Source organism: Bombyx mandarina, chromosome 18 (genome assembly GCF_030267445.1).
Source record: "Bombyx mandarina strain Sakado chromosome 18, ASM3026744v2".
Taxonomy (NCBI): Eukaryota; Metazoa; Arthropoda; class Insecta; order Lepidoptera; family Bombycidae; genus Bombyx; species Bombyx mandarina.
The window spans coordinates 8,884,351-10,000,000 of record NC_143224.1 but is presented as its reverse complement, the minus strand read 5'-3'; the positions used below and the strand labels follow the sequence as shown (position 1 = coordinate 10,000,000).

The window sequence follows — 1,115,650 nt, the reverse complement described above, 5'->3', positions numbered from 1 at the left end:
CTGGACTGATTAGGTGAAAGTGTGTAGTATATGTTTATTTTATGTTTATGTAGCCGTTCAAATGGTGTGAGCGAGTATTGTTTAATAAACAAGCGATAGTGTTCTGTGGACACGTCCTTTATTTACAATGATACAGACAATACTGACGTGCTGTAGGCACAGTACATCCCCCTTAATAAGTATACTCGTACAATATTATTCTAAACAGAGAAAAAAATGATTAAGTATTTTATTGTTATAACTAATAGTTTCCTTTAACACTAAACAGAATAATATATTGCTACACGCACTTTTTCACTAAGTTCTTGTCCTTATTACATAACACTATATGATAACTCGCGGCATTGGTGGCGGTCCGCTGTCGGAGCTCGGATCACCTCCTCTTGTCCCCACCATCGGAAACTCTTGCAACTCGCGCCTCATGTAGCGCCCGTAGTTCATCTTGCAGCGCTTCCACAGCAAATATAGTATTGCGGCTAAGATGCAGGTGATAATGAACAGCAGATAAGATTCATATCTGCGGTATGTCGTCTCCTTTTCATCGTCAAACGTTGCGGCATTATTGCCGGCACCATTCTGTGCGATTATAATTCGTTCATCCTGAGTCTTGCTTTGCTGCTTGCCCATCTCAATCGTTAAAGCTTTACGGATAACGTTGATAAAATAACAATTATAATGTGCTCACGGTGTGAAACGAACAACGGGTTTGATAGTTCGTCCGTATCGAGACACTTTTGGTTGATTGTTTACAGTTGCCGTATTTGGTGCGGTCGCCGTCGGAAATTCTATACTGTTGTTAAGTGCAAATGCTGGCTTCAATCGATCTATACTAATGATTTTCTCCGTATCTTGCTGCATTATTTTATAATATTTTTCTGTTTTGCTAATCACCTTAAACGGACCTGTTAAACGGACGGAAAGGCTTTTTTTTTTTTTTTTCGGGTAGAGGGCCGAGCCTCCTACGAGGTCCCCGCGCAAAAGGGGCGCGCGGGGTATGTGAGACTCAACGATCTGCATGGTGTTGTGAGCAGACCGCGGGCCCAAGGATTTTAGGACCCACCCACTAAACGACTCCCCTGCACTCTTACACCCGACGTCCGATCTCCGTCCGGGGTCAGAACCCGTTCAGAGTAGGGGGGTTCCCGCGGTCAACACTACAACCAGACACGCGGCGCCACCCCGAGGACGCCCGACCGACGGGTCGTCGAGGCGATAGTCGACGACCAACGACGTCGGTCTCCGCGGTACGGCGGCCCTACCAGGTCGCCCGGGCGGTGCCGCTGGTGTTCCGGGATACCCCGCTGGGCCAGAACCAGCCTGCCGGGTCGGAACGCGATACACCGCCGACCGGGTTGCTCTTCAACAGTATGTTCGGCGACGACAGCGACGACGAAAATGCGGACCGCATCGCAGTCCGCAGCCGCCGACGCACCGTCCCGTCCTCCTGGTGCCAGCGCGCTAGAGTGACGGTAGCGTGCGGCGCAGCCTCAACCCCCTTAGGTCGCCCCGTGACCATCACCGGGAGGAGACTGCCTCCTCATAGGGGCTGGAGCTGGACAAACGCCCTCCTCCGAACCCCGGCTCGACGGCGGCGGCACGGCGCCGAGAGGGAAGAAGAGCTCTCCCTCTCCCGTTCCGCCGCCTCCTTCTGCGAGATGGTGGACTCGCAGAAGTCGAGCATCGCCTGCCAGGACTCGTCGCTGCCGAGCATCGTAGCCACGACGGTCGGAAGCGACAAGTCCGGTCCTATTTTTGCAACGAGGACGCGGCGCTGCTCCGCGAAAGCGGTGCAGTACGCGAGCGTGTGCTCCGCCGTGTCCTCGTTGCAGCCACTGCAGTGGTGGCACTTCGGCGTCGGCTCCCTCCGGGCGACGAGGTGCAGGTAGCGACCGAAACAGCCGTGTCCCGTGAGCACCTGCGTCGCTCGGAAGGTGAAACGTCCTCGGTCGCGATTCACCCAGTCCGAGAGGACCGGGCGGATCGCCTCGACAGTCCGTCGCCCGTAGGCGGGGTCCGCCAGGCGGCGAGACCACGCCTCGAGCACGGCACGCCGAGATTGAAGTTTCCGCGCTCGAACTTCCGCCGCGCCGGGACGCGGCTCCCCCCTGGAGCGGAGATCGCATCGCCACGCGTAATCCGCAGCGAGCGCCTCCGCTTCTAGGTCCCAGGGAGGCGTCCCAGCTAGCACGCACGCCGCCTCAAACGAGACGGTGCGGTATCCACGAACCGCCCTGACCGCAATCGCGCGCTGCGGACGTCGCAACGCCGCAACGTTGTCACGGGTCAGGGCGTGGCACCACACGGGAGCCCCGTACAGTGCCATCGACCGCACCACCCCCGTGTAGAGGCGGCGCACTACCACGTCAGGCCCCCCGACGTTCGGCAACAGCCGACTCAGCGAGCCGGCAGCCGCCATCAGTCGGGGACCTAATCTTTCAAAGTGAGCGCGGAAGCTCCAATGACCGTCCAGTACGAGACCGAGGTACCGCAACCCGGTTGCCTCGATCTCGACGCGAACGCCTCCGATCACGAGGTGGGCCCCCTGAGGCGGCGCTCTCCGGGCCCCGTGAAACAACAGGGCCTGGGATTTATCAAGCGCCACCTCCAGACCCAACCGTCGGATCCTGCCGATGACGAAGGCCACCCCCGCGCAGGAAAGACGAGCAGACTCGCGCAAATCCTTCCCCCGGGCCACGACCAAAGTGTCGTCCGCGTAGCAAACTATGCTTAGACCCGGGAGAGGAGCGCTAAGGGCGCTCCGCAGGACCCAATCGTAGCCGATGTTCCACAAGAGAGGGCCAAGGACCGACCCCTGTGGAACACCGCTCTCAACGGGGAAGCGGAGCACCGTCCCACCGTGCCCGGTGCACACGACCGACCTATCCTCGAGGTAGGACCCGATCAGCCGACGGAGATACGCAGGGACGCCATGATACTGCAGCGCCCCCGCGATTACCGACCAGGGCAGGGTGTTCAACGCATTGGCGATGTCCAGGGACACCGCCAGTGCAACCCCACCCCGGCCGACAGCCTCATCAGAGAGGGCGCGCACGCGCATCACCGCGTCGATGGTCGAGCGGCCCTCCCTGAATCCGAACTGCTCCGCTGACAGATCAGGACCCACTCCCGTCAGGTGCTGGACGATGCGGGCGGCCACCACCCGCTCGAGCAGTTTTCCCGCTTCGTCCAGCAACACGATGGGACGATACCCCGCAGGTGAGTCCGCAGGGCGTCCCTCCTTCCTTAGCAGAACAAGTCTGCCCGTCTTCCACTGCTTTGGAAACCACCCCGACTCGAGGCAGGCTTCAAAGAGCCGCACGAGCCGGTCCCCAAGGGCACCGAAGGCCAGATCCCAAACCCGACCGTGAACACCGTCAGGGCCGGGGGCCGCGTCTTTCCTCCGCATCCTCGACACGGCCGCACGAATCTCCTGCTCCGATATGCTCGGAGGAACCACCTCAGCAGGGGCATCACCGCTCACGTCAAGGCGTGGCGGCACGCCCATGAAGGGGGGCTCAAAGTCCCTCTCCATCCGCGGGAATAGCCCGGAGACAATATCCCGCAGCTGCTGAGGCTGGAGACGCTCCGTCACCGGGAGCGCCCACGGTCGCAATTTCTTGCGTACCGTCTGGTACGGGCGCCCCCAGGGATCCTGATCGAGCGTCTCCGACCTGTATAAGGCTGCGTTAAGGGCTTTGTAACCCTGTCGACACGCACAAATACATGGGTACAGTTTTTAAGATCGGGGTGAACAAATATCTTTCCTTGGTGTGTCTCTTTTTTCGTTATTGCAGCTAAGTTTGCAATCTTCCTGCGCAATTCTTGTAAAAATGCGATGTTTTCAGAGGATACTTGCTGCATAGGCTCGAAGAAATCCCGTCGGGGTCACCACTGTGTAGTATATGTTTATTTTATGTTTATGTAGCCGTTCAAATGGTGTGAGCGAGTATTGTTTAATAAACAAGCGATAGTGTTCTGTGGACACGTCCTTTATTTACAATGATACAGACAATACTGACGTGCTGTAGGCACAAAAGACCCTACTGAAACCCCACTTAACGAGTGTATGCGCCAGGCCTCGGCTTGCAAGCTATGGAAAACATCTGTCAAGGCTTTAATAAGCAAGAATTCCACATGACCACGACTGCTCTACCAAGAGCAACCGATTATGATGATGGGACTATAGGTGCCAGTTAACACCAGATGGGCCTTGAGCTCGTTCATACATTTAAAACGTAGGAATTTCATCGTTATACATTCATTTACCTTAAAATTGCGATTGTCTAACTTTGAATCTTCTTTCTAATCAAGCGAATGAAGTTTTTTATCGAATTGAGAAGTTTGCTTTAATTTCTTGTAAGGGTAGGGGATTGGGTGACGTCATACTTTAATGTCCACACATAAACGCCCCTACAGTTTAAGTACGCTCTACTTATTTTTATTATGAAACCTTTTCTATTTATGCTACTGATGTTAAAGTTAGGATGAAAAATTCGAATAGCAAATTATTTTTTGTAGATTTGTTTTGAGCCTAGTAGGTATTATAAATTTAAAATGAAACAAAAATATTCCGATTCCATCAAACGCTTTAAAAATGTTTAAAAAAATTAAATTGCGTTCGAATTTTAAACAATGTAATTACTGGCTTTGGCTTCTTTTTTCTTTTGGCCTCTTTGTTCATAAAGAGGTACTTTCGAGAACTTCTTAGTGCATTTTCCATTGTGCTTCCAGGCGGCATGTCTGTAGACAATAGGTGAGTGAAGACTTGCGGTGGAAGCTGTCATGAATTGTTTCTCTAGAACTCACACCGGCGTTAATCGAGATACCGATTGTATTGTCACTTCGAGTACTACGACTAGAAATGGGCTCGAGTCATTAATTAAATAATATTAATGAAATTAAAAAACATATTTGGAAAAAATATTTCGGAATCAGGTGTCGTGCTATTTGTACGATGAGACCATCGAAATATATTATTACTAGTTTTTGCCCGAGACTTCGTCCGCGTGAAATAGTTCACAAATAATGCTTTATTTTAGAACAAATTTGGTTAGCATAAAAACGTTATAGTGAGCCAACCTTAACATATAAACATATGCTGTCGCTTTTTTACTGCTGACTTTTTTTTAGATCTTTTAAAGGGGAACAATTCTGTTATACATTATTTTAGCGAAACTTTAACCGTTTTTGCAGCGCACGCAGCGGAAGCTTTCAAAAGGGAAAAATACCCCGATTTTGAAACATTCTTTATTAGTGCTCCGCTTGTATTGGTCTTAGCGTGATGTTATATGGCCTATATTATATAGCAAATTCAAATTCAAATTCAATTCAAATTCAAAATCATTTATTTCAACTTAGATGTCAGTATGACACACTTGTTGAATGTCAAAATACAAGTAACAATGTTAACTCTACCGCCTTCCTGAGATTAGCGCGTTCAAACAAAGAAACTCTTCAGCTTTATAATATTAGTGTAGATTAAAAAAATTCGTAATTTAATTTTTCATACGCATTTTCTTATACTAGTATAAAATCTAGAATAATTTTCCTCTGTAAATACTTTCACTGTAACTTTTTCACGGATGTTCCATTGTACTTACCGCATCTGCAGACAACGCTTAATGGAGGGTGAGCGGTGACGGCTGCCGTGAACTGTTTCAGTTCATCCCTGTGGGGATGAAAATCTTGTGGTGGCTATAATGGTATAATAAGTCTTTTTTTAATAATTTTAACAAGAGCTTTTCAGTTTAATACTCTGGACTATCACAAGCTTTGAAAACGTGTCCCACATTAGGGATTTATAAAATTGCTATTTATATAGTACTGTCTTCGGTTTTTGCATGTCGTAAACATAGTTGGACTACTGTCCGCGATTATAAAATCAGGTGTATTTAAAAATAAAATGATGACAATAACAAATGCTAGATTAAACCGTGAAAGTGGTTTTAAGTATGTTATCATTTACATTTTAATTTAAAAAATCCAACTAACTGTAATAACATTAAGTTATTTAAATTGAGCAGTTACAAATAATAGCATATCTATGATATTTATGTCAACATTCAATGTCAATATTTTTTTTTTTTTTTATTGCCCTTGTAGGCAGACGAGCATACGGCCCACCTGATGGTGAGTGGTTACCGTCGCCCATGGACTTCAGCAATGCCAGGGGCAGAGCCAAGCCGCTGCCTACCGCTTAATACTCTCCACAAGCCTCGTTTGATATTCAACGCAAACGTAAATAATTTGATTACACTCATGAAAATGATTGTTCTTTATACAGCATATCGTTCACTGCGTTAATCTATATATTAATACGTGAAGCAAAAACTTTGTATCGCTTTTTACGAAAATTGCGCAGACGGAGGAGTATGAAATTTTCCACACTTATTGAGAATATAGAGAAGAAGTGCACAATGCTAATATTTTTTTAAAAGGATGCATGAAAGATACATTAAATCAATAAAGAAATCATTACACACACTACATACCATGTTTTGACGCACACACGCATGCATACTATTTATTGTCAAACTTTTGTTCTTGACGTCTGTTGTCCAATTCAGATTAAATATTGTTTGTCTTTGTTAATATTTTTATTATTTTTTATTTATTTATTTTTATTTATTTTTATATATTTATTTATATACTGTAGTCTTGGCGAAATTTGTGATTATAGAAGTATAAAATACAATCATAATAGTGTACAAACTTACAATTCCAATTAATTATAGTCGAATTTCGACTACTGCGGGACCTCTAGTTAGAATAATACTGTCAATGTATGTCTCATTTGAGTTTTGGACTAAGCCCACTGATTTAGGTAAAGCTATATAGGCTTCGCAAAAATACTATACATGATTATATAAATGGTAGACGTGTTGGTATTTAATAAACAGTAGACGTGGTATTTATAAACGCTAAAAGTTTAGAACACATAGAATCTTGAAATAAGATACAATTGAATTGAAAGCGAGGAAGATTCCGTGAAAGCATCGAAGAAAATACATTTGTTTACAGTGAATAATGATTTCTCGAGGGCAGGGAATCGAACAGAACACTATTTTAACTCAATGTTTATTTGTATTCTCTTGAATAATGTATATTTGATTTAAAGTGCTTTTCGGTGTGAGATGTAACACTTTTGATTGATTTAGATAATTTGCAAACGATTTTTGGAAATAACGATATTGTGTCCTTATTAAAGTTTGATTTCGCTTCAGGACTTTTCGTGTATAATTTTATGGTTATTGTGTATTAAACTGGTAAAAAGACCAATAAACAGGTTGTCGGCCAGTTCCATAGTGGAAATAGCTCTTATAGGCACCAAGAACCTGGTGTTGTGTAGTGGTTGGTACCTTGAGAGGTTTGGTTACAGTCTAGAGGTAGCATTGTGAGTCTGATAGGTTATTATGCTCTTGTTGGTTTCGTAGTACTTATTTGTTTGAAAGTACTTAATTATTTGTAGTATATAGTATTTGTATTTGTAGAACTTATTTATTTGTTTGTACTTGTTTGTTTGCATTGTAGGGTAGCTTATAAACTTCGGTGCGTACAATCTAAGCATTTAAATATCGTGTATTTTCGAATCTCACATCTTAGGGTTCATTTGTTAAGTGTTAGATTAAGACCACCGTAAATAAAAAAAGTTTATGACCTTTCTCATGGACATCATAGGCACTAACTACATAGTCGATGCCTATAGATGAGTACTCTCCGTGAGCCTCGCTTATGGGCGGATATGTCATAGCGTCCGGTTTTGGTCATAAAATGTATTGTAGAGCATTTTGTTGCTTCTGATAAAGCAGTCGCATTCCGATCTGAAGAGCTGGACAGCCGACCATTGAAATATTGACTTCATGTTTCAAGATGGGTCATTTACATTGTGATCTGTTTAAAAATTTAAATTAAATAGCTCATATCAGGGGGGCCGAGAGCTTTGCTCATCAACAGAAAAACTATTGAAATTGGAGCTAAATTAAACAGAGCAATTTCATTGTTTCAATTTGTTATAATTTTTTTCCCCTACCTAATAGCTAGTAGCCTAAGAAGCTATTTCAGTTACGCTTGAACCGGTAGATGGGCTCACGGGCTAAACCTGAGATAGTTGCAAATAATAGCCCAACCAAGAGCAGGGCTTCGCTGAATCTACCACGGGATCGGAATTGCGACCCACCAAGAAAATCTTATTAATCTAGAAATTTAATGGGTTGTGTCTATTATATGTATTAAGGCACTTTTATATTAAGGCAGGTTGTGATTTAGTTCCTCTCCCGGGTCTGAGTATAGTTTGCTACGCGGACGACTTTAGTCGTGGCCCGGGGGAAGGATTTGCGCGAGTCTGCTCGTCTTTCTTGCGCGGGGGTGGCCTTCGTCATTGGCAGGATCCGAAGGCTGGGTCTGGAGGTGGCGCTCGATAAATCCCAGGCCCTGTTGTTTCACGGGGCCCGGAGAGCGCCGCCTCAGGGGGCCCACCTTGTGATCGGAGGCGTTCGCGTCGAGATCGAGGCGACCGGGTTACGGTACCTCGGTCTCGTACTGGACGGTCGTTGGAGCTTCCGCACTCACTTTGAGAGAGTCCCCGATTGATGGCGGCCGCCGGCTCGCTGAGTCGGCTGTTGCCGAACGTCGGGGGGCCTGACGTGGTGGTGCGCCGCCTCTACACGGGGGTGGTGCGATCGATGGCACTGTACGGGGCTCCCGTGTGGTGCCACGCCCTGACCCGCGACAACGTTGCGGCGTTGCGACGTCCGCAGCGCGCGATTGCGGTCAGGGCGGTTCGTGGATACCGCACCGTCTCGTTCGAGGCGGCGTGCGTGCTAGCTGGGACGCCTCCCTGGGACCTGGAAGCGGACGCGCTCGCTGCGGATTACGCGTGGCGATATGATCTCCGCTCCAGGGGGGAGCCGCGTCCTGGCGCGGCGGAAGTTCGAGCGCGAGCTCGGCGTGCCGTGCTCGAGGCGTGGTCTCGCCGCCTGGCGGACCCCGCCTACGGGCGACGGACCGTCGAGGCGATCCGCCCGGTCCTCTCGGACTGGGTGAATCGCGACCGAGGACGTCTCATCTTCCGGGCGACGCAGGTGCTCACGGGACACGGCTGTTTCGGTCGCTACCTGCACCTCGTCGCCCGGAGGGAGCCGACGCCGAAGTGCCACCACTGCAGTGACTGCAACGAGGACACGGCGGAGCACACGCTCGCGTACTGCCCCGCTTTCGCGGAGCAGCGCCGCGTCCTCGTTGCAAAAATAGGACCGGACTTGTCGCTTCCGACCGTCGTGGCTACGATGCTCGGCAGCGACGAGTCCTGGTAGGCGATGCTCGACTTCTGCGAGTCCACCATCTCGCAGAAGGAGGTGGAGGAACGGGAGAGGGAGAGCTCTTCTTCCCTCTCGGCGCCGTGCCGCCGCCGTCGGGCCCGGGGGTCGGAGGAGGGCGTTTGTCCAGCTCCAGCCCCTATGAGGAGGCAGTCTCCTCCCGGTGATGGTCACGGGGCGACCTAAGGGGGTTGAGGCTGCGCCGCACGCTACCGTCACTCTAGCGCACCAGGAGGACGGGACGGCGCGTCGGCGGCTGCGGACTGCGATGTAGTCCGAATTTTCGTCGTCGCTATCGTCGCTGAACATATTGTTGAAGAGCAACCCGGTCGGCGGTGTATCGCGTTCCGACCCGGCAGGCTGGTTCTGGCCCAGCGGGGTATCCCGGAACACCAGCGGCACCGCCCGGGCGGCCTGGTAGGGCCGCCGTACTGCGGAGACTGACGTCGTTGGTCGTCGACTATCGCCTCGACGACCCGTCGGTCGGGCGTCCTCGGGGTGGCGCCGCGTGTCTGGTTGTAGTGTTGACCGCGGGAACCCCTCTACTCTGAACGGGTTCTGACCCCGGACGGAGATCGGACGTCGGGTGTAAGAGTGCAGGGGAGTCGTTTAGTGGGTGGGCCCTAAAATTCTTGTCTCACATACCCCGCGCGCCCCCTAGGCGCGGGGACCTCGTAGGAGGTTCGGCCCCCGGCCCGAGAAAAAAAAAAAAGGTTGTGATTTAGTTGACGGATAACTTTTATCCGATGATCGGAAAATGAATGTCTGATCTATACTAATATATAAATCTACAGTGGTTTTTACGGATGTTCCGTTATAACTACTGAACCATGCATCCGATTGACTTAAAACTTGGTATCCATGTAGGAAATACATGTACTTAATGAATAGGCTAATATTTATATGAGTGTTGAACTCCCTAGACCAGTTGCGGGGGCGTTAATGATGAGAATCTTTGTGGGGGTGAGAAATAATAATGTTCATTTTAAATACCCAGCAAAGCGGACGGTTACAGCTAGTCTAATTTATAATATTTTTACGTTTTTCAGTCAATCTTCGGGTCAAAGTGTCGGTACAAAGCGTAATCAATTTCATTAAAGTTTGTAGTCTTAAACAGTTTATTGACCTTACTTGCTAATGGTTCGAAATACTTAATTAAGACGAGTTTCGTGAACAATAATATTGAAATGTTTATTACCTGAACATAGGATAGCGAATAAAACTAGGTATATAGCCTAAATTTTACTGGCTTTAACTTAAGTGGTGTTCTAATGTTTAAGCGCTAATCATCACATAAAGCAAATTGGATATTACGTTAGACGAGACAGCTTAGTGAGCCATGCAACGTTAAAACTACGTCGTTAAATCTGCGTGTTACGTACAATGTACTGATTTAGGAATTTAGAGTAAGTACTGATTTGGTTAGTCATTAGTGTATATTATACAAGATTAGATCTCTTCGTGTGTGTAGCGTCAAATCATTTATAGTAATGCTTCTTTTGATATTTTTTATTTTATATACATAGACAATTTTAGAAAAAAAAAGTATAACCATCAAATATACTACAATCAACTGATTCAATCAAGCTATTTTACTGAACTGTGTGTATCGGAAATACACAGACCAAATAATAATGATTACATTTTGAATCCATTAATATATCCTTAACAAGGACATTGACTTGGACTGGGACTCGAAGGCAGTAGGATTCGATTCAACTCCATTCGATCACCAGGACAGGCAGTTGGAATTAGGGACCACTACGATCCATAACTTTAATTGTTAGCCAGAAAAGTTGCGTTCAATTATAAACATTGCCAAATTGACGGATCTTTCCTCAATCGATGGACACTTTACGATCGCAATCGTCTGTAATAAGAAATACACAGGTGAGAGAGAAACTAATAACTGCGAGAAGAATTGGGACTCATTTAGTTAACTACGCAATTCATTGTTGCAGTATGATGTGGCAGAGATATTCCCGAAATTACCGCCTTAAAACACATTCAAATATCCATAAAATTTAGCTCCATGAAGCAACATACAATGTGGTCTAGGCTATATTGTTTATTGTAACATTTCATAGTTAGTTAAAATAGTTGCGGCACCGTACTATGCATAAAGCGCGCAGAATTTCAGAGCTACTTGCTCAATACAATAGACGGATAATAAAGACTAGGACGTAAAGATAAGACTTTGCATTTTCGGTGTTGTGCTATCGTTTCAGACGGCAAATTAACAAATGCATATTGGTTATCTTCCCACGTTACGGCGTCCAGTACGAGGTCTCCACTCCACTATTTTTAGTCCAGTTAGTTTTAAAATAACATTCGTAAATTCGTAAAATAAAATATAAGAGAAATTGAATTTAAAAAGGAACTCAACTAAATTATCACAGCTATATTTTTAAAACAAGACAATTAACACGTAGCCTCGTAGCCACGTAGCCTCGTAGCCGCACTGTAGAGCTATATTTTTGTTTCATTTCTACAAGATAAAATTAAAACTTTTATAGCTTTCGCCGCTGACAATTTTATCGAATTAAAATGTATTTTTGAACATTTCGTAACCAAGGACAATAATTTTATAAAGTAAATGTTCGTCTTGTGTTTCACAATCAGTTATTAATTTAATAGTTAAAATTTTTGCAGATTTGTTTTTTACTATACGATTTTCTTGCTTCATCGCAAAATTTATTCGTGAACCTGACTTAGTGTTATTTTCTTAGAAACATTTTTCTCTGGTTACGAGGTTTGATGGCTGGCATAGTTGCGCCACTCGATACGAGTAAGCGCCTTATCCTTGGGCTACGACGACAAAGTCTTGAGAATTTTAATTTGTTATCAACCTTATAAACGAAGTCATTAAATTTATAAACTCTAAAATAGTAGATCATTTTCAACAACTACTTAGAACAAGCGCTGATTCATTTTGCTGAGGCAAAAATGACGACGGACGTTTGTTGTATCCATGCTAACGAAAAAGTCCACTGAAATTCATCGATTCATCATCATTCGATTCATTTGGCTGAGACAAAAATGACGACGGTCGTTTGTCGTGTCCATGCGAATGAAAAAGTCCACTGAGATTCATAGATTCATCATCATTCGATTCATTTGGCTTAGACAAAAATGACGACGGTCGTTTGTCGTGTCCATGCGAATGAAAAAGTCCACTGAAATTCATCGATTCATCATCATTCGATTCATTTGGCTGAGACAAAAATGACGACGGTCGTTTGTCGTGTCCATGCGAATGAAAAAGTCCACTGAAATTCATCGATTCATCATCATTCGATTCATTTGGCTTAGACAAAAATGACGACGGTCGTTTGTCGTGTCCATGCTAATGAAAAAGTACACTGAAATTCATCGCCGTTGTTCGTAATAAACGTTATAATTGAGCCGAAATTCAGTGCGCCGTGAGCAAACGACGTTGATCACGATTATTAAGCGGGGAGTGATACAGCAGCGGCCATTATTACAGGACCGCCGTCACACCGTTTATTTAATAACAATAAAATATATTTATACACAATCTCTGTTAATAAAAATGTATATCTGTTTATTTATTTATCGTGTATGCGTTTTTAAAGCATTGATTAGATTGTCATGAAACTCGGTACTTTTGTTGTTTGTGGTCCGGCGAAATTTTCTGTCTTAATATTAGCGACGTAAGAAAGATGACGAGGATTAGTTTCGAGAAATCCACGGTTTTTATAGTATCAGCGATAATAACAGCGAAGCGTGACCTGGATTCACCCGCCTTCCATATTCAATCGCCTTCTAATATGATTTTTTGTTTAGTACAAAAAACACGATATATTAATACGAACAATTACTTACTGGTGGTAGGACCTCATGTGAGTAGCACGGGTAGGTACCGCCACCTCGCCTATTTCTGAGGCAGTAATGCGTTTCCGCTTGAAGTGTGGGGCAGCCGTTGTAACTTTACTGAGACCTTAGAATTTATATCTCAAGGTGGGTGGTGTATTTACGTTGTAAATGTCTATGGGCTCCAGTAACCACTTAACACCAGGTGGGCTGTGAGCTCGTCCATCAATCTAAGCAATAAAAAAAATATGCGAATCGGTATTATCAAAAATCCTTAACAAATATATTGACGTGAATTCAGATCCTGTAGTGCACTGGCTAAATCCACTAAGCAACAAGGCTAGTGAATATACCGCTGCAACCCCAATATAAAATGAGCTTTGAACTAAAACGTTAGAAGCAACCGATAGTGCAAAATGTATTCCCAGTGTGTGCGGTATCGGGCGCTCGCGATAACTTACCGCAGATGTAATAATATACAATATAGGTTCTTATATTCATTTAATGATTTTTCACACTACAAAAAGTATAAGATGCTCTCAGTTTTTTTTACGTACAAAAGACGAATGTAGACTATAATCAAGCTCTATCTACATAAAACATAGAAAAGAAGCAATTAATATTAAATAAACAAATAATTTATTTGTTAAATTGAAAATGAATTACTTTTGCAGTCTCTATTTTATCGACCATGAAAAATCTAAAGCACTCCTAACGTAATATTGAAAAATTAGTAAATAAACACGAGAGGAAACCGCCAACCGGCTTTTCAGTCACGTTTTTAAATTTTGCAAAATCTAAGCTAACTGAACTTAAAAAGGGTTCACTTAATCTGAAAGTACCCTTTTCAAGATTACATGTAAAAGACGGTGTAAGATACAGTTTCGGGGGTAAACAAGTTATTAAATAGGACACCACGGGGCGTTGCGCCTCTCGACATTACGAGACGGCGACGCCGCGCCGCCGCGACGCCTGTTACCGAGTGCACATCGACGAGACATAGGTTCATTACGCCCTGATACTCTAATGTTTTGAAATATAAAAATATCCCTTTGTTGCACACACACACACATACATACACTACAGTTTACAGTTACAGTACAGTAAAATAAAAACGCTGTACAAAAACACAGACAAAAAAGTAAAATACCTAGTACAGGCTTGCATGCTTAAAAAAGGAGACTCCAATCATTGTATTATTTTAACTCGCTTTTGAAAATAAACTATTTTGTAAACGCAGTAGTTTTATGGCGTTACTAATGAGCGAGGTGTAATGTCTTATCTCACGATCGTGTGTGAATATTTGTTAAGAAGAAAAAAATAGCAAGGATAAGGTAAACAGCCATGTTAAATAACATAACTGAATTGATGTGTAAGAAATGGTATCGTTTATCAATCGACTTTGACGAGGAGGTTCTCAATTTCATAACCAAATGTTTTGTATTTTTGTGTGATAGTAATGTGTTCCCTCATTACGCTCATTTTAAGATTAAATATCAAACCAGCATGTGGGATACTTTTGCGGCAAGAATGAGCCAGATGTTGGTATAGAAACAAATTCAACTCATGTATGTTTTTGGGACTAGTAATTACGCATTGCCGTGTTTAAGTTACTTTCAAAAGTTGGCTTTGATCAATCGTAGTACAGACGAAACAGTGCTGAATTAAATGCCATTTGGGTAAATAAAGGCAGTTTTACTATAATCTATATATTAATACGTGAAGCAAAAACTTTGTATCCCTTTTTACGAAAATTGCGCGGACGGAGGAGTATGAAAATTTCCACACTTATAGAGAATATGGAGAAGAAGTGCACAATGCTAATTTTTTTTTTAAATAATGCTTAAAATATACATTAAATCAATAAAGAAAACATTACACACATTACATACCATGTATTTGACGCACTCACGCATGCATACTCTTTATTGTTAAACTTCACTGAAGAAGTATTTCGTTCTTGACGTCTGTTGTCAAATTAAGAATAGATTAAATATTGTTTGTCTTTGTTAATATTTTTTATAGTGCAGTCTTGGCAAAATTTGTGATTATAGAAGTACAAAATACAATCATAATAGTGTACAAACTTACAATTCCAATTAATTATAGTCGAATTTCGACTACTGCGGGACCTCTACTACTAGTAATTACGTATTGCCGTGTTTAAGTTACTTTCAAAAGTTTGGCTCTGATCAATCGTGGTACAGACGAGATAGTCCTGAATTAAATGCCGTTGGAGTAAATACCGGCATTTTATTTTACTATACGGTGTTATAATATTGATCGTTTTATTTATACGTTAGGTTCATTCAAAGTGTGGATTATTTTTAATATTGCTTTGGGGCAAAAGGCACGTTTTGTCAATAAAGGAATTTCCCGTCACGATTACTTTCTTCCCGTCAATATATTATGTAAACAGAGGGGAAAGAAGAAGAACATACTATGAATTTTGTGTAAAATTTCCACGTGCCACGCGTGTTTGTTTGTTAAATATTTGAGTTCTGGGATTGTGTGAGTTTTCCGGGTGATGAGAGTAACAGAAATATGTTTGCGACAAATATTATTGATAAGCGCAACTTAACCGGACCTTGATTGAAATACGTACGATTGATACGACATTTCTCTAAATACATGTTAAATACATAATACAATTCTTAAATTGTATTTTTTTCTTCAGTTCATTAGTTGTCAAATATATTTATGTTGTTTCTAAACTTTTATGCGTTAATCATGATGACTTCGAGCATTCGAAATATAATTTGAACGATTTAATAGTTTATATAACTTATTTGCGTTACTAAGCGGCAATGCTGACTAATGCGCTGGCATTGCTTACGTCCATGAGCGACGGTAACCACTCATCATCAGTTGAGCCGTATGCTCGTCTGTCTACACAGGATATAAAAAAAAGGTGTGTGGTGTCGTGGGACACCGGATAGGAACGAAGTTCCTTATTATAAAAATATTAATTTTAAGTTCTATTCGAGGTATAAATAAAATAAAACTGGAGGTTTCGCAACAAGCCACGGCCATTCGGTAACGTGCGAACTTATTGTGGTACACTTCATTCACGGTTATTTGCATAAGAGTTAGTGTATTGCGCAAACGAACGCTCTGAGATCGTGGTCAATGAATGATAAAATAATATGTTATTTTTTGTACGTTATTACAAAGTTACGTCGTACACTGTGTGCATTACTATTAAAATCTTACGTTACGGACGTCTCATAAGGAACTTCTTTCCAAAAACATAAATTTAAATTATTTTGGTATCTGGATAAATATTATTTTCGAACGAGGTAATATCAGTTCAAATATCTCGTGGTTCGAACTGAGATGGGGTTTAATTTTAATAGCTCTAACATCGCGGTATTACCTGACGCGGTCGGCACCTGCTTCCGGGTCTCGGCTTAGCCCGGCCACGTGATGTATGGCACCATTTATTATAATTTGAGGAGAACTTTATTACAAAAATATAACCAGTAAGTTGACTTGTGATGAGGAATTGTTGTGAATGAACTAAGGTTTAATTTCGTACATACAGTTTTTTTTTATTATTTCTTAGATAGGTGGACGAGCTCACAGCCCACCTGGTGTTAAGTAGTTACTCGAGCCCATAGAGATCTACAATGTAAATGCGCCACTCAGCTTGAGATATAAGTTCTAAGATCTCACTATAGTTACAACGGCTGCCCTATACCCTTCAAACCGAAACGGATTACTGCTTCACGGCAGAAATAAGCTGGGCGGTGGTACCTACCCGTGCCGACTCACAAAAGGTCCTACCACCAGTATGATACGATAAATGTCAATATCAAGGCTTTAAATTTATGGTGAATAATTTTCTGAAAGCAATACTATAGAATACTACTATAATATAAGTACTATAGAAACTAATAAAAAGACGAAATAACTATTCTTTTGAATATTGTTTTGTTATTTGGTAAATATTTGCATTGAAAATTAGTTACTTTTCCAATTATATCAAAATAGAAATTAACAATATCGAATAATAGTGTACCTACTGTTTCATTGTCAACTGTGTGATGATTTTAAGCTATCACCTCGAGCTGTACCCTGTCGGGAGCGAATTTATAACGTTTTTTTCTTTTCTTGGAAAAACTGTGTACATTTTCCCGTAGGTATTAGGTATTTTATTGTTCAGTCTCTGCTTTTTGTTAATATTTGATTGTCAAGACAAGATAAATACAGCTCACGAATAAATAAAATTGTCCCTTCTTCTTCGTGGTCACAATGGGAAATTAGTAAAGCAACTCATCCATGTCAATAAAGATGGCAATAAATTGTCAACATACTCGCAATTAGCGTGTGCTAAGTACAATAGTTGCTAATGGTTAGGCGTATTCTGAATTTTAACGGTACGTAGCGGTTAGGCTCTGCCCCTGGCATTGCCGACGTCCATGGGCGACGGTAACCATTCACTATCAGGTGGGCCGTATGCTCGTCTGTCTACAAAGGCAAAAAAAAAAAACGCACAGCATGCTCTGTCTGTTTTTTACTTGAAGGACACAACGGTGCTTTATTACATTAGAATTAACGTTTTAACCTCGAATCTTAATGTGACTAGCATTAGACATTTGCGTTACGATGTCTTTGAGTTTCGGTAAACATGTAAAACCAGATGAGCCCATAGCAAATTGAACAACGACAAACACGAAGTAATTCAAAATGGATGTACTTTTAAAACTGCCAGTCAGAGGTGACTCAGAATGTAACTCTGAGCTTGCATTCAAAAATTAAATTTCGCGAGAACTTTTCGTTTCAACTCAGGAAACATCAGAGTGAATGCACACACAAGTTTAATTTTAAAGTTTTGACAGTTTTAGCGTTCTCTAAAAGCGGTTTGTGTTGTACCTATAACGTATCATATAATATAATACATATATTAACCACGGTAAAATTATGGGATATATTTAAAGGCTGTCCCCTATTTTTGTTCGTGTACTATATTAATATGACGTGAACGTTATATTAAATTTAGAAGGTTCTAACTCAATATTAGTGCATATATTTATATACTATTATTATAATACAAAACGCGCAATCGATTCAGACTTCCAAATAAACAGCCTGCAAGCAGACAGCATTGAATGTTTTACAGTATAAATACACATTTAATCAGCCAGCCACATCACTCGCATCGTACAGATTAATCTATATAAAAAATGAATTGCTGTTCGTTAGTCTCGCTAAAACTCGAGAACGGCGGACCGATTTGGCTAATTTTGATCTTGAATTATTTGTGGAAGTCCAGAGAAGGTTTAAAAGTTAGAAAAATAACAATTTTGTTTTTCCTTTGATGTGTCCCCCGTCGATCTTTTATTTATCGATTGAGGCACTACGAAGTCTGCCGGGTCAGCTAGTACGAAATAAACTTTGAAACAAAAAATCTAAAACTTTTGCGTAATTTAAAAAGAAACCAAATTTATAAAAAATACCTTAAAACGTATAGAACGCAAGTAAACAAAGACACAAACAAAAACAATTAATTTTGAAATCCTAAAGTAACACGAAAACTACATTAATCTGTTTGTTCCTGAAAGCGTTGCTTATCTTGATCGGGAAACGATGTTTCAAACAGAACGTGAATCGCTGCGAAACCCAATAAAACTAAACGGGGAAGCATGGCTGAATGTTAAAGCGAAAAGTTTTGGATTCGCGTTAATTTTAGCGTAACGTAAACGCGTTCAGTGTATAACATTGTAGCAATTATGTATTATAGAAACTATTTTTCTTGGGCAGTTTGATGAATTAGTTCCTGAGTGTTAAATTTAAAGATTTAATTACAATATTATAAATACTGCCGGTTAATGTGATCATAGTATAATATTATACTGAACTACATTGAAGTATCAAAATATCACGTTGGTTTATGTTTTTTTTTCCCGTTGGATCATCAAATGAGCTTATGGTATCAATATCATTACGGAAACCCGTACGCATGACTGTGTGCTAATGACAGTTTTTTTTCAAACTCAAACGCTGCTTACTAAGCAAGGAGATTGCATACCTACAGAGTAGTAGAATGATGTACTTCTATTCGGATTTCCATATCCTACTTTTGATTCTAAAACTACTCTACCTAATAAAATACATTTGTTAGGATAGGCTAATAACATATTTTAAGCGTAGCGTAGATTTAGTAGTAGCTAATGGCCCACCTGATATAAAGCGCTCCGCAGAGCCTATAGACATCAGAAAGTAAACGTCTCAAGGTGTTTTCCTTGGGACATGAAATCGAAGTTTTAGTTGTGTGTACTGAGTGTGTCACCCTTAAAATCAGAACGCATGTTTGCTTTGTGGCAGGAAGGAGAGATAGTGATACTAATCCGTGTGGGCACGCGATACACCCTGTTACCAATATATGATATAAACTACCATTTGCCACATTGCGTTTTACGCAAAAATTCCCTAACAACGACTTAAAAAGTTTCAAAGATAAACAACATGTAAGCTGACTGATGATACAAAAAAACTAAAAACTGTTATAATGAATAAAAACATTTAGTTATAATAAAAAAAATACAAACAATGAATAGCTATTCTATTTACCAGATAATAGATATTCAATGTTCAACACAAATGAAGATAATACAAAATGAATCCTTCGAAAGAACTTCCAAATGTCACTGTTCAAATAATGTTCTCAAGAAGATATTTTATTTCAAACCGGACTCCTCCGGTGAAGTTAGAAGCAATATACGGTAACCGAAATTGGCCTTTTCTGTTACTAACGTTTTTGTTGGGGAGGAAAGTCTGAAATGTGATTTCCGGAACATTAGGCCAGAACTTGTCCCGGTATTGAGAGCCAACAAAAAGTCTACACAGATTTTCACTCAGCTACCGAAACTAAGATGATGAAATATTTTAGTGGACGATAAAGGGTGGTTTACGAAAGAAATTCACGAATTTCTTTTTCTACATCCTACATAATATTCTTTGCTTGAATTAGCCGAACCGAATTATATTAGTACCTATTGCCTCGCGAGACTCTTTTAGTAAATTCGAATTATACAATAAGATAATTCATATGTCTTAATTTATTATGTATTTAGTAAATTGGTAATGAAGACTAGGCATGTATGTATACACAACATTTCATGCGTATGCCATATGGGAGTTCCCTAGTCAGGTTCCAAGCATGTCATGGCAACACTTAAAACCGGCTATCATAACAGATTCGTACTTAAAATTTCGTGGTGTCCTGTTTACTATTAAAAAGTTACTCTGTCTGGAGCTAATGTCGATTGAGACTATGTAAATTATAAAAATGTATTGTAACTTAACCAACACATACAACTTCAATTGCGTAGGAAAAGAGGAAGTGGTTGTTGTAGCTTGCAAGACTTGACATAAAGAAATGTAAGAGTTGCCAGTTAAATAAAAGCTTATAAATATATGTGATTTAAAAATTACAAAAATACATGCTTATTATATAGCAAACTTAACGAACAACTAATCTTTTTTTATCCTATTGACACTGGTCAGGATATTAGAGCGATGTTATAAAATTATTGGTTTGTTATCATACATATAAAAAAAATTGTTACATACTAACAAAAATACATACAAACAAATGAAAATGTGTGTTAAAAATGCTTAACTTTAGCCACGAGATACGCACAATATATTGTCTTCGAAAGTGGTTATTGTTCGTAACTTTAGCAACATCAAACACATACGCAAACTTCATAAGCGACGGCTTATTCAAAGAAAAGAAATTTTGTTTCATCCCGAACAAGAAATAACGAGAATGCGCAAATATCAAACGTACATAAGGGCCCCCGGCGTCACACCGCGGCATCGCATTTTCCAACTCATAAAACTAAGTGGATTTGGCGACGTTTCAATAACTTTAGTAGAAATCTCGGTGTTGCGGGGTAGGTGTTATATACAACTGATACTTTCATATTCGTTCACCAGGAAAGGTACCCCACGCTCCATATTTTTCCGGGAAACGAAGTTCATTTACCTCAATTTTAGGAATCAACTTCTGCTAGTTATGTTGTCACCAGTTATTCTATCCGGAGTTTCTTTGGGCACATAATGCGATCCCCATTGCACAGCCTGGAGATACTCATCATTCTCGGGCAAATGGAGGGGAAGCGCGCTAGAGGAAGAGCGCCAGCTAGATAGGTGGACCAACTCAAGAGGGTGACTGGAGGCCAGATACAGAGAGCGGTACATATGGCGCTGAACCGGACCGAGTGGAGAAGATTGACATACAGTCACGATCCTCAGCATTAAGGGAATAACCAGAAAGAAGTTATTCTACACTAAATATAATTTGCCAATTACATTTTCCATTAGAAATATTTTCGATAATATGTTTGTGTCTGAATAATTTAGAACCCGAATCTACATGAGCCTTGATAATAACAATGAGATATCTCACGTCAAAAGAATTAATAAGGGCGCACGATGTCACTCCCAAGTTTATGATATTACTGACAATACCCGCCATGTGTATTTGCATTTTTATTAAAAACGTGACGTTCTTTTTACGATTGGTCTTTCCGTATAATTTCTGTACTAAGATTGTATTCGTCTAAAAGCGCAAATGAAATGTAATCTAATAAGTAAGGCGTTGAGTGCATAGATAATACACATAAATTAAACATAGATAAGTAACTCATGCACTTCGGAAAAATGTTTATGGGCGTCGACCACTAGATGGCTTCGCTTCGATTAGTTTCTCATTGCTACTATAGATGGCAGTAACATATTACCTATCCTATATTTAATTTTTAATGAAGGATTTTGTAAATTTTCAGAAACTACAAATTGATCTGAAAGTTTAATCAATTTGTCTATAACAAATAAAGACTTGTATGATTTATTAAATTTTTATTTTCTGTGTTTAGTTATACAATAATTAAATGCCTTAACATTAACAGCATATAAGTTTAGGGCATCCGCTACAAGATGTCGCTAGTTTCCTTATAAAAGAAATATTTGTCTTAAAGTATTGCAGTTTCTGGGCCCAGGTTGAGTGTACTCGAATTGAATGATGCAACTATTTCTGGGGTTAATAAATAATACTGTGAAAGAAAAATGAAACTTACTTATTTTAAATTTTTTTATTTTCCCTTCCTATTCGCTGGTGGTCTAGGGGGCTATTCCAGATACAAAAGCAAAAGCAGTGCTTCGTAGAATCTACTACCGGATCGTTAAGCCTGCAAGCGATAATGAAGTCCACCTTCATCCTGCCAATTCTTACCATAAAGTAGTCGTACATTTCGCTTTCAAGGAAAGAAAAGCTATTATTATATAATATAATTTAGATTTTGACGACGGTTATTAACAAACTCTACTAGGTGGTGTGCATATTGTCATGTCATTGAGCTCCAGTATCATGTGCGTTGCGAGTTAGTGTGTGCCTATAGTGAAATTTAATGAAACAAATATTTAATGAAATTTAATAAATGAAAAAATGTACAAATGATATTTTTTATTTTATGTTTAGATGAAGCTAAATCACAGTCGATTACGTAGCCGCTGGGCACCGATTATTCACAAGCTTTTTTGTACTTAAACTGTCGGTTCGTTCATCGTCTATTTAGTTTCTTAAAGAAGGGTATTGAAAAATTATCAGGTTGCACATCACGACAGTACTTAAGCTGTGTTCCACTCCACATAAAAAAGTTGTGAAAACGATGTAAACCCATTTTGATGTTAAAAAAGCGTAATGCTAATTGAAAGCGTAAAGTGCTTATGGAATATTTAACGTAATCTCCTACAAACGGGAATCGTGGTTGCGAATTGTAATAAGGATAAGGATTAACTGAAGAACATTTTGAGTTTGTATTTTTATATATTATGTACCTTAAACAGAGTTACGAGAAAATCTTCGAATGAACACTAACCTTTACAAAGAAAAAATCATTACATTTAAAAAATATTAAATTTATCATAGAAGAATTTTACTAGCGGTAGGACGTATTGTGAGTTTGCACGCGTAGGTACTACCACCCTGCCTATTTCTGCCGTGAAGCAGTAATTTGTTTCGGTTTTTAAGGATCAGGGCAGCCGTTGTACTGTAAAAACCGAGATCTTAGAACTCGTGTTTCGAGGCGGGTGGCGGCATTTACATTGTAGATGTCTAAGGGCTCCAGTAACCATTTAACACCAGGTGGGCCCTGAATTTCCACTCATTTAACCCAAAGAAATAAACAGTTACGGTATTCTGGATAGATGATTTTATTTGAATACATTTGAATTGTTTAGGTAGGTAAATGTTCACAAAGATACGAATCATTTGGAGTTAAGACTCCACTTTGAAACTTTAGGTATAATCTTGATGGCAATAACACGATAGTTTTCTCACAATGTAATCCGGAACGCATAGTTAATAATAGGAAACAACTTTAAGGGTTTCATTATAATGGGTTCGTGATGTATATTATTTTTACTGTGCAAATTGTTCAAAAACACATAATCAGTGTCCACTATTCTGAGTTGTATGTTTTTTTAAACCTCTAAAACCTATTTCACACATACTCGAAAAAAGTATGATTCCGTAGAATCCATCACCATTAAGCACTGTTACGTCTATTGGCAGCATCAATTTAAGTTAGTGCAATCCATTAGCGGGGAGTGGGGTCGAGGGCAGTCAGCATGCAGATTTAATTTGACGACAATAATGGATACAAATGTCTGCACTTCCCCTTTTCTGCAATTGCACATCGTCGGGGCGGTACTTAAGGAACTCGAAAATGATTTCCGTGTGCTTGAAAATGTTTTGTAGTCAAATGTATATACTCTATCCTTTTTGTGGGTTGATGGCTAGTTTCAGACCTTGAGGTCAGAGCAACCCGGCTGGCGGTACATCTTGTTCTAGCTTGGGAGGCTGGTGCGAATCCAGCTGGGTATCCTGGAACACCAGCGGCATCGCCCGAGAGGCCTGACGGGTTTCCGTACCGCAGATACTGGCGTCGTGGGTGGTGGATAATTGCCTTAATGGTCCGTCGGTCAGGCATCCTCGGTGCCGCGAGTCTGGTTGTATTGTTCACCGCCGGAGCCCCCCTACTCTGTCCGGGTTTCAATCTCGGGCGGAGTTCAGTACTTCGGGTGACATAGTGCAAGGGGAGTCGTTTGGTGGGTATGGCCTTAAAAACATCCTTGGGCCCGCGGTCTACTCTCAACATCTGTAGATCGTCAAGACCTATACACTCCACGCGTCCCCTAGACGTGGAAATCACGTATGAAGTTGGGTGATGTGTCAAGCTTAATTTTTTTATAAAATATAGCTATAGATCAGACCATACAAGTTTGTAAAACAAAAAATTTAATAAAACCAAAATCGAGAGATATTCAAAAACATTTTTAGGTGTGGACTATAAATCTCACAATTGATGGTAGGAAAACCCTTTTTTGCGGACATAGAGTTCTAAATTCGAATCACTATTTTCGAATATTTTTCATTGAAATTTATTGGGATATTTTAGGAAGGTTTTAAAGTTGTAAAATTTTGTCTCATGCTCGTTGTGTTTGAATTTGATATCTGCTATTTAGGGGGAAGGTACAAAAAACTATCTAAATTACTGTGAAGAAATTTTATGTATTAATAACCTAGGAATGTTTTCCACGGAATTTAATTACTTTTTTGCCAATTTCACAAGAAAAATCTTTGATCTTTCTCAAATAAATTAAACTAATTTATTTACTTAAATTAGTTGTTTACGAACTTCATCTCGCTTTTTTTTTCGAACACTTTACCGGTATACCCGAACCTGCCTATTTCAGCCACGAAGCACTAATGTGTTCCAGTTTGAAGGGTGGGGCAGCCGTTTTACTTATAGCTCTAGAGACTCAGAAGACATGTCACAATGTAGGTGGCGGCATTTTCTTTTTTGATGTCTATGGGCTCCAGTAGCCTCTTAGCACCAGGTTTTTTACTGGTGGTAGGACCTCTTGTGAGTCCACACGGGTAGGTACCACCACCCTGCCTATTTCTGCCGTGAAGCAGTAATGCGTTTCGGTTTGAAGGATGGGGCAGCCGTTGTAACTATACTGGGACCTTAGAACTTATATCTCAAGGCGGGTGGCGGCATTTACATTGTGTCTATGGGCTCCAGTAACCACTTAACACCAGATAAAAAAAAAGATCGGCCACTCCACTCATCTAAGCCAAAAAAACAAAATTTATAATGTATTAACGAATACATTATAGATTTTGTTGATATGACGAAACGTCGTCAGAAATAATATGACATTGAAGAAAACGCTGGATTCAGTCATGAAGGTTGTTTAATTTAGGTGTAGGTAATTGTATAAAGAGTGAGATTCTTAAATGTTTATGGATTCATGTAGGAGTAAGTACACGTAAATTGGGATACCGTTGCGTCGGAATCGTCCCGGATCCGGAATAGAAAGCGTAAATCTACCGTGACCGGGATAGTCCTCATGAAATATTCAACGTACAAACAGATGTCGGACTGACATAGACACGTGGTCCAATCTCTGGCGGCGATTAACCACGATCTAAGGTAGATTAGCTTTACTCTAGTTGGGTGGAAGACGCCGAGATTGCGCATGGGAGCGCACAAAGGCGGATACAATGTTGTTTATGCAAATTACGTGTTTTGCGTACATCTTCAATGGAGCCTCGTAATATTTGTTTCTTAACAAATCATTTAGAGTCACGATCTTCAATAATGAGGGAACAATTGGGAAAAGAGGAAAACATAATTAATTAAATATAATTTATTTATTGCGTAATGAGCTCACGGCATACCCATTGAGACCGTTTTTAATACGCTTTTATTAGCTTCAGACGTATGTATGTGAGTATGTAACGGAATCTTTGAACATGATTTTGACCCCCTTCAAAACGTCGGATTAACTCGAAATTTGGCAGACTTATTAAGGACCGATGACAATTCAATATTTAAAAAAAGTTATTTTAAAAATTGAAATCCAACTAAATCAAAGAAAATAAATTTTAATAAATTTGAATTGAAAATAGTGTTAGAAAAAATGATTTTATTGTAAAAAAAGCGTTGGGTGCTTTTCATGGTATTATCAAAATAACCTTTCTACTCATATCTGTTCATAAAACATTTATAACTACTGATACCATGCACCACACGCTTTTTTTACAATAAAATATTTTTTACTTACGCTATTTTTAATTCAAATTTATTAAAATTTATCTTCTATTTTTTGATTGGATTTTCTATAAAAGCGTATTGTTTTAGTTTTTTTAAACTATTATTTATTTAAATTGCTTACTAGAGCCCATAGCATCATCATAACGCCACAAAATACGGTATAGCGGCACCTACGTTTGCGAGATTACTAGCCATAGCACCAGTAAAACTTATGTAATGTATGTAATTCATTTATTACGTTAATTAAACTTAACATTAATTAGTATGCTTCGTTGATGTTCTCTCCAGCAATAGTTGTCAGGAAGAGGTCGTTGTTGGACATAACACATCCTCTAGTACCTTTTAACTGCCATCGATACCAAAGAATCATTCATGCTGCCTACTAGGTGGTTAATGATTACCATTGTACACTGGTGGTAGGACCTCTTGTTTCACTGGTGGTAGGACCTCTTGTGAGCCCGCGCGGGTAGATACCCACCACCCTGCCTATTTCTGCCGTGTAGCAGTAATGCGTTTCGGTTTGAAGGGTGGGGCAGCCGTTGAGACCTTAGAACTTATATCTCAAGGTGGGTGGCGCATTTGCGTCTTAGATGTCTATGGGCTCCAGTAACAACTTAACACCAGTTGAGCTGTGAACTCGTTCATCCATCTAAGCATTAAAAAAAAAACTACTCTGCAAAAATACTAACGTAAATATCGCAGAGCCTTAAACTTAATTAACGAGTATATTTGAATCTAATCGCACGCGATTCCCGAGATTAGTACGGTCATGTAAAGTGATTAGTCAGTCGGCAAGTTTGAGATCTTGATCGTGGTAACTTCTGGCCTCATGAATATGTAGTAGACAAGGTACTCTGGACTCGGTGCTAACTTATATTGGATGCGTCGGGAGAGATACGTTCATCGGTTCTATGATAATTGATGCTTCGACCGAAATACAGATTTGCTCATCTGCGGAATGTATTTCAACGAAGACGAAACTTATACAATGAAAAAAATCAAAAAAAAGATGTGTGGTGTCGTGGGACACCGTATAGGAACGAAGTTCCTTATTATAAAAATATTAATTTTAAGTCCTATTCGAAGTATAAAGAAAATAATTATTCGGGTATACATTTTTTATTATGATTTTTTTATTGATAAAAATGTAAAAAAAACTACTTTACAAAGTTATCAATTTAATTTGTTTTGTGCATCAATAAAAAGAAAAAAAAAAAAAAAAACTTTATTTTATTCACAATTCTTTATAAAAATATATGTTATATTTTGTACGTTATTACAAAGTTAAGTTGTACACTGTGTGCATTACTAATAAAAATCTTACGTTACGGACGTTTTTTCTTGAATAGGGTACCCCTCCGCATCGTCCCATAAGGAACTTCGTTCCAAAAATTAACAGCTGTTCAGAATCCGTTAGTTCGCTTGTTCTGTTTTAGAGACTTTTCAATTAATTGATATTATGAGTAGTCAGTAAACTTTTTTTCAGTTTATGATAAAAGTGTTTATTTAAAACTAAATGGAACCTAGTTAAAATGGAACGTTAAAGTGAATTAAAGCTTGTTGATTCTTTAGATTGTTTAATTGAGACATTTCATGTAAATCGTTGACAAGGCGGTGTGAAATATATGAATGTGTACGAGGGAACTTGAAAAAGGTGTGATTATTGAACTTTTCCTTTAAAATTTGTAATAAAGGAACGGTGATGCGGCTTTATGTTATTTTCATTGACTATCTGATGCAAATGTAATCGAAAGAGACAAAAGACGGTGCACAATGGTATGCGTACATCACGTTTATTAAAAACTTATGACTTAAACTATGTATGAAAAACATGAATTTATTTTAACCAGTCGCGCGTTTCTATCTTGCGTATGATATCTATGATGCGTACTATAAGCTTTTCTAGTTTTTCTCGGGCAGGGGGCCGAACCTTCTACGGGGTTTCCGCGTCTAGGGTGCACGCGGGGCTTATCGAACTTGACGGTCTGCAGATATTGGGAGCAGACCGCGGGCCCTAAGATATAGTTCCCTATCTTCCCTGGAGCGTCAACGGCCACGGGTACCGAGTTCCATCACAATCCATTTCAAAAAACAATTGTTATGAATTAATTTCTTTGACAAACATTAAAAATGACTTTTAAATCACACCCTAAAACAAAAAATTTAAATGGGATCACCCTATTTAATACTGAAATTTGACGAAAACCCGCATTCAACTAACGTTATTTGCTTTGAACGCAATGTAACTCAATTAAGCTGAGACCGATATACAGGATTGATGGTCTCCAGGGGTCACGAGGAGCGTCGGCAAGGTTCATTACCATTCGACAAATCAAAAACGAAAGATATATAAGCTTGGCTTAGTAAAAAGAGAGCTGTCAATTCCCGGGTCTACCTCGGAAACGATCACTATTCATCATTTACAATCGATTTCACGATATTCGTGTTTTCCACGGTGCGATTATCACAAATTGATGTAATTCTTCTACTTTACGTGTCGGAGACGTGGGTGTAGCAATATTCAAGGGTGTCAGTTTTGTTTTATTCGGTTTATTACAAACTATATTGCTAACTAGTCTAAAGTGCCATTAGCGACCGTTCAAATTTTCAATTCAACTAAATGGTCATTTAGCGTAGGTGAACCTTGGAAATGGTGACAGAAGAACCTTACATAGTCCGTGGACATGAAGATTGTGAAGAATTCTAAACGTCCGTAAATAAATGGAGCGTGTAATCGAGTCGTAAAAGTTTTTTTACCTATATCGACTCGCGAATAAAAGATAAGATTTGGACAGCAATCTGTTTTTGGAACGAAATATAAAAGTTTAGTAACTAACACACAAAAATACTCAGTATATTTTATGCAATGGCTAAGACCAACTAGCCTTAGGACCGTCTCTTTAAATAGTGTCGTTCAGTATTAAAAATAATAATTGAACAATTAATTGGTAGCCCTATCAGGGTGAACTTATTCTGTACGAACGTAGGGCGTGGTAGTCAACCCTATTGTGATTTCATTTCAGATTGTTATTATGGTTCTCGTCTAAATGTTAAAAGCGATGTCATGACGTTTGACAGCTCTTTAGTATTCGATTTAACTGCTTTTGTGTTCGTTCGAGTCGTCCTTTTTGTATTTAGATGTCAAGTTTAGTTGATTTGATGATACCTAAAACATTGTTAGCTCACTGACTCTTGTGAGTCTTATTTTCATGTACATTAGTTGGAATAAAACGTTAAATTCATTGTTTTCTCTAGAACTCTAAAATTTTGGTCAGCAGGAGTTATTTCATAAAGGTTTAAAGGTATTCAACATACTGCAGTTTTGAGTTTCGGTATGAAAGTTGAAAGATAGCTATTATAGTATCGGCCGTAAGCCGGTTGGACTTATATCTGATGTTCACGGTACGTGTTGACACTCTCTTATTGAGATGTCTAGAAGTTTCCCCGGTAACTACCTAGAATCAGGTAGCTGTGGATTTTGTCATCAGTCTATGTAATAAAAAAACCAAAACTTATACATTTCACTTACACATGTCCAGGATGGAACATTAGCAATTAAAGTATTAAGAAAAATGATTAAAAAAAGGGTACTGCAAATCCGCACCATGCAATATAACATGAAGTTCTATTTTCAGAGTTAAAATTTCGGCAGTAGTTAAAATTTTGTCTCCGCAATCGTTAGACACCAATTTGAACTTCACTCCGAAACGATAAAGTTGGATGGCTGGAGCAAACGAGGTCCGCGCGTGATAAAAAAAGAACAGATTAAAAGCTTTGAAAGGCCCGCAGGCGTTACAGAGATAAAGTATGTATAACAGTGTGCTTTTTTATTAAAAATAAAGTCGATGTGACAACACCACGTGCTCCGTGTCGACGGCTGTCAAACGTTTGACATGCGAATGACAAGGGGAGCCGACATGACGTAAGCGCTGAAACGTCATTGCCTTATCGGATTTGTATGCATGAGAAAGAACGGCGCAGCGGTGTCCGTTTGAAATAAAGGGACGCTCTGTAGATGAGTGACAATGTTTTGATATGTGATCGTCATTGATTCCGAAATCAATTGCTATGTTGCCGTTTTTATATTGACTAGTGGTCCCTTTGTAGTCGAAATTCGACTATAATTAATTGAAATTTTAAGTTTGGACATTATTATGGTTCTATTATCATAGACTATTATACTTCTATAAATTAATCACAGATTTCGCCCAGGCTACACTGTAGACAAATAATATTAAAGACAAACAATATTAATCTATTCTCAATTTGACCACAGATTTTCAACAATAACAAAAGCTTGACAATAAACAAAGAGTATATGTGTATGTGTTGTGTCAAAGACATGGTAGTGTGTGTAATATTTTCTTTATCTCTATATATAAAAATGAATTGCTGTTCGTTAGTCTCGCTAAAACTCGAGAACGGCTGGACCGATTTGGCTAATTTTGGTCTCGAATGATTTGTGGAAGTCCAGAGAAGGTTTAAAAGGTATAACAATTTTAGTTTCCCTTTGATATGTCCCCCGTCGGACGGATTCCTTTTGTTTGTTTTAAGTTTATTCTATACAAAAGTTTAGGTATTTTATTTATCGATTGAGGCACTACGAAGTCTGCCGGGTCAGCTAGTTGATTTAATAAATTTTTATGCACAATTTAAAAAATATTAGTATTCTGCTCTCCTTCTCTATATTCTCTATAAGTGTGAGAAATTTTATACTCCTCCGTCCGCGCAATTTTCGTAAAAACGGGTACAAAGTTTCTGCTTCACGTATTAATATATAGATATAAAGATGGAGTCCATAGACATCTACAATGTAAATGCCCCACCCACCTTGAGATATAAGTCCTAAGATCTCAAGTATAGTTACAACGGCTGCCCTATCCTTCAAGCCGAAACGCATTACTGCTTCATGGCAGAAATAGGCAGGGTGGTGGTACCTACCCGTGCGGACTCACAAGAGGTCCTACCACCAGTAATCACGCAAATTATAATTTTGTAGGTTTGATTTTTATTATACGATGTTATTCCTTCACCGTGGAAGTCAATCGTGAATCGTTGTTAAGTACGTATTTCATTAGAAAAATTGGTACACCCGCCTGCGGGATTCGAACACAGGTGCATCGCTTCAACACGAATGCACCGGACGTCTTATTTTTTAAGTCACGGCGACTTTATATTACTGTTATCATTGTCACGTTTGTTAAAATCAGTTCTGATTTATACATCTTTTTTTTTTTTTTGTCAGGAGGAAATCGCCGGACTTCCGCCCTTCACTGGGGATGGAGGCCGGGGCATGTCGGAGTCGAACCGACTAAAACCTCCTGTCTCTCAACAACCCACGTCCAAACCTCGCATGAGACAAAACTCATGAAAAGGCAAAGGGGGGAAAGTGAAGCGTTTAGTGCGGAGCACATCTCTCCCATCACCCTCCCCCTCGGGACGCCGGACTGGCGGTCGTCGGCGCCACGAACACCAGCCCTCTCGGTGATTTATACATCTACATTATAAATGTAAATCACAATGAATACCTACACATTAAAAAACAATTAAACGGACAGCGCACGATGGTTAGTAGCTTTTTGGCAAAATACCAATAGTTTTTTTTTCCTGTGTGTCGGTGTTGTCTAGACCAACCTATTAAACAGTCGAAAAGGTTCTAACGTGACTTTCATAGGCGGGTTGAAAATTTATCTTAGAACAATTATGAATACCATTTTCACTTAGTTTTTCCGATTTCAAATTGGGAAAACGTGATTTATGAATTTACTGACTCAATATCTTGTTCATTTGCCTGTATAGCATAAATGCACATTGTGAGCTACTAAATAAAATATACAAACAAATAATCTATACCTGTGTTGGGCTCACACGACTCCGTACAACCACTGCTCTAAATAGGGAAGACCAGTGCGAGTTTGAGAAGACTGGAATATCATTACATTCGTATATTTTGGTTAAAGGCTGGATAGACTATTATCATATTATATCCTCTCGCCTATTCATAGATAATCCTTCCCATAATGATGTGAAGAATAGATGCACTGTTTAAATGGAGGGTCATAGAATATAATACACGGCTAGACGTGTGCATCAGTGCGTTCATGTGTGTTTGACTCCGCTCCATTTCTCTATACTGTACGATCGCCTATGTTAGACATTGCTCCTCGTTCCCATTGAACGACAGTGGTTCTCAACATTCACGACTTTTGAAACATCTCGATGTTAGGTAATTTATTTGAAAAGCTTTAACCTTGAGAGATATTTTGAGATGAAGCTCCGGAATTGTCACCAAAATGAACTTATCTCATCTCAGTGTTAGTTGATTTGGAGTATGGCAGGGTTATACTAGCAAAAAATTGCTGTTTAGTTTATTTTACTTTTTTATTTTTTATTTATTGCCTTTGCAGGCAGACGAGGATACGGCCCACCTGATGGTGAGTGGTTACCGTCACCCATGGACTTCAGAAATGCCAAACGTAATCGTAAATATGCGGAACAGAAAAAGTTTGGAAGCCTCTGGATTGTGCCGTTGACACAAACATAATGAAGTTAAATGCTAACAGTGATGAACGGAATGATTCGGTCTATTTGAACAAATCGTTCCATTGGTACCTACTCATACAAACGATAACAGTTAACCAATTATCGAATCAACTTGTCGTATCGTGAAACTCTTAGTCAGATTGTTTTGAATATTTCCACGACCTATTTCAATAGCAGGAAGAAAAAAATATTACGCAAGTTTAATATTGCCTACTATATTTCCAAACATAAAGTTATGATATTTTGTTATCTCATTGACTTATTCAAACGTTTTTGTGTTTTCTGATTTTTTTATTTTTATGTATCAAGGCAAGTGTATCTGAGAGCAGTGTAAGATGACGTAGGTGTTCTATTTTTCTACGGGAACTTCTCTACTATGACCGGGTTCTGACGGAGATTGAACGTCGGGTGAGAGGGTCGGGGAGTCGTTTGGTGCGGTAGGGCCCTAAAAATATCCTTGAGCCCGCGGTCTGCTCCCAAAATCTACAGACCTTCAAGTCCCCCAAATCTCGCGTGCCCCCTAGATGCGGACACCTTGTATGAGGTTCGGAACCTCCCTGAAAAAAAGAAATATATTCTATTTTTAAATCGGCCATAACCTGGTTACTTAACAGCCTTCTCGACAAGTCTCGCTGTCAAACCTTGTGTGACTTTTTACTTCGCATTACAAGACTCCATTGAAAATGCTTTTCACATTATTGAAACGTATCAAAAGTCAATCGAGGATTAATGGAATTGGTGGTTGATTGCTTTTTGTACTGTATAGTATCTGTGTTTATCATTATAGTGATGAATGTAATGCCCAGGGAGAACATTGTGAAGTCACACTGTAACAATGACATGTGTTTGTGATTTTTCAAGGTTATCAATACATACATTCTTAACACATAATTTCATCATTCAGATCTTCTGAGTAGCTAATCATAACGCGAATCTGTTTTTTTTTTTTCACGAAGCATTACAATTTTGGTTTGAAGGGTGGGGCAGCTGTTGTACCATAAAACTGAGACTTAGGACTCATGTCTCAAGATAGGTGGAGACATTCACGTTGTCAACAACGTAAGTGTCGAAGCCCATGGACATCAATGTCTATGGGCTCTGGTAATCATTTAATATCAGGTGGATCATGAACTCGTCCACCATCTAAGCAATGAAATAAATAAAAAACTCATTGACACGACATTAATTCTATAATGTAAGCTAATTCACATAAATTGATACATTTCAATAATCCTGCATTCAAATGATCCTCAATGCAAACTACACAAATATTCATTTTAGCTTCAGTCGGTCCATATGGATAGCAAATAATTGATTCGGGGAAATAATATTATACCTATTGAGGCTCTGTTTGAATTTGCAATAGCTTCTAGTGTTTTCGCCAAAATGTTTGCTATGTAGCTAATGCGGTATAGTGCTTTGAACTGTAAAATTTCTAAGTGTAAATATTTGTCTATTTTAAGATTTCAGGTAGATTATTTTGGTAGATTAGGTTCATTCTGGTGCTAGGTACCGGATACTATTAACATCACAAAATGTATGCCGCTACTCACCCTGAGACATGGGTCACAGTTTCAGTTGTATTATATAACCGTTTTCCCATTCTTCAGACCGGAAAACAACTTTGTAGCTGAAACCGTGGTGAATACTCATGCCAGTTAACAAAACGATCTCCCACTTGTAAATACCAATTAGCGGTCTCTGTAAACTTTAATACTAAAACTCAGAGAACACTGCGGCTCTTAGTTTTTGCTCTTTTTGCTCATAGCTTTTGCTAGTTTTTGCTTTTAGTTTTCGGAATTCACGAGATGAAACGGGATGGTGTTATTCCAGGCAGAGACCAAACAGCCAAAATACACAGGCGATACACAGGTAGTATTTTATTTGCTAACTAAAGTCAGATAAATAAATAACCGGTTACAAATCATCTGACCGTAAACTGGGATTCCCTGAATTACGGGAAATGGAGATTTATATAGTAGACGCAATAGAGGCGATTCTGCCGATTACTAAACTGTTACACTTGTAATTGTTTCCTAATATAATAGTGCGAAATCAAAACTTTGAGAATTCGTTTACAAATGGTCATGTGTATTAGAAATATAGTTATTTTCAGAACAACTGAAGATCACCTGAAGTTAGTGAGGCCTATAGGTATCGCAAAGTGAATATAATAATAATGTCTCAAATGATAATACGGCTCCCTAACCCTAAATTAGAAGCGATGGTTTGTTCGCGGTACAACAGGTAGCTGGTAGTCCAAAGTTGAAATCGATACATGATTTACTACCAATACAAATGTACTAGTGTTATCATAGTAGGGTAATATTTGTGGTATAATGAGTGGAGTGCTCATAGCTTTTCGCCTCTGTGGGCTTTGCTTTTGTCTCCTTAAATTATTCTTTTTTTATATTATCCGGTCTAATTTCTGTGTAAAATAAATAAACAACATTCAGTTCACGCTTTTCATTATATTATACTAGTGGTCCCGCAGTAGTCGAAATTCGACTATATTTAATTGAAATTGTAAGCTTGTACACTATTATGATTCTATTTTCAAATACTATTTCTTAAATCACAAATTTCGTCAAGACTACACTATAGAAAAATATTAATAAAGACAAACAATATTTAATCTACTCTCAACTTGACCACAGACGTCAAGAACAAAAGTTTGACAATAAATAAATAGTATGCTAGCGTGTGTGCGTCAAATACATGGTAGTGTGTGTAATGTTTTCTTTTTTTATTTAATGTATCTTTAATGCATTATTTTAAAAAAATATTAGCATTATGCACTTCTTCTCTATATTCTCTATAAGTGTGGAAAATTTCATACCCCTCCGTCCGCGCAATTTTCGTAAAAAGGGGTACAAAGTTTTTGCTTCGCGCATTAATATATAGATTAGGATCCAGTATAGTAATGCCAAAGACCTTCGTTTTCGAAAACATTTCCACAACTTACGCAGTTTGTCGGGACAACTACGTCTTTATTTTCGTCTAGACTTCATAATATATAACTATTTATTTGTGATGCGTCACCATGGTAGTCATTTGAATAATTTACGCAATGTGGGTTCGTTCCGCGCGGCGGTCGCATTTCAGCGTTGTCACGAACAAATGAAATGTGAATAATGGAGTGCGAAACGCACTAGGAATTGAAAATCGGTGCACGGCAACGACAGGGCCGACGAAATGACTAGGCTTTCAATCTATATATTAATACGTGAAGCAAAAAATTTGTATCCCTTTTTACGAAAATTGCGCGGACGGAGGAGTATGAAATTTTCCACACTTATAGAGAATATAGAGAAGAAGTGCACAATGCTAATATTTTTTTTAAATAATGCATAAAAGATACATTAAATCAATAAAGAAAACATTACACACACTACATACCATGTATTTGACGCACACACGCATGTATACTATTAAAATTTATTGTCAAACTTTTGTTCTTGACGTCTGTTGTCAAATTGAGAATAGATTAAATATTGTTTGTCTTTGTTAATATTTTTTATAGTGTAGTCTTGGCGAAATTTGTGATTATAGAAGTATAAAATATAATCATAATAGTGTACAAACTTACAATTCCAATTAATTATAGTCGAATTTCGACTACTAGGGGCGGGACCTCTAGTATTATTGAAAACAAAAATCGTTCTATAGCCCTATGTATTAAAAATGTCCGATACACACATACGAAAAGCACACCCAGATGCCAAATAGTTTGTAACAATGATCTCGCTTGAGATGAGAAAATGATGATGAGATGATGATGATGAGAAAATGTTAACTATGTAATGTGGAAGGATATAGAGGAAGGGGTAGACCTAAGAAGAAATTGATGGATTGCGTGAAAGACGATATGGGTAAGAGGGGAGTGAGCGAAGAAATTGTATATGATAGAAGAGTATGAAAGCAGAAATCATGTTGCGCCGACCCCAGGTAACTGGGAGAAGGCCAGGATAATGATGATGATGATGATCTCGCTTGAGTATTTAATAGGGTCAGCAGGACACAGAAGTCAGGGTCACTATCTAATAAGAGAACGAACCGATTCCCTACTTTCCTAATATAGATGACTTAATAGTTAAGTGATATTAAGCAATGTTTATATTAATGTAGTAAATTAAGATGATATTACTACACGGATCTAATAAGCATGTAATATAAGCAAATAAAATGTAACTCTACTAAGTCCTTAGAACTTAGATCTCAAGGTGGGCGGCGGCATTTACGTTGTAGATGTTTATGGGCCCCAGTAACCACTTGGCACCAGGTGGGCTGTGAGATCGATTTCAGTTATTGCAATCGGTATTTGTGAGCCACACAGAAAAATTAAACGTTTATTAATTAGAACGTAAATTAACATTTCGCGGTTGCCAAGTAAAATATATTTTTTCTATTTATTTTTGTATAAGATGGCTTAAATGGAGATTCATCGCAATTTGTGATATACCGTTTTCTGTGACGAAAGTTGAGTCTTTTGTTTCAATAGATTGTCATTTGTCTTTTTATTTATTTTAAATCAACTTAGTAATTGGACTCACAAATTCAAGTAATATCGATCGATCAATAAACTAGTCAAATAATTGCGCCGTGGGTTGATATTGTAATAGGTATCAATTATTTGAAAGTCATGTTTTCATTAATATGTTTTTACTGTAGACTGGTGAGCGGTCCGAATAGAGGCTCCCACAGATCGTAGATATCACGACAAAAATGAAATAAATAAATTTACTGATCGATACTACCACTAATGCCATAACGGCTTTCCCATTCATTATTTATTTACTTCTTTATTACAATTAATTTATTTCGATACACTGGCGATACGCAAGCAACGCAGAGAAAAAATGGTAAATGCATTGATATAAAAAAAATTATGTCGTTTTTTAGCCAAGTTTTTCGAAAAATAATCGTAATTTCCCGGGGCTAGTAAAGTCAGAAGGTATAAATAAATCCTGCAAGGTTTGTCAATTAGAATTCATTGCATATTATTCTTTAAAGGGCATCTTGTGATCCCAAACCTATCTTAGCTCCCACTTCCCGTTTTTGTCGATTTATGATAGTAAAAACTTATCGCGTGTGTTTATTTTATTTTATGAAAGAAATCCTTTACATTGAAATGCTTGTAGCTGTACTACTTTATTGTATGGTAAATTTAGATCCAATTCACAAGTCGTGTCATGGCGTCAATAGCACAATATCTGGCTATAAAATGTGCACGTTCTTTAGTGTAAACAAAATCACTGCTGGCTTGTCGTGTCCCCGACTCTATCTGACTACTTTACAACTTGAATTCACCCTCTACTTGATCCAGGTTGTTTGCAACATTGTACTCTGTCGCATTTTCCGCATTGTATCGCACAATCCGATTCGTCTGATACACGTACCGAGCTAGCACACAGAGCTGTGAATAAAATCAAGACGAATCAACTCGCAGTATCGCTGGGAAGAATTTAAACAAAGCTCAGTTCAAACAGCAATGTTTTGGAGATACTTTCGAGTACTTATGTATGTATGTTATTCTGAGATGATTGATGTGACTTTTTCTGAATATGAATGGTCTGTAATTTATTTCATAGTATTTGATTTTAGCAACTATTCAATAATTATGAAATTAGCATTTTATGCCCAATTAGTATGTTATACAATAAGAACTTACCTAAAATTTAACCAACAAAAAGAACTTACCCATAAAATATTTAGTGTTATCTAAAGTTCTGTAATGTTATTAATTGAAGATTGTAGCTGCGATGAAATTGATGTCGCCTTGTCTCCTTATGGCTTAGTGATTCTGATTTGATAATCCAAAAGGTCCGGGTCCTATTCTAGACAGAAGTAATTTATCTGTTAAAGACATTAAGGATCTGGATGTATCTCTTCCAACTTTTTATGAGAGAAAATCTCAGTTTGTGGAAAAACTTTTTTCGTTTGCGTGAATAAAAAGATGTATTGACACACACTGACTATTATTCGATTAAATCGAAAGGTCGAATCCGGAATGCCATCGTTTATTATGAAACTTGAGGTGGAAAACTTATTTGTATTGAAATAGCTGTTGTTCTAGAACAGTGATTCTCAACCACTGTGCCGCGGCACTTTTGTGTGCCGCCAAAGTGTGCTGCCAAATTTTTCAAATATATAATAATGTTAATATTATTAAATTATATCATTTAAAAAGAAAAATCTTTTTAACATGAATATAAATTTAAATCCACAAAAAAATTAATTATTTTATTATTTGCTTTGCAACGCGGTTTTTCTTAGTGCCAAACTATGATGAAGCGGCGTGCATAGCAATAGGAATATGTCTCAAGTCGGCGCACACTTGCCTCTTCTGCGTACAAAACGTGTTGTTTTAGTGATAGTTGGGATTTACAAGATGTTGCATAGTAGTTACTGCACCTTTTCTTTCGTTAAAATTGGCAAATGTATGTGATTCGGTAGTAAGTAAATAATTTTTATATTTTTCTTTGTGTGCCGCCAAATTTTGAAATCGTTAAATATGAGCCGCAACAAAAAAAAGGTTGAGAATCACTGTTCTAGACACTAGAAGTCAAAGTTCGATAGCAGAAACCGGCGAAACGCTAATAATAATGTCGCGTCACGTCCGTACTCAACAACGGAATTAGGTAAAGATGTCTAGGCCTGATTAATAGTCAGTAAAACTAGTATTTTAATTTAAGATCCTCTACTGTTTGATGTTTCATTAAATTTTTTTATAAAAAGTTAATTCATTTCGTTCATCTGCAGATTAAATACGCAACAAGATAATTGGGACTATTAAGAGAAGATTTGCTCAATTAAGCTAGGAAACGAGACGCAGACGAGACCTGATAATTGTAGGCTATGTAAAGCGCAGCTCTGGTGAGTCGGCGAAGTCGATGCCCTCGAGACAAAGAATAACAAACTGTGCGCGGGGGAAGCAGGCAATAAATCAAGAGAACGTCATAAATACCGACTCCCTTCAGAGGGTAGAAGTGTCGCATTTTCCAATTCATAACGTAGGCTTCTAATGTAGTCTTGTGAATGCGGTGTACGTTGTAGTCGATGTTAAAATTTGTCGACTAGTGTCGGACGATTTTAATCGATTTTTTTTTGTTAAATCAAGAATAGTTTTCTAATCATGCAAATTTATTTATTTCTTCATAAATGGATTGCCCACGGAGCTTACAAGAATTAGAACTATGTATGTAAATAGGTTACGAATGAATAGAAGGGAATTTCGTCCTTATTAAATCAGAGATACGTATTAGAACTCTGTGCGATCCGGAGAATGACTGGCGCACGACGCTGTATCGCATTTGTCAAGTAACATCTATTTAATTAAATTGTCCCATCAGCTCTTTTGTGGCGCGTACTATTTGTTTTTGAAATGAGCTATATTTTTTATTTATTACTTAGATAGGTGGACGAGCTCACGACCCACCTGGTTAAGGTGTTAAGGCACCTGGTGTTAAGTGGTTACCGTAGTCCATAGACATCTACAACGTAAATGCCGCCACCCACTTTGAGATATGTATTCTAAGGTCTCAGTTTTTATAGTACAATGGCTGCCCCACCCTTCAAACCAAAACGCATTGGTCCTTCACGGCAGAAATAGGCAGGGTGGTGGTACGTACCCATGCGAATTCACAAGACGTCCTACCACCAGGAATTGCGCAAATTACAATTTTCTGGGTATGATTTTTATTACACGATGTTATTCCTTCGCCGTGAAAGTCAATCGTGAAGATTATCTTTTTCAAATGTGGTTCAAGGTTTTTTTATTGCCAAAATCAGCTCACGGCCAAAATGCTGTTAAGTGGTTTGGTTGTCCCTACATTACTGGTGTCTATGGGCGATGATAGCCACTAGCCATCAGGTTGAACTTATACTTGTTTATCATTGATGGTATAAAAAACGTAAACTAATTTCAGAGAGTTTGAATACTTTTAAAGCTCATCATGTGTTTTTAAATGCCGGAACAGATTACTTACCATAAGATCGCCTAGATTGAGAGTTAATGTAATGAAGTCACTTATTGTTTGTTGTTTATTTTAGTTCAGGTAGCTCAAAATTCTTATTAAAATTATTTCATGTAAACAATATCGTGTCGCTAGATTATTTAGCGTTTTCTTGATTAAACTGGCTGTTTCAAAAGAACAATGCGTTACGAAACTTATTAAAGGTATAAATGAAAATTCATTCTGTCTCTCACAATTGAATCCAATATCGACATAGAGCCATCCCTAGGGGGACGCGCGTATACGTTTGCAGAATACCATGGATTCTCGATTTTGCTCAATTAAGTTTAGAAGTCGTATATTCTAATAACTTATATTTAGCTTGATGGGATTTCTCTTTTTGGTCGGATTGTTTGGGGGCTGCCTATCTGTTTAAGAGCTGTTGTTTTACATGGTTTTTCTATTTAATTTACAATGTTACGTTCGTATTATCTTAAAATAAGATGAATATAATTTTCGTCGTCTAAATATTGATTTATTTAGTTTTGCAATTATCACCAATATCAAATTTTCTAATGAAAGACGTACTTAACTCACGATCACGAACGACTTCCACGATGAGGGAATAATATCGTGTGATAAAAATGCAACCCGAAAAAAAAATTGTAGATAAAGTGTCCAATTAGAAATTTAATTATTTCTATAAGTCAAAGGAATATCTTCGTTCTAATAAATTTGTGAAACTCGAACACGCTCTGTTTTAGCTATCTCAAAATGGATATGGATGGATGGAATTTTTTTAAATGCGCACGTCTTTTGTGTATAGATATATTGTGTAGAGGTATATAGTCATTTTTAAATATTTATATATATTGTAGGCAGACCAGCATAGGGCTCACGTAATGGTGAGTGAATATTGTTGCTCATGGACGTCAGCAATGCCAGAAGCTGAGCCAAGCTGCAGCCTCCGTTCAAGTAAATACTCTCCGCAGGAAATACTGATGTTTGGTTTATCCCGAAACAGTTTGAAACTTTTAAGAATCCATGCGTATACATCATACGAATAGTTTATCAACTTTCTTTTATTTTGTGACCTTGAAGAATTTAAATGATTTGAATGAAAATTAACGATGACTCCGCATTTCCGTATGGTTTTGTTTACAGTAATAATTACACTTCATAGAATGATCGTCAGATTGTTTTCCTCGGGTTAGTGTCCAAAAAATGTTGTAAATAAGTTATTATGTTCTTATAATGTAAATCACTATATGCCTTCGTAGGGTGCTGGAATTCTTCGGGCATATTGCTCGTAAAGAGGGTCACAATCTAGAACAGCCGATGGTGACAGGAAAGGTAGATGGCAAACGTCTCAGAGGACGCAATCCCACGAGAAGGTCGGACCAAATACGATCTTCTTTAAACATCAACTTCCACAATGCCCTTCATGAAGCTAAGGATCGCAGCAGATGGAGGGAAATCGTACGGGAGAAACTGATGCAGCGCGGGAGTCACGACCCTCATGAATGAGAAAATGACGCGAGGAGGAATCAGGTTATTTACACTACTAATTCTGGTTGCATTCGTAATATGGTACAGAAACAGTAATAAAGATATGGCGGAATCGATGTCAGATAAAATTCCGTGCTTTGATTTTCGATGTTTTTCCATCGTTATCCCTCCTAGTTATCCGTAATTCACGCTTTACACCGTCCCATCGTACCTTTAATTTCATGGGTGATCGGCGTATCGTGTTGCTATATTTAGAACTTCGCTACATTCGCGTCTCACCTTAACGATATAGGTTCACGGAGTCACTGGGCCGATACTAATCTGCGAGGACGCGAGGGGCCAACCCTTGCTGTCGGCGAATATGTTTTGATTGCTCTAAATAATATGAGAATAGGAGATTAATATATGCATACATGTATTACGTCCAAGTCGGGAAATTAACCGACTTCAATGAAAGGAGGGAGTTTTACGTTCGAGACTGTGTGGATTTTTTTTGTTTGTTTACCGATTTTCCGGTTTTTTTTCCTACTTAGTCGTTCGTAGCTTAAGGCGCTATTCCAACTTCGCGCGGATCGGTATGTGAGCTCACGGGCTCAACTTGAGAGCATTGCTAACATTGCTTTCGGTACAACAACAAAGCGGTTTCGGTAGGCAGCGGCTTGGCTCTGTCCCTGGCATTGCTGAAGTCCATAGGCGACGGTAACCACTTATCATCAGTTGGGCCGTATACTCGTCTACCTACACGGGCAATAAAAATCAAAAAAAACTACCCCTGGCAAGAGCAGTGCTTCGCTGAATCTACTACTGGATCAGAATCGCGACTCACTGAGAAGATCCGGCAAGAAACTCAGTGGGTTATATCGATGGGTTAATTCGCACGTCGAACTCTTCGTCGTAGTCCGATTTTCCGATTTACAGTTTACATCAATTACTCATATTATATCGTACTACTTTGCTTATTCCCTTAGTATAAGTTATTATTGTTCCTGCATAAAATTGCTAATGGAGAAAACGATGTCCTTGATCTCTTATATCTCCTGAACTTTAATGTGCCGCTGACGTTGACAAGAGCTTCGAAGTTGATGGTGTTCAGGATTCCTAGATACTACACCAACCTCGGTAAGAACGCGCCTTTCAGCAGACTAGTTGGGGAATTAAACAATTTTCATAGCAAGTATTCTCTGGACCTTTTTGATGGCACTGTTGATAGTTTTAGATGAGAAGTCTACAACCTTGCTCAATGAGCTTTTTCAATTAAGTAATAGCGTATTTGGTTTTTTTTATTTATTTAATTTCTTTTTATTGCTTAGATGAGTGGACGAGCTCACAGGCCACCTGGTGTTAAGTGGTTATTGGAGCCCATAGACATCTACAACGTAAATGCGCCACCCATCTTGAGATATAAGTTCTATGTTCCCAGTATAGTTACAACGGCTGCCCCACTCTTCAAACCGAAACGCATTGCTGCTTCACGGCAGAAATAGGCAGGATGGTGGTACCTACCCGTGCGTACTAACAAATGGTCCTACCACAAGTAAATGTGTAAATGTGTAAATATTGTAAGGTTTTCATGTAATGTTATAGTATATGGTTTTTTTATGCAACGAATATCTTTTTTTATCAATGCATGCAGTCGGTACCTGTAATTGGGTTAGCATTCAGTGTGAAATTAATGTATATGTTACCTGTAATGTTCTGTGCTGATGTATAACATGTTGGTACCCAATAAATAAAATATAAAATAAAATATGTTTGTGGTAAAAGGACTCTATTTTTGTAGTCACATAATGTAGTCCAAAAATTTTTTACTGATGTGAATAATCAACTTTCACTATCCCGACACTGGATAAGCTAATGAAATTCGATCAATTCAATTATCTATGGTCTGGTACACTCCACCAAAGGCCCCACAATCAATATTAATGATACAACATAGAATTTTATTTGTTTTGTTAAAGAGACCGCTTAATAACTCAATATGGGGAGTATTTTAATTCTATTTGCTCAGTCAAAACAAGGGCTAGTGCACTTTCCCCTTTCAATTATTTTTCGAAACAGATATGGAGTGCGGAGCCGTACCTGTGGGATTTTAAACGATTTCAGATTTGAGTGTTCATCAACTAAAAATTATTATTAGTGTTTTACCAAGGACGCCACTTGGTATGGCCAGGTATGGCCACTTGGTACGTAGGTGGTACCTACAAATTATTCATCTTATTTAAAAAAAAAGAAGTCAAATCGTAATAATATCTATATATTAATACGTGAAGCAAAAACTTTGTATCCCTTTTTACGAAAATTGCGCGGACGGAGGAGTATGAAATTTTCCACGCTTATAGAGAATATATAGAAGAAGTGCACAATGCTAATATTTTTTTTAAAAGAATGCATAACAGATGCAATCAAAAACAGATTAAATCAATAAAGAAAACATTACACACACTACCATGTATTTGACACACACACATATACTGTTTTTTTATTGTCAAACTTTTGTTATTGCTTAAAGTCTGTAGTCAAATTGAGAATAGGTTAGTATTGTTTATCTTTAATATTACGAGTATTTGTCAATAGAGTAGTCTTGGTGAAATCTGTAACAATAGGACCATAATAATGTTGAAACTTATAATTTCAATTAATTATAGTTGAATTTCGCCTTCTGCGGGATCACTAGTTTGTACAAATAAGCTAAGTAATTTTGTAGCCATACAATACTTGTATCGGATAATCGAAAATTGGTACAAAAATATTAAAAAATCTGTTTGATTACAAACATGCAAATGTAGACTTCAATAAAAAAAAATCGATTTTTTTTCTTGTTTATTTCATTTTCATTGTATAAATGTTCTTGCGTGTAAAAACTCGCGTAGTGAAGAACTACAGAAAAAAGCAACAACATATTTTGCTAGGTAACATTTTTTTTCTATCAAATTATTCTCAACTAGCGACCCGCCCTCGCTTCGCTTCGGAAACATGAAAACAAACATGAAACCAAAAAAAAAAAAAAAAAAAGTAGCCTATGTTCATCAGGGACAATGTCGGCTTCTAATGGAAAAATAATTTTTCAAATCGGTCCAGTAGTTTCGGAGCGTATTCGAAACAAACAAACAAACAAATCTTTCCTCTTTATAATATTAGTATAGATTATTAGTATAGTATTAGTATATTAGTATTAGTATAGATATAGATATAGATTTTATTTCAGTCTACCTATAGTGCGTTCCGATTCCAAAAATGAAACAAGATGACGTTTTTCTCTATTTCGATTATGGCGAAATGGAAAACCCGTCGAACGCAACAAGGTAATATGACAAAGTAAATTTTCGATATTCCCTCTCGTTTCCCGGCGCGACGTAGGCAACTCAATAAGTTTCAATCGAAATGAAAATTGTTTCAGTCCACTTCGGATTGGCCCGTGGTCCTTCGTTATCGGAATTCGGGTACGTGTAAAGTTGTTCTAATACGGTACAAATTTTGCATTGTTGCGTTCAAATTGACTTTGTTCGAATGTTTTAAATTGCTCTCCGAAACAAACTAAAAACTGAACTATATGTAAATTGAATGGTTATATCAAAGTTTGATGATAATATTGAAACTAATGGTGAAAGGTATTGACTGTTTTACTGTTAGCAGTGTAGCCCGCACGATTAAGTACAATTACCTTGCCTATTTTTTTTTTTTTGTTTCCTACCTAAGCTGAGAGCCTTGAGAGGCTATATCAGCGTAACCCTAACTTTAGTAGGTGAGCTCACGGGGCTCAAACCTGACGATGTTGCTAACACGAACCCTAGCAAGAGTCGTGCTTCGCAGAATCTACCACCGGATCGGAAACGCGACCCACTGAGAAGATCCGGCGAGAAACTCAGTGGGCTGTGTCTGAGAGTTAATTTACTCGTCGAGCCCTTCGTCGCAAGCGACGGGTTCGACGAGAACGGTGACCGGTGCTTGAATTACCTAAAAGCACCGTTAGTGGATCGGGTGGATCCGAGATGACGTGTTTTGGGCGACGTCGACTGCTTTCCATTCTGTCCGCAGGATCGGGAATGTAGTTACCGGCGGCCACGATGAGAGGGTTCTCGTGTCGTGCCGCTTTATCGAAGTGGCGCATGGACGCCGACTGCAGATACTTACTGATGGACTCTAAGTCCAGGTCGTCATGGAGGTCGACATTCCTGACGAACCACGGGGCTCCGACGGCTATCCTGCAAAAACGGGATTGAATGATTTGAAAGGATTTTAAGTGTATGCGGGCCGCGTGAGCGAACACTACACTTGCATAGGTCATGACGGGGCGTATGCAAGTTTTGTAGAGTGTCACCTTATTTCTAAGGGACATTTTACTTCGCCTACATATCATCGGGTAGAGACGTCCTAGAATGAAGGCGGCACGATCGCGTACCGTCTTGATGTGGGGGCGGAATGTCATCCTACTGTCGAGGGTGACGCCTAAATATTTGACCTTCGGGGCCCACGGTATGGGCTGGTCGAACATCGTGATCGGGCGAACGGCGGGGGCGGGGGTATTGACGCGCCTAGTCGGGAGGGGGATGCTCAGCGTGGTGTTCGGAGGGCGACCCCTTTTGAAGAGCACCGCTGTGCTTTTCGTGGGGTTAATGTCGATGCGCCACTTCCGGAACCACTGTCCCATGGAGGTAGCTGCGGTCTGAAGTCGTCGATGAAGCAACGCCTTCTTCCTACACGAGTAGTAGATGGCGGTGTCATCGGCGAAGAGCGCCAGATGGGTCTCCGGAGACCGGGGTATATCGTTGATATACAAACTGAATAGTAACGGGGAGAGGGCGGAGCCTTGCGGGACTCCGGCTGTGACGTGACGGGGCCGGGAACGCGTTCCCTCGACTCGATATCGGAACGAACGGTTCGACAAGTAGTCTCGTATGATGAGCACGAGTCTGTCTGGCACTCCCATGTTATACAGTTTGAATATCAAACCGTTGTGCCAGACTTTGTCGAACGCCTTCGCTATATCGAAGAAGAGGGCTCCTGTCGGAATGGTTGCCTATTTCTGCCGTGAAGAACTATTTATTGAGTTTTGAGTTTAAGGGGTGGGGCAATAATTGAGGCCTGTTTACGCCATCTATTGGTCAACTGGAACAGACTGCTTAATTCCATCATTTTAAATTTATCGAATGCGCCATCTACCGACGTAACTTTTTTTGTTTGATTCATTCCGATTCCATTTTAAGTATGTTCAATTCAAGAAAACTTTTCAACGACACAATACGATTAATTTATAAAATTACATGTAATGTATCAAAGGAAGATTAAAGGTGGATTACTATTATAAAAACGGCCTATTTTCATTTTAAAATCGCTAATACGACGAGGAACGAACCTGCTCCTGCACATTTTGGACCTTCGATCACGGATTACCTAGCTGACGAAATCGGAAAGCAACCAGGACCAGCTAAGACGAAGATATTTCTACAATAAACGAAGAAGACGAAAAGAAAAAGCAACGGTCAGGTCTTTGTTCCCGGCTACTCCGTTCCTAAAACGATTTGTGCTAAAACCGTGTGTTTTTTTTAGTTACAGTGCTACACTACCTACATATCATTTTGTTTGTTTCGCGCTGCGCCGTGGATGCTTTCACGTAAGTACCTACCGCTCATCACACGTAGACCATCAAAATGCCTGGCGATAAGGTTAGCAAATTGGAGGATCTTAAACGGCAAAGGGGAAACTTTAAAGGTCGACTAACTCAATTTAAAAAAAAAATTTATTGATACGTTTACTGGTGCAGTTTTAACACAAATACAAGTGGCTGAAATACAATTAAGAATACAGGCAGCTTGCGATATTTATAAAAGATATAATGATGTGGAGATGGATATAGAATTGCTATTAACCGAGGCCGATATGTCTTCTAACGCGGATTATGTCGAATCATTTGAAACATTGTATTTCACCACAATGGCTGTCGCCAACTGTTTGGTGAACAGTGCAGACAATTTTAACAGTTCTATAATGCTTAATCAGGAAAATTCATGTTCACAAAAACCGGTTAGTGTTAAATTACCTTACATAAAACTACCTTCCTTTGATGGATCATACGACCACTGGCTTGAATTCAAAAATTCGTATATTACTATGATTCATAAACGTACAGACTTAGACGAAATACAAAAGTTTCATTATTTACGGTCTGCGCTCGACGGAACTGCCCTGCAAGTGATCAGTGCCTTAGAGTTTACTCCTTCCAACTATCTTCACGCATGGGAGCTTCTAGAAAATCGTTTCCATAACACTAGGCTCTTAGTTAATAATCATGTAAGGTCGCTATTTAATATCCCTTGTTTAAAACAGGAATCATCTTCGTTAATTCGTAAGTTAATGGATACAGTGTTACGTAATTTACGCGCTCTTAACACTTTGGAGGAACCCACCGACGCTTGGGATACTTTAATTATCTATCTAATGGTATCGAAGCTTGACTCATCAACAGAACGCGAATGGGAGAACCATAAGGGTACGATATCGTTGAATAATTCTAATCAAAAATATACCTTAGACGACTTGCTATCGTTTCTTAGAAACCGAGCCGACATGTTGGATATGATTAGTGCCAACCATAGTAGACCTAAAGATAAGCCGTTAATTTATGGTAGTAAAGTTAATAGTGAAATTAGTAAGCGTTCTTCTAGTTCAAATAATTTTCATAGTTACGTTACATCAAAAAACGAGAAATCCTTTTCAAACAATAAATTATATACGTCAAAGGGGGCTTCTTATAAAAAATGTGTATTGTGTGAGCAAAACCATGCACTTTATACTTGTATCGCCTTTCTTAACATGTCCGTTAAGGATAGGTTGAAATATGTTGATGATAAAAAACTGTGTCGTAATTGCTTAAGAGCAGGTCATATGATAAGTGAATGCGTGTTTGGTCCGTGCAAACAGTGTCAGCGGAAACACAATAGTTTACTGCATATAGGTTCGAGTAGCTCTCAAAACGAATTAAATGTGTGTGTGCGCGAAGACTCGGGTTCAGTGCCGAACCGGGTACATGCGTCTACGTCTAATGCGTTGCATTGTCTGCCCGATAATACGAGTGGCAGTTACGAGTGCAATAATAATAGCGAATTTAAGGTATTACAGACGGTCTTACTCTCTACAGCGTTGGTGGAGGTAGCCGATAATAATAACGTTTTTCATACAGCTCGTGCGCTTCTGGATAGTGGGAGTCAGAACTGTTTTATTACGGAAAGAATGTCAAATCGATTAAACGTGTCAAACATACAGTCCACGGTTCGAATAACGGGTGTAGGACAAACAATCACACAGTCTAGTCACTCGTGCGATATTAATATACGATCAAAACTAAACGATTATCATGCTAAGATTCGATGTATTGTCTTGCCGAGCATAACATCCAGTTTGCCCACGATAAACATAGATTCTAGCCTTATACGAATACCTAAAAACATAAAACTAGCAGACCCTAACTTTGACGTCCCCGCAGATATTGATTTACTGATAGGTGCCGATAAGTTTTGGGATCTTTTAGATGCGGATAAAATACGTCTTCCGAGTGGACCATACTTACAGAATTCGAAGTTAGGATGGTTAATAACCGGCCCTGTCTTTAATAATACGTACTCGCATACTACTAATAATGTTCAGTGTAATTTTACACAGGACATTGGTAGGCAGCTAAGGTTATTTTGGGAGCTCGAGGAGGTAGCCCTATCGCCTCGTGCAATGCTTTCGGAAGATGAACAAAAATGCGAAAAGTTATTTATCAACACGAATAAACGTGATCGAGAAGGTAGATTTTCGGTACGGATACCGCTAAGGGAATCAGCTGATGTGTTAGGTGATTCATATACGTTAGCGAAAAAACGATTTTTATCACTAGAACGTAAACTTGAACGTTTACCGGAATTTAAACGTATGTACACAAATTTTATGCGAGAGTACCATGACTTAGGTCACATGTCTAAGGTAACTACGTGTAGTCAACCTAATTATTATTTGCCACATCACGGTGTTATTAAAGAAAGTAGTTCAACTACTAAGCTGCGTGTTGTATTCGACGCTAGTGCGGTAACTAGTTCGAATAAGTCCTTAAATGATATACAATTTCCGGGACCTGCGTTACAAAACGATATTTTCTCTATATTGTTGCGGTTTCGACAATATAAATTCGTAGCTTGTGCTGATGTAGAAAAGATGTTCAGACAAGTTCTCATTCAATCTGACCAACGGTCACTTCAACTAATATTATGGCGCGAAAATCCTACGGATCCATTAGAGACGTATCAGCTCAATACGGTGACGTACGGAACCGCTTCAGCGCCGTACTTGAGTATGAGATGCATCAGACAACTTGCGCTTGAGTGTGATGATGACGTCATCGCGCGCGTCATCACGCAGGACATTTTTGTCGACGATCTTATAAGCGGCGACGACGATTATCATAATTTGTTACGTATTTGTGAGAAAACTTCTCAAATATTACATTCCGGGTGTTTTCCTTTACGAAAATGGAAATTTAATTTAGACATTTCGCAGAATAAATCAGCAGAGCATTTTATAGGCGAACATGCACAAACTAAAACACTAGGGTTAGGCTGGCATAACACTAGTGATGAATTATATTTTGTAACGAATATTAATAGCGATCATTGCGAATTAAATTTAACTAAGCGTATAATGCTATCTATCATATCTCAAATATATGATCCCTTAGGACTTTTGTCACCAGCAGTCATAATATCAAAAATATTTTTACAAAATTTGTGGCTAAGCAGAATTGATTGGGATACTCCTGTTTCTGCAGACATAACTAAAGCTTGGAAACAATTTATTTATTCATTAAAATTTTTAAAGGAAATACGTATCCCTCGTCACGTAAGGAGTGAACATACTCAGTATACGGAACTTCATATATTTACCGACGCATCCCAGAGCGCGTACGGTGCTTGCGCCTATATTCGCACATACAGTGATGATTCGGAAATAACAGTTCGTTTGTTATGTGCCAAAAGTAAGGTGGCTCCCTTAAAATCGATTAGTATTCCTCGTTTGGAACTTTGTGGTGCGTTGGTAGGAGCCAAGTTATATAAAAAAGTTAGTGAGTCGCTTAGATTAAAATATAACAAAGTTTACTTCTGGACAGACTCGACGATAGTCATGGGTTGGATTAAGACATCACCACATTTGCTTAAAACATTTATACAGAACCGAGTAACCGAAATAAATGAACTCACAGGCGAGTTGGTGTGGTCACACGTAAATGGCAAGGATAATCCCGCAGACTTGTTATCGAGAGGTTGTAGTTTAGATTTATTAAGAGATAGTGATTTATGGTGGTATGGCCCGTCGTTTTTACGCGAGTCATATTCAATAAACATAAAAAATTCCGATATACCGAATTGTCAAACTTTACCAGAACTAAAATCTAAGCAAGTGAGTTTAATTTCTACAGAATACGATGATTTAATTGACTTTAAGCGATTCGAATCATTTACGAAATTAAAAAGAATAGGTGCTTATGTACTTCGATTCATAAATAATACACGCGCGAAGGATAGCCGTCAAACCGGTTCCTTAACTCTTAGTGAATTGAACGCGTCACAGCGAATGCTCATTAGATTAGTGCAAATAAGGTCGTTTCCGGACATTTATAATAATTTAATCAACAAGATTCCAATTCGAACAAATTGTAAACAATACAACCGTATTTCTAGTTTGAATGTTTTTTTGGACGATTATGAAATAATACGAGTCGGTGGTAGACTGAGTAACGCGTCGTGTTTCAAGTTTGATAAAAAACATCCTGTTTTATTATGTAGTAGACATCCTTTCACGGTTAGCTTATTTAGATACGAGCATAAGCGATTGTTACATGGCGGTCCGCAGCTAATGTTGGCTACTATGCGTGAATATTGGTGGCCGCTAAATGCTAAAAATTTAGCAAAGAGGATAATACGAGAATGTGTGATGTGTACACGTATTAAGGGTAAAACACTGACACCTATCATGGGTAACTTACCTTCTGAGCGCCTGGAACCTAGTTTTCCATTCATGAAATCAGGTGTAGACTACGCGGGGCCAGTATTCGTATTGAACCGTAAAGGGAGAGGAGCTCGTCTTTTTAAGGCTTATATTTGCTTGTTTATTTGTTTTACGACACGAGCTATACATTTGGAACTCGTTACAAGTCTTTCCACTAATGATTATATTTTGGCTTTAAAACGGTTTATTAGTAGGCGAGGTAAACCCAATATCATATTTTCAGATAATGGGAAAAATTTTATTGGTGCCGAAAAGGAATTCCCTTTGTTTTTAGAAAACCATTCCAAAGTAATTACTGATTATGCAGCCGATAACGGCATTGCATTTAGATTTATTCCGCCGTATTCCCCACATTTTGGTGGTCTATGGGAGAGTGGGGTGCGATCGTGTAAGTATCACCTAAGACGCATAGTAGGTAATGCGAGATTAACTTATGAGGAGTTCACCACGGTTTTGACGCAAATCGAAGCCGTATTAAATTCTCGCCCTTTGTCACCGCTATCCACAGATCCTAGTGACTTTACTCCACTTACTCCTGCCCACTTCCTACTAGGCCGACCGTTGACAGCGCCTGCATCTGAGGATCTGACAGATAAGCCAACATTTCGGCTAGCGCGCTATGATCGCATCGAACAATTACGTCAACATTTCTGGCGACGCTGGTCTACGGAATACATCTCGGAGCTACAGTTACGAACCAAGTGGAAGATCAGGAAGGATGACATCGCCTTGGATAGCCTAGTTCTCATAAAGGACGACAATTTACCACCCTTGAATTGGAGGCTGGGTCGCATAGTACGTTTGTATCCTGGAAGTGACGGTGTGTCTCGAGTCGCCGATATTCGTACTGGTACAGGGACCATTCGACGTTCATTTTCCAAGATATGCCCTCTGCCACTCCAATCGGCGGAAGAAAATGAAGATGAAGCGTAATTTTATTTAGAAACCAGAGATTTCAAGGCCCGGGGGATGTTTACGCCATCTATTGGTCAACTGGAACAGACTGCTTAATTCCATCATTTTAAATTTATCGAATGCGCCATCTACCGACGTAACTTTTTTTGTTTGATTCATTCCGATTCCATTTTAAGTATGTTCAATTCAAGAAAACTTTTCAACGACACAATACGATTAATTTATAAAATTACATGTAATGTATCAAAGGAAGATTAAAGGTGGATTACTATTATAAAAACGGCCTATTTTCATTTTAAAATCGCTAATACGACGAGGAACGAACCTGCTCCTGCACAAGGCCTATAAAATCAAAGGCAGCTAAATCCAAGTCTGTTTTTTTTTTTTTTTTTTTTTCCTACCTAAGCTGAGAGCCTTGAGAGGCTATATCAGCGTAACCCTAACTTTTGTAGGTGAGCTCACGGGGCTCAAACCTGATGACGTTGCTAACACGAACCCTAGCAAGAGTCGTGCTTCGCAGAATCTACCACCGGATCGGAAACGCGACCCACTGAGAAGATCCGGCGAGAAACTCAGTGGGCTGTGTCTGAGAGTTAATTTACTCGTCGAGCCCTTCGTCGCAAGCGACGGGTTCGACGAGAACGGTGACCGGTGCTTGAAGTACCTAGAAGCACCGTTAGTGGATCGGGAGGATCCGAGATGACGTGTTTTGGGCGACGTCGACTGCTTTCCATTCTGTCCGCAGGATCGGGAATGTAGTTACCGGCGGCCACGATGAGAGGGTTCTCGTGTCGTGCCGCTTTATCGAAGTGGCGCATCGACGCCGACTGCATATACTTACTGGTGGACTCTAAGTCCAGGTCGTCATGGAGGTCGACGTTCCTGACGAACCACAGGGCTCCGACGGCTATCCTGCAAAAACGGGATTGAATAATTTGGAATGACTTTAAGTGAGTGCGGGCCGCGTGAGCGAACACTACACTTGCATAGGTCATGACGGGGCGTATGCAAGTTTTGTAGAGTGTCACCTTTTTTCTAAGGGACATTTTACTTCGCCTACATATCATCGGGTAGAGACGTCCTAGAATGAAGGCGGCACGATCGCGTACCGTCTTGATGTGGGGGCGGAATGTCATCCTACTGTCGAGGGTGACGCCTAAGTATTTGACCTTCGGGGCCCACGGTATGGGCTGGTCGAACATCGTGATCGGGCGAACGGCGGGGGCGGGGGTATTGACGCGCCTAGTCGGGAGGGGGATGCTCAGCGTGGTGTTCGGAGGGCGACCCCTTTTGAAGAGCACCGCTGTTCTTTTCGTGGGGTTGATGTCGATGCGCCACTTCCGGAACCACTGTCCCATGGTGGTAGCTGCGGTCTGAAGTCGTCGATGAAGCAACGCCTTCTTCCTACACGAGTAGTAGATGGCGGTGTCATCGGCGAAGAGCGCCAGATGGGTCTCCGGAGACCGGGGTATATCATTGATATACAAACTAAATAGTAACGGGGAGAGGGCGGAGCCTTGCGGGACTCCGGCTGTGACGTGACGGGGCCGGGAACGCGTTCCCTCGACTCGATATCGGAACGAACGGTTCGACAAGTAGTCTCGTATGATGAGCACGAGTCTGTCTGGCACTCCCATGTTATACAGTTTGTATATCAAACCGTTGTGCCAGACTTTGTCGAACGCCTTCGCTATATCGAAGAAGAGGGCTCCTGTCGGAATGGGTTTCCGCCTGTTCAGCCCTAGTAATATGTGCTCCGTGAGGCGGTGCACTTGATGGACGCACGAGTGTCTGGCGCGGAATCCAAACTGCTCGTCTATAAGAATTTTATTCGCGTATACGAAGTCCCAGAGGCGTTTACGAAGGAGCCGTTCGTATAGTTTGCCTATCGCCGGGAGGAGACTGATGGGGCGGTAACTCGCGGTTTCGTTCTTCGGTTTGCCCGGCTTGTGTATGCCGATAACGTCCGCTTCTTTCCACGCCGCGGGAAAGATGCAGTTCGTCATAGCAGCATTTAATATGGTGGCCAACATCGTTATCAGTTGGGCTGGTAACAATTTAAGCGCGCGGTTGCGGATGCCGTCGGAGCCGGGAGCCAAGTCTGTCAAATATTTAAGTAAACTACAAAAATCGGCCCCAAACACATCATTACGGATCCTCCCGATCCATCTAAGTACTGCTATTGCTAGGGCCAGTGTTAGCAACACTCCCGGTTTGAGAAGCTGAAATAACTTTGTTCGGATAACTACGATATTCTTTATTTTAAAGCAGATTTATAAAGAATGAGAATATTCGTTTATTAGTACTCAGTACAGAGTAAACATAAATTTTTTTAACTGAATTTGTTAGAGATTTTGCTACATTTCTTATAACATGAAAACACTAAAGCGTGTCCAACTAACTAAACAAGATAGTGCCATTGTTAATCCACTTTACGACATTAAGGCGTTTAGCTGCCTTTGATTTTATAGGCCTCAATTGTACTGTATAACTAAGATTTAGAACTCATGTCTCAAGATGCCGATCCATCAACGAAATTATAATTATGTTTGTACACATAATATTTTAATAATTTCACACGCACACGATAACTCTCATTCATTAAGAAATTTCGTAACGAACCGCAATTAAGTGTGTAAGAATACTTCACACTGAGTTCGTGAGTTTCACGATTTCGTCTCAAAGTCAATGTCGCCACCTAACTCGACACGTTGGTAATGAAGTTTCAATTCTTTATTTAATTAAAGCAAAATATGTACCACCCACTCATCATGAGATCATTTAAATTCAATAAATTGTAAATTTTAGCATAGACTTAATCCTTTTGGGATGCTGGCACTTATCAAGAACGGATTTTAAGTAGATCTTATCCAAAATAGATTTTTCGTCTTCGTTGCATACACTATAACTATAGTAACACATACGCATTGCAATGGTTGCCATGGTAACAGTTTATGAGCCTTGATCCTGGGAACAATTTAAAAATAATTAATTAATCAACTAACATTAAATAATAATCTTTCTGAATAACAAATTTAATATAGGAGAAACTACGAGGACGTCTTGTATTATGTAACAGCTGTACTAATATCCTTTAAGCTGGAAATCATGACTTCTTAGATACATAAATGGGTACCACAATCGTTCCTACCCGCGCGAGCTTACAGTTTGCCCTATTACCAGTAAACACTTATCGAATTGACGATCGCACCGTGCTAGTATCTTAAAATACCTAGAGAACGTTGCTACACATTATACTTCCTATGTATCTCCCATCATCCTATGTTACACTTCCTATGCATTACTTACCTACTTGCCTTTTACAACATCCACGGGAAGAGATAGGGTGGTCTAGGCTGAAACTGACCAATCTCTTTTTATTTTACCATCGAACGTAGCAGAAGTAAGCCTGCATGATCTTACGGATCACTGTCACTTATAGATATGGAATGCCGTGGGGTTCCAACTGATTTCCAATAAATACATTGGTGGGTCTGAATTCAGCTTAATTTTTTTTAATTCAGTCTTAGACATATTGAATGTATCAGCCTTTTTTTTTTATTGCCTTTGTAGGCAGACGAGCATACGGCCCACCTGATGGTAAGTGGTCACCGTCGCTCATGGACGTCAGCAATGCCAGGGGCAGAGCCAAGCCGCTGCCTACCGTTAAGTACTCGCAAGCCTCGTTTGAAGAAGGACATGTCATAGCGCTCGGAAAACACCGTGGAGGGGAGTTCATTCCAAGGCCGGATGGTACGTGGCAGAAAAGATCTTTGTAAACGCACTGTCGATGGACGTAGTGGTTCCAGATAATATGGATGAACTCTGCTCCGATGGCAGGAGGTGCGATGATAAAAAAGAGGACGACTCAAATGAAGACCATACATTTGTAAAATTATCTCAAATTGTCAATGCCTTAATCATTGAAAATGACGTCTAAACTTTATCAACTAGCATGGAAATTAGTTGGCATCATATATAAAAATACAGACAGTCCAGTTGTTTTTCGATGTTAATAAAATGCTTTCACAAGATTCATTGTTCAGCAAAACATTTAAAATATAACAAAGAGGACTCTACGCTTGATAGTTCAAATTAAATCCTTACAAATTTTCATTTTACCTTTGTTTTTTTGTTTGTTTTTTTATTGCTTACCTGTGTGGACGAGCTCACAGCCCACCTGATGTTAAGTGGTTACTGGAGCCCATAGTCATCTACAACGTAAATGCGCCACACACCTTGAGATATAGTTCTAAGGTCTCAGTATAGTCACAACGGCTGCCCCACCCTTCAAACCGAAACGCATTACTGCTTCACGGCAGAAATAGGCGGGGCGGTGGTACCTACCCGTGCGGACTCACAAGAGGTCCTACCACCAGTAATTACGCAAATTATAATTTTGCGGGTTTCATTTTTATTACACGATGTTATTCCTTCACCGTGGAAGTCAATCGTGAACATTTGTTGAGTACGTATTTCATTAGAAAAATTGGTACCCACCTGCGGGATTCGAACACCGGTGCATCGCTTCAACACGAATGCACCGGACATCTTATCCGTTAGGCCATGACGACCACAAAACATATTTACCCTTAAAAATGCCCAAGAATTACAACGCTCAACATAATATTTATAACAATTGTTTTAATTACAGTTATTATTGCACGGTTACAGTACACATTAACTTTCACCACTTTCTTTTCGTCATAAAACGCTGTTTAAAACGAATTAAATTAAACCAACACACATCGTAACAAAAAGTTAATTTATAGAGCCATAAATAATATTTACGCAACCGATTTTAGTTAAAAGTTTCAACTTAATGCCTTTTGTTGTACCCATTCAAACCTTAATTTATGGTGCGTATCATACTTTTTCATAATATATTCGTTTTTCGATTGTATTAAATGAGTATTCCGTAGTATTGTAATCAATAAATAAACCTACCTCATTGTTCATATAATTTTAAATACCACTTTTAGTACACGCTTTAGTATTATATCGAAATAATTTTTATTATATATACTTAAGTTTTACGTTAACAAAGTCTATTAACCGATTTCCACAACCCTTAGACAGTCACAATAATGGAAAAAATAAACATTGACTTTTACACGTCGTAATCCTAATTTTTTTTGAGCGCCCTTAATCTGTTTGTGTGCCGTGTCGTGTTGTGTTAACAAAGATTACATATTTTTCGCATTACAATATTGACACGATTTGAATGATCACTGATAAAGCTTTAAAAATAATGTATAGTAGACACCCTGTTTATATAAGCAGAGTATTTAAAACCACTGTATCGTCAAGGTATTGTTCCGTGTTCTCTTAAACAGGATGTTAAGGTTCCGTGTTCTCTTATACAGGATGTTAAGTAAGTGAACTGAAGCCGAAAATGAAACCATATAAGCATTATAATACGAAAAGAAAATACATTCGTTAAGCCCAGCGCTATGTGCTCAACATATAATATACACAGTTTCAGCAGGCTTGTATTTTACTTAATGGATAATCTTTGCCTAACCTAAATCAAAAGTGGCGATTTCCCACCCCAGTGAAGTCGTCGTGGCCTAACGGATAAGACGTCCGGTGCATTCGTGTTGAGCGATGCACCGGCGTTCGAATCCCGCAGGCGGGTACCAATTGTTCTAATGAAATACGTACTCAACAAATGTTCACGATTGACTTCCACGGTGAAGGAATAACATCGTGTAATAAAGATGAAACCCGCAAAATTATAATTTGCGTAATTACTGGTGGTAGGACCTCTTGTGAGTCCGCGCGGGTGGGTACCACCACCCTGCCTATTTCTGCCGTGAAGCAGTAATGCGTTTCGGTTTGAAGGGTGGGGCAGCCGTTGTAACTATATGGGAAACTTTAGAACTTGTATCTCAAGGTGGGTGGCGCATTTACGTTGTGGATGTCTATGGGCTCCAGTAACCACTTAACACCAGGTGGGCTGTGAGCTCGTCCACCCATCTAAGCAATAAAAAAAAAAAAAAAAAAAAAAAAAAAAAAAAAAAAAAAAAAAAAAAAAAAAAAAAAAAAAAAAAAAAAAAAAAAAAAAAAAAAAAAAAGTATCCATTGTCGGGAATCTGTATTAGAATTAACTCTATTGTGTGCATTGTTATAACTTTAATAGAACTAAAATATTCCCGTCCAGGTTTTAATGTTATCATATTACCAGCACTATCATCAACGTCACTTGTCGGTAATGGTTCGTTTACAGAATTGTTATGTCTGTGTATTTTGTATTGTTATTTAAATATACAATAGAATGAAAATAATAATGATTCGTAACGTAAATGTACTAATCGAAAGTTAAAGAAACAAATGTAAACTTCAAAATTTAAGGGACTTCAAATTTAATTAAAAACCTGTCTGTTTATTTACCTCGAAGAACAATTTACAAAGTAATATCAACGTAATTTTAGAAATGTTTCTCAGGATAAATAAAGGAATACTTCCTCAGAATTGATTCACTGGTTTAGAACACGCGTGGCTTATCAGACGTGTCTCGGTAATGTTATATTTACTCGTATGTATAGATTTGTTTCCAACTGTGGCGGAACAATATTGCACTAACAACGATTGCCGTGATTAACGAAATCTGTTGCATAGTTCGTAGAATAACTTGAAAAAGAGTTTTGTGTCTGTGTGTTTCTTTTCCTTAGTCTCCGGCGACCGATAAAATTTTACTGACACCTTCGGCTCTAACGCTAGGAGCAGGCTTAGGACCCCGGCAACCGTATTCGTCGATTTCGGTAAAGAGTTCGACGTTGCAACCTAACCCATGCATCAGCCCGATGAGTTACTCGCCGGATTTTCTCAGCGGTTGCGATTGCGATCCGGTAGTAGATTTAGTCTGTTGAGTTGATAGGTCTCCTTCGGAAGCGCTGGGCCAGTTGCTAGCTAATCCCAGCCCTCCTGGCTGAACCTTTACTCGCCCACCTGTCCTGGTGAAACAGGAAAGATTTTCGGGCCAGCAGTAATCCTTCAATCATGAAAAAAATTTATTGTGATTTTGATGTATCTTTATCTTTTAGGAATGACTTAGTTACAACTTTCTAAATTACTCCTTTCAGTATGAGAGCCGAGTTCACGGTCATTCTGGTGTTAAGCGGCTTGGGGACACATAAATTCAAATACTACATTGGTTTAGAACAAAAAATAATAATTTAAATCTAAATATATGATTGAAATATGGCACAAATACGCGGGCTAGTAGTGGTACTAAGGTTATTAGGACTGATTTATGGTGTAACAAATATTACGATCAGTAAAGGTAAAAGTTTTAGAAGCGCTTAAAGTCGTTGTGGCATAAAGAGTAAAACGCCTGATGTACTCATATCAAGCAATGCAGCTATTTCGGTGTTGAAAATGTTGAAATCCCATCGACAGGTACCGATTTTTTTAAATGAAATAAATAATTCGCTCATGTTCACGAATGGCTTCCACTATAAAGGAATAAAATAGCAAAAATTGTAGATGGATCATAAGCTCGTTCAATAAAAAAAGAATTTCACAATGAAAGTAAGAAAATACTGCTTCGAGATCTAAGTAGAACTTTTTAACAGTCAGGACAAACAAACGATTCAGACTTGTTCTATTTCTAGAACTTTTATGTAAGACTTTTATAATAAAAATCGAATATTTTGAAATGTAAATGTAATTTTATTATTCTTTATACTAAATAAACAAAGACAAATTTATCCAAAATAAAGGAAATCGTGTGTAAGTCTATAATTAAAGTCTCAGTATGGTAAGTAAGTTAAGGTGATAAGCCGTATTTTTTGACGGAAGTTTATTTGAAAAACCATCTGGAACTGTAAGGCTGGGTCAGTTATTATATTTCTTTATTGCGTGAGCCATATAAAATTGATGACATGGGATTGATCAACCTTGTTCTAGATCTAGACTGACGACGAGTGAATAGCTGAAAGACAGCTGGGTCGCGTGTGATAATCTAAGTAGTTCGACTTAATATGGTGAACTGTTGAATTTTTAATTAACCTTCGCCTGTGAGTAGTAGAAAGTAGTGGTAGTATATAATATATATTTCTACTGAACAAAATATCTGTTAAAACAAATTTGGGTGAATTATTGGTAAGACGTTGACAGAAATTATCGGTCATTGGCAGCACTATCCTATTCCTATATTATGTTCTTCAAATGATACCAATCTATTCAAACGATTAACATATTTGAACTACTTAGTTGGGTTTTCATACTTTATTTTGCTTTAATTCTTTATCCAAATAAACACGTGGCTCTTTTATAGAAAACATTTCAGTAGTACAAAATTAAAATTTTTGGTAATTTATATTGCATTATACAAAATTAAAATTTAAGGTTAATGACCTAATAAAGAACTACGCTCGCCCAATCTAGATCCTTGCCCAAAATGTGCCAGAGCTGACAGAATCGCGCTCGTCGACGCCACTTGAATGCCGTCCGTGACCATCGGTAGTTCCGCGTTCTGTCGCCGCAGTGGCGCGTCGCTCTCGTCGCGACAGTATCGCTCACAGTTCGTAGAGAGTGGACGTATGTCGGTCGGGTATCGGGCTTCTATTCTCACACGAAACAAGTTTGTGATAGTATTCTCGCGGGATTACGTCCTGGACCTTCTATCATTTTAGAATCTTAACAATGGCTTTAACTATTAATCTTAAAAGTACTTTTTAAGAAAGTATCGTATTATTTCTGACTGTATTTGTGCAATTTATAGTTTCATTTTATCTTGATCGAACGATATTTTATGTTATCGAAAATACGTGAAAAATAATTGTTTTTGCTAGTGGACGCTAACGTTTAAGTTTGAAATTTCGGTTGTTTTGTTTTATTCGAGAACGAACAAAACGTTGAAAAGAGACAAGATGAGGCTCAAGCGGGTGGGTGCGACAGGTGTGACGGCTTTGGTGGTTCTGTTGGCAACAATAACAGGTAACTTTTTCCAAACATAAAACTTATTTATTTCAAGTTTACTCTATAAACTCGATGTATAGAACGTAATCTATTTAGGAATGCTATATTTATTGACTGCTTATTGGATTATAAATCTTGTTAAATTATGAGAGAATAAAACTATAACCTCTAAGTTGACAATTATTTTTTATATGTTGGTAACACATTAGCACTAAGTTGTCAAGGACTGAGGACTCGTCACACTAGGTATTTGGATTGACAATCATTGATGCATAATATTCAACAACAACGAAAATTGCACAAATAAAGAAACCCAAAAAAGTATTGCCTGTTTTTCTTCAAATTCACTGCTCACCTACGCTAGATTAAATATTGGAGTTCACTGTGCAAATATAGTCACTCACCTTGAGACTTACTCAAAGGTTTTGGGGTTAGGACACAGGATAGCTTTGTAGTAAAATTAAGCAGAATCTCAGTAATATAACCGCTATAATTTTAATTTATAAAAAATATTCTTATATCATCTTATTTCACCATCGTTTAATGAACAATATCTTGGGTCATTATTGTAAAAGTTGTTTGTTAAAATATTACTTAGGTTTGTACGTAATCACATAGATATTTTTTTATCATAGACAATTCAACGAAAAAGGCACAGACCATATATCACTAGAAATGCTTAGTGTTTGTAATATAAACCTAATTGGTGCCAACTGACCGCGTCTCGAAGGCCCAGATGTGCAAAAGCCGTTGATGTCCGTTACACCAAAACAGGTGGGATAGCACGGAAACTCGCTTTTCTGAAACAATCGATTACAATCGCTTCGGTGCATCCGAGCGTTAATTTTCACAAAGCTTTCGTTGCAAAACGGCCGGCCAATCCCATATGAGGCCGTCAGCGCAAAAGTGGCATAAGCTTACCATAGTAAGTATGGAGGCAATTAGGTTTGAATTTTCATGAATTTGAATTTGAGTAGGCAAAAAAACAATACGCGCAAAAACAATGCTTACAAAGCTATCTGTTATGTATGGGTGAAACTATGGATAGGCCGGATTTGCATCAAAATTTATTATATTTTAAATAAATTCCAATATACGTCATATAAGCTTGAATTTAAAAAAATGTGGGTTAGGCCACTTTTGCGCTGATGGCCTCATATATGAGCAGTTCTTACTAAGATAAAATATTTAATAGTATTTGCTAAATCTGCTCTGTGATTAGATTAGTTATCATTTATAATCCATCGAAAAAACGAATACCAAGTTTTTTAATACATTCTAGGACGTGTGATCGGAATCCTTGGTACAAATATGATCATCAAAGGCGAAACTTCGAATTTCTCGACTTTAGAGAGAGAGAGAGAGAGTATTCTTTATTGTACACCAAAAAAACAAATAATACAAGTGCGATACATTAAAAACAAAAAGTACAATTGGCGGTCTTATCGCTAAAAGCGATCTCTTCCAGACAACCATCAGGTGGACAAGAATCATTTGGAAACGAACTACGCGCGGTGTACCATTCCAGTGAAATACATATACATATATGTACACATACATATACACATACATATCTCTGCAAATAAACATAAAATTAATACAAAGTATTATAATATAATAATAATTATTAGAAATAAAAAATAAGTAAATTAAGTTTAAATTTTGCTTCTTTACACATAAATAAGAATAAGCAATTTACATATAAAAGATACTTAAAATACCTTTGAAACATATACAATTTAAGTAGATACCAATTTCAGAAATCTACCTTATCACATATTAAATCGGTTGACTAGTATTTAAAAAATGTTCCTTAATGAGGCGTTTGAACGAATTTAATGTTTCAGCATGTCGTATACGTACCGGGAGAGCTTTCCACAAACGAATAGCTTGAACAGTAAAGGAATGATCGTAGAACCTTGTCGAATGCACTGGCATCATTAATTGCATGTTGTCCGTTGATCTCAGGGATATGGTATGTGTATCACGGATAAATTCAAAGCGTCTTTTGAGATAAGAAGGAGAAGAAGGATTAAAAAGAACAGTATAGAGCAAAGAAAGAATATGAGCATTCCGACGAAGGCGAATTGGCAGCCACTTGAGCTTAGCGCGAAATTCTGAGACGTGATCATATTTTCGTAAGCCAAATATAAATCTTAAACAGAAATTTTGAAGACGCTCTAGTTTATTTAATTGTGCTTCAGTGAGATCGAGATAGCTAACATCAGCATAATCAAGGATGGGGAGAAGAAGAGATTGTGCAAGCGCAGTCTTGGTGGCAGTAGGGAGAAAATTTCGCAGACGTCTTAAGGATCCTGCAGCCGCATAAATCTTTCGACAAGTTTCTTTAATTTGTGCATCCCATGACATATGCCTATCTACAAAGATACCCAAGTTTCTCACCTTATCACTAACTGGTATTTGAACTCCATCAATTGAAATTGGGGGAATTCGCGTCCAATCAACTGTCGCAAGCCTTCTAGGTGCACCGACAATAATGACCTGAGTTTTTGTCGGATTTATTTGCAGCCCATAAGATTTACTCCAATTTGTTATACTAAGTAAGTCATTATTTACTTTGGTGCAAGCAAGAGGCAATTCTTCCACCGGGGCTTGCGTATAAAGCTGGAGATCGTCTGCATACAAGTGGTAGGAGGAAATGAGATGGTTGGAGACAGAATTAATATATATCGCGAAGAGCAATGGAGATAAAACGCCACCCTGCGGAACACCCACGCATGTGTCACACCACGAAGAAAAATTATCTTCGATGCGAACACGCTGCCGGCGACCAGACAGGTAACTACGAAACCAATCAACTACGGATGGAGATGTGTTAAGAGAGCCAAGTGTAGCAAGGAGAATGTCAATATCAACGGTGTTGAAAGCATTACTAAAGTCAAGCAATGCAAGCACCGTCAACATTCCCCTCTCCATGCCGAGCCTAATATCATCCGTGATATTTACCAATGCAGTCGTAGTACTGTGACCAGGACGGAAACCAGATTGGAAGGGATTTAAGAGATTATTTTCATAAAGGAATTCACTCAGCTGTGCATGAATAAGCCGTTCTAAAACCTTGGATAGGAAAGATAAGATGGATATAGGACGATACTCGGAAAATGATTTGGGATTAGGCTTTTTAGGCAGAGGTGTAATTTGCGCGTCCTTCCAGGCAAAGGGAAAGGTACCATTACTCAAAGAGTAATTCATGATATGCGTAATTACAGGAAGGATTTCATCAAGGATTGGTAGGATCATATTTCGGCTCAAATTGTCAGCACCGACTGCATTAGAAGTAATAGATAAGATGCTCTTCTTAACACCACAAGCCGTTAAGTGATTGAAAATAAACGGTGAAAAATCCGGGGTCGGGAGATTTGAAAGAGAGTTCATTGTATTCGATTTAACTGTCACATCAAAATTGGACGAAGTTGAAAAATGTAAATTTAATGCATTTAAATTCACGTCAGAAGGGGGTATCACATGACGTGTCTTTCCAATCCCCAAAGTTCTAAGAAATTTCCAGACCTTCACCGGATCTCCATTTTCTACAGAAGTATGAATATGTTGGCGTTGAGCATCCCTACACATCCTGTTGCAGCGATTTCGAATCCGCATGTAATTATTACGATTCTCAACTGTAGGTATTCTCTTGAACCTTGCCTTGGATGCTGCTTTTTTAGATAATAATATTTTGAGTTCCTCCGTAAGCCAAGGCGAGGGTAAATGCTTAAGCCTTACCGGACGGATCGGTGCATGTTTATCGTATAGTTCTGTTAAAAGTGTTGTAAGGAGCTTAACCTTTTCGTCACAGTCGTCACATGCAAATAAGGGGTCCCAGTCAATACCACTAGCATCTTCACGAAGGTTATCCAGGTCTATACCACCAAAATTGCGTTGCAAGAGGATTCTAGATTTGGCCTTGGGGGGCGAATCTTATAAGAAAGGAAAAGTAAATCGTGGTAAGAAAACGCATCGGCTGAGCACTGTCCGTGTTTAGCGACGTGATCCCGAGAGCTAATCAAAATTAGGTCAAGAAGTGACGGGGTACAGTTGGGGAAAGTGTGTGTAGCATTTAAGGGGAGAATAGATAAATTACAAGATTCGGTAACAGATAGAAAAGAAGAAGAACGACTATTACTTTTAAGAAGACATGTGTTAAAATCACCCATTATTATGCAATGGTTGTAAGAAGGAACTAAAGTTTCGAGGATGCCTTCAAAGGATGAGAAAAAATCTAAATGTGACGAGGGTGAGTAGTAGACACCCAAGAGAACTTTACGGTGGTTTAGCTCCACTTCCAGAAAAAGATGCTCACCGGCATTAGGTGGAGGAGGCTGTGCAGACAGACTAATTATTGTATACTCAATGTGTGTGCGGAGATATATGGCTACACCACCGCCACCACCACTTATGCGATCGTTGCGAATAAGACGGAAGCCAGGTAAAGCATACGAACATGAAGGGAGACAAGGCTTAAGCCATGATTCGGAAATAAGAATGGCGTGGATGTTCTCACAGCTAAAACTTGCCAGCATATCAGGAAAATGTGCTGGTACGCTCTGGGCATTAATGTGAACAACATTAAAGTTCCGGGAACCATCAGAAAACTGCGACATTAGTGTCTCAGCCAAAGAAGGAACACTGGTAAAACTTGCATCATTACTACTTGCTGAGAAAAATATTTCAGCTCTATCGCTTTCCGTGTCTGACATCAAAAATTAAATTATAATAAATATAAAATGTGATCAGGTAATATTCTAAACAAAATTATTAATATGCGTCGTTGCGTAAAGAAGCAAAACAATAAATATTAATAAACCAATGTACTTACAGGTTATGTAGTTACAATTCAACTACAAACATTCAGTCCACCCGCTGGTTGAGTGTTACAACAATAAATAAAAATAAAACTGAAAATAAAAATATTTACATTATTCGTGAAGTTAAAGAAAAGAAAAGAAAAACAATAATTCAAATAAAAACAAAACAAAACTACTAAAGACAAATTATACATAGTTCAGGCCGTAATAAAAAAAAAAAAAAAAAAATGGGAAAAAGATTAAGAAGAAAGATTTCGTCAACACAAGATTATTGTTGGAGTCAACATTATACGTAAAAAAAAAAAAAATTATATATCGAAATACTTACTCTATGACACAACACGCGAAGTTATCTATATTAGAATATAATCTGTGCTTGTCAAAGTATTATCCGTGGTAAAAGTGTTTGTTGTTGTGATGTCATTGAGCGTTAAATTTATTACATTTACATAAACAAGTAATATGTTAAATTATGCAGAGTACAAAAAAAATGTATGAACAGAGTATGAACACAACAACTAAGCAGATTGGAACTATTCGCTTAATCCGCCTTTAGAACAATTTTCTAATCTTTGGTAACTTTTCTGAACCTTTCCTGCTCGCCCACCTTTCCTGATGAAATTGAAAGGGCTCCGCCACAGCAGTAATCCTTCATTCCTAACAAAGAAAACTTTTTGGAAAAATTGGAAAACATTTTTAAAATTACCTAGGGCTTATGCTTATTTAAGCTCGAAGATTTAATAACAGGTCAACAAATTAAAATGGAGGAGGATTTATTTTATAGCTTAATCTAGGACATTCAGAATTGCACTTCATCTTAATTTAGAAGTTGACTCAGTAAAAAATTATGAAATAATAAATAAGGTACATGTAAAACAATAAATAGTTCAAAGGTATGAATGAATCTATGTACGGCGCATGTCAAATTGTTTCTGGGAGAAACCTATCACCACAGCGCTAAATCAAAACGAAGTCACGGTACATTCAAACAGCAAATAAATTCTCCATTCGCGCTTGAGTTATAAGTAATTCTGGAACCTACACCGCTGCAAATTGCCTGCCAAGCAGACGTAGTTAGAAATCCAACAGAGAATCTCTTAATTGAAATTGAATTATTTTCCATCAGATCCGAGATTGCAACACGTTTGCAATTTGCGTGGCATAGAGTAGGATATTAAACCTCGCTTCATCGATATATTAACGGGCTCTTGATTCCCAATTAAATAAATCCGACGCAGCCGACGTGAACGTTTGTTTGTTCTGATACTGTTACTGTTAGTTTTAATCGCACGCTTAACGGCCTGACTATTTAAACTATAACGTCTTTATCAGAGCTTAGTACGATACAATTTACACATTTCGAAGCATCTGCCGTGTCATTACCCCCAGTCATTTGTGCCTGTTAACGCAGCGAGACCATTGTAATAGCACGCTGACGCCACTTTCCATGTTTCAAGACCATTCTGATTACGGCTGCCAAAGAGAAATAGCGATATTATACGATATCTTTGATAGTTATGTATAGGTACTGTTTGCCAAGTACATGTTGCAGGGATGAAATTGGATATTCAATCTTTTAATTAGATCCCTGAAAATTGTGTTGGGCACGGTTTGAACTATTATATTTGTTTGAAGATAGAACTGTATATGATGAAGTATTTGCTTTAAAGATTGCTTCCTTGTATAATTCGAGATAAAGTGTGGTTTAAAGCATAACGCAAGATCCTTATAGGCTCAGCTCGCCTTAGAACTACTTAAGTGCTTTTAGATATTTCCCGGATGAAAATAGAGAGTCCAGATTTAATGCATTATTATTATGCATCAGTGAAAGCAAATATTTGGAATGAAAATAATTTGGCTGCAATATTGATATAAGACTGTTAGAAAACGATAGATCTTGGTTTTAGAACAACAACAGATGATTTATGTTATTTTATGAGCATGTTATACTGCCTTCCTTTGAAACATTTATTGCCTACTTAATGTACCGAAATTAACATGAAACGTCCAAATGGCCAAACAAAACAATTTAAAAGTAATATCATATTAGTTCGATCTCTAAAGACTAGAAAGAAAAGTAAAACACGTAAATGTCTAAAAGAACCTATAAATTGTGCCGATAAGCTACAATAAACAACTACACATACAACTACAACTACACACTAAGCATTGTTAGAGCTGGCTTAAGTACGTGAAGAAAGTTACTTATTTTAACTACAACTGTACAATAAGGCTTGATGTGGGTCAGGATGATGAATCACATGTGAACTCTTTTGAAGTAACACGTAAAACGGCCTTTATGCTACGTGACATCTTAACGCTTGGTACTAAACTAGATTGTAAACAAGATTTCTCGGTAATACAACCTACGTTAGTACCTGTTATGTGTGGGTATCTAACCCTTATTAGTTGGGAATATTTCAAAGAAGGTTCTTTGTGGGCTTTGACAAAGGTTTCGTTTTTCATGTAAATTTAAGAAGCAAAAGTACAATGGGAATTCCGAATTTTTTATACACATCCAAGGGAGTGAATTGAAAATGAGTACATCACTAACTGGTAGTATTGGTGATTGTTAGCACGATATTGTCAAAGGATTCACGAATCATTTGTTTTTTTCTTTATAATTCTCGTGGTTTATGAAATTTGGGATTTCCTTTTTGAAGTTCATCGTAAGACGCAATATTATAATTTATGATTAGTGAAAAATTCAACGACATTATCTATGATTTTTAATACGATGAGCCTTGAGTTTCTGACCGATTCTTCTCAGTGGTGAAACTGCATTCGAATCGGAAGTAAAATCTGGTGGTAGGACCTCTTGTGAGTCCGCACGGGTAGGTACCATCACCCTGCCTATTTCTATCATGAAGCAGTAATGCGTTTCGGTTTGAAGGGTGGGGCAGCCGTTGTAACTATACTTGAGACCTTAGAACTTATATCTCAAGGTGGTTGGCGCATTTACGTTGTAGATGTCGATGGGCTCCAGTAACCACTTAAAATCAGGTGGGCTGTGAGCTCGTCCACTCATATCTAAGCAATAAAAAAAAAACGTGAAGACTTGAAAGCGCCTGTAAGGGCCTACTTGAATAAAAATTCTTTGATTTTGATACTAGATGTATATTTCTTTGAACCAACTTCTTTTCGTAAGACAGTGAAAGGTCGAACCCGTTAGAAACATTAACAGCAGTTAATGACACATCGTAATGTCCATGACCCGTGGTTAAACGATTGTTAGAACGTGTTTACGTTGAACAAGAACATTCTGATTCCCACAACCACGCAATAACCGTCAGCCAACTTAATTTACTTGTACATAAAATAGATCAGCGACAGATACATCTGAAATATTTTTGTTTACTCGCTGACAATGAAAGGGATATATATTTTCTGATAAAGCAAACAATGGAGTTAACCTCGCGTATTGAATCGGTGTTCACGGCGCGTAACTGGGCTATGTCATCAACAGATAAACCGCTTATCTTATCTTAGAATTGTAAAAGCGGTTGGGTATTAAATACGTAATTAGACGTAGCATACGAGGTAGTGACATAGGCAGCGTGCTCTGTATTTGCGATTCATTATCAGAAAAAGTAACGCACAACCACAACAAGATTTTTATTAGGCAGATGAGCTCACGCCTTAGGATGTCGAGTTAGAATTATGAAAGTAAATGCCGCCTTGATATTTAATATTGAAGTCTTGGAAGCTAGACAGGAAAATAGAGCATGCCAATCCAGTAGTACAAAGTCAATGAAATAAAACACATCTTTGATATGATTTTCATTTAGAGGTACATAACATAATCAATTTAAACATCAGTTACATGCTAACTACTAGCTAAAATAACACATATGATTCAGTTAATTAATCTATTAATAGATGGTATTGTAATTAAGTCATCAAAGTATACCCTCTATACCAAGATAATCTAATCTCAATTTTTTTAACTGAAATTAAGTCCACCACTAGATTGCTGCTTAGAAGTTCTCTAGTAAGAGAACTTACTCTCTCTTCCATAGCATTCCTAAGGTAACATTCACTAAAATTCTATTATTTAGAATAGGTACGTTTATAGATTGAACTTTTTTCACAAAAATGACCATACCGTGTGTGTTCTGAGCTCATGATGTTAAATTACCGATTTCTACTTTTGGAATTTTGTTTGTCGCACATTATAGAAAAGAAACAATACTTATCAATAGATTTCGATTGAGTAGTTTCTTTAGAAAATTAGCATCCATTTACGCATATGAAATTTGCCTTTTGCAAATTTATATTAATAGTGCGACAGTAAAATAATTTCGAGGATAAAATTAAATATCGTTGAGCAATGTTAAAGTATTTTTTAATCAATACAGAATGTTTGAATTGTCGTTAATTGTTATAGAATACAAGTTTCCGTTTTCAAAGTCGAGGTAAATTCACTTTCGAGTCGCAAGCAACTGAATGCTGAACAAACCGGTAGGACTGCAGAGACTGGTCTCAAAGGGAAGTTTTAATCAACCTGCCTTGTCTCTATCGTGATCTTGAAAAATTGACTGCGTAAGAGCAGGACCGAAGTAAGACGTAATGGGTGTCGGTTTTCTTGTTTATATTGGAAAGTAACGACTATTATGGGTATGTTTTAGTAATCATGAGCGCTTTTCTATCAGTTTTCCGAGCGAAAGCATAATTAGATTCGTAAAAAGCTGCAGACCGAAATCTTGACTGTAAAGGGCTTTACTAAGGTATGGCTTACTAAGATTTTTACTAAGATACAATGTGGAAAGTTAAGAAACTGAAATTAACGGCTAGTCAATAACAATGGAGTTATTGGATGGATAAGTTCATTCATATAATATTAAGATATAACCTATAATCTAGAATCCACGACATTTTCAGCTTGAATGTTAATGATATTTTTATGTAATTTAAAATTCCCGTAGTGGTTGTTGTTAGTAGCTGTAACGAAGGAATTTATTGTTTCATTTTTAAATTAATTTTCTGAATCTTACTGATATTTCATGAAATTTTTGTATATGTGTTTTCATTTACAAAAAAAAAAACAAGCTTGACATAGTAGAAACGTTTTTGATACACAATGGGATAAGGCAGAAAAGTACAAGCAGTCAATAAGAAAGTGTTGTATAATCTGTATGAAAATTGTAGATCACTATCCCTAAGATGAAGGACAGTTCTTGTTAAATTTGAGAACACTAAGAACATTGACCATGTGTGACATTGACCATCTTTTGGCTGACGATAATATAACATATCTATAAATACAAAGTCAAAGACAATGTAATTCAGTACCACTTTCTCCTAAATATATCGACATTTTAAAAATAGCTATTGAAACAAAAACATTTGGAAATTCTAATTTCGTTCAAAAGTCAATACTAAAAACAATAGAATATAAGAGAAAACGTATTGTACAACAGAAATTTTAATTTAGTGTCACTGATTACCTATGGTCAAATTTCGATCATATTGGGCTGCCACTGGTACATATGTACATGCATAAATCATTTTATTGAAAGTGTTTTGACAATTGAAACTTCAGCATTGTGAGACCACAGTTTAATTTCTAAACTCAGTTGCTAACACAGAAAGATCTCAATCACGACTGTCAAAGTAAAAGAAAACCTCAAACTATTTGTTATGCCTTTTTGTAAACATAGCTAATTCGCTTCGGTTATGTAATGCGAACGAAATAAGTTTGCTCCATATAACTTAAGTTTAACAGCGTAAGTAACGCTTTCTAAATTATCCGTGTAATAAAAATTGATGGTTTTCTGTTATTTCCATGGTGAATTAAATTTCATCAAAGCCATCGTTCGACTATGACGGAATTTGCTAGTCCGGATGTCATAATGTTTTAAATCGTGTTTTTTTCTGGACCAAGCAAATTTTCTTATATAAGAACCTTATGAATATTTCATTGTATGTTACGTTAAATAAAGGAATGCCTGTTTTAAGAATAAATGTGATTGAAATTAATTTCTATTATCGGAATGTCTGTTTAGTGTTAAAAGATTCGAAGTGATGGTCAAGAAATCTGACACTAATCTTTTCGAAACATAATCGCTAGATTGGAAACATTCGATTCCTATTGGCGTTCGTTAAGCTTTTTGGTTTTATGTCTAACTAGAGGTCCCGCAGTAGTCGAAATTCGACTATAACTAGTCAGGTCATAAGTATTGTCACACAGTAAAAACTTTTCTTTTAGAATGCTGGCCACAAATAGTTTATTGATTTCGAATTTCGAATTGTTCATGAAAATAAAAATGTATACTTTTAGAATTTTACTCATTTTTAAATATGGAGTGGACGCTTAAAGAAGACCGTGTTGCAGTTATTGCGTTGCATCGTTGCGGTTACGCGCTATTTCAAATTTTTAACATACTGAAAAATTTGAATATAACCAAAATATTCGTTTATCGTACCATCAAACGATACAATGAAGACTCTAGTGTAGATGACAGGTCAAGAAGTGGTCGCCCTCGGTCTGTTAAGACTCCAGCAGTGATAAAAGCTGTGAAGGCGCGAATTCAAAGAAATCCCAAACGTAAGCAGAAACTGTTGGCCCTTCAGATGGGGTTAAGTAGAACCACGGTGAAAAGGGTGTTAAATGAAGACTTAGGGCTTCGGGCATATCGAAGAAAAACAGGACATCGTTTGAATGCTCATCTAATGGACCTGAGACTGAAGAGATGCCGCGCTTTGTTGAAGCGGTACGCGGGAAAAAAATATCGGGAAATTCTTTTTTCGGATGAAAAAATTTTTACCGTAGAAGAGAGCTACAACAAACAAAATGATAAGGTGTACGCACACAGTAGTGAAGAAGCGAGCAACCGTATTCCGCGTGTCCAACGAGGTCATTTTCCATCCTCGCTCATGGTATGGTTGGGAGTTTCTTATTGGGGCTTAACAGAGGTACATTTTTGTGAGAAAGGTGTAAAAACGAATGCAGTTGTGTATCAAAATATAGTCCTGACGAACCTTGTGGAACCTGTTTCTCATACCATGTTCAATAACAGGCACTGGGTATTCCAACAAGATTCGGCGCCAGCTCATAGAGCGAAGAGCACACAAGACTGGCTGGCGGCGCGTGAAATCGACTTCATCCGGCACGAAGACTGGCCCTCCTCCAGTCCAGATTTGAATCCGTTAGATTACAAGATATGGCAACACTTGGAGGAAAAGACGTGCTCAAAGCCTCATCCCAATTTGGAGTCACTCAAGACATCCTTGATTAAGGCAGCCGCCGATATTGACATGGACCTCGTTCGTGCTGCGATAGACGACTGGCCGCGCAGATTGAAGGCCTGTATTCAAAATCACGGAGGTCATTTTGAACAAACTTTATTGTCATAAGAATCTATGTTTTGTTAAGTTCATTTTGGTATATGAATGGTTACATAATGAATAAACTTGCATCAATTATTTTACATTAAACATGTGGCAGAATTTATGACATGACTAGGTAATTAATTGGAATTGTAAGTTTGTACACTATGATGATTGTATTTTATACTTCTATAATCACAAATTTCGCCAAGGGTACACTATAAAATTTTTTAATAAAGACAAAAAATATTTAATGTATTCTCAATTTGACCACAGACGTCAAGAACAAAAGTTTGACAATAAATAGTATGCATGCGTGTGTGTGTCAAATACATGGTATGTAGTGTGTGTAATGTTTTCTTTATTGATTTATTGTATTTTTATGCATTATTAAAAAAAAATTAGCTTTGTTCACTTCATCTCTATATTCTCTATAAGTGTAGAAAATTTCATACTCCTCCGTTCGCGCGATTTTCGTAAAAAGGGATACAAAGTTTTTGCTTCACGTATTAATATATAGATGATAAGAAGATGTATTGCTTTAGAATAAAGCGAACTTTACACAACCTTAACGGCTTAATTTAACAAGGTCTCCTCGTCTTATGTTTGAAATTTCGGAAAGAGTTATTGAAATTTTTTAAATGATTGAGAAGCTGAACCGACACCCTTCTCAACTTGGATCGTAAATATGTCAAACGTATTTTGTGTTATGACTCTGTGAATTGACTAAAACGAGCAGCACGGGGCTTCGAAAACAACGGAACTCTGTATCATAATAATTTAACTGTTGAAAAATGTTATTATAGTTGGGATCTTGCGCTAACTAAGGTGGCATATTTTATAAGACTATTACTACGATTGAAATCATGTAGGTAATAGATAGTATTTTATTCGACGAGATGAAATCAGGTAATACTTAGGTAGGTATTTTATTGGTCAGAATACCTCTTTTCGGTTTTACCTTTGGAGTCATCTAAAATGTAATTTCTTGGTTTATAGATATTTTATTACTGTATAAGTGCTATGATTGTTATTAATTTACTACTGAATGATTTTCGTAATTTGTTCACTGTCTTGGATGACCGAAACCAGGGCCCACGTGGTCTTAAGTAGGTACATGGATCCAAAGAAATCACAACCGTGAATGTCACTACCCACCTTGAGACAAAAGTTCACCATGTAATGGCTGTCCCACCCTTTCAACGCTTGGAACGCTTGACTACTTCGCGGCAGTCATAGGCAGAATGGGGTAACTACCCGCACGGGCTTACGAAAAATTTTATATATTGTCTTGTTGGTATTAATTTTACTCGTGGGATCGTGAAAGCTATAAAATGTCACCGGTATAATGTAATGGGTCAGAAATGTTTGCTTGTTTGAGAAGTTTGCTTAATATATTATTGTTAGAAGTTCAAAATTATTAAGGTAAAATAACTAAAGAAAGCGGCGGTCAACACCTAATACTTTCAACATAATTATAAAGGATTCTAAGGTGTTTCTTCAATCAAAATAGCCTTTGAATTACCAATTTATTCCATTGCTATGCAATCAACAAACCTATAGTATGAAATCACCTATAAAAACTACCTAGTAATATTTTAGGTACCATGAACTAATGCTTTATGTGGCGTACAAATCGTTAATTTGGTAAAACAACCACATCGAATAGTTGAACTGGTCACAAAAACAAAGTTATGATCTCGACTTCGCATTAAGACCCTTTCTTTTACCCTTAACATGAACTTTCTCACATAATGTGATGTATTTTCACACAAGATTGAAAGCATAGAAAACTGTGAATTGAAAGCGCACTTCTTAAATGTTAATTGTATAGCTTGGTTGCTAACTTACCTGACTGTTCATTAACAACGATGAGCCTTCATACCATGTGACAACCGATTTACTCAATCTTTTTGCTACAATTTTTACTTTAATGAAAGAAAATGGCTTCCACTGCTCTCTTTTACATAAAACCCGTTTGAAAGTCACAAATCGTCTAATTATTGACAGTGTTATTAGAAAAGGCTAATAATTGTAGACACCGCATAGTTTTGCTTGAGAATTGTGAAACATGTTCTTAACAAAAGTACCATCGTTTCCCACAGAATGCAACTACATGGTGTAAAACGCTTGGAATTCTTACCCGTGACTAAAAAGCGGTCCGCACACATAATGGCAGCAACCTCGTCAAGGCCCGCGGTCCGATGTTCGACACAGTCTGTTTGGCGTGATGACCAAGCCGCAGCCCGTTGTCTTTCGTTTCAAAACTACGTCAAATACGCCAAGTGGCTATGATGGAGTTTGAAGTAAACGAGAATTGATAGAGGTATTTTTGCGCAAGCAGGTGTTGACAAGTGAAATTTCGGCTCTTTTTGCAATTATTTAATTTTAATTCCATGATTCCTTGTTTGTTCAAAGCTAACAATGAATCTTAATATACAATAAAAGGGTGGATATAAGGCTCATTTTAACATTTTTAGCTTATGAATGAAGAAAGAAGAAAACAACAGAGCAAGACGTGTTAAAACTAAACCCCCAAATTTTTTTTTGCATGATCTATTTATATATCCGAGCCTGCAAATTTTGCTATCGCCGATCTACTTATTTGTGATTTTTATCGTTCTGGTATTTAAATTTGCATATCTGTCATTGCAGTGGTATTTCGAATTCGACTTCATGCCTATCAAAATGACGTTCTGTAGGCTCTGGCAAGTAATTAACATGTTGGCTCATTAATTCGTCTGACTTTCTTTACCGATACAAAAAACGTGAATACACTTGCTGAATAAACAAAGTTAACCATCGTTTTATATCACCTGAAATAAGCTCGTTCCAAATTGCCATTCCAATCAAGGTGCATCGACTTACGAAATCGAGTTTCCATCTCATACCCTCCTTAATGGATTAATCCTATGCTCGCAATATCGACAGTTAATCATTGGATCAAATTTCACACTACCAGTGTTTATATAGTTGATACCATAGATGACTATGTATTAACCCTAACATAGTGTATAGATAGCGTTTGAGGAATATTTTAGCTATGTGGCATTCTATGACTGGCAGTAAATTAGTTTGATTAAAGATGATACTTAAATTTTTACTGTGGATGTTTAATTTTATGTTATAATGGCAATTAAGATTATAAAAGAACACTTTTTTTATTGCTCTGATGCGTGTACGAGAACACGGACCGCCAGGTCTTAAGTTATTACCGGAGCTCATAGTATACATCAACAACCAATGAATGAATGAAATGAATGCCATCGGCTACATTGAGTCTTAAGTTATTAGTCTTTTACAGTACAACGGCTACCTCACCTTGCAAACTAAACGTATCATTGGTGATGGGAAGTACCTGTGCAGGTTCACAAGACGTCCTACCACCAAATACACCAATCACTAACACCTGGCTCTTTGTTACTCAACCTTCAAAGTTTGACAGCCAAATTAAAATAGAGAATCACAATACTTTAGCATAATATGAATCAAGTTATCGTTTCAATGCTTTAAAATATTAACTTTAAATAAATGTACAAAGCGAAACCAGTTATTAAGTGAAAAGCAATAAATCGCATTGTTTTTTCCTGTGTTGAGTACGAACTTCATTCTTGTGGCAAACTCCCACTATTGTTTGTTTCCATATAATTGTACTTGGTTAATGATCCCGTGCGATCTCTGTTTGCACCAGCGTCGCTGTTTTTATGTATGCTGCCCGTTACTCAGCTACGACTTTATGCGCCTTGCACCTACTTTAATTTATGCACTATCGTTTGATTAGTTATTTTTGTGCAATTTAGGTGCCTAACCTTTCTAGTTGTCAAAGAATAGATAAATGTCGAAGTTGAATTGTTTTATACGTTTTTCGATATAAGTATCGTTTTCCGTATTTTAATTTTAATAATATTCTAGTTAAAAGTCTGTTCATCATCACGGCATTATCAAGGAAATTTGTATTTGTCCTTCTGTCGCACAAATCCAATGATTATTGTGGAGCACGCTTTAAATTAACTAAAGTGCTTACTTACTTAAAGCATCTTAAGGCCCTTGTTTATCTGAAGCCATAACATTGTAATAATTCATTGATGTTCCTGGATTGGATTCGTTGGCTATTCCTGATCATAAGTGGACTGATAAGCCGAGCTGCTGCAATTGAAGTATCAATTGACTAAGAACATTAACTGGAGTAGGAAGTGAGTGCGTTCGGTTTGATGGTATTTAAGTCGATATCGACATATATTCAACATGACATGTGTTAGTCGAGTCAATACTCGTAATTGGGTCAGTTCTTTTTTATATTTAAGAATCTAGAATTTTAATCGTAGAAATTTATTATTTTAAAACCCATAGGAAAGCTATTTCACTAATACCAAACTGGTCATACATAATCTTAATAACACCAAGACTTAAATGTCGGGCAGGCTTCTCGTCCCATTCGAATAATTTTAATTTCCACCAACGACGCTTACAGTGTATTCGTTATACACAAAATGTCTTTACTCGACAAAAAAAAAGCTTCTAAAAGGATCGAATCTGATATTAACCACGCTACATAAGGCCCTAAAGGTTTTCTAGGCGACTGCTCAACGAAAAAAAAAAGGTTTAACGGATGTACGAAGCAGGATTATACGTTGTTTGCAATACTTAAAATACTTTCATGTTCGGTATTTACACATGCCACGGCTGCGTAAATTGAAACTTTGGGTTATTGAAATATGGCTGAAACTCTTTTGGACCAGAAAAATGTGAAATCAACTTTTGTTTGAGTGTTTCGCGAATTTGGCATTTTCTTTTCGATTGTCTAAGACACAAAATTTCATAAGTTAAAATCCCTGCCCCACGTTGCCGTAAGCTTACTCGATTTTTAGAGCAAGGATTCTCAGGTTAATCTCGACATTGGTATCACGTTGGTCTGGGACTAACGACTAAGACGTTATTTGGTTCAAGATACTTTGGCAAGGAGCCAACTGATAAGCACGGGTTGCCCCATGCTTAATGCGCGGTTAATGACCCGTGCAGTTTAACATTATGTTCCAGTCTTGCTGACTGGTCAAGTTTGGCACTTGACTTGGCGAACTGCACAAGTTGCATAGTTAAACTTTGTGGCTAATGGAAGTAAAGAGCAGGGACTTATTATCCTGTTTCATGTAGTCTGCAAATTGCTTCTTGATAAACTGACGACTGCAACAGCGCAGAAATATCGAAAATTCGTTAAGTATAAAAATCTTGGTAAGACCATGTAGATTAGTGTAGATACACGCGAAAGTTGAAGATAAATTGCTTCTTAATTTGATTTAAAATGTTTAATATTGTTCTGTTGTGTGAGTGAGTAGTTTGGTTATCCAGATTCTGGCCTTGAAGTGAAATACATGATTTTTTTATTGCTTAGATGGGTGGACGAGCTCACAGCCCACCTGGTGTCAAGTGGTTACTGGAGCCCATAGACATCTACAACGTAAATGCGCCATCCACCTTGAGATATAAGTTCGAAGATCTCTGTATAGTTACAACGGCTGCCCAACCCTTCAAACCGAAACGCATTACTGCTTCACGGCAGAAATAGGCAGAGTGGTGGTACCTACCCGTGCGGACTCACAAGAGGTCCTACCACCAGTAAGTACGCAAATTATAATTTGGCGGGTTTTGATTTTTATTACACGATGTTATTCCTTCACCGTGGAAGTCTATCGTGAACATATGTTAAGTACGTATTTCATTAGAAAAATTGGTACCCGCCTGCGGGATTCGAACACCGGTGCATCGCTAGATACGAATTCACCGGACGTCTTATCCTTTGGGCCACGACGACTTCATGTATACATACATACATGTATACATATCGCGTTGCTGCGATTCGAGATCTTGTAGCCACAACGTTGGAGTTCCATAAATATTAATGAAACCTCACTTGTCTTTGTGTTTTATTAAAATTAATGTGTTCAATTGCTTGGAAAATAAATCGTCCGAGACGCCCTTTAGAATTAAATTAGAAGTCGACGTATGACAAAAAATAATAGTGATTCAGCTTTTCTTGTTAATTTCTAATGTCACTTATCTTGGAATAACATGAATAAATTGATGAGTGTAAAATTAGTTTCTTTAAATTTGGGTTCTCTTCTGAGAAACCTATTTTTATCATGAGATGTCCTAATCTCAAAAATACTTATGGATTAAACTAAAGTTCAAGACATAATAAGGCACAGCAAAATATTTTACATATTACTAGCTTGTAGATTCCGTATAATAGTCATCATTACATTTTATTACGTTTCATTACTAAATACTGCTTTTCCCCATCGCATAGTGAAATAACGCGCCTGTTTATTTGTTTTTGTGATGGTGATTGGTCAGCATCGTTCATGGTTATTGCATATTAATAATGCAAGGGGTATAATGAACTCACTGCCTACAGTTGAGGACTCTTTTTTTTTTTTTTTTTTTTTTTTTTTCCTACCTATGCTGATAGCCTTGAGAGGCTATTTCAGCTTCACCCTAACGTGTGTAGGTGAGCTCACGGGGCTCAAACCGGAGAGTTGCTAACACTGACCCTAGCAAGAGCAGTGCTTCGCAGAATCTACCACCGGATCGGAAACGCGACCCACTGAGAAGATCCGGCGAGAAACTCAGTGGGCTGTGTCTAGGGGTTCATTCGCTCGTCGAGCCCTTCGTCGCAAGCGACGGGTTCGACGAGGACGGTGACCGGTGCTTGTGGTGCCTAAAAGCACCGTTAATGGATCGGGAGGATCCGTAATGAATGGACTCTTTTCAAATCGTGTCTAATATACCATCGAGGAAAGTTAATTCGCGAGACGGATGGTACATGAAAAAAAAAAATTTCTGTAAGTGCATTGTAGATGAACATGACAATTTCAAGAATAAACTTCTCCGGTGTTTGGTGCGATGACAGAAATTAATTACGCCGTGACGATGAGAAATATCATCTCAAACATTTTTAAATATAAGGAAAAAAATAAGGGAACGTGCGTTAAGACTACGATGTTGAAATTTACAAAAAAATACATTATTTTAAAAACATTATCTTGTCTGATACAAAAATAGTTTAAACTGTTTTAGATTTAAAGAAAAGCTAATTATAATAGTTTCTTTATCTAATTTATATGAAAAAATACTTTAAAATATTGATCAACGAAAATCTTCATCTAAAAGATTCAGAGAATATGCAATGAGACTTCCGAAATTAGACAGAGTCCTAAATAAATATTTTTGCTCAAGAATATTCGCCGCTTCTAATGAAAAGAAGAAAAAAGACGAAAACGGGCTTTTGTAATATAAAGCCGTAGCATCTGAATTAAGTCAGGCTATCCGTGTTTTAATAATACTTTTATTATTTACAAAAGAAATCAGGACATGAATAAATCGCACATTCTGATTCTATACTCATTGAATGTTTTTAAAGAAGTCTATTCAACGGAGACAAATGAGCAAGTTAGCATTTCAATGAAACGGAGAAACTGAATTATCGCCAAATTATTCTTGCAGACTTGACATTTAAATTAATATAAATCTCTTTAGGTACGGTTAGAATTCTGCATTAGCAAAATGAAAATTAAGAAACAGTTTGAAATTAGCAAACAATTATTACAAAACGAAACTTTTTGTAGCCACTAATTAGCAAAATGATGCAGCTAGGACTCCATAAAGTTATGGTAAATCCAAAATGGCTCCGTCATTGTGGAAACCCCGTCTATTTCTGCCGTGAAGCAGTAATGCGTTTCGGTTTGAAGGGTGGGGCAGCCGTTGTAACTATACTTGAGACATTAGAACTTAGATCTCAACAGGGTGGCGCATTTACGTTGTAGATGTCTATGGGCTCCAGTAACCACTTAACATCAGGTGGGCCCTGAGCTCGTTCACCCATCTAGGTAAGAAGCGAAAAAAACCTTAACGTTTTGTTAATTTCTAGTCAAAGAAAATTGATTTTTCAAAAAAAAAGCTGAAACCTAAAAACTTTAAAGTACCCACATCACTCCGTAATTCAACTCCTTTTGTTGCTAATTAAGTTACACTCACACTGGTGCTATAAAGCCGCGTTTCCCCATTAGTACTAATAAAACTTTATATGTTTTTAAGTAAAACAGAAATGTGTTTAATGTGTCATCAAGCGTCGTTGTTTACGATGTGTTTCAACGGGCCCCCGTAATTAGTCGCATCCTTGAGTACGTCGTGGGGAAGAAAGTTTAATGGTGAGAAGTTTTGATCTACAATATTAAATGAATGTGGCAATGGAACGATATGAAAAAAAAAATGGATGGCGTACTTTGATGTATTTCACTAGAAGGGCTGTGACGTATAAATGAACCGCTTCCCCTAAAATTAAATTCAAAAGCGCATATCTTTTCGCATCGTGACTATTTCTACTGTGAAACATTTATGCCTGTTTGGTTTTAACAGGGCCGCCACACAGCTGGTTATATTATAAGCACTAGAATAAAACCATTAAGACCTCTAGCTCATTTTACAAAAAGCATTCGCGTTGAAGTGTCGCTTATTACCGGGTGGGTAATGATCTCGTATGTACACTTAAAATACATCTTTTGGCTTGTTTTCAAATGGTATAGGATCCTTAATTTCGATGCGGTTAAAACGGTGATAAGGTGAATTGTGAAGGAGATGAGCAGTTTATCTCAGATCGGATAACTGTCAGAACACCTTCGTGCGTGGTCACATCGTATTTCGATTCATTTAACTATAACAATATTATTTATGTCACAAAAAAGTCTCAAGTAGCTTATGTAACAAAAAGTCTCAAGTAGCTAACAAAAAAGTCCGTAACGTTGTGACGAGGCAAATTCGAGTCAAACTATTTTGTATTAACAATCAGTTCGGGGTCTACCGCAACCCGTAATGTGTTCTTTGGTTAGTTAAATTGAGTTCTGAAACGGAACTAATCACTGTTTGATAGAAGCGATAAAACAAGTAGGCGTTTTTAAATGAAAAAAGTATATTAGCTGAACAGGATTTCGGAAGGTCATTGAATAAACACAGACTCAATTAACGAAGGGTTGCCTTTTATGAAAGGCACGAAGCCTAGTTCTGATTATTCAATTAATCAGCTTACTTTTTTAATACATAATTCTTGTTTATAAAACTATTTTCATTACGGTTATGAAATGTTTGAGTCACTATAACATAATCTTTCACACATTAGTTCTCTGTGTGATTCATCACTTAATAAGTCGTCGGGTTTGGGCAACCTATATTGACACAAATGAGTAACACATCCGGCCGGGAAACACTACCGCGGATGACATATCACATTACTTTCGAATAAACAAAGGGGACAAACAATTAGGGTTTCAAAATTCGTCCAGAGGAAGTAAAATGTTCATTAAACGTCCTCATCTGTTAAGGGGTATACAGCTGCGCTGACCGCTTTATGATTGCGGTTAGATCTATTTAAATTAAGAACGTAATGCATAACCGCAGGCGCCTGACGCCTAACAGTTGTTTCGCTAAAGCGTCCGAAGTGAATTCTATGAACATTCTAGAACAATTAGATTGCAGACAACGTACCAGTCTCAAGTGCATGAGAGAATTTTAGATGTAAGATGTCCCAAAACGCTGCATGTATTCCCGTCCCAAGTTAATATTGTATTAGAACATCAGCAGATTACAAAATCAGTTATTAGAGAAGTGAACGAATTTCGTGCTGGCGTGACGAAATCTTACAAAGTTTTCACTCAGCCGCAATCGTTATAAAATTTCCAAAGGAATTTCGTCATTAATTATTAAACTCAGCGTTGGATCTATTCATTTCAGTCTAGCGTGGTTTTAAAAATTAACGGAGACGTTTCGTTAATTGTCACAATTAGATATGCGGCACGACCGCATTCCTCGACCTAGCATTGTCATCTAAACTGAGTCGTGTCATTGTTCTAAACTGCAGCGGATTGTCACTTGTTATCCAGAGCATAAATTATTTTGTTGCTCGTCTTTTGTTTCCCGTTGAAATTGGGTCCGTCGCTAATCCGGCGCTCTGTCATGAATTTTTTTAATGACGCTCCTATTATTCACTTTCACGCCGCTTATCGAGTTGACGTGAAACATGATAACTTCATTATTATTTTTGTCAGACCACGTCTTTAAATCAGAGTTTGTTTTTAGTGGAACGATTTAGTGCTTTATATGGTTAATAATTAGATGTAATGTTAAATGTGATCAGCGCCTAAAAAAAAAAGGTTTTTAGGGACAGCACAGCCCAGACTGTAATTTTGGAATAAAAAATGGTATGATTTTATAAATAACGTAACAGTACATTCTATTAATACTACAATGTCCAATTGCTATGCCTCTTTAGAATTTTTATTAAAAGTATTATTCAATACGCAACTGGCTAATAAGATGTAAACTGCAAAACTTCATTAATCCACTGCTTTTGTGAAATATTAATGATTTTTAAATTCTTACATTATTACCCGTATAAACTAATAGACCGACAGACAAAACTAAATAGTGCCAATAATTATTATGAATTTTAAAAGTCGTTATTATGAAATCCGATACGCACTATATTTGTATCCTATATATTTCCAATTATATTTTGCTTTCGCGGCACAATATATTGTTTCGTAGGTATTCCCTTACCTGCTTCAAGTTGCCGGCACAAAATCGAATTTTATTTAGCACATTCTTAAGATTACGAAACAGAAAACTGCAACTTATGAATAAATAAAATATAAATGACGACGAACTAGCTTACAATAATTTTGTTGGATTTTTTATTTTGCACAAGACAATACTCATGTGTCGAATCTTTATTCAATGTTTCCCCAATAGTAGAAATTTTGTTGTTCAGCTAAATTCATATCCAGGTTTCGCTATTAGATAAACTAGTGGTCCCCAAGTAGTCGAAATTCGACTATAATTAATTGAAATTAAAAGTTTGAACATTATTATGGTTCTATTGGCATGGACTATTTATTATACTTCCATAATCACAGATTTCACCAAGACTACACTAAAATAACATTAAAGATAAACAATATTAATCTATTCTCAATTTGACCACAGACTTTAACCAATAATAAAAGTTTTACAGTAAACAAAGAATATAATATATACGTGTGTGTGTGTCAAATACATGGTAGTGTGTGTAATGTTTTTTTTATTGATTGAATGTATTATTAATGCATAATTTAAATAAATATTAGTATTTTGCTCTCTTTCTCTATATTCTCTATAAGGGTGGGAAATTTCATACTCTTCCGTCCGCGCAATTTTCGTAAAAAGGGGTACAGAGTTTTTGTTTCACGTATTAATATATAGATGTAGATTATATGGCACACCACCTAATATTTTTATGGATAGACGAACACACGGCCCCTCATGTCATAAAGAGTGTTAGCCGTTACTGTGTTATCTACCTTTAATCAGTTCTACGTCTATCAAACCACATGACACTGTCAACTGCAGCTGAAGTCTCAGTTTGAATAAATTAGGGCAATGGAAATTAGGAACGCATACATTTTTTATATCAGCCATGGGCTGGAGGAACAACTATATATAGGTATATAACCACAATAGGTACAAAGTAGTAGGTTACAAAAACAAGGTAAGTAACCATAGCGAGTAATAGCAATAGTTCAAGAAGTGGTAGATTCCACCTTACAAGTACCTAATCATCATCGAAATGAATTACAATAGGAATCGGTTCAAAAACAAACAAACCACTGACAAAAAACAGAAGCTCATTTAAAAACCAAGTCTCCGACAATGGACCAGTTTTACGCCTAATCTCGCTCACAGCTTCCCGATGCCAAATTATACCACAAAGAAAAAAAAAAACAAAAGAGCCCATAAACAATGGAGCGCGTGACGTACAGGCCGTCTCGGGACCACGGCCTTTGTTATTTCCCCATAACACTTACCGATGCCAACGCCCTTCGAACACTATGCTTTTATTTTCGAAGGAATGAATTATGTGCATCAAATTTTGACTATAAGTCTTTGTTTTCGAGAGAGCGCTGATTGAATTTTTCTGAAATACTTGTAGGTAATTTTCTTCTATGGACAGATGTAAATCTCAAATAAAATTTAAAATACGTTCATCGTTTTCTAATAAATAGTATTTAGGATTTCAACATAGGTACACACGAGACAATGAAGAAGAAAAAAACTAACACATAATATTTTCTATGAAGATATTGTCTCGGCCCAGGAATCGAACCCGGATTCCGTCAAATCCCATGGTACAGTAGTGAGGGTTACTAACTGACCAACGAGGTGATCAGTATAATATTGTAATGCAACAAGCCGTTAATGATATTCGATTCTCAAAAGAACTCGGCCTTTTAAGCTTCGTTGAAAAGATTATAATATCCCGCTTCGAAAGTATTAATAAATCATTCACTGCATCGTGTGCGTCAAGATTAACGTTTGAACGATCAAATTTCAAGAGGATCTTGAGTGTAAACGTAATCGGAGCCCAAGCAATGCGTGGTTTCAAAACGCGAATCTCATTAAAGAATGGCTTGATTGTGTCTCTTCTTGCGTGTAATTTTTGATACGGTTAATTAAATTTACCACGGCTAAATCGCTTAAATTCGATGCTACGTTGTGTGAAATAAAAATAATGTATGTAGATCCAACATTCATCGTGGACTATGAAACGTAGAACATTTAACCCTCGGCTGTTCTATTTTAAGCGCAGGTATCTTGCAGGACCAGACAATCTCGACCACCTCGCTGAGCATAATAAAATTAAAACCGCTATGAAATTCCTTGTGTAAATCTTGCTACAACGTTGAAATAATTTCGGCTCTGCTTAAGCCAACGAAATGAACGTAAAATTATGAAATTTTCAACGAGAGCTGATGTGATTCAGAATGTACGCAATGTCGATAAACAAGAACTCATCGGGCCCCGGAGAGAAATGTCACTTGACGTGAACGCTGAAAGAAATGTTTGCACAAAAAATCGAATCGTTTTCGAATAAAGGAATGTCGCGAAGGATTCGTCGAACGCAAAGGAATTTAGTTCGGGAGGGTCGATCGGAGATTGTCAACCGATGCGATAGTTTGGTCGCAATGCGGAACGGCACCAACGTATGGGCTGTCTATTGTTCACTCCCATTATGGTAATTTTGGTACGAATTTTTCAATTTACAGACTCCCCTGACTGTCAGTATAATGACGTCACGATTACATAAGGGCTACATTTAATAATTTGAATAAAAATTCAAACATGAACCCTACGCGCGATAACTATAAACATTATCGATGTAAGGTATTATGTACGGTTGAACACATGTCTATTTCTGCCGCGAAGCTTGACTAGTGGAACAGCCTCTATGTAATACAATTGAGACTTCGACCTCATGCCTCAAGGTGGCTGGTAGCGTTCACTTTTTGTCAACGCGCTTATACACCCATGTAGCACAATAAAAATAATTTAAACTAATATTAAATACACATTTAACAGCAAAAGTTCATCGTACTTTCATTGTATTATGAATACGAGTGTATTAATGATTTAAATGCTTTTTGAATGGGGTTCCTAGAGCGCATGGTCTGGCTGTGGTCCAAAGTGGTACGTTTTTTATTGCCCCGGGTCGCCCGGACGTCCCTGCTTTGCAGCCAACCCGGTCAAGTGCTTCCGATCATTTTTTGTGCGTCTGCACTTCAAAATTGAGCTTTGAAATGGAGATCGTGTATACAGTACTAGGGTTGTCCAAGTTAGAGATATTTATAGGCTAAAACAATTACGACACGCAATGGTGGGTCATATCGAACTGTAAATAGCTGATGTGCATTATAAATGCTATTAGTTTTTAATGAAAAAATGAACGCATTTTGAAATTTAATGAAAACTGAACTTGGTAACAAGTATATTTCATGAATTTAATTTTCATGTGTGACACGACTTAAAAATATTTTCTGCAAGTCACCGAAATAGGTGTGGGCCATGATTTCGACAGGTTTTGAATCATCAGAAACTTCGAAAAACCGATCGACCAAATGGCTGTGAAACAAAAGAAGAAGTTGTTGGTTTTGTAAAAACGGGTTCGGGTAAGCACTCATGCGGTTGAAGAGTATGTTCGTCATATTTTAATACTATTGTGACTTCGATTTTTAGCCTCAATTTGGGCGGTTAGTATTCTGGTGTTTATTTGTTCCGGTAACCGCCTAACAACGCGTGCTGGTTGGCAGTGAACGTTCAATATACACATAGAATTTCCTGAACAAATCCTGTAAAACGAACACGTTTGTTTCAACTTTATCTTTAACGATGTTATAAAGTTTTCTCGAAGTGAAAACACGGGGCCGTTGAGCATAAATAAATTTATTGCCTTTTGGGTATAGTAGCCAGAATATTACGATTATGAAGTTGCGATCATAAATAATGGTGAGGCACTTAAGTATATGGTATTTGGTATTATACAACAGGCAAATGACACACGGTCTTCTGATGGTTAGTGGTTATGCTCATAGACTTCATGTTAGGGGCACGTTAGAGCTGTTGCCTATAGCTTAAGACTTGAAGAAAAAAATGTGAGCCGTCACGGGACGCCTGGCAGATGTGAAATATCGACATTATTTTGTAAAATCAAACAATCTGTTCTTTTCTGCATATTACATGCAGAAAATAACAGATTGTGATAGGAACTAAATATGTCATAATGATAAAATAAAATATGTATTACGAAAAAATAATTTGTTTTCAAGTAAAACACAGGTTATGTGTACTGTAGTAAACAACACTGTATACACTATAGGTATCCGAGCTCAGTGTAGCGAGAGAGATGGCTTAACGCCGGATCGAGTGGGAGAGAATCGCACAGTCGATTGCGCATGGCGCCGCGTCGCCACGGCATGCGTCGCCACGCAAGAAATCGGTTTTACGTGCGGCTATAGATGTTTCACATCAAAACTTGATAGCTCTGTACTGCTGACAAGTAAGTAGCGCTCTGTAAATAACGTGGACTAGAGTTTATTCCAGATGGGACGTGTTAAAAAAAACTAGAAAAGTACTGAAAATAAAAGAGTTTTAGGTAGTATGGATAAACTTTGTTTCAGTGGCGTACGATGGTAAAGTGGAGATGATGGGATTATCTCAAATCATTCCTCGAAGAGCACTCCTCATGGAACATATTGTCTGTCCGAGATGACTGACCCAAAACGTCATTAAATTAAGTTATTATGGAATCGTTAAGAAACGAGTTGTCGCTGAGACAATTGTTGTAAATTGAAATCATAGTTATATAATATAACGTAAATGAAGTCTCATTATAATATGTTGTGATTGAAATCGAAACATATCTGTTCTTGATTAAAAACTTTTTTGTCAATCCACGCGAGTCTACGACTCTTTGAACTGTGATTATTACTAAATAGTAAAGTATAACTTGTTACAGTAATAAAGTTTGTTTTTTCGCGCCCGTTAGAACAGAGATTTACAACTATGTACAAAGCAATAGCGTTCGAGATTACTGACAACTTTCACAACAATAAGTAGTGATGAAACTAAAGAATTCTCCTTAAAGCGAATCCATTCGTTTTGGTAGCGTTAACGAGACCGAGTTATTAAACTGTATCAGGGTTTTAGTTTATGACGCCCATTTATTTCAATGAATTTAGGACGGAGCTCACGAAACTCTGGTAATACCTACAAATTTATGTTAGTTTTATTAAACGCGAGAGCTCGGCAATATTTCATGAGAGTTTTAGGATATAGATAATTTTGAGACCGTTTTTATTACGTAATTTTAATGAATGTTTTTTTTTATTACGTTGTGCTGAGCGATCGAAGACCGTAAGATAAGAGGCAGTTACAATTTTTCGCAAAAAAGGGCCTAGTGAAATCTGATCACGATATCTGGATAGGTTTCGAGGCGTGTTGCGTTCCGATGTGAGCTCCGGTGATCACTTAATTCTACGTGTGCTCATCGGTCTAATACAGAAATACTTATCTGAACTAATAATCTATACTAATATATAAATCTACAGTGGTTTTTACGGATGTTCCGTTATAACTACTGACCCATGCATCTGATTGACTTGAAACTTGGTATCCGTGTAGAAAATACATGTACTTAATGGATAGGATATAATATTTATATGAGTGTTGGACTCTCTACATCAGTTGCGGGGGCGTTAATGATGAGAATCATTGTGGGGGTGAGAAATAATAATGTTAATTTTAAATGCCTAGCGAAGCGGACGGGTACAGCTAGTAACTATATATAGCTAATATAAGTTTCAATATGTTAAGTTGAATCACTTGATTTCAAGTGCAAGAATGTTCGAATCCGGTTTTTTTAAATACCAATACCAATACCAATATAAATACCAATTTATTACCATATAGCTTAAAGTGAGCAGTCATAATCACCACCCACCCTAATTTGAGTTTGAAATTAGAATTACAGCTACAATCTATTTTATAATTTATTTGAATTTAAAGACCAAAAAGTAATCGTTCAAAGCTAAAATTTAGGCTTTCGTTTAAGCCTTTACTGCCAACGAAATAGGCAACTTTATTGGACTTCAGTCCCTCTCTCCCTACAAAACCAACAAAATTCGTTCGTTCAATCAATTTAAAACAGAGTAATATTAATTAGAAGATTAACTACATTATGATTTATGGGGGCGACGCGTATTTAAATTGTCTATTTAGAGATGTGCTTAACAATCAATTGTCCAAACCTCCCACTGCGGTTATAAATTAGTGCAATTAACCGAGCACTGTGAGCAATGCAAGTTCCGTTTGGGTTTCTTTTTATTCGATATGTTGGCAAGCGAACAATTTTATAATGTCAATCGTTAACATTCTAGAACACATTTGACGTTATTTATGATTATATTCCGAATAACATACAATGTGAACATGCCTGGTAGTATATCAAAGAACTCTTTTTTATGGCTTAGATGGGTGGACGAGCTCACAGCCCACCTGGTGTTAATTAGTTACTGGAGCTCATAGACATCTACGACGTAAATGCACCACCCTCCTTAGGATATAAGTTCTAAGGTCTCAAGTATAATTACAACGGCTGCCTCACCCTTCAAATTGAAACGCATTACTGCTTCACGGTAGAAACAGGCAGGGTGGTGGTACCTACCCGCGCGAACTCACAAGAGGTCCTACCGCCAGTAAATACGCAAAAAAAAAAAATTGGCGGGATTGATTTTTATTCCACGATGCTATTCCTTCACCGTGGAAGTCAATCTGTTTGTCAATAAGCCATTCTGTTTATTAAAACTATGAATTTTTCATGCTTTTTGGTTTGGGTGCGCCACAGTCACCTTAGTTCAAATTTCGAGATTAACGTTGTTACATAAATGAGCTCCGGCAACTATAGATATAAAATCATATGGACAGCGAAAATATCCAAGCATCTGAGGCAAAAAACGGATTTAAAGTACCAGGCAATTGGATTAGTATCTAATTTATATCTGATCACGATGCCAAAGGTTTCTTAAATTGGCGTAAGCGTTTTAGTTGAACTAATGATATGTATTTCCTTTCAGGTACGTTCCGATAACGACTTCATTGAGAAGCATAAAGCATTCACCACAATCATTTGAAGTACCACCACGGTTTGTTTGTCAAATATTATCGTTGATTCCAAACATCTGGTTACCAAATTGCGTAATAACTACAACATCACTAAAAGTCACTGCAGATACCATTTTTAATGATCAAACTAATGAGTTTAATTTATCAGTGTCTGTAATGTATTATATGTGTGTAGTATTATATGAATTATATATTTTTTTGAGGACTAAATGTATTTACATGTTTCGAAACTCTTTCAAAGATTTATAATTCAAAACATAATTTTAGAACAGCAAGCAACTTGTTCACACAAAAACTTGGAACTTCAAAAACATCATCTTACTTTTATATCAGTTTTTTTAATTAAAAGTTTAAATGCGATAGGCCTGCAAGATGTCTTGTTTAGAAGAAAAAATAAATGAGCCGAGCGGTTTTTAAGTGTGCCTTTTGTTCTATGAGGAAATTACCTTTCTTCACGATTTTATTCTAACCAAAAATAGATGGAAGGTGAAATTGGTTTACTATGTGTTGGCTATTGAACAGTCCTTTGCGTATTTGCTTAGGTGGCCAGACAAGTTCAACTGATTACGAAGTGACAACCAGAGTTCATACACATTACTATAACGTCACTCATAGTGATAAATGTTTCGAATTGCATTGTATAGTATTTGTCTCGCCATACAATCTACAAAGCGCTCAACTGCTTTGCGGCAGAAATAGGCCGAGTGCGAAAACTTATCTGTGTGTCCTCGATGCTGAGCATCACGCCCGTAAGTCATAGACAGTCGTTGTACAGTAATTACGAGTATTTCTTCGACTGTGAACACCCGGAAGTCTGATGGAGAGATATTCCGATGTGGGTGGCGGGTCTCCTTTGATCAAAACCCAAGGATGTTTTGTTATACATCGTCTTTGTTTGACCATTAAGAAATTTTAAATAACCGTATCCGTGATGAATTGTTCAGTTCCTGCTTTAAAGGAATTTGATTAAAAGGGAAACGTTGATGACTCACTACATCGCGAGAGTAATATGGGTATCCGATAATATAAAATATTGAAAAGCAAACGAAATTGCTAACAGTGGGGAATGTTTAAATTCATAAGAGGATTATGGAAGATGGCTTAGAACAAATTTCAGTTTGAAGTTGGATCTGTTTTAACAAGGCCAAATCAACGTTAGAATCGGCTTTTGGCAATACATATCTATTGGAAATAAGATATGAGATAAGTGACATAGTCATTGAAAATAAAAATTCTACCCTGTGGCCTAAGGGGCTATTCCAGCTACGCGTGGATGGGTAGGTGAGCCACGTCTGAACCTGAGAGAATTTACCAACACTAGCTCTAGTAAGAGCAGTGCTTCGCAGATTCTACCACCGGAACGAGACCGAAAACAACTGAGAAGATCCGGCAAGACACTCAGTGGGCTGTGTCTTTGGGTTACTTTGCTCGTCGATTACGACGAAGAGAGTTCGACGAGGTCGGTGACCGGTGCTTCACGAGCCTAAAAACACTGAGAATGAATCCGGGGGATCCGACAAGACATGTTTCGGGTGATGACGGTTTTCTGTTGTCCGGTCGCCTGGGTCGGATATGTTGACATTTAATAAATACCAACCGCTTGAATTACCCGTATCTCTAATTCTCGGTATAACAACTTTAATTGTTACTGGGAACATTTTTAATACAGTTCCTCAGTTTTAATTACACGATGAGACAATATAGACTAAATTGCTGTGCATAAAGAAAATAAACGCACGTAATGGAAAACAGTTGTTCGTATCGAAACATCGAAAGGTTCTCACGACTGTTTTGGCGAATTAGGGCGTGTACGGCCATTGCGTTTATCCTTGTAAAACAAGACACCGGAAATCCTGTAGGGCTTCTTCGGTGTGTTTTTGTAACACATTTTATGTGAATACATGACACTTAGTGTAGATCTGCGTTTCGATGAAAATGAACTATTCCATTGTTTATTCTAAAAATACACTTAACTTATTTTTTTTCTATTGCCGTATAGACATACGAGCATACAGACCACCTGATCGTGAATGGTTACCGTCACTCGTGGACATCAGCAATGCCAGGGGCAGAGCCAAGCCACTGCCTACCGTTTAATACTCTCCACAAGCCTCGTTTGAATAAGGACATGCCATAGCGCGCGGCAAACACCGTGGGGGGAGCTTATTCCAAAGCCGGATTGTGCGTAGCAATAAAGACAACATTCGATTATTGATTTTCAGTTGCTTATTTTTTTATTCAGCTTAGACAAAAAAGATGGATACTTCAATAATTCGAGTGATTTTTGCATACGAGTTCCGACGCGGAACCAATGTTGCAGAAACAGCTCGCAATATCAATGTTGCGTTTGGAGAGGCGACTGCTAATGAACGCACTGGGCGATATTGGTTTAAACGCTGTCATGATGGAAATTTTGATTTGAAGAACGAACCACATGAAAGACCGCCCACACATGTCAATAACAATGAATTGAAAGAGAAGGTGGAAGCCTATCCGAGTTAAACAGCCTAAAAATTCGCGGCATGGTTTAACGTTACCTTGCCAACAATATTGACTCGTTTGCGTCAAATCAATAAAATAAAAAATAAGGAAAACAGGTGCTTCATGATTTAACTGATCTGCAGAAAGAAACGCGTGTTGAAACTTGTGTTGCCTTGTTGAATCGATACAGAAATGAAGGAATATTGGATCGAATTGTGACATGTGATGAAAAGTGGATACGATAACCGTAATCGGAAAATACAATGGCCGACCCCAGGGCAAACACCGTAACAGTGTCCTAAAACAAAGCTTATCAATAAAAAGGTTATGGTAACTGTTTGGTGGTCTTAGCATGGTGCTATTCACAATAGCTTTCTCCGATCTGGTCAAGCAACAACAGCAGATGTCTCCGAACAATGATAGCAAAACTTGCAGTGAAACAGCCCCGACTCATGAATCGATCGTCACTATTATTGCTCCATGATAACGCGAGACCTCATACAGAACGACAAACCGTTTTAACTCTTTAGGAACTGCAATTAGAAACCATTTGTCACCCTCCGTATTCGCCAGACCTTGCTCCAACGGACTACCATTTTTTTCGTGATTTGGACTATTTTCTACATGATAAAAAGTTTTCTTCCCAGGAGGCAGTACAAAATGCTTTCACACAGTTTGTAGAATCTAGATCACCAGAGTTCTATCGCATAGGTATAAATGACCTTTCTCCTATTAGATGGCAGCAATGTATAGATAATAATGGTAGATATTTTGATTAAATAAAAATGTTGTATAAAAAAAAAAAAAATCAATTTTTCAGTCCAAATTGACAATTTCATACTTTATCCCCTAATATTAAAACATTTCTTTTTTATTTTAGTTCATATTATAATTTAGATCGGAAATATGTATTCGTTACCACGGAAAACACCGTGAATTTCGCAATAAAGCATATCCAATCGGTGCTCCGCCTTATTTATTAGAAAAATATCTTCGTACAACAATGAGACAATACTTATTCTGACCTCAGTATCGATACCTAATGTGTAACGGGGGTTATTCTAACAATAGAAGTCATCAGGCGTTTGAGAACAAAGCCACCCTGATATCGAGATAATAGAAATCTTTGTTGAAGTTATACATAATGTGCCGAATTTATCTTACGTATTTATTAATATATTACAGGTAGCATATTACAGTTTATTATGTGTTACATTTAGTATTTTTAATATTTTGTAGAAGTAGCTCAATAATACTCTTTTTGGGGGGTTTGATCATTGTAAAATGATTTATAAGCTTTTAAACCTCAGCATTCCATTATTAATGGTCTAAAATTCACACTATTGCTAATATTTATACCTATATCTATATCTATAGTTATAACTCAAAAGATTGGTTCCCCAGCACTTAGGTCCTTACCCTGCATCAAACATTCTCTGTTGTCGTTCATTATTAATTAAAATTAATGAAACACATCCTTGTGATATGCGTTTCATAAGACATCATTGTCGCTGCATGCAATTAGCTTTATAGTATGTTAGTACGTTTCATGTCTAATAATGGAAATGATTAAAGATCGAATGATATGCAAAATGTTCGTTCGTAGTCTATCTTCGTATATCGTTGAGAATATCAAGTAGCGTTAAGTGTTTTAAGGTGTGCACACAAATGCTTGTTGTGCCTAAAGCCTTGTTCGGACTAGGCGAGTATTTTAGTCGAGTACCGAGTAATTTAGTGGCTAAACTACTCTCTACAGCACAAAAATCGTTCGCATTACGATCCAGTAGAGTACACAAGTGAATAGTGTTTTGTAAGATGAACAGGCTGCAACGCAATAGAGTGAATAAACTGATTAAGCTAATCGTAATGGCTATTTTAGAAGAGGTGGAGGCTAAACTTTCCTTTATGGTCCGTCGATTTGTAAGTTCACAGTTTTTTTTTGTAGATAGTACTCATAAATAAAAAGACAAAATAAAATCATAATTAAGACTAAGTTGGGTTGTACTTCCAATAACGTAAACTAAAAAATGCACATCACCGTATTCAAACGGAAATGAAATTTAAAAATTGGATATCAACATGGAAAAGTATGAATAAAATATCCAGGTCGGTTTCATTTCCATGCCAATGGAACGTCATATATTTTAGAGTTTCCTTTGAAACAGTGCGCGCTCCATTGCGGACAATTGCCGAGTAGAAATTCATGAGACGTGGACAACGGTTATTGTCACCCGCACCTCTGATATAAGACGATCATAACTTGCAGTGGGTTGGTTATTACGTACTCCCGTTGAGCCCATGAAATTTATTTTGAGGTTGATATTTCTCCGCCGTTAAATGAATGCTCCATTTACATTCAGCATAACCATATGAAACATGATTAATCAACGTAAAAAAAAACAATTGACAAACAAGAAATTGACATAATAATATAGTTTCGGGCATCCGATTTCCTGTTGAGGTTTTTTTTAATTACTAATTTGGGTGAACGAATTTACGGCCTATCTGGTGTTAAATTGTCATCAGAGTCCGTTGACGTCAATACACGCAAATGGCACCACTCACTGTAAGACATAAGTTCCAATTCTCAATTTTCAATTTTTACATAGCACATGAAAGATATTTACCATCATACTTTAAGTTAATGTTTAGTTTATTCATTTTATAATTTTCAACTCCTAACATATACACATGTATGTATATGTAGGTATATAATGATATGGAATATTCTAAAAGTGGTTAAGCAATAATAAACCGTGACCTGGCCCCCTAAGCCGTGACCTGGCCCCCTAAGAGCTAGGGGTCCCACCCGTTTTGTGCGGGGAGAGACCCAGACGTGGGGTGGCGTGCTTTGCACGCTCACCCGCAGTAGGAAGCCGGGTGATGGTAGACCGCGTTCCCCCGACCGCTCTGGGGGAAGGTGTAAAGCGGATAGTGGAGCAATATATGAATAGCACAGCTTGGCCATGAGTATCAATTAGTTGAATCAAAGTTACGTGGTATAGAACTGAACTGTTCCGACTTTAATACAATAATTATCGGAAGGCGAAGGTCGTCTATTTCAACAAAGAGAACAGGTTACGTGCACACACTGACTATGTCATCGAATGTCAAGGCGAACTATTCGAGATTTTATCTACCGGTTCGTGAATAAGCTCTACTATAATTCTCTGGCTCGGCGCTCGCTGGTCGAAATGCAAGGAATTTTTATCTGAAGCGCCACCCGCCATGAATTATGTACGTGATGATACATAGCACGATATTGCAGCCTTATTGCCGGAGGGTCAATGACTTGCTTCAATGAGATGACAGGACGTGATCTATAAAGTTTGTGTTATGAAGGTCGTTAGTTATTGGCAAGCTATTCACCGTCGTTTAAATTGTTTTGTGTTATATGGATTTCGAAATTGTAAAGGTATTTCTTTATTTCAAAATTTCAATCGTGTCTTGATCGGATTTCTTTTAGTACTTTACTATGACCATCCCGCTTATTTCTGTAGCAGAGCAGCTGAGGTCTAACTCATATCTCAAGACGAATGGCGGCACTAACGTTGCTAAGTCAATTGAGCTCAAAAAAAAAAGTTCGCTGTCAAAACAACATGCGATGTGTAAACGTTTATTTTCATTACCTTTTGAAGCCACTATAGGAATGTTTTCTTAATGAGAGCATAGCTAGACAGTTAGATAACATATGCCTAATGAACAACCGTTGTTATAAAAACTATACATAAAAAATATTCCAAAGAGGTCTTAAGCCGATTTCAAATGTTCTTGTTTACGATACTAAATTCGATTCGGTTTTATCGATTTCACAAAATTTTTACACTTCATCGCTTTGCTGGGGTTCGAGAGTTTCTGTTATTCTAGTCCATGACTCATCGAGTGGCAGGTTAATAAAAACCGCGTAAATCTTTACTTCTAAAATGTGTTTACCGTTAGGTACGTTTTCTGTTAGATGTAATTATAATTTGAAATGAGTTATTTGAGAAATGTTTTTACAGAAGTAACAATTTTATGAACTTTTTGATCTTGAAAGGTAATTTCGTTGTTCTTAAAATTTATATTCACTGTAAACATGTTGAATATTATTGATCTACTGAATTTCAAATAGGACAACACAGTAAATTCAGCTATTAGTGTAAATATGGTGTATTTTATTTGTTTGTGTGATTTCGAATTTACGTATCAAGGAAATTCGTGTCGACGAATTTCATAATTGCTGAACACTAGACGTGTTCACAGAAATGATCAAATACATGTAAAGCAGAAATAAATATCATTATATATTATTATAATCATCCATAAGGTGGACAGACTTGATTAAGTCATCCACGAATTGTTCTCTTACTGAATGTACACGTACCGCCACAAATAGAGAGAGATGGAGAAGTCTCTTAAAAGCAGCAACCAAGCATTAAGACACACACAACCACGACCACTCCGCCTAGAGTGTACGACTGAGAAGAAGAAGAATATAATAATATGTCTTGGCGATGTGGTCGGGTCGAAAATAATCAACTTATTGTGCGGTCTTTGATAAGCTTACAGATCTAGTTAACCGATTTAGATCTAAATTCGCGAAAATTACGCTGAAAGATTACATTACATAAATAGATATCAAGGCGCGTTAAAAAGTCAGCATACGTAACCTAAATCGTTCGTGAAAACATTGTTTGTATACCGAGAAGGCACAAAACGTACTAGGATCGGGTTAACGTACCCCTTATCACAGCCAGCAGTCTGCATTCTGGTCGGTCTCGCGAAACTAACGCCCGAAAGTGACAAATTGCTTTCGCATCGGCTTTCCTCGGCCACGTTTTTGTTCGATGAGAATTTTTCTGCTGAAATTCCAGCCGAGTGATAAATGTTAGGTGTCTCCGATATGTTTTGAACAATTCGATGAAGGGGCCTCTTTCTATTGATTTCGTATTTTTATTGTGTGCCTGCTGATCTCATTTCGGTTTTTGGAAATTAATTTAATAATAATTTAAGCAATAACCGTACTTTTTCAAATTTTATATATTTTTATTTCAAGTCAATTTAATTTATTGATCATTTACTTCACTTTTCACGAAGTTAAATGTAAAAATATATATTTATTATATACACTTAGAGCAGAACGTAAGCAAACATTCCGTGGTACCGTATTTGGGTAATATTTATGAGTTCGTAGAAACATTTAGTATACAAACGATCGCTGTAGTAAAAGTTTTATTGCTTTGCATTAGAATAGGTTCGTTTTACGATTTGATGCAGATTGCTTTGCCAGAGGTCACGTATGATATAATGTTATCGATATTTTTTGAGGCAATATTATTTTGTAAAGTAAATATTAGCGGTGTAGTCTTGAGAACATCGATTGTGACGCATTGATTGCCAATTTTCAAATTACTATATTTTGTTGTTTGTTTGAAACCAAATAAAGTTATTTTATGTATTATGTGAATATAAAGTACTAAATCCAGATTACATTATATTTGCAAAATATAAAAAAAAGAAAAATAGCAAATAGAGAAATGTATGCAGAGTAAAATCAACCCTACATTAGAATTCAATTAGGACGTGAACATCGCCTTTAGCAACATCCACCCTTTTTTTTGCGTTCCCTTGATCATCCGATTCACTTTACCGCTTCATGTTTTGCAAATCCACGTAAGCAATTTAACCTTTCAACGCATCTCACCGATCCATTATATCTTGCGTCCCTCCCCAATACAAGTGCTGACCACATCATTAATTTCCTACAGTATCGTGCCCTCAAAAAGCTTCGACTACAATAATTCAACGCGTACTATTTATATTTCTCGGACTAACAAAGCCGGGGGCCATAAATAAAGAACCCCCCCACCCCTGGGAATGCCTTGGTGCCTTTGAAACGTTCCCTTTCTTATTTTGATGCGGTTTAATGTTTCTGGCTCTTCGGTGTATCAGTCGCGAAAGGTACTCCATAAATCATTACCTGTTCGCTGGAAGCGATCGCGTCATAGGCTGCGAATATTGCAAAGGGTGTTCTATTTGTAGCTTGTAGTATGTTATTATAAACACTATTCGGCTGTGAATATTTATAATAATATGTGCGCATTTATTATTAAATATGTTCAGTTAAAAACTTATTATTAACCTTTGTTGATTCTAATTAGTGTTTAAAAATTAGTTAAAATAAAATATTGCTCTTATGCAAAGTATACCATTCGAGAATATCAATTTAGACACGATAAATAACTATTTAATGTTTCCGACGAGGCTAATTGTAAGTCATTAACAGTAAAAGCGAGTGAGAAACATGATTAAATTAATAACAAAGTTTGTAGCAGACGTGTGTGATAAATTATCTACCTTGTGCTTTATAACAGTATAGACTTTAGAGGATTGTCTATAAATTGTTCCATATTAAAATATTGCAAATAAATTTTATATTTATGTATTTGAATGTCGATGTGCGTATGTTTGTTACCTATAGACTCCGAAAAGCTCTTGCCATTTCGATGATATTTTTAGGGAATCATCAGATTGGTCTAAATCATGATCCTGTCAAGTTTGGCAACGTTCGAAGCAAAGCGATGTCAAAGATTGGCCAGCAAAGCAGGACCAATTTGACTTGCTCAAATAGTCTGTCTGTGTTTTATTGTTAGGCGTTCTAAGCTATCTGCGTAAGTTTCGGCAAACCAAATTAAAATGATCATCAAATTTTATTATGAAAAGCGAAAGCTTTTAAATGGGTCTATTGGGGTATAGTTAAATCCAACCTTATAAAGAATTTTGTTGGTTCGTGTATCGTGTGCGGCATATTAAATAATTCTGAAGAATAAGACGTTGTCTATGACGTATGATCCCGGTATTTTTAGTTACATTTAGTGTATTAATAATTAATTGCCTTTTTTTTTTTTTTTTTTTTTTTATTGCGTAGATGGGTGGACGAGCTCACAGCCCACCTGATGTTAAGTGGTTACTGGAGCCCATAGACATCTACAACGTAGACGCGCCACCCACCTTGAGATACAAGTTCTAAAATCTCAGTATAGTTACAACGGCTACCCCACCCTTCAAACCGAAACGCATTACTGCTTCACGGCAGAAATAAGCAGGGCGGTGGTACCTATCCGCGCGGACTCACAAGAGGTCCTACCACCAGTAATTACGCAAATTATAATTTTGCGGGTTTGATTTTTATTACACGATGTTATTCCTTCACCGTGGAAGTCAATCGTGAACATTTGTTGAGTACATATTTCATTAGAAAAATTGGTACCCGCCTGCGGGATTCGAACACCGGTGCATCGCTTCAACACGAATGCACCGGACGTCTTATCCTTTAGGCCACGACGACGACAATAGTTCGACGCCTTCGTTAATAGTTCACGCGGTGGTTGAGATTAGATAAAGTTGCTTTTAAGGGAAATGAAAATAATGATTTCCGACAATATTAAAAACAATTCGCGAGCTTTCGCTTATACTAAATACGAACCGTATAAATTTAACTTTGTTTCATTCTCGAGCTTAATGAGTGCTTTGGAGTTTCGCTTAAAGTTCGCAAGCGAGATAATACATTACGTCGGGTTGTCCGCGTGAATAGGCGGACCATTTAGTTTATGTGCAACAGAGTTGAACTGCGTCTCACGCTTATTACTGGAGTTACGCGTTTTGTATTCTCAAGCAAGTCTCCTCTTTTGAAATATGTAGGTGCTGGATATGTTGTTATAATGAGGACTATTGGAAAAGTGGTCTATTAGATAAGGTTCCCGATCTCATCTTTCTGGTTATTTCTATCGCGAAGCGCTTGTCCCGATTTTTAGAGGGGGACAGCCACTGCAAGTGCAATTGAGATTTTGAATTCAGGCCTCAAGGCGGGTGGCGGGATTTATATTGTATTTTCTGTCAGCTTTGGTAACGAGTTTTTTTTTTTTTTTTTTTATTGTTTAGATGTGTGGACGAGCTCGCAGCCCACCTGATGTTAAGTGGTTACCGAAACCCATAGACATCTACAACGTAAATGGCAGAAATAGGCGGGGTGGTGGTACCTGCCCGCGCGGACTCACAAGAGGTCCTACCACCATTCAAAACGTCACCAGTTAACACGTGGGCTTTATCCACATATCTATAATTTAATGACAAATGTATTGAAAGAAAATGAATGGATAACGCAACGATACAATTAATTCTTAAGTTTCAATATCATATTTTAAAATTTAAACCAAAATAAATCTGCGTAACCACTAACTTTGCGGTCTTCCACTTCGGAGCCATGAATCATTACGCCGTACAAAATTAACTCGTAATTAGTCAAGTGAAACAAAGGTTAATTGAGAAACGGGAGCTAAACTTTCTTCATTATTTATATTTGTAGGTGCCTTCTTAAGTTTTTCTTTGGTTCGTATCGATTTACGTATGAAATAGCGTGTATATTATTTATTTGAAAGTATGCGAAAAGTTTTATTTTTAAACTATATGATCCGGCAGACTTCGTAGTGCCTCAATCGATAAATAAAAGACCTAAACTTTTGTATAAAATAAACTTAAAACAAACAAAAGGAATCCGAAATTTCATATTGATTTACCTTTTAAACCTTCTCTGGACTTCCACAAATAATTCAAGACCAAAATTAGCCAAATCGGTCCAGCCGTTCTCGAGTTTTAGCGAGACTAACGAACAGCAATTCATTTTTATATATAATGATAAGTTTCAAGCCAAACAGACTCAAATTTACTGGTGGTCTTGTAGTCCGCACGGGTAGGTACCACCACCCCGCCTATTTCTGCCGTGAAGCAGTAATGAGTTTCGGTTTGAAGGGTGGGTCAGCCGTTGTATTGAACTGAGACCTTAGAACTCATGTCTCAAGGTGGGTGGCGGCATTTACGTTATAGATATGTATGGGCTCCGGTAACTATTTAACACAAGGTGGGCGGTGAACTTGTCCACCTATCTAAGCAAAAAAAAAATAGATAAAAAATGTAAGCAAGCACGAATTTTTTTGATGGAGGTTGGGTTTTGAGATGCTCTTTCGTTAAAATATGCAGGTCGATTCTGAGTATAAATGAATCAAAACTGGATATATAGCGATGAACACGTCATTGCAACGGTTAAATGTGTTTGGGAATGACAGCTGTAAATTGGTTCTGCGGCGAGTTATTCGGACTGTTTCATTCTGTTCACATAATGCTGTATTATGTTAATTGGGTATGCAGCCCCGTTATGTCTCTGACGTTGTTGATGTATATGAGCATCGGTGAAAACTCACCATCAAGTGAGTGCATAAGTTTAAATTATTGATACTTTTATTAGGGGTTTTTAAGAAATTTAAAAATTTTATAGTATTTCTGATATTTAAGCGTGGTGGTTGTATGTATGTAGGTCCTCTGCACACATCTAAACCGAAGACTGCTAGCTAGAATGTTAAAAGCAGACAATAGAGCCAAAATTTTTAAGAAGTTCGTTTTTACTGTCAAAATTATTTTTACAGCACAGAAAAACACTTTAAATTCACATTTAAAAAAAATAATAATATTATATTCCACTTACTTGACCACTTAAATTCTTGCTATTTATTAGTTAAATTTTTGTTCGACATATAATGGTTTTCAATTGGTTAATTATAGTGTTTATGAAACTAATTCAAGAGTTAGGTTCGGATTCAAATATACTTATATGTTCTCAGATTTCCTGTCTCGAATATCTCAAAAACAGTTTGTATTTCGTCATTTTTAATAGCCGCGATCTGTTCGTTAATCAGAGTTGAAACGATACGTTTAGTTTGGCTAATGCACAAGTGGCCACAGCTGCAGTTAATTTTGTATCATATACGATTTCATTTTATTGGTTATCTATTGATAACGCGTCAACCAAAAAGATACTTGTAAGGTACTTTAAAAAATTTGCCTCTAACAGAAAAAATTTATTAAAAAACTACTTAAAGCTTGTGGGAAATTGTATCTGTTATTCTGTTTTTGTTTCAGAAACAAAATCTTTTTTAATTAGTAAAACTGAAGCTTGTCAAATGCTAAAAAAAGAAAAAAAAAACAGATCACAAATAGAGGAGAAAATTGAACTTATCTGTTTGACCTTATTATTGCATAGATGGTATAAGATTGTGCTTTCGCTCATTGTAGGTAATCAATTTATAATTGTAGATGGCCGTAAATGGTCACGGTCCACCAGTGTGGTAGCAAAATTCAGCTTTGGCATGAGGTCATGGTTCTATCTATACTGGTAATATCTATACTGGTAATAACTGTCTACAGTGGTTAGCTGTTTCAATCACATAATGATAAAATTCGATTGAGTTTGAATTTACTACATGATATGGTTCGGTTATCCGAAAAAGAAGTTTATCATAAATACCTGGTAGAGCGAATCTATACAAAAAACGGCACCTACGCAAGAAGCGTCATACCATACGCGTCATATCTTGATACGGCATATCATATCATACGTCATATCTTATTTATCAGGCCAAAGATTCGCCTATAGGACCTTAGTTAGAACGAAACTGGTGGAATATTCGAAGGTAGTTGTTTGCGCTATTGATAGTTCGCTGGCCTATTGCGCTATTAATTTTTTCTGTTACATTGAGTGCAAGTGTGCAATGCCAAAAATAAACAAAGCATACCTACCTGGTGGAACACGAAATAAACTACTAAATGTTTGCTTTTGGGACAGTTTCACTCAAAATATGTAATATGCTTAATTTTTGGCAAGTTCAGGAAATACTGATATTACAAAACTAGTAACAGAAAGGCTCGAATTTATTGCAGCATACTCGAATAAACCAAACGTTGCCTGCAAAACTTAAGTGATTTCATACAAGTACTGAATTTAGTAGCGAAATTACCGCCAAGTTGGGACGCCGGTTCGTAAGCTGGAGCCGCCGATAGCGGTTACCTGACTACGATTTATTGGCAAGCCCCGACTTCTCATTCAAACTTAGAATATATTATTAGATTTGTATTTGCTTAGCAGTATTGTCAATTTTCCAACGTCCTATTTAATAGAATATTCCTCAGTATTTTCTTCGGTTTTCGCGGGTCGTAAAATACAACAAACTACTCTTACGGTTTCATCCTTCTTGTATTATTTCTGATGTCGGCCGTCTGGTGTAGTGTAGTGACATGGTCACTACACAAAGAGGTCGCGGGTTCGAATCCCGCCAAGGGAAGATATGATACATATAAAATGTCTTTTCCAGGGTTTTGGATGTATATTACATATATGTATGTGTATAATAAAAATCTTACATTTATTTCCGTTATCTTCCGGTACCTGTAACACAAGTTCTTTACGAACTTATCACGGGACCAGTTAACGTGGCGTGATTGTTAGTAAATATTTATTTATTATCATGATGTTTCGAATACTTGAGTCGTCTATTATCAAAGGTGGCAATCTGTGCATTTGGACAAAAAAATGTTATTGATATGTCAAGACAGATTGATTTGAATATAATCGTCTCCTTCAAAGAATAAGGTTCAAAACCTGCATTAAATAAAGGTTAATACTTAACCTGTTATTTATCTAAGATGTCGTTCAGAAGAGTTTTATGACTGCCAATGGAATACAAAGTCAATAATTCGTTTTTCTGATTTACCAATAATTGTCCAAAAGTCACATTGCCGGCTTTGATAATAGTCGACTCACTTTACAGTTTTCGTGGTCGCCAAACGTTTGAATCGGTGTCATTCGTAAAAGTACTTTTAATTATAACGCTCAATAAATACCAACGTCGTAAGGTGAATACTTGAACAGATACTAGTGTAATAGGCGGACATAAAATAAGAGTCAATCATCGTATTTCCGAAGCGGTTGTTACATTTGTGAATATTTTAATGGCACAGGCAGTTCGAAATGACACTTGTCCTGTTTTAAATATCATACGTTTCCAATTATTGGCCGGGAACTTGGACACCCTGCGTCGATCCTCTGTCATTAGCAACGTTTATGCCGCTTTCGAATTACCGTGTTAAGGAAAATGCCTCATTTTCAATACATGTTTTATTTTCGTCGTCTATGTTGTATTCTATACCTCATACAGTTCAAATTTTATGAGTTCTGTCTTTTTTTGGTGTTGGTTTTTGTCCTCTAACTCCAAAAGAACTGAAAAAATCTTCTAAGATAACTTTTGGGGTTGTTTAAACGAAAATTCTACGATAACGTCAGCTACATATTGTTTAAGATTTCGATACTAAAATATGTTCGAGTTCAAATAATGGTCTCGAGTGTTCAAGTGGGACACTCAAGAATCCGGTAACGGTTTTGTTGCAAGTTTCAAAAAGTCATGCGACATGTGGTCGTAATTTTGTGGGCGATTTGTCTTGTGAATTTCAAGTATGCGAGATAAGTGGCCAGACTTTCGAGCGTTCCAATAACACGTTTTATAAACAAAAATAATTTCTTTCAAATTATTTTATTAGGTCAATCAGCTTAACAGCGTCTGATCTATACTAATATTATAAAGAGGAAAGATTTGTTTGTTTGTTTGTTTCGAATAGGCTCCGAAACTACAGGACCGATTTGAAAAATTCTTTTTCGATTAGATGCCGACATTGTCCCTGATGAACATAGGCTACTTTTTTAAATTTTTTTTTTTTGGTTTCATGTGTGTTTTAATGTTTCCGAAGTGAAGCGAGGGCGGGTCGCTAGTTGTAAGATATCTTGCTTGAACATAAACAATATGTACCTTTACATTTGAATATCTTCGCACATATATTCGTGAACATATCTTATAATATCTCGTTTAAATGCTGTTATATAATATTTCCATTTCTCTATATGGGAGCACAACGTACTGTTTTCGTTAAATACATACATGTCCAGTGAATACCGAGTCGTATTTCCGCTTACGAGATTCAAGCTATTCGTAAATAAATAACTGGCGTATTCGACCTGTGTTTGCGCAATTAGCGCTCTCCTGCAGATACAGTCTCTCGGTATCACTATTTGCTACACAGGGACATGCCAAATCAACTTCCATGAAAATATAGTTCATTTTTAAATCAAACAAAATTCACTGTTGAATTTTGAGAACGACTGAATTTTGTGGATGTTTGATGATTAGTATAAAACTAACAACAACACTTGGAACATTTTATTTCTGTTTAAAAAAATATGTTACTATTGCAATATTATAAACAATAATCAATTTATACTGACTGCTAATGGCTATACTTGGAACGCAAAAAATGTACCCATTGTTCACTATTTCAACAGTGAATTCCTTCGAATTCGACGAATTTAAACACGCACAGAGCCTTAAATCATTAAGTGAAGTAATGAATAATGAAATATATGGTGGCACACCGCTAAACTCACACAGCAAAGTTTATGGTAAATCATTCACGCACTTAGTTGTTGAAACAGGTACGTCCACCGAAGTCCGGTAACAATAAGCTCTTAATCCTCGTCCGAGAGAACCTAACACGTCAGAATAGAATCACAAAGGTTTTATTTGAAATTCGCTTCGATTAGGCACGTTTTTGCCTGTTCCCCGTATCCCTTGTTGCCCAATGTTTATTATTGTAACAAATGCCCAAACAAAACGTTTGTTTTGGCTGTTGAGAACAAAGACCTTCGAGCTTTTTTCTCGACGTGTGGAACTTTAGTTTCGCTTGAAGTTTTTATGGCTTAGCACTTGCCAGTTCATCGTTTATTACGCAACGCTTTGCATTTATGCGCCCTTTTACGACTTTTATTTCCTAATACATTTTATATATTATTATCCTTTTTCTCTTAACAGTCAAACGGTATATTTGCATGTAAATATTCAGTTTTACGATTTTGGTGGGCTTTTTATTAGATAATATTTTGAACTGTATATTTCTTTCTCTTAATTGTTTCTTTTACCACTCCAAATTCAACAATCAATATGCTATCAAGAAACATAAATATAAATAACATAAAAACTCTTTCTTTCTGACAAAAACAAACACGTTCAAAGCACTGAATGACAAAACCAAACGTTGAGAACAGTTTGATAATTATAATTGTATTAGTTACCGCCCACGTCCATTAGATCATGAAACACGTCAACCGCAGACTGTTTTCGGTATGTACGAGTACATGGCCTGAAATGAACAAGAAGTGAAATTAGCATAACATTATTTAGTTAACTATTGTCTTAATTTGGTGCGTGCAATGATACAGAAGGAACTAAGATGAATATAGAAGTAACGACGACGCCAGCTAGCATATTTGAACGCAACTCATAAAATAAACAGTTGAGTTTATACGAACGTTGCGGTTCTATGCTGATTAGCATAATTGTTTGTTGAGCACCATCATGCTATAGTAAACTTTGAGAGCGAGAAACTAATTTCTGTGTTGAAATACTTGAACAGTTTTTCTTTTTATTTATTTTTTTATAATTTAAACCGTTGGACAATGTTGACAAAACAGAAAGTGCGTTGTCTGGATTTTCTTAGGTCCGGATTTTGGTAGATAGGGAATTTGTCCGCACATCTCAACTTGGGTGGGTTTCGGCTCTCATGTTGGGCTCCAATGACCACCTAACTTGAGGCGAGCTCGTTAACTGTTCAAACCATTAAAAAAAGATCTCATTACAAAGTCTTCCAAAAAATCACATTTCGACGACAAATGCGAAATGCATTCAGCTCATACCTTCGGTGGCGATAAAATAAAAGAACTTAACTTATTTACTTTAAAAGTACATTACTTTTCTGCTTCATCAATAACCCAAACAAAAACAAGATGAACAACTGTAGGGAAGGTTTCGGTGATTGAATGCGTCATTCCTTCAGGGTCCCTTGTGTTGCCTAAAGTTTTGATTTATGCGCATTTTGATCAAACCAAACCGGTACACGGTTTTGGTGAATCTTATCGTTTCTTTATATTACTCTTCAATTCATTTACGCACTTTGTAAAAGTTCATAAATATGCCATATGGCATTGTTTTACGTTGCCTATGCAACATTAGTTTCTTTTTGTGACTTACTAAAAAGGCGCCCTTAAAAATATTAACAAAATTGAAATGTTAAATTTAATGTTCTATATCAATATATGTACTTATCAGACAATCGTCAATTGAAAAAAAGTATCTTCTTTTTAAGATAAAAGAATGCCAAGTATTTAATTTATTAGTCTTCATTCAGAATGAACAAAGTTAAATTAACCTCAATTTTCGGTGGAAAATTGTGAACTAAAAATTAGTTCCAACTGATGCAAATTACGGAGAAACGTTATTTGAGGTGAGTACATAATATTTTTGTGGGTTCATTTTATCACGCTACAAATTGTTTAGTTGCTGGGAAAGAAAACCTATGTTTCGCGACTTTTTTCCACATAACACAACTCTCTAACTTCATTGAATAATTGTAATGGAAATTTAAGCGGAAACAATGTTTGAATGTGCATAATTTCGAGTCTACTAGAAGCAAACATTGTTTTTTCAATTTTAATTAATATCTATTGATGTTTAAACAAAGTAAAGGTCATTTACGTATACAGGTAAATGTTTTTTTTAAAGCAGAAAGTAATCTATTCAAAGGGAGCTATCACAGCATCAGTGAAGGTGTTTGAATATTACAAATACCTATGGACCGTGTAACCGACTGATGAATATAAAGGTAGATTAGCCTCTCACTAAATTAAAACACACTTTCTCCTTAAAAATCAATTTGCGCCGATCAGCGGGGCTTTCTGAGACAATGAAAATAGAACTTGGCTACGCGAACGTTCGAAAGCTTTCCTTCGTCTTCCATCTAGATAAGTGAATTTATTGAACTTAGAAAGTTAAGTCTTTTGTTTTGGTAAAGATTGATAAAATGGTTTAAAGAGCGCTTTGTTTTGTTCACGATGAAGGAAATGTAATTAACAAGCCCATTGTAGACAGGTTAATGAAGTTTGCCGGAACAGTAATAAGATATTTAATTTTATAGTTTTATTTCCATTTTCTTGATAATCAGAGTAATAATGTGAAATTTACCGTAATAAATGTAAGTTAATCGTATTCATTTAATTTCCATTAAAACACAAGTTTATATTCATAATTAAAATGCGGCTTTGCAATCACTCTGTCTTTACTAACAGAATAAGCAATGGCAAATGTAGGTATGTTGTCTAAGATTTTTATAATTAATTTAATTTTTTTTATTTAATTGTTTTGTGTTATTAATTGAAAGAAGGGTTTATATGGAGCTAATTGACAACGTTGATACCGTGACTAGACATTTCGGGGACCCTCTTGGCTGTGCCCGTGCTCACCCATCGGTCGGTCCTAGTTAAATTGGAAAGGCCTTTGGGCCACTAGTAATCCTTCAATCCTAAAAAAAACATTTCGGAGTTCATTTTTAGTTTTTGTAGCGGTAGTTGTGAGTCTGCATAGTATATGATCATGCTGTCAGCTTATGCCGCCAAAAACGAATGCATCCGATTTGAAGCAGCCGTTATTTCAGTGCAAATGCTATTTCTGTCTTTTATGTCAAGCTGGTTGGTAAAATATTAATGTGTTTTTATAAAATTTTATTTGTACATGATAATGTCTACTCCGATCCTAAATATGCATGCGTGTGTGCGTCAAATACATGGCAGTGTGTGTAATGTTTTTTTTATTGATTCAATGTATTTCTTAGGCATAATTTTAAAAAACATTAACATTCTGCACTCCTTTTCTATATTCTCTATAAGTGTGAGAAATTTCATAGTCCTCCGTCCGCGCAATTTTCGTAAAAAGGGATACAAAGTTTTTCCTTCTCGTATTAATATATAGATAAATTGTTTTAGGCTTCAAGATTAGAATTAAAAAAAAATTGGGTCGTCGTATTGTATAGCCTGAATTGATATTAACCGTAAGCGGCAACAGAATAAAAGAATGCAATGTAATTTCAATGTTGATAAAAAGTCTCACTGCTGAATTTTGCAATGAAATCTAAATTTTCTCATTCCTGTGAAGGTAAACCAGTTTAGTTCGGTGTACGTTTGTGAATGGAATACGTGAATCGTGTTACAATAGCGCTTGACAAAGGCCAGCTCAATAGAGATTGCGAGAGAGAGAGGCGAATTGCATCCTCGAAATTCGGATGCAGTCATGTTTCCGCGCGATCGCCTTACGACCGTTCATTTGACAGTACACTGTGCTATTCAATTGGGCACGGACTTGGTATTGCTTTACTTTCTTAAAGATTATTTGTAAAGACAAACCTACATTAAAATTACTACATTAAAAAATTCGTTAGTCTCGCTAAAACTCGAGAACGGCTGGACCGATTTGTCTAATTTTAGTTTTGAATTATTTATGGAAGTTCATAGAAGGTTTAAAAGGTAGATAAATATGAAAATGCTCGGAATTAAATAAAAATAACAATTTTGTTTTTCCTTTGACGTGTCCCCCGTCGGACGAATTCCTTTTGTTTGTTTTAAGTTTATTTTATAATATACAAAAGTTTAGGTCTTTTATTTATCGATTGAGGCACTACGAAGTCTGCCGGGTCAGCTAGTATGCAATAAAAAGCGGTAACGGTAGGCAGCGGCTTGGCTCTGCCCCTGGCATTGCTTAAGTCCATGGGCGACGGTAACCGCTCACCACCAGTTGGGCCGTATGCTCGTCTACCTACAATGGCAATAAAAAAAAGACAAAAAAAAACTTGAGGTCGTAAACACAACTCTATAGTGAAGCGGCCATCGATCGTAGATCTACAATCGATGGAAGCGGCTGTCAAATCTTTAAATCCGGAATGCATGATTGCTTCGTGGCAGAAATTGGCTGGATGATGGTATACATCCGTGCTAGCTTAAAATACGGGAGTATATTAGACAGTTACGCAAATTCATAAAATTATCGAGTTAAGTTTATTTATAATTCTGTTATTATGTAACTAAAATTTAAAAAAAGCAATGAGACGTTAATATCATACATAGCCTTTTGAGTAGATTGGTTGGTGTAATCCAACCATTTGTCGACAATTCAATGTTTAAATCAATATTATAATATTGTTATACAAAACGCCAACGATTAAAAATTTGCTAACCCTCAATAAATAATAAGTACAACGTGCCAGTTAACATTACTAAGAAAAATTATCGTTACAGTTTGCAAATTAATATCTTATTCATTTAATTCCGCTTACTTTATTTAATCTTATAATTAATTTGTGATTTTGCAGTTCTGCGTTTATGATTCTGTGTAATGGTATGAAAGTCAAAGTCAACATAAGCTATAGTATAAGTACCTAATATTACAAGATGCACTTTATTCTAATGTATTAAAAGATCAGATAATTTTTAAAAAAGTAAATTTAATAGATAGAGAATGCACACGAAAAAATATCGTGACGTCGTTGTAATCTGTCAGTGGTTCTAAAACTAATTTTTTTAACGTGTTTTTGACGTGACAACGTCTTATAATTCGACGGAGCCGGCTGCACGCACGAAAAAACATGACACATGCGGCGTTACCTCGCTCTGAGGCGTTCCATTTAAGGCTTGAAGTGCAAGCGAGAGCGGGCAACGACCGACAAAGAGGCACAATCGGCCTCCGCGTTCGGCAGCGTTCCTGCGTTCGACATCTATCTCTCTCCTACTTGAGTGAGCGATGCATCCGCGTGGACAGTTGCTATACAATAATACATTTACAAGTTTTCGTCAAGTATGAAGTTCAGTGAAAAGTGAATGTGGTGTCAATTGTTCACACAAAATATCTATCAAACAAATAAAATTAAAATTTTCTTTTGAAAAATGAAACCGTTCCGTCAGTATTTTCTTATGACGTTGTCACGTTCAACTATCGTCAGTAAACCGACTTTACAAACAACTGATTTTTAATTTGAAAATGAAGTCATTGAAATCTTAGCTAACACCAGCAGTATCAATGTATGAGCAACATTATTATTCCAACAAATATTTCTGAGATCAAATTTTAACGTCTTAATTGTTGTGTGGCGTGTAGACTGTGGGTGGTCGCCGCCTCAGTCCTGCTATTAAGATAATTTGGACTTTTTTGTCATTATTTGTCGTTCGAAGGCGGCCTTTCAGAATGACTAAAAAACTCTTTACTGTATTATTAAAAAGTGTCCAGTTCTCTCGTAAAATAACTCAATTTAATGGTCGATGTTGGAATTGTAGAAGAGGGCTTTTTTATTTTAGACTAATAATTTTATATAAATATATTTTATTACCCTTGTAGGTAGAAGAGCATACAGCCCACCTGATGGTGAGTGGTTACCGTCGCCTATGGACTTCAGCAATGCCAGGAGCAGAGCCAAGCCGCTGCCTAATATAGAAGTATTGTTTCAATTAAACAACATTAAGTGGTATTAAGCCAAAATTCATTTTTTTCATTCTACAGTTGTTTCAGTACATCAATATATTTCAGTCGTTGATGTGATGGATTTTCTCAGACATAAAATCAACAATTTTCAAAGAACAAGAATGACTTAAAAAATATTTTTGGTACCTTAGTTAGATTAGATATGCACAAGCTCTCGGCCCAACAGGTGCTTAACGATAGCGGACGGTAACAGGGCACATAGAACGCATCAAACTGAATTCATTATGTCGAAGTCTTAGTTGCATTAAATAAAAGTCCATACTGCCTTTTATATTGGAGCCTATTTTACTTAGCAGCATAAATAGGCGGCGTTCTAAATTCTACGAGCTCACTCACAACAAAAACTCTTTGTTCGGTACCTAAGTGAACAAATATTTTACATATTTTTTGTTAAATTGGTCATCCATTAATTTGGGTTCTTTTCATTTAAATCAGTGGCAACATTGAATTTTGAGAATCAACTGGTCCTTAATTTCACGGCTATACAAAAAATTACAAAATACATACTTTGTTAAACCGACATGTTTTATTAGATAAACCCTTACTATCAGTATTAGTAGGTCTGTGATTAATAATCTTTCTCAATATACGGTCTAGTAACCTTCAAATTTTGGACAGCAAAAGGCTTGCCTCAACCGTGGCAGGGTCAAAGCGATCTAAATGCAAATGTTATAACTCGTTCCTTATATTCTTCTTTACTGGAAAACATTATTCACGAATGCCGAGAACACCGAAGATAATGTATCAAAATTTATTGTAGCACCCATTGTACTTGCAGCTTAATAATACAATATACATATATTATGCTGGGGCGGAGACTTTATGAAAAACATGTTTTCGAGGGTTAAACCAATTTCCGTTAAATTGATTGATATTGGCGGAACACATTATTTCAGCTCGGTTGTTTGAATAAATTACAATTCACCTGAAACTCAGACGTTGGTAATGATATTGTTTATATTATTTCTTTCGTGGTTTTGTGTGGCATGTTTGCTGTTTAATGCATTAAACATTTGTTAAAAATGAACATTTCCACCACATATTTCTTTTGGTTGGCTAGTAATATGAAACCATTATACCTTAAAGTCTCCCCTGTGTCAAATCGACATTGAGGAGACCTGAAACACTACTAAACTTCTAGAAGAGCATTTGCGACACTACGTTCTACTGCGAAGAAGATATGTGTTCTCGTTTGAAAGAAATTTACTCACGTTGAGTAACTCTGGGACCCAAATAAGACCTGTGACAGTGACTTGTGAGTTGTTTTTTTCTGTTTCAGCATAATAAAAACTACCAGAAGGTGCTATATCAAATGACGGATCTGTTTATAATTATCATTTTCCTCTTTCTCAGCCTTTAACTTCATCAAATGTTAGTCTTATATAGGGTTTTTCTTCAATTCCACTCCATTCTAGTGTTGCTAATAAATCATTAAACTTTTCTGACAAAGGATTCTGACTTAAGCTTTGGAATACGTATAAATATGTAATAAAAAAATATATTAGCGCATTAAAGCATCTATGGTCTAATTCGATGATGAATATTCGTTCCAATAAAATAATAATAAAACATCAAATTGCGGACATTGCAGTTATTAATATGGCACAAGAGCAACTCGCTTGTCAAATTACAAAATGAACGTGACATAATTATAAAAAATTAAGCATTACATTAACATTTTCACGGTACGTTTATCTCGAATGTGCTTGTTGCATGAATCGATATTGTATTTTATTCGTAGTATATTTTCAATGGAGCGTATTATTGGTTGTTATGAAACATGACCTTACGATGTTACTACACGCGTACAATAGGAAACCATTTTAAATTTATAAATGAATCAACAAAAAAAAAAACATAAAATAAAAAGACGCTATGGTCAGTTGGTTGACGCAGTTTGGTAAACAATAGATCAGACTAGTTTCCTTTTTGGGTGAGCCAAATGCCTTCGATATTAAAGTATTTAAGCTTAAATTAAATACCTTAAAACTATACTGAATCCTAAATTAACGTGACGTCATAGTACTTGTTGGGTAACATTTTCAATTTGATCATTCAATGTCGATTTGGTTTTGTCAATTGTCGTGCTGTACTTTCCCGTGCAAGTAATTTTCAAATGCAAGTTGTATTGTCAGATCAAAATAATAATCAACGATTTACTAACGAAATAATACTTGTCATATTTTTAAAATTAACCAAACAAATTTAAAATCTCTCCTTTTTGCGTCTTTTCTTGCAATGACAGCCGATCCTGAGCCGAGTTGAATGCTGCAAAGATCCTCAGGAAGATAAATTAAAATAAATTTCATAAATCAAACGAAATAACTAAAGTAATGAAGAATAAAAATTGTTTTTGTTCTACAACTTACGTAGTAAGATAATGCTATACTATGCAGATATTGAAAGTCATAAAACTGAAATTTGATAATTTAGAAAGTTAACCCACAGAAAAACTTTCTCGGAAATTAGGAAAAAAATAATATTATCATCGATCCGACGTACATAGTAATTACAGCAGTCATTGTTCAATTGCTAAACATTAAAAAGCGAACCGCAAAATTTTGAATGGGCATCGACAAGCAATCAAAAGCGGTGAAAGCAAATTACTATGAATAGGACAAAAGCTATTACCTGCCGTCTATTTTTATTTTGTCGCGTGAAAGCGGGTCGCTTTAACGAATTTATTCGTCCTGCCCTTATGTGGGCATGGGTTTGCTCCCTTAATTTAGGCAAAATTCATTGAATGGAAGTCTGCATCCATTGGTTTCGTCACTACGTTTTTATTATCTTGAATATCCATCTAACGGAGTCTTTCAGCTTAATTTTCAACATCCTCAAGTGCGAGTAATACAAAATTTGCACACGTTTCAGGGTTCGATGGTGTATTAACAATTTTATTAAAGCTTATTTTAATATTCTCTCGTGGTGATTTTTTAGTTCGGCTTCCTGTAAAAACGCATTGATGTAGTTTTTAAACTAAATTATATCTTTATATAAAACTTTATTTTGCTAGTTATAAAATTACGATACTCATGTTTTCATTTGAAATCATATTCGATTTTGTAGTATCAGTTATATCAGAAATTCAAAATAACTTGATACGAAAAGCAATTCTCGATTAAGTCGATACCTAATAATCCGTAATAATAAAATTGTCGGAACATTCAAGGGACTTTGTAATAAACGTATCCGAAATTATTCGAATGGAAAATTGAATTCTGGTACCTGTCCTGTTATTTGTTCCGAATACGGAGGCTCACTTGATTAATCTGACTTCTTTTGATTAAATATTCGAAATATCGGAACACCCTATTTCGATTCTTAAGGGGATCGAGTCTCAGATAATTATGCAATACAATTCGGAATGTATCGAATTTCTTCCCCAGCCTATTTTCCGTATTTCGTTATGTTTCATTAGAGCGAGCTTTAAGCGCCCGCCTCTCATATAAGGAGGCTTTTAAATATGCCCGTAAGTATAAATATGCATAGACATGAGAAAACAGAAGAAAAAAAATCTATTACTAACTAGCTGACCCGGTAGACTTCGTAGTGCCTCAATCGATAAATAAAAGACCTATTTGTATAAAAGAAACTTAAAACAAACAAAAGGAATCCATCCGAAGGAAAAACAAAATTGTCATTTTTATTTAATTTCGAGCATTTTCATATTTATCTAACTTTTGAACCTTCTCTGGACTTCCACAATTCCTTAATTCAAGACCAAAATCAGCCAAATCGATCGCTTTAGCGAGTTCTCGAGTTTTAGCGAGACTAACGAACAGCAATTCATTTTTATATATATAGATGAAGAAGACTCTTCATTAGTAATAGATTTTTTTCTTCTTAAATGAGGGTAAACTTGAAAATACACAAGCACCAACGAAAATGCGACGGTGAAACTTAAAAAATGAATTAAAAAATGTTTCTTTTCGTGATTCTCATCATATTAGTACAAAGTTTTTCGACATTTGACCTCTAAATTTCAGAAATAGACAAACATTTAGTCACGCCCCACACAACTATAGGGCGCCGTATACGTCTCTCGGTCTCGCCCGAAGCTTATCTAACTCATCCTCAAATAAATCAGCCGGAAAATTGAAATCCACGATAGTACTGGAGCTCGGTGCTATGACGTTTACAAGATGTCGGTACTTTAAACTTTTGAAGGGTACTTTTGAACATTTTTAAGATAATATTTTATAACAGATATCTTCTAAGAAGATTGAAGAAATATTTGTAGTGTTGTGACTTCATAGTAGGATATGCCGGCTTTGTATCGTTTATAAATGTTGGAGCTAGAAGACAACGGACGGTGACCAAAGAAAAACAAACTATCAAATTGTTTTTAAAGTTTCTTTCACTGAACTATTATATAAAACCGACCAAGTACATGAGTGAAAGATTCTGTATTCAAAATGAAATTTTTAAATATAAATGTACAATATAACTTTAAATATTTTTTGTCTTTTACCTCTAAGCTGCGTCTAACACTGACTAAATCACATATCTAAATAAAAGGTTTCATAATGGCTTACTTTCAATTCTGACCTCATGGTCCAACTGATCGTAAGTGGCAAACATTGCTAATGCATCGCATCGTCTAAGCCTGGAGTATAATTAAAGCCTCAAACGCTGTTATACTACATATATCTTTTTTTACTTTTATCATACACTGTACTATATTATATTATATACTTTACCTATATAGTAACTATACTATATTATAGTTTAAAATATTTAAAAGCAAGCTCTAGTTAAAAGCTTCAACGGTGAGAATTTTTCAGGTCGATAAAGTATATAACTATTTAACGTCAACCTGTAGATTGTATGTGCCTAATTTGTAACATTAAAATACTATTTATCCTAGTAACCTAGGAGTCCAAAATAATAAAATTAGTGTAATGTTTAATAATTAATTAGTATTAGTTATATTACTGGATATTATCAAATTAATCAGACGTTTTGAAATTTATGAATACAATGATGAAACATTCCATTAAATTCATAAATAGATAAAAATAATACCGTATTTAGCGGTAAACTTATTCACATTTAAAATCTTATTTAAACTATTAGTAAACGGGTTTTTACCAAAATTTTTAAGTTAACGAGTCCTCAATACTTTCAGTACATTTATCGGTTGTAGCTAGTGCTGAAATATTGGAAATTCATGAAAACAAAATACCACGCTAAAACCCGGTAAATAATATATTGTGCGTTTCAAATTGATCATTAAAAGTTATTAAGAGGAAGACTTGACTTACTTTAAAGTAATAACAACTTTCAATTAACATATAGTTAATTAATTTATCTAAGACTTATTTTTAATGTCTGTACATGGTAAAGCGTATCTAGCTCTTAAATGTAAGAATGTAACTAGAATCTGTAAACATCGACAAACCTAATTTGAGTTTCCTGATTAAAAACTCGATGGGCTACCGGATTTGTAGTCGAGATCCTCTTTGTCACTTGTTTTTTTTTGGGTGAAGAAGACTAATTTAAATAATAATTACAAAAGTAATTTGCCTCATGTGTTAAAGCGCTTAGAATGTAGTTCTAATTCAGTTTAGGGATAAGGTGGGTTAAGGTGGTGAGTTCGATTATTCACATACAAATGCAATTAAAGAAATTGAATATTCCTAAAATAGTAACGGATTTAGAGGTGACCTTACTTGAAATTTTACTTTCAAATATTGTGTTTCAAACTAGATCATTACTCTAGAGCTGATTACTTACATTTATCTCTTATGCTAATCTCCAAATTTTGTTTGCTCATATTTTAGAAGGTAAGCGTCAAAGGGCTTCTACCGAGCGGGTGAAATTACTCAATAGACCGACGGTCCTAATGTTCTCATTCAGCACTTGTATAAATGATAGCTTATCTTGAAAATGTCGCTAGCGAGATTCAGTCATTTGTCAAATATGTTTTGTTTTGTGATCTATATCGTCACAACATATTAGAAGAAAAATAAACTCAGTTCAAGGGATCGAGAAGTGAAGGCTTTGGTATTAGATAGAGGGAGATAGATACAAAAATATGATGCGGAATATTGATACGAAAAAATATGGAGAAAAAACACCAAAAGATCGTATAGCCGATAAAATAAGAGTTATCCCGAGCATGCATGCATTTATCAAAGGAAACTTACAGATTGAAAGGGAAAGGGAATGATAAATCATTTTTATCAAGTCAACATAACAATACATCTTTCTATTTAAGTACACTTGGAATTTTGTTTGTCGAATTGATACGATAATCTTTCTATTTTTATAAAAGTGCTAAAGCATGAGGCATTTTGCACTTTTGTTCCACAATTGGTGGTGGGCATAGTACTTAGTGTTTTCCATTTTTTTATTTATAAAAGTGCTTTTTCAGTTTGTTTTCACCTTAGGAGACACCATATATGTTTCTTGCTTACTCATCAAGTACGTGTCCCATATTTTAAGCCCTTTATTACTGTATAAGCACTGTGTTGGTCATGCAGTAATAAATTAGTCGATGGTAAATTGAATGGTAACGGATATCCAACTATTTCCAGATGATCAATTTCTAAATGCTAGACGCTTTCTCAAGGCCAGACTTTTTATCAGATAATCGATTTTTCTTTATCGAATAGATAAATCGTGAATATCAATACACGACACAACAACATGCATCGCAAAAATAATGTAACTCGATAGAAAAGCATTGGATAGTGCTGTTCTTTAGATCGAATTAAGATAAGTTTCCGTCCTCACGCGGGGTAAGTAATTGGACAGCCGTACGTGGGGTCGGCTTATCGACGCACATCAATCGCAATAAAACTCTGCAAATCGTCGTTCGGATGCCGGCAAGTTCAGAAATTCGATCTCTATCAGTCTTCTATTGCTGAGCATGGAGTTTCTTGATTTTTTATATCTTAGCACGCACGTGAATGTAATAGATAAATTATGTTATATAAATCAAACCTTGCGATTCGGTTAATTTCGGTAAAATTTGACAACGAGTATCACTTTTACAATTTTGAATGGTCAAATTAAATTAAAGCTAAACAAGTAATAAAATGATATTACACTAGTTTGGATAACAATCTGTCAGTTTTATTAATGTTAGGTACTATTGTAATGAAAGCGTAAAGATTAGTTTTTGTAAATAATCGTATGCTGCAAATTTATATCGATGTGGTCTGTCTTATTATTTTGTGTACACATGCATTGTATGCTCATAAATTTATTTTTGGTTTCAGGTACATACAACAATATGAAGACATATTCAACTGGAAATCGGTAATATATAACAATTCTATTAATATCAAAAGCCGATACTTACAATTCACAATGTTCTTAATTTGAAAAGAATTAAGAGTATTATGAATTGCTTGTTTTTTTCTTTTTTTTGTCTATCTATTGCTAGTAACTTCGAGTTCTATGCTAGCTTCATCGAAAGTGTAGGCGAGCTCACAGGCTCAGCCTGGGAGACAATTTTTTTTTCTTTCCTACCTATGCTAATAGCCTTGAGAGGCTAGGCTATCTTAGCTTCGCCCTGAAGTGTAGGTGAGCTCACGGGGCTCAAACCGGAGTGTTGCTAACACTGGCAAGAGCAGTGCTTCGCAGAATCTACCACCGGATCGGAAACGCGACCCACTGAGAAGATCCGGCGAGAAACGCAGTGGGCTGTGTCTGTGGGCTAATTCGCTCGTCGAGCCCTTCGTCGCAAACAACGGGTTCGACGAGGGCGGTGACCGGTGCTTGTGTTACCTAAAAGCACTATTAATGGATCGGGAGGATCCGTAATGACGTGTTTTGGGCGAGGTCGACTGTTTACGATTCGGTCTACAGGATCGGGTATGTCTGGGAGACTATGATAACATCTGCATGAACTGGATGCATTCTAATAAATTAAATACTTTTTCTATGACACTACAACATTGACTCTTTTCAAATGTTAAAAATTATTTAAGCAACTACAATTTGAACTCAGACTCGCGTTTAAAGTCGTTAGAAAAAGGTTAATACAATAATAAACGGTTCGCTAATATTTGATTTTTGTAACAAGATATTTGATACTTAAAATTGGATGCTAAATACTAGGCGTTAAATGAAGAAATAAATAATTGCAGATTTTTGGAATAATTGGACTCGCTAATGTATTTTTGGCTTATCTCATAGAAGGTATAGCTTAGCTTTGTGTTTTAACTGAAACTTATTTAGAACTAGGTATACAAAATTATGTGTGAGTGGATGGTACAAAAGAAAACCAAAAAACGAGCATGCTATCTCACATTTACACTTCACCGCAGACAGGATATTACTGATCTGTTTTACGACTACATCCTCATTTCCTAACGAAATTTAGACTTTAAATGATTTAATTGTAATTTGTTAATGAAAGTAATTTCAAGTTAACAACTCCGGATATATTTTTTGGAATGATTAATTAGTGTTCAATTTCATAGATTGTTTGTAATAATTTACAGAGCAGTTGATTGATTTGCCGTTAACCCATTTTCCTAGTATGAATCTTTTTAAAAAGCAGTTTTGAGAGTGATTTAATTCATATATTTTATCGCTTTTGTAATTAGTAAGTTCCTTGGATTGAAAGGCAATATGTCTAAATAAGATTAATTTAGCAGAGTCAGTATCTTATACTATAACATATTATATAAAATAGATTTTGCAAAGAACTGAATTTTTGGCACATTCGTTCTTGCTGTTCTTTTTTCATTTGAAGATTTTGAAGTTGATTTAAATAAAAAGATTTTATAAAAATCATCAAACATAGGCTTATTGTAAGTATTTTTAATTCACTTGAAGCTACTTCAATATAAGAAGTTATTTATGCAACATTCCTTGTCAAGGTCCGCAGTCAGCACAGAGAATACGTGATAAACATTATTTATAACAATTACAAAACGTATGAATCATTCATAAGTATTATTTAAATAAACTTATTGTAATCGATTCGATTGCTTAATACTCAAATACCATCTATATAACTGTGTGAATAATGTCGTATTTTATTAAATAAACTAGTTGATCCGGCAGACTTCGTAGGGCTTCAGTCGATAAATAAAAGACCTAAACTTTTGTATAAAATAAATATTAAAATTTTTTTTTTATATAATTCCGAGCATTTTCTTATTTTTTAAACCGTCTCTGGTCTTCCACGAATAATTCAAGACCAAAATTAGCCAAATCGGTCCAGCCGTTCTCGAGTTTTAGCGAGACTAACGAACAGCAATTCATTTTTATATATATAGAAGAAGATATCGAAGAAAATATGAATATGTTTCTAAAAAAGACAACATTATGTCATTGTATTGTAATGTATTCGTAACATTAGTATTATTTTGTGTGCCCGTTAAATATCTTAAGTTCAAAATGTGAACCGATGGCGTTGTATAGTAATTTGTTCAATGCCAAACTTCCAACGGTCTATTTTTGAACAAAGAACGTTCTATTTTAAATTTTCTTTCAATTACGAAATCTTAATACAAAGGGTTTGTTGATGGGAAGTCGTAAACATATTTGTGTCATGAATGAAAGAAGCAAACGTTTGTTATAATATGTGGTGATATACGACCTTTTTGAATTTTGTTGTTAATTTTTTTATTCGTTAAAAGTAATTCGATTTTCGAAGAAAATAAAAAGATAGAAGATTATTATAAGAAGATTATTATAAAGAATAGTTGAAGACATGAATGGACGAAGAGGTTAAGTACAATTTTTAAGAAGTTTGAGTTTTTATATTGAATGAAGGTGCTATGTGCCTATAAACCATATCAGACCTTAAAACTGCAGGAATAAAGGCTATTTTTAGAAATTGCATGTGTTGAATGAAACTGCCATGGACACTTAACGTATTCTTTAATTTTAAATGATTTCAAACAATAATACTCTGGAGTGGATGAAGGAGATATGTATGGGCATAAGTACGTTTAAAATATAAGTAACAACAAAAGTTTGTTGCCTGTTTTCTCAAAATTAACAAATTGTATCATATCCCCTTCATCCACTCATGTCTTCAGTTGTAAAGAGTGTACTAGTACAGTTTACTTTGTAGGGTAATTTGAAATAATTTTTGCGATTACATAAAAATGTCTATTACATAATTATGCACGTGAAGCACATTGACTTACAAATTTCTTAATTGTTTACTTTTATTGACAGCTTATGCACGAAAATACTTCGATGCTATAAAAACAGAAAAATAAGTTTCCTATCAAATTCCCAATAATAAACAAAAATCGTAATCTTCACGAAGAACATGTCCTATTCCGTAAATTCCCGACATGCGACATTATGATCAAATGTTTAATTATATTTTATTGTTTTTCATTAACTGACTTAACACATATGTGAGAGCGACCATTGTAATTTTATAAGTCGGTTGCGTAATAACCAAAGCACATGTAAGATTTCATAACAGTGTGTATCTGTTCGCGAGTGTAGGGTTGAAATAATTTTTATAACAACGCGATTCTAAAAACTTAATTTTATTTTATTATTTGAATACACTTATGTCCAAAATTAGACAAAGGAGTTTAAGGCAATGCAGTGAGATCTAACAGTGAATATTTATTTACTCTCTGTTCAAACATGTATCCTATTCCAATTGAAACCAGATATGTATACAATATGTATGTATCGCGTTTTACTGGTGTGGTAGATACAGTTCTACCGCGAAGCTGTGATGCACTCCGATTTGACAGGTCTCATTCGGTATTCGCCCCATGATGTCCACGGGCTGCAGTACCTTTTTAACATCAGGTAGGCGGTGAGACAATTTTTCCATCGCTCCAAAAAAACAAATCTATTTAAAAGGTTATCATATACAGCACAACCCTGTTTAAGGATTTGTAACGGACTAAGGAACACGTGTAAAAATTTGCTTTAAACTGTGAAATAACAAAATAAGATTATGCACGCGCTTCTTTATCATAGGTATTCAGGTTTTGGTTTTGTTTGTCTAAATGGGCCGAAGAGTTTCTATATGTGGTCGAAAATTCTCATACACTTCAAGCCAGAGCCCATAGAGTCATCGCGCTACAGAAATACTCAGTTGTCATTGCCTTCATTACAAGTTCACCCATCTCCGGTATATACGCAAATAAATGAATTCGATTCACGGCTTCGATTTTATTACGCAATAACACCTTTTCATCGTAGAAGTATCTCGTCAACACGCAGAACAAAGAAAAATACATCAGATTTTGAATTCATACGATCTCATCACTACGATTTGCACCACTTGCACATGCACTTACACTTGCACTACTTGAACAGTAAACAATAGGACGTCTTACTTTATTAGTCTTTTTAGAAATACTTACTACTACTCTTACTAATACTACTACTCGTACTTGCTTATTTATTTAAAATGTCACTTTGTAAAGGTGCATGTTTCACAGCAAGCAATTCATCAGTTGTAGTTTTAGAGCCAGTATAAATTTTATTCCAAATAAACGAATCTCGCGATGTGCAATATCATCTACATTATCGTATCTATGGACTCTTAGAACTTAAGATCATCTGCAGCACAAAATCTGTCTAGAAATGGCTAATCGAGGTTCTGTTATTTTTAAATTTTATATTAAAAAAAATACACCAAAAAGTATCTATAAATCTATCTAAGAAGTTAAAATTTACGTCGCTCCATGCAACGCTAAAAGACCTTCGAAAAGTTCATAGCGTCGACCCGAAATAAATAAAACTTTGAAAGGCTTCTTCCAACGAATACTCCCTTTTCCTGTACACACTCGTGACAAATAGTTGCTGACGTAATAAGCCGTACTTTCACATTGTACGCAAGAAATATTGCTTTTACGAACGAATGCTTACCAGATGATTACGGAGCTGTCGTCGCGTTAAGAGCACTTTTGCTGACGATTATTGGACTATGAGATGTACATGTTTTAGGTATAAATGAAATATTTTGTTGAGAGAAATACCAAAAAATCGTGTGGGTTATTAGGAACATGGAACTGTATCAATTACAAAAAAATCCGTGAAAATAGCGACATCGCAATATGGCGACATAGATAAACGACTCGTGGGTAGTTTTAATAAGTATTACGGTAAATATATGAACAGAAAATGTAATTTTTACACGCCCTATATTAGCTACACTTGTATGTATGTTTGTAACTGACTACTTTAGACGCGATTTTGACCCACTTTAAACGGCCTGATTTCAAACTTTGTAGATTTATCGAGGACCGATGACATATCAATATTGAAAAATAAAATTAAAAAAATTTGAATTCAACTAAAAAATGAAAAATAAATAATAGTTAAAAAAAACTAAAAAACATGCTTTATATAAAATTCACCTAAAAAAAGAAAATAAATTTTAATAAATTTAAATAAATAAAAGCGTGGGGTGCATGCTGTTATTACTTCTAAATATTTTTCTGACAGATATGACTAGATTAATTATTATTTCAATAATATCTTAAAAAGCACCCCACGCTTTTTTTACAATTAAATTATTTTTTGCACTATTTTCAATTTAAATTTATTAAAAATTATTTTCTATTTTTTAGTTGAATCTTATATAAAGCGTGTTTTTTAGTTTTTTTAAACTATTATTTATAATGAGTAAACCTTTTTGGGATTACGAATCTAATAATGCTTAGAGTATCTAAAGATGAGTCAGGGCTTACTAAATTCCTGTGACTGCGGCACAATTAGCGTCAGCGCATAAACAAGTTAATAAAACAAACTCATAAGTTTTATGAAGGAACTCGACTGAATAACTGAGCATGACTGTATGCAGTGGAATGTGGAATTAAGCGGCAGGGGGCGAGTCTACTCCACGGGGATTCTCACTCGTTCGGGGTTATAGAACTTTCTGCTCTGAACTAATGCACTCAACGATCGTATATTTCCTTTTACAACCTAACGTGCGTAACGCACACAACATGTTATTCTGTTAATTCATTTCATGTGTCATAAATTTAATGAATTACTCATTTAAGATCGGACCTAAATACACTTTTGATGGTGCGTTATTTATTTAAACTTTTCAATGAACAATGAGAGTGAAGAAAGTCCGTATTAAACCAAAACCCAAAAGATTCGAACTGAAGACGAGAGTCTAAGTACTACAGATTTAAATTATGATTTGTGAATGAAGTTTTTTTTCATGATAATAGAAAGGTGCTCGGAGTTTATTAAAGGAAAGGCTTTACATCGTAAAAAAAAAACTTGTGCCTTAAATGGTGTCAATAGCAAAATTTTATGCAAAGACCGTTACGTCATGAAACCGAAAGTGGTTGATCTAGCCAATACGAAGCCAATGTATACAATTGTGCGGTGATATGTCTCGGGGTAGCCAAACAAACCAACCCCGATAGAAAACAAATTGACATTTCAATAGGACCCGCCCGGAGACCTATTTGCAATTCTAAGGAGTACTCCTCAATAACATACCACCGTATGGAAATACGCATTGAAAAGGATCTGATTTCTTGTATAGATTTTGAGGATTCAGTGTTTGGTCCACGAATACGTTCCACTTGAGAAGCAGATATCCGTCACATTTCATTTCTACACTTCTTTCATATTTAATGTGTTATTATAAATGCTTTAATAATTTGTAAGCGAACGCAAAAGTACCATCGTAAATAATAAAAATAAGAACCAACATTTTAAGCGGTACCAAGAAAAAGGCAATCATGAAATGCTAATTTTGTCACGTTGATTCATATCTGTAAAGGCGACAAGCAAAAACAAAATATGGCGCACACAATGATACTTAAAAAAAAGAAACATAAGAAAAAAATCGAAGAGAAACCGTAATCGATAAACTGCGGTTTTGACGGAGTGTGCCTCGAAAATTCAGGGGAGTTCTTTTTTATTATCGAACAAAAAGTATTGTGAACATGAGTGGATCTGCGGTGATCGCATCCGGGTGTATCCTGCCGTATCCGGTTTTTATTAGAACGGATATCGAGTGGCTTCCCAAGGCTTTTGTATTGAAACGGAATATCGTACGGGCCTACCATTGTGCGAACGATGTCGCCTACTATTATTAAAATGCCTTTTTCGAACGTGACTAAGCTAGGGATTCGCGATTTCGGTTTTTTTTGCATACAATTTCTATAGTTGAAGCAAAATCCTTAACTCGTCTTCATTTTGTTTTGTGGTTTGTAAATTGTGTGCAGTTTTAATTCCAAGCACATTTAGTGTTGGATTAATTACTTAGACAATTACCCCTAAATAGTTTAATAGCTAAAACAAGTTGTATCTTAGTTCTTTTAATTTCTTCGAACGATCTCATGGGCCATCTGGTGTTAAGTGGCTATCGGAGTCCATAGACATCATAACGGAATGGCGCTACTCACATTGAGACATGAGGCCGAAGTCTCAATTCACGCCATTCTCACACCATTATTTTGTACGGCAGAAACAGATAGCACAATACAGCCTACCACTAGTTAAAATATTTTGAGAATTTAAATCTACAGTTACTGTTTTCCGTTCGTTTTCTGAATGATCCATAAGTATATCTACTAGATTCACTGATCAAACAATTAAGAATTCTAACTATGTAATCATGAATCGTTTATCGGAGACACGATTACTCCCGCCATTGAAATTCAGATTAACGCATTAAGATTCAACGTCCACCGGAGGGAGCTAAAATGTTTTTGTTGTTCATTCCTTAACATGAATTAATGATTCATTTCTTTGTTGCTTCATTAATCGATAGAAAAAAAGCTTTGTTGTTGTCTTTCATTGTAACGAACAACACGGGGGACAAAGGTAGTCAAAGGGAATTGCGAGTCTACGCTAATTTTATTTACGATTGTACGGTTAATTGTATGAATAATGTTGGAGTACTGGTTACAGTACAATATGATGGTCAATAATAAATTAAAATATTATTTATACACGAATTTGTATAATAATAAAGGCTTGAAGTTTAAAATTAAAATTGAATCAAAATCGAATCCATTACGTACATAGATTGTTAGAGATAGTCTTGAAACTGTTTTTTTTTGGAACACTGAACGTTTTTAAATTTTTTCTATAACGAAATTGACTCTCGAAATTTTTAATTTAATCTCTATTGCTAGAAAATCTGTTCTGATTCGAATCGACATTCTGAAGTCAATGAACTCAAATCTCAATAAATAGTATTTAGATTGAAAACAGTAATATTTTACGCACGTTCTTGTTTTAGTTTTTATAGCAGCCATTCTGCACATTTCGTTCTTAAAATGTAAAATAGAAACCAAAATAGAATTCGGTGGATTGAGTTTTACGAATAATGCAATATTATGTTTTTTTTTATATCAAGATATACAATATAGTCAAATTTAGCATAGTTTAAATAAATTACTTGATACGAATACCCGAACTGGACGTTGGATCTTGTAGCGAGAATATTTTAAGAACACTGATTCTTCTGCAGGCAATAAATAAAACATATTACGCTAAACGTGTGAACTACTGTCAAAATACTTGTGGAAAAATAAACAAAACTTCACATCTGTTCAACAAGTAGACAATAAAAAAAGGGTTTATTCGTGAAGTAGGCTATAAAATCCATTTTACTCACAACGCATTTGGCCTGAATTCAGGCAGTAATACCCTCAGAATTGAGTCTCTAGTGAATTTCCAAATAAAGCTGACTTACAGACATCCGGCTAGCCTGTTGCGAATACACGCATTCTGTTTAGAGAAACTGTTATTGTTTACGTTCGCATGCTTTTGTCTATTTTTATTGTTTTCTTTGTGATTGTAGATTTTTGTTACATTACTTACACTTCTACATTGTTACTTTTTTACATTACTTTTTGATTTGTGCACATACTATGGATGTTTCAGATATTAAGTTTGATGCCATTAACGGTTCTAAACTTTTTGAATGCTATCGACGGCAGATTAATTTGTTCATTGTCGTCAGCTGTTTGGTCATTAGCAGAGCCAAGAGTGAAAGTAAGCTACTGGATGAATTGAATATGGGCATGTCATACTACTACGGAAACATCAAGGAGAGCACTTAATTTAAGAGTCTGTTACATTGTAACAGTTATATCTGGTGGTGTAGTAAATTCTGTAATGGAGGATTCAACAGTATGTTACTTATTCGAAAATTACGAAACAGATTCTTATACATACATACGTTTCCCGTGCATCAAAAATAAACACAGAAAATATTCACAAAATGATTTATAAATTATTGTATTTCAATTATACACAAAAAGTTTTATTTATTTATTGAGTATTGATAAAAATATAATTTTTGGGCTGGCGTTTAAGGACCGGCTTAGTAATTCTCTTTATTGGATGCATAAAATAAGGTTCTTTCTAAAATTAAGAAATCGTCTCTCATAATATCCTATCAAAGTAAATATTCTAGTATATAACAAGTTGAACAGTTCGCGATTAAGTCTCACGATCAATCACTAAGATAACAAAGACACTTTTTTATTTCCTATCTCCTAATCTGCCTTCACAAGTGTACTTTTACATTACTAGTGAAACGCGTTAAAAATACTCAGACTTGGCAGTGACCGGCGTTGCTGATGTCCATGAGCGACAATAATTACTTACCATCAGGTGGGCCATTATGTCAACCAAAAACACAATAAGAAATTTCAAAGCTGATTTCTGCCCGGTTTGGATAAAGTAACAACATAATCACATAAATTCTTAAATCCAATGAGCTTTTTTTGTTCTAAGCCATACATTATATAGTAGATTATATAGTGCTCGTACTATTTATAATAATAATTATCAAAAAAAAAATATCTTTTCAAAATTAGGTAAGTATTAGCCAAATATCCTAACAAATAGGTACACTATATTCGATATTCTTTCTTTTAAAATAGCTTTAATAATCAAAGGAAACAGCTCTACGCGTGTATATTAGGCAATCCGAAATCGCGTGCAATAAAATAATAAATGCGTTATAACGTTTATATAATTTAATTATTCTCACGATATCTTAACACTATTTTTACTTTCACGACGTAATTCAAACTGCGGAGCCTTACGAGAACTTTAATTCTTTAGAGCACTCTGAATCACGCTCGATCTAATAGTACCCAATAGCGTTATAAGTTTAAAAACTACTGACGTTTTCCACTATTATAGAATTATAGATTGAATTATCTTGATTAATGGAGTGTTCGATTTTGTTTTATATCATTTTTCAATTGAAATAAAATATTTTTAATGTTATGTGCTTCGTTTGTGAAACTCGAAGGTAAACAATGGAAGGTTCTTTGTAACTTCTGGCGTTGTTAAACATCTTATAGACACAACCCAGTGAGTATCTTTTCAGTGGGTCGCGATTCTGATCCGTTGGTAGATACTGCGAGATATTGCTCTTGCTAGGGACAGTGTTACAAATCTCACTGGTTGATAGGCCCATCCACCGGTTGTAATAATTATCGTTGGGACATTTTATCCAGCACTTGAAGAATAAAATAGAATAGAAAACAGAATAGAATGTGGGCCATGAGTTCGTTGACCCTCATGCGCGAAAAAAACAATAGTTACACCTCTTTATTGAATATCAAATCAAACTATTCCGTTTTTGTAGGGATTATCAAAAATACCTTAGTATTACGAATCATAAATTTCGACGGTAAAACTTATTGTTGCACGTTTGCGTGGTTTCGCGATTCTCACGATATCTTTACACGATCTTCACTTTCACATATTAAATCAATCAAAATCATCACTTTCCCATGCATGTCAATCACTGAACAATCATTACAGACTCGTCAACTTATACTCAGGTTAGTTATAATGGATTTACGATAATAAAAAAGAGATTTAAATCATCGTGATGATTAATTTGGCTTTGATGAATACTGTATAATGTATATACTTAAGCTTTGTACTTTGGCATGACTATTATTTATCATTTTTTTTTATTAATGCATGAAATACTCTTTTATTACTCTATCTTACGTCTTATTTATGTCTGTGCGTTTATACAATAAATAGAATAGGATAAATATTAAAATACAAAAAAATATGTGTAGGGAAATGTATAAATACATTGTTTATCGGATAAAAGACTGCACATATCAATATATTGTAGGCTATAGGATTTTAATTTGATATCGTCGTGGCCCTTACTTCTGTTGTATACAGACTAGCCGGTTGTATATGACCCCAGAAGGATCGTGAGTTACGCTTATAAAATGCAAGTGTTAAAGTCAATGAACTCAACGTACGTGTAACACGCACATCGATTAAGAGATATACTGTATATTCGAACACTATTTACGTTGCTGACAATGATACGAATGTAGTTATCGAAAAAGGAACCAACCCGATCTGCTTTAGTTACAAATGTTACCTAGAATAAACATGACAAAAAATCTTTGAAATTAACACAGTATTCTTCTTCTTCTTTTTTTTTCCTACCTAAGCTGATAGCCTTGAGAGGCTATTTCAGCGTAACCTTAACTAGTAGGTGAGCTCAAGGGGCTCAAACCGGAGTGATGCTAACACTGGCCCTAGCAAGAGCAGTGCTTCGCAGAATCTACCACCGGATCGGAAACGCGACCCACTGAGAAGATCCGGCGAGAAACTCAGTGGGCTGTGTTTATGGGTTAATTCGCACGTCGAGCCCTTCGTCGCAAGCGACGGGTTCGACGAGGACGGTGACCGGTGCTTGTGGTACCTAAAATCACCGTTAATGGATCGGGAGGATCCGTAATGACGTGTTTTGGGCGACGTCGACTGTTTACCATTCTGTCTACAGAATCGGGTATGAATTCTACTAATAATGGATATAAAGTATAAAAAGAGAAAATAAATATAATTGTTTTCATACAGTTTTAAATCACAATTTGTGTGGCTGGATCTGTCTCGCTTAACTTCATCCGGGTGAAATTAATGTGACAGCTCATTATAAATACAGCAAGGTAATCCGAAATATTGGGATGCTTATTGTTTTTGCGAACTATTTTTTTATATTTTTTTTCCATTTTGAGCCCTTTTCTAATGAAGTTAAGTCATACTTCTTATCTCGATTTTTTTACATACATATTGTGTCAGTCGTTAGGATATTTTTTAATCATAGTACTTCGTCACTGCTATTATTTATTGATTTATTTATTTACTACAAGGAGAACCAACAGCCAATTAACAGAGTATAATAATATAACAAATAATAGAAACAAAAAGCCAACTAAAGGTCCTCACCAATATAAACAAATTAAAACACTAGAGAAACAAAAACATGGAAACAAAGAAATTAAAAATAATCAGCAAGCAAGAAATAACATAAGAAAAGGAGGAATACACTAAACTATTTTAAATGTACGCTTATATATAAATGTCACAAAAATAAAAATCAGTTGTGCTAAACATCACTGGAACATGGCCAATTATCCTGCGGTTTTCTTCTTAATTGCTCCCAGTTTTTAAGTCATGGTTGAATGTTAGGTGGTAGGGCGTTCATACAAGGATGGCAATCCTAAATATTTCTGCGGCAAAGCAGTTCTGTATTTCCATCTGAAAGCTGTGACAGTTGCATATATGACTTTTACTCATTCACTCATCCAATGATATAGAAAAAATAAACAAAAAAACAAAATGTGAAAATATAATTTTAGTGGGATAAATAATTTCGAACAAAACAGGTACTTTTTAAGAAAAACTAAAAATAGTTGCACCGCGTTTCTGTCTTTGCGTGTTATTAAATTCGCTACGGGAATATTTTTATAGAGAATATGTCACACTCGATGCGAGTGGCGATGGCGTATCGTTAACATTCCGTAATGGAAGGAAGTTTCAATTACTTTAAAACCACTTTGCATTATATGAATCATGCTGTTCATTGCCTTTGTGTATGGTGACCTTATTCTTTTTTTGTCTCATCAATCAAAATTAGTTAAATTAGTACCTCGTTGCTCGTTGATTCTTTAAGTATAATAAAGATACAAGGTGGTTATATGTGGCATAACGTCATTACTATTAACTATTATCGTGGAAACAATAGCATCGAAAACCTCTTTATTATTAAACGTATCTGAAATATTTTGGTTCTGCCTCTTTCTGAATAGTACCTTCTTTTTGTTCACCAAATTATGTGAGTTTACAATAGTAAAATTTTGCAACTACTTTTACTGCTAACTAAACTGTTAAGTAGACATCATATGTTATGTCTCATGAGATGTTTATAGGTACTAGAGGGCCAGCAGTAGTCGAAATTCGACTAAAATTAATTGGAATTGTAAGTTTATACACTATTATGATTGTATTTTATACTTCTATAATCACAAATTTCGCCAAAACTACACTAAAAATATTAACAAAAACAAACGATGTTTAATCTATTCCCAATTGACAACAGACAAGTCAAGAACAAAAGCTTGACAGTAAATAGTATGCATGCGTGTGTGCGTCAAATACATGGTATGTAGTGTGTGTAATGTTTTCTTTATTGATTTAATGTATCTTTTATGCATTATTTAAAAAAAATATTAGCACTGTGCACTTCTTCTCTATATTCTCTATAAGTGTGGAAAATTTCATACTCCTACGTCCGCGCAATTTTCGTAAAAAGGGATACAAAGTTTTTTCTTCACGTATTAATATATAGATTTATAAAATTAGAAACAGTTAATCAGGGAAAGACCTATAAAAAAAACTTCTAAATATATTCTTTCGAAACCACAGACAAAAACACATTTTTTTTAATTTTCTTAATGTCGGGTACATTACTATAATAAATAATTTTAAATGTCGAAACCCAATGCAATTTTATGATTCGAATACTCTTTATTTTAGATCCATTGTTTCTTTTTCTATGCAATTACTTTTTATTTTATTGATGTAATAACTATTCACATTTATTTAGGGGGAGTTTTGTTGTATAATTTCGCAGAAAGCCTATTGGGCAACCGTTACGCTATTACTCTGAATGAGTCATCGTTAACAACAAATAGATTTTTCAGAAGGCTCAAAAATAAACCCGTAAAAATTTGTGTTTTTGAGTGTATTAATTATTAGCTTATAGAATGATATCCATGACGTTTATTATTATAATGACTTACTTAATGATTGTAAAAATGATTGCTCAGCGGTTCCAGGTTGTGTTACTAAGCAACTTGTCGCATGTTTCGTACTTACCAAACAAAATTTCATAATACATATTAAAAATATTTTAATTTTAAAATATTTTATGGAACATAAATATACATTTCAACTTAGTTATTTCGACTTTAGGTAATAAAATAAAATATTATTTTCCTCGAATATCTTTTCAGCTATAGCAAAAAAAATATAAATATAAATATAATATAAATAAAATATTTATGTTCAAAGATACATTTCCAAGTAATGTCGAGAATAAAATAGAATTAAGGTGGAATTTACGATTACGTAGTAATAGTTTTAGAATTGTTTTGTAGAATTATGGACGCGCGAGTACGTCGCGTGGTTTATGAATAAACTGGCCAGAGTTTGCGTTAAGATTGTCGTAAAGTATTGGGAATTAAACGGAATACTAAATGTTTTTTTTTTAGAGCTAACTTGTTAATACAATTGTATTATCATTTTGCAGTAATCTGTCATTAAAAGCGTTATTAAATGTGTGATAGACAAAGTGAACCTTCTGTTCCGAATCGTTGTTGCCTTTCTTGAGGGGACGGAACGCTAAAACGCATTCAATTTATTGTTACTCTTACCATAAACTCTATTAATATTTATACACGAATTCGCTTCGTTCATTTAGAATGATATTTATTATTTTCGGACTTCACACTTAATTTGTACGACTCTACCAATAAAATGAATAAAAATGAAAGGCTACAAGCAAATGCGCTAATAAGTGCGGTTATATTTGAAATTTCAAAAATGAATAGTGTCTACTTTTGTTTTTGAAGTCGTCGTGCCTTGAATGATCCTGCGGGTAGGTATAACTTTTTTAGAACATATGTATTAAACACGTTTTCACGAATGACGTCGATGAAATAATAACATCGTGTAATGAAAGTCTAACCTGTAATATAATACATATATTTGCCTAATTATTGGCGGGTAGTATCAATAATGAATATTTTATGCAGCAAAGCAGTGATGCGTTTCAGTTTGTAGATTTGGGACAGCCATTATACGTCATTGAGATTTCGATCTCATGTCTCGAGGTGTGGTCCAGGGTATGGAGGGTAGAGGTAAGGAGCACCATCTTGTATAGGGACAAGTAGAAAACAATGTCCATTTGTAAACAGCAAATTATAGTTCGAAAACTCACCGAATTAGCGCTAGTGTAGCAAGGGGAAATAGTATGTATAGTATACTAATTTGACGTCACACCTTACAGTGCTAGCAGTGCAAATCGGAATATACCAGAAGTGTAATAGCTTATAGCGCTGTTTTTAAAATCTTTCCACTTGCTACCATGGCGCCATCTTATTTTGCTGCCCTTCAGTGGACACTTTTTAATATACTGAGATGGTTCTCCTTACCTATACCCTCCACAGTCCAGGGTATTGACGTTGTTATATCTACTACTTAATACTAAGTAGATCTCGGCTTCGTCTACTCTTAACAAAAAGCATATTATCGTTAAAAATGTCCATAACGGAACATAAATATACATTTCAACTTAGTTATTTCGACTTTAGGTAATAAAATAAAATATTATTTTCCTGGATCATCTTTTCAGCTATAGCAAAAAATTAAATTTCCATATCATCTCTTCGTCTTATTAAGAGTACGGAATGGATTACGATTTTCATCGTTTCCATTCCATTGCTTGTATATTTTGTTTGGGGGGGTAAAGAAGTGACTGATGGCACGCATCGAGCATCATTTCAGAGACTAATTTCGTACTTTGTATAAGCTTCTAATGTATTAGAGGTATTAAGTTTTTTGTTAAACGTATTGATGTATTTACTTTAGGTATTTTTGGAACGAAGTTCCTTATGGGACGATGCGGAGGGGTACCCTAACCGGAAAAAAACGTCCGTAACGTAAGATTTTTATTATTTATGTATAGTCTTAGTATCATGGCTATACAGTGTTTAATGTATAGTCTACGTGATGACGGTTATTATTTATTAGAGAATAAAGATAGGATACCTTAGATAGCGCAATGTATGCTCGCATAGGTGAGAAAGTGCAACCGTTCTCCTTAACTCACGTTTATTACTAATTGTAAAACAAAAACCCATCAGTTTCTGTCAAAGAATAATTAAACTAGTATTATATCAGAACAATCCATTCCAACGTCATATTAAATTTGATTCGTCACTTATCCAGATACAAAAATTATATAATTAAGCCACGAAACGAAATGACATTTCGTAATCCCGGAGACCCCAGAATCCGACGCCGATCTTGACGGAGTTCATCTCTCACGTCATTAAAAGATTGAGAGATTACTTGTTCAATTTCTCGAGGGTAAAAATCGCCGCAACGGAATTTATCTCATTAGTTAAATGGTGCGTTGAGTTTACCAAGATGTCGAGAAAATTATATGTTTCTTCCATCCTTTCGGAGTGCTTTTCATGATGAAAATAATAATGTTTAAACAAATCAACTTATAATGTTTAATTAAAATAAATCCTATAGAATAGACGAGAATTAAAGCTTTCAGCCTAAATAACTAAAACTCTTACCGTTTATTACACCATCGGTAATTACGCGGTAATTATAACAATTACGGCTTCAATTTTAAACATGAATTATCAAGGTTTTTAAAAAGTATATTTAAAAAGCAATAGCATAAAAATATGGTTAATAACACTTATGTAAAGTCCGCCTGTGAGTATTAATTACGCTAAATATTATGTACACGTATTCCATTTTTAACCTACAAGTTTAATGTTTTTCGTCGGACATTTTACGAGATATCTGTACGGAGGAATGCATCACTAGGGGGCGGCTTATTGGAAAAGTTTTAACTGGATTACGTTTGATTACGTGAACGAATCTCCGGATCTGTCGACGCGGTTTATCGCCTACGACCAACTTGTTACGTACTAATTTAAGAGTTTTCATACTTTTTTAATTGTATTTTTCGCTTCGTTGCTTTCATCGAATGTTAGGAATATTCAGGGAATTTTTGTCAATACTCTTTTAAAATGGATTCTGAAAGCTTATTGACTTCACAGATTGCATCTAGTAAATGTCAATAAAATAATATCACGATTTGTGATTGCGGTTAAGTGAATTTTCATTTAAAATATATTTAAATACGTTTTTTTCATTATTAAAAAGTTTTAATGTTAATGTTTATCAGATATATCATAAAGAAGAATACAAAAATAGCGTAAACTGTTTATACAACGATTTCGAAGTCAAAAATACGAACGAAGCCAAATTATGCAAAATATATAAAGAAGCAAACTTCAAAGGAATGTCACATGAAAATACGTTTTCAAACTTTGAGAATTGAATTGAAAAATATCTTTAAAATCCCTCGTAAATAACGAATAGAACAGAATGCATTTGAAATCCATATTCTCCATCTTGCAGTAGTCTAGAACTGGCAAACACCGCTACTTCAAATAACAATAAATGTAAAAGTCTCTAAGTTCCCCGTTCGTTCCTACGATTTCTTGAAAGGAACAAATCAAAGGAAAAAGCGATTTGTGGTATATATAATTTATTGTATCGAATGTACATAAATGATTACTTACCAATGGCTTAAATTGATGCCCCGTTTTTCTTTGGGGGATATTAATCCAAATATGTTGAACTTTTTAAAGTTTATGTGCATAAATTTACAAAATATAGCGAGGAACTCATCTATCATCCAATAAAATGAAAACAAATTCAAATAGATCTAATAACAAATTAATAATTTATCGCAGCTACTGAAGTATTGTTTAGGTATTTAGATTTTATTTTGTCAGTGATCATACAACTCTCGTCACGGTAAAATTAGTATTCGTGAAAGCGATCAATTAGCGATTTAAGGCAACTGTTAAAATAACATGAAGGAATGACTAATTGCTCAATATATAGCTCGATGTACAGTATATTCTCAGGCTTTCTTTTATTGATTTATTTAAGTATTTTAAAGTATAATCTAAGTTTTTAAAAAAATAGATTTGATGTTGAAGATTCGAATTTTTTTTTTATTGCTTAATGGCCCTCGAGGTTAGGCATATATAAATAAATATTTAGTATCTCACGTCAAAAAATCGCTATTATCTTATGACTTACGCCAATACTAAGAGCAGCTCTACAAAAGGAAAGCAAACATTTTGTACGTGTTCACACCGCATTACTGCAGTCCCACGGTTTTGGCTCGGTTTGTTCGCGGTTCAACGTGTACCTGCGACTTTGAGGCTGTCCATAAAAGTTTACATAAAAGGAAAGTTTATAAGCCGATAAGATTCTGTTCATTGTTCGTAAATGAAAATAATACGAAACATTTTCCGGAAGTGAAATTCGTTAAAAGGTTTTTGTGTTTTCATATTAAAATATTTTATTAATGTGTGACTGTAAAATGAATTTACTTTTGTATTTGAAGGATTATGTTCTTTGCTACTCTATTCGCTATTTATATGATTAGCTTACTAGTTGGTAGGCAGCGGCTTGGCTCTGCCCCTGGCATTGCTGAAGTCCATGAGCGACGGTAACCACTCACCATCAGGTGGGCCGTATGCTCGCCTGCCTGCTAAGTCCATTGATATTTAAAATTGGCATTTATTTAAAGAAAATGTTGAAAAGCTTAATTAATACTGGTTTTAATTATTTATTTAATAAATTGAAATTTAAAGCAGATGCAGTACTTCTGTGAGGCGTGCAGAGGAATTTTCATGTATGGGTTACAAAGCTAACATTCGCTTTCCTATGAAAGCCTATTCGTAATTTATAGTATAGACTACAAACCTCGAATATGATTTAATTGAAGTTGGACTTAAAACGTTTGTTATAAGCAGTATTACTTAGAAAATCGAATGTTCATAGTTTCAATGAGATCGTGAAACAGATGAAATCCAATACAAATAATTTTATATTATGACACAATCTAAAGGTCGCTGGTGTTTAATATCTGTGCTAACGTAAGGCGATACAAATCTATGTGGTTTGTACATTCAATATTCATCCTCAGGTATATTCTAGATACGTGAATAATTCTTAATTGTTCTTGTTATTTTAATAAATACCTTTGTTATATGTATGCTACTGATATATAGTAATGATACATTTGATAACTTATACCATTTTACACAATATCAAGGGAGTATTTACTAAGCTGAACAGGCAAAATTAAGAATCGGAAACATTTATCTGGTCTCAAATGAGATAGTATAATTAGGATCGTACCTCTGAGTGATTTAAGTCTCGTTAGTTTAAGGACAACTAAATAACGATATTCTAATTAACCAAAATATGTCGTGTGTTCACTCACTTCACTTTTAATGTATAATAATTGTAACTAGTGATCCCTCGAACTCGATAGTCGAAATTCGATTATAATTAATTGAAATTATAAGTTTGTACACTATATCATTCTATTATCAAAGACATACTTCTGTAATCACAGATTTCGCCAAGACTACACTTTTGACAAATATTAATAAAGACAAACAATATCTAATCTATTCTCAATTTGACCACAGATTAAAAGCAATAAGAAAAGTTTGACATAAACAAATAAATAGTATGTATGTGTGTGTGTGTCAAATACATGATAGTGTGTGTAATGGTTTTTTTATTGATTTAATGTGTTTTAATGCATAATTTAAAAAACTATTAGCTTTCTGCACTCCTTCTCTATATTCTCTATAAGTGTGGGAAATTTAATACTCCTCCGTCCGCGCAATTTTCGTAAAAAAGGGTACAATGTTTTTGCTTCACGTATTAATTTTTAGATAATAATTGGGAACAGCTCACATACTGTTAGCCAGACTGTCACATACTGCCAAACTTGTATACGTTTAAATATATACATATATGTATAGATAAAAAGCACCCAGACATAGATCAAACATGCCTGTTCATCACACAAAGCTAGCCCGATGTGGGAATTGAACCCACGACCCTCGGCACAACAGTCAGAGGCGCTAACTATTGCACCACCGAGTCGAGTCACAAACCAGTATGATAAAATATCCTTTCGGAATAACCAAGAAAACACTATAAATGGATTAACTAAATAGCAAAAGAAGTATGTATTATGCTGTAAAATATAATAGGGGTAACATCTTGTGCTATCTCAAGGGACCATAATTTTTCCACAGAACATAACACAGGTGCACAAGATAGCCGTTAATGGTGTATTTTGTTACCTTCTTTCGTCTCTTTTACTCATCAGATATTTTTCTTCTATCCCTTTCCGTTTGTCGGGCCCTTACAAATTAAACCATTTTTTGTTTGTTTTTTTTTTTCTTCTTTTTAGTTGAAGACTTATAAGTGCCTGATTGGATTGAGGATCCTTGAATCGCGGTCGACAAGTATACTTGAATTACATGAGGTAGACCAGGAGTTCCGAGTTGCAGAGACGATAAATATATTCTGTATATTTTTAACCAATTAACAATTTAAGCTAATCTTCATAATATACAACCAATGTTTGTTTTTTCGGTCCTCTTTTAATGAAATTGAACAGTAACAAAAATATTTTACTTCATCTTCAACGTGGTGTATCTTGTATTTGTTATGCCTAATGTAAATCCAGATAACGAGGGCCCTTAAACAAAGACAGTCCGGGAACCGAATATGGATAGTAATCTTGAGATCAAGTGACAATTAATAAGTATAGTTGTACAATGGAATGTCAAGTCGGGAAATGTTCGATGCTGTCTCCAACCCCATCAGGGTTATTATACATGCTCCGGCCACATCATATTATATATAATAAGATCACCTATCTGAATTAAAAAAAACACATTATTTACTGTCTACAATAGTCTACATGGATAAGCGAGTTCACGGCCCACCCGATGCTAAGTGGTTAGAGCCGATATACAGGGGCAGTCGTACTATAAAACTGAGATTTAGAACTTATGTCTCAAGTTGCGTGGCGGCATTCACGTTGTTGATATATACTCGTATATTGTCTCCGGTAACCACTTAAAACTAGGTGGGTCATGAGCTCATCCTCTCTTTTATGCAATAAATAATAATATTAAAAATTCCAATATTATTTTATCTTCAGTATTCTATCTTATGATGAACAACAGAACGGATTATCATCAAACTGTATCTCTATGAAATAACGTCCTGTTTTTATTAGGCGTCAGTAACATCTCGATGCGATATGAAATTTACATTACTTTGATATAACAATGTTCGGCCACGCAGAGCTGCGTTATCTCGTTAGGCGTAATCGTCGAGAGAGCCGCCAATTTTTTTTTTATATATTTTAATTCCGGGACTGTTGAAATTATACTGAGATAATACCCCGGGAAGGCTTAATTAACTTTATTAGAATTTATTTGACGGGACGTGCCCACTCTCGGTTGCACCGTTTGTTATTTTTGCAGTTATAGCATGGAGGCTGCGAATGTGTTTAGTAATGAAATTTGAACGTTTTCAATGGACTTTTATTATTATTTTAATGCATAAGTAGGTGGACGAGCTCACTGCCCGTCTGGTAACAAGTGATTACCGGAACCCGAAAGGCATCCATAACGTAAATACCGCCACTCATCCTGAGACATTATACTCTATTCCAATTACGAAGTTCCATTTGACAGATGTTATTATTATGTTATTGGGTGTGTGTGAATTAATTGTATAATTGTATAATTGTTAGCTGTGATTACCTATAATTATAAAATAATAAATAAAATAAAAAGCCTTTTATTTCTTGCATTTTAAAAAAAAGTGACATTACGAAAATTATATAAATTGTTGATAATACATTAATAATAATAGATACTAATTATGATAGAATTCTTAATAAATTGTGTATAATATTAGTCGGATCAACATAAAAAATATAAAAAGGTTATATGAATTTAGCATGCAGGCATGCAAGAACCCCTCTTATGTGAGGGTGAAGGCCTCCTCCAGACTTTTCCATTTGTCTTTATTTTTGGCAATTGTCTTCCAGTCTTTACCAGCGATTTTTATTATATCGTTGTCCCAACGCGTTACCGGTCTTCCTTTCCTTCTAATACCTGCAGGCCCCCGCCATAGCGTGAGTCTACAGGTCCAGCGGTCATCGCTCATCCTGACTACATGGCCTGCCCAGCGCCACTTTAACTTTTGTGAGAAATCTAGTGCATCTATAACTTTAGTCTTTTCCCGTATGACATTATGTGGGATTTTTTGTATTTTTCTCACATTCGTAATGCTTCTCTCCATACTTCGTTGACAAGACCTGATTTTGTTCTTTACGCGTAGCGTGTATTTCCACGTTTGGCAGCCGTAGGTAATAGAGGGGAGCAGGCATGTGTCCATTAGTTTCTTTTTTAAGTTAATAGGCATCGTTCCCTTTAGTATGTCTTTTAGACTCCAGAATTTTTTCCATGCGCCTGAAATCCTTCGTTCAACTTCTAATTCATTGTTTTGTTTTCCAAAGGAAATTTGTTTGCCTAAGTATATGTAGCTATCTACGTATTCTAATGGTTTTTCGTCGAGATATATGGGATGTTTTATACTGTTCGACATAATTTTTGTTTTTTCTAAATTCATTTCCAAACCCACTTCACAGCTCATAGTTTTTAGCGAGTGTATCATTGATTCCATCTCTTTAGCACTTTCAGATAATAGAATAATATCGTCCGCAAATCTTAGATGGTTGATGAAATTGCCGTTAATATTCAGCCCTTTTCTTTCCCAATTTAGTTTGCTGAAGACCATCTCCAGTACCGCTATGAAAATTTTCGGAGATAGTGGGTCGCCTTGCCTCACACCTCGCCTTATGGGTATCGGTGGTCCTGTCGTCTCAAGTTTGACTCTACTTGTGCAGTTGTTATACAAATACTTTATTATTTCTATATATTTGTGTTCAACGCGTTGTGAGATTAGGGCGGTCCATATAGAAGAGTGTCGGATTGTGTCGAAGGCTTTCCGATAATCGATACCTATAATTAAGTGAGCACATGTCATGTTTTGATATTTTTGTACCCTATGTTTAAGCCAGTGTTTCATTTGTTGGTGATTCATTAAATAAAAATAAATAAAAATAAAAATAATATAATGATTTAGATTGATTGTGTATTTTTAAATGATGATTTACGACCATGAACAAAAAATGGTTCTTATTTTAAACTATGCGAAACATGAAGAGTTACGTTCTAAGAAGTGTCTAAAACGACTTCGTAATTGGAATAGACTATAGTTCTATGTTTCAGTTTAATAGTACAACGACTGCCTTACCCTTCAAAACGAAATGCTACTGCTTTAAGGCAGGAATAGGCAGGGCTGTGATATCTACCCGTGCTGATTCACAAGACGCCCTACCACCAGTAATTTTGATGTATTTACTGGAAGGTTAGAATGTATTTATTTTTTCATGCCACTCCTACATGGACAAAGCGGCGCGACACGATAACCCTCTTATCGTGGCCACCACTAATTACACATCCGACCCAGGAGAGGGCGACTTTGCACAGCCCCATCGCCCGGGCTTGCCTGGGCTAGGCTCTTCAAGCTAGGGCTAGTGTTATCAAATTCTTTCAGGTTGAGCCCGTGAGCTCACCTCCTGGGTACAGGTATGGGAAAAAAATGCCACCGTCTCTCTCTGTCGGCTTCTTCTCATTTACAGTATCATAAAAAATCTCTCTAAACACTCTCAAAAAAAAAAACTCATGAATAAAAGATATAATTAAACAGTGACCGAGATTCGATGCACGTTTTCATTAACCAGACCGTGAAGTTACCACCCTGGAATATGAAGTTCAATTATTCTACTATTGACTACTCGATTAAATTTGAGTAACACTCACTAACGTCGCTTATGCATGGTACGCATTATACATATTATTATGTACCTATTATGTGATACGGTATGTACCTAATTATTCAGCAAAGCTAATTGATAGATCGAGAGCACATAGATATTTTACTAAAATATTCATCCATTTAAACAAGAATGAATTAAACAAGAAAATGTCGATCCGGATTATTAATATCCCGAGGGAATTCTTATAATTCTATTCAATTCGAAACGTTATTGACTTTCATCTGATAATAAGCCGTTCTAGATTTTTAATACGTTTCGTCTTCAATTGAAACACTTTCGTTTAAAATGATTTTTAAATTAATTTTATAAAATTGAATAGATTTATTTCTTAATACTACTGCTTAGTACTAAACGTTTTTTAGAGCTCGGAGAAATGTATAAAAAAGTCTTAACTCTTAATTTTGACGTGACAACGTCTTATAATTTGATGGAGCTGGCTGCACGCACGAAAAAATATGACTCATGTGGCGTTACCTCGCTCGGAGGCGTTCAATTTAAGGCTTGAAGTACAAGTGAGAGCGCGCAACGAGCGACAAAGAGGCACAATCGGCCTCCGGGTTCGGCAGCGTTCGACATCTGTCTCTCTCTTACTTGAGTGAGCGATGCATCCGCGTGGACAGCTGCTATACAATAATACATTTACATGTTTTCGTCAAGTATGAAGTTCAGTGAAAAGTTGAAAAATGAAACCATTCCATCAGTATTTTCATATGACGTTGTCACGTTCAACTATCGTCAATAAACCGACTTTACAGACAACCGTTTTTTTTTCTTTCAAAAGATCAATGAGAAATGCTGTCAAGAAACAAAATTAACAGGAATGTTTTGATTCAAATTTAAGTAAATTTATTAAGTAACTATACTAAAAAACATTAGGTATACACGTACTTCCAAAACATTATTATTAATTACATTGCACGTAGTCAGAGAAATAGTAACGGGAATAGGCAGTTTATTTTGTTTTTAGATCAACCGTACGTATTTATCTGAACAATTCTAAAAAAGACCAATTTCGAGTGTACACACATGCTCCGTGATTTAATATAAGGATGTAAGGGCTGACCAATGTTTGCATTAGATCCGCCAAACGTCTGACATTACTCAGTGCTCTGACCGTAGCGGAACGCGTTTGTAACCCTCGGGAACCCTATTTGTGGCCGTCATTTCGCATTCTAGTCGAGTTTTAGGCAGTCATTGGTTTATAAATGTCCACGGAATTACCTTGAGTTTCAACTCACAACGACTGAGTGAAATTAATGCATGGACGCGCTCATCTTTCGCTGTTTCTCTTTTTAAACACAGCTTATATTTAGGATATGTACTCTTGTGACAAATTCATTAAAACATCCACGAAGGCATAGAACTTAATGGATTTTTCATCAACCATTGCCCACGTAATAGCAACGCACATGCTTGACAAAAACCATTGCTTATAGTTTAGAGAGAGACACAAGCAACTATTAATCCCCGAAAATTGTAGCATGTTAAATTATTTCTGAATGACAAATTTAACGCAAGTGAACATGTAGCCTCGCAGTAAATATATTCGTATTTATATTTTAAATAAATACCTTTTATTTTTCTAGATGTGTAGAACGAGGCCCGCCTGGTCTTTAATGATAACTAATTGAAGCTCATAGACATCACAACCTGTAACCCGCCGCCCAACAGGGACGAGATTGATGTCACAGTTGTAATGTTCTGTCGACCCTTCGAACCGGAATACATGGCTGCTTCGCGACATAATTGGACATAACGTGGATGCCCACATATGCTTAAAATAAATCCTACTATCTCTAATTATGTAAATATATCAAATATACGAGATAATTTTTTATTACGCAATTACGCACTAGCTGACCCGGCAGCCTTCGTAGTGCCTCAATCGATAAATAAAAGAACTAAACTTTGGTATAACATAAACTTAAAACAAACAAAAGGAATCCGTCCGACGGGGACACATCAAAAGAAAAACAAAATTGTTATTTTTATTTAATTCCGAGCAGTTTCATATTTATCTACCTTTTAAACCTTCTCTGGACTTCCACTAATAATTCAAGACCAAAATTAGCCAAATCGGTCCAGCCGTTCTCGAGTTTTAGTGACTAACGAACAACAACTCATTTTTATATATAGAGATTACTTAATATACTATACCGATCTACTAGTCAACACGAGTTGTCCATTTTCAAATATTTCTATTTCGCAATTCCTTAACTCATTTCAACGGTTAGATTTTCGCATCATGAAGAATTCGAATGTTCTCGAAGCGGACGTATTTAGAACGTTGAGAAAGTTATTTAGTGGAAACTTGATTAATTAAATAACCTTAAGCTAAAGCTAAAGTTTTAACTTCCGATAATTTACTAACGTGAAGTAAGTTATGAGAAACATCTCGAGCGATTTAATATGATTCACAAATTGTGTCATTAAAAAGTAATATAAACGGCGGTTTAATTATAATATCGTGAGCTTAGAGGAAGCCCGTGTTCAGCAATGGATTTAAACTGATCATACATAATACAAAAATATGTAAAAATAATAACTTAGTTTATTTATACGTAATAATTGAAATGAAAACATATGAAAAATGTGCGCGATTTTAAACTTTAAACTGTCTTTAATCTTGATAATATTTTTGTTTCAGGTACACACTTTTCTACAAAAAAAATATTTAAAAGTACACGCAGGAAAATGGTATGCTCTCCAACATAATTGAATAGTTACAACAATATTCACATGAATACTACCCACCTTTGAGTTTTGGTTATATTCTCTGAATAGTTTCTTTTATTAATGTATTCCTTATTGTGAAAATAAATAAAAAAAACGGAGAAACTTTGACTTCTTGTTTGTTTATTTCGATGTCCACGTAAACACAAGATAGACCGTGAGCACGTCTAACTACCTACACCAATAGGAATAGAACGGAAAGTTTTTCAACGAATACTGTAGTGAAACTTCGAGGATATTTTGTCCTATCTGGCACAGATGTCTGTTTTCATCCATGTTGAAATAAAGAGATTACAATACTTTGCTACTTCTATAAGTTGGGAGCTATCGATTTAGCCATTGGTGAGTCAATAAATCTGGTGGTAAGAAAAAGAATGATAATGCCGAGATATTAAAAAAGGAGTTTGAAAATGTGATAAAAATCACTCCTGGAAATTTACTGTACCTTTAGCAATAGATCCCAGGATGGACGGGGATGAACTCTATAACATTGTTGCGTTGCGTTGCGACACTATAAAGTTTTGGACTATCTATTTCCCTAACACTCACTATGGAAAACAGTAGAGTAGGTTCAATATGCTCTATAAGACACTCGGTGCATTTGTATGGAGTGACGTGCCTGTACCAATGTTCTATCCCGCAGGCTTTTACCAATTAATCTAATGAAATTTGTACTTAACATAAGTTCGCGAATGATTTCCACGATGAAGGAATAAGATTGTGGAATAAAAATCAAAACCTCAAAAATTATAATTTACGTAGCAGAAATGCGTACCGAATTAAATCGTGGGTCAGACGTTGTACTATAGAACTCATGTCTCAAGGTAGGAGTTGGATTTATGTTGTGGACGTCTATAATCACTTAACTTAATTACTGGTGGTAGGACCTCTTGCGAGTCCGCACGTGTAGGTACCACCGCCCCGCCTATTTCTGCCGTGAAGCAGTAATGCGTTTCGGTTTTAAGGGTGGGGCAGCCGTTGTATCTATACTGAGACCTTAGAACTTATATCTCAAGGTGGGTGGCGCATTTACGTTGTGGATGTCTATGGGTTCCAGTAACCACTTAACACCAGGTGGGCTGTGAGCTCGTCCACACATCTAGGCAATAAAAATAAATAAATAAGAACGCCGAGTAGACCGTTAACTTGTCTGAGCAATAAAAAAAGTAGTGCTTGATTATTTAAAAACAGATTATTTAAATTTATTTATTTAAAAAAATCATTGTATTTTAATTTACTTAAAAATATATTTGTTTTCATTAAAGCAATTCGCGTTCATGTAGTTAAAACCCTAGGCGTTAATAAATTCGTAGTGTTATTCGGGCAGGTTAACGCAGCCGCTTTCCGAATGACGGTCCCGGTTGGCAGCAATTAATCTGGATTAGTGGTGCGCTACGTTAACTCTTTCAATGCGTCGCAATACCATTGTTCCGGGATTAATGGTTTATTTTAAATTTGCATCGCCTTTAAAGGCTTTCCCGATGCTGCGGGCGCTTTGGAAACTTCGTATCACATCGTTGGGATCATCAGGAATTTTAGGCGAAACGCAATTTTTTGTCGATCCATAATCTAGCGTGATGTCATACCTTAACAATAGGTCTTTGTAGATTTGGGACTGTATTACCATGACGCTAATTAAGCGTGAACACTTCGCGGAAGATTAGCAGTAGTTGTTAATCATTGATGACAAATTGGTATGATGGGTGAGACAATACAACTCAGAAATTTGATGTCATACCTAACTTTGGTGGTCGGTAATATTATCGTCATATATCTATATAGGCTCCCGTGATCACTAAAGACCTGAATTTAGCATTGCGCGGCCAGAGAGCCATAAATAAGTCCTCAGTTACATCTGAAGAGTTTTTCTGTAACACATTGGACCTTTTGAATTGAAGTAAGTGGCTTAATCCAAAATTCTTGTCTAATCAAAAACTTTGTCCTTTATTAACTAAAATTTAAATTTAATTTTAAATTTAATTTTAAATTTAATTTTAAATATCAATTAAATTTTAAATTTAATTTTAAATTTAATTTTAAATTTTAATTTAATTTTAAATTTTAAGAACTTAATTTTATAAGCTGATAGAATCTATATATTAATACGTGAAGCAAAAACTTTGTATCCCTTTTTACGAAAATTGCGCGGACGGAGGAGTATGAAATTTTCCACACTTATAGAGAATATACAGAAGAAGTGCACAATGCTAATATTTTTTTAAAATAATGCATAAAAGATACATTAAATCAATAAAGAAAACATTACACACACTACATACCATGTATTTGACGCACACACGCATGCATACTATTTATTGTCAATCTTTTGTTCTTGGCGTCTGTTGTCAAATTGAGAATAGATTAAATATTGTTTGCCTTTGTTAATATTTTTTATAGTGTAGTCTTGGCGAAATTTGTGATTATAGAAGTATAAAATACAATCATAATAGTGTACAAACTTACAATTCCAATTAATTATAGTCGAATTTCGACTACTGCGGGACCTCTAGTACATGTTTATAAGCCGATCAAAATACAAAACTTAATTTTGTGAAATTTTTTAGGTAATTCACATCAATTCTAAAGGTTACGATATACTAGTTTTTTATGACTTTCATTACAACCATAAATCTAATTGCGATGAAATTTTGTGTGTTTTTTATTACGTAGCTAAGAAAAGATTTCATGCGTGGTGGCGTACAAACCGTTTTCACTAATGAGCGTATTACGTATGCAGTTAGATATTTGGCGATGCTCACAGTGGAGCGTAACCGGATTTCACTAGAAGTTTAATTACGAATAGTTCTTCATACTTATTTTTATGTTGCTCCAACAAATCTCTCAGCAAAACAATTAAAATAAACAAACAGTACTCACATCTGTCGTCAGTAATAATTCATATGAAAACAAAACGGTTTCTAGGGAGAACGGAAGTGCTTGACGTACAAAAAACTCCTCAGATTACAGATGTACATCGCTCTAAATACGTCAGGATGTAATGAACACCTGTTTTCTGTACAATGTTAAGGGTGCGCTAAAATTACAATACGCTTATGATATTTGAATGTGAGCTACAACTCGTACCACTAAGATTTTTATTGCTCAGATGGATGCACGAGCTCACGGCCCGCCTGGTGTTTGGTGGTCACCAGAGCTAGACATCAAGCGCGTTAATACCGCCGTCCATCTTGAGACGTGATTAGAAGTCACGTGATTAGAACTCTAATTTTTTACAATACAACGGTTACTCCACCCTTCAAACCGAAACGCATTACTGCTTTACGGCAGAAATAGGCAGGTACCTATCTGTGCGGACTCACAACACGTCCTACCACCAGTAATTACGTAAATTATAATTTTTGCGGGTTTAATTTTTATTACACGTTGCTATTCCTTCACCATGAAAATTAGTCGTGAACATTTGTTAAATAGGTACGCATTTATTTCATTACAAAAAAAGTACTTGCTTGTGGGATTCAAACACCGGCACTTGTCCTTTAGGCCATGAAGACTTCAACTTTTAGCAGTTAGGTGCACTAATTACAAAAGCGAGCCTCGTTTTTGCAGCGTGTCCTACATATATTGTCCCGTTTTAAATGCTTGATCATGTATTTTCTTTAAAAAAAAAACGAATGTTAAATAAAACATACAAAAGACGAGTACAAAGCCTTTGGATGAGGACTTCGTACCCAAGCAAATATATGTATCTAACAGAAAACATTGATTGTCAATACGGCAAGTCTTTATCGACATTTCCATAATTTTGGATAGCGGAGTAATAAGTAAATAACGTTCGATTTTAACAAATGATTTGCAATTCCCTCGGCAGTCAACAAAACGGAATGAGTTTTAGGTTCGGTTAATTGCACGCGAATTTGATTAATTAACAACAGTTTAAGCTAACTAAGCGTTAAATAAACGTTTCGAATAACTGATTAATCGAAAATTCATGCTGAAACCACAGCTGGTAAGTATCTGTAATGTAACTGTAGATATATAAAATAGACTGTGTTTCAAATTACGAGTAATGTATTGCTAATTTCATTGATAAAATAAATACTTTATTGTTTAGTCTACCTCTTCTTCTTTTTCCCCGCCTCATCCCACCAGGTGGGGTTTTTCTCTTCCGTTCTCTTCTATCAGCCGTCGTCTCAATACTCACTTCTCTCTCTCTCTCTCATATCGTCATTCACACACTCCATCCATGTCTTCTTTGGTCGACCTCTTCCCTCCTCTACGCATCACATGTCCATACCACGCTAACCGTCTGCTCTTTAATTTGTTGATTACCGGGGCTACCAATAATGCTATCGATTTTCCCATAGCATTCCTAGTTGCGCAGTGATCAATATTGATCGTGACAACCTACAGGAATATCATTCAGATTTTTTTGTTAAGAAATTACTTATAAAAAGACCTTTATAATATCTGTAAGGCGTTTTTTTTTTTTTATTGCTCTGATGAATGGACGGTCTCACAGTCCACCTGGTGTTAAGTGGTTACTGGAGCCTATAGTTATCTACAACGTAAATACCGCCACCCACCTTGAGACCTTGAGATATGAGTTCTAAGGTCTCAGTATAGTTACAACGGCTGCCTCACCCTTCAAACCAAAGCACATCACTGCTTCACGGCAGAAATAGGCGGGGTGGTGGTATCTACCCGTGCGGACCATAAGAGGTCCTACTACCAGTATATAAGAAAAAATAATAACCGACTTATTTTGGATGAAGATTTAAATTTTTCTATCAATCACATAGTGTTAACGTCTTATAGCAAAAACGAACTTTTACTCTGTAATAAGAACTCTAACCCTAAACTGCACTAAAAAGGACTGTACAATAAAGTAAACCACGAGCTAGTCGCGGACCGCTGCGTCTCTGATCTGTAGGTAATTCATTAATTAAAGCATAATTCTCAGAGTTTACATACCTAATTTATACTAGCTATTAATTATCAAAAGAAATTTGTAGATTTAAAAATTGACTTTTAAGCTGTTAGGTAATGGTACATACTTAAATTATAAACTAAACGATTTTAATTTGTCATAAAAACGTAGGATAGGTGCTGATTTCTTTTGTTTAATCAACATTATTTCCTTTTTTTCTTTCTGTATCCGTAGAAAGTATTTTTTCGACTATTAGCTAAACCAGACTATCTGACCGCTTTAATCTATGCCAGTGAATCACAGTAGTCGCACCCTATACGTCACATCGGATCTCAGGTGCTCACACGCCTCGTCTAATCCATCTTGTCAGATCACAAGACCACCCTAACGGATCATGTTTAAAACCATCGTTCGGTCGGTGGCAAAATGGATTACGAGGGAGACAGAACTACCATAATGACATTTTCGCTCTTTAGTTTTGTGTTGGCAATTACGTGCCTATAGTGTTATAGTCTAAAAGTGACATTGCATATTATTTTTTCATTAATTTTAAAGCATTGTAAGTAAATTAAATATTTATTTGGACGCTCGTACTGTGTTGGCACGTGATTTATCGAGTAGAAACTTTGTACATTTACTATTGGCTCTCAAGAGAAGTTTTTTACTTGAAATAAAGTACGCGAGTCGATCCCATTTGGCATTGATCATGGCGCAGCACTGTAGGCATTCACTACTTATAAATAATGTAACTATTATACATTGTAATTAGCGTTACCTGATTTAAGATATGAAATCAAAGTTTCAATAGAATTGTACACGGGATAGATACTCCATAACTATAATGATTCACTAAGAAAATACCAACATCTATAGATTGCATTTTAATTCGGTTTCCTGATGGAAGGTTGTAATCTCAGATCTAAGACAATAGCAATGTCAAAGGCACGCTCACTGCCTTCCACTTATAACATCTAAACATTCACACCATCATTTAGGTACAGTTTAGATAGTGTCCAGAAAGAAATATCACTGCGGTTGATAGTATCGATTTGTTGTCGCAGTTTAAGTCAAAAATAGAAACCCACCTTTATATCAGATTCAAATACCAAAGTGACAGTTTAATTTGTTAAGTTGTTTAATTAAGTTTAATTTGTTCTTCCCACATGTCCTAGTCCGCTTTCAATACTATGATATGAAAGCAATATCCTGAGAATTTTCCGAGAATATTGAAAAATTTCATCGCAATTTCAGTGTGACACTATTTCCAGTGCTGCAGTAACAGGCGTTCAAAATTCAATTCGTATTTATAGCGTTTTATAAGTTAAATTACCTATCGTTATGAGAAGCGATAATTCAGCTGCAAATATACATAGTTTAAAATTGGAAGGATGTTCTAGAAAAAACCATACCGGGGCTAGTTAAGTTCTTATCGAGTCTAATAATCTGTAAGACGAGGAATTGGTTATTACTGCCATGAAATATATTAAGCACTAGAGGACCCGGCAGACATTGTCCTGTCTTCAATCCGAAAAATTCAAACAAAAAAAAAGTATATATATAAAAAAACCAACTGACCCAGCAGACTTCGTAGTGCCTTAATCGATAAATAAAAGACCTAAACTTTTGTATAAAATAAACTTAAAACAAACAAAAGAAATCCGTCCGACGGGGGACACATCAAAGGGAAAACAAAATTGTTATTTTTATTTAATTCCGAGCATTTTCATATTTATCTACCTTTTAAACCTTCTTTGAACTTCCACAATAATTCCAGACCAAAATTAGCCAAAGCGGTCCAGCCGTTCTCGAGTTTTAGCGAGACTAACGAACATCAATTCATTTTTATATATATAGATTTCAATTTATTTTAAGTTGCCTTTTAATTTTATACACTTGTATACTATAATCCCACATCCGTTCGCTCATCGAAATCGAATAAAAAAGTCCTTCTTATCAATGCATCAGACAGAATGATTTGCACATGTCTGGGAACGTGCGGAACAATGAGTTCCTTGGCTCCAAGTTCTATGTTAAACTTTCGAGTTTCGACCGCATGGGGGCGCCAGTCGCGGCGCCTCATTGCGCTCCGTCTGAGGATACGTGATAGGACTTCACTAACATCGTTTTAGAACGTTACTACGAGTATGTGCAATTTGGATTGCACGAAGTGTGTGTTTTTGTCGTGATCTCTCTCGTCATGTCGAGAAATAATTAGTTCAATTGTGTACATTCGAAATTTATTTCATATTAGCTGACCCGGCAGGTTTCGTAGTGCCTCAATCGATAAATAAAAGACCTAAACTTTTGTTTAAAATAAACTTAAAACAAACAAAGGAATCCGTTCGACGGGGGGACACATCAAAGGAAAAACATAATTGTTATTTTTATTTAATTTTATATTTAAAATTTATAATTATTTTAAACCTTCTCTGGACTTCCACAAATAATTCAAGATCAAAATTAGCCAAATTGGCCCAGCCGTTCTCGATTTTTAGCGAGACTAACGAACAGCAATTCATTTTTATATATACAAATAGATTTTTTTACATTGAAATATAATTAAACACAGGATTCACTTTGTTAGGAAACTAACAACGAATATAATATTTATGAGAACTAATTTCCACTTTTCACACACACGTACTGCATCTTCATTTAATTAGTCTTGCCATAAATACTGTTACAAGGATAATATCGTTATTTTTTTATAACAAGAAACATTTATTGATTCGGAGTGTGTTAGTTTACATATTAATATTAAAAATATGAAGATTATTCCATAACGTTTTCCTTTACTTTATGATTTAAACGTTATAGCCAGCTATGGATTAAAAAGGCACCTTTTTCATAGGAAAAATCGTCACCGCCAATCTTATGGTATCGGTCAGCAACTGCAAACCATCAAGTGGTTTATGGTCTGCCAAACCTTTGTTATCTTTTTAACAAAAATATGGTCCAGTGCCTTGTATTGGGTTTTTGATATCAGAGAGTGCTCTCATATCAAAAACCTAATACAGGGAGACCTGAAGGCGGATAATGTTCACGTACCAACTCAACCTACCTAATACCTACTAACTCTATAATAAAAAAGCTTCTGTAAGGCTTTGAGCAGAAACTTGCTCATTCTGCTAATTACAATATTGCTCAATAATAAAAAACCCCTCCCAAAGTTTTAGTTTTCGATTAAACAATGAATTCTCTATGTATAAGCTAAAGTAATCTTTAAAATGTGCGTCATACTGCCTGTAATTCTAGCGAATGTCGCCTGTAATTCTTAAGCAGTTCTATGGACATTTTATTATCTGAAGTCGTACATCGAAGTCGACATCTGAAGTCGTTTTGGCCTAAAGGATAAGACGTCCGGTGCATTAGTGTTGAGCGATGCATCGGTGTTCGAATCTCAGGCGGGTACCAACTTTTCTAATGAAATACATACTTAACAAATGTTCACGATTGACTTCCACGGTGAAGGAATAATATTGTGTAATAAAAATCAAACCCGTAAAAATTATCATTTGCGTAATTACTGGTGGTAGGACCTCTTGTGAGTCCGCACGGGTAGGTACCACCATTCTGCCTATTTCAGGCGTGAAACAGTAATGCATTTCGGTTTAAAGGGTGGGGCAACCTTTGTAACTATACTGAGACCTTAGAACTCATATCTCAACGTGGGTGGCGCATTTTACGTTGTAGATGTTTATGGACTCCAGTAACTATTTAACACAACGTGGGCTGTGAGCTCGTCCACCAATCTAAGCAACAAAAAAAAAAAAAAAAACTTCTAACCATTTACATTTATAGAAATTGAAGTGCGAATTTAAAAATGGGCGAACCAATTTTAAAAGGCAATAAAGTAAGCCCTCGAAGGTTCCGATTCACGTTTTCACAAATTAAAATAAAGGGGGTTCGCATCTCAGATTAACCTTATTAGAATTCATTCGACGCTACGCCGAGAGCCTTCGAACTAAAGCTTTCGTATTATTTTTGATCCGATTCGATATTTTCAAAGTGCCACTCTTCTATTTACGGAAAACATAATAAGAGTTAGATGTAAATCAATTTTGCACAATAGAAAAACCTTTTTATCTCTAGATCACCAAATCAAATTACAGAAAAACAGCAAAATTAAGTTGGAAATTTTATTGGAGGATAAATAGGGATTATGTTATATCTACTACATCCTTAATCACTATATACATAATATATTACAAAAAAGGCATTGTTATATGTTACTATACAAATAAATTGATTGGTCGTCTCGCTAGGAGACAAATATCAAAGAACAATAGGGTAAATTGTAACACATTTTATGAAGTCAGTGAATATCATACCAGAACAGTTACGCTAGTGTTAAGTGGTTATCGGAGAACATAAATATAAACAACGGATATGCCGCCACTCACCTTGAGACATAAGTACTAAGTCTCAGTTTTACAGTACAATGACTGTCCCAAATGCTTTCCTGTGTCGCATCAGAAACAAGCGGGGTGATGGTACCTACCCGTGAGAGCTTACAAGACGTCCTACCCATTACCAGCATACCTCGCATTTACCACCAGTAATTACGCAAAATGAATATTTTCGAGTTTGGTGGCAGATTGATGGCTTATGGGCTATGGTAACCTCTGACCACCAGGTGGACCGTAAACTCATTCACCAATATAAACAATAAAAAAATGGAAATGAAATAAACGGCAAAAAGAAAACCTACCACTTCACCGATTAAACCAAATCCTCATGTAACACGAACCTATTGTTTTATTGAAGCTTCAAATCTCTGTTGGTCCAATTAATTTTGATGACTATCCAATCGGCGGATGATGGTAATTCGCAGGCGTAAAGTTTAAATTATTATTTTTATGAACTATCATCGGGTTCACTTCCTGCATTCACGTGTGGGAAATAGCGTACGTTGATCTTCACATAAAACCTGCAAACGAAAATACTACCGCACCTTTCTACGTGAGATATACGTAAGTCTGTTTTGTTTCATTCTGTCTGATTATTGAGTGTGAGTGTTACGTTGAATATTTAAAGACACACTGGATAGATTTCAACTATTATTCAACCTTGGTAATATTTAATTGATGCTCAGTTGATGATCAGTTAGTAATAGTATTATATTTAAAATAGATAAATGACAAAAGCTAAAAATAATAAATTTACAAAATATAATAGATAGATTGAAACGAAAGTATCGAACTAAATGAAAAAACCTTTTCAAAAATACATAATTTTCCAATTACGAAGAATATCGGCTTAGCATTTTTAATCCTACGCCGTAGGGCCCAAAGTTATTAAGTTTTCGGCTTAGGAAAACGAGTGTAGAATTAGAGAAACGAGGCGAGAGAGAGAATAATTTACGGTGAATAGTGGGCTTTATCTCTAGTAAAGTCTGTCGTTGAATATTTATTTAGCTATTAGATATATAATTTCGAATGTGATTGACGGGTGATTATATGTAAAGTCCTTGCAACGGGCGCCCGTGACTTGATGGGTGACATCAGCAGCGTGCTGTGCCAGTTTTTATCTTTAATCCGATAAATACTAATAAATTTATTACTAAACTAGCGGCCCGCTCCGACTTCGCTCGGGTCTTTGAAAAAAAATTCAAAATAAAAAATTATAATACACACACATTAACCCTTATATTTGCGTCAGGTTTCTAAAAATAGGAAATTATAAAGATAGTTTGAACAGTTATTATAATTTTAATGAACCATGATTTTCATTTAAATAATATTTGTTTTTCTCTATTATTTTTTATTGTTATTTTTATATTATTATTTTTCTAATTTTCGTGAAATTATTGGAGTTTTAGTAAGGATCCCTAATTTAAAAAAAAAAAAGTATTATAGCCTATGTCACTCGGGGATAGTGTAGATTCCAAACATTGAATGAATTTTTCAAATCGGTTCAGTAGTTTCGGAGCCTATTCAATACAATCAAACAAATCTTTCCTCTTTATAATATTATATAGTATAGATAGTATAGATAAAATACATATATCCACGGGTCTCGGTACCAGTACCCCTAATTCTGATACGTAGCAGTCAGGCGTATTAGGGAGTGCTGGGTCATTGCTATTTAAAGAGAGAGAGAGATATTTTAAAAATAATTAATGTGAACTCATCGTAGTCTGAAGAATAAGATGCGTGTACTCATGCCAAGCGAACCGACGGATCTCATTTCTTCTAAGCCAAGATGTACCTACTTAAAACTTTTCCACGATGAAGGAATAACATCGTGTTAAAAAAATCGCGTAAATAGGGCCTTGATAAATTGGCACGGATAGTTACAAGCCTGTCTAATTCTAACACGAAGCAGTCAAACTAGATTTGAATGGTAGAGCAGCTTTTGTATAACGAAACTGTTGCAATGTGTTCTTTCTCTTTCTTAAAAAATTCAGAATTTGCTATCGAAGAATCTCTAATTTAGTTTCAAGAACACTTACGTCTTAAGGTGGGTGGCGGCGTGTGGTGCCACGCCCTGACCCGCGACAACGTTGCGGCGTTGCGACGTCCGCAGCGTGCGATTGCGGTCAGGGCGGTTCGTGGATACCGCACCGTCTCGTTCGAGGCGGCGTGCGTGCTAGCTGGGACGCGTCCCTGGGACCTGAAAGCGGAGGCGCTCGCTGCGGATTACGCGTGGCGATGCGATCTCCGCTCCAGGGGGGAGCCGCGTCCCGACGCGGCGGAAGTTCGAGCCGGAAGCTTCAATCTCGGCGTGCCGTGCTCGAGGCGTGGTCTCGCCGCCTGGCGGACCCCGCCTACAGGCGACGGACCGTCGAGGCGATCCGCCCGGTCCTCTCGGACTGGGTGAATCGCGACCGAGGACGTCTCACCTTCCGAGCGACGCAGGTGCTCACGGGACACGGCTGTTTCGGTCGCTACCTACACCTCGTCGCCCGGAGGGAGCCGACGCCGAAGTGCCACCACTGCAGTGGCTGCAACGAGGACACGGCGGAGCACACGCTCGCGTACTGCACCGCTTTCGCGGAGCAGCGCCGCGTCCTCGTTGCAAAAATAGGACCGGACTTGTCGCTTCCGATCGTCGTGGCTACGATGCTCGGCAGCGACGAGTCCTGGCAGGCGATGCTCGACTTCTGCGAGTCCACCATCTCGCAGAAGGAGGCGGCGGAACGGGAGAGGGAGAGCTCTTCTTCCCTGTCGGCGCCGTGCCGCCGCCGTCGAGCCAGGGGTCGGAGGAGGGCGTTTGTCCAGCTCCAGCCCCTATGAGGAGGCAGTCTCCTCCCGGTGATGGTCACGGGGCGACCTAAGGGGGTTGAGGCTGCGCCGCACGCTACTGTCACTCTAGCGCGCTGGCACCAGGAGGACGGCACGGCGCGTCGGCGGCTGCGGACTGCGTAAATACATATCCTATTAAAATCAAAGGCAATCTGACAACATTTTTTTCTCAGTGTATTTTTATTTTGACAAAGCATTATTACAAGTAAAACAATGTTTAAGTACGCAAGTAATATTTCAAATAACGAAAATATTACCGAAGACGTGAAAAGACAACCAGACGTGAGCTGTCAGCGAAACGTAAACAAAATAAATACGAATGAGCTTAATCTTTCACGCAATTTACAGTATCCGGTTTGGGAGGTAACAAATTTCGCTTAAAAACGCCCATAAACGTTATTCGAATTAGATGTATTTTAATACTTTACACGAAAATATTCTTTCGTATACCAACTATGGAGTCGAACTGTTATTCACCCCATTCAATGGTGTAAATAAATTGGTAAAATAACTTAAAAACAATGGCGAAAGGAAAAAAAAGGATGATATAAAAATAATTGATATAGTCAAACTTAAAAAAAGTTGTAGGAAAAATTGCTTTATTCACAGTCATCTTTTTTTAATTTTATTGCTTAGATGAGTGGACGAGCTCACAGTTCACCTGGTGTTAAGTGTTTACTGAAGCCCATAGACACCTATGACGCAAATGCGCCACCCACCTTGAGATATAAGTTCTAAGGTCCCAAGTATAGTTACAACGGCTACCCCACCGTTCAAACCGAAACGCATTACTGCTTCATGGCAGAAATAGGTAGGGTGGTGGTACCTACCCGCGCGGATTTACAAGAGGTCCTACCACCAGTAAAAATCTCAATGTAGTAATTTCAATGTGGTAGTGATATAAAAGTCGATTATTAAGGTAAGATTATTCACTGAACTGGTGTCAGTGGTCGGAAGACTGACGCCATTCTTATTTGAAACATTTCAGTTGGCATAATTGTTTTTCAAAAATATCATCGCTTTCAGTTTTTTTCCGAATATCTAAATTATACTGCAAAATTGAACCATCAAAATTGAAAACGTATAGAATGATTACTTTAAAAAAAGTTGACCATATATTTTAGGAAATAACATCGTATAAATAATATAATTTTTCCTTTTCTCGTCCCTATGTACCTGCCACAACTTGCACTTTTGTAACATATTGATCTGTCATAACAACGCTTCCCTATACATCGTAGCTTCAATATAACTATCAATAGTTGAGCCGTTCTGACTTGACAATCTTAAAGTGCTGCAGGTCTTTTATGTTTGGACGGTCCATGGCTGCATTTGACGAGAGCCGCAAGCGACACCTTGGAAAATTGGACTAGAAATATAATTGGGAAATTATAAGGGTGCCTTTTAATACCCTCGAGTCGGATGCCCCCAGGAAATTGTATTTTGCTACGCACTGCACCGCAATGGGGTAGGCAGGTCTAGTGAATATCAACCGGTCGGGTTTATTTTAATATTCATTGAGTTTTTACGTACTTTATAATGGAAACAACCATTTTAAAAATAAGAAGGCTTACAGTGATGACCACATACTTGCAGTGAAAGCTGAGTTTATCTTACCTTCGGATGTAGTATAGCCCATAATCGTGAATGACCACGGCCAAGAATTCACTCAGAAAATCGATCAAATAAACTTTGAACTCTAAACTAAACTACAGTAAATTGTACTGATCCATTCATCGATAGGTTTACATATTTGCACAAAACGAATGATCCCGCAGTATAGCCATGTTGAGTGTAAAAAATAGTGCCATTATTTTTTTATTTAATATTTTATACCAAAATAGATAATATCATTCTCAATTTTTCCTAACTTCTTTCTTGCATATTTTTCGTTCATTATCATAGATTCCGAACTATGTTTAAAATTTCTTATAACAGGAAGCCAGTTTAAATGAATTATAAATTCATAAATTAAAAAAAAAACCTGGTCAAAATTATGATATAATATGAACAACGAATTCATTAATTTGTCTCACCAATGCGTAAACTATAAACAACTACAATTAACCTCAATATTAAAGGGCTTAACGCTTCTAAAGGTCACGAAACAATTCACAACTTAAGCAAACTCTCTCTCTTGACAGATTTTATTTAATCGGGGGTGTTTACTTTCTTGATTTTAGTGGCCTGTAGATAGCTATTTATTTAGCAAACAAACTTTCTTCTATTTCTGTAGTAAAACTAATCAGACTCCCAGTTTAACAAACGGCCGTCTGGTGTAGTGGTAAGTGACATGGTCACTACACAAGGGGGTCGCGGGTTCGAATCCCGCCAAGGGAAGATATTTGTATGATAAATATAAATGTCTTTTCCAGGGTTATGGATGTATATTAAATATATGTATGTGTATAATAAAAATCTTACATTTATTTCCGTTATCTGGTACCTGTAACACAAATTCTTTACGAACTTATCACGGGACCAGTTAACGTGGTGTGATTGTTAGTAAATATTTATTTATTATTTATTATAAAAAAAAAAGATTTTATAGTTATCTTTAATTTAGCAAGAAAGTATTGAAAGCGATTTGATTTTCATCTTTTATCGGTGCGTGGGATTGTGTCGATAATAATTATCGAGCAATGGAGCTCTATCTGTATATTTCATTGAAAATGTGCGTACGAGTACGAGCTACGGCTTAATTTATGAATATATAACATATTACCTACACACACAAGTTAGAATTCAGTGAGCGGAATTAAATCGCCATATAATACATATAATTAAAATGTATTTATTTTATTGATTTCGTATCAACGCATAGATGTAAAAAGGCACAATTAGCGATCGTTATATTTCCACATGAGTTGATTTACAATTTCCCGTTTCTTTGAATTGCCATCATCGCACATGTTACGGTGAGTTCCCGCTAATTATCGAATTGAATATAAACTGTTTCGTATATAAAAGCAGTGTAGTGAGCATTTAGTTAACAGTTTTTTCGTCTATTGGTTATCTTATTTTTACAATTTTTTACATGTATAATGTTACAACCGCGTCTAGTTACAGCGTGAGCCATCTCTTGGCAAATAGCAGCATTAACAAATAATGCAGAAGAATAGTAAAAGTAAGGCCGTCCAGTAAAGAGCAGGTTGGGGATATAGAACGATCGAGACCTTACTAGATCGTGACTTAATCCTGTCAGATAGTTCAGAATGATCAGGATGGTTCGAATACATTTTATAGCATTAAAAAGGCGGAATAGATTATCGCGAAGTTAAACGAGCAGTACGATATGAAAAGAACAATGAGACAAAGATTAGCCCACTGAGTTTCTCGCTGGATCTTCACAGTGGGTCGCGATTCTGATTTCGTGGCAGGTTCTACGAAGTACTGCTCTTGCTAGGGCTAATGATAGCAGATTCTCGCAGCTTGAGCTCGTGAATTCACCTACACTTTCGGACGTAGTTGAAATAGTCCCTTAGGCTATCGGCGAATAATAGGTAGGGAACAGAAACAAAGATTAAGAGTGAGACGTAGTGTAGTACATACGAGTATGTAGTATGACTGACTATTTGTGCTTAATAGAAATTCCACGTTCTATTAAAAAAATACTATATTTTGGTAGCTTTTAAGAATATGATAGGTAAATATATAAAGAAGTTGCTGTGTCCGTACGTAAACTTTTCACGACCAAACTAAACTTGATGAAAATCAAACGTTTTGGTGAAGGTAGATATAGACACATTTTTCTCTTGAAAAAAAAAAGTACTGGATTTATAAATTTGAATTCAGAAATTTCATAACGCTTGCGTGTTGTACGTTCTCTTCGTAGTCGACCGCTGAATTAGAGGGGAGGTGGCGCGGTGCGTGGGCGGTGGTAGCAACCACGGGCGTACGCGAGACGAGAGAGTGCCTATATAATACTTTTTTTAATATGTAGATTTTATTTACGTTCGTCGGTAATATGTACATATTGATTTAGATGTGGGAGTTAAATATGGTTTACCTTGACATATATTTTCTCGTTTTGTTGAATACCGAAGTTTCATTTAAGACAGGGTTATAGTAACTCTAAGCAATAATTACGCTGAGATTTTTAAAGAATTAATTTAGATAAATAATCTTAAGTATTTAGACTTTATTCAATTAGTGCAAAATCCTCTGTAGTTCCACAGATCTACAGACATTTCTTTAGCTTCAACTAATGCTACGACATGGACATGCTCCAAAAATATATCGTGTTTTTTTTTTATATTGTCCAATATCATTAAGTGTGTGTAATCAGTGTTTTTCGTAATGAAAATACACCCTGTATATTTAGAACGAAGCATATTTACAACGAATCATAACCACACTTCAATGGTTTATCAAAATTTAATTGACGCGAATTCCAACAAATTGTTGTTCCTTTTAAAATTTAAGAATGTAACGTTTCCACGAATATGCAAAGCCTCCCTTCGACTACTAACAAAATATCCCTAAAACACACCGAAGTGCGATAACGTCAAGCGGGAACTGTTAATTAAATTTTGTTTACGCGACAAATCCTCAACGCTCCGTTGAGGCGGATTCGAGATATAATTAGTCGAGATGCTTTGTAAGAACATTATGTCTCACGAGGCTTAAAATCACTCGCGTGTCAACGGCAGAATAATAAATTTATGGTTTGCCACAATTCACGGTCCTGAACACATCACCAACGAAGTAAATACCGGCGTAACGTACCTAGAGACGGAATTTGTCGATATTTCATTTTGTGTTTCAAATTCAAAAAATACTTCGTCACAAGCTTAAAGACAAATTTATTTTTTGTTAAAAATAACGTCTATATTTTTGTCAATTGGAAAAAAATTATTATCAACGTGCACGATTAGCCTAATATTTTCTGAGACTTAAACCGTAAGACTTTTTTCAAATATCTATTAAAACTTATTGTATTATATGTAATTTCATATTTAGGGTTGGTTTTGATTATTATTATTAATTACTAGCCGTACTCACCTGCTTCGCTGGTCAATTAAAATTAACATTATTATTTATTATCATTTATTTATATTTATTTAAAATCTTATTAATTACATATAATTTTTTAAAAAATATATTAAAAATACAATTTTTAAAAAACACTATATAAAAATAGATTGCCGCTGATGGCGGTGTCTACGACACAAGCCACCAGTGGTTAGGACTCCAGAGTGAGAAACCTCCTCACAATGCGTGCAGTATCGAGGATAACTGCTTTCTGTATTAGGCCCTTAACCCAGCTGGATAACGAAAGTTTCTTAAGATGTTGATCGAAACTTTTCGCTATCAAGCCGTGTACCGATACAACTATTGGAACAATGATGGTTGAATCAATTATTATTATTATCATTATTATTAGGGAGTCCAACACTCATATAAATATTAGCCTATCCATTAAGTACATGTATTTTCTACATGGATACCAAGTTTCAAGTCAATCAGATGCATGGTTCAGTAGTTATAATGGAACATCCGTAAAAACCACTGTAGATGTATAGATTACATATGTATCAATGGATTTTTGTCATATTTCAATACAAGATATAGCCAATCGTTTGTTGCTTTATATCTGTAGTTTACTGTCGTTATTTATTGAACCGTCTGTGTGTATGGCGCTACAACTAAATCGCACGTACTCATACGAAGACACGTAACATTTGTCAGTGCGTATACATTGTCTAAGTCTTTGAAACGTTGAGCAAACAATGCGTGAGCGACGACGCTGCTGTCAGCTTAAAAACCACCGGCTTTGGAGCACACATGCTTTGAGATTAGGAACGAAATATTTGGAGAGTCAATTGCTCCATAGTGTCATAAGATAGGTAGCAAATATACAATTGGATACGTTTTTACGGAGACTCATTAAATTAGGGATATAAAGTAATGTAAGAGGTAAAATTCCAAAACATATTAGTTCTTTTAATAAACGATAAGGATAACTTATTTTTGGGGACGTTAACGTGAAGTTTTCCAACAATTTAGTTCATGAAAATGTTTCCGCTTAACAGATTAAGTTTCCATTACGAACTTAGCATAGTATTAACGATATTCGACGTTTTATTCAGTATGAAAATCAGACGTTCCTCAATGGATGTAGTTACCGTGAAAATTATGATTTTCGGGAAAATCTCAAGAACTTTATCCAAAATTTGATTGGTGTCGGTGAAGTTCGGAAACGTACTGTTATGAGCCACAGGATATTTAGCTTTTTAAAAAAAATACTTTATATGATTTTGGACGACCGTCTTGGATGAGGAGATGAAGGAGACTGACTCACTGACGTGAGCCCGATATAGGTGTATCATGAAGAGTGTTGAGGTAGCGGGACAGAGTGCATAGTTAGCAAGAAGGAGTGCAACGGGAAGGATATAACACCTCCCGGGGGTAGACTAAACATCGGGGTTACTTCCGCGATGTTTGGGAAAGAAAGTTATACATTTGTTCTGATAGTGGGAGCCGGAGTGTTTTCCGGTTGAGGGTTGTGCGTCCGGATTTTCAGTGGAGTAACGGGTTCAGTGGTTTCAGTTTGGTTCGTGGTAGGAGGGTTTGAGGTTGGACGGTGGAATGTGGGAAAACGATGGATAAGACGGTTGTGCGATTTAATTATAGAAACACACTTAATAATACAGAATAGAAAAACAATAATAGAAATTAAACTAATTACGATAGAGTAAGGAGTCTCGTATTTTATGATAGGATGGTCTGCCAGGATTTCGTCAGCTTTGACTGACATTGAATTTAATTTGGACCGAGTTTCAGCGGTAAAGAAGTCTAAATCAACGTTTTGCAGTTTTAACGGAGGCTCGTTACTCATTACATTTGTAAACTTATCTAAATTACAGCAAGAGTCATTAATTATATTAAAATCTGAGTGGCTTACAGAAACATTTATCTTTACTGGGGTAGACTTAGGTATTAGTTTTGTGCCTTTACAGAAGGCTATACAATTTTCTGGGATTCTCAGGATACCCGTACCAATTATGTTCAGGTCTATTATTTTCTGATCACGACACTCGACGTAGAGTTTATTGGTTTTGGATTGTACAAAAATCCAAGCGTTATTTTTAAGTGATTTCCATAGGTCTAATTGTCCATGGATAAAGTCTGTTTTACACTGCACTGGTAAAGTGTTTACTATATTTGACAATAGTTCACTTTCGCAACTTGGGTTTGCACTAGTCGGGAACACTGTTGTAATATCACAAATGTATTCATGCGAGTTGATTACGATGCATTCCTTCGGTGAGTCTAAATTACAGTATTCTGTTTTGTCCATGGTCATTGCTATATATTTGTTTGAAGGTATAATATAACTGAACGAGTTAGGTTTAATACTGTTGTGTGGAGTAGGTAGTGCTATAACGTGATACAAATTGTATTCCGTAGGGGATACGAGGGGTAATCTTAATATAAAATTAACTTTATTACTAGAACTATAACATATTAAACTAGATGAATTCATTAAACTATACATATTGCTTAAAGTTAAATGTGTAGGTAGCCTAAGGTTGGCAGGTATATGTCTAAAGTTATTGACGTGTATACGTATTTCGGCCAATTGTTTTGGTTTTCGTTCACGTAAGATTTTAGATACTCTTTGAGAGTGGAGTGTGACCTTTCTAAGGCACCTTGGGTCTGCGGATGGTATGGCGATGACCATAACTGCTTGATTTTTAAAAATTCACATGTCTTTTTAAAGAGCTCGGCTGTGAAGTTCGTCCCTTGATCGGTCAGGATATGTTTAGGGATGCCGAACAACGAGATGAAGTGTAGGAGACATTCACTCGTTTCTTCGGCAGTGTTACTGCGAAGAGGATATGCTAGAGAGAATTTAGTAAGGTCGTCCTGCATGGTTAGTATGTATTTAAGTTTAGCAGTGCCGGATTCGGGTAAGGGACCTACTATATCGAGAGCTAGTCGCTCGAACGGAGATGTGGATGTGGAAGTTATTACCATGGGAGCTCGATTTATTTGTCGTAGTGCTTTGTTGGTTTGACAAGATGGGCATTGCTTAATATAGTTCTCAATGTCACTACGCATGTTTTTCCAGGAGAATCTTTCTTTGATGCGGCTAAACATTCTTGCGGATCCTAAATGTCCAGCAATAGGGATATCATGGTTTTCTTTGAGTATTTTGGGTATTTCGCTAAGAGATGGGTATATTATGTTATTGTGGTATATGTGTATTTTGATATTAGTACCATCGAAGAGATAAGCTAGCATATTATAAATTTTGATAAAGGAATGTCTATCGAATGGATTCCTAAAGTCGGATATGCTAATTTCGTAGATTGTAGAATAGGACATCATTATTTCGTCGCGGGCATACTTTAGACTTTTGAATATGTCAGGATAAGAATTATCATCGAAGTGATGTACTTTAGTGAACAGGAAGAGGTAGGTTTTATTTTCAATAGTAAGAGGGGAAACAGTATGTAGGGATCTTTCTTTCTTTAGGAATTCGTCGCGTTGTGGGTTAGGACAGTTGTTAATGATGTCTTGGATATAGGGTAAGGATTCGTCCATATCTATAGACGTAGGTATTATTATTAATTTTTGAGAACATTTTAGTAAGTCTTCGTTGTGTTCTAGGATAATTGTATCATGCGTCTTAGTAGGGGATTTTAGGAATTTATTGTAATTGTCGTCGGGTAATGGTGATGTATCGGGGACGACAGGACAATTAGCATTGTCGGAAATGGGAGACAACGGAGTTTTAGGATTTGGTTTTGATACGAGTGGGACAAGATCGACGCGATCGGGTGACTTTTCAGGAATCGGAGGTGCTGGATTTATGGGTGCTGGAGTGGATTCTTGTATAGGATCTTGATGATTTGGAGATTCTGGGAAGGTTAGAGGTTCTGATTCATTCATGGGATCTAGGAAACTAAAGTCGAAGTCTACATCATTCAATGGGCTAAAGTCAGTTCTAATAAGTTCGTCAAGTGTTGCTTGAGGAATTTCGAGCGGTGATGAGTTAGGTGAGGATATAGTAGTAGGGTTTTGATTGGATTCGGCGTTATGACTTTGATTACTTTCAGCAATGGGATCTTCGTTAGATTCTACAATAGGATTTGGATTTAGATCATCTTTATTCGTAGGATATACGGGATTTACAGGATACCTTGAGAGTGCATCTGCTGCGGAGTTTAATTTGCCTTTACGATATACGATTTCGTATTCGTACTCTTCTAATTTTAGCCTCCAGCGTTGGAGTTTACTGCCGGGGTCTTTGTGGTTAAACAGCCATTTTAATGGTCTGTGATCGGTTACGATTTGGAATTTATTTCCGTAGAGATAAGGACGGAAGGTTTTACATCCATAGAGTATGGCTAATAATTCTTTCTCTGTTGTACTATAGTTGCATTCGCTTTTGTTTAAGGTGCGAGACGCAAAAGCTACTGGTCGGTCTTTGCCGATTTGTCCCTGAGAGAGGACAGCACCCACAGCATAATTCGAAGCATCACAAGTGAGGATGAACGGTTTTGTGAAGTCAGGGTAGATTAGTAGTGGAGCGGATGTTAATTTTCTTTTTAAGATTTCGAAGGCAAGCTGATGTTGGTTTTCCCAAATGAACGCAGTGTCTTTCTTCAAGAGGTTAGTAAGAGGTTTAGCAGTTTGGGAAAATTCTGGGATAAATCGTCTGTAGTACGAAACTAGACCGAGAAAGGATTTTATGTCTTTTGGTGATTTAGGAACTGGATATTCTGTAACGGCTTTTATTTTGTCTGGGTTCGGCTTTACTCCTTGTTCGGTTATAACATGGCCTAGGTAACACACTTCACGTCTAAGGAATTCGCACTTATCTGGCTGCAACTTTAGGTTGAATTGACGGATTCTTTGGAAAATAGAAGTTAGATTGAGGATATGGGATTTGATGTCATAGGAATAGCAGACAATGTCATCTAAGTATACAAAGCATCTTGTACCTTGGAGTCCCGATAAGGCGGAGTTCATGAGCCTCTGGAATGTGCTCGGCGCGTTCTTTAATCCAAATGGCATTCTTAAGAATTGGAAATGTCCTTCGGGCACATTGAAGGCTGTTTTGACTTTGTCGGCTTCGTTTAACTTGATTTGATGAAATCCTGAGGCTAAGTCCAAAGTGGAAAAGTATTTACTATTTCCAAGTTGATCGAGAATTTCTGTTATTTGTGGAATAGGATATGTGTCGCCTATGGTTACGTCATTGAGCCTGCGATAGTCGATAACCACTCGCCATTTTTGGGTGTTGGATGCATCAAGTTTCTTTGGGACGACCCAAATAGGCGATGACCAGGGGGAATCGGAAGGCTCTATTATGTTTTGTTCCAGCATTTTATCGATTTGATTTTTGACTTCTGCTTTATGCACTTCTGGAAATCTATAAGTTTTGGTGTGTATTGGTATGTCGGATGTTGTTTTGATTTCATGTTTAAGGGCATTAGTGCAGGAAAGATGTTCACCAGGAAGATGGAAAATGTCGGAGAAATCAGAACATAATTGTAAAAGAGATTGAGCTTCTTCAGCATTAAGATGAGAGATACGTAATTGTTTAAATACTTCCTCAGTACGTTTAAGGCTGTTGGTTGAGATGTTCGTATGAATTACAGGATGATTTTGGAATTCTAAAGGATCTATAGGTTGTAATTTTAAACTTAGATTCGAGTTCACGACAATAGGTTCTTCGGAAGTGTTTACGACGGATAAATTGACTCTGTTATTTTGTTTAACTCGTACTATACAATTTGCAATTATCAAGCTGTCTGAGAGTTTTTGGTCTAGAATCATTCCTTCTTTTAAATTAGGATTGGTAATGGAGCATTCAATTACAGTTTCGGTTCTTGCTGGAATTATATACGCTGGATCATTAAAATGTAATTTGAGAGATAGCTTCCCAATATGGAGTAAGTCGTTGGTATAATTTATATTACAGCTATACGCATTAAGTAAATCGGACCCTATAATGCCGTCGTAAGGTAGATGTATTTTATCGACGACGTGGAACTTATGTGTTATTTTTTTTTGCTTATCGACGTATATTTTTAATTGGAAGTGACCCTTTGTGTTAATGGGTTCATCTTCAGAATCTATTCCTTTTAATTTAATCATTTCTGATTCTAATTTAGGATGCTTTTCGATGCACGAGTATTTAATTAGGCTGACAGACGATCCTGAGTCGACTAATAAAGAAAGTGGAATGTTCGATACAGAGGATTCGACTAGGACATGAGGTAGAAGGGTTTTGGCTGGGTTACTCGTTATTTCAAATACATTGGGCTTAGGAGGGTTAGGATTAGTATTCTTAGATAAATTGGATTTTGTATTTGTGTTTTTGTTAGTGCTTAAGGATTCAGTGGATTTAGGCGACTTCGTTTCTCTGAATGGTCGCTCGGATACAGTGGATACAGTATTTTTTGGCAATCCTACTTCTTTGAGTGGTTGCATGGATACAGTGGATTTGGATGGACAATCATGTAGCGATGTCCTTTCGATGTTTAGATTCTTTTTTAAAATTGAGGCGTAACTTCCATGTAGCGGTGTTGCCTTGGATATAGGATTAGATCTGATGCCGGTTTTTATTCTACTTTGTCCCGTACGACATCGGGGCGAGACGATTACTCGTTTTTTGGATGATCGTTGTCGACCGTATCATAGCCTTCAGCTTGATCGGCTTGTTCTACGTAATTTACCCTTTGGGCGACACCGGTTTGGTTTTGGTTAAATTTGAACTTGTTGTTGTTGAACTCGCGTTTGCGGCATTGTTCCAAGGTGTGCCCTGGTGTTTTGCAATATCTACAAAATATGGTATTAGAATCATAGCTATTCGCGGGTCTAGTTGGATAATTGTTTGGTCTAGGATAATAGTTGTTAGTAGGGAATTGGCGGTTCACATCTCTACGAAAGGGTTGGGCAAAAGCTGGTCTTGCGATGTTTGGTCTGGAAGTTGGCCGACTCTCTTGACGATTACCGGAGGGGTTTTGTTTAAATAGGAATTGTTGGATTTTTTCCTCCGATATAGCTATGTTCACCGCTTCATTCAGGGTTTTAGGAGATTTACAACGAATGATGTTAGAGATGCGAGGAATAAGTCCCATTTGGAACTGATGGAGGGCTAATTCTTCCATGGCGGCTGTCCGCCCTACCATTTCCTTACTTTTGTGACCATGAGAGATAGATATCTCGGTTAATAGCTGGGACAAACACGTCTCTATCCTAAGAGCATATTGGCTAACGTTTTCGTTTGTTTGTTGTTTACATTCTTGTAGATCTGTCAATAGGTGAGCATAATGCTTCCTCTCGCTGAACTGGACCTTAAGAAAGTCTTTGAGTTGATGCCAATTAGCGAACTCTTTAATGGAACAAGCGGTTTCCGCTTTGTCCTGTAATTGGCAAAGTATGTACTTAAACAGTATATCTTTTTGTACGTCAGACGCTAGCTCGTAAGCGTTGTTACAGTTCACAAGAAATGAGTTTAGCGTTTCTCTACAGCCATTGTATGGTTTTATAAATTTCAGCAAAGTTGAGAGATCGATTTCGGGCTTTTGAATCATCACAGCTCTCTTTTTCGCGACAGACCGCGTTTGTGGGGGAAGAAGATGGCCTTGGCCCTCCTCCTCGGTGTCTGTTACCGCGAAATCGGTTTTTTCGTATTTTGGACTCTGAGACCTTTCCGCCATTTTCTTATGCGATACAATTACAAGTTCTTATAAAATTAACTGGTGAACACGGTTATTAAACGAAAATAGAATACAAAAGTTTGAACTGGTGTCTAATATAGCAATGACCAAAACAATTTAATAAATTGATAAAGAGCTCACAGGAATGCAGACAGCACGATAAGGGCGTTCATTCTCGGAACTCGGCGATGAGGCGATCCGTGAGTTGCGTTTCTGTGTTTCGTCGGATACCGGTCGCGGCACGCAGGAGCAGTTATCCGTGACAGTGGGTATGATACTGTGATGCCGGCTACAGCATTCAAGTAGAATGCGCAGCAGTGGGCTTTCAGCGGTCGACGAGCACAACACGAATGCACAAATTATTAGTAAAACGGTGGAATTCACGATCACAAGTATTAATTCTATGATTCACTGAATTTTAGAGTTCACTGGATATTGAGACGTACCAGGGACTTTTCAAAATCCCTTTACGCTGCCACCAAAATGTTATGAGCCACAGGATATTTAGCTTTTTAAAAAAAATACTTTATATGATTTTGGACGACCGTCTTGGATGAGGAGATGAAGGAGACTGACTCACTGACGTGAGCCCGATATAGGTGTATCATGAAGAGTGTTGAGGTAGCGGGACAGAGTGCATAGTTAGCAAGAAGGAGTGCAACGGGAAGGATATAACAGTACGTACCTATCACGGTATTTTGGATTACTGTGGGAAGTTTAACTCGGCAGTTAAGCGACCAGGGTTACATTTATATATAGAGATTTTCGCTCGGAAGTTACGGTGGATGCCTTATTGGCAAACATGGAGGGTGTCTCGTGATAATTAATCTGGCCAGACGAATGGTGGGGTGTGAGCTGTGGAATACAAATCGTGTTGAAGCGCGTTCCTCTTTCACAGCTATTCCAAAATTAACGTTACATTGGAAACCAGTGGATACAGCCAAAAGCAAATTAGTTAAATCTTTAAAAATGTTTTGGAGTCTTCTTTGATGTAGGATTTAGGTTCACTTAAAAATAATGTAAAAACGCATGGAGCGTGTTATTAGAATCGTGTATGGATTGTACTTATGTAGTATACTGCTGTAAGAAAATAAAGTTAGTCTTCTGATCTTAACATGTGCACTGCAAATTGAATTAACTTGTATTCCGAATGCTTTCACAAACAAAACTGGCATGTCTCAAAGGCCTGGAATTCCAGTTTGCAAAGTTTTATAAAAAGGTTGGCGACTGCCTTCTCAGAGCGACGTTCTTTGTACGGAAAGAGATGGTCTAATTACGTAGTTCCAGTTCTACTAATGCTTTAGTGGCCTTGCTCAAGTACCTATGCCAACTTCAGTCAGACCGCTTACAGATTACCGATCGAATAAGAATTCATTTTCTTAAAAAAAAAACAAAGTTCCTTTTATTTTAAGATTTATCGGTATATAGTTTGCCGAAATTATGAATTACTCAACAATTTTTTTTATTGCTTAGCTGAGTGGACGAGATCACGCCATCCTGGTGTTATGTGGTTATTGGAATCAGTAGACATCAAAAACGTAAATGCCATCACCCACTTTGATACCTGAGTTCTAAATCTCGGTTTTTACAGTACAGCGGCTGCTATACCATTCAAATTAAAATGCTTCACGACAAAAACCTACCCGAGCGGCCTTACAAGAAGCCTTTCTACTAATGATTGCATATTATATACAAAACGCTACCTAAGTAAACGAAAATCTGCTTTCATAACGATTGGGGTAAGATGAAATTTTCAAGCAATTTCGTGTCGACAGCTTGTAGCAAGAATGTTTGAACCGCCGCGACTAAGATACGAAGTTTGAATAAAAGAGCTCATCTTCCGTAATCTTGGTCGTGGCCGCTTTCGTAGAACATTTTGTTCGTTATTATGAAACTATTCCTCAAATACACCGATATTTTCAACAGCCACGAAAATATAAAATATTTTTCGGTTAAAGTAAAAAATAAACATTAACCACTGAGGTCTTTGTTTCTGTAGTAAACACGAGGTTAGTAATCCGGAATAATCATAACAGGTTACAATAAAATTAAACAGTGAATTGATATCTGAATGAGAAACGGCTTATAGTAAAATCAAAATACGAGGCTACAAATCAAACGATAAACGACATTGAATAGATACTAAACCGGCTGATCCAGTCTCTAAAGGCAGCAATTTTATGCCATGTTAAACATCTTCAATTGAGCGTAAACTGTGCGTAGGTGACGAATACTTGGCCGCCGTTATTTGGTATTGCATCATTTGATAAACGAATTGGATAATCCTTCTTTGTGATGACGATCTAAATCCGTTAATTAATTGAAAAAAAAAAACTAGCTACGTTTTGTTTTGGAGATGGCTTATATGGCTTAGTTGACTATATAGTATATCGTTATAGTGGTGTAAAATTAATATATAACTGATTGGAGTAGTGTGATATCGCAACCTATTAGGTAAGGAATCCAAAACTCTTCAAGTCAATTAAAGGCGAGATTAAAGTTCGGAAGCAAAAAGCCATAAACAAACGCAGGGTGAAATGACGGTTTGTTTGCGGGCTATAAAACGAAGAGTAAGCTTAGAGGGAGCTATCACAGTAGGCACCAGGCAGTAATTAATGGCTGGCGAAGTCGACAGGGGAAAATTGGATCAATTTGCGAGCCATTCTTGGATTTAAATAGAGAATTGATTAACATTGATTGGAAAATAGTAGTTGGTGGAACTGTTTTAGCTTCATTTCTAAACTGACTGCAAAAAAGGAGGAGGACAACCACAATATAACAGTAGTACTTGCTTTCAAGTTAAATCGAAATGGCCCAAGGGACGCCGTAAATAACTAACGCAATAAAAGACTCGAAAATGTTCCCCATAAAAATTCCTCGAGTTCAGCACATATTGAGTGGTCTCAAAGTTTTAAGTATGGAAAGCGAGGCAGAGGCGGTAACATCCGACCCTCGTATTTAGCTATTGTTTTAAGTGGGCTACACTTCGTTACACCCCTGCATTTATCTGAAAATTTGAGATCGTTTTTTTTTTTGTAAAAACTCCCTCACGCTAAGCTGATAATGATGGCGATCGCTCGGGGAGAATTCCAATGTACTGTAGAGTTTAGTAAGGTTTTAACGATGAAAATTTATTACAAAGTCTCTAACGCTGTTTCTTTTCCTGTGATAGGGATCTTTAATAGGTATCTCGACAGCTTTAGCACCTGGGTCAGCAGCTCTTTAAGGGCTGTCCAAATTTTATGCTACTATTATTGATGTAAAGGTTTATTGACAAATTTTTGAAGTTAACTGTTTTTCTTTACATTGAATATACCCGCAGGGTTGCTCTGTGGTAGACGTTTCCCCTTTCACAACCCAAACAATCCGCAAGAGTAATTTATCTCATTTCCTCCAATTATGGCCTTTTCAGTGAACTTGGAGTCACATGTCAAATGGGGTGAACATGGTTGTCGGATTGAGTGTACATATTTTATGTAGCTGCGGCGGGCGGTGAATAATCTAGTTGTAGGTTCATTTCCAGCCACAATTAGTTCTAATGTGTTTGTCATGTTATTGAACATATATGTAATACTGAAAAAATGTGCATAGAATAATATTGATAGCTTTAATCAGTTCAGACTTAGCAGATCGGTGACAACAACTTGCCTGATCCTCTGGTTTTGCTGTTTATATGCGACGCTCACCATTGAGTCGGATGTTCGTCTGGCTCGTGGAAGGCAATGTAAAAATGATTCTACGAGTATATGCCTAATATTATTGACATAAATTAAAACGCAAAAAAAAAAACCATGTAATATTTGGAAGCTCAAATTGTATCGTTTGAACTTGGTAATAAAACATATTTAAGTGGCCGCGTCCTTTCATCTGCATTCCTATAATTTGTGTTTAACGTTAATTCGAAGAATTTGAAGATCTTATACTTTGCTGCCAGTCAGTCCATTTGTATTTGTTTCAAGTTTGCAGACATTCCCTCGGGCCTTGTATCCCCACAGAGGGGAAGGTGGGCTTAATTAGGAAATAATGTATAAGCGATTAATCACAATACCCCTACGAGCAGTTGGATATACATACAGAAAGGCTTTTGTTTCGAATCGTATCTCTAATTTGGGTTCGAACCTGATTTCCAATGGGACGTAAGCAAGGGACGTCTCCACTAGACCTGAAACTGTTCCAGTTCGTTTCACAACAACGTTTCACAGTTTGTCTGTTTTAAAAGTCAAAAGTGAGCAGGATTTAGGAATGAATCGCGTCGCGTGTAAAATTTAAGTGCCGTCTTCGGAATTGCGGTTACAGAGTAAAAAATAATACTATAGCTAATTTTTTTTCCTACCTAGCCTAAGCCTTCCTAAGCCTCGAGAGGCTATTTCAGCTTCACCCTAACGTGTGGAGGTGAGCTCACGGGGCTCAAACCGGAGTGTTGCTAACACTGACCCTAGCAAGAGCAGTGCTTCGCAGAATCTACCACCGGATCTGAAACGCGACCCACTGAGAAGAACTGGCGATAAACTCAGTATAACTATAAAGTAGGTTTGGTGTATTTAGAAACGAAATATTATATCCAGTTTATTCATGAACAAATTTTAATTAAGATTCAACGAATTAAGCTGACTGACAAGGGATTCGATGGCAATTGTTTATAACAGGCTCGCCGTGAGATCCATCAATACTGCCTGTTAAGTATTAAACGAACATAATTGGTAATACAAAACCGGGCGGGGAACGAGATTCGTTATGAAGCGCCCAAATTTTCGACAAACCCTTTAATCCACCGCCGGTTATTTCACTTGTCCCCTCGTTGGCGTATTCCACGCCTTTTCCCCTGTAGTTGATGAAAATTCGAGGATGCCTCCAAGGTACCGACTGTTTGTTAAATTCATGGTAAGCTTTTGATGCGGTGCGTACTAGATAATACTTTGCAGGTGTAGGCTCGTGAGAAATGGCACTCAAGGGAGTGAGGGGGTATAATGTTTCTATGCTAATTTCAATATCCACGTAACGTTGTTATAAGCAGCAAAATATTCATATGTGCGTATAAGTTGAAGGGTGATTGTGACGATGAAATATTTATTATGTTACTGTTTTTAATGGCTATTATTCATGATTATTTATGAGAAAAGTAACGGATCCCAACAACTCTTTTCCTAGCTAATCTAAGTCACGGTTGATTAAAAGATAAAGTACCGGTGTAAAAGTTCCGATTTTTTTTCTAATGAACGAATAACAGTGTGTAATAATTTCCGTACGTAAAAAATACTGTATAATTGAAAGACAGACCTCAAGTCTCAGGATGGGTGGCGGAAATTACATACATATATTGAGATGTCTATGGGCTTCAGTAACAGCTTAACACCAGCTAGGCCGTGAGCTTGTTCACCCGTCCTAAGCAATAAAAAAAGATTTCTTTTTAAGCTTTTGATGGGTGCTTGATAGAGTTCAGAGCCCATCTGGCATTAAATAGTTATCGAAGTCCATAAATATCACAGTAAAAATATCAGCATCCACATAGATACATCGTTCTTTTTATAAATGGCACACAACAATGATACATTCATGAATTGAATACATGGTCACGTAAAAAGTCGCCTTTCTCTTTATTTACGGCCAATTAATTTAAGTGTTTGATAGAAATTATAATTATAAAATAAAACAATAATCACGATAAGTCGGACAAGTGCTTTTCAAAGAGCACAATAAAGTACTTTATGTTTAAATAATTAGCGAATAAACCTCACCGATCAACGACAGCTAAACCTCTATATAATCGACGATTCCAGACTTCGTTACATAATTAATAACATGCACACGTTTTATCGTGATCATGATACTGATTTTAAATACGAAACGCGTTTGAAATATTAAGCTGCAGTAGACGTGAAAGTTGAATATAACATCCTAATAACACCTTTTATAGTACCTAGATATATATGTACATAATTATGAATGCTATTGATAAAACATATACCTTTCATACCATCATATACCTTTAAACGAGCAACTCTTGTATATTAATATATATGTATATAATCTGAATCTCGGAAACGGCTCCAACGATTTTCATAAAATTTAGTATACAGGGGATTTCGGGGGCGATAAATCGATCTAGCTACGATTTATTTTCAGAAAATGTTGTTTTATTCGTGTTTTCAATAATCAACTCTTCCCGAAATCTATTGGAAAATAATAATACTATTTTTTCTTAATTGAGGGCAACTAACCGCTTTAAAGACACAACAAGATGGCGTTATCAAAAGAAAAAAACCGAGGAAAGCTCGGTCATCATCTCGTATTGTTTTATTGAAGAAATCGAACATGTTTTTTTTCCCTTGGTGGCAACGGGGCCTTAAGTACTTAAAATAAATGCCTATCAGTGCCAATTGACATTGTAACTTACCTCCTGTCTGAACTGCACTCAACTTGTGACGCTTAAATTTTTTCGATTATGTTGTAATAACGTCTGGCGTATCCCTTAAACTGGAATTATAATTGTTTGGCGACCGAAATAGGCTGCGTAGTACTCGTATGGGCTCAAAATATGTTTTTTATCCCCAGTAGTTACACACATTCTTTGTACTTCTCTATTTTAGTATCCGGTAGTAGATTCATTCGTGAAGCAATTGCTCTTGAGTTGTTAGGTCTCCTTCGGAGGCGCTCGGAGAGTTGTTAGCAAATCCCACCCCTCCTGGCTGAGATTTTGCTCGCCCACATGTCCTGGTGAAACTGGAAAGGCCTCCGGGCCAACACTAATCAATCAATCATAAAAAAAAAAAACTTCTCTATTTATATGTATCATCAGATTCGGCTTACTGATGCTTAGTAATTATGATTTAATATATGCTATTTTTAAATACAGTTACCGTAAACCAGAAACGTCATAGTCAGAGTTGAAATACTCTTAACCATTTTTTCTGGGTTTTTATTTACCTATTTACCTGTTAAAGGTAAACCTATTTATTTTTTATTTACCTATTAAAGTTAAACCTATTTATTTTTTATTTTTCTATTTACTATTATATTTATTTACCTATTTACATGTTAAAGGAAAAGAAGTAAATAAAATGTAGAATTTTGGTGTTTGTTTGGTTTGATTTTTGGTTATTTACAAACTTAACAAATAAAAGCACCATAAAATAGAAAGTTGTTAATTTTGAGATGATAAGATTTCAAACAACAAGAAAGTTATATTTTTTTAAATCTAATAAAAATTCTGAATGTCTGTATCACAAAACGTAACTTGCAAAATAAACAGACAATATATCTTTTGCGTGTGAGAACGAAACCTGAACTCCCTCGGCCAATTTACAAGAAGGTCCCGAAAGTTGTATTTTAAATAAAAATGTATACCAGCACGCTAATCTAAAGGGAATATCCTCGTTGTTAACACGATGTGGAGAATGTCTGTTGCCTTTGTTAGAAACAAGTTACTAAAAGGAATTTCTAAGGAGGTCTACAGTCCTTTTTTTTGTCAAGGACGCTTTTGAAGTTAATTTAATATACATGATCCGTTGTTTTCGACCCAACAAATTTGGTAAAGTAACGTTTAAGTTAATTAGAAAATCAGTTTCACAAAAATGGTTAACTTAAGTTTAACTTAATTTTTACTGGTGGTGGGACCTCTTATGAGTCCGCACGGGTAGGTACCACCGCCCGGCCTATTTCTGCCGTGAAGCAGTAATGCGTTTTGGTTTGAAGGGTGAGGCAGTCGTTGTAACTATACAGATACTTTAGAACTAATAATCTCAATATGGGCGGCGGCATTTGCGTTGTAGATGTCTATGGGCTCCAGTAACCATTTAACACCAGGTGGGCTGTGAGTTCGTCCACCCACCTAAGCAATAAAAAAAAGTATTTCCTCGTTGAAGCATTGCTTAAACTAGTTATCTATCTAATATTTTCTTCAACGCCATTGTTACGTATAAAATGCACGAAGCGCATTTTGTAAAGAAAAACTCGAGGATAAGCGAAGGGTGGGTGTGACGTGGGTTGAATAACTAAAAACTTGTAAAAAATTCTATACGCCTGCTGCCTGCAAATCATATCTTATGGAGAATCTTAGTATACTTGATACAACAGTATTAAACCGATAGTATATCAGTATTATATCACGGCATGATGCAGAAACATTATTTCCGGTTTTCAAACTAGTTTTTTCAAGAGAAAAGAAAAAGTACACAAGAATCCGTAGTAAGGCAGTTTTTTTTGCTAAAGTATATTCGACCTTGGCTTTGCCTTTAATATGATATACGCGTGAAGCAATAAAAACGTAGAAATAGTTATTATTTATTCAGTTTTATTGTTGCACTAGCGGCCCGCTCCGGCTCCGCTCGGGTTTTTAACAAAATTTTCAAAAGAACACTTATTGCGGCATAACTATAATGGTTAGAAATTTGCTGTCACGACACTTTTTGTAGATAATAATGAGTTCTACAAAGTCGTAGTACATTATTTTATTCTATCATCAATAGTTTTCGCAGAGCACCCCATGTAAACAATATTTTAGGTAATTTTTTTACACCTTGGGTTACATTATAGGAGTTTTAATTTATTAATTTAACCCTAATTTTTTTCAAAAAATATTATAGCCTATGTCACTCGGGAATAGTGTAGCTTCCAAACAGTGAAATAATTTTTCAAATCGGTTCAGTAGTTTCGGAGCCTATTCAATACAAACAAACAAACAAATCTTTCCTCTTTATAATATTATATAGTATAGATTTGAACTAACTAGCATTTGAGCAAAATGAAGCTTATGTATGACTTCAAGCAAAATAGAAACTAAATTAACAGTAAATAATCTCTTTTACTTCAAAAACATTATTAGTTTTTAAAAAATCTTCACGATTCTTGGTCCCGTAAATCACATAATATTATTGATCGAAGGGTACAGCATATAAAGTTAATAACCCGAAACAAAATATTAAGAACATTAATTAAAACATTCTACGTGGAAGCTTAAAGCTGAATTTGAAACATAAAGTTTTAATTAATTTGAATTTTACTGAAGCGTTCAAGAGCTGAAGTTTTGCTTGCCTATCTGTGTTTAATATAGGAAGTTCGAGACCATTGTTCAAAAATTACATGCGAGCTTACTAACACTCGGGTATTTGATACATAAACTCAGGCCCATTATATCATTAAGATTTTTTTTTTTTATTGCCTAGATGGGTGGTCGAGCTCACAGGCCTGGTGTTAAATGGTTACTGGAGCCCATAGACATCTACAACGCAAATGCCGCCGCCCATATTGAGATATAAGTTCTAAAGTCTCTGTATAGTTACAACGACTGCCCCACCCTTCAAACCAAAACGCATTTCTGCTTCACGGCAGAAATAGGCCGGGCGGTGGTACCTACCCGCGCGGACTCACAAGAGGTCTTACCACCAGTAAAAAGTCTCAAATTTTTATTATCATTCATTCAGATATACTCGAGATCAGAGAATTTACGTCATAAAAGTTTGTATGTCTATTAATTAGAAAATGGATTCCCCAGCGATAAAAAAAGGTCTATTAATTAGTAAAGACAACTACGCGTACCAATTACCCACTAATATTTATCCTGAATCATGTATCACATGTCCCGATCCGGATTTTGAGTAAGCAACTAGGGCTGCTTCCATATAATATTTGATTGTGGGATTGACATGGATAGTGCCTATGGCGAAAACGTGATACCACTCCACATCTGCACCGTATTTCTCGGTAAATTTAGATTTTGACACAGCTGGCCTTTTTGGGTTCTATGTGATATGTGAAATACACGAGAAAGGGCCAGATCGTGTTGCCAACTGTAACTTTCTGTGGTGTAAGCAACGAAAACGTGATCATTAGACGTAACTGCTCTACCTTGTTTGTATTTAGATAAATAGAAGATTTATTCGAGTGATTATTTGTTTATTGAAGTTTTAAACACCCTTTAAACGCATGGAGCGATAGTCTAGTGATTTATACCAGACCTAGAAAATTGTGAATTAATCTGGAGAGACGGACTGGACCTCTTACTGGTGTTAGGACCTCTTGTGAGTCCGCACGGGTAGGTACCACCACCCTGCCTATTTCTGCCGTGAAGCAGAAATGCATTTCGGTTTGAAGCGTGAGGTAGCCGTGGTAACTATACTGAGACTTTAGAACTTATCTCAAGGTAGGTGGCGCATTTACGTTGTAGATCTATGGGGTCCAGTAACCATTTAACATCAGATGGGCTGTGAGCTCGTCCACCCATCTAAGCAATAAAAAAAAACCAGGCTAAGGCTGTAACTGTAAGGCTTAAGACGATGATAATGATAGAAAAAGGTGTACCTGTTTTAGGAACGGTTGACGTAAGAAATACAAGCGGTCGAGCCGTAAAACTGCCTAATGAAACCATAACATGCGTACTTGTTATGCATGTTGGCCGCTGCCTGTGGAATAAAAGAAGGTTTATGATTATAGCATATGCGGCTTTGTGGTACCATCCTCGATCTTTGAACTTTTTGAATCAGAGTTTATACCATCTGTATAATTTTTCAGAAAGAGATCATTAGCGTAGCGTGAAAGTTCACGAGTTCTTATTTTATTAGCAGTCTGATTACAATGTAGTGTGTACCTACATTGTTAATAAAACAAGATACAATTGCGTTTTGAACTGACGATACCTAATAATACAATTTATAACCTATATAACAATTTCATACTAAACGGAAAATGCATATTATTGAATAGTGATGTAAATTTTATGCGAGTCATACAAATTAGGAGCTGACAATCGCATTGAGAAACATTTATTTTAAATCCCGAAATTATTTTTTTTCATATTTTCTAATACGACAAAAACTTATGGCTACTCTTAATGCGAATTAGATACCCCAAAAAATAAACAAAAATAAGTTTTCCATCTAATAACTTCAACACAATTTTAATATATTATTATATATGTACGTGATATTAAGTTGTTAAATAACAGGCTTCTTGTTAGTTCTTGACAGTGAATTATTCATGACGCTCGGAACTTTCTCGAAAATTTCATGTTACAAACGAAGAACGGAAAGGCGTTTTTTAATATGAAAAAAACTTGGACGACATTAGAATCTGTTTAGATGAAGGCGAAATCTGAAAGCTATGAAATTTATTTAGTTATCTTATGAATCTGGATGCGATGAAGCAAGAAAAGATTAGTGCCTTATAGAGATAAGCCTTAGTTAAAATAAATTCCGATATATTGAAATGCATTATTATTATTATTATTATTCAAATTATTATTATTATTATTATTTGCTTAGATGGGTGGACGAGCTCACAGCCCACCTGGTGCTAAGTGGTTACTGTAGCCCATAGACATCCACAACGTATTTGCGCCACCCACCCTGAGACACAAGTTCCAAGGTCTGAAGTAAAGTTACAACGGCTGCCCCACCCTTCAAACCGAAACGCATTACTGCTTCACAGAAGAAATAGGCAAGGTGTTGGTACACACCCGCACGGACTCACAAGAGGTCCTACCACCAGTTCATCCAACAAACAAAATTGAAGCAGACGAGTATCACTAAAAAGTGCAACTGATATTTCGGACTATCGTAATTGATACGATCGGTAATGGCTTTACGTTTTCTTTATTCGTTGAATGATGAACTTATCTGACGTATTACGCACATCTCTTATTGTTGACCCTTCGTTAACTTTTCGTTGATGTCATTTGATCAACTAATCAACACCTAGCTACAGATTGCTGTGATTTTGCTAAACAATATATAGCTATTACTTTAAACCTGATTGTCAACCACCCATATTACGGTGATGGCACTCTGACCGAAATCTTCGTTTGAACGGCAAACAAAACCTAATTCATTTCAGATATGTAATATAAAGTTATTATAGTACATTTGACTTTGTTTTGTGCTTCGAATAATAAAAACAATCAAACTTTTTAAATAGTTTTGTTTGAAATATGAAAAATACTCGTTCAAATAATTCGATACTCTAGACAGTAAGCTTGTTATTCTAGAATAGAACCTAAATACACAGGATTTATATTATTATTTACATTACATGTTCGATCTACACTGGCGTTTACTTTAAAAATATATTATTTAAGCATACCGAGCACAAAAGGCTGAAGAAGTGAAGAATATTTTTTTAATTCGGTAGATTTTGTTAGCGAATGGTTACTCTCGATCTACGTCAGAACTATGACAGGCTATCGCGGGCTATATATCGGTATATTAATACGTGAAGCTCTAAAAATTTGTACCCCTTATTACGAAAAATGCGTGGACGAAGAAGTTTGAAATTTCCCATACTTATAAAGTAAGAGTGCAGAATTTGTGCATAAAAATACATTAAATCAATAAAAATAAACATTACGCACACTACCATGTATTTGACACAAACAACACACTCATATAATTTTAGTTTATTGTTAGTCTCTGGTCAAATTGAGAACAGATTAATATTGTTGGTCTTGAATATTATTCTTCTGTATAATAGTGTATTCTTGGCGAAATGTGTGATTATAGATTATTGTCTTTGACAATAGAACCAAAATAATGTTCAAAATTAAATTTTAATTAATTATAGTCGAATTTCAACTACTAGGTGACCACTAGTAGTTGAAAGTACTTAACTCTTCGAGTGCAATGTATCTCACCAGTGCCCTACGCGGCGCACTGAAATGATTATGTCAATTTCTGTTACTAAGCACCTGGATTGCCTAATTTCGCCTCCCTTTGTTGAAGTGAAACTTCTTTAGAATCGTTGTGATTTCAATGATGATCTCGATGAAACGAAAAAATAAGTCCATAGAGACACAAACACATAAATGTATAGGATTCAGCCGGCGAGAGAATGAGATAGAACACATTAGACGTTCTCGGTCTCCTCTTTGTATGCTCCTGTGCAGTGGGATAGTCAGTATATCTATATCTTATTTATAAGTTTCGTTTCTACCGTGTGTGACTTACACACACCCACTTTTTTTGGATCTTTTTAGTCATTTAGGTTTCTGAGACTTAGATCCACTCTCAGTATCTTCGGATTCGTCTTTCTCCGAGTCTACTAGATATTCCGGCGCATTAATAACAGAAGTCGACATAAAAACTTCAGTGCGCCACGTAGGGCACCGGTGACCTACATGACAGTCAAAGGGTTGAAAACTATATTCGAATACATGTATGTGGTCAATGTGCCGCTCTACGCGTACAAATGCAAAGGAAGACAAACAAAAACTGTTTACAATGTACAGATTAAGTACATAGTTGAAGGCGTGTGATGTCTTCCTAATGAAGTACGTCACGTGCCGATGAATAAATTGCGACCGACTTAATGAAAGACTTGCGCAGGGGCTGCCTTTGCAATTTCGGCTGTCTTCATTTTAGGGTGAAACCTTTATCCAAAGGCCAAATTATCAATTAGTTACTCAATTTCTTTTTACTATTCAATGTTAAGCAATCCATTACGAAGATTTAACACTAAGACCCGTATTACGTAAATAATTTAATGCCAATTAGTATAATAATCGTCTTTATACCTAGGCGATATGTTAATATTTAAAATAATGCACTGTTTAAATGTACTTTCTTTGTATTGACAGGTTGTCTAGCCCAAAACCTGAGGATACTTCCGATATCGAAACAGCAGACTGTGGCAGTTGGGAAGTCTGTTGTACTTACCTGTCAAGCTGATGCACCTGATCCGGCACTGGTCACACAGCCACAGTGGAGGGACCCGAAAGGACAGATCATCATGGAAGCTGCGTGAGTATCTAAAACCTGATTGAACTGAACATGTCGCTGTTCACAAATAAGGGGAGCATCTTAATTTTGAAAGTGCTTTGCTATTTAATCACGCTCGGGTGGATGTCATAACATCTGACTTACTTGTCTTCACTGCTTAGAGATCTATCAAACGAGCAAGCAGAGATCGTAGACTGAAAACATTATGTAATTTTCACAACGGAAGATTGCATTTATATACATATACATTAGCAGCCCGTCAATAAGCTACCGAAATTTGTTGATAGCATAAGCAATAGTTTGATCGTAACCACAAGTCGTCTGTCAGCGTGGACAAACAATAAACAAATACGCGCTTTTCAAAATTACATTATGAAAGTTCATTTCATCATATCTGTACTATAATAATAATAATAATATTATAAAGAGGAAAGATTTGATTGTTTGTTTGTATTGAATTGGCTCAGAAACTACCGAACCGATTTAAAAAATTCTTTCACTGTTGCCAAGCTACACTATCCCCGGGTGACATAGGCTATATTTATTTTATATTAAAAAATAAATTAGAGATCCTTCCTAAAACTCCAATAAAGTAACTCAAAAAAATTACTTAAAATTCTTTACATAGCGTGCGCTACAGTTACTACCCAAGCAAAGCCGGGGCGGGCCGCTAGTTGTCAATAAGAATTTACAAATATACGCTAAAGATACTACAGACAGACCAAAACCGCCTTTTGAATATAATCAAAAACATTTTTAAATTTACAGTGCTGGAACTCGTCCGGAAATATACACAGAAGCAATGCCTGCCAAACAGCTTCAATTGTTGTATATATCCTCGATAACGCCTGCAATGGCTGGAAACTATTCCTGTGAGGCTACTTACACGAATATCCCTCTTAGCGCCAGCGTTATTTTGGATACATTTGGTAAGGAGAACTTACAGTGATAGCAATTGAAATAAAAGAAACCCTTCATCTCTATTCACAAAAAAACTTTAAAATTTAGAATGATATAATAAAAATTACAGTTATAAAAATAAAATTACTGATATCTTTTGTTATTTGTTTTTACTTGAAAACAGTTTGTGTAGTCAATTTCAAAATATTTGAAACGTTAAAAAATTTCAAATAAACACCAAATGAACATAAATAGACACTAGATTAATCGAGAAAAATGTTTCTAAAATAATACATAGTATATATTCTAATTTCGTTCATTTTTAGTTGCTATCACTTGGACAAACGCTAATGAGAACCAGTATGCAACCAAAGGCAAAGATTTTAAAGTCATGTGCGAGGTTACAGCTGAGCCTGCACCATCAGTAGATTGGTTTAAAGAAGAAAATCCCGTAAGTAGCTCAAACAATATTCAAATATCTCTAGTACTTAAATAAATCAAGAACTGATTTTATTAATAATAAATTTCAACTCAACAGATCGTAACTGGTGACAGATACGTAATCCACGCTAATGGTTTAATGATTAAAAACGTTCAAGAAAGTGATGATGGTACATATACTTGTCGAGCTGTCGTCATGCAAACTGGTGAACTTGCCGAAAGGAACATTAAACTTGAGGTATGTGATGAACAAAAGTTCAGAGTAAATGATTCGTAGAACATCAAGAAAATCCATCTAATATTTGATTGTGTAAAATTAATTAATTTATAGGTTTACACCGCACCAGAAATGGAAGAACGAGAGACGACAGTTAGAATCAAAGAGGGAGAATCAGCTGCAATCACTTGCAAAGCGAGAGGAAAGCCGCCGCCAACTTATACTTGGATTAAAGCTTCGACACGCGAGGTAAGATTACAATAATTTACCATTACTTTTTTCTTAGCGAATATCACTATTTTAAATATAATGGCTTCACTAATCGCTTAACTCTAATTGGGCAGAGGACTAACATCGGCTAATAACGCTAAAGAAACCCTATTTTCTGATTTATTTTAGAACCTGGCTACTACATCACGATTCAACGTTAACGAAAACACTGGACTCTTAACTTTTGATAGAGTCGAAGCTGCTGATTACGGAAAGTATATTTGCAGTGCGGTTAATAAGGCTGGTCAAAACGAAACCGAAATAGAAGTCGAAGTACTTGTGAAGCCAAGGATTTTCGAACTCTACAATACAACTGCTCCCGAAAAACAGGAAGGCAGGCTGGAGTGTAAAGCTACTGGTCGTCCAGCACCTCGCATTAGTTTCCGTAAGCGGAGCAATAGTGAGCGTTTTGTTAATGGACCAAATGATGGTGGAAGGTGAGCACAACAACAAGTTTTTTAAATAAATAAACATGTTGGTAAATGATATACTTTTGACATTCTTTAATATCATTAAACGTAATATTTTTGTTTAGGATTACTATTGAGACCAGCAGTCATCAATCAGGAGATCAAATTGAATCTAGCGCAGTAATCATGATTTCGAATTTGAATAGAACTGATGATGGTTTATACGAGTGCATTGCTGAGAATGATGGTGAGCTGTTTTCTAGATTTAATTTAAATGGTCATAGTTTTGGTTTGCACGAACAATAAATCATTGTTTTATCCAGCTGGTGAAGCTTGGCGAAACGGCCATTTGGCTGTGCAGTTCCGGCCAACCTTTGAAAGGATGCCTACAGTACCGATATGGAGTTGGAATGGGCAAACTGTAAATTTGACGTGCGTCGCTGAGAGTATTCCCAATGCTACGATCAAGTGGAGGTAAACAGCGATGTTGTATTAAGATTTATTTTATTTATTTATTACACTTCATGTAAAATTTACATCGGCGGACTTAATGCCTATGGTATTCTCTACCAGTCAACCAAAGGTAGTGCAGAGTAAATAGTGGTAGGTGCAATGAAATTTATATTAAATAAATTACAAATACTTACACAAAAGATATATACACATACATAGATTTAACTACAATGCAAAATCTCCGACAATAGAATTTGTAAGTAATGACTTAAATTTTTACTGATTAGGTTCCGTGACGCTGATCTGGTAGAAACGCCCCATATCAAAATCTTTGGGTCTGGCCCAATAAGCTATGTCACAATCACGCCACTGGATCGTGGACTGTATGGAATATACAAGTGTGTTGCTACCAATACTCTAGGAGAAGCAGAGCATGTCATTCAGTTCAGAGAAGCTTTTCCTCCCGGACCTGTAGTACAGGTAACTTCATCACTTCAACTTACATGAACAAATGCGATGACTCAAAATATAAGCTTCTTTTATTGAGCATATTAAAAAAAACTTTTTCAGGCAAGACAAGAAACTATCACAGCAACCTCAGTTACTTTCAATATTGTTGGACCTGCTGAAGACATGGGTCCGCCGATCTTGGCGTATGTGGCCCAATTCAAAGAAAATGCAAACTTCGACTGGAACTTAGCACAGAACCGCACGTGGTCGGTTAATTCCCCATACACTGTGGAAAACTTGAGACCAATGTTTACCTACGACTTTAGATTCGCTGCTGTTAATCAAGTTGGCATTGGTAGTTGGGGATCTCCTATTACGGTTATCATGCCAAGAAGGTAAAAACAATACACAAACTTTTTTATTTTTGTTCTGTAAAGCGTAGAATTTTTGATCTTTTTGACTTTTGCATTCATTGCGTTTTTTTTCTATAACCTATACTTTGATTCAGGTCACCACCAGAACAGCCGAAATGGAGAGAGAACCTTAGCTCAGAATCGCTTATTCACGGAAAATACGCAGACAGATATGAACTGAAGTGGAAAATACCCGCTCATAATGGGGAGCCTATTGACATGTACGAAATCCGCTATTGTCCGGTAAGTGAATCTTCCAATTAATTGGAGTACGTAAATGATTTGATAGATCTTTAATAAGCTAACCCTTTCGACGCAGGTTTTGAAGATAAGCGGCGAATGGCGTGTGTCGTCGGAAAACGAGTGCGTTACCCAAGAACTTAAGTCATTCGAAGCCATTACATACGAAGTCAGAGGGTTACATCCGGACACTCGTTACCGCATTCATCTGCGGGCTCATAACCAGCTCGGTTTCTCACTGCCCGCCCAACTGTACGTCCAAACTGCTCTTGGTGAGTACAATAAAGAGAGTAATGAAGTGCCGTTACGGGCGGGATTCTACGATGTCTACACTGCGTCTGAACCTTTAAAGCCCTCCTCAGCTACGACCGCTAACTATTATGTTCGTTCCCTCGTCGCATCCTTTGTATTGTGTTTGTTTTTGTGAACTGCTACTGATTCCGAATTGTGTTAGTGCTTCGGTGCGCTTCCTGACAGTTGGTTTTCGATCATGTAATTACAATAACTGTGTGAACAACTATTATCGCATTCTAAACTTTTATTAGTTTTAAAATTGGTTATGCTGCTTCGATAAGTACAATTCTATGAGACGCGAGCTGTTAACCAGTTTGATCATTAACCATTGTTTATTTTTTCGATTATTTTGATTTGTTTAATTAAATTAAGTTTCGTTTTATTTATTTTTTCGATTTATTTAAGAATGAGATCTTGCCAATTAACTACATCAAAAAAAACAGGTTAAGGTACAAATAAACGATAACAAAATATTTTACTTTCGTTTTTGATTCATAGTTAAGTTGTAAGATCTTTGTTTTAGTTTTTAAGTTCATTGCTAATTTACTAAATTTAGTTTATTTAAATTTTCATCATGATTGCCTTGTTATGTTAGTGTTAAATTATTGTATATGGTAAGTTATGATTATTATTATTCATAACATCATTTTTTAATTTTTAATTTTTTTTTGTAAATTTCATTTCATTTTTATTTAATTTCAATAAAAATGCTTATTTAACAATAATAGTAAATATTTTCTAGGTAACCCAAATGGATGTCCCAGCTATTTGAGATGGGCAAACACTAAACTGGACATTATAGCTACAGTTCTTGTATTATTCTTAGTTTGAATAAATAAAAAAACACTAAATTATATCTAACAAAGTCCAAAGTTGACTTATTGTTGTTTAGGAAATAATTATTGTGATAATATAATTTGTTTGTCTGTAAATACGTAACGGTGTTGATTCAATGATTAAAAATATAATAATTTATAATAGATCTTTGAAATTTTAAATTTGTTGTGCCAATTTTTTTTCATTGAAAGTTCATAGAATGAAAAACGCAAGTAGTTTTAATATTTAATATGGCTATAAAAATTATCACTGCCATTTAATTCAAAATATTTTCCTTGCAATAATAAATAATGTAATGCCAAAAATTAAAAAGGCTTACACAATATAGGCATAGATTAAGATTTAAGAGTAAACTTTTGTGTACGAATTTTTTGATGAGTATTTTGTCCTTTTGGTATAATATAAGTATTTTAAAAATAATGTAAGACGTTCCAGTGGTGATATCATCTGAGAGACTAGTAAACATTGAGATGTTGAGTGGTTAAATGAAAAAACAAAAGCGGTTAGATATTATACAATAACTACTACTAGGAGTGTGAGTGATTGTGATGTTTGAGTAAAAAGACCAATGTGAAACATAATAAATGTTTGAAAAACAACATCCTTAATTTATTCTGTCGCTAAAATAAATGTGTTAGTTTGTTTTATTGATTCAAAGTGATACAATTTGCAGCAATTCCTCGGTACCGTCTTGAAATACATGAAAATTTAAAAAATAAATTAATCCGATTAAAATATTTCTAAAATCTGAAGAAAAGAAAAACTATTGAGTGTAACAAAAATTATTATGTAACTAGTCACACTTCGTTCTTAGTGTCGCTAATTGTATGAATAGTATCAGTGGTTTGAAATTACTCGCGTGCCGCTTATTTAAAATAGGACATGTGTACCATATACAACAGTACACCCAAGTTTTTATGATCCGATTAATTATATAAAACGCATAAAGGAAAAATTTATACACAGATTTATACACAGACCTTTATTTAGTAGATATATAATTATAATTAATAGACTAATAAATAAATTAATATATTAACCAAAAGAAAGCTGTCAAGATGCTTGTCAAGGAACCAATCCATTAGCCAATCCCTAACTGTTGACTGTTTGTCGAGTGTGTGTTGTGTCGCCCTCATGAGAATTGGGTAAATATTATCTTTTACATTAAATATGAAACCCTTAATTTAGTTCATAGTGATGCTGCATAGTTTTCTTTGGAATGTACTAATTAACTATTTGTGCATGACCTATTTAATACACCCTTCGATGAGTTTGTTTCACATTCTTCCACTAGCTTGTTCCATGCATCGGTGATTAACAAAATGTGATATCGGCGGTCAGTTTCCTGAGGCATCTTTATTTTACCATTCAAATTCATTTTTATATTAAACAACTTATAAGGATATTTCGGATGAAAATTATCAGTATTTTATTTTCTGATGCATGAAATAGTAAAGATATTAGATTTTTTTATTTGAATTTTAATTACAGGGTGTTTTTCTTGTGAATTTAGTGAAAATATACCGATTATTTTTATATTTTCGCTTACAACGTTTTAAACAAAGTTTAGGTGATGGCTGTCATGACCCCGAGCAATAGTTACCTTAGATAATGTTTACGTTAATTTATTCCCAAGTTAAATAGATCTTGCTAATGCTTTAGAAAAAAAGATCTATTGTCATGGGGTTTGAACATTTATTTCGCAAAAATTAAATATTATGGAATGTTTGCATCTTGACAACTTTACTTTTCTTATTATTATTTTTCATAATTAGTATTTAGGTTAAAAAATTTATGCGTCATTTGTTTAACATCATTCATCATCATTATTTTTCATTCAAACCCCATTTCATGATAGCGAAGTGCTTACTGTTTGTGAATTCACATTTCGATACTCGTTCTGGAAATCACTTTCGGTAGCTATTGGTGATTGGGTGCACGTAATTCATTCATTTGGAAGCACTCCCCATTTTTCACACTGATCGTAATGAATGTAAAAAGGCTTGCTGTATAGTTATATATTTAAATAAAATACTATGCATAGCGTTACGTTTATTACAACTCCATACTCATTAATCTAACATCCTCAGCTTCTACATGATGCATAAAACTAACGATACAAAGAGCAGTCGATGTTTGCCCGATGTTTATAAAAAATTTATAAGTCTTAATGAAAAATATTTGGTGCGTAATTCTACTGCTCTTGAATTTGGATTGTAGTCACTTTTCTAATATTGGCAATTTCTACAGGTGTTGAACGCTCTGGTTTTGCTCACACGCAACTTCTATCGAGCGGGGCAATTATAGGGCTGTCTTTGGCTGGCGTCATCATTTGCCTTCTCATCGTGGATCTCTTGCTGCTGTGCTTCAGAAAACAGGGCGTGATTGCTACCCTGTGCGGCAAACGCGCGAAGAAACACAACGACGAAGAAGCAAAATTGGGAAGGTAATTAGTTTTATCTTTGAACTACAAATTTTCGTGACTAAGATCTATTTAACTAATTTACGTTAACTGGTTTTTTTTTTATTATTATAATATGAACCGTAAATATCATTTAATTGCACATCATCGACATCATAACTGTCTCCTGTCGTTCCCGACTACAATTTCATCAGACTTTCTTGTTTACCTTGTTTTATGTTACCTTATACCTCAGTGTTCCTTGTTCCATTTTCCCACCTACAAGTGTTAGGCCTCATTCGCACGGGATTTTTTTTTTAGCGCGCGTTAAAAAACCGTTCAAATAGAACAGATGCATTTCCTAGTATATATTCATACGGCAGCGCTTTTAAAACGCGACGTTTTTTTATTGCGCAGTGTTGCATTTTGAGCACAAACTGTTGGGCGTTACAGATTACGTCACGTGGCGCTAACGCAGTTTTAACGCAACCAGCCCACTAAGTTTCTCGCCGGATCTACTCGGTGGGTCGCGTTTCCGATCCGGTGGTAGATTCTGCGAAGCACGGCTCTTGCTAGGGTTCGTGTTAGCAACGTTGAACCCAGTGAGCTCACCTACTAGTTAAGGTTACACTGAAATAGCCTCTCAAGGCTCTCTCTCAGCTTAGGTAGGGAAAAATAACGCAGCGTTTTTAAAACGCCCGTGCGAATGAGGGCTTAGTGTCGATGAGAGATGTTTCTGCCCGTTAGTCTGTACGGTTGGCGCTTCCCGCTCCCTTATTGCAGCATGAAGCCGCGCGCGCCGCCATCCCCCGCGCCTCTCCCGCCACCAGTCAAGCTCGTGTCAACTCCGACGTAAGGCATCATACACTGCCGTAACAAACTTTGAGATTGCCTGCATGCTTTGTTTGTGCGGACGCTGTGGTTCGGCCCTTGTGAGGAGACGTAAACGTATAAATTCTGTTTCGACACGGTGTAACAACGGTGTATGTATGAAAAAAACTTTTCGCTGGGGCTGAGCGGAATGTAAATACAAATTAAGCTTGGCAGTTAGCGTTTCTCTTAATAGCGATGTTTAAAAGAGATCCATGCTTTGAGTGGTGTGGTCAATGTAGTTCGAGAAAATTATCTAGCGCATCATTTTGTATTAAACTTTAACGTAGGAATATTTTGTATTAAAAACGTATATTCGATAAGCGGATGTCTCGTTATCAGCGATTAAATACATCATTTATTTTCAGATAAGAAAAGTTCTCTTCCGGAACATCTTTTACGGCAACTTTTCGTTTCTATTCTGTGTTTTTTCGATTCATATTTTACAGTGATCACAAAACATTACCATCCCCATTACGCAACGGTTTTATAAATCATTTTTAACATAAGCAATTCTTAATGTTTATTTTGTCACAATCCACTAATTTGAATATATGTTTTCTTCCCCCACGCTGCCCTTTGCGACCACATGTTTAGCTATATACCAACCACGCCAGTGTAAGATTCATTCACATTTTACTAAAATTGTCTATAATCAAAACTATTTTTACGGTTTAATCTCGCGTTTCTTATTTTCACTGAATCATTTCGAATACTTTTCAGTTTTCGTGGTCACAGACGATTCGTAAAAGTAGTTTTAAATTGTATATTTATTTGAATGTCGTTTTTTTAAGCAGAATTAAAATGCTTATTTAATAAATAAAATGCTTGTTGTCCCTATATTCATTCGCTCATCACTTCAAGTCAAAATAATTAACCTCATCAAATAATGTTTCAGTTAAAGTGACATAAACCTTCATTTTACATTGATATCAACATAAATTGACACAAAAATAGTAAAATTTCGAATAAAATCTGTCACTTTGACTGAAATAATTTTCATTTTAGCGTTACCATAGTTTATACACTTAATATTTAAGAAGCATTACTGTAAATAGAGATTGTAGATATCTAAAAAGTTATCTGTTTATTTTTCTTTGTAGAGGAGAATCTAATATAAAAATTTATATTGACAGGGATGAGAAGGAACCGTTGAAAGACACAGATGATGCAATGAAGCGAAACTCCTCAGTAGAATTCGATGGACATCGGGTCTACGCGACAAGCGGGGGCCCCATCATTGGCAAGAACTCTGCCGTTTAATATTAAAAAAAAAATACACGATATGAGTAATCTCACTTTTTTACTATCGATACTTAATTAATTATAGGAATTTTATATTTCACTTGCCGAGTTAAAGCTTGTGTATTTGTGATGTGCGCGATCAGTATTCGCAATTGCCAAATTTGAAAATTTGTGAAATCAGCTTTAGGGTAACACAAACTACATTCAAAATGATATTTCGTTTTTTTTATTATTCATATAAAAAATACATATATTATATAGACAATTAATAAATGAATTATAAATATAATACGTATTGGGTAAAGTTTTACACAACACAACATATCCGTCTTTTTGTACATTTAAGAATACGTATGGACACAATTCACATTGACTGTGTAGCTAACACTTTTTATTCTTGTTCCCATTACACCATTTCTATTACAATGAACGTCACAAAGTTATAAAGTAATATTTTAGGATTAAAATCAATTTTACGCTGCGAAAATCTTACGACTTTTTCTCTGCTTCAAAGGTACGATATGTGCCTTCTATTTACGTTTAGATTAAATGTTTGAGACACTTATTTTTAAATTCGGTAATCTATTATCTTTTGGGAACCATTGGCAACTAAAATTGTTACGTTTTGACAATTATCACGGAACCCTAAATGTCAATCAAATAAGTTATGTTGCGATTCACATTGAAACCTTTCAATAGGAGTTGATTTTATTAAGCAAAGAATACAGATTACCGTTTTTAAAACTAAGTCAGTTCAGCTATATATTTACAAGGGTATTATAGGATTATTGTAAATAGCTTTAGAATATAATCACCTTAAGTAACATATATCGATAGATTCATATATTCAAGATGGCTGGTATGTGCAGCATGATTGGCAGCCTGCTAGTAATGTTCTGACATAATTTTTAACATCGCCTCACCCGATGGCGCATTGATTAGCGCCCTGATTACTAAACCGAGGACCGCGGGTTTTATTCCTATTTCAGGCAAAGATTCGTGTCAGAAACATGTTTGTGTTAGCTCAGTGTGGTCACTGTACAAGTTTTTATGTATTTGAACAAGAAAAACCCTATTTTGGCATCAGGTATGTGGTCTGTTCCTGATTTTTTTTTTAAACTTGAGTACCATAAGAAGCCACTTCTGATGTTACTTTATAATCCAAGTGAATTTATTTAAGTTTTATTGTCTCTCTCTCTTAAATTTTAAATGTTTTAATATTTTATTGCTAAACTATAAAATCAAATTCGTTAATAGCATATTAGGTAACTTAAGTGATTATTGTAAATATTTAAGAATGTAAATATAGAGTAATACTTGTTTTCTTAGCCCCGCCAATGAATTAATTCCCAAAATATCTTTCAATATTTTTGCAAAACATTCTTGTTAACTAACTTAACACGTTAACTTGTTAACTTGGCGTTTCGAACAACAAATATCTGTTATATTCTAGAGATAAATAACAGGTATATAAATAACAGGTACACCAATATCTGTAACATATTTAAGGTTATATAATCCAGGTAAGCGTTTTTATTTAAACATATTGTGATTTAAGAAAATTTAGTTTTAAAATATTCCTCAACATTACTTGTTAAGTATTGCTTAATTAGGATACACCCAAGCTTTTAGGTTACTTTAAATATTTTTGAGAAATGTTAGTCATTGTAATGAATACTTAAATATAGCTACTAAATAAGAAATGAGGGACGTGAGATTGTCAATCTCAATTGACTAATTAAATATTATGTCTATAAAAAAGTACTTACAAGATATATCTGTAACACACATCACACAACAATACGATTAGGACTGTTATTCTTAAGGTTGATGCTAAAGTCATCATCGTTATTTTTTTTTCTTTTGACTTAAGAGATGTAAAATACTTCAGAATAAGTTTTTCACTGGCGAAAAATTCATAGAGAATTTATATCAACAAACACAAAAAAAATACAAATGAATTTGTTGATTTAAAATTATTATTAAAACCTAAATATTGTATTCTTCATATTTGTCCCAGATAGGCAGAGTCCAAATAAAGGTGCCCTTGCTTGGCACCTTTGAGACATTTGTTCAAGGTCAATTCCATAGTCAAATGGCTCCTATCCTTCAAACAGAATGGGTTATTAGTAGCAGAGTTACATTGGAGAATATATCTGCTTATTTCATAGATTCACAATACAATCTATCGTCAATAATTTCATTTATTAAATACATCACATGACTTTATCACGTAGTTAATAATGATTTTTACTCAACAAGACTACCGTTACTGTATTGTAATAAAGCTTATTTAGAATAAATTAAAACAAAATATATTTATAAATCGAGAAATATAATAAAATCGATTTCGAATTTAATCGCTAGTTTGAAAATGCTATTTTGTACTTGAATGAAGGTAGTTCACTATTACTTAAGCAAAGCCAAGCAAAGCCAACTGGTATTTATTTAGAACTGTTCAAAAGCATATAAATTCAAAAGTATATAAAATTTATTAATGATGAAATAGGAATGCTCAGAATTCTCTATTTGAATAAGGAAATATATAAATTGTTGTTTTAAATGTCAATATATGGAGTTATGAAGTAACATTTCTACGACACAAGTAAAAAATGATTGATTAAGGCTATTGTTTATTTCATAACCCAACGTTCCGAATGCCGTTTTCGTGCTGACGGCAAACTACAAATACTGTACTCCGTAGGTCTGCCTTTTAATTATATTTACGAACTTTTGAATATTGGAAATACATTATGTTAAATAAGTATGTTTTAATATAATTCAGGAACGTATTAGTATCCAAATGCATAAAACGCTTTTGTTGTAATGCTTGAATCGACGTCTGTAAGCTTAATACGATGTTGAATGTTTAATATAACCAGTGATCTTGATGCATTTTTATAAAAATAAATGTATGAAAATAATGGCTTTTTTTTTTTTTTCATTTCTCAAAATTAAAGAATCACATGGAAAAATTCCCGGTCTCACGGATCGTTTGGAACCTCTGGGTCTGCGGAGGGACTTCGGTTCTCTCTGTATTTTATACCGTATGTTCCATGGGGAGTGCTCTGAGGAATTGTTCGAGATGATACCGGCATCTCGTTTTTACCATCGCACCGCCCGCCATCGGAGTAGAGTTCATCCGTACTACCTGGAACCACTGCGGTCATCCACAGTGCGTTTCCAGAGATCTTTTTTGCCACGTACCATCCGGCTATGGAATGAGCTCCCCTCCACGGTGCTTCCCGAGCGCTATGACATGTCCTTCTTCAAACGAGGCTTGTGGAGAGTATTAAGCGGTAGGCAGCGGCTTGGCTCTGCCCCTGGCATTGCTGAAGTCCATGGGCAACGGTAACCACTCACCATCAGGTGGGCCGTATGCTCGTCTGCCTACAAGGGCAATAAAAAAAAAAATCAACACACTTTTATTATCATTTATTCAATCCATTATGTTTCTGTTTACTTTTACGTTTTAAAATCTCGCGTTATTTAGTGTCATTACAATGACGTTATATCCCACGTTTCGGAAGGTTCACAGTTTTCGTGGTCACGAAGGACTAAGATGTTGTTCGTCCGATATAATAATGCGGTAACTACCGTTACATATCTATAAAAAATAATTTCTAGACTTTTTTTAGGTTTCACATCACATATTTTACAACGAACTAAGAGTATATTGATGTCTGGCGATCATCTTCACGATAAGAGGAACGAAGGTGATACACAATGTACTGTTTTAAGTTGTGTTAGATTAAGTTTATTGAGACAAAATTAAAAACCATAGTGTATTAATCAGCTACTGAGACCCGTAGACACCAGAATAGTATGCCATCATCCACTTTGAGACATCAGGGTCTAAGTCCTCCTATCCTTCAAACGGAAACGCTTTACAGCTTCGCAGTAGATATTGGTGTAGGGCGGTGGTACAGTGCGTTTCCAGAGATCTTTTTTGCCACGTACCATCCGGCTATGGAATGAGCTCCCTTCCACGGTGTTTCCCGAGCGCTATGATATGTCCTTCTTCAAACGAGGCTTGTGGAGAGTATTAAGCGGTAGGCAGCGGCTTGGCTCTGCCCCTGGCATTGCTGAAGTCCATGGGCGACGGTAACCACTCACCATCAGGTGGGCCGTATGCTCGTCTGCATACAAGGGCAATAAAAAAAAAAAAACATGCCACCGTTAATTAAGAAAATTGTAATTTTAAGGCGTTGCTTTTTATTACATAATATTACTCCTTGATAATGGTAGTGATATGTAAGAATAGGTTAAGTACGTATCTCATTATAGTGATTGATAGATTGATAGATAGATTGACCAGACTGTGGGATATAATTATCACTAATATCGGTTCGATCGATATTAGTACACCGGACATGTTATTCTTTGAGCTCCATCGACTTCAAAGTATATAGATTAGGCGCTTCTTGAAAACATGTTAATTTTAAATTATGGTCGAAATATTATCCTAATCACTGACACTTTAAGATTTGATTTATTTTATGCATCATCTTCTCACTTTAATTATTAACATTTTTATTGATAACATTATGCTTGTAGCTACTAAAGAGAAAAAGAAAATAGCTTAAAAGAGAGGAGGAAAACTTGTCTGGTTTTTTTTTTCTATTTATATATAGATAATTGTGACGAATATTTCAATACAATAAGCATATTAATCTAACTACTTTAGCAATAAAAATGAGATAATTTACTACGTGTGATTATATATAGTGATCCTAAAAATTGTGATGGAAAAATGGAACGATATTTCCAAACAATATATGGAACAAATTGGAACAGCTACAAAAAACCCAGATTAATCCTTGTTAGAGATATTGTACAAAATGATACGCTTTTTAATAGCACTCTTATTACAATGTAATCTTTTACGAGGGGATGTGCCAAACAGACGCGGTCGTAGTCGTTAACAATAGCGCCAATGTTGGCCGACAACACTTACAGACTTATTAGGTATCTATAGTGTTGTACTTACTTTAAAGTTATAATATTTTCATAAACGTTAAAATATGAGCTTAATTTATCAGCTGCACGAAGAATAAATACTGATTAGGTTTACGTGAAACTTATCCTGCGACTTGCTTGTTCAGTTTCGATGATATATTTTTTTGGTAAATACCTATGATCAGAATCGACATCCAATATTGACTTATATGCATTGGTATTAATTTATTAAACATTTATTTATATATTATAGTTTTGTTCTCTTATTTGACATAGTATTATATTATAGTTTTGTTTTCTTACTTGATTGACACTGTGCTTGTCAATGGCAATGGTTTGGGTGAAAATGCATTTTAGTCGTAATATTGATACGACTGCGTGGGCAAAACAAAAAAGCAGATACATTTGTACAATAGGCGGTCTTATCGCTAAAAGCGATCTCTTCCAGACAGTTTAATTTACAGACATTCTGGAAAATATAAAAATATAGCAGGTAAAAAAAAATAGACAATTTTTATAGATATGTAACGATAGTTACCGCATTATTATATCGGACGAACAACATCTTAGTCCTTCGTGACCACAACTGTAAACCTTCCGAAACGTGGTATATAACGTCATTGTAATGACAATAAATAACGCGAGATTTTATGTATCACCACCCCGCCTATTTCTGCCGTGAAGCAGTAACGCGTTTCGGTTTGAAGGGTGGGGTAGTATTTGTACTGTAAAAAGTGAGATCTTAGAATTCATTACTCAAGATAGGTGGCGGCATTTACATTGTGGATGTCAATAGGCTTCGGTGACCACTTAACACCAAGTGGGCTGTCAACACGCCTACCCACCTAAGCAATAATAAAAATTATAATATTAACACAGCAATTTTTTCATTATGTCACTATTAATTTCATCGATAATATTTGGCTTCACTATTAACTAACGCGTCACGCTTCATCTGTATAGGGCAGTCAATCTCTGTGGTTTAATACATTTCGAGGTTCGGACGCAACATTGACACACCCCGGTTTATTATAATTTATGTTTTCATGCTTTTAACATGAGGTTACCAAACGTTCCTAATCTTGAAGGATATTTATTGAAAGAAAGGAGGCAATACAATACTGATGAATGCAGTGAGTATCCCGATCCATGAACGGTGTTTTTAGGTACCACAAGCACCGGTCACCGTCCTCGTCGAACCCGTCGCTTGCGACAAAGGGCTCGACGAGCGAATTAACCCACAGACACAGTCCACTGAGTTTCTCACTGGATCTTCTCAGTGGGTCGTGTTTCCGATCCGGTGGTAGATTCTGTGAAGCACTGCTCTTGCTAGGCGCAGTGTTAGCATCACTCCGGTTTGAGCCCCGTGAGCTCACCTACACGTCAGGGCGAAACTGAAATAGCCTCTCAAGGCTACCAGCATCGGTAGGAGAAAAAAAGAAAAAAAAAAGTGAGTAATCGCGTAGTACTTGTTGTACCGTGCGCGAATGATGAAATAACTATTTCTATGTCTGTATTCACTAACAACCTCTTTGTAAGCTTTAGAATTGTATACATTTTTAAAAGCTTTTAGTTTGGTTGTTTTGATCACTTAATAATTTCGGATATTAGAAATACTCAATAATTTTTGTTAAATAATAACTAAACTATAATAAACGCTTAAAAGTAAATAAAGGTTCATAAGATTAAAAATTAATTTCATGGTCACCCGAAGGAGGTCTTATTGGTTATCGAACGTAACAATTAGGGTTGGACACGCGTGCTGGCTTACGTGCGGTTCATAGAGCAAGTTCCCTTTTAAATAATTACCACGGTAGCAGATGATACGGATTAGTCTTTGCACGCCTGCGGGCCTGCACCCGCCCTTAAATGAAAATGTAGTTCAATCCATTTGCGACAATAGTATCTGAGTCATGACTGTCCGATCCGAATGATTTGTTGTAAATGATACAGTTTTTTAACGAGAACCGTTTTTGTGGATCCATTCAGATTAATGGGTTCGTAAGGAATGACAGCAAAACAAAAATATGATTATATGTATTATAATGAATTTTTAATTTAACAGAAAATTTAAATGAAAATAATTAAGAAAGAAAACGTAAAATTCATTTAAGTATGTCTATAACGCGCGTGATTTAACGCATATACTAAAATCATTTTATAATATAAAATAATTATTTTCTACTGACATTTTTAGATTGGCAATGAACAATCAATTCCATCTACCTTTCTTTTCGGAATGGAAATAAAACTAGACAAATAAATGTGTGTGTTATTCCAAATAAAACGCATTTTAAAATTTTACAATATTCAGATAGACTCTTAAGGTAGTTGGAGGATACGAAAATCGGGTGAAAGCTCTGTCATACCTTGTTGAGAACAAAACATAACAAGAATTCTTTTCCCAATTTTAAAATATACTAATTACAAATAATTAATGCAGACTATTGTAATATTCGACCCTTAGGGTCATAAATAGTCTCATTACGAAATAAAAAACTAGATAATTAAGTTATGTTTACTTGTAACTTATAAGTTAAAGTAACGCATCTATTAATTTGAATAACTACACGAGAAAAAAGTCGAATATAACATATGATCATAAAGATAATACTAGATTTCCCAAAAATTCCTTCAAACTACATAGTTTAAGATACAAAGCTAGTAACTAGACGAAATACTGAATGAAATTACTAGAAATAACAAGTTTAATCTCAGCTACACACACTCAAAGGCTTGTTATGACGACATCTAATGTGATTATAGCCAAAACTGGCAACAGGAAGCTATACATAATCACTTCAGTGCTGCGCATACGTGCTCTATCAATTTACAACGTTTATTGACATCTGATGCGGTGTGTTATTCATCAAACTGTCAAACTATTCCAAGGGTGAGAGAGCAAAACACATACGGGACTTATTGGTACCGTAAGCGAAAACAAAGATACTTGTGTGCTGGTAGATTCCGATAAGATAATCCCAAAATAATGGCAGTTTATATATTATTATGTAATTTACTAACAATTTTTCAGTACATTTAATTGAGCATTTGATCTCACTTCTCATTTCTAAAAAAGATGTGTGGTGTCGTGGGACACCGAATGGGAACGAAGTTCCTATAAAAATATTAATTTTAAGTTCTATTTGAGATATAAAGAAAATAATTATTAGGGTATACATACAAAAAAAAACTACTTTACAAAGCTATCAACTTTATTTTATTCATAATGATTTATAAAAAATATATAATAATAATATACAACGAAACAGCTATTTATATGAATAATAATAATAACCGTCATCACATAAACTATACATTAGACACTGTATAGCCATCATACTAAGACTATATTATTATATAAATAATAAAAATCTTACGTTACGGACGTTTTTTCCCGGTTAGGGTACCCCTCCGCATCGATCCATAAGGAACGTCGTTCCAAAAAAAATCACAAGTTAAACTGTAAAAGCAGTTTTTATTATCTCCGATAAACACCTAAAAAAAGGAGACTTTTCTAAGACTGGCAATTCAAATCGTAGTTCCAATACAATAAAGTTCATATTGTTTAAATTGAAATGACAAATACTTTTGCAGAGAATTTATCTGCTTTTTGCAGAGAAGAAAGGCGGTATCAACTCGGTCACAACAATTCAAAAATCTACATCGGATTTTTTTTGAAATAGAAAACTTTACGTAAACCATTTTAGCTCGTACGTTTCGCATTACCGAAATTCCCGGGTAACGGGCAGTTTGCCCGCGACCACGAACATTGTAAATCATTCGAAAACTTGGATATTGTTGAAAAGATAACAGACTAAAATGAACTTATTTTTGTAATAAAATTACAGTTCTTATATTTTACATACAAGCATACGTACCTGGTGGTGAGTGGTTACGGAGGCCCATGGACTTCAGCGATGCCAAGGGCGGAGCCAAGCCGCTGCCTACCGCTTAATACTCTCCTCAAGCCTCGTTTGAAGAAGGATATGTCATAGCGCTCGGGAATCACCGTGGAGGGGAGCTCATTCCATAGCCGGATGGTACGTGGCAAAAAATACCTCTGGAAACGCACTGTCGATGACCGCAGTGGCTCCAGGTAGTATGGATGAACTCTACTCCGGTGGCGGGCGGTGCGATGGTAAAAACGAGATGCCGGTATCATATCGAACAATTCCTCAGAGCTCAGAGCAGAACTTATATGGCGAGACCATCACCAACATCGGGTACCTATACTGTTGACCCTTTAAATTTTTACATTTGCTTTTTCTATTACTTTTTTCAAATTCAAAGGAAGACAAGAAGAAAGTCCGCCATTTATCTTAGAATCACAGCTAATCCTCTGCCTATCACTGAAACTTATCTTCAAATGTATGAACGTATCGTATGTACCGTGATACATCGTAGTGCTCAAGAATTAGAACATAATGTTCATTTAGGACTAAAAGTAGAAAGTGTTCATTTCGAATTAAGCGGACCAAAAATGTTTTTTTAAAACTATGCCGCGCCAGTTGCGTAATTTTATAGTGACAAGAAGCTTCGGAATCTATTTAATACTTGACCATAAATTGATCTTCTTCGTCTTCGTCTTCTTCACTACATAGTATAAACAAAGTCGTTTTCTCTGTCCCTATATCTGTCTGTCCCTATGCATGCTTAAATCTTTAAAACTACGCAACGGATTTTACGCGGTTTTTTTAAAAGATAGAGTGATTAAAGAGGAAGGCTTATATGTATAATAACATCCATTAAATAGAGAAGAAATTAATAATAAATTACAGTTTCCGAAGCGAAGCGAGGGCGGGTCGCTAGTTTTTAGTAATAAAAGAATTCTTTAGGTTTTTTTAAAGAGCAATTCACTTTCCTACGAGTGCAATGCTGTTTATGACGTCATTTCAATGTGCTGCACTCATCACTCACAATTGATTAAACTTTTTCCGAGCTGTTGAGTTACTCCCGATAATTGGGCATGGGGTCCAGACCCCGTCTGGTCCATTGTCTAGACGGGAACTAATAAAACTTCGACAACAAAACATAATTCAAATTCAGACCGTAAACTGTCGGCCATTTTAAGTTCGCAAGTCCCGGAGAGTTAAGTTTTTGTTGTGTCAGTATAAGCGAATACGTGCGCACTTTTGTTTTTATTTAGCTTAAGCGATTTTTAAAGTAAAATAAAATTGTGAATGTGGACATTGTATTGTAGAATAAAATTTACTTTAGTTTTTCTAAGCATGCTTTGTATAAGAGCCTATTCAAAATTTTTACTTTAAAATTAAAACTTTCGTTATTGATAAATTGCATTAACTTGAAAAAAACAATTTTTATCTTAGATAATATTTCTCACGTATATTACACGTCATATGACTGTTATTGTGTTTCCTTGCTAAGTTTACTTATTAATTGAGTTTTAAAAACCTAGAAACTTCTCAAAGCGTATGTGTTTTTGTTAAATATAAAGCGGAGCGAAAAAAACTCAACACAAACGGGCATTTTGAAACGCCGTGTACACACACACCGCATATTATTTTATTAGTGTAATCGTGTTCAGTGTTTGCACAGTCCAACCCAGCCGTGTTCCGCAAACAGAGGGCGGAGGATTATGACATTATTCTAATTGACACTGTTTCGGGCAAAACCTAAATGACTGTCCCCTTGTTCCGTGATGGTGCATTCTGATTAGAAATTCTCAGCTTAGCTGGCGCTGATCAATTTGGATAACGGATCTACAGCGAAACAAATAACAACTAGTAATCTGAAAAATATACAGTCATTTTGCAATGGTGGTAGGACCTCTTGTGATTCCGCACGGGTAGGTACCACCGCCCTGCCTATTTCTGCCATGAAGCTGTAATGCGTTTCGGTTTGAAGGGCGGGGCAGCCGTTGTAACTATACTTGAGACCTTAGAACTTATATCTCAAGTTGAAAGGCGAATTTACGTTGTAGATGTCTACGGGCTTCAGTTACCACTTAACACCAGGTGGGCCGTGAGCTCGTCCACCCATGTAAGCAATAAAAATAATAATTTAAAATTGACCCAATATTGCAATCTAAAAGTTCCAAGTCGAACTATTTACGCAATCAATGACTGATAAAGTGCACGCAGTAAGGCATATTGTACAGGTATCACCATAGTGCCTGTTTCTATTGCAAAGCAGTTAAGCTCAAGTTTGAAGCGTGAGGCAGCCGTCTTAATATTCCTTCCTTAATCTTGTGATATGAACTTATTATGGAAAAAACGAATTTGTTATGAGATTTACCACTGCACATCTATATATTAATACGTGAAGCAAAAACTTTGTATCCCTTTTTACGAAAATTGCGCGGACGGAGGAGTATGAAATTTTCCACACTTATAGAGAATATAGTGCACAATGCTAATATTTTTTGAAAAGAATGCTTAAAAGATACTTTAAATCAATAAAGAAAACATTACACACACTACATACCATGTATTTGACGCACACACGCATGCATACTATTTATTTATTGTCAAGCTTTTGTTCTTGACGTCGGTTGTCAAATTGAGAATAGATTAAATATTGTTTGTCTTTGTTAATATGGCGAAATTTGTGATTATAGAAGTATATAATACAATCATAATAGTGTACAAACTTACAATACCAATTAATTATAGTCGAATTTCGACTACTGTTGGACCTCTAGTAACAATAAAACTTTGATATTGTTTCTACACCAGCTAAGCTATGCTTAGTGAAAATGGACATAAAACTAACAGCCAGCAATGAAGCAGACTATTACACTACTAACGCCATAATAAACGTACTGAAATCACTACGCCAAAGAAAATAGCCGTATACGGTTTGTCTGTAAACTCAACATACACATGACACTGAGCAGTAATGAAAAGGAAAATCACCGTGACGGTACATTTATCAGAATCGTGACCTATCGGAGCAGATGGTCAAGCAATAGACCAAACTACGGAACACCGGGTAATACCCAACTATTGGCCGCTAACAGATGTTGTTTGAAGTGGTTCGATAAATTGGCGCTAAACTTTGTTTGGCGTTAGTGTGGAGTTCGTTGCCATGAACATTTGTGTCATAAAAGGTTACGGTTCTTGTTCGTTCATAATAGCATTATTGATATGCTGCTTATAACATTGAATTTATTTATATGAAGTGCTTAATACGAGAAAATCCTTACCACATTTCTGATACACTTATGTGGTCAGAGATAAATAATTGAAATAAAACAAGAGCGAATGTAAAACCAAATTCAGTATAGTACCATATTAATACGGTGTTTTGTGCCTTCTTCTAAGAACATTAAATCAATATCAGGCAATTAATATGCGTTGATTTAAGTGTGTAGTTCTAAAGAAAACAAGGAAGAAGGAAATCAAGAAACAGAACAAGTTTCAAAGTCATTTAGTTACGACAAAACTAGGGCATCGATTAACATTATTTTTTATGGAAACATGTATCGCCTGAACTCTGTAAATAAATGAATATGATCATCTACACATTTTATTTGTTTCTATACGTTCTATTATAATACTTATTACGTTTATAATTGTTATCTGAATCTGTTTCGATTTAAATTAACGACAAAATTTTAATACAAAAGGCTTGAACGTAAAATTATGTGTCAGATTTTAAACAAACGAATGAATGATGGCTACAAACGTGACAATTGGACCAGTACATTTTGTATCATGCCAAAACCGTATCTAGTGTTTGGTACGCTTGGCAACCGTGAATGCTCTTTGACGCGGTAATTCTCAAACAATGCCATTTGATATCCTTTTATCATCGCACCTCCATGGTTCACGTCAATGTACAATTTTACAGACATTTCACGAACAGGATTATGGCGGGCCATTAAACGAATATTATTCACGAATTGTGTTTATCAATTTTATGTTACGTACAAAATTTACATTCTAGTTCAGGAGCCATCAAGTGTTTCTCGTTTTTCCTAAAAACAAATATAGGAGAAATGTGTTTTGATTTTTGTCATTTACTTATGTGATTTTATAGCTTTTACTTTTTCGCTTAATCTTAGTAAAGTTAGTTTCAATTAGTTCAGTAAACGACACGTGCAAACCGAAGAAAATAGAATATATAATTACTGATATAGACACTGAACTACTAACTAAACTAAACACTAAATACTAGCTGTGGGTAGTCTTAAAACAGAAGTAGAATTTTCAGAAATCTGATGTTTTAGCTTTCAGAAACAAACGTACGTACATTTAATTACTGATTCATTAGGGGCACTTCTGAGAGTATAAAATACGGTTAACATCTGAAGAATATCAAAGAAGGTCTGCAATGATTTTCTACGAAGAGCCTTCTCTTTACCAAAACAACTCGTAAAAACGAGCCCATGTTTTGGGATAGAAATGAAAATAAAAAGGAAACGTACGCGGAAGTCCCTTGAGACGTAGTTAGAGTAGGGGTCACGTAGAAAAAAACTTTTCGGTATTTAAAGGTAGCTTTTGTCAGAATTCCACTCAAACGTAATCAATAAATAGCAGGTGTAAGGTTGGTGCTGTTGAAGAAATTATAATCATTGATTATAGATTATAGACATTGATTACAATACTTTTATTCAATATCGTATAGACTAGACCGGCTTACCTAGCCAAGACATCGAATAACTGGCACAGCATACTGAACTGCGTTTAGACATTGATATTTATTAGCCCAAAGTTTCTGGTCGGATCTTCTCAGCGGGTCGCGTTTCCGATCCGGTGGTAGATTCTGCGAAACACGACTCTTGCTAGGGTTCGTGTTACAACAACGTCAGGTTTGAGCTCCGTGAGCTCACCTACTCGCCCGGTTACGTTGACAGCCTCTGAAGGCTATCTCTTAGGTAGGAAAAAAAGAAGACATTTATTATGGTACAGGTTACTCTGCAATACAGAGTAGCATCATAGTTGATAGCTGTTATCATTGCTACGTACTACTAAAACCACAGTGGAGATATGTAACAGATGTAATGTTCATCGAACTTTATTCATAAGAAAATCAATCGTCAATCAGAAACAAAGAGATCCCGGGACAAATAAAATGAAGTTTATTACAAATGATTAATTGCTATTTAAGTTCTAAACGATAAGACGGGCGGTGTATTTTTAATAGCGACGCGACTATGTCGATGTTCAAACCACGCAAGTGGATATATCAATTTTCAGGAACAACTTCCACGATGAAGAAATAACATTATGTTACAAATTTTTAAATTTTGCGTTAGTAATTTGGCGGCAAGGTATTATGAGCACGATAGGGTAGCTACCGGGTTATATAAGCAATCAAAACTTTGACCACATGTCTAAAATTATCTAGCATTTACGTCCTGGGGCTTCTATGAGCACGAGTAAATTTTAGTACCAGGCTGACTATTAGTCCGTCTACCAAGAATTGGTAAGTAGGTATTATATAATAGTTCATAGATATCACAACATTCTTAATTTGATCTTTTTGTAAAATTTGAAGTTTATACGACACAAGTACACCAAACAATACATGTTTTTTTTATTAATAGTGTTGACGCCAATAAGATTACTATATATTTTTAATGTTACAAATACCACATTTCAAATTATATCCAAATCAAATTATGAGAGTAGGTATACTTGAATCATTTTAATTAGAATTGACCTGGTTTAGCTTATAGCAAAGGCTCAAAACGTCACAATTAAATCGATAGTTCATTAGCTAGTCCGATTAAGTATGGGACTAGTTAACGGTTTTAACATGTACTGTGTTTTGTGTTAACTTATCATGCTCGTGTTATAGGATAACTTTAAATGCACACACCCCTTTATCTAGCACATAATAAAGTTTTATGATACAGCATTCAGCTAACGTGCGAGTTGACCCTAACGCCCACTAGGGGATAAGAAAGTTTATAATTTAATTATAACGCCCTTAGGTATTGTATTCTTAGTGTGCGGCTGAATAAATTACAGTTTTGATGTATCTGAGATCTTCTGATAAAAAAAATATATTTTTTAAAAACAAACATATTTTATGAAGGTTAAATTAATTTAGGAATTAATCAAATTTGTATTTAGTATAGTATGTATTGTTTTATTAATATGGTTTTACAATTATAATATAGTTTTAGACTAATATAAATCAAACGTTGCTCGTTGTTACTTGTATTGTTTGAGCACGACCGGACCGTTTGTTTTTTTTTATATTTATAATAGTCCAACCTAAGAAAGAAAAAAACTTCACAAATCACAAAACGATCACAACTATTTAAATTTATTTAAATTTGGAGAGTGGAACGAGTGTAGGGGCATATAGTTTTTGTTGATAGCGAGGGGTGGTGAGATTAAGAAACCCACACCGCAGAGCTAAGTGGATATATTGTGACAGCTCCAAAGTTTTAAATATATTTGGCCAGACTCGAATCCAGTTTTTTTTATTGTTTAGGTTGGTGGACGAGCTCACGACCCACGTGATTTTAAGCGGTTACTGGAGCCCATAGACATCAACAACGTAAATGCCGCCACCTAGCTTGAGATATAAGTTCTAAGGTCTCAGTATAGTTACACTTACAACGGCTGCCCCACCCTTCAAACCGAAACGCATTACTGCTTCACGGCAGAAATAGGCAGGGCCAATATGGGCCGGATTGTTTTCCTCGGACTTATAACGAGCTCTGCAAAAGTAAATCTATTTTTATAGTCACTATAGTCACGTAGAATGTGCAGAGGGGTTTCTTCCTGCTTATATGGGTTTACAACTGACAGTAGAAGTTAGAATAATTATATAGGTTCTAATCTATTGGGACTTAAGCTCATTGCAAGTCTTTGGATGTTCCGATGATCGAATGTCCTTTTTAGGGCTTCTGCAAGTAATAGTGGCTGTGTACTATTAGAGAAATGCTCAACGTTAACGTCAGATAACAGTAAATAAAAAATAAAAAAATTGATCAAATAATCAGTGATGTTAGTGATCATTTATATACGTAACTAGCTGACCCGGCAGACTTCTTAGTGCCTCAATCGATAAACAAACGACTTAAACTTTTGTATAAAATAAACTTAAAACAAACAAATGGAATCCGTCCGATGGGGGACACATCAAAGTAAAAACGAAATTGTTATTTTTATTTAATTCCTTTGGAATTTTAATATTTATCTACCTTTTAAACCTTCTCTGGACTTCCACAAATAATTCAAGACCAAAATTAGCCAAATCGGTCCAGCCGTTCTCGAGTTTTAGCGAGACTAACGAACAGCAACTCATTTTTATTTATGTATTTATAGATAGATAGATATATATTTAAGGTAATGATTTATAAACAACATTATTTTATTATGAACTAGACCGAATACTAATGACAGTGATTTATTCTTGTTTAATTAATGTTTAATTTTTGACGCGCTTATTTTAATCTGTTTAAGATACATTTTAATACCAGATTGTTTTGTTTATTGCTCATTTTTGCAGTTAGAATTCAAATAACGAAACCTCAGATTCATTATATAACCGATCCCGTATTCTGAGGGTCCTTGAAACGTCATGAAGTTGACAGAGCTCTTAAAGTATGTTGACGTTTATTAGGCAAGTGCTTTGTGAGCGTACGAATGGAGGTATGCACTTTCAACGCGGTCGCACAGCTGGGCCATGACGGAGTGGCTAAACAATCATTAAGTATACGTATTTTATTTAAGTACTAGGTATTATTGACTTCTTATAAGTGGGATTTTATTCCCTAAATCTGCTACTTCTGACGCTTTTTAGCACGAAGTTCCTTATGGGACGATGCGGAGGGGTACCCTAACCGGGAAAAAACGTCCGTAACGTAAGATTTTTATTAGTAATGCACACAGTGTACGACTTAACTTTGTAATAACGTACAAAAAATAACATATTTTTTTATTATTCATTGACTACGATCTCAGAGCGCTCGTTTGCGAAATATAATGCAAATAATCATGACTGATCTGTACCACAATAAGTTCGCACGTTCCCGAATGACCGTGGGTAGTTGCGAAACCTCTAGTTTTATTTTCTTTATACCTCGAATAGAACTTAAAATTAATATTTTTATAGTAAGGAACTTCGTTCCTATCCGGTGTCCCACGACATCAAATCAAATCAAAAAAGTTTTATTCAACATAAATGAAAGTACATACTTGTTGAACGTCAAAAGAACTACCGCCAATTCACAAGAATTAGCCTCCGTCCTGAGAAGAATTGGCAAGAAACACAGCGGGCATGTCTTTTTTTTTTTTTTAATATTAGATTATTTTTTTAATATATTTTTTTTAAATATTCATTTTTACAATAAGTACATATATATAACATAACAATTTTACAATATTGAAATGCCCGGAGCGAGCAACTCATTCCCACTTTGTGCAATCTTCTAGATAATCATTGACTTTATAGTAAGCTTTATTGCACAGATGTTCTTTAATAGTTTTCTTAAACCTATGTATATGTAGGTTCTGAACATCTTGTGAGATTTTGTTGTACAGGCGCACATATATCTTTTTTTTAAATATGTATTTGAATTCGTGAATGATGTAATTTCATGCAATTGAATGCAAAGAGATATAATTGCTATTACGATTAAACATTAAACGGTTTCAAGCCAGGTTTCTCTATGGTGTTTCGAAAAAATAAGACTTCACCTAAGAATCGCCTTTCAGAGTGTTCAAAGTCCCGCATAGTAAGATACAATAAAATTGCTCTCTTAATTAATGTGAATTCTAATTCAAGTGTGCTTTTTTTAGTCCAAATTAAACACCAAAAAACTTATTTAAAATGGCTAAAAGGCGTCTCAGGATTATTTTTTATTAATATTAATAATATAATTATCAAAAAGATGTTAAATAAGTTTACATTTCAATTATCATATGACAAATAATCCAGATGGTTTTGTTGGTTGATTTTTTAGCAAAACTGAAGTATAACCCTGTGCATTTTATTGATGTACATAATTTTTTTGAATAGGAGGTATATAAATACATCGCCTAAATCCTCCTAGGTGCATCAACTTGCAGCAGCCAGCGAGACAATGTTATTATTGTATATTGTGTACTTTGGTTGAGTGCGCGCCTAATGGAAATCGTATGTTATAGAAGTATAAGCGCAGTTGCCGTTACAAATTATTCAGGAGCTCGCACAAGCCTGTTGGGTGTTCAAATTTAACCTGAGGCTGAGAACTGGTAAAGACGGTTTTGAATAAAATAAATAAATTGTTATGAAGGGAAACGATTTTATGTTAATTATTTCAGAGAAGATTATATAAGTGACGGTTACAGAAAAAAAACCATTTAACACGCAACAACTAGTCACCTTCTGAAATAATGTTAGTAATTATAGTGACTTTTCTGTTTGCCAAACGACGCATCACAAATTTTTATTTAATAAACTCAAGAATTCTTGAAACATCGCAATGTATATAGTGTATATACATCTATTGCTATAAGCTGTATATATCTATTTATATGATTGTTACATGACTTATGGTAAGAAATATTTAATTTTATGGTCTGGAAAAAACGGGTCGGTAGTCAGGATTCCGTAAGGGACAGAATGTTATAATTTTTTATGTCCGATGTTATTTTATCTTAGCATAAAATTATATACATACATACATACCACTAAGTACATGCGGAGTTCCGAAAAAAGTTGATATTGATTTAGGATTTACCTCATAGAAAAAAAAAATTGAATTAATATCATAAGTTGTAAGTAGGTATATTATAGTTGGGGTGTGTTGAATCTTATTATTCAATGTTAGAAATGATTGACCTGCTTGTCGTCATAATAAAAACTAATTTTACGGCTTAATCTGTTATCTAACACTGAGAATGCTCTTGTCATGAATTACTGTGACGAGGCTTAGGGAGACCTATGTCCAGCAGTGGACGTCTGTGGGCCGACAAGAAGAAGAAGAAGAAGAATTCAAATACCAGTCTTGAAGACACTGCTGCATTTTAGGATATAATAAATTACGTAAAATAAAATAAAATCGTAATTCAAATTATCAATTAAAATTAAAATAACAAAATATGTCTCTTTATTTTTGTTTGACAACACAAAATTACATAGAAATAGAAATAATTACAAAATATACACTACTCACTTGTGTATACATACGACTGTCGCGCCTGCGCACGTCTCATTTAACGGTTTTATTCCACGGACTTTTTCTTACGGTTTTAACTATCACATTTTTTTCAGTTTGGTCGCGCTGCAAAATCCCTATCTCCTCCAAGCCTGCCGTAAGGAACTTCGTTCCAAAAACCTATAATTTGATAATATCATTGTTTTTAAGGTATGTTGAAAATAATTACACAAATAAATTTTCGAAGCCACATTGTATTTTCCCCTAAATAGGGCTGTTCAAGAAAAAAATAATCTCGCTCCGTCTGTTCCGCTTTTGTGCATTGAAGAGCTTTTATTAACATTATTTATAGCGGTTTTTCTATGCAAAGATTATCTTAAACGTTCTTTTCTACTTTGTAATGTTTACTGAATTAACGTTGAACTTTATGCCCCGTGAAAAGATGTAGTGACACGTATTTTTATTCATTCTTTTTTTTTCAGAGCAGAAAAAACATTTCTTTGTTAAAGATCATAATTTTTTATATCTAATTTCCTTATTATGTTCACTTTTGTTAATTAGTTTGAAGCAAACAAATAAAAAAGACTATTATCATTAAAAACTTCTGGGTAGAACCTACTACTGCTCTCACAAAACTATGATCAAAGTTTCATTAGCCACAATTATAATCGTCTTAGTTTTCGAGTTGTAACCGACTCTGTTAGCCATCCCGAGCACAATAACCGTTCAATTAGACAGTCCAAACAGTCCGAAATTTTGTAATAATACTAATGAGGGGACCGTCACGCGTTCACAAAGCAAACTTCGGTTCGGCCATGTTAATACGGAAATCGCCCATCGGCCTTTCGACCCTTGCATCGACCCGCTACCCAAAATTCACCCTGTATTCTACTGTCAATTAATTTATTACCTACACGCCAACGATTTCAGATATGTTCGAATTAAATGAATTAACTGAACTGATAATCAGTTCGGTAATAATTGGCGTTAGAACGCATATGTTTCATGTTTGTACCAAGCAGAGATTAATGCAGGTGTTTCCAGATTAAAAGCGTCTTTCGTCGATTAAAAGAGTATTTTCCGTTTCATCTAGTTTTCTAATTACAACGGTCATTCAAAACCACTACATAGCTTAAATTTAAGCGGTATTTTGTCTTTTATCTTGTACTCATACTTTTTTGTTAAGGTGAAAATTTGCTATCTGATGTTGCTTCACAAGTTTATAGTAATTGGAACATGCAGTATATTGTCACAACTAACCTGAAAGTTCGGGGTTAGAAACTTTAGACGTGAGTTCGACGTTAATGGTTTCTGTTTTGGGTGAAAGAATAAAGTTTTATTTGATGTTTATTACGGTTAATGCTTAGGTTGAGAGATTTGGAGTTTATATAAATTATAGTTTTTTTTTTGGATGTAACGATAAACGGAAGATTTTTCACCGACCGGGTGAAGTTGCTCGGTAGCCTGTCGGTCCGGATCTTGCTGTCCGGAACTTGTGTATAATATTTAAGCTTAATTTGAAAATGTCGCTAGCGAGATTCAGACAAATATCTGGAGTTCTATGATGGCTACTGCCCCAGCTTTATAATTAAAAGCTATATTTGAGCTTTCAAAATAATCAGTTAAGTAGTTAGTTGTAGTATGACACAGTATGTGGTTCAATGTAGGAGTTGTCCATAATTATATGTATCTGATAATGATTAGTAAATAAACACGATTGCTAAGGTGTCATATACAGAGGACTGAAAGCCCGTCTACCGGGTAGATATCTGCAACTCCGTTACAAGGAGCCGCCTTAGCGTGACTAAATATTTATTATATAATTTTTACGTTACATTTCAGCATTGTTTGACTAACGGTAAAATTTTAAATAATTACAAAAAAGCAATCCTACTAGTTTATATGATATATAAGTATATTTAAGTAAATGCTAGTTTGAGCAAATTAAGAATTTATGGAAGACAATCCCTGGTCAGTTTCCGTAGCGCGTTTAAATCCCATGGGACTCCGGATTTTATGTCCCGTTTTTATGTCACAAACAGATACTATTGTACTTTGTTATAAATAAGAGGATTTGAAGTTCTTTGATAGAATGGTTTTAATAAATATAAATGTCCTTATTGACGATTGTAGGTAGACCATTGAGATATCATGAGTAAGATGTAAGAAATCATAACTTTGATAGTAACTCCTGTTTGGACTATAATTTAATTTTAAATTGAAAAAACAGATGAATATGAAAATTAATACCTAATGTGAACAAGACTTGTAATTGCTATAATGATGATCGTGATAACGAATATTTTTTTATTTTTTTTATTGTAGGTATTTTTTATTGCTTAGATGGTTGGACGAGCTCACAGCCCACCTGATGTTAAATGGTTACCGGAGCCCATAGACATCTGAACGTAAATGTCGCCACCCACCTTGAGATATGAGTTCTAAGGTCTCAGTGTAGTTACAACAGGTGCCCCCGTCCCTCAAAACGAAACGCATTACTGCTTCACGGCAGAAATAGGCAAGGTGGTGGTACCTACCCGTGCAGACTCACGAGATGTCCTACCACCAGTAATCAATATGTGGTATCGCTTTATAACAATGACTGTTTGGTATTAGGAAATATTAAAATAATAACACGCACTGAATATGCGAAATTGAACTTCGAAGAAGCGACTTCGAGTATTATTTCACAATAAATAGGTAATCACGTAACATTTGGACTTCGCAATAAAACAACAACACTGAGATACGATCCCATAAGTTTTACTTCAAGTCCATGTAATAAAGGCGTAAGTAGAGGTACAGGGGTTAACGACCCCGCCCCAATGGGACACCTGCTGATGTTATTGACAGCGTTGCTTTTATTTTCCGCTAGCTGAGGGTCGGTCAAATTATTTTCTGTCTTATTTGTGGGTTTCGTTACTTTTGTTTGCAAGAGGGGTTAAGATTAGACTTAAAGGGATATGTGACTGAGTTAATTGGTACAAGAAGAAATGCTTTCGTGGACGCTTAGATTTGTTTGGCTGGATTAAACCACTTATACGACTCAATCCAGAGTTTTGACTAACACTATAGTTGTCCTTCACGGAAATCATCTGGCGAAAGCTATACACAAATAATAGTGACATTTAATAGTAGCAGGATATATGCATGATGGATTGAAATTTAAAAAAATGATGAAAATGTATGTAGCTTGGTAGTTAGAAAAAAAAAATTCTACGAGGCAAGTAATTAAGGCTCTACTCACAATTACATTTCAAAAAGTTATGAATTTCTGTAGCAGTATTGTAATTATACCAGTAAGGGAAGCAAGTGCATTATAATAGCTTAAATTGATTTTATGCAATATTTTTAAATGTTTTATTGCTTAGATACCCATCTAGGACGAACTCGCAGCCCACCCGGTGCTAAGTGGTTACTGGAACCCATAGACGTAATGCGCCACCCACCTTGAGATATAAGTTATAAGTTCTCAAGTATACTTACAACGGCTGCCCCACCCTTCAAACCGAAACTCATTACTGCTTCACGACAGAAATAGGCAGGGTGGTGGTACCTACCGGCGCAGACTCACAAGAGATCCTACTAGCAGTAGCTGATGTTTTATCAGAAAACTCATGGTTAATTTTTAAATATTTTATTAAATGCGTGCTATTCACCAATCGTACGAGTCACTTCCAACACGCTTTTAAAGTACTTTAATGTATACTAGATTTTTTCCCGAGGTCATGTGTAAATAAAATTAAAACAATGTGTTCTTATTGGACATTCGCGGCAGTGCACTCTCTTGTTTTGATATTATACTTCAATTTTATTTTATGTTGATCCTTGAATCCCAAAAATAGTCGTTGCGGGAATAGTAAAAGCCAAAGCTTACAATGGCGGTACTATTTGTTTGCGGAACTAGAGACAGTTCCTTTATTTTTGTCGATCGCAATCAGAAGCTAAAAGCATCATGGTTTTTTTCGTAAGCGAAGGCTATGAAACCATACGGTTCGAAGGTAGTCTAATCTAATCATTAACAATGTAAATATGTTGACAGACTGTACGTATTTTTTGGCATCGGTTGAGTGGACAAACCAATATGTTTTTTTTTATTATCTTTGTAGGCAGACGAGCATACGGCTCACCTGATGGTGAGTGGTTATCGTCACCCATGGACTTCAGCAATGCCAGGGGAAGAGCCAAGCCGCTGTTTACCGCTTAATACTATCCACAAGCCTCGTTTGAAGAAGGACATGTCATTGTCATTGACATATGTCAAATGTGTAATCATTGAATGATTACGGTAACCCGCAGAAAACACATCGCGAATTCCGCTATTTGTCTTCAAATATGAGGTCGAAATCTCAGATCTATTTACAGTACCCGGCGATAAATATTGCACATCGACCGTGGGAAAGAGACGGCTAATTTTTGCTTCGTAGAGCGTTATATCTGTCGCACATTACCTAATTGACATTTAGTCTCCATAGATACCGAATTGTTAGTGTTTCGTCGCACACAGGTAACGCTCTACAACAAAAACAAAATTAGACGACTGTCTCTTTCTAAATACCGATGCGCAATATTTATTGCCTGGTACTGTACAACGGCTATCGTAGCATTATAGTCGGAATGTATGTACATATGTCTGCTTGACTACAAAAATAAGCAGGTGGGCAGTATCCGTGTGGGCTCTGAATTTATGTTTTGCTAAGAATCAGTGTTTGTACTATAACAGCTAAGCCGTGAAGACGCTAACGATCGATTCTCAAGTAGAAATAGGCTCGACAAAGTGAATACCGTTGTCGTACCGTAAGGATAGCAGTCTCATTGGTTACAAAACCAATACAACAATGTAACGGCTGTTTAATCTGTTATTAGGATTGAGCAGAAATTGAGATGAATGGACATCACTTAATACTTCATGCTTAAGAAAGAAATCATGAAGTTATGTACCAAGGAGTTAGGTAGAGGAATTTTCACTGGTGGTATGACCTCTTGTGAGTCCGCACGGGTAGGTACCACCACCCCGCCTATTTCTGCCGTGAAGCAGTAATGCGTTTCGGTTTGAAGGGTGGGGTTGCCGTTGGAGCTATACTGAGACCTTAGAACTTATATCTCAAGGTGGGTGGCGCATTTACATTGTAGATGTCTATGGGCTCCAGTAACCACTTAACACCAGGTGGGCTGTGAGCTCGTCCACTACTACTGCGTAAATATGACAATAGTGGTAGTAGTTCTACGTAGACCAATAAGGTTAAATGATGACTGATCACACAAAATGCACTTGTTCTACTCAGAAATGTATTGTAGGGATTTAAATGAAAAAAAAAATGTCTTCGCAAAATCACGTTTTAAAGTTTAAACTTCATCATTAGTAACTTCTTCCACATATACGTGAAGTAATTTACATTGAGTTCCTTCCCTTTCACATTACATTTGTTTGTTTAATTAATTAACCATAGATAGCTTCCAGGTCTAGCTAGTAAAGAAGGCATATTGGATGGCTAAATCACGTCCAAATCGAATTCGTCCTTTCATATTTTTGGAACGAAGTTCCTTACGGCAGGCTTGGAGGGGATAGGGATTTTGCTGCGCGACCGAACTGAAAAAAATGTGATAGTAAAACCGTAAGAAAAAATCCGTGGAAAAAAGTGCGTGGAATAAAACCGTTAAATGAGGCGCGACAGTCGTATACACAAGCGAGTAGTGTATAATACCTTTCTCTTTCTCCCTCTTTCTTTTCGTTCTCTCATCCCTTCTCTCTCTATTTTGTAATTATTTCTATTTCTATGTAATTTTATGTTGTCAAACAAAAATAAAGAGACATATTTTGTTATTTTAATTGATAATTTGAATTACGATTTTATTTTTATTTTACGTAATTTATTATTTCCTAAAATACTGAATTTCCTAAATACTTTCCTGTACTTAAATAAAAACTAATCAGCAAAATTTAAGAGAAAAATCAAGAAAACCAACATAAAATTGAGCACGATTTTTTTTTTGCAAATTGTGTCGATTCTACATTAGCCGAAGGAACTTCGTTCCTACCTGGTGTCCCACGACACCACATTTCCTTTTTTATTTAATTTTTTAAACACGTAGCTGCCTGCCTAGAAGACAGGCGTTGTCGGAAAACAACTGGAACTTTGATGTCATCATTAGGTAGATCACAATATTTATTCTTTAGTGTCTACCATTTAGCACCAGGTGGGCTTGTCCTTGTCGTCCCATCTACGGCACTATAAAAATACTTTGTATGTTTTATTTACAGATGGTAGGGGTCCGAAACCGCATCGTGTTTTACTAACCTGGCTTTAGAGTATAAAGAATTCATGGCAAAGGGAATTCTTGAGGTGAGACACTTGTATGCTGTGTGCGTTTGTCTTTACAAGAGGATGACATTGTCGTTTTATTTTGCTTTATATAGAATGTAAATATAACGTAATCTACACCGCGTTTGCTGGTTAAGAAATAAGATACTTATTTCCTTTAGTGATTATATTATTTAGTACTTATTTATTTCTTTTTTGTTTTACATTTCGAGTAAAAGGCCAATTTCGAAAATCACAAGCTCTTTAAAAAACTTCCAAGATCGTACATACTATGTGTGTACTCGCATATACTTTCTTTTAGCTTAAGAACTTAATGTGATTCGGTTTAAAATTGGTACATTTCAATGACTAGACAAGCGGCAGAATGACAGCGACAGTTTCAGCTATCACAAAGCTGAGCCGCGGCCTTTTTATCTCCACTGTCAGTATAATTAATATATTATATTAATGTTTAGAATTAGAAATTTATGTCATATTAATTGAAAAGTTATTTGTATTGTGGAGTAAATAAATGTAATTATTATTATTATTATTTATTTATATTTATTTAAAATCTTATTAATTACATAATATTTTTTAAAAAATATATTAAAAATACAATTTTTAAAAAACACTATATAAAAATAGATTGCCGCTGATGGCGGTGTCTACGACACAAGCCACCAGTGGTTAGGACTCCAGAGTGAGAAACCTCCTCACAATGCGTGCAGTATCGAGGATAACTGCTTTCTGTATTAGGCCCTTAACCCAGCTGGATAACGAAAGTATCTTAAGATGTTGATCGAAACTTTTCGCTATCAAGCCGTGTACCGACACAACTATTGGAACAATGATGGTTGAATAAACATGCCACATGGCGGTAGTCTCGTGGGCCAGGTCTAAATATTTTATTAATTTGTCCTTTTCTGCCTTCACGAGGTTCTCGTCATGGGGAATGGTGACATCAACCAACACTGCTCGACGCGCAGATCGATCTATTATCACAATATCAGGTTTATTGGCAACAATATACCTATCCGTGATAATAGATCGGTCCCAGTAGAGCGTAACATGACCATTATCAAGAACTGGTTGAGGTTGGTATTGGTAATAAGGTACAGCAGAATCAAGAAAACCATATTTCAGAGCAAGTTGTTGATGGATAATCCTAGCCACTTGGTTATGTCTATGCAAGTACTCGCCGTTAGCAAACCGAGAACAGCCAGAAACAATATGTCTAATAGACTCTCCCGGACGGTGGCATGCCCGACAAATGTCGACCGTCCCATCCTTTAGTATATATTTCCGGTAGTTGTCCGTCATGATAACTTCGTCCATAATTGCAAAGATAAAACCTTCAGTTTCCCCAAAGAGGTTACTGAATCGTAACCAGGCCACGGAAGCTAATTGGTCTACATCAGGCCCTGTGAGAGCCCGGTAGAACCTACCGTGTAACTCCTTGCTCCTCGATACGGTTATGCGATCTGAAATAATCTCTACCTTCAGCCTCTTCCAATTCCCGTTAGCTAAGGATAGCGGAGTTAGCCCCTTATCGACTGCAACGACATCCCGATACATATTCACGTTCATCATAAGGAAATATTCCCTAAGGTTGTATATCTCTCGGTTATGTAGATCCTTGGCATTCAAAATACCACGACCCCCACATTTCCGAGGAATATACAACCTCATTACAGACGAACGTGGATGATGCATTCTGTATGCCGTTAACAATCGCCTGACTTTTCTGTCCAGTACGTCCAGCTCTGATTGCGTCCACCTTAGTATGCCAAAGGAATATGTTAACATAGGCATGACCCAACCATTAAACGCTCGGATTTTGTTTACGCCTGATAAATGGCTTTTTAAGACCTTTATAAGACGACCAAAAAAATTATTATTATTATTATTATTATTTTGTAATTTACGAAATGTGAATCTCTTTATCCATGATAATGGAAAGTGTTCCCAAATATTCATCTGAATATTTACCCAAAAAGTCTTGTCAGTGAAAAAGGAAACATCATTGTTAATCATAGTGATTTTAAAACTACGGAATGTTGAAGAAATCGTACAAGGGATTTTCAAAAATAAATAACATAGGAAATCGCGTGAAACGAAGCATAAAATCGGAAATGGCGTACTTCCCCTCTCGCCCCATCTTCGCTTGCTCCTAAATCATATTCACTGTAAAACTTACGATGAAGCTCTAAAAGATTCAATAATGTGCTATTATGATATTTTATTAATGCACAGAAAACATATATCGTATCTCGCTTTTGCAATTTTGACAAGAATAATTAAGATTTGGACAAACTTTGACATGAACCAGTGCTATTTCGGATATTAAATATAACAAAAAAAATCTTTATTTCATTAACAGTTTTAAAGTAATAATAATCACAATACAACGAATAAAATGTGGGAATAATCATTCAAGTCAAGATGTTTTGAAATGAATCGGGAAAGATATTTAATCTCCGTCTTAACAAACTCCTCCAACCGCGTTATTAAACTTCTACCCGTCCAACTCATCGTGATGTTGGCATCTATTTTCAATGCCGCTATGGCGAACTGTATCTTTCCCGCGGTGTGGAAAGAAGCGGACGTTATCGGCATACATAAACCCGGTAAACCAAAAAATCATCCGACGAGCTACCGCCCGATTAGCCTCCTCATGTCTCTAGGCAAACTGTATGAGCGTCTGCTCTACAAACGCCTCAGAGACTTCGTCTCATCCAAGGGCATTCTCATCGATGAACAATTCGGATTCCGTACAAATCACTCATGCGTTCAACAGGTGCACCGCCTCATGGAGCACATTCTTGTGGGGCTTAATCGACCAAAACCGTTATACACGGGAACTCTCTTCTTCGACGTCGCAAAAGCGTTCGACAAAGTCTGGCACAACGGTTTGATTTTCAAACTATTCAACATGGGTGTGCCGGATAGTCTCGTGCTCATCATACGGGACTTCTTGTCGAACCGCTCTTTTCGATATCGAGTCGAGGGAACCCGCTCCTCCCCACGACCTCTCACAGCTAGAGTCCCGCAAGGCTCTGTCCTCTCACCCCTCCTATTTAGCTTATTCGTTAACGATATTCCCCGGTCGCCGCCGACCCATTTAGCTTTATTCGCCGACGACACGACTGTTTACTATTCCAGTAGAAACAAGTCCCTAATCGCGAAGAAGCTTCAGAGCGCAGCCCTAGCCCTAGGACAGTGGTTCCGAAAATGGCGCATAGACATCAACCCAGCGAAAAGTACTGCGGTGCTATTTCAGAGTGGAAGCTCCACACGGATTTCCTCCCGTGTTAGGAGGAGGAATCTCACACCCCCGATTACTCTCTTTAGTCAATCCATACCCTGGGCCAGGAAGGTCAAGTACCTGGGCGTTACCCTGGATGCATCGATGACATTCCGCCCGCATATAAAATCAGTCCGTGACCGTGCCGCGTTTATTCTCGGTAGACTCTACCCCATGATCTGTAAGCGGAGTAAAATGTCCCTTCGGAACAAGGTGACACTTTACAAAACTTGCATAAGGCCCGTCATGACTTACGCGAGTGTGGTGTTCGCTCACGCGGCCCGCACACACATAGACACCCTTCAATCTTTACAATCCCGCTTTTGCAGGTTAGCCGTCGGAGCTCCGTGGTTCGTGAGGAACGTTGACCTACACGACGACCTGGGCCTCGAATCAATTCGGAAATACATGAAGTCAGCGTCGGAACGATACTTCGATAAGGATATGCGTTATGATAATCGCCTTATCGTTGCCGCCGCTGACTACTCCCCGAATCCTGATCATGCAGGAGCCAGTCACCGTCGACGCCCTAGACACGTTCTTACGGATCCATCAGATCCAATAACCGTTGCATTAGATGCCTTCAGCTCTAATACTAGGGGCAGGCTTAGGGACCCCGGTAACCGTACTCGTCGAACTCGACAAAGAGGTCGACGTGCAACCTAACCCATGTATGGGGAGCTCTGTCATTCTGGCGGGCGACCTAAATTGTAAACACATCAGGTGGAACTCACACACCACAACCCCGAATGGCAGGCGGCTTGACGCGTTAGTCGATGATCTCGCCTTCGATATCGTCGCTCCGTTAACCCCGACTCACTACCCGCTAAATATCGCGCATCGCCCGGATATACTCGACATAGCGTTATTAAAAAACGTAACTCTGCGCTTACACTCGATCGAAGTAGTTTCAGAGTTAGATTCAGACCACCGTCCCGTCGTCATGAAGCTCGGTCGCGCTCCCGATTCCGTTCCCGTCACGAGGACTGTGGTGGATTGGCACACGCTGGGCATCAGCCTGGCTGAATCTGATCCACCATCGCTCCCGTTTAACCCGGACTCTACCCCGTCTCCTCAGGATACCGCTGAAGCCATAGACATCTTAACATCACACATCACCTCGACATTAGATAGGTCATCGAAACAAGTTGTAGCGGAGGACTTCCTTCACCGCTTCAAATTGTCCGACGATATTAGGGAACTCCTTAGAGCTAAGAACGCCTCGATACGCGCCTACGACAGGTATCCTACCGCGGAAAATCGTATTCGAATGCGTGCCCTACAACGCGACGTAAAGTCTCGCATCGCCGAAGTCCGAGATGCCAGATGGTCTGATTTCTTAGAAGGACTCGCGCCCTCCCAAAGGTCTTACTACCGCTTAGCTCGTACCCTCAAATCGGATACGGTAGTAACTATGCCCCCCCTTGTAGGCCCCTCAGGCCGACTCGCGGCCTTTGATGATGACGAAAAAGCAGAGCTGCTGGCCGATACATTGCAAACCCAGTGCACGCCCAGCACTCAATCCGTGGACCCTGTTCATGTAGAATTTGTAGACAGTGAGGTAGAACGCAGAGCCTCCTTGCCACCCTCGGATGCGTTACCACCCGTCACCCCGATGGAAGTTAAAGACTTGATCAAAGACCTACGTCCTCGCAAGGCTCCCGGTTCCGACGGTATATCTAACCGCGTTATTAAACTTCTACCCGTCCAACTCATCGTGATGTTGGCATCTATTTTCAATGCCGCTATGGCGAACTGTATCTTTCCCGCGGTGTGGAAAGAAGCGGACGTTATCGGCATACATAAACCCGGTAAACCAAAAAATCATCCGACGAGCTACCGCCCGATTAGCCTCCTCATGTCTCTAGGCAAACTGTATGAGCGTCTGCTCTACAAGCGCCTCAGAGATTTCGTCTCATCCAAGGGCATTCTCATCGATGAACAATTCGGATTCCGTACAAATCACTCATGCGTTCAACAGGTGCACCGCCTCACGGAGCACATTCTTGTGGGGCTTAATCGACCAAAACCGTTATACACGGGAGCTCTCTTCTTCGACGTCGCAAAAGCGTTCGACAAAGTCTGGCACAATGGTTTGATTTTCAAACTATTCAACATGGGCGTGCCGGATAGTCTCGTGCTCATCATACGGGACTTCTTGTCGAACCGCTCTTTTCGATATCGAGTCGAGGGAACCCGCTCCTCCCCACGACCTCTCACAGCTGGAGTCCCGCAAGGCTCTGTCCTCTCACCCCTCCTATTTAGCTTATTCGTCAACGATATTCCCCGGTCGCCGCCGACCCATTTAGCTTTATTCGCCGACGACACGACTGTTTACTATTCTAGTAGAAATAAGTCCCTAATCGCGAAGAAGCTTCAGAGCGCAGCCCTAGCCCTAGGACAGTGGTTCCGAAAATGGCGCATAGACATCAACCCAGCGAAAAGTACTGCGGTGCTATTTCAGAGGGGAAGCTCCACACGGATTTCCTCCCGGATTAGGAGGAGGAATCTCACACCCCCGATTACTCTCTTTAGACAACCCATACCCTGGGCCAGGAAGGTCAAGTACCTGGGCGTTACCCTGGATGCATCGATGACATTCCGCCCGCATATAAAATCAGTCCGTGACCGTGCCGCGTTTATTCTCGGTAGACTCTACCCCATGATCTGTAAGCGGAGTAAAATGTCCCTTCGGAACAAGGTGACACTTTACAAAACTTGCATAAGGCCCGTCATGACTTACGCGAGTGTGGTGTTCGCTCACGCGGCCCGCACACACATAGACACCCTCCAATCCCTACAATCCCGCTTTTGCAGGTTAGCTGTCGGCGCTCCGTGGTTCGTGAGGAACGTTGACCTACACGACGACCTGGGCCTCGAATCAATTCGGAAATACATGAAGTCAGCGTCGGAACGATACTTCGATAAGGCTATGCGTCATGATAATCGCCTTATCGTTGCCGCCGCTGACTACTCTCCGAATCCTGATCATGCAGGAGCCAGTCACCGTCGACGCCCTAGACACGTCCTTACGGATCCATCAGATCCAATAACCTTTGCATTAGATGCCTTCAGCTCTAATACTAGGGGCAGGCTTAGGGACCCCGGTAACCGTACTCGTCGAACTCGACAAAGAGGTCGACGTGCAACCTAACCCATGCATCAGCCCGCTGAGTTTCTCGCCGGATCTTCTCAGCGGGTCGCGATTCCGATCCGGTAGTAGATTCATTCGCGAAACAATTGCTCTTGAGTTGTTAGGTCTCCTTCGGAGGCGCTCGGGCAGTTGTTAGCAAATCCCGCCCCTCTTGGCTGAGCCTTTGCTCGCCCACCTGTCCTGGTGAAACTGGAAAGGCCTTCGGGCCACCAGTAAACTTTCAATCATATAAAAAAAAAAAAAAACTCCTATTTTAACTGTTAATCATTTATTCTAGACAGTGTGTACCACGGAATAGATAAAGTGTGTACATATGAGCGTAAACGCCACTATTGGCAATAATTAAGATGATATATAGTTCAGTTTATTTTATGTTATTTTATTTATTTATTATTATCAAGATGAAACTGTTATTTTACCATATTGAATATTAAATAGACTCTGTCTTAATGTGCATATTTTCAGAATATGTTTAGTATTTATTATTGTTTAAAAATACAAATTACTGTCAAAATAATCAAATATTAATAAAGCATAAATATTAATAATAAATTATGTTATAATGAACATTATGTAATAATTTGATTAAATATTGAAATTTTTACGCAAATCATGCTATTTATATTTTATTTATATGCATATTTTATATATCTAAGCTAATCATTTTCAAATCAAATCTATTTAACAGCTGATCAAATAATGTTTGTAATACTCTAAATTAAATTGTGATAGTTTTTCCTATCGTATTAAATGATGTTTCAAATACTTTCTTTATTGTATATTCTTCACTTCCAGATAAATATAAATAATTTGGATGACGGCAACAAGATGTGTCATACATAATTTACTGTAAATAATTTCAGCTTACGAAGCCTTCATTCCTAGACTCACTGTTTCCTGGAAAAGTTTTTCTCGAGCCCTTGCACAAGTATTTCCGTGAACAATCTCAATTTATCTCAGTTTCCCCATTCCCATTGTCGCAGCATGACTCATCTCTCTACAGTGCAATGACTCATAGACGTTTACAAGGAGCTATCTGACGGAGTAATGAGAAAATTGCTTGTTATTGCAAAAATTTGTAGGTTTCGTGTTACTCTGAATTACTTCATTGTCATAAAGTCTGTCGTAACAGCAGTGTCTCTGAGAATGAAAAAAAAATATTGAGAGCTTAGTGCTTTTGATAAATAAGAGACATAACTGATATTGGTGGACTCTTATGAGTCCGCACGGGTAGGTACCACCAACCTGCGTATTTCTGTCGTGAAGCAGTAATGCGTTTCGGTTTGAAGGTTGGGGCAACCGTTGTAACAATACTTGAGACCTTAGAACTTATATCTCAAGGTGGGTGGCACATTTACGTTGTAAATGTCTATGGGCTCCAGTAACCACTTAACACCAGGTGGGCTGTGAGCTCGTCCACCCATCTAATCAATAAAACCTATATCATAAATACTTTACATTCAATAATATAATTTAATAAAAAAAAGGTGGTGCTGCGTAATAATAAACGTTTTACGACTGATGCTACCTACAATAAATGCATTTTACAATTCGTTAAAATTTTGTAAGGTCACATAGAATCAATTAAGACGGAAAGGTTATGAGTGATCTAGGTAGTTTATTACTAAATACTATTTATTGTATATAGTACAGTAATAAATGCGTTCCGTCAAAAACTATTTACAAAATGAAACATAGAAAACCATCCATATAACAAAATAATTTAACAAAACAAAAGACGGAACAATTCCATCATGTTCAAGAATGGGTGGCATTATGGAAAGTCACGAAAGTAATAAACGATTGTAAATTTAATTACAAAATTAGAGAATCCAGCGAGAAAATACTTCAAGTCGAGTGGATTTTAGCATCCGCTTTTTCCTTTAATTTATGACCGATCCGTTTGTGCTAATTAATTTCGTCTCTTATCTAATACGCTTAATTGGAGTTAAGGAGTTTGTTCGGTAATTCATCTTAAATTATTACAGTTTTCAGTTTCTTGTTTATTTATACAACACATTTCCTAACGTAAGCAGTCATCATTTGTCTTTGGACTCAATATGAAACACTCTCTAATTCAAATTCAAAATCATTTATTTCAACTTAGGTGTCAGTATAACACACTTGTTGAATGTCTAAATATAAATAACAATGTTAACTCTACCACCGGTTCCAAAAAAAGCCACAGTCCTGAGAAGAACCGGCGAAACAAACTCAGCGTTTGTTCTCTGTTTCAACTACCCATTTAGTGGATAAACACAAAGCTTCACAGTGTTTACTGCAACGTTTTTTATTGTTTTTGACGTGACAACGTCTAATAATTCGATAAAGCCGGCTGCACGCACGAAAAAACCTGACTTATGCGGCGTCACCTCGCTCTGAGGCGTTCCATTTAAGGCTTCAAGTGCAAGCGAGAGCGCGCAACGAGCGACAAAGAGGCACAATTGGCCTCCGCGTTCAGCAGCGTTCGACGTCTGTCTCTCTCCTACTTAAGTGTGCGATGCATCCGCGTGCACAGCTGCTATACAATAATACATTTACATGTTTTCGTCAAGTATGAAGTTCAGTGAAAAGTGAATGTGGTGTCAATTGTTTATAGCAACGATAATTGCGATAATTGAAAAATGAATCCATTCCATCAGTATTTTCTATGACGTTGTCACGTTCAACTATCGTCAGTAAACCGACTTTACAGACAACCGATTTTTTATTTATTAGATTTTGGCAGTATGGACTTTATGGCAGATTATTTTTGGCAGATATTTTTTTACAGAAGAGATATCCACACTATATTGCTATCTATGATAGCAGACCTCTTCGAAATTCGCTGAGATTATCATCCCCGTAATGCTCTTGAAGTCTATAGGCTACGTGTCAGAGATTTTATCTCTTGATGTAGACCCGCTCATTAAGATTTTTTGTTTGCTTCTGATATTTTTATATGTGTTATATTCACTATTTTTTATGTATGTTATACAAAATTATTTCACATTTTTAAATCTATGTATTTAATGATTTGTAATTTACCTTGCTTATTGCATATTTGATTTTTATAACTATTAAGGTAGTATGTGCTTATAGTAGTTTATTGGAAGCCTCCCTTTGTTGCGTGGAAGAAAGTAGTATGAATTAAAAAAAAAACTGATTAAAAAAAAACTCCAAATACATTTGGGGTCCCACAACACCACATTGAATAAGTCAGTATGAATAAGGAAGCGAAGTGGATAACGAAGTCTTGTCTAAGATGTTACTTTATCATCAATAAGTATGTAATTTTGTAGTCGATGTATATGTTCAAGTTTAATAGAATGAACCATTTAACAATATAAGCTTTCTGATGGTATAATCACGATTATAGATAAAAATACACATATTTATTCACACAATACATAAATAGATTGTAGTCGATCTAGACTATTCCCAAGACGTGCCGGTGTGATTACTACGTCGACCCATATCAAATGGTAAAAGTGGGGATATTTTATAGTGACAGCCAGTATCCTTTTCTTTGAAAAAGATGAATTCGTGAAAGAACACAGCTGGTAAAAATATGAGTTCCGAATTAGGAATTCGTGACTTGTTTAACTTTATTTTGTTATTAGTTTATTTTGAGTTTTTAGATTATAATAACGCTATTTTATTTTTGATATTTTTTGGTGGTGGTTCTAAATCGATGAAGGAGTTTAAAGACTTCAAATCGGAAGATCATGGTTGCGCTCATAGGAAAGTGGATTATAATTTTCTTTACCAGTAAAATTTGAGATAGAAAATTATTATTTTGGTATTGTATTCTATCGTCGTATTTTGCATTTTATCTCAACATCATCACGTAAGGTAAAACTGGATTCACATAATCATTTAGTTGCATCTTATTTTTGAGCACTGACTTCATAAACGGCTCATAGTGAAGTCATCGTAATTACGATTATGCACTCTGATGTCTTTATTCTGTTGCATTAATAGCTTCCTTCTTATGTTTACTTTATTACAATGATTTGTTCAATGAACATCATCATCCGGCTTAGACAATAAGGATTACCTCTCTAAAATATTTTTATTTTTAAGCGTGATTTATTCCCTACCTGTAGTCTTGAAGGGTTATTCTGGTTTCACTCCGGTCATCGTTCTCGTCGAACCCGTCGTTCCTGACGAATGGCTCGACGATTAAATTAACCCACAGACACAGCCCACTGAGATTCTCGCTGGATCTTCTCGGTGGGTCGCGTTTCCGATCCGGTGGTAGATTCTGCGAAGCGCTGCTCTTGCTAGGGTTAGTGGAAGCAACGTCGTCAGGTTTGAGCCCCGTGAGCTCAACTGCTAGTTAAGGTTATGCTGAAATGGTCTCTCAATACCATCAGCTTAGGTAGGAAAAATCTAGTTTCACCACGATTGGCGGATGAGCTCAAAGGGCTCAGCCTGTAGGAATTTGTTAATATCATCACTAACAAAGAGTTCTTTACTGAATCGAGCACTGGATCCAAACGGCCTACTAAGAATTTTTTTTTTTAAAAAACAAAGATAACTTTGCTATTATCAATTATCATAATGAGTGATAGTAAAACCTGTGCGATAGAGCCTGCATACTTTACTAACGCAAATTAATCAACAAAACACTACACAGAACAAGTTAACGGTGGAACTAGCACAGCTAATACTACTATTAGCTCACTTTTCAAGCCACTTTAATGTTAACAATGCTCTGAACGTTGAGTTAAACCGCAGTTCCCTAGCGGTCGATCCTTGTGTAGCCTCAAAGAAAACCCGCTATTAAGACTGTTATACACAGATTAAAAAAAGATTTTTTCGTCTACATTTGAAGTAAGCACTTATGACATTTTAAATATGATTTTGTTTTGATTGCGATTCACAAATCCTCCTTAAATACAAAAAGCCTAATATTACTTGCCAAGAAATTTAAAAAGGAGACTTTTATACCTTTAAAATATTTTATGCAAACTAAGAGCTGTCTGCTGGATTGCTGGCCGTAGTAAAATAAATTGTATTTGTTTGTTGCATTCTCAAATACTCGCGAGAGCGTGGCTTTAGTCAAAAGCCACACGGCACTTGTAAACAGTAGTTTCCAGTTCAAACTAGCAGCGGTTTCAGCATATTTAAAGAACTGAGTTCTCTGTAATTCAGCCTGCATTTAAATCAATAGTGTACAGTGTAGGTGGGTGTTAAAAAAATCTCGGATATTTTGTGTTGATTTTCGTGTGCATTTCTTGTTTTTTGTTTGTATTTGAGTTTTAATTCGTACTCTATTTCCAAGTTTGTAATATTAGTGATTTCAGTCTTGAATGGTTATAAAAAAGTAATATTTATGTCGTTGCCAGTCACGGAATCTGATTTGAAAACTTAATTAAGCAATTATCTTAAAAACACCATTTTCATTTCAAATATTCATTTAAAAACTTAATAAAATACTTAAACTTAAATTTCCAAAGTCTATGCTCTATGCTCTAACTCTAAGCTCTTAGTATAAATGTCCATCCATATCGGATGGTAAACGCTCACCATTGAAGAATCAACCAATCAAGGATTGAACCTTAAATATTTTATATAACATGTACCTAGGCGGCACTGAAATTTTCGGGAATTAACGAAGTGACACAACATTACTATTTAAAAATGTATTTATTGCTTTTCGAAGTATTCTCCGCGAAATTTGACACATTTTTCCATACGATGGAACCAATCATTGAAGCAACCATTCCATTCGGAAGTTGGGGTCTCCAAAATGGCCGTTTTGTAGGCGTCCACAGCTTCTTCAGGTGATGAAAATTTCTGTCCACGCAATTTATTCTTTATTTTAGGGAAAGTATAGAAATCATTAGGGCTTAGGTCGGGGCTGTACGGCGGATGGTCTTATAATTCTATGTTTTCTTGCTCTAAAAACTCTTTTGTTCTGTGCGCGGTGTGAGAACTCGCATTGTCGTGATGGAGGATGATGCGGCGGTTGCAGTTCTCTTTACGGAGTTCAGAAACGACCTGTGGCAAACAAATGCTAGCATACCATTCTGCATTAACCGTTCTTTGTCCCTCAAGAGGAATAGTCGTAACATGGCCGGTTTTGGAGACAAACGTGGCCACCATTTTTTTTGCAACACTCCGTGAACGAACAATTTTTGTTGGCTTTAACTCATTTTCGAACACCCAAACTCGTGACTGGTTTTTTGTTTCGGGTTCGTACGCATATATTTAGGATTCGTCACCTGATACAATGTTGTATACAGCATTTGAGGATCCTGCGTGGAATCTTTCGAGAGTTCTGACGCACCAAGTAACGCGAGCCGCTTTTTGCTCTTCACAGAGCGAATGCGGTATCCATCGGGAAAACAACTTTTTTACACCTAATTGTTCATGCAAGATTATTTGTATTTGACTCATGCCAATGTCTAAAGTTGCCTGAATTTCGCGGTATGTCACATGTCAATCTTCCTCAATCAGCTTACGCACAGCATCAACGTTTTCTTGGGTAACTGCAGTTTTTGGACGACCTTGACGGGTATCATCACTGAGCTTGACACGTCCACGTTGAAACTCAGCAGACCAGCGATAAATTGTGGTTTTGGATGGGGCTTCATCACCAAATGCAGAAATCATCCGGTCAACACACTGTTTTTGTGTTAAACCACTTCGAAAGTCATAATAAATCATCGCTCTTGAATTTTCTCGAGTCAATTCCATTTTCTCAACGACTAAACAAGTTTGACAAAACCTCGTGACAAGACCGAGAATCTTTTTTTAAATAAATAAATGGTATTCGATTTTTAAAACCAAGGAGTTTCCAATTAAAAAGATTTTAATATGACAGGAACAGTGGAAAGATTCCATTCCCGATATTTATGTCGGAAAAAAATCATCTTTTCTGTGGTTAAAGATACATTAATTGTAATAATACGTTGTACTACTTATCACAGAGCACATTGCGTGCTAAAACCATACGCCTATTTAAGAGTTTGTTAGTTAACAAATTAAAGATTAAAATTGGTCAATTCCATCGAGGTCTTTCTAACTTTTCTCACAAGTCAAACAAGGCTAATCTATTTCCTTTAATTTAAACGGATTACGGGCCTTCAATTAGCAACTTGAATAATCGGATATCTTACTCTTCTAATTGATTTTGCCAATGAGTTCCTTGGAACCTGCAAAAAAATGTCTCAATCTTATTGTTACTTCTTCTTCTTCAATCTTATTGTAAGGCCATTTATCGCCAAATAGTCGAACGGATATCGAAGAATCTAGTAGCATCTAGAACGCTCGAGAAGTACAACGCCATCTATTATCAGATAGCGGAAACACACAATACTCGACTTTGGTGAAATATTCTCGACGATTCTAGGGATTTCGTCTCGAATATAAAAGCGTTGCAGAGATGGCACGCAGTCAGTCAGTAATCGGAACTATTCGAAGCGAAACTGCGAATGGATCACCTGAAGCGAAGCGGAAGAAGAGAATTGAGAATTTCAAAGTGTTTCTGAAGTGTTCTAAGTGCTAATACAGTTTTTAAGTTGTACTTTGGTGGAACACTTATTTATCCCGAACCCCAGCGCGTTACAATATTAATATCAAACAGATCACTCAGTTTACACACCATAAAAACTGCATTTGTCAAAATTGCGCCTTGCCTTGTGATGCCTTCATGGGCTTTGATAACAAATTCAAGGTTTCATCTACGACTTAAAAACGCTAAAATTAAGATATTTTTCCCAAATAATGCATTTATCTATAGCTATAGCTCTTGAGAAGCTAAATGCGTTACAGGCTCAGAGTATCAGTATTCAGCGCATGTAGAAAAGGGGACAGGCAGCATGAGCGTTTCATTACTGCTTCCCTAAAAACAGGGACGTGGCTCATTCTAAAAATGTATATAAATTGTTAAAAAGTGTGCACAGAATTATCTATTTGTCACTTCAAATATTTGAGGCTGTTTTCCCAAACAAAATATATTTTGACATTTTTTTTATGTACCACCGAATTGCTGATCTGTTTGTAGAATTTAAGATTTTCAATTCAGTTCGGTCGGTATCGGTAAGTTTTATTTAGGTAACCGAAAAAATCTGGATTTGTTATTTGTATTAATTTGTTTATTTGATTTTTGCGTTTTACCTTTCACCGAATTCATTTGGTATTTACGAGCGACGCACCAAGATTACAATTAAGAGTTCTCTGAGAGAGAAAAGTACAAAGTGTATATTTTATACGGTAACAAATAATAACATGTACTATTCTGAATACGGTCCTGGCTGTCAGTCTTGAATTAAGGTCTATCAGTGCACTCGTGCTCACTCCCTAAAAAGTTTTGCTTTTTTTGCTTTTTCTATATGTATTGCTGAATCAGTGTCGATCACAAAAATAGTTTTGCTACGACGGTTATTGTGATAGTGGACGTGATATTGTTACAAAATTCCCTGAAGTTTAATAAACACTTGCTAACATATGAATCTTGAAGTTGGGTTAACTATTATTCCAATTCAATTAATCTAAGTCCATGAAAACTTCGGTGTCATGTTTCAAGGTCCAACGGTGGCATTATCTTTATCGCTAGTCCCTAGCCTCCAGCGGCCAGTTACCAGTAGCTCTGTTGTGGTTTCTCGATTTACGTCAATAAAACAATTGTTGACGGCTTAAGGAGTTTATTTGTGCAATTTAAACCGTTACTGAAATTACAATACATTATCGAGAAATGAAAACCAATTTAATAATATGGTTAAACTTTTAGTGGCGATTGAGAGGATATTCTTTGTTTCTTTTACGCATAAACTGGGTATACATTTTTAATGACGAATTTGAAGAATGACGTCACTGAATTTTGTAAGTTTTCTGTCTGGCATTTTTTTTATTGCTCTTGTAGGCAGACGAGCATACGGCCCACATGATGGTGAGTGGTTACCGTCGCCCATGGACTTCAGCAATGCCAGGGGCAGAGCCAAGCCGCTGCCTACCAAATGCCTGCCTGCCTGGCATGAAATTAAAACGCTATTAATATTTAACTTCAGTTTTTCTGAACAGATATTTAAATTTATTTCGTCGACAGTCAAAACACGGATCATAACATAAATGTTAAATTCAAAATCAAATTAGCTTAGGTTTAAGCCTTGATGGTAAAAACAAGCGCTTTGTGTTTATTCCTCCTCAACCGTTTTTGTCGAGATCCTTCGAGCTTAACTCGTTATGCGTCACACGTTTCCAGTTTTATTGGAATTAAGTGCAGAACCCATTACTTTTACTAATGCTTTGTCGATTTACAGAGGATTAGGCGCGATTTTGGGAAATAAATTTCATCTCCACCCACCTTTTATGTTCGAAACTTTTCATCAAAATTAGTATGGAAACGTCTTGAATTTGCGTAAACAATTGGTCTTAAAAGTTATATCTTGTTCTCGATTTTTCTGGAAGGATTCTTAGTAGCAAATCTAATTTTACGATAACCGGCTGTAAGTTTGCTCTATCGAAGACGTATGTACTTTATCTTGTACATGCAATAGCAAATGATTCCCTGACATGATAAATAATGCGAACATCTTCTTTATTTAAGGTACATTTTGCATTGTATGGAATTCATAATCAATAATAGGAAATCAAACAACGGATTAACAATCGTTAATTAATTAACATGTCAATAATGACTTGGGGCGTAAACCGGATTTACCTCTTTTATTACTACATATTATTCGTCGGTTAACGAAATGTTGACTAACACGATAGCTTTATTTGATGGGAATCATTCGTGAACGGTTGGTACATTAGAGAACAAATTGGTAATAGCTGACGGAATTTTAACACTAACATGGTTTCATGGCTCGATACTAGTACATACACCTTTTTATTATTTAAGACACAACGACTTCAGACCTTTTTTTACCAACCTAAGCTGATAGATAGCCTTGAGAGGCTATGTCAGCGTAACCTAACAAAACCTCAGACTACTTACGTGACCAAAGATAACTAATTTAATTTTGGAAATCTATAGATTCGAATGGTAAATAAATTTGATTTGAAAATGATCTTGTTCCATATCCAAAATCATATGTTGTCGATGAAATACTGCACGATATTGTATGTAGGTGAAAGCAACAAAAACAAGTACGTAGGGTGGTTACGATGTGTCATAAAATTGTACTCGTAAACTATTGTGCGTTTTTATGATTCATCTCGAATGTTTGACGGAACCCTCGTACGCGTGTCGTGGTACACTCGCGTGCGAAAATGTGTGTCGTAAATTTATATTGTTTTCGAATTACTCCCGTCACGGCACGTTCGGTTTTACGGAAATTGTTTTGTAACTGCGTTTTTAGTAGTTCACCAATTTTGTTTAACGTTTTATCGTCATTAATTATTTTTAATTAAATAACCAAACACCTATAACAAGCAATATTAATTGATGGCGTTTGTGTTCAAATATAATCGGTTCCTGACATTGTTTTGTTTACGATCAAAAAATTTTACGTGAAGGTTTGTGGAACAGTAAAATAAGTACTTGAACAATCGAAACACAAATATTTATTTCTTGTTAAAATAGGTGACGAAGATTGCTTGAGTGCTACCTACCGTATATAGATGATACATGATTGAGCGATCCCTGGAGTGCCAACAAGAACTACATACCAAGTTTAATTACTGTTCGATTAATGTTCCAGGAACTCATAGATTACAAATATACAAACGTTTGTCTTTATTAACAAATAGATAATATTTGAAACAGCGTCATTTACATGATGTGCTATCGATTTTTAATATGGAATAAAAAGTTCGAATGAATAAAACTCGTATTTGCGTAACTGGTTTATTAAAAGGGTGTTTCTATTTATAAGTCATCCTCGATACATGCTTAAGGAAAAATAAGAAAGGTATATTGAAATTAGTTTTCATGTTTATTAACTTTAATTAATACTTGTGTACAATTAACCTCAGGTTAATTTTAACGAAGTTTTCCATAATTTTCCTGGTTACGGGCGACTAAGAACTATATTCTACCCACTACATTAACTACATTCTAGTAGTGACTACATTCACCCCAAAGTAAACATTAAATATTATTACTAGACACTTTTCTTCACGACTGTACAGTAGTGCGAAATTTGTACAGGATTTCTAAGTAAATTTGGCTATCACACCCAATCTATGTTTACGAGGGATTCGAGGGCGGGATCATCCCTAACGTGAGCTATCGAAATCTCAACGCACTGTCCGTGAATCATTGCTGTAGACAGATCGTATTTAATTTGGTCTTTGTTTCATTATCGGCCAACGACAAGTATAGGTTATTTATTTTACTTGACACAAAAATAAATTTTCGATTACTTTGTTATTACACTTTAGTTTAGACTGTTACGGAGACTACTTTTGGCTGTGTCGTGTCCTAGAACAGTGGCCTAGAATAGCCTCAATCCATATCTCCGTGTGGGCGTCGTAAAAGGCGACGAAAGGTTTCACCAGTGAATAAGCAACGGCTTTCTCTGATTATAATCACAGTTTTATAATCCATACAGTTAGTAAATCAACGTAGAATTGCGTAGAATAACGCGGCTCTCCATCGCTCTTAGTTTACGCACTCAAACGCTGGGGGCGGACGCGACCGTCATCGGACCGACCGAGAATCATTATTTACTTCCATTATAATGGTCCACACTTCTTTTTTTTCGGATATGCTTCGAAACCAGTTGAAGGCTTGGCTTTATCCGTATGATATAAGCTAATGCAGTATTGCCCCATAAAAGCGATCTGGACATATCGAATCCAACTTTGGTCGACAGCCAGCTAATCCAAGATTATGTGGCTCCAGAGATCTCAAAAGATTATCCTGGAGTATGTTCATGGGCGCTTTGGTATTCTCGCAATTCAATATCCACGAGTACGTGGAAATTCCAATTATATTGCACGAAGTTAAACAATATTCAACTAGCTAAATCGTTTGACAGTTCACCCAAACCAGTCCAGTGTGCTCTTCCAGTCAAATCGGATTAGGCGACTTATGAGAGAGCATGTTGTGCTGTCCTACTATGGGGAACAGTGGCGTTACTTCGCCAATCCAAGCCTCTGGCAACTTACCTGAATATAGTCTAATAATTGTCTTGACGATTGATCGAAGGGCAACACGTACAAAAAGTTGTTGGAAACAATATTTTAAAGAAATTATTTAACTAATTAAGTAAAAGTTTAAATCATGACCATGTTCATGTTTCTTTCAAAATGTTATGATATGGTTGCTCATCGGAATTCGAATGATGACATGATGAAATGATTACATGATTAAATTTAATAATAAAAATCTGAAAATATTAAAAAATGGAGTGTCACTTAGGTATATGATTGCATAGCACATATTTTTATTTCAGCCCACGCACGTCCACTGCTGGATATAGGTCTCCTCCAGGGTTCGCCACATCAACCAGCCCTGCGCAGCCTACATCCAGCGGAGTCCCGCGACTTTTAGCAGGTCGCCTGTCCATTTCGTCGGAGGGATACCCATGCTGCGCTTTCCGGTACGCGATCGCCATTCAAGAAATTTTCGGCAATAATTATGTACTTATATTTTCTTTTTCTTTATTGACAATCCTTGCACATTTGCGTATGTACCTACACGGGCAGTCCGATATCAGAGGCATACCAGCGTACTACGATCCCCATCATTGGTAGGGCAAATTTCATATTTATATTGAAACTATAACACTATTGTCATATAAATGTGCTTGTAAAACATGTAGAACATAAAATTCTGACACATCACATCCTATAGCCATCTTTATAAAACCACTCTACAATAATTTGAGAAGGGTAAGGCACAAATAACACACGTTTAGCTTATTGAACATATTTCACGCATAAAACACAAAGGTCAAATCATGACAGACACGTGCGTTTGTAAGGGGCATGTTGAGTCTGTTACAGTAAGCTATTTGAAGGCAGTGAAATTATTGTTATGCCGGTAAGAGCAACGCCATCTATCGCCAAATAGTCGAACGAATATCAAAGGATCGATAACGCTTGAGAAGTACAACGCCATCTATTGACATATAGCGGATACTACTACTATAAAAGCGTTGTAGGGATGGCACGCAGTCAATATCAATGATATACCCCGGTCTCCGGAGACCCATCTGGCGCTCTTCGCCGATGACACCGCCATCTACTACTCGTGTAGGAAGAAGGCGTTGCTTCATCGACGACTTCAGACCGCAGCTACCACCATGGGACAGTGGTTCCGGAAGTGGCGCATCGACATCAACCCCACGAAAAGCACAGCGGTGCTCTTCAAAAGGGGTCGCCCTCCGAACACCACGCTGAGCATCCCCCTCCCGACTAGGCGCGTCAACACCTCCGCCCCCGCCATTCGCCCAATCACGATGTTCGACCAGCCCATACCGTGGGCCCCGAAGGTGAAATATTTAGGCGTCACCCTCGACAGTAGGATGATATTCCGCCCCCACATCAAGACGGTACGCGACCGTGCCGCCTTCATTCTAGGACGTCTCTACCCGATAATATGTAGGCGAAGTAAAATGTCCCTTAGAAATAAGGTGACACTCTACAAAACTTGCATACGCCCCGTCATGACATATGCAAGTGTAGTGTTCGCTCACGCGGTTCGCACTCACTTAAAATCATTCCAAATTATTCAATCCCGTTTTTGCAGGATAGCCGTCGGAGCCCCGTGGTTCGTCAGGAACGTCGACCTCCATGACGACCTGGACTTAGAGTCCATCAGTAAGTATCTACAGTCGGCGTCGATGCGCCACTTTGATAAAGCGGCACGACACGAGAACCCTCTCATCGTGGCCGCCGGTAACTACATTCCCGATCCTGCGGACCGAATGGAAAGCAGTCGACGTCGCCCAAAACACGTCATGTCGGATCCTCCCGATCCACTAACGGTGCTTTTAGGTACTTCAAGCACCGGTCACCGTTCTCGTCGAACCCGTCGCTTGCGACGAAGGGCTCGACGAGTAAATTAACTCTCAGACACAGCCCACTGAGTTTCTCGCCGGATCTTCTCAGTGGGTCGCGTTTCCGATCCGGTGGTAGATTCTGCGAAGCACGACTCTTGCTAGGGTTCGTGTTAGCAACGTCATCAGGTTTGAGCCCCGTGAGCTCACCTACTAAAGTTAGGGTTACGCTGAAATAGCCACTAGGGCTATCAGCTTAGGTAGGAAAAAAAAAAAAACACGCAGTCAGTCAATAATCGGAACTGCTCGAAGCGAAACAGCGAACGGATCACCTGAAGCGAAGCGGAACAAGCGAATTGAGTGTTTTAAAGTGTTTGTTGAGTGTTTTGAAGTGTTTGTGAAGTGTTTTAAGTTGTTGTGTACTTTGATGAAATTTTATTTATCCCGAACCCTCAGCGCGTAACAAACACTATAAAAGGCAAATTGACTGATTTCTTTTGCTGGTTATAAAAATAGCTTTAAAAGTTTTAAGTTTATGCTGACGGCTAACGTCAGAATTTTGTAGTTATCCGACCAATTGGTCCCAAACATAATAACAAAATTTTTGGTTATAAAGTCTTCGTAAAGTTTCAAATTAGGTTTTAATGTAAAATAATGGAAAAAGACCTTTTTGTTTGTTCAGATCTGTTAAGTAAGTATTTCGGAAAATAAATTTCCAAAATCAATATTATTAAACTTGTTCTTTCAAATTAATTGAACAATGTCTGTAAGAAATATTTTCAGTTCTTTCAGAATTGTTTCCAATATATCATATTTAATATTAATATTAAGGTGTTAAAGTTAATTATATCAAACTACAAAAATGGCACTTTATACCGTTCGTTCAATACTGTTGTACTGTACAATTATTACTGTATTTAATTGAGGTTTAACTTTTTTTCCAAGTTTTATATCTATTTTATTACTTGTTGTCACGTGAAATGCGCATGCGAATGCGATACAAGTATATTCTGTGATAAAAATAGTTATTAAACAAATTCATACTGTGCGAGAAACTTTTTTTTTTTTTCCAAATAGTAATTCGCTTATAGTGGAACTTACACATAACCTTTCTTTTCTCGGTCCTCAATATTCATTCACTTCAGCCGAAGTGTGTCGAACATGTGCCAATTGTACGTAATTTGACGTTTACGATAGTTATTATTGCGAATGGAAGGGACTGAAGAATCTGTACTGTTTTTATTATCTGTTGTTAATACTAGGATAAGATGAAATTAAATAGAAAATAAGTTTTAATATACAACAAATGCGACCTGTACGTGTTATGGTTTTTAGAAAAAATACTGTATACGTGCTGAAGCGAGAAAATGTAATAATATAACTATAGAATAGGATAGAAGGCCAATAAATAATTTACTGTGGAATTTGAATCGGATGGTTCATATTTAAAACTTTGCAGTTTATAATATTCTCAACTGAAATATTATATAGTTCTACTTAATATTCACAATTATTCCTCAGAAAAAAAAAGAAAAAAAAATGAGTACATTGACCGCTTTTATCAAACATTACAACAACATCTTGCACAGGTAATTATGTAAATTAAACATTCAAAACACAATGCAAACACCTCACAAAATGTTGGCGAAATTAATGAAAAAACCGGTATGAATGCAAACTTAAAAAGCAAACTAACTGTCGAGTTATTTGCATTTATGTAAATTTTACAAAATTTCGCAATGGCAGCTCATATAACGGAAATCCTTAGGGGGGTCTCGTTGCAAAAGTTTTCTGCGTTGCAGTCGTTGTGAAATCAGAAGTGTTTTTATTGCCTATTGCAGAAGCGGCTCACTATTTACGAAAATTTATTGTGGTAAATTTAACAAAAAAAAACACGTGTGGCACTCGGGGACTGCCACAGTTTTTTTTTTATGATTGAGAGATTACTGGTGTCCCGAAGGCCTTTCCAGTTTCACCAGGACAGGTGGGCGAGCAAAGGCTCAGCCAGGAGGGGTAGGATTTGCTAACAGCTGCCCGAGCGCCTCCGAAGGAGACCTAACAACTCAAGAGCAATTGCTTCGCGAATGGCCATACTGCCGCGGTAAAGCTATTGCATAACATTTTCTATCAACTTATGCATTTATAATTAGACAATAATAATTTAATAGTAAAACAATTATAAAATAAGACCACGCTATATTTATAAACATTAACAAAAGCAAAAAAATAACTGTCCCCTTCACACTTATAAGCTAGACCGCGCGCGAGACAGATGGGCAGACTTTTCATGATGCGCATGCAGTGCGACGCCGCGCGCTTATTCACAAACACTACACAAGCGCAACGCGTGAATGTGTTGAACGCGAGCTACATTGCAAGCGGAGTGGGGGGTGCTAAGTTTTATTTTCGTTACGGAATTTCTTGATTCGGTCGCCGCGCTCAGAGCCCGCGATAAAAGCTATGCAATAGCTTAAAAATTTAATTTGTAGTGAATATTAAAAATCGTTATCTATTGGCACAGCGACAAAAGTTTTATCGATGTTCGCTTAGAACTGGTTGTTACTCAAAATCAGAGTTACTAAATCAACTATTGTTTTCAAATTCATACAGCTTTAATGTATTTCTTTAAAATATTTATGACTAGCGACCCGCCCTCGCTTCGCTTCGGAAACATTAAAACACACATGAAACCAAAAAAATAAAATAATTTTTTTTTTTAAAAAAGTAGCCTATGTTCATTAGGGACAATGTCGGCTTCTAATGGAAAAATAATTTTTCAAATCGGTCCAGTAGTTTCGGAGCCTATTCGAAACAAACAAACAAACAAACAAATCTTACCTCTTTATAATATTAGTATAGATTCATGAAATTCAATCTAAACATTATTGTTAGGAACGCATCTGTCGTCACAGGGGTGTACCGTGCTGTCAAAGCCCCACGACCGGCGGCTGAATTGACCACGATCCTTATTTGGAAAGCCGTCCGTTGTTATAAACGGGAAATACGCTTCACATGACAACGAAATGAAACTTCTCTCTCCGTTATTTCATTGGTTACTATTCATTTTCGGTGATTTTTCATTGTTAAATGAAAAATATATTCAGTTGTGATTTACAAGATAAATTGAAAAAAAAAGAAAAATTGAATTGAACTTTTCGAAAATTAAATCATTGTTTATTGCGAAGATTTTTTTAAATTTAAACATGGTAAATTTACATAAATAAAGAGCCAAAACAAATTTTATCGATTGAAGAAATGTACATAAGAAACAATGGTCGCGAGTTTCGAATTCGGCAGAAAATTAATATTTTACTGCTTTGTACTCAAAGAAATAAAATCACAACTTCGAAAAGAAATGAACCGTAAATCGAAAGGGTTACCGCGAACGAGACTCGAATAGATAATGTCCATTCTCTATGTTGATTTGTTAAATCGTTACTCGCATACCAATGGCTGTTGTGGGGTTAAAATTAAATTGTTCTCTAAAATGACATTGAATTTACGAGTATTTTCATTAGATCCCCTTTTCTCTTTATAAAATGAGTTAGGTAAATTTGCGAATTTTTTTTTCTATTCATTTAACTTTGGATGTAAAAGGAAAAGTTTTTTATTTTATTTACGTAAGCCAAATTTAATAGAATGGAACCAAACTATGGTCGACTGGAAGAGAATGCCCATAGCATTAAGTCCGCCTGTGTACAAGTTTTGTTTTGTGCATAAAGTATAAATAAATAAATAAATAAATATTTACGGTGCCTCATGCCTCAAGGTAAATATCAGCTTTCAAGTAGCAATGTGTATGGGCTCCAATAATGAGACTCCGATGGACTATCAGCTCATACGCCCAACAACAACTAAAACAAAATCCTACTATACATGATTATTTCTGATATGGTATAGAAGTGTATTTGCAATTACTTGAATGGGGTCCTGTTAGGGCTGTCCCTGGCCCCCCGACTCCCGGGTGGTACAATCACGAAATGCTTTTATTTTTTCACTCGTATGCCACGTTTATTACCTCATCAGGACGTTTGTAGACAGGGAACTGCAGTGTACCTCGCACGCTAACGAAAATATCGCACATTTTGGGCAAACGAAATGGCCGAATTGAATTGATTTACGTTTGACGAGGAAGGTTGCTAACTTTTTATTTATTACAATATTTGTACTTAAATTTCAATACCGTAATATTTCTTTTACTATACAATTATTTTTGTCACTTACAATATTATGTGAATGAAAGAAGCAAAAGGTTTCAATTATTTTTGCCCAATTTATTTATCTACATGATTGCCGAGGGAGGCTGTACAAGTAACTATTTAATTCATCCAGGAAGCAGTCATGCGTTCTAATTTGAAGTATGGGACGATTTTTATATACATAGAGTTAAAATTCTAACGTCTTAACACAAGTTATTACATCTATGGGCTTAAGGATAATTCAATTTAAATTCATTGGCAGACCAAGGTACCTACTATAGTAATATTTATGAGTTTTTAAATTGATTTGTCTAAAAAAAATTGTATTATTTGTACCTTTTTTGGTTTATTATTCGACTTTCGATTCAGACACTGAATTGGAAAAGATAATTGGTAATATCTATATTACTTAGTTATGTTCCGATAGTGAGCTACCTACGATTAACTCAGTTCGGATATTTAAAATGCTAAAACATAGAAAATAGATATCTTGTCTTTTATCTTGTCTTATACTTTATAACTGTATCACAATAATATGAAAAATGTCCACGTTATCCAATATGCTGAATATTATTTAGGAAACAAAATATTAGTGTAGAATAAAATAGAAATATTACTCAAAAGCATCATAAATAAATTATGCCTATGTGGAATACGTTGGGCGTTATAAAAGAATAAATTGATTGAAGACTTTTAAGTGAAGCACGGATAATTAATCAGAGAAGCCGTACCGAGAACAACAACTGAGTGGCAAGAAATCCGTTAGGTTTTTCTAGTATAACGTTCAATGAAAATTAATTGTATTTGTTAAGTACTTGATTCATTGCTTATATTAAATGTCTGAATCTAACACTGAATGATTTTGAATTTGCATTCGACTAATTATTGATGTTGAATAATCAATATAGTTGATAATTGTGGATTTTCCTGTGTGATTTTGTGGGGTTTGCTGTCTACAATACTATGTAGGATAGATAGTTTAATCTTCAGATTTTCAATAGTTTTAATTTCTAAGAGATTTTGTCGTGATGATCTTGTTTATAATTAAGGCTTTCTGACATGATTTCTTTTTTTATTGCCCTTGTAGGCAGACTAGCATACGACCCACCTGATGGTGAGTGGTTACCGTCCCCCATAGACTTCAGCAATGCCAGAGCCAAGCTGCTGCCTACCGCTTATAAGTCCATGAACATCGGCGGCACGTACAAAAAAGTGTCACGTTCTGCCTGAGTCTGAATCGTGCAAGCGAGAGCCCGGAACAAGCGACAGTGAGGCACGATCGGCCCAAGCCTTAATTTAACGAAAAATTTGTAATTTCCAATTAACTCCTTCTATGTATTATATAAAATAATGATAATTCAGAGATAATAATTCAATTCAATTCATAAAAGTATGCAAATTTTCACCACCACCACACCAAAATAAAGATGTTTTATGAATGAATTTCCTAATAAAAAAAAGTGTGTGTGTCCACTCCGACGCACGACTGGAGTTTACTGGATATAAAAAATTAAACGAAACAATACGAGAAATAGTTATATACTACGACAACACGATACACTACAGATTATTAACAAATTAACGAGACACAAAACAAACGACTAACAAATATATGAAAATACAATAATGAGAGAAACGCGCGATCAGTACGAGGCTTTGTGGCGGACTGCCGGCGCAGCAGCCCGGCGTCACCTGCGATAACGCGGCCGCGCGTTGGCTCCTGATTGGCGCGCGCACGCATCACGCAATCAGGAGCCAATCAGGCGCATAACGCATTTCGTGTGACATGCTAGTACGATTTTGATTGGCGCGCGCACGCATCACGCAATCAGGAGCCAATCAGGCGCATAACGCATTTCGTGTGACATGCTAGTACGATTTTGATTGGCGCGCGCACGCATCACGCAATCAGGAGCCAATCAGGCGCATAACGCATTTCGTGTGACATGCTAGTACGATTTTGGTCCCCATAATTTTCATACCCCGGGCCTATATATGTAAATCGATTCTAAAGGAGTAAACTCCAAAAATGGCAATATATGATGCATATTGCTAAAATGTCTCCAAGAATTTCGTCTATGGTCTTACAATAAGTTACTTTTTAGCCGCCCAATATTCAATGATGACAAGGAAACTTTACGATAACGCTCGACTCAACTCTAGAGCGTCAAAAGGTGTTGGATGCGTCAGATGACGCGACGCATTGGCGCGACGTCTCGTCGCCAGGGTCGTCGCGTAGCAACCTCCCAATCTTTCTCCCTGAGTTTACTGACCTCTTGTTACAAGTTAAGCGACGCATGGAGTATTTACAAAGTTTAATTAGATATTATTTGTTTTCATAATTTTCAATTAAACAGTGTCAACCCTGCAAGCGCTTTTATCAATTTCTGTCTTCGTCTTCGAATATTGATTAGCATTATTAAACAGCAAACAACATTTAAAATAATATTCGTTTAAATTCAAATCATTAAGCACAAAACGGGCGAATAATTTTAAACTATCTCGTTATCCAAATCTTAATTTGAATTAAACTAAAATTACGACAATTCAAAAGCATTTCGCAGATCTAATTAAAAACAAAACGTTTGTTCCCAAAACTCGTTCAAACTCGAACTTTACTTCGGTTTTATTGAATGTCCGATTTTGTAACTTGTTAATCGTAACGACTATTACAATTTGCGAAGCGCTAACCCTTCTAATACCTGGCCACGTGTCGTAACCCTAATAGACAACAAAGAGATTAATGACCCGGGATTATAAGGGGCGGCCTGTAGAAGTTTCGGGCACACGTGACATGTGTTTAATAAGATGTATTATATCGGTCAGTGCAGAAACAGCTTAAAATTAAATGTTAATTGGTAACCTAGATTCGGTGCAATTAATATTTTCTTCAGTTTTCGGGTGGCGCTGATTACAAATAAAAATTATTTTTACGGTTTAATCTCGCAGTTTTTATTTTTATATTATTTCCGATGTTTTGGATAGTTTACAGTTTTCGTGGTCACCATACTTACCTTCAGGCATGAGCTCTCAGGTGGGTCATGGTATTGAGTCTCAATTTTGTAGTATGACGACTGGGCTTTCGGACAATGGAGCTCAATCTGAAATGTAATGATTTTTTATATATAATTTAATCGTCATAGTAATATAGTCAAAAACCAGAGCTTTTCGCCACTATAAATTGCTTAAAATTCACTATATTTGAATAGGATAATAATACTGTTAATATTACTTTTTTAAAATACCCAATAAATTTTAAAGCAAATAATGTAAACGTATTGAATCATCACTTATCGACGGATGCAAACAGAAAGCTCATTAAAACAGACACTAAACAAATATACGTATAATCGATTTTAATTAATGTTGAATCGGTTCATAGTCGTTTTCGTTTATACGAAATGTCAATAATCGATGTAGATCACTCGATTACGATGACGCTATACTCAATTAGGGATCGTCAATCACGGCTTTTGTAAATAGTGTATGAACAAAACCTTTTTATTTGTGCTAACTGAATTTGAATCGCTTTTAATTATTATTATGATAATATAAGGAATATAAATTCAAGATGTAAATGATTGGTGGTAGGGAAAATTTGGTGGAAAATTCTTAGAAAATTCTTGATAGGGAATAAGGATTTTATAATAGACCCACAAGCTAATGTTTGAGGAGTCAGACACGAACTCAGAAAGTGTAGAATAATTTTGTATAGGAGGAGTAGTCTACTAGAAAATAATCTTCTTGTAGAGAGAACCAAGAGATAGAATAAAATTAAAAATGATATGTGAGGAGACCAAAAGCCACAAATGGATTTTATAATCTATTTTTTTTTAATAACCTACCCATACCGCGACGCAGTCAGCCGTTTCAGTTAGAAGGGTGGGAATATCGTTGTACATTCAATCAAAAAAGTAGCGGGAATGGATGATTTGTTTATGAATTATTTTCCAAACAATTTTTTTTTTGTTCTTAGATTGGCACAACTGATTTCCATTTTGGTTTGTTGGCTATTTTTAGTTACGTCATATCTAGTTTGTATTGCGAACTTCAATGGGCATTAAGAGAACAAAGAGTCTTAAATTCGATTTGATTTGGAATTTCGTGTCTCGCCGTGAGTAGACTTTATCAAAAATAAGTAATTATGAGTGGTACAAAACATTCAAAGGCGGTCGAGATGTGATGGAAGCTTTCCCTTGCTAGCTGTAGGCCATCAACAAATGCAACTGAAATTAGCATTGTAGAAGTGAAAGAAATACATACATACATTTCATTACTGGTGGTAGGACCTCTTGTGAGTCCGCGTGGGTGGGTACCACCACCCTGCCTATTTCTGCCGTGAAGCAGTAATGCGTTTCAGTTTGAAGGGTGGGGCAGCCGTTGTAACTATACTTGAGACCTTAGAACTTGTATCTCAAGGTGGGTGGCGCATTTACGTTGTGGATGTCTATGGGCTCCAGTAACCACTTAACACCAGGTGGGCTGTGAGCTCGTCCACCCATCTAAGTAATAAAAATAAAAAAAAAGTTGCTGAAAATGTTCACACAGGTATATACTGGTCGTACAAGATATTAGCCGAGGTTGCTCTGCCGCTCTGCCTTACGAGTCCATTTTAAATAATAACTTGGGTATGAATGAAACATGTTGACGCTCGGCTAATCCCAAAAGACCTGATTTGTTTTACAAAAACTCAATCGCATAAGAGCTGTTAAGGATATATATACTATATCGAGTCAACTCCGACCCAAAATTCATGAAATTTATTTTCATTGGTTATGAGATACTTAATTTTAAAATAATCCTCAAATCCATTATCCTATTGTTAAACACGTATCGCACAACTAATCAAATAAGATTAATGTAAGAAATAAAAATATATGTAAACACGAGCCCACTGGATGCCTTTGATCTCTCAGCACTCAAAGGATACATAATCTACTTACCACGATTGAGTGGACCCTACGTCGTCAATATAGAAAACTTGTGTAAAGAAATATCAAGACATTCTTCATTGAAGTGTGTTGGGATAGAGAGTATTCATGTCATAAGCTTCTATTACTAGTTAGTATGTACAGTAATAATAAAAATAAAAAAAACAAAAATAAAAAAATATAGACGGCCAACTACTTAATAACAGAACAGAGGTCATTAAGACGTGGCCAGGACACTTCCAAAAGCTACTAAACAAACCTCCATCAGTTGCTACTCATACCGAGAAAGCTGAAGCTCCACTTAATCATCAGTGGCAGGAAGTGGTCCGACCGTCTCTGAAAAACACCAGGGCTGCCAACCAAAAACTCAAAAACAATAAAGGTCCAGGGAAAGACAACATCCCAGTCCCAGTTTGAAGAGGAATTCCATAAACTAGTACCTACTGCATTTTGTTAGTAAATTTTTTACATTTTAATTTTTTTGTTAGGTTATGGAAATTCAATAATTTTGAAAACTGACTTACGATTTACGACTTGATTTAGTCGTCTGTTTCCATGAAATAGTAAATGTATTCAATCTGTCAACTCTTGTAAAATTTAAAAATAAACGCGATACTCAACTGTTGTAAACGTGTTTTCAGTCATGTGAAAACCCTTGAGATATACGCAACTTTATTATTTACTAGTGAAACTAGGTCACTCTTTGCTTTGAATATTGGGTAATATTAAGATTTTCAGCCGTTCGAAATACACCCATATTTTCACACTTTGTCGTGCATTGATGGCATTATGACAAAACCTTTAAGAGTGCTAACAAAAAGTGTAAAAGGTTTAAATTCAATCGGATAAAATATGCGTGAGCACATAGTTCACGAACAGTCAAATTAAACTATAAGTTTTATGTAATATTTTAGATTTCTTGGCACGTCTTAGTATAATATTTTTGGTCAAGATTATAATCATATAAGATTAAAGAAATAGTAAAAGATATCTAACATATGATGATTTAGAATAATGTGAATACTGTTTTAAATTGTTTTCCTTTAAAATGTTACAAAATGAAATCCAGTCTAAGCGAATCGTTAAATTACCAGATTTCACTGAAAAACGTATACCAAAGCTTAAATTAACCCAAACAGAGTCGGAACAGACACAGAATGCCAATCGCAAAGACTAATTACACCCGTTATCATGTCGTATCATCTGTTTAGACAACAATAAATCTTGTCCAGCAGAAACTATTTATCTTCAAAGCGAACATTAACTGGGATTTGTGCTATATTGATTACCGGTTCTCATGCTCCAAGATCGGATACAGCGATAAGATTACCCAGAACAAAAGGTTTACATAATGTCTCGTGTTGCAATAACAGAGATCTGGATATGATTTTTGGATATGATTTGAGATTGAGAGCTCTGGATATGATTTGGATATGATTTTTGAAATTAAATATATGAATAAATGGTATTTTAAATTAAAAGTGCACTTATTCTAAAAATACTAGAAACTCAAGAAACTGAAACATCATAAAATACTAAAACGAAAATTACAAAAATACGTATGCATCCTAAATGAAGACAGTATAAATCGTATCATAGTATCTTTTTTAACAATAAAGTTAATCAAATTATGTTTTACATTCGAGGTTCATAAGCTTTTTATCATATTCATTCGCTTGATCATAATGAGCTAGCTATACTCAATTGTTTTTTCTAAATGTGATCCATTCTTGTAGATCCAGTTACAATGTGTAACTATGATAAGATCCATTTACTTTAATTTGAGGTATTGAAGACATATAAACGACTACACTTTGGAAATGAATCATTTCTATTTTTCTAGTTTTGAAGTTATGATAGTGGCGGATTGATACTCTTTAACTTTCAAATCTCAGTGCTATCATTGTAATTTGTCACTAGTTACTGCACACGCTTCCTGGTGGTAGGACCTCTTGTGAGTCCGCGCGGGTAGATACCACCACTCCGCCTATTTCTGCCGTGAAGCAGTAACGCGTTTCGATTTGAAGGGTGGGGCAGCCGATGTAACTATACTGAGACCTTAGAACTTATATCTCAAGGTCGGTGACGCATTTACGTCGTAGATGTCTATGGGCTCCAGTAACCACTTAACACCAGGTGGCCTGTGAGCTCGTCCATCCATCTAAGCAATAAAAAAAAAGTTAACAATACAACGTCCATCGCTTGGCTAATTTTTTATAGCTATCTATTGGCAAACGCGCTCATAGTCTAACGGAAATTAATTGTAGTCTATAGACATCATAAGATGAATATTGCCCCCCCCCTCCCCACTGAAATTAAAGTTCGAAGTTTCGATTGTAGAATATAACACCATTAAAACTAAAATAAGCTCTTTGAACTGAGTCTTAGCTTGAGACTTAGTAACAATTATTCAAGCCCTGTGCTGTGGTTTAAGATATTAATAACAAATGCTTGCAATGCATGAGTAATTAAATTAACAATCGTTTGGTCTAATTTTTTAGCGCAATCGTCAGAGTTAATTGAAGAATAATAATGATATCACTGTAATAAAAACGTTCCAACTTCAGACGTCCAAGATTCATTGCAAACGAAGCTAGTTCCAAATAAAATAAACAAAAAATGTTTTAAATATAAACGAGCTTCCATTAAGACACTCGACTCCAGAGTAAGGTAATTAATTAGTTTAACTTTAAGCAAAGAAAACTTCTGTTTATCAGTGTCCCCAGCAGTTTCCAATTGATTAAGAAAGCGTAAAGTAAAGATAACTTTAGTTAGCTTAGTGAGATCAATTTTCGGTTTAAATTTACGAGATTTTGAATTAAGGTTTTATTAAGGTTTTTTTTATTTTTTTATTGCTTAGTTGGATGGACGAGCTGACAGCTCACCTGGTGTTAAGTGGTTACTGGGGCCCATAGACATCTACAACGAAAATGCGCCATCCACCTCGAGATATAAGTTCTAAGATCTCAGTATAGTTACAACGACTACCCCACCCTTCGAACCGAAACGCATTACTGCTTCACGGCAGAAATAGGCAGGGTGGTGGTACCTACCGGCGCGGACTCACAAGAGGTCCTATCGCCAGTGAAAAGGTTTTCTCCTGTCATCTTAATATTGCTTAAAAGTTAATGTTGCCATTTTCTTTACATTCAGTATTGAAGTACTCAAAAGGAAAAATATATTTCCCAAATATTTACATATGTTATAGTCTTAGTACAGTGAATCTGTCAAAGTAATAAAGTTTTTAATGGATGGACGAAAAAAAAATGTACCTAAACACCCTTCTAGGAATTTAATGGATAATAATATTCTTATAGTAAGGAAAGTTACTAGCACACAATAGTACGTACCATGATTATGCCTATTGCTACCAGGAAGCAATTATCGTCTCGAGTTGAAGGACACGAGAGCCTGTATACGAATGATATTTGTGATAGTTTCGAGAACCAATAAAGTATATTACAGTTAGAGTATAATATACTTCATTAATTACTCGAAAGTAATAAATTACGAACGTAATACTACAAAACTACGATAGGAAAGTTAAGGTCAATAAAAGTTCGAAATAAAAAATCTTCATCTTCGTACAAACAACAGATTAGTGACTTTTGAAGCCAGTTAAGAAGATTAAGTTACAAGTCTTATATTATTATATCGACAGTACACCTGATTTATATTAGTATATCATATCAAATTTATTATGTCACGGAATTCATAAAATATAAACACAATGTAACATTAAATTGAATGTATGGAAAGAAAGGAAGGAAGCCATTTTTGAATAATATACTGATCGAGTCCCACGCAGGAATTTTAAAGGTAATAATGATCTTTAATTTAATTTTTTGGTGTTTGATAATTCCAGCTCATTGTTGCGATCGGAGCTACTGTATAATCATCTAGGTTCTACACATGTGTTTCTATTCAAAAGAACGGTGCATAATTAATTAGGTAAAGTTCAATTTCCTAGCAATTTTATTATTCAATACAGAACACTATGAATCTTCGGAAGAAATGTTGGATCTAATAATTTTCGAGAGTAAGAATCTGTACAGCTAATATTTTAAATTGTGAAATTTAAAAAGCGACGACACCACCTTGATAATGTGTGAGGTCATTTAAGATTAATGCATTTATATATTTATATAGACATTTTAAAAATACATTAAGCCTCTTATACCAGATAACCATATTATTATGTGAGTGACATCATACGATGTAGTTTGGATTTAAAATAATTTGAAGTACTATGTTGAAAAATGTTTGAAGTCTTATGTTAAATTTTATTACCATGTAAGGTTTGATAGATGTATTCGATTGTCATTACAAGACATCGCTTGGGAAGGTACTTTAACTACTTTTTAAATTAGAAAATCGTTTTACATTTAAAAATGCAAACGTAGTCTCTTCAAATGCAACAATGTACAAACATCTTCTTTTAGTAAAGTAACATTCACCGAAACACAGATGGCAATAGCATTCTAATAGCAACATAATTGAAATACAGTTTGAGAATTTCAAGAGCAAACAAAAGCAATGATACTATTGGAGAGAAGATAGAATGGTGATTGAGTGAATACTAAAAATCGATTTACCAGTATTTTATTACTAATACTAAAAAACTAAAAAGTAAAATGTATAATATTTGTTGATAAATTAAAAAATGGATGGCCTTTTAACTGAGACGGCCAATGGTCGCCCCTCCAGGATCTCGTGGTCTGACATGTCGAAATTTGCATAAGCCACCATTACACTTAGCGCGTCTCTAACGAATAAGACGCTCGATTTATTCGAATCGAGAGATTTAGCTGTATCAAGACTTAAATCTGAGAATCGGCACAATTATTTAAATTAAATATCATACATATAATTAAGAAGTGCTCACGAATGATTTTTCACGATGAAGAAATAGCGTCGTATTAGAAAATCAAACCGGAATGTTTTTTAAGTTTACGTTATGATTGATGGTAGGCTGTAATTTGAGGCCATTGAATTGCATATTTCTTCCACGAAGCAGTCATGCGTTCTATGTGTGGGATACGCATGGTAATACAATTGAAAGTTCGAACCCGCGTATCAAGGTGGGTGGCAACGTTTACGTTGTGATGCCTATGGACTCCGGTAAGCACTCAACATCAGATGAACCGTGAGCCCGTAAAGAAACACCGCTATTGATTACCGATTTACTTGAAACTTCCCCTGTTATAAATGCGGCAATAACTGTGAACCATCTGTGTTTTTCCCCTCATCGGGGTCTAAAGCAGACATCTTATCGGCATACGTTTTACTTGTTGGCGTAACGACTACATGCGATTTAAGGAAACAGCATAATCAATCTTCTCTTTCCAGTTTCAGGACGAACAATACCTAATGCAGTTTTGATTAGTAATATTGAATCACTTTGAATTATTATAGAAATTTTCTTCTTCTTCTCAATCGTGTCACTCTTGACAGAGTGGTCGTTATCGTCATGTGGTGTTACAGGGGGCAGACTTGACGTGTCTCACGGTGTTCCGCTATCCTTCCCTGTTCGAAACCATCCTACTGCACTCATTTAGGGTACCTCCCACTATATGGAAACACTAATAGTATAAATACATTAAAGATTTGATATTTAAAAAAAAGAAGCTAATTTACACAGATATATAAACAGTTAAAGGTGGAAACAGGTCTACTAACAGAAAAAAAAACAATTTAATTATGTATGTTAATCAAATGCTGCATTCTCGTAACCGATGAATACAAAGATTGATTGAAACATTTTAAAAGGCAAAATGTTATTTCCCTATCAAGGGAAAAGGGGCTTGTGACACCAAATAGCTTTTAGATTAAAAGCCGCCGGTCACGACTGACGAGTGTCCCCGGGGCATCGACGCTGATGCCTTGTACCGATGCATCATCTAAAAATAATTTTTCAATATCCTAGCCAAAAGGACACATATATGGAAAAAATTCTATTACTAGTTTTTTATTTTATCTGGGTGGCAAATTTGAAACCAGACAAAAAACTTTACAATGCTCGCAACTCTGGACTTTGCGCTCTGAATTCAACGTGAAATGTAATGAAAGGGGAAATATCTGAAATTCGACCTTTGGTATGGAAACTTATATATCATTCTCTATTCTATATTGTATCTAATATATTACATTCGGTTTCAACACCGGCGTATATAATATAACTATGTACTGTACGTAATACGCGAAGAAAATACTTTGTTCTTTTTTAACGCATACAGAGGATTATGATATAACCATCGATCGATGGATATAACGGTCAAAGTTACATGTGTACAAGGAGGATATTGATAAATTAATGTAAATGTTATTGTTTGGTCAACAACAAATAAATCTGGTCGTATATATAATTAATTAACAAAGAAGCGTTTCTACTTCGTCATCGTCAAATTAATGACACAGTTCTTTTTTTGACTGATCCATGCGGTGACATATGGAAGTTTCAATGTTCCATCCCCCTACTTGATATAGTGGCAAAAGTTTTTCAAGTGGGGTAAAATAGTTTGCTTTTTCTTTCGTGTGGCTTAATCTTTCGTCTAAAATACCACTTAGTTGAAACTTTTCAAACATTTCGCAAAGCTAAAATAGTGTAAAATTATTGAAACTTTATTGGTAAATATATTATCTCATAAGATATTTTGATATGTGTAGCAATTCCCTATATTAAAAGGCAGCGGTCTCCGCCAAACATCATCGTACAGATCACAAGGCTAGTAGTCTCACTCATGCTTGTCCGCAGTTGGCGTTTATGGACCTCATTTTGCAGAGATTTTGGTTTTAATTTTGGCCAGTCGTCTTTAAAGTCTTTCTTTAACGGTCAAAAATAAAAACCACAAAAAATACATTTCAGGACTTATTAAAAAAATATCAAAATAAAGTTATTAAATTCTCCGTGTTGAAATGGTTGGATATAATGACATGAATTAATAATTTTTTTTTTTTTTAAGTGTCATTGACCTAACTTATAGCCCAGTAGCGATGTTCGTAAGCATAGCGATCGGAAAATATGTAAATAAACGAGATCGTTCCTAAGGATATACAAATATTACCAGTAATGTTAAATCCTCTTATATACAATGTCAGGGCGTCCTCGCCTAAAGGTAAAATACGTAAATCGGATTTCAGTGGGATATCGAAAATATTCTGCGAGTTACACCAGGCTACCCACAGCCCGCGGGACCTACATTATACCGAATAAATATTGCATAGCTTTAGAATAAGTATTTGGCTTTGAAGCTTAGCAATTTGCCTAATGCTAGAAGAGATAAATATCCATGACTAATGATTGGTGAAGGAGCTATTTTATATAGAAAAATTACATAATTGTAATACAAGATTTTAACAAAAAGAAAACCTACTTCAGTAAAATAAAATGAGAGCATCATTCAAGACCACATGAGACACACTAGCTTTCAAATAAAAAAAGAAGCCGTTTAATAATTTGTTATGTTAATATTAGTTGGGACGAATGTAACTTGAAAATTTCTCCAAACTTTTAAATTATTATTAGACATGGCCGAGCGAATATATAAGAAGTTGTTTATTAAATACTAAATGAAAATAAGCGGCTTATCAAATATTTCTTGTGATTATCCTACAATATAAAGTTATTTAAATATCAATATGCTACAAATAATTCTTAATTTAAATAATTTATGTCGAATTTAAATGATAAAGGGATATGTAACTACGATATTTTATTAAGTTGAGGACCATTTAAGTTTGAAGGCCACGGGGAGGTCGGCGATTAGATTTAATTTGAAAGCCAGTTACGGTTGTCAAATGTTTGTACAATGGTCACTTCAGAACCGGCTTCGAGAATTGAAAATTAGATTATTTAAGGTGCCAGTTTTGTTTTTTTATTTTATACGGTTTATATAGACGTGACAATGTTTTAGTTGATTTGGATGTATTGTAAATAAATAAAAATAATAACTTCTTTCGATTCTTAATTTTTGTAATTTTAATATAAGTATTGATATTTGTGAGGTCATGAGATTTGACTGCATTTTTCTACTAACTGTACAACAATTAATATATTTTTGTTTCTAGGGTTCATTAGCCTAAAATTTTTGAACTATTTTTTTCGATAATTATAAAGAAAAAACAACTACACATTTCATAGTTGGTTTGTTAAAGCTACTTTCATTTTGTAAATTGATATTGAATCACAATAATGATTTTGATTATTATACGTCAACAAATACTGCTCCCATTCTTGGTAATACAAATCGGTTTTCCTCCCCACAATTCTTTGCAACTTTACACGTGTTGGCGACAACAGAAAAACACAGATGTAACAAAACGGTATATGAATGTTTGTCGGCGCTCCGAGCTGTTTGCCCACAATTACGTAGGTGGCCGAGAGCCCTCATCCACGGGAAAATTGTTTTCCTCTCGAAAAGGTTCGCGCAATAAGGGCCGAAGTTATAGGCTTTTACCTTTCACTCGGAAACGTAACAGGATTGCTTTAGTTTTAATAGGATTATCCTGGAGCGAAGGCTTAAAGAATAATCTCGTGCTACGGTTTTACAATTTAATTTCGTGACACTTTTCTTATTAAGATCAATAATATAATAAAACTAGCTGTACCCGTCCGCTTCGCTGGGCATTTAAAATGAACATTATTATTTCTCACCCCCACAAAGATTCTCATCATTGACGCCCCTGCCACTGGAGTAGGAGGTTCAACATTCATATAAATATAATCCTATCCATTAAGTACATGTATTTTCTACATGGATACCAAGTTTCAGATCAATCGGATGCATGGTTCAGTAGTTATAACGGAACATCCGTAAAAATTATAAGTACTAATATTAGTATAGATTTATCACATTGGTAGTAGCGCACCTTGTGAGCCCGCGCGGAAAAGTACCATCACCTTGCCTTTTTCTGCCGTGAAGCAGTAAAGCGCTTCGGTTTGAAGGCTGGGGTAGCCGTTCTATTGTAAAAACTGAACTTAGAACGCATTCCTCAAGGCGGGTGGCGGCATTTACGTCGTTGATGACAATGGGTTCCGGTGACAACTTAACAACAGGTGAGCTGTGAGCCATTCCACACATTCAAGCAATATAGAAAAATTTAAATATTTTCATCTAAAACATTTATTGATTGTAAGTTGATTTCATACTAGTCAGTGCCGCTGATTTTATAACAAAAATTAATTTCTGGAAATTACCAGAGTGGTACTTGTCGCACGTCGATCGTTCTATAGTTATATTATAGCACATGTGCTATTTTGATCTATAAGGTTTTAAATTGTGTAGTTTTAGCAAAACTCGTCTCCTAGTTAAGTTTTTGCGCGAAATATTGACAAACATCGTACTTCACAAACTTTCGTATTCAAAATATGAACGGGACTTTAAGCCTTAGACTTGGAACTTAAAATACTTAGACTTAGACATAACATTCTTCTGTTAGATATAACAGTATAAGAAACGATCAGGTTTTTATATGGTAGCTTAGTAGTTGATTATGTATTTCACTAGACTCTGATCAGATACGTTTATAAGTATACACACATGCTTAAACAAATCCACATGCCAGAGTGACCGGCAATATAATCACGTTCGTTGCCACTAATTGTGGGCTAAATTCAATAATTCGGTCGAGAAAGTAGTGTTCTTGATATTTAGGATTTTACTAATGATCATGACACACTACACCGTTTCTAGATTAACTACGATCAATTCAATAATAGCACAGAACAGTCTATGGTCGAGTTGATAGGGTTACCATCTTTTTATGATTTTGCAAAAGATTATCGACCAATAAATCATAATTTTTTGAGACCGCTGCATATATGATTTTTATTAATTTATATTAGATGTCATTCTAATAAAATTGCTGCCAAAACATGAAGAAGAGAAAATATTGTAGTTGCATGAATTAAAATAATTAATTCGCAAAAATAATGGCCGCGTGGGTTTGAAAGCGAGTTGCATAATCGCCCTCCGCACAGTTCGCGATCACTTCCATCGCTCTAAGCTGTGGAGTGTAAGAGTGGTAAGAGTGAATGAGAAACTGAGGCCCTGAAACTGAAGCCTACTGATGGTAGGACATCTTGTGAGTCCGCACGGGTAAGTACCACACTGCCTATTACTGCCGTGAAGCAGTAATGCGTTTCGGTTTGATGGGTATGGCAGCCGTTTTACTTTGAAAACTGAGACCTTAGAACTCATGTCTCAAGGTGTGTGGCGCATTTACGTTGTAGATTTCTATGGGTTCCAGTAACCACTTAATACCAGGTGGGCTGTGAGCTCGTCCACACAAATAGGCAATAAAAAAAAGAAAAAAAAGATCATGTGCTGTCTAACAACAAAAATTTTCGACTATATTTTAAAATATTAGAAAATAGCCACTTGATACAGTATAGGTTTACCTTTTCTATTTCATATCAAGTTTCTCGTTAATTAATAATATTTTGTTAATAAATCATATTCAAACAAGACTGACATTAGAATAGAAGTATTGTTTACTTTGTAATGTGTAATTCAGCCGTTAAGATTTCCTTTAAAACTTGATAGCTACTAATCCATCAAACAAGGCGTTTTGAAACAGATGATTAAGCAACGTAGCTACTTTTGTTCAACCCTTTGTGTTATCCGAAAACGTTATCCCCTTGTTAATGTTGCTCTCGCAGTGTTGAGGTGCGATTTGTTTAAGTGCAGAGCACAGAGGAGGATTTGGAGCTTCCAATTTATTATTTACTCGAGTGTGAACTCTATTAAAATTGTTCACATTCTAATACTCTGTTTATTTCAAATAGTTATTTGATTAATTTAAATTTATGGTCTCATAATGTGAAGCGAATCAAAATTAAGAACACCTTCGTTGTTCTGTTTTTGTGTTTGTGGAAGATATGAATGATGTTTGGTTAATTCTTAAGTTTAAGATTTAAGAATAACAACAGCTTTCGCCTTTTGTTGTTATGCCGTCAAGCAGAACAAAAGATATGCGGAGAAATTGAAAATTACTAAGACTATGCCTTCGATTTCTTTATTGAAGACTATAATTCACTGCGCAATTCTAGTTTTATTTGTGAATGACTTAATATAATTTATTTACGTATATTCTTCTAATAAAATGCTGAATTTTTGAAAAGCTTTGCCATAATTTGTTTTGATAATTAAAATTAAGCCAAAATTGAAAATCAAATTTGTCTCTGTTTATTTTCGCTTTTCTTAGTTAAGAGTAACGGTCCCTTAGGAGCTTTTGAAAAGGGTGGCCGTAATACAAAATAAAGAAAAGAATATTATTATCCTATTTTGTAAAATTGCTACGAAATTGATAACCAGGGGAGATGATGGTGGAATTTTTGGTCCCTAAGAGTGACTAATAAAAAATGAGTAAACAACCAGATATCAAAAACGGAAATGTTGTATTCTTATTTTCATTATCCATCCTTTCAATATTAGAGGTCTAAACTGTTCAATCAATCAACATGAAAATTTGCGTAAAATTGTCAAGAGTTCAAGATAGAACATAAAGGATTGGCATTTAAAAAAAAATAGTAATCTCGAAAGACATTAACACGAGTATAGCCAGAGGTAAAAGCTAGTATAACAATAAAAATAAATCTTCACGACTTGTTGATTTACGTTAGGTAAAAAAAAATCACTTGAAGTTGATTTTTTTATTCTTAAAAAATACTTCTCTAAAACATCAGTCTTCAGTAGAAATATAAAGATATTATAAGAAATAAAAATGTTATACGTCAATTTATTTAAAAAGACTTAAGCTTAATATTATGTCTACGCTGTAGTAAATACATTATTTGAAATTCATACTTGAGTTTATACGAGTATAATACATATAATATTTGATATTTTATATAAACCTATATATACCCCTTATATAAACCTATTTTGGCTCACGCACGAGTTGTAGCTGCCTGGTCATTAATATATCAAACGGAGTAACACTATAATATGACATTCCGTACCTACTAAAAGTACCAAATAACTCTAAAAATAAGCGTGATGTTTATACTCCGTTTATACTTCAATATTACGTCCCATTTTCAGAGCTCAGTGTCAGCAAAGAGGCAAGTTTACATTGGACGTGTAAGATCGCGCACGCATTGCTCGCGACAACGAAAAAAAAAATTGTTTCGATTGTCGAACGTATTTGAATTAAAGGCGGGAACTAGAATGTGTTCTTGATTTTTTTTATCTGTTGTTTATTTCTGTTACCTATATTAAAATATTGTGTTTTGGTTTATTTACAATGTCTGGTACGGTGTCGAGTATTATTATATCAGTGATCATTGCCGTGTTTATCGGGTCGAAAGGTAAGGTCATCTTTATTTGTGTCAATCAAATAACTACCTTAATGCTAACTACTATTAAATTAAAAATTTTAGTAATGTAATACTACATGTTTTTTTATTATTTATTAGGTATTTAATATTTCCAAAATATGGGATTTGAAACAAAAAAATATTCACACGCTTGTATTTAAATATATTAGACATTTCTTTCCGAGTACTAATATACTCGTAAATAGGTAGAATAAAAGCTTGATCACAGTTAAATTAAATACAAATACATTAAATAAAATAATTTTCTCGTTCAAACAAAATTATAATTGTGACATAATAAGCCGATCAATTACAATATAACCTTCAAATTGTCTTGTTTGTATGAGTGTGGTTTGGTTAGTTAACCACACGGATACTATCGATGCGAAAATAGCTTTGCTCTTAATTATATCATTATTCATCAACGCTTTGTAAAAAAAAACAATAAAAAAACAAAATCCTTGACTTGTGGTGTTATAAACGAGTGAAACAAATTGCACGACTATTATTTTGTTTTTATTTCATTAATTACCCTTGAACTAACCTATACTTGGTCAACCTTTTTGAATTGAACTCCGTCCGGAATGTTTATAGCTCCACTTGTTTTTACCAGTGCGCGTTTCTATTCTAATATTATAAAGCTGAAGAGTTTGCTTGTTTGTTTGTTTGAATGCGCTAATCTCAGGAACTATTGCTACGACTTGAAATTTTTTTTCAGTGTCGGATAGCTCATTTATTCAGGAAAGCTGTAGGCTATATAACATCACACTAAGACTAACAAAAGCGGAGCACCAATAAATAATGATTCAAAATCGGAGTTTTTTCCCTTTTGAGAGCTTCCGCTTTGGGCGCTGCGGATACGGTTAAAGTTTCCCTAAAAAAATGTATATCAAAGTTGTTCCCCTTGAATAGTTTAAAAAAAAAGTCACGACAGCATATGTCTATATTTAAAGGTTGGCTCACTAAAACGTTTTTTATGCTAACCAAATTTGTTCTAAAATAAAACATTATTTGTGAAGGGGTTTTTATAATGATTATATTAATTCCTATCCAAACAAATACCTTATTCATTACAACATTGAAACATTCACATCATTTGAAGATAGGCTTTGACAATTATAGATTTTACTGGAGTTCTCCAGAATCCCATCATCAGATCTTGATGATTACAGGACCATTCGGAAAGTCTACCCTTTCCAACAAAAAAGAAAAAAAGAATAAAGAATTATCAGAATCGGTTAAAGCATTCTCGAGAAATCGGTGAACATACATAGATTGTCATAGATAAAAAAATTATGGTCGAATTCATAACTTCCTCTTTTGAAGTCGGTTAAAAAACGTGATTTTGGTACCTTAAATAGCTTCTTAATATTCTATTATTGAAAAATATTTTCACTTTTTACGTAAATGAAGAGGGAAATTTAGCGTTATGCCTAAGTAACTATTTCACGCGGACGAAGTCGCGGGCAAAAGCAAGTTATGAGTAAGAAAAGGGACTGTCATCTTGCCGAGTTCTGCCATGAAGCAGTTATATGTTGAGCTTAAAGGTGGGAAAGCTGTGATACTATACAGTTTTGAAGTCGTCATGGCCTAAATGGTCATGGTCGCTTCGTACATTTGCATCGAGAGATACGATTGAGCCAATGCTAAAATCCTACAAGCGGGTACCATTTTTTATATAAAATACGTGCTTAATAAATGTTCCCAAATCTACGGTGAAGGAATAACATCGTTTAATAAAAATCAAATCAGCAAAATTATAATTTGCTTCGTTACTGGTCTACCACCACTATTTCTGCTGTGAAGCAGTAATGCGTTTCGGTTTGAAGGGTGGCGCAGTCGTTGTACCGTAAAATCTGAGACTTAGACTCATGTCTCAAGGTGAGTGACGACATTTATGTGGTTAATGTCCAGGGAATTTAGTGGTCACATAACACGAGGAGAGCTGTGAGCTCGTTCACCGATTCTAAGCTATGCAAATAATATGAGCCTTTATTACTTAATACTAGAGGTGTCTTCACCATGTGTATAGTGCATTAAAAATATCCATGTATCCGTGTATTTATTTATTTATTTTATACTTTATGCACAAAACAAAAGTTGTACACAGGCGGACTTAATGCCATGGGCATTCACTTCCAGTCGGCCATAGGGTGGTGCAGAGATAATGCATGGTAGGTGGATTAACAAAAGAATAACAAACAACAACAAAAAACAAAAAAAGAACAAAATGTATATGTGCCTCTATCTTTATCTCTAAATCTGAGGTAACTAGTGATATACCGACCAAATATATCACCAAAAAAAAAATGAACAAGTTTGTTGAGTCCAAATTATATTTGCGGTTGTCGAACTTATCTACTGGTTTAATCAAGGTCATTATTGTTACAAAGGCTGAAACATTTTTTGTGTTAACTGTCCAATTGCAACCCAATTGAGTCTTATTTATATTAATTTAATGTTGATGATGATAGACGCGCTTGTAGGCGTAAGCTTTGATGGCTAATACTTTAACAAAAATGTCTTGTAACCTTAAAGTATTTTACACTGACAGAAAAAATCAGCGTTCAAGGTAACTTAATTAATGGACACTATGCTTATTACGAAAAAACATTAACAGCTCCATTGATGAGATGTACAATTATTAAGCGAGTCAAAGCTGTTACACGCATTCAAAATGTTTTCAACCCAACTTTTTTAGTATTTATGCCCACTATTGCCCACTGAATTTCTCGCCGGATCTTCTCAGTGGATCGCGTTTCCGATCCGGTGGTAGATTCTGCGAAGCACTGCTCTTGCTAGGGCCAGTGTTAGCAACACTCCCGATTTGAGCTCTGAGAGCTCACCTACACGTCAATACGAAGCTGAAATAGCCTCTCAAGGCTATCAGCAAGGGTAGGACAAAAAACACTTAACCTATACATCGGCCCGCTGAGTTTCTCGCCAAATTTTCTCAGGGGGTTACGATGCTCAATAACAATCCTCAAAAAAAAAAAACCAAGAACGCGTCCTTTTAACATGCCCAGTGGTGCTATTTTAAGAATGTAGTTGATATTTAAACATTAAACTTGGTTGTACTCAATTTTCAATATGTCGAATAAACTGAGAACCGGTCGGTTTCTACCTTTGTGTGAAATACCAAAGATTTTAACGTTTCGTATGTTTGAACGGCTATTTGCAGTTCGTATTAATTTTAAAAGTGTTTGCATAGTATATAAATTTTAATATTAGATAAAACGATAGTGTGGTTCTCTGTTATACGTAATATCGTAGTAATGTAGATAAATCGCTATTTATTTTTGAGGTCAGATTGAGTTAATTTCATCAGCAATTACATATATCTACGAATCTAATATGTGGCTCTGTTGAGCAACTTCCACGATGAAGGGAACCCAGACCATTATATTTTAAAAGATTTATATGTACTGTTCTTAACAATGATAATATATCATATGTATATTAAGAATAAAACACTTTAAATTATTATATTATATTTAACAAAATTATATATTTGTATAATAATAATATTCAAGTAAATAATAAAAGGCCGTTAAAGCTATAAGAACAATAACTACTTGTTATATTATTTCGAAGAAATTACGGTTTGGGGTATTTAAGACAGCCGTTATAATGTACAATCGAGACTAAAGATTTTATGCCTCAAGTTGTATGATGACATTTACGCTTTGATGTCCATGGGCTCCGGTACGTACGTGAGTCGTCGTCGGCTCGTTCCAATATCTAGGCAATACTAAAAAAAGTATATTTGAAACTCAATTTCAATACTATCGGATTTTGCCCTACGAGAATCGACAGATACAATCAACGTTTTCCATTTCGAGAACCGTTTTTTGAATGGGCAACGTTTGAGAACTATTCTGATAGCCTTAAATGCCGTTGTGGAATAAAGAGATATATATGTCGGCGCGCGCTTGGGATGGCTAAGCGGTAGTTTCCGTCATCACTCGTATTTGGTTGAACTCAGTTTATAAAAAGTCAATAAAACCTTTTGGATAATAATTATTGAAACTCAACACACACAACTTTCACAGTGACAGGGTAAACCGACAGTTTCGTTCCACATACCGACAGACCGACTGACTGACTGACTGCCAGAGACTCACTGAGTGAGACGGACGGACCGTCCGATACGGACTAAATGACTGTCTGACACGGAATGCCACGACTCTTTTTTTTTTTTTATCCTACCTAAGCTGAGAGCCTTGAGAGGCTATGTCAGCGTAACCCTAACTTTTGTAGGTGAGCTCACGGGGCTCAAACCTGATGACGTTGCTAACACGAACCCTAGCAAGAGTCGTGCTTCGCAGAATCTACCACCGGATCGGAAACGCGACCCACTGAGAAGATCCGGCGAGAAACTCAGTGGGCTGTGTCTGAGAGTTAATTTACTCGTCGAGCCCTTCGTCGCAAGCGACGGGTTCGACGAGAACGGTGACCGGTGCTTGAATTACCTAAAAGCACCGTTAGTGGATCGGGCGGATCCGAGATGACGTGTTTTGGGCGACGTCGACTGCTTTCCATTCTGTCCGCAGGATCGGGAATGTAGTTACCGGCGGCCACGATGAGAGGGTTCTCGTGTCGTGCCGCTTTATCGAAGTGGCGCATGGACGCCGACTGCAGATACTTACTGATGGACTCTAAGTCCAGGTCGTCATGGAGGTCGACGTTCCTGACGAACCACGGGGCTCCGACGGCTATCCTGCAAAAACGGGATTGAATAATTTGGAATGATTTCAAGTGTATGCGGGCCGCGTGAGCGAACACTACACTTGCATAGGTCATGACGGGGCGTATGCAAGTTTTGTAGAGTGTCACCTTATTTCTAAGGGACATTTTACTTCGCCTACATATCATCGGGTAGAGACGTCCTAGAATGAAGGCGGCACGATCGCGTACCGTCTTGATGTGGGGGCGGAATGTCATCCTACTGTCGAGGGTGACGCCTAAATATTTGACCTTCGGGGCCCACGGTATGGGCTGGTCGAACATCGTGATCGGGCGAACGGCGGGGGCGGGGGTATTGACGCGCCTAGTCGGGAGGGGGATGCTCAGCGTGGTGTTCGGAGGGCGACCCCTTTTGAAGAGCACCGCTGTGCTTTTCGTGGGGTTAATGTCGATGCGCCACTTCCGGAACCACTGTCCCATGGTGGTAGCTGCGGTCTGAAGTCGTCGATGGAGCAACGCCTTCTTCCTACACGAGTAGTAGATGGCGGTGTCATCGGCGAAGAGCGCCAGATGGGTCTCCGGAGACCGGGGTATATCGTTGATATACAAACTGAATAGTAACGGGGAGAGGGCGGAGCCTTGCGGGACTCCGGCTGTGACGTGACGGGGCCGGGAACGCGTTCCCTCGACTCGATATCGGAACGAACGGTTCGACAAGTAGTCTCGTATGATGAGCACGAGTCTGTCTGGCACTCCCATGTTATACAGTTTGAATATCAAACCGTTGTGCCAGACTTTGTCGAACGCCTTCGCTATATCGAAGAAGAGGGCTCCTGTCGGAATGGGTTTCCGCCTGTTCAGCCCTAGTAAGATGTGCTCCGTGAGGCGGTGCACTTGATGGACGCACGAGTGTCTGGCGCGGAATCCAAACTGCTCGTCTATAAGAATTTTATTCGCGGATACGAAATCCCAGAGGCGTTTACGAAGGAGCCGTTCGTATAATTTGCCTATCGCCGGGAGGAGACTGATGGGGCGGTAACTCGCGGTTTCGTTATTCGGTTTGCCCGGCTTGTGTATGCCGATAACGTCCGCTTCTTTCCACGCCGCGGGAAAGATGCAGTTCGTCATAGCAGCATTTAATATCGTGGCCAACATCGTTATCAGTTGGGCTGGTAACAGTTTTAGCGCGCGGTTGCGGATGCCGTCGGAGCCGGGAGCTTTCCGTGGTTGTAGGCTATCGATCGCCTCCTTAACCTCGGAAGTGGTAATGGGGGGTAACGCGTCCGAGGGCGGCAGGGAAGCTCTGCGCTCGACCTCCCTGTCGACGAACTCGGTGTGTTCGGGGTCCGCGTGTTGAGTGCTGGTGGTGCACTGTTCTTGCAGTGCATCGGCCAGCAACTCTGCCTTGTCATCGTCATCGTAAGCCGGTGGTTGGCCTGAGGGGCGTACGAGAGGCGGCATAGTGACGATAGTTTCGGACTTGAGGGTCCTAGCTAGTCGCCAGTATGCTTGGTGAGTGGGCGCGAGTTCTTTTAAATAACTATCCCAGTTTTCGTTTCGGGCGTCGCTCAAGCGGGATTTGACCTCCCGCTGTAAGCGACGTGCCACGACTCTGTCCACGTACCGCCATTTTATACTGTGGCGTTACGGAGTCTACCCTACATTTTGTGATATTTATCAAAACAACATTTCATCATTTAAAATAATAGTCAAAACAACGTCTTAATATTACATACTAAAAGTCGTTAACCACGACATATATATTTTTTACAGAACAAATAAAACTTTTCGTAGCAAAGGACGCCATTTCACCACAACCAACGCCAATCTAACGAATTTCAGGGCAATTACCGCCAAAATATTAATTGAAGTGTACGCTGAATGTCCTATTTGTGACCACCATGACACGAATGATGTGCGCACATAATTTTAGGAATTGGTAGCGTCACGTCTGTTAACGAGCTCAACTAGATGTTGACCGAACGCATCAAATTGTCGTTTGATGCATGCTGGTAATCTATTCTGTAACGCGCTATTCAATACGCGCATTAGTATCGCTTATTTTTAATGTCGACTTGTTTTGATGTAGTCGTGGCCCAAAGGATAAGACGTCCGGTGCATTCGTATCGTGAAGGAATAACATCGTGTAATAAAAATCAAACCCGCAAAATTATAATTTGCGTAATCACTGGCGGTAGGACCTCTTGTGAGTCCGCACGGGTAGGTACCACCGTTCTGCCTATTTCTGCCATGAAGCAGTAATGCGTTTCGGTTTGAAGGGTGGGGCAGCCGTTGTAACTATACTGAGAACTTAGAACTTATATCTCAAGGTGGGTGGCGCATTAACGTTGTAGATGTCTATGGGCTCCAGTAACCATTTAGTATCAGGTGGGCTGTAAACTCATCCACCCATCTAAGCAATAAAAAAAATGAAAGTTTTACTGAATAGGGTTTTAAGAATTACTATATCTATGCGAGGTAGCAAAATCAAGACCAATCATACTTTTACTTAAGTATGCTTTCTATGATCCCTAACCCACAAGCAGACTAGACCGCGGTGGCATTTCCATTCAACTACGCCTGCCAACGGCAAGCGATACCACAAATTTGAATATATATAAACTTAATTTCTAGGATAACGTGACTATCATCACCTACAAGTATTCATTCCATATTGTACAAGCCAAAGGTCGCTTGCCATCTGCCGTGCGATCTGCGGCCTAGATAGATGTGGAGACAGATGTGGAGTTTACTGTTATTTGGCTAATTCGCAGTTTTTTTTTCAATTGCTATTCTAAGCAGACTAGCATACGGTACATCTGAAGGTCCCTTTCATCCATGAACATAAGCAAAGCCAGAAACACAGATAGGCCGGTATCTAATAATGAGGACTCTTCTCAAACCTCGTTAGAAGAAAAGGCTTGTCATAGCGCTTGGGAAACATTATGGAACAATTCATTCCAAAGCCGGATTGTATGAGATAATATGGATGAACTCTGCTCCTACAGCGAGCAGTAAGTACGATGAAGAGATTATCTCGAAAAAAAACCTCAGAACACTCTCTATGAAATATGTTGTACAAAATAAACAGATCCAAATTTAGTAGCTGTAATTTGGATCCACAGCACAGATATGGGAGCAGAACTCCACGCGAGGCCAAGCTTGTACTTTATGTGTAAATCACATGTTTTTGTCCTTGCATGAAGTATTACTTCTTTCTATTGAGGACTCCCATCATTTTAAAAACCAACATGGTTTTACCTTCCAAATTATTTCGACACTGAACACCGCTCGAAATATCAACCCCCAATAATCCCAATATGCTCAGAAGATCAGGGTCCTTATAAAAGCGGCGCCATAATAAAAGATCCTTGATCGCAGTGAACCCACCAACATATTGTGTCTTTAAAGAGTTGAATTGAACTAAATTCAATTCAGACCATTCGGAAAGCTACTGGGAGAGTTCTTCAATTCAGGCACAAACTTTGATCGTCTGTGATAAACCATATTTCCCAAACCCTCTGACGGTGCTATCGTCCTCACAGCAACGCATGTTATCGATAAATAGCATGTCATTGAAATACAGAATAAGAAAATGTAGGGAGAATTTTGTGGAAAGCCAGAATTAATCAGTGTAGTAAATATTAATGATAAATTTGATGCTCGGTTCATATAAAACAATTTGTACAGTTAATGGAGTATTTATTTACTCAATGCTGACAGTTACGTTTAAATTACACGCTCGTTGCAAGTATACTTTACTAAAAATTAGTACTAGTTCATGAGTAATGATATCAAATACTTTTTTGTTGTACCAATCATATAGGTACAGTTAAGAATAGATCAAACTAGTCTTGTTGTACAAAAATAAATCCGTATTCTAAAATGATCCGTATTCATAGATAAGAGTTACTGCTAACAATCTATAATATATCCATAACATTTATGTAGATATTCTATTATCATTCTAATTGTTGTATAAATATCGTGAAATAAGCAGCTCGCGTTTCTTATTCAGTAAAAGAATAGTAAACAGAGCCATATTCTATGTTTACGAGCAAACACGGTATTAAAATTATAATATGTAGTTGTACTTTGAGTATTAAGCGGTAGGCAGTGGCTTGGCTCTGCCCCTGGCATTGTTGAAGTCCATGGGCGACGGTAACCACTCACCATCAGGTGGGCCGTATGCTTGTCTGCCTACAAAGGCAATAAAAATAAAAAAAATATTTTTCTCTGAGCGTCAAATATTGATCATGCAAGTCATTTTCCATAACATACTTAAACCGCTTTTAAAAAACGTTACTAAGTTAAGTCCTTGTGGGCAGTACTAGCTGTAAAAAAATTATGATTAATACAAACTTATTCTTATAGTTTATGTGGCATTTTTGACGCTATTGTGATTTTGGTTCTTTAACAACTTGTGTCACAAATATAACGAGATAATTACAGATAATCAGAATTGTTACCCATACGTCACGTAACAATTGATACTTGTATGTACGTCATGGTTTCTAATTGGATAGCGGAATTCATGTTGTGATACCGATTGAGTCCCACTGAGCACCTATTGCCATAAGACCGTGAACTCGCTCAACTAAGTAAGCAATAAAAAAAACCGACATCTTGATCTCAGAAAACATCAATGTGTTTCTTGAAACAAAAAGTCCAAAACTCAAACGCTGATTTGCCCTTATTAAAAATGAGTCGCCGTTTCCTGAATTCGTTCAATTGAATAATAAGCCAGAAACAATGTTTCTCACTGACATTATACTAAAAAGATCTAATCTATTCGTCGTTGCGACTAGCGTTGAACAAAGTTTAGCGTTTTTACTTACAGATTGGTTCCCAAAAATATTTAAACACAAAGTAGAGTTGTAATCCCTTAAAACTTCACAAAACGGTAAATCCTAATACAGTAAACACGTGGTTTGTTTGTCAACTGGTCTATAATGTACCAGATCTGAATTGGGTTTTCCTTTCGAAGTGGATTTTGGGATTAGGATGAAGTGTAAATAAAATGGATGGAATAATCGATAATATAAATGAAATTGTCAATCTAATTGCATTGGCTAGTAAAAATAAGTCTTTCTTGTACTATTATTTACTTCACTACACTTTAAAGTTAATTAAAAAGTACGTCATTCACAATACTCGCCATAGAACAATCAAGTGGGATGTCTGCCTCCGTACGATAATTAAAACTCAAACATTATTCTTCTAAATTAGCTATAAAACCTAAAATGTATGAGGTCATCGCTGTTGCGGATAAGCACTTAAAACATAATACGCTTAATGACAACCAGAGTACAACACTACCACGCCCTAATTAGCAAACGGGATGGCGAAGAAAAGTATTTATAGGCGTCTTAGTACGGTAGTCTAATAACCACAAGTAAACTTAGCTTTATAATCATATAAGCTTAATAATTAGAATTTACAAGATTATTAACTCACATTGTTGTTATATATATTTGTATAAAGCTACGTAATTTTTTCCAAAGTATAAGTGCTGATGCTACTTTCGTTTTAATAATATAATATTTAGCAAAATTCAAATATTGGCCATCCGTGCTTTATGCGTCTCATTTATGACAACCACGTGCCACCAGCGCGGATATTAAATTTGATTTCAGTTTAAAATATGATTTATGAATTTATATCATAAATTTAATTAAATTCAATTTATAAAAAAACTTAGCAAAACCAGGATAAAATTAAATGATGTTTCGTCATTATTTAAAACAAGTAACAATTTAAGTGCTGTGAATTGGAATTGTTCAAGAATAAAATTTTTCTAATGAAATACGTACTCAAAAAATGTTCACGATTGACTTCCACGGTGAAGGAATAACATCGTGTAATAAAAACCAAACCCGCAAAATTATAATTTGCGTAATCACTGGTGGTAGCACCTCTTGTGAGTCCGCACGGGTAGGTACCACCACCCCGCCTATTTCCGCCGTGAAGCAGTAATGCGTGTCGGTTCGAAGGGTGGGGTAGCCGTTGTAACTATACTGAGATCTTAGAACTTATATGCGGGTATTATAGGTGGGTGGCGCATTTACGTTGGAGATGTCTATGGGCTCCAGTAACCACTTAACACCAGGTGGGCTGTGAGCTCGTCCATCCATCTAAGCAATAAAAAATAAAAAATAAATCGTGAAGCACTTCCAATCGAGTACAAGGCTAAACTGCAACTAATTAAGAACAAAACTATAGGCACCGTTTCTATGTCTATATTGTACCTAGATTGCTTACTGAATTTAACGATGAGCTTAAAGAAAACTACACACACTAGAGGCAAAATCTTTAACTTGGTTGATCATTTGTTATGATATGGATCCAGTTTAAAACGCCATGAAATCACAAGCTTTGATAGTTTTTGTCATACAATTCTTTTTATGCCATTTTTATACATTGTTTTGATTGCGAAAAAATAAGATAACAAAAAAAAAAAAACAGTATTATAAATATCGAAGACGCGGAAGCATTACACTATTAGCCAACACCCTAATACTTCTCAGTAAAACTGTCCGCACTTTTTATTTAAAAAAAAACTTAAAATTCGGTTCGAAATTGAGATCGTTGCTATTACTATATTGCCATTACATTGTAATTTAGATTTTCCTGATCAGATAGGCAATATTTGCTTTGTGGTGTTCATTGCTGAAGCCGCAGTTTTTGTAACAGATGGACTGTGATGCATTAGTATGATATAATCTCTGACTGTTTAACAAAGAGCTATAATATCGTAATAACACAACTAAGGTTTACTTATCCAGTGTTAAGTGGTGGTGTTTTGGATATTACAAAGTAAATACCGTCATGCTCCTCTAGACATGAAGTCGAAACCTGTAGAATATTGCATAGATGTCCCTCTCTTCAAACTGAAAGGCAAAATCGTTTTGTGGCAGAAATGAAAGCTTGGTATCTACCAGTGCGGTCATAACAAGTATTACGTAAACTTTTTTTTCGGGTTAGTCACAATGCTATTGCTACATTCGGAAAGTTAAACATGACATTTGTTGATTGTGTACTTATAGACAAATTAGTACTTGTCATCGGGATTCAAAAACTGCTATATTCGCACCAGTTCATTTGCATTACACACATAAGCCCCAAGGAATAATAGACCTATCATTAGACCTAATTATTAACGTATTTATGCAAATAATGAAATAATCCAGAATCATATAATTTTCCCGATGGACGAAGGTTAATGGCAATCTAAACAAAACTCAAATAACAAACACGTCATACTGTTTTATGATGCAACGTTAACGGTATTTGGGTTTCTTTATTTTTGACTATTGCTATTAGGTTGGTTGTCTAGAACACTCCTTTGATGGAAACGATTTTTAACTAATCCTGCCATTATGTCAATGATAAACCGTATAAGCCAGCAAAAAAATTCGTCCAAGAAGTGGCAAGATTTGAAATAAATAACTTGGATTATTTATCTGTTCGAAAAAGTTGGTGTAATGCTACAAATTGTATGTAAACTGTTTATTATTTATTTATTTGCAAATAATATATAAACACTGGATTGTAAATGTAAATGAAATGGAAAACACCTTGTAATTGTAGAAACAGAAACCGAAGCTTCAATAATTGTTAATTCTACTACAAATACTCTGTGAATAAAATAAAAAAATAAAGTCATTTAAAAAGCAATGTGCATTACCAGTCTCGTAGAGAATTTCTCTTATTGTATCTGCACGTGGCCTGAAGCTGACAGCTAAGTATTTTCATTTTTAGTTTTGTTCTAACGGTAAAATACTTTGCCTCACAAGTCCTTCTTGGCAGTCTCGTGTGTAATGACCCGACTACAGTAATACGATGTTCGGGTTCGGTTGCCGATCGAGTTCAATGTAATTATTATAGATATCTCTTATGTGGAGACCGGCTGTTGCCAATAACTATTAAATAATTATTCTCAATTTTATACAGTAGTCTAGTTGACATCGACGCTTGAAAGGCAAACGTGACTAAGCGACAATGCGTGAACTTTACAGTAGACTAATTTAAAGTTGAAATACCTGAAAAAAATTCTATTTTAACGAATCTAGTTGTAGAATTGAAATGATTTTAATAGACTTAAAAATAAATTTTTTTTGCGCATCGAATATGGTTATTGCCTATCATTTATGTACAAAGCAGTTCTTGTCGCTTAGTCACGTTCGCCTTTCAAGCGTCGACATGTTTCCAGTTTTAATGCGTGGTTATTACAATTCAAAATATAGTGATTTAGTGGCACGACATATTTATGGCGATCAGGAAGATTTCTGTTACTGTCCTGTTTCTCTTTTATGGTACACATTCTCTAGGTGAAAAAATGTAGTGTTGATGGATTAGAGGGAGTGCTATGTTACTTACGAAGATATCGAAGATAGGGCGAAATGGAGCAGGAAAATATGGAAAGCCATATACTACCATATAGGATCTTATCCGACCGCGACGGGGCAACGCAAAGCCGCTGTCCCCCGAAACATGTCTTGCTGGATCCCCTAGATTCACTCTCGGTGCTTTTAGGTTTCTCAAGCACCGGTCACCGTCCTCGTCGAACTCGTTAACTACGACGAAGAATTCGACGAACGAACTAACTCATAGACACAGCCCAGTTTGTTTCTCGCCGGATCTTCTCAGTGGGTCGCGATTCCGATCCGGTGATAAACTCTGCGAATCACTTCTCTTGCTAGGGCTAGTATTGCCAATTCTCTCTGGTTGAGCTCGTGAGCTCCCCTACCCGTACGGGCGTACCTGAAATATAACCCCTTAGGCTACCAGCGAATAAATAGGGCAAAAAAGATATAGGATGAATGGCTAGGAAGAAAGGGATGATCTGAAATCTTGGAATATTGGATGTTTGTTAATTACGCTAAAATAGGTAATCAAATTGGGGTGAAACTTAATAAAAAAAATACTTTTGTTAAAGTAGGTAACTTAATTGACTACAGAATTTTCAAAAACAATAATTTTTTCAACGACAGTTTAAAAGTTTATCTAAGCTACCTATTTATCCCCAACATTTTTTCAAACAGATTACATAACATTTTATGAGCCAAGACCGTCCGAGAGTAATAGACTGTAATTGAACAAGTGTTGTTATTAATATTAAGACGGGAGCAATAAATATTAAGAGTTCCATCAATTTAGCGATTATAGTTTCATTTATAAACCAAAAAAAGGCAAGACTGAAAAATAGGCAATAAAAAAAATTCTAAATAGCTAAATAAATATACAAAATCATTATCTACTATTTTATAGCGTTATTGTATAATAAACGAATAGGAAAGGGCACTTGAATGTTTTCAACGTTTTCAAAGTGCTAATTCTTCCACTTGGGAGAAATAACATTAAATCTCGAGGGTCTGCCAGCTCCCATGCTTTCTTTCTTAACGAACCTCGGGGCTTAGGGGAGAAATACGTTTTTGTGGGTGCACTTTAACATGTACGGTATAAATGTTTTTAATAGAAAGCTGTTATCTATAAAATATAAAAATGAATTGCTGTTCGTTAGTCTCGCTAAAACTCGAGAACGGCTGGACCGAATTGGCTAATTTTGGTCTTGAATTATTTGTCGAAGTCCAGGGAAGGTTTAAACGTAGATAAGTATGAATATGTTCGGAATGAAATAAAAATAACAATTTTGTTTTTCCTTTGATGTATCCCCCGTCGGTCTTTTATTTATCGATTGAGGCACTACGAAGTCTGCCGGGTCAGCAAGTTGAAAATATAGAAGTATTTGACTGTTAAATCGATACTAACAGAAACAATACAGAAGTTCCTAATTTTTTATGAGTAATCATAGAACGGTGATCTGGTTATTAATTTAGCTAAGTTTGAACTTAGTAGTAGTAGTAAAAAAAACATGTAAATAAGTTCTATTGAGCAATGAACGTGTTTTTATTGAGTGGCTTATAAGGTATTCTTAGTGACCGTTTTGTTAATGTTTTTACTGGTGGTAGGACCTCTTGTGAGTCCGCGCGGGTGGGTACCGCCCTGCCTATTTCTGCCGTGAAGCAGTAATGCGTTTCGGTTTGAAGGATGGGGCAGCCGTTGTAACTATACTTGAGACCTTAGAACTTATATCTCAGGGTGGGTGGCGCATTTACGTTGTGGATGTATATGGGCTCCAGTAACCACTTAACACCACGTGGGCTGCGAGCTCGTCCATCTATCTATCAATGCAATAAAAAAAAAATAATAATAATATAAGTACATATTTATGAAGTTTCTCTTGATTTATCATGATCAAAAAGCTGTATGTAGATCATTCGTAAATAACTTACTCAAGAATAAACTATTACAACTAAAAGTTTAACCAAATAAATACATATAAAGATGACACAACATATGGAACTCTGTAACAATCCCCTAAGTGTCCCTAATTAGTATGGCCTCGAATTCCACTCTACAACACAGCAATGCCATGTCGGCTAGTTCCTCTATATTAATTTACTGAAAGATTCTGTGAGAACAGGCTAACTGTCGCAATTTTTGAGTGTCACCATAAATCACTGTGTTACAAATTGTCTGAAACATGAATGGCAATTTATTTTTAGTGTGCCGAAATATTACATATATTACGGTATTTTTTTCAAAAATATATATAATGGGTAACTAACTGATGAAAGGCCTTAATTACTGTGTGTTTTTTTTATTTATTGCTTAATTGCTTGGACGAGCTCACAGCCCACCTGGTGTTAAGTGGTTACTAAAGCCCATAGACATCTACAACGTAAATGCGCCACTCACCTTGAGATATAAGTTCTAAGGTCTCAGTATAGTTACAACGGCTACCCCGCCCTTCATACCGAAACGCATGACTGCTTCATGGCAGAAAATAGGCAGGGCGGTGGTACCTACCCGTGCGGACTCACAAGAGGTCCTACCACCAGTTAATGTGTGAGTGTGTATAATTACTTAATTTTATTTTATTTCTGTCGGGAAAGCTTTAATTTTTAAGCAAGATATTTTTATAATCTGCCCAAAATCATACCGCTGCAAACGCAAGGCATTATTTCTCAATTTATATATTTCTCAATTTATTAATCGTTTTAAAATATTTAATTAATATTTGACTATTATTATATTCTCTAAGTATGTACATAATAAATAATTAAAAGTAGTCGTCGATAATTAAAAGTATGTTGTACGTATTTTGAGGCTCATAATATACAAATTTCAATATGTACACTCAATAACAAGATTGCGTGGTAAAAACAATCTTTGAAGCTGACTGCTTTCAAACGATGTTTATAAAACTCATAATATTATTATTTCCGCTCACTCAATAGATTCTAAGATATAAACAACAAAAACAGCATTGTTTGTTTGTCTACGAATTCTTACCTTGGAAATGTCGTTAATTTAGAATTGTTCGTGTTCAATATTTAGATTCCGGGGGATTATTACTTTTGTAATTTTTTTTCATCATTTCATCCTATCTTACGTATTATTTTGTAAGAATTTATAAAATTCCTGTTTTGTTTTATTCTATACTTTGGCCCGTTGTCTATATAAGGTGAAGTCATCGTGGCCTAAAGGACCAATTTAGGTACCAATTTTTCATGAAATACGTACATACTTAACAAATGTTCTCGATTAATTTCCACGGTGAAGGGATAAATAGCATCGTGTAATAAAAATCAAGCGAAGATATCTAGAGTAGTCCATCAACACACGATAGGTAAAGGTGTCACTAGTTTTTAGTGATACTGGTAAATCGTGAAGTATTGTCACTAGTTTTCAATATAGATAAATATTAAAATTAAGGTTGAGCACTTTTAAACTTTCCAACAATTCAAATGCCCTTCAGAACCGTAGTGAACGAATTCGGAATGAGATCTCTTTTAAAATTATTTTTAAACAATCTTCAACAAGGCTATTACATTGAGGCGTATGGTTTCTTTTTTTCTCATAAACAAATTAATTACTGTAGGAACATCACATGTTTTTGTTTCTTTCCGCTAGAGCATTCATGATTTTTATTTTAGCCTTTATACAACTTATTTCTGAGCTCCGGACAACACAGACATAAAACAAAAATGAAGAGCACAATATTTTTATGATTAACTCATCCATATGTTCCAAATGTTTTAAACGTGCTTTGACTGGCAAAATTTTCCACCAAGGCTACAATTGAATAAATGAGAAACAATTTTCAACCACTCGAAACAATTTCGTCTTGTTTCGATTACATTAGATACCAGCGTCAATATTTATCACGAGCGACAATCTTTCTAGACTCTAGACAAAGTCGCTTAAAGCGGAATAAATAATACTTGAAAAAAAAAACGTCTGAAGAGACTGGACTTTTGTACTGGTGGTAGGACCTCTTGTGAGTCCGCGCGGGTAGGTACCACCACCCTGCCTATTCCTGCCGTGAAGCAACAATGCGTTTCGGTTTGAAGAGTGGGGTAGCCGTTGTATCTATACTGAGACCTTAGAACTTATATCTCAAGGTGGGTGGCGCATTTACGTTGTCTATGGGCTCCAGTAACCACTTAACACCAGGTGGGCTGTGAGCTCGCCCACTCATCTAAACAATAAAAAAAGAATATTGTAAAGGTTAATAGAAATTAATAAATTGTAAATACTGTCTTGGAATCGAGCAAATAGGCGAATGCTGATTTCAAAATATCCTAATTTGATGTCGAAAACCGCTTTCTTTACCAGTTTACTAACCACTTATCGTTAAACGAGTACCATCATTCTGCTTCTCTCTGCAAAGAAGTTTTGTGTTTTTGTTTAATTTGACTGCCGCCAAACAATACAATTGCAATTGTGACCTCTTGTCTTAAGATGGATGAACTTAGTCACATTGTGTTTGTTGCATATTACGCATAGATGTATTATGTACGAGTATGTGCTCTGATTGACATTCATTTATCCAAATTAATCCTTCTAGTGAACTTAACTTCTTATACGATGTGCGACTGAACGTTATTGCAAATCAAACTCATAAAATAGATTCTTTGTAGATTAATGGGATCCAAATAATGGTTCATTCATAATTTAATTTTAGGTACCCGTATTTAATTATTCCGCATCACAAAAATTTTATTATGTTGTTTGTGTGCACACATTAATTTCCCATTTGAAAATAGAACGACCGTCACTTTCAGTACATTTCAAAGGATTTTTTTATCATCTTGAATAAAGTATGCCAAAGTTAAAAATAGCATGTATATTTAAATTAATAGCTGTACTAGAATGAATTAACCTTGTAATTTTTATAGACTGTATCGCGTGCTTCCGGAACGATGAGCACAAAACCAACATTATTCCGACGGGGAGTTCATTTTACCAAGAGTGTCATTGTTCTGAACCCGGATATAATATGCAATACCTAAAATGGACAGACATAAACAATGAAATCATCACTGCAGGGTATGTCATGAAATATTTTTGTTTTTATTTCTTATTACAATCAAATGATTTTTTTTAGTGCTTAGATGTTTGTTCGAGCTCACAGCCCACCTGGTGTTGTGTGGTTACTGAAGCCAATAGACATGTACAACGTAAATGCGCCACCCACCTTGAGATATAAGTTCTAAGGTCTCAGTATAGCTACAACGGCTACCACACCCTTCAAACCGAAACGCATTTCTGCTTCACGGCAGAAATAGGCATGATGGTGGTAGGTACCTACCCGTGCGGACTCACAAAAGGTCCTACTACCAGTAATTACGCAAATTATAATTTTGCGGGTTTGATTTTTATTACACGATGTTATTCCTTCACCGTGGAACTCAATCGTGAACAGTGGTTGTGCACGTATTTCATTAGAAAAATTGGTACCTGCCTGAGATTCGATCACCGGTGCATCGCTCAATACGGATTCACCGAACGTCTTATCCTCTTAAAAAATGACCACGAAAATAAGCGCAACTAATATAGTAAGAAACTGTAATGACATAATGTTATGAGTCTTCATTCACTCTGAGGTTTAGTAGAAGAATGTGGGTAAGACTTGGAGCAAATTCCATTCTTGTATTAAATGATGGAAATAGAATAGAATTAGAACTCCGTGATAGCTAGTAAATTACGACATAACTACTAAATTCATTTGTTTTAACAAGACCAGGTACAGATTCGTTGATTTACGTCGAAAAACAAAGCGACGGTCTAAATATTCACATTCCAAAGGTCAGCAAATCAATGTCTGGAGCTTACAAGTGCATAACAAATTTCGAAGGGCAACAATATGTTCAAACTCATACAATAGAAGCATATGGTACGTATGAAAACAATAAAATCATGACCTAATTGTTGTAAACCGGAGATTAACACGTGCTGTAAATCATCTTTATGTTACAGATCCATTGTACTTTATTAATGCTGCAGAAGTTCAGCATATTATGGAATCGCAAGATTCACGAATCAATTGTGAAGCACGCGGTGAATACCCTCCATTAATTACATGGCACAAAGGAGAAGAGAACGCATTAGTTGAAGTAAATATTCAACTTATAAAATCGATTGAATTCGTGACAACATTTTAATGTAATCGATTATTTTAATGTAAATGTATTTCAGATTCAAAATAGTGAAAAATATTCAATCACAAAGGAAGGGTTGATAGTAAGGAACGTAACTACTGAAGATGGTGGAACATATAAATGTACAGCAATGGTTATGGTCACAGGGGAAGAAGTTGATAGATTTATAAAAGTTGAGGTATATACTCGTATTAAGATTGTTTGAAATTAATGATTTATAATAATAATAATAATAATAATTTAATTATTTTTACACTTTTGACCAATCGTCTCTCTATTATCAATGTACTATTATTATATTTTGATGCAGTTCGACCTATGTTATATAAGAGACTAAAATTGTGTTAATATTAATCACAGGTTATGACCGTACCAATAATCCAGGACATTATTAGTATCCCTAATACAATAGTCATGTTAGGTTCAAAGCTTTCAGTTGAATGTATAGCGGAGGCTAAACCACAACCTGAATATATTTGGAATAAAGTGTACACGGTAAGTTAAATATTTTACAGTTACATTAAATTATATTTTACAGAAATCTACGAAGACCAGACTAATCTGCTTTAAGTTGTTGGAAGTACATTTCTTTAAAAGCAAATTCAAAGCAATTCTAAATTAAAAATAGTCTAAACTATTTTTATTTGCTTATTACTAAATTAAATGTTGGAAATATTTAGGTTTTCTTTTATTCAGTACTAGGCTCAATAAATAAAAAATATACCAATGAATGACCTCAAAACTTCACGTCTCAAAGTAATCACCTTTGTATTCTCTATGAACTCAAATAACGACAGATGAGCTGTAAGATAGTTTGCTGGACAAGTACCCACAAAAATAAACTTTTTTGATAATTTTAAAGGATGTTTTATAGTAAAATCCTGGAATTCATCTATCACCAAAACTTTTTAGGGTCCGAACAATGAAGGGAATCAGACATGGAAGCAAGTAGCTAATACATTAATATTTGATGATATAAAGGGCTATGATGCTGGTTATTACGAATGCACTGCATACAACATGGCCGGTAATTCTACTAGTGGTGCACTAATCGAGGTAAAAACATGTCGATTCCTTACTCGACTAGAATATAATTTAAATTATGATAACAAGTACTGATTAATCTGCTTTGTTAGGTACTAGTTCCACCAGAAATATTTGGTTTTGATAACATGACCGCCGAGGAAGGGACCAATATCAAAATCGCCTGTGAAGCTCTGGGAATTCCGAAACCCAACATCACAGTTACAACGAGTATATTTGATTCCGACGAAAATGGGTTTGTACATAGTTTGTATAATGCAGCTTTTTTTATTGCTTAGATGGGTGGACGAGCTCACAGCCCACCTGGTGTTAAGTGGTTACTGGAGCCGATAGACATCTACAACGAAAATGCGCCACCCACATTGAGATATATGTTCTAAGGTCTCAAGTATAGTTAAAACGGCTGCCCCACCCTTCAAACCGAAATGCATTACTGCTTCACGGCAGAAATGGGCACAAATGGTGGTACCTACCCGTGCGGACTCACAAGAGATCCTACCACCAGTAAAGCTGCCACCACCAGCAGATTTTTGAACGGCAACATTTTTGGTACATGTGTTTTACAAATTTTATTTTCCAGAGAAAAACATACTGAACTACCGTTAGATTGGTCATTTGTTGTTGAGCGATTTCATAAAGGAGTTTACTATTGTAATGCGATCAATGAAGGTAAGCATCAACTTTCAAAGACAATAATTACGAGTGTCTATAATGTTTCCAATATATTATCATCGACTTTCTAGATAACGGATCCTCACCAGGTTCTATTGATTGCTTATGTTTTATATTAATTTCCAACTTTAATTTTCTCTCATGGTACACAATTTGGCACACATGGCTTACAATTTGTGACACCATCTCATAGAGTTTTGAGGGATATACGATTTAGTCTAGCACATCCAATAGAAACAACGCGAGTATTATTTTTCGTGTAAAATCACGTTTTTTTTTTTGCAGACAACAGTTACATTGTTAGTAAACTTGAAAAACCTAACAGTTTCTTAGACGTATCGAAATAAAAATCTATACATACAATAATTTTTTTTGCTTTTTGTTAGATCTATTACAATTAACTTGAACAGATTTCTGGGCCTCCGAGAATCCGTCTATTTTCTAATTTGCCTAGTAGGAGCTAGTCTTGTTGGACATGTTTAGCCACTACCTACTTTATGAGATACGAGCTCGAAGTTTTAATGAAATTTCTTAACGGCTGTCCCACCCTTCAAATTGGAACATATTTCGCTCTAGAAATAAGCAGGATGGTTGAACATACTAATGGTACTGTTTAACTCAACGTCACTAATCAAAATTTCAGTTGGTAATGCATCGAAGACAATGTACTTGACAGTGTTACATAAACCATACTTTGAGTATCCTACCGAAGATCTCTGGGGTTGGAACGCTAAAGTTTTCAATTTAAGTTGCTCCCACGAAAGCGAACCTCCTTCTGTTATATCTTGGAGGTATGCTTAAAACAGTTTTTATGTATTTCATTTTATCATAGATTAAGAATCATGCGGTATCATATATTATGTGCTTTTCAGTCTACAAGTCATAGGCCTAAAATAAGAGACAGTGTGTAAAATCTAGTTCTAGTTAGGACTAGTTTTGACCTCACAAGATTTCTAAACATGTATCTTGACCCTTTAGCGAGTTAGGTTTAGGTTTTTTATTTATCAATACATGGTATTTAAAATAATGACGTATTAATTTGAACAGTTTATTTTATACTCGTATTCATCATATAATTTTGTTCAGTGTTTTTGACCAACTTATATTACAAATACTTTAAAAAATGTTGTTTAAAAATCTCGCTATTAAAAATGCGCAATACCTTGCATAATGTGATACGAAAAATAGTAAAATAAAAATTATATATCAAATACAACTTTATTATTATTCACTTGCAAATTATTTACAGAAATCAGCATTTAACGTCACTGTAGGCGCATCGCACAAATATTTGTCATTAATTTTTTTATAAATATCAAGTATAATAGCGTACCTAATACAATATGTGAAAGCCTACAGAATATTCTAGAAAACATGGAAATCTTCAAACAAGATTTCGAATTATAATAGCTAAAGTTTTTTTTTTAAATCCTAGATCATGACATTAGGTAGGTGGCAGAATAAAAGTAAAATTAAATATGTAGCACATATTGTATTACAAATAGTAATAATTATTAAGATATTTTTTTATTGTATTTTAGATTTCAAGGTAACGAGATACCGACAGCAGAACAAGTCGAGTTAAACAAACAGCTAATAGAGAAACTAAACAATGCTCAGGAACAATACCTTCCTGTAAATATTGACGAAAACTTTTTATACGGAGTTTACGAATGTGTTGCTAAAAACGCTTACGGTGAAGCAACGAAGACGATCACTTTGAAGAAAGGCTTTGTACCTTCCGTCGTAAACAACGTGAGGAACTTGTTTTTGAACTTTTATTTCCTATTGATAATTCTAACGACTTTAACGCAATTGATGCTCGTGACAATAAAAATATTACACACAGACAGCCATCTGTAGGCATTCTTGAAAATGAGATGCAAAATATTAAGATTATTTAAAAGACTTTTGGACTTTTCGTAATACCTTTCTCTTTTCAATAACAAATTGATACATTAGTTTCTTATCCGACCGCGACGGCGCAACGCAAAGCCGCCGTCATCCGAAACATGTATTGTCAGATCCGCCATAATCCACTCTAGGTTCTTTTAGGCTCTTCAAGCATTGGTTACCTTTCTCGTCGATCTCATCGATCACGATGAAGAGTTCAACGAGCGAACTAACCCAAGGACCCAGTCCATTGAGTTTCTCACCGGATCTTCTCAATGGGTCGCGTTTCTTATCCGGTAGTATATTCTGAGTAGCACTGCTCTTGCTAGGGCTAGTGTTAGCAAATTCTCTCAGACTGATCCCGTGAGATCACCTGCTCCTCCGCGAGAAGCTCTAATAGCTGGAATAGCCTCTTAGGCTAGCAGCAAAGAGGTAGAGGAAAAAAAGAAATACAATAGCTATCGCGAAATTCAAATGAAACAAGTCCTTGAAAATATTCATGCATGCATTCTGAAATTTTATGAGTATGCTATGCTATTTTTATTCTAGAAACATGTAGATTAGTCCTGTGGCATCATGCGTGTTTCTGGACTGGAAAGTCTCAGTCCAGAAAACTGAACACGATTAAGTCGTTCTAAGTCTTTATGTTAATGTCGTGTAACGGGTGTTCACTTCTTGCAGCCTGTTACGAATATTTTAAAATTACGAATGTCGATTCCCATATGGATTGATATTTTATCTGAAATAAATTAATTTAATAATAGCTCGTTCCGTATTCTTCTTCTTTTGTGAGCTTTAGCGCCATTCAAACGTGAATTCAGTATGAAATGTAAAAAAAAACACGTCTAATTTTAGGTTACAATCGAACAACAAGCGGCAACATCAGTAACCTTTTCCATACAAGAGCCAAGTGAATTCGAAGGTCCCGATGTAATCGGGTACACTGCGGAATACGACCAGGCGGCCAACTATGAAATAACTCATATACATCTAAACAGAACTTGGGCTATAAATAGACCGTTCAAATTAGAAAAACTGAAGCCTAATACAACGCATCACGTGAAATTCGCTGCTATAAATGAAGTGGGCACCGGACCTTGGAGCGAGACACTCGTTTTTGAAACCCTTGAAAGGTAAAGATATATTGAGAATAAATTATTTTTTTATTGCTTAGATGGGTGAACGAGCTCATGAGCCCATAGACATCTACAACGTAAATGCGCCACCCACCTTGAGATATAAGTTCTAAGGTCTCAAGTATAGTTACAACCGCTACCCCACGTTTTAAGCCGAAACGCATTTCTGCTTCACGGCAGAAATAGGCAGGGTGGTGGTACCTACCCGCGAGGACTCACAAGAGGTCCTACTACCAGTAAATGAATAAGATCTCTTCACATTTATCAACATACTTTCGAATACATTTATGTTTTTGTTCAAAAATATATCATAAATTTTGTTTTTAAGGCCAAATCTCAAGGAATTAATGATTATCTCTAAATTATTAGGTAAAGCAGAAATTTTGTATTCCTTTTTACGAAAATTGAGCGGATGGATGAGTATAAAATTTCTCACACTTATGGAGAATATAGAGAAAAAGTGCAGAATGCTAATATTTTTTTTAATTATGCATAAATAAATCATTAAATCAATAGAGAAAACATTACACATACTACCATGTATTTGACACACACACGCATACCTACATATTTATTGATAAAGCCTGTGCTGAAATTGAGAATAGATTAATATGATTAAAACTTGAAGTATTATAGCCTTTGACAATAGAACCATAATAATGTCTAAGCTTATAATTTCAATCAATTATAGTCGAATTTCGACTACAGAAGGACCACTAGTTAAAAGAAATACTTCGATGATTCAAGCATTTGTTTTGTTTAGAATCAATCGTTAATAAGAGTGGAACGGAACTATGTTATCTCATATCTTGTGTGACTCCTGTCCTGTCAGATTAATTGTGCGCAGTACTAAAATCTAATATTCTTTTGATATGATTAAACTCTAATTATCTTATTTATAATCAGCCATCGGAATTTTATAGCCTCGTTATAAGAACGCCGTAAAAAGTGTTTTCTACACATATAATAAAATTGGAGTGTCTGTTTGTAATATTGAAATAACCGCTTTTTACTACATGCATATGAATATATTATTCATATATATACATGCAGTAAATACACCAAAATAACATTTTTTACAATTACAAATTTTTGTATGTCTGTCTGTCTGCCTGCCTGTTTGTTCCGACTTATCTCTGGAATGGCTAGACCGATTTTGACGGGACTTTAATTGATAGGTAGCTGATGATACAAGGAGTAACTTATGCTACTTTTTTAGAGTAGCTTTGTCCTGCGGCGTCAGATCGCGTCACGTCATGCGTAGAATCGCGGGACTCAGCTATTCATAATAAAAATGAATAACACTTCTTAACATGTTTCTCATAACGGACTTATGAAGCTCCGATAACTCATTTTGAATAGGACTATAAAAATATATTAAGCCTTTGCTGAAAAAATGGGACTAGCTTTGCCCTACGTTTTCGTTTTTAGTAAATAAATATTATTTAGGCCAGTGGTTTTTTCGTTTTTTGGCTTCTAGGCCATTTTCTTTACTCCCTGTAACTAATAAATAGATAAAAATGAAATAGATCAGTACCAGAGCCTCCGGTCCTAGACTCGGATTACGTGCAAATTGAGAGCCCGGACAACGTACTGAAATGGAAAGCGCCCGCAGACAATGGAGATTCAATCGACTATTACGCCGTACGATATTGTCCAGTAAGTAACGCGCTTTTTTATTTCCTAAATTACTGGACGAACTCACGGCCCAACTGGCGTTAAGTGGTTACCGGCGCCCATGGACAACAATTACGTAAAGGCCACCACTCGTAATCAGACATGAGTTCAGAGTTTCAGGTTTACAGGACAGTGATTGCCTTCGAACAGAAACGCATTACTGTTACGTGGTAGAAATAGGCAAACTGACGGTACCGACTCGTGCGAACCCATAAGACGCTCTACTACTAGTAATTACGTTTTTTTTTATTGCTTAGATGGGTAGACAAGCTCACAGCCCACCTGGTGTTAAGTAGTTACTGGAGCCCATAGACATCTACAACTTAAATGCTGCCACCCACCTTGAGATAGAGTTCTAAGGCCTCAGTATAGTTACAACGGTAAAACCGAAACGCATTACTGCTTCACGGCAGAAATAGGCAAGGTTGTGGTACCTACCCGTGCGGACTCACAAGAGGTCCTACCACCAGTAAAGTGGATAATAATTTTAAATTGAGAGCGAGAGATTTTAGAGTCACCATTTGTTAAGTACGTATTTCATTAGATATATTCTGACGACCTTGTTTTCGTAACTATATGAACGGCTAAGCCATTTTGCTTACATATTTCTGGTGTGAAGTATTCTCACATTCAGCTTTGTATGGCTTCAGCTTTCATGTACATATACAACAGCCGTAATCTAACTGGCGTATGTATTTAAGTCAAAAAATATGTGTACAATTCACATGTCGTAGGCGTGTAACCTTCAGACTTATTTAATTATATTCTCTTCCAAGCTAACTCTTTTGGAGGTGTATTACGTAGATCTCTTTTGTCGCTTTATTATTTCATCGACTTTCAAATTAAAAATACGATAAAGAAGTATTCACTACAGAAAAATCAATTTAAATAAAATTCCACAATAATGTCGACAAAAGTTGATAACAAAACACAGTAGTGTAAAAATTCTTCTCTATTCATGTTTTTTTTTTCCTAACAAAAGTACCGGTGGAACTTTGTAAGAAAGTACATTAATATTTCATCATTTGTGCAATGAACGAGTTCTGTTGTTCGTTGAATTCCAATTTTGCTTTACAGAAACAATTTGCATTTTATTACGAGTTCCATCTGTTTCTTTTATCTCTGCTGCACTTTTGTTCCGTGATTTCACCATAACAAAACTGTATTTTTAGCATACGTAATTCATAGACAATTTTGTGTCATCAATTGGATCGGATTTTTAAAATTTCAATGTTGTATTATCGTTATATATAAATTATATAGATGACAGTGAAAATGCATGAGCTTTTCTTTCTCAAGTTAGTGTATCGGTGATGTGTTCTTTTTCGTTTTAAATGAGATAAATGTGCAGGTGAAAATGGGACACACATGTTGCTAAGCAGTTATTGTAATTTAAGCTAATAGACAATAGACAGTGAATATAGTGGTGGGCTTTTAAAGCTTCAAATCGAAACGCATTACTGTTTCGCGGCCGAAATAGATAGGGAGGTGGTACCGCTTGATTATATATTTTTTTATATTGTCTCATTAATTCATCGTGGAAGTGGTAATTCGTAAACATGCGTTAACTACATATTTCATTACAAAAATACGTACCTATCTGCCTGCAAGATTACAACACTAGTACAGTTACATCGCTCGCTACGAATGCACCAGACGTCTTCTCCTTTAGACCACTACTACTTCGAAGCGATACAATTCTCTAGTATCGAGCCATGTCATTATAATCGATCCTGAAGCTACACATGTTACTGTTATCATGAATCACTTCCATAAGAAACGAATACTAGTACGAATTAATATGTAATATAAGATATGTACTACACATATCGAAATTCATTATTATCGTCAAAAAAATGTGTACTATTGGACATAGGTATCCTCCAAAGTTCGATTGACTGATGCTGTGGTCCGTCAAGGAGATTCTCGCCACTGTATGTCAGTAGAGCATCGGTTCATCTCACGAAGGGCTTACCTACGCTGTATTGTATATTTAAATGTATAGAATAAGATAAAATCTGACGAAAATATTGACGACTCTTGACTAATTAAGACAAAAAAATTATTAAAATTACTGTTTTAAAGTTGGTTACAATTGAATTTTAGGTGGACGATGATTCAGACGGGGAACTGTGCGGAGAAGAACGTATTGGAGAAAACACTGAATTCAATTTGAGAAGTTTGGAACACAACACGACTTACTTCGTTGAGATAATAGCGCATAATGCACAAGGAAACTCCACGCCCTCAAATATCACACTAATAACTGCAGGTATTTTTTGCAATTTCATTAGTATTATTACAAATGTTTGGTCAATTTTTTGCTATTACGTATTAATAAAAAAAAAATTTGGTTAAAATATTGTGTGTTATCTAAAATCTCTAACAAATTCAGTTCAAAAATTGTATTTTTACTCTGTACTAACTACTAATAAACGAAGTTTTATCATTCAGATTATTAGTAATATTCTCATTCTTTATAAATCTGCTTTAAAATAAAGAATATCGTAGCTACCCGAACAAAGTTATTTCAGCTTCTCAAACCGGGAGTGTTGCTAACACTGGCCCTAGCAAGAGCAGTACTTCGATGGATCGAGAGGATCCGTAATAACGTGTTTAGGGCCGATTTTTGTAGTTTACCTGAATATTTGACAGATTGGATTTAGCTGCCTTTGATTTTATAGGCCTCGATTAGTAACGGCAATTTAGAAATAGCTCACAAGTAATTTAAAACCCAAATATTTGTTACAGCGCTATCGACACACAGTACTTTGGGCTTATTGTCGGCCGGGGCTATAATAGGCATAGCTGTAGTTGTAGTTGTCATATGTTTAGTTTTACTAGACTTAGTGCTTTGTGCTTGGAGGAAGCAGGGTATCATTGCGACATGTTGCTCGAAGAAAACCAAAGACGACGAGTTGAAGTCACGGTAAGATCAGTTTTCTAAAGATATTTTAGTTTATTGTGTACATAATTAAAGTATTGATATTCTAAAATAGTATTTTCATAGAACAATCACTTGTTAATTTACTTTGTTGAGAAACAAAGAGTATTCGTAGGATATTTTACACACAATACCACACACACAAGCTATGACACTAATTGCTCATTTAGTTTCCACTTAAAGTTGTAGGTCGAAACATAATGAAAACGATATTATAAAGTTGAAGTTAGTAAATAAGACATAATCTCAGGATGCAGTTAAATGGTGTTCATATTTATTATCAGAGTATCTCCAATCAAAATACAATTTACAAATTTCAGAAGCACACTAAAGAACACGAAACCGTAAGGCAACACCGATTTTCACCATATAAAGAATTAATGAAACAAATCCAAAACGATCAAATAACAATTATTTTATTTATTTATTTTATTATTTTATAATAATTATATTTAGTTATTTATATATAATTGTTAATAATATTAATAATATTAATAATTATATTTCTCACTACACAAGGGGTCGCGGGTTCGAATCCCGCCGAGGGATGATGTTTGTTTAATAAATATTTAAAAAAAATGTCTTTTCCAGGGTTATGGATGTATATTAAATATATGTATGTGTATAATAAAAAAATCTTACATTTATTTCCGTTATCTGGTAACTGTAACACAAGTTCTTTACGAGCTTAACACGGGACCAGGTAACGTGGCGTGATTGCTTAAATTGTCATAAATTGTCATTGTCATAATTTGCTTACTTTTCATTTTACACAAACAATGTAGTGTTGTATGTAATATTTTATAATTTAAACCATCTATTAATTTACATAAATCCATTCTCAGTCTAGTGGACCGTGGATATCCGACCTTATGCCTCTAACTTTGAGATATTATTATCCGCAAGTTAACGACTTCACAATAAACAAAACATAGCTTCCAGCACACTTTAACAACCGATACTCTGAACTCATCAACAATGAAGCACAATGACACAAACTTTTTCAAAGTCACTTGACATGTGTCACGATGACAAGTGTCATATTATGAAGTAGACATTGATTTACAGCGATGAAAAAGGTCTTTTGAGAGACAACGGTGATTTAGAGGACTGTCACAAGAGGCCAGACAAAGGTCACAAGGAATACGAGTACAATAAGACCACGGGGATTATCACCGGGAAGCATTCCGCTGTTTAATTTATTCCATATATTATAATATACAGTTGGAGTTAATTAATGTAATGTCCGAATTCATCGAGTAAAATTCCATAGTCATTTAAATATTTCTGTGTTCAATAAGAAATAAATAACATGCCAAAAAAAATGAATATTACTTTCAAATTACGATGATGAACGCATGCTCGAATTCATTCGTACATATCAAAGGGAATCGAATTCGTTTTCAATTTACGGGCATTTTTGCATGAGAAAATTTTTACATAATAATTAACAATCGTATTACATAATTTCCCAGTATTGACTCTCATGTACGCTACAAATATTTTAAAAATATTTTCACGAGCTCTTAGCGTTAATTAAAAAGCCATTAAAGGTATAATAATGATCGATGCGTGGGCAGAAACACGGCTACCGAATGCATGTATTCTAACGTGTACGCATGTATACTAACTCGAAATAGTGTTCATAATTGCATCATTAAATATTAAACAATGTATGTATTGTGACAATCCTTAAGAAATGAATACAAATTATATTTTAAGTTGAATGTACAAGGAAAGACCAAATGAAATAGTAATCTTCGGTTATTCCAAATATGAGTTAAGTTAATTTAATGTACATATTTTTTTTATTAAAGATGATATACTATTTAATTCGTCATTAAGAAATATCACACAAATATGAAATAATTTAAAGTAATGCTGTAAATCTAATATAACTATTTTTAAGAAATTCAACTAATTTAGTACATACTTTACATAATTTTGAAGTGAAATTTCTTTGAGCGCGTTGAAAGTAAAATTTAACTCGCGACAGATTCGTTACGGCTAGAGAGAAAAGATACAGCTTAGAAAGAACGAGAGTGAGAAAATAGACAGAGCGTCTCGCGAACCACTCCACCGTGGAAAGATCGAAAGGACAAAGCGAACTATATAGGTCGTTTCTCTTATACACGGCGTTCTCTATTACAAGGGAAATTTGATTTAAGAATAAAAGATGAAGAAAACCACAATAATACACAAAAGAAATTTCACTTCTTTCACGTGCACTAAGTTGCGCGCGCATCATTTTCTTTTTTCGATTTTAGTTGAATTTTTTTGTACCGGCTTATAAATTAACAATATCTGCTTTTAAAAAATAAAACTTCAATTAAAGCATAAACTAATTCATTTTGATTGAAACTCTGGTCTGGGAAATGAACTGAGATACAGCATTGTTTTTTTTTCTAAATTAAAGATGTCTGGTTAGACAGTAATCATGTTTTTTTGGTAAAATTTCGGTGATTTTTTTAATGAACCTATATCATGACAATTTGCAATTAGTGCAATTATTTTGCTAGTGAGGAATGTTTTAGAATGTTATATCATTAATAGAATATATTAAAATGTTTTCAATTGTCAACCAAATGTTTTAAACATTAAAATAGTGTTACGCTTTCTACCAAAGATGCCTTCTTAGTCTATTTATGTTGTAATAAAATTTCTATGAAAAATGTGTTTTAATTCTCGTCCTGAATTAATAAAATGAAATACTTGTCTGAGCCTTAAGCAAATAAATAAATATTAAGCTACGCTACATTTTGCTATTAATATGAATATCGATTAAATACATGAAATACATCCCTTTGTTAAAAAGTATCGATTTGTTGATACGATTTTCTATCAAATAAATCTTTCACAACGTCAACACACAACAACCTTGTAGGTACCGTAAGTATTTACGAAGTGATTGGACACACAAGCAATACACAAGCGTACTACACAGTTGAGTAAATGATACACCTGCAAATTATCATACCATACTGTAAACCGTCTAATGAATATTTTAAGTTGTTGAACTATTGGATTATATTTTGAGTGGCATAGAAGTGGTGGATATTGAACAAATGTAGGTTTTTTAACACGTGTGCCAAAAAATAATCGCAATTTTCACAGCGAAGTGATGTTTAGGTTTTAATAGGATCGTAATACATAAATTACATACAAAACTGATATACTACTAAATATGATAACATAAATTGAATGAAAATAAAATAAAGTTTTTCTTAAATTTTCATGAATATCGCATGAGAAATTACAATTCGCTATAGAATTCCTGAATGCAAAAAGCTCACTGCTCTTCCTGAATAATTTACGAACTGTGATGAATTCGATTCGAAAATCTAAAGCGCATCTGTCATTGAAAATTAATACTTTGGACCAAGCGAATCTATTATGTAGCGATCCCAAGTTAAAGAAGACCGAGCGAGCTTAAATAATTATTGAGCTTAATTGAGTTTTCTATTAATACTATTGAAACTCTTTTGAACGACATCAGCAAAATATTCATATTGTTCGCTTTCGCTTATGATTCTTCAAATGAGTCTTAAATGGTAACCAACCGCTTAGCTATACTCTGACATTAATGTTGAGCTCCAGCAAATATGATCACGTGTTATCTACGGGCTGTATGCTCTTCTTCCTTCTAATTTAAAGAACCAACCGATTATTAGTATTTTATAAGCATTTCATTTAATAAAAATACTTACATATTAATGAGAAATACGTATTTTTTACCCAACAATTACATTACATGAAAAAGGAAAAACAGGTAAATAAAGAGAAAAAATAATTAGAAATAAAGGACGTAACTTTTGTCGCCCTAGGATATTTGGATCTTTCTAATCTCTATGCGCAAATTTGATCTAAAAATGCATAAGATAGATATTGGCATAAAGTAATCTTTAATTAAATACCGGTGGTAGGACCTCTTGTGAGTCCGCGCGGGTAGATAGTACCACCCTGCCTATTTTTGTCGTGAAGCAGTAATACGTTTCGGTTTGAAAGGTGGGGCAGCCGCTGTAACTAACTATACTTGAGTTGAGACCTTAGAACTTATATCTCAAGGTGGGTGGCGCAATAACGTTGTAGATGTCTATGGGCTTCAGTAACCACTTAACACCAGGTGAGCTGTGAGCTTGTCCACCCATCCAAGCAATAAATAAATAAAAATTAGCATAATACTATATTAGCAGTTTCATTAAAATTTCTCAATTAATTATCTCACGTGTTATTTGGACCAAACCCCAAACCTCTGCACAATTTATATTAAGCAGTTGCAGTGCAGAGCAGAAGCGCAAGGTATTTATAATATTATAATTTATGATATTTATGATACCTTTTAAGTTACATTCGACTAAGTTACAAAACTGGAGTGAAATTTTTCATGACACGTTATAGAATACATTTTGATCGAATCCGTATATTAGAAAATTTATATTGGTTTATCAAGCTCCTGTTGTTGGTGAGAAAAGTATCTATATATCTAATACCTCGGATCATGGTATAAAAGAAGACGGCTTATAACATCTCGAATCTTATTCTTCAAACCCTATTCTATTTCTAGTCAAAGTAATTGTCCGATCTTAAGATACTTTTAGTTCATTACGTGTGCAACAAACTTTTTAGATAATCTGTACAACAGCATCGTTTAGCACAATTATTAAAATTTGGCGAATATCATCGTGTCCTTGAAAGCCCTTCGTGGCTCTTTGTACCCTCAGCTTCCATTTGCTTCGGTTTTCGGCTTCTCTCAGGGCGTTCGTAACAGAGTCCAGTGAACGCAGTTATCTGATCCGACCAACGGTTTGGTGACCGGCCGGCGGGTCTTTTCCCTTTTACGTTGCCCACCACAATCAATCTTTCAGGGTTGTCTGGTGGACGCCGAGCAATATGACCAAAGTAACCAAGAACCTTCTGGTAGCAAATCGTCGACAGGCTCGTTTCTATACGAAGTTGCTCGAGGACAGATTTGTTTGTTCTCTTGGCGGGCCACGGTATGCGGAGCATTCTTCGCCAACACCACATCTCGAACGCTTCTATTTTTTTCCGCTCTGTTGTTTTTTTCATTTTCAGCTACATTGTGGTAAAGTACTTTATAGAAAATGGTTTAACCTGGCATGAACGTAGTTCATAAATGATAATCTCATCTGCTTAAGACAACATTAAGAATGTTTAGTATTAATACATTCCAAATCACCTTTTATTTCGGAATAAAAATATTCCCGTTCAAAGTACCTACCTACAAAAGAGATTGATCAAATTAAACTACAACATTGGTAATCGTTAAACTCATTTATTTATATGTATTTATTTACAAATTGTAATAAGTATTCATCGGCTGAATTTAATAAGCAAAATTCGTTATTGCATTAAAAAAGCTAACTAAACAAAATATACTACCTTCATTTGTTTGAATACTATTTTCGGAGCGGGAAAATCTAAGGTTTCCCTCTAATCGGGCAACTGCCATTTCCCACACATAACAGGGCTATTCTGGTCGAATTTATGGGCTTTCTAACGAAATGGTGGCCACCAGGTGTCAATAATAGCTTTACAGGTGGTAATAAAACACGCTCAAAAATTAAAATGTTTGCTGCAGGTTGTTGTAATCTGTTGCTGTAATTCTATTTTCGGTGAATTGGATATATATTGGGGAACTTCATTTAAAATCTAGGTTCAAAATTCTAGTTTAGTATCTGAAAATGATGTTACTTTTTGACGTGACAACGTCTTATAATTCCATGGAGCCGGCTGCACGCACGAAAAAACATGACTCGTGCGGCGTTACCTCGCTCTGAGGCGTTCCATTTAAGGCTTGAAGTGCAAGCGAGAGCGCTCAACGAGCGACAAAGAGGCACATTCGGCCTCCGCGTTCGGCAGCGTTCGACATCTGTTTCTCGCCTACTTGAGTGAGCGATGCATCCGCGTGGACAGCTGCTATACAATAATACATTTTGTTGCAAATGATGTGACAATAAAAACCAGCAGCGTAACGACAAGTTCTTTTATTTGTGCAAGAATGCAGAAAAGTAGTTAGAAATGGCTGGCATGGCTTGTTTTATTAACACTATCCCCCCTTCGTTGGCTTTGGCTGGCGGCGGTGGCGGTGGCTATGGCGGAAGGGGGCGTGTTAATATGGCTTGGCGGCTTGGCTGGCGGCAGGGCATGACAGCTGACGTCACGTCCGTTACATTCGGCCATCCTGCAACAATTGCTCCCGCAATGGGGAACACACAAAAACATTTAGTTCTCAAATAAATCAATAAGGTCTTCAGTTTCGAGCTGCTCATCGGAACTACTAGCGCTATCGGACACATGGGCTATACTTTTATAGGGCTTTAATGAATCTGTTGATACCAGGCCAGTGAAGTTTTTATAACTTCGTAAACCTTTTAGATATACTTCTAATTCGATAACAATTGTTACCTACTACTTTAGTTACTACATACGGACCTGAGTACAAATCGTCTAATTTGGTATTAATCCTAGCGGCGCTACTAACCAGTTGGCGCCTGTCTCTATGATACAAAATGCCTTTTCTTATAAACATGAGCTTTTTTTTTATATTAATGTTGTGTGTACTCGCTTGTTTTATCCTAGCTGCAGCTATCTTACGCCGTGCGTCAACAGTTTCTGGTTCGAGACCAGGAATCGAAACATCACATATTGACCTACCAGAGCGCGCAAAGATTAAATCACAAGGCTTGTAGCCGCTGTTACTTTTAATTGTGTTGTTTGTGCCTCAATTAATGGAGTTCACTAAATTATTTGAAGCTTCACTAGGATCAGTTGCCCGCAACACAAAATTGTATGTTTAGTTTGTTCAACCTGGCCAATTAGCGCGCGGACAAGCAATACCGTTTAACGTATGCCTAAACTGTTTATCTTCTGATATATTTTTTTTAAAGTACCTACTCGTAAAAGCTTTCCCGTAGTCTGTCACCACGTGATTCGGGTATCTGGACAAACCCTATTAATATATTTTTCAATGCACGAATGGTCCCGATTAAATTTACAGTACGCGTTAGTTCAGCTATCACAAATTTAGACAACGCATCTTTCATTACGATCATGTACTGGTTGGTGCCCTTTAGATGTCCTACAGAAGGGCATCATGTTATATATTTGTACCATGCGCATAGTATCAGATGGTTTAGAGATCGGATATAGACAGTCTTCTTTTTTTTAACATAGTTATCCTTCTCATGTGTACAATAAAGACATGCTGCCACGTATTTCCTAATAAAGCGTGTCATTTTAAGAAACCAATATTGGCTTTTAATCAGAGCTAAACGATGATTTAGATCCACGTGACAAATGTCGTCATAGTGCATTTGTACAATTTTCCATTTAGCCGAAGGGACTGCGAGTCTATTTCCCTTAAAAAAAAATCGAACTAGTTCATAATTATCTTTAACATCAGCGCGACTTCGTCCGCGTGGAATATAGTTCACAAATAATGCTTTATTTTAGAACATATTTGGTTAGCATAAAAAAAAACGTTATAGTGAGCCAACCTTAACATATAGATATATGCTATCGCGGTCATTTTTTTTAAAGGGGAACAATTCTGTCACATTATTTTAGCGAAACTTTAACCGCTTCTGCAGCGCAGGCACCGGAAGCTCTTAAAAGGGAAAATAACCCCATTTTGAAACATTATTTACTGGTACTTCGCTTGTATTGGCCTTAGCGTGACACAATGATGGTCTTAGCGGTCTTAGAGTTATATAGCCTATAACCTTTTATATAGCCTATAACCTTTCTCAATAAATGGGTTATTTAACACTGAAAGAATTTTTCAAATCGGACCAGCAGTTCTTGAGATTAGCGCGTAGATTGCTTTATAATCGAACTAAGCTTTTCGTCCTGACATTGCACAGTACAGAATCAATTAGTAACTTTAAGATAATTTACGTTCATCATGTCAACAGGATGCCTATTAAGCGCGTCTACAAATGTTCCATACGTTCACCAGGTCTATACTCAACACTAATGTCATAATCTTCTTTCAAAACTCACCATCGCGCCATGCGTGGTATAATGCCCCATTTGGTAAACGTAGCACAAACCACAGTACAATCAGTTTCTACTATATCATGCTTACCTACTTCATAAACACGGAACCTACGTAGCGATTGTACTACCGCCAGGTTAGGAGCTCTTAACTATGATACACACTCTTCCTTCCTAGTAACCCGGCTAAAATACATAACAGGCCGCAGTGAGTTGTCAGTTTGTTTTTGTAATAGTATACCAGAAATTCCTAAGTTACACGCATCGGTTTATATTTCTGTAAGAAGCATAGGATTATACAGAGCTAGCATAGGTTTGGAACATAAACTGTTTTTCAGTTGTTCGAAATTCGCGTTATGTTCACGGCCCCACACCCATGATTTTTCTTTTTCTTAACTCAGTTAATGGACGCGCAATCACGGCAAAACTGGGAATAAACTTTCTAAAGTAACATAACCAATAAACTGTCGCACACTATGAGCATTATTTGGTACAGGAAACTGCGAAACGGCTTGCATCCGGCTGTATACCGTCTGAAGATATTTCATGACCTAAATAAGTGCCTTTTTTCTCCAAGAATGAGCATTTACTCATTTAATTTTAAGTCTCCATCATAAAATTTCCCAAGTACTTTCTCAATAATTATTGAACCTGATTTTATACCAACTGAGGGTAGAGGTAAATCGTTTCAAATTGCTAGTATCTCTATTTGACCTACATTTATTTTTACCCATTTCTTTTCTACCCACAGACTCAATTATTTTATTTATTAAACGCATTTAACTACCCCACCTAGTGGAATAAGGTGGAGAAAAAGAAGAAACGCATGAATACAGATGGCGCATTTGCTAAACCAAAAGGAATTCTAGTGTACTCGAAATAATGACCTTGCGGTGTAATGAAAGCAGTTGTGTGTCTGGCACAATGGTTAATTGATGGTAGCCCTGGTCTAAATCTAAACTCGTGAAGTACTTTTCGGTGGATACTTTTATATTTTACCATAGCGTTTAACGCACGATAATCAACGCATAGCCTATTGTCGCCGTTCTTTTTCTTAATAAGACCACTGGTGAAGCATGACTAGATTCAGATTATTTTATAATGCCGATGTCTAAAAGTGGCGATACACGGGCTGATCACTAGTAAGCTTAATTTGCATTTGAACTAAATTGGCAATACCTAAATCATGTGTATTCGTAGCAAAGCAATGCTTATACTGTATTTTTTTTAATCTGAATGACTCCTAATATTTAATGGCTCCTTTTAATTTTTTTTTATTTCTACCCACAAATCTCGAAATATTTGTAATGGCATGGCTATGGCAAGTAGAAATGCAACACACCTGGCTGTTTGGCTGTGGCTCCTCGCAGCTGTTGGCCCTCAGCAGGACCTCGCCCGGCGGCCACAGGATGGTCTCCGAGCCCATGTTGATGTCTTTGATGTAGCTGTCTTCGCCGTTCAGCAGCGTCGCAGGCAGGGAGAAGGAAGCTCGTAGCCGTGAATCTCGTGAAGCGCCGTGAAGCTCGTAGTGCCGCAGTGGAGTAACCACGTTGCTGCTCTTTTAGTTTCCCTCTACGTGAACCAGAATGATGGAAGGACAGGGCGGCAGGCGCTTTTGGTCCGACGACGTCGAAGTCCCTTTGATTTGATTGTTCCAGGTTCTTCATCCTGTAGCTCAAGTATCGCCTTGTGGACCTCTTTCTGAAGCAATTTTTCAACACTTTCCTCGCCAGTGAAATAGGAGCTTCATCTTCTTCAAACTTGTCAGAAGACCGAGACATCTGAGCGTGTATATGACGTTGTTTCATTTCTTTATGCCACTTCTGATTGTTGCAAATGATGTGACAATAAAAACCAGCAGCGTAACGACAAGTTCTTTTATTTGTGCAAGAATGCAGAAAAGTAGTTAGAAATGGCTGGCATGGCTTGTTTTATTAACACTATCCCCCCTTCGTTGGCTTTGGCTGGCGGCGGTGGCGGTGGCTATGGCGGAAGGGGGCGTGTTAATATGGCTTGGCGGCTTGGCTGGCGGCAGGGCATGACAGCTGACGTCACGTCCGTTACAATTTACATGTTTTCGTCAAGTATGAAGTTCAGTGAAAAGTGAATGCGGTGTCAATTATCCATACAAAATATTTATCAAACAAACAAAATTAAAAATTTCTTTTGAAAAATGAAACCATTCCATCAGTATTTTCTTATGACGTTGTCACGTTCAACTATCGTCAGTAAACCGACTTTACAGACAACCGATTTTTTTACTTATTCCTGTTTGTCGTATCTTTGTGATAGTTTCTGAACAGAAGGTGCTACACTGACATGATAGTATAGTTTTGATTTTTATTACACGATGCTATCCTTCCTTCACTATGAAAGTCATTTGTGAGCATTTGTTAAGGACGTAATTCGTTAGAGAAATTCTGCTTTCGGGCTTCAAGCATCGCTCGATAGGAATGCACTGAATATCCTATCTTTCAAGTCACGACTTCGAAGTTATTCGTGAACACAGATTACCATTTATTTATTTTGTACTACATTTATTTTTATTTTTGCCACGTACCATCCGGCTTTGGAGTGATCTCTCTTTCACGGTCTTTTCCGAGCGCTATGACATGTCCTTCTTCAACTGAGCCTTGTGGAAAGTATTAACGGGAGGCAGCGGCTTGGCTCTGCTCCTGGCATTGTTGACGTCCATGAGCGATGGTAACCACTCACCATCAGGTGAGCCGTATGCTCGTCTTCTTAAAGGGCAATAAAAAATAATACTACAGGCTATAATAATACTTCACTATTTCTCTTTTCTCCTCAATGGTTCTCTGAAATTATTTAACCCGTAAGATTTCATGAAAGTCGCAATATTAGACGTTTTTGAAAACGTTAGAATATGCTATCATCAGATAATACTCGACAGCCGCAAGCATGAAGATATTGGATAATACAATTGAATATGCAATTTCGAAAAGGGCACATCTCTGAAAATGGAACATTTTCAGGAAATGAAAAAAACTGATTATTTTCTAAAGTAGTGTAAAATTTAAAGTATTTACTTTTGAGATATATTTTAGTGTTAATTAGCAATTGAAAATTACTGGAATTATTATAAAATGGGTGTAGGTAAGCCTCAAAACTACATATAGGTAATATGAAAAAGTGTATTTGATAAAATATGCGACATGTGCCCTTTTCGAAATTGCATAATACAATCAAAATACGAAATGCATTCGGCATTGAAAAGGCACATTAATTAACAGACAACACGAGTATTCGCATTGTTGGAATTCAACAAATCATGGAATAGCCGTTGTTTCATTATCGCACAAATAGCGTTACAATGAATAAATACAATGTGTCGGGGAAAATCTCATCTTCATTCTGAAAATTTCATTATGTTTTATGGAATTTATTATTCACGAGATGCGTTTGACATTTTACTTTGTTTCAATTTTAGACCATATAAATATGTTAAGTTTAAACCCTTTTTAGTTAAAATGCTTATTGTCTGATTTGATGAATCAAATGAGATTTTGTTCTAACTGTAACTGGACAAATAAAGGTAAAGTCATTTTAATTCATGACTATCAAAAAAGATACATTATTAAATATACTTCTTACTTACTTCTTACTGGTGGCAGGACCTATATGAATCCGTACGGGTAGGTACCACCACCTGCCTATTTCTGCCGTGAAGCAGCAATGCGTTTCGGCTTGAAGGGTGGGGCAGCCGTTGTAACTATACTGAGATCTTAGAACTTATATCTCAAGGTAGGTGGCGCATTTACGTTGTAGATGTCTATGGGCTCCAGTAACCATAAGTATTAAGATACCGTCCACACAGACACAGCCCACCTGGTGTTAAGACACCAGGTGGGCTGTGAGCGCGTCCACCCATCTAAATAGCATAATAAGCAATAAAAAAAAGATAGACGATGTATTATTTTATACGATACTAGCTATTCACGATCTAGACATAAAATACAGCCATTCATTTCAATCATATCTAATTCACTAAGCAATGTTTAGACGAATTTAACGAAGTCGAGTAAAATATTCTAATCACTATTAATTTCACAGCCTTTCTGAGTTTCAATTGAGGAATTTAATCAAATGTACTGTTCAATATATTCAGACATGGCAAATGTCTCATTGTTAAACTAATTGCGGCTGTGTCGAAAAAGTACAACTTTGAGTTATTTATAGTACTTTTGATTTATTTATTTTTTAATGCGTAGATGGGTTACCGAGCTCACAGCCCACCTGGTGTTAAGTGGTTACCGGAGCTCATAGACATCTACAACGTAAATGCGCCACCCACCCTGAGATATGAGTTCTCCTTAGAACTGTGAGGAAGGGGGCAGCCGTTGTAACTATACTGAGACCTTTTTCAGTATAGTTACAACGGCTGCCCCATCCTTCGAATCGAAACCCATTACTGCTTCACGGCAGAAATAGGCAGGGTGGTGATACCTACCCGTGCGAACTCACAAGAGGTCCTACCACCTATATACAAAAATTCCTTCAAAACAATCACTATGTAGAGGATTTTTGCTTGCTTCAAAAATCTCCAGAAAATACACAAGCAGATATTTTAGTACGACAACAATATATGAAATGAAAACATTTTTAGTTTTTTTGTTGCGCAAAATTCAGGAATGAAAATGAAATTAAATTCACTTACCGTCTTTGGTATTTGTATAACGTTTCCTTTTGAAAATTTCCTGAGGTTAGAAATACCTATATACCCTATGTTGTTTTTATAGATCGCAGGGTATAGAAGTACCTAATTCTTTATAATTATTGCTATAATTTTTGCTGTCTTATTCTTTGGCTTTTCTTGTTGCTGCCATTATGCTCGGAGAAAATATGGGAGTATTAAGTAGACTGTATTCTCTCTTTAACAGTGTCACGCAAATTAAAACGTCAAAACTACAACAGACACCACATATGGAGACTATAATAAAAAAGGCTGAAATTCTAAATTGCCCAGCGGCCAATTTGAACCAGAGCATCGTGGCAGCTGTAAGAATTTTTCGTGCATTCAGATGATTTTGCTCTAATTATTATTACCACCATAAACAACATAGCAGCTCGTAATATAGCTCCTATTCTACATTCACAAATGGTCTATGGTGTATGATAGTTCAGCTTTTCTCGACAGCTGCCCTTCTGTTTCTGGCTAAGCGCCAATTCAGGCCTTATTGACACCATCTTTGCGACGGTGGAAAGTCGGATTTTATATTCCTACGCCTCTATCTCTATCCTCCTACAGTCTTCTAATTTTTTTTTTGTTGCTTAGACGCGTGGACGAGCTCACAGCCCACCTGGTGTTAAGTGGTTACTGAAGCCCATAGACATCTACAACGTAAATGAGCCACACACCTTGAGATATAAGTTCTAAGGTCTCAGTATAGTCACAACGGCTGCCCCACCCATCAAACCGAAACGCATTACTGCTTCACGGCAGAAATAAGCGGGGTGGTGGTACCTACCCGTGCGGAATCACAAGAGGTCCTACCACCAGTAAATTAAAATGTGGAACGCTTCACGATTTTGCGTGTCATCCTTGCGCAGGGGCCATGCTAATCTTCTCTGTATCGTTCCAATTTTAGTATATGTACTGCCGAAGCAAGTACAAGTGAGTTTTTTACGGCATTTAAGACCAAATTAGCAAATATATTATTGAGATTCAATATTTTAGCGGAGGATTACAAAGCCTTAACGTTATTTGCATCTATGTCAATGACAGCATCAATAAACTTCTCACTAACCGAAAGCACCAGTACGTTTGTTTTGGTGCTATGGCTTTATTTGGATCGGAAATACGGATTGTCGTTAAATTGGATCTTTACAAAACCAAATTAAAGTTAAAGCTTAACTTTTTCAATCACGTTGAATCTTTGATTTCATTTATCAAAATTCATCAATATACGCATTGTATGAAACTTATTTCATTAGAAGACATTGTGAAACAAAAGTTGTTAGTATAAATTATAAGTGGGACCTGGGTTTTCGTAAAGTGTGGTGCCGCTTCTAACTAGTACTAAGGATGAACCAATTCACTAACTTTATACGCTATTGGCAAGCACAATTTCCAACTCAACTGGAGTTTGCTTAAAATGCGATTTACGTTTTACTCTATGCTTTCCATTTGGATTTCTCGTTTTTACTACGGAACTGGTAATTCTGTTAATTAACATATTTCAGCTCGTAAATAGTACCTACTAATAATATAATATATAATATAATAATACAAAATGCTTATAACAGTGCTTAAATTATTTATTTTTCATATGGATGGTAAATATAAATTGTTAACTGTGAATTTATGTAAAAATAGTGGAATTTTTCAACTGTTGAAATACGCATTCGGTTATATGTTTATTGTTATTTGATTTTTCGGTTAACTTGCCTTTTAAATGTTTTGTTATTATGTGAAAAAACTAGGTGATTTTCTACAATCTCTATATTTACAAATGAACTGCTGTTCGTGAGTCTTGCTAAAACTCGAAAACGGCTCAACCGATTTGGCTAATTTTGGTCTTGAATTATTTGTGGAAGTCCAGAGAAGGTTTAAAGGGTAGATAAATATGAAAATGCTCGAAATTAAATAAAAATAACAATTCTGTTTTTCCTTTGATGTGTCCCCCATCGGACAGATTCTTTTTGTTTGTTTTAAGTTTATTTTATACAAAAGTTTAGGTCTTTTACTTATCGATTGAGGCACTACGAAGTCTGCCGGGTCAGCTAGTTTGAAATAAAAAAAATGTATTCCATTTTAAAACCATAAATGCTCGTCTTCTTTACAGTTAATTTTGTAGTTAATAATCATGATTGTAAATTACAATATTGTAATCCAATCAACATAGATTTTATCGAGAGTAAATACTAAAACTTCATACTATATTTAACTATCTTATACACTTCTTAGTATTTATTGATGATTTTATCGTTACGAACGTACACATCGCTTGATTTTTTTCTACATTTTTAGCGTATCTGATCAACTATTCTACATTACCGTTTACAGATAAGAAAGTTAATTGAAATATAATGTTTTTTTATCAGACGATAAATCCATGAACAAAATATGCAACCGGAAATTTCAACACTATTCAGATTGATTACATCGAGTAGATAGGAATACCTCATCTAGTAAAATGTTTAAGATTATAATAATGTTCATTATAAACTACTTACTTCACTAACCGTGTTTTGGTTATCATACTTTCATTACTTTAAAATTTAACCAACAAGTTATATCTGTTCACGACTTAACCTAACCTAATCTATCTTAAGATGGAGGGAGCCTGGAGATCAGTAATACGTGTCTTTAAGCCTAGTACAAACTTCAGCTCTTTCAAAGGCTTACAAAATAAATTATAAGGTTAATTTCCATTTGTATTTGTATTTTAAGAGAGAAATAAATAAAAAATATTATTATTATTAAATAATAAAGTTCCGATCCATCCGTTATCTTTGCTTAAAGTAGTAGTGTAGGCCAATGTCACCGATGACTGAACATTTCATCCATATACGGCAACACATTTTTTTTTTTTTGTTATTATCGAAAATTTTATTATAATTTGCGTAATTACTGGTGGTACGGCATCTTATCGGCAATTATGAGCCCGCATAGGTAATCTGCTTGTTTCTGCCGCGGAACAGTAATATGTTCCAGGTTTAATGGTGGGGCAGCCTTTGTGTTATAGAACTGAGACTTGAACTCATGTCTTAAAGTTAGTGGCACCATTTACGTTGTTGATGTCTATGGGCTCCCCGTAACCAATGAACACCAGGTGGGCCGTGAGCTCGTTCACTTGTTTAAGCATAAAAAAGAAAAAAATCTAAGTTAGCCTAATATTCTATTCAACAATCCATTGACAAATAATAATATAGATTCACTTTTTATTTATTTTTATTGCTTAGATGGTTGGATGAGCTCATAGCGTCACCCACCTTGAGATATAAGTTCTAAGGTCTCAAATATTGTTACAACGGCTGCCCCATCCTTCAAATCAAAACGCATTACTGCTTCACGGTAGAAATACGTGGGGTGGTGGTACCTACCTGTGTGGACTCACAAGAGATCCTACCACCAGTAATAGTAGTTTATTTAGTCTTAGATTTCACTGAGGAAACAAAAACCTTATTACTGGAAACTTGTATGTGAAAATGTAATTTGTAATAGAATGCATTACGTCAGACTGCAGGATGCGGCCAAATCACGTATTGAACATTAGTCGAGACTCGCGCCAGCTCACTAATGGCCTGGAAGCGTACGTGCTCGATCATATATCCTCAACAACTTATTAATTCCTCCGATGTTGGCAGTTTATTCGATTTGAATTGAAATTCCCGGGATCGGATTAAAAATAAAGGATTTTTCACTTATGCACCGTGTAAAATATAGCACATAATTTGATGTTAGATTCGTCTAGAAAAACAACTAAGTCTTAGAATTAATAACGAATTTTTATTACAAATATATCAGTGCTGGTGGTGGAACAAGTTTCGTACCTTTCTTTGCGCTGTTCCAGTGGTCATCATATTTTTCTCGTTTTCCTGATCACTATCATTAATTGGTGGTGGTGGTGTTCATTGATTGTCTGAGCCCATAGTGAATGCCTCATAGTCTCTTTGTACTTATAATACCTACTGCTGTATTATCATTCAAATAGGATTAATGAAAAGTGGGGCCACGAAACTATAGTTAAATTATTTTACATAACGAGAATGTGACGTAAACAGGTGCCATAGGTACCTATCTTTATATATGTGTGTATGTATATGTATATGTGTTCAATAGCCGAATAAATTATTATCAGTGTAGAACACTCTAACCATAAGCTTGCAATACTTCGATTGTCGGACTGACGTGACAACTCTTCTTAGTGGTGGACCCTAGGTCAACAAAAAATACAGATATTGGTGAGGTTAAAAAAAAAATTAGGGGAGGTTTCATTAAACTTTTATGATTTATCACGTATTTTACGCACTACTAGTACACTACTACAGATGAATTACAAAAACATTAGAAATGAGAAATAATAGAAATCTACAAAATAAAATCGACACGTGCAAACGTCATGTAATAATTACTAAAGGAATTCCTAGACATGTGTAATTTAATACTGCAGTTACGAGGCTCGACACATGTGAAGATATATTTTATACAAATTATGTGGATTTGAGAAATGTTAGAATCCTGTAGCCGTGCGTTGAAAAGAAATCTGAAAACGAAAAACCAAAATTAATTTGAAACACTCTATTTGGTGTAAACCACAAAGTAAATACGAGATAGCACATCTCTTACTAATACCAAACACACACGTTCATGAAGCGACCCGGAGTCTCGTAGTCCTCTTATAAAGTGTGTGACGAAATAATATTTATTTAAATTACGACGCCTCGGAGTCCCAACCCTTATCTTGACTGAATATTTCATAGACTTACGTACACGGAGTTGTAAAGCGCGTTTTATTTCGATCACATCCGAGTTCGGAGACTCGTAAAGTTCATGGTATGTTTTGAATTATAAAAGGCTTTTGTTGCTGTTCTACGTTAAAGAGTCAAAGGTGTTTTTCGTTGTCAAAGTTAGACTCAGGAGTGACGTCACGCTATTATTATTACGCTTTCACACACAACGCATTTCGCGTGCTTTCTAGAATGTTCTTATGTACGATGGATATACGTTACGTATAAATAGGTTGTTATTTATTAATCTAACTACATTTTTTTATAGCTTTTTTGGTTGGACGAGCTCACGGCCCACCTGATGTTAAATAGTTATCGGAGCCCATAGACATCTACAACGTAAATGCCGCACCCACTTCTAGACATGAGTTCTAAGGTCTCAGTTTTTACAGAACAAAAATTGTTAAATATAAAAAACAAAACAAAAACAAGCTGTTTTCTTCAAGTATGATAGGTATGAGATTACGTGAGATGCAAAAAACTAAACAAAGTGCCAAATAAAACGAACAAAGAGAATGATTGCACACAGAATTCCAACCTATACCTCGGAGTACGGTAATCATGGATCACTAACTACTAGTCCCACTAGGACCAAAATTAATAAAACAGAAGTACCTAACATTTTTTTTAAGAATCTGTTTCGAATTTTTGTTGTTTTTTTAATTGTTCTAACCTGCCTTAAACCTGCTTTTAAAATTAGTGCGATTACTCTATTAAATAAATTTTCATACTCTCCAGATCTTGTTTTACTAATACCATCGACATCAATCATCAAATATTTAGCCCATTCAAGCTAAAATATCAGGATTTCCCTGGGGCAAAACAAATTTTCAACAGCTTAAGCTGTGGTGCCAAACTATCCACTTGTAGTTCATTGATTGATTGCAACCACATGTATCATGACAGGCCCTCGCTATGTCGACTTGAGATTGGATTAAGCTTACAAAATCGATCAACCAAGTTGGCTTCTTGTGATGAAAACTAGGGTGCGAAAAAAATACGCTCCTATCTTAAGACACCTATAGTATAGTTTAACAAAATTGAATAGTCAATTGAAACAAATTAACTTCGTTTGAAAATCAGTGTTTTATTTATGTTATTTATTAATAATAATAAATATGTTGAATCTGTTAACGTATATAGATTAATTGTTTATTTCTTTTGACAAAAAAAAAAAATGGGTAAAAAAATAATGCGATTCTGTCTTAAATGTGTGTTCCTGGAATTTATTTATTCAGATTGATTACGCTATCGAAAAGCCCACATAATTACGTTTGAATAGCTAGACTGAAATGTAAAAGAGACACGTCAATTACAACCGTAATTACGTCTCCAAATCGCAACTAACGAATGAATTGTGTTATTTGCGGGACAAGAGATATGATTAGGGAGCCGCATCCTGGGTCCCTTCGTGTGCCTTGCATACGAAATGCATTGAACCGCATCATCGAATATCAATATTGAGCGGGCTCAGGAATATCACTGGGGCAAGTGGTGTCAGATTTATACGGATTCACGATTCGACGCAGAGGGGTATTACGATTTGTTTTATGTAAATTGCTTTTGTACAGTTGTGATATATCTACATGACAATAAATATAAAAAACGAGTAACAACACAGAATGGACAAATTGATAGACACTAGGTAACTGATGAGTGAAATCTATAACTCAAAACATAACATTTTATACCCGCGTGAAATCGTTAATGGACGGGCACTCCATATGCTAATTTCAGATACCCACCTGAATCGATACCCAAATTATTAGCTTAATCTCTAAGGGGGTAGTTCGTGCATAGAATGCAATCAGCTCATTCACGTGAGGCAATAACGTTATTAGCTAAATAATAAATCGAATAGACGACATCTAAAAAAATCCTACCATGATGTTAAAGACGACCACTTGTATCCATGTTTTTAGAAACAACCTTGAATCTCAGTGTATTTTTTGGTAAACTAAATATTAATGAACAACAACAACATACTTAGTTATGTCATTATTGGACATTTATTTATGTATCTAATATATAAAATTCTCGTGTCACAGTTTTCGTTGCCATACTCCTCCGAAACGGCTCGACCGATTTTCGTGAATCTTAGCGTGCATATCGGTCAGGGTTGAGAATCGAACAACATCTATTTTTCATCCCCCTAAATGTTAAGGGTGGTCCACCCCTAAATTTTATTTGTTATTTTTTAGACGAAAATTTTTGTTTTTATTTTTTTATGATACAGCATACAAAAATACATACAACCCTAAATTTTCACCCTTCTACGATTAACCCTTATTTTTTATTTGCTAATTAAAAACTTTAAATTTTTTTGCGAGAATTTTGTTTTCATTTTGTCATGACGTAGAATAAAAAAATTCATATTACTCTGAAATGTTCACCCCTCTACGATCAACCCCTATTTTTATTTGTTAATTATAAACTTTAATTTTTTTGGAAAGATTTTCATTTTTATTTTTATTTTGTCATGAATTAAAACAAAAAAACCTGATGTTACTCTCAATTTTTCATCCCTCTATGATCAACCCCTATTTTTTATTTGTTAATTATAAACTTTAATTTTTTTGGCAAGTTTTTTATTTTGTTTTGTCATGACTTAAAATAAAAAAAATCATATTACTCTCAATTTTCACTCTTATACGATCAACCCCTATTTTTCCATCCCGATTAATATTTTTTTTATTCTATTCACAGATCCGCAATAAGGTTGCAAGATGGCAATCAAATATTATAATTGTAGTACGATAAATTCTTATTCAGAGTTTATAATTTCAAGTTCCTTTAATTATGATTTTTTTTAAATTGAATTTGGTCTCCCGCCCTCGCCGGTCGACTACTGATCAACTATCAATCATCAGTTATCCCCGCCAGGTGTCACCACTGATCCAGCAAACATCACGTAGTAGGGATGAGAACGAAGCCGGTCTCCTGTCTTACTTACTCACTATACATCATAGATTATACACTTAATATATTTGAGAGCTATACAATACTATATGTAAGCTTGAGGGTAGATATTATCTTGTTGAACACCAAGTAAAACGATGTCACTTCTGATTCCTGATTTAATCAACAATATGTTATCTTAACAATTCACTTTAACACTTGTCCAACTTTAACCAGTACGTACAACAATCACTGAATCACACAACGTAACAAGGATATAGTAAGTGCACCAGGCAAGCGCAGTCCAACGAATGTTTTTCGCAAGGCACGCACCGCCTTTTTATACTAGCCGGCGCAGCTGGCTTATGAGTCACTTCTGTTGCACGAGTGGAACGACACGGCCGGCGCACCCGGCTTGTGTGAGTCACGCCTGTTGCACGTGATGTTTATTAGAAATATTGTTAACGCCGTCACGGCCATACTGACATGCGCTCGTCCTCGTGCGCCTTTTTATGGTTGTTCTGTAGACAATAAGCGTATTCGTTCATCCTGACATTAACGGATGCAACTTAAAACGTGGTCTATGATATTAACAATCTAATACGGTTCGGTTCGCATAATTCTTCAGAAAATCCTATACTGGCTATAAATACTGACTGCTTACATACCTGGGCCAGTTCATTTAAATCTCTTCAGGTATGTAAGTATGTCCCTTTTAACTTAAATCGGAATTGTTATCCCTTCAGTTTTTCGAACTGGACCGGATAATGCTAGACCGGATCGCAATCCCTGTAGCTAATTGTTGTGGCTAGTCCGGATGAAAATCCCTATAGCCAAGCCATTGGACCGGACAGACCCTTCAATGACTTCACACTTTTTTTTTTTTTTTTTTTTTTTTCTCTTTTTTTTTTTTTTTATTCTTTGCTAGTTCGGATCAACATCCCTTTAGCCAAGTCGTTGGACCGGATACACCCTTCAACGACCTACATTTTTTTTTTCTCTTTTTTTTTTTTTTTTTGCTAGTCCGGATTAACATCCCTTTAGCCAAGTCATTGGACCGGATACACCCTTCAATGACTTACAATTTCTTTTTTTTTTTTTCTCTTTTTTTTTTTTTGCTAGTCCGGATTAACATCTCTCTAGCCACATACAATTCTTTTTTTTTTTTTTTTAATCTGCGTGTACGGTAGCGTTTGTTAAAACATCTCTTAAACCAGAACATTTATACGGAATTTCTTCAGAAATAGTGCGAGCCCGACCATCGTTTTCTACATTTCCAACACCTGCACCTGAGGTGCCTGAGCTTACAGACATTGTATCACTACCCGCAGACTATGTTTGCTGTATCGCTATTTGCGGACAAAAATGTCGCTTCTATTGTCAGTGATAGAGTCGTCATCATTAAGATCAGTTTCATGAACAAGATTACTTAACCCATCTGTGTACGCCGTCACGTCATCGTCACTATAATTTTCAGAAATTTCTAGTAGGCCTGACGGGCCTCGAGGTACTTCGCGTAAGTTTTCATGGGAAACTTTGTACACTAGAACCATTTACATGTCTCAACTTATACCTATCGTTTTCCAAAACTGCAGATGATTGAAAGATTACTGGTGGTCCGGAGGCCTTTCCCGCTTCACCGGGACGGGTGGGCGAGCAAAGGCTCAGCCAAGAGGGGTGGGATTTGCTAACAACTGCCCGAGTGCCTCCAAAGGAGACCTAACAACTCAAGAGCAATTGCTTCGCGAATGAATCTACTACCGGATCGGAATCGTGACCCACTGAGAAGATCCGGCGAGAAACTCAGTGGGCTGATGCATGGGTTAGGTTGCACGTCGACCTCTTTGTAGAGTTCGATGAGTACGGTTACCGGGGTTCCTCAGCCTGCTCCTAGTGTTAGAGCTGAAGGTATCTAATGCAAGAGTTATTGGATCTGGTGGATCCGTAAGGACGTGTCTAGGGCGACGACGGTGACTTGCTCCTGCGTGATCAGGATTCGGGGTGCAGTAATGTTGAAGGGACCTTTATATTTTCGGTCTAATTTACGAAAACAAAACCCCCAGCGGAAAAGAGTTTGACTTTAGTTTTGCCTCGACTAAACCAAGCTTCTGTTTGTGCCCATTTTTTTTTTTTTTTTTTGTTTTCGCAGGCCTTCGACCGTGCTAAATCAAGATCTAATCTAGAGGGATTATCACTCTGTTGAAACTTAGATATTTCAAGTGAACTACCCTGAACGGTAAACATCTATTCTATTGGAGTAAACCCTGTTACTCGACAACGTGTACTATTAAGGGCGAGTTGAATATCCCCTAACTGCTCTTGCCATGATTGGTCCGAGTTACTTTCAGATCAAAGAGTGACTTGTTCATGAAACCGCTTACCATTGAATAAATTACTATGTTTTTTTTTTTTTTTTTTGAGACTACATTCTGACCTTGAATGGAACATAAAGGGGAAGCCAAAACCACTTATCTGTAACACACTGAAGCTCTGGAACACACGTTGACGTCTCTGGTTGGACCTGCCACAGCACAGTCTCCTACGAGGCGGCGCACCCTAGCGCAAGTGCAGCCGGAGCGCGGGGGCTCCAATATCGGCAGTCCGTGCTGGAGGCGTGATCTCGTCGTTTGGCGGACCCGTCGGCCGGCCTCCGTACCGTCGAGGCGATCTGCCCGGTTCTCGCGGACTGGGTGGGCCGCGACCGCGGAAGTCTCACCTCCGGCTACCTGTGCAGACTCACAAGACATTTTACCACCATGCAAACTTCTTACCGCAACAAATCTTACCAGCCACCACGCAAACTACAATTTTACGGGTTCCACCTCTCTTACACGATGTTACTCCCACACTGAGGAAGCCAACCGCGAACACTTGTCAAGCACGCACAAGCACGCACTTCACCGGAAAAACCTGCATCCGCCAGCGGAACCCGAACACCGCCGCATCGCCAGACACGAACGCACCGGACGTCTTATCTTACAGGTCACGACGACTTCAGATGTGTCAATTTTTCTTCCCCACGGAAACTTGCTTGCTTTCTTGTTTGCTTGCTTGCTTGCTGGAGCCCGAAGTCATCGAACGTGTAGTGTTATTGGTATTGAATCGAGTAGATTCTAAAATTTCAGCGACAATTCACAGTCTCATGTCCTGGTTTACTGTACTAGTGCCATATAACTCTAGCAGTAGTCATTGGCTTAAAAACGATTCGTGTCGGAACTACCCACTCGTCATGACAGATCCATTATTGCGATCGAAGTTTCACTTGAGATTTGCACTTGCCTTAATTTCTTGCAATAGCTTGTTACGTGTTGTATTTCCGTTAGTAAACGCCATGTGATGACGTCGACAGTCAAACTGGGCAACATGAGCCAGAACGTAAGATGTGACGATTTCTTCGTGGCTCAGATCTTCCATCGAGGTAACAGAGACGTTATTACACGACTTACGTATGCTGCATTCACGTTCTTGTGGCGTACCACTACGAGTATTCTGATCTGCATAATGTTTTTTTTTTTGCTGTACTTCGAACATGTTCATACACGTCACGCCAGTGAGAGTAGAGTCCTGATCTCACTTCTGATGTAAGCTTGAGGGTAGATATTATCTTGTTGAACACCAAGTAAAACGATGTCACTTCTGATTCCTGATTTAATCAACAATATGTTATCTTAACAATTCACTTTAACACTTGTCCAACTTTAACCAGTACGTACAACAATCACTGAATCACACAACGTAACAAGGATATAGTAAGTGCACCAGGCAAGCGCAGTCCAACGAATGTTTTTCGCATTTTTTTTTTTTTTTTTTTTTTTTCCTACCTAGCTGAGAGCCTTGAGAGGCTATGTCAGCGTAACCCTAACTTTTGTAGGTGAGCTCACGGGGCTCAAACCTGATGACGTTGCTAACACGAACCCTAGCAAGAGTCGTGCTTCGCAGAATCTACCACCGGATCGGAAACGCGACCCACTGAGAAGATCCGGCGAGAAACTCAGTGGGCTGTGTCTGAGAGTTAATTTACTCGTCGAGCCCTTCGTCGCAAGCGACGGGTTCGACGAGAACGGTGACCGGTGCTTGAATTACCTAAAAGCACCGTTAGTGGATCGGGCGGATCCGAGATGACGTGTTTTGGGCGACGTCGACTGCTTTCCATTCTGTCCGCAGGATCGGGAATGTAGTTACCGGCGGCCACGATGAGAGGGTTCTCGTGTCGTGCCGCTTTATCGAAGTGGGTTTTTCGCAAGGCACGCACCGCCTTTTTATACTAGCCGGCGCAGCTGGCTTATGAGTCACTTCTGTTGCACGAGTGGAACGACACGGCCGGCGCACCCGGCTTGTGTGAGTCACGCCTGTTGCACGTGATGTTTATTAGAAATATTGTTAACGCCGTCATATACATTTTTCAGCCATGTTTTGTTGGTTTTATTTGTGTATCAATAGTATGTTCAGTAGGTCTGAGAATCGGCTACTATCTATTTTTCATACCCCTAAGTGAAAAGGGTGGTCTACCCCAAATTTTATTTTTTATTTTAATTTTTTTGATATTTTTTTTGTTTATGAGGTATTATGTGGTTAAGTGAGGTTTTTTTTTCTCAGTAGAATTTCCCTAGAAATCTTATTTAAGGCAACACAACGTTTGCCGGGTCAGCTAGTATCTATATATTAATACGTGAAGCAAAAACTTTGTATCCCTTTTTACGAAATTTGCGCTGACGGAGGAGTATGAAATTTTCCACACTTATAGAGAATATAGAGAAGAAGTGCACAATGCTAATATTTTTTTTAAATATTGCATAAAAGATACATTAAATCAATGAAGAAAACATTACACACACTACATACCATGTATTTGACGCACACACGCATGCATACTATTTATTGTCAAACTTTTGTTCTTGACGTCTGTTGTCAAATTGAGATTAAATATTGTTTGTGTTTGTTAATATTTTATATAGTGTAGTCTTGGCGAAATTTGTGATAATAGAAGTATAAAATACAATCTTAATAGTGTACAAACTTACAATTTCAATTAATTATAGTCGAATTTCGACTACTGCAGGGCCTCTAGTTCTAATAGTTCTGGAATGTTCTCGCTTCTCGATCGAAAGTTCGTCACATTAATTTTGAATCAATCAACATGCGACGTCTTTAAATGAAACGTCAATCATTCAAATGAATTCTACCATGATGTTAAAGCAAAAACATTATTTATACATATTTCTTTTATTGCTTAGATGGATGGATGAGCTCACAACCCACCTGGTGTTAAGTGGTTACTGGAGCCCATAGACATCTACAACGTAAATGCGCCACCCACATTGAGATAAGTTCTAAGGTCTTAGTATAGTTACAACGGCTGCCCCACCCTTCAAACCGAAACGCATTACTACTTCACGGCAGAAATAGGCAAGGTAGTGGTACCTACCCGTGCGATCTCCTATCAATTTAAACGTCCATCATTTGTCATTCAAGTCAAGTGAATTTCGTGTGTGAATTTAAATTTCAAAGGATGGTGACGGCATTTATGTTGATATTCTATGGGTTCAGGTTACCATTTAACACCGGATTGGCCATAAGCTCGATCATTCATAGAAACAAAAAATAAAACCCTATTAAAGACCAAAAAAGATGAAAAACTCGTGGATTACGTGGTATGAAAAATTACCCACACGCGCCCTCGTGACAGGGAAATTATAGGATCCAAACCAAAAAACTTTATCAATTATGAATTGAATTTGTCATGTTAATGTAAGTATCCTTAATCAAATAGCCCGCGAATTGTCTAAAACCAAGCGTACAAAATTCTCGGTTATTATTCTGTTAATTAAATTGTACCGTTATAATTAGCTTTTGTGGGAACTTTAAAAACTGCCTCGGGCTAAAACAGGTTCTCGGGATTCTACCATCATTAATTTTATCAAAGTCATAAAGTCTGTGTCATGATATTTCATAAAATACGACAGCAACCTAACTGAAGTTGATATTTACAAGTAGCATTTTCTACAATCTGTAATTAAAGTTAGAACCACAGACATTAATAGCATAGAATATTAACACTCACGCCTTGTTTTACTTAAATTTCTCAACGTTTGTGCTGTTAGAACTTAGTTAGGGGTAATTTCGCAATTTAGCGAATTTCTGCATTTATCTTGGCATTTCAAAAAAAATTCGGTATTTATTTTATTTGAATTTGAAATGAATTGCAGTTACAAGGTAAAGTATTATAGATGTAGTGAGAAATTATTTTCATTCGGGAAAACTCGGATCTTTAGCGGAATACGATGACACCCGAACTGTCAATGAATGATCGTATTAAATGAGTGATATTTTCATATCCATGAAGTCGTCGTGGCCTAACGGATAAGACGTCCGTTGCATTCGTGTTGAGCGCGATGCACCGGTGTTCGAATCTAAGGCGGGTATCAATTTTTCTAATGAAATACGTACTAAACAAATGTTCACGATTGACTTCCACGGTGAAGGAATAACATCGTGTAATAAAAATGAAACCCGCAAAATTATAATTTGCGTAATTACTGGTGGTAGGACCTCTTGTGAGTCTGCGCGGGTGGGTACCACCACTCTGCCTATTTCGGCCGTGAAGCAGTAATGCGTTTCGATTTGAAGGGTGGGGCAGCCGTTGTAACTAAAAATTTGAGACCTTAGAACTTATATCTCAAGGTGGGTGGCGCATTTACGTTGTAGATGTCTATGGGCTCCAGTAACCACATAACATCAAGTGGGCAGTGCGCTCGTCCACCCATCTAAGCAATAAAAAAAATCCATACTATGTTAGTATGTATCAGCTGGTATTAGCTATATACTACAATTATGCCGTTTTACACACGCGCTTTTCGCTAATGGGACATTGCTCACAACCGAAATGCAAAGAGCTTCGCTTAGCAATATCTCGGACATTTATAACACGTCATTTCACATCCTTTCGATCCATATTCGGTGCTTTTAGTCATTCCAAGCTCTGGTCAGTATTCTAGTCGAAGGCGATGAAAGGTTTGACGTGCAACTTAACTCAGAGACAACCAACCTAGTGAGATTCTCGTCAAATCTTCTCAGTATATTGCGATTTCGATCCGATTATAGGTTCAGCGAAGCACTGCTCTTGTTGGTGATGGTGTTAGGAGTCTTTGAGGCTGAGCCCCGTGCTGTCACCTACACATTCGTTGAAGCCAGATCAGCCCCATGAGGCTACTAGCAGTAAAATTTTCTACAAATATTTTTAGCGCTCAAGAAATACTTACTATAAATGAATTACGTGATAAATCTTAGAGATCCTACAAACTACATACATACCTACTTAGTAAATATGATTTTATTTAAAACAAATTGTAAGTATATTTTAAGCGATTTCGTGGAATCGACTTTGCTCTTGGTTTTACAGACTGTATTTTTTCCCTGTGAATTCAAGGTTTAGATAAAATATACCACAAATCTGTCTTGAACTCTGCACACATTCACAGATCATCGGCATTTTAGTACACGTACACTTCCACCGTAGGTATTGCGAAAGTTTCAGGAGCACATTCATATTTTCTTGGAAATTTTTTGCCAAGTCTCGTAACTTTCGTGATTTTATATAACATCCTTCAGGAGTCAGGCGCGAAGCATAAATTACTTAAACTTTCCGAGGCAAGCATATTTATGCACAAAGTTGATAAAAATGTATACCTGTTTAATCATTTAGCCGGTTTATTATCTAATTTAAAGAAAAATAGGATAAGTTTCTTAATTTGAGTATTTGGCGTTGTACCATAAAACTAAGAAAGGTGGAAAGGTGGTGCAGGAGTGCTTTCAACAGATGGTTTTGTCGCATAATATACCTATGTCGGAATGACCGACAAATTTAACACACTCGGCGCCATTCACTGTTGACTCAATGCAAAAATTCATGAAAGTAATGTTCTTGTTATTGAGTGTATTACAAACGATCACAGCACATGACAGGGCTCCTTTTTTTTTTTCTTTTTTTTCAGACTTGGGACCGAACCTCCTACGGGGTATCAGCACCTTTTTTTTCGGAACCCGTTCTAGTAACCTCGGGGTTTATTCTAGATTCACCAAACTAGAAGGTGAGCTCACGGGGCTTAAGCCGGGAGTTTTTCTAAGACTAGCCCTAGCATGGGCAGTGCTTCGCAGAATCTACCACCGGATCGAAAACGCGACCCACTGAGAAGATCCGGCGAGAAACTCAGTGGGCTTATTGGTTATGGTATGGTATGTATATGGGTTAATTTACTCGTCGAGCCCTTCGTCGCAAGCGACGGGTTCGGCGTGGACGGTGACCGAGCAGCGCCTAAGGGGCACGCGGGGTATGTGGAACCTAACGGTACATTCAACTCAATCACAATAAGACAGAACAGTCTGCTTACCACGTTTTTTTTATTCTACCAGACCTAAATTCTGTATACGTTTACAATGTTAGACTCGCCTAAGAATTTTATTCTTGACCCGGATTCGACAAATATATAGTGATAATCACGGAGAAACATGGCCTGAATTCATAACTTATGAACGTAATAACTAAAATATCACAAACAAAACAGTTCAAAGTAAGTAGAGTAAATGTTCTCGAATTCCACAAAGGAACAACGTCGCGTTATAGAAAAAACAAACTCAGAAAAATTTTAATTCGCGTACTTTCCAGGCAGCAGCTTAGCTCTGCGCCTGGTATTGCTGAAGTCCATGGGGGACGGTGACTACTCACCATCAGGTGGGCCGTATGCTACACGGGCAATAAAAAAAGATAAAAAAAGTTACTACCGGCAGTCCGACGGCAGGGGTAAGTGATCATGATCATAAAAAATTTGACTCTTACTACAGTTAGACCCATGCCATTAATATTTAAGATTATTATACCCTTTTGATTCTTGCTCTAAAAATCGCTATTACGTATGCATACCACGCTTCTGGTGTCAAACGAACCAAATACGAAATTCCATTGGTGTTCGACAATACTTACCTACTAAAATTAAGTTTGGCTAAAATATTCACCCCTCATACCCACGTGAATTACGAATAACTTTACAAACAAAACATTGCGAGTAAAATTTTGACGTGATCATATCTGAGAATGAAACTCTCCGGTCATCGTTCTCGTCGAACCCATCGCTTGCGATGAAGGGCTCGGCGAGTAAATTAACCCACAGACACAGCCCACTGAGTTTCTCGCCGGATCTTCTCAGTGGGTCGCGTTTCCGATACAGTGGTAGATTCTGCGAAGCACTGCTCTTGCTAGGGTTAGTATTAGAAACGCCGTCAGGTTTGAGCCCTGTGAGCTCACCTACTTGTCAAGGTTACGCTAAAATGGTCTCTCAACTCCATCAGCTTAGGTAGGGAAAAAAACCTGAAACCCCCGTGTGCAACAACTTAACAATTTCACTGACTACCATAACAATTTTTGTGTATTCTTTTTTTTATTGCTTGGATGGGTGGACGAGCTTACAGCCCACCTGGTGTTAAGTGGTTACTGGAGCCCATAGAAATTTACAACGTAAATGCGCCACCCAGCTTGAGACATAAGTTCTAAGAACCCAGTATAGTTACAACGGCTGCCCTATATCCTTCAAGCCGAAACGCATTACTGCTTCACGGCAGAAGGCGGGGTGGTACCTTTTTTTTTTTTTTTTAACACTGGGGAATCCATTTACGGATACCCGGTCGAGGGGGGTAACAGACCGGGTTATGTCGGACTCCGGCGCCTCCTGAGAGGAAGAAGGGGAGAAGAGAAGGACCAAGGTCCTTCACCTCCCCCAATTTCTCACAGGAGACTACGCCTTGAAAAAGGCGCGCGAAGCACTTGCCCCGCAGAACGACTACCGACTAAACCCCATCGAGCTCCACCACACCGACTACACGAAACTTACGGTACCGCGATGCGCGCCGAAAGTCTCGCCTTAGGCGGTACCCGTACTGATGTCAAGACGGGATTTCATCCCCGGGAAAATCCCGTAGAACCTCGTCTCGGGAGACACACCGTGAGCGGCGCACAGGAGCCACCTTGCACCGCTTCAGGCGGGGTGGTACCTACCCGCGCGGACTCATAATAGGTCCTACCACCAGTGTCTATTCGATCCACTACATTTTTATTTTTAATCATACAACATAGTTAGTCCTGGTCAAGTTACATTGTGACTCGAAAGCATTTGAAATACAAGCAATAACGAGATTCGCGCGCCGCCTGCCGTATGTTGCATGTACATTTATAAAAGCCTTTTCTGTGATATAGCACTTAGCATATCTACCTAAGAGCAATTTCCAGTGCATTCCATAGGCTATTAATATCAGATTATTTATGTAAGTATCTTATATCTTATACCTTTAAACGAGAAATTCTTGTATATTAATATATATGTATATAATCTGAATCTTGGAAACGGCTCCAACGATTTTCATAAAATTTAGTATACAGGGGATTTCGGGGGCGATAAATCGATCTAGCTACGATTTATTTTCAGAAAATGTTGTTTTATTCGTGTTTTCAATAATCAACTCTTCCCGACATCTATTGGCGAATAATAAAACTATTTTTCTTAACTAAGGGCAACTAACCGCTTTAGAGACACAACAAGATGGCGTTATCAAAATAAAAAACGGAGCAAAGCTCGATCATCGTCTGGTGTATGTTTATGTAAGCATTTACAGGGTATATATTAAAAAAACTATTCAGCTTGGAAGATTTTAATTTTAATTTTTCCAAAATTACAAAGTTTTTATTTCGTCATCTAAATTTACTTTTATTGTTACTGCGGCTTTCGCTACCTACCAGCCTATACAATTTGTTGCATTGAAAGATTTAGTATTTTATAATTTAATTATTCGAAAAATAATAAAACTATGTATGTATATTTTTACATACATTTTATACCGTATCAAATAATAAAAAAGAAATCTGACTTTTCGATTAAAATAAATTAATTTATTAATTATCTACTGAAAATAAAAACGAGAAAATTAAGATTACTGAACTTTATACTTGCCATTTATTATTTTGTTATGTGTACATTACTTGTTTTAGTACTGTAATAAAAATACTAAATTAGTAATTAGTAACTACCTATTTTACTTACAAATTTCATTACGAAGTTGATAGGCTTTTTTTATTTTGAGTTATTATTCCATTTAAAACAGAAAGCCGAGCTACTTATTAGTAAACTGAAAATGTATTTATAATAATAACATTCGTCCTTAGACGCAAGAACTATAAGACATTCAAAATATCGGATATAATAAATTGCAAGTATTGAACGCAAGCTTAAATCGTAAACATAGTTTTATTAAATGTATATTTCATTTCGGAATGAAAATTTTGAAGTATGAACGAATACGAAAGACGAAATCTCAACAAAATTATTATCATCTGTACCATAATATTTTTTTAAATATATTAAAAATAGTATCGTGCAGCGCACTTTACTTGTTTCTCTGTTTAACCTTAATCTAAATCAGATAGTTCACTATTCCTCTAAGACTAAAACACACACACACACACGCATACAAAAACTTCCAACGGGTTCTAGGACCCAATAATGTGCTAAGATTCCCCATCAGAGAAAATAAGCAAAAAATATTGATAGGCTCTTTTTTGTAATCATTTTTTGTAATAACGCCCGAACACAATTTCTAAAAATTTTTAAAGCAAAAATGTATTTTAAGCCATAAAGACCGCGTGCAATGGTATTATTTGTAATGAGTTATCGAAGATTTCCTTATAAGCACGACATTAATAAATTATCAAAAACTGTTTTCATTTTAAGTGAAAATGATTTTTTTTTATTGCTTAAATAGGTGAACGAGCTCACAGCCCACCTGGTGTTAAGTGGTTACTGGAGCCCATAGACATCCACAACATAAATGCGCCACCCACCTTGAATATGTTGGTCCTTCCAACTCGCATTCCTAAGCAATTCATTCGATCGCGGTGAAGCACAGTACAGTTGTTGGTAGACCCCCGAAGGCTCACCTACACGTTAAGGTTACGCTGACATAGCCTCTCAAGGCTATCAGCTTAGGTAGGATAAAAAAGTAAACTTGGAAAACCAAGAAAGTTTTGTCACAGTACCATCAACTTGCGATAGATGGCGCACGTATAGCTTCTTAGCTTCCATCGGTGCTTTTACACAATCATAGTGACAGCGGGGCGTGATATAATAATGACTAATGATCGTACTAATAATAATATTCCTAGACAGTCTTCCCGGCTTCCCGGCAGACAGGCTTGTAAAGCATCGATAACCCAATTACAAATAAAAGTCAGTTACTAAATTCAGTTAAACTATAAACAAGACAGTGGAATAAATATTTTAAAGGAAACAAAATGATCCGAATCTTCTAGAATTAATGTGTTACATAAACTACATACATTACATTTAATACGCATTGATACAATATATTTTTTCTATACATTCTATGTACATTTTATAAGTACAATTCACTTAGACTAAAAGGAATACAATTTGTTAGACCGAATCGGTTTATTTGAGCATTCAAAATATGAACTAGATTATTATGCAAAGTATTGACTAACTAAAAGTTATCAAGTTAAGAAGGAATATTAATTATAATAAATTTGATCGACAAGTACCAAAGATATTACATATTTTTTTAGGTTTTTTATTTCTCATAACAGAGATTGACATGTCTAAAATTATGCTGAATACATTGTTCTATTTACGTTAAGGATAAAAATATGTTAAGTCATTGGACAAAATAAAATGTTTCTGATATTCTATCGGATCTTGATCAATTTCGGTAATCGAATACATTAGAACCATAAGGTCTGGTCTTATTGTTAATACTGCTTTAAGGCGAATTCGTATTCAGCCTTTTTGGTGATCGTCTTGGAGTCTAAAAGCCAAAGATACGATTTCTAGATCGATTTATTTATGGAATAAAAATAAACTGTGAGAAAGTATTAGGAGTAAAATTTTAAAACCGAAATGTTGAAATGATAACACGAGCCTCTCTAATATCTAGAAATACAATGTCTTATTCGACACTTAAAATGTAGTATTTTTATGTGACTAATTAAAATAAATGTATAATCTCGTATTTATTCTTCAACTCGCTTAATTGTCCATTTTAAATATACGATAATCAAAATAAACAAGTAAGTCAAGATTCACTTAAAGATAAAAAAAAACTTAAAGATAAAGATCAAAATTGAAATCAAGAAAATTCCGAAAAATCTTATCGAATTCGAATGATTTTATGGCGATTTAAATTTTGACGTTAAAGTATTGAAGTATTATTCTACACAAACTAAACGCAACTATATCTAGATATACAAATACATTTAGGCGAGCGAATAATCTCATTAATAATCTCAGAGCGATTAAAACAATCACGCTATCTCCGTTCTGCAATCTATTTAACAATAATGATAACTATTATTATTATTACACTTTTTATAATTTAATATTGAACTCATTGAAACACAATTAATGAGTAGATTAACGATTTCACTGCAATATCATTACGTTCGAACTTACACGTTTTTTTTTTCAATAAATTTACACAATATATAATAATTTATTCGAGTATTTTGATATCTTATTTATCGATTACTCTCAATCAAAATTTCATATATTTTAGTCGGAGTTCGATGCTAATTTCGAAAAAAAAAAAAAAAAAAAACCTAATTTTTCTACTATCGTAAATGGGTAATGAAGAAGCCATTTTGAAAAGTAGGCGGTAATAAAGAAAATGTCTTTAGTAAAAATATGACTTAGCTTTCCACTGGGGAGTCTAGTAGATTACAAACGGTTCTCTCACACCCTGTATAAACCGATGACATTTGATATTTTGAATTGTAACTCTAATTGCCGTTCCGTGTTACCCAACAGATACAAAGATAATCTATTTATCGGCGTTATAAATCTATTGAGTTATTATATATAAAGAAAAAAAATATGTTTTTTTGTTCTATGTGTAAATTGACTTTACTTCTTTACTTTTTTCTCAGGTGCTGATGGACACATTAAAAAAAATGGTTAACAAAAATACAGCGAAAGAGACAATGTAAATTTTCGTCCACTGGGCGAGCACTAGTGGTTATAATTTTTAAATAGTGTTTAATATTGTTGTAAATCGTTTGAAACTTATTTAAAATAACATCTGTTATGTAGGACGACAATTCTTAAAACATAATAATAACAAAATGGTTTATATTTAATAATTAATACAACGCAATCTAGTATATAATCAATATACAAAAATATTTATAAATAATGCAATGAGTCATCGTACAATGCACGCATTGGACATTCAAATAGTTAAAATAAAATGTTCTTAAAAGTTGTATGATACATATAAAACTACATATAAAAATTTTAAAAAGATTGTTCTAAGAAAATTATTATAATTTAAAGCAAATTTATAAAAAAAATATATTATTTACATTCTGGACAAAATGATTTTTTTTTTTTTTAAATTAGCAGGTCATCAATTCAATATATTGATAGTTTCATATAATAATATTTTTCGTATATCCAATTACTGAGAATATAAATTGAATTTATTCAAATGTGGTAGAGACGTTAGCTTAAAATGGCTTTGTAAAAAATATTAGAAACGTTACTATATGTATAAGAAACGTTCGCAGTTTCATCTTTTCTCGAATTTTATTTACACAAATACATTTCTTAGGCGATGATGTTACCTTACAAAACCTACTAAAACCATTTATTTATTTCTTTGAATTCATTCATTTATCATTATTAAGTGTCTTATAACTTTTTGTTTTTGAAACTCAAAAAGATGACCCTATTTTTTTTCAAACAAGTGTAGGAAACATTCCTTTATTAAAATTCAATGTATTGCCTCTACTTAAGATTCAATGCGATAACCAATTTTTGGTTGTAAATTACGTACGGATATTAAGCTTTATATTTGCTATTCCAATTACCATCTCTATAAATCTATGGCTCTACGCCTTATACAGAGTGATGTTCTGGTAACTATTACAGATATTTTTTTGGCAAACTTCAGATTTTCTCAACAGGATATTATTTTCGTCTATATAGCAACTTTTAATTAGAGGGACGACAGTTTACGAAATATTTCCAAATTTTAGATGAGTTATATATTTTTTTTAGTAATAAACGAAGTCTTTAGAAATGTGGCTAGTACCTTGAGAACTTTCATCAGACTCTTAAAATAGCAGCAAAATAGTATAAGTATATTGGCAACACCAGAAATTCTAAGAACATTGTTGTTGGCCTAAAGGTCTAGATACCAGGCCATAAACTCCAAAAAAAAAAGAACATTGTTGTAAAAGTTTTCAAACCTAAAAATTAATACTACATACAAATCAAACTTCAATATGATCGTCTGGTACCGGTGGATGTTTTAATTTCTTAACGTTGAGTATTGATGGGTGCTGCGTTCTCGTGTGCCAAACGTAAACTTTAGTACAGAACTCGGCTAGCGGCTCCATTGCTTCTTTCGTCGTAAAATACTTTAATATCTCGCTTTCCTGTAATAAACAATCGTCGAATTAAAATTTTAACACTGAGAATTTTAACAGCACTCACAACCTTGTGGTGTTAAAATTTTTGATACCCAGACTTATCGTAATGACGCGTTGGCTGGATTCAAGGTCAACCCGGCGTTACGTACTCCTCCTCCAGTAATTAGCTCACCGCATAGGTTTTGATAACCACAATATCGCCTATTACAATTTCCGGTTTGATTGCAAAATTCCACGAATTAATGATTCGCAACGTACCTACTGTACATGCGTCTATTGTGATGAAGATTTAAAGATTTCAGACTCGCCTTTAGTCACGCTATTAATATTGCGATGCCAACGACTACTACTATGTCTAAATGTGTAAATTAATTTTTAACTAAAGTTGGCTTTTTAATACGCTTTTATTAGATTCAGACGTATGTGTGTTAGTATGTAACGAAATCTTTGAACATGATTTTGATCCCCTTCAAAGCGTCGGATTAACTCGAAATTTGGTATACTTATTAAGGACCGATTATTTAAACAAAAATTGAAAAAAAAAAAATTGAAATTGAACTAAAAAATGAAAAATAAACGTTTTTTTCTATCGTTCAATATCTCTCCCATCCCGTTCCCAAGGAATTTTTGAAATTTATTAATCAGATACAACCGATAAGGTTGGTTTTTTTTAAATACTATGGACGAATAGACGGTTTTATGGTCGGACTTGTGGTCATTGGTTACTGGAATACATTCATAGATGTAGTGAGAAATTAATTTTCCTTCGGGAAAACATGGATCTTTATCGGAATACGATGGCACCCGAACTGTCAATGAATGATCGTATTAAATGAGTAACATTTTCATATCCATTATTAAGGAACTTTATTGTTTAGTGTCAAATGTCAAAATGGATAATATCATTGTACTGAAATTATTCGAGAGAGCACGATAAATACGAACTTTTTCGAGAAAATACGAGGGAAAATCCTTTCTCACTATATCTATACAACGTGAATGCGACCATCAAATTTAAATGGCCGAAGTCTCTGCGTGTACATCACGAAAGGGCACGCGTTTTGCACAATTCTTATAATTATTTTATTTGTGTACGTACAAAGTTGACATATACTTTTAGTATCGCTATAGAGCTGCAGCTACTGTTCTACTTAAAACTGTTCTAGCAGTACTCGGTTTTGGTAATTAAAAAATTAATCACGCCTACAACTTAAGAGACTTAATTAGAAATTCGAACGTATAATTTCTATAGTTCAATTCACGGATACTTTTATGTCGAGAGTTTGTTCAACAACAACTTATACTGGTGGTAGGACCTCTTGTGAGTCCGCGCGGGTGGGTACCACCACCATGCCTATTTCTGCTGTGAAGCAGTAAAGCGTTTCGGTTTGAAGGGTGGGGCAGCCGTTGTAACTATACTTCAGACCTCAGAACTTATATCTCAAGGTGGGTGGCGCATTTACGTCGTAAATGTCTATGGGCTCCAGTAACCACTTAACACCAGTTGGGCTGTGAGCTCGTCCACCCATCTAGCAATAAAAAAATAAAAAAAAATCATTCCCTGAACATTTGCTCACAATTTATATGCGTTTCTCTAATAACCATAAACGAACGAACACGTCAGTTCGTAATTGCGGTCAATTCGTTTCATGTGTGACCAAATGTTATCAATTGAAATTATCTTTATGTTAGATATGACTTTCACATTTTTTTTTATATTTAAATTATTCAAGTTATAGCATTGCTGTATTGTTTGATAATAACAATTTGTTTTTTTTTGAAGCTTTCAAGCCTATTTTAAAAATAAATAAAGCTATACATACCTGAAATCCAGACTGAACCTTCCTCGAGAACTTAGCTTCTGGATAATCCAGGAACAGAGTTGAGTTGATGGCGAATCCTGCCATATCGATAGGGAAAGGTCTGAACGGTTTCCAGACCGCGTTGAAGCCGCTTATCTTTCCATCTGTGACTAGGGGCATCTCCACTCTCATCCCACCCACGATGCCGACCGGCCATACGCCAACTCTTTTTATCTTTCGCATCTGTTTTACGAAAATAAGCAAGAAATTTAACAATCAGACAAACGTTATTTTTTTAATACACTTTTATTAGCTTCAGACGTATGTATGTTTGTAACGGAATCTTTGAACATGATTTTGACGCCCTTCAAAACGTCGGATTAACTCGAAATTTGTTATACTGATTAAGGACTGATGACAATTCAATATTTAAAAAAGTTTGAAAAAAAAAGTTGAAAAAATTTAAATTCAACTGAAAAATGAAAAATAAATTATAGTTTAAAAAAACTAACAAAATACGCTTTTATAGAAAATCCAAATAAAAAATAGAAAATAAATTTTAATAAATTTGAATTAAAAGTAGTGTAAGAAAAAATGATTTTATTGCAAAAAAAGCGTGGGGTCCATGGTATCAGTAGTTATAAATATTTTATGAACAGATATGAGTAGAAGGGTTATATTGATAATATCTTAATAATATATTAATATAATATATGTATTTTTAGCGGTGAAGCTAAACAGTGGTTTGTGCTAATAGCGTTGTAGACTTTCTCACTTTCCAGGTGTTTGTCTCTATTTTGTCTTTAGATATAAAAAGGCTTATAATGGAGATTATTATATATATTAGATAATTACAAGAATTGAATATCTCTATTATCATAATATCTACTATGACACTTTTTTAGCGCTGGGGAGACCATTTACGGATACCCGGTCGAAGGAGATAACGGACCGGGTTACGTCGGATTCCGGCGCCTCCAGAGAGGAAGAGGGAGAGAGGGAGACGAGGAGAGCCACGGTCCTCCACTTCCCCTAACTTCTCGCAGGAGACTACGCCTTGAAAAAGACGCGCGAGATCTATCTACTATGATCCTAATCGTATCTTTCATCTCTACTACAATCACAATTCCCATTTTTCAAATCGAGACTACGCGAAAAGACGCGCGAGATCTATCTACTATTATCCTAATAGTATCTCTCATCTCTACTACAATCACAATGCCCACTTTTCAAATCGTAACACTTGACTGCTTATAGCAGAGATAGACTGTATATTGGCACATTCCCGTGTGTGCTCATAATTTGGCTTTCCTCCAGTAAAATGTCGTAATGAAGTAAATTATTGGGTATACAAAAGAAATTAAAACGATAAATACAACAAACTACTTATGTATGTATATATATATTTATAATCAAGTCTTATTTATGTAAACAATTGGATTAGTGTACGAATAAAATTATTTACGATAAGATGTCGATGACCCTGTGGCGTTTAAGAACGCACATTTTTATGATGCGTAAGCCGGAACGCACGAGAGGTCGAAAAATAATATAGTCTGTGACACGGGACCTTTTTACCGCCGAAAATTTAAAAACGCTGGGGAATCCATTGACGGATACCCGGTCGAGAGGGGTAATAGACCGGGTTATGTCGGACTCCGGCGCCTCCAGAGAAGAAGAGGGAGAAGAGGAAGACCAAAGTCCTCCTCTTCTTCCAATTCCTACCGGGAGACTACGCCTTGAGAAAGGCGCGCGAGGCGCTGCGCGGCGTATACCACGCAGGACCCGCCCCGCAAAACCGACTACCGACTAAACCCCATCGAGCTCCACCACTCCGACTCCACGAAACCTACGGTACCGCACAATGCGCGCCGCAGGCTCGCCGTCGCCGATACCCGTCCTGACAATAGGACGGGATCCAATCCCCGGGAAGATCCCGCAGGACGTCGTCTCGGGAGACACCGTGAGTGGCGCATAGGAGCCACCTTGCGCCGCCTCACCACGAAACCGACAGCAGAGCACCGGGCGCCCCCGCACCCAGTACCCAACAGTCACAAGAGGTCCTACTACCAGTAATTACGCAAATTATAATTTTGCGGGTATAAATTATAATTTATCTTCCATGCTCCAAATATGTGCTTATAAAACATTGAAAAAAGTTAAAGTTGATTATTTTATCACACGAAACAGGATTACATAACCGCAAACACAATACAGTTTAAAAATAATAATTAATAGCTTAAAGAACGATGATAATTTTAGAGGCATGGACTTGGTGTCTGACATGTTTGCAATAATAGCAATACAAAATGTGAAAGCGGTGTTTTTTGTACAATGAAAATTTTCAGTTTTTTTTTCTACCTAAGTTGATGGTCTTGAAAGACCATATCAGCGTCACCGGGCTAGTAGTAGGTGAGCTCACGGGGCTCAAACCTGACGTTGTTGCTGACACGAACCCTAGCAAGAGCCATGCTTCGCAGAATCTACCACCGGATCGGAAACGCGACCCACTGAGAAGATCCGGCGAGAAACTCAATGGGCTGTGTCTGAGGGTTAATTTACTCGCCGAGCTCTTCGTCGCAAGCGACGGGTTCGACGAGAACGATGACCGGGAATTTTTTCAGTAAGACTATAGCAATGCACATACGAGCGACGGCTTATTTTAATGTTTTTAAACACTTCATTTGTTCAACGTGATGTCATAATGGAAGTATATATCATATTTTTATAACTGCATCTTCAAGCCAAACATAAATGCGTCAGAACAATAACAGGAAGTTTGTATTATCGTTGTTTACTTATACGCGGCTCGGATGTTTTAAACAAATTTCAAGTCTGTATTCACTTCGAGTGTATAGACATTTTCTTTTAATGATTCTTTCAATGATATTGTTATATATCATTTCGATTCGTAATGTATATAAAACACTAGCGGTCCGCTCCGGCTTCGCTCGGGTCTTAACAAATATTTCAAAATAAAAAATTATAATTTGCACACCCTTCACCCTTTATAACCATTCTATTTTTCGTCAGGTTACTAAAAAAAAAGAAAATTATAAAGATAGTTTGAATATTATTATTTGAATTTGAATGATATAAATTCTGTATCTATTTTATTATTATTTTTCTAATTTTTGTAAAAAGGACATACATACAAAACAAAAGCCATTGAATTTATTGAGTCCGAGCTTCCCTGTTACCGATCTTTGACGTTGTTTCATTTTTTAAAATATAAATAACACTTATTGTGGCATAACTATAATAGTTAGACATATGCTGTCGCAACACTTTTCGTAAGTAATAATGTGTTCTACAAGGTTCTAGTACGTTATTTTATTCTATCATCAATAGTTTCCAATCAAAGAACATTTTAGGTAATTTTTTTACACCTTGGGTTACACTATTGGATTTTTAGTAAGGATCCTTAATAAAAAAAAAAGAATATAGCCTATGTCACTCGGGGATAGTGTAGCTTCCAAACAGTGAAAGAATTTTTAAAATCGGTTCAGTAGTTTCGGAGCCTATTCAATACAAACAAACAAACAACTCTTTCCTCTTTTAATATTAGTATAGATTTACAAATTAATTAATAATAATTAATCATTGGACGATGTGGTTTATTTACGATTGTAATACGTTTAATAAGGAATAATATTAACCGGGAACAAATTACGCACGGTCATCCGGCCTCAAATTCTATTCAGCCGACATTCCCTATGTTATAGGTAAAATAGTTCGTCTAGTGTGAAATTTTCTCTGTGAGATTTTTTCTAACTTCATTATTTCTGTATACCTATATAAAATATTAAGATGTTCTAGTTCATTAGTTTTCAAATAACAATGGGTCGTGGCAAATCCGTGTGTGAAGAGCTTCGAAAGCGAATAGTTTGTTGGGTCGACGCTGGCAAATCAATTTACCAAATATCTAAAGACTTGATACTTCCCAGATCTACAGTCCAATCTATCATTCAGCACTATAAAAATAATAAAACGACTTCTTGTTCGAAGAAAACTGGTCGACCACGCATCACGAGTACAGCAGAAACAGAATCCTGAAGAAAATTATCAAACATAATTGTCGTGCTCGAGCTGGAGAGCTCACGGTGCAATGGAAGGACATGATTCACAAAGACGTCTCAGTTGATACTGCCAAAGAGTTCTAAAAAGAATGGGTTACGGATTTTACACCGCTAAGGAGAAACCACTGCTGTACAAAAGAAAAAGAGGTTGAAGTTTGCTCGTGACCATTTAAATTGGACTTCCGATCAGTAGCATAGTATCATTTGGAGTGACGAGTCCAAATTTGAAGTGACAGTCGGCGATGAAAGGGAAAAAGGGATTCGGAACAAAAATGAGGCATTTCATACTGGTTGTCTCAAAGGCAAAGTGAATTTTCCGGCGTCTCTTATGACATGAGGCAACATGTCTGCACAAGCTGTTGGTGGTATGCAGTTTGTAAATGGTTCTAGCAATGCTGCTAGGTATCAAAACCTTTTGGAAGCCAATTTGCTACCCTCTATTCCGTCACTCAAGCATCAAGATTCCTTCATTTTTCAACAGGATGCTTCCTGCCATACTGCAAGTACAACAAAGACGTGGCTACTGGCGAAAAGCATACAATAGAATGGTCATCTAACAGCCCGGACTTCTCGCCGATCGAAACCCTATGGCGGAAAATGATAAAAATTATCCGTAAAAATCTATCAAGATCCAAGAGCGAATTAAAGCTAATCTCTTGGCTGTCTGGGAGTCAATTACGCCTGAGGAGTATACAGCATTGGTTGCAACCATGCCTCTTCGCATTCAAGCTGTCATTGAGAGCAAAAGCGACACAACCTAGTGCTAGACGAACTATTTTGCGTGAGTGACGAGAGAGAGTACACGAATACCTTTGCGTTATATTTTTTAACTTTTTATTTTTTATTTTTTACGTTATGTAAAGTCATGAAAGAATTTCAGTTATGTTAAAATAAACTTGAAAATGTTCCTCAAATTGTGGTTTACTTTTTATTAAAAGCTCGTAATTATTTTACCAATATTTACTTTATATATTTTATGCTTTGCACTACTTTCCATACTAGACGAACTATTTTGCATCTGGGCTCGTATAAATATATACATGTATAGATAATAAACACCCAAAAAAAGAGCATACAAACCTGTTCATCACACGCATGGTCATCCGATGTGGGAATCGAACCCACGACCCTTGGAGCAACAGTCGGGGGCGTTAAACACTGCACCACCGAATCAGTCGAAACACTGAAACGTATGAACTATGACAAACAAACTTACCTCATCAAAAACTTTCAATGAATATGTATTGTCGTCATCCATGAAGTAAACTACGCCTTTTTTGTCTTCAATTTGATTTAAATGCCCCTTCAACCAGTCCAACGCAGCGTTTCTCTGTTCAACGCCGCTCGCCTGCAAATTAAAGTTGACAAAACATCATGAGCTTTATTGCTTTCGATCAAAAACATAATTTCAAGCACAATGCAAATTAAAACAAAAACTTAAAAACATCCCATAATTGTTATTCCGGTACTTAAATTTGCAAAATGATCCACTCGTTTTTCTTCTTCTTTTTCTTCTAATTAATAATCCATTATTGGAAACATTATAATTACGATCATTAATTTGGGTAGAACTATAAAGGGTGTTTATTTTAGTCAAGGAATTTTATATTAAATTATCAATTAAGTTGGAAATTCAAAAGTAGATTATATATTTTAAATAGAAGCTTCTGTTATCACGTAACCTACTCCGCTAGTCTACGGTGACGGTGGTCGATGGTGAAGAATAATTTATGTCCAATATGAAGGTACTTTTGGAATACAGCTTACGATAAACACAAACTTTTAAACAACACGAACAATTTTAAGTTCCAAGGCGAATAATTTTTGCAGAGATACCAGAATAAACCTACCTATCGTCGATTCCCAGAAGATAAATCAAACGAGAGGCCAATTGACAGGTAACCTAAAAAGAGGTATTCTATGGCCAAAATCAGTTGGACTATTTCTTATGTATTATACTGAAATGATAATAAAAATCTCAGTACAGTTTAACGTATTGGCTAGTCTAATGAACGTAAGTATGTATGTAAATTTGGATAATTTTTTAGGGTTCTTTAAAACTATTATGCATAACTATATTCATGATGGTTGGCCATGATAATAATCGCCAAACACTTTACACCTTTAGTACTTTATTTTTTGTTATTATAGGCAAATGTTTATTTGTCTTTATTTCCTTGTGAGTCGGCACAGGTAGATGTCACCATCTTACATATTTATAACGCGAAGCATTAACGCTTACCTGTTTGAAGGGTGGAACTGTGGTTACGCTATACAACTGAGATTCATGTCTTGAGGTGAGTCGCGGCATTCACCTAGTGATATCTATACACTTTAGTTACTACATAAAATTAGATGAGCCGTGAATCGGGCTATTGACCCGTCTATGCAAAAAAGGCCCTACTCGTGGTAACAGTCATAGTTGCTCACGGAAATCCACAGCCACACTACTGTTTGTTGTGAATATTGTTTTTGCCTGCTTATTCTTGTAGCCTCGGACGGTTATACTAGGAACTTTAACGTGTAGGTGAAGTCACAGGACTCAACCTGATGAATTTGCCAACACTAAGACCTAGCAAAGTCAGTGCTTCGTTGAATCTACCGCTGGATTGGAACCGTGACCCACTGAGAAGATCCGACGAGAAACTCAGTGGGCTGTGTCTGTGAGTTAATTTTCACGACGAACTCTTCGTCGCATTCGACGGATTCGACGAGAATGGTGAGCGGTGCTTGGAATGTCTAAAAGCTAATGGATTGGGTGGATTCGAAGTGACGCCGATGACAGAGCTTCTGATATTAAACCTTTTTTTTTTAAAACAAAAAACAAACACCCTTTATTACAAATAGATAGAAAAGTAAAGATAGTAAAAAAAAGATTATAAAAAAATATATTATTGTACACAAAAACGCAAGGATTAGGTAAAACAATATTTGAATGAACTCAAAATTGAAATAAGTACTTTACTAATTAGCAACAATAAAGTTCTGTAAATACATTAATTCTCTTTGGGTTATGGATTTTGAATTTCACTGAAGTATGTTATTTTGATTAGTTTGAAATTCCAAAAGGTTATTTAGTTACCCCTGTTACAAATACTAATTCATCGTTACTTAAAAAAAACCCAAATTAAAACGATTCCATCAAGTGCAGTGAAGTAGTACACAAATTATATAGTGTTAATTTTTTTACATCCATAATCAAAGTCTTAATTATGGCAAAAGTATATTTACTACATACACAATACCAAGTTGTGTTGTATCTGTCCGTTTTAAATATGCAAATATTTATATCCATAACCTGCAAAATATTATTGTTTTTTAGTTTTACAACTTTTTTTGTGTATTCACTTATTTTTAATGGTCATTACGGTTGTCCAAAACAGCACACTTGCCATATTTTGAAATCGAGACATAATCAGTAGTGTATTATGGATAGTTTTCACTTTTTTATCTTTCAAATTAGAAAGTGTACCTAGATCCCGTTATCAGGGAACTTAAGTAACTGTAAAATAAGTAAAGATGAAACAATGTGGACATTATTCTCAGGATCTAACTATTTCCTAATACATCACACTGATTCTCAAACCTAGCAAATAATATGGTAAGCATAGTTAGAATATAAATTAATAATTTTCTTTGATTATTCAAGATGTGCCCTATTTGCAGGTATTGAATATTACTGTGAGGTATGGTAATATTTTTTTTTTTATTGCCCTTGTAGGCAGACGACATACGGCCCACCTGATGGTGAGTGGTTGCCGTCGCCCATGGACTTCAGCAATGCCAGGGGCAGAGCCAAGCCGCTGCCTACCACTTAATACTCGTAATTGTGGTAAAATACTTAAAACTAGAACTTGTTTGATTAATAAATTGTACTTACTGTTGAATGTTTTGCCTTATGGGTTTTCACATTTAAATGAGTGTATTTCAGACCTGATTCTTTCAATAAATTCTCAACCAATTTAGTTTTTGTTTCTGAATCCTCTATGATGATCCAATGGAAATTCTTTACGAGCATCAATGTTTGTGACAGCCTGGATAAAAAATTTGAAACAATTATTGAATGGGCTTTTATGATAATTTAGTGATTAGTTAATCAAGTAATTGAGAACTTAATATTTTCAGGATAGAAAGCTACGAGTTTGTATTTTTTTTGAAAATTGCTGCACGCTGCATCTAGTCATGGCCAACAGCAATACAACTTGTCGAAAAACCAGGTAAGAGTTACAGGATCACAGCTCTTTCCATTCCAAACTTCAAAACATGATATGCATTATCACCACTAAAAGTGCAATTTTAGAACTTATTTCACTTTCAATAATATTAACACATTCCTTTACTGTGAAATTAATCTGTGACAAATTAGGTGAATTTTTACTTATCATAATTGGTTTTCATATTGGTTTGGACAAAAAGAACAAAGACATTGTTGTATCATTTGATAAAAATATACACCAAATGTCCAATTTAATGACAATTTGACTAAAACCATTTTTCATGAGGAAAAAACCACTTTATTGCTACCATACTTTTTGATAAGGGAATCAAATCATAAGTTTTAGTTTTGCTGAAAGCTCATACTTATGGAAGAGTAACGAAATTAATACTTTTTAATATAATATTACTAAAATTAAACTTTGCTAATTAATGTTTTTAATTAAATGTACTTTTGTCTCAAAATAACTACTTAAATGCAAATGTTTTATTAGCACGCTTATAGTCTACTAATTGATGTTCATTGCCAAACGTATTAGTTTATAGATATAGTAAATTACATTGAAGGGCGAAAAGATCACGTTCGAGAGTTTTATTTACCTTGTGAGATCAGCTTTTTGGGCTAATCTTGAGTATGTCGGTGTGATCCCATAAATCGTGGGCAAGTACGCAGGGGGTTCTTGGCTAAACTGACACTGAAACGCCGGCTTGCTATTAAATAAGAATAATAAAACAAAAAGTAACATCCCGAATGCTATATAATGCTTCTTAATGTTTACAAAAGGCATTTTATTGTCAAATTACGAAATGTAAACGTAATTTTATCTGTTAAAGATATAATTTAGCTCTTAAATGCAATGTAGTAAATGCAGATCCATCATGAATAAAACACCATCACTTTAATTTAAAATTTTAAAATTTGAACTAAAATTAAGTCAATATCGCGTAAACCACAACGTCAGCCAACGTAACTAACTATAGTCGGATTTTTTATTAGACGAAGTAAACTGACGTTTACTGTGTTGTCAGTTTTTGATGAAATAAAAATAGTGTTGTGACAAAGTGAACGATTGAAAAAACTCCTGAATTAATGAAATTGCCTCGATTGTCTAGTGAATAGTTAGTGTGCCGAACTGCCGATATCGGGCACGGGGTTCGAATTTTAGCCGTGCTTTGTACATACCAACGAGTTTTCGACGAAACATTATGTTCCTATGGTATCTACCTGTACTGAATACCGAGTGTTTTAAACATTAAGAAAAACATTGCGAGGAAGCTTGTAAGACTGTCCTATTTCCAATGCATCATATAGTTGAAACTATAGATGTATAAAATATAACAATTATAGGTACATAGGTAATGAAAATAAAAAAACTGATTGTAGTTACATACTACTAGTAACATATTATTATATTGGATCACTTTAATACAATTTTATTGTAAAATATAAATAATATTCTTTTATAGTTTGAAATTAATGATTAACTCTTCACACTCATTGTTCATTTATGTGATTGAACGAGAACTGAACGCATCACTATTACTTTAAATATAGCAACATTATTTTACAAAGTGACATTAGCTACTGTCAGCTGGCTTCGTCTAATTAAAAATCCGACTATAGTGCCAACTGCCAAACACAGACTACATAAAGATCCCTTACCCACATAAATCTATGCGATGAAACCCCTGACAACTTTGACAGATTTTTGGCGGGAGCGCGAGGAGTGAAGTTTGTGATTTGTTTTATTTTGTCTATTTAATGTTTCTTCAGGTTTAAATGTGTAATAACGGTGGTTAATTAACTGTTTAATATCTGTGAAAGTGCAAAAATGTGGGAAAATGAGACAAAGCCGCTGAACGTAACTTAGTAAATGGCCACCATTTTAATGAGATTATATTTCATTTCATCTCATTTCATTTAATTTCATCCCAGTTGATTAATGTCTCAAATTAACAATCTTCATTTCATTTCACTCCATATTATCATTTTTCATAAAAATAAGAATATAAATTAAAATAGGACATGACTTAAAGGTCTTAGTTACCAGGTCATAGAATCCTTTAAAAAAAAACAACTTTGACAACTGACAGCTTTGAAAGAACAATGAATCACAGACTAAATAAAGATTAATGCGTTACTTAGTGCGTACCGTACGGTACTATACTCACTGAAGTAAAGGTCTATGACTTTACTTGATTGTTGCAACATGAAGGGGGGTAAGGAGAGCTGTCTTAAATGGGGACAACCTAAAAAATCTATCCAGCTGTAAACAGCAAATCAGAACTAAAATATAATGCCCAAAAATAACGCTAGTGAAGTAGTGGTATGACATGAGTGAAGTGTGCTGTGTTGAAATTTGTAATACAAAACATTTTGCGCTACCTTTGAAGTTACATGACTTATTACGACGGCGCCATCTTCCGTAGTAACAATTTTATTAATCTGTGGCGCCATCATAGATGGTTTCTTTTCTGCCATACTTCAGTGTTTTCTGCGGACACATTTCATGAACAGAGAGTGGGCTCTTAACCTCTACCCTCTAATAAGCATTGTTATTTGATACATAATTTTTACAATCTGTGTTGAGAATGTTTTTCGAATTCTTTTTATGTATGTGGACTGTGAATGAAAATTTTATGACAATAATGTAATTTAACGCCATCTATCTATCTATCTGTAAAAGATGATTATTCCCATAAACAATTCACGTAACTGCTTAATTCATTTTAGGATAGATGGCAATATGATTCTGATTAAAATTAATTAATAAACATCGTTTACCTACCTCACAAATTTACAAATTATCTAGAAATAAATTAAAACAAATCATGCTTATAAAGCATAAACTTTTCAATGGGCTTTTCACCTCAGTCCTATTTAAATTGTATAAGACTAAGCAAATTTAAAGCACAGTGGTTGTGTGTTTGGAAGCTTTGGAATCAACTCTAAATCCAGTGATGGGTGATACCTATTATATATATGTAAGTGTTATATATATATAAGTGAGACTCTTCAAGACCTCGGCGTGTTTTTTAGCAACATAATAAAATCGCAAACAGAATTACCGTGACAGAAAATATACTGAAAATATGTGTATTAATAAACAATTATTGTGTATCTCATGATATTCCAAAATAGTCCGTTTTTAGTTCAAGTTTTCGAGATATAATTTGAAAAAGGCAAGAAAGAATTAGAGCCATTTTACCCTAATTTCGCCAACTCAATCCATGAGACGGCTGACAGGCAGGCGGTCGTCGCTGTGACAGACGGTCCTTTTGGTTAGTGGCCTCCAAAAATCGCGCCTAGACGATCTTACACAATTCCTAGAATACTTTCAAAGGTTCACCGAAATCGATAAAGAACGTCATCATTTATTTATCAGCTATAGTGCTCTGTTTTTTTTTTTATTGCAGACGAGCATACCTTCCTTCCGGCCCACCTTCGTTCATGGACGTCAGCAATGCCAGGGGCAGAGCCAAGCTGCTGCCTACCGTAAAATTTCGCTCATTAGATTTCGCTCATTGTTCATTATAGTATAATTCTTACACAAGAGCGCCACTGTCATAATGGATACTGAGCAACGCTATTAGGTACGTGAATATTGTTCTATAAACAAAATATGAATCACAGATTTTTAAATGCTCTGACCTAAAAAAAGATTTACTATAAAATTAATTATAGATTAATTTGATACACTGCATTAACCAAATTGTTAATAACCAAAGTCTCGCCGGAACTATCATCCGCACCATCTGGATGGCTGGCGTTCCACTACAATGCGTTTTAAAAACAGTTTTCTGCCACGCACAGTAAATCTCTGGAATTCGTTGCCATCAGCGGTCTTCCCCAACAACTGCGACATTGGGTCATTCAAGAAAAGAGCATATTCTTACCTGAAGGGTAGGCAACGCACTGGCGTAAACGCTGGTGACCGTGGGCGGCGGTGAATCACTTACCATCAGGTGACCCGTCTTGCTCGTTTGCCTCGTAGATGTTATAAAAAAAAAAAAAAAAGTAAATACTTCCAATGATCACAACGAGTTTCGGAAGAACATTTCAGACTGTTAAGGTAAGCATAGGTGTGTAACTGTAAATAATCCCATTCAATCTAAAGCGATTGCACACTACTTTTAATCAAAATACAAATTAAAAGTAAACAGCGTCCATGAACAAAAAAAAAGTTCTAGTAAGTTTTAGACACTGAAGTATGAAACCTAGTTTTAGATGTTTCGACTTGACATAATAACAAAAAGTGAAAGTTAAATGACACCTACTTTTTTTCTTAAATGGTTTAAGTATGAAACACAATAATATAAGCACCGTGACAAATGGTGTCAAAGATTGGATGAGTGCGATAGAGAAATTTTGTATAATAGGTATTTAAATTGAAGGATGACGGTAGCTATGTTATTGTAAAATTGAGACTACACGCGGTGAGGTGGAGGGCGATGCCCTAGCCGAGGTGGTCTCTCCGAGCGTCTTGGACGAGGAGCATCGTGCGGTCATGTCGAGGATGCGGAGAAAGGACACGGCACTGATGGTGATCGTGGCCTGGGATTTGGCCTTCGATGTCCTCGGGGACCGACTCGTGCAGCTCTTCGAACCCTGCTTCGTGTCGGGATGGTCTACAGCAGGGAAGACGGATTCGTGCTGTTGCAGAAGGAGGGGTGGTACCGAACAGTGTTGCTGCTGGACTAGGCGAGAAAACTGCTCTAGCTGGATGGTAGCCACCTGCATCATCCTGGACTTAACGTTTTTTTTTTATTGCTTAGATGGGTCAACGAGCTCACAGCCCACCTGGTGTTAAGTGGTTACTGGAGCCTATGGACATCTACAACGTAAATGCGCCACCCACCTTGAGATATAAGTTCTAAGATCTCAGTATAGTTACAACGGCTGCCCCACCCTTCAAACTGAAACGCATTACTGCTTCACGGCAGAAAATAGGCAGGGTGGTGGTACCCACCCACGCAGACTCACAAGAGGTCCTACCACTAGTAAAAAATTCAAGTGACAGTCGGCGATGAAAGGAAAAAAGTGATTCGGAACAAAAATGAGGCATTTCATACTGATTGTCTCAAATGCAAAGTGAAGCTTCCGGCGTCTCTTTATAACGTGTCTGTGTCTAAGGGTGTCCCTGGTATGCCGATGTTACATGAGGCCCAGTCGCGTCACTCCCCAAAAGGTGGTCTATGGGTCGAGAGACACGGGGCCGAGTCGCACCACTTCTAGACACGTCACCACCGGTAGACAACCGGTGAACAGGAGACTCTGTGAGGAGGATCTCAGGGCGCCACCACTTACCGCTCTGGGAGACTCACGCCAATAAATGAAACAATTACAATATATATTACACTTGAGTTTATTAACTACAGATTTAATGATTATAATTGTTTACACAGAATAAATTAGTGGTACGGTATCTTTGTCAAATATGTGTCGGTAGGTATACCGAACACAGGAGAAAGAATTTAATGAAAGTGAGATTAAATAACAATATTATAAACTAAGACGGTATCACCAGTGGTTCACAAAATGACGATGAACGATCACTGGATTGCTTCCCCGCAACTGGGGTTGCTGGATCCGAGCCAGGTTGTGTATGCAGGTGTGTTTCTTTGTTCTAGGGTAGTCAAGTACTTTCTGGATCGCCAAGCCAGAGCACCTCGCTTCCGGCAGCGTCCACTCAGAAAAGTACTGCGGGATCTTGAAGGTGATAGTAAGGTCACGCTCCGCACCCTAACATGTACATGTAATGTACCAGTTATTAGGACCTACACGACAAGACAAAGTGGTGTTAACTTCGATTTAGATAAAGGTTGTGGACACAGTGTGGAGAATAAATTATGAAACACTTACCCTGGTTGAATAAAAGTACACCAAGGAACTGATAAATTGACTTTGGTAAGTACGTGATAAAACTTGCACTGCAGCTCGAGATATGTTGATTGAAAAAGGCTTCGGACAAAGTGACTTGTCCTTTTATAGTAATAGTCTTACGGTTCTCGAAAGTTCCGCCTATAGTGCTGTGACAATCTCACCCTCGAACCACAGACAAGATAGTACAGTCACGCCATGCAGTGTCGGATAAGTGCACTAAGCAGCGTTTCATAATTATATATTTCCCCACACTGAGCCACATATACGCTAGAGGGCGTTAATTTAAAAACAAAAAAATAATTTTAATTTTTCTAGGTTTACATCTTATGATACGGGGTTGTATGTCGGTACCTATCCGCGCGGACTCACAAGAGGTCCTACCACCAGTAATTACGCAAATTATAATTTTGCGGGTTTCACTTTTATTACATGATGTCATTCCTTCACCGTGGAAGTCAATCGTGAACATTTGTTGAGTACGTAACTCATTAGAAAAATTGGTACCCGCTTGGGATTCGAACACAGGTGCATCGTTCAACACGAATACACCGGACGTCTTATCTCTTAGATCAGGACGACTTCAAAAAGTATTGGTATCGGTATTGGTCCCGATCTGTCAGTAGAGCAGTTTGGATTTAGTTCGCTTGACCATTGACGCGGTGATGCATGCGAGCGAGACATCCTTGTGGTGCCACCGTGAGTCTGGATATAGTGATGACCGCGAAACCCCCCTAATCTGTCTGGGTTTAGTCCCCGGGCAGAGATGGGACGTCGCATGAGAGAGTGCAAAGAGAGTCGTTTGTACTCGTCGAGAGTAGGTGAGGCCTAAAAACATCATTTGGCCCGCGGTCCGCTTCCTACATCTACTTACCGTTAAAATCTACAAATCCCCTACCTCACGTATGAGGTTCGGACCCCTCCGAAAAAAAAGGTACGTATTTCATCACTGTTCATATTCTCAAGGCAATTGTAATCTGCTTTTAGAATATGAATCGTGGTAAACTTCCAACATTTGCTATAAATACTGGGTATTCATATTGGTAAGATCACGACCATTACAGCAACTACTTATCAACGATCGAACGAGTCGTAGGACAGACTAACTTCAGCGGACGAAAAAAAAAAAATTATTTGTAATTGAAAAACAAATTATCGCAATAAGCCATGTAGGCACTACAAGTTAAAAGTCAATTTTATTATTATATACTGTGCTGAAACTAGAGCGTAGCAAAAATGAGGCTACGCCGCTACGAATTATCGTAGAGTACGCTCTACCACTTGACAATCTGTAGACATTTCTGTACGTACTGCTTAATACTTATTTAATACTATTCAATTGAGTTTTTTATACACTTACTACAATTTAATAAAATAGAAAATGATAATCCTGAACTAAACCACTGTTAAATTAATTAAATTTTCAATATTCGTGTAACAAAAGCCTCATATCCACCGACAGACTCTTAACAACGTAATTAACCCGGCACTTGTTTAATTAAACAAGCTAAATTAATATAAAATTATTTGCTACACCGCAAAACGGGAACTATGCGTGAAATTCGAGCAGGGGAACCAAATAAATAAGGCACACAATCTCATCTAAAAGTCCTTGTTGGGACGTTCGTCGGGTGCTAGCGGCGGCCTCTTATGTGTAACAGCTTACAGCAAGCGCGCACAACAATGCGATGCATTCAACAAAAGAGTATGAATAAGCCCGGCCGCAATCCCTATGCGTCTACTGAAGTAGCACGCAGGTAGCTTGTGTCCACCGAGCCGATTGTAAAAGCGATATAGATAGGACAGGGACAAGCTGGCTGGGGCCGTCCCGGGCTCACCTGTGCGCCAGACCCGTAGGCGCGTCATGGACGCACACATTGTTACCCTCGCACACTACACAATAGAAACACTGACGCACACTAACAAGGTCTACCATGAAGGCTACAGCGCGAGGCCTCGGAGCACACAGGCGCAGTTGGGGATAGAGACGTGAGCTCGGGACACAGGCGGGCGAACTTTCCCGCCGAGAGGACCTCTCAGCCTGGTCCGCATCGCCCGCCATCGCAAACCACTTGTTGAATCATACACTTTCCCAAACCGTTCAGTTCGTTCAAGTTCCCTCGCGCGCAATCTAAAACCACCCTAAGTTCTTATTTTTAATATGTTCGAATTCTTCTCGACCTGTGGTGCCTATACTTCGCTTCCACTTTGCCTTGTTATCCTTTAATTATTCTATACACATGATTTAGTCTTCCCCTCGGTGTTGTTACTAAGGTTGTCTTTACGCGCATTAACGTGAAATCATAACGGTTATCTTGTTGTAAATTTTTAATGTTTAGAATCGTTGTTGAATACTCATAGCTGTGTTAACTGTTAAATATTAAATGTAAAAGCAATCCCCAATTATAATCAATTTTACGTCGCGGTAACACTGTGGTGTCCTGAAAAGCTCCCGAAAAGGTAAGTTTACTTGATTTTTCTTAATGTTAATTTCATTTATTTGGTATTTAACTTATAATCACAATATTTACGCAACGTGTATGGAAATTTAACGTTTGTCATTGTGAATTCCTTTTAGTTAAAGCGTTTTATCACTTTCATTCAAAATTACCTAAAAAACGTAAAGTCGCATTTACAACTTGCGACACGTTAATTTGTTACGAAATCATCAATCATAATATCAACTTGCATGATTTCTAGCATTGAAATTAATACTAGAACGGAAAATATATCATTATTCATAAATAAAAACCGAATTGAAATTTCAAAATTGTCCCTTTCTTTCAGGTAAGATACGAATTTCCATTAGCCGTTGTAGAAGTATGTATATTTGTTGGGTAATGCCGCGATTTATGAGGATGTATTCCCTTACTTCTCAGGTTAGATCAATACCAATGTATTTTCACTAGACTGAGTAGCCAATGTCGCATCGACGGGTGATTCGGTTAATTGTTATGTTCCACAATAATAAAGCCACGGTCTTCTGTAGAACACGACTTTTCCATTGGTTTTACGACACACAATCACTGAAGCACTTTAGTGTGACGAAGCCGAGACTAATAGAAATAATTTCCTTTATGTGTTACTTATTGGGCATTTGCTTTTATAATTGTACTAGCTGACCCGACAGACTTTGTAGTGCCTCAATCGATAAATAAAAGACCTAAACTTTTGTATAAAATAAACTTAAAACAAACAAAAGAAATCCGTCCGACGGGAGAAACATCAAAGGAAAAACAAAACTTTTGTTTTTATTTAATTCCGAGCATTTTCATATTTATCTAACCTTTTAAACCTTCACTCGACTTGCACAAATAATCCAAGACCAAAATTAGCCAAATCGGTCCAGCCGTTCTCGTGTTTTAGCGAGACTAAGGAACAGCAACTCATTTTTATATCATTTTAATGATAGTATAATTCACTTTTTTTTAGGTTAAGGTATAAAACGAAAGTTATTCGTCGTTTAGCCACTTCTGATATTTTTATTGATTGTATCAAATAGACACGTTGACTATCTATTCGGTGTTAAGGAGAAAGACCCTGAAGACATCATTCATTGAGTACCGACGGCCATCTTGATTCAATATGGTATATACAAGCAAATTTACGGTCGATAATACGGTGACACTAACTTTCAGCCCCGTTTGAATAAATACCACATGAAAATAATAGGTGCTAGCAGTAGTTGCCGCTTTATAATACAGGAAATACTGTATCACCAATTTAATTTTTATTTTTATTTTTTTATTGCTTAGATGTGTGGACGAGCTCACAGCCCACCCAAATTCAAATAAAATTACCAGGGGCGCGAAGTATATAAGAATTTCGAAAGAGGTCCCTGCTGCTAAGATAAGTTAAGATAATTACAGTGGCCGAGCCTGATTACCCGAAAACCCTACTACATTTTCAGCCAAACCTATTAGTACAAGATTCTGTCAACTCTCTTTCCTGAAATTTGAGCTACAGAAGCTTAAAACCAAAATTGCTCTAGTAAAATTAAAGTAGCATCACATAATTTTCAGGTCAACAACTACATCATACTTAAAATCACTTAAAATAATAACGTAGCCCTCTCGCGTCGCACGCACGCGTAGATTGTTTAACTGCTATGAAAATTAATTTTAAAAAGGTTCCAGTATTGCGTAAACATTGTTCATGCATAAATTAAGGGCCTTAATTCAGCGCTGTCTTATCGGTTATTACGTGATGAATGTGCGGACCAGACAAACGTTTAGAATGTACATATTTTTATTAAAATTGAATTTTATTCACACTCGAAAAATTTAGGCTTGGGACAGTCGTTTTTCTGTATTGTTACAATAGGTATCTTACATTTAAAATCGGAACTCATAACTGCATATTGTAAAAAATCTTTTTTTTATTGTTTATTGGTGGATAAGTTCACGGCTTACCTGATTTCCTGGTTACCGAATCCCATAGACATCAACAAGGTAAATGTCACACCTCCTTGCACTCTCTCACCTGACGTCCGATCTCCGGCTGGATCAGAGCCCGGTCTAAGTAAGGGGGTTCTCGCGGTCAACACTACATCCAGACTCGCGGCGCCGCCCCAGGACACCCGACGTCGCACGACAACTCCATATCGGCGGTCTCTGTACAGCAGCCCATCTAGCCATACCAGGCGGTGCCGCTGGTATCCCGAAATACCCCGCTGAACTAAAACCAGCCTGCCAGGCCCGAACTCGATATACCGCCGATACATCTAGATACCATAGAGCTGCCCCCATGCAGTACGCTGACCGCAAGGAGTAAGCCGCATGGCCTCGCCCCCTTGGGCGTCCCGTAACCTTCATCGTGACGGTCGCTCGAACGAGGGCTCAGGGTCGGTACCGGGCGAAAAGCCTTTCGCAGCCCCGGCTTGGCGGCGACGGATCAGTGTGAAGAGGGAAGAGCTCTCCTTCTCTCGTTCTGCAGCTTTCTTCTCCGAATGGTGGACTCGTAGAAGTTGAACATAGCCTTCCAGGATACATCGCTGCCGAGCACTGTAACCACGACGGTCGGCGACAAGTCTGATGCTATTTGCGAGACAAGGACGCGGCGCTGCTCCGCGAATGCAGGGCAGTACGGGAGCGTGCGCTCTGCCATGTTCTCGTCATAGCAACTCCAGTGGTGGTACTCCGGCGTCGGATACCTCCGGGCGACGATGTGCAGGTAGCGGCTAAAGCAGCCCTGTCCCGTAAGCATCTACGTTGAGTTGAATTTTCTTGCTTTCTGAATGATTTGACGCACCATGAACATTTATTCCCAAGTACCCTTTTCTCTCAAAAAATCAGCCTGTTCCGGAGCAATCTATTTGGACAGATAGGTCTGCAATTGCTCATTTCAAATATGTATTATAACATAATTTTGCTAGAGTGATATAAGAGCAATTAGGAGATAATTGTAATACATGTTTCTTCGTAGAGCCTTTTTTATGCCAGTTCCGACGGCCAGACTCTTGTCTGCCATACCCTGTTGCATAAGTTAATAAATATGTGATCACCGCGTTCTCCTAAGGCTTTTACTGTTTTAATAGAAATTAAATTTCTACCAGTGGCTTTCTGTTTTTGAGGTATTTTATAGCAGCTCTAACCTCAGACAGGAGAATGCTCGGCTCCAAATCCTCATTGTTTGGATCTGTACTTGTGAATTGCCGAGACCGTGGATCTTGAAATAACGATTGTAGTACTACTAGTAGTATATAGTTGTAGTAGGAGAAGTAGCTCTTCCATGTTTCAGAGATTTATTCCAACTCTGTTATCACTTAGTTTTTGGCACTTTCAATAACCTAGGTTTTATATGACAATAATTTGGAACCGTATTTTGTGGTAAAGATCTCTAGATCCATGCTTCAATGAATGTTTTATGATCTCTTCACAAATGTTACGAAGGTGAGAGTTATGATCTCGTCTGCGGCTGGCCTGTATATTGGCAAACAATTTATTCAGTTCGTTCGTGTTTATGCCTTCAGCTTTCTTTCGATGCCTCTCTTCAATTAAGGCGAGAGTACCATCGGTCATTCCGTGTTGACGTGACTAATAATATGACTGATTAATTTAAAAATCCTAAACAGGCAAAGAGCGTCAAGAATGACAAAGGTTAATAATGCTCGGAATTTCGTGATAAAACAAAAGCTTTGAACACGATTCCACCTGACTTTTTGTGCTGGATTTCAATCGAAATAATGTATTTTGAATGTCGTGTTTTTTTTTTTTAATTGAACGCTATAAATAGAAACCTACATAGCATTAGTTTGTAAGGCTATCAATTAGAAAATGCTGATAAATATCTTTTTAATGGTTGCCGTAGCATCTGTCCGTTGTACCTACTAATATCTACATTTTGTTTTCTAACTTATGTACACTTATTCTTATCTTAGAAGCGTTGACGTTAGGCAGAGTACCATTTCTAAAACTGACCAAAACATTAACGTGAAGACATTTTGGTTGAATGTTTCAATATGCTAACATTTTTAAGGGTCACGTAGAGGTTTGCAGGATTGTCTTAAAACATACTGTTAGTCAAAATCTAAGCTTAATAAATGAAAGGTTTTACAAGGCTGATTAAATGTTTGGTATTTTTTTCTTTCTTTGACGTATCACTCTTGTCAGAGCGGTTGTGGCCGTCATTCAGTATCATTGCTGTGAGCAGATGCTATGCACTTCACGAGTAATCGCCACTTCTCAAGGTTTGTCGTGAGCACGGTACACTCATGTAAACAACCGCCAACTGCCCACTTAACTTGATCGGTTCATCGCATGGGCAATCTTCCACGGTAGGCAGCGGCTTGGCCCTACCCCTGGCATTGCTGAAGTCCATGAGCGACGATAACCACTCACCATCAGATGGGCCATATGCTCGTCTGCCTACAAGGGCAATAAAAAAAAGGGAAATCGAAAAGTATTGAGTCAGATATCTTATGTCACTTAAACCACTTCGGTTGTATTGACACCAAGTGTCAGCCTGATCGGTCCTGATTGATTGCTTAACTTACACACTTAGATTTTTGTGCAATACGAGAAAACTTGTGTACTTTAGTAAAATTTTCATTAAGCTGCTACGGCACATTATGGTATCTAGATCAGAAATTTCACAATTAACAATAACTATACGTATCAATTGTATCGAATGCAAGATGCACGAACACAATACAATAGCTTTAGTATCTATTTTATAATAGCTCAACTCCAACATTGTCTACAATAATGTTCTCAATTATGTAAAACGCCAGACTCTGAAAGCTAGTTAAACTTTAATCTCAGCTGAAGAGTTGAAACGTTCGTAGCCTGGAACTCGTGGAACTTGGAATATGTGGACTCTAAATTAGTATGTTCAAAAAAGATTCAAACGAATGCTGTGTCCGTGTGTGTAGTAAATAATAGTTTAAAAAAACTAACAAAATACGCTTTTCTAGAAAATTCAAGTAAAAAATAGAAAATAAATTTGAATTAAAAATAGTGTAAGAAAAAAAAAAAATTGCAAAAAGCGTGGGGTGTTTTTCAGGATATTATCAGAATAACCCTTCTACTCATATCTCTTCATAAAATCTTTATAACTACTGATATCATGCACCCCACGCATTTTTTGCAATAAAAAAAAAAATTATTACACTATTTTTAATTCAAATTTGTTTTCTATTTTTTTATTGAATTTGCTATAAAAGCGTATTTTGTTAGTTTTTTTAAACAATTATTTATTTTTCATTTTTTAGTATAATTTCAATTTTTTTAATATTTTTTTAATATTGAATCGTCATCAGATCTTAATAAGTATATCAAATTTCGAGTTAATCCGACGTTTTGGAGGGTGTCAAAATCATGTTCAAAGATTCCGTTACATATTAACATACATACGTCTGAAGCTAATAAAAGCGTATCAAAAATGAAATACGTCATCAATCTAGATTTGTATGTTGCCGGTAATAGTAGCGAATCTAAATTGGTTCTTTAAGCGTGATTGTTTCTTGTTCGAAGCAGTTTTCTAATGAAATTGTCGAAGTAAACTTTGACGTTAGATTTCATGGCAAATAAACGGGCTTCGGTAATTACTCAACAATTTAGGAATTAAAAAGTAAAGACCTTTGAAGAAGTCCACCAAACGTAGGAAATTTTGTCATTTTAATTAAACAAGAATACGTAAATTAATTAAGTTACGGTCTGTATTTTCCTTAAATTTTCTGATTCGTACGCCGAAGCAGTATTTTCTATTGTTTTATTATATTATTACGTCTAAAGGAAAAGGAAGCCTTCAAAATCGTTTCTCGGATAAAAAAATCTGTTCCTAAAACCAATGAGTAATTAACTGGTTCATTTTTCGGCTTCATTTTCAAAGACCCTTTTCTTAAGATGATTTTTTTTCAATTATAGATTGACATCGGAAGTAATTTTCGGAAATCTTTGAAGAAAAGCGATTACAAGTTTGAATGCGAGAAAATTTATACTTGCTGTCCTTCGTTTAATTTCATTATAAGTAGTTCTATTCCAAATAGCCAAATCAGAAAATTATGGGATACACTCAAATCCACAATTATTATAGTTTTTAATCGAACTCAAGGGATCAGATGGTAAAAGTTATGCTTTTCAAAACATCTCAATATTATATTCTGAGCATTACGTACTTAACAGTTAACAATTGTCAGAGCCCTTTAGAGATTTGAAGTCCCTTGCCCTTACAAAGGATAAATAGAGGTCCCTAAAGGAGTGGTGATATATGCTTCATTAGTGTTTTGACATCCAAAGATTTGTGTGTATGAGATGTTGAGACGAGAATAGATCAACCATTATCATTATTTGATAAAATTTTGGAGACAGATGAGTATAATAATCAAATAAGCATATGAGGAGCATACGGCGTGTATAGCTTCGCCGTGACTGCTGACGAGCTCACCAGGGCATCAGTATTTTTTTTATTGCATAGATTGGTGGACGAACTCACAGCCCACCTCTTGTTAAGTGGTTACCGGAGCCCACAGACATCAACAACGCAAATGCCGCCACCAACCTTAAGATATGAGTTCTAAGGTCAAAGTATAGTTACAACGGCTGCCCCACCTTTCCAATCGAAACGCATTACTGCTTCACGGCAGAAATAAGCGGGGTGGTGGTATTTACCCGTGCGGACTCACAAGACGTCCTACTACCAGTATGCACCAATAACATGACAGGGTTTGCCAACATCTGTCCTACCGAGAGCACAGTGCTTCGCCGAATCTACCACCAAATTAGAATCGAAATCCACTAAGCGGATCCGACGAGAAACTAAGTGGGTTTTGTCTGTGGTTGAAGTTGCACGTTAAGCTTTTCGCCATTAACGAGTTCGAAGACGCGAACGGTGACCGGTGCTTGGAAGCCTTAAAAGCACCGACAGTGGTTTGGGAGTATCATTCGAAGTCCACGGACATTTCACAAATATTAAGTATTCAATAAGCACAGTACTTGTAAATTATGAATTGAAAAACAAAATGGCTTTGTGGCCAGTATGGAATGTTGCCACTGGTCAGTGTTTGCCCAAAAACAAACGGAAACTTTAATAATAATTCAATACACTACTAAAAAACTTACTACTTAATAAATAAATTTAGTGTTATTATTTTAATATAGGATGTCGTTACCTAATGATCATACAACTTGCAAATCCACATTGAAATTCCATTGAATCTGAAATTATTTTTGTATTTAAAGTATCACATAACTCAGCAAATACGTTACGAAACTAAGCGCAAAATTAAATGAAACCCAAACTTGCAATCTACGGTAGCCTGAAAGGACCGCAAAAAATAACAACCCTTAAAGTATTCCATTAAACATTTGCTTCAACTTTAATACGCAGCCCTTTTACTTAAGCACCAAAGTTATAAGCTCCGATATTCGAGGTTTTTAGGATTCAGTTGTATAACCACAAATAATGGAACGCTTATATTTTTTTAGTGAGACTTACAAGTCATGGCTCAATGTGGGTGGCGGCATTTACATTGTTATTGTATGTGCTCTGGCGGCTACCGGAGTGTGGATGTTAAGTGGTTACTTAACATCAGGTCGGCCGTGAGCCATCGCCCATCCATCTAAACAATAAAAAACAAAAATTATCTCAAATTTTAGAAATTTTATTTAGATTTAGGTTACTTTAAGCTATTTACCCGTTCGTTTCACTAGTATCTTATATTCTCCACTTAAAGACGGTATTAAAAATTGAAAGGGCATTCAGTTTGAAGGTCCCTTGATGTAAACCTCGTTGTCTTAGCTCTTAAAAAAACAGTATTTTTACTATGAATTAGAATTAAATAGCATAGACAATAAATTAAGAAGGTCAACTCTAAAATCACTGCTATAATCAATTTCAATTTGGAAAAATGCTTTCCTCGTCCATAAAAGTCCGTGCCATTCTGTAATCGTGTATAGGACAGGATCATTAATACTTATTAGATATTCAGTGATGCGTTCAGGTTATGTACGAAATGAGAGGACCGTGTGCTTTCTCACGATTCGAATTCAAATTTCACGATTGTATACCGGTCAGGTATAAAGGTTTTTATTTTAAATTGCGTTGATAAACGTCGCGCATAGAACGGCCCCAATTTATGCATCTACGAGATGAGTATTGACCACGTTGCATAGACAGGTGTTAGACCTTTAAAATGAATTTTACCGATTTTTCTTATTTAGTCCAATTACGAATCCTCAAGTTCTTCGGGCACATCACTCGTAATGAGGATTCCATTGAGCGGTTGGTGGTGCAAGGGAAAGTCGAGGGCAAAAGATCTCGCGGACGATCTCCAACACGATGGACCGACCTCATAAAATCTGTTACTCACTCCAACATAAATGTTTGCTCTCACTCTGCGAAACATCGTGCCACATGGCGTCGCATCGCGAGAGCATCGGTATCGTAGGATCCGACTGATGCATGACCACGACCACTCTGTCAAGAGTGTACGAATAGGAAAAAGAAGAATGATGGAGAGTATTAAACGGTAGGCAACGGCTTGGCTTTGTCCCTGGCATTGCTGACGTATGCTCATTTGCTACGCGGGCAGAAAAAAAGGTAAAAAAAAACAAACAAGTTACTACCATTATCATGAGTTAAAACTGAACAAAGAAATTCGACAAAATTAACTAATAAATACATAATTTTCTAGAGACGTATTTGGAAAAAATAATTTTACAGGAAAGTAACAAAACATAACAATATTACCTATATATTACTTAAGACTACGCGTCAAACTTAGCTCACCTTACAAAATTGCATTTATATGCTTCAAGTGATAAATAAAAGAGGTTAGCATAGGAGGATTTAATATCATGTACCCTACACGATCCACGGCCAAATGTATTGGAAGCATAATTCGTTCGAGTCCTCAATAACTGGAGGGTCTTTTTAGAATGTGCGCAAAAAACCACATTGAAATAAAACTATCGTATCGGACTGTCGGCTTTTATAGAAATAGATGAATATGAAAATAAATACTTTATGCTTTAAATATGTCCCGCGTCAAGGTTGATATGTATGTATAATACATACGTCCCATAAACATTGAGTTTTAATTTTGCTAATGAAACTCGGAACTACACCCAGTAATTTACCACGTCCAACTATTTCTACACTAGCAGTCAAATATGATCTTAAATGATTACTTAACGTGTCGTATCAAAGGAATAAACGATTCAAGGAATCTAATTGCGGTGAGAAATTAACTTCACATCTAGTTCGCTTATAAGACGATTTTCTAACCGGATAGCTCTGAGTAAATCCCTTGAAATTACAGTTAAATGTCTTGCCAAGTTAATCTGATCGGAGCAGGTACGTTTCACTTGACTGTTTCTATATTGAGTTGAACGTTTTAACGAATCGAAATGATGACTGAAAAAGATCGTTGAACGATTATCACTGCATAGTATAAAGCAAAGTCGCTTTCTCTGTCCCTATATCTGTCCGTCCCTATGTATGCTTGAATCTTTAAAACTACGCAACGGATTTTGATGCGGTTTTTTTTAATAGATAGAGTGATTGAAGAGTAAGGTTTATATATATATATATTTTATTGCTTAGATGGGTGGACGAGCTCACAGCCCACCTGGTGTTAAGTGGTTACTGGAGCCCATAGACATCTACAACGTAAATGCGCCACCCACCTTGAGATATAAGTTCTAAGGTCTCAGCATAGTTACAACGGCTACCCCACCCCTCAAACCGAAACGCATTACTGCTTCACGGCAGAAATAGGCAGGGCGGTGGTACCTACCCGTGCGGACTCACAATAGGTCCTACCACCAGTGATTACGCAAATTATAATTTTGCGGGTTTGATTTTTATTACACGATGTTATTCCTTCACCGTGGAAGTCAATCGTGAACATTTGTTAAGTACGTATTTCATTCGAAAAATTGGTACCCGCCTGCGGGATTCGAACACCGGTGCATCGCAACAACGAATGCACCGGACGTCTTATCCTTTAGTCCACGACGACTTCAAAATATGTATAATAACATCCATTAAATAGTGAAGAAATCAATAATAAATTACAGTTTCCGAAGCGAAGCGAGGGCGTGTCGCTAGTTCGAGAATAAATTATGACGATGTTAAAAAAATGACATGTTTGATAAAAAATAAATTCTTATCAGAAATTTAAAATCTTTATCGAAAAGATAGAATAGAAATAATCTATACTAATATATTATTATAAATCTATAGTGGTATTTACGGAAGTTCCGTTAAAACTACTGAACCATGCATCCGATTGACTTGAAACTTGGTACCCGTGTAGAAAATACATGTAGTTAATGGATAGGCTAATATTTGTGTGAGTGTTGGACTCCCTAATAATAATAATAATAAATAATAATGTTAATTTTAAATGCCCAGCGAAGCGAGCGAGTACGGCTAGTGATAGATAAATGTATAATCATATTTATGAAATAGTTTGCCAATTATCAATAAATTTAACTTAATAAAACATCAAATAGTCTATTAAGAATAGATTAAATTAAAATTACCAGGTAATCAGCTTATTTTTCTCAAAGCGAAGGCTAGTTTTTATATAAAAGTTCGTAATAATATAGCAATAGCCGATGAACTTAGAATTAATATCTAAATGCTATAAATCTAATAGAATTTTTAAAGGAATTCATAATAAATTTAGGGTAAGTAACGATAAACACATGATTTTCATGAAGTTTAAAGTTACTTGTTTCCTTAATTTCTTAAATAAAATATTATTTTCATGAAACGAAAAAGTCTTCAACAAGTTAATTATTGGAACGAATTATCATAACTGAATTATCACCGAGTTTGTCAAAAATAATTAATTCAAATTCCATCAATTACGTTAAAGTGGATAAAAGGAAATTCAAGGTTAATTTTATCTTGGAATCATTTTACCGAGAGTAAAAGAAAGAAGCTGTAATTAATCGGGGCTTTGTTTGTAGAACGATATAATAAAAACTTAATTTGTTTTCGATTTTAAAAATATTTCGATTGAAAAAAAACATTTAATTACATTAGGGAATATGTATTAAGTAAGATCGAACCTAATATAGTAATTAAATGTTAGAAGGTAAAGTTTGTATTGATTTATTTAATGGAATACTGCATATAATAATCAAAACTTGGGTTTGCCTTAAAATTACATTTTATTACAGACTAATAAAACAGTCTGGTCGTAAGCATAGCTACACACACACTATTTAAAATATTAATAGAACTATTTTAGTTTGATACTAACTTTGAACAAATTTTGTAGATTACGTACAAATGACATTCAGAGAAATCCATCAATGGATTCTGTCTCTCCTAGTTTTCTGTGTTATGACTGAGTACATATTCCAATTAACTAAGTAATAAGTATTTGTAGCAAATAAAGTTCAAATATCTTAACATCTTAAGTAGAATAATTTGGATGCAACAAGAATAATTTAATAGTTTGTTCATACTTTATACCCCTGATACCTCTGCAGACTAAATTGCTAATTCCAGTGCAACGAACCTTCTGTGAGACTCAGTCGTGTTATGATAGTGAATTATTTAAAACTAAAACATATTCTGTATAACTTTGTATCAAAGAGACGAGACATTTACTCGAACAGACCTTTGAAAGAGAATACAAACCTTAATACAGTATCAAACAATGTCTCCGAAAACTTTTAATAGCATTCATTTTGTTCGAACAGAGCCAAGAGTTGCATTCGAGTGACTTGCATCCGTATTACGCAAGTTTGGAAAATCCAATGCCTTTGTGATATTCGAATATGGAAATCCTTGACGTCTGTGACATCTAGTGAGGCTTGAGAATGTTAGGAAAGACGATATTCGACACACGTTACGGGGTAAATAGTAGTACCTACTCCAGAATACAGTTCATAAGCGGAGTACTGTTGCTACGTATGTACATGTTAGTGACAAGTTTCGTGTTACGTTTTAAGTGACAAGTACATTTTTGTATGTTGCTTTTGTAATCTATGATCACTGTGTTCGCGACTATTCGATATTGGGAGCCTATATCTAAGTCCAGAAAGTCTGGTATTTCGAATTTCATAAGGTGCACTGAGAAATGGTTAGAGTTGTACTCAAATTGCACCGTTTAGAAACCTTATAAATTTATGTTCTAAACATTAAAACCTTTAAAAAAAATGTGAGCCGTCACGGGACACCTGGCAGATGTGAAACATCGACAATATTTTGTAAAAGTAATATGCACAAAAGAACAGATTGTGATAGGAACTAAATATGTCGTCATAATGATAAAATAAAATGTTACGAAAAAATATTTTGTTTTTAAGTAAAACACAGGTTATGTGTACTGTAGTAAACAACACTGTATACACTATAGGTATCCGAGCTCAGTGTAGCAAGAGAGATGGCGTAACGCCGGATCGAGTGGGAGAGAATCGCACAGTCGATTGCGCATGGCGACGCGTCGCCACGGCATGCGTCGCCACGGCATGCGTCGCCACGGCATGCGTCGCCACGCCCGAAATCGGTTTTACGAGCGGCTATAGATGTTTCACATCAAAAATGTGCTTCATAAAACTACTCTAAACGACGCTTAAATTTCTGCGAGATAATTCCAATGCCTCCTGTTAGCTCATGCAGAGTCCCTTCCGTTATTATCGATAACATGGTACAATAGAGAAAAAGTTAAAAGTGCCAAGTTGTTTAATTACAGACTCGGTGTATAAAGCTGTTTTTTTAGATGCGGCTTAGCTCTGGCATTGCTTTCGGCTATGAGCAACGGTAACCACTCACAATCAGGTGGGCCGTATGCTCGTCTGCCTACACGGGCAATAAAAAAGACATTCCGGACGGTTCTAGTAAAAATGAACTTGTAAGCGACCGCCGGTCATATTAATTAATTTTAGATTTTTTATATTTTATAATTTTAATAACTTTCAATCTCGCACAATTAAGTTTCCACAATACCTCACGTTTATCTATATATTAATACGTGAAGCAAAAACTTTGTATCCCTTTTTACGAAAATTGCGCGGACGGAGGAGTATGAAATTTTCCACACTTATAGAGAATATAGAAAAGAAGTGCACAATGCTAATATTTTTTTAAAATAATTCATAAAATATACATTAAATCAATAAAGAAAACATTACACACACTACATATCATGTATTTGACGCACACACGCATGGATACTATTTATTGTCAAACTTTTGTTCTTGACTTGTCTATTGTCAAATTGAGAATAGATTAAATATAGTTTGTTTTTGTTAATATTTTTATAGTGTATTCTTGGCGAAATTTGTGATTATAGAAGTATAAAATACAATCATAGTATTGTACAAACTTACAATTCCAATTAATTATAGTCGAATATCGACTACTGCGGGACCTCTAATTTTTATAATTTGAAGCAGTTGATCCGAAACGTAATCGCTTAGAGCGAACTTCTTGTACACAATCTTTCGTGTGGTTTCATTCAAAGCGTTTTCTAACAAGAAAGTATTTTCAAAAAAAGCCAGACTAATAAACACGAATAAAGCTATTTAGTATTCTACTGCATGGATAAAGGAAAAAATCGTAAGAGTTTTTTTCATAACCTTCGACATCCCTTGAAGGGTATTATTATCTATTCTGTGTGCGGCCCAAAAGCATTTTATTTTTCTTTGTGTCAAGTAAACCTTGAACGGAATTATTTAGTGCGACTTGTATGCTTGTATCAGTGGAAATAATTCATAAAAAAAGTTGTTTTTGTTCTAATTGAAATCGGGTACAAAACTGTTATTTCAAATTTAAGAAATGTAGTCCTTTTGTTCTACGATCGAAATCCAGTCTAATTCAGGTACAAAAAACACTCCAATCGTATAATTAAAATTGCTCGAGATATATTATTATAGCGAATCTACAAATATTTCAACTACTTTCAACTGGAAATTGTAAGAGAAAATATTGAAAAAATCTGTGGAGGGGAAAGCAAGTGGTGATTTTCGTGCTATCATAAAATTCATGTTCATATTCTTGTTTCTGTAAGGGATACTCAATCGTAACAAGGAGACAGACGGTTGCAAGTTATACCTACAAAATATCTATTGGATTCTAAGAAAGTTCATCGAAATAATTTATTTTTAGTAATTTTAGTAGTACTCTTTTTAACGTATTTAAATTACAAGTCAAAATTATCGAAATCAAAATGTTCTTCATTCTGTAAAATACTTATAATGTATGTACAACATGTACGCGAGGGAATGTACGAGTATGAAGGAAATCGATGTTCGAACTTTAGAGACAATACAGTTGAGCAACTTACATTATGTGCGTCATGATGTAGGAAGATACATCGGAATCTGTTTATTTTGAATTTAGAAAATTTAGAATTAACAGAGATTTGTGTAACTGGCAGCTCGAATTCAGAACAAAATATTAATGTATTGATGACAAAATTGCACCGTTGTTGGCGGAATACACTTTTAAACCGGTCATCGTTCTTGTCGAACCCGTCGCTTGCAACGAAGGACTAACCCACAGACACAGACCACTGAGTTTCTCGTAGGAACTTCTCAGTGGGTCGCGTTTCCGATCCAGTGGTAGATTCTGCGAAGCACTGTTCTTGCTAGGGTCAGTGTTAGCAACTTCGCCTGGTTTGAGCCCCGTGAGCTCACCGACTCGTTTGGTAACCCTGATATAGCCTCTCAAGGCTATCAGCTTATGTAGGAAAAATTAATTTTTTATCAATGAAAGTAATCAAGGAATCATATTTTATAAATAACAACGCTAACAACACAAAAAAGATAATCTGATAAAAAAAAAAGTTTAATGAAAGCAGATTCGTTGAAATTTCAAAACATCGAAACAATTAAGAGCATTTGAAACACATGCGCCGAATGAATCCAGTCAGAATTTAATTATCTTCGGAGTCTCGTGTGTGCGAGTGGTATTCGTTATGGAATTTTATTAGCTTCGTACTAGCAATTCGGGCCATGGGAAAAATGAATAATATTATCCGCTACATAATGGTATTCATGGAAGTTAAGTTGTAGAGGAAGATCATCATCGTTCCCTGTCATGATATTTACTCTGCAAATTATGGAGGAATGTTAATTTTAATTTTGGACAATGATAATTTTAATTTTGAAGGAGATGTATGGAAATGGTAGTGCAAGGTAGAGGGGGAAGAGGTCGACCATAGAAGACATGGATGGAGTGTGTGAATGACGATATGAGAGAGAGAGAGAGGAGTGACTGTTGAGATGACGGCTGATAGAAGAGAATGAAAGAGAAAAATTTGCTGTGCTGTCCCCACCTAGTGGGATAAGGTGGAGAAAAAGAAAAAAAGAAGAAGACAGTTTTGAAGTCGTCGTGCCCAAAATGATAAGGCGCCCGGCACATTCGTATCGAGCAATGTAACTGTGTCGGTGTTCGAATCCCGAAGGCAGGTACCAATTTTTGTAATAAATTTTTCTAATTCTAATTAATTCTTTGATAAAAAAACAACCACATTTTATTTAATCATAAATGAGAAACAATCCGGCAACTCAACACTGCATTAAAATAATATTAATCGAGTATACATACATATGTCTCAAAGAGATTATAAGCAAAGCTCCATTTCAAAGACAAATTTAACAGTTGTAGAAAATTAAAATAACAACCAAATTATATAGACATTAGAACTTTGCTAAATTATGATTAAAGCTCTCATTCAGATAAAAATGCCCTAGAGCAATATTAGTAAAGCTCAAGCAGGGATGACAAGATCCTCGCGCCGAGGAGATATGCGTTATGTATGGGAGTGCTGTAGCCATCCACTAATGCTTTTTTTTTATTATTTTTGTATTGAGGGATTACTGGGGACCCGGAGGCATTTCCAGTTTCACCAAGACAGGTGGGCGAGGAAACGCTCAGCCAGGAAGGGTAGGATTTGCTAACAGCTGCCCGAGCGCTTCCGAAGGAGGCCTAACAACTCAAGAGCAGCTGCTTCGCGATTAAATCTACTACCGGATCGGAATCGCGACCCGCTGAGAAGATCCGGGGAGAAACTCAGCGAGCTGATTCATGGGTTAGATTGCACGTCCGACTCTTTGTCGAGTTCGACGAGTACGGTTACCGGGGTCCCCAAGCCTGCTCCTAGTGTTAGAGTTGAAGGCGTCGAATGCAAAAGTTATTGGATCTGATGGATCCGAAGGACGTGTCTAGGACGTCGACGGTGAGCGGCTCTTGTGTGATCAAGATTCGGGGAATAACGTTATTATAGCCTTATCGAAGTACCATTCCGACGCGACTTCATGTATCTCCGGATTGAACTGAAATTGATTGAAGGGAAATTTTACTCCGCTTACAGACCATGGAGTAGAGTCTATGCGGGCGGAATATCATGGATGCATCCAGGGTGACTTCCAGGTACCTAACCGTTCTGGCTCAGGGCATGGGTTGGGTAAAGAGGGTAATCAGATTCCTTCTCCTAATCTGGGAGGAAATCTGTGTGGAGTTTCCCCTTTAAAATAGCACTGCTGTGGTTTTCGCTGGGTTGATGTCTATGCGCCATTTTCAGAACCACTGTCCTAATAAGGTTACGGCTGCGCTCTGGAGTATCCTCGCGATTAGAAACTTGTTTGTACTCGAGTATTAAGCAGTCGTATCGTCGGCAAATAAGGATAACTGGATCGGCGGCGACCGGAAAATGTTGTTAATAAATAAACTAAAAAGGAGGAGCGGAGAGAAGATAGAGCCTTGCGGGACCCCATCCTTGACCAGTCGCGGGGAGGAGCGGGTTCCTTCTACTCGATATCGAAAAGAGCGGTTCGATAAGAAGTCATGTATGATGAGCACGAGACTGTTCGGTACGCCCATGCTGAAAAGTTTAAAAATCAAACCGTTGTGCTAGACTTTATCGAACGCTTTTGCGACGTCGAAGAAGAGGACTCCCGTTTATAACGATTTTGGTCGATTAAGCTCTACGAAAATGTGCTCCGTGAGGTGGTGCACCTGTTGTACGCATGAATGATTTGCGCGGAATCCGAATTGTTCATCGATGAGAATACCCCTGGATGAGACGAAGTCTTTAAGGCGTTTGTATAGCAGACGCTCGTACAGTTTGCCTAGAGACATGAGGAGGCTAATCGGGCGGTAATTCATCGGATGGTTTTTGGGCTTCCCGGGCTTATGTATGCCGATAGCGTCTGCTTCTTTTCACACCGCGGGAAAGATACAGTTCGCTATAGCGGCATTGAAAATAGATGCCAACATCACGATGAGTTGAACGGGTAGAAGTTTAATAACGCAATTAGATATGCCGTCTGAACACGGAGCCTTGCGAGGACGTAGGTCTTTGATTATTTCTTTAACTTCCATCGGGGATACGGGTGGTAAGGCGTCCGAGGATGGCAAGAAGGTTCTACGTTCGACCTCACTGTCTACTATTTCTATATGAAAATGGTCCGCGGATTGAGTGCTGGGCGTGCATTGGTTTTGCAATATATTGGCCCGGGGGGCCCTAGGTAGGTTGGAGGGTGACGAGAACTATGTTATATGGCTCCTTTCCGCGGCCTGTGTGCATGCGGTGCACGGAGTTGACCGGTAGGTCTTGTTCTAGAAGATCAGCCTAGACAAGCTCGGCGTCCAACTCCTTCGGGATGCCACGTATGACGGCACGGAGTTAGCGCTCCTCCTGGAGCGTATACGTATGGAAACTTAAAATTAATTTTTTTAGCCTTAAAGGCCAAAGGGAAACTCGGTCCCAAGCTGCCTTCTCTTGAAGAATTATCGAGGAAGGGGTTGAGTTTTATCCATTAATCCATCCAAATAGTGACGTTGGAGTTTTTTTTTTTTTTTTTTATTGCCCTCGTTGTAGGCAGACGAACATACGGCCCACCTGATGGTGAGTGGTTACCGTCGCCCATGGACTTCAGCAATGCCAGGGGCAGAGCCAAGCCGCTGCCTACAAAATCCCCACTGGACTAGCAGGATGCCGTATCGGAACGCGACATACCACCATCGGGTTACTTTAGTACGAACTGGGAAGCACGCTGGAGTGCTGCTAAAGCGCGCCCTCGACTCTGTGGTGTTCCTTAAGAGTCACTAGAATAGGCTGTCTCCTACAGGGGCCAGAGTTGGGCAAAAATTACCAGTCGAACTGCGTAGGAACGGCGTCGCTGCCGAGCATCGTAGGCACGACCGTCGACAGCGACAAGTCGGGTCCGAATTGCGTGACGAGATCACGACACTGTCCTTCCTAGGCGAGGTGGGCTGCAGCATGCTCGGCTCCCTCACTGTGGTGTAGTGCAGCTAACGACCCAAGCATCCGCGACCTGTGAGCTCTTGTGTCAGCAGAAAGGTCGGATGCCTTAAGTACAAGTATGTTGTTTGTGAATTACGGCCACTATTTTTTAAAGCGGTTTTACTTTTTCTTATCTCCTCGACAAACACTAAATTTCCAATATGCCTACTGATATTTATATACGTGCGTTCACGATTACCGAACCAATAAATTTTATTTTCTGTGAAGGCTACAATTTAATGTTCCCTAGAGAGTAACAGAAAAACCATGTCAAAGTTTTCGTTTGCTTGAACGTTGGTCAGTACTTATAAAATATGTATATTTTTAAAACATATACATATGTACATAATAAGTCAAAATATTTTAGTTGCTTACTTACTAGCAGCTATACGTTTAAGTTTTTTGTTTCTCCAAAATTTTTTTTGTTAATATAAAAAAACTATGCAAATTTTATCTTGCAAAAAATTATTCGGATCCATCATGTATTGTACTTTGTGTTTGAAGCGTAAGTATAAACCTTAAAAATTGAAATACAAATATAACAATTAAAAACGTAAATCATCATAAAAAGCTAATGTAGCTTTTACCAAGGTGTATTTAAGCGATTTCCACAATTTTCACAGCAATAATTAAATACATTAATCCCCAAGAGCCCTTTGTGCTCCTATTTCTATATACGCAAGAAGTATTGCGGTGAGCCTTTATTCTGTTAATTAATCTGGGAATGTACTAACGAAATTTGATGTTAAAGGTCAAACAATTTTTGATGTTGCGTCTATTAAATTACCATTCACAGATACCTACTTAATTGGGTATAGGTATAGTGTATAAAAGATTTCTGTGTTAATCGATGATCTTGTTATCCAGGCTTGTTGGTTTTTATTTTTTGTTTACCTATCTGCCAGTAGCCTTGAGGGGCTATTCTAGCTTTGCCGTGACTTGTGACGAACTCACGAGGCTCAGCATGAGAGTTTCAGCAGCATCTGCCCTAATAAGAGCAGTGCTTGGCTAAGTCTACCACATGACCGGTGTTTGGAATATCGAGAGTGTATCGGGAGGATCCGAAATAATATGTCTAGGGCGATGACGGCTGAATGTTGCCACTCCATCTGTGTCGAGAACGTAAATTACGATGGCTACGATAAGAGGGTTATCGTGATGCGCCGCTTTCTCACAAAAACGTCCTGAGGCTGTTTTTAAATACCATGCTGTTTCCTCAAATTCCATGGAAAAGCTTGTTCACTTTACTAAAAACTGTCAGCATCAAATGTGACTATAGTTTATGAAAGGTAATCTTAAAAAGCAGGATCTTTTGCCGAGCAGGTGATTTTTCTTCGTAGACCAACAGTCCAAATTTTATTGTTTGAAACTTGTATGATATGATGGTAAGACATCTTGTGGGTCCGCAGAGATAGGTACCACCAGCTGCTTATTTCTACCGTAAAGCAGTAATACGTTTCAATTTAAAGGGTGGGGCAGCCGTTGTACTACAAAAACGGTGACCTCAGAACTCATGTTTTATCATTTTTTAAGGTGAGAGACGATATTTACGTTATAAATGTCTTTAGCACCAAGTGGGCCATGGGATCGTACACCCAGATAACCAATTTAAAAACAAAACAAAAGTGTGGCCCTCGGGAACTGCCGCAGTAAAGCTATTGCATAGCATTTTTTATCAACTTATGCAGCTATAGTTAGACAATGATAATTTAATATTAAAACAATAATAAAACAAGACCACGCTATATTAAACATTAAGAAAAGCAAAACACTAACTGTTCCCTTCACATTCATAAGCTTGACCGCGCGAGAGAGAGATGGGCAGACTTTTCATGATGCGCATGCAGTGTGACGTCACACCACGCGCTTATTCACAAACACTACACAAGCGCAACGTGTGAATGTGTTGAACGCGAGCTACATAGTAGGCGTAGTGGGGGTGTCAGGTTATTTTCGTTACGGAATTTCTTGATTTAGTCACCGCGCTCAAAGCCCGCGATAAAATCTATGCAATAGCTTAAAAACTAACCTTATCTTGTAAATGTCGTTAACGAGATTCAGGCATCGGTTAAAAGTCTTGTGTTCTATGATGGCTACTCGATACATCACACCCCTCCGAGACCAGAGGTCGTGTCATTAAGTTAGCGTTGTCTGTGCTGAGATTAACTTGTTGATGCGGTTAGCGTTGATGACGGCTTGTTAATACAAAAACATGTTAGTAATAAATGGGAATTTATTTTTATTGGTATTTATACCTCAGTGATATTCCTCAGAGTGAAACACTGACGTATTCTCGCATTATCACGCCAACAAGTCTAAAGTTTTTAATGCCAAGGTTATTTTTAAACGTCGAAATGGGCTTTCACGTGTCAAGCCCGAAGGCATTCTATCAATATTTTCTCAACGGATTATATGAGAACCCTTCTTTTGTATCATATATAAGCTGTGCATGTAAAAAAGGTCATTCTAATGTCCCACATTTGGAAGGCACGCCCTGCTGGACACATTACGCATATTATGTGTGACGGAAGGCTGAATAAGAATATGAATTATGAAAACCACTACAGAATACAACGGAATTTAATGGTAAAAAGAAACGCGGATGTCTTTTGTTGAAAATTTGCATGTTTCTCATCGGGATCGAGGTCCGTGTGCGATTTAATTGTTTTTATTACAATAAAATAACGATTTTATACAAATACTATGAATTCTAATACTATACTACAATATATACTCTACTATAATTCAAATACTATTGCTTCTTTATATTTTTCAGTACCCATTAAATTAATACTTTCGTTCTAGTAATGATTCTTGTTTGCTTTTTTAGTTGTCCTGATGTTGTTATCTTATCCCAACTAAGATAATGTTTTATATTTACTAATACGTATTAATCCGTCTGTTTAATAATGAGATAATACGAGGGGAAGTTATCTTTTTGGTAAACGTAGGTTCTCTTTGCCAAATTTCCCCAAAAACTGTTAATGTAGTGAGAAGTTGTATTGTTCTGTGCTTAATGCGAGTTTTTTTAAGTTCTCCTTACGTTATCAAGAATGTAAATGTTACGGATGCATTAAATACACTGATCAAAAAATCATCGTGTTCCATGATTATTTTTTTAAACAGTGATATGAATCCATTTAATAATATATATGTAGTATTTATGATGCTGTTAACCACAAAAGCTTACAAACTATCTATATACTAATATATAAATCTACAGTGGTTTTTACGGATGTTCCGTTATAACTACTGAACCATGCATCCGATTGACTTGAAACTTAGTATCTATGTAGAAAATACATGTACTTAATGGATAGGCTAATATTTATATGAGTGTTGGACTCCCTACACCAGTTGCGGGGGCGTTAATGATGAGAATCTTTGTGGGGGTGAGAAATAATAATGATAATTTTAAATGTCCAGCGAAGCGGACGGGTACGGCTAGTTTTTATACAAAAGCTAACAACAAAAAATACAATAACACTCATACAAAGTATCGAAGAGTACCTTCTAAAAATCTTTTATACCATTTCATATTTTTTTAGAAGAAACCCCCATCACAGGAAAATCTTCAGCCTCTTTTTAAAACTCTCATTGGAAACGTAAAATTCGTAACGCACATAATTGTAACCGCAAAAGGTAAATAATTATCGTCCCTCGGATCTCAAAATGTTTCTTTCATACGAGTTTGGCAATCAGAGTCGCTCCCACGCCAGGATGCCAAATCTTTTCCGAGCTAATTTTCCCCTCGTAAGAAATCCGAGTATTTCGGCCTATTTATGTAACCATGGAATAAATTCAGACTGGATTTGCCTCGAGTTTGTATCATTAATAAAACTTATGCTGGATTTGAAAAGGGTAGTCAGCTGTCGGCGTTTCATTATTTAACTTAAAGTCCGATTAAATCTGGAATAGTTTAAGTAACATACAGTCATGTTTATATAAGTCACTTGATTGCTTATGAACATCAACTATGTTAGAAATGACGGTAAAGTTGATGTTTATAGGAAAAATAAAAAATAAAACAAATTAATATAAATCTTGCTCCTAACATACTAATTAACAGCATTTTTATTATGATCTATTATAATCATTTGTAACAAAATTTTACTTTGCGATGGTAAAAATGAGGTGATATTGAGATGATCCCCTCAATAAATTCTTCAAAGCACTTTAGAGCAGCATTAACTATTTATTGTTTATACATTAACAAAATTATCGGTGCAACTGAGATCATAAAGTAATAAGTAGAAAATCGTAACCTCCGGTATAACAGCTTTCGGTCACCTTAGAATTTTTTATCACAATTTTTTTTTATTGCTTAGATGGGTGGACGAGCTCACAGCCCACCTGGTGTTCACTGGTTACCGGAGCCCATAGACATCCACAACGTAAATGCGCCACCCACCTTGAGATATAAGTTCTAAGGTCTCAAGTATAGTTACAACGGCTGCCCCACCCTTCAAACCGAAACGCATTACTGCTTCACAGCAGAAATAGGCAGGGTGGTGGTACCTACCCGTGCGGACTCACATGAGGTCCTTCCACCAGGCTCTGGAATATATTCCTTGTACTTTCCCAAGCGACTCGTTATTTTTCATATAACATTTGTAAAACGTCATTAACTGGAGATAAACGCTTGGCGACGCTCCTTGCTTTGTCGATGTCCATAAACGTAGTCATTTGCTGTCACGTAAACCGTTAACTATCATTTATATGTCTGAGAAACGAACCGTACATACGTTCAACAAAAACCAAACAAGTTTCCTCTATTAAACATAAAACGAGCAGAAAGTGAACATTAATAAAAATTAGAGGTCCCGCAGTAGTCGAAATTCGACTATAATTAATTGGAATTGTAAGTTTGTACACTATTATGACTGTATTTTATACTTCTATAATCACAAATTTCGCCAAGACCACTCTATAAAAAATATTAACAAAGACAAACAATAATTAATGTATTCTCAATTTGACAACAGACGTCAAGAACAAAAGTTTGACAATAAATAGTAAGCATGCGTGTGTGCGTCATATACATGGTATGTAGTGTGTGTAATATTTTCTTTATTGATTTAATGTATCTTTTATGCATTATTTTAAAAAAAAAAGAGCATTGTGCACTTCTTCTCTATATTCTCTATAAGTGTGGAAAATTTCACACTCCTCCGTTCGCGCAATTTTCGTAAAAAGGGATACAAAGTTTTTGCTTCACGTATTAATATATAGATTACTAGTATCTACCTACGAAGGCAGTCAAAAAGTCAGATCCTCGTGTCGAATCGTTTGAATCAACTTCCATGTTCACGTACTACTTTCGCTTCACGAATTTAATAAGCCGTATACAGTTCAGGTAGATATTACCGTTTACCTGTTGTAAATAAACACATTTTTACCGGAAGATTGCCTGAAGTCAAAAGGTTTCTGCAATATAGAAAAATATTAATTGATGGCTACTTTTAAAACATGGCATTTTAAATTTATTTAGTGCTTAATTTGAACTTCTTTTACGGTTTATACAGTTTATTTAACGATAAGTTACAGTTACTTTACGTAAAATATTTTGATCAAGTGTTTAGTTAGACTAAAACTTGTAACTCTTATTTTGTGTCAAATAATTCTTGCCTTTGACGATGCCTGAACTATTTGGCTTTTAGCTCCATTATGTACTAAAACATAGAAGCACGAAAATCGTATAGTATCCGAAAATTCACGACTCGCCAAATCCGAAAAAAACACATAAGGCGACTTTTCTATTTTATTTTGTTGTATCTTAATTTTGAACACATTAAGGACACATTATTCCTTTATCGATACGAGGTACTTATGTGCCTAATAGAATTAATAGTTCTTATTTTACTTTTCTGTCTCTACACTTCTGTCAGAGTAGCCATGGCTGTCATGTGTTTGTGACGAGTTCTTCTTTGGGACTTAAAAATATTCAAATATCAAAGCTTAGTATTTAGTGACTACAAAGCCTGTAAAGTTCGAAGCGTCGGAGAAAATGTAAATAATAAACGTTTTTTTTTTTCCTACCTAAGCTGATGGTCTAGAGCACTGATTCTCAACCTTTTTTTTTTGTTGCGGCACATATTTAACGATTTCAAAATTTGGCGGCACACTAAAAAAAAAAAGAAAAATTATTTACTTTTACTACAACACACTGCATAAATAGTTTATCAAAAAATTTTAATATACGAAATAAACTAAAATATACCATAATATTTTTTTTTGTGGATTTAAATACATATTCATGTTTAAAATATTTTTCTTTTCAAATGATATAATTTAATAATATTAACATTATTATATATTTGCAAAATGTGGCGGCACACTTTTGAAATTTGGCGGCACACAAAAGTGCCGCGGAACAGTGGCTGAGAATCACTGGTCTAGAGAGATCATATCAGCGTAACCTTAGCTAGTAGGTGAGCTCACGGGGCTCAAACCTGACGACGTTGCTAACACGAACCCCTAGCAAGAGCCGTGATTCGCAGAATCTACCGCCGGATCGGAAACGCGACCCACTGAGAAGATCCGGCGAGAAACTTAGTGGACTTAATAAACGTGAAATTATACCTTAACAATAATTTTAATTGTCTACGATAATACGCAATATGAACAATAACACTGGCTTGCCGATTATACCGGTTAGCAATAAGTCTCAAATCCTATTACGACGCATGTCAATATTTTAGAATGGGTTGTCTCTAGTAGAAATATAGGTAAATGTAGGCGATATTGTTGATATTTCGGCGTACTTTTGTCTGACTCTTTATCCGGAAAAGTTAATGGCGGTGAAGTGTGTGGTACTACGCATAAAAGCATTTTAAATCCTTGAGATCATATTTTGAAGCAATAAACAAACAATAAGTCGAGGATTCTCTTCTGTAAGCTGAACTAAGAAGATCCATACATCTATAATACAAGAATTGATAACGAATACATTTAGATGAAGAATAAAGACAATAAAAAAACTGTCTAACTTTCCATTGCCGTCTTTGAAATCAACTGACATCATTTTACCACATCAAAGAATGAAGCCCGAAGATAATGGAGTTTTGATATACATATATCTCTGAACTTTTTTTTTTTTTATTGCTTGGATGTGTGGACGAGCTCACAGCCCACCTGGTGTTAAGTGGTTACTGGAGCCCATAGACATCTAGAACGTAAATGCGCCACCCACCTTGAGATATAAGTTCTAAGGTCTCAAGTATAGTTACAACGGCTGCCCCACCATTCAAACCGAAACGCAGTACTGCTTCACGGCAGAAATAGGCAGGGTGGTGGTACCCATCCGCGCGGACTCACAAGAGGTCCTACCACCAGTAAAAAAACTAATAACTAATAACAACCAGTAAACTACACATATTTCAGAAAATAACGAATACGTTTCATATAATAATCCAATAATGTATGTTACAAGACTCACCTACTTTCATATTTCCCCACAATATAGCATGTACGTATTGCTTACGAGCACAGTCTATGAAAATATCAGAGTCGAAGATGTAGTTTTCTTTATCTCGGATAAAATCTGGCTTTTCGGCGATATTATTTCGGTTCCCGTTGTTTTCGTTAGCTAAAACGTTCACGAAATTCCAAAACAAATTGTTTTTTCACTTTACAATACGATTATTTGGCAGTTTAAATTAGCACTAGACGATGTCCGAGCTTTGCTCGGTTTTTTTTTTAATAACGCCATCTTGTTGTGTTTTTAAAGCGGTTAGTTGCCCTCAATTAAGAAAAATAGTATTATTATTCGCCAATAGATGTCGGGGAGAGTTGATTATTGAAAAAACGAATAAAACAAAATTTTCTGAAAATAAATCGTAGCTAGATCGATTTATCGCCCCCGAAATCCCCTGTATACTAAAATTTATGAAAATCGTTGAAGCCGTTTCCGAGATTCAGATTATAAATGTATTAATATACAAGAATTGCTCGTTTCAAGGTATAAGATATAGCCGAATGATATTTTTAATGTTTGAAATTTATAAAGTGCCAACAGGCTGCCAATCCTGGGCGACCGTGAACATACTTCAAGTTCTATATTTTATTGCATTTATAGGCAAACGCAGTGTGGGACGGCCATCTACTAGATGGACCGACGACCTAGTAAAAAGCGCTGGGTCTCGTTGGATGCAGGTGGCAATGGACCGGTCGCACTGGAAATCTATTGGAGAGGCCTATGTTCAGCAGTGGACGGCGATAGGCTGAAATGATGATAGGCAGAAGTTACTTGAAAATCCTTACGTCACGTAAAGTAACAATTATAGTAACTTTAATTTTTATATTTTCATTTTTAGCGTATCAACCCACTTGCTGTTAAGTAGTCACGGGGGCCTATAGACATCACCGAGAAGAATGCTGTTATCCATCCTGAGACATAGGGCGAGGTTACAACTGCATTATATTTCGACTTTGTCCAGCCTTTAAGCCTTACAAAAACTTAGAAAAGGCAGTATGCCTATTTTAAACCTACATTGATTGGTACCGTACTAATCAATGTAGGTTTAAAATCGGCGATAATAATGAAAAAAACGCGAAATAAAATGTTTGAGTTTCGAATGACATGAACAACCACATTTTATGACTTGTAATCATACAATTGTAATGAAACAATTTCGGAGCACGGCAAACAATAGAAAACAATTGGTAGGCACACTACCTCGATTTTGTTTGATGTATTGATTACTGTTTGCCAACTTTCTGAAATTTTCCAGGGAAAATGAAAAGGTACTTCGACCATTCGCTCAATCAGTAAACTACCAAAACACGCTGATTAATTTATAGCAGTCGAGTTTTGTAAATACGAAATAGATGACATAAAAATATTGTTAAATTGTTCTAAACAAAACAAGCTATATTATGAGAGATATTTATTATAAGATAATCGAAGCGAACTGAATTAATTTTTCTTTTCTTTCAAGTTGCTACGATTTTTTCAATGCGTTCAAACTTCTGTCAATAATTCCTACTCGTCCTATTCGTATTTTTAGTTCAGGCATGCTATTTATAGCCTGCCTAGTTCCTAAAGTCACACAACTGGGAAATAACAACACTGCTGCGTTTTTCTGTTGCCAAATAATCATACATTTCTGCTTAAAAGGTAACAAAAGACTCTCTTAGTAGAGAGTTAAAAAGTCATCGTGGCCTAAAATATAGGTCTAATTAAAAATACCATTACTATCAAGCATTGTGAGTGTGCCGGTGTTAAAATCCCGCAGGCGAGTACCAATTTTTTTAATGAAATCTGTACTTAACACGTTTTATTGTTCCACATTCACAATGAACGAATAAAATCACGGAACACCCGTAAAATGTATTTAATTATCAAAACTGGTGGCAGGGCGTATTGTAATCTGGCTTTATACTTAGTCTGGTCATAAATACTGTTACAATTAAAAATAAACAAAATATTACATTTGAATTTGGAATCTGTCATTTTTATATGATTGCTCATTGAGTTTTTTCATTTTGGCGCCAATACATTGTACAATATTTTGCGGTATTAAAATGGAGTGGGGTGATAAAGAGAACTGAATCGCTGTGATTGCATTACACAAAGTAGGTATAGAGACAAATGCAATTTTTAAAACTCTCCATACGCTTGGTATTAAAAAAATGTTTGTGTACCGGGCTATTAATAGGTGCGATCTCCTCTGTTTGTGACAGAAAAAGATCTGGCCGTCCACGTAGTGTTCGTACGATAAAGGTGGTCAAAGCAGTAAGGGAAAGAATTCGAAGAAATCCTGTCCGAAAGCAAAAGATTTTATCTCGGGAGATGAAGATAGCCTAGAACCATGTCGCGTATTTTAAAAGATGACTTAGGACTTGCAGCCTATAAGAGACGTACTGGTAACGAACGTTTCGGACTTCATCAGAGCTGAAGACTGGCCGTCATCTGGTCCCGATCTTAATCCGCTAGATTATGATTTATGGTCAGTTTTAGAGAGTACGGCTTGCTCTAAACGCCATGATAATTTGGAGTCCCTAAAACAATCCGTACGATTGGCAGTGAAAAATTTTCCCTTGGAAAGAGTGCGTGCTTCTATTGATAACTGGCCTCAACGTTTAAAGGACTGTATTGCAGCCAATGTAGACTACTTCGAATAAGCTTTTTATACTTTAATTTGTTTTATATTTATATATTAAACTAACACACTGTAAAAGAAATAAATGTTATTTGCCATAGGTTTTTTTTTGTTTTCTTTGTAACAGTATTTATGGCCAGACTAAGTATATACATCCATACCACCAGGCCTTCGGGCCATCAGTAATCTCTCAATTATAAAAAAAAAATCTTTTCTGTCAGTCTTCGTTTAAAAAATCCATTCCACAGAAAATAATGATACTAATATTTAATTCAGGCAGTAAACATTATTAAATACATAACTATAGATTACAATAAAGCCAGGTTCTGAGCTATCGAGATTAGTTTAATAATACCAACAAAATGAATCCATTACACATCAAAGAAGAAAGGCATCCGCTTATTAAATGACAATCTCAAAATCAGGAGTCAACTAACGCTAAAGTAAAGGAGTGTATTTTCGTTCAATTTAATTTATCCCATCTTCGTACCTATCAAATTTTAATTTAAATTTTCTATTGGCCGGCTCTACCTGTCAAACTGGAATTTGGTACGTTATCTATATATTAATACGTGAAGCAAAAACTTTGTATCCCTTTTTACAAAAATTTCGCGGACGGAGGAGTATGAAATTTTCCACACATAAAGAATATAGAGACAAAGTGCACAATGCTAATATTTTTTAAAAGAATGCATAAAAAATACATTAAATTAATAAATAAAACATTACACACTCTACATACCATGTATTTGACGCACACACGCATGCATAATGTTTATTGTCAAACTTTTGTTCTTGACGTCTGTTGTCAAATTGAGAATAGATTAAACATCGTTTGTCTTTGTTAATATTTTTCAAAGGGTAGTCTTGGCGAAATTTGTGATTATAGAAGTATAAAATACAATCATAATAGTGTACAAACTTACAATTCCAATTAATTATAGTCGAATTTCGACTACTGCGGGCCCTCTAGTAATCATAATACGACAATGGTTTTGAACAACGTGAATGATAATACTCGCAGTATTACCGACAAAATATGTACTATTACTGTTACTGATATGACTAAGTTCACAAGGATCAATATCTTCTTATTTATCTCCGGCCACATAGTAGTCATACTATTTTTTTGTGCCTTAGATGGGTGGAAGAATTCACGGCCCACCTGGTGTTAAATGGTTACCGGAGCTCATAGCTCCATAGCATAGATTAGAACACCGGCACAGTTGCATCGTTTGATACAAATGCACCGAAGGTCTTATTCTTTAGGCCCCGACGACTTCAAAAGATTTTTCGCATTAACCTTAAGTTGAAGTGGATAATAGAATCCACGCTCCTATACAAGTTATTTTCCAAGGGATACAAGTAATTATTCATTGTTGCGAGGGCAGTGACCTGTGTATAATTGTTTTAACTGTGTCGGCAAGCTCTTGGCGTACGTGATATTATAATATCGACTGATCTAATTCTCAAATCAGAACGCAGAGGGGGTCTCAAGGTAGGATTTGGAAGATTCTCACAACACGGCACGTAACATCCGATTTCGACCACGTTCCAAATAATTCTTGTCGCATCGTAGCACCAACTCAGTAGGTACAATTATAACTTCTTCCACGTAACTTTGTTTATACGTAATCTGATTTGTAAATTTTCAAGTTACTACTTACCTAATGGGTAACGCTTTCGTGAAGTTTGTTTTGGCTATGATAAGATCAACTCACGAATTCTAATTTCGTTTTAAGCAGAATTAAAAAATGATAGAAAGTCCAGGAATATCGTATATTATCTATTGTTACAGTTTCAGATTTAATGTGTAATTACGATATAGTAAAACTATATTGAAAGAACATGATGCTCGCTTTAGTGATAGGTAACGATAATCTATATCTATACTAATATTATAAAGAGGAAAGATTTGTTTGTTTGTTTCGAATAGGCTCCGAAAGTACGGGACCGATTTGAAAAATTCTTTTTCCATTAGAAGCCGACATTGCCCCTGATGAACATAGGCTACTTTTTTTTTTGTTTTGTTTCATGTGTGTTTTAATGTTTCCGAAGCGAAACGAGGGCGGGTCGCTAGTTACTAATATTGTTGCAAAGGCTTAGAACTCATGTGGGTGGAGTCATGAATGAATGTTGATATCTATGGACTCCGGTAACCATTTAACTCAAGGTGTTCCGTGATATCCTCGTTCATACAATTAAACAAAAAAATATATATAATTGTGTAATAGTAGTTGTGTACTAAATTTATGATCATCATTTCATACTAAGCTTATAATAATAATCCATTTCACGATACCAAAAACTGGATGATATTACGAAAAAGTCTTCTCTAATTTCCTTTAAAATATTAATAAGAACAGTTGCGACCCATGAGATACAAAATTTAAAACAAATGCAAAATATACGAAAAGTAAAGTGAGATGTCTTGTTTTTCCTCTCCCTGACGGGGTCGAAAATGAAGAAAAACATCAATTTTCCGAGGGCTTCCCGAGATTCTATCGTATACTGACATTAATCAAATCTGGCTTTTGGATTACGATCGAATGCGACTTGTGTAGCCTTACCTCGCTTAAAGTACGAGACAGGATTTGAAATATTCCAGTTAAACTCATATTTTACAGAATAATAGAAACAAAGTTAATTTTAAAGTTGTATAGGATACCTCTTATTTGTGAAAAATACCAAACTTTGAACCTGTAAACGGTATATTTCAATAAAAACATTTCTATATTATATCATTTGGAAATTTATTACTTCTATTTTTAAGTTTGAGAAAAAAAAACAGTAATTTATTATGTACGATATTTTGGCGATGTCCGCTGTCTCGAAGATTTCAGAACTAAAATTTCCACGACGGTCTGTTAATAACCAAGTAACATAAGTTATCATTACGCAGAGCTCAGGGACTAACAAATTTTACTTTGCCCCAGTAATTTGTCTATCTCACTGGGTTTGTTCTGCGGCGTTCTGATTAAATACCGCTATCTGTCATTATGAACATTTAATTCCGCTAATGTTGATGAAACGAACTAGCATACTTGTTATTGTTATTAATACATTTGTTTATATTGGATAGTTTAAAAAAATGGAAATATCTTGTGAAGGATCTTGCTTGAGCCTACACTCACCCACCATCCTGGCTATTTCTACAACAAAATAATGCCTTCTAGTTTTTCTTAAGCGGTGAGTGGTGACAATTATAACTTTGACCGTAAATTTTAGATAGGCGCAATATCCATAATGTTTTCTATGGGCTCCAGTAATCACTCACCAATAGGCAGGCCTATATTGCTTGTCTATTTATAGGTACGTATGTGAATAAATAACTGTAGTTTTAGGCCTATTGCTTGGAAGATCACCCATATCTCACTCACAGCACGGTATTATACCATTTAATGCTTGAAAACAATTTTTATCTGGATGTTAGAAATTTTTCTTACTAAGTTTAATGATTTTTATAATATTGCGACCTCTCATTGTGTTTTTGTTTGGTCCACCCACAGTGCTTTGTTATATTGTAGTCTTCATTTTAAAACTATTTCAACTTCTACAGCCGTAAGATCAACGATATGAACGTATTAAATTGTATTACTTATTGTTATTGTAGTAAATAAGTTGAATTGACTTTATGATAATCAAGCACAAGAAATAATGTTAACAAAAATAACGAATCTGGGGCGCCAATAGTAACGTCTTGAATAAAAGAACGCCCCACGCAGTTAAAACATAAGTGAAAGCGCAAATCGTGGTGTGGCTAGATTCAATCATATATTTTGGGCCATTAACGAAATAGCAGCGCCGAACACACGACGGCTCCGTGACCGAAATAGCAATTGTAACTAGCAACCCTAAGCGGCCAATTTACAACATAGATTATATTTTAAGAGAAAGGCACCAATGTTACCTAAGTTTTTACGTTAGATATAAAATAATAGATTGGTTAAGATAAGGATTTGGGAATCTTTAGGAAGGAAATATTTTGTTACAAAAATGTCTTCAAATTTAAAATCCAAGAGCAATAATTACTAAATGAAATCGCATTATTTCAGGGTACTGTGTTTCGACTCCCACACGAAGTATAATCTGACTAAGCTATTTGGTATCATTAAAACTAATTTACGATTTTTTCTCGCCTCTTTAAATATATAATATTATTTCCTCACGGTGTTAGTGGTTACTCACCGCAAGGTTTTTTTTTATTTTTTTATTGCCTTTGTAGGCAAACGAGCATACGGCCCACCTGATGGTGAGTGGTTACCGTCGCCCATGGACTTCAGCAATGCCAAGGGCAGAGCCAAGCCGCTGCCTACAGCGTGGGGTGTAGGTGTACAGTTTACGACGCAATTATGTCTACGATCTATAATAACACGGAAAAATCTTTGCACGTGCCATTGAAAAGCTTAAGCTGTAACAAAAATTTCAATAATTAATATTTACACATTTTGAAGACTGTGCGAAAGTAAATATCATAAGTATAATACAGTTTTTGAACGTCGTCTTTCTGACGGTAATCTGTAGCTGTAAACAGAAACTCGAGCTCGCTTTTCTAAATTACCGTGTTATAATAAATGTAGTTTTACGCCCTCGATGCTTAAGCGAGATCATTATACACGTGTAAGGATAGAGCCTCGCTAAGGTGAGTGCTTGTAATTTCGCTAAATTTTGACGCATATCACGTAACACGAGAGATGATTTTACGTGTAAAGTTTTAGGTACCCGGATAGAAGGCATTATAGTAATTGCTATTTATTGATTTTTTTCTTTTATTGCTTAGATGGGTGGACGATCTCACAGCCCACTTGGTGTTAAGTGGTTACTGGAACCCATAGACATCTACAACGTAAATGCGCCACCCACCTTGAGAAAAAAGTTCCTAAGGTCTCAAGTATAGTTACAACGGCTGCCCCACTCTTCAAACCGAGACGCAGTACTGCTTTACGGCAGAAATAGGCAGGGTGGTGGTACCTAACCGCGCGGACTCACACGAGGTCCTACTTAGTAAAAAACGTCCTTACAGATCAATCCGATCAACTAATTCTATTATTAGACGCCTGCAGCTCTAGCTGAGGAACAGGCTTAAGCACCCTACCAGCCGGTCTCATTGAATCCGCCGAAGAGTTCGACGTGCAACCTAACTCTTACATCAGCCCAGTGAGTTTCTCGCTGGATCTTATCAGAGGGCCGCGATTTCATACCAGTAGTAGATGCAATAGCAAGCAGCTGTCCTGGAGTTGAATGGTCTCCTTCGGAGGCGCTCGGGCGGCTGTTAGCAAATCCTACCCCACCCGATGAAACCGAAAAGGCCTCAGAGCTACAGGTAATCCTTCATTCCTAAAAAAAAAGAGCTTTAGCTAGATTATCTCACTCTGTGGCGGGTAGCCATCATACAACGCAAGATATTTGACAGATGCCAGAATCTCGCTTACGAAATTTTCAAGATAAGCTTGCATATAATATACAACTTCTGAACAACAACATTTGGACCGTCGGTCTACCAAGCAAATATCACCCGCTCGGTGGAAGATCTTCCCTATGTCGTTTAAGCATCCCCAAAACTCGATTCCATGGTTTTTATCCATTTTGCTGTATGTTTTTTTTCATAACACAAAATGTTTCCTTGTCTACGGTTAGTCTACATCCATTAGTCGAATTTTATATTGACGTTGAAACAGCGCAACATCGTAATTGAAACCAGATCCGCTGTTCCCATTATTCGGAATTTCTGATCGCAAAAAAAACTGTCACGGCTCATCGTTCAATGGAAATTAATGAACAAATATTTGTTACTGTATTTATGCTCCGGAAGATACAGTCGTTGCAAATTCAAATACATTAAGTTTCCATTAAATGTATCTTAACTTAATTTCGTAACTCTTATAGCAATTTTATATTACTTCATCTAGTCGTATGACTCTTGTTATAGTCTTTTTTGCTCCCTTTTTTAATTATTTTATTGCTTAGGTGGATGGATGAGCTCACGGCCTACCTAGTGTTAAAAGTTTACCGGAGCTCATAGACATCTACAACGCAAATGCCGCCACCTACCTTGAGATATAAGTTTTAAGCTCTCAGTTTTTACAGTACAACCACTATTCTTACCCTTCAAAGGGAAACACATTACTGCTTCACGGCAGATATAGGCAGGGTGGTAGTACCTACCCGTGCGAACTCACAAGACGCCCTACTACCACTAATTACAACTTTTACAAATTATAACTTTGCGTAATTAGTATTGCGACTCACAGGCTGTCCAACATTGCATTTAAATAATGGCTATTTTTTATTTGGAACATATTGCGATTTGTAACATTGCCTACAAAGTGCAAAAGGATCATGAATGAACATTTTCAAACTCGAAGTCAAGCTTCAAGTGGATTTATTATGATATTAGTACGTACAAAGCGAGCACGTAATGTCACGAAAATTGTCTTACTGTACGTGACTACGATACACCAATTTGATCCAGAGATGATCTGATTTAGTCGGAGTTTATTGTTTATTTTATTACGTTTCATTTAGTTCAGTTGTTTCATTTTTCTATTAATTGAATCTTCTGAGTCAGTAGACTTTCTTTTTTACTGTCCTTGATAGATCGACGATCCATCACGTCACTCGTTCATAATCTATCTTAGATTATGAACGAGTGAGATCATCCGTGTCATTTAGTCAAGAAGTCGCAGGATCGGAACTTGGCAAGTACCTCCTACTTTGAATCCATTGTTAAAACTTTACATAATATGATATATTACTGGTATGCTACAGTCGATTAGGAATGTTTTAACAAGCTTAACAAAAACACTTAACCCCAAAAAAACGGAAAAATATCGTTACCAAAATTAGCGTTGAATGATAAAGGTGGCTTGTACTGACACGGCCATGTGTCGCTCTGTGAGAATAGACAGATGGGGCGAGCTCTGATATAAAGATCCAAAAAGGGTGTGTTGGTAGATTATCTATCAGACGCAAGATTAAAATGCTCGGTAGTGTATCTTTATATACAACATCAGCAGTTAGGTACAGTTAATAGAGCTAGAAGATCTGATTATTCAACTTTAAAATATTTAAAATATTTTACTGTAATAAAATTCTAACAGTATTCGTGGTGATGGTAGGACCTCATGTGAGACCGCACGTGCAGGTACCACCATCCCGCCTATTTCTGCCGTGAAGCAGTAATGCGTTTCGGCTTGAAGGGTGGGGCAGCCGTTGTAACTATACTGATATCTCAAGGTAGGTGGCGCTTTTGCATTGTAAATGTCTATGGGCTCCAGTAACCACATAACACCAGGTGGGCTGTAAGTTCCTCCACCAACGTAACAGTTACATGTTATTTTCACAATATTGCTTTTACTTTAAATATTTACACACAAAGAAACTTGTATAGTTTGTTTCTTTTTGAATATCACCCAAATGACTACACGACTTGTAAGCTTCCTTCAAAATCCGAATAAAGGTCAGTGCTATCTAAAGATTTGCCGAAATAAAATAAATGCGTTTTCAAACGTTTCTTTTATAGAGACAGAGTTTAAGCATTACAAAAGATTACGAGTCCACAATAAACTTAGCCTACTTAGCTTAGTTTGTTATGAAAAACTTGAATAGCACCACGTCTCCTGAAATTTCCACGGAGTGCTTTCCTTTGTAATCCGGATCTTGAATTCGAAAAGAGGCAACATACGTGAAACACATAACTTACGTACACTAATGGATCCATAATTTTATACATTACTAGAGGTCCCGCAGTAGTCGAAATTCGACTATAATTAATTGGAATTGTAAGTTTGTATACTATTATGATTGTATTTTATACTTCTATAATCACAAATTTCACCAAGACTACACTATAAAAAATATTAACAAAGACAAACAATATTTAATATATTCTCAATCTGACAACAGACGTCAAGAACAAAAGTTTGACAATAAATAGTATGCATGCGTGTGTGCGTCAAATACACGGTGTGTAGTGTGTGTAATGTTTTCTTTATTGATTTAATATATCTTTTATGCATTATTTAAAAAAAAATATTAGCATTGTGCACTTCTTCTCTATATTGTCTATAAGTGTGGAAAATTTCATACTCCTCCGTCCGCGCAATTTTCGTAAAAAGGGATACAAAATTTTTGCTTCACGTATTAATATATAGATGTTCTTGATAAAACAAAAAATTATTTAACGAATAAGATAAACGGTAGAAAGTTAAATCTCATGCCTTTTGTTTAAACAAAGTGCCTTAAATTTGTTTAAAAGGGTACGATTTTATCGACTTTCGATTATCTTGTTGGCAAGTTAAAGCCAACTAAGCCCATTCAGTGCGTTTCCCCGGGGCGTATACTTGACGAAGTGAACAAATCATTATGAAACTCCAGTTGGACATCGCGCAATGTATTATTTGTTCAGTCCAGTAATGAATCGAGTTGTGAACTAATATAAAATTTTAGTACATTGTCGGTCACAGTGGCCTGAGAGAATACATGGTACAGTTTGTTGACTATATCAAGACAATAAGTTTTAGAAGTCCCTTTTCAATATTTGACTGAACCACTGCCTCATATGATCTGACGGTCATACGCTCCTTTCATATTTAATGTTTAAAGTGCTTTTCCGTGTACATGCTTACAAGGTTGTTCAGAGTTTTGGAAGGTCTAATTTAGTTGATAGTTGATTTTGTAGAGATATTACTATGCGTCAATCAGTTTGATCGTAGCAACTCCCCGATTGACATGGGATATTATGATTGAGAAAGGTACATAAACTTTGTTGAAAGAGCACTTGCAAGATTGGTTTGTTGATATGTGGCTTTGAGTACTTCATAATGTAATCTATCTGTGAGCGGGCATGATAAATAAATAGTTATTTGTGAAACTACAAGTTCCTTTTAGCAAAAATACTGTTAGTAATAATCGTGTGAACATTAATATATTTTACTCCGGAATAATACCTAATAGTAATAATATTCTTATTTTATATCCTATTATCATCTCGGTCACATAACTAGGCCGAAAGTCTTATAGTACGAGCCTAAGCCAAGTGATCATCGGTGGCGAGTTAATATCTATTGAGTGTTGGTTTCCGTTATTTGTGGCTCTCCTATTGTGTGACGGTAAATTGTGGATACGTATTTATTTGTTGTTCATTTTGACGAATGTTCTAGACAAATCTGTAAGTGTTCAGGGTAGCTGCCGTTTGTAATAGGCGTGCGATGGTAGATTCAACGTATATGATAATTTTACAAACGTTATGTATGTTTTGAATTTAGATAATAATATTTTATGTTTGGGACTGAGAAAAGGATAAGTTTTAGGACTCACTCTGTATTTCGTTGATGCACTATTCAATTTTCTCACTGGCGAGAGTTATATGTGCTGATTGATCAAAAAATCACAATTTTATCGTTTTTGCACCGGCACCTTGTTTTTGTTTTTTTTTTACACTCTTCGCGCCATTTTCATACGCGCGTAGTTTTTCTTGTAGTGTCAACAGATGGCGTGGATAGGGGATTGAGGAAGGAATAAGGAAAAGGAAGTCCCAACAAAGTATACCGTACCATCCAATAGTTATTTGGATGAGATCGGTTTTACTGATACGACCAAGCGTTGTACTTTTATGCTGAATGGTTTGATTTTTTTGCAATTTTTTGTGATTTTGAGCAAACAAATTATCATCTATACTTAATATTATAAAGCTGAAGAGTTTGTTTGTTTGTTTGAACGAGCTAATCTCAGGAACTACTGGTCAGATTTGAAAAAATCTTTCAGTATCAGATAGCTCATTTATTGAGGAAGGCTATAGGCTATATAACATCACGCTAAGACCAACACAATCGGAGCTTTTCCCTTCTGAGAGCTTCCGCTGCGTGCGCTGCGGAAATGGTCAAAGTTTCGCTAAAGTAATGTATCACAAAATTGTTTCAATTTAAAATTCCTAGAAAAAAGTCCGCGACAGCATATGACTGTATTTTAAGGTTGACTCACTATAACGTTTTTTATGCTAACCAAGTTTGTTCTAAAATAAAGCATTATTTATGAAGGTGTTTTTATAAAGATGATATTAATAATCCCCATCCAAATAAATACGTTATTCATTAGAACATTGAAACACCCAAATCACTTCAAAATTGGTTTCAAAAATTATAGATTTTACTGGATTTCTCCAGGATCCCATCATCACATCTTGATGATTACAGAACCATTCGGGAAGTATACCCTTTCGAACAAAAAAAAAGAAGAAAAAAAGAAGGATCGCTTCAAGCGTTCTCGAGAAGGAAGAAAATCGGTGACGATACATAGATTAAAAAATTATGGTCGAATTGATAACCTCCTCTTTTGAAGTCGGTTAAAAAGCTTGATTTTGGTACCGTAAATAGCTCTTTGACATTCTATTATTCAAAAATATTTTCACTTTCTACATAAATGAAGAGGCGGGTAAAATTTTGTGTTATGTCAAAGTACCTATTCCACGCGGACGAAGTCGCGAGCAAAAGCTAGTTGATAAATATTTCATTCGGTATGTACATACCTTGCTTTAATTTTTTTAGATAAGTTTCGATAAGAGGATTATATTTTTTTATATATATTCTAAAGTGCTGTGACTATTTCACCTGCTAATATAGTCCCCGGCACGTAACTTGGCAAGAGTCGTAAGATGCGCAGAAGTCGTTTTTTAGGTCTCTTTGGTTGTCAAGCGGGACGCGGGGAAAGACGTAGCACCGTTCTGAGCGCACGATTGGTGAGTCAGTCGACCCTCCCCTCCCGCACCGCGTCCTCGTTCCGTTCGCTTCTGATTACACATGCGCCTACTAAATTGTAGGAGCCCTTTGTTTATATTGAGTTTTTGTTACGAGTTGTTATTATTGTTTTAAATTTAGTTTTTGTTACGAGTATTATTTTTTTAAATTTGTTTGCAATGCCAGGACCACATACCAATGACCATATAGTCGATTCAGTCACTGCGCGTTTTATTATTTACGCCAGTGACGACAGCGACTCTTCGTTATGTCAACGATGAGGAGCCAATTTCTTTCACCAGCTCAGGTGCTACCATAAATTTAATCGAAAGGGTAGCATTATTAGAAAATGATAGTGACGACGGCGACACATAATTTTAAATATTAAGTATATTTTTTTAAATAAACTTCTTAACTTTTAATTGTATTTTATTTATAACACCTAATACACTTCACGAATTGCTCTCTTTTCTTTAACTTTCTTCTAAACACAAAGGCTTAAAAACAAACTACGGCAAATAAAAAAATAAACAAAATAAAATTAAATTATATGCGGGCAATAAAAGTGACCATTTTTTGTTGCAATGTGCACCATGCGCGACATTACCCTATACCAAAACCTTGCCAACTTACGTGCCGCTTACTATAGCAATTTTAAGTCGAAAACTAATTCATTTAGGATCTTTTAGTAGCCGATATTAATTATAACAAACCTACCGACAAGACGATACCGAAAATGTCCTGTGAATCTTAATTTATCTAATTTATAAGAGGTATTCTTTACCGCGGTGGGAGACTAACCTTTGTCTCATCAGGTAGGAAGGAATTTCACTGCATACTCTACTGCCTAATTATCTGCCTATCTACATAATAAGCGATGCTTGGAATGCTTTCAAAATAGACGCATTCGCTTCCAAATAATATAATAGTATCTATTCACGGAATAAGCGAACTCCATAAAATTTGCAACAGTATTTAATTCCCCCTTTCCATTAAGCTTTCAGAACGTTACGAAAACGTTATTTTCGAGAAAAGTAAAATACAGCGGGTACCATCAAGTATCGGAATAACAGAACAGTAATTATGTACAGCGAAAACAATAAAACAATCAATTAGTGAAGATAAACTTTTACTCATTAGGAATAGAATACCGTAGGGAATTCTCAGAGGACCAGGCAAGGGCTTTATTACTGCGCCAGAGCTCGAAGCTTTCAGTTGATTTGTAAATGTTTTGAAAACATAACATTTTGTTTTTTATCTCTATCTTGTTTAGAATGTACTGTTGTCAACAAATATAATTAGGAAACAAGTGCTTACGAATGACTTCTTGATCAAATTATATCCCCGGATCATAATAAAAATAGTTAAATTTACAAATTTGTGTTGTTAGTTTTTTTTTATCCTACCTAAGCTGATAGCCTTAATAAGCTATTTCAGCGTAGCCTTAGCCAGTAAGTGAGCTCACGGGGCTCAAACCGGAGTGATGCACTGACCCTAGCAACAGCAGTGCTTCGCAGAATCTACCACCGGATCGGAAACGCGACCCACTGAGATGATCCGGCGAGAAATTCAGTGGGCTGTGATTATGAGTTAATTCGCTCGTTGACCCTTCGTCGCAAGCGACGGGTTCGACGAGGACGGTGACCGGTGCTTGTGGTACTTAAAACCAGCGTTAATGGATCGGGAGGATCCGTAATGACGTGTCTTGGACGATGTCGATCGAATGGTATTGCAAACTTACTATGAGCTTGCATAGATAAGTACCATAACCTAACCTGCCTTTATTCTTGTTTAATAATGTAGTTTAGTCTTTAAATTCATATTTCAGGGTGGGTGACGGCATATTCATGATCGGTTCACGAGAACGACTTGCTTCATCATATCATTATTATTGCAATCTCCACGAACATCAGTTTTCGAGTAACATAGAGTTTTTAGTCTCATTCACTTTCTACATAACCCATCGCCTGTTGTATCTAGGGCGGTCATCTAGCAATTATAGATTGACTAAAAATGATTAGTACGTGACTGTGACAATTTCTTTGGCATTGTTTGCCGATAAGCTAAACCTTGGCTGCCCTTCTGCAATTATAGACGACCAAGTAAGTTTTTATTGCCCTAGAAAACCACAATTGAGCGGTTTATATTTTTGGAATCTTGAAAATTGTTATCGATTTTTTTTTTATTGCTTAGATGGGTGGACGAGCTCACAGCCCACCTGGTGTTAAGTGGTTACTGGAGCCCATAGACATCTACAACGTAAATGCGCCACCCACCTTGAGATATAAGTTCTATCTCAAGTACAGTTACAAGGTCTCAGTATAGTTACAACGGCTGCCCCACCCTTCAAACCGAAACACATTACTGCTTCACGGCAGAAATAGGCTGGGTGGTGGTACCTACCCGTGCGGGCTCACAAGAGGTCCTAACTATAATAAATACTCATAATTTAAAAAAATGCATTTTCTCTTTAATTTTAAATACGAGCTACGAAGTTACAGACAATGTTAGATACGATTCCAATAGAAAACAGGTACATATATTTTAACCCTATCAAGGATCGTAACATGTCCTCCGGGAAAACTTAAGTAGATCGCTACTCGTTTTCTTCTAACTTGTAACGAAGGGGAGAAAGAACGAAACTATATTATTTGCAAATGACAAAATTTGTCTACGTTGGCTTAAAAGACGACACTTTTAAGACGTTCAAATGTATTTTAGTAAATGTATTTTTACTGGTAGGACTTCTACTGAATCCGCGCGGGTAGGTACCACCGCCCTGCCCATTTCTGTCGTGAAGCAGTAATGCGTTTCGGTCTGAAGGATAGGGCAGCCGTTGTAACTATACTGAGATCTTAGAACTTATATCTCAAGGTGGGTGGCGCATTTAAGCTGTAGATGTCTATGGGCTCCAGTAACCACTTAACACCAGGTGGGCTGTGAGCTCGTCCACCTATCTAACCAATAAAAAAAAAGAATACATGATTTTGTTTATTGCGACCAATTCATTTTGATATTTAAAAATAGCACTTGTAAGTCGAGCTCTGGACTCAGTAAGTAACGTTCTCGTAAAAGTAATAAAAAATAACACCACGAAAATACTGAAACCCATCCGAAGAGTGATACTAAGTGAACAAGTAATCAAAAAGGTCACAAAGGTGAAGCCGGCACATCATTACATTACGCCACGGGCGAGTTCATCCAAAGATATTACAATAAAAATTCTTTCCGACCTTGCATTCAACAGAAAAACGACAGTCTCGTCACAACTCAGGGTCTCATTTAGTTGATGTATATTGATCCCAGATGGGCCTTTTGTATTCAAAAGGACGGTGGCTTCAACGGAATGAATTGAAGATATACATATAACTTATACTAAGTTGTTTTTTTTTAAATTAAGGTAAGTAAAATATTAGGTATTTTTTTTCATCAAATGCCTTATCTGGAACACGGTTTCTAATTTCACATAGTTATCCAGTTTCTTTGAACATGATAACTGATAATTTTTTTCCTACCTAAGCTGATAGCCTTGAGAGGCTATATCAGCGTAACCATAACTAGTAGGTGAGCTCACGGGGCTCAAACCTGACGACGTTGCTAACACGAACCCTAGTAAGAGCCGTGCTTCGCAGACGGGTTCGACGAGAACGATGACCGGTGTTAACTGTGAAGAAATGCTGCTTTTTTAAGCAATGCTCCCTACTCATGTTATGATAGGTACTACAAAATTTCTCGGATAGTATCTTAATATTGTTTTTTTTTTGTGTACTACAAAATAATATTTCAAAACAATATTTTGCATCTACTAATTTTCGTCTAAAAACTAAATAGATTACAATCCTAAAATAATATATAGCCCTGAAACTCACGAATAGCCCTTGCTAGAAGTGGAAAAGGTCTTGTTGTAGTATCTTTATGCTCCAATAGCCGCTATATATTAGCTGAGCCCTTAAATCATCTGCCCATCTAGGCGTTAAAAAAATCAAATAAACGAAATGCTCTTAAAGTAAATTTGCATTTGGTTTTAATTTTTCATAACCTTCGACAATTAATAGTGTAGCTAATATATCTTGGGTTATTTAGGTAAACTTTACGATTAAGCAAAGCTGTTAAGTGGTTACCGAAGCCAATATACATCTACAACGTAAATGCCGCCACTCACCTCGAGACATGAGTTTAGTGCTTTACGGCAGAAATAGGCAGAGTGGTGGTACGTACTGGTTCGGAGTCATAAGACGTCTTACAACCTAGTATGTGATTAACTAGTAGGTTATCAGTTTTTCAAGCAATATCCTTATTCTTAGTTCGGTTCATCATGACTGAAGATCGTGATCGGTGGTTATTGTTCTGTCTCGAACACAGAACACATTCTTGCCATCAGTCCTGGTTTACGTTCCTCACAAGAATACCCATACTAGGTATATTTATTTGCTTGTATTTTAGAACAGGGAATGCGTGGAAAAAACCTTCTTTTCTGCTTCTACGAATAAGGCATTTTTTTAGGCAGCGGCTTGGCTCTGCCCCTGGCATTGCTGAAGTCTATGGGCAACGGTAACCATTCACCATCAGGTGGGCCGTATGCTCGTCTGCCTACAAGGGCAATAAAAATAAATAAATAAAAAGTGGAAATTGATTAACATCACAAGAATTCGGTCAGCGAATCAATGAGAATCTGATGGATATAAAATATTAAATGACATAGCAACAATATTATAATTCAATTATGATAACAAATCCTATAGAGTAAGTAAGTTTCGATTGCCTTCTTTATCAGTTCCATTTTTTATAAAAACAAAAAATAAGAATAAAATAAACATGTATAACGCTCGAAGCGAAATTATCATTTACTGAGAAACTACGCTTCATAAAATGTTACGTTGGCGTTTTGTCGTAAAATCACGTGGAATCGACATGCCGTGTCAATTTATTTTACAGCTCGGCGTTGGCGATTTTTATATTTACTGGTAAATAAATTTTGATAGGTTTTCACGTTTTTTTTTTTTTGCTCAAAGATAGCTGGGATTAAAATAAAGCTCTGCAGGTTTTTACTGGTTCATAGACGGGTAAACAAAAAAATAATTAATTTTGAAGTTATACTTCTTTAGGCGCGTTATGAAGAATTGATGAGAGTGAAATTTTACGATGCGCGCGCACCGTGACACAAAATTAACAGAATGAAGTTGCCCACTAAATCGCTCATTACAATACGACCGACGTAACTTGGCGAGTCTGAATATAGCCGCAGGTGAACTTTCCGAACCGTACCGAGAATTACCGAATTTATACGATGTCAAGAAAAGGGATGTCCAATATGCGTGTTTGAGGATGTTGTTTAATCGATTTTTTTTCAAACTGATTAAAATAAAAAAAAGAAATAAATTTAATAAAAATAAAGTATTACTTCTTACCCGCGTACATAAGTACACGCACCCTTTTTCAATCTCGATTCGTCGCGGACTGATCGATCAAATCCCGCAGTCAGGTACTGTTTTTATTTAAAGTAATATATACATATATAAATACATATACATAATATGTATATTTAATATGTGTTAACGAGTAACTTCCACGGCCATAAAATCGCATCGTGTAATAAAAATTAAGCCCACAAATTTTCTAAAGTATAATTAGTAATGGTGGATACTACAAGTAGAATAGTCCCGCACGGATAGGTACCGTCCTAGCTCCTACCACTATATCTGCCGCGACGTAGTATCTGTGGGTTAGTCTACTCGCCGTGCCCTTCGTCTCAAGCGACGGGTTCGACGAGAACGATGACTGGTGCTTGAGGTACCGGTAAAAGCACCGTTAGTCTATCGGGAAGATCCGTAATGACGTTAGACGGTGTTTACGCTGTAATATCTATGAACTCCGATAATTACGAGAAGTTAGATCTTTTTTTTTTATTGCTTAGATGGGTGAACGAGACGTAAATGCGCCACCCATCTTGAAGTATAAATTCTAAGATCTCAGTATAGTTACAACGGCTACCCCACCCTTCAAACCGAAAAGCATTACAGCTTCACGACAGAAATAGGTGGAGTGGTGGTACCTACCTGTGCGGACTCACAAGAGGTCCTACCACCAGCAACTTATAATTTTTTTTGCATAATGATAACATAAGCATATTTCGTTTATTTAAAATAAAATAAAAAACAGCTTGATAGCAAAAATATGCATCAAAAAAACAATATAACTCGCAGCGCACATACCCGAACAAAACCTTAAAACTGAAATATTAATTACATTCGCTCAGGAACACACGGACCTTTGTACTCGGAATCCACATTAACTACATGATATGTTTCATTCCTTTGTAAACGCACGTAAACATTTTGCCGCTTTTGTACGTCAAAATAGTTACAGTGGAAAAACTCGTAGGCTTCACAATCTTGTTACCCTTAGTGAATAAAATGGAATATTTACTATAAACTAAGGCGTTAAACTATTGTTTGACGTTACTAGCTGATCTTCTTTTAGATTTTTATCAGAGTGACTAATGCATTCGATTTTCTTTCCTTGTACACTCCAATGAAATATTATGTTAAGATTACACAGATTAACGGTGTCTTTAATTTTGGCGTAACATGGACCTTTTTGGGTAAGAAAGAAATCACTAAAATGAAACGGATTTCATATTCTGAAAAGTTTTATATTGTACAAGTCTGTAAATCGACTATATTTTTATTACAATACATCAAAACATATTTTGTTAATTCTAAAATAGTAATTTATAAATTTTGTGGTCCATATGTTTTGTGTAATGGCAACGTTGTTCAAAACTTGTTTTTTTTTTTAAATTGCAACGCTTGCTGTGACAGCACCTCACATCAAACCTACATTTTAGCCTTTTTTGGCGGGAACGCGAGGAGTAAAGTTGTGTGATTTGTTTTATTTTGTCTAATTAGTGATTCTTCAGGTTTAAATGTGAAATAACGGTGGTTTATTAACTTTTTAGCATCTGTGAAAGTGCACAAATGTGGCAAAATTAAACAAAGCCGCTGAACGTAACTTCTCGGGATCCTCCAAAAAGTCCACTGAAAAAGTCTCAGTAAATGACCACCATTTTACTGAGATTATAGTTCATCCCATATCATCTCATTTCATTTCATAATATCATTTTTCATACAAAAAAGTTATCATTAAAATTAGACTTGACCTAAAGTTACCAGGTCATAAAATCCCTTAAAAAAACCTACATTTTAAGCTTCAACCGCTCCTTACTTTACCTACCTGCCACTCTACCTTAGTTTTATAAAATACTAGTGACCCGCCCTCGCTTCGCTTCGGAAACATTAAAACACATATGAAACCAAAAAAAATAAATAAATAAAAAATTAAAAAAAGTAGCCTATGTTCATCAGGGACAATGTCGGCTTCTAATGGAAAAAGAATTTTTCAAATCGGTCCAGTAGTTTCGGAGCCTATTCGAAACAAACAAACAAACAAATATTTCCTCTTTATAATATTAGTATAGATATAGATATAAAAAAACGCATTTTATTAAATGTAAATATTTAATATGCTATGTTATATTAAAGCAGTTAGTTCTTACTATCTTCAAGCGGAATACAAAATGTGTTTGTTAAGGTACGAGCCACGATTTGCAGCATCAACCGGAAACGTAAGAGGATTTATTCGGTAAATTAAATTGTAATACCTTGCTACAGTCAGCGAACACGAAATTTTCGGAGAGGTTCTTTTTTCTTTACTGCGGTCGACGAAAATACGATAAAAGAAGTTATGAACGCATTACAAAGAAAATTTAACCCAACTTAAGCATTGCAATTTTAATTGTATTTTTTACATCGAAAATGGGCCAGGCAATCAATTAAAATGAACAAACACAACGTAAAATAAATCTTAGAAACGAAATGACAATTGATTCTATTTAATTATCATTATTATTATTATTATATTCTAGTACAAGAAAATTACATAACAACAGTTTAAACATAATATAATTTCGAAGAACGGTGTGCTCTCAAACATTCAGACTTGAAATTTATCGCTGAAGTACACTTTCTAACGAAAAGACTACTCGTAATATTCGTGAAGAATTATTGAAAATTACAACTGAAGTATTACTGGAGTATAATTTCCGCTACCGATCTTACCAAGTACTCGCGCTGTTCGTTTCCCCACAGTTTACTTTGAGATTAATTTTTGAGTACCAACCTTCTCGTTACACCTGTGATAACAACCTTATGACGTCATTCGCGCGGTTCCCACACACATTCGTAAAATAAAACCGCATACGGACTCGTGTAGGTAAAAGTGGAGATCTAAAGTTGGGATTACAGTGTTTTTTTTGGTTGACGCGTCCACCGGACTGCATTACAAAATAAAATTACCTTCCCTATACCTTCATGACGATCTAGGTCTCGAACCAATCTGGAGGCATGTAAGCTACGCTAATTGCACTGTTCACCCATCCTATTGCCGTCGACGCCTTAGAGACGTCCACCCGATCCATTCTCAGTGATGTTATACATTACAGGTACTCCCACATAGCCCATAGCATCGTCTTGCTAAGTTTCGCATTAGGTATTCTCAGCGAGGCGTAATCCAATCCAGTAGTATTGTTCGGTGATATATTACCGAACACCTTTGTCAGCATTTCACTTTTTAACTTTATTTCCAAAAATCGTTAGTGCACGATCAACAGCCGCGTCACCCGGGTGCATTCAAAACTTTAACATTTCATTGATTCACTTAATATTTTAACAATTAACATTTTTAAGCAACATAATCTTTGAATAACAAACTCACACTGCGCCCTACAAGTATTATAGATGCACTCATAAAGCGGCTGCCCCTGATCTCTTAGCTCGTTATCAGATGCGCACCGACAGCTGTCAGCAAAATCCAGTCATAAGACAAACGGGCGAACAGAAATGGCTCCCGTAAAAAAAATAGGTGATATTTTCCGCCTGTTACCATTTGGCACGAAATTGGTCCTGAAATCGTCTACCGAACGAGAGCATAAATAAAACTACGTGTACCTTATAAGTAATGCCACCGAATGTCATCTAATCGAAGGTCAGAGAGACTTTATACCTAAATAACATCATTGAAATCAGTGATTTTTTTTTCTACCTAAGCTGATAGCCTTGAGAGTCTATATCAGCGTCGCCTTAACTAGTAGGTGAGCTCACGAGGCTCAAACCTGATGACGTTGCTAGCACGAACCCTAGCAAGAGTCGTGCTTCGCAGAATCTACCATCGGATTGGAAACGCAACCCACAGAAGATCCGGCGAGAAACTCAGTGGGCTGGGTCTGAGAGTGAATCAGTGAAAAAGCGGTTCATTGTATTGGGAACATAAGAGAGGGGAGTGGAAGATTTATTTTCTGTATTTCCTAATACAATTTTAAATAACAATTCATGCTGAGCTTTGATTTTGTGTATTGCACGGATAATGAAGATGACATCAACACGCTTTTTTTATTGCGTTAATACTTGAAGTTCACGATTCATACTAAGTAGTCACTTAAAGAGTCTATATACCTCACGTCGAGTATGTCACCATCCACTTCAGGGTTTCAAGACAAGAGGCCGAAGTCTCAATTGTGCAGTTTAACGTTTGCGAGTATTTACACAATATCTTGCTGCTAATATAAAGCTTCCAAACAATCCGAAGAACCGAAATCGTCGAAGATTGGAACGATCCGTAGTGAAATCGGAAGTTTTCTAATAAAAGTCCATAACAGTTCGAACTAAGAACAAAAGATAGACCGAGATAAATAATGTATTGAGAAATCAAAGTAATATTAAGTCATTGTTTACTTATACACAACCATATATTTCCAATTTCCTTAATAGCAATAGTGTAAAATCAATACTCACCAGGTCATTAGATTAAGCTGCGCAATTATCGGTCTCTATTCAATTAGTAAAAGCAATATCAAGCTAATTGCATTTGATTCAGGTAAATTGTATCAAGGTATGCTTTAGGCAAATTAATTGTTAGTTTTATGGTCAGTTGACGATTGCCTTTAGATATGAGGTCGATTTCTCAATGTATTGAGACATTATATATATTAGGTATATACGTATCGGATATCGTGGACGAATACTCGTGGTAGAAATACGCCGAGCGCTGGGACCGTTTTGTGTATTGAACGTGTCCACTAAACCAATGGTCATCCGCAAATGGCAATCCCCGGCTCTTTTACTCCTCAATTACGACTCTTCCGCGAAATGTTTAGTTCAGGTATGGAATATCTTATTTTCCCTATAAGTGAGCAATTCTTGTATACTTATACATATAATCTGAATCTCGAAAACGGGTCCAACGATTTTCATAAAATCTAGTATACAGGGGATTTCGGGGGCGATAGATCGATCTAGCTACGATTTATTTTCAGAAAATGTTATTTTGTTCGTTTTTTCAATAATCAACTTCATCGATAATGAACTTTATGACCCTTCCCGACATCTATTGGCGAATAATAATACTATTTTTCTTAATTGAGAGCAACTAACTGCTTTAAAGACAAAACAAGATGGCGTTATCAAAAAAAAACCGAGCAAAGCTCAGTCATCGTCTAGTTACTTATTATCTTACCTTGTAAGAGACGAGTAAACATTTTGACGAGTAAACAAGGCCATAAAAATACACGCTAAAAGCTCTTTAAATAAATTTCAATTGTGTGCTATCTATATCTGGCATTTTTGGTTGACAAGGTTGCCGACCAATCAATCCTTCGTCTCTGTTAGATCGTTTGCTCCCGATAATAGCGGCACCGCTCCATATGTCTTCGGATGCCTTCTCGGATGGCAGGACGAACTGACTTCTAACTTCTTTTACTGGTGGTAGGACCTCTTGTGAGTCCGCGCGGGTGGACACCACCACCCTGCCTATTTCTGCCGTGAAGCAATAATGCGTTTCGATTTTGAAGGGTGGGGCAGCAACTATACTTGAGACCTTAGAACTAATATCTCAAGGCGGGTGGCGCATTTACGTTGTGGATGTCTATGGGCTCCAGTAACCACTTAACACCAGGTGGGCTGTGAGCTCCCATCTAAGCAATAAAAAAAAGGTTCTAAATACAAAGCCGCTTCAACGCCAGTTTAGATCGAGAAGCGCTGTCTACCCTCACGACCTATGTTACTTTAATATCATGACAGCACACAGAATGAAAACACATTGTTGACACTATTCGGAAGTTCCCAAACATATCTTTAAGGGGAACCAAAATACGGGAAACCGTGCATCGTTGAGAGTAAGAAGAGCTCTTTATCACGCTTATTGAGCATGGCTTCGTCAAATTATGGGCGGTAATATATCGTCAATGCTTTTTTGATATGATGCAGGTAATTAGCGTAGCCGAAAGATGAGACATCCTCGATCATGATTTACTTAGTCCACGAGATTCATTTAGTGGTGGTAGGACCTCTTGTGAGTCCGCATGGGTAGGTACTACTAACGCGCCTAATTCTGCTGTGAAGCAGTAATGCGTTTCGGTTTGAAGGGCAGGGCAGCCGTTGTAACTATACTGAGACCTTAGAACTTATATCTCAAGCTGGGTGGCACATTTACGTAGTAGATGTCTATGGGCTCCAGTAACCACTTAGCACCAGGTGGGCTGTGAGCTCGTCCACCCATCTAAGCAATAAAAAAAAAAAACGAGAGTCCTATCCTCTGGCCTGTTTGCTGACGGTAGGAGGAATTGACCTGTCGTATGGACTACGAAAGTGGTACCCGCGGAAGCGAAAATAAGTTCCATACAATAAATATAAAATAATGTTTCGAATTTGACGACTATGCTAAAATTCTGAGAGCGATACACGTGGTGTAATACTATTCAATTTTCTTAAATCATTTATGAGAAGCATGTGTATGTAGCCTTAGGGCCCCGACGTGTGCTTTCATGCTTGGTTTGCTAATATTATTTAGCTCATACAAAGAGGCTCGGATACCAGGTAATGTTTTTGTTTCTTTTGATGTAAACTCTGAGTACAAATGTGACAAACAAATATATTAATATTAAGTATGAGGTAAATCTTATTTACAGTGCGAAGTTTAACATTTATCCTGGTTTTTCATAAAGTCGTTGTGTACAGAGAGAGATTCAACTATGTTAATAAATTTAATTTATTTAAAGTGTCCTATTGATAATATCAAATATAAATTATATGTGGATAAAATAATACAAATTTCAAAATTATGTTCGAATATAAATTTGGCTTGATTAATCGCTTTGATTTCATACATACCTAATTTAGCTATATATTCATATCGCTCATGTACTTAATTATTTCAGTTAACTGCTTTTCGTTGTACATATCAATAATTTAGCTTATTCGTCAACGATATTCCCTGGTCGCCGCCGACCCATTTAGCTTTATTCGCCGACGACACGACTGTTTACTATTCTAGTAGAAATAAGTCCCTAATCGCGAAGAAGCTTCAGAGCGCAGCCCTAGCCCTAGGACAGTGGTTCCGAAAATGGCGCATAGACATCAACCCAGCGAAAAGTACTGCGGTGCTATTTCAGAGGGGAAGCTCTACACGGATTTCCTCCCGGATTAGGAGGAGGAATCTCACACCCCCGATTACTCTCTTTAGACAACCCATACCCTGGGCCAGGAAGGTCAAGTACCTGGGCGTTACCCTGGATGCATCGATGACATTCCGCCCGCATATAAAATCAGTCCGTGACCGTGCCGCGTTTATTCTCGGTAGACTCTACCCCATGATCTGTAAGCGGAGTAAAATGTCCCTTCGGAACAAGGTGACACTTTACAAAACTTGCATAAGGCCCGTCATGACTTACGCGAGTGTGGTGTTCGCTCACGCAGCCCGCACACACATAGACACCCTCCAATCCCTACAATCCCGCTTTTGCAGGTTAGCTGTCGGGGCTCCGTGGTTCGTGAGGAACGTTGACCTACACGACGACCTGGGCCTCGAATCAATTCGGAAATACATGAAGTCAGCGTCGGAACGATACTTCGATAAGGCTATGCGTCATGATAATCGCCTTATCGTTGCCGCCGCTGACTACTCCCCGAATCCTGATCATGCAGGAGCCAGTCACCGTCGACGCCCTAGACACGTCCTTACGGATCCATCAGATCCAATAACCTTTGCATTAGATGCCTTCAGCTCTAATACTAGGGGCAGTCTTAGGGACCCCGGTAACCGTACTCGTCGAACTCGACAAAGAGGTCGACGTGCAACCTAACCCATGCATCAGCCCGCTGAGTTTCTCGCCGGATCTTCTCAGCGGGTCGCGATTCCGATCCGGTAGTAGATTCATTCGCGAAACAATTGCTCTTGAGTTGTTAGGTCTCCTTCGGAGGCGCTCGGGCAGTTGTTAGCAAATCCCACCCCTCTTGGCTGAGCCTTTGCTCGCCCACCTGTCCTGGTGAAACTGGAAAGGCCTTCGGGCCACCAGTAAAGTTTCAAACATAAAAAAAAAAAAAAAAAAAACATATCAATACAGAATACTGAAATTCACCAAGTGGGTCGTGAACTCTTTGTCCCACATCTTACTTCTCTTACATCTCTTACTGGTGGTAGGACCTCTTGTGAGTCCGCACGGGTAAGTACCACCACCCCGATTATTTCTGCCGTGAAGCAGCAATGCGTTTCGGTTTGAAGGGTGGGGCAGCCATTGTAACTATACTGAAACCTTAGAACTTATATCTCAAGATGGGTGGTGCATTTACGTTGTAGATGTCTATGGGCTCCAGTAACGACATAACACAAAGTGGGCTGTGAGCTCATCCTTCTAAGCAATAAAAAAAGCAATTAAAAAAAATCCACTCATCATCAACAAATCTTCAGAATTAGATTTATCTCTACTTCATAGACTATACCGATTGACATCGATTCAAGTTGTCACATGTCATTGTAAGACTTTTAATAAAAAAAGTTAAATCGATTTTTTTCTAAATTTAAATGTATAACTAAAAACTAACTAGCTTCCAAGTCTACATGAAATAAAGTTTAAAATTCAAATCAAAATTTAATAGCATTTCAAATATAATAATATATTTTGATGGTGGTAGAGTTAACATTTTCTTTTACATTTTGACATTCAACAAGTGTGTTTTTGATGACATCCAAGTTGAAATAAATGATTTTGAATTTGAATTTGAATTGAATTTGATAATGTATTTCCGAAAGTACCGGCGCATTCATTTCATTAGTGGTTTCACTGCACTAGCGTACAGTATTTGAATCGTTTCTAATAATAGAAATACCGACAGGAATACCGTCATTAATTGTACGTTCTACGTTTTAATTAACTAGTCAACCCATAAGAAATGTTATTATACATAAAAACTTTTTAATTATTTTGATATTGGAACACGTATATTATTTTAAAAACTTCTTTCTATTTTGCGCCATTTCACGTATTTTATCATGTTCATAATCAATTACAATATGGGACGGGGTGTTAAAGAAAATAAGATTGCAGTCATCGCCTTGCACAAAGTGGGTATGGAGCCGTCGGTCATATTCAAGACATTCCAAGCTTGGTATCAGCCATATGTTCTTATATCGTACTGTCAACAGATACAACAACCCTTCATCTGTCGAAAACCAAAAAGATCGGGGCAGCCGCGTGCTGTTAGAACTACAAAGGCTGTTATTGCCTTTAAAGCCAGAACTCGTCGAAACCTCATTATGAAGTAAAAAATCTTATCGCGAGAAATGAAGATTCCTGCTAGGACTGTCGCAGTAATGTATTGAACAAGTCGGAAATTTTAATATTAAAATAAATATACGCAAGATAAGCCGCCAAAATGGATCGAGTACAAGTTTTCAATTTTGTGTAATTTTTATTTCGTCCAAATTTTGACAGCTGTTATCTATGATTATTTAGATTAAAAAAATGGAGCATTATACAAACCAACAACGCTATCATTATGAAAACACATTACGAAAATGGGGAAAGTTACGTTGAAACTTGTCGTAAACTTCGCGGAATTTTCGGTCGAGAAATGCACCTAATGTGTCAACAGTTCGAAGAGTGATGATTATTATTAAAGAAACTGGTACCATTATAGACCTTAACTAAACTTTGCCTCCACTTACCGGTCTGTTTCATGAAATCTTTACAGGAGTAAGCAAGAGTTTTGCCGAAACCCGAAAACATCAACTCGGCATCGTTCGCACCTAGTTCATATTTTACAAAGCACTATGAAGCAAACTTTGAGAAAGACCTTCAATTGCACCCGTAAAAGATTCAGCGCACCCAAAAGCTCAAACCAGCAGATCACGCAAAGCACCAGAAAATCGTTCAATAGATAATGGATAAAGTAATTTCAATGTCGATTTTTTCGAAGAAAAAAACCGTTTTCTCCATTGATGATTTGAAATAGTTCAAGTTAGTTTTGTGAAAACAAAATTGTTGCATTTGGGCTTAGAAATTATTATTTTTGGCGCCCTTATAGGCAGACAAATATAAGACTAGCCTGATGGTGAGTACCGTCGTTCATGGACATCTGCAATGCCCGGGGGAAAAGCCAAGCAGCTGTCTACCGCTGAAAGCTCAAAAACCTAGTTTGAAGAAAAAGATGCCATAGCGCTCAGAAAACACCGAGGAAGAAAGTTATTTCCAAAGCTGGACAAGTACATAGCAGAAAGATCTCTGGAAACGTATTGGAGATTCTTACGAGAAAATGCATCCACGAGAAACTGTCTGGTGAACATTTAGCTCGGGTAGCATGATTGATCCTTACTTTTTGAATGCGCATAAATTGCAGTAAAAGAAACGGCGTACGTTACAACCAATGTAACAACGACTCCTAGAACTCTCGTCTTACGGAATCTGGTTTCAACTGCAAGCAAGACCATGCGATTTAACGCCCATCATTTTTTTCTTTTGAGGGTTTGCTGAAATCTTTTGCTTAGGCGAGTAAGTGCGAAAAATTTTTTATTCAACACTTCCAATCGGAGCTGGGATGGCTGTTTGCTGGATACTGTTACAGTATTCCATACGGATCGGTACTTATCCACTTTACAACGCAATAAAATATCGCAACTCACACAAAAAATACGTGTTTTAATTTTTAAATGTATCTAATCTATACTAATCTATATCTATATCTATACTAATATTATAAAGAGGAAGATTTGTTTGTTTGTTTGTTTCGAATAGGCTCCGAAACTACTGGACCGATTTGAAAATTCTTTTTCCATTAGAAGCCGACATTGTCGCTGATGAACATAGGCTACTTTTTTTTATTTTTTTTATTTCATTTTTTTGGTTTCATGTGTGTTTTAATGTTTCCGAAGCGAAGCGAGGGCGGGTCGCTAGTTATTTCATAATGTCATAAAAATATTACGTATCATGAATAAAATTATAAAACTTTCATTAAAACGATAACAGAACATTCTACGCATTTGTTTATCGTTTTTATTTGATACTCACTTCAATACGTCAAGCTATCCCGCAGCCCGGAGGTATTATTACATTTTTCTTCGACCAGCAATTAAAAAGTAGTAAAAGGTTTTATTATCGATCTACCGCAAAATTGTAATTTGCGTAATTACTGGTGGTAGGACCTCTTGTGAGTCCGCGCGGGTAGGTACCACCACCCTGCCTATTTCTGCCGCGAAGCAGTAATGTGTTTCGGTTTGAAGGGTTGGGCAGCCGTTGTAACTATATTGAGACCTTAGAACTTATATTCGAGCACCGCAGCCTCCGTCGTGCCTGCCGTTCCCGCGTCGCCTATACTGGCGAGTAAAACTGCTGCGTCGTCCGCCGTGGTCACCGTTCCAGCAGCGCGATCATCCGCGGCCTCCGTCGCACCCTCCAAAACACCTACTCGTAGGTCACCTGCGCCCGCCTCCTCGTCCTCCGACTCTGACTCGGAGATGGAGGTCGACCTCGCCCCCGCCTCATCGACGGATGGATTCACCCTGGTGCAAAAGGGTAAGAAGCGTGCCGCGGAGTCTCGAGCTCCCGCGGCCGCTAAAATTAGCAAAGCCGCGAACGCGTCGCGCCCCCGCCCTCAGACTCCCGTTGCGCCTCCAGCCCGTGCCACTCCGTCGCCGCGTCCGGTGGCACAAAATAAACCCAGACCCCTCCCCCGGTAATCCTTCAGAGAAGGCAGCTTGGGAACGAGTTTCCCTGGCCCTTAAGGCCAAAATATCAATTTCACGAATGCCCGTAACCTCGCGAACGGCATTCAAATTAAGGTTCGAACACCCGACGACCATAGGGCCCTCTCTTCTTACCTCCGTAAGGAGCGTATAAGTTTCCACACGTATACGCTCCAGGAGGAGCGCGAACTCCGTGCCGTTATACGTGGCATCCCTAAAGAGTTGGATGCCGAGCTCGTTAAGGCCGACCTTCTCGAACAAGGCCTACCGGTTAACTCCGTAAACCGCATGCATACAGGCCGCGGAAGGGAGCCATATAATATGGTTCTCGTCGCCCTCCAGCCTACCCCCGAGGGTAAGCAAATATTCAACATCCGAACGGTCTGTAGCCTTTCCGGAATCGCAGTCGAAACCCCACACAAGAAAGGCACACCTAGCCAGTGCCATAACTGCCAATTATACGGGCATTCTTCCCGTAACTGTCACGCGCGCCCCCGATGCGTCAAGTGCTTAGGCGATCACGCCACGGCCCTATGCACTCGCGATCAAAAAACCGCGACGGAACCGCCTAGCTGCGTCCTGTGTCGAACACAGGGTCACCCCGCAAATTACCGCGGATGCCCCCGAGCTCCTAAAATAAATAGACGCGTCGCCCGCCAAAACCGCCTCCGAGCTTCCGGCCCAGACATCAAAGCCTCGGCACCCTCTGTGTCGCAGGCTAAGCCAGCGTTCGTTCCGGCGCCGGTGCCCAGTGTCTCGGCCTGGGCGAAACCGCTGCCGTACACGAACACGGCTACAACTCCCTCCTCCGCAATTCGTCCCGCCCCCGCGACTCGTCCCTCTCCCGCGACTTGCCCTCCGACCGCGTCCGACAATCTCGCTTTAGCGATCGACTTCTTTCAGTCGATCAACTTTGAGCGCGTTAACGCTTTGGGCGACGCCATTCGCGCTGCCTCCACTGCACAACACTTTATCGCCGTTGTGCAAGAATACGCCGACGTATACGCGTCATTAAATACGTACGTCCTCCCCTCACTCCGCCGGTAATCAATGGCGTATACAAGTAGAATAAAGCCCCTATCCGTAACGATAGGATTTTTTAAAGCTTACGGTCTCGCAAATCAACGTGATCAGGTTTCTGACTTTTTGCGTGACCATCAAATTGATATCTTTTTAGTGCAGGAGACCCTACTTAAGCCCGCGCGCCGTGACCCTAAAATCGCGAACTATAACATGGTCAGGAACGACAGGCTCTCTGCTCGTGGTGGTGGTACCGTCATTTACTATAGAAGAGCCCTGCATTGCGTTCCGCTCGATCCTCCCGCGCTCGGTAATATCGAAGCATCAGTGTGCCGAATCTCACTGACGGGACACGCGCCGATCGTTATCGCGTCCGTTTATCTTCCACCGGATAAGATCGTTCTAAGCAGTGATATCGAGGCGCTGCTTGGCATGGGGAGCTCTGTCATTCTGGCGGGCGACCTAAATTGTAAACACATCAGGTGGAACTCACACACCACAACCCCGAATGGCAGGCGGCTTGACGCGTTAGTCGATGATCTCGCCTTCGATATCGTCGCTCCGCTAACCCCGACTCACTACCCGCTAAATATCGCGCATCGCCCGGATATACTCGACATAGCGTTATTAAAAAACGTAACTCTGCGCTTACACTCGATCGAAGTAGTTTCAGAGTTAGATTCAGACCACCGTCCCGTCGTTATGAAGCTCGGTCGCGCTCCCGATTCCGTTCCCGTCGCGAGGACTGTGGTGGATTGGCACACGCTGGGCATCAGCCTGGCTGAATCTGATCCACCATCGCTCCCGTTTAGCCCGGACTCTACCCCGTCTCCTCAGGATACCGCTGAAGCCATAGACATCTTAACGTCACACATCACCTCGACATTAGATAGGTCATCGAAACAAGTTGTAGCGGAGGACTTCCTTCACCGCTTCAAATTGTCCGACGATATTAGGGAACTCCTTAGAGCTAAGAACGCCTCGATACGCGCCTACGACAGGTATCCTACCGCGGAAAATCGAATTCGAATGCGTGCCTACAACGCGACGTAAAGTCTCGCATCGCCGAAGTCCGAGATGCCAGATGGTCTGATTTCTTAGAAAGATTCGCGCCCTCTCAAAGGTCTTACTACCGCTTAGCTCGTACTCTCAAATCGGATACGGTAGTAACTATGCCCCCCCTCGTAGGCCCCTCAGGCCGACTCGCGGCGTTCGATGATGATGAAAAAGCAGAGCTGCTGGCCGATACATTGCAAACCCAGTGCACGCCCAGCACTCAATCCGTGGACCCTGTTCATGTAGAATTAGTAGACAGTGAGGTAGAACGCAGAGCCTCCTTGCCACCATCGGATGCGTTACCACCCGTCACCCCGATGGAAGTTAAAGACTTGATCAAAGACCTACGTCCTCGCAAGGCTCCCGGTTCCGACGGTATATCTAACCGCGTTATTAAACTTCTACCCGTCCAACTCATCGTGATGTTGGCATCTATTTTCAATGCCGCTATGGCGAACTGTATCTTTCCCGCGGTGTGGAAAGAAGCGGACGTTATCGGCATACATAAACCCGGTAAACCAAAAAATCATCCGACGAGCTACCGCCCGATTAGCCTCCTCATGTCTCTAGGCAAACTGTATGAGCGTCTGCTCTACAAACGCCTCAGAGACTTCGTCTCATCCAAGGGCATTCTCATCGATGAACAATTCGGATTCCGTACAAATCACTCATGCGTTCAACAGGTGCACCGCCTCACGGAGCACATTCTTGTGGGGCTTAATCGACCAAAACCGTTATACACGGGAGCTCTCTTCTTCGACGTCGCAAAAGCGTTCGACAAAGTCTGGCACAACGGTTTGATTTTCAAACTATTCAACATGGGTGTGCCGGATAGTCTCGTGCTCATCATACGGGACTTCTTGTCGAACCGCTCTTTTCGATATCGAGTCGAGGGAACCCGCTCCTCCCCACGACCTCTCACAGCTGGAGTCCCGCAAGGCTCTATTCTTTCACCCCTCCTATTTAGCTTATTCGTTAACGATATTCCCCGGTCGCCGCCGACCCATTTAGCTTTATTCGCCGACGACACGACTGTTTACTATTCCAGTAGAAACAAGTCCCTAATCGCGAAGAAGCTTCAGAGCGCAGCCCTAGCCCTAGGACAGTGGTTCCGAAAATGGCGCATAGACATCAACCCAGCGAAAAGTACTGCGGTGCTATTTCAGAGGGGAAGCTCCACACGGATTTCCTCCCGTATTAGGAGGAGGAATCTCACACCCCCGATTACTCTCTTTAGTCAATCCATACCCTGGGCCAGGAAGGTCAAGTACCTGGGCGTTACCCTGGATGCATCAATGACATTCCGCCCGCATATAAAATCAGTCCGTGACCGTGCCGCGTTTATTCTCGGTAGACTCTACCCCATGATCTGTAAGCGGAGTAAAATGTCCCTTCGGAACAAGGTGACACTTTACAAAACTTGCATAAGGCCCGTCATGACTTACGCGAGTGTGGTGTTCGCTCACGCGGCCCGCACACACATAGACACCCTTCAATCTCTACAATCCCGCTTTTGCAGATTAGCCGTCGGAGCTCCGTGGTTCGTGAGGAACGTTGACCTACACGACGACCTGGGCCTCGAATCTATACAGAAATACATGAAATCAGCGTCGGAACGGTACTTCGATAAGGCTATGCGTCATGATAATCGCCTTATCGTAGCCGCCGCTGACTACTCCCCGAATCCTGATCATGCAGGAGCCAGTCACCGTCGACGCCCTAGACACGTCCTTACGGATCCATCAGATCCAATAACCTTTACACTAGACGCCTTCAGCTCTAGGAGCAGGCTTAGGGACCTCGGTAACCGTACTCGTCGAACTCGACAAAGAGTTCGCCGTGCAACCTAACCCATGAATCAGCTCGCTGAGTTTCTCGCCGGATCTTTTCAGCGGGTCGCGATTCCGATCCGGTAGTAGATTCATTCGCGAAGCAGCTACTCTTGAGTTGTTAGGTCTCCTTCGGAGGCGCTCGGGCAGCTGTTAGCAAATCCCACCCCTCCTGGCTGAGCCTTTGCTCGCCCACCTGTCCTGGTGAAACTGGAAAGGCCTCCGGGCCACCAGTAATCCTTCAATCATAAAAAAAAAAAAAAAAAAAAAAGAACTTATATCTCAACGTGGGTGGCGCATTTACTTTGTACATGTCTATGGGCTCCAGTAACCACTTAACACCAGGTGGGCTGTGAGCTTGTCCACCCATCTAAGAAAAAGAAAAAAAGTGAAGTGATGAGCTCACTGATCATCTAACCTTATGTAGGTACTAAAGACAATGTACATCACAATGTTAACGCGCAACCTACTTCGAGATATGAGATCGAGATATCAAGTTAATTGTTTAACAGCCGAGCAAGATGATGGTAGATACAACTATATGATAATGATAATAATGATTACGCAATCATTTCTAGTAATCATCCGTTACATGTATGGTCCAGTTATGCTATTATCATTCACGTAACCATAATCGAACGTAGTGGAACTATTCTTCAAGTAAAAAAACGGGATATGAAGATCCGGTCATTCAACATAGGTACTGTCAGTGTCACAAAAGCAGGCTTACAACTCGCTATATACCGAAGTATCTACATTCGTTGTCAAAGTTCATTTAAAAAGGCACATATTTTCGGATACTTTACAAAACTGTCATAAGAAACTTCAGTTATAATTTGCAAAGTTCATTTTATAAATCATGTATGACAGTTCGTTTTGAATTACAGACTGAAACTTTCATTGTCAATACTTAAAAGAAAGCGTTCAATATGTAATCTAGTTATTATTTATTGGATTAACAAAGATAACATTTTTTACTGGTGGTAGGACTTCTTGTGAGTCCTCACGGGTAGGTAATACCACCCTGCCTATTTCTGCCGTGAAGCAGTAATTAGTTTCGGTTTGAAAGGAAGGGCAGCCGTTCTAACTATACTGAGACCTTAGAACTTATAACTCAAGGTGGGTGACGCATTTACGTTGTAGATGTCTATGGGCTCCAGTAACCCATTAACACCAGGTGGGCTGTGAGCTCGTTCCCTCATTTAAGCAAAAAAAAATATATACAAAATAACATTTTTTTTTAATTCCTAACAGCTTGCGTAGTAGTCAAAATGTGTCACTCATAATCGTTCGATAAAACTAAAAGCCCAGAACGCTTCTTCACGATCATTTTGTGAAGGGCTCATAAAGTTCCACTAATACGTTATGAATAAAACCATAAGTCGACAACACAGAATTTTAAGTATAGTAATGCTAGACAAAATTATAGGCAATCAAGTAAATCCATTTTACGCCGGATCACACCGGATTTCCCACTAAAGTAAACACGCCGCCTGATTCAGCAAAATGCTACGAAGGAGAAAATATGGAGCTAAATAAAAATATTTTATCATGAAAATAAGCAAACAGGATGCGAAATAATGCTTTATTAGAGCTACTGGATAAGGAATCCTTCAGTAAGCTTATTCTTTTAAAAACAATTATTCAGGCCATTAGTAATCGCAGGATTATCGTTGGAATAATCGAGAATTTTACATGGGATAGCTCGAATTCGAACTCTATCCGAAAATTTCCAAACGCGCCTCTGTCCTATACTATGTATAAAAAAATGTACATTCCAAATAAATCTGTGAATTTCATTTTTCTTTTTTTTTATTGCTTAGATGGGTGGACGAGCTCACAGCCCGCCTGGTGTAAAGTGGTTACTGGAGCCCATGGACATCTACAAAGTAATACGCCACCCACCTTGAGATATAAGTATTTATATTTTAAATTCTGAAACATTTTTGTCTATGTCTATGAACTTACTACGTAAGCATTGATTTCACTATAAGCCCTCGTACAAAAAGTTTACAGACACATACTTACAAGTAAAGCTTTATATAAGACTACACCAGTCAGTCCATACAAAGAGATGTTTGTGAATAATGCTACCTTAGTATCAAAACAGATTATGCGAATGTACGTGCTTCGTCATACAATTGTATCTTACATTAATTTATAACAAAGTAGGGTCTACTATCTCGAAATATAATCTATATATATAAAATGAATTGCTGTTCGTTAGTCTCGCTAAAACTTGAGAATGGCTGGACCGATTTAGCTAATTTTGGTCTTGAATGATTTGTGGAAGTCCAAAGAAGGTTTAAAAGGTAAATAAATATGAAAATGCTCGGAATTAAATAAAATAACAATTTTGTTTTTCCTATGATGTGTCTCCCGTCGGACGGATTCCTTTTGTTTGTTTTAAGTTTATTTTATACAAAAGTTTAGGTCTTTTATTTATCGATGGAGGCACTACGAAGACTGCCGGGTCAGCTAGTTTTAAATAATTAAACTGTTAACCAAATATTTTATGGATAAACATTAGCCCGTACAATGTCGTACGTTAAACACAGGCATTGGACTATGCGTGGGCTTAAAACCGCATGTATGTTAATATACTCCGTCAACATAGGCGCTTCGTTTACAGGATTAGTTTATCGGAAAAATACAGAAAACACACGCTCCTGGATACAAAACGCTGACTCATTGTTTATCGGACCGACCCTTTAAGGGTATAATACATTAATAATCGCCTATTTGCTTTACTTCGATCAAGTGGGACTATTGTTTAAACTTGAAATTCAAGACGGTAGTTAGCTCATCAAAAGTTTTCGAGAATCAAAGTAACATAAAAAAATTACGTAGTATAAACCGTACTAGAGGTGCCGCGGTAGTCGAAATTCGACTATAATAATTAATTGGAATTGTAAGTTTGTATACTACTATGATTGTATTTTATACTTCACAAATTTTGCCAAGGCCACACTATATAAAAATATTAATAAAGAACCAATGTTTAATCTATTCTCAATTTGACCACAGATGTCAAGAACAAAAGTTTGACAATAAATAGTATGCATGCGTGTGTGCGTCAAATACATGGTAAGTAGTGTGTGTAATGTTTTCTTTACGAGTATTGATTTAATGTATCTTTTATGCATTATTTAAAAAAAATATTAGCGTTGTGCATTTCTTCTCTATATCATGTATAAGTGTAGAAAATTTCATACTCCTCCGTCCACGCAATTTTCGTAAAAAGGGATACAAAGTTTTTGCTTCACGTATTAATATATAGATTACGAATTTAATAATTTGTATTTTAATTAAGTAGTATGTACAAATTTTGCATTTAAATTTCGGATTAATAAACTGGCATAATTTGGAACGAAATATCGGAAATACGAAATAATAATACGAAATACGAAATGTAATACGGAATAATAATGTATAAAAGCTTTTGAAATGATGCTCACAAAACACTGAAAAAATATTTTCAACATCGGAAATCATTAAAAATACGGCATGAATAACATTCATGTAAAAAACTGTAAGCCAATACAGGATACACCGACCAGTGGATCTTACATGATAACTCATCAGAACATGCTATTATTCGACCTTTTCAGGCTTTTCGAGCTTATTCTGTATTTAGCCAAACAAGTTCCAACTCAGACAATACAAAGCTAATGACGTTTCCTTAAGACACGAGATAAAAAACTCACTTATGCTTCATAACACGTGTCCCGCCTTCTAAGCGAAGACAACATAACGATGTTTCGTGACAGAAAGGAGCTGTATGGTGGTACACCACATTTTTACACATTTTTACTGGTGGTAGAACCTCTTGTGAGTTCGTACGAGTAGGTACCACCACCCCGCCCATTTCTGCCGTGAAGCAGCAAAGCGTTTCGGTTTGAAGGGTGGGGCAGCCGTTGTAACTATACTGAGACCTTAGAACTTATATTATCTCAAGATGGGTGGCGCATTTACGATATAGATATCTATGGGCTCCAGTAACCACTTAACACCAGGTGTTCTGTGAGCTCCTCCACCCATCTAAGCAATAAAAAATTAAAAAAACTTACCACAAGTTAACCTACTATTGAACGTAATATATTATTTTATCAGTAGCATTGATGTTATCAAGAAGTGGATGAGGAGAGCCGCAGACCGGGCTCAGTGGTGTGGATTGGGAGAGGCCTATGTCCAGCAGTAGACGACTGTGGGCTGTTGATGATGATGATGATGATGATGATTGATGTTATCCGGTGATCTGATTTGAAAAGGTGGAATGCTCGCTATGCTAATACAGTTCAAATTTCTACCTCATGTCTCAAGGTGAGCGATGACAGTTTATTTTTATCGCTTTGATGGGTGGACGAGATCACGGCCCACCTGGTGTTAAATGGCTACCTCATAAACATCTGCAACGTAAATGCCACCACCCACTTTAAGACAAGAGTTCTACGGTCTCAGTTTGAACAGTACAACGGCTGCCCCAACCTTCAAACTGAAACCCATTACGGCTTCATGGCAGAAACAGGCAGGGTGGTGGTACCTGCCCGTGTGGACTCACAGAACGTCCTACCATCAATAAAAAATACAAATACGCTAGGGCCCGTAAACCAGTAACATCACCCGGATCGTAAGTTCTATTGCTAATAAAACTAATTAATGCCGTAAATTTTTTATCCAATTAGTCGCTAAAACATTATTCATAAATTGGTAAAAATTGGTCTCCTTTAAGTATTGAAGGAGAGACACCATGATCGAGAGCCGCCTTGTTACTTAGATGGTTACCCACCACGTAATGTGATTTATTTTCGCCTTGTTTCACCCATAACTCAAGAGACGGCAGGAAAAGGAAAATGACTTTATGCCATAATCGTAAATATTTACGGTCCCTAATAGTGTGACGACGGCTTAGAATGGCATACGTGGTTTGCACTCTTAAGGTTGTATCGATTTTTTCATACACATTTTAAGAATTGACGTGAAAAATGAGATGAAATTTAAAGAAAAACCAACAGCAGAATATTAATTTAGCTTTAGAATTAATGAAAACCCATCCTCAATAAATATTCTCATAGACTCCTACGCCTTTTTTTTTATTGCTTAGATGGTTGAACGAGCTCACAGCCCTGGTGTTAAGTGGTTACTGGAGCCCATAGACATCCACAACGTAAATGCGCCACCCACCTTGAGATATAAGTTCTAAAGTCTCACGTATAGTTACAACGGCTGCCCCACCCTTCATATCGAAACGAATTACTGCTTCACGGCAGAAATAGGCGGGGTGGTGGTACCCACCCGCGCGGACTCACAAGAATTCCTACCACCAGTTATTACGCAAATTATAATTTTGCGGGTTTCATTTTTATTACACGATGTTATTCCTTCACCGTGGAAATCAACCGTGAACATTTGTTGAGTACGCATTTCATTAGAAAAATTGGTACCCGCCTGAGATTCGAACACCGGTGCATCGCTCAACACGAATGCACCGGACGTCTTATCCGTTAGGCCACGACGACTTCAAACTGATACAGTGATAACTTTAAATTTTCTTTTGAATTACGAGTATATTCTAGTTTTGACACTTCATCACGTTCCAAATAAATAGAGCCTTTAATAAATGAAGCAATGATCTAAATTACTCTTTAAATGAGCTGTTGCAATTAAAGGGTCAGTCGGGGAGAATCAGTCGGAATTCACGTGGGACGTTGGTTTCAAAACATTGTGGACTTTCACAATTACACAATGTTTGGAAGTGAGAACTACAAAGTAAATTAACGTTACATTTGTTGAGACTTTATAGGGTGGGTGTTCGATCGATTTGTTCTCAAACAAACTTCTTCTGGAATATAGATTTTTTTCACTCAGATCCTTAAATGATGGTAATACATAATATACAGTTTGTTATTTGAAAAGTATATTAAGTATATATAACTATATATGTTGGAGTATTTCCACTTTCGGGTAGCGAAATGGTAAGCGGGCGTTCTTCGTAAGTCAATAAAACCAGAAATAAACTCAGAGCGTATATTACGCAGGAGCGCTTCGTCCGACACGGCGACTCGTTCGCTTCTGAGATCGAGAGTTTTTTTTTTTTTTTTTTTTCCCTACCTATGCTGATAGCCTTGAGAGGCTATTTCAGCTTCGCCCTAACGTTTGTAGGTGAGCTCGCGGGGCTCAACCGGAGAGTTGCTAACACTGACCCTAGCAAGAGCAGTGCTTCGCAGAATCTACCACCGGATCGGAAACGCGACCCACTGAGAAGATCCGGCGAGAAACTCAGTGGGCTGTGTCTATGGGTTAGTTCGCTCGTCGAGCCCTTCGTCGCAAGCGACGGGTTCGACAAGGACGGTGACCGGTGCTTGTGGTGCCTAAAAGCACCGTTAATGGATCAGGAGGATCCGTAATGACGTGCTTTGGGCGACGTCGACGGTTTACCATTCGGTCTACTGGGTCGGGTATGTAATTTCCAGCGGCTACGATGAGAGGGTTCTCATGTCGTGCCGCCTTCTCAAAATGGCGCAGCGATGCCGACTGTAGATATTTACTAAATGAGTCGAGCTCCAGGTCATCGTGGAGATCCACATTCCTAAGGAACCAAGGCGCTCCGACGGCTATCCTGCAGAATCGTGATTGAATGACCTGAAGGGATTTCAAGTGGGTGCGGGCTGCGTGAGCGAACACTACGCTTGCATACGTCATGACGGGGCGTATACAAGTTTTGTAGAGAGTTACCTTATTACGGAGGGACAGTTTGCTTCGACTACAAAGCATTGGATAGAGTCGTCCTAGTATAAACGCGGCGCGGTCGCGTACCGTTTTTATATGGGGACGGAATGTCATCCCTCTGTCGAGGGTGACGCCTAGATATTTGACCTTCGAGACCCACGGTATGGGCTGGCCAAGGAGAGTGATGGGACTAACGGCGGAGGTGTTTGCGCGCCTACTACGGAGTGGGATGCTCGAAGTGATGTTCGGAGGGCGACCCCTTTTGAAGAGCACCGCTGCGCTTTTCGTGGGGTTGATGTCTATTCGCCACTTCCGGAACCACTGTCCCATGGTGGCTACTGCGATCTGGAGTCGCCGATGAAGCAGCGACATCTTCCTACACGAGTAGTAGATAGCCGTGTCATCGGCGAAGAGCGCTAGATGGGTCTCCGGAGACCGGGGTATATCATTGATATACAAACTAAATAATAACGGGGAGAGCGCGGAGCCTTGCGGGACTCCGGCGGTCAGTTGACGGGGACGAGAACGAGTTCCCTCTACTCGATATCGAAACGAACGGTTCGACAAGAAGTCTCGTATGATGAGCACGAGTCTGTCTGGCACTCCCATGTTGTACAGTTTATAAATTAAACCGTTGTGCCAGACTTTGTCGAACGCCTTCGCGATGTCGAAGAAGAGGGCGCCGGTCGGGATTTGTTTACGCCTATTTAGTCCTATCAGAATGTGCTCCGTGAGGCGGTGCACTTGTTGTACGCACGAGTGTTTAGAGCGGAATCCGAACTGTTCGTCTATGAGAATTTTGTTCGCGGTAACAAAATCCCAGAGGCGTTTCCTAAGGAGCCGTTCGTAAATTTTTCCTATCGTCGAGAGGAGACTAATCGGACGGTAACTAGAAGTTTCGTTTGTCGGTTTGCCCGGCTTATGTATACCGATAACGTCCGCTTCTTTCCACACCGCGGGAAAGATGCAGTGCGTCATAGCGGCATTTAAAATTGTAGCCAACATTGCTATCAGTTGGACTGGCAAGAGTTTTAGCGCGCGGTTGTGGATGCCGTCGGAGCCGGGTGCCTTCCTAGGTTGGAGGTTGTGGATCGCGTCTCTAACTTCGTCAGTGGTAATGGGGGGTAACGCGTCCGAGGGCGGCAGGGAAGCTCTGCGCTCGACCTCCCTGTCGACTAACTCGGTGTGTTCGGGGTCCGCGTGTTGAGTGCTGGTGGTGCACTGCTCTTGCAGTGCATCGGCCAGCAGCTCAGCCTTGTCATCGTCATCGAATGCCGGTGGTTGGCCTGAAGGGCGTATGAGGGGAGGCATAGTAGCGGTAGTTTCGGATTTGAGAGTCCTAGCTAGTCGCCAGTATGCTTGGTGGGAGGGCGCGAGTTGTTCTAGATAACTATGCCAATTATCGTTACGCGCGTCGCTTAAGCGGGAGTGGACTTCGCGTTGTAGACGACGCATCTGAATCCGGTTTGAATGCGTGGGGAGACGATCGTAGGCCCGGATTGCCGCGTTCCTAACTCTTAAGAGATTCCTAAGATCGGGGGACAGTCTGATGCGGTGGAAGCTGTCCTCCACATCGACTTCTTTTGAAGATCTAATGATCGCGGAAGAGATGTGATCGGTAATGATGTTTATGGATTCGACGGTGTCCTCGGGGGATGGATTCGAATCCGGGCCGCAAGGGAGGATTGGCGGAGTGGCGTCGGCTAGGCACGTGCCCAGCTTATTCCAATCCACCATGGTCCTCGTAACAGTGACTGGGTTGTGAGGGCGACCGAGCTGCATAACGACAGGTCGGTGGTCTGAGTCGAGCTCTGACATTGCTTCGATGGAACGCAAGCGCAGAGTTACGTTCCTAAGCAATGCCAGGTCTATAGTGCTCGGACGGAGCGCGATGTTATACGGATAACATGTTGGAGTTGGGGGACCGACTATTTCAAAGGTGAGGTCGTCTATAAACGCGTCGAGACGCCTACCGTTAACGTTTGTACGATGGCAGTTCCACCTAGTGTGGTGGCAATTTAAATCGCCTGCCAGGATGACGGAGTCTCCCATGCCGAACAGTGACTCGATGTCACTGCTCAGGAGGGGCTTGTCCGGGGGGAGATAAACGGATGCGATGACGATCGGCTGGTGTCCCGTCAGCGAGATACGGCACACTGACGCCTCGATATGTAAGAGCGAGGGAGTATCGAGAGGGACAACGTGCAGGGCCCGTCTATAGTAAATGGCAGTCCCGCCTTTGGAGGCGGTGAGTCTGTCATTCCTAACCATGACGTAGTTCGCGACTTTCGGGTCGCGACGCGAGGGCTTCAGACAGGTCTCCTGCACTAACAAGATATCTATAAGATTGTCGCGGAGGAATTCGAAAATTTGATCGCGTTGCCACGCGAGTCCGTTAGCATTGTAGAATGCTAACGTAAGGGAATACGGTTTTTCTCTACCTTTTTGCGCCATTGATTACCGGTAAAGATTTTATAACGTACGCGACACGGACTCGTAAACGTCCATGTGATCGAACGCGGCCGCGAGCCGCTGTTCGGGGGCTACCGACCTACGGATAGCGTCAGCGAACGATCGCAGACGGTCGAAGTTCACCGCGGTGACGAAGTCGCGCACGAGCGCGAAGTCGTTGACGGCAGAGGGTTGCGGTGGACGGAACGCGGGCGCGGGGCGAGGTGCGAGCTGGGGCAGGGGCGCGGGGTGTGTCACGAGCGGGGGCGGGGGTGCGGTTTCCGTTCCCGCCTTCGTATACGGCAGCGGTTTTTTCCACGCCGAGACCGTGGGAACTGCAGCCGGCAAGAAGGCGGGTTTCGGCACTGAAGGTGCCGAAGTCTTTGGGCCGACGGTTCGTGGAGCCGGGTGGGTTGGACGTTTTCGCGGAGCTCTAGGACATCCACGGTAGTTCGCGGGGTGCCCTTGCTTAAGGCATAGGACACAGCTTGGAGGTTCGGTCGCGGTTTCCCTATCTCTAACGCAATCTAACGTAGCGTGATCGCCGAGGCATTTCACGCAGCGGGGGTGCGCGTGGCAATTACGCGCCGAGTGGCCATAGAGTTGGCACCTGTAGCACTGCCCGGGAGTGCCACGCTTATGGGGGGCTTCGATAGAGATCCCGGATAGGCCGCAAATTGTCGTGAGACATGCGATCTTCTTTTTGGCCTCCGGGGTGGGTTCTAACGCCACGAGTATCATATTATAGGGCTGTTTGCCCCGCCCGCTGTGCATCCGGTGCACACTAACTATCGGGAGGGCCTGAGCGGTCAGATCCTCCTTTATGTAGTCGATGTCGAGTTCTTTAGGGACTCCGCGTACTACTACGCGGAGCTCGCGGTCCTCCTGAAGAGCATAGGTGTGGAAACCTATGTTCTCCTTTCGAAGGTATGCTGAGAGGGCCCTATGGTCGCCCGGCGTTGCGACCTTTATCTGAATCCCATGCGCGACGTTACGCGCATGGGTATAATTAATTTTATTTGCCTGAAGGGCCTGGGAAACGCGGTTCCACGCAGTTTTTTCCTGGAGAATCAGCCGGGGCGGGGCAGCTACTTTAGGAGCGGGCGCGGGTTTGGGACGCGGCGGTGGGGTTACGCGGCGAGCGGAGTCCGACTCCGGTGTCACGACTACCTGCGGGCGGGAGGCGGTCGCGAATTTGGTCTGCTTCGTCGTGGAGCTCCGAGACTCCACGGCGCGAGTACGCTTTTTACCGCGCGTTACGGTTTGGAACCCATCCGAAGTTCCAGGCTGAGGGCTTGACGCGGATTCGAAATCCATCTCCGATTCGGTATCGGAGCCTGAACTTGAAACGATCGAGGTCGCGGCGGACGTAGCGCGTGATGACGTAACCGACGCGGGCGCGGGGGTGGGGGTAGCGCTAGGCGCTTCGTGAGTCGAATCGTGGGAACGTGCGCTCAAACTTGACGCGGCGGCGGGGGGTGCGCGGCGTGCCTCCGAGGCACGGTTGAAATACGCGGTGACGGACGCGGGGGGGGAGGGATTGCCACGGGAGGCCCTATAAGCTAGGTACTCGGCCCTAATTGACGGGTACCTATCCCGGAGGAACCCGACAATATCCCTAGCATCTTCTTGCTCCATTCTTCGTTCGGTCTTCTTGCCCGGAGGGGGCGGCCCCGGGACTTTTGTTGAACTCGCCGAAAGGCGAGGCCCCGGATAGGATTTGTAACCCCCCTGTGCTGCAGGACAGCAAGGAGCAGGGGGGGGGAATGCCTATGCCGTGAAAACGGCAATCGGCGGGGAAAAGGAAAGGAACCCGCTCGGGCTGTATAGTGCTACAGCAGGCAGAATCGCGAGCGGGGGTCTAGTCTTGAAAAAGACTGTTGTTTTGGGAAGGGTTAGGAAATCGCTAGCCTGTGAGTGCCACAGGAAGCCTGATCGTAGCGATTGGTTTTGCCTTGAAAAAGGCAGTTGGTAAAGGGTGGGTTCGCGGTTACAACACTTTAGCGCACAAAAATGGACTCCGATACGTAGATCGCAAGCAACCAACGGATCGGAACGTCCGCACTACCGAATTGTAAGCACGATGTATTCACGGTCACTACACTGTCGAGCACAGCTGTGAGTTCAGAGACGCAGCTCGCAAGCGGGCCACGGATCGGAAAGCACGTCCGCGCACGACCGAGTCGTGAGCGAGAATGGAGCTCGAGAGTTTTTTTTTTTTTTTTTTTTTTTTTTTTTTCCTACCTAAGCTGAGAGCCTTGAGAGGCTATATCAGCGTAACCCTAACTTTAGTAGGTGAGCTCACGGGGCTCAAACCTGACGATGTTGCTAACACGAACCCTAGCAAGAGTCGTGCTTCGCAGAATCTACCACCGGATCGGAAACGCGACCCACTGAGAAGATCCGGCGAGAAACTCAGTGGGCTGTGTCTGAGAGTTAATTTACTCGTCGAGCCCTTCGTCGCAAGCGACGGGTTCGACGAGAACGGTGACCGGTGCTTGAAGTACCTAAAAGCACCGTTAGTGGATCGGGAGGATCCGAGATGACGTGTTTTGGGCGACGTCGACTGCTTTCCATTCTGTCCGCAGGATCGGGAATGTAGTTACCGGCGGCCACGATGAGAGGGTTCTCGTGTCGTGCCGCTTTATCGAAGTGGCGCATGGACGCCGACTGAAGATACTTACTGATGGACTCTAAGTCCAGGTCGTCATGGAGGTCGACGTTCCTGACGAACCACGGGGCTCCGACGGCTATCCTGCAAAAACGGGATTGAATAATTTGGAATGTTTTTAGGTGTATGCGGGCCGCGTGAGCGAACACTACACTTGCATAGGTCATGACGGGGCGTATGCAAGTTTTGTAGAGTGTCACCTTATTTCTAAGGGACATTTTACTTCGCCTACATATCATCGGGTAGAGACGTCCTAGAATGAAGGCGGCACGGTCGCGTACCGTCTTAATGTGGGGGCGGAATGTCATCCTACTGTCGAGGGTGACGCCTAAATATTTGACCTTCGGGGCCCACGGTATGGGCTGGTCGAACATCATGATTGGGCGAACGGCGGGGGCGGGGGTGTTGACGCGCCTAGTCGGGAGAGGGATGCTCAGCGTGGTGTTCGGAGGGCGACCCCTTTTGAAGAGCACCGCTGTGCTTTTCGTGGGGTTGATGTCGATGCGCCACTTCCGGAACCACTGTCCCATGGTGGTAGCTGCGGTCTGAAGTCGTCGATGAAGCAACGCCTTCTTCCTACACGAGTAGTAGATGGCGGTGTCATCGGCGAAGAGCGCCAGATGGGTCTCCGGAGACCGGGGTATATCGTTGATATACAAACTGAATAGTAACGGGGAGAGGGCGGAGCCTTGCGGGACTCCGGCTGTGACGTGACGGGGCCGGGAACGCGTTCCCTCGACTCGATATCGGAACGAACGGTTCGACAAGTAGTCTCGTATGATGAGCACGAGTCTGTCTGGCACTCCCATGTTATACAGTTTGTATATCAAACCGTTGTGCCAGACTTTGTCGAACGCCTTCGCTATATCGAAGAAGAGGGCTCCTGTCGGAATGGGTTTCCGCCTGTTCAGCCCTAGTAAGATGTGCTCCGTGAGGCGGTGCACTTGATGGACGCACGAGTGTCTGGCGCGGAATCCAAACTGCTCGTCTATCAGAATTTTGTTCGCGGATACAAAGTCCCAGAGGCGTTTACGAAGGAGCCGTTCGTATAATTTGCCTATCGCCGGGAGGAGACTGATGGGGCGGTAACTCGCGGTTTCATTCTTCGGTTTGCCCGGCTTGTGTATGCCGATAACGTCCGCTTCTTTCCACGCCGCGGGAAAGATGCAGTTCGTCATAGCAGCATTTAATATCGTGGCCAACATCGTTATTAGTTGGGCTGGTAACAGTTTTAGCGCGCGGTTGCGGATGCCGTCGGAGCCGGGAGCTTTCCGTGGTTGTAGGCTATCGATCGCCTCCTTAACCTCGGAAGTGGTAATGGGGGGTAACGCGTCCGAGGGCGGCAGGGAAGCTCTGCGCTCGACCTCCCTGTCGACGAACTCGGTGTGTTCGGGGTCCGCGTGTTGAGTGCTGGTGGTGCACTGTTCTTGCAGTGCATCGGCCAGCAACTCTGCCTTGTCATCGTCATCGTAAGCCGGTGGTTGGCCTGAGGGGCGTACGAGAGGCGGCATAGTGACGATAGTTTCGGACTTGAGGGTCCTAGCTAGTCGCCAGTATGCTTGGTGAGTGGGCGCGAGTTCTTCTAAATAACTATCCCAGTTTTCGTTTCGGGCGTCGCTTAAGCGGGATTTGACCTCCCGCTGTAAGCGACGCATCCGAGTCCGGTTTGAATCCGTGGGATATCGATCGTAGGCCCGGATTGCCGCGTTTCTGATTCTAACGAGGTCCCTAAGATCGGGGGAAAGTCTGATGCGGTGGAAGCAGTCCTCCACATCGACTTGTTTCGAGGATCTTATGATCGCCGTCGAGACGTGATCAGTGAAGATGTTTATGGATTCGACGGTATCCTCGGGGGATGGAGTTGAATCCGGGCCGCAAGGGAGGATTGGTGGAGCGGTGTCAGCTAAGCACGTGCCCAGCTTCTTCCAATCCACCATGGTCCTCGTATCTGGTTCGCGGTTGAGTGGGCGACCGAGCTGCATGACGACAGGTCGGTGGTCTGAGTCGAGTTCTGACATTGCCTCGATGGAGCGTAAGCGCAGAGTTACGTTCCTCAGCAGTGCCAGATCTATTGTGCTCGGACGACGCGCGGCGTTGTACGGATAGCACGTGGGGGTCGGGGGGTTGAATATTTCGAATGTGAGGTCGTCTATGAACGCGTCGAGACGCCTACCGTTCACATTCGTGCGATGGCAGTTCCACCTAGTGTGGTGGCAATTTAAATCGCCTGCCAGGATGACCGCGTCCCCCATACCGAGCAGTGTCTCGAGGTCACTGCTCAGGAGGGGTTTGTCAGGGGGGAGATAGACGGATGCGATGACGATCGGCTGGTGTCCCGTCAGCGCGATGCGGCACACTGACGCCTCGATATGTAAGAGCGAGGGAGTATCGAGAGGGACGCAGTGCAGGGCCCTCCTATAGTAAATGACAGTCCCGCCCTTGCGGGTGGAGAGTCTGTCATTCCTAACCATGACGTAATTCGCGACTTTGGGGTCGCGACGCGAGGGCTTTAGGAAGGTCTCCTGCACCAGAAGGATGTCGATGAGATTGTCACGGAGAAACTCATATACTTGGTCGCGCTGACGCGCGAGTCCGTTAGCATTATAAAATGCTAACTTTAAGGAACGCGGTTTTACCCTACCGTTGTTGGCCATTGATTACCGGTAATCAAGCCAGCGTACGCTGGACGGACTCGATGACGTCCATATGGTCGAACGTCGCGTATAGGCGGTCATCGGCCGTGACCGCCCTGCGCATGGCGTCGGCGAACGAGCGCATGCGATCTATATTTATCGCGGCGATATAATCCCGCACGATTGAAAAATCGTTCACGGCAGGCCGCGCGGGGCCGGGGCGAGGCGCGGGACCGGGCGCGAGGGTGGGGCGCGGCGCGAGCAGGGGCTGGGGTGCCGGTGGTTTCCCTGCCAACGTGAGCGGCAGCGGTTTTGCCCACGCGGAGACGGTGGGCACCGGTGCCGGCACGAAGGCAGGTTTCGGCGCGCGGGGCGCCGAAGTCTTTGGGCCGACGGTTTTCAGTGGCGCGTTGGCCAGACGCTTCCGCGGGGCCTTGGGGCATCCGCGGTAGTTGGCCGTGTGACCCTGCTTTTGGCAGAGCACACAGCTCGGCGGTTCGGTCGCGGTCTCCTTGACCCGCGAGCAGTCGGCTGTCGCGTGGTCACCGAGGCACTTTACGCACCGCGGACGCGCGTGGCAATTGCGCGCGGAGTGGCCATAAAGTTGGCACCTATGGCACTGCCCGGGAGTGCCTTTTTTGTGTGGGGCCTCGACGGTGACCCCTGATAAACCGCAAACGGTGCGGAGACTTGAGGCGATCCGTTTGCCTTCCGGAGTAGGTTCTAGCGCGACGAGAACCATGTTATACGGGAACTTGTCCCGACCGCTGTGCATACGGTGCACACTTACTATCGGGTACGCCTGCTCGATTAGGTTTTCCTTAATTAGCTCGACGTCGAGCTCCTTTGGTACTCCGCGTATTACTACGCGGAGCTCGCGGTCCTCCTGGAGTGCATAGGTGTGGTAACCTATGCTCTCTTTTCGGAGGTAAGATGTGAGGGCCCTATGGTCGCCCGGCGTTGCGACCTTAATTTGAATCCCGTGCGCGAGATTACGCGCTTGGGAGTAATTTATTTTATTGGCCGTAAGGGCCTGGGATACCCGGTTCCACGCTGATTTTTCCCGTAGGATTACGGGCGGGGGCGCGGTAATTTTATTGACGGGCGCGGGTTTCGGCGACGGGGTTGCGCGGCGAGGGGAGTCGGGTGAGACCACGACTTTAGGTCGCGACGCGTTCGCGGCCTTGGGCTGTTTTGGCGCTGTGGACGGTTCTACGGCACGGGCGCGTTTTTTGCCGCGCGTGACGGTTTTGAACCCATCGGAGGTTCCGGGCTGCGGGCTCGTCGCGGACTCGAAGTCCATCTCCGATCCGGTATCGGAGTCTGAACCGGAGTTGGCGATTGACGACGCGACGGACGAGATCGGTGTAAACGTCGCGGGTGCGTTAGGCGCCTCGCTGGCGCTAGGCGCTTCATGAGTCGCTATGTGAATACGTGCGCTCGAAATGGATTTGGGGGCGGGGCATGTTTGTGCGGCTCTGAACGACGCGGCGAGGGACGCGGGCGGGGGGGAACTTGCGCGGGCGGCCCTGTAGGCCGCGAATTCGGCCGTGAGGTTAGATAGGACCGGGTACTTCTCGGCAAGTAACCCGAGAAACCCTAATAATTCTTCTTCCATGGTTTCTTTTGCCCGGGGGGGGCGTCCCCGGGACTTAAGGCACACTCGCCGAAAGGCGAGTCCCCTGAGTAGGAGTTCACCCCCTGAGCTTTACCAGCTCCAAGGGGGGGGAGTGCCTTTGCCGTGAAAACGGCAGTCGGCTGGGAATTGGGGTGGAAAGTTGGGAAGGTAGGGCTCCACTGGGTTGTGAGAATGCCACAACAAGCGGTGATCTCAGTGGAGTTTTAGTCTCGAAAGAGACTGTTTTTCACGCCGAATAAATAATTAAATTTAATAAATGAGATGAGTGAAATGATAGTGTGAAGTTGTCGTTGCGAGTGCACAATCAACAAGCTCGAATCGCTTTTACGACACAAGGTCGCGACGCCAGCGATAGTGCGTCAAGAATTCGCAACAATGCCGCGATCGGTGCGACAACGACAATGCAACGAAACTCGAGACACAAGATCGCGACGGCAGCGACAATTTTTCGCAAAAACGCGTCCGGACTGTACGGCGATGCAATCGGAACTGCTGAGCTCGAGAGACAACAACGGAGCATTTTTATAGCAAGGTATCCTGGTGGGACGATGTTGACCTGTTGTTTGTCGTCCCATCTTTATTAGTCATGAACTAATAGTTTATAAAAACACGCGCCGACATAAAATATATAGGTAATTTTACATAAATTTTCTTTTTTTTTTTTTCGAGCGGTCACTAATTCATGGAAGATATTGTAGACATGTTGGTGAGAACTTTTTTTTGCCATATTTTTCTTTTGATATATTTCCTCCATCTATTTCACTGATATTATTGTTTATTTGCTTCTTTAAACCGCTTTAAGCAGAGGGATCTACAGGTACTACTTGTTAGAGAGACTTTAAAATATAACAATCGGAATTAATCTGACCATAAACAATTATTTGAATAATCTTTCACAGCTTAGGAGTCCCCAGCAATGTGGGTGCTAAAATGAGTTTCCTGATCTTGAAACTGTTTACAGTTCCCGTCTTACACAAAAACGTTTATTCGCAATGTAAACAGACAAAATTCTCCAAGGAAGACCTCGTTCTACAGAATTAAACCGGAAAATCAATAGGACACCGCTCGAACTGACTCAGCAAGTTTGTTCCCGTAAATACGATGTTAACTTAATTTTTAATGACCGGTCTGAGACCGGATGCTGATAAGTATTGAATTATTGTCGTGTTATTCAAGCCCATAATTAAATTTGGATTTAATACGGTGCGAAACGACATGCGTGCAAACCTATTTTTGTAATAAGAGCAATGGAATCCGTTAATGTCTTGAAATATACGAATCATCATTCTCCTGCCCTTCTCCCAGTCACCTGGGGTCGGCGCAACATGTTTTCTCCTTCCATACTCCTCTATCATATACCATTTCTTCGCTCACTCCCCTCTTACACATATTGTCATTCACGCAATCCATTAATTTCTCCTTAGTCTACCTCTTCCTCTATATCCTTCCACGTTCATAATCAACTCTAGTTAACTATGAGTAGTTAACTCTTTCCAACCTCATTTTCATTTTGTCTCATCACAATATGTCCATACCATCCAATTATGACAATTATGACAAAATTAGTATACTTGTTTGAAAATAGGTTTTAAGGGTGATATTAAAACGCGCGAATGTCGCATGTGTTGTTTAACAAATTTTTACAAGAAAATTTACTGAGTTGGCAGTTAATTACTTATACTTCTTGGCGCATATGACAAGACAATACTCGAATCTTTAATAAAAGTTAATTAACAAATAAAAGTAGTTCACCAGACAAAAAACATATTGCTTAAGAGATACGATTCTGGCTAAAAATACATTTAGGAAGTATCCATTAGCTCGCGCAATGAACCACTCACCTTCAGTAAATCCGTGTGCTTGGGCAAATAAAAAAACTCTCTCAATCTCTGTCTCAATAATATCTCAATAACATAATTTTAAGCAGTTCAAAGCCTTTTTATGTTATTTTTTGCTCTTAAAAATAGTTTCTTAAGGGTTTTTTGTTGTAATTTAAAATGTATCAGTACTATTGGTGTTACTGATGTTCGAGACATTTGTAAGCATTTAACGGCTGGTACCATCAAGCATATTTTTGTCACGGAACAGTCATACTGTCCAAATAGGGCTCCGGTCACCACGTAACTAAGCCGCATGCTACCTATGTGTGCTATGTACCAAGTACTGTAGCTAAAAATGAAATGTAAATCAAGTCGATGTTAAGTTTGACATTTAAAATGTTTTTTTTTTTTTTTGTTAACGTTACGGGTAATCGAAATACGGTTAAGCACCGTGCCTTCGATAACGCAATCACCGACATTCATTTACATGCAAATTTCCAGCCGGCTGCCCCCAATACTTCGCCCTTTAAAATCTAATACCACGGCTTTTCTGCATTGAAATTAGATCGCATCGTTTCGTCGTGGTTTTTTAAATAACAACTGACGAGAGCAAACAAGAGTATAAATTTGACGCCAATAACAACGAACTACTTAAAATAAAAGAAAACTAAATTAATAATTAGTAAATGATTTTGAGTTATCTATAAATTAATACGTGAAGCAAAAACTTTGTACCCCTTTTTACGAAAATTGCGCGGACGGAGGAATATGAAATTCCTCACACTTATAGAGAATATAGAGAAGGAGTGCAGAATGTTAATTTTTTTTTAATTATGCATAATATATTCATTAAATCAATAAAAAAACATTACACACACAACCATGCATTTTGACACACACGGCATGTATACTAGTGAGTGTAATAAGCCGACATCATAAACGCTACTGATATTATTAATACACATGTGAATTCTTAAATGGTAGCCCGTTAACCAGTAAATTGTATGGTGTTATAGCAGCTTTGTTTTTATAAACTCCCTACAGCCAGAATCCTAACAATTATTCAGGGAATTTCACACGTATATTGCTACGAAAAATCGCTATTGGGGAAGGGTTTATTTTCATGGAAATTTTCATTCAGTTATTACACGCGTTCGTGAAATCATTTAAGCTTTTATTTGCTCGGATTAAATTTTTACGGCTACACAATATTGTTTTTAACTGGCATTTTAATTAATATCTGAATAAATAGCTAAGCGGTAAATTAAATTATGCTTACGATGGAAATGATGTACTGTACAATCTTGCATGTTCATTACAATTTATATTAATTCTATTTGTCTAATTAAATCAAAACTTTTAATTCAAATACTTGACTTTTGTAAAGCCTTTATTTACTACAAAGTGGAAAACATATCTTATTAGGTTTTCCGATTCGATCTTGATCGAAAATGGGATTCGTGATACAAGTTGTTAAGTTAAAAAGTCATTGTCGTGGATGGCAGTCAAATAACCCACCTAGTACTGAATGACTATTGGACGATACCAATGCCAGGAATACAACTACAATTATAGAAAGGTAAAGGCAAAATTTACCGTTTTTTATTTATTTAGTAGCTACTGAAAAGCTTTGGCGCGACCAAAAAATTTGAATTAGCTTTTTTCAAAAAGTCAATGAGAAAATTATAGTACATGATACATAGTACATGTGATCTTCGTGGCCTAAGAGATAAGACGTCCGGTGCATTCGTATCTAGCGATGCAACGACGTTCGAATCCCGCAAGCGGGTACCAATTTTTCTAATAAAATACGTACTTAACTAATGTTCACAATTGACTTTCACGGTGAAGGAATAGCATCGTGTAATAAAAATCAAACCCGCAAAATTATAATTAGCGTAATTACTTGTGGTAGGACCTCTTATGAGTCCGTACGAGTAAGTACCACCACCCTGCCTATTTCTGCCGTGAAGCAGTAATGCGTTTCAGTTTGAAGGGTGGGGCAGCCGTTGTAACTATACTGAGACCTTAGAACTTATATCTCAAGGTGGGTGGCGCAATTACGTTGTAGATGTCTATGGACTTCGGTAACAACTTAACACCAGGTGGACTGTGAGCTCATCTACATATCTAAGCAATAAAAAAAGAAGAAGTAATACATAATCTAAAATTATTAACATGTGTATTGGCGTATACAATGCGAACACTATTGGAATTTCATTAATTCAAATAATTGATCTAAAAATAAAAAAAAATCTACAGGACTGTGAGTCTCCATCCAGAATCCATTAAAAGCAACAGTTTGTATTTTAAAATGAACAGCATACGTTAAGCCGCTTAAGTGAAGGTGTGGTGAGAGTTAATACGGATTATCAACATCGTACTTCCACCACAAAACAATCACGCGCTCTGGTTTGAAGATAAATAATAAACCTTATTCCGATTACTTTAGAATTGTAATTATACATGGTCTACGGAGACTATGCCCGAAGGGAAAATAGCAAGAAGCTATTAAATTAACAAGAATGGAAAACTCATTTACTAACCTAAGCGTACTTATCATTACTAGAGGTCCCGCAGTAGTCGAAATTCGACTATAATTAATTGGAATTGTAAGTTTTTACACTATTATGATTGTATTTTATACTTCTATAATCACAAATTTCGCCAAGACTACACTATAAAAAATATTGACAAAGACAAACAATATTTAATCTATTCTCAATTTGACAACAGACGTCAAGAACAAAAGTTTGACAATAAATAGTATGCATGCGTGTGTGCGTCGAATACACGGTATGTAGTGTGTGTAATGTTTTCTTTATTGATTTAATGTATCTTTTATGCATTATTTTATAAAAATATTAGCATTGTGAACATCTTCTCTATATTCTCTGTAAGTGTGGAAAATTTCATACTCCTCCGTCCGCGCAATTTTCGTAAAAAGGGATACAAAGTTTTTGCTTCACGTATTAATATATAGATGGTTTGAATTTCGTGAACGCGTATTGTAATGACAAAATAATATTTTTTAAATCAATCTCTGATGCGCTTACTTTCGGGATACTAGATTACACGTGTCAATTAATGTTTGCCTATGCTACTCAGTTCTTTCTTGGATATTCAGAACTGATAGCTTTTTTATCCTTTAATTTTTACAAACTTAGCTTCAAACATGTATAAAAAATTTGCCCCCCGGAGTTACTACTGAATATTAAATTTCTTGGAATTTTGTTTCAGTTGTATTTCGTTCTTAAATTATTATAATCTTAGAAACGGTCGTTGTGCATTATAAACACTAAACTTCTTCTAAAAACTTAACATTTTTTAATTATATTAAAACGTTGAATCAGTTAGCACTTAGGGTGAGCAATGAGTTCTGTGTACCGTTTAAAGAAAAAAACAAAGCCTAATATAGCACATTACAATTATTCTAAATTATTATGAACCCTACAAAACCAGATTTGATTAAAATGATAAATCAAAAGTATCTCCTCAATATCATAAAAGCAAATAATAAATCAAATCTACCTAAGAAAATTTTCACCGTATCGTGTCAGAATTTTTCCTGTTACACAGTATATTGCTCGGTCATGATTGTCGCCCCTCATCTTGTAAAGATAAACGAGGACCATAAAACTAGGTTGGAAGGATGGCAGGGTGGGCTGATCTAAGTTTTATGGCCGCGATTATCGTGCGGTTCTATCGATTCCATCTTTTATAGACAGTCAGCTAAGGTTGAAAATCGCAATTAGATGTTCCCTCGTGAATTATTGTTGAGCCGTTATAAATTACTACGATATTTAGTACTACGTCGTTTAGTTCAATGAACTTGAGTTTATTATTTGGAGATGTGCTTAACACAGAGTTTATCGTATAATAGACGTGTGCCACGATTTCAGCTGCGTTAAATTTTGTATTCATTAAATTTTAGATATATAAGCAATTCAAAGCCAGAGCGTCTTTTGTAAAATGCTTCAGCTACTACATAAACTATCAAACGGCCAAAGTCCTAAAATAACAACACACCATTTCTTCTCGTGGATTTCGGAAAAAGTGGCCATACACCGGAAATAAGGCTCCAGCGCTCTCTGACCAATGTACTACAGTCCAACTGCCATTTACTAATGGTAAGGTAAAGGGTAAGCCCACATGAAGAAGTATCACCAGTCTGTAAGGCAGTGCTGTAAGTCAATATAGTTAGGTAGGAATTTTTGATGCGAATCTTTGAAATACCGTTTCAAGGGTAGGGTAACTATTATTTTAATGTTATTGGGATTACGACCTAATCTTTCACAATGAAAAGCGGTATTCACTTTGTGGTTCTCAGTGAATACGCGTTTACCCTAATGAAAAAGGTTTTACAACAGTCTATATACATATATCAAAGCCGTAAATACACCTTAACTTAAACATCGTCATAATCCTTTGAGGTTTATTTTGATTAATTTAAAAACTACGTAAAATTTGATAAAACGCCTGAGGTATTATAGATCATAAGCTATGGCTTAGGTTGTGGATAGGATACAATCCAATAAGCGAACTCTGCTATCTTTCTTTGTGACTTTACTGGATTATAATTTTTTTATTTTTGGATAGATGAGTGACGAACGCTCGATTGATCTGGTGTCAAGTGGTCACTAGAGTCGTCAGTTTGTTAGTCCGCAGGTCAACATATCCCCGAAAACTTACAAAACATCCTACCATTAGTAAATTTACTAATCATACGTAATATTGTTAAATATTATCAATAAATTTAAGGAAGGCTTGCACTGTGTTAATTTAGCGACGTATTCTTAAAAGAACTTCAAAGAACAAAATTGTCCTATTATTAAAAAAAAGCGAAGCAATTAAATTACACCGCGTTAGTCCTTTTATTTAAGTTGATCAATTGAAATTGTAACAATAAAAGACAATAATTTTTATTATTAAATCCGGCCTGTTTTTCTAGCCGATGTTTAATTTGGTCTCATCGCTACCAAAAAGAATCTCGCGTTGGGCCAATCTGAAGATTTTCGGACAACTTCATCGTAGTGCGGCAGCCGTTTCCGGGTCTGAAGCAAAAAAAGATACAATACATTCACACATCGACTTATTTATATGATGATATAGATGGGATTTAAGTTATAGAGAGAGAGAGATATTAAGATAGAGGTAGGACCTCTTGTGAGTCCGCGCGGGTAGGTGCCACCACCCTGCCTATTTCTGCCGTGAAGCAGGAATGCGTTTCGGTTTGAAGGGCAGGGCAGCCGTTGTAAATGTACTGAGACCTTTGGCTTGTCAGAGTCGAACTGACTAAAACCTCCTGTCGCTCAACAACCAACGTCCAAACCTCGCATGAGACAGAACTCATGAAGAGGCAGAGGGGGGAAAGTGAAGCGTTTAGTACGGAGCACATCTCTCCCATCACCCTCGACGCCGGTCCGGCGGTCGTCGGCGCCACGACCACCAGCCCTCTCGGTCGGCAGGCTATCCTACGGAATACCCCGCTGGACCAGAACCAGCGTGGGTCGAGGATAGCCGGCCTTCCATCACCCGGATGCTCTTGCGTAAAACGCGTGCAGAGCAGCTTGCACGTCGTGTTCTTAGGCCCCCCTCGCCGGTCCCCAGACCGACATGTGAGGCGGACCCGAAACACTTAGAGGGCCAGGGCTTGGGCGAGATCCACCTCCCTGGCCCCCGCTCGACGGCGGCGGAATTGTGCGTATGTACTGAGACCTTAGAACTTATGTCTCAAGGTGGGTGGCGCATTTACGTTGTAGATGTCTATGGGCTTCAGTAACCACTTAACACCAGGTGGGCTGTGAGTTCGTCCACCCACCTATGCAATAAAAATATAATAAAATAAAAGATTTTATAAGTAAATTTATTTTTTCTGTCCTTTTGCAGATTTTTCTAATCAACTTCAGCATTAATCAATATTGTACTGTGTCATCATGAGCTATCTACAAGGCCACTAAAGCTACTGCAGACAATATTGTTCGCCTTGCGATCGCCTCGGATATCCCGGAACATTTATAGTCCTAAGCTCCTATTGTTTGAGAGAAGCAATCTGTTGCTTCCCCCTGTGTCTGCGTTATTAGGATTGTTATTTCACATTTTATTTGCTGCCGAGACGTTGCGGATTCCGCCCTATACCCGATGTTATTTCATTGGAACGTTTATTAAATTGTTATCTGTACGATCTAATAAATATAACGTTGTTTTAAGATCAAATTAAAATCTTGATTCATTTTTACTTGTGGTAGGACTTTTTGTGAGTCCGCGCGTGGGTGCCACCACCTTGCCTATTTCTGCCGTGAAGCAGTAATGCGTTTCGGTTTGAAGGGTGGGGCAGCCGTTGTAACTATACTTAAGACCTTAGAACTTATATCTCGTTTTGGATCTCATTTATGTTGTGGATGTCTATGGGCTCCAGTAACCACTTAACACCAGGTGGGCTGTGAGCTCGTCCACCCATTTAAGCAAAAAATAATAATAATAATTTATATTTACATTTGATTATATAAAATTTATTACATTAAATTTCATTAAAGAAATCGCCACCTAATTTTAATCTAATAAACATGAATCACGCTAATCGATTTTTCAGGTGATTTGTCATTACAAATTACACAAAAACTGAAATAATTTTATCGCATTATACACACACAAAGCGAAATAATTGAGACTCATTATAATATATATACTTCACTTACGTATGTACATTCGGCACGAAACACGATCGAAAGAGAAAAAATACAATACAAGCACAGATTTACACCACATTTACCAAATGGCTATAAATGCGTAGGTAGACTTACTTCGAATGCAGTACTGAAAACCACTGCCAAATTAATTCAGCGGTAGTGGAGTTCGGCGTGTTCAGACGCATAGACAAAAGTCCGTTAGCAAATTTATTATTTGCACAGTGTGATGGATATTGAAAACGTTATGAGAAATTCATTGGGAGTTTTTTCAGGTAAAATGGATTCGTTCTTGTCTAAACATTTGTTTTGCGGTGCGTTCGTTTGCATTGGCTGTGTTACAAACATTTTCGGTATAAATTTACAAAATATTTTTCGATAACTATTATTTTTTAATCATACGTTTGATGGATACGTATCCAAAAACTATTATAGTTGACGGAGTAGGGACGTCCGTAATGTTTGTAAAAAGTGTGACGTCAGCCTTGCGACGTCACGGTCATTAATTTGTTGACGAATGACTCATGTTTGGGTTTCCGAAACAAAACTTCACGAGAACTTCACGAGAACTTCGTATATTGCACGAGAAGCATAACAACGTTACAGAGATATCCGTACAGTACAACGGCTCGGACACGAATCCATCAGTGCTAGACAGCACGGCCGTATTTATGGGGCTTCGTACCCGTGAGCGTGTTGACACGTTTTAAACACGTGAGCGTGTTTACACGTTTTTCAAACACGTGAGCGGGTTTACACGTTTTTCAAACACGTTTTAAAGTATTGAAATTACAATAAAAGGAACTGTTTAACATCAATTTCTTATCACAGAGTAATTAGTTGATGATCAGTAGGTAAATAGTCATATTTGCGCCGACACGGCCATACTGACAGGCGGTGCGCGCTCTGCACCAGCCACCCATGTATGGTGTATCACCAGAGAGTTCTTGGAGTCCATCTGAAACAATGGAATGTCTGTTTCTGAGATTGGTATCTGTGTACCTTTTTATGTTACTTTGAAAGTAACTTATTTTGTGTAGTTTTATATTGTGACGTACACTGTGGTACTTATGTAGTGAACGTACACTGTGGTACTTATGTAGTGGACGTACACCGTGGTACTTATGTAGTGGGCGTACACCGTGGTACTTATGTAGTGGGCGTACACCGTGGTACTTATGTAGTGGGCGTACACCGTGGTACTTATGTAGTGGGCGTACACTGTGGTACTTATGTAGTGGGCGTACACTGTGGTACTTATGTAGTGGGCGTACACTGTGGTACTTATGTAGTGGGCGTACACTGTGGTACTCATGTGGTGGCGTACACTGTGGTACTCATGTGGTGGCGTACACCGTGGTACTCATGTGGTGGCGTACACTGTGGTACTCATGTGGTGGCGTACACTGTGGTACTCATGTGGTGGCGTACACTGTGATACTCATGTGGTGGCGTAATTTTATTAATCAAAAATAAAAACTTATCCTTTTGCCGATTGTTGATTTTGTTGTTCGACCATCCTGGTTTGTGAAGTAGATGGTAGAGGTTCATCGGCTGATGCTGGTGGGTAGTCTTCTTCCGCCGATACGGTTATCTGGTCTCCAGGTTGTTGCTCAGCGGAGGCGGCATGTGATCCCACTTGGGCGGTGCGCGCTCTGCACCAGCCTCGTTGATTCTCGTAGGTTTTCTTTGATTCCCATTGATCTGCAGGAATAAAAAGTTTCTCTGAGTAGCGCATCTGTTATACTTGCGTTACTTGTGACTATGTAAGTTTGAGACTATTAATGCGATTTTATTGTAGGGTTCTCGAAGGTTTTCGTAGATTTCTCGGAGGTTTTCGTAGATTTCTCGGAGGTTCTCGTAGATTTCTCGGAGGTTCTCGTAGATTTATTGAAGGTGGGATAAGAATGTGTAAGGTGTTGTTCGTTGTGTAAGGATATCATGGTCTTCAGATGAATTTTGTGGTGAAATTTTAGTAATCAAAAATAAAAACTTATCTTTTGTATTCATTGATCAGTTGATTGTTGATTCCGTCGCTCGACCATGCTGGTTTGTGAAGCAGACTGTACAGGCTTATCGGCTGATGCTGGAGGGTAGTCATTATCCGCCGATACGGTTATCTGGTCACCAGGTTGTTGCTGAGCGGAGGCCGCGTGTGATCCCGCTTCTGATGACGGATTAGGGACCGCCGTGATGTTTGTAAAAAGTGTGACGTCAGCCTTGCGACGTCACGGTCATTAATTTGTTGACGAATGACTCATGTTTGGGTTTCCGAAACAAAATTTCACGAGAACTTCACGAGAACTTCGTATATTGCACGAGAAGCATAACAACGTTACAGAGATATCCGTACAGTACAACGGCTCGGACACGAATCCATCAGTGCTTTTTTTTTTTTTTTTTTTCCTACCTAAGCTGAGAGCCTTGAGAGGCTATGTCAGCGTAACCCTAACTTTTGTAGGTGAGCTCACGGGGCTCAAACCTGATGACGTTGCTAACACGAACCCTAGCAAGAGCCGTGCTTCGCAGAATCTACCACCGGATCGGAAACGCGACCCACTGAGAAGATCCGGCGAGAAACTCAGTGGGCTGTGTCTGGGAGTTAATTTACTCGTCGAGCCCTTCGTCGCAAGCGACGGGTTCGACGAGAACGGTGACCGGTGCTTGAAGTACCTAGAAGCACCGTTAGTGGATCGGGAGGACCATCAGTGCCAGACAGCACGGCCGTATTTATGGGGCTTCGTACCCGTGAGCGTGTTGACACGTTTTAAACACGTGAGCGTGTTTACACGTTTTTCAAACACGTGAGCGGGTTTACACGTTTTTCAAACACGTTTTAAAGTATTGAAATTACAATAAAAGGAACTGTTTAACATCAATTTCTTATCACAGAGTAATTAGTTGATGATCAGTAGGTAAATAGTCATATTTGCGCCGACATAGTTATTAACACTATATTTACCAATAAATTATTATATGTATTTATACCGACACCAGTCGTTTTGACTGGAATTGAAAAATAAGTGTTTTGAATGTGTAACTTTTTTATCTGCTATAGTGTTTTATACAATTAGTAAATAGTATTGATAAAATATGTAGAAAATCAACAAAAACTCAGGACCTGTATTTTAGTTTTTATTCAAAATAGTTAAGGGTTGTCACATTTTTTAATTCTTCGCAATTGATTGTAGTTACGTTGATAAAACCCTATTTGGCACCACTTACTTATTGAACAGGGTATTTTTGGAAGATCGATTGTTGGACGGTCATCTTCACCTACTATCTGTTGCCTTGATGACTGACAGTCAAAAGTAAGTTCTTCTGCCAAACGAAAGAAAATTCCTTTCTTGAAATATTCTTCTTTCCCGTTTGATTTTTTGTACAAAATCCAGGAATTTACTCCGGCAAAATCTAAAATATTTTAAGTAACCATCTTCTAGATCCACACTATATTTTCGTGCCATTTGTCTGTGACTTCGACGCCAAATTTGGTTTTATTATAAAAAAGCCACAGGTTCTAGTTGTCTGTATGAATTTTGACGCCTTTGTGCTTGTGTGTAAAACAACTTTTTTCTTGTTGAAAAATGATCCTTAACATACCTATATTTACGTAGGGTTTTTAGCTAATAATTTAGAAGCTAAAGAAAAACAAGTTGTCGGTTGTTAGTCCTATCTTTCATGGTATAAGGCTGTAGTTGTATGATTACTTCAAATTCACATAGAGGTGCTGCTAAATCTCGTGTCTCATATTGAAAATTCTGTGTTTTCTATGATTTAATGATTATGAATTTAATGATTATGAATAAACTACGGTATTTCAAGCAACATAACGTGTCACATGTATAGTGTCCACTTAAAAGAAATGAAAAACTGAATACTGACCCTCGTTGCGAATACAATCAACGGATTTGTAAAAATACAAGATACAAAATAATCGTTTCATTTATTTATACAAATTTTGAATCAAACTTAAAATTTCTTACTCTTTCGCAAAATAAAGTTTAAAATTTCAGAATATGTAACTTGGTATTAAAATTTACACGAGTCATTTAGCACATATGTACAAATGTACATAATTTAATGGAATCATTAAATGTCCGAGCTATATTTATTGAGGACTGTTCTGGTCATAAACCTGCCTCTTTATGAGTACTGTATAAGTTTAATATACCCCGTAACGATGTTATCTTGAATCCTACACACGAGTGCGTTGTTAGGGACAATGTATTGTCTTTCTGAGTTAACAATATCAGATAATCGATCTATTGTGTCAAACTCTCAATCTTAAGTGCTTAAAATAAACTTTTACCACTAAATAGTCGTCGTGGCCTAAAAGATAAAACGTCCGGTGCATTCGTATCTAGCAAGGCAACGGTTTTCGAATCCCGTAGGTGGGTACAAATTTTTCTAATGAAATACATACTTAACAAATGTTCACGTATGACTTCCACGCTGAAGAAATAGCATCGTGTAACAAAAAGTAAGGCCGCAAATTGTAATTTGCGTAATTACTGGTGGTAGAACGTTTTGTGAAGCAGTAATGTGTTTCGCTTTGAAGGGTAGGGCAGGCGTTGTACTGTAAAAACTGAGACCTTAGAACTCATATCTTAAGTTAGATAGGGGTATTTACGTTATATATGTCTATGGGCTTCGGTAACCACTTAATACCAGGTGGGCCGTGAGCATGTCCACCCAACTAAGTAAAAAAAATCTTTTAGAAAGATTTTATCTACAATTTTCATTATTTTGAAGCGCGATTCTAAGGCCTAACAAACTTACGACATCTATATCTGTTCGGCTGTTCATCAGAAGCTATGAAAATACGACAACAGCTACTTCTGGAGCTCATTTACTATTTATAATTTCATATAATATTTTATTTTATTTTATTTTATTTTACTAATATTATAAAGAGGAAAGATTTGTTTGTTTGTTTGTTTCCAATAGGCTCTGAAACTACTGGACCGATTTGAAAAATTCTTTTTCCATTAGAAGCCGACATTGTCCCTGATGAACATAGGCTACTTTTTTTTATTATTTTTTTATTTTATTTTTTTATGTTTCATGTGTGTTTTAATGTTTCCGAAGCGAAGCGAGGGCGGGTCGCTAGTATTTTATAAACATACTCTCATACAGCAACAAGTTTGCTGATATTTAGTTCAGGAGCTAAAATTTATCGCGTTTCGTCACTTCGTACTATAAATATAGGTAGTTGGACAGAATTAATTAAAAACATTGTAGTTGACGTACCCGAAATAATAACATTTCGACCTGTCCATAGCAGCTCTGTGTTCAATTATCTCCAACACAACCGTGAAAGATTACAGCGCGATGCTAGTAATTGCTGTTCTATTGTGTTCGCTATGTGAATTGAACGTTGTTTATATTTTCTGTGTGATTTTCGCGAGGTATTCATAATTCTGATTAACAGAAGCCTCCAAATTATGTGTACTTAATAATAGAAATCTTTTGCTTTCGGACAGGATTTCTTCGAATTCTTTCCCTTACTGCTTTGACCACCTTTTTTGTACGAACACTACGTGGATGGCTAGATCTTTTTCTGTCACAAGCAGAGGAGGTCTCATTGCACCTGTTAATAGCCCGGTACACAAACATTTTACTAATGTCAAGCGTATGGAGAGTTTAAAAAATTGCATTTGGCTCTATACCTACTTTGTGTAATGCAATCACAGCGATTCGGTTCTCTTTATCACCCCACTCCATTTTAATATCGCAAAATATTGTACAATGTATTGGCGCCAAAATGAGAAAACTCAATGAGCAATCATATAAAAATGACAGATTCCAAATGTAATATTTTGTTTATTTTTAATTGTAACAGTATTTATGGCCAGACTAAGTATACTTCTATATAGAGTTATTACTTGAGATATGACCTTAGAACTCAAATCTCAAGGTGGGTGGCGGTATTATAGTATATGTATTTATTTAATTATGGGCTCCGGTAATCACTTAACACAAAGTGGGCCGTAAATTCGTCCATCCATCTAAGCAATAAAAAAAAAGAAACAAATTTCATTTTTTAAACGGATGTATAAATAATACGCCTAAGATATTGTTATATATGTTGTTACATATAATTTTACATATAGTGTTAAGCTTAAAATCCTTAGCACTGTACGTCGTGATTTACTGATAAACTGGTCATATTCGAGGTCAGTATCAGCAAAAACAGTCGCTTTGTGAACTGATTTAAATAACTCAATTATTATCCCAGATTCCATTATGGAAAAACTGATCAAAATTATTTGTATTTAGATAATTTTTTTCTCTAAATACCGGTTATTTTTTTATACTGTGACATTGGCAAAATAAATTGCCTAAGGCGTTGAAGCCATATATAAAAAAAAAGATGTACGCCAAGATATGCGTTATTTAACATAACCCATTAAAATTAAATTATTAAGTTTAATTTTCATATAACATTTTTTTATTGCTTATATGGGTGAAAGAGCTCACAGCCCACCTGGTGTTAAGTGGTTACTGGAGCCCATAGACATCTACAACGTAAATGCGCCACCCACCTTGAGATAAGTTCTAAAGTCTCAAGTATAGTTACAACGGCTGCCCCACCCTTCAAACCGAAACGCATTACTGCTTCACGGCAGAAATAGGCAGGGCGGCGGTACCACCCGCGCGGACTCACAAGAGGTCCTGCCACCAGTAATACCCAATATATTTAATCATATGATATAAAACGTTAAGATGTACGCTTCAGAAGTTATCGCATTAATTAAGCTGGAGAAACGTTACAAGATAAATAAAAAACAATTGTAAATCTTTATTGTATGAGGTACATAACAATTATTACTAAATCGAAGGTCAATGCAAATTCTTTATGAAAAATATTGCATGACTAAGTTATCAAGAGAAGTGTCTCGGTTGTTTTATTTAAATGTAGTTAGTAGAGTTTCTCTTCAACTTCTGAGTGACTGAAGAAGTTAAACAATTACGAATGCTATTCAAGACTTTAAACGAAAAATGATCTTAGCAATTTATCGTGGATAATAAATTCATACATTTTCAAATGCATTGAACAATTTACGAATGTCTTCTGTTCTTCTGAAAATTTAATGTTGATATATTTTTTGTACACTTTCATTTACACGATTACAAATGCATCAGAAAGTACCTTTGTAGATTTGTATCAAATAAAAATAAAGACTACTATTTAAAAAAATATATAATATTTAGGCTAGTGGCTACTAAAGTTTGTAGGGATATTTCATACTGGTATATACGGCCTCCCAAAACTGTTTGTCTCATCTTACTTTTTCCTATCTATTGCCGAAAATCCCAATCTTTCTAGAGCGTTAACAATAAAAATTCTTATTAAAAAATAATACGATTAATTAAGAAACTTTGGGTTTCATTAAAATACAATCTTAATTTACGAAAAAGAACTAAAGCCCAAAGGTAAACTCGCAAAGCAAACAAATCGAAACAGATAACTCTGGATATAAATTTTATTTATTCCGTTGGCCTGAAAAAGCATCGATCTCAGATTGTACGGGTCTTGCATAAATCACCTCCACCATTTTTTCACGTCACAATCCCGTTTTTATTCTCAACGCTGCGCAGTCAGTTTGGACTCTGGTGCACAAAAACAAAGTTAGCCTCTGCTTTGTATTTTTATCCTAAGCAAAATTGCGAGAGCAGTTCAGAGATATTCTGCTCACTCACGAAATATTTTCAAAGAAAAACCACTGCATTTGTTTCATTCAACTACTGCATCTAAATAGCTTTTAAGGACTTTTAAGTCGTGACCTAGATCGTTTGCATGCATACAAAGTACTTCATCGACTGACATACTGTTTAGTTAAAACAGATAATAAAATGTCAAATTTAAATATGAGAATCTTTCTAATGTGTATTTTCGTATTTAAATAAAAGATTATTTATATACTTATACAGGACATTTTTATATACCACTGCCTGTTTCTATTGGCATTCATGGATAGATGAGCTCACATCTCCAGGTATCTAGGGATCATCGGAGCCCATAGACATCAGAATATTAACTGGGCTGCTGCATTTATGAAACATTTCCACTTATCATTCAAATATCAATTAGATTTTTTAGAAAAAGATTCAATTAAAAAAATGCTTCTCACATTTTTGGGCAGTGGCTTATAATCCGTTAGAGCTTTGAGGTATGTTTACACGCTACTATTTAGATTACTGAGGTTTGTCCCATTTCCTGAGAGAGAGAGAGAGAGAGTACAGAAGTACAGGGAACACAGGTAGTGTTTGTTTTAGTATTCGTAACAGCAAATATCAATAAAACTACAAACTCAATTAGAGCTACGTGGCGTAGCATACGATGCTACAACTGTCCGAGTTAGAAAGAAAGACATTGTATTTACAAAGACATTATGTACTCTTACCTAAAGTCACACGTCATTTCGGATCCTCCCGATCCACTAACGGTGCTTTTAGATACACCAAGCTCCGGTCATCGTTCTCGTCGAATCCGGCGCTTGCGACAAAGGGCTCGGCGAGTAAATTAACCCACAGACACAGCGCACTGAGTTTCTCGACGGATCTTCTCAGTGGGTCGCGTTTTCGATCCGGTGGTAGATTCTGCGAAGCATGGCTCTTGCTAGAGTTCGTGTTAGCAACACCTCCAGTTTGAGCCCCGCGAACTCACCTACTAGTTACGGTTTCTTGATATGGTCTCTCTAGACCATTTATTTGGTAGGAAAAAAAACCTGAAGTCAATATAATCTAATAAATTTAAAACTATTAACTCTAGTATACTCGAATAATAAATAAATTAATAATAAATTAATTAACTTCAGTATAAATTGACAGTAAAAGTGAATTGACGCCATAATAAATTAAGGTTCAATTGATATTAGAGAGATACTCATACAAATTGATTCCAATATTGAGCAAAAATCGCTCCGAAATTAGATTCTATTTCCAACTGACGTTAATATCTTTCGTAATAGGTAACACAATTCCATATTGCTGCTGATTTAAATAACTATCATACTTTATTCTAATATCTATATATCGACTGACAGTAATTGAAATTATCTACCTACAATACGGATTTGAATTACTATATGTTATTCTTAGATCAATCCCGCAAATGTCGTGTCGTAGAATTACTCTGTACAGTTTGGTATCACCAACTTGCCTATTTAAGAAGATTTTGAGCTTTGACCGTCTATGTACATACTCGTTGCCTGTTTTTTTACTAAGTCTTTGGTCATTAAAAGACAGACAGACTCGAATATATAAACTCAGAGGTTTCAAAATTCAATTTCAATATCAGAAATTTTCGGTCCCACTTGTTGCGATATCCACGAATGTTCTTTTATTTTGTAATAGGCTATGCTGCGAAAATGTCTCTTGAATTTGGTGGAATTCAATGTTATGTGAGATCATATTAAAACACCGCCTAAAAACCACCTAAAATACTTTTTTCATTTATGAACTCGATGCAATGTCAACCCGATCGAATCAATAAATTTATTGAATAGCTCACTAATAAAACATGTTAGTTTTCAGGATTTGAATACTGTATCTAAGTGTGGCAACCTTCAGGCATCAACTTTTCTCGCAATAATTGAACTACAAAAATGATGATAACGAAACTGTAAAACTAATTTAAAAGCAACAGAAATTAGGTTTTCTAATTGCATATATGAATTGAAAAGCATCAGCCTACTTCAGGGTGAGTAGCCACCATTGCTCACGGGCCTCGGAAATACTAGAGTTTTAGCCCAGCTATTGCCTACCGCTGAAGATTTTTCAAACATTGCTTCGAAAAAACACATCGCGTTAGGAAACATCGTAGATAGAAGTTAATTCCAAAAACAGTTAGTGCGTGCCAAAAAAGTCTCTAGAAACGCATTGTGGATCAACGCAGAAGTTTTAGGTAATATAAACTTATTTTTATTTTTGAAAATATACCTGGCCTGGAAACTGGAAAGGCCTGGAGGCCTTTCCAGTTTCACCAGGAGAAGTGGGCGAGCAAACGCTCAGCCAGGAGGGGTGGGATTAGCTAATAGCTGCCCGAGCGCCTCCGAAGGAGACTTAACAACTCAAGAGCAGCTGCTTCGCGAATGAATCTACTACCGTATCGGAATCGCCGAAGATCCGACGAGAAGCTCAGCGGGCTGATTGAGCGGTTAGGTTGCACGTCGAACTCTTTGCCGAGTTCGACGAGTACGGTTATCGGGGTCCCTAAGCCTGCTCCTAGAGTTAGAGCTGAAGATGAATAAACTCTGCTTCCGTGGCAAGCGGTGCCAGTGTAAAAAGGATATGATGGGGTCAGGTTAATAAATTCTCAGAGCATTATCCATCGATTACACGGTACAAAACCCAGAAACAGCCAAAGTTTCTTCATAGGACAATAGGTTCCAAATAATCGATGAGAACGGGATTATCGAAAATCATGTGCATGGAATCAATATGTACTATGCTTTATTCATATGCGTAGTTATACAGAAAGTGTGCGTGAATATCTACTTCAAAGCAAAATCCATCAGGTAGGTAGGTACTGAAATAAGACTGAATAGAACCAGGGCCCGCTCTATTCATAGACGGTGCCCACAATTTTCGAATGTACATACATACATTACTCCCCTAGCTCGTGAATAGATGTATTTACTGGATGGAATTCATCAATGGCTTCCTAACTTCGAACTAAACTTCACTAATACAATATTGCTTAGGTTATTCCAGATAGAAGTCCAGAACTATATAAGTAAGCGACTACAACAATTTAGAGTAAATTTTTTGTCCCCACAAAATACTCAGTAGTTTAGTACTCAGTAGTTTAGTTTAGTATTTAGTATCTAGCTCTCCCTCAAATTCTTGTCTTCAGTGTCGAGAAGAAAAATGAATAAGACAAATTATTTAGTTAACAAATCACCTATGATATATGAAGACAAAGGCAAAGGTGTAAGAAATGCGACTAGGGAAAAGGGTAGTAAACTTTGAGCAAAATAATTTTAATAAAAGCATACGGTACGGTAAGAGGCGTAATGTCTCGGAATCAAAAGTTACGAAAAATGACTAAAGTTGACATCTCTTTACGATCTGCCTCCCGGTAACACTGCAAGTTAAAGTTTAGATCATAAAGCGTTTACATTTGCATTTTTCTCGTTTTATTAAATTCCGCTGCAGGTCACTTAGCCGGTGTATTTATATGAACTTAAATCAGTCACACACAGCTTTTATTAAGATTCTTAAGTCATGAGTTTTGGGTATTATCGTTTTCTTCTTCTTCTTCTTCTTCCAGTGCCTCTTCAATCCTGAAGGTTGGCCGTTAGCTTTCTGTATTCCTTTCTGTCAGCAGCCAGCCGGAACAGCTGTTCGACGGAGGCAATACCGGTCTACTCCCGTTATCGTTACATACTACCCATTATCGTTTTAGGCAGTACAATTGGAATAAGGAATGGAGGTGGTTGTCAGCCTTTGCAAACATAAATACAACCTTTTTTTTTTGTTAGGTGGATCGACTAACTAGTGGTTACTGGAGCCCATAGACATCTACAACGTAAATACCACCTTAAGACAAGAGTTCTACGATCTCAATTTTAACAGTTAAGGGCTATCCCACCCTTCGAACCGAAACTCATTACTGCTTCATGGTAGAATTAGGCAGGGCGGTGGTAGGTATCCGTGCGGACTGATAACTAGTAATAATACTTTTATAATATTGTTAGCTATTTTTCATGACCGTAATTGATTCATATAGTAATGTTTCATTTCATATTTTCAGGTCTCATTCAATGTAACGGAGCTTTCCATGTTTCTATTGATTGCGGACTGATAATGCGATTTCATATTTACCGACTTTTTTCTAGCCTCTTGTTAGCAATCAGTAAACGAAAAAGAGATTACGAAGCCCTTTGAACGCTCGACGTTTGATGACGTTTGCGAGAGAGCGCCCTATGAATTAAATGTAAGACGCGGTACTGGTGATGAGACAAAAAGACATTTATTGCAAGATCGAAGCGCTTTATAACCGAAAGAAGAAAAAAATGTTTTTTTTTAATAATTCCTACCTACTCGCTGGTAGCCTAAGAGGCTATTCCAGCTACGCCCGGGCGGGTAGGTGAGCTCACGGGCTCAACCTGAGAGAATTGGTAACACCCTAGCAAGAGCATTGCTTCGCAGAATCTATCACCGGATCGGAAGAGCGCCCCACTGAGAAGAACCGGCGAGAAACTTAGTGGGCTGTATCTATGGGTTAGAGAGAAAAAAAGGACGTACCCAAATTGATTTTTATCTCCCTTATTCGGTTAATTGTTCTTTTATAATTTACACATAATATTTACATACAGTCGTGTTTAAGCTAGCAACATAACAGAGTTAACCCAAAAGTTACATTTGCTCATCTACATCTGTAGGTAACACTAATGCGACTACTTAGCTATTTCTTACCGCAAACCGCACGAATTACTATTGAATAGTAGGCAAAGACAATTTGTACTAGACTGGATAGACGAATTTTTATTTTCACATATAATATATTCATATTTTGTAATAAATTTGAATACGTAATTATTGTCTAAGTAAATCCTATGGAGTAATTAAATAATAACTATTCTATTAGATCGCTACTTAGTAATTCGGCTGCTTATAGTGCTTTAGAACGCATTATATTACATATAACATACACACAACATATAATTTGTAAGTACATACATACAACATATATACAAGTATATATAGTTACATATATACAACATATAATTTGTAAGTAAATTTATATCTTTACTAGCTGACCCGGCAGACTTCGTAGTGCCTCAAACGATAAATAAAAGACCTAAACTTTGTATAAAATAAACTTGAAACAAACAAAAGGAATCCGTCCGACGGGGGAAACATCAAAGGAAAAACAAAATTGTTATTTTTATTTAATTCCGTGCATTTTCATATTTATCTCCCTTTAAACCTTCTCTGGACCTCCACAAATAATTCAAGACCAAAATTAGCCAAATCGGTTCAGGCGTTCTCGAGTTTTAGCGAGACTAACGAACAACAATTCATTTTTATATATAGAGATAATAAAGGTCTGGGTATGAAGACAGTTGAACAGCATAGAAATAGAAGGAATTTATTAGCGACAACATCCTCAAAGGCTAATGAAACCCTTTAAATTTTAATAACAACTAGTATTTGCGAAACTATACCTTAAATCTCTTTGCTACTTAATCTAGGAAAATCAAAACATCAGTAATAATTAGTTTTAACTGTTTAAGGAGAAGTTTTAATGGCAAATCTCAAAGCTTTGAAATACATACAGCGAAAACTGCTAATGTGTTTCGGAAATAAATTTATAAGTTGTGCAATAATAACAATAAACCTTGCCTGTTCTACTAGTCATTAATTGCTTTTTAATTTAGGCTGTTCTGTTTAACATTTACCAGTAATTTTTCCCTACCCAATCTTTTGTAGCTAATGAGGCTATATCAACTACACACAGACGGGTAGGTAGGACACTGGTCCTAGCAAGAGTGCTTCACTGAACCTACCACCGGATCGTAAATGCATTAACCAGTAAAAAGGTGAAATAAAATTTATTTACCTTATTATTGAAGTGAAACTTCTAATGTGACTTCCAACAAGGTTACGTTAAACGTTTAGCGCTACCATGGAATAGCTAGAAGGAGCTAGAGTGAATGCGTGGCACTCGAACGCATGCGCATAGTATACTTGTTACAGGCCAGCGCGAGCGTTAGCAACGAGTAGCTTCCAATATTTAAATTACGTTTTTTTTTCTTCTTTTATCTGTAATTTAAAATATATATAATATGTATAAATGTTGAAGATGTCGCATCTCTTATACACAGCATTCCCTATTACAAGGGCAACCTGATTTAAGGTTGAAAAATGAAAAAAACCACAATACTACACGTCGAAAAAGAAGTTTCACTTAATTCACGCGCACCATTTTTATTTTTATTTTCTCAATCGTAATAATCTGTTTCTTATATAATACTTAAAGAAGTATTGATCTTTGTCTCATTAAAATCATGAAACAAAAACCTAAAACCAACATCGGAGGCCAACAGATGGTAATCCCCCTATACAGCCTCAGTCAATATTCTCAAACAATAGCCGAGGGCTTCGTTCAAGCCGGTCACTGTTTCAAACTAATCAGCTTTCTGTTTATGAGATAATTAATGTTTTTTTTTTGTCATTGATACTTTGTTTTATTTTTTATTGCCCTTGTAGGCAGACGAGCATACGGCCCACCACAGTGAGTGATTACCGTCGCCCATGGACTTCAGTAATACCAGGGGCAGAACGGAGCCGCTGCCTACCACCTAGCCTTTTTATTGCTTAGATGTATGAACGAGCTCACGGGCCACCTGATGTTAAGTTGCTACCGGGGCCCATAGATGACATAGACGTCTACAACATAAATGCCGCCACCCACCATGAGATATAAGTTCTAAGGTCTCAGTACACGGTACAGTACAACGGCTGTTCCTTCCTTCGGCCTTCAAACCAAAAGGCATTACTGCTTCACGGCAAAAATAGCCAGTGTGGTGGTACCCGTACGGACTCACACGACAACCTACCACCAGTATTTTTGTTGTATTTAATTGCAATACTAGCAAGGATTTATCTTCGCTCTTTGAAATAGAAAAACCAGTTCATAGAGAGAAAAAAGCACTCTAAGGTTTTGCCATAAGGTTTCTTTTAACGCAACTAAGGTTCAGAATTTGACATTTGAATTAACAATCAAACAGACGTTGATTTGTAATCATATGAAAATGATTTTATTTCTACATAAAAATCCTCAATATATAGTGAGTAAAAACTTTGTAATCGCTGATATAGATAAATACCAGACAACAAAACAAAAATCAAAAGAAAACATATTTCTGAAACTAATTATAAGTGAGCTTTGCTTAAAATGACAATTAAAATGTTAATTATACTTGTAATCACATTCTGAAAAAGAAAATCAGAAATTATCTATATAAATAAAAATGAATTACTGTTAATTTTTTTTATTGCTTAGATGGGTGGACGAGCTCACAGCTCACCTGGTATTAAGTGGTTACTAGAGCCCATAGACATCTACAACGTAGACGCCACCCACCCTGAGATACAAGTTCTAAAGTCTCAGTATAGTTACAACGGCTGCCCCACCCTTCAAACCGAAACGCATTACTGCTTCACGGCAGAAATAGGCAGGGCGGTGGTACCTATCCGCGCGGACTCACAAGTGGTCCTACCACAAGTAATTACGCAAATTATAATTTTGCGGGTTTCATTTTTATTACACGATGTTGTTCCTTCACCGTGGGAGTCAATCGTGAACAATTGTTGAATACGTATTTCATTAGAAAAATTGGTACCCGCTTGTGATTCGAACATCGGTGCATCGCCTCAACCCGTATGCACCAGACGTCTTATCCCACTTTAGGCCACGACGACTTCAAAACTGTTCGTTAGTCTCGCTAAAATTCGAGAACGGCTGGACCGATTTTGCTAATTTTGGTCATGAATTATTTGTGGAAGTCTAGAGAAGATTCAAAAGGTAGATAAATATGAAAATGCTCGAAATTAAATAAAAATAACATTTTTTTCGGAAGGAATCCCCCGTCGGACGGATTTCTTTTGTTTGTTTTAAGTTTATTTTATACAAAAGCTTAGGTCTTTTATTTATCAATTGAGGCACTACGAAGTCTGCCGGGTCAGCTAGTTATTAATAAAGTTTATGTGCGTTCGAGTTGTGGACAATTCAACAATTCATCCAATAATGGTAAATCTTGGTACAAGTGTCCTTGACATATCACGGCAGATTTCTCACATAGTTTCAGTTAATTACCGATAAGTAGAGCGCATACCAACAAATAGGTGTGGTATGTACGTTCATTAACTTAGTGACAATTGTTACGGACTTTTTGGTGTTAACCCGAGGAGTGAAGATGTGTGATTTGTTTTATTTTGTCTATTTAGTGTTTCTTCAGGTTTAAATGTGTAATAATGGTAGTTTATTAACTGTTTAATATCTGTGAAAGTGCACAAATGTGGGAGAATGAAACAAAGCCGCTGGACGTAACTTCTCGGGATCCTCCAAAAAGTCCACTAAAAGATCTCAGTAAATGACCACCATTTTACTAAGATTATATTATTTCATCCCACATCATTTCATCTCATCTCATTTCATTTGATCCCAGTTGATTAATGTCTCAAATTAATAATTTTCATTTTATTTCACTCCATATTATCATTTTTCATAAATATAAGAATATAAATAAAAATAAGACATGACTTAAAGGTCTTCGTTACCAGGTCATAAAATACCTTAAAAAAAAAACAATTATTACGACCGGGTTTCATTAATAGAGCAAATCAAAATTGGGCGCCTACGTATTGCAAATACCTTGACTTTGCTTTGAAAAACGGTGACAATTTTTTTTGTTTTATTCAAAGATTACTTGAGATGTTTGTGCTGCGAAGTTATGTTGTACATCATGTTTATGAAAGTGGAATCTCAACTTTTTCGTTTTATGAATGCGTACTTTAGAAAGTTTTCAAATCATCTCAAGATATATTTTTGGTGTCAAATTCTAATCTCTCTTTTTAGTGTTTTTGTTAAATTGCGCTTTTTCGGACTAGTTGTTTTTGTTGTCATTTTGTTGTCATTCAGAATTGTGACTCTAGAGCATTGCGGTTGCTCATGAATGATAATATCCACTTTTCACGAGTCGAAAATTCTTTTGCTTACTGAGGTATTAAAAAAAACAAGTATGCTGAATAGCATTTTAAAATACATTCATAATTTCCATTTTAAACTCGATAATTTGATATCTGATAATAATGGTAGCGCAAGGTAGAAGGGGAAGAGGTTGACCGAAGAAGACATGGATGGAGTGTGTCAATGACGATATTATGAGAGAGAGAGGAGTGAGTGTTGAGATGACGGCTGATAGAAGAGAATGGAAGAGAAAAATTAGCTGTGCCGACCCCACCTAGTGGGATAAGGTGGAGAAAAAGAAGAAAGAATTTGATCTGCCTAACAAGGTCAAAACATTTTAATATTAAGAAAAAAATAGCGAATTAGGAATGATAAAACACAATTAGATACCTACGCCGAATAAAAACATATTTTAGTTTAACATTGTAAATGTGTCAACTTCTGTCGTGTGTTAATGGGCACAAATGCGTGAACTTTGATATTTATTACATATCTTCGCAAAGTTACTGAACCGTATGTAAAGCTCACAAGCTTCGGTTAAAAGTCGTTAAACGATAATCGGAAACTTTTGCACACAATCAAACAGCCCGATATTTAGTGAAGTTTATCAAAATAAAATTTATCTTTTCTCTTAAGAGCGCTCGGAAATCACATTGAAATGGTAAACTTCTGTAGATGTTTCGCCTCCATTCACTGTTAATTAAAACAGCATCTCGTTGACGCTTGTACTATTGTGTATCTCGGTACCAAAAGCTTTTATTTGAGTTTCACGGACGCGGACGAAAACGGATCTTCAAAACGTTTTGTTTGATGTTTGTTTTGGTTTACGATTTAGTCAAATGAATATTTTAAAAATATTAACGAAATAAATTTGCATAATTTCATGATTTTCACTTAATGTTTTTTATTATTATTTTCATTCTCAGTTCAAAATCGGACTAGTCGAGGGACGCTTTTCTATGAAAACTATTTGATTTTTTATAATTTAACCCAAAAACTTAAGGTAACGTAACAACAACGTAAGATAACAACAAGAATACGTGAACACTTATAAATTAGTGAAAATTAAATGATATTTTTTTATAGCTTCCAGTATTAATTTTAAAATTAATTCGATATAAAATCGTGACGACAAAAACATCCTAACAAAAATGTGAGTAAGGACCTTAATTCTTCAGAGTCAAACCTAAATTTTTATGACATTCTAAGAAGCAAAAATGCCCCCTAAATGTCCTTTATTGCTAAGTTTAATATTATTTGTAGGACGTTTGAACATAAATAACAATAAAGTCATGTTAGCGACACAGTGGAATCCTAGTGGGACCTCCATATCCTTGCGAATGTTGACCGCGACGTGCCAATCCTGATTACGCAAATCCATTCAATTCAATTGAATTAAAATGTTTACTACGCAATTACGTTTAAATGTTTCAATAATTTTTACTATGGGACGTAGATTTTATGTGGTTGAGTTAATTTACTTTTTCTATTGAATTAGCGTTTTAACTATATAGCCTTATTTTCAATATTTATTGGCTTTGGCAAATTTATTTTGATCTGTGTTATAATTGAAATGTTATTCAAATTAACTTTTAATAACGAGATTCTATGCAACTGTAGAAATATCTCATTTAACGAAAAGTCCATCTGAATTACTCATTGAACGAAGAAGGAATATGCGATTACATACTATTTAAGGGAGCTACCAGCCTCCGCAGCATTCACTCAGAAGCAACAGTTCCTGCATATCATATACATTTACATATACATTTAGTACATATACCTGTACCTCCTATTTTTCTATTGTTATCTTGAATTAATATACTTCACTTATGAATTTATCTTTTATTATATTTTTTAATATCAAAGATGATTTAAGCATAGTATATTTATTGTACACCAAAAATAGCATATTAGAAATACAATTATAGCTCAAGAATATAAGTTGTAGGTCTGCTAAAAAAAACTATCTCTTAAACGAAGAAGCCACCAGTTGCTCCACGTTTTTGTAATAGAGGTCGGGACGTGTCGAGGTTCATCCCTGAGTGCAAATACGACGGAAAGAGCATAGAGTGAGGGCGTGTCTTACAAAAATATTCGTCAATCGGAATTCACTTAAAGCGATGATAAAATAAACTCTAGCTGGGCGCTCATCTGTATTTACATTGTGAGAAGAAGTTTAACAGAATCTATATATTAATACATTAATACGTGAAACAAAAACCCCTTTTTATGAAAATTGCGCGGACGGAGGAGAATTAAATTTCCCACACTTATACAGAATATAGAGAAGGAGTGCAGAATGCTATATATATATATATATATATATATATATTTTTTTTTTTTTTTTTTTTTTTTTTTTTTTTTTTTTTTTTTTTTTTTTTTTTTTTTTTTTTTTTTTTTTTTTAAATTATGCTTTATACGTTACATTAAATCAATAATAAAAAATATTACATACTCTACCATGTATTGGACACACACACTCATATTATTATATACTCTTTTGTTTATCGCTAAAGTCTGTGGTCATTTGAGGAATAGATTATTATTGTTTGTCTTTAATCTTGTTGATCTTATAGTGTAGCCTTGGCAAAATCTGTGATTAAAGAAGTATAATCTTTGTTAATAGGACCATAATAATTGTCAAACTAATAATTTCAATTAATTATAGTCGAATTTCGACTACGGGGGGACCACTAGTTAGTATAAATGTTCCTCTGTATTTAAGACCTAATTTAACGTGTATTGTTTATTTTCTAATTCAAAATCAGTATACTGAATGTAAAAGAGGTAGTTTCGAAACAGTCCTATGGCTAACATATGTTTGGATCCATGTCCATTAGCCTTCATGGATGAAGGATAACTTAAGTAAACACACGTCCTTCGTCCATATCCGTAATTGCTTTCAGACAGGTTAATGTCCCGTGAACATGTTACTGCTACTGTATAAACCAAAAATAGAATACATTGTTTCATTTTCAGTATTAAATCAATCTACTATAGTACATGTCCGTTTATGTTAACTGCTAAATCTGAATCTTCCCTTCTTTTGTTATAAGGAAACAAGATTTCGTTACACCGATATTGTGTATGTGCCAAATCTCAGTCTATGAACAAAATTAATACCGTCAGCAAAATGTATATTTTTAAAATAGTTGATTTAGATAGAGTTTAAGATAATTGTATCACAAAAAAAATTATGAACAACATTTCGTTGATCAATGTTTTGAAAACCGGCATTTTAATTTTGTTTTGTGTACCATTTGTCGTGAGATTTCATGAGAGAATGATGACACCAATAAAATGATACGAGGTGAATTTTGTTCATTAGTTAATGTTTAATCCACACCGGGATTGAAAGCGAGATGGAAATCAGTTTTTTTTAATCCAGACTTGTCTAAAGCATGCTAAAAACAACAGTACTCTAATAAGGTACGTGCTCTCGGTCTATCAATTGTTTTGTTAGTAAACAAAATATAATATAGGGAAGAAAAATTGTATCTAAAGAAATACATATTAAGTTCACCATATAAAAATATTCCTGTCATTTTGCAATGCGAAGTGTGTTCACGAACCAGAATTATTGTATTATCCCATCTCTAAAAGCGCGAGAAATTGACTTAAATAAAACAAAAAACTCGTATTTTCTCAAAACACTCTATTCACTCTTTGTGACAAAATGAAACAAAGAATTTTATCATAACTTATAATATAACTTTCACAAACGACAAGACCGTAATACAGTTTTTCATGACATTGATGTAAATCAGTTTTTTCCTCCTCATACACTATATAGATGGTAATCAGTTTTTTTATATTGTTTTTCTTTTATTGATGAGATTGATGGACAGCCCATCTCGTATTAAGTGGTCACTGGAGCCCATAGACACCATCCGCGTTGATGCCGCCACCCACCTTGAGACATGAGTTCTACATCTCAGCTTTACAGTACAACGACTTCATGTCACTTCATGACAGAAGTAGGAAGGGCTTACTACCCATCCGCACTCACAAGATGCCGTAGCAGCAGTATTTCATGAAAAGTATTTTAACTACCGAGTACAAGATAATGTTTAAGAAAGATTTCAGAGAACGAAATTGTATTCAAAGTAATAACATTTCAATAATTAACTTTGCATATTGACACATTTCTTCAACTTAGCGTAAACGATTGATACGATAAATTCATTGGTTCAGAAAATTAACACTTAAGTCAAAGAAGGCGCTTACTATCTCAAAATTTGCAAATTAAAACATTGCCTTTGAATAGATTCTATTTAATTTCATTTTTCTTCTTCTGATTATTTTCGGAGATTAATCAAAAATTTGAAGATATTTTTTTAAAATGTCTTCCGTTTTCTCACAAACATAATAAACCTTCGCATAAAAGTGATCTCTTTTATCCAGGAAACGCTTACAATAAAGCGCCATCCAAATAGAACTTCTCAGAATGGAACTTTCTAGAAAATTTTCAAGTAATTCTTCAGTATTAAGTTACCACTAATGAGTAATACTAAAAAGTAAATTTAACTTTAATAAACACTAAAAAGAATCCCAGTTGGTTTCCTGTGATGTCAAACAAATAAGGTATATTTTATTATATCATATCATATTATTTTCAGTTCTGCTTCTTTATGTATATGTATATAATTTTTTATTTTAAATACTGAATATGCAAAAACTTCCCGATGAGAAAAAACACACAAAACGTGCGTATTATATTATAGAATTATTTCTAATTCGTATTCTTATTATTACATACCAAATATCAAACTGGCTTACGTATATCTTCTAACTCTCTTTTTCCGAATAAATAACAACATGTTTTGACTTGAGTTGCCATCAACCAGTTACATGTTTGTTACATCACATATTTCAAATTTTTTAGCTGACATATTTACATATAGTTAGATTATAAAATTGTTATCTAATGGCTGATTATACTGATTATATAATGTAATATTTCGTATCATTTATTCAGTCTGTAAGAACGTGTAATATATTTAAACCAAATTGAGTCGCACACGCCAGTTCATTGCTCCCGCGGCGGCAGTAGGCCAAGGCATTAAAGTACCTAGCCCGTATCATCGAGAAAACAATTCTTTGTAATGTGTGTATTATTATTATTTATCTACCTTACTTCAATTCAATATAGCACAACGTATATCTTCGTCTCTTGTGCGTGACAATCAGCATTATTAAAGGCTAATTGACAACTATACTATACTAGCTAACCCGGCAGACTTCGTAGTGCCTCAATCGATAAATAAAAGACGGACGGGGGACACATCAAAGGAAAAACAAAAATAAATTATTTTTGTTTAATTCCAAGCATTTTCATATTTATTTACCTTTTAAACCTTCTCTGGACTTCCACAAATAATTCAAGACCAAAATTAGCCAAATCGGTCCAGCCGTTCTCGAGTTTTAACGAGACTAACGAACAGCAATTAATTTTTATAGATATAGATAAAAAATGATCGCCAATATTGCCAGCTTATTTAAAAGTCACAGCACTTTTTGTTCAGAAAACATTGAAGGATGGCGTCGCCGGGTATTCCTCGCATGATCGCAAAAAAAACATTCGACCAAAGGAAATAACCAAGGATTTTTACACTTAAAGCAACGAACCACAACTGAAAAACTGTTGATTGACTTATGACTTAAATGGCGCAGATATTGTCATCTGTCTTGTTTGAAACTACGTTTTTTGGGCATGGACCAAAATCCCATCGAAATCCCGACGCAGTGAGGGCACGCACTGATATAATCTTTATGGACTCCAGTAACCACTTAATAGTAAGTGAGAAAGGATCTCATTCACAAATGTACTGTAATAAATAATGTAAACATACAATCATAAACCACATACATAATTGTTCGTAGACACTAAATTGTAGTCGTGTAACGCCCACTGGTGTTTCTACACCAGTATTTATCTTAGGCGTTTCGTCGGAAGTTCAAATTGTTTGTGAAACGAAGACTGGGTACTTGGAAATTAGTGGCAGCACAAATATTATCTGTGGACCCTGTTTGAGGTGTGTACGTGATCCACTCGCGAGAAACCGCCACGGGAAAACACTATAGCGGAGTATCACCCTAATTTACAACATAATGTTTGTATGTAGCTTACAAAATGTACGTAGTATTAATTCTGAGACCAAAGAAAATCTGTTTTCACTGTCTTCTGTTATCTAGTTTTGTACGACAAATTTTATTTCGTATTTTTTTTTGTTTTATAAATACTCTCTTATTACGCATTCGAATGTCTTCTATATATACGTTCATTTTGGTTTCCTGTTAAAATTCACGGAAAAGCCTCTGCTTTGATAATAGGTTGAAGAAATATCTTGATTCTTGGATTCAAACGATTTGACCGCATATCTTTTGATATTTGTGATGTCTTTAGAATTCATCAAAAGAAATACAATCTTGATAAAGCATTCTTTAGACTCGCGAATCTCAATCCACGCTCCAAGTGTTTCGGTTCTTCATAAATCGTAAGTTATCAGGTTATAAATAAACCCATGAAAGTGAATTAGAATAATATTTACGCAATATTCATTTTATAACGCAATTTGGATTTTAATGAACTAATTCGGTGACGATTCGGTTTGAAAGACTCTTATATAAATTTGAATAAAATGTCCTTCATTCGTTTTAACTTTTATTGTCGACGTATGTCAAAAATAAGCAATTCGAAATATAATGCAATTTCATTAAAGGTCAATTTTATATTATAAAAAAACAGCTTACTTATAAAAACAATCATAGTACATATTTACAAATGTACATGTCAGCAAATAGCTCCTTAAAATGCTTTCTTTATGTTGAAATCGTTAAATTAGCCACCGGTAAAAGTTTTCGGGCAGTAATTGATTAAATTTTTGTGGTAATGGTTAATAAAAATAGGCAGTTCGGGAATTTGCCACTCTCTAGTATTAACCGTAAATCAAACCCGATATTGACCAATATCGAAAAAACCCCGCATTTTCTTTCCATTTCCTATGAACAGTCATATCAAGTCTTAAGTGAGTTAAATCTAAGGCTCTTCTTTTGCTGGCCGGTTCTCCCTGCAGCTCTGCGAAATTCTTTTAGGATTAGCTCTTAATTATTTTCTTTTGTAATTTTTCGAAAGTTTCTTAATCAATGTTTTAATTCATTTTTATTAATATTTCTTGGCGTATTATTATAATTTTGTTTTTGCTTTTTTTCGTTTTTATTTCTTTTTTTTATTAAGTACTTATGTAATTTAATTCTTTTTTTTTCAAGTTTTTTCCGTGGTTCGACAAAGTAAAATTCCCAGCATCTTAGCTTCATGAACACGTGCTACATGTAATTTTAGCTAATCAAATTTATGTTGATAATTTGCACTTGTATTAACAACGGTAGATGATATTTCTTTTGGTTGGCCTAGCACGTCTCCGAATCTTGATCATATTAAAAGAAAGCAATTAAAAAACGACCATCATACATATATCATAGCATTATGCTTTTCAAAAACCAAAACATAGAAGTTTTACGTTTCTCAAAACCACATTTTTTGTTTCACTTTGATAAGTAGACGAGCTCTTTCCAAGGGGCGTTAAGTGGTGGTAAGTCCACAAACGTCAAAAGATGAATGCGGTCTCCCCCTTATAAATATGGAATGTTATTATTATGTATAACGACAAGCACAAGAAATAGGCAGGATGGTAGTCCATACCTATGCTGTCTGATAATACGCACGAAAATTGTAAAAAAATTGCACAATTGCGGTATTTCCCACAAAATGATTGCCTACGAATTTCAAAGCCAAAATCAATCCATTGTTCTCTTTGTCCATTTTAAATATACCTTTGAATTCACACAATATCAGTATTTACTAATTGACAGGTATTATGTTTCAATTAATTAATAACTTTAAGATTTTATACATTTCAATCCTAAGCATCAATAGTTGTTCAAACTTCAAAATTTAATTCTCTCTTAAGTCAAAACAAACTAACTGCTTCTCTAGAATAGCCAATAAGCTGTAGTTAAAGCTTCACGAACAGAAAACTTATTAGTAAAATATTTATACTGAAATTCTTTAATAAAATTATTTAATATCTCGGTTATTTAGATAATGAAAGCCCTAAAACTGACACAACATATTTTAATCCAAGCTTTGATAACACCTAGTGTCATCAGAGTCGGAATGCTAATGAAGCTAAACGAATAAGCTAAATAAAGAAAAACCACCTCATGGCCACTGCTGATTTCTCTTCGAAGTTGGCTCATGCAAGAGCCAGTCTCCGTTGACACGGCCTTACGGATCCAACCGATCCACTGAAACTTATTTTTATTTTTATTGCATAGATACATAAACGAGCTCACAGCGCACCTTTTTTTTTATTGCTTAGATGCATGGACGAGCTCACAGCCCTCATAGTGTTAAGTGGTTACCGGAGCCCATAGACATCTACAACGTACATGCCGACACCCACCTTGAGATATGAGTTCTAAGGTATCAGTATAGTTACAACGGCTGCCCCACCCTTCAAACCGAAACGCACTACTGCTTCACGGCAGAAATAGGCAGGGTGGTGGTGCCCTACCCGTGCGGACTCACAAGAGGTCCTACCACCAGTGATTACGCAAATTATAATTTATTGCTATATATCTTACAATACAACGATTTAGAACAGAGTATTAGGGATTTTCGTCGACCCGATACAAACTCGAATACACAGTTTCGAGTATCCGACAATTATTGGAGCATGTGTGGTATATTGGCACAGTATGAGAATAGTTCAGAGAATTAAGTCCATGTTTGTGGTTTCCACGGCTCCGTGCTCTGGGATTCCCGTATGCCTGATCAATATTATAGAATAATCTTCAGGAATTTCGCCTTGGGAATTCTAAGCTGGCGATTTGATCGTCTTAGAATATCGTTGAAAGGGCTTAAGTTAAACTGATTCTGCGAACAGTGAAATAATATTTTGCTCAATTAAAATGTACATAATTGAAACATTTTGAATCAGCTGTATTTTGTTCTATATTAAATAAGCAAATAAATAGTTACTAGTGTTCGCGCAATCTTTGAAATTCGATCACAATCACTGAAGACTTATGATTTATGATAATTACACCCATCATAGGGCGTTGCATTACCTGATTTGTATCTTTTTTTTGCCTACCTGCGCTGATAGCTGAGGCTATATCAGCGTTACCCAAGCGTGTAGGTAAGCTCTCGAGGCTCAAATTGGAGGTGTTGCTAACACTGGCCCTAGCAAGAGCAGTGCTTCGCAGAATCTACCACCGGATCGGAAACGCGATGTTGTATCCTGCTTGTACTTTAAAGAAAGAACACTGAAAAATTCTACTTTCTTTTTTAATTGCCTGCACTAAAATTTGTCAATTGCCCTTAAACAAAAACAAAAAAGGAAATCGGTCGACAAACGGAGCAGAGAATATTAGTTAGCTGTTTTCTGTTAATCTAGTTGTGTTTTTATATTAATTATTTTAACTTTTAAGAACTGGTAATTTGCAGCATTACTAAGCGACTCCGTACAACCAGACACTATGCCGGTAGCCTTAAAAAGATTATCCGTTCCTCACAGTCTCTGCTGACATATCTAGTGTTGGGCGATTGAAAAAAAAACCCAAGAGTTGTAGTGTCATAACTCTTCTCATTGTCCAATATATGTCACTAAACATTATTTTTAGCTCCCAATTCGAGTCTACATTATATTGACTATCATCATCTCAGCCTGTCTACTGTCCACTGTTGGACATAGGCCTCTCCAACTGATGTCCATGTATTGACTATCGTTGTAGATTCTCGTCTTCAAAAACTGGGTACAGAGGATAATAAAACAGCATGTTCAATAAGTACTTGTTGAAGTAACAATAAAATCTGTTTAAAATTAAGATTGTATATTCTATTATCACAAACGTTGTTTCTTAGGCACAAACATAAACCTTGTTATAAACAACAAAGCATTCGTAGCTAGCCCCTTATTTCTGTTAAGCTCCGGGATCAATCCTATCTAACGGTAAGATTCGACCAAATGAATCTTGTGTTTACGCTTTGAAGTCCTCCCTGGGATACAAATCTGTTTGAGATACGATATTCGGATCTTAAGGAGAGCTTGATTACACAAACATATTATATAAGATAAATGAAATATTTAAATAAACTTTACTGAGACACGGTTTAAAAATCCTCAGTGTCATGCCTCATTTTGAAATGTAATATAGATTTTATTACATAACAACATGAGACAAGATACAGGAATAAGCTAGGCATTGTGAAAATAAAACGATACCAGAAAAATATTAGCAACGTTAGAAGTTGATAATAAAATTGCTTTTACAATATGATAGTCTACAAAACCTGCAGAATAAAACCACAAGAAGCCTATAACGAACTCCTATTGTGCTGTTTTAGGAACAAACAGGGTTCGGCCATAAATGTATTTCGCAACAAAAAGAAATGGCCGCTGAAAGATCAATGGAAGTTTGTCAAACGATATTGAATTTTCTCCTAAAAGGCTACTAACAATGGTTTTGATGTGGGTCTGAATGGACATTCGGCTGAAGTGCTCTTGAACCACCAATAAATCCAGAGGTTGATTGAATTTTTCATAAAATCGTGATATAACCTACCCACGAGATAAATAATTAGGGCTCATGTATACTAAATTTATCCGAATGTGGATTGCGTTCAAATGAATCTGTTTAACTCAAGTTTAATACGTGCAGTACCTATATTATTACATAACGGACACTTAATGTTAAATTTAAATTAAATTGATCTACTTATTCAACATGCTGTCTTCAGCTCGACAAATAAGGATAAATTGAGCACGTTTTAATTTGATTTGATCTCTCAGGAGAGATGAACTCTTCCTAGAAATATGCTTGGCCCGATCTTAGCGAACCAGGATAGATGTTTTTATTTATTTGGGCAGTACCTAAGCTCAAAAACAAATTAAAGAAACTTACAACTCCGGATGAACGGTGCGTAGCTGATCGAGTAGGCTAAGAAAATTATTGATAATGCTATTTTTATACATTGTCGCACAGTGTCGTTTGTTTAAAATATTCTATATACCTATATAAAAATGAATTGCTGTTCGTTAGTCTCGCTAAAACTCGAGAACGGCTGGACCGATTTGTCTAATTTTGGTCTTGAATTATTTGTGGTAGGCCAAAGGTTTAAAAGTTAAAAAATATGAAAATGCTCCGAATTGAATAAAAATAACAATTTTGTTTTTTTATTTTTTATTTTTCGTCTTTTATTTATCGATTGAGGCACTACGGGCCAGCTAGTCTTATCATAAAAATAGTCAACCACTTTTCGTTATTTAACAGTAAATGAAATAAAATTAGTGTTGTTTGAGTAAAAATTGCATAGTTTAACTAATTTAAGCTTTGTTTACGATTCATCTTATGATAAGTAATTAGTGTCGCTCGTGAATATTATCAGAGGCAAATCTCATATAGAGTCACTCATATACTCTCACGCTCATATAGAGTTGCGTGGATTTGCTTGAAGACTTCTCAAATATTATTTAAAAAAGATATGTCATAAGGTACTGAGACGAGGTTTTCACAGTGCCAGATGCACGAGGTAAAATCGATACCTTGTAATGCACCGTGGATATATTCCAAGACTTTCCATAATAGCTATAAACTATGCTTCGGTACCCCGTGGTTTGATGAGATGTCTTTTTTTTTTATTGCTTAGATGAGTGGACGAGCTCATAGCCCACCTGGTGTTAAGTGGTTACTGGAGCCCATAGACATCTACAACGTAAATGCGCCACCCACCTTGAGATATAAGTTCTAAGGTCTCAATTATAGTTAAATGTCTTTCAAGATATATTTTTTTCTTTTGCACAATTTTAATACGTAGCGACTATTTCATTCTAAGACGAATAAGCATATATTAAGATGCTGAAAGATAATTTTCTTAACCTGCAAAATGAACACAAGTTTTTGAATACAGAATTTAAATGTATCGAGTACTTTATCCGTAAAAAGCAATAAATGACAATGTAAAAAGTTATCTCTCCCTTGAAAACTTGAAAAAATATGTCACCGTATGAGTTTTCCTTATACCTACGTAAATCACGACTTTTAGCTGTCTATTCAGAAAATATTTTTCTTTTGAAAGATTCTTTGAAGATTTGCCTGAACGTGAGACCTGGAGCAGCTGTTTGAGCAGCGCTCTTGAAGTTTCTATTTTCGCATTATTATATAGTAGAAAACCACTGCTGGATGGACCTTTATTCTATTAGTGTTTTGAGCTAACAAATATAATGCATTTAGGCTAGGCTACTGTCCCATTCCTCGATTTGAAGGGAGAAGCATTTTCTATGTGTCTTTGTGTTAATGCCAAACGATCTAATGCTTGTTCCAAAAACTCTGTTAAATAAAATTTATGAAATATATGAACTGCAATGGTGGTAGGACCTCTTGTGAGTCCGCGCGGGTAGGTACCACCACCCTGCCTATTTCTGCCGTGAAGCAGTAATGTGTTTCGGTTTTAAGGGTGGGACAGCCGTTGTAACTATACTTAAGACCTTACAACTTATGTCTCAAGGTGGGTGGCGCATTTACGTTGTGGATGTCTATGGGTTCCAGTAACTACTTAACCAGGTGGGCTGTGAGCTCATCCACCCACCTAAGCAATAAAAAATAATAATAATTAGAGTATGAAAATATTCATAACAGCCAATTTTAAGGCAAAAATTATTGAAGGTGAGGAGCGGAATGCACAAACAAACTTGACACAGCCAACAAAACTCGTAGCCTCTAGGACGTAGCAAGATAACGCGTAGCGATTGTAGCATTTGTCTACGATTTTTTTAAATTTTAAATAAGCTTTTATTTTAAAATCACATATCTTTCAATCGATTTGAAGCATCCCTAGTTCGAAGAAGCAAGATACTCGCTGTATTCATATTGCATTATCGACCATGCCAACGTCACTCAGGTACCAACTATTCTAAGTATGTATTCACGTATTCACGAACAGCTGCGACGCGATTCAGTTCATATTATAAAAATTCAATACAAACAATTTATAAATGTACGTAACTAATTAGTGGCACTACATAGTTACTGAGGTATCATCGCAAGCAATAACATGTTTAAAACGCAATTAACAAAATAATTCATTTTAATTAAAGCTTTCTTCGACCTCAGATAAAATTTTCAATTTTCAAATAGACACCTGTATATATTTATATACATATATGTACATTCTCAATATGTTCCTAAATAGATAGACAAGGACGAGCTCACTGCCTATCTGACGGTAGATGGTTGCCTTAGTTCATTCAAGTGAATGCCGCCATTGACCTTTAAAAATGGGATCTGGTATGTCTAAAAAAATAATAATTAAATAGCTACAACGACGCCCCACCCTGCAAGCCGAAGCGTATTACTGCTTCGAGGTAGAAATAGACATGCTGTCACCTACACGTTCGATCGCAAAAGAGGGCCTACCTGAAGCAAAAGTATTAAAAGATTTATTTATTACTAGCGACCCGCCCTCGCTTCGCTTCGGAAAAATTAAATTTTATTATTGATAGGTGAGTGGCGCCGCCGGGAGGCGAAGCTAGTCTAAAAAAGCCTAAGTTACTCCTTATATCATCAGCTACCTATCAGTGAAAGTCTCGTCAAAATTGGTCCAGACGTTCCAGAGATTAGCCGGAACAAACACACAGACAGACTAACAGACAAAAAAAAAAAGAATTGGTATTTTTACTGTGGTATTAATACTTACGCATTTAATAAAAAGTGGTTATTTTATTATTACAAACAGGCACTTTATTTTTATTTATTTGTATAGATTTTGCGGCACCTACATACACTACCGAAGCACCACGAAAGGTTTCTCAATTGCCCATCGAAAAATTGAAAGTTAACGTCGGTGAATATTTTATTCATGCCTCGAAACGGCTGCAAATGGGCGCCCTGCCTTAAAATTGATGTTCGCGATCGAGTGAAAATTATTTATTTAGGGTTTAATAGATTTTTTCTGAGAAGAAAACTTTTGATAAAATTCTAATTTCGTGTTTACTTATTCACTTTTAACTTTTGATGGAGTATTTTTTTATCGCAGTTATGAATTTTGTTTTTCTCTAATTCGACAATGTGACGTGACAGAAAATTTTAATATTAGTTATATAATTTTACACGAAAATTTAATTAGGAATTTAAGGAGAAGCATCCTTTTTAATCAGCCTAATATGTGCTTAATATTCATGCGCATTACCTTTGATTTCATGTTCTATTCCCAATCAAATTACATGTATATTCTAAAAAATGTAAAACTGGGAAAGTGTGTATCAATAGTATTATAATTTAGTTTTAAAATATTAATTATACAAAAAGGGTACAATCGAAATAGTATATACAAAACCAAGCTGAAATAGCACGAGTTTTCTTAAACAAATCAAACAAAAATTACACAAATATTATATATAGATTGTTAAAAAAATTCTAATCTAAAAAATGATTTTTCACCCTGTTCTTTAAACCCGCTTAAGAGTAGAAAAAATAAATTATAATTATACTTCTGTTTTACTATTTTCTTACTAATACTAAATACTATTGTTTTCTTTTTGAAATGTAATATCAAATTTTCATAATATGGACTTTTTCAGAAATAACATAATGTAATAATATCTAATGTTTATTTCTTTGCCTTGTCACAGAGGCAAACATGAGACCAATTATTATTACGGCTCTTGGGTAAAGATGATCCCGTGCTTACGTAAAACAAAACAATAAACTTCATGAGTAGCATGTTTTGTTTTATCCTACGTTAAACCACTATTTCTGTTTATCATACATTTATTACATAACGAGTAGTTTCTTTGTTATATGAGTTTGTTCTCATATATTTATGTGTAAGTAGATATTTCAGATGTCATTACTGAAGCTAATTGAGGTATCTTCAACAACACTGTCCTTTTGTAGTTTAAAAAAACATACAGTAAAGCATTTTGAAAGTCGTCGTGGCCTAAACGATAAGACGTCCGGTGCATTCGTGTTGAGCGATGCACCGGTGTTCGAATCCCAGGCGGGTACCGATTTTTTTAATGAAATACGTACTCCACAAATGTTCACGATTGACTTCCACGGTGAAGGATCGTATAGTAAAAATTAAACCCGAAAAAATATAATTTGCTTAATTGGTGATAGGATATCTTGTGAGTCCGCACGGGTAGGTACCACCACTCTGCCTATTTCGGACGTTTTTTCCCGGTTAGGGTACGTGATGGTAGGGGGCCATCGTCGCATAAGGAACTTCGTTCCAAAACATGGTTCTGTGTAGGTGGGTATAAACAATCTCACTTGTAGGCCAGCACGAAAAATTAACGTTGTTTTATTCAGAATGAACGTTAAGTCGCAGCCGGCTTTAGAGAGAAATTATTTACATTTTTAAAGAGACGTCTTTCAGAATCAAGGCCTCTCTTAAAATGTCATGGCTCTGCAATTTGTCGTTAAATGTTTTATAGCTACTTCACAGGCTCGTATTTACATTATCCTTTTTAGCAAGGGAATTTTTCGCATTGGACTTCATAAAATGCCCGCTTTTAATACAGTACGTTTCGAGGGGAGTGCTTTTCGTAGTGAATTAGTCAATGATGAATGAAGTCAATTCATCATGAAGTGTTATTTTTGACAAATGACGAAACAATGGAATCGACAGTGTAAAATATTTTTCAATTTTTGTAATTTTTGTGTCTGCGGTATGGCAATTTCCAATGTTTAAATAAACTCGTAACTGCGACAATTTACTACTATCCCAAAAAAAAGCTGTACAATGAAAAAAAAATACTTATACTATTATATTTTTAAGCTATTGCATAGCTTCTATCGCGGGCCTTGAGCGCGGCGACTGAATCAAGAAATTCCGTAACGAAAATAACCTGACACCCCACTACGCCTACTATGTAGCTCGCGTTCAATACATTCACACGTTGCGCTGGTGTAGTGTTTGTGAATAAGCGCGCGGCGTGACGTCGCACTGAAATGTCTGCCCATCTCTCTCTCACGCGGTCTAGCTTATGAGTGTGAAGGGGACAGTTAATGTTTTGCTTTTGTTAATGTTTATAAATATAGCGTGGTCTTATTTTTATTATTGTTTTAATATTAAATTATTATTGTCTAATTGTAATTGCATAAGTTGATAAAAAATGCTTTGCAATAGCTTTACCGCGGCAGTCCGCGAGTGCCACACATCTTTTTTTTTAATTTCAACGTAAAGAGCATTATCAATATATTTTCAAACTAAAAAGTCGATACAAAGGGCTTTCGACCACAGAATCGGGTCGGAGTCTTTACATCACAGACGTAGAAACTTCATAACCATCCATCCTAAACTGAACCTAAACAAATAATATACCCACCTGATACATTTAATGTTTTTGTTTTCCACAATAAATAAACTGTTATTATAATTTTAAAGGTACCGTTATTTCGAACAACACTCGTGTACACGCTGATTATAATAATAATTATTAGTTTATCCCCTAAACCCGCATCCGAATAGTGAAGAGATGCAACAAAATTATGCTAATACAGCTAACTATTAACTATTAGCATGGTATTAAATATCAGAAATAATCATACTATTACCCAAAATGTAGGTAGGTAATTGGGTTAACGGCCTACTCGAGAGTAAGCGGCTACGAAGCCACCAATGAGATTAAAGTCTCATTGAATTGCTCAGAAATAATCGTGTTTACCACTAGCTTAGCAAATACGTAAAAATATTGAGATTACTAGTTACTGGTAAACAAAAATGAAGTTATTACCACAAGATAATCATCTATCGTTATTACCAAAAGATAATCATCATAACAGAGAGAACATCGGGTTTCTTCTTTTAGGCCACGATGACTTCTGTGAATTTTTTTGTTTTGTAGTATTTTAGTTTTAAAGGCTTTATGTATTTATACGATGAGCAACATTAATATTTTGTAATTTTCGTTCATGTAGCTATCTTGATACGGATATACCGTATCAAAATGTTAGTTCAAACCAAATATTCGGTAAATATATTGAAGGTGAATCGCTCAAATAATTGACCCTCCGGTCGGATCGCAAATAATGTTATCCCGTAATAACTTTCGGGATGCCAGACAAAGTTACCGTGAAGGCAAAGCGAGCAGGACTTTGTTTTGATCATATTTTTTAAGTGGAATACCCTGTTCTTATTTTGTGATCATGATCATGATCGTGTTTCAACTATCTAGTATTAGATATTAACAATATATCATTTAAACGTCAACTGGTATTAAAATTATAAATTGAATTCAAGTAGTCGTAGTTTAAAGGATAACACGTCCGATGCATTCGTATCTAGCGATGCAACGATGTTCGAATCCCGCAGGCGGGTTCCAATTTTTCTAATGAATTACGTACTTAACAAATGTTCACGATTGACTTCCACGGTGAAGGAATAACATCGTGTAATATAAGTCAAACTCGAAAAATTATAATTTGCGTAATTACTGGTGGTAGGACCTCTTGTAAGTCTGCACGGGTAGGTACCACCGCCCCGCCTATTTCTGCCGTAAAGCAGTAATGCGTTTCGGCTTGAAGGGTGAGGCAGCCGTTGTAACTATACTTGAGACCTTAGAACTTATATCTCAAGGTGAGTGGCGCATTTACGTTGTAGATGTCTATGTGCTCCAGTAACCACTTAACATCAGGTGGCCTGTGAACTAGTCCACCCATCTAAGCAATAAAAAAAATTGAGTTACGTTTGTCATGGCGAATGAACCTCAAGTCATACTATTCTTTTGTTGACAGCGGTCGCACATTGTGGTCATTCGATCCAAATAAATAATTCAAATTGTAATCCTAGTATTTTAAGAAGCTTAGCCGTCTGTATTATGTTTGTCTGTATGTTTAGCCGCCCTTCATGCGGCCAATGATCGGAGGCGCTGGCGGGATATCACAAGGAGTAAAATCATGTCGAATTATAATGGTCACGACCTTCAGCAGTGAGGAAACGACGCGAGGAGGAGGAGGAGCCGTCTGTATAACTAAGATAACTAAGTAATTACTGGTGGTAGGACCTCTTGTGAGTCCGCACGGGTAGGTACCACCGCCCCGCCTATTTCTGCCGTGAAGCAGTAATGCGTTTCGGTTTGAAGGGTGGGGCAGCCGTTGTGACTATACTGAGACCTTTGAACTATATCTCAAGGTGTGTGGCGCATTACGATGTAGATGTCTATGGGCTCCAGTAATAACTTAACACCAGGTGGGCTGTGAGCTCGTCCACACATCTGAGCAAAAAAAAGTCACTACAGTATCTATATATTGCAACACCTTCGAAGGATTTTTGTGCTGACGTGTTCACAAAGTAACAATTGTGGTAGCCCGCACTTCCGACGTCCCGATATAGTAATCTTTTTCGGCTATTTATTAGGGAATTCGGGAATACAACCCCTACCATCTCCAATAGCTGCCACTACATTCCTTTAAGTTATCTGTAGCCACAATAACCTCAATTATCCGATCTAAGCCTTAGATATATAATAATATTGAAATTTTGGACTCCTGCCTTAAAATGGGGAGTGATATTCATTTTGTGATCTATGAGTTCCGCTTATGCCTACCAAATATCAGAAAGACACTGAGCTTATGTATCTCCGAATAAATAGAAATACACGCATTAATTCAGTTCCAGAATAGGTACTTAAAAAATATAAGTTTTTTTTTTTCCTACATATGCTGATAGCCTTTAGAGGCTATTTCAGCTTCGCTCTACCGTGTCAAACCGGAGTGTTGCTAAGACTGACCCTAGCAAGAGCAGTGCTTCGCAGAATCTACCACCGGATCGGAAACGCGACTTACTGAGAAGATCCGGCGAGAAACTCAGCGGGCTGTGTCTATGAGTTAATTCGCTCGTCGAGCCCTTCGTCACAAGCGTCGAGTTCGACGAGGACGGTGACTGGAAATATTTGGAAATATACAGACACTATATGAATGCGGGGACTAATAAGTGAGGTACCCTCGTTGTTATGCTGTTATTGAAATTTAGGGTTCTAATTAAGAACCCTGCATGTTTAAATGAAATGTTTTCACGATGAAACAGCATCGTATAATAAAATCAATCAAATATACTATACACAATGGATGGTAAAAAGTTGAGAATAGATATGATATTTATTTCTATCAATATTTAATACGTCTTGTAATCCCTTATTCTCGGCCGTTTGAGAAAAGGTATGTCAAGAAAACACATTTTCGAAATACACATTCGAGAAAAAGAGTATTTTATTATAACTATTTACCTTCAGTGAGGGATTTTTGAATTCGGAACGTAAAACTATTTTTTTAAATCATGATCATGAATTTATTCCCATTGAACTTTTTTGACTTAAAGGTTTTTTTTATTGCCTAGTTGTGTGGACTAGCTCACAGCCAACCTGGTGTTAAGTGGTTACTGGAACCCATAGACATCTACAACGTAAATGCGTCACACACTTTGAGATATAAGTTCTAAGGTCTCAGTATAGTTAGAAAGGCTGCCCCACCCTTCAAACCGAAACGCATTACTGCTTCACGGCAGAAACAGGCGGGGCGGTGGTACCTACCCGTGCGGACTCACAAGAGGTCCTACCACCAGTAATTATGCAAATTATAAGTTTGCGGGTATGATTTTTATTATACGACGTTATTCCTTCACCGTGGAAGTTTCGTTAGCTGGCTATAAAATCTTCAAAAGAAACAAATAAACTTTCTGACGTTCCATTCCAAAAACTTGTTGAACTCAAAAATATAGCTTTTGACTCAACGCGCTTTCGCAGCTTGCCACAACCCGCTCCCAATCTAAATTTAAATAAAAAATAGTATTTGTAAAATCAAAATTACAAACCAGACAAAGTTGTGATTGCAAACATTCCAATATAACTTAGTTATCTGCCAACTCAATTTCCATGCAATGCTCTTACAGTGTATAAACTAGAACAAGAGGACTAGGTCAAGGTATGGAGACCTAAATTAATTATTGGAAACTAATGCACTTCCTTCCTAATGTCATTGTGGAAACGTCAGCCCTTTTAACTAGATAGAGTATATCAGTCTTTAGAATCTTTATATCATAGATGAATGAATGAGCTTAATTGATGCTGATTGGTTACTAGTGCCCATAGACATCACTACAAGAATACCGCTACCTACCTTGAGACCTGAGGTCTAAGCCTCGTTTTTCAATTATGGCTATCTCACTCTTCAAGCCGGAATACATTGCTACTTTATATCAGACATGTGGTATACTAGAAAGTGTGGGTAGACGAAAATAGCAGTCCATCGGATGTTGAGTGGCTACTGAGACAATCTTTATATAACTAGTCAGGTCATAAGTATTGTCACACAGTAAAAACTTTTCTTTTAGAATGCTGGCCACAAAAAAGTTTATTGAATTCGAATTTCGAATTGTTTATGAAAATAAAAATGTATATTTTTACAATTTTACTCATTTTTAAATATGGAGTGGACGCTTAAAGAAGACCGTGTTGCAGTTATTGTGTTGCATCGTTGCGGTTACGCGCCAATTCAAATTTTTAACATACTGAGAAATTTGCATATAGCCAAAAGATTCGTTTATCGTACCATCAAACGATACAATGAAGACTCTAGTGTAGATGACAGGTCAAGAAGTGGTCGCCCTCGGTCTGTTAGGACTCCAGCAGTGATAAAAGCTGTGAAGGCGCGAATTCAAAGAAATCCCAAACGTAAGCAGAAACTGTTGGCCCTTCAGATGGGGTTAAGCAGAACCACGGTGAAAAGGGTGTTAAATGAAGACTTAGGGCTTCGGGCATATCGAAGAAAAACAGGACATCGTTTGAATGCTCGTCTAATGGACCTGAGACTGAAGAGATGCCGCGCTTTGTTGAAGCGGTACGCGGGAAAAAAATATCGGGAAATTCTTTTTTCGGATGACAAAATTTTTACCGTAGAAGAGAGCTACAACAAACAAAATGATAAGGTGTACGCACACAGTAGTGAAGAAGCGAGCAACCGTATTCCGCGTGTCCAACGAGGTCATTTTCCATCCTCGCTCATGGTATGGTTGGGAGTTTCTTATTGGGGCTTAACAGAGGTACATTTTTGTGAGAAAGGTGTAAAAACGAATGCAGTTGTGTATCAAAATACAGTCCTGACGAACCTTGTGGAACCTGTTTCTCATACCATGTTCAATAACAGGCACTGGGTATTCCAACAAGATTCGGCGCCAGCTCATAGAGCGAAGAGCACACAAGACTGGCTGGCGGCGCGTGAAATCGACTTCATCCGGCACGAAGACTGGCCCTCCTCCAGTCTAGATTTGAATCCGTTAGATTACAAGATATGGCAACACTTGGAGGGAAAGGCGTGCTCAAAGCCTCGTCCCAATTTGGAGTCACTCAAGACATCCTTGATTAAGGCAGCCGCCGATATTGACATGGACCTCGTTCGTGCTGCGATAGACAACTGGCCGCGCAGATTGAAGACCTGTATTCAAAATCACGGAGATCATTTTGTATAAACTTTAGTGTCATAAGAATCTATGTTTTGTTAAGTTAATTCTGGTATATGAATGGTTACATAATGAATAAACTTGTTTCAATTATTTTACATTAAACATGTGACAGAATTTATGACCTGACTAGGTATATAAAAATGCATTGGTGTTCCTTAGTCTCGCTAAAACTCGAAAACGGCTGGACCGATTTGGCTAATTTTGGTCTTGAATTACCCGTGGAAGGCCAGAGAGGCTTAAAAGGTAGATAAATATATAAATTCTCGGAATTAAATAAAAATAACAATTTTGGTTTTTCTTTGATGTATCCCCCGTCGGACGTATTCCTTTTGTTTGTTTTAAGTTTATTTTATACAAAAGCTTAGTTCTTTTATTTATCGACTAAGGCACTACGAAGTCTGCCGGGTCAGCTAGTATTATCATAAAAATTATCTGGCTCAATTCTGTATGAGGATAATTTAGTTTGTAACTCTTCATAAATATAACGGTTACTTAAATATTCAGGATCGTACAACATATTTGCATGTTGATTATGTTATCGAGAGTTCAGTTTAAGGCTAATTTACATTGAAGCATGCCTGCAAAGAAAAACTTACCAGCCTCAGAATATATTGGCCAATTCTTGGACCCTGATATACATGTTACTTCGATCAAATTATATTCATAATAATAATCTGTCAATAATCATCGTTGAGATAAGTATAGCCACCTTCGCCTTCTTTCGTGACAGTAGGCAGTGGCTTGGTTCGCCCCTGGCATTACTGACATCCTTGAGCGACAGTTACCACTCATTATCGGGTAAAATGTAGACATATAATGACAATAAAAACCTCTTCTTCTTCTTCTTCTTAGCCTTATCACACTACGCGGAGTCGGCGCAACATGTTCTCTTACCCAAACCTAATTTAACATTCTCTTATCTCTAATTCCCATCTTAATTATTATTGTGGCTGATTGTAAACCTTAGTTTGTTACCATTGTCCTACTGATTTCTCTCGTGACACAATTATGCGTTCCGGTCTGAGAACGGGACAGTCACATTGCACTCAGCTATGACCTGGCGTATCCATTTAAGTAACGACATTAACTTTGGGGTATTTAATAAGATCATCCGAGACTCAAAAATACTTAGGTACATAGGTTTAAATATATACTTAAAATATAGACCCAGACAAAAAATAAACAAACATGTTCATCACACTGTGTATGCCCGATGTGGGAATCGAACCCACGACCCTCGTCGCACCATTCAGGGGCGTCAACCGAGTCAGTCATAATTATTAAAACCAGATGATGACCGAGCTTTGTTCGGTTTTTTTTTTATAACGCCATCTTGTTGTGTCTTTAAAGCGGTTAGTTGCCCTCAATTAAGAAAAAATAGTATTATTATTTGCCAATAGATGTCGGGAAGAGTTGATTATTGAAAACACGAATAAAACAACATTTTCTGAAAATAAATCGTAGCTAGATCGATTTATCGCCCCCGAAATCCCCTGTATACTAAATTTTATGAAAATTGTTGGAGCCGTTTCCGAGATTCAGATTATATATATATATATATTTATACAAGAATTGCTCGTTTAAAGGTATAGAAAAGATAATTAGGTACATTCTTTGTTCTGCGTACAATCTGTAGCTGATTCTATTCGTCACCTAAACGGTTAATACCTATCACACAGTCGTATGGATGTATTTGATCACAAACCTTAACATATTTATTTGAAGCTGTTGTTGAAATCGTGCATTTATCCTTTCTTCGCGTGTCGAGAAATATTCTTGAGAAACGTAATTTTGATAATATTTGAAAGAAGTATTTCGTTTCAAATCCCTCCTTAAAAGATTTACGAGGTATTTCCAACGAATTGGAAACCGTTTCCAGAAAGGGAGGGAGATCATTTTTCAATAATCTTCGGATTTCTTTCGATTCAGGTGTTCGGGGCTGTGTCAATGTACTTTGCATTCGATAGCGAAATTCAAGTATACGAATTATTGTCACTCAGTTTTTAGTTTCAAAATAAAACAGCAAACCGTTTTCGGAGTCGTCGTGGCCTAAAGGATAAGACGCCCGGTGTATTCGTATGTAGCGATGCACCGGTGTTCGAATCCCGCAGGCAGGTACCAATTTTTCTAATGAAATACGTACTCAACAAATGTTCACGATTGACTTCCACGGTGAAGGAATAACATCGTGTAATAAAAACCAAACCCGCAAAATTATAATTTGCGTAAATACTGGTGGTAGGACCTCTTGTGAGTCCGCACGGATAGGTACCACCACCCCGCCTATTTCCGCCGTGAAGCAGTAATGCGTTTCGGTTCGAAGGGTGGGGTTGCCGTTGTAACTATACTGAGACCTTAGAACTTATATCTCGAGGTGGGTGGCGCATTTACGTTGTAAATGTCTATGGGCTCCAGTGGGTGATGGGAGAGATGTGCTGCGCACTAAACGCTTCACTTTCCCCCCTTTGCCTTTTCATGGGTTCTGTCTCATGCGAGGTTCGGACGCGGGTTGTTGAGCGACAGGAGGTTTTAGTCAGTTCGACTCCGACATGCCCCGCCTTCCATCCCCAGGGGAGGGCGCAAGTCCGGCGATTTCCTCAGGACCAAAAAAAAAAAAAAAGAAATTGGCTCCAGTAACCACTTAACACCAGGTGGGCTGTGAGCTCGTCCATCCATCTAAGCAAAAAAAAAAAAAAAAACAACAAGACGTTTACATTAATTAAGAATTATTTACAAATGATCAAGGCTCAAATATTTTTAATTAAGCCATCCCGTGCTGTGAAACAAACTCGTTAAACTGCTGCTTTGAGTTTTCATAGCGAAATTCTTTCAAACATTTTATTATTTCTCTATTTATTATTTATTATTTCTCTCATTATTGCACTTTATCTGAGTCGTTCCGGAAGCTGTAAAACAGTTTTATTACGAAGCTGTGCTATTCCCACTGCTGAGTTCATCTGACTGATTGGTCTAAGGCGACCGAGGCTTTGACGACCGACAACATCGTCATAAACTTTGGATTTCGCAAATTAAATTCTCAACCGTACTAACTATACCGCTGCAGTAATACGCATAATACAAAATACTAATAAATAATACAGCGGTTGCTTTCAATCATAAAATAATCAGATGTCCGGTGCATTCTTACGCGTTACGAGTACTCTAGTGCGCCGCCGAGGAGATATGCAAGAGCAACCGGTTGGCGGTGCATCACGTCCCACCCGGCAGGCTGGTTCTGGTCCAGCAGGGTCTGAGCGGCCTGACTGGCTGCCGTACCGAGACGGCTAACGTTTCAGAGCCTTCGATTCGCTTCGAAGGCCCCGTCGGCCGTGCGTCCTTGGGGTGACTTGCGCAGTCTGGTTGTAGTGTTGACCGCGCTAACACCCTTACCTCATCCGGGTTCTGGTCTCGGAGGGGTTCGGACGCTGGACGCTTGGGCGAAGAGTGCAGGGGAGTCGTTTAGTGGGTAGGACTCTGAAAACATCCTTGGGCCACGGTCTCGCAGCCGCGGATCAGGTCCACATACCCCGCGCGCCCCCTAAGCGCGGGGACCTCGTAGGAGGTTCGGAAAGGCCCGAAAAAAAAAGATTTTCTTTGTATTTTACTGAAAAATATTATCTAATCTGAAAAATACTGAATATTATAATTTTTAATGGACACCTCCTGAAACACCACTCAGGTATAACAACAAATAGAGTAGCTGGAAACTACAAAGTTTCATCGTCATATATTTACAGTAAATTACAATGAAATTAATTGCAGAAACTCATTGACATTCATAAATGTAGTAGTCGATATGTAGACATTGAAGTGGATTATCTAATTTCCTAAAAGACTACAAATCTGTGTCTTAATCGAAATAACGATTTAAAGAATGATCATAGAGAACATAATTTTAAAACTATTTCCGGATTTTCATATCTTAGTTCTTTTCATTTAAAGAAAACGTGTTGACGTAACGAAACCCCAACATACTTGGCTTAAACGAATACTAAATCGATTGAGCTACAAAATCGATAATTCGCCCGAACACCGGACCGACGGTCGTCGGCGAAACGCCCAACGGCCTTCTTCTTTTTTGATCAACGGCCTTTGGATCCCAAGACGGTACTATACATCATCATTATCATTCTTTCTTATTACCCTCTACTGGGGTGTAGGGCTCGAAACAAATTATTCCATTACATCGGTCTTGGGCAGTCTGTTCTAGCTCCTCCCACGGCATGCCTAAGACATCTAACTCTTGCTCCACCGAGCGACGCCAAGTTGTTCTGGGGCGACCTCTCTTCCTTTTGCCAGACACTTTCCAGGTCAGTGCTCCCTTTGATAGGTGGGTATCGGGCTTTCTCAATATGTAACCAATCCAATGCCACTTCAAGACTGTACATACCATTAATACTCGCTGATTTCTGGAGGACCCGAAGCACTCGTGGGTATAGGAACCGAAGTAGGAAAACTACTCCTGCCGCTGACCTTGTAGCAGAGCAACGCTGTTTAACTATATACCCAACCTACTCAAATTTTATTTCCTGTTTTTCTGATGATTTGGTCATTGGAACATCACGCTAAACCAACTAAACCATGCCATACTTTTTTATTGCTTAGATGGGTGGACGCACTCACAGCCCACCTAGTGTTAAGTGGTTACTAGAGCCCATAGATATTTACAATGTAACTGCGCGACCCACCTTGAGATATACGTTCTAAAATCTCAGTATACCTATAGTTACAACGGCTACCCTACCCTTCAGACCGAAACGCATTACTGCTTCACGTTATATATTTAATAGCGTATGTGTATTATGTTTTATGGATAGTGTACTTAATGTCTCTTTGATTGTTTGTTACAGTTTATAAATTACGTGGAACTACTTTTTATGCTTCTAAAATTAACTGTCTATGATGTGCAACTGATGGTGTAATTTCATGGTTCGTGAAGATCAGCAATGCCTGGATCTCTGCCAAGCGGCCGCGTAGTCCATTTTGACCTTTTTTAGAAGAGTATGGCACAGCGCTCATACAGGCAAAAACAAAATTAAGTTTTTTTATATTTAACTAGGTCGTTGAAATTATCCACTAAACGCAATTGAGTCTTTAATCTAAGTGGATAGTTGTCATTATTTGTTTGTGTTTATGGCCTTCGTTAAATCTTTTCTTTATATTATCAGACCATCGAAACTAATAAAAAAATTATAACAATTATGTTATTATGTTTGTAGTAGAACAGTGGTCAAATTTTTTTTTATTGCTTAGATTAGTGGACGAGCTCACAGCCCACCTGGTGTTAAGTGGTTACTGGAGCCCATAGACATCTACAACGTAAATGCGCCACCCCCCTTGAGATATAAGTTCTAAGGTCTCAATTATAGTTACAACGGCTGCCCCACCCTTCAAACCGAAACGCATTACTGCTTCACGGCGGAAATAGGCGGGGTGGTGGTACCTATCCGTGCGGACTCACAAGAGGACTCACAAGAAGACTCACAAGATATAAGCTCTAAGGTCTCAGTATACGATATCACGATGTATAGAACAATTATTTTAAATGAGAATAATTCTTCGTAATACTTAAGTGAAAAATAATGTTCAAGTAAAAAATTATGTTCAAAAAAACTTTTTTAAAAGAGCGCCGCGACCTGGTCGACGTAAAAGAAAATGACAAGTACTTCCGACCTGCTATCGAGCGAACCTAAGCGCACTCTTAGATGAGTAAGGCTCTAACTTTTTACTGTTTTTGATTCGAAACGAATTTGATTCGAAATTCAAAGGTATGTAAGAATGTTTCCTTTCGCTTCCATATTGACTCACAGACTTCCAGTCTTACTCGGTGATATAGCAGCTAGTACTTATCACCGTTGTGCCGAGGATCGATTCCCATATCAGGCAGCAAGCATTCGTATGATAAACAGGTTTGTTTGCTGTTTGTCTGGCTATTTATTATCTATATATGTTCATATTTGAAGGTATACACATAGTATAGGAAATCCTAAATTGAAACCAGACGCCGTGTGATTTGCTCCCGGTTATTATTTAAATAATCTAAATCTTGATTGAACTATAATATATTGAATATCTATACTTCTATACTAATATTATAAAGAGGAAAGATTTGTTTGTTTGTTTGTATTGAATAGGCTCCGAAACTACTGAACCGATTTGAAAAATTCTTTCACTGTTTGGAAGCTGCCAATCCTGCTGCTGCTATTCCCGAGTGACATAGGCTTTTTTGAAAAAAAATTGGGATCTTGTTTAAAACTCAGAAACTTTCATAAATCTATATATTTAAATATAAATTTATTGCTGTTCATTTGTCTCGCTAAAACTCGAGAATGACTGAATCAATTTGTCTAATATTGATAACATTCACATTTTATTGTAAGATGGCTTATATAAAAAAACCTGTCAAAGTAATAAAGGATGAGTGCGAACTTTCAATATTTTTAAAATTATATATATATAAAATATACATAATATATAAACTTGTATATCATACATTGAATTGTCAATGCACAAAACTAAAAATGATCGTTAATGACCTCAAAACAAGTTAGAAAATACGTCGTGCGTACACATTTAAATGAAAATTCGTAACTGAATTTACATATTGATAGCTTAGTAGCGAGGGTCAACAGGAATGTCGTCCATTTATTAGATAGGACGGTCAGTCCTTTAATTTGCTTAGATTGTAATGCCTTAAGAGATTATAGTTAAATGCATAGACTACACATATGATATAGGTGACGCGTATTCACACCAAATATTAGAATTAATACTATGCCATCATTAAGGGACGCTAGAGTCATGGTCCAGACGGCTGGCCGATCCTTCGGCTGGTCGTAGGACCGTCGAGGCAATTCGCCCGGTCCTTGTGGATTGGGTGAATCGTGACAGAGGACGCCTCAATTTCCGGCTCACGCAGGTGCTCACTGGGCATGGTTCTGCACCGGATCACAGCCGAGCCGACGGCAGAGTGCCACCATTGTGGTTGCGACTTGGACACGGCAGAGCATACGCTCGTCGCCTGCCCCGCATAGGAGGGGTGGCGCCGTGTCCTCGTCGCAAAAATAGGAAACTACTTGTCGTTGCCGAGTGTTGTGGCATCGATGCTCAGCGACAACGAGTCGTGGAAAGCGATGCTCGACTTCTGCTTCTCGCAGAAGTAGGCGGCGGGGCGCGTGGGAGACGCACAATCCCGCCGCCATCGAGCGGGGGCCAGGGAGGCGGATCTCGCCCAAGCCTCTAAGTGTTTCGGGTCCCCCTCACATGTCGGTCTGGGGACCGGCGAGGGGGCCTAAGAAGACGACGTGCAAGATACTCTGCACGCGTTTTACGCAAGAGCATCCGGGTGATGGAAGTCCGGATATCCTCGACCTACGCTTCGGCTTCGGCGGGCTTCGGATAGCCTGCCAACCTAGAGGGCTGGTGGTCGTGGCGCCGACGACCGCCGGTCCGGCATCCCGAGGGGGAGGGTGATGGGAGAGATGTGCTCCGCACTAAACGCTTCACTTTCTCCCCTTTGCCTTTTCATGAGCCTCATGCGAGGTTTGGACGTTGGTTGTTGAGGGACAGGAGGCTTTAGTTAGTTCGACTCTGACATGGCCCGCTCTCCATCCCCAGTGGAGGGCGGGAGTAAGGTGATTTCCTCATGACCAAAAAAAAAAAAAAAGCTTCTGAATAACTAAAAAAAAACAAAAATATAGTGTATACTATATTTTTGTTTTTTAATTAAAAGTAAAAATAAATGTATATTTTTTTTTACTTTTAATTAAAAAACTATTTTTCGATTCTATTCCCTGTCACTTTCCGAGATTTCGGCCCGAAATTAAACCTTACTTCAAAGTGTAATTTGTTTTAATTAGTGTTGGCTCACTCGTCGAATTACGAACACAATCATTGATTTATTATAGATAAATTTTATTTATTTTACAATTATTTTTTAATTGCCGTTTAAAATAAAAGATAATAAACTCGTAATAATAATCTCGATTACCAAATAAACAAATACCTTCAGACCAGCTGAAGAAAAAATGGTTTTTAAAGAATTTGAATAATTTTTGATAGAAAAAAATTATCCAGAAGAATAATATTTTTTTAATATTCGTAAATAGCTCTAGCTAGCTATCAAAAAAAGAAACAAAACATTTTCTGATAAACAAAAAAGAAAATTGTACTTAATTGCTTTATCTTTTCTATCTTTGTCTACCTATATTATCCATTTACATAGAAAACGAAACAAATTTAAAAGTTTTCTTGACTTCGTGCGTAAAATAAGAAGTAAGTTGAATATAATATAGATGAACTTTCTTCGAAAATTCTCAACGCATTTCCATATTAAGGGTTAGCCGCAAGGGTCCGTTGAAATTTCAGAATATAATTTAGAACGGTCAGCGCCTTCAATAGTTTGCTGTGGTCCTATTAAGATAATAATTCATTGCCTGAAACCACATCTATTGTTCGACCGTGGTTTGTTTTCGAGAAGTTTCCCTAAGAGGACAGGTTGTTCAGTTATAAGTTTATAAGTACCTCTTAGATAAATACGAAGGCTTTTATGGCACTACTATTATGAGACCTTAGTTTATAATCAAAGTTTTGAACTAGATTAATAATAAACAATGCTATGAACGTGTATTAATATTCATTTTGCGTTCATTATCATTAATCAACTTCAAATGAAGCTACAAATATATACTTTATGGGTGAAAAATGTCACGAGCCAACTAGTATTAATAAGGTATCGGAACCCGTGGACATTACAACACGAATGCCGCAATCAAACTTGAGATATGAGATTGAAGTGTCATATTAAAACAACTGATTCGTCTTTCAAAGTGTTATTAATAAAAAAATAGATACGATCTCTATCCCTGCGTGTTCACAATTCGCCACTTGTAATTATACCACTATATCGTCATGTCTATTATCCGTACACAGTTTCAGATCTTATTTCTTTTTTTAACAACACTATTCCATTTCTTCTTGTTTTAAATTAATATCAAACGAATTAGATCCAATTTATTGTTGGATCGTAATTATGTTTAATAATTTTGTGGGTACACATGATGAATTCACAATTACTAACCCCTAACATAGTTTTTGTACGGACACAATTGCACAGCACAATTCGGAATGTAAATTAATAAAAATACTATTATATTAAGATGCTTTAAGTTTTTATTTACGGAACAATAAGAATAGGATATGTTAATGAAATCGTTACTTCACCGCCTAGTCGTTATCGTGTAGTATACGTCGGATTAACTGTTATTTGAAGGGCTGTAACACCCTCGTTTGCGAGTTGGAACAGTGATTTTTACGGCCGAGAAGGTCGCGCCGTGGCTGCTTCGACTGAACAACCTTAATTTTTTATCGTTTAAAGCCTCTTTTGAAACTAGTTTAAAGGCGCGCGATATTATTGCATATTGAAGATATCACTAGTAAATGGTTTCGTTTCCATCATTCTTCCGTAGTATACGTTTTCAGTTTCAGAGTGAATAAAAACAAACGTGTGGCACTCGGGAACTGCCGCGGTAAAGCTATTGCATAGCATTTTTTATCAACTTATGCGATTATAATTATACAATCATAATTTAATATTAAAACATTAATAAAACAAGACCACGCTATATTAAACATTAATAAAAGCAAAACATTAACTGTCCCCTTCACACTCATAAGCTAGACCGCGCGAGAGAGAGATGGGCAGACTTTTCATGATGCGCATGCAGTGTGACGTCACGCCATGCGCTTATTCACCAACACTACAAAAGCGCAACGTGTGAATGTGTTGAACGCGAGCTACATAGTAGGCGTAGTGGGGGTGTCAGGTTATTTTCGTCATGGAATTTCTTGATTCAGTCGCCGCGCTCAAAGCCCGCGATAAAATCTATGCAATAGCTTAAAAATACACGTTGGTAAAGCGAAAATATTGCATAAATAAATATTGTTTTTCGATGAAAATCTATTTGTATTGTATTTTTTATGCTCTAAACGGACAAGGGCGATAGGGTTCTACCTGAGCAGATGATTCTACAACGTCAATGACCACTCAACACTCAACTACAGGGGGTCGTATTCTTGCTTCTCAAAAGTAATACAACGCGAATGTAACAAGTGATGTTGAGATATGACATCAATATCTCACTTGTAATTATGTAAGAGTACTATTATTTATACCTTGAAGCGTGACGACTGTGTCGCAGATTTACTTATATAAAAGATGGTATTACCTGTGCTACTACTAACCTACTACTACTGGTAATTATAAAATAAATAATAGTTTAATAAAAAACGGTTTTATACAAAATCCAACTAAAAAATAGAATATAAATTTTAATAAATTTGAATTAAAAATATGTAGTGTAAGAAAAAATGATTTTATTGTAAAAAAGCGTGGGGTTCTTTTCAGGATATTATAAGAAAATAGCTTTTCTACTCATATCTGTTCATAAAATATTTATAACTCTATAAAAGTGTATTTTTTTAGTTTTTTTTTAAACTATTATTTATTTTTCATTTTTTAATCGAATTTCAATTTTTTCAATTATTATTTTTTAAATATTAAATTGACATCGGCCCTTAATAATGCCGAATTTCGAGTTAATCCGACGTTTTGAAGGGGTCAAAATCATATTCAAAGATTCCGTTACATACTAACATACATACGTCTGAAACTAATAAAATCGTTTTAATAGCCTACGTTTTACATTTCAAGATAAGTAAACACAGCTGAGACAGTAAATACAGACTATTTATTTTTCATTGCCGAACGATACCCGGTATGTCTCCTGAGATTTTCGTAAAAAAACTGTGATTCGTTCTCAATCAACCTAAGCGAATAAATAATGTTAAAGCTTATTACTTGTAATGGAGTCAACATAATTTTCTCCTTAAAACGCACACCGCCGTACAACTTCAAAGAGAACGAACAGAATTACATTCTGTTATTTGCTTACGTCCATATTTTGTGTTTAATGTAATTTATTTTAATTTAATAAAGTCAATGTTCCTTTTTATAAATAATAAAAAAAAACTGTTTACTGATATTCTCATAAACAAAAAAACAAGTACAATATGTTTCCATTATAGTGATCACATTATTTTGATATCTTTGATCTTTACTCTGTGATCTTTACACAACTTGTCTTAAATACAACTTCAATACACGTGACGTCATCTGGGATCAAAATGAGCGAAAATCTGATTACGACTGAGCCTTTGAGTCTGTCTATGTTGTCTGTGGTGTAATAATTCAATTGATTCTCATCATGATAAAATTGGAAAATTCTACTAATCTCTACAATCTAAATTCTACAATATTCGAAAAAATACTTTTTTTTGCATTGGATAGGTAGATGAGATCCAAGACGTAAAACGTAATGCAGCCAGTATGAACTAGGCCGTGCAGAGTCCTTTTACGTTGGGCGTTCCCACAGTTGGCTCACGAGGAACCAGGCTGCGTCGAGGCCTTAATCACGTCTTTACAGCTGCAACCGATCCACTCATACATACATTAGCAGTTCTAAAACTAGAAACAAGCATAGGGAGGGACTCTGGTCGAATTCGTTGGAGAGTTCGACGCGAAACCTAATCCGTAACATAAGCCCAGTTTCTCGCGGAATGTTATGAGCGGATCCGCGATTCCAGTCCGGTAGTAGATACATCTGCAAAGCAGCTGCTCTTTAGCTATTAAGTCTCTTTCGGAGGCACTCGGACAGCTATTAGTAAATCTCACCCCTCCTGTCTGAGCCGATGCTCGCTTACCGATCTTAGTGAAACTGAAAAAGTGAATAGTAATCCATCCGCTAAGTGGTCCTCACCACTGAGGACTCTCTTCAAACAAACTTTGAAGACGAAAACTTTATAAACTCTTTTAATGATTACGACCAAATTAATACGACTATTGAAACGTTAAGAAATTTAATGTCCCTAATTAAAGTTGTCTACGAAGTCTTTCGTTTTCGGGATGCCGTGAATAAGAGATGGTGATAACATTTTTTTTTTTATGATTGAAGGATTACTGGTGGCCCGGAGGCCTGGTGATAACATTTTGCTCTCTGTGAAAAATACTGTAAATCTATCTAGAAAAATGCATATTTAGACTTTACTTATTAGAAAAAAAAGAAACAGTAGATTAAAGGCTGAATAATCTCGATCAAATGCAAATACATAGCTTGCGTGACCTTAAAATAAAAATTCATGTTTATTTATGAGTAATCTAAATGTAAACCTACAACTTTACTTAAACGAACGAAGAAAAATAAGGATTTTAAAGATACAGTGAATAATCTCTCATTACAAATACGAAGAAAATGAAAACCTGCTTAAGTTTCTCCCCTCGACCAATTTAAAAATGAATCTGGGTAAGCTGATGAATTGCTAAGCAGCTATGTTAATTTGATTGTGATTTAGAAACATTTTACAGTGTATCTTAATGAATATCACCGAAAATAAACATTCGGAAATCGATAATAAAAGTACGTCACCAACTGTAAGGGATCTTAATTACATTTGAACTATTATTTAAAACTGTTTTCCTATTAAATTAAGCGGCTGGCAGTGGCTAAGCTATATCAGTCGTATGCTCATCTAGTTAAAAAATGTATGTTTAGCGCGTCACCACAAATCGGGTTTTTCTGGAAGCAATAATTGATGTTAGCCAAAACGGGACTAAGACGGGTGGGTGGGCATCCAAAGAAGACCTAATGGCTTCAGATAGACGTTGTTACTATCTGATTGTCGATGTAAAATAAACTAGTTCTTTAAGTAAAGAAAAATGAAATATTTTATAAAGAAAATGGAATATTTCTTTAAGATCGTTACTAAGTCTTGTAATATCAGCGCAACAAGTTCCACAGCCGATCTATTTTCAAGGTTGCATGAACAATATAAAGTAGGTCAGCTTGCGGCCAAGCCGAGGCTTTGCTCGGTAATTTCTGAATCACACGCCGGAGGGGACAGAAGCTTATAATTCTAAAATTAAAAATACGTGTCTTTCTATTATTTTATTCTTTTTTATTATAATAGGTACAAATTATATTATAATAGGTTTCGGAAAAAGTATTTTCGCATTATAGTATGTATGAACTTGTAATAAAATCTCTTTGGCTATACTATTTGTATCTGGCTGAGTTTGGTATAATTAAAAGTTTAAATTTTAAAGAAGATAATTCCAAATTCAAATTTGGAAAATGTGTGATTTTTATTTATTTTTCGTACTGTCAAGATGAGTGAATAGATTGGATATATTTATATTACTGTGATATTTTCGAATGAAAAATTTCGTCTAGTATGAACAAATTCAGATGTACTTAAATCTGATGAATTCTTGCAAATTGCACGAACCGTACCGAAAAACGATTAAATTTCCCAAATGCTACAACGTATGCTAGAAATGATATTTTTAATTAAATTATATTAGTTTCTTCATCGGTTTTCGCGGGTTGTAAGAATAATTAAAACTGTTTTTACGGTTTAATCTCACTATAACGAATGGTGTTTCGATAAATAAACAAAAAGCTTTCGGAAGTCAATTTGGATTGAAAAGTAAGCCTAGGAAAAAATATTTTTTCAGTAAATGCTCGGATTTGATTTAATTTAATACACACCGCCCTTCGTTTAATGAATGTACTTAATGTAATCAATGTTATTATGTGCATGCAATGCAATGTGTAATTTACATTGTTTAAAAATCGCACCTCAACACACCATTGTAAATTTCAGCCAAATTGAATTATGTAAATATTTAAAGGATTTTGTCGTGACAACGTCTTATAATTCGTTGGAGCCGGCGCACAGTGGGTCGATACTGTGATTTTAGTGACTTAGGGACCAACTTTGTTTTTTTATAATTTTTTTTATGTAGATAGATAAAGCTCGTTAATCTCAATAATAATTGTTTTGGGCAAAAATTACAAAAACTTTATAGTTGGGTCAGAAAAATGTGTTTTGTGATTTTTTTGTATGGAGCGGGTCACATTAAATTAAATTCCTGCTAAGTACCGCGAGGTCCCGCTTTGAAACTTTATTTTCCTTATACCTTGTCTAGTCTACTATCATTTGATGCTATGAACATGTGCATAAAGTTGCAACTCTGCCAAATAAATGGATCGAAAAAAATAAATAAATACATAGAATAAAAACCTTTATATTTTTTTTCGTAAGTGCTTTTAAGTTAAATTTGATATGGATTAGTATGTAAAAGCACGTAATGATACCCATAATTACATAATACCTAACAACAATACATTTAGTAGGTCTCTAATTAAGCAATCTCTCTAATTATTAGGATAGTTAACATTATTTAATGAGGATAATTAGTTAAGCAGCCATTACTGGGTAGTAGAAAATATAGTAAACATTTGTTTGTCTCTGGAAGTATAAAGTGACTATGTTTATTATATACTAACTAGTGTTCGTTTATTCGTACTACTACTAACATCTCGTGATTGTCGTTGTGATCTTGCTGTTTCCGTTATAATTGATAATTTTGTTAACAATTTAGAATTATTTATGATTTTAAGAGAGCAACTACAGTCGCTGTCTGATAATAAAAAACTCTTTCAATTCCTACAAAATCAAATAAACGTGACCGAAGAGAAAAATGTTGAGCTCCAAAAATTCTGTACGCAATTTTGTTCAAATGTAAGTACAATATGGAAACGAAGTAGTCGCATGTTAGCACAGTTTATAAGAAAAAAATGTGATTGGTTAGAAGGTGCAATAAACTGGCCCGAAGGAATGATACCTGAAGCTGATCAACACTGCACATGAAAGGCTCGAGATTTCTAATACTGAAAATGTTGAAAATGTACCACCCTCAAATGTACTACAGAAGCCTCGACATCTATTTTTGCACCTCGAAAACCTTTTGAAGAATTGGGATCCAGGCAAAAACGAAGACGCATTGAACAAATTTACCAATCGCTTTCGTTATCCCCGGGTGAAATGAAAGCTACTACAATTGCTAGTTTGAGAAACACTAGAAATGAAGATGTAGGAGAAATAATGAACCACTTGTGAAATCACCCCGAAGATCTAGAAAAAGTTAAGGAGTATTTAATTACAAGTAAAGTAAAAAGTAGTACATATTCTCCCTATAAGGCAATATTAGTTTCACTTAAATTAAGTGGCAGTATATAAACCTAAGAGAAGCAGCAAGTGAAAATGGGTCTGATTTATACCCTTCTTAATATAAAATTAAGCAAGAAAAGACCAAATGTTATCCAGGGAAAGACGAGATAATTATTACTGAAGAAGGAGCTGCTATTAAAATGCAAGCATTACTAAACCTGGCGCTATATAGGCTTTTAGATGTGATTACTTCGGATTTGGACTCTACAAGAGAGCTACTGCTTATAAGCAAATAGGCTTTGATAGAGCCCCAGGTCAAAGTAATTATAAACAAAAAACTGAAACAGAGTTTGATGATTCATCTATTTTCATGGTTAGTCTAGTTCCTATAAGGCTTCAGAAATTTGATGGAACAATTGTTTAGGATAACGACCTACCCTCATCAACTTTTTATTGCCGTCCAATAATGTTTAAATTTACAAAAGAAACGCAGTCAGCAGTGACAATTATAAAAGCTAGCTTAACAGAAGAAATAGAAAGACTTCAGCCATCAAAAATCAAACAAGTTGAAGTTAAGCATCAATTGCACATGATGATGATAGACGGCAAAATAGCCTCATATTTGTCAGAAATATTTTCTGCTGTCTGTGATATTTGCAAAGCAAAACCGTCAGAGTTTGTTGGAGTGACTTGCTTATCAAAGAGAAAATAATGAAGAAATATTCCAGTATGGAATGCCATCTTTACATGCCTGGATAAGATGCATGGACTGCTTACTTCATATCGGTAAATATAATTTTATTACTTCACAATTTTTTCATCGTATGTAGTTTCCTGTGAGATAATTTTTTAAATGACACTTTTTTTGTTTACGTCTTATCGTTTGGACGTCAAGAAATGGAGTTGCAAGGGGCGATGACAAAGAAAAAATAACAACCAGAAAAAGTGCTATACAGCAAGCGCTTAAAAAGGAATGCGGTTTACTTATAGATGTTGTCAAGCAAGGAGTAGGAACAACCAATGATGGCAATACTGCCAGAAGATTTTTCAGGGATGCAGAAGAAACAGCCCGCATAACAGGAATACGTAAAGATTTAATAGAGAGGTTTCATGTGATTCTTCACTCTGTTGCATCTGGAGAGCGCGTTTCCAATTTTTCCGAATTTTTTAGATATACTGCAGAATTGTATGTTAATTTATATCCCTGGTATTATATATGCCTTCCAGTATCCATAAATTGTTGGCACATGGCAGTGATAGACAATAATGAAGAACTTTGGTGCCATTCGTATAGGTAAACTCTCGGAAGAGGCAGCGGAAGCTCGCAATAAAGATTTTCGGAAATATACAGAGAGTTGTTATTCAAGAATGAGAAGTAGAACGTCGACTAATGAGATATTTTACACAATCTTCTTTCGTCTTCTGACCCAAAGATCGAAAGGTGAAACAAAATATATAATATTTAGAGGGATTGCATAATTAGAGACCTACTAAATGTATTGTTGTTAGGTATTATGTAATTATGGGTATTATTACGTGCTTTTACTTACTAATCCATATCAAATTTAACTTAAAAGCACTTACGAAAAAAAACATAAAGGTTTTTATTCTATGTATTTATTAATTTTTTTCGATCCATTTATTTGGCAGAGTTGCAACTTTATGCACATGTTCATAGCATCAAATGATAGTAGACTAGACAAGGTATAAGGAAAATAAAGTTTCAAAGCGGGACCTCGCGGTACTTAGCAGGAATTTAATTTAATGTAACCTCTCCATACAAAAAAAACATAAAACACATTTTTCTGACCAAACTATAAAGTTTTTGTAATTTTTGCCCAAAACAATTATTATTGAGATTAACGAGCTCTATCTATCTACATAAATTTTTTTATAAAAAAACAAAGTTAGTCCCTAAGTCACTAAAATCATAGAATCGACCCACTGTGCGGCGGCACCCACGAAAAAACATGACTCATGCGGCGTTACCTCGCTCTGAGGCGCGTTCAATTTAAGGCTTGAAGTGCAAGCGAGAGCGCGCAACGAGCGACAAAGAGGCACAATCGGCCTCCGCGTTCGGCAGCGTTCGACATCTGTCTCTCTGTTGCCCGAATGAGCTATGCATCCGCGTGGACAGCTGCTATACAATAATATAATTCAAAGCACATTTATATTTGTAAAAAAACTAGGTACATTGTAAAAAAAATTTGATATAATTGTATTTATGCGTACAAATAAATGTAACTTGATCAATTCAATAGTGATTTCCATTTACCTCCTTCTCTATATCCATACAAATATATCTATCAAACTAATAAAATTAAAATTTTCTTTTGAAAAATGAAACCATTCCATCAGTATTTTCTTATGGCGTTGTCACGTTCAGCTATCGTCAGTAAACCGACTTTACAGACAACCGATTTTTTCAATACGTTAGTTCCAACAGTAAGCTGTAGGGTGCATATGATAATTTCGCCATTATTGAATTGAAAACACTAGCTATCGTTCAACCTTTTTTTGTCTATCGACTGTCTGTGGCCTCAAGGGGCTATTCTGGCTTCTCCGGGTGACTAGGCGAGCTCACGCGACTCGAACTGAGAGACTTTGTTAACTTCTGCCTTAGCAAGACCACCGCTTCACTGAATATACCACCGGATCGGAATCGCGATCCATCTAAGAAGATCCGGCGAGAAACACAGTGTAAGATATCGTCTCAAATATCTATTTTAATCCACTTTTCTATTTTAATCCACGCTTCAGACGTATGTATGTTTGTAACGGAATCTTTGAATATGATTTTGACCCCCTTCAAAACGTCGGATTAACTCGAAATTTGTTATACTTATTAAGGACCGATGACAAAACAACATTTAAAAAAAATTTAAATGATTGAAATTCAACTAAAAAATGAAAAATAAATAATAGTTTAAAAAACTAACAAAATACGCTTTTATAGAGAATCCAACTAAAAAATCGAAAATAAATTTTAATAATTTTGAATTAAAAATAGTGTAAGAAAAAATGATTTTATTGTAAAGAAGCGTGGGGTGCTTTTCAGGATTTTATCAAAATAGCCCTTCTACTCATATCTGTTCATAAAATATTTATAACTACTGATACCATGCAGCCCACGCTTTTTTCTTCTTCTTTTTAATTAAAATTTGTTAAAATTTATTTGCATTTACAGTATCGTCGTGATTTTTTTTTTATTGCTTAGATGGGTGGACGAGCTCACAGCCCACCTGGTGTTAAGTGGTTACTGGAGCCCATGGACATCCACAACGTAAATGCGCCACCCACCTTGAGATACAAGTTCTAAGGTCTCAAGTATAGTTACAATTATTACAAGATTCAAAACGCTATCTTCTAAACTTCGTGATAATGTCATAAATTTACATTTCCGACTTGAGTAGAATTCAACAGTGAGTAGCGCTAGACGAAGTTTTATAGTTCTTCAAAAACATAAATAGCTAAACCATTAAAAGAGTTTTGATGTTTAGTGTTCTTTAGCGTACACGAGTTACATCAAGGTCTACACGTTTCAATCCGAAACGAGCTAAAACTTGAAGCATCGTAGATAGATACGCGACGCCGAAATAAATTTACAAGTAAAAAAAGATGTGTGGTGTCGTGGGACACCGGATAGGAACGAAGTTCCTTATTATAAAAATATTAATTTTAAGTTCTATTCGAGGTATAGAGAAAATAAAACTGGAGGTTTCACAACAACCCAACGGTCATTCGGGAACGTGCGAACTTATTGTCGTACACTTCATTAACGGTTGTTTGCATAAGAGTTAGTGTATTGCGCAAACGAACGCTCTGAGATCATAGTCAATGAATGATAAAAAAATGTTGTTTTTTGTACGTTATTACAAAGTTAAGTCGTACACTGTGTGCATTACTAATAAAAATCTTACGTTACGGACGTTTTTTTCCGGTTAGGGTACCCCTCCGCATCGTCCCATAAGGAACTTCGTTCCAAAAACCTGAACAAAAGTCATAGTCTACTCTACTCTACACACACAATGGAAACGAACACGACGCATGAGCAAACGCGACATTATTTAATAGTAAATTTAAACACAATTAACAACAGTAACAATTTCATCTCCAATTTAGTAATCACCGAGAAAAAATTAAATGCTTTTGTGAAAAAATATGTAAATCTAGCATTTAAAAAAGTTAACGGGCCCGTAGATATCACAGCGTGAATACAGTCATGAGACATGTCACATTTGTTTTATAGAACGACTGTCTCACGCTCTGTGTGCTTAGTGCGAGTTTTTGACGTGACAACGTCTTATAATTCGATGGCGCCGGCTGCACGCACGAAAAAACATGACTCTTTGAGGCGTTCCATTTAAGGCTTGAAGTGCAAGCGAGAGCGCTCAACGAGCGACAAAGAGGCACAATCAGCCTCTGCGTTCGGCAGCGTTCGACATCTGTCTCTCTCCTACTTGAGAGTGCGATGCATCCGCGTGGAGACCTGCTATACAATAATACTTTTACATGTTTTCGTCAAGTATGAAGTTCAGTGAAAAGTGAATGTGGTGTCAATTGTCCATACATATCTATCAAACAAATAAAATTAAAAATTTCTTTTGAAAAATGAAACCATTCCATCAGTATTTTTTTTATGACGTTGTCACGTTCAACTATCATCAGTAAACCGACTTTACAAACAATCAATTTTTTTTAACGTTCTCGATAGCGTAAAAGTTAACTTAAATTTATATGTATTTAGAACAGCGCCCCTAGCGGCAAACGTAGGCAAACGTTCCAACTCCATAGAAATTTGAGTTAACTTTTACGCTATCGAGAACGTTAAAAACTCGCGCTAAGCACATTGTTATCTTAAGGTCTAAAGCGTCTGTGTTTTACGGTAGTGCATAACAACGGACTCACTGTCCCAGATGTATCGTATATTACAGCAAAATCTACCAAAGTATTTTAAATTAGCGGCCCGCTCCGGCTCCGCTCGGGTCTTTAACAAAAATTTCAACGATATTTGACGTTGTTTTATTTTTTAAAATAAAAGAACACTTATTGCGGCATTACTATGATATTTAGACATATGCTGTCGTGACACTTTTTGTAAATAATAATGTGTTCTACAAAGTCGTAGTACATTATTTTATTTTATCGTCAATAGTTTTCGCAGGGCACGCGATGTAAAGACTATTTTAGATATATTTTTTACACCTTGGGTTACATTATTGGAGTTTTAGTAAGGGTCCCTAATTTTTTCAAAAAAGATTATAGCCTATATCACTCGGGAATAGGGTAGCTTCCAAACAGTGAAAGCATTTTTCAAATCGGTTCAGTAGTTTCGGAGCCTATTAATACAAACAAACAAACAAATCTTTCCTCTTTATAATATTAGTATAGATTATTTTCGTGTTACAAAGAAAATCCGAGTGTGTCCGAGATCGCTTGTTTCCTTTGATGTGTAGCGTTTTGAGTGTGCGTTGTGAGCGATACCGTGCGTACCGCTCGGATCCGATAGGGATCGTTGTTTTAGACTTGGAGCGCCGTGAAATTGCGAGCGACAGGTCACTGCACGCTTTGCACACATTATTCTGCACACAACCCTAGCTAGCGTCGATGTAACCTAGATTATAACATTTATTTTTCACTTAATATAACAAATAGGAACTTTTCGTTTCAGTGCGATTATGGCTTTCTCTTCGCGCATGAATCAATGACAAAAACGTGAAAACAAATTAATGAGATGGCATAGCATGATCTATTCGCGTATATCGCTCCCACATTGTCAACATAAGCTTAAGAAACAAAATACTGCAAGAACTACAGTCACAAATGAATCTTCTTTCACTGCATTTCTTACTCTAACATCTTAAGTATAAGTTGGTTTCTTTTTTTAGTAATAAATGAGATTGCTCACTTACCATATTTTAAAATTGGGATTATTTTTGTTGTTTTGTTCTAACTCCAAATTTCCTTGGGATTTGAATAAATTTTGGTAAAAAGAACCCTTAAAATAATTCATGAATTGAAATATGTCGTTTGCGCAGTTTTCCTTCAGATAATCCTGTAATTCTATTCGAGTTGTAATACGTGAAGTTTACCCCGAACTAAAGCAAGTTTTAATGGTGTATGACGGCCCAGAATTTTAAGTTGGGTAAGCGGCTTGAGTGTAAGTGACTTGAATAACAATACGGCACACAGTATTTGGTGTTTTGTATTTACTAGACAAGTTTTTTGGCTTTCAGTTTTCGAGGTATATCCGATGTTAGGTTTTTTTTTGCTTTTAATGATACATCGAAAGGTTAACAGTTATTGATTGCCAAATGCCTTTTTTTCCGTGATAGGCACTATCGTCATAGCTGTAACTTTCGAAGTTCGAATACAAAAACATCATACAGATATTTCAATTATCATTGAACAATACAACACAATTAGAACGCTATCAATTTTGACTGTTATTGAGCTGGATCCTAGAAAAACAATGCTAAACGTTATCACTCCGGGCATTTTATTTTTAATAAGATCTTTTGTTCTTTTTAATGATGTTTCAACTTCGGTTTCATTGAAAAGATGGTTCAGTCTTTTGGTATAATCAATTCTTCGTACCGAGCTTCAGCGTTTATTATAATTTTCACCTTACTCTATGACTGTGGCAATTAGTTTAGGTATATTATTTAATTACGAGACCGATTCAAACTATCAGAATGAAGTTTTATTTGTTTAGTTTCAACGAATACATCAATATTGGCAAGATACATAGACTACTTTTATTTTTGAAAAAATAAAATATATATACATGATATCAAAAGCAAAAAGAGCTTTTAATATTAAAATCAAAGTAAAGCACATCTGAGCTTAGTTAGTCTGTCATAAAATCAACATGCTTATTAAATTTTCGTGTAGTATTTAGGTATCAATTTCGTAACACAAACATAAAACACTTAGAAATTAAAACGGTACTATCGCAAGAGAAAACATACTTAATAAACCTATTTTCTTTTCACTACTTCAAACAGGCTCTGTTTATTTCTGGCTCGCTATCTTCAAAGAGGGGCTCAGATAAAATACTTTTTTGTGTTTTCGCTCTTGTGTGACACGGGGCTCGTTCAAACAGTTTTGTACGTTTTGCATCACCCGCCCGTATTTTCTCGTCTGACATAAAAGAATTATAAGACATTCATACTTCCTTTTGAGAGCACCAGGTAGGTATAATGTTTACCCAAAATGAATGTTTTCATTATGGAAAATTGAGTTAACAATTTGATCTGTTTTTGTTTTATATCGAAATTTAACAGGTTTTCTGCCATTTTCATAATTAAATAACTACTTAACAAACAAAATTGACTAAATCTATTCGGCATCGGATTGAAATTTTTGTATTTTTTTTTAAATCTCTACCATGATTAACTTTACTATAGCTTGGATGACATGTCTAGTGACGATTGTCGGCATCACTATGAACTGTAAAATGAATTCACTAGCACTAGAATTCACTTAATTATTTATTGAAATTTCAGTTACATTTTCCATTATTATAATCTTGTTTGTTGTGCCAAAATTACTTACGGTAGAATAGTGGAATTTTATGAATTCTCCGTCTCCATAGCGGCTCAACAATTTTGCTACGGTCACCAAGATTATAAGAAATATAAAATGAAGATACCTAAATAATAAATAAATAAAAACTCTCATTTGCCCAAACATTATTTAATAAGTAGGACGTATTATACTCATGTATTTTATTATGTATTCATTATTAAGATTCTATTTACTTTAATTATTATACGTCTATACTAATCTATATTCGAATTATAAGAAATTCACCCGAAAATGAGAACGAATATAAATTTTCATTAATTAATATTAAATCGAACATTTTCAAGTGTTCCGTTCGACTGAAAATACCACAAACACCAATTTCCGATGATTTTAATTGGGGGTTTCGCCGATCAATTCAGTTTTGGAGGCAGTCCCTATAATGAACGTAGTACTGTAATGTAATCCGCAATTCCACAGTAAGAGCATTCAGTCGCACTGGCCACTAATTAGTTGGGACGAAACAGCATAGAAGCGGTATTAAGCCACATCACAAAGGTAATGGTCATCTATTTGATGAGCATATTCAATGTACTAAATACCGAGAATCATGAGATCGGATATATCGATGCCTCATTAAATGAGAAGTGATATGTGTAGAGCTGGACGCACGTTATTGTGATTATTGGCTAATACGAGCATTCTGATTTAATGAAATCATTTGTAAATCAAAATACTAACTTTGCTCGTTTGCAATCTTTACATCATTAAGGGACAGATATCGAAATTTAAGTTTGTTGGAAATAAAATGTTTTTATTTTTTAAGTCACTGAAAATCGATTTTTGGTACTATCAAAATCATGAATAATTACTTTTATACCAAAAATTGGTTATATTTTCAAATAAAAATTTGAAAGGCAATTACAAATAGTACGTAGCGACTACGTTTATTATGTAATGCACACCGACATATTTAGTTGAAAATGACACAAATAATCTTAATAGTATTGCCGACGACTATGGGCGGCGTTGACAAAAAACAAAAACCTTAGTCACTTACTAAGTAATAAAAATATTCTTAAGGTTTTTAGTAAGTTTCCTAGAAAGCGTCGGTACTTTGCTTGCAGATGAACTATAAATATTTTTTTATGTACTATTATTACCTGAATTAACAATTGTAAACACAATCAATTTTAAAGTTACAAGAAAGGGTTACGTTCCTACTGAAACTTAAAGCGCAAATAGTCACTGCACCACACGTCATCTATATATTAATACGTGAAGCAAAAACTCATATCCCTTTTTACGAAAATTGTGCGGACGGAGGAGTATGAAATTTTCTACACTTATAGAGAATATAGAGAAGAAGTGCACAATGCTAATATTTTTTAAAAATAATGCATAAAAGATACATTAAATCAATATAGAAAACATTACACGTAGTGTAGTGTACATACCCTGTATTTGACGCACACACGTATGCATAATATTTATTGTCAAACTTTTGTTCTTGACGTCTGTTGTCAAATTGAGAATAGATTAAATATTGTTTGTCTTTGTTAATATTTTTTATAGTGTAGTCTTGGCGAAATTTGTGATTATAAAGTATAAAATACAATCATAATAGTGTACAAACTTACAATTCTAATTAATTATAGTCGAATTTCGACTACTCTAGTAGTACTCTAATAGACCTCTAGTAATATATTCACAGATATACAAAAAGAATAACTTTAATAGACCAATTTTTTCATTCACACTTATTTAATCGAAACGTTCTCTCCTCTTTCTTGTAATCGAAAGTTTACAATATCAATTACTATATTCATTACTCACACATAAAGAGCGAAATTTTTGATGACTTTCAATATTTCTGGTGGTAGGACCTTTTGAGAGTCCGCGCGGGTATGTACCACCACGCTGCTTATTTCTGCCGTGAAGCAGTAATGCGTTTCGGTTTGAAGGGTGGGGCAGCCGTTGTAACTATACCTGAGACCTTAGAACTTATGTCTCAAGGTGGGTGGCGCATTTAGGTTGTAGATGTCTATGGGCTCCAGTAACCACTTAACACCAGGTGGGCTGTGAGCTCGTCCACCCATCTAAGCAATAAAAAATATATATATATGTCAGAGGAAGCAATGAGTCGAGTTGATTCTTGTTTACATGCTTAATGTTTATTATTATTAGTTTTACGTTGTAATTACTTTTATAATTCCTACTTTATTTTATCTTGTTTGTTACGTTTTTCTATAACTTTAAAACCTTTCATAAAAATAAACTGTAATAAAAGGTCCCATAACTGTAAATCACGTAGGCAGCGACCAATCAGAGCAGAGCGTCTTGTCTCGAGCGTGGTCGAGGCGCCATCTTCACTTTGGAAAAAGCTTGTATTGTGGTGTGACGCATTTTGTGAGCATAAAAACGTATCGAGTTGGATCGTTGGATAATTTGGATATAGTTAAAGTGAGATTGGTGCACCGAACTCGCTGCTCGGTCTAAACTGTTGTATTCTTACAATATTACCGTGGTCTAACTAAATATTGTATAAACTGAATTAAACTACTGATAAAACGGCATCCATTGTGTTTTGTGCTCGCACTTTAACCCCATGACGCCCACTAAGCCCGCAGCCACTAATGGCGATATCGACGAGGAGAGCCTTTCCCCGACATATATATATATATAACAAAAAAGTTATGCTTATATTTTGTATCTGTAAAGTTTCAATTCATTAAGTTTTTTATTGTAATGAGTTGAAACTTTGTATAGCGATACAAAAACGATAAAGGACGCGCGATTTGTAATAAATTAACATATTTGTAATTTTACAAGTGTCACTATGGAGCAGTGTTAGTTCTGAACATTAGGATATTAAATTTCAAACAAGTAATGTTTCCGATAAAAATTAAATACAGCTGCAACAGACTGGCACTGCATCACAAGAGTTCCATTTGTGCGTCTTGAGATGGCTCGAGACGTTCTGTGGGAGGATGCACTCTGACTGCCCATTCAGAGTGCGTCCTAAAAGCCGGTTTTCTGTAAAACATTCGTAATTTTTTACTTTAACTCACACAGTTTCTGAAAAGAAAAATAATAAGGTCACATTTAAACATAGTTTTACATTTCGTCTTTTTCATTTTCATGGACTTTATCGATTACGTCTACAACTAATTTGAATGAATTTTCATGCGATATAGCTGGTCTATAGTGGCCATAGAGGATTGCTTCAAATGTCAGGTAGCAATGTTAAGCGTATTATCAATAGTTGTTTTACTCTTTAAGTCGTGATGCAAGATTACTTAATTCATAAAATTATTAGCCAAATAACTGGTGGACGCTCCTGAACCATGTGCTAATTTTTAAAACGTACTTATTCTATCAAAACATAAATACATACGTATTTAGGTATATAACTTAGCTAAAGGCAAGGTCGACTTTAAGGGTCAGTTTTCATCGTATGTGTTAATTTGCAAATTTAGGTATTAAACTTTGGTTATCTCTTTGTAAACTATTTTAAATGTACTGTATTTTAAATGTATGTATTTTAAATGTACTGAATATTATCATTATATGAATAAAAAGGAATATTAGAAGCTTCTATATATTCTTAGTGGTATGCTATTGGCCTATATTTTAGTCATAGTATAACACTATTCCTTCTAGTAGGCCTGTCGTAATAGCCGATCCGTTTTCTCTGACAATTAAACTAGCATACCTCTATCGTCAACAAAAATTTACTGCTGGCAGGGCGTGTTGTAAGCGGGCTTGGGTAATTACCACAACCCTGACTTTCCCTAGCTAATCACCGAAAACTAGCCTTGAGAGCCTATTCTAAGTATCATGGATTTGGTAAAAGAGCTGACGGGACCGTCAGCTCTCACGTCAGCAGACTCACGTCAGTCCCGTCAGGCAACGTCACCTGACGGGACTGACGTGAGTCTGCTCATCGTAATCGCGACCCACTGAAAAGAAAATCAGAGGGATCTGTCTATGGGTTATGTTGCACGACAATCAGTTCTACGAGAAAGTTGACCGGTGGTGGAATACCTAAAAAAATCGAGGGTGGATCAGGAATACCCTATATGACATGTCGACGGTGCCTATGCGTTACCCCATCCACGATAAGAAGGTTATCTTGCCTCGCCGCTTTTTTGGAAAAACATTCTGATGCTGTTTTCAAATACTTACTAATCGTTCTAATTTTATGTTGTCGTGAAGATCTAGACTGCTCAAGTACCACGGCAATCCTCAAATAAGAGGATCGAATAACATGGAAGGTATTTGTGACGATTGCGGGTCGCCTGAACGAATTCTGCACTTGCATAAGTCATGATCATACGTATGCAAGTTTTGTAGATTGTCACCTTATTACGAAGAGAAAATTTACTTGATAAATTTTCGCTTGGAGATCATGTTGTAGAGGCGACCGAGCAAAAACGTGGCTTGATCACAGACTAGCTTTATGTTGGGACAGAATGTCATCACACTGCGGCCTCAAATCTCCAGGTTAGGGGCGCCATTCACCTCGTGATGTGAGCTGGTTAACCTAGCTAGATAAATAAAAATAAATACGCTGGTGGTAGGATTTCTTATGAGTCCACACGGGTAGGTACCACCACCCTGCCTATTTCTGCCGTGGAGCAGTAATGCGTTTCGGTTTGAAGGACGGGGTAGCCGTTCTAACTATACTGAGATCTTAGAACTTATATCTCAAGGTGGGTGGCGCATTTACGTTGTAAATGTCTATGGGCTCCAGTAACCACTTAAAACCAAGTGGGCTGTGAGCTCGTCCACACATCTAAGCAATAAAAAGAAAAAGTTCGTCAAGCTTACTGATTCGACAAACTAATTTCAAATACAAACAAATAGGTACCACAGAAGCGTGGAATGGCTTCACGACTATTGTATTTTCTAACCATTTTCGTATCATTTTTCAAACGAAACATTAATCAAAGTTAGTGTAATAATTTATAAAATCCTTGCTTTGTTTCAGAAATAAGCACCATCAGAATATTATTGGTAAGCGTTTAGTTATAAATCATTTTGAACATTTATCTTCGACAATAGTCAAGAAATATTACACTCTTATTGAGCCTTCGAGGACGATGTTCAGGTTCATTTTTACTTATTTGATGTTCCGACCCTTCACTTTGTATTTTGAAGATAACGAAAATTAAATACCATTCGTCCCTTTGTGTACTTTCTATATTGGATGGAAAAAACTAGAAATAATATCAGTTTCTGAATTTAGAATCTCGTTCCAATTGTTTTCATTTTATTAGAGCTATACCTATTCAACATTTTCTAGTATATCTAAAAAGTGTCGTTAAATAAGCAGCGATTACAAAAATAAACTTTTAGTGTTTCTATACGAAAAATAATGAACACAAAAATAATATGTTCTATTAAACCGTCTGCGATACATATTTAAAGCAACATAGAAATCTAACTTACATTGATGTTAGGTTATGTTATTGATGTATACATGTGTGATGTGTTTTAAAAAAATGCTACAGGAACCGACAATGTTATGTGAGTTTTATTCAACTTATTGTTAAAAATGAAGAGTGTAAAGATAGTAAGCAAGGTGATGAAACTACCATTATGGAAGGCACATGATGATGTTGAGTGGTAGCACGAGCTATCTGAGGTTGAGTCTCAATAGAATCATCATTAGCAAGTGATGTAGTAGACCTCTTACACATTACACATAATAAATTTTAGACCGTTTGTCTAGAGACGTTTGTCTCCAACATAACGAATTTAAATGTATCATAAAAATGTAGCGTAAAACATGTTGAGAGATTAAACAAATAATAGCTTTGATAGCGTTGACCCATTGACCTTAAATAAATGCATCTAATTTTTAACTATCTTCAGATGAGGTAGAAGTCCTATCACATTTTTACTTCGACGAGTGAAATATGCAGGCTGAAAGTGACGTCACCGAATCGACAATAGATCCACTCATAGATTTGTATGTTATTTAAACGATACCCATTAAAATAATGTACAGAGTCGTAGACACAAGCTTTTTGTTTCTCTGGATGTGCCGATTAATTGATGAGCCCTAGTATAAGGCAACAGGACAACTGAGTGACAGAGCAAAAATCTCAATACGTAAATATAACGTAATAGTTTTTTTCCTTTATTGATGCACAAAACAAATTACAAGTATTGCTGTCTCACTCTTGAAACATGACCGCTTTGCGTAAGATTGTTTTCAAGATTGTGACACACCCAATTACGGGCTCACAGTATATCTTTCCACCAGTAAAACTGACTCCCAACAAATGTACATTTATACTTACGTGAGGCTCAGGTGGCTAAAACAAATTGGCTTCCAAATGAAAGTCATGCAACTCGACATTTGAATTATTAGGTGTGTTGATTTACAATGTCACTTGTTGCTCGCGCACTTTCGTAATTATTAAACACATATGGTAATGTACATTTTTATTGGCATTGGGCATATCATAAACAAAAATACTAAGACGACAAAACAAGTCCACAGCCCGTCTCATGTTGAGTGATTGTGTCGTTGAAAACCGCTGTCATTTTTTCGCCATTAATATTGTGACTAGCTGTACATGCCTTTAAGAATCATTTAAATATTTTATTATCATGCTTTTCGCTTCTTAGTAGCTCTTACTTCATTCAATATTTCATGTAATAAAGAAAGTGAAATTTTTGGGAGACAATCCGCTTTTGATTCTTCTCGAACTTGCAATAGTTTATGCTATTATGATTGTTTAATCAAGAAATCTAGTTCCCATTTAGTATAATCTTCGATAAGCATTCGACTAAAAGCCAACATATTAAAGATTCTCTATGCAGAGGAAGCTCGGTAAATTACTTTGAATGAGGTCTAAGTGCCTCAATACGTTGTGTGTTTGAAACCCATTAGATGTCCAATTGAAAGTAAACAAGGATTAGCAAAGGGTGTTTTTGTTAACTTAGGACAAACTTACGTCACTGTATTTGTATTATTCTTATAGTCTTGTTGGAATCGAAATTAATATTACGATCAAATCTTGAATTAATAATTGTTTTTTTAAACTTCCGGCTTTTCAAATCTTAATATTTAGTAGTTTTCAACGAAACTCTATAAAAAACTACGATATTATTCTTATTACTATCAATAGAAATCTAAATTTAACTTTTTTAACCTTATTATGAAAATTTACCTGCTCAATAGCTGATTCTTTCGTTTGTTTCAAATACTATGCCATTTACATTTTATCTTCATAACGATCTGCGACTGAAAACCATCGAAAAACGTCTTAAGTGAGCATTGGAACGCTACTTTGATAAGACAATGCGACACAATAACCTTCTTATAGTGACCACAGGAAATTACAGCCCCGATCTGGATCACGAAAGAGCCAGTCACCGTTGACGCCCTAGACACGGTCCTTACGGACCTATCCGACCGACTAAGTTTTTGTTAGACGCTTGTAGCTCTAAAAAAGCATAGGGACTCTGATAACTGTACTCATACTCTTCGAAGAGTTCAAAAGGCCGTTGAAGTTTCTCGCTGAATCTGCTCAATTCCGATCCGGTAGTAAATGCATATGCAAATCAGTTGTCCTTCGGCTGTGAGATCTCCTTCGAATATCGGCGCTTGGAGATAACAGTTAGCAAATCCCACTTCTCCTAACTGTGCTCTCCCACCTGTTCTACTGAAGCCTGAAAAGGCTCAGGAGTACTTACCATCTTAAAAAAAAACAACTTATGTTGCCTGCTTTAATTCACAATACTTATTTATTTTTAATCAAAGTTTATTTCATAAAACCTAGGAAATAAATTGGACCATATGTGTACATTACGCAAACACAATGAATACAGAATGATGCAAGTCACTGGTATAGTAATAAAATATCCCGGTTCGTTCCCGTAAATATTTGTACAAAATGCTCGTAAAATTAATGTCAAAACGTTTCCCTCCGAGAGTGCTTTAAATTTATGCCGAATAATTATTGCTGTTCTTTATTCGGTACTCCGAAAACCACAGCGGATATTGTCCTTACGACAGAGTCTTTTAAATTTAATGGAAGCTTTATTTTTTCATTTACTCCGTCATTCCATTTCTCATATGAAACTTTACAAATAGTTCATTGCTAGATTCAAAAAATAAGTTAAAATTACTAAGATTATTTTCACTTTCGTTTTATTAATATCAATTCAATGAAATTCACATTCCAAAATTCTATGGATACATACAATCAAGCGAAATTAATAAAAAATAGGTTAACTGACAAGTAAATAAGACAAAAGAATCACGAAGGACTCTCTAAATTAATGTGCCACGCCGGTAGATTTAAAAAAAAAAAATATTAATAATTTGGCGCAGTCCCTGTTTAACGCTAACGTAAAAAAATAAATTTAATTCTCAAAAAAAAAAAACATTACGTCGCTTTTGTTGCGTTTTTCATTTTAAAGTTGCCAAGTTCATAAGATTAATCACTTAATAATGACGCAAATTTAGCTCCTTTCGTGTTGGAGACGATTGAAACTTAAGCGAACGGAATTGTTGTGGCATGACCTATTTTCTAACGATTTCTAAGGATTTATTATAAGACATGTAAGAGGATGAAAATAGTAATGATGACTCTCAAATATGAGGATACGACTTGAGCTGAAATATCAATTTGGCACTTCGTCGGTCTCATGACCCTAATTACAATACCAATCTGTATTCAATTCGAAGTCGCACTATCGTTGCCTGTTTTAATAATGTAGGTTAGATTAATATCGAAGTAATTACAAAGTTTATGTAACTTTATCGTCGTATATTTTTTATGTAAGAAAAATTATTTCAAAAAGTCTTGTTTATCTTTAGGTATTGGTTTAGGTTGGCGCCCTGGATGGTTTAGATTCACTAATCAGCCCAGCAGATGGCGCAGTAGGCGGTATCTAGGCTATTTATCTATACCGCAACTAAACGGCTGGATCGACTTGAATAAATCTTTGTGTACGTATTCACAGAACAACATATGTCGGGTCCGCTAGTATACATATAATTTATAAGTTTTAAAACGACTACACTTTATCTCTGCGATTACACTCGCCTGTTAGCGTTTTTTTTACAATATTAACGTATTACAATATAATATAATTACGTAATATAAGTACGTCATTACGTATAACGTTTACAATATTTAAAATATTTAACGTCCGTCTGGTTTAGAGGTAAGTGACATGGTCACTACACTAGGGGGTCGCGGGTTCGAATCCCGCCAAGGGAAGATATTTGTATGATAAATATAAATGTATTTTCCAGGGATATGGATGTATATTAAATATATGTATGTGTATAATAAAAATCTTACATTTATTTCCGTTATCTGGTACCTGTAACACAAGTTCTTTACGAACTTATCACGGGACCAGTTAACATGGCGTGATTGTTTAAATAAAAAAAAAACAAAAAAATATATATATATATATTAATGACATACGCGACAGATGCTTATAAATCGCTTTGTCGTCTAGCAACGATATAGATTTACAACAATAAAAAACAAACGTGTGGCACTCGGGAACTGCCGCGGTAAAGCTATTGCATAGCATTTTTTATCAACTTATGCAATTATAATTAAACAATGATAATTTAATATTAGAACAATAATAAAACAAGACCACGCTATAGTAAACATTAATAAAAGCAAAACATTAACTGTCCCCTTCACACTCATAAGCTAGACCGCGCGAGAAAGAGATGGGCAGACTTTTCATGATGCGCATGCAGTGTGACGTCACGCCACGCGCTTATTCACAAACACTACACAAGTGCAACGTGTGAATGTGTTGAACGCGAGTTACATAGTAGGCGTAGTGGGGGTGTCAGGTTATTTTCGTTACGGAATTTCTTGATTCAGTCGCCGCGCTCAAAGCCCGCGATAAAATCTATGCAATAGCTTAAAACAGAATAAATACATACTTTTGATGCGTCACGTTATACTACCATTGTTATTACATAAGAACTACATACGTATACAAAGGTCGTTATTAGGATTCAAAAGCCTGTACAATCGCGTTATTGTTTTTAGAAATTTTCCTTGTACATCGAGTCGTCGAAAGAAGTAAATAATAATGTTGTGATTATTTAGCAGTTCACGAGGAATGATTGTAGTTACGTGAACATCGATCAAGTTGTCATCCACAGGACTCTTTTAGACGTACTTAGGATTACGTTATTAGAATTATATGGATCCGCGCACTCCCATTTCAATCATGGGGCCTTTTCGTAACTTATCCGATCTAAAATTAAAATGTATAGAAAAATATGTATTAGCTTCCAAATCTATTAAGTATTAGATACTTATCAAGCAATCAAAATGACCCTTTACGTAATAAGAATCTTGTTTCTCTGTAGCATCACTACAATAATAATTTTGTCAGTAGCAACTTGGTTCGCCAACAGCCATTGTACATTTTGCCTTCGATTTTTTTTTTTTTTTATTTTTTTTTTTATTACTTATATGTGTGGACGAGCTCACAGCCCACCTGATGTTAAGTGGTTACTGGAGCCCATGGACATCTATAACGTAAATGCGCCACCCACCTTGAGATATAAGTTCTAAGATCTCAGTATAGTTACAACGGCTGCCCCACCCTTCAAACCGAAACGCATTACTGCTTCACGGCAGAAATAGGCAGGGCGGTGGTACCTACCCGCGCGGACTCACAAGAGGTCCTACCACCACTAATTACGCAAATTATAATTTTGCGAGTGGGTCGCGTTTCCGATCCGGTGGTAGATTTTGCGAAACACGGCTCTTGCTAGGGTTCGTGTTAGCAACGTCGTCAGGTTTGAGCCCCGTGAGCTCACCTACTAGTTAAGGTTCCGCTGTAATAGCCTCTCAAGGCTATCAGCTTAGGTAAAGCTCTAAATATTGAATGCAGAATAAAGCGATTTTTGTATCTACCAGTGAATTTTGTTTTAGTAAATAAAATAAAAAGTGTTAATTAAATTAATTCATAAATTACATGTTATCATTGAACTGAGTTATTGCCTCGTGACGAATAGCTCTGCAGTCATCAACTTTTTTAAAACAACACTGCCTCCGGCTTCATTATACTTTTTTAATTAAAATAAACGGTGCCGACGAGTAGGCGAAAAATCTTGTCAGTCATAGTCATAGTTATCACAATATTTTCACTTCTGAAGGTATAACAAACAGTTCTTTTTACATTAGACATAATTTTAACACAGAAATAAACACAGAAACAAACAAAAGAAGCATAGGGCTCGAATTCAGATCCTTCGCTTCGAAGTCGCTAAAAACAACGAACAATAAAAACAAAACAATAAATTACTTAAATCTATTTATTTAAGAATAGTTCTTTTTTGCGTTGGTTTCCGTATTGTACTGTGCCTGTCGTCCATAAGATGTGCTAAATACATCCGAAAAGGTTGTACTTGCTGTGTTTGTTATATTAAACGTATTTGTACATAGAATGAAGAGCTAAGTACATTAATTTTAATAATAATTAGGTTAGGGATGATAGGTTGTAAGCGAGAATGGAATCGAACCGTTATCGGCTTTGAAAAATGAGGTTAAAGTCTCAACTTTTTTTATGGCAGCTGTAACTTTAAACCGAAAGGCAGAAATCGTATTACCTATTGTTGTTTACTTTTAAAAATTGTTACCAGCTCAACAGGCCCTTTTAACCACAAGAACCTTAAAGTTTGAACGTTAATGTGCGTAAAAGACTAACTATTAATTGTAAAATTCTATGTCTCAGTTCTATTGTATCTCTCAATTAAGCCCTATAATATGAAGGTGTTGTACTAAAACAGTTTTGAGTTCAGTTAAGTTTTTATAAGCTTTTCATCGCTTTTTTTGGAACGTAGGCCGAAACCCTTACGAGGTTCCCACGCCTGGGAGGCGCGCGAGGTATGTGGGACTGGACGGTGTACAGATGCTGTGAGCGGACCGCGAGCCCAAGGGATGGAGCGTGCCAGAACTCGTCGCTCCCGAGCATCGTAGCCACGACCGTCAGCAGCGACAGGTTAAGAAGTCCTATCTTCGTGACGAGAACATGGCACTGCTCTGCGAAAGCGGTGCAGTATAAGTGCGTGTGCTACTCCGTGTCCTCGTCACAACCACTGCATAGGTGGCACTTCTGCGTCAGCTCCCTCCGGGCGAAGAGGTGCAGGTAGCGGTCGAAACCTGCACATCTCCGCCCTGTGTGAGCACCTGCGTTGCCCGGAAGGTGACAAATTCTTGGTCGTAATTGAACCAGTCCCAGAGGACCGGGCGGATCGCCACGATGGTCCGTCACCCGCAGGCGGGGTCTGCGTCCACCAGGCGACGAGACCACACCTTGAGCACGGCCCGCCGAGATTGGAGCCCCCGCGCTCAAACTTTAGCCGTGACCGGAAGCAGCTCCCTCCTGAAGCGGAGATCGCATCATCACGCGTAATCCACTCAGATCTCAGGGAGGCGTCTCGACGAGCACACACGGAGCCTCGAACGAGACGGTGCGGTACCCGCGAACCGCCCTGACCGCAATCGCTTGCTGCGACGTCGCAACGCCAAGCATATCACTCCTACCGTCAATTAAATTTTAATCCCTTGATGTCCAGAGTCCACACGTATTGGAAATATATTTTAGTCTTACATTAGTCTTAGGAATGCAAACGAATAATTTTTAAACTTTTTCTAAAACTGAATATAAATGATTATCAAAGATAAAGAAACTTCAATATACCATGAGGCTTCTTCGTCTTGCCTCTGTGCTTAATTGGGGTCAGCGCAACATGTCCTCTTATCAAGCTGTATAGGGATTTGGCATGAGTTTTACGACCGGCGGCATACCTGACGTCAGCCACCCTTGAGTTATAGCAATGTACTTTAGGGACGAAATATTTCTGTTTCTAAATTTTTGGTGTCTCTTTTACATCATCCGGCTTTGGTTCTATGAGTTACATGGTAATATAAATAATATATAGTATGTATTCACACTGAATATTTGGTTTTTCAAATACCAAAACGACTAAATATAACATTTTATTTTATTTAGTTTTCTTTATTTTCATAATACTCTCAAAACTAACAAAACTAACAGGCCATTCCTGAAACCTCACCTTACCACGACTTTTTTTACCGTTGTTACTTTAATAACGACAGTACCACATATGTTTTCCTGAAGCAAAATACACATTCATAAGAAATCTTGAAAACAAATAAGATTATTTATGTATCCTTAACATAAATTTACTTTAAACATCTCTTGGCACTCACAGGCTATTATTTTGATAAACAGCCCGACCGTAAATATGTATATAAGTTATCGATTCTCCCGTTACACATTAGCTAGCTGGGTGAGTTTCGCTCGAGGCATTCACGGCCTACTCAACTTTACACGAACACACAAATATCCATCTAATATGAGAGAGAATATTCCCGTCATATTATAACATTGGCGTGAGACAGGTTTTTTTATTTATTGCTTATCTGGTTGGACGAGCTCACAGCCCACCTGGTGTTAAGTGGTTACTGGAGCCCACAGACATCTACTACGTAAATGCGCCACCCACCTTGAGATATAAGTTCTAAGGTCTCATCATAGTTACAACGACTGCCCCACCCTTCAAACCGAAACGCATTACTGCTTCACGGTAGAAATAGGTAGGGTGGTGGTACCTACCCGTGCGGACTCACAAGAGGTCCTACCACCAGTTCGAAATGTGTAAATGAACATTATCGACAAATAATTAAGGTTCATGCTGCAGCTATATCTCTTTTAATTCAAATTAAATGCTATTTATGTAATATTTTTAATGAATTACCATTTTAATTGCGTCAAAGCAGCGAAAAAAAAAACCTGTCGCTAATGCTAAATTTAGTTTAAAATTTTTAACGGTAATACATAAATACAAAGCTGACGTCAAAATCTAACACATTACGTAAACCATTAATGTCATACGTAATCTTAGTAGATGACGTCATCATTTCAAAAAACAACGTGATTTTTAGAAGATCTCGAATACAAGATTCAAGCTCATACAAAGATATTTTATCAAAGTACTTGTACAAGCAAATTTAATATAGTCGGATAGGCACTAAATTGAATTTTGTCTCGTTTATAATGGAATTCATTTGATGTTGGGATAATTGCCAACATGTCAACAAAGTCGTCTCAAAGTGTCACATAGTTGATCCCAGACGCTAATTAAATTAGGTGTCGTGAACTGTACCATCAGAATTAGAGAGAGAGAGAGAATACACTTTATTGCACACCAACACAATTTACATTCAAAAACAAAAACAGTCAAAAAGCACATATGTACAATAGGCAGTCTTATCGGTAAAAGCGATCTCTTCCAGACAACCGTTTAATTTACAGAAATTCTATAAAATATAAAAAATATAGCAGGTATGTTACGGTGTACCATATACAATACATTATTATAGAAAATATATACATATAATAAACAGAATTATCATGATTATTTAAAAATACTTGTTCACTGTTACAAGTAACTTCAAGATATTTTTTTCACTAAAATCTAGATAAATAAGTGTCTATATATAAGCATTTTAGATTGTATATATATAATCTTCTTTCAGACCTTCTCTGAGTGATTTTGGACCTGTCACACTGAGAATCGTCACCCATCTTCACTCGACTCCCACATAAAAAGCATAAAAAACAAGAATACATTAATCCAATAATATATGACAAAAACTTTGTTATTTACACGATACGTTATGCCTGGAAACTTTCTACATTATATTATTTTCCTTTGAATTTGTTTCGTCCAAAAAATGTCTCCGGATGACACATCGTTGTGTCAGCTTTTTTCTATATTCATGCCGAGGGCTTCACCTTCAAAACTTAACGCGACCTCGTTCCTAACAAGACGAAGTTCGGTTGAGAGCCGCTGGAATGTTGTGCGATAATTGTGCAAAGGTTCAAGTTTCTCTTGAGTGGAGCCCTAATTAGCATTGACGTGCTTAATTTAACGAGTTTTATTTGCGTAAATTAAGCTTGATGCGTTACTTTTTTATCAGCAAATTTTAGGTTTTGCGTTGTTAAAAAGTCTTGTTATATATACATTGCTGACATGAACAATTTCTATATTATTTTTTTATTGCTTTGATGTGTGGGCGAGCTCACAGCCCACCTGGCGTTAAGTGGTTACTGGAGCCCTTAGACATTTACAACGTAAATGCGCCACCCACCTTGAGATATAAGTTCTAAGGTCTCAGTATAGTTACAACAGCTGCCCCACCCTTCAAGCCGAAACGCATTACTGCTTCACGGCAGAAATAGGCGGGGTGGTGGTACCTATCCGTGCGGACTCATAAGAGGTCCTACCACCAATGAGTTTTTATTATAATAAAAGTCGGTAGTGTATTGTGAGCCCGCACGGGTACTGCTACCTATTACTGATGAAAGTAGTCATATGTTTGAGTTTGAAGGGTAAGACTAATACAATCAAACTAAGAGCGATTTGATCCATAGGCGGGTGTCTATATACATATTGTACTTAAGGTAAACTGTTAGATCATCTGCCCACCTCAAATATTCATTCACCTCTTCCCCGATTCCAAATTTAACTACGATTTCTTAAAACTTACTTATATAAGTGGCTAATCTAATACAAGGAAAGTGCTAGTAACGATAGGTACTTTAAAGTTAGCATAGAAACGGACAGAAAAAAAAAACATTAGAAACCTTTTAACCGCAATAAAAGACATTTCGTGTTTCAATTTGTATAACAATCACCGGCTTGTACCCTTTAAAAGGATTCAATTAGTACAATCAGTAAAATACGATTCTATTAAAAAGAAACTTGAATAATATGAATGCTCACTTAAATGAAAGTCGTAATTTATGAGTGCCTCGAAAGGTTTGTATAAAACAAAATTGAAAATTGTCCTACAAAAATGCCATTTAATTAGTTTTACTAAAATATAAATGTCTTATAATGTCGTATCAAAACAAAAATAACTTGAAATATGGGAATATAATATGGAGCTTTGTGATTTATGATTTTAAAATAATTGATATTAACTAGGCTTAAGATATTACACATTGAAATTTTTGTTTTAGTTTATTATTTAAGAACATTCAGACTTTTGAGGAGATTAAAGCTTTTGAGACTATTAAATTGTTTTATAGTTTTTGATGAGATACAAATGAGATTTCATAATAAATGTTTTTAATATTCAAATTCAAAATTGAACATAAAGTTGGTTTTATAACATAACTTAATGTAGTTTAAAAACAGCCTGGAGTCATGGTCCAGACAGCTGGCTGATCCTTCGGCTGGTCGTAGGACCGTCGAGGCGATTCGCCCGGTCCTTGTGGATTGGGTGAATCGTGACAGAGGACGCCTCACTTTCCGGCTCACGCAGGTGCTCACTGGGCATGGTTGTTTCGGTGAGTTCCTGCACCGGATCACAGCCGAGCCGATGGCAGAGTGCCACCAACTTGCAGAAGGAGACGGCGGGGCGCGTGAGAGACGCACAATCCCGTCGTCGTCGAGCGGGGGCCAGGGAGGTGGATGTCGCCCAAGCCCTGGCGTTAGTCTAAGCGTTTTGGGTCCCCCTCACATGTCGGTTTGGGGACCGGCGAGGGGGGCCTAAAAAGACGACGTGCAAGCTGCTCTGCACGCGTTTTACGCAAGAGCATCCCGGTGATGAAAGGCCGGCTATCCTCTACCCACGCTGGTTCTGGTCCAGCGGGATTTTCCATAGGATAGCTCACTCTAACTGGCGCCATCTAGGCGAGCTTCGGATAGCCTGCCGACCGAGAGGGCTGGTGGTCGTGGCGCCGACGACCGCCGGTCCGGTGTCCCGAGGGGGAGGGTGATGGGAGAGATGTGCTCCGCACTAAACGCTTCACTTTCCCCCCTTTGCCTTTTCATGAGTTCTGTCTCATGCGAGGTTTGGTTGTTGGTTGTTGAGCGACAGGAGGTTTTAGTCAGTTCGACTCTGGCATGCCCCGCTCTCCATCTCCAGTGGGGGGCGGAAGTCCGGCGATTTCCTCCTGACCAAAAAAAAAAACAGTTTAAAAGCAGAAACACAGTAAATGTATTTATTAATTCTTCAGCTTTTTCCTTTTCAAGGAAAGCTGGATGACTGTTTAAAACGACATCATTTTAAAATGATAATGCTTACACAACGTTACTGCGTAAAAAAACAAACAAAGCCTCAATTTTTTAACGTAGACTTTCTAATAGTAAGATAAAATAAAGTAAAGCATAAATTTATATATAATTTTTCTCTTAACTGGAACATCGTCACCTTGACACCGTTTCTTAGTTGTAGTAATTATAAGTAGACCAGAGCTTTTCAAGCTATAAGCGGCATTGTATATATATTTTTTTCTATTGAATAATCCACCAGTATTCATTTTTGAATTCATAAACTATGCGGATAAAACATAATCTAAATTGAAAAACTATAAAAAATCTATATTGATATTGAAATATACGATATTTTCATGAATTGAATTTTATACATTACTAGCTGACTTCGTAGTGCCTCAATCAATAAATAAAAGACCTAAACTTTTGCATAAAATAAACTTAAAACAAACAAAAGGAAGCCGTCCAACGGGGGATACATCAAAGGAAAAACAAAATTAATATTTTTATTTAATTCCGAGCATTTTCATATTTAATCTACCTTTTAAACCTTCTCAGGACTTCCACAAATAATTCAATACCAAAATTAGCCAAATCGGTCCAGCCGTTCTCAAGTTTTAGCGAGATTAACGAACAGCAATTCATTTTTATATATATAGAAGATAGAAGATAGGTTATTTCACTATAACAGACCCTATTAGAAAATTTTAAAATTTATAGTACAGTTTGGATGATAGGTATGTAATTTTATCGTCAGACATTAATTTCGAAACCAATTAATTATACGAAAAAATTCACAAATCTTCGGACCACTTGAGCGTTCGAACCCGATTAAAATTCAAATAATTAAGGTCAAGCTCATGAGTTATCGAGACGTACACGGTGCGGGAGCTCTAAAAATAAATGTTAAAAGCTTTTATTTCCGGCGACTGAATTTGCAGGAAATTGGAAAGCCTATTTCAATTGTTCAGACGACGAAGCGAGGTGTCACAGAACGCCGGATGAGACTTACTCCACCACACTGTTCTAATTTTGTTACAGAATGAATCGTGGCACTATTTGACCAGCTCTCTGCACACACGATTACATTTCTGCGAAATTTAAAAACTCCATTAGACAAAATAAAGTGATTTTGTATTCTTTTTTTTTTATTGCTTAGATGGGTGGTGTGAAGTGGTTACTGGAGCCCATTGACAACTAAGATGTAAATGCGCCACCCACCTTGAGATACAAGTTCTAAGGTCTCAAGTATAGTTACAACGGCTGCCCCACCCTTGACACGTTGACACGGCCTTACGGATCCAACCGATCCACTGAAACTTTTTTAATTTTTTTTATTGCATAGATAGGTAGACGATCTCACAGCCCACCTGGTGTTCAGTGGTTACCGGAGCCCATAGACATCTACAACGTAAATGCCACCACCTACCTTGAGATATGAGTTCTAAGGTCTCAGTAAAGTTACAAGGGCTGCCCCACCCTTCAAACCGAAACGCATTACTGCTTCACGGCAGAAATAGGCAGGGTGGTGGTACCTACCTGCGCGGACTCACAAGAGGTCCTACCACCAGTAATTACGCAAATTATAATTTTGCGGGTTTGATTTTTATTACACGGTATTATTCTTATCCTTTAAGCCACGACGACTTCATTGGATTTATTATAGGAATAAATCTCGTGTCATAAATCTAGCTGGTTTGTTTATGTATAAATAAAAAGAGCACACAGTTTTCATTGATTTTGGATTCCTAAATACATTAGAATCGTACATACATTAACAACACTTTACATTACATACATTATCTAAATACATTACAAATCTATTCGATACGCCCTACAACTAGTCATAAATAACAATTTATCAGCTCACAAATAAATACCTAATATAATTTCTAAGTAACAAAATAGGTACATTGAAACACCGACATTAACATCTCGTTACTTCTGTCAACTGTACCGTGATAATAGATCGTTATTCGGTGAATAAAGTATGTTTTATATGTAGCTAATAACAATTTAGAATATCTTTATAATCTTTTGTCTTGTTTCTTCTGAAGAAAATTGTTGATCACCGATAGAATCATCCGTAGTTTTAAGGAGACTCAAGTATCGCTCGTATGGAGAATAGAACTGGGCCAGTTTGGCTCTGTCTCTGGCATTGCTGAAGTTCATTTGCGACGGTAACCACTCACCATCAGGTGGGCTTCGTCCTGGTATTCTCGTCTGCCTACAACGGCAATAAAAAATAAATAAATAAAATAGTATAATGAAAATAAAAAATCTTTTAAATTTTCATAAGCACTATTAATTGGTATGGCAAACGATAAAGTCGCCAGTATAGATATCACTGCTCCGCGTATTTTTTGCGACTAAGCAGTAATTCGTTCGGGTTTGAACGGTGGGTCAACCGTTACTGAGACTTCAACCTCATATCCATGCATTCCGGTAACGTGTCAGCTCAAATAGCCATCAATTCGATTATAAATTAAACAAAAAATAAACACAGAGACCGAATTCGACCAGGTTTTAATAAAGCTTCAGAACCAGAACGATCCTTGAAATTGAAATGAAAACAATATTGAATTATGTTAACTGACTTGACCGATCTCATTTTCATTCGTTCTCGAAACGGTAAAGTGGAAACGAAACAAGGTCGACACTTAACTCAACTGACTTTAATAAATTTCACAATTCGTAATCACGATCGAATATATATATTTTTTTATTGGTTAGATAGGTGGACGAGATCACAGCCCACCTGGTGTTAAGTGGTTACATCCACAACGTAAATGCGCCACCCACTTTGAGATATAAGTTCTAAGGTCTCAATTATACGGCCGTCTGGTGTAGTGGTAAGTGACATGGTCACTGCATAAGGGGGTCGCGGGTTCAAATCCCGCCAAGGGAAGATATTTGTATGATAAATATAAATGTCTTTTCCAGGGTTATGGATGTATATTAAATATATGTATGTGTATAATAAAAATCTTACATTTATTTCCGTTATTTGGTACCTGTAACACAAGTTCTTTACGAACTTATCACGGGACCAGTTAACGTGGCGTGATCGTTAATATTTATTTATTTATTTATTTAATTATAGTTACAACGGCTGCCCCAACCTTCAAACAAGAAGCGGCTCCGTGAAACCAGACATGTGAAACAAAGCAGAAATCATCTGGCGCGAAAAATCTTACGGAGTCGAGGGGGGGGGAGGGGTACAAATAAATCTTTGCGTTTCAATTAGATTTCACTTCAACTCTTACTAAAAGACTTACTCTTAGCTGGAACACTGAATTTCTTTTCCGTTATATTATTACATGTGTACCTACAATATGAAAACATTTACATAACAGAGATATGAATAATTAAGCCAAGACGAGCTGGTATTACCTTTCTGCCTGTTGAAGGGGTTTGGAAAATCGGGTGCCCTTTATAAAATACCATTCAGACTTCGAATTTCTGTCTCAAAACTCATTCATTATCTATACATAGTTATGTATATATTTAAACGTATATAATGTCGGTAGTACCCATAACACAGTGAATGCTAATATGGTTCGAATGATCGTGCATGATTTGTTCCCAGGTATTGTTGTTATTAGTTATTATTTACAATCTGATGTCTTTAGACTCCTACCCGCGCAGGCTAACACGACGCCCTACCAGGAGGTAGGTACCACGTTTGCTCATTTGCAGTGGCAGCTTGCGATAGAAAACTTGCTGGCATTATGCCCAATCATCAGTAAAATTTTTGGTATGGTCTCAATCACCTTTTAGTATTTTTCTATGGTCAATTCCAAGATGAATTGTCATTCTTTCCGAAATACACTCCAGAACGAACAAGCCATACTGTGAAAATGGCTTCTTATTTAAATATACATCGCAACGTACATTTTTAAAACCAGACAAACGAAATTTAACGATCTTCTAGTAAAATGGATTTTCGTAACGTTATCATGACCTCAATCTTCATTACAATTTCTTCATAGAAAAGTTTCATCTTCTAAATCCTTGTTGTTGTTGTTGTTGTTCATTTGTCGTGTCTTCCATTTAACGCTTGCTTGATTGCTTTCTTAGAAAAGAAACTCATGAAATTTAATTATTATTTTTTCCTGAAAGAAGTGAGAATAACTTGAAAAACTTTATTTGAATTTGGCCCTCGCTTATGAACTCGCCGAGAATTTCTGACAAACCAATTAAAACGAAAATTGACTTTCCGTCATATAGATTTTTTGAAATATTTCCGAAAGAACGAACGACAAAGGACGAACGTGTAATCTTGAAGAGGTCTTATAATTTCGCCTTCGGGCGGCTACAATTAGCACAGGGCTACCAGTCTACTTTGTTAGTCAACACCGTCTTGAGCAGCGCCGGGACAATTCCCTTGAACAAGGCAACCCGAGCACCTGACCGAGTCTCGCAACTCCAAATCAGTTTTCAAAGCAAACTTGTGTTTTCTTTGAAAAAGTAATTACGCTCCTGAGGTATTTGTGCGTACTCTCGAAATGAACTTTGCCGGGAAATTATGAAGACGAACGTTGTATCTGCGATGTTTGCATCGAAGGTCTCCGCGCTAAATTCGAGATCTTTCGATTTCTATCACGTGATCTCATGGAGCGCGAAATTTCATTTTCAAATCGTAGTAGGATTTGAATTTCGATATCGATTTGGCGCTAAGCTGACCTGTAAATATATGCGAGGTGACATAGTTAGAGCAAGCATCAATTTTATTTAAAGTGGTCTGCTATTATTGGAGGCTGCCGTTACATGGTATTGATTGTGGGTCGGCCACTGTGGCCTATTTCGCGTAGGTCAAGCAATTGAACATTGTGTGTACAAGTAAGAAAGAATTACTAAACTGCGCTCTGAGTACCATGACTAATATTTTATTAATATTTGAACGACGTTCGATTACTTTTTTCGTCAAATTAAAATCAATCGATATCGCTCACTTATCCATTCTAGTAAAATTTTAGAGTTTAGTGATTAGTTCTTTATATAGGCTAACGAGGCTAAATCCTATTGATATTAAGTGGTTTCATAGACATCACAATGTGATTTTTTTTTATTGCTTAGATAGGTGGGCGAGCTTACAACACACCTAGTTTTAAATGGTTACTGAAGCCCATAGACATCTACAACGTAAATGCGCCAGCCACTTTGAGATATAAGTTCTAAGGTCTCAATATAGTTAGAAGTTAGAATGATGCTAATTATTTTAGTAGACAAGTTAAATTCTCAATCTCTATTGATAGCAAACGTTGAAGTGAAAGGTGTTAAAGGGTGAACTTACTTATGGTATTGGAGTTTTATTGCTACCCCCAAAAGTTTTATGGATCACCAACGAAAGGTGGTGGTTTTCGCCTTTCGGTCTCCTGAGAAGTAAACCCATAAGTCGTCGATTCTCATTTTGATTTCTCATCCCGGTGATCTGTACACATTATAAAGTATATCTGACATGGATTCAGATGAGAAAGATGATACTATTGAAACCGGAAAAATGAAGCGTTCCAATTTCAAGTAATAGGGTTAGCTTAATATTCCTAATTCTAAATACTGGTGGTAGGACCTCTTGTGAGTCCGCGCAGGTAGGTACCACCACCCTGCCTATTTCTGCCGTTAAGCAGTAATGCGTTTTGGTTCGAAGGGTGGGGCAGTTTTGTACAGTAGTAAAAGTAATTACTCAAGGTGGGTAGCGGCATTCACGTTGTAGATCTCTATGGGTGCCGGTAACCACTTAACACCATGGGGGCCGTTAGCTAGTTCACCCATTTAAACAAATAAAAAAAATGCACAATTCTAAATTCGACCATAATGACTGACACCTCAAGATTTAGATTACAATTATCAAACAGAGGCGAAAATTGTCTACAAAGAAATAGATACTATATTTCTTGGTATTTTCAAAAATTTTATTGTCATATAGTTGAAGTTATAAATCGCATTCCTACTACTTTTCAACCTACTTCAAAAAAAGAGGAAGCTCTCAATTCAACTGGGTTTTTTTTATGTATAAGAAATAAGGTTTTTCTAGGTGAATTGATGACGATGATAGTTCTTGATATAATTCTTCCTTATTTGAAAGCTGGTGCTTTGGTATCATTTAAATTTTATCAAATTCAAACCACTAATTTTTATCATAAGCTTAATAATTCAAATTCAATTCACCTCGGCTAGTTTGATGATATTTTTATTTTATTTTGTTGAAATCTCTTTTGTGTGTTAAAATTTTGTATTGTGTACTTGTACGTCATTGAACCATATTATGTTTTAATCAATCTAAACGTTAATGAGCGTAATATTACACTGGAACATCGACTCTAACTTTTCAACTTAAGAAAATTAACTTAAGTTTCCTGAAGAATTCGTTGTTGAATTTCTGAAAATAGAAGCTCGGAAGAAATTGTTTCTAGAATTTTTAACCCGTCGCCTTTCCTTTGAGTTGCGTAAATAAATACTTTGTTTCTTTGTTACAGATACCGCTGTAGACAATACGCTTATAAAGAAATACGGTGATATTTTTTGAACAAAATGTAAGTATACATTTCCATTATATTTTTATTTTTCATATTTAAACTTATTTTTTTGAAAAACTTTTTTTTTCCAATTTTAACTAACGATACATACGATAACTATAGTAGCTTGAATTTCCAACGCCTTTGTTTCCACATTATATTTAAACATAGTAAACTGATGATACTTAATATTTCAAATTAGCTTTTAAAACACATCTTCGCTAAAATGATGTTTTGTTGTCTAAATAGTAATCTGCCTGAAGAATAGGCCAAAAACAGGCCAAGAATAGGCCTAATTTCGACAATTACGTAAATTGAGTTCATGCTTGGTACATTATTGGGTTTTTCAAGTACATATGTATATATTATAAATACATATTATATTGATTAACATAAAATTAATTCATACGGAACCATGAATATGATGTAAAAAATGGGTATGCGTATATTAGTAGAGCAATACGATTTTTACAAATATAACAAAAATAAAAAAACAGATTACAAAACTAGTTCATATAAAATTCAGAATATATACAGATATACATATATACTGGTACAATAATATGTACATATTTATTGGTATATTAACTCACTTCTTAATGCAATACACGTACAAGCTCGAAAACACCAAATAAGAGTACACTTTCACTTCACAAACAAAGGATATTCATAATTAATTACTTGTATACAATTTCACTAGTTGATCAACTTCAATATTACGGTGTTTAGTGCAAAACCGTTGTAAAAGCCATACTTGATGAGATTTGAACCAAACAATAACTACAGCACAACTATTAAGGTTATTTGATCGTGCAATTAAATGGTCTAACTAAGGGCTCGAGTACAAGATAATTTTGCAGAAATTGTTTCGAAACACTCCAGCTAAATATAATATTGTTGCTATGGATGGTCTGTTTAGTTGGACACTTAAGCAATACGAGACGATAAATGTATTGACGACAAACATAAACAAATTAATTCGATAGATTTACATAGATAAATGTTTCGCACCATCGCCTTCTCCTTCCTTGTTAAGACGGAACGAATTTTTCACTGCTACACATGAGCTGACAAGCATGTGGGATTAAGTGACTGCTCATAAAAAATACGAATGCAAAGAAACTAGGTCTCATCACTATTCTGTATGTAAGTACTGCGAGAAAGAAAAACTTTTCTTCTACAGATGTAACTTAAGATACGATTTATGTAGGAAAAATAGGGACTAATCCGCGAATACATTCACTACACCAAGAAGGTAGAGAGTATATTATCAATATGTTGAAAGAAAGTAATACAGTTCATGGTTGATTTGTAAAGATAATTTACAAAGATATTGAGCACCTTAAGATCACCCCTATTGGTCGAATCGGCTAATATAGTCCCATGCTCCCCGAATTCAATAATACTAATTACTCATAGAGCCTCTGGAATAAAAAGAAATGTAATAAACTTCAACAGCGGTGATACAGTATACCATATAACATATCTGACGTCACATGAAGAATAAAAAAAAATGGTTACCTCGTCAGATTTTTGCGAACAGTAATAACACGTTCCACATCAAAGTACTTTGGAAGAACTAAAATTAATGACAGTACTACTCTTGTGTGTACTAAAAATAAGACGTGTCTCAAAGCATTATTGTGTTTTCTCGGACTCTCCTCTTACAAATTTCCAAGGAGACAAAGTGAGAACGGCTACTTCGTTTGATAGAATTTATCGGTTCGAGAGGCCGCTTTGTTTTTAAAAGACTAATTGTATAGGGAATTCTAATTTGGGGCCAAATGATCATAATTATGTAACATGTTCCCGATGATTATTTTAATGTCTGCAACACCTCAGGAATTTAAATTCTTTTTATTCAAGTTTTGTAGGTATATGCTTTTATTTGCATTAACCAAGTTTTGTAACCGTGACAATCTATTATTATTTAAATGTAAATAAACTGTATTGGGCTGTGCATGACACACATATTATGCAGGAGGTTGCATATTACGTGCCCGACCATCAGTGACCGGAGCCCCTAACGTTTTTCAAATTACTTTGTCCGTTTAATTAGTTTGTTACACGCCTTTTTTATTTTCATTCAGATTAGATAATTATGTTAATCCGAGTCTTTGGTTCTACCCTTCGTTAGAACAAAAGGCTATTAAAAGTCTCGTTTAAAAGTCTTTTTTTTTCTTTAACGACGGTAGATTACGTGATACGTTTTTTTTTATTCCTGAAAATTTTATAAATTAAATACCATGAGTAATTGCATAAACAGCCTCATTACCTATAGAATGCAGTTTAATTTATAATGTGATAATACACGAAATGTAATTTAAGTATATTTCCTTGTGTGTTTGAAAAGTTCTTTAAAAGGGTATTTCCACACTTTCCGAGAGGTGCTACTAAGCTACACTTGTCATATGAGCTCACAGCTTTATGTGATATTTAGTAATGTTACTGCTGATGGAGGCGTCTTGTCAGCCTCCACTTGAACCATTCAACTCTTTCATTCCTCTATCCTTAAATACATCATGAATAAAACACTTACACCATAGGTACTTTATAAAATAACTAGCGACCCGCCCTCGCTTCGCTTCGGAAACGTTAAAACACACATGAAACAAAAAAAAAAAAAAAAAATTAAAAAAAAGTAGCCTATGTTCATCAGGGACAATGTCGGCTTCTAATGGAAAAAGAATTTTTCAAATCGGTCCAGTAGTTTCGGAGCCTATTCGAAACAAACAAACAAACAAATCTTTCCTCTTTATAATATTAGTATAGATTATTTATTATAGTAATGTTTATTAATGTATAAATAAGTAACCATTCTCAAAGCGAGGGCAGTCGCCGTGCTCATCACTTGACAATTCTTTGCGACGGGGGTGATTACGAACCACAACGCAGCAGGCGATTATGTAGCCTGCTTTTAGACATGCGATACAACTTATTTGCGGATAAATTTCATATTTATGCAATAATTAATTCGGTTACACTTTTTTAAATTCTTGATCTTTTGGCGGTGCTTTTAATAATGTCACAGATTAAATACATTCTCTAACGCATCGGTCTCAAATAAGGATTTATAGGTTGGTAACCTTCTTCAATATCGAAACAAAATGGCGTTACCAGTAATGTTATTTGGAAAAACTTTTGTGCAATAATCTTTTTAATTATAACATAAACTTTATTTCATAAAATCTAGTAGGTACCACGTAATAAATTTCCTAAATAAAATTGAAATCTAATAAGGCAATGTATCGTGTATATCATATAAAATGATATTAAAGTATATCATTCAGAAACATTAAGCAAATCTCAACCATTTGTTTATGGCTATTTGTTTCACAGAGCAGACGGAAAAACAATTAGCGTTTCCAAATAATGAAATACCCAATGAAACCGCAAAATTTGCTCTCCCAAATTGTTAATGTTTTCCATTATGCTCATTGTTCAATCCAATATATTACTTTGCAATATTTTAATTGATCAAATTTAGAGATTTTGTATTTTAACTGCTCTGACAAAAAATATTACACTGTCAATTACATCGTCACGGGCGTAATTGGATAGCCCCTTAGGTTACCAGCGAATAGGTAGGGAAAAAATTAATAATAATATTATAATAAAGCATACTCTCTCTCTCTCTCTCTCTCTCTCTCTCTCTAATAATATACCTTCCAGAATTCAGATTTCAAAATCTTAACAACAATGCTCGTCGTCTTCAGCCGATATCTCGGTTTACCGCTCTGAATATTTAGTTGAAGCTAAAACTAGAACCGAAATGGGAAACCTGAAACTCCAGTACAGCTAACAAGCAAGTTTTAACAAGGTATATCGACTGACGACACCGAACCGATCCCTAACGTTAATAACTATTGAACAAATATTAAAATGTTAAGGTAATATCTCCCGGCCGATGTACGGGTGGGAAAGTTAAATTAACTTTACCAATTTCGGTGGTACAAATTATGATTTTCTCAACTTGTTTGTGTTCATTGAAACACGTTGAACGCTTTCAAAACATTACGGTCATTAGTATTTGCCTAATGAATTTTCGATAAAAGTTTATTACAAAATTCTATGGTTAAACTAAATTATAATCTATACTTATTTTTTTTATTTATCTATACTAATCTATACTATAATATTATAAAGAGGAAAGATTTGTTTGTTTGTTTCGAATAGGCTCCGAAACTACTGGACCGATTTGAAAAAATATTTTTCCATTAGAAGCCGACATTGTCCCTGATGAACATAGGCTACTTTTTTTTTTTTTTTTTGGGTCATGTGTGTTTTAATGTTTCCGAAGCGAAGCGAGGGCGGGTCGCTAGTAATAATATAAAGCTGAAGAGTTTGTTTGTTTGAACGCGGCAATCTCAGGAACAGCAGGTCCGATTTGAAAAATTCTTTCAGTGTTAGATAGCTCACTTATTGAGGAAGGCTCTAAGCTAAGCGCTAAGACTAATACAAACGGAGCACCAATAAAGAATGTTTCAAAATCGGATTTTTTTTTCTTTCTACGCAAATGAAGTCGCAGGTAAAAATTAGCGTTATGCTCAAGTGACTATTCCACGCGGACGAAATCGCGAGCAAAAGTTAGTAGGTAATATGAAGAAAAAAAAAACTGAACGAGACAAAAGTAAAATTTATTTTATCTCTCCATTTACCACTACGATATATCGGCTCATACGAGTATATATATGTATGTATATACAAATATACGTATGAAAATATCCATATTGTTCATCGACTCCGATTACAATGTTTAATATCAGGCAATTTTATCTATTCTTTTAATGCTTAGATGAGTTGTCGAGCTTACGGCCTACCTGGTCTTAAATACTTACCTGAGCCCATAGTTATCTACAACGTAATTGCCGCAACCTACCTTGAGATGTGAGTTCTAAGATCGCAGTAAAGTATAAATAATAATAATAAAATAGCTTTATTTGATTCCTCAAAAAATTTAGATAGAGCTTAATTAATTTAGTATTTAATAATTATGTTACTAAGTAACCATAATAAATCTACTACTCGTGCAATTTGATCTCCTTCTAATGTTGACCCCCTCAGGGTAAAAGTCTCCTCCAAAGAATCCCGAAATCCAAAGCATAAATAATATATAATAACATAAAAGTAAAAAAGTACCTCCTTGTTACGATAGATTATTGAGGGTAACATAATAAAGTCTTCTACTATGGACATGGGTTTCTATTCGATCTGGTGCTCTTGCAATAGTCAACTATGGTGATCGGTTGCATGGAGCGTATGCTAACGGCTTGGCTTCGCCCCTGGCATTGCTGACGTCCATGACATAACAGTAATCACTTATCAACGGACACTACAAGGACAATAAAACAAAAAGGCACAGCAATTTTAAAAATCTCTCGAATCTCTCTTTATTCGTTATTGGAATCTAATTATCCAATTTTGAGCTTCTCAGTATCTAATCGATAAAATTCCAACGTTAAGACTGTTCAATAATTATACTAGCTTTCCTGTGTTGAATTAATGATTTAATCGTAACATTCTTTTTTTTATTGCTTAGATGTGTGAATGAGCTAACAACCCACCTGGTGTTAAGTGGTTACTGGAGCCCATAGACATCTACAACGTAAATGCGCCACCCACCTCGAGATATAAGTTCTAAGGTCTCAGTATAGTTACAACGGCTACCTCACCCTTCGAATCGAAACGCATTACTGCTTCACGGCGGAAATAGGTGGGGTGGTGGTACCTACCCGTGCGGACTCACAAGATGTCCTACCACCAGTGATTACGCAAATTATAATTTTGCGGGTTTGGTTTTTATTACACGATGTTATTCCTTCACCGTGGAAGTCAATCGTGAACATTTGTTGAGTACGTAGTTCATTAGAAAAATTGGTACCCGCCTGCGGGATTCGAACACCGGTGCATCGCTACATACGAATGCACCGGACATCTTATCCTTTAGGCCACGACGACTTCAGTAACTTCATATAAGTTCTAAGATTCCTTCAGTTTTTCTACATACCGTCTAATGATTACAATATCACGAATCTTCTACAAATAAAGCGTTTTTGCTATTCAAATGTCGAATGAAAGTGAGCTTCTGTTTTAACATAGTGTAAGTGAACAAACTTTAGTATACTTCACGTAGCTACTTAATTTTAAAAGTTAACATCACCATTGTACTTTGGGCTGGCGTCAAACGTTTAAATATTGGAGTCAAGTTTAAATGAAGTTTCCTTTTATCTAAAGTACGGAGATGGTAATTTTTTTACACACACCGACGCGAGAACATTATATAAAATATGATAATAATATATTACTATACAGATCACCGATATCGGTAACCTAAAATGCATCGAGCATTTTGATAAAATAGAGAGAGAGAGAGAGAGAGAGTATTCTTTATTGTACACCAAAAAACAAATAAACAGTGCGATACATTAAACACAAAAAAGTACAATTGGCGGTCTTATCGCTAAGAGCGATCTCTTCCAGACAACCATCAGGTAAAATAATGCACGATACAGGAAGACCGGTGCTATCATCTTGATTTTCAAATAAAATTAATTAGATATTGTTAATAATAACATTAAATTTACCGCACTTCATTCACAATTTGATGTGAAACCGTAATTCTCTAGAGCAAACAATGCACGAAACAATGATTACAATGTAAAGGCCTAAAAACAGTAAATTTTCAATCATAAAAAAAAAAAAAAAAAAAAAAAAAAAAAACAAAAGCTATGTTCATTCGAGAGGATTCCGTTTTGAAACAAATGAATCTTCAACATTGAAATATCCTTTGTAATTAATATGGTAACATTTCTGATATGCTTAAGTAGACGATTGCTACTTTTGTCATATGTGATTGAAAACTAATATAATCTAGTAATACAATAAATTAAAATGCGTGAGAATCTTATACATACCTTTAAACGAGCAATTCTTGTATAATAATATATATAAGTATATAATCTGAATCGGCTCCAACGATTTTCATAAAATTTAGTATACAGGGGATTTCGGGGGCGATAAATCGATCTAGCTACGATTTATTTTCAGAAAATGTTGTTTTATTCGTGTTTTCAATAATCAACTCTTCCCGACATCTATTGGCGAATAATAATACTAGTTTTGTTAATTGAGGGCAACTAACCAAGATGTCGTTATCAAAAAAAAAACCCTCATCATCTAGTAATTATTTATAGCAAAAATTCCTTCCTTTATAGAAATGGGAAATTGGGATTACTAATACAAAAAACTCGGAAGATACTCGTCGTATTAGTCTTCTCTGTTAATAAAAAAAACCCTGATCTGCGACCCTAGTCTACTATCGGACCGTAAACTGTTTCTACTAGATTATAGACCCTTGTAGATCCTCGCAATTTACTTACTCTTATTGTTAGCCCGCACGAGTAGCTACCGCCCACCAGCTTATTTCTGCCACAAAACATTCATGCGTTAACGATATAAATACCAAGTGAGCCGTGAACTTATTCACTCGACTAGAGTAATAAACAAACAACAAAAATATTCTGAATTACATTGTATAGGAACTTTTTTTTTATTGCTTTTTATGGGTGGGCGAGCTCACAGCCCTCCTGGTGTTAAGTGGTTACTGGATTCCATGGACATCTACGACGTAAATGCGCCACCCACCTTGAGATATCAGTTCTAAGGTCTCAAGTACTATAGTTACAACGGCTGTCCCGCCCTTCAAATCAAAACGCATTACTGCTACATGGCAGAAATATATATAAATATAACAAATTATAATTTTGTGGGTTTTATTTTTATTACACGATGTCATTCCTTCACCGTGGAAGTCTATCGTGCACATTTGTCGAGTACGTATTTCATTAGAAAAAAATAGTACTCGCCTGGGATTCGAACACCGGTGCATCGCTCAATACGAATGCACCGGACGTCTTTATCCTTTAAGCCACGACGACTTTAGGCGATGTCGAGAATTGAAGAAGAAGCCATCCGGCTTTGGAATGAACGCCCCTCCACGGTGTTTTCCGAGCGCTATGACATGTCCTTCTTCAAACGAGGCTTGCGGAGAGTATTTTATGGTAGGCAGCGGCTTGAATCTGCCCCTGGCATTGCTGACGTCCATGAGCGACGGTGACCACTTACCGTCAGGTGGGCCGTATGCTCGTCTGCCTACAAAGGCAATAAAAATAAATAAAAAAACAAATAAATTATTTTCTCGATCAATCTACAAGTTAGATTACAAACTACAATGTCAACGCTAACATTGTTAAGTGATATTGAACATGGACAAACGATAGCAAACACACACGGCAGGTGCTGCCGTAAGATCCTTTTATCTGAAAAAAACCAGTCTATATAGAAAAAGGGGGTATCAAAATAAATGCAGCTAGACACTTGTGTATTTACATCAACTAAAATATGCTGAATACAAATAATACAGACTTTATACAAATATGCTAAAATATGCTTAATACAAATGATACAAACTTAATACAAATATGCTAAAATATCCTTAATACAAAACTCTCAATCTCATTTTGAAAACTACTTTAACGGCTTAATGTCTCTTTTATTATTGTCATAACGTTTTTTTCGGTGATGTATACGCGAAGATGAAAACCCAAGCGAAATTTTTCTGCGTAAAATGAAACGTAAACGCCAAGAAACAGTTTTATAGAAAAACAGATGGTAGTTAATACTCAATTACTGTCGATGAATAATCCCATAATAATAAACCTTTAAACCAGGTTTGGGCAAATGGCGGCCCGGTAGAATTTTGTCTGGCCCGTGAAGCATGGTATATATTATTATTAAAAACACAAATATTAGTTTTTGTCTAACATACATTGGTGCATAAAATTATATATATATATAGTAAATATAAATATAGTATATTAAGCAATACTGATACATATTATCAGGGCCGGTCGGAGCCAAAATTTTCTCCCGGACAACTGCTCTTTTCAGCGCCTCCTATTCGAAATATAATTGTGTTAATTGAACAATTACAGTATGTATAATAGTCGCACAATATAAAATTAGAAAAAAAAACTGTTTGACTCGAGGTCTGTGGCCCGACTATCAAAATATTTGCCAACCCTTGCTCTAAGCTCTTTGAAGCGTCGGCAATAATATATTAATAATTATAAAAAACAAACCCGATTTTAAACGGTATAAAATTATTTTTGAAAATATGTCTACGGATCCCGAAAACCTAAGAGCGTATACGAGTATTACCTATGTCAATCTCACATTTGTGAGACCCGTTTGAACTACTAAGAGTTTTGAAAGCTGTCAACGGAAACAAAAAGACGATTTCGAAGTGTAATTGAATGTTTCTATCGAGAGAGCAGGCCCGCGGGACAACGAATGTACGCACGGAATTCATTTCAAACTTTACCTACCCCCATCAATCAAAACCGAATCTAAATTGGACAACATTCTCGTTTGTTCATGGGATATTCTGTGAAAAAAAAATTAGGATTTATCTTCGCTCTTTAACAAAATCGATCTTTAACAAAACGTACAAAACCCAAAATTGGTGACGTCATTCAAACCTCTGTGGGTTCCGGTAACTACTTACTTTACTGCTAGGACCTGTTGTGAGTCCGCACGGGTAGGTACCACAACCATGCCTATTTCTGCCGTGAAGCAGTAATGCGTTTCGGTTTGAAGGGTGGTGCAGCCGTTGTAACTATACTTGAAACATTGGAACTTATATCTTAAGGGGGTGGCGCATTTACGTTGTAGATGTCAATGGGCTCCAGTAATCACTTAACACCAGGTGGGCTGTGAGCTCTTCCACCCATCTAAACCATAAAAAAATCTTTTTTTTTATATAATTTTTATTATATTCTAAATTTAAATTTAAAAACATGTACAAAGTAAATGCATAAATTTAATTTCGAAATACACAATTGTTTTCATTTCATTTGCAAAATTGTTCTGAATTCTCCCAAAGGATTCCCGGAAACTGACTATGTACACGAACAAATACCTGAACAAAGCAACTTGAAGTAGAGATACCTAATTGGTTGCGTTGGATAGAGTTTCGCTGAATACCCACATTTCATGTGAAGTTGAGTGAATAAGTTGCATTTTGCAAGTTAAAGGGCTTAATTCTATTGTACAATAGAAGACCATCATAATTTCACTCTACAAGAATACTGTTATACGCAAACAGAAGGGTGCCTTTATATGTATTTAGTGTAGAGAGTACAACCAGGCTCTGATCACCAAATATCTGGAAATTAAGCCGCGATTCCATGGTACTTTGGTATCTCTGGGCTCCTTTTATGGTATCCCTAGGTATGGTATCCCGTAAATTTTACGATAATTGTTAGAATTTACATCGAACAGGCTCTACGGTTTTGCACTAAATATCTAAAGCAGTCAAAACACACAAACACATACAGACACAAGATTTTTTTAAATTTCCAATATCGAATTCTATTTAAAACGTTCTCGAAATGTTCGGAAAGACAAAAGTAAATAGCGCAAAAAATATCAAAACCAAACCGACTTCATAGGAGGCTTGCATGAAATGATTCAATTCGCTTTAGGCAGAAACGGACGGTTTTAAATCGCGGTCTAGCGAATAGCAACAAAAAATAAAAAAAAGAGATCAGTCAAGATTTTGTGTAGTTGGAAATCTCTTTTTTTTTAGTTATAGGTACTCATTATTAGTCAATCCTCCATTTGTAGTTTGTACGTATGATATGTATTCTAATTTTGGTTTGTCAACTAAATACTAGTTTTTTTTTATTAATTGTTACAAATGAACTGTTTTCATACACTACTTACAGAATGAAATGGAAATTGTAGGTTTTAAGTTTTCACACTCCCTAATCAGTTTTTTTTTTTCTTTTTCTTTTTTTATTGCCCTTTTAAGCGAACGAGCATACGGCTTTCCCGATGGTGAATGGTTACCGTCGCCCATAGCTTTAGCAATGCCAGGGGCAGAGCCAAGTCGTTGCCTAATGCTTTTGCATTGAAATACCTACTCCAAATCCTTTTCATTTCCTATCCATTTGTATGCAAAAATTCACAAAATTTCACATTTCAAAAATTAAAGCGTAAAAAACAAACAAACCTACTTTTGCATTTATTAATAAACAATCAAACATTATTTATTTAATAGGTTGTTCAATATCGTTAATGCTCTGGAGTTGTTATTAGCGCCATCTAGTACAAATTATAGAAAACTTGTAAACACTTTGAAAACACTGAACTGTGCTTTAATACCGCCATCTATAAAAATTACTGTGAACTAAATGAAAACCTCGAAATATCCCTTAAAAGTTTTTCTATAAAAAAATCGCAGCACAACCGCGACTTTTACCTTTTCGTCTTCTAATAAAAATGTTATATAGAAAAAATACACTACATACAGAATTACATTGTTTTAATAATATTATTTCGTTAATACCTTAGAAGTTGCTTATCCCCGATGAATTATTTTCTAATACGTTCCAGTTGATGTTGTTATGTGTGATGCATGCATTAGTTTAATTTAATTATAATGTGTAACGAGTCTGAGCTTTTCATTATATTAATTGCTATGTTATCCGACAAGGCTGTGGTTAACGACTGAGTAGCATAAATATTTGTTTAATAAAACTGGCAGTAGTTTAAATAAACTAGTTACTGATTGAGTAAAGTCGATTCGTGAAAATTAAAAACCGTAATTACCGGTGAGGGACTGCCGATATTCAAACTGTCGAGATGACAGAAGACTTCACGCCCCTTTAACGACTAACTTAGCGCATAGACATCTCCATCCAACTTCAGATACGAGATAAAGTGACCTTCAAACCGAAATTCATGACCGCTTCGTGCTTGATGTCCTGAATTTTATTTTATTGCTTAGTTGTGTGGACGAGCTCACGGCCCACCTGATATTAAGTGGTTACCGGAGCCTATAGACATCTACAACGTAAATGCCGCCACCTACCTTGAGATATGAGTTCTAAGGTCTCAGTATAGTTACAACGGCTGCCCCACCCTTCAAACCGAAACGCATTACTGCTTCACGGCAGAAATAAGCTGGATGGTAGTACCTACCCGTGCGGACACACCAGAGGTCCTATCACCAGTAATTACGCAAATTATAATTTTGCGGGTTTGATTTTTATTACACGATGTTATTCCTTCACCGTGGAAGTCAATCGTGAACATTTGTTAAGTGCGTATTTCATTAGCAAAATTGATACCTGCCTGCGGGATTCGAACTCAGTTGCCTCGCAAGATATGCACCGAACGCTTTAGGCCACGGCGACTTCATAACCGATTAATCCTGTATTAACCGATTTGTTTCAGATGTACAAAGTGTTTGATGTGATATTGTGTATGGAACGTAGCCTCAGTTAGCGTCCCGACCCCAATGAACCGGCTTTCGACATGCCTCAGTCCCCTTCACCTCGTCTGCGTCATTACAGGTCCCCTCAACAATCCAAGCATGAAAATAGTACCTTGTATTATAATTCAATGCACGAACACCTAATATGCATGACGCTTGCGTTATATTTATCATTTGATTATGTCACATTTTCCTATAACGAAATATAGGAGCCATTCTCTTAATCAAATCACCCACAATACATTAACAACGGAATTCACTTAGTGTAGTACATTATCCAGCTTAATATAACACAAACAGGGCTAGTACAAAACTAGTTTATTGAGAATCATTGACGGCATATCACACGGCGAATAAATACGAGTAAATCATCTAAATCGCTTATAGGGTTTATTAGGTACTTGTAGTAAAATCGATCACTCAGTAGTTTTGAAAACCAGACTGAAATTGGTACTTATTAAAGTGGCACATTCAAATTAAAATCTCACGCGAACGTTAGCGCTTAATTATAACAGTTTGAATCATATCACACATATTGTTTCGCAAATACGCACTTTGCCATAAAATAGCAATTTCATTACAATCTAGTTTTAGATGTATTGTTTTAAAATTAAATTAATGTTATCGAGTCGGAAGAGTTGAAACAAGCTGATACAATGGCTTATCACGGTTTCCACATTGTTCGCTCAAAACAATGCGTAAGTAGATAGGAAGTTTACGACTAAATAGGTTCGCGTTTAAAGGATTTCAATCTGAATAATCACGCAATTTCCACTCCGGCAAACATAATAGAGGCCGCTGAACAGTACGTCTTCAGAGTCACAGAGGGTAGTCGCTCATCTGTATACCGAGGAGATACGGCTTATCACGACTGACACAATAACACCGCGAAGTAATCAAACGTGCCTTTATCTATCATCGTTATAAGCACGAAACTACATAACAAAACCTATAAACTACATACATTTTATCTAATATCAACAATTCATTCAATCGTCTATCTCTAAAACTACGCCGATTCTGGAAATTGAATGATTGAAAATACTTATTTATGTATCGCGTATTATGGTGCCAAAAATACATTGTCAATTACAGACAGAGGCGGCGTAGGTCTCCCATAGGAATGGTGCACTTATCGCCAATTGTTTGTTGATAATACGTGTCGACAGGCATAGGAGTGGTTATTACTTAATATCGGTAGTTCAGTTTTATCAGGCCGTTGATGCGAACACAAGGGCGCGATATGAGACTTCACGCTTGTTCGCTCCGTGTCCCTAGTAAACCACGTATCACTGTCTACATGTGTAGAGACACTAATTTTCATAAAAACAAATCGTAAGTAATTGTCCTTCGCTCGTTCTCTCACTCACCACATTATTATTTTTCACATTTATAACGTTGTAATCTTAACACTGTCCCATCTTTTGACAGGACAATGACCGCAATATGTTTCGTTTGCAACCTCCCGATACTGTCCCACCAAGTGGGGCTTGTGTGGGCCGGCGGCAACGGCTGGGACGAGCTGACCCGTTCCACACTAGAAGAGTCCACACTGAGGCAAAGACTCGGCAGCCGAAGAGATTCTGCGGCGCAAGTATCCTGTCTATCGCCGCCAGAGCCCGACGTCTCAGATCAACCCAGAGGTAAGGCTAATTTTTTAAGATAATTCTAAATTTGATGAATTTTACTAGTGGTCCCGCAGAAGTCGAAATTCGACTATAATTAATTGAAATTATAAGTTTCAACATTATTATGGTCCTATTGTTACAGATTTCGCCAAGACTACACTATAGACAAATACTCGTAATATTAAAGATAAACAATACTAACCTATTCTCAATTTGACTACAGACTTTAAGCAATAACAAAAGTTTGACAATAAGCAAAGAGTATATGTGTGTGTGTGTGTCAAATGCATGGTAGTGTGTGTAATGTTTTCTTTATTGATTTAATGTATCTTTTTTGTATTATTTTAAAAATATATTAGCATTGTGCACTTCCCTATATTCTCTATAAGTGTGAAAAATTTCATACTCCTCCGTCCGCGCAATTTTCGTAAAAAGGGATACAAAGTTTTTGCTTCACGTATTAATATATAGATTAAATAATAACAAATAATAGTTGTGAATATTTTCCGTTTAACATTAAGATCAGATTATATTAGTAACGATTTGCTTATGGCAGGTGGACCTCGTCGTCGTCGTTCATCCCTGGCCCAGCTGACTGACATTCTCCGTGAATGGGGAGGGGGTGGTGCTCCAAGAAGACAGAGAGCTCCACTCTCTAGAAGAGAAACACTTGCCGACCTAGCTCGATCACTGCCGTGGACACGTTCCGAACCTCCACCGCGTCGACGGCGTGATTCCTCAGCTGATTCTGGAATTAAGTCCATGGCTTCCAAGCGTCGTGATTCGAAATCGGCTCAGCCAGATTTCCGAGCGGAATTTTCGAATTATTTTGAACGAAGGGATTCAACTATTATTATACCAACAAAAGATAAACGTATGAAACGTCGTAGTTCTGAAGAAAAGGAACGTAGAGATTCAGTCGATGGTACTAGACATAGACGTGACTCCATAATTGCTCAGCCACCACGCATTGTAGCAACACACAGGAAGCGACGCAGCTCTCCACCTCCACCTGCTGCACCATCTTTCGTAGAAGTATCTTCCGATCCGGGTCCTTCGACTCAACCACCATCGGTAACCGTAGTCACTGTCCACGAACCAAGCCGATCTGACGGAGAATGCCACCCTATGACTATGCCTACGATTATAACGTCGGCTGTGACACCATCACCGACCTCACCAACAGTACCGACGACCAGCACATCGCAGTCAGTTCAAACAAGCCAAGGCACTCAAGCTGCACAGACTAATCAAGCGACCACTCCCGTTGGAAAAGCTCCGTTAAATTTAGGAGGTCGCCGAGACTCGACTACACAGTGTGGTCGGGCGAGACGAGATTCTCGTGCAGCTGCAAGCCCGGAACGCCGACTGGGTAGACTACAAAGACAAGCTACAGCATTCGATGATCCGACTGGTCCTCCTGGAGCCAGGCGAAGGGATTCTGGCCCATCCTTAGGTCCCGATGATGAAGGAAGAGTTAGAAGAGATTCTCTTAGTCCTGATTCTGCTGCTCGTCCAAGACGTGACCGTTCACAATTAAGTCCCGACCGAGCAGGTGGTGGGGAATTGAGTCCTTCAGCAGCCCGTCGCCGAAGCAGATTACGGCGTCAAGCTTCTTGTGCAAGAATGGGTAGGGCTAGAAGCCCAGAATCCAGTTCATGCTCCAGCCGGGATCCAAGCCCGTGTGCACGTCCTCCGGAGCGCACTATGATCCGGAGGCAATCGACTACAGAAGAAATATTAATTGCTCGCGGTTTTCGACGACAATCTACAACCGAAGAGATGATAAGGTGCCGAAACTTTAGACGACAAAGCTCACAAAGCGATGACGCTTGCATGCGAGCACGCGGTCGACGCGATTCATCAACACAAATATTGGACGGAACGATAGGAACTATGACTGTTGAGACAACAAGCACATTCTTCGATTCCAGCACGCAAACAGGTAAGCTAATTTTATACTCTCTTCTAAGCCAGACGTGATTATGACAGTCTGAAAGACATGTTTCTGTCACTCACAGGCATCGACAATGCCAAGAGCATAACCAAATCGCTAACTTACTTTAGTTGGTCTACATAAACATGTTGCTCATACACAACACCATATCTATATGAATCAAATAACTCTACACGTCGCTTCTCTGTTCAATATACAATATTTATATTCTGATTTAACTAAGTCAATATTTTATTTAGGTTTTCACTTTCATTGGTAAGCACGAATGTGTTCGAACAGATAAAGCACATGTTACAATCGCATGACTGAAGTAGACGGCGAAGCGAATCTGGGGCAAGGTTTTTTGTGGTACAAGGTAGCTTGTGAACAAATTTATTACTAACACACATGAATTCATAGTGATTCTACGATAAAAGAATTCTGCCGTACCCTATTTAATGAGCATTTATTATGCATTGAAATTTTCAATGTCACAGCGTCCCAAGCACAAGAGGGTCAACACAACTACGTTGTCTCACACAACATCGATCTGTCTATCGGTTACAATGTGAAGAATTCTTTGATACTATCTTCAGAGTGTGCGTGTCTCAAAACGATCTTTAGGTAAAGGTATTAGGCAAGGGGCCATTTAAAAAACAAAAATCGTTCCTAGACTCATTGAGTATCTTTCATACAAACATAATTCTAGCCTTTAAAAATCTAGCAATTAAGTTAGTCGATATGTCGACACGATTGAATTTATTTCTTAGAAACAAAACAAAATAACACATTGAAATTTAATTTAAAATAGCCACACGGATAAATATTGCAATCCTAATACACTAAATCTTAACTTAAGTTGCACAAGTTGCATACAAATTTAAAACGTGTTCAAAGATAAACGAGTGGCGCGAACTTTCATTCCAACACGAGCTGAACAGCTTTCGCGGTACGTGAAGCAAATTACAACAGTAAACTCACTTGCGATACGAGCACTACTCACTAACCACGGCCTAGCCACGTGCTCGACCCCCGCCCATTTTCGTCAGCCAATCGATTCGTCGGCAGCTCTCGTCTCTCTGTCTACGAGCTGTTTTGTCGACAAGGAGGCAAAAGTGAGAGGGACTCTCTTTTGTGAGAGAGAGATATGCTCAGTAGCGCCACAGTGGAGTCCTGATGTAGCTAGCTGTCATTTCGGAATGGCACAAGTAACAGCGCGATCGCGCGGATCATATCGAGATGAGATGAACGTGAACTCGTGGCGCAGGCCCGCTCGCCCGCGCCTTCTCATCTGTTGCGATCACTGCCATGTTTACTAGAACGAAAGTGACGTACCGTAGACAACGGATAACCTCAACAACAATATATCTGATAGCTTAAAAGCGTGATAAAAAAAAAAATACTAAAAATCAACCGTTCAACGTAGAAGCTACAACGAATCTATTGTTTTTTTTGTAAAGCGAATTTATTCTTGATAAAATTGCGGTTATTCGGTTTTGCTTATTCGATAATTCCGATCTGAAAGTATATAAATTTAATAAACTATTATGAAGGTGTTGTGCTGATATTGTTTATTTTTATCGTAAATTAACTCGCGTATCGAAAGTACTGTTATACTAGTGATGTTTAAATAACTTTATGAACTTTTGAACTGATTGCCTCCAAGTGTATTAAACAAAACACCAATTATATATAAGTTGATACAATTTATTGGATTTTTGCAAAAAATATGACTATTTTATAGTTTTAAGAGCGAATTTAGATTAGTAACATTTAAAATAAGGAAAAAAACGTCGTTAGGTGTGACCCGCATTGTATGCCATAGCAATGGTGAGTGAAACTTGACATTTTACATTAACGTCATTTTAAAATCTAATAACATTGTAAATTCATTTTTATTCTTTTTACATAAATAAACATTCCATGAAAACTTCATGCAAATTATTTTATAATCGTAATCTTACCAAAACAGACAAGCAGTCCACCTGATGGTAAGCGATCACTCGCCTCTGCACTTTCCAACACCGCATGCGATACGAACCGTGAGTTTACCTTCAACTAATCTTAATATTCGCTTTTTCATTGAACTTTTCGTTACATCGATTCCGTAGCTTCGTAGCTCCTTCGTAGAGGTCTACAGATCACATGTTTGATTGTTTGACTACGAGTGGCGCAAGAGCTATATATAGTAAAACAATTTTTATTATTATCATATTATACGTTTATTATTATTAGTTAATGAATGAAATTATATGTATTAAACTCTTAATATAACTCAAAAGGTAAATGGTTACAGATTTACACAATATACAGGATGTGAGCAGACCTTTTCCGAACTCTTAACTAAAATATACCACCACCTTAATGCGAATGAAATAGAATAATCATTTGTCGAGTTGACTTTGGGCAGTTTTATGACACTGAACATATTTAGCTCGCCACCCATCCGCTGCTACTGAGACAGCTTGAAAACTCATTTTGAGACATGAGGTCCGAAGGAAGTTTCGTTTTGTAAAAAATAGTCTCATGAAACTGGACTGCGAGACTGTTTTGGGTCAGACAGAGCATTGGTTACTTATACATCAAACCAGACACTCAAAATTCATAAAATTCCAGTATTCCATTTATTTTAGGAAGTCAATCTTTTATTGTCACATGGTGTGCAAAAAGTATTAGGGGTTAAAGTATGATCCTCCTCCTTGCGTCGATAATCCTCAATTCTGAGGGTCGTGGCCTCATGAGGTTTTCTTGGAAAAATACACATGGTGGGTCCCCGCGTCCTTCCACGGCAGTAGAAGAGTTGAAAGAGATTTAGCTCTTCAAGGCCGCTGAAGCCTTATTTGGGTCCGGCTAATTAACCGCCCCCAGACATTCAGCGTTGACTGTTTTACGGTGGAAAAGTCAAACTTCAACTCAACCCTCCTCTTTTCTCATCCGGGCTTGGCAGACGGCATTGGCAGAGTTGATAAAGTATGATAAATAAAGTAATTGCAGATTTGTATTGAAAAATTGAGATTCTTTTTTATTTAACATATTTATTTAATCAAAATATTTACCATTATTATCTATACATTGCTGCCATCTAATAGGAAGGTCATTTATGCCTTTGCGATAGAACTTTGGTGATACTAACTACCGTCTAATTATAAAAAAAATGTCATTGAAGTTTTTGGTCGTGTCTTGTGGTGAAATTGTAGAATCTAGTATTTGTTTGACTGGGTGTTTTACCAGAGTGCATACGAGCTATTTGATAATAAACTCAAGACAATAAAAGCGAGATTCACATATTGCATTACTTTTTATTATATCTACGAGTCTCGAAAACCACATTTTTTTGTAATATAAAATTATTTAAGCCACAATAATTCGTCCATTCAGTGCATTCTTCTTCACAAAACAAATAGGGACGCTGAATAAATCTTGGTACTCCTGACTCATCAAATTCCCAACAGTACGAGTACATTTCGAAGTAGAGCAATCAAAATTTATCAACCTGCCGTGTCATTTTCTCTTCGCTTAATTTAATTAATGTTTGATTTATAACGAGCTCGGATACTTTGTTCTGAAGTATCATAACATAATTTTTAAAGGGATATTAGAGGGTTTCCGCTCGAAAAGTAAAAAAAATTATTAAGTATTATATTGCTGTTACTTATTGTGTTTACAATTAAAGTGAATGAAGCATATAAGGAAACAAATAAAAGAAATGAAAAAGTAAAACAGTTTAATATTTAGAAAAAAAATTGAGGGAATAATAATTTTAATTTTAACGAACCAACAATTTTAACAAATCATATAGAGAGAAAAAGTTAAGATCCTTCCAAGAAACTAAAGATTTCATTTTAAAATGTTGCTTGCTTATGAAGGGTGTTGCTAACAGACGTGCTTTTTTTATAAGTCCGTTCGTTGAAACTATAATAGAAACCCTCCTTAAACCACCAACAACAACTGTACAGAGGCTTAACTTAATGAGTCTCGAACAAATAAATAAATACAGCATCATATTTTACATGTTAAATGACTATAGACGATCAAACAAGTAATATTAGAAAGTATCGATTTGATACATGATAATGTAAGATATTACGAGGAAGACAAATGAACCCATAAAATTTCGGCTTCTCCCAGAAATTTCTCGCGGAAAATTTCATATCATTCATTACCTACTCATTTTTATTAACAATAACTTGCATATACAAGAACGATAAACCAACTGAATATTGAAACAATATAACTCCCACGGCCCGTAACAATATCATCTTTGATTATACCTTCGCTATAAAAAGCAAATGCTTTATTTACGATCCATTTTACCGCTCTAGCGTGATATTAATTATGCCCTGTTTTCAATCAAATTCGTTCGTATTTCAATATCTGTTCCAATTATTTAGTTTCATTTACGGCTTCAGAATACCTCGTCTGTATCAAAATAATTTAAACGACTGTGATATTAAAATTTTAGTAAATGTTAGTAGTTGTTTCAGGAGTATCCAATCAAATATGGACTAAAATACAAATACTAATGAAATTGAAATAATAATGTGTTTCACGAAAGTTTACGTTTTACATCACTGCTTAACAAGAAGTGGTGTTAAAATGGGCATATTTAAACACTGAGGGAGACAGCAGTATTTAAAAAAAAGTGTCTATAATCTTAGTTCATAACGTGCTGTAGATTGACTGTCGATAAAAAAACAGAACATAGATATAGATTCACACGTTCAGTAGTGATACCAATACCCTGCTGTCAACGAATAGGATATCATAATAGCAAAAAATATGCCTACCATACTGGTCACTGTTCTCGTCCAACGAGCAAATTAACCCACAGACATATCCAACAGAGGCTCTCGCGGGATCTTCTTAGTGGATCGCTTTTCCGATCCGGTGGTAGATTCTATGAAACACTGCTCTTGCTAGGGCTAGTATTAGCAACGTTCCCAGGTTAGAGCTCCGTGAACTAACCTACTCATCAGGTTACCCTGGTATAGTCCTCGAAAGTTATCAGCTTAGGTAGGGGGAAAAAACCTACCATACTACCAAATTCTTTTATCTCTTCGTGCTAAAAGCCGAAGCTAATAATACTCTGCAACTTTTTTTTTCTGTAACTATTATACTTTCAACGAACGCTATCACATTTTCCAATGAGGTTCTCAATGTTTATCTGCCATTTTACACTGGTAATACAAATCTAATTCTGAAAAATATACATAGGTAGAAGTGGCGCGACGTTGTTCGTAACCTTACTTAGCGACAATGACCAGTTTTTGTCTGGTCTGCATGCTCGTCTGCTTACCAAAGCAATAATAAAATCCTCTCAAACCTTAAAATCCACATCACTTTTCAACACAAAGCCCAAAACAGATCCAATATTGCTTTTTAAATGAAACTCTAACTAATATGAAACTCTAACTCAATCGTAATAAATTTACATATAATTTACAATGTGAATCTCGATTCTAATTGACTTTAAGTGCGAGGTTAAAATCTATACAAGTTGTATTATCTTGGCCTGAGGCAATTTATTAAAATTTTGAACGAAGATATAATAATACACAGCGCACAAAGCGCAATTTTGAATTTCGACAATAATACTTCAAAGATGTATGTACACTGACAGATTAACCTTAGGTAGTATCGTGAAAAAAAAAGTTGTTAGAACCTGTGCTAATTACAAATTAAACGTCATAAGTGGTTGGAGGCTGGATCAGAGAAGTTATTTATTAAAGAAAAATCAAATCAACTAAGAAAATACTCTGTAAATTCTTCATAGTAATATTACTTAGATTCTAATAATGATTTAACAAGTTTTTAGTACCTGGCTAACTTCTATGTTGTTCCGGTATAATTGTGAAACTGTCTTTCAAGTCTCTTCTTGAATCCTGATGAGATAAAGAATTTATATTTTAAATAGAGATTAATAGACCTCAGAACCATCAGGCAATGCGACTAAATGTGGTGATAGAAGTTCAAGTTTCAAAGTTTTTTTGAAATTTGATTCCTTTTGCTTGCTTGCTTTTTTTAAATTGCTTTTTGTGAACTTGCTTTTTTTGAAGTTTGCTTTCCTGAATTTGCAAATTCGGTTCGAGTGAAGATTCTGTAATTAAATCAAAACCACCTTCTGTGCCTAAAATGAGGCAGAGAGAACGAACAGACGATCCTTTTTATTTTTTATATTTTTTATTGCCTAGATGTGTGGACGAATTCACAGCCCACCTGGTGTTAAGTGGTTACTGGAACCCATAGACATATACAGTGTAAATACGCCACACACCTTGAGATATAAGTTCTAAGGTCCCAGTATAGTTACAACGGCTGCCCCACCCTTCAAATCGAAACGCATTACTGCTTCACAGCAGAAATAGGCGGGGCGGTGGTACCTACCCGTGCGGACTCACAAGAGGTCCTACCACCAGTAAAAATCCTTGGAATAGTTTGTATCATTCCCATGTTCTATACTCCTCAACTTCAAAACGTTCGCTTAAATCGTGCAATAGCATTTGGACATAAGAACCTATGGAAATCTTAGTTCGGGAAAACATTGTATAATGTGTGCATTCTTTTACTTGCTAGGTCATCCCACTCAAAATAAAATTCCAGCCCCTAAATACAAACTCGACAGATGACTGGAGTAATTTTTTCAGTACATTCCCTGAGATATGGAATTGGCTTCAATGCTATTTCTGATAGCTGTTTCTGTTCGAACTAGTTCATAAAATTTTGAAAGACTGCGAAAAGGACAGAAAATAGATGAAGTTTCAAACTTTTCAGTTCTTTCGGCTTGATTTATTTTCACTGCTTACTTTTTTGAACAAGTATTTCCTGCAGAATGTATTTCTGAACTATATTAGATCGAAAGTTATGACTTGCTACGACACCAGCCATTTGTAACGGAGACTTAAAATTTTAAGCCTCCACTTTTGGCAACTTTCCGAGCTACACTACTTTACCCTTTGGCACAATGCCAGAGGTGAAATTCGCTTTCGCTTTTTACCAACCACATACAAATTCTGGTTCAGTGTACTTATTCACATGTAAACGGTGTTTAATAAACAAGATTATACTTTTCTAACTGGTTTTAGTAGGTACGTAAAATCTGCGTAAAATCTTCTCATCACAAATATTACAGTGTCTCAAGACGAAAGTCTGTGGCCAGTGGGTGTTGTCAGTGATGATTTATGGCACTGAGACGTGGTCGCTCACAATGGGCCTTATGAGAAGGCTCAAGGTCACCAAAAAAGTGGGCTTTACTCGGAGTTTCCCTAGGAGATCAAATCTGAAATGAGGAGATTCGCAGGAAAACCATACCGTAAACCAAAGGATTGCGATGTTGAAGTGGCTGTGGGCGGGGCACATTGCTCTTAAAACGGATGGCCAGAAAGGTCTTAAGTGGCAACTGTGTCTTCCGGAGACGTAGCGTAGGTAGGCCTCACACAAGATGGACCAACGTCCTATTGAGGATTGAGAGGATCCGCTGCATGTAGGCAGCGTAGGATCGGTCTTTGTAGCGAGGCTTGGGGGAGGTCGATCTCCAACAGTGGACGTCTGTGGGCTGATAAAATATAAATTAGTAGGTAGGTAGGTAGGTACCACTATTACGCCTGTTTCTGCTGCGAAGCCATATTCTAGTTTGAAAAGTAAGACAACTATTCTAGTACACAATTCAGACTTAGTCTTCATGTCTCAAAGTGGCTTGCGTCATACACGCTGTGATGTCCACGAGCTCCAGTAACCACTTAACACTACGTGGACCGTGAAGTCGTTCTCACGTCTTTGGGTTAAAAAATCAATACATTACTAAAAACCTTTGTGGTCAAACTAGCGAACTTAACCTAGTAGGAATACACAATAATATCTTTTTACTCGATAGTCCGCTTCGAAAGAGATTAAAAACGTATTTCTTAATAAGTAACTTATCATACAATAACATATTAAGCAATGCAAACTTTTTTTATATAAAGATATATTACTCATAGTATATCCACGCTGTGATTACCGTCATTAGAAAATAATACTAAGTCAACGCACTGTTTAACTACGAACCCTTATTACATCCGAGGTAAATTTAAGTACCTACATTGTTACATAGATATAGAAAACTTTTAAGTACTTCCCCCGTTTGTACGTAAGAACTTCGGTTAATAGACGCCGTTAAATGTTTATTGAGAGTAATAAAGAACCTCTTACAGCCTCGTAATAAAAGTAGTTGTAAATCAATTGAATATTGATTCGATCTGGATGTAATTTGGCAAACATATTATTATCCATACACTAAAATCACTTGGGTATCTGAATCTCCCTTGATAGAATGTTAGCATTGTTATACACTATGTTTGAATCCCGACACTGCTCCAGAAATGTTCACTGTACACTGAGAGCAGTTGTGTTTTTGACCAACTGATGTAACAAGGCACGCATACAACACGAACAAAGGCACAAATAAATCTCTACAGGATCTTAATTCTATATATATCAGGAATATCTTAAAAACCAATGTAATAGTTTATATAAATTGAGAATTACACTACCTAATCTGAGACAATTTTCAGAACCGTCTCCGCTGTATGACAACAACCACTATCATGAGGAATGTCTCCGTTGCAACTCCTGCGGACTAAATCTTACTGGACCCAATCAGGTTAGTAGTAAAATATTTTCTGCACACATTTTTAATAGTAAGTAAATAAATTTACTCATATATGAAACTTCGAATCTCGTCTATGAACGACAAAGTGACTTAAAAATTAATAATGCGCATAATATTTTTCGATGTGGCTCATTGTCTCATGGCTACAAACCCTGAAATCCTACTCTAGTTTCTTCTTCTTCGTCGCTGCCTCATTACTGAGGGTCATGACCACCTTGGTCTAGTTTCTGCACCAGCTTCCTCCAACGCTACCTGCACTCGGCCTGCTTAATGGCACCCGGGACGCTGGTATTTGTGGCCTCCTTTACAATGTCCGTCCACCTGGTTGGCGATCTTCCTCGACTTCTCTTTCCTTCCACGTAACTATTAGTTTTTCCAAGCTGTCAGAATTTCGTCAGGCCACATGTCCGAAGTACTACTAAGATTACAATCTGTATGCCGCGTCTCCTCAAGTACTTCGGATTCTAGTTTGTACAACTTTCAAAATACCGTAATTATATTCGTAATGCAATTTCCAATTCGGTATTATATTCCGTAATAGTGCTGCACCATCTTTTTACTTATTGGAGCTTTGAACTAGTCACTCATTCAATTCGAATTTACTAGTGGTGCCGCGGTAGTCGAAATTCAACTATAATATTTCTATAATCACAGATTTCGCCAAGACTACACTTTAGGCAATCTATATCTACACTAATATATAAATCTACAGTGGTTTTTACGGATGTTCCGTTATAACTACTGAACCATGCATCCGATTGACTTCAAACATGGTATCCGTGGTATATGAGTGTTGGACTCCCTACACCAGTTGCGGGGGCGTTAATGATGAGAATCTTTGTGAGGGTGAGAAATAATAATGTTAATTTTAAATGCCCAACGAAGCGGACGGGTACAGCTAGTTATTAATAAAGACAAACAATATTTAATCTATTCTCAATTTGACCACAGACTATAAGCAATAAGAAAAGTTTGATGCGTAATGTTTTTTTAATGGTCTAATGTATTTTTATGCATAAATGCAGAAAAAAAATTAACATTCTGCACTCCTTCTCTATATTCTCTATAAGGGTGGGAAATTTCATACTCCTCCGTCCGCGCAATTTTCGTAAAAAGGGGTACAAAGTTTTTGCTTCACGTACTAATATATAGATAATTGTTTTACTAATGCAACCGTAACCTCGATCGCACGGCACTGTTATATATCAGGGCTTCAGCATATTTTATTCAACAGGCGGCGTGTTCATTGAATACGAATCGAAATGTTAGAGAAATTTACCAATGGCAACAATGTAGTAATGTGCACATTGTTAAAAGTAGATAAAGTTTTGCCTACATGCACTAATAAAACGCAGATATTGTTGAAATAGCAACTATAAGAACTACTCTTTATTAAATGTGGTGGTATTATAATCGATATATATTAATACGTGAAGCAAAAACTTTGTATCCCTTTTTACGAAAATTGCGCGGACGGTGGAATATGAAATTTTTCACACTTATAGAGAAGTGCACAATGCTAATATTTTTTTTAAATAATGCATAAAAGATACATTAAATCAATAAAGAAAACATTACACACAATACATACCATGTATTTGACGCACACACGCATGCATACTATTTATTGTCAATCTTTTATTCTTGACGTCTGTTGTCAAATTGAGAATAGACTAAATATTGTTTGTCTTTGTTAATATTTTTTATAGTGTAGTCTTGGCGAAATTTGTGATTATAGAAGTATAAAATACAATCTTAATAGTGTACAAACTTACAATTCCAATTAATTATAGTCGAATTTCGACTACTGCGGGACCTCTAGTAGTGATCGATAAATATATAAGTCGTTTTGATAATTAAGACTAGTTTTCAAAGAAGCCTTTGTTTTCTTGTTTGTTCCATGACGCCGCGTAGATAAGCGCCATGCATGATTGAACAACATTTAGGTATCTTTGAGGTCCCATACCATCTCAACATTAGGAAATTGTCTGCCTGTCTCGTTGCTCCTGATATTATTGTAATAATAAAGCCAATAAGGATTTGTGATACATATATCTATAATGTAATACCGATGAAAAATTAAACTTAATACAAAATTATTTTAACAAAGTAAAAATAACCTTCATGGATATCATCGATAAGTTTCGCTTTGAAGCCACATTAAAAGGACAAGGCGCGCAAAAGAAGCCTTTTTCAATTTGAAACCAAAATACACCGACGTACGTCCTTTGAAAAATATAATCTTGTACTTTTTCTTCCGCGTCGAAAGCGGCTTAAGCAAGAAAAAAAATCAAACCAGATCAGACGAGCGGCTTAATCTTTTGCGATCAATTTTATCTATTTTAGATCAAAATAAAGTGGCTTCCTCTAACTTTAGTCCTATCAAAGGAATATATTTTGTATTATAATACTCAGTTAAAGGCGTCTGCTAAGTAATCCGCTTACCAGTAAAAGTACTCTTGAAGTATCGTATGACGTTTGTGTTTCTTATCAACCAACTGGATTCGATAGTTTTGTTAGTTGCCAAAAATATATGATATTTTACATGGGCTGTGATCGGAGTTCCAACACATGGGTTAATGCGGATCTATCTTTGGGATCCATCGATTCAATTAACCGGCGGCGGGTTACCTATTCTTGCCTCAAAGCGATTGTGTGTTAAATTTTGAAGGGTAGACTATCCGAAACTATCCGTGCCTTCAATTAAGATTTTAACTTAATTTGCAGCGGTATTTATGTAAATAAATAAATAAATAAATAATAAATATTTATTAACAATCACGCCACGTTAACTGGTCCCGTGCTAAGTTCGTAAAGAACTTGTGTTACGGGTACCAGATAACGGAAATAAATGTAATATTTTTATTATACACATACATATATTTAATATACATCCATAACCCTGGAAAAAACATTTTTTATTTATCATACAAATATCTTCCCTTGGCGGGATTCGAACCCGCGACCCCCATGTGTAGTGACTATGTCACTTACCACTACACCAGACGGCCGTTAATTATGTGTTCATCCATTGTTTCTAAATACACTCTAGTTACCACTTATGTATATCAGGTGGGTACGACACCATTAGTCAAATATCAATTTTCAGTCTAAGTTCTTATAAAAATTAAGGAAGCCTTGGAATCATACCGAGAAGTCTATTGGAAGATAAAGCCATGGCTTCTTTTTACAAATTTTATGTTGAATTACCACAGCAGAGCAGAGTAGTATTTTATTTATTTAATATATTTTGTACACACAGCTGTTAGAAGAAACACGACAATAAGGATACAGAGTACAAGGGCACTACTTATTTCATGTTGAAATCTCTTCCAGTAGGCCCGCAAAAGGAAAGAAGAATTAGGAACACAAACTTAGTGCAAACATACATATATATATATATATACATACATACATTACACAAAGACGTAGACATTACCATAGGTTTACGACCTCGCGTAGTACTGCTTTCTTCTATGAACCAGGCTTCCAATTGCCTACTATTTCCTTGTACTTATCGTGGTTTTTAATGCTGACTCGTGGTTTAAGAGTAGCAATGTATAGTTAAAAACTGTCCTTATTTCTAGTATCGTACAGTCCACCGTGAGAGCAAAGTTCCTCTCTGCCATTCCTAGAGATGTTTATTCATATGCCTGATGAGTTACTTTGATTTTTAATCAAATGTATGATATTTCCTAATTGAATTTTTAAATATGTACACATTATTACGTTTTTATTTTATTTTATTGGGTTTAAATTCGTCTTTCGTCTTAAGGAAAGACTTAGAAAAAGATAAATAGACGAAGGAACTGATAGTTTTATTCAATAAAAGTAAGTTAAATCTTCTTGTGGAAAACCAAACAAACTATTGTAAGATGAACTGCCTCCCTTTCTCCTTTTAGTAAAAATATTGAAATACCTCGAGAATTAACATAAATACGATAAATTATCGTTTGTCAATTTCACGCAAGATCGAACTTGATCATTTCAAAATTTCGCTTGATAATTTTTTTACATTTTTCGACAAAAACCTTTCGTTTATTTCACAAACACGTTAACCTGAATTTTAACGTGTGATATGAAATGTTCAGGAAATGCTTCCCTTTATTTATCGTGCTGAGTGCGTTTTCTAATTCATTAATGGATGAAATTTTATTGTGCTCTATTTGTGACGTGCCAATAAAAGTTGCCCCGGGCCAAAAAATGGTTTCTGTTCCTGAACTTCGCTTTGTCTGCTATTGAAAATGTACCTGGAAAATATTTGAATTTATTTTTAAATCTACTTTTTTTTTCAAAACCATCCCAAACTTTTTTTTGTTTATTTAAAGCATTCGGAATTACGGCGGTTTTGTAGTAACAAAATTAAAACTCATTTCAACAATTTCAACTCTTTTTTTTTTCGCTCCAACTATAATAATATCGAGAAATGAAATTATTTGTTATTGAATTTTTATTGTTTGTTTCCGTGATCGCTGTGGCTTATTAACGAATAATTAAAAAAAGATTTCAACTTCTTAAATAAACTCTTTAAACTTCGTATTCTGGATAAAAACATACTGTGGTTGCTCTTAAATATGACTCTGGAATAAATACGGATCCATATTCATTCAATGTTCGGCATCGGCCGGAAATTAAATATTTCATTCAATGTCAACGTTTCTTTCCGGAAAAATTACAGACCAAATATGAAAGAGGGGTGTATTCGGGTAATCATCACGTTGCTTGGTATATTAACTGCACGTACTTATGCCACAGTATAATGTAAGTAACAGTTCAAAAAGAAGTAAAAGTGTTTTCTTTGCCAACCAAGGTAGAATTTAAAGCAAATTGGTAGCAACGGTAAGCTCACAAACAAAGTACTTATGACTTTTTGATAGGTCTCACAGCCTTTAAATTATTATAGAAAGACATCTGATAGTGTTTATTTATTTATTTAATAAAATTAAAAAAAAAATTGAAACAAGTTTATTGGTTATGTAACCATTCATATACCAAAATGAACTTAACAAAACATAGATTCTTATGACACTAAAGTTTATTCAAAATGACCTCCGTGATTTTGAATACAGGCCTTCAATCTGCGCGGCCAGTCGTCTATCGCAGCACGATCGAGGTCCATGTCAATATCGGCGGCTGCCTTAATCAAGGATGTATTGAATGACTCCAAATTGGGATGAGGCTTTGAGCACGCCTTTTCCTCCAAGTGTTGCCATATCTTGTAATCCAACGGATTCAAATCTGGACTGGAGGAGGGCCAGTCTTCGTGCCGGATGAAGTCGATTTCACGCGCCGCCAGCCAGTCTTGTGTGCTCTTCGCTCTATGAGCTGGCGCCGAATCTTGTTGGAATACCCAGTGCCTGTTTTTGAACATGGTATGAGAAACAGGTTCCACAAGGTTCGTCAGGACTGTATTTTGATACACAACTGCATTCGTTTTTACACCTTTCTCACAAAAATGTACCTCTGTTAAGCCCCAATAAGAAACTCCCAACCATACCATGAGCGAGGATGGAAAATGACCTCGTTGGACACGCGGAATACGGTTGCTCGCTTCTTCACTACTGTGTGCGTACACCTTATCATTTTGTTTGTTGTAGCTCTCTTCTACGGTAAAAATTTTTTCATCCGAAAAAAGAATTTCCCGATATTTTTTTCCCGCGTACCGCTTCAACAAAGCGCGGCATCTCTTCAGTCTCAGGTCCATTAGACGAGCATTCAAACGATGTCCTGTTTTTCTTCGATATGCCCGAAGCCCTAAGTCTTCATTTAACACCCTTTTCACCGTGGTTCTGCTTAACCCCATCTGAACGGCCAACAGTTTCTGCTTACGTTTGGGATTTCTTTGAATTCGCGCCTTCACAGCTTTTATCACTGCTGGAGTCCTAACAGACCAAGGGCGACCACTTCTTGACCTGTCATCTACACTAGAGTCTTCATTGTATCGTTTGATGGTACGATAAACGAATCTTTTGGTTATATTCAAATTTTTCAGTATGTTAAAAATTTTAATTGGCGCGTAACCGCAACGATGCAACGCAATAACTGCAACACGGTCTTCTTTAAGCGTCCACTCCATATTTAAAAATGAGTAAAATTCTAAAAGTATACATTTTTATTTTCATGAACAATTCAAAATTCGAATTCAATAAACTTTTTTGTGGCCAGCATTCTAAAAGAAAAGTTTTTACTGTGTGACAATACTTATGACCTGACTAGGTATATGCTGTATAAACATTGTACTAGTTATACTGATAAACATTTTCAACATTTTTGGTATAAAATTCATAAAAATAAAGGCAAAAACCTAATTTAGCGCGAAATTGGGGGAAATTTAGCGTAAAGTTTTATTTAGCAATGTTGACTACCAATGGACGTAATTTTATACATTTTAACATTCGAAGCTTTGATTCTGTGAGGATTGCTGAATTGCCTGATTTCTTTGTTTTTGTTAATACTTTTTAAAAATGTCTCACAGTCTGTTTCTGACCTGAAGCTCAAAGACTGTCAATACAGGTGATGTTTTGTGAAGCCAAACTATCCCTGGAAAGGGTACGCCCTGCATACACATACACGAATAAAACAAAGTCCGACACAGAACAATACCGGCGGGCATTGATTGAAATTAATCAAATCGCAGAGGAAGCCCGTCGCGAACTGATTACCCAACTGAAAGCAAATCAATCAACCAACAATATTACTTATACAATTAGGTACTACACACACTTCTAAAACTCTTTATTTATACTAAACAAATCGTTTATATAGTTGGTTGGGCGGAGATTAGATAATATTATTATGCAGAATTAGATGTATTTCTGCAAAAATATTATAAAACTTTTTGAAAAATCGAAAAATCAATTCTGGTTTCTAATAATAATTACCTACTTACATTGGCATGATTACTGTGTTGCATTAAGGTAATGAGCGGATTTCCCCTTAAAATTAACACAACATAAGCAAAACGAAACAGTGCTATCACTCGTTTACCGTGATTGAAATAACGGGGCGCACCCAGTACTTACTATTCATCGTCCAAACCACTCTAGACAATTCGACTGAATCAAATATCGATTACAATAATATTATTATCATAAAACGCTTGTATTTTGATTTGCCGCCATTTTTCATGCTGGGTGGATTGCTTTGGATGGTGGTGAACATCGGATGGTTTTGGTATGACCATCCAAACTAACCAGTCTTATAATTTTATAATTATTTCATCACGTCGTGCCGCGACTCAGTCCGCGCTCACCCTACTCAATGTTGCTACAAAGAGTAGCAGTTTATTTGATTGACAGCTCGATAATATACAGTCGACGTGATACAACCTACGTTTCCGGCCGTCGAGCCCTACCATAGAATGATGACGTTAATTAAAAAAAAAATGGTTTTTGTATTTTTAAATAACGCATTTTTATTTTGAAGTGCACAAGACTACCACTATTCTATCTCTGCAATTGATACTGTTTTTTTTATTGTTTAGGTGGGTGGACGAGCTCACAGCCCACCTGGTGTTAAGTGGTTACTGTAGTCCATAGACATTTACAACACAAATGCGCCACCCACCTTGAGACATAAGTTCTAAGGTCTCAGTATAGTTACGACGGCTGCCCCACGCATTAGCGTTTCGGCTTGAAAGGTGAAGGTTTGAACGTGAAGCAGTAATCTGCTTCACGGCAGAAATAGGCGGGGTGGTGGTACCTAGCTGTGCGGACTCACATGAGGTCCCACCACCAGTAACACTTTGTGGTTTTAAATGTAGATTAACTGTTCCGACAATACAATTTAAACTTCGACTTAATGTTTCAAGGTGGGTTGGCAGCATCCACACTCTTATTTCTTTTAACACTTATGAGAGTTAAATATCGTGGGCTTCGTCTGCCTATAGGCTGTAACAAAAAATCGGAAATTTTTATTTGTTTCTAACAATTTATCATGGGACATTTTTTATAAACTAACAAACTTGTAATTGCTAACTGATTAAAAAAATATTAAAATTAGACCAATAGGAAAAGATATTATCATTTAAACTTCATCAAAACATGAACATGAACAGTTTTGTTACCTCTGTGACGCCATATGGGGTAAAGTAATCGACAAACTGACCATAGATCATACACTAATAAACAGTACCTACTTTTGATATTTGAATTCAATATAATAATATGAATAATAGTCTCCGTAAGCACACGCAACCGACTCTAGGGTGTTTGTTCAACCACTCAAAAAGAAAAACACGATTGTTTAGTGACAATAATAGGTCCAAGGCTAGAGAACCTAGCTACTTATGACATCACCCTCACAAGTTTTAAGTAGCGCATAGCCGGCTGATTTCATTAATTATGTTGTCTATGTTTTTTTTTTCAATACATAAACAGGAAAATCGGTTAACAACCAGTGGAGAAAAGCCTCTTAATTATTTTTTCTTTGCCTTTTTATATGCATACAGTTTAAGTCTTACTATTGATGTCCGGTTGAATTTTTTTGTTATTGTTTCGATGGGTAGATGCGTTCACGGCCCAACTAATGTTAAGTGGTTACCGGAGCCCATAGACATCTACATCGTAAATGCCGACACCTACCTTGAGACATGAGTTCTAAGTCTCAGTTTTTACAGTACAACGGCAGCCCCACCCTTCAAACCGAAACGCATAACTGCTTCACGGCAGAAATAGGCAGGGTGTTGGTACCTACCCGTGCGGACTCACAAGACGTCCTACCTTCATATTATATCATAATAATCGTCTCGTAAGTTCAGTGGTTTATATGTCTCTTATCCTAATTCCAGCGTGATGTCCGATCGATTCTCTGTCGGCGTATCACAGAAAAATGTCATATCTAAGAGAGAGAGAGAGAGAGACAGAGATAGTATTCTTTATTGTGCACTAAAAAATAAATAAACAATATAATACATTAAATACAAAAAGTACAATTAGCGGTCTTATCGCTAAGAGCGATTTCTTCCAGACAACGAATTACACGCGGTGTAACAATCCAGTGATATATATATATATATATATATATATATATGGGTAAGGCCGCCAAAAAGTAACCATTTTGATGGATGACTCCGCGTCCGGCATCTTTTTTAGAATAAATACAATAATACTATCATGTTTTATTGTTTTCCTGGCAAAAGGCATCCTTTCTACAACTGTTACAAATACGCAAACGTCTCCAAGACTACTTCTTTGTATTTAATTATGTAGTTTTTACTACGATAATACGAATTGCTAGAACAATTTCAAGTGTCCCAAATGATCCCCCATCATAGTTGGAATGAATTATATAAGTTTATTCCACCGGCAATAAAAAATTTTTTTTTAAAGAATCAATTATGTTAGGCAATATTTAATTCCTTCACAAAAATCTAGCTATTGAAATATCAATTATTTTCGAATTTTAACATCACGTCGTAGTATTTTAAGCTTTTATGTTACTGATTTTAAGTTACCAAAATTTTTACAATAATTTAAGAATTGAGCAGTAAGAATATGTTTTATAATTGGCCACGCCAATATCTAACTTACTTAAGGTATGTCACGTACTTATCGGCCATTAGTGAGATGATACGTGAGTTAGTTTGGTCCGCATCGTGTTTTTGTTAAACAGAAAAAAAGTTTTTACTGATTTTAAGGTAAGTTTGTATCGTTTTGCTTAAATCGAAGGATAATTTAGTAAGTTTAATGTTTAAATAAGAGCTCTAAGCTATAAACGTTGTTAATTATTCATCATAGTGCCCTAGATTCGAGCATCTTTTGAAAAGAGGGTAGGTTTAAGTTACTTTTATGTTACTATTGTTGTTAATTTTTTAGTTACGTAGCATAAAAGTGATGTAAAGCTTAGAACACATTTGAAATTGTAGAACAAAGCTTTAATAAAATGATAAAATTATAAATTGTAAATTCAAACACATCAACAACTTTTAAGTTATCCGGTAACTTAAGCTTTTATGTTACATGAGTCCAATTTAACGGCCTTACCCATATACCTACATACATACGCATATTCATTAATATACATACAAATACACCATGTAATATAATAATAATTATTAAAAAATTTGCTTCTTTACACATAAATAAGAATGAGCAATTTACATATAAAACATACTTTTAAAATAAACAATAGTAGGAGACATGGAACCGCACGATGCGGCCAACCAACTATTAAAGCTCGAAGCGTGATTTTGTGAATGATGACTTTATTCTCGTCGTTTCATAATTATTTTGATAAAAATCACCTTCGTTAATAAATATATTTTTCATTCTGGTATATCAATAATATGAAATGGGAATCCTTAAAAAAAGTAACCAGCAGATGACTTTCTCGAGTTTTTCGATGTAATCTCGCGTTTATTATATTATTTTGAAGTCGTCGTGGCCTAAAGGATAAGACGTCCGGTGCATTCGTGTTGAGCGATGCAGCGGTGTTCGAATCCCAGGCGGGTACCAATTTTTCTAATGAAATACGTACCTACTCAACAAAATGTTCACGATTGACTTCCATGGTGAAGGGATACATCGTGTAATAAAAATGAAACCCGCAAATTTATAATTTGCGTAATTACTGGTGGTAGGACCTCTTGTGAATCCGCGCGGTTAGGTACCACCACCGTGCCTCTTTCTACCGTGAAGCAGTAATGCGTTTCGGTTTGAAGGGTGGGGCAGCCGTTGTAACTATACTCGAAACCTTAGAACTTATAACTCAAGGTGGGTGGCGCACTTACATCGTAGATGTCTATGGGCTTCAGTAACCACTCCACACCAGGTGGGCTGTGAGCTCGTCCATCCATCTAAGAAATAAAAAAAAATAAAAAAACTGACAATCCCAATTGCTTTACGATTTTCGTTGACACAGTCGACTAAGGCATGAGAAATTATATATGGCGATTGTCTAACATTTAGAAATCTATTATCTCGAAGATCAAACCCTAAAATTATAATATGTATAATGGTTTAAAAGAGTTAGCTTAAATTTAAAAGCAGAACAATTTTATTATTCCGATAAAAATATTAAAATTAAATTAATTTGTATTAAACCTAATCCGTGACTTCTTTCAGCTTCTTTCTGTATTCCTCGTAGTTTGAAATTCGAAAAAATCACCTTCTTGTGTAAACGTGACGTAGAAAAACTAAAAAAATGTTATAGAATGTCTAATAGTCGCACTGACTTGATTTTATTTAGTTACGCATTTTTTCACGCGTTTCAAAACGTCAAAAGTAAGAAAAAAGAGCTATGGTTCGATATTTGAATTCATCGATGCGGCAACCTAAAGTGAAACACGTTATTTTGCCATTGAAATGAAAAAACCGAGAATGACATGTTTGTGGCAACATTACCCAATATCAATATTTATTCGGTTGCTGGCGAGTTTTATTGGAAAATTTATTCGGAATCAATGATCATGGCTACACACGTACCTGAGTAAACAGACGCTTTTCAATAACTGCTCATATTTATGTAAACGTAGTCAATTTACGAGGCAATCGCGACTCAATTACTAAATTATTTATTCCTAATTTTATAATACAATTAATGTAGGTTAAGTATATTTAGGAAGTACTTGTGTACGTCGTTTTGCGTTTGCGTAAAAGTTAATGTATTGCGCAAACGAACGCTCCAAGATCGTGGTCAATTAATGATAAAAAAATATGTTATTTTTTTACGTTGTTACAAAGTTAAGTCGTACACTGTGTGCATTACTAATAAGAATCTTACGTTACGGACGTTTTTTCCCGGTTAGGGTACCCCTCCGCATCGTCCCATAAGGAACTTCGTTCCAAAATATCATGATCATTTTATGAGTTACTCGAGACAATAATCAAGTCGTCGCGGCTTCATATGTTCAATGTAATCGTATGAGGCGATGCCAATCGATACAGCCTTTCTGACGAAAATACCTACTTAACATTTGTTCACCAACGATTTCCACGAAGAAAGAAGAATGGAGTGTAATATCCATTTAACACCAGGTGGGCGGTGGATAGATGGTCGATCCATTGACCGCAATAATAATGCTATCATCAAAAATAGTACCTTTTATGGAAATGAACAAAAAACGGGTAGTTTGTAATGAACGACAATTTGCTGTACGTAATTTCACATGTGAAAACGTTTAGGAGCATACGATATATCGAATCGAACAATGTAAAGGGCTGCCATTTTTTAATAGCTGGACATAAAAAATATTTGATGGCTGATTTGTCGATGAAATTTATTGTATTTTAACCCCATAAAGTCTCCGACATCGAAGTCCGGACACATTGTATAATGTTGGATGTAATAAATTTACATTTAGATTTTCTCTTACATCAATAATTTCACGCGTTTCGCGCAGTTCAATTACTCGTCTCATTTTAAAAACACATTATCCAATCTCTCATAGGAAACGCATGTGTAATATCGCTAGACTGTGTGCACTATCTATATTCTATACTAATATTATAAAGAGGAAAGATTTGTTTGTTTGTTTGTTTCGAATAGGCTCCGAAACTACTGGACCGATTTGAAAAATTCTTTTTCCATTAGAAGCCGACATTGTCCCTGATGAACATAGGCTACTTTTTTTTTTTTATTATTTGTTTCATGTGTGTTTTAATGTTTCCGAAGCGAAGCGAGGGCGGGTCGCTATAATGGATATAAGGTAACCATTTTGGAACTTAATTTAATGAGTTTTTGATCTCATATTCCTTCATATCCCCTTTACTTTGTACATAATTGACTACCGTGAATGTAGCTTTAAAACAATTTTCAATTTGTTTCGAGTTTCAATGATAATGCAGTTTGATCATAATTTTATATAGAACTTTGGTTTTGAAATGTATTCAAGTGAATTCAAGGGGATCTTTTTTTTTTTTTTTTTTTTTTTTTTTTATTGCTTAGATGAGTGGACGAGCTCACAGCCCACCTGGTGTTAAGTGGTTACTGGAGCCCATAGACATCTACAACGTAAATGCGCCACCCACCTTGAGATATAAGTTCTAAGGTCTCAATTATAGTTACAACGGCTGCCCCACCCTTCAAACCGAAACGCATTACTGCTTCACGGCAGAAATAGGCAGGGTGGTGGTACCTACCCGTGCGGACTCACAAGAGGTCCTACCACCAGTAATTACGCAAATTATAATTTTGCGGGTTTCATTTCTATTACACGATGTTATTCCTTCACCGTGGAAATCAATCGTGAACATTTGTTGAGTACGTATTTCATTACAAAAATCGATATAAACAGTCTATTTCCAAAACGCAGTAGCAATTCATGGAACAGCTGAAGCACGACTGGTTACTGTATACACAATATATGTATAAACTTAAATGAAGTTTTTGTTTTATTTACAATGCAAATCAATACAGAATTGATAAAATTATTATATTTTTTTTAAATATTTAATTTTTTTATTTTAACATAATTAATTTTTTTATTTAAAAAAAAAAAACACAATATTCCTAATCTAAAAGTACATGTTATTATCCGCAACATGCTTCGTCAGATTACAGTGTGTATTATAATAGATATTAGATATAATAGATAGATTATAACAGATATAATAGATATTAGTACAATAAAGTATCTTCGTGAGTATAAATCGTTAAGCACTTGTTGTATTTATTATTTATAGTATTTAGTGTGAGTCAAGTTTGTCACACTTCTTTAACTCCTCCATAAGCCAATTAGTAAAACATTACGATTCAACCTACCTACGTACCTACGTATGGTAGACAGCAAAGTCTGAATTTCAGCGAAATAGTACAAATATAGCTCTACTCTATTCCATGGATAATGCAATGATAACTTCAATGTAAAAAAAAATGAAAATAAAAAGTTCAGATTCATCATAACACTTAATTATGTGAGAGAAATAACCACAGTTTTATGAGAAAAATTCAAAAGTAAATAATACTTAATATTAGTTTATTACTTAACAATACACTGGTTAAACTACCACGAGTCACTTCGTAAATGTGCCATAAGGTAATATTGTTTAATTGATACTCCTTCGAACTGAGGTATTGAATTGTCTAATAAAAAGTAATAACTGAATTAAGAACAACACATTAACTAAAATCCAAAATATCTCACAATGCTGAACAGTAAATATAATCTTCGATCTTAATTAAATTCGTCTCTCAAAATTAGCTTCTTTCGTATTTTGTGAAACGTAACAGAAATTTATCAGTAGCTTTGGCGGAAAATCTGTTTATAAAGCCCTCAATTCAACGTAGATTTAATCTATCAAAATGAAGTGGAGCTTAAAGCGTTACTCGAGGCGATGAACGGAGTACCCTTAACTCCTCAGCTCAATTGCAACGGTGAGCTGAATACAATTATTATGAGGTGGTGACTAAAACTAAGTTTAAGTTGGTTTAAACTTACTGAGATGATATTCTACCAAAGGAATTAAGTTGGAGATTGTTTTCTTCATTTTTAGTTATTTTAGTTATCACTAGATGATGACTGAGCTTTGCTCTTTTTTTTTTTTTGATAACTCCATCTTATTGTGTCTTTAAAGCAGTTAGTTGCTCTCGATTAAGAAAAATAGTATTAATATACGCCAATAGATGTCGGGAAGAGTCATAAAGTTGATTAACGATAAAGTTTATTATTGAAAACACGAATAAAACAACATTTTCTGAAAATAAATCGTAACTAGATCGATTTATCGCCCCCGAAATCCCGTGTATACTACTAAATTTTATGAAAATCGTTGGAGCCGTTTCCGAGATTCAGATTATATATATACAAAAATTGCTCGTTTAAAGGTATAAGATATTCAAGAACGAAATGCGTCTCAACTGCGACTATGTTTTAACTACGTCGCGAATATTCCGAGAACGATACCTTTTGAATTTTCTTTTCGAACTCAAACGAAACATTGCTCATTGATTTATTCAGGTCTTAGCCTAACCAAAGTTTTTTAATCACTGTTATCAATTCTTTCGGAGCCAATTCCCGGGGGAGCTCTCTCGGCAATGCCTTGTTACTATCGGAGCATCTCGGACGCGAATAAATCAAGATTTGTCGACCGTTACGAAACTAATCAACGGCCCGCTATCAAATTCAGAGTCTTCAAAAATAAATATACTAGTTACAAAAAAATACGCTACCGTACCGTTGGACGTAAGATTAAATTAAATACTTAAGGCTTTGTTTTTTCTATTCTCCGAACGCACAGACATCCCAAAAATCAAAAACTTAATGCCGCTACCATTGATATTTAAACTAGACGTATCAATAAGCAAAAAAAAGGCACACCGAGAGGACAGACATTAAAATTTTGTAGTAGAAGTGTGGATTTTACTCTTATATCTTGTTTTCATTTAATCTGTTGTTTTTTATTTTATATTTTAGTCTACCTGAAATTGTTAGTTTAAAATGTAAAATGTTCGGAAAATTAAGGCACTATTACTATCATTATTATAGTCGGTCTTAAAATGATCCACATTTGTAAATACACATTAAAGTAGTAATAATAAGAATTTATTGCTTTAAATTGGCGCACCAGATGCCGTTGTACATAGAGGTTAACAGAGCTTACATATGGGTGTGCATCAAAACAAGAATGTCGCCGTTCATATTGAGACGTGGCGGCCGAAAAGAACGCTTTGGTACAGAAATAGACAAAATGGCGGTGCCTATCCGTGCGGGATCGGCCTACCATCCGTAAAAAAGAACAATATAACAATAACACAATGCATTGCAAGAGTTTCAACTACTGAAAATTTACAATTAACTAAACAAAATATTATCAAATACGTCACCCAAACGTGAGCTATTTGAGAGATTTTATGTATCGATTTTCGCAATGGAGTAACATTCAAAACTCGTTAGAACAACATTCAAGTGAATTTTTCTATGTGATATTCTTTATAACAGAAATTAAAAAGTTTTTAGTAATTTTTACGCTCTATATCTTCTATATATTAATACGTGAAGCAAAAACTTTGTATCCCTTTTTACGAAAATTGCGCGGACGGAGGAATATGAAATTTTCCACACTTATAGAAAATATAGAGAAGAAGTGCACAATGCTAATATTTTTTTTAAATAATGCATAAAAGATACATTAAATCAATAAAGAAAACATTACACACACTACATACCATGTATTTGACGCACACGCGCATGCATACTATTTATTGTCAAACTTTTGTTCTTGACGTCTGTTGTCAAATTGAGATTAAATATTGTTTGTCTTTTTTAAAAAAAAATTATAGTGTAGTTTTGGCGAAATTTGTGATTATATAAGTATAAATTAAAATCATAATAGTGTACAAACTTACAATTCCAATTAATTATAGTCGAATTTCGACTACTGCGGGACCTCTAGTAATAGTAATTTTCTAATTAAAATTAATACATACATGTAAAAATAGTTAATAAATTTACTATCATAATTTTCTTATCCACCGATTTGGAATGCAGTTTCATCATTGCAAAAAGCTAGTATGAAATAAACGACAAAGAAAGGGTAAATCTAAAACTCATTATTATTTAAAAAAAAAAACTCGACGAATACAATTATATAAAGCCACATACGAACCAAAATACATTAGAACGCGTTTTACAAAAAGTACATTTACCGCAAACCTCCGCCCGGCGAAAAACACGAATGCTCGACAAAGCTTATTTTAGGGGTTCCCTAACCACTAAAAGTACCTATACTGAATAGGCCCACATTACGCACGTTGATTTACCCGTTCCTATTATACCTTTAGGAAATTGTTTTTTCGAACACAATCGGCCCGGCCTCGATAACAGAAATATTCACCGAAGACAGATGAAAATATATTTTATTTACGTTTATGACGTGATAATAAGATTACGGGATGTTAATTCGTCACTTTCATTGTGGTATTTGTTTGAATCATCGAGCCGTACATCTAGATTTCTAGACTAAACTTCATGACTAAAAAAAAAACATATTATGTATATTATTATGTTCTCGGAAGTCGACCGCTTTGAACGCCATTTTCATAACACAATTTTTTTTTTATTGCTTAGATATGTACACGAGCTCACAGCCCACCTGGTGTTAAGTGGTTACTGGAGCCCATAGACATCTACAACGTAAAGGCGCCACCCACCTTGAGATATAAGTTCTAAGGTCTCAGTATAGTTACAACGGCTGCCCTGCCCTTCAAACCAAAACGCATTACTGCTTCACGGCAGAAATAGGCAGGGTGGTGGTACCTACCGGCGCAGAGTCACAAGAGGTCCTACCAGCAGTAATAAAAATACACAATTTAAAATTACTTTAAATATACAATTTCCTAAAGCATTCCTAACTATCGTAAATTCGATCTATAGTCTAATAATATAAGATCGAATATGCTAAATTATATAATATTTCATTTTGATCAGCGAATATTTTTTTTCTAAAAACTTCAGAGACAAACTTTTCATTTGTGAATCGCTACTGTACAAAGTTAATGAAAAAAGTTTTGATAAACGTAAAAGTAATAATCATGGTAAGATTGAGACCGATCTCCAAAACTCAATTAAAGATAATAAACAACTTATTATACACTTCAATTATTTGTAGATGAGACCGATAAAATGAGAATTGCTAAGACAGTAATTCTTTTGATATTTGAAAAAGAAATTGTTATGTTCTTCGTGGTAATGTGTGCTGAGCGTCATTAATTAAAATTGCAAAGAAATTTTTTACTTTGATTGAAGGCGTCAATATCGTTTTTTATTTAATCAATCCTAGAGATCGGTAGTCACATAGTTCAGTCTTGTGTGGTTTTCGAGTGGACATAAGAGTGTGCTAATCTGTAAATAAATATTTAAAAAAATAGTGTTTTCTAAGCAACTCTTAACTAACTTCTTACGTTTGCTGGAGAAAAAATACCAACTTATGCTCACATATTTATAATTCTAGTAGCTCTTAGAGGTCAAGGACCCGCTTGACAATTTGGTTAACCAAAGAAATAACCCAAAAACATTTTTAGGAAGTAAGAACGTGGATTGATTTATAAACCACTAGCTGTACCCGTCCGCTTCGCTGGACATTTAAAATTAACATTATTATTTCTCACCCCCACAAAGATTCTCATCATTAACGCCCCTGCAACTGGTGTAGGGAGTCCAACACTCATATAAATATTAGCCTATCCATTAAGTACATATATTTTTACATGGATACCAAGTTTCACGGCAATCGGATGCATGGTTCAGTAGTTATAACGGAACATCCGTAAAAACCACTGTACGTTTATATATTAGTATAGATTATAAATATTATAATTCTAAAATGGTTCGATATAATATTTTAATAAACTTCATCACAAAATGATCGAATATCAGAAAGCGGTTCAATCGCTAGTAACATATAGGAAGCGTAGACTTATGTTACGAACAGGTTACTACTATTCGACAAATATCTTTCTGAGTGTACGAAATTAGAATTTCATAAAATATAATTAATCAATTAATAACTTCTTCTATATCGTTCCCTCACTACTGAGGATCGCGACCACGCGCGACGTACTTCCAATGTGCTCGATCATGGCTGGCATGGACTGCATGATACAGAATACCACCAAGTGCTTCTCTTGCTAGATCTGACCATCTGGCTGGTGTTCTGCCCACGGCGCGCTTGCCCTCTATGCGACCTGCAATTATGAGCTTCTCTAATTCATGTCTGGGAGACCGCGTGATGTGTCCGAAGAAGCCCATAACACGTTCCCGGCAGATGGAAGAGAGCCTTTTTCGGATGTGTAGCTGCTTTAGAATGGACTCCTTTGTTCTCATGGCAATTAATAACTAAATTCCATTTACTATGTTTTTTTATTGCTTAGATGGGTGGACGAGCTCACAGCCCACCTGATATTAAGTGGTTACTGGAGCCAATAGACATCTGCAACGTAAATGCGCCAACCACCTTGAGATATAAGTTCTAAGATCTCAGAATAGTTACAACGGCTGCCCCGCCCATCAAACCGAAACGCATTGCTGCTTCACGGCAGAAATAGGCGGGGTTTTGGTACCTACCTGTGCGGACTCACAAGAGGTCCTACCACCAGTATACAATTATAACAATTAATTAATTTGTAATTCGTAATGAGGACTCCATTGAGCGGTTGGTGGTGCGAGGGAAAGTCGAGGGCAAAAGATCTCGCGGACGATCTCCAACACGATGGCCCGACCTCATAAAATCGGTGACTCACTTCAACATAAATGATTGCTCTCACTCTGCGAAACATAGTGCCACATGGCGTCGCATCCCGAGAGCATCGGTATCGCAGGATCCAACTGTGCATGACCACGACCACTCTGTCAAGAGTGTACGAATAGGAAGAGAATTAATTTGAATCTTTTTGCGTATACAGAAGCGCGCACGCCGTTTCAAAAACCATATTCTGTGCGACCTGCACTTCGCGGACGTAGCGCTGATGGAGTGCAGCGATTTCATGCAGCAACTACGCAGCTTCAAACCACAATCGCTGGGCTGCGCCGTCGCTAGGCGCAAGTCTTCAACTACCCTCATATTCCCGTTGCCACCTCAGGCTTGTTCAGGTACGTAGCTTTCTATAACTGTATTTTGTACTAGCGACCCGGCCCGCTCGGGTCTTTAACAAAAATTTCCAAATAAAAAATGATAATACACACACATTAACCCTTATATTTGTATCAGGTTTCTAAAAATAGAAAATTATGAAGGTAGTTTGAATAATTATCATTATTTTAATGAACTTTTTTTTTTCATTTAAATAATATTTGTTTTTATCATTTTTTTTTGTATTTTTATATTATTATTAGTCTAATTTTCCTAACATTATTATTATCAACAGAGCAAAGCGGTACTTCACGCCTGGACAAAGAGTTTTGCTTTATAAAGCACAAGTCCGGCCTCGCGTGGAGTACTGCTCCCATCTCTGGGCCGGGGCTCCCAAATACCAGCTTCTTCCATTTGACTCCATACAGAAGAGGGCCGTTCGGATTGTCGATAATCCCATTCTCACGGATCGTTTGGAGCCTCTGGGTCTGCGGAGGGACTTCGGTTCCCTCTGTATTCTGTACCGTATGTTCCATGGGGAGTGCTCTGAGAAACTGTTCGAGATGATACCGGCATCTCGTTTTTACCATCGCACCGCCCGCCACCGGAGTAGAGTTCATCCATACTACCTGAAGCCACTGCGGTCATCCACAGTGCGTTTCCAGAGATCTTTTTTGCCACGTACCATCCGGCTATGGAATGAGCTCCCCTCCACGGTGTTTCCCGAGCGCTATGACATGTCCATCTTCAAACGAGGCTTGTGGAGAGTATTAAGCGGTAGGCAGCGGCTTGGCTCTGCCCCTGGCATTGCTGAAGTCCATGGGCGACGGTAACCACTCACCATCAGGTGGGCCGTATGCTCGTCTGCCTACAAGGGCAATAAAAAAATAAAAAAAAAGTTTTAGTAAGGATCCCTAATTAAAAAAAAAAAAGAATATGGCCTATGTCACTCGGGGATAGTGTAGCTTCCAAACAGTGAAATAATTTTTCAAATCGGTTCAATAGTTTCGAAGCCTATTCAATACAGACAAACAAATCTTTCCTCTTTATAATATTAGTATGGATATAGATGTGACTGTAATTTCAGGATCACTGTGGCTCATGGACATCAGCATTGCTAGACATACAGGCCAGACACCTACTACAGTAGACCATTTCAAACCTCCTTCAGAACTTATCATAGTGCTCTAGAAGCATAATAAAGGAAAGTACTGTCCAAAAGCAAATGCTTATGTGATTTGGCTTATTAAGCTCTGCAGTGGAGGCGTGTGTTGTGAAACCACAATGACTAGTACCACAGTTTTTCTTCTAGGAAGTGATTATACATTACAGGTCGGAATCTAATACATTAACTTTTTAAATCAGGACTTCGAATCCGTGTCTCGATTCTGTCATAGTTTATGTTTCTAAGTATGGTCTCGGTGAATACTTCAACTCAACTAGGCGTTTATTGGAATTGGGAATTGTAAATTATAATAATATATAGACGAGTTAAACGTAGAAAATTTCAAACAGAAACTTCTGAAATCAACAGCTTTATTCCCGCAAAATTAACTGTTAGTCCTAACTCAACTAAATTAGAAGTTAAGAAATGAAAATAATAATATCTTTGAATAGCAATTAAAATTGGAATATCGAATATCGACGAAATATATCTTCTAGTGAATCTACTCTTCGGCTAATAAATAATTATTAGGAGTACAAATAAGTTTCCGCCGTTTTTTGTCGAAAAAATAATATTTATTATGAAAGAACGGTAATTTAAATTTAACCGAAGTATTGTACATCACTAGCAGCTACTTTTTCCCATCTCTCAGGCAGAGTTCGGATTCCACGTCTGAAGAACTCCTCGTCTTTTGACGCTATCCACGAATCAACCCAATTTTTGGTATCTTCATATGATTTAAGCCGCTGCTCCGACAGAGCATGTGCCATTGACCGGAACAGATGATAGTCAGACGGGGCAATGTCTGGTGAATACGGCGGGTGAGGTAGTACTTCCCAATTAAGTGTTTTTAAATAATTTGTACCGGTACCGCTACATGCGGACGAGCATTATCATGGAGCAGAATAATTTTGTCATGTCTGGAGTAGTATTGAGGACGTTTTTCCTTCAGAGCTCGACTCAATCTCATCAATTGCGTTCGGTAGAGAGCTCCAGTGTTTGTTTCGCCTGGATTAAGCAACTCGTAATACATCACACCCAGCTGATCCCACCAAATAGACAGCATGAGTTTTTTCCATGAATATTCGGTTTTGCTGTGGATGTTGACGCGTGGCCAGGTAGTCCCCATAATTTTCTTCTTTTTGGATAATCATAATGTATCCACTTTTCATCACCAGTGACGATTCGATGTAAAAAACTTTTTTTTTGGTGCCTAGCTAGCAGCATTTCACTCATACATAAGCTGCGTTCAATATCTCTCGGCTTTAATTCGTATGGAATCCAATTACCTTGTTTATGAATAATTCCTAACGATTTTAAACGATGTGAGACTGCTTGCTGAGTGACTTCTAAAGTAAGTGCAAGTTCTTTTTGTGTTTGAGACGAATATTCCTCCAATAGTTCCGTCAATTCTGCATCCTCATAAATGTTTGGCCTTCCACTGCGATCTTTGTCTTCTACGTCAAAATCACCGTTTTTAAACTTTTTAAACCACTCACGACATGTTCTCTCACTCAAGGCAGCCTCATTATATGCTTTTACGAGCAATCGATGCGCCTCGGCTGCAGATTTTTTAAATTAAAAAAGTAAATTAAATTTCCCGCAAATGACGCTAATTTGGTTCAAATTTTAACATTTTTGGATAAAAAAAATATGACGCTAATACGGAGTTAATAATATGATAGGGCCAAGTTGTTCTTAAATGATCAACTTAATTTTCAAGCCGATTATCATCTGTGAATTCGAACGTAAGTCTCGTGCCACACCATCTTTCTCAAAACGGCGGAAACTTATTTGTACACCTTTATATATTTTTTAAATACTTCAATGCTATTTCTGTGACCCAATTTAAAATTGAGTACGACTGATTACCAAAACCTGTACATACTCATTAAGAGACGTCAACTTTCGTTTAAGACAGCTATTGCTATAAGAATTGTAACAAGCCTTTGATTTAATTCGTAATAATTTTTCATTTATATGCAGGCCTCGAATCTATTATGGGTCAAGACGCATACCTCCGGAATATATTACCTCCTTAATCTCTGACTCAGCGGTGCAGTAGTTAGCGGTCCTGACTGATGGTCGCTGAAGGTCGTGGGTTCGATTCCCGCATCGGGCAAACATTGTGCGAAGAACAGTTTTATTTGCTATTTGTCTGGGTGCTTATTATCTATTTATGTAGATATTTAATCATATAGGTATCAGTCTCTGGTACCCATAATACAGGGAATCCTAAATTGGGGCCGGATAACCGTGCGTCATTTGTTCCTAGTTATCTATTATTATTATTATTCTGGACACATCAACATCGATCTCTCTATAATTCGTATCACCTAAGCCCCTACATCGATGCAAAGCCTCAAACTACCTGATATAAGTCCAAAGACGAGGACTCATGAAGCCAATAAATCTTTGGCAACACTTTGTATTAACAGGTCCCCTTTTCAATTTTCTGAATAATTAACAAAATTAAACGCAGCAACCATTGGCTACTCCTTTCAACTGTTCCTAAACTCACGGAGCAAAGCAATTACGTTCAGTTTTACTTTAATTTTTACTTTAGTTTTACTTTACCAAATTTGCTCCGTCACATCGCCACTTAAATTTAAAATATTTGATTACACGGTAAAGAAGATGTTAATGTTAATTTCCTTCATTTAAAGTATTTTGATTTTAATGCTATTTTTATTGACGTCCTAATTCTACATGATGGTCATTGTCCGTGCCTTGCAAAATAATTTTACTGCGTGTATAATCCGTGTAAACTATTAAAAGCTCCGATTTCCCTTATTCAGTGCAGAGAGGGTTGTGGGCAGCCCTCGTCAGTGCGACAGGACGGGTCGGGTGACCGCCGCCTAGTCAATAACTGTCGGCATGAAATGGAGAATGCATGTTACCTGACTACGCTTTTACAGGAAAGCCCCCTGTTATGTTCCATCATAATATTATACAAACTGTTACTTAGTCGTGATAAGCGTGAACCGATTCCACAAGTTTATTGTGATGAGATTACATGACTATAGTTTCCCGACTGCCTTCGTATCTTATCATACCCAGTTCAATAATAATGACACTTTTCGAAATTTCAAATGTTTTTCGTTCGGTGTGGTATTTTTTAGGCACGAATTCATACATTTTGTTTGATTATGTGATAATAAATCTCGGACTAAATCATTTAAATCATTTAAGTTCAAGAGCCAACGAAAAGTAGAGTTTTATGCAAATGAGTACATTTTCAAAGGCTTTCTCAATGGAACGCTTTTTCTCAAGTCACTGCCGCCGCGAAAATGCCATTTCCTTTGTAATATGAACAGGGCAATGGAAATATCTGGTGGAAGTATTAAACATTTTCTCGGTATATTTTAAGAGTGTGTTTTTAGTGTATGATGAGAACGTACGTGATTCTAATAACGTACAAAAAATAACATATTTTTTTATCATTCATTGACCACGATCTCAGAACGTTTGTTTGCGCAATACACTAACTCTTATGCAAACAACCGTGAATGAAGTGTATCACAATAAGTTCGCACGTTACCGAATGACCGTGGGTTGTTGCGAAACATCCAGTTTTATTTTCTTTATACTTCGAATAGAACTTAAAATTAATATTTTTATAACAAGGAACTTCGTTCCTATCCGGTGTTCCACGACACCATCCATCCTTTTTTTTATTGCTGTAGATGTTAAGACGAGCTCACCTGGTATGATATGGTTACCGGAGCTCATCTAGATGAACAAGAAAGTGAATGCCGCCATCAACCCGCACGCATGGGATCGAGGTCTCGTTAATATCGCATGGCTGCTGTCCAGCACCTCAAACTGAAACGCATTAATATTTCTTGGCAGCTGTAGGCAGGATGGTAGTACTTGCCCGTGTAGACAAACACCTGTAAATACTGATTTATGATGGAAGTTTAACACTGGTATAGCATTCAGAGAATGCTACAGATCGTTCTCTGGTAAATTCCTTAGTTGCATACTCCGACAGACACAGAAAGAGATATGAGATTATTTTTTGTCCTACCTATGCTGATAGCCTTGAGAGGCTATATCAGCTTTGCCCTTACATGTAGGTGAGTTCACGGGCTCAAACCGATGTGGTGCTAACACTGGCCCTAGCAAGAGCAATGCTTCGCAGAATTTACCACCGGATCGGAAACGCGACCCACTGAGAAGATCCGGTGAGAAACTCAGTGGGCTGTGTCTGTGGGTTAAAGACGGGATGATGATATAATAGAAGACCGTAAATTGACACTGTACAGATGGAAACTATGGAATTTATATTATGAGTATATTCAACCAGATTTTCAGCCCAGCTATGCCAGTGTGAAGTATGCTTTATATCGCGTGTGCCGCGCACAGCAAGGGAATGAAACATAGCTCTTTCCCAGGGCATTTCGTCAAAATCGGTTCTGAGGCTTGAACATGAAAATATAGTTACTTTCGTATTTATATATTAATTAGGTTGCTGACTGATGTCATTTTTATAAAAACAAATCTTGATGAAGTATATGATTTAAAATAATACTTAACATATATTGATAGAATAGTAGTAGACTAGTAAACTTTGGAAGATAAAATCGTTCAAAGATTTGACGATCGAGAAGAAAAGCTTAATATAAAATTTGTACATGAACAATGACGAAATTATTCATTACGTTACTGAATATTGAATTAGAACGTTTTATTCCTGAAGATGTCGAATGTTTTAATATTAATAATTTCGGTTTACAATAATACAACCCAAGTTTTCATAGGTCGAGTACTCTGCAAGAAAAAATAGGCGAACACTTGATTTACTTATATACTTGTTTTTTTTTTTTATTGCTTAGATGGTTGGACGAGCTCACAGCCCACCTGGTGTTAAGTGGTTACTGGAGCCCATAGACATCCACAACGTAAATGCGCCACCCACCTTGAGATATAAGTTCTAAGGTCTCACGTATAGTTATAACGGCTGCCCCACCCTTCAAACCGAAACGCATTACTGCTTCACGGTAGAAATAGGCAGGGTGGTGGTACCCACCCGCGCGGACTCACAAGAGGTCCTACCACCAGTAAAAACATTTCATTAAACACATTTCATTTTCATTAAACATATTATTTTAATCCCAGGCATGCTTGGGTTTTATTAATAATTGATATATTTTAGAAGCGCTTATTGACCACCCATAACTATGAGCTATAAATATCGAAAGGGCCTATTTCAAACATTACAATTTCACAGCTGTCTATTCACCTATGTTTTTCGGAATATACGATTTAGATAAATCGTTATAAAGAAGGGGTATTCCTTCAGAATATCATTAGAATACATAAAAAATACATATTTATTGTGTATCGTGAGCGTCCATCACTAGAGAGGGTTTGTCTGAACGATTTGACAATGGCGGATCCCTTTTCCACGGACCATGAAATGAAATGCAAAGAAACTCAATTTCCTCGACGCCGCGGCCTGTTCAGATCAAAATTTCCGAGACCACAGGAAGGTAAAACTTTCTTAATAATATACTATGTTCCCGGGAGGAAGGGTCCGCGTAAACAAAAGCCTCTAAAATATTTAAACCTCATTATTTCGGCAGTCTCTTTTCATCAAAGGTACAAAATGTATGACAACATTTGCCCTTTCGCATAGATTCGCTAGTTTAATTAAGTTTTTTTTTTGTTTTTGTTTTTGACACGCTTTTATTAGCTTCATATTTGTTTTTGTTTGTTTGTTCGTAAGGCTATCTTTGAAAGTCATTTTCACGGACTTCAAGATGTCCGATTAACTTAAAAAATTCAACACGCATCTAAAACACTCTGATAATACAAAAAATGTATAACTTCGTTCTAATATCCTGATCAGTATCAATAGGCTTAAAAAGATGAAGCTAATTGTTAGTTCGGTTTAATATTTAAGGGTGTTTTTTAGCTTTTCAACTACATATACATATTTATATATCATTAGCATACAGTATTATCTATGAGCAAAGGTGATGCTAAAAACATCTCAATATCGGTGCATCGTTGTTAAATGAAATAATCTATTCACCATTATATTCAATAATGTGGCTCAGTTTGAAGGGTGGGACATTGTGGTAGATACCAAGGACAACTTAACACCAAATGAGCCATAAGCACGATCATCTATCACAAAAACAGGATAATTTTTAGGCATATTAAATACATAAAAAAATAATGGATCACTTTAAGAAAACTACTATTATGAACTTATTAACTTTAGCTTTATCGATAATGTCTATTTTTTGTTTGTTTTTTTCTCGCTGCCTAATCGCTAGGAGCCTTAAAGGACTATTCCAGCTGCGCACGTCAGCTAACGGGGCTCAAGCTGGAAGAATTTGCTGATACTAGCACTAGCAAGAGCAGTGTTTCTCTGAATGTACCACCGTATCAAAATCGCAAACGGTGCCTATGAACATTGATGATTTTTTTAATAGCCGTAACATTAACACTTCATTCTACGTTTTAGTCTCATCCCGCTCTTCAGAATACAATGGTTTGCGATAAAAACAGGTAGGATGGAGTTTTGAAAAGCTGACTCAACATAAAACACGTGTGCGTAACGAGGCGCAGTCAAGATTGTTATCATAGAAATCAAGGGGCGGTCGCCCTTTGAACTTTTCACTGCGACCTACATGAACATATTTTAACTACCCACCATCTTGAATACCTTTCTTCAAGCCAAAACCGACCTTGTCCTGTGATTTCGTTGGATATTTTTGAATTCAGTATCTTTTGTGGACTGCAGCAACCGCACATAATTTGTGACAGCAATATTTCAGAGCTTAGCATGTACCTACATGTGTAATTGCTTTTTTTTCTCTACCTCTGCTGATAGCCTTGAGAGGCTATATCATCGTTACCCTAGCATGTAGGTGAGGTCTCGGGGCTCAAACCGGAGGTGTTGCTAACACTGGCTTTAGCTAGAGCAGTGCTTCGCAGAATATACTATCGGATCGGAAACGCGACCCACAGAAGATTCAGCGAGAAACTCAGTGAGCCGTGTCTATGGGTTAGTTTACTTGCCAAGCCCTTCGTTGTAAGCGACGGATTCGATGTCAACGGTGACCGGTGCTTGAGGTAACTAAAAGCACCGTTAATGGCTCGGGAGGTCATAGTTTATTTACCGACACGTAGAGGACTTTAATAAAATGAAGCGTTAGAAGATTTTGAGAGGAGCCAATTTAGTTACTACATTTTACTACTGCTAGGACGACCCGCGTTAAACTTAAGTAGCCGTGACAAATGATCAAGAATTTTTCACGTTACGTAAACCTAACTTTTTAGGATCATTTTTATGGATGCACGAAAACCTCGCTCGTAAATATTCGATAGGTTACGTCTAGAGATACGATGGACAAGGGTCTTAAATAAAACGTAGATACCAAAAACAGTAGATACTTACAATATTGATTTGACAGCTTATGAAGTATTTTTTTTTTATTACTTAGATGAGTGGACGAGCTCTTGTTTTTTTTGCCTATGCTAATAGCCTTGAGAGGCTATTTCAGCTTCGCCCTAACGTGTAGGTGAGCTCACGAGGCTCAAACCGGAGTGCTGCTAACACTGGCCCTATCAAGAGCAGTGCTTCGCAGAGTCTACCACCGGATCGGTAACGCGACCCACTGAGAAGAACCGGCGGGAAACTCAGGGGGATGTGTCGAGCGACGAGTTCGACGACGACGGTGACCGGTGCTTGGGTACCTAAAAGCACCGTTAATAGATCGGGAGGATCCGTAATGACGTGTTTTGGGCGAAAAGAGCCCACCTGGTTTTAAGTAGTTACCGGAACCCATAGACATCTACAACCTGGTGGTAGGACCTCTTGTGAGTCCGCACGGGTAGGTACCACCACCCCACCTATTTCTGTCGTGAATTAGTAATGCGTTTCGGTTTCAAGGGTGGGGCAGCCGTCGTAACTTTACTGAGACCTTAGAACTTATATCTATTAAACCGATTGTAATTTGAGTTTGTTAAATTTTATTTTAATGTTAGTTATTAAATTTTAATTTTGTAAGGTGTGTGGCGCATTTACGTTGTAGATGTCTATGGGTTCCAGTAACCGCTTAACACCAGGTGGGCTGTGAGCTCGTCTACAAACCTAGGCAATAAAAAATAAAAAATAAACGTATATGCCGCCACCCACCCTGAGACCTGAGTTCTAAGGTCTCAGTTTTTACGGTACAATAACTTCACAGCAGAAATAGGCTATGTAAAAATAACATGTGCTTATCCATTCGAATGACTTGTAACTTTATACATTTGTTGTCGGACTTAAAGCTTGCGTGTTGCCAATATTTTCGGTGGTAGGGAGCTTGTGACATTAGTTGGGTTGTTGTTACCGTAACAAAAGAACGTAGTCGCCGGTAGCGAACAGTTGCAACAAACGAATGTCATTAAATATGATAATTAATTTAGAAAATCATTTATTTGAATTTTCCAGAAAAACACAGTTATTGAAAATAGTCGAAATAATTACCAATACTGATTCTTATGAAAGCGACATTTCCGAAAAAATCTCGCGAAGCAAAATCTACAGTATTTTTTTGGGTTTTTTATGAATAATCCATTATTTTAAATCAAGATTTTTATTATTATTATTTTTTTCGATAAAGCTGCACGACACGAGAACCCTCTCATCGTGGCCGCCGGTAACTACATTCCCGATCCTGCGGACAGAATGGAAAGCAGTCGACGTCGCCCAAAACACGTCAACTCGGATCCTCCCGATCCACTAACGGTGCTTTTAGGTACTTCAAACACCGGTCACCGTTCTCGTCGAACCCGTCGCTTGCGACGAAGGGCTCGACGAGTAAGTTAACTCCCAGACACAGCCCACTGAGTTTCTCGCCGGATCTTCTCAGTGGGTCGCGTTTCCGATCCGATGGTAGATTCTGCGAAGCACGGCTCTTGCTAGGGTTCGTGTTAGCAACGTCATCAGGTTTGAGCCCCGTGAGCTCACCTACAAACGTTAGGGTTACGCTGATTAAGTCAAGACGAAGGGTGCCGGGGTTTCATTGGTTTCCTCAATAAAATTAAAATATCAAAACAGTCAATTGAAGTAATGAAAATTCGTTAGTATAAATAACAGACTATTCGTCAAAATACGCATTCAACACGAATAATATGGTAAACAGAAGGCGTTTTATTGACACGTGCGACCTGCATATAAGGATAAGGCAACCGAATACCCATTAAAGGTATATCGGTCACGCAACGTAACTGCCAATGAACACATAGGAAAGTTCCGACTTGACAGCGCCAAATTGTGTTTGTGCCGACCGATTCTAATATATTTGCAAACTTCAGACCCACGACTTGCGTCGGCTAGCTTACAACGGAATCCGACACGGAAGGTTTTTGCTTCATCGAAAACCTTTATATAGCGAAAGCTAGATTATATATTGAGTGAGTTTTTCACTGTTTAAGAAACATTCTTTCGTTAACATAATAAATAAACATTAACTTTATCCTAAGTAAATAATTATTAGTACATATGTATTTTAACATAATTCTTTAGTGTAGCTAATTTGTAAAATAGGTTAGATAAGAAAGGTTTTAATTTAAAAAAATACTAAATAGCTTGACAAGTTAATTAATAAGCTACTGTGTAAAAATGATAAGTATTTTTTTTTTTTTTAAATTACAATCGGTTTAATAGACCTATTTCCAGTGCGAAGTTACGAGACCTTTTCCATTTTGTAAACTAGGATAAATACAAAAAGAATGCAATAAAATTGAGGTGAGTGGAAGTCAAGATGTATTTAATCCTCATTAAATACTTAACATCACCTGAATTACCGAGTCGTCTGCAGATCTACATAAGTCTGAAGGGAGGGACGGTCGCATTTGAATACTACTGATACTTCCACGTCAAATCTCAAGTTAAACAGTGGCATTATCTTTGTGATGGTTATGGGCTTTAGTTAGCTCGTCTCAAGAGCAATGTATAATTTAATAACTATAAAAACACGCTTGAAGTGTTAGCTCTAAGCAATTTTATACCTTAGTCAAAATAACGAGACAAAATAATGAATTTGTTGTAGTATGATCAATCCTTGATTAGTGTGCAAATTTCAAAACTAATCAGGCGTCAAATTCCATCACAAATTTAGATAGGTAAATAATTAAATAGACAGGAAAATCTTTAATAATAAAAGCGTTTTTTTTTTTTTTTTTTTATTGCTTAGCTGTGTGGACGAGCTCACAGCCCACCTGATGTTAAGTGGTTACTGGAGCCCATAGACATCTACAACGTAAATGCGCCACACACCTTGAGATATAGTTCTAAGGTCTCAGTATAGTCACAACGGCTGCCCCACCCTTCAAACCGAAACGCATTACTGCTTCACGGCAGAAATAGGCGGGGCGGTGGTACCTACCCGTGCGGACTCACAAGAGGTCCTACCACCAGTAATTACGCAAATTATAATTTTGCGGGTTTCATTTTTATTACACGATGTTATTCCTTCACCGTGGAAGTCAATCGTGAACATTTGCTGAGTACGTATTTCATTAGAAAAATTGGTACCCGCCTGCGGGATTCGAACACCGGTGCATCGCTTCAACACGAATGCACCGGACGTCTTATCCGTTAGGCCACGACGACCACTAAAAAAAAGTCAATAGAGTAAAAATCAAAATTGTGCCGGGATCCTTTAATCATACAATAATATTTAAATCTATATGTGATGTATGTGCTACAAAATTGTTACAAAGACGCACATTTTTTTTCGGGTGCGATTTTTAATAAATATTATCGTGTCGGCAATCAGTACCGACGGTGGATGTTTGCGAGAGTGTATCCCTTACCCTCGGTGTACCGAAACAAACATTGAGGTATTAATTAAACCTTCACGCGGTGATACAGCACGATGTTTGTAAAAACCTACCTGCGCGGACTGACAGATTAGTAAACGCCCCGTCTCTAAACATTGGTATTCATATAGCGCATGGAATCGACCTTATAAAAAATTAATTAAGCTAAGCCTGAAATTTAAAAATTGCATGAATGTACCAAATATTTTTAGCGGTAGGCAGTGGCTTCGCTCTGCCCCTGGCATTGCCGAAGTCCATGGGTGACGGTAACCACTCACCATCAGGTGGGCCGTATGCTCGTCTGCCAACAAGGGCAATAAAAAAAATCAAAAATAAATTATTGGTAAGCCCATACGGACATGTACCACTATTCTACCTTTTATGGCTGAAAGGCAGAAATCCGACTTGTAGGCTGGGACAGCCGTTATGCAGCACAATTGAGAAATCGACCTCATGTCTCAAGGTGTGTGGCAGCATTCCCGTTACGATATACCTAGTCAGGTCATAAGTATTGTCACACAGTAAAAACTTTTCTTTTAGAATGCTGGCCACAAAAAAGTTTATTGAATTCGAATTTCGAATTGTATCATGAAAATAAAAATGTATACTTTTAGAATTTTACTCATTTTTAAATATAGAGTGGACGCTTAAAGAAGACCGTGTTGCAGTTATTGCGTTGCATCGTTGCGGTTACGCGCCAATTCAAATTTTTAACATACTGAAAAATATGAATATAACCAAAAGATTCGTTTATCGTACCATCAAACAATACAATGAAGACTCTAGTGTACATGACAGGTCAAGAAGTGGTCGCCCTCGGTCTGTTAGGACTCCAGCAGTGATAAAAGCTGTGAAGGCGCGAATTCAAAGAAATCCCAAACGTAAGCAGAAACTGTTGGCCCTTCAGATGGGGTTAAGCAGAACCACTGTGAAAAGGGTGTTAAATGAAGACTTAGGGCTTCGGGCATATCGAAGAAAAACAGGACATCGTTTGAATGCTCGTCTAATGGACCTGAGACTGAAGAGATGCCGCGCTTTGTTGAAGCGATACGCGGGAAAAAAATATCGGGAAATTCTTTTTTCGGATGAAAAAATTTTTACCGTAGAAGAGAGCTACAACAAACAAAATGATAAGGTGTACGCACACAGTAGTGAAGAAGCGAGCAACCGTATTCCGCGTGTCCAACGAGGTCATTTTCCATCCTCGCTCATAATATGGTTGGGAGTTTCTTATTGGGGCTTAACAGAGGTACATTTTTGTGAGAAAGGTGTAAAAACGAATGCAGTTGTATATCAAAATACAGTCCTGACGAACCTTGTGGAACCTGTTTCTCATACCATGTTCAATAACAGGCACTGGGTATTCCAACAAGATTCGGCGCCAGCTCATAGAGCGAAGAGCACACAAGACTGGCTGGCGGCGCGTGAAATCGACTTCATCCGGCACGAAAACTGGCTCTCCTCCAGTCCAGATTTGAATCCGTTAGATTACAAGATATGGCAACACTTGGAGGAAAAGGCGTGCTCAAAGCCTCATCCCAATTTGGAGTCACTCAAGACATCCTTGATTAAGGCAGCCGCCGATATTGACATGGACCTCGTTCGTGCTGCGATAGACGACTGGCCGCGCAGATTGAAGGCCTGTATTCAAAATCACGGAGGTCATTTTGAATAAACTTTAGTGTCATAAGAATCTATGTTTTGTTAAGTTCATTTTGGTATATGAATGGTTACATAATGAATAAACTTGTTTCAATTATTTTACATTAAACATGTGACAGAATTTATGACCTGACTAGGTATGTATGAACTTAAATGGACTCCGGTAAACACTTTACACCAGGTGCGTCGTGCCCTCGCTTCACTCATGTATAATAAAATAAGAAAAAAGTAAATTCGCTCTTGTTCGTCATAATTATGTTAATTCGGTGTCGACGTTGGTTGTATGACTTTTGTCGGATCTTTACCACGAATTAACCGTAGTTTTTAATTTATATACATATAAACTTTTTAATTGCAAATTGTGAAAATTTAGGATAATTTTTTTTATTGCTTAGGTGGGTCGACAAGCTCACAGCCCACCTGCTGTTAAGTGGTTACTGGAGCCCATAGACATCTACAACGTAAATGCGCCACCCACCTTGAGATATGTGTTCTAAGTTTTCAAGTATAGTTAGTTACAATGGCTGCCCTTCAAACCGAAACGCATTACTGCTTCACGACAGAAACCGGCAGGGTGGTGGTTACCCGTGCGGACTCACAAGAGGTCCTACCACCAGTAATTACGCAAATTATAATTTAAATGTTTAAATGTAACTACGTTTATTTATATTTTAAAGAAATTTAGTTAAAAAAATCTTCGAACTATTTTAATTAGCATTCCAAACATACGGATGTAGAATTGGTCTCGTAAATTAAACATAAGTTAAGCTTAATATGCAAACGATATAAGTTAGGGTTTTAAATAAACCTTGGGTTTAAAGTCCAAACCAATATCACGCAGACTTTTTTAAATGAAAAACTGTTGATATATCTAACCCACGAGTTCTTATTCGCATTACGGAACAACAAGATAATAGTTAAATCTAAATATTTGTGTTAAAACTTTTCGGTAATTTTCCAATCGACATAACAGTAACAATACATCGCACAGAGAATAGATATGATTAAAATAACTTTACGGTTTTAAAGAAACAATATAAAACTTTAAAGTTATCTTAATTTTATGTAGGCTCTTGAATATCAACTATGTTATTATCAACGCTATGACATCTGTAAGCTACGTCTACGAAGTATCAAGACCGAAGATTTAAAGAAGATTGTTTCCTAATGAGATGCGTTTCACTCTAAGTATGAACACCAAGCGTATTTTCATAGAGTTTGGTGTTCTACCTTACAGTGAAATGAACTCATTCTCTCACAGCTTGGGATCCGACAGGACTACAAAATTGAAGATTTAGTTAAAGTTTACTATTAAATAATAACCTAGACTTTATTTATTTTCTAAGAATCAATCATCTAAAATTTTCTTTCCGTTACAATATGATTTTTTTGTTTTAAAAAGAAATACAGCGAATCAAAAAGTGTACATAATAATATGTACGTATATGTTGTATCTTTAATACAATTCTTAAATTTGTCAAACAAAACCATTGGATCCACAAGATGTTTTCTATGCGCTCACTCTAACCAGCGTCATCTAGGCGGGCTTCGGATAGCCTGCCGACCGAGAGGGCTGGTGGTCGTGGCGCTGACAACCGCCGGTCCGGCGTCCCGAGGGGGAGGGTGATGGGAGAGATGTGCTCCGCACTAAGCGCTTCACTTTCCCCCCTTTGCCTTTTCATAAGTACTGTCTCATGCGAGGTTTGGACGTTGGTTGTTGAGCGACAGGAGGTTTTAGTCGGTTCGACTCCGACATGCCCCGCCCTCCATCCCCAGTGGAGGGCGGAAATCCGGCGATTTACTCCGGACCAAAAAAAAATATGCTAAGTTCTCTTCAACACGATATTTAATGTAAGCTTCGCCCGATGATTGAAATTCAACCCTAATCGCTGACACTTCAAGATGTAAATTCATTTGATATTTTAGCAGTTAGCTGCGTTTTGTAATTAAAAAGAAAACTGACTATTTGCAAAAAAAAATGGTGGTAAAATTAAACTGTTAATAATAATCAATCCCTCCTAAACAAAACAAAATTAAGCCTACTTTTGTCTACTTAAATATAGCGTAGTACAATTGTAGAAAGCTCAGTAGCAGTAATCACAAGGAAGGAGAAAGTGCATTTTTAGCTAAAATTTAACCTTTAATAGATACTCTATGCGCACAAATATTAACATGAATTTATTTAGATAAAAACATTTAATAGAATTTTCTATCATTCCCCAAAGAACTTTGGGTATCCGCATAAAATATTCAATAAAGATCCTCACTGATGGCAGAATATTTAGTTGTTGGGATAAAGATGTGACACTGCGGAGACCGTTTGGTACGATTTAAGACCATCTACGTTGAAAAGTATCAAACTTATTTGCAAAAGTCAACTCTTTTGAGTTTTTCCGTTATCAGCATATCAACAAAGAGTACAGAGATTTATTAATAAATAAAAATAAAAACCTTTTATTTCAAGAAATCAGTCTCATATTGTGTTAGTGACCTTACTGAATAAAGGTACCTTTTGAATAAAGGTAACCTGACCTTAATGAATATGAATAATTTTGTAAATTCATTTAAAAACTAAGTACCTAAATAATTATAAAGGTATCCTAATTACAAACAGGAATATAATTACGAACTATTATCTGCATTATCGCATTCTTGCATGTCACGACGCTCTCTAAAAACTTCTTTTATTTCTATTTCAATAATCAAATGATTTAAATAATTTATTTACCATAGGTCCGGTAACGGTATTACTAGGAACAGATTTCCACACAGGGGTAAGTGGGAAAATATTAATAAAAACGAAAGGCCCTCGTTTTGTTTATTCAAAATTCATGACACATGAATTCCTGAGGCCGCGCTTTCTGCATGAAAAGTTTATTGAAAGTCGCCTACCTGGGTTTATTTTCGGCGTTTTTGATTAAAAGAATATGTGGTGCTTTGTTCTCAGATTAATTGTTTACCTTTGAGCGAATATGAATTTATATTGAAACTCAGGAATTTCTGACTCTCTTACGAAAGAATTTCATTCATATACTATTCGTGTAATTAAATTATGAACTGTTTTGGAACGAAGTTCCTTATGGGACGATGCGAAGGGGTACCCTAACCGGGAAAAAACGTCCGTAACGTAAGATTTTTATTATCACACGACTTAACTTTGTAATAACGTACCAAAAATAACATATTTTTTTATCATTCATTGATCACGATCTCAGAGCGTTCGTTTGCGCAATACACTAACTCTTATGCAAACAACCATGAATGAAGTGTACCACAATAAGTTCGCACGTTACCGAATGACCGTGGGTTGTTGCGAAACCTCCAGTTGTATCTTCTATATACTTCGAATAGAACTTAAAATTAATATTTTTATAATATGGAACTTCGTTCCTATCCGGTTTCCCACGACACCACACATCTTTTTTTTTTATTACACAGAAGTGTGCTCACTATACACATGCTACACGATGCAAAGATACCGCAAAGCAATTGCTGTATCCTTGCCTTGAGACAGAAAGTGCAAGTCATATTCTACCTTATGGCTATCTTACCGTTCATACCGCAAAACATAAATGCTTGTCTACGGATGATGGTAACTATTCTATGCTAGTTGACAAAAACATCGTATCACCAGTCATAGTTGAACTTTTCTCAATATGTTTATCTTCGCAAGCAAAATTGAATTAATTCTCATTAATCGCGATTAGCTTGATAATGGTGAGAAACTCATTTGATAATGATGAGAAACTCACCAAAACCCACTGACGCCATAAAACGAATTCTGACACTCACCTTGAAACATAAGTTCGAGTGTCAATTGTGTTTGAACAGCACGTATTCAAGATAGGAATGAGGGGGAGGAATAATGAAGCTACTATTACCGAGAGATTAAGGGGACGTTGTACTTACTCATAGTTATAACCTCGACTTATATCAGTCTGATGTTGATTATCCGTCTCTATACTGAACTAACTTTGTTAAGTAACTTTTTTTTTTTTATTGCTTATATGTGTGGACGAGCTCACAGCCCACCTGGTGTTGAGTGGTTACTGGAGCCCATAGACATCTACAACGTAAATGCGCCACACACCTTGAGATATAGTTCTAAGGTCTCAGTATAGTCACTCAACTTACGGTTTTATAGAAATATCTGTTAATTCTTTACAAATATGGAATACTGGTTGCAAATTCTGCGAAGCGCTGCTCTTGCTAGGGTCAGTGTTAGCAACACTCCGGCTTGAGCCCCGTGAGCTCACCTACACACTTTAGGGTGAAGCTGAAATAGCTTCTCAAGGCTGTCAGCATAGGTAGGAAAAAAAAGTGTTACAAATATGAAATATGGAATATGGAACACTTTCTCGTCTAAATTGAATAAAAGTAGGACAATGTCGGATACTGTAACCACCAAACAAATTAGATCCTGAATTCATGAAAAAACCTTTTGTATTTTTGTATGAGTTAACATTTTCAATTAGAGCTTACTAAAAATCCGGACAAACTCTGGTCGGATTATTTGTCTGGAACCCGTTCGATCCGCCCTAATCCTGCTTGGTAATGTCCACAAAAAGGTTTCGAAAAAGCTCCCTTAGGCTATTTTGTTAGCTTAGATTTTCCTGTGGCAACTCATATAATTACCTCGGCCGCTGTTCACGGATCTTATCTGATCATATGAAAATCACGTATACCTGAGACTTCACACCTAGTTAATATCAGTATTTATGTTGTTAATTTTACCGTCTAATAGAGCCAAAACGCTAACAGTTTCTGACCATCCTTCAAAATATGGAGTTTCTAATCATTTGTGACTTAAAAAAATATCGATTTCGATCGAAAACAGACTTCGAAAGTTTAAAAATGTAAAAAAAAAAATACATTTAACACTAAAGACAAGAGAATATGAAGATAGAAATTCTCTTAGTAGTGAAATAAAGATGAGAATTACAATCGACAAGTTTAACCTAAGTCCAAGCAAAATGTGAAATCAATATAGACCTAAAATGTATGATTAATTACAGATGAATTTTGCGAGGAGTACCCTCACAATCTGATACCGACGCCCGGCTACTGGATCGAGTGCTCGCGTCAGAAGATAGCGAGCGACACTATTTGGGACGAGTCTGAATCCGAACATGACAGTGGACCCGATCGTGAAAATGCAGAAGGTAAGTTGATAACGTTATGTAAAACCTAAATTAATAAGAAATCTGCTGATTTCCGTGACAATTAAAAGTAGAAGGCGCGCAATTTTTTGTTTATAAATCGACAAATTCATTTTGCAATTTTTATGGCAATAGGTACATATTAAATTAATTATATTAGTAGACAGACTCACGAATCCCTCTAATGTTAAATGGCTGGTGAACCACGTAGACATCCCAACGTGAATACTACTCTCCGCTTTTAGAGATGAGATAGAATTCTCGTTTTTTTTTTCAAAAACGCACTTTTTCAAACAAACCACATTACTATTTTACATCAGAAATATCCTCGATAATAGAATCTCCACATGTAGGCTAGATAAGGACTTATTGTAATAATTGGCATTGAGCCTCGCTTCGTAAGAGTCGGAACGTATAAGGTCAATATTACAGTCATGTCGCTATCAAATACTCATTATGGCAATACAACCAATATCACTACCTCGTGTGTCAAACTCAAGAGAGCGGCTCCTTTCATATCACAATCAAGAATGAATCTTTTTGTTTACAATTTAATAAAGTCTACGTAAAAACTCATTTTTAACGTGCATCCAAAGCGTACACAACGTACATCAACGAATAAAAAAATAACAAAGACGTCTTTGACAACGTACGCCAAATGTGACTTCGCTTTAAGTGACAGAGAGTTTTTAGAGTTATGTTTTTCATTTGTCTTTATACGAACATACGATCGATGAAGTTTTATTCTGTTGTGTTTTTTAATACGCTTTTCAGACGTATGTTAGTATGTAACGGAATCTTTGAACATGATTTTGATGACCCCCTTCAAAACGTCGGATTAACTCGAAATTTGGTATACTTATTAAGGGCCGACGACAATTCAATATTTAAAAAAAATTGAAAAAAGAATTGAAAAAATTTAAATTCAACTAAACAATGAGAAAACGTGGGGTGCTAGGTATCAGTAGTTATAAATATTTTATGAACAGATATGAGTAGAAGGGTTATTTTGATAATATCTTGAAAAGCACCCCACGCTTTTTTTACAAGAACATAATTTTTTCTTACACTATTTTTAATTCAAATTTATTAAAAAAAAAATTCTATTTTTTAGTTGGATTTTCTATAAAAGCGTATTTTGTTAGTTTTGTTAAACTATTATTTATTAAATATTTAATTTTATTCACTCCTAAATCAGGAGTTGTGCATACTACTTTTATTAACTTCATATTCTATGATCTCGGTCGGATCTTGGTCGTCGTGGCCTAACGGATAAGACGTCCGGTGCATTCGTGTTGAAGCGATGCACCGGTGTTCGAATCCCGCAGGTGGGTACCAATTTTTCTAATGAAATACGTACTCAACAAATGTTCACGATTGACTTCCACGGTGAAGGAATAACATCGTGTAATAAAAATGAAACCCGCAAAATTTTAATTTGCGTAATTACTGGTGGTAGGACCTCTTGTGAGTCTGTACGGGTAGGTACCACCGCCCTGCCTATTTCTGCCGTGAAGCAGTAATGCGTTTCGGTTTGAAGGGTGGGGCAGCCGTTGTAACTATACTTGAGACCTTAGAACTTGTATCTCAAGGTGGGTGGCGCATTTACGTTGTGGATGTCTATGGGCTCCAGTAACCACTTAACACCAGGTGGGCTGTGAGCTCGTCCACCCATCTAAGCAATAATTTTTTTTTTAAAAAATCTGTCTTTTATGTTACAGTTTTTATTAGTAACTACACGTTTCAGTTTTTGCGAGCTTACGGCCCAACTAACAATCAGTTGTTCACGTTGCTTCTGCTTTCAGCAATGCCAGGAATACAGCTGGTGTTTAATAACACCTTAATAATAGTCGATTGTAGACAAAGTCATGTAAACTAGAGGATAGCAGTAAATTACTTACGTAGCTAATATAGGCACATGTTATGTACGATCCAATTATAGTCACATAACAGTAATATTGTTACGCGCTGGGGTTCGGGATAAATAAAATTCTACCGAATTACAAGTTAACACTGTATTCAACACTTAAAACACTTCACAAACACTTCAAAATTCTGAATTCGCTTCTTCCGCTTCGCTTTAGGTGATCCGTTCGCTATTTCGCTTCGAGTAGTTCCGATTATTAACTGACTGCGTGCCATCTTTGCAACGCTGTTAATAGCCGATACCACATCACTAGAATTATCGAGAATATTCCACATAAGTCGAGTATTGTGTTTCCGCTATCTAACAATAGATGGCGTTGTACTTCTCGAGCATTCTAGATGCTACTGGATCCTTCTATATTCGTTCGACTATTCGGCGATAGATGGCGTTACTCTTACCGGCGTAATTATTATTATTTTTTTACTAAATAAGTGGACAATCCACTGTCCATCTAAAAATAAGCAGATACCGAAGTTCTTAGACTTAAACATATTATCTCAAGGTAGTTAGCGATATTTACTTTGTGATATTCATAAAATCCAATAGCCCCTAAATATCAGGAGAGCCTTGTAAACTCGTTATATGGTTTCGTAAAATCATTTAATATTAGAAAGATTCCATTTAACAAAATGAAAAGAAAGTCGCGCTTACTACAGTAGCAATGATCTTGAACACTAACCGATGAAACACCGGTAGGTTCTAGAATCGTGCTGGTTGGGCTAAGAACTGCTTTATATATCAAATATTTTACAAATACAAAATTTGGACACGTAATACGCATAAGTTGTTATTTGTAACGGAGCCATAAAAGGATTCGTACCTAGACAGTGTGAATACGTGTCCTGTTTGCTAGCATTGCTAAAAATGAGATTTTCAATACAAATAACTTCTACTTTATTCAGCACATTTTACGCTTGCATACAAACTTACCTTTCAAACATAATTTTTTTAGATAAGAACGAGAATAACACGATTCACCATTTAATAATGTTTTGCTAAAAAAATTCGAAGCTACCAAATCATGCAGTTTTTTTATCAGTTCACTCTAGAAAATATTTTTTTCATAAAACAGAAAATAGATATTCACTTAATCCATTTACATAATTTAGACAGACTGTCATAATAAAAATGGACGTAAATTTATCGAAGACGATACGAATGCGAATTGAATAATGGAACAGAAAAAACACAATACCAAAAAAAAAAAAAAAACATTCGGAAATCTATCAAAAGTTTTGTATACAACAAGCACACGGCCCTAAAGTTAGCGTCTCAGATAACGCGAATGAGAATTGAAGGGGGATTATTCTCCCCCTGTCACATTAACCGCGAGTCGAGATGAAAATTAAATTTTCCCCTCCCTTTTTCGTACTCCGGAACACCTTATACAATATGTAAGGTCCTTTACTGGCCCGACGTGAGCACTTAGATTTAATTCCGTTGAAAAGTCTTTAATTAATTGAAACGAGGATTATATTTCGACGACTCTGGCTATTGCGTCAGTGTTTTTGAAACCAGAAGACTGAATCCGTATTAATTCTTTTTATCGGATGGGTGGACGAGCCAACTTCCATGTATTTATTCAAAATTTTACGATTTTTCGATTTTTCGGAAGTAATAGGTAGGATAACAGTAAAAAACGCGATATCAAACCGTAATAGTAGCTTCAATTAAGCAGATTATATTGAATTGACTATCAATTATTTTTTCCTAAGATGCGAGGACGAGCTCACGGCTCACCCGGTGTTAAGTGGTCACCGGTACCCGTAGACGTCAACAACGTAACTGCCGCTACTCACCTCGAGCCATAAGTTTTAAGTCTTAAGTTTTTGCAGTACCTGGCTGGCATACATTCAAACCGAAAAGCATAATTGTTTCACGGCAGAAATAGAACGATGATGCCTTACCATCAGTGAATAACCATTATTAAATCTAATTTTTTTACGTTACACGAATCAATAATATTCGACTTTATTTGAATTTTGTCTAACACCAATAAGAAGCAGATCTTATGCACAAATAGGACCTATTGAGTTATGAAAAATTCGATTCCAAAATTCTTCTTGTCATCTATTTTATTCGTACGTAAAATGATAACGCTACAGACTGTAAAAGCTCTGTCGAGTACAAAGGTTTACGAAATAGGGAACAAAAGCCTGTGACACAATATACTCGCATGCCTTTTACATTTTATTCTCCGTTTTTTGTTTCCTCTATATTTTCTTTTCAATATTATCTGCGCTGGTAATCACGCGCGTTTTCTGATTTTTTTTTTAAGCTTCGTTTCCATTGCTAGTTGTTACTATACATCATTGTATTATAGTTTAATTTTATTTATCATTTATCTCCTAATTCTAAATGAAAAAACTACTTCATTCTACATAGCCACTGCTGAACAGTTCTTTGTTAAAGGTCTAGCAATGACAACATGTTTTCTTCTACGTAATCACGTACATTTTTTTATATTTTATACGTACATTTATACGTTTTATTTATTTATTTTTTATAGCTTAGATGGGTGGACGAGCTCACAGCCCACCTGGTGTTAAGTGGTTACCCAGAACCCATAGATATCTACAACATAAATGCGCCACCCACCTTGAGATATAAGTTCTAAGGTCTCAGTATAGTTACAACGGCTGCCTCACCCTTCAAACCGAAACGCATTACTGCTTCACGGCAGAAATAGGCAGGGCGGTGGTACCTACCCGTGCGGACTCATAAGTGGTCCTACCACCAGTATTATATAATATACATACAATTATTTTGTCAGAACCAAGTGTTCAGTTTCTTACTTATTTATTTATTTATCGTATGGCATTCGTTTACACTGCGTGGTTATAATTTAAATTTACTACTCAGTAGAGACGCGAATCCCATGCAGTGGTAGATTCAGCGTAGCACTACTCTTGCTAAATGCCAAATTGCTCAGGCTGAGCCCAGTGAGTACGTCTACATACCCGGTCAAGCTAAAACAGCCCCTCGACGCTATAAGTAGCAGACAGAAAAAAATAGACCGCACTAAGAATCGGTTTGTAAAGTCCTAAAAATGCATCAATCATAAAAAACTGTACTTTATTTTATTTTCCTACGATTAAGACTTTATAGCGTGTACCTTATTTAATTTTGCAAACACTAAAAATATACCATTAGTTCGTTAATATTCAGATAGGTACCTACTATGTATTTCTGTCACAGTGTAATCCTGCTTTCCGATTTGAAGGCTATCGCAGAAGCTATTTTGAATCAAAAATAAAATAATCAATATACTTTTACGCTACAAAATAATCGTTAAAAACAGAATTCCTGTTGGAGTGCATTTTATTCAGTGAACTTTGAATTTAATTAAAAGGTAACTGAAAAAGTTGAATGGTATTTCAAATTCATGAAACAATTGGAATTTTAGTCATGAACGCTTTTGTTTGTCATCTGTGTAATTTTAAAAGGTTACATGATATACTTTAAATGATATACTGTGATTCAATATTTATTTCGTTTTTTTTTTAATAACTGGAGGATGTATTGTTCGTCGAGCATATTGGACATATCACGGTAAATCGCGGATGCAGCAATGAAACAATGCTTGTATTCTGAGAATGCATTAATTCCTAAGAGAAATCGGCGGTTCTTGAGAAAGAGAATCTTAACCCGCAAATCTGTCGCTTCGGAGTACAAAACTGTTTTTTAGAATGGCGGGTATGCTTGTAGTCCCAAGACACTTACAACAAGTGTGAACAAGCTCAAGAAGTCAAGTTTTCAAAGTAAGCCTGCTTTTTCAAGGGCAGCTACTTCGCAAATACTTCTACTAACAGCTTGAAATTGCTATCTGCGGAGAAGAACGCTCTCAATGGAACTTAATGATACGACAGGCTAAGTGTCGCGTCGAGCTCTTCAATAAGTTCAACAAGTAGACATTGCTTTGCTACGGTTGTTGTCGGCCTTCGAACTAGTATAATCCAATAAAAACTGAGAATGGATCGGGTGTATCCATCCATCACTTCTCGTTTAGGACGTTGACGCTTCTTGCGTGATGCGGGTCTTTTTTTTGTCATGAGGAAATCGCCGGACTGCCGCCCTCCACTGGGGATGGAGGACGGGGCATGTCGGAGTCGAACCGACTAAAACCTCCTGTCAAAGACAGAACCCATGAAAAGGCAAAGGGGGGAAAGTGAAGCGTTTAGTGCGGAGCACATCTCTCCCATCACCCGTGATGCGGGTCTGGGCTGTAGTTAGCGGCGGCTACGATTAGAGACTTAGCATACCACATTCTTGACGCTGTCTTCATGTACCTACGGAACGACATCCCTTCTTCTTCACCAGTCGCCGGCACTATTCAGTAGAAGGACAGCAGTATTATATTTGCTATTTAGTCTCACCTGATTACTCTTAGATAATAATATGAATATCGAAAAGTATTACGTAAAATAAATATGTCGGAGACCACAATTATTAACACCATCGTCAGACATCGTAGGGGCGAATATGTTGATCGATCTAAGAGAAATATTGAATACATCAATCCAGTTTGTTGTCTTAGAACAATTTAGAAATCTTCTCTTGACGTTAGCAAACGTAAACGAATGACAGTTGTTAGGACGGAGGCACCGCTCTTCAAGAAGGCTGGTTGTTCAGAGTGTAATGACGTCTACGCGCCTCCGCCGGCTAGGCTCTGTCGTAGCACGAAGTTAGCCGAGTTCCGACGATACCGCAATCGTGCTGCCATCTCTCGGGAATCGTGCTGCGTTTCGTTTAGCTACCAAACTAATGACCGTTACCGACAAATATATTTCTAATAGCAACCGCACAACCTGGAATACGTTATTGTTACAGTGCTGTGTAAGAGTGTAAGGGCATCGAAATCTAACTGAGAGCAATCGAGTCCCGCCCAAGGCTTGGATAAAAGAGATGGGATAGTGCTAATCTGTGTCACACATAATATCATAATAAATCATTAATTATGATTAATACTACTGTATTAGGTGATCCGAGAAAAAATAGTTGTAAAGTTATAAATAAATGAATAAGTGTAATCAGCCAAAATAACTGTTCGAAGAAAAAAGCTTCTGGTAGTCTAATAAGGAACGATTCGCAATACACGAAAGCTTTTTAATTGGCATAAACGTAAGTGTTTTTGCCAGAAGTTTAAGCAGTACTCATTTTATCGAAAAGAAATCTTAAAAACTTTAGTCATTACTTGATTTCTTAACAAATATTTAATTGGGTACTTATTTTCATTCCACTTCTTTGCAACTCTCTTCAGTTACTTAGTTAACTAAAAATGCGAGATGATATTTAGATACTTGTTCGTCCACAATAATTTTGTTCTTTTATTTTTGATATTTAAGAGAGAGAGAGGGAGAGAGAGAGAGAGAGAGATAAAGAGAGAGAAAGAGAGAGATACTTAATTACACAACGAAACCAATTAACATTCAAAAACCAGTCAACATGCAGATATAATTGTACAACAAGCGGTCTTGTCGCAAAAAGAAGTGTCTTCCAAAAACCGTTTATATAAAAAAAAAATTAGCATGTTGAGATTTACTATTATTTATCAATAATTAAAGTGGTCTATCAATATAAATCAAACCTTTACGTACATTACTGAACAATGAATTTAAGTAATGTGCAAAATAAAAAGATACCTTTTGGAAATAAATTCATTATAAAATAAAACGACCGTATAATTTTTTTTATTGCCCTTGTAGGCGGACGACCATACGGCCCACCTGATGGTGAGTGGTTACCGTCGCCCATGGACTTCAGCAATGCCAGGGGCAGAGCCAAGCCGCTGCCTACCGTTCAATAAATATAAGGTCGCTTGATTTTATAATGAATGTTCAAGTGCAACGTTTAGTCAGTACTTTTACATGTACAGATTTAATAGCAAAGTGACGGCCCTAATGATATTCTGAAAGTATCTCGATTCAAAACTTAATATAAAATACAAAGAAACTGTGAAAGCCTACTTTATTCAGCTAGTTTATTGTCATGTTAGTCTATTCACATAAGGTAGACATCAGCTTGGCTGTGTCTCTAACATTGCTAATGACCAACTGTGATTACTTATTATCACTCGGACCAAGTGCTCGTCATGGAGTTCTTAGCAAATCAATTTCTACTGCGTATTTGGGCTTAGAGCTATTATAATTTGCTGCGATAGATCTGAGATTTGAGGTTAGGCACGTACATCCAAAAAAATTCCTTATTTGGAACGAAGTTCCTTATGGGACGATGCGGAGGGGTACCCTAACAGGGAAAAAACGTCCGTAACGTAAGATCTTTATTAGTAATGCACACAGTGTACGACTTAACTATGTAATAACGTGCAAAAAATAACATATTTTTTTATCATTCATTGACCACGATCTCAGAGCGTTCGTTTACGCAATACACTAACTAACTCTTATGCAAACAACCGTGAATGAAGTGTACCACAATAAGTTCGCACGTTACCGAATGACCGTGGGTTGTTGCGAAACCTCCAGTTCTTATTTTCTTTATACCTCGAACAGAACTTTAAATTAATATTTTTATAATAAGGAACTTCGTTCCTATCCGGTGTCCCACGACACCACACTTTTTTTTTTTAAGTTTTACATTGCTTCATCTGAACACATAAAAAAAAAATTTAGTGGCTTTGATTACTTTGCCCCAGGGCACATTTCGATTTCCGATCGGAATCAGCCTCTTTGTTAAACTAATTGTGCATTCAAATTCGGCTGTCATTATTCCTGTCTCGTGACACAGACATAATATACACATGAGACAAACGAAAACCTGCATAATTTATTTGGTTCGATTGTAATTACACGATTCATTTGAGATCGACTTATTTGAAATTGCAATTACGAAGTTAATTGCGGTATTTGACTCGAAACACAAAGAAATGAATGTAAATATGAATAAAGAAATTAATTCCTTTTTCGAATACTATTTTGGTAATTAAATCGAAACAGCAAAAACCGTTTCACGTTCCTCACTCCGATGAAGCGTTGTAATAATTGCGGGTGAATAAACAACAATTTGTGGTTTAATATGAACACAATTTATCGTTTTATGATTGAAATCATAACATCACAACACACACTTAAAATTTAGCAAAAAAATCCGAAAATCTCGAATCCGACGTTCTAATAATATTGTTTACTAGCTGACCCGGCAAACTTCGTAGTGCCTCAGTGAATTCAAGACCAAAATTAGCCAAATCGGTCCAGCCGTTCTCGAGTTTTAGCGAGACTAACGAACAGTAATTCATTTTTATATAACTAGTCAGGTCATAAGTATTGTCACACAGTAAAAACTTTTCTTTTAGAATGCTGGCCACAAAAAAGTTTATTGAATTCGAATTTCGAATTGTTCATGAAAATAAAAATGTATACTTTTAGAATTTTACTCATTTTTAAATATGGAGTGGACGCTTAAAGAAGACCGTGTTGCAGTTATTGCGTTGCATCGTTGCGGTTACGCGCCAATTCAAATTTTTAACATACTGAAAAATTTGAATATAACCAAAAGATTCGTTTATCGTACCATCAAACGATACAATGAAGACTCTAGTGTAGATGACAGGGCAAGAAGTGGTCGCCCTCGGTCTATTAGGACTCCAGCAGTGATAAAAGCTGTGAAGGCGCGAATTCAAAGAAATCCCAAACGTAAGCAGAAACTGTTGGCCCTTCAGATGGGGTTACGCAGAACCACGGTGAAGAGGGTGTTAAATGAAGACTTAGGGCTTCGGGCATATCGAAGAAAAACAGGACATTGTTTGAATGCTCGTCTAATGGACCTGAGACTGAAGAGATGCCGCGCTTTGTTGAAGCGGTACGCGGGAAAAAAATATCGGGAAATTCTTTTTCGGATGAAAAAATTTTTATCGTAGAAGAGAGCTACAACAAACAAAATGATAAGGTGTACGCACACAGTAGTGAAGAAGCGAGCAACCGTATTCCGCGTGTCCAACGAGGTCATTTTCCATCCTCGCTCATGGTATGGTTGGGAGTTTCTTATTGGGGCTTAACAGAGGTACATTTTTGTGAGAAAGGTGTAAAAACGAATGCAGTTGTGTATCAAAATACAGTCCTGACGAACCTTGTGGAACCTGTTTCTCATACCATGTTCAAAAACAGGCACTGGGTATTCCAACAAGATTCGGCGCCAGCTCATAGAGCGAAGAGCACACAAGACTGGCTGGCGGCGCGTGAAATCGACTTCATCCGGCACGAAGACTGGCCCTCCTCCAGTCCAGATTTGAATCCGTTAGATTACAAGATATGGCACCACTTGGAGGAAAAGGCGTGCTCAAAGCCTCATCCCAATTTGGAGTCACTCAAGACATCCTTGATTAAGGCAGCCGCCGATATTGACATGGACCTCGTTCGTGCTGCGATAGACGACTGGCCGCGCAGATTGAAGGCCTGTATTCAAAATCACGGAGGTCATTTTGAATAAACTTTAGTGTCATAAGGATCTATGTTTTGTTAAGTTCATTTTGGTATATGAATGGTTACATAATGAATAAACTTGTTTCAATTATTTTACTTTAAACATATGACAGAATTTATGACCTGACTAGGTATATAGATTACTAACTTAAAAGCAAAACTAAAACCGGTCCTAACGTAAGCTCAATAAACGTCGTTCAATATCATGTTTTAAAAATTCAAAACTGCTCCAAGTAAGCTGGTGCACACGAGCTCCAATATAAATAAAGCATAATGAGTTTTAGCACGGAGAAGCAGAACTTAAACTGAGACTCGACGAAGACGACGAACTTCGTAGCACATTGGTTATGCAAAGCGGATTATTTAGAGTACACGGCAACCAGCGAGACATCGTCTCATTGGTTGACTTGCTCCTTCAACGGGTTTTTCAAGTGAAACCTCAAACGGAACTAAACTTTGCAAGCGATTGGTGTGAGCAAACTCAAAATGGCCTTGATGACTTACGAACTTGCAGCTTATTTACTACACTCGTAATTCAGTTGCGAATATAATTAGTCGACGCTTCTTTCAGAAAGTACGTAGGCAATAATTAAAAAATTATGTGTGGTATCGTGGGACACCGGCTAGGAACGAACTTCCTTATTATAAAAACATTAATTTTAAGTTCTATTCGAGGTATAAAAGCAAATAAAAGTGGAGGTTTCGCAACAACCCACGGTCATTCGGTAACGTGCGAACTTATTGTGTGCATAAGACTTAGTGTATTGCGCAAGCGAACGCTCTGAGATCGTTGTCGATGAATGATAAAAAAAGATGTTATTTTTTGTACGTTATTACAAAGTTAAGTCGTACACTGTGTGCATTACTAATAAAAATCTTACGTTACGGACGTTTTTTCTCGGTTAGGGTACCCCTCCGCATCGTCCCATAAAGAACTTCATTTAAACGTAAAAATTAAAGAACACTATCCTAATTCACTCTTCAAAAAGAAATCCGCTGGAAGCTTTACTTTTCCGTCTCTTTACACGATTGATTTAACCCACTTCTGCACTTCAGAATCCAGCCATCTCGAGGCAATAACGACTGTTTGTCCATTATTCCAGTTAAAAAGTTTGCTCGGACGGGTCGGCCTGAGCAAACGGGGGCCGAGTCCATCGGCTATATCTCATTCAACACACGTTTTCAATTTATCGGCTCGCCTCATATTGTCTATAACAGGCGCCCGCCGTCTCGCCTCCTCCGACGGCCCTATTCAAAAGTCATCTCATATGATAATGTAGCATTTGCTTCATCATACGGTGACCTGGCTACTTCTATTATCATACAACTAAAATCAACCTAGTATCTTTGTACCACGGAACGTAGAATTGATTGTATCTGTATCAGCTACCATACCGTCAAATAATGAAATGGATAACATTGACACAAAACATATGTTTTCAACGTAGCATTTTTTTTTATTGCTTACATGGGTGGACGAGCTCACAGCCCACCTGGTGTTAAATAGTTACTGGAGCCCATAGACATCTACAATGTAAATGCGCCACCTACCTTGAGATATAAGTTCTAAGGTCTCAGGTATAGTTACAACGGCTGCCCCACCCTTCAAACCGAAACGCATTACTGCTTCACGGCAGAAATTGCCAGGGTGGTGGTACCTACCTGTGCGGACTCACAAGACCAGTAAAATGTTATACCAGCATATATTTTCAACGTAATTCTTCATTTAAATCTTAATTTTAGAATTACATTCATCAATGCTTATATTGTACGAAAATAAGTATTTGAATGACCGAATACTCAAACCGTACATTTTATAGCCGTATAACGTAGACGAGTTTGAGGAGGTTATCGTGGTGAACAGTCACCATCGCTTATAGCTAAAAGGAATACCAGGGACCACAGCCAAACCGCTGTTGACCTCATATTATTTCTTGCTTACAGTAAAACCAACCAACATAACAAAAAATATAACAAAAAAAAAGACGTGTGGCACTCGGAGACTGCCGCGGTAAAGCTATTGCATAGCATTTTTTATCAACTTATGGAATTATAAATCGACAATAATAATTTAATATTAAAACAACAATAAAATAAGATCCGGCGAGAAACTCAGTGGGCTCAGCCTTTGGATGCTAGTTCTAACTCTCATTCGCCCAGACTCAACGGCTTAGCTAGTTTATTTTCAATGCCACTCCAATCACTGAATCAGTAGTACGAGTACTAATAAAATTCTTCGACTAAGCGATAGAAAATGGCACGCCTAACGCATTGTAATGTGATATAATTTTCTATTTTACAAATTTGTTTGTCGCCGATAGATGGCGATTGACGCAAAAGCTGAATCGCGCTATCGTTGTGTTACCCACGAAATTATATCACATATTTTGATAGTACATAAATCGGTGTATAGACTTCTTACCTTAAACGCTACACAAGCGCAACGTGTGAATGTGTTGAACGCGAGCTACATAGTAGTCGTAGTGAGGGGTGGAAGGTTTTTTTCGTTACGAAATTTCACGATTCCGTTCTCAAGGCCCGCAATAAAATCTATGCAATAACTGAAAATTAGTTTAGTAACTTTTATTACTTTTAAACACACGAGAACTTGGAATGAAACAGCTCTTCAAATTGTTTACATTCTGAATGCCGCCATAATTTATTTGCGTAATTACTGGAAGGGCGTATTTTGAGCCCACACGCGTAGGTACAACCTTACTTTCTATTTTAGCCGCCAGACATTCGTTTCGATTTGTAGGGCGTAACAGCCAATGCACAATACAGTAAAGACTTCGTTATCATGTATCAATCAATATCATATTCCCGGTATGACGTCTGTAGGTTTCGCTAAACAAACAAAACGTAGACCATGAGTTCGCTCAACGATCAAAGCAACACCAAAAAAGTAATTAAAGTAGCCCAAGTGTGTGTGTATGTGTACACTAAAATCTAATAACATATTAATAACACGGAGTATCACGAGCACGTATTAAAAGTTTCAGAGCAATTTACCGCTTTTGTTTCTCTCCCGAGTAAATAATATTTAATTACACGCTTCTCTCCGGTTATTTAAGTTGTTCAATACGTAGTATCGGTTTCCTAGTTGGTATTTTTTAATTTTCATTGTTCTTCCCAGAAGCAATCGTTTCAGATAATTTACAATTATTAGTGTTCGTTCAGTAGTCGAAATTCGATCACCGACAAATCAAGATTTAGATTAAGTTTACTGGTGGTAGGACCTCTTGAGAGTCCGCGCGGGTGGGTACCGCCGCCCTGCCTAGTTCTGCCGTGAAGCAGTAATGCGTTTCGGTTTGAAGGTTGGGGCAGCCGTTGTAACCATACTGAGACCTTAGAACTTATATCTCAAGGTGTGTGGCGCATTTACGTTCTAGATATCTGTGGGCTCCAGTAACCACTTAACAACAGGTGGGCTGTGAGCTCGTCCGCCCATCTAAGCAATAATTTTTTTTTAAAAAAAGTTGTAGACGCGAGATAATCAAACTATGAAAATATTTAAAATTTGGTCGTTGCAAATGAAGGACACAGACTGCGGGAAGAAACGATAAGAAGCGGCAGTTCTGCGTTAAAGGAAGGATGCACAATACCTTTATGTAGTCCTTACTGCAGACTCGTACCACTTCGCGATGAGAAACACCAACGATTTCACTTATTTACGTATTTAACATAACAAAGACACGAAGCGCGCGCGCGGTTGTTCAGCCATATTTTTTCGTCTTGATGTCACCACACGATCTCGCTCGCACGCGTCCGTAGGTAAAAGTGCCGGAGAGGGATGGGACAGGATTTGCAAAACCAAATTAAAATGTTGCTATTTTCCGAAACCTAAAACTAACTAAGTTTTAAACCAGCGCAACCATTCCCCCGGGCTTGAAGGGACGCCTTCAAAGTATTATCTAACTAAAACGTGTATTATCTAACTAAAAAACTAAAAAGTGTATTATCTAACAAACGAATAACAATAAATTCAAATAAGTACGCTACGTTGGTCTACTACTACGCTATGTTCCTACAAGAATTAAGAATCTATACTATATCTATATACAACTAACCTAAATAATATGAAAAATCTAAATGAGCTACTGGTTGGGTAGTGGGCAGAGTCGCACCACGGGACGCAAATACGATCCGATCGCTGTCTTAACCCGTGCAATGCGTGTAACTCCCGTAGAGTCCGGAAACACTTCTTCCACGACACCCAAAGGCCAGTGTAGAGGAGGCGAATTATCGTTAATCAGAATCACCACCGAGCCGACGACGACTGGATCGACCGGCGTGTTCCATTTGCGGCGTGATTGCAACGTATGAAGGTATTCCCGTCTCCAGCGCTTCCAAAACGATTGAACTAACTTGTCTAGCAAATCGTGTCTAGCAAGAGTAGTTAAATTTTCATCGATTTCTTCCGCAGGCAAGCATTTCAAAGGCGTGAGATTCAAAAAATGCGCAGGAGTTAAGGCAAGCGGTTCTGAAGGATCACTAGAGAGTGTTCTACATAAAGGTCGTGTATTCATTACCGATTCGATCTGAGTGAGAACAGTACATAGCTCTTCAAATGAAAGAATTGTATCACCTATAACGCGATATAGATGAGACTTTAAGCTTTTGATATTAGCCTCCCAATTTCCGCCAAAATGGCTAGCTGTCGGTAGGGGAAGGCCGGGCAAAGTGGATACCTTAAGGTATGTAAGGTTATAGCAGAAAAGGTATACAATACAAAAACAAAATAATTATCACAAACCAGTCTTTATTTATTGCTCTTACATATACGAACATCAGTTACCATTAATATTTAAACAATAATCAACTACAATTAAAATTTTAAAAAGTACGAAAGTGTTCGCTTTGCCCGGTACCCCGGGTAAAGCGGACACAGTACTTGGGCAAAGTGAATACCCATATTCAATCTCTGAAAACAGAAATATCTTTAATAAACTTAAAAAAATAACTTTACTTGCCCGTAAAATTAGAAAATTAAGATTGGCAATTGTCACAGGTATACCCTAGAGCGCCATCAAAAGCAGAACAATCTTCGTGACACCATTGTTGACAAATGTCACATTGAATCCAATTTTCAATTGGTTTACCGTCTTCTTCTATATATATTTCACCGCAAAAAAAGCATAAAATATCCTTAAATTCTTTTATTTTCTTTGGCTGTTTAACCTTTTTAGCAGTTTTTTTGTCTTTGTCAGTCTTTGTATTAATCTTCTTAGGAACATTTTTTGACTTATCATTCAGTCTTTTATTAATATTCTTAACTTTATTTTTCTCATATTTATGCTTTTGATCTTCTTTGATCGGGGTACTGGTTAATATTTCCGATTTTTGTAATTTCCGTTTTCGCGTGGTCATTGGTTTGGCAGGATTTGGAATAGGTCTTAACACCAAGGGACTGCAATGGGAGGCTGAGCATTCCGGTTTAGGATCAGATGTGTTGTCACGGCTAGTATTTTGCCGAGTATTTACTTCAATATCTGGCACCACTGTGTCACCTCTCTGAGCAGCTATATCTGGCTCTAAAGCGGAGACAATTCGGGAACATCCAGGTTCTGGTTCAGGTGTACACCCGTCGCTACGAATCTTTTCAGGCGTGTTAACAATGGGCGCAACAAAGTCTTGAAACTCACAAGAGGGAGTTCTGTTTCGAGATGGAAATATTTCTGATAGAGGATCTACTGAACTTGATGGAATCTGTTCTTGAAGAAGCGAAGGCGAAGGAGTGGAAGAAGTGTCTACAGAAGGTCTGGGAATATCTATCGTTTCTAGTGAGTTTGTACTTTTTGTGCCAATATTCATATTAGACGTGCCTGCAAAAACAGCGGCTGGCTCATAATCTTCGTCACCAAAAGCATATTTGTTCACTGGCCAAATACCAGGTCTTTCAAATCCATGAACTGCATTTTGAGCTACTGCACTTTTCAGAAAAGCTGGTGATAGCAGTCTGGCTACATCGTATTGATTTATTATGCGTCCTGGGTGCGATTTTTGGAAGAAATTTACCTCCCTTTCAAAGTAAGTTTTCAGTGGGCCGTATACCGCTACATCCATGGGCTGCATTTTATGAGTTGTGTGTGGGGCCAAGGATAAAATTACGACATTGTTCTTGCTGGCGTAATCTAAAGCTGGGTAATACTTATGGCTCTCGTGGTTATCCAATAATAGAAGTATTTTTTTCTCAAGGGTAGGTCGAACATGTTCCACAAAAAAATGCATCCAATCAAGAAATACCTCACCTGAAGTCCAACCATTTGGAGTACAGGTTCCTTGAGTGCCGGGAGGCGCACCATCAAGTAGTCTGGGTTGCATCTTTTTTCTGGCGAAAATTAAGAATGGTGGGAGAAATGAACCAGCGGCATTACAACAACCTATGACAGTAGTTAATTGACCACGTTCTGCACTGGCGATGATGCCCACTTGTTTCTTTCCTTTCGTTGATAGCACTTTAGGCGGCTTATTTGTGGTTGTAGATATACCAGTTTCATCCATGTTGTATAATCTAGATGCATCAATATCATATTTTACTGTTAAAGCTTCAAGGTTTTCATAAAAACGGCCAACTTCATGTCTATTAAATCCTTTTGCCCTTGCAACCGATGTTGCCTCTGGAGTCCTGAGGGATATTTGATTGTGACGAGACAAAAATGACGATAGCCAATCATCTCCAGCTTTTTCGTACTTGTCCCAGTTATTCGGGTAGTTCAAATTATTTTTCTTGGCGTAGATGAACGCTAAATTTTTGAATTCATCTCGAGTCAAGCCAAAAAATACAGAATCCATATCTTTGAGATATGTCACCAACTCTATTTCCTGATCTTCAGTGAAAACCGGACGGAATCGACCAAGTTTTGAAGCAACGGTGCCGGTTTTTACATGCCTATACAAGGTTGCATAAGCCAAACCATACTTTTTAGCTGTGCTTTTTATTGATTCTCCAGCTTTGCACAAATTAATAGCCGTTTGCATAGCATTTTCATCCCACGTCCCTTGCTTAGTTTTTTTTTTATATTTATTCACCATCTGAAACAAATAAAAGACATTTTTAGATAATAAGTCACCAATGAGACATAGCGGGCAAAGTGGATACCATATCCACTTTGCCCTATTCACTTTGCCCGACTAGGTAAGTTTGGAGGTTAACACATTTCATACAAAAACTAATAATTCTGAGTTTCTGTTTAATATACCATAAAAACCTACTTTGATATGCTACCGAATTAAGACATTCCTAAAAATCAAAAACTAATAATACAAGAGAATTGATCAATGTACTTACCGCATAAAATCAATCTTTTATTTACGAAAACACAAATCTCCACTCGGCGGACGGGACGCGACGCGGCCCCTCACTTCGATGTTTGCCGCGTACTAAACAAAGATGGCCGAACGTAACAGTGGTGGCGTGTTGAATGAAAAACTAATAATTTAGAAGTAGTGGGGAGTATTCGCTTTGCCCGGGGTATTCACTTTGCCCGGCCTTCCCCTACATTTAGGGACCAATCAATGCGATTTTCAGCTAAGACGTGACCAAACTCTGTATTATGATACTTTGAACAAAGAAATTCATGAAGTTCTGAAAGCTTGCGTTTAGCACCTATATAATTTGTTCCATTGTCCGAATAAATTCTACCCACCGGGCCTCGTCTAGATAGGAACCGCTTGAAGGCTCCCATGAAACTAGCTGTGCTTAAATCACCAGCCAGTTCTATATGTACTGCGCGCGTAGTCATGCAAACAAATAAACAGACGTAAGCTTTGGTAGAACGAATACCTCGCCCACGTGTTATGGTAACCTTGAAAGGGCCAGCATAATCTGTACCCGTGTGAATGAAGGGTTTAGCGGATTGAACGACACGACAAGAACGATGATCCGCCATTTCAGGGAATGTTGGCTTAGGACGAAGTCGAAAGCAAGGCATGCATTTGTGTATCCTATTCCTAATTAAATTACGAGCAGAAAGTATCCAATACTTCTGACGTAAGAGCGCCATCAGCAGGTCAGGACCGGCGTGACAATTTAATTTATGATGATATTCGACAAGTAAATTCAAGATCGGATCTTTGCTCGGAAGCAAAATGGGATATTTCTCGTCGTAGCTCAAGTCAGAGTTTCTTAAACGTCCCCCTACTCTAATTAGTCCATCTTTAAGAAATGGTTTTAAGTGTCGAAATGCAGGGCTACAAACTTGACCTTCCTCGAGCTTCGTGATCTCAGCGCGAAAATAAAACCGTTGAAGTTCACGAAGAATTAATAACTCAGCGAACTCATAATCCGATGCTGACATGCGATATCTGTGAGGTAACAATTTTACAAATCGACAAACGAAAACTACACTGCGCAATAGTTTAGACCAAGATGAGATACGATCTCCTAGTGATAATATAGGAGATTTTTCATTTAAAGTAGCGGCGAGAAAAGTCTGTTTCTTTTCTTCCGGCGCCTCAGGCTCTACGGAAGGATTAAAAGGAACAGCAGGCCACTGCGCGACATCCAAATGTGCCCAAGGGGGGCCACTAAACCAAAGCGGGTGATTAATTATTTGGGAAGGAGTGAGGCCACGCGACAAACAATCAGCGGGATTGTCTTTACCAGACACGTGATATAGATTTTGTGGAGATAAATAGCTTTGTATCTTCGTCACTCTGTTAGCCACAAAGGTGCTCCATCGATGAGGCGATGAATGTGTCCAACAAAGTGCGACTGTTGAGTCTGAAAACGCGAATATATTGCGAAAAACAATGCGATTTTGACAAGCGACTACTACATTTTTTATGAGCTGAGCGAGTATGAGAATCGCGCAAAGCTCAAGTCTGGCGAGCGACACAACCTTTTTAGGAGAAACCTTTGATTTTGCTGTTATCAAACGTATTGTATTATCATTGTTATTTTGAACGTGAAAATATATCACCCCTCCATATGCTTTCTCACTGGCGTCCGCGAAACCTAAGATAGTCGCGATGCTGTCGACGTTCATACCTACGTGACGTGGGATCTTTATATGAGAAAGCAAAGGAAGTTCTTCTTTGAATCGGCTCCACATTTTTACTATATCTTCGGATGGAGTGTCATCCCAGTCACAATTGCTCAGCCACAACTGCTTAATAATAAGTTTAACGAACAGGACGACCGGTGCGACAAATCCCATGACGTCCCATATTTTAGCAACACATGACAGTATTGTACGTTTAGTACAAATTTCAATCGGAGTGTAAACTTTTATACAAAAACTGTCCGACGTAGGAGACCAACACAAGCCGAGTACTTTATGCTGGTTCGACTCATCGAACTCCTTGACACCTGGCAGGCGATGCGACGGCGGGATCGAATCTAACACTACTTGTGAGTTACTCGTCCACTTCACCAGCTCGAACTGACCGGCCTTCATGAGACCTATCATATCAGAAGCGGTCGATATGCCGATGTCTTCAGTTGGAATTGAATAAACAAAATCGTCCATATACAGGCTAGTATCAATAATTTCTCTGGCCCGCGGGTAAGCGACACCTTCATCAGCTGCCAGCTGTTTAATAGTACGCAACGCATGAAAAGGACTAGACTTAAGCCCGAAAACTACACGATTAAATTCGTAAACTTGTAATGGTTGTTGAGGAGAAAAACGATATAGAATGCGTTGAAAACGCCTGTCAGATTCTCTGACTCCAATACTCAGAAACATCTGACGAATGTCAGCGGAAAGGGCAACCGGAAACAAACGAAAATTAATAATAATATTAAATAAATTTCCTTGGAAATTTTGTCCACGATATAACAGATCATTGAGCGAAACATTAGTAGTAGTCTTACAACTACCATCGAGTACGACTCTTAATTTGGTTGTGACCTTATCTTGTCTGATTACACCATGATGCGGAATAAAATAAGAAATATCTGAACTGTCACAATCTACAGCTGAGAGATAGTTCTTCTCTAAATATTCGAGAATGATGTTGTCGTACGCTAATTTTAGTTGCGGAGAAGCTTGCATCTTTCTCTCTAAGCAGTAAAATCGATTTTCACTCGCTTGACGCGAATTACCGAGAGTGTTAACATCACCTTTAAAGGGCAAAGCCACCACGTATCGTCCGTCACTATCTCGTGTGGTAGTACTGGTATAAAACTCCTCAGACATTTTGTCCTCGGGGCTGAGTACAGACGGCACGTCTACCTCCTCTAATTCCCAAAACTTCCGAATTGTGGAGTCTAACGGGTCTCGGGTACAGCAATATGAAACGCTCTCGTTGCTAGCTACACGAACGGGAGCGTCACCAACAATAACATAACCGAGGATAGTCTCTAACGCGATCGGCGAGGCATGCGAAGGCCGTCCTTGAACCTTGTTCGATAAGAGCAGATGCGGGAAAATCGAAGCTCCAATCAACAGTTGGATCGGGCCTGGGTTAAAGTAAGTATCGTCTGCCAATGCTATGTCTTCGAAATTCGATAAAAGAGAGGCATCAACTGTGGTAGTTGGTAAACGTTCAGTAATTTTATCTACTACTAACGACTCCATAGTATAATTTACGTTACGATCGAAACGAGAATAAAATTTTATTTCTACAGAACCTTCAATTGTTTTGCTAGAACCTCCTATTCCCTTTACTACGGAACAAGCAGGTCTATTATTTATGTTCAAACCCAATCGTCGACAACAATCACGAGTGACAAAATTGCTTTGAGACGCGCCATCCAACAACGCGCGTACACAATGCTCCCTACCACGTGAATCAATAATAACTACACGTGCGGTCGCAATTAGTACCGTAGTAGGACTGCGTAAGATGCGGTTATAACCTTTCGATAAAGTGCACAGCGTTACGTCATCCGTGCTGACGCGAGCTGGAGCAATGCCCATATCATTTAAGCCTACCGAATAAGGCATGGAGGGCCGTGCGACAGCCGATGCTCGTGTACCTGGTGACTGCGTGCGTCTAGCATTCGAATGCGCTTTACTCGCGACGGGTTCAATTCCGAAACATAATAAAGTGTGATGCTTAGAATTACATTTTTTACATAAAGAGGACGACCTACACGCGGAAACACGATGACCGCTACTTAAACAATTTATACATAAATTGTTCGATTTGACGAATTGAAACCGCTCATTCGGTTTGTAACTATTAAAAACCCTACATTTATAAATTTGATCATGTTTGTCACGACACAGACTACATACCGTTGACTCAGAACTAGATGTATAAGCCTGTGTAGATGATAACTTAGAGTCAAACTGCCCTTTGTTGGCAGCCTTGGGAACTGATGACGTGCGCTCTAATACTTTTATGTGATCACGAACAAAAGACACTAGATCTACAAACAATGGTATTTCGCATCCCTTATTATTTAAGCGCTGATAGGATTCAAACGCACGGGCAGTGTCTGTGTCTAATTTTTTAAGCGCAACATGCAAAAATGTAAAATCCGATAGGACGATGCGAACTTGTCCAAAAACAATTCTAAATTACTAGGCTTCGCAGAAGAGATAGGTTTGAATTCAAATAATTGATCTAAATACGCAGTAGCAGATAGACGTTTATCTTCGTATTTGCTATTTAATAAATCAAAAATTAACGAATAGTTTTCGGCGCTTGGAGTAATTCCCGCGCATATGGAACGAGCCCTGCCGGTTAATTTGCCTATCAAATAATAAAGTTTCTCAGAGTCCGTTAACGATGTATTATTATGTACGACATTCCGAAAGCTAGAGATAAACAAAGGCCAGTTTTTTATATCTCCATTGAATTCGGGAATTTCTATTGGGGGTAGTTTTGGAATCCTATGTTGACCAGCCAGCGTAACGTGATCCCCCGTTTGCGATTGCGATTGTAACCTTTTGGCAGCTCGTTTCACGCAGCCTAAGAGATCCTCAAACGCCGTAAGAGGTTGATAATTAACTAAATAATCGGGATTAGCCTTTAACTCCAACATGATTATTTTATCGAGCACACCCTCAAAATCCTCACGCAATGAATCTACTGTTTCAAAGTCGCACAAAAAAGCGTCAGCGTTGAATGACTTTGAATCCATATCTCTAACTTGGCTAGAAATGCTTTGCATGCGGGAGAATATCCTATCTCTTTTGGCATATAACATCTTTAAATTAGTATCTGAAGGTGCCATTTTAAGATAAACGTAAAATAAATATTTCAAATTAACAAACTAACGATATTCGAAGCGGCGGGAAAGGTAAACACCTACCTACGAGTACAAATTTATGCGAATAGTACAAATGTTAATAAATATTTTAGAGTAAAAAACTAAAGATAATATTCGAAGCGGCGGGTGTTTATTAGCACACAGGAATACGCTACTACCCGTCGCCTGGCGTTTCCTATCTATCGCCTTTTACGATATCCCAGGAAGAGGCGGGAGTGGTGCTATTCTACGTAAGGTACCCGACACCACACGGGGAACCTACACTGAATACCTAAAACTAATGTATGCGGCCGGCTCGAGGCGTACGCTCGACCGGTGATCTAAACAAAGAAACTACTGTTTGCAATAACCGATATAATTATGAAACCAGAACGCGGGTTTTCTATCTAGGTACCTAATTTGATATTGTAAATAAGTGAATTTTAAGAAATAATGTGAACGAAAACGATATTAAAGACGAAATCAGGAAAAGCGATATTTTTTCGAAGTACCTACTTGGTACGCGGTTCTAATTATATTAGGTAAATTAGGTAAACCTAGGCAATGGTTGGCGCTGTTTTAACACGAATCCGGCTCGTTTGGACCAAAAAATGTAGACGCGAGATAATCAAACTATGAAAATATTTAAAATTTGGTCGTTGCAAATGAAGGACACAGACTGCGGGAAGAAACGATAAGAAGCGGCAGTTCTGCGTTAAAGGAAGGATGCACAATACCTTTATGTAGTCCTTACTGCAGACTCGTACCACTTCGCGATGAGAAACACCAACGATTTCACTTATTTACGTATTTAACATAACAAAGACACGAAGCGCGCGCGCGGTTGTTCAGCCATATTTTTTCGTCTTGATGTCACCACACGATCTCGCTCGCACGCGTCCGTAGGTAAAAGTGCCGGAGAGGGATGGGACAGGATTTGCAAAACCAAATTAAAATGTTGCTATTTTCCGAAACCTAAAACTAACTAAGTTTTAAACCAGCGCAACCAAAAGTTATGTAATGAATTTCCTCCTTTGTTTTGTTCTTGCCTATTTTACTTTTTAAAACCGTTTCCATAATTAAACTACTTCAACGTTCTCGTTTTTTTTTTTTTTTTTTTTTTTACTGACATTATATTTTTTCCGCCATTTTATTACTCGTTTATGACTGAAACTGTATTCAAACTGTCAGAAATATTATAGTGACAATAAAAAGTGCTATATCAAATCGTAAATGCTGTTTTAATTATGTTTATGACTCGTGAAAACCAAAGAAAACGCTGTTTCCAATTTCTTATTGACTATACAAAAGCTCATCATTAGCTACTAAGCAAAACTGTACATATACGACAAAGGGAAGATCTTCCACCGAGCGGGTGATATTGCTCGGTAGTCCGACGGTCCGAATTTTTATGTTCGGAACTTGTATATATGCAAGCTAATCTTGAAAATGGCGTAAGCGAGATTCAGGCATCTGTCAAATATCTTGTGTTCTACGATGGCTACCGCCACAAAACCAATTGGTTGACGAATAGATAAAAAATAGTTAATTCAAGACTTCATCAAAATCTTAACAGATATTTATCACTTTAAGATTATTGATCAGAATATAGAGTTACACAGTTGGAAGCTCCGGATATTTCTACTACTTTACCAAGAATTATTCATAGCAGTTTCATCCTCACGACATGTTCTTGTCTTTTGTCTTCCTCTACCCGCCCCTCTAATATCAATCTTGTGCGCTAGTGATTAGATTGATATCACTATGCTACTTATTTAATTCAAAGCAATCACGAGGGTCGTTCTGAACAGCTGCAACTTTAACTTCGACAGCTGATAGGACGTATTGTGAACCCGCTAGGTACTACTGTCCTAGCAATTTCAGTTGCGAAGCCTTTATGCGTTCCCTTAATGGAGGTTGAAGTGGCAGTTGTACTTTACAATTCAGACTTTCAACCCTGTGCCACAACACATTAAATTTTTGAACTCAAAAGATACATTAAGGTGATAATAATCACAAAACACGATGTCACGACGTCACTCTTCACGCGAACTCGCTCTTACTGGCGGTTGGACGTATTGTGAGCCCACATGGTCAGGTTCAAACATCCTGACAAATTTTAGTCACGAAGCCTTGATGCGTTCCGGTTTAAAGGATGGAACAATAGAATTTGGACTTCGCTCTTACTTTTTAAAGTGGGAGGTGACATATAAATTGTGATATTCACAGGTACATTTAGCTATACTTATCAAAAATTAAACTTAAAAATTATAATTTATACAATCGAGTGTAATTAAACTTACGTTAATAGTATTTAAAGGAGTTCCGATTGCATCGCCTTACAGTCCGGACGTGTTTTTACGAGAAACTGTCGCTGCCGTCGCGATCTTGTGTCTTGAGTTTCGCTGCATTGTCGTTGTCGCATCGATCGCGGCATTGTTGCGAATTCTTGACGCACTATCGCTGGCGTCGCGACCTTGGGTCGTAAAAGCAACTCGAACTTGTCGATTGTGCATTCGTAACGACTTCACATTATCACCCACTCATATCATTTATTAAATTTATTTATTTATTCGGCGAGCAAAACAGTCTCTTTCGAGACTAACCCCCCGCTGAGATCACCGCTTGTTGTGGCATTCTCACAACCCAGTGGGGCCCCACCTTCCCAAACTCCACCCCAATCCTAGCCGACTGCCGTTTTCACGGCAAAGGCACTCCCCCCCCTTGGAGCTGGTAAAGCTCAGGGGGTGAACTCCTACTCAGGGGACTCGCCTTTCGGCGAGTGTGCCTTAAGTCCCGGGGACGCCCCCCCCGGGCAAAAACGTAAGATGGAAGAAGAACTTTTAGGGTTTCTCGGGTTACTTGCCGAAAAGTACCCGGTGTTATCCAACCTCACGGCCGAATTCGCGGCCTACAGGGCCGCCCGCGCGAGTCCCGCCCCGCCCGCGTCCCTCGCCGCGTCATTTCGAGCCGCGCAGTCATGCCCCGCCCCCAAACCCAAATTGAGCGCACGTACGCACGTAGCGACTCACGAAGCGCCTAGCGCCAACGAAGCGCCTAACGCACCCGCGACGTCATTCTCGCCAATATCATCCGTCGCGTCGTCGGTAATAATTAACTCAGGTTCAGACTCCGATACCGGATCGGAGATGGACTTCGAGTCCGCGACGAGCCCGCAGCCCGGAACCTCGGATGGGTTCCAAACGGTAAAACGCGGGAAAAAACGTACTCGCGCCGTGGAGTCCCGGAGCTCCACGACAAAACAAACCAAGTCAGCGACTGCCTCCCGTCCGCAGGTAGTCGTGACACCGGAGTCGGACTCCGGCCGCCGCGCAACCCCACCGCCGCGTCCCAAGCCCGCATCCGCGCAAAAAACCGTCGCCCCGCCCCCGCTGATTCTCCAGGAGAAGTCAGCGTGGAACCGCGTCTCCCAGGCCCTTCAGGCAAACAAAATAAATTATACCCATGCGCGTAACGTCGCGCATGGGATTCAGATAAAGGTCGCAACGCCGGGCGACCATAGGGCCCTCTCAGCATACCTCCGAAAGGAGAACATAGGTTTCCACACCTATGCTCTTCAGGAGGACCGCGAGCTCCGCGTAGTAATACGCGGAGTTCCGAAGGAACTCGACATAGAGTACGTAAGGGAGGATCTGACCGCTCAGTCCCTCCCGATAGTAAGTGTGCACCGGATGCACAACGGCCGCGACAAAAAACCATATAACATGGTTCTAGTCGCTCTAGAACCAACCCCGGAGGCCAAGAAAAAGATCGCATGTCTCGCGACAGTATGTGGCCTATCCGGGGTTACCATTGAAGCCCCCCATAGACGTGGCACTCCCGGACAGTGCCACAGATGCCAACTATATGGCCACTCGGCTCGGAATTGCCACGCGCGCCCCCGCTGCGTGAAGTGTCTCGGCGATCACGCCACGGTAGATTGCTCGCGAGTTAGGGAAACCGCGACCGAACCTCCAAGCTGTGTCCTATGCCTTAAGCAAGGGCACCCCGCGAATTACCGTGGATGTCCTAGGGCTCCGCGAAAACGTCCGACCCACCCAGCCCCCCGTACCGTCGGCCCAAAGACTTCGGTGCCTCCAGCACCGAAACCCGCCTTCGTACCGGCTGCGGTTCCCACCGTATCGGCGTGGAATAAACCGCTGCCGTATACGAGGTCGGGAACACAAACCGCACCCCAGCCCCCGCTCGCGACACGTCCCGCGCCGCAGCCCCTGCTCGCACCTCCCCCGCGCCCGCGTACCGTCCCCCGCAACCCTCAGCCGTCAACGACTTCACGCTCGTGCGCGACTTCGTCACGGCGGTCAACTTCGACCGTCTGCGATCGTTCGCAGACGCGTTGCGAAGGGCGGTAAACCCCGAACAACGGCTCGCGGCCGCGTTCGATTACATGGACGTTTACGAGTCCGTGGCCCGTACTTTCTAAAATCACCGGTAATCAATGGCGCAAAACGCTAGAGAGAAACCATATTCCCTTACGTTAGCATTCTACAATGCTAACGGACTCGCGCGACAACGCGATCAAATTTACGAATTCCTCCGCGACAATCTTGTAGATATTCTGCTAGTGCAGGAGACCTGCCTGAAGCCCTCGCGTCGTGACCCGAAAGTCGCGAATTACGTCATGGTTAGGAATGACAGACTCACCGCCTCCAAAGGCGGGACTGCCATTTACTATAGGCGGGCCCTGCACGTTGTCCCTCTCGATACCCCCTCGCTCTCACATATCGAGGCGTCAGTGTGCCGTATCTCGCTGACGGGACACCAGCCGATCGTCATCGCATCCGTTTATCTCCCCCCGGACAAGCCCCTTCTGAGCAGTGACATCGAGTCACTGTTCGGCATGGGAGACTCCGTCATCCTGGCAGGCGATTTAAATTGCCACCACACTAGGTGCAACTGCCACAGTTCAAACATAAATGGTAGGCGTCTCGACGCGTTTATAGACGACCTTACCTTTGAAGTAGTCGGTCCCCCAACTCCAACATGTTATCCGTATAACATCGCGCTCCGTCCGAGCACTATAGACCTGGCACTGCTGAGGAACGTAACTCTGCGCTTGCGTTCCATCGAAGCAATGTCAGAGCTCGACTCAGACCACCGACCTGTCGTTATGCAGCTCGGTCGCCCCCACAACCCAGTCACAGCTACGAGGACCATGGTGGACTGGAAGAAGCTGGGCAAATGCTTAGCCGATGCCGCTCCACCAATCCTCCCCTGCGGCCCGGATTCAACTCCCTCCCCCGAGGACACAGTCGAATCCATAAACATCATCACGGATCACATCTCTTCCGCGATCATAAGATCCTCAAAAGAAGTCGATGTGGAGGATAGCTTCCACCGCATCAGACTGTCCCCCGAACTTAGGAACCTCCTAAGAGTTAGAAACGCGGCAATCCGGGCCTACGATCAACTTCCCACGCACTCAAACCGGATTCGGATGCGTCGTCTACAGCGGGATGTAAAATCTCGCCTAAGCGACGCCCGAAATGAGAATTGGGATAGTTACTTAGAAGGACTCGCGCCCTCTCATCAAGCATACTGGCGACTAGCAAGGACTCTCAAGTCCGAAACTACCGCTACTATGCCTCCTCTCGTACGCCCTTCAGGCCAACCACCGGCTTTCGATGACGATGACAAGGCAGAGTTGCTGGCCGATGCACTGCAAGAGCAGTGCACCACCAGCACTCAATACGCGGACCCCGAACACACCGAGGCAGTCGACAGGGAGGTCGAGCGCAGAGCTTCCCTGCCACCCTCGGACGCGTTACCCCCCATTACCTCTGACGAAGTTAGAGAAGTAATAGACAACCTTCAACCTAAGAAGGCACCCGGCTCCGACGACATCCGCAACCGCGCGTTAAAACTCTTACCAGTCCAACTGATAACAATGTTGGCTACCATCTTAAATGCTGCTATGACGCACTGCATCTTTCCGGCGGTATGGAAAGAAGCAGACGTTATCGGTATACACAAGCCGGGCAAACCGAATAATGAAACCGCTAGTTACCGACCGATTAGTCTCCTCCCAGCGATAGGCAAAATTTACGAACGGCTCCTTCGGAAACGCCTCTGGGACTTCGTTACCGCGAACAAAATTCTAATAGATGAGCAGTTTGGATTCCGCGCCAAACACTCGTGCGTACAACAAGTGCACCGCCTCACGGAGCACATCTTAATAGGGCTAAATAGGCGTAAACAAATCCCGACCGGCGCCCTCTTCTTCGATGTAGCGAAGGCGTTCGACAAAGTCTGGCACAACGGTTTGATCTACAAACTGTACAACATGGGAGTGCCAGACAGACTCGTGCTCATCATACGAGACTTCTTGTCGAACCGTTCGTTTCGATATCGAGTAGAGGGAACTCGTTCTCGTCCCCGTCATCTGACTGCCGGAGTCCCGCAAGGCTCCGCACTCTCCCCGTTACTATTTAGTTTGTATATCAACGATATACCCCGGTCTCCGGAGACCCATCTAGCGCTCTTCGCCGATGACACGGCTATCTACTACTCGTGTAGGAAGATGTCGTTGCTTCATCGGCGACTCCAGACCGCAGTAACCACCATGGGACAGTGGTTCCGGAAGTGGCGAATAGACATTAACCCCACGAAAAGCACAGCGGTGCTATTCAAAAGGGGTCGCCCTCCGAATACCACTTCGAGCACCCCACTCCCCAGTAGGCGCGTAAACACCTCCGCCGTTAGCCCCATCACTCTCTTTGACCAGCCCATACCGTGGGCCCCGAAGGTCAAATACCTAGGCGTCACCCTCGACAGAGGGATGACATTCCGTCCCCACGTAAAAACGGTACGCGATCGCGCCGCGTTTATACTAGGACGACTCTACCCAATGCTTTGTAGACGAAGCAAACTGTCCCTCCGTAACAAGGTAACCCTCTACAAAACTTGCATACGCCCCGTCATGACGTATGCAAGCGTAGTGTTCGCTCACGCGGCCCGCACCAACTTGAAACCCCTTCAGGTAATACAATCCCGATTCTGCAGGATAGCCGTCGGAGCACCATGGTTCCAGAGGAACGTGGACCTCCACGATGACCTGGAGCTCGACCCCGTCAGTAAGTATCTACAGTCGGCATCGCTGCGCCACTTTGAGAAGGCGGCACGACATGAGAACCCTCTTGTCGTGGCCGCCGGAAACTACATACCCGATCCTGTAGACCGTTTGGTAAACCGTCGACGTCGCCCAAAGCACGTCATCACGGATCCTCCTGATCCACTAACGGTGCTTTTAGGCAATACAAGCACCGGTCACCGTCCTCGCCGAACCCGTCGCTTGCGACGAAGGGCTCGACGAGCGAATTAACCCACAGACACAGCCCACTGAGTTTCTCGCCGGATCTTCTCAGTGGGTCGCGCTTCCGATCCGGTGGTAGATTCTGCGAAGCACTGCTCTTGCTAGGGCGGTGTTAGCAATTCTCCGGTTTGAGCCCCGCGAGCTCACCTACACAAGCTAGGGTAAGCTGAAATAGCCTCTCAAGGCTATCAGCATAGGTAGGAAAAAAAAAAAAAAAAAAAAAAAAAAAAAAAAAAGTATTTAAAAAAAAACACGTTGGAAAAGATCCTAAATTAGATGAGCACTTTGAATAAACCAGATAAGCCTTTCGCTTTACGCTAAAGACGCACAAACACAAAAGATTCGCAATTAACATTTAATTAGCTTTCTTTGAGTGCCCGTACGGGGGCCCTATTTACCTGGTTTTAATTACACGGAATCTTCACTACAGCATCGTCTATTTGAGCCTTCGAAACAGATAAAATAAACAGAAACGATGTTAATTGTTCTTAGATCACTGTGCAAGCTGTTTTGTTCGCAGTGCACCGTAAAAGGCTTTCGTGCACAGACGAATATTTCAATTAGCGTTCACCGAATCCATCTTAATCTAAAACTAAACATAGCATTGATTGTTTGCTTTTCTTCTTTTAATTTCCCTAATTGTTTATGACTCTGTTTTTCCTCCCGTATGTTAGGCCTTTTGCTAAGTCTTTTTATATATACATGGATATTTAATTCCATTTCGCGATAGTCGTAGAAAATTGTGGTCGGGCTTCACTAGTATACATTTTTAGATTTGTTCGTGTGTCTCTAAACCGATTGATTTTAAGATTTATAAAATTACGTAAGCGTTTCAAGGCTTATGATGTTGTATTACATAACTAACTACGTCTGATATCACTGCCCACATTGACACATAAATCGTGGCCTAATGAATAAGACATCGGGTGTAATGTACTGAGCGAAGAGACTAAGCTCTGACTAAAATTTGGGAAGAATGTTTAGGAGATTTTTCCAAATAAAAAATATGCGCATGTGCGAAAAAGATGTACAAGATGAAGGAATAGCAACGTATAAATTATTTAGTTAAGCATTACGTATTTCATTAATTTTCAAATTTATTTTATTTCAATTTATTATTATTTATTTCTTTTAATATATTAATTTAAATTTATTTATTTTATTAATTAAGCATTATTATTTATTTAGGCAATAGCGGTAAGGCATGTTATAATTCGTCCGTCCACGTCACACCAAAATACCACCATACACAACTACCAGGCGAAGGCTCATTCTAATGTGGGGGCATCCTTCAAACAAGAGAACTGACTACTTTGCGACCGAACAAAACTTACCATCATTCGTTATTCCGTCAGGCAGTCGGCAAAATATATTTAAATTATAGCCTAAATTACTAACATCTAAACACCTATTTACAATCAGGAACAATACAATCTATCTATTTCTATCTTCGACATACTACAAAGGTACGAACGTCATACATTGTTCTATACAAGATACAGATATCTCCTGGATATCAGATGTGTGCATAATAGCGTGTCAGTTACAGTAATTTGTAACAAAGGGTCGCCTAGGCTCCCTAGTTCAATCCCCGTAATGGGCAAATAGCAAACACAATCTCATCTCTCAAAGTGTAAATAATTGGGGAATTTATTCTCATTTAACAGGATTTCAATTTTTGATAAGTAATAAGTCTTCAGTAAAACACGAAATCAAATTCTCAATTGCATTAGAGCAACAAAAGTCTCATTGTCAATGGTCGGTAGCAACTTGTTTGCCCATGACATTGCCAATGCACTAGTTTCTCTCAATATCACGTAGACTATATATAGACTCATGTCTTCTAAATAAAAATAAAAAACGTATGGCCCAAGTTACATGTGACGGCTAAGTTTAAAGCTCTTGTGTAGATAAAATAATACCGCCACCTAAGCAAGGTGTCCAATAAATGCCTAATATGTCATCAAAATTTTATTGAAGAACCCAAATCTATATATTAATACGTGAAGCAAAAACTTAATAACCCTTTTTACGAAAATTGCGTAAATGAGCATGAAATTTCTCACACTTATAGAGAATATACAGGAGGAGTGCAGAATGTTATTATTTTCTTAAATTATGCATAAAAAATACATTAAAGCAATAAAAAAACCATTACACACACTACCATGTATTTGAAACACACATACACGCATGCATAATATTTGTTTATTGTCAAACTTTCGTTATTCCTTAAAGTCTGTGGTCAAATTGACAATAGATTAATATTGTTTATTTTTATTAATTTATATTTCTCTAAAGTGTAGTCTTGGTGAAATCTCGAAGTATAATAAATAGTCTTTGACAATAGAATCATAATAATGTACAAACTTATAATTTCTATTAATTATAGTCGAATTTCGATTACCAAGGGACCACTAGTATTACTAAAAAGCCAATTCACTGATATGTCTACAACCTTGTTAGGTATTTTTTGTTCTGAGATATTTCTTTTTCACTATAAAATGTCTATTTGCATCGATCTCAGGAGTAAACAGTAAAATTGCCCAAAATCGACTACATATTAACATTCAAATTGAAACTCCATAGTATTTAATTCAAGTAAACAGATATTAGTCAAGCATTATACACAAAATGGATATTCCTTGTCGACCGAATCCGAACTTGGTTCGGTGCCGTGATAAATATACCGACTTAAATCAATACTATCGATATTTGTTTACGAATGTACTAGTTTCGGATCGAATTAATAATTTACTGCGATCAACTTGAATGTATAACTACGCTGTTTTGTGCTTATTGCGTACTTGAAATAAGGTGATTTTCAGTGTTGTTTTTTATTGATTGCTCGATACAATTTTACAAGGCTTGCGGAGAGTATTAAGCGGCAGGCAGCGGCTTGGCTCTGCCCCTGGCATTGCTGAAGTCCATGGGCGACGGTAACCGCTCATCATCAGGTGGTATGCTCGTCTGCCTACAAAGGCAATAAAAAATAAATAAATAAAAGTGTTCAATTAATTCGAATGATTAAAGGATTTCAATGATCACGAGACTTTACGGACATTTCTGAAGCAATTTAACGTGTCAAATTTAATTGAACATTAGTCGAAACACGTCCAAAAGTCCTACTTAAGACTCGCTAATCTTAAGTGAGCTTAAGAAAGTTATAGACTTTGTACGCAAAAAAATAAAAAATAAACTAAAATTTAAAAAACCACAATTTCCGATATTTTACAACTTACATGGATGGACGAGCTCACGGGCCGCCTGGTGTTAAGTGATTATAGGAGTCCATAGACATCAAGAACATCAATGTCAATATCCACCTCAAAACTAGAGTTCTAAATCTCAGCTTTTTACATAGTTGATTTGCATTCTTAGGAAAGCTATCGATCATTCCAGTTGGCGGCATGGGGTTCCTTAAATTAAATGATTTGATGTATCGCTGCGCTGCATACTTTTACGGACAAACAAAACATATAAGTAGCTTTTATTTTTCAGTTTCAGTTGAATAAACGTCTGAAATATGCCTCAAAGTCGTCGTGGCCTAAAGGATAAGAAGTCCAGTACATTCGTATCTAGCGACGCACCGGTGTTCGAATCCCGGCGGGTACCAATTTTTCTAATAAAAAACGTACTTAACAAATGTTCACGGTTCACGGACTTCCACGGTGAAGGAAATAACATCGTGTAGTAAAAATCAAACCCGCAAAATAATAATTAGCGTAATTACTGGTGGTAGAACCTCTTGTGAATCCGCACGGGTAGGTACCACCCCTGCCTATTTCTGCCGTGAAGCAGTAATGCGTTTCGGTTTGAAGGGTGGGACAGCCGTTGTAACTATACTGAGACCTTAGAACTTATATCTCAAGGTGGGTGGCGCATTTACGTTGTAGATGTCTGGTCTCCGGTAACCACTTAACACCAGGTGGGCTGTGAGTTCGTCCACCCACCTAAGCAATAAAATAAAAAACACGTGTAAACCATGCTCACTGTCCTTCTATCTCTTCAATAATTAGAAAGAAAAGAATGAGATTATAAAACTCAATACAGACCTTCAGACGCATTTAGTTTTGATTTTTTTTAGACTAATTGTGGCATCTTCTTTCCAGTTTCATCAATCTCTGCCATAATCTGCTTAGTAGGCAGCGGCTTGGCTCTGCCCCTGGCATTGCTGAAGTCCATGGGCGACGGTAACCACTCACCATCAGGTGGGCCGTATGCCCGTCTGCCTACAAAGGCAATAAAAAAAATAAAAAAAAAATCTTCGCTTGAAACCATTATGGCTTACGGACAAACAAACAAGATGAAATTATTTATGTTCAGCCTTATATAATTCGATTATAATACTCATTGTAAGAATGAATATTTTAAAAAAAACTTAATATTCATACAAAAAAACTAATATGCATTTAAAAAAAAGACATGCCCGCTGAGTTTCTTGCCAATTCTTCTCAGGACAGAGGCTAGTTTTTGTGAATTGGCGGTAGTTCTTTTGATGTTCAACAAGTATGTACTTTCATTTATGTTGAATTTTTTTTTTTTTATTTGATTTGATTTGATTTGAAGTCTAGAACCTTCATATATTCTCACATTTATTCAAAACAGTGACGCACAGAACCACATGAAGCTCATAATACTTAATACGTGTAACCTCATAAGCTACGTGCGAACTTATACCTAAATCCACACATTCATATTATAATAACTTACCACAATCTGGCTTCAACCGAGTTCATCTTAATTTACCTACAATTGCCACGTTTACGAACACAACCTAGCAAATCAGCGGCAAATCACACTTTGTATTTGTATATATATGTATATAACAGTTCATACAAGATCTTGTTGATTACGTGAATTTAACTTTTACTCATACAACTGTACTTTACCATACTTAACTATACTATATTTCATACTATCAATACTATGCTGTTCTTGGATAAATAGTAAGTTTAAAGCAATGATATTTGTATATTTTTTTTATTGCTTAGATGGATGGACGAGCTCAACAGCCCACCTGGTGTTAAGTGGTTACTGGAGCCCATAGACATCTACAACGTAAATGCACCACCCACCTCGAGATATAAGTTCTAAGATCTCAGTATAGTTACAACGGCTATACCCCACCCTTCGAACCGAAACGCATTACTGCTTCACGGCGGAAATAGGCGGGATGGTGGTACCTACCCGTGCGGACTCCCAAGAGGTCCTACCACCAGTGAATGTATGAAATAGCTCTCGTTAAATAATAATATCGCTCAACATAATCCAGGCAAAACCTGTTATATTTTCTCTCGGCGTCTCCCATTAGCGTCAAATGTGAAATAAATGGCTATGCATCTTAATATTAACAAGGTATTTGAAATCAGTGTTCACCTTATATTTGTATTTCAACGGATCAGTGAAAAAAATATGTGTGTGTTTAAGTCTTACTAGTCTTACCGCTTTGCTCGGTATTAATTTTTTATAAATTGTGTTTTTTAGAAATTATATTTTAATTCGAATTACTGATAAAATTGATAAAATGATTCATAAATTATTGATAAAATGATGAAATATGAATATGTAATATTTTTCGATCTTATCGACAGACGAATAAAAAAATACGAGCTGGTTATTTAAAGAAAAAATCAAAATTATCGATAAATTTGATTATTGAAAACACGAATAAAACAACATTTTCTGAAAATAAATCGTAGCTAGTTCGATTTATCGCCCCCGAAATCCCCTGTATACTAAATTTTACAAAAATCGTTGGAGCCGTTTTGAGATTCAGACTATATATAGGTATATATATTGATATACAAGAATTGCTCGTTTAAAGATATAAGATAATTGTATCTCATGAATTTTGGTTAATAAAAATCAGTTATATAGTAAGTTAAGCTAACAACTCTGATATAATATATATCCGAACTTTGAACGAATATATTTCTAGTACCTACAGATTTAAATCCAATTAATATTGCTTTTATCCAGACACAACTCACATACTAGTTAAATATATAACCATCTTCTTTTGGAAAATGTCATTTTTTCTTAATCTATTCGGACATTGTCCGCGCCGTGGTCCACAAACTTATAAACGATGTTGACATAATCAAATTATGTGAATATTTATGTCTACATCATTTTTATTAATAACAATAATGGCAAAGTAAAATTCCAAATGAACATTTTTTTAACATTCCTTATCCCTATTTAAACACATTATTATTATTATTTACACTCTCATCCACGATCGATTACGAAATAAATTCAAAAATATTCGATACACTTGAGTTCTCACTTTTGTTAACAATTCTTTTACAAAGACATTTTTGTCTACGTCATCTTCGTATTCAATTGAAGACAAGTAGTATAAGACACTTGAACTCCCGACGACATCTGACTCACTAAGGCACACTCCTCAAATCATCCAGGTGTAAAGGCAGCTGCAAATATATAATCCCGGTACATCCACGAACCGAGGGGCCAAAGCCGACTGACTGAGTATCAACTGAGGATTAAAACGAAATAATGGAAATGGATTTTAAGTCCTTGTGTAACAGCCAAAAATAATTTTTAAATGGATTCGCTTGGATCCACGCTTTATTTAACAAGAAGTGACATTGAATTTTGATTAAAAATACCTTATTCTATAGCCAAACTTTTTTACTATCAAGTGACTCGTTTTAACTATTACGAGTTTTCGGTATAGTAAACACGTTCCTAGTTCGACGTGTAATAACTTCAGATGTGAACAGGTGTGTTTGAATAAAACAAATAAAACAGAGTTTACGTTGCTTTTAGTAGGAATTCGCTACCAGCGATTAAATCGGGGCTACAAGAACACAACAACGTTATTGCGAATGTGATTTTGTAGCGAACATTTGGTTGACTACATATTCCGCGTCCTTGAGATTTATATCTGTTCGGTGTAATACGGTCGAACATCTTAGTAAGCAATAACGCCACACTGCACATTTATTTAAAATCAAATTCAAATTCAAAATCATTTATTTCAACTTAGATGTCAGTATGACACACTTGTTGAATGTCAAAATAAAAATAACTATATTAACTCTACCACCGGTTCCGAAAAAAGCCACAGTCCTGAAAAGAACCGGCGAAACAAACTCAGCGGGCTTTTTCTTTTTTTTTTCTTTTTTCTCAAAATATTTCCTTTTTTTTTTATTAAATAAAAATATTTACAATAAAGGAAAAAACAAGTCAAAAAATACAATTAAAATAATAATAATAATAATGAAAAATGAATAGGCCAGGAGCGAACGCCTCATTCCCACGTAGTGCCATCTAGTAAATAATCCTTAACCTTATAATATAATATAAGTTGCAATTGAACAGTAAGAACAGTCGTATAACAAACCTGGTTCCGTGGAAGTCGGATCCGGTCCTCGCGACCGTAACCTTTAACATTAACATTTATTAATTACAACATTAACATATGAACGCCCTAGACACGTCCTTACGGATCCATCAGATCCAATAACCTTTGCATTAGATGCCTTCAGCTCTAATACTAGGGGCAGGCTTAGGGACCCCGGTAACCGTACTCGTCGAACTCGACAAAGAGGTCGACGTGCAACCTAACCCATGCATCAGCCCGCTGAGTTTCTCGCCGGATCTTCTCAGCGGGTCGCGATTCCGATCCGGTAGTAGATTCATTCGCGAAACAATTGCTCTTGAGTTGTTAGGTCTCCTTCGGAGGCGCTCGGGCAGTTGTTAGCAAATCCCAACCCTCTTGGCTGAGCCTTTGCTCGCCCACCTGTCCTGGTGAAACTGGAAAGGCCTTCGGGCCACCAGTAAACTTTCAATCATAAAAAAAAAAAAAAAAAAAAAAAAAAAACATATGAACATTCTCGCTCACGACTCGGTCGTGCGCGGACGTGCTTTCCGATCCGTGGCCCGCTTGCGAGCTGCGTCTCTGAACTCACAGTTGTGCTCGACAGTGTAGTGACCGTGAATACATCGTGCGTACAATTCGGTAGTGCGGACGTGCCGATCCGTTGGTCGCTTGCGATTTGCGTCTCGGAGTCCATTTTTGTGCGCTAAAGTTTTGTAACCGCGAACCCACCCTTACCAACTGCCTTTTTCAAGGCAAAACCAATCGCTACGTTCAGGCTTCCTGTGGCACTCACAGGCTAGCGATTTCCTAACCCTTCCCAAAACAACAGTCTTTTTCAAGACTAGACCCCCGCTCGCGATTCTGCCTGCTGTAGCACTATACAGCCCGAACGGGTTCCTTTCCTTTTCCCCGCCGATTGCCGTTTTCACGGCATAGGCATTCCCCCCCCTGCTCCTTGCTGTCCTGCAGCACAGGGGGGTTACAAATCCTATCCGGGGCCTCGCCTTTCGGCGAGTTCAACAAAAGTCCCGGGGCCGCCCCCCCCGGGCAAGAAGACCGAAGAAATGGAGCAAGAAGATGTTAGGGATATTGTCGGGTTCCTCCGGGATAGGTACCCGTCAATTAGGGCCGAGTACTTAGAGTATAGGGCCGCCCGTGGCAATCCCTCCCCCCCCGCGTCCGTCGCCGCGTATTTCAAACGTGCCTCGGAGGCACGCCGCGCGCCCCCCGCCGCCGCGTTAAGTTCGAGCGCACGTTCCGACGATGCAACTCATGAAGCGCCTAGCGCTACCCCCACCCCCGCGCCCGCGTCGACTACGTCATCGCGCGTCTCGTCCGTCGCGACCTCGATCGTTTCGAGTTCAGGCTCCGATACCGAATCGGAGATGGATTTCGAATCCGCGTCAAGCCCTCAGCCTGGAACTTCGGATGGGTTCCAAACCGTAACGCGCGGTAAAAAGCGTACTCGCGCCGTGGAGTCCCGGAGCTCCACGACGAAGCAGACAAAATCCGCGACCGCCTCCCGCCCGCAGGTAGTCGTGACACCGGAGTCGGACTCCGCTCGCCGCGTAACCCCGCCGCCGCGTCCTAAGCCCGCGCCCGCTCCTAAAGCAGCTGCCCCGCCCCCGCTGATTCTCCAGGAAAAAACTGCGTGGAACCGCGTTTCCCAGGCCCTTCAGGCAAATAAAATCAACTACACCCATGCGCGTAACGTCGCGCACTCGCGCAGGGGATTCAGATCAAGGTCGCAACGCCGGGCGACCATAGGGCCCTCTCAGCATACCTCCGAAAGGAGAACATAGGTTTCCACACCTATGCTCTTCAGGAGGACCGCGAGCTCCGTGTAGTAATACGCGGAGTACCGAAAGAGCTAGACATAGACTACGTTAAGGAGGACCTGATCGCTCAGGCACTCCCCATAGTTAGTGTGCATCGGATGCACAGCGGGCGGGGCAAGCAGCCCTACAACATGATACTCGTCGCGTTGGAGCCAACCCCGGAGGCCAAGAAAAAGATCTCATGCCTCTCGACAGTCTGCGGCCTATCCGGGGTCTCCATCGAAGCCCCCCATAAACGTGGCACTCCCGGGCAGTGCTACAGATGTCAGCTTTACGGCCACTCGGCTCGTAATTGCCACGCGCGCCCCCGCTGCGTAAAGTGCCTCGGCGACCACGCCACACTAGATTGCTCGCGTGTTAGGGAAACCGCGACCGAACCTCCAAGCTGTGTCCTATGCCTTAAGCAAGGGCACCCCGCGAACTACCGTGGATGTCCTAGGGCTCCGCGAAAACGTCCGACCCACCCAGCCCCCCGAACCGTCGGCCCAAAGACTTCGGCGCCTTCAGTGCCGAAACCCGCCTTCGTGCCGGCTGCAGTTCCCACGGTGTCGGCGTGGAAAAAACCGCTGCCGTATACGAAGGCGGGAACGGAAACCGCACCCCCGCCCCCGCTCGTGACACGCCCCGCGCCCCAGCCCCTGCTCGCACCTCGCCCCGCGCCCGCGTTCCGTCCCCCGCAACCCTCTGCCGTCAACGACTTCGCGCTCGTGCGTGACTTCGTCACCGCAGTCAACTTCGACCGTCTGCGATCGTTCGCAGACGCGATACGTAGGTCGGTAACCCCCGAACAGCGGCTCGCGGCCGCTTTCGATCACATGGACGTCTACGAGTCGTACGTTATAAAATCTTTACCGATAATCAATGGCGCAAAAAGGTAGAGAAAAACCGTATTCCCTTACGTTAGCATTCTATAATGCTAACGGACTCGCGCGGCAACGCGATCAAATTTTTGAATTCCTCCGCGATAATCTTGTAGATATTCTATTAGTGCAGGAAACCTGTCTGAAGCCCTCGCGTCGCGACCCGAAAGTCGCGAACTACGTCATGGTTAGGAATGACAGACTCACCGCCTCCAAAGGCGGGACTGCCATTTACTATAGACGGGCCCTGCACGTTGTCCCTCTCGATACTCCCTCGCTCTTACATATCGAGGCGTCAGTGTGCCGTATCTCGCTGACGGGACACCAGCTGATCGTCATCGCATCCGTTTATCTCCCCCCGGACAAGCCCCTTCTGAGCAGTGACATCGAGTCACTGTTCGGCATGGGAGACTCTGTCATCCTGGCAGGCGATCTAAATTGCCACCACACTAGGTGGAACTGCCATCGTACAAACGTCAACGGTAGGCGTCTCGACGCGTTTATAGACGACCTCACCTTTGAAATAGTCGGTCCCCCAACTCCAACATGTTATCCGTATAACATCGCGCTCCGTCCGAGCACTATAGACCTGGCATTGCTTAGGAACGTAACTCTGCGCTTACGTTCCATCGAAGCAATGTCAGAGCTCGACTCAGACCACCGACCTGTCGTTATGCAGCTCGGTCGCCCTCACAACCCAGTCACTGTTACGAGGACCATGGTGGATTGGAATAAGCTGGGCACGTGCCTAGCCGACGCCGCTCCGCCAATCCTCCCTTGCGGCCCGGATTCGAATCCATCCCCCGAGGACACCGTCGAATCCATAAACATCATTACCGATCACATCTCTTCCGCGATCATTAGATCTTCAAAAGAAGTCGATGTGGAGGACAGCTTCCACCGCATCAGACTGTCCCCCGATCTTAGGAATCTCTTAAGAGTTAGGAACGCGGCAATCCGGGCCTACGATCGTCTTCCCACGCATTCAAACCGGATTCGGATGCGTCGTCTACAACGCGAAGTCCACTCCCGCTTAAGCGACGCGCGTAACGATAATTGGCATAGTTATTTAGAACAACTCGCGCCCTCCCACCAAGCATACTGGCGACTAGCTAGGACTCTCAAATCCGAAACTACCGCTACTATGCCTCCCCTCGTACGCCCTTCAGGCCAACCACCGGCATTCGATGACGATGACAAGGCTGAGCTGCTGGCCGATGCACTGCAAGAGCAGTGCACCACCAGCACTCAACACGCGGACCCCGAACACACCGAGTTAGTCGACAGGGAGGTCGATCGCAGAGCTTCCCTGCCGCCCTCGGACGCGTTACCCCCCATTACCACTGACGAAGTTAGAGACGCGATCCACAACCTCCAACCTAGGAAGGCACCCGGCTCCGACGGCATCCACAACCGCGCGCTAAAACTCTTGCCAGTCCAACTGATAGCAATGTTGGCTACAATTTTAAATGCCGCTATGACGCACTGCATCTTTCCCGCGGTGTGGAAAGAAGCGGACGTTATCGGTATACATAAGCCGGGCAAACCGACAAACGAAACTTCCAGTTATCGTCCGATTAGTCTCCTCTCGACGATAGGAAAAATTTACGAACGGCTCCTTAGGAAACGCCTCTGGGATTTTGTTACCGCGAACAAAATTCTCATAGACGAACAGTTCGGATTCCGCTCTAAACACTCGTGCGTACAACAAGTGCACCGCCTCACGGAGCACATTCTGATAGGACTAAATAGGCGTAAACAAATCCCGACCGGCGCCCTCTTCTTCGACATCGCGAAAGCGTTCGACAAAGTCTGGCACAACGGTTTAATTTATAAACTGTACAACATGGGAGTGCCAGACAGACTCGTGCTCATCATACGAGACTTCTTGTCGAACCGTTCGTTTCGATATCGAGTAGAGGGAACTCGTTCTCGTCCCCGTCAACTGACCGCCGGAGTCCCGCAAGGCTCCGCGCTCTCCCCGTTATTATTTAGTTTGTATATCAATGATATACCCCGGTCTCCGGAGACCCATCTAGCGCTCTTCGCCGATGACACGGCTATCTACTACTCGTGTAGGAAGATGTCGCTGCTTCATCGGCGACTCCAGATCGCAGTAGCCACCATGGGACAGTGGTTCCGGAAGTGGCGAATAGACATTAACCCCACGAAAAGCGCAGCGGTGCTCTTCAAAAGGGGTCGCCCTCCGAACATCACTTCGAGCATCCCACTCCGTAGTAGGCGCGCAAACACCTCCGCCGTTAGTCCCATCACTCTCTTTGGCCAGCCCATTCCGTGGGTCTCGAAGGTCAAATATCTAGGCGTCACCCTCGACAGAGGGATGACATTCCGTCCCCATATAAAAACGGTACGCGACCGCGCCGCGTTTATTCTAGGACGACTCTATCCAATGCTTTGTAGTCGAAGCAAACTGTCCCTCCGTAATAAGGTAACTCTCTACAAAACTTGTATACGCCCCGTCATGACGTATGCAAGCGTAGTGTTCGCTCACGCAGCCCGCACCCACTTGAAATCCCTTCAGGTTATTCAATCACGATTCTGCAGGATAGCCGTCGGAGCGCCTTGGTTCCTTAGGAATGTGGATCTCCACGACGACCTGGAGCTCGACTCTTTTAGTAAGTATCTACAGTCGGCATCGCTGCGCCATTTTGAGAAGGCGGCACGACATGAGAACCCTCTCATCGTAGCCGCTGGAAATTACATACCCGACCCAGTAGACCGAATGGTAAACCGTCGACGTCGCCCAAAGCACGTCATTATGGATCCTCCTGATCCATTAACGGTGCTTTTAGGCACCACAAGCACCGGTCACCGTCCTCGTCGAACCCGTCGCTTGCGACGAAGGGCTCGACGAGCGAACTAACCCATAGACACAGCCCACTGAGTTTCTCGCCGGATCTTCTCAGTGGGTCGCGTTTCCGATCCGGTGGTAGATTCTGCGAAGCACTGCTCTTGCTAGGGTCAGTGTTAGCAACTCTCCGGTTGAGCCCCGCGAGCTCACCTACTAACGTTAGGGTGAAGCTGAAATAGCCTCTCAAGGCTATCAGCATAGGTAGGGAAAAAAAAAAAAAAAAAACATATGAAATATAACAATAACGTTTAAAACATCGAACATTTGTAAGTGAGTGTGTGTATTAAAGTGAGTTAGTAAAATCCAGACTTATCATTGGAAAACAACTACTGCATCCCAGCTCTGTGCTCCCACAAAGACAAAAGTACCAGCATAAGAGTTGATTACTGTGATGGACTATTAACTATCTCCAAGTGAATTTAATCTGAATCAATAAGAAAGCTATTGTTTTTTTTTTTCATAAATTCACAGGGTTTTCCAAGAGATGCTGTATGCCCACAATATCGTTAAAGCTGAATTTGTGAAATGACTTTTTTTAAACAACCGACGAAGTCAACTATAGTTTTACCTCATTACCGAACTCCACAAACACGTGAATTCTTCCGCCCACCTTAAGAAAACAGGTTTTAGGGTTATACCGTACATCCCCCTTAAAATTTGATCGCTACACTCTAGAAATAGGTAAATCATCAGTAAAAAAAAAAAAAAACTAATCCCGCGCACACAAAACCCTTTTTTACCAGTCAAAATATTAAGCAAGTGACAATTAAGTTCTGTTACTTTGTAAAATTTATACATTTTATCAAATGTAAAATTTTACGTCAATCGTCGTAATAGTGTCTTCTTTTTCATCGAATGCCATCTTGTGAAGAAAATCATCATTAAGGCAACTTGAATCATATTTAGAACACATTTATATAAAGATCTAATATTTGAATGTTTCTAAATCATTGGCGCAGATTTAACAACTTAACCAAATAATAGAAGGAAAACCCGCTGTGACTATCGCTAATTGTATGAGGAAAATCAATTTCCTGAAACTGTAGCATTTTTTTTGTTTCCCTTGTAGGCAGATGAGCATACGGCCCACTTGATGGTAAGTGGTTACCGTCGCCCATGGACTTCAACAACGCCAAGAGTAGAGCCAAGCTGCTGCCTACCGTAACGTAAAAATTTGTCATAAAATAAAATATATTTGACAGGTGCCGTAATCCCTCTGATTTTTTTTTCCGAACGATAACCGAGCGAGGTCGTTTTCAAGAAAAGTTTGCATATCGAGTTCCGAACAATAACATTCGGACCGTTGGTGTATCGAGCTATTTCACCCGCTCTGTGAAAATCTTACCTTTATCGAATCATCAAAAAAAAGTTATTCACGCACAACTATCTTGTCATACGTTGTTCGGACCATATTTTAGCCTATTTACTATTCTGATGTATAAACTATTACATTGTAAATGTTCAATAAAGTACCGCAAGTACTTTTTACGTTGAAGCTAACAAACATGCATCGTACCTCACAGTCCTTCGCATTGTGAAGAACGTTGTCAACATCTTCCGCAAAATACCTTTATTCCTCTATTTTATTTTTGCATTTTTGAGTCTATTTTGAGTCCAGTTATAATAGACGTCACTATTTGAATGTCATGGCTTAATTTAACATACATGTGACTTTTTCCGAATCTACGCTAACAGATAACAAAATTAATTAGACACACCCACCACTTATAAATACTCATTACAAATACGATAACGCACTCAGTTGATATACGCATAATAGCCACGTACGTATCATATTATCTAATCTATGAGAATTGTCTATACAACCTGTCGTCGGCAAGACGAATAATAAATAGGAGGCACCGTAAATCCATTAGATGTATATAAATTGTTTGCATAGGATCATGTTTCATAGCAATCTGGCGCGCCTTGCAGACGTATACTCACAATTCACATACAATATGTAAACAATAGACACGTTTTAAGACGGTCTTATCGTGTTTTCTGAAAAATTTATAACATTAATTTTTCATGGAATTTTATTTTAATATTTTAGGGTCGTTTTAGCGTACGTTTTGCAACAAGACAAGGCTTTTGTTATGAAATAAACGAAAGAGCCTTCCTAAGTTTTAAAAAAATATCTTGTTCTTTGTTAACGATAATTAGGAGCCCGTTAACAATGTACCGCTATTGTAATAGGAAATAAACTCCTAAGAAACTTTTATTCGATCATTCGTTTCATAATATTCAAAGGACATGTATAATATTTTATGAAAAGAAATGAAGATAATGCGAACGAGTGTAGTGACGCGCAGTTGACATGCAAAGCTGGAGGCTTTGGTCTGTGACGCGGCCCGATATGAGTGGAGGCGATAACGACATCGGCTCAGCGCTTTCAGAAACGTTTACCGCGTCTGCAACTTAATTGTCGTACTGTTGTACTATCATCGTACTTTATATATTAATACGTGAAGCAAAAACTTTGTATCCCTTTTTACGAAAATTGCGCGGACGGTGGAATATGAAATTTTCCACACTTATAGAGAATATAGAGAAGAAGTGCACAATGCTAAAATTTTTTTTAAATAATGCATAAAATATACATTAAATCAATAAAGAAAACATTACACACACTACATACCATGTATTTGACGCACTCACACATACATACTATTTATTGTCAATCTTTTGTTCTTGACGTCTGTGGTCAAATTGAGAATAGATTAAATATTGTTTGTCTTTATTAATATTTTTATAGAGTAGCCTTGGCGAAATTTGTGATTATAGAAGTATAAAATACAATCATAATAGTGTACAAACTTACAGTTCCAATTAATTATAGTCGAATTTCGACTACTGCGGGACCTCTAGTTGTATTTTATTATTTGTGAGAAAAAAACAAACAAACATGTAATTTATATTAAAATAATTTATACTAAATTATTTGCGTCTAATTTAAAAGTCACGTCTGTAATGACATTACCAACATCAAAAGTATTATATATTTACTGTATTTATTTCAATTCGGTCTGGTTTTGTTTTAGGTTTAATAATCGAATTTATTTCACTCTTTTAGTTTTTTATTTATTAAAAAAAGAAATCGCATACGTCATATTGAAGTAATATACTTAAATTTACCTAATAGATCATCTAGCTTAAAACGACTAGATTTTTTTGAAAAAGCAAATTCCAGAGTTATATTAGATACCAAAAACCCAGCCCGCCATAGTTACTGAGCTAATTTGGAAAACTCCTAAATATTTTCAAGATCTATTAATCATGTCTGCTTAAAAATGTGTAAAAATTAATTCATCATTCATTCGTTACAAGCGCGGATACAATATCCAAAAATTTTAAAAGTTAGTTATTTCCATTTGAAATAAAATGCGCGTATAATTGACGAATCGTCAAACGAAAGTAAAACTGAAAATAAACCGACAATCTCCTAAGAAGCATAACGCAGTCGTATGTCTACGTACATTTATTATAATATACAACATCACATCACCTGTCGTCTCACAGGAACGTATCAAATAATCCAATTGTCGCAGCTCCGACGGTTTTGAATTAACAATGAGAATTTTCGTGCTGCCTCCAAGAAAATAATAAAAGTTCATACAGAAATATTGTTTCGTCAAATTATGTATCTCGCACACATTATGTTCTCGTTTTCGTATTCGCCCGTTTCCCGTTCTGTTGCTTATTCAAAAAGGTAAAAGAGTGAAAAACACGAAACTGCTTTTATCAAGTGCGAGATGCTCAAAGTAAAATATTCATCGAAATTGCACTCCGTATTGAAATACGAATGTAATTTTAGTTTTTCTTTTTTTTTTTTTGTTTGCTTCTTTACACTTTGATCGGCGTTTCATTGTTGACAGAGTTGAAGTCGGGACTTGATGATTGAAAAATTTCTAGCAAGAAGCTACTATTTCACACAAGAATACATTTCATAAAATGCATGAAATGTATTCTTGTTAGATTCTTACAGAAGTAGATTATTTTTGGAACGAAGTTCCTTATGGGACGATGCGGAGGGGTACCCTAACCTGGAAAAAACGTCCGTAACGTAAGATTTTTATTAGTAATACACACAGTGTACGACTTAACTTTGTAATAACGTACAAAAAATATCATATTTTTTTATCGTTCATTAACCACGATTTCAGACCGTTCGTTTGCGCAATACACCAATTCTTATGGAAACAACGGTGAATGAGGTGTACCACAATAAGTTCGCACGTTACCAAATAACCGTGGGTTGTTACGAAACCTCCAGTTTTATTTTCTTTATACCTCGAATAGAACTCAAAATTAATATTTTTATAATAAGGAACTTCGTTCCTATCCGGTGCCCCACGACACCACACATCTTTTTTTTTCATAAAATGCGTACATGAGTTTCGAGAATCGATTAGTAGTGAAACGTAGTATTTCTGATTTTTGTAATTTGTTTATAGATCGCCACGGAAGGTCTGGCTCCTTGGATGAAGCAGCTGAAGACAGCAGCAACGGAGGCAGCACGCCCAAGAAGAAAACTGTTATTGAAGAACAATGGGAAAGATCGGGAGGCTTCGAACTTACCTCAGTCGAGCAGGAAACATACGAAAAGTACTTCTACGGCACAGAACATTGGAACTATTTTACTAATGACGAGGATCTCGGACCCGTCATACTTTCTATTAAACAGGAGACACTCAACTCTAGAGATCAGTTCAGGTAAGACTTAAATCTAATTTTTATTTATTTATTGCATAGATGGGTGAGCGAGCTCACAGCCCACTTGGTGTTAAGTGTTTACCAGAGCCCATACACATCTACTACGCAAATTCCGCCACCCACCTTGAGATATGAGTTCTAAGGTCTCAGTATAGTTACAACGGCTGCCCCGCCCTCCAAACCGGAACGCATTACTGCTTCACGGTAGAAATAAGCAGGGTTATGGTACCTACCCATACGGACTCACAAGAAGTCGTACCACCAGTAAGTACGTTTAATTTTTATTACACGATGTTATTCCTTCACCGCGGAAGTCAATCGTGAACATTTGTTAAGTACGTATTTCATTAGAAAAATTGGTAACCGCCTGCGGGATTCGAACACCGTTGCATCACAAGATACGAATGCATCGGACGTCTTATCCTTTAGGCCACGACGACTTCAAATTTAGTTCGATTTCTTTAAGCAAGTTCCTTGATTGTTTCTAAGTTTACAACAAATTAATGATTATCCATGATGTAATGACCCACCTTTGAATTAAGTTTTAATTCAATTAAAGCAAATTAGATCCTAATTACTTTTATGGGGATTCCCATAATTATGGGGACTAGTGGTCGCTCATTAGTCGAAATTTGACCATAATTATTAATTTAAATTATGTATAAATTTGAACAGTATTATGGTTCTATTGTCAAAAACTTTTCTTCTATAATTACAGATTTCGCCAAGGCTACACCTTAGAAAAATAATATTTAAGGCAAACAATATTAATCTATTCTCAATTTGATCACAGACTTTAATAATTAACAAAAGAGTATAGACAAATGCGCGTCTGTGTCAAATACATGGTAGTGTGTGTAATGTTTCCTTAGTATTGATTTAATGTATTTTTTATACATAATTAAAAAATAATATTAGCATTCTGTACTCCTTCTCTATATTATCTTTAAGTGTGGGAAACTTCACACTCCTCCGTCCGTACCATTTTCGTAGAAAGGCTACAAGGTTTTTGCTTCATGTATTAATATATAGATGAACTCATATCGAATAGCCGACTTAACTTAATAGGTATATGCATATATATAATAGGAGCAATACACCGGTGTTCTAATCTCAGACGGGTACCAATTTTTCTAATGAAATATGTACTCAACAAATGTTCACGATTGACTTCCACAGTGAAGGAATAACATCGTGTTATAAAAATCAAACCCGTAAAATTATAATTTGCGTAATTACTGGTGGTAGAACCTCTTGTGAGTCCGCACGGGTAGGTACCACTACCCCGCTTATTCTTGCCGTGAAGCAGTAATGCGTTTCGGTTTGAAGGGTGGGGCAGCCGTTGTAACTATACTGAGACCTTAGAACTCATATCTCAAGGTGTGTGGCGCATTTTACGTTGTAGATGTCTATGGGCTCCAGTAACCACTTAACACCAGGTGGGCTGTGAGCTCGTCCACCCATCTAAGCAATAAAAATAAAAAAAACCGAAAACCAAAAAGTCAAAGAAATGTTCGTAGTTACAATTTTAAGAAAACTAACAATCGAAGCGGCGGCTGTTTTGCGGTAGGTATATATTTAATTTCAAATTTTCCACTTACTAATCAGAATACGTCAGCAACCAACTTAATAAAGCCCGTCACCTGTCTAGCCAAACAGTCAGCAATGGAATTTAATCAAGTAAAATATTGTGAAACTGACGATATTGCACCCGGGCTAGTTCAAGTAAAATATGAAATTCCTATTCGAATAACTCAACGTCCGTGCTAAGTTTATAGGGAGAGTTATTTTAATCTAGAAAAGACGTCAAAAGGCATTCTTATATCGCTTGGTGGAGCCGACGCATTATTAATACACAAATCGAAGTTTATATTCATACTAGGAATTTCCTAGATTTAAAAATAAAACAATAAATAGCATAATCAGTACAGACCTGCGAAATATATAGATTTTTTTGTCATTTTACATTAATCAGGACATTTGCTGACATTTCAGTTTTTTTAAAACTCTTGCTTATTTCTCTTATATACAGAATTGATAATTTGAAGTTTTGATGAGCTGCATGTGACTAGGATATGTAGTGCAAGGTAGAGAAGGAAGAGGTCGACTGAAGAAGACATGGATGGAATGTGTGAATGACGATATGAGAGAGAGAGAGGAGTGAGTGTTGAGATGACGGCTGATAGAAGAGAATGGAAGAGAAAAATTAGCTGTGCCGACCCCACCTAGTGGGATAAGGTGAAGAAGAAGAAGAGATAACTTGAAGTTTTATAAAAAAAAAATGTTTGGTGTCGTGGGACACCGGATAGGAACGAAGTTTCTTATTATAAAAATATTAATTTTAAGTTCTATTCGGGGTATAAAGAAAATAATTATTCAGGTATACATATTTTGATTTAAAAAAAACTACTTTACAAAGCTATCAACTTTATTTTATTCACAATGTTTTATAAAAATATATAATAATAATATACAAAGAAACAGCCATTTATATGAATAATAATAAAACCGTCATCAAGTAGACTATACATTAGACACACTATAGCCATCATACTAAGACTATACATAAATAATAAAAATCTTACGTTACGGACGTTTTTTCCCGGATAGGGTATCCCTCTGCATTGTCCCATAAGGAGCTTCGTTCCAAAAATTTTTTTTTTTTAATTCACTCCTGTATCAGTTAAAACGAACAAACCAGGACTGAGCTCAGATGTCAGTCGCACTACAAGCAACAAAATTAAAATTAACGACACTTTCGACGTCCGCGTTTAATTGGGACAACAGTGTTATCTCTTCGCGGGGTGCATTTTAATTAAAAACGGCAAGCCATTGTAAAACAGAATGGGCCTTTGTGAAGCGTTAGTAGGTTCTATAATTAACTGGCCAGTTACGGGCCTCTGCGACCTCGTACTGTTTACCTTCGCGACCCTATCGTAAACTAAGAATAGTATTAACATAACGTAGTAACTGCTAAAAGCGTTATTGCAAAATTTCATGTAAATTTTCATAATTTCGGTCGAGTCGGAAAAGAAACTTAGCATTAAACCTAATTTGTAATTTGTCAAAACGAAGTATACAATATGTTCAGGTCAATTTATTTCGGATTATTTTTCTAATTCTGAAGATGCTTGGTAAAGTTATTTTTTTTTTTATTGTTTAGATATGTGGACAAGCTCCCAGCCCACCTGGTATTAAGTGGTTACTGGAGCCCATAGACATCTACAACGTAAATGCGCCACACACCTTGAGATATAAGTTCTAAGGTCTCAGTATAGTTACAACGGCTGCCCCACCCTTCAAACCGAAACGCATTACTGCTTCACGGCAGAAATAGGCGGAGTGATGGTACCTACCCGTGCGGACTCACAAGAGGTCCTACCACCAGTAATCTATTGATATATTGATTTGAGGAAATAAGCAGCCTAAAAACATTCATTATTACCTACAACTCGATTCATCCCTGTCCTCCCTCCCTGTTTGAAATTAATAAGTAACATGATTTTTGGGATTTACTCATTTCATTTAAATCTTGATGAGCAGTAATATCGACCGATCACAAAAAAGCTTTTTGCTTTTATTTAAATAGAATCCTCACTTCACTTCGACATCATCACGTAAGACTAATTATCAAACTGTGTTGTACTGAACTGTTACACTCCACCTGGTGATTAGTTTAGTAAATATGTATTTAAAATTCATATTTTACGACAAATTGAGTTAGTGAAGCAAAATTTAACACGAAATTAATACATTACCCATTATATTAATCACATATATATAATTGAATATATAATTAAATATACAATTTCGAAAAGGGCACATCTCTGAAAATGTAAAATGTTCAGGAAATGAAAAAAAACTGATTATTTGCTAAAACAGTGTAAAATTTAAAATATTAATTTTTGAGATAGATTTTAGTGTTAATTAGCAATTGAAAATTACTGGAATTATTATAAAATGGGTGTAGGTAAACCTCAAAAGTACATGTAGGTATATGAAAAAACGTATTTTACAAAATATGCGACATGTGCCCTTTTCGAAATTGCATATTCAATTAATATAGGGCTAAAAATGTTATTTTAGAGTAATTTGTGCTAAGTATGTGTGGATGTAGATTTTATTGCATTGTGTTAAATTAATTCTGCTTTTGGACGTTGGTTGTTGAGCGAAAGGAGGTTTTAGTCGGTTCGACTCCGACATGCTCCGCCCGCCGTCCTCAGTGGAGGGCGGAAGTCCGGCGATTTCCTCCTGACCAAAAAAAAAAAAAAGGACTAAAATTAAAATAAATATTCATAACTTTACAATAATAATAAGAGCAAATGTTCGCGATTGGCTTCCACGGTGAAGGAATAACATCGTGTAATAAAAATGGAGCCCGCAAAATTATAATTTGCGTAATTACTGTTGGTAGGACCTCTTGTGAGTCCGCACGGGTAGGTACCACCGCCCCGCCTATTTCTGCCGTGAAGCAGTAATGCGTTTCGGTTTGAAGGGTGGGGCAGCCGTTGTGACTATACTGAGACCTTAGAACTATATCTCAAGGTGTGTGGCGCATTTACGTTGTAGATGTCTATGGGCTCCAGTAACCGCTTAACACCAGGTGGGCTGTGAGCTCGTCCACACAGCTGAGCAATAAAAAAAAATAAATAAAAAAAATAGAAACGATAATAATTCACGGTAATCGGCATAATTCATGTCTTTATTTAACATATTGTTGCTTCATCAAATAATAGAGAGAGAGTCTCTATTATTTTTTAATCTGTTTGAATGAATTTCATTTTTATAATTATCGGAATCACAATTAATATCCCATTATAATTAAAACGACTAGTGTTTATTATTCGCCTTAGTATTAATTATGCCTATGACTCGCGGAAGCCAAATAAAATACTATTTTCTGATTGTTTTTCATTTATCGTTCAGAATTTCCGTAGCACCTGATATAGGTCATTGGTAATAGACAGACGCTTGATGAGACTTAGCATTTTTGATGTCCCCATATATAATTTTATATATAAAAGACTATCAATTGAATACAACCACCTATGAATAAAGTATACATGATTTGAATAATTTAAGAAGTATAATACTTAACTCCTTTAAAGGTACCACCCCGCCTATTTCTGCCGTGAAGCAGTAATGCATTTCGGTTTGAAAGGCGGGGCAGCTGTTGTAACTATACTGAGATCTTAGAACTTAACTAGTCAGGTCATAAGTATTGTCACACAGTAAAAACTTTTCTTTTAGAATGCTGGCCACAAAAAAGTTTTTTGAATTCGAATTTCGAATTGTTCATGAAAATAAAAATGTATACTTTTAGAATTTTACTCATTTTTAAATATGGAGTGGACGCTTAAAGAAGACTGTGTTGCAGTTATTGCGTTGCATCGTTGCGGTTACGCGCCAATTCAAATTTTTAACATACTGAAAATTTTGAATGTAACCAAAAGATTCGTTTATCGTACCATCAAACGATACAATGAAGACTCTAGTGTAGATGACAGGTCAAGAAGTGGTCGCCCTCGGTCTGTTAGGACTCCAGCAGTGATAAAAGCTGTGAAGGCGCGAATTCAAAGAAATCCCAAACGTAAGCAGAAACTGTAGGCCCTTCAGATGGGGTTAAGCAGAACCACGGTGAAAAGGGTGTTAAATGAAGACTTAGGGCTTCGGGCACATCGAAGAAAAACAGGACATCGTTTGAATGCTCGTCTAATGGACCTGAGACTGAAGAGATGCCGCGCTTTGTTGAAGCGGTACGCGGGAAAAAATATCGGGAAATTCTTTTTTCGGATGAAACAATTTTTACCGTAGAAGAGAGCTACAACAAACAAAATGATAAGGTGTACGCACACAGTAGTGAAGAAGCGAGCAACCGTATTCCGCGTGTCCAACGAGGTCATTTTCCATCCTCGCTCATGGTATGGTTGGGAGTTTCTTATTGGGGCTTAACAGAGGTACATTTTTGTGAGAAAGGTGTAAAAACGAATGCAGTTGTGTATCAAAATACAGTCCTGACGAACCTTGTGGAACCTGTTTCTCATACCATGTTCAATAACAGGCACTGGGTATTCCAACAAGATTCGGCGCCAGCTCATAGAGCGAAGAGCACACAAGACTGGCTGGCGGCGCGTGAAATCGACTTCATCCGGCACGAAGACTGGCCCTCCTCCAGTCCAGATTTGAATCCGTTAGATTACAAGATATGGCAACACTTGGAGGAAAAGGCGTGCTCAAAGCCTCATCCCAATTTGGAGTCACTCAAGACATCCTTGATTAAGGCAGCCGCCGATATTGACATGGACCTCGTTCGTGCTGCGATAGACGACTGGCCGCGCAGATTGAAGGCCTGTATTCAAAATCACGGAGGTCATTTTGAATAAACTTTAGTGTCATAAAAATCTATGTTTTGTTAAGTTCATTTTGGTATATGAATGGTTACATAATGAATAAACTTGTTTCAATTATTTTACATTAAACATGTGACAGAATTTATGACCTGACTAGGTATATCTCAAGGTGGTTGGCGCATTTACGTTGTAGATCTCTATGGGCTCCACTCCATGGTAACCACTTAACACCAGGTGTGCTGTGAGCTCATCAACCAACCTAAGCAATAAAAAAAATTGTCCCTTTAATGATAATTGCACTTAAAGAGTAAACTCCAGTCGCGTTTCGAAGCTGACACGCACTTTACTTAAGGCATTTTTCTCAGAAAATAATTCTATAGATATTACTATTACTTTAAATTTATTTGATGAAAGTGGTACGAAAGGGGTGAAAGTGGTTTTATAGCTAAGATAAGACAGCCCACATAATATTGAGTGGTTGCCGAGTCGAAAGATACCACGATGCGAATGTCATTGACCAACTTGAATCAAAAGATTGAAGCCTTAATTACTTTAGAACAATCACCGTTCTCCTGAACGCGTGTGGGCTTTCAACTTGCTCAACCAGTACTTTTGATAGTAACTGTGGGACAAATACTTTTAAAGTCATGTATTAATGTAATTTTATTTGAATCTTATACATCAACCAGCTTTCCACCCGCATGAACTACACTTTATAGAGCGCGCTCAGCAGTGGGAAGAATTTAGTCTATATTATTTCCGAAAATTCAAACTATTTCCATATTAAGTTTCTACAAAATCAATTCAGTAGTTTGTTTGGGCGTGAAAACGTAAAAAAAAAACAGATTTATTTTCGTATATAATATTATTAGTGTGACTACGAAATAAGAAATGCACAAGAGATATTCAAAAGTTCTCGTTTCAAGCAATCCTTATTATATTGTAAAATGAACTTCACCAATAAAATGTGTTATTTCAAACTAAATTCAACTCGCAAATTTTGCAAAGGCAACGACACTTCAAAAATGCGAGGAAAGCATTTTCGTGAACAAATATTTCTGTTACAAGCCGCCTCTCGAACAAAGCAATTTCTACAAAGATTTATAATCACATTCTTAACTTTGAAATATGAGGTCGGTTCCATAATTTTAAATAATATTAGGGACAGACCGAGACCTCATTATTCAGTCCGAAACCCGAGGTTTCAACCGACATTCTTCATATCTATATTTTACATATTTTTGCTTCGCCTCTCTCTAATATTTCTTAATCTGTTTTAAGTAAGTTATTAAGAAACTTTCAGAAACATAAATGTCATCGCTTTGTTTTTATTTATTAATAGTCCGGTTCTTTTTATTGCTTATATAGGTGGACGAGCTCACAGCCCACCACAGCGTAATTGCGCCACCCACCTTGAGACATAAGTTCTAAAAGGTTTCAAGTATTGTTACAACGGCAGAAATAGCCAGGGCGGTGGTACCTACCCGTGCGGGCTCACAAGAGGTCCTGCCACTAGTAATTACGCAAATTACAATTTTGCGGGTTTGATTTTTATTACATGATGTTATTCCTTCACCGTGGAAGTCAATTGTGAACATTTGTTGAGTATATATTTCATTAGAAAAATTGGTACCCGCCTGGAATTCGGTGCATCGCTCAACACGAATGCACCGGACCTGTTATCATTTAGGCCACGACGACGACATAAGGCTGTAACATGACTTCTTTAAGCGATGTGTGAAAACAGCCCTCACTAGCAGAGAGACGCCAGATGGAGACTAGAATTTCCGATGCCCATAGACGATGGTGAGCACTTCAGATCGTATGGACCGTATAGCGATAGGCCACAGCCATTACTTACAATAAGAAGCATAATTTCTATAAATATTTATTTCGGCATATTACATTATAATATTCGGAATCAACACTCGATCAAAACCACACACCTACATCACAACCCTAATACATCATTCAGCCTTCATACCATGTGCAGTAAGCATTGCTTTAGTGATTAGATACGAAGAAAATGTGAGAAAACTATTGGATTATCGGAGTGACCTATTTTTACAAGTGTGTCATCAACATTGCGACTTGACTTATATCTATCTATCTATATATATAAAAATGAATCGCTGTTCGTTAGTCTCGCTAAAACTCGAGAACTGCTGAACCGATTTGGCTAATTTAGATCTTGAATTATATTATTTGTGGAAGTCCAGAAAAGGTTTAAAAGGTACATAAATATGAAAATGCTCGGAATTAAATAAAAATATTATAACAATTTTGTTTTCCCTTTGATGTGTCCTCCGTCGAACGGATTCTCCTATAATGGAGAGCACCGCGTAGATCGTATATGGAATCATAATATTGGCTTCATTGCACCGGTTTTAGCGGTAGGCAGCGGCTTGGCTCTACCCCTGGCATTGCTGAAGTCCATGGGCGACGGTAACTACTCACCATCAGGTGGGCCGTATGCCCGTCTGTCTACAAAGGCAATAAAAATAAATAAAAATAACCCCGAATACAGTAATGTGTCGCGGTTTGTAAGATAAGACTAAGGCAAGGCTTTCATAGAATTAATCCTTGGTCATCATCTCGGTAATAATGAATCTTTGACCAGTATACCACCCTGCCTATTTTTACCGTGAAGCAGTAATGCGTTTCGGTTTAAAGGGCGGGGCAGCCGTTGTAACTATACTGAGACCTTAGTACTCGTACCTCAAGGTGGATGACAACATTTACGTTGTAGACATTTATGGGCTCCGGTAACCATTTCACACCAAGTGGGCTGTAAGCTCGTCCACCCATTCATGCAATAAAGAAAAGAAAAAAGTTTCTGTAACAATGAGGATATTGCGTGTTTGAGGACCGTTTGGACAGGGCCTTGACAGTAGTGTACCTTGAAAGTTGTGTCGGGTATGTACTTCAAAAGCTAAGCGTATTTATGAAGGGACCACAGCATAGAGCTGAAATAGAATGCCAATGATTCCAAAATAATAATATGGTCTCGATGCTCAATCCGATTCTGTTAATTCATTTCAATTAACTAACGCGAAATTGCTCCGAGGTGAATTGCGGGTCGCATAGAGGGCAAGCGTGCCGTGGGCAGAACACCAGCCAGATGGTCAGATCTAGCAAGAGAAGCACTTGGTGGTAGTCTGTACCATGCAGTCCATGCCACCCATTATCGAATACAGTGGAAGAACGTCACATGTGGTCGCGATCCTCAACAGTGAGGGAACGATATAGAAGAAGAGAAAAAGGCAGCACGTGGTACGAACCAGTACCAGTACTCACAATGTCCTTCCAATAATTACAAGTTATACTCATATTACATAATAATACGAAGCTCTGGATTAATGACGAGATAAACACGATCAGCACTTTGTAATTAAATTACAAGTCGTTGCGCTACAACATCCCGTTATTAATATCCAATAACGAAATTACCCGAAATTCTGCTACCCATGCGCGTAACCCTTTATCAGTGAGAGTGCGTAATTATTGTGGAGCTAGAAAATGTTTCCAATTCAAAATGAAGACGGTCATTTCCATCTTAGATTAAAAGTGAATATATTATTTACTATATATATATTATTACTGGTGGTAAGACCTCTTGTGAGTCCGCGCGGGTGGGTACCACCACTCTGTCTATTTCTGCCGTGAAGCAGTAATGCGTTTCGGTTTGAAGGGTGGGGCAGCCGTTGTAACTGTAACTATACTTGAGATCTTAGAACTTATATCTCAAGGTGGGTGGCGCATTAACGTTGTGAATGTCTATCGTTCATTCGTGGAGCTCGTCCACGCATCTAGCCATAAAAAAAATATTCTTGCTAAGTAAAATAGAAGCGATACTTGTAGAGCCTTGTCAAATTGACACATTTCCTTCAAACTGTACCCAGTTCAACCTCGCTGTATTTTCGTTTGAATGCCTCCAAATAATATATTAAACATCGTTCACGAATTTATATCCCGTGAAATTTGGAAACATTTCATTTTCGTCTCACAATTCTTTAACAAAACTCAATATTCATAGTTTATACACGTGACAAGAACACGATATGTACCCCGCTTTAAAAGTCAAGCAATCAATTCCATTATCGATGCTACGCGGGTCGAGTGATGAAAAACTGGTAATTTTAGAAAATTTCCAAATCGTATAATTATGATATTGAGAATGAATATACCAACAGGTCAACAAAGCATGTGACTGCGATTGAAGAAATTAAAAAAAAAACCCTTAAAATACAGAATTACACTGTTACACTACCGCACTTATTTATCCATCAAAATCTAACAAAGAAAAATGCGTAAGAACTAAATAGAACTGTACCTTTCCATCGAAAATAACGGTTCCAATCGATTTGTTTAGGCACGTGTTTTTTACGAAATTCTGCTTATAACAAAGCTGTATTTCCACACATATGACGCGTTATGGCGTCAAATCAAGATATTTAGCTACACTGTTAAGTATTTCTAAAGTGTTCTCATCAATATAAATTCAATGCTTTATTTACAAAAAAAGGAACAGCAGAAGACATACTTCGGTAATTTATTTTGCTATAGCCAGGTTAGATTTAATTTCCATAGTAGCCGGCTACTACTACTACTACTCACTCTCCACCAGATGGGGCGTTTTCTATTGCACCATCAACAGCAACGGATAAAACAGGAAAAGCAGACTCCTCAAATATTTTACTGGTGGTAGGACCTCTTGTGAGTCCGCACGGGTGGGTACCACCACCACCCTGCCTATTTCTGCCGTAATGCGTTTCGGTTTGAATGGTGGGGCAGCCGTTGTAACTATACTTGAGACCTTAGAACTTATATCTCAAGGTGGGTGACGCATTTACGTTGTGGATGTCTATGGGCTCCAGTAACCACTTGACACCAGGTGGGCTCTGAACTCGTCCACTCATCTAAGCAATAAAAAAAAAACACCCTTCATTTTTTATCTGAAGTCACTTAAGCGGGGTCCGTTACAGGAATAATACAAAACCCAACAAGAGATTAAAACATCGTACAGAATCAATACACGCCTTTCAAATGTCCCTTTTTACGTAAAAATCGTTGTGGAAGAAATATCGTGGATTGTCGTAAATTCCAGCGTTTTGATTATTCGACGTTACAGAAAACACACGTGCCCTTGAACATCCTGAGGATTTAATTAAAAATGCTCAACGTATTTTTAAAGCGTTAGTGTAATTTACACGTTCAGGAATCGACACAATGAAAACAAAAATTTATTTCTAAACAAAATTGTACCGCACACTTTACATAATTTGATACGTCACATTTTTTTTTCCTTTAGGTAAAACTTCGTTATATTAATTTCCATGCAATCTAAAGAAGGTACAAAGTCAATCTTGTTCAATTCTAATTGCAGTCAAAATATTGTACATTTATTTGAAACTAGCTGACCCGGCAGACTTCGTAGTGCCTCAATCGATAAATAAAAGACCTAAACTATTGCATAAAATAAACTTAAAACAAACAAAAGGAATCTGTCTGATAAGGGACACATCAAAGGAAAAACAAAATTGTTTGTTCTTATATAATTCCGAGCATTTTCATATTTATTCACCTTTTAAACCTTCTCTGGACTTCCACGAATAATTCAAAACCAAAATTAGCCAAATCGGTCCAGGTGTTCTTGAGTTTTAGCGAGACTAACAAACATTTTTTTTTTTTTTCCTACCTATGCTGATAGCCTTGAGAGGCTATTTCAGCTTCACCCTAACGTTTGTAGGTGAGCTCGCGGGGCTCAACCGGAGAGTTGCTAACACTGACCCTAGCAAGAGCAGTGCTTCGCAGAGTCTACCACCGGATCGGAAACGCGACCCACTGAGAAGATCCGGCGAGAAACTCAGTGGGCTGTGTCTATGGGTTAGTTCGCTCGTCGAGCCCTTCGTCGCAAGCGACGGGTTCGACGAGGACGGTGACCGGTGCTTGTGGTGCCTAAAAGCACCGTTAATGGATCAGGAGGATCCGTAATGACGTGCTTTGGGCGACGTCGACGGTTTACCATTCGGTCTACTGGGTCGGGTATGTAATTTCCAGCGGCTACGATGAGAGGGTTCTCATGTCGTGCCGCCTTCTCAAAATGGCGCAGCGATGCCGACTGTAGATACTTACTAAGGGAGTCGAGCTCCAGGTCGTCGTGGAGATCCACATTCCTAAGGAACCAAGGCGCTCCGACGGCTATCCTGCAGAATCGTGATTGAATAACCTGAAGGGATTTCAAGTTGGTGCGGGCTGCGTGAGCGAACACTACGCTTGCATACGTCATGACGGGGCGTATACAAGTTTTGTAGAGAGTTACCTTATTCCGGAGGGACAGTTTGCTTCGACTACAAAGCATTGGATAGAGTCGTCCTAGAATAAACGCGGCGCGGTCGCGTACCGTTTTTATATGGGGACGGAATGTCATCCCTCTGTCGAGGGTGACGCCTAGATATTTGACCTTCGAGACCCACGGAATGGGCTGGCCAAAGAGAGTGATGGGACTAACGGCGGAGGTGTTTGCGCGCCTACTACGGAGTGGGATGCTCAAAGTGATGTTCGGAGGGCGACCCCTTTTGAAGAGCACCGCTGCGCTTTTCGTGGGGTTGATGAGACTAACGAACAGCAATTCATTTTTATATATATAGAAGATAAACAAAGCAGCAAACAACAATACGTGTTGTACATAAGATATTGACTTGAATAACCAATCGAAAACAGACAGAATCTGCTGTAACGCTCCAAGACACTCACAACATTAAGTCTATTAGCATTAAACAGAACCGCGAGGCAATACGAAACTAACTTAATGTTCATTTCTCGTTTAATTCACACAACTCCATTATCAGAAGTGAACAGCATGAACTGAAGCAGCAATTGTTTGTTTTTCTCGTTTACCCGTTGTATTGTTGATTTGAAGACGTCAATGAATTTTTCATTAACTCAGTATTGATTGCTGTTAAAATATATTTAGCAATCGTAACTGTTTTACTGGTGGTAGGACCTCTTGTGAGTCCGCACGGATAGGTACCACCACACCGCCTATTTCTACCGTAAAGCAGTAATGTGTTTCGGTTTGAAGGGTGGGGCAGCCGTTATAACTATACTGAGACCTTAGAACTTATATCTCAAGGTGGGTGGCGCATTTACGTCGTAGATGTCTATAGGCTCCAGTAATCACTTAACACTAGGTGGGCTGTGAGTTCGTTTACCCATCTAAGCAATAAAAAAAACCACTTTCTCAAATATAACAGTGTGCAACAAAACAACGCTTTCGTGATTTAATAATTTTATTACTGCCGGCAATTTGTGAAGTGTTTTATTTTTTACTCAGGATCCTGGTCCGAGCGATTAGCTACACAGTTCATGGACTAATTCCCGCATCGTGCGTCTTCGCTGACCGTTACAATCGTGAAGAAGTGGTCCGCTCTCTTGGCAAGGAAGTCAACATCAACCCACCACTCATGTTGGGACAGCTGCCTGACACTCCCGAAGAATTACTGAAACTTGATCAGGTGAGAAAAAACACAAAAACAAAATGGCCTCTTCATTTAAATTTACTTGAGGGAAAGAAGGAAAGTTTGCTGAAAATACGAGTATAATGCATTTTTCGTCCGACAATGTTTTCCCTGAAACGCCTTTTAGCATATATGTGTCTACCAAATTAATATATGCTGTACTATATTTTCATTTTTCAAAGAAGCAGTGACCTATTCTATCAAATAATCCGGATTTTTTTTTTCCATTTCGGTATAACCTTCCAAGTAAAACCTTATAATATAAACATGGCCCAAGGCTTAATTTAAAAGCCTTTCAAGCGCTTTATAATGCATGTACAATCCTAAGGGCATTCGCGCGTATCGACATTTTGTATCGGAGTCTTAAAATCAAAAACGAAGAATATCGGCTACAAAGTCTCATCTCATTTAGCATTCAGCCGGGAGAGAGCTCCGAAGAAGTAAATTAGCAGTAAAACCTTTTCTCGTCGCACCGATTGTTTTTTCAGTTCTCAATTACGTGTAAGCGTTGCCTTCACTTACTCGTCTGAAACATTGATGAGGCCGTTAGTCGTGGGCAGGTGCTCCCTTGCGCCCCACGGGGAACAGAGTTTTTCAATCACGATTTTTTTTTTCATTCATTATAACCAGCATGACCTGAATTTGTAAAAATACAGTGCAAACGCAGTATTATATCGCAGAAGTGCCACCGAAAACGATAATGCCGAATAAAAGCTTTCTGTAAGATAAATTGAAGTGTAGAAGCTTCAAAGAATAAAGCACTAGCCCCCTGAGTTTCTCGCCGGATCTTCTCAGTGGGTCGCGTTTCCAATCCGGTGGTAGATTCTGCGAAACACGGCTCTTGCTAGGGTTCGTGTTAGCAACGTCATCAGGTTTGAGCCCCGTGAGCTCACCTACTAGTTAAGGTTACGCTGATATAGCCTCTCAAGGCTTAGGTAGGCAAGCTTAGGTAGGAAAAAAAAAGAGTAAAGCAAAGCATCCAGAGGAAGATAATATAAAACTAAGCAAGTTAAGAACCAAACGCAGAAACAAATATAACGCAAGTTTCAAAAATTCTTTTGCCATTTAATCTAGTACTCATAAGACATCAAGAATGCCGTCGTTCCAAATATGTCCATCTAATTTAAACATTAAATATCTAGTTTTATTCGACGCATTTCGAAATGGTGCATCGCTGTTTCAAATCCTCCAGTGCTAATAACCGAAAACACGGTCAAATCCTGAGTCACGGCAAGTCTCCACGACGCCACCCCTTCGCTTGCGACTAATCACGGTAATGGACTAATGACAAGTTAGATGGCAAACTACTCCGAAGCGCAACTCGTGTGTAAACTCGACTCTCACATGAAATCTTGTGCTGTCATTTTAATGACAGAGATAAAATAATTATGGAATACGTAATCAAATTCTCAGCGTTAATTCAATAACTTTGCTGCTTCGATTAATTAATTGACTCACGCACTTGTTAGTGTAAGCGTTAAAGTAAAATACAACAATAATAATAATTGATGCTTATATGTACATCATCGATTAAACGGAATTAAATTAAAGTTTTCTGAAAGTGAACTTGGAATTGTTTAATCCAAATTAATAAAGGGATAAACAGATTCATGATTAGAAACCACGCAAAATTTTGGAACGAAGTTCCTTATGGGACGATGCGGAGAGGTACCCTAACCGGGAAAAAACGTCCGTAACGTAAGATTTTTATTAATAATGCACACAGTGTACGACTTAACTTTGTAATAACGAACAAAAAATAACATATTTTATTATCATTCATTAACCACCTTCTCAGAGCGTTCGTTTGCGCAATACACCAACTCTTATACAAACAACCGTGTATGAAGTGAAGCGAAACCTCCAGTTTTATTTTCTTTATACCTCGAATAGAACTTAAAATTAATATTTTTATAATAAGGAACTACGTTCCTATCCGGTGTCCCACGACACCACACATCCTTTTTTAAATGCATTTAGGTTAGACGGGTATATAAAATGTACGTCTAAAACAAATCCCACAAAAAGTAAAACAGAAAGCGAGTCTGCGAGTCAGACGCGAACAATTCAGCTTGCCGCGTTGAAGGAGAGTCGGTTCGATCCAGTGGGCTGCCAATTTTCATTAGGTACTGTCAGAGGTACGCTTACAAGTCGGAACTTTGTTGAACGGGCACGTCCCACGCCATCCTTTGCATTTCGAATTCACTAAAACGTCGGATTTCATGAATATAACAGCGCGGACTCACATATGCGAATTAATCCGTGGAAATGGAATGGAAGTAGAAATTGTATCATCGTTAAGACCGCACAAATGAAGTACATATTAAATAAAATATTCATAACATAATTCATAACATTCAGCAGCATAATCCTTTTTATGAAAAAAATGGGCTTGCAGACTTCACATCTACCTTTCGGATGCGTCTTGAAAATAGTGGATTTATAATGAAAAAATGCTTTTGAATTTGATGAATTCAATTACGCACTTACATTCTTCATTGATGTACAAGTTGATTGTGGTATTAATATGATTTAACATGTAATGTACATTACATTTCGTGTCAATTTTTTAATTCATTTATCTAAATTTTTTTATTACATAGATGGGTGAACGAACTCACAGTCCACCTGGTGCTAAGTGGTTCTGAAGCCCGTAGACATCAACTTGAGACATGACTTCTAAATCACAGTTTTATTGCACAACAGCTACCCTACCGTCATAGGCAGGATGGTGATACTTAACTGTGCGGACTCAAAAAACACCCTACCACCAGTAAAAAATTACTAATACTAACTAGTAATTAATACAATCGAAACGCTATAAAAGCTACATAAAAAAAAAACCTTTCAGACTACAAATAATATAAGAAAAAAATATTTTTACATATAAAATCGAAAAACTTACTACTAGTAATCATAGACCGCACAAAAAAAAAACTTCGCAGACACATGCCAATAAAACAGACAATACGTACGCGGGATTGATCTAGGTCTCGTTTCCGATCCCCTGAGATCGATGCCGTTCACCACGATTCCTTTTATAAATAAATATCTGTAAATGAAAGTGCTTTTAATACATTTTCCTTGTTCATCTCAAACGTCGCGCGATGGAAAATGTACTCTGGTAACACGACTTGACATATACGAGTATGTTTGACAAAAAAACTCGACTATTCCCAGTACCTTCAATATTCTGCGGCCCCAATATTATTGACGACTTTGGGCAAACGGTTACGGATCCATTTTACTACACTTTAGGTGCCAACGATGTTTTTGTTTGTCTGTATATTGCCTTTATCGAATCCAGTTATATTTCGATCCATCGCGAACTATTCTTAATATATGTATTATTTTAAATAAAATACGTTTGTAAATGTATATTCAACGTAGTATTTTTGTCGTCACAAGCCCACACAAGTCCATTAAGTGATGAACAACTAACGTAGCCGATAGAAATATCAACGTGTATGACGCCGGCCATCTTGAGAAATGATGTTAAATCACTTGATTTAAAATAAAACGATTGCCTTTTTAAATGGAATACTTGAGATGCATTGCGGTAGAAATAAGCAAGGCTGTGTTATAGACCCATACGAGCTCACAACACGAACTTTTTTTTTTCGGGCATGGCTCGAAACTCATACGAGGTGTTCGCGCCTATTGGGGTATTGACACTTGACGATCTGCAGGTGTTGTGAGCAGACCACGCGTCCAAAGATGTTTTTAGCGCCCTACGCACCAAAAGAGTCCCCTTGAACTCTCCCACACCCCGTCCGATTTCCACCCGCGGACAAAACCTAGGCAGAGTTGGGGGGTTCCCGCAGTCAACACTGCAGTCGAGAATCGCGGCGTCAACCCGAGGGCGCCTGATCAACGTGTCTTCGAGGCGATCGTCGACGACTAATGATGCCGGTTTCCGCGGTACGGCGACCCATTAGGCCGTCCAGTTGGTGCCGCTATTATTGCGAGATACCTCGCTGGATCAGAACCAGTCACAACCCGACCTTTTCAGGAAGAGTTACAGATCGGGTTATGTCGTTATAACTGTGGTAAATCTGGTTACGGATACCCGGTCCAGGGAGGGTACTGTAGATCGGGTTACGTCCTCCTCTCCTTCCAACTCCTCTTAGCCGACTACGCCTTAGGAAAGGCACGCGAAGAGCCGCGCTACGTGAGCTACGTAAGATCCGCCCCTAACCTAAACTGTAAAATTTGCAGGTTTGATTTTTATTAAGTGTTAGTGAGCATGCTAAGTTAATGCTTCGGTAAAAAAATATATCCCACACTATACCAGGAGTGCCTGAAAACATTGTGTACATATATACTAAAAATATAAAGTATTGTTACTACAACTTTTGTCCCTAAACTACTATATTTAAACTTACCTACTTTACTACATTGATTTCGAGTATGTTTTCATGAAAAACACAAGCCTGCACGAGCAATGCATCTGGTAGTCGAGTTTGCCTTATCGCAAACTCCCCCCTTCCTTTAACAGTTAATGACGTAATAAAATGAGAATCCCTTTTTTTATAATTGCCACTCGCAGCTGTTGTAAAAACCTTCATAAACACTCGTCCACCATTTCAAATCGTATCCTGCACAGGTGTAACTTTAGCATTTTATAGAAAAAAATAAACTTTCCCGTTTCCTTGAATTTATGATACGTTATTTTGCTTTAGGGTTGTAAGGGCACTCCCTTCCTCAATAATTGGAACGGCAATAAAATATGTTCTACCCTTAACACAAAGAAAACAATATTAATATACAAACAGTGAGGAATACCTACTGATATAAATCATATATTCATTTTTCGATTAATTTTAATAAGTAACTGCTTTTCTCTTTTGTCTTGTCGTCGATATTTTTTCTGTTAAAAGTTGGAAAAAACCAACTGTTTTAATTTTTTTTTACACTTAATCACCTATTGCTATAATAAAATGAAGTTGACAAACCGAGGTGAAAAAGATACTAAATTGTTTTGACTTTGCCTATTTATTTGATTTTCTAATTCATGCTCTACTCGTTTCATAAAAACCTCATACAAAATACCGAACATACGCATTCACTAAAGACCAGGGACCTCGCGCGTAAGTTAAGTTTAATGATTCTGCTCAAAATGTTTTCCTACCTATTCGCTAGTAGTAGTAGTAGGTAGTCTAAGGGGCTATTCCAGATACGCTCGGTCGGGTAGGTGAGCTCACAGGGCTCAATCTGAGAGAATTATTAACACTAGCCCCAGAGCAGAGCAGTGCTTCGCTCTCGTGAGGATCGGATTGGAATCGTGACTAACTGAGAAGGTCCGGCGAGAAACTCATTGGAGTTTCTGCTACATTAGTTATTAAACACTACACTACTTCTTCTTCTTCTTCTCCATCGCTCCCTCATTGCTGAGGATCGTGACTCCGCTACAGCTTGTCGACTGCCAGTCTCCATCGGTTCCGGTCAGTTGCCTGGTGTAGTGCAGCGCTAAGTAGTCCGCTGGTTTGCTCGGAGATCTGGTCGGACCAATATAATTAATATAAGTGTGAAAGTGTGTTTGTTTGTCTTTCTTTCACGTCGAAACGAAGCAACACATATCATTCTCACTGGAAACTATACTGACACTTTTTCTTGACCACGCGGACGAAGCCTCGGGTAATAGCTAGAACTAATAATAAATTAGTGTTTATATTATTTTTCCATCACAAATTTATTTGTACCACCATTATTGTTCATGAATCCTTCCAACTAGAAATGGATAAGTCTTATGTATAAAAAATACTAGATGATGACCGAACTTTGCTCGTTTTTTTTTTTTTTGATAACGCCATTTTGTTTTGTCTTTAAAGCGGTTAGTTGCCCTCAATTAAGAAAAATAGTATTATTGTTCGCCAATAGATGTCGTGAAGAGTTGATTATTGAAAACACGAATAAAACAACATTTTCTGAAAATAAATCGTAGCTAGATCAATTTATCGCCCCCGAAATCCACTGTATACTAAATTTTATCGTCGTTGGAGCCGTTTCCGAGAATCAGATTATATATATATTAATATACAAGAATTGCTCGTTTAAAGGTATAAGATTATTTCGATCCTAAAGCCACATTTAAGGCTCACGATGAAATTAAGAACAATTTTCAAGTCGCGAGTTTATGAGTAAGTGAGATGGAACGAGCGAAATATCGTAGCTGCAATTTAATTAAAAATAAACAACTGAACAACATCTCAATTATGAAGTCGTGTAAGTCTGAACTAGTGCCGATTGCTTTGACTTAATCGGTTGTGTTATTTATGATATCAATGTAGAAAAATCAATTACGCCTTTTGAAGACTACACTTTTTTACTTGTGGTAGGACCTCTTGTGAGTCCGCACGGGTAGGTACCACCACCCTTTTTTTTTTTTTTTTCGGGTAGAGGGCCGAACCTCCTACGAGGTCCCCGCGCAAAAGGGGCGCGCGGGGTATGTGAGACTCTACGATCTGCATGGTGTTGTGAGCAGACCGCGGGCCCAAGGATTTTAGGGCCCACCCACTAAACGACTCCCCTGCACTCTTACACCCGACGTCCGATCCCCTCCGAGGTCAGAACCCGGATGAGGTAGGGGGGTTACCGCGGTCAACACTACAACCAGACGGCGCGGGTCACCCCAAGGACGCCCAGCCGACGGAGCCTTCGAGGCGAATCGAAGGCTCTGAAACGTCGGCCGTCTCGGTACGGCAGCCCGTCGGGCCGCCCAGACGGTGCCGCTGGTGTCCCGGAATACCCCGCTGAACCAGAACCAGCCTGCCGGGTCGGGACGCGATACACCGCCAACTGGTCGCTCTTTCGTAACTCCATGGCAGCGCGCTAGAGTGCTGGTAGCGCGCCGCGCGGCCTCACCCCCTCAGGTCGCCCCTTGACCTTCACCGGGGGAGGTACCACCACCCTGCCTATTTCTGCCGTGAAGCAATAATGTGTTTCGGTTTAAAGGGTGGGGCAGCCGTTGTAACTATACTGAGACCTTAGAAGTTGTATCTCAAGGTGGGTGGCACATTTACGTTGTAGATGTCTATGGGCTCCAGTAACCACTTAACACCAGGCGGGCTGTAAGCTCGGCCACCCATCTAAGCAATAAAAAAATAATCTAAAACCCAAACAGGTTTTACCAGCCGTAAATATGTTAGATATAAAAAAAGCTAAGTAAAAATAAAGCTACCCCCAATATACTTAAATATATTATAAATTTACTAAGCCGTTATTAATTCAGACTCCTCTTCTTAACATTTCAGTAGTATAACGCGACGCTACTTACTCAGGGAGGGACGAACGTAAAGTATTCCTGAGATCGATTCCGATAGAGGCACCCGTCACGTGCGGACGTGCTCATCGTCCACTCGATCGCCCGGTCTTTGTTCGCCCGGCTTTTGTTAGCCCGGCCATTGTTCGCGCGGCCTGTGTTCGTGATACATCTGCCGACCAAGTGTGTTTCCTGGAAGCTTTTATTTGTTTTGTTTTAGTTATTTTTGTGTTCGTGGAACATTTGCCGACAAAGTGTTTTCCTGCAAGTATTTATTTGTTTTGTTTCTTTTTGTAATTTCTGTTTTGTTGTGCTTTTTCTTTGTCCTGTAGTAATCGCGCCGCATTGCCACCTGTGTTCAATAGAACCGCTCAGGTCCGAGAAGTTGGGGCCTCGCCGCAAGGCGAGTGTTTCAAGACCCGGGGCCGCCCCACCTGGGTACTCAACGATCATGGACGTTGTATTCGCGGAATTCCTCCGACTTCGCCACCCACAGCTCGCCTCAGAGTTTCTGGCCTTCAAGGCCAATCACACTGCGAGCCCTCTCGAGGACTCCGCCGCGCTCGCTGCTCCTGCGTCGCCTGTACCTGCGTGCAGAGCTTCTGCATTGAGCACCGCAGCCTCTGTCGTGCCTGCCGCTCCCGTGTCGCCTATACTGGCGAGAAAAGCTGCTGCGTCGTCCGCCGTGACCATCGTTTCAGCTGAGCGATCATCCGCGGCCTCCGTCGCGCCCTCTAAAACACCTACACTTGCTCGTAGGTCGCCTGCACCCGCCTCCTCGTGCTCCGACTCTGACTCGGACATGGAGGTCGACCTCGCCCCCGCCTCATCGACGGATGGATTCACCCTGGTACAGAAGGGTAAGAAGCGTGCCGCGGAGTCTCGAGCTCCCGCGGCCGCTAAAATTAGCAAAGCCGTGAACGCGTCGCGCCCCCGCCCTCAGACTCCCGTTGCGCCCCCAGCCCGTGCCACTCCGTCGCCGCGTCCGGTGGCACAAAATAAAACCCAGACCCCTCCCCCGGTTATCCTTCAGGAGAAAGCAGCTTGGGATCGAGTTTGCCTGGCCCTTAAGGCCAAAAATATAAATTTCACGAATGCCCGTAACCTCGCGAACGGCATTCAAATTAAGGTTCAAACACCCGACGACCATAGGGCCCTCTCTTCTTACCTCCGTAAGGAACGTATAAGTTTCCATACTTATACGCTCCAGGAGGAGCGCGAACTCCGCGTTGTAATACGCGGAATCCCTAAAGAGTTAGATGTAGAGCTCGTCAAGGCCGATCTGTTAGAACAGGGCTTTCCAGTGAATTCTGTGCACCGTATGCACACCGGTCGCGGTAGGGAGCCATATAATATGGTTCTAGTCACCCTCCAGCCTACCCCCGAGGGTAAGAAAATCTTCAACACACAGACCGTCTGTAGGCTCTCCGGTATCGCCATCGAAGCCCCCCATAAAAAAGGCACTCCTAGCCAGTGCCATAACTGTCAATTGTACGGGCACTCTTCCCGTAACTGTCACGCGCGCCCCCGATGTGTTAAGTGTTTGGGCGATCACACCACGGCCCTCTGCGCTCGCGACCAAAAAACCGCGACGGAACCGCCTAGCTGCGTCCTGTGTCGAACACAGGGTCACCCCGCGAATTACCGTGGTTGCCCCCGAGCCCCTAAAATAAATCGCCGCGTCGCCCGCCAAAACCGCCTCCGAGCTTCCGGCCCAGACATCAAAGCCACGGCACCCTCTGCGTCGCAGGCTAAGCCAGCGTTCGTTCCGGCGGCGGTGCCCAGTGTCTCGGCCTGGGCAAAACCGCTGCCGTACACGAACACGGCTACAACTCCCTCCTCCGCGATTCGTCCCGCCCCCGCGACTCGTCCCTCTCCCGCGACTTGCCCTCCGACCGCGTCCGAAAATCTCGCTTTAGCGATCGACTTCTTTCAGTCGATCAACTTTGAGCGCGTTAACGCTTTGGGCGACGCCATTCGCGCTGCCTCCACTGCACAACACTTTATCGCCGTTGTGCAAGAATACGCCGACGTATACGCGTCATTAAATACGTACGTCCTCCCCTCACTCCGCCGGTAATCAATGGCGTATATCAGTAGAATGAAGCCCCTATCCGTAACGATAGGATTTTTTAACGCTTACGGTCTCGCAAATCAACGTGATCAGGTTTCTGACTTTTTGCGTGACCATCAAATTGATATCTTTTTAGTGCAGGAGACCCTACTTAAGCCCGCGCGCCGTGACCCTAAAATCGCGAACTATAACATGGTCAGGAACGACAGGCTCTCTGCCCGTGGTGGTGGTACCGTCATTTACTATAGAAGAGCCCTGCATTGCGTCCCGCTCGATCCTCCCGCGCTCGCTAATATCGAAGCATCAGTGTGCCGAATCTCACTGACGGGACACGCGCCGATCGTTATCGCGTCCGTTTATCTTCCACCGGATAAGATCGTTCTAAGCAGTGATATCGAGGCGCTGCTCGGTATGGGGAGCTCTGTCATTCTGGCGGGCGACCTAAATTGTAAACACATCAGGTGGAACTCACACACCACAACCCCGAATGGCAGGCGGCTTGACGCGTTAGTCGATGATCTCGCCTTCGATATCGTCGCTCCGCTAACCCTGACTCACTACCCGCTAAATATCGCGCATCGCCCGGATATACTCGACATAGCGTTATTAAAAAACGTAACTCTGCGCTTACACTCGATCGAAGTAGTTTCAGAATTAGATTCTGACCACCGTCCCGTCGTTATGAAGCTCGGTCGCGCTCCCGATTCCGTTCCCGTCACGAGGACTGTGGTGGATTGGCACACGCTGGGCATCAGCCTGGCTGAATCTGATCCACCGTCGCTCCCGTTTAACCCGGACTCTATCCCGTCTCCTCAGGATACCGCTGAAGCCATAGACATCTTAACGTCACACATCACCTCGACATTAGATAGGTCATCGAAACAAGTTGTAGCGGAGGACTTCCTTCACCGCTTCAAATTGTCCGACGATATTAGGGAACTCCTTAGAGCTAAGAACGCCTCGATACGCGCCTACGACAGGTATCCTACCGCGGAAAATCGTATTCGAATGCGTGCCCTACAACGCGACGTAAAGTCTCGCATCGCCGAAGTCCGAGATGCCAGATGGTCTGATTTCTTAGAAGGACTCGCGCCCTCCCAAAGGTCTTACTACCGCTTAGCTCGTACTCTCAAATCGGATACGGTAGTAACTATGCCCCCCCTCGTAGGCCCCTCAGGCCGAGTCGCGGCGTTTGATGATGACGAAAAAGCAGAGTTGCTGGCCGATACATTGCAAACCCAGTGCACGCCCAGCACTCAATCCGTGGACCCTGTTCATGTAGAATTAGTAGACAGTGAGGTAGAACGCAGAGCCTCCTTGCCACCATCGGATGCGTTACCACCCGTCACCCCGATAGAAGTTAAAGACTTGATCAAAGACCTACGTCCTCGCAAGGCTCCCGGTTCCGACGGTATATCTAACCGCGTTATTAAACTTCTACCCGTCCAACTCATCGTGATGTTGGCATCTATTTTCAATGCCGCTATGGCGAACTGTATCTTTCCCGCGGTGTGGAAAGAAGCGGACGTTATCGGCATACATAAACCCGGTAAACCAAAAAATCATCCGACGAGCTACCGCCCGATTAGCCTCCTCATGTCTCTAGGCAAACTGTATGAGCGTCTGCTCTACAAACGCCTCAGAGACTTCGTCTCATCCAAGGGCATTCTCATCGATGAACAATTCGGATTCCGTACAAATCACTCATGCGTTCAACAGGTGCACCGCCTCACGGAGCACATTCTTGTGGGGCTTAATCGACCAAAACCGTTATACACGGGAGCTCTCTTCTTCGACGTCGCAAAAGCGTTCGACAAAGTCTGGCACAATGGTTTGATTTTCAAACTATTTAACATGGACGTGCCGGATAGTCTCGTGCTCATCATACGGGACTTCTTGTCGAACCGCTCTTTTCGATATCGAGTCGAGGGAACCCGCTCCTCCCCACGACCTCTCACAGCTGGAGTCCCGCAAGGCTCTGTCCTCTCACCCCTCCTATTTAGCTTATTCGTCAACGATATTCCCCGGTCGCCGCCGACCCATTTAGCTTTATTCGCCGACGACACGACTGTTTACTATTCTAGTAGAAATAAGTCCCTAATCGCGAAGAAGCTTCAGAGCGCAGCCCTAGCCCTAGGACAGTGGTTCCGAAAATGGCGCATAGACATCAACCCAGCGAAAAGTACTGCGGTGCTATTTCAGAGGGGAAGCTCCACACGGATTTCCTCCCGGATTAGGAGGAGGAATCTCACACCCCCGATTACTCTCTTTAGACAACCCATACCCTGGGCCAGGAAGGTCAAGTATCTGGGCGTTACCCTGGATGCATCGATGACATTCCGCCCGCATATAAAATCAGTCCGTGACCGTGCCGCGTTTATTCTCGGTAGACTCTACCCCATGATCTGTAAGCGGAGTAAAATGTCCCTTCGGAACAAGGTGACACTTTACAAAACTTGCATAAGGCCCGTCATGACTTACGCGAGTGTGGTGTTCGCTCACGCGGCCCGCACACACATAGACACCCTCCAATCCCTACAATCCCGCTTTTGCAGGTTAGCTGTCGGGGCTCCGTGGTTCGTGAGGAACGTTGACCTACACGACGACCTGGGCCTCGAATCAATTCGGAAATACATGAAGTCAACGTCGGAACGATACTTCGATAAGGCTATGCGTCATGATAATCGCCTTATCGTTGCCGCCGCTGACTACTCCCCGAATCCTGATCATGCAGGAGCCAGTCACCGTCGACGTCCTAGACACGTCCTTACGGATCCATCAGATCCAATAACCTTTGCATTAGATGCCTTCAGCTCTAATACTAGGGGCAGGCTTAGGGACCCCGGTAACCGTACTCGTCGAACTCGACAAAGAGGTCGACGTGCAACCTAACCCATGCATCAGCCCGCTGAGTTTCTCGCCGGATCTTCTCAGCGGGTCGCGATTCCGATCCGGTAGTAGATTCATTCGCGAAACAATTGCTCTTGAGTTGTTAGGTCTCCTTCGGAGGCGCTCGGGCAGTTGTTAGCAAATCCCACCCCTCTTGGCTGAGCCTTTGCTCGCCCACCTGTCCTGGTGAAACTGGAAAGGCCTTCGGGCCACCAGTAAAGTTTCAATCATAAAAAAAAAAAAAAAAAAAAGTATTCCTGAGGCGGCCCAGTGTAGTCTGTCCATACAACATACAACACTTTATGTTCCCTTTATTAGGCTGTAGAAAGGCAGTAACAAGATTCTCATCAGACAAAATGTCCGTTAAGCCCTTATTTTTTTACACAATATTCCAAGTTAGTAGTTAGTAGATAAAGACAGGAATAATAGGAAATACCCTTTAAAACGCTTTACCTACCGTGTTTTTTTTTATAATAATTTATTTTATTTCAAATACATTTGTTATTTGATTATCCTGAGTCTTATATTTTTCGTGGTCTAAATCTTGAAAAACTCACATAAACCGAATCCAAAGAATTAGACATACATACATACGTTTGAAAACATTACCATCCTTTGGTAATCCGGTAATAAATTCTAATACTGTAATAAATGCGACTCAACATCGATCATCGAATCAATGCGAAAAAAAAATCAGCTGGTAGACTCTGGAGTATTCGAAGGCCGGAGAAGACAGAACGTTCCTTCCGGCTCCTGTAGAAGATGGTATCCCCCTGCTGAAAGTTACGAGACTATCTGAGGGGGTCGTGCGGCGCGCTACCAGCACTCTAGCGCGCCCCTTAAAGTGACATCATAAAAGCGACCGGTGTGAGCCGAATTGAACGTCCTTGGTGTGAGTCTGGTGTTGACCAGGGACCGGACGGACCGCACGGGATCTGAACTCGGGGAGATCGGACACTTGGGTCAGAATTCAGGGGAGTTTTTAGTGGGTAGGGCCCTAAATACCATCCGCGGCCCGCGGTCCGCTCCCAAAATCTACGGATCATCCAGTCCCACATAACCCGCGCATCCGCTGGGCACGGGACTTCCTGGGAGGTTTAGCCCCCTCTCAGAAAAAAAAAGGACTGCAGTATATTGAGAGTTGAGACCCTAGATGGTGTGCTTCGGTAAATTTTTTAATACATTATTACATCTACAAAAAAAACTGAATAATATAGGTGTCACATGAATCAACAGTGGCAGGTATACTAGTTGACATTTTCGTGATACAATACAGGATGTATGAACGTAACTCTTGTAGTATAGTCATTGCTGTTTTCGTGATATGTATAATACAAGGTGTATCAGATATTCCCTACGCAGCCCCTAGAGTAAGTGAAGTCACGTATGTTTTCGACAGAACCTGTTACCAGCACAAACAAGTTAAGTAATTATCATGAAACTGAGATGGCAAGAATAATAAAACGTACTTTACGACTAGAGAAATACGATGGTCCAAAACAAGAATAGTAATGAATATTACTTTGTTTAATAAGATTTTCTTCTTTTTTTTAATGATATTTAGCTGTTAGTATGGGTAAAGATCATTTTATAGTTTGGTCAATTTTTAAATTCTCTGTTACATTTAACACCATTCAGTAATAGCAGTGGCTTAGACAGGAGCAAATTGTATTTAATCTGTTACATACTTCATACTACTAATACATACATATATACATACATACATACATACTTCCTATATATATATATATATATATATACTAATACAATAATACATACTAATGATAAATAGACGAACACCCGCTTCTTCAATCGAACTCTCAAACAAAAGAGAGCTCTTTTGTCGATTTTCGATAACACAAATCGAACGGTTCGTTTGAACCCTCTGGATCTATATATTCGATGAAAAATGTTCTGTGGATTAATTTGAGTTGATTCCATCATCTTTGATCATATCACAACATATTGCCCCACGAACCACACAAATGTGAATATATCTACGTTAAGTCCTCATTTCAATAAGGTCCATTTCAAACAAGTTTTGAAAAGGATATTTATTAATATACAGCAACTTGGTTATGCCCTTGGCATTGTTAATGTTCATGGCCACCAATATCAGGTGAGCCTTTAAAGGTAATAAAGAACCCATTTGAATATTTTATAATTTTAATAATGTCAATTAAGATCGTCTAATCATAACAGTCTTGTCGGCGATCGTAACAAAATTCAAAATATTCATCTCAATGTAAATGTAGAAATAATAACCATGAAATAGATAATATTGTTTTATTTTTCAACTAACTAAATTGTTTAAATATCAACGCGTACACCTCTACAATTGAATTACATAACGTCAATAACAAATTGAATAGACAGATATCATACATTGACTTTGAAATAGGTACGAGAGTGTCCGAAATTGAGTACAATATTATTATATGTTTATCTACCACCCTGTTTTTGTTTTTGACACGCCGTCAATATAACAGAACAGAATTTATATCGAGCTATAAATATCGAGACACAATCCCCTGACGCAACGAACATAAAACGAGCAATTAAATTATTAAACATTCATAGCGACCGTAATTTCTAGAATTCGAAATGTATAATTTGGGTACCCTCGTCAACAAAGTTGAGTTCGAAATACAATCAGCAAGAAATCCTTATTTTATATAGGTCACGGACTACCGACTCGTAATCTGTTCGACGAAAATTTTGATATAACTCACAGAGCTTTACATTTTTTTATTGGGTTCTTGTACTTTTGTAACATAAATCTGCGGACAGGTGTCGCTGTGCTTACCATAATTGGATGCGATTCTACAAACGCTTCATATTCAACTTTATTATGATAGAATGATTAATTGACGGGCTTGGTTTGTTATTAATTATAAAGAAAATTTTATTACTTTTTATTGGCATAAAGTACTGATTGCAAATTAGTTCATTTATACAATGTCAAATACGAACTTTTTTTTATATTTCAATTTATTATTTACTTTATCATTTTATTAATTATTTTTGCTTAGCTCGTTATTGTATAATTTAGGAATCTTAGTAATAAATTACATTTATTCACAGTGTCATAACTGTTATATATAAATTATGCATATCATCAAATACATCAAATATTTGAAATGAATATTACATTTGTTATTATTACCTCTGTAAATGAAATAGTTCGCTAGTTTTAAATTGAACTCAACTTGCTAACCGTAGTATACAACAGAACGAATTCGGTAACACGATACAACTTTTTCCATTAACGGAATTCATCAAGAAATTACACATTTTCGAGGATTGGAAGCCATAGACAAAAGCCGAAATGGGGAAATAATGAGAGTAGTCCCCAAAGCCCTAAGCCTGGCTTATATAAGATCGAACGGTACGCGGACAGATCAAAGACGCCGCCAAGTAATAGATTGCTTCCTCATTGACACAATTGACTAATAAGGGGAGGAATACGAAGGAAGACAGATTTACGAAAAATAATTATTGTTTACCATCCTTATATTGAGGTATACTGAGTCGTTAAGCAGCAATTTATTGAAAAAGGAATACCTACTCAAACATTTCAATTATTATTTTATAGTACTGAACTTTTTTCAGCGAATTTACTAATTATTCTTCTCAATTAATTAGTTTAATTTTGATGACAGATTACTTTCCGCTACATTCGTGCGTACGTTTTAATTTTATTTTCCGACCTAATTTCAATCATGTGTTGCTTCTTCTTAGGTGTTAAACACTTGATAGAGTTGTCATGATCATCATTGGGGCAAAGGCGAGAGTAAATTTAATGTACCTCAAGTCCCCCAAATTGTCTGTTCGAGCCCATCCTATAGCAATCATTTCAGAGACTTTCCAGTGCAGACTTGATTTTTCATGTATACGACTCACAAATTCCTTAACTAATAGTGTTCATATTACATTTTTTTTACAAGAAAATATTATTTATAGGTGTTCATAAAGTCGGAATTGAAAGTAGGAGTTATCTACGTAAAAGAAAATCAGTACACGGAAGAAGAAATACTGGACAACAACGAGAATTCTCCTTTATTCGAAGAATTCTTGCAGGTCATGGGAGAGAAAGTACGGCTTAAAGGTATGATGCACTGCCATATTTTACTGTAAAAGACAATCTCGTGATTGTAAGTGATTATCGTCCACCCAAGCACGCATGAATATGTATGTATCTACGTCCTGGCTATTTCTGTCACGAAGCAATTATACGTCCGGGTTCGAAGAGTGGGCAGCCATTGTACAATACGTTTCGCAATTTTCTCGTGGCGGGTGGTTTTAATTATGCTGTGGTGCTGAAAATAAATAACGCTGTCAATAAAGTCCTAGGAAAATAACTTGCTTAACTATATCTTTGAATCTTTATTTAAAGAGTTTTAACCGCTACTACGATTATGAAACTCTGATTGTATAAATACAAAACGGGCCATAGTTGCTGTAGGCAGCAGCTTGACTGTGCCCCTAGCATTACTGACGTCAGGAGCGACGGTTCTCCCATTTGCTCTAAAATTTCGTGCTTTATATCACTTTTCTTTTAATAGGATTCGATAAATACAAAGGAGGCCTCGACACAGTACACGACTTGACTGGCTTGTATTCAGTCTACACCAATTGGAGGAGTATCGAGATAATGTTTCACGTCTCAACTCTCCTGCCTTATGAGAGACATGATCCTCAGAAGCTGCAAAGGAAACGTCATATAGGCAATGATATCGTATGCGTCGTCTTCCTTGAAGCGGATAATACATCCTTCTCACCGGCATGTATCAAGAGTCACTTCTTGCATACATTCATTTTGGGTAAGCGGTTGACTTTTTCGTAATTCAAATTTCAATGGGTATTTGAAGTCGTCGTGGCCTAACGGATAAGACGTCCGGTGCATTCGTGTTGAGCGATGCACCGATGTTCGAATCTCAGGCGGGTACCAATTTTTCTAATGAAATATGTCCTCAACAAATGTTCACGATTGACTTCCACGGTGAAGGAATAACATCGTGCAATAAAAATGAAACCCGCAAAATTATAATTTGCGTAATTACTGGTGGTAGGACCTCTTGTGAGTCCGCGCGTGTAGGTACCACCACCCTGCTTATTTCTGCCGTGAAGCTGTAATGCGTTTCGGTTTGAAAGGTGGGGCAGCCGTTGTAACTATACTTGAGACCTTAGAACTTATATCTCAAGGTGGGTGGCGCATTTACGTTGTGGATGTCTATGAGCTCCAGTGATCACTTAACACCAGGTGGGCTGTGAGCTCGTCCACCCATATAAGCAATAAAAAAAAATTAATTTATAATATGATTTTGTCTTTATTCAATAGCATTTGTTTTAAAAAACCACCCACCCAATTAAACAGACCTTAAAAACTTTGGGTTGGTCGAAATGGTCGACATTTGGTACCATTACATCAATATTAGATTAGTAAAAACAAATTTTGTTATAATAAAAATCTTAATATTTCCAGTTCGAGTGTCGGCCAAGATTAAACGTCGACCGACAAGGTACGAAGTATCTGTAGTGACGCGGGACGAAGTGGGTGCCTACAAGCCATACCTTTGGGAACAAAGCGTCTTTGATAAAGGTCCCATGTTCAGGTAAATTCAAAACTATTTCTCTTACAACTAGAACCGTGTGCAACTTAAAACATCCAAAACAGCTTTTGACATACTCTGGACAACAAATAATTAGAATGTATAGTCTGAAAGTCAGGAAAGGTTGTGACCTATTTGTGTGAATCGATGGAAACTTTGATTTAGATACGAATCATCGAATATCGTATTTTGCTTTTAACTTTTTACACCAAAACTTATTTCAGAGAATGGTTACTAACAAAAATTGTGAATGGCGAAAGAGCGTCGTACTCGGCACCGAAATTTGCAAGAATGCAAGAAAGAACGCGCAGTCAGATGCTGGAAGACATTGTCGCTAATCTACAGAATCACGCAGAAACGGGGCAAATACCGAAGCCTTATCGAAGAGGTAAGAGCTTAAATAAATTATTCATGATATAGCCAAAGCTGTAACTGGATTTTTACAGTGAACAAAGTATCAAATACTTTACTTTTTATCGCTTAGATGGGGGACTAGCTCACGTCTTCTCTGGTGTTAAATGGTTACCGAAGCCCATAGACATTAAAAACCTAAAGACGTTCACCCACCTTGAGATAACTAACTTGAGGCAACTATTCTGAGACCTTAGAACTCATATCTCAAGGTGGGTGGCGGCATTTACGTTGTAGATGTCTATGGGCTCTTTTTGCCACTTAACACCAGTTGGGCTGTGAACTCGTCCACCCATCTAAGCAATTTCAGTTTTATAATACAACGGCTGCGCTATACTTCAAATTTAAATGCATTACCGCTTTACGCTTTACTTTATTTAAGAAGGGTGATGTTACCTATCCGTACCTACCCAGCTCACAAGCCGCCCTACCGATATGATTAATAAACAATTGTGTATAACTATCTACTTAACAAACCCAAAGAAAACAGTTTATCTATAGTTGAAAATGTTTATCGGCACCACTAATACATGGAGATTAATCTCAATTTCAGGTTCTTGGCGGCCAATAGGGCATATGAGACCCTCTTCGCCTCTTCTAGATTCCGTGAGAGACCAATTCGAAGATTATGATCAACTTGCTAGAGACTTCACCCGAGTTTTTCTGAATAATGAATTGAACACAGCAACAAACGCACAACTTTTCGACGTCGTTTTTCTTGTGGGGCAGTCAAAACAGAAAACCAAATTTATTGGAGTACGGGCCATCCTTGGCGTAAGAAGCAGGTAAGACTTTTTTTAAAGTACCAGCATAAGAGTTGATTACTGTGATGGACTATTAACTATCTTAACTATTTTACTGGTGGTAGAACCTCTTGTGAGTCCGCACGGGTGGGTACCACCACCCTGCCGTTTTGTGCCGTGAAGCAGTAATGCGTTTCGGTTTGAAGGGTGGGGTAGCCGTTGTAACTATACTTGAAACCTTAGAACTTGTATCTCAATGTGGGTGGCGCATTTACGTTGTGAGTCTATGGGCTCCAGTAACCACTTAACACCAGGTGGGCTGTGAGCTCGTCCACTCCTCTAAGCAATAAAAAAAAACTCCCAGTGAATCTATTCTGAATTAATAAGAAAGCTATTGATTTTTTCATCAATTCACAGGGTTTTCCAAGAGATGCTGTACGGCATTCAGACAGGATTCGGGTCTCCTCAAGTTCCCGTTGCCGAGTTACTAGCTCGGCCAGCGCCTACACTGTTGTCTCCAACTCCAGCGAGGCAGAAGAGCAGCAACTTCTTGCAAGTTCCGGACATTGAATCACCAAGGTATATTTTGCAGAAATTTATTAATAGAAGATTAATATCTTATCTATATTATTGATTCTCATGGTAAACAGCTTTGAATCAATTTTTTTTTTATACAAAGACTATCGTGTTGGTTTCATTGACAAATGTTTTAAATTCGTCAGTTTTTTAATACGCTTTTATTAGCTTCAGACGAATATAATAAAAAATTAACTATCCTGAAAAGCACCCCACGCTTTTTTACAATAAAATCATTTTTTCTTACACTATTTTTAATTTAAATTTATTAATATTTATTTTCTATTTTTTAGTTGAATTTTCTATAAAAGCGTATTTTACAGTTTTTAGACTATTATTAAGAAATATAATTGATATCTGACTGTGACTGTCATTTATTATCCGCCAACATCATTCAAACAAGGCTTGAATAAGATGCCTTAATGTAGTTAGTGCCTCGGTATTTTCAAGAGCGAAAATAAAATTATTACCAGAAATTGTATGACTTGAAGACATTTAATTGACACGTATATTTTGCGTTTTCTTCCTTTTTTTTGTTTTATCTGTGTTTATTTTAAAAATATAATAAAAAATTCTAACCTTGAAATAGAAATTGAATTTAATGTTTATAAAATTGAATTTGATATTTCCAAAAGTGAATGCGATATTTATAAAATTGATTTTGATGTTTATAAAATTGTTAAAAACCTATATTGTTTTTTCCACTTCCGTAAACTTTCGCGATCAAGATTTTTAAGCACTATTATTTAACGGGCTCTTAGTAAGATTTTTGTTTTAAATGTGTTCCCCAGCTTATAGAGGTCAGTCAAGAACTTGAGTGTTTTTTTTTATATTACTTAGATAGGTGGACGAGTTCACAGCCCACCTGGTGTTAAGTGGTTACTGGAGCCCATAGACATCAACAACGTAAATGCGCCACCCACCTTGAGACATAAGTTCTAAGGTCTCAAGTATAGTTACAACAGCTGCCCCACCCTTCAAACCGAAACGCATTACTGCTTCACGGCAGAAATAGGCAGGGTGGTGGTACCTACCCGTGCGGACTCACAAGAGGTCCTACCACCAGTAATTACGCAAATTACAATTTTGCGGGTTTTATTTTTATTACACGATGTTATTCCTTCACCGTGGAAGTCAATCGTGAACATTTGTTGAGTACGTATTTTATTATAAAAACTGGTACGCGCGCGCGTGGTGAATTGGTGAATGCGGGCGTGCCCTGTACAATGCATGACTCGTACAAGTGATGTTTAATATTTCAGGCCAAAAAGCGTGCCAAGTTCCCCGATGGTAAAGCGCGCGTTCTCCCGCCTCGGTACCATCACGGCGGGCTGGGGACGATCCATCAGGAAACAACACTCGCAACTAAATGCTGATGACAAAAAAAGATGGGCCAGTTCCCAAGATTGCTCCAGTAATTATATTTTGTTTAATTAGTTTATCTAGAGAATATAAATACTGTAACGGCCATTTTTATCTTATATGTAGTGTATGTATAACATTAATAATTAATTCACAGTTGGGCATTACTATACTTAGTTATCGCCCACAAACGTGCATTAATTGAGCCCAATCAAAGTTTTGTGCGAATGCTAACGATAAATACTTGCAGATACGGACATACACTGATAAAATTCAGTAAATTAAAAATTGAAATTTTAATTTAAAAAACTTTTATGAATGAATATTTTCAAACTATTGTATTAACTCCTCATAGTTAAAAATACACATATATTGAGATTATTCATTTCTAATTTATGCACACAATGAAATACGATATTTGAACGTTAATAAATTAAAATAAGAATATTTAAATCTATATGCTTCACATAGAATTTTATTTTTTATTACTATTTTTATTTATTAATCTTCTATATTAGCCGACTTCACCTATTAGGTATATAGCTCTAATAAAGAAAAAAGAAAAAAAAAAGAAATCTTCTATAGTCACTCCTTAATTTTATCCAATAAAAGGTACGAAATTTGATGTTCACGTAATAATCCATGCCTGTCTTTAGAGTTACAGTAACAAATGTTTGAACGTACCGTAATTCTAATTTACTGTAAATTATACCGAGGAACATTAAACAAATAAATAAATATGATCATAATAGCCTCGCAATACTATGTTTCAGATAAGGAAGGAAAAGAAAAGGAAAAAGAGAAGAACGCAGCTCTAGCAGTACCCAGGCTATCTGTATGCGCAGACGCGCAAAAAGTGGACCGAGCGAAATTAGCACAAACTGAGGTAAATTAAGAAACAGGTATCTCATTTAATAAGCTGCTAGGATTTTATTGTATTTTAATTATTACACTAAATGGCCATACAAGCCCATCCATTTGATTGTATTTCTAATGAAATGCGTACTTAACAAAAAAAAACCAAAACGCAAAATTATAATTACTGGTGGTAGGACCTCTTGTAAGTTCGCACGGGTAGGTACCACCACCCTGCCTATTTCTGCCGTGAAGCAATGATGCGTTTCGGTTTGAAAGATAGGGCTGTTGTACTATAAAAACTGAGACTTTAGAAGTGATATCTTAAGGTAGGTGGCGGTATTTACGTTGTAGATGTCTATGAGCTCAGGTAACTACTTAACACCAGGTAGTCCGTGAGCTCGTCCACCTCCCTAAGCAATAAAAAAGGCCCACCTGGTCTTGCATTCAATTCATGAAAGTATATTCGATTCTATCAAAACTCCATATAATTAACGTCATAATTATTATGACTATTATACAATTAGTGTAGGCATGCCTGCCACATTATTGTTTGGTTACCGTCGCACAATACTGACAATACTAGCCAAATCATTTCCCTTCAACAAAGATTCTTTTAAATCAACTTTATAAAATATAAACAAAAAAACTCTAGTCATCAATTTACGAATGCATATTTAAATTTGTCTTAAATTTCAGTTCTCTATTATCGAGTTCGATCCGGATACATTCCGCATTCTCCTGGACTACTTGCACACGGGTAGTTGTCCTCTAACCTGCGCGTCGATCCCGGGACTGATCTGCGCTGCGGAACACTACGACCTTCCTGAACTGCTGCAGGCCTGCTTCCATCACGCGAAGCAATTCCTCAGGATAGAAGTGGTCAGTATAATGTGTGAGTCCGCACGGGTAGGTACCACCACCCTGCCTATAGCCGTGAAGCAGTAATGCGTTTCGGTTTGAAGGGTGGGGCACCCGTTGTAACTATACTTGAGACCTTAGAACTTATATCTCAAGGTGGGGGCGCATTTACGTTATAGATGTCTATGGGTTCCAGTAACCACTTAACACCAGGTGTGCTGTGAGCTCGTCCACACATCTAAGCAATAAAAATTTTTTAAAAAATAATGTGACTACGTTAAGCCATTTACAATAATCTGTGCTAAGGTTTTTTGTAGGTATGATGATCCTGGAATATTAGGTAATTACAGTACTCCGTAGACTTTACAATGTAAATGCCGCCACGCACCTTGAGAGACGAGATGGAACTCTCAATTACCTATTGCTTGATGGCTGTCCAAGCCGTACCGCTTTTGGTAACCTAAGCACGCGGGCTTACAATACCATAGCACCAGTATTTACTAAAAGCTATGAAATTTGCTGGTTCGATTTTTATTACACGATGTTATTTCTTCACCGTGGTAATCATGATATGGGGCATGCCTCACACTCGATCCTCCGAACCGAATGGTAAACAGTCGATGTCGCCCTAAAGACGTCATTTCGGTTCCTCCCGATCCACTAACGGTGCTTTTAGGTACCTCAAGCACCGGTCACCGTGCTTGTTGAAACCGTCACTTGCGACGAGTTCGGCAAGTAATTTAACCCATAGACATAGCCCACTGAGTTTCTCACCGGATCTTTTCAGTGAGTCGCGTTTCTTATCCGGTGGTAGATTCTGCGAAGCACTGCTCTTGGTAGGGCTAGTGTTAGCAACGTTCTCAGGTTAGAGCCCCGTGAGCTCACCTGCTCGCTCGGTTGCGCTGCATCGCCTCTCAAGACTACCAGCGTAGGTAGAAAAAAAAGTAGTAATCGTTTGTGAACATTTCGTCTTCTGGCATTAAAACTGTATAATCTCAAAACTTTCTAGTTTTACAGGAGAGTGTTTTAATTTTTTTTTACATGTGATATTTTTAATATTGTTAATCATCTTTGCAACATTTATTTTTTATTTTTTCCAGTTACATTATCTGTCTATTAAAGTGGGATAAAATTATGTAGTAATTTTGTTAATAGTAGTAAAAATATAGGTAAACTAAAAAAAAACTAAAATTAACTACGCTCTTTTGACAGTATTTATGAAAAAAATACTGGTGATACCAAATGATTCCGCATATTAACTCAATTTCGAATATTTTTGGAAATTGTACACTTTTAATGAAAAAAGACGATTTTTTTTAAGCTCGTACATTTTATTATGAAAAAAAAAACGCATCTATTATCGCATATATAACTATTTTTGAAACCCTATACAAGAATGTTGGTCTTCTTGGTCTTAAATTATACATAATAATATAATGTATTTATTTTACAGGTGTGCACTATGCTGATATCTTTAGAAAATTATTATTGGCGATACACTTCAGCATCTGAATTGGTAAACATGATTCTTGCTTTCATCGAACAGCGCGCGTACGCCCTTTTCCAGACATCAGAGTTCCTCAATCTCTCCGAGTCTATGGTGCAAATGATCATGTGCCGCAACCTAGAAGTGCCCGAAGTAAGGAAATTCGAAGCCATGCTCGGCTGGGCCAAAAACAAAATCAAAGCAAAGTCCGCCAACAAGACTGACGCCAAAAATGAATTTAAATGCATAATGGAGAGGCTGGCACGAGACTTGAAGCTGTACAGGATTTCACCACAAGAGCTGATCAAAGTGGTGCTCCCATCGAAGGCTATAAAGAACGAACAAATCCTCGAGACGCTGATGTACCAGGCCAACTCCGGGATGTACCGGATCCAGGACAGCTACATCGAGGCCTGCCAGCAACGCTTGCAGAAGCAGGACTCGAGGTTCTCGGAGTTTGAGAGTTTCGACTACGGCATTTAACTTGGAGCTGTGAGGCATATCAGTGTATTAGGTAGATATGAGCGATCACGCCGAGCCCTTCTCTATATGGTACGTTGACGCCTTCTAAAGTATTAAAGTATTATTGTTGTAGATCAGCGGTCGGGAATCGGAGTAAATTACCCCAAATGGGGTAAAATGAAATTTTGGGGGGGAAAAATGAAACTTTTGTGAGTAAAAAGTATATATTGAAGTGAAACTTCTTTAGAATCGTTGTGATTTCAGACTCGATGAAAGGAAATGAAATGAAACGAAAAAATTTTTTTTTTTTCAAAATTATTATTAGGGCTGTGAAAGATGCTAAAAAAAGCGATTTCGCTTTTTTTGTTCTTCGTCATGGGGTAATATCAACTTACACAAAAATATTTTCAGGTAATAATTCAAAAAGTTCCCCGACCGCTGTTGTAGATGTACTAAAATACTAGTAGAGATGCGAGAAACATTTGTACACTTCTCGTAAACGTATTCCTTGTTGTTATTCATTGATACCTATATATTTTTTACATCTAGCTAGATGTGTTCAGCATAATCATCTATATTTTTGGTACAAAAAATTTGCATCGTAATATTCAGCCAAAACTATGTGTAATCTATTATGTAACTAAATGTTGTATATGTCGATGTATCTATTACACGTGTGTCCCTCTCTGTGATCCGCTAAGTAGGTATATTTTCTAACTTTTAAATTAGTAAGTATTATTTAGTACACTTTAAACCTTTATATATATATATATATACATATATGTATTACATTACGTAAACACGACACTGTCGGTAACTGTCGCATATGGTTAAAAACTGTATAAACCTTTCTAAATAAGATTTTGAAGTATTTATACCTAATTAAAATGAAAACGTTTATAAAAATAATCGATTAAAACACTTTATTCGTGTATTTATTTTTTTGTGATGGAAACAATTTATTGAACAGCGCTACAATATCTTATCATGACTTATCGATCGTTGCAGTCCACTTTTGTATGTGTAAGAAACGTGAACCAACCAGCTAATGAGAGAGAAACGTGTAAGTACTGTTCTAAAATTGCAACCATAGTACTAAAATTAATGAAAAGTTAAATCTATATTGTTGAAGAAGCTCGCCGGAGCACTAAATTTAAAATAACTTACTTACTAGCTAAAATTACGAATAAGAATATTTGGAAACACAAAGCTGCCTCAATATTATTAAAATCTAAGCATCTGATATCCGTTGATCTCTTATTTTATTTATCACTATACTTTTAACTAAATTTATTGTTTATAAAAAGGATCTTTCATATTTTCTGCACTTAATAACTAATGTGTATAATCAAAATGCTTTAAGTATTGTGTTGTATCATATTATGTACCAATGATATACGCTAGAAATACGGGCCACTAATTTCCGAGATATTTCAAATCGAACAATAAAATCAAACTATTCATTGAGCTACACTTCTTTCGATCTTGTCTACGTCACAATCGATCGTTCTCATTAAATACTATCAAAATTTAATCAATGATATGAAGATAATCTATTAGGGCCTGACCACATCCACGCGACACAAGGCAACGCCGCGCCCTTATGTTATTTAAGCCATACTAGACAATACGATTATATGAGGCGTAATGCTTTTTTTTATTGCCCTTGTAGGCAGTCGAGCATACGGCCCACCTGATGGTGAGTGGTTACCGTCACCCATGGACTTCTGTAATGCTAGGGGCAGAACCAAACCGCTGCCTACCGTTAAGTACTCTCCACAGGCCTCGTTTGAAGAAGGATATGTCATAGCGCTCGGGAAACACCGTGGAAGAGAGCTCATTCCAAAGCCAGATGGTACGTGCAATTACCGCTTAAATTACAATGCTTGAAAACATACTGTCAGTACATAATTTCAGTAGTTAAATAATATGGTATCGTATCTATGAGAAACGCGTAAGTACGCGGACGTAGTCTCGCTGTTTGATCAAAAGTTCAAATTTAACCGCGGTTTGACTTCTTTTTTTGTTCTTATGATGTAGCGACATCATTCCACCTTGTATTCAGTATGTTGTTTTTGACAAACGATAGAACTCCGGATAATTTGGTGAAAATATTCATTTGTATGTGATTACTTGAACCACGATAATGTTTTTTATTGCTTTTTGGATAGATCATTTAGCAATTTGCATGTTGCTCAGCCGTTACCGGAGCCCATAGAAACCTATAAACATATGTCCTGAAGGTTCAAAGTCGTGCGATTATAATGTTTCGAAGTCGGTACATTTTTTTATTTATTAATAATGTATCAAACATACACACAAACACACGGATGACTTCCATAACGCAAAATAAAAATAGTGTTACAACTTGTATTTTAAAATGTTGGTGAATCGACACCTACTATCTTTATAACATATAAACGACCTTCCCATATCTACCGCTAAACAGTAGCGCGCTCCCAAATTAATGGGTATTTAAACGGCAATTAATAAATATTAATTTACCATAATAAATTTATGAGGGCTAAGGCCTTATGTTCTCGTGACTATGAGCTCTCGTGGCCATTACACACCCGGTCAGGCTTAGTCATACACTCGACGACTGCGGTAAAATTATAAAATATAAATAATATTACAACGAATAATAATAATATGGTGATTGAGCGACGGCCCGAGCCACGCAACTTTTTTTTTTATTGCCCTTGTAGGCAGACGCGCATATGGTCCACTTGATGGTGAGTGTTTACCGTCGCCCATGGACTTCAGCAATGCCAGGGGCAGAGCCAAGCCACTGCCTACCGCATATTTGTCTTTGGTTAATCAAATATGTGTGTTTAATCCACCACACCCAAATATGTGTGTTGTCCATTGAATATTATAATCTAATACAGATCTGTGCCGTACTAAGCATATAATTAATTATTATTTAAAAAAATCTTAATATCGCCATATACTGATTTGTAGGTACAAAAAATTTCAATATCTTATAACACTTTTAGCGTGCATCAGAGGTACTTTATAAGAGTCTATTGTGCAGTCTGTTTCTAGGATAAATTTTAACCTAACTTATGATGATGGACGTACAGACTGCATAGCTATAGTTTATTATATATTATTATACTTATATGTAATTTAGAATTGTTGAGTCGACCTCTTGATAGGTAAATGTTTACTTTGTATTGAACGTGAAATATGTAATGTTATTAATGTGAACATTTTCTGAACCAAATGTTTTAGGATGGTTAAGATCTAAGTATTTAGTCGTGTTTGCCCAAACAAAGACCTGTTTCACCGAAATATATGCTATGAATTTTAAATGTAATTGACGTGATGATTAATTGTTGTGGATATAATCGTTCTTTATATCACTTCCGAGTCGATGTAAATAATGGTAGTTACTTCAAAATTTGACCCTTATCTGTTAAATTAGACGTCATGAAAGCTAGGTTAATTACTTAATAATATCAAGCTCTATGTAGCAGTATACCAATTTATTTGTTGTTTATTGTAGGTCAATAATATTTTTCTGCACAGAACAATATACCAAACCAACACCTTTAAATATGTTTATTGTATTAAATAATTATTAATACTTACAGTGTTTATTCAAATAAAAAAAAACATTAATATTAGATGAAAGCTCTTGTGAATGTGAAGCGGGTCTTTAAACTTACATGGATCATTTACATTTAGGTGTTGAAAAAATTACGTAGCCTAAAAATTATAATGTTTATAACACTGAAAAATGAAACAAGCAAACGTTGAATTGTTCGTAATTTTTACACTTTTTAAACTATACAAAGAGGTTATTAAATTTTCAAAGTGAAATCGTTTCGTTCGCCATGTTTTGCTCAAAGCTTGTAAAATTCTATAAATGAAAATTAATACGAAATTGGGTGTCACATAAAAAAAGAAATGTGTGGTGTCGTGGGACAACGGATAGGAACGAAGTTTCTTACAATAAAAATATTAATTTTAAGTTCTATTCGAGGTATAAAGAAAATAAAACTGGAGGTTTCGCAACAAACCACGGTCATTCGGTAACCTGCGAACTTATTGTGGTACACTTCATTCACGGTTGTTTGCATAAGAGTTAGTGTATTGCGCAAACGAACGCTCTGAGATTGTGTTAAAATCGAAAATATGTTATTTTTTGTACGTTATTACAAAGTTAAGTCGTACACTGTGCGCATCACTAATAAAAATCTTACGTTACGGACGTTTTTTTCCGGTTAGGGTACCCCTCCGCATCGTCCCATAAGGAACTTCGTTCCAAAAAAATGTATTGCATGCGAATATTTTGTGTCACGTTATGAGTTTACTTATATAATAATACTCATACGTATGCTGTGTGTTTAGGTTTAATTTGTAGTAACACCAAAATTATTAATAGACGTGAAAAGCTCTATGAAGTTCAAATAAGTTTTCTATTCCAAAATTTTAACCTTCCTGTGATCGTGAGTGTTGCTATAAGTATGTTAATACGTGGAATCTTGAGATATATATCTAACTATAACTGTTATTTTGCATGAGCAAGATTAATATCCAAAAAAATATATTATGTGGTCAATAAAATGTTTGTGTATTTATTGTTGAAATTATTTAAATATAATTTTACCATTCATATTTCCTAACAAGAAGAAATAACTTACTTACACTGAAATGTTTCTATAAACAGACCAAAATTAATTTTTGATTCTCCCAAGCGCGAACCCTAAGTGTTAGTACAAAACTAATCGACCGCCCATAACTCACCCCATTTAATACTTACTTAAACTATTAATTTTAAAGTTTGTATGTTTCATATTATTATTACTCAATTATGTAAAATAACTGAACGAATTTGCATGAAAACTTCGCACAAAGATAGCTTAGTAACTGGATCATTACATTACCCGGACAATACCGGGCTTGTCTTCTATCTAGAGACCTTGAAAATACACTAACAACGAATGAAGCTTTAACGTGCAATATTTGTAGCATCCACTCTCCAACCAATAAAACTGGCGTGAACTAATAATTGATCGTTACTGTCTCAAATGATTCCAAATATATCATTTTAATACGCTTTTATTAGCTTCAGACGTATGTATGCTAGCATGTATATAACGGAATCTTTGAACTTGATTTTGACCCCCTTCAAAACGTCGGATTAACTCGAAATTTGGCATACTTATTAAGGACCAATGAAAATTCAGAATTTTAAAAAAATATTGAAAGAACTGAAATTCAACTAAAAAATGAATATGAATTGTAAATATTTTATGAACAGATATAAATAGAAGGGTTATTTTGATAATATCCTGAAAAGCACCCCACGCTTTTTTTCAATAAAATATTTTTTTTTTACACTATTTTTAATTCAAATTTATTAAAATTTATTTTCTATTTTTTAGTTGAATTTTCTATCAAAACGTATTATTTAGTTTTTTAAACTATTATTTATTTAGATTTTTTTTTTTTTTTTTTTTTTCCTACCTAAGCTGAGAGCCTTGAGAGGCTATGTCAGCGTAACCCTAACTTTTGTAGGTGAGCTCACGGGGCTCAAACCTGATGACGTTGCTAACACGAACCCTAGCAAGAGTCGTGCTTCGCAGAATCTACCACCGGATCGGAAACGCGACCCACTGAGAAGATCCGGCGAGAAACTCAGTGGGCTGTGTCTGAGAGTTAATTTACTCGTCGAGCCCTTCGTCGCAAGCGACGGGTTCGACGAGAACGGTGACCGGTGCTTGAATTACCTAAAAGCACCGTTAGTGGATCGGGCGGATCCGAGATGACGTGTTTTGGGCGACGTCGACTGCTTTCCATTCTGTCCGCAGGATCGGGAATGTAGTTACCGGCAGCCACGATGAGAGGGTTCTCGTGTCGTGCCGCTTTATCGAAGTGGCGCATGGACGCCGACTGCAGATACTTACTGATGGACTCTAAGTCCAGGTCGTCATGGAGGTCGACGTTCCTGACGAACCACGGGGCTCCGACGGCTATCCTGCAAAAACGGGATTGAATAATTTGGAATGACTTTAAGTGAGTGCGGGCCGCGTGAGCGAACACTACACTTGCATAGGTCATGACGGGGCGTATGCAAGTTTTGTAGAGTGTCACCTTATTTCTAAGGGATATTTAGATTTGCTAAAGAGTACATAAATATTCAAGCTCGTAAGGAAAAACTTCTGAAGTTTACATCAGCGCTAGATAGATGGCGGTGTATGACTTTCCTAAATGTTCCGGTAATTTTTTTATGTCAGAAAAGATAGTAAAACATTAATTCATTTTTAATGATTTTAAGCACTTCGCTAGGAAATTTTATAAGGTACATAGTTCAAATTAATTTGAAAATAAGGACAAGGAAAGGAAAGATAAAGAGCAAGGAATAAAGAGATGAACATCCTACGTGCAGTGCGCATGCGTCATTTTGTTCATCATGTCAAACACAACAGCAAATTCCATTTTCATAGAAACCATTTTTGTGTGAAGAAGACCAAAATTGACATTTAAATGTCGTCCAGTGTGCTTACACTATCCAAAAAGTTAAAAAACGCGCGTTTTTTAACTTTCTCGATAGTGTAAGAGTTAAGCCAATTATGTATGCAGCTGGAACAGCGCCCCTAACGGCAAACGGAGGCAAACGATCCCATTCCATACAAATATGTATGAGCTAACTTTTACGCTATCGAGAACGTTAAAGAACTCGCACTAAGCACACAGAATGATATTATGTCGTTTTGCTCATATCAGTCCGACTACTACCAAGTGCATCCAAATGATTCATATGGTCGTTGTCATTTGCATATTACCAACCCCACCAAGTTTTCTAGAACTTCGGTCTTATTCGTTATCGAAAGGATTAAAAATATTATTGTTAATTGTAAATACTGGATAATTCGTACGTACGTTGGGCTACCTAATATGTGCATATTCTGCATCAATGATATTTCTCAGTACGTACAGCACGCGAGGCCGCTAGTAACTACTAGGTTACAATATTTCATAAAGTTAGTTCAGTTATTGTCATAACTATGCATTTACGTTTCAAGACACATTTAATTCTACATTATCAGTTCCAAGTTTGATCAAATTGCGGGGGAAAGTTCATTGACTGGAACAAAATCGGTAGATGATAGCTATGCGTGGGTGGGCATTTCTGGCAAAAATCCAACCGTGAAATAAAAATCATAGATCGTGAAATTTCGCAGATAACATCATTCTTAAGGCAAAAAAATCTCGTTAAATGTAAATATTTTAAAATGGTAATAATTCCCTTCCGTACTTGAAAGGCACATTAATAGACGAGCAGCGTTAGCTCAATAGTCATCAGACAGAAACACAAGTTAGTATCAATATACCTTTACTCGACAAAATACTTAAATCATGAAATGTATAATCGATATTAGAAGAGTTGTTTTCAAATTTGGGGCCAAAAGCGAGTTATTGGATTTAATTCTTATAACCTTAATGTTACCGTAATTTGAAGTAGGTACAATAAATTTGTTGTCATGACAACAGGCACATGGCCCTTCCTATCTAATATATAAAATTCTCGTATCACGGGGTGCGTGATTGAACTCCTCCGGAACGGCTCGACTGATTTTCGTGAATCTCAGCGTGCATATCGGCCAGGGTGAAGAATCGGACAACATCTATTTTTCATCCCCCTAAATCTTAAGGGTGGTGGTACACCCCAAAATTTTTTATTTTATTTTTTAGACAAAAATTTTTGTTTTAATTTTTTTATGATACAGCATACAAAAATACATACAACCCTAAATGTTCACCTCTCTACGATCAACCCTTATTTTTTATTTGTTAATTAAAAACTTTAATTTTTTTTGCAAGAATTTTGTTTTTATTTTTATTTTGTCATGAATTAAAATAAAAAATCTGATGTTACTCTCAATTTTTCATCCCTCTATGATCAACCCCTATTTTTCATTTGTTAATTATAAATTTTAATTTTTTTTGCAAGATTTTATTTTTATTTTGTCATTACTTAAAATAAAAAAATTCATATTCCTCTAATTTTCACTCTTATATGATCAACCCCTGTTTTTCCATCCCGATTTTAATTTTTTTTATTCTATGCACAGATCCGCAATAAGGTTGCAAGATGGCAACCAAATATTATTATATAATTGTAGTACGATAAATTCTTATTCAGAGTTTAAAATTTCAAGTTCCTTTAATTATGTTTTTTTTTTAATTCAATTGATCTCCCACCCTCGCCGGTCGACTACTGATCAACTATCAATCGATCAGTTATCCCCGCCAGGTGTCACCACTCATCCAGCAAACATCACGTAGTAGGGATGGGGACGAAGCCGGTCTCCTGTCTTACTCACTATACATTTTTCAGCCATGTTTTTTTGGTTTTATTTGTGTATCAATCGTAGCAGTGACTGTTATACCTATTATTTTAATTTTTCTGTGCAACTCTCATGTTAATTTTACTGTCATCGTAAAATTATCATTAATTTCCAGTGCAATAATTATTTATTTACAATCTTATATATAAAATTCTCATGTCACAATGTTAGTTACCATACTCCTCTGAAACGGTTTTGACCGATTTTTATGAAATTTTATATGCAAGTTCACTAGGTCTGAGAATCGGCTACAATCTATTTTTCATACCCCTAAGTGATAAGGGTTGTCCACCCCTAACATTTATTTTTATTTTTGGACATTTACTAACCGTTCACAGCGCTACATGCCTTTACCACATCCTTACACACAATAAGTAACTTTTTTTTCTACACTAGAAATTCCCTAGAAATCTTATTTAATGTGCCAAAACAACGTTTGCCGCGTCAGCTAGTATCTGTATAACTATATACTACTCCAAATCTTATTCGTTATAACTGGTTCGAAATTCATATTCTAACTTGTTTGCTATTTTTCCAGTAATGCATGTTGAAATTCGGCAATTTTATTTAATCAGTATTAAGATACAATAATAAAGGAAAACTAACTGGATATTAGAACATTATTAAAAACAAAAGAAGTACGATTTCTAAGCTTTTAAAAAGGTTCCTATTTAAATTGTCATCCGTGTTGGCGTTATCAAATGCGTAAAATGAAAAATATAAATGAATACATATTTTATAATATTAACTATTATATAATATCTATAAGCAAAAACTTTGTATCCCTTTTTACGAAAATTGCGCGTACGGAGGAATATGAAATTTCCCAAATTTATTTTGCATAAAAAAAAATAAAAAATCATTACACACACTACTATGTATTTGACACAACACAATATATTATTACACACATATTTATTTATTGTCAAACTTTTGTTTTTATTTAAAGTCTGTGATCAAATTGAGAATAGAGTAATATTGTTTATCTTATTATTTGTCTATAGTGTAGTCTTCGCGAAATCTCTGACTATAAAAGTTTTTAACAATAGAACCATAATAATGTTCAAACTTATAATTTCAATTAATTATAGTAGAATTACGACTACTGCGGGACCACTAGTTATCAATAAAAATGAGGAATTGACTTGATTGTGATGAAGCATTTTTTATTCTGAACATACGTAAATACAAAAAAAAAATGGAAAGTTAGAGAAGGTTTAAATTCATGAAATCGTTACTTTTTTGGCCGCAAAGTTATAACGACTTTGCACCGACCAACTTATCCGATCCATTTTCCTTAAGATCGGAAATAGTTGTACCCATATTTAAAAGTTGAGTACGTGAAACGGAACGTGCTCCGAAGGTTCTCGGTGCGGCCGCTAGTAGCGCTCGTGCGCCAGTCTTCTTGCAGCGGGCGAGCGGCCGGCTGCCTGTTGCAGTGCGCGGTACGAATCAACACACGCGAGTTCGCGGTCATAGGCTCGAACGAACATCGAATCGACGGTCAGTGCGGTGACCATGATGATGGACAACGGGGTGATAAACAACTATGACGGGTTGTACCCGGACGGTTACATGGAACAAGAGGAGGAGTGGGAGCGTGAGGGTCTCCTAGACCCGGCCTGGGAGAAACAACAGAAAAAGGTTAGTGCTCCGATCGAAAATTGATTTTGAGCATCGGGAATAACAGAATTAAAAAAAAGACAAAAAATAATCGATTATTGTAACACGCTAATAGTGATGTATGCGTACTAAAATTTTGTGTCAGCAACATTTTATTATCTCGTTTGTGACTCATGTTTGTGTACTGCTTAAATAAAAATAAAGTATACCGGAATTAAAGAGTAGTACGTATTTAGTGTTTGTAAGAAAAAAATCGAACAAAATTTCAGCTGTCCCATAAAATAGTATTTAATGACAGAAAATTCTATTTTTAAACTGTCAGCTGGCAGGAAAGTATTATTACATTCCGAAAAAAAAACGTATAATTGGCACTTAAAACGGATTATTGCAAAAGCGAGGGTACATACGCGATTTTTTAAATTTTGAACCTTGTATTACACATTTCCCGCCGCTAGTTGAAAGTGGATCGCGGCCGTGGACACTATTAAAAGATTTCACGAAGCTTTTCGTGCGAGCGAGACACGCGCACGCCGCGTCCCACGGGAGGGAGCGGGCCAGAGCGAGAGGAGTCGAATTTCCGTTTAGTCATGTCCTAAAATGGGTCCAACGTAGGCGCCGCTGAAAGCGCGGGCGTCCGTCCGTCTTTGCGTCACCCTGAAACCCGCATTTCAGGAAATTACTCCGCTAATGATGTATATGCAAGCTGCAGAATCCGCTCAGTGGCCCGTAGGTCCGTGACGAATGCTCTGACGCACCTGCGGAATGTCATTAACGACTTACGACATCGCAGTCCTCTCCGCATACTGACCAATGATTTTAATTCAATGCACCGGACAATAAGTAACAATACAAATCTATAAAGACAATTAATAGTAACCTCTTGCTGTTTTTTATTTTTATTTTTCCTCCTCATTAAACTGCATGATCGATCTTCAAGAAAACCACTTCGATAATTTGCACTTTATTGTAAAAGAATATCAAAAAAATATTTTTATAATGGGCAATAAACGTTACGTTACGTACATTTTAAAAAAATATTTTTACTTATTTATTATCTACTTTACTTGGGCTTACGATTTACGGAATTACTTATTAATTATTATTATTTTTATTATTATAATTATATTGTTAAAAAAAAAATTATTATATATGAGAGATCTATTGAACGTTTAAAATATCGAAACATAAATAAATCTATAATCGCGGCTTCAAGGAAAACGTTTACCTCATGAAGTTATTTTGATACTAAGCACTCTTGAATTAATTTATTTACGTCTGGATTTTTGCGCCCGTTTTACACAGCCGACGCAGAAGCTATTGATCTATCAATAATATCGGATAAGCCTGTTGGCTTCGAGTAAGGACGATGAACGCAAGGCTCGCCGCAAGCCCCACAGGATATAAACAAAGAGGCTGCGCGATACGGAGCATTGCCCGTGCATACATAGCGGGTCAATGTCGCGGCCGAATGATCTGAGATGCGGCGTCCACGGAAAAGTCGCCGAACCAGTCGCACTCACACTCGGACATATAGGAATCGTTCTTCCGCAAGAAGGTCACTAGCACACATACTAAAAACACTTTTCTCCTTACACAATCCGTATGTGTCCGCTTCACTTTTATTATTACTAACAATTGATCAGATTATGCAACTAATAGTCATGGACGTATAACTTTCCACATATACATTTTACAACTGCAGTAGGTACATTACGGTAACAAGCAATCTCACGAATTTATTACTACAATATTGATTTGTCAATTTTTATACGTTAGAAATCGTATACGTGAAAGTGGGGAAGATTTGTCGAAACTGGTTATTAAAACGGAATACGCAAAACTTCTAATACCCTATAGCGGTATTCATAAATTTAGCTTAGAATTAATTTGATTCAATTTTTGATTATTATTCGCGAAACGAACCCATTAAAAACGCGATATAAAAACGAGCACAAAGCGTATTTAAGCAAATCAATGAAATGCATCTTTTATTTATAAGAATAATGAATCGACAACAACTGTGTTCTTTAGATAAGAAATTGATGCAGAACTTAGCATTTAAAACACTATAACATAAGTTGCAGTGAAGCAGTAATGCGTTTCGGTTTGAAGGGTGGGGCAGCCTTTGTAACTATACTGAGACCTTAGAACTTATATCTAAAGGTGGGTGGCGCATTTACGTTGTAGATGTAACCACTCCAGTAACCACTTAACACCAGGTGGGCTGTAAGCTCGTTCACCCATCTAAGCAATAAAACTAAAATAAAAGTAGATAATTTGTATCCCGTTCGGAAAATGTTTTTGAAACTTGTCGTTAGCACTTTATCACCTTGGCATACCTTTCGAATAACTCCTAAGCGTAAACGAGGTCGCTGACTAGCGATAAGCCATTGAGGCGAATACTGTCCCCAATGTAAAGGCATAGCCTCCAATGTTTTTCTGTCTTATTTAAATAATTCATGATAACACAAATTTCACTTTTCCTTCGCATTTAGTAGGTTTGGAATAAAATTAACACGCTACACTATATTTATCCAAATGCACGAATTTAAAAATATATGTCCTTACCAATTCTATAATGTCCTATATATGGCAGATATGCTATGTAATTAGGTACCTACAATAGTCATTAGAGTTTTATGAATTGTCATCTATATACAGATGATGAATTTGTATTGAGAAACAATGTTTAAATGATGTAATGCTATGTTTCATTATTATAAACAAACTAGCTGACCCAGCAGACTTCGTAGTCCCTCAATCGATAAAGAAAAGACCTAAGCTCTTGTATAAACTTAAAACAAACAAAAGGAATCCGTCCGACGGGGGACACATCAAAGGAAAAACAAAATTGTTATTTTAATTTAATTTCGAGCATTTTCATCAATTTATCTACCTTTTAAACCTTCTCTGGACTTTCACAAATAATTCAAGACCAAAATTAGCCAAATCGGTCCAGCCGTTCTCGAGTTTTAGCGAGACTAACGAACAACAATTCATTTTTATATATAGAGATACCATTCCTAAGGAGTCAACTTATGAAGCCAAGTTATAGGCAGGAGTTTTTTTTAACACGGCAATCGTGTTATTCGATAGTGATATTTGTATTTTTGATGAGAAAGATTCGTCTGAGTCATTTAACTGTAAGGTTAGACACCAAATTCAAATTGCTAATAGTGCTGTAGTGCAATTGAATAAATAATTATGATCATTTTCTTAACAATAATTATTTAAGTTTTTTAATTTCTAACTAAATAAATTTTACAATATAACAAACCAAAATAATTTGACATAAATTAACTCACACAGTAGAACAAATCATCCAATGCGCTTGAAGGAGGCACTGTTCCCAAGATACTGGCTACGTTGCCTCGTTGGACAGCCAGACACTCTCTGTGCAAAGTACCAGCCAGCCTTAGCATCACGTGTAACCTCCTTCAAGCGTTTGGAGATTTCTGTTAAAAATTTATTATTTAAGTTGACGTTGCGGTATCACTTGCGTAATTTAGAAATGTCTATTTTTTCCTTGTCTCCGTTGCTTCTCTTTTGGCACTCTGTCAAAAAATCCTGCAGCTGCCGTTTCAAGATATGATGGAATGTACAAGAATGATATTCATAAAATTTCCCTATGCAAAGTTCAACGACATGTTAGAGTAATAAAACCACGAGCACGGTGTCAAATACTTACTAAAGCCCGCCTACACATGGAAACCTCCGAGAACTTCCTCACAACCTTTGTCTTCGTGATTCAAACGACTCGAACAAAGATGCTATCACATTTCTAAGAAAGTCTTCATAATTTTTAAAGCTTTAAGAATCAAATTTTAGTCTTCAAAATATAAAATTTGGTGTTAAACGTTCTGTTCATAATAGTTAAATTAATATTGTAGATATCGTTTTTCATTTCATAACCGAGTCGGGTGAAAATGTTTGGATTATTATTACCTTTTCACAATAATAAAAAAAATCCGGTAACATACAATTCAGATTAAAAAAAAAACCTTTTACCAGGAATATAAATAGAGACTATTAAAATCTTTAAAAAAACCTATGATAACTATAACGGTGACATTAATAAACTTATAGGTTAGATTTACGCGATTATACGCGATTATACGCGATATTATAAAAAAAAAAAAAAAAACAATATAAAATAATATGAAATTCGATTTTAAAGACAATAAAATAGAATGAAAGCTAGCGGAACCAAAGTAAACGACCTTGGATATTGAACTACGACACGATAACGGCTGCAAAGAGTAAATTTACATTCACTTAATGCCCGGAGAAATGTAACTTTCTAAGGCTTATCGGATAACACCGACAGAATAACTCCGAAACCTACCGGCTGAGATGATTCGGTAACAAATTAATTAATTTACTTATTATTTAATAGAGAAATTAAACGTGTTTTGAGAAAGCAGTCTCATTTAAGTAGCTCACCAATGTTACTGTTTCTGAATGTACCATTGAAACTAAATACCATATCGATCATACTGGGTCTTACAATTGTAAAGCAAAGATATAAACATATAAGACAATATTAACTCAATAATGAGTTAACCACGATCCGTCAATCACAATTTATTTGATTGTCAGTCGTGTCATTTTAGCTTCCGAACAATAGCATTCGAAACATTAACCATATTCCATATCGTATTATTTTCTTCATCGGCTAAACCAAATGAACATAATACGGAAAAAACAATAAATGCTTGAAGCTTGACTCATATTCTAGTGAAAGTTTGTACTTAAAATTGAACTTTAATCACAATGTCACCGAGAAAATTACTCATAGGTTTCTGGTAAAACCACAAGAACGTCAAGTCGAAATTCATGCTCAACTATAATATGTTCCGAAGTGAACCGGTTTCAATTCTAACAATTCTGCTAAGAGGGAGACGCATTATAATTATAGACCCTTATACGCATCCATGTATGTATGTATATCGCTTCTTTCATTTGATTTAATATACATTGAAAGCCACTTATATTCACATGTGACCGCAATAGTGTTTCATTTGGAAAAATTATACCAAAATTACGTTTTCATTACATATGGTTTAGTACTTATGATTTTTAAGTATTCAGTTTCATTATACTTTAATTTTCGGTGCTCACCCATTAATTATTAGATCTATCCAACTATTTTATTATTAGATATATCCGACTATTATTAGGTTTATCGTGTGGTTGAAATTGAATATTTATCTCAAAATTTAGATTTTAATGTATTAAAACACTGTCTTTTTTTATTTTTTTATTGACCGCTCGCCAGTGTAATGCTCACCGAGATCTACTAAAAGAATCATTGACAAGCAGAAGAAAAAACGGTTCTATACTTTTGCGTCCTTAAATATTTTTATGTAGATGTAATGATTTAAAAAAAATGACAATTTCGTTGCCGATTTATTTTCTTAATTTAATACCTATATTATGTTATAAAAATATATGTACTACTTTTACTGGTGGTAGGACCTCTTGTGAGTCCGCAAGGGTAGGTACCACCACCCTGCCTATTTCTGCCGTGAAGCTGTAATGCGTTTCGGTTTGACGGGTGGGGCAACCGTTGTAACTATACTGAGACCTTAGAACTTATATCTATGTCTATGGGCTCCGGTAACCGCTTAACACCAGGTGGGCCGTGAGATCGTCCACCAACATAAACAAGAAAAATAAAAAATAAAAGTATTATATACCATTATAGAATCTATTCGTATTGTAGCGTGTCTATTTGCCCTCTTGCTTTGTCGTGCGTTTCAAAACATTATGGTTTGAGATAAGTAGGCGTCGGGTCCGCCCACTCCATCCAGGTGCTCAAACCTGGCTCGTAATGATCCACGTTCCATTTCAAGCCGGTCTTGTCACTACTTTGTTTACAATGTAACACAGACATTATTTTTAATAGCCTATAATACCCATACCGTTTTCTATAGCTAAGTTTAATAATAGAATTCAAAAAGTAAGTGTATTTTGTTTTATAATTGTCTATTAAAAACTAGCTGACCCGGCAGACTTCGTAGTGCCTCAATCGATAAATAAAAGACCTAAACATTTGTATAAAATAAACTTAAAACAAACAAAAGGAATCGGTCCGACGGGGGACACATTAAAGGAAAAAAACAAAATTGTTATTTTGCACCTTCTCTGGACTTCCACAAATAATTTAAGACCAAAATTAGCCAAATCGATTCAGCCGTTCTCGAGTTTTAGCGAGACTAACGAACAGAAATTCATTTTTATATATTAAAAAATAATATTAATAAAGTTACTTTTTAATCAAAGTAAGTTGATATACAAAATACCTTTGCGCTTGTAAAAAAAGTAATGTAAAGGTAGCGGTTGATTATAAAACAAAAATGTTTTATTATCGACTATTTTCATTCAGTGGTAATTACATAACTCCACATAAAAGAAACGAAAAAACTAAATTGAAAATTCATTATTTTTGCTTTTGTTCGTTCATTGGGATTAAGGTATTAAGATTTACACTTGTTTTTGTCGTTCAGGCTAGGTTTTTGGCACAATACGGATAACATAAGAGCTCAAGATACAATATGAGTCCGATTCGTTTAAAAAAATCGATGTATTTCATAAATCTCGAGAAAATCGCCGTGCTACTTGATCGGGATTCATTCATTAATACAACCCGATAATTGTCAATTCTACCCGCGTTTGAGGCTGTAACTTGATACAAAAATTAATAAAGAGGATTCTATGACATTTAGTAGTATGTAGGCATCGGCTTGGCTCTGCCCCTGGCATTGCTGACGTCCATGAGCGACAGTAACCACTCACCATCAGGTGGGCCGTATGCTCGTCTGCCTATACGGCTATAAAAAAAAATCAAAAAAAAAGAAGAAAGTCTTCCATTACTTGCATCGAGGCTGCTTTTAAATTGGTATTAAAATCTTTTTTTTTAGAACTACAATATACGAAAAAAATAATCTCTCCATTTCGTGGTGGCATGTGATATAGCAAATTATGGAAATAGTTTATTTATGTTAACGCCCGCATTATGTTTCCGTCATTCGTTAAACTCGTAAAATGACAACGTGTTTATCAAAAGTGACAGACAGCTCTGAAGCCTAGTATTACGATGATGCCCACGAACAGACGAACGTGCCAGCGACATTCTATTCTCGCCACCGGTCTCGCACCCACGCGAAATGCTTCCAGCCACTGCCATTATAATTAGAAAAGCTATTTAGGTATATTTTCAGCATATGAATAGGCTTTTTATATCCTTTATAAATCTACATGCTGCCGGTCAAGCTATTAAAAATATAAATATATTTTTTTACTTGGTACATAATTCACATTTAGATCTAACTATTAAATCAGAGATTTTACAGTCTAAAGCGCAGTATTTTTTAAATAATATTCTGCATGTATTACTATACTTAAAAAAATGAAAAATAATTTTAATTGAATTAATGTGCAATCCTGTATTTTTTTATTAAGGAAAAATGTAATGTGCATTTTTAAGTGGGACAATAAACAGTTCTTAATAAATTTGTCACGTCCGTCGCTATTCCTACAACTAATCGGGGTTAACTCGTTCAAAGAAACGCCTGCGACCGGGTCGAAAAATATTTATTAAATACAGAAAGAAAAGTATGACTAGAATACTCAACATTAACTTGAAAATAAAATATTGAGTAAATTTTATCAAGATAATCTGCTGGAGGCGAGCCATTCTAAGGTTCGCCTGTTTAGCAGATTCTTGCGTCCATCGCTACGTCGCTGGTCTAAATTCTGGGAGTATGGGCACACTATGCTTTGTGTGCACCACTGAAGAACTCTTGAGCCTCACCATCGATTTATAATACGAACAACGTGGCCTACCCTCTTGAGCTGAGCAAATCTATCGAGTTACTTTTACCTTGGTTCTCCTATGAATACCATGTGTAACAATCACAGTTATACTTCAGTTGAACAGCTTAAGAATAACAAATACGTTAAAGCCTTTATTTTGAGGTATAAGTAAAAAAATAAAATTAAAAAGGCATTATTTTTTGGGGTAAATACAAATGGAAGTAATTAATATTAATTAAAACATATTTAGCATATATAAATCAGCACACTAGTACACAATTTTACATTACTTTCTTTAAAGTATATTTGATATTTGTACTTGTTTTATAATTTATTTCTTTAAAGCAATTTTTCTGCTAGGCAGCTACAAAATCAGTGTAAATCAATAAACACATCGGTTTGTGCTTCAATATCTTCTTTGCTGTCGGTATATTTCGCCTCAATACACAGTACAAAACACAATATACTAAACAAAAATGGATACCGATTATCTCTTTAGAGAATCCAACAGCTGTCAGTAAAATATAGATAACGACATTCAATTGTTGAAGCCCCTACTCATATTATTATGTGAGTTCTATTATCAACGGCAAGAGAATTAGATGGCCTCAATTCAAAGTTGTATGCGATCTCATTTTTAAACAAAACTATTTAGTTAAAAAAAAACCTAAATAAAAGTTAATTATCTGTATAAATTTAAGATGTTGTTGTCATGATTGTGTTGCCATATTCAAATTGAACAAACCTTCATAAATAACAAAGTGAAACAACATAACAATGTTATATTGACGTATTTTTGGCATAGTAAAATTGAACGCTACCCTCAGATACTGCAATTGTTCCTGGCTAAATTCATAAATTCTAAATAAACGGAACAAAACACGCGTGGGAAGACTCCGGAAATGATATCGCGTCAACGAGCAATTAGCGAAAATTCAACAAAATTAAAAAATTAACGACAGTTGATAGTGGCAGCCGAAGCTGATACGGTTTATCATGGATACTGAGGCTTTTGTTCCATTGCTTAAATTCTAAACTAAACAATAAGTCAAACTAAAGAGCTATTACTAAGTATGCGTTACTTTTTAATTTTCATTAGTTTCTGCCCGGAGGCCTTGAAATTTTTCTTAATTGCTATTTTGAATCACAGTTGGTCGCAACCGTAGTCTCGTGATATTTTAAACAAGAAAATAATGAAAATATACAATTGCTCATTTTACTAGAATAGTTATGAGCTACGAGAATTTGAATTGAATAGGTGTAGCAAGTATACGATATTATAATATTACTTATTAGGATGCATTTCTGAGAATCAGTGAATCCATAGCAAATGACTCAGGTTTCAAGTTTTACGCCACAACATGCTGGTAATTGAATCCTGTACACACTCAATTCATTGTGTGCCTATTGTGGACAAGTAATTTATTAAACCACGTCCTTCACAGGATGCGTACCATATGAAGACCCCTCTATAAAGTAATTTAAAACATGTTCGTGCCATTTCATCCGTAAGAAGTACAAATAAGTCTACATTTATTTTTCATTTAAATACGAAACAATATTTACCTAATGCTTATGCGGTGTAACATGCAAATGAAATAGCCTCATCTGTTTTTTCTTCTTCATTCAAATATCCCGGCTTACGAGTGCAAGGAATATGTTAAATCAGAAACTATGAGAGTGTCACATCAATTCAAACGATCCAGTAACGGTGCTTTTATGTACCAAAATCACCGGTCACCGTCCTCGTCGAACCCGTCGCTTGCAACGAAGGGCTCGACGAGCGAATTAACCCGTAGACACAACCCACTGAGTTTCTCGCCTGATCTTCTCAGTGGGTCGCGTTTCCGATCCGGTGGTAGATTCTGCGAAGCACTGGTCTTGTTAGGGCCAGTGTTAGCAACACTCCGGTTTGAACTCCGTGAGCTCACCTACTTGTTAGGGCAAAGCTGAAATAGCCTCTCAAGGCTATCAGCATATGTAGGACAAAAAAAATCAATTCAAAGTACTTCTAGTACATAATACCAAATTTTAATAAAATGACAAATTAAAATTACACAACAAATGTTATTAAAATTTTACCTACTGGAGTACAAAGATATATACATAGGTAATAGGTAACTCATGTATGAAATAGTCGTGGTCGATGATACTGTGTCAGTGCTTAAATAACGCAGAAGGTACCAATTTTTTTAATGAATTACGTACTTAACAGATGTTCAAGGAATACTTCCACGATTAAGGAAAAACAGTGTAATAAAAATCAAACCCGAAAATTCTCCAACCATCGATCATTGCATCCAAGAGACTGTCGGTTGCACTTGCAAAGAGTGCCAGTAGAAATGATGAAAGAATGAAATAGAATCACTGAATGACTGAAGAATGAAAGAATGAAAAGAAATCACTCGCGTATGTAATAAAAACAAAAAAAAGGCGGTCACATATGTTACGTATTACAATTAATTAACGATGACTGGTTTGAATTTAAACACACTTATCTTGCAAATGTCGTCTAAAACCCCAGAGGTCACATAGTTGGCGAGTTTGATTACAGAATAAAATTGTGTTGTTCATTATTTATACCAATTCTTATCTTTGATCAGTCCCATGACCGATAAGATAGATATCGTTGAACGCACGCGGGTAGTGATCCGTTTTTTGTAATGAATTATCCATATACGGGTGGCATTCGAATAATAGTTAAACAAAAAATTGCACTACCTACCTTGCCATTGTTTTATGGATGTTTAATTAGTGGTAAAATGCTCACACATAAAATTCCATTCATACTAATATAGAACATCAAAAGGACGCACAACCATCCATTCATTTATCGAAGCAATTCTTCTTATACAACCCATCAATGATGTTCTCGAATCATTAAATAGTATTGTATTATTGTGACCTGTATTTTGCATTGTATCTAAATGAAGACTTTCTATAAATAACACTTTAAACGTACGAGGCCTGCCAAATGTTCGAGTAACAGATAAAGCGGGCGGACCAGTTCGGCTAATGATCTTAGTTTATTAAAAAGAATTTGTTAATTATTATCACGTTGCTGTGAATCTTAAAGAAAGCGAAATTCGGTGCTTGACCAGTTTGGCACAAACACAAGTACAAAAATCTATATATACAAAAATGAATTGCTGTTCGTTAGTCTCGCTAAAACTCGAGAACGGCTTGACCGATATGGCTAATTTTGGTCTTGAATTATTTGTGGAAGTCCAGAGAAGGTTTAAAAGGTAGATAAATTTGAAAATCTTTCGTTTTTTTATCGATTGAGGCACTACGAAATCTGAAGTCAGCTAGTTTAAAATATAAAACTATTTACAAGATAAAAGATCTATGTAGTTCAAAGTCCAAATTGTGAGGAAATTTGACTCTCTTACGTAAAAGTCATAGTTTAAATGCACTTCTACATTGTACGAACGACACCTAAACAACACAATCACATACCAACACATACACGTCTGCTTCCAAACGAGAGTGGACGGAAAGCGCGTGCGTTCGAACCGCACGACACAATACCCGACCTCATTGTTATGTCGTTGCTGGTGTGAATGGCTGACCAAACGGCTTAGTTCAAATAACAAAGGCAATCAAGGCCTCGTGTGTATGGAGACTTTTACTGTACCAATTTTAACAAAGTTAGACAGCGTATAAACATATCAATACTATTTGAATAACTTCCAGTTAAATCTAGTGCTACCAAGGTAACAGACTACGCTGTTCCCATTAACAATGAAACATAACGTTGAAGTCTCAGTTGAGTTGGAATAATGCCTGCCCACTATCCTACACTTCGAACCGCGACAACCAGTAACCCGGTCACCGTCCTCGTCGAACCTGTCGCTTGCGACGACGGGCTCGACGAGCCAATCAACCCATAGACACAGCCCACTGAGTTTCTCACCGGATCTCTCAGTGGGTCGCGTTTCCGATCCGGTGGTAGATTCTGCGAAGCACTGCACTTGCTAGGGTCAGTGTTAGCATCATTCCGGTTTGAGCCGGGGGGTCACCTACTAGTTAAGGTAACGCTGAAATAGCCCCCATGGGATAGCCTTGGGAGGCTATTTCAGCTTAGGTAAGGAAAAAAAACAGTAACAATAATTCAAAGTATCTGGTTTTCATTTTGCAAACACCATTATTATCTTCTACTATATTTAGTTAATAACTATCCACGTCCACTTATATTCGATATGTAACTATGTAAGTATTAAAAGATAAGACTATGCAACTATTTACGTCAGTATCCAAATGCCTACTACACTTAAGTGGTTTATTTTGTATTTCTCTTATATAGTCTGGTCAAAGACCTAAAGCTTGTAATAATATGTTAGGAAACGTAGCGATACAAAAAACGCATTTGTAGGTTACACGATAACGAACCCATCTTACTAATTAATCGAGCTTCGAATTCGAATTTTGTTTATTACCATTTTATGCCGACAAGTGGTATACGACTCGTGGGAGTGGTTACCATCGCTCATGGACATCAGTATTTCCAAGTCTGTGTATACAGCAAAGGTCTCAAGAAGAGCAAGCGGTAAATAACACGGGAGTCGTTGGTAAGTTGGATGGTAAAGTTTGTAAAATCGGATGGTACATGTCTTTGGTATTTGGAAACGTACTGTGGATGAGCGCAGTAGTTTTAATAAGTAGAACTGGTAGTAGGATATCTTGTCCGCACGGGTAGACAGTAATACCTTTCGGTTTGAAGAGTGGGGCAGCGGTTGCACTGTCAAAACTAAGACCTTAGAACTCATGTCTCAAGTTGGGTGGCGGTATTTGCGTTGCAGATGGTTATGGGATCCAGTAACCACTTAACATCAGGTGAGCCGTGAGCTCGTCCAAATATCTAATAAGCATTAAAAAATACACAAATAAAAACATGTGACTGTACTCATGTAGCGGACGCGGTGATATAAAGGAGATAACAACAATTCCTCAGAGCACTCTCCAAATCACGTCCATCCGTAATTAGTTGTATGTACATATGTGCCATTACCGAAAAAAACTATAAATATTTGCGCAGCCGCTGGTGATCTCAATATTTATTCAAGATTGAACGTAATAATGTGCTGATGTAAAGGCCTATTTTAATGATTTGACCAAAAAATCTTTGTAATTTAACACCAAACCAGTAAATCGAACGAGGAAAACTATTTCTTAAACATGTTTACCGTCAGTTTCAATCGTTAACAACATTTGTTCTGATTTTGCGCAAGTCGAATTGGTACTATCGCTTATTTATTTATCTCACAAGCTCGCCATTATTCCAAAGCCGAAGGGTAAGGTAGCCATCATTCCAATTCATTTGAGTCTTTAACATCAATTTTCTTCACATTACAAATAAAACAGTCTTTCACTTTCGAGTCTCAAGAAGACCAGTACCATGATGTCTTTATGGACCGGGATACCCTCAGACACAGCCCACTGACTTTCTCGCCGGATCTTCTCAGTGGGTCGCGTTTCCGATCCGGTGGTAGATTCTGCGAAGCACGGCTCTTGCTAGGGTTCGTGTTAGCAACGTCGTCAGGTTTGAGCCCCATGAGCTCACCTACTAGTTAAGGTTACACTGGAATAGCCTCTCGAGAATACCAGACTAGGTAGGAAAAAAAAAGAAGGACCGGGACCTCTTTAGACTAGGTATGCCATAAACTCATAAACATATCTACGCCAATAAAAAAATACTATCGCTAAAAAATTTAAGCAAAGTCGAATCAAACGCATAATCTCTGAAGATTATATTTAGAATAACATCCTAGACAGAAATATCTGTCTGGAAACAGCTGTCGAACACGGGTCGATTGAGCGAGTCTGAATTACGCCATACACATACCTAAGTTCGATAGCTCCAGTCTTCACCTTGATTCGTAATAGTCGCTATGCCAAACCAACAAGGAGTAAATGCAAACAATAGACGTAAAACGCATTCGTTTGGATCCTTAGGGTCGATGACTTGACACAATGCTTTTCGTCAGGACCCATTTTGTTCTTAACGATCGCGACAAAAATATACATTTTGAAAGCAGCTCAAAACGTTACGTTATCTTGTTTGTACAAATGAAAGCTTTTTATTTCACTGCTATTGTAACATGAAACGTTACTGGCGGTATCAGATTCCCGTCATTATTACACTACGGTGACTTCTATTGTTAACGTGGTCACTATTATGCGGCTATCCCGTTCCTGTTTTTCATTTAAAATAATCAAATTATTCGATATGAATCGTCGAAAGAAAATCGTAAATCGTTCGAATGCGTATCGAGAAAAGTCTATAGAGCACCTGTGCAGCGCAGAGTAGCAGCCGCAAGAACAACTGGGCGATCATTCTAGATGCACTGAATCAAATCTAAAGTTGACGATCATTGGCCCGAATACACACCAAGATGTAGGTGATTGAGAGAGATGGGAGTCAGGTATGACGCTTACCGCTACTGCCCTAAACTTTCGTACTAAACATGTCCATATTTAGAAGTTTCTAGATCTAGAAGTATATTCTAAAACAAAATAGAATAAAATAATAATATTAAAGCTACATTGCTAATTAGAAGTAATATCAAGCGATATAACATTCAAAATATCAAGATCTGCATAGCGCGAAACTAAAAAACAGTGACAAAGAACCGGAATTGACGTTGCTATTTATTGTCTACATTACTGTTTTACATATAAAAGCTACAGCTAAAACTTAATATACTTAAAATTCAAACCTCTATATAAAATGTCGTGAACCGAAGATAACAGAGTGGACAATTGCGAGTAATTGCACCCTGAGTGTTCCGGATGCAAGCTCTTCGTATGTAAAAATTTTTTTTGTTCGTTAGGTGGACTATCTCGCAGCCCACCTGGTGTTAAGTGGTTACTGGAGCCCATAGACACCTACAACGTAAATGCGCCACCCACCTTGAGATAAGTTCTAAGGTCTCAAGTATAGTTAAAACGGCTGTCCCACCCTTCAAATCGAAACGCATTACTGCTTCACGGCAGAAATAGGCGGGGTGGTGGTACATACCCGTGCGGACTCACAGGAGGTCCTACCACCGGTAACATGCTCCTACACAACACTCCACAGCTAAAGTAGTTAATGTACCATACGTGTGTCACAGCATACACAAACTTGCAACACCAAAAATATACTTAATTTAGTGAAATATGAAAAGGCTTGCCTTTATGGTCTATGTTCCTATTACCTATTCAGTTAGACGAACAAAAACAACGTAACAGAAAAAAATTAAATACAACATTGCAAGCAATTCGGACATTCTTATTTGCACTTTACGACTACAAACTGTATTTTGCGGTCGCTTTTGTTATTTTCAATACATTTCCTAAATAAGAGCCAATGAATTATTACTAGCAAAGGTAAATTTGTGAATCAAAAACTATTGTCAAATTGTCATTGTTATTATAGATTTCGTACTAATTTCACTGGGTACTTCCATACACCCATTCCTGTGAAAAGGATCTCAAGTATCGCACAGATAGAAAAAAATTGTTGTTCTAAAGAGTTTCGTGTTCTCTTTTCCAGGACCGGGACTCTAATACACTTTTATCGTCAGTGTGAATTTAATTTAAAAAAAACATTCTTCACATAATGTTTTAACACTAGCATAGCTAAATGGCACACCTTGTAAATCTATAATATTCGTCGAAAAAAATAATTGGAACTTGATCGCAACAACTGTCCTCGGCGATTTGTAAATGGAAGATCAGATGGAAGCGATTTGCGAGAGTACCTAATTTAAAACGAAGTTTTTAAGAAAGAAAACAAAAGAACCATCTCAACATAATTACCGGTGGTACGACCTCTTCTGAGTTCGCGCGGGTGGGTACCACCACCCTACCTATATCTGCCGTGAAGCAGTAATGCGTTTCGGTTTGAAGGGCAGAGCAGCCGTTGTAACTATACTTGAGACCTGAGAACTTATATCTCAAGGTGGGTGGCGCATTTACGTTGTAAATGTCTATGGGCTCCAGTAACTACTTAACACCAAGTGGGCTGTGAACTCGACCACCCATCTAAGCAAATAAAAAATAAAAAAAACCTAACGGTAACGGCTTGGCTCTGCTGCTCGCTTTGCTGACGTCCATGAGTGACAGTAAATACACACCATCAGGTGGGCCGTATGCTCATCTGCTTACATGGGCAAAAAAACATTAAAAAATGTTTAATGTGAGGACTGTATCAAATTTGAATTATTTTAAGCACAATAAATACATTTAAAATAGTTTATATTTGAAAATATAATTAATACAGATATAGAGCTACGCAATTATTAGTGTTCTAAAAAAAAAAGGCGAAGCTGCCAGATCATAGGAATGCGTTATATTTCAATCAAAATGATCGTCTGACAGTTTAGAGAATCGTATTTTCAGAAGAAAGTATGTGTAAACCATGAGGAAGTTATGACTGTGTAATCTGCATTTATGTTGCCAGCCGACATGAAATCGTTTACTTTAACATCTGGGTCAAATAGCATATCGAATCTGATCTATTGCTTCGCTGATCCAGTTAATCGTTGTGTATAGTTCAAGCTATTATTGAAAAGAATTAAATTGACTCGTCGACATGTACGAATTTAGTTTAATTATATTGTCATATTTAACAATACTGTTTTGTTCAATCACTACCGCATTAATTGTTTTTTCTTTCGCTACCTTTTCGCTGGTAATTTAATGAGCCATTCCAGCTACGCGCGGCCGGTATTAATTGTATCAAAGTAAGAATTCCACTTATTTTCTATATTAAGTGTAGTTCACCGATTTTGGGTGAAAAATAATACAATATGAGACAATAAAAAAAAACATCCACCCGCAATATCTAATTGCACAAAATCACAAGTAATCTCAACTGGAAATATCTCTTCTTCTTCTTTTTCTCCACCTTATCCCACTAGGCAGGGTCGGCACAGCTAATTTTTCTCTTCCATTCTCTTCTATCAGCCGTCATCTCAACGCTCACTCCTCTCTCTCTCATATCGTCATTCACACACTCCATCCATGTCTTCTTTTGTCGACCTCTTCCCCCTCTACCTTTTCCATACATCTCCTAGTCACATGCATCTTCTCTCTACGCATCACATGTCCATACCACGCTAACCGTCCGCTCTTTAATTTGTTGATTACCGGGGCTACTTTCACACTTCCTCTGATATACTCATTCTTTATCTTGTCCATTCTTGTTACTCCACACATCCATCTCAACATTCGCATCTCTGCCGCAAATGGAAATATCTATATAGTTAAAATTACAGTTTAAAATTTCTGATCGATGCCGGTATTACGTCAGTATTTACAAAGGGAAGTATACAGATAGAATGCGACGCGGGGCTTGCGAAATACGTGACTTAACACGTTTGTTATTTATAGGTAAGCCATGGTGCATGAGTAACTAGGTTTATTATTGTTGGTATTTTAAAAACGTTGCAGCGACGAAAACGTTTTTGTGGCTATTCGATATTCAAATGGATTTTTAAAAAAAAACAGAGTTTTTAGGTCAACGCGTTTTTGGTTTTTCTTACCGCAAAATTTCATCATGTTCGTGTGCTTGCTTGATATGCTGCGGTTTCCAACAAAACGTTTAAATCTCAATCGACTTGGTTAAGAAACAAAACGTAATATCCAATAAGATTTAGAGAAGTGTTCTAGACATCATCTATAGAAACCTTGAAGAGATGGAAATACTCTTAACTCCGGATTTTCACACCCACGCGGCCACGTCGCGTACGTACGATGTTACGTCTCAGCCGTTTCGTTATAATTGTACTCAATCTGTTCCCATGGCAGTTATAAAACATCGGGATCATCATTTAATATTAGATTCTTGAAAATTACGATTCTTCAACGAATATTTGGATTCTGACGTTCTCGATCTCCGATTATAATTTGATTTTTTTTAAGAAGTCATCAGCAACGTGTGCACGTACCTAAATAAAACTATATCGCCGACTAAAACTAGTAGCTAGATAAAATATTTCGATTTTAACTGACCAATATAATTTTGTATTTACAGGTAATCGAACCATGACAAAACGCTTACCGGGAATCGTTCGATTTCTTCCGCAATTCGATTCTTCACGCAACACGTGAGTTAGTTAGTCTGAATTGTCAGTTTAACACCGTTTCGCGAATGTGCTCATTTCAAAACTCGAATGTAGTCAGTCATTCCTAGTTCAACATATTACATGAGCAAACATTTTTTCAATGATAATACGTGACAGGTCGTTGATCTTTATGTAGGTATGTACTTTAAAGTTTATCAAGATAAATACGTTACACAAGATTCAGTTATAGTCGCATAACGTCAAGTACAATAACGTCAAATATCCCGTTATGCACATAGAACGCTTTTACTTTTTTTTTTTTTTATTGCTTAGATGTGTGGACGAGCTCACAGCCCACCTGGTGTTAAGTGGTTACTGGAGCCCATCGACATCTACAACGTAAATGTGCCACACACCTTGAGATATAGTTCTAAGGTCTCAGTATAGTCACAACGGCTGCCCCACCCTTCAAACCGAAACGCATTACTGCTTCACGGCAGAAATAGGCGGGGCGGTGGTACCTACCCGTGCGGACTCACAAGAGGTCCTACCACCAGTAATTACGCAAATTATAATTTTGCGGGTTTGATTTTTATTGCACGATGTTATTCCCTCACCGTGGAATTCAATCGTGAACATTTGTTGAGTACGTATTTCATTAGAAAAATTGGTACCCGCCAGCGAGATTCGAACACCAGTGCATCGCTCGATACGAATGCACCGGACGTCTTATCCTTTAGGCCACGACGACTTCAATACTAAAATAAAATAACATTAAAGTCCTTGAACATTTTTTATATAACAAAATGGATTGTAGGTTTAAACAAGAAATTCATTTTATACAGCATTACCTATTGCCCGCGACTTTGCCTGCTTGGTCAAAGAAAAGCGTCAGTATAGTTCTGTAAATCCTGTGAGATTTAATTGTTTTTTTCGGAATAGAATTAGACCTAGAAGTAGTAGTAGTAGATAGTAGTAAATTGTCAATCCATCGCTTCGTTTCAACGTGAAAGTAGCACAAGTATTAAGTAATATTAATATTAGTGTGATTCATGCATTTGCTTTGTCTCTTATTTTATTAGTGTATATTTTATGACATCCAAAGATATCTGCGCAAAACCAGGAGCATTGCTTACTACTATTACTACTATATTATTACTTCTCATTAAACGATCACCAAAGAAATAAGAAAAACCGATATGATTGCACTAATAGTAGGTATTGATGACAAGAATGTATTAAACTTCACATTTAGATCAAATAGCTAACCAAAAGAAACTTGAAAACCAGTGTAATGATTTCATAATTACCTCGTACCATGTTTGGTACTTAATGAACACAAACTAAATTATGAACTAAGATTTATGTGCAGTATTCGTGAATTATATGTATCTTGAATATACATAATCGGACACATTCTACATCAAAGTAATAGATTTTTAAAATATTTCACAATTACACTTGATTGTTTGTATTAAAATAAAAATTTCACCTTAAAAAACCTTAAATAAAAGTATAAGACATAGAAAAATCAGTACTACTAACACTGACTTTAAATTCAATTAAAGCTCTTAATGCAAATAATAGCAATTTAAATCCATCCGCAATGGCGGATCCAGGGGGGGGGGTCATGGGGGTCATGACCACCCCCTGAGCTGGTTCCAGGACTTAGGTGGGCCACTAATTGAATATAATGATTTTATTTATATATTTTGTCAACATACAGATTTTATGTAACTACATACCTTCAATATTTAATTAATTTAATATAATATAATAACTTTGTATAATGGCAAACGTTTGGGAACGAACGCATCTAAATTTGACTATTTGACCCCCTCCTGTCGCCAAAGCTGGATCCGCCCTTGTCCATCCGATATCGATTTATTTCGTGTATAATACAACTGGTTTATTATGCAATAAAAACATAAACGTCTTATTTAATAAATCAGATTTACTTACTGTATATATACATGTTCGTCGAAATGTAGACGGACTCATAAGAAACTAAAAAACTATATACCCTAAATGTATTTTGTACATACATACAGACATTGTAATAGAATAGGTATGGATTGGAATATGTTTAGTTTTATCAAGAGATTTCCTTGCTGTGCTCAATTTTGTGTTGAGAATAAAGGTGATTGATTGTGTATTGTCAAAAATCCCAAAAAAATAGGAAAATAAAAAAAATTAGAACCATAACTACACAAAGACACATACCTACGTAATATAATATAAGATTGCGATCTAAGCTAATTATGATGGCAGTATCCTTCATTAAAAACTAGACATGCCAGCGTCTTCGTCTACGTACAGAGTTGCTGGGAAATGAATTTTTATAAATATTAGGTATATTATATTCATTAACTTTTGATTGAAAAACTTGAGAAAATGATAACCCTCCTGCTGCCGTAAATTTTAACATTTACAACTTGACACTCTTGTGTCCCTATGAAAAACGGTCTACTTACAGGATAAACAGGCTTTCTACAAAATGATTCTTAAACCGTTTTTTTTTTTCAACTTTTAAGCAACAGAGCTCTAAAAATATTCTACATAATATCTTAGATCCATGGGCTGTTTGAGATCGAACACGTTTGCCTGAGTTTACAGAATGTTAACATTTTAGCCATTTAACGGTTTATGTTAGGTTACTGTTTATTTAAAAGATAGTGGGCGATTTGGCAGCGGTCCTGAATTAACAATCACGCAGGTGTGTCTAATGCTGTTCCCCTACGTGAAAGGCAAATGTTAGACAAGGGTTTATGCAAAACGGACAACTTTCAATATTCAAACCAATCGTGACCGAAATACGTGTTTGCAAAAAAATAAATAATCTAAAACGTATAAAATATGCTAATTTCCTAATTGAATCGGCTTAATAATTGTTTCTCAATTGTATAAATAATATGCCACTCCCCTTTGTTTACATTCACTTGCTTGTTTGAACTAAACAGGTTTTGGCATTGAGCAATATTAACTTATGAATGACAAAATTAAATACGCTCCGAATAAAGAATCCTTGAAATTAATAAAATTCTCAAATACTAAAATTACATGTGTTTTAAATGAAACACATTGTAAAGAATTTGTGTTATGAGAATTAACCGCTGAATGTGTTAAATCAATAACCTAAATTCGAATTACGACATGTGCCTAAACGTAGACATTCTTGTTTGAGTATTATAAATCTAATTAAAACAATGTAAAACAAATTAATGCGAACATGAATCTTTTTAAATAATCTTTAATTAACATTTTCAGTTATATTTTAATTAGCATTTACAATTGATTTCTCAAGATCGTAAAAATCTTGGAAGATTTAAACGATCGTAAGCTGTTTCTGCCTCTCATTGATAACAATCCTGGAAGGACCGTTTTATTCATACCTACCTCTTTTACGGATAGTTACTGGTGGTAGGACCTCTTGTGAGTCCGCGCGGGTAGGTACCACCGCCCTGCTTATTTCTGCCGTGAAGCAGTAATGCGTTTCGGTTTGAAGGGTGGGGCAGCCGTTGTAACTATACTTGAGACCTTAGAACTTATATCTCTGGGTGGCGCATTTACGCTGTAGATGTCTATGGGCTCCAGTAACCACTTAACACCAGATGGGCTGTGAGCTCGTCCACCCATATAAAAAATAAAAAATATTGTCGAATTTCCACCTACGGCAAATAATCCTCCATCAGTTAAGTACCCATCAGAGCCTCTGATCAGACAGAACCCACGCGAACTAGTCTCCCCAACCCTGCCCTGCCCACACTCAACACCGACCAAGCGGCCAGCGTGCCACGAACACCAATCCTCGTTCAAAACGATTCTTTAACAGATCTGTTTAATCTATAGACAGGCAGAGATTGAACGTATTGTTGTTTCTTGTGAATCGTACGTTGAGTACACGCGTGAGTTAAAACTCAGCTCTCGGTAAACATGTAACACTGTGAATATAGAACTACACGCATATTTCGAATAACATTTTTCTTACGCTGATATACGAATATTTCAAAAATTAACAGTCCTACATTAATCACCGGTCAATAAACGTCGCCCACTAAAGTCCTATGAATGTCATCATCAATCAAAGCAATCACCGATTGTATTGTCATTGGACTGTTTATAAAGAACAATGCGAGTCTTTTTACGTTGCTGCTTCATTGGGCGTATTAAGATGAATTCATTTTTATTCTTAATTTCAATGAGTTTGTTTACAAGTATTACAAGTATTTTATATATTATAATCAAACGTGTTATAATAATTAGTGGTCACCCAGCGGTCGAAATACGACCATTATTATGTAAATTAAAAGTTTGAACATCAATATGATTCTATCGTCAAAGCCCTTATTATTTCTATGATTACAGATTTCACACACTACTACACAATAGAGAAATAATATTAATCTATTTTCAATTTGACCGCAGACTTTAACAATAAATAAAAGAGTATAATATATGCCTGTGTGAGTGTGTGTGTGTCAAATACATAGTAGTGTGCGTAATGTTTTTATTATTGATTTTATGTACTTTATACGCATTCTTCATTCTTCATACGCAATTTCTGCACTCCTCCATATTATCTATAAGTGTGGGAAATATCGTAGACCCCAGCCGCGCAATTTTCGTAAAAACGGGTACAAAGTTTTTGCTTCACGTTACTCACGTATTAATATATAGCTTTATTCTCTTAAAAGAGATAAGCATACGATGGCTATCGTTGTTCATGGATAGAAACAGTAACTGTACAGCGGTCACCCAAAATATAATAATATTTTGAAACTAGCTGACCCGGCAGACTTCGTAGTGCTCAATCGATAAATAAAAGACACATCAAGGGGACCCATCAAAGGAAAAACAAAATTGTTTGTTTTTATATAATTCCGAGCTTTTTTATATTTTCTCACCTTTTAAACCTTCCCTGGACTTCCACGAATAATTCAACACCAAAATAGCCAAATCGGTCCAGCCGTTCTCGAGTTTTAACGAGACTAACGAACAGCAATTCATTTTTATATCTAGAGATAGAAGATAGCAAAAAAACAAAGTTGATTTACATTTATAAACTGTACAGGATGCAAATATTTCAACTAAAAACAATTTTCGCGGTAAGCCGGGGAACAAAAACGTAATTCCGAACGAAATATTATTCTCCTATAATTTCTATATACTTATTTCGTAATCCTAAACAAGGACTCGAAAGGAACGAAACGTTAGGCTATACATACATACAATTGCCTAGCACAGAAACGATAGACTATACATACATACGTTAACTATCTCTCAACAGCAGAAATAAATCGCCACTAGCGATGAAACACATATTTATTTAACGTCTGTTGAAAAAGGAAACTTTAAATATTGAATTACACTTTCAACTCTAAGCAAGGTTTCAAAGGCTTACAGTTTCCAGTGTGAATAAAATCTTAAATTCACAATATAATAAGTCATATCAATAGTTAGCTTTATAAGCTTTGTTTACGCTGACACTACTTGTGCCATTGCGTTCTTACGAGACTGTTTTTCAATTACATAATAAATTACAACTCGGCGATATTAATTTTAATATATTCTTATCATAATATGAACACGCGGCGAAAGTGAGAATAATTAATGATTTCCGAAATACAGAAATAATGGTATCATATTATAAAATTAACTGTTACACGAGTAATAAGTTGTAAAGGCGTTTAACATTGGTCGCACTAAGTAAAGTTATACATGTTTTAGCTTGTATTTTGTTGTCATAAATTAACAGCTGCACCAAAACCCGATGTTATTAAGCTCGGCTTAATCACTCCCTAGCGATCCATTCATCCAAAGTAGATTGCCTCTTGAAATGTTTATTGCAATTTACTGGTGGTAGGGCGTAATGTAAACCCGCACGGGTGGCTACCACCATCTGGCATCTTCGACTGCGAAGCAGATATACGTTCCGATTTGAAGGGTGGAATAGCCTTAATTGAGACTACACTGTACCACTTTACTTACTCCGTTAACCACTAAATCGTAAATGGGATTTTTATTATATTTTACGGCAATAACTACATAATGTATATTTAAAAAAAGATCGAATATAGACTTTAGAATTTACGTATTTCTAGAAGTATCTAACAAACACGTGAGCTTGTGTGTCATAACAGGTAATTGGACCTTCGCAAGTCTCCTGCCAAATTTTAATCAGCTTTATCTGGCAATAAACGCATCTCAAAATGCATTTTGGCATTGAATATGCATATTTCATAAATAATAAGCGGTGGACATGATCGTAATTTAGCAGAGACACATAGAGGGCACCGAAAATATACTACATACATCAAATTAATAGTAAAGGTACAATGTGAATAGAAATTAGAATTAGGACGAGATTAACATAATATTATTATGTCAGACCGAATGCGACATTATGTCTAACATATTGAAAAACATATACCTAAGTAACAATTAAAAGTTGCTTACCATTTTTATTTATGGCATAGACAAACGAGCGAGTCACGATCTACTTAGAGTTTAGTAGTAACCCGAGTACATAGACATTACAAGGTCATTAAAACTGCAAAAAAAAAATATTTGTTCTCTCTATTGTGAGATAGAATTTCTGTTGCGAAATTGTTCCACGTCCAGGCTTAAGGACTGACTGACTTGGCAATTATTCAATACCATTGAGATTTCTACTCAACTCTAAACCTATTGTAGTGTCCATGGACTCCGGAAACCAGTTAACACCAGATGGATGGTGAACTGATCTGCTAATCTATCCATTAAATTTTACCCTTCACATAAACAAACATAAATAATTTCAAATAGAGTGCAAATACGTTTCAAATATGGGAATTAAATATTAATAAATAAATCTCAACCTTTTCTATCATGGATCTTTGTATCACACTACTATCGTGCAATTCGATAGGTCGCCGTAAAACATTCATTATGAACTATCACGAGATGATTGCCTTAAGCATTTCCAATGAACTCAATAACGTCTGACCGCTATCCGATTCGCTCTCAGCCATTGATACAGTATTGTACGAACTACGTTAGTAAGATAACTTTTAGAATGCAGTTCTTCTGTGTACTTATTAAGAATGTTGAAAATGACTCTACTGACCAGATTATAATTTACCAAGGATATTTATAATCTAAATCCGTACTAGAATACATTTTCATATTTAGAACCCATTGACAGAATACCGCGAATCCCGTTTAGATTGTAGACTAACCTTCAAGAAAGGTGTTTTTCGCCCAGCGGTATTTATTATGCGTGCCTTTTACGCCGTGTCCGTTCAAGACTAGACTGAGCACGTTCTGAAATGTTTGAAAACAATACTAAAAACGTACACCTAAAGTAGCAATTAATTTTACTGACCTTAAGGCACGTGACAAATAATAAGTATCAAATAAACGATTAATTACGCCAATTTTATCATATTAAGGATATAGTACGAGATGTTCAGCCGTTTTAAAAAAAATAGTACCAACCCAGAGACCATGGTATAGCGCAACGCGAATACGATAACACCTAGATTCTTATTAATGGCTAGGATCACGATTTAATTAGTTCATTCTGTCCCATTTATTCTGCGTTTTTTTATTGCTTAGATGGGTGGACGAACTCACAGCCCACCTGGTATTAAGTGATTACGGAGCCCATAGACATCTACAACGTAAATGTACCACCCACCTTGACATATAAGTTCTAGGGTCTCAGTATAGTTACAACGGCTGCCCCACCCTTCAAACCGAAACGCATTACTGCTTCACGGCAGAAGTAGGCGGGGTGGTGGTACCTACCCATGCGGACTCACAAGAGATCCTACCACCAGTAATTTAAATTTAAATGGCTTATTCGATAGAGTAAATTAACACAAAATATTTAACTAAGTTTGCGGTTATAATTTTTTGTCATTTCTTACTTTCATCGTGGCATACTCACTAGCTATGTTATGTACATAAGATTTACTCCTCACTTGTGACTCGGGACTAACTTTCAAATGAAAAACTTATGATTTACAATTTTAGCTAACACACAGCTAGCTGTTAAAACACAAATTCTTTTAATTTGTTTTTATCATAATTCGGATCCTATAAAAAAAAAACTTACACGCTAACTTTCACTACATAATATAACTAGACTAGATATTTTGTATAGCATCGTCAGCAAAAATCTTGTATTCCCAAGGCTAGTTTCTAAGCTTTCAAAACTTTGGCAAGCATTAAATGAACGACCGACATTCAAGTAGAATGAGAAGCGTTGACAGCATTATCTTCGTTCGAGTGAAGACGAGATATCTTTACAGCCGCAATCCTTCCAAACTACTCGACGCAGTCCACACCTGCGCTATTTATTTTAAATACACACTGACCGTGATGGCACCCGCAAGGTGATTCTAGATTATTTTCAATTCTGGGTCACGACGTGTGCTTTTGTCTCAGGGACGTTACTATCAATTCTCATGAGAGATTCAGCATATTTATGTAATATTTATTATGTCACTTATTCAATTTAAAATACTGGGTGTAATTGAAGTGATTTTTAATTAAGTTTCTCTTTAGTATTACATCACAGATTTCAATGTGCGAATATAAAATAACTATTCCATCGTTGATAGCATAAAACTGTAGATAAATACATAGTATATCTACCAAATAAAATATATTAATTCATCCCTTTACTCATTAATTTGTAAACTGTAGGTCATGTGGTATTATTAACACAGTCCCGTGCCAAGACGAGTTCCCAAGATGATTCATTCGTCACGATCTCAGAATGTAGTTTGGTCACTTTATGTTCCGCAGCAACCGAATATCTGCTCACCTCACCTTCTACACAATTATCTGTAGCCTAGATCAATACATTCAAAGGTTTTCTTATTGGCAAAATCAGTTTACTGCTTTTGAAACCGATTTTGAACTCGATTGAATTGTTTTCAAAATGCCTGCCGATTAATAATTATAGCTAACTAGCTGACCCGACAGACTTCGTAGTGCCTCAATCAATAAATAAAAGACTTAAACTTTTGTATAAAATAAACTTAAAACAAACAAAAGAAATTCGTCCGACGGGGGACACATCAAAGGAAAAACAAAATTGCTATTTTTATTTAATTCATATTTATCTACCTTTTAAACCTTCTCTGGACTTCCAAAAATAATTCAAGACCAAAATTAGCCAAATCGGTCCAGCCATTCTCGAGTTCTAGTGAGACTAACGAACAGCAATTCATTTTTATATATGTATATAGATTTCTCACATCACTTTATGTTCCGCAATAATCACATCATCGCATCTTACTTCCTATAATTTATAGGACATACACTATAAATTTTAAGTTCTTTCAAAAGCAAAATCAATTTACTGCTATTGACATTAGGACGATAATGCATTACGTTTTAATAAAAATGCTTGTCGATAGATTTCTTTGCTAATGTCTCACATCACATGTCACATTTATATCTACGCAGCCTGTGAAACACTGAACAATAGATGGTTGATACTAATTAGACAAACGATGAACCGTTATAACATCTCCATAAAACCGAGGGAATATCATAAGTTAATACCATGGTGAAATGGTATTATGCAACCTAATAGTATAGGTAACAATTTTATTTGGCTTGTATTGAACATGATCACGCAGACTATTGTGTAGACTAAATATTATTTTTATCCACAACGGCCTTGACTACGCTAACTGAACCAGTCGTGTTTACAATAAGGATTACCGTTCTCAAATAGCTCAATACATTACAAGTATAGTCAAGAATGTACAATGGATTGTTAAGGCAGCACCATTCAAAGGGTTCCTTTAAAGTTACATTTGATCAATATAGTTTAAAAGTACAACCGTTCGAAATGCCGCCTAAATGTGATCATGATGAAACGATCTCTCCAAAAAATAACAATCGTGATCTAACAAATGTTTGCGGTTGTTCTCAACGCGATTAGATGTGGATTATTAACCAAGATTTTATCGCATAATCTGCAATCATGCATGATAATGCAATCAGACGCCAAGAACCGATTTGAACGTAAAGGTCAAACGACGAATCAACGGTCTCTTAATAGTATATTTATCACAATATTCACATCACAAATTGCATTCTTGAACGATAATCAACATAGAACTCGAAAAAAGTTTCGAATAATTTAAAATAGGAAAAATTTGCAATAACTCGGATATCTGTCGAGCGGCACACGTACATGTACCTAAGTATTTAAGCGAATTCGGCGGGAAGGGTCGAACCCCTATCTGTACACCCCTCCTCCAACGCGACTGCAGTATTGATTAACATCACATCTGCAGCTCGTATTTTACTTTATATTCCTTAAAACTATGATATTGCAACAAACAATTTAAGACGAAACATATTTAGAAAGGTCGTGCCGATTTATTTATTTTACCATCAAACTGTTCAAACTGCAACCATATTGACCATTTACAAATATGTAACTGACGAAAGACTCAGTCAACTATTTAAAGTTATAACTATTAAAAAACGTATTGAATCAAATCATTATAAAAATCAAATATCAACCATCGTATCATGGCATATATCTTTTCGCATTAAAAGTGTACAATTTCCAAAAATATTCGAAATTGAGTTAATATGCGGAATCATTTGGTATCATCAGTATTTTTTTCATAAATACTGTCAAAAGAGCGTAGTTTAGTTTTAGTTTTTTTTTTTTTTAGGTTACCCATATTTTGACTAGGTACTATTAACAAAATTAATACATAATTTTATCTTACTTTAAAAGACAGATAATGTAACTGGTAAAAAATAAAAAATAAATCTTATACATCGTATTTCTCTCTGCTAATGGTTTGCTGGAAGAAAACTAATGAATAAGTTAAGCTCGCCTTTGTACATAGTATTTAGACATTCTTTAAATCTGTTTTTATTGTATTTTCTTTTGTGTACAATAAGTATAAAATAAAAATAAGTATAAATATTAAATAAATAAAAATGTCGCAAAGATGATTAAGTAATATTAAAAATATCACATATTAAACCTTTAAAACACTCTCTTATAAAATTAGTAAGTTTTGAGATTATACAATTTTAATGCGAATTTCGCGAGTAATACACGACATTAAATTTGAATTGTTTACGTATTACAGACATTCACAGCATGGTGCAACAGCCACCTCAGAAAAGCTGGCACCGGCATCGAGAATATCGAGGACGACTTCCGCAATGGCCTGAAGCTCATGCTGCTGCTGGAGGTCATCTCCGGCGAGACTCTGCCCAAGCCCGACCGTGGCAAAATGCGATTCCACAAAATCGCTAACGTCAACAAGGCACTCGACTTCATCGCCTCAAAAGGTAAGTGCTTTCAATACCATCATTTCAACAATTATCGTGAGCTGCTAAAGATAAGATAATAAGAGTGATAGAGAATAACCGAGATGTAAATGTACCTTTACGTATTAATCTCAGTTTTATGTGTATCTATATAGTCTCTATAGTTCTTAGCCCACTGAGTTTCTCGCTGGATCTTCTTAGTGAGTCGCGATTCCGATCCGGTCGTAAATCTACCTCTAAGAATCCTGCGAAGCACTACTCTTGCTAGTGCTAGCAAATTGTCTCAGGTCGAGCCCGTGAGCTCTTCCACCTAGTCCGGGCTTAGCTGCAATAGCCCCTTAAGCTACATACTAGGTATGGGGAATATAAAAAAATAGTTCTTGACTAGTTAGTAACTATTTACACTATATACACACATATAATTATATAGGTACTAACACACAAAAATTATTAGCTGTCGTTTTGAAAAGTTTATAAAATAAAAAAAGATGAATTTCAATACTGATACCTGGAATAAGCTATTCATTAATATCAATACTAAGAATTTATCATAGTTCCAAAATACTCGCGATAAGGGAAATAAATCCATATTTGTTTGTACACATGTAGGTACCTACGCAAAGTTAAAACTTAACATACGTAAACTTTTAATATTTGAACTTATAATAACTATGGACACGTTTCCTATGTCCTAAGCTAAATAAATAATATATAGGATCTATAGTAAGAGTGCTTTTCCTCAATATGCTTCACTGTCCATTCCTATTAATAAATTATCCTTAGCACAGCCGCTATTCGCATTAGTAGAATGTATTTTAATGAAATTTTAGGTGTGAAGCTTGTGTCAATTGGTGCCGAAGAAATCGTCGATGGTAACCTTAAGATGACTCTTGGTATGATTTGGACCATTATTCTCCGCTTCGCCATCCAAGACATCTCAGTTGAAGAAATGACCGCAAAGGTAAACTGTACTCGAATCAATTAAATTACAAATGTATGTAATTGAAAATTAAGCTAATTAAATGAAAAATCGTTCTCAGGAAGGTCTGTTGCTCTGGTGTCAACGTAAGACAGCACCGTACAAGAATGTCAATGTCCAGAACTTCCACCTGTCGTTCAAGGACGGTCTGGCCTTCTGTGCCCTCATTCACAGGCACAGGCCAGACCTCATCGACTACAGTAAACTCTCCAAGGACAATCCCCTCGAGAACTTGAACACCGCTTTCGACGTAGCCGAGAAATATCTCGACATCCCCCGCATGTTAGACCCTGACGGTAAGAACTTCCACAGGACTTATTAAACTTGAAAATAAATTATCTGACCAAAGTTACATTTTTTATGAAGGTAAAAATAAATAATACGTAAACATTGCAGACCTAATAAACACGCCCAAGCCGGACGAGCGCGCCATTATGACCTATGTGTCGTGTTACTACCACGCCTTCCAAGGCGCGCAACAGGTATAAACATGGCTGCTGTATGCAGTACCAACGCAAAATACAGCGTTTGATACTCGGAACCCTAACCGCCTTTTGTGTGAAAACTCATAGCATGAAACGAGTGTAGAAGTTATCTATAGGTACATTAAAGCTTATACAGATTTGCCTCTTGAGGAGAACTTTTTCCGAAATAGGTGAATTTCTTCTTCGTAAATTAGTGGCAACCGCAGATATCAATCAATGAACTTCGATATATACATAATATAGTATATGTATATGTTGATAACCTATCGATATTTTGAAAATCAGCAACGTATTATATGTTTATCATAACTTTAGAATTAGCTTTATGTTGTTAACATTTTTCATTATATCTATCTGTATTGATAATAAATGCAATTCAGAATGCTTGTGTACCAAGGTTTTAAATAAGCTTTCAATTTGGTAACACTCTCATTTTTCAAATCATCTTTAGGTAACATCAATAATAATTAATGAAAGATGAGCGAATAAGTAAAGAATTGATTAACACTCAGTTTTGGGATTATTTAAATATCGTTTTCCTTTATATTTATAAGTATATGAAGCGTGGCCTATGATAACACAAGCATTCTTTAAAAACAACTCCATCGCATGAGAACTAACAACGTGTCGCTTGCGTGCCGCTTATCAGATCTGCAGAACACGGCGATGCCGGACGAGAGAGCCGTCATGACTTACGTCTCCTCGTACTACCATTGCTTCTCTGGGGCGCAAAAGGTTTGTATATAGAAATGATAATATTTAAGAACTAGCTGACCAGGCAGACTTTGTAGTGCCTCAATCGATAAATAAAAGATCTAAACTTTTGTATAAAATTAACTTAAAACAAACAAAAGGAATCGGTCCGACGGAGGGGATATCAAAGGAAAAACCAAATTGTTCTTTTTATTTAATTCCGAGCATTTTCATATTTATCTACCTTTTAAACCTTCTCTGGACTTCCACAAATAATTCAAGACCAAAATTAGCCAAATCGGTTCAGCCATTCTCGAGTTTTAGCGAACGAACAGCATTTCATTTTTATACATATAGATTACCCGAATAAAATTCATGTATATCATTTTGTATCCAATAGCCAAAGAATCATATTCTCTGTCAAACAATTTGTTAACTTAAACTTTAACGGTTATGCGTGATTTTACATTTTTCAGGCTGAAACGGCCGCGAACCGTATTTGCAAAGTTCTCAAAGTCAACCAGGAGAACGAACGCCTAATGGAAGAGTACGAACGTCTTGCCAGTGACGTGAGTATCCACAGCATTGGTGTTAAGTGTAAATTAGGTACAAGGTGTAAGTTGATATGTCACAAATGTAGACTTTACAGGGCTGCCATTTTAAAGTTTCAATTTTAGCTGTAAGCCCTAATTCAAGTTAATTAATACTATTTGTTCATAATTTGAGGAAGTTAATAAATTATTCTATTAAAAATAAAAATAATGGCATATAAACGTGTTCATCGTTGGCTTGTCAACTTATTCACGCCTTATACAGAATTTTATCCTATGGGTTTTTATCCTGTGTTTATCCAATTTCAGCTCTTGGACTGGATCCGTCGCACCATGCCATGGCTGAACAGCCGTCAGACCGACAACTCTCTTGCCGGGTGCCAAAAAAAACTGGAAGACTACCGTACTTACAGGTAAAAAAATAACTACACAAACTTTCATTAAGAATCTTACTCGTTGTATTAATATTACAATACGTCAAATAATTTCAGGCGTAAGCACAAGCCACCACGTGTAGAACAGAAGGCCAAACTGGAGACCAACTTCAACACCCTTCAGACCAAGCTTAGGTTGAGCAACCGTCCTGCGTACATGCCCACCGAAGGCAAGATGGTTTCTGTGAGTATCTAGTTGGAAACATTCATAGTATAGTTTCACTCTCGCAACCGGCATTCGAGTTAATTCGACAAACTCGATGGGTGTTCGATTAGCCAACACTCATGTATTTGTGCTTGTCTGGTTTGGCGATAGACGAGTTATCTTAATACCCCTTTTCGCGTAAATGTTTGGTGAATATCGTGGTGTCTGTTGGTCTTACACGCCCGAAATCTCATGTACCAATCTGTTTGACAGGCGGACCAAGTCTCAAGTCACTTGTAAACTAAAATATTTTGTTTATTTATTAGGACATCGCTCAAGCATGGAAGGGCCTAGAGATCGCCGAGAAGGCATTCGAGGAATGGCTTCTCAGTGAAATGATGCGTCTCGAGCGACTCGAATACCTCGCTCAGAAGTTCAAGCACAAGGCCGACATCCATGAAGACTGGACTAGAGGCGAGTTTTCTTTAAACCGCTAACAAAAAAAAATTTGCACATAGATTAATTATATCGTCGTTGTCAAACGAACATCTGCTATTGCACTTTTTGAGATTTACACTTTTTGACCATTTCGTATAGTTCACAGCCCTATCTACCGTATAACAAAAACTGTTATGTGTCTATAGCTTTAATATTTATCTATAGCTTTAATTTGATATAGTTCTTAAAAATTCACCTTCATATAACATTTTACACGAAAATGTTTTTACTCGTTAATTCAAAATAGAGTTTTTGCACAGATTTTGGTTTGACAGCGACGATATTTTCCATAACTGCTTCTATCACCAAAATACCATCACAGTAAACATAAACATGTCATTAACACAATGAGAATAAAATTGGTAAGCTGATTAAAACAAAAAGATGCTGAAGTCTGATTAATATTTTGATGCACTTTTAGGCAAGGAAGAGATGCTACAGTCCCAGGACTTCCGTCAATGTAAGCTCAACGACATCAAAGCTCTCAAGAAGAAGCACGAGGCCTTCGAATCCGATCTGGCCGCCCACCAAGATCGTGTCGAGCAAATCGCGGCCATCGCCCAGGAACTCAAGTACGTCAATAAGTTACCTTACTTAAACAGGGTGTCATGGGAGTGTCATCGTATCCCAAACGCAAGCATAAACTGCTGTTGATTTAGCTAGCTCAAACCGAAGGAAGCTGACCGACCTCCCCTCCGAACCCAGGGTAATTTGTTTGAGTGAATAAAAGTCGAAAATTCGAAGTCGTCGTGGCCTAAAGGATAAGACGTCCGGTGCATTCGTTGTTGCGATGCACCGGTGTTCGAATCCCGCAGGCGGGTACCAATTTTTCGAATGAAATACGTACTTAACAAATGTTCACGATTGACTTCCACGGTGAAGGAATAACATCGTGTAATAAAAATCAAAACCCGCAAAATTTTAATTTGCGTAATGACTGGTGGTAGGACCTATTGTGAGTCTGCACGGGTAGGTACCACCGCCCTGCCTATTTCTGCCGTGAAGCAGTAATGCGTTTCGGTTTGAAGGGTGGGGTAGCCGTTGTAACTATACTGAGACCTTAGAACTTATATCTCAAGGTGGGTGGCGCATTTAAGTTGTAGATGTCTATGGGCTCCAGTAACCACTTAACACCAGGTGGGCTGTGAGCTCGTCCACCCATCTAAGCAATAAAAAAAAAAAAAAAAAAAAAAGCGCCCGTTTGTAAAGCTATTCTCAATAGGCTAGATTCGGCAAAAACAATTAGAACGGTATGTTGGCCGACACTTTTGCTGGGTTGCCGAATTATTTCAGGCAAACAGCTGATTCGACGCAAATATTATATGTACATACATTCATCTGTCACTAAGATTGTGAAATGAACCAGACTTTTTAGTATATATCATACTTATATTAAAAACAACCAAATACTTTTCGTATTATTTGTTTATTAATATTCTTTTCTGCATTTTTTTTTACACTTTGTTATGTAATTGTTAATATTTATACACCATACGTAAGATGTCGATTTAAATAAAACATAATACCCCACTTGATTAATCTTAGTGATCAGACACTGCTGCGCACAAATTATTACTAGTAACATAATTAAATTACAACACAAATCTTTCTAATTATATGTTATTCATACCTATTTAAATATATAGAATACTTTATGAGCTCGTTTGCAAAACTTTATTCTAAACGAAAATATTCTCATGATAAGCAATTTTCGACGGATGTGGCCTTATCAAATATGAGCTAATTGATCATACTGCTCTGCTGGAATATTTTTAACAGTAATAAATATATCTAGTAAAAATTTTAAAAAAATAGACCTAAGGAGCAAACTAACAATAATTAATTTCATCTGTTTCTTTATCCTGTTGATACCGGTCAGGATACTGGAGCAAAATTATACAATTATTGTATTGTCATCGGTCCTTGATGCGTGCGTATATTTTCAAGGTAATTCGAGATTTTGGAAGGCTTGTGAGAGTCTAGAAGTCTGCGAAAATGACGTGCGAAAATTCGCTTAATTATACAAAACTAGCGACCCGCCCTCGCTTCGCTTCGGAAACTGTAATTTATTATTTCTTCACTATTTACTTAATGGATGTTATCTTTACATACATTTTTTACAATTTTTGTCTGTCTGTCTGTTTGTTATGTTATTTTGGTGTATGTACCGTATATATATTCATATGTAGTAAAAAGCGGCTATTTCAATATTACAAAGAGACACACCAATTTTATTTATATGTATAGATAACATCCATTAAATAGTGGAGAAATAATAAATTACAGTTTCCGAAGCGAAGCGAGGGCGGGTCGCTAGTTATACATATAAAACTTCCTTTTCAATCACTCTATCTATTAAAAAAACCGCATCAAAATCCGTTGTGTAGTTTTAAAGATTTAAGCATACATAGGGATATAGGGACAGAGAAAGCGACTTTGTTTTATACTATGTAGTGATAAGTATTGGCGCTTGTTTGACAGCACCCTGGAGTACCACGAGGTGGCGAGCGTGAACGCGCGTTGCCAGCGCATCTGCTCGCAGTGGGACCGGCTCGGCGCGCTCACGCAGCGCCGCCGGCACGCACTCGACGACGCCGAGCGCGTGCTCGAGCAGATCGACCTGCTGCATCTCGAATTCGCCAAACGCGCTGCACCATTCAACAACTGGTAGGTGCCCACTTTGAGAAGGCGGCACGACATGAAAACCCTCATATTGTGGCCGCCGGTTTTTTTTATTTTTATTATGTAGATGGGTGGACGAGCTCACAGCCCATCTGGTGTTAAGTGGTTACTGGAGCCTATAGATATCTACAACGTAAACGCGCCACCCACCTTGAGATATAAGTTTTAAGGTCTTAGTATAGTTACAACGGCTACTCCGCCCTTCAAACCGAAACGCATTACTGCTTCACGGCAGAAACAGGCGAGGTGGTGGTACCTACCCGTACGGACTCACAAGAGGTCCTATCACCAGGTAATTACACACCCGATCCTGTGGACCAAATGGTAAACAGTTGACGTCGCCCAAAATACGTCATTACGGATCCTCACGGTCCATTAAGGGTGCTTTTAGATACCTCAAGCACCGGTCACCGTCCTCGCCGAACCCGTCGTTTGCGACGAAGAGCTCGACGAGTTAATTAACCCACAGACATAGCCCACTGAGTTTCTCGCCGGATCTTCTCAGTGGGTCGCGTTTCCGATCCGGTGGTAGATTTTGCGAAGCACGGCTCTTGCTAGGGCCAGTGTTAGCAACACTCCCGGTTTAAGCTCCGTGAGCTCACCTACTAGTTCAGTGAATCTAGAATAACCCCTCGAGGTTACTAGAATGGGTAGGAAAAAAAAAAGTACGTGTCACTGCTTCACCACTACTGATGATACCAACTCTTTATTTTCACCACTAACACTACTAGTACTGTTGCTGTTGCACTACTCAGACTAACAATAAATACTATTCAAGTCCACACGCAAATCATTAAAAGTTAGTAAATTAAATAGTTGATTGTGGCTCAAGATTTCACTATAACTTAATTTTGTATTTAAAATAAAAGTCGAAATTTGTTCTTTTAAATTAAATCTTCCATAACTCTTTATTTACTTTTGAAATATCACAACGTTGTATGCATGTCGGTTTATTGCCTTCTGACGTCATAAGATATTGAAACAAAAGTAAGTCTCATTACCTAAGTGATAATTGGGCCTAATTGAAAACGTGAAATATTGGAAGTCATTATTGTATACAAGGACAAATGAGTTTTTATGAGAGAATCATTTAACAATAATTCTTCGAGTTTGAATCCTTATGTTACCAACATTAAATTTATATGACATAATCAAAAAATTCTCTTTAGATCTGATTTCAAAAGTTTAAAAATCAGGACATATGATAATATTAAAAAAAATGTATATATTTGGAGGAGGAGCTATATTTTTTTCTCTTTATTGAAACTAACAATTCAATTCACGATTCATCAATATTGATTATCATGTTTTAGGTTGGACGGAACTCGCGAAGATCTCGTGGATATGTTCATCGTTCATACCATCGAAGAAATCTCAGGTCTCATGGACGCTCACGCTCGCTTCAAGGCAACCCTCGGCGAGGCTGACAAAGAATACCAGGTAGGTCACGAGAACTAAGATACGAAGCCGGTCACAATTTGAGGAGCACTTGATTTACTTTTGATCCAACATTTTTTTCAGGCTATCGTCAACCTGGTACATCAAGTCGAATCTATTGTCAAGCAGCACCAGATCCCCGGCGGTTTGGAGAACCCATACACCACTCTCACAGCTCATGTAAGACATCGATCAAATTGAAATCATCTTTAATAATAGCATCTAAAATCGTGTGAACTTTTCAAATTTCGCAATTTTAAATTGTAACATGTTCTAATGCCTATTGTTGATAATTAGATGACAATATTTAAAAAAAGCAATTCTATATGACTAATTACAGTCTAGAGTACGAAATCCCAAGTAAACTACACCCGAATCGCAAAAAAAGTAATATCTATAGTTTTTTTTCAATCAGTACTAAACGAATTCATGAGGCCATTTTGAATTAATTAGTAAATTTGATTGTTATTTTGGAACAGGAGTTGAACCGCAAGTGGTCGGACGTGAGGCAGCTGGTGCCGCAGCGCGACGCGACGCTGGCCGCAGAGCTTCGCAAGCAACAGAACAACGAGAACCTGCGAAGGCAGTTCGCAGAAAAGGCCAACGCAGTCGGACCTTGGATCGAGAGGCAAATGGACGCCGTCACCGCCATCGGAATGGGTCTGCAGGTGAACACATGAAATAATACTACTCCTCTTATCTTTTTTTTGAAGTGAAACTTCTTTAGAATCGTGGGGTGTAATTTCAAACTCGATGACACGAAATGAAACGAAACGAAAATAAGTGTACCGCGATTGGCTTGCCGAAGCGGCTCCGAGCGGCGCCGACAAATCACGAAGCGCTCCACACGGTCTCGCCTCCCCGATTTGTTTTATGATTGAAAGATTACTGGTAGCCCAAAGGCCTTTCCAGTTTCACCAGGACATATGGGCGAGCAAAAGCTCAGCCAAGAGGGGCGAGATTAGCTAACAACTGCCCGAGCGCCTCCGAAGGAGACCTAACAACTCAAGAGCAATTGCTTCACGAATGAATCTACTACCGGATCGGAATCAGGACCCGCTGAGAAGATCCGGCGAGAAACTCAGCGGGCTGATGCATGGGTTAGGTTGGACGTCGACCTCTTTGTCGAGTTCGACGAGTATGGTTACCGGAGCCCTAAGCCTGCTCCTAGCATTAGAGCTGAAGGCGTCTAATGCAAAGATTATTGGATCTGATGGATCCGTAAGGACGTGTCCTCTTATTTCTATCTCTATCATAAGTATACACGTCTACTACTGCTTTTTTAACATTTGTCACCAAACAGTAATATCGATGTTAAAGTTGATTTTAAATTATCATTCAAACTAAATATGACATATGTAACAATATCAGGGCTCTCTGGAAGACCAGCTGCGTAGACTTAAAGAGTACGAAGCTGGAGTGTACGCTTACAAGCCACACATTGAGGAACTCGAACGCATCCACCAGGCTGTCCAGGAAGGCATGATCTTCGAAAACAGGTGAATGCATTTGATATGCAATACGTGAAATACTTTATTTATTATTGCATAGATGGGCTAACGAGCTCACAGCCCACCTGGTGTTAAGTGGTTACTGGAGCCCATAGACATCTACAACGTAAATGCCGTCACTTACCTTGAGATATGTGTTTTAAGGTCTCAGTATAGTTACAACGGCTGCCCCACCCTTCAAACCGAAACGCATTACTGCTTCACGGTAGAAATAGGCAGGGTGGTGGGACTTACCCGTGCGGACTCACAAGAGGTCCTACCACCAGTAATTACGCAAATTATAATTTTGCGGGTTTGATTTTTATTACACGATGTTATTCCTTCACCGTGGAAGTCAATCGTGAACATTTGTTAAGTACGTATTTCATTAGAAAAATTGGTACCCGCCTGCGGAATTTGAACACCGTTGCATCGCTAGAGACGAATGCACCGGACGTCTTATCCTTTAGGCCACAACGACTTCGGATCGTTAGCCCACCACGAAGATAAAGTTTTAATCTAATGCTTTTTAATGCCATTGATCAAGGAGTTAGGAGGACATTAAAGAGTTCTTTTTTTTTAAGATATCATTTCATGAAATCGCCTCTGTATTAGTTGCCAGTTAGACATTAATAACGATTTTCCTTACAGATATTCACAATACACAATGGAGACTCTGCGCGTCGGCTGGGAACAGCTCCTGACCTCGATCAACCGCACCATCAACGAAGTGGAGAACCAGATCCTCACCCGCGACTCCAAGGGTATCACTCAGGAGCAACTGACAGAGTTCCGCGCCTCATTCAACCACTTCGACAAGAACCGCACAGGTAACGAAACATAATAACTCCAATTTCCCGAAACTAATGACCGATTAAATTTTTCACACAAAATTTAAATTAGCGAGATTTTCTTACGACTCGTTCTCGTGTACAAGAAAAACGCTCAGAACAAACAGCTTGACCGAAATTTGAAAACTAACGAACACAATGATTAATAAAATTAGATTAGAAATTAAGTAGATGTACTTTTTTTTTGTAACCGTCACGTCACTTTATGTATTCACACACTTTATAATCAAATCTCAAGGTTTATATTCATTTTATGTACTACATATTCGTTTGTTTTGATATAGAATAATACGATTATACCTGACCTTTCTTTCTAAACAAAAAATTTACTCATCTTAGGTACAGTCTAATATTATAAATTTTATAATTTTTGTAGGCCGTCTGCTGCCAGAGGAGTTGAAATCGTGCTTAGTCTCCCTGGGCTACAGCATCGGCAAGGACAGGCAAGGAGAACTCGACTTCCAACGTATTCTTGCTGTTGTCGATCCCAACAATACCGGTAAGTGCTTTGGCAATGACTACTTTTCTTAATATATATTTTTGCTATTGTGGATTTTGATATAACAATATGATTATTCCTTCCCAGGCTACGTGTCATTCGACTCGTTCCTGGACTTTATGACCAGAGAGTCGACGGATACCGACACCGCCGAACAAGTCATTGACAGCTTCAGGATCTTAGCTGGTGACAAGGTATACTGAATTCGTTTTTTTTATTTTAAAAAATTATTAAGTTTTCGTTTTTACCAGATCACATTAATGTTTTTTTTTAATCTATACTCGTTACTAATATATAAATCTACAGTGGTTTTTAAGGATGTTCCGTTATAACTACTGAACCATGCATCAGATTGACTTGAAACTTGGTATCCATGTAGAAAATACATGTACTTAATGGGTAGGCTAATATTTATATGAGTGTTCGACTCCCTACACCAGTTGCGGGGGCGTTAATGCTGGGAATCTTTGTGGGGGTGAGAAATAATAATGTTAATTTTAAATGCCCAGCATAGCGGACGGGTACAGCTAGTTATATTATAATAGCAAAGATTTTTCCGCGTCCACGTGTAACCCAATGTTCACAACACCCATTACGTGCTCCAGCCGTACATAACGGCGGAGGAGTTGCGCCGCGAGCTGCCGCCCGACCAGGCGGAGTACTGCGTGGCGCGCATGCCGCCGTACCGCGGGCCCGGCGCGCCGCCCGGCTCCCTCGACTACATGGCCTTCTCCACCGCACTCTACGGCGAAACCGACCTCTAAGGTGACTTTTTGAAGTGAAACTTCTTTAGAATCGTTGTGATGTGATTTCAAACTCGATGAAACGAAAAAATGAAGCGTGAAGTTAAAATATCAATTCACAGAGGGCGCTACCTCATACTATGAAAGATGATTTACAATTATTTCTATTTAGTTTGTTATCAACAGACGTCGCTGCACGTAATTTCAACAATTCCTGAATCGCGATGACGAGATGTTACACAGCTGATAGACGTTCTCGTATTTCTCTTGCGAAAGGCGACGTCGACTGTTTACCATTCGGTCCATAGGATCGGGTATGACTAAGGGGACGCAAACCATATCAATATTTTGTAACTGAAGCCATATAGTTAACAATGTTAGCATAGTTAACAATGTTAACATGCCGAACATACTTAGCGTCGTGCGAGTAAATCGCTGCACAATATGCAGCCAATTACATTTTTTTAAACAACATTTCTCATTTGTTCTATCAAGTACATACTTCAATCATTACAGAATAAAATAAAAATAAATTTTATTATTGTATTTTAATGGTTATGTTAGGGCACACAAGAGGCATGTCCTGCCTATTTCTGTTTTTCTATTTAAATTATTATAGGTTATAATTCCATTGCAATTAAAACATCAAACTCACAGTCGCCTTGTCTCTTTAACTTTAAGTTAAATAATGTTAATTTGAACTTCCAAAATAAGAAAATACACTGCGCAGCATCAGACAAGTCTGCACTGATACAGATGGTAATTAAATCTGCAATACTCAATATAGTTCTATTTCATTTACCAATTAAATTACCAAAGTATGTAAGATTTTTATTTTTGTTAAACAATTACATATAGGGAGTCCTGATTTATAGACTGACGTGCTTAATACAGATGCAGAGAGAAGGGGCCATATCAAAGGATATCATCTTCAGCCGTGTCATCAATCAGAGAAGGCATAAAATGAGAAGACCCAAGTCACATAGTCATTCAAATACATTAAAGAGGGCCAGAGAAGCGACAATGGCGAAATAAAATAAATTAAAAACTTTTTCCTACACTGACCAGACCTATTCACGCCCTAAATACTATGGTCAATGCAGAGTAAAAATGTTTTTAAAGTAACCATGCAGTTCTTTAAATATCATGTGCAATGTACAAACCAAAAATGCCATTCATTTTTGTTCAGTAATGTTAACCTTTGGCTCAAATTGGAGAAATCATTTATATTGTTTAAATCTCTCTATTTATATCATAGCATTAGATATTTTTTAACTTTTATATGAAATTCTCAGCAGTCACAAAATTATTTGTAAGATAAAATGGTGCTAATGTTAGACTTGACTAATGTGTGACACCAAATTAAGACTCATTCACATTGTGAGAATGTTTTTGTTATTTTATTTTAAGTTTATTTATACAAGTTTCATTTTTATAACTACCATTAAAAATATGTTTTATTTCAAAGGTAGCAAAACTAAAATTTACTAAATTCTTAAGTGCAGGGAAGTGTCACACAAATTATTTATATCATAGATTGCCATAACTTGCCTGCATCAATTTATTTATCTTTTTTTATATATTTATTGTCGTTTGTGAGAGTATTTTTGAATGAGTACTCGTAAATAAATGATCTGCCATATTTTCGTCTTTTAATATTGACTACATTGTTAATCCAACCAATTTATTTTACATGGAGTATGGTACTTAGATTAAGAAAAAATTATTATGTGCCCAAAAAGTATACTAACTCGAATGTACAGCTAATTATTAAATAAAGAGCTCTTAAACTTGCATTACTTTATTTCACAATAACTACCTAAAACTAAGCAATAACTATTACAACAAAATTATTAAAACAACACAAATAATATAAGGACTTGGGCTTTCAAAAACAAAAAATCGTCACACTTTAACAAATTCTTATTACATCAGAGATTTCTTCATAAATACTTAAATTTTAACAATTATGTCTTTGTTTCTATACAGTACCACCACTTAAAATGAATTAAAACAATAATTTCTAATACAAATAGAAAACTACAAAATCAAATACATAATACCTGAGATGGGTATTTTAATTTTTCTTCTCCCCTTGCTTTGCCTCTTCAGCTGTTAAAAGTGCACTTTTTATACCCACTTTCTTCAGTTCCTCAATGAGTTCACCAGATTGGTGCATCTGCAGCATTATGTCACAACCACCAACAAATTCACCATTGATAAAGACTTGAGGTATTGTAGGCCAATTCGAATAATCTTTTATACCTGCAAAATATTGTTATAATCGTAACTTCATACATTCAAACAATTTCCAATATCAGAGATAATATCTACTTTTTACAAAAATTGCTTTTGTAGAGATTTATTAATATTTTTAGAGTTTACACATTAGTACAGCCCCAAGGAATAGTATGTTGTCGGACACATGATGTCCATTATGGCATTCAATGTGTTGTAATTTCAGTACCATAAGAGATACATTTTCCATTTGCCTATTGTAATTTCAATGACAATCACATTTAAAAGCACAAACTAGTGGGTAAAATAATTAGTCTATCATCTTATGACATTCGTTTTCTTTTAAATGATACTCAAAGTAGGCAGCAGGGAACATTAGTCAAAAACTTCACTTTTTCAAATTGTAATAAAGGCCTGGCAGGTAATGCACAAGTCAAAATTTTATGCAGCAGCTAAAGTTTAGTTTTCATGTAATTAAACCAAATTTTATGAAAATAACATCTTGACAGTAAGTGACTATGTGAATTGTTTATTGCTACATAAGTGCACCTTAAAATATTTTTTATCAGCATTGAATAAAAGAAATTATTGCTACTACAAAAATTTACGTAATTCTAGTCACTACTTTTGTATAGGTTACTTTGCATCGAACTCACCTTGTCTAAGATTTTCATCACTCAACACATCATGGCTCTCGTACGGAACTGCATGCATCCTCATAATCTGAACAACAGCATTACTGAAACCGCATCTTGGCGCGTCCGGTACGCCTTTCATAAACACCACGACTTTGTTATTTTTTACTATTTTTTCAATTTTGTCATTTATTCCAGCTTCTGAAAATGCGCGACAGGATATCTTCAATGTGGTATTAAATGCTTGAAAACTTCTTCTGACTAAGGTGTTCATGTTAACACAGATATATTCTAGTTTATAATATTAGATATGTACGCAGTTTTTCTTTGACGAATTTTATAAAGCTAAAATTTCAGACAGCCAATAACCAATATCATCACTAAGGGTGATACCGATATATTAGTATTCACTCGTGCATTCGTGTATCGGTAATCCGCCGAATTCTGATATGCTTATATTCCGTAATCACTTATTCATAATATTAGCCAACTCACATCGGTCGGGTTGTATCTATTCACAGAACACTGTTACTTCTAGCGAAGTATTTATCACACGAAAATATACTGGCATACGCCGTACGTGTCTCGCGGATATCTGTCTATCACATTCATATCAATACTGCATGCGCTAAGAGTAAGTGAGATAATCTATATGTTTATATACTGAGCAATGAAAATAAGTACATTTCGCTATGACTTTAAGGACTATTTTGTATTGCACTTTTTACATGTCAAAGATGCTAGTGGGAATTTCCAAATGCATTACTTTTTTATGTTTGAACCTTCATTTCTTGATTCTACTAAAGATTCTACTCAAGACAAAATAGTGCATTTTCACATTTGTTGGAATAAAATCGGTGAGCTTTATTTCCATTATTTTAATTTTATTTTCTGTTTCCTTCGAATTAGTTGGTTTTAATACGATAATTTGAATAACGAAAGTAGATAGTTGACATTATTTAACAATTTCATAAATTAAAATATTTTTACACAAAATGTAATACTGCCACAACTAAATTAAGTGTTTTTACGTAATAAATTAGGATGACAATATATTTTTGTGGTGGTATTTTATTATATTCTAAGAACTTCTCAAAATATAAATAAAAGTTTGATTTTTGAATCGAAATGACTTTCTAACCAAACGATCCATGGATTATAATAATAATATTATAACTGTTGTGTACCTACTAGCCTCAATACCGTGTCAAAGGTTTTTCAGAATTCTAGAATACTCATTTCTGACCGACACGGCGTCGTACCAGTCTTTCGGTAGAAAAAGTAAAAAAGCTGATGTTTTTATGCACCAATAAGAAATAAATAATGTTACTAAATTGTTGTTTATATTAATGTACAAAGTTGACCAAATTCTGATTTAATAATAATATTCATATCGACGCATGAAAGGCAAACGTGACTAAGCGACAATAACTGCTTTATACATAAATGATAGGCAATAACAATATTCGATGCGCAAAAAATATATATTTGTAGGTCTATTAAAATCATTTCAATCCTACAGCTACTAGCTAGATTCTACTACAGCTAGATTCGTTAAAATATTTTATTTTCTTCAGGTATTTCAACTTTAAATTAGTCTACTGTAAAGTTCACGCATTGTCGCTTAGTCACGTTTGCCTTTCAAGCGTAGCTATTAATGTACATAATATTACTTGTAAAATATTTAGTATGAAGTCAAATTCCTAGATACAATATACTATTTATATTAATTTAATAACTAATTTATGTGTATTATCTATGATTATTAACTCATTTCATGAATACCGTAATAAGTTTAACTCGTTTACCCGTTTTATCGAAGCATATTAAGATATCAGGTTATATTCACGTATTAGTTAAGGTATTATAATATTACATCATGAATATATTCGTATTAGGTAATATTGACAAATATCGGTATTATTCCATCTTTACATCACTAACATTATAGTAGGTACCTTTTTTATTGTGGCTAAACCGTGCGGGCTTGTGCATTAGCCAGTGTCAAGTAATAAGTTTTTTTTCGCCGTTTGAATTATTTACTATAAAAAACTATTACTATTACTATTATTTATTATAAAAAACGAACGAAACTGTCCATGTTGGCCATTATTAATATCAGTGTAAGTATGAATTAAATTAGCAGCGTGGGATGGTATAGATAAATTAGGTTGAGAAAGTAATTTGATTAATGTAGTAATTAACTCAGCAAATTATAATATAAAGTGAAATGAAATGAAGTTGATTAATATTATGAAACATGCATAATATAGCATGAAATGAAATGAAATACCTACCTACCTGGTGTTAATGGTTACCGGAGCCCATAGACATCTACAACGTAAATGCCTCCACCTAGGGCTGGATTTAAACTTAATGCCGCTCCTGGGCACCGGAAAAAAATCCACCATAATACTGAAATTTTACGTAAACTAATTATTTTCTACTTCTTCTATTTTCTTCTTCAACTTTACTAGAAACTTTATGTATGTTATACAGTGTGATTCCTTATAATATGCACATATTGAAAACAAATGTTAAACAAATTCCATAATGATTGGAAGTATTTAGGCGTCCTCATATACAAAGTGGGAGAAAACCTACTCTCAATTGAAAATGAACATGTTTTTTTTTAGCATAAATTTGTTATTTTTTCATACATTTTTACAACAATCCTAAAATTTCTAAAAAAGACGCCCCCTTTACCTATTTTTTTATTACCTAAAGTTATTATACATCGTATTAGCTACCCATTAGTAAAAATTTCATGTTTATAACTGAAACATACCATTTTCTATTAAGTGTTAAAAGATGGCACTCCGAATGTGCCATTTATTGTTTTTTAGGAGTTATTTTAGTAGTGGTCAATAATGGTTCAGGGCATAGAGCAAGATTATATATAACCTAAGTTCAGGGCGTTGTCGGAAGTGAGTTAATTAAATAACACAACTGGTTAGTCGGAGCGTTTATTCGCGACTGAACTTAAAAAGTAAAAAGCAACGGAGCTTGCGGGGGCAGCGGCATGCTATGACTACGAACAATTTTCTTTACATAACAATCTGTGTTCCTACTTCCTACAGTTTGCAACTACTCGTGTAGGAAGATGTCGTTGCTTCATCGGCGACTCCAGATCGCAGTAGCCACCATGGGAAAGTGGTTCCGGAAGTGGCGAATCGACATCAACCCCACGAAACGCACAGCGATGCTCTTCAAAAGGGGTCGCCCTCTGAACACCACTTCGAGCATCCCACTCCTTAATAGGCGCGCAAACTCCTCCGCCGTTAGCCTCATCACTCTCTTTGGCCAGCCCATACCGTGGGCCTCGAAAGTCAAATATCTAGGCGTCACCCTCGACAGAGGGATGACATTCCGTCCCCACATAAAAACGGTACGCGACCGCGCCGCGTTTATACTAGGACGACTTTATCCAATGCTTTGTAGTCGAAACAAACTGTCCCTCCGTAATAAGGTAACTCTCTACAAAACTTGCATACGCCCCGTCATGACGTATGCAAGCGTAGTGTTCGCTCACGTAGCCCGCACCCACTTGAAATCCCTTCAGGTTATTCAATCCCGATTCTGCAGGATAGCCGTCGGAGCACCATGGTTCCTGAGGAACGTGGATCTCCACGATGACCTGGAGCTCGATTTAATTAGTAAGTATCTGCAGTCGGCATCGCTGCGCCATTTTGAGAAGGCGGCACGACATGAGAACCCTCTCATCGTAGCCGCTGGAAAAAACCACAAGCACCGGTCACCGTCCTCGTCGAACCCGTCGCTTGCGACGAAGGGCTCGACGAGCGAATTAACCCACAGACACAGCTCACTGAATTTCTCGCCGGTTTCTCAGTGGGTCGTGTTTCCGATCCGGTGGTAGATTCTGCGAAGCACTGCTCTTGCTAGGGTCAGTGTTAGCAACTCTCCGGTTGAGCCCCGTGAGCTCACCTACAAACGTTAGGGTGAAGCTGAAATAGCCTCTCAAGGCTATCAGCATATGTAGGAAAAAAAAAATAGTTTGCATAAGGATGGTTTATTAGGGATGATAATTAATACAAAAGAGTTCAATTAAAACCATTTACTATTTTACACATAAATTAATGATGAGGTTCCAAAAACATAAATAAAGGTATATGTTTTTTTTTAACAATTATAAATTTGAAACTAAGGCTGACACATAATTATACATGAAAAATATAATTAAATTTCTTTAATTCTGGTAAATAAAAAGTCGATTATTATTTTAAATCTCCAAGGAAATAAATTGATTAAATCATTGTGATTATAAACTTTAGCTAAAGTGCAAAAATTATAATTCACAAATAATGGATGAATTTAATTTCTTGAATTATCAATTAAGCAGAAAATTATTATTTATAGAATTAATTACTTACGTAGAGAGCAATCTTGACAAGAAAAAAAATCACTTTCATAATTTTGCCACCCTAAAAAATTTGCCGCCCCGGGGCATTTGCCCCGACTGCCCCTAGTGTAAATTCACCACTGCCGCCACCCATCGAGATATAAGTTTTAAGGTCTCAGTACAACGGCTACCCAACCCTTCATTTGTCAAGTATGTACATATTTCATTAGAAAAATTGGTACCTACCTGCCAGCGGGATTCGAAGACCGATGCATCGCAAGATACGAATGCACTAGACGTCTTATAATTTAGGCCACAACAAAATTAATGTAACATAATACCTATTTATGCATTAAGTGCTCAGCCTAAAATTGAAAACTTACTTCGTCATCAAATTAGTATAAAACTATTAATAACAATTAAAAAACAGAAGACTGATTTCAAATAACTTTCAAGAAAAATTTCATACAAAGATTGAAGTCTCAATAACTTTTTTCAACTTTACGAAGCTGTTTATTTACTTTCATTAAACTTATTTAATTTCAGTCTGTTTCATTTTATTCTATTTCATTTCACTATTATCTGATCTACAAAAAATGGCCTAAGCTCAACAACAAAAAGATTAAAATCTATATATCGGATACCCTATGCCTGTCGAACTGAAAAATTTAAACGAACTTAAGCATTTTGACATTTTTGACGTCTTCCCGATTTAAATTTTCAGCTACCATTAAAATACCATTAACCTCTCCCCAGTGCGCATCAAAATTTATTATGGCACCACCAGTCCAAAGTCCGGTCAGCGGACTTTCCACGTAATGCGCATATGTGCATGTCAATTAATTTTGTCTATGATGTGTTGAGTCCGCTGAGCGGACTTTGCGCTGGCTAGGTTTTTTCGGTCTAGGTTTAGAAAAACGTGATTTTCTCAAAATTTAATTGGAATTATTCAAAATTCCAACTAGATTTATAATTCCAATAAGATTTCTTTATGTAATTTGTTAGACTACACTTGACCTTGAATTATATTGCAACTGTTCTATGAGAAATATAATCGGTTACCTAAATCTTATCTTTTGTTTTCCATTTATTAAAAAATAAAGACCTTGCTGGATGTAAAATTATATATTTTTTGTACAATACTAAGTGTTTGATAAAATAAAAACCAAATGGCTTAAGTTCCAATACATTTTTTTTATACTGCACATGTTGTGAAACACTGTTTGAAATTGCCACCAACTAAATCAACGATCTTGAAAAATTTTGTACCACAGACCAAACAAATTTTATGTAATAAGGCGAACCTATTCATGCTTAGTCGATTTGAAAGTACTTTAGAACGAGACTTAGTAAATAATGTAATAGCCTTAATATAGGAAGTCCGCTGGCGGACGCGCACTGTGCCGCACTGCCGCGTCTTGAAGTCTTTGAGCGGACGGTCACTGTTGATAGATAAATGTGATTTGACATTTCACGTATCTGTGGAGTCCGCTCAGAGGACACCGCACTGGGGAGAGGTTAAGGTACTTATTTTATATTTTATTTTATATTCAATATTGGGATCATTTGGGATCCAATATTTCTTACTCATTTAGCATTGATTTTCAAACAGAAACATGGAAAATGCTGATGATATATATGGTTATTTGGAAGAATTTTCCAAACGCAAACCTAAATCTATACCACAAGAGTTAAACGAATACTTGGCATATGTAGCGCGAACCGGTGATCCTGTGTACCAATGGCCTCTAGTAAAAAGTTTATTCAAAGAAAAATTGTTAAACGTCATCACAGACTTTTACGACACTACTCCAAATACAGATATTCCTCCATATCCTAACGTGGACCCTTTTAATTACGATACAATGAAGAATAGTTTGATAGAACGTTTGGAATCTTTTACATCGGCCCCGTTTACGGTACAAAGGATTTGTGAATTACTTACATATCCTCGTAAGCAATACAACCGCGTTGACAAGTTTATGAGGGCAATTGAAAAGAACATTTTGGTTGTAAGTACCAGAGAGCCAGGAATTGTGCGTCAGCCAGAACCAGAAAATGGCGACAATGCGGAACATCTCGTTAACGGCTCAGACAACAATTCAGAATATAATGTAGATGTTGAAATGGAAGATGTATCATGGAAAGAGGCTACAGAGCAAAGAAATTCAGAACCACAACCCTGCTCATCAGATGCTCACATTTCTGTAGATGATGTTGAAACCAGGTTGATAACTAAAAGAGATACTCCAATGGAAGTGCAAGACAATAATGCAAAACAATTAGAGTCTGCCACACCATCTGACTTCAAAACAGGTATGAATAAAACTGCAGAAATAAAACTTGAGGAAGCACCATCAGAGGTTAAAACCAAAATTGATAGTGAACAAAAAATGGAAATTGTCACTGTGCCGGCAGCAGTTGATAAAACTGAATCTGATAGAAAAGTGGAAGACACCTCTAATATCACCTTGGTAATACCAGAAATTAAAGTTGATGATACAGAAATGATTGAACAGAAACTTGATGAACAGTCGATGATTACTATTAAAGAAGAAACTCAAGGAGACTCATCAGAAACTGAAAACAAAACTGAGATTGAGTCACTATCTATAACTTCTACAGACGATAGCAGTTCAGACTCAAAAGATGAGCCTGTCTCTAAGCATTTATCTGAAGTTTTAACATCTAGTGAGGAGAGCTCATCATCAAGTGATAATACTGATGGTAATAGCAATTCACCTAAACCAGATTGTCAGATTGATATACAGGAGGAATCAAACCAATCGGACAATAACAAAGAAGATTCTCAAGAGCAAGCACTAGATATAAAACCAAGCATGGAACCAGAAAAAGCAACAAACCAGGTTTCTCTGGAATCTGATAACTATTCAATATCTGATGTGAACTCTGAATTACCACAACCCAATGTTCTGAATGCAAATGAAGAGCGAGAAATTGAGAAAAAAGATGACCCAACATCCAAGGAAATTGAAAGTAAGGCAACTGAAGATTCTGAGGGGAACAGTAAAACAGAATCCTAAATGAATAATTTAATTTAATCATTTGAAATTGTGACTGTGACTTCATAAGTAGTTATTATTAAGTACATAAGTTTCTTTCTATTTTATAATAAAATTCAAAATGTATATCCTGGAAATCTGAATATATTTTAAGTGTAGATTCCCAATGCCAATTCAAGCTGCAAAATGTGATAGAAATTTTTTTTACTGTTTAGTAGGCATAGAATATTTCACAAGTAGTATATTATTATGAAATTTCATATGAAATGCAATTTCATACATTGCATCTGCTACCTCTCTTCATTTAGTCTGTGAAATGTCACAGTAAGAGAGCGAGCGAGTAGGAACGATTGAGCGAGCGTGATAGAAAGAGTTGAGAGTATTAAAAAATAGATTTTAAATTAAGTTTAGTAAAGTATTATTTTCCTTGAAATAAGTAATCTCAAAATCACTTGTTTCGGAAATGAAATGAAATTCCTTTGTTATTGCAGGTCAGTCATTTAATTCAAAAATAGAATGCTACTTGTAAGTTTGTGTCTTGTGATTTACTCTGATTGAGAAGGCACATCAGTACATAGTTAAAGTTCATTGCTTAAATATAAATGCAATTATTTAATGTTGTTTTTGCTTAAAGGAGCAGTAGTGATTATAAATTATAATTCATGTTTCATTTTTAATAGCATACGGAACGTGTGACGCCGTGGTAATTTTAACCATGAAAAATCACTGCCAACGAAATTTCACATGTGAAATGTTTGTGATTTTTTTTAATATCATCCAATGAAAATTCATTAAAAATAGCAATCATTTCCATTCCTACTGTTAAGTATTCATAATGTATTCCTAATAAATGGTTTAGGTCAATTTAATTAGGTATTATATTATTTATTAGGTAGCTCATATAAATTTGGGTACCACAGACTATATCAAGGTAGCCAGCGGGTTGGCTCTGCCCCTGACATTGCTGAAGTCCATGGACGACGGTAACCACTCACCATCAGGTGGGCCGTAAGCTCGACTGCCTACAAGGGCAATAAAAAAAAATGTCCTAAGCCATGTCTCAATAAAGACAGGTATACAATTTGTTGTGGCAGTGGTAGTTGCCGTTTTAGACCAGATAGACTGTGAAGACATTATCTGATGATTACAGTATGATTTTTGCAGTTGGTGCATATTATATACAATAAAAAAATATTTTGTAATAAAAATCAAGTAACAAAATACTTTAATTCATTTACTAATTATAATAACAAAAATAATTTTCTCAAAATTAGATAAGGATCATTCCTATTTATACTACATAATTAATTAAATATATCACAAAACTATCACACTTCACTATTTACAATATTTTAAAATTCATATTAACACTTTATATTAATGTTTCGATTTTCCTCCTAGAACTTTTAATTCGTTTCTCATTATTTTTCCGGCAGCATTCCTTGGGATGGCATCCATAAACACTACACCACCCTCGAGATGCTTGTACTTTGTGAGTTTTTGTGCTACTGTATCATAAACCTCTTTCTCTGTTAGTTTGTGATTTGATTTCAAGACTACAAAGGCTTTAGGTAGTTCTCCAGCAAGAGGGTCTGGAATGCCAACGACTGCCACATCTGCTACTTCGGGCCGTTCCAATATAACATTTTCCACTTCAGTTGGTGACACCTGCAAATAGTGATTTACTTATTGTTAGATACTAATCAAAATTTGACTGGTGGTAGGACCTCTTGTGAGTCCGCGCGGGTAGGTGCCACCACCCTGCCTGTTTCTGCCGTGAAGCAGTAATGCGTTTCGGCTTGAAGGGTGGGGCACCCGTTATAACTATACGGAGACCTTAGAACTTATATCTCAAGGTGGGTAGCGCATTTACGTTGTAGATGTCTATGGGCTCCAGTAACCACTTAACACCAGGTGGGCTGTAAGCTCGTCCACCCATCTAAGCAAAAAAAGCAAAAAAAAAAATGTCAAGTGGAATTTACGTGCAAAACCACTGACATGAATGATCACTTGTTTTACATTATTCTGTCTCATAACATGACAGCATTAGGATTGTTGAAGTAATGAGATAGGGCTTCGTGCATTCTGGATAGAAAACTTGAAACCATATAACTTATTCGTGAAATTAGGTTAATTAATGTTACTTTTTACCTCCTAATCAATTGTCTAAAAAAAAGCAGATCCAAAAAAATATTTTTATATTTATTGATTTCCTAGTTAATTCTATTGCAAAAGTATACACGTCACTATACCCAAGAAAGCCATCTTCTCGAACAAGGCAAACAAATAGTATGTTCAAAGTTTCAGCATTTGTATGTTAATTAATTAGAACAAGAAAAATATTGATGCTACATTTAACTAAGATACTTTATGATATACTATATGAGTGCACAGCTGTTTGCGTGAAAGGAATCTTCAAGCACTACTAATCTTTATATTATATAAAAATGAATTGCTGTTCGTTAGTCTCGCTAAAAGTCTACAACGGCTGGACCGATTTGGCTAATTTTGGTCTTGAATTATTTGTGGAAGTCCAGAGAAGGTTTAAAAGGTAGATAAATATGAAAATGCTCGGAATTAAATAAAAATAACAATTTTGTTTTCCCTTCGATGTGTCCCCCGTCGGACGGATTCATTTTTTTTGTTTTAAGTTTATTTTACACAAACGTTTAGGTCTTCTATTTATCGATTGAGGCACTACGAAGTCTACCGGGTCAGCTAGTAGTATATAATTATGCTGTTATTATTATGAATACGTACCTGATTGCCTTTGACTTTTATGAGTTCTTTCGTGCGGTCAACAATGTAGAAATAATAATCCTCATCATAATAAGCAACGTCGCCGGTGTGTAGCCACCCGTCGCTGTCCACAGTCTCTTTGGTCGCTGCTTCATTGTTCCAATAGCCTTTCATCACCTAATTTTAGAAATATGGCATGAATAATTTGATGTCTTAAATTGTTGACTCTCGTTACCTAATAGGCGAGAGGTCATAAGACAATAACGTCCATACAGCATCCCGGAAACGGACACTAATTTTATTAAAATATATGGAGTGCATGATGAGTGGGGCTAAACACCCAATTTTTTAACTATATAGATGGCTGTAGGATTTCACGGCCCACCTAACGTTAAGTGGTTACCGGAACCAATAGTCATCAACGGCGTAAATGCTGCCCCCTTCTTGAGACATGAGCTCTGTATAACAACGGCTGCCCAACCCTTCAAACCGGAACGCATTGCTGTAACAGCAAAATTAAGCAGGGCCGTGGTACCTACTCGAGTAAGTTCACAATACGCCCTACGACAGATTTTATAGAATAAGTAGATATTTTGTTATTATAAATGTGTGTAATTATTCTAAGTATAAATGTAACAAAATGTTCGGTGGGTACAATTACAGCACAAATACATTTAAAAAAGTATATTATTTCAAAAAAGATGTTTTATTGAGTTTAGTAGGGACTATTTAGGTTAGGTACTAAAACAAGTCGCCGTTTCTTTGTTCGTTTGGGCATTAAGTAAAGCTATTTGTACGAGGCGGAAATAAGCAAAGCAAGCTCTAAAAACTCACACTAAAGTTCGGAAACAGAACATTTTAAAGTGTGTGGCGCATTTACGCTGTAGATATCTATGGGCTCCAGTAACCACTTAACACCAGGTGGGCTGTGAGCTCATCCACACATCCAAGCAATAAAAAAAAAAAAAAAAAGTAGGTAGTACAACTTTAACAGATTAATTTACTAAAATAAAATGATATTACCTGAGGCCCTTTGAGCCACAACTCTCCAGACTTGTGAGGTCCCAACATTTCGCCATCGGTCAGTGATACGATTTTAGCCTGAGTGCTGGGGACTAGTTGACCGACCGAGCCGACCTTACCGTAAGGGTAGTCGAACGGAGTCAATAGAGTCACGGGAGAACTCTCTGTCATTCCATACCCTAAAAGGTTAATTAAAATATAAACATAACTTCATAGTAACTTTGCGCATCACGTCCTCAGGTTCGACGACAGAGAGCAGATCTTCTAAGCCTTTTGAAGACCTGGTGAAATTGCTGGGTAGACCGATAGTCCGAATGTTGTTATTCGGAACTTGTTTAAACGCATGCTTTTCTTGAAAATGTCGTAAGCGAGATGCAAGCATCTGTCAAATATCTTGTGTTCTATGATGGCTAGCACCATAGCTTCATTTATGCGCTTCACGATTTATTTTAAATGGTAATATTACTTCTTGTATTTTAGAGTTATCAAGGGTATGTGTAATACGGTTGTATCGCACGGTGGACTGAAAAATAAAAACCTCTCCTTTTATTGTTTCATTGAGGTCAACACATTATTTTACCCTGCCTACCTCGAGACTTAAGATCGAAGACTCAATTTCAAAAGTATATACTTCTCTCAAATTTACTTTACAAAACAAATGCGTGGTAGTATTAAGCAAGTTGCCCACATGAGTAGGCTCCGCCGGCGCCGGGTGGTTGCTCACTATCTGATGACTTTGAGTGTCATCTGAGCTGATTGGTTAGAAGTTAGACTGTTAGTATAGAGAACAGGTGAGAATACTACGGACCATGTTTTCAAGAAGGACAATTTCTAGTTAGTTTTTCTGATCTATGCGGTTCATAGATTAGTCCACGGATCTTTGTGACCAGAAAACTTGATAGTAGTGTGCTTAGTGCAAGTTTTTGTAAAAGTTAACTAATTTGCATGGAGGTGGAACATTAACCTACGTTTGCCGCTAGGGGCGCTGTTCCAACTGCATACACAATTGAAGTTAACTTTGACGTTATCGAGAACGTTAAAAAGCTCGCACTAAGCACACAGGTGACCACTGTCGCTTTATTTATCGTGCTAGACTGAGGAACAAGCTCACGGCCTACCTATTTTTAAGTAATTTCCGCAGATCATAAACAACACATTGCAACCCATCTTGAGACAAGGTCTGTAATTTTTATTAATCTATTTTTAGAATCACATTTTATTGAATGTCGCTCATGGAAATCCGAAATATCACATTTTTTTTATTGCTTAGATGGGTGGCCGAGCTCACAGCCGACCTGGTGTTAAGTTGTTAAGTGGTTACTGGAGCCCATAGACATCCACAACGTAAATGCGCCACCCACCTTGAGATATAAGTTCTAAGGTCTCAAGTATAGTTACAACGGCTGCCCCACCCTTCAAACCGAAACGCATTACTGCTTCACGGTAGAAATGGCAGGGTGGTGGTACCCACCCGCGCGGACTCACAAGAGGTCCTGCCACCAGTAATTACGCAAATTATAATTTTGCGGGTTTCATTTTTATTACACGATGTTGTTCATTCACCGTGGAACTCAATCGTGAACGTTTGTTGAGTACGTATTTCATTAGAAAAATTGGTACCTGCCTGAGATTGGAACACCGGTGCATCGCTCAACACGAATGCACCGAACGTCTTATCCGTTAGGCCACGACGACTTCAAATCGTAGCTCGATCGACATAGCTCGCGCTATTTAGCGCTGCGTATACAATAACCTAGTTCGGACTTCGAAGGCACCATCCTTATTTACAATTATAATTATACCGCCGGTTAGAAAGCCACTTTGAGGAGTTTTGAAAAGTGTATTTCAATGTAACGAATTCTACTTCAATTGATTGTACCTTGCAAAAGTCGGATATCGTCTTTAGTTTTCTCGCACTTGAGCAAGAATTTCTCCATCATGGCGTCTGTGGTGGGAGCCGCTCCGACCATAATAATCTTAATGGACTGAAGGTGACTCTTCTTCACCAGTGGATGAGTCGCGAGGAACGCCAGCAGCGATGGCACCACGAACAGCGTGGTCGGTTCGTGTTCCACTAAGCACTTGATGTAATCGTCCGGAGTAAATCTGCGGCACATACGAAATTTTCAGTTTTTATAATAAGAACATTCGAGAATACTTTCCAACGAATAACAAGTACTCTACAGCTACTAGATATTTCATTTTGTCTGTCAATTATAACGACGCAGAGCAAAGTTAATAATAAATATTTTTTAAGCAATTCATGACTTTTATCGAATGAGAAATATGTATGTTTAAAAAAATAAAAACAATCAATACAACATAGCTTTTTTTTTTTATTTCACTATGCCAAAGCACTCATTTAACGTTCTGTAATAACAATATAATGTAATTTAATTCTTTTATAATTCATTTGATAGTTGGCCTTATCAGAATTAGGAAAATATTTCCGATAGTTATCGGCGAAATTTGAAACATTTTATTTAGGTACTAAACTGAGACTTCCAAGGCGGACTGTAATAATTACCTATAAAATTAATTAGTTGATTATGAATGCCAGTGTGTTTGTAAGTTTTTCTTTCCTCTTCATCCCGTAAAAATTATTTATGTAGGGTATTATAAGTATTTTATAAGTTTTCAAGGAATTCACAATGCGAGCTCCGTATGTAAAACCTTTCTTTAAGACATTAATGAAATACCTACCTTACAATTTAACATTTATTTACTTATAAGGAGGCCCGGGGAACATAGGCTTTTTAGTGTTTGAGTGATACTCACTTAGGCATAGTAACGATGTGGTAACCAAGACTAAGATTGTAGTTCAGTATACCGTTGAAACCGTAAATATGGAAGAACGGGGGTACAGTTAGAACAACCTCATCTTTACCTGAAATAGCGCGTTCAAAAATTTAGAGATGATTCGATAACATGAAAACTATACTTATACATGGTCACGGACGATCCAACCTATATCATTTAAGTATATTGGAAACGTTAGAAGTAATTAAATTGTAGAATAAGTAATCAAAAGAATGCGAAAAATTAATCACATATCATCAATTGTTATTTAGGTATGTTTTTTTTTGTCACACAATCAAAGTAACGTAATTTTATCAATATATAAGCTCAGGGAAGAATAATTAATTCGAATTTAAAACGTGCTCGCAGCCCAGAGAATCCAGATACACTCATAGATATCACAGATTCGAGGCTGAAAATGTGTCCATACTGCTCCTATTTCTGGGTATGGGTAACGGTCAGATATAAGGGTCTTGACTCGGCGATCTGTCGCTGGCGAGAAAAACTAACATGAAAATTCAGTTATTACATACTGAAACTCTATTTTTTTTATTGCTTAGATGGGTGGACGAGCTCACAGCCCACCTGGTGTTAAGTGGTTACTGGAGCCCATAGACATCTACAACGTAAATGCGCCACCCACCTTGAGATATAAGTTTTAAGGTCTTAATATAGTTACAACGGCTGCCCCTTCAAACCGAAACGCATTACTGCTTCACGGAAGAAATAGGCGGGGTGATGGTACCTACCCGTGCGGACTCACAAGAGGTCGTACCACCAGTAACAACAATTAGAATACACAACTCTTAAATTACAGGTTAATTACCTTTCACAACACCATCCTTCATCATTTCAGGGCACTTGACTTGTTTTAAGTTGCACACGAGGTTCTTATGAGTGAGCATGACGCCTTTGGGCATTCCAGTCGTACCGCTGGAGTACGGTATCAAACACACATCGTCGCAGTTCAATGTGGGAAGATCCGCTTTGTGATCCGCCATTAACAATGACCTTAGGCCGTGGATACCTGAAAATAATTTTACTGGTAATGATTTATTCTCTTGTTCGACGCATACAACAGGTCATTAAGCGCTGTGGATAATGATGTCTCTATTTAAACGACAGCAGCGATGTATATCTACTCACCTAGTTTTTCTTTAATTGCTTAGATGGATGTACGAGCTCACAGCCCACATGATGTTAAGTAATTACTGGAGCCCATAGACATTTATAACGTAAATGCGCCATCCACCTTGAGATATGAGTTCTAAGGTCTCAAGTATAGTCACAACAGCTGCTCCACCGTTCAAAACGAAACGCATTACTGCTTCACGGCAGAAATAGGCAGGGTGGTGGTACCTACCCGTGCGAACTCACAAGAGGTCCTACCACCGGTATTCTAATGCTGCGTAAGTTTGTTTAGAAATGTAGCATTGAATTCTATGCATTTTAGCGTAGGTACCTAATATAAGTCATCATGACCTAAAAGCTATTATGAAATAATCATCATTTTTCTATACAAACAATAATTAAAAAATATTGTTTCGACGTCCATTTTGAAAATGTACTAATTGTTTTTAGTTTAAAGTTGCACACGCAAGTGCTTATTTCCTATCAAATCGATTATGCGTAGGAATAACAAACACAATATACCTACCTACTACTGGCACAAATAAAATGTAATGCAGGATGCATAATATTCTCAAATAAAAGCAGCACTAAGTGAACTGAACTATGTACGTCATAGGTACTAATAAATTAAGCATGATATGATTAGCGTAAAATGCCGTAGTTAGGTTAGACGTATTTTTGTTAAGTAAGAGTTATTCTTTTGTTTAGGGTCCAACCAAATTCTCATTGAATGCCGTAACTCGTATCTACACTTGTATCAACTGTTTCTGTTGCAACTAATTAAGTACGTTTCATTAGCCGATGGAAACTAGAACAATTATGTACTTATCGAAAATTGTAACAGCCAGTAATAGAACGTGTACTAGTCAATTAAAATTCAATTTCATTAATACGTCATAACTGATTGTTTGAGCAATTGCTTAAAATTAGTTAATTAAAAAACAAAACATATCTCAGATCTCTTTGTTAATTTACGGATGTACATTCTTACATATAATGAACAATCTCAAACGCACTACTGTTTTCTAGGAATAAAATTGAAACTTTGACTTCAAATCCAAAAGTGCGCAACATTTACCGCTTAATGTGTATGGATTCTGGAAACCAAATACAGTCAAGCCGGTGAACTGTATGTAGTGCATTCCTAGAGTATAATTAAAAACGTTAGCGTAACCTAGCCGATGAAAATTATCAATGTGTTATAGCCGTTGTAGATAAATTTGGCAAAAATTTCTGTTATGCTCCATCAATTTAGAAGTTCACATTATTTTTGTGGATAGTACTCATAAATAGAAAGCTTTTTACAAATGTTCAAGTTGCGGGCAGTTACGGTTTACGATATATATAAATATTTAAGTTTCCATAAAAATTGGAAAAATTATCATATTAGACGTCAAAGCTGACATTTCACGTTCCGTTAACGTTTGAACGGTATATTGTTATTAAATTTTATGTCATGTTTTACCTAAATATATTTTATTATTTCACATATATTAAATTGGTTTGTAATTAATATGCACAATAATTATTGCTGTATACCTAATGCAAGTGCATTGACTTTTTTACACAAAAGATAACGAATTACTGTTTATACTATGAAACGGAACGTGAAGTGACCTAAAACCCAATCAGAGCACCCCACTTTCCACGTGGTCTTATCTGGCCTACCCCCAGGAGTGTATATTAAAAGCCTGAGGCGCAAAGGGAGGGCGGCCCTCGCTCGCTGTCACGAAGCGCGAGAGTCGAGCATGAGTGACGATGCTTTGGTATATAGTACTCAAGGGAAGGGCTATAGTTTTCCCGTTTGACTAAATACGCTATTCTAACCACAAAACCATTAAATAACCATAGGGTTTCCGGGGTTAGGATGGTACAAGGGATAAGCCCCTCTCCCTTCCCCTACCTCCTCCCCGCTCTACAAATCGATGAACCTTACTGGAAATTTTAACCCTTCAACACATTACTTTAACAAGCCTTTTCCAATAAAAATAGGCAGGACCGTGAATCCGCACGGATTTAAAAACAAACCTGTTAGCAGTACCAAGAATAAGCATATCAAGAGGATGAAATTAAGTAAGATGCAAACATATAACTCTTACCTTTTGCTTTATCATCTTCGCCACCAACCCAAATGGTTCCCTTGTAATCTTTCAGTGACTTGCTGACTTCCTGGGCCACCGGCATGAACATCTCAATAGTGGCTATTGCTTTCACGCCACAGTCATTGAACTGCCGTTGTATTTCAACTGCAATTAATTGAAAAACGTATACGACCCGAATTAATTCGTGTAGAATGCGAAAGGCATCTTCTGAATTATTGTTTAGCAATTTACTTAATAGCTGTTGGCTTGATACACTATTGACATTGACATTATTTGTTGAAAAGCTACATGAGGACTTCATGAAAATTGCGACTGTTAATGCTGAAATGCTGGTGATTCCTGACATAATAACACTAAAAAACCGGTGCGAACGAAAAACGAAAAGGAACGGATTTCCTTATTACGAAAAATGTATCTTTAATCAAAAAGTGTTAACTTTTTAGATGAAATATTAATAGTTATAAGTACGAGCATACAAAGTTAGTAGATATATATCATAGCAAGAGAGACAGAAAGCTCTCGCAAGAAAGAGAGCGAAATTCGCATGGAGGAGTCATAGCGCTTTTTCCCTCCATTACGTTTTGTATCAGTCAACTCCGATCGCAAACCGCGTAATAAATAATTCCTAAAAAAATTAAATGGAAATGCTTATTTGCTAAAGTTATCGCAATACGTGCACTGTAACTACATATATCCAAAAAAGACCGACTCAGAGGATTCACGTTCTCGAGAGAATATAGGTCGTTTTTATGATTGAATGAATACTGGTGGCCCTGGGGCCTTTCCAGTTTCACCAGGACAGGTGGGCGAGCAAAGGCTCAGCCAGGAGGGGTGGGATTCGCTAATAGCTGCCCGAGCGCCTCCGAAGGAGACCTAACAACTCGAGAGCAGCAGCTTCGCGGATGAATCTACTACCGGGTCGGAATCGCGACCAGCTGAAAAGATCCGGCGAGAAACTCAGCGGGCTGATACATGGGTTAGGTTGCACGATGAGTATGGTTACCGGGTTAGAATATAAGCCTTCTATTACTCTTTCGTGTTCACGAAACTTAAAATTATTATTACTACAAGTATTTATCTTTACATGAATATTGCTATTAGCATTTCAACGTTGCGGATTATAGCAAGCATTTTATCTACATTTATGCACATGCATGAATAATTGAAGCAACCGTATATAGTTTTCAGACTATTTCGATTACTAGTAGATACTTCTTGAATCTATTTAATGTTCAAGGTCGCTTTGATAAATTAATTTGAACTTTACTTGGGCTCAAAGTTTACCAAGCATTTACATCGATAGCAACAATTAAATCAATGAGAGTTGTGTTCGTGGCCTAATTTTAACGTTCATTCTCCTTATTGTATTCAACATTGTAAGATTCAAAATGCAAAGGGCAAGTATTCATTAGAACTATCACGATACTTTAACGCATTTTTGTGGATTAGACTTTTACGATAACAACGAAAATTTGTTTAATAGTTAGGTGTATAAAAAATACTGTTCTAGAAACTGAATAATAGATTTTTCGATGCTCTTGATCTGCGTCGACTTTCCATCAGATGGGCTGACGTTGTCCACTTTTGACAGTGAATAAATTAAGGTACAATAACTTCTTCACGTTCTTGTATTTTTTCAAACCACTAATATGTTTTTCGAAAATCGATGACTAACATGGTTCAACTAGACGAGTTCTTATCAATAAGTATTATAATTAATAAGCACATGATTTTACACGTGGCGATAACAAAACTACTAGTCGAGTTGTATAACTTTGTTTATAATCGAAAAGATAACGCGGTCTGCTGTATAACATAGATCATTCATCTTATTTATCTAGCGTAAATGAAAACCAGTCATTCAATAACGTTATAGCACGTTTTAGTAACTTGACCTGTAGCTGTTTTAAAGAATCTCTGAATGTAATTTTATTTAAATCGTCCGATAGATCCGAATATTTTCACACGTATTTGTCAATAGAATAATTTTATTAAGTACTTTGTCCTGACCTGATGAAGTGGTTAGACAAAATAATTTATTAGTTTTTAAACTTGATATAATTATATTCTTATTTAAAAGGCCGTTTGTGTTAGCTGATTGTAAATTTATCATAAATAATTACATCATTTATAATTACATTACACCGAAACACCGTGCCACATGGCGTCGCATTGTGAGAGCATCAGTGTCGCAGGATTCAACTGATGCATGACCACGACCACTCTGTCAAGAGTGTCCAACTAGGAATAAGAAGAAAGTATTAATGTTTATAGACTAATCAAAGCATCATTAGTGCTATTATGATAATAAATAGATAAATAAATAGTTACTTAGTAAATATACTGAAGTTTTTCGTTTATGCAGGCTACATAGGTTTTGTAGATTGATTCAGGAACATTGAAAAAAAAACACTAATATGTGAGGTGTGTGCGAATAAACATTCAACAAACCCAACTTTGTTCTCTAACAGTTTAAGCTGTAGCTACGTATAAGGCATCACTTACAAAAATTACCTATAAAGTTTTTGTAGTTATTTACTGGTGGTAGGACCTCTTGTGAGTCCGCACGGGTAGGTACCACCGCTCTGCCTATTTCTACCGTGAAGCAGTAATTCGTTTCGGTTTGAACCGTGGGGTAGCCGTTGTAACTATACTGAGACCTTGAAACTTATATCTCAGGGTAGGTAGCGCATTTACGTTGTATATGTCTATGGACTCCAGTAACCACTTAACACCAATTGGGCTGTGAGCTCGTCCATCCATCAATGCAATAAAAAAAATAGCTTTCGGAGTATTTTTGTTCATTGTATTTCGTCGTAAGTCAATGGATGAGATAGGATTGCTTGGTTTTGCGCTATTACAAGAGTCCACTAATAGACAACGTGAATATACACCAGTTTTTTTTATTGCCCTCGTAGGCAAACGATCATACGGTCCACCTGATGGTAAATGGTTACCATCGCTTATGGACGTAATCATACTAGGGGCACAGCCAAGCCGTTGCCTACCGGAAAGTTAAACTTTAGGATTAAGTTTAAGTTTTAGACAATAGGATGAGTAAGGATTCCAAGTGCATTGTAATAACCGCAATATTGTTATATAAACCGAAACTTATGATTGCAATGTAACAAAAATTACGCATAATGATGTTATCCATATCTATACTACCTGGAGCCACTGCGGTCATCCACAGTGCGTTTCCAGAGATCTTTTTTGCCACGTACCATCCGGCTATGGAATGAGCTCCCCTCCACGGTGTTTCCCGAGCGCTATTACATGTCCTTCTTCAAACGAGACTTGTGGAGAGTATTAAGCGGTAGGCAGCGGCTTGGCTCTGCCCCTGGCATTGCTGAAGTCCATGGGCGACGGTAACCACACATCAGGTGGGCCGTATGCTCATCTGCCTACAAGGGCAATAAAGAAACAAAAAAAAATTCAATCCGGGTAGGATGTCGTTTCAAGAATGAAATAACTGTAACATTTTTACACTACATTATGAGACCTTCAATGCCGTTGCGGAAATGCAGTGTCTGTGTACTTTTTAAACGGTTTTATTTAGCTCGACCTGTACGGAATTTGTTTTTTATTTATTTGGGTCAAAATTAGAAATTGAAATTTAAGCACCTTCCCGTTGTCAGATTGATCTGAAATTTGGTACACACATTTAATTTAGATGACAATACAATATAATAAAATCAATGACATTATAAATCTAAGATGGCCGCCGATACAAAATGGCGGATTACATATTTTTCCTTAAACCCCTCAATATGGGTATCAAATGAAAGGGCTACACTAGTAAAACACGATGATTATGTCAAAATTTAAAATTCAAGATGGACGCCGTTCCAATATGGCGGACTAGGTACATATTTTTCCACAACCACCACAATATGGGTATCAAATAATAGGACTACACTAGCAGAATACTGTCATTATGTCAAAATTTCGTATTAGGTGTTACAAGTTACAAAATGGCGTATTAGGTGGGGGCATGATTAGTCGTGTCGAGAACAGTTGCGTCCAAGATTGTGTGACGTTAGAGGGGCAGATAAAAAAAAATAGGTAATTAGATACCTCGTTAGTAAGCGGTAGCTATACCACCCAAGTTAAGGTAATAGGTTAAAACGTGCCGAGGACTGTATGGCATTAGGGTGGGTAAAAATGTAATGTCGTCAGCGCTTCCCCCTCAAGATTGGGCGCATCTTGTTGTATATTAAGCCTTGCCCCTTTGCTGGACTTCTGGCGGGGTCGACCGTCAAAATGCCCCTTAATCGTGGGAACAACATGGTAACAATAAATAAAAAAGCAAACAAAAATAAAAACGAAACTGCTACACAACGAAAAAGAAGGTTCGAAAAGGCAAAAGAAAAGTATAGAACGAAACGTGCAAAGGAAAGTGAAAATGAAACCCACAGTTGACTACAGAAACGAAGAGAACGGTTAGCAACAGAAACACCTGAGCAACATGATACCAGGTTAATAGCACAACGTGAGAGACAAAGGCAGCTGGTAGAGTCAGAAACACCTGAGCGTCATGAGTGCAGGCTAGCATCACAACGTGACAGACGAAGAGAGCTAATAGCGTCAGAAACACCCGAGCGTCATGAGTCCAGGCTAGCATCACAACGTGACAGACAAAGAGAGTTGTTAGCATCAGAAACATCTGAGCGTCATGAGTCTAGGCTAGCACCACAACGTGACAGACGAAGAGAGCTAATAGCGTCAGAAACACTTGAGCGTCATGAGTCCAGGCTAAGATTACAACGTAACAGACAAATAGAGCTATTAGCGTCAGAAACACCTGAGCAACATGAAGCCAGGTTAACAGGACGGCGTGAGAGACGAAAGGAGTTAGAAGCTTCAGAAACACCTGAGCAACGCCACGACAGGTTAAATAACCAACGTGAGCGTGCACAGCAACGCAGAGCTGAAAATCATGTACAAGCGTTTGAAAATGCCATTAACACATCGTGTATACACGTTTGTGACATTTGCACGAAGCATTGATATCCTAACCAAATTCATACTGTACGTTACAACACAGCTGTATTAGGATATCTACCTGCAGAACTGTCTTCAAAAACAACATTACTTTTATGTTCGCGCTGCCAAACACATGTGACCAGTAATAAAACAATAGCACCATCAAAGGCGTACTGGAATAATCTGGATCCAGGTTCAATACCAGATGAGATTCAAGCGCTAACGCAAGCAGAGCAGCGATTGCTGTGTAGAATAATCCCGCTTGTTAAAATCGTAAAATTTACTGGGCTATACGGGCAGTACGGTTTCCGCGGACAAGCAGTGTTGTTTGCCCAAGATATCTTTGAGGTCAGTGAAAGATTACCTAATATGCTTCCAAGATCTTCCAGCCAGGTGGGTATCGTTGTAGTTACATAACGTTTGGAGAATTTGAACATCACAAGAGAGTTCACAATATCTCGCGAAAAATTCTACAGCGCTTTAAGATGGCTAACTAGAAATAACCCACTTTATAGAGATGTACGCATTGACGAAAATGTCCAGATTAGTGAACAAGACTTAATACGACTTAGTGTGCCAGATATACTTGAAAACGGTGAACCTGAAAGAATTGAAATTCCAAATGTATTCATTAGTATTAATGAAGTTGCTAGAATTATTCGGGCTTCATGGCATCAAGGTGACCACAGCGTTTTCACTTCGGGATTTGCCGGCGTGCAATGTAATGGCATGCACGTTATTTACCCTAAAGCCATACAGTTTCCAGCAAAATTCAATTATGGTACGGCTGAAAGAAGGATGTTGCCCTTAGTTTTGTCATGGGCATCCACCGTCCATAAAATGCAGGGCAGCACCGTCGACCATGCAGTAGTATATTTGGGCTCAAAATTGTTTGAGGAAGGACAAGCATACGTGGCTCTAAGTCGAGTCAAGTCTCTGGAAGGGCTATCTATGTATTGAGGAATTAGATTGTACTAAATTATCAGGTAAGAAACCATGTAATAATGATGCACTGAATGAATTAAATAGAATGAGGAATATTCGGTAGACAATTTCACTAAACACTAAAAACAAGAAAATAAAAATTGGTAAAAAAACTTTTAAGTTAAACGGTTTTATTTTATGTGCACTGAAAACTACAAAATAAATAAATAGTTACTTACCTATCAACCTACGTAGGTCATCTCGGTCATTAATATCTCTGATGGTAGTGGTTGTCATAACATGAACCATGTCAGCGGCCGAAAGGCAGTTCATGAAAGAACACTAACACCAGGGTTTGCTTGGTAGGTAAACTAAGCACACACTATAACAAGTAGGTATTTTGACCTTTTAGTTCAGAAATATTTTAGTACTAGGCAGAATAGCTTTTAGGCATATTAGACGAAAATAAAAACGTGAATATAAATATGTGAGGTGTGTGCGAATAAACATTCAACAAACCCAACTTTGTTCTCTAACAGTTTAAGCTGTAGCTACGTATAAGGCATCACTTACAAAAATTACCTATAAAGTTTTTGTAGTTATTTACTGGTGGTAGGACCTCTTGTGAGTCCGCACGGGTAGGTACCACCGCTCTGCCTATTTCTACCGTGAAGCAGTAATTCGTTTCGGTTTGAACCGTGGGGTAGCCGTTGTAACTATACTGAGACCTTGAAACTTATATCTCAGGGTAGGTAGCGCATTTACGTTGTATATGTCTATGGACTCCAGTAACCACTTAACACCAATTGGGCTGTGAGCTCGTCCATCCATCAATGCAATAAAAAAAATAGCTTTCGGAGTATTTTTGTTCATTGTATTTCGTCGTAAGTCAATGGATGAGATAGGATTGCTTGGTTTTGCGCTATTACAAGAGTCCACTAATAGACAACGTGAATATACACCAGTTTTTTTTATTGCCCTCGTAGGCAAACGATCATACGGTCCACCTGATGGTAAATGGTTACCATCGCTTATGGACGTAATCATACTAGGGGCACAGCCAAGCCGTTGCCTACCGGAAAGTTAAACTTTAGGATTAAGTTTAAGTTTTAGACAATAGGATGAGTAAGGATTCCAAGTGCATTGTAATAACCGCAATATTGTTATATAAACCGAAACTTATGATTGCAATGTAACAAAAATTACGCATAATGATGTTATCCATATCTATACTACCTGGAGCCACTGCGGTCATCCACAGTGCGTTTCCAGAGATCTTTTTTGCCACGTACCATCCGGCTATGGAATGAGCTCCCCTCCACGGTGTTTCCCGAGCGCTATTACATGTCCTTCTTCAAACGAGACTTGTGGAGAGTATTAAGCGGTAGGCAGCGGCTTGGCTCTGCCCCTGGCATTGCTGAAGTCCATGGGCGACGGTAACCACACATCAGGTGGGCCGTATGCTCATCTGCCTACAAGGGCAATAAAGAAACAAAAAAAAATTCAATCCGGGTAGGATGTCGTTTCAAGAATGAAATAACTGTAACATTTTTACACTACATTATGAGACCTTCAATGCCGTTGCGGAAATGCAGTGTCTGTGTACTTTTTACTTTACGGGCATAACACATTCGGTAATTAATTTTACATGGATGGACTTAGTACTTGTAGGTGAAAACGCCAATATATACTTTCGGTAAGCAATTAAACATGTTTCATTAATATCGTATTTACTACTTTTTGGTTCATGTTCTCATGGAAAGCAGGTATAATTAATAATAAATGTATTACAATGTAACCAAACACGTTTCTTGTTGAAATGATCAAATATCTTCATTACACGAGCTTTTAGTACCTACTTATACATAGATAGACAGATTATTTTACGATGAATTTGTAAATATGAGTTGGATCAAAATTCTGATCAGCGTTTTTAAACTAAATAAACTATTTATATTAGTGCATAATTAATTACATTCGCCTGACAACAGATTAACACAATGAATAATTACTTATATGATTAATTTGCACATTACGTTTGTATGTGTTTGTTGTTTATGCATGTGCATTTGTTTTACATGCAGTATGCGAGGGTAGCAACGAAAGTTTCAAATGAATTTGGTAGTTACATGATATAATATTTATCTATTGATTTCACGTTTTATGAATATGAGAAGTACAATATGCTCAATTTACTTTTAAAATCGCCATTTCTACTGTTTTATATTGGCTTGCTAGACAAGTTTACGGCCCTCTTGATGTTAAGTTGTTACTGGAACCCATATGAATGAAGCCATCCAATTTGAGAAAATAATTTAAAGTGTCAATTGAATTATATAACGGCCGTCTCAGGTTACTAAAATACATACATACATTTAGTCATGCCATTTCCATAACCATTTTGGTCAATGGGGTCATACCTACCTTTTTCCATTTTAAAATTCATATAATAAATATATATACATATGTATATAGGATTTGAATAGTACAATTTTACTTCGAAATTTTATTACTCGGATACACCGAAAAGCGTGCCATCCACTTCATGGGAAAGCTTCCACTGCATAGATTTCGGCCATGCCAAAAGCACTTTATAGATGAGAGATAATTTACGTCGTATAATAGGGACATAGTAGTAACCTGCAGTGTACAGAGGATTCGCAAATGTCACCACAAGTCCCGCCTTCATAGCACCATGGATGAGGACGACAAATTCGGGAATGTTCGGCAGGATAAGGCCTATTTTCTCGCCTGGCTTCATTTTCAGATGACCGACGAGAGCATTGGCGCAACGTTCCACCATCATCCGCATCATACCATAGTCGTATGAACGACCCGATGAGCCGCAAGTCTGCAAAATAACATAACATTACGTTGCTTTTGAGAACTTCCAATTTTTTTTTCTTTGTGTAATTCAGATCGACCGACAAAATAATCTTTAACGTGTCGGTCAATACACTCTAGTTTTATATTTACTTTAGAGCAACCGGCGGCCTTTATTTATTAAAAACTCCGTTCAAAGTTCAGTTTGTTATTGGAATAACATAGAAACTGGTGCAAGATAAAGTATTTTGGCACGAGATACCGTCTCTTGTGTTGCAATATTTTAATCGCTTTGTACCGTAGACGCTGGTCGCCCTTTACATTGTATGTTGGAAAATCGTGTTTAAATCCACAAAACTTTTATTCCAACGATGTATATAGGTAATACGTATGAAGGAGGATGGTGGCTTTTACTTTGTGATGTCTATGGTCTTCATTAACCACTTGGGTAGACTTAATACGACTAGCAATTTTTATGACACAGTGCTTTTCTTTCTTCGTGGAAGTCGCTTGTGAGCACGTGATACATACATCCTTATAAGAATCTAATGGCCAATGTACGGCATGCCATTCTAAGAGTGAAGATTGACGTACATATGTTATATGTACACGAATACGGATTTAACCTTGCTGAAAGGAAAACATCGTCATACACGATGCTACATAAAAATGACCAGTGTTTGGTATTTACCTTTTTAACAGTATTAGAGTTTATTTCTAAAACATGCCAATATGGTAACATAGACTAGGTATATTTAATTCGTAAAAGTAGGTAATTGAAAAAAACTGTGTGCAAAGGACCTTATATTATTTTATCTTTAGTGTTTTCTTGAAATCCTCGACGCCGAAGACTGACTCAATGTCGCAATAGTTAGCGTCCCCTGGATCTTGAACCGAGATTCATGAGATCCCACTACGGGCAAGTATTCATATGACGAACAGGTTTTTTTGCACTTTGTTTAGGTATTAAAGATTAATATAATTTTAATAATTAAATGCCCAGGCAAATTTCCGTGACCGTGTGAGATAAAAAATGCTGAGTCAGATTTTTCTTTTTACTGTTATAAAGTTACATTAGATATTTTTTATATATATATTTTTTACAGCCCACCTTGTGTTATGTGGTTACTGGAGCCCATAGACATCTACAACGTAAATGCGCCACCCACCCTGAGATATAAGTTCTAAGGTTTTTTTTTTTTTTATTGCCTTTGTTGGCAGACGGGCATACGGCCCACCTGATGGTGAGTGGTTACCGTCGCCCATGGACTTCAGCAATGCCAGGGGCAGAGCCAAGCCGCTGCCTACCGCTTAATACTCTCCACAAGCCTCGTTTGAAGAAGGACATGTCATAGCGCTCGGGAAACACCGCGGAGGGGAGCTCATTCCATAGCCGGATGGTACGTGGCAAAAAAGATCTCTGGAAACGCACTGTGGATGACCGCAGTGGCTCCAGGTAGTATGGATGAACTCTACTCCGGTGGCGGGCGGTGCGATGGTAAAAACGAGATGCTGGTATCATCTCGAACAATTCCTCAGAGCACTCCCCATGGAACATACGGTATAAAATACAGAGGGAACCGAAGTCCCTCCGCAAACCCAGAGGCTCCAAACGATCCGAGAGAATGGGATTATCGACAATCCGAACGGCCCTCCTCTGTATGGAGTCAAATGGAAGAAGGTCTCAAGTATAGTTACAACGGCTGCCCCACCCTTCAAACCGAAACGCATTACTGGTTCACGGCAGAAATAGGCAGGGTGGTGGTACCTATCCGCGCGGGCTCACAAGAGGTCCTACCACCAGTAAGATTTTTAATTGATATTTAGAATAAATACTGTAAAATTTGAATTACTTTATTATCGAGTGGAAATATTTCATCAAATGAATCGTACACAATGTACTAAATTATGCACATAGATACGCGTACGAAATGAAGTAAGATTTCAACATGTTAGGTAAAAATTTGTGTATGCACGAAAGTTACTATATTAAATTATTTCATTAAGTAAGCAGTAAACACTGCACTGTAACAAAAATATATTTATAATCGTTTTATATATTACATTTAACATCGTATCAAAATAAAAGTGTCATGTTTGCAAATAAGGCAATTGGTAGGTAAACTACACCTAGTGCATTAACAAATACATATTATTATAACATTTCCAGGCTGACTATCTAATTCAATAACGCTGATCAAGCACACATAATGAACAAGAACTATTTACTTGTTAATTAAAATGGCAAAAATGCTTAGGTAGGTAACGAAAATGACACTTCGTATCTCTGTAAACATTTCAAATTAAAAAAGTACATCGGGCGAACAGACGTTGAACTGTTATGAAAATCTGGAGATTTCTTAGGTTGTCATCGGAATTTGAAAAAAAAAATGTTATATTAGAAAACCCGTGTATTAAGTTTTGTTGAAAGCCCAATATCGAAAACAAGGGGTGCACGCGGACATAGCGCTATATCTAGTAGTGAAAATTCAGTTATTTAAAATTGACTACCTGGTTTATTGACCGACAAATGTTTTTATTCTAATCAAGCATTCAAGCAGAGATAGCATGAGGTTACCGTTGCTCATGGATATTGGCAATTCCAATAGCACAGTCAAGCCGATGCCTAAGTTTATAATGTTAGTGTCTTTTAAAAACAGAAAAATTAATAAAAAGCACGAAGGGAGGGATTGCAAAGTATGTACGTTCGTACTTTCCCTAGTATTTATCAGGGCAATTAAAACATCGAAATGTATTTTACAACACCTTCTTCTTGGAAACATATTTATAAACTTATGTCCTTAGTAATTTATCTACCGTTATGCCAATGAATTTCGATGCATTTCATTTCCCCATTTTCAGCGTTGCGTGTTCGATGCCAAGCATCTGTCATGTAACCTCAACCTTCAAACGCACACTATTTATACCATATCATATTCTTCTTACATCCGTATACATTAAAGAACAGTGAACTTTGTACTCTGGATAATTGTAACTGCACTATTTTAATGATGTTTAATTGATTATATGCTTTCGATTTACTTATGCGCTCACTTCCTTCATTAAAATGAACAGTAAATCATTTTATGAGGAGTGAAGTAAGAGTTTTAGGTAATCGTTGAATTACATTGAACCACATTCCTAAAGTTGGTAATGCGTTTTAAAGATTTATTTAAACAGCTGAAAGATGTTGTACTAAATAATTAATTAAAGATTTTGTGTAATTCTTTTGAATTGTTAAATTCTCTTTGCTGTAGCTATTACATTCTTTACATGTACTTGTTGATTCATTCATGTGTTTGGTAATATCTTATATTTAGGCGATTTACGCGAGCTTTGAGTGGAAGAGATAAATTATGATTGAACATTATAGTACTAAAGAAAATAAATAATCACTATTATCATTTTAATTTCTGCTGCTGTCAATTTTTTAACCACAGTTTAAATTTTCTGTAATTATGTACTACGAACACTTTTTCAACACCTTTTAACGCTACCAAAATTAGTATTAAGCTAAAAAAAAACTCACCACAGATGGTTTGTCCGCCCATGACTCCACCTCACCGAAGACGTGATCCGTGAGCGTTTCTTTTCCAATTTGAATTTCACCCCACGGAGAACTCAAGCACTTACTGTCCGACACAGTTGCAGTACGTGTGGCAAAGTCCCTCCTCAAAACGTCTAGAGGAATTACGCGATTGCTTTTTATTTTTTTCTCATTTCTCGCGCAGTTCACGATTTGGCGCGCAAAATTCCCGCGTATCGCTTTCAAATGGGACGCCATGTTGCGATGTTCTCACGCGTACCGTCTGAGCGCAAGTGTACGGACGCGAGTCTAGCGGAGACTTTGGCGAGGTTTATACACCCGCTCAGGGCAAGGTCCATTTACATATTTATACTGTTTGTTATGATTATGACGTAGTAACAACAAACACTTTACGTGTTGCAAATTAACGTAGTTTCGTTTTAGTTGTTCATCACGGTAGTAGTTCATCAAAGTATGTATTATGCCGCCAATAGTGTATATATATCAAAGGCCAGTGCTTATTTCGCAACATTAATTTTGTCAATAAAACTTAAATTTCACGGTAGGTGTTTTGTTTTAACCGACATTTTTGCAACTTTATAGGAGAACCATTTAAAGTTTAAAATTGAAAAAATATATCATAACAAAAAAACTTCTACAGCTATTTGAATGGAATAAGCTTAATTGAAATTCAATTAAAAACATCGAACTATTATACCAAATAAAATACACCTTTAATTACAAAGATAAATGTTGCGTATTAAGTGAAATGTCGCTTAAACCAAATAGCCTTTCAATTCTCGATAAGGTGAATGTCCTAGAAACTAGAAACATGAGGTCTCAGTCTGAATTTGTATATTACAAATACTGTCTCACTCTTCACACAAGAGCTCACTACTGTTTCGCGGCAAAAGTAGGCAGGATGGTGGTACAAGCATATTGGAGATCAATTAAACACATATCTTAATTTATATTCAATTTGTAGTGAGCACTTACCTTCATATTTATGTAGTTATTTTTCAAATTAATTAAAATGACGATTCACTTTCCGAAAACAACAACCATTTATTTGTTCCATGCGTAAATTTATCCATAACCCTTGTCACTCGACAGTTAAATAATATATATATTTATTTTAAATAAAATTACAATAAATTCAACAATTAAACAACAAACACTTTCCGCTAATATACAAAGTTTTCCTTTTCAAATTTTTCAACATGACGTACTAATTTATCGAAAAACAAAATGGACAATTTATAATAAGCAATCCATCTTATCCACGTTAAAACAATTTGGTCCACATAATAACCGAACGTTTAATTTGAAAATAGCCCAAGCGCACAGCTAAGCCAAGTAAATAAGACGTTTCTAATAAAATATACACTTGAAAACTAAAAATACGGGCACGGTCGGACCGTGAAAAAAGAACATTATGATGTTACACACATTGCCACAATTAACGAGTTACATGTTTACACACATTGCCACAATTAACGGGTAACATTACGTAAATAATTTAAAAACTAACATATCGTCGTTGCAAATTTGAAATCTCCTATGTGTATAAATGTAGTTTTCGAGAAAATCTAATAAAACTACCTCCTGAAAAGAAAAAAATATGCAAATATTTTTTTACCACATAGGATACTTTGATCTACAATAAAAAGCAAACCGCGACACTTAGAATTTTTTAAGATTGACGCCTAATAAAGATATGCAGATGAGAGTTTTTTCTGAGTATAGGTATTCAAAATAACTTTCATCAATAACATATGAAAACATCATTTTGGCTCAAAATGTCACTTAAGAGATTTTAAATTTGCAACGACAATATGCCGGGAACCGATTTAGTAGCCGTCAACAGATTTTGATCCTTGCTTGGACGTTTTTGTGATGAGGTACATAAAACTCATTGACTTTTCTGCAAATCCTTTTTGTCTCTCGATTTCGCGGTAAACGTTTGATGCGTTATCAACTCCCTAAAGAGGCCGTCCGGTTTGGCTACCAGCTCGGCGTAAGGTCCCGTCTCAACTACCACTCCATTCTCGAGCACAGCGACCTCGTCCGCGGACTGTATCGTGCTCAACCTGTGCGCTATGGTCAGAACCGTTCTAGACTTACTGATCTCTTTTAAAGCTTTATCAACTAAGTACTCTGAATACGTATCTAGCGCTGATGTGGCTTCGTCGAGGATCAAGATTTTCGGATTCTAAAAAAGAATACCATAGTTTAATACAAGATATAATTTGGTTCCTTTCGAAACTGTTTTCGGAGTTTTATTGATTAAAAGTATTTCATTAAAAAAGGCTCTAAGTGTGATTCCAACTCATTCTAATTTTATATATGTATTTTTTTTTACATTACATTAATTTAATTTTTTATCAACATATTATATTTTTATTAGTTCTAAATTGCGACTAAATTTTCAATTATCTTCTCAGTATAAATTAACTAAAGAATCTGTAGTATCTTCCTTTTTGGGAACCATTATGATAACAGAATAAAAAAAAAGTGTGTGTGTCCGCTCCGACGCACGACTGGAGTTTACTGGATATAAAAAATTAAACGAAACAATACGAGAAATAGTTCTATATTACGACAACACGATACACAACAGATTATTAACAAATTAACGAGACACAAAACAAACGACTAACAAATATATGAAAATACAATAATGAGAGAAACGCGCGATCAGTACGAGGCTTTGTGGCGGACTGCCGGCGCAGCAGCCCGGCGTCACCTGCGATAACGCGGCCGCGCGTTGGCTCCTGATTGGCGCGCGCACGCATCACGCAATCAGGAGCCAATCAGGCGCATAAAGCATTTCGTGTGACATGCTAGGCGCATAACGCATTTCGTGTGACATGCTAGTACGATTTTGGTCCCCATAATTTTCATACCCCGGGCCTATATATGTAAATCGATTCTAAAGGAGTAAACTCCAAAAACATTTCAAAAAAACATTTCAAAAAATCAAGTTTATTATTAAACGTGGCTATTTTTTACTGCCCTTGTAGCAGACGAGCATACGGCCCACCTGATGGTGAGTGGTTACCGTCGCCCATAGACTTCAGCAATGCCAGGGGCAGAGCCAAGCCGCTGCCTACCGTTAACAATAACTGATAAGTTACCTTAACAATGGCCCGTGCAATGGCCACCCTTTGTTTCTGTCCCCCGCTCAGCTGACTACCGCCGGCGCCTACCTCTCTGTCCCAGCCTTGCCGGGTGCCGGTCACTAGCTCGTGCAGATGAGCAGTGCGGGCTGCCACCATCCACGCCGGCTCGTCCTTGGTAAGAAACAAGCACTTCACTACATAGTATAAAACAAAGTCGCTTACTCTGTCCCTATATGTATGTATGCTTAAATCTTTAAAACTACGCAACGGATTTTTATGCGGTTTTTTTTAATAGATAGAGTGATTGAAGAGGAAGGTTTATATGTATAATAACATCCATTAAATAGTGTAGAAATCAATAATAAATTACAGTTTCCGAAGCGAAGCGAGGGTGGGTCGCTAGTTGCAAATAAAATATGTTTCATCGTATGCAACTGTTTCATATTTTTTTTTGTTGCTAAGTTGGGTGGACGTGCTCACGGCCATCTAGTGTTAAGCGGTTACCGGAGCCCATAGACATCTACAACGTAAATTCCGCCACTACCTTGAGATATAAGTTTTAAGGTTTAGGTTTTAGGTAAGGTACAGTTACAACGGCTGCCCCATCCTTCAAACCGAAACGCATTACTGCTTCACGACAGAAATAGGCGGGGTGGTGGTACCCACCTGCGCGGACCCTCAAGAGGTCCCCACACAAGTAAAATTTCAAGTGCAATCGTGTAATTTTTTATTACACCATATTATTCCTTTACCGTGAAGTAAATGGAGAAAATTTGTTAAGTACGTATTTCATTGAAAAAATTGGTACCCGCCTGCGGGATTCGAACACCGTTGCATCGCTAGATACGAATGCACCGGACGTCTTATCCTTTAGGCCACGACGGATTAGCAGGAGACGATCATCAATTACGCTTACACGATCGTTAAAATTGAATACAACAATCGGATCGGAAAAATCGAAAAATTCTCGATTTTAAAGTATGAAAAAAAGTTAACGATAGCTCTTTGGATATTTACTCTTTTTTTTTAAATGAAGCTTCTTTCAAACCTTTTTTTTTGGGTCAGATCGCTTAACCAGAGAGCTGCAGCGTCTCTATACATTTTTTAAACTTTGTTATTAACTTAACATTTTTGAAGTGGCAACCGGAGATCATTATAATATGAGTGGCGCTACCTTCGAGTTATGGTTCGAGCGCGAGCATGCAGTCTTACTGGTAGTAGGACCTCTTGTGAGTCCGCGCGGGTAGGTACCACCACCCTATCTATTTCTGCCGTGAAGCAGTAATGCGTTTCGGTTTGAAAAGCGGGGCAGTCGTTGTAACTATATTGATACCTTAGAACTCATATCTCAAGGTAGGTAGCAGCATTTACGTTGTAGATGTCTATGGGCTCCGGTAACCACTTCATACCAGGTGGGCCGTGAGCTCGTCCATCCACCTAAGCATAACAAAAAATAAAAAGTCTCTTACCTATTAGAATACAGACGCTTAAAAGTAGCATCTTAGCTCTGCTTGTATTGTAGATAATTTTACGTCAAGCTAAAATCCGTTATCTAATTTATATTTTTTCTCAATATCACTAAAATACATAATATATGTTTTTTATAATTACCTTTTCATTTTGTACTTCTTCGTTTTCATCTAAAGCTCCGTATAGAATATTTTCCTTGACTGTTCCACTGAACAACACCGGTTCCTTAAAACGTATAACGTTACGGTTAGTGCGATAAATTGAGAATCATTAAGAACTACCGTTAAGGCGTAACAAACAGATTTATTTGTTAAAGCGCAATATTTTTAAGCTATTGCATAGCTTTTATCGCGGGCTTTGAGCGCGGCGACCGAATCAAGAAATTCTGTAACGAAAATAAAACCTAACACCCCCACTCCGCTTGCCGTGTAGCTCGCGTTCAACACATTCACACGTTGCGCTTGTGTAGTGTTTGTGAATAAGCGCGCGGCGTGACGTCGCACTGCATGGGCATCATGAAAAGTCTGCCAATCTCTCTCTCGCGCGGTCTAGCTTATGAATGTGAAGGGGACAGTTAATGTTTTGCTTTTGTTAATGTTTATAAACATAGCGTGGTCTTATTTTATCATTGTTTTAATATTTAATTATCATTGTCTAATTATAATTGCATAAGTTGATAAAAAGTGCTATGCAATAGCTTTACCGCGGCAGTCCCCGAGTGCCACACGTGTTTTTTTTTTGTTTTAATTAGTCAGATACAATGGCAGCTCCGGCCTTCAAACCGAAACGCATTACTGCGAGCTTGATTTTTATTATACGATGTTATTCTTTAACCGTGGAAGTCATAGCATCACTATTATTATATAATCATGATTAGGACCCGTTAAATATATTTTTTTGTGTGTGTAGATAAACGGGAATGTTTACGTACTTGACCAACGTAGCCGATCAGACTCCTCAACCACATCGGATCTAATTCCCTTATGTCGACTCCATCGAGTAGAACTCTACCCTTATCCGGGTCGTAGAGTCTCAATATAAGCGATGCTATGGTGCTCTTCCCGCAGCCAGATCTACCGACAAGCGCAACTGACTTCCCGGGTCTCAAATGAAGATCTAGTCCTCGTATTAGAGGCGCATCGTTGTAGGAGAAATGTACTTTTTCTAATATTATTTCGCCGTTCGGTTTCTCTTTCGGTATTAAGCCTCCTGAAAAAACGAATTCATTCTGTGTAGAATTCACGATGATCAAAAGATTCGTACTGTATTAAGAATTTTCAAAGCGTAATATTTCTTTATGTTTGACAAAATTTGCAAAATGTATCACACGTCATTACGGATCCTCCCGATCCATTAACGGTGCTTTAAGTTTTTTTTTTATTGCCGTTGTAGGCAGACGAGCATACAGCCCACCTGATGGCGAGTGGTTACCGTCGCCCATGGACTTCAGCAATGCCAGGGGCAGAGCCAAGCCGCTGCCTACCTAGGTACCTCAAGGTCACCGTCCCTACCGAACACGTCGTTTGCGACGAAGGGCTCAACGAGTAAAAAACCCACAGACTCAGCCCACTGAGTTTCTCGCCGGATCTTCTCAGTGGGTCGCGTACCCTTACCGGTCGTAGATTCTGCGAAACACTGCTCTGGCTAGGGCCAGTATTAGCAGCACCTCCGGTTTGAGCCCCGTGAGCTCACCTACACGTTAGGGTGAAACTGAAGTAGCCTCTCAAGGCTATCAGCATTGGTAGGGAAAAAAATGAATGAACGACCGAATGAATGAATGAATGAACTGCTTAACTAACCTGTGACAGGAATTTTGGGCTCCCTATCAATGATCTCCCACAGTCTGGTCGCGGCTCCCATGCCCTTATTTAGTTCCGTGTAGAAACTACTCAGTCCACCAATACTAATCCCCACATACGCAGCGTACAGTAGGAACGATGTCAAGTTTCCGACTGTGAGTTGCTCTGTCGCCACCATGCCTCCTCCGTAATATAAAACTAATATTATTATAGTATTTCCCGCGAGGCCAGTCTAAAAATATGTTTTCATTTGAATTAATCTAAAGCATTAACGAAATACAAACAATAAGTTATTCGTTTACTAATTTTTTTTTTCATCATAATTTGTACCCTAAAATTATATAAATAAAAATTATGTTGCTCTACGGTTTAACAAAAAAATCGCGAACTTTCTGGAAATCGTTGTATATTAAAAGCATTCCACATCCATCAGCCCCGAGCAAAGAGTTTCATCTGTATTATGTGTGCCCAAAACACATAAATAAAATTAAGTGCACCCATAGACCAGATACCAAATACCTTTCACAAACTCCATCTACACTAACTCCATCGGAGAATTAAGACGACTCTGTGTCGAAAAATAATCACTAGATCATCGCGGTTTTCATTACAATGTAATATAGAGAATTTCAATAAAATTTGATGTTTTAAATTTAAATATGTATTAAGTTGATGTTTTTTTTTATTGCTTAGATGGGTGGACGAGCCCACAGCCCACCTGGTGTTAAGTGGTTACTGGAGGTCATGGACATCTACAACGTAAATGCGCCACCCACCTTGAGATATAAGTTCTAAGGTCTCAAGTATAGTTACAACGGCTACCCCACCCTTCAACCCGAAACGCATTACTGCTTTACGGCAGAAATAGGCAAGGTGGTGGGTACGTACCCGCGCAGACGCTCAAGAGGTCCTACCACCAGTAAGTTTGTTTCACAATAAATTAATAGTTCATTTCTCACCAAACCGTAGAAACTGCCGACCGCTAATGACTCCTTGTAAGCCAAATTCAGTAAATTTTCAATCCTCTTTGCATAAGATTCGCATTCCTTAGGCTCCTTGCTAAATGCTTTCACAGTCTTTATGTTTGATATTTTTTCTTCAGCAAGCTACAAATTAAAATTAACATATATAATAGCGTATTTAGTAAAATACATTCCACTGTTTAAAACAGACTTTGGCTTCATTTTATTTTTGACAAATAAAATTTACATTTCACTAATTACTTATTCTTTCCTTCGTTATATACGAATGTTCTTTGTGAAACTAGTTTCACTGAATTTACATATTTATATATTTGTTTTGTTTTTTAATGTTAATTTTAAATATTTTAGGTGCCTCAAATTGAATGACGGTATTCGAGTGGAGGTGTGTATCGACTTTACTCACTGTTTATTATGAGGTAATCTATGCATCTACCCTGATATAAAACGTTAAAACTCTTTACCATTACGAAACTAAAATGATAATTATTAATATTTGTGGTAGCATACTTCGCTCGTTTCCGCAAGTGAATCTTGCAACTCCCTTGTGATCCCACGAACGAATCGTCCATATATAACAGCCAACATTGAAACAGGCGGTACCACACACAATCCGATCAACGCTAATGAAGGCGACATGTAGAACTGGAACAAATTATGAATAAGCTAAGAAAAGAACTTAACCCATAGACACAACCCACTGTGTTTCTTGCGGGGTGTTCTCAGTGGGTCGCAAATCCGATACGGCGGTATCGGCGAAGCATTACGTTGCTAGGGCAGATGTAAGCAACGTCTTTTAGGCTGAGCCCTGTGAGCTCACCTACCAATCAGGGTGAAACTAGAATAGCCGCTCGAGCAGAGGCGGATTATCCGTAAGGCAAACTAGGCACGTGCCTAGGGACGTGTAGTTACAAGGGGCGCGCGAGCTCCGAATTTTTAAATAAATAATGAAAATAACATATCGACGATTAAGAACTAAATGCTGATCTGTAATTTAAACTATTGCACAAGCATCGATATACTCGTATTATGCAATATTGCGGATTTGTTTGTATTTCATTCGCGCATTAGCGTAAGTGCAAGGGTCCTGGTCTACTAAAGTCTAGGGTTTGCTGATACAACGTCATCGTAATTACAAAAACAACTAGTTAAAATTTATAAAATTATGATGGCCATTTAAGGCCGGTACAGGGGCGCCGATAAAGTGTTTGCCAAGGGCGCTCTGGACCTTTAATCCGCAACTGCGCTCGAGGCTACTGGTATCTTAAGAATGAAAAAATGGTGCACAATTACAATCGAATACACGTTTCTCTCGCTTCCTAATTAAACAATCGCGATTATGTTTCGAGTTGATCTCGTCAAAAGACCACCAAATTAGAACCTTTAATACGAATAAAAAACAGAGGGCGAAAAATTAAAAGCAGTGAAATTTCATGAATGTCCGGAATCTATAATGTACCTTCTGATTACTAGCCGATAGTGATTACATAAGCTCCGCAGTTGTAAATTAAAATTCATTTACATTTAATTAACACTTGAGCAATTCAAAGTGACAATTTTAATGTATTACAGCTGCCGAAAACTAAATCAATACAATATAATTTCCGTTGCATTTTATAATGATCATCTACTTTCAGTTTTAAATAATAATACATACGATTTATGTATATAATATGCAGCAATCAGATTTTCTTAAAATACAAATAATATTTTCAAACCTTACCATCATTCCTGTCCCAGCCCCAACCATAAACAAAGACCTAAGGCCGTCGCTAACATTTTGACTGAGATTACGGCCCACAAGCTGTGTATCTGCAGATAATCTGTTCACTAGTTCTCCCGTAGATGTTCTTCCAAACCACGCCGTTTCTTGTTTTAAAATCGCACCATAAACTTGTTTCCGGAGAGCCTGGGTCATCCTTTGCCCTAAAAAGTAACATCTATATTTTATCTATAATATTTATAAAATACCGCCAATAAATATGTACACTTATTTTCGTTAACTGAGATACTTACATTTATACCCGATTTGTTTATTGCTATCTTTTCTAATGTTCTATTTTGAATCTTCAAACTTTTATTTACTATCTATTTATTATCATTTGATTAAATCTATTCTCACCAGATATGGACATCAGGTAAACTCTTCCAAAGTTACACAGGCCTCCTATTAAGAATACCCCACAGAGCATCAGACATAATGCATCGAGCTTTTCTCTAGCAGCAGCTAAGTCACTTGTACTATTGTATATTATATCAAGTACCTTGCCAAGAGAAAATGGTACGGCCATCGTCACACTTGATGACACTATTAGGAAACCAATGGCACCTGAAATTAAAATTTAAAGCTAAAATAGTGAATAAATATCATTATTGTCCTTTTAGAAAATTATTTGCATACTTCACCACTATGTTAAGGACACAAGCTAAAATCATTATTTCAGATAAAAAATAATTATTTTTAAAAAATCAAAAAAGTCTACCTGAATAGCTGAAATTGATAAGTTACAACAGCATCAAGTTTTGTGTGTGGTTTAAAGTGTTTTAAGTGTGTTTAAAATCATATCTTATACTTTATCATTTTTGACTCCAATCATTTTCAAATTTCATTCAAATAATATCCAACCATTTTTCATTCAAATCATTTTATTAAATAACTAGTCAGGTCATAAGTATTGTCACACAGTAAAAACTTTTCTTTTAGAATGCTGGCCACAAAAAAGTTTATTGAATTCGAATTTCGAATTGTTTATGAAAATAAAAATGTATACTTTTAGAATTTTACACATTTTTAAATATGGAGTGGACGCCTAAAGAAGACCGTGTTGCAGTTATTGCGTTACATCGTTGCGTTTACGCGCCAATTCAAATTTTTAACATACTGAAAAATTTGAATATAACCAAAAGATTCGTTTATCGTACCATCAAACAATACAATGAAAACTCTAGTGTAGATGACAGGTCAAGAAGTGGTCGCCCTCGGTCTGTTAGGACTCCAGCAGTGATAAAAGCTGTGAAGGCGCGAATTCAAAGAAATCCCAAATGTAAGCAGAAACTGTTGGCCCTTCAGATGGGGTTAAGCAGAACCATGGTGAAAAGGGTGTTAAATGAAGACTTAGGGCTTCGGGAATATCGAAGAAAAACAGGACATCGTTTGAATGCTCGTCTAATGGACCTGAGACTGAAGAGATGCCGCGCTTTGTTAAAGCGGTACGCGGGAAAAAATATCGGGAAATTCTTTTTTCGGATGAAAAAATTTTTGCCCTAGAAGAGAGCTACAACAAACAAAATGATAAGGTGTACGCACACAGTAGTGAAGAAGCAAGATATGGCAACACTTAGAGGAAAAGGCGTGCTCAGAACTTTTTGGCGGGAACGAGAGGAGTGCAGTTGTGTGATTTGTTTTATTTTGCCTATTTAGTGTTTCTTCGGGTTTAAATGTGTAATAATGGTGGTTTATTAACTGTTTAATATCTGTGAAAGTGCACAAATGTGGGAAAATGAAACAAAGCTGCTGGACGTAACTTCTCGGGTTCCTCCAAAAAGTCCACTGAAAAAATCTCAGTAAATGACCACCATTTTACTGCGATTATATTTCATCCCATATCATCTCATTTCATTAAATTTCATCCCAGTTGATTAATGTCTCAAATTAATCATCTTCATTTCATTTCACTCCATATTATCATTTTTCATAAAATTAAGAATATAAAGTAAAATAAGACATGACTTAAAGGTCTTAGTTACCAGGTCATAAAATCTTTAAAAAAAAAAAAAAAAAAAAAAGGCGTGCTCAAAGCCTCATCCCAATTTGGAGTCACTCAAGACATCCTTGATTAAGGCAGCCGCCGATATTGACATGGACCTCGTTCGTGCTGCGATAGACGACTGGCCTCGCAGATTGAAGGCCTGTATTCAAAATAACGAAGGTCATTTTGAATAAACTTTAGTGTCATAAGAATCTATGTTTTGTTAAGTTCATTTTGGTATATGAATGGTTACATAATGAATAAACTTGTTTCAATTATTTTACATTATACATGTGACAGAATTTATGACCTGACTAGGTATATACTATTTGTTTTTTTGGAGAGAAGGGTGTTATTTGGGTGTACACAGGTAGGTTACACCATTTTGGATATATCTGGCCAAAAGTAGTCTTAATTGTTATTTCACTAAAATTGAGATTTCAACATTATGTCTCAAGGTATATTTACATATATGGCTGAATTCAAAATGTGATATTTACGCATCCAGTGACAGGACAGCCACCATATAATGTAATTAAAACATAAATTATTTCTTCATTATCACACAAAAGCAAATCTTGCTTATTTCTTAAAATGGTCATGTGATCTGGTTCAAAGGGAGAAATGGCCACTTCTTCTTTTTTTCCTATTACCCTCTGCTGGGGTGTAGAGCTCGAATGAAATTCTTTCATTATTAATAAAATTAATATTTAATAAAATTAATGTTAACAATATTAACACATTAAATTCAAGTTTGGTAACTAGAATAGTTATCAAACCATGCCAGAAAAAGTATGAGCTCTAGAGCATTTTTAATAAATGTCTTTCATTTATACTAATAATGAAAATAAAAAAAAATTCGTTTAATTGTTACTAAAAAAGATGATCTGATCTTAATTAATGAATGAATACATTTCCTGCTTTATCTTAAGCTTTTTTTAGTGTACCCAATTCAAATCAACGGTGACTGAATAATTTTCAATTTCATCTTATTGCCCTATTTGTGAACAGACCTACGAAAATAAGGACTTTTACTTTTACTTATTTCTTAACAGAACCATGAAACATCTAATTTCTTTAAATAAATGAATAGACTCTGCATTACTTGATGCATAGATAGTATTTAAGACGTCCATATAGTCTAATAGAAGAAATAAAACCTATTACTTACCAGTTAATGTCCATTTTTCAGGTTCAGCCAGTCCAAGTAATCGTTTTAGTTCTGAAGTTTTTAATTTTACATTAATTTTCTTGCCCGTTACTAATGTGGTTTTATTTTTCAAATTTTCAATGGGTTCTTCATTTTTTTGTGCATCTATCTGGCTAGTGTAATACCTTAATTTAAAATGAAATGCCCTATTTTTATTAAGAAAAGTCCTATCACAATTTTGTGTTTTCGGTTTGTGACTATAAAACCTGACACCACACTGATAACATAAATATTTTTTGTATTGAATTTTGTGCCATAAATTTGTATGCCTACTAGATATTTTCAGTTCCAAATTTTGAAGAAGTCGTAACATTATAATTTTACGAAATTTTATAGTGTGTACAAAAATAATAACCCAATTTGACAGTGATTAACTGCTGTTGTTGTGTTTTTGACAATCAATTTTGACAATGACATTTCAAAATAGAAATAGTGCGATAGCTCAGCCGCTCAGGATTTTAGGTAAAAAGTATTTCTCATTAGTCTATGATCAACATAACAATATTATTATTATATTGTTTTAAAATGAATCTATTAATTCCAGAAATAGTAACAATCTCACAAACACAACCAACCAAATACAAAAAATATATATTTTGTGGCATCTTTTTTATTTTATGAAATATAATATATAATTTTACCGATTAATTAATTTGGCTTTTATTAGCTGTAGAAAAAAGGGTCAAATTACACATACTTCATCGTGGCTGCAGAGATAAGATTGCCCAGTTTACCAATGCTGGTATTGGAGTCGGGCTGATAGACAACATTTTTAAGTATATATGTAGGTACGTAACGGAAAACATGTTACGGAACATAACGGACGACTTCAACGAGGAAATTAAACCTTGTAGCACAAATCAAATCCACAAAATGAATTTTGTGTAATTCCTGGTGGTAGATAATATCGAGGCATTTTTTTGACACTTATTAAACAATAGAATCTTTCATTTGCCAGTTCATGTCTCGAGGTGGGTGGCGCATGGCGGCATTCACATTGGAATGTCTATGGATCTTGGTAAAAACTTAACCCCATAAACCCGTAATACGCTTACCCATGTATGTAGTTAGTTTCATTTGAAATAGTTTGAATTTAGTGAGTTTTTAAATTGCTTAAATATTTTTTTAATAATTAAATCGCACGGAAAGTTAGTATTTTCAGATATGAAGCCTCGTAAAAAACTAGTTTCTTGTTTAAACTCCCTTTAGCACGAAATGCTTAATGCAAATGTTATGTTACTATGTAAATGTTGTTAAGTTAGAATGCACTTCACATAAACACAGCCCGCTGAATCTTTTCAGATCATCAATTTCATCAAATCTTTTCAGGGGGTCGCGATTACGACCCAATGGTAGATTCTGCGTAGCATAGCTCTTGCTAGTGCTGGACGCTGGTGTTAGCAAATTTTGTCAGGTTGAACCCAACTGCCCGTCTGCGCGAAGCTGGAATAGCCCCTTTAAGACTACCAGCGTATAGTTAGGAAATCGAATATGTAATATCTCGAAACGACGATACTATACTTATAATATCGAGATATTACATATTCGAGTTAAGAGAAACTCAGTTAAATAAATACACTTTCTTTTTTATTCTAGCATAATTAGGTGAGGAAACGGACCTATCGTAAACACAACGACAAATTTAATGAGTACTTTTTAAATAGCTTTGAATTAATAAATTTTTTACTGGTCATTTTACAACAAATTAACGGTAGGGCGAATCGGAGACGTTTAATTAATCGAACGAATCGCAATCGATTCAAAATTACAATCGAGTTCGGGATGTTCTCGTTCTTAACCACTCAAGTACCAAGATGTTTTTTTCAGACTCGCCCAACACAATAATTTAGATATTCTGAAGCATGTGTGCATAGTAGGAACATTTTGGTAGTTCACAAAGAGTCCAACATCTTCATAGCAAAGCTGCATCGTGTACCTCTTTCTTTGTCAATTACTCCCACAAATATATTTCACTATATACCTACTAATCATTACACTCGTCAATTTGCGTTTACATATACAAAACAAACACCTATACAAAAATGTGTTTATAAATAACATCACTACATTTTTTTAAATGCTAACAATAATACTTTGAATACGTTGTGTGACATACATCAATGTATAGGTAGGAAAAGTACAGTTAAGAATTTTTTTTTTTCTTTTTTCAATACACTCTCTTTTTATTTAGTAGTTCCAGAGAAATTACAGTTATATAATTATATGAAGGTTGATTCCAAAATGAAAGTAAGTACATACATATACCTACATAAGTTGCAATACATTAAATTAATAAATTTTGATGTGTCAGTGATGACGGTCGTATTTCGATCAGCACAGGTGCACACTAATACATTTTATATGTTCCACGGGACATGCTCCAAAGATATTTTGAAATAAACAAACGATCTGTAATTCATCATTAAGCCGCTGACAACCGCATCCTGTATCATTCAATCACCCATCGATCATACTGTGCTCATTCATAGTCAGTTCAAAAGAATGAAATGCGCTCCCTAAGCGGGGATGAACTATGTCCCTGATATTGTTGTTCCCCGAGAACAGCAGTAACCACTTACCATCACGTGAGCCCGATGCTCATTTCTACATTCGACGGTATTAAAAATAGGACCAGGCAGATACGATGTATAATTAAATTATTGTTAGACTGCAAGCGTGGTACTACCATCCAAAATCCAACTTTTTTATATCATAGAGGGCACGATCTCACGACTTTTACTTTTACCGTGGAGCAAATATTTTGATGTCACAATATTTGATGCAATGGGCGCTTACACAATGTGGACCGTGAGCATGTCCACCCAACTACAGCAATAAAATGTAGAAGTTGTCTAGTTAAAACTTTACAATGCAAATTATATCAATGCGTGTTTTTTTAAACAATATATTTTTAAATAATGATAGACGCTTTTACGAAAAATAGCTTTTTTCTGTTTCATTTTGCTTATATTAAAATACAGTCGACTTAATAGATTATAGAAAGTAATTAAATTAATTAAAATAATTGAATAGAATATAAATATTTAACAGTAATTAAATATTAAAACCACATAATGGCACATAATATATAAAATTTACACGCTATTTTGATACATTGCGTTTATAAATGTATATTTTCCTCTGAAACGTCATTAACATCAAGCAGTTCAAAGGTTTCGTTAAAAAATATATTTAATTTTCATTAATACTTGATTAATTTTAGTTTCATTACATACAATAAAACAATAATAGTATATATTTAATTTATTGCACATTGTTTGGTGTCATCTTTTCTTCTCTTGGAAAATTGACAGTAGCTGCGTATAATTATAGAAAACATTATTCATATTGTCTATAAACCCATCGCATTAAATAATATTATATTTAAAGGTAAACTTCATTACTTTTCGACGTTAACACAACTACTTTCGCGTGTCATGGTTATAATATTTCTAATACATTTTAAGTAAATCTATTGGGTGTAATATACTTTGTAATACAATGTTTTCGATCGCCAAAGACTGTACGTATTATCGAACTTAAGTAAATATACTCCTTCACCGGGATAAGTATGGGAGCCCGCGTATACCTGAAAAATAAATAGAATCGAATTTATTGTATTTAATTTTGAATACCAAATTGCGAACACATCAAAATATAACAATTTACGACACGGATGTATACAGTTTAAAAAAAAATTATATGTATATTATCATATTGTCCATTTAGAAAACCTTGGCAGCTCTTGGCCTATATTCAAGTTCTGATTCTATTTCGATTATGTTTTAAAATAATCAAGGGCATGTCTAAATCTATATTAATATATAAATCTACAGTAGTTTTTACTGTTCCGTTATAACGGGACCATGCATCCGATTGACTTGAAACTTGGTATCCATGTAGAAAAGACATGTACTTAATGGATAGGCTAATATTTATATCAGTGTTGGACTCCCTACACCAGTTGCGGGGGGACAGCGAAGCGGACGGGTACAGCTAGTTAATATATAAAACTCAGCACCAGTATGGGTCGACCATACGTTTTGTTTTTTTTGATAATGTAATGGAAATAGTAATAGTCCGCCAGCTGTCCTCCGGTAAACAGAACAACTGCTTATGCTTTTTTTTTCGATTATGTATAATCCGATTATTTTAGTAACGGTCCCCTTATATCTAGTCTAGTTCACATACAAACATGGTATACAAACCTCTGTGTGACAGTCGCGTCGGAAGACCGGCACCACGAGGCTGACGGGCGGCCTCACCGCACTTAGCACTCGCCTATCGCTGCCCAACTCAGGATCAGAGTTCGAATCCTGAACCGTAAGTTCTGGAAACAAATAAAGATTAAGCGGTATGATAATTCGTCTTTTCCCATTAAAAATGTACAATTTCCAAAAATATTCGAAATTGAGTTTATATGCGGAATCATTTGGAATCACCAGTATTTTTCTCATAAATACTGTCATAAGTCTGTCTGTTTAGTGTTAGTTTGGTTTATTTAGTATACCTATATTTTGACTACTAACTCCTTAAAAGACAGATAATTTAACTGGTAAAAAATTAAAAATAAATGCTACAAAGATGATTATATTAAAAATATCACATGTTAAACCTTTAAAACACTCTCCTGTAAAATTAGTAAGTTTTGAGATTAAACAGTTTTAATGCGAGAAGACGAATTAATTATTACTCATTCATTCTATCCGATCTGTGAATTGAAAACGACCAGAAAATGAATAAAACAAATAACTTTATTAATACCACTGTACCACGATGATTATTGTTTTAAATTAAAATTACCTTCTTCACCGTACACCTCCTCTTCTGCTTCATCTTCTTCGTCGCTTTCTGACACGTGAACCGTCACTTCTGAAGTCGGAGATTTGCTCCATTCAAAATAAAGACCGAAACCTGAAAGAAGTAAACAGTTTTAATTGATTATTTTTTGTCTCATAAAACAGCTATGACCTAAATTTCATTTTTTTTAAATGCTTATATTGTTGCTAGTATGTCGACTTGAGAACGGTCTGATTGCACTTTGAACGTAATAGCTAATAACATTTTCCGCTAAGCCTAATCAGTGTAATTCATGTATGTATGTAAACTTCATGCACTATAATAATATGAGTTAGATTGCCTTCTAGACTGCTTCAATTGTCATCAAAAGACACTAAAGTTGTATACAATGACCATTTAGACTGGGACTGTAAATGAAAAAAAAAAAATTATGATCCACATTAAGCGACTCCATCCTAGTGTAACTGTGTTATAAGTTATAAGGATCAGAAACATTTACGAAACAAGAACATGTAGGTGCACTATAGCACACACAGCTCCAATACTGAACACGAGGACACCAACAGGAAATGTAGTCGATTCCTGGTATGAAAGTCTGATTTAGTAATAAACGAAGTGATCACAAATAGGGCGATGTGTTAAAATAAATGCGACCACCAGTAGTGTATTGTAAGCTCTGTTCACGCATCTGGAATGCTGAGGATGTCGATTCATCAAATTATTGTATCTGTATTTTGTTATTTGTATTATTATATTGGTATTATTGTGTAAATTTTCGCAACCAATTAGAATCGAGTTGTGCGTGACGCTAGAAACGTGTGCGGTTGCTATTGGATAAGAATACTGTTCCCTGACCCCACTATCTTATAAAACTGTACGATTGCTAATTCAGAGTAAGCACGTCAAATGGTATTTAAAAAAAAAACTTTTAATTTCACCGAAAGCAATCCTCAAGTCTAAAAGAAAATAAAAATTCAAGTACAGCATATCTATTGCCGCTACAAGCCCACATGGGTCGGTCCCAATAGCCTGCTTGTTTCTATCGTGGAGAATTTACGCGTTGCATTTTGACTGGTATGGAAACTCGTTATAGTATACAATAAGATATGTTTAAACTTTAAACATGGATGGTAACATTAACATTGTGATATGTATGAATTCTGGTACATACTTAATAGCAAGGCTTTATTTTTTTTGTAATTCAACCTATGCTGGTAGCCTTGAGAGGCTATTTCAGCTTCATCCTAACATGTAGGTGAGCTCACGGGGCTCAAACCGGAAGTGATGCTAACACTGGCCCTAGCAAGAGCAGTGCTTCGCAGAATCTACCACCGGATCGGAAACGCGACGCACTGAGAATATCCGAAGAGAAACTCAGTGGGCTGTGTCTATGTTCAATCATCTAAGCTATAGGAAGTTAGAAATGTTTTTTTTATTGCCTTTGTAGGCAGACGAACATATGGCTCATCTGATGGTAAATGGTTACCGTCGCTCATGGACGTCTGCAATGCCAAGGGCAGAGCCAAGCCGCTGTCTACCATTAAGTACTCTCCGCAAGCCTCGTTTTAAGAAGGACATGTCATAGCGCTCGGGAAACACCGTGGAATGGAGTTCGTGGCAGAAAAGATCTTTGGAAACGCACTGTCGATGAACGCAGCGGTTTTAGTTAAAGATGCTTACCAATATCATATTTATCCGTGGCAAACTCCCAACAGATACACCTGGCGCGATGATGCGTAGGAACCCTTATAGTTACAGTTTCTCCGTGTCCCACAGTCAACATTCCTCCACTTGACCGAGCCGAGTCTTTGAATTGAACTATTTCATCACGAGTCCACATGCGCGCATCCTCTACCGCTGGTAGACCATCTGAATATTATATTATTGAAAGTTAAGCGACAGAAATGATTTAAAAAAATGTCCTAATACACTGCAATATTTGCATCCGTGTATTTTTGTTCATTTTATAACTTTTTTTTTTTTAAAGAAGATTTACTTGTGTCCTGGCGGCTTTTCCAGTTTCACCAGGATAGGTGGGCGAGCAACGGCTCATCCAGGAGAAGTGGGATTTGCTAACAGTTGCCAGAGCGCCTCCGAGAGATACCTAACTGCTCAAGGACAGCTGCTTCGCGAATGCATCTATGTACGGATTGGGTTGCACGAGTACGGTTACCAGAGTCCCAAAGTCTGCTTAGAGTGTTAAGAGATAAATAACAGAAAATATGCCCTAAACATGTCATTACGGATCCTCCCGATCCATTAACGGTGCTTTTAGGTACCACAAGCACCGGTCACCATCCTCGTAGAACCCTCAGTGAGCTCACGGAGCTTAAACTGGAGGTATTGCTAACACTGGCCTTAGCAAGAGCAGTGCTTCGTAGAATTTATAACCGGATCGAAAACGCGACCCACTGAGAAGATCCAGCGAGAAACTCAGTGAGCTGTATCTGTGGGTCAATTTACACGTCGAGCCCTTCGTCGCAAGCGACGGATTCGACTAGAACGATGACCGGCTAGGGTAACGATGATATAGCCTTTGAAGACTATCATCATAGGAAGACGAAAAAAAAAAAATATAGTTAGCAAAAATGTTATTTGCTAACTGTAATACACAGTAATATGTCGTATTGCAAACAATGCCTCCTGATTAATCATCGACATTAAAGTATTTAATGTTTAATAAGAAATTTGTTATTACCATCTTCAGATTCGTCGTCTTTATAGACTTCGGTGTAATCGTTTGGATCCGTTTTTTCTAAAGTCTGCATTGACCTAAAAACAAAATATTTAAAGATAGAGTTACTCGAGAAAATGTAGAAATTTATTAAAAAAAAACTTCGATTTTTGTACTACATCATTTGTAAAGGTTGACAAGATAACTTTGAATGATAATGACGATTCTATGTAATACATAATGCAATATTTGTCGATTATTATTCCTATAAATATAAGCGATGATGACCATCCACAATTAGGTGAGCAGCAGTCAACAAAATTTTGCAGATCAAACTAATTTTTAACAATGTTAAAACAGTGACTTAATGTAATTTTTATTGGTATGTACTATGTAGGTATTAAACCTATGCTTAGTTTTACGATTTTAAATACATAAAATTTAAGACAATATTCTTGTTATTAAGATATTTTGTGGTCAAAAACGATTGAAGAACTCAATTAGCTATAACATTCATCATATTAACCTGTTAAACTATTTTAATCAAGTCTGTAACTAGTGAAAATACAATAATAGTGTATAATAATATATCGGCGGCCACCAGACAACCTTGAACAATTTACTGTGGTGGGCAAGGTAGAAGGGAAAAGACACGCCGGCCGGCCACCAAACCGTTGGTCAGATCAGATAACTGCGCTCACTGGACTCTCTGTTGCGACCACCCTGAGAGAAGCCGAGGACCGAAGGAAATGGAAGCTGATGGTACAAAGAGCCACAAAGGGCTTTCAGGGACACAACCTTCAGCAATGAAGTATGCGACTCAGAAGAAGAATAATATATAGTATGTATGGAATCAGTGGCACTTACTTGTTGTCCACAACAGCGACAATATCAGTTTCGTTTAAGTTGCAGTCTTTCACCATTTCCTCTTTTTTAACATTTTCACTCTCTGTGTCATCACTTTCGTTGAGTATGGTAGAATTTGCTAATCTCTGATCTACAGCTAGCTGCTTTATATATTGTTGATAGTGTTGATCTTGTAGTTGCCTAATCAAAATGGCTTGCTGGTCGAAATTACCAGGAAACTGTTGTTGGGCATATTGTAGGAACTGATCATACGTTTGAGCGTTTAAGGCATCCTTTATCCTTTGCCTAAAATGAAAAAGTAATATGAAATTTAAATGAAATATAGGAGATCTTATTGACAGAAGAATTAATAAGAAGAGAATATATCTGGCTATATAGAGTTATCTGTCTGCAGTACGAGCACTATCTTTGCTGTACCTAAAAAAACTTGAAATTACCAGAAAGCATGTTTTTAACGTATTCTATTTTAATTGTTACTGGTGGTAGGACCTCTTGTGAGTCCGCACGGGTAGGTACCACCGCCCCGCTTATTTCTGCCGTGAAGCAGTAATGCGTTTCGGCTTGAAGGGTGGGGCAGCCGTTGTGACTATACTGAGACCTTAGAACTATATCTCAAGGTGTGTGGCGCATTTACGTTGTAGATGTCTATGGGCTCCAGTAACCACTTAACACCAGGTGGGCTGTGAGCTTGTCCACACATCTAAGCAATAAAAAAAAAAAAAAAAAATTTTTATATAATTATATTCTCTTTCCAGTAAAGTGTATTCTCATTTAGAACTTGTATGACTAAATTTGCCAGCATTATTTAATGAAGTATCTGTTGAATCATTCCAATGTGAAATTTTCTGATTATATTTTAACTGTACTTAAATATTGCCCATATTCCCATTTTGGGGGTGGTAAAAATACTAAGCATGCTGATTCATACTTATAAAATTTTCTGTAATTAAGGAAATTTATTTTCTTGTAAAATTTATTAATGCTTTTTTTTTCTTTTTTTATATGGATTTTGGAATTAAATCAAACCTACTTACACTTGTTGTTCTTCCGTTATTTTATTACTTTGCTGCTTCTGTTTCTCTAGCATGACTCTATTTTGAAGTTCGATTCGAGATCTTTCTTCTTCTTCTCGTTTCAACCTTAAAATTATTACCTAATAAATCAAGTAGACTGGCCAATGGCTGTAATGTGCCTCCAAAATATATTTATAAAATATATTGTTTTTATCTTTCAAGCAATATTATTTACGAAATTGCAGTCACAAATTAAAAATTGTGTGTAAAATACATAATATAGAATCTGGAAATTTCTTTTAGCTTTAAAACAAGCTGTTTTCTTTTAGTCATAGCGATAGGCACAGAATTTGGTCAATTAAGTTTAAATTTCGTTGTTAGGTAAGACTTCAATGTAATTCTGTTATCGATCTCATATTTCTACAGCATTTACTTGAAGGAATCTATCAGTTCCAATCTACCAGCTTCAAACAAACAGGTAATGAAACAGGAGGTAGGCTTTTTGGTGTGCGTAAATTGGATTATAATAAACAATTGTGGTTTGGACCTCATGTCTCAAGGTGAATGGTGACATTCATGCCTATGGCCTCCGGTAACCTCCACACATCATGTGGGCCCCGAGCTTGTGCACCCATATAAACAATAAAAAAGTGAGGTTGTGGACTCTTTCAACAGTCTATGGAAGAAAATAAAAAGTTTAAATTAAAAACAAAAACCTAGCCAATGTCAGTTTTTTAAAGCAAACTCTAAAAAAAATAAAGCGAAGATTTTGTAATGTGCCCCAAAAACCAAGAAGAAACAAAGACATCAAATGTAATAAAAAAATGGTTAATTTTTAAAACTTACTCTTGTTGCATCTTTTGTTCCTTGTCCTTCTGTATAGCTTCCAAATATGGCTTGAACAATGGACAAAGTCTGTTGATAATAAAACATCATTCTCAATTTACAACTAGTAAGTTTACAAATTATTCACATTTTAGGTCGACATAAAATATATGAGTAGAATAAATGAATAAATAGAATAAATAATAATGAACAGAATAAATATTCTCATTATCTAAAACTCTGGTAGGACACTGAACTGATTTCAAAGCTCTATTGGACAAGCTCTTGTCTAACACAATTTATATAAATTCAATTGTAATTTGTAGATATAATAGACTTAACTAATAGAGTAGATATAGCTTTACTGTTTAGTAGATATGACAAGCTCTTGTCTAACACAATTTATATAAATTCAATTGTAATTTGTAGATATAATAGACTTAACTAATAGAGTAGATATAGCTTTACTGTTTAGTAGATATAACTTTACTGTTAATTTAAATTTACAGTCAATCCAAATAACAACAAAAATATTCTAAGCAAAACTATGAATCTATCTGTTTTATTAAGTTAAAGGTATTAAACCTGTAAGAGTACACATTGATGTAATTTTTCATAAACATTTAATCAGTCTAGTCAGTAAAGCTGAAAACCTTGACATATTGATTTCCTTCCAATATTCAGGAACAAAATTATAAAAATTTGTTGAACCTCAGCCTCAGTCTTGATCTGAGTACTCAGGTATTACTGTCCTGGTCTTCTTTTGTTTTTTTACTTATTATTATTATTGTTAAATCTCTGTTGATATATTAAAGTAATGCATGCGGTGATTGCCTCTAATTAGAGTTGCAGTTATCAATTGCTCTATACATGTCAATGTTATTTTATGTCTTACTGTAAACCCTGTTGGTAATCCTTAAATATATAAATAAATAAATATGTTTTAAAAAAAATTATATCACACATTTTCCATACTTTACTGGTGCTGTGGTCACCAATGACAAATGTGAAATTCTTCAACATTTTAGTATTGTGCTAACACCTAATTTTCTATAACTAAAATTATTAACACCTGTTTCTTTGCACAGAACAAATGGTGTCAACATTATTTAATCATATCTATCATATCTATTTATTTCAATGTACATGAGGCTCTGGTTGCCATCATACAGGAAATCCTTGTTTGGGGCCAGATGACTGTGTTTCACTTGTTCTTGTAATTAATTAATTAAATATATGGATATATTGGGTTGCAAATGTAGAAGTATATAAGGTTATTATGTCAGAGGCTCATAAAAGCACATATTTTTGTATTTTATTTGTTATAAATATATTTTTTATCGAACTACTGTAAAGGGTGCTAGGCTCAATTGCATTCATAATACTTTTGTGTTGTACTCAAGTGTCATGAGAGTGAAACCACACAGGATCTAGTAAGAATAAAAATAAGGAATTTAATCTATCAATGTTAAACAAATTCCATAAAGATTTTATCTTTGACTGTATGATTTTTTTGTTATATGGCCATATAGAATTCAAAAAGATAGTCTAGTAAATAAGTGATAAAACAGCTGATACTGACATACATGGCTGATGCTTTAACTCATTTTACAGATAAGAAAAATACACTTAAAAATATGGGTTAAATATATTGTGTGAGCTATATTATTTTTGATTATTCACAGATAGGTTATGACTGAAACTAATTTTCTCCAGGTTATCAGTGTACACAATCATCCTCCTGCTAATTTATTGGTTTTTTAATTTTTTTATTGCTTAGACAGGTGGATGAGTTCTCAGCTCACCTGGTGTTAAGTGGTTTAAATCAATACACACTTTTTAATTTTGGAAACTGTTACTTTAACGATTAAGTATTAAATGCAATTTAAAGTTCTTGTGGCTTGACACATCTAGTGTGTATTTGGGCATGGCAGAATGTAAATCCTTCAGGCACTATTAATTAATTGACATATTAAATTTTCTACAGGTTCAGAAATAACTCTCACAATAAAAGATAGATATCATGTAATTAGTCTAACTAAAAGGCATTGCATAATTACTGATGGCAGGGCACATTTTCAATGTGAGTGACATTTACATTTTGATGTCTATAGAGTACAATAACTTAACAAAGAATGTGCTACGAGCTTGTCCAGCAATATTAGGAATATAAAACATATTTTATTAATTCTCACCTGTCTAAAGCATGGACAAAGCCAGCCATAGCCTGTATTTGAGACATTTGACCTAATGCTTGCCAAGCTGCATGCCTATCTCTCCCTATCACATCCAAGACACCCAGAGGTGGTACAGAATTAGGATCAAATGGACCGTGCGCTGTTTGTTGTGTATAGGCGACCAGTTTCAGCCTGTCTTCATAGCTAAGATGTATTGCTTTTCCTTCCTTTTCTAAAAGAATAAAATTTTATTTTAGCTTTTTGACATTTTTATATTAGGTTATATATCCATACCTTGTTTTCCTTCTCTAATTTCTAAGATTATCATATCAGAATCATTGTTTTGATAAATGTGTGTAGCGGTAAGTTTTATGCCCATTACCTTTATAGAAAAAGACTCCATGTTTATATACTTCTTTTAGGGGCATTCCCCACTTCCTTTCTTCACTGTCGACAATACCTTGATCTGTCTCTAGCAATACTTTTTCTGGATTAACTTTTAAATTACTATCGATTTTACTAGCCATCTTATGTTTTTCTGACAGACTGCTGTACCATAGATTATACACTTAATATTGTGCTGTACGCATTAAAATCATAGACCTTTTTTTTTGGTACTAAAATCATAGACCAAAATAAACCACAATCTCTGCTTTTACAGCGTAGTTTCATTTTTCCAAATGGAAAGACGAAGGCATCACACCATACAGCCTAATTTTTAGTATATTCTGTTTTATGAACTGTTCACTAACTGTTGGAGTTTGAAAATGTAATGGCAGGCAACACTTGACACATCATTGCAGATTTCGAATATTGGAATTATTTTAAATGTTTTAAAAAACAGATGATTGTCTTCTCGTAAGTGAAGTCAAGGACTTCTCATCTAGACACGGTCAGAGCAGCATCTAAGAGTTTTATAAAGATAATAATTTTATAATGGTGTAACAGTGTTCAAAGTATCTACAATATAATTATAATGAAGCAGTGTGTTTTTAAATAGCCCCTCATCAACCTACAAAACCCAATCCCCTCAAATTTAACCGTCCAACACTAACCACAGAAAACTGTAATGTATCTGCGGTTTTTTTGGTGGGAACACGCGGAGTGAAGTTGGTTGAATTGTTTCATTTTGTAAATTTAGTGTTCCACGGGCTTCAATATGTAATAATCGTAGTTTATTAACTGTATATCATCTGAGAAAATGCACAAATGTGGGAAAATTAAACAAAGCCTTTGAACGTAGCTTCTGAGGCTCTTTCAAAAGTCTCAGTCATCTCATCTCGTTTCATTTAATTTAATCCCATTTGATAAAAATCTGAAATTAATAAAATTTATCCCATTTCGCTTTATTTTATTTTTAGTATAAGAAAAAATAAGAACAAATTAGATTTGACTTAAAAGTCTTATTATCAGGCCATAAAGTCTTTAAAAAGCAAAGAGTATTGTAGTCTATGCCTAGTACTTATCTGTTTACCGAAATTAGTAAATTAGACTGTGTTTATAAACGATACTCTGTTATTTACCATTAATTTATAGTAAAATATTAACTAAGAAATTATTTACTCTTTGTCGCTGTGTGCTAAAGAACAGTAACAATGACTGCGGTGAAACTATTTCATACACTTTTAATTGTTATTATTCACAGCACAATGAAATAAAGTAATCATTTAAAGCAGATTGAAAACGTGTATTTGGGTTTGACGCAATACTAAAATCATGGAAGTTAATCCATTAAACATATTTTTTGTGAAATCTGACAGCAAGGGCGATAGGCTTTTGTTTAGATATCCATACACGATCGAACATAAAGGTGAGAATAAACAGAAGAGATGTGGCAGACACAACCCTTACGCAATTACTTCAACAGAGGATTTACTCCAGAATTCACAATCTCAAACGTCGAATATTTGCAAAGGTGAGGTCCTTCCAAATACATGAATAAAATATCCATCTACAGCATCAATATCTGTAACTGGTACAAGCTTCTTTCTCTTCACTCTCTTCTAATAAACCATTTTTCATTTTTACACCAATAATTTTGCTTATTTTATCATGACCTCAATTGAATGTAAACATAAAAGTAGATCTTGTTATGTTTACAATTATGTTGAAGATATTTGTTGTTTAAACACCAGCAGTCAAACTGCACCAAAGACAGCTGTATATTATTATGCACAGTACATAGATAATTGTTCATTAGTTACTTTTCTATAATAATTATTTTACATCAGAAAATTATTTCATTGTATATACCCATAACAAAATATATTTTGTAAAATAGATTAGCTAATGCTAGCCACATTGTGTAATGACTAATAATGTTAGTTTTTATTTCTTACATTAATATCTCCCTCACAATCAGTGAAATATTGAATTGGTTTTGCATACTGACACCTTTGCACTTATTACGTTGTTGAGTAATAAACATGTGATTTTAATGAGTTTGCTACATCACCTGCCTCTGTTCATATTAATTTGCTTATGGGATTGTGTAACTAGTAGTAAGCGTTTTCATTGCTTTTGATTTCTTGTCGTTTTCATTTGGATCATAACCTTGTTTGTGATTTTAACTTGAAACAGGTAAGGTAATGGATAAGTATTGCTGTTTTATCTAATTACGACATGGATATTTTGTATTGATTTCAATTGAGAAATGTATGTTTGTTACTAAGTCTTTTTAAATAACAACTCTGTAAATGCAAATAGTACAAATACACCACAATATAGTTAGTAATTAATATGTTTTATAATTTTATTGATGAACATAAGGTCACATGTTGGGTAACACGTCAGTTCACTGTGTGTCTGTTTTTATACAACAATCAATTAGCAATACTTTTTATTAAAAAGAGAACAAGTACCCTAACTAATACATTATGTGAATATAAGAAGACTTCAATTAACATGTATTGCAAAATTCATTAACATTAATGAAAAGGAAACAAAAGGGAAATAGAAAGGTAATAAAGATATCAGCTATACTTATATTATATAAATCTAGTGGTTTTTATGGATTTTCCATTATAACTACTGAACCATGCATCCGATTGACTTGAAACTTAGTATCCATGTAGAAAATAGATGTACTTAATGAATAGGCTAATATTTATGAGTCTTGGACTCCCTAATTATAATGACAATAAATAATAATGTTAATTTTAAATACCCAGCGAAGCAGATGAGTACGGCTAGTTTACATAAATAAACATTAGTATTAAACAAGTATATAAGGATGATGTATATGGTCATACAATTTTATACTCTCAATTTTTTTTAAACTAAGTGTGGAAATATAGTAACAAAGTGTACGAAACTTTTATCCTGGGTCATGTTATCAAATCAATTATACCTAGATTGGAACACTAAAGAAGGTTGTTTGGGAATCAACTCCTGGTGTACCATGTGGTATGGCAACAAGGGTTACTAACCATTGAAACAACATGGTCTTTATCAGGGAGGCAATCACAATAGAAGGTATTGGGTTGGTTTTATTACTCTTTCAAATCCATTCAGGCAAAATATGATTTAACAGGTCAACTAAGTGGTTTTACTGATGAAATGCTTTCAACACTGTTTGCTGTAAAAGCAGAATTATGTAACAAGAAATTTGAATTAAAAGTCAATGATGTGAGGTTTGTTGGTCATCCAACATTGCTGCCCTACCGAGCAAATAAAGATGATACTGCTGCTATGATTCTCATAAATATAGTTTTTGCTTTACAAGCCTCTGCTAGTCATTCTATAGGTAAGTACAGTTTAAGATTGATACAAGTTACAAATGCAATGTATTATTTTTTAATGCAAATAATTGAATGAAATTAGTTAGTCATAACTTTATGGAAAGTAGGCATTCTGGCTATTGGCTAAATTTTAATTGTACTTTAATATTACTGTAGCAAGACTTCTAAATATGCTTATTATAAGAATTGCATGGCCAGAATGCTGCCAGAAAATGTACATTTTATCTATACTCTATACTAATATACTAATATAATATTATAAAGAGGAAAGATTTGTTTGTTTGTTTGTTTCGAATAGGCTCCGAAACTACTGGACCGATTTGAAAAATTCTTTTTCCATTAGAAGCCGACATTGTCCCTGATGAACATAGGCTACTTTTTTTTTTTTTTTTGTTTCATGTGTGTTTTAATGTTTCCGAAGCGAAGCGAGGGTAAAAACAGAATAGAATGTAGATTTCATCATAATCATTTTGTAAAACACTTCTAAAATACTTTTGTAAATAATTAATTGTGTGTTTAAATTACAGTAAAATGTTACTATGATTTGAGTAAAAGGCTGGGTAAAGCACTGAGACATGAAGAAAAAAGATGTTCATATTTAACAGAAGAAATGAAAATTATGGTAAATAATTATAAAATTAAATGTACTTTTTAGGAATCAAAAGTAGTATAAACTAAAACAGGAAAATGTGTTTTGAATATTTTGTTTTGTTGTTTTGATGCCTAGAGAGGAAATTCACGTGACTAGGAGATGTATGGAAATGGTAGTGGGGGAAGAGGTCGAACGAAGAAGACATGAATGGAGTGTGTGAATGGACAATATGAGAGAGAGAGAGAGAGAGAGAGAGGAACAGAATGAGTGTCGAGATGAGGGCTATTAGAATTTGCTGATTGCTGGCCCGACATAGTGGAGACAAAAAAGATTTTGTTTTGTTACATTTTTGAAATTGTCATGGCCTAAAGGATAAGATGGTTTTCGAATACCGCAGGCAAGTACCAATTTTTCTATTGAAATACGTACGTATCAAATGTTCACGATTGACTACTACAGGGAAGGAATAACATTGTGTAATAAAAATGAAAACCGGTAAAATTATAATTTGCGTAATTACTGGTGGTAGGACATCTTGAGTCCGCATGAGGAGGTACCACCACCCTGTCTATTCCTGCCGTGAAGCAGTAATGCATTTCGGTTTGAAGGGTGGGGCCGCCGTTTTAACTATACTTGAGACCTTAGGACTTATATCTCAAAGTGGGTGGCGCATTTACGTTGTAGATGTCTATGGGTTCTTGTAACCACTAAACACCAGGTGGGCTGTAAGCTCGTCCACCAACCTAAGCTATAAAAATTATTATTTTTTCATATTTTTACAGCTAGCTGCTCATGATGAAGTGAATGAGAGGAACGACAGTGAAATTAATGGTGATAATGAAGAAGAGGAAGAGAATCTCCGACATTCTGTTAGTTCTACAACATATAGTGTAGATAATGGCCTTGAGGGAGGCCCAATGTCTGCCTACCACTTAATATTACAAAGGAGTTCCTTAGCTAGGTCCATGAAGTCTGTCTTTGAGGAACTAAGTAGCACAGGTTAAATACTTTTCTTAAAATATAACATATCTAGACTAAATTTTACTGGTGGGCCTAGTACAATAAACTTTTGTACTAGGCCTACATGGTATTAAGTGGTTACTGGAATTGAAAAACTTCACAGTCTGAATGCTGCCCTTGAGATATTTGAGATGCCATCGCTTTAAAGATATGAGACATGTCTCGACTATATGTATAATATAACAGGTGGTCTCCTCTTCGTACCGAAATTAATTACGGCTTTGCAGCAGATAAAAGCAAGGTGCTGGTAACCGCACAGACTCATCAGAACATGTTATGTGCGTATTACAACAATTAATATCTGTCTTTGTAATTTGCACACCGTTTTTTTTTTTTTTTTTTTTTTATTGCGTAGATGGGTGGACGAGCTCACAGCCCACCTGATGTTAAGTGGTTACTGGAGCCCATAGACATCTACAACGTAGACGCGCCACCCATCTTGAGATACAAGTTCTAAAATCTCAGTATAGTACAACGGCTACCCCACCCTTCAAACCGAAACGCATTACTGCTTCACGGCAGAAATAAGCAGGGCGGTGGTACCTATCCGCGCGGACTCACAAGAGGTCCTACCACCAGTAATTACGCAAATTATAATTTTGCGGGTTTGATTTTTATTACACGATGTTATTCCTTCACCGTGGAAGTCAATCGTGAACATTTGTTGAGTACATATTTCATTAGAAAAATTGGTACCCGCCTGCGGGATTCGAACACCGGTGCATCGCTTCAACACGAATGCACCGGACGTCTTATCCTTTAGGCCACGACGACTTCAATGGTTCACCGTAATGGTTGAGTCGCACTATATAGGTACACTGGACGTCTTTTCCCTTAAAGTCACGACGGCATCATACCTAGTAACAAGTGATTCTGATAACTGTAACTCTTGAAGAGGAAGCTAGTTCCATTGGCTTAAATACAAAAACTAGATTTAGATGTGAAATTATCTTTTGCTTTAATTTTCAGGCATAGTTCAAGTCCGTGTAAATAAATGGGTGCTTCTATCCTTCTGTTTGCCGCACAAAGCCCATCAAATTCACAATAGAGGATTAATAATAGAACCGGAAACAATAGACAAATGTTTGCAAAAACTGAGGCCATACCACGGCATGCTACTACTTGTAAGTAATCAAATGTACATACAACTTTTTTAGTGTTTATGAATATTGAAAATTTTAAACATAAAAGAAAAGTGACTTCGACAAATTAAAATGAGAATATCATCAAAATAGTAGTAAACAAGTTTTTTATTTATTTTATTGCCCTTGTAGGCAGACGGGCATACGGACCACCTGATGGTGAGCGGTTACCGTCGCCCATGGAATTTAGTAATGCCAGGGGCAGAAACCAAGCCGCTGCCTACCGCTTAATACTCTTCTCAATAATGTTTTCCGTTACTACATTTGACGTTTCTAATATAAGAACTGTATCCTTTTTTTTATTTTGTTTATTACCTAGACGTGTGGACGAGCTCACAGCCCACCTGGTGTTAAGTGGTTACTGGAATCCATAGACATCTACAACGTAAATGCGCCACACACCTTGAGATATAAGTTCTAAGGTCTCAGTATAGTTACAACGGCTGCCCCACCCTTCAAACCGAAACGCATTACTGCTTCACGGCAGAAATAGGCGGGGCGGTGGTACCTACCCGTGCGGACTCACAAGAGGTCCTACCACCAGTATTACGCCAATTATAATTTTGCGGGTTTGATTTTTATTACACGATGTTATTCCTTCACCGTGGAAGTCAATCGTGAACAAAATTTACGTTGTTAATTTACTTTAAGGTGAATCCAAATGATTTGTTGGCGTCGATACCACTGGATGGCAGCTCTGCATTGCTGCGACTTATTAAACTATATAGCCCTCTAAAAAGTCTTCAAACACTGGCCATAGAAGCGGATCTGACATTCAAACAGGTATAAACAGTATAAATCCATAAATAAGTCAAAATTTTATTGTTTTTCTTCTTCTTTTTCTTTTAGATTAAAAGGGAAGTCTAAAAAGCAACCGATTTAAGAAATTAAATATGAGCTAAATTTCTCATTATTTTATAATTAATAATCAAATCAATAGTGTATAAGTAATAACAGGGCTCTGTGACTATTTACTCGAACTAAACTAGTCTTATCTAGTAATTAACATACATATTGTGTACATGTCATTTGTATGTTTCAATGAATACTCTCGGAGTAAAATAATTATAATTGATATAACAGCATGCATAAGCACAATTAGCGGTTCGTGTTTTGAGTACTTAAAAGCAAAGTGATTGGTAAAAAATGATAATTACATAGTGATATGATACAGCCTTCTTCAAGGCTTAAATATAATCCTGGCTGGTCGGCAATGGCTTGGTGGTCTCTGTACCGCTGCTGATGTCCATGAGCGACAGTGACGACTACTCAGTATCGAGTGGGTCATAAAATCGATGCCCATCATACCTGAACAAAAATAAAAAACCAAAATTAATTACCTTTTAGAACTCTTCACTTCAATCTCTATCACTTACATATTAAAACTTTAAATTAAATTTTTTAAACTGTTCTGTACCCTAAAATAATATTTTTGTAGTATTTAAAGGGACAGTGAATACCAATCTTTAAATAAAAAAGTAAACCAAGTTAAGCTAGCTCTATGAGCGACAATAATATTTCGTTTCAGGTTTAATTGTGTAAAATGTTTTTCGAATTATTCTAGGTCTCTCAACTAACTGGACATTTAGTATATTGGGCTAAAGCGACGGTGATCTATCCATTGTGCGAAGGGAATGTATACGTTGTGGCCCCGGGCGCGAATATTCACATACATTCACCTCTTGTCGATGAATTCGCCAAGGAGTTTCCTGGGTTGTGTTTATTACAAGTATGAGACATTCATTATTTTCTTTACGCAATTTAATTTATAAAGGAATTAAAGTATCACAAAAAAAAGTGTATAATAGAAACTTACTTATGTTTGCTCACCCTATGATGATGAAATTTGACAATAATCACAGACAAGATTTTCGATTAATTTTAATTTTTAAATGGCATTTTAAAAACAAATCCAAAAAAAAATAGTAATGTCAATAAACCTCGACAATTGCTACCAAAACGAAAGAAAGTTAATAACTGACTGACTCGGTGGTGCAGTGGTTAGTGGTCCTGACTGTTGCGCTGAGGGTCGTGGGTTCTATTCCCACATCGGGCAAGCATTGTGTGATGAACAAGTTGTTGGCTCTTTGTCTGTTTGATTGTGAGTGGTAAACGTCGGCCATGAACTTTAGCAATGTCAGGGACAGAGCCAAGCCGCTGCCTACCAATTAATTACCTACTATTATTATTACATTTAAAAAATATCTGTGTTTAGTTATTTTATTTACGTTATTTCTGTATTTGCAGATGCTCAGTGAGTTTTCTCTGCCGGCTCCGCTGTGGTACATATCGCGGAGCGCGGGCGGCGGGTGCGGGGGCTCGGCGCGGCTGGCCCGCTGCGTGGCGTGGCTGTTGCAACGCAGACTTTTGCTGCAGCTTCATACGTACGTGCAGTTCAATTCGCCGCATTGGGGACGTGATGCAGGTCAACAATGTTTTTATGCCTTAAATTGAACCTCGTAGCCAACAATCAATATTTAAAATTTAATTGAACTGTAAATGAAGCTCCTGGTGGTAGGAGTCCGCACAGTTAGGTACCATCACCTCGCCTATTTCTGCCGTGAAGCAGTAATGCGTTTCGGTTTGAGACCTTAGAACTTATATCTGAAGGTGGGTGGCGAATTTACGTTGTAAATGTCTATGGGCTCCAATAACCACTTAATACCAGGTGGGCTGTGAGCTCGTCCACCCATCTAAGCAATAAAAAAAAACTTTGCCAGAAACATTTGTGGAGACCGGACTGAACGCATCTTTATTAGGTGTGACCTCATTTAGGTAGCCATAGATACACAACGATTAGCTACTTATGAGTTAATGCATTTGGTAGTGAAAAAAAGTTGAAGTGAAAAAACTTAGTTTTAAATTTTATTTAGTAAAGTACAAAACCCAAATATCGAAGAATAGTGATTGCATATTAAATAAAAAATATACCATTTGATTATCATTGAAATAGGTCTTTGCCTTATAGGTTATATGTGGCATCTAGCATAGTAACAGTTCAACATTAAATGATTAAAACTATACTTAAAAACTTAAACTATGCATAAAGCTATGCTTAAAACATATAATATAATTTCATTAAAATCTTATGACTTTTGAATGAACAGCCTTGCAGAACGTTAAGTCAGCGATTTAGAGTGAGGTACACTTAAACATTTATCAAACAAACTTTTATATTCTTTTCTAAATTGGATAGTTAAGATAGTTATCAAAGGATTTATAGAATACGATATCTTTATATGATGTAAAAATAAACAATGATTTACAAAAACAAATACATTTTTTTGAATGTTTTAACAAAATTTATAGTACTATAATAAATTTTGAAACTTGACACTTTACTTTTCAGACGGCAAAGAGTATTACTGCGAAAAGCACGACATATATAACAGATCGTGCAGCGTGTCGTTCTCCTCGCTGAACCAAATGCAACTCAACGTACCTGAGCCCGTCGAGCCCAGGGACAACACGATATTCCCCGATTCGGACGAAGACTACCCCACCGAAAACAATCTCAATCAAACGGATTTCTCTCACACCAGACCAATAATAATCGATTCGGATCGAAAGAAACACGAGAAATTTCACGAAAATGATTCGGCGAATCATTCGTTCGACGACGGCATCGACGTTGTCGACGGAATCAAGACGAACGGTTGCGATTACGATAATCAAATTGATAAACAAAAGAAACACGGCAACTCTGTGGACAGCGGCATCTCCAACAACATAAACGGCACGGCCGGTAATAGTATAGAGGCGAACGGCAACGACGCTAGTCACGCTGAACTCTCCAATGGCGAAACCGTCACTTCCGATGATAAATCGAAAGGCCTACCTTCGAGACTGTCGGATTTGTCGCTCAAGGACAACGACAACGCCGCCAACAACACGAGCAGCGACGAGGACCGGTTCGAGAGCGACCAGGACGTTTCGCCGCGCACCAAAACGAACGGCTTGACGAACGGATCGGAAAAGAAGGACGGGGTTTCTTTAAATTTGAAACTGCAAAGCGAAATGAGGTTAGCTATCTTTAATTATTAAATCATAGATTAGTAACCGACTTCATGAGCTACTTTTTTTTTTTAATTGCTTATATGGGTTGACGATCTCACAGCCCACCTGGTGTTAAGTGGGTACTGGAGCCTATAGATATCCACAATGTAAATGCACCTAATTTAGATGTAAGTTCTAAGGTCTCAAGTATAATTACAACGTCTGCCCCACCCTTCAAACCGAAACGCATTACTGTTTCACGGCAGAAATAGCCAGGGCGGTGGTACCCACCCGCGCGGACTCACAAGAGGTCCTACCACCAGTTATTACGCAAATTATAATTTTGCGGGTTTCATTTTTATTACACGATGTTGTTCCTTCACTGTGGAAGTCAACCGTGAACTTTTGTTGAGTACGTGTTTCGTTACAAAAATTAGTACCCGTCTGAGATTCGAACACCGGTGCATCGCGCAACGTAAGAGGCCTGCGTGCCAAACAAAGAATCTTCTCTTCTGCGTCTTGTAAGCCCGCCCGACGGGTGGGACGGAGTTGTACTATAGAACTGAGACCTAAAACTTATATCTCAAGTGATAGTATTTACTTTTTTGATCTTTATGCGTCACGGTAACCACTTAACACTAGATGAACTGTGAGCTTCCCGCACCGGCTCAGTATAGAAATAAAAGCAATGTTTCCCAGTTTCCAGCCGCCGACGGTGTGGGGCGGGTCGGCCAGCTGTGACGTCACCGACGCGTGCCGAGCGCCCGCCGAGCCGGAGTCCACCGAGTCCCTACTGCACACGTTCACGGCAGAGGAGCGAACCGTATTGTCCCACATTCCCGCCTCGAACAACACTGACGACTTACTGCTGCTAGCCCAGCTACATAAGAAAGGTTATCATAACATTTCAGAAACCTTACTGACGCTTAACGTTATATGGTTTATTTACTGGTGGTAGGAACTCTTGTGAGTCCGCACGGGTAGGTACCACCACCCTGCCTATTTCTGTCGTGAAGCAGTAATGCGTTTCGGTTTGAAGGGCGGGGCAGCCGTTGTAACTATACTGAGAACTTAGAACTCATATCTCAAGGTGGGTGGCGCATTTACGTTGAAGATGTCTATGGGCTCCAGTAACCACTTAACACCAAGTGGTCTGTGAGCCCGTCCACCCATCTAAGCAATAACAAAAAAATATATACGCGAATATGCACTTGTTGCTTATTCATTTTTTTTTCTGCCCATTTAAGCAAACATACGGCCCAGGTGAGTGGTTATCGTCGCCCATGGACGTCAACAATGTCAAGGGTAGAGCTAAGTGATGAAACCTGTTTGATAAAAGTTCCTGGCATAAAACAACCGACGTGCGATACAGATAATGTAAAACAACTCTAACAGTCGAATCAGTTTTATTTATTACATATAATTAAAGAACTCGCGCCGAGCACATGTAGATTGTCAGTTGTCTCACCCTTCAAACCGAAACGCATTACTGCTTCGCTACTGAAACAAGTATAGTGTGAGTACTGACCTATGTGGGCAGTACCTCGTACAATCTGTAATTACGCAAATAATCAAAAGTAAACATTATCACATTATGATTTATTTTGTATAGTTATAATAAAATACAATACATTAGAATATCAAATTTAGGATGCACAATTAAAAAAAAATCATAAACGAGCTTTATCTACCTTCAATTAGAATGTAATAGTGCTCATTGCATCAGCTTCCGGTCACCGCTTTCGTCGTCCGTCGCTTGCGACGAAGGGCTCGACGAGTAAATTAACTCTCAGACACAGCCCACTGAGTTTCTCGCCGGATCTTCTCAGTGGGTCGCGTTTCCGATCCGGTGGTAGATTCTGCGAAGCACGGCTCTTGCTAGGGTTCGTGTTAGCATCGTCGTCAGGTTTGAGCCTCGTGAGCTCACCTACTAGCCACGGTTACGCTGACATAGCCTCTCAAGGCTATCAGCTTAGGTAGGAATAAAAAAAAAAAAAGCATCAGCTGTTTAATATTTTGTTATATTTTTATATTTTTTAGTATAATATTTTGTTTTCAGGCTATTTCCGCGGCGAGCAGCATTTAGAAGAGATCATGTTTATGGAGAACGTCAGTCGTTCACAGCTAATGCAGCTTCTAGACAAATTCAAAGATGTACTCATCACCTTTGAAACAGAAGATCCCGCTGTGGCTATGCTCTATCCATATCAATAGGCGTACGCCAAAGCAAACAAAGTGATTGTATTCTAAAGCCTTTAAGCATAATTGCGAAAATGTAAATTTTTATTTGTAATTGTATAGCTCAAAATCACAAAATGACAAGTTTGAATGCACTGAGCTGTCAGTCTCCACTTCACGGTCATACGTCATCTTCAGTCTTGTAATCAGTGACGTATACAATATATAATTAGACCATACATTGCCCTCTGTAGATGATGCCAGTGCATGTGGGAATATAAAATAATGGATATACCCAATAAATATATAATAGATATTTAGGAATATACCCATTAAACTTTGATTAAACCTAATATGTCAATCATGCTCAATTTACAACAAGAAACAGTACAAAATAATGATTCTACTGAGTTCCAAGAATGATGAAAGACTAATGATTATGTAGTTTACACACTGTCGATACTGGGTTGACCGATTACTTTTCATGATGAACAACAAAGTCATTTGTGTAGAGCCACTAGTCACGTCAGCTGTTCCACGTTGATGATACCATGACATAAACATTCCGTGAGCTCCCAATAAGTTGTACCATGGTTCGACTCTATCGAATCTAAGACGTACGAAGTCATAGACCACGAGAAGAGCACTTGTGTTTTTAATTTTTACTGGTCGTCGATTATTTATGAATTTAATGCCCTAAAGGTACTAAAGCGATCATAGCCTCTGATGCCCAAAAGAAATTTCGTTTATAATCACCATGCTAAAAATGTTATTTATTCAAAGAGTTCTTTCTCGTTTCTCGATCTTTAAAATCGTTTTCTTTATTGATAAGATCAGAAGTAAAGCAATCTAACATACTTTAGTTGCAATCCCCCTGTTAGTTGCCTTCGAAGACAATAAGAGTCCAGTTTGTTTTTTTTTTAAAAAGTTCTACCTGCAAAAAAATATATCTGTCAGTCTGTCCATTAGAACACATTGAGGGCTGCTACAGTACTGACCAAGGTGAACTATGTTTGTAGGCTGGTTTCTCATTGTTTAGTAAAATTCTATTTATGTAAAGTGAAATGTTCTGTTTGTTCTTCATATTGATATGCTGGCCATAAATTCTTAGAAATATTTTTTTTAATAAAATTATATCATCCTAATAATGCGTCAATCAAAACTCATCCTAATCTTATTTATTGTGTTTTATGAACTTTAAGTAGCTCAATAGAATTTACGTTAAATTATACATATACATATTTTTTATTTATTAAAATTGTGCAATCTCGTTCGAGAACTCGGGTTGAAAACACCATGTTTAAAAAAAGTGGATGTCTAGTGACACCAACTTAGATGTTTTTGAAAAACCGAGGCTGTAACGTTTTATATTTAGTCTTAGTTTCCAGTTCCTAATAAAATGTAAATTATTTATACCGTATTAAAGATATATTATTATTTCAAAACAGTAAATGCCTACGAGTGAAATTTTCGTTTCGAATACATTATCCAACTCAATGATGATTATTATTTGTACCTACCCACTGTTCTCTATAAAAACCTTACTTTACCAATCTTATCTTTGTAAGATGAAAATTTTGAATCATTCAGAAGTAAAATCTCATTATTCATAATGAAATAAAAATTTGAAAATCAGTTACAGCAAACTCTTCTGTGGTAGAAGCGTTTTGTGATTGGTAGATTGAAACGTGTAAATTAACTGATGTTAAAAATTGACTACTCAACAGATCGTAATGACATTTTGTACGTACTCCCTACCCCCGATAAAAGAATATTTGTTAGGCAGAAAAGTATTGCTCCCTAACGGTACATTTGACTTCATTAACGCGAGTGTAGTTGTGTGTTATAGCCTGTATATAATATGCCAGATACGTTTTAATAGGCACCAGTCAAGTTGAATTTCTGTACCATAACCTACATTACTACTATCTGTACCATAACTTACATTAACCTTATATCGAGCTACTCCATTATCCTAAGTTATTCAGCTAATCTAAGAAATATTCTGAAACAAATATATTTATAAAATAAACAATTACATACTTTGTAAATTTGTTTTTTTTTGTTGGTCCACATCGCACAGTGGGTCGATACTATGATTTTAGTGACTTAGGCACCAACTTTGTTTTTTTACATTTTTCTTTATGTAGATAGATAGAGCTCGTTAATCTCAATAATAATTGTTTTGGGCAAAAATTACAAAAACTTTATAGTTTGGTCAGAAAAATGTGTTTTGTGATTTTTTTGTATGGAGCGGGTCACATTAAAGTAAATCCCTGCTAAGTACCGCGAGGTCCCGCTTTGAAACTTTATTTTCCTTACACCTTGTCGTCTACTATCATTTGATGCTGTGAACATGTGCATAAAGTTGCAACTCTGCCAAATAAATGGATCGAAAAAAATGAATAAATACATAGAATAAAAACCTTTATATTTTTTTTCGTAAGTGCTTTTAAGTTAAATTTGATATGGATTAGTAAGTAAAAGCACATAATGATACCCATAATTACATAATACCTAACAGCAATACATTTAGTAGGTCTCTAATTAAGCAATCTCTCTAATTATTAGGATAGTTAACATTATTTAATGAGAATAACTAGTTAAGCAGCCATTACTGGGTAGTAGAAAATATAGTAAACATTTGTTTGTCTCTGGAAGTATAAAGTGACCATGTTTATTATATACTGACTAGTGTTCGTTTATTCGTACTACTACTGACATCTCGTGATTGTCGTTGTGATCTTCCTTTTTCCGAATAATTTTGTTAACAATTTAGAATTATTTATGATTTTAAGAGAGCAACTACAGTCGCTGTCTGATAATAACAAACTCTTTCAATTCCTAAAAAATCAAATAAACGTGACCGAAGAGAAAAGTATTGAGCTCCAAAAATTCTGTACGCACTTTTGTTCAAATATAAGTGCAATATGAAAACGAAGTAGTCGTATGTTAGCACAGTTTATAAGAAAAAAATGTGATTGGTTAGAAGGTGCAATAAACTGGCCCGTAGGAATGATACCTGAAGCTATCAACGCTGCACAGGAAAGGCTCGAGGTTTCTAATACTGAAGATGTTGAAAATGTACCACCCTCAAATGTACTACAGAAGCCTCGATATCTACTTTTACACCTCGAAAACCTTTTGAAGAATTGGGATCCAGGCAAAAACGAAGACGCATTGAACAAACTTACCAATCGCTTTCGTTATCCCCGGATGAAATGAAAGCTACTACAATTGATAGTTTGAGAAACACTGGAAATGAAGATGTAGGAGAAATAATGAACCACTAGTCAAATCACCCCGAAGATCTAGAAAAAGTTAAGGAGTGTTTAAGTACAAGTAAAGTGAAAAGTAGTACATATTCTCCCGATAAGGCCCTATTAGTTTCACTTAAATTAAGTAAGTGGCAGTATATGAACCTAAGAGAAGCAGCAAGTGAAAATGGGTCTGATTTATACCCTTCTTAATATAAAATTAAGCAAGAAAAGACCAAATGTTATCCAGGGAAAGACGAGGTAATTATTACTGAAGAAGGAGCTGATATTAAAATGCAAGCATTACTAAACTTGGCGCTATATAGGCTTTAAGATGTGATTACTTCGGATTTGGACTCAGCAAGAGAGCTACTGCTTATAATCAAATAGGCTTTGATAGAGCCCCAGGTCAAAGTAATTATAAACAGAAAACTGAAACAGAGTTTAATGATTCATCTATTTTTATGGTCAGTCTAGTTCCTATAAGGCTTCAGAAATTTGATGGAACAGTTGTTTGGGAAAACGATCTACCCTAATCAACTTTTTATTGCCGTCCAATAATGTTTAAATTTACAAAAGAAACGCAGTCAACAGTGGCAATTATAAAAGCTAGCATAACAGAAGAAATAGAAAGACTTCAGCCATCAAAAATCAAACAAGTTGAAGTGAAGCATCAATTGCACATGACGATGATAGACGGCAAAATAACCTCATATTTGTCAGAAACCCTTTTTTGCTGTCTGTGATATTTAAATTTTAAAACCGTCAGAGTTTTTGGGAGTCACTTGCTTGTCAAAGAGAAAATAATGAAGAAATATTCCAATATGGAATGCCATCTTTACATGCCTGGATAAGATGCATGGAGTGCTTACTTCATATCGGTAAATATAATTTTATTACTTCACAATTTTTTCCTGTGAGATTATTTTTATATGACACTTTTTTGTTTGCGTCTTATCGTTTGGACTTCAAGAAATGGGGTTGCAAGGGGGGATGACAAAGAAAAAATATCAATCAGAAAGAGCGCTATACAGCAAGCGTTTAAAAAGGAATGCGGTTTACTTATATATGTTGTCAAGCAAGAAGTAGGAACAACCAATGACGGCAATACTGCCAGAAGATTTTTCAGGGATGCAGAAGGAACAGCCCGCATAACAGGAATACGTAAGGATTGAATAGAGAGGTTTCACTTGATTCTTCAGACTGTTGCATCTGGAGAGCGCGTAGACCTTTCCAATTTTTCCGAATTTTGTAGATAGGTATACTGCAGAATTGTATGTTAATTTATATCCCTGTTATTATATGCCTTCCAGTATCAATAAATTGTTGGCTCACGGCGGTGATATACAATAATGAAGAACTTTGGTGCCATTCGAATAGGTAAGCTCTCGGAAGAGGTAGCGGAAGCTCTCAATAAAGATTTTCGGAAATATACAGAGAGTTGTTATTCTAGAAAAATAAGTAGAACGTCGACTAATGAGGATATTTTACACAATCTTCTTTTGTCTTCTGGCCCAAAGATCGAATGGTGAAACAAAATATACAAAACTTAGAGAGATTGCTAAATTAGAGACCTACTAAATGTATTGTTGTTAGGTATTATGTAATTATGGGTATCATTACGTGCTTTTACTTACTAACCCATATCAAATTTAACTTAAAAGCACTTACGAAAAAAAATATAAAGCTTTTTATTCTATGTATTTATTCATTTTTTTCGATCCATTTATTTGGCAGAGTTGCAACTTTATGCACATGTTCATAGCATCAAATGATAGTAGACTAGACAAGGTGTAAGGAAAATAAAGTTTCAAAGCGGGACCTCGCGGTACTTAGCAGGAATTTAATTTAATGTGACCCGCTCCATACAAAAAAATCACAAAACACATTTTTCTGGCCAAACTATAAAGTTTTTGTAAATTTTGCCCAAAACAATTATTATTGAGATTAACGAGCTCTATCTATCTACATAAAGAAAAATGTAAAAAAACAAAGTTGGTCCCTAAGTCACTAAAATCATAGTATCGACCCACTGTGCGCCGGCATGCCATACACGTTCAAGTAAACTTGCGCAAAGAGAAATTTGCACAAGTTCGAAATCGAAAATTTAAACTTTTTTAAACTTGTACAAGTCTAGAAATTTGCACAATATTTTTCCAACACACGTTACTGCATACTTGTACAAGTCTAAACTTGCACAAGTATATCGTTACGTGTATGGCTACCATAAGAGATACCTAGGATGACTCCCTGATACTTGACCTTCTTACCCTAAGTGAAAATTGGCCAAAAAAGTAATCAGAGTGAAGGCTTCATATGTTCCTGTGTCTATAAAGGAGATCTTTCGCTTTGAAAGAACAGCTATGCTTTTCACAGTTTGAGAGGATCAAAGTGATACGTATTTTGGCAAAAGCACTACCAATCCCGTTCGTTGGTAGCATAGATTTAATATTTTCTTCGGTTTTCACCAGTCGTGGAAATAATTAAAACTATGATCTTTACTCGCGTTTTTATTTTCATCTTAATGTTTCAATCCTATCGAACAGTTTTCGTGGTTACGGACGATTGTTGTAAAGTTTAATTTTACTTATCACTACTACATACTTAAACTATGTAATAAGTTTACTTAATTATTCAACCTGTGTAACTTTTGGTTTTCGTGCACTGGACTACTATCTATAAATAACCAAGTGCTTTTTGGCGGTTAAGCCTCTTTATATTTTTATTTTTTGTTAATATCATATTACTTCTGGTTCACACGAGCAATTGGTGGCTTATTGATTATTTACCACCTATAAAACTGCTCTAGTGAGGTAATATGAACAGGTCGGACGTCGAGATCTAAAAACACGATTGAGTTCATTGAGCTTGAAAGTTTCCATCATTTCATTTCATATAGCACCTACAGTTTTGTACTAACTAACCTCATTAAATTCCATTCCATTCCCCATTTCGTACAAAAGGCATTTGTTAAAAAAAAAATTGTTTGGGCTATAAATTGCCTTTGCTTACCCAATGGACGAATCAAACAACTAAAATGACAAACGTCAAATACGTAAACGTAACTGTCAAAATCGGTTCAATTTTACGAGTCGACGAAATTTGTTATTGTTGATATTACGTACATAATACATATTGGCTTATTGTTTTCCTGAGAAAATAGTAAAGTAAACTTTCTATGAAATATGAAAAATTTTCCAGTGTTTGTATTTCCTGTTTCCTTAGAATTTTACCTTAACGCTAGACACACTCATAAACAGTTGTTAACTGTTTACAATCCTTATGATTTCTCTGTAAATTTCAAAGGTAAGAAATTCGTATATTTTTTGTGCGGATTCTTTGAATAGCTTTTTATCGTAACGTGGTTCTTTTTAATTTCAGTATTATGTACGTCACCAAACAAGTTTACAGTCATCGACCCAGAGGGTGTGATCGCTCCACAAAGCTGTATTGATATTGTCGTACGTTACACACAACCATCTGTTTCACATTGCGACACAATAGAAAAATTCAGAATAACTATGTTTGACAGAAATACTCAGCAGGTAATTAGTAACAAAATCATTCATCCCAATATTGACGTTATTTAATCTAAAGTATTTTTTATTAATATAAATACATAAACAGCCCTTTGGGCGGTATAAAAATCATAGAATAAGGATTCTACTACCAGTAGGTAGTATAATACAGAGAAAATACAAAATTAAAGTCTCAATAACTAATTTATGAATGGCTGTTTTACTGTTTATAACATATCACATCAAATTTTACAGTAGAAATTAATAATTGGTTGTACATACATTTGAACAGTAAGTTGGAGCTTGTGTATTGATCAGCAACAAATATTTGGTCTTCAGCTGATTGAGCCTTCTCTTTTAGAGCCTGTACTTTTGACTTTTCTGTGATAATTTGTTTTGGTAGGCTGTTGCATAGCTTATGAAACTAAGTTACTGAGGAATTCAAATTTTGATTTCAAGGACAGACACGTAACATTTTTACAATCTGCGTGACATATAAGTTTCCTTCAGCATTCAGTACCACAATTGAAAGACATTTATAAATTTACAAACTGCACATTTAAGCATCCAATATATCAGTTATAAAAACCAGGGAAGTTCACTTAAATTTTTACTTTAATTGGAGATTATATTATTTCGTACTGTTAGGTTGGTATCAATTCAATGGTATAAATTAACCATAACTTATTATAAAATTTGAAATTTAATACGAGGACATAACTAGACTATAGAAACCATATCAGTTGTTACTATTATTTCTAAATTGAATATACAATTAACTTATAACCATTTTCCAAACAAATAAATAGGTATTTTACATACTCTGTTCAGGCTCTGGGAAAAAGAGACATTCCAACCAAACTTATTGAAGGTGAACCATCAAGTACAAACCAAGAAAGCTTTGGTGAAAACTTTCATCCAATAGCATCCAGAGCTGCACCAATTAGACCTACTGAGGATCATACAAAAATCTCATGTAATCATACAGGACACCACAGGTAAACAAGTTTTTTGACCATATCAAATTGTTAGGTTTTTAACATTTAATTAAAAACATCACCTCCTTCAGCAGTCAGTTAAAAGAAAAAATTAACCTATTACAGAAGACAATGCTATTAAAGAAATAATCTACATTGTACAGTACTATATTAGTTTACTCACTGTTTTAATGTTTACAAGTTGTAAACAAAATTTTAAACAACAAAATAAACTTTTCTGTAATAATTTTATTTCAGGGAGCATCAACCAACAAACATGGTAGCAGTGGCAGTGAGTATATGTTGTATAGCTGCGTTGCTATTACCAACACAACCGGAACAAGTGGTAAAGTCACAGTGGCCTGACTGGCTTCATATTGGTGCCAATCTTAAGCTAGTCTTCTCATTTGTGCTCGGCCTTGTGAGCATGCTTGTTTTGAGACCATAGATTCAAATTATAATATGTACAGCCTTAAAAATAGGGGTTATACAGAAATAGACTTGAATATTGAATAGTTATAAACTTTTTGGTGATAGTGACAGACTCCATTCATTTAATTTAAATGAATTTATTGAATGGTAAACTTTGAGTCAAAATTAGTTTCGTAAATTACACTATGTCATATTTTATACATAATAATGGACTACAATTAGTTTTAGTACACAATGTACCTTAAAGCACATGTATAGTTATACTTTCATGGCATAAATGGCATATTATTAATTATGTAACATACATGACAGAAATAAGATATTCTTTGATTATCCTTTTCACATAATGTTCTTTCATAGTTTCTTTCATCTACCTTTTTGTAACCTAAAATATTATTATTTTTAATTATTCGTATCTGATTTATATTAACTTTGTTTTCCTTCTTAATATCATAATGGTATATTTTCAAGCAAAATAAACATGTTTATAAATGTAATAAAATTACAGGGTAAATGGATATAATTAGACAATTGGTTTGTAAATATTTTATGATTTAAACTATGTTAGTTTTAAGTTAATTTTTACTATTTTATCCTTTGATGATTGAGTGCTGCTTCATTAATAATTTGGTTGTGGTGCAATTTAATATTTAAATAAAAATGGTGCTAGAAGTGTAATAGAATTCAACGGTGTGGATATTTTAATAACAATAAATCAAAGATATATCGCAGCTACTAAATCTTAATATGCATTATATATTTTTTGCATTTAATGAAAAAATCCTATGCATTTCATCAAGTCAAACCATTACTACACTGTGTAGTTTGCAGCACAAATTTTAGTTTAACTAAGTTTATTTTTTTTCTGTGATTTGGGACCATTAGCTGTGCAAACATTGATGCCAAATAAATTTGTAAAACAAAAAATCAGTTTATTATTTGGTTAACATTTACCTTCATTGCACTGTTCAATTCTTAGTGACAAAATTAGAATATATAAAAAAACTGAAAACAGTTTTATGTGACTAAACATATTTGTCATGCCAATTTTTTTATGAGTTAATAAATAAAATAAATATGAGAATAATACCTTCTGACCCACTATGATATGTCTAAATTATTTTAAAGTTCGTTTCACAGCAGTGCTCTTTAAAATAATTTTATTTAGTGATAAAAATTACATCTTAAATAATAATCTCATTATTATTTAGTTTTTTTATTACATTATTAATTTTAGTGAATGAATTATATAATATACACGTAATTAATTATTCAAATGTACTCTAATAGTAATTTATTGTCTAAAGTTATTTCATAAAGCTTTCAAATTGTTTCAAATTGACATTAGGTATTGAAGTATTTTGTTCAAAATTGTTCTAAAATTAATTTTGAAAATTTGACAAAGACAACTTCTCATCTGCACAGAATAAATAGTAATATTTTAATTCATTAAAAATACAACACATAAAGTACAGTGTGACATTTTTTGTTATTGTCATGACATCTACTGAAATATTAAAATATGAATATTGCGCTGTGAACACAACCATAGATTATTTTTGTATCAACAATACTTATTGTTCTATATAACCAATATAATGATAGGTGCTTAATGTACTAGTTGAATATGTTTGAACTTTTCTTCTATCTAATTTAAATTAAACTTTATAGTCCTAATATACCTCAAGAGTTTTTGTTGGGCATGTCCTGGCACATTATCATGTGCCGTTTAACACAGTCTAAAATTTCACTAATTCAATATTTACTAATATTCCAACAGCTTCAATCAATTATTTTAATATCAAGAACTTACTAAATACAACATTTTAAATAATTCACGTCTTTTTGAGTAAACATGCAATATCACTGCATTATTCTAAATAAAATTACCTTAAAATAATCATAAGTCACTATATCCAGGTACAATAGTTTCATAAAGCTAGACATATTGTGATATGAATTTTTGATATACATTACAAATCAACCATAATATGTGTAAATAATGGATGCAATACTGTGGCCACTTCTAAATAGTGTAAAGAACTTAATCCATCTGCTGCCATCCTCTTTCTTGCAAAACTTAACAGATCACTTCTTAATTTTCTGTAATTTTTTTTATCATTACACACAATGAACAGTAGACATGCTGTTAAAAGCAGTACTACATTGTTTGAAGTTTCTTATAGTAAACATTCAATTTTTTTTTTTTTCATTTTTAGACATTTATTTAAGATCAGACATATAATCTAAATTTAGTTATGTATGTGGAACTTACCCTTTCCTTTGTAATTTGTGGCTAAACATATGGTACTGACTAATCTCAGGTCCAAATCTGCAAATTTTAAAATTACAAGCTTGAAGGCGGCTGTATAAATCATCATCCTCAGCACCCCAACCAAAATACTCGTTACTCATTCCGTTTACCATTTTGTATTGACTAGTTCTTATCGATATCACCCCACCAAAAAGAGTCAAATATGGAAGCACAAATCTGCAATAAATGTCGAAGTGCTTATAGTTTGTTGTACTGTAAAGCGAAAATATAATGAATTGTCTATAGGAAGCAATTAACTACTGGAAACTAGATATTCAAAGATATATTAGGCAAACAATTAGTAAACATAAGTAAACCTAAATTTGTTGATGCTAGAGGACATGTGCCTTGGTTGTTTTGTACACGCATATAGATTGGATGGCCTCAGTGGTAATAAGTCAACATCATGAAGAACAATGCAAGGGAACCCTGCATTAATTGCTGCCACAGCTCCAATATTCAACAGCTTTGCTCTGTTGAATGGACGGGAATCTACTTGTTCTATTATGAATATTCGATAGTGTATCCGTTGGCGGCGAAAGAACGTGTGCATGTATACCAGGAACCCACGAAGTTGTTCTGCCCTGTCACTTTAAAAGCGAAATTATGAATTAATTTGAAATATGAAAATTCATTTTATGTAATTATCCACGAAACTTTTCTCACCGATAAGGTACAATGATTGCTGTACTAAATCTTGGTCTGCAGTCTTGTGGTATATATTCACCCCCGTCTCTGATGCCATGACCCTCTACTAAATCTCCTTCTATTAAGTTTGGTGATAAAGTTGTTTCGTCATTTATAATATCATGATAATCACAATTTGTAAATGCATTGCTAGTTAAGTTCACATTAACTTCTTCGTGTAAATATTTGAGTATATTGTGTTTTTCAATGAATTCATATGAACTTCTACCATACAAACCAGGATGAGAAAATATTATAAAAATTAGTATTGTTATAACTCCATATATTATTTTTTTCCTGTAAGAACAGCGCATTTTTCTGTTTCATCTAAAAGTAATACTATGCATTATTCTAAAAAAAAAACAAAATCAAACTTGTTCATAATGTTTACAATATTAACGATCGGTAATTTCAAGTCATTTGGCATGTCAAATTTAACCATAGATAATATTATAGTTCTTATGACCTACACATAATAATTATGAAGACAGTATTTTTTTGCGAGGTGTAGTTTTAGTTAAAGTGAATAATGGGCCTAAAGTGTATTTTACACCTAATCAAAGGCTTTCAAACTTTCTTTTAAATTAGCACCTTCACATATCACGAAAATGACATTAAAATTACTTTGTTAGCAAAACAATGCCCTTTTACAGAAGGACCTATACAAAATTTACATGGACCCACTCACGTTTGACAATATAAGAGCTGTACTTAACATCGATGAAGGCTGTGGTGTGCTGTGTGATGATGGGCTTACCTCTTTACTTTAGGCAACTAGACCAGGGTAGAAGCCTTTAAAAATAATAAAAAGTGAAAAAAATAATAGTAGAATGAAACCCATTAGAAAAAGAGGACAATATTATAAAAATGGAAGGAAAAATAATTTATTAAAAATATATTTACGATATATATTTATATATTTTTTATAGATTTTTAATATATTGTTTATGTATTTTGAAATTTTTTTTTTTCATGGGAGTAACTAAATTTGTTTGTGCAAAGTTAAGGAGATTATTATCTTTTCATAACTAACTTTTGGCCGATTTTCATGTATATATGAAATATATTTCAAATACCTTTTGATGGGCTAAAATTTTTCGTAGGTCACTCAGGTATATAAGTTATCTAAAAATAGTTATAAATAGGCATCTACGCATAAAATTTAACGAAGATTCGACAACTTTCTCCAAATATTGTAGATGTCTTATTAAATATGAATTTTATTAACTTATTTGTTTGTTAATTATAGTAGTATATTTTGATTTGCAATTTTTTTTATCAATGTAACATGTAATCTTATGTTTTTCGTGTAATTAAAGTGTAAATCTTAAAATAAAAAATCTGTATATAATAATTAAAAAATAATATTCGAATTCGAGTTTTTTTCGATTTTTTGCATTTTCTGAGAAGATTTACTATAGTAACACATATATATTTTCACCATCGGAAAGTAGAGATTTCAACGAACAGAAAAGATACCAACTTTTTGAAAAAAGCTGATATTTTGACGGGTGAATTTTTGATTGAAAATTAGGGTGCTTTTTCGATATTAATTCAAAATAAGGTGAAAAAATAAATATTTCTAATCAAATAAATTACAGCGTATTTGGGACATAAAAAGGTAAGCTTTCACCAAATTTCGTGAAAAATTTTTTTTTTGGAAAAGATAAAAATAAAAAACCAAAAATTTGGTTTTTTGAATTTTTCACATAAATTTTGAGGTTATATGAAAAAAATGTGAATACAAAAGTGTTAGATCTTTTTATTACCTACAACTTTGCCATTTGTTTTTTTTCCATAGGACTTTTAGTTTTGCCGGAAATCGAGAATAACCGTTTTTTACCCTTAACCCCTCCCCCCGACCCCCTTCCCGACCTCAGATTGCCCGTAAATTTTTTTTCCTATCATTTTTATAATATTCCCCTCCTTTTCTAATGGGTTTCATCCTAGTATAATTTTTTTTGGTTTAAAAAATTATCGACACTGGTCTAAACTTGGCTGTCTGGTCTTGAGATTTTATAAATTTATAGGCTTAAGTCGAACACGAATTGTAATAAAGAGTAAATACGACTCGATGTAATGTGCGAATAAACGAAGCAGCAAAAAAATTATAAAATAAAATCCAAAAGAGCATTTGCTGGTAGTAGAGCATGTTTGGAGCTCGCATGTGTACGATAACCTGTTTTCCACTACCTACCTACGCTCGGTCAGGTAGGTGAGCTCACGGGCTCAACCTGAGAGAATTTGCTAAAATTAGCCCTAGCGAGAGCAATCGCTCGCTGAATCTACTATCGGATTGGAATATTGACCCACTGAAAAGATTCGGCGAGAAACTCAGTGGATTGTGTCTATGGGCTAGGTTTCACGTCTCGTATATAACGGTAACTACATTTACTATCTAGCCGTCGTCAGGTTTGAGCCCCGTGAGCTCACCTACTAGTTACAGTTACGCTGGAATAGCCTCTCTAGGCTACCAGCTTAGGTAGGAAAAAAAAAACTATCTAGCTTATATTTGACGCGAAGCAGTCATGTGTCCGAGTTTGAAAGATAGGACAATCGCTATACAAGACACGGATCATCAGATGTTAAGGGATTGCCCGACCCTTAACATAACGTTAATACCGCCACCCACCATACAATAATCTATACACCCACCTCGAGAAAACAGATTGAGGACATGTTTTCATATTTTTTTAGTATTATTTTCATATTCTTATTTTTCGGGTCATAAGAAAGCGTGGCTGGATTTCACATTTCAATAATTACAAAATATGCATCATAAAAATTAAAAATATTTAAAAAAATTGCATTCAACCTTTCAAGTTTTTGTATTTTCAATAAGATAGCCATATTTTTTCAACTTATCTCGTGGACATGGATACGGGCAAGCAATTTAAACTTCAACGTAGTCCAGATGAAAGACTAGTACTTAGCTATTAACAATTTAACAAATTAATAGGACTAATAGAACCACGAAAACCTCTCTGTGGTTCAATTCTTTCCATATGAAGGTAGTAAGAATAGTAGTCATAAATTTCTGACAACAGGTGACCAAGTAACCACCAAATCAACTGTTGTGTAAATTTTCATTACACTAAGTTTAAGATTATACAGATTATACAGATTATACATCTCTAAATTTATGAAAAAAAACCAACACGTAAATCAGTAAACAAACCTGTTTTAAGATAAGTTACGTTTCTGACAAAATCATGGCATTAGAGACTGAATTTTTTTTTAAATCAAACGTCATGGACACAACTGAAGACGTTGGGATTTTTCACAACAGTTCTATTGAAGTGATGCGTAAAGGCTCTCAGCAGGAATCGATTGTTTCTTGGGATCGCAGCTATTATTCATCCCTGCATGAGATATGTAAAGAAAACAACGATACGCCGCCTTTCGTAAGTATCGTGCTCGGTAACGAAGCAAGTTCAACTTCTGGGAACTTGACGGATAGTTCGACACAAACAGAAACATATGTAACGCTACCGTACAACGGTAGTGTCAATGACGCGAGTTTGTCATTCAGTAAAGACTTTAATATAAACGATTTATTATCTAATGGCAATGAAAACTTTCAACAATCATTGGCGAGCAAGCGTTATCGACGAAACTCCAGCGATGGAGATGAAAAGGATTCGAGGCCATGGAAAAAGACGAAGTGTACAGAATCTTGTACATCGAGCTCATCAGATTTGACTGATCACAAGAACTCTGTTACCCAATCGGTTTCATCTTGTCAATTATCCAGTACTTCTGATGTTTCGTTTAAATCAGTTAACAGTAGCCATTCTTATAAAGTACGGAAAAGACGATTGAAATCTGAAACTAACTTATTTAGAGACGCTATTCAGAGATCAAGAAAGCCTATGAATATATCCAGACTCAATCATTCTCAAAATAGCTCTCCAGGTAATAAAATCGATTTAAGTTTTAAAACGTTACTTTTTGAGCCTCGATTTTTTTTTTTCAATTTAAGAAATGCTTAGGTTTACGTTTTGTATTAAATATACTTAAATACGTTAAATACGTAATACGTACGTAAATAAATAATTAAATACGTTTACGTTTTGTATAAAACTTCATTTGTATTAAAGTTCAAAACTTACACTACCTAAATAACTTAAACGCTGCTATAAATACTTATTTTTCACACCTCTTAGTGTCACTATTGAGTCTTCCTAGGTACATTTAATTTAAAATAAGTATAATAGGAAATAAAGCGGATTCTTCTTGTTTTAAATTTGCCCGATTGTAAGACATCAGCACTTACCGTCAGGTGCGCGAAATAATGTTCAGCCGGCCTCTTAGCATGAAAATAATTCGGTTACATTGAGATCGTATTCGTATTTTATGGTCTGTCATTCCCAGGCAAGGTAATAGCAAACTTATATTATTAACATAATGTTTAGAAAACGTTTTGAAAACATTAACCTTTTTTCTATATATAAAAAAGTTTATAGAGATTGATTTCTTTATTCTTAGATTGGAGTACCGTTCGCACATTGTACGCTTAGGTTGGCTTAGGTACTTAAATATGTAGTTTTTTTTTATTATTCACTTATAATGTTATTCACGTTATCTGAATTGCATTACGAACAGTGCCCATGTATTCGAAACAATTACAAAATTCAACTTTTACGTGATTCTTTCCAGTAGTTGTTTCGTTTTGACTTTTGACCTACGATAAACAACATACCTTTAAAAACACATTGAAACAGATAAACTACATCATAATAATATGCTATCCACGAGTCACAAGAATTTAACGCAGTTATCTTAGATGATATTTTTTTAATTTTATAAACAACAGTCAGCCTTGCCTGCTCACGTATATAGCGTTGACATCATCATTCTGATCTTAATTATCAATACGAGTTTGAGACTAACGGATGAGACTCGAGTCAATTGCCTGAATAATATTTTGAGTTTTTATTGTTTTAATCTAAATTAATTTACGTACATATTATTAAAACGAGCTAAATAAAGAGTTTAACTGTATTGAACTATTGTAGCGTTAGTGTTTAAAAGTTTAATTAAAAATGAGTGGATATAAAGAAGATACTAGTGTCAAACTAGAATTGGAGTTTGAATGTGCGTTAGATTCAAATCTGTTAAGTGAGATGGAATGGTTCACGTTGTCAGGTGGTACACCTCGGAAGGAGAGGAACAACCGGCGCAATGTTAAGGCCAAATCGTGGAAGATCGTTGACCTCTGCACTTGGATCGGAAAAAAGGTTAGTTGATTAATAGTTATTTGTGCAACAAGAGAGCAAAATTGTTTTTTGTTTCGAGTGCTGATTTTGAGTCCCGAGCGAGCGAAGGATTCTATGATTGATTCACGAGCGTAGCGAGTGATTCCAAGTTAGAATCCTGAACGTAGTGAGGGACTCAACAGCACGAGATGCAAAAAACTTTGCTCTCGTGTAGCACACATAAATTTTCACTTCAGCAGTGAGAACACATATTACTTGGGAGACATGAACAGGAATAGATTAAAATAACTATTTTAAAAAGAAACGCAATTTATTTATTACAAATATCTTTAAATTTTAAGGTTTCCGAACGTGTTTTCTTTGAGGTCGAATTCCAAAATCGAATTTCGAAGGGGTTTGTTTTTTTCACTCGCTTTTTATATGCATGTGAAAGAGACAGAGCACAGTAAAATTCAAATGTTTCAAATTTATGGCTGAACAATGTCAATTCGTGGCACTGAAGATTGAAAAATTAAAAAGCTACTTTCACCCACGCTCGAATCAAAATCGCGTTTTGTTCACTGTTGTCTTGCAGCAAAAGCGGCATGTTTGAGCTGCTGAGGTGAAAATTGTATTAAGTGCCATATCATTTTTCGTTACGAATTGGAGTGTTTCGGTGTAGATTCTTCTTCGATAGGAGCCTTAATTACGAAAGCAGTGTGATCGTAAATTAGAAACGTTATAAGTCATCTCGGCATAGTAAAAAAAATATATTCATTAAAGTATTAGGCTAAGCATTTTTGTTATGTTCATATTTCGCAAAACCGCGATCTAAAGCGAAGATTGTCGTCACAGGTGAAACCGTGGGTGGGCTTTTCGGGCATCAGTTTTAATTATAATTGGGTACTTATGTCATTTTTATTCAACCTAATGCTTATGAATATGCAATATATTAAGTGTATAATCTATGAATATGCGTGTTCAAATTTTTTTATTTACCATCGACATCGGTTAACACTGTTCTGAGGTCCTTAAAGCTATGCATCTTCGGTTATTTATGAGAAACGTTCCCCCAAATACTTGAATCGCTCTCTTGAACTTTGACGTCATTGTACAAAATACTGCACTCTCTTTCTAGAATAAAATCAATCTTTAAATTTTTAAATGATATTTCTGATCCGATTTTTTTTATTCGTTGAATCGTAGTTTGCATAAAAGTCATAGGTACAACAGCTAAAAATAAATAGGTACAAGCGCATAAATGCAAAACTATCTTGTACGATGTAAAAATATTGTAGTCACTTTAATAAGCATGTTTTAATAAACATACACATACGAAACGATACTTTCATAAACATACAAAACCAAAGTACTTGCTTATGAATAGAGATTGGAGGAAAATGGCTGAGAGATAATAAAATGTTATTGGGGAATTTACGTTTTCAGGGCTTCCAGTCACTGACCGGTCTTTACAACGACGTTCATCGAGCTCCGATATCTCAGAGAGAATGCAACGAAAAATCAACAGAAGAAATGAAGGAATTGAGAAAGTTCCTTGAAGAAGTAGACATGAAACAGACACGGCTTGCTAAGGAAAATGAAATGCTCAGGGAAGGAATGACGAAGATGATGTCGAAAATTGAAGAACTCGAGAATAAGCTTAGGTAAATATTAAATGTGTGCCGTTCGTTATCTTATATAGGTACCAACATATTTAATTTGAAATTTTTAGTATACCAAATATGGAGGGTAAAGGTCAGCAGCACTCTCTGTATGAAAAATTGTCTGTCGAAAAGCGACGCTTAGGGTGGCGCCATCATATAAAGTGGTATAATTTCAAAGATATCGCCAAAAGTTATTACTTTAAATAATTATTTCCACTAAATAAACTTCGCTTCTTTTGCAACTACTACTTCCATAACCTTAGGGGTTATTTTCGGTTTACAAGGCAATTAAAAAAAAAGGCAATTAAAAAAAACTACACACTTTTTAAATTTGTACCCTCTTTAAGACAGTTCTCTTTGCCTCTACCGGCTATACTAACAATAACAAAACGAGTGTTCCTTTTTTAATTCACCTCAAGGGGTATAGACTTTTGTATCATAATTACACAAGGTGAAGCCAGAATAACCCCTCGAGGTTACTGGCAGTAGGTAGGCTAACAATCAAAACGTCAACTATATCTTCAAAACTGTTGACGTAAAGACGGAAATGTAGTACTTCAATTGCACAATATTCCGACATCATCCCTTAACACTACTTTATCTTTTATTTTATTTATTGCTCTCGCCCTCTTTAAAGTCGTCGTGGCATTCGTATCTAGCGATGCAACGGTATTCGAATCCCGCAGGCGGGGACCAATTTTTGTAATGAAATACGTACGTACTCATTAACAAATGTTGACGATTGATTTCCACGGTGAAGGAATAACGTCGTGTAATAAAAATCAAACCCGCAAAATTATAATTGGCGTTGTTACTGGTGGTAGGAGATCTTGTGAGTCCGCACGGATAGGTACCACCGCCCCGCCCATTTCTGCCGTGACGCAGTAATGCGTTTCGGTTTGAAGGGTGGGGCAGCCATTGTAACCATCCTGAGACCTTAGAACTTATATCTCAAGGTGGGTAGCGCATTTACGTTCTAGATGTCTACGGGCTCCAGTAACCACTTAACACCAGGTGGGCTTGTCCACCCATCGAAATAAAAAATAAAAAATACCTAGTGCCAAGTGGTTATCAGAAAGTGTAACATCCAAACGTAAACTTTAGGTCGAAATCTCAATTGTATGGTATAATGGCCATCCCAAGACCTGGGGTAGGTAAACAGGTAAAATGTTCTTACGCAAACCTCGCAACAAAATACGCTCTACCACATTGCCTATTTAAGATTTAAATAATAGGGTGCTAAAGTTTAGCATATACATTTTAAACAAAACTTACTCCATTATCGAATTAACCTAAAAGTGTATGATCGAACTCCAAATTCACACTACATTCTGCAGAGTGTAAGGGCGCATGAAGGTCTGTTTATTCATCTATAGTTGAACTGCCGTTCTCATTAAAATTCGTTTTATTAATAGTACCAGTGTGCAGGTATTTACTTTAGCCCACTCTTTATAATTTTTATATCCTCCATTAATTTTAGGTTTGATTGTATTACGAGCGAATCCGGTAGAAAAAGCTAGTAGCATTATTGTTATGTAGTAGCATTGTTGTTATTAACTTTTCTTCCGTGGCTAACTTTCTCGTACCTACGAGAAATTGTAATTTTATCTTTCTTACTGGTTGCTGCAACCATAGTATACACACATACCCTTTTGTTCATTTTGGTTTAAAGAGCGGGACATTCGTAAATACAAACATCGTATATAGGTATAAGCTTAATCGCCACCGGTGTACTGTCAAGAACTTTGAACTTTATACTAACTAAATGAAATAATCTAGAGAAGATAGGAAACAGCCGGGGCCACAAGGACCGCCACCTCCGCCTCCGCCCCCACCGCCGCCGCCGCCACCGCCGCCGCCACCACCACCTCAAGCAGTTTCGAAATTGCCAGTGAGGTCACACACTTTGCCGAGGTGTGGATCAGCGCCTCCGAGAATCGCTGGCCCTCGTCTCACTATTACACCACAGGATATAGCCAATGTGAAGTTAAGGAAAACTAAGGTACCTACTTGAACTATGAGAGACTTTTGCGAATAGGTCCAATCGGGATAAAATTATTTTTGTCTTTATCACATATTTAAAAAAAAACTCAAAAAGGTTTGTATTGGCACACTAGTTTCCTGTGGCTTTTTTTTCTTATTGCCCTTGTAGCGATACGATCATACAGCTCACCTAATGGTGAGTGGTTACCGTCGCCAATGGACTTCAGCAATGCCATGGGCTGAGCCAAGCCGCTCCCTACCGGCTGAAACGATTTGAAAAATGTAGGTAGCGAGTCGATAGCTACAGGATATTTTTCCTAGTAGATAACCACTCTCACACTAATTACTGGATAAACCCGGCTGAGAAGCTTAGATTCTATTATCGCACCTAGTACAAGTTGAGGGGTTATTTTATTTTAATTAGGAGGCGAATTTTAATCGATTTTTCAGATTTTATATAAGATGGGTGGCCTGTAATAGAATTTCAAAATTCAATATGAATATAATTTACGTATTGCAGGATAATCCTGTTCGAGCAAAGCCAAAAGATAATTCGCAACCCTTGGTGACGCAACAGATGCTGCAAACGACGCGCGCTAAGCTTGGAAGAGCAAGACCTGTCGCTGCATCTACTCCAAAGCAGCAACTTTCAGAATTAGAGAAGTGAGTCTTCAATAGCGTAGTCCAATAGAAAATGGGTCTAGTCCAATACGCCTTAGAGTAAGGATTTAAATATTACAGACATGATAAGTTCATTGTAAATTTTAGATGCCTGTTGCAAGAAACGTCGGTGACGTCGCTTTATAGAGGTCGCGTACTTCGTAACAATTTTCGGAGTACCGAAGAACTACGCGTCCGACCTTACCCGACGTCGAGATGTCCCCGGTCTCCCCGTGAACCACGATCGCCGCGTTCAAATTCTTTACCTCGTGTACCGCTTTTGCCACCGATGAAATTCACAAATGGATGCTTGTCAAAAGAATGACTTTTTATTTACAGTAACATTAATACGTTTGTAATATGACTTTACTGCTGGATTACGGTTACGCGATACCTTACAAAAAGAGGCTTGAAATAAACTCCGTTAAAAAGTCCGAATGTAAACTTTAATGAAGTCTGTAGCAATATTGTGCTAAGAGTAGAATGTAAGTTCGTTTCAAGCTCCTTTTTCAGTGATCGACAGTATTGTTTTTCGGGTGATTGTGTATCACCTTTAATCATAATTTGTAGTGTATCTTGCTTTTCCAACTAGAATTAACTAAAACATGTCAATTGTGCGAATATTTTTGCATTCAATTGAAAATAAATCTTTTTTGATATAATTTTGGTGTTGTAGCATGGTTTGGTGTTGTTGTAGTATTATTTCTATAAAACTGAAGAGAATTAATTTCTTGAAACTCCACGCGCACTAGTTATCGTAGTTTTTTCCCCTACCTATTCGCTGGTAGCAGGGCCGCGCCGCGCCGCCCTTATGTGCGAAGTGTGCGGTGCGCACACAGGTGCCAAGACAATAAGGGCGCTGCCATTGACATTATTTACGTTACACTTACACAACAACAAATTCTTTGTAGTGGAGTATCGATAAATAAGTAGGTACAATAGGCACAACATATAACTTGTAAATAACAAAACATTTATTCATTTATAGTACAAGGATCCCAAGATTTACGTCAAAACAATAAGTCAAAAATTAACAAATAATTAAAAAAATACATTGAAAATGAAGATTCGTAAAAATAGGAGGCGCTTCATGGGTTTCGCACACAGGCGCTGCCGGGGGTCGGCGCGACCCCGTCTGATAGCCTAAGAAGCTATTCCAGCTACGTCTGGACGGGTAGGTGAGATCACGGACTCAACCTGAGAGAATTTGTTAACACTAGTCCTAGCAAGAGCAGTGCTTCGCAGAATCTACCACCGGATCGGAATCGCGACACACTGAGAAGATCCGCGAGAAGCTCAGTGGGCTGTGTCTATGAGTTAGTTCGCTCGTCAAACTCTTCGTAATCCTAATTCGTCGATCCGAACAAGACATGTTTCGGGCGACGCGGCGACGGCGCGGCGGCGGCTTTGCGTTGCCCCGTCGCGGTCGGATGAGTATCGTAGATATACTGTTTAAGACAGAAACCAGCCAATAATAATTGTATCAAGTTTCATTCCGTTCGGGTGAATGGTTTGGAAACGCATAGAGGTCAAATGTGATTATAAGTTTTATAAAGTTGATGAAGTATGCAGGAAATGTAATAAAAAAATTCGATCTTTTCTCACAAAACCTTAAAAATAGTACATATTCTGCCTGGGATGCCTATTGAATTAAAAAAACAACAAAAAATCAATATATATTAGCTAGGACTTTTTGGCGGGAACGTGATTTATGTTTTTTTATGAATCGCTTTATTTGCTTATGTGGGATTTCTTCAAGTTTGAACGGGTAATAATGGCGATTTAATGGTCGCTTAGCATCTATGAAAGTGCAGTAATGGTCGAAAGTGAACCAAAATCGTGACTTCTCGCACTAAATTCCCAAAACTTCAATGAAAGGTCATTTCATGTTATCTATTCCGACACATTCCACATAACCACGACTGCTCTACCAAGAGCAACCGATTATGATGATTCCATAGACCTATATAGTAGATGATTCCGACACATGCAGCATTGTCTTAACCCACTTCGTTTAGCTCCGTTTTTCTGTATAATAAACTTCATATCAATTAAAGTCATTTTTACACAACAGATATGGTTACAATCGTTATTACAAAAGATTATGTTGCACGGAATAAGTTCCTTGTGCATTTGCATGGACCAATAAATAGATTATCATATTAGCTATATGTCAAAATTAAAAGTGAGGAGATTACAAATGATATTAATATAAATATTACCGCAACTGATTAGTGCATAGTATCTTATTGTAAAGTAATTTGTGGCTATTATTGACTTTTGAAAATTATTTGATACAAAGGAAAGAATATATAAGTATTTTAAATTAGTAAATTCTGGTCATCACATCGAAATGTTAAAATGCATGTATTTTTTTACCTCTGATAAAACTTTAGAAATATATTTACATAAATAACAAAGGCGGCTAGATTCAGCGAAATGGATTTCAGTTCTCATAATCCGGAAACGTCTAATCCATTAAACTTAGCCGCAAGGAATAACGACGCACTATTAGTGCGACAGCTTTTGAAAAAAATTAATCCGAACATTGCCGACAACAGAGGATGGACTTGTTTGCATGAAGCTGCTTTTCATGATTGCTATGAAAGCTTACAGGTTATTCTTAAAAACCCAGAGTGTCGTCCTCTTATCGAAACCCATGAAGGCCACACTGCCCTTTACTTAGCTTGCCGCAATCAAGCCTCCCCACAAACAGTGAAGTATCTGTTAGAAAATGTTGAAGATATAGCTAATTATGGAAGTACAGAGTCTGTGACTCCCTTGCACGTTGTCAGCGGTCAAGGAAATCTTGAAATAATGCAGTTGCTTATTGAACATGGTGCACTAATTGATGTGCAAGATTATGATGGAGATACACCATTGCACGATGCTGTATTAGAAACAAAATTTGAGGCTGTATCTCTGTTATTACATGCAGGTGCTAGTCCTGAAATACCAAATGAACCAGGATCATTCACACCATTCCATTTAGCTTGTTCTAAAGGTTGTTTTGAAACTATGAAAGCGATATATCCTTTTGTCACTGATATTAATCAAGTGACATCATCTGGTAAGACTGCATTAATGTTGGCACTGACAGGGGCGAATGAAGAAATAGTTGACTTCTTATTAGAAAATGGTATAGACCCTCACATACGGGACATAAATGGAGATTTGGCATTAGATATTGCATTAACTGATGGTTACCACACACATTACAAAAAAATATTTAATGTTACAAAACTGCATCAAATTAGTCTCAATACTATATTAAAAGCTTGCAAACCACATTATTGTAAAATGGATATATTAGAAATTTTACTGAGTAGCGATCTTGGTCCAGAATACTTTGACTTTATTGAAATATTTCATGTAATGTTAGAAAAAATAGGTGACATAAGACCATATTATCGCACAAATGCAGTACTGAACTCATATTTGAACATATGTGAGTACATCTATAATAGATCTCGAGAGAAATTTTATGAGTTCTTCTACTTATTTTTAATGCGTGGAGTTTCAGTAAATGCATTAGAATTTTATGAGTGTCCTCCCCTTGTTTACATACACTACTGTTTACATATTAATTCTTTTAGTGAAGTAAGTTTTACAATTAAAGTATAGTTATTATTGTAGAAATTAAGTTTTGTGGAAGTCAATATTAAAAATTTATTTCAGGCATTCCAAATAATGATTGACCATGGCTGTAATGTTGATTACTGCAGTGTTCCAGAATGTTTTTACAAAGATAAGTGTGTACCTGATGCTTTTATTGCATCATTGACATCTGATGCTCTAACACTTCCATATATGATTCCTTATAGTCTACATGTAGATCCTGACAGTATATTACAGTTTGCAGAAGACAGTGGTGTTTCAGGAAGGATTAACTCACAAGTGAGACATTAGTATAATTCAATATAATTCAGCTATTTCATTTACCAATATTAAGATTTAAAGAATGACAAAGGTTTTTTTTACCAAAGATATGTATTTCATTTCAATCATAACTCTGCACTGTCCAACATTAACTATAATACAATTAAATTAAATTTTCAGGTGCAAATGACATTAGTGACCATGGCAGGCTATGATCCCAGTGTAACATCAGAAACTTTGGCCTTCCATGTTGCACCATTAAAGCACATAACTAGATGCAGAATTCGCAGTCTGATTAGAAATAGGAAAGGTGGTGTAAAGTCAACGAAAGAGTTTTTTAAGATTTTAGAAGCTATGCCTTTACCTACATCAATGAAAAACTATTTAAGCTATCATTAATGTATCACTTATGACATTTATATAATTTTTTATTTATTATAATGTTTGTAAATTACTATTCTCAACATCTTTAGTAGATTTATGTCACAGAAAAGCTGACGTGCTTATCACAGTGTAATTTCTTTTGGATTTTATTACTTGGGTAAAAGTTTACGTTGTTATAAATGTTCAGTATTTATATATTTCTGCCAAAAAACGTATTTTTTTGTAAAATATTGGCCAAAAAAAGATTGCTTTTCTTAATATCACTTCAGCAATAATGAGCGAATATGAGTAGTGATAGACAACTATTAATTAGATAGCGGACATGACGCAATTTTTAAATAATGTTAATATTTTTTAATGGTTTTGTATATATTAGACAGACTTGTTGCCGTACCACTGTTAATAACGATGACCCTTTAAATGGTTTGTTAGCGTCTCTTTTTGCAAATAATGTAATAAGCATACTTAAAGCGGTTTCTTTTAACCTAACTTTGAAATGTATAACAGTAAAAACTTCATATTTATGGGAAATATGTTCCCTTAAATATGACGTGAATACTGAACCGTGAATATAGAATGGTGATTTATAATTTATATGGGAGTATGTAGGGGATAGGAGATAGTCGTCGTGGCCTAAAGGATAAGGATAACAAGTCCATTGAGAGTCGTATTGAGTGATGCGATTGTGCTAGTGATTGGATGCCGCAGGGAGGTACCAATTTTACTAGTATGTACATAACAAGATGAATTACTTCCATGATGAAGAAGTAACATCGTTATTAAAAATTAAACCCCAATAAATATAATTTCGGTAATCACTAGTGGTAGGGGGTTTTGTGACCACGTGCTGGCAAGTGCCTATTTTTGTCGTGAAGCAGTATTGTATTCCGGATTTAAGGGTCGCTCAGTCAATGTCTCGCTGTAGAGAATTCGTGTCTGAAGGTGGATTTACGTTGATTTCATTGACATTTATGGGCTCCGCTAACCAGATAACTCCAGGTTGGGCGTCAGCTCGTTTACCCGTCTAAGTAATAAAAGTAAACTATTATTATCAAGTTTAGGCAAAGTTTTAAAGATGTTACTTTTCTTTTTTGTCGCTTTTAAATGGTAAGTCTTTTGTGATTGATAACCAGCTGTACTTTCAAGAGAAAAGCACGAAGCTCATTAGTCATGTGAAACCCTTTTTTAACTCTTGAAACTCAGTTTTTCAGGGCTGGTTGTTAGCTTTTTAATGGAATGCGTATGCGTCCTATTCCATTCGCAGCTTGAACAATGTTTGAATTTCTGCATGTGGGGCACTGAATCCTAATCAATATATCCACTGGATCCACGAACAGAGAAATATTGATTCGTGAAAACCGGAACTGAAACGTAATTTTTAAATTACGAATGTAGCTTTTATTGTATTTTGTAAATAAAAAACGGTGTTGCTGAAATATTTGTTTATTTAGTTATAATTTTCACCTAATGATATTAGTTTGCAAACAAAATACTTGGGTCTAGTCTACACTTTTTAAAAACTTTAGTTTAAATATCAAGTATGAAAAAATGTATAAGTTATATAAAATATTATTTATTGTTGTAATTCCTCTTCTTCTCAGTCGTTCACTCCTGGCGGAGTGGTCGTGGTAACGTAAGTCTTAATGTTTGGTTGCGGCTTTTTTTTCTTTATAGAGAAAGATTGTTGTAATACAGTAGCTTAAAAGTACATGAAAAATATACACTTTTAGTTTTTTAGTGAATATAGAGAAAAAAAAAATGGATTGGCTTTTCCTTATTATCAAATAAAGTATATAATATTCAAATAAAATATTAATTTAAATAAATAGTTATTTATTAGATACAATAAGGTAACCTTAGAGCGCTTTGGTGTCTGACTCAACAGTAAGTTTTATTTTCGTAGCGTTATTTTTCAACTAAAGTCTGTTCTTGTTATAGTTTTTTGGATTCCATTTTGCCAACTTTATCAGAGAAAAAGTTCAGTTTTGATAGTTCTGTGTCATTCTGCATTGATGTTTGAGAAAATATCGTAATTGAAAAACAAATGATATGCAACTTTGGTCCTTTTAAACATTGAATTTAAGTTCTTTATTAAAATTGGATCCGTTGGACATAAATTCTTCAATTTCTTGAACGCTGAAATGAAAACATTAAATTTATTTATAGAAAAATAATAATTTTACATCCGTTACGAAAAGATTCAAATTATAAGGAAAGCGTTCATTAAAAAAAGAAGCAAGGTATCTTGAATATTTATTGGGAAAACCTAATGATTGGTGTTAATGTTATCACGGAACACAGAAGGGCATGGAAGTTCGGCTATCTCATGTTTTTATCTTGTCCCAGTGTAAAGAAAAACATGACTTGATTTCATGTTATTATTAAACCATAAATCCAATTCTGATATTACTGTCACAAACTGTTTGACAACACAATGTTTGAAGTCGTCGTGGCCTAAAGGATAAAACGTCCGGTGCAATCGTATATAGCGATGCACCGGTGTTCGAATCCCGAGGTGGGTGGTGCATTTACGTTGTAGATGTCTATGCGCTCCAGTAACCACTTAACATCAGGTGGGCTGTGAGCTTGTCCATCCATCTAAGCAATAAAAAAAAACAAAAAAAATTGTTTTCGTTTTGATCTAGCGTAGTGCGGATCATACTTTACAACACAAACACATACAATGTAATTAACCAAAGTCTACAAATATAAAATTCTCTAAATGTATGTACTCACGTGCGAGGAACAAACGTCAAATTCTCAACGCCGTCGTCCGTTATAAGAACATCGTCTTCAATCCGTACTCCGCCGAAGCCAATGAAACGCTCTACTCTGTGCCAGTTGAAGAAACGAGACTGTTCTGGGTTGTTACGGGCAGAATCCAATAACTGTAACCGAACTTTTAAACTATAAAGTTCTATACATTTCAATTCGTTTAATAAATCATGCCTTTATTTATATTTATAAATAAATAAATAAAATAAAATAAAAATTAAAAGGCTTTTATTTCTTGCTTTTAAAAAAAAAGTGACATTACAAAATTATAAAAATTGTTGATTATACATTAATAATAATAGATACTAATTATGATAGAATTCTTAATATAATGTGTATAATATTAGTCGGATCAACATAAAAGATATAAAAAAGGTTATATTAATTTAGCGTGCAGGCATGCAAGAACCCCACTTATGTGAGGGTGAAGGCCTCCTCCAGACTTTTCCATTTGTCTGACAAATATTTATATTTATACTAATATATAAATCTACAGTGGTTTCACATTATTAAACTACTACTTTAAATAGGGAAAGCATACGCACTCTTGGTATAAAATAGCAGCCCGGCTCGATAGTAAGTACCATTCCCGCTAAGAGTTGTCTGGCTGTGCGTAGTTTGGCCAGAGGGCCAGTCATCCTCGGAGGACAGTTAGGCAGATATCCTCCCACATCGTGCACGTCCAGTCCTAACAAATGGCCTAAACCGTGAGGTTGTAGGATACCATTAACTCCGTTCTGAAAGAATACAGTAAGGTTTTTTTAAAATAAATATTACTTCGATCCAGCACTATGTGCATTTGTGCGTCAATCAACTCATCTGTGTGCTTAGTGCGAGTTTTTTAACGTTCTCGATAGCGTAAAAGTTAGCTTATATTTGTATGGACTGGGATCGTTTGCGTACGTTTGCCGCTAGGGGCGCTGTTCCAACTGCATACAAAATTGGCTTAACTTTTACGCTATAGAGAACGTTAAGAAACTCGTACTAAGCACTCTGTAGGTATACAGTTGCTTGCACGTACAAATCTCATAAATAGTACTAACTACGTACAATAGGTGGCGTGAAAACAATTACGGATGAATTAGTTTAATTCATTTATTAATTTGTAAATTACAAATACGTTGTAACTTGTTTCACTTGTTTGGATACAACAATTCAATCTAATAATTCTATTTCTCATATACATTAAATAAATGGCAATCCACACACTAAACCCTCTGTTTTGAAATGTTTAATGACGTCACTGTTGTCAGAGAATTCGAGGGAGTCGTATCTGCGGGATCTAAAATCATGTCTTCGTAATACTTATGAGACAACGAGCATACAGAGCACCATTCATATTGTGAGGCCTAGTTTACGTGAGTTACGAGAGAAATTTCGTAATTATAGTAATACGATAAATTTTATTTTATTATTACTATTACATACGAAATTCGAGGCGATAATTTAAGTAAGAATATACGAAATGTGAAAACTAACTGAATTAGTAGTTATTGTTCTGTTAATATTTTAGGTAAAGGTATACCCGAATCATTTCTTCAATATCTCCTTGCAGCAGGCCTCCCCTCTTTAGATGAGCGAGCATAGCGCGGTTGGCAGTCAGGTGCATTTCGTGCCAAAACACACCGGGTTTCGCTTCTCTGTAAAATAACATAATTTGAGGTTAATAAACTGGAAACCACTAAATTACTGATACGAATGTACTTAAATTTTCCAAGAATTTCGCGATTCCATAAACATGATTAAAATCATCCGTGACGATTACATCCGTACTCTTTTTTTAATTGCCTACATGGGTGAACGAACTCATGGCTCACCTGACTATAAGCAGTAACCGGAGACCATATACATCAACAGTTATGCTTTCCGCTCTAGGTCAATAATACACTATTGCTAGTAGAAACAAGTCCCTAATCGCGAGTAAATTCCAGAGTGCAGCGTTAACCCTCGGACAGGGGTTCCGAAAATAGCGCATAGACATCAACCCAGCGAAAAGCACAGCAGTGTTATCTCAACGGGGAAAAACACAGCTTATTTGGTGGTACTGGTGGTAGGACCTTTTTACTGGTGGTAGGACCTCTTGTGAGTCCGCGCGGGTGGGTACCGCCACCCTGCCTGTTTCTGCCGTGAAGCAGTAATGCGTTTCGGTTTGAAGGGTGGGGCAGCCGTTGTAACTATACTTGAGACCGTAGAACTTGTATCTCGGGGTGGGTGGCGCGTTTACGTTGTGGATGTCTATGGGCTCCAGTAACCACTTAACATCAGGTGGGCTGTGAGCTCGTCCACCCATCTAAGAAATAAAAAAATATATATATTTCCTTCCGCAATAGGAGAAATATCACACCCCGATCACCCTCTTCGACCAACCTATACCTGGGCCAGGAAGGTCAAGTACCTGGGAGTCACTCTGGATGCATCCATGACATTCCGCCTGCATATAGAAACAGTGCGTGACCGTGCCGCATTTATTCTCGGCAGACTCTATCGCATGATCTGTAAGCGGAGTAAAATGTCCCTTCGGAACAAGGTGACACTTTACAAAACTTGCATAAGGCCCGTCATGACTTACGCGAGTGTAGTGCTCGCTCACGCGGCCTGCACACACATAGACACCCTCCAATCCCTACAATCCCGCTTGTGCAGGTTAGCCGTCGGGGCTCCGTGGTTGGTAAGGAACGTTGACCTACACGACGACCTGGGCCTCGAATCAATCCGGAAATACATGAAGTCAGTGGCGAAACGGTACTTCGATAAGGCTATGCGTCGTGATAATCGCCGCTGATTACTTCCCGAATCCTGATCATGCAGGAGCCAGTCACCGTCGACGCCCTAGACACGTCCTTACGGATCCATCAGATCTAATAACCTTTGCATTAGACATCTTCAGCTCTAACACTAGGAGCAGGCCTAGGTAACCGTACTCGTCGAACTTGACAAATCATGCATCAGCCCGCTGAGTTTCTCGCCGCATCTCCTCAGCGGGTCGCGATTCCGATCCGGTAACAGATTCATTCACGAAGCAATTGCTCTTGAGTTGTTAAGTCTCCTTCAGAGGTGCTCGGGCAACGGTTAGCATATCCCACCCCTCCTGGCTGAGCCTTTGCTTGCCCACCTGTCCTGGTGAAACTGGAAAGGCCTCCGGACCACTAGTAATCTTTCAGTCATAAAAAAAAAACTATTGTAATAGATTACCTTATAACGGCATCTCTCGCAAAGAGCACAGCTTCATAGATCAATTTTTGATCCTCCGTAAATTTCCCGTTAGCCGGGAAAGAGCAGGTGATGTCGGCGGCGTATCCGGCGTAGTTGCCACCCATGTCGAATAAGCTGCGCATTAAAAAAAAGAGAACTAATCACTCCAAACTCGAAACCTTTAAGAGTAGCTTTTTTTATTTTTTTATTGCTATGATGGGTGGACGAGCTCACAGCCTACCTGGTGTTAAGTGGTTACTGGAGCCCCTATATATCTACAACGTAAATGCGCCACCCACCTTGAGATATAAGTTCTAAGGTCTCAGTATGGTTAGAACGGCTGTCTCACCCTTCAAACCAAAACGCATTACTGCTACACGGCAGAAATAGGCGGGGTGGTGGTACCTACCCGTGCGGACTTACAAGATGTCCTACCACCAGTAAAAAGCTATTAAAGAGTGCCTGCTGGTGTCTTTCAGTTTTGTTATCAAATATATTTTTATTGGTATTGTTATCAGAATTACTCGTAGCGATACGGCAATGTTATCGAATCTTAAGAAATTCGTTAAAATATGAATGGCGATTACGTGAATTTGAAGAAATTTAGCGACAATATCTTAACACGCCACTTCAGTGGAAGACGCTCCCTTTACTTACGGAGGCGATAGCAGAATTTCCTGTCTGCCCGTGTGTGTGTGAGTGCGCGTGTGTGCGTGTGTGCGTGCGTGCGCATGGTGTGTGTGTGAGAGAGAGTTTGTGTGTGGGTGTGTCTATTGTTCCTTTGACTTTATAATTACACAAGCTCAAGAATTCAACACCACTGCCAGACATGAGATTAAAGTTTCTATTTTATTGTATAGACGCTGTTCCACGTTCGAGCCTTTATACGAGGCTGTTTCTTAGTCAGATTTTTACTTTAAATCACTATTGTGTGTACTCAGAGTTGCAAGAGTTGGGGTGCTATGGTGATTGGTGTTTGAAATCAGATTCTTTGTTAAAGATATTTTGTAATTGAGTTTGGGTGCAATTGTTTTTGAACTTTTTTCATGTAACACATGTGTTCAGGTTTAAAAAAAGGATTCCTCTCACCATATGTCGCCGTCTACGATAATCTTGCTGTTAGGAGTCCCGGCGTGGCCGTAGTGAAGTGTCGCGGCGTTGTGTCCCGATCCGCATATGCAAGTGTACGAAACATGTCGGCACCCGCCAACACGGTAACAATGATCCAGAAATATAGACTCGCACTGGTATTCCATACGACCTGGCTTAGCGTACAACATCACCTGGAATATAACAGCTCGTAACATTTCCTCAAAAATATAAAAATAAATGAGCATTAATAAGAATCAAGCGTTTGTTATTGTACCTGTTTGTGTGCGTCAGATGAGACTTTACACACATATCGCATAACAGCGATTTCCTCTGGCGTTTTGATAACGCGCCTGCAAAAATGTTAATTGTCAAACAACTGTACAGCTTTATACCTCAAATATTAATTGTAATCTATGGCTTTATATGCCATTCCGTTAAGGTTATAAATAGAACTGCTAGACAATGTAATGCGCCGCTTCGACAAAGCGGCTCGACACGAGAACCCTCTCATCGTGGCCGCCGGTAACTACATTCTCGATCCTGCGGACAGAATGGAAAGCAATCGACGTCGCCCAAAACACGTCATTTCGGATCCTCCCGATTAACTAACAGTGCTTTTAGGTACTTCAAGCACCGGTCATCGATCTCGTCAAACTCGTAGCTTGCGACGAAGGGCTCGACGTGTAAATTAACCCACAGACACAGCCCACTGAGTTTCTCGCCGGATCTTCTCAGTGGGTCGCGTTTTCGATGCGGTGGTAGATTCTGCGAAGCACGGCTCTTGCTAGGGTTCATGTTAGCAACGTCGCCAGGTTTGAGCCCCGTGAGCTCACCTACTAGTTAGGATTACGCTGAAATAGCCACTCAAGGCTATCAGCTTAGGTAGGAAAAAAAAACAATGTAACTTCTTTTTCATAGTTTCTTGATTACTTTGAGGCCAATTTTTTTTGTAGTAGATTACAAAAAAAAATTACCTCAGGATGATGAAACACCGATATAGCCACATTTCTTGATACGAGCACACCTGGCTTCTATTTTTTAGGCCAGGTTTTCAAAACTTTACACGTTTATTACATTTATTTCTTGTGTCAAATGTACCTATGTTTTCTCCTAACTTCTCTTAGAGGAGAAGTTCTGTCACATACAAACGCATACAAGAATAATATATAATTAAATAGCTTTAACAAACAATTTTATTCGCGATTTTTTCATATCGCTCATTTCGCATAAAATGTAAAATTGCAGTGTTTTATTTCAAAACCACACCATTTTGTTGGTGTTTAAAAATAACTCTAAAGTTACTTATATTGATAAAAACCACATTTTTGTTGCTTGTCTGTGGGTGTCAGTTCTTTTTTTTATTGCTTAGATGGATGGACGAGCTCACAGCCCACCTGGTGTTAAGTGATTACTGGAGCCCACAGACATCTACGACGTAAATGCGCCACCCACCTTGAGATATAAGTTCTAAAGTCTCAGTATAGTTACAACGGCTGCCCCACCCTTCAAACCGAAACGCAATACTGCTTCACGGCAGAAATAGGAAATAGCCAGGGTGGTGGTACCTACCCGCGCGGGCTCACAAGCGGACCTACCACCAGTAAAATTCATAATTAGGTATTGACCTATTTACATTTCAAGTCTTTCCTGTCATAGGAAGAGACTTTTAAAGGAATAATTACGTCATAAGAGACAAACATCTACATTATTTAAAATGAAAATGTCAGAACATAATAACATCATTACAATTTGTATCTCTATCTATCTTTGACAATGATCATGATTAAGTTAAGTAGTTAATCTGATACATTTTTATCAATGTTAATACCATGATAAATACATTAAAAAAAATGATTGCCTTTGTAGGCAGTCGAGCCTACGGTTCAACCTGATGGTAAGTAGTTACCATCGCCGGTGGACATCAGTAATGCCTGGACCAAGCTGCTGCAAGGAACAAAACAATTTTTTGTAGAAAAAATTATCAAGTTATTGTTAAGAAATTATCGGATAAATTATCATTAGTAGTTGTGGATTTTGGTCGTAGCAGCAATTTGATTGTGTTATGTATGTGTAAAATGTCGAAATAAATACTATGCTAAAGAATGTATATATGTTCCACTTCCGTGAGTTCTAACCACAAAACTACTTCTACAGATTAATCTTGCAGTTTCTGAGTGACTAATGGCGTCCATAGTATGGTAAAAGTATTGGACACGTCGGAAATATGATAATGAGAATATCAACACTACAAATTAAAACTTAAAATTATTATAATTTCATATTTATCAACTTACAATTCTGCAATAATTGGAAATAAGGTTTCATTATCCACATTGAACCTGAAAAAAAAAGCAGATGAGCATTTCAGAAAGTAAAGAAGAGGTTTGGTCCTATCCCTTTTGGGAATAATAATGGTTGTTAACTTCTATCTTAAACCTATTATTGTCCTTAGTTAAAACTTGATTACTTACTCATCAATTCCATTAAAAATGGCTTCTCGGGCCGTCAAGCCACTGTCGGTGTTTGGACCAGACTGTAAAACATAATACATACTTTCTAAGAAACAAGTTAATTATTAAAGCTGATAGAAATAAGAAACCTGAACCACTTTCGATGTGATGTGGTTTGTTTCTTCTCAACAAAAACCTTTATTTATAAAATGTCTATTTCACACCCCACAAATAATAAACCATGTACACAATAAGAATAGATAGGTACTCTTGTACACACTAAAAGAAAATAATGACCCTGCTAAAGCTGAAGTGAAGATAATTGTTGTATATTGGTTTGGGTGACCTCATTGCAATTAACAATATTATATTAGACTGTCCCCATTGAGACGACTAAACATTTTAAAAGTATACACATATTGGGGATATGATACTGTGCTGTCTGGTTTACATGTGCTTCAAGTACGATCAGCAGAAGATGCAGAATCAAAAGAATTACAGATTCATGTTTGATTTGTTGAGTTGAACCTACCTGTGACTCATAAAGTTTCATTAAAATTCAGAATTAGGTTATTCCCTATTATTTTTATGAATATTTTGACAGCAACTTACCAATGTCAGCAATGTTTCCGGCATCAAACTTTTGAGTACATCTTTTATCTGTAATGTTAATTCTTCCTTTAATTTGTATTACAGTTTAGATGGAATTCTTTTTATTTAATTGTAAGGTATTTAATGGTTTATTATAATTTGTTTAACAAAAGTCATATCATCATAAATTGTATCTATGAAATGTATAATCATAAATTACTTATTGTTTTAGAGCATATAGAATACAGCATGCTGATTTCAGATATAAAATATTTTTTCTCACCTCATCAACATAATAGACTTCATCAACTGCATATATGTTTTTGAAGTCACTACAGGCATGCAATTTGCCCATCCAGACTTCATACTCCTCAGGAAGTCTGGGCACAAAGAGGTAAGACTTGCCTGTACTAACATCTAGGGCAAAATAACAACCGGGTTCTCTAACGCCACAAACCCATGTAAAATAGGCTTCCTGAAAAAAGTTGATGTTCTTTTAAAGAAGCAAACTAGCTGATAATATACGTCGCTTCGGAGCTGGGTCAGCCCAGGCTAGATAATTTTGATTGTAGATATAGCTTATTCTTATATGTTGATATTTCATTTCCGTTTTTAAGTGTACAATTTGTTAATTAAAATTACCAGATTGTAGTAATTATAGATAATTTATTATGCTGCTTGCTTACCTGTCTAAATACATATTGTACATCAGTATCATAGTGGTTCACATCTTCACCTCCTTGCAAAACCACTATTTGTCCACTTTTGAGTTTATTTGCTAATCTTCGTCGGTTTGTTGCGAACAAAGATAGCGGCACTTCAAGAGTGCCAGGGCCCATAGACCACGTCGCTGCCATGTTCGATGATATAATGAAAGGCAATTTTATCTTTGAATGGTTTGCAAAAATATCAATACGTGATAAAACTGTGGTGGGGATATAAGACCGATTACATGAGTTTTGATATGTCCTAAAATATCTTACATTAAATAAGCACCTTCTCCTTATCACGTTTCTAATCTTAAGCATTAAGGTGGAGGTAATTAAATGATCAATAAGTAACTTAATATGTATTTACATATTTATCATGTTTTTAACAATTGTTTTGTTATTGTTGTCAATGTTGTCAAATGTCATGATCAAGTTCTATTCGTCTAACAGGCAAAGCGAAGGTATCACACCATGCAGCCTAAGCTATTATTTATACAGTTATATAATTAAAATATTTAGCAAAATGCAATGAAGTTGAGTTTATTTCAGACTAAGTGGGATGAAATTAAATAAAACGAGATGAGCTCGGATCATAAAGTGTCAATAAGCTGATAGTTATTTTACCTACTGAGAGTGCCGTGAACTTTTTGGAAAAGTCGTCGTGACCTAAAGGTTAAGATGTCTGGTGTATTGGTATCGAGCGATACAACGGTGTTCGAATCCAGCCGACGCCGCGACGAGTACCAATTTTTCTAATGAAATACGTACTTAACAAATGTTCACGATTGATTTCCACGGTGAAGGAATAACATCGGGTAATAAAAATCAAACCCGCAAAATTATAATTTGCATAATTACTGGTTGGATCGCTTGTAAGTCCGCACGAGTAGGTACCACCCTCTCGTCTATTTTTGCCGTGAAGCAATAATGCGTTTCGGTTTGAAGGGTGGGGCAGCCGTAGTAGCTATACTGAGACCTTAGAACCTATATCTCAAGGTGTGTGACGCATTTACGTTGTAGATGTCTATGGGCTCCAGTAACCACTTAACACTAGGTGGGCTGTGAGCCCGTCCAACAATCTAAGAAATAAAAAAAATTAGCACCTTTTTTACGTGGCTACGTTCCGATTTGCACTGCGAGCACTGTTCAGTGTTCTTACAGAGAAGAAATTCGTTCCGTTAAGGACTGACAGTATACAGTCAAAGTATCCAAAGGAAATATATAACGTCATAAATCGTTGCCATTTTCCTACTGTGAACACTGGTGTTTTCATTTCATTTCAAGATTTCGGCTTTTTATTATTATTGCCCATGCAATTATGTTATGATACATTAAATTGCCTGAAAATCAATAATATCTTTTACTAAAAAGTATCATTAGTTTTATGATGCGATTAATCCAACTAAGAATAACTTGGATAACTAATTTTTTAATATAATTAAATTAAAAAAAACAATTTCACGTTGAAGTGAAAACAACGCAAAACAAAACGGCTGCCTCTAGAAGACAGTATACTGTACTGCGTCCCCTTTTAAACAGTAACTAGTATAGCAGATACCAACTTATAGATAGTAGACAGAGTGTGCAACTAGCAGTGCAAATTGGAACATGGCCTTATTATTCTTTTGGGAATTGTTTATGGTTAAATTTTGTTGTTTGTTGGATAAGCACAGGGACAAAAGCCCATACTTCAAAATCTTTGGCAACAAAAGGTTGAAGTTGAAACCATGTATGCTGTACGAAAATGAAATGGAGCGTACTGAAATATAATTTATTAAGGTTTAATAATAATTAAACTAAAATGAGATGTTACGGTACTTAATCTAAGTCACAAAAAACCAAATGTTCGATGAGGTTAAATGAAGTAGCTTCGAGAAGTCACATCGATCGCTTTTTTTTTATTTCCTCACGCTACAACATTTTCACAAATATTAAGCAATAGGTACTTACCTACTTTTACCGGTTTTTACCCGAAAGGGGTCCATGATACATTGAATAATTAGGTAAAATAAATAATAATTCATCACCAAAAATTAATAATTAAACATTAAAAAATTCATTTAAATGTAATTAATGTAATTGAATTATAGGTTAATAAATTATTGATTGTTATCGTTTAATGTGTACTATGCATGGAATTAAATAAAGCTTTATTATTATTGTTATTTACTTACCTACATAATACAGGTATAAAATTGAATAAATACTGAAATAACAAAAAAAAAGCAATACACACATGTTTGTTCAGGTCGCGCTCCCGCTAAAAAGTACAGATTTTTTCGGAAATCAAGTGTTATTACTAGGATTTTATTACACTAGAGAGACCCTATTTTTTGGCGTGATCAATATTACCAGTACTTATGATATTTAAGCTAACTCAGCCGTTTTTTATTTCCATTGTAAAAAGGCGAGCATGTACCTAGCTCACTTTATGTGGTTACCGTCGGTCATGACGGCGAAACCCATGTAGATCGGTAATTAGGATTTTAAAGATGGCTATTTATGACCACAGATTTGTAATCTACTATACATTATAATGCTGCAGTGGCGGTTACCTGTTTGACAGCTAAATTAATTAAAAATAAAAGTATGTACTCCACAAAGAGAAAATACAAAAACGTATCGCAGCTTTTGCTTTTTTACATTGATGTAGGTACTATGGCCGTTTTCCAATTACAGAACAAGAGCACATTATGCGGCATAATGCTCAACTAAGCTTCAGCATAATTCGGCATTGTGCGTCACTGAGTCGCATTATGCTCTGTAATTGGAAAACTAGGTACCATTAAATAAGGATTAATTACATCACTGAGTCGCATTATGCTCTGTAATTGGAAAACTAGGTACCATTAAATAATGATTAATTACAGAACATAATGCGACTCAGTGACGCACAATGCCGAATTATGCTGAAGCTTAGTTGAGCATTATGTCGCATAATGCGCTCTTGTGCTGTAATTGGAAAACGGCCTATATTTCCGGTCGCACTTATTTGGAATAGCCACTTAAGCTACTAATGAATAGTTAAAAAGTCCTTTAAGTATTTCTAAATTTACCTGTTATAGGTATTTCTAAATTTACCTTCTAAAAAATACACTACAATGCAATGAATAATTGAAGAGAAATATATTTGAATTAAGTAGGTATGTATATTGTGTTGTTTTGTAATTATGTATATAATATTTTAATGGGTAACAATTGTTTGAAAGTGCACTATTAACATAGTATAAAACTAGCTAAACTGTACCACCACTATTTCACAAATTGGGATGTTTTTTTTTGTAGTCAAGATAAGGGCTTATGTAACGCCATTTAAAAGGGAATTACCTACTAATTGAGCAGCCGTTACCTCGGATTAGTTACACATTCTAAAATATATTACAGTTAGAAATAGGGAAATGAAAAACAGATTTTCATATCATTTAACTTTAATCAAAGAAAAATAGCTCTAACAGGACAGGACACTATTTTTCTTGAAACGTTTGTACAAGCTTAAGGCTAATAATGAGAATGTTTCCAAAAGAACAATTTCTTAGAAATTCATTCATTAATTTTCATGTAATTCTTTGTTTTATGCTAAATCTTATCTAAATCACAAGATCGACGATAAATTAAACTACCTACCTAAAATCACAAAATGCACTAAAACATGCACATATGCAATTATATTTTTATACCTTATTGGATTGGTACAATTTTCTATTAATATTAATAATAATAATTATGATGTTAAAAGTATTAGAAACGTAGGAATTCTATAAATTACTATAAACTAAAAATTTGTCTAGGTTACATTTATATTTTGCAATATCAAAAAGTATGCAACTAGTTTCGGAAATCGCATTGTACACGTAATTCAATTTGCCCTAACAACTACATGCGAGGAAGTAACAGTAACTAACTGTAGTTGATACTAGTGTTTGTAAATTACATGTACTGTTATCTCTACAATCACTTTTGAAAGTTCTTCAATGAATCATAAACTGAGTCAGATTTGACAAGAGTAATACGAAATCGTGTAGTGGCTACCTATGTTTTTTTAAATTTGCAAGAATAAACCAATTAATCTACATAATGTAAATTAAAATTCCTGTTTTATAAAACAAATTGAAGGTCAACTACTATTAGGTGTTAGATTAATGTATAGTTAATTTAATGGTTCTAAACGTTACAGTAAACTGATGAAACACACAACAGAATTTTAAATGTTATTGGAATTTGACCTTCAAGAGCATTTTAAAATTAATTAAAACGTAAATAAACAATAGTTAAAGCTCTGGATTTATCAATATAGTTGAGTTTTATTTAATAACTACCTAGGTATGAGGAATTAATATCTAACGCGTTAATCTAGTGCAATCAGTAAAACAAAAGTATTCCACGTAGTGTAATTTAACATTAAGGCTAGTTACGTCATTCAGTACTTTGATCATGATCAGTTAAGGTCACTATAAACGAAGAATAAATATTATGATTGTAGATTGTAGAGTACGTGCGGCCATTTTAGTTCGTTCTCGTGACTCGTGTCGCGCAAGACACGTCACAGATAGCCATCCTTTTCTCGCACGCTCTCCGCATATAGCACCATTGTAATCCGACACGTTTCATACACACAAGCGATTTCACAACATGTTCCACACTTTCACAGATAGAATGTTTTGTTTATAAATTAAGAATCTACAGATATTTCATGACACGGTTGTTTCTTTTCTTTTAATCTTCGAACAGCTTCAGCAACAAGGGCACGTTGCTCCAATAACCTTTCCACGAGATCAACTGGTTCCTGCTTTCTAATGTAGTAAGGTGCAGCTCGAGCTCTAGCCTGCAGGTGAAGCTTTTGTTTCAGACCAAGGGTGAGTTCCTCGATAGGAGGTAATCTATTAGAAGGCAATTGCCTCCTGTCTTGCTCTGTACTATGGCGATTTTCACAGCTGGATTTCTCTCTCAGCATAGTGGTAAAAGTCTTTTAATTTTAAAGTTTGTTTCACACGAGACTAGAAGGCTCACCGGTAATGTGGGCGGCGCGTTACGTTTGCGAATACCGAATGAATGAGCAGCCGACCCAAGTGTAGGAAAGACAGGTCTATGCGGGGGAAAGTGAAGGGAGGGGTTGTGACGTACACAGATGCGCAGTCGTGCCGGACTGTATACAAACAATACAACGGACGTAAATAAACACAAGACGAACTTATACACACAATTAAAGTATCTATGCTTCTGTGTGTGTGAAGACCGACAGTGGGTCGACTTTACTCATAAAAAATGGCAAGAAACGTGATAAAAGTGGCTAAAGTAGAAAATTGACTGATTGTATATATATTATATTGGTATATAATTTAAATTTAAAGGAAAGAAAGATACATTTTAAAGATCTGATTAGTGTCTACCGTATTCAAATTTGAAAATGACATTTATTTTTCAACGTGTCTTTCAAAACGAAACATTGCTAAATTTAGTTCGTCGGTTTCGTTGAACCAAAACTAAATACGGGCATTGCCCTGAGGTTTTTTCCACATTAAACACTAGCAAGTTGAAAACCAGCATTATAGTGATTTCATTTGTAAATTTTAAGGAAGTCGTGTTATTATGTTTATCTGTATAATTTATAACCTTGATAAACGATAAAATAAATACCTACACACTTCAGTGAGATAAACTAGATAAAAAAAAATTTAATTTAATAAAAACTAATGAAATTTTTAATATCCTATTTATATATTGAACTTAATAGCTTCGTTAGCGTTAATTTTACTACACGTGATCAAAAGATAATAAAGAGCAAATTGCCACGTGATAATTTCGCGTGGTACTAAACTGCTTGTCCCGGCTCTACGCACTATTTAAAATTCTTTATTGTTCTTAGTATGATAATTAATAAAAACGTGTTTTATATTTTATCTGTATTTATATATAAGCGTGCGTGGGGAGTACATAAGTCCATGACTCATAAATTTTAGTTTATACGTTTGAAGACAGCATATTAGTGTTTGTAATGTTGTTTCACACTTCACGAACATATAAACATATACACATATTTATTTAATATAATATTTTAATTTAAGCTATATGTTATTAAATGTATGGGGATGTAAAGGGGCAAATTAACACCACACTGTCTCAAGTGCCAACCCTACCTGCACGTGATACATCTTGCTGATTAACGAACAGGGCCTTGGCGATCGATAGATGGCGGAATAACCATCAACAAAAACCGCTCGGTGCGGAAATTCCTGTGCCGGTAATGGGCAGCAGCATTACAGGTGCAAGGCACCGAGTACTGCGATCGCCAACCCGCCTGCCAAGCGTGACGATTACGGCATAACCCCCCCTTATGGCAGCCATAAATAAAAAACGGCCCCCAGTTTCCGGCAGCCTTACTATCTCTGGCTACGGTAGCAGCCATGGTAACGGTAAGGCAGGGGGTGTGAAGAATCTCCGGGCTACGGATAGCTACCACCAAATGACCTTGGCGACTTTCAATACCCGGACCCTGCGGCTTGACGAGCATATTGAGGAACTGGAAGTGGAATTAGGAAGGATACGATGGCACGTCCTAGGGTTGTGCGAAGTCCGAAGACAGGGGGAGGACGTCATAACTCTAGACTCAGGCCACCTATTTTACTTTCGGGAATGAGACCAATCTGGACAAGGTGGAGTTAGCTTTCTCGTCAATAAAATCCTTACGGACAACGTTGTAGGGGTATCCAGTGTGTCGACGCGGGTAGCGTATCTCATAATTAAGCTCACTGAAAGGTATTCCCTAAAGCTGGTGCAAGTATACGCACCGACTTCATCATACTTGGATGACGATGTGGAGGTTGTGTACGACGATATCACCAGGGCTCTGCACAACACCACAAAAGCCCACTTCAATGTTGTCATGTGGGATTTTAACGCTAAAGTGGGAGAGACTTGCGACGAATCGGTGCTAAGATCCTTCGGTTATGGCTGTAGGAACCACAGGGGGCAAATGCTAGTCAACTTCCTCCAGCGCGAGAGGCTCTTTCTAATGAACTCTTTCTTTGAAAATAAGCCACAAAGGAAGTAGACTTGGCTAAGCCCCCACACTGTGACGAAAAACGAGATAGACTTTATTATGACGGACAAGAGGCATATATTCAGGGATGTCTCTGTGATCAGCAGGTTCAATACCGGTAGTGATCACCGGCTTGTCAGGGGCACCCTGAATATGGACTTCAAGTTAGAACGCACCCATCTAATAAAGTCTACGCTTCGACCCAGCCTACATCACATGACTGTAGATCTGGAGCAATTCCAGCTAGATCTCCACAACCGATTCGTTGCCTTGGAAACCACCACAGACGTAGACGAGGCCTTAGATGGCGTGGTTAGGACACTGAGACAGGAGGGATAGAGACTGTGTCGTACAGACAGAACATCAAAATTATCATCCGAGACTCTCCAGCTAATGGAAGAAAGGCGAGAAAATACACAGGCCACACAATAAGAGAAGGTGGGTCTTAATAAGAATATCCGGACGTTTATACGACGCGATCTCCGACGGTACAATACTGCGGATCAGTGACGCAATCGAGCAAAACCGAGGAGCCAAGGTGTTCGTGCAGCGTCTTGGTAGAAGCCACCTTACAAAACTGACCATAAAGGATGGCCAAATTCTCGCCTCCAAACCGGAGATTCTCGAGGAAATTGAGGATTTTCCCTTGTTTATTTATTTTTTTGGGTGGACGATTGTTGCTGGCCGCTTGGTGTCGGAGTTCTTTACAACTTTACTTTAATAAGCATAGCAGACGAATAGTGATGTTCCTTGCGGCGTTTTATTTATTAATATTTACTTTTCAGTCTGGAAAAGTTCTTAATAGTTACGTCTTTAAATTTTTAAATCAACTGGTTGTCTTGAACGTAGATAAAAATTCGTGAAAGTCACGTTGAAATTTTTTGTTTCAAGAAATTCTGTCACTAGTGCCATCGAGTGTCAAAAAGTAACATTAAAATGGATTAAGAGTTGGCGCTAAAATAAATAAACCATTTCAGTCTTTTCGTGTCAAACACACATAAATAAATTTCATTTTGCCTCATTGACACAACTGAGGTTCTTCTCAGTGGGCCGCGATTCCGATCCGGTAGAAGATTTATGCGATGCGAATCAGCTGTTTTTGAGTTGTTATGTCTCCTTTGGAGCCATTCGGGTAGCTGTTAGCAAGCCCCACCCTTCCTGGCTGAGGCCATGCTCGCTCACCTGCCCTGGTGAAACAGAAAAAGCTTGGTTTGATAGTTATCTTCGGGGGCGCTCGCAGTGTGTCCGTCTTGACGAGACTTTCTCGGATTGGCAGAACGTCAGTGCGGGCGTTCCCCAAGGTGGTGTTCTTTCTCCTTTTCTTTTTTCTGTGCTTATAAACTCTGTCACTAAGCTTATATCTTCTAAATTCCACCTCTACGTAGACGATCCCAACTATATCGCCACTTCTCGGAGCCTGACGTTGAATCGGCTATTGCTGCGATGAACAGTGACCTGAAGTCTATCAGTAAATGGGCAAAAAGCCTACGGTCTGCACATTAATCCGGGAAAATCACAGGCTATCATGATAGGGGGTAAACAATTGCGTAGTAGACTCAGCGATCCTATACTCCCCCCAATTTATTTGGATGGGACTCAAATAACTCTAACCGATTCAGTTAAAAACCTGGGTGTTATTGTAGATCGACATCTTTCGTGGAGTTCTCATGTTGCTGAGATTATTAGGAAGGTACACTTCGCCTTGCATTCGTTGAGATGTCTGCAGGGCTTCTGACCGCAGCATACAAAAATATCTCTCGTCCAAGCTCTCATTCTACCCATAATTGATTACGCCGATGCTTGCTACTAGGATGCCACTGAGGAGCTCTCAAATAAACTTGAGAGGTTGCAAAATCTATGTATCCGTTTTATATACAATCTCAGAAAATTCGATCATGTTTCTCTTTTTCGCAAAGAACTTAAATGGCTCCCTATACGCCTTCGTAGGAATACTCGAATATTATGTCTCCTATTCAATGTCCTGCATAAGCCCACTTCTCCCTTATATTTACGTGAGCGATTCTCTTTTATTCGTTCTCCTGATGCTCCCTGCAGATCCAACTAACGTTCTGTCTTGTTATTCCCTTCCCACAAAACTAATTTCTATTCTCACTCCTTTATTGTGCACGCGGTCAGACTGTGGAATTCGTTGCCGGCTGACATCCGAGTTTGCAAGTCTGTTTCTGTTTTTAAATACAAGGTCAAACAATTCTATCTCTCATCAACCGAATGATCACTGTTCTATACTCTTCGTATACCTATACTGTGTTACTTATAATATTTTGTATTCAAGTTTAACAATATTTGCTATGTGTATGTGCATTACAATAATTCTCATGTTGTGTTTTTTATTTTAGCTGTTCTACACACACTCATCACTTTTAATTATTATTCTCATAATCCTCTCGCAGGTCTGGTGGAAGAGATTTCTTAAAGAAATAAGTAGTACCTTTGTACATCATTTTCCTATTACTCTATAGGTACTATGTCTTGTTTTTTGTGTGTACATAAATAAATAAATAAATAATAAATAAAAAAGCCTCCGAGCCACGGGTAATGCTTCATTCGTATAAAAGAAAGGTATTAAAATTACGAAATCTAGTCTAGAAAGCGAAACTTCAGTATGTGTTTTGACCCTCAATTCACTATTACAATTAAGTTTCAAGTACAATAATTACGATTCCTACTTAAATCTTACTGAAATTATATTTCAATGAATTGCTCGGTGAATTGATCAGGTGCTGAAACAACAATTTATATTGCGAAGTGTACAACCTATCTGCGAAGTGTACAACGAACCTACTTACTTGAAACTCTTACTCGAAAATCACTCTAATTTTTGAGATTTTCATGCTCGTACATTTAAAACAATAGTAAATTTATGCATATTTCGTGATCAGTTCATAGTTTTCGGAACCCAGTACATCAATAGTTTTTTTTTATTGTCCTTGTAGGCAGACGAGCGTACGGCCCACCTGTTGGTGAGTGGTTACCGTCGCTCATGGACTTCAGCAATGCCAGGGACAGAGCCAAGCCGCGGCCTACCGCTTAATACACTCCACAAGCCTCGCTTGAAGAAGGACATGTCATAGCGCTCGGGAAACACCGTGGAGGGGAGCTCATTCCATAGCCGGATGATCTGTGGCAAAAAAGACCTCTGGAAACGCACTGTGGATGACCGCAGTGGAGAGTTTTTAGCAAACTGTTATGTGTAAATGTTTTCAAGGTTAATAAATAAATTATTATTATTATTATATCTTTTTTAATATAATTACAACTAACTACGTCAGACTTCAAACATTTGTAACTTCTTGATTTCTGTACGGGAACTTAAAAGAAAAAACTTGGGTAAAACGTTGAGTCCTTGCAAAGGTTAAGTTAAAAATGGTAGCCACATCATTATAATATGTGAATAAGAAAATAATCTCTAAAAACACTGCATTTATTGAACATTTGACTAGTACACACGGTATTATGCTTAGTTTTTACGAAGTAATGATATAACCTTAGTAATTATATAGCCTTAACATTTTCAAGAATTATCTATGTCCATTTCTTAAGGATTTGATATTACATTAATTACTGAATCCAATAAATTACCTACCCATGTAAGGGCGTGTTTACGAAGAAAATTTAAATACAATTTTGTAATAATGTTATTATGTAGAAACAAACCTGTTATTACCGAAGCATTAGGTAGAGTAAAATGGGCACTCAACAGTAAGCTGTTACACTGAATGCTGAGTTATTGCCTCATAGGTACTTTCAATGAAAGGAAACCAAAGTCGATAATTATTTGTCGATATTTTTATAAAATTGGAGCCGTTATAGTTTCTATGAGCTCGTGACATTATACAATAAAAACAAAGTAAAAAAAATTGATGATAACATGATATAAGGAAGTAAATCGATTAATTTTAGAATCTTTTGAATTGCCCATTCTCTATATCTAAAGAATTTAAAAATACCGCCTTGATAATATCAGTTCCTAGAGTTTAAAAAAAACTATTAATACTAAATTTTATTATTACATACTTACTACTATGCACTATAACTAACATAATAGGTATGCATTGTGCATGTATTTATAGTTAAGAGAAAAGACCTCATTTTAGATTGTAATATATTCTAGATCTATATATTATCATACCTTTTGAGTATCGAATAAATAAAATACTGAATATTATTTGGATCTGTTGTCAAACTATATATTATTATCACGTTGCTATCAGCAGTAGACCTATAGATTGGCACTAGCTTATCTCTCGGCCTTACTCTTGGTAATCTGACTGATTATGATGGCTAGTTGACACAGTTCGAATTTGTGATATGAAGGTCATCGACAATCAAACAGTACAACACTAGTATAGTTGCGCCGCCATCCGAAATGTCGAAAGAAAGTGAACGCTGCGCTGGTCTCAGGAGGGCACGAAGCGACCAAGTTGTGGTCGCCACTCCGCCAGTTCATATTCATCGAGACAAGACAACGCGCGCTCGTCTTGCCGTTATAAACACACCAACTACTTGCGTTATAATAATATAATGAATCGTGTTTAATAAATAAATTAAAATGGATTTGTTACGCGAAGTTAGTGGTCTTAATAAAGTAGTGGTTGCACGTCACATAAGTGGCGATAAGACTTTTCCAGTGGCTCATAATGCTATAAACAGAACAGCCCTCTGCTATAGCTACAGCCATCAGCCTGATTTTGAATCTTATTTTATAGGTATGATCAATGTTTCATTTTATCGTCTTAATATTAAGCCTTGAATTAAAGCCAGCAATAGCCACTCCCACAATTCTAGATTAATTAATTATTTCTATTTAATATTGATTGTCTTTAAGAAAACAAACACGTTACATGTTACATGTATTACTTTATACTGCTTAACTTTATGGCCTTTTTTATTTTATCATCTAGACATTAAAAATTCAATTTCAAACTATCTTTTTAAATTTCAATCAGTTAAAAATTAGCTGAGTGTTGTTAGCCATGTAGTCCGCATGGGTTTACTTATGACCATGCCAATATCAGAGGTTAAGCAATTAAGCTTTATTTTTTAAAAATGTATAACCGTTATTCTATTGTAGTTAAAAACTTTGATTTCATGTCTCCATCTTAAGCAAAATCGTCGTTATACGTCTAATTAGTGAGCCTTAATGCTATGTCCCTTATTCTACCTATTATTGTTCACACGTTCTTATGGTTTAGAAAAACGAATCAAATGTAATATTTTTATCCTTGTGATATTTGAAAATTCAAATTGTAGTGTAAATGTTTATAATAAAAAAATGCATAAAATAAAAACGGATGAAGTAAAAAAACAACCGAAGAAGAACCAGAAAAAGTTCATTCCATAGCACGTTGCAATAGAGGGTTGACGTCAGGCTGGTCGTAAAACCTATTCCAAATTCCTATTCAGTAGTACAAGAGAATATTACAACCTACCCCACATCATGCGGGATAAGGATAAGAAACAAAAGTCATTGCAGTTTAGGTATAGGCGAAACTACCAGATACCAAATTTCTTTGATTATTTCATCAGCAATGTTCTGAGGAATTGTTCGAGATGATACCGTCATCTCGTTTTTACCATCGCACTGCCCGCCACCGGAGTAGAGTTGATTCATACTACCTGGAGCCACTGCGGTCATCTACATTGCGTTTCCAGTAGTCTTTTTTGTCACGTACCATCCGGCTATGGAACGAGCTCCCCTCCACGGTGTTTCCCGAGCGCTAGGACATCTTCTTCAAACGAGGCTTGTGGAGACTATTAAGCGATAGGCAGCGGCTTGGCTCTGCCCCTGGCATTGCTGAAGTCCATGGGCGACTTTAACCAGGCACCATCAGGTGGGCCCTGTGCTCGTCTGTATACAAGGGGAATTAAAAAAAAGCAACTTATTATCGCTTAAAGTAGCTTACGAAAGAAATAAAATTTAAAATATTTTGTTGATGTCTTTGAGTCGGAGCGACCCTGTTCACCTTTGTTAGTTACTTAGCCTTCGTTGCCACACGTTGAAAAACTCAATTGGGAAGTTGGGTCATTCGTTAAAAATGTAGTCGACAAAATAAATATTAACAAAATGAATAAAAATCTATCGAAGGAGTAGAAGACTCCCTCTTTGTCTACTGGTACTTTGTGTAGCCACTAGGTAGAGCCGTTAGAAAAGTAGGAATTATTAGACAATAAAAAAGTAGCTAATGATAGTAGAACCTAATGCTTCTTGAAGAAGTTTTAGTAGTAGTGGTCCTATTTGCCCGGAGGGGCATATCTTTCTCCTCTGATTAACAGACAGACGATTTTTAAACATCTTCTTTAGTAACTGGAGAATAGCCGCTTAACTATGTGATTCAGGCAAAATGAGTTTGGGTTATTTTTTAAATAGACGGCAGACGAGCTCCCGAAAGTGGGCGAGGTCAACAGTCACCAAAAAATGAGGTCTTAGTTAATTTTCCTGACATTCAAAATGGAACGCATATTCAAAATAGTTTTGGGGCAGAAATAAGAACCGTGGTAGCAACAAATAAAATGACTAGGAAAATGTTCCATTAATTAACAAACAATGTGTGTTTATATTATATACATTTTCTGAATAATTATTAAAGTTGTTTCCTTAGTTGAATATTATCTTGCACCACGTGTGCGTATTTTAAAATTGATTTTCTTGACGCACGAAAACACATTAAATTTTACCCTATTGGTAACATAAAGCATGAACACGATTTATGATTCATTGGTAATTAAAGTTCTACACGTTATATATAAGTATTTAAGACTTTACTTCCTGTAATAATGTATTGCGGGTATTTTGAATAAATGGGCGTAGTACCTATACCATAAATATATAATATAAAAATATATAAATATATAAATTGTTGGTTTATTCGTTGATTTCAACGTTAAATTTAATTCTAGTTCCTACTCACGCTAGTCATGCTTTTCTAGAGCTTTCGTTATGTGTGTGATTTACATCCATTTGTTGAATCGAGTTCTGAATTTGAATAAAATTCAAGTGCATCAACTTACGAAATCATAAAACACGCACAAATTAATAAAAAAAAGGGCCACGAATTGTCATTTATATATGTACTAACTGTAGGTATCTATATCGGGTACAGAAACAGATCCTTCATCTTTTTTCTGAAATAAAAATCAAGGAACATTTATTTACTTACTCACAGTGCCGTCAGAGAAATTAAAAGAACCGAGAAAAAATACTTTTGGACGACAGGAGAGTTGATCTCAATTAGAAATAGGAAAAAGACCCGAAGAAGAAAAAAATGGACGAAAGAGTTACTTTCCAATACCTTGAAAAGTGTAAACAATATGATAAATTGATGACATTATTTATAGTATTTGTAATACTATGTATACTTAAAATATTCCGTAGTGTAGGTACCTACACCATTCGATCGAATAACTGGAAACATTGGAAGTTGTCGTGGCCTAAGCGATAAGACGTCCGGTGCATTCGTGTTGAGCAATGCACCGGTGTTCGAATCTCAGGCTGGTACCAATTTTTCTAATGAAATACGTACTCAACAAATGTTCGCGATTGACTTCCACGGTGAAGGAATAACATCGTGTAATAAAAATAAACCCGCAAAATTATAATTTGCGTAATTACTGGAGGTAGGACCTCTTGTGAGTCCGCGCGGGTGGGTACCACCACCTTGCCTATTTCTGCCGTGAAGCAGTAATGCGTTTCGGTTTGAAGGGTGGGGCAGCCGTTGTAACTATACTGAGACCTTAGAACTTATATCTCAAGGTGGGTGACGTTGTAGATGTCTATGGGCTCCAGTAACCACTTAAGTGGGCTGTGAGCTCGTCCACCTATCTAAGCAATAAAAAAAAAACATTACTGCGTGAACTAAGAATTTTTGTTACCGCTAAAATTAACAATAATCTTAGTTAGTTTTATAACATTCATGGTTACTTTGATTGTACGTATTGTTAGAATCATGCTTAAAATCTCGAGCCTTGATGTTTAATTGCCTACAAACTTATGCAATGAACATTTTTATGCCCTGTTCCGCCATTACTATTTTTATGAATACTTATGGCTTACTTATGCAATTTTGTTAGCTAAAGAAAGAATATGATAAGCACTCACACTCTTGAATATTAATTTATTCCTGATCTTTTCTTACCTTAGTAAAGATAACGTTCAGCTAAATGTTTTTCAGTGATTTCAGTGTTCAGTAAGACATCTGTGCCCTCTTACTACTTTTCCCACAACACATATTTTGTATATGGTATCCTTTTTTTGCCTACCTATCTGCCAGTACCCTAGCATTGCCATTTTGGCTACACATTGACCGGTGGCGAGCTCACAGGGCTCACAGCCTGAGAGGGTTCATTTGCTCAAGCAAGAGCAGTGCTTTGCCGAATCTACCACCGGATCGGAATCTCGACCCTATTAAAAGATCCGATGAGAAATTCATTGGATAATGGCATTCATATGATAATCTTTGGATATGATTGGCCTTTAGAAAGGTTTGGTCTCCCCTGACGAAATGAAGCTCATATCGTATAATAAATTATACACATGAACAACTTTCAACGAAAATTGTTTACTTTTGTTTAGACTGACATCTTATCAATTTGTAAAATCGTGTGTATATTTTTGTGTTAAATATTTTTATTAAGTTTCTTTAAGTTTATATTTCATATGCATAGTATTTTTTTTTTCATAGATCGGTAGACGAGCTCACAGCCCACCTGGCGTTAAGTGGTTACCGGAGCTCATAGACAGCTATAACGTAAATGCCGCCACCTACCTTGAAATATGAGTTCTTAGATCTCTGTATAGTTACAATGGCTGCCCCACCCTTCAAACCGATGTGCATTACTGTTTGACGGCAGAAATAGGCAGGGTGGTGGTACCTACCCTGCCTATTTCTGAGGACTCACAAGAGGTCTTACAACCAGTAAATACGTAAATTATAATTTTGCGGGTTTGATTTTTATTACACGATGTTATTTCTTCAATGTGGAAGTCAATCGTGAACATTTGTTAGGCAGGTACGTATTTTATTAGAAAAATTGGTACCTGCCGGCGGGATTCGGACACCGCTGCATCGTTCGAAACTAATGCACCGGACCTCTTATCCTTTAGGCCACGACGACTTTTGTAGCCACTGTTGTATGTATAAAGAAATTTGAGCTATAAATGTACAAGTATAGATATGTATGTATATATTATATTATTGCAATATACAATCTGCAGACACCTATACAAATCATAAACGTCCGATGAAAAACCCAATATCTATTTAATCTGAACATTATCGAAAGTGGTTAATGAGTCATGCTGTTAGTTATCAGACTTTACTTTATGGGGAAATTTCCCAATATGAAGCATTTGTAAAAAAGAATATGTACTATAAAAATGAACAAAATTACTATATTTAATTCGATTGAGCTTCAAGCGACGAGGAAGCAAAACATCTCATGTTTCTTTTACTTTCACACTATTTTAAGTCTTGGTCGTATCTTATCAAGATCTTAGTATATACTAATTTCATCTCAGTGATTCACATCAGATAAAAAACACCGGTCCAACTTTTTTATTTGTTAAATGTTGAAACTTTGTATAATAATATTTTTCTCTTCAAACTATGAAGAAAATATGGTAGATTACTTACTAACTGCACAATATCTTAAACCATAGACACAGCCCACTGAGTTTCTGGCCGGATCTTCTCAGTGGGTCGCGTTTCCGATCCGCTGTTAGATTCTGCGAAGCACTGCTCTTGCTAGGGCCAGTGTTAGTAACACACCCGGTTTGAGTCCCGTGAGCTCACCTACACGTCAAGGAGAAGCTGATATAGCCTCTCAAGGCTATCAGCATAGGTAGAAAAAAAAAGCGCAATACCAACACGGTATTAAGTAACCGGCAATGAGATCTCTACCATCGATAGGAAAAAATGCTTTTACACGCTCGTACATATTTGATGAGTTACATGATTGTTTGATTAATCTACGCATGCACTTATTACATTTCTATTGCGGAAGGATTTTCAAGCTCTAGTAAGCAACTAGTAAGTGAACAAAACATAAGCAATGTTTTTGAATGTGTCTTTTAAATTTACATTTCGTGTAAATTACATGTTTTAACTAACAAAGTGAACTCTTGATAAATTAGTGTTTGTTTAAAATTGGAATTTCAAATTTGAGATAAACGAGTTTTAGCCTTGTCCTTTTTCTAACCGATAAAGCGTTGTCTTTTATACTGTTTACTCTACTTTATAATTCTCCAATTCTAATCATTAATTCTAATTCAAGTTTCTCAACTTTATGTTCGCTCTATGAAAGTGTATATTACTTTAATGGAATTCGTCGCCATGTTGTTTGTGCCGCCATATTGCTGTTGCTGGAGCCTCAATATGAACGCAGAATACGTTTATTGGTGTTGGGTGATCCGTGAGCTTGTAGGTACTTCCTCCCTAATCTTGTGGAAAATGACTCATTCATTCTGTTTTGGATGGTTGGTTTGCTATTACAGAATTTAATTAAATATTGCGATAATACGAGTATATTGAGTGGCGCCATTTATTTATTTATTTATTTATCCTGAGCATGATCGCAAGCAGGCTGGACTGTATACATGGGTCGCTGTGGTGCCATCTCCCATGGGATGTTACGACAGTAATTCATTGTGATGTAAATATAACTACTAACATAGGTGTAAGTCTTACTAACAATTTGTATGAGTCATGGTTTTTTTTTGTAAAAAAAATATATTACGCCGAAATCGATTGTTTCAATTTGCGCCTTTCTATGTATCAATCGGATCGAATATAGAAACCGAAAAATTCGAATTTATTTTAGTGTGGCCACAGCATCAAACATAAATTTACTAAAATATATGTAGTTACATTTTTTACAAGTCTGCTAAAAACAATAAATATTTGTTTTTCAGCACTAAGCCCATACATCTGGGTGTTATGGATATGTGGACTGGCGGTGTTGATGGCCACATGCATTTTGTTTGCTGTAACCATACGTGCAGCGTTGCAGCACTGGAGACAGAGTTCAATAAACGTCACTGTGGTTTTGGCTGTCTACCCCGTAAGTACCATTTCAATAATTTGGAGATATTTCTGACAGTATTTTATTGAGCGGCACGAGAGATGTCCAGAAGATTTCGAGAGTCGGCTATAGTACCTGGTATACTTCTATATCAATGAAATGTAATTCTTCGAATATTACCTTAATTTAGCGGTGGCTTGATATTTGATAACATTATTTTATAATCGCAACAACGAATACCATTGTATAATTTCAAGCGTCGGTAATTTAAAAAACAAATGAATTAAGCAATATAAGAATTAAATTCAAGCGAAAATACACCTAGAATTTCTTCTTAAAACAAAGACTACATAATATGTCTAACCTATTTCAATCAATGCTCTAAGACAAAAGAACAACTTGATACAATGGACATTTATATTCACGGTTCATAAAATTATAAACTTAAGAAATATCTAAGAATTTCATTAGCCAATTAATAAACGTTATTACAAAATTGAAGTGAAAGTATGACATTGCTATTTGCGAGGCTAATTTGAATATTGAATTATAATTATAAAATGTAAAATATTACAAAGTTTCCTGTATATAAATAACTATCTTTTGAACTCGAATTAACTTTATACACAGCTATGAATCTTGAATGAATTTGAAATGAAATTGTTTTCGTAATATCAATCATCATTAAATGCAGGCACGTGTTAAGTTTGTTTGAAGGGTTCGTAGCAAAATGGCGAAAATTGATCCCTTATAATTTTATCAGGATTTCGTCGTCCTTTTTAATATTTTTGTTCAATTACTTTTAAAAAGGCGGGGCCTGCCCTTTGTCAGAATCATTTGAAATTTGACAGTTAACATTTATTGACAAAACACTTATTTAGTTTCTTTTTTTAATTTAATTAAATAATAAACAAATGTAATAAAATCTTATTGGCGTTGAATTCTCAAAGGACTTGCCGGTAGAGCCAAACTCTCAAATTAACTATATGACATTTCTCAAAAATTGTGTACAGAAAAGCAGCATGCTCGTGTAACCTTTTAACATACCTTACTTTTAACGTAACCAGCGAAAACTGCTTAGGAGTAGAATTAGGTAGACGTTAGGAAAATGGTTGTAGATACTGCTACTAAGGACTGATTAAAGGGAGGCAATTATAGTAGTTAGAAAACGATGAGGTTGCATAGCCTCATTGAGTTTCTCGCCAGATCTTCTCAATGGATCGCGATCCGGATCCATCCGGTGGTAGATTATGCGAAGCACTGCTTTTGCTAGGGCTATTGCTAGAAAATTCTCTCAGGTTGAACCCGTGGAGGGCCGCGCCGTCCCCGTGTGCAGAGTGTGCGGTGTACACAGGCGCTAAGTCAGTAAGGGCGACACCACCGAAATGATTTATGTTACACTTACACAACAAAATATTCTTTGTAATGGAGTATATTATGTTAAGAGTTACATTATGTGTAACATATGCCTTGTAAATAACAAAACATATAAGTACAAGTTTCCTAAAATTTACGTCAAAACAATAAGTCAAAATTAACAAATAATAAAAAAAATACATTGAAACATGAAGATTCGTAAAAATAGGGGGTGCTTCATGGGTTTCGCACACAGGCGTTGCCGGGGGTCTGCGCGAGCCTGAACCTGTGTACTACCTACGTGTCCGGGCATAGCTGGTATAGCCCCCTAGGCTACCAGCGATTAGGCAAGGAAAAAAAGTTGCAGACCCGCATTTTCTTATTAATAGCTGGATAGAGACTTGTCATTATAATCATCAAACCTCATTGATAAATAAATGCTGTTTTAATAGAATAAAAATGATAAAAATGATCTAATGTAAATTACTAGTAACGATGAAGCTACAAGTTACTATTGGAACGAAATATCGGAATGTCGATCGTCAACTTTAATACTTTCTAATAATTTAACTTAGAACCAATTCATGCGGCTTAGAATAATATTGCGCGTCAAATTACTCCTCCTTAGAAAAAGTCAACTAGAATATATAAACATAATATATAACATATAAATCTATATAATGTTTGTTTGTTATTTTTGAATATGCTTTGTGAAGTTAAATTATCGACAATATTATATAATTCATTTGTATTTTACACAACACTACAACGCCGCATTGCGTAAGAGAGCACAGGCACAGAAGTCACACAACGTTTTGCAACGGCGGTTATTATGACGGACGACTAAGCCACGGCGCCTCACATTTACATATTTAGAAATAAAAAATCACAAATTGTAACTTGATTTAATGAGCACACGGAGTTTTGGTAATTTATATAGTTTTAAAGACGTAAATTCATTACGTGCATAACGGTATACCTATATGTATACTTTTATAGAATACTTTCTCGATAATCGTAAATACAAAAAATCGCCAAAATATTCTATTAGTATACTAGCTAACCCGGCAGACTTCGTAGTGCCTCAATCTATAAATAAAAGACTTAAAATTTGTATAAAAAATAAACTTAAAAAAAACAAAAGGAAGGGGAACATTTTCATATTTTTTCACCTTTTAAACCTTCTCTGGATTTCCACGAATAATTCAAGACCAAAATTAGCCAAATCGGTCAAGCCGTTCTCGAGTTTTAGCGAGACTAACAAACAGAAATTCATTTATATATATATAGATTGTAATAGTACCTCTCTTTCAATAGTATGTTTATTCCATTAATTCGCATGTTGATTGAAAAGTGCTGCCACACAAAAAGCGCTCTCTTTTGTACTATGACGTCAACATTAAAGAGCGCAATAAAGATTCTAAAGTAACTCATGCGTACAGTGTATGTAAATCATAGTTTTATCTAAATACTATATAAATACTATTTCATCTTTAGGAATGGAATTATAGTATTAAATTACGGCCATATTACATGTGCACTATGAATTACAGTTGCACTAAGGTTTAAATTGACCGAAGATTGAATATTAATTATTAATGCCAATGGACATTTTCCATTGAAAAGTCGGCACCATTTCCGTCTCGTTATCTTCAAGTTGATAAATCATGTCAAGTTAATCAAACATAGATAGATACACACACTGAATCAAGTGCCATTTCAAATACAGGTGTACCAAAACATTATAGAAACTTTAAACATGCCTACTTGCAACGGCGGATCCAGGGGGGGTCATGGGGGTCATGACCCCCCCTGAGCTAGTTCCAGGACTTGAACTAACTTGGACTAATTGAAGAACATCTTGATTTACTTATTATCTATTGTTATCAAAATTAAATTATAAGTTCTTAACTTGCCCACGACTATGTGACCCCCTCCTGGCGCCAAAGCTGGATCCGCCCTTGCCTACTTGTTTGCAAACCACGGAGAAAAAGCGCAATTAACTTCATTCATTAACGTTCAATACAAATAAATCCCACGGTGTTTGATTTCAATTCGGTCAAGAACACATTCTTGGCTAAGTTTAGATTACGATATTACTTTACGATTTATGTGACAAAGTTCCTACGTTATAATTCATCTTCCTATTCGTACACTCTTGACAGAGTGGTCGTGGTCATGCATCAGTCGGATCCTGCGATATCGATGCTCTCGCGATGCGACGCCATGTGCCACGATGTTTCGCAGAGTGAGAGCAAACATTTATGTTGGAGTGAGTCACAGATTTTATGAGGTCGGTCCATCGTGTTGGAGATCGTCCGCGAGATCTTTTGCCCTCGACTTTCCCTTGCACCACCAACCGCTCAATGGAGTCCTTATTACGAATAATGTGCCTGAAGAACTTGAGGATTCGTAATTGGACTGTTGACGATAGTCTCTCCTTGATGTTGAGCTCTTTCAGGATAGAAATGTTGGTTTTTTTTTAAAAAAAATTATTGCTTAGATGGGTGGACGAGCTCACAGCCCACCTGGTGTTATGTGGTTACTGGAGCCCATAGACATCTACAACGTAAATGCGCCACCCATCATGAGATATAAGTTCTAAGGTCTCAGTATAGTTACAACGGCTACCCCACCCCTCGAACCGAAACGCATTACTGCTTCACAGCGGAAATAGGCGGGGTGGTGGTACCTACCCGTGCGGACTCCCAAGAGGTCCTACCACCAGTGATTACGCAAATTATAATTTTGCGGGTTTGATTTTATTACACGATGTTATTCCTTCACCGTGGAAGTCAATCGTGAACATTTGTTAAGTACGTATTTCATTAGAAAAATTGGTACGGTGCGCGGTCCACGGAATTCTGAGGAGACGTCGACGTTATAATTAATTAAGTAAATATTGAAGATTTATATTGTTACTGTCGAAGAAGACCAAACTTCTCTTACTTTCCTTCTTATTAACCCATAAAAAACTCAAACTAAGAAAATATGATAGGTAGTAATTTGTTGCCAATTTTGTAAGTCGCACGACAGGCAACAAACATACAATCGTCCTAGTGAATTGTCATGTTCGAGTTGTGTGTACATTTGCAGTTATATGTACACTTCAGGACAAGTCTTGTATGTAGTACTAGACATAATATTGTAAATATACATATTTAACGGTAGTCGATTTTTTTTTTTTTTTTTGCCTAGATGGGTGGACGAGCTCACAGCCCACCTGATATTAAGTGGTTACTGGAGCCCATAGACATCTACAACGTAAATGCGCCACCCACCTTGAGATATAAGTTCTAAGGTCTCAGTATAGTTACAACGGCTGCCCCACCCTTCAAACCGAAACGCATTACTGCTTCACGGCAGAAATAGGCGGGGCGATGGTACCTACCCGTGCGGACTCACAAGAGGTCCTACCACCAGTAACTACGCAAATTATAATTTTGCGGGTTTGATTTTTATTACACGATGTTATTCCTTCACCGTGGAAGTCAATCGTGAACAATTGTTAAGTACGTATTTCACGAATGCTCCGGACGGACGTCTTATCCTTTAGGCCACGACGACTTCATAATAGTTAAAAAGGTTTAAAGAACGTTCGCAGAATGAAAATTGACACAAAGTTTGTGTTCTTTCAGATTGTGGCATCGTCGGCATTCTTAGCTATAGTCCTCCCTAGGGGCCGGATTTTGGCCGAAGCTATAGCTCAAGAGGCCGTGATGATAGCCATGTGCCACCTCTACAGCATGATAATCACGGAATGTGGAGGGCCCGACCAGCTTATCAGGTACTTAAATTTCAAAAGTATTTCGCAAATGGTTAGGACATTTTGATGAAAGAAAATTATAATAATATATTGTTTTTAAATATTAACAAAAATATATGTTCTACTGTTTACATAAAATAATAATTTAAGTATTAAATATATCAACTTAAGCTAATTCTGACTATAATTCACTGCATTGTGCTTGCTGTTTTTATGAATGGGTAACCATAATAAAAGTATAACATTTACAAGGTATTTATCGCTTTGCTTGTCAGGCTGGCCAACGGATGTTCAGTTGTTTCATTCACTTATATAATATGTCAGAATTTTCAGGCTGATTCTTATATTCTAGTAAATTCCACTAGTATGTAAACTATATTAGCAGCAAAATATGATATTACAGGCGAAGCTCTGATGCCAGACTCGAGACCAGAGTTTTGCCGTGTTGTTGCTGGCCTTGCTGTCTGATACCAAGACCTAAACTTCAAAAGTAAGTAAATATTTTACATTGTTGATTAAGGTTAAATTTCTTTAAAAAAAGTTATGAGTGTGATGTGTGACCTTTTTGTTTTAGACAACGTGCGAATATCCATTATACCACGGAATAGATAAATAAGGTAACTAGGTAAATAATTTTATTTATTTATTCCGTGCATTATACAGATAGACCAACACCGATGTACTCGTTTAATGTGTGAATTTGACTAATTGATATTTATTTATATTAAGTTAGATTTGATGTGCCCTAGGCGGCCGGTATTCGTAAGCAGATAAGAGTTCTTAATTGAAATGAGGTGATCAATGTAATCCATAAAAAAGTCGTCGTTACCTAAAGGATAGAACTCCCGGTGTATTCGTATCAAGAGATTTTTTTTGCTACCTGTTCTAGTAAGCTCGAGGGCTTGGGAGAGATAATGCACGTAAATTAACTCGTAGATATTATGTTTATTTGGTTTTTAATCGTTTTATTGTGCAATGCTCTAGATAATTATATGTATTATCACTACTTATACAAATGTAATTATATTAAACTTCATCACAAAGGTCCAATATTTGGATATTGCAATTTTCAACATACGTTTTTTTTTTTTTGTCAACGTACCTTAAAAGATATGAATCGATTTATTTCATATTTGTAGCTTTTTTATTTATTAATGTAGTTTATATAAATTATTGTTTGACTTTTTGATCAACAATTATTGCTGAAGGTGTGACGATGCGAATGACTAATGAATTTTGAAAACGTATTTAATTATAGTGTGCTATTAATTTACCATATTGAACCTGAATTTCATGTTAATAGCATTTACTTACTGTATTAATTTAGTATTGTTGTTCGTTTTCAATGTTGTTTTCAATATTCAAGTTGTTTCATTACTGAATTCGATTTGGGTATTTTGTATTGTTTTCCTTTTTCATTATTGTTTTGTTTTTTCTGAACTGACAAAAGTACGACATAGGTTTTGATATGAGAGTAAATTTAAAATCATATAAAATTAAGGTAGATTGTGGGTTGTAAAACCCGTAAAACCGTTGTAAACTGACCGTGGTTTGTAAACTCACACGAGTTACCTAATAGCAATGGTGCAATGGCGTTCCGATTTGAAAGTGGTTGGAAGGTTATGATGGGATAATAGTGTTCTACGCCTAACCCATGCATCAGTCCGCTGAGTTTCTCAGCGGGTCGCGCTTCCGATCCGGTAGTAGATTCATTCGCGAAGCAGTTGCTCTTGAGTTGTTAGGTCTCCTTCGGTGGCGCTCGGGCAGCTGTTAGCAAATCCCACTCCTCCTGGCTGAGCCTTTCCTCCCCCACCTTTCCTGGTGAAACTGGAAAGGCCTACGGGCCACCAATACTTCAATCATAAAAAAAAGAAGTTTTCTGAATTAAAGCCTAATAAATTCTAATGTATTATACATATCTAACGAAGTATCCGTGGGACCAAGATTAAGCTTGACCCAAAGAAAAATTACGAAAGCCACACACGGATCTATTAGAATGTAATTTTTGCGAAAGTTATCTGATATATTCGTACATCAGCGATCTCAAAGCTTTGTGTCAACAAACCAATAAAATAATAATTTTGAGGATCTTTATTAAATCGTCGTGTTTTTTTTTCCAGACGAAGCCTGGTATTCATGAAATGCCTGGTTATACAAATGCCTATTATTCAAGCCCTCATTTATGTCGTATTACTCGCTCTATTGGCCGAAGATATGGTAATTATACTCACGACACTAATTTATTTATTGGCCGTAGTAACATCCGGAGAAAATCTTTAATATTTTTTTTAAGACTGTTTTTCCGTTAAGCGTGGGAGCACCTAACTCTATGGTTTTAACAGTAGGCATAAAATAAATTTAGAAGCCAAGTTTACTTACTTAAAAGATATGAAATAAGTGATTGTTATTGGATCATATACAAAAGAGTCATCAAAAGATCTACTTGCCTCTTACAATAATTTATCTTTATTTTAGATGATATACCATCAAAGCTTCACATACTTTCAACCATTTATCGCTGCATCTATTCTGACCGGCGTGTGGGGAGTTATAATGTGCGTCCGCATGGCGGAAACGGCAGGCCATAGAGTCAGGCCCAGGTTCTTGGCAATCCAGCTGGCACTCATAATCGTGAAAGTGCAAAGTGGCTTTGCGAAGTTCTTACCAGAACTTATTGAGATTCCATGCGTGTCAAGCATAAATCCTTCGGTGTTCATCAACAGTGAGTCACCAATATCTTACATAAAATATCTAGTTGTACCTACATCGTTGACAGAATCCTAGTTTATAGCTAGCATAATTCACTCTTCAGCTGAAATTAAGTGCTTACTTACTCTTTACTTAAAAATAAATTAATCATTTTGTTTTGTCATTAAAATAGTTGAAGAGTGTATTCTGTCAGCACTACATAAGCATGAGGTAGAAGTCTCAATAGCAGCAGTAGCTAAATGCAGCTGAGGATAGGTTAATAGTAGCATATACTATTAAATCTTCAAAGTAGGATTCAGCTATTTACTTAAAATTAAATTAATCATTTTGTTTTGCCACATACGAATAATACATAAATCCTGTTGTCAACAGGAATTATGTTGAAAAATGATGATCAGCACATTTTTTATGGTAGTATTTTTAAGTAGCAGGCAAGCAGCGACTTGGGTGTGCCCCTGGCATTGCTGACGTCCACGAGCGACGGTAACCACTTATCATCAGGTGGGCCGCGTGCTCGTCTGCCTAGGCAATAAATAAATAAAAAAGTTATTCTTAGTAATCATATTATAACTAAAGTGTGTCTTTCGGATCGACTATATCACATAAGTGGGTTTTATTAATCGAATATTTTTTTCAGTGATACAAAACGGCGTCATGTTGCTTGAGATGCTGTTATTATCTATCTGGGCTTGGCGACTGTACCGGGTCGCGCCCGGCAAGAACTTGGACAGACCACAAGTTGTTGTCGCAGTATTGGACGATAGTATTAAACCTGTCGATCCTAAGACTATGATTGGCCTGGAGAACAAGTCATTCAACGAACGATACAAATAAACAAGATTTCATTACAAACTGTGAAATCATCACCAATCTGTATTCAGCTTTAATTTAACGTAAATTATTTACACTTTATAATATGATCTTACCGAGGCTAAATTTTACAAATCTGTATCTACTTAAGATATAGTTGGGGCTGGAGACAAATCTGTAATACTTAATTAAGAATAGATTACGTAAGTAAATGTCGTTTATATACTTTAAGACATCGAAATAAACGATTCTTGTAAATAAATACTTATAAAAATAGAAAATACTTTTACGTTTTTTATTTCATTTACAACATAATAGTTACATAAATTATAAATTTATCAGATTATATACAATATTTCAGCCACTTTCGATCATTCTGTTTCAATACTAGCGTCATCTTCAGTACTTTTGTCGTCATTTTCTTCTGAAGGTGTACCGGCTCTGGAATTATCTGACCCGTAAATGTTATGTAACTCTTGCAATTTATAATGTATTTTAACACCTTTTGACGTTGTCTTGTTGACTTTAGTTACAAGAGATTTTGTTTGTTCTTCTAATCTCTTTAAACGGAGATCACGGGCAGCAAAACGAGCTTCATGATCAATTTCAGTTGATGTGGAAGGCTCAGATATTTGACAATCGGTAGTATCTTTTGCTTCGTCTTCAGCGGTTTCATCTTGACCTTTGTGTTCTATAAGAAGAGAATCTAAATTTTTACTGATATTTTCACCAACTGTCATAGTATTAGACAAGTCTTCTATAACTTTAGCGCATCCCGATTCGAGTTGCTTTAGACGTTCGTTTTTTTTTGACAATCTTTCATTTTGTTTTGTAACATTTTCTAAAATAGTTTTCAAATCAGTTTCGGATTGAATACTATCACTGGCCTGCAAATTATCAACAGCACTATAATCATCATCATTCCTAACTAGACTTTCGGATGTAACGAATCGTTTACTCTCTAAAGTTGAACAATCCGAACCATATTCTTCCTTTGAGATTTCGTTATCTAATTCGATAGATATCGGAAGAGATTTTTCAATTGAACTATGACCGATCGGGCTTCCGCTAGACGTTGGTCGATTAAGAAGGTGGTCCAATGTGCTATTTATTTCATCGCCTAGTTTTATTGTAGCTTGGGTCTTTTTTAATAAAGAAATGCTAGATTTTTCTAACTGTTCCAATTTTTCATCTTTTCGAGCGAGTCTTTCGTTTTGATTTCTAATGTTTCTTAAAATTTCTGCTGGATCAATAGAAATTATCGTTGTATTAACATTATCTCTTTTTTCACTGCAGCCTGGTTCAATTGCTGTTTCTTCAATAGGTGAGTCATCATGGGCAATGTCACATAATTCGTCTTCAGTTTCATCGCATGTTTTGTCACTTTTCAGCACCATTTCACTTTTACTAATTTCAGAAACATCTTCTTGATCATTATCAACATCATGGTTATCTAGTGGTAGATCAGCCACATCGATCATATCACTAACTGGATCTTCTCTTTCTGCTGCTGGATTAAAATCTGTACTAGAATCTAAAATATTTTCAAAAGATTTCTTAATTTTTTTCTTACATCGCACTAGAGGTTCGGTCACATATTCGCTTTCATCATTCGATTCCGACGACTCATCAGAAGGTCGTTCATCACTATAACCACTCTCAGCAGAGTTGTTCAGTGAAAGAGAGTTTGTTTTTGTTTTCCGGCTAGAAAATTCAGCCCGCAGCTTTTTCCAATCTCTTTCAGACTGAGTATTTTTTTCACGAGCTTGTTCCCATTTCTCGCGGCAGTACTCCAATTCTTCTTTCAGTTCATTTAACAATTTTCGTTTCTGTTGTAGCTCGTATTTGAGTATTTTTTCATGAGTATGTAATTGGTGATGATGTTTACGCAATCTGCTTACTACATGCCACGTTTTACTTAGTTCAGTTGTAACAAGACAAAGTCTTTTCTCTTGTTCTTGCAACCGAGTCTCTAAATGTGAGTTTAATTGCTTCATTCGATTTACTTCTTTAACTAAGCCTAATTTTTCTATTATAAGATCCTGAAAAAGAGACCAATTATTTTACATAAGACTAGTAGTGATTTTAGAGATACATTGCTATTGTGCATGCAAATTCCACAAAAACATTGGCTTGGTTCCAATTTACACTGTGACTATGAATTTTTATGCTTCGAGAACTGATCACGAACGTTTTTATTTACAGACAAGTACCGACCATGATTCAGAAAATATTTGCATTAATTGTATAATTCCAGATGTGACTAACAATTTTACCTTTAATCTGATGTAAGTCTGACTAACGCTTGGCACTAGTACAGGTCCTGATTTTGTTTCAACCGACTTATAGCATGTGGTCACTTTTTCTGAAATATTAGGCTCAGCAATAGTTTGATGACTTAAAAGTTCCATTAAGACTTTCCAGACTTTGGGTAGATTTTCTACGATTTCTTCAGCTGTTGCGTTTTGACCAATATGGCTTTCTGAAAATATGGTAAAAACTATAAATAATTTTTTTTCTGTGAATATTAAGTACACGTTTTTTTTTAAACTAACCTGCTTCTTCAGTAATATTGTTATTTTCTTGAGAACTTTTGCATTCATCATCAAGATTTTCTTCATTATTATTAGTTTCCTCGTTATCCTCAACTTGACTAACCAGTTCTAACAAAAGTTTAGGTAAAGCTGTAGATAATTCTGATCCATTTTCTTTTTCAGCCATGTGGGTCAGCAGCCCATGATTTTCTTCAAGCCTATGAACTAATTTGTCTAAGTCTTGTTTGGATTTATAGCCTAATAAAACTTGTGAGAAAAGCTGCAAAGATGAAAATCGTGTTATCACCGAACAATATCTCGAATTTTCGATTGTAATTTTTCTTTTAGAAACTCACCTTATGTATAACAGCCATTTCAGCTTTCATTTCATTCATCTCGTCTTGGCATGACGATATCTGGTTATTTTTATTTTCAATAATATCATGTAATGTGTCGACTTTTGTTTCTAGTTCGTCTATTCTTAGTTTTAATTCCTTAGATCTGAAAAATCGTAAAAAATAATAAAAAATTTATAATTCTGTATTTGTTTCGGTCAATTTATGGTGTTTGTTGGTAAGATTTCGTTACTTGTCCATTTCTGTTTGGTGTAACCGTTTTTGTTCTTCCAAATCTCGTACCAGTCCCAGTCGCTTAAGCTCAGCTAACCTCGCCCTCTCTTCGTAAAGTCCGCGTAAGGTGCGTATGTTTTGTAATTGTTTCTCATATTCTTGTCTAAGATCAGCAGATAGTAGGTTCGTTTCTCTGTCAGCTAGAGTCTTTTCTATTTCTTGTAATTTATTTTTCAGCTGAAATATAATTTTTTTAATGTAGTTAATACGTTGGGTCCAATTTTTACACTGGGTTATTTTGTTTGAGCCTCCTTGGTCTTAAAACAAATTATATAACTACAGTATTCATTTATTAAGTTATCATCTCTAAATAAATAAGACGATATGTGATTGTAAGCTTGGTAGGGTTTGTTATCGAAAATCGGGCCAGCACAGCGGGCTGTTTTTGAATAGTTATTATTACGAATATGTATAAGTATAACATTGTTTGGCTTAAGTTCAAGATGTTTAGTGCCAGACTGTACGATGCGCTTTAAGCGCATGCCGAATGCGGTCCCTGACCGGTAAGCACATGTACTTACAGGTCGTTGCCTTAGGACATATAGATAATTATTATTATTATTACTACTGAAACAAAACAGACAACCTGTTTTGAAAATATTTTGAAAGATATCACACATTGGATGTGTTTTAGGAAGAATTATAAACTATAATATTTCAAACATTTCCAAAAATCAATTAAGTATAAAAAAGCATTATATTAATTTTAATTTACATTGATAAATAATCCGGTAACTAATAAGTAATCCTGATATATAATGTAATTGTATGGTATATATAATATAATTGTATTATTGTTAAACAACACTTACTCCATTAAGCTGATCTTCGCGGAGATTAATCATTGTTTTACTGGCTGTCACCACTTCTTTTAACGCACTTATTTGCTTCATCGATTCTCTGTTTTGTGCATGGAGATCTGCTATATCAGAATTGGCATCCTGAAGAGACTTGTTCGAATCTGCTAAGTCTTGCCTCAGTTTATTATTTAATGATTTCAATTTTTCGAATTCATCTTTTAGTTGCACAACCGCGAGGCTGATGTCGTGAGTATCATCGGGTTGGCGAAGATTTTCAGGTATCTCGATATTGTTCCTAATAAGTAGTTCACGCAACTGCTTATTGCATTCACACAATTCAATTGTATACACCCTTTCGTCATGCAAAGATTTTTCTAAATTTTCTTTTTCAGTTCTATGTCGTGATAATATTTCTTTTCTTTGCTCTCTTTTTATATTCAACTGTTTTTTGAATTCATTCATTTCATCTTCTCTAGCTTTTACTCGGACATCATCCTCGATCTCTTCTTCATGCAACTCAGTTTCTTTGTCCTCCATCGTTCTCAAGAGTTTAGCGTCACTTATTGTTTCACTTTCACTGGCAACACTTACAGCGTCGCGTCTTCCCGATTGAGTACTACTGAATGCGATTCCCATTTTGGAAGACTTTTATAAAGAAAATGCACTTACATTAGCGCTGAATTAAAATGAAGATGCACGTTTTTAAAATAGGTACTGAGAAATACGTTTTTGATAAACACAAAGGATTGCCGACTGCCCGATCGTGCGAATGCTCGATGAAGCTACTGTGTCTCGAAATAGAACCCTCGTCAGCTCCAGACGTGCGCGCGCGCATATTTACTGTATGTCGGCTCCGAGACGTACCTGCTTTTCCGACGATACGCTGTCAATATTTTATTTTTATCTCTCGTAATTTCTCGCACGATTTGAAATAACTATCGGATACAATTTCCTAGAACCACCCATGTGTTCACTGAAAATATAATTTTCTTGAAATCACAAAGCAAAACAATTACATATAAAACTATATTAATCAGTTGGATTTCTATTTTCACATCTCAATTTTACTGATTTTGTTGATTTGCCCGTGCTATAAGCCCATACGGGTTGATAGAATTATACTTTATACTTACTTTTGCAGCGACGAAATAATGAATTTAACACTCGTATCTCAAGATGGGTGGCGGCATTTACGTTTTTGATATCTATGGGCTCTGATTACACTTAACCACTGGGCCGTGAGCTTGTTTATTCTAAGCAAAAACAAATGCCTCGAGGTGTGTTGAAGCATGTTGAAAACTTCACGTTTTTGGGCTGGGATCCTGATTTTTACATTGAGCCAACGCGATGCCGTAGCTACCCAATAAACAATTTCTCTGAACTCTAGCCCGATTCCCACTCTTTGTGTTTGATGTCAGCACGGCGTGCATGGTGGTAGGCTCAACACCTCCGGTCGCCCCGTTAGGGTCGCCGCACACGGATCATCGGCCACAATCACAAAACGCCGTCACCGGCATATTTCATGTAATTTTCATACATTTTATATGTAGCGTGTGGCGGCCACCGGCGTCAACCGTGTGCGGCGAGTGCATATAAAATGTATGAAAATAATTGTAAATAGACATGCTTTAACAAAAACCAACTTCGAATAGACAAAAAAAGATATTCCAAAACAAATTAATATATACACTAAAAACAATAATCATCGAAATCGGTTGGCGTGATATTGAGTTATTCATCTGTTTGTCTTGGATATCATTATCAGAACTGGGACCACACGGGAAGCGTCAGCTTTCTAATTAAAAAAATAATCATCAAAATCGATTCACTCAGTCAAAAGTTATGAGGTAGCAAACATAAAAAACAAAACAGACTTAAAGTCGAATTGAGAACCTCCTCCTTTGCTACTAGTTAAGGTTCCGCTGATATAGCCTCTCAAGGCTTTCAGCTTAGGTAGGGAAAAAAAAGGTCGGAAAAAGGAGGAGCCTTTTTTGAAGTCAGTTAACAATAGGAAATAGGTCGGTCGGTGGCTGCGTTTTGTGGTTGTGGCTGGTGGCCCGTGTGAGGCGACACTTACCGGCGGACACCGCCTCCTACAGAAGCTGCAACCTTTGCCAACCGCTTAGCTACCTTACTATCCATGTCAATAGGTCAACTGGCACAGTATGAATTTAATTTGCTACGGTTTCAGTGATGGAAGGCGTAAAAGATTGTTTCCAATTGACTGTAACGTTTTGCTACGTTCTGCTAATATTTAAAGGAATTAATATTATCTCTACCATTACGACTTTCGAACAGTATTATTGAACAAAACAAGAACTGTATTCAATTTCATTCACAATTTAGTGGTTAACAAAGAAATTGTGCCTTTAATGTGTTATGAAAAAGACCGGAATATACCTACTGAATATTCGGAGCAACTTTCGAAATGGCAAAATGGTGGACCTAAGTTTATGAAAAACAATTTTGGTTTTTTATTGCTTAGACGGCTTAACGAACTACGGCTGATCTGGGGCTACCGGAGCTTCTAGACTTAAACAACGCTCGCCACCCACCTATGGGCTCTAAGTCTCAATTCTATAGTACAACCGTTCAAACCGGAACGTATTACTGCTTCGCGGCATTAAATAGGCAGTGTGGTAGTTACTTACGCGTGCAAGCTCACAAAGCGCACTACCACCAGGAATATTCTCATAAATAGTTGTCGTTTTTGTAAATTCATATAGTTAGCCTATGTCGTACGCTTCTACAATGTAGTGAAAGAAACTTTTCCCCCTACCTATGCTAATTTGCTATAACACTAGCAATGCAGGGTAGTGCTTCGCTGAAACTACCACCGGATCGAAATCGCGACCCACTGAGAAGATCCGGCGAGAAACTCAGTGGACTGTGTCTGAAGTCTAATTTGCTCGCCGAACCCTTCGTCGCATTCGATGAGAAGGGTGACAGGTGCTCGGAGTGCCTAAAAGTGGATCGGGAGGATCCGAAATGACGTACCAAAAAACCTATTCCACCTAATTTTCCATAATACAAATGTTGAACAGCCGAATTTCAATTGAAGATGTTTTCGTTACATCGGAGATAAATAAAAAATAATATATTCAACATTCAACGGCCCCAATCTACGAATTTGTCCTATGTCAAGGGCGCCCGAAATTTAAACATAAAAAAATACACACATGCCCAGATTACCAAACATCAAATATACTCAAATTTACTCCGACTGGAAATCGAACCTCAACCCTGTAGTTCAGTGCCCAAGGTTACTAATCACTAATGAGACGATCTAGAGTAAATTTTTCATTACATGAATAATATGTAACAACAACGTTTTTTTTAAATACAAGTGATGACGTTCTACAGAACAAAATTACTTAGTCTGGCCATAAACACTGTTACAATTAAAAATAAACAAAATATTACATTTGAATTTGGAATCTGTCATTTTTATATGATTGCTCATTGAGTTTGCTCATTTTGCCGCCAATACATTGTATAATATTTTGCGATATTAAAATGGAGTGGGGTGATAAAGAGAACCGAATCGCTGTGATTGCATTACACAAAGTAGGTATGGAGCCAAATGCAATTTTTAAAACTCTCCATACGCTTGGTATTAGTAAAATGTTGTGTACCGGGCTATTAATAGGTGCAATGAGACCTCCTCTGTTTGTGACAGAAAAAGATCTGGCCGTCCACGTAGTGTTCGTACGAAAAAGGTGGTCAAAGCAGTAAGGGAAAGAATTCGAAGAAATCCTGTCTGAAAGCAAAATATTTTATCTAGGGAGATGAAGATAGCACCTAGAACCATGTCGCGTATTTGAAAAGATGTCTTAGGACTTGTAGCCTATAAGAGACGTACTGGTCATTTCTTAAATGATAATTTAAAAGAGAATAGTGTGGTAAAATCGAAACATCTACTGAAGCGGTACGCAAAGGGAGGTCATCAATTTTTTTACAATTGAGCAACATTCTAACAAATAAATGACCGTATTTATGCTCGAAGCTCTAAGGAAGCTTCCCAATTAGTCGACAGAGTGCAACGTGGGCACTATCCGACTTCAGTGATGGTTTGGTGGGGTATTAGCTATGAAGGAGTGACTGAGCCATACTTTTGTGAAAAAGGTATCAAAACAACGGCACAAGTGTATCAAGATACCATTCTTGAGAAGCTAGTGAAGCCCCTTAACAACACCATGTTCAATAATCAAGAATGGTCCTTCCAGCAAGACTCGGCGCCAGGTCATAAAGCTCGGTCTACGCAGTCTTGGTTGGAAACGAACGTTTCGGACTTCATCAGAGCTGAAGACTGGCCGTCGTCTAGTTCCGATCTTAATCCGCTGGATTATGATTTATGGTCAGTTTTAGAGAGTACGGCTTGCTCTAAGTGCCATGATAATTTGGAGTCCCTAAAACAATCCGTACGATTGGCAGTGAAAAATTTTCCCATGGAAAGAGTGCGTGCTTCTATTGATAACTGGCCTCAATGTTTAAAAGACTGTATTGCAGCCAATGGAGACCACTTCGAATAAGCTTTTTATACTTTAAATTGTTTTATATTTATGTATTAAACTAACACACTGTAAAAGCAATAAATGTTATTTGCAATAGATTTTTATTTATTTTTAATTGTAACAGTATTTATGGCCAGACTAAGTAACTAGTCAGGCCATAAGTATTGTCACACAGTAAAAACTTTTCTTTTAGAATGCTGGCCACAAAAAAGTTTATTGAATTCGAATTTCGAATTGTTCATGAAAATAAAAAAGTATACTTTTAGAATTTTACTCATTTTTAAATATGGAGTGGACGCTTAAAGAAGACCGTGTTGCAGTTATTGCGTTACATCGTTGCGGTTACGCGCCAATTCAAATTTTAAACATACTGAAAAATTTGAATATAACCAAAAGATTCGTTTATCGTACCATCAAACGATACAATGAAGACTCTAGTGTAGATGACAGGTCAAGAAGTGGTCGCCCTCGGTCTGTTAGGACTCCAGCAGTGATAAAAGCTGTGAAGGCGCGAATTCAAAGAAATCCCAAACGTTAGCAGAAACTGTTGGCCCTTCAGATGGGGTTAAGCAGAATCACGGTGAAAAGGGTGTTAAATGAAGACTTAGGGCTTCGGGCATATCGAACAAAAACAGGACATCGTTTGAATGCTCGTCTAATGGACCTGAGACTGAAGAGATGCCGCGCTTTGTTGAAGCGGTACGCGGGAAAAAAATATCGGGAAATTATTTTTTCGGATGAAAAAATTTTTACTGTAGAAGAGAGCTACAAAAAACAGAATGATAAGGTGTACGCACACAGTAGTGAAGAAGCGAGCAACCGTATTCCGCGTGTCCAACGAGATCATTTTCCATCCTCGCTCATGGTATGGTTGGGAGTTTCTTATTGGGGCTTAACAGAGGTACATTTTTGTGAGAAAGGTGTAAAAACGAATGCAGTTGTGTATCAAAATACAGTCCTGACGAACCTTGTGGAACCTGTTTCTCATACCATGTTCAATAACAGGCACTGGGTATTCCAACAAGATTCGGCGCCAGCTCATAGAGCGAAGAGCACACAAGAATGGCTGGCGGCGCGTGAAATCGACTTCATCCGGCACGAAGACTGGCCCTCCTCCAGTCCAGATTTGAATCCGTTAGATTACAAGATATGGCAACACTTGGAGGAAAAGGCGTGCTCAAAGCCTCATCCCAATTTGGAGTCACTCAAGACATCCTTGATTAAGGCAGCCGCCGATATTGACATGGACCTCGTTCGTGCTGCGATAGACGACTGGCCGCGCAGATTGAAGGCCTGTATTCAAAATCACGGAGGTCATTTTGAATAATCTTTAGTGTCATAAGACTCTATGTTTTGTTAAGTTCATTTTGGTATATGAATGGTTACATAATGAATAAACTTGTTTCAATTATTTTACATTAAACATGTGACAGAATTTATGACCTGACTAGGTATATACAGTTTCTCATTATACAAACGCGTTGTCGGTATGAATACAACGTAATATTAAAAGTAATTATTATTACGTGATCCTAGTCCACAATATGTATGTTTTTAGCAGCACATATTTAGCGGAACTTCGAATATAAAATTCTTGCTACAAAATACACCAGGGACTTTCTACATATTTCATTGTCAGCAGCTTCGCTTGCTATAGTGTAAGTATTATTTATCTGATTTTATATTATCTTATATAATCTGACATTACTTAGGCGATAGTTGTCATAAGTAATTCAAAGTAAAAGCTTAATTACAACCCAACATTAGCTATTAATTAAAATTGCTTTTTCTGTTGAAATTTGGAAATAGTGAGAGATTAAGAAACAGTTTTCACTCCATTCTACTAGTGGAATAATGGTAGCCGCTTGAGTGGGTATGTAATACGAATTGAAAGTATTATCATATAGTACTTAATTGACTTATCGTAGAACTTAGTTGTTGTCTCAACGCTATCGAACTAAATTAGAACAAATTAATAAATCTAAGTAAGTTGAAAGTTGAGTACTTGTGGTCATTAAAACTATTAAGCTTTAATAAGTGTAGGTAATTAAACATCATACGTGAATTAGTTTTGGTGGATATTAAGATGAGACATTCAAATCTTTTCCGCAAAATTTTTCATTTTACAATAGAATGTAATGTATATGTATGTAGCCTTTCCCGATGCATAGATAAAGTTTTTGAAAAATTGATCTTGATTTGAATTTGAGATCACTGGAATACAAAATGCGCTTTGATCATTGCAAATATCAAGAATAGTCGGGTCCTGAACTCTGCAGATTTGGCAGGTAAGTACTCTGGTTATTGATGACAATTATTTTAAAGATTTAGTAAAATTCATGTACCTACTCGACAAATAAGTTTATTTAATTCCACGATGTACGAGAGGCGAAAACGTTTAAAAACAACTCTTTAACTTGAATAGAGAAGATGACTTCGGCTTATTCAATTCCTGGGACCTTCTTATCGTGAAGATGAAACTCGAAGTTAAACCAAATTCCAGACCTCAAGATCGTATTGTTTTTATTATATGGACTAATATCTAAATAATAGAAATGGAAGTAATTAACGAAAATGATTCTTATAGAAAATGTAAGAAAATAGGTTGTACATTAGGTCTATGAAATTTCGATACATAGCACTTGAGTCATCCGTAATCAAGAAAAGTGTAAATAAAGCATTTGAAATGTCGCAAATAAACTATACTGAGATCTTAGAACTTGTATCTCAAGATGGGTGGCGCATTTACGTTGTAGATGTCCATGGGCTCCAGTAACCACTTAACACCAGGTGGGCTGTGAGCTCGTCCACCCATCTAAGCAAAAAAATAATAATAACAGAATGAAATATATGTTCATCTGTTTAATAATATTATATAATATATTATGTTTATGAGAATAGCGTAATATAATTTAATTAAACGGTGTACATACAATTAGGCAGCGTATTTGAGGGCTCACTGAATTTTGCGCCCCTTTTTTGATTTTCGGATTTTTTTATTTTTAATTATTTGTTCGTCGTTTATTCGTTAATGTTCGAATGTAAAAACAGTTTGTTCGTCTTTTATTTATTTATAATTTATTAAACAAATGATAACCCTTAAGTGGGCCCCTCTTAATAGATATCTTTATTTTTATCGCTTAGATTAGTTAATTTGGATCAATTATCGTTTGTTCGACTACTATTGCTGATTGATCGATCATAAAAACAATTAAATTCCCAATTATTAATTATTTTATATCTAATAAGCAAACCATCACCTCACGCCTACATTGCGCATGCGCCGGTTTTGTCAGTCAGCTGGCAATGGCTGTATTTACTAGCGTTTTGTTAACAAGTGCGTTTATACTGTCTAATTATTTCTTATGTAGATCAAAAAAATATTGAAAACTTCAACAAACTTCAACAATACTTCAACAAAAAAATGTCAGTGAAGACGGCCAATTGAGTCGACTAGTATCAAAGCCGGCAATCTGACTTTTGGACAATTATTGGTAAATCAGAAAAACGAATTATTGACTTTGTATTCCATTGGCAGTCACAAAATTCTTCGGAACGACATCTTAGATAAATAACAGGTTAACTATTAACCTTTATTTAATGCAGGTTTTGAACCGTATTCTTTGAAGGAGACGATTATATTTGTATTGAATCTGTATTGACATATCAATAAATTTTTTTTGTCCAAATGCACAGATTGCCACCTTTGATAATAGACGACTCAATTAGTCGTTAAAGTACGATTAGCGCGGTTTTAATAAATTCAGTTATTTTTAATGATGTTGAATATTAGCAAGCACATAAAAATTTCAGTGATTTCTAATTATTTTAAGAATATTTTAGGAGTACAACTTTCGTTTTAAAATGATACTATTCAACAAACGACGAAAAAATAATAAAAAATAAAAAAAACCGAAATTCAAAAAAAAGGGGGCCAAATTCATTGAGCCGTATTTAAGCGTACGCTTTACATATCCGCTTGTATATTTTGTAGAACAGTGGATACTACGCCGGAATATCTAGCTTTCTCTCCCACTTCCATAAGTCGCAATGATCAATGAGCATCCTTTTCGTGTTACATGCATGCGTGACATGAACCACAGTTTCGATCGTAGACTATAAAGCCGAATTTACATTACGAAATTAGTGGCGTGAAATTAATTTCGTGACATTAGTTTTACCAACAGTTTCACCTGTAATTTAATGCTTTCGTAATGCATGCATTAATTTCATGCATGCAAATTAGTTTCGTGCCCTGCGCGATTTTTTGGTGAAATTAGTGTCATGCAACTAATTTCATAGTGTGGACGCGACGTGAAACTAACGTCGCGAAAGAGCCTGCACTGTGCGGACGTGTGTATTGTTAGTTCGGACGCGCTTCAAGCGTTGAAAATGGCAAACCAACAATGGAGTACAGAAAAAAATATAAATCTTATTAATGAATATCAATGACAAGGGTTCCGAAACACCTACAGTAAAAAATCAAAATTATCTTCACTCATTCGAAAATAGTTTTTATAACTCTCAGGATCTTCATCTGCTAATTCAGAGACTAACTTCATTGCACCTAAATGCCTTCTTGTTGACCATTCTCGAATCTACCAACTTTTTTTTTCTTGATAGTCTTTTTTTAAGTTTATAGGTTTATAGGTAAGCATTTCTTTAGCTACATTGAATATAGCAAATTATAGCTTTGATGCTGTTGGCGCCATCGTTACTCCGATACTGTGGATTTCGCGACACTAATTTTTTAACGAAATTACTTTCGCATATATCGAAACTACTTTCGTGAAACTGAGCTCAACATGCATGACACTAGTTTCGTAATGTAAATTCGCCTTAACATCAAATCAAATAGGTATGTAAGCTAGTGAACAAGTCACACTCACAGAGTACTTTGTATATCGTTTATCTTTATAACTCTGGTAACCATAGATTATACACTTAATTGCTGGTAACTCATTCAAGAAAACGTCATTCGGCCACATCAATTTTTCATCTCTAGAAGGTGTTTTTTGGGAAAATCCAATTTCCCTTCCGTATTTTCCATCCGTTCACACAGTTTGTTTGTTTAACAGTTTGTTCCGTGACTCATTATCCACGGGAAAGCATCAAAACGTTTTGATAAAGTAAATATTTTATGTTGTGTGCTAAGCAAAATTGATTTTATTTCATTTTAAATCAGTGGCTTTTTGATAACAATAGCTTATAATCACTTTGAGTGTGACGCAGTTCCACAAAATCTACAAATTGGATATGCCATAATGTGAAAGTGAATTAGAAAAGTTTTTGAGCAATGGATGAGAGTATTAAGAACTCCCCTTGTAAGGTAAAATTTTAGCGATGTTTTGTTACTTTACCTTTTTCAATCGTAGGCCTAAATTAATTCCTTCTACTTATGGCATACATAGTAGAGTGCATAAAATATTTTTAAAAATAATACACAAATAGATTTTTCATATCTGTAATGTTTGATTTAGAATACTGTAGTAATATAGTGTAGTTAACTTTTTCATGACAAGTAAATAAACCTTTTTACATCAACTCTTAAAAAAAAGCGATAGGAAAGCATTATCAGAAGCTATAGTTACATAAGATATTTTGTATTCTTTTGGAATTTTAATTTTCAAATATCTATTGATTATAGTTTGGAATATAGCAACATAAATCACACAAGTGCACTGCTTCTCTTTATTATGTTGCAATTTTCTTTTCTTACTTATCAACTTTGCACTTACCACAATAGTTAAATGATTTCACTTTGCACTATAATTATAAGGAGTGCAATGATGGAGAGGGCCTGCAGCTTCATGCAGAAGTGGAGCATCTGCGGCAACACCTTTCTGAACGAGATGCACACATTGTAGCACTCGAGGGAGAATTCATCAAGTGCACAGCAAGAGCTAATAATTTTGAAGAGCAACTCAATACTTGGAGGGAAAAATATGAAAGGTATTTGAGCACACACAAACAATTTTTGAATAATGTGAAGATTAAACATTTAAAAGGATTAATTATTGAGAACAATTTATAAAACATTTATAAAATGATTTTTTTAAATGCTTAAATACTTGGAATTAAATGAAAATATTGCTTCTGATATAGCTGGTAATTTCATACCTTTACCAAGTATAAGTAAGAATGTAAATAAATAAATTTTATTTTTTCAATATTTCAATGTTGCATAATGAATAAAATGTGGGACCTAAATGCTATTTAAACAGTTATACTATTAATATATTTCTACAGATTGTATGATTCGCACAAAAGGGTACAAAAATTGAATCAAGTCTTAGAGGATAAACTTCTGCAGATGGTAGACAAAATGAAAGGTGAAAAGAGTCAGCTGACAAAAGATATTGCTACTTTATCTGTGAGATTAGCTGAATCCAAGCATAATTATAGTATGCTTCACAAGGAGAATGTACGTATGTGTTTGTTACTATAAAAGTGGTCTATTTTCTTTGTGTGTATGGATGTAGAACTTGAGTCCTAAAGTATTTAATGTAGAAAAATACATTTTTAATCAAGTAAAGAAATAATTTGTATAAATTGCATGGGTATCAGGCTTTTATATTTGATTGTATGATTTTTGTTTCAAAGAAACTGTTTTGTAAAACAATATCAAGTTTCTTGTAAAATTAATAGTTTTTACACAGTCAGAATATCTTGTTAGCTCTCCCAGATGATTTGCAGATTACGATATTGCTTTACGATTTATGTGACAAAGTTCCTATGTTATAATTAATTAAATAAATATTGAAGATTTATATTGTTACTGTCGAGGAAGACTAAACTTCTCTTCCTCTCCTTCTTAACCTACAAAAAACTTAAACTATAAAAATATGATAAATAGTAATTTGTTGCTAATTTTGTCATTTATTCACAAAAGTTTAGTAACTTTTTTTTTTATTGCTTAGATGGGTGGACGGGCTCACAGCCCACCTGGTGTTAAGTGGTTACTGGAGCCCATGGACATCTACAAAGTAAATGCACCACCCACCTTGAAATATAAGTTCTAAGGTCTCAAGTATAGTTACAACGGCTGCCCCACCCTTCAAACCGAAACCCATTACTACTTCACGGCAGAAATAGGCAGGGTGGTGGTACCTACCCGCGCGGACTCACAAGAGGTCCTACCACCAGTAAAGAGGTCCTACCCACCAGTAAAGAGGTCCTACTACCAGTAAACATCATCATGACATCATCATTTGACAATGAATCTCACAATTTTTTTTATTGCTCTTGTAGGCACACGTCTCACCTGATGGTTGGTGGTTACCGTCGCTCATGGACATCAGCAATCCCAGGGGCAGAGCCAAGCCGCTGCCTACCATACCAGGGCTTAAGATTTGTATGTAAATCTTCAGAGTGTAATATGTTCTAATTATATAATATAAAGCTTAGTAATTTTAAGAGAAAATTATAAATGAGCTTTTAGAACAACTTTTATTTTATCTCATGTACAAATTTTAATTTTTACAGGAAAGGTATAAAAATGATATGAATCTAGCCATCCAGCTGTTGCAGTGTAAACCTGATAATTTTGTTTCACATAAATTGGATAATGTGAGTTATATATCTATTTTTTAATTGGGTTATATTTCTGATGTATTTTGATTCAATTGGTTGGAGGCAGCATTGAACAACGTTCATGGAAGTACTTGCATATGTGCAGTCGCGAACCTCAGTAATGAGAGAACGACAAAGAAGAAGAATAATAAAATTAACATAGTCTTAAGTTTCTAAAACTTACAATATCAATTATTTTTATGGCATTAAATGTGTTGACAATCACATTTATTCATAGATATTTTTGAATTTTTTTTTAATTTTTTTTATTGGCCTTGTAGGTAGACGAGCATACGGCCCCCCTGATGGTGAGTGGTTACCGTCGCCCATGGACGTCAGCAATGCCAGGGGCAGAGCCAAACCGCTGCCTACCGCATAAAAATGTAAATTATTTTCATTTGCAGTTACCCGTTGACACTCAAGCCCGAGTCTCACAATATGTAATGTCCAAAACATCAAAGCCTTCAAGCTCAACGCAGTCAAGAACTGGTAATGAAGTCGAAACGTTTGACGCTAGTGAGTATGAATTCAATATATCGGCATCATTGATGACTAAAATTTTGGAAGACAGCATTCAAGATACTGTCACCAAACATTGTGACACCTGCACTTGTAACAAAACTAAGAATAAACCATTTTGTTACAATGATAGTCATTACACTGTTTCCACTCAGACTGTATTGAGCGGTGAAATGACTAAATCCTGTTTGAATTGCAATGGAGATGTGAAATCTTTACATTCGAACTTGAGTATTAAAAGTACTTCGTCTATTCCATACAAAGTTGTTACTGAAGAATCGACAAAACATAACCTAAATGTTCCTTTATATGTACTACCTCAGAATCCAGACATGTATACACATAATGATGCAGTCATTATTGAAGAAACCAGAGGTAACAGTGTTGATAGTGACAAATTTAAAATAGATGGTAAAAGTGTGACTAGTATGACTGAAGTAATTGCTCAAAAAGAAGTGTCAATCTGTGTTGATGATGTGAAAGTTATAAAAAATAACAACGAAATGCACATAGAGCCTGCAGTGCACCACAAACTTTGTGATCGCACAAAATCGATATCCAGTAAGAAAAGCAGCATTCATAGCGCAGGCCATGAAGATTTGCTTGTTATCAAAGATAACATTCCACTTAATATAGAGATCCCTTCGAAAACTGAGAATAAATCCTTAGATAATGCCAATATCCGAAAGAACTCTCACAGTTCAATGGGTGCTATCAGTAGAACTTCTTCGATTGCTAAATCCACAGTAAGTGCGCAAAAATTGAACACTCAAGTAGGACCAGGTCCCAGGTTCTGCCATTTGCGGATGCAGGCAGGATCGAAAAATATTCTTCTGGATAATGTAGAACCAGATGTTCCCCCCATACTTTATACGCGTCAAAGCAAATGCAATGAAAACTCTTTGTTTAAAGACCTTCATGATGATGCAGATAACTTTATAGATTTAAACAAAAACAATGGCAAGGAAAATCAAAAAATTGACAACTTAGTTGTGGAGAGCACTCTCATTGATGTTCATGTTGATAACAATAACAAAGAAAATGTTATCACGAAAAATACAACAATTAATCCTATTTTGTTAAACGTGTCATCCTCGCCACTACAGCCAATGAAAACTCATAATTTTTCGAGCACCTCGGAAAACAATAACAATCAATCCCATAGTAGTCAGCAAAATATTGCGGAAATAAATAACTTGCTCAATGACTTCAATGTTGATGTGAACAATACGCAAAACGATATTCATGAAACTGACGATAAAGACAAAAATTCAGAAGAAATTACTCCGAGTGACACTCATGATGTGAAAATATTCAATTTTGATCGATACGAACAGAAAAAGTTATCGAATCAGTTCAATAAATCGCTTCGAAAAATCGACATGTCTCAGCTTCATTCACTAGAGAATACGAAGATATCTAAAGATTTGCCACCTCAAGGTGATGCTTCTGAGGTGGAAAAGAAACCAGAAACCAAGAAGGCAGCCCTTCCACCGATAGTCAATGTGTATCCGAACTTAACACAAACACATTTGAAAGCGAATGAAACAAGGAAGGCTTTTACAAACGAACACAGTACAAGTTCGCTGTCCAGTGACGACAGCGCGGCCCTGCTTCAGAAGCAGCAGTTATTGAGAGTGGCGGAATGGGTGGAGAAAAATCTAGAACAACATAACAATTTCAATGATCCCTTGGAAGAGGACGGTGCTACTAGCAACCGCGCAGGAAAGCGGGAAACCAATCTAAGTAGACTGACGGAAACTCTTAATGAACTTGCGTTGAACATGCCACATCCAGTCAGCAAATATTCCAAAGCATTCCTCAAAGAATCTCAAAAAGCAATGGTACATAACAAATTATCGACCAATGAGAAAATAAAAAAGACGGCATCGCCAAACACTGTCATCGTAAGCAACATCGTTAAAGAGACAATCTTCCCAGTTGAGATTGGGGGTCCCACCACCGAAATTTGTAAAGACAATTCGAAAAACAAAACCAACGTTGACGAATACGCCAAAGAACTTAAACGCAGTTTCAAAAAGGAAGTCAATAAAGATATTTCACCTGAAGATTTGGCGAGAATGGAGTATAACGTGAAGAAATTTTTATTGAGCGGCCCTCACTGGGTGAATCCGGCTTCAGACGCTAGGAGCCGGCGCACAAGTAGCAAAACTGAGACTGATGTATAATTCTGCTGTAGTTAGATGCGATAATATGGCGGCTCCACGCTTATCTGATTAGAAGGGCAACTGGTAGTATGATTCTCAGTCGGAGTGGATCTTTGAGACATCTTTTTAATTGGGATTCCCCTTAATGTCTTGTACGTCGTATTTCGGTATATTTAACAGGAAATACAATAGCTTGGGGCAGTTTTGATACATTTAGGCTACTTTTAATTGGCTTCTCCATCGCGAAAGTGGGAGTGGCCATTACAACGCATTCCATTTATCAGTTGCTGTGACACACACGTGCCCCACGACCGACCACCTCGGATCCCGATTTCATAATAAAATCGAGAGCAAATTATTTCCGATACTAGTTCCTAAACGTGAATGTTTGCAAACGATATTTTAAAATGGATTTATTGATACTAGTCTTTGCTGTGGTTTAATTTATAAGTATTTATACAACCGTGTGTGCTATTGTTAGATTTAAGTACGATTTCAGTTCAGGTTTAGATTGATAGATATAATATAATATGTATTTGACGTATAGTAAATATTGTAACGCAGAAATTGTAAAGCACAAAATTTTGTAGCTTACTAATTTTAATGTACTATTGATTAATTAGCATTGTTTGCGTGTTTAATTAGTGTTTAAAAGCTCGTTTAGAGTAGTCAGTATTCTAGGATCGATGCTTTATGAGACGGTTACGGTAATCTTGGATTTGTTCAGATCTGAATTTTGAAATTTAGATAAACACTGCTGGGATTGATATAATGGAATATTTTTGATGTATTTGTAGCGTTTATAGCTAGCTGAATAAGATATTATTCCAATTTGTTTATTAAGAGCTTGTTTTACAATTACGATGTTGTTTTAAGTGCTCAAAAACGGGCTCACCTGGTTTTAAGTAATCACTAGTTTTTATATTAGACATCAATCAAATCGTGTGCCCATTTTCATACATGAAATCAAAGTTTCAATTTTAGTGTATAACCGCTGGATCCTTTAAAAACGCATGACTGCTTAGCGTCTTAAATGATGAGAATTGTGTTTCGGACTCTATACGTCGCAGAATAAAAGTCTGACGTAAAAATGTTTTTTTTTTATTATTAAAGTTTTTGATGTATGAAAATATCAATCACCCTTACAGTTATATGAATCGTAAAACTTTCATTATTATACTTTCATTACATACTTTTATTTTCTTAATTTAACCACATTAAGAATTGATGGCATTCTCTTCGATTGTTTAAAACATAGACGCATTTATTTTATGGCAACAATTTTATACTCTGTAATTTTAGAATAAGTCTTTTATGATTTTGTAGTTGTGTTGTGATTATTGTGAATATATTAACTAAGCTTCACTGTGTATAAGTGGAGTTTTGTTTTGATGAAATTATACTCAAAAAACGATACATGAGTCGTCTATTATCAAAGGTGGCAATCTGTGCATTTGGACAAAAATTTTTTATTGATATTTCAATACAGATTGATTTGAATATAATCGTCTCCTTCAAAGAATACGGTTCAAAACCTGCATTAAATAAAGGTTAATACTTAACCTGTTATTTATCTAAGATGTCGTTCAGAAGAGTTTTGTGACTGCCAATGGAATACAAAGTCAATAATTCGTTTTTCTGATTTACCAATAATTATCCACAAGTCACATTGCCGGCTTTGATACTAGTCGACTCACATATTGAATTTTTTTTTTAGATTAGCTTCTTTTTGTTTTACTTTAAATTGATTGTATGTTTATTGTAATGGAATTATAAATGTTTTGAACAATGGTTTTGTTAAATTATGTGATGATATCGGAATATCGAAAATTTTATTTGCCAGTACATGCGTAGTAAAGTTTTGTTTGTAAGTTAAATGTGTGTTACTTCAATGTCGTCTGCATCTGCTCAAAATCGGCAGTTTCTTTAGCTGTGCTATTAATTTAATGTCGTAGCGGACGATAATTATTTTGTAATATAGACTGAAATGCATTTTTATTTTATTTTTTCTCATTAATTGTATGAAAAATTATAACAAAAAATATATTTGTAAAATGTGAAAGTTCGTTGTAATATATTATAAGAGTTTTTTTCCAAAAAATAAATCCAAATGTGCTTTGTGAACCATTTAAGAATGTAGGTTATATTTGAAGCATTCAACAGTGACTTGTGTGCTTTCTTATTTATCGGAAATATGTTAAATATCTATACAAAAACATGTAAAATTAAATATCGAAATTCACAAAATCAATTATTCGTAAGCGCTTTTTGGTAAACAAATAAAACCGGCCACTTATGTAGCTTGAGCAATATTTTAATGTAATTGTAATTTATTAAATATTTGTGACGATAAAATGTTTTTTTACTCTCCCTTTTCTTAATACAATCAACATATTATTATAATGTATTATGTTTTATTATATAAAATGATTCAGCATACATTTTTGTATATTTTTTTTACAGTATGAAGTAGTACATTTTGAACCAAATTCAAATTAAAAAAAGAAACTGAATATTCTTAATCAAGAATTCCAATTAGATTTTTACTAGCTAGAAAACAAGTTGCTAATATATTGTGCTGGTGTTAAATTAATTCTATTTCATAATATATTTTCAACCGTAAAACCTGTTTTAATATTCTTTGTCTTCGGCTATGCTTGATTGTCTAGATTACTTTAGAGTGGACTACTAGTACATAGGTATTGGTGGCAGGACCTCTTGGGAGTCCGCACGGGTAGGTACCACCACCCCGCCTATTTCCGCCGTGAAGCAGTAATGCGTTTCGGTTCGAAGGGTGGGGTAGCCGTTGTAACTATATTGAGACCTTAGAACTTCTATCTTAAGGTGGATGGCGCATTTACGTTGTAGATGTCTATGGGCTCCAGTTACCACTTAACACCAGGTGGGCTCTGAGCTCGTACACCTATCTAAGCAATAAAAAAAAAGGTACTAGGTTAAATATGTATATGAAATAGGACCTTTTGGCGGACGTGGTTGTCGCTTGAATTTTTTAATTTTGTCAATTTAGTGCTTTTTTTAAGTTAAATGAGTAATAATGTTGGCTTAGTAATTGTTTAGAATTATTTGAGTATATATATGCAGGAAAATGAAATGAAGTCGATCCAGCTCCTTGGATTTTTCCAAGTTCACTGAAGTCTCTGTAAACTTCAATTATTTTACTTGGACATTTTTCATTCAATCTGATCTTGTTTCATTCCATTTCATCCCAATTGCTTACAGTTTCAAAAAAATAAATTTAATTTAATTTCCATTTGAATTTTCGTCTAATAAAGTACATAAATATATTTAATAATCATTAAATTCTCTAAGCTTGATGTTTGTTACAATGACATGGCAAGGTATTCGTTGCCTCCACAGATCATAGAATTCTATGATCTGTGGTTGCCTCACTGAGATAGCGATTGTTAGGTAAAATAATAAATATTATAAAAGTTGTGAGGGATGTCAAATGTATGTTCAAAAAGACTCAGCCTTTATAGGTTTTATTTTGGTATAAATAGTGTTGAAATGGACTTACACCATTGAAATAACGTTTAATCAAATCTATGCTCTCTTGTTGGTTACTGTGCACATCTAAGAACCGATAGCGTGACAGGTTGATCCTCTGTACTCGTTCATTTCCACTGCCGCCAACGAAAGGACAGGATGTGTCACTTTTGCTATTTTTTTCGTAAGGAAACGTGTTCGAGGTTTTGGTAAGTTTTTCTATGAATTTGTTGTAATTGCTGGTAGATTTTTATGTTATGTTGTTGTATAATGTTTTTTCTACGATAACATTAAGCATTAGAGGTATTTTATGTTTATTTCGTTTCAATTTAGGGGGCCGACTTCTGGGTTACGATTTGTTAAGGTTGATCCAGAAGTCAGCAGCAAGGGGCTGACTACTGGTTTTTTACGATTTTCTTAGAATTCGTCGAAATTAACACAGAGAATAGTCCTTGTTATTTGCTTTGGATTGAATATAACTCTTAGATGACCAAAATATTATTTTACCAGTAGTCAGCCGTGTATAAAAGTAAAATATATGCTGAGGGCTGACTAATGGACTATTAACTCCTATAGTCGGCCGTTAGTTCTATTGTGTAATATTGAACTTTAATGCATTTTAATAAGGATCAAGTTAAAATCTTATATTCTAGAGTTTCATAATGTCGAAACAACCAATCCACCAGTACAAAGAAGAGCCGTTGTCATAGGCTATGGCCGCGATCGGAAACGGGATGAAGATTAGAGAAGCTAGTCGAGTTTTTAGCGTACCACGAGGGACTCTACAAGATCGCCTGCATTTAAGAGTCCCAGAAGCACCTCGTAAAATGGGAGCAGACTTAGTACTTACCAAAGACGAAGAAACTGCCTTGAAAGACTGGTGCATTGCTTTGGCAGAATGTGGCTTCCCTTTAAATGTGATGATCCTTTATACCGTCCATAATATTATTTCCCAAGAAAACAGACCTAACCCATTTGTAAATAATAGGCCAGGGAAGAAATGGAACTCATTTCTTAAACGAAATCCGGAGTTAAGAGAATCAAAATCGCTATCGATGTTTTAAACAGAGCAAAGAATGTGGTCGGTACTGAAAGCCTAAAGAAAGCCTAAATACTACAGTAAATTCAATTAGCCAGGCCGTCCAAATCGATACCTCAAAATCTATTGATTCTAAAAATAGCGTCAGAATCAGTTGAAATTCTTCATGTTAGTTTGCCAATTATTGGGGATTGCACATTGGACAATAATTTCGTTAATTTAACCGAAAGTGAAGTACCCTTAAATGACTTCGAATTCATAACAGACTTTGAAGTCTTGCAACAAAATCTTAAAGTCCAGAAAACAGGAGCATCTGAATTTAATACGCAAGAAGATATAAACTGCGTCGAAGCATGTTCATGAACAGAAAAAGAATGAAATATTGATTAAAAAGCAGAAAATAATGGAAGCTAAAAAAATACTGAAGAAGAAAGACAAAAGAAGAAGAATTACAAAAAAGGAAAGCTCAAAAGTTTTTGATGTCCAAAAAAGTATAAGTAAGAAGAAAAGTACGACATGTACAGTAAACAGAATAAGATGCGATTCGTGTGAAGAGGAATTGACTAATGACACAGATATAAACGACTTAAAAAATATTGGTTGTGACAATTGTCCTGCGTGGTATAATTTAAAATGAACTATATTTGCAGGTGAAGACTATGAAAATGTCTATAATAAAGATTTTGTATGTCCAATGTGCAATAATAAGTAAAAGGCTGACTATAGGGTAAGACATGGCTGACTTGTGGAGAAATGAGGCTGACTACCGGTAAAAAGTGCCATATTTTGTTTAATATTGATTTTTATATAATTCTAACAAAAAAAAAAAAAAATTGTATCTCTTTAGTAAAAATAATAAAGAAACTTTCTGTAAAAAAAATTTTTTTCATTTAAAGTCTTTTATTATTAAAAATACAGGTGAATCAAGTTAAGAGTCCCACTAAAAGGCTGACTACTGGGTGTTTTACCCTATATCACACTAATACTTATCGTTTCGATTTTGAAAAAAGAAGTGTGCCTTTCCTAGTTAGAAATTGATTATAACCTTTCAACTTCATGAGACCGAACGATTAACAACATTAATTTAGTTTTGTTCGACAAGCATCGCCTGTAAGAGCGTGCTCACCCCGCGTGAAATAGCTTATCGCAGCTAACAAGGAGGAAGGGCTTATCATGGATCGGAACGACAGTGCTGACCTTCGCATTTCCAAAATCAACTACCAAGTCCATTGTGCGCGTGGCCTTGTACAGACCATTGTTCACGGTGTCTTCAAAACATGAAATTTCACCTTGAATGATTAACATTCTTAATTGTGTTATTTTTATCTTAGACGCGTACAATTTTTTTTTATGTAAGAGCGACCCTGTTGCTGGATTAACGTATTTTTATGAGACCGAACATAAATATAGGTAGTGTCTTCGGGGAAGTTTTAATTTAGTTTCATAGCATTGGTGATAAAAATATTCGCTAGTATGTAAATTTTAGTGCTTTGACGCGTTAACGACCGAATCAAACGTAACTTTCACATTGAACTTCAGCTATTTTTAATCTACGAGCAGTCGTTACAGAACAGAACATTAGTTTATTATAAAGAGTATAGAAAAGAAGTTGGCTTTAAATGTTGCATCTGCCAGCGAAAACTAAAAATGTTACGGTGTGCGTGAAGTGAACCGTGGTAGTCGATGGATAATTCGTATAAAACAGCAGATGCATCAGACATCAACAAGAAAGGGCGAACCTTGTTGATGTCTAAAATAGCTTTATAAAATTCATTGACGTAAGAAAGTGTATTATTTAAAAATTAATAATATTTATTAAATAATTCATTATTTATAGAATTTACTTTGGAATGAGCTATAAATATTTGGAACAATTTTAATTTAACATTTATTACAATTAATTATTAGGATAATCGATTATGTTTTGACTTCGATTTCCTACTAGAATTGGAAGGAAAACGAATCTGAAAACGAATATGAATCTTTGAAAATTGTAATGAGATGTTAATACATGGATATAGTTATTTAGTCTTGTTCTTAGTCCGAGATTGAAGAGTTTCGTCCTATCAGAGGTGCAAATGTTCATCGTCGAATGATTGTTACGTCATTCATTAGGGCAATCTGGCCGAGGACTCGAGGCCATTCTGGTATAATCTTGTGAGGGTCCGCTTACAGCCGACTTGACCTGGTGGGTTCACCGGACGGGTGACCTTTGACGAGATCTGGGTAATTCCAATCGAATGCTAGAATCATCTAGCAACTATCAAATTACGTCGGGCTGTTTACCTTCTTGGGTTTGCTTCAGGTTCGAAAGAAACAGAATAAGAATTAGCGTAGATTCAAGTTACAGAATATGGTAAGAGTAAAGATCTGCTATGACTTTCATAGAAAGGTTTTGCTCAGCATGAGATCTTAAAACTTTGATTAAAAATCTTTGATTAATTATTGTTATTTAGATTATTATCATTTTAGATACTCTGAACTCTTCTGTTAAGACAACAGGATTAATAAAGTAATTATTATTTCATTAGCTTAAATACTTTTTGTTTTTTTCCTACCTAATCTGATAGTCTTGAGAGGCTATTTCAGCGTAACCTTAACTAGTAGTTGAGCTCACGGGGCTCAAACCGGAGTGATGCTAACACTGACCCCAGCAAGAGCAGTGCTTCGCAGAATCTACCACCGGATCGGAAACGCGACCCACTGAGAAAATCCGGCGAGAAACTCAGTGGGCTGTGTCTATGGGTTAATTAGCTCGTAGAGCCCTTCGTCGCAATCGACGGGTTCGACGAGGACGGTGACCGGTGCTTGTGGTACCGAAAAGCACCGTTAATGGATCGCGAGGATCCGTAATGACGTTCTTAAATACTGATAAAAGTATTTGTGCTAGAAAATTCTAAATTAGTAAAGTAGAAAATGTACTTTTTGCATTGATTAAAACACCGATACGGAAAAACCAACATTTTTAGTAATATAATTAGTTTTCATGCAAATCTAACTGTACCGGTGTGTTTAGGTCAAACGAAATATTACAACGGTAGCAGACCGTTAATCAGCCGCTGCTGCATTGAGTTATTTAATGTTGCATGAAGAGATTGATTCTAAGAGCACGTAACGACGATGATGTAATGGGTGCTCGTAACGAACGTTGAATGTACCGAGGAGAATATTCATGAATTTTGCACGAATACAAAAAATAAAACATTCCGATTGTTATGTGTCGTGACAAATTCACCTTTCTTTTAACGTTTATAGGTGTATTACATATACATTTCTGGGTCGGTTCCCTATTAGACGCGGGGGTATCGTTCTGTGTGCTTAGTCCGAGTTTTTTAACTTTCTCGATCGCGTAAAAGTTATCTTAAATTTGTATGCAGTTGGAGCAGCGCCCCTAGCGGCAAACGTAGACAAACGTTTCAACTCCATACAAATATGAGTTAACTTTTACGCTATCGAGAGCGTTAAAAACTCTCACTACTTACACTGTACACTAAAATATTTTGACTACATTACTTGCGTGTCTTACTTAGCACTAATGGTTAAAGCACTTGTTTTATCCTATTCTTTTTTTATTTTTTTTATTGCTTAGATCGGTGGACGAGCTCACAGCCCATCTGGTGTTAAGTGGTTACTGGAGCCCATAGACATCTACAACGTAAATGCGCCACCCACCTTGAGATATAAGTTCTAAGGTCTCAAGTATAGTTATAACGGCTGCCCTACCCTTCAAACCGAAACGCATTACTACTTCACGGCAGAAATAGGCAGGGTGGTGGTATCCGCGCGGACTCACAAGAGGTCCTACCACCAGTAAAAAGATTCAGAAATAATATGTCTATACAGTAGTAATTAGTGAATATATTATCTGCAAAATATTTTTAATACAAACTGCCTAATATGTGTAATCTATGCATCGTACTTTATGCACTTATCGTAGCCGCCGCTGACTACTCCCCGAATCCTGATCATGCACGAGCCAGTCACCGTCGACGCCCTAGACACGTCCTTGCGGATCCATCAGATCCAATAACCTTTGCATTAGACGCCTTCAGCTCTAACACTAGGAGCAGGCTTTGGGACCTCGGTTACCGTACCCGTCGAACTCGACAAAGAGTTCGCCGTGCAACCTAACCCATGAATCAGCTCGCTGAGTTTCTCGCCGGATCTTCTCAGCGGGTCGCGATTCCGATCCGGTAGTAGATTCATTCGCGAAGCAGCTGCTCTTGAGCTGTTAGGTCTCCTTCGGAGGCGCTCGGGTAGCTGCTAGCAAATCCCACCCCTCCTGGCTGAGCCTTTGCTCGCCCACCTGTCCTGGTGAAACTGGAAAGGCCTCCGGGCCACCAGTAATCCTTCAATCATAAAAAAAATAAAAAATAAATAAAATAAAAAAACTTTATGCACATTTACACAATATTAAATTAATGTGCTTGTGTGATATATTTTGTTGCATTCAGAAAAACTAAATGACTTCGTTTAAAATAAAATATACCGTTGCGCCAGAACAAAGCGTTTTAACTTTTTTGTTATGAAATAAATATAAGTGAAGTTAACAAATATGAACCTACGTTATAGCACCGACAAGGTTTATTTCTTTGTCTAGTCTCAAATCTAATATTTTAGAATTTACTCCGAAGTTGGTTAGAATGTCACAAGTTAACCGTTTATCGGCACTTAAAATACTATTAAATCCATCATAATGCGATAACAATAAAGCCGAAAGTAATTACTGGTATTGAAACGCGCCGTTTGGGACAACAAGTAGGCATTTTCTTTGTCCTAAATACTTTGTCATTTGGCTATGAATGTGTCTTAATCTAGAGCGGGTCAGATAATTCGTAAACCGCAAATAGATATGATAGAAATAACAGTAAGAAGGAATACAATACAATAATGCTATATTATCTGGGTTTGAAGTCACGAACTATTTACGGGAATAAATATTACCTACCGAATCTAAGATTCTTCGTGGATGTGATAAATATTTTATTGTTTCATTTTTGGCTAGCAGCTAGTACTGGCTTATCATTTCATGTTCATTTTTATCCCATATAATTTAATTTTATTCAGCAAAATATTTGAATGTCGACGATTTACGATTAAATCGTCCGTGACGACGAGAACTGTAAAGTACTCGACACTTTGAAAATTACATATAATGACAATAAAAACGCGTGATTAAAACATAAAAGTAGTTTTAATTACATAATATGCTTTTATTCTATTTGGCGGGAATTGTCATTGTGAAAATGTCATTTTTATTATTCCTCAGTGAACTTATATTTTATTACATGTATTATTAGATAATAATATAATTTATCAGTAAATTATATCTGCTAAATTATTGTGAAAAGTGGTTAATTAGAGTTTCGATATAACCTAGCCAGTTTTAATTATAAATTGTACAAGTGTGAAGTTACGGACGTTAAATTTGGAAGTGAGTATTTACAGCTGCATACCACGATTCAAGAACTAGAAATTACTTCATAAATAACGCGGTATCACATACAAATAAATTAAAATATCGATCGGAGTCCTTATCTTTCAGACGATTCAATAATTTGAACATCCAGATATATTAATATTGTAAAGCAACTTCAAATCTGATTATAATGTTTAAAGATTATTTATTCGTAGGTATTCTTATAACGATTTTTTTTTACAAGTGGTTGATAAAACTGATTCGAACACTTCGCTTGGTGAGGGAACTTCGCATCTCTATACCGAATATAAGAAATATCAAACTATGCATGCTCAGCTGACAAAAGATCTTGCCGGAAAAATTAGCGAATCTGCCAAAGATTCTGAAAAGACTGAAGGTCTCTGTGATTGGAGAAGACAGTGCGGATGTTTGAGGACAAGTGAAAAGTTGAAGTTAATATTAAATTCGTTTCCTGCACCGCCTCCCCCTACGCCTGTTGTAACCCAAAATACGGGGGTAAATGCTATTATTTTTGTTCCTACTTATTAATTGATCCTTTATTTGTAATTTCCATACATTCCTGTTTTAATTTAGTACCCCAACACCTGAAGTTTGACTATTATCACAATTACAATCGATCGTAATTTTTGTAAACCACGCTTTATTGTCATAGTTTTGGTAGGTAAATGAAGGAGTCGTCCCCATATTAATAACAACAGGTTTAATTGTGTAGGAAAAAGACGAGACGAAATCAGCTGATACCTTCAGATTTTCTTTTATTACTAATTCCTAAATATAGATGTTTTGAATTAAAATGCGTTTTAGCTGTTTTGGCTCTAACTGGTACTATTCTATCGAAAAAAAAAACCCAGTTGTAACTTACTTATTATTATCTTATTTTAACTTGCATTTGAGGCAGTCGGCGGATGAACCGCCTTCAACACGGTTGCGCATCTTTCTTATCAAGCCTTTGTATTATGAGTTGGTACTGAAGCGTTTTAGAAATAACAATCAGTCCAGAAATAATTCAGTTAAAGGTTCAACTCTAATACTCATGAATTTAAAGTTTCCAACCATACGCATTAAGTACGCAATCATAAATTCATAAAATGCGTAGCAAACAGTGAAATTCTGAGCTTTTTTTACTATTTAACACAAAAAGTCGTAGTAAACATTAACTTCGTCTACCCGAAATTTTATTAGTCTTGTCCGATCGTAGCTGATTTAGCCCCTTAGGCTAGCACAGATTAAGTAGGGATAAAAAAATAATCTGAGTGCACTTTTACATTCCTCATCTGCACTCCATAATGATTTATTTTCGGTTAATTAATATTATAGGTGTACGCTTTAGTTGCTAAGATAAGACTTTATATAGTATTTTTCTCATAGTTAATTCTCAATAGTTAGCGTACCTACTATTACCTAGATTGATTCGATAATATCATTTATTTGTTTTGTTACCTTCAAGAAATTTGAACTAATCCGTAGGTACATGTTAAATTGAATTTTTGTAGATTTCTTTGAGATTGCAAAAAAAAAACAATAAAACAAAATAAAGTAAATTTTCAGTTCGAAAACACATGTATTTCCGCTTATTGTACGCAAACACATCCGCCCTTGCAACGTGCGAGCCCTTTGCCAATAAAACCTGATATGGACATGGATACACCAGAGAAGAAAGTAAGTTATTTCATCTAATAGATGGATAATTTAAAAGTATTTTCGTGTATTATTTAGCATATTATTAGAGAACTGTTAGGGCTGTACTTAGGGGAGTAAGGAGAGTAAGGGGAGAACGGAGCATAACATCTTTTCCGGCCCAACTGTCATCCTCACCTGCTCGCGCTAGTGGTTCTTTCAGAATAGCTAGCGGCGGCGGCCCAAAGGTCGCCGCGGTGCTCCCTGCCAGACAACGGACGAGGCAATGGCGACCGAGCAATGGCGGTATAACCATACGTACCTAACCGGGAAACCGATTAGATGAGGCTTCAGCAACCTAGGAGCCCAAATAGCCCCTAAAAAGCCTGGTGCAGAAGGCAAGGGGAAACCACTGCACTATTTTCCCAAGAAAACCACATGAATAGATTACTTAATGAGAGTGTTATGTCATGCAATCCGACTGACCCCCGGCGCCATAGTGATCCCGGGTCACATGGTGGGAAGTATGCTACCGGCCACTGTACTGTAGACCACCAGGTAGGCAGTGGAAACTATGCAACTGGTGATGGTACTGGTAAAAGTAAAACCCAACTGAGAAAATATTTGCGTATGGGAACTTGGAATGTGAGAGGAATGTTGAAACCGGGTAAGCAAGAAGTCATCGAGAGGGAGATGTTAAGGTGCAAAATCGACATATTGGGGCTAAGTGAAGTTCATAGAAGAGGCAGCGGTCATATAAAAACTGCTAACGGGAACATCTTGTACTTTTCGGGATCGGAAAATCATAGTGGTAATGGAGTTGCTATACTTTTACCACAGAAACTTGAAAGCAGCGTGTTAGGATACAAAACACCAAGTGATCGTATTATTGCTGTTAAACTTGATGCGCGCCCCGTACCTATCAACATTGTCCAGGTGTATGCACCAACCTCCCAATCTGAAGAAATTATATCTGACCAATTCTATTTTGAATTGGACGACTTGTTGCGTACTATTCCATCTAAGGAGGTGACTGTTGCTTACGGCGATTGGAACGCGAAGGTTGGTACCACTAGAGGTGATGTATTACTCGGAGCAACAGTCGGAAACTTTGGACTTGGTGTGAGGAATGACAGAGGTGAAAAATTTCTTCAATTCTGCGTGGAAAATCAGCTGGTCATCATGAACACCTGGTTTGAACACCACCCGAGAAGGTTATATACTTGGATATCGCCATGTGGACATCGGAACCAGATTGATTATATTACCATCAAGTCTAGGTGGCGATCTTCCGTATTGAATACTAAAACACTTCCTGGTGCCGACTGCGGAAGTGACCACCAGTTGGTGGTGGCAGACTTCAGACTTCGTTTAAAAGTCATCAAGCCTAAATTTCCAATCAATATAGAACTGAATAAGCCAGCGCTGGACCATTTTCATAAAACTGTAGACATGAATATACGATCAATGCTTTGGGATCCATGTGGTTCAAGTGAAGCGAACTGGAACAATCTGAAAAAGGTTGTACTGGATACGGCTAAACAAAGCAGAGATCTACACAAAGCAGTTCCTAAACATGAAGAATGGATTAGCAAGGAGTCATGGATGTTGATAGAGGAAAGGAAAAGACTAAAAGAACAAGGCATTGTAAACAATAGTCAAAGGGAGCGCTACAATCAATTGCATGCAGAGATTCAAAGGTCTACTCGGAGAGACAGAGATGAGCACATCAATAATATGTGTGAAGAAATTGAGGGACATGCTGATAAAGTGCAGACTAAGGACCTTTTCCTGAAAGTGAAGCAGCTAACAGGTGTCTTCAAGCCGAAGAAATGGATTATCGAAGATAGTAGAGGTAACACCTTGACAGAAATGGAACACGTTTTGGAGAGGTGGAGAAACTACTGTTATGACCTATATCGCGATGAAGATAATTTATGCACCGCCAAAATATGGGATGACCACCTGGAAGAGCCTCCTATACTACTTTCTGAGGTTGAATATGCAATACAAAAACTTAAGCACAAGGTGGTTGGTCCGGATGGCGTGTCGGCAGCGATGCTTCAAAGTCTCGGTTCAGAAGGGATAAACATTATCCATCAGATATGTACCAAGATCTGGAAAACAGGCCAATGGCCCAGTGATTGGACAAAATCTGCAATAGTACCACTTCATAAGAAGGGCTCCACAGCGAAGTGTGAGAACTACCGAACTCTGTCGCTCATGTCCCACGCGAGTAAAATACTCCTTCGCATAATAAACAGCAGACTATCAGCTTTCATAGACCACCAGATACCGAGAGAACAGACTGGTTTTGTAGCTGGAAAAGGAACTCGCGAGCAAATTTTGAACGTCCGAGTGCTCATTGAGAAATTTCGCGAGTTTAACAAGCCTTTGGTGCTATGCTTTATAGATTATGCGAAGGCGTTTGACTGTGTTCGGTGGAGTAGCATGTTTGATGTGTTAATTGATATGGGCGTTCCTTCTCATCTCACACTACTGATACGGAATCTGTACCTTGATGATTCTTGCTTCGTGAAACTGGATAATCGAGGATCTAAACCCTTCCATACAGAACGTGGAGTACGTCAGGGCTGCATTCTGTCACCCAAATTATTTAATATCTACGGCGAATACATAATGAGAAGAGCACTTGAAGGCTGGAATGGCGGTATTTCCGTGGGCGGTGAAACACTCACGAACCTGAGATACGCTGACGACACTACCATGCTTGCATCAGATGAGGAGGAAATGGCAATTCTGCTGAACCGTGTGGAGGAAGAAAGTGCTAAACTCGGTCTTAAAATCAACCACTCCAAGACCAAAATAATGATAATAGATAGAGCGCAACTTCTTCCACGTTCTGATGCACTCAGTGGCTACGAGAAAGTAGCAGAATTCATATATCTTGGGTCGCAAATAACATCCGAGGGTGGCTGCATGGGGGAGATACGCCGAAGATCCGGAATGGCTAAAAGTGCGATGGCCAATCTCAGGAAGATATGGAAAAATCGTAGCATCCGATGTATAACCAAAGTGCGCTTGGTGCGGGCACTGATCTTTCCCATATTCCTCTACGGGGCGGAGACATGGTGCATAAAAAGCCGGGATATCAAAAAGATCGATGCCTTTGAAATGTGGGTGTGGCGGAGGATGCTGCGAATACCGTGGACTGCCATGCGAACAAACGAGTCCATTCTAAGGCAGCTAGACATCCGAAAAAGGCTCTCTTCTATCTGCCGGGAACGTGTTATGAGCTTCTTCGGACACATCATGCGGTCTTCCAGACATGAATTAGAGAAGCTCATAATTACGGGTCGAATAGAAGGCAAGCGCGCCGTGGGCAGAACACCAGCCAGATGGTCGGATCTAGCAAGAGAAGCACTCGGTGGTAGTTTGTACCATGCAGTCCATGCCACCCATGATCGGGTGCATTGGAAGTGCATCGCATGTGGTCGCGATCCTCAGTAGTGAGGGAACGATATAGAAGAGATAGGGCTGTACTCAGAGATATTGTTCCTCAAAATATATATAAATGTAATTCGTTCGATGCTTACAAACTATAAACGGTTTGTCGTTCGTAGCATTCAGTTAGTTCGGGCCAAGCTAGTGAATATCCCGAATGTAGATCCTTTTTTTTGGCTAATTGCACGGCTAGTCAACACTAGGCAAGTGGTCGAAACATGAAATTACTTTGTACTTTATCTACTCTAGGTGAGTTTATAGCTTGTACCCCGGCGCCACATTGATAAGGTTTTGCTTCAAAATGCCTTTGCGAGAGTATTTCTGCTACCGTTCGAATGTAGTACACGCATTTTTAATTTTAAAGTCGTCGTGGCCTGAAGGATAAGACGTCCGGTGCATTCGTGTGTAGCGATGCACCGGTGTTCGAATCCCGCAGGCGGGTACCAATTTTTTTAATGAAATACGTACTCAACAAATGTTCACGATTGACTTCCACGGTGAAGGAATATTATCGTGTAATAAAAATCAAACCCGCAAAATTATAATTTGCGTAATCACTGGTGGTAGGACCTCTTGGGAGTCCGCACGGGTAGGTACCACCACCCCGCCTATTTCCGCCGTGAAGCAGTAATGCGTTTCGGTTCGAAGGGTGGGGTAGCCATTGTAACTATACTGAGACCTTAGAACTTATATCTCAAGGTGGGTGGCGCATTTACGTTGTAGATGTCTATGGGCTCCAGTAACCACTTAACACCAGGTGGACTGTGAGCTCGTCCACCCATCTAAGCAAAAATTTTACGCCAGAATTTGTTCTTAATACTTTTTTCAATATATCCAAATTGCCGTATTGTTTTTTGCGCTTGTAGACAGACGTTTGTGTCAGACCCAACGATCGTCCATGACGTTGACAAAGTTCTGTATCGCTAACTAAAGTATTTTCGGGCCTAAACCTAAACAGTGTAAGCGCGTATAATTTGTGATTCAATATGAACTTGCTTACTCCGATTCTGCAACGGTTATATTACATTAAAGGACTATTTTACGACTGAAGTCCTTTCGTCCATTTCCTCCTTTAGAATTTTTATGAGGCGTTCCATGATTATCATATTGCCTTGGATGTTGCGATAACAATACATAAACGTGCCGATTCGCCGGCTTCGTCCCGGCGTAGGAGTTAAACGGTGCGGTAATGGCAGCTCGTGAATCTAGATACGATCATAGTTAGGATCGTGACGTTGGACCCGACTGGAGACCGAACTGTTCCCAGACTGGAATTAATGTTATTTTTATGACATAATAATCTCATATTTTCTTCGGAGTCCAGGAGTTGGCAGACACATTTAGAATGTCTTTGGCCCGTTTAATCTCACTTTTAATAAATGCGTTTTATAATTTTCGACTTTTTAAAAAGGTAACAGTTTTCGTGGTTTTAAAAAAATTAAAATGAATTTCTTCGAAATTCAAAGTTTGTGATAATTATCGTCAAATCTATATATATAAAAATGAATTGCTATTCGTTAGTTTCGCTAAAACTCTAGAACGGCTGGACCGATTTGACTAATTTTGATCTTGAATTATTTGTGGAAGTCCAGAGAAGGTTTAAAAGGTAGATAAATATGAAAATGCTCGGAATTAAATAAAATTAACAATTTTGTTTTTCCTTTGATGCGTCCCCCCGTCGGACTGATTCCTTTGTTTGTTTTAAGTTTATTATATACAGAAGTTTAGGTCTTTTATTTATCGATTGAGGCACTACGAAGTCTGCCGGGTCAGCTAGTACTTTATAAATACTAGTTTTCGATTAGGCCATAATCAGTGACACCTCAAGATTTAAATTTATTTTATACATTTTGTTTTATCGATCATATTTTTTCTTGTAAGGTGGGAAAATTAATTATTCCAAAATCTTTTAATTGATAAGCACAGTGCTGTCAATTTGAATTTAATTAAAAAAATAGAAACTGTGAAGAAATAGAAAAAAAAAAAACGTAGTGAATGGCTTTGTCTTTGCCTATTTACTCGTAAATCTGAAGAACTTTTACGCATTTAACATGTACGCTTCTGCAAATAATACTGGAATACTGAAAATAATATTTCAAAATGTCGGATATCGGCAAAGTGACTTGAAAATATAATATTTGCTTAAATTCATTGACCAATTATATCGTGGTAATTAATGCCCACTGAGTTACTTGCCGGATCTTCTCAGTGGGTCACGTTTCCGATCCAGTGGTAGATTCTGCGAAGCACTGCTCTTGCTAGGGCCAGTGTTAGCAACACCTACGGTTTGAGCCCCGAGACCTCACCTACACGATAGGGTAACGCTGATATAGCCTCTCAAGGCTATCAGGATAGGTAGGGAAAAAAATGTAATTAATGTTTTTTCTTTATACTTATAGGTACATCCAACAGCTTTGACAAGGGTACTGTTTAAGAAATAATGATAATTTGATTTTTGCTAAATTGACCGTGTATGTTGTTAAGAATTTATGTGGTGTTTTTTGGATGATAATTTTTATACTAAGTCGATTTGATGAGATTAATTGACTCTTTCTAAATCAATAAAATTAAAGTATTTAGCATCGACTATATTTGCGCCGAAATTGTTTATATATTAGAAGGTTTTCACCTTGCCGTGTTTTCAATATTTTCCGTGTTATTGATGAGTCCGTCGATTTGATGAGATTAATTGACTCTTTCTAAATCAAGAAAATTAAAGTATTTAGCATCGTCTATATTTGTGCCGAAATTGTTTATATATTAGAAGGTTTTCACCTTGCCGTGTTTTCAATATTTTCCGTGTTATTGATGAGTCCGTCGATTTGATGAGATTAATTGACTCTTTCTAAATCAAGAAAATTAAAGTATTTAGCATCGTCTATATTTGTGCCGAAATTGTTTATATATTAGAATGTTTTCACCTTGCCGTGTTCTTCACTTTAATGAATTCGGAAGAAGATTCACTCAATCAAAGGAGGAATTCGTGTAGGAAGGAAACTGTAATTAATTATATTTAGTTTATGTTTACTTTGTTAAAATTAATCCTTAACGTACATGAATGTGGTACTGGCACGTTATGAAGATGTTAATGTTTATATTAACATAATTATTTTATTGAGATTTATATCTCTCTAGGTTAAAGTATTGCATTTAAAACGCGGGTAATGTACTAACCTCTAAAGGTTCAGTAAAAAATAATGTTAATTGTGTTTTACTGAGAAAGTTCGCATTTTTTCATATTTTGGTTTCTTGATTCTTCTTCTTCTTCTTCTTCTCTTAAATATTTAAAATATTAAATTATCGTATACCCATAGGGTTTTCTGTAGTTATATAATATATCTAGAGAACTGTGATTCAAAATCATTTTTTATTTCATTCAAATTTTACTAATTTTTCAACATCAAATCGGCACTTTAGTGATGTTTCATTGAGTGATGTTTGTAACAGATAGATTCTCATATTAGTGTTAGAGTGTAGAGATATAGTTTCTTAGATAAGTGGATAGCTAGTAATAATCTCGTGGCCTTGACTGTCATATTTGTTTTTTTCAGCCGGCGACGCACAGGTCTTGGCAATTAATGACAGAGCTGGTACAAATTTTGCAGTTATCTGTGACGGCGACGGCTCTCGCGTTTTACTATGTTATCTATTGCTATATGCAATTAATATACTATACTTTGAGAAGCGCACTGTATTTCCATAACGCTGATGGGTAAGAATTTTCAATTTATACGACACCACATAAGCTCCTGTTAAGTCCAGTCCAATCTTACTGGTGGTAGGACCTCTTGTGAGTCCGCACGGGTAGCACCACCATCTTGCCTATTTCCGCCGTGAAGCAGTAATGCTTTTCGGTTCGTAACTATACCGAGACCTTAGAACTTATATTTTAAGGTGGGTGGCGCATTTACGTTGTAGATGTCTATGACCTTGAGATATAAGTTCTAAGATCTCAATATAGTTACAACGGCTGCCCCACCCTTCAAACCGAAACGCATTAGCGTGGTAGTACCTACCTGTGCGGACTCACAAGAGGTCCTACCACCAGTCTTCACATATATCCTCAAAAAAATTTGAATTTTATTGTAATTGAAATACAGTTTTTTTTTGTAATTTTACCTGTTATGGCTAGGCGACCTCATGGCCTACCTGGTTCTAAGTGACTACCGGAATTCGAACATACTGCAACGTGAAAATTGCCATTGACTTTGAGAGATGAGCTCGTAATCTGAATTGTGTTAATGGGTATCCCGATATTCGCACCGGAATCCATGACTTCTTGGCACAAATTAAAAGCATGTCGCAAACTACTCCTGCGAGCTCACAATCCGTCATAACTCTAGTTTTCTATTATAATAGAGGTATTTTTTCAGAGCCATGAAGGTTACAATAGCAGTTGTAACTTTTACGTCACTTCTCGTTGGTTTCAATCTGATTATTCGAATGGAGAGACTGATCGGAATATTGTGATGAAAATTAATACAACACTTCATTCTAACAAGCGGAACTATATGAATTGTGGCATGCTATACAGATATTTAGACAAGATTCGGGGTCTAATGTTCCGTTACGTGTTCATAATGAAAGCGTTTTTGAATTTATTTCTTCAGAATGCAAATTTTATTGTTAGGTATTCTATTTCATTTATAATTCATTTCCTTTGACGCTATGCTAAATTAGACACCAGAATGTCGAAAGTTTGATGTTTGTGAAAGAAAAAAAGAATCCGAAAACATATCGAGTTCACATAAAATGAAGCACTTCATAGTGAAAGTACATTTTTATTTGTTTATTGAAATTATTATTATTTTTGTGGATATTGCTAAAATCAAAATGTATTTAAATCAATTTAGTAAATTATTACGAAAATTGTTTGAGGAAATAAATGAAAATCCTGCATTATATACGAAGTTGCCTTTTCTCTTTATCCCAAATTACTAAGTATTATTGTTAATAAATTAATGAAACTCAAGTGGCTTAAACTGAATCTAATTAAATCCAATTAGTTCCTAATAAATTGAATTGTCATTTGCGGCGCATTGAAGCAAAACATTAAAATAAAAGGATTTACATTGTTCTTCAGTTACATAACTAGTTATTTCCCTCGGTGCGGGTCTAATTTTTAAAGTTCGAGAACACGACTGATGTAAGAAATTTGTTACCATTAAGACAAAAAAATATGGCAAGATAAAAAAATATGGCAAACGTTTCAGCTCATATCATAATTATCACATTATAAATACATTTAATTATGTTGATAGATTGTAAATATGAACGCTATATAAAACTTGGTACTTAAAAAAAATTATGATATTTTATGGTTTACCTCTACCCAACCCGCTGGGTTACGCAGGCTGAGGCGTCTGTTTTACTAGTTTTTTCGAGAAATCGTTTCTCATCATTTTGACATTTAACCAGTGTCTTTCATATTGTCTGACTATATTATATTGTCAATTTTAAGCAATTAACAGAACGAATGACTAACAACTACCTATTGACCACTGATTTTAGCTTCTATTAGCTTGAACTTTATTTGTAACTATATTTGTAACTTATTCATCATCATCATCATCATCATCAGCCTTTATCTGCCCACTGTTGGACATAGGCCTTCCCCAATGCCTTCCACAGAATGCGGTCCTCCGCCTTCCGCATCCAACGACTTCTCGCCGTGCGTACTAAGTCGTCGGTCCACCTGTTTGGAGGACGCGCCACGCTTCTGGTACCTGGCTTGAGTACGACGTTAAGCTTTCTAGTCGCCAACCCGCATGCCCAGCGTGGTGACTTAAGGACACAAATTTCCCAATGACAGCAGCAACCTGAGCAGAATCACCAGGATAAACAAATCATATTAATAATTAGTTCTGCTTGATATTGAAGGGTGTTCTTAAAGTGACTTACGACCTGTCTTATAGATGATTAGCGTAGACTCAAAGTATCTCAAATCTCTTGAAATCTCAGTTGTATTATAACACGTCTCTGATCGTCTAAACCGGCACGCTTGATTGATTCTCGGCACAAATAGGCAGGACTGTGAACCTTAGGGACGCAGACACACCTGGTCATGGCGTTCCGCGAGGCTGAGGAGCGCGAAAGGGAGTGGAATCCCTCTTCGGCTCCTCAGCGAAGAAGGCGGGGTGGGCGACGCGGGCACGATGCTCTCGTTAATCTCCCGTAACGACTGTTGGGTACTGGGTGCGGGGGTGCCCGGTGCTCTGCTGTCGGTTCCGTGGTGAGGCGGCGCAAGGTGGCTCCTATGCGCCACTCACGGTGTCTCCCGAGACGACGTCCTGCGGGATCTTCCCTGGGATTGGATCCCGTCCTATTGTCAGGACGGGTATCGGCGACGGCGAGCCTGCGGCGCGCATTGTGCGGTACCGTAGGTTTCGTGGAGTCGGAGTGGTGGAGCTCGATGGGGTTTAGTCGGTAGTCGGTTTTGCGGGGCGGGTCCTGCGTGGTAGACGCCGCGCAGCGCCTCGCGCGCCTTTCTCAAGGCGTAGTCTCCCGGTAGGAATTGGAAGAAGAGGAGGACTTTGTTCCTCCACTTCTCCCTCTTCTTCTCTGGAGGCGCCGGAGTCCGACATAACCCGGTCTATTACCCCTCTCGACCGGGTATCCGTAAATGGATTCCCCAGCGTTAAAAAAAAAGAAAAAAAGGGACGCAGACACGCAAACCTGCTCACCGTCATATAAAATTAAACAAAATATGTATTTTATATTTATTTGACACATAAAAAATTTGGAGCACAATAAAACTGAAAACAAAAATTGAAATTGAAAGCTTTCCGAAAGTTTTAAATTATTCGAGTAAGTACTCGTAACATCGACTCCAATGAGATAGGGTACTTACTATCAAGTATTGTACAAAATTTAAATTACTTTGAATTTGATAGAAAAAAAAATGCTTTTACCATTACAATTTTCACTTCGACGTTTTGTAAAGGCGTTAGAGTGATCGTTATTAACCTTTCTTCGCATGAAGTGTTCAGTACCGGCCTCCGAACAACCACTTCACCGGCGGTTGTTGAGAGAGACGCGCGCGTTCTCCGTCAACCAAAGTTTATTGAACACGCACGAAGCATCGTGTAGTTTTGTATTTATATAAATCTAACTTAAATTTATTGTGCAGTGTTGAATTATTAATTCAGTGCAGTAGAAGTGTTTTCAGCAAAATGATGCTTGTATTGAGGTGAGTCTGCTTTGAAAAGCTAATTTTACAGGGAATTTTAAGTTTAAAAAAAAACAAAATCATTAAATGTTTCTGAAGCTAAACCAACACTGTTAAGATTATTATGAAAAATAATTTAGTATAGTTTATACGGGGTTCGTATGAGAATAAAAAAAAAATATATATATAAAAATTCGTTGCCTATTTTCATTACTTAATTTAAAGACTTTATTTTTTAAAGGATTTGCTTTTTTAGAAACTTCATTAAAAAAGTTTCGAAAACTATGAAAGATTTTTTGTGTCGTAACATTTTTTTGTTGTAATATCGAAGAGTAATTAATATATATTTATCCATTATGGGATTATAAAAGGAAATTCAAGTTGTTATTAAGTTTACTAACACGAAAACCACAAATCTACCGTTTCATTATAAGAATAGCAATATAACATTGGACGCAAGGATAAGCAGTGGCTCCCACGCTTCTGAGTCACACAAGTTGAAAATCGGCCAGCCAAACACTCGCAATTTAACAATATAATCAATAAAAATAAATAAATTCGCGACGCAACAAGAAAATTATGTTTGTACTAGTTCTGTGACCCCGCTACGGTTGAACGGAATAAAAGGCATGTCTTATCCGCATCTCTGCCTCCAAACTCTGCGGCTGTTGTGGACCTAAATACTCAATTACTGTTTGTTAAATTATTTATTATTAAAGTATTGAACACACCTTGATTTGCCATTCCGTTAGTATTTTCGAAAATGGAAACGCAAATGTTTTTGATAATCATGAATCAGTTTATTTTTGATACGCTTTTATTAACTTCAGACGTATGTAACTAGTCAGGTCATAAGTATTGTCACACAGTAAAAAACTTTTCTTTTAGAATGCTGGCCACAAAAAAGTTTATTGAATTCGAATTTCGAATTGTTCATGAAAATAAAAATGTATACTTTTAGAATTTTACTCATTTTTAAATATGGAGTGGACGCTTAAAGAAGACCGTGTTGCAGTTATTGCGTTGCATCGTTGCGGTTACGCGCCAATTCAAATTTTCAACATACTGAAAAATTTGAATACAACCAAAAGATTCGTTTATCGTACCATCAAACGATACAATGAAGACTCTAGTGTAGATGACAGGTCAAGAAGTGGTCGCCCTCGGTCTGTTAGGACTCCAGCAGTGATAAAAGCTGTGAAGGCGCGAATTCAAAGAAATTCCAAACGTAAGCAGAAACTGTTGGCCCTTCAGATGGGGTTAAGCAGAACCACGGTAAAAAGGGTGTTAAGTGAAGACTTAGGGCTTCGGGCATATCGAAGAAAAACAGGACATCGTTTGAATGCTCGTCTAATGGACCTGAGACTGAAGAGATGCCGCGGTTTGTTGAAGCGGTACGCGGGAAAAAAAATTCGGGAAATTCTTTTTTTGGATGAAAAAATTTTTACCGTAGAAGAGAGCTACAACAAACAAAATGATAAGGTGTATGCACACAGTAGTGAAGAAGCGAGCAACCGTATTCCGCGTGTCCAACGAGGTCATTTTCCATCCTCGCTCATGGTATGGTTGGGAGTTTCTTATTGGGGCTTAACAGAGGTACATTTTTGTGAGAAAGGTGTAAAAACGAATGCAGTTGTGTATCAAAATACGGTCCTGACGAACCTTGTGGAACCTGTTTCTCATACCGTGTTCAATAACAGGCACTGGGTATTCCAACAAGATTCGGCGCCAGCTCATAGAGCGAAGAGCACACAAGACTGGTTGGCGGCGCGTGAAATCGACTTCATCCGGCACGAAGACTGGCCCTCCTCCAGTCCAGATTTGAATCAGTTAGATTACAAGATATGGCAACACTTGGAGGAAAAGGCGTGCTCAAAGCCTCATCCCAATTTGGAGTCACTCAAGACATCCTTGATTAAGGCAGCCGCCGATATTGACATGGACTTCGTTCGTGCTGCGATAGACGACTGGCCGCGCAGATTGAAGGCCTGTATTCAAAATCACGGAGGTCATTTTGAATAAACTTTAGTGTCATAAGAATCTATGTTTTGTTAAGTTCATTTTGGTATATGAATGGTTACATAATGAATAAACTTGTTTCAATTATTTTACATTAAACATGTGACAGAATTTATTAACTGACTAGGTATGTTTGTAACGGAATCTTTGAACATGATTTTGAACCCCTTCAAAACGTCGGATTAACTCGAAATTTTGTATACTTATTAAGGACCGATGACAATTCAATATTAAATTTTTTTTTTTTTTTTTAAATGAGAAAAAATTGAAATCAAATGAAAAATAAAGAACAGTTTAAAAAACTATCAAAATACGCTTTTATAGAAAAACCCAACTAAAAAATAGAAAATAAATTTTAATAAATTTGAATTAATAATAGTGTAAGTTCATTGGGAGGGTTATGCCAGTAGTCACCACGCTTGGCAGGCGGGTTGGTGACCGCAGTACTATGTCCTTTCCTCAGGGCATGCTGCTGCCCATGTCCTGACTTGTTTGTATTTACAGACATAGCTTATTATGGATGGTTACACCGCCATCGGTCGGTCGCCAGGGCCTCGTCCGTTAGCTAGCAGGGTGCACCACGAGCAGGTGAGGTTGGCTATTGAGTAGCTGTGATGCCATTGCTACCCCTTACACCCCAGCGTTGGGCGTCCCCCTGCCCGTTGGACCGATGACTTGCGGCGATATGCTGGGAGAGATTGGATGCGGAAGGCGGAGGATCGTTCATTGTGGCGGACTATGGGAGAGGCCTACATCCAGCAGTGGATAGATACAGGCTGATGATGAATAGTGTAAGAAAAAATGATTTTATTGTAAAAAAGCGTATTTTGTTATTATAGTTTTTTTAAACGATTTAAAAAAAAACGATTTAAGCTGTCGTGACTTAAACGATACGACGCACAGTGTATCAAGCGATGCGATGTTACTACATTACCAATATTCCTTAGGGAATACGTATCATTTAATGAACATCTTCCACAAAGGAATGACATATAATAAAAATAAAATTATAATAAAAATAAAATTCACGAAGTTATCAATTTCGGTACCTCTCTTTTAATATGGCGTGTTCGTGAGTCTGCGCGGGTGGAATTATTATTAAATCTATTTCTATTGCCAAGTAAATAGTTCTCTAATCCGGTTCGAAGGATGGGAACTCCTGTTTTATAATAAAATTTGGGAGTTCGATCTGATTTCTAGTAGTATGGGTGGTGGCTCAGTTTTGTATTCTACCGACATCGAGAATCATTAATAACGGAAGGGAGGGTCATGAGTTTATTTTATTATACCGATAACTAAAAAGTTCTGAAAAAGATTACATTAAATTTGAACTGTTTGGTGTTTTATTCAATCCGGCTTGCCTTCTACGCGAGGGAGCGGCCGTGCTGAGAAGGTTCTAGAGTAAAGAGCCATTTAATAAGCAATATGAAGTATATATCGATGATTATAAAAGCGTTACTGTCATCCTGAAAATGCTGACCATTCTTATAATTGTAGTATTTCTTAAACTCTTACTAAACTTAAACTTAATTTCTTAAACTAGTATCTCTTAAATTCGGTATCTCTAAGTAGTATCTCTTAATTTAGCGGTAGGCAGCGGCTTGGCTCTGTCCCTGGCATTGTTGACGTCCACGAGCGACGGTAACCACTCACCATTAGGTGAGCTGCATGATCGTATCGCTATAAGGGCAATAATAAAAAAGCCACAGTAAAATAGTGTGCCAATACAAACCGTTTTTGAGTTTTTTTAAAAATAAGTGATAAAGACAAAAATAATTTTATCCCGATTGGACCTATTCGCAAAAGTCTCTCATAGTTTAAGTATCTTAGTTTTCCTTAACTTCACATTGGCTATATCCTGTGGTGTAATAGTGAGACGAGGGCCATCGATTCTCGGAGGCGCTGATCCACACCTCCGCAAAGTGTGTGACCTCACTGGCAATTTCGAAACTGGTTGAGGTGGTGGCACCATCAGGTGGGCCGTATGCTCGTCTGCCTGCTCGAGCAATAAAATAAAATATCGCTGTGAGCTGCTTAATGGGAGTTCTGGATTAAAATACACATTTCAAACCATTGCATGATTGTCGCATTAACTCGAGATGCGAGGTGCAAACAGCCCGCGATGTCACACGAGCCGTGGCGTGACTGGTAACGGTTCGTTCCGGTATCCGAACGCGCTTGCTTTAATTTCACCCTTAGCGGCGATCGGCCGTGTGATGTGACATACCCGGAGAATATGTACGTCCGAGATTATTGTTATTATCGGATGTTAAGCGTGAAGTCCGTTACCAGTTTCGCAAACGAGATTAGCATCTGTTTACTGTAATAACTGAGTATAATAATATGTATAATAATGGTTACTTCTTGTAAAGGAATAAGTTGGGTATCGGTAAACTTATATCTGCATTGTCATCATGCATGCTATATATTTAGTACAAATCAAGCATGAGTGATGAGCTTATGTGTAAATTATATGAAAATCACATGGGATGGTAAAATTGTTTTGTAGCAAAAATAAGTATGTATTCAAATCGACATGATAATTAGATCTTAGAAGAAAAAAAATCAAGGAATCCAAATCAATAACGGAGTCAATTGATGAGATTAACATTGTTTTAATCAACTGTATTGTTGTAGATTTGATGTGATTGTAGAGACCTTTCCATTTTTGTGTAGAATTAGATAGGCGCCCATATTTAACGGGTAAATATCTTTAGAATTATCGTATTTTATATTTAAATTTCGCGTCTTAATATTGGCACTAGTACCTATTTACTTTAAGGTGATTGTGGACAATGACTACCGCTCAATCTGAGACACATTTTATTCAGAACATTTTCAATATTCTCAATTCTCTATGCTTGATTCTGCATCCCGCATCCCGATGAGGATTTGATGTTAAGTGGTAACTGAAGCACGTGGATGTCTATATCCCAGTTTGTATAGTCATTATGCCAATTCGATTTGATTACATGATATTATTTCTTTATCGTAATCCGTGAATATGTGTGAAATACGTATTTAATTAGAAAAAAATGTATCTACATATTGAATTTTGAATATAGGAATGGTCGCATCGTTCAATACGAGTATCTATCTCACTTTGAAAATCCTAAATCAGTTGTTAAATGTTAAATTAAGGGCCAAATTTTATTTTTAATGTCATGACCATTAAAATTAGAAACTCATTTCTATCTATTCCTTATTAAAGACACGTAATTATAAAATCTACATTCAAGTAGTCAACAAATTAAAATGAATTTAAGACACTCGCTTAGGTTTTTAGAGGAAGTATTAATTAGGGTATAGTTCTTGAGTTAGGAAATCATTGGAGGTCGCATCCGTAGTTCCAAATGCTAGTACCTTTTAAATATAATATGTAAAACTTATTTAATAGTCTATCATGGAAATTGTTTGTTTGAGTGTTTATCACTTAACGTCAATTCGATATTTTTTTGTGACTTAATTTGCAAGTTTTGGAGGATATTATCCAAAGATTAACTGGGATTTTTTCTCATTCTTATAATACTACAAATACCTTATTTTACCTCACCTGGCCAACTTACTATGGAGCAGTAGGTGATCCAAGCCATAGTTAATATTATTAGAAGGGATAGTTAAGAAATCTGTGGCTTTTATTATTACGATGGTGGGCAATTTGTAGCTACTGTTTTTAGCTCTGACACGGTCGGTATACTTGGCGTTAGGGTTCCTACCGAAGGAGGAATTTTAGTACTCCATATAGGCATCGTTCCACTGGGCCAATGAGTATGACAATGGTTCTGTGACTTCAAAGGATTGATGAACTAGATTCCATTCGAAATTTTGACCTCGTCCAAAGGCGAGCAATTATGCTTTACTGAATATTAATTAAATTAAATAATAATTTCATGAACAATTTTAGGGAAGTTTAGAACGGAAGCGACGTCTAAAGCCTTGTCAGTTATTATGCAATGTTTACAGAGATTACGTTGCGTAATTCAATTAATTTAAACAATGACCGTAACTGAATTCGTTAGCTAATCGTCTTTTCTTGTTTGCGACCGTGAATGTGTTTCTGTTGTATTTGATTAAGGCTGTATATGTTATTTGTTGGCGGAAATAATATTGCCGAAAAGCTGCTGAGAAATTATGATTGAGAATTGCCAAAAATAGGTTTTATGGTTATAGAAAACGCATTTTAGATTTATAGGGCACAAAGAAACGTATTTATAAATAAAAGGGTTTTTTTTTTTATGGAAAACTAGATGGCAGTAAGAACAACACTGTAATGAAGATAACGAAATTTGTAAAAAGCGTTCAAAACGTCAAAAATAATAAATCTGAAGTTAAATTGTGAAAGTAATGTTAATTATGCTTGCGACTCGCGGAAACCGCGAAAAATACTTTGATGACGCGTTTTTATTGCCGCTTATTATAGATTTCAAAATAGAAGGTTCCGAATTTCAGTAAAAAAATTAAATAACAAAAAAAAAGTAACATATCGGCAGTAAAAGTTTATCCTATATACAGAGATATAGGTAATGTATAGAATAAGCTAATAGTAAGTAATCACTGTCGTTCTTGGACATCGCTAATACCAGGGGCATAGCTATACCTGTACCTATTATAGCCTACTACTACCTGGAGCCACTGCGGTCATCCACAGTGCGTTTCCAGAAGTCTTTTTTGCCACGTACCATCCGGCTATGGAATGAGCTCCCCTCCACGGTGTTTCCCGAGCGATATAACATGTCCTTCTTCAAACGAGGCTTGTGGAGAGTATTAAGCGGTAGGTAGCGGTTCTGCCCCTGGGATTGCTGAAGTCCATGGGCGACAGTAACCACTCACCATCAGGTGGGCCGTATGCTCGTCTGCCTACAAGGGCAATAAAAAGGTATAAGGTAGTGCTGTCCAATAGTATACAGGTATTAGTAGAGAACATGTTGTACCCATACTTTTGTACCCGGTACCTCCGATCTATATCTTTTAAGTTAACATCAGTATAGGGATGTTAAGTTGTCGAAAAGCATAGCCATCACAGCTTGAATGTCGTTATCCTAATAAAGAAACAACTTTGAAGTTTCAGTTGGGTTGGTATTTCTTACCTTGCTGGTACTTTATGGTAGAGATAGTCGGGATTCCAGTACTATTATTAGCTAACTGTCTACCTACAAGAAAAGCTATCGTGAATTAAATCAACTTTCAGTCGAGGAAAGATTGATAACACACGTGCGTAGATTCTTGCATTGAAAAGACATCAACGCGAGCGATAGGTTTACGCGTCGTCCTCTAAATCTGCCTTTAGAATCATTAATAGGCATAATGAATAATAAAAGTTTTCGATTGAACCGAAAGTAAGTTTTGATTGAGATCACAACTAGTTTGCTCATTTACTGGTGGTAGGATCTTTTGTGAGTCCGCACGGGTAGGCACCACCACCCTACCTATTTCTGCCGTGAAGCAGTAATGCATTTCGGTTTGAAGAGTGGTGCAGCCGTTGTAACTATACTGAGACCTTAGAACTTATATCTCAAGGTGGGTGGCGCATTTTCGTTGTAGATGTCTATGGGCTCCAGTAACCACTTAAGGCCAGGTGGCCGGTGAGTTCGTCCACCCATCTAAGCAATAAAAAATAACAAAAAAAGCCAGCCGTTTGGAGTTGTGAGATCGGCGTCAATTTTAATACGAATGGTATATTAAAATAGCTTAGTGTATTTCTCACCTTATTCTACTGCCCACCTTCAAATTACTGCTGAGTGAATGATGGCGAGTGTCTACGCAGGCCGACAATAGCTTGAGATCTGTGTTAGTGAGATATGGAAGCAATTATGAAGACGTTTTTAAGCTTCTATTAATTCATTTGTTATTACGTGTAAATCGCAGACGCTCGTTTCCGGCAACGCTTGTAAATTTGTGCGTGTTCTCGTGGAACTAACGGTGCTCTGGAGACGTGACATTAACATGTAAAATTACATAATTCTGTACAATACCGAAAATATCACCATTGTGAAGATATATTATTCGTCTATTATTTAGGGATGGTCTGCAACAGGTAAAGTAGTTCCAGTAGCCTGTTCCAAAATAACAGATTGTTCCAATATAACAGGATCGAGGAGCGTGATTGCTATAAATAGAATGACTAAAGAACCATCCAGTTTAATGCAATTTTCAGAGTCTGTAGACGTTGTAATAAGATCGAACACATAATTGTATTGCACAGTGGTTCTCTCGACTATAGATTGATAATATGTGGATTCATGGATGACAATATCTAATACTATATTCATGTGCCTATGCTATTGGCAACTTGAGCTCGTCCAGCCACCTAAGCAAAAAAAAAAGACTTTCGCATTGTAGAAACATGTGGACATACGTGGTAGTTGTATTTGTAATTTCTATTAATTCTCGTAATTATTATATTGAATGGTAATATAGTAAAAGGCGCGCAATATAGTAAGATCTCGCGGACGATCTCCAACACGATGGACCGACCTCATAAAATCTGTTACTCACTCCAACATAAATGTTTGCTCTCACTCTGCGAAACATCGTGCCACATGGCGTCGCATCGCGAGAGCATCGGTATCGCAGGATCCGACTGATGCATGACCACGACCACTCTGTCAAGAGTGTACGAATAGGAAGAAAAGGCGAGTTTTGAGCCTGTCTGGGTTCGTCTAAAAATTCTCACTTAAAATATTGTATAAATCATTTCGATGAAGAGTAATTTCTCTCTCATATCTAAATTTCGCTTGCATTCACAATGTGACTACCAAAAAGTAAGGCATTGTAAAGTAATAGTAAATTAAAGTATTAAGAAAGTATTATAAAATATATTTTTAATTTAACAAATGTGACGTCGAATAAATGCACTTCCATTTGGTCAGCAGATGCACGCCGGCGCAAATTGTAAGCCGATTGCGTTTCTCGAGATAACGGAGCCGATGTTTCGATCACGATTGATATCGATTATAACTTAGTTAACGACAGATCCGGCGTGATCTGGTACTGATTGATAGCGTTTACAATCACGAAATGATCAGGGAATGTTTGGCGTAACTAAGGCTACAAAATCTTATGTAGCCTTATGCTTGCATGCTTCTATTAGACTAAAATGTGTATGTGTAATGGAATCTTGCAATAACTTTTATTAAATTCAAGACTTTCGATTAACTTGAGAATGCACAAGTATCTTAAAGTAGTGTCAGAACGCTACTTGGGTATAGCGGCGCGACACGATTACCCTGTTATCGTGGCTGCCGCTAGTTATATATCCGACCTAGGCGACTGGGCAACGGAACACTGCTGTCGCCCGAAACATGGCTTTCCCCGGATCTACTCTCGGTGCTTTTAAGCTCTTCAAGTGCTGATCACCATCCTTGTCAAATTTGTCGATTACGACGAAGAGCTATACGAGCGAACTAGCCCATAAACACCGCACACTGAGTTTCTTGCCGGATTTTCTCAGTGGCTAGATTCTGCGAAGCACTGCTCTTGATAGGCTTAGTGTTAGTAAATTCTCTCAGATTGAGGCTCAGTGGGCTGTTTCTGTGCATTAATTCGCTCGGCGAACTCTCGAGGACGGTGACCGGTGCTTGAGAGGCCTAAAAGCACCGAGAGTAAATCCGGGTGATCCGACTAGATATGTTTGGGTGTCGGCGACTTAGCGTTGCCCCGTAGCGGTCGGATAAGAAATAGCCTCTAAGGCTATCAGCGTATAAGTATAGTAGAGAAGAAAAGAAAAATAATGTACACAAGTATCAAGTACCAATGAAAATATATTAATTTTATTACTGTAGCCCGATACCCTGACCAGAATCATATTAGATAATTTTATAAAAATTTGTTTCGTTTTTTTTCTTTCATAAATATTTCACTCACGTCAAACGGCTCTCGTAGCACGTAGACTTTTTTTTTTTTTTTTTTTTTATGATTGATGGATTACTGGTGGCCCGGAGGCCTTTCCAGTTTCACCAGGACAGGTGGGCGAGCAAAGGCTCAGCCAAGAGGGGTGGGATTTGCTAACAACTGCCCGAGCGCCTCCGAAGGAGACCTAACAACTCAAGAGCAATTGTTTCGCGAATGAATCTACTACCGGATCGGAATCGCGACCCGCTGAGAAGATCCGGCGAGAAACTCAGCGAGCTGATTCATGGGTTAGGTTGCACGGCGAACTCTTTGTCGAGTTCGACGAGTACGGTTACCGAGGTCCCTAAGCCTGCTCCTAGAGCTGAAGGCGTCTAGTGCAAAGGTTATTGGATCTGAGGGATCCGTAAGGACGTGTCTAGGGCGTCGACGGTGACTGGCTCCTGCATGATCAGGATTCGGGGAGTAGTCAGCGGCGGCTACGATAAGGCGATTATCATGACGCATAGCCTTATCGAAGTACCGTTCCGACGCTGACTTCATGTATTTCTGGATAGATTCGAGGCCCAGGTCGTCGTGTAGGTCAACGTTCCTCACGAACCACGGAGCTCCGACGGCTAACCTGCAAAAGCGGGATTGTAGAGATTGAAGGGTGTGTATGTGTGTGCGGGCCGCGTGAGCGAACACCACACTCGCGTAAGTCATGACGGGCCTTATGCAAGTTTTGTAAAGTGTCACCTTGTTCCGAAGGGACATTTTACTCCGCTTACAGATCATGGGGTAGAGTCTACCGAGAATAAACGCGGCACGGTCACGGACTGATTTTATATGCGGGCGGAATGTCATCGATGCATCCAGGGTAACGCCCAGGTACTTGACCTTCCTGGCCCAGGGTATGGATTGACTAAAGAGAGTAATCGGGGGTGTGAGATTCCTCCTCCTAATCCGGGAGGAAATCCGTGTGGAGCTTCCCCTCTGAAATAGCACCGCAGTACTTTTCGCTGGGTTGATGTCTATGCGCCATTTTCGGAACCACTGTCCTAGGGCTAGGGCTGCGCTCTGAAGCTTCTTCGCGATTAGGGACTTGTTTCTACTGGAATAGTAAACAGTCGTGTCGTCGGCGAATAAAGCTAAATGGGTCGGCGGCGACCGGGGAATATCGTTAACGAATAAGCTAAATAGGAGGGGTGAGAGGACAGAGCCTTGCGGGACTCCAGCTGTGAGAGGTCGTGGGGAGGAGCGGGTTCCCTCGACTCGATATCGAAAAGAGCGGTTCGACAAGAAGTCCCGTATGATGAGCACGAGACTATCCGGCACGCCCATGTTGAATAGTTTGAAAATCAAACCGTTGTGCCAGACTTTGTCGAACGCTTTTGCGACGTCGAAGAAGAGAGCTCCCGTGTATAACGGTTTTGGTCGATTAAGCCCCACAAGAATGTGCTCCGTGAGGCGGTGCACCTGTTGAACGCATGAGTGATTTGTACGGAATCCGAATTGTTCATCGATGAGAATGCCCTTGGATGAGACGAAGTCTCTGAGGCGTTTGTAGAGCAGACGCTCATACAGTTTGCCTAGAGACATGAGGAGGCTAATCGGGCGGTAGCTCGTCGGATGATTTTTTGGTTTACCGGGTTTATGTATGCCGATAACGTCCGCTTCTTTCCACACCGCGGGAAAGATACAGTTCGCCATAGCGGCATTGAAAATAGATGCCAACATCACGATGAGTTGGACGGGTAGAAGTTTAATAACGCGGTTGGATATACCGTCGGAACCGGGAGCCTTGCGAGGACGTAGGTCTTTGATCAAGTCTTTAACTTCCATCGGGGTGACGGGTGGTAACGCGTCCGAGGGTGGCAAGGAGACTCTGCGTTCTACTTCACTGTCTACAAATTCTACATGAACAGGGTCCACGGATTGAGTGCTGGGCGTGCACTGGGTTTGCAATGTATCGGCCAGCAGCTCTGCTTTTTCATCATCATCGAACGTCGCGAGTCGGCCTGAGGGGCCTACGAGGGGGGGCATAGTTACTACCGTATCCGATTTGAGAGTACGAGCTAAGCGGTAGTAAGACCTTTGAGAGGGCGCGAGTCTTTCTAAGAAATCAGACCATCTGGCATCTCGGACTTCGGCGATGCGAGACTTTACGTCGCGTTGTAGGGCACGCATTCGAATACGATTTTCCGCGGTAGGATACCTGTCGTAGGCGCGTATCGAGGCGTTCTTAGCTCTAAAAAGTTCCCTAATATCGTCGGACAATTTGAAGCGGCGAAGGAAGTCCTCCGCTACAACTTGTTTCGATGACCTATCTAATGTCGAGGTGATGTGTGACGTTAAGATGTCTATGGCTTCAGCGGTATCCTGAGGAGACGAGGTAGAGTCTGGGTTAAGCGGGAGCGATGGTGGATCAGATTCAGCCAGGCTGATGCCCAGCGTGTGCCAATCCACCACAGTCCTCGTGACGGGAACGGAATCGGGAGCGCGACCGAGCTTCATAACGACGGGACGGTGGTCTGAATCTAACTCTGAAACTACTTCGATCGAGTGTAAGCGCAGAGTTACGTTTTTTAATAACGCTATGTCGAGTATATCCGGGCGATGCGCGATATTTAGCGGGTAGTGAGTCGGGGTTAGCGGAGCGACGATATCGAAGGCGAGATCATCGACTAACGCGTCAAGCCGCCTGCCATTCGGGGTTGTAGTGTGTGAGTTCCACCTGATGTGTTTACAATTTAGGTCGCCCGCCAGAATGACAGAGCTCCCCATGCCGAGCAGCGCCTCGATATCACTGCTTAGAACGATCTTATCCGGTGGAAGATAAACGGACGCGATAACGATCGGCGCGTGTCCCGTCAGTGAGATTCGGCACACTGATGCTTCGATATTAGCGAGCGCGGGAGGATCGAGCGGGACGCAATGCAGGGCTCTTCTATAGTAAATGACGGTACCACCACCACGAGCAGAGAGCCTGTCGTTCCTGACCATGTTATAGTTCGCGATTTTAGGGTCACGGCGCGCGGGCTTAAGTAGGGTCTCCTGCACTAAAAAGATATCAATTTGATGGTCACGCAAAAAGTCAGAAACCTGATCACGTTGATTTGCGAGACCGTAAGCGTTAAAAAATCCTATCGTTACGGATAGGGGCTTTATTCTACTTATATACGCCATTGATTACCGGCGGAGTGAGGGGAGGACGTACGTATTTAATGACGCGTATACGTCGGCGTATTCTTGCACAACGGCGATAAAGTGTTGTGCAGTGGAGGCAGCGCGAATGGCGTCGCCCAAAGCGTTAACGCGCTCAAAGTTGATCGACTGAAAGAAGTCGATCGCTAAAGCGAGATTGTCGGACGCGGTCGGAGGGCAAGTCGCGGGAGAGGGACGAGTCGCGGGGGCGGGACGAATCGCGGAGGAGGGAGTTGTAGCCGTGTTCGTGTACGGCAGCGGTTTCGCCCAGGCCGAGACACTGGGCACCGGCGCCGAAACGAACGCTGGCTTAGCCTGCGACACAGAGGGTGCCGAGGCTTTGATGTCTGGGCCGGAAGCTCGGAGGCGGTTTTGGCGGGCGACGCGTCGATTTATTTTAGGGGCTCGGGGGCATCCGCGGTAATTTGCGGGGTGACCCTGTGTTCGACACAGGACGCAGCTAGGCGGTTCCGTCGCGGTTTTTTGATCGCGAGTGCATAGGGCCGTGGCGTGATCGCCTAAGCACTTGACGCATCGGGGGCGCGCGTGACAGTTACGGGAAGAATGCCCGTATAATTGGCAGTTATGGCACTGGCTAGGTGTGCCTTTCTTGTGTGGGGTTTCGACTGCGATTCCGGAAAGGCTACAGACCGTTCGGATGTTGAATATTTGCTTACCCTCGGGGGTAGGCTGGAGGGCGACGAGAACCATATTATATGGCTCCCTTCCGCGGCCTGTATGCATGCGGTGTACGGAGTTAACCGGTAGGCCTTGTTCGAGAAGGTCGGCCTTAACGAGCTCGGCATCCAACTCTTTAGGGATGCACGTAGACTCTGATAAGTCGAATATACGTATATTACGTCCAGTTCTCATTTGAAGTAGAACAACGACTATTTCGTCATTCCGAGCCGAATGCATAAATATATAATATAAAAATATATGTATAAATATACATATGCTAAATATATGCTGAGTGGTGAATTTTAATTGTGGTTACTTGTAAAATGACTATTATTAATTAGATACGTTTCAGAAAAAGTCTTGAACGTTTTTAGTATGAGTTAATACTTGTAAAGTCTATATATATAGGTTATTTATTTTTTTAGCCTCAAAACTTTACACTTTCTACTTAGTTTGCAGTCTGTTTACTTTTATTTATGATTACAACAAAATAACGAGGTTGAGAAATATATTTTGTTGCTCGTAAATTCATTGGTTCATTGGATGAAGGTTTACAGGGGATACGGTCTGTCGCCGGCCTCAGAAAGGTCACTGACAGCCGAACTATATTACCCGAAGAGAGCAGATGTACAAACCGCAACGGAATCGTAATAATATAAATTTGTTACCCTTTTCTTTCGTATATCGCTCGATCCTATAGATTAGTATCGATCGCTATGTTAAACAGATAACGACTTTATAAACTTATATTTATAATTTCATCTAAGACTTGTTCAATAACAATTAACAGAATCCCAAAATTTTATTAATTGTGTACTTTTTGACATAGCCTATAACATTAAGCTTCGTAACTTTACTTTGAGTACACGTTTTGACAAATGATGCATTCTTAGAACGATCATATCCGAATCATTTGGACCGTACTTAAAACTGGAATTTTATTAATAAAACGTACGTTTATCCGTAGATAATCTATAACGCAACAATAGTTATAGTTTGTGTGCGGTGAGCAGTAATTGATATTGTTATTGCATGCTCCGGATTGATGCCGCGTGGCCTGTTATTAGCGGGCCGTGTCTTTTGACCCGACATTACTAAGGAGCCGTACCAGAACAATAGCGCGGCACATTGCATTGTGCGGCTCGATTTTAGACACGTTTAGTTTCAATTTGTTTGCTGATATTATTTTAAAACAATCATTAGAATGTATCACGATTCGATTTGGTTACGCACAGAGCATGTTATTGAAGAAATTTCTTCATTTAATCGAGTTTTATGGTCTCGCGTATGAAATTATCTGGCTTATGTTATATTATTTTTTTACAATTTCTGAAATAAGTTTTCTTTGTTACAGGGTATTCATCGTTTGCTGTCTTCTTACATTGTTCGAGGTATGTTTTCATTCTATTTCAACTGTCTTTATTAAAGTTGACTTTTAGGTGTAAAATAAGATTCTTAATAGAAAACAAGTGTTAAATTTAAAACTGGTGACTAGACTCCAAATATAAAAAAAATGTTCGGTTGGTTAGATTTTCAGGAGATATTTTTCTAGTTTAGGGTATATTTAAATTCGAACGCTAAGGAGATAAGGCTATGACATCTATTGATAAATTCATAAGTCTCTCAGTAACTGATTGCGTGTCACTTATACAATACAAACTTCAGTTATCAAACAACAGCCTGATTTATGATTATAGCTTGGACTGCGTGTTGATTTTTTTGTTTTAAAATTGAAAATGTGTGTAACAAATTAATTGTTTTCGTCTTTATCAATTATCACTTCAGGTCATTGGAGAAGAAGTTCTATACATTATGATAACTGAATATTGAAAACAAATTCACGTTTTGTTTTTGTTTTATACATATGTGTGTTCCAGTAACCACAACACAGAAGATTCGGCTTGGCTCGCTAATTTATTGTTACTATCTTTACAGAAAGTTAACTCAGTGCCTCAGCTGGATACGTCCTCGGCGGAATCGGATTCATCACAAGACCTCACTGACTCGGCTTTGGGTTCAGCATCTTCTGAGGTACACGAGGGCTCCGGAGAAGATCCGCCTGACCCAGTACCTACCTCTGTGGCAAAGGTAGCAAAACTTTTTCAGGTAGCAATAAATGTATAACTATACTGTCTGTTGGCAGAGTAAATTTATTATTGAGATTTTCGAACAGAATCGATCCCAAAAATATCATTATGTTAACAGTCCTGCGTATCAAGCTACACTTAACAAGCTTATATTATTTAACAATCACAAGCCAGCCGTCATTTCCGAACTGATATTTCAAATCGAAATAGTATATATTGAAATATCATTTTTGTTTCAGAATGAAACAAGAGAAGCTCTGAAAACGGATGGAAGTGAACAAGACCCGGTGAGTTACAATGAAATATTACTCATCTGTTCTCTTTGTTTTAATTTAACCATTCCAATTAGTCGATTAGTACCTGAAATATAATTAGTAATTGACAAGTTATTATGTCGAAGAAACTTCTGCACTAATCGTAGAAGATAACTATGTCTACGAATGTTATAAGATTACTGGATCATGGCGTATCCGGTTCTTGATTGAATCCAGGCTCCTTTTTTGTTTCACTAGATTAACGATCTACTTGGTATTTCAGCTGTTGTAGCATTGCGGCTTCATACGCGGGTCGATACCTTAATCCTGTCCATTTCTATTGCAAAGCAATCACGCGTAGCTATTCAAATAGAAGGGTAGATTTTTTCAATAAAATGAAGGTATCGCCCCAAACTCTATGTGTATCTTTGGACTTAGTTAATCGCTTACAACTAAGTCGGTTATCTTAAAGGAAAATACTTTTCGCAAAAGCCCCAATACAGTTTAAGTTTGGTAGTTTTTATTTGGACAAATTATTAAGATATCAGTGGCTAGCAAAAAAATTGCTTAGAAAAAAAACAAAAAAAATATGTTCTGTGACATCGAAATCTATTTACTAAGTGGCCATGAAAAGAATGTGTTTCTATCCATGACATTATGAGCTACTGCATATACTAGACCACGTTTTCCTCATTATGAAGCCAGATAAGTGCATTAATGTTGTCGACTCTCACTTTTCTTGAGACAGTATTAAGTAGGTGTTCAACTGTAGAATAATTTAATAGGCATAATTTTACAGAAAAAGAAAGTTCTGCTCGGATACTTACTGTCTATATGAGGAAATTTATATGTTCCCTATATATCCCTTTATATACCTATATATCCCTATACTTATATACCTATATATCCCTATATATCCTATATAATATTGGTCTCATAGAAATTTAATTTTTTTTCCTGCTTTCACATTCTTTAGTGAGAACAGTACAAAATGAATTAATTTTAATTTAACTTAGAGTTTTATCGCTGGTCGTTCTCTAGAAATTGATCTTGTTTGTTAATTCTAAACCATGCTAGGGTTCATTAGAATTGCTAAGTTCATAAACAAAGTAAACAAATACTAGTGCTAATTCGTCGAAAACATTCGCTGAAGAGTTTGACGTGCAACCTAGCCCACAGGCACACCTGAGTTTCTCGCGGGATTTTCTCAGTGGGTCGCGTTTCCAATTCGATGGTAGATTCTGCGAAGCACTGTACTAGCTAGAGCTAGTGTTAGCAACATAGCAGGTTAGGGCCCCGTGAGCTCACCTAATCGTTCGATGAAGCTGGCATAACCTCTCGAGGTTACCAGCATTGGTAGGAAGAAAAAAAAGCATAACATAAAATTAGACAGAAATTATGAGCGCACACTTGTAAGTACCGCTATTCTGGCTATTACATCCTCGAGTCATTAGTTGCGGGTGGGTCGAAAAGTGAGATAGTTATAAAATACAATTGAGACTCCGAACTTTTGTATCAAAGTGAGTGGTGGCATATTTGCTGTGATGCCTAGAACTCCGGTATTCACTTAACTCAAGTGGGTCTTGGGATTACCAATATAGTACTTTAAAAAACGTTGACTAGGAGTAGCAGTCATTATTCGAGTATTTATCCTAATGTACAAATAGCTTTAAAGACAAAAGACAAAGCATCTTTATCATCTTGGTTCCATTCCGTGTTCAAATCTGCTTGTTCATCTCGAAGTAGCACTATTAAAATTGGCGAAGCAGTCAATTTAAAGAATTGCACGCGATAATCTCCGTCATTATATTTAGTCTCGGGGTGAAAGGTTTCCAACAAAAGATGCCAATCCACATTATTTAGCACAACTGCATTGGAAGTTTTGAATGAAATCGATGAGATGATTGGTTACAGTTTTTTTTTTTGTGGCTGGCAGTAGTTCTGTTTTCGTGTTGGTTTTACGGTCAATTGGTAACTTTAATGCAGAGCAGCTCACTTTGCTAATGTGACATTACTGAATCGATTTTCGGGCAGTGAAAGTTCGAAATGATATATAATCGACTTTTGGGTGTTCAACGATATTGAATATGAGCATTGTTCATATTGTTCTGTTTGTTAACGGACGAGCACACACACCATCAAGGCAAGGTGCCACCTTATTGCCACACCCGTCTCGCTGCCCTGCTACTGAATGGAGGAGGTCAAGATTGCCCTACATTTTGCAACATTTGTACTTTGCTTCAATGTTACTTTGATACTCTCTCGTTCGTTGATGATACTCCTATTGTTAGTTTTCGTAACTTTTATAACACAAATGTCGATTCTATGAAAGTTATTTTGGAGTTCGGTATGAAGTATTTAAAAATTATCTTTAAATTATGTATACTAAAAGAGGGCTCCGGTAAGTTAACATATTAATTAAACGAAGCATTGTTTAAGTGGTTTTAATACTAATCTTCCAACCTACATAGAAAAAATGTGCATTAATGACAAAAAAATTAATTTTCATAATATGTAACCATAATATGTAATGTGTAACCATAAAAACATAATATGTAATGTATATTACCTAATTTCAATACATTAAAAATACGTTTGCATCGAAGAGTTAGAATAGTTCGTGAGAATTGCCCAGCAGAATGTCAAGTTCACTGTCAACGTATATCAACAATGCTGTGATGTGTGGATTGATTTAATCTCTGACCTGTCTCATCGTCGGCGTGTGATGAAATAGCTGTTGTTTAGCTCACTTGTACGTGCACCATGAATAGCGGTCTCAGGCAATTGTGTGACCTAAATGTTTGCACAAGCCCTTACTTTTCTTAATAAATTACTGTATTTTTGTAAAGACGATAATGTCAGCTGCTGGAACGCGTTTTACTGTTTTTCTTAATTCAAAGCGTTTTAATTCTAAGAGTGGATGGATATAAAAATCTCACATCTTTTAATTCTTAATAAATATCTGAATAAAAGTACTGTTTAATACTCGTTTTCTTCCAGAATCTTACATCTGGTCTTGGTTTTGATTCATTAATTTATATGTGTCATGAGTGAATGATTAAGGACACAATAATATAAATAGTAATTTACAAAATGTTATTAATGGTAAAGAGATCGATTTTCACATGACGCTTTGTGACTACAGTAATTATTTTTAAAATGCGGTAAATTCGATATGGCGTTGAGAGGTCATTATTTTAGTGTCAGTAGGAAAGTGAGAACTTTCGTACACAGAAACGCTTCATTTTTACATATAATTGCGTTCTCAAAAATTTGAATTCCATCATTTAACTAGCATTACAAGCTCTAATGACAATACTTCGCGGAGTGGATAACAAGCTGATTCAGCATTATTATCATGCTTGTTCCACGGAGCGTGACATACCACGATGCATTCTCAAGTTTATTAGTTGTTTTTTTTTCTTTCTATCGAAATCAATTTGTGGAAGTGTTGTGGCGACAGTAGTCCACTGACCTAATTTTATAATGCGTAGAGAGGCGAGGCGACGGCGGGCGGCGGCGTGTGAACCGCCCTGGCCCAGTTACGATTGCCATTAATTGTGCAAAATTTTCAAGGGGGTCGTGACTGTGAAATGGTGCATTACCACTCACCGTAATTCGGTTGTTTACCATTTCTTTTGTCGAGCCAAGATAATGGATGCAAACCGATAAAACAATTTGGAATTCTTCAACGAACTTTTTTGTATTTGTTGTGGTTGCAAAGTAAGAATTAGATTTAAGCGGCAGGCAGCGGTTTGGCTCTGCCCCTGGCGTTGCTGAAGTCCAAGGGTGACGGTAACCACTCACCATCAGGTGGGCCGTATGTTCGTCTGCCTACAAGGGCGATAAAAAAATGTTCGAGTTGAAATAATTCAAGTAATTAGCGGAGGTGATGTGTAATAGAGGCAGTCATAAACCATGGATGCCGGAACGTGGTGGTTATGCGCTTAGCTATCTCAGGGCCATCGGTTGCCCAATCTCCGCACGTTATGATGTTGTTTCGCAAATGCTTAGATCTTCATCAGTCTCTACGGATGTTTATTAACACCGTCTCTGTTAGACTGATAGGGATAATTGATGAGGACGTTGGGATATTAATGAATAAGCTTGGTTAGTAAGTAGATTCGCCTTACTTTATATCATACGTTACATACCTATTTAGTATATTAGAATTTTTGAAAACTCGCGATATCCAGATTATGGATCGACTTATACATAAAAAGAAAAGTAGCGCGCTTCATGTTTTTTTCCAATACCTTCTATTCTACTATAGCTGCCGCTACTTATAATAAGGTTATTAAGTGATTTATTAGATAACACGAGCGAGCACGACCTCCTTGAATTAGTCTTCTGCTTCATCGGTTTATTCTGTCTCTCCTTCTGACTTTGAATACTAGTGGTAGGGAGTTTTATGAGTCATTTATTCGTTTTTAATTTAAAGATGCTATTTTAATACGTGGAACTGAGTCTTTACCTTACTGCTCAACATGAATCGCGACATTCACTTTGGGGTTCGTAATGTTGTTCTGGGCTATAATAAGTACATAGCATCAGGTTGACTGATTATTCGTCTGTTCATCTACGCCATCAAAATAATCTCACCATGGTGGTAGGACCTCTTGTGAGTTCGCACGGGTAAGTACCACAGCCCTGCCTATTTCTGCTGTGAAGCAGTAATGCGTATCGGTTTGAAGGGTGGGGCCGTTGTAACTATACTGAGACCTTAGAACTTATATCTCAAGGTGGGTGGCGTATTTACGTTGTAAATGTCTATGGGCTCCAGTAACCACTTAACACCAGGTGGGCTGTGAGCTCGTTCACCCAACTATGCGACAAAAAAACATTGTGAATCCAAAACAGCTAATTTTGTTTTTTTATTTACTTTTAAGGTGGTATTTTTATCGGAGAAAAACGGCTACATCCCGGTAAGCATTAAGCCTCGGTCACCCGCAGTTGATGTGGGTTGGAGGGAGCCCCCGGCCTGGGAAAGAGAGTACAGAAGACATCGTACGAACGGCAGCCGAGTACAATGTGAGTGAGCAAAAGCGATCCCTATATACCAAAAAAAAGGCAGGGAATGCCTTATAACATAATTGTGTACTAGTCTCTATATATACAAAAATGAATTGCTGTTCGTTAGTCTCGCTAAAACTCGAGAACGGCTGGACAGATTTGGCTAATTTTGGTCTTGAATTATATGTGGAAGTCCAGAGAAGGTTTAAAAGGTAGATAAATATAAAAATGCTCGGAATTAAATAAAAATAACAATTTTGTTTTCCCGTTGATGTGTCCCCCGTCGGACGGATTCCTTTTGTTTGTTTTAAGTTTATTTTATACAAAAGTTTAGGTCTGTTATTTATCGATTGAGGCACTACGAGTCTGTCGAGTCAGCTAGTTTGTAATAAAGATTTAAAATAATAACAATATTAACTAATATAATGCTTCTTCCATAGATATTGAGGCTGAATGTCAAGATGACTTCATGAAGATTCGGGTTGGTTTCAATGGATCGTTCAACGGATTGGTGTATTCCGCAGGTATACTTAAATTATTTTGACATTTAAAGTTGTATTTTGTTAAGTTCTAACGTAACGTAGGATTAGTGAAAGCGTTTTTTACGCTTTTGTAGTCGAGAACCGTTGTTGATAACTAGCTCCCTGTATAGTATCAGTCTGTATACGCGCACTGGTGGTGTTACTGGTGGTAGGACCTCTTATGAGTCCGCACGGGTAGGTTCCATCACCCTGCCTATTTCTGTCGTGAATCAGTAATGCGTTTCGGTTTGAAGGGTGGGGTAGCCGTTGTAACTATACCGAGACCTTAGAAGTTATATCTCAAGGTGGGTGACGCATTTACGTTGAAGATGTCTATAGGCTCCAGTAACCACTTAGCACCAGGTGGGCTGTGAGCTCGTCTAGCCATCTAAGCAATAAAAAAAAAGGTTCTATGATAAAAGTGTGACGGTTTCTAACAAACCCCATACAAACGCAGTCGGGTTCGTTTCCCAGACTAATCGGCCAAGCATCTTTGCAACACGCAGAACAATTAAGACTTGTAACTAGATAAGTGTCATAACGTTATCATTGTTGTCTCGTCTCTCAGACTGTTGACTACTGGCTATCTGATTTATTAATTTACCGACTGGTAAAACGTGTCAGATTTGTTTTTTATTATACGAGAACATTACAAATAATATGTAAATGACGTGCATTTTGAAGATTCTTACCTTTTTTTTTATTGCCCTTGTAGGCACACGAGCACATAGTCCACCTGATGGTGAGTGGTTACCGACGTTACCGTCGCCCATGGACTTCAGTAATGCCAGGGGCACAGTCAAGCTGCTGCCTACCGTAACCGTACCTACTGAATTTCTCGCCGGATCTTTTTAGTAGGTTTTAGTTTAGATCTTTACTGGTGATAGGACGTCTTGTGAATCCGCGCGGGTGGGTACCACAACCCCGCCTATTTTTGCCGTGAAGGAGTAATGCGTTTCGGTTTGAAAGGTGGGGCAGCCGTTGTAACTATACTGAGACCTTAGAACTCATATCTTAAGGTAGGTGGCGGCATTTACGTTGTAGATGTCTATGGGCTTCGGTAACCATTTAACATCAGGTGGGCCGTGAGCTCGTCCACCCATTAACGGAATAAAAAAAATAAAAAAATAGGTCGTGATTTAGATTCGGTAGTAGATTCTGCGAAGCACTGTTTTTGCTCGGGCCAGTGTTAGCAAATGCTCACAGATTGAGGCCCGTAGACTACCAGCAAATAGGTAGGAAAAAAAGTAGATACTTCAAGCGAGTTTCGTTTTTCCTTCTTTGTTTCTGGTTACCAGAGCCAATAAACAACACAAAGTTAATGTCGTCACCCAACTTGAGAGATGAGTTCGAAATCTGAATTTTATTGTATAACGGTTGTTCCTTATCAAACTCGAATGCGATTGTACATTTATTGAGTTCTGGTATAATTCTGGTATAATCGAGTTGAACTCGTAACACTAAATGAAAATATTAAAAAATAGCTTATTTTTAATGAAATTTTACATTAAATGCTAAACAAGAAATTCCCGTTTAATTACAATTATGTGTGAGATTATTGCCGACATTGTCTGGTGATTCGTGAGACAAACAATCAATTCTAAGCACCGTTAGTTAAGTCGGTGCGGAAAATGATCGTTTAAAAAAATATAAATAAAGCTCAAAGCTCGGACCGAATTGTTCATAAACGGTCCGATGGTTGTGGCGTTTGTTCACAAAATGATTCCGATTAGTAAAAATTGAAAATGTTTCTTCAAACTATAGTAGTTAATTTTATGTATTGGTTTAAAATCGGTCCGAATTTGATTTATATTAAAAGTTTGTCAGGTTCCGTAATACCTCGAAGAATTTTTATTAATTCTCTATTGTGAATATCGAATATGTCCGTAATAATATTATCATTATCATACATATAATAAACTAGGAGAATAAGGATTAGATAACAATAAAAACAGATTTTTAGAATTCACGCCCAAGCTACTGAACCGATTTTGACGAAATTTGCTATGGAATTGTTTGAACCCTGATAAATGAAGGTTAGGTAAGAAAAAAAGTGTAGTCTGCGTCGCTGAAGTTGCTAATGAAAAACTAGTATTTAATAATTATTTTCACCATTATAATTTTTTTTTATTACTTAGATGGGTGGACGAGCTCACAGCCCACCTGGTGTTAAGTAGTTACTGGAGCCCATAGACATCCACAATGTAAATGCGCCACCCACCTTGAGATATAAGTTCTAAGGTCTCAAGTATAGTTACAACAGCTCCCCCACCCTTCAAACTGAAACGCATTACTGCTTCACGGCAGGAATAGGCAGGGTGGTGGTACCCACCTCCGCGGACTCACAAGAGGTCCTACCACCACTAAAATTAGGTACCTACCACCAAATTAGGTACCATTTTAATTTGCCAATGTCGGGCTTTTTTCAAGACGCTTGACATTAAGCAGTAGGTCATCATAGCATTACAGGTTAAACTTTTTATTATTATCTCTCATGTATATTAATTCTGTACAATCAATTCAATATTTATCTCTTAATGTATGTGTAGTGGTAACAAAGCATGGTAACGCATTTATTTTTTCCAGGCTATTCTTACGACACGGATTGCATGTATGTGAACGGAACTGGCCGAGATTATTATGAGTTCTACATACAGTTGAATAGATGTGGAACCCTTGGTAGGAACAGTCAGCACGACGATTCAAGAAAACACCCCACCGTAAGTCCTAGCATGAGTCCTAGAATACTCAAGTACACATTATTTCACGATAGCACCACATATTTCAGGATTTAACTTAGATATTTTGGTTGTGAAGTACGAAATACGCTTACTGGTGGTAGGACCTCTTGTGAGTCCGCACGGGTAGCTACCACCACTCTGCCTATTTTTGCCGTGAAGCAGTAATGCGTTTCGGTTTGAAAGGTAGGGCAGCCGTTGTAAATATACTTGAGACCTTAGAGCTTATATCTCAAGGTGGGTGGCGCATTTACATTGTAGATGTCTTTAGGCTCCAGTGAACACTTAACACCAGGTGGGCTGTCAGCTCGTCCACCCAGCTATGCAATAAAAACATATCCTACATAAATGAATTACTGCTTGACGGCAGAATTGGGCAGGGTGATGATATTCAATACTGCTAATTACTGTCGTCGTTATTAAGATTGGTAGCTCGGTAGTGGTTCAAACCCTTGAGTGTTGTGAAGTATAAACAAAAAAATAGTTTTCAAGATTTTGATGAGTTATCATTTACGTTTTTCAGAAAAACCTAATGTGGAACACTATAACGGTCCAGTACAATCCACTTATAGAAGAGGAGCTTGATGAACACTTCAAGGTGACCTGCGAGTACGGATATGACTTTTGGAAGACTGTCACATTTCCATTCCTCGATGTTGAGTGAGTTACGTTCTTAAAATTAGATTATAATTTTTGTTTTAAAAGATTTTCAATGTTAAAAGAACGTTCGTTAAAAAAATGCATTATATTAGAAAGTCAAAAGAATTTTCGTAAACAAATTCATACGTCTTGCGTTTTTTATTCAAATCGTAATAGAACTATAACAAAATTCGATTGCGTTATATAAGTAATAGGTACGTGTAGGCAACTATAAGTAATTGATTTAAGTATAAGTAGCTCTAATTGCTTCGCAAGCACAAAGAGATAGAACATCTGAACATCTTCTTCTTTTTCTCCACTTTATCCCACTAGGTGGGGTCGGCACAGCTAACTTTTCTCTTCCATTCTCTTCTATCAGCCGTTATCTCAACACTCACTCCTCTCTCTCTCTCATATCGTCATCCACACACTCCATCCATGTCTTCGTTGGTCGAGCTCTTCCCCCTCTACCTTGCACTACCATTTCCATTCATCTTCTAGTCACATGCATCTTCTCTCTACGCATCACAAGTCCATACCATGCTAACCGTCCGCTCTTTAATTTGTTGATTACCGGGGCTACTTTCACACTTCCTCTGATATACTCATTCTTTATCTTGTCCATTCTTGTTACTCCACACATCCATCTCAACATTCGCATCTCTGCCGCATGCACTCCTCTTTCATGCTTTACTTTCGTCGCCCAACATTCAGATCCATACAGCACAGCACATACAGCATCTTAAATGTTCGTTTTATTTTAGAGAATCGGAAACAATGAAGTTGATTGGCACACGAAGCGCTGTCGTTATAATAGAAAATATAGTCGCTCAATCGTCGCGCACGTCTGGTACTAACGAAGTCTGTGACACCGAAACGAATCATAAATACGAAGATAATCTATCAAACGCTTGCAATTGTTATTAGGTTAACACGTGGTTGTTTGAGGCGGCTTCTTGATAAAGTTAACAATAGATTTTGACTTAGGATTATAGATCGACACGCTGTGGAAAGAAAACACAGAAAATTGTATTGTTTTTTTTATTGCTTAGATGGGTGGGCGAGCTCACCTGGTGTTAAGTGATTACTAGAGCCCATCGACATCTACAACGTAAATGCGCCACCCACCTTGAGATATAAGTTCTAAGGTCTCAGTATAGTTACAACGGCTGCCCTACCCTTCAGACCGAAACGCATTACTGCTTCACGGCAGAAATAGGCAGAGCGGTTGTACCTACCCGCGCGGACTCATCATCATATCCATACCAATTCTGATATTATAAATGCGAAATGGTATTTATCCTTGTTTGTACTTCTATCACGTATAAACGAAGCAACGAATTATTATGATTTTACGGCAGCGTAAAAATTATGTGTTACATATATATTTATTTTTTCTGCTTGTTTTCAGAGTAGCGACCGGCAACCCAGTCGTTTTTACACTTCAGCCGCCGGAATGCTACATGGAGATTAGATCGGGGTACGGAGCGAACGGCGCACGGGTCGCCGGCCCTGTGCACGTTGGAGATCCACTCACCTTACTTATTTACATGAGAAGTTCATACGGTGAGTTGTTATCCTTATACTTCCCTATCCTTACCCGACTTAGTAAATTGTTTTTTTTATTTTTTTTTATAAGATGACGCGATGCTGCCGCGACTTAAAACATCCGTGACGAAGAAAATCTAATTTTAAAGGTTTTGTTAAAGAAAAATCCAATTAATGTAATTAGTCCAATATTTCAGTACTTTTTTATCTTTGAAGAATATATTTCTTACAGCTTATGGAAATTAACTAGTGAAATCGTCAGAGTGAACATTTCTTGTTTTATAAATGTGGTGCGGGGGGCTTACGATACTATGTAACATAAAAAAATGAATATTGCTTTTGCTAATTTGTAACAGAATTCGAATGAACCATTTATAATAACAATTAAATACCGTAAGAGCAAGGGCGTCTGCTTAACGGTAGTTCGCGTGTTTCGTTGCAATGAGAGTTCCCGAATTATTTCGATTTGATATCCGATCAAGTTCATTGATCTTCCTTTTTTAAGTAAAATTTGGAAGCAATCCCGTTCGTCGATAAAGTGTGTCAGTGAATTATGTTCTATTATGCCTTTTGTCGTTAAGAAATTATGTGATAATCTTTTAGACATTGTACTAGCTACTAGTGCCAGCTAATTTCGTATTGTTGTTGTAAGAACGGAAAAATCTCTTTGAAGCATGTAGTTTTTGTTATTGGAAAATACTCCTCGTTACTTTTGAATAGTTAAGATTAAAGACATCGGAGACTATTATAACCGGATGCTTTATGAAGTTTTTTTTTAAATATTTTATTTGTGAATTCAAAATCACCAAGTGTTTTTTAAATTGTTTTAAACTTACAATTATTATGGTTATATTCGTTGACTCTAACGTTATTCTAGGTCGGTTGTATTTGTACGGGTCTATTTGTGATTTAAAATTATTGAAAATCAGTCGAATGTTAACGAATATATTATACATATATATTTATTTATTTTCAGATGGTTTTGACATTGTTGTCAACGATTGCTATGCTCATAATGGCGGAGGCAAACGAATCAAACTTATAGACGAATTAGGGTAAGTATCGGTTATATCATTATGTGAATTAAACTGAAATAATTTCGTGATGGTTTTTTAAACAAATCTCAAAATTAGGGGTATAAGGTTGGAGATCCATGATTTCAACTTTTGAAATTGAACAGTTTAACTTGGAAACGGTTCTGAAATTTATAATATCTAAAGGTAGATAGAACATTACGAATCAAAAGTAATGAGAAATGTCTTATCTATTGTTATTGAATAGTTCTAAGACAATATCTTCGATCAAATAATACATATTTATTTTAAATACACATAATTTTAGCTCGCACGTATAAGTACTGCCATTCTGTCTATCTATACCACGAAGCACTTCAAGTTGAACTTTACCCACTGAGTTTCTGGCCGGATCTTCTCAGTGGGTTGCGATTCCGTCCAGTGACAGATTTTGTGAAGCACTGCTCTTGCTAAGGCCAATGTTAGCAATTCCTCTCAGGTTGAGCGCCGTGAACTCACCTACCAGTCACAGCGTAGCGTACCGGATACTATAGACGTCATAACGTGGTAGTCCCAACTATATTGAGATATGAAATTTAAGTCTTGACTGTGTAGTATATAGGATATTCAACCCTTCAAACGGGAACGCATTACTTGCTGCTAAAGTGAAGTGGTGGCGCCTACCTGTACGGGCTTACAATACAATAAGTCCTAAGAATCGTCATAATAAACTTCAGTAATCATTAACAGTAGAGCTGCGAGCTTGCTTGCCCATCTTTTTTTTTTTTTTTTGGTCAGGAGGAAATCGCCGGACTTCCGCCCTCCACTGGGGATAGAGGGCGGGGCATGTCAGAGTCGAACTGACTAAAACCTCCTGTCGCTCAACAACCAACGTCCAAACCTCGCATGAGACAGAACTCATGAAGAGGCAAAGGGGGGAAAGTGAAGCGTTTAGTGCGGAGCACATCTCTCCCATCACCCTCCCCCTCGGGACGCCGGACCGGCGGTCGTCGGCGCCACGACCACCAGCCCTCTCGGTCGGCAGGCTATCCGAAGCCCGCCTAGATGGCGCCGGTTAGAGTGAGCTGCTTGCCCATCTAGAGACATACTTATTAAAAATTAGGGGTATGATTTTTATTTTTTCTTCCAGATGTCCGGTTGATGACAAGTTGATTTCTCGTTTTCGCGGCTCCTGGTCGGAGACGGGCGTATTCGAAACTCAAGTTTACGCGTACATGAAAACGTTCAGATTCACCGGCTCACAGACGCTTTATATTGAGTGCGATGTCCGGATGTGTCACGGGAGATGTCCGGTACGTTAATATATGTGGTAGACAAAGTAATATATATGTTGGCTTGTTTGAGTCCAAGGTATGGCTGACCTCCATCAGTGCTTGCATCATGTGGGCCGTAAGCTCGTCTGCCTGTAAGGGCAATAAAAATAAGTATCATTATCGTTGGTTTTATAAATAGCTTAGGTGAAACCTTTGAATAGTTAATTTTAATGTTAACGAAGAAACAGATTTATTGTCTAAATATATAATTTGATGCTAGGGATAACCAAAAAATATCAGTAGATTTTTTTAAAAATTTAATACGTAGACGATGATTAGATTGTAAATTTGAAAATTTAAAATTTGATAAGAACTTATTATTACAAAGTTTTCCTATTGATGGAGCGCTTCGTAAGCCCGCACGGGTAGTTACCACTATTCGGCTTATTGCCACCGCAAAGCTGACATGCACTCCGTCTTAAAAGTTGGGAATATCATCTATACTAATATTATAAAGAGAAAAGATTTGTTTGTTTGTTTGTTTGTTTCGAATAGGCTCCGAAACTACTGGACCGATTTGAAAAATTCTTTTTCCATTAGAAGCCGACATTGTCCCTGATGAACATAGGCTACTTTTTTTTTTTTTTTTTTGGTTTCATGTGTGTTTTAATGTTTCCGAAGCGAAGCGAGGGCGGGTCGCTAGTTAAACAATAAAGTTTCACCTCACGTCTCGTGGGTCTGTATTCATGAAATTACATATGCTGTGGTAATTACTTAAAAGTAGATGGGTCGTGAGCTCGTTCAATCTGGCGTAATTAGTTTATAATATGTATTGATATTTGCAGTCGCAGCCCTGTCACTGGCGGAACATGAAGAGCGTGAAACGTCGTTCAGTCGATGACAAATCAGCGGGCACCATCGCCCCGCCTCGCCTGTCAGACAACATCTCGTTGTTCCAATCCCTGCGGGTTCTACAGGAAGGCGAGGAAGACGCTGATACATTACCCAGGACAGGTATTTAACCACACACGCAGTATTATTTAACGCCTTGTTGCAAACGCCATGTTCACGGGTAGACTGAAAACTGCGGGTACGATGCTAGGAGCGAAAAATCTGTATAATCTTTGTAGTTTTTTTTTTTTTGTACTGGAGCCCAATGACTCGTCTCGACAATACACATTTTAGGAACGACACATGTGTTCAATCAAAATGTGAACATTAGAATTTTATTTTATTTTATTTATTTATTTTTATACTTATTGTACACAAAAAGAAAATACAATAAAAACAGATTTAAAGAATGTCTAAATACTATGTACAAAGGCGAGCTTAACTCATTCATGAGTTTTCTTCCAGCAAACCATTATCAGAGAGAAATACGATGTATAAGAGGGGAATAGGGGAAGAGGGGAATTTATTGTAATATTGTAATGGTAACACCTAAGTCTTAACTAAGTTGCTAATTTTATGATTTGCTCATGGCAACCCCCTCTTCCGTTTCAGCCTTTTAGCCCCGTAAATGGCATGTTGCAATTAAATTATAATAAAATTAGAATAAACTCGAATGTTCATTTTACATGCCTGTATTTTATTTATACAACATGTATTTTATGATATGGAATAATTTCTATTTGTAAAATTCTTAGTGTAGGATAAAACATTGAGTGAATGTTTGTTAAATAGGTACATATTATTGACGTTGTAAGATCGCACGTATGTAACCACGGTGTATATTTCTTTCACTCTGAATTCGCGTCGTATGTCGAAAGTTATATTAGTTACACCAATGCAATGGAGTCTTCGACTTCTAATGGTTGAATGCTTCGGTATTATGATCGCTCATACCAATGCCTACCCTGACTATAGACAAATGGGAGGTTTGACATAATATTTCGCCTTTTTTTGTTTTGACAATGTGACCACGGAAACAGTATATATAAAATACTTCAGCCATTAAATTTTGATAATTGTTTGTATTAGTCCTGAAACGACGTGCTACCTTTGTTATATCTAAATATAGGTACAAATACGTAAGCGTACGTTTTCGGTGTAACTAAAATCAATATCGAATTTATTTCATTTCGCTCGTTGCCAGGTTCCCCAGAGGGGCAGACGTGTATGAAGACTTCAGCATTTTCCGCTGTAATAGTTTCCTGCGGGGTTATAATAGCTGCTCTATGCGGAGCTGTTTTGGTTGCTGCGAAAGGTTGGAGAAGAGAAAACACCGCGCCCCATCACGCCTACGTACCTCATAAAGGACGGATCAAATAAAAAACTTTTCTACTCTAGAACCGAATCAAACATTTTCCTAACACGAAAATCACAATTGTCATTCCAGCATTTTATTATAGTTGCCATTTGCTGTGAACCATATACATATCGTCTTCTCGCATTAAAAATGTATAATCTCAAAACTCACTAATTTTACAGGAGATAAAGGTTTAACATGTAATATTTTTAATATTAATCATCTTTGCAACATTTATTTTTTAACAGTTTAATTATCTGTCTTTTAAAGTAAGATAAAATTATGTATTAATTTTGTTAAAAGTAGTCAAAATATAGGTAAACTAAAAAAAAAACTAAAACCAAAACGCTCTTTTGAGAAAAATACTGGTGATACCAAATGATACCGCATATTAACTCAATTTCGAATATTTTTGGAATTGTACACTTATAATGCGAAACGACGATATATTTTTTTATTAGTATTTCGCTGCCCTTTCGTTTTCTTTTTCACTAAACCGACTTCAAAAAGAATGAGGTTCTATGTATGTTTTTTGTGTGTATGTGCACGGATTTCTCCGTCATTTGTGGACAAATATTGATAAATCGATTTTTTTTGTTTGATAGGACATAACCTCGCGGTGATCCCACTCTTAAGTATAGTTAATGTATTTGACTCATAATATTTTAAATTATAGTTAAAGTAGTATAGACATATATGTAATTGCAAACCCGTTGACTGACTACAGGCCGCAGCGATAATGGTGTTATCACTGATTCGTTTTCATCTCTATGAAACATATTTTAAGTTCATATGAACTAAATATGGATAAAGCATTCAGTGCGGTTTGTCGCTGAATTCAGAATTGTGTACTTTTTAGGTATTACGATAAATTTTTAATAACAATCCTTTGGCAAAAGTATTCTAAGCTACAATTTAAATATTAAAGGGAGGTTTTGTTAAAGAGTTTTATGATAAGTCCCAAATATATTAGATATTCTGCCTATTTCTGCCGTGAAGCAGTAATGCGTTTCGGTTTGAAGGGTGGGGCAGCCGTCGTTACTATACTTGAGACCTTAGAACTTGTATCTCAAGGTGGGTGGCGCATTTACGTTGTGGATGTCTATGGGCTCCAGTAACCACTTAACATCAGGTGGGCTGTGAGCTCGTCCACCCATCTAAGGAATAAAAAAAAAAATAAAAAAAAAAATATGAGATTTAAAAGTTAAAATTACAAGTATCCCATATCGAAACAAATATATACTACCTTAATAAAAGAAGTAAGATAGAGAACAGAGACTTTCTTTACAATTATTAGACTTTGGCGAAATCAAAAAGGACCGCCATTACAAAAGAAAATGAAATGAAATACAATTATTATACTGACAGTTGAAATTTAGAAGTGTCAGAATCAATCTTGACAATAAAGATCGTTGTTATTGGTTTAATTTCAAATGCGTACCTGGTACTTAGCCTTTTGAGATGAACTAATTCTTATTGTGTTTGAGTAACAGAATCCTAATTATGTATTAGTTTTTATTGTAGGTTATGACAAATCGTGAGGACTTATATTTTTTCATTTGAATAAAATATGCCTCCTCCGTTTGTCTGCAGTATTTATGTACCGATGATAATATTTATCAAAGTTGTGATAAAAATTAAGTATTAAGTGAAGTTTTATATAAGATACTTATTATTTTTAAATATAGATAGATAATACTCATACATAAATTAAGAATTTAGCAATATAGCGTATTGAGATTTAAATCGTAAAGAAAACATTGTAAATATAGTTAAGATTTCTTTTTATTTATAAACGCAAATATTTGTAGTTCATTTTAAGGGAAAAATAAAACGCATTTCTACAACGAAAAACATTTATTTACGATAAAAAATTGCACTGCCTTCCAACATAAGTACAAATAAAAACAGTAAAAAAACACACGTAACACAATAGTAGTAGGTTCATTTCAACTAAGCGATTAACACAGTGGTCAAGTGTGAATATTTCAATAATGTTTCATTAAAGAAATAATTTCTTAATTAAAAAAAAATCTAAATTCGTGGGTCACTGTTGAACAACAAATAGTGTTCATTCGGAGATTTTTTTACAGTGTTGCCATATTGTTTGAAATTCATAAGACATAAAACATATTTATAGTAAAAAAATCAGTAAAAAAAGTTCACACTGAATCATCGCATGCCTCGAATAAAAATAACAAACTTAAATATAAAAAAATTCGCTGTGTTAATCACTAAATACTAAAAATATAATAAAAAAATGTAAATAATTCTTCGAATACTGTCATGATTTTGTTCATAGGTTGAGAAAACGCGGCTTTGATAGAGAATTCTAGAAACAATAAATATTCACGATAAAGGATAAAATCCATAAGCGACGTAGATTTTTCAAACTAATTAATGGCAACATCAACACGAATCCTACTGTCGTTTGTGTTGCCAAAATGTGTGAACATTATCCTGAGAAATAAATATTGCAGCTTATACATAATTACATAAAATAAATACAAAATAGATATTTTTTTTTACCACGTTTTCATAAATTCGCTAATAAGTACATCGACTTATTGTTTAACCGCGGTGGTTAGTGTTCGTATAGTTTCTTCCAGGTACGTAACAGTAGCTTCCAGTATTTGTACTTCGCATTGTTTCAACAGTTTCACGTTGGAACTGAAAAAAATAATCTCTAATAATAATAATAGATTAAAAACTTAAAAAAAGACCTGACTGAAAATAAAACTGTCTTAAAATTCTGTCAAAGTGATAGAATTATGGTATAGTCATCGTTCCTCGAAGCGTATGCAAATTTTCAACCTGGAAGACGATTATATTTAAAAAAATCTTTACATTCAGCTAATATGAAAGTGTTTGTATTGTTACGTCGGTAAGAGTAACGCCACCTATCGCCGAATTTCAGAAACACACATCGAAGCTACTCGACTTGCCCAGAATGTTCTCGATAAATCTAGGGATGTCGTATCAACTATAAAAACGTTGCAGAGACGGCACAAAATCAGTTAGTAATTGGAACTATTCGAAGTAAATGTTAATACAGTTTTAAATTGTACTTCGATAGAATTATTTATTTATTCCAAACCCCAGCGCGTAACAGTATGTTACGTTTCGTATCGTATGTCTTCTTGGGCTTGGTGTTTTTTTTTTTTGTTATGAGACGACAATTAGCATTGAATTGTGTGTCGGTCTTTAGCAAAAGCAATTTTACTCACACATGATCGGTTTCTGTGCGATTTTCAGTGTCGTTTTTCTTGTATGCAGCGAGTAGCAGTTTGCACCGCGTCAGTAGATACGCGTGGGCTCGACGGTCGATGTCGGCGCCAACCGCCTCAGAGCTACTCGGGTCCGACGACACAAGGTCGCTTGGAAGACTTTGACTGGACCATTTCGTTAGTTCCTCTGGATTAGAACACTCGCACTGTTAGTTCGAAGTCGTCGTGGCCTAAAGGATAAGACGTCCGGTGCATTCGTGCAGCGATCAACGGTTTTCGAATCCCACGGGCGGGTACCAATTTTTCTAATAAAATACGAACTTGATAGATGTTCACGATTGAGTTCCACGGTGAAGGTCTATTTATATAAAAATGAATTACTGTTCGTTAGTCTCGCTAAAACTCGAGAACGGCTGGACCGATTTGGCTAATTTTGGTCTTGAATTATTTGTGTGCTTAAAAGGTAAATAAATATGAAAATGCTCGTAATTAAATAAAAATAACAATTTCGTTTTTCCTTTAATGTGTCCCCCCCGTCGGACGGTTTCCTTTTGTTTGTTTTAAGTTTATTTTATACAAAAGTTAAGGTATTTTATTTATCGATTGAGGCACTACGAAGTCTGCCGGGTCAGCTAGTCGTGTAATAAAAATCAATTTTCGTAATTACTGGTGGTACCACCACCCTGCCTATTTCTGCCGTGAAGCAGTAACGCGTTTAGGTTTGAAGGGTGGGGTAGCCGTGTAACTATACTGAGACCTTACAACTCCTCAATCCAGGTGGGTGGCGGCATTTACGTTGTAAATGTCTATGGGCTCCGGTAACCACTTAAGACCTGGTACGCTCGTCCACCCATCTAAGCAACTATTTGAATCACAATGGTATAACCTTTGAAAGAAGACCGCACGATTGCAGCCAAAATGGTGTGTCATGAATGTCGCCATCCACTTTCGAGACATTAAGTTAAAGCATCAATTTCATAATAAATACCATCGAATACGTACCCTGATTCATATTGAAGATCCTTATAAACGCCAATAGTTCTGGTCCGATTGGATTCTGTCGTTTGAACAGAGAGTAGTGCGTGACGCAGCCCAGCCCTAGCTTCGTGAGCAGAGACATTTTTATCTCTCGCAGAGGATCGCCCGAGCTAATGCCGAGTGTTACAGATAGGCTGTCGTGCTGGTTATTCGGGTAAACAAAACTGAAATAAATTAAAAAGTTTGAAGCCTAGAACGGTACTCCATTTTTTGGTGTCGTAAAAACCGACTCTGGGATTCTCACTGGGGAATAGGCACAGTAGCATTCCGAGTCTAATACCAGTGTATTACCAGAATTGATTGGTGTCAGGGCCCATTGAAAGTCCGCTTAGGTTGGTACTAACCGTCCAACACAATTTTCGCGCGAAGCAGTGATGTTGCTTAAAGGGTACCGACAATCTTTTTTTATTTTTTATTGCTTAGATGGGTGGACGAGCTCACAGCCCATCTGGTGTTTAGCGGTTACTGGAGCCCATAGACATCTACAACGTAAATGCGCCACCCACCTTGAGATATAAGTTCTAAGGTCTCAAGTATAGTTACAACGGCTGCCCCACCCTTCAAACCTACTGCTTCACGGCAAAAATAGGCAAAATATTTGACATTGTTAACGTCAGACTGCTTTTAACACTAGATGGGTCTATACACATATGTATATTTAAAAAAAAACTATGACATAATCTGTTGAATAACAAGCAAATGTTACATGATAAATCATAATTGTCACTTTATGCATATCCCATAAGGAACATAGCATATATTTATTGTGTTCAATTACGCAATTTATTTTTATTACCCATCATAAGCCTATACAATTTGTATACAAGTCGTCGTAACCTACACGTCGGAATGGCCCATACAAATTACCATAACACCGTTAATTAAACATTTTTACTACATCATAGATGGTATGTGAGCTTCTGGATACGATTTATGGTATTTGTGTGTTCGTTCTAAGACAAAATGTAGTTTAATTTCTTTATAAGTGATATTAGGTTTAACTATGAACTCTTTTTATCTACGTAAAGAATATTGGTATTTTTATAAATAACAATATTTTTGAAGTGAAACTTTTTTGTGCGCATGGGAGTTTTCGGATGAAACGCAATAATAACAATATCAGTGATACGAAAATGTGGAACGTTTTTGTCCTCCAAGAAGAGGGAGAGAGCGCTCGAGACCGATTGAGAGAGTGAGAGAGAAAGGGAGAACAAGAAAAAATACACGCTATTGGTTGATATATTCGTTTAGTACCTAGTTAAATACTAGAACTTTAGATGGCTATGTACAGACGGCCCACCTGATGGTGAGTGGTTACCGTCGCCCATGGACTTCAGCAATGCCAGAGGCAGAGCCAAGCCGCTGCCTACCGTTAAGTATTCTCTAAAAGCCTCGGTTGAAGAATATGTCATAACGTCTTGTGCTACAGTAAACGCAGATCTTTTTTTATTTATTTACATTATCATTATTATGTATACAGTGTGTAAACAGTGAGTTAAATTTAAAAATAAACATTTTGTGATAAATTTGTAAATCGTCCTATACTAAGCGTCCTATACATCAGAGTAAGTAATATATTTGTTATCTTTTTGCTATTTTACAATTTTTTTTATTGATTCGTTTGAAGGTTAGGAAATTTTAATAATTACAAAAATATGTGGCAATTTAATTTGCCACTCGTCATTTGAGAATTTAATATACTATTTTCATGAAATATAAAATGAAAATATTTCATAAATACTCTTTTTTAAAGTTTTGTAATAGTTAAAAAAATATAGTTTCTATATTAATTAATTTATAATTATTTTGTATAAATTTAAATTATGGTTGGATATTTTTACGAATTACAAAATATCACGAGGAATTTTATTTAATATTTATCATCTGAGATTTTACTACAATTATAATTATAAAAATTAGTTTACCAAAGAGGTTTCACTTCAGACATGTGTAGGTACTTTGTACGCACGCACTTTTTTTTTAAATAAAGAATTTAGTCCAAGTTGCAAGGAGCAACCGAGCTACAAAGCCCACATCAGTGTGGTCAGGTAACAAACATCCAGTACCAAGGGATCTGTTGGCGGAAAAGGACATACCATACGAAGAGAGTATGCTCAAACCTCAGCTACACAAATTGATTAGACTGTATAAATAAAAGTTATTCTAGAATTGTTATTGTAAAAAGTTTTATCTAATTACCCATTGTGTAGAAACAGGTCTGCGTTAGGACGAGCTCCGTAGAATATGAAGATTTGTTCGTCGGTTTTAAAATCGCGGAGCGCGTAGCATTCGCCTCTATTTAGTTCGTTGTTGTAGTCCGTTCTTATCTAAGGGTTTAAAAAATAAATTTCTATTGTATTACATACGTAATATTGGACTTTTAAAAAAAGTCTTGTTTATGCTGTTATGTTTTGAAACTCTACAGGGGTTGTTGGAACTACAGAGTTAAAAAAAAGTTTGGGTTTATTTAATTGATCCACAGTCACAGCAAAGCGGTCAACCGTTTTAGTAATTGATATAAATTAATTAAATCATTGTTGTAAATAAGTGATTTATGTACTTTCAAATTATTTAAATTTACCTTAAGTAAATTTATTTAATTTAAAATTTAAAATTAACCTAAATAATTATGTAGGTCTACAAAAAATATTTACAATAATATTGACTGAGAATTTACGTGAATTTTCTTTAAGACTGTGTGGCTGTATTTATGTATTATCAGTTTTTTTTCTTCAGGCATTTCACAATATTTTTGTTTCTAATTTAGATTTAAACTTAGATTAGAATTCTAAATTTAGATTTAAATGTAGAAAAAAATTATTTTCAGCCAACTAGTTGTGCGAAAGCATAAATAACATTAATGCGTGTGAGTCTAGCGTCAACGACCGTAATTATATAACTATTCAATTCTATAAAGCGCCTTCGAAGAAACATCACGTTCATTTCCAAGAAGATATCAAAGTTATTACTTTATATTATTACTTTCCCCTTTCATGTGTTCCTCGACTTATTAAAGTTCACGAACAGGTATAAAGTAGGGAAACGCAGTGAGCTGCTTCGGTATTTATTAATATTAATTACCAGCTGACCCGGCAGACTTTGTAGTGCCTCAATCGATAAATAAAAGACCTAAACTTTTGTATAAAATAAACTTAAAACAAACAAAAGGAATCCTTCCGACGGGGGACACATCAAAGGGAAAACAAAATTGTTATTTTTATGTGATTCCGAGCATTTTCATATTTATTTATCTTTTAAACCTTCTCTGGACTTCCGCAAATAAATCAAGACCAAAATTATCCAAATCGGTCCAGCCGTTCTCGAGTTTTAGCGAGACTAACGAACAGCAATTCATTTATATATATATAGATTAATGATATTTTTTAGTTAATTAGTTACTGGTCTCGGGAAGACGGTATATAATTTTGAAAACTTTCTTCCTAATTCTCAGTAATGCAGAAACAGGACTTCCGATCAACCGGAGAGAAGAGCTACTTAATTCATAGAACTACATTACCTCGCCGTGTTCATGGTTGCACATATCCCATAGCGGTATGAACGCTGTGACGTCAGCTTCCGAAAGTCTTATATTGTTTTGCCTTGTCATCACGGTTGAGACTGCCCAACTGTAATCATGATTTGTTACTTAAAAAAACAACAACTTTGTTGTGAATTAACGATGATTAACTTTGTTTTGTTTTTCTTTTATGTACTAAAATGAGGTAAAGGATGTAATATAAAAATGAAACCCTTAGACAATCAAACGCAAGCTGATAAGGAAAGAATATTTGTTTCGGTACTTTAAATTTATGAATGATATTTGGCTATACTTTTTATTTTTTAGCCTAAATGCCTATACAACTACTCACGGATCAGTAGATTAGCTTATGGGCTCAACTTGAAGGAATTTGCTAACACTGATTCTATCAAGAGAAGTGCTTCGCTGAGTCTACCATAAGATCGGAATCATGACCCGCTGAGAAAATCTCGCGAGAAACTCAGTGGGTTGTGTCTATGGGTTCGGCTATAGAGACCTGGTATTGCTGACGTCAATCACCGCTCTTCATTAAGCGTTCACTTAATACATACATACATTCGGACGATTTAAGGTTTGTTGGTAAGATTTTGGTATTGAACGAAACCTTTGGGACATACATATCTACACATATAAATATATGTATAAAAGATTTAAATGATAAATTCATTTCTTTCATTCTCATTTCTTTTCAAAAATAAAAATCAACATTGTTTACACTACACAAAATTATATTTGTGTCACAGGTATTCAACATTAGTATTTTCAAAGAATCTAAATTAATAGTTGTTTCATAATTAAGTTACGGGATTCGTGGAAGACATCGTCTCAGTGCGGCGGCACGATGGAAACGTATGAAGTTAAAGAAATGTAACAAAAAACAAAGCCCGCACATACGCGAGCGGGCATTGCCACAATAAATCTTCATTGAAAGATTTAACATTATGTACATTTGTAATCACGTTGCTTTGTTCGTTAAGTGTGGAAGAGCACGCATTTCTCTTGTACGCACTCCATACATCATCGCTTGTGGTGATTATAATATGTGGCAATTTTGTATGATGAACATAATAATGATAATTTATTTGAAGTACATATATTAATAAAATTACATATAATTTACTGATCAAATATAATTTTGGACGATTTCAATGGTCATACTACTTTTTTATTTTTGTAATTTCCTACCAGACTTTTATTACTACCACTGTTCATAATCTAATAGAATCTAATAAATATATTTCTAATCAACATATTATTATCATGTCTATAATAAATAAAATCTAAATCTAATCATAATAGAGACGTTATTTCTTAACATATATTTCGTAAATTAATGCTCACAATAGCTTTTTTTTGTTTTATATATTTCATATACATTAAATATATTATTTTATTGAAATCTGTTAATCGATGGTAAACAACTAATAATAATAACTGGAAACAAATCACGCAAGATCGTCCGGCCCCAATTTAGGACTCCCTGTGTTATGGGTAACAGAGACTGAGAATATATTTATGTATATTTCAATATATTGATGATAAACACCCAGACAAAGATAGATGTATATTTAAGATAAATGTATATTTTTGGAACGAAGTTCCTTACGGCAGGCTTGGAGGAGATAGGAATTTTGCTGCGCGACCGAACTGAAAAAAATGTGATAGTAAAAACCGTAAGAAAAGTCCGTGGAATAAGGCCTTGTTTTCCGCACAGCGATATTTCACCGCGCGATTTTTTTCTCGTAACTCTTTTTTTTTTTTTTTTTTTATGGAGCTTCGTTCCTATCCGGTGTCCCACGACACCACACATCTTTTTTATAATATAATACAATTTGGGCTCTATTGTTGTATTTTCTTCGGTTTTGGCGAGTCGTAGACATAATCACAACTTCCTATACTATATGCTTTTAATCTCGTGTTTTTTATTGACATTACATTAAGTTCGAGGTTTCGAATATTTGAGTCGACTATTATCAAAGGCGGCAATCTGACTTTTGGACAATGATTGGTAAATCAGAAAAACGAATTATTGACTTTGTATTCCTTTGGCAGTCACAAAACTCTTCGGAACGACATCTTAGATAAATAACAGGTTAACTATTAACCTTTATTTAATGCAGGTTTTGAACCGTATTCTTTGAAGGAGACGATTATATTCAAATAAATCTGTATTGACATATCAATAAATTTTTTTTGTCCAAATGTACAGATTGCCGCCTTTGATAATAGACGACTCATTTTACAGTTTTCGTGGCCAAGGAATATTGATATTTTTGTTATACATCGACATTTGCATAGCTCACGGAAATAATGACAATGAAAAAAATGCGAAATTAAGTCGTAAAAGTAAATTTTAATTCAGTTAAATGTCATATCAGTTAGTTTCAGTTAAAGGTTTGCTTCTGAGTCGTAAATAATTCTCTTGCGCGTTGTTTTTGTCAATTTATCAATCTCTTGACACGGTATGACAGTTCATTTTATGAAACTCATCTATTTAAACAAATTTCACAACAATACTTTGAAGGTAATCTGTAGCTGTCACTTTTACTTATTATGTAATTGTCGTTTTCGCTTTAACTACTGTCGCTATTGTATTGTGAGATGAAATTGCGAACTTTGCACTATCATTGTACAAAAGTTATATATCAGTTTTTTTGTTGGACTTAATTAATAACAAGCAGTTAGGTCGTTAATACATTATTTTACATGTACGACAAAGAAAAAAAGTGACAATGATAAATTAAATTAATATAATTAAATAAAAAATACATTATTCACGTCTGTGAATGTTGGTGACATCCTACATAGGGTAGATTGTGTACTTGACTACCTTCAAAAGCAATCAATTTACAAAAATTATACAGATTATTTTCTGTTGGGAAGGTCACCTTTTTTTTCTTACCTTTGCTGATAGTCTTGAGAGGCTATATAGAGGCTATAATAATATAGAGGCGTTACCCTAGCGTGTAGGTGAGCTCACGGGGCTCAAACCGGAAGTGTCTTTAACATTGGCCCTAGCAAGAGCAATGCTTCGCAGAATCTACCACCGGATCGGAAACACCACCCACTGAGAAGATCCGGCGAGAAACTCAGTGGGCTGGGGACAGGTCACCGGAGAATGGGTAAAAGAGTTCTTTAAATTTTTTGCACAATACAAACATACTTCCGTCGCCAGCCTACCTTAACTGGTAGCGTTGTGATCCCGCATGGGTAAGTAACTAACTATCAATAAACATGTACACATAATTTCTTGTTTTGATGTTATATTTAAATTAGATGTTCTAAAAGTAAACGTGCGATAATTTAGCAAAGGAATGTTTAACTTTAAGGGCTCTACGCTGTAATTGTGGATTGCAGACAGTCGATCAAACGGCCCATCTGGTGGTGAGTGGTTACGGTCGTCCACGGACATCAGCAATACCAGTTACATATTCAAGCCGCTGCCTACCTCTGGTTATAAATATAAAAAATAATTGAAAAAAATACTTAAACACGAAAACGATAAATGCTTTTAAATAATAAGAAAACAATAGCTGTTCGTATTTTGTTACGTAAATAATATCATCGCAACAAACACGTGTAGTATAATCAAGTTTAAAAAAAATAGCGAACTATTACCACGTAGATTCATTCTCATAATTTACGTAAATGCCCACGTTTGCCATTACTACGGGCAGCCAATTGTTACTATAAATATTTTGTTAACGAGAAGGACGTGTTTGTCACTAATTGTCAACTACGGACGTGCCTATATGCACTTTCACAATTTAGCAGTGAATGGTTCGACTGCGTCAATAAACATTTTACCGGATTACATAACTTAAATGCAAAATAATAAACATTGATATTAAGTTTAATTTTATATTGTTCAATTATACAGTTATAACATAATAGTGATAAGTTACAGAGAATGTATTATATAAATATTACTATCAGCTTGATCGTAAATATTTATTAGATATAGATGTAATGTATTATTTTATTCACATCAAAATAAAGTTTAGCCTAGTAAAACTATAGCACAAACTGAGTTGATCTATAAAGAGAAACAACATTTAAAGCTATTGCTTCACCAGTTTTTATGTTTTTTTTATATATTTCTATTGTTTCTAATGTTCTTTCTTGTAATATTTCAATATTCAAATTACAATTTATATCACCTTTATAACATATTAATCTCTTTAAGATTTATGTCATAAATCATACAGAGGTTACATCAATAATAAATTAGCTTGTGTTTTGTTTAATTAATATTAAAATTTGTTCGTCACACCATTGTTTTAGATAGTTGACGAAATAACACAAGAAAAATGTTTTAGATTACGTAAAATATCTTATAACGAGTATTACCCACACCGCAAAGACGGATTGTGGTTTCCTAATAACTGGAAAATACACAAGAAATACGAAAGTTATTACAAAATACGGTAGAATAATAAGATTAGTTTGTCTGCCTAATAAACTTTCGAAATTCATATTTATTCGATAAAAAAGACTTATAAGGATTTGCGTGTATAATTAGAGAATGAATAATATTGCGTATATAATTAGAGAATGAATAATATATGTTGAAGGAGATTATCCTAATCGAGGAACTCATTTCACGTAAATTTTTTTCAAAAATAAATCATTACTATAATAGCTTTGTAGTATTTTTAATGATTATTATTTATGTCGTGACGTCGAACGTAAATGCCCTAATATTTTGTATATACTTTAATATTTTTTATTTTAAACAATACTCTAAATAATAATACATCTGATTTTTCTAGAATACTAATCCAACATATACTGCGATTGCCATTTGTTTTTTTTAAATTGAGCAATTGTCTCACAACACTTCATACCAACAGTAAAAGCTGTATTATAGGTATTTTCGTTTTGAGTTTAATTAAATGAGCCTGCACGTATGATATTACGTGTTTAAGATGACAGATAAAAGCGAGAGTCCGTGAGAGTTCAGATGCAACAATAAACTATACAAACAAGGTGGGATCGAATCGTTTACATGTACCATTGTTTTAAGCGCGTTTCAATTGTAATAGGTCTTTTTTTTATTGCTTAGAAGGGTGGGCGAACTCACAGCCCACCTGGTGTTAAGTGGTTACTGGAGCCCATAGACATCCACAACGTAAATGCGCCACCCACCTTGAGATGTAAGTTCTAAGGTCTCAGCATAGTTACAACGGCTGCCCTACCCTACAAACCGAAACGCATTACTGCTTCCCGGCAGAAATAGGCAGGGCGGTGGTACCCACCCGCGCGGACTCATAAGAGGTCCTACCACCAGCTCGCTTGATTTAGAATCAAAGTTCTTGCCAATTATTTAGTTAGAGATAAGCGTTATTGAATTGCAACGACTACAACTTTGTTTTACAATTTTATTACGTTGGCGGGTGAAAGAGTTTATGGTTCATCCGTTATTAAGTTACGGGAGCTCATAGACGTCATAACGTGAATGCCGTCGTGAAAGTGGGCTTCGGGATATGAGGTCGCCTTAATTATAGCCTATAGACAGAATGGTGGCACCTTCCCGTGCGGGCCTACAGTACGCACTGCCCCTACTAAAAACATAGTGGAGAATAGGGATGCGCGATGATCATCGATATTAAAACATAAAGCATCGATATTGCATTATATAAAACATCGTAACATCGATATCACGGACATATATCAAAATTCTGCTGGCTGGTTCAACCTTATATCAACAGCGCAATAGGTTGAAAGGTTCTGCGCTTTCCAAGTTATTATTTTTACAGTCAATTCACAAAAGTATTGGAACTTATAACGTGTACCTATGCCCTGATATCTTCAATTTATTTTTCATTTTGTTGAATTATAAAAACGTGATTTTATTGTTGTTTAATTAATTGATCAATGTTTGCAAAAAACATCGATGTTGGTTGACATCGATATTTTGGTGCTTAATAAACAACGAGAATCGATGTTCTGCTATCGATGTCATTATCGATGCCAAGTTTTCCCAACATCAAACATCCCTAGTGAAGAACCACGTACTACAAGATTGAAAGATGGCTATAAACTACACGCAAACCGAACGTCATAATCTCTATTAAAAATAACACATTCGTTCTGTTTGAGATTACACAATGGCTCTTACAAAAGGCTATAAGAAAACATGTAAGAAGCGAACGAGCAAGAAGGCGTGAAAATGTGGATTCATTATTCGTCACGATGATGATCAAAAAGAGAACCTTTCAAAAGTGCGTACTTGCAACATCAACTGTTTGCATAAAAGAAATTCATTAGTCATTTAATTGTGCAAAACGACAGGAGCATGCCTGTATTACGACACTTAATACGCCATCTATAGTGAAAATTTAGTATCTATATATTAATAAGTGAAGCAAAAAGTTTGTATCCCTTTTTATGAAAATTGCGCGGACGGAGGAGTATAAAATTTCCCACACTTATAGAGAATATAGCGAAGGAGTGCCGAATGGTTTTTTTTTTAAATTATGCATTAATAATATATTAAATCAATAAAAAAAACGTTACACACACTACCATGTATTTGACACACACGCATATGAATACTCTATGTTTATTGTCAAACTTATGTTGCTCTGTTAGTCTGTGATCAAATTGAGAATAGGTTTATATTGTTTATTTGTCTATAGTGTAGTCTTGGCGAAATCTGTGATTATAGAAGTATAATAATAGTCTTTGATAATAGAACCATAATAACGTTCAAACTTATAATTTCAATTAATTATAGTCGAATTTCGACTAATGCGGGACCACTAGTCAATATTAAAGCAAAACTATTCTAAATTTATTGCACCTCAATCATGTTTATTGGTGGCCAGGAAAATCGATTTTAGCTATAAAACGTGCTATGCATTTTATATTCTTAGTTTTATTTTGTACGGTCTTAAAAAGTCGTTAACATATTTCCATCGGCAATAATAAAATACAAAATATGAAACGTTATATAAAACGTAAAAGTAGTTTTAATTATTTTATATTCTTAAGTATGTTTATTCTAAAATTGTTGAACGGTAAAAGCAAGCAATGATTGTAAAGGGTGATTGCTTGGATGATTTTTTACGTGCCGCTCTATCAATAGTTCCGTGATTGATTCAGCATGGTTTTTAAAGCATCTTCGTGGACATAATAATAGGAAGTATGTTCACGAATGTTCAAGGTTATTCATGTATTTTATTCAGTTTCAATGACGACATCGTGAATACTAAGTTCGAAAAAAAAAAACAAATGACAGTAGTTTGTGGATCAGTCTCAAAGTTACAAACCCTTTATGATGGGCATGCATGGTCTTACTGAGCCGCGAACGCGTAACCACGCCTAATAACACTACTAACACGTCATTACGGATCCTCCCGATCCATTAACGGTGCTTTAAGGTACCTCAAGCACCGGTCACCATCCTCGCCGAAGCCGTCGCTTGCGACGAAGGGCTCGACGAGTAAATTAACACTAAACATACCATAACGGGTCAAATGGCCCATTTTGAACATTTGCATTGAAAATGCACGTATCATCTTAATGCTTTTGCACATTTGACTTCATGCCTTTTTCTTACCAATTAATCTACAGTTTTTATATATTTTTTTTGTTTGGTTTTGTTTAGTTTGAGCAATACTTGTTGTATGCTAGTTATCTACCTGCTATGGTAGAAATAGGTACCAGTGAGTGTTGGTATGATTAGTGTTAACTCATAGGCACAGCCCACTGAGTTTCTCGCCGGATCTTCTCAGTGGGTCGCGTTTCCGATCCAGTGGTAGCTTCTGCGAAGCACTGCTCTTGCTAGGGACAGTGTTAGCAATACTCTCGGTTTGAACCCCGTGAGCTCACCTACACATCAAGAAGCTGAAATAGCCTCTCAAGGCTATCAGCATAGGTAGGCAAAAAGTTACACTAAACATCTCGCACCATAATGAATAAGTCAAAAGTCATCCATATTTGGGTTAGTTATCTAACGTCAATTTCTGTTTTTATTTTATAATCAAGTTTATTTTGTTGATACCAATAAAAATATATCACGTAATTTAATCATCATCACATACATACGTGAGCTGAAGTATTTCATTGTACTCGATATTCAGTCGCACACACGGAAACAACATCCATATTTCGTTCGTTGTTATGCAATTTTATTATTCATTAATTCAGATGTTTAATATATTGAACGTTCTCTTAATTGTAACAAGCTGAGTTTAATCGGTACGATTGTGCAAAACAGGAAGTGAGTTTGTGTTAAACAACATTGAAAAATATTAAGAATTTTACCGGATATTGATTCTGTGTTATATTTAATGAACTAAAGCAATTGGTAACAAGGAAAACTGAATTCTCTGGATATATTTTTATTCCCACACAGTGAACAACCGTATCAGTATAGGTACAAATATAGAGCATATCTTTGCCGTAAAGGATATGTCAAGGTGGGTTTCACGTTATGATGTCAGAGGTTTTCGGTACCACTTAACACCGGGTGGTCCGTGAGCTCGTATGCGTATCTTGCTCAGTAAAGGAGGCCTTTCATAAGATTATATTTTTTTTTTATTGCCCTTGTAGGCAGACGAGCATACGGCCCACCTGATGGTGAGTGGTTACCGTCGCCCATGGACTTCAGCAATGCCAGGGGCAGAGCCAAGCCGCTGCCTACCGATAATATGTCTATCTGTGCTTTTAACAACAACGTCAATGTATTTACGGTTATATCCGGGTTTTATTAAGAGAATTGGGATACGACGAAAACTTTCAGTCCTGAGTTCAAACAACACAGGAAGTAGGAGACAAAAACTTTTTTACTTAATTAAATACAATTGATTTGTAAAGCGATAATGGTAATACGAGCGTGTAACGACATTCCTTGTCGGTGGCGACGCGGCTCGTAAGCGCATTCCGTTTCACAAGATACGGAGATATACCATCGTCTTCAAAGTAGAGAAGGTATTGGACGTACGAGTTTTTTTAACTCTTTGACTCCCGTGTAGGTTAAAGTGCCCTACGCGGCGTTTTATTCTATTCTATTATATCGATTTCCCTTACTATGGCGTTTGGATTGCTTAACTTTGCCTTGTTTTGCCTTGTTTTTTACTGGTGGTAGGACCTCTTGTGAGTCCGCACGAGTAGGTACAACCACCCTGCGTATTTCTGCTGTGAAGCAGTAATGCGTTTCGGTTTGAAGGGTGGGGCAGCTGTCGTAACTATACTTAGACTTTAGAACTTATATCTCAAGGTCGCTGGCGCATTTATGTTGTAGATGTCTATGGGCTCCAGTAACCATTTAACACCAGGTGGGCTGTGAGCTCGTCCACCCATCTTCGAAAAATAAAAAAAAGTGTTTGTTAATCTACGTTTCAGTATTTTTGGTCTGTTAGAAATCGATGAATTCTCTGTATCTTCGGATTCATCTTTCCGTAAGTCTACCAGATATTCCGGGCGCCTTAGTAAAAGAATTCGTCAAAATTACTTCAATGCGACACGTAGGGCACCAGTGATCTACATAGCAGTCAAAGGGTTAGCAAAAAATTTGAAAATCGAGGCACTGACTAAATATTCAGTGCTCTCACCACTGCCATATATACCTAAAGCAATGTATGCGTTAAATAGTTATTAAAATTGTTAAAAAAGAATTCAAAATAATTTAGTACGTTTTTGAAACGAAAAAAAATATGTTATTCAAACACGAAACGAATAAATCTCTTGAATTTTTACATGTATACATTCCTGATTTCCTAATCACTATGAAATAGCGAATGTACGCTTCAATACTATTTGCGTTTTGAAAATCACGTATATCGTTCACGATTATAAAAAGCATACGTCCACATATACACGATTCGTTCGAAAAAAAAAAACAAAATAAAGGTGCATCATTACTCGGCGTGTCGCATGCTATATTGCTTGGCTTGAAAGAGTCGAAAGCGCAAAGTCGCCGCGGACTAACGTGCGCAGGCTAATCGCTACTTTCAAATTAAATTGAAAGAAAGAAAAAAAAAAACATGAAACATTCTTGTTCAAAAATTCAATTTACGAACGCAATGCCGGCACGTTTGTAAATATGACGTGAAAACAATTGAATGGTTGGCCATTCGAATCGATAATTTGAAAAAGAACGAAACAAAATTTTCACGGAGCACTGCTTCAGCTTTTGCTTTAACGTTTTCTTTTTCCCACTACAATTCTTCGATACAGTGACTTGTGTTTTCCGTTCTGTATTTTGATAACCACAACAATTAAAAATTTTAATATTACGATTTAGAGTGAGCATTTTAAAGTTGGTGCAGTGTGTAGATTTTTCTTTTTCCATTTCAACGTGCTGCGTGGGCGCGTAAAAAATTGAAAAAACAATTTCTTTATTATAATATGGGTATTATATGGAGATACACCATGCCGTTGTTGAGCACGCTGGCTGCTTTAGTGATCATTGTGCATTCCGCGGAGGAAGACTTGGAGTACCGGCAGGATTTACGACCATTGATTTTGGACAGCGGAACCCCGATTTCCGAGAAGGTAATTTAATTGCTGTCTTCTTCAATTGTACTTTTTTTGTATTTAATGTATCGCACCTGTCTATTTCTTTTTTGGTGTACAATAAAGAATACTCTCTCTCTCTCTCTCTCTTTCTCTCTCTCTCTAATCCCAATCGTCTTGTGGTATGTTTTTTAACAAATATAACAGAAGACCGATTTCAATTCGGATGCTAATTTAAATATTCCCGTTATTTTTTATTTGTATGATAGAATTACGTCTAAAGTAATTAAACTTAAATTTTGTTACCTATAGCACATATATTAGGTAGTATAATAGGCATATAGATACTTGTTACGGATACGAGATCTGGTCGGGTTAGAAACTAGTGTGCCTTAGAAAATATGGGAGTTTCTTGTTGTAAGTAGAGCATGCTGTTGGTAGTACCTAATTGTACTAATTAGAAAATCAACCTAGATTAAAAAAAATACGCTTACAAACCGCACCTCGTATGCGTAACGAAACACAATTTGATATTATAATACAATATTTTATTTTGTGGAACTAGGTCTTCTTTGCAATTCTAATTTTATTAGATGATGTTCTAATTACATAAGTATATTTTTATCGAAAGTTTAAGCAACAGAATTGGTGTCTCTATTTGCTATAAATAGTTTTATGGTTCCATTTTTCTCCGATATATATTTGATATCATATTTACAACTTTAATGGAGTTCCAAGTATTAAAAATTGAAATTGATGTTGTCTACAAAGCATCTAGTGGGTTTTAATTGGAATTTACAAAAGTACAACATTTGGTTACAACTTTTTTTTTTCAATGAGTGATTACTGGTGTCCCAGAGGCCTTTCCAGTTTCACCAGGACAGGTGGGCGAGCAAAGGCTCAGCCAGGAGGGGTGGGATTTGCTAACAGCTGCACGAGCGCCTCTGAAGGAGATCTAATAACTCAAGAGCAGCTGCTTCGCGAATGAATGTAATAGCGGATCGGAATCGCAACCCGCTGAGAAGATCCGGCGAGAAACTCAGCGGGCTGATGCATGGGCTAGGTTGTACGTCGAACTCGAGTTCGACGCGTGCAGTTACCGGGGTCTCTAAGCCTACTCCTAGTGTTAGAGCTGAAGGCGTCAAGATTAGAGAGTAAAGTATGCTTTCATTTTATACAAATGAATACACAAATGCAAAACATTACATCGAAAAGTACAATGGGCGATCTTATCGTTCTTTCAGACAATCGCCATGTGAACAAGAACCAACTCAGGAAAGATATTAATCGGAATTAATCGGAATATCGAAATTAATCGATTGAAAAAACACATATACATAAATATCAACAATATATGTAATGATAATATTACTACTTTACACATAAAAATGAATAAAAATTACAATTTACATAAATACCTATGTGACATTTTAAATTAAATTATAATTAGGTTCCGTAGGTAGGAAATGTTGTGAACCCGCATATGTTCTTTCCAGTTTTGGACCTTTGTCTGGCAGCGAGCGGAAGAAAATTGGAATTCATAAATATTTTATATAAGGTTTTATTATTCTAAAAATATGATTGACGACTCAGTTCATACATATTTATTTCATACGCAACTTTACGTGTACTCGATTAAATATTAGATCTATTATTACTAATACATTACATTTGTAATACGATATATCTTAATTTTTGTAATTATTGGTAATGTGAGCGCGCATGGCTAGGTACCACCATCTTGCCTATTTTCACCACCTATTAACGCGTTCTGATTTGAAGGGTGGGAAAGCTTATATCGGCTTAAATTTCTACTGGTGTTAGGATCTCTTGTGAGTCCGCGCGGGTAGGTACCACCACCTTGCCTATTTCTGCAGTAATGCGTATCGGTTTGAAGGATGGGACAGCCGTTGTAACTACATACACTGAGACCTTAGAACTTATATCTCAAGGTGAGTGGCGCGTTTACGTTGTAGAAGTTTTGAAGTCGTCGTGGCCTAACGGATAAGACGTCCGGCGCATTCGTGTTTAGCGATGCATCGGTGTTCGAATCTCAGGCCAATCTTTCTAATGAAATACGTACTCGATAAAGGTTCACGATTGACTTCCACGGTGAAGAAATAACATCGTGTAATAAAAATGAAACCCTTAAAATTATAATTTGCGTAATTACTGGTGGTAGGACCGCTTGTGAGTACGCGCGGGTAGGTACCACCACCTTGCCTATTTCTGCAGTAATGCGTTTTGGTTTGAAGGGTGGGCAGCCGTTGTAACTAAATATACTGAGACCTTAGAACTTAAATCTCAAGATGGTTGGCGGCGCATTTACGTTGTAGATGTCTACGGGCTCCAGTAGCCACTTAACACCACACACTCAAGTGGGCTGTGAGCTCGTCCATCCACCTAAGCAATAAAAAAAAAGGTCGTCACGTTCATAGGCTTCGGTAATCACTTACCATCAAGTAAATAGTGAACCCGTTCACTTATGAAAGACATTTAAAAAAAAAAATTCATTTTATAAATTTCAAAATCATCACTATCGATGACACAATAATCTTCGTCGCTTCTCATTGACCATTCTGTTAAAACGAATTTAATAAAGAAGTGAAATTACATCGGAGTTCAATGTCTGGTGTTTAAATGTAAATTACGCCGGTGAGTTAGGCACGCGTCGCCGGGCCGTGGTATTATGTGAAAATTTACAATGGCGACTTCGTTTCCACTGGTTTTATTACTAATTAGAGAGTTATTGATTCATGCCAACGTTGATAATGGATGATTCGTATAATAGCTTCAACCGAGCAGTTACTTTTCAGAACATATACACCTTATATACTCACAATGTCTAAAAATTTGGGAAGAGAGAAGATACTAATATTGCTGTTGTTTTAACTTATTAGAACAAAAAAATAAAGACAAAAGAGCACTGTTGTAGATTAATTGTGCTCCTAAGTGGATAGTTAAACAAACGGCTCACATGCTGTTAAGTTATATAATAAAATATCTTTAACGAACGGCACTGCGGATCTTTAACTAGGAATATGTCTAGCACTCTTCTATGGGGCTATTTATAGCCGGATAGAAAACCTCTATGCGTTTCTACCATTCATACGATTGTCATGAAATTTGCTGTTGTTATTCTAAGGCAGGTTTGTGTCTTAGTACCATCAACGTACTGTTATACGGAATTGAGAAATGATCTTTTTAAAATATATTTTATTGATGAAATAAACATACAAAGATTTATGACGACAATGACGGCAATCGTGCCGTGTGTAATTAGGAATAGGACTGACTGGATAGGGAGGGGATTGTTCTCTAATAAAGGATCATATGTGCTGAAGCTATTCGGGAAAGGTGACGATCGAAGCAAAGCTAAGAACCAGAGAGTATTATAACAGTACGATAGATAGCGAACGAGGAGAAGAAATCGATGTTACTCATGTAATTAACGATAGTTACAGCGTGACCTGGTTTCATTAGTGGTCAATAAAACTCGATTTTATAGACAAAATCAAAAGCAAAATTGGAATAGTGAATTGACATTGTCAATAAAAGTTATTGATAAAATGAAACCGCAAATGTTTTTGCATATCAGTGCAGTACCTACACGTATGTTTACTGTAATTTAAGGTCGAAGCAAACCGGTTAACACTTTCAACTTTTCTCTCGATAATATCATGTACTCTATGTTTTGTAATGCCTTTCATCTTCGATGCTTATGATATAATACTATTTAAAAGCTTATATTACCATCGCTACTTTTTTAGTGACTATAATCTGAATTAACGGATACAATTTCCATTTCCTTTACGTCAAATTCGCATTTTTTAATTCGGTTTTAATCTCCAAAAGCAAAAAAGGTAGTTTTGGATTAGAATATTTTATACGTTTGGTAAAGATGATTTTTAAATAAGCATGTCTTAGATGAGGGGGAGGGGAAAGGAATTGTCATTAACTAAGGATAATCGCAAGCGCTGTGACTATGTTAGTATTTCAAATCTCGCAAGCGAGTACCAAGTTTTATAAGAGTACACCTACTTAACACATCTTGATGACTCCCCCGATAAAGTGATTAAATCGTATAATAAAAATAGAATTAAAAAAAGTATAATTACTTGTAGCAGGAGCGTATCGTGAGCGAGCAGGGGTAACCACCATTTCGCAGATCCTTCCGAGGCTCCCGATCCACTAACGGTGTTTTTAGGTACCTCAAGTACCGGTCACCGTTTTCCTCGAACCCGTCGCGAAAGGTTTCGGCGAGTAAATTAACTCATAGACACAGCCCACTGAGTTTCTCGCCTGATCTTTTCAGTGGGTCGTGTTTCCGATCCGGTGGTAGATTCTGCGAAGCACAGCTCTTGCTAGGGCTAGTGTTAGCAACGTCCTCTGGTTAGAGCCTCGTGAGCTCACCTACCCGCTCGGTTACGCCGGCATAGCCTCTCAAGGCTACCAGCTTAGGGAGGAAAAATAACCACCGTATTGTCTCAGCCGCGAAACAGTTATGCGTTCCGATATGAAGGACTGGACAGCAGTTGCATCTAGCCCACTGAGTTTCTCGCCGGATCTTCTCAGCGGGTCGCGTTGCCGATCCGGTGGTAGATTCAGCGAAGCGCTGCTCTTGCTAGGGTCAGTGTTAGCATCACTCCGGTTTGAGCCCCGTGAGCTCACCTACCAGTTAAGGTTACGCTGAAATAGCCTCTCAAGGCTATCAGCTTAGGTAGGAGAAAACAGATGCGTATTAAGATTGAAACTTCGACCTTAAGTCTTAAGATAGATAGTCACAGGCAAATTTTTAGCACTTAATGTCATCCTTGCTCTATCTACGTAATAATAAAAGATGAATCGAAACATTTGTATATTATGTATTCAAAGTGTTTTTTTTTAACTGAAATGCTGGCGTTAAATCAAATAACTTTCGTATTAAATTCTATATAATATGAAATTACGTCATCAACAAGTCTACGATTGTAAACCGGCTCTATGATAATTTAAAGAATCGTTGTATATTTAAAACTTTTGCTATTTATAACATTCCCACATTACATTCACATGAATGTTTTTTTTATTTTTTTTTATGAATACGCCATTGTTGTGTTGAGCTGAAAGTGTCGTTTTGGCTTTACGTAACCTACGGATTGTGTTAACACATCAAGAGATGAAAAAAAGAAGTTCATTATACATTATTTCCACAACTGGAGTAATAATTTGTATATTATGTTGATGATACGGTCGAGTTTAACTTGAATAAGAATGTTTTTCTTTTAAATCATGTTTTGCTATATTGCATAATATACTCATAATACGTGTCTTATTGATACACCTAATTATTCGATTAATTTCTTCAATACTCACTTTACACATACCCTCCAGGCTAAGCAGGTTTTAAAAGTATCCAACCCTTATTTAATTAGCTTCTCTTCTTCTTTTTTTTAAATAATGGTTTTTTTAGTCTCTTCATGTCTTTAAGCAAGAACTTTACAGTTCTATGAATTGAAGACTCTTCATTTGTTTGTTTGTTGTTTTTACGCCTTAACTACTCAACCGATTATCATGAATTTTTCGATACTCGTAATATTTTAGGAGTATAGAAAAGATATACCTAGGATATTTTTAGATCAATAAAATGTACTACTCGAAAGGGATAATAGACTATTTTTTGGAAGAAAATAGGCCTGTCCTATCTATGAAAATCTAATATCCCGAAAAAGAGAACCGTCATCAAAACGCATAAGGCAAACATGTAACTGGCAAGCGTATATACATTTGAAAATGCATGGTTTTTTCATTCCCGATCCTGCGGAAAGAATGGAAAGCAGTCGACGTCGCCCAAAACACGTCATCTCGAATCCTCCCGATCCACTAACGGTGCTTCTAGGTACTTCAAGCACCGGTCACCGTTCTCGTCGAACCTGTCGCTTGCGACGAATGGCTCGACGAGTAAATTAACTCTCAGACACAGCCCACTGAGTTTCTCGCCGGATCTTCTCAGTGGGTCGCATTTCCGATCCGGTGGTAGATTCTGCGAAGCATGGCTCTTGCAAGGGTTCGTGTTAGCATCGTCGTCAGGTTTGAGCCCCGTGAGCTCACCTACTAGTTACGGTTACGCTGGAATAGCCTCTCTAGGCTACCAGCTTAGGTAGGAAAAAAAAAAGCATGTTTTACTCATGGCCAAAGCTATGCGTGGCATGTTCGCATGTATCTATGTATGCACTTGTATATATTAATCGCTAAATGGAAGGGCATACAATATTTATATTGTATAGCAAAGTCCTAATATAATGCGTGATCCATTTCTGAATTGTTCGACAAAATTTAAAATAACGTGAACGAAGCTGCGGCTAAAAGCTAGTGCAATACATTTTCTATGTTCATTACATTGGAGGTAGGACCTCTTGTGAGTCCGCGCGGGTAGGTACCACCGCCCTGCCTATTTCTGCCGTGAAGCAGTAATGCGTTTCGGTTTGAAGGGTGGGGCAGCCGTTGAAACTATACTTGAGACCTTAGAACTTATATCTCAAGGTGGGTGGCGCATTTACGTCGTGGATGTCTATGGGCTCCAGTAACCACTTAACATCAGGTGGGCTGTGAGCTCGTCCACCCATCTAAGCAATAAATAAAAAAAAAAACATAATTGCTGTGACAAAAGTATTACTTATCCTATCTAGAGATGCAAAGTCGATTAGTTTAGTAACATTTTATTCATATTCAAAAGTTATTGTTGCTGCATCCATAATTATATAATGACTATATACTCTTTCTCTTATCCAGCGTTTAATTTCCGAACCTAGATGAAAATAAGCTACTGAGGATTTTTTAAGCATAAGAGAATGTTTTATTAGAAATTCAGTTAATCAATATATTCTTTATTATTATGGTTAATGCATTTACGTTTTGAATGTTTTTAATACGTAATAACATTTTCCTTTTCTATTACAGCCATGGAGAGTTGTCGAAACAGAACCAAGCGTTTTAAAATCAACACAAAGTCATGTATGGAACTATGATCAGCACGAGGAAACACCAAGAAGACGAAGGCCGAGACGTAAACGCAAAAGACGACCGTCACCTTCCGACGACTTAGTTCCAGAAGAAAGATACGTGTTCCCCGAAGAGCCGCCTAGGCCATACTTCGATTTAGATCAATCGTCCTACGTTACAACAGATGTACCAAAGAGAAGACGTAAAAAAATTAATCCTAGGCCAAGCGAACGGAGAGAAGAGGTCACAGAGGAGAGACTATCAAAAAGACGAGGTTTGAGACGAAGAAGACCAACTTCGAGCACTTGGCCTGAATTCAATGAATACAATGCAGGTCCACCCGAAGAAACACCTGTTGAAGTGGTCATCGAGCGAGACGAACCATTACACTCGGAAGATAAAATTATATCGGATAAACATCGAAATCGTTTTGTAAATAAAGATAAAGGTGAAGTCAACGACGAAGACTTTGTACAGGAAGCAGCCGTAGAAAATAACGAATTCGTTCCTCAAATAGAAGAGGAAAAACATTTAGATAGAAATAAGAAAAGAGATAACGAGCCAAACATAGAAGATAAGTTTTCATCAGAATTTTCATATGAAGTGGTACCTAGAGAAATCAAAACGCGACCGGTTGAAGAAACTTTGAGTAGAAGTGGAGATCTCAGAAACAAATCACATGGAGTTGAAAATAAAAATAACAAGGTATAGCTATTTCTTTCTTTTTTTGTATTTTTACTGGCTTAGGTGAACAGGTGAGTACGGACCCTGGTTGTACGTGGTTGCCTACAGAAGACAACATGAATGCCAAGGCCTAGTTTGAGACATGATTCAGAAGTAACAGTAACAATTTCAGAATTCAAGTTTCAGAATTGCTGTTACATTTCATAATGAAAACAAGATCCATTTACTATTCGAATAACTTAATATTTTTAATAGCTTAATGAACAACCTCTTAGGTTACTGGTCTAACACAAAATATTCGCTATGCTGTTTACAGGAGACCTCAATAGATCCGATGACATTGAAAAGAATTATAAAACAATCGAACGGGACCAGTTTAAGTGAGGTGTTGCAACGACATAATCTGACATTGCTTGATCTACTTCGCGGGAACGAGAAGGCCTTAGCCATATTGAAGACAGAAAGCTCATCGGAAATTGAGCAAGAAATCCAATCTGGAAATAAAAACGATGAAATCATAGTTAATGAAGATACGATTAAAAATACACAAGATAACGAGAATAGTGAAGCCAATTCACAAGTTAGTACACATGAATCAACAGAGATTGTGGTGGAAAACAGTACTGCAACCACTGAAGCAAATCAAGAAGAGCAGCAACTAAAACACGAAATATCCATTACTACCGAAGCACAGCCAGTAACTACTCATAGAGTTGTAACGATTCGTAGGTTCTCACCATTAATACGTAGAAAATTACGAATGCGACCTATGTTAAATGCAACAATCGTTAAAAATCAAGTAAACAAAGATTTGATAGCGTTAAATGCAAGAAAATATGCTCTTCATAGAAGAAATTTTACGAAAACAAATGAATCTAAACATATTCTTCCTAAAAATACACATGTTCCACCCGATCCTACAACTGAGATTGATCATCCAACTACTACATTGGCATCGACAACTGAGGAAATACCAACACAACAAGTATTTACAAAGTACGAAAATCATTTCATAAATTCTACAAACAGCATTACGCAAACTGAAAGTACTAGTACAGAAATGAATATACCGTTAAATACATTGTTCGACAATCAAATTGGATCTGAAGTTATTGTCCGGGTAGTTGAAAGTCCAACAGTTACACCATCTTACAAATATTCTAAAAATTCTTCTTTGGCTCGAAGACAATCTTTCAACAATAGACTAAAGAAAAAACGGCTACGTCAAAAAATTAACACAACTGAACTAGCCGAAGAAGACTTTTTAAAGCATTTATTTTCCACGAGCAATGTATCCTTTGCGTCAGAATTTACAACGAGAACACAAACAACAAACCCGGCTGTAATGATTGAATATAAAGAAAAAGACATTGAGCTTGCAGATTTCATTACAACACGAAGTCCCAAAACTTCAAGTAATAGAATGAGGTCACCGATATTTTCAATAACGACTGAACTATCACCAGAAACTACGGAAAGTTTTACGGAAGAAACAGCCAAAGTCGAAATCGAAGAAATTTTGAACGACACTCAAAGTGTGTTTAATATCTTTTTATGTTTGGTTGTCTAATTTTACCATAATTCTTTGTATTAATAACATATTTTATATTTTCAGCGAGTGAACGATTATCAAAAATACTAATGGAAAGGAATATGTCTTTAAATGAATTAGTGGCACACCGAGAAAGAGGTTCAAGTCATGTCCATTTAGCTGATATTTTCCACAATGCTTCTAAAGAACCAAATCCGCCAGAGCCATTTTTATCTAAATCTCTTATAGAACCAATTTCTAAAGAGACTTATCCTCTAAGAGCTATATTAGAAGCAAATTCACATGAAGCAACTGCAAAAACGACAACAGTCTATCCAAATTTAGCATCGAATCACGCCAACATTCCACTCGTTTTAGATTTCGGTAACAATGTTAACGAAAACGCTGAAAATATGGGTATAATGTCTTTGTTTCAAAATTTGACAAATGCTAACCTAATTAGTAAAAATGAACAATTTAAGAAGATCCCTGAAGGCATCAAACAGTTGAATGATACCGGGGAGACAGTAAGAGAAGGTCGGATCCTGACTGAAAGCAAAGAAGATAATATAGTGAATTGGAATCAAATATTTACAATGATGAGAAACAATTATGGAAATCAATCGAATGAACAGCATTTGCAAGAAGGTAGGCTCGTTTAATATTACATTTTTTAATAAGTTAATTTAATATAATTGTACTAATTGTTACATAATTTACAGAAACATCACCTGCACAGCCTAGTTTAAAACCTGTTTCAGAGGAAGACGTAGATGGCGATGGTTTGATTGTTCTAGAAGATTTGCAACATCTACGTGAGCTGACCGGCAATATTTCACCAGACTACCAAAGTTTCAGTTCTTTTGAGAGAACCGAATCGTCGCATGGAGGGCATGAGAGTATGTCGAGTCAAACGAAATCTGTGACAGTTGCTACTGCAAGCATAGCAGGATTAGGGATAGTATTATTTTTATTAACTTACGCTGTTTTTAAATGGAAGCATCAAAAATGTATGAATCATGGAAATTCTACTGTTTGCGATCAGAAGATACCTACACCGGTATTTGAATGCAGAAAAATTCAAAGAAACTCGAGCAGTACCCGGAGTGTCAGTCCAATGCTTTCATCAAATATTTACACATTGAATACATTGGATTCTCGTAACGGAAAAGAATCTCCGGAGTACATGTGGGATTCACTGAGAAAGCCTTTTCAATAATTAATTTCTTAATCTATTAAATATTATGTTAGTATATTTAATTTAAAACTAGTGACCTGATTTATTTAAAGATCTGATAAACAAAGAAAATTATGTTTTTATTTTGTATTCAGATTAATGTAGTTCATGTTATCTTAATTTTCAGTATTAAATGTTTGGATTGTTTAGTTTTTTGTGTTTTCATTTATGAGAATTATATACCTTAGGAGTTATTTAAGTCTTTTAAATAAAACGGATAGGAATAATACAACTTAGTACTATAGTAAATGGATTACTTAGTAAATAGAGAAGCAGGCCTTTAGTCATTTATATTAGATGAATAGGTTCAGAATCATTTCAATTTTAAACAATTCAAAAATGAAAATTCTATACTATATTATAGATATTTATATTAAGGTTTCTTTATAATATTGTTAATTGGATTTCTTTATGTTATTGATCTAAATATAAAAATCAAGATGTCCAGACTCTAAAAAAATTTAATGAAAGCAAATGGAAATAAATTTAAGAGATTTAAAAAAAAAAAACATTACTTTTTTGATGCATGCATATTATATAGCACCCTCACTACTATTACTATTTAATACATATTTTTAAGTTCTATATGTTTCCTTTTCTTATTGATGCCAAAAATATTTGTCCATGTTGAAAATGTAGTTAAAGAATAAATACTTTTTTCCCAGATAGACTTTTATAAACATATCTTATTCAATATACTGAAAGTACAATTGGTTGTTTTTTTTAATTGAAATACTTGCAACTGACCTGTAAGTATCAAAAGTGAAAACTTCTTGAAGTTTCTTCAGCACTGGTATATCGAGTGTGTGAATCTTTTTATAAAAGTATGCATACTGTCTGGCTATACTTCTGTAAAGTTTTAGTGATGATTCAAACACTGGCGATGGCTGTAACCACGAAACGATATTAATATACATTGTAGAAGACAAAATTTACAATCTTAAACATCAGTGCATTTGAAGTCGTCGTTTATCCTATAAGATAAGACGCCTGGAGCATTCGCATCACGCGATGCACCGGTGTTCGAATGCCGCAGGGCGGTACCAATTTTTCTAAGGAGATACGTACTTAACAAATGTTCGCAATTGACTTCCACGGTGAAGGAATAACATCGTCTAATACATATAAATCAAATCAGTAAAAATTATAATTTGCGTAATTACTGAGACTGCGTTGAGACTAATAATTATTAAACACAATGGATGTTGCGCTTAAGCCCACTGAGTTTCTCGCCGGATCTTCTCAGTTAGTCGCGTTTCCGATCCGGTGGTAGATTCTACAAAGCATTGCTCTTGCTAGGGCCAGTGTTAGCAACACCTCCGATTTGAGCCCCGAGAGCTCACCTACACGCTAGGGTAGCGATGATATAGCTTCTCAAGGCTATCAGGATACATAGAAAAAAAAACAATACAAAAAAAAAGTTGCTCTCAACAATTCATTTTCATTTATCATTATATTATCTTTTTTGGTAAGGCTTACCTTCAATAGTTCAAGTTCTTCAGATGTGTAGTATAAAATGGTTGAATATTTTTCAGGCAAAACCTCAATGTACGGCTTCCAGAATGAATCTGAAAATGTTTTTTTTTAGTTATGAAATAAGAAACATCCATAGTAATAATATTTCAAATATTCAGCTACCTTAGAGTCATGCTAATGCTTGGATATCTTGGGTCAGATACAATTTTTTTTTCATTAACCAAAAATAATGTTCTGATGCATTTCACACATTTCTGAAGGAATGCGATCATGGGTTTTAGTTTAAAGAGCAAGATTTCTATTGTCTCATATAGACGGACTGATGTATTCACTTGGGCTCCCATAAGTTATTACCCTTTTAACTTGGGTTAACAAAAATTGGCTTAATTGTAACAGTACAGACTGAGCGTGTTTTAACTAGAGATATTGATTGCCAAGTCTGACGATTTCATAGCATTCTGTGTAAAAACATTTGGCTTTGCAGCAGAGCCTACGGAGTTATATTACAGATGACAGATGCTCCGTAGTGACCAACCACAGCCAACAGAGAACTTAAGGTGTGTAAGGTAGGTCGATAGAAATATTGGTTTTTTTTAAATTAACCAAATTACCTGGGTTATTATTTTCAAGTAATAGGAATAGGGCTAAAGTAATATTTGGCATATTCTGTAAAAGAGGATCGACAGCAATAAATGCTGATAGTTCAGATTCTTTGGCATTTTTCTCTGTAATCATAACTTTGGATGGTATGGTTAAAATCAGAGATCCTTCAGTGAAATCTTTTGAAGCTTTAAGACCAAGATCATATCCTTTGAATTCCGCTATTTCAATCCCTGTAAATAACAAGATTTTTTTTAATAATTTCATAATATACTTATTTACTTTTTGATACTTTTGCAGAAATAAATATTGTTTAACTGAAATATGTATTTGAAATCTTTTAATAAATATTCAAACTATTACAAGTACTACTTTAAATTCGAGTTATTCAAGGCAATATCTCATACTGTTTAGTACAGACATTTGTGCTTTAATGTATTATTTAAATTAAATTAAATCTACTTCCATAAATGATGTTGACTATCTACAAACAAAGTTTGCAATAGCTAAAAATATCATCATCAGCCTACAGATAACCACTGCTGGACATAAACCTACCTTAAAGCTCACAAGAATTATCCTGATGAATCCTGAATTTCCTAGCACTCAGCAGATTGCTGCGACCTACATCTGGTCATCAATCCTACTAATGGCAGGCTAGCCTACTGAATTGTGAGTTAGAATAATATTACATTATATTATACATTGTATGAGTTTTTGGCCGATTTTTGGAGATGGCAGACCTATTACAACAATCATTCTCAAATCATTAACAAATTCCCTAAGGTTGAGCTTGTGAGCTCAGTGAGCCAGAGGCTGGTAGCCTGGGCATGGCTAGAATGGCCCTCTAGGCACCAGCAAATAGGCAGGATCATACAAAAATATTTTTAAATGCAGACCTAAATCTTAAATTTTTTTAATGAATAGCCACTCTTTTTACTGATGATTCATAGTAACGAAGCAAAAGCCATTTAAAACTACTTCATTTCTTTTAAAAATTCAAAGGGATATTAATTATATATTTAAAATATTCTATAAATTTCCTAATAATAATCAAAAAATTTAAAATTCTAAGAAGTCAATTAAATTATATGTAATATTTATAATTCTGATCTTAACTAAGTATATTTTTACTGAAAATTTGCTATACTTTAATTGTTAAATTGTCAAAAACTTAGAACTGAGACAAAACTTGACCTTATGAAATAACCAATTGGATTGATGTACTGAAATAGTGCTGAATGTTTGGTGTGTTATTATTGATTAATGTAAATGCTACATTGATTTAAAAATAGTTACCATCGAATTGGACACCGTTTTCTCTTAGCCACTGCAAATATTTATCAATGTGAGTTTGCCGAAGAGTTCGAGTATTTCTTAACTGCGTTCCTTCTATGTTAGTAATTTCATTCACTAATTTCTCGATTTCTAAATGATGTTCCCAACTTTTGCTTACGTTACCAGTCGCTTGAAATATACTGGTAAGTCTTAGCACTCTATCAACAAGAAAAGCTAATTCTTTTCTTTTCTGTAGGTATAATTTATTATTTTCCTTTCCAGTGGATTTCTTTTGGTTTGGTTTTGATTGCGATTTTCGTCCCATTATTTTAATTTATCTAATTAAGATTAAAGGAGAAAGCTACTGGCTTATGTGAAGGGAATTAGAAACGTGGAATTATTAAATAGCTAAAAATAGGTTTAAATGGAATAAAGTTTTGAAATCACTTTCATTGGAAAGTGTTGAGTTTAGTCAGATTACATGTCAATTGTCAAGTGTCAACTAAAGAATAATGTCAATGTCAAAAAATGATTTTTTAAAAAAGATTTTATGCTTTGACCTATTCTTAAATAATTTAGAATAAACATTTGTTATGGTCCAAATTTTTGTCTGTAACTTTTTAAAATATACTTGAGTTCAACAAACTATAAGTTGGAACTATATACTTGGAACTATATATACTAACAACTATAGTTGGAAATAACAATAAGCTTGTCTTCTACACGTTCCGGTCTACGCTGTTTTGTATTAATACTTATAGAAATGTATATGTGTATTAAGAAATTAAGTAAATTTGTATTAAGAAAATTTATCTAAATGATTCAACTAAAGTTTGTCATACAGTCATAGTACAGTGTATCCATACTTACTCGGTGCTGGTAATCCGTTGGGGCTGGATCTATTTAGTATGAAGGAGATTATCTATAATTTCGAACTACAGATCTTCTACCCAACGTTAAAAAAGTTTGTTGGGAAGTGTGGAGTGGCATGTATCACATGACTGAGATAGATTTACCTACCGGGATTGTTTTTGGGAGAGTTTCCATCATACTACGATGTTCTACATATTAAACACTTTGTTGATGCAAAGGTGCATTTCTACTTAGAACTTGTTGTAAATGTTTCTAGCTGTTAGAATGTGTTCATCATGATACAGTCTGCGTGTCTCTGAATCACCTTCAGTCGTTTGTGCATTTCTGAAATTAAAATAGAGTGAGAGTTTCAACATCTATCTACAAACACCAGTAACTTTCAAAAAAACACTTAATCTGATGTCAATTTTTTTACATGATAGTGGAAATCTTTCGTGAGCACGTATTACTCGTAGTTCGGAAATATTAGTAACAACCTCAGGATTTCAACTACACCGCATCACTGGTTGCAAGTTTATTCAAAGACAATCGTTTCTAGTGGCCCGCCTTCTGTATGTTTTGCGAGTTGGTGGTGATTTTGAAGTCGTCGTGGTCTAAAGGATAAGAAGTCCGGTGCATTCGTATCGAGCGATGCACCGGTGGTCGAATCCCGCAGGCGGGTACCAATTTTTCTAATGAAATACGTACTTAAGAAATGTTCACGATTGACTTCCACGGTGAAGGAATAACATCGTGTAATAAAAATCAAACCCGCAAAATTATAATTTGCGTAATTACTGGTGGTAGGACCTGGTGGTAGGAGGTGGTAGGTCCGCACGGGTAGGTACCACCGCCCCGCCTATTTCTGCCGTGAAGCAGTAATGCGTTTCGGTTTGAAGGGTGGGGCAGCCGTTGTGACAATACCTGAGTTGAGACCTTAGAACTATATCTCAAGGTGTGTGGCGCATTTACGTTGTAGATCTCTCCAGTAACCACTTAACACCAGGTGGGCTGTAAGCTCGTCCGCACGTATAAGCAATAAAAAAAAAAGATTAAAATATTTGTTAGAATGATACTGAATGTGAGTTTGTCATATTCCATTTATTTATCTATGATTATAAATGTACGAGTATTAATCATCACAAGGTTTTATGAAATATTTTTTTTTGTTAATGAAAAATCGTAAAGCATTTTTTATAGAATATATTTTTCTTGAATGTCACACCAATTTCAGACATCGAGAATGAAAAGTTGTCTGGCAATGACAGTGGTGCAGCGTACACTTGGCAGCGACGCAGTTAATTCTCCGAAAAGTTATTTGAAACCGCCCTAGTTCTCAAAAGAATAGGGATTTCAATTAATTACGCTTATTTACATAAGTATGCTAGTTAAGAAGTTGAATGTTTATCTGAATCATTCAAGTAATCGGTTGGACAACACAAGCAATTATATAATATTTTTATTTTTGTTAAACTAGGTAACAAAATACACAAAATACAACAAAATAATAAATAAAAATACTAAATAATAAATAAATAAAAATAATAAATAAAAATACAAAAAAATTAACAAAATACTCATTATTCGTTAGATCGTATTCCGTCAGAGAGCAGTATTCCTTCTATCTATTTAAATAAACGGCCGTTCGAAGTAAATATTGGAACTTGGTATAATTTTAAATAATATATTATAACCTAACCTCCAGTAGCCTCAAGGGGAGTTGTTGCCCTCATAAGTTGTTGCTAAAGATTTTTAACACCGTTTGTATATCTTACAATAGGTACTCGGGAAATTATGTATTTACTTAAACCGGAAGAACCTTCGAAAGTTTGGTGGGACAGTATAAAGGAATCATACAAACGCTTTCTGGAAGAAAATTAAAGTCTTCAAGCTAAGATTGAGTTAATGGGGAACATTAATCTACATCAAAATACTAGGGTATACCTTTCTCTAGAATATGGTCTTACGAGAATAATTCTCTCGGCCATGCGCTTAAGCCTTGGGTTTTAGGTCTCAAGGTCAGCAATAGCCTATAATTTGTGATCAATGTTTTCGGTATCACTCAATATTAGGGTAGGGCCGTGACCTCCTCCGTCTATCTCTGCTACTAAAAATAACAAAGAGTTTTTTTTCTATTTAATGGTATTTATAGCAGAAAAAATGTGTAGGTATTACAATGCATCTTAAATCGTAATCAATCAATTTTAAAAAAATAAGTCAAATGATGAAATCCACATTGCTCTGTGTTTTTTCAAATACTCAGGCCAATTATTTAAGCTAAACAAATATTTACACCCATATTCCCAGGCTTGTTTTGAAAAACGCTATCAGGTGTATCATGTTACTGAATTACTACTTGAGTCATCTTACTGTGATTTTAATTTTGTTATAGAGGTTGAAATGAGCGGAATTTCAAATCCTTTACATTTTAACTACATAAATATGTATTTAAGACATGTTCCAGACTTCCTTAACAACTTCCAGGGTAAACGAATAATAAACTGCAATCAAATCAAACCTATGCAATTTTTCTACTTGCAGACTCGAATGAGTGATTATTGGGCAGATTAATACTAGATACACAGATCATAATCAATCAATTTAAAAAAATAAGTCAAATGATGAAATCCACATTGCTCTGTGTTTTTCAAATACCCAGGCCAATTAATAAACTAAACAAATATATATTCCCAAGCTTGTTTTGAAAAACGCTATTAAGTGTATTTATGATCTATAATAACCTGATTAACCTTGACTTATTCATTTATTACGATTTCGATACTCGTATGTCAGTACAACATTAATTAATCATTCGACGTTTTATGGATTTATAGCTCTAGATAAGACTACACCCGGTTACCCGTAGGCAGTAGGCATAAACTTGGTCTTGATTAATGAATAAAACTAGTGTTCTTTATTCTCTCTCTCTCTCTCTTTGGTTCCTTATCGAAATGTCTCATTAACAAATAATATATCTAAACAAACCGTAATAATAAATATAATATTTGAAGAGTGGAAATGCCCGAATATTATCAAAATTAAAATAACACAGTATTAAAGACATTTCCGCGATAAATACCCAAATACACAGAGTCGACATAAATGCACGCGGTACGGCAAATTACCCTCTACCAGTAAAAAAAAAAAATCAAATAAAATCATATAATGAAACGACTCCAGTACCCCTTGTCCTACTTTTATAGTGCCATAGATAATATATTTAATATTTAAGACATAGAGTCAGAAACCTTCACAAGACTTACCAAAGCTTGTGCCAAGTTGAAACTCAATCGATCGGATTATCGGATAAAGATAGCGTTGACCGTAGAACATGAGCAAGCAGACAAATTTTGTTTGGAATTATCTATTTTAATGAACAGGTTTGCAGCAATTTCTAAGTTAAGAAGCATTGAGTTAGATTTGTATTTTATCAGAATATAGCGAAAGGTTATCAAAACTAAAGTAGGTAGGTATTGCAATGTTATTTAAATACACATTAAATAATCAAAAGATAATGGTTACGAATCATCTTACTGTGATTTTAATTTTGTTATAGAGGTTGAAATGAGCGGAATTTCAAATCCTTTACATTTTAACTACATAAATATGTATTTAACACATGTTCCAGACTTCCTTAACGACTTCCAGGGTAAACGAATTATAAACTGCAATCAAATCAAACCTATGCAATTTTTTTACTTGCAGACTCGAATGAGTGATTATTGGGCAGATTAATACTAGATACACAGAGGCCATACAGATAAATACCAACTCTACAGTTTAAGACACCAGATTGTGATCAAGCTAGCAGAATTGTGGTACCGACTCCATTAAAATTATTTGCTGGAAATGATACATAATTTTTATTTTTATTCTCTTCTTCATTCGTTCCCTAATTGCTGAGGAAAGTGACTTTTTTTTTTTTTTTTTTTTTTATTGCCTTTGTAGGCAGACGGTCATACGGCCCACCTGATGGTGAGTGGTTACCGTCGCCCATGGACTTCAGCAATGCCAGGGGCAGAGCCAAGCCGCTGCCTACCGCTTAATACTCTCCATAAGCCTCGTTTGAAGAAGGACATGTCATAGCGCTCGGGAAACACCGTGGAGGGGAGCTCATTCCATAGCCGGATGGTACGTGGCAAAAAAGATCTCTGGAAACGCACTGTGGATGACCGCAGTGGCTCCAGGTAGTATGGATGAACTCTACTCCGGTGGCGGGCGGTGCGATGGTAAAAACGAGATGCTGGTATCATCTCGAACAATTCCTCAGAGCACTCCCCATGGAACATACGGTACAAAATACAGAGGGAGCCGAAGTCCCTCCGCAGACCCAGAGACTCCATTGATAAAGTTTGTTTGTCGTCCCTGGAATCGATTTCTGATACCGGTATATTGCAAATGTGTGTTCCGATATCTCATGTATCTATGGCTTAGAATATCGTCCTATTTGTGTACAATACGTAAATTATGTAATTCCGCAATAAATATTTTAATAAACGTAATATTTAAATTATGACGCATTAGTAGATATCGTAATTTTGAACGATAATATACATATATTTTTTATTTTAGTGTCTAGTTTAATATTACTCATACTTATTTGCCTACATCCTCCTTTTTGAGAGCAAAAAATTAAGAATAGACTTAAGCATCATTGAGATAATTATGTCATGTTACATGTTTTATAAATTGTGCTGTTGAGGCTACCATTCATATTATTTCGTATACCGTCTTGTTTCATTGTTTGGAAGCTTATATGAAACCACCAAAGTATAGCCTATTTTTGGTTGAATGGCGAAACCGATGTTGTATCCAAGGTATTGCTAACACTGGACCTAGCAAGAGCAGTTCTTCGCAGAATCTACGCCGTTGCCGACCTGGTGAGGTCGGAAACGCGACCCACTGAGAAGATCCGGCGAGAAACTCAGTGGACTTTTGGCGCTAAGGTCTTTCGCTACTGCTAACCCCATACATCTGGATCTTCAGCTATGTTATGAATTTTTTAAGCGAAATGTAAAATCATGATATTTTAGAATATTTTTAAACAAAATACAACTAAAGTATAATTTGTTTTGCAGTGTGTTAAATATTTAATTCTATTATTTATATTGAAAATTACCAAAATTTTACCGCGTGCAATACCTGGTAAACCTCCTGTCGCTCAACAACCAACGTCCAAACCTCGCATGGGACAGAACTCATGAAGAGGCAAAGGGGGGAAAGTGAAGCGTTTAGTGCGGTGCACATCTCTCCCATCACTCTCCCCCTCGGGACGCCGGACCGGCGGTCGTCGGCGCCACGACCACCAGCCCTCTCGGTCGGCAGGCTATCCAAAGCCCGCCTAGATGGCGCCGGTTAGAGTGAGCTATCCTACGGAATACCCCGCTGGACCAGAACCAGCGTGGGTCGAGGATAGCCGGCCTTCCATCACCCGGATGCTCTTGCGTAAAACGCGTGCAGAGCAGCTTGCACGTCGTCTTCTTAGGCCCCCCTCGCCGGTCCCCAGACCGACATGTGAGGGGGGACCCGAAACACTTAGAGGGACAGGGCTTGGGCGAGATCCGCCTCCCTGGCCCCCGCTCAACGGCGGCGGGATTGTGCGTCTCTCACGCGCCCCGCCACCTCCTTCTGCGAGATGGTGCACTCGCAGAAGTCGAGCATCGCCTTCCACGACTCGTCGTCGCCGAGCATCGATGCCACATCACTCGGCAACGACAAGTCATTTCCTACTTTTGCGACGAGGACACGGCGCCACCCCTCCCATGCGGGGCAGGCGACGAGCGTATGCTCTGCCGTGTCCAAGTCGCAATCACAATGGTGGCACTCTGCCGTCGGCTCGGCTCTGATCCGGTGCAGGAACTCACCGAAGCAACCATGCCCAGTGAGCACCTGCGTGAGCCGGAAAGTTAGGCGTCTTCTGTCACGATTCACCCAATCCACAAGGACCGGGCGAATCGCCTCGACGGTCCTACGACCAGCCGAAGGATCAGCCAGCCGTCTGGACCATGACTCCAGCAGTAAAAGTGCCTTACAACAAATCACGTACCTACATAACGGATAATAAATGACAAATAGTATAGAAACTAATTAGTCAAATCGAACAGCACACGGCATCAAAATGCCATTTGAATTCCAAAGAGACACGCCTTTCATTAGGAAGTCTATGCCGATAAAACTGTTAAGCGCTTTGATATGCTTTTATTTCTGCAAATCACATAAGTTTTTCACTTAAAATTCCTAGAAATTTAATTCAATTAGTTCCCGGATTCACATTCTTTAAATTAGCTATGTTCAAGGTTTTAGAAATTTCACAAAGGTGCCCTTTCTATTGGATACGTAGTAGTAGTGTAATGTAGATTTTTGGATTACCACAATAACGAAATTACATCTTCATGATCATTAGACCGTAAAATGCCACTATTGTCTAATGTTAAGCAAAGTTTGTAATTTTACTTCGTTAAAAAAATACGATTGCTTATAAATTGAAACTTGGAAAACGATGCCGCAAAGCTATTTACAATGGAAACGAGCACATAGGCTAGAAGTTTCTCCAACTTGTCTAACGTCTACGCGTTCTTGATTGCGAATTCTATTATAGGCAATGAGCTCACCAAGCATGGAATACATTATTGACGCGTGAACTTTATTCAAAAGCTTTGCTAGAAATGTTTAAGGCTGTAAGGTGCCTCAACGCCTTTAATTTACATAGTGTTGTTTTCAATTAAGCGCAATGTTCACGTTATCGGGCTGTTATTATCTAAGCAAATTGACTTTCAGGTACATATTTGTTCGCTTGCGCACTAGCCGAGGTCTTGCTAATGAATTTTAAACGCCTTAAATATTTAATGTACTGGATTAAGGATATTGCACGGATAAGATGCTTTTGTTTACGCGGCATACCGAATTATCTACACAATTTATTTGTTATTAAAGAATAAAAGCGGCTTTCATAGTTCCACTGCTTAATCTTATATTTGGTTACTACGTATTATGAATACATATATGTATTAGCACTTAGCATATATTTGCTTTCTTCGTGATTACAGAACATGAAACAGATTTTTACCATTTTTTTTTAAGCTTTTGCATAGCTTTTGCAAAGCAAAACATTAACTGTCCCCTTCATAAGCTAGACCACGTGAGAGAGATGGGCAGGCTTTTCATGATGCGAAGGCAGTGCGACGTTACGTCGCGCGCTTATTCACAAACACTACACAAGCGCAACGGGTGAATGTGTTGAACGCGAGCTACATGGTAGGCGGAGTCGGGGGTGTTAGGTTTTATTTCCGTTACGGAATTCCTTGATTCGGTCGCCGCGCTCAAAGCCCGCGATAATAGCTATGCAATAGTTTAAAACAAAGATAACCAAATAAGGTTCCGCGGCATTGATGTGGTCGATGTCTATGCGCTCCGGTGACCGCTTAACACAAGGTTAACAATAAAAAAATAAAAATGGTAAATCTGGTAAATTTGGTAAATCGATCCAGCGGAGGGCTGCTCAAGCACAAGCTAGAATTATAACACAAACTTGGATTAAATCCGAAAAAAAGTACTTCTAATTGTCCTATAATAAACACAAAACTAATTATTAGCTAAGATAACATAAAGATCAGGAGGAAATCAATCAAGTCTGTTTACCAAGATTTGTGGATCTTCGAAATTAGCATGGACAAAACTAAAACCATCTAAATAAAATCTTAATAATTAGATTTTCACCTAAAGTTAATAGAGAAAGAATTTCAATTAAAATACAGTAACGGAAAATTAGAATGTACATATATCTATATATTTGAACACGAATAATTTAGAAGAGAAATAAATGCTTCCAAAAACATTACGGATAGAAAATTATTACAATAACTTTTTAAATTATGCAATTGATCCGAAAAAGATATAAAATTGCATTGAAATGAATGTCGTCGTGGTCTAAATTACTAGTGGTAGGGCGTGTTGAGAGCCCGTACGAGTAAGTTATATCGTCCTATCTATTTCTGGCGTGAAGCAGTAATACGCTTCAGTTTGAAGGGTGGAGAGCCGTTGTACTACCAGAACTCATGTCTCAAGGTGGATCGCAGCATTTACGTTATTGATGTCTATGGGCTCCGATAACCACTTAACACCGGGTTTTATTTTATTTTTTTATTTTTTTTATTGCCTTTGTAGGCAGACGAGCAAACGGCCCACCTGATGGTGAGTGGTTACCGTCACCCATGGACTTCAGCAATGCCAAGGGCAGAGCTAAGCCGCTGCCTACCGTGCGTGCTCGTCCACCCATCTAAGCAATAAAAAAAAATATATTTCTAAATGATAATTCTGACAGTTCGATTATGCTACGAACACATTCATGTTACTTTCAACTATCAAAGATTATAGAATTTATGAGGACAGTAATTTTAAGCGGAAGTTAATTTATAGTTTTGTATAATATACTGGCTGAGCCTTTACTTGCCCACCTGTGCTGGTGAAACTCAAAAGGTCTTAGGGCAACCAGTAATCCTACCTTCTTAAAAAAAGTGTTGTATAGATGTAACTAATTAATTAATTGTAAGTAGAATTATATTACTTAGTAATAAAAAGTCGATTATAAGCTTAACTTTATTATTTGTTAATTATAATATTATATTATGTGAAAACCTTATTTCTTTATTTCAAAGTACACATTTTTCATACGTGACGATTTTTTTTAATTATTGAAGCATGATCTGTATTTTTTTTCTGGCATTTCGAAAATCAGAGGAAAAGGGAGAAAACTTTAAGCGAGTACTTACCGTTTTTCTAATTGATTCTGAACATCACACGAAAACCGCAACGTCTTATTATATAATCAAAATTAAATATTATTAATCGTAGTGTGTAATACAGGAGGATCCATTGTCTCACGACTTTGTCTTTGTCAGACACTGAGTTCACTTTGGAAAGAGGTGTATGGATTGCCGATGGACCACAGCCGTGCTCTCGATCCTGCTCGATGGACAGACGCTCTTGGGTGATTAGCGGTGATTGACTGCAATGCGGGGCATCATGTAGCTATCGGAAAAGCATATAGCCCTGGAGAGGTATTGAATTGTTATAGTGAATATGATTTTTATTCTATTATTTTATAATTTAATGCACACCAAAACAGATTTAAAGGAATGTCTACGAGCTTTACCAATTAAATTTTTTTAGCAATGCCCTAGTAAAGAATAGAATGGGATGTACGTAAAATGTAATGTAAAAATGTTTGTAAAAATTGTATTTTAAGCGGGAAGGTGATAAAACATTTTTTTTTATTTTTTATTGCTTACATGGGCGAACGAGCTCACAGCCCACCTGGTGTTAAGTGGTTACTGGAGCCCATAGACATCTACAACGTAAATGCGTCACCCACCTTGAGATATAAGTTCTAAGATCTCAGTATAGTTACAACGGCTGCCCTACCCTTCAGACCGAAACGCATTACTGCTTCACGGCAGAAATAGGCGGGGCGGTGGTACCTACCCGCGCGGACTCACAAGAGGTCCTACCACCAGTAAAAATGAAACAATTTAGTTAATATTAAATATGTACACAAGATACATTGGGACACTTAAACATTGTACTATATACGAGTTTCTGTAACCACGTTAAACTTGTCCACCCATCTGTGCAGCTAATAAATAAATAAAAATGTACAATATGTCATAAATTAAAGTGACAGGAATAGTTTCTTCGTCGGTCTCTTGAAAGTTACAAGATCTAGGACATAGTAGGAAGATAAGAATTCCACAAGCGTATAGATTAATTTGTGAATGTGCTTGTATATGACGGAGTAGGGACGTCCGCATTGTTTGTAAAAAGTGTGACGTCAGCACCGCTGACGTCGCGGTCATCACTTTCTTGACGAATGACTCGTTTGGGTTTCCGAAACAAAACTTCACGAGAACTTCACGAGAACTTCGTATATTGCACGAAAAGCATAACAACGTTACAGAGATATCCGTACAGTACAACGGCTCGGACACGAATCAATCAGTGCTAGACAGCACGGCCGTATTTATGGGGCTTCGTACCCGTGAGCGTGTTGACACGTTTTAAACACGTGAGCGTGTTTACACGTTTTTCAAACACGTGAGCGGGTTTACACGTTTTTCAAACACGTTTTAAAGTATTGAAATTACAATAAAAGGAACTGTTTAACATCAATTTCTTATCACAGAGTAATTAGTTGATGATCAGTAGGTAAATAGTCATATTTGCGCCGACACGGCCATACTGACAGGCGGTGCGCGCTCTGCACCAGCCGCCCATGTATGGTGTATCACCAGAGAGTTCTTGGAGTCCATCTGAAACAATGGAATGTCTGTTTCTGAGATTGGTATCTGTGTACCTTTTTATGTTACTTTGAAAGTAACTTATTTTGTGTAGTTTTATATTGTGACGTACACTGTGGTACTTATGTAGTGAACGTACACTGTGGTACTATGTAGTGGACGTACACTGTGGTACTTATGTAGTGGACGTACACCGTGGTACTTATGTAGTGGACGTACACCGTGGTACTTATGTAGTGGACGTATACCGTGGTACTTATGTAGTGGACGTACACCGTGGTACTTATGTAGTGGACGTACACCGTGGTACTTATGTAGTGGACGTACACCGTGGTACTTATGTAGTGGACGTACACCGTGGTACTTATGTAGTGGACGTACACCGTGGTACTTATGTAGTGGACGTACACCGTGGTACTTATGTAGTGGACGTACACCGTGGTACTTATGTAGTGGACGTACACCGTGGTACTTATGTAGTGGACGTAATATTATTAATCAAAAATAAAAACTTATCCTTATGCCGATTGTTGATTTTGTTGTTCGACCATCCTGGTTTGTGAAGTAGATCGTAGAGGTTCATCGGCTGATGCTGGTGGGTAGTCTTCTTTCGCCGATACGGTTATCTTGTCTCCAGGTTGTTGCTCAGCGGAGGCGGCATGTGATCCCACTTGGGCGGTGCGCGCTCTGCACCAGCCTGGTTGATTCTCGTAGGTTTTCTTTGATTCCCATTGATCTGCAGGAATAAAAAGTTTCTCCGAGTAGCGCATCTGTTATACTTGCGTTACTTGTAACTATGTAAGTTTGAGACTATTAATGCGATTTTATTGTAGGGTTCTCGGAGGTTTTCGTAGATTTCTCGGAGGTTCTCGTAGATTTCTCGGAGGTTCTCGTAGATTTATTGAAGGTGGGATAAGAATGTGTAAGGTGTTGTTCGTTGTGTAAGGATATCATGGTCTTCAGATGAATTTTGTGGTGAAATTTTAGTAATCAAAAATAAAAACTTATCTTTTGTATTCATTGATCAGTTGATTGTTGATTCCGTCGCTCGACCATGCTGGTTTGTGAAGCAGACGGTACAGGCTTATCGGCTGATGCTGGAGGGTAGTCATTATCCGCCGATATGGTTATCTGGTCACCAGGTTGTTGCTGAGCGGAGGCGGCGTGTGATCCCGCTTCTGATGACGGAGTAGGGACGTCCGCATTGTTTGTAAAAAGTGTGACGTCAGCACCGCTGACGTCGCGGTCATCACTTTCTTGACGAATGACTCGTTTGGGTTTCCGAAACAAAACTTCACGAGAACTTCACGAGAACTTCGTATATTGCACGAAAAGCATAACAACGTTACAGAGATATCCGTACAGTACAACGGCTCGGACACGAATCAATCAGTGCTAGACAGCACGGCCGTATTTATGGGGCTTCGTACCCGTGAGCGTGTTGACACGTTTTAAACACGTGAGCGTGTTTACACGTTTTTCAAACACGTGAGCGGGTTTACACGTTTTTCAAACACGTTTTAAAGTATTGAAATTACAATAAAAGGAACTGTTTAACATCAATTTCTTATCACAGAGTAATTAGTTGATGATCAGTAGGTAAATAGTCATATTTGCGCCGACATATATAATTACAATACCTAATAAATAATTTTTCTAATGAAATACGTACTCAACAAATGTTCACGATTGATTTCCACGGTGAAGGTATAACATCGTGTAATAAAAATGAAACCCGTAAAATTATAATTTGCGTAATTACTGGTGGTAGGATCTCTTGTGAGTCCGCGCGGGTGCGTACCACCACCCTGCCTATTTCTGCCGTGAAGCAGTAATGCGTTTTGGTTTGAAGGGTTGGGCAGCCGTTGTAACTATACGTGAGACCTTAAAACTTATATCTCAACGTGGGTATTACGTTGTGGATGTCTATGGGCTCCAGTAACCACTTAACACCAGGTGGGCTGTGAGCTCGTCCACCCATCTAAGCAATATAAAAAAAAAACTCTCAGATGCGTAGTCGTTATTAAGTCACTCTGTAGCGACATCACACCTGTGACGTTTCGCACGAATGTATGACGCGTATGATTGCGGTTTCGATGAAGTGGTGCATAACAAAATATCGATGTCGAGCTTAAGTTATTTTGAAAAGTGTCGAAAATATTTCGTCAATTGCTTTGTTTTAAATATATTGTACATTCACGGTGTTAGGTAGTTCAGATACAGGCACAGATTATACATACAGATAAAACTAGTTGTTAAAAGTTTCAATAATTTAAGCTGTACGTATTAAACAAAAAAAAGTCAAATATATTAAATAACTGGGATAATGAATTAAAGTCGGTTGTCTTAGTGATTTTGTACATTTTTATGCACATATTTTTGCGTTAAAATGCCAGTTTATCATCTACAAACTAATATCTGTAAAATAAATATATGTATTATTATCGTAATATGCACTATAAATAAACTAAGAACCATATTGTAAATAGGCTGGGATATTTGTAACATTACCGAATATTGCTATGGATCGAAATTTAAATTCAAAGATTCAAATATTTAGTTCATATCAGTCAACTATTTGGTTGCTACTTGTCCAGTCCATGCGATTTTGTACACGGATCTAGGTTGATGTCATATTGAAATAGTTTTTTTAATCAATAAATATGAATAGACGGAAGTAGGATTAACTGTTTATCACTTGTAAATAGTTTTTCGACGGTATTGCTAATACGCGTAATTAGCACGTGTCGATAAAATTTCCGGATCCCCATCTCTACTAATATGTGTAAGCAGATCGTCGAATCAATTACGAATTATTACATCACCGAAGGATTGAGTCACGGTCACGATCTGTCCGATGCTTAGTCCTTCTCTCGTGTGGGTTGGGTTGGTTTTAGTCATCGCACGATACCGGCTAAGTCACCATCGACCGCAGCACCCTAAGCAATCATTTTGTTAACGGCCTCTGACGTTTCCGATGATAAATAATTTACATTCTATTGTAATGCACTGGATGCAGCGAACTCATTTCGTCTATCATATTTGTATGTCACAGCTGATGACTTGAGTATGCAATATTTTTGGAATCGGTTTATTTTAGATCGTTTGATGACGTAATAGAAACAAGATGCATGAAAAATTAAATAATTAACAGAGAAATCTTTTCTCAATTCAATCATCGTTTTTTTGCTGCCTTAGACCTTAATTTGGTCATTGCAGCCTAAGGAGAAAATAATGTGGTTGCTTTAGTACAAATATGAGACAAAAATCGCGGCGCTGTACGGTTGGAATTCTCGTTATGGAAGAAGCATTATTTACTTAATAATCTATAATGAAATGAGTAATCTATCTGGTTCTTAATTTCTGATCAAGTTAAATTAAAAAAGGTAAATAAATGTGTTTTGCTTAAACCGAATTATTGTTTCTTATAAATTAGGCACATAAAATTGACACGCGTTACCAATGACCTCACCGATTATTACATCGAAAACACTTATCGTTTTTATAATTAATAACTACTTTTTCAATGATATTGTAAGTCCATATCTCGGAACAGTCACAATTTGAAATTGTTTTTTTTTTTTTTTGGTGTTAATTGGTTACTGGAGCCCATAGACATCTACGACGTAAATGCGCCACCCACCTTGAGATGAGTTCTAAGGTCTCAAGTATAGTTCTGTGATTGACATTCTATTAAAAAATTCTGTTGTTTAAAACTTAATTATTCGAACTGTTTTACTACTTGTTTCATATTCCATGTTAAATATTCCATATCTTTGTGAAAAATATTTACTGTAACTAATATATCTGAAACGGCTACGTACGTTAATAAATGTACATGTTTAACTGCAAGCAAGTTACGGAACTGTTTTCCAAGTAAATACATTACTCATATTTTATGTCCATTAAGATTATTAAAGACAACTTTTTCAGATATAAATTCCGAGAATAGTAGCATTTTTGAGATACACTGAACGTTGAGTAATAGTGTCATTTATAGTATTGATGTATTAGTTTAGTGAAAAATAGTTTCAAATTATACTCATTCCAAACTATCGTACAACCAACCAATATAAGAGACAATACAAAATATCTCTATATATAAAAATGAATTGCTGTTCGTTAGTCTCGCTGAAACTCGAGAACGGCTGAACCGTTTTGGCTAATTTTGGTCTTGAATTATTTGTGGAAGTCCAGAGAAGGTTTAAAAGGTAGATAAATATGAAAATGCTCGAAATTAAATAAACATAACAATTTTGTTTTTCCTTTGATGTGTCCCCCGTAGGACCGATTCCTTTTGTTTGTTTTAAGTTTACTTTATACAAAAGTTTAGGTCTTTTATTTGTCGATTGAGGCACTACGAAGTCTGCCGGGTCAGTTAGTCTTTAATAGATAAACAAACATACTGAGTCCGCTTCGGAATTGATGCCGGAGCTGGTATGAGGTATTAGTTAGTGCCAGTAATCATTAGGAAAACGAGGTCATTAGTATGGGAATCGGACTATTTGTTTTTATTTCGTGCCGATAGCTAGTGTTTTATTAATATTTTGCAAGCGAATTCTCATTTATCGCTCGTACGAAGATATTATTTTAAGCGACTTTCATTAAAGAGCGTCCATTGAACCTTTAGGTGTGTAGCATAAAAATGAACATTTTGAAACAGGATTTTCCAAAGAAAAAGTTGCGGTTTAATCAAAAATACAACTTAATCATTTAATACTTTCAAAGAACAGGCTGAAAAAAAAACTAAGTAACATTTGAAAAATAATTGACATTCAACTGAAAATAAAAGTTATAAAGGCTGTAACTATTTTTTCTCTTTTGGTGATATTCATTGTAAGAATATGCAATAATATTACATATGCACTTTTTTGGTGCCTTTGTAGGGAGAATAGTTTATAGCCCACTTGATGTTGACTGCCTACCGTCGCTCATTAGTATCAACAATACCAGGGGCACAGTCAAGTCACTGCCTGCCGCTGAGTTCTTTTACGCAAATCTCGTTCGAAGAAAGACATGTCATAGCGCTCGGGAAATACCGCGAATATTACAAATGACTCTAGCTTTTCCTCAGCAACTTGCGTGAAAACTTCCGAAGAGAGACAACTGAAGTGTGTATACTTATATATTATAGCATAGCATAGTATTAGCATAGCATTTAGTATATAACATAGTTAATAGGTGTAATCTCGTATGTCCCCCTAATAAGGCGGACCACCCAGAAGCCTAGGCTTCTTCATAATTGTAAACTAGGATCAAGATGATTATTAAACACGGAATACACGCAAGAAGACGTTTTCCTTTAACACCTCCCAAAGTACAACATTACACAACTACATATATCCAAGCAGGTTGCGTTTTAATTTGGCACGTTTAGTTTGGAACCCATTAATTATGTCGCAACCCTGTTTAACGTAAAGTTTTCGGCGAGAGTTCTACCATCTCTATCTTTCACGCCGCGCCGTACAGTAAGTTTCAAATAATTCAATATTACGTAGTAAAGATTCATATTGACCAAATAATCATTTTGTTGACATGGTCTTATGAATTTTCGTGTTTTGTCACGTATTCATCGCTTCGTTCGTTTATTTATTTTAACTATTGGCATATAAATCTTTGTCGTTTCGGCTTCCGGATTATTTTGTAAAGCCGATATTATGTTATATACCAAAGATAAAAAGATTACGTTACATATGATATATCGAATTTGGATATAAATAATTTTATTTGAATCGTGACGTAATCGAAGGTTGGATTGTTAATTTTAAATTCAGTTATATTCCCCTTAATGTGTTAGTGTTTATGAAAACAATTTTAGTATCTTATTGTATAGGAGTAGATTGGATTTCAATGTATGTTGTGCTATACGCTTGGTGGATTCAGTAAATATCATCTGACTTTAATCTAAGTGACAATAGAAGAAAAACAATTTATAAAGTTTTATATTGAACTAGTTTAATGTAAAAAAATGTATGTTTAAAAATTATTCACGACATGCTCTGGAGACCTGCCGAATAAATACAAAAAGTAAGTATGCACCTGAGCTAAAAGACAAACAGTTGAATATTATTATCATCATTATCATCGTTCATATTTTATTTAAAAAAGGAGTGGCATATGCCGATGCTCACATCAACGGTGTTCCGTTGCCCACAAGGTTAATGTTTGCATATTCTACAAATTAACAGTTTTAAGACTTAAAACTGAGCAGTCCATCCACTATTTCACTATTACAAATTAGTATCATAATGTAGACAGAGTTATAGGATATTACATATTAGTATCGGTTAGAATCATCAAAGGTTAAATTTGTTAAAATTTGAATACACGATGAAGATATGGTTAAATGAATATTTTAAAATTTAATAAAAACTATTTAAAATCATTGAATTGAATTGTAGTTTTTACTTTATGAATTTACTACTTTTTTATTTCAGAATAAAGCTGGCTGTATAAAAAAAGAGCAATGGCAAGCAAAGTACAAAAAAATATTTCTCATTGAATATAACAACACAAAAAAAAGGAGCAATTACCTCCTATTTTTTTTCTAACGTCATCACGATCACATCAAAATCACTTTACAATTTTTATTGATGTTTCGTAATTCTTGAACAGCTTTTAGGATTATACTTAATGCTTTTAAGTCACACTTTAATCCTGTATGCGAGATTGTACACAAGCCGCCGTATGTGTCGTCTTTTCCTCCAGCTAAATGCCAAGGTCCTTCAACTAAAAAACAAAGATTACAAGGTAAGTAAGTGACTGAAAGTAAAGCTTCTTACTAGTTAGAACTAGTATATTTGTGTGAAAGACATTTTGGTATCCATTGCGTGTGAACTATTAACGGTGCGCAGGAGAGATTCATGTTTTGGTATTTAACAATAGTTTGCATTCAAATAAGACCTTTAAAGTAATGGGAATTTCTATATAATAGAGGCTTTAGTCTTTATTATCTATGCCTTTTTGTGAAAATCATTTTAAATCATAAGATAAATATAAGTAAGGTCAAACTGATCCTACTACTAAGTATTATCTTGAAACCTCGCTCAAAAACGGAAATATCTTATCAGAAACTATCGTGGAAAGAAGTTTATTCCAGAGCTTTAAAGCTGATTTACCGTTTAACGACTGGCTACCTGGCTGACATCTATCTTTTTTTCATTTCATAATTTTTTTGTGGCCAATAGTTTAGAAGAATAAATTACTAATTCTACTGGCACGAAGAGAAAACTAGATATTATTAAGTAGGTCTTCGTATTGGAATTTAACTGGGCTGAATGACTAAAGATTTACCAGCTAAGAGGTCACTCAAACTACTACAACTATTGGAATAGTAGTGATAGCACAAGGTGGTCTGGATAGCGTACAAGTCCTTTCATATAAACCTAATCTGTACTTAAATAGACAAAGACCAAACTTCGTAATTTTTGGAAACCGAGAGAAAGGTTTCTTCTCCTGTCATTCTTGAACGATTTACTGTTAGTTTCATTTGGTAGTTATTGGCGATCTTTAGTATTATTAATAGATAAATGATATTACACAGTTTTAAAATCAAAATATCAGTTAAAAAATAAAGAAGAAAATGTAGTACATATGTAGTATAACAACCTTTTGTCTAACTTTTAAGTTTTTATGTGTTGAAGGATTAATTTTAATTTATTAAATTAATAGGATTTATTGTTTTCAATTGAACAGATTATTATTAGAGATTTCAGCGAATGTCAAAAAACATTTTCCGATGGTTTTTGTGTGCCTTAAGGCACAATGACATTTAAAGGTTTACAGATAATAAACGGTCCAATTATAATTGATTATAATAATGGACCGTGTGTGGTAATTGCGATTAATTGAACTTTATGTAGTCAATTGAATTAATATGGTGATATCCGTTGATTGTGCACGTATAATCGTTAATTTATTGTCTCATTCCTTTGTGTCATCTTGACAAGAAATATATCCAAACATGGAAATTGTTATATGAAATTACTGTATTTTCTTTAGTAATTTAACTTTGTGTTTTTTTATTGCTCACATAGGTGGTCCACGTGGCCTTAAGTGGTAATCTTGAGTAAAATTGAGTAATCTTATCTTGAGTAATCTTGAGTAAAATTTTGAGTCCGCGCGGGTGGGTACCACGGCCCTGCCTATTTCTGCCGTGAAGCAGTAATGCGTTTCGGTTTGAAGGGTGGGGCAGCCGTTGTAACTATACCTGAGACCTTAGAACTTATATCTTAAGATGGGTGGCGCATTTACGTTGTGGATATCTATGGGCTCCAGTAACCACTTAACACCAGGTGGGCTGTGAGCTCGTCCACCCATCTAAGCAATAAAAAAAAAAACCTGAGTTCTAAATCACTGTTTTATATTACAACACAACATCATTATAGCGGCTGCTTTACGACAGATATAGTCTGAGTGTTCATATCTATCCGTGAGGGTTCACAAGAGGCCTACCACCAATTCTACCGCCACTATTATCTAACAAAAATCATGTTTGTGGTATTCATTTTTGACGATACGCCGATAAAACAAATGAAAACAAAAAACTTACGAAAATGACAACTTCTAAAATTTTTATTAAATAAAAATAAACCAGCTTACTTGTCATTGAGATTTATATTATTATAAATTCTTGTTAAATTCGGAGGCCTATTATATTATCGAAATCGGCAACGTATGTGCTTGTAACGTATTCAACTAATAGCGGTTAGCCGTGACAATAATTTCGACACACACAATAGCGTTTCATAAAAATATATAAACATTAACATTAATAAATATATGAAACTTGATACTTTATAAATGGCCAATGTACAAATGAAACGGCTGTGTCGCAACGAAACCTGACTAATTGATGATTTGTTTACTATTACTTAAAAATAATTCCACAGTATAAAGTCATCAATCAAACACAATGAGCCTTGGCTAATGGGTGAAGTATTAACACCTTTAACTCCGAAGGAGAACTTCATTTTTATTCGCTTTGCCGATTCTCTTAGTTATTTTAGATTATTTTTTTAGCAGCTTTGTTCGTATTGCGGCATTGAGAGGCTTAAATTGTATGGAAAGCATTCTTTAGTGTATTGAAGGCTAGTTTTAAGTTTCATCACCCCTATTTGTCTTATTTGGAATTAATATTTGAAAAAAATGAAGTTGATTATTTTAAACTTTAATAATTATAATTGGCTTTAGTAAAATATTGGATAGTCCTTAATGATAAAAAAAATTTGCTAAAGCCCTTTCAACTTTTACTCTCTCTCATTTTGCGCCGAGGAAAGTCGAAGAGACGGATTAGCTTACTTTCGTGTAGCCAGAACATCGCCGTTCGTACTTATTTATGTTTCATATCTCGTAGTTTTCAAAGGTAAATACTAGAATTATAAATTTAGTAAAATCGCCCTAATAGATACAATGCTTGGTAAATTGATAATGATTCATAATGAGTTGACTGTTGTAATAGGGTTTAGATCTTACAGCTGCTACCAATTTTTTTAATACGCACTTAACATGTGTTTATAGTAGTAGCAACTACAGAGCAAAGAAATCAAAACCCGCATACATATACAAATGCATTCCTGCATTCCCGCAAAATCTGCATTCATATACACGAATCGCGCCAATGACAGTTTCGAGATAATCTTTGAAATCAAACCCGCAAAATTATAATTTGCGTAATTACTGGTGGTAGGACCTCTTGTGAGTCCGCGCGGGTGGGTACTACCACCCTGCCTATTTCTGCCGTGAAGCAGTAATGCGTTTTGGTATGAAGGGTGGGGCAGCCGTTGTAACTATACTTGAGACCTTAGAACTTATATCTCAAGGTGGGTGGTGCATTTACGTTGTAGATGTCTATGGGCTTCAGTAACCACTTAACATCAGGTGGGCTGTGAGCTCATCCACCCATCTAAGCAATAAAAAATAATAATAATTAAAAAAACAAATTTCGAACAGCAACATCCTGATTGTCCGTCAGCCTAATAATATTACAAGAATCGTGGAAGATCCTCTCTTTGTCTTTTCTTATACATGTGTTCAAAAACGATTCTATGATGAAGGAGTAACAGTACCCGCAATAATGTAATGGCCGTAAGGTATATTTTGGGCCTTTCTGCTTGCCTAGTTCTTGTCCTGTCATGTCCTGTCTATTTTTCTGGTGGTGATGTCTCTTACGTCCGTTAGCTGCTTTACAAAAAAAAAACGATAGTAATGTAATAAACGAAATGAATTTTGGAACAACGGAAGCATCTATCTTGTAGAGTTTTTCGTGTAAAATATGTCAATGCAAAGGAAATTAGTGACGTTTTATTTGCTATATTTCATTTGCATACCTAATCTAAGATTATATTAATCAAAAATCCATTGCAACGAATTCATATTATGAAAGTGCTATATACCCGTGTTATAAAATAATTGTATTTGATAAAAGTGAATCGATTCTAGTAATTGATAAAGTAATAATAATGTAATTAGTTTTATCAATGGATTTCAACGCTTCGATAATCGTTTATTTAGTGAGGGTTGTAACAATGTTGAAACTGAATTTGGTCCAATAAGTCGAATAGTTATTTAAATTTTAATAAACGTTTTAAAATAGAATGTTACGAAGAATGTCTATCGCGTCTATCAAATACGCATCATACTTTTAGAATGAACGCTTAACCGCATTGTTTTTTAAGTTGTATGAGATAGATTTTTTCCGTTAAAAGAGCCGTATGCCTTTAAAGGTAATAAGGTATACCCAATAAAAAAACAACAACAAAAATAAATAAAAATTCAATAACAAAACAATTTTCCTAAAAAATTATCGTTAGCATAAAATATTGTTTCATATATTTTGATTATGAATTAAAAATGATCTCAATAATATCCCAGATCTCATTCGTTAAAAACTGAAAGCTTGATTGCTTCATTAATATCTCTCACACTACGGCGTGTCGTTACTCAAAGATGGCAGCTCCTAATTTATATTTTGAAGACCAAAAATATTTTTAATGTTTACCGATTATCGACGGTGTCGCATATGTTTTTAGTTAAAGAGTCAGTAATCTTCTTATTACGTAATTTAAACAAATATTTTTAATTATTACCATAGTGAGGTAAATATTATTGTTTTGTAAATGTGACTATAATACTGTAGTAATAGTCAAACTTTATTTTGCAACCGACTTAATATAATGTCCCAACAAATAATCAGTAGAGTTTTTAGTTTAGGTCACTTGATGATCCTACTCCAATCTAAACTGGCATAGGTCATCTAAACTAGTAATAATATAACCTAGTTAATGTGTCTTTGTATCAATACGGCTTTTATCTGCAGTCCCTTTATATAAATTATATCTAAATGTAGATGTGGTCATAAAATTATAATGCTTTTTCAATACAAATATAACTTTTACGTTGTTGAACATTTTTCTATATGCTAATTGCACGTGCACGAACCATATGAGGGTCTTTTTAACCTAAACGAGTTCAGTCGATGTTGTTGTTAAGGTTGTTAAGGCTCAGTATCTTATATGTCTCTCATAGTTTTAGACACAAGCGACTCAGTGCGTTTTACTCTTTTCAGTTTTATCTGGAAGTGTCTAATGCTCGCAATTGATTGTGTGTTTAATATACAATGCTATTTATCTATCGTTAATGGCTACTTTTAGGTACTTTCTGATTGACAGCGAAACAGTATTTTTTTTATCACTACCTAATATATAAATTGACAACAGCACTTGACGGTGCTTACATAAGAAGTTTATTCGCCTCCTGAATAATTAAGTAATTCTTTCAGTGAAAAATCCCGGGCGTCGTTATTAACGATAGTCTCATTCTCCCCACGTTAGATTTACAGCCCAGAACAAAGAACATCAATTCTATTAGTGACATGTGAACTATGGGGACACGCTGATGTTTCTTTGTGAAGCCAGTCGAACGTGCTGCGGAAGATTAACGTGGATATGTAATTGATATAATAAGAACTGGAGCTTACTATTTGCCATTGTATCCCAATCAAGACCACTCGCCTAAGAAACACGAGTAAATCACTTCGAATAATAGACGTAGAGGGAAATGAGCATACTATAATTTCATAAATTAAAATAATAGTTCATAGTTTAATCTGGTATTAAGTAGTTATAGGTGCCAATTAATTACAGACCATGAATGCCAACTCCCCATCTTGAAACTGAAGTTCGATGTGCAATAAGACCGTAGAACGTGACCATGGAGACTTACATAAAGTTATTTACTATCCATTAAGAATTCAAGTTCTTTTTTTATTACATAGGTACACTATCAAAAAAAAAACTAAAAAAAAGATTTTTATAAAACGCAATCACGATAAAGTTCATATACCATGAATTCGTTGCTAAAATCATGTTCAAACACAGCTTCTATCGTATCCATACTATGACCAACGTACTACCGCGTACAAAAGGCGTTGCGGTAAATAAATTGTGAATGTATGCGATCTCTTTGTCCCGTCAATATGTCAAGTGTGTATCTCCTCACTTCTGGTTCATGCTGACATAATACCATCCTTTGAACAAATTCTTCCTGGTGTTATTCCTATTGCATTCCGCTCTTTGTAGTTGCATAGTAGTGTTTTTCTACTATTTGTGTAGATTTCTATTATAATCATAGTACTACACACGTATTAATTGCCACGTCTTAACTACCTACTAATTTTGTATGTAATCCAATGTAATAATATTATTACATAGTAATTTATGGTCACATATTTTTGTTGTTGTTTTTCTTGATGCAGATTACAATCAGTATTCAATTACAATTTGGCATTTCGTGACTAATATTATCTTGTAATTAATTATACACACTATAAGATTATATTTCACGTTTATTTTATAAAATTCTACCGTTTTTAACATTCCGAATAATTTTCGTGTTTTTCGTTTTTCTTGGAGTGTTATTTATTTTGGTAATAGAACCTGATTTTCATTATGTTCCCAATGAGCTAAATTTTCAAAAATGTCACAGTATTACATAGTTTAAAAGGAACTATCACAGAAATACCTGAACCAGGTTTTCTTTTTACTGTTGATGAAAAACTAACTTTACGGCGCGTAATCGGTTTTCAGATTTGTCCGTCTGTTTGTCTGAATATTTCACAGATCGATTATAGTTTTACACTAGACTGGCATGGTAGAAAATATTTTCGACACAAGGAAAAATAGTATTATAATACGGCACTAGTTCAAGAATAAGAGCTAGCATATACTTTATCTTATGCATTTGTGTCTACTAAGTAAGTATATAATACATACGTCATACTGAGTAATCAAAGGTTGCATATCAATGTGGGGAAACACAATTGTACAATAATCAATATTTTAAATGATATCCATGCGACCCTTAAAGCCCCGATGACCTATGGGGTCAAAACCCGATTGATACTAGCTTGATGATTCACAAGGCTAGTGAATTAGCAATAATTATACAACAGTTTTTTAATAATTTAATAGTTTCGTTTGTTTGAGGCTAAAAACCAGAAAATAGTCTAATTTTTAAATTATGTGTACATATTTAAAAAGACTGAAAGTATGAAATATTTACTTATAGACAATATAAGTTTTCCTATGTTGATGAAAATAAAATAAAAAATAATGAAACGCATGCATAGAATGGTAATAGTAAGAAATGCTCCAGTAGATGTCGTTGGAAAAAACTGACATCGGACGTCGGTATATCGATGGTTCTGATTAGCTGCAGGGTCGTTGTACCTTGGAGACTAGCGTCCGTTGGTCACCGACAATCGCTTCGACGACTCGGCGGTCGGGTATCCTCGGGATGGCGCCTCGAATTTAGTTGTAGTGTCGACGGCGGAAACCCTCCTACTCTGCCCGGGTTCTGATTCCAGGCGGCGATAGGACGTCGGATCAGAGAGTGTAAGGGGAGTCGCTTGGTAGGTAGGGCCCTAAAATTATCCTTGAGCGCGGAAACCTCGCATGAAGTTCATCCCCTGCTCGAAGAAAAAGGAGTCTATAAACACTAAATTCATAATGCAATATTGCTGGATAAATCCTTACTACGAGTATATTACAAAATAGTGTTTTGATTTTTAGTCAGTTACCCTTTTGTTTTGTTAATATGTTCAATGCTATTTTACAGTGCTATAGTTCAATATTATAGTGATAATATTGTTACGTGCTGGGGTTTGGGATAAATAAAATTCCATCAAATTACAATTAAAAACTGTATTCAACACTTATAACAATTAAACACTTCACAAACACTTTAAAACTCTCAATTCGCTTGTTCCGCTTCGCTTCAGGTGATCCGTTCGCTGTTTCGCTTCGAGTAGTTCCGATTACTGACTGACTGCGTGCCATCTCTACCTCTACAACGCTTTTATAGCCGATACCTCATCCCTAGAATTATCGAAAATATTCCACACATCTCTAGTAGTAGTTTCCGCTATCTGACAATAGATGGCGTTGTACCTCTCGAACGTCCTAGGTGCTACTAGGCCCTTCGATATTCGTTCGACTATTCGGCGATAGATGGCGTTACTCTTACCGGCATAACAATATTATAGTAATAATATTATAGTGCATATAAGTAGGCTTAAAGTCATTCAATTTGTCTTTTCTATATATTTTTGGACTCGTTAAGCTCACCAGCCACCGTCATCTCTCCTATTTCGACTGTGAAGCAACTTTATGGCTTGTTTATTGGTATATAAGCTCTAACTTGCTTATTACAGTATATAATACAATATATATAGTATATATAGTAGCTGTATTATAGTGTAAAAAAATGTACATCTATGAGTACTTTATGCAAGAACAATATTGTAGAAATTCTATAGTCTTGTAATATTAAAAACTTTAAGTAGCTCGGATTAAGTCAGAACATTATCGTATTACCCGGCTGACATTTCCGCGGTCGCAGAACAAATGTTTGAACACCCAAAACCGAAGCATAATACACCTTTGAAGGTCATTCAAGTTTATTATGGCTTAGTATAGTTATTAGATGAACATAACAATGGAAGTTTATTTTGTTAGGTTTTGTAAATTTTGAATTAGTTTTTAGTGTTCGTAGTTTAAGTGTTAAAGCGCTTTTGTAAATGTTTGGATCGAAATAGTGATGCCGTGTTTCAAATCCTTGTGTTGATACCAATTTTTCAATATAAACTTTGTACCTAATAGATAAATTCTCCAACGTCTTCTCCGAAGAATTAATAACATCGAGCAAAAATATGTGTATAAAAGAAAGATAATATCATTGAATACCAATGATTTTCATGTAGTAATATTATAACGGACTTGTTTTTTCTAATTAAAATTCTATCACCACTACAACTACCTCTTTCACAAAATTGAAAATTTCAAATATTTTATTTTTTAAAATCGTTATGACTCTTGTTTAATAAAGTAATATTAGTAACGCCCACGCGAATTGAGAAACAAAAATATCCAATTAAAGAAACCATAATTAACCTGTTATTTGAACATCATTCTAAATTACTACATTGTAAATTCATCATTGATTGAATAATGATAAAAACTTAACATAAAAACCGGAATCCACATGTTTATTATTATAAAAAAAGATTTTTTTTTACATAAATATTACGTATTCTATTCGTGTTTTATAAAAATAACATACCAAACTGCATAGATCACACCGACAATCATACTTGAACTTCGTATAGAGCTGAACTAAGAACCGCATTGTTGTAATTAGAATGTAATATTTTATAGTGAGTTTATTTTATAAGAGTACACAGTTCATATAAAGTCTGCTCCAAGAGCCGAAGCAGAAATGAAATATAAGCCTTACATTAGCGAAAAGAACAATTGCTAGGTTAATCATGTATATATTTTATTTAAAAAAATCAGATTTCCCGACAACCAATGTAAAAAGAATGTAGCTGTTGCACGCAACGCGCTTAGATTGCAAGAAATCTAATTATAATATATATTTCCATTTTTAATTGTAAATGCAGTAGACACCATGGCACTACCTACCTGATTTTTCATCGTACTAGCTGGGTAGACAAGCTTACGGCCCACTGGTGGTAGAGCCCCTTGTGAGTCCGCGCGGGTAGGTACCACCACAATGCCTATTTCTGCCGCGAAGCAGTAATGAGTTTCGATTTGAAGGGCGGGGCAGCCGTTGTATTATTAAAAGTGAGACATTACAACTCATGTCTCAAGGTGGGTGGCGGCATTTACGTTGTAGATGTCTATGGGCTCCGGTAACTACTTAACATCAGGTGGGCCGTGAGCTCGTCTACCCAGGTAAGCAATAAAATAAAAATAATAAAATACTAATGTAAAGTGGTTACGAGAGCCTATTGAGAACAATATGAATACCGTTGCCCATCTTAAGGTGTGAGATTCAACTGTAAATAATATTGTTTTGCTTCAAACCGAACCTCATGACTGCATTGCGGCCGAAATAGGAAAAGTAGGTATACGAACATATCGACTCATGCAAAGAATAACATTGTAAGTCACATTTAGCTAAAGCTGAGTTACAATGTTATTTCGTGCGCCTGTCGATATTTTCTCCTGCAAGCATTATTTTGCACAACGAAATTTTAAATAGACTTTACTGTTATCTGTCGTGACAGAATCTTTATTTTAGAAACCAGATGTATTTCGGACTAAGACTACTGAATCAGTAATGTTCAATTGTGTGTAATCTGGCAAATATCAACATTGTATGTGTGCTCTTAATAGCTCAGAGGGCACGGCCGATCATGTTTCTGTTATTACGATTCTTGCCAAATTCTGTCGGCAATGGTCCTTTCGAATATATAGATTTTGGTCGGACAATATTCTTAGTTTTACCCAGAGAGTTGTACATTTAAAATCAATGGTTTTACCGAACATAAGTCCAAAGACCCGTGTGTGGGTTTGGATATCCTAAGCTACATGATCCTATCACAAATACAAATAGTATGTTCATCTTTTGTTTGTTTTGAAGTCGTCGTGGCCTAACGGATAAGACGTCCGGTGCATTCGTGTTGAGCGATGCATCGGTGTTCGAATCCCGCAGGTGGGTACCAATTTATCTAATGAAATACGTACTCAACAAATGTTCACGATTGATTTCCACGGTGAAGGAATAACATCGTGTAATAAAAATGAAACCCGCAAAATTATAATTTGTGTAATTACTGGTGGTAGGACCTCTTGTGAGTCCGCACGGGTAGGTACCACCACCCTGCCTATTTCTGCCGTGAAGCAGTAATGCGTTTCGGTTTGAAGGGTGGGGCAGCCGTTGTAACTATAATTGAGACCTTAGAACTTATATCTCAAGGTGGGTGGCGCATTTACGTTGTAGATGTCTATGGGCTCCAGTAACCACTTAACACCAGGTGGGCTGTGAGCTCGTCCACTCATCTAAGCAATAAAAAAAAAAAACCTGATTATTTTTTTCCGATCCGGTGGTAGATTCTGCGAAGGACTGCTCTTGCTAGGGTCAGTGTTAGCAACACTCCGGTTTGAGCCCCGTGAGCTCACCTACACACGTTAGGGTGAAGCTGAAATAGCCTCTTAAGGCTATCAGCACAGGTAGGAGGAAAAAAAAATTGCTTTTTGCTCACAGAAGCGGCAGGTGTCGGTCGTTCACTTTCTATTTAACTAAAATCTGTGTTTTATGGATGTGATTGGCAGACCTCTATATAGAGTTTAAGATACGACAGAAGTTTACGTCTGGAGTTTATTTTTATAGGAAAAAAATCACATATGGTCACCTGGCCCCGAACTTTGTTTTCATGTACTAAATTCACTTGCAAATGATCTGTACATAAGCATATATAGATATAATACCCAGTTACATGTGTGGATTTGGGAGAAACCTATGTCCAGCAGTGCACAGCTGTGGGTGATGATGATGACGATGCCCAGTTACGCAGCAAACAAAACTTCGTCAGGCGTATTTTTGTCCAAAGCAGGAGTCGAACCCATAGCCCTCGGCTCGGTAGTCAGGGGCACTAATCGCTTTCACCAGGATAATTGATGAAGTTGCAGATTAGAGCAAAATACTTTGGAACATCAGATAGCTGATTTACTTTACACTGAAGCTAAGGTGGTAGTGAATGTTATACACACATATAATAGGCGCTAGGTCGTCATCTTTTTTTTTCTTTTTTTGTCCTACCTAAGCTGAGAGCCTTGAGAGGCTATTTCAGCGTAACCCTAACGTTTGTTGGTGAGCTCACGGGGCTCAAACCTGATGACGTTGCTAACACGAACCCTAGCAAGAGCCGTGCTTCGCAGAATCTACCACCGGATCGGAAACGCGACCCACTGAGAAGATCCGGCGAGAAACTCAGTGGGCTGTGTCTGGGAGTTAATTTACTCGTCGAGCCCTTCGTCGCAAGCGACGGGTTCGACGAGAACGGTGACCGGTGCTTGAAGTACCTAGAAGCACCGTTAGTGGATCGGGAGGATCCGAGATGACGTGTTTTGGGCGACGTCGACTTCTTTCCATTCTGTCCGCAGGATTGGGAATGTAGTTACCGGCGGCCACGATGAGAGGGTTCTCGTGTCGTGCCGCTTTATCGAAGTGGCTCATCGACGCCGACTGGAGATACTTACTGATGGACTCTAAGTCCAGGTCGTCATGGAGGTCGACGTTCCTGACGAACCACGGGGCTCCGACGGCTATCCTGCAAAAACGGGATTGAATAATTTGGAAGGATTTTAAGTGAGTGCGGGCCGCGTGAGCGAACACTACACTTGCATAGGTCATGACGGGGCGTATGCAAGTTTTGTAGAGTGTCACCTTATTTCTAAGGGACATTTTACTTCGCCTACATACTTATCATCGGGTAGAGACGTCCTAGAATGAAGACGGCACGGTCGCGTACCGTCTTGATGTGGGGACGGAATGTCATCTTACTGTCGAGGGTGACGCCTAAATATTTGACCTTCGGGGCCCACGGTATGGGCTGGTCGAACATCATCGTCATCATCATCATGATTCCAACCAATGCGGCCGACGAAAGCCGAAACATTAGCTTGGGATAATGCGGACTATCTGATAAGGATGATTACAATTCAAATTACTATTAACAATGATTAATTTAAAATATGAGTCTCTAATTATTAGACATGGCGATCAAACATGAGATGTGGGAATCACACCATTCGCAGAAGACAGCAATAAAAATTATTAATGATCATTTCATTCCGTTAAGAACGATAACCCAGTTGTTCAACTCACTAATTTCATATATTCTTATTGTTGTATTAAAAACTAATGCTCTTTTTTTTTTTTTTTTTTTTTTTTTTCCTACCTATGCTGATAGCCTTGAGAGGCTATTTCAGCTTCACCCTAACGTGTGTAGGTGAGCTCACGGGGCTCAAACCGGAGAGTTGCTAACACTGACCCTAGCAAGAGCAGTGCTTCGCAGAATCTACCACCGGATCGGAAACGCGACCCACTGAGAAGATCCGGCGAGAAACTCAGTGGGCTGTGTCTAGGGGTTAATTCGCTCGTCGAGCCCTTCGTCGCAAGCGACGGGTTCGACGAGGACGGTGACCGGTGCTTGTGGTGCCTAAAAGCACCGTTAATGGATCGGGAGGATCCGTAATGACGTGCTTTGGGCGACGTCGACTGTTTACCATTCGATCTACAGGATCGGGTATGTAGTTTCCAGCGGCCACGACAAGAGGGTTCTCATGTCGTGCCGCCTTCTCGAAATGGCGCAATGATGCCGACTGTAGATACTTACTGACAGAGTCGAGCTCCAGGTCATCGTGGAGATCCACGTTCCTCAGGAACCATGGTGCTCCGACGGCTATCCTGCAGAATCGGGATTGAATAACCTGAAGGGGCTTCAAGTTGGTGCGGGCTGCGTGAGCGAACACTACGCTTGCATACGTCATAACGGGGCGTATGCAAGTTTTGTAGAGAGTTACCTTATTACGGAGGGACAGTTTGCTTCGCTTGCAAAGCATAGGGTAGAGACGTCCTAATATGAAGGCGGCACGGTCGCGTACCGTTTTAATATGGGGACGGAATGTCATCCCTCTGTCGAGGGTGACGCCTAGGTATTTGACCTGCGAGGCCCACGGTATGGGCTGGCCAAAGAGAGTAACGGGGCTAACGGCGGAGATGTTTGCGCGCCTATTAGGGAGTGGGATGCTCGAAGTGGTATTCGGAGGGCGACCCCTTTTGAAGAGCACCGCTGTGCTTTTCGTGGGGTTGATGTCGATGCGCCACTTCCGGAACCACTGTCCCATGGTGGCTACTGCGATCTGGAGTTGCCGATGTAGCAACAACATCTTCCTACACGAGTAGTAGATAGCCGTGTCATCGGCGAAGAGCGCTAGATGGGTCTCCGGATACCGGGGTATATCATTGATATACAAACTAAATAATAACGGGGAGAGCGCGGAGCCTTGCGGGACTCCGGCAGTCAGATGACGGGGGCGAGAGCGAGTTCCCTCTACTCGATATCGAAACAAACGGTTCGACAAGAAGTCTCGTATGATGAGCACGAGTCTGTCTGGCACTCCCATGTTGTACAGTTTGTAGATCAAACCGTTGTGCCAGACTTTGTCGAACGCCTTCGCGATATCGAAGAAGAGGGCGCCGGTCGGGATTTGTTTACGCCTATTTAGCCCTATTAAGATGTGCTCGGTGAGGCGGTGCACTTGTTGTACGCACGAGTGCTTAGCGCGGAATCCAAACTGCTCGTCTATTAGAATTTTATTCGCGGTAACGAAGTCCCAGAGGCGTTTCCGAAGGAGCCGTTCGTAAATTTTGCCTATCGTCGGGAGGAGACTAATCGGACGGTAACTAGCGGTTTCGTTTTTAGGTTTGCCCGGCTTATGTATACCGATAACGTCCGCTTCTTTCCACACCGCGGGAAAGATGCAGTGCGTCATAGCGGCATTTAAAATGGTAGCCAACATTGCTATCAGTTGGACTGGTAAGAGTTTAAGCGCGCGGTTACGGATGCCGTCGGAGCCGGGTGCCTTCTTAGGTTGGAGGTTGTGGATCGCTTCTCTAACTTCGTCAGTGGTAATGGGGGGTAACGCGTCCGAGGGCGGTAGGGAAGCTCTGCGCTCGACCTCCCTGTCGACTAACTCGGTGTGTTCGGGGTCCGCGTATTGAGTGCTGGTGGTGCACTGCTCTTGCAGTGCATCGGCCAGCAGCTCAGCCTTGTCATCGTCATCGAAAGCCGGTGGTTGGCCTGAAGGGCGTACGAGGGGAGGCATAGTAGCGGTAGTTTCGGATTTGAGAGTCCTAGCTAGTCGCCAGTATGCTTGGTGGGAGGGCGCGAGTTGTTCTAAATAACTATGCCAATTTTCGTTACGGGCGTCGCTTAGGCGGGAGTGGACTTCGCGTTGTAGACGACGCATCCGAATCCGGTTTGAATGCGTGGGAAGACGATCGTAGGCCCGGATTGCCGCGTTCCTAACTCTTAAGAGATTCCTAAGTTTGGGGGAAAGTCTAATGCGGTGGAAGCTATCCTCCACATCGACTTCTTTAGAAGATCTAATGATCGCGGAAGAGATGTGATCGGTAATGATGTTTATGGATTCGACGGTGTCCTCGGGGGATAGATTCGAATCCGGGCCGTAAGGGAGGATTGGCGGAGCGGCTTCGGCTAAGCACGTGCCCAGCTTATTCCAATCCACCATGGTCCTCGTAACAGTAACTGGGTTGTGAGGGCGACCGAGCTGCATAACGACAGGTCGGTGGTCTGAGTCGAGCTCTGACAGTGCTTCGATGGAATGCAAGCGCAGAGTTACGTTCCTAAGCAATGCCAGGTCTATAGTGCTCGGACGGAGCGCGATGTTATACGGATAACATGTTGGAGTTGGGGGGCCGACTACTTCGAAGGTGAGGTCGTCTATAAACGCGTCGAGACGCCTACCGTTGACGTTAGTACGATGGCAGTTCCACCTAGTGTGGTGGCAATTTAAATCGCCTGCCAGGATGACAGAGTCTCCCATGCCGAACAGTGACTCGATGTCACTGCTCAGGAGGGGCTTGTCCGGGGGGAGATAAACGGATGCGATGACGATCGGCTGGTGTCCCGTCAGCGAGATACGGCACACTGACGCCTCGATATGTGAGAGCGAGGGAGTATCGAGAGGGACAACGTGCAGGGCCCGCCTATAGTAAATGGCAGTCCCGCCTTTGGAGGCGGTGAGTCTGTCATTCCTAACCATGACGTAATTCGCGACTTTCGGGTCACGACGCGAGGGCTTCAGGCAGGTCTCCTGCACTAACAGAATATCTATTAGGTTGTCGCGGAGGAATTCGTATATTTGATCCCGTTGCCGCACGAGTCCGTTAGCATTGTAGAATGCCAACTTAAGGGAATAAAGTTTTTCTCTACCGTTTCGCGCCATTGATAACCGGTAAAGATTTAAAGCGTACGGGATACGGACTCATAGACGTCCATGTGATCGAAAGCGGCCGCAAGCCGCTGTTCGGGGGTTACCGACCTACGGATAGCATCTGCGAACGATCGCAGACGGTCAAAGTTTACCGCGGTGACGAAGTCGCGCACGAGCGCGAAGTCGTTGACGGCAGAGGGTTGCGGGGGGCGGTACGCGGGCGCGGGGCGAGGTGCGAGCAGGGGCTGAGGCGCGGGACGTGTCGCAGGCGGGGGCTGGGGTACGTTTTGTGTTACATTTTTATAAATTTTTATTAAGTCGTCGTGGCCTAAGAGATAAGACATTCGTATCGAGCAATACAATGGTGTTCGAATCCCGCAAGCGGGTACAAATTTTTCTAATGAAATACGTACTTCATAAATGTTCACGATTGACTTCCACGGTGAAGGAATAACATCGTGTAATAAAAATCAAACCAGCAAAATTATAATTTGCATAATTACTGGTGGTAGGACTTCTTGTGAGTCCGCACGGGCAGGTACCACCACCCTGCCTGTTTCTGCCGTGAAGCAGTAATGCGTTTCAGTTTGAAGGGTGGGGCAGCCGTTGTAGCTATACTGAGACCTTAGAACTTATATCTCAAGGTGGGTGGCGCATTTACGTTGTAGATGTCTATGGGCTCCAGTAACTACTTAGCACGAGGTGGGCTGTGAGCTCGTCTACCCACCAAAGCAATAAATTAAAAAAAAAACTATAGCCAACGAGTGACAATTGCAAATGCAGCTTAGACACAAATGATGCAAGATGCAAGTAATAATGTTAGTACATTTCTAAGAGGTGTGATTAGTAGTAGAGCACGGATATATACCGCCATGTTTCTGTCGCGAAGTATTTAACTTCGATTTCATGTCTTAAGATGGGTGATTGCATTCTATTTGTTATATTTAAGCGCTACGGTAACTACTTAATGTCAAGTGGACCATGAGCTCATTTAACTACACTGGACTGGATTTTTTTTTATTGCCTTTCTAGCCAGACGAGCATACGGCCCACCTGATGGTGAGTGGTTACCGTCGTCCATGGACTTCAGCAATGCCAAGGGCAGAGCCAAGCCGCTGCCTATAAATAGAGTAGAGTAGAAAGAAAGACTGTTAATATTATTCGTCCGTACCTTAGTCCGTAGCATAAGCCTACTGAGTTTCTCGTCGGATCATCTGGGTCGAAATTCCGATCCAGCATTCACGAAACAGGACCAGAAACAGGATGTTATGTCGTCTCTGAGAGAGCTTGGGCAGTTATTAGAAAACATTTCCCTTCTGGTGCTCAACCAGTTCATCCATTCGTCCTAGTAAAGCCAGGAGCTTTATATTTAAAAAAAAGTATTAATAAACATTTTTCACGTAATGTAGCGTTCTGGAAATCTGAAATAGTGATATACATATGTGCTTAATCTCGAACTCGTAATCATACCAGCACACAAGATATCGCAAGGCCACAAGCAAAAATGTATGAATATTTAGATAGATGCTTGTAAAGACAGGCAACTTAACAAATCACATCAAGGACATTAGAAGTCTACTTGGGGCTTTTTAATTTTACTAGTGGTAGCGCAGTAGTCGAAATTTGACTATAATTAAGTGAAATTATAAGTTTGAACTTTATTATGGTTCTATTGTCAAAGACTATTATACTTCTATAATCATAGACTTCGCCAAAAGTACACTTTAGACAAATATTTATAAAGACAAATAATATTTAATCTATTCTCAATTTTGCCACAGACTATAAGCAATGAGAAAAGTTTGACAATAAACAAATAGTATGCATGCGTTTGTGTGTCAAATACATGGTCGTGTGTGTAATGTTTTATTTATTTATTTAATGTATTTTTTATGCATAATTTAAAAAACTATTATCATTCTGCACTCCTTCTCTATATTCTCTAGAAGTGTGGGAAATTTCATAATCCTCAGTCCACGTAATTTTCGTAAAAAGGGTTACAAAGTTTTTGCTTCACGTATTAATATATAGATTAGCATGTAGAGCTCATTGCGCACGTATTAAGCAATTTTTCATACTATTAGTCGCGCCATCATGCAGAAATAAATCTAAAATTGTCACTTCAAGACATCGAAAACGTACTTGTAAAAAACATCGCTCTATCAATCCCAAATGTAGAGTTCAAGATAATAATAATCTTTAATTAATTCACTTGCACACAGCAACTGTAATCTATTCAATCTATTCGTTACATTCTTACATAACTTTTATTCGAATGAATACATTGAACAATTACGTAGAAATATGTACTTTAGCTTTCATACATAGAGTCGTTTTCACTTTGAAATGACCGTTCGCATATTCAATGAAACGTTATGGTCAACTCCTAAATTTTATTCATGGGCAAAGAGCTATTTCTACTTTTATGTGTGGCTTGATTAGATGCGCCATAAATATATATTTCTAGATGTATTTAGTTTTGATGACTTTTTGACATAAATGGGAAAAATTTAGGCTCTTGTCTACAACTAGTAACTCTAGAATATTCCATGAACTCTCTTATTGTAGAGTCAAACGTTAAATTATTTTATGCAACATTAATAACAATTATCCTTATTATTCCTGCCGATGTTTTAATGATAATGTTTCTCATCAACAATGTTGTTGATTACAATTCGCGCCAAAGTCAATTCCTACGACATAGAATAGTAATATTAGTTAAAGCTGTCAACTCAGTTAAGCGCGCAGTTATTGCAAATACTTGTAGCTGCAATTACACTAAGGATTACAACGATGTTGCCATCTGTTAAGATTCCATATCAGTTAAGTTTTATCAAAAACTTTCAGTTAATCGCAAATTGAAACGCCTCGCGGTAGCCAATCTATCAATGAGGCTCAACTGATCGCGGTTCGTTATAACGTGATATAGCTCGTACGCGATTGGCTGTCGGTGACGTGATAGCTATTTATACTCCAGGTCCGAGTGTGCGCAAAGAAGTTCCTGCGCATGTGTGCCTGTGGTACACACGGTATCGACGTGTGCGTGTGTTGTCGAGGCGCGCACTCTGTTTACAGCGCGGCGGTGTGGCCGGCAAGCGCACGCATCCGACTCGTTTATATCGCGCGGTACCGATTTCCCTGACGGCTTCCGAGCTGCATCAGCATATCTGGTGTTTTCCTCACTACTCACCAGTCGTCACAAGTGACAGACATACCGAAAACCGTCAGTCGGCTAACGTACATCGCGTACCATAGAGAAGTTTCAGCGCGGCTCATAAAAATTCGGTGTTTTCGACGGATGCGATGAATAAATTTTGCAAATCGAGTTTGTGTGTCGAAAAGGTCCGTGAGAGCAATGTTTTGATCGGCCGGCTGGAAGTGGAAGTGCCGGGTTGTGTGGACGCGATACGATTCGCGATTATCTTGATCTGTGTGAAATTAAGGTTTTTTCGGGAGGTGCTCGACCGAGTCTTCCATAAGGAGGCGGCCTGGAGTCCAGCCACGGCGTCTCCGGTCAGCCCCGCGCTTAGCACGTGCTAAGGTACGACTCGTTCTTTTGACCTTGGCTTACTAGCTTTTAACCCGTAAGGCTTGTATAATAATTGTTTGCTATCAAACGATTTAGCATGCTTCTTAAATTTATTGTTAACAGAATTATCAGGTGCCATGAAAATTCAGTCGATTTTATTTTTCTACTCACATGATTGCTATACGATAATATAATATGTGTGTTTACATTCTGAAACACACATACGTGTTTTCTTTGAGATTTCGGAATTTTAATAGAAGATCGCCTTTTATTACATTACATAACTCTTCATAAAAAAACATTGATGCAGCTACAGAACAATATTCAAGAACTGACTTTTAATTGCATTTTTATTATTATTATTATTTTGTTATGGACTTACAAGTAATCTTAGATAATGCCAGTGTTACTGATAACGGTCTGTCAGTTGACATTCCTCGCATTTTGAGATATAAAATGGTAGATCTAGACATTTTATAAATTTATGCGCTTATGAGGATTTGAAACAATCTTAAAACCTGATTTGATTAAAACGAAACGATTCTATGCTTTGGACAGTAAAGATGCTTATTACTTTGTTTTTTAGTGTAGTTAGGACTGTTTTAAATAAACCAGTCAAACTATTGCAGCTATTTTACTTTATTTTTTCTGTAACACTTGTGAGATTAAATCGAAATACATCTTATACAGTACATATTTTTATATGTACTGTATAAGATGTATTTCGATTTGTGCAAAGATTAATGTAAATTAATTTCCTTTTGATTTATAATTCTAATGTTTTTTACATAAATATTTTGCGGATCAATTATACAAAATAAATAATAATAAATAGATTTGTGTGAGTGTGTTCACAAAGTAAACGAAAATTTAAAATTTAAGCATGTTTCTGGTAGAAGAAGATGAAGGAAATCTAAAAAGCTAACAGGATTCATGCTTAGGCGTTAATGTGCTTAAATAACCAAAGAATGTGCCATTAAATGGCGTTGAGCGACGAACGGCGCCCGCCAAGTACCGTCGGCAAAATAAAGCAATTGAAGAACGCAGTTTATTTAAAATACAATTGTATGTCACTAACAATACAACAAATATGAAATGTTTTTAATCTATTGTTCCAATTGTATTGTACGGATAGGAAAAAAATCGAATATTGAAATTTTAACTAGCAGATTTTATTTTGTCTACAAATTTTTTTGGTTACTTTTTCGCGACTTAATAATTATTTGTCCCTTGTTTTCTCTGCTCTTGTTAATTGATAGACACACTATTATTTCGGTGTTAATAGGTAAAGTGCATGGCAACATAAAGTGGGCTTAGACAGCGGCTGGGCTTAGCCCCTGGCCCCTGGCACTACCGATATTTATGAACGATGGTGACCAACTCTGCATCCAGTGCCGAATCTAGACGGCAATAAAAAAAACGCTTTTTTTTAGTTTAATTAGCAAATATATTTTTGAATACTTAAAAAATTGGTTTGATAATGAATCTAGATTTTCCGATGGTTAATTAAAAATGAGTGTAATCAGACATTTTTCATTAGCTATTAATTGTAAATACGTTTTAGTGACAATCAGTTTCACAGAACTGTTTAGTAGTGTGATAGTTTAGTGTTTCAGTATCCATAGAGAGGTATCCATTTAGTTCAGATGTTACATAGAGAGAGAAAGAGAGAGAGAGTTACATAATATGAAATTAGCAACAAAATTGTAAAGTTAAATAAATTTTATTCATTTTCTTTGATTTTATTTCTTATCAGTGATCCAAGATTTCATTATTCAATATAAATACAGCAGTTATACATAAACTAAACGTAAATCGTGTTATTTGAATTTATTTTCTTGTAAGCCATTAAACTCATTTTGATAAAACTTAACCGTGGCATAAGGGATATCAAAAAGGATTTTCATCGGAAGGTTTTCGAGGTTACAAGTTTGTTAGATGAACTGAAAATTTATGATATATCTCATGTGTGGGGTTGCAAGTAATTATTGTTATTAATGCATAAAATATGTGCATATTTATATACAATCTCAGAGCACGTGACGGGTCAGCGTTTGTTTGTTACGTGTGACCTGCTGCCCTCCGATATCAGAGCGACGTATTTATTTTACTTAAAGGTTTTTGTTGCCCGGTAACAAGAAAATCACTTTTTAGAAAAGCACAATTTAAAAAAAAATCTTCTTGTCTTTATTCTTCCACTTTTACAGCATGAGCCCGGATCTACTTTTAGATCACAAACCTCTAGTCGTGAGATTTACGTGTTGATTGTTCCTTGTTTCGATCGCACCGATCCGGTGGTAGATTCTACGGAGCACTGCTCTTGCTAGGGCCAGTGTTAGCAACACTCCTGGTTTGAGCCCCGTGAGCTCACCTACACGTCAAGGAGAAGCTGAAATAGCCTCTCAAGGCTATCAGCATAGATAGGAAAAAAATAGTTTGGCTGGCTACTGCAAGCCCGCATGAGCAGTTACCACCATTCTGCCTATTACTGCCACGAAGCAATCACGCATTTTAATCGGTGGGATTAAACAATTCAATTAAGACTCCGATCTTAAAGCGGGGAACTTCCTCGTTACGATATCCGCGAGTTTAAATAATAATAATAAAATCTAGTGATAACTGATCAAAATTACTTACGATTAAATAATGACTCAATAATGTGGCTAACTATTCCACATCAGGTACGAGCTAGTTCACCAATCTATGCAACATAAAATCTATTACATGTTTCCTTCCGGATCAATGTATTACTTTTTATATAATAATGTAACAATGAAATTATATAGTAAATTATATAAATATCAATTGTGTAAACTAAACGTACTTGTTTTGAGATTAGCTATACATAATCCTGACTTAAATAACCCCTATTGTCAAACGTCTTTTCCTTTCCAGTTGTTAAGGTGTAAAATCTATATTATATTAATACGTGAAGCAAAAACTTTGTATCCCTTTTTACGAAAATTGCGCGGACGGAGGGGTATGAAATTTTCCACACTTATAGAGAATATAGAGAAGAAGTGCACAATGCTAATATTTTTTTTAAATAATGCATAAAAGATTCATTTAATCAATAAAGAAAACATTACACACACTACATACCATGTATTTGACGCACACACGCATGCATACTATTTATTGTCAAACTTTTATTCTTGACGTCTGTTGTCAAATTGAGATTAAATATTGTTTGTCTTTGTTAATATTTTTTATAGTGTAGTCTTAGCAAAATTTGTGATTATAGAAGTATAAAATACAATCATAATAGTATATAAACTTACAATTCCAATTAATTATAGTCGAATTTCGACTACTGCGGGACCACTAGTACTTTTAAAAATGTCACTCACAATTACGGGAAATTTAACGACTTTTTATTAGTGTTTTCCATCAAGTTGTTTGAGCTACAAAGAAATCGTCTCAGACAAATATTTAAAAAATTAATCCCTTCTAAGAACAGTCGTATAAATTTTTGATAACCGTTTTCGGAAAATACGTGGGATATTATTGTTGTACCTTTTGTTTCTAATAATTATTTGAATGCATATTCTAGTATTTAAATGTGGCAGCTAAGGTTCGCTCTACGAGTACAAAAGAATTACATATGGCACCGTTGCTAATTAGACTAAACACATGCTGAATAAATAAGCACATATGCAAATGCTATGTGAGGTATTCCGAGATGATTTATGTTCCTGGAATTATTTTCTAAAACGCACCATCGTATATTTTTCAACAATTATTTCCTTCTTAGTGAATTTTTATTATTTCTAGCGAAAACTAATACTGTTCCTAGAGCTCCTCTTAGAGAGAACTTCGCTGAGACTTTTTTTATTGCTTAGATAGGTGGACGACCTCACAGCCCACCTGGTGCTAAGTGGTTACTGGAGACCATAGACATCTACGACGTAAAGGCACCACCCACCTTGAGATATAAGTTCTAAGGTCTCAAGTATAGTTACAACGGCTGCCCAGCCTTCAAACCGAAACGCATTACTGCTTCGCGGCAGAAATGGACAGGGTGGTTGTACCACTCTTTATGAGACTTTTTTTTACACGAAAAAAAAGTGTCTTAGGACAAAATATTATCTACAGCATACCGTTTTATATTTCAACCTGTTGTGCAATAAAATCGCATGTATGTATATATTTAGCATTGTAAGACTCAACGATGTTTACAAATGTCGTAGCTGTATGTGCACAGTGTACATAATATTACAAAACTGGTCACTCGTGAATGGGCAGCCGCCTACACTACAACAAACGTTTTTGTACCAGCCCGCGGCCAACGAAAATAATCGTTTCAACAGTGCACTAAGCGTCCTCGTTCACAACAGAGGCCATTTATATGAAACAGCTGTTTTAATATTATAGCTAAACCCTTAAACACTACCAGATAATCCTTGACCTATTCGTTCGTTTTGGTTAAGAGATTTCAATGATAGTTTGTCAGGCTTTTAATCAGGAGCTGTGACGTCAGAATCTATATGATCTTTCTAACTAAAGAATCAAAGATGACTAGCTCCTACGATGTTGCGAGCTCGTTTCTCTTTTACTGCGAAGCAATGGAACGCCGTTGGAGTAAAGAAAAATCTTTCTTACAACTGAAGGTATTTCATTGGGTTTCAATAGCCGCGTGGCATTAGTGAGCCCTGTAATCGTCTGTAAGGGACGAAAACAGCCGTAAGAATCATAGACGATAGCAATATTTGATGGTTGTCCATGTTTAAAAAGGATAAGCAAAGGCTTTGATTTTATTATCGTTGAATCCGATTACAAAATATTCTGCTTGGGCGCTTGAAAGTCGAAATCCGTGAAGTTACCCGTTAACCGTGTGATTGTTTTCTTTATTATTTTATTTCCGTTAAAATGTGCAAAAATCCGAATTTCACAGCAAAAATTCGTCAGTTTGTTTCACATTACTTATGACTTTCGGGACAGCTAAGGTATACTTAGGGTCTTAGGGCGCCATCAAATTAAAATCGGCCACCGATAAGGACAATGCAACATCCGTAAATAAAACAGTTCTGTTGAGTATAATTTCAAAGATATACATATTTCTAAGTAGTCTCTCAGTCACTTGTTGAATACGATATTGTACTTAACGCTGCGAGCACACATCCGTGATAAGAAACTTCAAGTAGCAAACACACATCGGAGCGGCCTCCACACATTTGAATCGACGTTAATTAGTTACGTTTGTTTTAACACTTCAACACGCGCACATTCGCACACATAAGCACGTGTACGTACGGATGCCGATGTAAGCTGAACCTTCATTTTTTAACTGTTGTTGATTGAAAAATACATAAACAAATTGGTTGAATTTAGGACTTAAATTTAATACACGTGCGTGGGCGCGTACATATTCCATATCGTGTCTCTTGCAGATTTCGGACAACTAGGAAACATAACAATTGCAGCGTATGAACATTCCACCTTCACACATATATATTAGGTAGGTGTTAGCGCGTCGTGAGAACAAAACACTCAAACATTTGTTACTTAAGTTTTTTATTGTAACGCCAGCTAATCACTTCCTACAGCACAAAAGGGCGGAAGTCATGCGTTTGGAGAATTAGTAAATTAATGCATTTGTTTTGCAGACTTTACATAAATATAGAGTTGTTTTAATTTTTATGGTGTCCTTGATGAGAGGTCAACAAGGCAGATACATTTGGGACTCAGTTGCGACACGAGAATGAATAAGCCGCAGATTTGTTTACATTCGTTGTGTATTCATTAATTTTCAAGTGCTCGATCAGTTGGAGTAGTTTTAAGAGGACAAACGTAAATACCGAGGCTTCATTGAGATAAGAATAGATAGCGATTTACGAATAACACGAGGCTAGCACCATTCGATATAGCGCGCGCGGTTTTAAATTAACGTTTCTGTAGACGTAACGTTTCTTTACTGGTGGTAGGATCTCTTGTGAGTCCGCGCGGGTAGGTACCACCACCCTGCCTATTTCTGCCGTGAAGCAGTAATGCGTTTCGGTTTGAAGGGTGGGGCAGCCGTTGTAACTATACTGAGATCTTAGAACTTATATCTCAAGGTGGGTGGCGCATTTACGTTGTAGATGTCCATGGGCTCCAGTAACCACTTAACACCATGTGGGCTGTGAGCTAGTCCACCCTAATAAGCAACAAAAAAAAAAAATAAAAAAAAAATTTTTTTCATCATAAATTACCTCCGAACGATAGTCGTTTTATAGAAATGGTAATGTATCGCTTAGAATACGTTGGATCTATTATAGAGATCCCACCGACACGCCCACTTAAGGTTGGTCAAGGTTGTACATTTATCTATAGAAAACAAATCACTCAAAAAATAATATTTCTTATGCGTAGGTTATTAAGAATGATGATCCTAGATAATTATGTACAATAGGAAACTTGATCTTTGTGATATTACTTGCTTACAGTATACTTAGTGCTAAGCCGTTTTCAGAGGACGTGGGTACAAAACCGTGAATGCTGTCATTCAACTTAGTAACTAGGACTATTATGAGTTTTGGGTTTTTATTGGGGTTTTTATTGAGGTTTTTATTGAGGCCCTCCCGATGGTTAAATAACCATTTAACTCCTGTTGTTCCTTGAACTTGTTCAACCATCCAGTGCTATTTAATAGAAATACGAAAACTTTGAGATTCGGTAAATGCATCAATTATTATATTTATTATTGTAATAACTGTTCTATCTTTCAAACTGAAATGCTTGTCTTCTTTAGAAATAGGCTACATTAAGCTTGTGGGATTATATTACATGTGAGCGTGATAAAATATACATTTTATGTGTTTTCACAATAGTTAAATTGACTGGTTACCGATGATTTGAAAACTTGCCACGGCCGTTATACAAATTGATTGGTTTTTAAATCACATCAAAACGTGATTTAAAACCAACCGAAAGCATTGTAGATTAAATCTAACATTGGCAAGAATAATTTAATATTTGACAGATTCCATTTGATTTAAATGACATTCAACACTGTGATAATTTAATTATATCTTTAAATATGTGGGACTTCTTTTAATAGAAAAAAAAAAATTAAAACAAATTATAATAAACACAATGAACATGTCAAATGTATTTTAATAAATGTAAATTATTGTAATTTAAAATTAAAACATGCTCGATACATTCGTATCAAGCGATTCGACTGTGCCGGTGTTTGAATTCCAAGTACAAATTTTTCTAAGGAAATTTATCTTTAGTACATGTTCCCGAAATTTTTATTGTCAAGGAATGACATCTTCTAATAAAAATTAATCAAAATCACAGCATGAATGCCACCGTCCACGTCTAAAAGTTAGGTCAAAGATTCAATATCACCCTTTAAACTTGAAGTTGTGACTTTTCTGGTTAACAATGCACCCTATTACCAGTTTTCGGGGTCTGAGCGTAATTCTCGCTACTTGTCACGTATATGTTTTCGGCGTATCGCGTCCGTGAAATTTAGTAGATTTTATGGTATTAAAATGGTTCTAACTCATCTAAAATTTGGGTTTTAATTGGTATAACTCCAACTTACCCTAGGTACCCTCCTGACGTGTAGGTGGAAGTGTGCAATTTCCGCCTCCTGACCCAAAAATAGAGGCTATAATAAAATAAATCTCTTAAATTATTCATTTGCATAGAAAGATATATGACGCCGATTTTGCTATATAATCTATATTCACTAAATTCAAAAGAAATATGAAAGACGAAAGACTTAATTAAAACTACAATACTCTTACCGTTTCATCTCGAGTTTTTATCGTCATAATACTATTATTTCGGACATTTCGAATACTTTAAAGATTTCGCTGTCATTCCGACGAAAATAATTAAGTATGATGACAATAAAAACGGAAGATTAAACCGTAGAAGGCACTTTAATTATGTCTACGACTGACGAAAACCTTAAAAAATACTAAAAAGAAATACATTTATTCAATCACCCAAAAAGGATACATTGTTTTGGATACGCGATGAAAACAAAGAATTAATTAATACGTGGGAAGGAAAAATGAATGTAAAATATCAATAAAACACATTAAAAAAAATAATTCGTGTTGCTTGATACTTTATGTACAATAATGTTTAAATAAATAAATAAACAGTAACTAACCAGACAATGATAGGCGAGGCGACTTTGACTTACGGTTTCAAGCTACGGTGAACGTTTGAAATGAGGTGGGCCGTGGGTTCGTTAGTTTTTCGGTGCTAATAAAAGAAAAAGTTAACAGGCTCATTTAATTTTGGGCACGACAAGGGGGAATTGGCAAAAAAGTGTCCCTCGAGAAGTGAAGTAACTAATAGTGACACGCTTCCTCCAACAATCGGACATTGAACAATTCCTGCGAGGACTCGTTTAAAAACGTAAACACAATCGAATATCATATTACTAGCCGTAATTGATAAATAATCGCTATAAAAGTTTCAGATCTGACCTTAATTCATCAAAAAGCTAACTAATAAATAGCCAGTGTTGCAATTGCGTCTGAGACGCAAACGGACGCTTGGATAAGATTGTTTGCGCCGAACCAATATTTGAGAGCACAAAGCGGGTCATGTGAAGACGTTCGGAGCGGCCATTCGCAAATGCAAATTTCCATGAGATAAAAATAATCTTTGAGGGCTTAATAACCGCCAAGCGATAAGATACGAGTAATAACTTACAGTTCTGTTCCAGCTTTTTTACTGTCTTTTACTGGTAGGATCTCATGTGAGTCCGCACGGGTAGGTACCACCACCCCGCCTACTTCTGCCGTAAAGCAGTTACGTTGTAGATGTCTATGGGCTCCAGTAACCACTTAACACCAGGTGGGCTGTGAGCTCGTCCACCCATATAAGCAATGAAAAAAAAAAGCTTATAGTTAGGGAATCTAACTTGCAAGTAACATGAGGTTAATTTTAAACATAACTTTAAAAAAAAAACATTTTACATTATTTATTTCAACCGAATATGTATACAGTTAAAGCGTTCACAATAAAATCAATTTTACTCTCTCAATAGCTGACGGATTATTTCGAAATTAGGTCGAACAACTCTCAAATTTAGGACGCGCCGTTTATTTAATAAATCAATGCGAAATGTGTAAAAACTTGTACCCGTAATATGACAGATCTGAATATCTTCTCTACGTCGTATTACAATTATTTATATGCATAAATCAAGTTGTGACGTGGACATTCACATAGGAAATACTAATCGTATCAAAAATAAAATTGCCTCCGAATTCATACTAAAAAAAACAAATGATTTATTGTTTTAATCGGCTTAACGTCCGCAAGACGTGACTTTTGTTAACTCCATCATAATTTATTCACAAGTGAGAATGGTGGTGCTAGGACCTCTTATGAGTCCGCTCGGGTAGGTACGCCCTGCCTATTTCTGCCGTGAAGCAGTAATTTGTTTCGGTTGTAGATGTTTATGGGCACCAGTAACCACTTAACAACAAGGTGGGCTGTGAGCTCGTCCACCCATCTAAGCAATAAAAAAAATGCGATATTTTGAAACGTTCGACATCCAGACGTTAAATATGTTCGCAACGTTTCTTATTAGATGTGATTTTCCGAGACGAGCCGTCCGTAATCAGGTCACAGGTCGCAGTAAGAATGCGCGCCGCACGGACGCCTGTAATGTCCTGCGATCCATTAGCCTTGCGTTCTGTTTAGATGTTCGCTCCTAGGTAATATCTGTGTGCTCTCGTTGATTCCATTATCTGATTCCGTAAAACGAAATCAAGGTTGCTATAAAGCGAATTATAAAATGTATTCAAGAGTCTTGTACAATGTTATTTTTGCGTAGCGACCCCGCTGGCTAATTCGTTTCACGCTAAATCTAAGTACGAACAGTTTCGTCGGAGCCCAAGGTCGGGGGGCTGTGAACGAGTGCATCGCGCGTTGTCGAGAGCGCAACTGGGTCGATCGATAACGCTCTCTTAATTGTGATAAAAAGTTCTTTGTATCAGGCCATTAATTTAGTAATTATCGCTCCGTCGGCTGATCAAAGGAGCCGCGCGTCGACTCTACAAATTTGTACAATACATAAAAACAACGCCTAGCCAAGTGAAATTGTTTGCTTCTCTGTTTAGACTCCTCGTAAAATTTCTAAGAGCTATTAGCGTACATATTACATATATCATACACGTATACATATAAGGTACTATTAGAACTTTAAAAATTCTAATGATTGTATAGACTTGGTGAAATTAAAAAAAAAGCCAAAAATCTTTTTTTTTTATGAAATATTATGAATGATTACTGGTGGCTCAGATACCTTTTCAGTTTCATCAGGACAGGTGGGCGAGCAAAGGCTCAACCAGGTGGGGAATAATTATACAAAGTTTCAACTCGATTTGATAAAAACGCATAGGACATATACTCCTACACATATGTGTATATAGTATATTTAAGTTAGCCAATTTCAATACCGACTTTAAGAATAATTTCCGATTAACCTTTTAAATTAATTAAAATTTTCAATTTGTATACGCATCCGATCACAAAAGAATAATTTTATGACTTCGCTCTAATTCCTGGCCGCTATTTAAACGTGTTCTTGTATTCTTCTAGTTTTCAAACTTTACAGGTAAAAGATGTTTATGATACAAATAAATTTATTAGAAGACTACCTGTACCCGTCCGCTTCGCTGGGCATTTAAAATTAACATTATTTTTTCTCACCCCCGCAAAGATTCTCATCATTAACGACCCCGCAACTGGTGTAGGGAGACCAACACTCATATAAATATTAGCCTATCCATTAAGTACATGTATTTTCTACATGGATACCAAATTTCAAGTGAATCGGATACATGGTTCAGTAGTTATAACGGAACATCCGTAAAAACCACTATAGATTTATATATTAGTATAGATTTATAAATCTAGTGTGACTTTTTACCACGTTCCACGAATTGTAAATTATTCACTTTAATTATTGGAAAGTGAAGATAACATGTTCTTTATAGCGAGCGTGAGGTCGATATGATATCGGTAGCGGGTCGCCGGTCAACAATAATTTGCTAATACTTGGAGTGCACGTGATAACTTTGAGCGATGCTCTTGAAGGAAACAGCGAACACGTTAACCTCGTTGATAAAGATGTGACATGTAATGAATTGTTCAGGTGGCTCGCTTCGTTGGTCTAGTTGTGTAGTGCCTCTGAGTATTGTAGTCCAGGACTCGAGTTGGATTCCTGGTGGGTAGCTAATGTCTTTGTTTTTCCATTGGCAAAACCAGAACACAGTAGAAAATGATTTTATGGATATATTATTTATCTATAGGTATATTACTTTTAAGTATTACTAGTGATCGCCCAGTACTCGAAATTGGACTATAATTATTAATTTAAATTATACATTTGAACATTATTATGGTTCTATTATCAAAGACTTTAAGAATCACAGATTCGCTAAAGCTACAATAAAAATAAATATTTTTATAGAAAAAGAATATTAATCTATTCACAACTTGACCAGACTTTAACAATAAACAAAAGAGTATAGATGCGTGTGTGTGTGTGTTGTGTGTCAAACACATGTTGGTGTTTGTAATCTTTGCTTTATTGGTTTAATGTATTATTTATGCATTACTTAAAAAAATCTTAGTATTGTGCACTCCTTCTCTATATTCTCTATAAATGTGGAAAATTTCATATTCCTCCGTCCGCGCAATTTTCGTAAAAAGGGATACAAAGTTTTTGCTTCACGTATTAATATATAGATAATACATACGACGTTTTAGGTTAAGCGTATTTTTGTATGGTTTGTATCTTTTGTAGGTATGTATGTGTATATAATTTTTTTTTCACTAACTTTATGCACCTACACCCACCCTTAGTTGGCTTAATATAACACCGTGCCAGGTAATCGCAGGTTTGGAAACCATCGTCTGCAACGAAAAAAAAGTCTTCATTTTTAATCACAGCTGCTGTCATTTGTTTTATCACATTCAAAACAGAATAAAGACTAAAACGTTTAAATGAGATTGACGGCCGCTACATAATCATCTCGACTGTTCGCTTAAAGGTCATGATTTATGTTATTCTACAACATCGAAAGGCACATAATAATATATACATTAGGAATTATAAAATACTCGATTGCTGTCCTCAACCTATGGCACAGGTGTGGCCAATCACGTTTAAGTGTTAATGATAATATTAAAAAAAAAAAAAAACTGACAAACCATCTGATATATTTGACGTGCGCTTAGTTTCAGACGTAACTAATTCGTATGAAGGTTTTTGCGTACACGAATCTAGCCTATTTGAAAGTTTGGTTTCGATTTTGGCGAAGGCTTAGCGTGGGATGGTGTTTTTGTTTATTGCTTAGATGGGTGGACGAGTTGACAGCCCACCTGGTGTTAAGTGGTTACTGGAGCCTATAGACATCTAAAGCGAAAATGCGCCACCCACCTTGAGATATAAGTTCTAAGGTCTCAGTATAGTTACAACGGCTACCCCGCCCTTCAAACTGAAACGCATTACTGCTTCACGGCAGGTATGGGCGGGGCGGCGGTAACTACCCGTGCGGACTCACGAGAGGTCCTCCCATCAGTAATTACGCAAATTATAGTTTTGCGGGTTTGATTTTTATTACACGATGTTATTCCTTCATCGTGGAAGCCAATCGGGAACATTTGTTAAGTACGTATTTCATTAGAAAAATTGGTACCCGCCTGCGGGATTCGAACACCGTTGCATCGTTGCTAAATACGAATACACCGGACGTCTTATCCTTTAGGCCACGACGACTTCTTATGTTGACGACTTGGTATGTTGTTGTTTTGAAATTTGTGCTGCATTTTATTATTGCTACCAGCATAGTTTTAGATATGGCACGCGTTGGTAATATGTTTCTGTTTTGGTTAAGTTGTGTATGTAAATTCGGCATAGTTGAATTAATCACCAAAAGAAACTACAGCTCGTAAGCTGTGTGTAAAATTCTTACTGTATATTTCAAAATAAGGAAAATCGTATTATACTACACTTGACATAAACATGTAATTAATTTTACGGTAATCGGATATATTTTTTATGACTTACTCAACAGTTTATCTTAAGCAATAATTTCCTCCAATTTCCTTCCAATTTAATGTTTAGATCGACCATTATATTTTTAGATTTACATATTAATGGGTATTTTTAAATTAAGAGAGCAGGAAAGTATTAATGTAATATAATGCTTGTATATATATCGTATGTACAATAATACAGTGTTAAAAACCTATTACATAATTTAAATTATATCCTTATTATTTAGACGTAATATAAAATAATATGGCATTTTTACTATAAACAATAATAATTTATCTAAATTATAGTTAAAGTTACCTATATAATGAAAGTATATTAGTTTTTTACTTTTTTGCCCCGCCCTAATTCAAAGGATACTACTATACTGTTCTCGAATGTTCTCGAATAAACGATATAGATAATAATCTTTTGCATATTAAAATCATTGTAGTTGCTATTGAAATAAATATATTTCTGTGTAAATATTTTGATAGATTTTATGTGGGATTTTTGTTCATAAACCCTTTATCGTTCTGTGGAAAACAATGAATAATCATAAATAAATAAAACCAAAAACCGTAAAATATGAATATATTATAATTATAGCGTAATTATATTTCATCAAGATTAGAATAGAGTTTATGGATACGTTGATTTAGATTCAAACAATTATTTAAATTATATATAATAAAATCTCTATTGAACATGGTTTTTAATGGTTATTGAGAGTAGTTTGGCTGTCGAAATCACATGTTTCAAGGTGACGTCGGCAAGACCTCCAGGCTGCAAGCAATAATTTCATCTAAAAAATTATATGTGGTGTCGTGGGACACCGGATAGGAACGAATCGAAGTTCCTTATTACAAAAATATTAATTTTAAGTTCTATTTTTTATTATGTTTTTTTTATTGATAAAAAAAAAACTACTTTACAAAGTTATCAACTTTATTTTATTCACAATGATTTAAAAAATGTTATTTTTTGTACGTTATTACAAAGTTAAGTCGTACACTGTGTGCATTACTAATAAAAATCTTACGTTACGGACGGTTTTTCTCGGTTAGGGTACCCCTCCGCATCGTCCCATAAGGAACTTCGTTCCAAAAATTGTCGAAATCAATCTATTTACCTAGCAGTGTGTCAGCCAACACTTTTAGTACAACATTTTTAAAAGCGTTTTAATTCCGTATTAAATTTGTATCTGTCTCTGGTAAATGAAATTTTGACATTAACCGGGTGAGTTATGAACATCGACGCGCCTATTTCATTGCCGTTCCTATCTCATGGGAGTGACCAATGAATTAGGACAAACGGACACGCAATTTTTAACTTCTTTTGTAGCATTAATTAGAACAAAGATATATTTAATTTTATCATACTCATGTTAACAAAGTTCAATCATATGATTATGAAAATAATATTTTTTGTAAATCCGATTTGCTGGGTAAAACTTAGGTGATAAAATAAAAAAATAATTTTCAATCAAGTCACTAAAATACTCAATCATTTTATTTATTGTTTGATTTAGATTTAGGTAACATTTAGAGTCAGAATCATATGACACAGGAATTAATTGGGAAATCATATGTTTCGTTATCATATATAAGCTGACCCATGCAATTCATCTCCATAGGAGTAAGGCGGGAAAGAGGAAAACCCCTAGTATGTAAATACCGGCGGTTAACCAAAACATGCTCACATTTCGACAAACACATTATTTGCACCGAAGAAATAAAATGTTATCGAAGAACCATTTATATGTTAAATCGGTTCCTATACGAAAACATTTAAATTCTTAAGTTAGTTGTCACGGCCCAATACGAACCACGAATAAATGTGAAATAAACAAAGATGAACTAGAATAAAATATATTTTTATTTAACACTAGCTGACCCGGCAGACTTCGTAGTGCCTCAATCGATAAATAAAATACCTAAACTTTTGTATAAAATAAACTTAAAACAAACAAAAGGAATCGGTCCGACGGGGGACACATCAAAGGAAAAATAAAATTGTTATTTTTATTTCGTTCCGAGCATTTTCATATTTATCTACCTTTTAAACCTTCACTGGACTTCCACAAATAATTCAAGACCAAAATTAGCCAAATCGGTTCAGCAGTTCTCGAGTTTTAGCGAGACTAACGAACAGCAATTCATTTTTATATATAGAGATTGTGCAATATTCGTACAAATACAATGAAATTGATTGAATTAATTGGACGAATTCAAATTGTTTTCATTTACAACGCAAGCGATCAGGATCTATTCATTCAATTCTTCGCTTCTCTAAGCCGTTTGTTTCATTACGAATCATTAACAGGTCAAGTGTCTGTTATTTACATTATTGACAGGTATTGTGAAATACTATATATATCAATAAATATAAATAAATATATAAATAAATTATATACTATGGGTTGGGAATGGGTTCGAATATTTCATTCAATATATTAATACGTGAAGCAAAAACTTTGTATCCCTTTTTACGAAAATTGCGCGGATGGAGGAGTATGAAATTTTCCACACTTAAAGAGAATATACAGAAGAAGTGCACAATACTAATTTTTTTTTAAATAATGCATAAAAGATACATTAAATCAATAAAGAAAACATTACACACACTATAACATGTATTTGACGCACACACGCATGCATACTATTTATTGTCAAAGTTTTGTTCTTGACGTCTGTTGTCAAATTGAGAATAGATTAAATATTGTTTGTCTTTGTTAATATTTTTTATAGTGTAGCCTTGGCGAAATTTGTGATTATAGAATTATAAAATACAATCATAATAGTGTAAAAACTTACAATTCCAATTAATTATAGTCGAATTTCGACTACTGCGGGGCCTCTAGTTCAATAAAAACTGTAAACTATTGAAGTAGTCTTAAGGGCTGTGTAATGATTGAGTTGATGAAGTTAGAATCGGCTTTAACTTAAAATTTAAAGTCAGATATCGTATTTAATGCTGTGCCTTTGGTGTGAGTAAAATTAGTGATAAGTTCGCAATTCGCTTAAACTTAAAAATAAACTGTATTTGGAAATTAAGTAAAGGTCAGCGTTTGTTGTTCAAATGTTTTTGTTTTGCTATTCTTAAAATGCAAGTGGCCAAAAAACTTGACAGTTGTGGTATTCCAAATGAAGTTTTATTTATTTATTTATTTATACTTTGTGCACAAAACAAAACTTATACACAGGCGGACTTAATGCCATGGGCATTCTCTTCCATTCGGCCATAGGGTGGTGCAGAGATAATGCATGGTAGGTGCATTAACAAAAGAATAACAAACAACAAGAACAAAACAAAAAAAAAGAACAAAATCAAAACAAAAATCTTCATTAAAATAATAATCTCAATAATATAGAATAAACATAATGTTAAATATAGGTACTTATATAGCTTACATATGACTTTGTATGCATAAATAAACATACTACAATTTAATATACCTATGTATAAAATTAGTTTGGAGATGATTCTTCCAGTTTTTCTATTTTGCAATAGAAAAGCAAGACTTCTTCTGTCTGTTCCTGGAATTGAAGAATGCTAAACTGTAACGGGAACAAAATGATAACAATTTTACATGTCACTTTATAATATTTACTTTATTGTACGATGTTTGTAATTATCAGCTCCATTTAAATAGTACAATCACAAGCGTGCGAAAATCAAATTATAAACTTCCTTTCACTATTTCACGCTTAGAATCTATATCGTCGTAAAATTTTTGCACGATGCTTAGACATTGTTATATAACTGAATTAATTGTGTTCATTTATCACCTGAGATTATTGAAATGTAGTATTTTCTTTCGATAATTTAAAATCACATGTACATATCTAACTAAAGCGTATTCTAAAACGGGCGTTTGCTCAATTTTTTTTTTTCTGATGATATGCTTTTATGTCACGTTTACGTGAAAATTTTATCATGTCCAAACTAAAAATCATCTGTTTACAAACGCGACGGGAAACTTGCCGTCGTATTAAAACAAGAATAACGCAGCCTTGAGCTATTATTTAATTTAATGTGTACAACGGGTGTGAATTGTTAGCGTTTCGCATGACACGATATTCGTTCGCCAGTTCACGCGGATAGCACAGGAAATTATAATGTTTCTATTTTATAGCTCTAAAGTTAATTGGGAATCTGCTCGGCAGCTGAGTTTCGGGTATTGCCATTAAAATTTCATTGTTTTTGAATTAATTCTTCTAAAATAGTTTTAAAAAATTTCGAAATTTTTTATATTGTGTGACATGTTATAATTTACGAATCGTAAAATTATATATTTGATTGTTCTGCAATATATATTTAATTGATCCTGGAAAAGCTATTAACCTCAGATGTTGGCTGTGACTTTTTGGCTTTTCACAGTGTAGGTAAAGCGCCAGTTGGCTTTAGGCCAGGGCTAACAAACTAATACTGTTAAAAAAATCTTTTTTTTTTCGTAACAAAGCATAACGTAATTGGCGTTTATAATCATTTGATTTATTTACGTTGAGGAGATTTCGTGAACGTTTTGTGGCTATAGTATTGCTATGTGACTCACATTAGTTTAAATAGAAAATTATCTTTAAAGTTATGTAGATTACAATTCGAATACAACTAATTAAAAATATCAACGTACACTACACTACATCACGCATGTTGCCGAATCTCTGTACTTTCTATTGAAGATTCAATTTAAGGCATAACGTTTCTGGAGTTAGGCGTAAAAAAGAATACCATTCATAAAACTTGGAAACGACTTTATTAACCGTTTAATATTCGTAAAACGGCTGTTTGCTTGGGTGGCCTACTTTCTGGCCCACCGCCAGTTAGTGAAGCTGCGATTTAAGGTACATTTGGGGCCGTCAGCGCAAAAGTGGCCCAACCCACAATTCATATTTATGCTAATGTATTGCAATTAATATTAAAACATAATAATAATATAATAATTTAATAAGTAATAATTTTATTTAAAACATAATAAATTTTGATGCAAAATCGGCCTATCCCTAGTATCAATCCATAGACAACAGATGACTTTGTAAACATCATTTTAGCGCGTATTTTTTTGCTTACGATGTATTGTAAAGGTAAATTCGAACCTCATTATGACCATACTAACTATGGTAAGCTTAGGCCACATTTGCGCTGACGGCCTCATTTGTACTGCAACATTTCGTTTTCAAACATTCTGTAATGTAACAAATATCGTATATTAATGATGATGGTGAAGATAATTGAATCTGTCACGGTGATTTACGTAACTGTTCCAAGCGCTGCTATAAATCAGGATTATAATAAATGTGACAGACGAAAATGTTAACTATGACGACGGAAGTTTAGTTTATGCCTAGAAGACAAATATTAGAATAGAAGATATGGAAGATATGGTAAATTTAAAAAAGAACACCAGTGGAAGCACAATGACTAACTATAACTATAACTATGACGACGGAAGTTTAGTTTATGCCTAGAAGACAAAAATTAGAATAGAAGATATGGAAGATATGGTAAATTTAAAAAAGAACACCAGTGGAAACACAATGATCGTCCTTGACGTGGAGAATCAAAAAAAACTACTTACTAAACTTACTGGTAAACCTTTTATGGAGTTACGTGATCGAGATGACATCAAAGTCGGTTGCAATGATTTCAACTACACCTAATTTTAACAATAAAGATTTGGAAATGAGATACAGACCTCAGAATACAACGATGCGTCAACTTTTGGCACAGCACGAAACCCGAAATGATTTTGTATGTAAAACAAGCAGAGAAGTTTAATAGTCTAAGATCATGACAGACATTTAGGCTAGAGGTATGCTGAGACGCAGGATTCGCAGTACAACTCAGCGTACGTTTGAAGATTACCAATTATAATTATTTAATTTTGAAAAATAATTTATTTGTCGTGAGCCTGTGCGCTTTGGAATTGTGTTAATGTCGTATTGTTAGAAGTAAACACGAAAAATGATATTAATGATTTAGTGCTTTGATAGTGTGACACGTTTTTCTGGAATCATGACCGTCATTGAGAAGATATAAGAAAATAACAGTTTAAGAATGCCAAAAAGATAAATGGCAGCATTCTCGATACAGGGCGTATGGACTTCTTTGTTCTGTACGTAGGTTTATGCTGCTATTCTCAAATTCTTAGACAACACAGTTCATCTTAGTATCCAGCTACCGAGATTTGTTTTTCGATATTTTCTATTATTAATCGATCTATTGGTTATAAAGATATGAAAAATTAAAAAAAAAAAAAATTCGTGTTATAATACTGACGATGGTTTGATTAAATAAATTAAATTAGATGAGCTTTGATAAAACAGAGAAAATCGCAGATACTCCCCTAACGTCTTGCTATAAATCTTGGGCTCTTTGCCAGAATAACTAGGTCAATATCTGGACAATTATTATTTGATTTTATAGATAAATGCATTATTGTTTTAATATGTGCTGTCTGATTTTTCGTTAGCCTATTTACAAATCGATTCGATGACTGTTTTGATTACAATATTGGAGGTGGTCTCTCAGTCTTATACTCTCACCCTGCCTATTTCTGCCGCGTAGCAATAATGCGTTTCGATTTGAAGGGTGGGGAATGTTAGTATATTCCTGTTGGGGCCACTAATACGCAGCTTATAATTATGTAAATTTAGAAATTTATTGCCCTTCGTTGTTCCTTCATCGTGAAAGTTGTTAATGAACGCAAAATACTAATTTAACAATAAATTAGTATTTTTTTTCTTAAAATAATAATAATATTAGTTTGCGGAAACCGCAAGCACCGGCATTGTAGCAGGATTTGATTTGAGTGCATCAGAATAAAACATCCTTTAAGCCATCCTTCGGCTTCGAAGTTGTCGGATGGTGAGCCCATTTGCCCATCTAGAGATTAAAATGACAATGTAAACATATTATTCAACATAATTACGCACATAATAGAAAATATTGTTTGAATTGCTTCTAAAACGTTTTCATTATATAATATTTCTAAATACTATTGTATTATGTATTCAATGAGATTTTTCAAGGTTATTTTTCCAGCCATTAAAAGTAACGTAATTTCTGTTTTCCTTTGAAAACATAAAATCACATGGGCGCTCTGCCAAGTACGAAAACTACAAATAAATTTAAAATATCGCTGCTAATGTTGTGACTTATTTTTTATTTATTTCTGGATCTAATTTTATATCTGATCGTACTGATAGGTTTGAATTTATTAGTTTGCACATGTATGTACACCGGTAAATGGTTTTCCGAATTCTTTTTTATAGCCATTCTTCTTCTTTTTCTCCATCTTATCCCACTAAGTGGGATCAGTGCAGCTAATTTTTCTCTTCAATTCTCTTCTATCAGCCGTCATCTCAACACTCATTCCCCTATCTGTCATATCGTCATTCACACACTCCATCCATGTCTTCTTCGGTCGGCCTCTTCCCCTTCTTCCTTGCACTACCATTTCTATTCATCTCCTAGTCTCATGCATCGTTAACACCGCAAATCAATCATAAAAAAACAATCCTAATTATTTTAAATAACAGAACAATTTTAACGTATACAATTTAGTGTGCTTTTTGAATCATTAATTAAACGTGACATTCGTTTGATAAAGCAGCTCTAAGGGGAATGCCCTGACTACTGTTCAAATACAGTACGAATGCTGTGGTCAGCATTTCGTATGTAGAGAATGTGTCCATATGCAGCTTGTATATTTTGTTTATGTTTCTGCAATTCTCGGATTTCATGTGAGCGTTTGCCTAAGTGATCTTCGGAAATCATCTAGCACTTAGAGTAACGGATGCTGGAGTTGTGTCGATTGATTAGATCATTTTTGTTTCATCTAAAAGTCTAATTGCCAGAGTATATCTATAAATATAACGATCTTTAGTAGTACTAATAAAGTATTTTGTATAATAGCTTTGTGTACATTTCTGTAAGCCTCTCAAATAGGATTAATAAATAGCTTTAAAAATATATATCTTGTTTGGAAAATGTTCATGTGTCCAATGGGATGTTTTTTGAGAAGCGTGGGCCTGAAACAGTAGCTAAGGATGTTTAGCTGTCTTTCTCGTGAGCCCATACTTCAATAGTTTTAATAGGCTTTACGTAATCACTTTCTACTTACGTTACTACGCACTATTTTCAAGAACGGCGCATTAGCAAAATTACATACGAAACAAATGAATGAATAAAACAGTTTAAATCAAAACACACGAGCAGACGCCGCGTCGCGTCCCGCCGACGAAGAATGCGTCGAATCAACATTGCAAATAAATGCTTCCGTGTAAAATTCACATTAATAAAACCGTGACCGTGGTGGATACGTGAAGCGGCATTTCTTTGTAATTAGCGCGCGGTCATCAATTAGCCATTATAGTTGCATGCACGATTACTTATTGATTACGTTTTGCAAGGTCGGCTTTTAATAGTTTGTGTTAGAATAGCTTTAATATAAAATTGAATATTTTTTTAAAAGAATTTCTATGAATGCAGCGCATATAAAGTCAAGGTGAAGATGTGATTGAAAAAATATAAATTTAGACATTTTTATTAGTGGGCAAACGCGCTTACCACCACGCCATATGTTACCGGAGTGGATCGACAATGAGAATAGCACTATCTACCTTGGAGTAAAAGATCGAAGTCACAGTTATTAAACTGTTGTCCTTCGAATCGGAGCACCAGATTACTTCGTAACAGAAGAGGCGGGAGGGTGATACCAATTATAAGGGCTCGTAACATGACATGTAAAATCAGAAGTCACTGAGTAGGAATGCTAATGTGGACGCACTGCAAGAAAGTTCTCAGTAATAGGTACTGACATAAATCTGTATACCACACAATAAAATCATGGTTATCTCAGCCCTATTGAGTTTCTCGCCTGATCTGCTCAGTGAGTCGCGTTTCCGATCCGGTGGTAGATTCTGCGAAGCGCTGCTCTTGCTAGGGCCACTGTTAGCAACACTCCCGGTTAGAGCCCCGTGAGCTCATCTACTAGTTTGATGAATCTAGAATAATAACCCCTCGAGGTTACTAGAATAGGTAGGAGAAAAAAATGCGTATCATTTTTCGAATGATTATTTTTGTTGGATAGCCGGTCTAACGAGCACAACCTGAATGCTGCCACCCTCTTTAAGACATGAGGTCGATATCTCAATTGCATACTACATAATAATGTATAACGGCTATCCTCGCCATTACGGAAGCGGAAAGCATTACTGCTTCGCGAAAGAAATCAGCAGGATAATGCAGCCCACCCGTGTGGTCTCTATCCCAAGTGCTCGAACTGGTTGCCCGATAAGATTTCCGTAGCAGGAACAGTTTTATGTTTTCTATGTCGAATATTTTAAATGAAAAATTCGACAAAGCGTGCATGTTCAAAAGTTTACTGAAATTCTACATTTCAAATTAAATTTCGTACAGAATTAGGCCGGAGTAAAATTTCAAGAAGGTGAAGTAAACTTTTTGAAGTGACAACGTCTTATAGTTCGATGGAGCCGGCTGCACGCACGTTAAAACATGACTCATGCGGTGTTACCTCGCTCTGAGGCGTTCCATTTAAGGTTTGAAGTGCAAGCGAGAGCGCGGAACGAGCGACAAAGAGGCACAATTGGCCTGCGCGTTCGGCAGCGTTCGACATCTGTCTCTCTCCTACTTGGGTGACCGATGCATCCGCGTGGACATCTGCTATACAATAATTCATATAATTTACATGTTTTCGTCAAGTATGAAGTTCAGAGAAAAGTGAATGTGGTGTCAATTGTCCATACAAAATATCTATCAAACAAATAAAATTAAAATTTTCTTTTGAAAAATGAAACCATTACATCAGTATTTTATTATGACGTTGTCACGTTCAACTATCGTCAGTAAACCGACTTTACAGACAACCGCTATTTTTTATTCTAAAATAAAAAAATAGTCATGGTGCTAAATACTCTGAGAAGCTTTAGTGTATAGGATTCAATATATTTTACCATCAAAATATTCCTTTGACTTTATCATAGTTTGTTGATGTTACTTCCAAGAACGTTGTTTAGACACGCATGTATATAAATATATGTACATATAGAGATGTTTGTTTTGATTCTATTCACTATTCAAACCCTTTGTTAAACTCTTTTGTCTCTGATTCGTCTTGGTGAGTATCGAAAACAAGTCTTTTGTATTTTCGTCCCTTTGCTGGCGGGTGATCTTCAAATTGTTTATTGTTTTATACACTGACAAGTACTTTAATTATAGCCATATTTTATCACGCCATTGGTTTTTTTAAATTATTTTTAACGGTTATATTACTGTGCATGTGGTTCAATGGTCACCGGACCCTGACCGGTATAATGAAATGAATGCCGAAGTTTCAATTGAATTGGTATAATCTCCGTGTTGGTCTATTGACACTCACTTTTTACTAAGCCGCAGTTAGAGCTTCTTCCTGGCCGACAAGACGGGAGAGACCGTTGTACAGGAAAAATTTAGTTTGAAGTGGTTAAGGTCGTATAGTAATTATCGTTCAAACTGCAACGCATAATTACTTCCGTTCTGCAATAAACAATATCTTGGTTTGTTCTAATATGCATATAACGTAGGAGCTGTATGTGAAAACGGTATATTATTTAAAAAAAGTTTCCCGACCCAGATATGACCCAATACTTTATCGTTCGAATGGAAATTCTAACTTTAAGGTCACAGACCTAATGAGTAAATGACTATACCTCTATCAAAGCTGATATAGATATATTTTTAATAAAACACTGCTTCGATATAACGCTATCACACATAGTATATTATTATACATATTATGGTCTAACATACTCAAAAATTATCATATGTTAATCTATGGAATAGCAGAGTATTTTTCCAGCGTCTAAACTTTGAACGTATTACGAAAATTTACAACACGCGTGTAAAATAACAGGATGATATAAAATCTATCCAATATTATCGTCAAGACGCGGTAAATATATGTGAGGTCATAAAATTATACTCATAAAGATAATTAATATTTTAAAAACGTCTTTTGAAATAGTGCGTCTTAACATTGTAGTTAGTGTAGTAGTGTGTATATGAGATATGCTTATGCAGTCTGTCTACATTCTGTTCTGTGATGTGAGTTTTTTCAGTGTAAATTTGAGCTTAGTTAGTAATGTTATGAAAAATGTATGCGTATGTAAGGTAGTGCTTTGTGTGGCCAGTAGTTCTACGGTGTTTTTTTTTATTGCCCTTGTAGGCAGACGAGCATACGGCCCACCTGATGGTTAGTGGTTACCGTCGCCCATGGACTTCAGCAATGCCAGGGGCAGAGCCAAGCCGCTGCCTACCGATGACATTGCTTGTATGCGAAACGTAGTAGACCAAGGCTTTCAAAATTACTTCCATGATTAAAATAATAGTATTGGGGGAAAAAAAAACAAATCTGCAAAATAAATTATTTTCGTGCATAAAGGTACACAGTTCAGACTGATAACGATGACCTATTTCTGATGAAAAGCATTTCATTGAAGAGTACAATCAAAGCCATATTAATGTTGACAAAACGTGAGATCGTGAGTTTCATGTATGTTACCATATACTAGCCTACTGTATCATTTAGATACCAGTTAAGTTCTGGTAGACTCTGAATGCATCTGTTCATCGACTGCAATAAAAGCAAAACAAAGTCATTGAGAATATTGTCCAACAGTATTTAATTACCCTGTTTTACTATTGTAAGTATTTTTTCTTGCGATAATGCGTAATAATACATTGTTGTGTCAACAATTTATCTTTTAGTCTTATACTTGAAAAAATAATATAAATTATTTTAAAATATCGTGTGAACTAAAATACTCGTAGGAAATAGTTTCGGCACATGTGATCAAAGAGGACGGTCTTTTATTATTATTGCTTTAACGTATGGGAACTATTTCATTAATGTTTTATGACTATTTGGAAATATATAGTTTATATCTTTGTGATAATCAACTTTATTATCTGTGGATTTAGTTATTCGTTGCATAAGTGTGTACACGATTTTTACTGTGGATATATGAATTTCAAACATAAAACAAATCTGAAAAGCCCGTTTTTTTTTCCTACCAAGCTGATAGCCTTGAGAGGCTATTTCAGTGTAATCTTAACTAGTAAGTCACGGGGCTCAAACCGGAGTGATGCACTGGCCCTAGCAAGAGCAGTGCCTCGCAGAATCTACCACCGGATCGGAAACGCGACCCACTGAGAAGATCCGACGAGAAACTCAGTGGGCTGTGTCTATGGGTTAATTCGCTCGTCGAGCCCAAACCCCGTACTTATGCTAACATTATATACATTGTATAAAACTTCGTAAACTATTATTGTTTGAACCGACTCCATTTACGTATGTACGTGCTAAAAACGCTCTTTAAGCATTTGTTTGAAATAAAATTCCTAGCATAGATACAGGTTTCAAAACGCGTAAAAATTAGACCGAAAATTAGCATGCTTATCAAGTACGCAGTGAAATGCAACAACCTTTTGTAATCCGCCAATCGCCGATCTAGGCTGGCTAGGCTCCGCCCACATGCAGTTATTACAGCGAGAGCAGAGCGAGCGCTAACGAAACCTGTTAGGAATTGTACATTGAATTACATAAGCTTTTGAAATGTTTTTGCGGGTACAATTAAGGATTGACAGTCCACTCAGCAGTGCCTTTACGACTGTGAATAATAATGACCTTGAGGCTTTAGGCCGCCTTTATAATACTTATAAAACTGATAAATGCGTTCAGAACTAGAGCTTTATATTTTGAACAGAAACAATGAAAATTTGCGAAACGAGGTTAGAGCACTTTAAACTTTTGCTCTTAAACAGAATTTTCCTGGAATTCCACTCGAGTTATACTAAAATTTCAACAAAAGTACTTAGTTAGCATTTAAAAACTGCTTTTACTTTTTTTTTTAATCTCGCATTTTGTTTGACATTGTATTGTTTTTCACGTTCCGAATACAGTACAGTTTTCGTGGTGACGGATTGACTACTCAACTCGAAAACTGTACGCGTTTGCGATAAAAACGTGAGAATAAACGGTAGAGGCAGTTTCAATGAAGTCTCCAATTCGTGAAAACAGTAGAAAATACGGAAAAAAAAAAAAACCATTTTGGTAAGTACCGTGTATATTTTTTAAAAGTGAAATAAAATATTACTAAGACCTTTGCACATGTTAGCTGTGAATGAGTAATGAATTTACGGAGTGCGTAGACAAATGAATCTAGATATATTGAGAAAATAAAATATTGTATACTGATAAAGTGAGAGAGATGAATGTTTACGGTTACTTCAGTAGACACTACCATGTGTTACATAGATAAAATTCAAATAAATTAATATCAAGTCACAATATGATTAGTCGTTTTTAAAAGAGAATCGCGTACTTCCGAGAGGCGGACCTCTTTTAGGGAGTAGGACGACATAAAAGACGACCGCCTGAAAAAGGTAGTGCAGTCTTAGTGCCTAGTCATTAGTACGTTAATGAAAAAAAAAACTTATAGTGTGTTATATGATTATGTGGGCAGAACATCAGCCAGATAGTCAGATATGGTTGAGAAAGCGGTTGGTGGTCGTCTAGACCGAACTCTGTGGAAAGTCATAAATGGTTTCGACGAAGAAGAAGAAGAATGACTATTACTTACTTAGTATGCTAATATAAAAAACAAAAAAAAACTGTTTGAAAAACGAATTAAATATTTTGTTGTTCGCGAAGGCAGGAAATCTTACAGTCTATCTGATGGTACCCGGTGCTCCTGATCATCCAGTGCACAACCACTTCAACAGCAATTAAAACTACATACCTATGCCACTTTGAGATAGGGGTTCGAAGTATCACATGCAATAGAACCTATATCCCGACCCCATTTTGAAACTCTTTAAGACACTTTGTGGACTTGAATATTTGGAAAATAATACCCAAAAATAAACTATTCTTGACCCTTTAAACGCAGGGCAAGTCAGTTCAGCACAGGCGAGTTTCGAGCTCATCTATTTGCTAAAAACCAGCGAACGTTGATTCATTGGAACATTACGCAAACTACATTCACTTTCATTAAACATGGACGTTTCATTCATAATTTTATACCTGTTCTTCATTGACCTGCATCCGAATGTAGCACATTCAGCCATGAAGTCTGGGACGACCGTTTCCACACATTTGTTTATCTTTGGTATTTAACACAATTAATGTGAACTCTTAAGTTGAAAAGTAGGTGAGCATACGGGGGATCTGATGATGAGTGGTTGTATCCTTTGCTCATGGACGTCACGTCAGGAACAAAGTCAAGCCGTTCTCAGTCGCGGAATTCTTTGTCAAACTTAATTTAAAGGTAGGCAGTCATAGCGATCTGTAAATCCCAAGAGGGAAGCCCATTCCTTACTCGGTTTTGCGATGATAAAAGGTCAAATCTCAAAGCACTTTAAGCCCTATTAACTACATATATGCTCTTAACTACATGGCCCTTTTTGGTGAGATATAAGTAGCAAGTATATTTGTTTACCGCTTGATACCAGTAAACCGAGAATTTGAATGCTCGTCAAAAAAATTACAAGATACTATATCTAGGTACCAATGGAATTTAGACCGTCTGGTTTTGTCTAAAGGTAGGAATAAGCGTTCGCGGTGTAGTGTTTTTAGGTAATGGGTTACTACCGCGTAGATTGAGAGATCTGCCCAAATTACTTTAAAAATTCTATTGTCAGTAACTAAATGCTCCTATTGTTTTCTTTCTATCTAAAATTTAACTTTTACTTTTACTACTTTCGGTCAACCCGGTAGAGATGGGCAACGATCAACAAGGTATTTTTATAACACTAATTGAAATGAGCCTTCATTATCTATGTATCAATTAATTAATGTCTGAATCAAAATGTATTTTTCACCAGTCGTGAGTAATATATTAAGATTCCCATTAATCAGCTTACATGCAAGGTGACTGGGTATTGACCTTGGTTTTTTATTTCATTTATTATTCAATAAATAAATAAAAACACTGATTCAAAACTCTTATGTTTGAAGTGTTTTGTAAACATCGAAATTTACTAAAAGTATTATCATTATATTTTCAATTTAATAATCAATTTTACAACATTATCTAACCAACAATATTTTTAATACATTTACTTTGAAAGTTTATTTATTCTGTGTTGTCACACCCGCACTTGACATTATTATGACCCGCGCGGAGAAAATCGATAATAGTCGATATCCAAAAGTAATCGGCTGTTTTGAGATTTGTAATTGTACTACAAACAAGCTGATTTGCAATTCATTATTCAAAGTACAGTTAAATACTGGGCAACGTTATAGCTTCATGCATTTCTACATATTTCGGTTGAGCCTTCATGCGTTTTGGTTTGAAACTTCAAACAGACCAAGGCGTCACGTCTCAAATTGAAGAGCTGCATTATTCATATCAATAAACTCTGGTATTCTTTGACCACCTTTGAGTAGTCTTGAGAAAATTATATAAAAATACGCCACTGTTCATATTGTGCGGGTTGATAAAAAATTCGTTATAAAGATTCCGTAGCCATTTACGTTGGAGATCCACAGTAATTTTATATAACTCTTAACCCATTTTCTTCGACGGCTACGTGGCCTACATCTCATAGAACGTGGAAACGTAGGCGACCGTAGTTAATGGATTTCCATTACGGTGAATAAATATTACGGATTTGCGCGCTGACACTTCATCAAAATTCGATTACCGACGATGAAGTGGACTATAACTTTAGCTTGCGTAGTACATTAACATAATCTAAGGAGATTTTTTAAAACGTACATACGAATGTAAGGTTCAGAAAATATATATATAACTATATATACAAGACATAGGTGTTAAGCTTGTGTTTAAATGTATTAAATACAATTACAAAGATTAGAGTAATTATACATAACACCAAATAAGCCAGTTAAATTGTTATTTCACTTTTTCTCATGTTTAATTCTTTGTTAAGAAACAAGTAAGTCCTTGTTGGATTTAAGCTGTTTCTGGTTGACGTTAAAAGTGGTGTTATATTATTATGATAACTTGTTATACATCCGGCGATGCAATAACAAAAAAAAAAAAAGTGTGTGTGTCCGCTCCGACGCACGACTGGAGTTTACTGGATATAAAAAATTAAACGAAACAATACGAGAAATAGTTCTATATTACGACAACACGATACACTACAGATTATTAACAAATTAACGAGACACAAAACAAACGACTAACAAATATATGAAAATACAATAATGAGAGAAACGCGCGATCAGTACGAGGCTTTGTGGCGGACTGCCGGCGCAGCAGCCCGGCGCGCATTTCGTGTGACATGCGCATAACGCATTTCGTGTGACATGCTAGTACGATTTTGGTCCCCATAATTTTCATACCCCGGGCCTATATATGTAAATCGATTCTAAAGGAGTAAACTCCAAAAACTCTATTTCACAAAAAATTACAACTAATAAAAGCCGAGTTCTCATTCCAAGTAAGTTCCAAGACACACCAAGTAAATAAACTCTGTTCATTTTTCACAGATTTTATGAGAAATCTATAACAAACAAACCGTTGTCTGCGCACGCGCAAAGGAAACGTGTTGTACCATTTAACGTTTTCATTGATTTTCATGTTATTTATGTGTATTAAACTTCAAATAGAATTGTGATCGGTTTCCACACGAGCCGATTTATACGATCGAATTAAACAAACAATATTGATTATGTTCTTTGCCTAAAAGTTATAAACAGATAGGTATCATAGCGATAAATAGATCTCACTTGCAACGCTCTGCAACAAAGCACCAGCTTTTTAAAGTGAAGTCGAGAAAACATTTCAGATAGAAATAACACAACAAATTTAACAATGATTTATGTTAATAATAATATGAATTAAACCTTACATTAATCATTTTTAAAAGTACAGTTCTTAATGTTAAATCCTATCTTCTTCTTTGTCTGCACCTTATCCCACTAGGTGGGGTCGACTCAGCGAATTTTTCTATTTCATTCTCTTCTACCAACCGTCATTTCAACAGAGAGAGAAGAGTGACCTCTCTCTCTCAAATCGTAATTCACACACTCCATCCATATCTTCTTTGGTCGACCTCTTCCCCTCTACCTTGCACTACCATTTCCATACATCTCCTAGTCACGTGCATCTCCTCTCTACGCATCACATGTCCATACCACGCTAACCGTCCGCTCTCTATTTTATCAATCACAATGTTAAATTCTATCTAAAGTTATTAATTTCGACGATTTTTAAGTTTAGTTTTTTAAATTATAAAATATGTAGAATAGTTGATATACGTAAATCGCTTAATGATACGAATCTCAGAATAATCTTCGATTTCCGCTCTATTCATTCGCGCCCCAAGTACTTAAGTTCCTATATTACTATAAAGTAATATAGGAACTTAATGTGTAGTTATTAAAGTAATTAACACTTAAGTTTCGCTCCGTTTTCACGTTTTTGATAAGACCAAAACTTGTGAAGATTTAAGATAACGCTTTATCCACTTTAATAAGTGTCTATTGTTCTACTGTTCAACTCTTTCACCTATATAATGGTATTTAAAACTGACTAGAATGTAGTTTGTGCACGAAATATAGTATCATATCGTTATATTTAGCTTAGCAAAAGTACTTGCTTCAAAAATAATAATGAACTAGAAAGTAATTGACTTTGCTTTTAGAAGGAATTGTGTGCGAAACTTAATACTTTAACGCATATAGTTAGCTATAAATCTTTATGGGCCCCATGTCGAGACTCGGCGTTGGGTGCCTACAGAGTACAGACGTCGTTAAACATAAGTACAATGTCACACTGAAAGATGATTACTAATTTAGTTTAATCAACCAGATAATTCATGCTATTCTCTTCTTCATAGTCTTAAAAAATATAAATATAGAATTCATTAGGTGAATTTAATGCACATAAAATACGTCAAAACTTTACTAAACGTTACTTCTGTTTGAGAGAACTATTTTAGGCTGACTTTAATATAATTTAATATTCTTAGCTACTCACTTAATTCTTAGTGAATATCTGTGACCTTGCTCGTTCACGAAGCCCGCTATAGAAAGCAGAGTATTAAATACACTTGACATTGGCGAAATCTAAAAGGAAACGCCATAAACCTAAGAGATAGATAGATAGATAGACTTTAATATTGAATTTGTCAGATGAGCAGTTTATTCGATTGTATTGACTATATTCAATTTGTTCCACTGGTTTTTTGTTTACTTCCGCTCGTAATGGACTATCTACTAAATGGATTAACAGCTGAAATATTAAATGACCCGGCAATTTATTAAAACTGCTGTGTCCTTTTGAGTGAAAACAAATCATATTTTAAACCGAATTTGGGATCTATGGTTTTAAGTATAGAAAGCGTGAAGCAAATTTCGAACTATTTATTAGATCAGATTTTAAGTAGCTCTGCTATTTAAGGTTCTTCAACTATATATTAGAATTGGGGTGTATACGATTTATAAGCAGGTTTTATGTGATAGAATAGGGTTCGTATAACTGTTTGAGGTTACTAGGAGTAGGTAGGGAAAAAAACTGAGATACTGGTGTTGATGAAGGCCATGAGCTAATCCTTAATCCTTGCATGACATTTGATATGTCTCACGCTTATCTGCGACTTTATATAGTCAATAGACTCACAAATATTCGCATAAAGGTTTTTAAACGGTATCTTGATTAATTCGCGTTTTTTTTAAAAGCCTTTTTGTTTTCAATAATTAAAATTGAAGTTCAGACTTGAAGCATTTTATATATTAATACATTTTAATTAAAATCTGATCCGAACCGCTAAAAATTTATTATCTTGTTTTGGTTTTTGTTATCTTGTGTTTGATAGAGTATCTAATTAAAAATTATTATCTGCAAAGTTATCGTTGCAATTAAATTAATAGGAAAATACTCAATGTTAGTTAATTAACCATTAAATTCTGTGTTTCGTTAGCCTTTCAACTTGTAATCAATGGGTGCTTTTGCTACATTATTCCTGATCGAAATTAAAAATATATTAATAAATATGTACATATTCATCACTATATAATGCAATAAATATTACATTTCAGTAAACTGTAATGTTACTGTAGCATTATCAAACAAATTCCTTTTAGTTAATCATTATGAATTCTAATGACTTCAAATTAGCTAAGCTATCTGTAGTTGGTCGTATGGTATACGGCTTTAACCTAATTCAATACAAAGTGCCGACGTGTACTGTCGCGCTCGTAAAGCTTAGCCTTAATCAGTGTGCAATTACTGTGTCTTAGTCGAGGTCAGGCCGGGAATATCCTACTTTGTATACGGTATAGCTAAAACTGTATGCCAGACAAAATCTTAAATTAGTGTCAATCTAGTGGGATTGGTTTTTGTTGCAAACATTAGTGAACTCGCTATTATTTGTGAAATGGTTGGCGAGACCAATTGACATAAAAACGTAAATACGGTCACCGCCCTTGAGACATGAAAGGTTCCAATTGTCTTATATAACAGCTACCCTATTCTTCACACAGAGAATAGGCAGAATGGTGTTATCTACTGGTGCGAGTTTATAGGACACGCCACCACCACTATTTACACAACTTTACAATTTTTGCGATTTTGATTTTATTACACGACTTTATACTTTCATCGTGGTAGCTAATAGCCGCCGCCAGGACTCGAACCCTGGCAAGTCGCATCAGTCAATACGAGTCTTACAACTCCGACAACTTTTAATCTCCACTAGTCATATTAAGTTTCATAAATATTTCGGAATATCAGACTAGAATTTATGGAACGAATCCGCGGGCTTTAGTGCTGTTAGTTTTAAAATGTGTGTATACGTACATTAGTGACCTCGATCATTTATAGATGGTACAGCCTAAACAAGCTACCGTGAACAAAGAAATCGTTTGACAGTATTAAGAATATGGCCCTAACTGATGTTTCTCTGTATTACACAATGCTTTATGAATAGTAGTTATATCTGTGAAATATGTTCTGTAATATTAGTGATTTCTATTTCATTATGAATTTACTAATTCAATTTAATAAAATTAGAATCAATCTTGCTGATAATCTTACTGATATCAAAACCGTCGTAACGTTTAATGAATTAAATAAACATTTGCTGGTTTATCTGTAGGTATTATATTAAAATGTATTATATTTTAATTATATCAATTGATAAACAGATAACTTGGTGACAAAAATATTAGGTTTACTTACGAAATTACCGTTTAGTATACAGGCTTAAAAACATTTTTTGAAAAGTATTTTTTATTTCTATTAGAATATGTACCATGGTATTGATATTTTATGAGCATTCCTAGTTATTCTACTGACCTCGAGGGGTTATTCTAGATTTACCGAATTAGTAGATAAGCTGACGAAGCTCAAACCTGACGACGTTGCTAACACTGGCCCTAGCAAGAGCAGTGCTTCGCAGAATCTACCACCGGATCGGAAACGCGACCCACTGAGAAGATTCGGCGAGAAACTCAGTGGGCTATGTCTCTGGGTTTATTTACTCGCCGAGTCCTTGGTCGTCAGTATCGATATATTGGTGCCAGTGCAGTTATAATTTCTGGTGTTCTAGTGGCCTTCTTCAAGAAGCCAACGGAATTTCGACAGCCTCTTGTATATTTACTGTTTTCTCTACCAAGAAGTTGTCCAAACTCTGAATAAAGTAGAAGTCTCCCTCTATCTTGTCTGATATTGAAAATAGATTTTCATATTTTTGAAATAAAATTCATTCGAATATAGAATTTATTGTCAGCCATACATAAATTACGTTTCAAATGGCCAGTATTGTAAATTGGCAGCTTCTCAGGTAAATACCTATTATTACAAGGAGAAACAAAGGAAGCGAATACATAAGTATAAAAGTTATTAAAATTACTGTATCTTATATTCGTGGGTGAATTGCCTTTTTGTGTCAAAAATGTCGGTTTCAGCCACAAATAGTCAAAAGTCATCAACTTTAATTGATTTGGAAATTCGTATTTAAGGCTCAATTTCGATATCAATAGTTCATAGTTTCCTAATATGTTTGTATGTAAAAGAATACTAAAGCTAGCTATTAATTTTCGTTCAAAAACCACAATTATTCAACTTAAGTATCATAAAATTAAAAATTAAACATTCAATATAACATCTATCCTTCTATAAAAAAACTGCATTAATTTACTACCTATTGTACAATGCAACTGTATTTTCCTTCCCGATGTAACGTTTTTAATTGTCGTGTACGAATTGAGGCAAACGTGTCCGTTGTAATAATATCTCTCTAGTTTATCTGTGTGCGATTGACATTGGCTTGTTGGGCACGTACGGGTGTGGGTTGCATAGATTAGGATGTCTATTATATAGGTCACAGTTTAGTGCTTCTACGTGAATATCTAGAGCGACGTTCTGACCGCAAATCTACTTTTATGGAAACGAGTAAATCAAACTGCGGTTAAACGACTTTTGTATTTATATCTATATATTAATACATGAACAAAAACTTTGTATCCCTTTTTACGAAAATTGCGCGGACGGAGGAGTATGAAATTTTCCACACTTATAGAGAATATAGAGAAGAAGTGCACAACGCTAATATTTTTTTTTTAAATAATGCATAAAAGATAAATTAAATCAATAAAGAAAACATTATACACTACATACCATGTATTTGACGCACACACGCATGCATACTATTTATTGTCAAACTTTTGCTCTTGACGTCTGTGGTCAAATTGAGAATAGATTAAATATTGTTTGTCTTTGTTAATATTTTTTTATAGTGTTGCCTTGCCGAAATTTGTGATTATAGTATGTGTACAATACTTAACTTACAATTCCAATTAATTATAGTCGAATTTCGACTACTGCGGGACCTCTAGTATTCTGAAATATTAAAGTTATAAAATAGTATGCGAATTAACCAGTGAAGTATGAAACCTAGAATTAACTCACCAACAACATACGTCCTAAATTCGTAAACTGAAAAGCTTGTTAATATTATTATAAATAATGTGCGGTGCTTGAACAGAGGTTCATGGAAGAGGGAGTTTTTCTATCCAACGCGCCTTAGCTGTTAGAAAATATTTTATATTCTTCAAAACGAATGCCGCATCTCTTGAGACTCTTGACCATAATTTCTTTGTAATGACGATTGTCCAGTCTTTCAAATCAGAACGCATGACAGCTTGATGACAGAAGATGTTATGGAGTTTACAATATGCCGTAAACTCATTTATTATTGGTGGAGGGTAAGAGGTGGGTACCAGATAGGCAAGCAGTAATGCGTTACGGTTTGAGCCCTAGGACAGCTTTTATAGTATACAATTGAAATTCAGACCTCATATCGCAAGGCGAGGAGTACCTGCATTTACGTTGTAATATCTACTGGCTCTGGAACCACTACCCGCTCTGTGAGCTCATTCACGCGTCTACGCAATAAATACTTATCATCAATGCATTAAAAATAAACGAAGGAAGGAAAAATTTATATGATTTTAATGTTAGAATTGGAAATTCGAACGTGTTCCTCACATTAATGTTTCTAGTCTATTTGATATCTTTGATAGTGAGTAGTTTTAAGAATTGCAGTTCTTTCAATTCAAGCATGTTTAGTTTTGGCCGATAAAGATCGTTAAGTTACAATTATGGGTACCATCGATCATTCTGAGAGTATTTCCGCCGCGAATAACGCACGTCGTTTCAGTTTTCAGGGTGGAATAGATATTATTCATTACAATTTGGACTTTCGACCTCATGTATCATGATGGGTAATAAAATAAACAAATCACATCCTAAAATGATTTTTATTGTATTGTTCACGTGTAGCTACTTTTAAAATTCGGGTCAGTATTTTTTTTTTAATGCTTTGTTGGGTGACCGAGCTCACAGCCCACCTGGTGTTAAGTGGTTACTGGAGCCCATAGACATCCACAACGTAAATGCGCCACTCACCTTGAGATATAAGTTCTAAGGTCTCAGTATAGTTACAACGGCTACCCCACCCCTTCAAACCGAAACGCATTGCTGCTTCACGGTAGAAATAGGCGGGGTGGTGGTACCTACCCGTGCAGACTCACAATAGGTCCTACCACCAGTAAATTCCGATAGGTATCTCGTGTTGTTTCGAAATTCGTTCGGCAAATAAACATTACGTGCTGTATAATACATAAATCATAGGCTTAAAACAATATTTACATTATCGGTAAATGTAATAACACGAGTCTAAATGCGACTTGTATTTTTATGTTGTTTCACGAATGGACGTTCGATAATACGAAGCACCAGATTATTACAAACAGACAAGTTCAGTTTTCAGAAGATAGGTACAGATAAGAAATTATTACGTTTGTTTATTATCAAGAAAATAATCGATAAAATTATATTTCATTCAGAAAAGAAAAGTTAGAGATTATTAGTGCGACGTTTAAATTATTATATTAGGTCCATGGCCGGTAATTACAAGTTTTTGTGGTCAAGGTAGATACGCGGAACCGGTCTCACACCCACAAAATTCTCGGGAGATTATAGAATTCGCGAAAGCTTTAAGAGTTTTATTGTTGTATCGAAGTAACAGAGAACTGTCATTTCTATATACATATTATTATACATAGATGCATAATTTTTTTACAATTGCAGAAGTATTAAAGAAAGGATAACATTTCAAATAATTACTGAAATGGCTTTTTTTCTATATAAGAAATCCCTTCTTTAATGAATTTTATATTTTAAAGTTTATGTGATTTTACAATGAAACTATTTTGTTCTAGGAATAAAAGCCACAATTGACGGATAATGCTATAATATATTATTATATTATACTGTTTTTCAATGTAGTTCAACATTTATTTCTTGTTCTTTATTTTCCCCTTCTTTTTTTTTAACGCTGGGGAATTCATTTACGGATACCCGGTCGAAGTTCTTTATTTTCCCCTACCCATTCATTTTCGGTATAATGTAGATTATGGTTGGCTTAAATGTAAAATAATATAATGTAATCATATTCTAAAATTATTTTCTCTATTATCAGAATATGTCTGGTAGAAGATGATTTATAAAATCAAATAACTCGCAAGCAACGCGGTTTCTTTGTTTAATATTGTTAATATAAATTACAATACTATTTAAAAAAACTAGTTTTTGTGGTTACATAACACATTATGCCACTGCACTGTACAGGCTACATTACCTGCTGTACATAATATTATTTTAATAACTAAGCCGTCCTATCTTAATAATACAAATAGACTAAAAATATATTTCTTCACTTTTTTGCCAATATTCATCCCTATACGTAACGCTGTACATCTACAGATTAGATTGGAATCAATATTTGATTATTTTTTTCCTACCTATGCTGATAGCCTTGAGAGGCTATTTCAGCTTTTCCTTGACGTGTGGGCTCAAACCGGGAGTGTTGCTGACACTGGTCCTAGCAAGAGCAGTGCTTCGCAGAATCTACCACCGGACTGGAAACGCGACCCACTGAGAAAATCCGGCGAGACACTCAGTTGGCTGTGTCTATGGGTTAATTCACTCGTCGGGCCCTTCAAGCGACGGGTTCGACGAGGACGGTGACCGGTGTTTGTGGTACCTAAAAGCACCGTTAATGGATTGGGAGGGTCCGTAATGACGTGCAATATTTGATCATAACATCCCCGAACAGACAAGCCATAGTCTTAAATTATTCTGATGCTAGGTATATTATCTTTTAATTCTTAAGTTGTCGGAGAAATAAACGATATATTCGTGTATATAAATTTTTTAGATGTGAAAATTTCCCACGTTCTCATGCTAAAACGGACTTTCTTACTCTCGGATCAATGTAAACAAGTTTCTAAATATGTGTATCCATATGGAGATGCATAATCTTAACGGAGCGGACATGTATGGTACCCTAACGTGGGCCGGGGCTCCGTAAAGGTCGTTACTTTATTAAGTTTATTGCACTCTGAATAATCGTGAAGCTTAACATGTAAATATTATTATTATAAACGTTCGTTCTGTATGCTTTACCTACTTTCCCAAACGATCTTGTTTGATCCGAGACATTTTAAATCTCATTGTCTCATCTATACTTCTATACTAATATATAAATCTGCAGTGGTTTTTACGGATGTTCCGTTATAACTATTGAACCATGCATCCGATTGACTTGAAACTTGGTGTCCATGTAGAAAATACATGTACTTAATGGATAGGCTAATATTTATATGAGTGTTGGACTCCCTACAACAGTTGCGGGGCGTATGAGAACCTTTGTGGGGGTGAGAAATAATAATGTTAATTTTAAATGCCCAGCGAAGCGGACGGGTACAGCTAGTATCTCATACGAGGCATAAAACTTGAAAGCATCAGTCATATATTTTCACCGCTTCCGTTAATTTGCTACAGGAACTGATCGTTATGATGGCGTAAATACCGCTGCTGTTAATGAGTGGTTATTTTTAATGGCACGATGGGTGAACTAGCACATGCCCGACTTGGTGCTAAGTGGGCATCGGAGTCCTTAAACATCAAACATAGTATTAATACCGCCGCCCATATGGTAACATGAGTTCTAAGTCCCCGTATTGTATCGCACTTTTAAATCAAAATATATTGATGTTCACGGTTCAATAAAACAGAATTACTTGCCTGTTTCAGCTCACAATAAGCCCCACCATTTAAACGATTTAACTAAATCTGAATTTTCTGGGAAATACCCCACAGGAAAACGCTCTAATTAGGCAACGCCCACAGCTGATAGGCAATAATAATAATGAAAAATAATAATTCTAAATTAAACAAATAATTAACGCTCTATCTATTAAATATTTGTTATTAAAATTTAATTGCTTATTCGAACTTCATGCAGTTTAAGCTATCGTTTCAAATGTTATGCATAATTTTTGAACAGTAATACCCAGTTGAAATATTATTCGTTTTAGTGATATTATTAGATAAAACAAGTTAATGGCCTCGTCAAGCTAGACATCACAACGCGAATGCCGATACCTACCTTGAGACGTGAGGTCTAAGACTCAATTTTAGGAGAAAATAACAGACTGTATCCTCGTCCTTTTAAGTAAAAACGTGTGTTTGCTTTCCTACATATATATATAACATGTATAACATTTGCACTTACTTGCGACACAAATTAATCATTCTAACAATTTTATTGAGTACTTTGAGTGTATTTTCAAGGAATTATAACACGTTATTGTGTGGATTAATCAGTTGATTGAATTTGTTCATTATGTTGGATCATCATAAATATACCTATATCTCTTCAGCGATTTTGCTTTGGATTCTTTGCTTACCAAATCGATGGTGGCCTAAGGGCTCAACTACGAGCGGACTGGTTGGTAAAATCACGGGCTTAACCAGAAAGAATTGCTAACACTGACCCTAGCAAGAGAAGTTTTTGTGAAGTCGTCGTGGCCTAGCGGATAAGACGCCCGATACATTTATGTTGAGCGATGCACCGGTGTTCGAATCTCAGGCGGATACCAATTTTTCTAATGAAATACATACTCAACAAATGTTCACGATTTACTTCCACGGTGAAGGAATAACATCGTGTAATAAAAATGAAACCTGCAAAATTATAATTTGCGTAATTACTGGTGGTAGAACTTCTTGTGAGTCCGCGCGGGTGGGTACCACCACTTTGCCTATTTCTGCCGTGAAGCAGTAATGTGTTTCGGTTTGAAGGGTGGGGTAGCCGTTGTAACTATACTTGAGACCTTATAACTTATTCTCAAGGTGGGTGGCGCATTTACGTTGTGGATGTCTATGAGCTCCAGTAACCACTTAACACCAGGTGGGCTGTGAGCTCGTCCACCCATCTAAGCAATTAAAATAAAGCAATGTTTCGCTGAATTTACCACCGGATCGAAATTGCAACCCGCTGACAAGATACCGCGATAAATTTAGCGGGTTAAGATTTTTTATTAACAGATCTACAATGTGCCAAACCGAATGTGTGGCTTCGTAAAATTTTAATGGAATATAAGAAAAATAAATCATCATAGTGCGATAAACTATTAATATCACAAAAGCTATATGCATGGTACGAAATATGTTGTCGGTTTTTTTAAAAGCAAATTTTTCACTACCATTTCCCGTACGCGATCTCTAGTAAGCCGCTAAGATTTCCATTTAAACAAAGTTATACGGATAATATAAGAAAAGAGCAGTCCAATTTAACATAATCACTGATATTAACAGATTAACATTATTACTGGTGGTAGGACCTCTTGTGAGTCCGCACGGGTATGCACCACCGTCCTGCCTATTTCTGCCGTGAAGCAGTAATGCGTTTCGGCTTGAAGGTTGGGGCAGCCGTTGTAACTATACTGAGACCTTAGAACTCATATCTCAAGGTGAGTGGCGGCATTTATATACGTTGTCTATGGGCTGTGAGCTCGTTCACCCATCTAAGTAATAATAATAAAAAAAACACAATGTATTGTTCGTTGATAAACAGTTTTATTGGTACGTCCAGTGTTTACAAGATCAGGTTTTTGTAATTGGCTTTGCGACTATCTAGCTAGGCGTTGCGTTTTATTGGTTTCCTATCGTAAATCACGAGGTCGCACACATCACAAAATACGTGTTGTGATGAACAAATAAATACACGAGCAGTTTTTCGTGAACAGTATGGAATAGTATAAAATGCTACATTAGGCTGGAACCACACAAAATTTAATTAAGGATCTTTAAAACGTTTCAGTGTATGCTAGTTACTACTATCTATTGATAATAATATAAAAATGAATTGCTGTTCGTTAGTCTCGCTAAAACTCGAGAACGGCTGGACCGATTTGGCTAATTTTTGTCTTGAATTATTTGTGGAAGTCCAGAGAAGGTTTAATAGGTAAATAAATATGAAAATTCTCGGAATTAAATAAAAATAATAACCATTTTGTTTTTCCTTTGATGTGTCCCCCGTCGGACGGATTCCTTTTGTTTGTTTTAAGTTTATTTTATACAAAAGCTTAGGTTTTTTATTTATCGATTGGAGCACTACGGGTCTGCTAGTTAGTAATAAAAAAAAACAAGTCAAATATATTTTTCTTTAAATTATAATACATATTGGATTATGTTATAAATTCAACGAACACAAGAAGCAAAATACAAAAACACATAAAAAAACTAAGATATACCCATATTTTAAGTGGGAACTAATAATAATAACTGGGAACAAATCACGCACGGTCATCCGGACCCAATTTAGGATTCCCTATGTCATGTGAACTAGAGACTGACATACATATTTATTTACGTTTAAATATATACTCATAGAGATAATAAACATAGAAACAAAGAGCAAACAGACATGTTTATTACACAATGTTTGTCCGATTTGGGAATGTAACCCACGACCCTCGTTACAACAGTCAGGGCAGCTAATTACTGCACTACCACTCAGTCATAGTCATATTTTAGTAAATATTTTTTACATGGCTTAGTAAAGAAATATAACGAAGAGTTGCTGAAATTGTAGTCGTCGTGGCCTAAGGGATAAGACGTCCAGTGGATTCGCATCTAGCGATGCAGCGGTGTTCGAATCCCGCAGGCGGGTATCAATTTTCTCAAATGAAATATGTACGTATTAAATGTTTGAGATTGACTTCCACGATGAAGGAATAGCATCGTGTAATAAAAATCAAACCCGCAAAATTCTAATTTGCGTAATTACCGGTGGTAGGACCTCTTGTGAGTCCGCACGGGTAGGTACCACCACCCTGCCTTTTTCTGCCGTGAAGCAGTAATGCGTTTCGGTTTGAAGGGTGGAGCAGCCGTTGTAACTATACTGAGACCTTAGAACTAATATCTCAAGGTGAGTGGCGCATTTACGCTGTAGATGTCTAGGTATATGCTCCAGTAATCACTTAACAACCAGGTGATAAAAAAAATTAAAAAACTATAACAGTTTTCATCAGTGTGGCAGCCGACTATAATATCGTAGTGTATATATTGTTTAAGAAGATCTTACGAATTTTATATTATGTAAAACGATGAGTCAATTTATCTAGAAAATGATGGCTGTATATCAGAGTAAATAAATATGAAATAAGCTATTTATATCCGTGTGGTATATGTATTTTGTAATTGTATATTAAATCCCACATACTAATGGTTTATGCAATGATAGCTTCTGACAGCTATTCCACTTGTGTTCAAATGGATATCTACGATCTTATGATGGTACAGATCAAGTTTTAATTAAGCTTAAATGGTAAAAATAAAATTGTTACTTTATGTATGTAAAAATATTATATTTATATCTAATATTTATGTATAACTAGCTGACCCAGCAGACTTCGTAGTGCCTCAATCGATGAATAAAATACCTAAACTTTTGTATAAAATAAACTTAAAACAAACAAAAGGAATCCGTCCGACGGGGGACACATCAAAGGAAAAACAATATTGTTATTTTTATTTAATTCCGAGCATTTTCATATTTATCTACCTTTTAAACCTTTTCTGGACTTCCACGAATAATTCAAGACCAAAATTAGCCAAATCGGTCCAGCCGTTCTTGAGTTTTAGCGAGACTAACGAACAGTAATTCATTTTTATATATATAGATAGATAGATAGATAGATAGATAGATAGGTAGATAACAATTTGTCCTAACATTTTTCACTCACACAGAAGTGTACAATATGAAATAGCTTTCACTCTTAAAATATAAGTTACATTACTAATGACTGTTTAGAAATTCGATTGTTTTTGGTTGTCGAGATGTAAAAACGAGCTCAAGACCCACCTAGTGGCTATTGTAGTCCATAGACTTAACTTACGTGTTACCAGCCAATCTTGATGCGTAAGCTTGAACACGCCAATGTTTTAATGTGAGTGATATAGCTTCTCAAAACCAGTGTGCTGAGTGCGATTTTCTTAACGTTCTCGATAGCGTAAAAGTTAACTCAAATTTGTATGGAGTTGGAACAGCGCCCCTAGCGTCAAACGTAGGCAAACGTTAAGCACAGAGAACACAGGAGTACTTCTCGGCAAAAATAAACTGAATCGTGATGGTGCGGGATTACGAAACGTAATAATACTAATGAAATTAAATACTGTAATATAATATGAATAAAAATTAATTTAAAAGACTCCTGTGGCATGTACAGTTTAACTTTAGTTGATTGCGCTGAAACCCTTTTAAAAATGTATCGACGGTTTATCAGGCCCATTATGAGTTGATACGTCGTAAGCGAACAGCGATCTGTTTTATTTCAAAATAAAATCTCTTTGTACCTCCCGACAAAATATAAATTAATTTTAAATTATCGCGCCCAGCAACAGTATCGCCTCAGTGGTTCCCTTCTTCTCCCTTTGGTACGTTATTTTAAAAACACATATTATTTAAAGAGACAGACTTTTTGCAAAAACGAATTCGTCGTTGACTATTGGATAACAATCTGGCAAATTTATATCAAGCTATGCGACTATTCCCAGGTTTCAAATGCAGCAAAAATTTGCAAATGTCAGTACAATATTTTCTAAGGGATTAAACACTTAATACATGTTCACGAACGATTCACAATGAAATAATAATATCGTGTAATAAAAAAAAAAAATAGCCATATAAGCCTATATGGATCACCTATTTCTGCCGAAATTGGGATAACAGTCATACAACCTGTCTCAAGATATCAAATTAATATCACGTGAGACGTCAAATGGTGTACACGCTTAAAGCATTAAAAAAAAACAACATCGAAATAATTTGTAAAGTGAGGTGGTAATGAGAAACATGTGGATATCTCTTTTGCACACCCGCACTTTAATGGGTGTGACGTCACGAGCCATTATGTGTAGTCTTGTTTCTGTACTTCACAATGACCTCCACAAACAGAACTAAAACGTTTCTAATATATTTATTTCTGAACAGAATTAAAATACTTTTGCCGTTTTTGTTGTTAGATTGAATGGCGTAAATGGTTTTTTTTCTATTTTAAAATTAAACAAAAATTAGATAAAATTCCCATTTACCTAAAGGATGTAGCAAAAATGTTTCGGAGTTAAAGAGACGTTGATTCTTTATTATCAGAGTGCAACTATGTTTTCACATGAGTCTAACTAAAAACACAAACTATACTTCAGCTGTGAGCACACTAAGCTGTTTTCTGATCATTTGCGTTGCATAGCGCGCAACTCAAATAGCTATGTTAGTTCATTTTCATAATTATTATCATATCTTAAAATGCAAAAAGACAACGTCATAAAATTTATTAATAGGTTTTCAGAACCGCGTTAGTATTATGCAAAAATAATAAATCCTATTTATGGGTCGAGTCGTATCTTGTTATAGCTTTAAAACTCACGTAATAAAAGTTATGTATTTTTCAAGTACCTTAAAGCATCGTTATATGCATATTGAATAGGTATTGTTTTCAGTTTCTCGTGAAGCTAGTACATAGTTATTATGCGGTCGTTTATTTTCCTTTTTTCACACGTTGATGCTCCACCATAATGGCTAATACGAAGTATCTGGGAAAGGTCAAAGGTAAATTAGTAATTTGTTTTTCGCGATTTTTTGGCTGGGGAAACGAGCTTGCTGCCCACCAATTAGATGGGTGGACGAGCTCACAGCCCACCTGGTGTTAAGTGGTTACTGGAGCCCATGGACATCTACAACGTAAATGCGCCACCCACCTTGAGATATAAGTTCTAAGGTCTCAGTATAGTTACAACGGCTACCCCACCCTTCAAACCGAAACGCATTACTGCTTCACGGCAGAAATAGGCAGGGCGGTGGTACCTACCCGTGCGGACTCACAATAGGTCCTACCACCAGTGATTACGCAAATTATAATTTTGCGGGTTTGATTTTTATTACACGATGTTATTCCTTCACCGTGGAAGTCAATCGTGAACATTTGTTAAGTACGTATTTCATTCGAAAAATTGGTACCCGCCTGCGGGATTCGAACACCGGTGCATCGCAACAACGAATGCACCGGACGTCTTATCCTTTAGGCCACGACGACTTCAATAGATTAATAGAATTCACATTGGAACAACGGCTATCCCACCCTCCGAGTAAATTGCTCCGTGATACAAATAAGTAGGACATTAGTATATATTATATGCTCGTTCAGACTCAGACAATGCTCTACCAGTGCTTTTGATGAATAATAAAGGAAAGAGTTGAGGAAATTAAGTTGAAAAAATTTGAGTCAATACTAAATTCATGATGAAATAAAAGTAGCATCTCTAAACAAGGCCGAGATCGACTGTTTTTTTTTTTGTTACTAGACAGAATGTTTACTTTCATGTAAGATTGTAGTCAAAAGACCTACAAAAAAAGAAACATACTTTTCATATTGACACTTTTTTCTCATGTTCAGTAAATTTTAATACTATCTGTATGTACAAAGCAATTAGAAACGTTATCTTACAGCTCATAATAAAAAAAGTAAATAGAATAATAATATAATGTATCAGAAATGAGTCGACTATTATCAAAGCCGGCAATCTGACTTTTGGACAATGATTGGTAAATCAGAAAAACGAATTATTGACTTTGTATTCCATTGGCAGTCACAAAACTCTTCGGAACGACATCTTAGATAAATAACAGGTTAACTATTAACCTTTATTTAATGCAGGTTTTGAACCGTATTCTTTGAAGGAGACGATTATATTCAAATCAATCTGTATTGACAAATCAATAAATTTTTTTTGTCCAAATGCACAGATTGCCACCTTTGATAATAGACGACTCAAATATCGTAGCACGATTTTTGTAGTATGTGGGCGTCAAATTGTTCATATGTTTGAATTGCAAATTTGCTGTCTCTCTACACGGCAGACGAAAATTGAGTGTACGAACAATGCCTTGCCAAACTTCCTTTGTTCCTTGTAGGTACGTGCGCACGTATAAGCAAATAATATAATGTGGCGCCGATATAAAAAGGGCAAAGCTTAGTTACAGATGTGACATTTCATGCTAAAGTTAACCTCCATAAGTGAGACTGCTACTTATCTACACCTCTATAAGCGACAGTCGAGCTTTATTTATTTATATTATTTAGGAGTCCAGGAACAAATGACAAAAAAAATTACAAATTTAGCATCTGCTATTTTATGACTCATTCTTAACTTTCGTGGAACTTCTTATCATTGTTTTTGTATTTTCTCGTCAATATTGAACCTATTCTATTTCGTGAAATTAAATAACGTTATTATTTTATCGCATTATTTTCGAATGGACACGTGCGCCTGTGTACCGTCCTGTTTGTCAGACTTACTCAGTTTATCGTTAATCAATTGCGAAGGAAAGTTCTGATCTGCATCATGTCGAAACGGAAAATGAAAGTACTGCCATTAAGTGATAAAATTAAAATAGTGAATGCGTTTGAATCCGGAAAATCGCGAAATAAAATTCAAAGAGAGCACTAGCGAGAAACTCGGGTTAGTGAGAAACCTCTATAAGCGAGAATGAGATTGTGCTCCCTTGAACTCTCGCTTATCGAGGTTTGACTGTATATATTTGAACTATTTTAGTTTTGGGTATATTACACGGTAAAGTTTACAATACTTATAAGTTGTTTCAGAAACTATGTGTGAGAAAAACATTTTAATGAATTCCTATTATGTATATATATTGAGAATCATAAAACAATAATGAAATTATCTACTTTTCAATGTAAACACGATTGTGAATTCGTGATCAGTTGTGTAGTTCAAGAACGATCGAATTATCTGATGGCAAACTAGCGTCTGTTGTTTTATTCAATTACATGTGAAACAAGAAAATCATTCATTCATTAATCAGCTTACGTTATGCTGGCAGTTTACCATATTTAATACTTGTGTAATATTGTCTCATAACAATATTCAAGGCTTCAGCCATACAGAGATTTTATGTAAACAGATTATTAACATTTTCAAATTCGCATTGATTTCAATATTACGTGTTCGAAACTTAAGGTAATAAAATTCCTGCGAAGAATAAATTTTATTATCACATTTTACAACAAGAAATAGTAAGTTTTTATTCATAATTAACTATAGTTTAATCTTTGATGCGGGGATAGCTTACGTTTGTGTGAGTGAACTCTGCGAATGCGAACACACCCACCGAGACGCGCCGAATTTACGAACGATAGTTTTTGCCCGCTGTCGAGTGTCAAGGACGCACGCTTCTGTTGCTAACGCCACAGGCGAGCACGATACAAACGTGTTCGCGAGACGAAATTTTAAAATTACTTTTGAAAAAAAGAAAAAATAATCAGGCGTCCCGTTCAAGTTTGTTCGCAAAAACGATTACATTGAAATCTAATCGTATTAATATTGTTTAAGACTTCTCACAGAATGGTTGGAACCCATGCGTTTACGGAAAAGATTAATTGTCTTTGTGTATTGCGCAGAACTTTCAAAATTATGATGCACCTTCTTGGTTTTTGCTTCGTTGTTGTTGTATCACTTTCCATGTATCGTCCTGCTCTGAAATTAAATACTCTTTTCAGTATTTGAAGATAGTAGCTCTCTTACAATGATATCTACTGTGAATAAAAATTTAAAATAGTGCTTAGCGGTAGGTAGCGAAATTTTCTACTCTGGCATTGCTTCTGTACACTAGGAACACTAATCAGTGTCCTTCGGGATTTAATGGCTAGTAAAAATTAAACTTTTCGGATAGTACAAAACCCTTAATAATTAGTAAAAGGAGACTTCTTACACTGCCAGCTACTGCAAACATAATATGTGTTTTTCAATATTAAGCTTTTCATGTATTAAATTCATCGATCAATAGGCTTAATACAAAAAAAATTACAAATGCTATTAGTTGTATGTATTAGTTGTATATATGCAATATTTTATATGCATAATATATGCATAATATTATATGCAATAGTTCTAAAAACAAAAATGATAATGGATACTTATACCTAAAAATAAGACTGGAAACGAAACCATAAACATATTTTACCTAATTCAGTGGAAGTAGCAATTAAGCTTCGCAATTAAAATAAGAAAAAATATTTCATCAATTAGCATATTGATTTGATTGACTGGAACGAATTCATAAATATTTGGTACACTTTCAATTTTTTATTAATTAATATGACCTTTTTTCAAACATGATTTTTATTGAATCAATATGATAAAAATGTCGATATTAATACTTGTCGTAAATAACGTTATGACTTCATGTGGTACGGTTGCTTCGAATTTGAAATTGCATCAAAAACGGCTGGTTAAATTGGATAATTTGACTTTTCCATTATAAATTATGAACAGACGAATACACAACTAGACTGAAGCATATTTGACAAACAAAACGGTTTTAAATCTAAATTTTACTTTAAAAAAACGTTAGAAAGTACTTTACAGGTTTTTTTTAAATGTATTATTAAAACTAAATTTAAACTTACATGCAGAATGTTCTTGTTCATTTCAAAAAACATTAGCGAGTTTGATTGTACAAAACAAAAGCCTCAAAGCAATTATCTACATGACAAATTTACCGAATTTGTACGCGGTCGGCTCTGACATTTTAATTAATGTTGTTTGGTTTCCTTTTCAGATTCAGATAGAACTTGATACTGTTCGACTAATCTGTGGGTTTTACAGAATGAAGTTATTAGTTCGAGTCACGAATTCTTAAGGAACTTCTAATGAAAAATACGTCAGCAAGTATCCCATTTATTTAACAATTCAATGTACACAATGAAAATGTAGACACGTCAATGTATCTGTCCAACTCTAATATTATATAGGCCAGTGTCTTCTGAAATGAAAATAAAAGAAAGTTGAAGTATTCTTAAAATTATAATTCTATATAATATTCAAAACTAAATATTCAACACTAATTTTACAATAAACAATTGTGACACTGGATAAAGTGACAAATTTATATTTCCAATTAAATTATGAACTGAGTTGCATTTAAAATATGACTGTGACAGTAAAATTACATCTATTGTTACGCATAAGTTATAGATTAGGCCTCGGAACAATGCAAGTTTTAGCTTGACTCATTTTGTTTATTTAATCGAATGTTGGAAGGGATTTATATAAGAAGTAGGAAAATTTTACAAAAATTGGGAGCTTCGAGCAAATAATTAAGAAGGAATTTAAATAATGTAAAACTCCTTTTTTTCATATGAAGTAACATAGCATGATCTAAAAGTGATTTTGAAATTTTTATAGTTTTACCCCAGGCTTTATTCAAAACTGGGTCCAATCTCATATTCCATTTTGACCTTCAACAACGACCGCATTCAACGAGTTTGATTTGGTTCTCCGAGATTCTTTTATAGGTATACTAGCGACCCGCCCTCGCTTCGCTTCGGAAACATTAAAACACACATGAAACCAAAAAAAAAAAATAAAAAAAAAATAAAAAAAAGTAGCCTATGTTCATCGGGGACAATGTCGGCTTCTAATGGAAAAAGAATTTTTCAAATCGGTCCAGTAGTTTCGGAGCCTATTCGAAACAAACAAACAAACAAATCTTTCCTCTTTATAATATTAAGTATAGATTGTTGAGTGAGACATTGAGGTTATTGAAAATTAATTGATAAAGTAATCAATCAGTCCCAGTGTGCAAAGTCTAGGGTGTATTGGAAACGTATATTGTCTTATTCCAGTTTTACCACCATTTGACAAATGATGTAGGGTCGAATATCAAGGTCTTTTTTTCCCTACCTAAGCTGATAACCTTGAGTGGCTATTTCAGCGTAACCTTAACTAGTAGGTGAGCTCTCGGGGCTCAAACCGGAGTGATGTTAACACTGACCCTAGAAAGAGCAATGCTTCGCAGAATCTACCACCGGATCGGAAACGCGACCCACTGAGAAGATCCGGCGAGTAACTCAGTGGTTTGAAGAACGATCGTGACGTTAACATTGTCTGTGAGCTTAAATTACAGCACTGGATATAATCAGATTTGGAATGCGCTTTACCGTCGATAAATGTATAAACGATGAAAAAAACTTTAATGAGAATCGAATAATAAACAATAATAATAATAAAGAGCACTAATAAAAAATCGTAACCGCTAAAAACACAATTTGACCGTCAAAAGATTCCGTAACAACGTAATCTGAATTGAAATTTGTTGTTTCCGTTCGTAAATAAACGTTGGCTGCATTGTTTTTTTAATTCCGAACATGGCGGTGTTAAAAATTACGTCCTTCTCGGCACAGTGAATAACAATGAGAGGCTTGTATCCCCTACGTTATTATAAAACTGTTCGTTCACGTTACATTAATCTGTCACAAATTTTTGTACATTACTACTAGTGGTTCCGCAGTAGTCGAAATTCGACTATAATTAATTGAAATTATAAGTTTCAACATTATTATGGTCCTATTGTTACAAATTTCGCCAAGACTACACTATAGACAAATACTCGTAATATTAAAGATAAACAATACTAACCTATTTTCAATTTGACTACACACTTTAAGCAATAACAAAAGTTTGACAATAAGCAAAGAGTATATGTGTGTGTGTCAAATACATGGTAGTGTGTGTAATGTTTTCTTTATTGATTTAAAGTATCTTTTATGCCTTATTTTAAGAAAATATTAGCGTTTTGCACTTCTTCTCTATATTCTCTATAAGTGTGGCAAATTTCATACTCCTCCGTCCGCGCAATTTTTGTAAAAAGGGATACAAAGTTTTTGCTTCACGTATTAATATACATTATAATTTTATAGATTGCTTCCTTGGTATCGTCGCTGAATAGACTATTAATCATTTTGTTTCCGCGTTTCCGTATCTCTGCGTTGGATCGTGTTGCGTTTTGTACACGATCAATATTATGAAATAATTTATTGTTATTGAATTCAAATATGAAAATTATCTGCCTCGTTTCACAAAATTACCTTTTTTCATTATTCATATATTCTATATCTTCTTTAATCTATAAATATCTTAACACGTTCAAATTTTATTACTATTCTTTTTTTAAGTTTTTTGTTTATGTCGGTCCTCGTTCCTTCAATTGATTTCTATATTGGTTCCATATTTAAAAACTGAAGTTCAAATACATTCCAAGCCATGACGACTCTTATAAAATAATGTCAGCCTTGATAACCGGCGAAACAGTGTGAGCGGGCTTGACATTTAATATTATGTTTTTTAATATTTTTTCTATATTTACATGCATTTGGATAATTTAATGAAGCTACTTAGTAATATTATTAATTGAAACATAAGAAATAGTTTTTAACGAATATCTCCTCAAGTTATGCATATTACCAAGTAAAATTCGAGTTTGAAAATTTTAATATACCTCATAATATGTGACTTATTTTTTAGGACCAATGTAGCAATTTTGTGGGTTTCACAAGTGCACAGTTATCCCAAATAACATTTTATTACTAAAAATTTACGGATTCGAGCGTTTTGTACTAATTAATTCCAGAGAATTCATCACTATACCTAGAATATACCTTAAATACATACGTTTCAGGGATTAAAATTGATCAGCAAACCAAAAAGTAGACTGTTGTGTGTTTTGTAAGCAGCTAAATCATGAATAATCGAAATAGCAACTATGAATAAGTAAATGAAAAAAACTTATTTTTTGTGCCTTTAGCTAAGTTTAAAGCAATGTTATATAAATTACGATAATCATGAACAAATTTACTTAGAAAAACGCTATTAACTAGGCACATAAAACGTTATTACACAGCGGGTGCGGTCGAAACTAGGTCACCCATTTCACATCACTTCAATAACAAAAAGGCGTAACGATTCGTTTTCGTGTACATTTGTATACTCCTTCAATTCTATGTCACTTGACCCCTTGTGCTCAGCTTAACATTTTTTCATCCTTCCCTTTCACTCTTCCATCATTTATGATTTGAGGAAGAGGGAAAAAACCGTAATAAAACTTTCGAGAAAGCATCTCAATTCATAACTCCGACTTCACAATGAATGTGCATATTAAATTTCCTTTATGAATGCGTTTAAGGAATTTAAGATGTGGGTTTCTGCCGTAGTATACAGTGTGTACAACATATTTTATAGCATCATAAAGGTGCAGCTTTTTTTTATTAACATACATGTTTTTGTGTCAAAGAAGAAAATATGCACTTATATGAAGTTGTATAGAACGTTGAGCCATCGAAATATTTTTTGGATAATCTATATATTAAGACGTTAAGCAAAAACTTTATATCCCTTTTTACGAAAATTGAGCAGACGGAGGAGTATGAAATTTTCCACACTTATAGAGAATATAGAGAAGAAGTGCACAATGCTAATATTTTTTAAAAATAATGCATAAAAGCTACATTAAATCAATAAAGAAAACATTACGAAAACACACGCATGCATACTATTTATTGTCAAACTTTTGTTCTTGACTTCTGTTGTCAAAATGAGATTAAATATTGTTTGTCTTTGTTAATATTTTTTATAGTGTAGTCTTGGGGAAATTTGTGATTATAGAAGTATAAAATACAATCATAATAGTGTTCAAACTTAAAATTCCAATTAATTATAGTCGAATTTTGACTACTGCGGGACCTCTAGTAAATCCAAAAAAACATATCCAAGACAAACCTTTAAGTAAAAAAATGAGCGTGGGTATTCAGTATTTACGAGATTTGTCTTTTTATGAAAACGAAATAAATTGGTTCGACGCTATTATAAATTTCAATTTGGCAACACCTAAGGTAGATCCCACGCAAGGCACAGCGGATACAACATACTACGTAGGTATATTTATTTTCCCGTTTTGGGTCGACTTGCGGACGTCCTAATACCAAATGGTTGCAGTTAAATCAGAGAATGCCAGGAAAAATCTAGCTTGTTAAAATTTAATATTTAAAATCAAGGCTGTACATGCTTTTACTATACACGAATCTGTTTATCTTAGAGCAAAAAAAATCGACACATGGATTAATTTGCAGCAGATTATTCGGAATGTTATCAAGGTAAATCTCTGAATAAAAACTATTTAACTATTGTTAAACTCTTGTCCTGTAAGATATTAGGACGCGATCTGCTCTTTAGTCCTATTAATAAATAGTAATAATTTTCATTTATGTTGTTTTTTAACTAAAATATCTTTGCATAATTATGTCCAAACTTAATTTGCATATTCAATATATAAGGAATTCCGTAGCTATTTAAGCCCACGTCGACAATGTCATAGCTTCATTCAAACAAATCCCGAACAGATATTATTGCAAGAAAGTGCACCTACCGCTATATGTGTAATCTTGTTGATTTAATTATTTTAACCTTTAAATGTTGATGTTTATAATATGAAAATCGTCAATAAGGCGCAGCGTGTTTGCCCACATGTGTTTCACTTGTTCTTCAAGCAACCGTCTACCGATGTGTCAGAGATTTAACGTTACGTAAAATATTTCACATGTGCAGTAAGAAGCTTGAAATGGGTGCGGTGCGCCTAAAAAAATAAGAATAATCATTCATACACAATTGTTTGTGTATTACTAATGAGTTAATGACTTTCAAAGTCGGAGATGTATATGTATGTATAGTTTTAAGCTTTATAAAGCTTATTGAAAAAAGGAAAACGTATTCTTGTGTCCTAGGATCACAGTTATTATCGTTATTCAAAAAAAAATATAGTGTGATTGAATTTTGCTCCTCAAAATTTTGAATCATTAACTGTTTCTGCTTAATACTAACGGAGCGGCGTCATAAGTAATTTACTTATTATTATTACTGATAAAATGATGTATTCGAAAACAATACATGTTGCGGTTTACCCATTCTGTCTGTGTGCATATTATTTTCCCAATATATTAAATACGTACGAAGAACACAATATATTTGACCTTGGCTGTTGTTCATTTCTGACAAATATTTATTACTTCGTGGCGCATTTTCCTCGGGCTTCGCGACTAGAATGAGTAAAACCGCAGTATCTAGGTTACACAGGCTCCGTGCTTTATTGTGTATACGTGCGACAGATATGAGATACACTCGTAGATAGAGGCCAGGTCAAGGCGCATACCAGCTTTCGACTCCGCCCGTTTACACGGATCTGACACAATAGGCTCCTGTTTGATTCGAAATTCGAATATAATGCTGTCATAGGCATGGCCTAATTATGCGGCTTCACACTTCAATTTCCATATAATGTTGTCTAGTATCTACATCTATGTCGGAGAGCACGTTAATTGACTAATCCATGTACGTCCTTGCATTCGGTCGAGTTAATTCCCGACGATACCGCGCCCGTTCACGAACCGCGAACAATAGACGCGTTACACGGAAGAGCGTTAAAATTAAGCCGTAAACAAAAAAAGCGCGTAGTTTGAATTTTATGGCCAGCATTCAATTGGGAACTGTAAAAAGCGTTTTATTGGAGCAGCATCCTGGCTGTGGGGCCGGGATTTTTCGACGGGTATAATTAAAAATTTGGTCGCTTCGGTAAATCCGTAGGGCGTCTCAGATCCATCTGATGCCAACGGGAAGTCCACTGCCTTTAGCTACTACAATAACGAAACCGCCACAATTGTTTTTTAATTTTGATTCATGATCGTTTTTTTTTTGTTACAGGTCTAATTACAAAAGTTACCCGTGAAGACTTCTGTTAGAGGAGACTTTCAAGTGCCATTCGTACCCAGTTTACCAGACAGTGATCTAGTGATAGTGTTTACCCGTGATATTTAGACTTAGTCTAACGTGTTAGTACCAATAATTTTGTTTGAAAAGTTACCAAAATAAATAAATAAAAAGCAACAAAACTGGCTCCTTACAAGGATATAATGAACGCAACGAGCATGAGCTCTACTATACCGACAATTAAATGTGAGGATACTTCGCCATCGCCGGTTGCTTTAGGATCTGATGGAGAAAGTGGAACGTACAATTTGAGTGTTAATGTGAATCTAAGTGCTGCTATGATAAACATGTTGACCGCCGAGGGAACAAATACTACGCTTCGTACGCCGGAGATTGTAAACGATGTCATCACCATGACAAACCCCCTGGACCAGTATAATTACGAAAAGAATTCCAGTTTCAAGGTAATTAATTAGTAATTAAATTTATTTGCAACTAGCGACCCGCCCTCGCTTCGCTTCGGAAACTGTCATTTATTATTGATTTCTCCACTATTTAATGGATGTTATTATACATATAAACTTTCCTCTATCTATTCTCTATCTATTAAAAAAAACACATCAAAATCCGTTGCGTAGTTTTAAAGATTTAAGCATACATAGGGATATAGTAGGGATAGAGAAAGCGACTTTGTTTTATACTATGTAGTCAGGGAAGTCTTAAACTAGGCTGGGGCCCTTGGGCACACAAGAATTTGAGGCCCTTTTGGAAAGTAAAAAAAGCGAATGATAATAACATTTTTTTACTGAGTATGAGACCATTTATTATAAGTAATCAAATACAGTATGATATAATATGTCATTAATGATATTAGAATGCTCCTGGTTTTTTGGTTAAGATTTCGATAACGGTTTCTTTCGGGATTTCTGTTGAGCAAAATCTTCTATTATATGCATATTATATGCCTTGTAAATACCTTCTGATTACTGATTCGTGAAAAAGTGTAATGTGCCCGACAAAAATGTTTTGAGAATAAACGTGTGCGAGAAATTGTCGGTCTTTCGGGGCCCCCTGAGAATGGGGGCCCTGGGCACGGGCCCCGTGTGCCCTTATGGTAAAGACGGTATTGTATGTAGTGAAGAGTAGCGTTAAAAAATTAGAGTACAAAAAATGGGACTAAAGTTTCTTAATTCAAATTATATTGGTAGGCAGCGGCTTGGCTCTGCCCCTGGCATTGCTGACGTCCATGAGCGACGGTGACCACTTACCATCAGGTGGGCCGTATGCTCGTCTGCCTACAAAGGCAATAAAAAAAAATAAAAATAATAATAATATTGGTATTAAAGTGTCTGCGTTTAAAATTATTTCTTCAAAACAATAATTAAATTGTCTGTGGTGAAAGATTTTCGTTTTTTAAGTCCAAGTTATAAATATATTTTTTGTACACATACCAAATTAAAAATGTAATGCAGTAGTAACATTGTCGATGCTCATGAGTGACAATGATAAATTTAGTTTAAGTTGATCAAGATAGCCTGTCCTTCGGTGACAATAAAAATAGAACTAAGAATTTAACATTTAATTTAAAACTTTCAGTAGCGTAAAAATGTATATTTTATATGTATGTATGTCTTTCTTTGTACAGATCGATTTAGGGTAATCTAAACGCTAACTAATAATTTAATCGGTCAGTAAATAAATAACTTCAATCGGTTCTCATTGTCGATTCTTAGAACAGTACGCAATCGCAATGCAGTGCATCCTTCCCGCGCTTAGGTCACATCCAACCTCGTCTAGAATGTAAATAAGCGTTACAGGTATTTTGAGCTGTTGCCAACATTGAAACCACATAACCCGACCACGTGATCCCTTCCCCCATATAATCATTGGATAATACTTTTGCTGTCATCATGACAATTGGGACAATGTATGCAAAAACATAACTGATTTTTGTTGTTGTTGTTGTGCTGACGTGCTCACGGCTCCCCTGGTGTTATATGTTACCGGAGTCCATAGATATCAAAAACGTAAACGCGACCTTGAGGTACGAGTCCTAAGTCCCAGTTTTTAGTAAAACGGCTGCTCAACTGTTCGAATCGAAACGCGTTAATTGCTTCACGACAGAAATAGGCGGGGTGGTCGTACCTACCCGTGTGGGCTCACAACATGCCCTAACACCAGTGAATTGTAATAATCAGGGTATTTGCACTGCTTAACTTCCAGATCAGGCTTAACCTTTGTGATCGTTCCAACGACCTGGCTGTTCTTCGAAAGAATACTACTAACTGAATAAATTTATATCGTCGATCATTATGATTTCTTGATTTGAATCTTAAAGTAAAATCTTCGATTCTTTTATTATTCCTGTACATTACGCGTTAGCTGTTTGCTGAGTTTTAAATTAGTACAGCCGATGGGTAAGCAACATGAGGTCATGCACCTATTGCAGTCGATTTACACGAGAGAGCTAGACTCGTCGGCGCCGCAACACTTGATATCTGGTTATCTATATTTAGTTACAACACTATCTGTCTTATCGACGGCTGATGAGTAAAATCAGGGTTGCCGAATTTTAGTTTTAAATACTCCCGCGCAATTCGTGATTGTCAGCTACTGAGCTTTTGAAAATGTATTTGCGTTAGATATTATATTTTCCAAGTACCTACCTCGTGATCATGTTTTAATAAATTTTATGAGATTATTACTTCAAACTTAAAGTATTTGTCTAGCGCATACTGGACTGACTGTGATTAGATTCGTGATTTACTGTAGGAATACATGAAAAGCGAAAGGTTGATACTTTTAGGTCTGTAGTAAATTTTAATTTTTGTTTCATTTTTTTCACTTGTATCTTAAACTTGTATCTAGTCTATGCGGGTAGCCCTACACATACACAGTGATCTGGACAGACACGATTTAATCCAGTTTTCTCAGGAAAAACGTCAAGGCTGAATTTAGGTGTTGGATCACTTTTAGAAATATTGTGCGGCATCTGCTAATTAGAAGTTAATCGATACCTAGTTCGCTCGGCATTTTCATTTTCTTTTCGAAATAAACAACAAAATAAAAAAAAAACTACTTTAAATATATTTTTTTATTTTATTGTCATTAAGTTTAAAAAAAATACAAATTGTACATTGCAGGATAGATGACCAGTTTGTGCACTTGACAGAATCTATATATTAATACGTGAAGCAAAAACTTTGTATCCCTTTTTACGAAAATTGCGCGGACGCAGGAGTATGAAATTTTCCACACTTATACAGAATATAGAGAAGAAGTGCACAATGCTAATATTTTTTTAAAATAATGCATAAAAGATACATTAAATCAATAAAAAAAACATTATACACACTACATACCATGTATTTGATGCACACATGCATGCGTACTATTTATTGTCAAACTTTTGTTCTTGACGTCTGTTGTCAAATTGAGAATAGATTAAATATTGTTTATCTTTGTTAATATTTTTTATAGTGTAGTCTTGGCGAAATTTGTGATTATAGAAGTATAAAATACAATCATAATAGTGTACAAACTTACAATTCCAATTAATTATAGTCGAATTGCGATTACTGCGGGAGCTCTAGTTTATTTATATTCGCTGTTAAAGTTTCTCGATTTAATATATCAAAAGAGAGAAATGAATTCCCACACATGCGAACGTTAATTTGTCATTGCCCTTTATTGCTAACTAGAATGTATATATTTGTTGCATACTAAACAATCCAGAGCGGAAAGAAAACAATGGGTCATGTACGGCTAATTGTATAATTGTGCTATAAATTAGAAAAGCCCAATGCGACTAGTGATCACCAGACTGTTACGGGAAGTAATTTAGTTGAACGCGTTTAATACTCAGTTAGTTATTCGACATCTCTATGTAAAAGTCCACTGGCATATTATGAGGTACTACATACATTTTACTGGTGGTAGGACCACTTGTGAGTCCGCGCGGATAGGATAGTCGTCGTGGCCTAAAGGATAAGACGTCCGGTGCATTCGTATCGAGCGATGCACTGGTGTTCGAATCTCGCTGGCGGGTACCAATTTTTCTAATGAAATACGTACTCAACAAATGTTCACGATTGACTTCCACGGTGAAGGAATAACATCGTGCAATAAAAATCAAACCCGCAAAAATTATAATTTGCGTAATTACTGGTGGTAGGACCTTTTGTGAGTCCACACGGGTAGGTACCACCGCCCCGTCTATTTCTGCCGTGAAGCAGTAATGCGTTTCGGTTTGAAGGGTGGGGCAGCCGTTGTGACTATACTGAGACCTTAGAACTATATCTCAAGGTGTGTGACGCATTTACGTTGTAGATGTCTATGGGCTCCAGTAACCACTTAACACCAGGTGGGCTGTGAGCTCGTCCACACATCTAAGCAATAAATAAAATAAAAAAACACCAGGTGGGCTGTGAGCTCGTCCACTCATGTAAGAAATAAAAAAAAAGGTACATACGGAGACATGTGAGTTCGGTTGTCGTATATGTGAAGTGTAATTAACGAAAGAGCTTAGCCCGGTTAGAGCTTCGGAGTCTTGGTGATTAGCAGATCTTGTAAAATGTACAAAAACAGGTACCACCCTCTTGCCTCTTTCCTGATAAATAAAAAATCCGTTTTGAGGATTGAGATGATCACACATAAATTTGATTTGTTCGTGGCTTCAGTGACTGCTTATCAACAGGTGACTCTGTAAGTTCGTCTAACATACATCTTATTATCTTCTTTCTTCTTATATAAATAAAAATGAATTGCTGTTCGTTAGTCTCGCTAAAACTCGAGAACGGCTGGACCGATTTGTCTAATTTTGGTCTTGAATTATTTGTGGAAGTCCAGAGAAGGTTTTAAAGGTAAATAAATTAATGAAAATGTTCGGAATTAAATAAAAATAACAATTTTGTTGTTCCTCTGATGTGTACCCCGTCGGACGGATTCCTTTTGTTTGTTTTAAGTTTATTTTATACAGAAGTTTAGGTCTTTTATTTGTCGATTGAGGCACTACGAAGTCTGCCGTGTCAGCTAGTCTTAAATAAAAAGATAAAACATAATATTGCTTATGGTGATAATGATGTGAAGGCTATGTAATAAATAGTATAATCGGTTGCGTTTGGCCAAATCGAACTCATTTCCCTACGTCTTTTCAGAACGGAAGCGGAAATGACTCCAACTCTTCGATGTCTAATGGCTCGTCGGCCACATCACCGTCTTCAAGCACTCCGCCCAGCATACAGAAGGTAAAATCATATAAGGACAAACTCATTTTGAAAGTATTCATGGTACACATGAATTTATTAATCGATAAACTTTTAAAATTAAGCCTTCGTTTATTTATTCATTGAAATAATAGTTACAATAATTACCTTTTTACCATCATAATAATATTTTCTTAAAATATTGATAATCACCCGAGGTCAGAATTTATTATAAAAAGTTATATAATGCCTTCACAAAAAACGTTCGAGGCTTAGTCTATTAGTGTTTTTTTTTTCATATTGCTCTCTTAGTACATTGTTCGGAAAGCAACAATAGATGTATTTGGATACAAAAAAATTAAGACATCGCTCAAAACTGTATGACGTCTCGTAAAAAACAACTTCACGGCCGTTCTGATTTCGCTCTGTGTTATGGTAGACGCCTAATTTAATTATCCTCATTCAAAAACGTCTGAGAATAGATAGAACACATGAATTCGTACCTCGTCTGATAGACAACGAAGTGTTATGTAGCACGAAGGCCCGTGGTTTGTGGTATTATGCTAACTTGACTAACTTTGGGTGCGTTTAAAAGAATATGCAACTAAGGGTAGTTTCAAAACATTAAATACTTTTGTTGGGTCTATTTAAGCACATTGGCATTGAACAAACAATTTAGATAATAATATGAATAATTCCTTATTGAATATTTACAGATATCAGTAGACACACTCATGAATACTCATTAAATATCTTTATTTAAAGTCAAAACAATTTCTTGTTACTTGATATTTGAAATTCACATTTTAAGGAAAAAATTTGGATCACAAAAAAAGTTATACAACCACTTTTATGATTACTTTTCAGCAGTCTAAGCTGGTCTTTTTTTAGTAGTCTTACCTAATATACCAGACTAAGTTGCGTGAGTAAACCTCGATCTATCTTTGCATTCTTTAAAACGATTAGCATTATTTGCGGATCAACAATTGGCAAGCCGCATGCAATCAAAACATATTTTCAACGTGCAAAGCTATCTAATGAGTAGGCTTCTGTGACCTCGCATTCAATTAGCATTATTAGCGACCTGCCTTTTGAATAGAACGAATATTTTGGCATTCAATTCTATACCCACACTGGCTATAGTATAAATATTGATCAGATTAAAATGTTTTATCGATAAACGAAATAATTTGTATCTTCTGCGAAACTGTTCTACGAGGCAAGGCTTTGTAATTACTGGTTTAATTATCTGTTTAGGTACTTTGTCAATATTTCGTCACGTTGCCATAATAAATCGATGAACTGTGAGAGAACGCAATCGAAAAATTTATGTATACAATAGGTACAAAGATTATTCTAGTATCTTCTAGAAGTTCAATTATTTTTATCAAATACTATTGGTTTCATGAATTTGGGTTGATGCCATGTAACATTAACGCAATCTAGGTGTTGCATTTAGTGTCACAATGAAGCATGGCTTCCAGATAATGGCCAGATGTTGATTTTTCTAATGCCTATCCATATGATATGACATATCATTCAAACGAGGCTTGTGGAGAGTACCTAACGGTAGGCAGCGGCTTGGCTCTGCCCCTGGCATTGTTGAAGTCCATGGGCGACGGTAACCACTCACCGTCAGGTGGGCCGTATGCTCGTCTGCCTACACGGGCAATAAAAAAAATGCCTTTTTTAGTTACACTAAACTGAACCGCGGAGCGCGTCGTTGTTCTGCAAAAGATATTATAAGGCTATATGTGTGTAGGTAATTAATATTACCAAAGTTAGTAATCATAAATTATAATCTGTAATTACAATCTATGTGCGAATAAGTTTTATAATTCATTCGAGTGATTCGTAATTGAATATTTCTGAATGAAAAAATGTTTGAATGTGATTTTAATATTGATACATATTTTCCAACATTGAACAATTTATTATAGTAATTCTCAATAATAAAGTTGGATAAAATGCAATTATGCATTTTCGTATCGCCATACTTTAGCATTAAATCTTAGTCCTATTACTACTATTAAAGTCTTTTATAGTTTATCAACAAAAAACTACTAATTCTTGAAAATACTCAGTTTAGAATCTTATATAATATAACGGGTTTTATTAGTGTCTTTAAATCGTCAACAATTTAGTGTGGCGTTTTGTTTACCACGATATATCTTCGTTATAAAATTTTAGTTTATTTATTACTTGTACTTCAGTCAAACGTAATTTTTAATGTGTTTGTAATATTTTTTTGTGCTTATTATGTCAGTTTATTTATTTCATGTGGTTAACGCTAACGCTACACTTGCAATGTAGTACATCTTCTATACGACCTTGATGAAATCATCACATCGAGGTGAAGTGACCGTGAATCACGATATTAAAAAATACACGCACGACCCACACATATTAATTCACCGGGATATAATTGTAAAGTTTATAGAACGCATTCGCACTCATTAAGCTTTTATAATGCAAGAATGGAACAGGTATAGTTTACAATGTTACGTAATGTTTATGAGGACCTCCGATTTTATGTAGTCGATGATTTATTTATTGCAACGGTTCATTTAAACGCTTTAAACATGTAATTATTATGAAGCGATGGGTATTAACTTCTGATGTATTATTATTCAGTGGAGGCTCCTTCAAAATTACATTTATATCCGTGATTTTATTACAGCGGAGCGATGTTAAGAAGATTACTAGTATGACGATTTATTATTTAGCATAACAGAGACTTATGTAAGATTTTCTTAAAAAAATATATGACATTTGAGTTAATTAAAACAGAACACTCTCGCAGAATATTATTTTTGAGGTTTTAGTTGATTTTAAGTTTAGTCTTTTAGATATGTACCAAGTAGTTCTATTGTTCACGGCATTTCTTATTGAATTGTAACATTAAAACGTTTTTCATTCATTTTTCAGACGTGCTCGGAACTTATCAAGGCTGGCCTGAAACTGTCCATTGAATCGAAACGCAAAATGTCCGGTAGCGATACAGACGTCAGCGTGAAACGACTCAAAAAGGAAGAAAGCGATGAAGATTACGATAGCAGTCACACGCAACAAGCCAAAAATGAAGGGGTAAGAATTAAACTCTTAGTTACCGTTGCATTAGGACCAACGCTAACTTTGCAGTTTCGGTCGATCGACTGTAAATACCTTGAAACTCTGGCGGATGGACGAGGATTTATTGTAAGCAGCAACCCTTGGTTACAGAACAACAGGACGACCGATAGCCATCAGGAACTGTGTGATCTACTTGACTCAATGTATACGGGAAAGGTAGGAATGATTCGTAGTGACGGTCGGCCGACTTTACACTGTTTTTATCATTTATAAATGTGTTTTTAAGAAGCGCCGCGTAGAAACAAGACTTGGCAATCTAATCGCCAGTCTATGATATTGACTAATCCAAGGTGAAACTGTTGAACAGTTAATATTGTTATTTGGATAATTATATATAAAAAACACTTAGTTATAAACGAATAATATAGGATTTAAATGAAAGTGAAGTTGAAGGCTATAATTTTTCTTAGCAGTGTTAATGGAGAAAGTTTGTTTGTAAATAGAAATTGAATGATTATTAAATAAAAGGATGTGTGGTATCGTGGGACACCGGATAGGAACGAAGTTCCTTATTATAAAAATATTGATTTTAAGTTTTATTCGAGGTATAAAGAAAATAATTATTCGGGTATACATTTTTTATTATGATTTTTTTATTGATTTTGGGGAAGCTTAACGACAGAGGGAAGATCTTCCACCGAGCGGTTGATATTGCTCGGTAGACCGACGGTCCGAGGTTTATATGATTTTCTCATGGATACCATTATCAAAACTGGGCTAAATTGAAATGAGACCACACGGAAAGCGTCAGCATTCTAATAAAAAAAGAATCATCAAAATCGATTCACCTAGTCAAATGTTATGAGGTAACAAACATAAAATCTTACGTTACGGACGTTTTTTTCCCGGTTAGGGTACCCCTCTGCATCGTCCCATAAGGAACTTCGTTCCAAAAAAACTAGTATGGAATTAAAAAAAAAATACACGTGCTTAGTGCCTTAAATGTTAGAAACATTACTTATCTACACTCGAACCGGTACAGCTGAGGTCTGCACTCGACAAAAACTTAAAATCATTGAATACCTACGGTTCGTACCCGTTAAGGCGGTGGATTGCGCTGTCAGTCACAGTCCATTCATAAATCAATCATAATCAATACGAGTATTGTCAACTACTGGCGTTTTTAGATCGTCACAAATTAAATGCTAACTGAATCTAGTTCTAAACTCAGCTATCTTCGAACTGGGCAACAAGAAACAATCTTGATAATGATAAGCTCAGGTAATTGAATAGAAAGTTGTTTTTATCAGCGCAGACAGTAAGATGGTTTGTTGTGTAGAATACAACACCCGGCGGGCTGTAATTCATTTGCTTGTCTCCAACATATTAAAAACTTAAAAGTAACTATTTTAGCCAATACATAAATTCATTCTTATGTATTTTTTCCGATTTGTCTATTCCTCTTAGTTTTACCACTAATTCGCGATACAAACAACGAAGAGTAATATTAATTAACCGCAGAATTCTGTTTCATTGAAGATGTTCTATGACTATTAGTTCCTAGGAGTCATGTTCGCAATTGTGTCACATTAAAATTTAATTTAATTTATAACAATATTCTATCCGCATACATAAACGCACGTGAATAAAACGTTTATTGCATCACGTTTTGTTATCCTATGTTTATATTAATATTATAGAGCTCAACGCCTACATTCTTTAATCCTTGTCATAAATAGTCGATCTTGGAAACTAAACAGCTAATAATATACCAGCCATTCGTGATGACGTACATTTTTAAATATCGATTTTCATTTTGGTTTTTGAATTCATCGTTAACTTAAGACAGCTTTAATTGATCCGAATGAAGAATCGATTTTATCGATACGATCCTGTGAGATGGTACATTTTGCTGTCCACAAAATGAGGTGCCATGGTTTAAAGGAAAACCTTTAACTATGCACGAATGATTGCTAATACTGGTGGACTGTTGCATTCATAATTCAACGGTTCGATTGAAGTTTTACGAGCCGACGAAGAAGGCATCGCAAATGTAGACATGGCAGGCACTTCACTTCCTGAATTTGAAAGGCTTTGGCATTGAGAAATTATATGCATATCGATTACGTGGGTAGGCTGCAAGGAGTCTATTTGAATACGTTCGGTTTTACAAATTTAATTTAACCAGTACTGTCTTAAAGATCATTTTCATTGCGTTTTTATAGTGGAATTGTTATATAGAATCGACAGTTTATCTCTATCAGAAGGGTGGGGTAGCCGTTGTAACTATACTGAAACCTTAGAACTTATATCTTAATGTGGGTGGCGCAATTTGCGCTGTAGATGTCTATGGGCTCCAGTAACCACTTAACACCAGGTGGGCTGTGAGCTCGTTCACACATCTAATCAATAAATAAATAAAGTCGTTAGAGAGCGATCTTCCCCAAACCAATTTTAGTTGTCATATAGATCTTCTTTCAAAAATATCTCATGGTCTCGTTTTTTTTTTTTCGTAGCTCACACCGGAAGACGAAGAACGGAGGCGGCGTAGAAGAGAACGGAATAAAATCGCGGCTACAAAGTGCAGAATGAAGAAACGCGAGAGAACCGTCAACTTGGTCACGGAGAGCGAGGTCCTCGAAAACCAGAATATTGATCTCAAAGCACAACTGAAGGTACTACTTTTTTATTTAGATTATATTAATAATACATCTTATTACCCACTGCTTCAAATATAATTTGCTTGTCGAATATTTATTTATGTTCAAATAAAATGTATCTAAATCTAATCAGTCGTATGAAATATCTGGTATTTATTTTGTAACTTCTACGTTCTACGATTTAAAAGCAAAGCAGTACTTAAAGCTTGGACAAGGCTTCTGGTTTGCAAAGTACTGCTTTCATTTCTGGGTCAGAGCTCCCAAATCTTGGCTTGGTCATCGACTTGGATGTGTCCCTGGCGTTGCTGATGTCCGTGAGCGACAAAGACTATTTACGATCAGGTGCATTGTATGCTCGTCTGCCTAAAGTCAAAGAAAACAATAACAAATTACATCAAACATAATAATTTCTTCTAAGGAGAATGGACAAAATGATTTTTTTTACAAACACGTATCCGCTCAAGGTAATTTAGGTGGAAACATTTCGGTGCATCGAATTATTTTATCAGCCGTGACGCTAGCAGTCACTGATAACGGTAAAGTCAAGTAACCACTCATTAATGTTAATTGCGCTTGCTATAGAAAGCCCGATAAGGACACTTGATAAAATTCAAGCAGATGTGTGACAGTTAATAAATATTGTTATAGGATTTGGAAGTTCAGAAGCGGCAGTTGATTGACATGCTGTCGCTGCACGCCGCATCGTGTGTCAAGAACAATTCAACAACGAGGCAATCGCCTACAATGCAGTACAACATGATTCGTTCTTACGATTCTCCATCAACATTCCCCTCTTCGTTTGAAGCACACTCGCCATACATCCGACCCGAGTCCGCGAACATACTCGCATCAAGTTACACTTGCGCTACGCCGATAGGTGACTCTTCCGTGGACACGATTTCATCGCTGGACTCCATTTACCCGGCGCAGCAGTTGATTGAACAAGAATACAACAGGCCCGACAGCGTTCTTAGCCTGACTCCAACCTCGGATCCCAATTTCGTGACCACAGACGGGTTCCTGCCCAAAGCCACGAACCTCCTCATTCCGATTGACGCAGAGCAGGAATACTACGATCCTGATGTGAATTATAACTTGGCGAGCAATCAACAGTGCCATACTTATCCCGGATCGGCTGCAGACGCACAGACTAAAATCAACAACGGCCTGAACGATGGGTGTCTCGTTTAGTTTCGGACACATCTGTCGATCACAGTTCATTTTTGTCGGGTCCAAAATTTCTTTCGACACGTATACGTATATTTTAAGCTTTGGATATAAAATTCGAAATAGAGTATCACCGTTTAATTGTAATTCGCCTTGTCTTCTTTTATATACTAAAAAGTGTCGCACGAAAAATCACATAATCTGGTAGTGACGTGAATTGATCGTAAAAATTGATATTTACCATTCATCAGTGTGTCATGTGCCGTAAATAAGTCATAATAGACGTTCTATTACATAGTTCATTAAAATTGTTGTCAATAAAACCGTTTTATCTCGTAAATAACAAAAACATAAAAGTTAAATGGACGGAGAATTTATTTCGAAACGCATTCGTATGTCTACTGTGTAGAGCAACAATGTAGAGTTAGTGTGATGCCTGCTGTTATAACTGCGATTTTTTTGTCGTAAGAAATAAGATTTTTTGTGTAAAATTCAAGGTGCTTCTAATTTCAACACTAAAGCATTGAAATGAGATTTGTTTATTGTTAAAACGCGTTGTGAGAAGTCACATTTACTGTCTTATAACATTCAGATGTGAGCTGTGAAACAGTTCTTTAGGTAGGTCCATTAAAATATATTATTTAGATGTTAAAACCTAACAATTACCATGTTTGTTTTAATTTCTTTCAAGTTCTATAATTTTGCTTTGATTCGTTTTAAAATGTTTGGTTTTTGAAAGATCTGATTATTTTTGTATGGTGCAATTTAGTGTACGAGTAGTTGGTGTTTTTTTTATCACTATCGATTTATGGAATATTAAATTTACTGCCTTCTATTGAAATCTTAGACGCATAACGTAGTTCTAGTCTAAGGAAAATAAAGAAAAAAGAAACGCCCAAATCAAGGAATACATTTATAAAAATAGCATCACATAGATATTGTATATAGTTTAAATGTTTAGTACAAAAACATTTTGAATACCTCCTGTTAAGATTCCAAATCGTAATAGTTTTGTTACAGATTCATATTATTTTATATTTTATAATTCCAGAATATAAATTCGTTATCGCATGTAAGATAGTTTATAGATTAAGGTGCTTTAACTCAGGATAAATCGTGATATAATATTTGTTTTAAGCATTATAATGTTGATTACTAATTTATAGAGGCGGTATCCATTATTACTTTTAAGATTCCATATTTTAATAAACTCGATTATGAATTATTGAAACAATTGTTATTCTTATACATCGTGAATGTGAAAGGAAGAAAGGACTGAATTTAATGGCCTTCATACATATATGTACAGTTGATACTTATATAGTTTTTCGAGCTTGCAATGTGCAGTATCGAATTATCCCGCAAAACATTGTAAAATTTATATTTTGTTATGAAAGATAATACGTTTACGTGTTACTTGTTTAACGATTTAACCCAAAAGATAGCAATCTAATATAAAGTCGTAGACGTAATAATAAGGGTTTGTACGTTGTCTTCCTCGGGCAGATAATAAAACGAACAAAAATGAGTAGGACGAAGAGTCAGTTAAAAAAAAATGATAATTCAGGATTCGATCCCTGAAACGTGCCTTTGCAACCAGTGATCCTAGTCCATGCGGCCTTACCATCGTAGCGTACGGTCAGTCGCGTTAGCATTTATTTTTGTACTGTTGGTCTTGTTGTTGTGATAAAAATACATTATTTATTAAAGCAGAGCACAATAACTTTGTTATTTCTTGTACAACAAGATTGCCGAGTCTCCCATGTTTATGTAACATGAATCCATACATAATAAGGACATTTGTTGACGCTTTTAGAGACATAGTTCTACCGAAAATTTGGCGCTGATATATTATGTTATTGAATGAAAATTTTGAGTTGTATAAATTACCATGCCTGTAATTCAGCCATATATTAAGACATCAACCTAAGATAGCCTTTTTCTTTCAAAAATCGACACGATAACGATTAATAGGCATATAGTCTCATCACGTAGTATGAAGTGTCTTAAGATATTAGACATTTTTTTCGTAAATTGTCATTGGATTATCGTGTCGTTATTATCGTTCTACACTTCTGTAGTTGTACTGTTGTGTTGATCTATGTTGCAAACTTGTAAGGGACTGATTTGTCTATGTCAATGGGAATTTCTAGAAGTTATTAGCTTTTGTAGTTTGATTGTACCGTCGTAGTAATCTTATGTTTAAGATTAACTTTAGAAGGTATAGTTTCGGAATATGAAGAATGGTTACTTTGTTTTTTAATCCATCATTATTGTTCGTAACTTGAAATCAATGTATTTTTCCTAATTTCCTTACTGTTAGACTTATTGAATGAAATCTGTGTTTCATATGAATGTCGATCACAAGTGCCCTGTATTTTTAATTTTCCTATTTTTTGAGGAATTTCATAAATACATTATAATTTGGTTGTAAGAAGTAAAGATTTAGTATTATCCACCATTTATTTAACGATTGTTATTAATAGTTAAGATTTTACCATTCTGTATCTATAATCTTCAACTTATATTACGTTGTTAAGTCTTTTTATTACTACGCTGTACTAACTACGCTTTGATTTTTATAAATTTAGGTAACTACGAAATTTTTTTGAAATTTTATGTCACAAAGTGATTTCTGTATTAACTTATTCGGCTGTCTGTTATTGGTATAAACGTTAAATTTCATAAAATGTTGGAAGATAGTTTACGTAAGTGTTGTAAACATTATTTGTACCTGCTTCTTGAATACTTACCTAATTATATAGATATTTTGACAGTCAAAGCAAAATTATTGTGCTTATATATCGAGAATAAATCATATTATTCCATATCAAATATGTTTGATTTCCGAATCTCGCGAACCTGTTTAAATACATGTTGATAGTTATGGGTACGTTGTAGGACTACTAAGGCTTACTAGCGGTTGAGGGTGGAAGACAAATGCTACTGATAAAATGTTTACTACCACCAGTAAATACGCAAATTATAATTTTGCGGGTTTGATTTTTATTATACGATGTTATTCACTAATTACGTAATTCACTTGAATTGTGAACATTTGTTAAGTACGTATATCATTAGAAAAATTGGTACCCGCCTGTGGGATTCGAACACCGGTGCATCGCTAGATACCAACGCACCGGACGTCTTAACCCGACGACTAAGACTAAATATGTTTTCATGCCAAATATTACAGCTATCACTTTACCAAGATGGCCGCTATGAGCTGTCAAAGTTCGAGCGTCCCTATTGAAAAACCCTTTAAAAATAAATGGTCAAGTTAGTTTCTGTTGTACACAGCATTCCCTAGTACAAGAGAAATTGGATTTAAGTATGAAAAATGAAGAAAAGCATAATATTACATACGGCAAAACAAGTTTCTCTTCATTCACGTGCACCAAGTTGCACGCTCAACATTTTTTTAGTTTGGCTAGCTACTAGAGCGCGCTTTTTATTCTGAAAGCTACATTTTTAGTTGGCAATGTCTGCTTTTTATTTGTTGCATGTCCAATGTAAATTACGTATCTCTCTCTCTCTCTTCGATCGGTTCCTCACTGCTGAGGATCGTGACTCCGTCCGATTTCGTCAACCAACTGTCTCCATCGATCCCGCCCTGCAGCCCGGTGGAGTGCGTCGCTGATTAAATTAAATTACGTATACATTATTTAAAAAAAAAACTTTTTTCTTTTTATTTAATATGATAATATATCTTATTAACTGGACTACACAAATGCCATCACGAAATTGGTAATTATTAAAGGCATATTTACTGACGAAATTATAGTGACGTTGGGGAAATTAATTAAAAAAAAACCCATGAAGATTAAGGTCCTGTTTATTAAACAGAAAGTTATCGGATACAAATACAATTAATTTAATAATTCAGTATCTTCTGTTACATTCCGATGATTGAAGTGCGTATCTTCACCTAAAATAAAACAGTAAATTAATCACATAGTAAACATAATTATGTTTAATCTTCAAACATTATGTGCCAGGAAGCAGTCAGATTATAATGTCATGATAAAATGTGATTGGATCTGTACAGATTATGCTGTTTATATGAAAATTAGTTACGTTACGTCCGCCGTTACGTGTAGTTTGTGTTATTCTGTCAAACCTCTATATATCAATGCGGAGTTGGATTAATTCGATGTTAAACATTATATAAAATTTATATTCGTAATAATAAAAAAGGCGCGTCGATTAATAATTTACGAAATTGATACTTTCACCACGTCTCGAACAAAGGTAGCAACATGCTACAACATGCCTTCGTTGCGATATTCACTTGAGTGAAATTGTGGGACTACAGCTAGTATATACATATTATACTTCTGAGTCTAGGGAGGGACTTAGGTTCTCTCGTGTGTTTTATTCCGTATGTTCCATAGGGAATGCTCAGAGAAACTGTTTGAGATGATCTCATCATCTCACTTTTACCATAGCACCGCCTACCACCGGAGCAGAGCACATCCACACTACCCAGAACCGCTGCGGTCATTCACAGTACGTTTACAGAGATCTTTTCTGCCACGTACCATCCGATTGTCACGTACTTCCTTCCTAGGTGCTTTCTGAGTCAAAAGACGTTTGCAAAGAGTATATTTTAGACGACCATAAGCAACAGTAACCATTAAACAACAAGTGGGTCGTATGTTCTGCAACCATAATGACATTAAAAATATTATCTACCGTCTTACGTTTAGACTTAAAGAGCTAGGGTACGATTGGTACAATTGAGAGTTCGCCTTCTGTCTCAAGGTGGATGGCAGCAACGGTGTTGTGAGGTTTTGACGTCTATTGACCCCGGAAATCGCTTCAGACCACTTCCTTGTATCTAATATGTGTATGTACCTTCCCTTAGAAACTTTATTATCCCATGGCACCACTATATTCCTATTTTCAATACATACTTAAGTTTATTTATTTATTATTCAATTTAATTAATCATGATTCGAACGTTGAGTATTAATAAGTATGTGTACAAAGTTTTAGGATTTGACCGCCCGTATTTCTGTGATTTTAAAATCAAAAAAAACTTAACGATATTCTATTTATTTATGTATTTTCCGTCGTAAATCCACCAGGCCATATAAGTTTAGAGTATGTTTGACAAAATAACACTTAAAGATTACGCTTCCCTTTGCTAATTATTAACGAACATTTGATATAAGTCAATGATTGTTTTAAGCGGTGTGATCGTTGAAAATTACACCTTACGTTCTATGCAATAGGGTAGTTGACTGATCTTTTGTTTATTAACGGGTTTTTTCCCTATGTATGCTGATAAGATCGGGGGTTATACCAGCAAGGGTAGACGAACTCACGGGGCTCAGCCCGGCAAATTTACTAACACTAGTCCTAGCAAGGGCAGTAATACGATGAATCTACCACCGGATCGGAATCGCGATCCACTGAAAGGGTCCGGCGGAAAACTCAGTGGGCTGTGTCTGTGGATGAAACTCTTCGTCGTGTTCGACGGATTCAATGATATCGGTGACCGGTACTTGAAATGCCTAAAGGCACCGATCTTAGCCTGCCGAAAAGTGGATTTGGATGACCCGAAGTGACGTGTTTACGGCGACGGTGACTGTTTACGGTCCGCAGGGTCAGGTATGTTAACGGTTCAAGGAGAGGAGATCGAGAAAAAGAAAAGCATCACCATTTAAAAAAAAAACTTCCTTGGCACTATGGAACCATTTGTAACCTACGCTATAACAAAAACCCAAAAATTGGACTGATATTATTTACGCTATTGTATTAATTACGCTTACATATTGTATATTATTATTGTTATTGAAATTTACAAACTTAGACGGATTTAAAAAAAAAACTTCCTTATTGTTCATTCTATGCATATTAAAAAACATGCCTCAGAGGGTTAAGTCAAAGCAATTAAACTAAGGCACCAAACAAAAAGAAAACCGATCATATAGATTTATTTAAGTTCAGAGATAGTTTGGATTCCACCTACCGGACTGTTGAACACATATAGCGCCAACAAGACGTGACGTCATATCTTGCGATAGTGCCGTCTCTGTCTAGCATTCAATTAAAAAGCTAACAACCACTACTATACTACTAAATATCATTTCCATTACAAGTTCAATTTATAAGAAACATTTATAAAAATCAGTCATCTAGCCTATTACTAAAACAAAAAACAAAAAAAAATAAACTCATAATGAACTACGAATCTACACAAGACAAAGTGAAATAAAAAAAAAAAACGTGCAAACATTGTTAAGATGTGTTATGAGAGTCCCAAGCAATGTTAGTATCGAGCCATTAAAAAAACAATATTATTATTAGTTAGATACAAAATGAACGGGTTGCATACGTGTCGAAGCTTGAGTTAGATAGCTCTCGTCTCCATTATTATCACTTCAAACACTGTGACAAAAAGAAAAAAAATAAACATCAGAATACATAGTCAAAAAGGAATGGCGAATAATAAATCCACAATTGATAAATAGTTTACAAAGATTATCAAAAAATATGCAATCATCGATTTAAATGAAAATATTAAAATATAATTGGAGGAGTATTTATTGTTTTTTGTGTCTGTGTGTGTTAAATAAAATAATAAAGAATATATAAGTAGATAATTAAAATGATAAACAGTAACACACATTCACAGATTTATTTCTACGCTCCGAAATTACTGAGGTTGGTTATATTATTTTTTATTTAAATCAACTTACCATTTCGCCCGTTTCGACCAATCTTTTGGAGTCCAGTGTAAACATTTTGGATCGATTCTTAGCATACGTTTTTCCATTGCTTTCTCGTGTTGCTGAAGAGTTTCCTAATTATTGATAAGAAATATCAGATCATGGGAGTACTTTTATTTTTCAACCTAAATGGAGAAAACGTTGCTTTCGGCAATATAAAGACAAATATTTTTCCATTATATGTATATTTATATTTTTTAAACGACTAATCTACACAATCCCGATCTTAATTTGAGTTATAATAACGATAAAATTAACGTGATTTTTAAGCTATTGCATAGCGTTTATCGCTGGCTTTGAGCGCGGCGACCAAATCAAGAAATTCAGTAACGAAAATAAAACCTAACACCCCCACTCCGCCTACCATGTAACTCGCGTTCAACATTCACGCGTTGCGCTTGTGTAGTGTTTGTGAATAAGCACGCGGCGTGACGTCGCACTGCATGCGCATCATGAAAAGTCTGCCCATCTCTCTCTCTCGCGCGGTCTAGCTTATGAGTGTGAAGGGGACAGTTAATGTTTTGCTTTTGTTCATATTTATAAATATAACGTGGTCTTATTTTATTATTGTTTTAATATTAAATTATTATTGTCTAATTATAATTGCATGAGTTGATAAAAAATGCTATGCAATAGCTTTACCGCGGCAGTCCCCGAGTGCCACACGTGTTTTTTTTTTATAAACTACCCGATTCTTCATTAAGTTGAATTCAAATTTTAACGTTGTTTCCATTTAAGTGAATCACAAATAATTATTAATTAACGGTATAGATAACCTGGTTGACCGAGATAATGTACTGTCCCTTGTAGTAGTTGATGAGGTTCAAATTCTGCAATGTACTGATCACGTCCTCCTTCTTAATACTAGTCAGTTCGCAAATTTCACTAAAACAAACATTTTATGTAAGACGCAAATAAAATTTCTATTGTGGTTTAATTTTCAAGTCGGTCGTGGCCTAAATGATAAGACGTCCGATCATGCATACGTATCTAGCGATGCAACGGTGTTCCAATCCCGCAGGCAGGTACCAATTTTTCTAATGAAATACGTGCTTAACAAATGTTCACGATTGACTTCCATGGTGAAGGAATAAATAACATCGTATAATAAAAATCAAACCCGCAAAATTATAATTTGCGTAATTACTGGTGGTAGGACTTCTTGTGAGTCCGCACGGGTAGGTACCACCACCCTGACTAATTCTGTTGTTTAGTGCTTCAGCAATAATGCGTTTTAGTTTGAAGGGTGGGTCAGCCGTTGTAACTATACTGAGACCTTAGAACTCATATCCAAGGTGGGTGGCGGCGTTTACGTTGTAGATGTCTATGGGCTCCGCTAACCACTTAACATCAGGCGGGCCGTGAGCTCGTCCACCCATGTAAGCAATAAAAAATCTGTTTTATTTGTTTGTTATACCGACGGGTGAAATGCTATTTGGTTTAAGCGATATTTCGCTTAATACGCGAGATACACGTTTCACTTCAATGTTTTTGATGGCGAAACAATAAAATCACGCCACCATCGCCGAAACAATAAAAAACAAATGCGTCACAAACACGTAAACGTATAAACTATTCGTGACACTCACAGCTTTTATTAACGCCTTGTTAATCTTGAAATTATTAGCGATTTCAATCTGACGGTATTGCGTCACAATTTCGACTGATTATCACCGTGACGAATTGGTATGTATTGTCTACTTTTCATAACTTTGATTGTATCATTAGGGGTTACTATACAAGGGGATTCCGATGTCCGAATCGTTTTTTTAACTTCTTGTTTAACTAAAAATCTTAGTTTAGTGTTGCTGAAGTAATAATACGTGTATGTAGTAATTTTTCACTTACTTTATGGTAATGACTGGTTTTTCATTATCTCCTACAGGTTTGATGTGCAATAATATATCGAGTATGGTTTGAGCCCAATAACTTCTGTATGATAACAGTCCTAGGTCCGACAGCGGTTTCTCCGGAGAGCCCGTTTTACCTTCGAACTTTGACAATTCGTAACCTGAAAGAAACCACTTCGCTAATTATTTTGTAAATAAATATTTATAACTGGCTGACCCGGCAGACTTCGTAGTGCCTCAATCGACAAATAAAATACCTAAACTTTTGTATGAAATGAACTTTAAACAAACAAACAAAAGGAATCCGTCGGACGGGGGACACATCAAAGGAAAAACAAAATTGTTATTTTTATTTAATTCCGAGAATTTTCATATTTATCTACCTTTTAAACCTTCTCTGGACTTCCACAAATAATTCAAGACCAAAATTAGCCAAATCGGTCCAGCCGTTCTCGAGTTTTAGCGAGACTAACGAACAGCAATTCATTATTATATATAGAGATTACAATTATAATATAGTACATTGCACGGTGCACATACTATTTTATCTCCTACCAGGTCGAATGTTCGTGGAGTATTGAGCCGGGGTCCAGGGGCGAAGCCCTGGCCGGGGGTAGGGGGGTGGAGCCCCCCATACTCATAAAGTAAACAATTTAACTGTTTTGTTATTTTTAAATAAACTACTACTAATTGAATAAGAACTGTCTGATGAACTCATCTTTGTTTAATACTTAGCTATTAAATTTTATTGCCTTTTGTTTATTTCACTTTTACACTAAACACAATATTGCAAATTACCCGAGCACAACAATGGCGGAGCATTTTAGGTGCGTGAGAGCAGACGTAGACACTAACGCGCATGCGCACTTGTACCCAGGGAGGATAATTTTTTTTTTCCCTGTACAGCGGGAGGAAAACCGAACTTTCGGCGTAGGTAGGAGAAAAAATAATTATTGTACGGACTGATGTTAGGAGATTTAGAGTTGATATTTTAATTTTAACTTGGATGTCTTTATACTATGTATATGAGATATCATATGCGTTATTAATTAAATTATTATATTTTTATGCAAATTATTACTCACTAAATTCTATGAGTAATTTTCCATATCCCTTTCTTTGGTACGGAGGCAGTGTCAGTATACATGCTACGTTGTAGTCTTCTGTGCTTTCTTTTTCCTTCGAAAAATATCCCACTATATGGAATCCTGAGAAGACCAAAAAAACATTTGAGTCAAAAAATTGTGAACTATTTCAAAGTAACTGATTACTACAATCAATTAGTTAACAAGTATACTCGTCTAATGCTGAAAATAGAAGCATGAGGGGATTCTTAAAGTTTATTTACAAAGCAAAAATAGTATAAGTAAAATCGCTTAACTTCCATGACTTAATTAATATCCAACCGTTTGGCTCTGAAGTCAATTATATTTCTTTTAGATAAGACAAATTGATAGGCATTTAATGTTAAGTTGTCACCAGAGCCAACATCTTACAATGCGCACTATCATCAATAAGTTCCGATACGTTAGTTAATGCACACGACAGATGCCGGTCATTTTTCGATGAATATCTTTGTCGCCTTTTATGACGATAACTAGATTTCAGGTTTTATAAAAAAAAACACTTTTTTCTTTTCTTTTTCCTACGCAAGCTGATAGCCTTGAGAGGCTATGTCAGCGTAACCTAACAAGTAGGTGAGCTCACGGGGCTCAAACCTGACGACGTTGCTAACACGAACCCTAGCAAGAGCAGTGCTTCGCAGAATCTACCACCGGATCGGAAACGCGACCCACTGAGAAGATCCGGCGAGAAACTCAGTGGGCTGTGTCTGTGGGTTAATTTACTTGCCAAGCCCTTAGTCGACGGGTTCAACGAAAATGAAATAGTGTATAACAAAATGATTACCTCGGGAATCGAATTCAGTCATGACGTAAAACAAGAAAGGGTCTGTATCGTAGTACAAGGTTTTGTGGTCCAGAAATAATTTAGCTAAGAGACACAAGTTCTGCGCGTAGCATTTGTTCTTGCGTCCGTCTATCTCGAAGAACGATATGCTTCCTTTGCGGTAAATCTCGTTGCCCGGCGGATGTTTTAGTTTGCATTTGATCTGGAAATAAGAATTACATCTATATATTAATACGCGAAGCGAAAACTTTGTACCCCTTTTTACGAAAATTGCGCGGACGGAGGAGTATGAAATTTCCAATACTTATAAGAGAATATAGAGAAGGAGTGAAGACTGCAATTTTTTTTTTTTAATTATGCATAATACATTAAATCAATAAAAAAATATTACACACACTACCATATATTTGACCCAACACTACACGAATATATACTCTTTGTTTATTGTCAAACTTATTGTTTATTGTTTAAAGTTTGTGGTCTAATTGAGAATAGATTAATATTGTTTGTCTTTAATGTTATTTATCAATAATATAGTTTTGGAGAAATCTGTGATTATATTATAGAAGTATAATATTATGTTTAACAATAGAACCATAATAATGTTGAAATATACAATTTCAATTAATTATAGTCGAATTTCGACTACTGCGAGACCACTAAAATTCATTTTTATTTTTTATTGCTTATGTTAGATGTGTGAACGAGCTCAGAGCCCACCTGGTGTGAAGTGGTTACTGGAGCCCATAGACATCTACAACGTAAATGCGCCACCCACATTGAGATATAAGTTCTAAGGTCTCAAGTATAGTTACAACGGCTGCCCCACCCTTCAAACCGAAACGCATTACTGAGTCACGGCAGGAATAGGCAGGGTGGTGGTACCTACCCGCGCAGTTTCACAAGAGGTCCTGCCACCAGTAATTACGCAAATTATAATTTCTCGGGTTTGATTTTTATTACACGATGTTATTCCTTCACCGTGGAAATCAATCGTGAACATTTGTTGAGTACGAATTTCATTAGAAAAATTGGTACCTGCCTGAGATTCGAACACCGGTACTGTCGCATCGTTCGATATAAATGCACTGGACATTTTATCCTCTAGGCCACGACGACTTCAGAAGACTTTTATTTAATTAAAAGTTTAAAGTTCCCTAGGAAGCGCGATGTCGGTCAATAGACTTTAATATATACAATATGATTAATCGTTATTATAATAACACAAAAGTTTCTTACCAAGTGTCTTTCGAGGCATTTTTTGCTTTTTCTATATTTCAAACAGAACTCACAGATGTATATGCAAGGGAGATTCACCATTTCCTGAAAGTATAATTGTAATTCATTATTAAATGTCTAGTTTAAATTTAATGACATTATTTATTAACACAGTTTTATAACAGTGTTAAAATAAATACTCATTGCAAATTCGATGGCACTAATAAAAGTATTTTGAGCTGCTTTAGTACATTATCTAAAGATGAATTATTAGAAAGTCACTCGAAAATAGTATTTATTGCTCCAATTCAGTGGTTCTCAACCATCGGATTGCGGCATATTGGTATGTCACAAGATTTACAAATGTAAATTTTTTATCTAAGTTTACCCAAAGGAATTGCATCTCTGCACGGGCCATATATATAACTGTCTACTACATATTAACTTTATAACTTTGTTTAGTAGATTATCGATATTTAATTTAATAACTATGCAAAATGAATAATATGAATATAAATATACCTACAACTATTATTTATGCATTTAAATATGTGAAGTGCTAAAAAAGGTTGAAAGCCACTGCTCTAACCCAACAGACAATTACGGCACACCTGGTCTTCTTGAAGCCCACAGAGGTCAACAGTGAAAAACAGACTTCTCTATAAAATGCATAATATTTAAAACCGATAGCGATTAATTAACAAATATTTAAAGCCGATAGCGATTAATTAACAATGCATTTCACCTGGGGGTATGGCGCGAAGTACCAAGGTCGTATCCTGTGCCGTCCCAGTTCTATCATCTCGATGTTCTTCATCCGCGTGACGAGATCGTCGTGTCCGTGCGCGACCAGACTGCCGGACTGTCGCGGGCGCGCCGTCGGCGTCGCCGTGCCGCTGGCCGTCGCGTCCGCTTCACCTTCTTGTGACGGCTCCGAATGTAAACTGACCTATATGAGACAAACATTACCTCTGATAGTATCGTGGCGTGCAACGTCTTTGACAGGACATAAGACCTACAACGACTAGACATAGACAAAAGACGTCGTGGCAAGAGTAAGACGTCCGGTGCATTCGTGTTGAGCGATGCACCTGTGTTCGAATCCCGGGCGGGTACCAATTTTTCTAATGATAATTCGTACTCAACAAATGTTCACGATTGACTTCCACGATGAAGGAATAACATCGTGTAATAAAAGTGAAACTCGCAAAATTATAATTTGCGTAATTACTGGTGGTAGGACCTCTTGTGAGTCCGCGCGGGTGGGTACCACCACCCTGCCATTTCTACCGTGAAGCAGTAATGCGTTTCGGTTTGAAGGATGGGGCAGCCATTGTAACTATACTGAGATCTTAGAACTTATATTTCAAGGTGGGTGGCGCATTTACGTTGTAAATGTCTATTGGCTTCAGTAACCACTTAACACCAGGTGGGCTGTGAGCTCGTCCACCCATCTAAGCAATAAATAAAAACAATTATTAATATTGATATTTTACGTCATTATCCAAAGAGGGCGGTTTGCGTTTTCTGTTCATCTTTTTCTGTAAGGCTGCTGCGAGGACTGCTCCTCCATTGACCAGTGACGACGAATCATTTACCAGGGTCGGACTGGCAGGTCGGGACACCAACTGTCTTGGTTCAACCACAGCTGTGCAGAAAACCGGGAATGTAGTATTTTAAATTAAGAGTAATTTGACACAATACTGCAGCATTTCACATTAATAGGGCTTCACGTCAATAGAATTACAATATTTCTTTCAATAAATAAACGCCAGAATTAAACAATTGCTTCATTATAATTGCTATTTTTACAGTTGAATCTGTCGTTTTTTACTGTCGTTCCGAATAATTTAATGTTTTTTATGTCACGGATGACTCGTCATACACAGTTAAGACATTAAGGCGTAAAAGTAACCTTAATTATATTTACGACTGGCGAAAACCGAAGAAAATACTAAATTGCTTAATTGTCACATTAATTGGTAATAATTACTAACATGATCATTATATGTTAATCAAATATTACCATGACAGAAAGTATTCATATTCAATATATGGACTATGGTATTACTGGTTCTCACAACTGAGCTTCAAACGTGCTTATAAGGGAACAAGAAACTATTTTTATTTCTAAGCTTACAACTTGAAGGCTACTGATCTGTTGCCATGTTGAATAATATGTTGGTAACTAAACAATCATTGGGAATAACATCAATGAAGCTGACATTATACATACCAGTAGCTACTACTGCTACTGTTTAAAAGTACAAAAAATAAATTTATTGATTTAAGAATAAAAGCATGACATATCTACCTAAATAAAAGCATATTACACAAAATAAATTATTATGGTACATTACCAAGTGCATTTTTTTGTGCGGAACCATTGAGTGCATTGCTAAAATGGGCCTTTTCATGTGTTTTGGGTTGGGTCAGTTGATTTGTTATAGTTCTAGCATTACTAGACTTCTGATTCTCATTGCAGACTGTGTCATCTGCAGACAAAATTTTGGTTTTATTGCCAATTGGTTGATCATGGTTTTTTGGTAACACAAACTAACCTACACTTGGCACGAGACATTGTACTGGGCAAAACAAAGAATTATACAGTAACAAAATAAAAGTACAAATATATTCTACTATATTAATTATAGCATTCAAGACAACATCAACTAAAGCTAGAAATATAACACATTAAAGTTTGGACTCTATTTGTTTTACTGCTTTTATCCAGTCCAACATGAACTGTCGGGTGGAGGAAAAATAGCAAGTAATAGTAGAAAGTAATATAAATCATGCAATTTATTACCAAATCCCATTCTTTATCTGTGAAGTTGAACTTTGAATTGTTTAAAATTAAGTGAAATGACCATAACAATTAATTAAGCTCTAAAAACAAAGACACATACTAATAAAAGTAGGCATAACGCCACCTCCTGATCCAATGAGTGTTTTCTTTGGAGTAGTTGTACCACCTGTTGCTGTTCCATCCCGTCGAGGGAATTGGACTTTACGAGTGTCCAACCAAGATTCACCCACCCATTCATCGAGACGTTTATTAACTGAAAACAATTTTATGTTTAAGTCTAATTTCAAAATATTAAGCACTTCATGAAAAACAGGAGAAAATATTTTTATTCTGTTAATACATACGTATGCAAGCTTACAAGACACCCTATCACAAGTGTTCTTTGCTTTTTCTGCTACTAAATTGGATTTTTGTCCATTTACCATCCTTTGGTTTTTTAAATTAAGATCTCAATTAGACATGTGCCTTTGTAGAACATTTTTAAGTATCCTTTAAGTTCAATCTACTAGATTGTTTATCAATTACACATATGATAACAAGCTCACATTAGTTATAAATTTATAAAATGTCTCAACATAGGTAAGTAGCTTTATTTTAGAAATTTCCCATATGTATAACAAAATTAAAGCTTATAGATATAGGTAATTAGCTGCTAATCTAGCATCACAGTCAATTTCTTATCAATGTTACACACAATTTTTCCAAAATGAATAACAAACATACCCGTTCATTATTTACTCACAATCAACATAATGCACGTAAAATCCTCTTTGGCCCTGAACTTCTTTAATACTTATAATTTCGGCGAGTGGCCAGTCGTCTCCTCCTTGCATACGAACAGGAAGACGGCATCCCTCAACAAGCGATGACTAAAACAAAAAGATGATAAATTAATCTCACGGTATTATATCACATATATATTCTAAATAAGCGGAAATCACCGTTGAATCACAAAATGTTGTCAATTCATCATCATTTTCGTTCATTTTAAAATAATAATATTATTTTTTCACAAAAATAACTATTTGCTTTGAATGCTTAGCTGTCATTGCTGTCAATATCAAAGTAATCAGATTGCAGTCAATCTGACATTAAATAGGCAAAGGGAATATTATTCATAAGTGATTAGTCTAGTAACGAAAATTGAAATGTAATAAATATTGAGAGTTCAAGCGTCTACCGATTATGTATTATTTAGCGCTTACGTAAATCTGCAGATACCAATCATTGATATGTTTTTTTAGCTATTTCGTAATGTATATATGGGCGAATGTGCTCGTGAGTCACAGCTTACCTTGTCTCAAATAGTTACCGGAACACAAATATATAATAGCAATGTAAAAAGTGTAATGGAACGAAATGAAATGATATCAATTCACTAATTCCTTACTTTGCCTTGGATCATTTGTATCGCATTCGGCTCAAAAGGTTGAACTACTCATTGTGTAAAAGAAGTGATTCTGTTTTGCTGGTTTTGACCTAGCGGAGTATCTCGGGAGTATTAACGGCCCTATCCAAGCGGGAGGGATTAGAGAACCGCTGGTCGTCTTGACAAACGTCAAACTGATGAGCCGTGATGTGAGGCACTGAGAAGAGATGCGCCGTTGGGTTGTTGAGTAAAAGCAGGTTTTGTTAATTTCCTCGTGCGCTAAAACTGGATTACATGATTTTTTGAGAATCAAATAAGAATACACACGAATAAGATAGAAATTAAGCCATAGAGTAATGGAACCCTTCAATCGCGTGATCGAAGATCAGAGTGTCTCGAATGGCTTATAGATGTTGTCATTGGCGACATGGGCACGTGGAGAAAGTCTAGGCTTTCTACTAGGCAGTATTAAAACCCTAATAATTTTGTCTAGCAATCTGTGGTGAACCCCGCTAGAGGAAATAATTACATTTGTAAACTTTTCGCGGGTTCCATTTAATTTTTTACACGTTGTCATTCTTTTAACGCAGAAGTTGCTTATGAACATGTGTTAGAAGCAAATTTTATTTTATTTTGTTCTGAAGATGTTGTCGAGAGCAACTTTGGATAAGTTATAGATAGACTTTTCGCTCCATTAACTCCTCGCTCCATAGACACCAATAACAAAAATCGTTTTTTTATGTTTGAGAAATAGCTGTTGGAAGTCTATCCAGTTTTCACCAGGACACGTGGGCGAGCAAAGGTTCAGCCAGGAGAGGTGGGAATAAACACGTTTAGCTGGGCTGTGAGCCGTAGCCCGTGGATTGGGTAGCCCTGTGGAGATCGTAGGCCAACTCAGTTAACTTCAAAGGAAAAACTAACCTTGTTTTATACACATTATTATTTAACGTGTTCTTACCAAGAATGAACATTTACCTAATGAGTTCCCGATAGGTATGTCCTGTTGCAAGCGCCTTGATCACGAGTAGACTGAAGACTGCGGGTAAAATATTAGGAGTAGAACTGTCCACATTCTTTATAGTCTGTGTTTGGATCTACTGGAACTCAATGATCACCCTGACCAAATACCTTCATAACCACATGTACCGAGCGATAAATCCTTTAGACGATGAATTCAAAACTTTCATTTCATGTGAATCAAACACTTGAAAAATAAGTACCAGCTCAGTATCAGACTACTCTATTTTCTCTCTGTTACAGAGACAAATAATGATAGTCCGTAAATTCATATTCATTTAACTGCCTATGCTATCAGTTGACAACATTTCATTGAATTGTAGGATGAAGTATGTGCAGGAAGACACTGTCGATGCTTGTTGAGCTTTAGAAAAATAGCTTTGTTGGTCCATCCAAATGGTACTTTACAATGTAATATCTATGTATGTATTTTGCAGTCACGAAATTGGGCAATAACGTTGTACCACCATATTTAGGCTTGATCTATGCCGTCTCGAATAATGAAAGGAAAATCTTTCGATAAAAACATTATGCAACGTGATTATGAATTTTCTTTCGGCATCGGAAGGTATGACGGAATAATAAAAAAGGAGGATCAGCTCTATTAGTTCTTTGAAGAGCTTATATGAAAGATGCCGTAGAATATGAATAGAAGCCTAGACTTTCTCCACGTGCCCATGTCGCCAATGACAACATCTATAAGCCATTCGAGACACTCTGATCTTAGATCACGCGATTGGAGGGTACTATGGAACCATTTTGAAATAATTAGTAATTGAGATCCCCAACCCAAAGGTCACACCAAGGTTCACGTTTAATCTTCATTGTTTCTGATCTTAAGAAACGCTTAATGAAATTATCAACATTCTAATTAATAATTATAGGTAATTGGTTTATTGTAATCCGAATTTAGACAGAATACAACATGTATTGTCAATCACTCTGACTGAAACATAAGTCTCAGGCACTATTATTTTCAACCGTAAAATCAATGCCCAAAAGATTTATAATGCTTAACGAAAACCAACCGCCTTATTAAACAAAATGGATATCAACTAAACAACATTGTCGTGGTGTGCATCCTCTTTGACTGGACATATGACCCACAATGACTAGAAGCCATAGACTAAGGCGGAGACTTGACGCTTGACGAACTTTTCTAGACTAAAGAAGACGACAGGAAAAAGGAAAAAAAAGAGAAAAGTAAAAAACTTTATACCCTAATAGACGACACACGAACGACCCCGTTCAAACATCTTTTAATTGAAATCCGTTCTATATGTCCGCCGGTATAAGTAAACAAGGCTCACCAGACATTCTATTTTCGTATATGCCGTCATATTTCGATGACGGATATTCACAAGCCCTCGGGCTACGTTCGTGTTGTGCCTGCTGCCCGGGAGCTACCCAATCAGACCTCATTGTTTGCAGGACATAGTCCATCGGTCTAGGCTATGTTCGTTTCAAAAAGATAAACAAACATGATGTCGTTTAGGTTATTCCTAATTCAAAACAAGATGCCCTCAATTTTGTTTTTTTATTTGGGTTCAGACAATACGAGTATAACAATATATTTTAAAAGTTAGTTCTAAAAATCAGAAAATTGTTAGAAAATCTGCTACATTTTTTAATCTTTTAGGATATTGGGTTTTTGTGTCGAAGCTGTCTTGAAAGGGTTTTATTGCATAGTCAAGCTAACGACACCATTCAGGTAGTTTGAAAAAACGTTCCAAATTCAATTGTTCCAAGCTCTCGCGTCCGATAATAAAAAAGTATACCTTGACTTCGTACTGTATACTGCACCTAGCTTTGATCTAGTGCTTAAATGGGTGAACGAGCTCAGAGTCCACTTGATGATAGATGGTTGCCGGACTCATACACATCACAACGTTAACGCTGCCACCTATCCAAAGATGTCTGAATTATATTTTATAATTATAAAGGCTGTTTCACCTTTCAAATCGGAATGCACGACTGCTTCGCTGAAGAAATAGGCAGGGTAGTAGTTGTCTTCCGTGCCAGCTTAAAATATGTCCCATCACCAGTAAGACAGAATTACTGACTTGAAGCAATGGTCATTTAATATCAAACATCCAAAGATTTGCAGGGATGATGTTTTATTTCATGGAACAGGAGAGGGAAGACGAGCTCTCCCTCTCCCGTTCCGCTGTTTCCTTCTGCGAGATGGTGTACTCGCAGAATTCGAGCATCACCTGCCAGGAAATTTAAATTAGTGACCCAACGTGTAAGAGGTTAAATTTTATTTCATTATACAGTTACATTGCAAAGCGTCTGATATAGTAATAGCAAGTACACATTGTTATAAGTCCAAAAACATTTTCTAAAATGATTAAAACAAAAAACAAATTCTTTTTTTTTGTGTGAATTTGAACAGGATTATAGGTTAACCTATTCAGGAAAATTGGCACATTGTCTGTTTTTTTTTTAATATTTTTTTTTTTAGTTTCTACGCTAAATGGCCACTCACATATTATGTATGTATCTGAATTTATTTTAATGAATAGGCACTATCTTTATATCACTATTTTTTTACTTATTGAATTGTTTTTAATATAAAATGAACAAATCGCAAAAAATATTTAATTATATTCGAACCGAAACGCATTACTGCTTCACGGCGGAAATAGGCGGGGTGGTGGTACCTACCCGTGCGGACTCCCAAGAGGTCCTACCACCAGCTATTACGCAAATTATAATTTTGCGGGTTTGGTTTTTATTACACGATGTTATTCCTTCACCGTGGAAGTCAATCGTGAACATTTGTTGAGTACGTATTTCATTAGAAAAATTGGTACCCGCCTGCGGGATTCGAACACCGGTGCATCGCTACATACGAATGCACCGGACGTCTTATCCTTTAGGCCACGACGACTTCAAAATGTGTTTTGTACTTAAAAAATCGTCCATGAAGAGGTTAGTGTATTATAATTATACTCGTAGCACGAGTATTATCATCCTCCCTTGATACGTGTGAAAAGTTTGAAGTTAATTGGATGTCTTGAAGTTGGTAAAAATTACATAGGTATTATAAAGATTCCGTTCACACAGATACAGGTCAAGCTAATAGAAGTGTTACAAAATATGACTACATAATATGTTTTAGTTCAACTTATTGCGACCGAGCAAGCGATTCCATACAAGTAGTCAATTTATATAATGGAATAGCCATTGTGATTGAGTTGTCGGGACGTTGACAGAATAATAGAATATCAAAAGATACCACGAAAATGATCGAAATAAATAACTCGGTTCTTTTCAAAAGGTATACTTGTTTACTGTGATAAGTAAATTTATTATTCAATAGATATTATTATTTTGGAGTTATTATTAATGTAATAGAATTTTGTATCTATGTTACATAATATAACTGTCGTCTCTTATTCAATATAAAAGCAGTTTGAAAAGAGAATCACGAAACATCGAAAACACAATAAAAAGAAATGATGATGATGATGAGATGATACCGTCGTCTCGTTCTTACCATCACACCGCCTGCCATCGGAGTAGAGTTCATCCATACTACCTGGAGCCACTACGTTCATTCGCAGTGCGTTTCCAGAGATCTTTTTTACTACGTACCATCCGGCTTTGGAATGAGCTTCCCCTCTACGCTGTTTCCCAAGCGCTATGACATGTCCTTCTTCAAACGAGGCTTGTGGGAAGTACTTAACGGTAGGCAGCGGCTTGGCTCTGCTCCTGGCATTGCTGACGTCCATGACAGTAACCACTCACCATCAGGTGGACCGTATGCTCGTCTGCCTATACGGCAATAAAAAAAAAATATTATAAAAGAAAAAAATCAGTACATAATTATTTTCTATCCAGTTTACCGACTAATAGCTTAGCATAAATTCGAAGAATTAAATTAACTCATGAATTTCTATTCACACGAGAAAATAATGTTTGGAATACACACGAAATATATGTCTTAGAAGTTATCAGCAACTAAATAGACTTTATGAAACAGTAAGCAAGGGTTTGGAAAACGCTCTATCTCGGTCGCGCTCGTGCAAACTGTTCGGTGTTTTCTCTTCAATTTTCCATTACGGCACGAGCACACCGAATGTTAGTGACGTTTAATAAACTTGCACAACGGATTATTAAGTTTAAGGATATACGTTTTTGAGTACTTCCCCCTTTAAGATACGAGATTCTATGTCATTATTACTGCATTATATTGGGTATGTTAATGTATTAGTAACTGTAGTCTGAAATGTGTTACAGCTTGAAGGAAGTTTTATAAATTACTAGCTGTACCAGTCCGCTTCGCTGGGCATTTAAAATTAACATAATTATTTCTCACCCCCGCAAAGATTCTCATCATTAACGCCCCCGTAACTGGTGTACGGAGTCCAACACTCATATAAATATTAGCCTATCCATTAAATAAATGTATTTTCTACATGGATACCAAGTTTCAAGTCAATCGGACGCAATGGTTCAGTAGTTATAACGGAACATCCGTAAAAACCACTGTAGATTTATATATTAGTATAGATTAATAAAAGCAATGATCATGGTTTTCTCTATATAGCTTTTCGAATACATAATCATCACAATATTTATTCGTTTGCGATCTCTTTCAGCTAAAATCTATTTATTTCTACTTTCCCATCATCTGTTCAAAGTAGCCGTGCGTTGTGAATATATTAGTTTTACTGGGAAATATTTTGTATTCGGTGTCTTAGAACTTATTCTTGTCTCATTTGTTTGTTTCTGGTCCCACATATCGTATCGTAGCTTAGGGCCGTTCTATATGGGTTTTTTAATTACTATCGCATCCAAACCACTCAAGTAAACCTGACCGATCTTTGTGTCATCGTTTGTTACTAACATTTATGTCGTACATTAAGTACGCATTTCGGTCTATTTTTTGTTGCTTCAATAAGAGTACGAGCTTACGAAGTTCCTCTTAGAACTTATTGTTAAGCGGTCACCAGAGTCCACTGATGTTACAACTCGAATACCATAGCCTTACTTAAGGCATGAGGTGGAAGTCTCCATTGTATTGCATCACTGCTGTCCCACCGTTTGTACCGGAAAGGATGCCTTTTCAGACAGAAATAAGCAGAACCATACCAACTCGTGCGGTCGTGAAATACATCCATTATAAAAAAAAAAGTGCGTAATTGATTTTGGAAGCCGTTCACGAACTACATGTTAAGTATGTATTTCCTGAGAAAAATTGGTGCCCAGCTCGGGATTTGAACCCAGGCACATTTACATTGTTTTATCACGAGTACATCGGGCGTCTTATACTTTAGTCGCGATGATTAAAAGTCTGAAGAATGGTAAGTCATTAGTTAGGCCGTTTAGCATCAGGAATGTTTACCTATTATAAAAAAAAAAAAACTTTAAAGAGAGCACGAATAAGTTAATGTTATTTTGAGCACGGACTTCTTTACATCGTTTCAATGAAAATTTCATCGTTTATGCATTTTGCTATTGCCAAGGTAATAAGTACTTTTATCTGCCCTGTTATTATTTTTATCTATGGCAACTGTCCTAAGTACAGATATTCGGGACTTTTTGGCGGGAACGCGAGGAGTGAAGTTGTGTGATTTGTTTTATTTTGTCTATTTAGTGTTTCTTCAGGTTTAAGTGTGTAATAACGGTGGTTTATTAACTCTTTAATATCTGTGAAAGTGCACAAATGTGGGAAAATGAAACAAAACCGCTGGACATAACTTCTCGGGATCCTCCAAAAAGTCCACTGAAAAAATCTTAGTAAATGACCACCATTTTACTAAGATTATATTTCATTACATATCATCTGATTTCATTTAATTTCATCCCAGTTGATTAACGTCTCAAATTAATCATTTTCATTTCATTTCACTCCATATTATCATTTTTCATAAAAATAAGAATATAAATTAAAATAAGACATGACTTAAAGGTCTTGGTTACCAGGTCATAAAATCACTTAAAAAAAATAATACAGATATTCGTTTTAGGCCGATCGAGGAAATGATATATAAACTTAATACCTAGACCTCATATCGTATTCTTAAAGGCGTATTAAAATAGATTACTATAATAGTTTATCAAGGTGTAATTAATTAAGTGATAAGTTTTGACTTAATCATGAATCTAGGGAAAAACGTTAAATGGATTTAGATTAAATCTCATCACGTAAACGGATGTAATATACAAAAAAAAAATAAACAAAGAAAACATTTTTTTTATAATAATATATATTATATACTATAGTAGCCCAGTTATGTGTAATCTAAAAATCATTAGTATACCATAAATGTTTTTTGATGTCGTTATTTGCTATTTCAATTAGAGCCAGCACTGCCGGAGTAACATAGGAATGTTTTGGAATTTAACAATGGTCAAGGATACTGTTCTATCTATTTATAGAACTATATGTATATCAAGGATACTGTTCTGTCTATTTTCTAAATAAGCAAATATAATTTTTCTCTGTTTCAAACGAGTTCTGTGGAGAGTACTCAACGGTAGGCAATGCTTTGGCTGTATCTCTGGCATTCCTGACGTCCATGAGCGGTGGTAACCACTCACCGTCAGGTGGGCGTATTCTCCACGTCTGCTTAGAAAGGCAATAAAAAAAAACACCTGTCGTCTTATACTTTAAGTTACGAAAACTTCGACGGTTAAGTGAAATTAATTTCGCACCCGCTTAATTTGGGTCAAAAATCATATCAACGGTGTGCCAAGAGTAGAAATAATTTTAAGGGTTTCGTTGAATTAATATAATTCTATTGTAAAATCAGTCGTAAAGCGTAACTTTTAAGGCTGTTAATCTAATTATTTGTTTTTATGTTTTTTCTGAAGTTCAAAAGATTTTGCGAGTTACTGAGGTTTTTAATTTTTGTAATTGCAAGAAAATAATGTTTTTCTATATTTTATTCGGCTATTATTGCTCAATTGCCTGTATATTTTTTGAAAATTAAATGTGTCATCTTTTCGCGTTGCTCCTAAGAAAAGTCGAAAATACTTCTATTTCTTCTTTCAGTCCACAGACGTGCATTTCTGGATATTGGCCCTCCTCCAAGCTACAATAACTGGTCGTGCACGCCCAAAATACTAGGTTTTCTTTATTTTGTGATTAGAAAGCACCTCAAATAATAATATAAGGAGGCGGTTCAACGCTTCCGCAAACGCTGTTCTTACGCTGAACCGATTTTCAGTAAAGATAAAGTTGGCATTAATTGGCGAGTAGAGCCCGACGTAGCAATTAGCACGCTAATTAAATTTATACCGCGTTATGACTAATTTAAAAACAAAATGCTCTCAACACCCTCACGGGCTGGGCACATAGCGTGCTGCTTTGCGTGTGTGTGTTTTAAAGACAATTATTTGAAGATATATTTGAATACTTTCATTGTTAATACTGTTCAAATTGTAGACAGATCAAGTGAGAAAGGGCCGTATTATAATAAGAACTTATTCATATATTGTAAAGCATTTCAACTAATGAAATATAGAATTAATGGTCACAAACTTAAATAGCTTACAAAATAGACTTTGAAAAAAGAAAAAAAAAACTTTTTTCTTAAATTTTTATTTATTTTAAATTTAAAGTATGGTATTTGTTTGTTTATGTTGTTTATGATCTGATTATGTTGTAACTTTATGCCGTGGTTGTGTGCACTTCAGAGAACGTTTTCATTATACCTACTATATTAATAATTATAATATGATCTGTGGCAAGCGATTTTTTTAAACAAATGTATATTTTTCACAAAACCAGTAATATTCATAGTCGAAAGCGCGCTTCCGTGTCACTAGCTACGAATTAAAAATATTGAGAACCGAAATATTTTTTTTAATTCCATCGAAATATATTTATCGAGCATCATTTTATGGATTCCATGGCGTGATGACGTGCAGTCATAGTTGATTCTAATTGGCGTCGCTGTTCGGTGGCGTTAATCCGTGTGCCGTTCTCGTGGACTTGACGGCGCACCCGGCTGACGTATAAACGAGGGTTTTGTTTACGAGTTTTCGCCGTGAAATGATGGCTTGAAATTCGTTTTCAGTTCGATTTTCAAATAGGTTTTATACTAGTTTAGAACTACCTTAATTGTGTTATAAGTAACGTTATTTGTGGTCAAAGCATAAAATACTAATGCTCTTCTTATCTAAATTTAATTTTAAAAAAAATGAGACATATTGAAACGGTTGACGATTAGAGGATTGGATTGTTTTTAAAACTGTTTTGTCTTTCTCTATTTATATAATAGACCACAGATCTTTATTCTCTTTTATTATTTGAAGATTTATTATTTCTAAGTACCTCAAAAAGAAATCGAGTCAATGACCCTCAATTCTCGTCAAACCTGACGAGAACGGCAGATTTATTTTGGAATTATTAAAATGAAATTGGCATGTAGATGTAGATATTTAAAAATAGTTTTTGATTATATATGGTGTTGAACTTTACAGGGTGACGGACGCCAGACAGACAGACGCAGTTGTCAAGTTAATGCTTTGCTGTCGTTCTCTAGAGTAACCTCCCTTTATTACCTTTTTTTTCCTTTATAAGCTACATCAACAGCAACTCAATGAAAAATTAATTTTTAAGAAATAAAAAGTGCAATAGAATTTTATTACTTTATTTACTTTGAAATACATCGGTAGATTTGCGTTTTTATTTAACGTAAGAGTAAATTTTTATGTTTATCGCGCTTATCTTTTCAAAATGTTACTGGTATCCAACTAAAAAAAATTACAAAATCATGACGCTGATTCTGTTATTAATTGATTTTCGTAAATTATTTGATAGCATTGATACCGAATTTTATCTCATAATACAATAAAATGTTGATTTAAAATGATCATTGTAATGATGCGTCTCCCGTTGTTAATTAAATAGGTAGATGTTATATTCATACAAATCTGAACGACGATGCAAGTGTTTTCATTTTAATTCAAGCATAGCCTAGCATAAATATAATTTTGACTATGACATTAGCACGTTATTAGTATACGTAGAATATACGATAAGCGACGATGCACTATGGACGTCAATATAATGTTATATAATAGGTACCGATTTTGATATTTTTTACTTATAACATATGTGTAGGTAGCACAATTGAATGTGTAAATATTAAATATTGAAAAGTAAGATTATTGGAAAATTGAGTGTGATTTTAGCAGCCAAGCAGAGCATAAGAATAGATGGAGAGAAACAGTGAGAAGATAACAGAAGAATCACTATCCTCAACCCTGAAAGAATGACTGAGAAATTTCTTCTTCAACATGTGTCTAGTGTTGATTATTGAAAACACGAATAAAACAACTTTTTCTGAAAATAAATCGTAGCTAGATCGATTTATCGCCCCCGAAATCTTATAAGATTAAGATATAAGATCTTATACCTTTAAACGAGCAATTCTTGTATATATATATATATATATATAATCTGAATCTTGGAAACGGCTCCAACGATTTTCATAAAATTTAGCTTACAGGGGATTTCGGGGGCGATAAATCGATCTAGCTACGATTTATTTTCAGAAAAAGTTGTTTTATTCGTGTTTTCAATAATCAACTCTTCGCGACATCTATTGGCGAATAATAATACTATTTTTTCTTAATTGAGGGCAACTAATCGCTTTAAAGATACAACAAGATGGCGGTATCAAAAAAAAACCGAGCAAAGCTCGGTCATCATCTATCAGAATTAAGTGCCGTTTTTATCGTAAATACAGATTAATTTTTATCACTGATGCGGTAAATTACAGTTTGATAGTTGTACGTACGAAAGTACGATTATGTGTAGTACATTTGATAATATTTTTTAACAGTGATTTTTATCTGCTACCGTAATACTAATTCGTATTTGTTGAAGTAATATGTATTTGTAAAGATTCTGTGTCTCTTAGGTGGGGCAAAGGGCGTCCACAGTGTTATGCCCTTCGGTCTTGAACTTGATCTCTTTATATAGTTCTTGGTCTTTCCAATGGCTTGAGTGATTTCACGCCAGCTCTACTGAAGACGACCATACATACATCTTCCTTAAGGATTTCAGTCTATAGATTGTCCTTGTTTTCTGATTTATATGCCTTCTGAGAGTGGAGCCAATCTAAATCCATTTGCGGTATCTCATTTTTTAATACACGGGTTTTTATTTTGCCTATTTCGATATAATATTCTTAATTGGTCAGGTGATAGACCATGCCGAATACTCTTCTTTCTTTGTTTTGGACGAAAACCTTTGAAAGCAAGAAGATGCATAAAAATGAAAAACGCGAAAAACTACGCTTGCCCTATGCTACTATAGAGTTCCAGTATTAGAGATAATATTAAAATAACTTGTTTAACGTGTTATTTTTGTGGATTTTCGGTAAACGGTGAATCTGTGACAGTAATTTTTTTGAACGGTTTCATTATTGCTGTAGGTTGTTAGAGGTAAGAGAGAAATATAAAATGAACGTATGTTCTATTTATTTAAAATATTATACTTATAAATTTAAATATGCTTATTAAAGAAATCGATGAATGAAGTCACACGGGCATAGGCAGCAGGGAAGCCTATTTCGCACCCGAAACCAGAGCCAAATGATGTAATGCCAATCTGAAAAAAACACAATAATCATACTAAATGTATGGTAGTGTTAACTACCCACTTTTTGCTGATTTATTATAAAAGCTAACCGTAATAGGACTTATCAACAAAAACTCAGACTAATATATGTACATCTCTACAAGATATTTTTAATCCGTCATCCAGTCGCCTCTTTTCGTGCTTTGCGTGCGGAAACTTTACGAAGAAGACAGAAATAATCTATACATTTAAGTAGTCATAGGACAAAACGGTTAAGTACCATTTTCTCCTTTGGTTTGTTAGTCGTTCTTATCTTTCTTGTTTTGTTTAGTAATTGAACAGCTTCAGTTTTTCAATAAAATAAAAAAAAATAGGCACTAGCCGGTTTTATTTCATAATATCAAATATCAAAATTTAATCTAAATCTTGATTTGGCATTGATTCTCGTGGAATTTCGAACATTGGGCGAACTTTAAATGACTTTTTACTTTGACGAATTTTATATGACTGCTTTTATTAGACCTATCTTATGACATATGAAATCTACGATATATGTATAGTTATAAATGAGCTCTGTATCAGAGGTTGTATTCTCCATAAATTGCCATGCCGCTCGTATTTATGTTTGATTATTGTTTGTCATTTTGAAATCAATCATTTATTGACTTTAGGTATTTTGCATTGGTCACGTGACAATAATATTCACTATTTCTAAGTCTATAGAGATGAAACCTTTAAGAATAATTAAACATAAGCAAACACGACATTTGATGCTGTTATTCACTAGAGCTTATTGCTTATTTTATTGCCTGAGAAATCGTCTTTAACATTGAACTTTAACATTAACATTTAAAATTAAAAAATTTTCTATGATGTTAATCCAACATTAAATCTCACCAAAATACGACGGTTGTTTCTTGTAATAACAAGAGGGCCACCGGAGTCACCACGACAAGTGCCGACACCTCCAACTCCGCTCGTACATAAGTTTGTAGGCTGCAAGATGCCGGGGAACACCCACGAGCACATGCTGTTATCTATCACTTCCAGGTTCACGCGACTAAGGTATTGGTTCGGCATGATAGATCCAGCTATAAAACAAGACATACGTTGAATGCGTGAATGCGTAGGACTGCTCATTATGACGAACTTTGCACAAGGTCTTTGTCCCTTAGTGGACTAAAGGTTGATGATGATACATTATTAATACTGTTTGACAGATATTAACTAAAGAGGCAAAAGTGAAACAATTACACTACAATTGAAATATTGATATTAAATACCTATAAGGTTTTGTTTAACAATAAATGTGATTCGCTTTTTTTTTTCTACCTAAGCTGATAGCCTTGAGAGGCTGTTTCAGCGGAACCTTAACTAGTAGGTGAGCTCACGGGGCTCAGGAGTTGCTTCAAACTTTGTACAAACTGAAGTGTTTTAAGAAACACAGTTATAATTTTTAATATTATATGCAATTGATTAAAAGGTTTGAATACGCAACTACTATTCTATAAGTAAATATTTAAATCACTACGGCAAACACAAGCTCTTCTGTTAAAGTTTGAAGAAGGGTAAGGACAGAAACGCCTTCCTTTGGAAATTTGGACAACCTAACCATTGTAATTGTTTAATCAGGTGTTTAATCACAACTCTCCGGTTGAGCCCCGCGAGCTCACCTACAAACGTTAGGGCGAAGCTGAAATAGCCTCTCAAGGCTACCAGTATAAGTAGGGAAAAAAAAAAAACGGGGCTCAAACCTGACGACGTTGCTAACACGAACCCTAGCAAGAGCCGTGCTTCGCAGAATTTACCACCGGATCGGAAACGTGACCCACTGAGAAGATCCGGCGAGAAACTCAGTGGGCTGTGTCTGAGGGTTGTGATTCGCTGTTGACTTCGAGAAACAATAACACTTTTCTTCTATCTTCGTGAGTGTCGTAGTTTTTTCAGATTTCGCGGAATTTCCCTTTGAATTTCGCTGCAAGATCAAATCAGGAATGAGGTGAGACCCGATTGGCGACCGTGTACTGGAGGATGTAGCGTGGAGAGGCCTAACAAGAAGGACTGATAGCCCGTTCAAGGTCGAAAGAATCCGCGGGATGCAGGTAGCGCAGGGCTGGTCGTTGTAGTGAGGCTTGAGAGAGGCCTATGTCCAGCAGTGGAAGAGTGTGATTTGAAAGATAGGAATGTAACTCACCGTTGGTAGTGACACCAAAACCGGACGCGACCGCAATATTTCCAACAAAGTTTTCTTGTAGTTCCTCTCCAGTTGGCAAACTGGCTGTGCTGATTATATCTAAAATTTACTTATTGGTAAGTTTTTTTCTTTTTTATTGCTAGATGGTTTAACGAGCTCACAGCCCACCTGGTGTTAAGTGGTTACTGGAGCCCATAGACATCTACGACGTAAATGCGCCACCCACCTTGAGATAAAAGTTTTAAGATCTCAGTATAGTTACAACGGCTGCCCCACCCTTCAAGTGCAATGTTGTAAATGCAGTTTTGACGTGACAACGTCTTATAATTTGATGGAGCCGGCTGCACGCACGAAAAAACATGACTCATTGAGGCGTTCTATTTAAGGCTTGAAGTGCAAGCGAAAGCGCGCAACTAGCGACAAAGAGGCACAATCGGCCTCCGCGTTCGGCAGCGTTCGACATCTGTCTCTCTCCTACTTGAGTGAGCGATGCATCCGCGTGGACAGCTGCTATACAATAATACATTTACATGTTTTCGTCAAGTATGAAGTTCAGTGAAAAATGAATGTGGTGTCAATTGTCCATACAAAATATCTATCAAACAAATAAAATTAAAATATTCTTTTGAAAAATGAAACCATCCCATCAGGATTTTCTTATGACGTTGTCACGTTCAACTATCGTCAGTAAACCGACTTTCCACACAACCGATTTTTTTTAGTGATTATGTATATATTACTTCAATAATATTATTAAAAAATGTTTAAATAGAACAGCACACAGTTAATATGGGACTGAAACGCTGAAATATGTAACAAATCTATCCAAAGATGCTTGATTTGACTATCAATTTCACATTTACATTAATTCACATTGTGGAATCAAATCACCATATTTAAAAGAAGATTAAGCTATGGAAGTGTAAATAGTAGCAAAGACGAAAGAAAAAATAATCCTTTTGCTTAATGTTGTTCTTACTTCTGGCAGAGTGTATTACCAACTAGCACGAATAGATGGTGGCATTCTATCTATTTCATCTCCGAACCAGAGACTCATTTTATCGGTAATACAATTGTTATAAAATTGAGACTTCGACCTCACGAGTGAGACGTTGACATGGGCACAATATTTTTAATATCCGGGCTCCGGTAATCACTTGATACTACCTGGACAGTCAGCTCATCAATACGTGCAATGAGCACTAGAGCAATAAAAAGAATAAAATGTGACGATCACGAGATTGATCATCTTGGTAATATACCTAAAGAGTATTAAAAGAAGGAAGAAAAAACTTACTCGATAAACCAACAGGACTCGTCAGATGGATGACAGCAACATCGTTGCGGTAAAGAACCGGGAACCAGTCGGGGTGCAGTATAACAGAACTAGTGTCAACCCTGGTGCCTCCGGTAAAGAGTGTCACCGATCCAAGAACAACCGTTATGAGCCAACCTTGATTGATACCATCGAACCAGCAGTGAGCAGCTGTCAACAGTCTGGTAGGGGTAACAAGCGTCGCTCCGCAGACACCCACATTTACATTATTGACGATGGCGACGATCAGACCGGCCTTAAATAGTATTTGTTTATTTGTCACTTTATATTTCAGACACTTAAGAAACTCTAGACAATGGAACTTTTTTGAAATTTTTGGTACTAGGGCATCTTATAAGCTCGTACGGAGTGGTACCACCGCTCTGCCTATTTCTGCCGTGAAGCAGTAATGCATTTCGGTTTGAAGGGTGGGGCAACCGTTACATCGAAGACTGAGACATCGAACTCATGTCTCAAGGCGGGTAGCGGTATTAACGTTGTTGATATCTATGGGCTTTGGTGATAAATTCAGACCAGGTGGGCGGCGAGCTCGTTCAACCATCTTAGCAATAAATAAATAAACATTTTAAACGATTTTCGAACGAACGAATATTAAATTAGATCCTTTTATTGAAGTAAAGCACAAATTCAAATGGACGCATATATTCATTGAAGAGTTGTTTGACTAAGGACTGTTCGCTTAATATCTAGCTCATGATGTTTAACGGCTTCAATCGTACTGACCTGGTAAGGGAATTCTCCAAGACTAGCAGGAGAGCCACCAACGATTCTGGTATCCCTCAAACCCGCTTCTTCAGCTCTGCGAATCCTCTCTGCTTCTGGTACACCATATTTAGTGAGGTATCCATAAAGTGGGTTTTCATCTAGAGGTAGCGCCGCGACAGTAGCGTATGCAAGTAGAAGTAAGAAGCCCGCACCGAATGTCTTCATCATGACTGTGTGTTGTATAGAAAAGCGTTACACACTTTTATAAGGAAGATAAGTTACGCTGTTGACGTTGGACAGTCCCGATTAAAGGCAATCACTAGCTATACTGCTTATAATAATACGTGTTATTATATGATACCTATCATCAAAATCTATTTGAATGATTCAAATAGATTTTATCAATTAAATAATTTTAATCAATTGTTTTTCTATATCCTAGAGCTGTGTGTTTTTAATTTGTAGGTTTTGAGTGGGAAAATATAATATATTAAAAATAGAAATAAAGGTCCTGACCCAAGCAAACGATTATATTATAGAAGTCATTTAAAATACGTTCGTAAAACGTATCACAAAATATATTTCATAATAATTGCACTACGTTATTATGAGAAATATTTTCCTTAAATACGTTTCTTTGTAGGCCTGAAAAAATTCCGAGGCACTATTTAAAAACTGTTCTATTAATGTTTTTTCACGGATTATATCAAGACAGACAATAACAACTTCAAAGATTTTGTGTTTTTTTTTGCTCTCCGCTTCGTTCGAGTTAGTATGCATGCTAAATTACTTTAAATAATATTTAATAAAATAGCTGCTATATTTGCATAAATCGATATAACTATTCCGGCATATCAATTCTATAGACCAGTACAAAGATTGCCCTGTAGTGGCCTTCACAGTGTATAAGGAGCGTCCCTCGAGTGGTGGGTGAGAGAACGTTCGGTCAGCCTAGATAGCTGCCGGCTAAGCCGGATGGGCTTGCTGACTAAAGTAGAGTGTGGTCCTCCTGAAACTTGGTGAACTACGAAGATTAAACATCTGTGTGGTTGCTCTTCAAGAAGTTAGATGATCAGGCTCGGGGGAATGTCCAATGGATAGTGTTCACAATGGATTTTTCCAAAATCTTCTATGAGACATTTTTAACCAGAACATTTCAAAAAAGTAGAATAATTTAGCTTCATCGGCCGTATTTCTGTATTTCTAAATGAAAATCAAATAAAAAATTCTCAAAATTAAAAATTGATGATCATAACAATTTTTATCATAAGTGATGTAAGTTACTTAAACTCAGGTAAGAATATAATAATATATTTATTTGCTAGGTTGATAATTTATATCAGTGATTTATTTGCTGTTATAATTATTCATGCCCGACGAATTAAGATAGTAATGGATTAATTAAATCAAAAGATTTGAATGTAATTAATATTTTTACTTAGTTGAAACGGGACATTCTAAAATTCATCAAAAATGCTTGTGATTTTCAAAACTAAATTATCTTCAAATCAAATTTTAAATACATTTAGTTTTATTTTGTATTATAATACATAGTTAAGAAATTTGTTTTAATGGTAATAGATAGTGTTGAATGAAGAAGATGTATGATTGAATGAAGATGTATTCTTTACTTGATTTTGTAAGTTTTTTTTGAGTAAGTAACTCATTTGAAAGTAAGAAAAAAAATATCCTTATACGTTTTTCTAGTTTCTTTCCTTGATTATTGATTAATAACGAATCTGTGCAGGTTGCGGTATGCAATAAATAGCAATAAATAAATAAAAACGTGTTTAAGTACTTTATTTATTTCAACGATAACATTTAAAGGTGTTGATTGAAGAAATTCATGAACGATGTAACTCGGGCATATGCGGCAGGCAAGTTCACTTGGCAACCGAGACCAGAGCCAAATGATGTAATACCAATCTGAAAAACATTAATCATAGTAAGTTTATGACCAAATACGTACCATATTTAATACGCACAATAATTATTTTTATGCCTTTATTAAAATGCACCTTAATAGTTTAGATGAAGAAGAATAAAACTACAATTCGATTAGAAGTTATGGAGAGGGGAAATTTGGGCTGCGTTCAATCCGTCCAAAGTACTACCCGGTTTCTTGCCTCCGTCATGATACTAGTGCCAATAATTTATATCATACGATCATAATTACTCATGATATATGTATTGCAGCCACATGTCCTTGTTTTTATTTTGTTTCCATAAATGAATTCTTATGGGAACGAGGCGTTTTCACTAATCTAAGAAATTAGTCATTTCGATTTACGAAAACAAAATAAAGATACAAATAATATATTTCTTAAATATAAACAACGTATTCTATCTTAGCATTTGAGGAATACGCCAGTACTCGCGTTACCTATTTTAAATGCTTTTCTTCGGGCTTTGTTTTCAAAATATTGTTATATTTTATTTTAGGCACGTCTTACGCTTATGAAAGTGCGAATCTCACCAAGATAGGACGGTTGTTTCTTGTAACAACAAGAGGGCCACCGGAGTCACCACGGCAAGTGCCGACACCACCGCGTCCACTTGTGCATAAGTTTGAAGATTGCAAGACGAAGGGGAAAGCAAATGTGCAAACAAAGTTATTTATCACGTCGAGGTTCACGTGACTGAGGACTTGGTTTGTCGTTATAGATCCAGCTGTAAAACAAGACATAAACTGAATCAAAATTTAAAATACACCTTAATGTTTTTGTCGTGCGACACGACCGTCAAAGAAATAACTAAATTTTGGTTAAATCCTACTGCGGTTTTGTAATTTGTTAAAGTGATATTAAAATTTTGTATATCCATTGTAGTTTTTTAGTTAAATATACTCACAGCTGCTGGTCAGACCGAAGCCAGAAGCGACTGCCGAGGATCCAACAAAGTTTTCTTGTAATTCCTGTCCACTTGGAAGAGCAATCGTATTGATTGTATCTAAAATGTATTTTTTTATTTATTACAAATGTAGCACAGTAAACACTTAAACTTCGACAAAAGGCGTTTAGTGTGAAAATACATATAATAGCTGACTCGGCAAACGTTGTGTTGCCTTAAATAAGATTTCTATGGAAATTCTAGCGTAGAAAAAAAAAACCTCATTCAACCACATTCATTCATTATAAAAAAAAAAAATTGGATGGGGCTGAAAAATAGATAATATGAATGTAGTATGAAAAATAGATAGTAGCCGATTCTCAGACCTACTGAACTTACTATTGATACACAAATAAAACCAAAAAAACATGGCTAAAAAATGTATAATGAGTAAGACAGGAGACCGGCTTCGTCCTCATGCCTACTACGTGATGTTTGCTGGATGAGTGGTGACACCTGGCGGGGATAAATGATCGATTGATAGTTGATCAGTAGTCGACCGGCGAGGGCGGAAGATCAAATTGAATTTAAAAAAAAAATCATAATTAAAGGAACTTGAAATTATAAACTCTAAATAAGAATTTATCGTACTACAATTATAATATTTGATTGCCATCTTGCAACCTTATTGGGGATCTGTGTATAGAATAAAAAAATAAAAAATCGGGATAAAAAAATAGGGGTTGATCGTATAAGAATGAAAATTGAGAGTAATATGAAATATTTTATTTTAAGTCTTGACAAAATAGAAAAAAATCTTGCCAAAAAAAATTAAAGTCTATAATTATCAACAAATGAAAAATAAGGGTTGATCGTAGAGAGGTGAAAAATTCAGAGTAATATGAATTTTTTTATGACATAGTCATGACAAAAAAACAAAGTTCTTGCAAAAAAATTTAAAGTTTTTAATTAACAAATAAAAAATAAGGGTTGATTGTAGAAGGGTGAAATTTAGGGTTGTATGTATTTTTGTATGCTGTATCATAAAAAAATAAAAACAAATTTGTTGTCTAAAAATAAAAAATAAAATTTAGGGGGGGAGAACCCTTAACATCTAGGCGGATGAAAAATAGATGTTGTCCGATTCTTTACCCTGGCCGACATGCACGCTAAGATTCACGAAAATCGGTCAAGCCATTTCGGAGGAGTTCAATCACGCACACCCTGACACGAGAATTTTATATGTCTGTACCAAAATTATAAAGCGGAAACATTTAATTTTGTTTGTTTGTATTGAATAGGCTCCGAAACTACTGAACCGCTTTGAAAAATTCTTTCACTGTTTGGAAGCTACACTATTCTAGAGTGAAATAAGCTATTTTTGAAATTAAAAAAATTAAAAAATTAGGGATCCTTACTAAAACTCCGATAATGTAACCCAAGGGGTAAAAAATTAGGTAAAATAGTCTTTACATCGCGCGCCCTGCGAAAACTGTTGATGATAGAATAAAATAATATACTACGACTTTGTAGAAAACATTATTATTTACAAAAAATGTCCCGACAGTATATGTCTAACTAATATAGTTATGCCGCAATAAGTGTTCTTTTAATTAAAAAAATAAAACAACGTCAAATATCGTTGAAATTTTCGTTAAAGACTCGATCGGAGCCGGAGCGGGCCGCTTGTTAGATTATAAAGAGGAAATATTTGTTTATTTGTTTGTTTGTATTGAATAGGCTCCGAAACTACTGAATCGATTTGAAAAATTCTTTCACTGTTTAGAAGCTACACTATTCCCGAGTGACATAGGCATTCATTCTAATGATGCCTGCGATTTCTAGTAACCAAACAATTTTTTTTTATAGCTTAGATGGGTAGACGAGCTCACAGCCTACCTGATGTTAAGTGGTCACTGGAGCCCATAGACATCTACAACGTAAATGCGCCACCCACCTTGAGATAAATTTTCTAAGATCTCAGTATAGTTACAACGGCTGCCCCACCCTTCAAACCGAAACGCATTGCTGCTTCACGGCAGATATAGGCACGGTGGTGGTACCTACCCGCGCGGACTCACAAGAGGTCCTACCACAAGTAATTACGCGAATTATAATTTTTCGGGTTTTTAATTTTATAACACGATGTTATTCTTTCACCGTGGAAGTCAATCGTGAACATTTGTTGAGTACGTATTTCATTAGAAAAATTGGTACCCGTCTGGGATTCCAACACCGGTGCATCGCTCAACACAAATGCACCGGACGTCAATACGAAGCGAACTGTGAGCTCATTGATCTAGTGCCCAAAAGCAATAAGTTTGCAGTGGTTCTGACGCTGCTCCACTTTTAAGACTTTCATACGTAAAAGTACATTAAAAGAAGAATATGTAATAAACTTACCAGACAAAGTAACGGGACTGGGTAGGTAAATGACGGCCACATCATTACGAATGGTAGCAGGAGACCAATTCGGATGCATTATAATCGAACTGGTCTCAACTCTGGTGCCACCGCTGAAGAGTGTCACGGAACCAAGTACGACCGTTATGCTCGTGCCTTGGTTGGTACCATCGAACCAGCAGTGAGCAGCTGTCAATAGTCTGTTAGTGGTAACAAGCGAAGCTCCGCAGACGCCCGTGCGTGGTTGTCCATTAACGACGATGGTGATTAGTAGACCACCCTTAAACGGTGTACTTTTATTTTAATTTTTGGTGCCCCTATTTTTTGCCCATGGGTTCAGATGAGATTTGGACATCAAACGACATGTTTCATATATTTTTTTTATTGCTTAGATGGCTGAACGAGCTCACAGCCCACCTGGTGTTAAGTGGTTACTGGAGCCCATAGACATCTACAACGTAAATGCGCCACCCACCTTGAGATTTTTAAGATCTCAGTATAGTTACAACGGCTGCCCCACCCTTCAAACCGAAACGCATTACTGCTTCACGGCAGAATTAGGCAGGGTGGTGGTACCTATCCGCGCGGACTCACAAGAGGTCCTGCCACCAGTAAACATCATTTTAGTATAAACGTTACAGAATTGAGAAACAAGTTTAAATAAATCTCCAAGAAAAGCGGTATTCGCAAAGTAATCACGGGCACCAGTTGCAACTTAAGATCTCAACTAGTGAGGTATGGAATTTAAATGGAACTGACCTGATAAGGAAACTGTCCGAGAGTGGCAGGAGAGCCACCTACAATTCTGGTATTACTCAGTCCTGCCTCTTCAGCCTTGCGAATCCTCTCTGCTTCTGGTACACCATACTTAGTAAGGTAACCGTATACCGGATTTTCATGCAAAGGCAGTGTAAAAGCACTGCCGTAAGCCACCAGTAGCAGGCAGGTCGCAACGAATGTCTTCATCGTGACTGTATAGTGCAGACAGCTATAATTAATGACCTTTATATGGTAAGATAACACGCATTGACGTTAAGCATTTAAGATAAAGAGTATTTATTGATTATACCCCTAATTATGTTATCTAATTGATCTCTATCATCTAATGACGTGGGTTTTAATAAATTAAATATGAATGAACTGTGTGCGTTTAATTTGAAGTTCTTGAGTGAGAAAAGAATAATAAATAAATAATAATAATAAATAAATATTTACTAACAATCACGCCACGTTAACTGGTCCCGTGATAAGTTCGTAAAGGACTTGTGTTACAGGTACCAGATAACGGAAATAAATGTAAGATTTTTATTATACAAATACACATACATATATTTAATATGCATCCATAACCCTGGAAAAGACATTTATATTTATCATACAAATATCTTCCCTTGGCGGGATTCGAACCCGCGACCCCCTTGTGTAGTGACCATGTCACCACTACACCAGACGGCCGTTAATGGTTATTATGTATCTGAAATTAGGTGATGTAATAAAAAATCAGTTGAAATTAGGTTAATTTATTTCTACACTTATTTTTTTTCTAAGTTTTGGTAAAGATAAATGTAGTCGAATAAAAATACAAAACAGTTTTTATTTAAGGATGAAGATTTAAGCTGAAGTTTCGTTTCTTTAAGGCAGTGAACTAAGACGTCCTAATGTTCTTCTTTTTTCGGAGTTTATATAGACATACCATCGATATATTACCATATCGATGAGACATACAGACGATTATAATCATTTGGTTAAAATCGGATATAACTAATATGGCAACATTATATTATTAAAAAGTGAGATAGTTTTTATTTTTTTCAATTCAAAATAACGCTTATAATTCTTAGCATAAAATAGATTTTGCAAGAATTTCTCAAAGAAGTCATGTTTATCTCAAAGTAAATTCCGTGAATACTCTCTCTCTTTTGGCCTGTAAAAATAACTCGGAGACAAACTATCAATCTCTGTTCCTATTCGGTAATTCGCTTAATAGGCATATTAATATTGCGAATACAATCTATACATATAAATAAAATTGGAGTGTCTGTTTGTAATATTGAAATAACCGATTTTTTACACCATGCATAATATGAATATACTTATATATACGGTACATACACCAAAATATCATTTTTTACAATTTTTGTCTGTCTGTCTGTCTGTTTGTTCCGGTTAATCTCTGGAACGGCTAGACCGATTTTGACGGGACTTTCACTGACAAGTAGCTGATGATATAAGGAGTAACTGAGGCTACTTTTTTTAGACTAGCTTTGCCCCGCGGCGTCACCCGCTGTACGACAATAACCGCGGGTAACATCGCGGGACTCGACTATCTTCAATAATAAAATTTAATGTTTCCGAGGCGAAGCGAGGGTGGGTCGCTAGTAAAAAATAAAATTCAACTAACAACAGAACGTCATTCACAATTTTATCTTTCGTTTATTATCTTAACATACACGGCGATAAACGTTAAAGATTGTGTTTAGGTTTGCGTCCCGATCGATTTTATTAAATTTTTGAATGAGTGGCTCCTAATATCATATATATTTTTAAACTAGAGAATCCCGGCCACGTTTCTCTGTCACAAAATATCTAGATGACATTCACCATTTTGTTCAGACCACTTGGCAATTTATAAACAGTATATCGTAATATACAGATAACTTCTCCGAAGTGCTAACAATTTCAACTCAATCGATTAAAAGTAGTATAGAATACGAATAAATAAATATTTTGTTTTTCACATATTACTTTATTTTATTAACTAGTTGCATGTTTTGATCTGACTTTCTGTAAGTGTCAGCGCTAGAAAATGTCCTGCTTCAAACGAGGTTTGTGGACAATACTTTACGGTAGGCAGCCAATTGGCGTTGCCCCTGGTATTTCTGACGTCCATTGTGACGGTTGGCACTCACCATCAGGTGGGCCGTATGCTAGTCTACCTAAAAGGGCAATAAAAAGTAAAAAAAGTGGATAACATTGTCATTATACTCAAAAAATTTAGCTGATTGTGACAAAAACTGCACAAAGTTGCAACTCGGTTGAAAAAGTAAAAACACACAACACCAGTCCTCAAAAATATCAATTTTAATATAATACGTAATTACTATAACTTCTTTTTAATTATTGTGCATTTAAAACAAAAAAAACTACAACTACAATTTTCATTTAGCTTTTAAATAACAAATGCTTATTTTCTAGTATATATTTATGATTTACTTCTAGATTTATCTTACGTGAACTGATATCAAATGTTTTTTTTTAAGTAACTATAAATTTAAAATTATTGTTTTAAGTGTTGGTTGAAGAAGTCCACATATGATGTTGCTCTGGAGTAAACGGACGGGAGGCCGATTTCACAACCTAAGGCCGAACCGAATGATGCAATGCCAATCTGTGAAAATAAATCTCTGTTACGTATTTTGAATAAAACAGCTCAATAGTGACGAGCTACTTAAAGTTATCGTACGAGCACTGAAAAAACTAGAAAAGCTAGAATAACATGTGATTGCTTCAAACTTTGTACAAACTGAAGTGTTTTAAGAAACACAGTTTAAATTTTGAATATTATATGTAATTGATTAAAAGGTTTGAATACGCAACTAATATTCTATCAGTAAATATTTAAATCACTACGGCCCGGCAAACACAAGCTCTTCTGTTAAAGTTTGAAGAAGGGTAAGGACAGAAACGCCTTCCTTTGGAAATTTGGACAACCTAACCATTGCAATTGTTTAATCAGGTGTTGTATCAAAGCTATATGAAAACGTCGTGGCTAACGGATAAGACGTCCGGTGCATTCGTGTTGAGCGATGTATCGGTGTTCGAATCTCAGGCGGATACCAATTTTTCTAATGAAATACGTACTCAAATATTCACGATTGATTTCCACGGTGAAGGAATAACATCGTGTAATAAAAGTGAAACCCGCAAAATTATAATTTGCGTAATTACTGGTGGTAGGACCTCTTGTGAGTCCGCGCGGGTGGGTACCACCACCCTGCCCATTTCTGCCGTGAAGCAGTAATGCGTTTCGGTTTGAAGGGTGGGGCAGCCGTTGTAACTATACTTGAGACCTTAGAACTTATATCTCAAGGTGGGTGGCGCATTTACGTTGTGGATGTCTATTGGCTCCAGTAACCACTTAGCACCAGCTGGGCTGTGAGCTCGTCCACCCAAAAAAGCAATAAAAAAAAAGTTATATAATTCTTACAAATGAATCAAAGCCTCGCCTGACTGATAAGTCTGAATTATTTTTAATAATATATTATTTTATATGCATCATTCTTTAACATGTTAAACGTGCACTAACCACTTAACGAATATGAACAATACAATTTACAACAGATTAAATCTAAAAAAACAACAAACACAAGTACTAGTGCACACACTAGTACTCCTAATCCTAGATATAAGCATTTAACAAAGGCTACTTACTAATATAGGCTCATTATTCCTGTATGTAATAAGAGGACCACCGGAGTCTCCACCGCAAGGACCAATAAATCCAAAACCACTAGTACAGATGTTGGATGCTTGCAAAATAAACGGGAACACCAAATTGCAAATATTGTTCGAAATTACAGTCAAGCGCACATGACTTAAGAACTGATTAGATGTAATTCCGTTATCTGTAATGAACAATTAATTCACTATGGTGCTATTGAAAAAAAAAACACAATTTAGTTACTTTATAGGCGACTGTGTTTATACTTAGTTGCAAATGGATAGCTAGATGAATAAAGTCTGGTTTTAAACCTTTTACTAACTTATAGATATAATTCCAACTATCGATTTAATTAAATTTAGATTTATTGGTGGTAGGACCGCTTGTGAGTCCGCGCGGGTAGGTACCACCGCCCCGCCTATTTCTGCCGTGAAGCAATGATGCGTTTCGGTTTGAAGTGTGGGGCAGCCGTTGTAACTATACTGAGATCTTAGAACTTATATCTCAAGGTAGGTGGCGCATTTACGTTGTAGATGTCTATGGGCTCCAGTAACCACTTAACACCAGGTGGGCTGTGAGCTCGTCCATCCATTTAAGCAATAAAAAAAAAAACCAACTATTGATTTCATTAAATTTAGATTTAAATTAAGTGTTACTATTTAAAGCCTACCATTACTTGTGATACCAAATCCAATTGCAATTGCAGCTTCTCCTTTAAAATTTTCAAACAGTTCAGGACCGGACGGTAAGGCGATAGGTGCAATGATACCTGAAAATTTTATTGAAAACTGATGATGATTTTCAGCGAGTCAACTGTTTTCTTATTTAAAAATAAGCCTTCAATTTATAAAACAGTACTCACTTGATGTTTCTACTTCATAGGTTAAATATATCACAGCAACATCATTCTGAACCGAATTAGGCTTCCAATCTGGATGAGTGACAACAACGCTTGAAGCAAGTCGCGTTCCGCCGCTGAACAATAAGCTAGAACCAAGCACGACGGTAAAACGCCATGCTTGGTTTTCACCGTCATTCCAGCAGTGCGCAGCTGTAGCAACCTTTGAAGGATGGATAAGGGATCCACCGCATACGCTAACACCATCAAATCCAATTATATCTCCAATTAGTCCGGCCTGAAGTTTATAAAAATATATTTTTGTAAAAAAATATTATAGTTTACATTTTTATATAACTTGTAACTATCGATGTGGTCAAGATTACAAATAGCTCTCATGTCTGGGGTGAGGTACGTGGGTCGATTACTGTAGTTACATCTCTGTTTGTTGCTTAATGAAAGAATTTATTGGAAGAAAAAGATCTTGAACTTACTTTAAAAGGATATTGTCCAGCGACGGCTGGTACACCTCCAACAATTCTAGAATTGAAAAAATTATTTTGATCTCTTTGTATTCTTTCAGCTAAAGGAATTCCGACCCGGGCATGATATCCGAAAGCGCTGTTTCTAAACGTTTCACTTAAATTTATACCACAGACTAAGTTTGTTAAGCCGAGAAATATGATGAACTTCATTTCGAAAATAAGCCATGAGTTATAGTAGATATTTTCAAATACGATCTGTAATATAAGATAAATTTGTGATATAGTTAAGATAAGGAAGCGATAGCATATATCCATTAGATGAAATAATGTCAAGATGATATTCCTTGTTTAGTTTGTAAATAACTTATATACATCTATATATTTAATAAGTACAATATGTAGATAGTGTTACGCCGGTAAGAGAAATGCCATCTATCGCCGAATAGTCGAACGATTAACGAAGATCTAGTAACATCTAGAACGCTCGAGAAGTACAACGCCATCTATTGTGAGATAGCGGAAACACAATGCTGGACTTGTGTGGAATATTCTCGACGAATCTAGGGATTTCGTCTCGACTATAAAAGCGTTGCAGAGATGGCACGCAGTCAGTTAGTAACAGCGAAGCGGAGGAAGCGAATTGAGAATTTTAAAGTGTTTGTGAAGTGTTTTAAGCGTTCTAAGTGCTAATACAATTGTTAATTTGTACTTCGGTAGAATTTTATTTATCCCGAACCCCAGCGCGTAACAATAGAAATGTAGAAAATCTTCCACGAGATTGCATTCTAGTTTTCCCAAGCTATAAACATCGTACTGTCATAGAATAAAACAGTAATATTGGAGTATGTACTGCACTAAAAGAGGTAGATTTGCAACGCTATCGAACTTTGCACAGGTTTTCATAAAAGTGGAGTTAAGTTCAATTTAGAGCACAATAACATATTAATGTCGAAATACGTTTATTGTCGTATGTTGGTTTTAATAGTAACGTCTATAAAAATCCACAAACTACAAACAACAATATACATGATTTGATTGACAGTTCCAAAGAAAAGTACACGGTTGTTGTGTTTGCTTCGTAGATGTGAGTTTGGTTTACCCATCCTTCTCTCCAAAACAATTCCAGTCTGTGCCTCGCACAGGGGACTGTCACTCAAGTATTCTCGCGGAACAAGCCAATGATATTAACCGACCATTTATCTGAGATCCCCTAGTAGTTACACTCCTTTAATCACGGGCCACGAGTTTTGCATGCTGCCAAGAGTTCAACATTAACTGGGCTCTGTTTTGTCTAAAGTCAAACTCTTTAGTTATGCTGACATTGTATTCAGATTCAATTCGGTTGCACGTGTCAGTTGGATTATCTTTCATTTTTGGTCTGGGGAACATGATTGTTTAATGGTAATAAATATCTATCTCAGTATATTAACAATTTTGTGTTCAACCTTACCAAAATACAGCTAGTGGATTATACGTATAATAAAGTTTTGATTTTTTAAATAATTGTTAATTAACTAGCCGACCCGGCAGACTTCGTGGTGCCTCAATCGATAAATAAAAGACCGACGGAGGACACATTAAAGGAAAAACAAATTTGTTATTTTTATTTAATTCCGAGCATTTTCATATTTATCTACCTTTTAAACCTTCTCTGGACTTCCACAAATTATTCAAGACCAAAATTAGCCAAATCGGTTCAGCCGTTCTCGAGTTTTAGCGAGACTAACGAACAGTAATTCATTTATATATATACCTATACATATATAGATAAAGATAATTTATGGTGGTTGTTTCTATGTTCCATATCGTTCGATTTCTATTTACAATTTTTAATGTTGAGTAAAGTTGCGAAGAAAATTAACTCATGCAAATAGGTATCTTTGAAAGACCTGTGAAAACGTGGAGGTCGTGTACGGAATTGCGATTCGATTAATCGCAGTGAATTCGAAACGTCGTGAGTGGCGGGAACCTCAAACATTAATCGAATTTCGGTCTTCTACGGGCAAACGATCGAGTGTGCGTTAGTTCGCATTACGGGACCTCTCGAAATGCTCGATACTTGAGTGTTCGGTATATGATACCGAGATGTCTACTACGAGTGATTGCACGATGTCGAGGAGTCTTAACGGAGGGCGGATGCAATCCTATTCGCTCTCGCTAGGACTGCAAAGCACTTCATTGTCAGTGCATATCTGGTCTGTTTGAATGGTTGAATTCAATCTCCGAACCGGACTTCAATATAGATTGACATAGCATCTGCGCTTAGAAGCGTTGAAATCATAACTCACGTAACGCATATTTATATTTGAAAATGAACTAAATCTTATATTTTGCTTATCATTGAGAAGTAAAAATCCATAAATGTGTATACAAATAAAAAATGTGGTCACATTTGTGTCATCATTTCTACATAGAGGCTTCTAAGAGCTACCACTGTCAGGTGCTCGAAATCAGAAAGTTTAATTAAACACAACAATCGTCTTGATTTTTAAAACTAATTAATAAATGCATTGTTATTATCATTTAACTGAACCACATTACGTTTCATATTTGTCAATTCTCCATGTTTTCAAAAGCCACAGGATTGCCCCAAAATTAAATTTAGACGGGACTAATCGTACGCGTGATGTCCACGTCGCCCCGAAGATTACTCATACCGGTAATCCGAGGCCTAACTATTATTTACACGTAACTCGCCAATCGATCTGCGTGATTGACAGCTAGGGTAGGGGCGTCGACAACTATTCTACCGTCAGTGCCGGTCCAGACAGCTGGTTGCGCAGCCATTTCTGACTCGATCGGGGAAATTATATGCTGCGATGCAAAACGCTTGAGCGTAATTTAAACGTCTCGTCCCGTGAACGGACAGGCCAGAACGACTCATTGTTCAATTCCATTATTATTATTATTATCACTTAAAATAATGAATTCAATTTACGTATTATTAAATTAGTGTCAATCAATTTAATGTGTTGTCGAGATTTAAAAGAAATTGGAATATCGATGCAAAATAAGTTGGATTATTTTTTCGGAGCTGTTGGTATTAATTGTATAAATTTTTGCAAAAGTCCACATCCCTCATACGACAAGGGGCCAAAGTATCATATTATAACGACTCTTCCACACTTTGAAACGGAGACGATGTACAATCTTCTTAATAGACATCAACCCAGCGAAAAGCACAGCAGTGTTATTTCAAAGGGGAAACTCACCGCTTATTTCCTCCCGCATTAGGAGGAGAAATATCACACCCCCGATCACCCTCTTCGGCCTACCTATACCTTGGGCTAGGAAGGTCAAGTACCTGGGAGTCACCCTGGATGCATCCATGACATTCCGCCCGCATATAAAAACAGTCCGCGATCGTGCCGCATTTATTCTCGGCAGACTCTATCCCATGATCTGTAAGCGAAGTAAAATGTCCCTTCGGAACAAGGTGACACTTTACAAAACTTGCATAAGGCCCGTCATGACTTACGCGAGTGTGGTGTTCGCTCACGCGGCCCGCACACACATAGACACCCTCCAATCCCTACAATCCCGCTTTTGCAGGTTAGCCGTCGGGGCTCCGTGGTTCGTGAGGAACGTCGACCTACACGACGACCTGGGCCTCGAATCGATCCGCAAACACATGAAGTCAGTGTCGGAACGTTACTTCGATAAGGCTATGCGTCATGATAATCGCCTTATCGTTGCCGCCGCTGACTACTCCCCGAATCCTGATCACGCAGGAGCAAGTCACCGTCGTCGCCCTAGACACGTCCTTACGGATCCATCAGATCCAATAACCGTTGCATTAGATGCCTTCAGCTCTAATACTAGGGGCAGGCTTAGGGACCCCGGTAACCGTACTCGTCGAACTCGACAAAGAGGTCGACGTGCAACCTAACCCATGCATCAGCCCGCTGAGTTTCTCGCCAGATCTTCTCAGCGGGTCGCGATTCCGATCCGGTAGTAGATTCATTCGCGAAGCAACTGCTCTTGAGTTGTTAGGTCTCCTTCGGAGGCGCTCGGGCAGTTGTTAGCAAATCCCACCCGTCTTGGCTGAGCCTTTGCTCGCCCACCTGTCCTGGTGAAGCTGGAAAGGCCTCCGGGCCACCAGTAATATCTCAATCTAATATATTCTTTGAAAAGTGAACAATCTTCGACTGAGTATACTATCAATTTGTCTATTAATTTTTGTTATGTTCATCATATGACGATAACCTGTTCTTCTTCTTCGTCGCTTTCTTCATTGCTGAAAGTCTTGTCCCTGAAACTTTACTGTGGCCTGTCTCATAAGCTGTTTCCATCTCTTCCGGTCCTCAGCTTCTCCAATGGCGGTTGCGACTGGCAGCCCAATTAGGGCGGTTATTTGATCACACCAACGGCTAGGTAATCGGCACTGGGGTCTCTTTCCTTCTACTTTGCCCGTCACGATCACTTTATAACCTGTTAAATATATTTAAATATAATATAATATGTACTGGTGGTAGGACCTCTTGTGAGTCCGCACGGGTAGGTACCACCACCCTGCCTATTTCTGCCGTGAAGTAGTAATGCGTTTCGGTTTGAAGGGTGGGGCAGCCGTTGTAACTATACTGAGACCTTAAAACTTATATCTCAAGGTGTGTGGCGCATTCACGTTGTAGATGTCTATGGGCTCCAGTATCCACTTAACACCAGGTGGGCTGTGAGCTCGTCCACACAACTAAGCAATAAAAAAAAAACTTATGCTGAAAAATAAATATAATTAAAAGCGAAGTGTTCACAACGTGACAGCGGCGGGACGTTAATGCGACCGGACTAAATAACGTTAGAGCACCCTTGTTACAGCAATTACGCTCGGTGGGCCGGTTAAAATGTCTGCTCATTTTAAAGTTTTCATCTGGATTTAGGTTCGCATCGCACGACAGTTTAAACGATCAATCAGACTAGCCATTACGAGCTTCAAGTTATATTGTTTTATTCTTGGACATTTATTAGAGTACGACTTTTATTATTAACTAGCGGACCCAGCAGACTTTGTAGTGCTTCAATCGATAAATAAAAGACCTAAACTTTTCTATAAAAAATCGGTTGTCTGCTAAGTCGGTTTACTGACTATAGTTGAACGTGACAACTTCATAAGAAAATACTGATGGAATGGTTTAATTTTTCAAAAGAAAATTTTAATTTCATTTGTTTGATAGATGTTTTGTATATACAATTGACACCAAATTCACTTTTCACTGAACTTCATACTTGACGAAAACATGTAAATATATTACAGTATAGCAGCTGTAAACGTGGATGCATCGCTCACTCAAGTAGGAGAGAGACATATGTCGAACGCTGCCGAACGCGGAGGCCGATTGTGCCTCTTTGTCGCTCGTTGCGCGCTCTCTCTTGCACCTCAAGCCTTACATGGAACGCCTCATAGTGAGGTAACGCCGCATGAGTCATGTTTTTTCGTGCGCGCAGCCGGCTCCATCGAATTATAAGACGTTGTCATGTCAATAAACAAAAGGAATCCGTCCGACGGGGGGGACATCAAAGGAAATACAAACTTGTTATTTTTATTTAATTCCGAGCATTTTCATTCATTTATCTACCTTTTAAACCTTCTCTAGACTTCCACAAATAATTCAAGACCAAAATTAGCCAAATCGGTCCAGCCGTTCTCGAGTTTTAGCGAGACTAACGAACAGCAATTCATTTTTATATATATAGATAATATGTAAAAAGTATTAATAAATGTACACCCATTTTCAATAAAAAATTCAGCTCATCACATTTATATTATTTGAGCGAAATTTTAACGTCCATTTTCTATAATCCGAACGATATTCGCCGTCATTGTTTACGTCACAACACTATAATGCCAAATTGACGTCGCTTCACTGTGTAAATACTGGTAAATACTTTAAATTGGCAGAGGATAAATGAGTCAATCAGGTTGTGCATTATTTTAAACGTGATTAACTGTTTCACTGAAATGAATGCCAAACTGTACTTTGTGAAAACATTGAAAAAAGACGAAGCAAATTTTTAATGATGTGATCATTAACGGACGTTAACGATTATTAACATAAGTTGCATTAACATAAATGTATGTTTATGTGTGTGGTTTACTTTAGTCGGGCTGTAAATATGAAAAAGCCATTTTCATAGCTAATTTTTATTTTTTTATTTGTCTTACTTTAAAAATGTCTACTACTGACACTTAAAAGGAGATTAAGGTGCTATGTGTAAATAAAAAAAAAATAGCCTTTCAATAATGAACATTAATAAAATACTTTTAATATATATTTAATATATAATACTTTAAATTTTTTACTGGTAGTAGGACCTCTTGCATACTGCTGTGAAGCAGTAATGCGTTTCGGTTTGAAGGGTGGGGCAGCCGTTGTAAGTATACTGAGACCTTAGAACTTACATCTCAAGGTGGGTGGCGCCTTTGCGTCGTAGATGTCTATGGGCTCCAGTAAACACTTAACACCATGTGGGCTGTGAGCTCGTCCACCCATCTAAGCAATAAAAAAAAACATACGAAACATCTAGATTATGATAGAGATGAAGATTTTTTTTAATTATTTGCCTATAAGAAAGCAAGACGGTTAGGATTTTCGTAACCCAATGGCTTGAAGTGATGGGGTAGGAGTAAAAATCAGTTATGTGGCTAGAAAATCCGGTGAGTGAACATAGAAGAAACAGTTTCTTAACAAGGAGCGTGGTCTTATTTTATTATTGTTTTAATATTAAATTATTATTGTCTAATTATAATTGAATAAGTTGATAAAAAATGCTATGCTTTTGCTGTTTTTTTTTTATTAAAAAGTGTTTCGATGTTTTCTCTTTTTGACATCGATTGCAAACTTACAATTTAAAATAGTCCGTTTAGAATACGCCAACTGGAAACTTCAAGGGAGGTAGAATGGCCACCGAATTAAATAGTTCCCCCTTAAAACTAGGTTGACGTAAACAATTTGCCCGACTTAGATGGACGATGGGCGGTTCGTGGTTACCGGAATATTGCACTAGTTTAGGAACGTTAGATCACTTGGTCACTATCTTCCTAACTTCCCCCCAATTACCTAAGTTTGACTTGAAGTGGAGGCTTTTTGCTGTCACTAGACTTTGTACTCAGGAGTTTTCAACTATAAAATGATTATTTTTCTTTCTGATTCTGATGTAATTTATCTCCTTTATTATTTACGGCTGTTTTGAAGGGTAGCATTTCAGGTGCTTCTACAAATTAGTTTAGGTTGTTCCACAAAATGAACACCGGTCGATTTAGTCTCTGTTGTTTACATTATGATTAGTTCAAACTGTATTTTCAAAAACATGGTGTGGAAATCGTAACTCCACATTGAATGAACATAAAAAAGTTACCACGATAATAGATTAAAGTGCAAAATCGACAAAGAAATTTTCGTTATTTAATTCTCAATCATTGAAAGACTTCGATGATAAGCCGTTTCGTATGAGAAAGGATGAGGCCGTCTAATCCCCTGGCTATTCTTCCCGCAGATCAAAAGTCTCAGAGGAATAATGCTCTTATGGACAGACTATAATAGCTCAAATGTAGTGTATCAGTAACACAGGAGGTAAATTAGTAATTTCGTTCTAAAACGAAGCATTTTAGCGCTTTTTCTACTAACTGTACAAAATGACGCAATCTCCATAAAAAGCTGAGATCCTTGTACTGTTCCCCGATTCTCCAGTAAAATCCTATTTAAAAAAAAAGTAAACGCATTCAGTTTTATAAATAATGAATTATTAGAGTTTTGGTATTCCCTTATTTGAAGATCATCAAGTATTTTCAATGAATTTTTATTATTTTTATTGGTTGTTTATTAAAGTTGAATTACTAAGTTCTACTCTATACTGTGGTAGGCAGTTGTCCGAACCATTAGCGAAGTTAAACCCGAGGTTTGTCGACTTACCCGCGTAAATCACTCTTGGGAAAATATGGAATAAGTAGCTATACGTAATAAATAATGTATCGTATTGCTATAAATCTGAAAAGCGATTGGTATAATATGTATTGTAGGTACTTGCGAAGTTTATGTTCGAATGATTCATCTTGGAATACACTCTTGGAATTTGTTTTTCTTTTTATTTCATTATTTAATAGCGTACTTCAAGGTATTCATTTATGAAATTGTTGTGTTGTACTAATCTTTTTGTGTTTACTGAAATACTAGAAGTGGGGTTGTAATGAAGCTATCGTTTTAAAACCGTAGTTATAGATTGTTTTTTTTTTTTTTTCTACCTGAGCTGGTAACCCGGAGCGGCTATTCCAGCGTAACCGTAACTAGTTGGTGAGCTCACAGGGCTCAAACCTGACGATGATGCTAACACGAACGCTAGCAAGAGTCGTGCTTCGCAGAATCTACCACCGGATCGGAAACGCGACCCACTGAGAAGGTCCGACGAGAAACTCAGTGGGCTGTGTCTGAGAGTTAATTTACTCGTCGAGCCCTTCGTCGCAAGCGACGGGTTCGACGAGAACGGTGACCGGTGCTTGAAGTACCTAGAAGCACCGTTAGTAGATCGGGAGGATCCGAGATGACGTGTTTTGGGCGACGTCGACTGCTTTCCATTATGTCCGCAGGATCGGGAATGAAAACAATAGATTGGAAAATTAGGTATAAAACTGAAAAGTTCTTTTTCTTTAAATTAATTACTTAACTACTTATATAGTATACAAGTTTTATATACTTTATAATTATATCCATTCGATTGAAGTCGATGAAAATTAAGTTTTCATTTCTAAATTGTGTTTTTTATATTATTTTTCTGTATTAATGTGCTGAAGAGCTTCCTTTTCTATTCTATAGCATTGTTTTCACAGGAGTTCTCTTATGCCACGTTTCGTTACTTTTATGAGGTAATTAAGTTAAAGCTCGTAAAAGTTTACATCCCTCAACCCTTGGTCTCAACCCTTCCTCTAATCTGGCCGCAAGAGACAACACTTTGCTCTTCGTCCATCACGAGGGCAGCTAATTAATGATGATAAATAACTTTGGTTGATCTGCTGATAGGGGTTCAAGGGAAGCAGAAAAAATTATAAGAAAAGTTGATTCGATGGCCTAGTTTGGTGAATTTCATGATTTTTCATTAAGTACGTGTCTACTACAAATATATTGAGCTGGATGGAATTCAGTTGATCTAGAATAAAGTCTTGATAAACAAAAAGTATTGAGTGTAGTTCTTAGTTCGGAATAAATGATTAGAAAGTAACCTTCACAGAAGACCTTTACCGGTGGTAAAGTAACAGTAATCTTTACTGGTGGTAGGATCTCTTGTGAGTCCGCATGGGTAGGTACCACCACCCTGTCTATTTCTGCCGTGAAGCAGTAATGCGTTTTGGTTTGAAGGGTGGGATAGCCGTTGCAACTATACTGAGACCTTAGAACTTATATCTCAAGGTGGGTGGCCCATTTACGTTGTAGATGTCTATGGGCTCCAGTAACCACTTAACACCAAGTAGGCTGTGAGCTTGTCCACCCATCTATGAAAAAAAAATGAAAAAAAAAGAAGACGAAAAAGGAAAATGTACTAGGAAAATATAAGCAAAAAAAATAATACATTTCCTAATTTAATACAAAATACTTAATAGATACTTATTAGATTACCTAATGGATATTAGGTTCATGTTTTTGAGCCCGCGATCTAAAGCAAGAACAAATAGTGGTCTCTGCATCAAAGGGAAGGTAAAAACCCTGTGCGTAAGTTGATTTGTTGTTGTATTTCAATGTGAGTATTTTTAATGCTTTAATGTTCTTGTTAAAGACATTATCGCCATTTTTCAATGTTTTTTTGGAAATTATGTTATTAAAAATTGAATTATGTAGCTAAAACTGCTTTTACGGTTTAGTTTGGCGTTTTTATTGTCTTCGTTTATTTCCAATGTTTTGAATTAATTATAGTTTTCGTAGTCACGGACGATTCAACGACAGTCGTAAAAATAGTTTTAATTATGTATAGGTACGATTCGCGAAAGCTAAAGAAAGTACTAAAGTGACTTTTAGTTTACATAAAGACATAAATTTACCCAATGAAAATTTGGAAGAGAAAAATATTTTGAAAAAAACATGCTAACAAAAGAAACTGCATCAGCAATTTTCGTTCAACTCGAGGGGCCTACAAATCGATACAAGTTGCTATTCCACACTGAGGTAGTTTCGCATGACTGAGTATACCCGAAACACCACTTAGTTCAGTATAATTTTCAATGAGTAATGACTGCAGTGGACTGACTGACCTGACTCAATATTACTCGAAGGAGACGATTTAAATGTAAACAAAACTACAGAGTCGATTTTAATTCGTTTCGAATTCTTAAATTTGTTTAATAAGTTAAATATGAAAAGATTTGGAGATTCAATATTCGTCAATGACTCAATTATAAATTATGTTCGTCAAATTTACAGCCAATAAATAATTTTACGTCTATATTCAACAATTTCATATTTGTAATGCAAGAGATATAACAATGTTCACGCTTAAACAAAATATTGGATAAAATCGTTTTGAACACATTAAGTAACCGATAATAAATTTAAAGAAAGATTTATTTGAAATTTTATCAAAACATTATTTCCGTCTGAGATATCATATTATGATAATAATTATAATCTTTATGGGGATTTATCAGAGAGTATATGTATGAAAGTGAGACCGAAGTCACTTGGAGTGTAAGCTCTGTGAATTGTGAGCTTCCGGTCGGAGAAAAAGTTTGTCTTATACTCCTTTTATTCCCATGAACTTGCTTTTCCTCCCCCTTTTACTCCTAAGAACCACTAGAAACTTCAGTTTGATTCTTCTCTTGAATTGTCCTGGAGACCTGTTTTGCATAGGATCACCGTCCTGTTTTTTTACAGAGAATTATCTTTGGAGCTGCTGTCTACGAAGGTCTACGAAGAGACTTTGATTCCATCAGTATTTTTCTCTAAGTAAGTAAAAAAATATTTAATTGGTTGTGGTTTTCAGTATCAGAAATCTGTCGTCAGTGTCTTCGAAGTGGGCGAAGGCATTCATATCCACGAATTTAACCGCGTAATAAAAGTATCTTGAACTCGTATGCATGTTTCCGATTAAAAAGGAAACTACTATACATCGACTCAACAGTACTTGTCCGGCTCCATCCTATAGGGTCCAGCCGAGATCAGTCACGCTTATCTCCTATTGTAAACATGACGCGATGACACGTCAGATCTGACAAGATCCTGAGGGAAACTCGTAAGGGGACGTCCCACTCATTTCGCAACGCAGATTGAAACGTTAAGAAAAGGAAATGAAGCGGCCATTTTGATATACACGAGCTTGTTTGTAGCTGAGATAAATAGAATATAGAAACATAGGTGTCTACATAATAATATGTGAAGTATATGGGGTAGGCCATACAAACACAAACTGTATTGCGTATTACATACTTTTTGAATATAATTATTATTCTATTTGTTTTCCTTGCTTGGTAGTTACCTATAACCGAATGAGAACTGTGTTATCTCTATGGATGGATCTCAATGGGATGTGATTTAAAATCTTCATGCTTTAATGCGTAATACTTAAAGTTAAAGAAGTACTTAATGCGTGTTCACGAACTGTTAACTATATAGTACCATGCAAGAATTAAAAACAAACATTAAAGTGGAAAACATAATATATATACAAAATATATACAAAATGCAAGTTCTGGAATTAAGCTGCTACACTAAGAGTTTCCGACTGACGAGTTCCTTTTCGGTACAAACGCGGTTTTCCTTCAGATAGAAATAAAATAATCTGCGGTCTTAAATGCAAGTGTATAAAGGAAGTTAATGTACAGAGGTGTAGAAGCAATCCCGCCTCTTGTCGGTACTAGTCTCTTTTACCTAATCTCTAGTGTTTCGTTGCCCGTTGTCCAAGTCATAAGAAGTGCTAAATTTTAAAAAATATGAATTTTTTTTTTTAATAAAAAAATATTTTCATAATTTGAAACGCGTTGTATATCAGAATACGTTACAAGCTACGAAAAAACGCACAGCTCTGAGAAGAGCCGACGAAATAAATCAAGCTTGTTTTTTTCTTCGTGATTTTTTGTAAATACATTTGTTAGGTTAGGTTAGATTAGGTTAGGTTAGGTTAGGTTATAAAAAAAAAAAAAAAAGGTTATATTATATTAAATTATTTTCTTTTTTCTTGTATACCCGTTTTCTGTAACTTGTGCCAGGTTTCGCGGTAATGCACTACACACAGCACTCACGCGCTGCGATTGTTCTTTTCTGGCGAGGAATTAGCAAACATTGCGAAATGCCTTTTAATAAATACCACCGTTCACCTTTTCCAACAAAACGAATTATGTACGGAGGCTTTTAGACTTTACTTATTGTTTATTTTAATACGTAATGCTTTTGTTTATGAATTTTCATGAAAATGGAACACTTATGTTAGTTGATTATTGTATCATACTTAGATATTATATAATACTTTTCAAGGGCCAATATATTTCGGATAAAATATAAAGCGTAGGTACACGCATTAGTTTTATCACTGAAATGGATTCTTCAAACACATCTTTTCAGTAAATATGATTCACGATTGATCGAACGAACAGAAATTACTATGATAATAAAAATATAATTTGTATTTAAGTATTTTAAGCAATCTAAAGGTTCCCATGATGCTGGGAATCCTACTTTGGAGGCAAATTTGAGTGTGTGTGTGTGTGTTTGTGATTTGATCGCAATTTTTAATTTATTTCCTTAAGTAATCATCTTGTAAGATCACCTCAGATATGTGATGCTTTTATGTAGATTTTTATTTGCGTTTATATGCGTTGTTATACAATTTTTTCTCTTCATTGGTCTTAAAATTGTTCTTTGTAATTAAAAAAAAACAACTTAAAAAACAGCACTTCTAGATTTTCTAATGGAATGATTCGTGAAAAATATATAATAACTGCATTGTTGGACCCCACATTCATTAAGTAATTTAAAGTTTAGCGTTTGTCATTTGTGGTAATGTTACCTGCATTATTCTTATATAATTATGAAAATAAGTCTTATATATTTTGTTCGAAAAGCACTCCGTGTTCGAAACCAATGTTGTGCAACAGAATCACATTTAAGCAAATGCAGAATTCGCTGTGTCAGGCCAACAGAATGCTAGCGTAAAGCCGAGCATCGCTCACCGACCACAAATGTGACCGGACACCTGTCTGGAACTGCACGGTTATAGCCAGCCACAGACGCATGGTGTAACTTTGGTTTCGTCTAAGACGTACGTATGTATGAGTATGTGTTGACGCCATTCTCTACTGTACCGATTAAATTCTGCGAATTTGATATGGAATATTTACTAGAAGAAAACTTGAAAGGAGAATATGGTGTATATGTAGGTATGTGTATGGAGAATATGGTGTTTATTTGAACACTCTCAAGGCCGTTTGCCTTTTAGGGGAGTTAAATAATAAATAAATAAAACTATTGTTTTAAATATAATTTTATTGTAATTTTTTTAATGAATCTGTAGATTAATTCGTTATTACTTGCCGTATGTATTTACCTCAATAGTATTTACCGTACCGTGAAATCATCACGCGTCAAGCTAAGATGAAGGAAAAAAATGAGCCATCGCCAGACCGCTGGCAGATGTAAAACACTGATATTATTTATGTATAAATGTGTAAAGGATAATTTAAGACGAGAAATTTATGTGGAATAATGAAAAGTAGAATATTAATATTAAGAAACAGTCGCTTGCGCATGGTGACGCGTGGTCGCAAGCAATTGGTTTTACGCGCGGCTATAGACGTTTCACATCTCAAAATGAATGATGTTTTCCGATTATTGCCATAGACGCCTCCACTAAACATCGCACTCGGCCGCAGACTCTTCTACACGCATGCGACCGTAATTTGTGTAACATTGTCTTCCACTACACTGAAACTGCAATTGCATGTAGACAAGTTTAATTTTAGTACATTACAAAGGCATTTGCTAGCGATTGCAATAAAAATAACCACAAAAAAAATTACTTTAATGTATTATATAAATAGGGAAAAGAAAATTATCTTGTTTATGATGGTATTTTTTTTTTTAGAATATTTTGAGGCGCTTGAATGGGGTCAGTAAAAAATTAAAGCAGTATTCTTCTCACTTTAACGAGACAAAGGCTAAAAAAAAACCAATCAACGGAGAAAATGCAGCAATAAATTATCAATCTTGAGCCACTGGGCGAACACTAGTCTTGTTAGTAATTTTATTAGATATTATTGTTTCACTACGTCTTTTCTAAGCCCAATTGAACTTTTCATAAAGCATGATACCAGCCTATTTTTTTTTTAATATAAAAATTTGCCGTCAACGGAACTCTTTGAATATGTAGTTATTTCAAAGATTTATCTATTGTAATGTGTTATGTATCTATGTGACATTAAAATTATGAGTGAATCAGTAAAAGTTGCTTATTCCGACGATCTTGACGAAGTTATTCGGGCATTAGTGTGTAAGGCGTCCAGTGTATTTCTAACAATAGCCTCAGAAAGACTTCCACGATAAAGGGACATCATTGATAAGAAGCTATATAGATTCGCAGACCATATTAAGGATAATTTAGGTTGGTCATCTTGGCCTTAAGTACACCCTATTTTAATGAAAGTAATAACCCGAAAACGAATAATTACTATAGATCATATTTATACTGGTGGTAGGACCTCTTGTGAGTCCGCACGGGTAGGTACCACCACCCTGCCTATTTCTGCCGTGAAGCAGTAATGCGTTTCGGTTTGAAGGGTGGGGCAGCCGTTGTAACTATAATTGAGACCTTAGAAGTTATATCTCAAGATGGGTGGCGCATTTACGTTGTAGATGTCTATGGGCTCCAGTAACCACTTAACACCAGGTGGGCTGTCAGCTCGTCTAATTTTCTATGCAATAAAAAAAAAAAGATCAGCACCTGTTATATATATTGCATAGTGTTGCAGCAATAAAGTCCCTCAAAGGAATATTAGCGTAATGCAGGTTGCAGGAAAACAAAAGAGTATCGGTGTAATAACACGGAAGTTTTAGTACAAGGCGGCCCCGTCGTCGCGAATCGGGTATACCGCAGTATTACTACGTGTTTCACTGTCAAGTATTATATGTATTATTATAATATGAGTAGTATTATATTATACTAGTATATTGTTCATTTTGATGTATTTTCGAAATTTGAATTTTTTTCGCACATTATCCAATAATGTTAATAAGTAAACCATATTTTAATTCTATTGTGTTAAAGAGGTACTTGATTTAGTATATCAATTCGTTGAAATTATTTATATTATTGGTTACTCTGTGTATAGTGTGATTCATATTTGAACTCGGCACCAAATTAACAGAATTATTAGCTAGATTTACCTGAAGATTTCCTGAAAATTGAAATCGCTCCTACGATTAACATAAATATAGTCGAGTCGGAATATAATCGTGATGGTAAACTGCATGCTTCGCATACGCTAATTGCTGTTTTTGAATTGACGTATCGAATGTGCGTCTCTAATTATTATTTTAATATAAAATGTAATTCGTGGTAGCGTCTCTCACTGTAGTATGGGTGCCATTAACGAGCTGCTTCGATGCCTGACTCTGTGTGTGCTACGGGCCGTGACTGCTTTACCCCGTTCGCCCCTTCGCCCTAAACGCGGACACGTGTGCGAATTAATCCCCACTCCTTGCCTATAAATCACTGACCGAAGCGGAAACGAACTGATTGTTCGTTTTCATTGCAGTTGTATCAAATTATTTTACAGTTTAGAGAGAGAGAGAATATACTTTATTGCACACCAACACAATTTACATTCAAAAAAACAGTCAAAAAGCAGATACATTTGTACAATAGGCGATCTTATCGCTAAAAGCGATCTCTTCCAGACAACCGTTTAATTTACAGAAATTCTGGAAAATATAAAAATATAGCAGGTATGTTGCGGTGTACCATAGACAATACATTATTATAGAAAATATATACATATAATAAACAGATATATACAGATATATTTTACAGTTTACACTATTGAATTCCGGCCACGCTGCGCTTTGATTTGTGCTGAGTAGATCAACTGCAATTTCTTGAAAATCGAACTTTATGTCTCGTAATTTGAAGATTAAAAACATTCCCTTCCAAAAAGGTCAGAAGCTTACCCAAAAAACGCTACCTAATCCATAGAACTGAGATAAATAAACAAACATATATTTTATTAGAAGTAGGCTTAAATTACCTTACTGTTTGTTATTACATTTGCTTGGAAGTTTCGCATGCCCAATACGTCGACGCCGTTTATGATTTCCCTGATGTTATTTACAAATGATTGTAAACTGCGAAACGTGCAAATTAAAATTTGTTGTGTATGTTTATTATAATAATACCGTAAATCTGTGTTACGACTACAACCAAATTCACTTTCTGCGGTAACATTATTTCCATTATTCGGTGTTATGGTCGTGTGGGAACATATTTTACAGTCTCCATATCCTTCATTACGGTGATTTAAGTGCGGGCCAAGCGTGTGTCGAGTGTTTTACCGACAACAATATGTGCTTATAAAATTTGCATACCTTCATTCGCACTCTTCCTCAACCATTACCTTTCCATTTGGTAAATAATTTAGGAGCCCTCTAGGACTACGGCCAAATATTAAAAGTGATGGGTCCCCGAGGTTTAATGTTAGACTCCCCTCGTATTAAATTTTCTGTCACGCAAAATTCCCAAATGCATACGCCAGATATTTTTTGCACATGTTCAAGTTCGCTCCTTTTGTTCCCGGTTCGATACAGAATGCTGTAGATTCTCATGTCGCATTTATTGTTATTGTATTAAAATGTCAATGCAGAGCACGACAGCTCATTGAAAGTAAGTACGGAGCTACGGAGAAATAAATTGTTAAATGTAATACTTTTTTTAAATGGTAAGTTAAATTACATATTATCATTTTGAAATATTTATTACCAACAATCCTTTGTATCATAAGGTCAAAAAAGGCCGGTAGGCAGCGGCTTGGTTCTGCCCCTGGCATTGCTGAAGTCCATGGGCGACGGTAACCACTCACCATCAGATGGGCCGTATACTCGTCTGCCTATAAGAGCAGTAAAAAAAAAGAGTTCAAGTAAGCAATTGTATGCATCTAATGAACCCAAAAAAAAAACTTAACGTATACGTAATATGAGATACATATAATATAATATGTAGTTATATGTATGTAGAATTTTTTTACGAAAATAGCAAGAACACACATCGTAGGCCCTACCTATGATAAAAACATAAGATATCTCATAACAAAGGCAGCAGCAAAAGTCATATGGGATAATTTTAAATTCATATTGGATAGGTACATCACTAAACGAGTTCCATGCAGGGTTGAATAATCGAGCTCATTGTGTATGCATCAAATTCACAGAACAAAACTAATCTAGAGCGCGGGGGCAATAAAAATGTCCCACTTGCCGGAGTTTTAAAAATAGATGAGAACAAGGTGTAATCTCGGCGATTCTTATTATAAAATTTTGCATCCTAAATATTTAACATTTTTCAAGGAAGCCTCGTTGCTTTGGAGGGTAATGCCGCTATTACTTCAGACAAAGTAGCCTCGAGAACGGATTTTTCCTGGTACTCTGTAAGAATAGTCTAATTTGATGACTGGTAAAATTATATGATAGGTACTATTTGTTATCTGATGATTTTTTTTTTGTAGTATCCTTGCCGCTAACATTGGTTTTTTTGTCCACTGAGTTTCTCGCCGGATCTTTTCAGTGGGTCGCATTTCTGGGCCGGTGGTAGATTCTATGAAACACTGCTCTTGCTAGGGCCAGTGTTAGCAACACATCCGGTTTGAGCCCCGTGAGCTCACTTATACGTCAAGGAGAAGCTGAAATAGCCTCTCAAAGCTATCAGCATAGGTAGGAAGAAAAAAGGTCTTTTTGTGGTTTGGTAAATGGGCAAATAAATAAATACATATTTCAAGTACATCTTTACACTCTAAATATCTGAACAAGACTGTAACATTTTATCGATTTTGATCTTTGAAAGAAATTGACATCGCTTCCTTGAATATAATAAATCTCGACAACAATGAGCGTTGATTTATCAAAATTAAATCTCTTTGTAAAGAGCAGTAATCAAATTTATCGTTCATTTTAATCTTCCGTTCGTTCTACGAGTAGACTCGTCGATTTGAATTCTCAGTGTTTACATTGTGTATGACGCAATTACGGTAATGAAATTTTTGTTACATCATCTCTGATATTGATGTTAACTGAAAAACAAACGGATTTATTTAACATCAGTCGTTACCTGCGCCACGCACTGCTTAAAGACGTTCGGAAACATCCCCTTAACTGAACAAATATGTCATCCCTCGTCTTGGGGGTAGCACATTGTTTGTTCTTCGTATTTTTATAAAGCTCGACAGTAAAACGGTTGCATTTTACATTTTTTCGGGGGCCCATAAATAAATGTGCTCACGTAAAATTGCATTTTAAGCATTTCTGAACGCGGCCGTCACCTTTGGCCGAGAGGCTTTGGCGGGGGAGACATTAAAATTTCCGAACAACGACGGGACTGCACGTATTGCGATATTGTAAAGTCGGAAATTTATTGCGCATTATAAAATAGCCAACGCCGTAGGTCGAGAGGCAATTCCGAACAGGCGAACATTCCGACCGGCATGTTTTAATAACAATGTTTTGTCAACTATCGTGGTAACTGTACATAAACAGACAATAAATTAACTAAACAGATTACTGTCGCCCATGTCCTGCGCCGCCTACGGCGTTCGTAGGTTCGGCCGTTGAGTTGTTGGGGTACAACTGAAATTAAATTACATGTTGACAAAATGAGTTACGCCCTTTTCTGTAGATTAACAAACAAAAACTGATGGTATGAGGGTCAGTCTGACATTAATGTTGTTAAAGGCAAATTACTCTATTCTTCGCGAATGTGTTGTCGCGTTGGTACGTTGTTCGCGCACAATGCAACAATTTAAGCCGGCCATTGTTCTTGTTCATTCAGATCTCGGTTTAGATTTGCGCTTTTATCCATTTCAATAGAGGGACGTGACAACGAATCTATTCACACTTCACTGGGACTTTTTATAGCTTCTCACTAAATTTAATTGCAGCATTAGGCCATTTCGAGAAATAGCTTAACTCGTAGATTTATGCCTGGTACATGCATTGATGCGTGTAGTTTGAATCACTGTGTCTACACTAAGTGTCATCACAAGTGACCTGGCGACCAGTATATGCAAAGTGACGACACAGTACGGATGCAATTATTCGAAATTGTATTCAAATGTAGCATGTCGTCAATTGCGCTATTTTTTTTTTTTTAATCTTTATATTCACAAGAAACAAGCTACCATTGTTTTTTACAGTATTTGGTATTTGCAC

General features: G+C 36.8%; 32 protein-coding genes, 5 long non-coding RNA genes, 1 other non-coding gene and 1 pseudogene across 67 annotated transcripts; 20 read left to right on the top strand and 19 right to left on the bottom strand.

Annotated features, from left to right (window-relative positions):
• The first annotated feature begins 47,936 nt into the window (after nt 1-47,936).
• On the top strand, nt 47,937-53,259 carry LOC149501023 (uncharacterized). The gene is made up of 6 exons (XM_089734961.1): nt 47,937-47,951; nt 48,094-48,309; nt 49,207-50,743; nt 51,428-51,717; nt 52,171-52,381; nt 52,550-53,259. The coding sequence occupies exons 1-6, from the start codon at nt 47,937-47,939 to the stop codon at nt 53,257-53,259; spliced, it is 2,979 nt and encodes a 992-aa protein (XP_089591087.1).
• An 8,496-nt stretch (nt 53,260-61,755) lies between these two features.
• On the top strand, nt 61,756-195,298 carry Fas2 (neural cell adhesion molecule fasciclin 2). Of its 5 annotated transcripts, none has more exons than XM_089734805.1 (16): nt 61,756-62,184; nt 185,556-185,718; nt 186,466-186,626; nt 186,924-187,048; nt 187,136-187,276; nt 187,370-187,504; nt 187,655-187,962; nt 188,061-188,182; nt 188,259-188,409; nt 188,676-188,868; nt 188,959-189,233; nt 189,347-189,494; nt 189,571-189,763; nt 192,873-193,068; nt 194,491-194,511; nt 195,030-195,298. In XM_089734805.1, exons 1-16 carry the CDS (start codon nt 62,118-62,120, stop codon nt 195,154-195,156), a joined length of 2,526 nt encoding a protein of 841 aa, XP_089590931.1. In that variant the 5' UTR covers nt 61,756-62,117; the 3' UTR covers nt 195,157-195,298. The 5 variants fall into 5 exon arrangements, with proteins under 5 accessions (XP_089590931.1, XP_028027487.2, XP_089590930.1 ...); XM_028171686.2 differs by lacking the exon at nt 194,491-194,511 and adding an exon at nt 193,807-193,875; XM_089734804.1 differs by lacking the exon at nt 194,491-194,511 and adding an exon at nt 193,771-193,875.
• Nucleotides 108,240-147,287, top strand: LOC149501022 (uncharacterized). The gene is made up of 3 exons (XR_016324607.1): nt 108,240-109,532; nt 120,835-120,874; nt 147,091-147,287. It is a non-coding gene; the product is annotated as an uncharacterized LOC149501022 (long non-coding RNA).
• LOC149501021 (uncharacterized) lies at nt 170,675-171,994 on the bottom strand. The gene has a single exon (XM_089734737.1). The coding sequence runs from the start codon at nt 171,992-171,994 to the stop codon at nt 170,933-170,935; it is 1,062 nt and encodes a 353-aa protein (XP_089590863.1). The 3' UTR covers nt 170,675-170,932.
• A 66,691-nt stretch (nt 195,299-261,989) lies between the features above and the next one.
• On the top strand, nt 261,990-293,497 carry LOC114240921 (fasciclin-2). 3 transcript variants are annotated; one of them, XM_028171601.2, is made up of 16 exons: nt 261,990-262,254; nt 280,197-280,347; nt 281,040-281,194; nt 281,278-281,414; nt 281,497-281,637; nt 281,820-281,954; nt 282,372-282,515; nt 282,596-282,738; nt 283,084-283,172; nt 283,819-283,966; nt 284,717-284,930; nt 285,924-286,201; nt 287,734-287,863; nt 289,988-290,153; nt 290,633-290,810; nt 291,894-293,497. In XM_028171601.2, the coding sequence occupies exons 1-16, from the start codon at nt 262,191-262,193 to the stop codon at nt 292,021-292,023; spliced, it is 2,403 nt and encodes an 800-aa protein (XP_028027402.2). In that variant the 5' UTR covers nt 261,990-262,190; the 3' UTR covers nt 292,024-293,497. The 3 variants fall into 3 exon arrangements, with proteins under 3 accessions (XP_028027402.2, XP_028027403.2, XP_028027404.2); XM_028171602.2 differs by having other exon boundaries at nt 291,146-293,497; XM_028171603.2 differs by lacking the exon at nt 261,990-262,254 and having other exon boundaries at nt 280,201-280,347; nt 281,045-281,194.
• Nucleotides 293,498-296,815: 3,318 nt separating this feature from the next.
• On the bottom strand, nt 296,816-300,905 carry LOC149501020 (uncharacterized). Its single transcript, XM_089734649.1, has 2 exons — nt 300,184-300,905; nt 296,816-297,027 (listed from the first exon to the last, which is right to left on the bottom strand). The coding sequence occupies exons 1-2, from the start codon at nt 300,647-300,649 to the stop codon at nt 296,936-296,938; spliced, it is 558 nt and encodes a 185-aa protein (XP_089590775.1). The 5' UTR covers nt 300,650-300,905; the 3' UTR covers nt 296,816-296,935.
• Nucleotides 300,906-304,364: 3,459 nt separating this feature from the next.
• Nucleotides 304,365-304,471, bottom strand: LOC149501019 (U6 spliceosomal RNA). The gene has a single exon (XR_016324638.1). It is a non-coding gene; the product is annotated as a U6 spliceosomal RNA (small nuclear RNA).
• A 3,430-nt stretch (nt 304,472-307,901) lies between these two features.
• LOC149501018 (uncharacterized) lies at nt 307,902-308,627 on the bottom strand. Its single transcript, XR_016324572.1, has 2 exons — nt 308,296-308,627; nt 307,902-308,068 (listed from the first exon to the last, which is right to left on the bottom strand). It is a non-coding gene; the product is annotated as an uncharacterized LOC149501018 (long non-coding RNA).
• Nucleotides 308,628-312,371: 3,744 nt separating this feature from the next.
• LOC149501017 (uncharacterized) lies at nt 312,372-314,992 on the top strand. Its single transcript, XR_016324579.1, has 2 exons — nt 312,372-313,446; nt 313,632-314,992. It is a non-coding gene; the product is annotated as an uncharacterized LOC149501017 (long non-coding RNA).
• Nucleotides 314,993-321,889: 6,897 nt separating this feature from the next.
• GlcAT-I (Glucuronyltransferase I) lies at nt 321,890-338,408 on the bottom strand. 2 transcript variants are annotated; one of them, XM_089734682.1, is made up of 6 exons: nt 337,391-338,408; nt 336,456-336,609; nt 335,814-335,873; nt 333,792-333,923; nt 328,518-328,739; nt 321,890-326,700 (listed from the first exon to the last, which is right to left on the bottom strand). In XM_089734682.1, the coding sequence occupies exons 1-6, from the start codon at nt 337,576-337,578 to the stop codon at nt 326,536-326,538; spliced, it is 921 nt and encodes a 306-aa protein (XP_089590808.1). In that variant the 5' UTR covers nt 337,579-338,408; the 3' UTR covers nt 321,890-326,535. The 2 variants fall into 2 exon arrangements, with proteins under 2 accessions (XP_089590808.1, XP_028027447.1); XM_028171646.2 differs by lacking the exon at nt 335,814-335,873 and having other exon boundaries at nt 337,391-338,405.
• Nucleotides 338,409-344,255: 5,847 nt separating this feature from the next.
• On the top strand, nt 344,256-663,403 carry rsh (Rap GTPase activating protein radish). 4 transcript variants are annotated; one of them, XM_089734678.1, is made up of 21 exons: nt 344,256-345,131; nt 495,645-495,670; nt 514,241-514,297; nt 526,580-526,698; nt 528,051-528,262; nt 528,804-530,192; nt 538,733-538,821; nt 558,169-558,355; nt 577,005-577,151; nt 624,373-624,631; nt 638,318-638,498; nt 654,689-654,833; nt 655,291-655,548; nt 656,211-656,340; nt 656,562-656,725; nt 657,302-657,533; nt 657,909-658,070; nt 659,330-659,481; nt 660,203-660,315; nt 660,984-661,166; nt 662,599-663,403. In XM_089734678.1, exons 4-21 carry the CDS (start codon nt 526,661-526,663, stop codon nt 663,112-663,114), a joined length of 4,557 nt encoding a protein of 1,518 aa, XP_089590804.1. In that variant the 5' UTR covers nt 344,256-345,131; nt 495,645-495,670; nt 514,241-514,297; nt 526,580-526,660; the 3' UTR covers nt 663,115-663,403. The 4 variants fall into 4 exon arrangements, with proteins under 4 accessions (XP_089590804.1, XP_089590805.1, XP_089590806.1 ...); XM_089734679.1 differs by lacking the exon at nt 495,645-495,670; XM_089734680.1 differs by lacking the exon at nt 526,580-526,698 and having other exon boundaries at nt 344,257-345,131.
• On the bottom strand, nt 347,565-347,876 carry LOC149501016 (uncharacterized). The gene has a single exon (XM_089734959.1). The coding sequence runs from the start codon at nt 347,874-347,876 to the stop codon at nt 347,565-347,567; it is 312 nt and encodes a 103-aa protein (XP_089591085.1).
• A 9,446-nt stretch (nt 663,404-672,849) lies between the features above and the next one.
• Actn (alpha actinin) lies at nt 672,850-715,532 on the top strand. 2 transcript variants are annotated; one of them, XM_089734676.1, is made up of 21 exons: nt 672,850-673,100; nt 702,070-702,274; nt 703,084-703,214; nt 703,294-703,528; nt 703,629-703,714; nt 704,375-704,452; nt 704,887-704,979; nt 705,271-705,374; nt 705,453-705,579; nt 705,867-706,014; nt 706,460-706,610; nt 708,520-708,705; nt 710,034-710,160; nt 710,242-710,337; nt 710,637-710,825; nt 711,529-711,656; nt 712,299-712,477; nt 712,875-712,997; nt 713,085-713,191; nt 713,603-713,762; nt 714,635-715,532. In XM_089734676.1, the coding sequence occupies exons 1-20, from the start codon at nt 672,975-672,977 to the stop codon at nt 713,759-713,761; spliced, it is 2,778 nt and encodes a 925-aa protein (XP_089590802.1). In that variant the 5' UTR covers nt 672,850-672,974; the 3' UTR covers nt 713,762; nt 714,635-715,532. The 2 variants fall into 2 exon arrangements, with proteins under 2 accessions (XP_089590802.1, XP_089590803.1); XM_089734677.1 differs by lacking the exon at nt 703,629-703,714 and having other exon boundaries at nt 704,367-704,452.
• Grx5 (Glutaredoxin 5) lies at nt 715,526-717,138 on the bottom strand. The gene is made up of 2 exons (XM_028171547.2): nt 716,635-717,138; nt 715,526-716,005 (listed from the first exon to the last, which is right to left on the bottom strand). Exons 1-2 carry the CDS (start codon nt 716,885-716,887, stop codon nt 715,818-715,820), a joined length of 441 nt encoding a protein of 146 aa, XP_028027348.1. The 5' UTR covers nt 716,888-717,138; the 3' UTR covers nt 715,526-715,817.
• A 5,334-nt stretch (nt 717,139-722,472) lies between these two features.
• On the top strand, nt 722,473-724,609 carry PPP4R2r (Protein phosphatase 4 regulatory subunit 2-related protein). Its single transcript, XM_089734675.1, has one exon. It carries the CDS (start codon nt 722,590-722,592, stop codon nt 724,015-724,017), a length of 1,428 nt encoding a protein of 475 aa, XP_089590801.1. The 5' UTR covers nt 722,473-722,589; the 3' UTR covers nt 724,018-724,609.
• Nucleotides 724,610-725,190: 581 nt separating this feature from the next.
• On the bottom strand, nt 725,191-746,365 carry LOC114240897 (putative 4-coumarate--CoA ligase 1). The gene is made up of 9 exons (XM_089734674.1): nt 746,053-746,365; nt 742,341-742,551; nt 733,788-733,934; nt 731,384-731,584; nt 730,537-730,645; nt 729,638-729,864; nt 727,759-727,937; nt 726,757-726,912; nt 725,191-725,664 (listed from the first exon to the last, which is right to left on the bottom strand). Exons 1-9 carry the CDS (start codon nt 746,305-746,307, stop codon nt 725,374-725,376), a joined length of 1,776 nt encoding a protein of 591 aa, XP_089590800.1. The 5' UTR covers nt 746,308-746,365; the 3' UTR covers nt 725,191-725,373.
• Nucleotides 746,366-747,089: 724 nt separating this feature from the next.
• On the bottom strand, nt 747,090-758,786 carry LOC114240920 (ATP-binding cassette sub-family B member 10, mitochondrial). Its single transcript, XM_028171599.2, has 10 exons — nt 758,341-758,786; nt 755,543-755,749; nt 755,144-755,346; nt 753,931-754,065; nt 753,400-753,546; nt 752,441-752,672; nt 751,573-751,850; nt 750,783-750,866; nt 749,187-749,342; nt 747,090-748,261 (listed from the first exon to the last, which is right to left on the bottom strand). Exons 1-10 carry the CDS (start codon nt 758,690-758,692, stop codon nt 747,962-747,964), a joined length of 2,094 nt encoding a protein of 697 aa, XP_028027400.2. The 5' UTR covers nt 758,693-758,786; the 3' UTR covers nt 747,090-747,961.
• A 2,842-nt stretch (nt 758,787-761,628) lies between these two features.
• On the bottom strand, nt 761,629-771,367 carry LOC114240918 (Golgi resident protein GCP60). The gene is made up of 10 exons (XM_028171597.2): nt 771,118-771,367; nt 770,754-770,967; nt 768,580-768,648; nt 767,755-767,859; nt 766,721-767,005; nt 765,878-765,951; nt 764,860-765,048; nt 763,183-763,293; nt 762,588-762,709; nt 761,629-761,968 (listed from the first exon to the last, which is right to left on the bottom strand). The coding sequence occupies exons 1-10, from the start codon at nt 771,260-771,262 to the stop codon at nt 761,852-761,854; spliced, it is 1,431 nt and encodes a 476-aa protein (XP_028027398.2). The 5' UTR covers nt 771,263-771,367; the 3' UTR covers nt 761,629-761,851.
• Nucleotides 771,368-772,177: 810 nt separating this feature from the next.
• Nprl3 (GATOR complex protein Nprl3) lies at nt 772,178-784,900 on the top strand. 2 transcript variants are annotated; one of them, XM_089734673.1, is made up of 11 exons: nt 772,178-772,545; nt 774,268-774,480; nt 775,003-775,097; nt 775,850-776,066; nt 777,057-777,211; nt 777,881-778,012; nt 778,794-778,958; nt 779,477-779,654; nt 780,579-781,251; nt 781,925-782,118; nt 783,285-784,900. In XM_089734673.1, exons 1-11 carry the CDS (start codon nt 772,452-772,454, stop codon nt 783,437-783,439), a joined length of 2,271 nt encoding a protein of 756 aa, XP_089590799.1. In that variant the 5' UTR covers nt 772,178-772,451; the 3' UTR covers nt 783,440-784,900. The 2 variants fall into 2 exon arrangements, with proteins under 2 accessions (XP_089590799.1, XP_028027386.2); XM_028171585.2 differs by having other exon boundaries at nt 772,193-772,650.
• Nucleotides 784,901-786,096: 1,196 nt separating this feature from the next.
• LOC149501015 (uncharacterized) lies at nt 786,097-788,090 on the top strand. The gene is made up of 2 exons (XR_016324614.1): nt 786,097-787,541; nt 787,974-788,090. It is a non-coding gene; the product is annotated as an uncharacterized LOC149501015 (long non-coding RNA).
• A 1,619-nt stretch (nt 788,091-789,709) lies between these two features.
• LOC114240904 (motile sperm domain-containing protein 1-like) lies at nt 789,710-793,268 on the top strand. Its single transcript, XM_028171583.2, has 4 exons — nt 789,710-789,966; nt 790,042-790,205; nt 791,010-791,176; nt 791,414-793,268. Exons 1-4 carry the CDS (start codon nt 789,846-789,848, stop codon nt 791,601-791,603), a joined length of 642 nt encoding a protein of 213 aa, XP_028027384.2. The 5' UTR covers nt 789,710-789,845; the 3' UTR covers nt 791,604-793,268.
• On the bottom strand, nt 792,499-795,018 carry LOC114240903 (beta1,4-N-acetylgalactosaminyltransferase B). Of its 3 annotated transcripts, none has more exons than XM_089734798.1 (4): nt 794,568-795,018; nt 794,219-794,485; nt 793,863-794,078; nt 792,499-793,690 (listed from the first exon to the last, which is right to left on the bottom strand). In XM_089734798.1, the coding sequence occupies exons 1-4, from the start codon at nt 794,900-794,902 to the stop codon at nt 793,561-793,563; spliced, it is 948 nt and encodes a 315-aa protein (XP_089590924.1). In that variant the 5' UTR covers nt 794,903-795,018; the 3' UTR covers nt 792,499-793,560. The 3 variants fall into 3 exon arrangements, with proteins under 3 accessions (XP_089590924.1, XP_028027382.2, XP_089590925.1); XM_028171581.2 differs by having other exon boundaries at nt 794,219-794,491; nt 794,568-795,013; XM_089734799.1 differs by having other exon boundaries at nt 793,863-793,919; nt 794,219-794,491; nt 794,568-795,013.
• Nucleotides 795,019-797,585: 2,567 nt separating this feature from the next.
• LOC114240956 (uncharacterized) lies at nt 797,586-804,755 on the top strand. Its single transcript, XM_028171652.2, has 6 exons — nt 797,586-798,503; nt 799,737-799,828; nt 801,233-801,450; nt 803,230-803,452; nt 803,954-804,096; nt 804,202-804,755. The coding sequence occupies exons 1-6, from the start codon at nt 797,801-797,803 to the stop codon at nt 804,416-804,418; spliced, it is 1,596 nt and encodes a 531-aa protein (XP_028027453.2). The 5' UTR covers nt 797,586-797,800; the 3' UTR covers nt 804,419-804,755.
• A 1,513-nt stretch (nt 804,756-806,268) lies between these two features.
• On the top strand, nt 806,269-809,792 carry LOC114240934 (uncharacterized). The gene is made up of 3 exons (XM_028171617.2): nt 806,269-807,693; nt 807,772-807,990; nt 808,153-809,792. Exons 1-3 carry the CDS (start codon nt 806,533-806,535, stop codon nt 808,369-808,371), a joined length of 1,599 nt encoding a protein of 532 aa, XP_028027418.2. The 5' UTR covers nt 806,269-806,532; the 3' UTR covers nt 808,372-809,792.
• On the bottom strand, nt 809,784-810,167 carry LOC149501014 (uncharacterized). The gene is made up of 2 exons (XR_016324578.1): nt 810,050-810,167; nt 809,784-809,944 (listed from the first exon to the last, which is right to left on the bottom strand). It is a non-coding gene; the product is annotated as an uncharacterized LOC149501014 (long non-coding RNA).
• Nucleotides 810,168-810,172: 5 nt separating this feature from the next.
• On the bottom strand, nt 810,173-819,586 carry Dip-C (dipeptidase C). Its single transcript, XM_028171613.2, has 12 exons — nt 819,143-819,586; nt 818,740-818,931; nt 818,478-818,525; nt 817,887-817,948; nt 817,710-817,754; nt 815,690-815,765; nt 815,413-815,606; nt 814,324-814,458; nt 812,657-812,771; nt 811,677-811,868; nt 811,093-811,244; nt 810,173-810,492 (listed from the first exon to the last, which is right to left on the bottom strand). Exons 1-12 carry the CDS (start codon nt 819,482-819,484, stop codon nt 810,423-810,425), a joined length of 1,623 nt encoding a protein of 540 aa, XP_028027414.2. The 5' UTR covers nt 819,485-819,586; the 3' UTR covers nt 810,173-810,422.
• Nucleotides 819,587-822,443: 2,857 nt separating this feature from the next.
• Nucleotides 822,444-826,923, top strand: LOC114240879 (protein CFDP2-like; annotated as a pseudogene). Its single transcript, XR_016324631.1, has one exon. The product of XR_016324631.1 is annotated as a protein CFDP2-like (transcript).
• Nucleotides 826,924-830,622: 3,699 nt separating this feature from the next.
• On the top strand, nt 830,623-846,161 carry LOC114240939 (organic solute transporter alpha-like protein). Its single transcript, XM_028171628.2, has 7 exons — nt 830,623-830,929; nt 837,130-837,278; nt 842,234-842,382; nt 842,765-842,851; nt 844,482-844,578; nt 844,837-845,083; nt 845,708-846,161. The coding sequence occupies exons 1-7, from the start codon at nt 830,773-830,775 to the stop codon at nt 845,902-845,904; spliced, it is 1,083 nt and encodes a 360-aa protein (XP_028027429.2). The 5' UTR covers nt 830,623-830,772; the 3' UTR covers nt 845,905-846,161.
• Nucleotides 846,162-850,707, bottom strand: LOC114240938 (uncharacterized). Of its 2 annotated transcripts, none has more exons than XM_028171627.2 (6): nt 849,856-850,707; nt 849,003-849,220; nt 848,771-848,915; nt 848,436-848,694; nt 848,157-848,362; nt 846,162-847,922 (listed from the first exon to the last, which is right to left on the bottom strand). In XM_028171627.2, the coding sequence occupies exons 1-6, from the start codon at nt 850,477-850,479 to the stop codon at nt 846,252-846,254; spliced, it is 3,123 nt and encodes a 1,040-aa protein (XP_028027428.2). In that variant the 5' UTR covers nt 850,480-850,707; the 3' UTR covers nt 846,162-846,251. The 2 variants fall into 2 exon arrangements, with proteins under 2 accessions (XP_028027428.2, XP_089591056.1); XM_089734930.1 differs by having other exon boundaries at nt 848,157-848,380; nt 849,856-850,627.
• Nucleotides 850,708-859,314: 8,607 nt separating this feature from the next.
• LOC114240896 (uncharacterized) lies at nt 859,315-1,032,708 on the top strand. 3 transcript variants are annotated; one of them, XR_016324559.1, is made up of 6 exons: nt 859,463-859,686; nt 860,137-860,309; nt 860,607-860,781; nt 861,843-861,926; nt 862,334-866,054; nt 1,032,447-1,032,708. XR_016324559.1 is itself a non-coding variant. In XM_089734605.1 (5 exons), the coding sequence occupies exons 3-5, from the start codon at nt 860,671-860,673 to the stop codon at nt 864,635-864,637; spliced, it is 2,499 nt and encodes an 832-aa protein (XP_089590731.1). In that variant the 5' UTR covers nt 859,315-859,486; nt 860,137-860,309; nt 860,607-860,670; the 3' UTR covers nt 864,638-866,971. The 3 variants fall into 3 exon arrangements, 2 of the variants coding, with proteins under 2 accessions (XP_089590731.1, XP_028027374.2); XM_089734605.1 differs by lacking the exon at nt 1,032,447-1,032,708 and having other exon boundaries at nt 859,315-859,486; nt 862,334-866,971; XM_028171573.2 differs by lacking the exon at nt 1,032,447-1,032,708 and having other exon boundaries at nt 862,334-866,971.
• LOC114240878 (uncharacterized) lies at nt 874,891-884,190 on the top strand. Its single transcript, XM_028171553.2, has 4 exons — nt 874,891-875,097; nt 876,151-876,261; nt 883,236-883,396; nt 884,058-884,190. Exons 1-4 carry the CDS (start codon nt 874,906-874,908, stop codon nt 884,152-884,154), a joined length of 561 nt encoding a protein of 186 aa, XP_028027354.2. The 5' UTR covers nt 874,891-874,905; the 3' UTR covers nt 884,155-884,190.
• On the top strand, nt 886,705-920,587 carry LOC114240877 (uncharacterized). 2 transcript variants are annotated; one of them, XM_089734810.1, is made up of 13 exons: nt 886,705-886,873; nt 901,941-901,977; nt 902,522-902,674; nt 902,913-902,960; nt 907,817-907,958; nt 908,381-908,464; nt 911,048-911,181; nt 911,723-911,859; nt 913,250-913,404; nt 914,363-914,441; nt 915,550-915,712; nt 916,519-916,687; nt 917,769-920,587. In XM_089734810.1, exons 1-13 carry the CDS (start codon nt 886,857-886,859, stop codon nt 917,942-917,944), a joined length of 1,494 nt encoding a protein of 497 aa, XP_089590936.1. In that variant the 5' UTR covers nt 886,705-886,856; the 3' UTR covers nt 917,945-920,587. The 2 variants fall into 2 exon arrangements, with proteins under 2 accessions (XP_089590936.1, XP_089590935.1); XM_089734809.1 differs by lacking the exon at nt 886,705-886,873 and having other exon boundaries at nt 901,671-901,977.
• Nucleotides 919,760-950,662, bottom strand: Setd3 (SET domain containing 3). Its single transcript, XM_028171631.2, has 9 exons — nt 949,997-950,662; nt 948,709-948,930; nt 948,101-948,189; nt 947,369-947,508; nt 925,704-925,812; nt 924,386-924,513; nt 922,151-922,350; nt 921,149-921,335; nt 919,760-920,591 (listed from the first exon to the last, which is right to left on the bottom strand). Exons 1-9 carry the CDS (start codon nt 950,298-950,300, stop codon nt 920,486-920,488), a joined length of 1,485 nt encoding a protein of 494 aa, XP_028027432.2. The 5' UTR covers nt 950,301-950,662; the 3' UTR covers nt 919,760-920,485.
• On the top strand, nt 935,515-946,770 carry LOC114240941 (uncharacterized). Its single transcript, XM_089734808.1, has 5 exons — nt 935,515-936,227; nt 943,128-943,874; nt 944,170-945,388; nt 945,469-946,032; nt 946,107-946,770. Exons 1-5 carry the CDS (start codon nt 936,081-936,083, stop codon nt 946,601-946,603), a joined length of 3,174 nt encoding a protein of 1,057 aa, XP_089590934.1. The 5' UTR covers nt 935,515-936,080; the 3' UTR covers nt 946,604-946,770.
• Atf3 (Activating transcription factor 3) lies at nt 986,461-1,056,419 on the top strand. 2 transcript variants are annotated; one of them, XM_028171678.2, is made up of 7 exons: nt 986,501-986,985; nt 1,041,481-1,041,950; nt 1,046,643-1,046,732; nt 1,049,619-1,049,777; nt 1,049,913-1,049,978; nt 1,052,279-1,052,437; nt 1,053,071-1,056,419. In XM_028171678.2, exons 2-7 carry the CDS (start codon nt 1,041,690-1,041,692, stop codon nt 1,053,611-1,053,613), a joined length of 1,278 nt encoding a protein of 425 aa, XP_028027479.1. In that variant the 5' UTR covers nt 986,501-986,985; nt 1,041,481-1,041,689; the 3' UTR covers nt 1,053,614-1,056,419. The 2 variants fall into 2 exon arrangements, with proteins under 2 accessions (XP_028027482.1, XP_028027479.1); XM_028171681.2 differs by lacking the exon at nt 1,049,913-1,049,978 and having other exon boundaries at nt 986,461-986,985.
• Nucleotides 1,056,420-1,057,406: 987 nt separating this feature from the next.
• Tip60 (Histone acetyltransferase Tip60) lies at nt 1,057,407-1,069,186 on the bottom strand. 10 transcript variants are annotated; one of them, XM_028171621.2, is made up of 14 exons: nt 1,069,053-1,069,186; nt 1,068,854-1,068,980; nt 1,068,212-1,068,364; nt 1,067,663-1,067,797; nt 1,066,799-1,066,950; nt 1,066,048-1,066,251; nt 1,065,324-1,065,407; nt 1,064,085-1,064,286; nt 1,063,262-1,063,384; nt 1,062,175-1,062,337; nt 1,061,103-1,061,211; nt 1,060,297-1,060,400; nt 1,059,933-1,059,985; nt 1,057,407-1,057,517 (listed from the first exon to the last, which is right to left on the bottom strand). In XM_028171621.2, exons 1-13 carry the CDS (start codon nt 1,069,095-1,069,097, stop codon nt 1,059,979-1,059,981), a joined length of 1,608 nt encoding a protein of 535 aa, XP_028027422.1. In that variant the 5' UTR covers nt 1,069,098-1,069,186; the 3' UTR covers nt 1,057,407-1,057,517; nt 1,059,933-1,059,978. The 10 variants fall into 10 exon arrangements, with proteins under 10 accessions (XP_028027422.1, XP_028027424.1, XP_089590901.1 ...); XM_028171623.2 differs by having other exon boundaries at nt 1,060,297-1,060,388; XM_089734775.1 differs by having other exon boundaries at nt 1,068,236-1,068,364.
• An 11,735-nt stretch (nt 1,069,187-1,080,921) lies between these two features.
• LOC114246502 (epithelial serine protease-like) lies at nt 1,080,922-1,085,579 on the bottom strand. Its single transcript, XM_089734604.1, has 5 exons — nt 1,085,297-1,085,579; nt 1,084,535-1,084,808; nt 1,083,238-1,083,336; nt 1,081,941-1,082,134; nt 1,080,922-1,081,073 (listed from the first exon to the last, which is right to left on the bottom strand). Exons 1-5 carry the CDS (start codon nt 1,085,504-1,085,506, stop codon nt 1,080,969-1,080,971), a joined length of 882 nt encoding a protein of 293 aa, XP_089590730.1. The 5' UTR covers nt 1,085,507-1,085,579; the 3' UTR covers nt 1,080,922-1,080,968.
• A 1,474-nt stretch (nt 1,085,580-1,087,053) lies between these two features.
• On the bottom strand, nt 1,087,054-1,091,483 carry LOC149501013 (epithelial serine protease-like). The gene is made up of 5 exons (XM_089734603.1): nt 1,091,270-1,091,483; nt 1,090,511-1,090,790; nt 1,088,129-1,088,227; nt 1,087,755-1,087,948; nt 1,087,054-1,087,204 (listed from the first exon to the last, which is right to left on the bottom strand). Exons 1-5 carry the CDS (start codon nt 1,091,474-1,091,476, stop codon nt 1,087,100-1,087,102), a joined length of 885 nt encoding a protein of 294 aa, XP_089590729.1. The 5' UTR covers nt 1,091,477-1,091,483; the 3' UTR covers nt 1,087,054-1,087,099.
• A 1,903-nt stretch (nt 1,091,484-1,093,386) lies between these two features.
• Nucleotides 1,093,387-1,096,589, bottom strand: LOC114246480 (epithelial serine protease). The gene is made up of 5 exons (XM_028179019.2): nt 1,096,284-1,096,589; nt 1,095,814-1,096,087; nt 1,095,622-1,095,720; nt 1,094,942-1,095,135; nt 1,093,387-1,093,898 (listed from the first exon to the last, which is right to left on the bottom strand). The coding sequence occupies exons 1-5, from the start codon at nt 1,096,587-1,096,589 to the stop codon at nt 1,093,788-1,093,790; spliced, it is 984 nt and encodes a 327-aa protein (XP_028034820.2). The 3' UTR covers nt 1,093,387-1,093,787.
• Nucleotides 1,096,590-1,115,650: the final 19,061 nt, after the last annotated feature.

Excerpts from the sequence above, each read along its gene's own strand:
- LOC114240921 (XM_028171601.2), top strand. The coding sequence starts at position 262,191 with ATGTCTGGTACGGTGTCGAGTATTATTATATCAGTGATCATTGCCGTG. Across the intron at positions 262,255-280,196 it reads CGTGTTTATCGGGTCGAAAG|ACTGTATCGCGTGCTTCCGG; the intron begins GTAAGGTCATCT and ends TAATTTTTATAG. Across the intron at positions 290,154-290,632 it reads TATCACACTAATAACTGCAG|CGCTATCGACACACAGTACT; the intron begins GTATTTTTTGCA and ends TATTTGTTACAG.
- LOC114240897 (XM_089734674.1), bottom strand. The coding sequence starts at position 746,307 with ATGGCGTCCCATTTGAAAGCGATACGCGGGAATTTTGCGCGCCAAATC. Across the intron at positions 733,935-742,340 it reads GAATCCTCTGTACACTGCAG|TTGAAATACAACGGCAGTTC; the intron begins GTTACTACTATG and ends AATTAATTGCAG. Across the intron at positions 731,585-733,787 it reads CGAAGATGATAAAGCAAAAG|GTATCCACGGCCTAAGGTCA; the intron begins GTAAGAGTTATA and ends AATTATTTTCAG.
- LOC114240896 (XM_028171573.2), top strand. The coding sequence starts at position 859,654 with ATGGATGAGAGTATTAAGAACTCCCCTTGTAAG. Across the intron at positions 859,687-860,136 it reads TTAAGAACTCCCCTTGTAAG|GAGTGCAATGATGGAGAGGG; the intron begins GTAAAATTTTAG and ends TATAATTATAAG. Across the intron at positions 860,310-860,606 it reads TGGAGGGAAAAATATGAAAG|ATTGTATGATTCGCACAAAA; the intron begins GTATTTGAGCAC and ends ATATTTCTACAG.
- LOC114246480 (XM_028179019.2), bottom strand. The coding sequence starts at position 1,096,589 with ATGGATATATGCTATCGCTTCCTTATCTTAACTATATCACAAATTTAT. Across the intron at positions 1,095,721-1,095,813 it reads CTATGAAGTAGAAACATCAA|GTATCATTGCACCTATCGCC; the intron begins GTGAGTACTGTT and ends TAAAATTTTCAG. Across the intron at positions 1,093,899-1,094,941 it reads GGAATAATGAGCCTATATTA|ATTGGCATTGCATCATTCGG; the intron begins GTAAGTAGCCTT and ends TTATTTTCACAG.
- LOC149501016 (XM_089734959.1), bottom strand. The coding sequence starts at position 347,876 with ATGCTTACGGGACAGGGCTGCTTTAGCCGCTACCTGCACATCGTCGCC.
- GlcAT-I (XM_089734682.1), bottom strand. The coding sequence starts at position 337,578 with ATGCCTTTTGTAAACATTAAGAAGCATTATATAGCATTCGGGATGTTA. Across the intron at positions 336,610-337,390 it reads CAAAAAGCTGATCTCACAAG|GCTGTCACAAACATTGATGC; the intron begins GTAAATAAAACT and ends TTTTTTATCCAG. Across the intron at positions 333,924-335,813 it reads ACAACACAACTTGGTATTGT|GCGAGCGGCGTTGAACAGAG; the intron begins GTATGTAGTAAA and ends TTTAATTTGCAG.
- Actn (XM_089734676.1), top strand. The coding sequence starts at position 672,975 with ATGATGATGGACAACGGGGTGATAAACAACTATGACGGGTTGTACCCG. Across the intron at positions 706,611-708,519 it reads GCCATCGCCCAGGAACTCAA|CACCCTGGAGTACCACGAGG; the intron begins GTACGTCAATAA and ends CTTGTTTGACAG. Across the intron at positions 711,657-712,298 it reads GGCATGATCTTCGAAAACAG|ATATTCACAATACACAATGG; the intron begins GTGAATGCATTT and ends TTTTCCTTACAG.
- LOC114240939 (XM_028171628.2), top strand. The coding sequence starts at position 830,773 with ATGGATTTGTTACGCGAAGTTAGTGGTCTTAATAAAGTAGTGGTTGCA. Across the intron at positions 837,279-842,233 it reads TGGTTTTGGCTGTCTACCCC|ATTGTGGCATCGTCGGCATT; the intron begins GTAAGTACCATT and ends GTGTTCTTTCAG. Across the intron at positions 842,383-842,764 it reads GGGCCCGACCAGCTTATCAG|GCGAAGCTCTGATGCCAGAC; the intron begins GTACTTAAATTT and ends ATGATATTACAG.
- LOC149501020 (XM_089734649.1), bottom strand. The coding sequence starts at position 300,649 with ATGAAACAACGTCATATACACGCTCAGATGTCTCGGTCTTCTGACAAG. Across the intron at positions 297,028-300,183 it reads AGCCACAGCCAAACAGCCAG|GATGGCCGAATGTAACGGAC; the intron begins GTGTGTTGCATT and ends CAATTGTTGCAG.
- LOC114240878 (XM_028171553.2), top strand. The coding sequence starts at position 874,906 with ATGCATGCTCAGCTGACAAAAGATCTTGCCGGAAAAATTAGCGAATCT. Across the intron at positions 875,098-876,150 it reads TTGTAACCCAAAATACGGGG|TTCGAAAACACATGTATTTC; the intron begins GTAAATGCTATT and ends GTAAATTTTCAG. Across the intron at positions 883,397-884,057 it reads TATTTCCATAACGCTGATGG|AGCCATGAAGGTTACAATAG; the intron begins GTAAGAATTTTC and ends GTATTTTTTCAG.
- LOC114240877 (XM_089734809.1), top strand. The coding sequence starts at position 901,825 with ATGTTATTGAAGAAATTTCTTCATTTAATCGAGTTTTATGGTCTCGCG. Across the intron at positions 913,405-914,362 it reads TTACATGAGAAGTTCATACG|ATGGTTTTGACATTGTTGTC; the intron begins GTGAGTTGTTAT and ends ATTTATTTTCAG. Across the intron at positions 915,713-916,518 it reads TGTGTCACGGGAGATGTCCG|TCGCAGCCCTGTCACTGGCG; the intron begins GTACGTTAATAT and ends TGATATTTGCAG.
- LOC114240920 (XM_028171599.2), bottom strand. The coding sequence starts at position 758,692 with ATGTTACGACTTCTTCAAAATTTGGAACTGAAAATATCTAGTAGGCAT. Across the intron at positions 755,750-758,340 it reads TGAAAAATGGACATTAACTG|GTGCCATTGGTTTCCTAATA; the intron begins GTAAGTAATAGG and ends TTTTAATTTCAG. Across the intron at positions 749,343-750,782 it reads AAGAAGTACAAAATGAAAAG|GACGAGCCGGCGTGGATGGT; the intron begins GTAATTATAAAA and ends TTTCTTACCAAG.
- Dip-C (XM_028171613.2), bottom strand. The coding sequence starts at position 819,484 with ATGCTTAAGATTAGAAACGTGATAAGGAGAAGGTGCTTATTTAATGTA. Across the intron at positions 817,949-818,477 it reads CGGAAACATTGCTGACATTG|TCTGGTCCAAACACCGACAG; the intron begins GTAAGTTGCTGT and ends TATGTTTTACAG. Across the intron at positions 817,755-817,886 it reads ATTTTTAATGGAATTGATGA|GTTCAATGTGGATAATGAAA; the intron begins GTAAGTAATCAA and ends TTTTTTTTTCAG.
- Tip60 (XM_028171621.2), bottom strand. The coding sequence starts at position 1,069,097 with ATGAACGAAAATGATGATGAATTGACAACATTTTGTGATTCAACG. Across the intron at positions 1,066,951-1,067,662 it reads CGCACAAAAAAATGCACTTG|CTGTGGTTGAACCAAGACAG; the intron begins GTAATGTACCAT and ends TTTTCTGCACAG. Across the intron at positions 1,065,408-1,066,047 it reads ACTTCGCGCCATACCCCCAG|GAAATGGTGAATCTCCCTTG; the intron begins GTGAAATGCATT and ends TTATACTTTCAG.
- LOC114240903 (XM_028171581.2), bottom strand. The coding sequence starts at position 794,902 with ATGCGCTGTTCTTACAGGAAAAAAATAATATATGGAGTTATAACAATA. Across the intron at positions 794,079-794,218 it reads TCTAGCATCAACAAATTTAG|ATTTGTGCTTCCATATTTGA; the intron begins GTTTACTTATGT and ends CATTTATTGCAG. Across the intron at positions 793,691-793,862 it reads CACAAATTACAAAGGAAAGG|AAAATTAAGAAGTGATCTGT; the intron begins GTAAGTTCCACA and ends AAAAAATTACAG.
- PPP4R2r (XM_089734675.1), top strand. The coding sequence starts at position 722,590 with ATGGAAAATGCTGATGATATATATGGTTATTTGGAAGAATTTTCCAAA.
- Fas2 (XM_089734804.1), top strand. The coding sequence starts at position 62,118 with ATGAGGCTCAAGCGGGTGGGTGCGACAGGTGTGACGGCTTTGGTGGTT. Across the intron at positions 185,719-186,465 it reads CAGATCATCATGGAAGCTGC|TGCTGGAACTCGTCCGGAAA; the intron begins GTGAGTATCTAA and ends TTAAATTTACAG. Across the intron at positions 187,963-188,060 it reads GGACCAAATGATGGTGGAAG|GATTACTATTGAGACCAGCA; the intron begins GTGAGCACAACA and ends ATTTTTGTTTAG.
- LOC114246502 (XM_089734604.1), bottom strand. The coding sequence starts at position 1,085,506 with ATGATGAAGACATTCGGTGCGGGCTTCTTACTTCTACTTGCATACGCT. Across the intron at positions 1,083,337-1,084,534 it reads GAGTCCTGTTGGTTTATCGA|ATATAATCAGCACAGCCAGT; the intron begins GTAAGTTTTTTC and ends AGTAAATTTTAG. Across the intron at positions 1,082,135-1,083,237 it reads TTTTGGTGTCACTACCAACG|CTGGATCTATCATGCCGAAC; the intron begins GTGAGTTACATT and ends CTTGTTTTATAG.
- LOC114240904 (XM_028171583.2), top strand. The coding sequence starts at position 789,846 with ATGAAAAATTTTCCAGTGTTTGTATTTCCTGTTTCCTTAGAATTTTAC. Across the intron at positions 789,967-790,041 it reads TTTCTCTGTAAATTTCAAAG|TATTATGTACGTCACCAAAC; the intron begins GTAAGAAATTCG and ends TTTTAATTTCAG. Across the intron at positions 790,206-791,009 it reads TTGACAGAAATACTCAGCAG|GCTCTGGGAAAAAGAGACAT; the intron begins GTAATTAGTAAC and ends TACTCTGTTCAG.
- Atf3 (XM_028171678.2), top strand. The coding sequence starts at position 1,041,690 with ATGAACGCAACGAGCATGAGCTCTACTATACCGACAATTAAATGTGAG. Across the intron at positions 1,041,951-1,046,642 it reads AAAAGAATTCCAGTTTCAAG|AACGGAAGCGGAAATGACTC; the intron begins GTAATTAATTAG and ends ACGTCTTTTCAG. Across the intron at positions 1,052,438-1,053,070 it reads ATCTCAAAGCACAACTGAAG|GATTTGGAAGTTCAGAAGCG; the intron begins GTACTACTTTTT and ends ATATTGTTATAG.
- LOC149501021 (XM_089734737.1), bottom strand. The coding sequence starts at position 171,994 with ATGGCGGAAAGGTCTCAGAGTCCAAAATACGAAAAAACCGATTTCGCG.
- LOC114240918 (XM_028171597.2), bottom strand. The coding sequence starts at position 771,262 with ATGGCTAGTAAAATCGATAGTAATTTAAAAGTTAATCCAGAAAAAGTA. Across the intron at positions 768,649-770,753 it reads TTTGTCCATGCTTTAGACAG|ACTTTGTCCATTGTTCAAGC; the intron begins GTGAGAATTAAT and ends TATTATCAACAG. Across the intron at positions 761,969-762,587 it reads GACGCGACTGTCACACAGAG|GTATACGCGGGCTCCCATAC; the intron begins GTTTGTATACCA and ends TTTATTTTTCAG.
- LOC114240956 (XM_028171652.2), top strand. The coding sequence starts at position 797,801 with ATGGCATTAGAGACTGAATTTTTTTTTAAATCAAACGTCATGGACACA. Across the intron at positions 799,829-801,232 it reads GCACTTGGATCGGAAAAAAG|GGCTTCCAGTCACTGACCGG; the intron begins GTTAGTTGATTA and ends TTACGTTTTCAG. Across the intron at positions 804,097-804,201 it reads CAACTTTCAGAATTAGAGAA|ATGCCTGTTGCAAGAAACGT; the intron begins GTGAGTCTTCAA and ends TGTAAATTTTAG.
- Grx5 (XM_028171547.2), bottom strand. The coding sequence starts at position 716,887 with ATGAACACCTTAGTCAGAAGAAGTTTTCAAGCATTTAATACCACATTG. Across the intron at positions 716,006-716,634 it reads TGATGAAAATCTTAGACAAG|GTATAAAAGATTATTCGAAT; the intron begins GTGAGTTCGATG and ends AATATTTTGCAG.
- rsh (XM_089734679.1), top strand. The coding sequence starts at position 526,661 with ATGCCTCAGTCCCCTTCACCTCGTCTGCGTCATTACAG. Across the intron at positions 528,263-528,803 it reads CGTCTCAGATCAACCCAGAG|GTGGACCTCGTCGTCGTCGT; the intron begins GTAAGGCTAATT and ends TGCTTATGGCAG. Across the intron at positions 658,071-659,329 it reads CCGGACATTGAATCACCAAG|GCCAAAAAGCGTGCCAAGTT; the intron begins GTATATTTTGCA and ends TTAATATTTCAG.
- LOC114240934 (XM_028171617.2), top strand. The coding sequence starts at position 806,533 with ATGGATTTCAGTTCTCATAATCCGGAAACGTCTAATCCATTAAACTTA. Across the intron at positions 807,694-807,771 it reads ATATTAATTCTTTTAGTGAA|GCATTCCAAATAATGATTGA; the intron begins GTAAGTTTTACA and ends AATTTATTTCAG. Across the intron at positions 807,991-808,152 it reads CAGGAAGGATTAACTCACAA|GTGCAAATGACATTAGTGAC; the intron begins GTGAGACATTAG and ends TTAAATTTTCAG.
- LOC114240941 (XM_089734808.1), top strand. The coding sequence starts at position 936,081 with ATGGGTATTATATGGAGATACACCATGCCGTTGTTGAGCACGCTGGCT. Across the intron at positions 936,228-943,127 it reads GAACCCCGATTTCCGAGAAG|CCATGGAGAGTTGTCGAAAC; the intron begins GTAATTTAATTG and ends TTTCTATTACAG. Across the intron at positions 946,033-946,106 it reads TGAACAGCATTTGCAAGAAG|AAACATCACCTGCACAGCCT; the intron begins GTAGGCTCGTTT and ends CATAATTTACAG.
- LOC149501023 (XM_089734961.1), top strand. Across the intron at positions 48,310-49,206 it reads ATTCATGTTCACAAAAACCG|TGTCAGCGGAAACACAATAG; the intron begins GTTAGTGTTAAA and ends CCGTGCAAACAG. Across the intron at positions 51,718-52,170 it reads CAGAACTAAAATCTAAGCAA|CTAATGTTGGCTACTATGCG; the intron begins GTGAGTTTAATT and ends GGCGGTCCGCAG.
- Nprl3 (XM_028171585.2), top strand. The coding sequence starts at position 772,452 with ATGGAAGTTAATCCATTAAACATATTTTTTGTGAAATCTGACAGCAAG. Across the intron at positions 778,959-779,476 it reads CTGGGTTGTGTTTATTACAA|ATGCTCAGTGAGTTTTCTCT; the intron begins GTATGAGACATT and ends CTGTATTTGCAG. Across the intron at positions 779,655-780,578 it reads GCATTGGGGACGTGATGCAG|ACGGCAAAGAGTATTACTGC; the intron begins GTCAACAATGTT and ends TTTACTTTTCAG.
- Setd3 (XM_028171631.2), bottom strand. The coding sequence starts at position 950,300 with ATGGGACGAAAATCGCAATCAAAACCAAACCAAAAGAAATCCACTGGA. Across the intron at positions 948,190-948,708 it reads ACTTGAAAATAATAACCCAG|ATTCATTCTGGAAGCCGTAC; the intron begins GTAATTTGGTTA and ends AAACATTTTCAG. Across the intron at positions 922,351-924,385 it reads GACCTGTTTCTACACAATGG|TTTTGTTTACCCGAATAACC; the intron begins GTAATTAGATAA and ends AATTTATTTCAG.
- LOC114240938 (XM_089734930.1), bottom strand. The coding sequence starts at position 850,479 with ATGGGAATCGCATTCAGTAGTACTCAATCGGGAAGACGCGACGCTGTA. Across the intron at positions 849,221-849,855 it reads GCGAAGATCAGCTTAATGGA|CTGAAAAATAAATTACAAGA; the intron begins GTAAGTGTTGTT and ends ATTATATTTCAG. Across the intron at positions 848,381-848,435 it reads CAATATTACTGAAGAAGCAG|TTTTTACCATATTTTCAGAA; the intron begins GTTAGTTTAAAA and ends AATTATTTATAG.
- LOC149501013 (XM_089734603.1), bottom strand. The coding sequence starts at position 1,091,476 with ATGAAGACATTCGTTGCGACCTGCCTGCTACTGGTGGCTTACGGCAGT. Across the intron at positions 1,090,791-1,091,269 it reads TCGGACAGTTTCCTTATCAG|GGTGGTCTACTAATCACCAT; the intron begins GTCAGTTCCATT and ends ACACCGTTTAAG. Across the intron at positions 1,088,228-1,090,510 it reads CAGTCCCGTTACTTTGTCTG|ATACAATCAATACGATTGCT; the intron begins GTAAGTTTATTA and ends AATACATTTTAG.